The 1,153,433-nt window shown below is 42.6% G+C and overlaps 1 non-coding gene and 2 pseudogenes across 1 annotated transcript; all 3 read left to right on the top strand.

The window, feature by feature from the left end:
* Positions 1-130,149: 130,149 nt before the first annotated feature.
* Positions 130,150-130,224, top strand: Trnal-caa. Its single transcript has one exon. It is a non-coding gene; the product is annotated as a tRNA-Leu (tRNA).
* A 484,587-nt stretch (positions 130,225-614,811) lies between these two features.
* LOC124799743 lies at positions 614,812-614,928 on the top strand (annotated as a pseudogene).
* A 498,967-nt stretch (positions 614,929-1,113,895) lies between these two features.
* Positions 1,113,896-1,114,013, top strand: LOC124799918 (annotated as a pseudogene).
* The last annotated feature ends 39,420 nt before the right edge of the window (positions 1,114,014-1,153,433 follow it).

The following is a 1,153,433-nucleotide window of genomic DNA, read 5'->3' as shown; positions in this document are numbered from 1 at the left end:
CAGCATACCTCAATATGGTAGTAAATAGGAATATAAATAAAGGGAGGAAGGTTTATCTGTTTAGCAAGAGAAATAGGAGGCAGATTTTAGACTACCTAACAGATCAAAACGAAAATTTTTGTTCCGACACTGATAATGTTGAGTGTTTATGGAATAAGTTCAAGGCAATCGTAAAATGCGTTTTAGACAGGTACGTGCCGAGTAAAACTGTGAGGAACGGGAAAAACCCACCGTGGTTCAACAACAAAGTTAGGAAACTACTGCGAAAGCAAAGAGAGCTTCACTGGAAATTTAAACGCAGCCAAAACCTCTCAAACAAACAGAAGCTAAACGATGTCAAAGTTAGCGTAAGGAGGGCTATGCGTGAAGCGTTCAGTGAATTCGAAAGTAAAATTCTATGTACCGACTTGACGGAAAATACTAGGAAGTTCTGGTCTTACGTTAAATCAGTAAGTGGATCGGAACAGCACATCCAGACACTCTGGGATGATAATGGCTTTGAAACAAAGCATGACACGCGTAAAGCTGAAATACTAAACACCTTTTTCGAAAGCTGTTTCACAGAGGCAGACCGCACTGCAGTTCCTTCTCTAAATACTCGCACAAACGAAAAAATGGCTGACATCGAAATAAGTGTCCAAGGAATAGAAAAGCAACTGGAATCAGTCAACAGAGGAAAGTCCACTGGACCTGACTGGATACCAATTCGACTCTACACAGAGTACGCGAAAGAACTTGCCGTCCTTCTAACAGCCGTGTACCGCTAGTCTCTATAGGAACGGAAGGTTCCAAATGATTGGAAAAGAGCACAGATAGTCCCAGTCTTCAAGAAGGGTCGTCGATCAGATGCGCAAAACTATAGACCTATATCTCTGACGTCGATCTGTTGTAGAATTTTAGAACACGTTTTTTGCTCGCGTATCATGTCGTTTTTGGAAACCCAGAATCTACTCTGTAGGAATCAACATGAACTCCGGAAACAGCGATCGCGTGAGACCCAACTCGCTTTATTTGTTCATGAGACCCAGAAAATATTAGATACAGGCTCCCAGGTAGATGCCATTTTCCTTGGCTTCCGAAAGGCGTTCGATGCAGTTCCGCACTGTCGCCTGATAAACAAAATAAGAGCAGACCAGCTGTGTGGCTGGATTGAAGAGTTTTTAGCAAACAGAACACAGCATTTTGTTATCAATGGAGAGACGTCTACAGACGTTAAAGTAACCTCTGGAGTGCCACAGGGGAGTGTTATGGGACCATTGCTTTTCACAATATGTATAAATGACCTAGTAGATAGTGTCGGAAGTTCCATGCGGCTTTTCGCGGATGATGCTGTAGTATACAGAGAAGTTGCAGCATTAGAAAATTGTAGCGAAATGCAGGAAGATCTGCAGCGGGTAGGCATTTGGTCCAGGGAGTGGCAACTGACCCTTAACATAGACAAATGTAACGTATTGCGAATAGATAAAAAGAAGGATCCTTTATTGTATGATTATATGATAGCGGAACAAACACTGGTAGCAGTTACTTCTGTAAAATATCAGGGAGTATGCGTACGGAACGATTTGAAGTGGAATGATCATATAAAATTAATTGTTGGTAAGGCAGGTGCCAGGTTGAGATTCATTTGGAGAGTCCTTAGAAAATGTAATCCATCAATAAAGGAGGTGGCTTGCAAAACACTCGTTCGACCTATACTTGAGTATTGCTCATCAGTGTCGGATTCGTACCAGGTCGGGTTGACAGCGGAGACAGGGAAGAGCCAAAGTAGAGCGGCGCGTTTCGTCACAGGATTATTTGGTAAGAGTGATAGCTTTACGGAGATGTTTAACAAACTCAAGTGGCAGACTCTGCAAGAGAGGCGCTCTGCATCGCGGTGTAGCGTGCGGTCCAGGTTTCGAGAGGGTGCGTTTCTGGATGAGGTATCGAATATATTGCCTCCCCCTACTTATACCTCCCGAGGAGATCACGAATGTAAAATTGAGATATTCGAGCGCGCACGGAGGCTTTGCGGCAGTCGTTCTTCCCGCGAACCATACGCGACTGGAACAGTAACGGAAGGTAACGACAGTGCCCTCCGCCACACACCATTGGGTGAATTGCGGAGTATAAATGTGGATGTAGATACAGATGTAGACCGCTCCCTCCATGTCTCCAAGCCAACGAACTATCACAAACGTATTGAAACACACAAAATACTGGAGTTACATTTAAATAACTTGAAATTAAATAAATATTCCTACGGCTGGACCATAAGCACGCTCTAACACACATTATTAGATACATAAACAAATTAAATAAATATATATCAAAGGAATAGAACAAAAGGTAGGCCAGTAGCCTAATGTCTCTGTGCTTTCTAAAGCACAGTAAATACAGGGTGATTCAAAAAGAATACCACAACTTTAAAAATGTCTATTTAATGAAAGAAACATAATATAACCTTCTGTTGTACATCATTACAAAGAGTATTTAAAAAGGTTTTTTTTTTTACTCAGAAACAAGTTCAGAGATGTTCAATATGGCCCCCTCCAGACACACGAGCAATATCAACCCGATACTCCAACTCGTTCCACACTCTATGTAGCATATCAGGCGTAACAGTTTGGATAGCTGCTGTTATTTCTCGTTTCAAATCATCAATGGTGGCTGGGAGAGGTGGCCGAAACACCATATCCTTAACATACCCCCCATAAGAAAAAATCGCAGGGGGTAAGATCAGGGCTTCTTGGAGGCCAGTGATGAAGTGCTCTGTCACGGGCTGCCTGGCGGCCGATCCATCGCCTCGGGTAGTTGACGTTCAGGTACGGACAGATAAGTGCCAATGTGGTGGTGCTCCATCCTGCTGAAATATGAATTGTTGTGCTTCTTGTTCGAGCTGAAGGAACAGCCAATTCTCTAACATCTCCAGTTACTGTAGCACCTTCGAAGAAAAAGGGACCAAAAACTTTATTGGCTGAAATGGCACAGAAAACGTTCACCTTAGGCGAGTCACGTTCATACTGAGTTGTTTCCAGCGGATTCTCAGTGCCCCATATACAGACATTGTGACGGTTCACTTTCCCGTTAGTGTGGAAAGTTGCTTCATCACTAAACACAATCTTTGAAACGAAAGATTCATCTGTTTCCATTTGAGCAAGGATAAAAACACAGAAATCGTTTCTTTTAATCTTATCAGCTGCAGACAGTGCTTGAACCAATTTCAGACGATAAAGTTTCATAACTAACCTTTTTCGTAGGACTCTCCATACAGTTGATTGTGGAATTTGCAGCTCTCTGCTAGCTCTGCGAGTCGATTTTCCTGGGCTGCGAACAAATGTTTGCTGAATGCGTGCTACATTTTCATCACTCGTTCTCGGCCGTCCAGAACTTTTCCCTTTGCACAAACACCCATTCTCTGTAAACTGTTTATACCAACGTTTAATACACCACCTATTAGGAGGTTTAACACCATATTTCGTTCGAAATGCACGCTGAACAACTGTCGTCGATTCACTTCTGCCGTACTCAATAACACAAAAAGCTTTCTGTTGAGCGGTCGCCATCTTAGCATCAACTGACGCTGACGCCTAGTCAACAGCGCCTCAAGCGAACAAATGTACAACTAAATGAAACTTTATAGCTCCCTTAATTCACTGACAGATAGTGCTTAGCTCTGCCTTTTGTCGTTGCAGAGTTTTAAATTCCTAAAGTTGTGGTATTCTTTTTGAATCACCCTGTATTTAACCAATTTCTTCATGAACAGTATGTACGTATATAACCAAAGACATAGATGAATAAATATATTTATAAGCTTGCTGCTACCGTTTTTTCGTGTCAGTGTGGAGTACTTATGGTCTTATGCCATTAGTAGTAATCGGCCACTTTGACCTCCAATAACTCATGTACTATTCAAGTTACAGGCCTGTATTTCATACCAATTTAGGCTTACAGTAATAGCTTTCAAAAGACACGTGGATCGACGAAATCGAATGAACCATATAGATTTTGGAAATTCGATGCTGGGTGTTACATGTATAATTTATCGTTAGATACTAAACTTTAAACTAATAAAGATATTGAAAATCTGATTTCACCATCAGAATCGTCGTGCAAATAATAGTAACGTACATGTTCCTTTCTGAGGTATCATGATTCATTTGGCTACTATTAATTTCCATACGAAATTTAAAATGTTTGCTATTATAGTATCACAAAGTCCGCCATCCTTGGCACTGCCAGCGTGTCCCCTTCATCACCACAGCGTCACCATGGAATTCCCAGCCACACGGTGGGACCCCTCTTGCTTCGGCCAGCGTCGGGCAACACGTGGTCGGCCTCCCGAGTGGTCCGCGTGGTCACTGCTTCCTCGGAGCTTAGAACATTTTCAAGGCGCGACGACTCGCCCGTTACCTCACAGCCCGCATCCATTCATGTCCATTGTGCATTCAGACGGACTTGGGAGATTCCAGCAGAGCGATGCGACGTCGCACTCGTCCAGAATTGCTGCAGAGTACCTCCAGGAACACTCTTCTGAGTTTAAACACTTCCACTGGTCACCAAACTCTCCAGACATGAACATTATGGAGCATATCTGGGACTCCTTGCAACGTGCTGTTCAGAAGAAGTCTTGAGGCCTTCGCTCTCTTATGGATCTATGAACTGCCCTGCAGGATTCATTTCGGCAGTTTCGTCCAGCATTACTGCAGACATTAGTCGAGTCCACACCAAGTCGTTCTGCGGCACTTTTGGGTGCTAGCGTGGGTCCTACACGATATTAGGCAGTGGTACCATTTTCTTTGGCTCTTCATGACATGCTACAGACTCAGACATATCCAATCACACACACCTTATTTCATTTTTGTTCTTCTCGAGATACTACGTTTTAAACATAACTGAGTGATGACAGCAGAAACAAATGGTAATCCTTCTGCAACAAGTAATGGACTGCAACCATTTCAGGTATCTCAGTTAGCGAACTGACATCACTCTATCATGTTGAAGCCTCCGTATCTCGAAATGAATAAAACTGGAGGTGAACCATCATGGAAATAAGGTCTTCACACATACCCATGATTTGAACAGAATATTTAGAGTACAGTGCGTGTACACATATTAATGAAGACATCATGAGCCCCCATCACTGACAAACGCCAATCACATATGGAACACATAACATTCATGTCTGCTGAGAAGTTTTCTATCGCGCTCTCCTTAAATCTTTTCGGTTATATCAAACTGATGCTAGTCAGTTACCTAAAATTGGTCTCAAAATTTTGTGCATCATTCTACGCAGTGGTCCGTAAACAAATTTACCGCTACATCAGACAAGTCGTCCCCACGTAGATACTTACTGTTACACATGCGAAGCTGCGACAGGTCACTAGTAATACATAACACTGTGTAAGTAGGCAGTATGAAAATCACTGGCTGTGCTGTGTGCAGTCTGTGGCTCGTGGTCTTTTTGAAATAGTCGCTATTGTAGTGTTGGGCAGTTGGCTGTTAACATCGGGTAGCGTTGCGCAGTTGGACGTGAGCCGCCAGCAGTGGTGGATGTGGGGAGAGAGATGGAGTTTTGAGAGCGGATGATCTGGACGTGTGTCCATCAGAAACAGTAAATTTGTAATACTGGATGTCATTAACTGATATATATATATATTTTTTGATAGAGAACAAACAATGTATTTGCCTTAATAGTGTTCAAAAGTCATATATATATATATATATATATATATATATATATATATATATATATATATATATATTATGACTTTTGAACACTATTAAGGCAAATACATTGTTTGTTCTCTATCAAAATCTTTCAATTGCTAACTATGCCTATCAGTAGTTAGTGCCTTCAGTAGTTTGAATCTTTCATTTAGCTGGCAGTAGTGGCGCTCGCTGTATTGCAGTAGTTCAAGTAACGAAGATTTTTGTGAGGTAAGTGATTTGTGAAAGGTGTAGGTTAATGTGAGTCAGGGCCATTCTTTTGTAGGGATTATTGAAAGTCAGATTGCGTTGCGCTAAAAATATTGTGTGTCAGTTTAAGCACAGTCATTTATAATTTTTCTAAGGGGACGTTTCAACTGATTCACTTCGATTCACATAGTCGAAGTCTCACGTTCTGTAATCTTTTCAAAGCGAATTACGGATTATTAATTTCAAAAGTATTAGCTGAAACAAGTGATGATAAAATGTGAAGAACTACACAGTGTAACAGTTACAAATAATCGTTTTTATGGTATTGCACTGCTGTTCATACAGTTTTGTTTTTACCACAGGTTGTTAGTTTCAAAGAAAAGGTGTAATACATAATTACTGAATGAGTAATTAAATAACGAAAAGAAGGAAGTGTCAATGATTTTTAGTAACACAAGTGTATGCCCTAGTACACAGACACCGTCCCTCTGAGCACTTGCAGTAATAACAAGAACAAATGGTAATTACAGTCGCGGTCCGACATTACCTGCACTCTGCGCACATGACAACTGCAGCGTAATTAAAAGCCCGTCTATTCTGTGCTTACAGTTCCGCTCTGTAATGCAATGACTTCTCTTTGCTTTCAGAGTTTCTGTGCCATTAATTATCACCGACGCTACCGCATTTACTGGCGGTTTTCCGCTCCAAATACGCAGCATTGCCCTCGTTACGTCCCTGTTCAACCTCCACGGTGGTGACCTAGATGCCGACTGTCCCCACCGTACGTCACACCATGTCCATATCCTCTCTCATTAAGTCTGCATTGCAAGCCGAAGTAAACTTCTGTGGAGTCTTCTAGTCCTTTGTGTGGCTCGTCTGACAGTCTGCTTTGAGAAAATATACCACAAGACTGCAGATGTTTCGAGGAGTGCAGTGAGGGCTGTTGGATAAGTCAATTAAATTCCTAATAGGGAGCGGAAAATTTTATTAAACCCTTTTCGACGTTAGTATGGAACATCCTAGCAACATTTTTGTTGAATTTCTTCTATAGATTTTACGTATGATTGTTCACGTTCGCTGAGGTCAGGTTGGCATGGAACTTTGATACACGAATTCCATTATGTTATCGAACAGTGTTCCCATGGTTTACGATTTGGCATATTGCAACAGTGTTTTTAAATACATGGATCAGATCCCACCAATTGCTGTAATTTGAATGAAGATGACTGATGACAGCTCGTCACCCTTATTTTAGAGATGGATGAAATTTCAGGACATGCTCTTGATTGTCAGTTGTGAAACGTTTTGTACAGGCGGAAGCGTGAACTATGATTGTCAGCGTTGGAATAAAAAAGGCAGTATGAACCACTGTATTAAATGTACAAAACCTATATCCATACTACACTCACTTTTTTTAAAAAAAAAAAGATCAGAATAACCAATTCATTGACTTAAAAATCCGAGAGTCAAAGTGCAAGGTCTTTCAAAAAGAACTTTACGACTTTGAAAATTCATATACATTAATTCATAGTACCTACAGAGATGACTGTAATGTCAATTTGTAGGGAAATATGTCACGTTTTGTTTCGCCTAGTTCGCTAGTGCCGAATCGCACCATAAGGAGCGCTAGAGGCAGTTGCGTTAAAGATGGTTGCCTTCACTGTATCCGAATGTGCTAGCTGTGCGTTTTGGTTTGAAGAATCGAAGTCGGCGATAACAGTTCAGCGTAATTTCCGTACCAAGTAAGCTAAAGGTCATCCTAGTAGGCCTGCAATTTATGAATGGCATAAATGTTTTGTAGAAACAGGGTGCTTGGTAAGACATGGAAAGTCATTCGGTCGTCAAAGCACATCTGACGACGTCGTTGAGCGAGTGAGAACGTTTTGTCAACAGCCCTACTAAATCGAGCTGGCGTGCATCTTGCGAACAGGAAATCCCAGATACGACTGTCTGGCGTGCCTTTAGAAACCATTTGCATTTGAAACTGTACAGATTGACGATCGTCCAATCAATTAAAGACACAGATAGAATTGCTCAGAAGAACTTCTGTGACAACAACACCAAACCCAGGTCTATATCTTCTTTTAATAAATTTATATGAACTGTTAAAGTTGTAGAATACTTTTTGAAACACCCCGTAGTATCTGCTCTACGAATGGGGATGGCCATGTGGGATAAATAATGGTGACACTACAAGAATTGGATTAAGGGGAACTTAAAACTTTTGAGTTACTTGATTTCACCAGAGCGCGTCGCAGACAGTATCCGTTTCTAGTTGAAATGTTTGTTGTTTCAAATGACTTACAACTATTATGGGTGCTGATAGCCTCGGTTTTTAGTGCCCATAATTTACAAACACACACACACACACACACACACACACACACACACACACACACACACGCACGCACGCACGCACCGACACATGCAGACACATTTTCTCTCACTTGTAAAATAACGAGTTGTAAGTTTAAAAAAATTTATAAATTTTTGTTTAGCTTTTCGTGTGCTGGTGGTCCTTTATTATGTTTGAAAGTTAATCTTACACCTTGTAACCACCCATAAATGATAAATCATGCTGTACACCCACTCTATCTTTGATCAGTATATTACACTTGAAGTACTACTGCTGCAACATCCCCCTCCCACCGCCCACCCTCCCCCATCCTGAGTTCACAATCTACGAAATCGTGCTGCTGGGATTGAAATATTCCAAAAACAGCATGGCGCGAGACCCGAGACCACTGGAGTGGCGAGTTGAATTTTCTCATATCGTGGCACAACTCTGCACTGCCTTGGTCACTCAGTGAGGAAAGGTGGCGTCCTGTCACAACAAGGCCTGGCACTATGATTGATCGCCTCTCAGATCCTAACGCCAACAGAGTCTTGTCATCGACTGCTGCCGACTCCGAGACATACTCCAAGCCAACCATCAGTCCCATGTGGGCCACTCATTTTCGTCTACGTCCAGCCACATTTTCCATTAGCTGGTGGGCTACAGGCTATTGCTATCTGAGAGGGTGCCACTCCCCAGTTAGGCCGTCCGGTCTCTGGGTGTCTGCAGGGAGTCCGAGATTCAGAGCCTGTTCAGCAGTGCGCCAAACACTTAACAGAATGCCGTGGCGGCCGATGACCACTCCATACACCTGTCACATGCCGACTGGTGACGGCTGTGGCTGGGCCACTTGCTAACATTACTTCCTTGACGCAGCTCTCCTGCCACGGGGACTAGGTGTTTGTGTTGTCCTCATCATCTCATCACCATTCGGGAAATGGCGAGATAGGAACTTAAAAAATTGGGAACTTGTATGGGCGCTGATGACCTCGATGTTGAGTTCCCCAGAAACCATCATCATCACCATCATCATCATCATCATCATCATCTCCTGCCCGCGTCCCCACACACCCATGACCAAACATGTCGTCGCTTACTGTGCTGGGCTAGCAGCTGCTGTCTTGGGGCTTCACATGCCACCGAAATTTTGGACGTGGCAAGTTCCAATGGGGCCCAGCTGCTGAGGTCATCGGTTCCTAGGCTTACACACTACTTAATCTATGTATGTATGTATGTATGTTAACCGGGGACCTAGAAACGATGGAGAGGCTCGTCCCTGCCGCAGCCGCAGTGGTCCACAACCCCACGACGACTACCGCAGTCGACTTCACCCCTCCGCCGCCCCACACCGAACACAGGGTTATTGTGCGGTTCGACCCCCGGTGGACCCCCCAGGGAACGTCTCACATCAGACAACCCCTATGTTTGCGTGGTAAAATAATGGTAGTGTACTCGTACTTGGAGAACTCGTTTGCGCAGCAATGGACGACAGAGTACTTAATCTAACTTCAATTAACTTACGCTAAGGACAACACACACACCCATGCCCGAGGGAGGGGACCACCGTGAACCATGGCAGGGCGCTTCACGCCGCCCGCTCCCCACGTGGCAACATTCCAACGAGTCGCCACCATCAGCCTCTGTATTAGCATCTTACTGAACAAAGAACGTCATTCGTAACCGAGCTCTTCCGATTCCATGGTGCTTGGACTGCGACGTCCTCCTCTCTCGGTGTCAAGGGGATCAAGCGTTTCCAATTTGTGGCAAGGCTTATGGACTTAGGGCATTGGGTACAATGGTTTTCTGGGGTCAGGCTCTTTCTTGGTATAAAGCTCACTCAAATCTTACTGAACTGATTAGTCTCCCATGTGGCAATCTAGTTGCCAACGACAGCCGATTCGTGGCCGTGAAATTAAGCCCAGCTTCTGCTTGTTCACCTGGTCTGAATTTTTGCTCCAAGGAACCCTCTTCTTGTCTGAAAGCGTAGATCGATCTTTTGCTAGTGAGCGTAATTATTGTGGCCGTATGAAAGTCTCACTGCCCCGCCTGTCTCGTTCCTGGTACCCTTGTAAATCGGAGAGGAGCCGAGTTGAGTTGCAAATTTATGTCTGTTTAGGTTTCTTAGCCAATGCTCGGCAGTTCTTCTGGAACTATTTTTCTGTTCTACTGTCTTGGTTTGTGATACCCACAGTGCATATGTAGCATAACACGTTTACTCAGCCTTAGCCATCTGGCCGAGCGGTGTGACTGCGGCAGTGTTGAGCGTGCAGTGGTGGACGCGCCTATAGTCTGTTCCAGCGTCACTGACAGTGTGCTACGCCACCTTACGTGTCTCGTCGACTGTAGTGTCATTTCAACTACACACTACGCCGGCCTGCACCATCTTGTATGCTGCCCTATGGGACTCTTGGACCGTAATTCCTTAGCATCTGTGCTTCTACAAACCACGCCAGCCTGCACCATCTTCGCTGAAGGATGTCGCTCGTCCCTGTGTTATGTAATCGAAATCTCTTAAATGTTTCATGTAACCTGCTGTTTTCCTCATCCTAAAGGCCTAAGTGGTCAGTGGATGTCACCGCTCGCTAAAGTAGGTTATTGAGATCTAGTAACTCTTTTATGTAACTGCTGTTTGTTTCACTCAAAGGACCTAAGTGGCCAGCTATTCTGTGCCAGCTTGGCACCCCTCGTTTTAACCGTGGGACTGCCACATTAAATAAAATACTAAACCAAAAGAATGAGCAACTTACAACAGGAGTAGCTTACTATACATACTTAAAAAAGTGTTGGACAAGTTAAAAAACTTGGCTAAGACCTTTTTTAAGTTAGTGTAGCTGTATTGTATTGTATTGTATTGAACTGGGGACCTAGAAACGAGGGGAGAGACTTTGTCCCCGCCGTAGCCCTCAGTGGTTCACAACCCCACAACAAGCTACAGCAGTCCACTCACTTCACCGCCGCCCCACACCAAACCCAGAGTTGTTGTGCGGTTCGGCCCCCAGTGCACCCCCGGGAATGTCTCACACCCGACGAGTGTAACCCAAAATGTTTGCGTGGTAGAGTCATGGTGGTGTGTGTGTACGTGGAGTAAGTGTTTGCGCGGCAATCGCCGACATAGTGTAACTGAGGCGGAATAAAGGGAACCATCCCCATTCCCCGAGGCAGATGGAAAACCGCCTTAAAAACCATCCACAGACTGGCCGGCACACCGGACCTCGACACGAATCCTCCGGGAGGATTCTTGCTTGGATCGGCACGCCTTTCCGCCCGGAAGGCACTGCGTCAAACCGCACGGCTAACCAGGCGGGATTAGTATAGTTACTTAAAAACATCTTGGCCAAGATTAAAAACTTGGCCAAAGCCTTTTTTAAGTTAGTATAGTAAGCTATTCCTGCTGTAAAGTGCTAATTCTTTTGGTTTAATAGTTTATTTAATGTGGCAGTCCCGTCCCACCTCCATCCCTCATGCTCTTTCTTTTAATGTCATAGGATGTAACGGCACTGGTTTTGGGCACCTTGCGCTTGGATTGGCCACGGTTGACTGTATGTCGTAGGCTCGATGCCTAGATGTAAATAGATTGTTTTAGTTACTCCTTATTTTGTCAGGTCATGGCCCTGTTCGGTTCTACACTCCTGGAAATTGAAATAAGAACACCGTGAATTCATTGTCCCAGGAAGGGGAAACTTTATTGACACATTCCTGGGGTCAGATACATCACATGATCACACTGACAGAACCACAGGCACATAGACACAGGCAACAGAGCATGCACAATGTCGGCACTAGTACAGTGTATATCCACCTTTCGCAGCAATGCAGGCTGCTATTCTCCCATGGAGACGATCGTGGAGATGCTGGATGTGGTCCTGTGGAACGGCTTGCCATGCCATTTCCACCTGGCGCCTCAGTTGGACCGGCGTTCGTGCTGGACGGTGCAGACCGCGTGAGACGACGCTTCATCCAGTCCCAAACATGCTCAATGGGGGACAGATCCGGAGATCTTGCTGGCCAGGGTAGTTGACTTACACCTTCTAGAGCACGTTGGGTGGCACGGGATACATGCGGACGTGCATTGTCCTGTTGGAACAGCAAGTTTCCTTGCCGGTCTAGGAATGGTAGAACGATGGGTTCGATGACGGTTTGGATGTACCGTGCACTATTCAGTGTCCCCTCGACGATCACCAGTCGTGTACGGCCAGTGTAGGAGATCGCTCCCCACACCATGATGCCGGGTGTTGGCCCTGTGTGCCTCGGTCGTATGCAGTCCTGATTGTGGCGCTCACCAGCACGGCGCGAAACACGCATACGAACATCATTGGCACCAAGGCAGAAGCGACTCTCATCGGTGAAGACGACACGTCTCCATTCGTCCCTCCATTCACGCCTGTCGCGACACCACTGGAGACGGGCTGCACGTTGTTGGGGCGTGAGCGGAAGACGGCCTAACGGTGTGCGGGACCGTAGCCCAGCTTCATGGAGACGGTTGCGAATGGTCCTCGCCGATACCCCAGGAGCAACAGTGTTCCTAATTTGCTGGGAAGTTGCGGTGCGGTCCCCTACGGCACTGCGTAGGATCCTACGGTCTTGGCGTGCATCCGTGCGTCGCTGCGGTCCAGTCCCAGGTCGACGGGCACGTGCACCTTCCGCCGACCACTGGCGACAACATCGATGTACTGTGGAGACCTCACGCCCCACGTGTTGAGCAATTCGGCGGTACGTCCACCCAGCCTCCCGCATGCCCACTATACGCCCTCGCTCAAAGTCCGTCAACTGCACATACGGTTCACGTCCACGCTGTCGCGGCATGCTACCAGTGTTAAAGACTGCGATGGAGCTCCGTATGCCACGGCAAACTGGCTGACACTGACGGCGGCGGTGCACAAATGCTGCGCAGCTAGCGCCATTCGACGGCCAACACCGCGGTTCCTGGTGTGTCCGCTGTGCCGTGCGTGTGATCATTGCTTGTACAGCCCTCTCGCAGTGTCCGGAGCAAGTATGGTGGGTCTGACACACCGGTGTCAATGTGTTCTTTTTTCCATTTCAGGAGTGTATTTATTGTGTTTATGTGTTACCAGTAAAATCATGTACGAGAAAAAGCACATAATCTACATTTCGTGGCTTAATCCTTGTGGTTAAGGGATTTATCTCTGTCGAACATTCTGACCGCGTTGTTAACGATGACCGGTCTTGAATGGGGCAGAGTTCGTTGAGACTGAACTTTTTTGTTTAAGAAAAGAAGAGGGAGAAAAGACGAGCCCTCATCGTCGAATATTATACTTGTTTTTCCACTCATTGAATTCGAAGGCTAGCTATTGCACCACAATTTGTTTCTCGCTGGATATACAGAGGCAGAAGCTAGTTCTGGCGTTTCATAAATTTTTAACGTTCTTGTCGAAATATAAACGTAGGCTTCCACGGCCATTGTCACATCCAACAAAGTTTTTCTGGGTTTGTGACCGCATTGTCAATATATATTAAACTACCGACGTTTCGGTCCCCATTGCAAGCGACCATCTTCAGGGTGTTTTTGTTTACTGAAGAAGGTCACTTGCAACAGGGACCGAAACGTTGATAGTTTTATATGCTGTCACAAACCCAGAAAATTTTTATTAAATTCTTGTCGAAAAGCATGATGCGGCTATTACTGTTCTGTCAATCTGTACAATAAGCAACCCATCGACCTGTATGTTCCATCGTTAGACGATAATTGTATCATTAATTCTATCTGCACCCCCGACCCCATTACTGTGCTTCTGGCACACATGAAATTCGTTATTCGCATACTTCCTTTTGTCTAACCATGACTTCATCACAAACCCATGTGCATATTTAAAACTGCTCCATTCACAAACACTGTATTCTGCTTGTCGGCAACCATATACACTGCCTGATAACAATAGCGAAGCATCCTGAAAGGGAGGAGGATACGAACTGGAACTTCACTCGTTGAGAGATTAAATGTAACTTCTCCCCTCCCTTGGCGAGATGGCCCAAAACTGTTGTAGGTGGTCCTTCATATCCTGGGCACTGTCACTGGAACTAGAGAGTCGACGTCCGATCTGGTACCACAAATTTTCTATCGGAGACAGATCTGGCAATGAAGTACCTCAAAATCACGCCGATAGATCACTGAGACACATGTCGTGTGTGGACGGGCACTGCCCTGTTGAAAAATGATCCCACGAGACGATCGCATGGGAGGTAGTACATGGTAATGCAGGAAGTAACGTGACGTGACGCAAAGTTTTGCAGTCAGTGTCCCTTAATGATTGCCGCACATGACCTGAAGTCATAACCGATGGCTCGCCACACCCCGACAGACGGATAACACTGCCATGTCTCTTAACAACAGTGGAAGAGTGGGACATCTCCTACGCTCGATGTCATACTTGCCGACAGTACTCAACAGGGGTACTGCCGAACTGTGATTCATCGTTTAAGACAATGCGACGCCAATGCTGGTCACAGCACCACTCCAAACATAGCCGTTTGTGTTGCAGTGTTAATGGCAACCTACATATTGGACGGCATCCACTACTGCGGCTGCTGCTAGATTCCGAGCAGTTGTGTGCAATGACACGTTGCTGCAAGGAGTCAGCCGTTCTCGAATGGTGGGTGGACATCTGAGGAAGTTACGATCTCCTTGGTGCACAATATGACAATCCCCTACATCTATATCCACATCCGTACTCCGCAAGTAACCGTATGGTGCGTGGAGGAGAATACCTTGATTTCCTTTCCCATTCCATTCTCAAACAGAGCGAGGGACAAACGGCTGCCCATACAGCTCCGTACCAGCCTTATTCTTTTTATCTTATCTTCATGGTCCTTACACGAAATGTATGTTGGCGGAAGGAGTATCGTTCTACAGGCAGCTTCAAATGCCAGTTCTCTAAATTTTCTCAATAGTATTCCTTGAAAAGAACGTCATCTTTCCTCCAAGGATTCGCTTAGACTAGCCAGACTTCGTCACCTCGTACCTGGACGGCGAATATTCCTGACCTCGTGTTCTCATTCAGTTCCATGTTGGGGCACAGTCACATCCGAATGCCTCACAAATGTAGATACGGAACGATCCGACAATCCGGCCAAATGGGGACCCTTAATTGGGCCGTATTAAACTCAGTTAGGTGCTCACACGAGTATGCGGTGATTCCATGTCCTTCATAGTGATCACTCAGTATTGACTCTGTTCACGCCCCCTGTCTACCCTACCAGGCCTGGTAACAACACTAAACATGGACAACGATACGCACTCCAGTAGCCGTTCTACCTGTCACAGAGGAGTGCGGGTGTAATAATTTACTTATGCGCCAATGGTGTGTATGTTTATGAAGATATACTGACACTCGACCATGTCTCCTGCGTGCCTCATTTTGACAGACCATCTAGAATTACGCAGCCCTCTTGCTCTATAAAGATCAAGAGGGTTGCGTAATTCTAGACGGCCTGACAAAATGAAGCACGCAGGAGACATGGTCGGGTAAGATTTCTCAGCTCGTTAGGTGAGTCTACCTAATGTACAGGGTTATAACAAATGATTGAAGCGATTTCACAGCTCTACAATAACTTTATTATTTGAGATATTTTCACAATGCTTTGCACACACATACAAAAACTCAAAAAGTTTTTTTAGGCATTCACAAATGTTCGATATGTACCCTTTTAGTGATTCGGCAGACATCAAGCCAATAATCAAGTTCCTCCCACACTCGGCGCAGCATGTCCCCATCAATGAGTTCGAAAGCATCGTTGATGCGAGCTCGCAGTTCTGGCACGTTTCTTGGTAGAGGAGGTTTAAACACTGAATCTTTCACATAACTCCACAGAAAGAAATCGCATGGGGTTAAGTCGGGAGAGCGTGGAGGCCATGACATGAATTGCTGATCATGATCTCCACCAAGACCGATCCATCGGTTTTCCAATCTCCTGTTTAAGAAATGCCAAACATCATGATGGAAGTGCGGTGGAGTACCACCCTGTTGAAAGATGAAAATAGCTCCCTGCTTGCTTTATTCGTCGACTTCCGCGGGCTACGCGTGAAACTTGCCCACATGCATTCAACCGTTTCTTCGCCCACTGCAGGCCGACCCGTTGATTTCTCCTTACAGAGGCATCCAGAAGCTTTTAACTGCTCATACCATCGCCGAATGGAGTTAGCAGTTGGTGGATCTTTGTTGAACTTCGTCCTGAAGTGTCGTTTCACTGTTATGACTGACTGATGTGAGTGCATTTCAAGCACGACATACGCTTTCTCGGCTCCTGTCGCCAGTTTGCTCACTGCGCTCTCGAGCGCTCTGGCGGCAGAAACCTGAAGTGCGGCTTCAGCCGAACAAAACTTTATGAGTTTTTCTACGTATCTGTAGTGTGTCGTGACCATATGTCAATGAATGGAGCTACAGTGAATTTATGAAATCGCTTCAATCATTTGTAATAGCCCTGTAGTACTACCAGATATGCGGCTGCAGTGACGGCGTTATCGGATATTATTTTCTACACCACATTACCTCATCGACTAATAAGTTTTTACTTAGTGAAGCTCATAAATGCGAAGCACATTTCTTCGGCACTAATACAGTTTATAATGCACGGCTTCATACACGACAAAGGCTAATCGTTCGTTCTCGGTAATTAGTGTTCATCTATTCCGAATTAATTCAGACCGAACTCCTCCGTTGTGCTTAAGCATCTTTCTGCCATATCTGAATATTCAGTCAGATTACGCTCTCAAGGGTGTTATTCGATATACTGTGGTAAGCTGGAGGGGAAAACGGAGTTCATAATTTGTCATGAATATCCATATTTAAATTTACAAGGAGCGGTAGGCTTTAAATTTTAATTTTGGTAAATGTATGTTGATATGGTCACTTTAAATACTTCGTTTTCCGGTGCTGGTTACCTCACATATTTCGTCATCTTTTAACGGCGCCTTAATGATAATTGTTATTGGATATGACGTTTGTTTTTCTTCTTGTTCACATTTTATCACAGCCATAATGTAATTCATCATATCTGCGTAGCATCATTCTTCTATTCTGCTACGCATTTTGTTAATTACTATTGACAAAAAAGGAAGATATTAACAAATGAGTGAAACATGGCAGCACTAAAAATCTATGCACGACGTAGTTTTATCGTAAATGAAAAGAAATACATCATCATACATTTCACATTTCCACAATATCTATAAATAAATTATACGCACTGAAGTGGCTAAACATCACGTTTAATACAAGTTTACTGTTTCCGATCGATATCAAGATTGCAACCGATGTGGGAAGGTGAACCTCTGCCTTAAAAATGTTCGTATGAAAGATTTTTATCGTATCTCACACACGAAAATAATAAATGTAATTGGTGGTTCACGGCTCCTACATTGCTTAAAACCCACAACGGAGATACATTCACTGCAACCCGGAACAGGACCGGAAATTTTTCATGATTTAAGCACATACACATTACCGTTGTTATTATTAGTCTGCTTTTATAGTTTGCAGCCCGCTATAATGCACATTTTTCGACATCTTGGTATAATTTCATTGCATCTACCAGTCGCTTCTCTCCGTCTCGTCAACTATGCCCGCTGAGGCTTTGGGTCAAGCGTCCCCAGCTCGTGGTCGTGCAGTAGCGTTCTCGCATCCCACGCCCGGGTTCCCGGGTTCGATTCCCGGCGGGGTCAGGTATTTTCTCTGCCTCGTGATGACTGGGTGTTGCGTGCTGTCCTTAGGTTAGTTAGGTTTAAGTAGTTCTAAGTTCTAGGGGACTGATGACCATAGATGTTAAGTCCCATAGTGCTCAGAGCCATTTCAACCATTTTTTTTTGGGTCAAGCCAGTCTGTCGACAGTCTTGTGAATGATGTCACTGTGCCCGCGATTTCAAAATAATTACGTTACTTCTACTGCTTGCTTGTTACAAGCAACTTCATTAATAAAGCCTATAATTATAGGTGAGACGTTTCCGTTTGTTATTTTCTTCAGTACACCTGTCAAATAGATTACTAACTCCACATTGCATCTTGTGAGATATTTTCCACATCTTACTGCTTCCTTAATTGCGAATGTTTCATACAGTAGATTGTTCCCTTACTGCAAACAGAGAGAGCGTAAGTCGTTATCATATCTATATTTGGCATCCTACTTCGTTGCTGAAGACCATATTTCCATCCATCAGTGTAGATCTCCGTTAAATAATGGAAAACGGTGTTGGTAAAATCATTTATTTGAACATTTCAAGTTTCGAGAAATATTTTACAGTGCTTCGCAATGGAAGTTCACGAAGGGCCTTTGCATACTGTCGTTTTCTAGGATTCCGTGGATCGGTCGGTAAAAACAGAACTCTTATAGGCTCTCGTTATCAATAAATTCGTTTCTCCTAGCCAAGAAGTTATAAGTAAATAAAATTTATCGAAGGAAGCAAAGGAAATTTATTAACTAAAATACAAAAAGCGAAATCAGTGAATCCATTACACTAGGCAAGTAGATTAAATGTTTGTTTGTTTTCGTAATGAAAAGATTTCGGCGCTTCATTCTGCCATTGACCTCAGTGATAATTCTATGTCCGAGGTAAAATAGAAAGCCCGAAAAAGCTAACAGCGCCATCTATTGATTCTGTGCTGTACTACGAAACTAAAGGTTGCATCTATTAGTTCTTCGATGTACTAAGCCGCCATTATGGTAAACATCAAAACTATAAAGCTGAACAGCGTAATAAAATTTTAAATTATGATTGCTTTTTTCCGTGATTTTTGTGAAATGAAGTCTATTTGTTGCCACAAGCGACGTTCAAGTATTGTGAAATCCCTATGAAAATTCGGGTAGTGGTTTTCGATATTAGTGCGTTCAAATAGTCACACAACTGTTATAGGCAAAATAAATTACTATATTTTTTGGTGATCCGATTTTGATGAAGTAAAGCCTACATGTTTCACAAAGCTACGCTCAGTCTACCTGTCACAACTACATGAAAATTCGTCTAAATCATATGGAGATTTGAGGGTTCAAACAGACAGACATACTACGGTTTTAAACAAAAATTCTCAGCATAGATGACGTGGGAGTATGAAGGGACTTTTGAAAGGAAAGAGTTGAATAAGCTGTGCTTTGGTTACATCCTAGGTACTCGGGATACACAAGAGGTCGTCCATGTTGGACTGTGTAGGTGTCCACCCATCTAGGAGATAGTAGAATGAGGGAATGTCAGGAGAGAGACAGGAAGTGATTCACTTATGACAACCGGTAGGCGGTCGTGGTGAGAAGAGGCAGAGACAGATGGCATAAGGCATCCGCTCTGTAGGAAGCTGGAACACAAGAGAGACCAGGCTGGCCCCGCACCCAGCGGAGCGGCCAGCAACCACCATGTGACTCTCTTCTGGACCGCATGTAACTGGTTTGGTCAGCAGAGTGTCAGAATCGGAGACGTTTTCGGATGCTACATTTCTGCTTGGCATCTAGACCACGATGAAGTTATCCTGGACAAGTGTTTGAAATTGTTAGCTGTGATGCAACTTTTGCATTTCTTGCTTTTATGTTTTCGTTTCTTCAAAGGCAAAGAGAAAAGGTGAAGCGGTAGCCCAGGGTAGAGCCTGCGCCTACCGTCATGTATTTTTGATTTCCAAATGTCATAAAACATAATACGTTATTCATGAACCTCGGTAAGAGGAAGGACTGGCTCTCTGTTAATGAACGAAGATAGACGCATGTTATTTTAGAGCGGAATCGTCCATTTTGTTGAGAGAATAAGTAAAAAGTCTGTATTTTTGATGTGCATCGAAGGACGAATATAATATTATTTCACTAACTGAAACATAATATGAGTTATTATTCCAAGTAATTATGTTATTTTATGTTAACCGGGGACCTAGAAACGACGGAGAGGCTCCATCCCCACCGCAGCCGTAGTGGTCCACAACCACACGACGACTATCACAGTCCACTTCACCCCTCTGGGGCCCCACACCGAACCAAGGGTTATTGTGCGGTTCGGCCCCGGTGGACCCAACCCCCCCCTCCCCCCAAGGAACGTCACGCACCAGACGAGTGTAACCCTATGTTTCCGTGGTAGAGTAATGGTGGTGTATGCGCATGTGGAGAACTTGTTTGTGCAGCAATGGCCGATATAGCTTAGCTGAGAGGGCGTAAGGGGAACCAGTCAGCATTCGCCGAGGCAGATAGAAAACCGCCTAAAAACCATCCACAGACTGGCTGGCTCCACCGGGAGGATTCGTGCCGGGGACCAGGCCTCCTTCCCGTTCTGGAAAACCATGCGTTAGACCGTTCGACTAACCGGGCAGACTCTATTCCAAGTGGTACTGTAATATATAAAAAACCAAGAAGCCCACCTGTGTACTTCAGAGTTATAACGAAGATCTGACTACAGTATCATAGACACGGCGAAGATTTTGTAAGTGGATACGGCAATCGGACGTACTATTATTAATTAGTAAGCATAAATCTACAACAAGAGAAAGACTATTTTGTCCATGCAGAACAAATGTGATTCTTTACCAATTTACTGGCATAGCCAAGTTTATTGTGCTTGTCCGAGCGCCAGCAAAGTAATCTCACTATTTCCACATACCTAAACATTTATTGTATTTTCTTATTACATTATACAGCGAAAGGAACTTGTAATAAATTTTTGTATCAGAAATTTAAAATAATCACAGGCTGACAGATGTCTTGCACTATAAGTACCTTTTCATCTAAGTAGCCGAAATGGACTAGGAATTCTGGTAAGATTTCGTCTTGCTGTGTTTAATAATATAATATGGGACTGTAGGCAACAGGAGTGGGCTGGAGTAAAGATGGATGGTAGTTCCAATTATCCCGCATATGCAGAGGATACAGTACAAATGCTAAGTGAATCAAATCATGAGTTGAAAGAAATGAATCAGAAAATGCACAAGTACGCACAGAAGGTTGGACTGAAGGTGGAACAACACAAAACGGAGTCCACGCAATTATAAAGAACACAAGAGCAGAGAGAATTTCTCGGATCACATAACAAGAGGTTGAAGAGAGTTCATCCGTTCAAATACTTCAGATCTTGTAAGAAAATGAAACGCCTACAGCCGTTTTTATGATCTTATTTATTGGGCAGCTACTAGTTTCGACACTTCAGTGCACCATCTTCAGGCCGTAGTTGGTGCTGAAGGAGTTTTCACGTTCCATACATACACTTCAACTGAGTTGTCAGTTAATGGTTGAAGTGCTGACACCACAGTTACAGATATCTGCTTAAACCAGAGATAAGATTAGATTAGTACTTGTTCCATAGATCATGAATATGACACTTCGTAATGATGTGGAACGTGTCAGGTTAACAAAAGGTGTCTATACAAAATATTACTTTATACAAAATATTACATGACACTCAATATTTTTTTGTGGGGGTTGGGAAATTACCCATTTACTATATCCAAAAATTCATCTAATGAGTAGAAGGAATTGCCATTAAGAAATTCTATTAATTTCCTTTTAAATGCTATATGGCTATCTGTCAGACTTTTGATGCTATTAGGTAAGTGACCAAAGACTTTTGTGGCAGCATAGTTTACCCCCTTTGGAGCTAATGTTAGATTTAACCTTGAGTAGTGAAGATCATCCATTCTCCCAGTGTTGTAGCCATGTAGACTGCTATTATTTTTGAATTCGTTCAGATTGTTAACAACAAATTTCATATGTGAATATATATATGTATTGCGAGGCTACAGTGAAGATTTCTAACTCTTTAAATAAGTGTCTGCAGGATGATCTTGGATGAGCCCCAGCAATTATTCTGATTACATGCTTTTTATCAATGAACACTCTTTTACTCAATGATGAGTTACCCCAGAATATGATGCCATATGAAAGCAGAGAATGAAAATAGGCATGGTAAGCTAATTGACTCAGATGTATACCGCTAAAATTTGCAGTGACCCTAATAGCATAAGTAGCTGAACTGAAACGTTTCAGCAGACCTTCAGTGTGTTTTTTTCCAGTTCAACCCCTCATCACTGCATACACCTAGAAATTTTGAATATTCTACCTTAGCTACCGATTTCTGATCGAAGTCTGTATTTATTAATGGTGTCATTCCATTTACTGTGTGGAACTGTATATACTGTGTTTTGTCAAAGTTTAATCAGAGCCCATTTGCAGAGAACCACGTAATGATTTTCTGATAAACATCATTTACTATTTCACCAGTTAATTCTTGACTCTTGGGTGTGATAGCTATACTTGTATCATTGGCAAAAAGTACCAGCTTTGCATCTTCGTGAATATAGAATGGCAAGTCATTAATATATATTAAGAACACCAGAGGACCCAAGACTGAACCTTGCAGCACCTCATTCTTGATTGTTCCCCAGTTTGAGAAATCACCAGTTTTTTGCATATTATGTGAACTGTTTATTTCAACTTTCTGCACTCTTCCAGTTAGGTATAATTTAAACCATTTGAGCACTGTCCCATTCATACCACAGTATTTGAGCTTATCTAGAAGTATTCCATGATTTACACAATCAAAAGCCTTTGATAGATCACCAAAAATCCCAACAGGTGACTTCCAGTTACTCATAGCATTTAATCTTTCATTATTGAAAGTATATATAGTACAGGGTGATTCAAAAAGAATACCACCACTTTAGGAATTTAAAACTCTGCAACGACAAAAGGCAGAGCTAAGCACTATCTGTCGGCGAATTAAGGGAGCTATAAAGTTTCATTTAGTTGTACATTTGTTCGCTTGAGGCGCTATTGACTAGGCTGAAAACCAAACTACCTGAGGCAGTCCGTGACAGAGCACTTCATCACTGGCCTCCAAGAAGCCCTGATCTTACCCCCTGCGATTTTTTCTTATAGGGGTATGTTAAGGATTTGGTGTTTTGGCGACCTCTCCCAGCCACCATTGATGATTTGAAACGAGAAATAACAGCAGCTATCCAAACTGTTACGCCTGATATGCTACAGAGAGTGTGGAACGAGTTGGAGTATCGGGTTGATATTGCTCATGTGTCTGGAGGGGCCATATTGAACATCTCTGAACTTGTTTTTGAGTGAAAAAAAACCTTTTTGAATACTCTTTGTAATGATGTATAACAGAAGGTTATATTATGTTTCTTTCATTAAATACACATTTTTAAAGTTGTGGTATTCTTTTTGAGTCACCCTGTATTTTCCGTTGAAAGACTCTTCTGGAAACCAAACTGACATTTTGTTAAAACTTTATTTTTACAAAGGTGTGAAGCTACTCTACAATACATTACTTTTTCAGGAATTTTGGATGAGGCAGTCAGAAGATAGATTGGGTGGTAGTTGTTGACATCAGACGTATCCCCTTTTTTATGCACTGGTTTAACAATGTCATACTTCAGTCTATCTGGGAAAATACCCTGCTTCAGAGAGCTATTACATATGTGGCTAAGAATCCCACTTATTTCTTGAGAACAAGGTTTTATTATCCTCCTGGAAATTCCATCGATTCCATGTAGGCTTTTATTTTTGTGAGAGTTTATTATGTTCCTAATTTCAGAAGGAGAGGTAGGTGGAATTTCAATTGTATCAAATGGTGTGGATAAGGCCTCTTCCATTAACAGCCTTGCTTCTTCTAATGAATATTTAGATCCTATTTTGTCTACAACATTTAAAAAATGATTATTCAAAATATTTTCGACTTACGTCTTGTTGTTTATCAAGTTTCCATTCTCTTTCATGGTGATCCGTCATCCCGTGCTCTTGGTTGCCCTGTCTCCCTTGTAATAATATTCCAAATTGTTTTGATTTTGTTATCAGAGGTATTAATCTCAGACATGATGCACATGCTTCTGAACTTTTTAATGACCTTTCGTAATGTAGCACGGTAGTTTTTATAATATTTGGCTGTTTCTGGGTCATTACTCTTTCTTGTTGTTAGATACAGTTCCCCTTTGTGTTTACAAGATATTTTTATTGCTTTAGTAAGCCAATGCTTTTTGCATGGTTTCTTATAATTAGATTTAACTACTTTCTTGGGGAAACAGTTTTCAAATTCTCTTACAAGTGTATCATAAAATAAACTATATTTTAAATTAGCATCAGGTTCCTTGTACACCTCATCCCAATCTAACTGCTGTAGTTTTTCTCTAAAATTTCTAATTGTTGAGTCATTAATTGAATGCACAACTTTGGAGGGTAGTTTTGAGTTACTGAATGGAGCTATGTCATATACTGTAACTAGCAGAGCATCATGATCAGAAAGGCCATTCTCAACAAGACAAGAATTTATGTTATTAAACCTATCTTGGTCTATAAAAGTTTTATCTATCAATGTGATGCTATCCTTTACTACCCGAGTAGGAAAATTAATGACAGATGTCAAATTGAAAGAACTGAGCAAGACTTCCAGGTCATTCTTCCTATTACACTCTTTCAGTGAATCAACATTGAAGTCCCCACAAATAATAATTTGCTTTCCCCTATCGGACAGATAGCACAACAAGACATCCAAGTTTTCCAGGAATAAATGAAAGTTTCCTGAAGGGGACCTATATACTGTTACAATTATAAAAGAGCCCTCCTTCAGTTTGACAGGCACACGCATCTATATGTTGCTCTAGACAAAACTTTTGTATCTTAGCTTTGTGCATAGTGATAACTTTGACATATATGGCAACTCCTCCTCACACCGTATTCTCTCTACTCATATGTGCAGCTAGTTGATAACCACTGATATTTACCTTTTCCATATCAGACACAATGTGATGCTCAGACAGGCACAGTATATTGTAACCTCCCCACAAAAATTTAAAATGACAATATTTAATAGAAATGGAGCCAAGCGTAACCTCCCTAGCAATTAAATTTAATGACAATAAAAGTGAGAATCGCAATCTGACTCAAGGTGTAAGCTGTCACGAGAATAATGAAAAACAATTCAATGCTAATGAGACTTCAGTGACAATGTAAACTCAATTAAACCAAAATATCGGTCTTTGGCCCTGTGCAAAAAAAAATCAGAATTAATTTCTTACCTCATTGAAACTGCTTGTCAAATTTCTGCTCTTATTGTTGGCCACGGCTTGGAGGAACTGCATTGCAAATAATATATTTTTTTTTAAATTTAACTGAAACTTTTCCTTAAGGGAAATGGAAGGAAGTCGTTGGTTCAATTAAATGCTTCTTTTGCTAAAAATATTGCTTTGAAATCAAAATTATTATTGGGGCACTTGTTGAAAATTAATTACAATAAATAAACTTTACATTATCTGATGATTACCTTAATTAACAATATACCTCATTCCGCATCTTGACCAGAATGCCTTGTGGACGCTCGCCGACTCCTCACACACACAACTGCACTCGACTGCTACTACCGACATACTGCACTGCTCACAGACTGCCCACTGACGGACTGCTCGCAACTGTACTACACGACAACTACTAGCGTACTGCTCGCAACACTTGCGCGGTCAAGCGCAGACTAACTACGATAAATGGCTCTCTGGTCAGAGATTTTAACGTGCCTCACCATCGTTGCTACGTTACATACGTATTTCATAACCCTCCACTGGGGGGGCAAAAATTTGGCAGCGATGGTGAGTCATTTGGACTTGCCAAGCGCGGCAAAGTTTTTTCTTTAATTAATGAACTTTTACAATTTACAGAATATTTAAATACATGAATTAAATGTTGTGCACATGCACCGAGTACAAAACATTTCAGACAAAGACAAGATATGAGTACAAAACATATTAGCAAATCAGAAAACTGTATATACAAATTATTTGACAGATAACAGAGTGCATACGCAGTGAAAAAATTCTTTAGCATTTTCAGAACAAATAAACAGAATGGCAGAAAATCATGTTGATATGTGACATGAGTGTACTCGCACTGGAGTTGAGAACATATCAGCAAATGACGAAATGTATATACAATGAGTAACAAATGACATAAGTGCCTACGCACTGAAGTATTGAATATACAGAATGAGTACAAATCATATTGAAAAATGAGAAAAGTGCACAGGCACTGAAGTTCAGTAGAAAACAAATTAACACCTAACATAAGTGCACATGCACTGTAGTTCAGAACATATTGTCAAAAAATAAAAAAACAAAAAATGTATATACAATATAAAAGACAAGAGTGCACATATACTGTACTTCAGAACAAATCGAAAAAATGTCTTTAGCATTTTCGCAATAAATAAACATAATGGCAAAAAAATCATATCGACAAGTGACATAAGTGTACTCGCACTGGAGTTCAGCGAATCGAAAAAAATGTATAGCCATGAACATAAATGATGTTAGCAAAAAATGATTTTCATTACTAGGATAGGAAAGGAAAGGATTGCATCATGGTTGTAGCACTTTAGATTGCACACAGCTGTTCTGAAAGTCCATATCTTTCCACAGAAGTACAACACCAAGTGACACAATTTGAAGTTCGTTTCCCATCAGAATTTATCAGTGTAGCCAAGACACTGAACTGTCGTAGTAATGTTCCATGTTCTCATTTTGGCAGTACACTAGATACACCAAACAGTGGGACCATAATAACGTCTTCATCGCTCACGGTGGTGGACAGCATGTCGTGTCAACACCACGCTCTTACAAGGCACACCAACGTAGAATTAGTGCAAAACCAAAGATAGTGCTCCATGATCACTAGGATAGACAGGACAAATAGACATTGCAGTAATTCAGGGTAGTTAGCTCATAAGGTGAAGGACATTAAGTCACATAATATTGAGAATTACAGTAGTAGTTTGCGGCATTCATAGCCCAGTTATTGAACATTTCTGTACCATGTATGTAGTATTACAGAAAAATGTTCATTAATTGTTTTACATAGAATCAGTAGCCTTCTTTTCCTAGTTACAAAGCATTATTAAATAATCGCATTCTTTTCCAGTTACAAAGTATAGCATAGTTAATTAATCATTTGTCATTCCAATATAGTATTAATCATTAGCCTTCTCCTAATTACAAAGCATTATTAAACAATCACATTCCTTTCCAGTTACAAAGTATGGCATAGTTAATTAATCATTTGTCATTTCAATATAGTAAGAATCATTAGCTTTTTCCTAATTACAAAGCATTATTAAACAATCACATTCTTTTCCAGTTACAAAGTATGGCATAGTTAATTAATCATTTGTCATTTCAATATAGTAAGAATCATTAGCTTTTTCCTAATTACAAAGCACTATTAAACAATCACATTCTTTTCCAGTTACAAAGTATCAACATTGAAAACAAGAGCTAATTAATGGCATAATTAATAACATAATTCATTGAGTGACATTAATTATTGGCACTCAGTGGACAGCAAGTATTGAATAGAATAAAACAATGTTGCTCATTCAGTATTATTCAGATCATTAAGAAGTCATTATTAAAAATCAGTTAATTACAGTCATAGCATTAATAATCATGGGCATTATAAGTAGTCTTATTACAATAAAACATTGTTTCTCATTCAGTATTATTCAGATCATTAAGAAGTCATTATTAAAAATCAGCTAATGACAATCATAGCATTAATAATCACGGGCATTATAAGTAGTCTTATTACAATAAACAGTGGCAGTTATCAGCCAGTTACAAAGCATTATTTTATATATTTTTTTTGTATCATTAAGAAGTCATTACTGAACTGACATACTATTCAGGGCTAATCAGTATTATTCAGAATTATCATAAACTAGTGACACTATGTGGGACTGGTAATACATTTTTTTGTTAGCAATGCATTGCGTTGGGATCGATAATTAATTGCTGAGGCATAACACTATTTGCTTTTGACCTATTGCTGCAAATGAGGATAGTTAACGTCATTCGTCATGAGTCAGCTGTAGCAAGGTTATGTAACAAGGCAGTATATGTGATCACATTTATAAATGATAAACACAAATGGGTAAAAAATAAAAATGCAAGTACTAGAACAGGAATAATAAGTAACAGGTTTAGTAAATATCATGAAAAGCTTCTCCTGGAAAAAATACAAAATGGATTATTGACCTGAATGAAGAAACGCACACTATGCTGAAAAGTAGTGAACTTCGAATTAACAGGTAGTGAAATGTGTATAAAATTTTTTCCATAGCTGTCCTTTCCAAAACTTTCCGTCATCCTACTATGCAATATAACACCTGCTGTCAAAACAAACTGCAACAAATACTTAAATAACTACATAGCCTAAATATAACTTCAACATTATCCTCATCTGTAAAGAAAAAGCTTCATTATCCATCACTTCATTATCCATATTATCATAACTTCATTATTATCATCACCTGTAAAGAAAAACTTCATTATTCATAGTAGCATATTCTTCATCATTATTCATCAGCATTCATTATCATCTGCAAAAAAAATCACTTCATTACTCATTACATAACTATTCCTTATCTCTAGCATATTTCATCACTAAAACTAAGATGTGCAGTTCTGTCTGACAGCCTGCATCAATCACCTTGTATTCTGAAAGAAAAAATTAGTTAAGACTGCTATTCTACGATGAGCATAGTATATTCTTGTTAATGCTTGTTAATCCTGATCCATTTACTCTTCCTCATAAAGTTATTGCATCTTCTTTCGTTTATTCCGTAGGTGAAATTCCCATTTCTGTTGAATTTATTTCTTACACGCATCATTTCTTTCTGAAATTGATGAACAAAGATTAATGTCTTGCATTTAAATCATATATCCACTAAATAATGACTGGTTTATGGTAACATAATTAACCATACAGCATAACATGACAGAAAACGTAATATCTCAAAGACATTGACAGTGTTCAGATGCAAAATGTACAGAGAATATCACAATGCAGCAGCAAAAGAAAAATGTAAAACAGTCACGATGTTGAGATATCATAGGGCAACAAATGTCAAAGTCAACTGGTGTGTGTTATATCTTAACTATTTCACAGTGCATACAAACAAAACTGGAATACAATCATACACACAAAAAAAGTGGAAAATGTGCACGGTCTGATGTGTAACGACAAGAAAAGCGACCTGCTAACCTTACCTTGCCGGGCACTTGCCAAGAAAAAATACGATAATCATCAGTAATTAGTCAGGTGAATATAATTGCATTAGTAAATGGCATCATAGTGTGTTGAATCATACAGTGTCTTCATTCAATAAAGGGTTTAATATTTGACCAGTGGTGGTTGCCTTTCGATTTTCTGGTTCTCAAAGTTTCGACGTGTACAACATTGGGGTGAGGGATGCTGTGAATCCGATATGGACCTGCGTATAGAAGTTCAAATTTACTGCACTTACCTTTTAATTTAGTGGATAAATAGTGTGTACGTACTAATATTTTCTGTCCAACGTGAAAGTCGCGGCGTGTACAAACATGTTTTTGCTGTCTTCTCCGGCGCTCTGCGGCACGTTTGATGTTGTTCAGCGCAATGTCAATTATTTCGTGGTGTCTTAGTCGACGACATTTAGGGAAGTTTACTAATTCTTTAATTTTGTTTGGTGGTTCAACGTTTTCCAATATAACAGACGGAGATAGCATAGTGGATTCATTTGGAATGGAATTAATTACATCTTGCTATGAGAGTATGTGTGTATCCCAATGAATATGTCTTTTGTGGCAGTATATCCGGCACAGCTTACCAATTTCTTTCATTAACCGTTCACAAGGGTTCGAAGAAGCATGGTACTTGGATATATAGATCGGAGAAATGTTTCTAGCTCGTAACATGCGTGTCCATATGCCGGAACGAAATTGAGATCCATTGTCAGAAATTACTTTCATCACATGCCCTACATGAAATAGAAAATATTTTACAAATGCTTTCGAAACAGTTTTAGCAGTAGCTTTGCGTAATGGAGTGAAAGTAACAAATTTTGAAGTGAGCTCAACAGCGACAAAGATGTAGCAAAAACCTCTGTTAGTTCTCGGAATAGGACCAAAAATGTCTACAGCGGCCATATGTTTTAATTTAACAGGTACAATGGGAAATAAAGGAGGAATATGTGAAGTGGTGTCTGATTTAGCTTTCTGGCAAATTTTACAGGACGCTAAAACTCGTCGTATACGTTTCTCCATGCTGGTAAAATAACAGTTCCGTCTCAGTATAAGAAAACATTTTCGTGCTCCGTAATGTGCGTAACTTAAATGAGTGTACCAGATTAATTTGTTATCCAGTTCGTCAGGAATGCATAATAACCAATTGTTGCTGTCAGGATGAGAGCGGCGAAACAGAATGTCATTGCGTACAGTGTAATGGTTTCTAATCGTAACATTATTCTTATCTTGCCAAAGGTGTTTAATTTCTTTCCACACATTGTCTTTATTTTGCTCTTGTGCTATGTCCTGTAATGACGATGAAATAAAGTTTTCAAATGCAACTTGCTGAATGTACATGACACTGAAATTTATTTTGCAGAAGTTGGTTGCTACGTCTTGCTGATTGTTGCTGAGAGAACGCGATAGTGCGTCTGCTATACCATTTTGCGTGCCGGGAATGTGAACTATTGTAAAATTAAATTCCTGTAAATAAAGTTTCCATCTGCTTAATCTGTCGTGAGTGAATTTGGCCGAAAGTAAAAATTGTATCGCTCTGTGGTCTGTGTAAACGGTGGTATGTCTGCCATAAAGAAAGTGCCGAAATCTCGTAAAAGCCCATACAACACATAATGTTTCCAGTTCTGTAACGGAATAATTTCGCTCAGCAGGTGACAGAATGCGGCATGCAAATGCGATGTTTTTAATTACTGTAGAACCATCTTCTTCAATTTCCTGGAAAATGTGTACGCCTAAAGCGGTGTTAGAACTGTCGGTGGCAATGGAAAAATTTCTAGTAAGGTCTGGGTGCGATAAAAGTGGTGCATTCAACAGAGCATGTTTCAGGTGCATGAATTCAGAATGTGCTTGCTTATCGCAAGACCAAATAGTGTTTTTACCTGTTAATTGACACAATCTGGGTGTGTCTAAAGCAGAGTGATGAATAAATTTACGAAAAAAGTTAATTAAGCCCAAAAAACTGCGTAATTGCTTCTTTGTCGTAGGAACAGTAATGTCACGTAGAGCTTGAAGTTTTTCCGGATCAGGCGCAATGCCTTCTGCTGAAATTACGTGTCCAAGAAATTTTATAGAAGTTTTGCCAAAGTGCGATTTACTAAGATTAACTGTAAGTCCTTGTGCACGAAAAGTTTGCAACAGTTGTTCTAAAATCACATTGTGTTCAGACCAGTTAGCTTCTGCAATAAGAATATCGTCTACGTACGTCGTAATTCTGTCCTTAAGTTCTGTCGGAAGTATTGTGTTCAAACCGCGAATAAAAGCTGCAGAAGAAATAGTTAATCCGAATGGTAATTTGCAAAATTGATAACAGTCGCCGAAATAGAGAAAAGCTGTGTATTTTCTGCAGTTCGGATGAAGTTGAATTTGCCAAAATCCCGATTTCAAATCTAGTGTGGAATAAATAGGTGTACCATGAAATTTCTGTAAAAGTTCCTCTAGTGTCTGTGGTCGATCTGTTTCATTAATAATAATGTCATTAATGTGACGTGAATCAAGTACAAGGCGAAGTGAGCCATCTTTTTTCTTAACAATATGTAGCGGGTTTATGTACGGACTAACTGCCGGTTCTATAATTCCTTGATCAAGCATATCCTGCAATTCTTTTTTAACCTGTTCTCTGTGGATATATGGAATAGGATAATGCTTTGCTTTAAATGTGTCGTGCTGTTTGACTTGAAATTCATACATAAATCCGGACATAGTACCAGGAATATTGTCAAAAACTGGAGCTTGCTGTAAAAGAATTTTGTGTAAGTGCGTTCGTTCGTCGTCTGTAGTTGCACTGCTCTCCTTAACCTTATCAGAAATCAATTGCATCACGTCGTAGTCAGCTTCGTCTGGAGTATTATAGTTGTGTACGTACGTATCCGTGAACAATGCGGGATTACAGTGTATGTTACGTGTTGCGGAAATGACCTCTGTGCGGTTAATTGTTTGTTCTTCCGCAGATAAAGAGTGCTGAAATTCTAAAGCAAGTTGTACGTTTTCATCCTTTAACATTAAATAAGAATTCTGAAAATCAATGACTGCGTCGTGTTGTACCAGAAAATTCGTACCTAAAATAACGTCTGTTGTCAATAAAGGAACAATCCAAAAATTTGAGTGGAAAGTATGACCTCGAATACAAAATGATAAATGCGTCTGTAATTTAACTTCTACTCTTTTACTCGATACTTCTCCTTTTACTTTCGTCTTGCCTAAAGGTAATGTCGGATAAGTATTCTCTTTGTTGCACTCGTTGAAAGTCTCCTCATTTATTACTGATATAGGTGATCCGGAATCAATTACTGCTGAAAATTTCGATGAACCAATTTTAATTACGATAACAGGATGTGAAATAGTTTTGTGAACAAATGGTCTTTCCTGCAAGAGAGTGTCTCTGATATCGTCAAAAGTAATTACATTTTCATGAATAACATTCTGTGTGTCTAAAGTAGTACTTGTATTATTGGAAGATGCGACCTGTACAGTATCTAGTCAGATTCTATCTGATGTGTTATTATTTTCAGCTGGATGTTGTGGCATTTCTACTATTTGAACCGTTCTATTACTTCTTCCAGACGTATTACGTTCTGGATGGTACCTACTGTCGGGTTCATTCATGAGAATATGTTCTTGTTGATTACTTTGTTGCTGGTAAGACCGACTGTTATTATATGTACGCTGATAATTGTGCTCATCGTTTTTACGTCTGTCGTGATAGTCATTCCTATACGGTGCATTGCGATAGGAATTGAAATATTGTCTTCTTTGTACGTAGTTGTTTCCTTGCTGTCGTGCGTTACTATTTGTTGGATCTGTGACCATACGTGCACGCGGCGGAACATTAAAGCCTGGTTGACCTTGTGCATTACATTGTTGGTTACGTATACTAACCGGTTGACTTTCATGCTGTTGCGGTGGAAAACTTCTATTGTTACCAAAATGTGCTTCCTGTTGCTGAAAATTTTGACGATATTGATAATCTGAATTTTGTCTGTGATTTAAGTTCTGGTAGTTGTCGTTCCTAAAGCGTCTGTTACTTTTCCTATTGAAATTACGTCCCTGATCATAAATACTGTAAGTTTGTTGACCTTGGTTATTTTACGAAAAGTTTTTGTTTACAAATGAATAATCAGATTGCTGTACTTCTAAAAGCTGCAACAGATCCCTGAATGCTGAAATGTTTTCTTTATGCTGGCCCGTTAGAAGTGACACTCGTAATGACCGTGGTAATTTGGAAATGCATAATTGTATAAGTGCAGATTCACTGTACGGTTCACTCAGGTATTGGTTTTGTTGTACCATGTGCTCAAAAAATTGCGTCACACTGGGAAAATTTGAGTTCTCGTAATTCGGCAAACTAATTAACTGATCTTTAATTCCGCGCTGTGTCGTCTTCGACCAGTACGCTGATAGAAAAGCATTCTGAAACTCTTCTACCGAATAGCACTGTCTCGCGATCGGTCTCACGAGTTGCCGGTTCGCCTTCCAAAAAGCTGCAAATAAATTCAAGTTTATGCGTAACAGGCCAAGTCGGTGGAAAAGCAAAGCTAAACTGTTGTATCCAATCCAGTGGGTGAATCTGTGTTCTGTCGTTCTTAAACACTTTAAACTTTCTCACTGACAGAAAATGTTTGTAATCAAAATTATCTTCTCTGTGTGATAGAACAGGTTCAGGATTGTAAGAGAATCTATTGAACTGTGGTTGTTCGGAATCTAAGTCCCGTACTCTCTGTAGATTACCTAAATTATACGCGCTGCGTGAGTCTGACAAATATTCATAAAGTGGCGTCTGTTGTGGTAAGTTATTATTAACTGAAATACTTTTCATCTCTGTTACTTCTTGTTGTAAACTCGATAACTTTCTACGCAACGTGTTATTAAACGAATCGATCTCATTAATTGTCTGCTGTAAATTTTGAAATTCAGTTGTTTGGTTAAATGAAATCGGTGCAGTATCGTCTGATTTATTATCATTATTACTTTCAATAGCATCAATACGACTGGCTAATTCATCATATTTTTCAGTCAGTATTTTTTCCTGATCATCGGTTTTAGAATCGGATGCATTAATCTGTTTTTGCAACTTACGTGTAGTTTCGCTCAGTTTTTAACATCAGCTTTGATGACATCGCAATCCTGTGTTAGATCTAATTGTTCGAATCTGTCTGTCACTGTTTGAATATTTACTGTGTGTGTATCTGTTTTTGATTTAAGATCAGAAATTTCATCACGTAATTCCGCGCTCAACTGTTCTATGGTATTAATTTTGTCGGACACTGTAGTAATATTATTGTCTACATACGTTTTTGCCTTCGCAAACATTTTACGTTTGTCTTCCTGTCTCTGTGCTGTGATTGTTTCCATTACTTGTCGTTTCACTTTGTTTTGATCCTGAATAAATTTGCGGAAACGCGTATCACTGTTTTGTATATAGTGATTAAGACGTTCGTTAATTTGAGAGTTCTGTTGTTCGAATTTCGCGTCTATCTTTGCGTCCATTGTGCGCGAAAGTTCTACCGTCATTGCCTTAAACTCTTCCCGTAATTGTGTAGCTTTTTCAGGGCACTGTCTAGCGACTCCGCTAATTTCGTCTCTGAGTGTGTCTGTTGCGGCTGTTTGCATTTCCCTTAATTCCTGCGCAACAGACTTAATTTCTTCGCTATTTTTTCTTGAACAAGCCTCAATTTCCGCGCGCAACAGTTCCTTAGTGTCATGACACTGCGCGGCAACAGCTCTAATTTGTTCACTAAGCTGTCTGGAATTGTCTTCTAATATTTAGTTTAACTGTCTGGAATTGTCGTCTAATTTTTCATTTAGCTGTTTGTTCTGTTGTTTGACCTGTCACTAAGTTGTTTGGAATTTACATCATTATAGTCTAGTTTTTCATTAATTTTATTAAATTTTTCATTAAACTGTTTGAAATTTTGCCGCAAAAATGCCATAATTGGATCCGATTCAAAATTAGCATTTCTACTCTCTGTGCTATTCAATGGTCGATCTGGAATTGTCTCGTTTTGTGTGACCATTTGGTCATTCTGTAATTTACAAGAAGCTTTGCCAGTTAAACATACACTGTCAGTCCCTATTTCGGAATTAAATAAATCCATCATACTTTGTGTATCCTGATCATTTTCATTAGACAAATTTGTCTGTACGTTACTTGAATTTTCCAAATCGGGTGTGTTATGCTGGGCAGCGCTCATTACAATAGGGCGCCCCGCATCATCGATTGTCGTCAAATCAACAGAAGACACAATCAAGTTCGTTTGTTCATCATTAAGGTCTACATCACTATTAATGGTTGGAACGCACTGATTGTCAGTGATCGCAGGATTGTCATCATTACACTGCGTGTCACAAGTCCTATCGGTAAAGTTGTTTGAGTCGTTAATTTCATTCATAATACCTCGCGACATACTATTCACAGTCTTTCGTGGCATTTATGCAATAGTCACAAATATTCACAAAACAATTAAGCACATATGCAAAAAGCAACAATCACTAATACAACAAAGCAAACGAATTGCCGTCGACCTGTAGAAAGAAAGTCACAAGATTAGTGAAAGCGTTGCGCCAAATCCTAATTATATCTAAGCAAATAAGAGCAGATATCTGACTGTTGTTCAAAAGATTCTCAACGAAATTCGATCCTGGCAGGGTCGCCAAGTGTAACCTCCCCACAAAAATTTAAAATGACAATATTTAATAGAAATGGAGCCAAGCATAACCTCCCTAGCAATTAAATTTAATGACAATAAAAGTGAGAATCGCAATCTGACTCAAGGTGTAAGCTGTCACGAAAATAATGAAAAACAATTCAATGCTAATGAGACTTCAGTGACAATGTAAACTCAATTAAACCAAAATATCAGTCTTTGGCCCTGTGCAAAAAAAATCAGAATTAATTTCTTACCTCACTGAAACTGCTTGTCAAATTTCTGCTCTTATTGTTGGACACGGCATGGAGGAACTGCATTGCAAATAATATTTTTTTTTTAAATTTAACTGAAACTTTTCCTTAAGGGAAATGGAAGGAAATCGTTGGTTCAATTAAATGCTTCTTTTGCTAAAAATATTGCTTTGAAATCAAAATTATTATTGGGGCACTTGTTGAAAATTAATTACAATAAATAAACTTTACATTATCTGATGATTACCTTAATTAACAATATACCTCATTCAGCATCTTGACCAGAATGCCATGTGGACGCTCGCCGACTCCTCACACACACAACTGCACTCGACTGCTACTACCGACATACTGCACTGCTCACAGACTGCCCACTGACAGACTGCTCGCAACTGTACTACATGACGACTACTAGCGTACTGCTCGCAACACTCGCGCGGTCAAGCGCAGACTAACTACGATAAATGGCTCTCTGGTCAGAGATTTTAACGTGCCTCACCATCGCTGCTACGTTACATACGTTTTTCAATATCTATTACATTATCAGATTCAGTGTCATCTAAACAAACCAGGAGCTCATCTACTTTATTCTTCAATCCCAGAATATTTTGGTGAAAAATGGCAACATTATTATTTACTTTGCTTTTGTGAGAATCTACTTTTTTCTTTAATCCACCAATATTTTGGTTAAATACGGTAACATTATTATTTACTTTTCTGTTGTGAGAATTTTGTGAGGTTTGGACCTCTTTAGCACCTGCCTGCCCGAACTTCTCATTGTACACTGATATTAGTCTAAAAAAGAGGTACATCCATGAGTACTAGTGTCCCCCTTATGGATTTTGCCAACAACCCTGCCAGTCTACCCTTCCCTTTCCTATTGAGATGTAGCCCATGCCTTGTGAAATCCCCCCTATCTATAGCCTCGACAGGAACCAATCCAGTGTCTGACAGAGTGGCCGCCCTACACAACTGATCCAACTCCATATTTACCCGTCTGACAGAGCGATTCAACTGAGGCTGGTCATGCCGCACGAAAGCAGGCACCAGCCCAAAACTGGTATGGGTCATTGCCGAGGCTATTTTCACCAGGTCACACTCAATACTGTAGCCCCGATCCCTATCAATACTGTTTCCCGCTCCACCCACTATCATCATATGATCCTGCTTTGTGAATCCCTTGCACAAGGAACCTATATGCTCTACCACCCGGCTAAGACTTGCACTTGACTTGAAAAAGTTTGTGACCTTGTTCGTGTTACCTAATTTTTCCTGCAAAATCTGGCCCACACCTCTTCCATGGCTGCTACCTAGCAACAGAACGTTCCTCTTACTTTCTACTTTTTTGAAACAAATGGTTTCCTAGTGAGATTCTGTTGCATCTTAACAACATCTACTTCTGCTGGAGCCTCTTCCTTACTTAACTGTGGTAGCAAGTCAAATCTATTGGTTATGCCAATTGGGAAATTGTCAGACACTCTCCTCTTTCTGTGGCTTCTGTTCCCAGCTACCACTTCCCACCGCTGTTTGCCCTCCTCCCCCCTTAACCTCTTCAGTTCCTCCCTCGCTCTGTCCAAATCAACCTGAAGGGCTCTAATTCTCTCCTCCTGTTCAGCTATAAACCTATCTCTTGAGGAAACCCTGCAAAAGAATGAAAGAGTCTCGTTTGCTTCCCAAATTCCAACCAGTTACGTTGGCCACTGATGCAGTGCATGTATGGATCGTGATGACCCCTTCATCATCAACTACGGCCTGAAGTCGGCGCACTGAAGCCCCAAAACTTGTAGCTGAACCATAAATAAGAACATAAAGAAGGCTATAGGCGATTCATTTTCTTAGAATAGTGAACGGCCGTGGTCCCCAAGGCCTCCAATCAGAAGTGTGGGCATAAAAAACTTCGGATCTTAGCTTACCACTGACAATTGTTTAGAAATGGACATCAAAGGAAAGAATAGCGGTGGGAATGAAACGCACACATTCCCTTAGGAAAACACTCAATTCAGAATCAGTATCAACGAATACTAAGATGAGAATCTAAAACACAGTAATATGCCCAGCAGTGATGTACGGTTAGGAAACGTAGAACATGACTAAACTAGAAAAGGAAAAAAATATTAGTGTCTGAAAAAAGAAAATTCTCTTCATTACTCTTCTTTCAAACATTAATAAAAAGACTGACCTTAGATAATGGAGACTTCAGGAGAAACAAGAACGAGGAAATCTGCCTCTTGATGCAACAACCAACAAACCTACAGAAGATATTCATGTCGCTTCTCCAACATAACGTCACCTTCACACTATATTTCCGTGGTCCACCTGGCCGCCATCTTCAGGCGAGTAAGCCGTCACACAAACTCGCCGGAACTGAAACCAAGCAAGCCGTGGCAGCTCTTTAACCACCGCCCGTATGTCCACCGCCCGTGCGCGAACGTAACTGCCCTCTATCGCAAGGCACAATAGCACACCGGTGGTGAAAACTCGCGAAAACGGTAATTCGATATCAAGCACTATTGACAGTTTTTGATGACCGAAACAAAGATCGTTGTTTTTTAATGGCAAACAAAGCAGGTTTCCAACTTTTACTTAAAGGGTACCCTTACCTTTATCTTTGTTTATAATGTTGTCAAATAGCCGGATTTCAGTAGCTTCCTTCACTACATAGTCCCAATTCCGCGACGCAGGGGAAACCACTTGGGGCTCATCGTACAACATTTTATGTCCTTCAGTAAGACAATGTGCCGCCACTGCAGATTTTTGTGGACCGTACGAATCGTTTGGCCAATAAAGTCTTTCGAGCAATGGCAGGGAATTTTGTAGACACCGAGCTTTCTGAAACCCAAATCATCCTCCACTGATCCCAGCAGAGTTTGGTCTTAGCTGGCAGACAGAAAACATTTTTAATGTCAAATCTCTTCAAAATTCTTCCTGTTTTTGAAGATATGCTTCCCGCGAAAGGTAGGAATGCCACCGATATTCTTGTATCTTCTGTTGGTTCCCGCGAAGGTCTAATCTGTAGAGCACGACGGACCTGATTGTCAGAAAAAAATGACTCTGAGCACTATGGGACTTAACTTCGCAGGTCATCAGTCCCCTAGAACTTAGAACTACTTAAACCTAACTAACCCAGGGACATCACTCACATCCATGCCCAAGGCAGGCATCGAACCTGCGACCGTAGCGGTTCCAGACTGTAGCGCCTAGAACCGCTCGGCCACTCCGGCCGGCCCTGATTTTCAGTATAATCATTCTGCTTGAACGTAGCTTTCAGATAATCCAGTTCTTGTGTCAAACTCTCTGCATCTGAGATGGCATAAGCTCTTTTCACCAATGTAAGGATCACCTCATTGCGTTGTTACGGTGGGTGACAACTTGATGTATGAAGATATCGGTCCCTATGTATGGGCTTATGACAAACGCTGTGTCCTTATGTCCAATTATTCCTTCTGTAGACCAAGACATTTAAAAATGTAATTTTTCCATCCTTTTCAACTTCCATCGTGAACTTAACGTTGGGACGCAGACAATTAAAATGATCTAGGAAAGATCCAGAGCATCCATTACATGTGGCCATACCATAAATATAACATTGACGTATCTCCGAAAAGAAGTTAGTTTTAAGAACGCTGTCTTCAGTGTCGTGTCCTCAAAATCTTACATGATCCAGTTGGCGACTATGGGGGATAATGGACTTCCCATATCCACTCCCTCAATTTGTTCAAAGTATTTCTCATTAAATAAAAAGAAAAAAAAGTCGACATCAACACAGGTGACAAAGATTAGTAGTCCCTTCGTCCAATTTTTCACCAATTAACTGCAAAGAATCTTGAAGAAGAACTCTCGTAAAAAGAGACACAACATCAGAACTAACGAGCAAATTCGTGGGACCGAGATACAAAGACTTCAAACGATGAATAAAAACCAGAGAACTGGAAGTATTGTACCAGAATGAGATTTTCACTCTGCAGTGGAGTGTGCGCTGATATGAAACTTCCTGGCAGATTAAAACAGTGTTCCGGACCGAGACTCGAACTCGCGACCTTTGCCTTTCGCGGCAAGTGCTCTACCAACTGAGCTACCCAAGCACGACTCCCCCCCCCCCCCCCCGTCCTCACAGCTTTACTTCCGCCAGTACCTCGTCTCCTACCTTCCAAACTTTACAGTTTTAATCTGCTAGGAAGTTTCATATCAGCGCACACTTTGCTGCAGAGTGAAAATCTGCACCTGCCTAACTTCATCAGTTTGATCGTTGGGAATCTTTGACAACGGGTGTTCACCAAGGAAATGAAATCCGTAATTGGAACATTCCTGAATGTAGGGTAAAAATTTTATCCCGTTTCAAATATCGACAGCATAGCATCATCCAGTTGCTTGGTTGTGAGATTAATGACAACATGTTGACAGGTGTCATCATTCATTATTGTAGACAGAGGATAAAGCCGTCGAAACTTAGAACATCGCCTACTGATGGTCTTTTTCATGGACCAAGTTTGATATTACCCAGGACGAACTGTCAAACATGTCCCGGGAAGCAGCAGACTACAACGTCGAAACTTCCAAATGCAAATAAAATAAATCGTTGGATAAGAAATCTAATTGCCATTGTGTAAAAAAAATGTGCTCCCTTACTGAGGTAAAACCAGAACGCTTCTTAACGTTGTTGGCTATTTTTGTCCCAACGTAATGAACAATTGTGGTAAATTAGCAATTACAGCTTCATACCGGCATCTCGGCAGAAAAGCGAGGATGCTCAGCAGTCTCCGCGGCATTTTTAAATTCAGTTCCGCTGAGTTATTGTGACGTCTTCCTCACCTGATAATGGCGACCATATGGATCACCAAATTACTGTGTCAAGATGACGTTATGTCCCGGCCGGAGACTCGGCATTAATTACTACATTGTGAAAGTTCACGGAGCCAAACCTACAGGAGCTGATACAAACATACATACATACATTAATCCTTGTTCCATAGATCATGAATACGACATTTCCTAATTATGTGGAATGTATCACTTTAACATAAGTTCTTTTTGCACATAATAATTAATTAATAAATGTTTTAAAGTATCTTCATATTTACAGTATCTTCATATCTAAGAATTCATCAATTGAGTGGAAGGAGTTGTCATTCAGAAAGTCTTTTAATTTTGATTTTCAATGTTGGTTGGCTATCTGTCAGACTTTTAGTACTATTTGGCAAATGACCAAAGATTTTTGTGGCAGCATAATTCACCCCTTTCTGTGCGAATGTGAGATTTAATTCAGAATAGTGAATATCATCCTTTCTTCTAGTGTTGTAGCTATGCACTTCGCTGTCATTTTTGTATTGGCATGGGTTATTAATGGCAAATTTCATAAGTGAATATATGTATTGCGAAGGTACTGTGAATATCTCGAGTTCCTTTAATAAATGTGTGCAAGGTGATCTTGGATGGACTCCAGCCATTATTCTGATTAAACGATTTTGTGCAATGAAAACTTTCTCTCTTAGTGACGAATTGCTCCAAAATACGATGCCATATGAAGGCAGTGAAAGAAAACAGGCATAGTAGGCTAATTTACTGATATGTTTATCACCAAAATTTACAATAACCCTAATATCATAAGTAGCTGAACCTAACCGTTCCAGCAGATCATCGATGTATTTCTTCCAATTCAAATTCTCATCGATGCACACACCCAGACATTTTGAGTAATCTGCCTTTGCAACAGACTTCCATTCGTAGTCTATATTTATCAATGATGTTACGCCATTTACTGTACAGAATTGTATAAACTGTGTTTTCTCGGAATTTAGTGAGAGTCCATTTGCAGAGAACCACTTAATAATTTTCTGAAAGACAGTATTTGCAATTTCCTGTGCTGATTCTTGCTTCATGGTTGTGATTACTATACTTGTATCATCAGCAGAAGGAACTAGCTTTGCATATTCATTAATACAGAGTGGTAAATCATAAATATATGTTAAGAACAATAAGGGACCAAGACTGAACCCTGTGGGACACCATTCTTGATGCCTCTCCACTTGGAGGACTCTGCTGGTTTTCGCAGACTATCTGTACTGTTAATTTGAACTTTCTGCATTCTTTAAGTTAAGTATGAATTAAACAATTTGTGTACTGACCTAATCATAAAACAATACTTAAGCTTATCTAGAAGATTTTCATGATTGACACAATCCAAAGCTTTTGAGAGATCACAAAATGTCCCAACTGGCGATGTTTGGTTATTCAATGCATTTAATATTTGATCAGTGAAAGCATATATAGCATTTTCTGTTGAAAAGCCGTTATGAAACCCAAATTGAGAGTTTGTTAGTACTTCATTTTGACAAATATGTGATGCTGCTCATGAACACATTACTTTTTCAAGATTTTTTGATAAAGCTGTAAGAAGTGAGACTTGGCGGTACTTGTTAGCTTTTCCCTTTTTTATGCAATGGTTTAACGATAGCATATTTCAGTCTATCTGGAGAAATGCCCTGTTTCAGTGAGGTACTACATATGTGGCTGAGAATCCTACTTATTTGCTGGGAACAAGTGTTGAGTACATTGTTGGAAATGCCATCAATTCCATGTGAACTTTTACTTTTGAGTGAATTTATTATTTGCTAATTTCAGTAGGAGAGGTGGGTTGAATTTCAATTTTATCAAATTGCATAGGTACTGCCTCTTCCATATACTGCCTTGCATTTTCTAATGAATAGCTGGATCCTATTTTATCTACAAACCTTAAAAAATGATTGTTAACAAGCTTTCCATTGTGTTTGATAAAAAATACAGTCTTTCTGTGCTCTCAGTTGCCCTGTTTCCCTTATCACCATATTTCAAATTGTTTTAATTTTATTATCAGATGTGTTACTCTCAGACACAATGCACATACTTCTGGACTTTTTAATAATTTTTCTGAATACAATTCAGTAGTTTCTATAATGTTTCACTGTTTCAGGATCCTTACTCCTCCTTGCTGTACGATACATCTCCCTTTTCTGATTAAAATATATATTTATCCCTGTAGTAAACCATGGCTTTTTACATGGTTTCTTACAATTATATTTCACTGTTTTCTGAGGGAAACTTTTCAAATATACTCACCAAGGTATCACGAAATAGGTTAAATTTTAAATTAGTATCATATACCCGTAAACCTCATTCTAGTCTAACTGTTGCTGAAGAGCTAAACCTGTATGGACAACCTGATGCAGGACCTGTCACCCCTGTTGACTGAAGGCACCTGGAGGAACCGAGCACAAAACAGCAAGAAATGGCAGTAGTTTGTGTAAGCAGCGTCTGGTCTGCAGGGCCTGTGATCGTTGGCTGTGTGTATATTTGTATGAATTTTATTTTGATACGAAGTCCATCACTCATTTTATAATCATAGGACTTGTTCTAATTCCAGTGAAATAGTTACTTTTTTTGGAGTCTGACCTATAATCTGTACATTAAAGTCTACATCTACATCTACATTGATACTCCGCAAGCTACCCAACGGTGTGTGGCGGAGGGCACTTTACGTGCCACTGTCATTACCTCCCTTTCCTGTTCCAGTCGCGTATGGTTCGCGGGAAGAACGACTGTCTGAAAGCCTCCGTGCGCGCTCTAATCTCTCTAATTTTACATTCGTGATCTCCTCGGGAGGTATAAGTAGGGGGAAGCAATATATTCGATACCTCATCCAGAAACGCACCCTCTCGAAACCTGGCGAGCAAGCTACACCGCGATGCAGAGCGCCTCTCTTGCAGAGTCTGCCACTTGAGTTTATTAAACATCTCCGTAACGCTATCACGGTTACCAAATAACCCGGTGATGAAACGCGCCGCTCTTCTTTGGATCTTCTCTATCTCCTCCGTCAACCCGACCTGGTACGGATCCCACACTGATGAGCAAAACTCAAGTATAGGTCGAACGAGTGTTTTGTAAGCCACCTCCTTTGTTGATGGACTACATTTTCTAAGCACTCTCCCAATGAATCTCAACCTGGTACCCGCCTTACCAACAATTAATTTTATATGATCATTCCACTTCAAATCGTTCCGTACGCATACTCCCAGATATTTTACAGAAGTAACTGCTACCAGTGTTTGTTCCGCTATCATATAATCATACAATAAAGGATCCTTCTTTCTATGTATTCGCAATACATTACATTTGTCTATGTTAAGGGTCAGTTGCCACTCCCTGCACCAAGTGCCTATCCGCTGCAGATCTTCCTGTATTTCGCTACAATTTTCTAATGCAGCAACTTCTCTGTATACTACAGCATCATCCGCGAAAAGCCGCATGGAACTTCCGACACTATCTACTAAGTCATTTATATATATTGTGAAAAGCAATGGTCCCATAACACTCCCCTGTGGCACGCCAGAGGTTACTTTAACGTCTGTAGACGTCTCTCCATTGATAACAACATGCTGTGTTCTGTTTGCTAAAAACTCTTCAATCCAGCCACACAGCTGGTCTGATATTCCGTAGGCTCTTACTTTGTTTATCAGGCGACAGTGCGGAACTGTATCGAACGCCTTCCGGAAGTCAAGAAAAATAGCATCTACCTGGGAGCCTGTATCTAATATTTTCTGGGTCTCATGAACAAATAAGGCGAGTTGGGTCTCACACGATCGCTGTTTCCGGAATCCATGTTGATTCCTACATAGTAGATTCTGGGTTTCCAGAAATGACATGATACGCGAGCAAAAAACATGTTCTAAAATTCTACAAGAGATCGACGTAAGAGATATAGGTCTATAGTTTTGCGCATCTGCTCGACGACCCTTCTTGAAGACTGGGACTATCTGTGCTCTTTTCCAATCATTTGGAACCCTCCGTTCCTCTAGAGACTTGCGGTATACGGCTGTTAGAAGGGGGGCAAGTTCTTTCGCGTACTCTGTGTAGAATCGAATTGGTATCCCGTCAGGTCCAGTGGACTTTCCTCTATTGAGTGATTCCAGTTGCTTTTCTATTCCTTGGACACTTATTTCGATGTCAGCCATTTTTTCGTTTGTGCGAGGATTTAGAGAAGGAACTGCAGTGCGGTCTTCCTCTGTGAAACAGCTTTGGAAAAAGGTGTTTAGTATTTCAGCTTTACGCGTGTCATCCTCTGTTTCAATGCCATCATCATCCCGTAGTGTCTGGATATGCTGTTTCGAGCCACTTACTGATTTAACGTAAGACCAGAACTTACTAGGATTTTCTGTCAAGTCGGTACATAGAATTTTACTTTCGAATTCAATGAACGCTTCACGCATAGCCCTCCTTACGCTAACTTTGACATCGTTTAGCTTCTGTTTGTCTGAGAGGTTTCGGCTGCGTTTAAACTTGGAGTGGAGCTCTCTTTGCTTTCGCAGTAGTTTCCTAACTTTGTTGTTGTACCACGGTGGGTTTTTCCCGTCCCTCACAGTTTTACTAGGCACGTACCTGTCTAAAACGCATTTTACGATTGCATTGAACTTTTTCCATAAACACTCAACATTGTCAGTGTCGGAACAGAAATTTTCGTTTTGATCTGTTAGGTAGTCTGAAATCTGCCTTCTATTACTCTTGCTAAACAGATAAACCTTCCTCCCTTTTTTTATATTCCTATTAACTTCCATATTCAGGGATGCTGCAACGGCCTTATGATCACTGATTCCCTGTTCTGTACATACAGAGTCGAAAAGTTCGGGTCTGTTTGTTATCAGTAGGTCCAAGATGTTATCTCCACGAGTCGGTTCTCTGTTTAATTGCTCGAGGTAACTTTCGGATAGTGCACTCAGTATAATGTCACTCGATGCTCTGTCCCTACCACCCGTCCTAAACATCTGAGTGTCCCAGTCTATATCTGGTAAATTGAAATCTCCACCTAAGACTATAACATGCTGAGAAAATTCATGTGAAATGTATTCCAAATTTTCTCTCAGTTGTTCTGCCACTAATGCTGCTGAGTCGGGAGGTCGGTAAAAGGAGCCAATTATTAACCTAGTTCGGTTGTTTAGTGTAACTTCCACCCATAATAATTCACAGGAACTATCCACTTCTACTTCACTACAGGATAAACTACTACTAACAGCGACGAACACTCCACCACCGGTTGCATGCAATCTATCCTTTCTAAACACCGTCTGTACCTTTGTAAAAATTTCGGCAGAATTTATCTCTGGCTTAAGCCAGCTTTCTGTACCTATAACGATTTCAGCTTCGGTGCTTTCTATCAGCGCTTGAAGTTCCGGTACTTTACCAACGCAGCTTCGACAGTTGACAATTACAATACCGATTGCTGCTTGGTCCCCGCATGTCCTGACTTTGCCCCGCACCCGTTGAGGCTGTTGCCCTTTCTGTACTTGCCCAAGGCCATCTAACCTAAAAAACCGCCCAGCCCACGCCACACAACCCCTGCTACCCGTGTAGCCGCTTGTTGCGTGTAGTGGACTCCTGACCTATCCAGCGGAACCCGAAACCCCACCACCCTATGGCGCAAGTCGAGGAATCTGCAGCCCACACGGTCGCAGAACCGTCTCAGCCTCTGATTCAGACCCTCCACTCGGCTCTGTACCAAAGGTCCGCAGTCAGTCCTGTCGACGATGCTGCAGATGGTGAGCTCTGCTTTCATCCCGCTAGCGAGACTGGCAGTCTTCACCAAATCAGATAGCCGCCGGAAGCCAGAGAGGATTTCCTCCGATCCATAGCGACACACATCATTGGTGCCGACATGAGCGACCACTTGCAGATGGGTGCACCCTGTACCCTTCATGGCATCCGGAAGGACCCTTTCCACATCTGGAATGACTCCCCCCGGTATGCACACGGAGTGCACATTGGTTTTCTTCCCCTCTCTTGCTGCCATTTCCCTAAGGGGCCCCATTACGCGCCTGACGTTGGAGCTCCCAACTACCAGTAAGCCCACCCTCTGCGACTGCCCGGAACTTGCAGACTGAGGGGCAACCTCTGGAACAGGACAAGCAGCAAAGTGTGTGTGCAACATTGGTTTCAACTTTAACAAATTCACAAATTTTATATATGGGTACTAAATCGCAGTCTTCCAGCTGTAATTTTTCCTCCTATCTTTTCTACGTAATTCTGTAGCTCTCAATTCGTTCGAGCAATCAATCATTCATGATAGGAAACACAGTCATAGCTCAGTCACTCAAAATGATTCACAAATTTTACTTGTTAGAATGAAATCAGGCGATGATTCTTCTTCTCTGCAGGCTCGTGCTTTGCGGCAGTCTGCTAATCTGTACAAATAAAATGCCTCGTAATTTTGGGAGCGTTGTATAATCAGTCGGGAAACCTCATATCAAGCGGATATTTGGCTTTGATGAAGTTTAACCTTCCGAAGAAGTAATGCAGCTCTTGGATTATTAAATGCAGGTTCGTATCCAGTCTTTCGGAAGTTCCCTTCTGATTAACAACTACGCAATATATCGATAAATATCATTAATTCTCAAATTTCCAATACACACCTTTTATTTGAAGGAGCAATCTGTATATATTTCCTTTTTAATCGTACAGTTTCGTCTCAGGTATCTTCTGTCATAAATCTCAATAATCAGATTACAGTTCTTCCAAACCAAGCTCAGGTTAATCGGCACGAAGACAATCTCAGAAGCTCCCTTTATTTTTTTCTAACAACCACCAGAGAGAGTACTACAAAGAATACTTATGCGCTCATGGCATAGCTATTGTATGAGCTACTTTTCGCATGGATTCTGCGAGTATGAAGATAGAAAATTAGTAAACGTCATTCAAGGGTAGAATTGTATCTGAATAATTCATCGAATATAAAGAGATATTACAATTGCCCCTCGCAGCGAGCAAAGTTAATGATAATACACTTTGCGAGCTAACAGAAAAAAATTTGTTGGGTTGTTTATTCAAAATCGGAATATTTTGAATTAGTAGAATTTTACTATAGAGAGTATGGGTAACATGTTAAGACAATAAGTTACGAGAATACCTAAGCTGTTGCTTTTACATGTACCGGGGTATACCCGCATCCCGAGTACATAACCAGGGAAGATGTAGATTGGTGTAATTACGAAAAAGTTCTACCCATTTGGGAACTGGCCTTCACAGGGAAACCCTGGAAAACCCGGAAGAATAGACCCCAGCTCAGGTATTAAAGAAGATAGGAAAGCCTAAATCCAGTAATTTTGAAATATATAGAAGCTCTATAGATTAGATCGAAGGAAAAGTGCCTCATAGCCAAAAAAAATTTTTACAATATTGCTAAAAAAAAATTTTCAAAATTCTTCTTTCCACGATGTAGCCGGCGATCTCGTTGTGAAGTCGATGGATCAGGAACACTGGGTACGGACACCGGGTAGGCGACGTACAGCGTTTGGTGGACGCGGCATAGAGGACAGGCGATGGCTTATGGTACAGGATAGAAGCTGGTAACGTGCCGTAGAAACAGGAAGATGATCTCAGGAAAGATGGTCAGGGACATGAACATGAAACAGGTTTAAAGTGGGATAAGAAAAAGTTCTGACTGAATAAATCCCTAGAAGAGAGTGGATTAAGGCAATGAAGTCCATATTTCATCGTTGATCTCAAAATCGGAGTGGATTCTTATATTCTTCCATCTGTACTAGACTGGAACATCCATCAGTCCTGACAATCGCGATTTTTTTTTGTAGTCCTCAATACCAAAGTTGTTTTGCATTACAACTACTGATTGTTCAAAACATTGCCAAATAGACAGTGGGCATTTAAATTTTGTTGTAGCTCGTATCGAATGTATTCCTCTCAAAAAAATTTTTAATCAAATCTTCGTTTTGTTATAGTGCAGGTGGAAGTAGAGCATTGAATATGTCCGAGGTTTGCTTTCAATTACGAAATTATGGAAAAAATTTAAGTTTACACCTAATGAAAAATTTTGAACATAGGCATATGACACTGACTCCACAAAAGGAATAATTTGAAAAATTTTCATTATTCTTATAATTAATTGATTTATAGATCCACTTGCAAATAAATATCATTAATGATGACGTATGTTGATTTAACAAATCATCCAATAGCACAATCTTCTTCATCCTCTCATGAACATTTATGGAAATATATTTCAACAATTATGTCCATAATATGAAACACACAAACTGCTATTCTTAAAATGTTAGTTAAAATTCTTAAATTAATTCTCCTGGTAAAAAAGGCATAATGAAAAATCTAAAAATTATAATAATTTTCTCTCGCGCAACCCGAGAGTTTCTTCAATTGTTTGCAACAGTGACATTATCGACTTTCCTTCATTTCACAGTTCATTTGTTTTCTTGTGCGAACAGCGCACATCATACACACAGCGTATTTACCTACATATCCAACACTGTTCAAGTTTCACACGCAATTCTCACATAAGTGCCGTGTCTTGAGGAAATGTAGATGCACTTTCATTGTATATCACTGTGGCTTCTGCTCATAGTCCACACTTACAAACACTAGTAATTAACAAATTCTTCTACCTATCTTAAAAATTTTGTGCTAAACTATCACAGGAGTAATCTCACTGTCTCTTAACCTATCACAGGTGTAATCTCACTGTCTCTTAACCTATTACAGGAGTAATCTCACTGTCTCTTAACCTATCACAGGAGTAATCTCACTATCTCTTAACCTACCACAGGAGTAATCTCACTGTCTCTTAACCTAGCACAGGAGTAGTCTCACTGTCTCTTAACCTCTAGACAACATAAACTTCTTGATATTTATATACACATTCGACTCATAGTCAAATTCCACACTAAATTCTTCTCCATATTTGGTATCACAGATCTACGATCCTTCACTAAATTTCTTAATATCATTATTCGGGAATAATCCCTTTATTCTTTTCGATTCGGGATATGCCAACAAGTATGATCCAGGATTTGGTATATTTACAATAACATATGGTCTGGTATAAATAAGATTCCATTTCTTTATGTTCTTCATCAGTTTCGAGGAATGGATGTGTCGCCTCAATAAAACCTTTTCTCCAAGATGAAACGTCTGATTCCGGTGAATCCGTTTGTCATATGTCAATTTCCGTTGTATTGCCTTTTTAGTTAAATTGACAAGTGCGAGTCAAATCTTTTCCTCCCATTTTAAATTCTGGTCTTCATACTTTGGCAGATGGTTTATCCAGAAGTTCTTTTCAATCCGACTAAACATAAGCTCTGTTGGAGTAAAGTTAGTTGAGGTATGTGTCAGATTATTAAATATTTGTTCAAATTCTGACAAATAATCAGCCCATGATGTTTGTTTACTGTGACAGTATGTACGCATGAATCGGTTTAATTCTCGGAAAACTCGTTCTATTGGACTACCTTGTGGATGGTAACATGATGTCAAAATTTGTCGAATACCAAGTTGTGTTAGTGTTTGCTTCCATTTAAATCCAGTAACAATTCTGGCATTATCTGTAATTATGGATTTCGGTAAACCTACATGCGGAAGATAGTCACGCACCAATCTCCGTACAACGGCTCTGGCAGTAGCACACTTTAATGGATATAGTTTTACATATTGTAAACACGTCAAAGAATCCAACAATGAATTTGACTCCTCTTGATCGTGGAAGAGGGCCGCAGATATCACACGAAATTAACGCCCTTGGCTCTCGTGGAATAATTGAATGCAGAACATGCTTACTACCTCTATTATCCGGTTTTGCCTTTTGACAGAGTAAACAGTTTTGTATTGTTTGGTGCACTTTTCTCCGAATATTCGGAAAATAACAGTATGCTCCTATTTTATTGGCACATTTAATTACACCAAAATGTCCCCATGATAAGTGGGTAAACCAAATTAATTTTTCCTCATATTCCTTCGGGATACATACACACCACCGTGGATTGTTGTCCTTCCCACGTCTGAAGAATAATACTCCATTTACTAATTTATAATGATCTAAACTAGCCCTTGAATTTTGTTGTTCCTTTAGCTGAATTATCTTCTTCCATCGAGGGTCTTTTCGTTGTAAATATCCCATATCTCTACAAAGATGTACATAATAAGTCTTGTAGATATTGTCCTGCGACAGTAATACTGGAAAATCCGAAGTATTTACTCATTCTATTTCCGGCGTTAAACCTTCTGGGGATCTTGACAGCGCATCCGCAATAATATTTTCTTTGCCAGACACATGAATAATTTTAAATTGGTACTGTTGTAGTGTCATTGTCCAACGTGACAGTCTAGGATGTAATAATTTACATGTTTGCAAAAAGGTTAGTGATTGATGGTCACAATACACAATCGTTTTCGAACCATATAAATAATAGTTAAACTTCTTGAATGCCCAGATAACCGCAAGTGCTTCAAGTTCTGTGGTCGTATAGGCTCTTTCACAGGGCGATAACACTCGACTAGCAAATGCTATCGGACAGAATGTTGGTACCCCTTTTATTTTCCTTATTTGGAAGAGACAAGCACCTAATCCAACATCCGATGAATCCGTGGACAGACAGAACTCACAATTCATATCAGGGTGATATAATAAGGATGCGTTAACGAGTTGGTCTTTAATGTCTCGAAAAGCTAGTTCACATTCTTCAGTCCATTGTCATGGCACATCCTTCCGCAGAAGCCGGTTTAATGCCTCATAATTCATGGCTTGAGTCTTTATGAAACGACGGAAGAACGATGCCATACCTATAAATCCCTTCAGCTGTCTTTTATTCAGTGGTGATGGAAAATTTCGAATTGCACTTATCTTCTTCTCGGTAGGCAGGATACCTTTCGCATCTATCATATGTCCTAAGAACTTAATTTTTGGTAAAGCAAAATGAGACTTTTGTAAGTTTACTGTAATTCCGGTTTTCTTGAAAACAGCAAAAATCCTTTCCAAAATATGCAAATGCTCTTCCCATGTTTTCGTGGCTATTAATAAGTCGTCAACAAACACAGTTATACGACTACGCAATTCTGGTCCAAGAACATAATCCAACGCTGAAATAAATATTCCGGCACTAATATTAAGTCCGAACGGGACAACTCTAAATTGGTAACTTCTCCCAGCATAGATAAATGCGGTATATTTCCTAGATTCTTCGTCCATTTTGACCTGCCAGTACGAACTTCTCAAATCAACACTAGTTAAGTACGAAACATCCTGGAATTTTGAATTAATTCATCTATATTTTCCGGATGAGTTCTTACAGGTACTATTATTTTATTAATCTCTCTCGCATCCAGAACTAATGTAACGTTACCTCCAGGTTTTGGGACGACTAAGAGCGGAGAACAATATGGACTAGTTGATGGCTCAATCAAGTTACATTCTAACATTCTATTTATCTCCCTTTGAACGGATTGTTTTAAACGCTAGGGGATCGGATAGTGCATGTAACAGTAAGTCTGATGTGGCTTCACTTGTAGGTGACAAATATACCCTTTAATAATTCCTGGTTTCTCATCAAAAATCTCTTCATATGCCCCTAACAAATAATGAAACTGCTGCCTTTTTCTCCGGTAAGCTGATTTGATTCACTAGCTTTTATCATTGTTGTTTGGTTAAAGTCCTTTTGTTGTATCAAATCCTTTGAAAGCTCCTTCCAACGACCGTTTGCAGTGTCAATTAATTGAATTATGGCACCGTGACAATATTTCTCATGCACAGTTTCCTTTCTATTTAAATCCAGTGCTATCTCTTCTCCATTTAATCTAAATTTAACTATTCCCTCCAAAAAATCAATCTGACAATCATACTCCTGCATACTCCCAATACCAAGAATACAGTCCACTAATAACCTCTCCACTACAAGGAACGTGCATTTTATTGCTACATTTCCCATTTTCCTCTCTAATTGTGTTTGTATTTTGACATTGGGAGAGCGTGCTCCAACAGCTCCGATGATTTTGCAGTTCTGTACTGGCAAAATTGGTACCTTCTTCTTCCTAATAATTCTCCGAAAAAGAGCGCCTGAGATGACATTGGCGGAAGCGGCGGTGTCCAATATCACATTGGTTGGAACTTCCTCTATTTCAACAAATACTTCCGAGATCAGAACAGTCGATCTGTCATTATGACACGTTATTAAATCCTTTGTTAACTCTTCAGTCAACAGCTCACCATCATTATATCTTAACAATTGTAATTTTACTGTTTCGCCCCTAACAGATCCCCTGACCGCTCCTCCGGGGCACGATGCGGTCGCGTTTAGTTTGACTGACTGTTGGTCCGATTGGTATTTGTCTCTTCAGCTACTTCAGTGATTATCGGTTGTTGTGGTGAATTCGGTCTATATTGTCGTGCTTGATTTATGTAATTATTGTTGTTGTTCTGCTGGTGTTGGTAGAACTGTCCTGTGTTGCCATACATTGGATTATATCGATTAAAATTCCTATTATTCCTAAAATAGCCCCTCGCTGCACCATTACTAAAGTTTCCATTATGGTAATAATTATTGTTTGCATTTTGTCCATTTCTAAGTCACCTCGGAGAGTGTAGTTGGTTATGATTATTGTTACTGCTACCATTACTGCCATCCACATTCGAGTTGCAGCTCGGATTCGCTTCTATAGCTCTTCATTGATATGACATTTCTCTTGCTCTTTTATTGTCCTCCTCAATTATATCAATACGATCAAGCGTAGTCATAAATGAGTCTATATCCTTATCATTTATATACAACAGCTGATTCCTTATACTGGTGGGTAGTCTGGACTTGAGTATTCTAAGTATATCCGGCAAAGGAATCGGTACATCCCAATACAAAGATTTATTAATGTATTTCTCAAAATATCTCTTTAGAGATCCTCTAGAAAATGAGAAATGCTCGGAATATAATACTTCCTGCCTAAGTCATTCTTGTATTCCAGCTGACCAATATTTTGCTAGAAAAGCCTGCTTAAATTCTTTGTAACATTTACAAGAAGATGTTTGTTCGGATGCCCACAATGCTCCTGTTCCTTGTATATATCCAGATACAAAACTAATCTTTTGCCATTCTGTTCAAGATCGTGGAAATAGACCCCTGAAACTTCGAATAAAGACAACAGGATGAACATTCCTTTTGTCAGGGTTAAGGATTTGAAATTGTCTCTGTTTAATCATCTTCTCCTCAACGCTACTACGATTCCAAAAATCATCCTGTTCGTACTTTTCCCTGTGGCTATCCGTTATATCGAATCTAACTTGTGACGTTCCAGTTCTGTCTACATCGGATCTTGACGTGGACGGAATGTCACGCACAGATTGAGAGTTTTGTTTCCTACTTCTCGGTGTTTCTAAATCCTCCTGCGAGAGATTTAGTGATCTTTCGATATTTTCTTTCCAACGCGAGAAATCTTCGCAAAGTTGTTCTCGAACTTCCTTTAACCCTTTGTTAAAAAAATTCTCCTCGGAACTCTCTGAAATTGACTGTAAAGCTACTTTCACAGTTTCTTCTATCGTTTCCGAAGGAGAATTTTGCCGCTCTAATGTCATTTCTGAAAACTTTCCCGCAAGTACATTCATTCTATGTTCCACTGTCTCCTGTTTTTCCTTCACTTCGTCAAATTGCTTCTTTAGATTATCTTGGGATTCTGTTATTTCTGGTATCATAGCTACGGAACAATGTATGTCCTTTTGAGCTTGTATTACGTGAGGAAACAGTTCTACTTGTTTTTGTATCGTGTCAATTTTGACAGATACATATTCGGTTAGTTCCGCTTTTAATTTACCATTGTTTTCTGGGCATTGTTGGCGGACCTGCTCAATTTGAGCAATAAGATTCTGTTCGGTCCTTTCTGCCTGTTCTTTTATTTCCTGTGTCTGGGTATTTAATCTCTGATCTAATTCGGTAAAGTTTGCTCTTAACTGATTTTGTAAATCTGTTTGATTTTCGGCTAATTGATTTTGGAGTTCATTTTGTGTAACGGATAAGTCTCGTTTTACCTCCGCTTGGCCTTCAGATAATAGAGACAACTGTTGCATAATAACAACTAATGTGTCAACAACCCTCTGATCAGCTGTTGTATGAATGTTTTTTGAACCAGCGGGATTATTTATATTGCTACCGCTAGCTACAACAGTCTCAGAATTGCTATCCGTGGCCTCTGCTTCTGTGCAAACAGCTAAAGGCTGTTGCACGTCTCGTTGCTGATTGAATGACATTTTAAATGCCGCTCTAGTCAATACCATTAAATAACTGTCAATATCAGGTTCCAGTCACTAAATACAGTTTCAAATTTACTGTCGTAGACACACTTAACTTTCAAATTACTTCACAGATGGTATAAAGTTCAATGTTCAGATACGAAAACCACACAATATACAGTTCTACAATCTAACTAATATCTGGAAAAAAGTTATTTCTAAATCGATTTCAAACTACACTCCTGGAAATGGAAAAAAGAACACATTGACGCCGGTGTGTCAGACCCACCATACTTGCTCCGGACACTGCGAGAGGGCTGTACAAGCAATGATCACACGCACGGCACAGCGGACACACCAGGAACCGCGGTGTTGGCCGTCGAATGGCGCTAGCTGCGCAGCATTTGTGCACCGCCGCCGTCAGTGTCAGCCAGTTTGCCGTGGCATACGGAGCTCCATCGCAGTCTTTAACACTGGTAGCATGCCGCGACAGCGTGGACGTGAACCGTATGTGCAGTTGACGGACTTTGAGCGAGGGCGTATAGTGGGCATGCGGGAGGCCGGGTGGACGTACCGCCGAATTGCTCAACACGTGGGGCGTGAGGTCTCCACAGTACATCGATGTTGTCGCCAGTGGTCGGCGGAAGGTGCACGTGCCCGTCGACCTGGGACCGGACCGCAGCGACGCACGGATGCACGCCAAGACCGTAGGATCCTACGCAGTGCCGTAGGGGACCGCACCGCCACTTCCCAGCAAATTAGGGACACTGTTGCTCCTGGGGTATCGGCGAGGACCATTCGCAACCGTCTCCATGAAGCTGGGCTACGGTCCCGCACACCGTTAGGCCGTCTTCCGCTCACGCCCCAACATCGTGCAGCCCGCCTCTAGTGGTGTCGCGACAGGCGTGAATGGAGGGACGAATGGAGACGTGTCGTCTTCAGCGATGAGAGTCGCTTCTGCCTTGGTGCCAATGATGGTCGTATGCGTGTTTGGCGCCGTGCAGGTGAGCGCCACAATCAGGACTGCATACGACCGAGGCACACAGGGCCAACACCCGGCATCATGGTGTGGGGAGCGACCTCCTACACTGGCCGTACACCACTGGTGATCGTCGAGGGGACACTGCATAGTGCACGGTACATCCAAACCGTCATCGAACCCATCGTTCTACCATTCCTAGACCGGCAAGGGAACTTGCTGTTCCGACAGGACAATGCACGTCCGCATGTATCCCGTGCCACCCAACGTGCTCTAGAAGGTGTAAGTCAACTACCCTGGCCAGCAAGATCTCCGGATCTGTCCCCCATTGAGCATGTTTGGGACTGGATTAAGCGTCGTCTCACGCGGTCTGCACGTCCAACTCGAACGCTGGTCCAACTAAGGCGCCAGGTGGAAATGGCATGGCAAGCCGTTCCACAGGACTACATCCAGCATCTCTACGATCGTCTCCATGGGAGAATAGCAGCTTGCATTGCTGCGAAAGGTGGATACACACTGTACTAGTGCCGACATTGTGCATGCTCTGTTGCCTGTGTCTATGTGCCTGTGGTTCTGTCAGTGTGATCATGTGATGTATCTGACCCCAGGAATGTGACAATAAAGTTTCCCCTTCCTGGGACAATGAATTCACGGTGTTCTTATTTCAATTTCCAGGAGTGTATTTTAACTACAGGATAAAAAAATTAGATTTCTCTGGCCTTGTTCTGTAGCCTCGGTGTTGTCCAATAGTTGAAATCGTTTCTTGGTATCAGCAATCTTTTACTATGGGCACCGAATCTCTCTTCAGATTAGTTACCTCTCGTTCTCGTGGGTTTTCATGAAACAAAAAATACATATATTATATAACAATCCAAGAGAGTCCTGTCACAGTGGCGCCACTGTAATTTTTTTTTGTTTCTTTTCTACGTAAATCTGTAGCTCTCAATTCGTTCGAGCAATCAATCATTCATGATAGGAAACACAGTCATAGCTCAGTCACTCAAAATGATTCACAAATTTTACTTGTTAGAATGAAATCAGGCGATGATTCTTCTTCTCTGCAGGCTCGTGCTTTGCGGCAGTCTGCTAATCTGTACAAATAAAATGCCTCGTAATTTTGGGAGCGTTGTATAATCAGTCGGGAAACCTCATATCAAGCGGATATTTGGCTTTGATGAAGTTTAACCTTCCGAAGAAGTAATGCAGCTCTTGGATTATTAAATGCAGGTTCGTATCCAGTATTTCGGAAGTTCCCTTCCGATTAACAACTACGCAATATATCGATAAATATCATTAATTCTCAAATTTCCAATACACACCTTTTATTTGAAGGAGCAATCTGTATATATTTCCTTTTTAATCGTACAGTTTCGTCTCAGTTATCTTCTGTCATAAATCTCAATAATCAGATTACAGTTCTTCCAAACCAAGCTCAGGTTAATCGGCACGAAGACAATCTCGGAAGCTCCCTTTCTTTTTTTCTAACAACCACCAGAAAGAGTACTACAAAGAATATTTATGCGCTCATGGCATAGCTATTGTATGAGCTACTTTTCGCATGGATTCTGCGAGTTTGAAGATAGAAAATTAGTAAACGTCATTCAAGGGTAGAATTGTATCTGAATAATTCATCGAATATAAAGAGATATTACACAGCCTTAACGAGAGGAGCGACAAAATGCATTTTTTCTTTCTCAGTCATCAGTGGAATGGGGCAACTGTCATTAGCAGCAACATAGGTTGTACTCTGGAAGTGGCTGAGTCTTGTGTAGGCGTGATGTTAATTTAACAGTGATATTATTTATTAAAAAACTGCTATCGAAAACAATTACTGCAATATTAAGCAAATTTTTCCTCTAACAATCATGTTAAAAGAGTACAATAACACAAATAACATTTTACTGACTGGAAATCAATAATAGTAATACATGAAACTGGTCGCAGGTTCGAATCCTGCCTTGGGCATGGATGTGTGTGCTGTTCTTAGGTTAGTTAGGTTTAAGTAGTTCTAAGTTCTAGGGGACTGATGACCATAGATATTAATTCCCATAGTGCTCAGAGCCAATACATAGAACAGAAGCAGATAAAATGTCCAATGAGAAAAATTGGAGCACTAATAGTTCACTAACAGTTAAGCTATAACTCTGCACTCATGTAACAAGAATCACAATTCATAACGACTTCTAAGTCACTGATACTTTAAATCCTCAATTGAATTAGTGGTTATATCTGCTTTTGTGGGGAGATATAAAAAACTTCCTCCTATTCTTATTTTTATTTTGTCTTTAACAAACATTTAAATGAGATTCTGAACATTAACTTCTTGTTTCAGTACCGTTAAAGATGACTTATATTGTCCTGAAGGACGCATCACAATTTTGAAAACAGAGGAATTGTTCCCTTCCTCAAACTGATTGTGAATTAGGCATTATAACTTGTTATTACACCAGAAACAGTTATATTTCTACCAGACTTTCATAATAGAACATATACAGGAAATGTCTATACTACCCACAGGTTTTGAAAGCATGATTTGTCACCCTGTGCAGGAGCTGTTGTTTATCTCGTCAACAACTGCTTATAGAATGGACACTCAAATCGAATGTATACAATCTTGTATACATCCCTGATGTTCTTGCCTTGTACTGGACTTTTCCATTGTACACGGTTTCTGTTGGAATGTAGAACAGTCTTATCCTTTTGCAGCACGAAAATCTTCACCACACCACTAATGACCTCAGACATGGATAAATAACGTTTAGATAAGAAGTACTATGCCTGTATTTGTAAATCTAAAATGAGAACATTTCCAAGGACTTCATTGTTATCTTTGTTGAAAAAGTAACAAAAAACTTTTAAACTATCTGGAACAGTTACTGACTTTGCATTTATTTATCTTTAGTGAAGTACAGATACTAGAACTGCAACAGGATCGAGGATGGCGAACTCTAAAATTGGATATGTTCCCTCGTTCAAACCAACAAGTGCTTGCAAGTCCGATTAAGCTGGCACATGCGTGGTTTTCGTTCTTCGCAGTTTGCATCTATATTCTGAAACACGTGTGGACTACCGATTCAATTAGAGAATACTCAAAAGTGAAACCCTAAATTAAGATGCATAAACTTGCAATAAGCTGAAATATTACGTTAGTGCAAAACACTACGTGCATACACATATGTCTGTTTACAATGCAGACAACATCAAGTCATAAGAGTATGATAAGTCCTTAACATAACTAGACCATAATCCTGAAAGGCATGACGTATCTAACTCGGAACCAAAAAACTGCACAGCCAGTGTTTTGTCGGTTCAAAAGCGGATCTCCCCTTACGGCTTCCCACAGTTAGTAACAATGAGACTGAACAAAGTAGGCAAGGTCAGTAAGATTACTATGTCCTAAACGTAACTAGACCCCATTCCTGAAAAGCATGTCGTATCTAACTCGGAACCAGATGATTGCAGATCAGTGTTTTGTCAGTTCAAAAGCGGATCTCCCCTTAGGTCTTCCCACAGATAGTAACAAAGAGACTGAACAAGGTAGACAAGGTCAGTAAGATTATTGTGTCTGTAGTCCCTGGTATAACACAGTGAGCAATTAGCTGTACAGTTTAAAAAGCACACAACTAAACCAACCCGCCATGCTGTGCAACGAAATCCGTAAGAAGTCTCTAAAATGGATAACTTAACGCTGCAATTCTTCGAAGCTTCCTTAAGTATTCCTGTGTACACCGGAGTAATCAATTTGCACTGTAGGCAAAGTCTTGCAGGGAACGAGCAAAACACCGTCCAGCCCATTCATCCTTCCTGTGTTGGACGCCACTCTCTCGGTGTCGACAACTGCCAGCTGCCACCCAGGTCTACAGGCGTTTGTTTCCAGACCAGGCTGCATCGACAGACTCCCTTCCAGTGGCCGAATCCAGTCTCTCTGGGACCACTACCACAGGCAGCTAACTGACACTCCTCTCCCAGTACACGTCCGAGCACTCCACACTTTCGCCTCCCCCGACATACTGCCGGTCGGCGAGACAAACACCTGCCGGCTCACGCTCCTTATATACGTGGCGGCTCATTTGTGTTGACGCTCGCCATCCGTCACTCGCCTCTGCAGAAGTACACACAGAGCCTCAGCGGCTCTACTGTATGCCGACCACTTAGGGAGCGGCGTTTCCGGAACAGAAACACCTGGTGGCGCGCCCTTCACGCATCGGGCACCGCACACAAATTGTGAATAGTGCTCTGCTGCCCACTTTGCGGACCGAGCGAGGTGGCGCAGTGGTTAGCACACTGGACTCGCATTCGGGAAGACGACGTTTCAGTTCCCGTCCGGTCATCCTGATTTAGGTTTTCCGTGATTTCCCTAAATCGTTTCAAGCAAATGTCTGGCCCCTTTGAAACGGCTCAGCGGACTTCGTTCCCCATCATTTCCTAATCAGATGGGAGCGATGACCTCACTGTTTGGTCCCTTCCCCCAAATCAACCAGCCATACAAGCAACCCAAGATCCCAGTGCTGGTTTCAAATTCCGGCTGGTCTGCTGTCACACACAAGACTCTGGAACCGACTACTTTGGCAGACAACACGACCTGCCCTTCAGGCGACCAACGGCTCTCTCAGTGTGTGTGGTCCATCATCTACAGTGGCTTCAAATCGTGATCGCTACGCTCTCACACCCACGCGTGGATCACTGTCCGCCGCTTATTTGCTGCTCCTCGTAGCCTCTGCTGGGCTGCGATCACACCACCATCGTTGGTGCCAACAACCTGGCCCGGCAGGACTTCAGCTGTGCCGCGTGATTGTGGCACATCAGTCATCTCATTGGTTCGATACGGCCCACCACGAATACTTCACTCATGCCAATCCCTACTTCTAGAGTACCTATTCCACTTTAAGTCCTCAATAACATATTCAAATCTCGTATTTTTCTGAAAGGCAGAGACACGGATTTAGTGGAGCGGACTGGTTCTACACTGAAAGTCGAACACTCCTTATTACAAAGTTGTATTAGTTTGCAATAGCCCAACAACCTTTTTTGTACATTGGTTGAACAGTTAACACCGTGCCCTACCATTTCATTTATTTTGTTAATTGCGAGTGTATGTCTCTTCCTTTATATAATGTCCAACAATAATTACTTAATCAGTTCCATATTATATTGAAATCCTTTTTCTTTCGTTTTTTAACATTCTCTTACAAAGGCTTAAGCAAAGACAATACCCAAAAAATTTTAAACAAACATATTAAAACATATTAACACAAATTCTTAAAACAACCTCCATTGAAAGAAGTTGCATTTCAATCCCTTAACTTGAAATTAAAAGGAAACTCAGACAATACTAGGAGACACTTCTTTTACGACAATCTATAAACTAACAATTCCAGAGGACACTTGCCATTAAATTTCCACAGTTTAAATCAGTCTTCCAATAGCATTACGAGAGCACTTAATAATTAATAGTCTAACCAAAGCTCTTGCAGGAAACCATCAGCTTAAGGGCTCACGCAGTCATTTAAAGTTAGTTAACCAACGGAAATGCTATTTACCAAATTCACTTTACCAAGAACAGTTACCAACATGTTAACCCGAGATCTCTCCGCAATTTCCGGTCATTATTACACTGTGCCCATACACCCAGTCCGTAAACAAGAAAAATTCCAGTATATTATATAACTGTACACAGCCAGATGATGTGATAGCAGGAAAGGCAAAGTTTTATCAAAAATGGGTCAAATGGCTCTGAGCACTATGGGACTTAACATCTGAGATCATCAGTCCCCTAGAACTTAAAACGACTTAAACCTAACTAACCTAAGGACATCACACACATACATGCCCGAGGCAGGATTCGAACCTGCGACCGTAACGGTCTACATCTACATCTACGTGGATACTCTGCAAATCACATTTAAGTGCCTGGCAGAGGGTTTATTGAATCACCTTCACAATTCTTCCAATCTCGTATAGCGCGCGTAAAGAATGAACACCTATATCTTTCCGTACGAGCTCTGATTTCCCTTATTTTATCGTGGTGATCGTTCCGCCCCATGTAGGTCGGTGTCAACAAAATATTTTCTGATTCGGAGGAGAAAGTTGGTGATTAGAATTTCTTTTAATGATTTCCAGCCCAGATCCTCTATTTTTACTGATTTACAGCCCAAATCCTGTATCATTTCTGTGACACTCTCTTCCATATTTCGCGATAGTATAAATCGTGCTGCCTTTCTTTGAACTTTTTCAATGTACACCGTCAGTCCTATCTAGTAAGGATCCCACACCGTGCAGCAGTATTCTAAAAGAGGACGGACAAGTGTGGTGTAGGCAGTCTCCTTAGTAGGTCTGTTACATTTTCTACGTGTCCTGCCAATAAAACGCAGCCTTTGGTTAGCATTCCACACAACAACGGTTCCGGACTGAAGCGCCTAGAACCGATCGGCCAAGTCGGCCGGCAACCTTTTATCAAAGTCCCATTCACAGACTAACGTTACTTAAAATTACGTAACATCTACCCGCGACTGGGATCGGTCGTGCCTTTGTACTACTCGTACTACACTTGGCTGGCCTGACTACCAGAACAACAGGTCCTTCTCGAGCAATACAGCAGGTTACAGTTCGCGCCTTATGTCCAACAAACCAAATCAACTTATTCGTTAACGGCGCTGTCCGTAAATCTCCCTTTCTTAGAAGATCAGCTTCACAACACAGTTCTACGAGATTCCAAAACAAGATCACTTCATCGGTTGAAACTGAAATCTGTCCCGTCTTTTTCAATCACGAAAAGTTTCAAAAGTTCCAAAAGTGACATACCATCAGTCTACACAATATGGTTACCATAGCGCGACGTCTTCTTCTTCCGAACTAGCGTAAGTCTGAACAAATGCCTTCTTTCACACACGCACCCTCCTCTGCTCACAGCAGCATCTCCACTTCCCATGCTTGCCCGCGCGGCCTTTCTCTAGCTGGCCTCGCACGCCTTATCCCTACCACCAAAGACATTCTATGAAAATACACCACTCAATCCATCCCAGCGGAAATCTCGAGCCATCTAACATGGTTCAGTTTTTAACCTCTACAACGACCTCTAGTACCTCGGAGATTTGTCCCCGATGTCACAAAGCATGCTCTGCCTCTGTCTTCCTGTTCCTTCTTCTCGTCGTGATTTATATATGTTCTTTTCTTCATCGTTTCTGCGGAGAACCTCCTCAATTCATGTGTTACCATCTCATGTAATTTTCAGAACCTTCCTGTAGGGTGTATCATAGTTATTGGTGTAAACGCATACAGCTGAAAGTAGACGATACTATAAGCAAAAAAGTCTCAGTAAAGATAAGTTCGCAAAGAAACTGTTGCCGAGATGATTACGACTTTGTGGTTACCAGCTACCACTAACTTGATTCCGTGTAAATGTCATTCCAGTTATAAAAAGGTAACAATACTGTACAACATTAACAAAACTTGTTACAGATACTTTGGTGAAAATGCAGGAGTTTTGAATGAACAGACTAACAGTTCTTCACCTTACTTGTAGTTAAATGAGGTGTTCAAAGCGTCCTTCTTCTACTGGATCCAGGACCGTACACGTCGCCACAGTTTCCGAGCCGTGGCTGTCTCGAGTTATGCCTTGCATTAAACTTTGGATGCTATTCTCTGATTAGTCTCCCGTGGTTATCGTGATTATGCAGTTATCCTCTCCCTCCGCGAGTGGCAGCAGCAGCGTGTATCGATATTCGCACCCTTGTGCTATCTTTGGCCTCGCGCTTATAGTTTCCGGCTGTGCCGTGTGCGGCCAGTTGGTCGGTTTGGGTGGAGCAGCGAGGAAGTCTCCATGGCGCGTTTGGCCAGTGCCGCTGGCGGCGTCTACGCGCGGTCCGAGTGTGAGGGGCTGTTACCATTGCTACGGTGTCCGTGGCTCACCGATACCGGACACGAAAGTTGAGTCTTTACTTAATCTACCAGCCAGCCCCAACTGTTCACATTGTGTCGTTTGAATTTCGTTGTGGGCTGTTGGGACATTTCCGCGAACAACAACGTGTGTCATAATTTTTTCATAATGTGGGGCCGCTGTCGTAATGTTTACTTAAAGTCAGTACCGCCACTAGACTGCCTAAGAAGGCACACACATTTTGTCTAATAGTGTACTTTAAATACGACAGTATGCCATCTTAGGCACTGTATAACATTAAAACACTTGATAATGGCACTTTGGAACCGAAATCATGACCGTGTAAATGTAACACTGCAAATAAAAAACAGTCTAATGGCGATACTGACTATAAAAAAAAAAACATGTGTCTTCAGGTTGGCGAAATTCTAGCCGCCCTCCTGTGGAGTTTAACTTAACTTGATTATTTTGAATTGAAGTGCAACAGCGGAATCTTCTGCCTTGTGGCCGTTAACGTTCCGGTTACATGCCCTGGCCGTTGACGTAAATTCTGGTAGTGCATTTTCCTCGTCATGTTGTGGCTGTCCAGTACGGCGTGTAGTTTGACAGCTGAATTTGTAATTCGTTGTGTTCGCCGATACCTTCTGCGTTATTCCATTGAACTCCCTGGTGTGTGCTGGTCGGGTGGAGCGGGAGTTATCCTATCACTTGGTCCGTTGACTGCCTGTCGGTTTGGTTGCCGACGGATTGAGAATTGTTAGGCTTACTGCCTGTCTCACCTAAGCGATTGTTAGTGTTTGAATTCCAGGCCGACACTTGGAAACTTCTGAGCGCCGTTTGATGTGCTGCCTTTTCTTATTTGTCCTTGTTTGTTTATATATGGCTTCTAGACGATTTTAGATTAAAGTTGTTTTGCCCTTAAGCCGTGATATTGTTTGGGCCTTCAGCCTAATTTAGAGAAATGGTTTAAGATAAGCCCTTCTGCGTTTTAACTTGAAATTCCTGCAGGTACAACAGGGGATCTCACTGGTAACAGAGCGTGGTTTGTGCTTGGCATTCCAGTTCCTGTCAACTGTTTCAGGTGCTTACCGTAATGGCAGTCAGCGTCCGGGAATCGGCCTGCTCAGAAAGGACCACCTCGTTTACGAGTTGGCATTAAGGCTCCAGCCGAATGAGGGCAATGTTCTGGAATTAATAGCCCGCTTGCGCGCTGCCGTTCTTCATCCGGTTGACGTCATGTCGTCGGTGGTGATTCGCCTTCAGCCGGTTTGAAAATAAAGTTGTTTTGACGTTGGGGCGTGAGATTGAATGGTGAATTTAGCCAGGATGTAAGTTCTAAAATTAATGTTTGTCTTGCTGTGTTTTTAATGTTTTCTTTTCCCTTGTAATGTTTATCAAATGAATAAAGTAGAATGTTCGAGTGCAACTGACAGCCACTCATTTTGGTCCCTTTCCACAAATTAAACTATCCGCCCTGTCCTGCAGGTACAACAGGGGACCTCACTGGTAACAGAGCGTGGTTTGTGCTTGGCATTCCAGTTCCTGTCAACTGTTTCAGGTGCTTACCGTAATGGCAGTCAGAGTCCGGGGATCGGCCTGCTCAGAAAGGACCACCTTGTTTACGAGTTGGCATTAAGGCTCCAGCCGAATGAGGGCAGTGTTCTGGAATTAACAGACCGCTTGCGCGCTGCCGTTCTTCATCCGGTTGACGTCATGTCGTCGGTGGTGGGTGAGACATGAGCAGCAAATGAAATTTTGTTTGAATCTGTTAGAGGCCTTGAGCACACTATTTGCGTTTTGGAGGGAATACAACCTAGTCACAGTCAGCTGGATAGGGTGCGGGCACAGTTACTGCATTTAACTAATCGAATAGCGGATTTAGACACGTAAGCTTTGGAAGATTATCACAGAAAATTAACCGTTGTGTTGGGAACTTTGGTGAGTGCATTACAGTTTAAGCTTACATGTTTGGAGTCGGATAGAAGGAGGATTGAAGATCGGGACTTGCGCCGTTAGGGAGAGGGTGAGCGCCAGCCTGGGGATAGTACTGTTACATCCTCTGTAAAGTTAGATGCTACATTTGTCAAGTTGCCTATTCCTCTGGCCTATTTCTTCCGAGATATTACTGAATTGGTTGTGGAGCGACTTCATCAGGTGGAAAAGTTGTTATGGTTATTGGCTCGCTTAGAACAATACGCGGCTGCCTTTCGCGTTCCGCACCAAATAATTTTTTTCATTGTTGTGCTCGTTAGCTAGCGGTGACTTGCAGAACCTCCTCTCGCGAGCCGTGTCGGAAGGGTTTCCCTTGCAGCAATTAAGGGAGCTTGTAATCAGGCAAAGGTTGACCACCGGAGTTAGTAAACAACTTGAGTGCAGTGACATTTGAGAAGTACAGCGGGGTGAGGAGCAGTTGCGTCAGTTTGTCGATAGAGTTCAGACAGCCTATTTGGCCTTGTTAATTGATTTACCTGAACAGGAATTGCTCTTAATCGGTCTTATGGGAATGCGTGAGGGGGATAAGTAGCATTTTGTCTTCCGTAAGCAGCCTTCAGCCTGGGAAGAGCTCCTTGACGGGGTCGTAGCAGCATCAGCATTACCACTTAAGAACAATGTACGTCACGAGGTTAAGGGACAGGTCGTCAGCGGTGATTCCAGAGTATCTGCATCCGCTGAACCTATGATAAGGTAACCCTGGCGTTGTTTCAGTTGAGGCAGTACGGCTCATTTGACGCAGTCTTGTGTTCAGTCTCGTGAACCCAGACCCAGGCTGGGCCGCGAACTCGGGATCGAGCATTCAGACCTTGGCGTACTCGTGTGGTCGCTCCCTCATCACCGCCCTTGCCCTACGTTTGTTCTCGGGTAGGTGGCGAGCCGACTGGTGCTCTTTTGAATTCTGGTAGCTCCCTTTTATTATTGAGCTTCGAGTGGTTTTTGAAATTTGGGCATCTTACGAAACTTCGGTCGGTTCCTTCGCTGGTGCAGAGATGTCGGGTGGCCAATGACGAAGGGTTGCCTCTACTTGGTTTGGTCCTGGGAGAGTTTATCGGTCGGGGATTTTTCCTGGGCTATGTGTTTAGCCTTGGTTAAGTAACTGCCGGTTGGTCTAATTTTGGGGTGTGATATCATCAACAAAACCAGGTTGGTCTTGGATTATTCCGGACACACCTCTTCCTTTAAGTTCGCTCCTGAGGAGAAGTTTAGCCTTCGCGAATGCGCTAAACCTATTGTGCATCGAACTGTCGGGGCGTTGGCCGTTGAGGCCGTAGCTTACGTGTCTGATATGGCCCATCTATTGCACCATCAGGTTTCTCAGTTACGCGATTTGTTGCACAGTTTTTCCCCAGCTCTTGAGTGATAACTTTGGTGTTACTAACGTTCTTGATTATCATATCCGTCTCTCGGACAATATTCCGGTTACGATGTCCCCATATCGCCTCTCACCCCCTTAGGTGAAGATACTCAAGGCTAAAATATCTCAGATGCTCCAACAATGAGTGATTACGCCTTGAACATCTGCTTATGCTTCCCCAATTTTTCTTGTACCTAAAGATCAGGGACGCCATTTCAGACATCTGGTTGACTACCGCCGTTTAAACGCTAATGCTGTCCTTGAATCGGTACCCCTACCTGATTTACGTAATTCTTTTACTTTGTTTGCCGGCGCTAACTGGTTTACGGTCCTTTATTTAAATCAGTCCTATTATCAGATTCCCTTGCCTGAAGAATGTAAGCGGGCCGCTGGTGGCCGAGCGGTTCTAGGCACTTCAGTCCGGAACCGCGCGACCGCTACGGTTGCAGGTTCGAATCCTGCCTCGGCCATGGATGTGTGTGATGTCCTTAGGTTAGTTAGGTTTAAACAGTTCCAAGTTCTAGGGGACTGATGACCTCAGATGTTAAGTCCGATAGTGCTCAGAGCCATCTTTTGAAGAATGTAAACATGTTACGGCATTTTGTACTGACTGCAACTTGTTTGAGTTTAACAGAGTTCCTTTTGGGCTAGCGACTGTTGCGGCTGTGCTTACTAGTTTGCTAGATACCACCGATAATGAGACACACCTGAAGTGACGTAGTGTAAGTTAGATTGTAGGACTTAGTTTTGAGGGAACTATGCTAGGAACTGCAGCGAATTAACATCGTGGCCTTCCCAGTGCCAGGGGCACGCTCTTCGGGATTAGCTCGAAGAGCAAGGCAATTTAAAAATAGGTTTATATCTTTTACTGGCACACATGTGACGCTGAAGACGATAGGAATTAGTTATAAGAATTAGATATAAGCTGTAGATATTAGAAATTAGATGCCCATTGTATGATAAAACTAACTGTAGCTCACTCAAAAACTGTAACTAGCTGCAAACTAAGTATAAAATGTATAAGTATTATGACCCACTAATGAAATAAGGAAGTGGGTAAACTTTTTATAATTGTAATGGTTTTGATAGTAAAGAATTTAAAAAAAAACGCTCTAGAAGACTGATGACCTCAGATGTTAAGTCCGATAGTTCTTAGAGCCATCTTTTGAAGAATGTAAACATGTTACCGCATTTTGTACTGACTGGAACTTGAGTTGAACGGAGTTCCTTTTGGGCTAGCGACTGGTGCGGTTGTGCTTACTAGTTTGCTAGGTAATACCCTTGGTGACTTGAAGTTAGTCTGTGTGTATAATTATTTGGACGACTTAGTTATCTATAGCCGTTCGTTTCAGGACCATTTGGAGCATATCCAGCAAGTTCTTTTAAGATTACAGGGAGCCGGGCTGACCGTTAAGCCTACTAAGTTGGCGCTAGCCAAGCACCAGGTATCTTTCTTAGGTCATATAGTGTCGGGCCAAAGTATTCGCATTGAAAGAGCGAACTAATGCCTTACGGGGTTTGCGTTTAGAATGGGGACCCGCCCAGGAGGCTGCCTTTGAGAACATTAAGGCAGAAATAGCCAGTCCTTCGGTTCTTGGAGTACCCCATTTTAATAAAATGTTTGTTGTACAAACTGACGCCTCTAATGCTAGTATTTCAGCCGTTCTCCTCCAGGAGTTTGAAGGGCAGAAACAGCCATTAGCCTACGCGTCTCGTCGGTTAATTGATGCCGAACTTAAGTACTCTGTCTACGAGTGCGAGGCTTTGACCGTTTTATTTGCATCACAGAAGTACTGTTTCTATCTTGAACATCGGGTTTTCCAGTTAGAAACCGACACTCAGGCTTTGAGCTAAGTGTAGGCTAGGTCGCGTAAAACTGACCGTATTTCGGCATTTCAGTTTGAAGCTAAACATGTGAGAGGCTCTGAAAATATCCTTGCGGATGTCCTCAGCCGGATGTTAGCCGAAACTACACCTTGTAAGGGAAACCAACAGGTAGAGGGAGACAGTCTTAACTGTATGGTGTTGAATGAAGTTCCCCTCTAGTTTGAGGATGTTGCTCAGCATCAGGATCAGGACGCTGTTTGGGCCGCTACTAAGCAACATTTCTTGGCAGGAGAGCTGTCGGATGAGTATGTTGATAAGAGTGGCATTCTCTGTAAGAGTGTGGGAAATGCTAAGCAGTGCAAGATCTGTTTGCCTGTAGCTTTAGTGCACCGGGCTTTTCATTATTTTCATGATTCGTTGGTGGGTGGCCACTCAGGTGCTTACAAGACCCTCAAAAAATCAAGGAGCATTCAACTTGGCCTTCCATGGACCGGGATGTGAGAGAGATGATATCCCAATGTAGCCAAACCCAAGAATGCTCTTCAGCTGTGTTTGTAGAGTTCTGAATGAGAGTCCTGTCCTATGCACAAGCTCTACATTGCTTATTTAGGACCTTTACGTCGTACTAAGATGGGTCATCGATATGTGCTATTTATTATCGATGCGTTCTCCAGATTTGCTTAGCTCCTCCCGAGCCGTAACATTACTGCTGTCACGACTATTTCACATTTAACTAATGTCTTTAGTGTTTTTGGCCCGCCTAAGCAGCGTGTTAGCGATAATGCTCCTGCTTTTCTTCCGGCTCCTTTCACGGCCTTCTGTTTTCAGAACGGTGTCAAGCATATCACGACCACCCCGTATTATCCACAGGGGTCCTTTGCGGAGAGAGTTAACCGAAATCTTAAGTCCGCGTTGATTATTTATCATCAGAAAACGCCTAGTAAATGGGACTCCAGTCATGAAGATTTGCGAGCTACGCCCGCCTCCTTGATCCTTTCCTATCCCGTTAAATCCCCTCCTTCGAACTTGTGGGGAATTCAAGATTTTATTCCTGTGTATAATAGTCCTCAATTTATCAAGGAAAACTGGAACCGGGCCAGACGTAATATACTCAGAGCCCATAAAAAAAACTGAGTGTTATAATCGTAATCGAGAAATCTTTAAGGGGAGGCCAGGGGAACGAGTATAAGTGCGCAATTTCCCGAGGAGGCAGGTGCGTGGCGGGAATCTTAGTAAATTTACTCCCCGTTTCTGGGGCCTTCCACCACTGTGCGTATTTTAGGCCCAGTAAACCTGTTGGTCAAGGATAGCTGATCTGCTAAGCAGTATCGGGTTCACCTTAGCCAAGTTAAGTTCAGGTAGCTCAGGGGTTGAGTCACCCCCTCCCTGTGTTGAGTTTAAGGGGGAGGGAGGGGGTAGGTTGAGCCGTGGCAGCCTTGTGTTAGGTCTTTCATTAAACCTTGGTTGCTATTCTGAGATTAGTCTCCTGCGATTATCGTGATTATGCTGTTATCCTCTCTCTCCGCGAACGGCAGCAGCAGTGTGTATCGATAATCGCACCTTTGTACTATCTTTGGCCTCGCGCTTATGGTTTCCGGCTGTGCCGTGTGCGGGCAGTTGGTCGGTTTGCGTGGAGCAACGAGGAAATCTCCGTCTGGTTGGGGCCTCTGACGCGTCCACTCGCGGTCGGAGTGTGAGGGGCTGTTCTCATTGCTACGAGGTCCGTGGCTTACCGATCCCGAACACGAAAGTTGAGTCTCTACTTAATCTACCAGCCAGCCCCAACTGTTCACATTGTATCATTTGAATTTCGTTGTGGGCTGTTGGGACATTCCCGTGAGCAACAGCGTGTGTTTCCAAGTTGTCGAAATTCTTAACTTGATTATTTTTCAATTGAAGTGCACCAGCCTTGTGGCCGTTAACGTTCCAGTCACCTGCCCTGGCCGTTATAAGTTCAGGCAGTGTCAGCAAAGTGTGTAGTTTGACAGCTGAATGTGTAATTCATTGTGGGTCCCTATACCTTCTGCGTTGTTCCACTGAACTCCCTGTTGCGTGCTGGTCGGATGGAGCGGAAGTTATCCTGTCACTTGGTCCGTTCACTGTGTGTCGGTTGGGTTGCCGTAGGATTGAGAATTGTTGGCCCGACTGCATGTCTCTCCTAAGCGAACGTTAGTGTTTGAATTCCAGGCCGACCCTTGGAAACTTTTGAGCGCCATTTGATGTGCTGCCTTTTTTACTTGTCCTTTTTTATGTATGGCTTCTAGCCGATTTTAGATTAAAGTTGTCTTGCCCTTAAGGCTTCTCATTGTTTGGGCCTTCAGCCTAATTTAGATAAATGTTTTAAGATAAGGCCTTCTGCGTTTCAACTTGAAATTCCTTTTTTTCAGTATTAAGTGATTCGCCCTCGGCCGATTTTAAATTAAAGTTGTTTTGCCCTTAAGCTGTGAGATTGTTTGGGCCTTCAGTCTAGTTTACAAAAAATGGCTCTGAGCACTATGGGACTTAACTGCTGAGGTCATCAGTCCCCTAGAACTTAGAACTACTTAAATCTAACTAACCTAAGGACATCACACACATCCATGCCCGTGGCAGGATTCGAACCTGCGACCATAGTGGTCGCGCGGTTCCAGACTGTAGCGCCTAGAGCCGCTCGGCCTCCCCGGCCGGCCCTAATTTACAGAAATGTTTTAATATGAGGCCTTCTGCCATTTAAAATTCAAATCCTTGTTTTTGAGTCGAAGCGATTGACCTTAAGTACTCCGTCTCCATGCAAAAGTGGCCCATCGGAACCATCCGACCGTCGTGTCATCCTCAATGAGGATGTGGATAGGAGGGGCGTGTGGTTGGCACACCGCTCTCCCGGTCGTTATGATGGTGTTCTATGACCGGTGCCGCTACTGTTTGGTCCAGTAGCTCCTCAATTGACATCACGAGGCTGAGTGCATCCCGAAAAGTGGCAACAGCACGTGGCGGCCTGAATGGTCACCTATCCAGGTGCCGGCCACGCCGGACATCCCTTAACTTCGGTGATCTCGCGGGAAACGGTGTATCCACTGCGGCAAGGCCGTTGCCGATTGACCCTATGCCGGCTTCAAATTAAAGTTGTTTTTCCATTGAGGCTTGAGATTGAATGGCCGGGAATTAAGTTCTAATTTTAATGTTTGGCTTGCTCTGTTTTTAATTTCTTCTTTACTCTTTTATGTTTGTCAAATGAATAAAGTAGAATGTTCGAGTGCAACTGACAGCCACTCATTGTGGCACCTTTCCACAAATTAAACTGTTTGTCCTGTCCTGCGGGTATAGCAGAGGATCTCAGTTTCGAGTCCTTTCAAACGTACCTCGATCATTTCTAAATTCTTGATGAACACTGACAATGTCCCATTTTCTTCAACCTTGTTAACCGGAGTGGTGTACCACCTTTAAGGTGGCCTCGAACACTGATAATGATGGAGGCCACGCTCTATGCCCTCGTCGGTCAGTCCATCTTCGGCCCTATCAGAGCTTTAGATGTCATCTCACTATAGCAGCAAACTGTGTCGCAGCTCCTTTATGCACATACCACATTCTCTGGCTTTGCTTTAAGGGAACATCTTCAAGCAATCCTCCAAGATGATACCACAGGAATCACAGGTAATTCCATCCATCGAGTTCGTTTGATAACATATCCCGCCGAATAAGACGACCACGTAATCCGCCTAACCACGCATTCGGTGAGATACGTTGCTTATATGAAGACTAGTGTATAGCATATGGATTGGAGCTTATATGAGTCAAAACATGAGAATTGTGATAACTGAACACGCCATCACGAGCGAACCCTGTAAATAAAAAGTTATTGCCAAACGTAGGGTTGCGAACAGCTTTTTGTAGCATCCACTGACACGGCGTTACTCTAGGAACAAAGTCCGCCTCAGTACGACGCTAACCTCGTTAGAGGTGCTACGGGTACATTGCACTGCGATGCATTATTCTACAAACACTACTGTGCTTCATTCTAGGAATTTCTTTGGCAGCTGTTCTTGTCCAGATTCCTGGAGACTGTTCGACTTTTTCCAGCACCACATCGTTAAGCACAGATGTAATTCGTGTGGGCCTACCCCCACCCCAGCATATGCGGTGCCCCCAAGCTCTGTTGCACCGATGTGAACGTTCCACTCTCGGAGTGCCTTTGGACTGGGTACGCTTCTTGGTACAAGCGTGCAGCTTCCCCTCCACCGCCGTTAACCCTACCGTGATTGAAATATCGTTTCGTCTACTCCTAGTTACTCTTACGTTCCATGTTTACCACCTAGACTTGTGCAACACAACCGGCTCTCCGCAAGCAACTGACATAAGTGGCATTCTGTGTACTGTACTGTTGTAAAGATTCTGTTTACATCTCCATGTCTGTAAAATGTAAACAAAGTCCACATCACGGACCGGCATGTGGTGGTTACAAACAACCACGTCAGTAGTGCCTGATAACCACATGTCGCAATTATCCCGAAAACGGTTCCTTTGCGGACCTGTGATTTGGTTGACATTTTGTTTCTGGTATATTGTACGCCCTGTAACGCAGAAGATCTCAGTCGCATCGATTCTCTTCTGTTCCTATTTGCCCCCTGTCCACGATTCACTAAAGTACAATGCTTTACTCTAAAAGTACGTTCTCAGCAATTTCTTACTCAAATTAAGGCCCACGTTTGATAATAGTAGACTTCTTTCGTCCAGGGATTCCCCTTGTCGTATTCCTTCCACACTTTTTTTGTCATGTACAATTTTTCTTCTAGGGTATCAGAATTCCATAATTTCGTCTAGTTTGTGATCACCTATTAGGAAGTTAAGCTACTCGCTATTCTCATTTCTACTATTTCTCATTACTTTTGTCGTTTTCCGGTTTACTAGCGATCTATTCTAGGTACCCAACAGACTGAACGTTCCGTTTAACACGTCCTGTAACACTCCTTCACTTTCAGTGAGGACAGTAATGTCATCGAATTAGTCATTAATGTCCTTTCACCAAGAATGTCAGTCCCACTCTTGAACGTTTCCTTTATTTCCATCACTGCTTCTTCGATATAGATGGAGCAATAGCGGAGAAAAACTGCATGTTTACATACTCTTTTATCCAAGAACATTCTTATTGTTCCCTCTTTGTACTTCCACATAGTGTTCGAGGCGTTTTCAAAAAGTTGCGGGAGTTCTCGTTTTCTGGAAATAATTTAATTTATTAGTCTCCATTAATCACCCGCAAAATAGTCCCATTAGACAATATACAATCATGCCAGCGCTTTTCCCGTCCCCGAAACAGTTCTAGAAGTCGATCTTCGGCATAGTTCTGAGCTGTCCAATGGATTCGCTTTTAATCTTATCTAAGCTTGTAAAATGACACACCGTGAAGGTTCTCTTTACTTTTGGAACAATACCTGGTGAATAAGGAGAGTGGAGCATCATTACTGTGTTGTTTTCTTGCCCAAAAATTCACGAGCAGGTGCATTATCGTGATGAAAAAACCGTGAATAGTTTCGCCACAAATCCGTGCATTTTTTGTTTTCAAGATTTCTTCCAGCAAACGGCGTATAATTTATAGATGGTACTCCTTATGGATCGTTTCAGCTTTAGGGAAGAACTCAGGATGCACTATGTAGTTAAAATTGAAGAAAAATGTAAACAGAAGATTCGCAGTCGATCCACTTGCTGAGCTTTTCTCGAGCTTGGCGATACAGAATGCATCGGTCGTCGTACCGAAGCGTCTTTTGTTATGACACGTTTCAGTAGTTCTGCATCGTTGTTGACTTCATTGGAGCGAATCATGAGCAACTACCATTCGCCGCTGTTTTTCCTAGAAATTCAACACCTTTGACACAAATCTTGCTGACACACGTTTCCACACGAAAAACATTCGAAAAGATTTTATAGTATAATCCAACTGATATGCGAGCGTCATCAGAAACTTCTCAGACTGTGATTCTGCGATCGTTCAAGATCACTCCTTTCACTTTACTGACGTTTTCATCGGCTTCTGATGTGCTGGGGCATCCAGAGCGTTCGTCATCTTCAAATTCTTCGCGGTCCTCTCGGAAACTCTTATACCACTCGTAAACCCTAGTTTCAGTCATGGTAGAGTCACCAAAAGCAAAAATTTGTTACGTTTTATTCTATCTCCTGTCTTACTAGCGAAATTTAATAGAAACTGTCCGACACATTTTTGAAACAAATTAACAGTCGCTACTCGTCAGCAACCACATGTAAACATCCTTAGCATTTACCTTTTTGTGAAGACACTCTCATAACGTAGCAACGGCTCCTACATACTTCACTGTTGCCACTGAATATTGTAGCAGGTAATGTTCTCCAGGTATTCGCCAAATCCAAATCCTTCCACAGCACTGCAAAAGGGTATAACGTGAGTAATCACTCAGAATCACTTGTTTGCCGTCACGCCGCATCCAGTGGCGTCCCTCCAGCTGTATCTACGTAAAGGTGTGGTTTATGTGGGCTGTTCGACCATCATTGCAAGCATGCACACAGAAGCGGAAGAAATCGTAAACAGTGATGTTAAAAGTATCATTGATTGGTTTTCTGAGAATGGTGTCACCTTCAATTTTATAGAGGTACAACATGTACAGGTATTGCACTTACAGGGGTACTACATCAATGCTAAATAGAACAGCCGCGCGGAGTGGCCGAGCGGTCTTGGGCGCCAAGCACGGATTGCGCGGACCCACCCACCCGAGGTTCAAGTCCTCCCTCGGGCATAGATGTGTGTGTTGTTCTTCGCATAAGTTTGTTCAAGTAATGCGCAAGACTAGGGACCGGTGACTTCAACAGTTTGGTCCGTTGGAAATTCACACACATAAATATAACACACGGTGAGGAAATAATAAAAGAGTAGAAACTTCTAAACTTGTAGGTGGCCATACTGATGAGAATTTAAACTGGATAAAGTACATTTTGGAGCTATTAAAGCAACTTCGTTCATCCACATTAGTACTTGAAAACACTGCAGGTCTTAATGAGAAACAAATCTGTATGTTGGCTTATTTTACATATTTTGATTCAATAAAGTCACATGCAATAATGTTCTTGGGTAGCTCATCTTTAAGAAAAAAAAAAAAATCTTTATCTCTCAAAAATCATCTCGCAGACGAATTGGGCATTCTGATTGCTGCTTCACAGTATATTTATCCCCCCATCAGAGTTGTTGTAAATAATCCACTACAGATCAGAACTTGAAAAGACATTTGCCGAAATTTGATATCACTACATAGTAGATTGTACACACGTAAAAAAACCTTTTGTATCACCTCAGTTTCAAGAGTTCTGGAACCTGTACAGAAAATTGGAATACAGATCAACATAAACATCATTTCTGCCCTTTTTATTGCACATGAAAACCACACATTACATATTGTACCGCAATGCAGCGAAACCTTAAGAGCTGGTGGTCCAGATTGCTGTACACACTGGTACCTCTAATACCCAGTGGCACGTCCTCTTGCACTGATGCATGCCTGTATTTGTGGTGCATACTATCCACAAGTTCATCAAGCCACTGTTGGTCCAGATTGTCCCACTACTCAACGGCGATTCGGCGTAGATCCCTCAGAGTGGTTTGTGGGTCATGTCGTCCGTAAACAGCCCTTTTCAATCTATCCCAGGCATATTCGATAGGGTTCATGTCTGGAGAACATGCTGGCCGCTCTTGTCGAGCGATGTCGTTATCCTGAAGGAAGTCATTCACTAAATGTGCACTACGGCGGCGCAAATTGTCGTCCCCGAGGACGAATGTCTCGCCAATATACTGCCGACGTGGTTGCACTATCGGTCGGAGGACGGCATTCACGTATCGTTCGGCGCCTTCCAAGACCACTAGCGCCGTACGTCGGCACAGCATAATGCCACCCCAAAACATCAGCGAACCTCCACCTTGCTGCACTCGCTGGACAGTGTGTCTAAGGCGTTCAGCTTGATCAGGTTGCCTCGAAACACGTCTCCGACTATTGTGTGGTTGAAGGCGTGTGCGACACTCATCGCTGAAGAGAACGTGATGCCAATCCTGAGCGGTCCATTCGACATATTGTTGGGCCCATCTGTACCGCGCTGCATGGTGTAGTGGTTGCAAAGATAGACCTCGCCATGGACGCCGGGAGGAAAGTTGCGCGTCGTGCAGCCTACTGTGCACTGATTGAATTGTGACACGACGTCCTATGGCTGCACGAAAAGCATTATTGAACATGGTGGTGGTGTCAGCGTTCCTCCGAGCCATAATACGTAGGCAGCGGTCATCCACTGCAGTAGTAGCCCTTGGGAGACCTGAGCGAGGCATGTCATCGACAGTTCCTGTCTCTCTGTCTTCCCTCCATGTCCGAACGTCACCATTCTGGTTCACTCCGAGACACCTGGACACTTCCCTTGCTGAGAGACCTTCCTGGCACAAAGTAACAATGCGGACGCAATCGAACCGCGGTACTAACCGTTTATGCATGGTTGAACTACAGACAACACGAGCCGTGTACCTCCTTGCTGGTGGAATGACTGAAACTAACCGAGCGGGGTGGCGCAGTGGTTAGACACTGGACTCGCATTCGGGAGGACGACGGTTCAATCCCGCGTCCGGCCATCCTGATTTAGGTTTTCCGTGATTTCCCTAAATCACTCCAGGCAAATGCCTGAATGGTTCCTCTGAAAGGGCACGGCCGACTTCCTTCCCAATCCTTCCCTAATCCGATGAGACCGATGACCACGCTGTCTGGTCTCCTTCCCCAAAACCAACCAACCAACCAACTGAAACTAATAGGCTAATAAGCGCTGCTCATGAATGGTTGTTTACATCTTTGTGGGGGTTTACTGACATCTTCGAACTGTCAAAGGGACTGTCTGTGATACAATGTCCACAGTCAACGTCTATCTTCAGGAGTTCTGGGAACTTCGGTGATGCAAAACTTTTTCAGTTGTATATATGATACATATACACTCCTGGAAATTGAAATAAGAACACCGTGAATTCATTGTCCCAGGAAGGGGAAACTTTATTGACACATTCCTGGGGTCAGATACATCACATGATCGCACTGACAGAACCACAGGCACATAGACACAGGCAACAGAGCATGCACAATGTCGGCACTAGTACAGTGTATATCCACCTTTCGCAGCAATGCAGGCTGCTATTCTCCCATGGAGACGATCGTAGAGATGCTGGATGTAGTCCTGTGGAACGGCTTGCCATGCCATTTCCACCTGGCGCCTCAGTTGGACCAGCGTTCGTGCTGGACGTGCAGACCGCGTGAGACGACGCTTCATCCAGTCCCAAACATGTTCAATGGGGGACAGATCCGGAGATCTTGCTGGCCAGGGTAGTTGACTTACACCTTCTAGAGCACGTTGGGTGGCACGGGATACATGCGGACGTGCATTGTCCTGTTGGAACAGCAAGTTCCCTTGCCGGTCTAGGAATGGTAGAACGATGGGTTCGATGACGGTTTGGATGTACCGTGCTCTATTCAGTGTCCCCTCGACGATCACCAGTGGTGTACGGCCAGTGTAGGAGATCGCTCCCCACACCATGATGCCGGGTGTTGGCCCTGTGTGCCTCGGTCGTATGCAGTCCTGATTGTGGCGCTCACCTGCACGGCGCCAAACACGCATACGACCATCATTGGCACCAAGGCAGAAGCGACTCTCATCGCTGAAGACGACACGTCTCCATTCGTCCCTCCATTCACGCCTGTCGCGACACCACTGGAGGCGGGCTGCACGATGTTGGGGCGTGAGCGGAAGACGGCCTAACGGTGTGCGGGACCGTAGCCCAGCTTCATGGAGACGGTTGCGAATGGTCCTCGCCGATACCCCAGGAGCAACAGTGTCCCTAATTTGCTGGGAAGTGGCGGTGCAGTCCCCTACGGCACTGCGTAGGATCCTACGGTCTTGGCGTGCATCCGTTCGTCGCTGCGGTCCGGTCCCAGGTCGACGGGCACGTGCACCTTCCGCCGACCACTGGCGACAACATCGATGTACTGTGGAGACCTCACGGCCCACGTGTTGAGCAATTCGGCGGTACTTCCACCCGGCCTCCCGCATGCCCACTATACGCCCTCGCTCAAAGTCCGTCAACTGCACATACGGTTCACGTCCACGCTGTCGCGGCATGCTACCAGTGTTAAAGACTGCGATGGAGCTCCGTATGCCACGGCAAACTGGCTGACACTGACGGCGGCGGTGCACAAATGCTGCGCAGCTAGCGACATTCGACGGCCAACAACGCGGTTCCTGGTGTGTGCGCTGTGCCGTGCGTGTGATCATTGCTTGTACAGCCGTCTCGCAGTGTCCGGAGCAAGTATGGTGGGTCTGACACACCGGTGTCAATGTGTTCTTTTTTCCATTTCCAGGAGTGTAGACCATTCCGTAGACTGACACTAACAAGCTCTTCGGTATGAGGAAAACATCATACAACTGAAAATATGTATAGTAATATACATTCCCATAGATGACACCGATAGTCTAGGAGTTCTCATTGCCTTTAATTTGAACCCTGCACGTGAATTACGAGATGTGCGAGTGTGTGTAAACGAGTTAATAATCTATGAGAAGATTTAGACACGTGGGTGAAATGTCGAAATTTGAGTCGCTCTGGGAAGCGTACTTGAATTGCCTCATTGGTAAAGGCACCGCCCGCGATAAGGAGGAAGTCCGGGTTCGAGTCCCGGCCCAGTACAAATTTTCATATGTCGCTTTATGTAGTACATATACATATATGAAACTTAAATTGTATTCCAGGAATAAATTCTCGAAATAGATGAGATACTAATATTCGTTCCATGGGCCCTAAGGGAAAAGAAATGTATATTTCATCTGCATAAAGTTCAGTTTAAGAGGAGTTCCAGATCAGTGTTTTCTGACAAGTCTGTTGCTTCCTTTTAAATTAAAATATCTTTAAGATTTTTTGACTTATTCCACATCCATGAGGACCGTTTCATCTAGTTTCCTCCCATGTTCGACAACCTGAAGGATCACATCACTGCCGCACGGGATTTGCCGAGCTGTCTTTGGCGCTGCAGTCATGGACTGTGCGGCTGTTCCCGGCGGAGGTTCGAGTACTCCCTCGGGCATGGGTGTGTGTGTTTGTCCTTAGGATAATTTAGGTTAAGTAGTGTGTAAGCTTAGGGACTGATGACCTTAGCAGTTAAGTCCCATAAGATTTCACACACTTTTTTTATTTTTTTTATCACCTTACTAGTGATCTATTGAACCCAAAAGTACATCTAATCTAATCTAAACTTGCGATTTATTGTTGACAAAGAGCATAATGGTACAAGCTATTGTAGACAAGCACAGCTACAATGAAGAGTCAGCTAACAGGGGTTACATTACTACACTCCAGTTGAACCTAAGTTAGATAATATATAGCTGTCACGTTATTTCCAGTGGTTAATAATAAGTACGTCAGTTTGATTTCAGGAAAAATTTCTCAGTGATGTGAAGACATTGACGACCAAAAAATTCTAATTAAGTTTTTTGAAAGCAAAACTTTTCATGGTTTCCAGCAACCTATCGAAAATTTTTGTTTCTGAATGGCGGACACCTTTTGGCTCAAAGTAAGTGACTATAAGGTTAGAAAAAGTTTGATATTGTTTTTGGTACTGATTCTGAGAAAAGAGTTGTTGATTTTAAAGAGATTCACGTTACTAATGAGATCTTTCAAAAAAATGGCTCTGAGCACTATGGGACTTAACATCTGTGGTCATCAGTCCCCTAGAACTTACAACCACTTAAACCTAACTAACCTAAGGAAATCACACACATCCATGCCCGAGGCAGGATTCGAACCTGCGACCGTAGCAGTCGCGCGGTTCCAGACTTCGCGCCTAGAACCGCTAGACCACCGCGGCCGGCCTGAGATCTTTCATTAAGAAATAAATATATTGAGAACCAATAGGTACTATACCATGTTGTTAGAAATTTCTGTAAGACTTTCTTGAATTCAGAAATAATTCATATGACAGGCTTTTGTATACGGAAAATTTTGTGTTGTCTATTCCAGTTACCCGAAAATTTTATAAGATATGATATTATTTAAAAAAAGTAAACAAAGATTTTTAAAGTTTTTCATTTTCACGCCACGTACATTTGCCACAATCCACACTGCAGTCAGAGAATTATTTCGACGCATCAGCTGTATGCGCTTGCTTAGTGAATTTAGCATTGTCGGATAGTACATTACAAATAGAAATATCTCACGTTGATCAGGCATAATGATTTATTTGCTGACGAGAAGCTGCCACACAGACAACCAAAGAGGTCAGACAGCTTTATTTCGGGTTCGCGGTCAAAATTTCACGAACGAGCCCCTGTCGTGCATTGATTGTAGCGGCCCCAGACACGCCACGTCCTGCCGCTGGCTGGCGTCGACAGTTGCTGTACGACAGCCGACTGCAGTTCCCCCTCCCCCCTCTCCGAGTCGTTTGTTTATTTATTGATCTACTTCACAGTGCCCCACTCCAGACGGATCGACAACAGTTTACGTCACTGGCTGAAAGGTTACCGCTCTAGGAGCGGGCACGCAAAGAGGTTTTCTAGTTGCAAGCTTACCAGTACCAAACTGTCCGTCGAATAGAAAACACAAATTTCGAGTGTACACATTCTCTTCGACACGCTACTTGGTGCAAAAGCGTGTCGTTGTTTGCTAACTGTCCAGAGAGCCTGTGGAATAGATGCAGCTTACAACATCTGCTTGTAATTATCTAGTATAATCGCTCTTTCAATTGAGAACAATATTATCAGGCTTATTCTCATGTAGGGGAGAGGTGATCGATAATATCAGAAATAATTAATAGCACTGAAAAAGTTTTAATTAAAATTATCGATATATTATCTCTCATCAGAATAACGCCCGCAGCAAAATAGCGCCTCAGGGAAATCAAAGAAGGTTCAACGTGGCTACTTTCGTTTCTGAATTCTACTATACAAAACATGCGCGAGTATTGTTGCATCTCTTGTCTTGTTTCCTGCGCTCTGAGTCTATGTAGCTGCGGCATGCGATATACCCGGCATTTCCGTGTGATATGCTACGGAAGGGATCAGGGCAGTTCCATTGAACTGAAAGAAAAGTGACTACAGTCAATTTACACGGCACAGACCTACACTGAAACTTCTACTGAGGTCAAAGTAGATCTTTGCCGTAAGGTCACGGACCTAGAATAATTGACGAACTGTGTGCGCGAGAGAAAGTAGCCCTCAGTAATAAATTCTATTACATGCCGAATAACCGACAATAGAATCTGTGGTCTATACGAAGGGACATTAAATTGGCTATCAGAACGGAATTGGACACTGAGCTTTCTGAAAGTAAAAATGTACGAATTTTGAATGGAAATTTTGAAATTTGTGATAAGTTGTATGGTACCAAACTGCTGAGGTCATCGTTCTCTAGGCTTACACACTACTTAATCTAACATTAACTTACATTAAGGACAACATACACACACCCATGCCCATACCCAAGGGAGGCCTCGAACCTCCGACGGGGGGAGCCGAGCGAACCGTGGCAAGGTGCGTTAGATCGCACGGCTAAACCGCACGGCGAAGTTTGAATAACTGTATCGAAGTATTGTAACGGCCCATAATCCTTTCTATAATATGTTTGAGTGACGGAATTTCTACTTGCGTTGCCATAATTGCTGAGAGTAATTGTAGGATCAACCCTTCTTTTCTCTATATACAAAACGCAATCATTCATGATCATTTAATTATTATTAAATGTTGTGAATAAAAAAACTAAAGTGATTTCCACAGTAGCGTGTGTACTAGTCAACGATTATCATAGGCAAGCTGCAAACTGTATCTCTGGATGACAGAAGGGTCAATTATGAAATATTACGAAACGTAAATTGTGACTTAAAAGTTGTTTAAGATTTCATTTCTGATCGGACAGAAGGAATACAAAATCAGAAACAGTGCGGATAAGTAGCAAAGTCGGAAATAGGAAGTTCAACTAAAAACTAACATCCAAAGACGTACTAACTATCTTGCCTTCGATAACGCAGCAATAAATGAAGGGTGCAAAAATTCAACATTAATTATTGTAATGAAAACTCGAAATTTAATCACTGTTGCAGTGAAGATGCTTGTGGCTGCTCCATCTGATGTGTAGGTATAACGAAAAGTGGAGCATATACATTAGATAACGACATCAATATCTTCAATATCTTACGTTGGAGTAGTCGACGACAGCAGATCGATGGAGGGCGGCTACACTAGGTAGGTTGCAGAAACTCGCAAATAGACCTTCATTCACAGAAACAATTTATCACCACTTCTACATCAGATCTGGATAAGAGTTGTCACTTCAAAGTAAATGGAGCAAACGAAACGACAGAACACATTTTAGTGTTTCATGATTTATTGCAACAATGATACTGACTGCACACAGCTCGACCACACGTGGCTGAAACATGTCTCTCCAGTTAGTGATCACAACGTCAGCTGCCAGCAGGCGTCATTCTGATGTGGTACGGAGGGACATGGGATGAGCACACCATTCTCCCGGTCCTTTCCCGCTTTTCACAAGTTAAGCCGCTAGTTCCCATTGAGTTAGCTCCTCCGTAGCCACTACGATACTACGTGGAGCCCGTTCCACTCCTCACACTAAGGACAAATCCCTCGCGGTAACTGGAACCGAACCCGGGTCCTCTGAAAGGTCGTCAGACGTGCTGACGTCTCAGCTATAGAGGCGAATGTACAGGGTGTTTCAAAAATGACCAGTATATTTGAAACGGCAATAAAAACTAAACGAGCAGCGATAGAAATACACCGTTTGTTGCAATATGCTAGGGACAACAGTACATTTTCAGGCGGACAAACTTTCGAAATTACAGTAGTTACAATTTTCAACAACAGATGGCGCTGTAAGTGATGTGAAAGATATAGAAGACAACGCAGTCTGTGGGTGCGCCATTCTGTACGTCGTCTTTCTGCTGTAAGCGTGTGCTGTTCACAACGTGCAAGTGTGCTGTAGACAACATGGTTTATTCCTTAGAACAGAGGATTTTTCTGGTGTTGGAATTCCACCGCCTAGAACACAGTGTTGTTGCAACAAGACGAAGTTTTCAACGGAGGTTTAACGTAACCAAAGGACCGAAAAGCGATACAATAAAGGATCTGTTTGAAAAATTTCAACGGACTGGGAACGGCACGGATGAACGTGCTGGAAAGGTAGGGCGACTGTGTACGGCAACCACAGAGGGCAACGCGCAGCTAGTGCAGCAGGTGATCCAACAGCGGCCTCGGGTTTCCGTTCGCCGTGTTGCAGCTGCGGTCCAAATGACGCCAACGTCCACGTATCGTCTCATGCGCCAGAGTTTACACCTCTATCCATACAAAATTCAAACGCGGCAACCCCTCAGCGCCGCTACCATTGCTGCACGAGAGACATTCGCTAACGATATAGTGCACAGGATTGATGACGGCGATATGCATGTGGGCAGCATTTGGTTTACTGACGAAGCTTATTTTTACCTGGACGGCTTCGTCAATAAACAGAACTGGCGCATATGGGGAACCGAAAAGCCCCATGTTGCAGTCCCATCATCCCTGCATCCTCAAAAAGTACTGGTCTGGGCCGCCATTTCTTCCAAAGGAATCATTGGCCCATTTTTCAGATCCAAAACGATTACTGCATCACGCTATCTGGACATTCTTCGTGAATTTGTGGCGGTACAAACTGCCTTAGACGACACTGCGAACACCTCGTGGTTTATGCAAGATGGTGCCCGGCCACATCGAACGGCCGACGTCTTTAATTTCCTGAATGAATATTTCAATGATCGTGTGATTGCTTTGGGCTATCCGAAACATACAGGAGGCGGCATGGATTGGCCTCCCTATTCGCCAGACATGAACCCCTGTGACTTCTTTCTGTGGGGACACTTGAAAGACCAGGTGTACCGCCAGAATCCAGAAACAATTGAACAGCTGAAGCAGTACATCTCATCTGCATGTGAAGCCATTCCGCCAGACACGTTGTCAAAGGTTTCGGGTCATTTCATTCAGAGACTACGCCATATTATTGCTATGCATGGTGGATATGTGGAAAATATCGTACTATAGAGTTTCCCAGACCGCAGCGCCATCTGTTGTTGAAAATTGTAACTACTGTAATTTCGAAAGTTTGTCTGCCTGAAAATGTACTGTTGTCCCAAGCATATTGCAACAAACGGTGTATTTCTATCGCTGCTCGTTTAGTTTTTATTGCCGTTTCAAATATACCGGTCATTTTTGAAACACCCTGTATGAAGTTCATTTTATAACCTGCACAGACAGAAAGGTGAATGTCCATAGTGGCCAGTGAGGTTTCCTGGTAGCGTAGCCGATCGCGATTTTGCGACAGTAGATATTGAGCGTTACTGATAGAGGGGAGCAAAGGTCATTATTTCGTCAGGGATGGGGGAAGGGAATTCGTGGACGGTGGAATGGTTTCTTTATTTGATTCAGTGAGTGAGGTATGGGAGAAGCAGTGGTGGTTCAAGAACTATCATTTATTGGGACAGACGATCCCAAACTGAGTAATACAAGCCGGCCGCGGTGGTCTAGCGGTTCTAGGAGCGCAGTCCGGAACTTCGCGGCTGCTACGGTCGCAGGTTCGAATCCTGCATCGGGCATGGCTGTGTGTGATGTCCTTAGGTTAGTTAGGTTTAAGTAGTTCTAAGTTCTAGGGGACTGATGACCACAGATGTTAAGTCCCATAGTGCTCAGAGCCATTTGAACCATTTGAGTAATACAATGTGTTTCAACTCGCTCAATTCCTGGCGGCTGCGGAGCGGCTGAGTCGTAGCGTGCAAATTCCAGTGACAGCTGATACGGCGACTGCTCGTTTTGCAGCAGCGCGCCAGCGGCACGTTCTTCCGTTCAGTACCGTACCCGTGAGCATTCGGGAGGACGACGGTTCAATCCCGTCTCCGGCCATCCTGATTTAGGTTTTCCGTGATTTCCCTAAATCGCTCCAGGCAAATCCCGGGATGGTTCCTTTGCAAGGGCACGGCCGACTTCCTTCCCCGTCCTTCCCTAAACCGATGCGACCGATGACCTCGCAGTTTGGTCTCTTCCCTCAAAACAGCCGAGCCCAGCGAAGTACGACGTGCGCTGACTAACCATCGGTCCGTCCGTTCAGGTGACGTTTCTTCATGTCTTCTTTCTCCCCTTGAAGCACATCTTCATGCCCGTTTCTCGAACAGACTTATTCGGTGTTTTCGCCAATGTCGCGAAATTTCTAGGGCGTTGATCTATGCTTCTCACGTTGGGCAGAAACGTGACCAATGTCAACATACGTGCTGGCTTTCCATTGTTTTACCTCTATGCTGGCGTGGTCGGCCATTCCCCTGTCGTCCTCCGTTGCACCGCTAGGTATGTCACGCACGCGAGTTCAATATGCTGACAGTTCCTGGAGCATTGACCGCTGACGTGCGGACTGCGCTTGTTTTTGTTCTCCTTGGAAGCGTTGTCCATCTGGTCGGGCATTGATCTGTAGAAGTACAGACTGTTGCTGCCCAAACTCCACTGGGCATCAACCTCCATGTTAAACTCCTGCCGCTTCCGAATATTGTGGCTTAACGTGTCAGTCTCTAAAATGTTCACTTAACCTGTAATAAGTCTTCATGTATTTTTCTGCTTTGAGCAACCATAAATAACCCATTGTTATTATACGTAATTGCTATACACCTTGCAGTAGGAAAAACACAGCGTGTAGTCATCGGTAGACGTTTGTTGGGAACTGAAGTCATCCAGACATTTATATCTCTGATTAATAGTATTCTTTGTAAGACATGACATCTTGTAAACTCTTGGTTATATGTACTGTCTGTTATGTGATTTGTAAATAAAGTGTTGTGTCAGATTGCTGATCGCTGCTTACTACTTTGATCTAAGACAATGTAGAACTAAATCCAGATGTCCCCCCGCATTGTAGTTTAGGACCCCTCGCCTTCCTTTTGTGTATCAATAACCTCGCAGCGAATATGATACCTCCTCCAGACCTTTTTGCAAATGATGCAGTCATCCATAATGTAGTACTGCCTGTATAAAGCTGCAGAAACGGCCAGGCAGGTCATGGTAGTGTTTCAATGGTAAGAAATAAAAGATTATACCCTTCACAAAACGAAAAATCGTCGTTTCCTATGCCTATAATAGTTCCACTACATGAATGGCCAACTCACACATGTTGTTGTGGTAACAATTCCTGTTTATATAAAAATTAATTAACTCGAAGACTCAATAGTAGACGAAGGAAGCTCCAGACAGTGATTAACCAACAAGTTTCTGGGTAAAGGCAGTCAGTCTGAAAGGGACACTGCTTAAAATATCATTATAGCTTGTCATCTTAGAATAGTTATGAGAAGCGTAGGACCCACCACAAATAAGAGTAACATGGGATATCGAATAATGTACATAACGAAGGACAACCCGAATGTTCACAGCAGTGTGTCACGGAAATGCTGAGAACCCTTAATTAGTGACACATCTGTACAGACCATAAAGACAAGATTAGATTAATTACTGCACGCAGAGAGGCATTGGAGCATTTATCATCCCGCTTTGCACACACGACTGAAACGAGACATACTCTCTGTCACCATTTCACAGTAGTTTGCATAGCACGGAGGTAGGTGCAGATGTCAAACCACGCATTCGAAACCACCAGAGAATGGCGAGTAAAGCGGCACTGTGGGTTCTGGGCAGAAAATCTCTGACATCAGTATCAGCATTCCTAGAATTGATTACATTGGCTTCAGCTCTTTTCTTGGCGCTTGGGGAATTGCATTAGCCGGCCGGGGTGGCCGAGTGGTTCTAGGCGCTACATTCTGGAACCGCGCGACTGCTACGGTTGCAGATTCGAATCCTGCCTCGGGCAAGGATTTGTGTGATGTCCTTAGCTTTGTTAGGTTTAAGTAGTTTTAAGTTATTGGGGACTGATGACCTTAGAAGTTAAGTCCCATAGTGCTCAGAACCATTTGAACCATTTTTTTTTAATTACATTATTCCCAGAATTACCACCCCTTCCTCCTCCACCTTGTAGTCATGGGTGTTACACATTTTGTGAACACGTAGAGCGGCCAATAGTGTGCAAACTCGGCCCCCATCCCTCGAGAAATTTTAATTTTAATAGTTAGATTTCACAAGTACCGTCATTTACCTGTCTGTAGTTCCGTCCCGTACAACAATATAGTTATTTTTCATGCATGCATCTTAGCACTCCTACATTATGCTGACACCACACTACTTCCATCTCTGTCCATTTCACAGACGCTTCGACGTGTTGTGACAAATTAATAACGTTTATGCTTAGGTTTTTATTGTTTTTACCAGTAAGTAAATGCAGAAGTTCCTCCCTCAACCACAGCAGCAGCAGCAGTCACACGCTGTGTATGGACCTGATGCCATTCGACTATGTTGTTGAACAGACACAGCTACCGGAAACTGAGTCTCAGCTCAGTTCTACTTTTTTTTTTTTTTTTTTTTTTTTTTTTTTGTCATCAGTCTACTGACTGGTTTGATGCGGCCGGCCACGAATTCCTTTCCTGTGCTAACCTCTACATCTCAGAGTAGCACTTGCAACCTACGTCCTCAATTATTTGCTTGACGTATTACAATTTCTGTTTTCCTATACAGTTTTTGCCCTCTACAGCTCCCTCTAGTACCATGGAAGTCATTCCCTCATGTCTTAGCAGATGTCGTATCATCCTGTCCCTTCTCCTTATCAGTGTTTTCCACATATTCCTTTCCTCTCGGATTCTGCGTAGAACCTCCTCATTCCTTACCTTATCAGTCCACCTAATTTTCAACATTCGTCTATAGCACAACATCTGAGATGCTTCGCTTCTCTTCTGTTCCGGTTTTCCCACAGTCCATGTTTCACTACCATACAATGCTGTACTCCAGACGTACATCCTCAGAAATTTCTTCCTCAAATTAAGGCCGGTATTTGATATTAGTAGACTTCTCTTGGCCAGAAATGCCTTTTTTGCCATAGCGAGTCTGCTTTAGATTTCCTCCTTGCTCCGTCCGTCATTGGTTATTTTACTGCCTAGGTAGCAGAGTTCCTTAACTTCATTGACTTCGTGACCATCAATCCTGATGTTAAGTTTCTCGCTGTTCTCATTCCTACTACTTCTCATTACCTTCGTCTTTCTCCGATTTACTCTCAAACCATACTGCGTACTCATTAGACTGTTCATTCCGTTCAGAAGATCATTTAATTCTTCTTCACTGTCACTCAGGATTGCAATGTCATCAGCAAATCGTATCATTGATATCCTTTCACCTTGTATTTTAATTCCACTCCTGAACCGTTCTTTTATTTCCATCATTGCTTCCTCGATGTACAGATTGAAGAGTAGGGGCGAAAGGCTACAGCCTTGTCTTACACCGTTCTTAATATGAGCACTTCGTTCTTGATCGTCCACTCTTATTATTCCCTCTTGGTTGTTGTACATGTTGTATATGACCCGTCTCTCCCTATAGCTTACCCCTACTTTTTTCAGAATCTCGAACAGCTTGCACCATTTTATATTGTCGAACGCTTTTTCCAAGTCGACAAATCCTATGAAAGTGTCTTGATTTTTCTTTAGCCTTCCTTCCATTATTAGCCGTAACGTCAGAATTGCCCCTCTCGTCCCTTTACTTTTCCTAAAGCCAAACTGATCGTCACCTAGCGCATTCTCAATTTTCTTTTCCATTCTTCTGTATATTATTCTTGTAAGCAGCTTCGATGCATGAGCTGTTAAGCTGATTGTGCGATAATTCTCGCACTTGTCAGCTCTTGCCGTCTTCGGAATTGTGTGGATGATGCTTTTCCGAAAGTCAGATGGTATATCGCCAGACTCATATATTCTACACACCAACGTGAATAGTCGTTTTGTTGCCACTTCCCCCAATGATTTTAGAAATTCTGATGGAATGTTATCTATCCCTTCTGCCTTATTTGACCGTAAGTCCTCCAAAGCTCTTTTAAATTCCGATTCTAATACTGGATCCCCTATCTCTTCTAAATCGACTCCTGTTTCTTCTTCGATCACATCAGACAAATCTTCACCCTCATAGAGGCTTTCAATGTATTCTTTCCACCTATCTGCTCTCTCCTCTGCTTTTAACAGTGGTATTCCCGTTGCACTCTTAATGTTACCACCGTTGCTTTTAATGTCACCAAAGGTTGTTTCGACTTTCCTGTATGCTGAGTCTGTCCTTCCGACAATCATATCTTTTTCGATGTCTTCACATTTTTCCTGCAGCCATTTCGTCTTAGCTTCCCTGCACTTCCTATTTATTTCATTCCTCATCGACTTGTATTTCAGTATTCCTGATTATCCCGGAACATGTTTGTACTTCCTCCTTTCATCAATCAACTGAAGTATTTCTTCTGATACCCATGGTTTCTTCGTAGCTACCTTCTTTGTACCTATGTTTTCCTACCCAACTTCTGTGATGGCCCTTTTTAGAGATGTCCAATCCTCTTCAACTGTACTGCCTACTGCGCTATTTCTTATTGCTGTATCTATAGCGTTAGAGAACTTCAAACGTATCTCGTCATTCCTTAGTACTTTCGTATCCCACTTCTTTGGGTATTGATTCTTCCTGACTAATGTCTTGAACTTCAGCCTACTCTTCATCACTACTATATTGTGATCTGAGTCTATATCTGCTCCTGGGTACGCCTTACAATCCAGTATCTGATTTCGGAATCTCTGTCTGACCATGATGTAATCTAATTGAAATCTTCCCGTATCTCCCGGCCTTTTCCAAGTATACCTCCTCCTCTTGTGATTCTTGAACAGGGTATTCGCTATTACTATCTGAAACTTGTTACAGAACTCCATTAGTCTTTCTCCTCTTTCATTCCTTGTCCCAAGCCCATATTCTCCTGTAAACGTTTCTTCTACTCCTTCCCCTACAACTGCATTCCAGTCGCCCATGACTATTAGATTTTCGTCCCCCTTTACACACTGCATTACCCTTCCAATATCCTCATACACTTTCTCTATCTGTTCATCTTCAGCTTGCGACGTCGGCATGTATACCTGAACTATCGTTGTCGGTGTTGGTCTGCTGTCGATTCTGATTAGAACAACCCGGTCACTGAACTGTTCACAGTAACACACCCTCTGCTCTACCCTCCTATTCATAACGAATCCTACACCTGTTATACCATTTTCTGCTGCTGTTGATATTACCCGATACTCATCTGACCAGAAATCCTTGTCTTCCTTCCACTTCACTTCATTGACCCCTACTATATCTAGATTGAGCCTTTGCATTTCCCTTTTCAGATTTTCTAGTTTCCCTATCACGTTCAAGCTTCTGACATTCCACGCCCCGACTCGTAGAACGTTATCCTTTCGTAGATTATTCAATCTTTTTTTCATGGTAACCTCCCCCTTGGCAGTCCTCTCCCGGAGATCCGAATGGGGGACTATTCCGGAATCTTTTGCCAATGGAGAGATCATCATGACACTTCTTCAATTACAGGTCACATGTCATGTTACGTGTCTTTAATGCAGTGGTTTCCATTGCCTTCTGCATCCTCATGTCGTTGATCATTGCTGATTCTTCCGCCTTTAGGGGCAATTTCCCACCCCTAGAACAAGAGAATGCTCTGAACCTCTATCCGGTCCTCCGCCCTCTTTGATAAGGCTGTTGGCAGAATGTTCTACCACAATACTGTTATTCACCAGTATGTACAATTTCGACTGCAATTGGTTGTAAGTGTGTGAATGTTGCTTGGCACCTTGTAAAGGAACATCCCCCTCTAGCATTACTTTTCCGCAACAGTAGCAGCCGATACCATAAATATTTCTCGAATTTAGGTTCAAATGGGTCTGAGCACTATGGGACTTAACATCTGAGGTCATCAGTCCCCTAGAACTACTTAAACCTAAGGAACCTAAGGACATCACACACATCCATGCCCGAGGCAGGATTCGAACCTGTGACCGTAGCGGTTGCGCGGTTCCAGATTGAAGTTCCTAGAACCACTCGGTCACTCGGGCCGGCCAAATTTAGGAGAGTTCAGTATCATCTCAGCTGTTTTTCTGAAAAATTTCTTATAATTTTACGCACAGTATGTTATATTTCAGTCTGAAATTTCTGAAAAGGAATTACTTTGTTTTCGTTGCTACAATCGATATGTACAACTTCTGAATGTACAGTTAAAATTGTTTTCAGGAACATTTGAAATTACAAAATCTTTAGCACAATTAAAATTTCTGTTATTAATTATGCAATCTAATACTGCTTGTTATTTTTATTCCTGGGTTCATTCATCATCCTATAGTACCGAAGGACAACATTTTCCGTGCAATTTGCGTCGTTAGAAAACAACTGCAAACTGCTTCTCACCCTGTCCGTTAGATCGTTAGTATATTCGGGACAAGAGTGGTCGTATGACTCTTTCCTGGAGCACTCCTTACGATGCCTTTGTATCCAATGAACACTCGCCTCCCAAGAGAGGTATTCTGCGTTCAATTTGTAGGGAAGCAGCCTACTCACACCTTATAAAATTCACATCAGTCTTTTCATTGTGTGCCAGCCTAGTCCGCTGTAACTAGCTCCGACGTCATAAATGTTGCGCAATACTTTAAAAATCAAGTAAATAACCTGAAACGTTTCTAGGATGTCAGGAGTAATAATAAATCAATATGTGTTGAATATCAGTTCAATAACTTTAACCATTTTCAAAATTTGGATGTTTTTCTGTAAAAATCATTGGCGCAACGGTAAAGAGCTAGAAACTTAAAAATTTATATTTAGTTTCCTTTTGCATAATAATTTAGTAGAAACAGTATTCTGGATCTCACAAATTAAAATTTTAGTAGAAATTCATGAGTTTCTGGTTTTTGTCTTAGAAATTAAGGAAGCAAGATAGATTAAGTAGGCGAATAAATAAAGCTAGGATGTTTAAATTTAAATAGAAGGGAGATCCGCTATAATCATAAAGATGTGAGAAGTTTCAAATGAATAACTATTAAACTATAGCGATAGCGTATCTCCAAAGGGCAAGTTCAGAGGTCGTCTACTGCGTGTAGTGTAATTAAATTAATTATCTCGCCCAAACTATTTGACTTAGCCACATCAGACTTTTATTATGATTACTTACCTGTGTGCTGATTGCACATTTAAATTGAGAGCTTCATCGGCCATCAACAAAGGACGCAATGATTTATTGGATAACTTAAAGTGGTGCATTACTTGCCCAGCGGCTACTCGGGAGAGCGGATTTGATCAGGCGTTCCCTTAGCCGTGCCACCGCGGCTTTATATGTAAGAACGCTGTGCGAGAAAGCAGGCCCCAGTTCTCTCCAGATGCCGATTAGCGCACCACCTGTGCCGGGAGTCGAGTCGCGTCGCGTCGGTATCATTGCTATAAACAGCCTCGGATGCAGTAATAAGTTACTCGGGATACGTGTAACCATGAAATCGTTTTCGAGTAAAGTGTTAATTTTGGTATGACGTTAATGATCCATCTTTAGTTTGCGTATGTCATATTTTCACGTGCTGCCGCAGGACAGACATTCTACTATTATTAGCGTGGTGTTTGATGAACATTATCATCAAATTATGGCGAGCATTCACTTAAATATTTAATTTGAACAGTTATAGTTGCATCAGCGCATTAGACTCTGAACTGCTCTGGTAGTCGGATTGTGTGGATTCATTTTGGTCTGTGACTTTCAGAACATAGTGAACATTTCAGAGAGAATGGTTTTTGATTATAAATCCCAGACAATCTCCTAATTCCTCAGAGCTATAAGCTGTAGCTATAAATGTATTTCTCAGATGAAGTGGGCACTAGGAATTCTCATTACAGGCTTCACGTTTTGCTAATCACTTTCTGGTTGCCAATATTGTAGTTAGAGAGCCAGTGTTGAGAACGGCAAACAGCATAAATACAAAACATTTATTCTATTATTCCATCCGCCGCCCCACAAATTATTTAAATGTTCTTTGCGCCACTCACATATCTGAGACACTCGTCCGTATTCTTTTTCCGTCAACAGTCTTCAATGGGGCACATTCCTGACATGTGGGAGTAAGGAACCTGTTTGTCGCTCTTCATCCTCGTTTCGCAGGATAACATGCAAACAAAGGGCAAGCTGACGTTCGCAAAACCCATTCTCTTTGCATCCGTGTCGATTTGTGGACAGGAGCTTCTCTGTCTCAAAGAAGTTGTTGTATTCCAATGTAGTATATTTCCAAAAATTGTGCGGCAAACCAACATTGAAGATATTGGTCTGTAATTTTGTTGATCCAATATCTTACCCTTCTTATAAAGGGGAGTAACCTGCGTTTCTTTCCCATCGCTTTGGACCCTGCGCTGGGCGAGGAATGTATCACCGAAAACTTGCTTTGTATCTTTATCATTCAAAAATCATTAAAAATAAATGTTTTAAGTACAAAATTAATCACTCAAATACGTGTACTGCAGCGCTAAACTGTGCGTCTTGTTGTAAGATAATCTCTGTCATTGCTTAACGGTAAAAATGTGCAAAGTGTCGTAATGATCGTCGTCTGTAAGCGAAGTTCTGTAGAAGTCAATGTACTTTCCTCGTAATAAACAAACGTGAATGCTTTGTGTATAGATATCGTAGTTATTACGTACATTACCGTGATCGAGAAAGTACTATACTGTACTGTATTGTTGTGCTACGAAAAAGGCTGTCTCATTGTAGCTATACCACAAAAATTACTACTAAAACATGTTTACTTTCCAGAAGAATTCAGAAAAACTGTGCAGATATAAACAGATACAGTGCAAAAGCGATAATATAAATTGTGTCACTCATTAGTATCGTCGTGATATAATTGTGTAGCTGTCAAATAAACTAATCACTGTGTCATGTGGTACCTCTCAGAAAGTACTTTAAATCCAGAATGTATTTTCCAGTAAACCAAAATGTTGCATTAAAATCTCATTAGCAGTACCAGGATATGTTCTAAGTATGTGAGCCTTGTAGTCGTTATGTAACCGTGCAACTAACAAGCAAGAATGTACACACACAATAACACTGTGTTGTCTGTTCACTATAACAATGCATTCGTAATTACTGTCTAAATATGTACCCTAGGTTCTAGACTGGATAGTTAACTTCAAAACATTGTTACATGTTGACAGTTTCTAAGTGTGACAAAGTGTATTAGTAACGTGAAGTGAAAAATTTTATAGCAAAGACTAAGTTAAAAAGCAGATTATCTCTCAATAAACGGTTTTACATGTGAAATATGGTGCAATCCTGTACCCTTCCTAGTACGCAGTTACAACTTGAATGCAATTATCATGCGGTATACGCCGGTAAAGAATACTGGAATTTTTCTCAAGGTTAGCTTATGTTATTTTTCTCAAGCCCAGCCGGCGCACGTGGCTGCCTGCGGTGCGAACCATCTTCTGTTACCTTTGTTGTCGCGCATCGTTACTGGGATTTGGAGATCTAACTTCTACAAATTCACCTTGTCGAGAGGGCTCTGCCCTGTTTGAATCCCACCAGTTCTGATGAAATTCAGGTCAATCGTTACGATTATATCGTCTGTCGTCATGTCATTAGATTCCAAAGTTTCTTTCTTGTCGGTCACGTGGTGGAGAATTTCCCCCTGAGTCGTAGCTGCGCGGTGGACCATTGTGTCTGAAGTTAATCTGTCTGCTTTGATAATAATTGTTTTGGTTCCCATATTGTCTGTTTTTATGGTTGTCTCTGTCACATTCATTACTTTGGAAATGCGATATTTCTCTGTAATTATTTTTACTCTGCCAACGGTTGTCATACGGGTGGTGTCTGTTTTGGTCACGATTTGCGTGGTACGAATAGCCTTGTCGTGTCCAGGTATTATTTCTTTCATAGCGGAGTTGTGACGGATGTGACCTGTAATGATTGTTTTCCTTTTTTGACATCCCGCGACTGTCTGTGTCAATTTCTAATTTTTGTAAGAGTCCCTGAAAAGCTTCAATGTCGTCTTTGCAGCGTCCTGCCAAAATAATATGCCGTAAATGTTCAAGCAATTTTATTAAGCAAATGCGGACGAGTTCTGAGGGGCTGTGTGGGTTTGAAAGGTACTGATTCTTGTGCAACATATCTTCAAAATATTTGAGATGACTGGAAAATTCAGATTGTTCAAAGTGTTTCATCATCATGATGCTGTTTTACGCTATCTTGAGTAGCTTGAGACCAATATGCTGAGAGGAACGCATGATAAAATTCTCCTTCACTGTGAAAATCGTGAAGAGTGTCGCCTCAAGTCGTAGGGGACAGACTATTAGAAGCTGGTTCAGACCTAGAGTTGTTTTGCGTCGTGTACCGCTGACGCCACAGCACAGACACCAGAGACTTCCATGACGTATATCCAGAGTGAACTGGAATACTGAGAGCAGTTCAGTGTTTTTCAGCAAGCACTCTCGCTTCTGTTTATGGCTTTGGTACTTTAAATTGTCATTACATACGGTCTCTTCTGACTGAGGCCGCTACTTGCGCTCTTGTCCTTAAATTTAAATAAAATTCAGAACAGGAAGTATGGAATATATTACATTGTAGAATGGCAGGCTCAATAAAAATGTTCTGGTCAAGCAGTAAAAGAGTTGGAAATATTAATCTGTTGTGCGTTTGTACGTTTGTTAAATTCCAATCAATGTTTCAACTAGGATGTTTTAATGTGTTACTGTACTGGAAATAGCCCGTGGTCTTGGGGTGTTGTCTTCCGTCCTGTGTTCGAATCCCACTGCTGGTTGAATTTTGATTAAAAATCAGCATTGGCAGCCGTAAACTTCCGGCAGAAGAAGTCACCCAGATTCTGCCAAGGGCTTGTCGAAGAGGGTGGAGGTGCGGACAGAGGTTCAGAGGACTCTATTGTCCTAGGGGTGGAAAAATGCCCCTGAAGGCGGAAGAATCAACAAAAATCAAAGGCACGAGGATTCAGAAGGCAATGGGAGCCACTGTATTAAAGACACGTAGCGTGTATCCACAGGACATGTGGTTTGTAATTGAAGAAGTGTCATGATGATCTCTCCTTTAGCAAAAGATTCCGGAATAGTCCCCCATTCTTATCTCCGGGAGGTGACTGCCAAGGAGGAGGTTACCATGAGAAAAATACTCAATAATCAACGAAATAATAACATACTACGAGTCGGGGTGTGCAATGACAGAAGCTTGATCGTGGCAGGGAAACTAGAAAATGTGAAAAGGGAAATAAAAAGGCTTAATCTAGATATAGTAGCGGTCAGTGAAGTGAAGTGGAAAGAAGACGAGGATTTCTGGTCAGATGAGTATAGGGTAATATCAACAGCAGCAGAAAATTGTATAACGGGAGTAGGATTAGTTATGAATAGGAAGGTGGGGCACAGAGTGTGTTACTGTGAACAGTTCAGTAATAGAGTTATTCTTATCAGAATCAACAGCAAACCAACACTTACAACAATAGTTCAGGTATATATGCCAAGTCTCAAGCTCAAGATGAAGAGACAGAGAAAGTGCATGAGGATATTGAAAGGTAAACACAGAATGTAGAGACATGAAAATCTAATAGTCAAAGGGGATTGGAATGCACTTGTAGGGAAGGAGTAGAAGAAAAGGTTACATGAGAATATGGGCTTGGGAAAAGGAATGAGAGAGGAGAAAGATTAATTGAGTTCCATAGCAAGTTTCAGCTAGTAATAGCGAGTACTCTATTCAAGAATCACAATAGGAGGAGGTGCACTTGGAAAAGGCCGGGTAATGCAGGAAGATTTGAGTTATATTTCATCATGGTTAGACAGAGATTCCGAAATCAGATACTGGATTGTAAGGTGTACCCAGGAGCAGATATAGACTGAAATCACAACACAGTAGTGTTGAAGAATAGGCTGAAGACTTTAGTCAGGAAGAATCAATACGCAAAGAAGTGGGATACGGAAGTACTACGGAATGACGAAATATGGCTGAAGTTCTCTAAGGCTATAGATACATCAATAAGGAATAGATCAGTAGGCAGTACAGCTGAACAGGAATGGACATCACTTAAAAAGGCGATAACAGAAGTTGGAAAGGAAAACATAGGTGCAAAGGAGGTAACTTCGAAGAAACCATGGGTAACATAAGAAACAGTTCAATTGATCGATGAAAGGAGGAAGTACAAAAATGTTTCAGGAGACTCAGGAATATAGAAATACAAGTCGCTGAGGAATGAAATAAAGAGGAAGTGCAGGGAAGCTAAGTCGAAATGGCTGCAGGAAAAATCTGAAGAAATCGAAAAATAAATGATTGTCGGTAGGACTGACGCAGCATACAGGAGAGTCAAAACAACCTTCGGTGACATTAAAAGCAAGGATAATAACATTAAGAGTGCAACGGTAGTTCTAGTGTTAAATGCAGAGAAGAGAGTGGATAGGTGGAAAGAATGCATTGAAAGCCTCTATGAGGGGAAGATTTGTCTGATGTGATAGAAGAAGAAACATGAGTCAATTTAGAAGAGATGGGGACCCGGTGTTAGAATCAGAATTCAAGAGAGCTTTGGAGGACTTAAGATCAAATAAGGGATATATAACATTCCATCAGAATTTCTAAAATGGTTGGGGGAAGTGGCAACAAAACGACTGTTCATGTTGGTGTGTGGAATGTAGGAGTCTGGCGACATACCATCTGACTTTCGGGAAAATATCATCCACACAGTTCCGAAGACGGCAAGAGCTGACAAGTGCGAGAATTATCGCGCAATCAGCCTTACAGCTCATACATTTCAGAGGCTGACAAGAATAATATACAGAAGAATGGAAAAGAAAATTGAGGATGCGCTAGATGACGATCAGTTAGGGTTTAGTAAAGGTAAAGGCACGAGGGAGGCAATCCTGACATTGCGATTAATAATGGAATCAAGACTAAAGGGAAATCAAGCCACGTTCATAGGATTGGTCGACCTGGAAAAGCGTTCTACAATGTAAAATGGTGCAAGATGATCGAAATTCTGAGGAAAATAGGGATAAGTTATAGGGAGAGATGGGTCATACACAATATATACAATAGTGAATAAGAAGAATGGACGACCAAGAACGAAGTGCTCGTATTAAGAAGTGTGTAAGACAAGGATGTACTCTTTCGCCCATACTGTTCAATCTGTAACTTTAGGAAGCACTGATGGAAAAAAAGAAAGGTTCAGGAGTGGAATTAAAATTCAAGGTGAAAGGATATCAGTGGCACGATTCACTGATGACATTGCTATTCTGAGTGAAAATGAAAAAGAATTACATTATCTGCTGAATAGAATGTACAGTTTGAGTACAGAGTGTGGATTGAGAGTAAATCGAAGAAATACGAAGATTATGAGAAGTTGTAGAAATGAGAACAGCGAGAAACTTAACAACAAAATCGATGGTCACGAAGTGGATGAAGTTAAGGAGTTCTGATACCTAGGCAGTAAAATAACCAACGATAGACGGAGGAAGGAGGACATCAAAAGCAGACTAGCGATAGCAAAAGGGTATTCGTGGCCAAGAGTAGTCTACTAATGTCAAATATCGACCTTAATTTGAGGAAGAAATTCCTGAGAATGCATGTCTGAAGTATAGCATTGTATGGTAGTGAAACTTGGACTGTGGGAAAACCGGAACAGAGGAGAATCGAAGCATCTGAGATGTGGTGCTACTGGCGAATATTTAGAATTAGGTGGACTTATAAGGTTAGGAATGAGGGTGTTCTGTGCAGAATCGGAGAGGAAATAAATATGTGGAATACACTGATAAGGAGAAGGAACAGGATGATAGGACATTCGTTAAGACATGAGAGACTGACTTCTATGGTACTAGAGGAAGCTTTAGAGGGCAAAAACTGTAGAGCAAGACAGAGACTGGAATACTTCCAGAAAATAATAGAGGATGTAGGTTGCAAGTGCTGCTCTGAGATGAAGAGGTCAGCCAGGAGAGGACCTCGTGGCCAGCCGCATGAAACCACTCAGATGACTGATGACCAAAAAAGGAGTTGCTGGTGTGGTTACGTATAATGAGGTGAAATAGTGAAATGGCAGTACACATGAGCCCCAACTCCGTTTATACGATTGTCCCATGTAACAGCCTTCTGTGCCTGTGACAAAGCGTGAGGTATAACAAAACTGTCTTTATTTATTCCATAGCATGTAGGAAATATGACCTACAACAAGTCTTTTTTTTTTCGATAAACAGTGGCGAGTCGATTCAGAAATCAACAGGCCTGGTAGGGACGTAGGTGGCGTTATAATATATTCTCCTGCCATATTTGTGCTCTTACTATACAGATTGCTTCTGCTGTTCTTCTTTAAGAGATGGAAATATTGATAATGCGTTCTTTAAATGATGTAAGCAACAGAGCACAAATGCATTAAAACTCACCACACAAGCTTAAAATTCCTGTACAAATACAAGCACCCTTCCTAGTTTCAGGCCTGCCAGAGTGACCGTGCGGTTCTAGGCGCTACAGTCTGGAACCGAGCGACCGCTACGGTTGCAGGTTCGAATCCTTCCTCGGGCATGGATGTGTGTGATGTCCTTAGGTTAGTTAGGTTTAATTAGTTCTAAGTTCTAGGCGACTGATGACCTCAGAAGTTAAGTCGTATAGTGCTCAGAGCCTAGTTTCAGCCTGTCATAACATTTCTGGCTCTTGAAGCCATGGTTGTTCTATTACGAGGACACGCTGAAAAGTAGTGCGTCTCGTATGATGTTTCACTTCGTTGATGGAGCCACAATCTCATGTCTAATTGCACCGCTTCATCATTATCAAAGTGAAGTTCTCGACGGTGTTCTTTAAGTTTTTAAAACAGACAAAAATCGGGCTGGGCCAAGTCGGGACGGTATGGAGGATGATCGATGACTGTGAACCCAAGGCATCGGATTGTTGCTGATGCCGCAGCATTTTTGCGTTGTTTTGAAGCAGTGGGTGCTCCGTGTATGGATGAACTCATCAAATTACAAACTCGATTACAGCACGCTGTTCCTCGCGCACTGACATTGTTACCTTACACATCGCCATGTTACACGCTACTATTCGGGACCGTCTAGCGTCAGAGGGCTACAAATAAGTAAACTTGAAGAATAAAGACTTAGAATGTTAATAACATTCGTTTTTTAAGGTATATGAGTTTTCACATTAAAAAATCTGAGGCATTACTTTTCAGCACGCTCTCAAATCAACCAAAGTATTTTACGTGCTATAGCAGGGAACTGACACCGCACAGAAGTACTGATCGGCATTTACGACAACGGGAAGTTGGCACATGTTAATTTGTGCACTAAACTTATCTTCGATAACCTGCTACATTTAGATGACGTGGAACTAGCGGAGCATGTTACACCGTGATTGGCTGCTGGGTTATGCTTTGCGCACCACAACCGATAATTTCAAAAGACTTCGTGCTTTATTGGCTTTTCATGAAAAATATCCAGAAAGTGATGGGCATTGTGTCGGGGTGCGGGGTGGGGGGAGGACGAGGGGGGGGGGCGGAGGGGGTGATGCTCGCCTTTCCGGCAGTATGAGCAATGCAGATTAAATTAGTTATCAGGAAAGCTATAAAGGATTAATTGTGCAGGGAACATATTCTTATAACCTTTGTGTTATCGTCCAAGCAGATTATATATCGATCGTTGTGAGTACACAGTTTCACGAAAATGTCGTTGCTATTTTAATTAACACCACTGTAAAATAACTTGAGAAAGTCAGTACAGCGTCCAGAACACTGCGACCATTTCCGATGTGTTAAACTGCAGCCTCAATACACATGAACTTCGCACTGTGGATTGAGTGGTTAGATTTCTAGGTGGGGTATTTTTCTAACTTAGATCGTTGAACCACAATACAGAACAAGACACATGAGCCGTGCGTAGTTCGTGTTCGTGCCATATTTCATTTGACATCCTGTTTTTACTGTACAACCACCTCGTTATGTTAATTTCAATTACTGGTGTAATTGAGTTGCTGCCTTGCCTACCTGTGAGGGGCAGCAGCGGCGCTTATCGATATAAGCTCTGCCGTATTATCATTGCCGACTGCTATTACTTCCCGGTTGTCGTGTGTTCGGAGTTAGTTCGAATCTGCCAGTGAGTTGGGAGGCGCAGTGCAGTTGGGATCTGGCAGTGTTCAGGTCCAGACAGGAGCAGTGTGGAAATATCTGTGGGGGCGTAGCTTGGCCGAGACCACTGGCAGTCTCTACGCATTGTCGGAGTGTGTGGGGCTACGAGGTTCGTGGCTCACCGACCCTGGACACGCAAGTTGAGTTTGGATTTAATTTATCAGAAAGTCAAGACTGTTCACAGTGTGCCGTCTGGTTATCGTTGTTGGCTGTTGGGGCATTCCCGTGTGTGTTCGAGTTGGCGAAGGTTTAGCCACCGTCCGGTGGAGTCTAACTGTTTATTCTGCCTTGTAGCTGTTAACGGTCCGGCTACCTGCCATGGCCGTTGAAATAAATTTAGGCAGTGTCCTTTCCCCACCGTGTTGCCACTGTCCAGCATGGTGTGTAGTTAGACAGCTTAATGTATGCTTGTTTGTGGGCGTCCATGCCTTTTACGTTTTGCATTGAACTTTCGATTGTGTGCTGGTGGAGTGGAGTGCAAGTTACCTCGTCGGTGGGTCCGTTGACTGTCTGTTGGTTGGGTTATCGTCGGATCGAGAATAGTTGTGCCGACTGCCTGTCTCACCTAAGTGACCGTTTGTATTTGAAGTGCTGGCCGACCCCGAAACTTCTGAGTGCCATTAGCTGCACTGCCTTTTCTTATTTTCTGTTGTGTGTATTTGTATGGCTCACAGCCGATGGGTTTGAATTGAAGTTGGTTTTTAGCTGTGTGTTAAGTCATGGGCCTTCAGGCGTTTTAAAATTAAATTTCCTTACTTGTCAAGTGTTAGATTGTTTGGGCCTTCAGCCTCATTAGAATTTTTTTAAAGATAAAGCCTTGAGCCTTGTGCCTACTAAAAATTATTTTAGTTGTGTTTTAAGTCATGGGCTTTCAATCGTTTTAAATTAAAGTTTCTTCCTTGTCAACTGTTAGATTGTTTGGGGCCTTCAGCCTAATTTAAGAAATGCTTTGTTGTTTAAATTTATCTACTTTGAGTTTTAAGTCATGGGGCTTTCAGCCTTTTTAAAATTAAAGTTCTTGTCATTCGAGCATCAGACTGTTTGGGCCTTCAGCCTAATTGAAAATAAGGCTTTCTGCTGTGTTTTTATTTTAATTACATTTTACCTTCAGTCTTAAAACATGGACCTTCAGCCGTCTTTAAATTAAACTTGATTACTTTTCAAGTGTTAGATTTGTTGGGCCTTCAGCCACGATATACGCGTAGAACTTACTTACGTGAGGCCTTCTACCTTCTAAATATTCTGTTTTGGGTCTGAATCTTAAGTTAACGTCTTGTAGCGGTTTTTAAATTTAAGCGGTTGTGCTCTTAAGGCATAAGATTGTGTGGCCTATTCAGCAGGTAACTAAGTTCAAAATTTGTGCTGTAATGTTTGGTAAAATAATAAAGTTATATGTGTTCGAGTGTAACTGAAAGCCACTCATTTTGGCCCCTTTCCACAATTCCAAATACCTGTCCTGTCCTGTGGGTTTAGGAGGGCGTTTCGACACCCTCGTATTCTTTTTTAGCTTTGTCCTTCCTTCGACGGTGTCAATTTAAAATTACTTATCAGCAGTGATAGACATTGCTGGCAAATAAGTGAAGACCCAAGAACCACCATCCGACGTTTATTTCAACTAAAAAAAAAAAAAAAAAAAAAAAAAAAAAAGACACCATCTGATGTCTATTTTAACCATCTATGATAAGACAGCATCTGAGGTCTATTTCAACTCTCCATGATAAGAACTGGGCGATTTAAACTCACGGAAGGTCTACGAATTTAAAGATAATGGGACACAAAATACTATTTTACCGTAATAACTGGCCTGGCTTCGTATTTGCGACCGTGAAAGTTTGAAACAGTTCAACCGCTAAAATTTAATGCACCCAAGCCTTCCGCCTTTTAAAATTAAATTACTACACAATTCGTGGTTATCTCGGTGAGGTGGCCACAATGGAGTCTATGCTCACTTCGCTCAAGCCGGTTACTGCTGATTGCACACCAACACTCACCCACTTTTCGACTTGGTACTGTGTTAACTACATAAGATAGAGATTAATGTTAAAACTGATAAAACGAAGGTCATTATTGGTACAAAATGGAAAATTACTTGCAGTAATACAGTTACAGTGCTACATACATCTCAACACACCAAGCCAAAGTGGAACAATGGCAACAAACGTAGCGACAGAAGAAAGAAGACGGACCAAAGAGCTCACATTACAAAGATAGGATGATTTATACCTCTTCCTCCAGATTTTGAAACACTATGGATTCTTAAGAAAAACTACTGACATGTGTTATCTACGTAACTTTGTAAACATACACATCAAAGATGGGTATGCGAATGCTTAGAGTTGCTCTTCTCTGTGACAGGGACAAAAGGCACCGAAGCGTATTCGTGCTGTTCGTTTTTAGTGTTCTTACCAGGTCTGATGGATGTAACACGTGAACAGCGTCAGATGTTGAGTGACCATTGCATAGGACAAGGAGATCCTGAGTATTCGACTGAGACAGCGTTATCAGCACCAGACAGAGCTTGAAAGGACTGCACTGTAGGTCTCCATCCGACCAGCTGATCGAATCGTGCCATATTCAGATGTGTGGGGCATTAGAATATTCTAGAGTGACAGGTTGCACTTCATGGGAAGGTGAGAGAATGCATACTGGTCGTCAAGGTTAAGGTCACCCACGTCAGATCACCACTGACGTACTGCCCATGAAGCACATTGTAACCGCTTCACATGGCGCCTGGCACCCGAGAACAAGTAATGGACTGATTGCGGCATTCTGTGCCATCCTGCACCGCTTTTAGGAAACTAGGAGAAGCAGCACTCGGGAATCTCGTGCACTGGCTGCCACTAACAGCGGAAAACAAAAGACTACATTGGGTACGGTACCGTGACCAAGAAGTGTGAGGAATCATGGGTATCACTTCAAGTCTAACCTTGAGGGAGATCCGATGGCACAACGTTACGTCAGGGAAATCCTGTGTCCTCACGAGTTATCTGTCACGTGACAGTATCACGGTACGCTTTTCCCACAGGATAACGCTCACCCACACCCAGTACGAGTCTCTGCCAGCGTTGTATTGCAGTATTCCTTTGGTCTTTAAGGGCCCGAAATGTCTTCCCAATATAACACGTGTGGGACCAGCTGAGACGTCGGCTCTCTGCCACTACCAGAAACAGTTACAACAGTTATCAGACAGGTTGCCTGAGGCGAAGAAACAACAGCTTTATGGCACATATCCTAATCATTACAGTGGTTGCCAACCTTTCTGACACCATTACCCCTAAGTGCAGCGGTCAGATATCAGCTAGTAATCCCCTCCCCCAATCACTCCCATCGCCATTACCAACACTAGTGGATAGTGGGTGGTTAAACATTAAAATGAAAAATAATTTTCTTTGAACACTTTCATTTTTAAAATGACAGAAGTTAAATGATACTTAGCATTGTAGGTTTTATATTTAACCAAAAACTAATGACTTAGAGAGACTACTACTTATTTCTAATACTGCATCACTAGTTCCACCTAAAACTCCTCTTCAGGAAAGAAGGCTAACTATCCAACTATCTGCATTGAGAGCAGATGCTTGTTACGAAACATGCTTCCTCTGCACCACTCCTCTCCCTATAGTATCACTTTTTTCATTTACACTCTGCGACTGCCCCCCCCCCCACAAAGATAAAACATGTGCAATATATTAAGTCACTTGATTGCTGGGCTCTTCACTTCTGCACTGGCAGAAATTGGAAGCCTATAACCTGCGGAGAGTCTGCCACTAATAATAATTAAAATAATAAGAATACAGTTTACGCCACACAAAATGCAATCTCCCTCCTCCTTCCTAGTTGCAGCTGTTGTCCACAATAAGCGAAGTGTGTTCTGAAAGTTTGACCGGAGTAAGATTACAATAAACTTTTTAGTTTACTTATCTTTTCTTATAGGGTTGGCTGAAGTTATTCTTGTCTAGGTCCCCGATTGTTGAAGCTGAAATGATCACATTTTAGGTACTCATGACTGAATTGATCTAAATAATTTTCAAGATTGCTTTTGTTGAATTTTTGTTTTTACGTTCATTTATTTTGTCATATTTTTGTATATAACACAGGCTTTTGAATTTTCAGCCGGCCGAAGTGGCCGTGTGGTTAAAGGCGCTGCAGTCTGGAACCGCAAGACCGCTACGGTCGCAGGTTCGAATCCTGCCTCGAGCATGGATGTTTGTGATGTCCTTAGGTTAGTTAGGTTTAACTAGTTCTAAGTTCTAGGGGACTAATGACCTCAGCAGTTGAGTCCCATAGTGCTCAGAGCCATTTTTTTTTTTTTTTTTTTGAATTTTCACATTAACAAAGCCGAAATTACGTTGTTAGCACAAAATACAAAAATAGGTCCTATCACACCAGAGGCATGCTTACTACTGTCTCACTCAGCGGGAATAACAATATTCCAAAGCGTATACAATTTTTCATGACAAATGAATTTCTATTAATTTCGATTATTATTTCATAAATGAATCCAGAAACAAACATAGTAAACAGTACTAGGTTGCGTAATTAATAATAGCAATTTTAAGTGTGCCAAATAATTCGTAATTTCAAATGTTTCTAAAAAAATTTAACTGTACAATCAGAGCTTGAACTTACCGATTATAACATCCCAAATAATAATTACTATTCATAAATTTTAGCTTGAAATATAAGATGTTGTGTATAAAATTATATGGAATTTTTCAGAAAAACGGCTGAGATAACATTGACCTGCCCAAAATTCGAAAAATATTACTGGTATCGACTACTACTGTTGAGGAAAAGTAACGTTAGAGGAGGATGTCCCGTTGCAAGCAGTCTAGTAACGTTTACATAGTTACTCTTGTGCTGTGCTGTCAGTTAAGTCGTTAATTATTGCTGAGTGAATAATGAAGCAGTTTGTAGCCTGCTGTTGCCTACAACTCGGAGAAGGCATTTTCATGAGATATTTAAGCGTTGATGTACCTGTCTCAATTTTTGTTTTCATAGATACGTAATGAAACTGCAAAAAATGTATGTAGTGGATGAACTATGTGATGAATATGATGCTTGTACATTCGTTTCAGTAGCTGTAACCTTTATCAAATTGTGTTATACTTTAACGCTACTATTTCAAAGAATGATTACTTTTGTTGTAGGTAATCAGTAGTACAGTCTTACAAAACAGTGATAATAATAATGCTCGTTTAAAAATAGTACGTCCTTAGAACCGAAATGCAGTTGGACCATTTTGTTTTTAGCACTCAGAAAATTATAGTTTACCCTTCAGAGGGTACTTATTCATGCAGGCCCTAGGGGGTGCCATGTCATATTGCTAAGTGGGCTCATATTGCCTAAATAATTATAAATTTCACTCAATTATGTGATCACTGAAATAATATCATGTACCTTCCCAACATGTGAAATTTCTTTTTGTAGCCGGCCGGTGTGGGCGAGTGGTTCTAAACGCTTCAGTCTGGAACCGCGCGACCGCTACGGTCGCAGGTTCGAATCCTGCCTCGGGCATGGATGTGTGTGATGTCCTTAGGTTGGTTAGGTTTAAGTAGTTCTAAGTTCTAGGGGACTGATGACCTCAGATGTTGAGAAAAAGTAACACTAGAGGAAAATGTCCCGTTGCAAGCACTCTAGTAACCTTTACATTGTTACTGTTGTGCTGTGCTGTCAGTTAAGTCGTTAATTGTTGCAAAATGCTAAGATCCATTTGAACCATTTTCTTCTTTATGTTTCCTCCTCCCCTTCTGGGTCGTTTATGTTTCTTCTGAGGCACTATGTTCACTCAAGTTAGCATCCAGTCGACGATGTAATATATAACGTAATTATAATAATAATAATATAAACAAATAAAGAAAGAAGGATTACTTTCAACCATCAAACTAAACGGAATGATGTGTGTAGCAGCAGGCGGGGGTGTATGCGATATGGCAGTGATTCAGGCGTTTCGCGAGGCACCACGTCGGCTCCGTGCCCACAGACACTTGCTCTCTGTGTCTCAGCGCCAGCACGTTGATGGATGAAGGTTTTGCCGCAGCGATCCGCTGACGAGTAGAAGAGAAATAGCGAGAGATAAAGGTGAGAGGCGCACCGCCTCCTGACGGATGCCCTCGCTCCCGACATGGCCCACGCCTCGCGGGCCACGGCGCCTGCTCTGACGTCACACCCAGCAGGCCTCCGGCCTCGGCTCCCCGCGGCCGCCGGCGCCATTTTTCGCGCTCGCAGCGCCGCGAGCGGACTTCATCCCGGCCGATATTAAGGCCGTCCATCGTGCGCGGGAGCGCTCCTACCTGCGGCTCGTAATTCCGCGCCGCGGCGACGCCCACATAAATATCTGCTCTAATTTTAAACGTTGCGCTCCGCCGCCGGGGGACTTTCCTTCCGCGGCGCCTTACCTGCACACAGACGTCTCTGCACCGTGACGCGCAGCTCGGTTCGACGGTCCTGCCTGCTGCTGCCGCTGCTCCTCCTCCTCTTCCTCCCCCTCTAGTTTATTTTCTTCTTCTCGTTTTTCCTTCCTCCACTCTCGTGTTCCCATATCTCCCTCATAACCCACTCCATTTTTCTACATTCCCCCTTTTTTTAATTTTGCGTAATTTCAGAGTTCCTCTGCGGGAGGACGAGAGGATGGGCCCTGCAATTTGTGAAGTGGCGTTTAATTACGTGCCGGTAGCTTTTCATTTGGTGTACCAGTGTTTGTGAACCATGTGCCTGCTCCTCGAGGAAAGGAGAAAACTATGCCTAGCTTTACAGAGGCTCCCCTTGCTGATTCTCTAAATTCTTTTAGTGGATGTTACATTGCTCACCAAGGCACTTGAGGAAAATGAAGTTTGTATCACTATGAATTTAAAAACACGTGTAACACCACGAGTACCCTATCCATTATGTAACACAATCTGTTTATTTATGTAGCTTACTGCCACAGTGAAGTACGTATTCCATAATAGTGACTAGTATCGAACACTTACTGATTTTACCACTATTACCTGCGTGTTTATCATGTGATCGTGAAATAATTCCAGTGTTATATAAAAAAGTTTTGTTCTGTTGTTAATACATTCGAAATGTCTGTCCTTAGAACAATTGACAAAAAATGATTCAAATGGCTCTGAGCACTATAGGACTTAACTTCTGAGGTCATCAGTCCCCTAGAACTTAGAACTACTTAAACCTAACTAACCTAAGGACATGACACACATCCATGCCCGAGGGAGGATTCGAACCTGCGACCGTAGCGGTTGCGCGGTTCCAGACTGCAGTGCCTAGAACCGCTCGGCCACCCCGGCCGGCTAAATGTGAATTGAGGAATAATCATGTAGATGTTGAACAAGTGGAAATCACAGCTAAGAAGAAGGCACAGAATACCGCAATATGTGTTAAGACATCGGAGAATAACTTCAGTGGAACTAGAGGCAGCTGTAGAGGGAAAACTGTAAGAGTAGGAGAAGACAGAGGTCGGAATACAGCCAGCAAATAATTGAGGATGTAGGGTGCAAGTGCTACTCTGAGATGAGAAGATTGGCACAGGAGAGGAACTCGTGATGGGTCGCATCAAACCAGTGAGAAGACTGACGCCTAAAACAAAAAAATCTGTGTTAAAGTGTTTGCTGATGACACAACTACCCTCAATGGAAGCGAAGAACAATTACACTATCTGCTGAATGGATTGAACAAGGTATTGGGTTCAGAATAAGGATTGACAGTAAATCAAAGAAAGACAAAGGTAAAGAGGAATATCGATGAACTTGAACTTTGTATGGTGAATAGGATCTTGAAAATTTTGTCTTGATACTTCTAAAAGATACCCTGCAACGAGTATAGACATACATAAGGTACATTTGTAGAGCTCTCTCTCTCTCTCTCTCTCTCTCTCTCTCTCTTTCTAACCGCTTCCGGGCACTTTCAGCCAATCAGCACGCTGGCGGTTGAAAGTGCATGCTGGCAGAGAACTTTCTAAGGCAGGTGTTTCGAGAGGCTTGTTATGAACGGCCGAAGGTCAGATGCAGCACGACGTGTTTGCACTCATTAGTGACAACGTCTCATCTATTCGAAGTGATTGCTCACATTCCAGGTTATGCAGTCAATTCATACTTGTGATATATGTATCCCTGGACTTATTTTCCCTAACTTGTACTGTTAAACTTTCAATGAATTCCCAAGGTGAGTTGATATATAGGCGCGTGGTATTGCAAAATTTCTGAGTCTGTGGTTTCAGTAAACTTGAAGCTGATTATTGGGTCGTGTTCTTTTCATTCCTCCCGAATCATTATACAGTCAATTTCGTCACTCTCCCGTCCAGTTTAGGTTATTTTCTGCTTTTCTTGAAGTCTTTCACACAAATCTGTATCATTGTGATTGCCGGAACTTCCTACTTGACGTTGCATTTGTGTCTTGACTGTCACGTGCATTGTGTCCTCCATTTACTTAATTTGAGACCAACACACAGTTTAATTACATTTTCTGTTTTTAATTTCCATTTCCCCAACTCACTTATTGAACATTTGTGTCTGTTTTGTGCGTGCTTTGTCTTCCGCCATTCAAGTCTTTTTCTAACTTTGGCACATGATAGAAACGAGGAACTCATCCAGTTCTCAAATAGTTTTCTCTTGTTTCTAGTAATAAATAACCCGTTGTCTACAATTAGATCTTCTGCTGTGAACATGAATCTTAACGTCGGTAGGGGGGGAGACTGCGGCGAATTTACCTTCTTGCCGCCCCTAGGCAGAGAAAAATTTTTCTGCCCCTGATCTCGACATCAATGTGCAATCAAGAAACTTAAATCTGTACGTAACTGATTACTACGACTGCTACATCTAATAACAGTAATATTAATAACGTGAATACAACGTATTAATTACTTGAATACAACGTATAAGTGTTCCACAATAATATTTGTTAGTTCGTTATGAACCGGCTTTTGGCTTCTTGGACTATCGTCAGATAACTTCATGTTGAATACTAATAATGTAATAAATGCATACATATTGAGCTAACCACAATCAAGTCGGGAAGATCTGCTTACGGCATGTGTACTTCGTAGCAAATTCGTCGATCACGCTTCACTCTCTAGTTGCTGGAAATGATGGCTAGACTATTGATTGAATCCTACGACATTATTCGAAATGCTGGCAAAATTCATCTGGTGTATATCTTCTAAATGTTGTACGCCGCGCGGAGTGGCAGCGCGGGTTGAGGCGCCATGTCACGGATTGGGCGGCCCCTCCCGCCGGAGGTTTGAGTTCTCCCTAGGGCATCGGTGTGTGTGTGTTGTTCTTAGCATAAGTTAGTTTAAATAGTGTGTAAGTCTAGGGACCGATGACCTCAGCAGGTTGGTCCCTTAGGAATTCACACACATTTGAACACTTTTTGTTGTTCTACTTGAAATGTAATTACACTGTTTTATGTGTGTGTGTTTTGCAAATTGGATACATCCCAGCAGCGACTTTTTGTTTTATGGAATCATTCCACTTTATATGGCATCCAAATATTTTACGATTCCAAATCAACATTACTTGTTGCTCGAATGTATTAGGAGAGGGTACTGCAGCATTTGGGATCCATATAAAAAGTATCCTTCAAATCACACTATACTTGCGAAAAAGCAACTCGAGGTAAGAGAACATGGCGCATTTCGTTGTTTTCCGATATATATTACTTTATATATCGTACAAGAAGTTAAGGCAAACAAATAGATGCCTTTCAGTTTACGATAAAATAGATTCTTATAGCTGCGAGTAGAACAGATCGTGTCTCTGAAGCTGTGGAAGCACAACAAACAGTGTTTACTGAGTGACCCCGCTGTACTCTGTGACAGTCACTTCCATGTACTATCCATTCACGAATAACTTACCGAAATGTTGCTGTGTGCCGTTAAGAGTGTTCTGCGGTTGCGCTACTGTAGTAATAAGCTAATAACACAGTTAATGTTTTACGAATACTGAAAAGAAAACAGGAAACGGAGTCAAGAAACGGGAAACTGATGTCTTAAACAACCGCCATAAAGGAAGAATTTACACTAAGGAGCCAAAACATTGTTACCACCTGCTTAATAGCTTGTTTGTCGGTCTTTGGAACGAAATACGTAACTGATTCTGCGTACCAGGAATCGAAAAGTTTTTTGGTGAGTTTGTGGAGGTATGTGGAATTAGATGGCTACACACAAGTGTAATTCGAGTAAATAACGGGCCCCTGATTTGCGTACGAGATGATGGTGCCCGATAGCGAGCCACATGGGTTCCACAGAAATTGTGTCAGCCGAATTTTGTGGCCGACACATCAACGTGAGTTCACTTTAACGCTTCTTAAATCACTGTAGCTCGGTTCTGGCTCCGACTCAAGGGCAATTATACTGCTGAAGGACGGCATCACCATTGGGACAAACATCAACCATGAAGAAATGCAGGTGGTTCCCAGCTGTCAGCGTTTCTTCGATTACTACCACAGGTACCATGCAAGCGCAGGAGTCTCCCACAGCATAATACTGTTCCCACCAGCCTGCGTCTGTGGCGCGCTGCACGTTTCGAGCTGCCGTTCACCTCGATGATGGTTTTTGTGGAGATGACTATCGACCTAGTGTAGCAAAAATGTGATTCACTTGAAGAGCCAACACGTTTCCGTCGAGCGACCGTCGAATCCCGATGGTAATCGTAACTAACGACGTCGTTGTTCAACATGTGAACACGTATTGGTGATCTGTTGCTGTGCTCCATGTTCTACAATGTACGTTGAACGGTGTGCTCCGAAACACTTGTGCGTTCACCAGCATTGAGTTCTTTCGACAGCGATGCCACAGATCACCATCCATCGTACTTTACAGGGCAGACAAAATTGCGAACCCTACTTCATGCGAAGAGTGTGGAAGTCCAACCAATTAGCACCTAGTGGTAAGTTCACTGTCCTTCTACCTCTTTCCGTAGATGCTCACGGCAGATGGTACTTGAACATTCGATTCGCCGTATTCGAAATACTCGTCCTCAGGCTCTGCGTAATAATAATGTGCCCTTTGTCAAAGTTGCTTATCTTAACGGATTTCTCCATCTGCTGCCAATATCTTCGCTAGGGTGGTCCCCCGTCTATGTCTCATCCTCTTACGTTCTTCTGTTACCGCGTCACGTACCGACAACGCCACCAGACGGCATCAAACGCGACGGTTCGCAGTGCTCATAATCTTTTGGCTGATCAGTGTAAGCTGCAACTAGAAATAGGAGAAGCTATTGCAAATGCGCAAGCCAGTTTCACGTATTGCTTAAACACAGTGTGCACTCAAGAGCTAAAGAAACTGGTACACCTGCCTAATATCGTGTAGGGCCCCGAGAGCACGCAGAAGTTCAGCAACACGACGTAGCATGGACTCGACTAATGTCTGAAGTAGTGCTGGAGGAAAGGGACACCAGGAATCCTGCAAGACTCTCCATAAATCCGAAAGAGTACGAGGAGGTGAAGGTTTTGAACAGCACGTTGCAAGGAATCCCAGATATTCTCAATAATGTTCATGTCTGGGAGGTTTGATGGCCAGTGTAACTGTTTAAACTCAGAAGGGTGTTCCTGGAGTCACTCTGTAGCAATTCTGGACATCCACATCCACGCAATTACTCTGCTATTCACAATGAAGTGCCTGGCAAAGGGTTTAATGAACCACCTTCATGCTGTCTCTCTACCGTTTTGACAACTCCTCAGTTTTACTATCACTCGGGACATCAGTTACTAAATTATCATTCATAATTAAATTCTCTAATAATTCGACAGAAATATGGGTAGGTTGTTCTACCTGAGACTCTGATGTCATCTCTGCATCAGTATGCTCATTCGATTTATTTTGTTTCTTTTGTTTAACCATTCTATCGTCAATATAGCACAACAAATATATAAACCACTGACAAGCACCAATTGACACAAAATGATCTTGTAACTAACACATATACACAAATAACACTTAAAAATATTATTGTTGCAACCAGAATATTCAATTATTACTACTTATGGCTGCAGGTACTGATTTTAATTTAAAATGACACACACAGCGATTGTTATTGTGTGCTGCTATGTAATTACTGAACGTGGACATCTATTCCTACCTGTGTGTGAGGGTGGTGGACTGCACCGCTTATATGAAGTTATTGTCGCACCGGCGCAGGTACAGATTCGTACAGCAGTTCGGTGGCAAGACGTCAATGCTCATGAAACAAGTAAATAAACAATGATTAACAGTTTGTTTTGGTACCCCGTACCTGTAATAGATCATAATTTCAATTATTAAAATGAATAAATGTGCACTGATGGCCCCTCGTTGGGCGCCAGTGTGGCGTCCGCTGTGTTATTCAGTGGTTTGGTATTTAACTAATTTGTAAATGAAAATGATAATCTTATTTTATTACATTGAATAATTACTAAATAATTTTTCTCCCGGCTAAAGATTTGGTGAAGTTGCTAAAGAACTCCAAGTTAACGTCGTGTTAAAGTTTTGTCTGGAAGTTGTGTGTCACTAAATCACAGTTCATACAACAGATTCTATACAACTATTGCTTATGATGGCAGAAGTTATCTTCAGCAAAATGATCATTAAAACCACCGAATATCAGCCGCGCACAACACTGACGTATGTTACCTGAAACAATATTCTTCGCAACTCGTGCTTAATTAATTTCGGCTCCATACATCAGTTAGAAAAGTTTGTTATAAGAATCGTGCTATGAGCACTGTTTATAAAGAACCAATCTGATTCGAATTATTTTCATTAAAATGAGTTCGGGACCATCAGTGCACATTTTTTTTTACACATTTGTATTACGTTCGGCATTTATGCCTGCAGAGTTGCATAATTTGTATTTGCCGCTGAAATAATTGTTAAGATGGCGGCAGACAATTGATAGAGACTTTCTATTGTTAAAGCAAATAAGATAAGTATTTGAAATGCTTATTAAACATTACTTTCGTATTGTGCAGTATTTGGACCTCATCAAGCAAACATTTGATTTGTTTCTAAGGAAAACACAGACAAAAACGTGATACAAATCGCCATCATCAATGGCTGCGCTCCTTGCAGCGGAAAGAAATAATTAATACAGATAATGCTTACTGAGAGAGGAATTAAAGTTACAAATAATTATTCACTCATATTTATAATAATAATGAACTCTATTCTCAAGTAATAATTAACAAATAATTACAATTTCTTAACAGACCTCAGTTTGATATGCGTCCGCAACCTACAAAAGCAAACCCACAAAAGGTAAAAACAAAGGAAGATAAAAGCAGATCATAAAAGGAACTCACAATTATCATTGTCTTTGTATGATACACATCGATATGTCTAATTACATCATAGAATATTATATAAATAATTAATATTTAATCATCGTTTTCACTATTTTTTCATATGTCGAATAGATAATGTTTATAATTGTTACAGGCATAATTTCCTCTCGTCGCACTGTAGCTAAAATTTATTTCGTGGATGTTACACGTTGTGTAAGCAGTCTCTTTGGTAGACCTGTTGCACCTACTAAGCGTTCTGCCAATAAATCGCAATCTTTGGTTTGCTCTACCCACAATATTATCTATGTGATCGTTCCAATTTAGGTTATTTGTAATTGTAATCCCTAAGTATTTAGTTGAATTTACAGCCCTCAGATATGTGTGACTTACCGCGTAATCGAAATTTAGCTGATTTCTTTTAGTACTAATGTGAATAACTTCACACTTTTCTTTTTTCAGGGTCAATTGCCACTTTGTGCACCATACAGATATCTTATCTAAATCATTTTGCAAGTAGTTTTGATCATTTGATGACGTTACAAGACGGTAAATGACAGCATCATCTGCAAACAATCTAAGACGGCTACTCAGATTGTCTCCTATGTCGTTAATATAGATCAGGAACAATAGAGGGCCTATAACACTTCCTTGGGGAACGCCGGATATTACTTCAGTTTTACTCGACGACTTTCCGTCTATTACTACGAACTGTGACCTTTCTGACAGGAAATCACGAATCCAGATGCACAACTGAGGCGATACTTCGTGGGCACGCAGTTTAGTTAGGAGACGCTTGTGAGGAATGGTGTCGAAAGGATTCTGTAAATCTAAAAATACGGAATCAATTTGACATCCCCTGTCGATAGCACGTATTACTTCATAAGTATAAAGAGCTAGTTGTCTTTCACAAGAACGATATTTTCTGAATCCGTGCTCACTATATGTCAATAAATCGTTTTCTTCGAGGTACTTCTTAATGTTCGAATACAATATATGTTCTCAAACCCTACTGCAAACCGACGTCAGTGATATAGGCCTGTAATTTAGCGGATTACCCTTACTTTCCTTTTTGGGTATTGGTGTAACTTGATCAATTTTCCAGTCTTTAGGTACGAATCTTTCTGTGAGCGAGTGGTTGTATATAATTGTTAAATATGGAACTATTTTATCAGCGTACTCTGAGACCGAACCGGACTGAGGCCTTGCTTTTATTAAGTGATTTAAGCTGCTTTGTTACACCAAGGATATGTACTTCTATGTTTCTCATCTTGGCATTTTTCTTGGTTGGGATTCAGGAATATTTACTTTGTCTCCTTTGGTGAAGGAGTTTCGGAAAACTGCGTTTAACAACTCTGGTTTAGTGGCACTGTCAGCAGTGACTTCACCGTTGTTATCGCGCAGTGAAGGTATTGATTGCGTCTTGCCACTGGTGTGCTTTATGTATGACCAGAATCTCCTAGGGTTGTCTGCCGGATTTCGAGACAGAATTTCGTTGCGGTAATTATTAAAAGCCTCTCGCATTGAAGTACGCGCTATATTTCGAACTTCTGTAAAACTTTGCCAATCTTGGGGATTTTGCGTTCTTCTTCATGTGGGGTGTCCTATTGTCCTGTTGGAATTGACAAGTCCGTCGCATTGTACACCGCACGTGTATGGATGCAGATGATCAGACATGATGCTTACGTACGTGTCATCTGCCAGAGTCGTGTCTAGACGTATCAGGGGTTCCATATCATTCCAGCTGCACACCCCAGACACCATTACAGAGCCTCGACCAGCTTGAGCAGTCACCTGCTGACATGCAGGGTCCATGGGTTCATGGGGTTGTCTTCATACCCGTGCTCATCCATCCTCTCGATACAATTTGAAACCAGAGTCGTCCGACCAGGCAACATGTTTCCAGCTATCAACAGTCCAATATCGTTGTGGCGGGCCCAGGAGAGGGGTAAAGCTTTGTGTCGTGCCGTGATCAAGAGTACATGAGTGGGCCTTCGACTCCGAAAGCCCATGTCAATAATGTTTTGTTGAATGGTTCCCACTCTGACGCTTGTTGATGGCCCAGCGTTGAAATCTGCAACATTGTACTAAAGGGTTGCACATCTGTCTCGTTGAACGATTCTCTTCAGTCGTCGTTAGTCCTGTTCTTGCAGGATTTTGTCCGGCCGAAGCGATGTCGGAGTTTTGATGTTTTATCGGATTCCTGATATTCACGGTGTACTCGTGACATGGTCGCTACCTCAGAGATGCTGTGTTCGATCGCCCTTGCGCCGATTGTAAAACCACGTTCAAACTCATTTAAATCTTGATAACCCGTCTTTGTAGTAGCAGTAAGCTATCTAACAACTGCGTCAGACACTTGTTGTCTTATATAGGCATTGCCGATCGCAGCGCCGTATTCTGCCTGTTTGTATGTCTCGCTATTTGAATACGCATGCCTATTCCAGTTAGTATGTCGCTTCAGTTTATATGTCTGTAGAAGGCGGAAATAATCCACGGAGCCTATTTTCATATTCCAACATGTGCCCCTCTCTATACGGTGAAATGCCACTCGTTTAACAAGTGAACTGATGCACTCGCCTCACCTGGAAAGTGTACTATTTTTCCAGCCTCCGTGTCTTGTGTCATCAGGCACTGTGCAGCTGATGCAGCAGCGATCCGATAACAATACCCGGTCCAGTTTGAGAAACTGCCGCAAGTACCAACTCGCCTCCCGGTAGTAGCGTGTGTCGATTTGTACATCAGATAACAATACCGCCAGCGGTGGTTTGCATAATTGTTTGCTGTCGGTCTATCTTGTGACTTGAAGAACTCGCTGAGAAATGAATTATTTGGAGCATAGCGCTGTATACTCGGCCGGCAACAGCAACTTGTCGACCGCTCTGTGAGTAGTGCAGCTGATTCTTTCGGGCTGCACCATGGGGGCATGCCTTGTGATTTTTGATACTTGTACCCAGTATGTGTACCCAGTTGCCGAAATTCATGACATCGTTTTACCTCAATCACACCTGTACATGCATCCTATGGATATGTGATACCTTTCAATCATACCAGAATCGGCGACATGTGTATACGCTGACAGCTGCGAAAACGCGTGGCTGAATTGCTGACAAATAATCAGTAAAAATCTACGCCTCGGGAGTGTAAAAAATTCTGCTCGCGATTGAGGCAATGCATGAAATCATTGTTTATCCTAATCGCTTTCCTTTCCTCTACACAAGGTCGTGGAAATGAGTACCAGCTTTTGTTCACACTAGAACCTGTGACATGTGTGCGATTTCCGCAGAAATACGTTGCACGTGTGCAGTTAAATAATTTCCGTGGGAATGAAATTTTTGCCAAAGCGGCTGTTCGCGGCTTCTCGGAATTTCAGCCACAAACGGCAGTTTCCACAGAAGTACACAGCACATACACATTAAAATTGTTTCCATGGAAATGCCTCTTTTGCTGGAAGTGGCAGCTCAACTGATGATTTCTGCAGAAATAATTTCTTTTATTACATGTTTGGTTCTTTGATGTACATGTTCATCAGTAGTGGAGTAATTTTGACGCAGAAATTGATGCTGAAACAGCGCAGTTATTAATTACTTATCAAAGGAAATTGGTTCTTTGTCTACCCTGTGCTTAGTAAAGACAACCAAATTGACATTTCGCAAGACTCTACAAGACACTCCGTTAAAATACTATTGACCTGGACTTACGGGCTCTCCTTGTGATAAACCTCCATAGACTGTTCTAAAAATCAGTTGTCCAACCAAAGTGCTCAGTCGCTTGATGTTGCAGTGTAGGAAATGCGACCATTAGTTGATTATTTTTCAAAAATATATTCAGATCACACAGGTTTTGTCGCAATATCGGAAATATCAACATGGTTGTGCTGGAAAAGCTACAATCTTATGTACTGGGTGGTTTTAATTAAAATGCAATTACTCACAGAGGTCACTGTAATTGTCATATGGCAGCAAAATTTGGCAGATACTCTAATGCTTTCATGCGGAACCGATTTACGGTGGGAAAAATGTTCCAGTTTTGGCATCCAGTTGGAAATCTGGGGCTGTGAATGCGAGAAAGACGTTTCCATATGCAGTCGATTAGAGAAAGGGCGTGTGCAGAAAAGGTCAAAGAGGTGCCAGAGGCGTAATTTGATTTTATTATTAACCACCGTTTACACGATTTGTACAATATGAGCACCAGAGACGTCGATGAGATGCGCCAGATTTGCTCCATTGCCAAAATGAGAACTAATATTTTCCCGTGTAAATCGGTTCCTCATTAACGAATTACCGTTTCTACCAGGTTTCACTGCCATACGATAATTACAGCCGAAACTGGACCTCTGTGAGTAACCACACTTCAGTTATAACCACTCCGTAGATTTTCAGAGAAATTCAGTTTCACGTTTGAAGCTCGACACAGCCCTCAGCCCTGGATTCAGAGCTAGACGTTCTAGGTTCATCACTCGGTAATGACTTTTTTTGTTGTGATGTCTAAGCAATGGACAATAGCGAACGATGTACGAGACAGACACCTCACATTTTAATGACGCCCAGGATGATACTCTAGCAGATATATGTTTCTGAATTACCTCCCTACCCATTTTTAGATTCTAGCGGTTTAGTACCACAGATTTCATTATTTGACTTTGGCTAACTAATTCAAAAAAATCACTGCAAAACCATGAATTTCTTTCACACTCAGCAATACTAAAGTAACACTCGTTTATACGTGAAGTAATTACTATTAATGGCTGCAATGTTGGCGATACCCAATTAATGTCACCAACATTGCTGGACATGGAAGCATTTGAAATGAATAAAAGTGAAAGTGAATACAGTGATGATGCTGATTCTGATGGTAGTATCATGTTTGTACATGAGGCAATTACTATTAACAATGACGACGGTGATGATGATGTTGATGAAAATAAAATTGAATACAAGGAAAAATAATTTTACAGCCATTCTTTGCGTATTCCACTATTTCTTCGCGGTACACGCCGCGTACTGTAAATTATCAACTCTTGACTAGCACTGTTTCACGTAGTGTCAAATAGAACTTCAGACACATTTTTAAATGTAGCTTCAGGTACTCTATCGAGATTAATTTATGTATCATCTTCGGTTTTGTGTCCAAAAGACATCTAAAACAAGAATGGCTATTAACTGTAGCTTACAAGGGGAGGCCGCCAATTGTGAAATTCAGATTCGATTCATACTGCGCATAATAAAAGCTCATGGCCATAGGTGTAATGTGGCAAAGCACCAAGACGCACTTCTAAGCCGTTGTCGAGAAAATCGACAGTTAAAAGAAACCGTTGCGGTGAAATACTCTCTACGATTTACAATTTCCTACAGCGTCGTGGCGCAGCGGTAAGCGCTCGTGTTCGTAATTCGAAGGTCGCCGGATCGAATCTCGCGCCATGCAACTTTTTTTAGCATTTGTTTTATATATATATATATATATATATATATATATATATATATATTCCCGGCAATCAGTTGCAACAATTATTCATATAATAAGTCGTTTGTCGTGGAAAAACTGGCGACTTCGAACATGATTATGTTTTCCGCAGACAAAGTTGTATTTCGCAAATGTTATTAATTCTCTTCATAATGTTTACACGCGTAGTTAACGGAAGTAGAAACGATATTCCGAAACGAATACGTATAGTGTAAGTCAAACGTTCGAATTAGAGTAGAGACCCTACGATATATATATATATATATATATATATTTGAATTACAAAAAACAAATACTAAAAAAAAAAAAAAGGTTGCATGGCGCGAGATTCGATCCGGCGACCTTCAGATTACGAACCCGAGCGCTTACCTCTGCGCCACGGCGCTGTAGGAAATTATAAATCGTAGAGAGTATTTCACCGCAACGGTTTCTTTTAACTGTCGATTTTCTCGACAACGGCTGAGAAGTGCATCTTGGTGCTTTGCCACATTACACCTCTGGCCATGACCTTTTATTATGCGCAGTATGAATCGAATCTGAATTTCACAATTGGCGGCCTCCCCTTGTTAGTCTGTTACTCAACATGTCGCTGGAATGAGTTTACTCTATTCTCTTTTATGAATCAATTTTTACTGACTCAATTACAATTACTGTACATCTTTGAATGATACGATGGAGTGATGGAGTTAAAACCAGAATAATTTGTGTAGGAAATATTCCACACACACACACACACACACACACACACACACACACACCTAGGCATTCTCACAAATATTTAGGACCAATCAATTTTTATACATTCTTCCAATTGCCCCATATTTACATACGCTGAAGTAAGTAATTCAGGACGTTATATTACACACCTCTAAGTTAATCACGTCAGATGCTCAGCCTGTCTGTTGTGATCATTGACATACAGTATAGATCATGTAAGTGTCACATAACCATCTCGAGTCTAGTCTTCTTGACACCCTAGACACTCGTGAGCATCGCTGCCAGTAATCATATACAGGGGATAAATTCCTGGCAAGTCTATCTGCAATATCGCAGAAGGAACATCCAGCTTCTCGTAGCCCTGTTACACGATTTAGCTCAAACTCAGTGAGGCGTTGATAATTGCGTATTCGTCGCCTTCAAGGCATTCTTGACTAATATCAACTCACCGATCTCCAAGGTAACTAACCCTCATGACCGTTACAACCTGTATTTAAATCAAACCTGATATACATCTTCCTAGTGACGCTCCTTTTATGTGACTGTTGAAAAATTTGAACAGACATCATCTTTCAGATGCAGAAACAGGCCTATCAACTTTGGTTTACGTCGCACAACTCCTTCTTTGTGCTGGGATTTTCTCTCCATTTGTGTATTACGGAAGATCACGGCAATGTTCACCCTATAAAGTCAACAAAGTAATCCAGACCGGAGGATGCCACGCTGAGCCGGTCTCGAAACGCAGCAGGGGCATGCAGCATGGCATCCACGTAATAAAGTACAATAATGGCATACGCGTGAGAAGTTATTTGTGTCAGGAATGCAGCAAAGATGACAGGCGGGCATTAAGCCACGTGCAGTCTAAACTTAAAACTACTGTTAATGGATTGTCAGTAACAGTTACTCAACACACCGGCCCAAAACTCAGTGCCGCATTTTCCGGTCTGGTCAAATGCATCTGTGAGCAACATAATGTTCTGACCTTCCCCCTCGATGGTTGCAGGATTTTGGTGGCAGCAAGTCCCAAATCCAAACCAGTAAGGAATGAAGCACTGCTGGATCACGAATTAGAGCAAATGATTATTGTATCACATCGATTCCTCATTGTAGATGGCCTCACGATCATTATAGGCGTTGACATTTCAAACAAGAGAGACGCAATAATCGACCACTTACACCGTAAGGTACAAGCAAAAGGCGGTGGTTACGAAGCCACTACAGGTTTCATCACAGCAGCATAGTGATGTGACATATCTTGCCAGGGTGTCAAAATGTGATTCGCTGTCGAGCTCACAGACAGTAGCCAACAATAGGAGAGTGATCACTGCGCAAATGTTCCGTGTGTTACTCACGATAAGTGACAACAGTCTGATTCCCCCCATCCTTCGGTGTTCAGAAAGAACAGGATAAATACAGTTGGCGGTGGCGTGTTTGTTGCTGTTAGAAGCAATTTATCTTGCACCGAAATTGAAGTACATAGTTCCTGAGAGTTGGTATGGGTACAGGTCATTCTTAGAAACCGCAATAAAACAATAATTGGATCCTTTTACAGACCCAGCAGAGATGATACAGTTGCTGAAAGGTTCAACGAAAACTTTAGTTCAATTTCAAACATCTACCAGGCTCATTCAGATATAGTTGATGGCGACTTAAATTCACACTCGATATGTTGGTGAAAAATGTCCAGAGGTACTCATAAAACATCATTCGAAATTGTGCTAAACGCATTCTCGGATAATTATTTCGAACAAATAGTACCTTCTCTATGCGACAGCAATGTAAATACTATCGATGACAGCACTGCTAGAGCAGAGTTACTAATCACAGCCTTCCCAAATTCCTTCACCAAAGAAAACGAAGTAAAATATTCCATAATTTAAGTCAAGAACAGCTGCCCATATGAGAAACTCTGAAACAGATATCCTCGGAGTAGTAAAACAACTTAAATCACTTAATAACAGCAAGTCCTCCAGTCCAGACGGCATACCAATTAGGTTCCCTTCAGAGTATGTTGTCGCTATAGCTCTATACTTAACAATCATATACAACCGCTCGTTCAACGAAAGATCCGCACCCGAAGACTGTAAAGTTGCACAGGTCACACCAATATTCGAGAAAGGCAGTCTGAGTAATCCACTAAATTACAGGATCGTATCATTATCGTCTATATGCAGTAGGATTTTTGAATGTACAGTATATTCTGTTTGAACATTATGAATTACCTCGGAGAGGACAGTCTATTGACACACAGTCAGCACGGATTTACAAAATATCGTTCTTGTGAAACATAACTAGCTCTTTACTCACACGAAGTGCTGAGTGGTATTGACAAGGGATTTCAAAGTGATTCCACATTTATAGATTTCCTTACCTCACAAGCGGCTTGTAGCGAAATTGCGTGCTTATGGAATATGGTCTCAGTAATGTGACTGGATTCTTGGTTTTCTGTCAGGGAGGTCACAGTTCTTAGTAACTGACGGAAAGTCATCGAGTAGAGCCGATGTGATTTCTGGCGTTCTCCCAGGTACTATTATAGGCCCTCAGTTGTTCCTTATCTACATAATCGTCGTTTGCCTACGATAGTGTCGTTTATCGTCTAGTACAGTATCAGAAGATCAAAACCAATAGCAAAGGTATTTAAATAAGATATATATAAATAAGAATATTGGCAATAGACCCTAATTAATGAATAATGTAAGGTTATCCACATGAGTGCTAAGAAGAATACGTTAAACTTCGGTTACACGATAAATCGAACAAATCTTAAGACCATAAGTTCAACTAAATACCTAGGAATTGCGATTACAAACAAATTAAATAGGAAATAACTCATAGAAAACGTTGTGAGGAAGGCGAACCAAAGACGAATTCATACTTTCATAATACGTAGAAGATGAAACAGATCTACTAAATAGACTTTCTTCGCAACGTTTGTTCGTCCTCTTTTGGAGTACTGTTGTGCGGTGTGGGGTCTTTACCTTTCTGGATTTACGGAGTGCATCTAGAAAGTTCAAAAAAGGGCGGCACGTTTTGTTCTATCGAGAAATAGAGAGAGTGTCACTGAAATAATTCAGGACATAATTGAAACAAAGGCGTTTCTCGTTGCAGCGGGATCTTCTCATGAAATTTCAATCACCAACTTTCATTTTCAAATGTGAAAATATTTTGTTGACGCCAACATACATAGGGAGGAACGATCATCTTGATAAAATAAGGGAACTCAGAGCTCGCACAGAGAGATATACAGCAGGTGTTCGTCTTTTCCGAGTGTTGTTCGAGAGTGGAATAACAGAAAATTAATTCGAAGTTGGTTCGGTTAACCATCTGCCAGACCCTTAAGTGTGATTTGCAGATTAGCTGTGTAGGTATACACGTAGATGTAGATGAGATGAGTTAGAAGAGACACTAAAAGCCTAGTCAACAGTTTGTCGGGAGCACCCCTGCATCACATGCGGATATGACTGCAGACTCAGTGCCTTTCTGCACGGCACATTATTCCACGTTCTCCATGGCGACCATTGGGCCCAGCGACCAGCGGTTGCATTAGAAGATACAATGACGTAATGTACTTAGCATGTATACAAGCATTTGTTGCTACGACTATATAAACCGTAGGCAGTTACAGTTTGGTCTATCGTGAATCTACCAACAAATGAATGGTTCAAATGGGTCTGAGCACTGTGGGACTTAACATCTGAGGCCATCAGTCTCCTATAACTTAGAACTACTTAAACCTAGATCACCTAAGGACATCACACACATACATGCCCGAGGCAGGATTCGAACCTGCGACAGTAGCGGTTGCGCGGTTCCAGACTGAAGCGCCTAGAACCGTTCGGCCACACCGGCAGGCCCAACAAATGAAGTGTGGCAATTATTCACCTGTATATCCGTACAATGGTGTGTATATTAGTACAGTGTTTTGTATATTTGTTGTTGTCAAGTCTTAGAATGTATTTGGTATTTAACTACTTGCGTAGTTTTCTCAGCTTTTAAATACGTCTTGATGTGATATTCAATCTAGTGTGAACAAAACGCAGTCACATACTCAATATGAATTGGTTAGAGTGATTTATTGTATATGTATCTTATTACTGCCCTAAGAGTTATTTCACTAAAACAGAGAAGGTGATACAATGACGTAAGTATATGTGCGTGCTCTTCAGTTTTGAACTCCATTGAATATCACTATTTCTAAGTGAGATAGTGCTCTGTCAATTGATTTAGTTCTGTGCAGAGTTGTGCGTGTTGGTGGAAGGGGGGAATTGCGTGTTTACTCGGTTCTTAGTGGGAGCTATGTGCATAACTCAGTCAGCTCTATGGGTGAAAGCTATTTATATAAACTGTTATATATACAAGTTAGTCAGAGACAGTCTGAAAACCTTATAAGGGAAATGACTGTTAAGAAAAAAATTCGATACGTTCCGCCGTTTCCGACTTAATTAGAGTTGAAGCCAGCCAGGCAGACCATTTCGTGAGCAGATTCAAGCGGCCAACCAGATACAATCAGTTTCAGTTGTTCTCAGAGTGTACATGATAGCACATGAGACTGTTCAGACTTTGGCTCGGGTTCGATCCTTACTACCATCCCACGTCCAGTTTTTATATTGCTCTCTTGTTAGGCTTTATGAAACCAAATGAAAAACACGTCTGGCGATACCATCTCTGCGTGCAGCTTGAATCTGTGCGTGCAACAGCCCGAGCGGCTAACAATGTTAATTATCTGGAAAATGGTGCAACGTATCGAAATTTGAATTTCTTAGCTCGATAACCACCACGATGATAACCCAGAGAAGAGAAACTGATTAACTCCAGAACACTAAGGGGGGGGGGGGGGGGGGAATGTTACTTTGCTGCTAAACCGTTGTAAAGTTTACTACCCCACATTTTATTCGAAGGAAGTCGCGATATTTAGGTTATGCATAATAAGGTAATTACAAATATTATATTTCCAACTTTATGACTCATAGCACATTACGTACACAATGTCGTGTTTTATACCATACTGCAATGGTATATTTTAAATGGTTCTTAATTATCTGGGGTAAACCTTGGTATTAAATGCAAGTAGCTTACTCTTGTCGGAAATACTTAATATACCTTGCAGATTTCTTTACATTTGTAAGATGTGCGACATAAATAGAATATATTTCTTTTAATTGCCTGCAGACACCACAATTGGATAATAAATGAATTTATTTGCGATCATGTCGCCAAGCAAGATCATGTGGCACACATAATGGACTGTGGTTTCAGTACTTCGTGCAGGCAATATACTGACTTTCCGTGGAACTTAAATAAATGTCACTTTTTTCAGAAGTATTAGGAATGGTGAGAAATAATGAAGACTACTTTCAGTATACTCTCAGAGCAAGGGTACTGTGTTTTGTGTTCCATAGTTTCTGTTGAATAGGATGTCACGGTTTGCAAACAGCCAGTGAGGGATTTCATAACAGGAAAAATGGCCAGTCCCAATTAACTTCCCATGGAAGTTCAACTGAGCATAGGACATGTGTGTTAAGTTTAAAAGCTAGAGGGCAAATCGTCGGGCAATAGGTAAGAAGTTAACATCTCAGTTGGAGACGGAGATAAAAATTCGAATGACGTGTTAAAACGAGTTGTTTCTGTGGTCAAAAACGTTTCGCCACAAGGCTCATAACTATGAGTTTGCGTCAGAAGAGGGGCACTGTGAATTCAGATTCAGAAATTGTTGGCATCAGCATCAGCATTCCTGGAATTCTGACAATCACATCCAGACAGTTGCTCTGAGGCTATGACATCATCGTGAGGCCACCGTTATCCCTTACCCCCCTCCCCCAACCTATCATTCACATCCACACTCCACATCCCCTGTCCCCTGCCAACCGGAGCCCATGTCCCAGCACTCCCCTGTATTGTGAGAACGCTCTAATCAATTTCCACACGTACTAAACAATTTACCGGAAATTGTGGTGCTTAATATAGTCAATTTACAGCCACCACCATCACCAATAGTGGGAGTACTGGCACTGTCAAGCAATAGCAGTCAAATTCCATACTGAATTAGTAGAGCAACTGTGTAAGCTTTGAAACTTCATGGCAGATTAAAACAGTGTGCCGGACCGAGACTAGAACTCGGGACCTTTGCCTTTTGCGGGCAAGTGCTCTACCAACTGAGCTACCCAAGCACGACTCACGCCCAGTCCTCACAGCTTTAATTCCGCCAGTACCTCGTCTCCTATCTTCCAAACTTCACAGAAGCTCTCCTGCGAACCTTTCATTCTGTGCCAGCTTTGTTATTTGAGTTCTGTGCTCTGTAGCGGAATGATCAGCATTGCCAGCAGAGATTATCAGCAGCAGCCGGTCACTGGCAGAAGAAGAAGAAGAAGAAGAAGAAGAAAGAAATAAAGAAGCAGAAGAAGGAGAGAGTAGAAAGTAAACAGTCCTCCATTTATTATTGACATTAATATTACTAATTTAATGATAATAATAATAATTATAACATATTCTTTTTGCTAGTTACTATTTTTTTGTCCATCTGCACAGCAGAGTCCTGCTTGGCCAGGTGAAGCAGGTGTCGTCTGCCTCACCTACTGATTACAGTGTACAAACTGTAATTTAGCAGCCAGTGGGACCAAAAAAAGGTAACTATAGATATATAATGGGAGATACTGTCTGTGATTGTAGTATCGAATTAGATTACGTCGTGTGTCCCATACAGAGCACCAAAGTCAGATTCAGTCAGCTACATAAGTATTAAAAAGCATACGAGCTAAATTTGTCGTCTATAGGTGGCTATTATTTGCGCAAAAAAAAAGGAAAAAAAAGACGCACCGTTTTCCGCGTATGGCTCTGGCGGATGGTACTACATCTGCAGCAGCAATTGAGCAGCAGTTGACACCACACTAACACAAATACCTGTCACAAATCGGTTACTTCAAGGACAGCTCGGAGACAGATGACCTGTACCGCGCAATCTAGCGACCCCAAACCACCGCCATTTGCGGCTTCAGTCGTGTCAAGGGAGTGATCATTGGAAGGCACGGTGGAGGTGTGTTGTGTTTTCTGATGGCAGCTGGTTCTGTCCCAGTGCCAGTGACGGCCGTGTGTTGGTTAGGAGCAGGCCAACTGAGGACGTGCACCAACTGGTTCAAATGGCTCTGAGCACTATGGGACTTAACATCTGAGGTCATCAGTCCCCTATAACTTAGAACTACTTAAACCTAACAAACCTAAGGACATCCCACACATCCATGCCCGAGGCAGGATTCGAACCTGCGACCGTAGCAGTCACGCGGCACCAACTGGTCTGCCGGCCGGGGTGGCCGAGCGGTTCTAGACACTACAGTCTGGAGCCGTGCGACCGCTACGGTCGCAAGTTCGAATCCTGCCTCGGGCATGGATGTGTGTGATGTCCTTGGGTTAGTTAGGTTTAATTAGTTCTAAGTTCTAGTGGACTGATGGCCTCAGATGTTAAGTCCCATAGTGCTCAGAGCCATTTGAACCATTTTAACCAGTTGGTGCACGTCCTCAGTTGGACTCCTCCTAATCAACACACGGCCGTCACTGGCACCGGGGCAGAACCAGCTGCCATCAGAAAACACAACACACCTCCACCGTGCCTTCCAATGATCACTCCCTTGACACGACTGAAGCCGCAAATGGCGGTGGTTTGGAGTCGCTAGATTGCGCGGTACAGGTCATCTGTCTCCGAGCTGTCCTTGAAGTAACCGATTTGTGACAGGTATTTGTGTTAGTGTGGTGTCAACTGCTGCTCAATTGCTGCTGCAGATGTAGTACCATCCCCCAGAGCCATACGCGGAAAACGGTGCGTCTTTTTTTTCCTTTTTTTTGCGCAAATAATAGCCACCTATAGACGACAAATTTAGCTCGTATGATTTTTAATACTTATGTAGCTGACTGAATCTGACTTTGGTGCTCTGTATGGGACACACGACGTAATCTAATTCGATACTACAATCACAGACAGTATCTCCCATTATATATCTATAGTTACCTTTTTTTGGTCCCACTGGCTGCTAAATTACAGTTTGTACACTGTAATCAGTAGGTGAGGCAGACGACACCTGCTTCTCCTGGCCAAGCAGGACTCTGCTGTGCAGATGGACAAAAAAATAGTAACTAGCAAAATGAATATGTTATAATTATTATTATTATCATTAAATTAATACTATTAATGTCAATAATAAATGGAGGACTGTTTACTTTCTGCTCTCTCCTTCTTCTGCTTCTTTATTTCTTCTTCTTCTTCTTCTGCCAGTGACCGGCTGCTGCTGATAATCTCTGCTGGCAATGCTGATCATTCCGCTACAGAGCATAGAACTCAAATAACAAAGCTTGCACAGAATGAAAGGTTCGCAGGAGAGCTTCTGTGAAGTTTGGAAGATAGGAGACGAGGTACTGGCGGAATTAAAGCTGTAAGGACCGGGCGTGAGTCGTGCTTGGGTAGCTCAGTTGGTAGAGCACTTGCCCGCAAAAGGCAAAGGTCCCGAGTTCGAGTCTCGGCCCGGCACACAATTTTAATCTGCCAGGAAGTTTCATATCAGCACACACTCCGCAATAGACTGAAAATTTCATTCTAGAAACATCCCCCAGGCTGTGGCTAAGCCATGTCTCCGAAATATCCTTTCTTCCCGGCTGGTCCCGGCGGAGGTTCGAGTCTGGTGTCATACTTCTATATTGGTATTATTAGAAGGTCTAGTCCAACGGTGCTTGTTCTTAACGTTGCTAGTGCTCCCTGTTCGCCGGCCGGGGTGGCCGAGCGGTTCTAGGCGCTACAGTATGGAACTTCACGACCGCTAGGGTCGCAGGTTCGAATCCTACCTCGGGCATGGATGTGTGTGATGCCCTTAGGTTAGTTAGGTTGAAGTAATTCTAAGTTCTAGGGGACTGATGACCTCAGAAGTTAAATCCCATAGTGCTCAGAGCCATTTGAACCATTTTGAACCAACTGGTCAGCGTGCTAGACACGCTGGACCCACACCTTCAGTTATGGCCTGGGGTGCTATTTCGTATGCGAGCAGGAGCACTCTCGTGGTTATCTCGCGCCCCTAACAGCAAATCTGTACGTCAGTCTGGCGATTCGACCTGTTGTTATGTCATCAATAAACAGCATTTCAGGGGGTGCTTTCCAACAGGATAACGATCGCTCATATACCGCTGTTGTAATGCAACACGCTCCACAGAATGTCAACAGGTTGGCTTGGGCTGCTCGACCACCTGCTCTGTCTCAAGTCGAGCACATATGGGACATCATTGGACGGTAACTCCAGCGTCATCCACAAACGACCAAGTGCAACAGGCACGGAACTCCATCCCATAAACTGAGGTTCTGGACCTGTAAAATGCGTACACATTTGCGTGCTTGCATGCAACATTCTGAAGGTTACACTGATTATTAATTTACATTTGGAATTGACGGTTTCATCCCAGTGCTACATTTTGCTTATACAGGGTGATCAGAAACAACCGGAAAGGATTGTGAGGATGTTGCAGGGTAGGTCCTGTTGAGAAATAAGTTTTAAGAAAAGACTTTGATACGTTGCCGCATTTATATTTGGAATAGATTCAGGCGGCCGCGGTGGACGAGCGGTTCTAGGCGCTACAGTCTGGAACCGCGCGACCGCTACGGTCGCAGGTTCGAATCCTGCCTCGGGCATGGATGTTTGTGATGTCCTTAGGTTCGTTAGGTTTAAGTAGTTCTAAGTTCTAGGGGACTTATGACCTCAGCAGTTGAGTCCCATAGTGCTCAGAGGCATTTTTGGAATGGATTGAAATGGTTCAAATGGCTCTAAGCACTATGCGACTTAACATCTGAGGTTATCAGTCCCGTAGACTTATAACTACTTAAACCTAACTAAACTAAGGACTTCACACACATCCATGCCCGACGCCGGATTCGAACCTGCGACCGTAGCAGCAGCGCGGTTCCGGACTGAAGGGCCTAGAACCGCTGGAATGGATTATCGCGCACTCAGTACTATCTGTGATCTTGCAATGTTAATCACTTAATATGTTACCTAGACAAATGTATTCCCGAAATTTCGTGACTTTACAACACTTATTTTTTGGTCTTGCGGCTTTTTTCCGTCAGTATATTCACATGTGCTCACAGTTTCATTACTGGCGTTCACGTCGATTATTCCAGCAACGATTCGAATCATGCTGGTTATTTTTGTGATCACATTTGTCAATGCGATCGCGATCGTGATATCATTCGGCACATGTATCACGTCCTCATGTCGAGAGCTGTTACATTACATTACATTTATCGTTTTTCCATGGATCCCTTGGAGAGGAGTCTCTGGGATGTGGATACAATCAAAGATATTTTTATTCTTTTATTTATTTTATTTTTTTACTCAGATACGTGGATATTGTACAATTATAATGCAGACAAAGTTATGAGCTATAGTCCTTGTGAAGTTATTCATCGATGGAGTAGAAGGAGTTGGCAAACAGGAAGTCCTTTAATTCACTCTGGAACCGATCTTTCATATGCTCTGGTAAGTTATTGTATATATGAGTACCCATGTATTTTATTCCTTTTTGTACTAATGTTAAGCTTTTATAATCCTTGTACAGATTGCTTTTGGTTCTGGTATTATAATCATGTTTTGCACTATTTCGTGTAAAAAGAGGCATGTTGGAAATGACAAAGGACGTCAATCAGTATGTGTACTGAGAAGTAGTAGTTAGAATACCAAGTTTCTGAAAGAGGTCTCTGCATGATGGTCTAGAACTGACAGCGGATATAAATCCAATGACTCGTTTCTGAATTTTCAAAATGTTCTCTCTTTGAGAGGAGTTTCCTCAAAAGATGAATCCATAACTCATTAGTGGATGGAACTAGGCCGAATAAACTAACTTCATTTTTAAATCACCTATTTCTGCTATCATGCGTAGCTGAGCTAAGGCGTTTCATTAAGTCTACAGTGTGAGTTTTCCAATGCAGGTTGTGGTCAATTTGTACCCCTAAAAGTATGAGCAAGTGTGAGTTTGAACCACCTCGCTGCTCGCAAAGGTGGCGGTTATTTTCAAAGCGCCCTGCGTTTTCATCACTACAGTCATACAATCAACCTCTCTTGGTTGTTTTCCTGAGAAGGTCGCACGGATTGGCAGCTCTCGCATCTTCATGCATCATTTCGATATTGTCACTCACTGACCAAAATGCGTACAAACCTTCAATTAGCGCGTCAATCGGTTTCTCTCGTATTTTTACAGAGCGCTTTGCTTTTAAAATGCGTAACACATCACGGTTCGTGACGGTTTCATCACAGTGCTTCATTTTGTTTGTACAGGGTAGTCAGAAACAGCCTGAAAGGATTGTGAGAATGTTGCAGGGTAGGTTCTGTTGAGAAATAAATTTTAAGAAGAAAGTTCGATACTTTGCCTCATTTATGAGTTAATTAGCATTACAGTTAGCCAAGCAGGCTATTTTGGACGCAAGGGGCTCACTAGATATATTTAGAGTCAGTTGTTCTCGTAGTGTAGATAATAGCGGAGAGACTGTTGAGCTCTTGGCTCAGAGTCGATTCTTAATGCCGTCCCATGTCCAGTTTTTCTTCATTTTTGGAAACGAAGACACTGTCTATACCGGGGCACTTAAATATGCTTGCACAATGGCCTACTTGGACAACCTCAATGCTAATTAATTCAGAAACGGCTCAATGTACCAAACTGTTTTCTTGACAATTATTTCTCAGCTCAACCTTCCCCGCAACACGCTTACAAGCTTTTCAGACTATTTCTGATCACCCAGTAGTTAGCCGAGTCTAATCTCCCTCCTCCTTCCTTCTTCCGTCTGTTGTCGACATTAAACAATGCCCAGTCCAAGTAATTAGTAAGAAAGTCTTTTATGAAGATTTTAGAGGAGCAAAGATTACAACAAACTGGCTCCAGTTCTTCTTGTCTATCGAGCTGATTCTTGAAGCTGAAAATCTAACATCAGGTCCTCACGGTTAGTTTGAACTAAATAAATTGGAACATTCTTGTTGCAGAATTTCTTACGCAAATATATTTTCCACTCATTTCCTAACATTTTAGTATATCATACACTGTTTTCATTTTTCATGTCAACAATACCGAAATTACATTGTTTGCACCTACTATACAAAAACACTTCCAAGAACATCAGAGGCAGGCTTAGAAGCCCCACGCTTTGAGGAAACAATATTCCAGAGGGTCTCCAATTTTTCTCAACAAATGAATTCCCACGTATAAAACTACTGAGAAATTAGATTTTTTGAACCTCGTTCCACAATGGAGAAAAAAATCCATGAAACGGGCGAATGGATACCGTTGGCTGTACACTTTTCTAATCAGTTGTGAGAGGGTTAAATTGACGGTAGTGGATCGTATTTCCATCATCGCATTGGACATCCGTAAGGTGGTGTCTAATCCATAGAGTGTTTCAGGGTTCGTAATGAAACTTTCTTCGGTCTGTGTACGAGGTCCAGCTTGCGGCACAAATCTGCCATTTGGTCTAGTCGCACCGGTACCTGAAATCTCGGATGAGCTATCTGCTCCAATACTTTCATTGATCTGATTCAGCTCTTGTTTTACAGAGCTGATTTCGTCACTACCCACTAGCGCCACTCTTAAAATTAAGTGATATAATCTTTTGCATATCTTATTTCTTTATCAATGATATTTATATAAATCTCCGGTTCTTTCTTTAAAAGACGAACTTGGTTGACCACCATCTAGCTAATGCATTTATCGTTTTCTGAATTGTAACCCTGCAGAGCTGCCTCGCTGTTAGCTTTCTGCTGGTTCTGGCAAGTGGTAAACTTATTTTTAATGACACCAGTGTTCCGAGGAACTTCTACAGTCAACCACTGAGTTATTTCTCCTCGCATATCAGTACGACAGCAATCGAACGGTTTGGAAATTACTGTATCCTGTTTCGGGCTTATTACTTGGTCCATTTGTTTGGCAAGATCCGATTTAGCTTCCTCTTCTGTGCAGGAAGACTCTTTTTGCACACTGCTCTCTCTCTGTAATTTGATTCCATAATTCTGCATTGGTCTGCTCCTGTGTTGTCAACACAGTCTACATGGCCAAGGTCACAGATTGGAATTTGTGTACAATCTCTTTCATCCGTCTACAGGGTGTTGCTACGGAAGTTTCTTCTTCACCGGACAGCCTTTTGTATAGTTATCAGGATAAATACTTTAACCAAAAAATTACACTACAAGTAACACAAAACCTACAGAAACAAATAATTCAAAATGAAAGCGTTCCCTCTTCGGACGGCACATAATGGCTGCAGGAATGGTGCAGCTTCGTGCACTGAGTTCCGCCATTACACGTAAAGCAGCGGATAGTTTCTACAATGGCATAATAGAATTCTGAGATTTCCTCCAGGCAAAGAAATTACAGTTACACACTACTCTGTGCAGGTCTCTAGCTTTCAATGAAATGAAGAATTCTGACTTTAACATTTTCCAGAAGTCATTGCCACCTGCACTTCCGTCGAAAATTTCCGGTTTTCGATGGTGTTGTATATGCAATCCTTTGCGACTCGCAACAACACCATTCAGTAGTTCTGAGCATGAAACAAACAGTAAATAGTCGTATTAACACACAACAATGAATGTCCTAAAACCAAGTCTTCAGTGTGACGTCCAAAACCAGTTAAAAGAAAGTTACTTCATTTGTGTTCTACATCATATAAAAGGAAAGTCAGCAGTTGAGAAGGGAGTGAGGCAGGGGTGTAGCCTATCCCCGATGTTATTCCATCTGTATATTGAGCAAGCACTAAAGGGAAGAAAAGAAAAATTTGGGGTAGGAACTAAGATCCAGGGAGAAGAAATAAAAACTCTAAGGTTTGCCGATGACATTGCAATTTTGTCAGAGACGGCAAAGGACTTAGAAAAGCAGTTGAACGGAATGGACAGTATCTTGAAAGAAGGTTATAAGATGAACATCAACAATAGCAATACGAAGGTAATGGAACATAGACGAATTAAATTAGGTGATGCTAAGGGAATTGGGTTAGAAAGTAAGACACATAAAATAGCAAATGAGTTTTGTTATTTGGGAAGCAAAACAACTGATGATAGTCGAAGTATGGAGGCTACAAAATGTAGACTGTCAGTGGCAAGAGAAGCGTTTCCAAAGAAGAGAAATTGCTTAACATCGAGTATAGATTTAAGTGTCAAGGAGTCCCTTCTGAAAGAACTGTTTGGAGTGTAGTCATTTATGGAAGTAAAACACGGATGATAAACAGTTTAGACAAGAAGAGAATAGAAGCCTTTGAAATGTGGTGCTACAGGACAATCACGTAACTAATTAGGCGGTACTGAATAGAACTGGGGAGAAGGAGAATTTGTGGTACAACCTGACCAACACGAATCGATCGGTTGGCAGGACACATTCTGAGGCATCAAGGGATTATCAATTTAGTACTGGAGGGAAGCGAGTGCGGCAAAAATCGCAGAGGGAGACCAAGAGATGTCTACAGTAAGCTGATTTAGAGGGATGTAGGTTGTAGTTGTTGCTCGGAGATGAAGAGGCTTGCACAGGATAGAGTAGCATGGAGAGCTGCATCAAACCAGTCTCTGGACTGAAGACCACAACAACAAAACCATATAAACGTAATGAAATTTTCAAGCTATCTTAAGTGCCCTCTAACACAAAAAAGGATACGCACCATGAAGGGTTTATCGGAATGACACGTAGATAAATGGATGTGATATAAACTTTCAGACTAACAAATGATTACAATTTCAGATAAATTGGATGATTTATTCCAGAGAAAAGGGTTCACGAACTGAGCAAGTCGATAACGTGTTGATCCGTCTCTGACCCTTACGCAAGCAATTATTCGGCTTGGTACTGATTGACAGAGTTGTTCGATGTTCTCCTGAGGGATGTCGTGCCATATTCTGTCCAATTGGTGAGTTAGATGGTCAAAATACAGAGACGGTTGCAGGGCCCAGCCCATGATACTCCAAACGTTCACAACTGGGGAGAGATCCGGCCACCTTTCTGGCCAAGCTTGGATTTGGAAAGACAAAGACAAGCAGCAGAAACTCTTGCCGTGTGCCGGCGAGCGTTATCCTGTTGAAATGTATGCCCAGGATAGCTTGCCATGAAGGGCAACAAAACGAACCGTAGTGCTGTAAGGGTACTGTGGAAAAGAACCAAAGGTGGTCCTGCTATGAAAAGAAATGACACTCCACGCTCTCACTCCTACTGGTCTGGCAGTATGGCGGGCGACATCCACCACGGTAACCCACCACTGCTAGGGGAGTTTTCAGACAAGTCTTCGGACTCGAATCTCATTGGAGTAGAATTTTCTGAGTGTCGCTTCGAACTGAGTCCCAATGACCAGCGATGACGCGTCTGGAATCCATCATCTTCATCCCATCTTAGATATTTAACAACAGCTCTACTCAAAGCGTCGAGGTACGTAGCAAACAGCCGCCAACGGAAGAAACTTATGGAACTCGCATACAGAAACGAAGCGCTCAGACAAAAATGGATACATCTCACCCTGTGGTGAGCCTGTCAATAAATACCATCAGAAAGGCAACTGTAGAAGTGCTGCGTGAAGGGTCTAAAACTTTCCGTGACAGCCTAGCATAGACCAGCAAAGGAAACTATAGAAGCTGTTGAAGTGTCGCTCAGGAGAGTTCCTCAAGGGGAAGCAGAGAAGATTCGACAAGAAACAGTTAGAGACCTTCAGCATCCAAAGAATCCGCAGCAGAATGTCTCACGTCAAGAAAGACTCGGCCTAAGTGAACTCAGGAACCACAAAGATACTGTAATTATACAGGCAGACAAAGGAAAAGCCACAGTTCTATTGGCCACTACACCATATGAAGCTAAAATGAGCGAGTTCCTATATGGCCACACATACAAACAAACAAATGAAAAGTGGCCCCACAGTGAGAGAGACGCAAGTTCTACAGTTGATGGCAACACAGCTATGGAGCTCACATCGAAAGTTCCAGTGCGTCCAATAACATGTGGAATACCAAAGGTTCACAAGGGAGTCCATTAGTCAGTGGCATCAACTCGTCCAGATATTATCTGGTAAAATATCTGGCCCAGAAATTATGCAGCCTGGTTGGCAATAGGGAGTCCTGTGTTAAGGATTCTAAGCATTCATCCAGCTGATACGGGAACAGCAAGTAGTAGCTCCGGATCCTTAGGTTAGCTTTGACATAAATTCTTCGCTTACCTAAGTGCCTGTAGCTGAAACCATCAGCGTCCTACTGCAGCAAAAACTGCCAGATATCTGCGACCTGTTGCGATTGTGCTTGTCTTCAACTTATTTTAGTTCTCAGGGCATATTTTATGAGTAGATAGACCTAATGGCAATGGGTTTGCCACTTTCACTGCTAACATCTGACATCTTCTTGGAAGGCTTCGAAAAGACAGAGCGCACCCACGTCCCTGGCTGAGTTACGTGGACGACACATTCGTCATATGACCGCATGTGGAAACAGAGATACCCATATTTCATGAGTATATCAATAGCTAACATATGAAGTTCATGCTTGAATTTAAAACAACGGAGCGATTACTTTTCTGGACGTGGAGGTCAACAGAACATCTAGTGTCAAACTGGGACATATAGTCTATAGGAATTCGACGCACACCAACAGTTAACTGCATGCGGATTCGTACCACCATCCAGCACAGGTAAAAGGAAAACTCTTTTTTTCGTACGCTGATAGCCGGAGCATGCAGGATTAGTGACGCTAGACCATGACCTGATCGAGTGGCATTCCGTGCGAATGGATATAACAACAGAAGCATACAATGAGCTTTGACAAAACGGACAGAGGTACAGAAGAAACTCTTCCTGTAGCTCGCCTGCCTTATGTGAGAGGCGTCAGCGACCGTGTACGTAGGATTCTGCGTCGTGGACGAGTCAAACCCTTATTCCAGAGTGGCCGCATAATTCGTGAACTGTTGAGCCCCACTAAGGATCCCCTGGATGCTCTCCACACTGCAAGCGTCTGAGAACTCCGGTGGTAATGCGGCGATGTCTGTGTTGGTGAAACCGGGAGATGCATTAGCACTCGAGCGTCGGAGTATGAACGTTATTGTACGACTGGGACAGAACAACTCCATCAGGAATGTGGCCGGTCTACAAATTTTCTAGAGCCTTGCATGCTTGCTCGGCGGCCGTGGATGCAATATCGTAAAATAAGAGAGATCACTGAAGTAATCAAACGCCCTAATAGCATGAGCAGGCAAGATGGCTATAATGTATCTGGCTTAGGTGCCAGCAGTTCCAGCCCGACGGACCGCGTGTGTATGCCAGCCAACAGCATCACCTGAACACGGTTTAGCGACATAAACAACGCCTACGTGAGAACAGGCGTGCAGCATTAACTCTTCGTTGCAGAAAAACGGTACCCCATGGGTACTAGCCGCTGATTTGCTATTGCCCACCAATCACCTACGGGAGTGCGTACCAATCACTTACTATATTGTCAAAGGCAATAGCCTTCCAGTGCGTTATTTCCTACAAATCACCAACTACAGTTGCCTCCCAATCAGCCACCGGGGTAGCACTGGCAATAACCTACGACACAGCCACCATGGTACATAGCTGCCTCCTTTCGAATTGTTCAAACACATTCCAGGCATATGAAGTCGGTAGCTACCATGTAATCGATATAGACACTATATAGGGGAAGACATTCATCAGTATACAAATGTTTACCGTCCTGAAGAGGACTGCAGGAAGTCGATCAAAATTTCTGCAATGTAGTCGCTTTAATGTTTTAAAATGACACGGTCTCACACCCAAAATTGTTTTATTTTAAATGACACTGACCGTGGAAGCCTACGAAATTACACAGGGTGGAGAATAATTGTGTCACGAAATTTTAATCCCGAATAACTGATGCCAGTAGGAACTAAAATTACTAATGTTGTGTAGGTCGACAAGGCACCATTTTTAAGCTACGGAAACTTGGTGCCACCCGCTTCGATTGGCAGTGGGATTGCCTTGTTGCCGTTCGTCGGTTGTAGAGCAGCGCTATGGATTCCGGTTCACACATACAAACGTCCCTTGCCCCGTTACTGCCCAAATGTGACACAGTTCGAACACCTGCTTTAAGTAATCAATGTCCTAGCTGCAAAAAAGGCCCTTTCCAGGGCCGACACAATTTGTAAAAGACTTTCTCTAGGCGAACTAACAGATGTTGGGTGTGTTCCCGGTACGTCTTGTCATGAAACTACAATGGATGTTTCGGGACCCCGGCGGATTCGCCCCCAGAGTGGAAGGCTGGCATGCTACCACCGAGAGTGCCTTGGGTACAACGCCATCTCCGGCAGGCAAAACATTCGCTGTCATGCGCTGTCCAGAGCAACAGACAACAGGGCAATCCCGCGGCCAATCGGAGCGCGCGGCGCCAAGTTTCCGTAGTTCAAAAAATTGAGCGTTGTCGACCGACACAACATCAGTAATTTTTGTTCCTACTGGCATCAGCTATTCAGGATTAAAATTTCGTGAGACAATGTTTCTCCACCATATATAATCACTGGATGTCACGAGGATAATAAATCTATCAGTGACATTTCAGCCCTTCAAAAGTTGCTCAAGTGGACTCTTGGTGTTATGATTCTGAAGTGGAAACGCGAAAGAACAACCACGATTGAACCAAGACAGGCTCACCTCGGGTACTGGCGGACAGGCAGTCGACCATTTCAGAGGTTCGTTGCAGAAAATCATCAGAAGGAATCACTCGTAAGATCAATTGCCAGCAACACAGCCAACAAAATAACTCTGTGTAGAGAGTACTCTACGCTTGAGGGGGTGTAAACAGCGGCGCCAATAGACAGCGGACCACTGGGAACAGGTGATTTGGAGCGATGAATCACGCTATACCTTGTCGCAATTTGATGGAATCCTTAAAACTGCCATCATTTGTAGTGCCAACAATGAAGTTCGGAGGTGGTCTCCATGTATGTGTGCTTTTCGTTCGAAGATGGTTCAAATGGCTCTGAGCATTATGGGACTTAACATCTGAGGTCATCAGTAACCTAGAACTTAGAACTACTTAAACCTAACTAACCGAAGAACAGCACACACATTCATGCACGAGGCAGGATTCGAACCTACGACCATAGCGTAGGACTGAAGCGCCTAGAACCGCTCGGACACAGCGGCTGGCGTGCTTCTCGTTCTTAGGGTGTGATCTTCTTATTGTGCTTAAGAAAACGCATCCGGCACTGCCTGTAGTGAAGAAACAGTTCAGAGCGGTGATTGAATGTGTCAGCATGACAATGCAGCCTCTCATGAAGCAGAATCTGTGAGACACAGCTTTGTGGACAATAAAATACCTGAAGCGGGCTGATCCGCCTATCGTCCCACCCTGAACATAGTGGACCTCCCCTGGAATGAGTTAGAACGTCGACTTCGCTCCAGACCCAAGTGCCCAACATCACTACCTCTCCTGATTTCTGCTCTTGAGAAAAAATTAGCAGCTATTCCACGATAGACATTAAGGCACGTCATTGGAAGTATTCCCGTCAGAGTTCAAGCCGTAATGGAGGTAAAGTATTGAAACACCCAAAATTAAAGTGGAGTAATGCGGGCATGGATACTGTTTATGAGACAGTATATGCATCGAGTGAGAGCTACTGTGGAAGTCAGCACAGACAGAAACAAGGAAGGAACGAATAGGAAACTTTATTCCTAAAAAGAAAAAAACTCATCTTCTTGTTTCGTGTGCTTCCTTTGCCTCCTCTCATATAAGTCAGCGACCGAACTGGGACCGATCAGCGATGGGGGGCTGGTTAAATCAGCGTTGAGATGGGGCGCAGAAACTCTGTCTGCTCACTCTTTCCATTGGTGCGCGGGTCACCGCCGCCTTCTTGATGCCGTTTCGCGGCGCTGCGCTGTTAGGCGTGCAGTCGATGCTATAGGACTGCACAATAACTATATTAGGAGAGGTTACTAACAGAGTAATATTCTTCAGCAGTTTTATTCAAACACACAGTTAGATGTAGATTCTTACTGATGAAGAAATTTAAAACTGCTGATGAAACTAAAAGCCATTATGAATTTAATATACGTACGCTATGTGATCAAAAGTATCCGGACACCAGGCTGAAAATGAGTTACAAGTTCGTGGCGCCCTCCATCGGTAATGCTGGAATTCAGTATGGTGTTGGCCCACCCTTAGCCTTGATGACAGCTTCCACTCTCGCAGGCATACGTTCAATCAGGTGTTGGAAGGTTTCTTTGGGAATGGCAGCCCATTCTTCACGGAGTGCTACACTGAGGAGAGGTACCGATGTCGGTCGGTGAGGTCTGGCACCAAGTCGGCGTTCCAAAACATCCCAAACCCGTTCTATAGGATCCAGATCAGGACTCTGTGCAGGCCAGTCCATTACAGGGATGTTATTGTAGTGTAACCACTGAACCACAGGCCGTGCATTATGAACAAGTGCTCGATAGTGTTGAAAGACGCAAGCGCCACCCCCGAACTGCTATTCAGCAGTGGGAAGCAAGAAGGTGCTCAAAACATCAGTGTAAGCCTATGCTGTGATAGCGCCACACAAAACAACAAGGGGTGCAAGCCCCCTCCATTGAAAACACTCAACACCATAATACCACCGCCTCCGAATTTTACTGTTGGCTCTATACACACTGGCAAATGACGTTCACCGGGCATTCGCTACACCCACACCCTGCCATCGGATCGCCTTATCTTGTACCGTGATTCGTCACTCCATACAACGTTTTTCCGCTGTTCAATCGTCCAATGTTTACGCTCGTTACACCAAGCGAAGCGTCATTTGGCATTTACCGGCTTGGTGTGTGGCTTATGAGCATTCGCTCGACCATAATATTCAAGTATTCTCACCTCCCGCCTAACTTTCATAGTACTTGCAGTGGATCCTTATGCTTTGGAATTCCTGTGTGATGATCTGGATACATGTCTGCCTAGAACACGTTATGACACTCTTCAACTCTCGGCGGTCTCTGTCAGTCAGTAGACGAGGTCGGCCTGTATGCTTTTGTGCTGTACGTGTCGCTTCACGTTTCCACTTCATTATCATATCGGAAACAGTGGACCTATGTATGTTTACGAGTGTAGAAATCTCACGTACAGACTTATGATGCAAGTGACACCTAATCACCTGACCACGTTCGAAGTCCGTGAATTCGCGGGGAGCCCAATTCTTCTCTCTTACGATGTCTAATGATTACTGACGACGCTGATATCAATTACCTGGCAGTAGGTGGCAGCACAATGCACCTAATATGAAAAACGTATGTTTTTGGGGGTGTCCGGATACTTTTGATGACATAGTGTATGCCATTTTAAATTTACGTACCATTATTAGGTGCTGCTGTCTGTGTATCCCTCACTTCAAAAGAGGCGTAATACTGCATGAGTCCTGCTGTCCTTAGGTAATGAATTGCGTGCGTGTACTACTGATTATAGGAGCAAGTCAGGTTGGGAGAGAGTCTGGGCTTTAAGAATCAAATAAAACGGCCTTTCTTGAGCTAGCTAAGCTCTGCGTGCGCGAAACGCTATTCAGGAAAGCAGCTGCGACAAAGGAATATGTCAGACGAAAGACATTAAAGGTAAATATGGAGAGGAATCTGGCAACAAACACTAGGGAGTGGCGGGGCAGGGACATTTTGCTTCCTTCCCGTTTCTGCTCGGAGAATGGAGAGAGATAGGAGACCGGGGTGAGGGTAATAATTCATGGCCAAAGAATCCCCCAGCGCGAGAGACTCAAGGCAGAAAAGCGTTGCCCGATGGGAAGCGAGGCCAGAAGTTGAAAGCGAAAAAGGAGGAGCAGACGGGAAGGAGGCGGATGACAGCAGACGGCAAATGCCGGAAGCTGCTTAGCGCAGATGTGGCGAAGTGGCTGTTTGTAATCCCCCACTGGGGAACGCCAGGGTTCTCCTGGGAGGCCGGCCGAGGCGGAGCTCCGCCAACATCTTTGTCCCGTGCCGCTCCGCGGTCGTCCAAGGGGGGCGGTTGCTCTGAAAATAGACCGCGAATCCATCTGTAGGCGTGATGGGCGAGGATCTGGCAAGTGCTTGGTGGCTGCTGAAGTGGATGATTCTGTTCGTTTCTAGGAAAGAAGGGATACGAAGTTCTCTGCTTTTAAGGTGTACGACAATCGTCTAAATGAGGCTTAGACGGAAAGAAAACTGGTTAGGCTCTTGGATAGCGTCGTGGTTCCCTTCAAATTTCTTCTTTCATAAACGACGTTTCTAGCTCTCTGCTGCTGTCATCTTCAGGGTCTTGTGGTGTCTGGTATCTGAACACTGCCAAAAGACGTATGTCGTGTGACCACTAATAAAAGGGAGTGTTTATACTCTTCTTCTGAAGATGGGGAGTCACTGGGTGAAATTTTTCCCAGTACTGTTTGTCGGCCATCATAACTGGTTATGTAGCGATAACAGGAGAAGAAAGGCACAGGGAATGTTTGCCAAGATATTATTGTCGCGTCGCAGAGATGGCTTCGTGGTATTACGCTGCTAAATGAGATGTGTACTTGGCTATGGTGACAGCACTGTCAAAGCCTGACAAGTAGGAAGAGGAGGCAGTGACAGCCTAAACTACAGTACTGTTACAAATGGAAAGCCACATAACCATAAGCGCCACTGAATGAGGTGCCTGTTTATGATACGAACAGTAAAATTAAGTACAGTATACCTCACCTTGGACGCTCAAGACGCTGCACTGTCACTATGTAAAACTACTCTCCCTGGTGACGTTACTATTTTCCTCAGCTGTCTCTGTTGTTTCGTCATTTGCTGCTTCACTCACCAATCATAATTCAGACACTGCATTGGAGTCTATGCCGAAGGATATTATTATGTTTTTAGTTTCCACAGCCTGCGAAGTACGTCTCCTTCAGTACTCATCAGACACTTTTTCGGACCGGAACGTGGCCTTTCGAGTCGGTTGATGGTATAACAGTCAAAGATAATGCTACAGTAACAACAGCAAATTGACTGCGTGGTTTAGTAGGTAGCGTTTTTGAGCAGTAACACAGGTCCAGCCTTTGATTCCTGCTTATCGCCTCAAACTTGCCTTGGTCTGAGGTTCTTGAGGATCTTGTTTGGCTAACTGAAAGTCTCTTTGATCACAAAAGCTGGGAAATTGACACTTAAGCCACTGAAATAGGATTATGTCGAAAGGCTGGCATTAGGCTCAACGACAGACGATGACTATTTACAGTATTAGCAGAAGAAACGTGTGCCGTTATTTTTTCTGGCTACGGATCGAAGAGCAATATGTATTGACTACAGATTTTATTCTCTGCAGCACTTCGGACAAATTCTATAAGATTTGTATGTAGATGGTATGGCAGCAGTAGGAAGGGAACAATTTTCTTGGAAAATTTTGTCTTCATTCGAGGAAACAGATTTAAATCTATATAATGTGCAGTTATATTGTTGTTCACTGAGAAGTTTAGTTCTCATTAATTAATGCAAAAAGCTCGGCTTTTCTTGTCTCCATTTCTGCACTAGAGTCGGATGTTTTCTCTTTATGGACATGGAGGAGAAATGAAATGGAAATTAAAATCTGCGTTCAGAACAATGAAGCATTGCCTGGCACCGTTGTATGACAATACTCTTCGAATCCTGTCACTTCTTGGCAGTTATTTGCTGTGTAATGTGCCTTAACCCACGGTTCGTCTAAATAAATCACTGGCCGGTTTCATCTAATGTTTCTTTTTGCAAGTCTGCACACAATGACTCGTTCATTCTGGAACATTTTAATATCAAATATCATAACATGGTTTAAGAGTGATGAAAGAGGATTGTATGTGTCGAAGAGTCCCATTGTCACTGGAAGGTTTCAGATATATTACACAATGGTATGACAGAGGTTTAATAATCAGGTTTTAAATTTTAAGACATTTCCATGGACACATGTGGACTCTGACCACAATTTATTGGTTAAGAACTGTAGATTAAAACTCAAGAAACTGAAAATAGGGGGAAATTTAAGGAGATGGCATCTGGATAAGCTGAAAGAACCAGAGGTTGTAGAGAGCTTCAGAGACAGCGTTAGGGAACAATTGACAAGATCGGGGGAAAGAAACACAGTACGGGTAGCTTTGAGAGGTGAAACAGTGAAGACAGCAGAGGATCAAGTATGTAAAAAGAAGAAGGGGGGTAGCAAAAATCCTTGGGTAACAGAAGAGATACTTAATTTAATTGATGAAAGGAGAAAATATAAAAATGCAGTAAATGAACCAGGCGAAAAGGAATACATGTGTCTCAAAAATGAGATCTACAGGAAGTGCCAAATGGCTAAGCAGGGATGGCTACAGGACAAATGTAAGGATGTGGAGGCATATTTCACTAGGGGTAAAATAGATACCGCCTATAGGAAAACTAAAGAGACATTTGGAGGCAGCAGAACGTGGTAAATACATAATGAACCAGCTACTACACACCAATAATGTAGCAATTGTATAACCATTGTGAGTCACAATTCGCGAATTATGCAAATGAGTGCAATGCTGGATTAAAGAAACTCGCCATCAAATAGTATTCTTCAAAAGTGACAGTGCAGTATGTCGCCAAGTAGCTAAAGTTTGCATGTTCTGGCTCACTTTGGCCTACTAGCTCACTCACGAGTTCTTTCACAAGTTTCACCCAAGTTTGCCAGAGCATGCAAACTTTAGCTACTGTGATATATAATTTCAGCTCAAATTAACTATATTTTTAAAAGGTGAACATAAGAAAATAATTTAATATATTTTTTTATAAAAGTTGAACATAAGAAAATAAATTTAATATAATATCTTATAAAAAGGCAATTGTAAGAAGATATATTTAATATCAACTTTTTGAAAGGTGAACATAAGAAAATAAAAAGGTGAATGATTCGTTCACATTCAAAAATTGGAAATTACTCCATTTAAGGAATACATAAATATAAAAAAATCTGTGTCAAACCACACGAAACTTTCAATCCCATTTGAAGGAAAACTCTGTTTATTTCATTTTCACCCTCCAGGTTTTTTTTCTCAACATCGCTGTTGTTCTGCGAATTTGGTTGCGTCATCATCCACCCATCATCTCCTTTTCTTCATGCAGCGTCTTGTCATTTATCTCTGGAACAGATGGAAGAGTTGCTGATGACTGATGTTGGCATCTTCTTCTTGATGGGCTCGAGCAGTGTATGATGAAATAGCAAACTGCAATAGAATTTGGCCAGTCAGACCAATTTCTATAGCAATTCAGCTTCTTGCCTCACAAGGCGAAGCAAATCTATGTACAAAAAGTATTTTCTAAAAGTGTAATTTTTCATCAACTTATTTTTGAGTAAAACACGAATTATTTTATCAACATATACTTTTATTTGAAGAGCCGAATTTCTAAATAAGATGTAACGATATTTCAAACACTGAAATTATCGTTAGAAAAAAAGTTATTCGAATTTAAAGTCCAGAATGATCCCTTATTAATTTAAATGAAGCAAACAGCGCTTTCATCTGTTAAAAAAATTTCACACTAATTTTAACTCATACTGAATATTGAGAGTCACTGTACTAGGATAACTGAATGTCTGAAGAGGTTGTGTACTTCTGAAAATCATTTCCAGATGTTCGCTAATTCCCTAGTTGTATGTGAATCTGTTCTTGAGATAACACTTGTCGTGCATTGAGTTAGATCAGTTATCATTATCAAATGTTAGAGGCCAAGTGCAATCAACAAATCGAGAAACACACATTTTCCATCGTTACTCTCCACTGAGAAACTAAGAAAGAAACTTATACAATCATTTAATTCTTAAAGAAAATTACAATTTAATTTATCAACTAAATATTTACAGATTTTAAAAATTCATCAAAACAGCTACCCAAAAAGAACATACTAAAAAAATTTCAGTTAATATTATGCAATATGTATTGTAAGAGAAAAAAATCGATTTTCCCCAATTTTAAAAGTTAAAAGTGCTTACTAAAAATTTTCAGCAAGTATTCTGTGTAGTGAATCATATCTAAGATTCTTCTTCCCATACATTACTATATATCCTAAAGTGTCTGCAGGAATCATATCACTACAAGTTGCACAAAGTTTCATAGCTGTTTTCTGTGAAGATTCAATATTTTCTCTTCTAGTCATGTTAATCACATAAATCGGATAATTCGTTATGAAACTATGTAGACTACATCTACACCTTCTTTTAGTAGAGTAACTCGTTTAAAATCTAGAAACGCATCGTATGCTTTGAGAAAATTATCTTTAGGATAAATACTCCACATCTCCTTTGGAAAAATTTCGTTTCTTCCATTTTTCAAACATATGTTCTGTAGTTTAACGTGATCGAATAATGATGAATCAGTTAACTGATTGTTTTTACGATTTGTCTGAAATGTGGCAAATACGAAATATGGCATGTCAAATTCCATTTAATTATAGGTTAGGTTAGTGTTGTTTAACGTCCCGTCGACAACGAGGTCATTAGAGACGGAGCGCTAGCTCGGGTTAGGGAAGGATGGGGAAGGAAATCGGCCGTGCCCTTTGAAAGGAACCATCCCAGCATTTGCCTGAAACGATTTAGGGAAATCACGGAAAACCTAAATCAGGATGGCTGGAGACGGGATTGAACCGTCGTCCTCCCGAATGCGAGTCCAGTGTGCTAACCACTGCGCCACCTCGCTCGGTCCCATTTAATTATAGTAATTTATGATATTTAGTTCGAAATTTTGCTTGCCACGTAATCCAGCAACTTCTACAGTTTGTAGTTCATAAAATGATATCGGAATTTTTGGATTTTTCAGAATATTTACTCGATATAAATCGTAATTTGGTCCACAATTAACAACTGGTACACGAATTTCCATCGATTCTCTGACAGTTTTTCCTTCTTTTGGAAGAGTGTTTTTTACTTCACTTACAGCATAATTATAGTCAGACCATCGCTGAATGACATCTTCAGAACATGAATGTCTAGTAATAATTATAGTTAAATCTCCATCCCACATAATTTCCTTATAATCTTTTTAAAAAAAACCAGCAGCATTGATAACGGATAAAATACTTCATTTTTCTTTCTCTTTATTAGTCCATTATTAATAATATGCCTTTCTAAGCTTATTTTATCAGTAACAGGATAAGTGAAAAGCAGTAAAACTAATGAGGAGATAAAAAGATGTTCGGTTGTAGATAAAATATTATTTCTTTTTTTTGTTATAAAATCAAACAGTTTTGTCACGTAATTATCGATTGTTTTTTTATTGGATTTTCCATCATATGCTGAATAATCTCATCCATCTGTTCCAATAATGCTGACATGAATCATGCACAACTTTATATGAATATCAAGCCATTCATCATCAATATTTATTTCAATTTCTAATTACTTATTTGGGGCATTTAAATTAGTTTTCTCATTCGTATGGATGAGTAGAAGTGATAACTCTCGACTTTATTCATAGCACACACAAAGACTGCTTTAGCTATCACTGACTTATTAAGGAACAAATTTATTAAGATTAAGAGATTTCAGAAATAACTGTGACAGTACCTCCATTAAAGTCAATCAAATTATCTTTTTTTTCAGTTATAGTAATTTCCAAATCCTGAATTGGATCAAAAATTGGAATATGAACAGGAAAATGTGGTTCATGAATTGCTGGTCCACCATATTTTGCATTAGGCTTGACTGAAGCAATATATTAGTTTCTGTGTGAAAAAGCTCATTATATTTCACACACATTCCATCAGCCAAATTAAACTTTATATTTATAATTCCAATGGAATAATTTTAGGAATATCTTTTGAGAGATGACCATTGCTCCAGTCAATGGCACCTCTCATCTTTGTTTTATTGAACATTGCTACTGCCAATCAAATTTCTCATCCTTATTTTATATTACAGAAAGTTTTTATAATATAATACTCATGAAGATCATTGAGTTCTTATAAGAACTTGATTTTGATCATACTTAGCACTCCAACACCCAGTGAGAACCAAAACTCCAACCAACCTCTAAGATTTAAACTTTTGTCTAAAACAACTGGATGAGTTATATATATATATATATATATATATATATATATATATATATATATATATATATATATATGTGTGTGTGTGTGTGTGTGTGTGTGTGTGTGTGTGTGCATGTGTGTGTGTGTGTAACCCAATATTCCTTTTTTCCATCCCTTAAAATTTCACAAGAGTAGTAAAAGCAGTATAGTTGAAAAATATGAAAAATAGTCTGGCTGAATGATTTGAGATAATGTGAGTAAAGGCAGAATGAAATAATGTTTGTAGATAAGCAATGTAATATAGATTTGCAAACAAGTGAGAAAGTTCTTATGTAGAAGTGGGTCTTTGACATTCGAGAGATGGGGATAGGATAGTCTGTAACTTCACCTTTACCTCACTGTGCTGAAAAGTGCAGGCAGTTCTCATTGTATGTATAAGCGGAAGGAACCGGAAATTTCAAACACTTGAATTTCTAGAGTGCTCATTGGTCAGGAGTCACCCCATCCTCAGGGTAGGCTGGAAGGAATTAGTGTTGAGGTGGCAAGAGAGCTGTGGCAAGAGAGCTCTCATGCTGGGGACTCTGGACTGGATGGATGCAACTTGGTAATGGCTGAGCAAAATTGCTCACAAAGAGGGGATAGGAATGAAATAATTAAGGCAATAATCATTCACCATAAGTGAATATCTTCTGTTTCACCTTACATTAGAAATTTTTTTTCTCATTTTGGATGGTCCAAAATCTGCGTAGGCAGGTAGAACTAGTGAGTGTGAAAAATTTGTGTCGGTAACTGGACATGTTAAGTTTCATTATGTCGAAAATTAAGTTTTTGAAAAGTTTCAGTTTTAAATGAAAGTTTGTTGCTATTACTTTACTCGGTATAAAGAATGCGTGTGACAAACAAGGGTAATTTTATCACCTTGCACGTGCTATATGGGGCAGATGAGGAACATGAATGGTGTGGCTTCAAAAGTGCTTCTTATTGTTAACATTAAGCAGGAACTAACAAATCTTTTTGGTATACTTGTCAGATAAATAAAGTAGTTAAATTCGTTCTTGAATTTGTAGGAGTAATTTCGTAATTCTGTGCAACAAGAGAGTGCAGGAGATAACGTTATTTTTATGTGAAAGTAAATTCGCGAATGGACATAATACCAGTAAGACGTGGGAATAGCGCATCGAAGACAAATTTTTGAATGTCGGAAACCTTGAAAAAGAAACCACGACAAGTAGAGGATCGACTTCACGTATGGAACAGTGTAGAATAGAAGTGTGATATTGTGCAACTTTTGAAAGGAAGATTGAAGCACGTTGTTGTAAAATTTCATATACTATTTTTGGAGGGGAACAGCAATTGAATCCATAAAGTCCCGGCTACGATAATTTTTTGGTTCCTTAACCGAGTCAATTTATATGAACGGATTAATTTTTTTAAGGTCTTAACTAGATCCCAATTGAATAGTGGGAGTCACTGTAATTTACGAAGTGTGTGCATGAAAAGTAAATATCCAGGGGTGACCATATAAAATAGTCTAGACATGACAATCGATTTGGAAATGACGAGAAGGTAGCGATATAGATGCTAAACTTTGCAATTACAGATATTCATTGCTTAATTCAATAGCTTAAACGTATATGTGAGTAAATGCGAGAGATCGAATGTTTACACTTGTGGAAATCATCTCACCTTTACCATGGGCGTAATGTTGAGAATTATGAGACCAAAGTAGTTTAATTAAAATTATAGAAATGATAACATTTGTCACAGTCAAAGAACTCAGTTGCAATTGTGAATTTCTCGTCAACAAACTTATATAGTGAAATGAATAAAAGAAATTTTTGTGAACTCAAATAAGGTGAGGTAGTGTTTCTCATTCCAATCATTATTAGGGTGCCAGTCAAATGATGTGTCAATATATAGGGAATGAGTAAAAGCCAAATTCTGCAAATTCTAGTTAGATGAATTACTGTGAAACGTCCCCTTTGAACAATTATACATGACTGTGCTTAAACTGACACACAATATTTTGTTAGCGCAACGCAATCTGACTTTCAAAATTCCCTACAAAAGAATGGCCCTGACTAACATTAAACTATACCTTTCACAAATCACTAAATCACTTACCTCACAATAATCTTCGTTTCTCCCACTACTGCAATACAGCAAGCGCCACTACTGCCAGCTAAATAAAAGATTCAAACTACTAAAGGCACTAACTACCGATAGGGATAGTTAGCAAATGAAAGATATTAATAGAGAACAAACAATGTATTTACCTTGATATCATCATACATAAATATAGCAGTTCATGACAAATTACAAATCTCCGCCATCTCTCTCCCCACATCCACCACTGCTGGCGGCTCACCTCCAACTGCGCAACGCTACGCGCTGTTCACAGCCAGCTGCCTAACACTACACTTAACTTAAACTTAAAGGACACAGTAAAAGACACATGGAGGAAATTAGTTCATTATCAGAGAAAGTAGTTGAACTTTCGGATCAGCTAAATAATTTATCTACGAAGGTAGATGATAATCTGAATGACACAAAACCGGTAGTCTTTGATAACACAGAAGAGAGCGAACAAATTAGGAAACTGAAACAAAATCTGAATCAAATTGATACGCAACACCAAAGAGAAATCCGGGAAGTACAAGATCAGCTAACACAGGTAATACAAGAATTACGTATTTCAGAGGACACTCGCGCCCCAATAAGGGAAGAGGGACATAGAAATACGGAACAGCCACAAAATAATAACATAGGGCATTTCGGAAGTTATGAAAGAAATCGGCAATGTGCACCGAATTTTGAGTTGGAACCGCCGAAGCGACGTAACAATGACCGACATGCGACTCGCCGACAAGATGATTTTGACTATAAGCTGTTCATTACTACACGTAAATTCAAAACGTTTAAGAATTCTGCCAACGACATTCATCCACAAGCGTGGCTCCATCAATTCCCTCATTGTTTTCCTCCCAACTGGTCGTTAGAACACAGATTAGAATTTATGTGTGGCTACTTGGAGAAGGAACCAGCTGTAAGAATGCGATCGGTAATTCACGATTGCCACAGTGAAGGAGAGTTTTACCATGCCTTCCTCTCAGCATATTGGTCTCAAGCTACACAAGACCGTGTAAAACATACCATCATGATGATGAAACACTTTGAACAATCTGAATTTTCCAGTCTTGTCAAATATTTTGAAGACATGTTGCATAAGAATCAGTATCTTTCAAACCCATACAGCCCCTCAGAACTCATCCGCATTTGCTTCCTCAAATTGCCTGAACATTTACGACATATTATTTTTGCAGGACGTTGCAAAGACGACATTGAAGCTTTTCAGGGTCTGTTACAAGAATTGGAAATTGACACTGACAATCGGGGAACGCGGAAACAGGAGCACAACAATTACAGGTCACATCTGTCACAATTCCACGATGAAAGAAATAATAACTGGACACGACAAGGCTATTCTCACAACACATATCGTGACCAAAACAGACACCACCCGTATGACAACCGTTGGCAGAGTAGTAATAATTACAGGGAAAGATCACCTCTCCGTGGTAATGACTATCACAGAGATAATCAGAGAAACAGACAATATGGGAACCAAAACGATTATTATCAAGGGAGACAGAATAACTTTAGACGCAACGGTCCAGCGCGCAGTTACGATTCAGGGAGAAATTCTCCACCACTTAACCGACAAGAAAGAAACAACAGGAAGTATCGACATGACGACAGACGATGTGATCGTAACGACAGACCTGAATTGCATCAGAACTGGCGGGATTTAAACAGGGCAGGGCCCTCTTGTCACGGTGAATTTGTAGAAGTTAGGTCTCCAAACCCCAATAACGACGCGCGCCAACAAAGAGACAATAGGCAATGACTCACACCGCTGGCAGCCACAAAACATACTTATGAAACTGACGACGCAGCTGCCGTAGCTAGTAATTACGTAAAAATGGAAGACATTAGGGACATCTTACTCCAAGAACACGACGTAAAACATAACAACATTGCATATCCTGTGATTCACATTACAGTAAATGACGTAAAATTTACGGCAGTACTTGACTCTGGCAGTCCCATTTCAGTAATCAGTGAAACAGCCTTTAGCAAATGCAACAAATCGAACGATTGCCCCACACTTCCGTTACGTAAGATTAAATTACAAGGTGCAATCTTTGGAAAAAGTGTAGATGTACGCCAACAAACGAACTTAGAATTCTTTTGTCAAAGACACAGCTTCTCTATGAACTTTCTTATTGTTCCATTATTGTCGACGGAAATTATACTGGGAGTAGACTTTTTGAATGAATACAAAGCAATCTTAAACTTTCACGATGCTGAAATAACTTTAGAAAAAGAAGGTAAGTCAGTAGCTTTGAAATTTGAAGATTGGCTCTCAAACCATGACGAAGAAATTAATCGGCTTTACCTCCTGTTAGACAAAAGTTCGGAATTTTCGACGGAACTTGACGCTAACAATCATTCTGCAAGTACTGACAGGGATGATATCGACGGCGCATTTGACACTAATAAGTTAATTCAGAATAAAATTCAAACAATTGAGAATTGTAATGACACTGATAGGCAGGACCTTTTTGAGATTTTACAAGCACATTCCACAGTTTTTACTCACAAAACAGGTACAATCAAGGGATTTCAATACCAATTTCGTGTTCGTGAGCATACTAAATTTTGTGTTAGACCATATGCAATTCCAGCACATTATAGGGACCGTGTTAGAACAGAAATACAATCTATGCTTGACGAGGGCATTATTGAGCCTGCAGTAAGCTCATACAACAATCCATTACATGTTGTTGAGAAGAAAAATGGATCGATCAGGCTTGTCTTAGATTCGAGACAAATCAATACGATCATTATTCCTGAAACCGACAGGCCGCAAACGTTGGAAGAACTTCTTCAAAATTTTAATGGTGTAAAAGTGTTGTCTTCCATTGATCTCAGATCCAGCTTTTATCAGATCGAACTTCATCCAGAATGTAGAAAATACACAGCTTTCCTTTGTTTCGGCGTTTGTTATCAGTTTCGGAAACTTCCCTTTGGTTTGAACATTTCTTCGGCAGCATTCATTCGTGGGTTAAATTCCTTATTACCTGAGTTCTTAAAACGTCACATCACCTTATATGTGGACGATATTCTGATAGCAGAATCTTCATGGGAACAACATAATCGCATTCTCAACAGTTTGTTACATATTTTTGCAGAATCTGGAATTACAGTTAACTTGGAAAAGTCTGAATTCGGTAGGACAAAAGTGAAGTTTTTGGGACATATTATTTCTTCTGAAGGCATGCAGCCGGATCCTGAAAAGTTAGAAGCAATCAGAGCCATTCCAGTTCCATCTACAAAAAGACAAGTCCGCAGTTTTCTAGGTCTCGTAAATTTTTACCGTCGTTTTCTGAATATGCAAATTCTCGTTACACCAAAACTTTGTTCTCTCACTGGAAAAAATACTATTTGGAACTGGGACGAACAAGCACAGTTGGAATTCAATTCTTTGAAAGAATCGCTACTTCACGCGCCAATCTTAGCTCATCCAGATCTGTCACAAGATTTCTGCCTTAGCACGGATTCTTCTAAAGTCGGCCTTGGTGCCCATTTATTTCAAGAAGCCACAGAAAATGACACTACCATTCAGAAAACCATTGCTTTTGCTAGCCGAGTGCTAACAAAATCTGAAAAAAATTATTCCATTACTGAATTAGAAGCTTTAGCTATCGTTTGGGCATTTAACAAATTCCGTTTCTTTCTTTCTGGTAAGCACGTAAAAGTATACAGTGATCATCGTGCATTACAATTTCTTATGTCTTCAAAATTAAATCATGATAGGTTAAAACGTTGGGCATTGTTTCTGCAAGAATTCCGCTTCACAATAGTCTACATTCCCGGTAAGGAGAACATTGTTGCGGACGCACTGTCACGCGCACCGGCTGGGCTTGAGAAAAGTAACACAGAAGGCAACCTCGAGAAAAATTTCAGTATACTTTACATTCAGAAAGTCGCCTTTGAAAACTTCATCACCACATCTTTAAAGGACATTGCTCATGAACAAGATAAAGATCCGGTTTGGAAAGACATCAAGAGCAAATGGCATGAAAAGACACACACACAGATTCGGCATTATTATCTGGTTAGAAACAACATACTGTTCAAACGCTGCACTGTTGATGACAAGCTATGGGTACTTTGCATTCCAGACGATTTTGTTAATAAGCTCATTTGGTATATTCATTTCAGCTACGCACATTTTGGCCCACGAAAATGTTATCATATTCTTCGAACGACTTGTTATTTTAACAATATGGAAAAGCGAATTCGAAGAGTCTTGTCTATTTGTAAACTTTGTCAAAAGGCGAAACCATCTACTGTCTCACATCGTGCTCCGTTGTTTCCTATCATTCCTTCTAAATTAAAAGAATTTGCTGCTGTTGAACTCTTGGGACCGCTTGTCAGAACATCTAATGGATTTTCGTACGTTGTAGTCGCTGTTGAACTTACTTCAAAATTTGTTTCTTTCACACCGTTACGTAAAGCCACTGGACGGTCTGTATCCAACGCCTTTGTTAAAAATTTCTTACGTGAAGTTGGACACGTTAGTAAAGTCATTTCAGATAACGGACCGCAATTCAGATCTGCTGTTTGGTTACGCATGCTTCGCAACCATAAAATCAAACCTGTTTTTATTTCATTGTACTCACCACATTGTAACCCGTCTGAACGGATTATGAAAGAAATCAATAAGCTTTGCAGACTTTATTGTCACAGAAAGCATCAGCATTGGGACAGATATTTACACTTATTTCAAAATGTGCTGAATGAAATGCCTCATGATTCCACTGCTTTACCACCTACTCTTGTACTAAAGAATGAAGAACCACCTAACAGAATCAGAGAGCTTGTACCTTTCCCGAATACACGTAAACTTCGACACAAAGACATAATTGATTTGGCTCTTAAAAATATAAAATCTGCAGCAGACAAAAGGAGAAAACTACACGGTAAAGCAAATGCAAAGAAATTGTATATTGGTCAGAAAGTTCTCATTAAAGCTCATTCATTGTCACATAAGAAGAAACACTTGAGTCACAAATTCTTTCTAGTTTACAATGGACCTTACAGAATCCGACGTATGCCACATGATAATTGCGTTGAAATTGAAACTCTGCGTACTAGGAAGAGTAAAGGTTTACACCACATTTCACATGTAAAACCGTTTATTGAAAGTTAATCTGCTTTTTAACTTTGTCTTTGCCATATAACTTTTCACTTTACATTGCTAGTAAGCGTTGTCAGACTTAGAATCTGTTAACATACAACAATGTTTGAAGTTAAATATCCAATCAAGAACCAAGCGAACTTATTTAAACAGAAATGACGAATGCATTGTTATAGTGAACAGACGACACAGTGTTGTATTTGTACATTCTTGCTTGTTAGTTGCACGATTACGTAACGACTATCAGGCTTACATACTTAGAACCTATACTGGTACTGCTAATGAGATTTTAATGCAACATTTTGGTTTACTTGAAAATACATTCTGGGTTTAAAGTACTTTCTGTGAGATACCAGACGACACAGTGGTTAGTTTATGTGACAACTACACGATTTTATCACGACGCTACTAATGAGTGACAATTTACAATGTTGCTTTTGCGGTGTTTCTGTTTTATATCTGCACAGTTTTTCTGAATTCTTCTGGAAAGTAAAACAGGTTTTAGTAGTAACTTTTGTAGTATAGCTACAATGAGACAGGGTTTTCCGTAGCACAACAATACGTTACAGTACAGTACTTTCTTCATCACAACAATAAGCGTAATAACTACGATATCTATACACAAAGCATTTTACTTTTGTTTATCATGAGGTAAGTACATTGACTTCTGCAGAACTTAGCTTTCGGAGGACGATAACTACGACACTTCCACAGAATTAACTTACAGCAAGACGCACATTTAGCGCTACAGGACACGCATTTGAGAGATTAATTTTGTACTTAAGCCATTTATTTTTAAAGATTTTTGAATTACAAAGAAAGTTTTCCGTGATACATTTCATTCCATTGCTGTAATCTGTAACACCTGAGGGTATAATTACATTAATCCTCAAGGGGGTACACGCTTACTTTGTGTACCATGTGTGTGGCAACCACAAGGAACCCTAGCTAATATGGTATTTGCTTATACAACTTTACACATCGGTACCATATTTCTCTAACACACAAATTACACAGCTATCTGATCATTTTTTTTCTACATCAGTGACACATGTTTACGCAATACACAGTTGGGTAACTTCTCACTTATGAAACTGTATTTTGTCTGTACTTTGTAAACTGTTCATATTTTTCGGAATCATTGTGATACTATGAGAGCTTTGAATGATGTATTTGGTAAGGGAGCATGATTTTAAAGTACGTTTGAGGTAGATGACATTATTGAAATGAGCAGAGAATATTTTTTAGGTTTTGATATTATTGCAGAAAGCTACGACGTTTTTGAGATTTGACTGAGGTGTTATGATGTTATTATTACGATGACGATGTGTATTATGCTGTTGAGATATGTTTATGATCAATAAGATGATGCTACCGTATATGAGGAATAAGAAGTATGTTGGAAACCAAGAATCGTACTTTAAGAGTTATGAAGTGTGTGACTGTATCACAATGTTGACGAATATTTTTTTTGGACACTTATATTTATAGGATTTTGTTTCTACAGATTTGCAACGCTAATTCTTGACCTGTGAAATATTTTTATATGAGACTGCCACGGTAGCAGAAACTGCTGTCGTAAATATTTCCGTACGAAAGTTAAGTGACCACCTGCACGTAATGCGTCGCGGGCACCCAGCTGTGTCAGACGCCTGGAGAACAAGTCATTAGTGAGTGCCTCATCAGAAGCACAAGTAGAAAAAAAAGAATGGGAAGGCCATTGTCCGCGCTACTGACATTTCCTTGTTGAAAGCATACTGTGGAGCTCGTAATTTATGATATTTACTGAAATGCCTAATAAAATGACAAGAAATATTTTTACATCTGCACACCTGATTATGACAAGTGTATTTCTACGAGAATTGAGAGCTACTGACTTACGAAATGCCACATAGCTATTGAATGATGTTTTTATGCTTTGGTTTGCGTAATTGCTTATTTCATTTGATATCTGGTTTTCAGCTGTGTTGCAGCATTGCTTTTATAAAATGAAATGCATTTGCTAATGTGAACACTTTCTGTCAACAGATCTATGAAATAATTATTTTATGATCCACATTCTTTAAAAAAGGAGCACTTGGAAAGGAAAGAACAATAAGAAGGAACTAGTAACAATAACACATAATTTTCTTTTCAAGTACATGGTAATATTTTTTTTACAATAAGTTGTTGTGGTGCACCACTTTAATTACATAGACAGTAAGATGTGAATATACATTTCCCTTATCTGCATTGTTGTTTTTACTGCAATATTTTTTCTGCTTGAGCTATGTCATGTTTAGATATAAGCTGCTGTTTGCCAGGCATAGTGCTACTGAACTTTAATTTGTGTTACTCTGCTAAGCCAATTTTACTACTCATTGATTTTTCATGTTGCTGCACATTGGCTCATATTAGTTGTAATTTTGCATTTTATCTGTTAATTTAGATTTACTGTAGCTTGCTTTGCAATTTTCCAATTTTTTGGTCATTGCTGTTTGTGTTACTTATTTTGTGCTGCTGCATTGCCTCGTCCCTTAGTTTAGCATCTGAGCTCAGTAGATTTAAGTTAGCTTAAGAGGGGGTAGCCTCTAAGAGAATGAGTTGCGATGAATTGGAAGAAATGCATTGAGAAAACAGGTTTAGGTAGGATTTTCTTGGAAATAAATGATGAGGTAAGATAATGGAAAATAAAAATGAGGTAAGAAATGTGTGAACATATAAATACAGAAAGCATGCTTAGATAGAATTTTTTTGGTGGAAACAAAGGATGAAATAAGAGGAAAGATATATGAAGTTTTGGGTTGGACTGCAGTACCAAATGTTACACTGAAAACGAACCCTGTCCTTTCCTATTGGTGTTATCCCACTATGTGTTTGTGTACCCTTGTGTAGTTGTTTTCTTCCTGTCTCTGTGTAGTTTCATAGAATTTTTTTCTCTTTTAATATTAAGCTACATTCACTATGATGAGGAATACTGTTATCCTCAAATATAATTGGCATTAATAATATGTTATTTACTTTGTAAAGATGTTAGACATTATTCATTCTGTTTAAATGCTCATGTGTGAAGTTGATGTTTCGCAAGTTATTCTGATCTTCTATGTATGTACTCATGTCATAATTCCTGTAACACTGATGTATATGTCTATTTCTATCCTTTTGTAAAGCCTGTTTTACTACAAATGTTATCTGTATTGCTATGTTCTTTAATGATGTATTCTGTACCTTTGTTATTGTATTCTCATGTTATAAAATTGTAATTGACACCAGTTCATCTTATTATTAACTTGTTAGTTACATTTCACTGCACACGTTTCTTTTGGTCATAGTATATGGACAATATGTTAGAAGTAGGGACTGATAGTGTTTGCACGTGTGTTACTAATTCAGCAAGGGACTGGATAACAGCATTGCTGGTTCTAAGGACAATTAGAAACTAACTTTGTGAGTGCACAAGTGGTGGTTTATGGACTTGCCATATTCTCCACAAGACTCTTCGAGGGTGATTGTGCACCTGCACAGTCGCAACAGATGGCTGCTGGCCATCTCTACAAGGACTCCAGTGGGTCTGCACCTTCGATGGCCCACCATTACCATTATCTCTACAAGGACTACAGTGGGTCTGCACCTCTGGTGGCCCACCAATACCATACTCTCTACCAGGACTACAGTGGGTCTGCTCTGTGATGACCTACCTACCAATATTCTTCCAAACTACGACTGACTCTGCTGTGGGTTTGCTCTGTTGTGGCCCATTATCTGTCAGCATGTTGCTATTCTGCTGTTATGTACGATTAGGACTGTCTTTATGGACTGTGAGAAAATTTGAGCTTTTGACCAACGTTGTATCAATAAGTGTGTGCATTTTATATCTTTGTTACTGTAATTGTGAAAAATTTTTTTCAAATCTGTATTGGCCAGTGCCCAACACCATTTGTAAAATTTTTTTGTGGGGAGCATGGGGGCTATGTAAGTAGGCTGTTTATGTTTTCTTTATGTAAGTAGGCTGTTTATGTTTTCTCTATGTAAGTAGGCTGTTTATGTTTTCTTATTGGCAACGTTACATAGCGCTCAATATGAAAATCACTGGCTGTGCTGTGTGCAGTCTGTGGCTGCTTTGCATTGTTGTAATTCTCGCCATTGTAGTGTTAGGCAGCTGGATGTGAACAGCGCGTAGCGTTGCGCAGTTGGAGGTGAGCCGCCAGCAGTGGTGGATGTGGGGAGAGAGATGGCGGAGATTTGTAATTTGTCATGAACTGCTATATTTATATATGATGATATCAAGGTAAATACATTGTTTGTTCTCTATTAATATCTTTCATTTGCTAACTATCCCTATCAGTAGTTAGTGCCTTTAGTAGTTTGAATCTTTTATTTAGCTGGCAGTAGTGGCGCTTGCTGTATTGCAGTAGTGGGAGAAACGAAGATTATTGTGAGGTAAGTGATTTAGTGATTTGTGAAAGGTATAGTTTAATGTTAGTCAGGGCCATTCTTTTGTAGGGAATTTTGAAAGTCAGATTGCGTTGCGCTAACAAAATATTGTGTGTCAGTTTAAGGACAGTCGTGTATAAATTGTTCAAAGGGGAAGTTTCATATGGCGACCCTTAGCCGAGGATACCTCACTGGAATCTTCTGATTTTTTCTTGTAGTTTGTGTAATTAGTGTAGATTTTGTTTATTGCTAGCGCGTAATTATAGAGAGAATTTCCTTTGTAGTTGCAGTCTTTCATTGTTGTACAGTAAAACAGTTGTGGCATGCATCTAGATTTGCGCCAAGTATTTCGCAGCTGCGCTTGCAATTAACTAGATATTATTTTCAGTGCTATGTTAATGTGTTCTCTTATTTTTGATCTTCAAATTGTTTTTTTCTGTGTTGTCGTGTGAAATACTGTGACAATAATGGCGTGTGAAAAACGTAATACTAGGCTCCAAAGTAAACTGAGAAATGACAGTGAAAATGAAAGCAGTGTGTTAGCGCCACCGAGTAACGAATTAACTGATGTTCAAAGTAGTAATTTGGTAATCGTGCATAGGGAAATGGAGCGGGCGGCAAACAATGGCATGGACAGTGAAACAATTAGTGAAGAGGGAAGCATTATCGATCGATCGGTCGGCAACAGCTCGCCTCAGGAATCCGAAATGACAGGACACAATTTTGCAAATACTGTAGATTCAGGTTTTGCGTCCTCACCGTTTTCTCAAATGAGTCAAGACACATTTTCCGCTTGTCAAAATGTGAATGTTGCCGTTGCAAATTCACTGCCAAAAAGCACTGAGGAACATGTTTCAGACACCAGTGCATTGTTATTACAGTTAATGCAACAAATGGGACAAAAGCTACAAAAGTTAGACACAATGGAACAAAATCTTAAAAAGTTAGATACCACACTTGAACAAACACGTGAAGATTTAACTACTAAGTTACATAAAATCGAATCGAAATGTCAAAAAGTCTGTAACGACGTAAAAACACAAATTTGTGAGCATTTTCAACCTATTTTTTCGTGGCATGAAAATGCATTACAGAATCACGAAGCAGCCATAAAAGAACTGCAAATTATTGTTCATGAAAATCATGAGACCTTGCAAGCTAAAATTGACTCAGTTGCATCTACCGATTCGGTAGATTTTGAAAGTCAGATTGCGTTGCGCTAACAAAATATTGTGTGTCAGTTTAAGGACAGTCATGTATAAATTGTTCAAAGGGGAAGTTTCAATATTACCATGTACTTGAAAAGAAAATTATGTGTTACTTTCCAAGTGCTCCTTTTTTAAAGAATGTGGATCATAAAATAATTATTTAATAGATCTGTCGACAGAAAGTGTTCACATTAGCAAATGCATTTCATTTTATAAAAGCAATGCTGCAACACAGCTGGAAACCAGAAATCAAATGAAATAAGCAATTACGCAAACCAAAGCATAAAAACATCATTCAATAGCTATGTGGCATTTCGTAAGTCAGTAGCTCTCAATTCTCGTAGAAAGACACTTGTCATTATCAGGTTTGCAGATGTAAGAATATTTCCAAGGATAATGGCCTCCCCTTTTTTTTTGTTCTACCTGTGCCGCTGAAAAGGGCTCTCAATAATGGCTTTTTCTCCAGGCGTCTGACACAGCTGGGTGCCCGCGACGCATTACGTGCAGGTGGTCACTTAACTTTCGTACGGAAATATTTACGACAGCAGTTTCCGCTACAGTGACAGTCTCACATAAAAATATTCCACAGGTCAAGAATTTGCGTTACAAATATGTAGAAACAAAATGCTATTGATATAACAGTGTCCAAAAAAATTTTCGTCGGCATTGTAATACATTCACGCATATACACACACATTTCATAACTCTTAAAGTACGTTTCTTGGTTTCCAACATCCTTTTCATAAATCAGAGTCCCTAAACACTACTCATTATTCCTTACCTTATTACACATATACGTATCCATCGACACTCGTCAATATTTCGTCATTATAAATATGAAGCATAATCAAATAACTCATATAGCCTCAGCCTATTAATCATAAACATACCTCAGCAGCATAATACACATCGTCGTCGTAAAAATAACATCATAACACCTCCGTCAAATCTCAAAAACGTCGTAGCTTTCTGCAATAATTTCAAAACCTAAAAAAATTCTCTGCTCCTGTCAAAAGTGTCAGCTGCCTCAAACGTACTTTAAAAATCATGATCTCATACCAAATACATCATTCAAAGCTCCCATAGTATCACAATGATTCCGAAAAAATATGAACAGTTTACAAAGTACAGACAAAATACAGTTTCATAAGTGTGAAGTTATCCAACGGTATAATTACGTAAACATCTGTCACTGATGTAGTAAAAAAAATGTTTACCTCTCAGTTGAATGATCAGATAGCTGTGTAATTCTGTGTTAGAGAAATATGGTACCGATGTGTAAAGTTGTATAAGCAAATACCATATTAGCTAGGGTTCCTTGTGGTTGCCACACACATGGTACACAAAGTAAGCATGTACCCCCCTGAGGATTAATGTAATTACACCCTCAGGTGTTACAGATTACAGCAATGGAATGAAATGTATCACGGAAAACTTTCTTCGTAATTCAAAAATCTTTAAAAATAAATGTTTTAAGTACAAAATTAATCACTCAAATACGTGTACTGTAGCGCTAAATGTGCGTCTTGTTGCAACATAATCTGTGTGGAAGTGTCTTAGTTATCGTCCTCCGAAAGCTAAGTTCTGCAGAAGTCAATGTACTTACCTCATAATACACAAAAGTGAAATGCTTTGCGTATAAATGTCTTAGTTATTACGCTTATTGCCGTGATGAAGAAAGTACTGTACAGTAACGTATTGTTGTGCCACGAAAAAGGCTGTCTCATTGTTGCTATACCACAAAAGTTACTACTAAAACATGTTTTTCTTTCCAGAATAAAACAGAGAACTGTGCAGATATAAAACAGAAACACCGCAAAAGCAACATTGTATATTGTCACTCATTAACAGCGTCGTGATAAAATCGTGTAGCTGTCACATAAACTAACCACTGTGTCGTCTGGTATCTCACTGAAAGTACTTTAAATCCAGAATATATTTTCAAGTAAACCAAAATGTTGCATTAAAATCTCATTAGCAGTACTGGTAAATGTTCTAAGTATGTAAGCCTTATAGTCGTTCCATAATAGTGCAACTAACAAGCAAGAATGTACACACACAATAACACTGTGACGTCTGTTCACTATAACAATGGATTCGTCATTTCTGTTTAAGTAAGTTCTCTTGGTTCTTGATTGGATATTTAACTTCAAACATTGTTGTATGTTAACAGATTCTAAGTCTGACAATGCATATTAGTAATGTGAAGCGAAAAATTTTATGGCAAAGACTAAGTTAAAAAGCAGATTATCTTTCAATAAACGGTTTTACATGTGAAATGTGGTGTAAACCTTTACTCTTCCTAGTACGCAGAGTTTGAACTTGAATGCAATTGTCATGCGGTATACGTCGGTAAAGAATACTGGAATTTTTCTCAAGGTTAGCGTCTATGTTATTTTTCTCTGAGCCACCTGGCGCACGCGGCTGCCTGCGGTGCGAGTCATTGTCTGTTCCTTTGTTGGCGCGCGTCGTTATTGGGATTAGGAGACCTAGCTTCTACAAATTCACGTTGTCGAAAGTGCCCTGCTCTGTTTGAATCCCGCCAGTTCTGATGAAATTGACGTCTGTCGTTATGATCATATCGTCTGTCGTCATGTCGGTAAATTCCGTAGTTTCTTCCTTGTCCGTCACGTGGTGGAGAATTTCTCCCTGAATCGTAACTGTGCGCCGAACTGTTGCGTCTGAAGTTATTCTGCCTCCCTTGATAATAATTGTTTTGGTTCCCATATTGTCTGTTTCTCTGATTGTCTCTGTAATAGTCATTACTACGGAAATGCGATCTTTCTCTGTAACTGTTATTACTCTGCCAGCGGTTGTCATATGGATGGTGTCTGTTTTGGTCACGATTTGCGTTGTAAGAATAGCCTTTTCGTGTCCAGTTATTGTTTCTGTCATCACGGAATTGTGACGTATGTGACCTCTAATTGTTGTGCTCCTGCTTTCCGCGATTGTCTGTGTCAATTTCAAGTTCTTGTAACAATCCCTGAAAAGCCTCAATGTCTTCTTTGCAACGTCCTGCTAAAATAATATGTCGTAAATGTTCAGGTAATTTGATTAAGCAAATGCGGATGAGTTCTGAGGGGCTGTATGGGTTTGACAGGTACTGATTCTTGTGTAACATGTCTTCAAAATATTTCACAAGACTGGAGAATTCAGATTGTTCGAAATGTTTCATCATTATGATACCATGTTTTACTCGATCTTGTGTGGTTTGAGACCAATATGCTGAGAGGAAGGCATGGTAAAATTATCCTTCACTGTGGCAATCGTGAATTACCGATCGCATTCTTACAGCTGGTTCATTCTCTAAGTAGCCACACATAAATTCTAATCTGTGCTCCAATGACCAGTTGGGAGGAAAACAATGAGAGAATTGATGGAGCCATGCTTGTGGATGAATGTCGTTGCCAGAATTTTTAAATGTTTTGAATTTACGTGTAGTAATGAACAGCTTATAGTCAAAATCATCATGTCGGCGAGTCGCATATCGGTCATTGTTAGGTCGTGTCGGCCGTTCCATCTCAAAATTCGGTGCACATTGCCTATTTCTTTCATAACTTCCGAAATGTCCTGTGTTATTATTTTGTGGTTGTTCCGTATTTCTAAGTCCCTCTTCCCGTATTGGAGCGCGAGTGGCCTCTGAAATACATAATTCTTGTATTACCTGAGTCAGCTGATCTTGTACATCCCGGATTTCTCTTTGGTGTTGCGTATTAATTTGATTCTGATTTTGTTTGAATTTCCTAATTTGTTCGCACTCTTCTGTGTCATTAAAGACTACCGGTTTTGTGTCGTTCAGATTATCATCTACCTTCGTAGATAAGTTAGTGAACTGATCCAAAAGTTCGGCTACTTTCTCCGATAGTGTACTTATTTCCTCAGTGTGTTTTTCTGAACCAAGTTTCAGAGTATCTACTGTGTCCTTAAAGTTTTCCTGAGTTTTTGCAAGTTGCGTAACCGAATCGGTAGATGCAACTGAGTCAATTTTAGCTTGCAAGGTGTTGTGATTTTGATGAACAATAGTTTGCAGTTCTTTTATGGCTGCTTCATGATTCTGTAATGCATTTTCATGACGCGAAAAAATAGGTTGGAAATGCTCACAAATTTGTGTTTTTACGTCATTACAGACTTTTTGACATTTCGATTCGATGTTATGTAACTCAGTAGTTAAATCTTCACGCGTTTGTTCAAGAGTTTGTTCCAATGAGTCTAACTTTTGAAGCTGTTGCTGTGTTTGTCTCTGATTTTGTTCCATTGTGTCTAACTGTTGCTGTGTTTGTCTCTGGTGTTGTTCCATTGTGTCTAACTTTTTGAGATTTTGTTCCACTGTGTCTAACTTTTCAAGCTTTTGTCCCATTTGTTGCATTAATTGTAATAACAATGCACTGGTGTCTGAAACATGTTCCTCAGTGCTTTTTGGCAGTGAATTTGCACCGGAAACATTCACATTGTGACAAGCAGAAAATGTGCCTTGACTTATTTGAGAAAACGGTGAGGATCCAAAACCTGAATCTACAGTATTTGCGAGATCGTGTCGTGTCATTTCGGCTTCCTGAGGCGAGCTATTGCCGACCGATCGAACGATAATGCTTCCCTCTTCACTTATTGTTTCACTGTCCACGCCATTGTTTGACGCCCGCTCCATTTCCCTGTGCACAGTTACCAAATTACTACTTTGAACATTAGTAAATTCATTACTCGGCGGCGCTGATAAGCTACGCTCGTCGTCACTATTATTTCTCAGTTTAGTTTGGAGCCTAGTGTTACGTTTTTCACACGCCGTAATTGTCACTATATTTCACACGATAACACAGAAAATCACAATTTGAAGTGCAAAAATAGGAGAACACATTAACATAGCACTGAAAATAATATGTAGTTAATTGCAAGCGTAGCTGCGAAATACTTGGTGCAAATCTACATGCATGCCACAACTGTTTTACTGTACAACAATGAAAGGCTACAACTGCAAAGGAGGTTCTCTCTACAATTACGCGCTAGCAATAAACAAAAGCTACACTAAATACACAAACTACAAGAAAAAATCAGAAGATTCCAGTGAGGTATCGTAGGCTAAGGGTCGACATATGAAACATCCCCTTTTAACAATTATACATGACTGTGCTTAAACTGACACACAATATTTTGTTAGCGCAACGCAATCTGACTTTCAAAATTCCCTACAAAAGAATGGCCCTGACTAACATTAAACTATACCTTTCACAAATCACTTACCTCACAAAAATCTTCGCTGCTCAAGCTACTGCAATACAGCGAGCGCCAGTACTGCCAGCTAAATAAAAGATTCAAACTATGGAAGGCACTAACTACTGATAGGGATAGTTAGCAAATGAAAGATATTAATAGAGAACAAACAATGTATTTACCTTGATATCATCATATACAAATATAGCAGTTCATGACAAATTTCAAAACTCCGCCATCTCTCTCCCCACATCCACCACTGCTGGCGGCTCACCTCCAACTGCGCAATGCTACGCGCTGTTCACATCCAGCTGCCTAACACTACAATGGCGAGTATTACAACAATGCAAAGCAGCCACAGACTGCACACAGCACAGCCAGTGATTTTCATACAGAGGTGGCGTTACCAATAAAAAAACCTAAACAGCCTACTTACATAGAGAAAACATAAACAGCCTACTTACAACTGTTCTCGTTACAAAAAATGTTAGAGCACCCACATCAACGATAGAATGAAATAGATATTCCTTATATGGAGAACATAGACTACATGGCATGAACAGTGTCTAAGAGAAGGGAAGTGGATTTATTGTGTTGGGGGCTAAAAAGAATATGGTTGCCTATAGTCATTACAACTATAGTCAGGTGAAGTTATCGATTAAATAATTATCTGTAGCGCAAACTTTTGGCTTTTCCAGTTTTGTGGAGATGTATATCCTCTCACAATAAAAGAAATTCCTTTCTTACTTTCAAAATTTTTCCTGGGTTCACACAGAAAGTGTAGCTAACGCTTCTATCTTCAATTCTTATTCAAAAGAGACTCTGAACGTTAGCATCAGTGTTTTCACTAGCTTCAATTTGATTATTAAATCCTAGCATACAAGCAATACTATCTTCTTTCATATGCATATATAATTTAACATCACTCTCAATAGTAACTCTATTTAAAATTTCATCTTTTTTTTAATGTGAATATTTGGCTTCTTCGAATGAATGAAGTTTTCCAAATTTTTCAAAGAGTTTTGAACAGTTGTAATTGCTATTGTTTCTCTATCGCTATATAATTTATTATATTTTGATAATATTTTTGGAGTTAGAGAGTTGAATAAAAACTAACCGGTGAAACACTTTTATAGCTTTCAAGTATAGCTACAGTCCATCATTCCTTTAGGAACAGGTGAGTATCACTCAACTGAAATAATTGAACCTTTTGTTAACAAATTTTTTAAATAAATGAGCAGAATTGATTGGCAACCAAAAATAAGAAGTCCAGCAAAGAAGTAAAACAATAAACATGGTAAACGTTTACTAAACTCTATTTGATGTGCAATCATAAGACCAAGTGGTTGTGGAAAAACTACACTAATGATTGAAAACTTATATTCTAGCTGTGAGATGGTTAAATTCGAATAAAATTAATCACTTGGATGTTTACTCCAAACGTGTAGATCACGCAAAATACTCAGAATTTGTAAAAAGATGTAAAAAATTGAAGATAGAAATAATTAAAAATTTAGTACATTCATTGAAAACACTGATGAAATTATTCCATTAGATGAATGTCTAGATAATTCATTGTTGTATTTTATAACAATGTTCTTGGAAATCAGATGTATTTAGAGAAAATTTTGCTAGAGGAAAACATTAAGGAATAGATTCCTTTTATTTAGCTCATACGTATTCGAAAATACCGAAAAAATTGGTCAGAGATAATCTAAATTTTTTTAGTGTTTTCAGACAGGATGACACAAATTTAAATCATATCTATCACGAATTTGTTGGGGGTGATTTAAGGTTTGCCTATTTTAAAGAACTTTGTAGTAAATGTTGGAATGAACAGTTTGGATTTTTACAATAGATATGACTAGAAAACCGAGTGATCGAAAGATTAGAAATAAAATCAACACATTGTTAAAAATTAATGTATTTTTCCTTATTAAAAACAGATAAAATTGCATTTCTATTAGATCACAGTAATGATGTTTTCTCAGAATACATGTATGTGAATGTAATGAAGCTCTTCATTATCTAGAAAAAATATGTATAATTAGATAAGGTTGAATCAAGATTTGGTGAACATTACAGCAATTGTGCATGGTCGTATAATAATGCTGAATGAGGACCAGAAATGTATTACTGTGTCATTTTGATAGACATACATTTAAAATATGTCATCTAATTAACTTTATCATCAGTGTAAACATCAAACATAAACATAAATCTTGAAGATAAACGAATTAATGTTTTTTCTTCTTCATAAATATTTGCAAAATACGTTGAGGAGGTTGTTAAATAAGAGAAACGAAATAGAAATAAAACTGAAGAAGTGAAAGATGAACTCAAGCTTTGGAAAAAACAACCAAGAACAGAATATGATAAATATAAAAAAGATCACCCAGTTACTCAGGCTACTGAAAAAGTTATACAAGGAATGGAAGAATTAGGTGACAATGTTCTGAAAGCTCTGGAAGAAAATAGAGAATCTCAAAGACAAATGATTCCGTATCACTATCTTGAAGATTTTGGGGATTTATCACCGATTAGACAATTACATGATTCATCTGACAATATTCCAGGATAATATGACTATACATTAAGTGAATCAGAAATTCGAGATGCATTAAAAAAATATGAAAAAGAGAGAAAAAGCCCCAATATGTTGAAAAATTAAAAGAGATTCAGTTCAGTAAAGGAACTTAGTCTGATGATGTTATAAAAATAAATGTAAATGAAATAATGTTAAAGTATATTAATCATAGTGAAGATCCAACTTTTGTTATAAGACCTATTGGTAGATTTATATTTCTTGGCTGTTTTCCTTTTGATTTTGAAGGCGGTAAATAAAAAATTGGTGAAAAAGAATATGAAGGCACAGATGGATTACTGAATCATTTAACTAGAAAACAAATTACTGTGGATGATTTGAATGATACATTTGGTGGTTTATATTTATCAAATTATCAGCCATTCAGGTGCATTATATTCTGAAAATAATCCAAATAAAATAAAATCAAGTAGAGGTAAGAAAATACAATAAACTGATAAAGAAAACTGTTAACATCTGCTATCCAAAAGTATATCACCTACCATCAGATTCAGATTCTTCAAAAATAAGCTCACCTGAAAGTAGTTCTAAGACTGTTTCGCCTGTTGCTGAGAAAATAGGTAAAGGGCAATTAAAAATATACAGAAAAACCTGTTGAACATGTTTGAATGTATGATGTTAGAGATTTAATCGATAGATTACCAATAATTCATGGTTAAGAATCAGAAGGAAACAAAAATTATCACAATAAAAAAGTCTGAATAATGCAGATGTTGACAATCAAATTTAGTGTTTTTTTAAAGCAGTCATTGAAAAGGAATCCCATATTTGATTAGATTTTTGAATAATTTTATATAAACATTTTGGAAAAGTGAAATATATTGAAAAGATTAAGTTAATAATTTAATCACCAAATTACCATTCCAGGTGCATCTTCCTGGTTGTAATTATTGTGGTCTTGGAACAAAATTAGAGGAAAGATTGGCTACAGGAGATCAAGTAATAAATAAATTAGATGAGGCTTGTAAACAACATGGTATTTTTGTAGGGATAATAAAGATTTAGGTAAAGAAGGCATGAAGCAGATAAAGAAATTCAATTAGCTGCAAAAGAATGAATGCATACAAGTGATGATTCTTTAGATGAAAAACTGCAACAACTACAGGTGGAGCAATAATATACAGATGACGAAAATTAGGAATGGGTTTCCATGGGGCTAATAATTCTTTAATAAATTTTTGTCTGTGTAAATGAACAACTTTTCAATCGATTATAAATGCCTTCCAAGTCACAAAACTAAGCCATAATCAATTAAATTAAGTAAAGATCAATTAAGTGCAACTGGACCATTTTTGTCTGATGTTCAAAAAATAAAGAAAGAGAAAAAAACATGCGGAAATTTACTTGATTCTACTCGTGATGCGAAAAAAATTATTGAACATCTAACAGAAAAGAGACAAGTTGCTGAATTAACAAAACATGAAGGTGGATTTCTTCCTTTATTATTAGTAGTTTGCCATGTCTTCCAATAATTGGTTCATATGCTGTCAGATATACAGCAATCTAAAATGCAGTCATAAACAAGAAAAAAGATGATAAAGAACTGGGGAACGAAACAGACAAAATTTGAAAATGAAAAATAAAGCTGGCATTGGACTCAAGAAAGCAAAAAAATATTTTACGAATGCATGCTTTCGTGGCGATATCCGTTAATAAAACATTCTCAGGTTTCAATCTGCATCAAGTGGTTTACTGCCCACGAACTTTCAGCAGATATCTCCTCTACCACTGTCAAGTGGATGACTGTTGTGTGGTTGTCATTTCCGTGCTTATATAGCAGTGCCATCACTCGTGATATCAGTCGTGAAGTCACTGGTGCTCGGTACCGCACCATATATGGTAATGCTTTGGCTGTGTGACAGCCGGGCCCTCTTCAACTCCCTCAACACCAGATCCCACGCTGTACTCAGCTCCAATCCTTTGCCTCTATTGAAGGTGTTGTCAGAAATTCTGATCTCTATGGCCTCGTTTATCACTCTATCCCAGAAGCCATTAGTACATTTAATAATAGACGTCTCATCGAATGCCATTTGGTGTCCGTTATCCAGAGCAGACTTTTCCGGATATCGCAGGCGGTAATACATTTCATATTCTATGCGGCGCTATTCAATAATGCGAACAGTCTGGCCGACATAGAACTGCCCACATTCACAGAGCATCATGTACCTTCTGGGCATTCTGAGGACTACATCGTTTTTCACTGATTTCATTAGTTGCTGGACCTTTGCTGGAGGCCTGAAGGTTGTGTCTATTTTATGCCTCTTCAGGAGCTGACTAATCTTCCCTTTTTTCGAACCACAAAACGGTAAGAATGCAAACTGCTTGGTGTCTTCTTCAGAGGCTTTCTTCCTTTGAGGCTTGGATGACACTGATTGTGAGATCTGTTTGTTGTTGTAACTGTTTTCCTTAAAAACTTTACGTAAGTGGTTCAATTCTATCGGCAAGTTTTCAGCTGAAGAGCTCGAAGTACTAAGGTCCTCAGAACCGACTGTTTCTGAGCTGGGTGATGGAGGCTGGTGGCGTGCAGATACCGATCCGTGTGGGTGGGCTTGCTGTAAACGCTATGACCTAGAGACTCATTGGGTTTAGGACGGAAAAGCACGTCCATGGACGGCAGGGAACACTCCTTCTCTACTTCCATTGTGAAGTTGATGTTGTCGTGGATGCTGCTGAGGTGCTCCAGGAACTCTAATAACTTTTCTTGTCCATGTGGCCTAATGACGACGCTATCGTCGACGTAGCGATAAAAACAGCTTCCTTTGCTGGAGCTGTGTCCAAGGCGATATCTTTGAACTGCTTATGGTTGATGAATTTCCTAAGAACCAAACAATAATGAACGTGGAATAGCTAATTTATATACATCTGATCATGTTGGTACTCAATGGATTGTTAGTTTAAGAAGAATTATAAAAAAAAATTGTAATTCATTTGAGAGGAATATTCCTGAACAATTGGTTAAATATCTCGGTTCAAATTAGCTGTGTTATAATGGACAACGAATTCAATATTTTGATGAACTAATATGTAGTCATTTGTGTCTGTTTGATTTAAACCATGTGATAATTATAATTTTAATTATATTTTGAAACTAGTAAGAGGACATATTTAGAAATAAGGTGGCGTAAATAATGGGGATATTAGAGAATGGAGATCTAGAAAAATTAAAAGTGAAAGTTTAATCAAACAGTTTCACAAAGAACATAGCACCATATTTAAAGCAACAAAAAGTTATATTGATTTTAAAGGTAGAAGAAGCATAGATGTAAAAGAACTTTAAATGGTACTAAACATCACATAGCAAGAGAATATGTTACAAAACCTGAATACACAATTATTTTAACACAGTTCAATAATTATGTTACTGCTGCAGAGCTTAATGAAAAAATTAATCGCATTCATCAAGATAACTATAACACTATGAAAGTAGAAAAAGCTTTTGCAGATAATATTTCAAAGGCAGATTTAACACCATATCTGAGTTAAATAAGTATTCTTCAGAAATGAATTTGTGAGAAACATGAACTGAAATTAGTTTTTAATACCAGTACATACTGAACGACACATTTGCATGTCATGTAAAAATCAAGAAAATTATTTTATTTGAAGCCACTGTAAATCGTGGTGTGTCACCTACTGATTTCAAAATAGAGATAAAGAGATTCAGTGTTGATGCACTACAGATCTTATATCCAATACAGTTCAATAATCCATCACTTGAAATGAAAAAGAAAGATAAAATACTTATACCTGTAAATGACACTGTTAAAACTGTATCTGTTTCAGGTGAATTAATCATGTTTGGTGTATTACTTTCAGAATATAACCATGATGATAGAGTGGAAGCATAATAAATTATATTATGAAATGTTTTATCTATATCAATGGATAAACAAAATCATATCTATTGTTTAAAGTGTAAAATAATTACTGAAACCCATACTCCTCACAGAGTAACAACTAAAAATAGCAGACAAAGATTTCAAGATTTTTGATCAATTGTAAAACTAAAAACAGTAAATTCGTTATAAAAATTTTGTTGGTGAACATAGTTCTAATACTGCTTCAGCAGTCGGTGAAGGTCTAAAAAATATTCATGAAGACATCATTAATGAGTTACATAAAACAATGAGAAAATATTTTAAGTGAAGAAATGTTTCTTTTGGTATAGATGATCTATGTCAAGCTGACTTAGTCGAAATGGATTCAGGTAATCTATAAGAAATTTCAGATATAAATAAAGGATATAAATATCTATTAACTATTATGTATGCATTTTCAAAATTTTTGTGGACTGTTCCAGTTAAAAACAAAACAGGTAAGAATGTAGTTGATGCATTTGATAAAATATGGAAAAGAATTCTGTAATAAAGACTTTAAAGAAATGATGAAAAAATACAACATAAATCACTCTTCAATTTTTAAAGAATTAAAATAATCTGCTGTCGAAAGATAAACAAGAACAATAAAAGAAAAGATGTGGAAAAATTTGTTTTTCACAGAAATTATTGGACACAATATGAAGTCTGCTTAAGCTGACACTGACTGAGTTTCGAAATTTGTAAATGAATACAATAAATCAAAATATACAACTATAAACATGAAACCAATAGAAGTTTGTTAATCAAAATCTGAATTTTAAAAAAGGTTATAAGGTGAGAGTAAGTAAATTAAAGGGAATTTTCGAAGAAATGATATACTGCCAATTGGGCGACAGAAATTTTTGAAATTGAATCTGTTTTTCATTCTAATCCAGTGACATATAAATTAAAAGCTTTAATCATTTTGTGGTGTTGCAGTTCTTCTTGTTATGTCCAAGCAAGCTCCCATTAAAGATTTATATGGTGAAGAAGTAAAAGGAAATTTATGTGAGTATGAACTAAGGAAGACAAAATATCCAGGTGTGTATCTTGTTGAAAAATTTTGAGAAAGAAAGGAGATAATGTTTATATTAAATGGTTGGAATTTGATGATTCACAGAATAGTTGGGTACATAAAGAAAATGCAGTTGAAGGCAAAAGTATGCTTTAGCTGACGCCATTTGTTTAATGGTCAATTTTAATGTCCATCATATCTCTTATAAGTATACCTTTATTTAAATTTGTATCAAAATTATTCTCTTGAGAAATTATTAGTAATCTTTCTTACATTAAATTATACACATTTATTGAGTTTGGATTCCTGATTCTCAAAATAATTTCTATTTCTTGATAATTTGCCTGTGATTCATTCAATCTAGGAATTACAGAAATATTTTGAGTTGTAATAACATAACATGAATATTCCCACAAATGACATTTCTTGATTAAAATAATTCACAATGTTTATCTCGATTAGTGGTTTGAGGAGTGACAGGATTATTAATAATTTAATTTTTCTCTTGACTTACATCTCTAGCAGCATTTAACTTAATTCTATTATTCCTTTTCACACTTCTAACTTTATTATCTAAAGCTTTAGCTGTACTTTCTAAAAAATTATTTTTATTTTGGAGTTCATACTCACCATATTTTCTATTTGAAGGTAATACATCATGTGCAACCCATCATTTAAATTGTTTGGTTCTCCTTTTTTAGAAGATAGAATTATAGAATAAGGACCAGATTCATTCATACATACCGTATTTTTGTGTATTTAAAGGTGTGCTGTGCAATAACACCACATTTTAGTATGTTTTCTAATGTACTTTGTTCATCTACATCAACATTTACTTTAGTAGCTTGTTGTGGATTACCATATTCTAAAACATGAGCAACATCTGTTTTGAACCACTGGTTATTATTTTCATCAATAATTATGAACACTTTCTAGTTATCATAAGTAACCTTGCTGTTGAGTAGACCCACAATTGACTCCATTTGAGAGAAATAGTTTTTATTTGTTTTGTAAAAAGTAAGTAAATTTATTTTATCTGAGTTATTCAGTGGATTCAAGATTATAACTTTTAAGTATTTTTACAAAATTCCTGTTATTATCATTAATATTTTCAGCCACTACGTCCATACAATCTGATATTCTGTTTAATTTTACTATTCATTTCAGGCACTTTGAGTGTAGGACCTGAAATTTCATAATGAATAAAATATTAGGACCCAGACGGGTGTAGAACATTATATTTAATTCAGCTGAAGTATTTATAGACTGCATCAGAATGATGAAGCCAATTAATATCATTAATGAATTGTTCTTGTGTATAGTTATATAAAGTATTAAAATAATTGTGTCTACAATTAATTCTTAAAGTTTCTGTCATTATTCTGTATAAATTGACTTAGTTAGGGCTGTAATTATGTCTCATATTTTTTTCTTCACTATTTTGATGTCTGCCTACAATTCCATATCCCTGCAATTGTAAATTTCTTCTTTGTGTTCTAATGACATAGTAAGTATAATCACATTTATCACCAAATTACTTCAAAAGAATAAAATATGGTCTTAAATTTTCATCAATTATTTGCGGAGCAAAATTAGGTAAGAGTGCATCTATTTCTCTATTTCTTTCGCTTATTACTTCAATTGCATCACGAATTACTTGTCTGAAATCTTCTATACTTTCATCTTTGATTTTATTTAATTTTCCAAGTGAGTTAGTCTCTCTTTCATTTTGTATTCTCCATATTTTAGAATCGAAGGTAAAACTTCATGGGTAACCTATTTTATAAATTGTTTTGCAGCTCGAAGTTTTAATTTTAAAATGAAAGTATATAATCCAGATTCATTTATAAATATTTAAGATCTTTCTTTACGTCTTAATGGGGATTGAGAGTCCCCTGAGTCATGGCTACCTGGCATCATATCTTTATTAACTGTCATTGGTTGCAGTTGTGTCGTATCTTATTTCTTCTTCGGTTACCACCATAACCTTGCTGTCTTCTGTCCATGAGTGGCAGCAACAGCGTGTATCGATTCTACTACTGCTGTACTATCTTGGGTATGGCGGATATATTTTCCGGATGTGCAGTGTGTGGCAGTCAGTCCGTTTGGGGCACAGCAATGAGGAGGTCCCCGTCGGGTGGAGTCGGGTTGGAGCGGTTGGCGGCGTGCACGCGCAGTTTAGTGTTGTGAGACGCTTTTTCCGAGGGTTACGAAGTTCGTCGCCCACCGGTCTTGGACTCTAAAGTTGAGTGCTCACTTAGCCCACTATCAAGCCTCAACTGCTATCACTTCTCTTTATTTGATTATAGTTGTTGCTTTCTGTGAGATTCCCATGAGCAACAACGTGTGCATTGAAGTGGGCTAGAATTGCAGCCGTTTTCTTAGATGGGGTTTAACTTAATTTAATTCACTCTTTCATTAATAAAGTGCACAAGTGGTATCTTCTGCCTTGCGGACGTTAATGTTCTGGTTACCTGCCCAGTCTGTTGACGTAGTTGTTGCCAGTATATTTTTCTTGTCATGTTGTTGCTGTCCAGCATGGCATGTCGTTCGACAGCTGAGGTGTGTTGGTAGCTTTGGGCGTTTATTCTGATTTTGCTGGATTGGGCACCAGTGTACAGAATGTTGAGCTATTGATGTCTTGTTGTCGTTTTGCTCGTCAGGTGGAGCAATGGTAATTTTTTTTTTTGTTGGGTTGACTTCCGATTAAGAGGTTGTCGGCCTGGCTGCATAAACACGCATAAACATGCGTTAGTGTTACTTCCCAGGCCGATCCTTGGAACCTTCTGAGCGCCACTCCTTGTGTTTTAGATAATGATTTCCCTTTAGTCTTAATTAGTCTGTGTGGCCTTCAGCCGAGTTTTAGCTTATTAAAATTGTAAGTTTCTTTCCTCTCTATGCCTTAAGCCATGAAATTGTTTTCTCCCTGGTGTGTGGCCTTCAGTAGAGTTGTAATCTCTCTTAAATTAAAATTTCAAAATTTTGTCTTGCCCTTAGGTCTTAAGATTAGTATTCTGTACGATGTAGCCTTCAGCCGAGTGTTAATCTCTCTTAAACCAAAAATTTAGAATCTTGGTCTTGCATTAAGTCATAACATTATTATTCTGTATTGAGGCCTTCAGCCAAGTTTGCATGAAATGTTTTAAGCTAAGGCCCTCAGCCTGTTAGTTGACAGCCCTTCTTCCTAGGATTTAAGCATTTAAATTGTTTAGTTAATATGCAGCCTTCACATTGGTTTCAGCCTATTTAGAATTAACATTGAAATTTTGTTTTGGCCTTAAGCTGTAACACTGTTCTTGCTTAATATGTGGCCTTCAGCCTATTTCTCTTGAAGTAAAAAAAAATGTTGAAAGAAGTGAAACTTCCAGAAGAACTCCTATACCTCAATTCCTTCTTTATATTATTCTGTGTTTTAATTAATAAAATTTATATGTACAGTATAACTGACAACAACTTATTTTGGCGCCATTCTACAAATATAACCTCACCAGCTCTGTCCTGCTAGCACAGGGATTTCATCACCCTGTTAATTTTCATAATTATTTGTGATTTTATCTTTATATTATTAAATGTCAGCACTGTCTTTTGCTTTAAACAAAGGACTGTTCTTTTCATCGATAATCATGAACACTTCCTTGTATATGAGCTTGTTGTTGAGTAGATCTATTAAACGACTGCATTTAAGTGAAATAATTTTTATGAATTTCGTAAAAAATAAGTAAATTCATATTCTCTGATTAATTTTTATTTGTCATGATGCTGGTCACTAAAATTCCACAATGAATTAATCACAAAATATCGTTCATAATCAATTAGAAATTGAGCATAATGATTTTTAAGTCTTTTGAAACTGACAGGGTCCGAAATTTTGGATCCTTAAATTCAATACAAAAAGGATAGAATATTGTCAGTAATTAATATGTCTATTTGATTTGTTTTATGACCAACAAAATGTAACTGAATCTAATTTGATATTCTTTAAATGTTCAGAGGTGGCAGTTTGCACCTCTGAAATTCAATTCCATAATGAGTGATTCATAAACTGACATTGTGATCAACAAATTATTCCAGTGATCAATTATTTCATCTGTAGGATTTTTGGATTTGAAATAAGCGAAATCTAAAAATGTTTGTATTTTTTAAGAAAAATAAATGGCAACACTAAATAATCTTAAAGCCAGCGAACTGAGAAGTAGAGTAAATGAACTAGGAATTAAAGGTTTTCTAAAATGACAAAACAACAACTTACTGATCATCTTTGCTTCCAAAATTTTAGTTTAACTTCAGTGATCGATCTAATTAATAATCAGAATAATATTAACAATGAGCTAAGAGAGAGAAGAACAAAATATTGAAATGATTCATCATTCATGTAAGTATTTACCTCTTGATAAATTTATCACTTGTATGTAACAAATGAAATGCATTGAGAGATAGTTGTTGATTATAGTACAGGGGAAAATCCATTTTGCAAATTTACATAGACACAAGTAATTTCAAGATGTCTTCAATTATCTGAAAAATTTGTGAGAGCACTTTATGATAAATAAGATTTGGTATGTATACTAAGAAATCATAAGATATCTGAAGATTTGTAGGAAAATTTCAAGATAAATTAGATTGGAATGAAATTTCACAATATCAAGTATTCAGTGAACATTTTGTGTGAGAATTTCAAGATAAATTGAACTGAAATCATATATCTACATTTCAAATTAATTATTTTCTAATTATTTCTTGTTTTTGTAAGAGAGTTTCAAGATAAATTACAATGTAAAGAAATGCTATATAAACGCGAATTGAGTTAACATTTTATGAGAGAATTTCAAGAGAAATTAGATTGGGAAAGAATATAATATGATCAAACATTATCTGAAGATTTTATAAGAGAATCTGAAGATAAATTAGATTGGAATGATTTTTAAAATATTAAGAACTGAGTGAAGATTTTATGAGAAAATTTGAAGATAATTTGAATTAGGATCCAATATCAACCGCTCAAACACTGACTAAGAATTTTTTGAGGGAATTTACAGATAAAGTTAATTGGGTATTAATTTTAGATTATAAATATTTGCCTTCCTAGACAAAGTAGTTAAACCTTACAAAGTAACTGAACTCTCTGATGATATGGAATATGTTATATGCTTAATTAATGAAAATCACCAATTTGTGAAAACAATCTGTAATCATATATTTCATAAAGAGTGTATTGATGAATGGCTAAAAGAAGAGACTTGTGCATATTGTAGAAAATGCATTAAAATAAATTTCCCAAGTCAAAGACATGAAAATGAAACTGATATTTATTTTATAATAGTTTAATTATATAAAATGAGGATTATTTTGCTATTGTTGTTTGCAAAAATAATGGTTGCTGATGAAAAGATCAAGGCAGCTAAATATTTATCTGATTATGCATAGTTGGATATTCCATCAACTACTAAAAATACTTAGTGAAGATCTACTAAGAGAATTATTAATGTTATTTCAATTAACACATGATGTTGAAATAACTGGTGAGTGAAGTGAAGATATTTTAAATTTTATGACCTGGTGTAAATGTGTTGTAATAAATTCTTTTGGAAGGTAAAGACCCGCTATGAATAAATGGAATAAAAAGAATACAAAATGCTTCTATAAAGGAGAAATGAGGAAAGCATTAGAAATAACAGAAAAATCATTTCACTTCTGGGACAAATATATTGATATTAAATTTCACCTCAATAACAATAACCCTGAAATTTTAATTTCAAGTAAAAGACAATTACATATAAATGACATATATGGCCATTGTTGTCCAAAGGATCTAGATGGGAAAGGAAATGTGTTAGGTCATGTATTTTTTTTCAAATAAGAATAATGATCCAATAGACATACATATGGATGATAATGAATGATGTTACTTAGAAACTGACAAAAATACACCAAAATATCTGACAAATTTATCTGAAGATTTAGTTAACGAAACTGGCCACTCATTAGGTTCATATGATTCAGACATTTATGAATCAATGATGTATCCATACTATAATGGTTCACAATTATAATTATTTCAAGGTGATGTTGATGCTATTCAAAGTTTACTTGGTAAAAAGATAATATCACAACCAACTATACCAATTCAGCCATCATTCACACAACCTTCTGTAACCAATGGAGTAATTGAGTCATTATGTCAAATGAAGAAGTTCGATAACATAGTTTGTAAATGAGGTTTCAATAGGTGATAATAAACCACTACTGATAACTAATTGGTTAACATTCTTACCTCAAAATTTCCAAAAAATAGATGGAATATATCAAAGCCCAAACATAGAAGTTGCATAATTTGTTAACAATATGATATATATGATGAATTAACAAACTTTGAAATTAATTTTGGAATACTCAAAACTGATTTCTGCTGCAGGATTATGTAAAACCTTTTTATTGAATGGTGTAGTCAACACTGATTCCTTAATGAAACATTCTATGTGGAATTAGATGACTGTAATTTTACATACAAATCCTGAAGAGTTACAACAACAGAATTTCCACAATTTCCAACTAAAATCAATTCTGCATTTAGGTACATTACTGGATTTTGTATTTTTACAAGGATCATTTATTTTACAAATATAATGAATTCAAAAAAAGTAGTTACAGCTGGTAAAAGTGATTCATCTTCATCTGGTATTAAGTGTACAACATTGGTGGTTAAGGTAACAAATGTATTAAAACATAGATAAAAAATTATAAAATTTTCCTTTTTTGCAAATGTAATAATTTTTTTTCTACATAAATGGAGCAACTAGTCCAATCAAAATGTTATCAGTATTCCAATTCTGATAAGTGAATTGATAATTTCAATTTTCACAAATATAAGAAAGATGGTTATAGAACAATGTGTAAAAATTGTGTAAGTAAATATCATGTAAAAAATTATAATGCAAATCGAATACCTAGTGTCTTTGGGAAAGATATTGTTAAATATTATTATTTCTGAGTTAAGAACATTCGAAAATATTATTGTCGATGGGAAAAAATAAAGATCAAATTGATTCATCATCCAAAAAATGTAAAGGCTGTCAAGAAGTTAAAGATTGGAGTTGCTTTCACATAAAAATAAAAGTAATAGAAAATGTAAAATATTGGTTTTAGAATAGCTACATGAAAAATAAGGCATTGGAAAAATCTTGTATTTAACTTTTAAATATCTATTAAATAAGAAATCAAAAGTGTTGAAATTTTTGAGGTTATTTTTTTTTATAAAACTAATGATTTCTATTGCCTATAAATAGAAGGACCAAATGGAGAACTTCATAGTTGTTCAACTTCGTGATTACTGAAAATGCATTAATTAGAGGGGTCACAGTAAATTACATAAAGCCAATCTAATTAGATTTATTAAAAGACATCAGCTCCACCTGAGTCAGTTCACCAAAGGAGTAAAGCCGGCCAGAGTGGCCGAGCAATTCTAGGCACTTCAGTCTGGAACTGCTCAACTGCTACGGTCGCAGGTTCGAATCCTGCCTCGGGCATGGATGTGTATGATGTCGTTAGGTTAGTTAAGTTTCAGTAGTTCCAAGTTGTAGAGAACTGATGACCCCAGATGCTGAGTCCCATAGTGCTCAGTGCCAGTTGAACAGAAGAAGTAAGTCTTTGGAAACAATTACCAAATCTTAAAGTTAAAAATGGTGATGATGTTTTCGAAACTATAGAAGATAAACATTGAAAAAAGCATTTCCATACTCTACCATTGCGTTTTCGAAACAAAACACTAGAACCAATAATAAAGCATTATTTCCTTTTTGTACTAATTTATTTGATATATCGATAGACAGATAAACAGTTACAGATTATTTAGTTGATACTTCATTTGCAAGCAGATTACAAACTGTAAATTTAACATATAATATAAACTCAATTGAAAATAATCAATTCTTAACTGCAGTAAAACAGAAAATTATGAAAATTGTGAAAGATAGTCTAAGAACAAATTGTGGACTGAAGATAAATTTTAAACGTTTTTGTGGGTACCAGATGCAGAAAAAATAGAAATATCATGGATGAAACCTGGTAGTCAAGGGAAGGCAGGATTCGGTTATGATTTGTGGACTGGGCCATTATCAGTTACTATGGGTAGCCTTTTACAGTTACACACAATTTATTTTAAACCGGTAACTCCAGATGCAATGATAAATAAATACTGCCACACATTATTAATGAAGGCATAAATTACTGTGAAAAATAATAGTTTTTTCAGTGAGTTACAATCAAATCACCATTAAATATAGATACAGCAGATAATGTTTTAAAAGCAAGACACTGTGGTCTGGGTAGAAGGCCGTACATGCTACGAAGGCAATAAATTAAAAATTGTTTAAAATTCGTTACAACATACAAATTACAATCACTGAAATATTAAAAGCAAGTCGCCACAAACACTGCAGACGGCATTAGACGCCAGGAATGGCAGTAAATAAGGTTTTAAAGGCTTACTGTATAAATACAAATACCAAATTAGAATTTTAAGGTAAGCGACCACAACACGGCTGAAGGCCTTACATGTCAAGAATGGCAATAATATAAAAAATTTAGAAACCTGCTGTAAAACAGCAAATACAATAGGAAAGGTTAATTAAAAAAAAAAAAAAAACAAGCAACTGATCAGCAAATGGGTGAAATGAGATGATGGTAAACTTTGTAACACAAACCTTAACACTGAACATTGCACTGCTAGATTTATTGCAGACAGCGATCAGAACTATTAACTAGACATATATAACGTTTAATGAACGCATTACAAGGTATAGTAATAAATAATACAATAATAAAACACAAGGACCAGTACGTAAGTTCCTTAAAGGGTACTGAAGGAGTGTTATGAGGTGCATTCAAGTTCTAAGGCCTCCGATTTTTTTTCTAATTAACTGCTCACCCGAAATCGATGAAACTGGCGTTACTTCTCGACGTAATCGCCATGCAGACGTACACATTTTTCACAACGCTGACGCCATGATTCCATGGCAACGGCGAAGGCTCCTTTAGGAGTCTGTTTTGACCACTGGAAAATCGCTGAGGCAATAGCAGCACGGCTGGTGAATGTGCGGCCACAGAGAGTGTCTTTCATTGTTGGAAAAGCCAAAAGTCACTAGAAGTCAGGTCAGGTGAGTAGGGAGCATGAGGAATCACTTCAAAGTTGTTATCACGAAGAAACTGTTGCGTAACATTAGCTCGATGTGCGGGTGCGTTGTCTTGGTGAAACAGCACACGCGCAGCCCTTCCCGGACGTTTTTGTTGCAGTGCAGGAAGGAATTTGTTCTTCAAAACATTTTCGTGGGATGTATGTGTTACCATAGTGCCCTTTGGAACGCAATGGGTAAGGATTACGCCCTCGCTGTCCCAGAACATGGACACCATCAGTTTTTCAGCACTGGCGTTTACCCGAAATTTTTTTGGTGGCGGTGAATCTGTGTGCTTCCATTGAGCTGACTGGCGCTTTGTTTCTGGATTGAAAAATGGCATCCACGTCTCATCCATTGTCACAACCGACGAAAAGAAAGTCCCATTCATGCTGTCATTGCATGTCAACATTGCTTGGCAACATGCCACATGGGCAGCCATGTGGTCGTCCGTCAGCATTCGTGGCACCCACCTGGATGACACTTTTCGCATTTTCAGGTCGTCATGCAGGATTGTGTGCACAAAACCCACAAAAATGCCAACTCTGGAGGCGATCTGTTCAACAGTCATTCGGCGATCCCCCAAAACAATTCTCTCCACTTTCTCGATCATGTCGTCAGACTGGCTTGTGTGAGCCCGAGGTTGTTTCGGTTTGTTGTCACACGATGTTCTGCCTTCACTAAACTGTCGCACCCACGAACGCACTTTCGACACATCCATAACTCCATCACCACATGTCTCCTTGAACTGTCGATGAATTTCAATTGGTTTCACGCCACGCAAATTCAGAAAACAAAACGTCGCCATTTTAAGTATTTCAAACAGTTCTCATTCTCGCCGCTGGCGATAAAATTCCATCTGCCGTACGGTGCTGCCATTTCTAGGACGTATTGACAATGAATTCGGCCTCATTTTAAAACAATGCGCATGTTTCTATCTCTTTCCAGTCCGGAGAACAAAAATCGGAGGCCTTATAACTTGAATGCACCTCGTAAACTGAACTACTGGCCATCAGACCTTCTTTTAGAACACACATGCCTTATAAGAACCAAGGGGCTCCGGACAGTGCTCCAGGAATCGACCTCTCAGAATGTCCAGCAACAAAAAGTTTTGCAAGCAATTAGACAGGCAGCCAAGATTTGCATTCACTTCACAAGATTATAACTCACACTAGTGGCAGTCCAACGAATGACTAATTATAATCTTGCTGAAACTACATGATTTACAGCTACGACAATTCACAGCTACAATACAGATCGTTTCTACAATTCCATACTGTGTTTTCCCTCCCCTCTTATAGACGGACACCCTTTCTGGGGTTTTCTGAGACCCTCTAACCTAAAAAACTGCTCAGTCCATCCGACACAGTCCCTGCTACCCATGTAGCCACTTCCTGTGTGTGGCGGACTCATTAACTACTAAGCTGAACCTGGAAACCCACCACCAAATGGCGCAAGTGAAATCTGCAGCCTGCACAGTCACAGAACCATCTGAGCGTCTGATTCAGAACCTCCACTCGGCTCTGCACCAAACGACCGCGGTTGGTTCTATCAACGATTATGGAAATGGTGAGCTCCGCCTTAATCTCGGAAGCAAGACTGGCAGTCTTTATAATTTACACTAGGCGCCCAAAACCAGAGAGAATCTCCTCTGATCCAAAGCGACGCACGTCATTGGTACCGACATGAACTACCACCTGCAGTTGGCTGCAGCCTGTACTCTTCATGGCATCCAGAAGCACCCTTTACATATGTGCAATGACTCTCCCCAGTATGCACATGGAGTGCACAATGGCTTCCTTCCCCTCCTTGGCAGCCATGTTCCTAAGGGACCCATTACCTGCCTAACGTTGGAGCTACTAACTACCAGCAAACCCACTCTCTGTGAATGCCTAAACGTTGCGAGCCAAGAAGCGTCCCCTGGTACAGGGTGGACGACTGTATCCTGCATAGAGACCTCGTCAGCCACAGATAACGCCCACAACCTGTTCGTCAAACAAACAGGGGAGGCACTAGGATTGGCGCCTTGGAAAATCTTGCGCTGCCTGCCAGACTTTGGAATGATCTCCTACTCAACCAAGGGCGAGGAGTCAACCTCTGTGCATGCAGTACCCTGCACAGCCACAGCAGTGGACCGATCTGGGGACACTTGGGATGTGATCGACGTCCCTTGCAAACGACACCCCACAGTGATGTCCCTTGTCAGCAGCCTCTAGCTGTGTGATGGAAGCCAACACCGCCTGGAGCTGTGAGCGAAGGATCACCAGCTCAGCTCACATACGTTCACAGCAATCACAGCTGTGTCCACTACTGAAGCTGTTCCTGTTTGAAGCTCGTAAATATATATAATAAACGATCGGTGTACTCGCCTTATTAGCAGCAAGAACTCGAGTTGCACTGTCACTGACAGTCTAACCGAAGTGTTCGACTGGTCTTACCCATTAACGATGGTTCTGTCATGCAGGCGCACCATATTTCTAATGCACCTACATCAGCCTGAGATGAAGTGCTGCTTGCTACGCAGCCTTCACATACCAACCAAGTTAGTAATGCATTTCCTGCTGAAGTGTTTCCTGCTCTTATCCCCTGTGTTACTCACCCAGTGTGCCAACACGAATAGATTGGTGCACAAGATCCCCCACGATGACGGACCTCCCAGTCTGATACAGACCACACCAGCTCCCACCAGACAAACTTTTTGTGGCTGAGGCAGTGGTCAAGAATAATCAAGACCTTTCGTCAGTACATGGGGTTCACCTATTACACCAGCGCCAAAGAAAGACAGCAGTCATCACACCTTACAGCCTACTTGAGTGCCTCTTTGTCCTATGGCCTCGAAAACAGAGCCCAAGCATGGGAACGGTTTTTAGATGATGTACTATTTAAGGTACCTTCCGCTGGACTTCTATGGAGGACATCGTTATAGTTTCCCAGTATAACGAATGCCCAACTCTCACCTCGAACTAGTTTTTAACGCACTGCAAATCGTGTCATAATTAGTGATAAAAAAAGCCAATTCCAACAACCTGAGGTTACTTTTCTCAGGCAAGCTTTTGCCCTACACCACAATGAATAGAACTCATACACCACCTACAACCTCCACAAAGCTACCTGGAACTACATTAATTTCTAGGGATCATCAACTTCTACCAATAGCACCTCTCACAGGCAGCCCTGAAAGGAAACAAATTCTAACAATAAATGGAAGCTGACATGAGTAACAGACATGTAGGAAGCCTTCAGCCACGTCAAAAACAGTCTAGTTCAGACAACGACCAACTGGCACACCAGCTTCCTCACACACAGTTAATCGTAACGTTGGATGCGAGTGATTTCACAGTTAGTGAAATCCCCCAACAGGAAGTGACAGGCGTACCGCAGCCACTCAGATTATTTTCGCGAAAACTGATTCTTTCTCAGAGAAAATGGTCAATCTACGACTACGAAATCCATTTGGCCTACGAGGCAATACATCAGTTAAAGGACAATGTAGAACGCTGGCCACCAATCACCTGCACACACTGTGGACCACTTAATTAGTTAGTTAGTTACATGTTACATTGATCAGTCTCATGGAAACTGCTATGATGTGGAAAGTGTCAAGTGCATATGAAATCCAGCACTAGCGGACTCTACCCTTAACCCATCGAAAGAATTGTGCACCAGACGTGTTGGTCGCCTGATTACATTACACAATTTACAACCCGATGCACGTCACCTGAAAGACATGGACACTGTCGTCGCCATTTACCTCTCACAGTTCTACACCATCTCAGCACAAATCGTTTACAATAAATTCGTGGCGGCTCAACGCCAGAAAATAGAACTCCATGACATCGTCAATGATAAAACTACCAGTGATGGATTTGTGATGGTACGCATCAGTACGCCTTAGCGGTACCTATGACTGAAAAAAGAGATGCTCAGGAAAGCGTTAAAACAACGTTTTCAGAGACCTCCCTTTCAAAAACTTTTCCCAAAAGGTCACAGCACCGGAAATTCTACATCTACATCTACATATACATTTATACTCCGCAAGCCACCCAACGGTGTGTGGCGCAGGGCACTTTACGTGCCACTGTCATTTTCGTGTTTTACAAGTCAAGCATTAGCAACTATTAAACTTAAGCTGTCACATTGTCCGATACCGGGGACAACAAGACAGATCTTGTGTGGTGTCACAGAACCGAACTCGTCCAGTTGTACCTCAACCATTTTGGAAGATCATCTTCGATCAGCTGCACAATTGTCACATCCCAGTGTTCGACTCACAATTTCCCTCATTACAGACCATTTTGTATGGCCGAATGTCAAGAAAGATTGCAAGGAGTGGGCAAGCACATGCATACCTCTTCAAAAAAACAAAAAAAAAAAAAAAAAAAAGGAACCACACACAATCATCACACGGACAGTTTACAGCAACGAAAGGGAGGTTCCAACAGGTGCACCTGGACCTGGAGGGAGCCATCCCTAAATCTGAAGATTACTGAGACTTCTTTTCAATCCCCATAAACATAACACGGTGGGCAGAAGCAAACACTCACAGAGACATATCAGCAGAATCAGTAGCCTGAACCTTTATTGGCACTTACATTTTCCCAGTACAGATGTTTGGTGTCGATAACCAATGAACAAAACTGAGAATTTTAATTTGCCTTGTTCAGTGTACGATGCAACCTCTGTGGCACTCATTGTTATCGAACCATTGCTTATAACCCTCAAAGTAACAGCATTGTGGAATGATGACATCACACAGAAAAAGCTGCCCATATATCCCATGACGGTCACTGGACAGCTGTCCTACCATGGGTGCTATCGGTCATATGCACCACCAACAAAACTAACCTACTTGGCTCCCTCACGGAAATTTTGTATGGCGACCTTCTCGCCCTTCCCGTGGACTTTGTGCTACAGTTGCAATTGCAGGAACCCACCGAACTTCCTGCTTTCGTCACCAGTGTAAAAGAGCACAGTGCACAGCAGAGAAAACCACCTCCACAACGTCACAGCGTCTCTAATGTTTTCATCCAAGAGACACTCGTGGAGTGCTACCATGTCATACTTTGCAATGATACAATTCTGTCCACTTTACAGCCTTATACAGGGCCACACGAGGTTCTAAAACGTGGTCGAAATGCAGCAGAATGGAAGACCAAGCACACTATCAACTGACTGAAACCTGCTGATAACATGGCAACCTCTACCACCCAACTTAGCTACTCGACCACATGCACTGTGCCCAACAACTTCATGGTACAACTTAATGTGAAAGACTTGCGACCCAACCACTTTAATATTCAACTGTTCGACAAGTTCTTGGTCGTCTAGATTCAGTGTCCAGAATGCAACAGTGGAAATGATTTCGTTAGCCAACTTCCCAAAGGCGTGGACAAGGCAGACATCACATAGCGGCTGTCCAGTGACAAATTCCGCACAAACAATGCCCCAAAATATCACACACCTCCACCGCAATCGAGGACAACGACGACATCTCCTCGCCAGTTGACTCAATCAGAACTCCTGAGGCGACCGACATTCCACAACAGTCCCACTTCGGCCGGACTCAGCGCCGACCCAAATACCTGCAAGGTCACCACTTTGTCGCTGTGCAACGAGAACCAGATCACAGCACCTCCGACACTTCTAGCTCGGACGCCGTCCTGGTCGACGCATATGACACATCGTCCACACCGACATTGTAATATTGATGCCATCTTATCGCACCATCATGAGTCCACAGTGATCGGCTTTCCCCTCACTGTTGATGGGGGGGGGGGGGGGGGGGGGTGGCAGGGAAGGCGGCTCTGACAATCTATCATGCTGCACAACGGATTACCTTTGGTGCTGACTTGTTGATTGTGGGAAGTTAGCTCGCTCAATGGTTCGGATCGAGCAGACATCCATTACTGTTGCGAACAATTTGAGTAATAAAGTAATCTTATTTCTTACCGTATTGTGTTGTATGTCACCCGCACAATATCCCACCATAAGGATCCACTAAATTTCGTTGCACACTGGCACTATTCTTTTAAATAAATTGGCAGCTTCCATCGTGATGTATGCTAAGAACAAGAATATTTCCAGTAATTCACATTATAGCTGTAGAAGTATTTCATCACCCTGTGATTCTGTTCAGTGTTACAGTGAATCAGATCAGTAGCTAATGTGAAGTCAGACGGAAGCACTGTGACTGAAGTTTGATAGGAAACTTACTAAGCAAACCTGTGACGAAACACACCACCTTGATTTGGATCTTCTCTATCGGTGTCACTAAACCTATTGTGTAGTTGCCCCATACTGGAAAGCAGTACATGAGAGGCGGTCGAAGAAATGCTTTGTATGGGACTTCTACAAATCTTGATGCAACATAATAGAAGAAAAAAGCCTCTGAAGCAACCTCATATCCGAGAACACTAGTGAACTCATTCAGCCCATTACTCGGAGAGTAAGACCAGTTTACAGTGACTGTGTAGGGTTTTCCGGCGTAACAATTCTTTGTAGTTTTCTCGGATTGGCTGCCGTACCATAAGACCAATACGACTCGATATTTGGGCTGTCCATCTGTACGTTGTCTTGAGCAGAGACGCTGCTGCTAAGTCCCACCGATAACTGATGCCGAGGCTGGAAACCATAGTCCTAAGTTGTATCCCGTTTTACATACCACGCATGCACTGCCCACCGCAAATGCTGTACCCCAAGGCTGGGTTTGTGGCGCCGCCGTAGCAGAACACCAGCACAATGATATGTCAAACTCAAAGGCTATCCCCAGATATTCGGACCGGCCAGGCCATAGACAGTGGTGTTTTGTTGCGATATCGTACAGGACTCCACATCAGGCTAAGACATCTCGTCCCTATTAATCGAACTGTCTGCCATTCAAGTTTTTATTGGGTCCTTGTAAACAGTGTCCCTAAAACTAGCCATCCGGCTCTCACCATTTCCATCCCGTGTCCCTCGGTTAAACCATGTTGCACTGCCACTGATTTTTCAAGCTATTGTAGCCTGTTGTGACGGGAATGTTCCGTGCACCTGTCCTGAACTGTGCGAATCAACCGATCGATGTAACCTTTCACGCAATGACAAGGAATTTTGTATATACTATGTTTCACAGACCATCCTTGACAGAACCTAGTAGTGGCCTAATCTTCCGCCTACCTGCCTCTCTCTCTCTCTCTCTCTCTCTCTCTTTCTCTCTCTCTCTCTCTCTCTTTCTCTTTCTCTTACATCTTTATCGGTGGTTATGTCCTATTTTTCCCTGTTGCCAACATGCGCAACGACGTCCGCAGAGACGCTAAATACATTTAGCTTTGTACGAAATGTCGCGTTTCTGGCCAAGTCAGCCATTCTGAACTTATATTTCATTCGATATTGAGGACCGTACATCGTTCTGCCGGGAGACATCGCTCAGAGCTCGGTGCTTAGACAGCAAAACCTGCTGACTGTCTGTTACATCTGGAGCTCCCGCTGGCCAGTGCGTGAACTTGTTATCAGCAGTACAATAATTTATAGCTGCGAAAATAGGAGAACCAAAAAGAATAAAGATCCGAAACGAATGACAACTCTAATGAGTTAATTTTTTTTTTTAAGTAATCCACTTGAGTCTCCTAATGAAGTTAAAAGAAGGATGTGTGTCCTCCTCAATCTCGCTAGCCAATCTACTGCTAAAACCTAAGATGAAATCGGACTGTATAGGAAACTAGTCTTCAGAGAAAGACTGTCTGTTGTTTAAAACAGCCAGTGCAACTAGACTCAACCTTCACTAAATCACTTCCTCATAGCTGTGTCAACTGTCAGGCCAACGGCCTTGCCGCTGTGGTAATACCAGTACCTGCCAATTCAACAGTTCAGCGCCATCGGACTTGGCTAGCATTTGGATGAGCCACCGTCCGGGTCTGACGAGTGCTTTCGGCGAGCGGGGTGCACTCAGCCCTTGTGAGGACATTTGAGGAGCTACTTGACTGAGAAATAGCGGAGCCGGTCACAGGAACTTACAACAGCTGGAAGAGCAGTGTGCTGACCACATACCCCTCTGTGCCAGCATCTGGTGATGCCTTAGGGCAGAGGATGACACGGTGGCTGGTCGGTACCATTTGGCCTTCAAGGCCTGTTCGGACGATGATTGTTTTGTTTGTGTCAGTTTTCAGCTCTCAACAAGGGTTACACTGCAGAACTATTTGGCCCTCCTCATTCTCCCAGCACGGCGTGTCTTGTTACCAACTGATCAACAGCTAAGGCAGATGTAACGTGTAGAGTTGGCGGTACTGAAAGTGTTCCTATATGTAAAAGTATAAAGTGTGCAGAGGCAGGCTGTGACTCGCCTACATGTCAACATAAAACTGGCCCGAAACATGTTCTCAAAACTTCGTCGCAACATAGTCTGGCCAGCAGAGTACTCACTAAAAGCTAAACGACCCAAGTCCACACAGCAAAAAGGCATTACCGGACTATTAGGTCGCTAGTGTGTTGTGAAGACTTTTATGGTGGAACGCTTTGCTTTTCAATCAGTGCATCTCGAGATCAAATTACTTTTCGATATAAGTTCAGTGACTACTGTAAGAACCTACACATAATTCTCACTGGAAAGTAAGACACTTTTTCGTGAGAACTCGACAGCTGATGAACTCAACTACTGCCTGAAATTTTGGTCGTAGCTTTGTATTGGCTGAAAGAGATCAACAGATCTCCGATCGAATCATTGTTACAGTCACAAAATGGTACCTCTTTGATGCCGATTCTATACGGGTCAGACGAAGAACGTCAGTATCCAGATTTCATTCTGCTAATTATGCTGACGCTTCGTTTGGAAAAAACTCGAACTTCAAAACCATTCTCGGTAGGTATAGTAGGTTTGTACCTCAGAATAGCAATTTTTTCAACCAATGTTGACGAGTGTAATTGATGTTCCTGTGAGGATGCATTTCGCAGTGCTACATAGACACAAAATTCTGTATATGGCAGCTGAACCACACTGCCTAATCCTTTACCGTTTTATCCGGCTTCTCATTATTAGTTAAACACTGTTGTATTTGATCCAGGCTCTTCCTGTTGTCTGATTGTGGTTTCTACATTCATGTTTATCCTTAGAACGTTTCTCTCGTGCACAAATTAAAGCGCGTGTTCAGTTCTGCTAGTCGTGTATGACGTGGTAAGAGGGCGTTTGGATCGACAGAGAATAATATTTTATGATGAGATCAGGAATAATAGTCACAGAATAATAGTCATTAAGCATTCTCTAATCATCATCAGAACGTGAAAGTCTGTTACTTAGAGTTAAGATTAGTGTTTTGTGCACAATCTACGCGACAGGTTAATTATTGGCCTCTGCTGAACTTGTATAGTACTAATATTTACTGCATTTTCCGTCAGTGGTTTGCAGAACATGATAATAATATTATAAAGAAGAACACTTCCTACTGTTTCGCAATGTTACGTTTAATGTAAAGGTCGAATCTTTGGTGATCATCTTTTAGCAGAGAACCACCCATATGATGCAGGATATGATGAACTTTTACATTCTCTCAAAAAAAAAAAAAAAACAGAAAGATGACCCAACTGGAAATAATGGAACAACAGATACATGACACAGACTGCAAGCCTAGTATTAAACGATCAGATTCAGTTTCCATTGTTTCCCTTGTTAGATTAAGTTTTCGTTACAAATACTAGATTCAAATTATAAATTCATTTAATTTCTCATCATTTGTTATCTTCATCTCCACATAAAACCTTTATTTATGCCCTTTTTTAGTTAATGTGACAATTGTAACATTTTTCTTGTGTATACTATGTAAACAGTTAGTCACTTTTGTATTTTCTGTACAAATAATATCTATGTAAGTCGCACATCATGTTTATCTGTGGTTGTGGCATTCAGTTGTCACCTGAAGACGGCCTGAGAAGCCGAAAGCCGGTAGCCGGTTCGTAACAAAACAAACATAATTTTGCAGAACATTAGGAATTGTTCTCCTTTTTGATATGATGTAGTACTCTTTCTAAGTCACAGCTGTTTTGCTATTTTACTTTTTCGTTGGGCCCATTAGACGAATTTCTTGAGCGCCTCTCCTGCACCATTGAACTTATTCCTTGAGGATTTGATTAGCTTCCGCTATTCTTAATTAGAGGAAAAGGACATCGATTTGTTACAGATGAAGACATCCTGTAGGTGTTAGAGTAGTACCAGAAAAGATTACGCTGTATCGATGTAATGGAAGGCTTAGTAGAAAGAACAGTGGCAATGAGGCAACGATAGAAGTAACAACTACCAGGTGTAGAAGTGCGAAACCGGGATTTGGTTGCTATAATTACACGTCTGTTGCTTGAAACTGATAAACAATGTTTTCTTCAAAATAATCACCATTGCTATTATACATCTTTCCCACCTGTCCTGCCGGTTATGAACACCACGTCAAAAAAACGGTTCTTTCGAAGCGACCAGTAAGCAAGCCATTTTCGTACATTTTCATACGAATTGAATCGTTGTTCAGCGAGAGCGTGTCCCAGTGATGCAAATAGATGAGAATCGGACGGAGTCAAGTGTGGAGAATAAGCCGCATGCGCTATTATTTCCCAACTGAACGCCTCGATCTTTTCCCTGACCCGTTTTTCTGCATGTGACGGGGCGTTATCATGGAGCAATATGACTCAACGTTGCCTTTCTCCATATTCCAGTCGTTTTTCACGTAATGATAGATTTAAATCGATCAGTTGCTGTTGGTATCGAACAGTGTTAACGGTTTTACCAGGTTTCAGAAGCTCATAATAGGTGACAACCTTCTGATCCCACCAAACACAGAGCATTGTCTTCTTTCCAAAGCGATTTGGTCTTGCAGTGGATGACGATGGTTTAACTGGAATCACCCATGATTTACGATGCTTAGGATCCATTATTCACCACCTGTCACTATTCGATGGAGAAACGACTTTCTTGTGTTTCTGGCGACCAGCATTTCACAAGTGGCCTTTTGATTTGCTTGCTGTCTTTCATTCAGTTCACGCGGAACCAATTTTCCCACTTTCTGCACCTTTCCCATAGCTTTCAACCCAAAAGAAACAGCTTAATTCGTCACATTCTATAGGTCCGCTAGGTCCTATTTAGTATGAATACCATCTTAATCCAACAAAGCCTGGATTTCGTTGTCTTTGAACTTTTTCGGTAGCTTCCCGCGCTCATCGTTTCTCACGTCAAAATCGTATCTTTTGAATGTTTTGAACCACTCAGAACACTATGTTCTCCCAATAGCATGTTCGCCGAAAGCTTCGACAAGCATTCGATGTGATTCTGCAGCAGTTTTCTTCAAATGGTAACTGCCGGCCGCTGTGGCCGAGCGGATCTAGGCACTTTAGGCCAGAACCGCACTGCTTATACTGTCGCTGGTTCGAATCCTGCCTCGGGCATGGAGGTGTGTGATGTCCTTAGGTTAGTTAGGGGCCTGATGACCTCAGAAGTTAAGTCCCATAATGCTTAGAGCCATTTGAACCATTTTTTCAAATGGTAACAGAAAAACATTGCTGTCCGCTAATCGTAGTTCGTTGGCGCACAACTCGACATGTTTACGGGTTTGAAACAGATACCAATGTATGGAAGTAGGGTCACTGAATGTTGACATTCGTCTTCAGCCGTTACAGGAAGCAGATTGAAATGCAGACGCAGGCTCACGGGCCCTACACTGACTGCTAGTACCATCTATAGGGAAATTCTGGTGTCATACTTCTACATTGGTAGTATTAGAAGGTCTAGTCCAACGGTGCTTGTTCTTAACGTTGCTAGTGCTCCCCGTTCGCCGGCCGTGGTGGCCGAGCGGTTCTAGGCGCTACAGTATGGAACTCCAAGACCGCTAGGGTCGCAGGTTCGAATCCTACCTCGGGCATGGATGTGTGTGATGTCCTTAGGTTAGTTAGGTTTAAGTAATTCTAAGATCTAGGGGACTGATGACCTCAGAAGTTAAGTCCCATAGTGCTCAGAGTCATTTGAACCATTTTGCTCGCTGTTCTTGATATAATGACTGTACAGCAATTACATGGTGACCAACGAAAGAAACTGAAAATTTCGTTTGTAGTCTGTAGACAATAACGAGTAGAAAGAAATTTCGTTGACGCACCGGAAAGTGTACGGTTAGAAAAGAAGCTCGGGAAATTACTGGCGGAAGAAGAGCAGTGAGTGGGAAGCACTTGCAACCCGGCACTCGCCGGCTTAGTTCGGCCCTGGAGGAGCGACGGGAACTCGCTCTGACAAGCAGTGGCTGCGAAGGCCTGCGCTAAGCGGATTGAAAGGCCGGACCGAGAGAGGAGTCGGCTGCGCGGCCGCCGAAAAAGGGCCGTCCGTGGAGAAGCGAAGGGCTCCGAGGGCGGGCGGGGCATCCGCCTCGCAGACAGCGGCGCTGGCGTCACGCGCCAGGTTGCATTCAGCGCCCGGACGCTCAGGTGTGCGGCGGAGCGTCTCCGGGGTCACACCGCATTAAGTACTGTCGCTGCACTAGCGCACCATCTGTGCGCTGCACTAGACAACGTGCAGCCGTGCGAGACAAGTGGTAAACGGGCGTGCTAATGACAGCAGACGCACACGCGTACTACTGTAACGTTCCCTGGCAGCACACACACTATTAATAAAATGAAATGACATTTAATTGTACTATGTACGCCACTATGAAGCAATTCGTATGTACTGTAATTGTTTAGCAAAATAATATTATTTAATTTTGTATAAAGGACATTCGTTGTTATTGTAATATTTTCTGTAATAATATTCTCGATGTATTTATGATTGTAATATTTATATACTCATAATGTAATTACGAAATATGTTAATATCTGCGATAAAAAAAATGTAAAATACAGCCACAGAGTAAAATAATGTTGTAAGATTACAAAGAGGCATCCACAATCAGCAATAGTATAACTAGGAATACATAATGTGCATTCTTTGTCGTCTTCCAAGAGTGCTGTGACGTAGCATTTTATGAATGAGTAGACTTCTTTTGTCTGTATCTATCTTTAGCCGCCATTAGAGGAGAAATTACAAAGTAATGTAAGTTTAATTATTGTTGTGGTCTAAATACATTATAATTTATCAAAACTGTGTATTACTAATGTAAATTAGCTTGCCCATGTCATCTATAATATTCCTTTAAAGAATTTTCAGCATTTTTAGCGATTATCGTTGGTGTTGCTGGGCTGTGCCGCGACCGGACGGTTTGCAGCGGCGGCACATTTAAAAAATTGTTCCGCAAAAAAAATTAACCAAACCCGTAAATCGGGAGCAGATAAAATTAGCAGTGAACTACGAAATATTTTTCTTTTACAGCGATCCTGCGGCTGACGGAATTTATTACTGGTTTTACATTTGTGCATTCATAGCGGATAATTAACGATGAAGTTGTTAATCTGTTGGTTCTTCCAAATTCTAAAGCAAATAACTTAAACGTATAGTGAAGTGTGTTTTGTCAATGATAATTACACGTTCAGGTCGGCTTGGCAATATTTAACCATTTTACACTAACAGAGACAGTCTTGTGTTCCACAGCTAACGCCGGGAAGGAATTCAGTAACTATTTAAAAAACCACTGCATTTAGAAAATGTGTGCCAAGGCCGAAATACGTAAAAAATTTAATTTATACAATTTTCAAATAAATGTTATTAATCAGTTAGTATGAATTTATCAGCATGAGAGGGGTGATAAGGTTTACGTAATTATAAAAGTGCTTAATTCTGTCTAAATGAATTTTTATTACCACTCGTAAATAAGGGGTTCTACAACAAAGTTCATACTGAGAGAGTAAATAACAAAAATATTTAAAGTAACATCCCATCCCCATTTTCATCAATTCACATTTATTTTTACATAATAAATATGTATTTTTTTTTATTTCATCAAATTGACGCCCAAAGTGGGGCCCGAATAAGCAGTGGCCACAAAATACCCATGAGATAACTAGGGAATTATCGTAGTCGAACTTTGTTGGAGAACAATTAATAATTTTTTCATGTATTGTATGTATTGCCTAACCAATATTGTGTGGTAATACCTGTATATGATTTTTTGTATGAGAATACTATATACCCAGAGGCAAGCTGAAGAAGACAGCTCATTATATCAAAAAATTAATTAACTACCACAATACCAGGGGGCAGCTGCACTCAAGATAGGTCACCAAAAGGTGAAGCTACAGTGTAGTTGCCCTGTGGGTAGTAAAGTAGCCTCAGTGCTGTGTTCTCGGATCATTAGTGATGTGCTTGTTATTAGTGTTCTTTTTTTAAAATAACAGGACAATTGAGTAGTTAGTCATCGTAGTATATAATAAGTGTGTTTCAACAAATGACCATTTCTTGTGTGATTATGTCAGTGAACCCTGAATGTTAGGATATTTAGTTCAGATTTTGTTTCTTTTGTTGACTATGGTTAGATTGCGTAGTAAGAAAAATATAAACATGGATAATGAGCCGGCCGAAGTGGCCGCGTGGTTCTGGCGCTGCCGTCTGGAACCGCGAGACCGCTACGGTCGCAGGTTCGAATCCTGCCTCGGGCATGGATGTGTGTGATGTCCTTAGGTTAGTTAGGTTTAACTAGTTCTACGTTCTAGGGGACTAATGACCTCAGCAGTTGAGTCCCATAGTGCTCAGAGCCATGGATAGTGAACAACAGTTAGCTAGCACTGATACCGAGTTAGAAAGTGGGGCACAAAGTAATGTTAGTGGCGTAGTTCAGGAAGTACAATGTGAGAATCTGGGGGCAGAAGGGCAAGAAATGCTGCCACTGCCAGACAGTGATTCAGTTGAAAGTAGAAGTACTGTGCCACCCACAAGCACTAGACACAGACCAGAGAGTGGTGAGGTGGTGAGGTGTCAGAAGTGCAATCATTAAGAGTTATGCTCGAGCGTATGCTCGATTTCCAAGCTACGTTTATGCATGAACAAGCAGAGCGTGATCGATGCCAGCATGAGAGAGACTTGCAGTTAATGCAATCTTTGGAAGCTATGCAAATTGAGATAGTTTGAGACAAAACTATGAAACCATACCCAAAGCGGTGCAAGAATTGAGCGAAAGAGTAGGTAATATCCAGGTGGCTAACGCCAGTATCGTAGATGAAATCAGTGTACTGGTTAACAGGATGGAAAAATTAGAAATTGACACAGGTCAAGCAATACAGCAGAAAATGTCCGAACAGGCGAACAAAATTGAAAACGAATTTACAAAAAAATAGACGAGAAGATGCACGCCGCGATTGAGGCCAAGGACTTGGGCTCGAGTGCGGAAGTGCAGGACCTAAAAGGGGCGGTGCACACCGACATTCCACTGTGGCAACGGAATGTCAACCATCGTCTTGCGGAGCTGGAAAGCAGCTTGTTGCATGGCGACGCGCAGGCGTGTGTCACGCCAGCCAGGTCCAACAATGATAGGCCTATAAATAAAGCAGTGAAAAATTGCAACTGCGAGACAGAACAGGCAACCAATGTTAGCGAAACAAACAAATGTCACTCCAAAATAGTGATTGAAGAAAGCCTGATTAAAAACCGACAGTTTCAGATCTTTACAACGGAGAAGAAATCTGTTCACCCTGTGGTATTTATCAAGGGATTTAGACACATTTTGCCTAGCGTTTGGAGTCATACACAGAAAATACAGTTCGTTATGTCTTATGAGGTGCATTCAAGTTCTAAGGCCTCCGATTTTTTTTCTCCGTACTGGAAAGAGATAGGATCATGCGCATTGTTTTAAAATGAGGCCGCGTTCATTGTCAATAAGTCCCAGATATGACAGCACCATACGGCAGATAGAATTTTACCACCAGCGGCGAGAATGAGAACTGTTTTATATGCTTAAAATGGCGACGTTTTCCTTACTTGAACAGAGTGCAAGCATTCGTTTTCTGAATTTGCGTGGTGTGAAACCAATTGAAATTCATCGACAGTTGAAGGAGACATGTGGTGATGGAGTTATGGATGTGTCGACAGTGTTCGTGGGTGTAACAGTTTAATGAAGGCAGAACATCGTGTGACAACAAACCGAAACAACCTCGGGCTCGCACAAGTCGGTTTGACGACATGATCGAGAAAGTGGAGAGAATTTTTTGGGGGGATCGCCGAATGACTGTTGAACAGATCGCCTCCAGAGTTGGTATTTCTGTGGGTTCTGTGCACACAATCCTGCATGACGACTTGAAAATGCGAAAAGTGTCATCCAGGTGGGTGCCACGAATGCTGACGGACGACCACATGGCTGCCTGTGTGGCATGTTGCCAAGCAATGTTGACACGCAACAACAGCATGAATGGAACTTTCTTTTCGTCAGTTGTGACAATGGATGAGACGTGGATGCCATTTTTCAATCCAGTAACAAAGCGCCAGTCAGCTCAATGGAAGCACACAGATTCACCGCCACCAAAAAAATTTCGGGTAACCGCCAGAGCTGAAAAAATGATGGTGTCCATGTTCTGGGACAGCGAGGGCGTAATCCTTAAACATTGCGTTCCAAAGAGCACTACGGTAACAGGTGCATCCTACGAAAATGTTTTGAAGAACAAATTCCTTCCTGCACTGCAACAAAAATGTCCGGGAAGGGCTGCGCGTGTGCTGTTTCACCAAAACAACGCACCCGCACATCGAGCTAACGTTACGCAACAGTTTCTTCGTGATAACAACTTTGAAGTGATTCCTCATGCTCCCTACTCACCTGACCTGGCTCCTAGTGACTTTTGGCTTTTTCCAACAATGAAAGACACTCTCCGTGGCCGCACATTCACCAGCCGTGCTGCTATTGCCTCAGCGATTTTCCAGTGGTCAAAACAGACTCCTAAAGAAGCCTTCGCCGTTGCCATGGAATCATGGCGTCAGCGTTGTGAAAAATGTGTACGTCTGCAGGGCGAGTACGTCGAGAAGTAATGCCAGTTTCATCGATTTCGGGTGAGTAGTTAATTAGAAGAAAACTGAGAACTTGAATGTACCTCGTACATACAAGGAGATGCTGCATTATGGGCAACCGAAGCAGCTGACAGTTGCGACACATATGAGCAATTTGAAAACGCATTCTTGGCCAAATATTGGTCAACATGTATTCAGGAGAGATTACGGAAAGAGGTATATAATCCAGAGCCGTATTCTCCACGATTAGGCAATTTGCGAACATATTTTGAGAAATACATTAATAAGACCCGTTACTGGGACGAGCAGATTTCATCCCGGGATTTGATCAGACTTTTGAAATCACACTTGCCGATACACGAAAAGGAAAAACTTATACACGTACCGGAGAACGACATGGAACATTTCTTGTCTGTTCTGGACTCAATTGACCTGATTCAGGAGGATGTTAAGGCAGCCTCTGAACAGGCTAGAAGTAACGGTAACGGTTACAGAAATGGTCGAAATAACACGCCTCCACCAAATAATGGAAACGGCGGAGGTAACAATAGGAGACAAGATTATGTACAAAACGGGAATAGAGGTAGAGACCGGAAAGGCAATAGTCCGCCTGTGAACAATGACCGGAAAAGGAGGTTCGATAACCGATATGAAACAGGCCCACCAAGCAATAGTAGATGGAAAAATGCCAGGGGGCCGTGGAACACCAATACCTATGACGATGCAAAGCGAACTTGGTCACAGAACCAGAGGCCCAGTCCGGACCGGCAAAACAGTGAAAGATATGACAATAACCGAGCGCCACCACAAAATGCGCCAATTGCGCAACCGTGGCGGCCGACGCAACACAACTTACACATAGTGGAGGTCAGCGACACAGAGCAGCCACACCCATCCACCAGTAATAATCCAACAAACTAGATTCAGGCGAGATACGCTCTCCATTGTCGGCTGAGGTTTGGAGTGAGAGCAGCCCGACACAGAATAAAACATCGAGAATCTGTATCCTCAGGTATAATGACGGGGTACAGATGGGACATGAATTAATAACTGAACCACCCACGTGCATAAAGGAGCACAAAGACAAAGTACAAGCGATAATAGAGATCAAAATTAACAATATTGATGTGCAAGCAATCGTAGATACAGGTGCTACTGTCAGTGTCATGAGTATGGACTTATTCAGAGTACTGGGGAAAGAAAAGAGTATGCTGACTTTTCCTGTGAACAATTGCAAAGTCACTGGAGCCATCAGTGCACAGCGACAAATAATTAAACTCCAAGTGCGGGTAGAGATGTAGAGGGGGAGAAGCCATAGCGTGCTCGTTCCTGGTAGTAAAGGGTTTAAAGGTAGCCTGCATTTTGGGGGTAGATTTTTTGAGAGAAAGGGACGCAGTAATCGACCTTTCTCGGGGAAAATTAAGTTTCATGAACACGGGTAGGAGGGTAGAATTGTCCATGCTCAGATCTGAAGAGGTACCTGTGCCTAATTGGAACGCTATTAACATAAAATGTAGGAATCAGTGGATACTACATTTAGACAATCATTCTCTAGGACAAAATCTCTATTATCCAGACGTACAAAGTGATCAATTAAAAGCAAATGTGGACGCACTTGTGAACAAAGTATCACAGTCCGAAAATTTGAACTCAATGCAATAGCAGGATTTGGTACAGTTATTATCTAACTATGCAGATGTATTTTCAGAACGACCAGGAATTGTTAAGGGATATCAATACAATATCGAGGTGAAGCCTCACAAAACGTACTGTCGAGCCTCATACTCCATTCCTTGGTCCAAGAAGGAAATAGTAGCTATCTCTTAGCAGATCCTCACTCAGTGAGAGTACGGGGACTGTATCCGCGTAAGGATGTGAAAATATTCCTACAGTAAATGACTAATAGTCCTATGTGTTATGTGTAAGAAAGGTACACCATTCTTTTGAAAATGAATGAGCATTAATGATGAGTGATCTGTAGAGATAATGTACTAGTGTAGTAGTATTTAGTTATAAGAATATGATTGACTTTCTCTTTTGTTTATGATTATGTTATGTCTTCTTTTTAATTAGTGTTAGCTTAGGCATGCTCTAAATGTCTGCACAGATAACCTGATTAGTGCAATTATTTGTAGTGTTAAATTGTGACAGAGATCAGTCAGGAGGAACATTTTAGTGGTGATTAGTTTGTGTACTGCATGATATTCTATATGTGTGTCACACTTGAAATATTTCTTGGTACAGTCTTTTCTAATATATATATATATATATATATATATATATATATATATATATATATATATATATATATATATATATATATATATGTGTGTGTGTGTGTGTGTGTGTGTGTGTGTGTGTGTGTGCTTGTGTGTGTGTGTGTAGCTGTCAGATTGACAGATTCGAACCCAGAATAATATCAATAATATGAGACCGTGAGAACTTTATTTTCAAACCAGTATTATCAAAGAGAGTAATGCACCCAGTAGTGACCCGAGGGCACCATGGGAGGCAAACTTATTGCAAATTTAAGTAACGCAAAGTTACGCACAAAGAGGCTTCAATTGAAGCATGTGCAGATCGAATCAGTAAAAAGAGCTAGCCTGATACACTCCATGTCAATTTTAGCCTACAGAGACTACACTGTAGTTACGTAGGACCTTGCGAGTAAAGTGAGACATAATTTCAAAGGAGTTATTGAACAATATGCCTGAATCCGGCTGGAATGCACAAATAAAATCTACTCGAACACAAATAGAGATGATTTTTGGGCAAACTAATACGAAATTTTAATATTTGTTACCACGTACGCAATTATCACACACCTTGGTAAAGAGCAAACAAAGAAGTTACGAATGTGCTGTTACAAAAAATTGCACAACGGAGATTGTAACTGAAAAAAAAAGTGCAGTACTGTGTGGCAGAGACAGACAGTGACTGTTAAAACTGCAGCAATACGTCACGAGGTTGTTTTGAACAAGCAATAAGACACTGTATCATCGCCGTGTGTGCAAGTGGACAAGGAACTAACACGACACGAACAGTGAGCCGATAAGAGACGGTGGACCAAGCTAGTGCCAAACTATAACTGTTTGTGTGTCAAGGGACGCCAGGAAAACGCATTGACCACAGAGATATATTTTGTTCTAAGGTGAAAACTTGCGTGTGACTAATGACAAGTCATGACATGGTGAAAAAATATTGTGTGCCCATAAAACGCGTTACTGCGACAACGAAACATTGTGCAAACCAGACTAGTGAAGGCCTACTGAATAATAACTGCCAATAACTGTGTGCGTTCTTTCCCACAGCAGGAAAAATGCCCATAAGGATAGTACACTGTTTGTGAACTTGTTGCATGTTTGCTGGAGCACTGCAAGAAGATGTCACACGGGCGAGCTGATATACAACGCGCATCCGGCTACTTCAGCCATGCAACGGCCGCAGCAGCCCGTAGCAGACCAGACAGCCACACGCCTCTCCGCGCCGTAGTTGTCAACACCGGGGGCGGTGACCTACACGGAGCCGACGCGCCGCGCCGAGCGCCGCTCAACAATCATTCCGCACCGCTCACCAACTACAGCATTATTGACATATTCCAAAATATTTACACAAACTGCATAACATGTCAATGAACTCGATTTTTGACAAACATTGAACACCTATTATGTATACCCATAAATTTACGAGAGAAAATGAACACTAACAAGTGTAGGAGATGGATTTGTAACACGTAGGTAATGAGAACATTATGAAAAGTGACGTTGTACTAAATGATTTCAAAAAACTAAGTGATATATCCTAGGACAAGTGACCCGGCAGTATATCGCAAAAATGAAAATTACGAGTTGTTAAACACACACAACAAACTTTCGTTGAACTGTATGTGACTGTCATATTATGTAACCGTTGATGACAAACTGCTAAATCATTTCAAAAGAATGACTGTTAAAGAGACAAGATTAATCATGAACCAACCGGGATGGCTGGGCTCCGGCACAGTTTTGCCCAGGTTTCCTGTCTGCCTTCGCCCAAATGGAGGAGCCATGAACATATATAACCCTAGGACTGATTAAAAGAGCCAGTCCGTAAAAAAAAAAAAAACAGAATTGTAAAGAACGTTACTGGCACCATTGTGTCAAAGCATAGAAACTCTTTGCCAAATGCTGCCAGGGGGCAATGTAACGTTCCCTGGCAGCACACACACTATTAATAAAATGAAATGACATTTAATTGTACTATGTACGTCACTATGGAGCAATTCGTATGTACTGTAATTGTTTAACAAAATAATATTATTTAATTTTGTATAAAGGACATTCGTTATTATTGTAATATTTTCTGTAATAATATTCTCGATGTACTTATGATTGTAATATTTCTATACTCATAATGTAAATCTGCGATAAAAAAAAAGTGAAATACAGCCACAGAGGAAAATAATGTTGTAAGATTACAAAGAGACATTCACAATCAGCAATAGTGTAAATAGGAATACATAATGTGCATTCATTGTCGTCTTCCTCGAGAGCTGAGAGAGAGAGGAACCTGTGACGTAGCATTTTATGAATGAGTAGACTTCTTTTGTCTGTATCTATCTTTAGCCGCCATTAGAGGAGAAATTACAAAGTAATGTAAGTTTAATTACGCTAACAGAGACAGTCTTGTGTTCCATAGCTAACGCCGGGAAGGAATTCAGTAACTATTTAAAAAACCACTGCATTTAGAAAATGTGTGCCATTGCCTAAATACGTAAATAATTTAATTTATACAATTTTCAAATAAATGTTATTAATCAGTTAGTATGAATTTATCAGCATGAGAGGGGTGCTAAGGTTCACGTAATTTTAAATGTGCTTAATTCTGTCTAAATGAATTTTTATTACCACTCATAAATAAGGGGTTCTACAACAAAGTTCATACTGAAAGAGTAAATAACAAATATGTTTAAAGCCATTTCTTCCCCATTTCCATTCTTCCATTCATTCGTCCCTTTTTTTTTTTACATAATAAATATATAATTTTTTTTTTTATTTCATCAAACCACCTAGTAGCCAAGTAATACAACTACGATTTATTTTACCGCTAGCCACCACTAGGAGGCAGTATGCGTTAAGTAACAATTTTCAAATATATGTATGTGTCTATTAGTGGTAACTGTTCCTAATCTATTTTGTTATGCTGTAGGTAAATCTGTTTTTATTTATTTACACGCCAAGTTCTATAGGACCAAATTAAGGAGCAAATCTCCAAGGTCATGCAAAGTCTCAGTACATGAAATTACAACATAAAAGTAGTAACAGAAAAAATGAAATGTTTATGAACCCAAAAAAAAAATTCATCCTCTATTACGCCAATCCTGCCTGGATCTCCGCCCCCTACCTTTTACAAATCCCTTCAGATCCTTGAACGCCATGCTCTCTGCCTCGCCTATTGCATCCGTCTCCCCTCCCCCATGCGGATCGTGTACGACCTTATTCCGTTCCCCCACCTCCTCCCTTTCCTTGAAAGGATACGGATCCTCTACACCTCCCGTAAACTCGATCCTCCTCACCTGCTTGTCTCCCCCATCCTCTCCCACACCCGCCCCCTGCTGCACCTGTATTCCCATGTCCCAACTGCTCTCCATCTCTCCACCCTCCTTATCCTCTCTCTAGGTGGCTTCCTCCAGCTTCCCCTCCCTGATTATGCCCTCCTCCCCTCCATCTACCCCTCCTACCAACTTTGATCCTCCCTCCCTCTTCCTGTGTTTGTTCCTTTGGGCACCCTCCCTCCCTTCTCTCCCCCTTCCCAACCTCCCCCAATTTCTCCCCACTCCTCCCCCAGGCTACCCCTCCCCTGTCCCTCTACTCCTCCTCCCATCTCCTCAGTCATTGGCATCTTTGTTCTCCCCTCTTCTCCCCCCCCCCCTCACCCTTCTCCCCCTCTTGGCAGGTCCCCGGACTCACACACGCTACGTGGACATTCATGCGCCGGAGATCATCGCCATTAGTGTCTCGTGTGTGCCGTCGTGTTTAGTATTCAGTGTTCACCGTCACACTCCATCGTTCACTTGTGCCATCGACATCTTCAGTGTTTGTGCGTCGTGACAACAGTTTGTAGTGTGGATTATCGTCGAGTGTGAATGGCTCCGTGTTTGTATTTATGTGTCTACTGTTTTATTACTCACCGTTATGTAACTTATGTGTATTCTTTCTGTTGTTTTCTCATTGTCTATTCTATGGCTGAAGAGCAGCGTAGCTTGCTGCTGACAGCCTGCCTGTTGTAAGGGTTTTAAAATAACAATAAAGAAAAAAAAAAGTCAAACCATAAGTTTTAGTAAACGCAGTCAACAATATAACACAAGAAGAGTATTGGTTGAAAACATTCTTGGTTGCAGTTTTAGTTTCTTTAATTTTTAGACTACGCGTTTCACCTTATTTAGGCATCTCCAAGTAGATCTACATAGCAAACAGAAAACAGATACATCTATTCAAGAATTGCGATCGCATTGTGCAGACTTGGATAACCTAAAAGTATGTATAAACCGATCAAATAGTGAAAGAGCAAATACCTTAATTTCGTATTTCTTAGAACGATCCTTTAGACAGTGTAGCCAAAGGGCATCGTCGAATACATTAGGCCAACATCGCCTTCGTTAAACTCAGTAAAAACTAGAAATATAAAATAGTAAAAACAGATAAGAGAATTCACCAGTGATCGGACACTCAGAAATGCAATCGTATTGCCGAAGCCTTCCTAGATGGACGTGACTCCAAGACCTGTATAACGCGTTTCCGTTCAAAGGTGCGAGAAATAGAATAAGATGGGGCTCAAGTAGTAAGCATAATGCACCACAGCGTTGTGTGCTAGTACTGACATCTAACACAGAATCACCTCAGTAGGTGGCGCTAACATGCAGCTGCTGGTAAGAATAAGACATCGTAAACTAGATATACATACCCACTAAAACATCACAAATGTAATCCACATAAAATATTAATAAGATGGAATTACTAGCAGCAACACCTGTGCAATAACTATCCTAAAATTTTGACGAAGTAAAATAAATGATTATAAAAATGAAAGTAATTTTAGTAGCTGTGTGACCGGTTGCGAAGTCTCGCAACCGGTTGGCCCTGACTAGTACTAGTACGCAATCTGACTGCATAAAATAACAATAAAGAATGAAGGGAAATTTCTGTTAACACAACTGATTAATTAAGTCACAAGCAACTATAAAAACTACAAAACAACAAAGCACAAGTGTAACTGTTCTGTGTGTGGAAGTGTGATTCAACGAACACGTATCTGGCACGGTTCTTCCTCAATACAAGATATTTTAAACACCATTTACAATGAAGTAATTAAGAAACCAGAAATACTATAATTGCACATAGAACCAGAATTACAGTCTAATACATGAACACGAGCCAGAAGCTTTGTTGACTGAACCTGTGACCAGGAGGCATTGTTATTTAGGAAATTTGAAATAAGAAAATGTTTTGTTACCTTCATATATGTTCACGAAAAATAAACTGATCACTGCAACATCTTCCATATATACATTACACCAACCGAACAGTATCAACTCTCTCGGCCAGCAGAAGAACAACTGCACACGACATGCTCTCAACTAGTACTGCTCTCGACATCCTCTCAGCAAGTACTTCCCACGACAACCTCTGAACTACTACTGCCCCAGTGGAGGCGGCGGAATAATACTCTTTGGCGCAATCTCTGGCGCTGTGACTCAGTGTAGCCACCTTTCAAAATGAAGGTGGTAAATTTAAAATGAGAAAACAGGGTGTATATTACAACACACAAGATGCAATACCTAAACAGATTTTACGTATCATATATCACTAGAACGAGAAAATTGAAAACACAGGACCATAATTTCAGATGAATAGACCCCTCCCTATAACACGCAATACTGCGTCATTCGGAGTTAGAACTTCTACCTAACAAGAAAACTCTTTTTTTATAAAATACAAGTAAAATTATTACGCTTAAAAGATACACACCAACGTGGAAGACGAACGTAGTGCGGGTAAACGTTTTCCCCATTTCCATTTTATAGCTACATTAAAATGTGCCAAATGCGTCGACATTTAAAGCTACAAACTCGCAAGTATCATATTTGAGTCAAAACCCCTAATGGCTTGGCTAACAAGACGACATAAGGCCAGAGAGGAACAGGGCTCATATTTAGGCAGAATTACGAGAGCCCCTGGCTCACATTAATAACAACGATTTCATAACATCTAAAAAGGCCTGATTAGCATCCTGCCGGCCGAAGTGGCCGAGCAGTTCTAGGCGCTACAGTCTGGAACCACACGACCTCTACGGTCGCAGGTTTGAATCCTGCCTCGGGCATGGATGTGTGTGATGTCCTTAGGTTAGTTAGGTTTAAGTAGTTCTAAGTTCTAGGGGGCTGATGACCTCAGTAGTTAAGTCCCATAGTGCTCAGAGCCATTTGAACCATTTGAACCTGATTAGCACTAAATATTTGCTCGTTAAGGAGGGACAAATCTTTGTCCTCCATGTGCCTAAATACACTCCTGGAAATGGAAAAAAGAACACATTGACATCGGTGTGTCAGACCCACCATACTTGCTCCTGACACTGCGAGAGGGCTTTAGAAGCAATGATCACACGCACGGCACAGCGGACACACCAGGAACCGCGGTGTTGGCCGTCGAATGGCGCTAGCTGCGCAGCATTTGTGCACCGCCGCCGTCAGTGTCAGCCAGTTTGCCGTGGCATACGGAGCTCCATCGCAGTCTTTAACACTGGTAGCATGCCGCGACAGCGTGGACGTGAACCGTATGTGCAGTTGACGGACTTTGAGCGAGGGCGTATAGTGGGCATGCGGGAGGCCGGGTGGACGTACCGCCGAATTGCTGAACACGTGGGGCGTGAGGTCTCCACAGTACATCGATGTTGTCGCCAGTGGTCGGCGGAAGGTGCACGTGCCCGTCGACCTGGGACCGGACCGCAGCGACGCACGGATGCACCCCAAGACCGTAGGATCCTACGCAGTGCCGTAGGGGACCGCACCGCCACTTCCCAGCAAATTAGGGACACTGTTGCTCCTGGGGTATCGGCGAGGACCATTCGCAACCGTCTCCATGAAGCTGGGCTATGGTCCCGCACACCGTTAGGCCGTCTTCCGCTCACGCCCCAACACCGTGCAGCCCGCCTCCAGTGGTGTCGCGACAGGCGTGAATGGAGGGACGAATGGAGACGTGTCGTCTTCAGCGATGAGAGTCGCTTCTGCCTTGGTGCCAATGATGGTCGTATGCGTGTTTGGCGCCGTGCAGGTGAGCGCCACAATCGGGACTGCATACGACCGAGGCACACAGGGCCAACACCCGGCATCATGGTGTGGGGAGAGATCTCCTACACTGGCCGTACACCACTGGTGATCGTCGAGGGGACACTGAATAGTGCACGGTACATCCAAACCGTCATCGAACCCATCGTTCTACCATTCCTAGACCGGCAAGGGAACTTGCTGTTCCAACAGGACAATGCACGTCCGCATGTATCCCGTGCCACCCAACGTGCTCTAGAAGGTGTAAGTCAACTACCCTGGCCAGCAAGATCTCCGGATCTGTCCCCCATTGAGCATGTTTGGGACTGGATGAAGCGTCGTCTCACGCGGTCTGCACGTCCAGCACGAACGCTGGTCCAACTGAGGCGCCAGGTGGAAATGGCATGGCAAGCCGTTCCACAGGACTACATCCAGCATCTCTACGATCGTCTCCATGGGAGAATAGCAGCCTGCATTGCTGCAAAAGGCGGATATACACTGTACTAGTGCCGACATTGTGCATGCTCTGTTGCCTGTGTCTATGTGCCTGTGGTTCTGTCAGTGTGATCATGTGATGTATCTGACCCCAGGAATGTGTCAATAAAGTTTCCCCTTCCTGGGACAATGAATTCACGGTGTTCTTATTTCAATTTCCAGGAGTGTATTTCAATTTCTTCCAAAATGTTTAACTTCTTACGCTTTTGCGCAAAATGCAAAATCTTAAGATTTTGTACTTGCGGAGGACTATGGCCACTGGCTTTAGGGTGTTGGGCAAAGGCAGAGTTCTGTCTCACCTGCCCCATCTATTGAGGAGATGTTCTTGCAATCTAATTTTGAAGGTTCTGTCTGGTTGTCCAACATATCCTACATTACAATCGCGACCAAAACGTTGTTCTTTGTAGGTGATTCATTATGTATGTACATAAACTGGAAATTGGTAGCCACCGAAAATACTATACGAGAGCCCACTCCCCGCTTATATCTGCTGGAGTGTATACCTTGACACACACCGCTCGAGTCTAATGTCACGTGATTGTTTGAACACTCAATACATTATAGAAAACTCTGGCCCGTTCGACCACGCGTGTAGTTTGCGCAGCCCTACTTACAGACTGGGACTTACAATACAATGTGGCGTAATATGTAGTTCTAGAACCGGGGAGACAATGCAATGTATTCGTACCTGTGTGCTTATGAAAGAATAGTGTGATATGGTGTAAGATACTTCTAAAAGCTAACCACGTGAATATTGTGAAGTTTAAACGCTACTGAAAGAGAACGTGTTATAAACGTGGCAGTGTTGGAAGACATGTAGCATATGTTGAATTTTTAACCTGCATCGTTCCAACGAAATGGTAGTAAGGGCATGGTACCTCTTTATGTGGCCTGGGAGATATTGATGTTGCTTATCGTTAAGTCGACCTGTGGTCGGAAAAAATTCGGGAAACCGAACTTCAAGATAACAGTCACACAAGTAAGGACGCACTACTAATTTACGCAGCTTGAGCGACGTAAGTGCACTATTCTTTAATTTTTCCTCGGACGGACTTTCTCGAGGGTTGATAAATAAAGGTTTATAACAGAAAATGTAACTGGCTCTTCTGTCTCGCAATAGTTGTGAGGAAATGTCCAACAAATGCTGATTTTGAAATGTGTATGCAAGTCACTGTAATAACCTTGCGCTAATGCAAACTTCTTCATCTTTCTATGAGTGTTTAATGGAGCAAATATAATTCTGTGACAGAAGTTCTGAGAGTAGTTTACGTTAGTGTAAATTTTTGCAGACACTCTCTTTATCATATGTTACCCTTCCTGCTAATTGTTGACGTACTGTTTTTAAGTTCATAGACGATAAACTGCTCTTGTGACCTGCGTATGGACGTTATGTACTGTTGACTGCTAAAAATATGTGTCCTGGTGAGGACTGTTGTCATGTTTGGGGTAAATGTTCTTTTGTGGTACAAATCCTGTTGGCTTTCGGAGTGTGGTTATATTATTCTGTTCCGGCGTAACATCAAGCGCCAGGACGTCAGTTCGAAACGTTGCAGCAGAGAAGTCGGTGAGACGACGTCGGCCACTAGAACGCTGACTAGGACCACACCACGACAGGGGCGGCCTGTATACGAAGAGCATGTAAGCGCCGCTCCAGCTAGCCGCGGCCGACGTCATCTAGAGGGTTGGATTCCCTCCTTCGAAGGCACAAGGTTCCAGAGCCTGGGCTACCCTCAGGGTATAGTCTACGTCTTCGAAACATTACTTGCTGTTGCTGTTACGTTTGGTGTCTGTCTGTCTGTCGTCCGCAGCTCGTGGTCGTGCGGTAGCGTTCTCGCTTCCCACGCCCGGGTTCCCGGGTTCGATTCCCGGCGGGGTCAGGGATTTTCTCTGCCTCGTGATGACTGGGTGTTGTGTGATGTCCTTAGGTTAGTTAGGTTTAAGTAGTTCTAAGTTCTAGGGGACTGATGACCATGGATGTTAAGTCCCATAGTGCTCAGAGCCATTTGAACCGTTTTTTTTTTTGTCTGTCTGTCGCCTGCTGCTGTTGCTGTCTGTCCATCCGCCTGCCTGCCTGCTCGCCGTCCATCATCGCGGCCGCTGCATGCTGTCCGTCCGTCTGCTCGTTGCCGTCCATCGCCGCCACCGCCTCCGCCGCCGCCGCCGCCTGCAGTCCGTCCGTCTCCATTCGTCCACCATGAGCGCTCCCACCTCCACTGTCATCTACACCTCTCCCTCCCCCTCTTCCACAGTCACTTCCTGGAGTCCCGCTCCTGGCCTTCCACCTTATACCTCATCTACCCTTCCCCCACTTACCCATTCCCCTATTTCCTCCCCTGCTGGGTACCCACACCTTTACACCCTTCCTCCAACCTCCACACCCTCAACAGCTCCCACTACTATCCCCGCCCTCACATACGCCTCTGTTGCCGCCACTGCTGCCACCCCTCAGGTGGTCGGCTTCCCCTCTCTCACCCACCCCATCACTTCGTCATCTGCATCCGCCACACGCACCACGTCACGCCGAGCCACCCGTCGCCACCACTGAACCGGCTGTTTCTCCTGGCACCTCCACTACACCACAGGGATCTGCCACCCGCCACCTCCCTCTCCTTCCCATCCCTCTCCCCTCCTCCCAGCCTCCAGTCTTCAAAAACCCCGAAAATCGCGTCATTACCGACTCTGCTCCCGCCACTTCCCACAAAAAGTCAACACCACCTCCCCTTCCTCCTGTCGTCTCCATGGACACCACCCCTCCTCCAGCCACCCATATCCCTCCACACCCTCCACACCTTTGTCCTGTCAAATCCCAATCCTAAGTTCCTCAATGCCCGTACCCTCACCACAGAGATACGAAAGTATTTACCTGGTATTCCCAACTCATTCCCCACAGGGACTCAGTCCTTATCAAGTCCACGTCCCCCTCTTTTTGCACAGACCTCCTCTGCAAACTCTTGCATGTTATATTTGGTCCCCATGCATCTCTGACACCCTTCCACTCCTCCTGAGCCCCAGCCTCGCTGTCTCCTCCCCCCCCCTACACCACTGTGATCACCAAGCTCAGCCCGGTGATCACAGAGGATCAGGTGTTGGTCGAACTTATCTCCCACCCAGACCAGGGAATCCATTTTGCCTACCATATCCACAATGCCTCTGATCCCACCTACCTCATGTGGATCTTCTCTGAGTCGGCCCCCCCCCCCATTGACCATCTCCTCACCCAGGGTGCTCTGATTTACCACCTTCACCACCCTGTTGAATCCTGCATATCCCCACCCCAACCCTACCACTGCCAGCGATGCCTCATGTAATATGACCACCTGAACCCAGACTCCAAAAACCTCCACACCTGTCCCCATTTCAGGGCTTCCCACTTTCTTAAAAACTGCTCCAACCTCGCTGCTCCTTCCTCCTGTAACACCTGCAGTGGCACCCACCCCACCTGCTCTCACGAGTGTAAAGGCAAACCCCCTCCAGCCACCCCCGAGCTTACAGTCCCTGTCTGTCCCGTTGATCTCCCTGTCCACCCGAACAATTCCCTCCGTCCACCCCCCCCCCCCCCCCTCTGGCCGAGAACATCATCCAGCTCTTTACCATGGTACTCTAAAACATTCACCCTTTTCAGTGTCCCCACATCTTCCAACAAATCTCCCTTGCCACCCACTCCGTTTTCCACCTGCTACTTACTCCCACAACCAAGCCCACTTCACCTTCACCCACCTCGACACCCTAGTTTAAGCCTCTTCCCTTCCCTCTCTTCCCCCCCCTCTCTTCCCATCATGGCGTGGCATGAGTATCGCATCCTCTTCCAGAACATTCGCTCCTTCCGCTCCAACAAATACCTACTCCTGCACACCCTCTCCCGCCACCAGGTCGACACCTTCCTCTTGAACGAAACCTTTCCCCAGCCCCACCATTCTATCCGCACCTCTCCCTATATCCTCCACCGCACTGACACAGTGTGGAGTCGCGATTGGCCACCATAAGCATATCCAAGTCCTGCCACAACCTCTCCTCTATGACCCCGCACCTTATCCTCAGCGTCTTCTTCCCCTCCCTCACCATTACCTGTGCCACCATCTATGTCCACTCCACTGCTCCTCTTCCTTATGACTTCATCTCACACATTGAGTGCACCTTCTCCACATATGTGATTGCTGCCGGCCTCAACATCCATAGTCGATCTCCTGCTGCCCTTCAGCAGTGGCATCAGTTCCTCTCCACAAACCAGGGTGACCTTGTTCCCCTTCTCCTGCACACCCAACCCGAAAGTGACACCACCCCAGATGATGTCATTGCCTCTGCCAACCTCCTTGGGCCTATCGCCATCGCCATCCTTGACCCCACTGGTAGCGATCGGCTCCCCGTCCTTCTCACCATAACGTCTGCTCACCCCCCCCCCCCCTGTGGCTCCCCACCATGCACTCCCTCCCAAGGTCGTCCGTGACTACCGCCATGCCAAGAGGGACGCCTACCAGGAATCCATCACCACCCAGGTCGAAAGCCATCCTCTTACCTTTCGCCATCCTGACATCATCCACTCCTCATCCTTCCTTCAGAGGAAATTACTGACGCCGTGGAGGCCCATGTTCCTAGTAAAACCATCCACACCCACCGTCCCACTCTCCCTCTGTGGGATGTTCTCCTCCTCTGTGAATCCCGCCTCCTCTATCGCTCCTTCCTGCACACTCGTGACATGTATACACTCCAACGCCACCGGCAAATACAGCAACACATTCGGAACCTTATTACAGCAACGAAACGCCGATACTGGCGCCAGACCTGCACACGACTCAACGCCACCATCCCTATTAACTCCTCCAAGTACTGGGCCACCTTCCATCGCCTTACTGGTTCCCATTCTGCTCCCCACTACCCGCTTCTCCATAACGGTCGCCCTCTTCCTGACAACCTCAGTAATGGCCACCACTTCACTTCCCACCTTTCCGAGGTCTTCTCCATCCCAGATGATCCCCACTTTGATTATTCTCTTTTCCCCGCCATCATGGAATGTGCCGATATCACGGTCACTCCACTTGCTCCTAGTCTCCAGTACTTGGGGCAGTTGCCCTCCCTCCCCCCCCCCCCGACATCAACACTCCAATCACAGCACAAGACATTAAACTTATCTGGTCCAAACGTGACATGGTCACGACTGTGTCACCTACTGCCACCTTAGAGAAAGCCCCTATTCCTTCCTGACTGTCCTTGCCCATCTCTATAACGTCATCCTGTCTACCCTGACCTGTGAAAGACTTCCTGCGTCCTCTTATTCCTCAAACCCAACAAAACCCCCTTCTGCCGCCTCTTCCTACCATCCCATCTGCCTCACCTCCATCTTCAGTAAGGTCTTCGAATCCATCCTCTCCCACTGTATCCATCAGCACCTTAATCAACACCACCTCCTGCCCCTTACCCAGTGTGCCTTCCGACCCTCCTTCTCCATTGAAGATCAACTCCTTAACCTCGTTCACCTTCACTCCCTACAACTCAACTCCCATCACTCCACCATTTTTGTTTCCCTTGAATTGAAAAATGCCTATGACCACGTATAGCATCCCAGTCTCCTCTTTAAACTCCAAACATACACCCTGCCTATCAGTTTTGTCCATTTGATCGCTTCCTTCCTCTCACACCATCCTATGTCACCCTCCATGACACCAACTCCTGTATCTTTTATCCCACTGCTGGCATCCCTCAGGGCTCTGTCCTCTCCCCTCTCCTTTATCTCTTGTATACGACTGATATGCCCAAGCCACCCCCACCTGTTCACCTTCTCCAGTATGCTGATGACTCCACCTTCCTCACGCTCTAACCTACCCTTCAACGGTCCCAATGCACCCTCGAAACCCACCTTAACCAGTTCACCACTTGGTGTAACCAGTGGTGCCTCCATCTCAACCTCTCCATAACCCAGGTAATCATCATAGGCCACACCACCTGCTCCTTTCAACTCCATGATTTCTACTACACCCTTTATGGTCATCCTATCGAGCTCATCCCGACCCTGAGATACCTTGGCCTCACCCTAGACCGTCACCTCACCTGGACTCCTCACCTCCAGAGCATCCAGCAGAAAGCCCATTCCCGCCTCTGCCTCCTGAAACTGCTGTCTAGCTGGACATGGGGATTGCATCCTTCCACCATCCTCCACACCTATAAATCCCTCATCCATCCTATTCTCTGTTATTCCAGCATTGCCTGGATCTCCGCACCCACCCACTTTTACAAGGCCCTCCAAATCCTCGAATCCCATGTGCTCCGCCTTGCCTTCCTCCCCCCCCCCCCACATGGCTCCTGTATGAACTCATCCCCTTCCCTCACCTCCTCCTGTTCCTCCAGCATCTCCACATCCTTTACATTGCCCGCAGGCTTCATCCCTCCACCCTCTGGTTTCCTCCTTCCTCTCCACCCCCCACCCATTGCCACACCTCTATCGCTGTAACCCTCCCTCTCTCCACCGCCACACCCTCCATCTCCTTCATCAGGGCAATTTCCATCGCCTCCCCTTCCTGGATGATGAACTTCACCATGACATCTACCCTTCATTCCAGCTATAAGCTGGCCTTGTCCCCCCCCCCCCCCAGGGCCCCCTTATTCGTGTTCCTTCCTTCTCCCAGAGTGGATTTTCCTCTTTCCCCCCTTGAGACGCTGCACCCCATTCTTGCCTCTTTCCCTCCCACATCCCTCCCTGCCTGGCCCTCTTCAGCGCACCCCCACCCAACTCCCCCTTTCTCTTCCCCTCCTTCCCTTCTTCCGGTCTCCTTCACCTCCTTGTGCCTGGCAGATCCTCCGTTTTGATCATCGTCAGTGTGCCATGTCAGTTTTGTGTTCAGTGCTGTTTCTCCTGTGCGTCGAGAGGTGTGATTTTAATTGCATGCTGGCCTTGTACTTAGTGTTAGTGTCAGTGTTTGTCATGTGCTATGCCATCTGTCGATACCTTTCTGCTCCGGTCATACTGTGCCTTGTGTTCTTTTAATTTTCCCAGCATGTGGTTTTTTGTGTTTGCTACTTTTTTACAGTTTTTATGTCCATTTTACAGTCACCCCTTTTTTGTCTACTGTCTTCCGTGATGTTCCCCCTTTTTTATATCTATGTTCACCATGTTTCCTCCTTTGCTATTTTTAAATGTCTTCTAGTGTTTGTTCTATGTCTTTCGGCTTAAGAGCAGCGCATATGATGCTGCCAAGCCACCCCGATGCGGAAAAAAATATAGCCACAGCCGCACCAGAGGAGCCTCACTAGAAAAGTCTCTGTAGAACACGAGCCGTGACTTGTGATCTATATTAATTTTTTGCATGGAAATTGTATATATCGAAGGACATTGGTTATTTGCATGTCGCCAATTGCTTGCAACACCTCCTTGTAAAAAGGCAAAGTTAAGTACTGTCAATTCAGTTTACTGTAATAAACTCCATTAATATGATTTCCTTCAATTGTTGTCTAGCTATCCGAGAAAACAGCTTCCTAGGCACCCTATATTAGACGAGTGTGCGGGATCCCACATAATCCATGATATTTATTGAATTACTGGGGAGGTTTCATAATTAAGGATGCTAATATATAACTCTTGAGCTTTTTAGTGTTGTTTAAGATCAATTGAAGAGGCACATTGATGGTGACCATTAATTTTCCCATTAGCTACTGTAATCGTTCCATGTGCTATAATTGTTGTGTGTGGCATTTGTGGTAACTCCCTCTCCCCCATATTGGTCCGCTTGTCTTAGGACAAATGCGGTTAACTTCCTACAAGAAAATAGAGTTACACATATTAAAGTAGCCTTCACATCATCATAATTCTAAATACAATTCCAACTGAAAGGTTAATATTAAAAATATCAGTAAGATTGAATGAGAACAATCGTGATGGCATTTTCCTCTCATCTAATTCCACTTATATTTCCAAAGTAATTGAAGAATGCTGTTTTATAATAGCACGGTAACTTCTTCTATGGGTTTTAATGTTGGCCCTCCGTTCTTATACAACGGGTAGGCACAAAATTTTAGTTACCACCATTAAAAATTCAGACTTCGTCCATGAAACTTGATGATGGTGTCAATCCTCTGCATATTCAAAGTCAATTACCTCAATGCCGTCTTTCTAAATTTTTCTTCCTGCCATGTGTTCTAGACCTAAAGGACATTGCAAATATTTTGTGCACAAAGTTATAGATTACCGAAAACATTACAGCCTGTGACTAGTTGAAGAGGCACATCTGACAAGAGGTACTTTGCTGAGTAGAGGGGCGTGCCAACAACAAGTCATTAGGGGGTCGTGGTCTCGGTACTGTGCCCAATTTAAACAACGCAGGGCATTCCATTCTGGTCCTGCCTGTGTTTCCAGCTGGTCTTCCTGGCTCTGGCTGATGCTTCCACGTTGTTGCTATGGACGACTGATGTGGTAACTTGCTTCGATGTTGCTGTCTAGTGGTTGTCCTCATGCAAGAAGATACGGAAGTATAGTGTAGTTACATCTAGCGTTTTTGCAACTTGACGTAATATTTTTTTAGTGGCATTTCCAGGTACTTAATGTGTCCTTACTTAAGTTCCAAGTCAACGTTCGTCATTCAGAGATGAAGTTATCTTTCAGTGCACATGGTACAGAATCGGGTTTTCATTAATCTATTCGAGTAGTAGGCACGTTGAATACATCACACGCTCGTTTATTTCAATGATACTAGGCTATGTCGATGTGTCTAGAACTTTTCTTTGTTCAGTTTATTCTTACGTGGTGGCTCTGTATGCCAATGGAGCGTGTGTGGATAACTGTACTCTTTCCTCTGTCTGTAATTATCAATTTATCGGTAATAATTGTAAACTGAACTGAAGGATCCACTATTTGTCAACACTCTCGTGTCAGTGATGAATACATGTTTAAAGATACGACTATTGTATGCATTGAGCACTCTCACCACCATCCCCCTTAAGCAGGAATGTGCTGGCGACCGTTTAGTTATCCCTTATTTTTAACTAATCAGTGTTTTCTTTGTGTTATCAGTGATTTTTGTAATAAATATGTTTCCCCTGATGTGCGGTTCGTGAGTGATTGCACTATATTCCACCCATTTCAAAATTATCATCAGTGTTTAGCTTAAGTTTAGATCACATTCTTCCTTCTTAAGAGTCTGTTGTACACTTTCCTCCAACTAACCGGTATTGTTTTCCTTCGGTAACGATGGCCTTACTCACTGTAAAATGTCACTATACTGTGCCGTCTGACAGTGCATTACAGAGAGCCTGGCGAGCCACAACTGGCGAGCCACTACCACCAATAGACTGCTGACACAGGATGGAACCAGCGCAGACTGAAGTACCCGTGTCTGTCATCCAAACTCAGTCGACGCCCAGTTGAATTAGAGTCATTGTTGGTGCCGGAGATGGCACCGCATATTAAATTTCTCAGTGTTCGCCCCCATGGCATCTACAAATCTAATCATAAGCTCTTCCTACCACAAAAAGTAAAATCTCGGCATTTGTTATCCTTCCCATTGTTGCAATATTAATGGTCATCAGTATATTTTAACCTGCTGCACTCTAGCTTTCAAGCAAAGCACTAAGTGAAGGGTACAACGTCAATGTTTAAGTCCGTTCAGTAATAAGATAATCATACAGTGAAGGCTTTCACGACCGGATGTTTCAGCTGCCGAGCATTCTTCAGGGTTGTATGGCCGTGGTCCACGGAACTCTTCTATCCCTGACGTTTCGTCCAAAGCTGCGTTGGACGCTTTGGAGGTCCTCCTGGTGCTGAGTCTTCCCGAGTCGGCAAGACTCAGCACAACTAGGAGCACCTCCGAAGATGTCCAATGTAGCTTTGGTCGAAACGTCAGTTTAGAAGAGTTCCATGGACCACGGCCATACAACCCGAAACAATTCTCGGCAGCTGAATAAAATGTTAATAACTTAGCCTGAGGCTACCTACGGTATACCGCTTGATATCGACAGCAATGCGGATGCAGATTCGCTGGAGTGCCCAGCTGGAAGGCCTCTGCCTGCCGCACACATCACCACGTCAAGTGGAACGTGGCCCTCGAGACGATCAGCCTGTAGAGCGCGCGGTGCAACCCTAGCGCCAACACGCTAGCACAACCTAGCATCAGCACGAGTAGTCTTAGCTACACCAGGCATCATCACGTAAACCTCATCTGCACCTTCCACAGTCAAGCCAGCTTTCTAACTCTATGCCTACGTCATCAGTAATATCTCATCAACCCAACAGTGATGAAAGAGAAACATCCATTCATATCAAATATCAGTCCACAGATCAATCAACAATCTCGAAAACTATGCGGCTGCCAGGGCTAAAATTTGGAACATTGATTTTCTATTATAGAGTGAGTACCGAATCAGGACTTACAAACTGCCCTCAGACCTTCAATTCTGCCAGTGCTTCACTCCAGTTTCCAGACTCTACCACTACCGACCCTCCGTGTCGTTGTCTTTTTAAGGCCTGAGGTGGCTCTACAGCCAGGACCGGTCATTTATTTAAATACTGAATGCGGTCCAGAATGCCAGTCATTGTACAGTTTATTTACATGTCGGAGTAATCCTCTGAATTACAGACCCTGAGCCGTAGTGCCGTAATTTACTTCGCTTGGCTCTTGTCTGGCACCTCTGGCTCGAGTTTGCTGACGATTTACTATTTGTTCAGTAAGCATCTTCGATCGAAGTCGGCCTAGGAGGAAGTGTTGACTGTGTGGTGTGTTTCATGGCGGAAAGTCTGGTTTTTCTGAGACAGAGGAGTTAAACGGTCAGAGGCGAGTTGTTTCGTGACATCGGGTTCCTATGCGAGAGCTGAGTTGGTCTGTTTGAGCCATGTCGGTCTGCGAGAGCCACATCCGTCCGACACAGGAAATTGGCTGTTGAACGAGGAGTGTGAGGGGCGTGCCGGTCGGTTGGTGGGGTCTGCCTTCGTCGCGTCCGCCAGCTAGTGCGGGCCTCCGGCTGCGGAAAGGGGCAACTTTCTGCCGTCCGATCGTTGGTTAGTGACACCGCAATTCATCGGGTTGTATGGACTGCTACTTCAAGTTGCTCGCTGCCTGGTTCGTCTGCATCACCCTGGACCGATCTCCCTGATAAGCCACACGACTGTTTAAAAATCACCATCTCAAGGCACGTCTTGCATCCATGCAGCGCCGACACCTTACACGAGATGAGTATTAAGTGTGGCTTCGTTGACTACAGTAATCTTAAGATTTACATTGCAAGTTTCACCTGAACTTTTACGTAGCTGGCCCTTTTCTTGTTATTATTATTAAAAGCATATTATATTTCTCCAAACTGTGGCCTTAAGATTTAAATTTCAATTTTCACCTGAATTTTTACATAGATGTCTCGTTTCTTATCAATATTATTAAAAGCATGTTATGTAGCTCTAAACTGTGGTCTTAAGATTTACAGTGCAAATTTCACCTGAGCTTTTACGTAGCTGGCCCTTTTCTTATTACTGCTACTATTAAACGCATTTTATATTTCTCCAAACTGTCGCCTTAAGATTTAAATTGCAAGTTTCACCTGAACTCTTACATAGCTGGCTCTTTTCTTATTCGTATTAATATTATTAAAATTCTGCTCTAACTGTGGCCTTAAGATTTAAATTGCAAATTTCACCTGAACTTTTGCGTAACTTGTGCTATTTTATTATTATTATTATTATTATTATAAGCATGTTATAGTTTAGAAATGATTCAAAAGCCAAGATCACTTAAATACTGTATACTGGATAACTGGTTTCAACACACTAAAGATGTCATCATCGGATCTAAATGTAGATTAACATTTATAAACCATGTTAATCTACATTCAGATCCGATGATGGCGCCTTTAGTGTGTTGAAACCGGTTATCCAGTATACAGTATTTAAGCGATCTTGGCTTTACGTTTAATTCTACAACAGAGTGATCGTCCCATTACGCACTATGTGTTCACTGCATGTTAGCCACGCGGGATTAGCCGAGCGGTCTCAGGCGCTGCAGTCGTGGACTGTGCGGCTGGTCGCGGCGGAGGTTCGAGTCCTCCCTCGAGCATGGGTATGTGTATTTGTCCTTACGATAATTTAGGTTAAGCAGTGTGTAAGCTTAGGGACTGATGACCTTAGCAGTTAAGTCCCATAAGATTTCACACACATTTCAACTGCATGTTAGATTTCTTTTAAATGTGGCCTTAAGATTTTAATTGCTGCATTTATTTCTTTGATTTTAAGTTAAATTTAACTTATCAATAAATTGTTATTCGCATGAAATGATAACCAACTGTTGTGTGGGCCCGGTCCTTCCCGTTTTTCCTTACCTCCCTTTGTCCGGTCCACACCCAAGTCACTAAAATCGATTTTCAATAAAAATTTTGCAGCATATACTGTGCTGGAATATTATCAATCACCTCGAAGAAAACGATTACTGACAAATAGCCAACACGGTGTCAGAAAATATTGTTCTTGTGAAACACAACTAGGTCTTTATTCTCAATAATTAATGAGTGCTATCGACAGGTGACTTCAAATTGTTCCCTATGTCTTTAGGTTTCCAGAAGGCCTCAACACAGCCCCTCAGAAAGAGCTTGTAATTAAATTGTGCTGCCTTTGGAATATCGTGTGAAATGTATAAGTGAATTCCTTATTTCCTGTCAGAAGGCCATAGTTCGTAATAACCGACGGAAATTCACCGAATAAAACAGAAGCAATATCTGGCGTTCCGCGGGAAACTGTTATAGGCCCTCTCTTGGTCTTGATCTACGTAAATGATTTACGAGACAATCTGAGAAGCCCACTTACAAGGAACCCTCGAGTGAGGGTTCGCAAAAGGCCAGTGATGTTTACGGCAAGCAGCCACAACACTGGCCACTAATGGCAACAGGGGACAGGACTGCCAGTATCCAATGGTGAGCGCGGCATGAGGCTGCGAAGCGTAGTTGAACTGCTTAGGCGACGAGTAACTCACAATTGTGTTACAGTGCTAGTGGTGTTGATACAAGGCAGAGCAATGGCAACGATAAGCGAAGCAAAGAATGCACTACATCTACAGCAGTTTGCAAAGTTGACATTTCGTCATAAAGGAAACATAGGAATTTCGCAGAGTGAAGATGAAGTGGCAGAACAGATATTAGCTTTTCTGAACGATGAGTCAGTGGAATGTGTGGTGTCGTGTACGCTCGACTGTGCAGACAATGTACTCGTACATGAAGAGTAGAATAATGACGATACGATCTCGATACTGAAACAGGTGTCGATCCATGTAGCCCATTATCTTTGACGGACAGGGAACCAGAAATGCAAATAATAATCGTTGTCCTAGGTGCAGGTACTAAACATAATGAGGTAAACGAAAGACCATTTGAAGCATAGTTGAAAAATAATTATGAACAGATTCCGAATGCGTACACTGCAATATGAAGGTTCAGTGTATCAGAAAAACTATGGATATTCAATGGAGGACAAGGCGCAGTTTTTACAAAAACTTGTGTCATGATAGTGACCTTCTACGTTGTGCACACCAAACTGGGCGCAACATAAATTACAATGATTTCAAGGGAAGCAGTGGATGACTGTAAAACTTCAAAACGTGCTGCAGAATTGGCAGACAAAAGACAACGATATTTCATACGTAGCGTGAACTTGATAACGGACAGCAAACTGCGGAATCGGCTCGAAAATTTGTATATGAAATAAACGGAATTATCCCATCGATCAGTAAGGAATTTGTGTTCCATTCCGACCAACAGGGATTTGAAGAGGAAACGCATATGAAAGGAAACCACGAAGTTAGAGGTATCAAGAGAGTTGTATCAAGGTAAACCAACAGCAATGCGTTAACGTATTCGTATACAATTCTACCGAGTGTTAAGCCGGATGCTGAATTGATTGCAAATTGATTTATTGTGCTGCGAGAAGTTGGAGGTGCTCTACCCCTTGGATTTTTTCTTGTATGCGTGACCTTGGACTGGCGGTAGGGAATATATACGCCACAGCAAGCACGAGTGAGAAAAAGAGCATTAGAGTACTACAACTATGGAATGACAACTGCTCTTGACCAATAGTTGGTCAAAATCACTTAGTTTTGTTTGATTCCTCATCTGCGTATAAAAATCATATTGCTTTATACCAAACTATTCCTCCTGAAAAGTATGTGACATAGCAGTTAATGGCATATATAGCCACTGGACAAATTCAACCTCTGGATTTATGTTTCTTCGCTTCCCTATAAAACACATTGTCGCATTATTTGCAGAATCGCCAGTTTCACGATAAGTTCTACAACACACTGGTTCGCATTCGGTTACATGCCATCACAGTCCATCAGTTCTTATCATCCCGTTACACCAGTTTCATTCTATATGCAACCTTTAAGAGTGGATAGCTAGCTGGGCGTCCTACATGGTTTTAACTTCCTAGGCATTCACCTTAGACCTTGATGGTACGACCCTTTATAATCACTGTGGCACGCCATTTTACATCTGGTGCTCACGGCGCAAGTTACGGGTTTGTTTTGAACGTTTGTTGAATGTCGACAATGTACATTTTATGGAGTGTAATACATACATACCAAAGAAGGTTGATCCCTGCACCTTCCGGACGCACATTTTCTGTTGCTCTCCTGATGTACATGGTGAGTCATAAGCAGCAAATATTTTTCCTGTCATAATTGTCAATGTAACACTTTCAAATGAGCCCTACTGAAGATTGAATTTGCAACCACGCACTCAGTCTTGTTAGATTGTTTGAAGATGATGCTGTCATTTACCGTCATGTAAAGTCATCATATGATCACAAGGAATTTTAAAACGATTTAGACAAGATACCTGCATGGTGCAAGAAGTGGTAATCGCCTCTAAATCACGAAAAGTGTCATCTACATAAGTACTAAAAATAATCCTCTAAATTTCAGTAACACGATAAATGACACAAAAACTAAAAACTGTAAACTCAACTAAATAATTAGGGGTTACAATTTCGAATAATTTCTGTTGGAACCATCATATAGGTAATGTTCTGGGGAAACTAAAACAGAGACTACGAATTATTGGCAGAACACTTAGAAAATGCAACAGGTCTACTAAAGAGACTCCTTACACTACGCTTGTCCACCCTCTTCTGAAGTACTGCTGTGCGGAGTGGGATCCGCATAAGATAGGACTGACAGAAAAGTTCACGAAAGGCAGCTCGTTTTGTACTTATCGTGAAAGACTAGAGAGCGTGCCACGGATGTGATACACCAGTTGGGGTGGCAGTCATTAAAACAGAGACGTCTTTCGCTGCGGCATGGCTTTCTCGTGTAAATTCAATACGGACTTTCTCCTCGGAGTGTGAAAATATTTTCTTGGTGCCCACCTACATAGGGAGAAACGACCATCATCATAAAATATATTCCGCACGCTGTTTGAGAGTGGGATGGTAGAGAAGGAGTTTAAAGGTGACTCGATGAACTCTATACAAGGGTCATAATTGTGAATTGCAGAGTAAGCATGTAGATGTAAATGCAGGTATATCAAGGTCACTGGTATCCTCCAAAGATCAAAGGAACTTCAACTAACAACGTTTATTTAATTAGCTATTCGTTTTCATATAACATTTTGCGTAATTTTGAGAATGGCCAACAAATGTTCACGTCTCAAATGAAACACCGATTTTCTGATGTCACTGAAACAGCACAAATATATAAAAGAAATAATGCAAAAGAAGGGTATGATGATTTTTTAAACAGTGGTCATCATTTGTGAATACTGGATTGTACCCCATCTTGGAGGCCCTGCCCCCATATGTAATGTTCTGAGATGTTTCAGTTCGAAAGTGATGATGAGGAAAAAGATGCTGAAGGAAGTGATGTTCAGGTTGACACGCTAATCCCGCCCTGACTAAGATAAATACTGAAATATTAATTTCATTCTAAGAATTACGCAAAAACACATTTTGAATGACAAAAGAATTGGGAGAAAACCGACTGAACGAGCTTCGGGAGTCCTTGATCAGCACAGGAGAGGAATGTTTCCAACATCATAATGACTTGCACAAGGGCCAAATTACACTTGAGAGTCTGTAGTGTTCAGAAGCCTGTCGTCACTCATATAAAATGAATCAATAACTTAAGTTTGTGAGTAAAATTGAATTACTAAGATAGTAGCTTTGACAACAAATTAATAATTAACTTAGCGATACATATAACCTACCGCTTCCTAACTGGCCTACTGGAGTGCGACGTAATTGACCGTCATCGCGTATGCCTAACGAAATTTTTCAGGGAGAAAGGCAATCGTTACCGAAGAAAAAATAATACCGGTTAGTAGGAGGAAAGTGTACAACAGACCCTTCTGAAGGAAGAATCTATTTTAAACCTAATCTAAATACTACTGACAAATTTCAAACAAAATATAGTGCAACCGGTCAGCGCTTCCCTCCAATACTAAATTAGTGATCCCTTGACGCCTCGGAACGTGTCCTACCAACCGATCCCTTCTTCTAGTCAAGTTGTGCCCCAAATTCCTTTTCTCCTGAATTCTCTTCAGTACCTCTTTATTAGTTACGTGATCTACCCATCTAATCTTCAGCATTATTCTGTAGCACCACATTTCGAAAGCTTCTATTTTCTTCTTGTCTAAACTATTTATCGTCCAGGTTTCACTTCCATACATGGCTACACTCCATACAAATACTTTCAGAAAGGCTTCCTGACTCTTAAATCTATATTCAAAGTAAACAATCGTCCCTCTTCCTGAAACACTTTCCTTGCCATAGACAGTCTGCATTTTATATCCCCCATAATTCGACCATCATCAGTTATTTTGCTCCCCAAATAGCAAAATTCATCTGCTACTTTAAGTGTCTCCTTTCCTAATCTAATTCTTTCAGCAACATCTGATTTAATTCGACAACACTCCATTATCCTCGCTTCGCTTTTGTTGACGTTCGTCTTGTATCCTCCTTTCAAGACACTGTCCACTCCGTTCAACTGCTCTTCCAGTTCCTTTGCTGTCTCTGACAGAACTATAATTTCATCGGCAGAGCTCAAAATCTTTATATCTTCTCCATGGATTTTAATTCATACTTCAAATTTTTCCTTTGTTTCCTTTGCTGCTTGCTCAATATATATATATATATTGAATAACATCAGAGATAGGCTACGACCCTGTCTCACTCCCTTCCCAACCACTGCTTCCCTTTCACGCACCTCGACTCTTATAACTACCATCTGGTTTCTGTACAAAGCCTTTCTCTCCCTGTGTTGGACCACTGCCACCTTCATAATTTGAAAGAGAGTATTCCAGTCAACAATTTCAAAAGCTTTCTCTAAGTCTGCAAGTGATAGAAACATTGGTTTGCATTTCCTTAATCTACCTTCTAACATAAATCACAGGGCCAGTACTGCCTGGCGTGTTGCAACAGTTCTACAGAATCCAAACTGATCTTCCCCGAGGTCGGCTTCTACCAGTTTTTCAGTTCGTCTGTAAAGAATTCGTTTTAGTATTTTGCATCCGTGAGTTATTAAACTGATAGTTCGGTAATGTTCACATCGGTCAGCACCTGCTTTGTTTTGGATGGAATTATCATTTAGTTCTTTAAGTCTGAGTGTATTTCGCCTGTCTCATATATCTTGCTCACCAGGTGGTAGAGTTTTCTCATGCCTGGCTGGCTATCAGTAGTTGTAATGGAATGTTGTCTGCTCCTGGGGCTTTGTTTTGAATTAGGTCTTTCAGTGCTCTGTCAAGTTCTTCACGCAGGATCATATCTCCCATTTCATCTTCATCTACGTCCTCTCCCATTTCCATAATATTGAACTCAAGTACATTGCCCTTGAATAGACCCACTTTATACTCCTTCCACCTTTTTGCTTCCCATTCATTGCGCAGAAATGATTTTCCATCTGAGCTCTTGATATTCATAGTGGTATTCCTCTTTTCTCCAGAGGCCTCTTTAATTTTCCTGTAGACAGTATCTATCTTATCGCTATATGTACAGGGTGAGTCACATAACATTACCGCTGGATATATTTCGTAAACCACATCAAATACTGACGAACCGATTCCACAGACCGAACGTGAGGAGAGGGGCTAGTGTAATGTTTTTTAACACAAATCCTACGTTTTTTTAAATGGAACCACGTTAGTTTTGTTAGCAGATCTGAACATAGGTTTGTGTTAAAAAAACATACTTCCGTGCATTTTTGAATGGTTTGTATTAAACAATTACACTAGCCCCTCTCCTCAAGTTCGGTCTGTGGAATCGGTTCGTCAGTATTTGATGTGGTTTACGAAATATATCCAGCGGTAACGTTAGGTGACTCACCCTGTATATATATATATATATATATATATATATATATATATATATATATATATATATATATATATTCCTCTACACCCTTACAGTTGTCCGCTAGCCATCCCTGCTTAGCCTTTTTGCACTCCTTCAATCTCATTTTTGAGACGCTTGTATTCCTTTTTGCCTGCTTCATTTTCTGCATTTTTGTGTTTTCTCCTTTCATCAATTAAATTCAATATCTCTTCTGTTATACAACGATTTCTATTAGCCCTCGTCTTTTTACGTACTTGATCCTCAGCTGCCTTCACTATTTTATCTGTGAAAGCTACCCATCCTTCTTCTATTGTATTTCTTTCCCCCATTCCTGTCAATCGTTCCCTAATGATGTCCCTGATACTCTCTACAATCTCGTTCTTTCAGTTTATCCCCGCCACACCTCCTTAAAATCCCACCGTTATATTGATAATACAAATAATGATAACACAAAAGATACTGATTAGCTAAAAAGGGACAATTAAACGGTCGCCAGCCCACTAGCGCAATGGATCTCCAGAACATTAAGAAAGTGGATGGAAAAGAAACTGAAGCAAATGATCACTGGCTTGCCAACATAATGTTGTCAAGCTTTTCCACAACAGCTCACGAGTAACTAAAGTACTGAGTTTGCAGTTACGTAACTTGGAATAGTAAATTTTGAAATTAGTGTTAAATGAAGATGCGGGTTAAATTACTGACTGACCGTAACTGAAGCTCTGTTTCGTAAAAAATCACATTCAGTAACCTCAGCATTAGGTAATGCAAAAAGGAATTAAATCTTTATTACTGAAAGACTAAACTGAATTTACTTAAAGGAAATGAGCAACTGACTTACTTGTAATAATAAGATACATACAAAACCTACGTTTTTAGCATTTGTACACTTAGAGAGAGCTTTTGACAATGTTGACTGGAATACTCTCTTTCAAATTATGAAGGTGGCAGGGGTAAAAAACAGGGAGCGAAAGCCTATTTACAATTTGTACAGAAATCAGATGGCAGTTATAAGAGTCGAGGGACATGAAAGGGAAGCAGTGGTTGGGAAGGGAGTGAGACAGGCTTGTAGCCTCTCCCTGATGCTATTCAATCTGTATATTGTGCAAGCAGTAAAGGAAACAAAAGAAAAGTTCGGAGTAGGTATTAAAATCCATGGAGAAGAAATAAAAACTTTGAGGTTCGCCGATGACATTGTAATTCTGTCACAGACAGCAAAGGACTTGGAAGAGCAGTTGAACGGAACGGACAGTGTCTTGAAAGGAGGGTATAAGATGAACATCAACAAAAGCAAAACGAGGATAATGGAATGTAGTCGAATTAAGTCGGGTGATGCTGAGGGAATTAGATTAGGAAATGAGACACTTAATGTAGTAAAGGAATTTTGATATTTGGGGAGCAAAACAACTGATGATGGCCGAAGTAGAGAGGATATAAAATGTAGATTGTCAATGGCAAAGAAAACGTTTCTGAAGAAGAGAAATTTGTTAACATCGAGTATAGATTTAAGTGTCAGGAAGTCGTTTCTGAAAGTATTTGTATGGAGTGTAGTCATGTATGGAAGTGAAACATGGACGATAAATAGTTTAGACAAGAAGAGAATAGAAGCGTTCGAAATGTGGTGCTACAGAAGAATGCCGAAGATTAGATGGGTGGATCACATAACTAATGGTGAGGTATTGAATAGAATTGGGGAGGAGTCTGTGGCACAACTTGACTAGAAGAAGGGATCGGTTGGCTGGACATGTTCTGTGGCATCAAGGGATCACCAATTTAGTACGGGGGGGCAGCGTGGAGGGTAAAAATCGTAAAGGGAGACCAAGAGATGAATACACTAAGCAGATTCAGAAGGATGTAGGCTGCAGTAGGTACTGGGAGATGAAGCAGCTTGCACAGGATAGAGTAGCATGGAGAGCTGCATCAAACCAGCCTCAGGACTAAAGACCACAACAACGACCAAGCCAGCAGAAGTCAGTCGCTAAGCTAAATACAGAATAAATGAAATTGAGCGCTCTATTCAAGTGGCTCTGAGCACTATGGAACTTAACTTCTGAGGTCATCAGTCCCCTAGAACTTAGAACTACTTAAACCTAACTAACCTAAGGACATTACACACATCCATGCCCGAGGCAGGATTAGAACCTGCGACCGTAGCGGTCACGCGGTTCCAAACTGAAGCTCTTAGAACCGCACGGCCACACCGGCCGGCTTGAGCGCTCTTCATTTGTGCTCTATATTTTAGTTTTGCCAGTGAAATTTTACGTTGCATTAAGTGAGTTAAGTTAATACTCAAAACTGCAAATTAGTTGAGGCTCTGTTATGCAATACAAGAATGAACAGTTACTGAGGCAGCAAACTTTAGACCGAAGCTGGTCATTAGCAAACAAAGAAAACTGGCAGTACGTGGTAAATAAATTTTCACATTTTTACTACACTCGGTGATTGCATGGAAAGGAACGGACCTTGTTTGATAATAATGTCTGAGGACAATGACAACACAGGTGCCCTACAAGCTTTAACTATAGCAGGTTATCATTGACGAAAATTATTAAAGTTTGTGAAGAAATGCCACTGGTTAATGCCTGTACAATATTATTAGTTAAGTCTTACGATGTGGTAGCTGTGAGGACGTCGAAGAATGTAGCCGAAGACAATTATGTGTTGCCGCTGTTGCAGCTGCTGCTGCTGTTCGAGAACCCTAAGTCGTCTCCAGAGCTACTGATAATTATGGGACAGACAACAATTAGAATTGCAGCTTCTTCCGCCTGTCCACTCCTTTCGCGCTCTCAATACTCGCGGGTTAACGAATTAGACGCGTCTACAATGGCGCGAGCATAGCTGCACACCGCGGCGGCGGGAGCGCCCAACAATAACTTCCGCACTCTTTCACGACTCAAGCCGCTCCGCTTCCTCTCTGCTCGCAACGCCATAAAGTCTCCACACGCAAAGATAAACAATGGCACAGCTATTGCCATTTCGTTGTTGCCATCCATACATTAAAATAAAGTTTCCTTGGCTATTACCCAGATATTTACAGTGTTTACATTATTATTACAATCAGTTATATATATCCGCAAATAAATGCTCTATTACATCCATTATATATGAAATATACTTTCTGTAACAATGTCTGAGGATTCAGAATTAGAAGGACAGTACATGTTATTAACGGATATTAAACGGTGAAAAATTTTAGATGGTGCAAAAGGTATTTTATCTGCATTGTCGGTGTTACAGTTAGTTGTTTCATTGCTCTTGAAACACTTGGAGCCCCATTACTGCACACAGTTGTTAAAAACATAGTGTTGGAAGCCACCAAGTAGTCGCTTCGCTCCGCATTGTCTGAAACTGCCTCTACGCTGGCTAGAGATTCACTCTCCTGCTAGTCAGTCACGTGCCAGAGTACCCCTGTTGTTTCCGTCGCGGCTGCCGGCACTGGCGCATTACGCGCGGGCGAGGCCAGCTGGCGCCAGCCAGGGTAGGTTCCCTTCCAATTTCCGGCGCTGTGCCGCTGACGCGACATTGGCGCACTCCATTAGGCCGCATGCAGAACCTCCCTCCCGCTGGCGCAAGCAGTTCAGTGGCGCCGGTAACCTGACGACCTCCTGCGTCCAGCCACATCCGACTTGCATCCCTCTCTCCCCTCCCACCCCTCCCCCCACCTCCTTTCCCTCACCGCAGTCGCGCTTTCCTCAGGATCTTTTCTTGATTACCGCACACGAGAATCCAAAACTCTGCTGACGAAGAATAAAATCTCAAGTCCTTAGTCAGCATTCACGTTTAGGGAATCAGGTATGGGGATACGCCACAGCTCTAGTTCGTTTTAGATACAGAGATTACATCACTGAACGATATTGTTGTATACGAAACGGGGCAGTCTGAGAAATTGGAGGGTAATCATTTTCAGTGGGACACTTACTACGACAAATTCATCTACTTGGCTTGGAATTTCAGATGTTTCATAATGGCTGATATACATCTGCTCTAATGAAACTTCCTGGCAGATTAAAACTGTGTGCCCGACCGAGACTCGAACTCGGGACCTTTGCCTTTCGCGGGCAAGTGCTCTACCTACTGAGCTACCGAAGCACGACTCACGTCCGGTACCCACAGCTTTACATCTGCCAGTACCTCGTCTCCTACACATTTCAAAAAAAATTTAAAAATAGTTGTTTTCGGAATTGAATAAATTATATATCTATAAAAAGGTAATAGTCTGCAGATTCAGAAAACGCAAAAATGTAAAAATTGAACTTTTCATGATTTTGAGCCTTTCCGGAGCCCCTTAACGTCAGTATGCTGCGACTGCTGGCGCATCTGATTCTCTCTCTCATTACAGCTCCTTTTATACACGATTGTCATGCGCCGTCACTGACATTTTGCTGTCCAGAGGCATCTGTCGGACATTTTGAGAATTTTTTTTTTTTTGTTCTAATAAAACTCCATGTCATTCCAAGCATGTGTGTCAATTTTCACCTCTCTATCTACATTATTCCGTGGTTTATTAAGTTTTAAAATTTATACTGACTTTTTGATCACCCGGTATATACAATATGCTTCCATGTATCAGAACATTATGAACAGAGTCGTATATTTCACCTTTTTTTAAGTCATCAATCTTCTGGCTGGTTGGTGTGGCCCAACACAAAATGGTCTCTTGCAACAACCTGTTCATCGCAAAGAAGCTCTTCCATCCTATGTTCTCAGTTATTTGCCAGAGATATTCCAATCTGCTTCTTCCCTTACAGTTGTTACCCTCTACAGATCCCTCTAGTACCATGGAGGTCATTCTCTCATGTCTGAACACATGCTCCATCATCCTGCCCTTTCTTGTCATCATTCTCCATACCTTCCTCTCCTGAGGTTGACTTATTGATCCAGCCTTAACCTTAAAGAAATTACTGCGATATTAATTTGATTTTAAAAATTACACAAAAACACATTTGGAGGATCTTCGTTCATTATTAGCCTTAGAATGCTAAAACACTCTTCTGCAGCACCATATCTCAAATGTTTCGATTCTCTTCTGTTACAGTTGTCTCAGAGGCCATGGTTCACTACTATGCACTGCTGTGTTCCTATCATACTTTCTCAGAAATTTCTTCCTCAAATAAAGGTCTACGTTTGATACCTATAGACTTCTCTAGGAACTGCCTCGTTGTCTGCTCTAATCAGTTTTTAATTCCCTCCTTGTTTCATCAGTCATGGATTATTCCATAACTTCGTCTAAATTTAATAACGGAATTCTCATTGTTCTCTAAATGTTGTTACGCGTGTTTTTAATTTCACCGACGGTTGTTTTCACTTTTCTGTATGCTGAATCAGTCCTTCCGACGACATTTGTTTTTCGATTTCTTCACATTTTCCTGGAGCCATTTCACCTAGTCTGCCGTGCGCTTCCTATTTATTTCATTCCTAAGGAATTAATACTGCGCATAATTATGTTTCCCTGAACATTTTTCTACTTTCGTCTTTCGTCGATCAGTTGAAGTATTTGTTCCGTTACCCAAGGTTCCTTTGCAGCTACCTTCCTTGTACCTATGTTTATTTGTCCATTATCTATGATTGCCCTTTTCAGAGATGTCCACTCCGCTTCAACTGAACTACTTACTGTGATATTCATTATCACAGTTTCAACATCCTTAACGAACTTCAGCCGCGTGAATACTTCAGTAGACCACTTCCCCCCACAATTATTGTTCGGATGATTTTTTTAACTTCTTTCTACCCTTCATCATTACCAAACTGTCATCTGAATCTATGTCTGCACCTGTGTACGCCTAACAATCTAATATACGACTTCGGAATCTTTGTCCACCACGATGTAATCCACCTGGAATCTGACGGTGTCTTCAGGACTTTCCCATGCGTACCGCCTGCGCTTGTGATTCGGGAACAAATTATTCGCTATGATCATCTGAAAATTATTTGAGAATTCAGTTAGTCTTTCTCCTCTCACATTATTACTGCCAATGTATTATTATCCTGTAACCTGGTCTTCTGTTCCGTTCCCTTCCCCACGATTATTAGACTCTCATCTCCCTTTAGACACTGAACTATCTATTCACTATCGCCATATACTGCCTCTACCTTTTCAACTTTTACTTTTGACGTTGGCATGTACACATGAACTATAGTTGTCGTCACTGGTTTGCTGTCAAATCTGATGAGAACAGCCCTCTCAGTGAACTGTTCACACTAGCTCAGCCTATGCCACACTTTGCTGTTCATAACGATTCCTACTCCGATCACATCATTTTCCGCTGCTGTTGATATTATCCTATGCTGTTCTATACAGAAGGCCTTATCTTATTTCCAGTTCACTTCACTAACATCCATTATATCTAGAGTGAGCCTATGCATTTCCTTTTTCTAGTTTTCTAATTTTTCTACTACTTTCAAACTTCTGATATTCCATGCCTTGACTTGTAGAATGGTATCTATTGTTGGTTATTCCATCTTTTTTTTTGCATTTCATGGTAACCTCGCCTCCCGGAAGTCCCATCTGAGAGATTTGAGTAGGGTACGAATCCGGAATCTTTTGCAAAGGAGAGATCGTCATGACACTTCTTCTATTACGGACCACATGTCCTATGGATACATCTTATGGGTCTTTCTGACAAGACCGGTGGCAGGAGGAGGGTGAATCATTGTATCGGAAGTCTTTGGGTGCCATTGCTGATGATCCTTTATTCAAAACTGAAACAGATGTAGGATTCGAATCGGGGCATCAGGCGTTTTGATTAACAGTCAAAGACGTCACTCATAGACCACTGGTGCAATTTCAACTATATGTCAATATCAGGATCTAGTTTGCAAAATCCCAGCAGAAAAAAGACAACTGTTCTGCTACTGGAAAAATGCACAGTGGAACTACCTATTTTGAAAACTATGTATGAATCATAAAATTGTGATATGTGAAAATAATAAAATTTCCGTTTATTTCTTGACGTTGCATACGCGCTTAACGGACCACTACATTATAAACACCTTCACTGGACGAAAACAACCGCAAGATAGAAAGATAGAACAAGAAAAGTAGCGAAACGTCAGCCAGGAGGTAACTCTTGATTTCTTTCCGAAAGACGAAACGTTACAGCATAAATCAACACGTGACTATGTGGCGAGTACCTCAAATAAATCGCGTAATTTTGGGCAACGCTTTACCTGCATAACACAGTTATGTTTCAGGTAACAGTACCGCTTAAGTTTCTTATGTCGATGCCAAAGGAAAGCCCACCGCTGTTCTTGGCGTCGTTAAATTTTCATAGCAAAGGAATAAAATTTATGAAAAAACTGTTACAGTTACTGACGTTTTGAATATCAGTTTAGGAGTAGGTTCACGTAAATACAATTATTTATACGCTTTAAGTAGGTACTTTTTTGTAAATTTAGTATTTGCCTCTAGCGTGTTAGACGCAGCCATTCGTAAAAAACTTTATTCTCCATAAGCTTGGAAGCATCAAAAGGTTACTTCAGTTCACTGCCTCGATTTGCTCTTTGGACCTATGATTTGGAACACAAGAAGGAGTTTTACTAGAAATGGTGAAGCAAATATATGCCCATTAGAACTGTCGTCCTTCCTACTTGATCGTCACTGTAGCGCCGTCTGTTGAATTTTGCTAACGTAATCTACATGCTGTAAGCTACCTGTAGTTGAAATTAATGTCAGCGGACATTGAAATGCCTACAGAAAATCGCCTTGGTAAAGATGTCGTTCTTGTCTCTATGAACACTAAGCCATAAAAAATGATATTATACCAGAATCTGACTTCGTTTCATGAATAACAATACAGGCGACACCTACTTCACACAGTTGCTAAAATGGACATAGCGATGCTTAATCGACTTAACTGATTAAGTTAACTAACAAAAGAACCATGGGAGAGTTTCATATGTGTCACCTTACAGGCAAAACATGTGCCTTGAGTATGCTTGGATGATAATTGTAAATCAAAATACCTTTCCGTAAATAATCTGAAAATACTGAGTGTTTCAAGAACACTTCCTCATCACATTGTGAGCTACTTCGAAGATCTCGACGAAAATTTACACCTGAAACTAGTAAGAATCTTAACAAAAATACTGCAAGTAATCTTAAGCTGGCTGCATGAATGCATTGAATGAAAAGCAGTTATTATTGCATAAATAACCATACTGGGCGAGATCTGCATTAATGAATAATTTATAAAACCATGGCTTCTTTAAAATAAGCAAATAATACGGTATCTTCCGCCGGTCGTGAACGGAGAACTGTAGGTCGTAATTCCCAGTATAAATTTTCTCATACTAACCCAGGTCGTAATCACCATCCAGTCTCCTTCTCAATCTCTCTCTCTCTCTCTCTCTCTCTCTCTCTCTCTCTCTCTCTCTCTCTCTCAGCGGCGCAGCCACACATCCTGCTCATCGACCAACCACAGCACACTTAGGTTTTGAACAGAACACAATGGAAGCTTTGTTCGCGCTTCAGAAACAATGGTCATACTGTCCACTTTGGCCCCGGTGTGTTCTTATTGGTAAAGCCACCGCCCACTCCAAAGAATGTCTTTAAGATGAACAACAGTAGCTGAACCAGGAGTGACTGCTCCACAGATATGGAAAATAGTCACAGATTATCAGAGCAGAAACTGCTCGCAAGGTAGCAGACGCACAAAACATGAGAAATTGGTAGTTCACAATAGTAACAGGCAATTTTCAATATATCAAAGGTTTTGGTTTTGCAGTGTCAAACTTTGACACGAAAAATATAGGTCGTAGTCCTTCTCGAATGTCTCAGACTTGTTTTGATCAGATGCTTCAGTGCATCATCTTCGAAAGCTATTTATTGTGTAACGTATATTGTTACATTCAATTTGGGAAGCTAATTAATCAGTGATTGATTTTATTACAATTGCCAGTTGAAGAAGCTAACTTCTATTCATTACATTTGTTAACATGTGTTGCAGGTATGTAATAGATTATTACAATTCCTTTTATGCATCACATTTTTTTGTTATTTTTTTGTTATTCCGGTTACACTGATCGCAGGTACCTCTACAACACGTATTCTCAAACAATTAACAGCACTGACTCATACAATAATTCTTAAAAGAAAACAATAGCAGGCCTCTTCTATTAATAACTACCTTAGAATAACTTACCATGGTGTCAGTTTTAGGCAAACAGAACATTTACCAGTGAACTATCTATAAGAGTGACGCAGGATAATTCATTAGCAGGCGTTGAGTGGCTCAGGGTTGATGTTAAATGGCTACAAATGTGAGTTGGTAGGCAGCATCCATCGTATGCATGTGGCTGCAGACTTGGCTGATGTGGGGCTCTGACCTGAGCAGCAACGAACACAACTCAATGTCACCGTAAAATTGTCAGTAGGATTCATTTTCTGTTACAAGTCATTAGTGACCAGTGTCGTTGTACATTGTTTAAACAGGAAGAAAAGCCGATTCCAAGAATACTTTGGCATTTTTGGAGTAGACAAAATCAATAAGTCTACTGTAGCAAATTATATCCTAGAAACGAACAACGTATTCAAAATGGCACCGTCATATAGATAATTCACCCATTTCTTAAAGTAGATAATATACACAGAGCAACAACGGGAGAAAGATGCGAAATGAAGTACGAAAATTTAAGAGCAATAATTTCATCAATGTGATGTCTTAGCAACTATCCAGGACACAGAAACATTGTTGTGTGTGCAAATATTGAAGAAAATATATTAAACAAATAATCCACCTACTTCAAAACATTAATTTGTGAGAAATAAGAAAAATATTGATTTATAGGAAGTAAGAAACATCATCACATACTTTCACTATCTTTGTTTGTGCCAAAACATCAACAGAAGAATTTCGTGTGTCAGATATTAACATACGTTGACGTTTTTGCTAGAAATGATACCAACCTATCGTCAGTATCCCTCAACTTAGGTATACTATTTTCTATATTGGCATCTAAGTAAGAGCAGTAGTCAAACTATACTATGTGCTGTACATTATTATGATATGGAAACTAAGAGCAACATCTCTGGAAATCTATAAGATCTTGGAGCGCAGAAACTTTTTCAGTGCAACTAGTGTTTGTATGTCAGCCATATTACGTTCGTAATGTGCTGGTTTGTTTAAATATAACGTATTGTTCTTCCATATGGAGCAGATATACGTGTGTTAGTACAGTGTGCTCTGTTAGCCTTTTTTAAAGGCACTGTGGGGGGGGGGGGGAGGGGGGGGGGGGGTAGATAGTGACTTACAAGAGTGTAGGAAAGTTTAACAAAAGCGAAGATTGTTCGATCACCTCAGAAACTATTGGATGCACGCACAGTAAGTTGCCAGCATGCTGTCACCACAAACATTTACATGACAACATGTCTTTTAACAAGAAATACAACGTATATTTTTCGCCATTTCTGTGCTGGGAGGTACGAGTTCTGGACACACTGACAACTCCTTGAATTGGCAATAATCCAATTAATAATATTAGTAAAGGTAATAATATTTAAGATATTTATACACATTGATGCTTATGATGAACTTTAGTGGATCGAAACGCGACACTAATAAAGCAGAATGGCACACAGCGGTGTTAAAATGCCAGAGTACAAATACAAGTGCCTCGGGTATGATCCGCAGTCAGCCCCAGGATTTTACTCTCTCACTTATCAATTCTTTCACCTCAGGCAGTGTTTGCTGATACGAAAAATGCCGAATTTCACCGTGGTTTTGGGAGTTCTCTTCAGGCTACGGGTCCCCCAATAAATGGCTGGTTAAGGCAGCTCAGAGCTCAAAGGACCACAACGGCATGCCACCTTGTTAGATACCCCTTCTTTGCACATAAGAGGGCACTTTACTTTATTTCCAGTTTTGCTATGTCACGTACGTTAAGTGAATGTATCAGCGCTGCAGTGCATGGAGTAAGGAGAAAGCAGTAGGTTCCCAGGCTCGGTAGCAGAGGTGGTTGGCCATCTGGCGCTTTTAGAGCCAGTGAGATGAGGTGCCGATGCAGAAATCGCTCGTGACATCAGCAAAGAGGTACATAGGGAAAGTACCTTCATTCTCTCACGAATCAAGTACTTGTTATTAATAAATGTTTGTTAACAGGAGTTGCCTTTTGTCACTCAGAGATTAGAAGAAGTCTACCGTTCCTAAATACTGTCTTCCAGTAATTTGACAATTCCTGGAAACGTTGATATTAATAAATAAATGAATAACTTTGGCTTAACCGAAAATGTAAGATCTTGTACGAACTATAGCGATTGTACGCACAAGTTACAGATTGTGCGCCGTAGTCGGCAGTCGGTGATTGGATGCCTTTTGATCTAGTCATGCGGTAGACCCTGCTCTCGCACCGTCTATAGTTAGCTTATAATCAATGTGAACTAGTTCATTTTACGGTGTTTCTTAAATAAACGCACCATAATAGCACCAAATGTGAAAATTATTTGCACGGAAAAACTTCTTCCCGATTCATTACGTAAAACATAGACAGCATTAGTGCGCTTTCAAAATTCGACGGCGCTGCTATGGCTCTGCAAGCGGACATAAAATTACGAGAGCATCTCCACATAACATGTTAGAAGAATTCCTACGAGGAGGCTCAATAAGTCTGTTCAAGGACTGGCTTAATTATCGCAAAAGTCGGGTGGGAAAGCAAGGCCGGTTATACTGTACGCTCCTTACACCACTATCTACGGACTCATCGGCTAAAGTGAGATATTTATGGATGTTTAGTACAAGTGGAGCGTTCTTGCAACCTCCGGTAGGACGATGCCCAGTAAATCACTGTGGAGTCCAGTTCAATCGTCGGGGTGAATAGAGCTTCAATTTCACTTAAGATTAATGGTCGTGAAACATACTTACTGTCGTTAATTGCATTCACGACGACAGTACTGAGTGAGCCGCCAGCAGACACCGGTATCCTTCTCTTCGGGACTACCCACAATGTGTTTCACCGTAGTAGTCTTCGTCTCGCCAATCGAATTATTAGTTAGCAACTCTCTTTTCCGACGCTAAAAAACTCGTTTCTAAAGGTACCCCATTCTTGAATAAAGTCTGGTTTTTCGGTATCTGCAAATCTCCGTGTCCTCTTGAACCTCGGATCTTTTCGTCTTCAAGCTGGCCCACTGTGCATATGTCACCAACGCAAGGGGAATTGACCCAAAACAGCATTCCGAAAGGCGCCTTCAGTATTATATGACGAGATGCACTTGCTTTCTCGGTATCTCCATGTGCCTTCAGGTTCTCGCTGTGGAACAGACACATCACATAGACTTATAAAATCATTCTTGCACAAATACGAGTACGTCCTTTCTATGATGTTGGTAGCTATCATCACATAGTTTCAAACCGTACGAACACTCACATACAGATTTTCCAGTTTTGGTTCCAATATGATGAAGGACGGATTGCTTAGAGTTTGTCTACGCCAAGGCGAGATCGTTAGAGACGGGACACTAATTCTTTTTGAGAAGGCTGTGTGAAAGAAACAAACGTGGTGCGAAACCATCACAGCATTCTCGTTTGGTGATTAGGGAACCTACAAGAAACCTGATTCTACATTTCTGAATCGATCATTTGAATCTAAAATCTCCATAATGTTAGTCCTATGTCTTAATTACTTCACTAACTCGCTCTCTTGATATGAAATGCAATGGGTACAAGGAACAGCGTTACATTTGTTGGAGAAGCCATCTGGTATTTGTCTGTTGTGATTTACAAAAAACGTGGAGAACCTAAAGTCTAAATCACTGCGTATGCTTCGTGTTTGGCGGAGTTTCCTATGCGGAATAAAAATTCTTCTTTAGACGACTCCTAGATTCAGGTAGGACTGTGTCTAAATTTGATATGTTAAATATTTCACTGCCTGGATTCCATTCATTTGCGTCGCAGAACTTCCTTAGTAAGAATACTATAGAAACTTTTCTTAACAGTTCCGATTATCGCTGCTACAGTCCGGAATGTCTTCTGTTTACAAGAAGAGCAATGGAGCTTAATGGGTATCACTAATCACAATGTCAGCCGTATTAATTCAGTGCATGTAGAAAGTATTCATGTCCAGTTACTCCTAATAAGATGTTTCCTCTTCGTGGTGTTGTTCCTATAGACGTAAGATGTTTGAAAAGGCAAGAAACTCATCCGATGTGTTGAACTGAAGGAGATTAATCTGAGACACGGTGTCTTCTTCAAGTAATGCCTCCACGTAGGAATAAACTTCGACTGAGTGAATTGTGACTGTAGCGTCTGACTTCAGACGCGTTAACATTCGCCCAGTGCAGCTGCGGTTTGTAAAGAAAGAAAACCTGATAAAACGAGTTGGATTGGTGATTACAAAACTTTTCCATTTATTTAAATTGTTTTCAGATCTCTTATACAGATTTAAGAAGCGTGTAGGAAGAAATTTGATGTCTAGCGTTATCAAAAGGTGTGAGAAATTGCACGCACGTACAGCTGGTTACAACTGCGTGGCCGAATTCCCATCAAAGGAAGGGTTATAACATGTGGCTGATATTCCTGCTTCAAACACACTACCATAGTGCCCTGGGGAAATTACGATCGGTTGAAATGTAGCGGTCGCCGTATACAGCTTATCATTCGTGTCGTTTATCACTACAAGAAGAACACAAGTGTTTCCCATTTCGTTTGCTCTTCTGTTTTTCTCTGTGCATTGCAGATTAAAGGGGACTGGTGTTTAGGAAGTGTCAAATTACAGGCTATCCCTCTAGTTCCATAAATCAGAGAGCGTTCCGCAGGAAGCGGATTACACCGAGCGGCCTCTTTAAGTTGAGCTTGTGCTTCGTCTTTAATAAGCTCGCTGTGTGCAGATCGTCCAAACAAACCAAGTAAAAGCTCTTATCCTTCTGCCCTGTAGGATCCACAGGCAGACATACCGCAGTTTCCAGCTTCCAGTTTCCAATAATCCTGGTGTTCCTCGGCATCAAAGAATACTTACGTGAAAGAAATTTTAACACTTGTATTGATTCTTTGTTTTTTAAATGCCACTTGTTCTTACGAAAGTACACAGTAATTTTTATCAATTTTTCGATTGTTGTTGGCGTAATCCCGCTTCTGGAGAGACCGTGCTTGCTATAGTCCTTATATTCCATAAAAGCTTCCCACAAAGACGCTCACAACTGAAAAAGATATCACTAAATATCCAAACACTTCAAATAAGGGCAACCCTTCAAGACAGACAACCGTGAAAACAAATTACGCGGGAACCTATTCGTATTGTAAGCTGCCAGTCGAAAAAGATTCAAGACTGGGTTAATAAGGGAAGGTTAAGATGGTGGTTTTAATGCTTCAATTCATCTATATATTCCCCCCCCCCCCCCCCACCACCACACACACACACACACACACACTCACGACTCACGAGTACAGCCCGAAATAACGTTCACACAACTATGTAAGAGTGACACAAAAGTCTTTCTTTGGGACGTGGCTCAACCAGCTCATCACTTTGGCTTGAACGTCGGTTACGTCACCAACCCGATGGCCCTCCATGTGAATTTCTGCACTTTGTTGTTCTGTGGTATTGTGGTATGGTCGTGTTGATAACAAGAAGCCTTGACATCCTTAATGATCATTTGCAGATAATAACTGTCCATTTTTTCCATTTCAGTCTCGTCCATGCGCCGTTGTTTTTATTCGGGAGTCAATGTGTGTTAGACAAACTTTGCACAGCCTGTGCTCAAAAATGGTTCAAATGGCGCTAGGCACTATGGGATGTGACGTCGGTGCCATTCGCTATGTTATATACAAAAAATTATGTATATATATATATACCATGCTGATAAATTAAAAATAATATATATTTTTAATTTATCAGCATGAATTTTTCTTTTGTTAGAGCATGATTCTTTCTCTGAGGGATAGTACCTTTTCTTATCACTTTTACTTACGTGCATAAGTAAATATTCATGTACCAACTTTAGATTTTGAACGTGATGACTAAAATGTAGTTGCCGTTAACTGAATTGAATGTAAATTTGTTAATTTCTATTTATTGATTGGAAAGCAATGCTCGAGAGAATTTCGATTGTTGCCGTGGAGCGGCCAAGACAAAACTTACTGAACTCATGGAATCTGTACAATTTCAAAAAATGAACTTTAACGTAAATTAATTATCTGTTGCTATTTAAAAAAGTTCTTAAAACGAAATCTCTCGCATTTACAGATTCTGTTAACACTGAAAAATAAATTAATACTTAGGCGCGTAATGGCCGACCAGAGGCTGCATCGAAAGATGAGCTTACCGCAGCGCAAATTACTGAAAAAATGCTTATCAAAAATAATTAGCCACTGCGAGCATTTGAGGTGACAACTATTACAAGGAAATTTATTTTCTGATAGCAATAATTATTTTATTTCAACATAATATAGAATAACTTGCATAAAATTTGTGTAGCCGCTCAATGGCTGCCTTCCGTATCGCGAAACAAAACAGTGTGTGTAACCATAAAGTACGTCCTTCCTCCTCGGCCGTACAACCGCGTCTCTTTCGATCCTTTTTTTTATTTTCATAGACATTAAATAGAGATGCTACTCTTAAATTATCACTGCATGTCAGTTGTTTGAAGAACATTAACTGTATCTTTTATACTAATTATATTCATAAAATACGTTAACTACGGTTTACAACCGATAAAAACGTCAATATTTATGTGACGTACGGTCACAGGGACTTGACATCTGAGGTCATCAGTCCCCTAGGCTTAGAACTACTGAAACCTAACTGAGCTAAGGACATCACACACATCCATGCCCGAGGCAGGATTCGAACCTGCTACCGTAGGAGCAGCGCGGTTCCGGACTGAAGCGGCTAGAACCGACCGGTCACAGCGGTCGGCTCAGCCTCTGCTCTTCTTAGAAACATTCTAGGGAATGTTCCGGACACTTCATTTAAAGATGCTGCACCACCACGATTTGTGAGACAACAACGCCGGCTCGCTACACTCGACCATCCACTACGTTAAGACCGCCCCGCCCGCTCTCAATTGACTGGTCCAATGCCCATCTGTTGTTTACAACTGTTGGCTGAAGCTGCCACTATGGTTACAGCACTGTAGTCGCTTATACTCCGGAAATTACATCAGTCTCGGAACTTCTTGCACGGACGCTGTATGCTTTCCAGATAGTTTTAACATTTTATAGTCTTGGTCTTCATCAATATTGAACTACACGACACCATTCCGTTCAGAAATCTTGAGGTTAATAACCGTTTTATATCCAGTGTTCTTTCGTCACCCCAGCTAACAACTCAGTCAGCACTTCGTTCCTTCAACGGTGTCAAACCAAAGAGCTAGTTTTGCAAAAGGGTAATAAATTTTGATTGAATATTTTACGTACACACTTTTCATAATCTTCCTCCCACCATTCCACTGTCTATTCCTCACATGTCTCTAGAGCTGTGACGCAGCTTCGGCCTTAAATGGATCTCTACGTTACGTAGATTGGTCTCATTTTCTGAAGCAGACTCAATAGCTACACCAATTCGCTCTTTACTATTTTCGTCCATGATCGTCTTGTTTTGTTTTCAGTACAAAACCCTCTAGTGACTTTGTGAATATGACGTAGTAGCGTGCGTCAAGTTCACACCTCATCTAGGATGCAGATATGCAGTCCGTATATAGCAGGTCCCACATTTTTTTTCAGATTTCATGTTGTGTGAATGTGGAGAGCGGACTTTGCAACAGCCACATTCATAAACAGCAACACAGACAAGTATCACGTAAAACGAATTTCCTACTGAGCTGAGATTTTAAGTATCAGATGATCAGGATCCGTGGAATGTGGGGATGATATCACGGAAAAAAGAGATATATATCCATACTATAGGCAATTAATATCGACCCTTGATTTTATTTTCAACTTAAATCTGCTACACATGAGCTTCTCCATCCGGTTATAGCCGGACGCTCAATATTAAACGTTCTTTGCCAGTTCGTTCAATTATTAAGCCACAACTTACGAGTAACCTATTGTACTGTACGTAACAGTTACTGAAACACTGTACGCTGTGACTGCGTGACGTTGTGGGGCGGCGGGTAAAAAAATAAAATTATATATATATATATATATATATATATATATATATATATATATATATATATATATATATATATATATTGGTTTATGTAGTTAGTTAGTGTTTGTAGGTAGCCGTCTTTTTTCACACGAGCCTGGTAACTTTTTTTGTGGTCAGCCAGAAAGGGGTGGAGAGGCTACTGACCCTAGTTTCTAGTCTGAACACCCCCAAAAACACACGTTTTCACAGTACGTGTATTGTGCTGCCACCTACTGTCAGGTACTCCATATCACCGACCTCAGTAGTCATTAATCATCGTGAGACAGTAGATTGGGGCTCTTCGTGGAACTCATGGACTTCGAACGTGGTTAGGTGATTGGTGTCACTTGTGTCATATGTTTGTACGCGAGATTTCCACACTCTTAAACATCCCTAGATCCACTGTTTCCGATGTGATGGTGAAGTGAAAACGTCAAGAGACACGTACAGCACAAAAGCGTACAGGCTAACTTCGTCTTTTGACTGACAGAGAGCGCCGACAGTTGAAGAGGGTTGTAATGTGTAATAGGCAGACATCTATCCAGACCATCACACAGGGATTCCAAACTGCATCAGTATCCACTGAAAGTACTATGACAGTTAGGTGGGAGGTGAGAAAACTTGGATTTCATGGTCAAGCAGCAGTTCATAAGCCACACATCGCGCCGGTAAATGAAAAACGACGCCTCGCTTTGGGTAAGGAGGGTAAACATTGGACAATTCAACAGTGGAAAAACGTTGTGTGGAGTGACGAATCACGCTACACAATGTGGTGATCCGATGGCAAGGTGTGGATATGGCGAATGTCTGGTGAACGTCATCTGCCAGCGTGTGTAGTGCCAACAGTAAATTTCGGAGACGCTGATGTTATGGTGTGGTGTTCCTCATGGTAGGGGCTTGCACCCCTTGTTGCTTTGCGTGGCACTATCACAGCACAGGCCTACATGGATGTTTTAAGTACCGTCCTGATACCCACTGTTGAAGAGCAATTCGGGGATGGCGATTGCATCTTTCAACACGATCGAGCACCTGTTCGTATTGCACGGCCTGTGGCGAAGTGGTTACACGACAATAACAGCCCTGTAATGGACTGACCTGCACAGATTCCTGATCTGAATCCTATAGAACACGTTTGGGATGTTTCGGAACGCCGACTTCGTGCCAGGCCTCACCTATAGACATTGATACCTCTCCTCGGTGCAGAACTCCGTGAAGATGGGCTGCCATTCCCCAAGAAACCTTCCAGCACCTGACTGAACATATGCCTGCGATAGTGGAAGCTCTCATCAAGGCTAAGGATGGGCCAGCACCATATTGAATTCATGCATTGCCGATGGAGGGCACAACGAACTTGTAAGTCATTTTCATCCAGGTGCCCGGGTACTTTTGAGCATATAGTGTATCTCACTAACAACAATTCTAAAGTCCTATGTTCAATTGACGGTAAATCTTTCTATCCTAAACAGCACTGTTGTCAGTTCAGAGGCGACCACTACAGTACATTCCCACCCAATTGTCTTTCGCCCGACTACTAATACTTGAATAAACGTTCGAAATAAATTCGCGCCACAAAAGTGGAAATAATAGCCATCACTTGCCACGCGGATCTGAAGAATAATCAGATGGCACACTAACAGATACTTTAGCAAAATCTAAGCGATCCAGGACGATGTACAGTCTTCGCAAGTTCACTATCAGTTATTACAGAAAATACGCGTTTTTTCACAGTCCGTCTCTGACGTCATCAGAGGCAGAGCACAAATCTGCTTTTGAGAGACTCGGATTTCACAGTGGGTTAGTGCGAAGTGAACCTTTCTCTTGCCTCTCTGGCTGTATTTATATATGTGCCGCAGCGGACGCCATGTGCTGCAACCAAAATTTTCTAGCATTAAAATTACAGATACTTAATCCACTACAAATGGATATATTTCTGTTATAAATTTGGTTTTCATTAATTACTCGAAAACTCTTAGAGGTAACTTAATGTGGTCTCTTAGTTACTATTTTTAGATTGAACTGAAGCATCGTACGAATTTTTAACTTTCTAAGTCTAATATTTAGCGCCTTCAATTCTTCTTAAATACGTGGACTCTGACTTTAATTTTCATTCTATCCGGTTGAAACTTGCACCATTTATTTTGGACATGCCTCAGCACATTATGACCAAATTCTGGCTTTCTAGTTTAAATATTTAGCACCACTTATTTGTTCTTAAAACGGTATTTTTTTGAAAACTCTTAATTTAATTATTTAAAGACTTTACTCTTAAAACGTTAATACATTAAAGTATATATTGACAAAGTTTGAAGAAGAAATTTTGAATCTTAATTTTATACCTAATTATAGTGCAGACTTGTGCGCTACGCGCAGATGCGTTAAGGTCACGTGGCCCTACTAGCAGTGAACTGGGTAAAGTCCGGGCACAGTCGCTTGCGTTTGTATCTCACAAATGATACAGCGCTTGTTTCGCTTCATCACTCCCTAATTACGTTAGTGAAAATTTTTATTTTTGACAAAAATTAAATATTTAGAAACAATGGATGCAATTTTAGCTGGCCTCTTTTAAAATGAAATTAATTTTTACAAAATACCTTAATACAAATCATACTAAATAATCACGCTTATATACACTTCGAAAACATGACATACAAGACTTCCACAAAATTATTTACATAAACTATATGGAAACATTAAATAAAATTTACAGTAATTACAAAAATTATTATTATTTTTTAAATCTTTCAGTCTTTACCTGAAAAAGAAACACACATAAATTTTTCACTTTACAGTACTCACAATTTTCACACAATCCTAGGCACTAATATGAGCGTCCATACTACACTTTCACTAAATACACTACTGGCCATTAAAATTGCTACACCACTGGGTGTACGTTCTACAGACGCGAAATTTAATCGACAGGAAGAAGATGCTGTGATATGCAATGATTTGCTTTTCAGACTATTCACACAAGGTTGGCGCCAGTGGCGACACCTACAACGTGCTGACATGAGGAAAGTTACCAACCGGTTTCTCATACACAAACAGCAGTTGACCGGCGTTTCCAGGTGAAACGTTGTTGTGATGCCTCGTGTAAGGAGGAGAAATGCGTACCATCACCTTTCGGACTTTGATAAAGGTCGGATTGTAGCCTATCGCGATTGCGGTTTATCGTATCGCGACATTGCTGCTCGCGTTGGTCGAGATCCAATGACTGTTAGCAGAATATGGAATCGGTGGGTTCAGAAGGGCAATACGGAACGCCGTGCTGGATCCAAACGGCCTCATGTCACTAGCAGTCAAGATGACAGCCATCTTATCCGCATGGTTGTAACGGATAGTGCAGCCACGTCTCGATCCCTGAGTCAACAGATGGGGACGTTTGCAAGACAACAACCATCTGCACGAATTGTTCGACTATGTTTGCAGTAGCATCGACTATCAGCTCGGAGACCATGGCTGCGGTTACCCTTGACGCTGCATCAGAGACAGGAGCGCCTGCGACGGTCTACTCAACAACGAACCTGGGTGCACGAATGGCAAAACGTCATTTTTTCGGATGAATCCAGGTTCTGTTTACAGCATCATGATTGTCGCATTCGAGTTTGGTGACATCGCGGTGAACGCACATGAGATGCGTATATTCGTCGTCGCCATACTGGCGTATCACCCGGCGTGATGGCATGGGGTCCCATTGGTTACACGTCTCTGTCACCTCTTGTTCGCACTGACGGCACTTTGAACAGTGGACTTTATATTTCAGATGTGTTACCACCCGTGGCTCTACCCTTCATTCGATCCCTGCGGAACCCTACATTTCCGCAGGATAGTGCACGACCGCATGTTGCAGGTCCTGTACGGGCCTTTCTGGATACAGAAAATGTTCGACTGCAGCCCTGACCAGCACGTTCTCCAGATCTCTCACCAACTGAAAACGTCTGGTCAATGGTGGCCGAGCAACTGGCTCGTCATAATAGGCCATTCACTACTCTTGATGAAGTGTGGTATCGTGTTGAAGCTGCATGGGCAGCTGTACCTGCACACGCCATCCAAGCTCTGTTTGACCCAATGCCCAGGCGTATCAAGGCCGTTATTACGGCCAGAGGTGGTTGTTCTGGGTACTGATTTCTCAGAATCTACGAATCCAAATTGCGTGAAAATATAATCACATGTCAGTTCTAGTATAATATATTTGTCCAATGAATACCCGTTTATCATCTGCATTTCCTCTTGGTGTAGCAATTTTAATGGCCAGTAGCTTGATTAGAAATGTGGGTGGTGGATTTACATTTTCATTCTATTTTATTATGAAAAGGAAAGGGTATGCTTCACTGATAATCGGGTCGTCCTTGCGTTTATTTCTACTACAGCTTGTAATTAGTCTTTCATGCAGCCTCCATGTCCCTGAGAAACAGATAACATTGCCAAAGTTAATGTTCTTAACTTACATCTAAGGGAGGACCAACAACAATTTATAATCTGTTTCCTGGCCCTCATTCTGATAAGTGAGATTTTGTCAGTAAGAAAAATTAGCAATAAGCTACATCCGAGAAAACGAGTCATTTTAGTATATATTTTAGCCCGAATCACAAACTTGGCATTCATGCTTTTCCATTTTCTCATAAATCATGTTTTTTATGCTCTCAAGTTGCATTTATGTTCTTAAATAGTGGCTTTTGGGCTAATTCGCGATTTATTTTATTACTTGAGATGTTGCTTTAACTTAGAAGATTGAGTAACATTTGCAAGTTTTACTTTCGTTTCACCCAATTACCGTACGGATTAGTATACTAAAGAAGTCATTTGTTTATCAGCGCTTACTTTGCTTTGTTGTACACATTATTAAAAACTTTTCTTATTTTCAATGTATCGATTTTTATGACCTGAATATCCCAGCATATTTGTAGGATTCTGTTGTCTATTTCTGTTAATCAAATTTACCATCTGCCTTAATCAAAGTTAAACGTTTCTCCACCGATTTATGAGACGTGGGGAAATGACTCATCAGTTCTCTATTTAATCGTATATATCAGCCTACTGCCTTTATTTCTCTAGTTCCTCCATTTTCATGATCTTGTCGCTTGTTTCTCCTTTATTTCTCTTTGTCAACCAACTGACTTTGTTATTTATTTATACACTTGGTGTGATCTTCACACCATTTCCAACATCTCTCTTTGATTAATATTAAACCGCTACGGCTAGACTCTGGAGTCACTACATTCTTACCCTATCTTATCTTCGTACAACCTTACTGTAACCAAAAATATTACTTTATGCAGACTCTAGTGGATTATATTTAGGTATTTCTAGCTTTCATAATCTCCCTCAATGCAAAGTGTCTCACCATTTTCGTAGTTACTAACCCATTTTATGGATCTTATTTTTATTGATTTATCTTTAGCCATGTTTTTCCTGTTATTTGTGCACAAAACTTACTTCCACAACCTACCTGTCACATTCTTTACGAAGTCATTATTTGGGTATAGTCTTGTTCTGGAATCAATTATTTACTAGGAAGACTTTTCAATAGGAAGACATTATGACCTAATAGAATATATACAACACGAAGACATGTGATTCTTTCTTGCTATGATAGAACAGAAGAAGGGAATGAAACGTGAAACGGAAATAAAGTTTCATTCAGTTGAGACCGCACAGTTCTCCGAACAGTGTATTCGCCAAAAAGTTGCAGACTCCCTCCAGTAACTAGTATAGACAGAACAGAAGAGTAGAATGAAACTTGAAACGGAAATAAAGTTTCACCCAGTTGGGACCGCACAGTTCGCCAAATCATGTAGCCGCCAGAGAGTGGCAGAGTCCCGGCAGTAACCAGTTACTGCTGTTTTTAAATCTCTTCAAGTCCACAATATTTCGTAGACCTAGTTCGTTTCTGCTCTTTGGGTATTCCAAGCGGCATTCGTTTGCACGAGGTTTTCTTATTACCCTGAACGGTCCTTTATAGATAAGCATAAGCTTCTTTGTTTCCACAGTAATTTTCTTAGATTTTTCTTTTGTCTTGACGAATACTAGTTCACCAATTCTAAAACTGGGGGGGGGGGGGGGGAAGGGGATTTTTTGCGTCATGCCTTTCTTTTCTCTCCAACGCTCTTTTACATGTCTTTACCCTAGCCTGTGCTTTCTTTTCGTCTAAAGTGCTCTGAGTTAGAACTGGAAAATCAACAATGCGTGAAATAATGTTATTGTGTTCCTGATTAAACATTAGTTCACACGGGGTAATACCTGTCTCATCGTGTTTAAGATTATTGATAATATCTTCAGAATCTTTAATACGAACAGCCCAAGTGGAGTGCTTCCTAGTACTGTAAGTTCTACACAGTCTGTTTAACTCATGCATAACTCTTTCACTCATATTCCCTACACCGAGATCGTTACATGGCGAATTCCGGCCTTTTCAACACTCGCCTTAAATTTTTCAGGTATAAATTGAGGGGCCACCATCTGATAAGAGATTCTTCGGCTTGCCAATCTTTTCAAAATAGTCCTTTTGTAGCTTTTCTACCAGCGTTTTGCCATTAGTCCTCTTTATTGGGTATAGTTTGACATATTTGCTAGAACCGGCAGTCACCACGAAAGATGGGTACATTCTCATTTACATGTCGGGAAGGGTCTAAAAAGATCGACTGTACATAACTCCAGGGGTTCACTTGGTTCTACATGGTGCATGTCTCCTTGCTCTATTTTATTTACCGCATGTACGTTCTGACATATAATACAGGATACCAGCCTCTTTGCTACTCTACATTACATGTTATCGAAAATTACTTTATCACTTTCTTAGCCCCATAATGGCAACATTTTAGATGCACGTTATCTATCAGCAAATCCACTTTCAATGCCACTTTCAATTCTGCTGAATGTAACTTTCTTCTGCGGAATAAAATTCCTTTATGTAAGCAGTAATATTGTGGTACCTTTGGATAATTAGGCACTCCTAAATGACTTTTGACTAACTTCAATTGATCGTCATCATTCTGCTCCAGTGTTAAGTTTTTAAATATTTTCTTCAAGGCACTCTCCTCCCAGAGCTCATGTATGGCCAACACACTTATTCCATTCCAATACGTTAAGGGAAGTTCCGATTCATTACATAACTTAGCACTTCTTGATAGCCCATCTGCTACCAGATCGTTTTTTCCGTGTATGTGATTAATTTCAAGTTCGAACTGCTGAAGGCACATGGCCCATCTACTTAGTCTTAGATGCCTCAGTTTGCATGTTTTTAAAAACGTAAGTTCTTTGTGTTAACTATAGATTATCGCCTTATGCCCTAACAAATAATGTTCAAACTTCTGCATACCAAACACGATGGCCAGTGCCTCTAATTCTGAAATTCCATAATTTCACTCAGCAGGTTGCAGTGAACGACTCGCAAAAGCGATGGTTTTATTAGTCTCTTGGTCGCCTTCTGTTTCCATCTGAAAAAACTCTACTGCAGTCCCATAACCACATGCATCAACTGACATGCAAAAAGATTTTGAAAAATATGGATGGTGCAAAATCGGATTATTAATCCAACAGTTTTTTAGCTCTTCAAAATCAAACTGCCATTCTTGAGTCCAAACCCACGGGGTATTCTTTTTTAACAAGTTGAGTAAACAAGGAGCATTAAACAAGTGATCTTTAACAAAACGGCGGTAGAAGGCGAACAAATCGAACACTGACCTGAGTTGCGTAGCCGGCCGCTGTGGCCGAGTGGTTCTAGGCGCTTGAGTGCGGAACCACGCTGCTGCTATGGTCGCAGGTTCGAATCCTGTCTCGGGCATGGATGTGTGTGATGTCCTTAGCTTAGTTAGGTTTAAGTAGTTCTAAGTCTAGGGCACTGATGACCTCAGATGTTAAGTCCCATAGTGCTTAGAGCCATTTAAACCATTTTTTGGAACGTGAGTTGCTTTTTATTTTAAGGTGCTTCAAAATTTTCAGTGGCTCATAATTTGGATGGATCAGGCAATATACCATCCCTGCTAATTTCATGGCCCAGGTATTTTATTTTGTTCTTTACACATTCAGTCTTGTCTAACCTGAATTTCATATCTACTTTTTCTATAGCTTCTAGCACTCTTTCCAGTAGACTGATATGTTCTTCCCATGCGAGAGTTGCCAACAGCAAATCATTTACATAAATATCTAACTGATCTAATAATCCTGCCCTAATACATGAGCTATTACTGTTGCAAAGGCACATACTGTAATATTTAATCCTAATGGGACTACTTTGTATTGGTAGCACACTCCTTCAGCTTTGTGCTGGTAGCACACTCCTTCATACAAAATGCTGTATATTTACGTGATTCTTTGCCAGCGGCAAATTCCAGTAGCCACAACCTATGTCCATTGATGTTAGGTACCTAACAGAATGGAATTTTTGAATCAGCTCGTCCACATTCTGAGGACAATTTCATTTAACCAGCGTGCATCCAGTACTAATCTAACACTTCCATCACGCTTAGGCACAATAACAAGAGGATTATTATATTCACTAATTGCTTGCTAAATGACACCCCATGCCAACATGCGTTGAATTTCGTTCCTAACTGCTTGTTTTCTTGAAACATGTATCTGATAAAGTTTATTGAAAAATACCGGCCCAGACCTTATACTCAAACGGCATTTACACCCTTGAACTTTATCAGGTGTGTTCGAGAATACATTGTGATGTTAAGTTAATACACTCCTTAATTCTGCTCTTTGTTTATTAGAAATATGCTTTCTTGCATGTACCTTTCCCTCTGTTTCTTCTAGGATATATCTCTCTTCAGAATCAGCACCTTGCTCATTATTACTGAATTCAGTATTTCCCTGTAAGTTTATTCTTTATCACTCTAATAGGCAGTTCCTAGGTTTCAGTATTACCGCCTATATGACTTCCTATAAAAGATTCTGTTATTACCTGACAGTCAGGTTGGGTTAAAACTAAATTGTTCTGATCAAAATCAATCCTTCCCTGATACTTTGATTAGAAAATCAGTACCCATCACATATCAACATTTAAAACTAACACTATTAAACAAGGATGATTTATTATTACGTCACTTTTACCAATAGGTATAAAAGCTTCGTGCTGAACTGGTCTAGATACTTTTCCAGTAGCACCTATTGTTTTTAAACCACTTACTTTCATGACAGTTGATTCACTCTTATTGGGAATAGAATCAAAAAATGCTTTGACAAAGCACTTGCTTCACGGCCACCGTCAAGAAGACAACACACTGTTACTCCTGAGATGTTAGTTTTTATAATGAGGTGAGTTATTTTATCCTGAATCGGTTTTTCATAAACAAACCTTTCTCAATTTGTTTCCAACTAAAGCAGTTTTGATCAGTTGTATGTACATTCACGCTTAAATTTTGGGGTTCATCAGTCTCTACATTTTTAGCTGCATATCCAACCTGTCCACTAATTTTAAATCCAAGCACTTGACGACTCCCTCTACTTCTGTTTGTTGCACATCAGCCAAATTATCCACTGACTTTGAGCAACTGCGTCCTTGTGCAACATTGCTACTTATAATATTGACGTCAGCTTTTGCCATTTGTGGCAAGTCAATACAGCTATCAGGTTCCTTGACCTCATTAATATTACTACCCTCTTCATTTATCAGTTCCTTTTTTTAAAAGCTTTGCTAAACTGACTCTACTTCCGCTACCCCAACTTTAGCTTTTAGATTGCCATCATTGTCGAATATTAAAGCTTTTACATCGTCTTCGTCCATATCAGACTCAAAACCGTTCAATACTTGATCCCTATTATCTATAGCGTGTTCTTGTTCTTCTTTGATTCATTTCTCCAAAGTATCCAAAATGCTGTTAACTATATTATGAGAGTGGTTTAACACATCACTGGTACTGCCTGTTCCTATTTCATCATCCCTGTATTCTGTTTGCGTGTTTTGGCTGACTGTGGTCTGTGTTTCTCTTCCTGGCTGTGTTACTGTTACCGCCTTGTGAGCGCCAGTGTGCTCTTAGATGGGATTCAGTTTCCCACACGCGGCCTGTTATGTTCGTTTGATATAGCATTAGATAGGATAGCATTCTGCTCTCCTTCTTGTCTCCCTGGTACCTTATTTACATTTCTGCTTTCGTTACAATAACTGTCACGAAAGCGTGATGAGTGTCTACCCCTCTTCCTCTACCACGGCTTTGATTATGATAATTAGTCCTTGTATTCCTAACCTCCACACTTCTAACATTCACGTTCTCACTTTCATGATTTCTGTTATGTACGTGAATGTTAGAAGCTCTGTTATTATTTCTGCATCTGCTTCTCCACAGCAGCTATTCTTTCTACCGGCTCTAGATATTCAATGAAATTATCTACATTATCTCTAGGTGCGTAAATGATTTTTTTCTGCCAGTACCAAGACAGCGTACCCTCTGAACCCACAATAATCATTTCCGGCTTCATCTTTTCTGTCAGATATGAAAGTCGTGAAATCCACTTTCTAGAGAACACTTTTACTGATTGAAATCCTGGGGCAAATTTTTTACCACACCGAAATTCACTTAAAACATCTTTTTGATTGTTGTGTGATCAATATTCGTTAAGAAATGCAGGTTTAAATTCACAAAGAGTTTTCCATTTTATCATAACGTCAGCTGACCACCGCAAAGCATCTCCTCACAAATAACTTCTTACGAAGGACATTTTCTCCCGGTCTGACCATGCATAGGCAAAACATCTTCAAAATCGTTCCAGAACTCTAATGGATAAATTTGTTTGTCTGGATCAAAACGTAAAAATTGTAGGCATTCGATGAAAGCGACGTAAACTGAAGCCACACGTTGTACTACTAGAATTTCCAGAGGTTACTCTGTTTTCTAAGTTAGCAATATTAGTATTTAGTTCTTCTACTTGTAATTCTACTGCTTCCACCCTGTCAGAACACCTATTGTCCACATTTTCACAAAATTCTTTACAAATCTCTTTCATTTCCGTAATATTTTACTGACAGGCATCTGCCTTATAACTTACTTCATCTACGTTCCTAGAGCAAAGATTGGATTCATCGCCTATTCTTTCTGACAACCTCCCTTGCCAAAAGTCCATCTGCATCTTTGAAATCTTTGCGAACTTTGTCGATTTCGCATTTGAATGTACTATGCATTCTATTTAACTGCTGTTCGACTTTGATTTGTAGGTCATTCTGTATGGCATCAATTTTATAATTTAAACTACTCAGTTTTGAGAGGCATTTCATTCTTTAATTTATTACTATTAGACCCAATCTTACTTTACAGTTCCTTATTACTAAACTCAATCTTCCTTTCCAATTCTTTATTACTATCCTCTAGTTCTTTACCACTAGATTAAATTTTACTGTTTAGTTCTTTGTGACTATCCTCCAACTCTTAAGTACTAGATTCAGTTTCACTGTTTAGTTATTTATGATCCCACTCGAGTTTGCCAAAAAGTAGTTGCATCCAATTTGGAGCCTCTACATTGCCAGTTGCCATTTCCACCGACTTTAAAGAAGTTTCTTGCATTTCCTAATCTGGCTGAGTCAGAGGCATATTGAGTTCAGTTTCATTATCTGCTAAGGTTATTAACTCTGTTTCTCCCTTTTCACTTTTATTTCAATTACTTCGTCATCAGAAAATGATTCTGACCTTGCAGTATCATTGAAATTAAAAATCAGATTCCACTTTTGACAAATCGGAAAATGTACCATATGTTGGGCGGCGGGTAAAATCAAAACTTTACTTTTAGTTATTAGTTTAAATAGTTAGTTACTGTTTGTAGTTCGCCATCTTTCTCACGCGAGCCTGGAAACTATTTATGCGGTCAGCTAGAAAGCGATGGAGAACATACTAACCATAGTTACCGATGTGCACGTCCACATTCTTGTACAGCCCATTGAAAGAAATGTTTCTATTCTCTTTCTGCTTAGCAGGATCAGGACTATGATTATGAATTGATATAGAGCTCCAGTTCATACGTATATTTAATAAAGTATCTCACGAACAACAATTTGAAAGTCCTATGTTCAATTGACTGTAAATCTTTCTATCTTAGACAACACTAGTATCAGTTCAGAGGCAACCTCTACGGTAAGTTTCTACTAAATTGTCTTTCTCCCTGACTACTAATACTCGAATAAAGGTTCGAAATAAATGCTCGCCATGAAAATGGAAATAATAGTGACCACTCGGCACGCGGATTTGAAGAATTCACGGACGGCACACTAACAGCTACTTAAGAAAAATCTAAGCGATCCAGGACGTTGTACAGTCCTCGCGAGTTGACTATCAGTTATTACAGAAAATACACGTTTTGTCACAGTCCGTCTCTGACGTCATTCGAGGCAGAGCACAATCCGGAGCTTGACAGACGCCGATCTCACAGTGGCTGAGTGCAAAATGAAACTTCCTTCTGCCTCTCGGGCTGTATTTATACATGTGCCGCAGCGGACGGCCAAGGGAACACCAGCTGTCTTCTGCCTTATGCACGCAACACCAGTCCCTGTACGACCGCTTTCTCGGAAACATGATCTTTAATAACAAAGTTATGACTTAATTTAGAGTCTTCTTAATTTTTACCTGCATTCAGGTAAGTTGGTTGATATCACAGAAAAGGTTTCAGCTCGCTTGAATAAAAAATTTGCCTTATAGAATTTGTAGAGTGGAACTGTAGAGTGGAACTGACAGTAGATCGTTACCTCTCAATTATGACTTTAAAAGACCTTCTATTGGTTGTTATTAATATACCGGTCCTAAAATTTGTTATAGCTCTATTATCTAATAAGTTTTCTGATGTGCTGTAACCAAAAGTTTCTATCTTCAAATTACAGGTACTTAATCTACTACAAATTGGTATGTTTTAATAAAAGTTTCTCTGGCTTCCAGGCAGGTCAAGTGGTTTAAAATCCACGAGCTTTCGGCCGAGTACTCCTCGACCGTTGTCAAGTGGTGACTGTCTTCTGGTTACCCGCTCCGGCACCATATATGGTAATGTTTGCGTTGTGCGGCCGCCGCGCCAGTTTCAACCTTCTGATGGCTGGGTCCCATACTGTGCTTATCTGCAGGCCGCCGTCTTTATTGAGCGTGTTGTCACAAATTTTTATTTGGAACGTTTATTTTATTATGCTATCCCAAAAACCGTTAGTCCGTGCGATAACAGATGTCTCGTCGAATGCAATACGATGACCGTTTTCTAATGCAAGCTCTACTACCGCTGATTTCTCTGGGTACCGTACACGACAACATCTCTCGTCTTCTACATAGTGCTGTTCAATGGTACGCACAGTCTGTCCGAGATAGAACTGTCCACACCTAAACGTTATTTTATATACTTCAGTCCTTCTGAGGCCTAAATCGTCTTTCACAGACCTGAAGAGTTGTCGAAATTTTGCTGGAGCCCTGAAGACTGAACCGATTTTATGCCTCTTTAGGAGCCGTCTTATCTTTCCTGTTATTGAGCCACAGAACGGCAAGAACGCAAACTTCGTCGAGTCCTCCTTGGAGTCTTTCTGCTTACGTATTTTCGAAAAGATAGCTTGTGAAATCTGGCGGTTGTTGTAGCCGTTTTCCTTGAATACTTTCCGTAAGTGGCTCAGTTCTTTCGGCAAGTTTTCGGAATCTGAGACGCTTTAGCCGCACGGGATTAGCCGAGCGGTCTCATGCGCTGCAGTCATGGACTGTGCGGCTGGTCCCGGCGGAGGTTCGAGTCCTCCTGCCGGCATGGGTGTGTGTGTTTTGCCTTAGGATAACTGAGGTTAAGTAGTGCGTAAGCCTAGGGACTGATGACCTTGCAGTTAAGTCCCATAAGATTTCGGCTCGATGCACTAAGTTCCTCAGAACAGAACGTTTCTGCGACGGATGGTGATAGCTGTTAGCGTGCAGATATCGGTCAATGCGGGTGGGCTTCCGGTAAACGCTGTTTCTGAGACACCCATTTGCTTTGCGGCGGATAAGGACAACAAGGAACTGCAATGCACCACCTCTCTTTATCTCCATCGTGATCTTGACGTTGTCATGTATGTTGTTGATGTGGTCCAAGAATTCTCCCAGCTTTTCACGTCCATGAGACCAGATAACGAACTTGTCGTCGACGTAACGATAAAAGCAACTAGGCTTTTCAGGAGACGTGTCCATGGCGAAGTTTTCAAAGTACTCCATGAACAGATTGGCTACAACTGGAGGCAATGGGCTTCCCATCGCAACGCAGTCCGTCTGGTTGAAACATTCTCCATCATACAAGAAGTACGATGACGTCAGAGTATGCTTGAATAAATCCACAACACTGTCGTCAAATAACTGGGAGAGCAGATCTATAGACTCTTTGATGGGAACGCGCGTGAACAATGACACTACATCATAGCTGACCATTATATCCCCTTCTCCAAGACGCAGGCATTTAATTCGACTAATGAAATCGGCTGTATTCTTGATGTGGTGTACACAGTGACCAACGTGTGGGGTAAAGACTAACGGACTAACAGTTTTTGGGATAGAATAACAAAAGAAGCGATCGAAGTAAAAATTTGTGACAACACGCTCAATAAAGACGGCGGCCTGCAGCTAAGCACAGCGTGAGACCCGGCCATCGGAAGATTGAAGAGGACGCGGCGACCGGACAACGCAAACATTACCATGTATGGTGCCGGAGTGGGTACCAGTGAAGTCACGGAAGGTGGCGCAGATATATAATGCCAGCCGCAGCAGCAACCAGAAGACAGTCACCACTTGACAATGGCCGAGGAGTACTCGGCCGAAAGCTCGTGGATTTTACACCACTTGACCCGGCTGGAAGCGCGAGAAACTTTTATTAGTACATATCGCCGTGAAACTATGCACTCCTATATTGCGTATGTTTTAGTTACAAATTTGGTTTTCATTAACACACGAGCGGGCGCGCCTGTGTTTAAAGTGTGCCAACAAGAAATAAAATGATTTTGCACGGTTCCATTTTTATTTCGCAACTGCAGACCAGTACCTATTCCTTCATTAATGCTTCAGGTAACACAGTGATAAATGTGTTGTCATACGTCCAAGTAAGCAACAGTAATATAAAATACAAAGCGAGATAGGCAGAAAAAATTTACTATCTATGCAAAAAAAATGACCCTGATTATGAGCTAGCAGCCTAATGCCACGCCGGCCGCTGTGGATGAGCGTTTGTAGGCGCTTCAGTCCGGAACCGCGCTGCTGTTATGGTCGTAGGTTCGAATCCTGCCTCGGGCATGGATGTGTTTTATGTCCTTAGGTTAGTTAGGTCTTAGTAGTGCTAAGTCTAGGGGAGGTGATGACCTCAGATGTTAAGCCCCATAGTGCATAGAGCCATTTGAACCATTTGAACCTAATGCCACATTGAGGCAGTTGTCTACGAGATAATTCGTGATCGAATAAGCAGCTGGATGGGATCTGATGCCACTGCACTGCTTAACGCTTCAAGTGGCTCATTACTGTCTCTGTAACTCCTGTCCTTGGCAACAGAGTGTTGAACTGAAAATTTATTTCATTATTGTTGAATAAAACAGTGGTGTAGCTCATACTATGTAAGTTTATTTTCTTGTTCTTTAAATAAACTAAGATTAAACTGTGATTTTGATCATACATGACTCAGCTTGGCAACATAAATGAAGCTATTCTATACATGTGTACAAAGTGCGCTGCGCGCCCGCTCGTGTTATGAAAAACGGCGTGCCCACTCGAGGGTTAGATTACTCGAAAACTATTAGAGGTAGCTTAAGATGGTCTCTTAGTTATTATTTTTAGGTTGAACTGAAACATCATACAAATTTTAAATTTCTAAATCTAATATTTAGCACCTTCAATTTTTCTTAAAAACTTGGATTGTGATTGTAATTTTTATTATATCTAGCTGAAACATGTACCATTAATTTTTGAAATCCCCTGGCACATTATGACCAAATTCTGGCTTTCTAGCTTTAATATTTAGCGTCACTTATTTTTTTATTCAAACCATATTTTTATGAAAACTCTTGATTTAATTACTTTGAGACTTGACATTTAAAAAGTTATTACATTAAAGTATATGTTGACAAAGTCTGAATAAGAAATTTTGACTCTTAATTTCATTCCTAATTATGGTGCAATACTTAAGCGCTACGCGCAGACGCGTTATGGTGACGTGGCGCTACTACAGGGTGTTTCAAAAATGACCGGTATATTTGAAGCGGCAATAAAAACTAAACGAGCAGCGGTAGAAATACACCGTTTGTTGCAATATGCTTGGGACAACAGTACATTTTCAGGAGGACAAACTTTCGAAATTACAGTAGTTACAATTTGCAACAACAGTTGGCGCTGCAAGTGATGTGAACGATACAGAAGACAACGCAGTCTGTGGGTGCGCCATTCTGTACGTCGTCTTTCTGCTGTAAGCGTGTGCTGTTCACAACGTGCAAGTGTGCTGTGGACAACATGGTTTATTCCTTAGAACAGAGGATTTTTCTGGTGTTGGAATTCCACCGCCTAGAACACAGTGTTGTTGCAACAAGACGAAGTTTTCAACGGAGGTTTAATGTAACCAAAGGACCGAAAAGCGATACAATAAAGGATCTGTTTGAAAAATTTCAACGGACTGGGAACGTGACGGATGAACGTGCTGGAAAGGTAGGGCGACCGCGTACGCCAACCACAGAGGGCAACCCCCAGCTAGTGCAGCAGGTGATCAAACAGCGGCCTCGGGTTTCCGTTCGCCGTGTTGCAGCTGCGGCAACCCCTCAGCGCCGCTACCATTGCTGCACGAGAGACATTCGCTAACGATATAGTGCACAGGATTGATGACGGCGATATGCATGTAGGCAGCATTTGGTTTACTGACGAAGCTTATTTTTACCTGGACGGCTTCGTCAATAAACAGAACTGGCGCATATGGGGAACCGAAAAGCCCCATGTTGCAGTCCCATCGTCCCTGCATCCTCAAAAAGTACTGGTCTGGGCAGCCATTTCTTCCAAAGGAATCATTAGCCCATTTTTCAGATCCGAAACGATTACTGCATCACGCTATCTGGACATTCTTCGTGAATTTGTGGCGGTACAAACTGCCTTAGACGACACTGCGAACACCTCGTGGTTTATGCAAGATGGTGCCCGGCAACATCGCACGGCTGACGTCTTTAATTTCCTGAATGAATATTTCGATGATCGTGTGATTGCTTTGGGCTATCCGAAACATACAGGAGGCGGCGTGGATTGGCCTCCCTATTCGCCAGACATGAACCCCTGTGACTTCTTTCTGTGGGGACACTTGAAAGACCAGGTGTACCGCCAGAATCCAGAAACAATTGAACAGCTGAAGCAGTACATCTCATCTGCATGTGAAGCCATTCCGCCAGACACGATGTCAAAGGTTTCGGGTAATTTCATTCAGAGACTACGCCATATTATTGCTACGCATGGTGGATATGTGGAAAATATCGTACTATAGTTTCCCAGACCGCAGCGCCATCTGTTGTTGAAAATTGTAACTACTGTAATTTCGAAAGTTTGTCTGCCTGAAAATGTACTGTTGTCCCAAGCATACTGCAACAAACGGGTATTTCTATCGCTGCTCGTTTAGTTTTTATTGCCGTTTCAAATATACCGGTCATTTTTGAAACACCCTGTAGCAGTGAACTGGAGTGAACCACGGCACACTCGCTCGCATCTCCATCTCACACACGATGCAGCGCTTGTTTCGCTTCAACCTTACCTACTCTCTATCTCGTCTATTAATAGTGTACTTAAATGTCATGTGCACCTAAAACTTTTATAGTAAATCACTTTGGCAGCTGTTCTGTATCTCAAACCGTTACCCTCGAAAACCGCAACTTGATCTGTCGTGTACGAGACTCTGACACGTCACCTTGACTGCTAAGCGTACAATAAAGTTTTACTTTCGCAACACTCCGTTAGCAGGTATAAAGTTTACTCTACCTCACACTTGATTATAGAAACTGTTCTTACACCGGCCAAGCACTTTACTAGTAACAATTTCTTAATCAATTATAAACCACGTGTCACCTAAACTGAACTGTTGCTAGAAGACTATCGACTCTTAATATGTATGGCAGATGTTGGGTTCAATCGAATACCTAACACACGTACGTAGATACACTTTACTGTATCTTTGTTTATGCTTCTGAACTTAACTGAATGGCTTTGGAGCAGAATTTCATTTAGCAATGTAATTATACTTGTTAATATGATGGTTACAAACAGTATTGTTTCTGATGCAGCACTTTGGTTGTCATATTTGAAATTTTAAATCAGAAATAATTGCTGACAATTATTACTGAGAACCTGACAGGTATTACAAATACAATTAATTTCAGCAAGTGGAAAATGCGACGAACGTGATATTAACGCTCAGTTTTGACTGAAATAGCAAGGCAGCATTTTATTGCGTGCTCTACTCAGAAGCTACGTCGTATTTCGCAAGTACGACGTATGAAATCGTAGTTTTAACGCAAATTGTTAATCAAAATTTGACATACGGAATGTCTCTGGGTAAAATGAAATTTAAAATTACTGAGAAAACAAAGTTCATGTTATTCGAAGAAAACTATGTTCTGTAATGAATTCTCGGGTTATCAGCCGAGTGGTGGCGTCGTCTTGTTGTAACGTTTCGATGAGTTTCGTACCCATCATCTTCTGGCGAAAACAGACTGACTCTCCGTTACATATCTAAATAGAGCAAGTGATATAAAAGTCTTGTCTTCGTCGAAATGAGTGGCGGTAGACAGTTCTACGTATTTTCTTCGTGTCTTTGCCAAAGTGAATGTATATGATCCACCATGACGCTTTTCAGAGCTATTTTTCCAAATGCACTAATGACTCGAAAGCTTTGGTACATTAAATGCCCGGAGTCCTTTATATCCGCGACCAGTAAATTTCAGAGACGATTCATGAATGGGCAAGCAATAGACACGCCACTTTAGGAGTGATTCGACGCTGAATTAGGCAGTTAAATCTGATTCTCTGGACACCTATAACACTTCCACACTGTGTCCGGTCCACCTGCCATACGCCTGCTTTCGGCTGCTGCACATGCCACGTACCGCGTCAAGGTCATGCCTAAAGGAAAGCCCAGTGTCATTCCCAACTTACGTGACTGAAAGTTTGGAAAATGAATTTAACAAAATAGTACGTATGTAGGTACGTTAAAATCATTTATAATTTTTAACCAATGTTGTATCATGTTCTTTTATCTAAATAATATACACTCCTGGAAATGGAAAAAAGAACACATTGACACCGGTGTGTCAGACCCACCATACTTGCTCCGGACACTGCGAGAGGGCTGTACAAGCAATGATCACACGCACGGCACAGCGGACACACCAGGAACCGCAGTGTTGGCCGTCGAATGGCGCTAGCTGCGCAGCATTTGTGCACCGCCGCCGTCAGTGTCGGCCAGTTTGCCGTGGCATCCGGAGCTCCATCGCAGTCTTTAACACTGGTAGCATGCCGCGACAGCGTGGACGTGAACCGTATGTGCAGTTGACGGACTTTGAGCGAGGGCGTATAGTGGGCATGCGGGAGGCCGGGTGGACGTACCGCCGAATTGCTCAACACGTGGGGCGTGAGGTCTCCACAGTACATCGATGTTGTCGCCAGTGGTCGGCGGAAGGTGCACGTGCCCGTCGACCTGGGACCGGACCGCAGCGACGCACGGATGCACGCCAAGACCGTAGGATCCTACGCAGTGCCGTAGGGGACCGCACCGCCACTTCCCAGCAAATTAGGGACACTGTTGCTCCTGGGGTATCGGCGAGGACCATTCGCAACCGTCTCCATGAAGCTGGGCTACGGTCCCGCACACCGTTAGGCTGTCTTCCGCTCACGCCCCAACATCGTGCAGCCCGCCTCCAGTGGTGTCGCGACAGGCGTGAATGGAGGGACGAATGGAGACGTGTCGTCTTCAGCGATGAGAGTCGCTTCTGCCTTGGTGCCAATGATGGTCGTATGCGTGTTTGGCGCCGTGCAGGTGAGCGCCACAATCAGGACTGCATACGACCGAGGCACACAGGGCCAACACCCGGCACCATGGTGTGGGGAGCGATCTCCTACACTGGCCGTACACCACTGGTGATCGTCGAGGGGACACTGAATAGTGCACGGTACATCCAAACCGTCATCGAACCCATCGTTCTACCATTCCTAGACCGGCAAGGGAACTTGCTGTTACAACAGGACAATGCACGTCCGCATGTATCCCGTGCCACCCAACGTGCTCTAGAAGGTGTAAGTCAACTACCCTGGCCAGCAAGATCTCCGGATCTGTCCCCCATTGAGCATGTTTGGGACTGGATGAAGCGTCGTCTCACGCGGTCTGCACGTCCAGCACGAACGCTGGTCCAACTGAGGCGCCAGGTGGAAATGGCATGGCAAGCCGTTCCACAGGACTACATCCAGCATCTCTACGATCGTCTCCATGGGAGAATAGCAGCCTGCATTGCTGCGAAAGGTGGATATACACTGTACTAGTGCCGACATTGTGCATGCTCTGTTGCCTGTGTCTATGTGCCTGTGGTTCTGTCAGTGTGATCATGTGATGTATCTGACCCCAGGAATGTGTCAATAAAGTTTCCCCTTCCTGGGACAATGAATTCACGGTGTTCTTATTTCAATTTCCAGGAGTGTATATTTCAAAAATCATTTAAGAAGTTCTGAAGACAGTAACCGTTTCCAACTAGTACGTATGTTTAACATTTTTAAGATTTTAATCGTTTAATTATGTTCAGCATAGTTGTTGGGTTACACCGTTACCCGTAAAAAAGACTATTGACGCAAAATAAACCAACCAGAAGCTTCATTGTGTTACTCTGTCACGCTACATAGACCTCGTGAAGAATATCAGGCGTCTTTTACGTCGTGCAGTAAATCTGAATTCACGAGATGTTCCGGAGTTTTCGCACAGATAATTTCTTTCCTAGAAGATAAAGATTATAAGGTTTATTATAATGTATCAGCAACCAGCCACAAGCACAGTTTAAAGAAGTTTATTTTAATCGAACCATTACCGGTTTCGGATTTATTACAAATCCATTTTACGGTGGTTCTTACAGCTTTCTTTTCTTTCCCGTTGGGGTCTCGTTTTGTGCTTGTAAGTGATGTGTAGAAGTTTCTGTGCGACGAATTCCTCCTGTATTTGTGTTTTGCATTATAAAGCTAGCACATTTTTGCACGTGCACTATGTAAGTGCTGTTTGATCCCCTGTAAAAAGCTATGACGCACAGCACACACGCTCTACTACAGCTACGCTTCTCAACATGTCAGCTTTTGGCCAGTCAGTGTTAAATTAAGACTGATGAAGTAGACAGCAACCAGCCACGGATGATTGGTTCCAACCCCAAATTGACACCTTTGTATTGACGGAATTAAATGCTACACTATAAACGCCTTGTCAGAGGCTTGTCAAACTGTTAACTCAGTATTTCCATGCCTGTGTTGATTAAAATTTCATCCTTAAGCGAGGTCCTTCCACTATTTTCTCTGCAGAAGTAGACCGTTAATTCAGATAAAGACTGATGTGAGTACATATTGGTTACTGGATGTGTCCATCGTTACTTGAACGCCGGCCGCGGTGGCCGAGCGGTTCTAGGCGCTACAGTCTGGATCCACGCGACCACTACAGTCGCAGGTTCGAATCCTGCCTCGGGCATGGATGTGTGTAATGTCCTTAGGTTAGTTAGGTTTAAGTGGTTCCAAGTTCTAACCATTGTTACTTGAACTTTTCAGATAGAGACTGCAGTACTGTATGCTCAGAGGACGTGCATGCGAAACTTGTAACGTGTTTACACTAAATACACACACAAATGATATACAATAGAATTTGGTTCTGCCACGTCTGTATTTTCGGAAATTTTCTAAACTTCTTCCCAAGCGTATTTAAAATAATATTCAAGTCATCCAGTGACGGTAATGGCAGTTCTTTGTTTAATTTCATGTAAATTTATAATACTAGACTTACGTAAACACTTGTAGGAGAAATTAGTATTTCAAATCTCTATACATGAAAGGCAATGTCCTGACAGACTAACTGACTCAAAGTCGCGCAGCCCAAACCGATAAGTATAAAAACTTGAAATTTGGACCAGATGTGGATTTTATACTGAAGGTTTCTTTTAAGGAGGACTTTTTCGAAGTTCCAGCACTAAGGGGATGAAGTAGGCGATAAAGAATTTTCTGAGAAATGTCACTATTAAGGCAATTTTGTTGCTATACCTACAAAAATTCAAATTTGGTTTCTTGGTCAGAAATAAAGAAATACGTGTTCCAGCATTTTTGAAACTTTGCCCCCAGAAATAGTGAATGAAAGCTTCTTTTCAAAATATATCATTACTGAAGAACTACTAAAGTATTTTTAATCTACATCCATGAACATTGGTATTTGACTTCTCGGTTACAAATAAGAAGATACGTGTTTCAGTGTTCTGAAAACTGAAGCCCTAAAGGGATGAAACAGGGGATTAGATTTTTCACGGAAACATTTAGTTATGAAAAGATTTTAAAGCTAAATTTATGAGCTATTGAATTTGGCTTCTTAGTTAGAAATAAAACAATACATGTTCCATTGTTTTTGGAAATCCAACCCCTATGGTAGAGAAGCCGAGGATGAAAGCCTTTATGGAAATACGATGGTTGACTGAAAAGTAATGCCTCCACCTTCGTTAATTAGGTTTGGGTGGGAATATTTTAATAAATCAAACGCAGAAATAATCCTTAGAATGTGGTCTTTAATTACCAATATTCACTTTTCCTCATAATCACCAAACAACTGGATACATTTCTCCAAACAGTGAACAAGTTTTCTGAAGCCGTCACGGAAGAAGTCGACACTCTGTTCCCGCAACCACAGTCTCACAGTTCTTTCAACATCTTCATCAGAAGCATAATGATGTGAAATGCCGATTGTGCTTGTAATTTCTCTCTGAGTGATCCGACGATCGTCCTGAATCAACCTGTCAACATTTTTCTTGTGAAACTCAGTGGTTGCTGTCACAGACGGCCGGCCGCTGGTGGCCGAGCGATTCGAAGTCGGCTCGCAGCCGTGCTAGCGTGCGAAGCTGCTCCGCGCGCAGCCCGCACTCCGCTCTCGGCGGTGTTTACTTCCGCGTCGCGGTGTTTGTGTCTATCGAGTCCAGTACTAACGTACACCATGGCGCACTCGTACCGCCGTGCAACGATCAAAGTAACGTTTCAGGCCGAACATCCACGACCCAGAGCTTTCGAAGTCGAACAGTTCATACGTGAGGATCTCCGTTTGAACCCCGAGGACGTAATCGGCATACATTTTTCCATCACTGGAAGTGTTGTCTACATCAAGATGTCGACGGAGGAAATTTGCAATGACATAATTCACCGTCATGCGACCGGACTGAAATTTAAACACTCTGATGGACATATGGGTGCTGTGACAGTCGCCCATGCTGGATTCGGTCTCCGGACATTGCGGGTGTTTGAGCTCCCGTTCGAGGTGCCTCAGGATGTGGTCATTGCCGCTTTCCAACCATATGGCACCGTCTTGGGTCACGTCGCGGAGAAGTGGCAAACATTTACGACCTACCCCGTATTAAATGGCGTCCGGCAAATAAAAATTGAGCTGACGAAACATGTCCCATCGTACCTGCTGATTGGCGGTGTGAGGGCCATCGTCATGTATGATGGACAGCCACGAACGTGCGCAGGATGTGGCCAGGAGGGACATGTACGTTCCGAATGCTTACACCGCCGTTTAATACAGACGCCGTTACGTGAAGAGACCCAGGTTTCGACGGTCACGTCCTTACCCATCACCTACGCCAAGGTTGCACAGGACCCCGTCGTACCAATCTCGATTGCGCCAGCAGCATCGTCAACGCCACCCGCCGCAGCACAACGCGCCGAGGATACAAGCACGGCGTCACCTCCAGTGCTCGCTTCAGGACCGTCCGGTTTGCAGACCGAAACCGATGTTCCTGGTGGAACCATGGACGTCGACCTCGGTGTCGTGCCGACGTCTGCCTTTGTCCAGACGGGTTCGGTGTCAGATGACGGGCGACCACATTCTGATTCAGAAGGCCACATCAGAAAACAGCGGTCGCCTCGCAAACACAGGAAACGACGACGAACGCCTTCCGATGACGCCCTTTCTCAGACGGCCCCACGAGATGTCGACCTGATGTCTGACGGTGATCTCCCACATCGCGTCCAGTCACGCGATGTGGCAGCAACAGGCGCCCCTCCTGTGACGCCTACTCTCCCAGCCAGGGACGTGTCCTCGCCGTTGTCAACGCATGATGACGGCGGTCCCCCTGCCGCTCATGTTGCGGAATCCACAACACCCGTTCCGGAAGTACGTGACCGTCACATGTCCACGTCGTCAGCTTCCTGGGCCGATGACGTTGAAGAAGAAGCGGAACAGACTGCCAGCATGTCTGCACAGGAGTCCACCTCGGCGACACTGGGGCTGGCGCCCCGCCAGTAATTATCACCACTGCGGGACCACCGGCGGGTCTCCACCTGCCGGCTACTTCTACCGCACGTTCTGCAAATACTGAGGATGGCCGCACACAGCAATATCGTATCGCCACGATGAATCTTGCCACCATTCGTGCCCCCCATAAACTGGCCATGTTCAGAGACACTATTTACTCTGCGGATGTGGATATAGCACTCTTACAAGAGGTGTTTGTGGCTGACTTCCTAGTTCCCACCGGATACAACGCCCATGTTTCCCCCGCATCCGATACCGGTAGCGGCGTCACCATCCTGCTACGCGACGGACTCCCTGCAGAGGACGTCATCTACCTCCCCACTGCGCGAGGTATGGCCCTCACACTGTTCGGCGTGTGTATTATTAATATCTAAGCTCCGTCCGGCACTGGACGCCGTCATGACCGACAAACTTTTTTTGCCGAAAGCGTCACACCCCTCTTCACCAGTCCGCAGGACGATTTGGTACTCAGTGGGGATTTTAACTCGACACAAGAGCCAGCGGACCAACTCCCGCGACATTCTCCTTGTGCATCTCTCTCAGTGGTCATCGACCGTCTCCGACTTGTTGACACATGGAAGAAGCTCCACGGAATTCAACCGGGCTATACATTCTACACCTCTCACTCGTCAAGCCGCATAGATCGCATCTACGTTACCCGCTCCCTTGCTGATGGCACACGTCATGCGGAAGTCTGGCCCTTGGCCTTTTCAGACCATGATGCGTACCTCTGTGACGTCACTCTCGCCCGACAGCAAGTGTGGCATAGTCGTGGTCTGTGGACACTCAATGTCGCTCACCTGACCTCCTCAGACTGTCGCCGTATGGTCGAAGAAGCGTCTGCACGCTGCCACCATCGTCGAGAAGCCTATGACTCCACCTTATCATGGTGGCTCTCCTGTGCAAAGCCGACCCTCAGGAAGACTCTGATGAGTTTTGGGAAGGAAATAAAGGCGTGGCAAACTAATACCCTGCACTTCTACTACACCATTCTACGTGACTGTACGACGATGCATTTCTCGCCAGCCCGGCAGTCGATGGTCCATCGCACGAAGGCTCAGATCTCCTTGATCACGCCGCGTAACTTGGAAGGCACTGTAGTCCGTTCTCGAGCTTCTAATCGAATCCCTCAAGAACGTCCGTCGATGTACCACCTCCTTCAGGGAAGACAACGACGACTACGAGCTCTGATCCAAGTCCTCACTGATGTGGAAGGGCGCCGGCACGACACCCAACAAAGCATCGGTCGTTTTGCCGGGCTATACGCAGCCGTACCGCATTCTGCAGCACTGATCACAGAAGTTGCTCAGCTTACTACGAACACTCTTCCGGCGGATGCAGTGCATGACCTCCAAGGCGACGTAACCACAGATGAAGTGGTAGATGCTATCAAGGCGGGTTCCGATAACAGATCTCCTGGATCTGACGGTATACCCATCGAATTTTATAAAAGTTTTCACTATTTGTTGGCTTCCACGTGGACGGCAATCGCACAAGAGCTGATGTCACCGATGACAGTGGTCCCGAGCGCCTTTCTAGAAGGAATTATTATCCCCGTACATAAACCGCGCGGGTTATCGAGGGTCCAGGACTATCGACCAATTACTTTGCTCAACAGCGACATGAAAATATTCACACGGCTACTGGCATCGCGACTCAAGAAGGTCGCACGTTACGTCACCTCCTGCGACCAGACTTCCCTAGGAGGCGACAACAACATCCGTACGGCCCTTTGCCGTTACAGAGACATGATAGCATTAGCGCATCATCAGCGTCTCACTGGCGCCTTGGCTTCACTGGACTTTAGCCAGGCTTTCGACTGTGTTGACCACTTCTATTTACGGGCAGTTCTTCAGCATATGGGTTTTCCTGGCGGTATTGTAACAGTGGTTATGCGCCTGTTGAGTAGTGCAACTTCTAAAATCATGTACAATGGTCGTCTTACACCGTCCCTGGTCATCGCACGATCTGTACGACAAGGATGCCCTCTTTCCACGATTTTGTATGCTTTCGCCTTGGAACCCCTGCTCCAGGGCATGCGCCAACGTTTGGAAGGCATGGCTGTGCAAGGCCACCGTTTTTGTTGTACAGCCTACGCAGACGACATAGTACTATATCTGCGCAGTGAAGATGAAGTACGAGCAGCACTGACATGGGTGGCGACTTACGGCGAAGCGTCGGGGAGCTGCCTCAACGTGTCAAAATCCAAGGTCCTGCTCATTGGTGAGGGCTTGCCGGAGAGATGCGCTGCCCCCCTTAGTGTCGCCGCCACCGTACGGTGTCTTGGACTTGATTTCACAGCAGACCTGCGCCGCTCAGCGACTATCAATGGTAGACGCTTGCTACAGACAATCAGAGCAAATCTCACAGATCACCGGCTACGAGCTCTCGACGTTATCCAACGCGCGCAATACGTGAACATGTATCATGCTTCCCGTATACCACACGTGGCTCAAGTACTACCAGTCCCAAATCTCCTGGCGCGACGAATGTTGATGGCTTTCGGCTCCTTCGTCAGCTCGGGGATGTTATTCAAGGTGCAGTATGAATCCCTTGCACTGCCACGAGATCGTGGCGGGGTGGGACTCATCCACGTGCCGACTCGTGTCAAGGCACTATACGTCAGCTCCCAACTAAAACTTTGGCATCGTTGCCCGCAGAGCCTTACTAGCCTCCTGCTTCACAACTTTGCACCGGCCTCCTTGTCCGCCCCAGTACTGGTATCGACCATTCCAACCCCCTTTTATTACATCCAACGATTTTTCCTGGAGTTCAGTTATATCTACCGGTCCTTACCACTTACACGTTTGTACCTCACGAAAACAGTCTCCGAATTGTTACAACAGTGCCGCCCGTCCAACCCCATCGAAAGTAAGTATCCACAGTACGTGTGGCGACACATATGGAAGGCGAACCATGCGCGTTTTCTCGAATCAGACGTTCAATCAGCGTGGTACATCACCGTGAATGGCAAACAAGTTAACCGAGATCGTCTGCACCGCATCCATCTCGCCGATTCATCCCTCTGCACCCACTGTGGCGTGGATGACACGGATGTCCACCGGTTCCACTATGGCACAGCGCTAGACGTCTGGACACTTGCGCGGCGAATTTTGGCGTTTCTTACTCGCCAGACACCGGCTCAGATCGACGTCCACGTGCTTTTGTACCCCGATAAGACTTTCTACCCCTCCGCCAAAACTAACTCTGTGAATTGGATCTGTGGCCACACGATCCGCTCTCTTTTTACTTCTGGCGACAAGTCTACGCTAGGATATTGGACTTATCCCAACGAACGACACTGCGTCCTGATACGCAACCCACGCTATAAACAATATTTTTCCAATTTCTTACGGAGCACTTTCGATGACCCACCTAGTAGCTGGAACGTCCAAGCCCTGAGAAGCTGAAAACTGTATAAAACGAACCGAACTGAATAGATCTGCTACCCAGAACCCACGCTGGCATGCTGTAGGCGGATACACTTCAGGAGCTCCTGTAAGAACTGGACTTTAACTACAAGTCGCACGACGACTTAAAAAGTCCATTAAAAAAAAAAAAGCGGTTCTGGCGCTACAGTCTGGAATCGCGCGACCGCCACAGTCGCAGGTTCGAATCCCGCCTCGGGCATGGATGTGTGTGTTGCCCTTAGGTTAGTTAAGTTTAAGTAGTTCTAGGTTCTAGGGGACTTATGACCTCAGCAGTTGAGTCCCATAGTGCTCAGAGCCATATGTCACAGACGTCCAACTTTTTGTTTGTCACTCAGGTCAGATGTTCCCGCCTCAACATCTTGAAAATTACTCGCCCAACGAAGCACAGTACACACATCAACACTATCACCATAAACTGCTTTCATTCTCTGACGAATCTCCTTTGGGGTGATACCTTCTGCTGTCAAGAATTCAGTGACTGCACGTTGCTTAAATCGCATTGACCGACCGTCTGCGCAGGGTTCCATGCTTTACACTGTAACAACACAACCGTTCAATGCTAAGGCTTCCCGCCAACTGGAGCTGTAGAGAAGAGGCTACGGAACAAGCCAGTACGTGCCGCATACCAATGCTGCCAACTGTTGAAGAGTTACGAAGGTGGAGGCATTACTTTCCAGTCAACCCTCGTATTTCATTGTGCAAGCATTTTTAAAGCTAAATCTATGTCAATTTGTATTTGGCTTCTTTGTTAGAAATAAAACATTCTTATGTCACTGTTTTTGAAAATTGAACAAATAGGGGTTAAATAGGGAGTGAAACATTTTATGAAAATGTTACATTTCGAAAGTGTTTTTAAAGCTAAATGTTTAAAAACTGGTGTTTGGTTTCTCAGTTAGAGATGAAAAAATTCGTTTTTCACTGTTTTTGGAAGTTCAGCCCCTAAGGGGATGAAATAGGGTCAGACTGATTCACTGACTCATCGTTGCCCAGCCCAAACTGCTGAGGTTAGAAACTTGGAGTTTAGAGAGGGTGTGGATCTTATACTGTAGTCATCGTTTAACAGGGGATTGTCCGAAATTCAACTTCTAACTGGGTGAAGCAGGGAAAGAAAGGCTTTTCCAAAATATGTCGCAAATAAGGGTTTTTGAAACTGGAACTACGAAAACTGGTATTTGGTTGCTCCGCCAGGCGCGTTCCTAGCACTGTCGACAGACGGATCTAGTAGGGTACACCATGAAACGGCCGCCACCGGGGAAAACAGCGTAAGTGGGCGCGGACGGAAGACGGAACATCTGCCGACCGACCGACACGGTCGCAGCGGGAGTGGATGGCGTGTGGAAGGCCACACAACGTCCAGACATAAATACGGGACTCGGTCAGCCTGTCGTTCAGTCACAGGAAGCACCTGATGAAGACGCCGAGGTACGACGACGAAATATTGTGTTAGAAAAACGCAGACCACCTGCAGTACACACGATTCAACGAGATGTCAAAAAAAAAAAAAAAAAAACACGTGTTTCAGTGTTTCTGGAAACTCAACCCCCAAGGGAGTGCAATAGGGGAAATATATCGTTACTTAGAAAAACCTGAAAACTAAATTTACGAAAAATGGTATTTAGATATAAAGATATTTAGATATAAAGAGATATTTGCTAGGGGATGAAAGTTTCGATGTAAATATGTTCATAAGAACGCAAAAGGCACGGATAACAAAAACTTTGGACTCCAGATACCAGAACCGCTTTTTGGTCAGAAGTAAATTCGGAAAAGACCATGTTCGTATGGTCTTAATTAACGTCGAAATCTAAGAAGACGTAGCAATTCGTGAACAACATAAAACTTAAATACAAAAATTAAATAAAAACAAAAAAATCTCTGAAGGCCACACACTCTACGTGGGCGAAACAGTTTGCACTAGGCTGACTGTTCCATAGAAACTCACCCTGAGTACTGGTAAATTTTATCTTTGAATGGCACGTAGCGGTGACGTGGAATTGCACGGAAAGTTACCATGTTCGTCAAAATGCAGTGTATTAGTCAGTCGGTAGATAGACAGCGAATAGTAAAACGTTAGCACAGCTTTACGCAGTCAGTACTAGTATGAACAATGGTCTGCGTTAATTATTTTTGCTGATAAGTCAGTCAGTGTGAATTAGCTAATCAAAAAATGAAGAGAGATAGTAAACAGTATTCAGTATTGGAAATTTTTGCTAACATGTTGTTCGCAGTGATCGAATGGACAGTGTCGTGTGTGCTGTACAGGGGTATATTTTTGAGATATGAGGCGAGAAGACCATTAGTGCATATGAAAGGTGGATGTACATTTCTTTATAATATGATAAGCAGCTTCATTTCAACGATACTATATCACGCACAACTGGAGGGAGAGAAGTTGCACACGACGTCATAGCCATAGAACAAGAATATGCAATTAGTAACCGATTCGTACAAAATCGAATAAGATTCTTGAGCAAATACTAAATGAGCACAAATGTCCTGGACGTCACACATCCAAGGCACTTTATCTGATTTCTTTGTTAGAGTGTGCAGGTTATTCTATGGAGTTTAATATACAGAAAAGCATAAACTTTGTGGAGTTTACAGTTAACGTTGTAAGCTTATTTGTCCGTCGCTGACATAGAAGACCGCAAACCTTCTTTCCTTCCTGTCTGGGCAAGCTGTGCAGTCACTAGAGTACATGTAAAGCTTAATGGGACAGGGTAAATGCTAGCTACAATGAAGTCGATAATTCGATTGTCATATTGGCATTTTAATTTGATGTCACACACAATGGACAAAATTTACAAAAAAAAAGTGAATTTCTTTGTCCACCCACACACTCCTGAGAATGGCACATTAACAATTTGCAATTACGCCCACCTGTTACCGGCAGCTACGTTGATAAATACTAGGCATCTCGCAAGGATAACTAGCAGATGAAGAATATTAGGTACGTTGTTGGAAGTGGTTAAGCGTTGGTGAAAATCCCGCATCTGAGCACGCAAAGAGCTCTAACCGCAGAACTCTGCACGGAACTGGCGTTGGTGCAGCGCTGCGATACAGACCGCATATCTCCCTTCGAAGACGATGGCCAAGACGCCGTCTCCAAGTCCGCACCGCTCGATGGCTGAAGACGAAGTCCTCTCTCTCCACAATTCTCCCGTCTCTCACGCGTACGAAAACGCGGCGGAAGAATACCCCGTTTCTGCCAATGTCGAACGCTCTATCATCGCCGAAATCCCTCCAGCGGCATTTCTGAGATCTAGCCAATGATCGAGTAGGTCATAACGCCCCTAGGCAAACGAAATTCCCGTCTTCGCCACGTGTTGCCCAGCACAGGTGGCTCCGGATGCCGGGCTATCCCAAAAGCGCCGTATTGTCCCGCGTTTCCGGTGACCGCTACCTGCCGCCCACGGCGGCCCGGCGAGCTACGACCATCTGCAGACTTTATATTCCACAATTCTCAACTTCCGACACTTTTCACCAACGCTTTAAGTTAGTGACTTAATCATGCAGACATGCAGGGAATACTGCTCGAGAGTGCCTCATATTTATCATAATTCAATAGAGTCATGATCTGATGCCCTTGCCAGTCCCTTTATTATTAATACTGATGTTGGAAATCTCTCAGGTTTGACAATTTTTCAAACCTAACTTTCACAACATTTCAAGCACAGCAAACTTCAGGTGGATTGGCTAATGGTAAGTACCACCCTTTGTGTTAGCTGTGTGTGCTGATCTGTCACAAACTTCGTTGACGTGGCTGAAGATAAAAGGTGGAAATTTACGTGGTTTAGTAACGGCCATAGTTCAACGTGTCATTGTCTCTTCCGAGATTCGTTGTCTTTAACGTTGACTAAGATCAAGATCTAGGCATACTGGAATTGGTTAAATGGTGAGCAGATTAGATAGTACTGCATGACACTTGAAGTGATTCGTGTTCCTTACTTTTCGTAGTAAAGTGACATAAAACAGAACTCTGTAAGGCAACAGTTAATTTATTTTAAATTGACCAATTCTATTAATTACATAATTCTCACTGCTTGTGCAGCCGTAATTATTATCACGTTAAGTGAAAATTAACGTTAAGGAAGTGTTAGGCAGAGGGAGAGGTCATTGCACTCCGTCTTCAGTGGTAATACCGGATTCAAACTTATTTCGATGACTTTAAAAATCAATAATGAGGAAGAGAAAAGGCCATTGGGAGGTTATCGACATTTCTCGGCCGTTAAGAAAGATGTAAGCATTGACATGAAGAAAGTGACAGCATGACACCAACAGATCGCACTGATATTAGGGTGCAGAGCAGTCAGAACGAGGGGTGACGAGGTGGATTCAGAACAATAGAACGAGAACAAGAAGAGGCGCGTGTGCTACCAGAAGAACTGCACCATGAGGAGATCTTAGGTTTTCTTCAACTGGCGCCACTGTATCTCGACCTGCGTCTTTTTCTGCTGACGTCTTACCGCAGACAACACAGACTTGCAAGGTGTGCAGCCAGAGCCAACTGGGACAGTGACAGACGTGATGAGTCACGCTTTTGTTTGTGCTCGTCAAAACGACGAGTGGTTTGGCCAACTATTGGACATCACAACACGACTCACTTGGTAATAGGGTAACGGAAAGTTATCACTCAGGAAAGTTTTTCAAATTTTGCATAGAGATGCGCAAAATGTCTATTTTTAATGACTTATGCTGTAATACCTCACTTATGGATTAATTTAAAAGTAATTCGCCTATATTTAATATTTTTAGATACCATTTTTTCGATAGAAAAGGGAGCAGTGAAGGTAACAAAGCCACCTTGAAATCTCTCACATCTATGACATCCAACGTATCATACATTAGTCAAAAATTAAAAATGCATAATTGAGGGACACTAACATTGTAAGGAATAGTGAAGGTGGGAAACTAACATTTGTAAGGAGTAGCGAAGGTAACAACGCCACCTTGATATCTCTCACGTTTATGACACCCAGCGTATCATACATCAGTCAAAAATGAAAAATGCATAATAGTAACGAATAATGGAAGTGATTCATTCAACAGTTATAGAAAGAACGCAAAATTTAAACATACAATGAACTTTAATTACCTCATTTTTACGTTCAGCACAGGCATCTTCGTGCAATGTCCATATCACTGATTCTTTTTAGAGATCCATTATCACATGTTTCTTGATACCGTGTTTTACATTGTATGCAGTAAATCCAATCCTCCGTGCTCCATTTGTCATAGAGGCATTCTTCACAGTCACCGCAGTACAGATCCTTAATAAAAAAAAATTGTTCAAATGGCTCTGTGCACTATTGGACTTAACTTCTGAGGTCATCAATCCCCTAGAACTTAGAACTACTTAAACCTAACTAACCTAAGGACATCACACACATCCATGCCCGAGGCGGGATTCGAACCTGCGCCCGAAGCGTTGTGATCACTGTTCAAATGGTTCAAATGGCTCTGAGCACTATGTGACTTAACTTCTGAGGTCATCAGTCGCCTAGAACTTAGAACTACTTAAACCTAACTAACCTAAGGACATCACACACATCCATGCCCGAGGCAGGATTCGAACCTGCGACCGAAGCGTTCGCGTGGTTCCAGACCGCAGCGCCTAGAACTGCTCGGCCACCCCGGCCGGCGATCCTTATTACAGCCTCGAAGTGTGCTCTGATTGGGGTTTTCTTGTCAGCGTTTGCATGACCCCGATATTGATTCCGCTGACGAATCAGTATTAATGAACTCTCTGTTGAGAACTGTTGGTTTGGCATTAAGCGGTCTTCTGTTAGTAGCATTCCTTTCTATCTTTTGGAGTTGCCATTATTTGTTGAACGAGTGATTCCTCAGAGGTATTCTCCCTTTGAACTGACAAGCTGACTTCTGCAATCGGTCACTCAGACACAGAACTTGGTGAAAATAACGTTTCTGAGAAAACACTTCGGTTATATGGAAAACTTTCAGTTGTCCTAAACACAGAAATAGCGTTAGCAGGAGTTGTGGCCCAGTAGCAGCCTTCAGAAAATAGTTTTGGCAATCGTAGCTTCCCAAGTGATAGTACAGGATTCTGACGACGAAAACTGTCAACAGCCTCACTCCTGTAGACAGTTGTGGAAGAAAAAACTTTGTGGAGGGACTGGAGCTCATGACTGCATTGGGCAGGGAGGCCGATATCTTGATACCTAATTCTGCTGCTACATCCAGCACAGTGACATCCATGTGAGTTCTACGGCCATCCAAAATGAGCAAGCAGCTGCCAGAAGACCGGTACCTGTTGAAATGTCTCAGAAACGATCAGAAAATCTCTGTAGTGACATCGATCTTGGGTGTCAAAGCATATGAGCTGCCAGTTGGCTAGTCATCTCCTAATTCCCTTTTTACAGAGACGCCTTTGTGAAGGACCATGGGCGGAATTCACATACCAACAACATTACAACACGCAACAACTCTAAATATTTCTCCTTGTTCTCCATGTGTTACCACATGCACTCTTTTACTGCCATTTCGGGAGAGTACTTTGTCGTTAGCAATGAAAATTAACTCAAAACCAGCTTCATCTACATTATAAATTTGATGTGGCAATAGTTCAGTTTGGTCATACACCGAAGATAAAACATCACAAAAGTGCTTCACTTTCCGCATACTGAATCTCGTAAGCCTGCCGTACCTTAAAATTTCCATCTGCCTAAGAACAGCTTCCGGATTGCGCTTTAAAAGTCTTCGAAAGCAATATCTTCCTGCTTGATCGTCAGAGAAAGACGTTTATGTGCCCAAGATCATGCTGATTTCAGCTGCCTTGTTGCATAGAAGTTTTTCGGTGACACCAAAAACAAATTTCCGCAGCCTAACAACTCTTCAAGTTCTTTTTCAGTGTTAGGATTCAACAAAGGATTACGACCGAGTTTCCTAGTAGGCGTCTTGCCTTTATCTTTGTTCAGCCAATGTCGAAGAGCTCGGTATGTTAAATGTCCGTGAAGCTTCCGAAACAATAAGTCCAGATCTGACTGCTTCAGTGGCCTTCCATACATCCCCAGTAGTCCGATTCGCACGAAGATTTTGACATATAAGAAAAGAAACGGAAATAGCGTTACTGTTTTATCAAATGTACTGAAAAACAAGTAAATATTTTAAAATCTACTTATATGCTTCAACACACGAAATAACCTATTTCAGTCACATCGTAATCGATATATTAAATGAGAATGACGTTAGATATATGTACGTACCCTTCTTTAACTCGTTGAAAATACTCAGTGCCATTAAAAGCAAACTTTTAGCAAACGACCTAACTCTGACGGCTGTCCAACTCACTCTGAGTTTGCTACTGCTGCACGGCAGCTAGAAGCATCCACTGGAAGCTCCCTCCCCCTCTCCCCCCCTGTTATTCGTTACTTACGCGTTGCTGCCACCGTCAGAACATTCCAAAACTAGCCATTAAACTGCACGTGACGTTAAAACCTGCACAGCGTTATTACCCACAGTTTCCCTAAGTGAAGGGAATTTCGATGCAAGCAAGTATGTGGCAAAAATGCTAAAGCTTTTTGTCAAACCATTTATGACCACGGCAACAAACTGCATATTTTACCACGACAAAGCAAGATCCCACGCTACAGTTCACGCCACATACGCATTGAGGAATGTTGGATTGTTGACTGGTCTGACTATTTATATGTCATCTGTAGAGCGTATAAGATGTGGGAAGACGTGTACCTTCAAGTCTACAGCTTGAAATTTTCATGAAGTGACACAAACGTGCTTGAGACGCAGGCCCGTTTCTACTATTACGCTATACTAATGGGGCCACCTGGGGCAGCAAAATTTTCGGAGTGGCAAAAGGCGAAAAAAATCAGTTGCAAATGAAACAGAGAAAAACTTGAGGAAATGAGGAGAAAAAAGAGGAAAAAGCATATAGAATACTTATTTCATAAGTCTTTAATTACTTCGACGAAAGTAAACACTTCGTCTCTACCTACCTCAAAACTAAAGCATCCCCTACTGAGTACGAAATGGTAATAAACCTGATATTTATCCATACCTGTCGAGAGCTGGAGTGGGGAACATTAGAGACTTTTCTAAAGGCAAGGAAGATACCTTTGGGTAAAGTGGAAGAATGCAAAACACAATTGAAGTTGGAAGACAGAAATTAAAAAACGACATAAAATGTCATGAACGGTGCTTATTTAGATATTTAGTGTTTGATGTGTTTTACTGTTTATATTGTTTAATTCTAAATAGAAATTCTTTAATCTCTAATACATTTAAGCTTTCTAGCTTCGGAGTGGATGATACAACGTTGTATTTCGAAATGTTACTTCTTAATATCTCATTTAAGAATTAAAAAATGTTTAACAGTTACACAATGTAGCAGTTCTTGTACTATTCCCAATACCCTAATGCTACGAAACTACTAATGTTACAGTTAAAAAATAAATATAACTAAAAGGTTTACGTAAGGTGAACTGATTTCTGAGGACAAAATTGACGAAAAAATGAGATTCTTGTCATCTTTGACATCTTCATTCGGGGGGAGATATGAGAACTGTTCATTTAGCACATGTGTGGATAAAAATCCTACACCAAGATAGCAGTTTCTCTTTCCTGAGGGGGTTGGGTTGTTCGGGGAAGGAGCCAGACAGCGAGGTCATCGGTCTCATCGGATTAGGGAAGGACGGGGAAAGAAGTCGGCAGTACCCTTTCAAAGGGACCATCCCGGCATTTGCCTGGAGCGATTTATGGAAATCACGGAAAACCTAAATCAGGATGGCCGGACGCGGGATCTCTTTCCTGATTACCAGTTTCGACTCATGAGCCGAAACCGGTAATCGTTGAAGAAAATTTGCAATCCTGACGTAGGATTTTTACCCACACATTTGTTAAAATAAATTATGTCCTCAATTTCAAAGCAATTTCAAAGAACATAATTAAGAGCAACATGTGACATTATGGTAAAGCCGAAGATTATCAAAGAATGTATAAACTCGATCACGATTGTCGAGTGAACGTACGATGAATCTGAGTGATACTTTTCATGTGAAATGAGAAACAAATAAAAGTAAAGTACTATCATTCACAGTAATATTTCTGATAAATTTTAAATGTTACTCTTAGGGAGAAACACGTAAAAAGAAAGCTACATTTTGATTTCGTACTTAAATTTCATTGCTATTCTGTTCATGGAAAAAATCTGAACACAAATATTTACTATGTAGAGGAAGGAAAATTCCAAGTCCAGTAACCCTGATTGAAGAAACAATTTAATGGAAAAAAGTAATTGATAAGAGATATTTTTCCCTTACTTAGGGCTTAACGACCACCGCCAGCAACTCAATGCATCGTAAGTAGGCGCCCAGTCGTAGTTCAGGGCCACTCACTCCCCGGAAGGGGATTCGAATCCGGACCCATCTCGGACCAATAATCAATCGCTTAGACCACTACGCCAAGGGGCGGCTAATAAAAGTTGAAGAACTCTCAATAGAAAGCGCAAACAAGGCGTCATTTATTTATTCAATAGCAAGAAAGTGGATTCTGAAAAAAATGAGATTTATTCCTCATTTTAAAAATATTTCAATTAAAACAGAAACGAAATAACACCACGATTATGTAGATGACCTAGTTTGACGCTGTGCCATGCCTCCCAGAAATATAGCATGATTTCTAAATTCAAGAAAAATATTCATTCATTCACACTAGAAAATAGTTCAACGCTTTTATTGGTAAGTTTTCTTACAATAAGTACTAGATGCCAGATTTGGTTGCACTGGTATATTCAGTTGAGGTCTAGTTTAAAATGTTCATCTCATTTTGCCTATATCAATTATTCTGAAAAATTTTAAAAACTCGGATCAAAGAATAAGAAACTGAGGTCATTTGTTCTCCTTATGCAGTTTTACAGGAATTGAGGACAAAGCATGAAAACTGAGGACTACCCTCAGAAACCAAGGACGTCTGTCATCTTAGTTTAATGATTAAAAGTATAACGGAAGAATTGCCGCGTTTTGCCTTTAGATGCTGGTGCAATAGCCCTGTTTGGACTTGGCAATAAATTCCTTACGATGACGTTCGTGATCTGTTTGCTTCCACGCTACAATGAATAAAATTTTGTGTTCGTGGCCATGGTAAGTCACACTTCATACTTATGTTGACGACGGACATCAGGTTAATCATTTAACATATTTTATACTAGAAATATCATACAAAGTTTTATGATTATCGTATTGGTGCTTCATGGTAAATCACATTTCAATTCGTTCACTGTATTCACGTTATATAACAATAAGATAGCATCAATTTTCTTGACTCAGGGTGGTCTGTCTAGTAACAATTTCACAAAAACTTCTGCATTGTAGTGTTGCGTCGGCAGTCTAGCACGTATTACTAAAAGGAATGGATGTGAAACCCGATATCAATACTAATTAGGAGGTCGGCTAAACTGAACTTTCTCGTAGGCCGGATGTATCAAGATGAGCTGACTGTGATGTAGTTCAGCTGAACGGACGTAACCCACATTAATGATGCATCGTTTTGTGATCGGGAAGTGACGTCCCTCTCCTCAACACTTCGCAGATTCTAATGTGTTCTTCCGCCATTAGCTGAACCGTCTGACTGGTAATAGCAGACTTCGTAAGTAATGCCGACTACAGGTTACAGGATTTCTCACTGAATTAGCCAACATTTTACAATTAAATATTGTGGATTAACAGTTATTGTACCAAAACAAACATTTTAAATGAATCTGAGTAACGGTCCTATTGTTTAAAGGATATTGTGTTCCAGTTATTGAAACCTGGTAATCAAGGAGGGCAGGATTCGGTTACGATTGTGGACGGGGCCGTAATCAGTTACTGTTGGCTCCCTTTTGCAATTACACACATTTATTTTAACATGATAATTCCGCACTCAGCAGTAAATCAGGATATCACTCATTATTAATGAAGGAATAAACAACTGTGTAATTAATAGTGCTTTCAGTACGTTACAGTTTACCAAATGAGCATAAAATACAGACACAGCAAATAATGTTTTAAAAACAAGCCAATGCGACCCCAATTAGAATTTTAAGGCAAGTAACCACAGTCAAGGCTGAAGGCCTTTAACGCCAAGAGCGGCAATTACACAAAGTTTAACAATCATATGGTAAAACAGCAATGCAACAGTAAGGTTAATTTAAGAGGACAAGCAACTGATCACCAAACAGGTGATACAAATGATGGTAAACTTGGTAGAACAATCATTTAAACTTGCTGTAACGCCAAGACTGGCAATTATATAAAAATTTTGAAACATGCAGAATACTGTGCTTAGAGCGGCAGGAAGGAGAAAGGAATCACACTAACCCCCAGGGCAGGTAACTGATGCGTTAGCGGTCACCAGGCAGGAAAAATACTGCTGGTTGAACTTAACAAATTGTAACAAGCTGATCGCAGTAAACAGCAATTAGAAGTCTTGGAAAGCTAATCAGATCCGTCTTTCCCAAGCACCCCACTCGCTGCTCTTCACTTCGTCAACACTACGAGCAGCAACACGAACCTAAGTCACTGGAGAATCGCGAGACGTCACAATAGTGGAGGTTTCACTACTTGAATCCAAACGCACTCAACTGAAAACTTTCAGGGCCAGGTTTTCGACGAGGTCGTGCACCTTCGTTACCACAGGCCTTCGATCCGACAGTCCATGCGCGCCGCCAGGATTCCCGGCGTGTTCCCGCACTGCGCAGTCCTTGCTCCTCCTGAGTCCCCAACTTAACTGCACACGGACGCGACCTGGAAGAAGCACGACGTCACCCCAAAGATAGGGCCACAGTCACTACATATCAATAACCGTCGCTGCTGCCACTAGCGGACATGCAGTGCTTACGAAACCAAGTTGCGCCAGTCAACACGTGAAGAAATCAACAACCGCAACCATGTCAACTAAACGATACGGTCTGGCCTCCAACAGAGGACAGAAACCTACTGTTGTGGATTGGCAAGACAGCCAACCCACTATGAGAGGAAGCCGAGAGGCACGCGTTTTAGCTCACGCAGGCTGGCGTGAGGTCTGGAACAGGTCAAGGAAATGAGACTAACAAAAAACGTACGTAGCTGCTGGAATACTTAACTTTAATCCATAATTGGTGAACATCGCTCTTGACGGTACATGTTTTACAGCATCAATAGTAACTGGTAATGGCGCCTTGCTAGGTCGTAGCAAATGACGTAGCTGAAGGCTATACTAACTATCGTCTCGGCAAATGAGAGCGTATTTTGTCAGTAAACCATCGCTAGCAAAGTCGGCTGTACAACTGAGGCGAGTGCTAGGAAGTCTCTCTAGACCTGCCGTGTGGCGGCGCTCGGTCTGCAATCACTGACAGTGGCGACACGCGGGTCCGACGTATACTAACGGACCGCGGCCGATTTAAAGGCTACCACCTAACAAGTGTGGTGTCTGGCGGTGACACCACACCTACAAACAGCACTAACGCGAGCCGCAGCATAGCTCACTTTTGGCTTCCTACATTTTATTGCGCGGTATTGCAATTTCTTAGGATCGAATATAGACGTAAGTGTTATCAATCTTTTTCTAAAGATGTCTGTTTGCGCTGCAGTCTTGTATGGAACTGAAACGTTGACTGTATACATTTCAGACAGGATGAGAATACAAGATTTTGAAATGCAGTGTTACAGAAGACTACTGAAGATAAGTTGAGTAGATCGTATGATAATGGAAGGGTACTGAATCGCATTATGGGAAAAATAAATTAGCGGCGCACTTTGACTAGAAGAACGGATCATTTGAGAGGACACATCCCGGAGCACCAGGGCATAGTCAGTTTCATAATGGAGAAAAACGTGGAATTGAAGAATTTTAAATGGGTACGGAGGCTTGGGTAGAGTAACGAGGTTGAAACAAATGTTGGTTCCTGTATCTATGCAGAGATTAAGAGGCTTGCAGGGGACAGAATAGCGCAGAGAGCCCAATCAAGCCAGTCTTAGCAATTGCGACCCTAACAGCGGCGCTGGGCCAGTTACATGCACAATTAATTTGTGCTATTGCACAAATTACAGGTGATGTGAACTGTTGTCTATTACGTCCCACTATCCGGAACCAGTAGAAGTAGTACAGAAAACAACTAACGCAACAGACATAGCTACTGCAGTCTTAATCGCTTTGTGGAAACTGAAACGCAGACGAGGCCTTACAAATTAGAGTCACGTCATAGAAGCGAGATATCATCTCTCACATTACACATATGCACGCAACGGCACCGGTATAAGTAAATCAAGCAACTGCATAATATCAAATCAGGAAAAGTAAGTTATTTAAAAAAAGGTAATTCCATCTCCAGTCCTTAATCTGTAGTTAAGACAATACGGAGAGAAAGAAAACAAACACATTATAATAAAAATTGTTGTCCAATATACAAATATTCGCAGTAACACCCTTCAACATAAACCAGAAGAAAAATATTTGGGTAGCACCAAAATATTTCGAAACTGTTGATAAATTTTGTGGCTTTGGTGTTGCAGTCTAAATGATCATACCACAGTGAAAAAAAACTGACAATAGAAAACTCCATTACAATATGTCACAAAGACTATCGTGAATTTACATACTTCCTAATCTAAGCAATGTGGTATCACATGGATCTTCGTCATTCGATTTGGGTGCAACCGACGCGTCTGCTAAGTAGTAAGATACCTCTATAACGGACCATCTCCGTTGACAGGATAAAGAAATTGAGGTACTAAGCATACACAGTCAGAAAATGTTCCTCGCGTTCAGCTTCTAAGGCGCTGTCGATATCACAGTCGGTCACGAAATCATCTAGTAGTCTCTAGCGAATGCCCAGAAAGCACCGCCGCAGGAAGCTAATCGGGTAATATAATTTGAAACGAAAATGGAGCTTTAAATGAGGAGGGGGAAGGGAGAGGAGGGCTTAAGTTTACGCGCGGCGCAGTTTTGGCGCCGTCGTCGCGACGCTAATGTCGCCGTAATGCCGAGTAATTCGCCGGGGCTTTGCGGCCGGCAACAGCCGGCGAAAGGGCGGTCACCCGAGGGCAGCCCGCGCGGAAAACACTGTGCGACGGGCGCTTTTATCGCAGCCATTCAGAGCTGTCCACCTCTCGGCTAATTCTAGCCGAAGCGAGTTCGTGAATGTGGCTTCTCGTTTCTAGATTCACTACCCCACTTCCTCAAAAATATTTGGATAGGCGCTAAGCAAAGTAACACAGCTTCCGTCAAGAGAAACCAGGAGCGTCAGCACAGGACCAAGTGAAGTGGCGCAATGTGTAAGTTAATCGACTCATGCTAGCGAAACGCTTATCAAACCTCCATTCGGCCGCCCAGAATTACGATTTCCGTAGTATCCCTAAAAGAATGGAGTGAAATTTAGGATGGTTTCCTTGAGAAGGATCAATCGAACTCCTTCCTTGTTCTTGGCGATTCAGAGCCTCCCCCCCTCCTCCAGTAATCTACAGGTTAACTAGTTGTCAAACTTAGTACCGGCACTAGAGTCCTGCGCAGGTTACGTAAAACAGAGAATCTAACAGCATCTTATAGCTACCGAAGGATTAAGGCCAGACAGTGGTAAGTTCGTCGCTCACTGAGCTGTACCCGGTTCGCCACGCCACACCTCTGCTCTGAACACCTCTATTTGATCGAAAATTTTTTCCTGCCGGCTGTCAACAGCATCAATATGCACTGAAAAGCCGAAGAAACTGGTACACCTGTCCAATATTGTGCAGGGCCCGGCGAGCACGCAGAAGTACTGCGAAACGACGTGGCATGAACCTGACTAATGTCCGAAGTAGTGCTGGAGAAAACTGACACAATCAATCGTTTAGGGCTGTCCGTAAATCGGTAAGCGTACGAGGGGGTGGAGATCTCTTCTGAACTGCACGCTCCAAGGCATCCCTGATAATCTCCATAACTTTCATGTCCTGGACTCACTCTGTAGCACTTCTGCACGTCTAGGGTGTCGCATTGTCCTGATGGAATTGACCGAGTCCGGCGGAATGCACAAAGGACGTGAATGGAAGCAGGTGATCAGACAGGATGCTTACGTACGTGTCACCTGTCAGAGGAGTATCTAGACGTAGCAGGGGTCCCACGTCACTCCAACTGCAGACGCCCCACACCATTACAGAGCCTCCAATACCTTTAACAGTCCCCTGCTGAGATGTAGGCTGCATGGATTCATGAGGTTGTCTCCATACCCATACACGTCCATCTGTTCGATACCACTTGAAACGAGACTCGTCCGACCAGGCACCATATATCGAGTCATTAACAGTCCAATGTCAGCGTTAACGGACCCAGGCGAGGCGTAAGACTTTGTGTTGTGCATCATCAAGGGTTTAAGAGTGGTCCTTCGGCTCCGAAAGCCCATTTAGATGATGTTTCGTTGAATGGTTCGCACGCTGACAATTTTTGATTGCCCAGCATTGCAATATGCAGCAATCTCCAGTTATTTCAGGTTGAACGATTCTCTTCAGTCATCTCGTTCTTGCAGGATCTTTTCCCGGCCCCAGCGATGTCATAGATTTGATGGTTTACAGGATTCGTTATATTCACGGTACACTCGTGAAATGGTCGTACGGTAAGTCCTCACTTCATTGCTACCTTGGGGATGCTGTGTTCAATCGCTCGTGCGCCGACTACAACACCATTTTGAGATTCACTTAAACCTTGATAACCTGCCATTCTAGCAGCAGTAACCGATCCAAAAACTGCGCCAAACAAATGTTGTTTTATATAGGCGTTGCCGACCGCAGCAGCGTATTCTACCTGTTTATATATCTCTGTATTTGAGTACGCATGCCTATACCAGTTTCTTTGGCGCTTCAGTGTGAGAGATTGCCGTCCTAAAGGCCCGGATTCGATTCCCGGCTGGGTCGGGAATTTTCTCAACTCAGGGACTGGGTGTTGTGTTGTATTCATCATCATTTCATCCCCATCCGGCGCGCAGGTTGCCCAACGAGGCGTCGAATGTAATAAGACCTGCACCAATGCGGCCGGACCCGCCCCGTAAGGGGCCTCCCGGCCAATGATGCCGAACGCTCATTTCATTTCCAACAACGTTTTGTCACCGATTATGTCGCATAATACTAGTTAAGACTCCCAATAAATTATTTCAACCCGTACATCAACATCCCATATGCAAGTGAGACGTGGGTGCTGTGGAAGAAAGACAGGAAAATATAGGTCAGCTTAGATGCAATTTTTGAGGAAACTCAAACACTGCAAACTGATGGACAAAGTACGGAACACAATTAAGAAAAGCGATACATATTTTCGATTTGGGAGGCTAAATTAAAAAATGTGAATTCCGATGGTGTAGCCATTTAGACAGAATGCGGTAATATCGTGTCTAGAATCGATGTGAACTGCAACCCCATTCGAAGGCGAAGTGTCTGATGTTGGAGGACAAGGTGGTTTCCAGAACAGGCGGTGCAATGAATATGAAGATGATAATGATGATGATGATTTCTTGCAGGCGATTTTTCTTTGCTGACCGAGCGCTATATGATGGACCCTTAACCAGTAACCCTCTACCGCAAAGGCAATTTTGCCACTCACTTTGGTGTTTTCTAATTTACTAAGCGTCTGGGCAGCAATATTACCAGGGATGGAAGGAGCAAGGCAGAAGTGAGAACTAGAATAGCTCAAGCAAAGGCTGCTTTTAACAAGAAGAAAAACATATTAACATCTAAGAGCATCAGCCTCGAAATCAGGAAAAGATTTTTGAAATCATATGTGTGGGGTGTGGCATGCTATGGGTGTGAAACATGGACTCTCTGGACAGAGGAAGACCAGAAGCTAAATTCTTTTGAAATGTGGTGCTATAGACGCATGCTCAAAATAAAATGTATCGACAAAGTCACAAACGAAGTGGTTCTGGAAAGAGGAGGTGAGAAGAGAAGCCTCTGGAGTTTCATTGTTAAAAGAAGAGTGCAATTTACAGGCCATCTATTAAGACATGAAGGACTCCTGAACACAATCATAGAGGGATATGTCGAGGGAAAAAGACCAAGAGGAAGACCACAACTGAGGTACATGGATCAAATCGTGAAAGATGTGGGATGTAACACCTATATAAAGAAATGAAGAGAAAAGCTGAAAGACGCACAGAATGCAGACAAGCTGCCATTGTAGCTGTTGCAAACCAATCCTTGGATTGACCACTACAGAAGAAGATGAATGGCCTTCTTAGAAATACACTGTTGGTTCTCTGCAAAACATTATGTCTGTTTGAAGAAAAGCACTCTCTGAGCCACCAGCTCACCATGTGGATGACCCCGCACTTTTATTTGTTTAGTGCTAATTGCCACTTTTCGCACCATACAGAAATTCTCTCTAGATCATTTTTTAATTCGAATTGATCGACTGATGATTTTACTAGGCGGTAAATTACAGCGTCAACTGCAAACAGTCTAAGGGGGCTGCTCAGATTATCACCTAGATCATTTGTATAAATCAGGAACAGCAGAGGGCCTATGACACTACCTTGCGGAACGCCAAATATCACTTCTCTTCTACTCGATGATTTACCGTCTATCACTACGAACTGTGACCTCTCTGAGAGGAAATCACGAATCCAGTCACACAACTGAGACGATACTCCAAATGCACGCAATACTCCTTTATTCTTCATCGTTTTAGGTTAGATAGCCATCTTCACTGGAGGAAAAGCTGCACAATGAAGAGCACGAATACATTATCTTCAAATCAACCTGAGTCATATTTTCATAAAATTACTTCAGATCTACTAAAATTATATGAATGAATGGTATCTGTTCTTTCGGACATGCGGAATCGGCAGCTGTGATACATTATATTCCCTTTCTCTCCTCCCACCTCCCCCCCCCCTCCCCACCACCTTCAATTTAGATAGAACTAAAATTACGAGGGTCGTTCAATAAGTAATGCCTCACTTTTTTTTTTAAAAAAAAAGGCATTAATGAAATACACAGACACTTCACATTTGATGTTTGTTCTGTGCGGCGGTGAAGTTTAGAACCGTTGTGCCAGATGGAACAGCCGTAGTACAGCGTCAAAATGGCGTCTACAAACGACTCACGTTAAAATCAGCGTACTGTTACTGAATTATTGCGTGCAAGAGCAGACACCGTGGTGAACATCCCTAAACGTTTGTGTGCAATGTATGACGATGCTGCGGTTGATGGGAGTATAGTTGGGTGATGGGTGAAAAAAGTTACAGTCTCGGGAAATGCAGAAACAGAGCTCCATGATCAGCCACGCTCGGTGCGTGCTGTCTCAGTCACTGCTCCATGACAAGCTGAATCGTGCGGATGCCGGCGCATCACAACTCGACAATTGGCTCTACAGTTGTCGGTCACCATTCGAAGTGCTTCTGCAATGATTGAGACTCTCGGATATTCAAAGAGGTGCTCACGATGGGTTCCACAGCGGGCCACAGGATTCCAAGAAAGGCCATTTCATCTGAATTGTCGGAGCGTTTTGAGACCGATGGAGAGGCCTTCCTGCCACGGATCGTTACGGGGGACGAAAGCTGGGTGCACCACTTTGCGCCGGAATAAAAAAGGCAGTCCTTGGAGTGGCATTGTCCTCATTCAACACAAAAGAAGAAATTCAAGACAACCCACCCTGCCGGAAAAGTCTTGGTGACAGTCTTCCGCCGGCCGTAGTGGCCGAGCGGTTCTAGGCGCTTCAGTCTGGAGCCGCGCGACCGTTACTGTCGCAGGTTCGAATCCTGCCTCGGGCGTGAATGTGTGTGATGTCCTTAGGTTAGTTAGGTTTAAGTAGTTCTAAGTCTAGGGGACTGATGACCTCAGAAGTTAAGTTCCATAGTACCAGGAGCCATTTGAACCATTTGACGGTCTTCCGGGATTGTAATGGCGTCATTCTCGTGCACGTAATGTCAAGAGGGTCAACCATCAATTCAGAGGCACACGTTTCTGACGTGTTCGATCGGACAAGAATCCAGCAGAAATCTTGTTCCAACGTGATAATGCACGTCCACACACAAGTCTGAGAACCCGGGAACACATCGCCAAGTTGGTTGGACATCATTTCCTCATCCACCCTACAGTCCAGACTTGGCACCCTTAGAGTTCCGTCTCGTTGCGCCACTTTAAAATTTTCTAAGGGGAACACACTTTAAAGATGACGACAGTGTCAGTCATGCAGTGGGAACATGGCTACGCCTTCAGAACAAGAGCTTTTACCATCGGGGAACACATGCCCTTCCGCAACGTTGACGTACGTGATCAAGGCTACGTATGAAAACAGGACATGGACAACACATATTGATATGTATATTGTCACCAAATTCTGACTCTTAACAATAAATACGTTCTGAGAAAAAAAGTGGGGCATTAGTTATTCAACGACCTTCGGACTTTGCCTGATACAAATACAGTACCGTATAAAATGTAATGCTCACCTGTGACAGCTTACGTTTTATACAGTATCGTATTCGTATTATACAAAGTAATTTTAATTCATCTCAGTTTATGGAGCAATTTTGTGGAAATATGATTGGAGTTGATTTAAAGATAATGCATTTGCGCCCCATCATTGAGGAGCTTCTCCTCTCGTGAAGATGGTTGTTTAACAGAAACCGGTAGAGAATAAAGGTTGTACAGCTGATGGCACAGAGATAAATTCCTCCAAATATTTAACAGGTGTAAACAATTGCCATACAAAATTTTTAGTACCTGTTTGAGTCTGCAGTCGACTCGTATTAAAGTACAATTGTTCTGTCCCCTCCCGTCCTTAATTTCATACACGCTTATCCACCATCACTGTGCAGAAGTGTCATGCAAAGGCGGATTTTATCCTGCAGTAGGAGAAGACTTTGATGCTTTCAGGCCAGCGAGCGGGTACGGTGGGGGTGCTCGTTTTGAGCGATGCCGGCCAGCAACGTGAGCAGCTGCTGTTACAACGTGCCGCGCATCTCATGAAGTAAACGAGAGGCGTTCAGCAAGGAATACGAACATTTTTTCCTGAAAGCACGTTTTTTTTCAATCTTCCAATATACCATACTATTCCTCGCTATTTTGGCGACAAAGTCCTATTTTTCAACATAATCTCCATTTAATACGCGGCATTACTGAGAGGTCCAGCATGGTACCACTCCACTGGTCGACGTCGGATCCAATGTCTTGCTGCATCAGCAACCTCGCCGTCATGCACGTACTGCTTCCCGCGGAGTGCCTCTTTCATTGGCACAAACAGATGCGTCGGAAGGTGTGAGGTCCACACAGTAGGGTAGATGAGGAAGAACAGTCCAGTGAAGTACTGTGAGTTCCTCTCGGGTGCGCTTACTTGTATGACGTGTTGCTTTGTCATGGAGAAAGAGAAGGCCGTTTGTATTTTTGTAGCGACGGACACACTGAAGTCGTTTTTTCAATTTCCTGCGGTAGCTCAACACACTTCAGAGTTTATCGTTGCACCATGAGGGAGGACTTCAAACAGAATAACCCCTTCATAATGCCATGACTTTACCGGCAGACGGCGCTGCTTTGAACTTTTTCTTCAGAGTAGGGATGGACTGCCGCGTTGTTTCGTTTTCGAAGTTATGATCCCAAGTTTCATCGCCTGTGAGGATGTTCGACCAACAATTAATTGTACGATCAGCTTCGTAACGAGCAAGCGGTTCGGCACAGGTGGTCTTTCGTTGTTTTTTATGGTCTTCTATATCTACATCCACATCTACATGGTTTCTCTGCAATTCACACTTAAGTGCCTGGCAGGGGGTTCATCGAACCATTTTCGTACTACTTTTCTACCGTTCCGCTCTTGAATGGCGCGTGGGAAAAAGGAACGCCTAAATCTTTCCGTTCGAGCTCTGATTTCTCTTAGTTTATTCTGATTTATCTCATTTTATTATGATGTCAACAAAATATTTTCGCATTCGGAAAAGAAATTTGGTGACTGAAATTTCCTAAATAGACCTCACCGCAAAGAAAACCGCCTTTGTTTCAGTGACTGCCACCGCAACTCGCGTAGCATAACAGGACACTCTCACCCCTACTGCTCGATAACACGAAACGGGCTGCCCTTCTCTGCACTTTCTCCATGTCCTCCGTGAATCCTACCTGGTAAGGATCCCACACCGCTCAGCAATATTCCAGCAGAGGACGGACAAGTGAAATGTAAGCAGTCTCTTGAGTGGGTTTGTCGCATCTTCTAAGTGCTCTGCCAAGAGCAGTCTATGTTTCGCCTTCCCCACAATATTGTCTATGTGGTCTTTCCAATTAAAGTTGCTCGTAATTGTAATTCCTAGGTATTTAGCCGAACTGACAACCCTTGGATTTGTGCAATTTATCGTATACCCAAAATTTATCGGATTTCTTTTAGTATCCATGTGGATGACCCCGCACTTTTATTTGTTTAGTGCTAATTGCCACTTTTCGCACCATACAGAAATTCTCTCTAGATCATTTTTTAATTCGAATTGATCGACTGATGATTTTACTAGGCGGTAAATTACAGCGTCAACTGCTAACATTCTAAGGGGGCTGCTCAGATTATCACCTAGATCATTTGTATAAATCAGGAACAGCAGAGGTCCTATGACACTACCTTGCGGAACGCCAAATATCACTTCTCTTCTACTCGATGATTTACCGTCTATCACTACGAACTGTGACCTCTCTGAGAGAAAATCACGAATCCAGTCACACAACTGAGACGATACTCCATATGCACGCAATTTGATTAATAGTCGCTTGTGAGGAACGGTATCAAAAACCTTCTGTAAATGGAGGAATATGGAATCGATCTGAGATCCCTAGTCGACAGCACTCATTACTTCATGGGAATAAAGAGCTAGCTGTGTTGCACAATAACGATATTTTCTGAATCCGTGTTGGTTATGTATCAATAAGTCATTTTCTTCAAGGTGACTCATAATGTTCGAGTACAGTATATGCTCCAAAATCCTACTGCAAATTGAGGTCAGTGATATGGGTCTGTAATTCAATGGGTTACTCCTACTTCCCTTCTTGAATATTGGTGTGACCTGTGCTACTTCCCAGTCATTAGGGGCAGACCTTTCGTCAAGTGAGCGGTTGTATATGATTGCTAAGATAGGCGCTATTGTGTCTGCATACTATGAGAGGAACCTGATTGGTATACCATCTGGACCGGAAGACTTGCCTTTCTTAAGTGATTTGAGTTGTTTCGCAACACCTAAGGTATCTACTTTTATGTCACTCATTCTAACAGTTGTTCTGTTTTCGAATTCTGGAATATTTACTTCGTCTTCTTTCGTGAAAGAATTACGGAAAACTGTATTTAGTAACTCATCTTTAGTGGCACCATCATCGGTAACACTTCCATCCCTATCGCTCAGTGACGGTATTGACTGTTTTTGCCACTGGTGTATTTTACATACGACCAGAATCTCTTTGGGTTCTCTACCATATTTTGAGACAATATTTCATTGCGGAAACTATTAAAAGCATCTCACATTGACGTCAACACTAAATTTCGAGCTTCCGCGAAACTTAGCCAGTCTACGGGGATTTTGCGTTCTTCTGAATCTGGCATGCTTTTGGAACAGTGTTCTGACGTGTTTTGTCTACCATGGGGGATCAGGCCCGTCTCTTATTAACTTATGCGGTGTGAATCTATCAATTGCTGTCGATACTATATCTCTGAATTTGAGCCATATCTGGACTACACTGACATAATTAGCCTGGAAGGAATGGATACTCTCTCTTAGGAAGGCATTAAGCGAATTTTTATTTGCTGTTTCAAACAGACATCTTTTGCGTTAATTTTTAGTGGTTTTGGTTGATATAGTTTTGCGCCTCGCTACAATGACCTAATCCCTGTATCCGTCATAGCGCTCTCTATTAGATTTTGCGTTAGGCAAGAAACCCATCTGGCACACGCCTTTGAGTACCACAACTCGTAGGCGAGAGTTTCAGGACAACTAACAGAGACGTCTATTTGTGCAACGACGTGCCTCACTGTGGTCTGTGGAGCACCTCGCACGTTCCGGCACTGCAGAGTCAGGGATGTGTGCGGCCGGCCGGCTCGCGGGAGATCTAAAAAGTTTGTGGGACAGTTTTCCGATGACGACCGACTCCTCGCCCAACGACTCACCGTGCTTTTGTTCACTGCCAGTTCCCTATAAATTCTGCAACCGCTAGTGAACATCTGAGATGTTCTGTTTCCCGTCAGAAGAAACTCAATGACAGCTCTATAGGCTTGGAACACATCTCCGTAACAGAAGCCATTTTGAACGCTACGTACAGCACCAGCATCCATCGGAACTTCATGAAACTAGAGGGACTGAAGCGGGAACATTCCACGATGTTCCACAACAAAGTCCTCATTTTTTCAACCGAAGTTTGCCGAGATTTGTTGCACTTCTTACTGAATGCCCCTCGTACGTTGCAGACGTCGCAGTAATCGACCCGACAGTGAATGGCTTGACATCTCGTATCGGCAGCGGTGAGGCAGGTGGTGCGCGCCGCTGCCTCCCAGGTGGCCGCGACGCGCCACGGGCCGCCGCCAGCTTGTCGCGACGTATCGACCGGCAACGCCGGCAGCTGCTGCGGCGGAGGCGGAGGCGGAGGCGGCGTCGCTGACCTCGGGGGGCCACGCATACCGCGGCGCCGCCCGGACAGCCGCCCACCGAGCCGTCCTGTCGCCGTTCTCAGACAGTGATTAGCTTAAGCAGGCGCAGTTACTAGCTGTCAATACGGCTGTCAGCGCCGCTGTATCGTCCCATTGCGGGTTATTCCGCAAGTGTCTGGGCCACAGACTGCTACTAGTAACGTCAGCAAAAGCAATGAACAGAGTGCAAGGAGAAGTTCTCCTCAAACTGTTATGAGCCTTTGCCACTCTATCTGCAGAGGCACTTCACGTAACCCTCGGACTGTGCCCACCTGACCTACTAATACAAAAGAAAGCAACCACGTACTGGCTGCGAAGAAAATTGCTACCAAGTGTCCCAGACCTAATTGGAGTGCGGGTCTCAGACCGAAAACAAGAGAGCACTATGGGACTTAACATCTGAGGTCATCAGTCCCCTAGAACTTAGAACTACATCTACATATACATCTACATCTACATCGATACTCTGCAAATCACATTCAAGTGGCTGGCAGAGGGTTCATCGAACCGCCTTCACAATTCTCTATTATTCCAATCTCGTATAGCGCGCGGAAAGAATGAACATCTATATCTTTCCGTACGAGCTCTGATTTCCCTTATTTTATCGTGGTAATCGTTCCGTCCTATGTAGTTCGGAGTCAAAAAAATATTTTCGCATTCGGAGGAGAAAGTTGGTGATTGGAATTTCGTGAGAAGATTCCGTCGCAACGAAAAACGCCTTTCTTTTAATGATTTTCAACCCAAATCCTGTATCATTTCTGTGACACTCTCTCCCATATTTCGCGATAATACAAAACGTGCTGCCTTTCTTTGAACTTTTTCAATGTCCTCCGTTAGTCCTACCTGGTAAGGATCCCACGCCGTGCAGCAGTATTCTAGGAGGGGACGGACAAGCATAGTGTAGGCTGTCTCCTTAGTAGCTCTGTTACATTTTCTAAGTGTCCTGCCAATAAAATACAGTCTTTGGTTAGCCTTGCCCACAACATTTTCTGTGAGTTCTTTCTAATTTAAGTTGTTCGTAATTGTAATACCTAGGTATGTAGCTGAATTTACGGCTTTTAGATTAGACTGATTTATCGTGTAACCGAAGTTTATCGAGTTCCTTTTCGCACTCATGTGGATGACCTCACACTTTTCGTTATTTAGGGTCAACTGTCACTTTTCGTACCATTCAGATATGTTTTCTAAATCGTTTTGCAGTTTGTTTTGATCTTCTGATGACTTTATTAGTCGATAAACGACAGCGTCATCTGCAAACAAACGAAGACGGCTTGTCAGATTGCCTCCCAAATCGTTTGTATAGTTGAGGAACAGCAAAGCACCTTTAACACTACCTTGGGGAATGCCTCAAATCACTTCTGTTTTACTCGATGACTTTACGTCAATTACTACGGACTGTGACCTCTCTGACAGGAAATCGCAAATCCAGTCACATAACTGGGACGATATTCCATAAGCACGCAATTTTGCTACGAGTCGCTTGTGTGGTACAGTGTCAATAGACTTCCGGAAATCGAGGAATATGGAATCGATCTGAAATCCCTTGTCAATAGCACTAAGCACTATATGTGAATAAAGAGATAGTTGTGTTTCACAGGAACGATGTTTTCTAAACCCATGTTGACTGTGTGTCAATAGACAGTTTCCTTCGAGGTAATTCATAATGTTCGAACACAATATATGTTCTAAAATCCTGCTGCATATCGACGTTAACGATATGGACCTGTAATTTAGTGGATTACTCCTACTACCGTTTTGACTATTGGTGTGACCTGTGCAACTTTGGGTACGGATCTTTCGTCGAGCGAACGGTTGTATATGATTGTTAAGTGTGGAGCTAATGCATCAGCATACTCCGAAAGGAACGTAATTGGCATACAGTATGGACCAGAAGACTTGCTTTTATTAAGTGATTTGAGTTCCTTCACTACTACAAGGATATTTACTTCTACGTTACTCATGGTGGCAGCTGTTCTCGATTCGAATTCTGGAATATTTACTTCGTCATCTCTTGCGAAGGCACTTTGGAAGGCTCTGTTTAGTAACTCTGCTTTGGCAGCACTCCGTTCGATATTATCTCCATTGTTATCGAGCAGAGAAGGCATTGACTGTTTCTTGCCGCTAACATACTTCACATACGACCAGAATCTCTTTGGATTTTTGCTCAAATAGCTCTGAGCACTACGGGACTTAACTTCTAAGGCCATCAGTCCCCTTGAACTTAGAACTACTTGAACCTAAATAACCTAAGGATATCACACACATCCATGCCCGAGGCAGGATTCGAACCTGCGACCGTGGTGGTCGCGCGGTTCCAGACTGTAGCGCCTAGAACCGCTCAGCCACAACTGCCGGCACAGCACTTTACTACCTTACCACGATTTTATTCCACTTGGCATCCCGTTGCCGTTCTCGGAAACACGCGGTGAATTACAGTAAACAAGTACAGAAGAGATCAAGGAAAACGCGTCACACTGTGAATGATTTCAAGATAGCTGTGAACATACCGTCAAGTGGTTCAGCGTGTCCTCGTCAAACATCACGATAAAAATTTACGATAAACCGACCGAGACGTCTTCATTCCCAGGAGCAATAATGTTATGATCGACTAATAAATAATTTCCTGATAGCGTCGATGAAAAATTTTTTGTTATAAAGTATCGTGCTTTTTAGTTTTCACTCACTTCGTGTCTTGTACTACCCACTTTCAACGAATATCTGTCCTGTTATTCTGCGTCTACTTGCTGTCTGGAACTTAGCTGCACAGCTTAATGAATGATAATTTTTTCCTAATTACTGCTTTATTACAGTTTAATTGTGTTGTAGAGTTCTCTAGTTTAATGTAAGAGTAGCGCTATGTGTAACAAACGTGGATGCTGTCGTACATTAATTAGTGTGGGAGAAACATGTCAGAGATGTGGCTTGGTGTTTCACTGGGGATGAAGCAATGTGAAAGCTAAAACAGTGTCAGATTAGACTCGTCCACGGAGATGGAAATTATATAACAGAAACAAGAAACTCGTGGAGCGAGGAAGGTTTTGTGCTCCAGGCAGAATTAGAAATGATATATTTTGGATTAAATAGGTTTAAGGGCAAAGAGACAATGGGAGCTGGAAGAAGATGACAAGTAATAGGCAGAAGAAAAAAGCTCAGAAATTACATTTCAGATTCTGGTGAGCAGTCTGTTTGACTTGTTACATGTAGTAGGAGAAGAGAATCAACAAGTTTTTCAGATTATTGGGGTCTAGCATACTCGTAAGAACACTTTAAGGCTAGGTCAATTGAGAAACCATGTTGAAAGAAAATATTCTTGCTGCTAAGAATCTGTCAAGGGCGAAGTGTAGACCAACTGCTACAGGGAATGCTACACCACGTCACAAGCGTCGTACTCCTTAGCGTCAAGCTTAGACAGGTGACAGAGGACATAGAGTACTTGTGAAGAGATTTTGAAGGCGAGGGGACGGGGGGCAGGAAGTGACCTTGCTAGCAACTTACAGCATTAAAGGTGACCTAGAGAAAACAGGAGCAGGAACAGCTCGAAGTCGCGTGGGGTTCTCTAGACATTTTGCATCAATATGACCAGCATTGGGTTAACACGGCAGTTACCCGCTTGACCAAAGAGCTGCTGCGACTCGTAAAAGGCAATAAATTAATCCTGGATATTAACTATGGCCTGCACCTGAATAGGAGGGGGAAGGAAAGATATGCTGCGCATCTTGAAGAAAGTGTAAGGGGGGCACAAGCACACAAGACGAAATGCCTGTGATTACTGGAGTCGAAGGGACACATTTCTTAGGTTAGAGTCAAGTTACAGACAAACAGTACTGAAAGAAATTTCAGCATAACAGGACCATAATACATGTAACAGTTTCAGATAAATGAAATTTCTTTCTTTCGTCAGAATATTAGAGGATTGAAAAACAAGATAGGTGACCTTCTCGTATGCCTAGAAGATGTGAAAAATTCTGAAGAGATAGATGTGTTCTGCCTCTCTGAACACCGCGCAACCACAGGGATGGAGAAGTCAAATATAAGGGACTAGAGAGTTGCTCCATTTTCGTGTACAGTTAGCACGTAAAAGTTGGACACGATGCGAAAAATATTCAAAGAAATAGTTTTTGGTTGATTAGAACCTAGAAGCATGTACTTATGAGTTGTTACTGGAGAATACTTCTCCGATAACTGTAATAGTGTATAGATACCCCATATGAAACATTCAGCTACCTAGACGCAACATACAGCTACCTGTCAGACAAAAAGAAACAGTTACTAGTCTGTGGAGAAACGGACAAGGAAAGTAAACCAGAAATATTATTTAGGTGTTCCTCTTTAGTTACAGAAGTCAGTTTCCCAACTCGTGTGCAGCAAAATAGTAGGGCACTGACAGATACCACCTTTACAGATAGATTCCTGGCTGAAACACTTAATGTGTACCCAGTTGCTAGTGGACTATCTTATCATGATGGGAATAAACAATGCGGCACCGCACGACTCTGAGACAGGTTCATAAACGCAGTGGGGTTATTGATGAGAACATAGCATTATGTTTTAGGAGTACGTTAAAAAGTGTAGTATGGAATGAGGCTCATATAGAAAGAGTTGTTAATGTCGAATTCAGTTTACTTCATAGTAAATCTGTGTCATTACTTGAAAGACGACTTCTTAAAAAGTTATATAGAAGATTCATTAAAAAATAAATGGCCCGCCAGGTTAGCGGAGAGCGCTAATGCGCTGCTTCCTGGACTCGGGTAGGCGCGCCGGCCCCGGATCGAATCCACCCGGCGGATGTGGTTTTTAGGCGGTTTTCCACATGCCGATAGGTGGATACCGGGCTGTACCCACGTTCCGCCTCAGTTACACGCGTCGCATACATTTGAAACACGTTCGCACTATTTCACGATTTACACTAGATGCTGGCAGCTGGGGTACACTGTTCCCATCCCTGGGGGTACGGGATGGCGGCAGGGAAAGTAATATAAAGGCCAAAGTAAGTTAAGATCCGACATTACATGCTACATATAATTCTGTAACATTTTAAGGAACGTCCTTAAAATGTATAGAAGTAGGCACATACTGACAGAAGTAAATAGATTAAAACCACAAGGGGTATAGTCAAACGGAGACCATAACAATTAAACTAGATACCGTAACAATTAAACAAGACTTCAATGTGAGTTCACTATAATGGTCCTCGAAGCACAGTAGCACGGTTCTGGCTCTGACCACGGACAATTATTCTGCTGAAAGGTGACATCGCTGTCAGGGAAGCACCAAGCATTAAGGGATTTGGGTGATCCCCAGCTGTCAGCGTGTCTTCGGTTTCAACCACAGATCGCGTGCAAGCATAGGATAATGCCTCCCATAGCATAATGCTGCTCCCAACAGCCTGCGTCAGTGGCGTGGTGCACGTTTCGAACCGCCGTTCACATTGATCACGGAGTGTGTGGAAACGACCAGCCAACTAGTGTAGCAAAAATGTGATTCACCCGAAGAGCCGAACACGTTTACATCGATCAACGATCGAATCCCGATGGTCCCATACACACAGCAATCGTAACTGACGACGTCGTTGGGTTAAAATGTGAACACGTAACGGTCGTCCGCTGCGGAGCTCGATATTCAACAATGTACGGTGAACGGTATGTTATGAAACACTTTTGCTTGCGCCAGCATTGTGCTCTTTCGGCAGAGATGCCACAGATCATCATCTATTCTTCACTACTGGCCATTAAAATTGCTACACCGCGTAGATGACGTGCTACAGACGCGAAATTTAACCGACAGGAAGAAGATACTGTGATATGCAAATGATTAGCTTTTCAGAGCATTCACACAAGGTTGGCGCCGGTCGCAACACCTACAACATGCTGACATGAGGAAAGTTTCCAACCGATTTCTCATACACAAACAGCAGTTGACCGGCGTTGGCTGGTGAAACGTTTTTGAGATGCCTCGTGTAAGGAGGAGAAATGCGTACCATCACGTTTCCGACTTTGATAAAGGTCGGATTGTAGCCTATTGCGATTGCGATCTATCGTATCGCGACATTGCTGCTCACGTTGGTCGAGATGCAATGACTGTTAGTAGAATATGGAATCGGTGGCTTCAGGAGGGTAATACGGAACGCCGTGCTGGATCCCAACGGCCTCGTATCACTAGCAATCGAGATGACAGGCATCTTCTCCGCATGGCTGTAACGGATCGTGCAGCCACGTCTCGATCCCTGAGTCAACAGATGTGGACGTTTGCAAGACAACAACCGTCTGAAAGAACAGTAGGACGACATTTGCAGCAGCATCGACTATCAGCTCGGAGACCATGGCTGTGGTTACCCTTGACGCTGCATCACAGACAGGACCGCCTGCAATGGTGTACTACGACGAACCTGGGTGCACGAATGGCAAAACGTCATTTTTTCGGATGAATCCAGGTTCTGTTTACAGCATCATGATGATCGCATCCGTGTTTGGCGACATCGCGGTGAACGCACATTGGAAGCGTGTATTCGTCATCGATATACTGGCGTATCACCCGGCGTGATGGTATGGGTTGCCATTGGTTACACGTCTCGGTCACCTCTTGTTCGCATTGACGGTACTTTGAACAGTGGACGTTACATTTCAGATGTCTTACGACCCGCGGCTCTACCTTTCATTCGATCCTTGCAAAACCCTACATTTCAGCAGGATAATGCACGACCGCGTGTTCCAGGTCCTCTATGAGCCTTTCTGGATAGAGAAAATGTTCGACTTTTGCCCTGGCCAGCACATTCCCCAGATCTCTCACCAACTGAAAACGTCAGGTCAATGGTGGCCGAGCAAGCGGCTCGTGACAATACGCCAGTCACTACTCTTGATGAACTGTGGTATCGTGTTGAAGCTGCACGGGCAGCTGTACCTGTGCACGCCATCCAAGCTCTGTTTGACTCAATGCCCAGGCGTATCAAGGCCGTTATTACGGCCAAAGGTGGTTGTTCTGGGCACTGATTTGTCAGTATCTATGCACCCAAATTGCGTGAAAATGTAGTCACATGTCAGTTCCAGTATAATATATTTGTCCAATGAATACCCGTTTATCATCTGCATTTCTTCTTGGTGTAGCAATTTTAATGGCCAGTAGTGTACTTTATAGAGGAGACAAGCCTCCAGATTCCACGTTCTGTGAAGAGTCGTGTAAGTCCAACTATTTAATGCATAGATGTAGGTTCACTGACCTTCTACCACTTTCCGTAGATGCTCACACCAGTAGCACGTGAACGCTAAACTAGCTTCGCCATTTTCGAAGATACTCGTTGACAGGCTCTGCGTAATAATAATCTGCCTCCTGTCAAAGTCGCTTACCTCAATCGATTTCCCCATTTGCAGCCGATATCTCCGCTAGGGTGATCTGCCGTCAGTGTCTGCTCTGCTTACACTCATTCGTCACTGCGTCACGTGCCCACAGCTCCACCAGGCAACATCCAGCGTCGCGGTGGGCAATGTCCATAATGTTTTGGCTTATTTGTACATTACGTTACATGACCGAAAGATTGTATTGCGGGAAAAACAGTCTGGTCAACGTGTGAATACCATCCTTTCAAAGATGTATTGACCAAATAGAGAGAAGAGCAGAATGAGTAACCACTTCAGAGTCGGCAAAAAATGTATTGGCAAAAGATTACTTAAGTGCTCAAGGGCTGTTTTGTGCCTATCAAGAGACCTGCTTGTCAATAAAGTAAAAAATAAAGGTGTATACGTATAATTCTTAAAACCATAACCTACGAAAAGCTGTTTAAACAGGGAGTGGAAGCTTGTAAAATACCGCCCATAAACAAAATGAATCACACTCTTTTAAAAACGACAGAATGTTTGCAGTGGTGAGGCCCCAGAACGAATAACCAAGTCAACGAAAAGAGATGTCATTCCGTTCTCAATTTTAAATACAATGTTGGCTACGTTTTGTATGTAGTAATGAATGGCCTAAAATTAACTATACGCAAAGTCTAGGAAATGGGACTTTACCTCTGAAAACTCTTAAAAATTTCCTGCACTCATTTACGCAGTTCTGTGCAGCACAGTGACTATGACGAATAACGAAAATAAATTTAGTCCTTCATCGATAGAAGATATCAAGCCGTAAGATGTAGAAGAATAAAATTTTTTCACCGAATAGATTTCTTAAAATCGTTTTATAAGTATTTCATAGCAGCCGGCAGGTCCGCTACAGTGCTTTGCCGAAAAGGCTCGTAGTTGTCGCTCTCACTGTCGTGAGTGCTGCAGCGACAAGACTCAAACTCTTTTCAATTCAAACGTCGCAAGCTGTAGCAGAGGACATGCAGCACCACGCAACTCGCCCACCTAGGACCCTTCCGTAACTATACCTGCGGTGGTGGTTTGTCCCCTGAAGCTGTCGCGCGCTGTCGGTCGCTTCCGTCGCTTACATAGGCCGCGATCTTCGATTGTGTAAAGCGCCAGCTAGTTGGAGGGCCCTGCCCATAATGCTCCAAACATTCTTTGTTCTGGAGGGATCTGGGGACCTAGTTGACCAAGGTTGAGTTTGGCAAGCCTGAAGACAAACCGTAGAAACTCTAGTCATGTGCAGGCAGGCATTTTCTTGCTGAAACGTAAGCGCCGGATGGCTTGCGCGAAGGGCAACAACACGTAGCGTAGAATATCGTCGACGGACCGCTGTGCTGTAAGGGTGCAGCGGATGACAGCCGAAAGGGTCCTGCTATGGAAAGAAATGGCACCCAAGATCCTTACTTCTGGTTGTTGATCCATACGGCGAGCGACAGTCACAATGGTATCCTACCGTTGTCCATGACGTTTCCACAAATGTCTTCGGCCTGGAATTTCGTTGACTGGAGTAGAATTGCCTTCAGTCATAAGTCCCGCTTTGAACTGAGCCCTGATGACCAGCGATGACGCGCCTGGAAACGCCCCAGACAGCTGCGGGCCCCCAGCCTGACTGCCACCCGCCGTACAGCCCGACAACCCGTAGTCACGGTCTGGAGTGCCATTTCATTTCACAACAGGACACTTTTGGTTATCATCTGCGGCACCCTTACAGTACAGCGGCACGTCGAAGTAATTCTACGTTCCATTTTGTTGCCCTCCACACAAACCGTTATGTGTTTACATTTCAGCAAGATAATGCCCGCCCGCACAAAGCGAAAGTTTCTACTGCTTATCTTCTTGCTTGCCAGATCTTACTTTGGCCTGGAGGGTCGCCAGATCTCTCTCTAATTGAGAACGTCTGGAGTATTATGGGCAGGGGCCTTGAACAAGCTTAGGTGTTCGACGACCTAACGCCCCAATTGGACAGAATCTGGTACAATACACAACAGGTGAAGATCCAACAGCTCTGTGAGTCAGTGCCGAGTCGAATAACTGCTTGCAGAAGTGGCACATGTGGACCAACAGGTTACTGATTTGCTCAATTTGTGAAGCTCTTTCTCTTGAATAAAACATGCAAATTTTCTGAAATTGTTTGTCTGCACGTGTACGTCATATCTACAGATTTCGTTCCATTCGGGTTATTCCCTGGCTGTGTTTCGCTTTTTTGTATTTTTTCGTGATCACATTTAGCTGCTCTGTTTGTTATATGCATTTCAAATGACGATGTTCTATTAAGTGTAGCTCTAAGGTAGCGTAGATGTTAGTTATGGGGCAGACGACTACATTTACAGCTCCCCTCGTCGGAGGTTCGAGTCCTCCCTCGGGCATGGGTGTGAGTGTGTGTATTGTCCTTAGAGTAGGTTATTTTAAGTTAGATTAAGTACTGTGTAAGCCTAGGGACAGATTACCTCAGCAATTGGGCCCCATAGGAACTTACCAGAAACAGCTTACAATCAAAACTACGTCGCGTTTATGATTGTTGGCTAGAATATCACTCAGCTGAAAGCATGTGGGCTGAGTCTAGTTATGGTTCCGTTTAAGTCCCCATTTACGAAAATATAGCCCCATTGCAGTTAGGGTTTACGTTAATAAATCTTCAGTGAACTTGATTTGTTTCTGCTGTGTTGTTATCAATTACTCATCAGTATAACAGATTTTCTGCATTGAGTATGTGGCATTTCTGCAATACAAAGACTAAATAGTAGCGGCCCTAGGCGTAGGTCTTGAACTAGGCCATTGTTAAGGGTCTTGTAAATATTAAGCGGCATCATTCATCAGCTATCCACCTTCCCTCAATACACAGCCGTTCGCGTTGTGGTGTTACCGGCAGCCTACGCGTGGTGCGGTAATTCCCTTGTCCGGCTGCTGGCAGTATCCGAATGATGAAGCGAGATGAGACAAAGTTGTAGAGAGCCCGTTACTTGTTCTAGGACGGCGGGCGAAGGTGAAGAAGGCTTCCTCATCTTCTTCATCTCATAGTAGCACCTCCAACCTACGCCCTCAATTACACTCCTGGAAATTGAAATAAGAACACCGTGAATTCATTGTCCCAGGAAGGGGAAACTTTATTGACACATTCCTGGGGTCAGATACATCACATGATCACACTGACAGAACCACAGGCACATAGACACAGGCAACAGAGCATGCACAATGTCGGCACTAGTACAGTGTATATCCACCTTTCGCAGCAATGCAGGCTGCTATTCTCCCATGGAGACGATCGTAGAGATGCTGGATGTAGTCCTGTGGAACGGCTTGCCATGCCATTTCCACCTGGCGCCTCAGTTGGACCAGCGTTCGTGCTGGACGTGCAGACCGCGTGAGACGACGCTTCATCCAGTCCCAAACATGCTCAATGGGGGACAGATCCGGAGATCTTGCTGGCCAGGGTAGTTGACTTACACCTTCTAGAGCACGTTGGGTGGCACGGGATACATGCGGACGTGCATTGTCCTGTTGGAACAGCAAGTTCCCTTGCCGGTCTAGGAATGGTAGAACGATGGGTTCGATGACGGTTTGGATGTACCGTGCACTATTCAGTGTCCCCTCGACGATCACCAGTGGTGTACGGCCAGTGTAGGAGATCGCTCCCCACACCATGATGCCGGGTGTTGGCCCTGTGTGCCTCGGTCGTATGCAGTCCTGATTGTGGCGCTCACCTGCACGGCGCCAAACACTCATACGACCATCATTGGCACCAAGGCAGAAGCGACTCTCATCGCTGAAGACGACACGTCTCCATTCGTCCCTCCATTCACGTCTGTCGCGACACCACTGGAGGCGGGCTGCACGATGTTGGGGCGTGAGCGGAAGACGGCCTAACGGTGTGCGGGACCGTAGCCCAGCTTCATGGAGACGGTTGCGAATGGTCCTCGCCGATACCCCAGGAGCAACAGTGTCCCTAATTTGCTGGGAAGTGGCGGTGCGGTCCCCTACGGCACTGCGTAGGATCCTACGGTCTTGGCGTGCATCCGTGCGTCGCTGCGGTCCGGTCCCAGGTCGACGGGCACGTGCACCTTCCGCCGACCACTGGCGACAACATCGATGTACTGTGGAGACCTCACGCCCCACGTGTTGAGCCATTCGGGGGTACGTCCACCCGGCCTCCCGCATGCCCACTATACGCCCTCGCTCAAAGTCCGTCAACTGCACATACGGTTCACGTCCACGCAGTCGCGGCATGCTACCAGTGTTAAAGACTGCGATGGAGCTCCGTATGCCACGGCAAACTGGCTGACACTGACGGCGGCGGTGCACAAATGCTGCGCAGCTAGCGCCATTCGACGGCCAACACCGCGGTTCCTGGTGTGTCCGCTGTGCCGTGCGTGTGATCATTGCTTGTACAGCCCTCTCGCAGTGTCCGGAGCAAGTATGGTGGGTCTGACACACCGGTGTCAATGTGTTCTTTTTTCCATTTCCAGGAGTGTATTTATTGGATGTATTCAGATTTGTGTCTTACCCTACAGTTTTTACCCTCTACATTTCCCTCTAGTATCATTGAGGTTGTTCCCTGACGCTTCAACAGACACCCATCACCTTGACAGTATCCTCCAAATGCTCCTCCCTTCACCTATTCTGCGGAGAAACTGCTAATTCCTTACCTTATCAGCCCACCTGATTTTCAACACTCTTCTGCAACACATCATCCCAAACGCTTTGATTCGGGTTCTGTTCCGGTATTACCGCTGTCCATGTTTCATTACCATACAGTGCTGTGCTCCAAACCTACATTCCCAGAAATTTCTTCTTCAAAGTAAGGTGAGCGTTTGATACCAGCACACTAATACTGGCCAGGGATATCCTCTTAGCCTGTACTAGTCTAGTTTTTGTCTCCTACCTGCTTCGTCCATTATGGGTTATTTTGGTTCCAAGGTAGCAGAATTGCTTAACTTCGTCCACATCGTGATCATCAGTTTAGAACTTAGGTTTCTCCCTATTCTCATTTCTGCTACATCTCATTACCTTTGCCTTTTTCTGGTTTACCTTCAGTCCATATTCTAATCTCATTGAGCTGTTCCTTCCATCCAATGGATACTGTAATTTTTCTTCACACTCAGTGAGGATAGTAATGTCTTCATGGAATGTTATCTACATCCTTTCATCCTATATTTTAATCCCACTATTGAACACTTCCCCGACGTTATTCAATCTGTATATTGAGCAAGCAGTAAAGGAAACAAAAGAAAAATTCGGTGGCCGCGGTGGTCTCGCGGTTCTAGGCGCTCAGTCCGGAACCGCGCGACTGCTACGGTCGCAGGTTCGAATCCTGCCTCGGGCATGGATGTGTGTGATGTCCTTAGGTTAGTTAGGTTTAAGTAGTTCTAAGTTCTAGGGGACTGATGACTACAGATGTTAAGTCCCATAGTGCTCAGAGCCATTTTTGAAAAATTCGGAGTACGAATTAAAATCCATGGGGAAGAAATACAAACTTTGAGGTTCACCGATGACATTGTAATTCTATCAGAGACAGCAAAGGACCTAGAAGAGCAGCTGAACGGGAAGGACAGTGTCTTGAAAGGAGGATATAAGATGAACATCAACAAAAGCAAAACGAGGATAATGGAATGTAGTCGAATTAAATCGGGTGATGCTGAGGGAATTAGATTAGGAAATGAGACGCTTAAAGTAGTAAATGAGTTTTGCAATTTTGGGAACAAAATAACTGATGATGGTCGAAGTAGAGAGGATATAAAATGTAGACTGGCAATGGCAAGGAAAGCGTTTCTGAAGAATAGAAATTTGTTAACATCGAGTATAGATTTAAGTGTCAGGAAGTCGTTTCTGAAAGTATTCGTATGGAGTGTAGCCATGTATGGAAGTGAAACATGGACGATAAATAGTTTGGACAAGAAGAGAATAGAAGCTTTCGAAATGTGGTGCTACAGAAGAATGCTGAAGATTAGGTGGGTATATCACATAACTAATGAGGGGGTATTGAATAGAATTGGAGAGAAGAGAAATTTGTGGCTCAACTTGACTAGAAGAAGGGATCGGCTGGTAGGGCATATTCTGAGGCATCAAGGGATCACTAATTTAGTATTGGAGGGCAGCGTGGAGGGTAAAAATCGTAGAGGGAGACTAAGAGATGAATACACTAAACAGATTCAGAAGGATGTGGGTTGCCGTAGGTACCGGGAGATGAAGAAACTTGTACAGGATAGAGTAGCATGGAGAGCTGCATCGAACCAGTCTTCGGACTGAAGACCACAACAACAACAATTGAACCCTTCTTTTATTTCCTTCATTGCTTCTTCGATGTATAGATTGAACAGTTGGGACGAAAGACTACATCCCTGTCTTACACCCTTGTTAAACCGAGCACTTCGTTCTTCGTCCGACAGTGCTGTTCCCTCTTTGTTATTGTACATATGGTATAATAACCGTGTTTCCCAAAGCTTACTTCTATTTTTCTAAGACTTCCAAACATCTTATACCACTACATCCTTGAATTCTTTTTCCAGATCGACAAACGTTATGGACATGTCTTTCTTTTCCTTCAGTCTTGTTCCCGATATTAAGTGCAATAACAGCACTGCCTCTCTTGTGCTTTTACGTTTCCTAAAGCGAAGCAGACGTCACCTAACAATTCTTCAATTTTCTTTTCCATTCTTCTCTATATTATTCGTTTCAGGAAGTTGAATTCATGAGCTGTTAAGTTGATGATGGGACAATTCTCGAATTTATCTACTCTCACAATCTTTGGAACTGAATGGCTGATATTTCTCGGAAAGTCTGCTGGTACGTCGCCAGTCTCATATATTCTACACACCAACTTGAATGATCATTTGCTTGTCACTTCCCCCAAAGATTTTCGAAATTCTGTTGGAATATTACCTATCCCTTCTTCCCTATTAGATCTTTAGTCTTCCAAAGTACACATACTTTTCTTTTACCTCTAATATTGGATTGACTATGTCATCCCTATCGACTCCAATTTCCTCTTATGACACGGGACCAAACCAGTCCACTCCCTGATAGAGGCATTCAGTGTACTCTTTTCAACCCAATATTCTCTCCATTCTGAGCTTAACAGTGGAATTTCCATTGCACTCTTAAAGTTACCATCCTTTCTTTTAATTTTCCCGAAAATTGTTTTGAGCTTTCTATATGCTGAATCAGACCTCCTGACGATCAGTTCTTTTTCGATCTCTATAAATCTTTCCTGCAGCCATTTCGACATGTTTGCCCTGCATTTGCTATTTATTTCATTTCTAGGGGGTTTATGTTTCTGTACTCCTCTCTTCGCTAAAGACTTTTGTACTTCCTTCTTTTGTCCATCAGTGGAAATGTTTCGTCTGTTATCTAAGGTTTGCTCGGAGTTTCCTTCCTTGGATCAATGTTTGTCTGTCTAGAATCTGTGATTGCCCTTTTTAGAGATCTCTTCAACTGACCTGCCTACTCCGGCGTTTCTTTTAGCACTACCCACATCCTTAGTGAAATTCCATCGAATCTCATCATTCCTTAGTACTTCAGTACCCCACTTATTTCCTTATTGATTCTTCCGTACGATTCTTTTAAGCTTCAGACTGCTTTCAATCATTACTAGTGATCCGTACTTGGGTATGCTTTACAATCTAACGTCTGACTTATGAATCTCTGTCTGACCATGATGTAACCCAGCTGGAAACTTCTCCTGTATCCCACTCTTTTCCAAGTAAACCTCCTCGTCTTGTGATCATTGAAGAGATCATTCGCTATTACCATCTAAAAGTTATGGCAGAACTCAATTAGTCTTTTTATTCTCTCTTTTCTACTGCCCAATACGTGTGTCTCACGTCCCTTTCTTGTGTTCCTTCCCGTACAATCGCGGTCCAGTCCCCCAAAGTTGAGATTTTCATCTGCCTTTACTTACTGAATTACCAATCCAGCTTTCTTGCATACTTTCACTGATTGCGACATTGGCACGTTACCTTGCGCTAAGTTATCGCCTTTCATTTGCTATCAAATCAGATGAGTACAACCCTACCACTAAACTGTCGACAGTACCCCAACTCTGCCCTACCTTCCTAGTAATAGCGAATCCTACCCCTGTTATACCAATTTCTGCTGTTGTTGACCTTACCCTATATCCGTCTGACCTGAAATCCTTATCTTCTCCCCATTTCAGTTCACGTATCCCCATTACATCTAAATTGAGCCTTTGCATTTCCCTTTTCAGATTTTCGTACACTCTGACATTCCATGCTCCGACTCGGTGTATTTTTCCCATAGTCACCTCCCCACTGGCAGCCCCCTCCCGGAGATTCGAATGGGAGACTAGTCTGGAATCTGTTTTTCAGTTACAGGCCTTATGCCCTACGGATATACATTATCTGCCTTTAATGCCGTGGTTTCCATTGCCTTCTGCATCCTCATGTCGTTGATCATTGCTGACACTTCAGCCTATTAGGGGCAGTTTCCACTCGAAGGGGAAGGGAGTGTTCTGAATCTGTGTCCGCAGCTCCGCCCTCTTTGGCGAGATCGTCTGCACAACTAGGGTGACTTTTTATGCTGGAAGTCTTCAGACGACATTGCTGATCATTTTTATTCGTATTTAAGGAATGACTGGTTTCGACCCCGGGACCGAGTAAATTTTGATTGGTAGTCAAAGTCTGGCAGTGGAATACACGTACCGGTATTGTTGTTACTAAGACTGTAGGATAGACAACTTTCAAATGTGGTAATATGGACCAACAGAAGAAAAAAGTATAGTAAATATGTGCTAAATATATACATTAACAGCTGTGAGCACTTGATCGTCTGCGATACCGTAAAGGACATCTCATGTACTGAACGAGTGGCCGTATCTGTTAAGGTATGCCTTTTAGAGCTCATAGTTATTGGCGATTTTTACTTTTTTTTATGTGTACTACTTCCTTAGAAGATACCGAAAAGAAAGAGCAGAAGACATGCGTTTCACAGAAACGAAGATAGACACATTGTAGTACCCCTCCTTCCCTACAATCTTAGCAACAACAGTACCGGTACATATATATCCCACTGTCATAGTTATCAGAAGAATTTTCACTTATAGCTTTTGGCTCGTTCGTTTCAGGTCCTGCATATGTTACCTCAGATCGATACATTTAGCCTCCTCCATCATCCCTGAAAATTTGTGTCATCATCATGGAATCACCCTGTGTATGCATGTCATCGGTATATCCATAAGTTCGGTTTTGACGTGTGCTAAAGCACAATTACTTCCGCTCGATAATGACTTCATGACAGAAACTACTTTAGAGAATTGTACAAACACATAATACAGCATTGAAAAGGTGACCGTGGTAACGTTTTTAAAATGAACCAGGAACATTTACGGTGATCAGCAGTTGTCCTTCCTTCTACAACTTGATGATGAGTATATCTTCTTCACAGAGATGCGACGTACATTCCTGGTTTGGTGAACACTGAGGTATAGCGTCGCAGTTCGACAACACTCTGACATAATTCTCATCAAAATAAGTTGTCTGAGATTGTCTGGATGAGCAGGAGCGACGTAGCAATCAACATCATCGCAATTTGGTGGCTGCACAGGATCTGCTCTTTAGTGAATAGCTTCAGCTGTTTGTGGCGTACCTGAGGAAACAAGCAGATTCTCGATGGGTCAAGCCCGTTACTAGCGCCACAGGTGGTGCTACATAGTAATAGTGTGATCGCTTGAGGGGGGTGACTACCTTTTTGTCCGTCGGGCTTTCCTGAATAGATGAAATGGCGTGGAGATCTGGCTGCATTAGATGGCCAAGGATACAGTGAAACAATTTCGAATAAGAAGTGCTTTACATACAGTCGTCAGTAGGGGAAACGCCATTATCAGCAGTGCGTTGTCCCATTACGTCTCTAAAGCTTTTCGGTCAGATACTTAAAACCCCACCCGTAGTCATTTTCTTTTCTTGCAGCAGCTATCTCTCCCACAGGCTCACCTTTCGGAGCTCTTCCTCTCCTGACAGACGCGCCGTGTGATAGCCAGGACCGCCGGTTTATTGGTAGCGGATTCCAGGGCCGCCATCTTCGCCCCCTCCCTTGTAAGAACTGCCCCGGCCACGGCGGGGAGGGCGCGGCTGGGAGAGCCTGCAGAATGCGTGCTCTCGCCGGCACGCAATCCCCGGGATACGCATCGAATTCAGCTCGCCCCGCGCGCCGCCTGTCTAGGGGAGCGGAGAAAAATAATCGTGAGGGGGGATGGCTACGGCGGGTTCTACCTGCGGCCGCCTCGCCCAGAATTAGCTCTCCCGGCCCCTGCCCTTCCAATACGTTGTGGCAGTCCTCGCCCAGAATTAGCTCTCCCGGCCCCTGCCCTTCCAATACGTTGTGGCGCGCCAACTGCGGCAGGGAACTCCCGAAACCCTCTTCTGCCTCACAGAGAATGACGACGGCGTCGGTGGAATGAATCACATGCGTACGGAGCTCTGGCGTGTGGCGAAACGTAAAGGTCAAAGTCATTACGTGGGTTCCAGGTACAGTCTACCAAGGATATTAACTCTACAGTTTCTTCGAACTCTATTCTTCTGTGATTGGAACCTACCCACATCTGGCGTTTATCTGGTAATAAATACACTACTGGCCATTAAAATTGCTACACCACGAAGTTGACGTGCTACAGACGCGAAATTTTCAGACTGAGATTCATTGGAAGAATCCTAAGGAAATGCAATCCGAAAACAAAGGAAGTAGGTTACAGTACGCTTGTTCGCCCACTGCTTGAATACTGCTCAGCACTGTGGGATCCGTACCACTTAGGGTTGATAGAAGAGATAGAGAAGATCCAACGGAGAGCAGCGCGCTTCGTTACAGGATCATTTAGTAATCGCGAAAGCGTTACGGAGATGATGGCTAAACTCCAATGGAAGACTCTGCAGGAGAGACGCGGTACGCGATTTTGTTAAAGTTTCGACAACATACCTTCACCGAAGAGGCAAGCAGTATATTGCTCCCTCCTACGTATATCCCGCGAAGAGACCATGAGGATATCATAAGAGAGATCAGAGCCCACACAGAAGCATACCGACAATCCTTCTTTCCACGAACAATACGAGACTGGAATAGAAGGGAGAACCGATAGAAGTACTTAAGGTATCCTCTGCCACACACCGTCAGGCGGCTAGGGGAGTATGGATGTAGATGTAGATGTAGAAATTTAACTGACAGGAAGAAGATGCTGTGATGTGCCAATGATTAGCTTTTCAGGTCATTCACACAAGGTTGGCGCCGGTGGCGACACATAAAACGAGCTGACATAAGGAACATTTCCAACCGATTTCTCAATCACAAACAGCAGTTGACCGGCGTTGCCTGACGAAACGTTGTTGTGATGCCTCGTGTAAGGAGGAGAAATGCGTACCATCACGTTTCCGACTTTGATAAAGGTCGGATTGTAGCTTATCGCGATTGCGGTTTATTATAACGCGAAATTGCTGCTCGCGTTGGTCGTCATCCAATGACTGTTAGCAGAATATGGAATCGGTGATTTCAGGAGGGTAATACGGAACGCCGTGCTGGATCCCAACGGCCTCGTATCACTGGCAATCGAGATGACAGGCATCTTATCCGCATGGCTGTAACGGATCGTGCAGCCACGTCTTGATCCCTGAGTCAACAGATGGGGACGTTTGCAAGACAACAACCATCTGCACGAACAGTTCGACGACGTTTGCAGCAGCACGGACTATCAGCTCGGAGACCACGGCTGCGGTTACTCTTGACGCTGCATCACAGACAGGAGCGCCTGCGATGGTGTACTCAACGACGAACCTGGGTGCACGAATGGCAAAATGTCATTTTTTCGGATGAATCCAGGTTGTGTTTACAGCATCATGATGGTCGCATCCGTGTTTGGCGACATCGCGGTGAACGCACATTGGAAGCGTGTATTCGTCATCGCCATACTGTCTTATCATCCGGCATGGGGTGCCATTGGTTACACGTCTCGGTCACCTCTTGTTCGTATTGACGGTACTTTGAACAGTGGACGTTACATTTCAGATGTGTTCGTGGCTCTACCCTTCATTCGATCCCTACTAAACTCTACAGAGCAGGATAACGCACGACCGCATGTTTCAGGTCCTGTACGGGCCTTTCTGGGTACAGAAAATATTCGACTGCTGCCGTGGCCAGCACATTCTCCAGATCTCTCACCAATTGAAAACTTCTGGTCAATGGTGGCCGAGCAACTGGCTCGTCACAATACACCACTCGCTACTCCTGATGGAATGTGGTATCGTGTTGAAGCTGTATGGGCAGCTGTACCTGTACACGCCATCCAAGCTCTGTTTGACTCAATGCCCAGGCGTATAAAGGCCGTTATTACGGCCAGAGGTGGTTGTTCTGGGTACTGATTTCTCAGGATCTATGCACCCAAATTGCGTGAAAATGTAATTGCATGTCAGTTCAGGTATAACATATTAGTCCAATGAATACCCGTTTACCATCTGCATTTCTTCCTGGTGTAGAAATTTTAATGGCCAGTAGTGTATGCAACCAGTCGCCTTTTTACGATTTGTTCAACCACGAACATGTTGTCGAGCCCCTGCAGGCTCATCTTCAGAGGGAGGTGTTAGAGAAGCATTATCTTGTGGATCAAGTGTAGCTAGATGTAGTATCGGTGCTACTGACGGAAATGACGGAAATTTAGTAATCGCTGACGAAACAATTACGAATATCAAAAGACGGTACAGTGAAAGTACCTAAAACACAAAGAAACATCCGGATTCGTATATGTTTCGTCGCCGATTACTAAATTTCCGTAATTTCCACCAGTAGCATCAGCACTGCATCTAGTTACACTTGGTCCACAAGATAATGTTTCTGTAACACCTCCATCTGAAGATGGGTCTGCAGTGGCTCGAAAACGTGTTCATCGGTGAATAAATCGTAAAAAGCGACTGGTTGCATATTTATTACCAGATAAACGCCAGTTTAAATCACAGTCGCAGTTCGTCATCCACAATGGATATACTGAAACTACCCATATCTCTTCCTGTTTTCTGTTCTTTCTTTGCTCTTGCTCTCTTACTCCGACCTGTTCAGTCATTCAAAGAAAACTTGAGTTTGATTTCACACACGTACCCGAGTCACTCAATTATAGTTGGTGGTGACTTTAATTTACCCTCGATGTGTTGGCGAAAATACATGTTCACTTCCGGAGGTACGCATAAAACATCATCCGAAATTGTGCTAAGCGCATTCTCTGAAAATTATTTCGAGGACTTGGGTCACGAGTCCACGCGAATAGTAAACGGTTGTGAAAACACGCTTGGTCCAAAATGGTTCAAATGGCTCTGAGCACTGTGGGACTTAACATCTGAGGTCATCAGTCCCCTAGAACTTAGAACTACTTAAACCTAACTAACCTAAGGACATCACACACATCCATGCCCGAGGCAGGATTCGAACCTGCGACCGTTGCGGTCGCGCGGTTCCAGACTGTAGCGCCTAGAACCGCTCGGCCACCTCGGCCGGCGAAAACACACTTGACCTCTTAGCAACAAATAATACTGAGTTAACAACGAGCATCAAAACGGATACAGGTGTTAGTGAACACAATGTTTTCGTAGTGAGAATGAATATTGTAACACCCAAATCCTGCCAAAATAAAGAAAAATATACCTTTTCAAAAAAGCAGATAAAAAAGAACTGGACGCCTTCCTGAGAGACAATCTTCACTCCTTCAAAAGTATAGACCAGATGTGGCTTGAATTCAAAGAATTATTATCGGCAGCAGTTGAGATTTATACCAAATAAATTAACAAGCTGATCCCCCACGGCACACAAAACAGGTCAAAACACTGTTGCATAAACAACACAAACAACATGCCAAATTTATAAAGACGCAAAATCTCCATGATTGGCGATCTTTTACAGAAGTTCGAAATTTAGCGCCGACTTCGGTGCGATATGCTTCCACAACGAAAGTTTGTCTCGAAACCTGGCAGAAAATCCAAAGAGATTCTGGTCATATGTGATGTATGCTAGCGGCAAGACACAATCGATGCCTTCTCTGCGCGATAGCGATGGTGATACTACCGAAGACAGTGGTGATAGAGCAGAGTTACTAAACACATCTTTCCTAAATTCCTTCACCAAAGAAGCACTCCGTCTTCAGGCCACAAGTGGCCCATCGGGACCATCCGACTGCTGTGTCATCCTCAGCTGAGGATGCGGATAGGAGGGACGTGTGGTCAGCACACCGCTCTCCCAGTCGCTATGATGGTTTTCTTTGACCGGAGCCGCTACTATTCGGTCGAGTAGCTCATCAATTGGCATCACGAGGCTGAGTGCACCCCGAAAAATGGCAGCAACGCGTGACGGCCCGGATGGTCACCTATCCAAGTGCCAGCCACGCCCGACAGCGCTTAACGTCGGTGATCTGACGGGAACCTGTGTATCCACTGCGGCAAGGCCGTTGCCCTCACAAAAGAAGACTTAGTAAATATTCCAGAAATCGAATAAAGAACAGCTGCCAAGATGAGTAACATACAAGTAGGTATCCTCGGAGTAGTGAAGCAACTTATATCAATTAATAAAAGCAAGTCTTCTGGTCCAGACTGCACACCAAACAAAAGAGCCGAAATGGTTGCGTTCATGGAGAGAGAGGGTATCCGAATCACCCTAGTGAACGAAACACTGCCTACGCCTCACAAACATCTTAACATCCCAGGCTATTTAGTTGATCGTACCGACCTAGCGGACGGCAGTAAGAGAGGCGGTACAGCAGTCATTGTACACAAAGACACAGAATACACGAGCGTCGAACTCCCTGCGCTGCTAGAAGCCACGGCCGTCAGAGCGAAGTTCAACGGAGCCAACACTGTACTGGTATCGCTGTACAATCCTCCTAGAAACATAGTAACACGCGATATCAGCACAGTTCTCAACATAGCACCGCGGGTAATCACCGCTGGACATCTGAACGCAAAACACCCCGACTGGAACTCACGAATACGTACCTCCAACGGCAAGAAACTATACGAACGTGCACTAGGCAGAAACTACTTTATATTTCGGTCGGACGTTCCCATGTACGGGCCTGCACGGGCCCGACACAGGCCAGACGTGTTAGACGTAACCCTCATCAAGGGCATCACATGCACACTCAACCTTATGGTTGAAAACGATCTGGACTCAGACGACATGCCTGTAATACTACACACGGAAGAAACACTGCAGAACACAGAACCACGCAGGATACTGAGCTACAAGCGCGCGAATTGGACCTTGTTCAAGGAAACGTTTGATAGTCGTATTCCTGACATTCACGAAATTAACAACACGCAACACATTGATGAAGTGGTGCAGGCTCTCACTACAGCCGTCCAGAAGTCGCTGCAGCCGCCGAGACAACGTCGCGGTGTTGACTTCAGAAATCAGAATCGTGCGCCCAGTTACGCAGCTTTGGTGGACAGCAAGAATTTTCTTTAGCAGCATCGATAAACGGCTATTAACCACCTGGGCGGCAGTTTTGTAATGGAAATTAAGCAGTGGCATCGGCCGGAATGTATCAGTGCCTGGACGTCCGGTAGTTTTCGGGATTAGAGGGATTTTACCAACCTTGGAGGGGGTCGGGAATCAAGCCCACCCCCGAATCAGATAATTTAGCAGTGACGTAATGGTATCACCCATAAGAGGCCAAAAATGTACATAACTGTCCTTAGGAATACCGTCGAGTCCCGGCGATTTTTGCTGTGGTGAATCAACAATAAGGCGATATACAGGGTGTTACAAAAATGTACAGCCAAACTTTCAGGAAACATTCCTCACACAAAAAGAAAGAAAATATGTTATGTGAACATGTGTCCGGAAACGCTTACTTTCCATGTTAGAGCTCATTTTATTACTTCTCTTCAAATCACATTAATCATGGAATGGAAACACACAGCAACAGAACGTACCAGCGTGACTTCAAACACTTTGTTACAGGAAATGTTCAAAATGTCCTCCGTTAGCGAGGATACATGCTTCCACCCTCTGTCGCATGGAATCCCTGATACGCTGATGCAGCCCTGGAGAATGGCGTATTGTATCACAGCCGTCCACAATACGAGCACGAAGAGTCTCTACATTTGGTACCGGGGTTGCGTAGACAAGAGCTTCCAAATGTCCCCTAAAATTTAAAGTCAAGAGGGTTGAGATCAGGAGAGCGTGGAGGCCATGGAATTGGTCCGCCTCTACCCATCCCTCGGTCACCGAATCTGTTGTTCAGAAGCGTACGAACACTTCGACTGAAATGTGCAGGAGCTCCATCGTGCATGAACCACATGTTGTGTCGTACTTGTAAAGGCACATGTTCTAGCAGCACAGGTAGAGTATCATGATAACGTGCTCCATTGAGCGTAGGTGGAAGAACATGGGCCCAATCAGGACATCACCAACAATGCCTGCCCAAACGTTCACAGAAAATCTGTGTTGATGACGTGACTGCACAATTGCGCGCGGATTCTCGTCAGCCCACACATGTTGATTGTGAAGATTTACAATTTGATCACGTTGGAATGAAGCCTCATCCGTAAAGAGAACATTTGCAGTGAAATGAGGATGGACACATTGTTGGATGAACCATTCGCAGAAGTGTACCCGTGGAGGCCAATCAGCTGCTGATAGTGCCTGCACACGCTGTACATGGTATGGAAACAACTGGTTCTCCCGTAGCACTCTCCATACAGTGACATGGTCAACGTTACCTTGTACAGCAGCAACTGTTCTGACGCTGACATTAGGGTTATCGTCAACTGCAAGAAGAATTGCCTCGTCCATTGCAGGTGTCCTCGTCGTTCTAGGTCTTTTCCAGTCGCGAGTCATAGGCTGGAATGTTCCGTGCTCCCTAAGGCGCCGATCAATTGCTTCGAACGTCTTCCTGTCGGGACACCTTCGTTCTGGAAATCTGTCTCGATACAAACGTACCGCGCCACGGCTATTGCCCCGTGCTAATCCATACATCAAATGGGCATCTGCCAACTCCGCATTTGTAAACATTGCACTGACTGCAAAACCACGTTCGTGATGAACACTAACCTGTTGATGCTACGAACTGACGTGCTTGATGCTAGTACTGTAGATGAATGACTCGCATGTCAACACAAGCACCGAAGTCAATATTACCTTCCGTCAATTGGGCCGATTGGCGGTGAATCGAGGAAGTACAGTACATACTGACGAAACTAAATTCAGCTCTAACATGGAAATTAAGCGTTTCCAGACACATGTCCACATAACATCTTTTCTTTATTTGTGTGTGAGGAATGTTTCCTGAAAGTTTGGCCGTACCTTTTTGTAACACCCTGTAGGTCATTGTAAGTAAAGTCACTTTAACAACTCGCCGTTTAATGGGGGATAACCACTCAATCAGAGGAGACGAGTAAATTCATCAGGGATAATCGTATCAACAGTAGGGTCATCATAAAGGTCGGTAAATTAATTATTGATCGTTGTGGAAATGTCACGTTGGGATGTCAGTATGTGACTATCGGTGTGACTAAGGGACGTGATACACGCTCATCTGCGACGTGTTCACAACCGGATAATGTGATACAAGAAGGTCAGTTTGTTCTGAAAGAAGGAGCGGGTTTTCGATCGCAGCCTGGGTACTTCCAGTTTCTGCCTCTTTAAACTAAAGAAACTTCGCCTTATCATGCCGGACATCCATAATCCGTAAAGGGAACTTGTCTGGCACCGTCATTAAGTTGACGCAAGAAGGAATAATAAAATTCCTGGGCCCGACGGAGATCCTTCGCCCTCTCAGCGTCGTAACGCAATAACGCTTTCCGGGACAAAGCTTTGGCATGCCCTGACAGCCAGTCTATAAGAGAAGGAATAACTGTCCTGCGAATGCAAGCTACGGACCAAACCTCTGGAACGATAGTCTTGAGGGAAGCATCCCTTAAGACGGCTGTGTTCACCATTCAGAGGAGGCGTTTTACTGGTTGCGGCACATAATTTAAAGTTGCAGTTACGGCACAGTGATCAGTGAAACAAGCGGTTATCACGTGTGTCACTAACAGCTGTCCACATAAAGAGTCAGAATGACATAAGCGATCGAGTCGGCTGCTGGGAGTAGCTGTGAAATGCGTATACCTGACGAGAGTGGGGCATGGACAGATTCACGCATCTCGTATTTGCGAAGAACGCACCAAATTGTCTAGTTTCTTACTGAAATTAAAATTAGGGGTCTGATCCACAGGACGCAAAACGCAACGCAAATCCACAGGACGCAAAACGCGTAACAAAAGTTTCTGCGAGTTTTACGAAATACATAAAATGCATCCCCTCTTTGCAAAAACGCGCACGACCTGTGGAACGACCAGATCCTGAAGGGGTATAAAGAAGAATTAAAGTAAGGTCACAAAAAGTGCAGCCTATAAAATAAATAAAATAAAATAAAATAAAATATTAATTATGTATTATTGTATGATAGTGATTGGTTGTACTTAATATTTGCGTGACGTTTAATTATTCGGTATCAGACGCTTGGCAATGGCTTTTTCGTAAATGTAATGTTATTCGTAGTTGACCGTGAAATAAGACTCAAATAATCGGACTTCGTATTTAAATCGTTTCCAAAGACTGCTGCGGTAGGTGCGGACACAAATCTAAATCTCAATATTAGAATAATTTGCCAGCCATGTCAATACGTCGTACAGAGGTGACTGTCTACTAAACATAAAAAGTTTACACAGTTAGTTAACACGTTCGCTGCGGCTGACGCTTATAAGCGTTTCCGCGATCAACACGCCAGAGCGGCTGACGCTCATAAGCGTTTCCGCGATCAACACGCCAGAGCGGCTGACGCTCATAAGCGTTGCCGCGATCAGCAAGCCAGTGCGGGTAACACTTATAAGCGGTGCGCTCGCTAGCTGAGTTCTCACTAGGGGAGGTCGCCAACTGGGACACGCCGATTTCGTCCGAATTGTTTCTAGAAAGAGGTGGGACTCCACATAACGTGCCCGAAATATTTCGCCTGAGTTGGCCATAGGAAAGGAGAACATGCTCTCGAAAGTTGTTCCGATAGCACTATAGGAGGCTATACCCTATTTAGCGCTCTGTTCGTCGTTATTGGCGTAGAGTAATGGTCAAGCGCATTGCTCACGAAACAGGCGACTTGGGATCAATCCCAGGTCCGTCCTGATTTTTTTTTCTCATTTTTATTTTACTTCGTATCTTCAGAGTGTTCGGTTATTTACGGTAGATGTATATTTCTATCGTCAAGTCAAAAAACTAATTAAAAGATTACAAAGTGCCCCTGAATAACTCCAACAACAGCGAGAGGTATCATCAAGAGAAGATGCAATTAAAATACATTCGACCGTGCTGCATCAATTCAGTGCTCTTGTGGACACCCCTATGATCTAGTACGCTTGGTTTGCATCCAAACTATTAGAGGAAACACCTTAGTTTTAAAACTTGAATTAAGTGTGCTTTCCAATGAAGCATGTTGCAGAGAAATGTAACTGCTCAAACAATGCCTTCATAAAATGTGCCTAGAGTGAAACATATATGTTTCACATGTTTCTATGATATGTCACCATAAAAATGGCAAAACTTCTACTGTCGTAATGAATAAAAAGTAGCGCACGTAATCACAAGAATCTTTAAAATCTTTATTTTCATTAAAACTTTCGCCTAGTTATATAAATATACTACTTGAATGTATTTAAATTCTACGGTAAATAGTTGCAAAATCTGACGAAACCAAGGAAAATAAGAATGAAAACAATTAGGAAGCACCTGGGATTGAGTCCAGGTCGACTGTTTCGTGAGCAATGCGCTTGACCATTACGCTACGCCGTCAACATGTTCGCTGCCGCTGACGCATATAAGCGGCGCGTTCACTAGCAGAGTTCTCAGTTTAGTTTGTTCGGCTGTGCACTCGTGTTAGTTCAAGTAACCAACGACATATCACGTAACGTGTTCCTGTCTGCAGTTGTGTGTTTTCGTTTTTTGTCGTCTGTGTTGTGCATTGTTTGCAATGGCGGCGAATGAACCGACACCGGGGCCTTCGAACGCGAAAAAGTGTAGGAAGAGTGACCAATATACTGACCATGAGTTACTACGTGTGTTAGAAGATAGTGATGTAGAGTTCAGAGAGGACGAACCAGATGAGGGTGACTGGCATTTGGAGACTGCAGAAACAGACCACAGTGATGACAGTGTGGAAGCAGAACTGTCCAGTATGTTTCGTGACAGTTCGGAATCGGACGATACGGGCGACGATGATGAGGAAATCGCCGACGATAAAGAACCAGCGCTCGCAGAGGTAAGCAAACCAGGTGTTACGTGGCATGAAGAACCACATGGGATGCAGTATCACCCGTTTACGAAAGCAGAATGTTTGCTGATGAAGCCTGCTGGCAATACGCCAATGGATTTCTTTAGGCTACTGGTTACAGATGACATACTGCAGCTCATAGTTGACGAAACAAATGATAACGCACGGAATATATTTGCGAGCGCAAATACACAAGAGGGCTCTAGAATTAGTAATTGGAAACCCGTAAGTATAGAAGAAATACTTGTCTTCCTGGGGATTTCATTACATATGGGTAATGTCAAATGTGCCCGACTACAAGACTACTGGAAGAGGGATCCGCTGTTCGAAAATAAAGGAATAACGATGAGTATGAGCAGAGACAGATATTTGCTTATCTTACGCGCATTGCATTTTGCAAAAAATCCAGAGTCAGGCGAACCGAAACCAAATGATCGACTGTATAAGATACGCCCTATATTGAATTATTTCAACAACAAAATGTGTAATGTGTATTATCCAGGTAGGGATCTCTCTTTAGATGAATCAATGATTCTTTGGAGGGGACGATTGTCATTTAGACAATACATAAAAAACAAAAGAAATAAGTATGGCATCAAATTGTACATGCTAAATAACCCAGACGGCTTCATCAATAAATGCGCTGTGTACACGGGGATGCGTGGTGATATGGGGGGAAAAGGGCATGCTGAAAAGATAGTATTGCATTTGTTAGAAGAGAAGGTGAATGTTGGCCATCACATTTACATGGACAATTTTTACAACAGCTTTGCCTTAGCTAAAACCCTGTTGAATGCAAAAACACATTGCACCGGGACACTAAGGGTAAATAGGAAAAATACCCCTAAAGACGTGGTATGCGCCAAGCTGGAGAAAGGGGACACCATAGCACGATATTCGGACGGGGTAATGATCGGCAAATGGAAGGATAGACGAGAGGTCTGCTATATTTCCACAGAATACCCCAATACAATGGAACGTGTGCAGTATGCACGCCAGCAAATAGTCGCGAAACCACTGCCAATTATCAGATATAATAGTTGTATGTCTGGGACCGATAGGCAGGACCAGATGTTGTCTTATTATTTATGTGAACGAAAGACAATCCGCTGGCCAAAGAAACTATTCTTCCATGTAGTTGACATGCTAATGTTCAATGCACATTACCTATATAATAAATACTCAGGGCATAATATGACTTTGTATGATTATAGAATACAAATAATAAAGGGACTACTTCCACCAATGGACGTTACAAAAGGTGTGCGTAACAAATGTAAAGACACACATGTGCAAAAGCGGGACGCAACGGAAGGGACGAAGCAAGTTATGCGGAAGCGATGTAAAACGTGCGCGGCACGGGGCAAGCGTACGGATACACCATACGTGTGTATAACGTGTCCAAACCAACCTGGATTCTGTTTGAACTGCTGCACAATTACACATCCATAATGTAATGGGACGTCGTATCTACAGAGGAAGATCTGTTTGTGTTTGATTTGTAAAGTGTTTGTTTTATTTGATAGCCATGTAAATATAGTTACATTGGTTGCTCAGAATATGATGTTTCTGTACAGTACCGTATGTGGACTTATTTGTGGTTTGCTATAAAAACATCACCTCTACACCTTGAAAACTTATTTGTTACTAGCTGCAGTGCCCGGCGTTGCCCGGGTGTGTATTCATTCCTGTCTTATTTTAGTCCATCTGCTTCTTCTCTCTCTGTCCATCGCCTCCTGTTCTATCGCTATCTATTTTCCATTCATCTCAGTTCCGTTTTCACACAGGTCAATCTTCATGACATAATATTTCCTGTACTATGTGTCCCACAAGAATATAATTTTCCATGTTCCCCGGGAAGAATATTAGGAAACTGCAAAATGAGGTGCGAATGGAGTTGGTATTACAGACGTAATACATTACAACCACATGCATAGTGGGACGGATTTTCGTGCGTTTCATAGTTTTGACGTCATATCTCCTGTACTACGTGTCATACTATGATATAATTTCAAAGCTACATTTAGTGGTATATATGCATATCCTCTGCAAAATTCTTCGCGAATAGCTTTAGTAGTAATGACATAATAAATAGAAATCACAAACCTGATGTTGCGGTTATTCAAGAACAGAATTGTTTATGACGTCATATCTCCTGAACTATATATCGTAAGTAGTTTTTGCTACCATAGCAAATGATTCATTACCTTAGAGAAGATTTGTACCAAATTTGATTGAAATCGGTGTACTAGTTTAGGAGCAGATGTGGAATATCGTCACATGATGCGGCCGTTTTTGACGAATTACATTGTTCATGACGTCATATCTCCTGACGTATGTGTCGTATGTGGTTCTTACCCCTACAGTGATAGTTTTCCGATAATAGGAATATGTGTACCACGTTTCGTTGAAATCGGTCCAGTAGGAGGAGATGTGGAACATACATACATACACATACAGTCATTTTTATAATATGTATATATTTGTGATTGGGTTTCCATAGCACCACATTGCAGACGAGTCCTGTTTCTTTTTCTTCGTTTTATAAATCTTTTGGTGTTTTCCGACTAATTCTTTTTCAATGGAGTGGATTTGTCACTTGTGTGAATTGCATTTTCTGTCCAGTTAGCAATACAATAAATAAATAAGGGGCTTTGTTAGAATTGTTTGCAATAAATGCATGTAACGCTTATAAGCGACAGACAGCAGGCAGCATTTATCACATGATCGGCATGCAGCTAAAGTGTACTTGTATTTCTATATCTAGCACCTCTTCCGCAGACGTTATATTCGTTGCCAATATTACGTTCGTGCACAACATGAATTTGTCGCAAAACTAGACATTACTCTTGCGATCAAAATTTAGGCGTGTTCATAACTTGTATTCAGCCAGGTATGGATTACGAAATATAAATTCCAGCAGTATCTTATTATAACTTGAAACTGCTGACTTCCCTTGCAGAACAAAGTTTTATTCATCCATAAGAATTATGAAAAGATACAGTGGCGAGCTAAGTCGGTAACTATGTAAAGTTATTTCCTCGAAATAAAAATCATAGAAGGCCGTGCGGCTGCAAAGAGAAGTGATTGCAGCGCTACTGGCAGCTAGCGCCGAACTGTTTTGACTGAGTGGAACGCTGCGCCTCTGGTAGCCAGCGTACGAACTCCAAACGAATCAGCTGGCGGCATCTAGTTTATTCGCCACAAACTTACAGGTTTCGCAGGGCTATGATTTCAGCTCTCAGCGCACGTGCGCTTACAAGCGTCCGCCTCGCGCGTTAGCGGCTCGCACGGGCGACCGCAGCGAACGTGTTAAATCAGATATATTCAACGAATAAGCCTACAGTTAAATAATTCTACTTACTTTCATAAATATAAATTCTTTACAGATTCGAGTGCCTAGTAAGATTGCAACTCGCAGTGATCTTATATAACATTAAATATGGCGGTGTGCCAGTCAATAAAACTAAAAATACGTGCTTCTCGCACCACTTCAACCAGAGCTCTCTTTTCTTAATCGAACATAAGAGTATCGTAATTCTGTTTTTGTTTTATCAGCGACACAGCGCTGCAGTTCTGTGCCATAGGCTTTATTTATTTCTCACAGATTAATTATTTAATTAAGATTTCGCGTTTCCGAGGAAACTCACGCACAGCATGCAAATGTGCCTTTATATTGCCCCCTGAATTGCGAGGCGAAAGGACACACCTGCAGGCGAGCAATTCACCTAAAGGCACAAGAAAATCTAAGTTATCTACAACTATTTACATGACTTACATTACACATTATACACATTATATACAAAATTTGAATGACGCGGGTGCGCCGTAAAAGTTCTTATGTTGGCAGATAGAGTGCGTGCATGCGCAGAAGCGTCTGTGTAACTGCGGCACTGCCGTTATTTCGTAAATTTAGATCACGCGGCACAGTATTGCAGTTCATATTGTTCGTGTGCGCGCGCATTTCTTAGTCGTTGCACAAAGAAAATATTCCACCAAGATTACATATGAAGACTACATTCTATGACAGGTAACTTAGTTTTAAAATTACAATATTTGTTATAATACAATACAACTTTAGATTGTTGAATGTTCTTAGTTACATAGCATTGCAATGAAATGCTTCAACGAAAAATGTTCTGTTGTTTCAGGTGCGTTGACCTATACACATCGTGTCGTTATTACAGTTTATATTCATCTACTGCACAGTACTGTTTCACAGGTTAGTGTCGTCGTGGTAAAGTTTTTTGATCACAGTAACATCGCTGTATAACAACGTGATTGATACATAAGCATGTCCATTTCCTATTTCCATTATAGTCGTTGTGATGCAGTTCGTTGTGACAAAAAGCATTGTTTATTACAGATCAGACGTGACCCGTCGAATAATTAGTCCATATGCAGCTCGTTTTCGATATTCTGTGGAAGCTTGGTTGCAGAACCTCGGACGGCACATAGCTGGCGTCGATCCTTGGACAGTCCAGGTAAGAGTGTCCGTCACATTTCGAGAACATTTCATTCCCTGAAGTTCCAACCAGAATTCTTCCACCTGTCGTGTTGTTTTCTGGACAGGCACTTTGTGTCCATTTAATCCAGTTAACATCTTGAAGTTGGGTACTGTAGTAATGTCACTAGACGATGCACGAATTATGCACTTCACATATTGTTTTTTTTTTTTTTTTTTTTTTTTTTTTTTTTTTTTTTTTAAATATAGCTCACCTAAATGTTCGTAGTTACTCATCGAAGAAATCGTTCATCGCGTTTACAAAGGTACGATGCATCATGAATGTCATTAACAGTTTCTTTCACATAGGTTTCTGCGTAGTTGCAGACTTAGTAATGTACGTTAATGTCCGTGAACAGTGGTTCACTACGCATTTTTTTTTTTAAAGTTTTTCACATTTTGGCACTCGTTATCGTTCAAATTTTCACACAGTAACAGTTACATTATACATCAGTTAAAAAAAAAACATAAGTAATCATACATATACACGTCACATATTTTCTTAGCATAAACATAATACAGTTACACATAAACATGTTTTCATCATTATTACATAGCTATAAATTATTACATTGTGTCACATTTGATTACATGGATTGCAGATATTTACGTCCTCTTTAACGGTTTTGCTGGGATTTTATCGATGTTTTTTGTGATGTCATCTAAAATTAAGATAGGTTAGACACAACATTCATTACATCAGTAGGCAAGACCAGGCGTTTTCACTACTCAATAAATATTCAAAATAATAAGAGACGGAAAGCTGTTAGATTCCTCGCGTTTTGTGCGTGTGTGTATAGTGTCTGTGTGGCCTTGGCTACTGGTAGATGCTTTTCTTGCTGAGAGATGTGCGTCTAATCTATTTCTCGAAGTAAAAGATCGCTTCACAGATGACGTCTGTCGGTTCGTCAGGTGTCATACCAAGTCAGTGGTACCTACAGTCACAAATGTTCCGTGAAAAATTTATATATCATTCACTGCTACGTAATCATAAATTTTACTTTAATATTCAGTCTTCTCGGTGGTGCCGCGGCGTTGAAAGAAAAGTTCTTCTGTCTTCAACTGCGTCACTGGAACCGCTGAAATGAAAATTTCTATTCTGCTTATTATCTGTGTTGTAGCAAACAGAGTTTTGCGAGTTGCTTAGCAATGTTTTCATGGGTATGACTTTGACATTATTTGGCATGAAATGCTCTAAGATCTCGGTGTGCGTATAGCCCAATAATTTTGTTAGTTCTAGGATGTTGTAACAGATACGCACCAGGATGCGGTATGTTAACAATTATATAAGGTCCTTCATATAGCAGACGCCACTTAGCGTTGCGTCGTTTGAGTGCTACAGATTTATGATGAGTACGAAGTAGTACAAGCATTCCTACCTTGAATTTTTGTTTTCTTTTTATTATGTTTGTGTGATGTTTGTTTCGTATCTGTGCGTGATGTGTCAATGTAGTCAATACTTCTCTTATTTTCTGTTCAGGTGTGATTTCCTTGTCTGACAACTTAGGTAATGGTTCTATCCACTGATCGTTCTGTTTGCAATTGAACATGATCTCGTTAGGTGTGTAATTCGTATCGTAAATATTTAAGTTATTGTGTACGTCTTCGAAAAGACTTAGGTAGGACACCCAATTAGTATGTTTTGATGAAATATAGGTCCTCATGAATCGATTTAGTTCTCGGAAAAGTCTCTCAGTCGCGTTACATTGTGGACTAAACTTTGAAATAAATATACTTTTAATGTTATTGTCCTTCAAGAAATTTCTCCATTTGTACCCAGAGTAGTATGCTGCATTATCTGACAGAATTGCTTTAGGTTTTCCCACGTGCGTCAGGTAATCACTTGAGAATCTTCGTATTATAGCATTTGCAGAGGCGGATTTTAAAGCATAAAGTTTTACATGTTTAGAAAATATATCGTAAAAAGCTAAGATATATTTGACGCCTCCAGAGCTTGCTGGATGCGGTCCACTGATGTCAGTACACAGAATTTCCAGGGGTTTACTAGGTAAAATAGAATGTAAATCTGTTTTTGTGGATAAATTCTGAGGTTTTGATTTTTGACATGTGACACAAGTTTTTAGTTCCCTATAAATTTTTCTTCTCATATTGCTAAAATAACAGTATGTACTGAGCTTTGCCAAACACTTTTTCGTCCCATAATGACCCCAAACTAAGTGTGTGTGCCAAATTAGATTACGTTCAGACTCTTTGGGAATGCATACACACCAGTTAGTAGCATTTGGATGTCGGCGGTAAAATAACACATCATTGTGTAACTTGTAATACTTAGTCAAAGGATGGTTGTGTTTTTCTACCAGTAATGTTATTATCTTATACCAGTGAGGATCAGATTTTTGTAATTCAGCCATGTATCTGCACATATCAATATAATATTGGTGATACTGCTTGTCTTGCATTAAGAGAATCCTGTAGTCATTTATATTTTCTAAGTCACTGTTGGTATCATTCATACCTTGTGGAAGTCTACACAAAGTGTCTGCAATGGTGTTGTCCTTACCTCTTATGTACTTAATTTCAAAAGAGTAGTTCTGAAGTGTAACTGCCCATCGTGATAGTCTAGGATGTACAAGTTTACAAGTTAACAAAAATGTCAGGGCCTGGTGATCGGTGTAAATTACCGTATGTTTTCCAAATAAATAATAACTGAATTTCTTGAATGCCCATACTATGGAAAGTGTTTCTAACTCAGTAGTGGAGTATGTACGCTCACATTCAGTTAGAGTGCGACTCGCAAACCCAATAATTCTTATCTGTTCCTCCTCTTTATTCTTTACAACTTGAAATAAGCAACAGCCCAAGCCAGTACGTGAAGCGTCACAAGTCATACAAAAATCTAAATTGAAATCTGGATGGCTCAATATGTTAGCATTCACTAAAGCATGTTTAATTGTATTAAAGTCATTCTGGCACTGTTCCGACCAGATCCAAACCTGATTCTTTCTGAGTAGATTTAGCAGATGTTTACTGTTCAAAAGTGGTTGTGGCAAAAAACGTCTGAAAAATGAACATAGCCCAAGGAATGATTTTAACTGCTTTTTAGTTCGAGGGCTAGGAAAGTTTCTGATAGCATCTAATTTACTGGGATCCGGACGTATGCCCTGTGAACTAATATGTCCTAAATACTTTATCTCACTGCAACCAAATTTTGATTTTCTTAGGTTGGCTGTGACTCCAGCTTGTGCAAATTTTTTTAAAATTCTTTGAAGAGTGTCAACGTGTTCATTCCAAGATTGTGTAGCTATCAGTATATCATCTACATAGTGTGTGACTGTCTCAACTAAATCGTCGCCAAGCACGGTATCCAGGGCTGTAATGAATACCCCAGAGCTGACATTCAGTCCGAAGGGTAGAACACAAAACTGATAGGTTCGCCCCCCGAACATAAATGCAGTATATTTTCGAGAATCAGGAGTGATACCCACCTGCCAAAACGAATTAGCGAGATCTATTGTGGAAAAATATTTTGCATCTAGAAATTTCTGTAATTGCTCTTCTAAATTTTCAGGTTTTGTGTGAACCGGTAAAATTATTTCATTAATAGCTCGTGCGTCTAACACTAACCTAATGCTTCCATTTGATTTTTTGACAACAAGTAGAGGACTACAATAAGGTGAGGTGGATGGTTCAATGACCTTCCAGTCTAACATTTGTTTTAATTCTTGCCACACAGCAGGTCGTTGAGATAACGGTACGTTATATGTCTTATGGTAGAAGATCTTGTGAGGCTTAACTTCAATCTTGTACACATACGTGTTGATAACACCTAATCGTTTGGTAAAAACTTGTAAATATTTGGATAACACTTCCTGTGGTTTTATACGTTCATGTACACTGAGAGCTGTAGCTTCACTTATCTTATGATCAAGCAATGTTTTCAAGTCCATTAGCTCTGTGTCAGATGAGTGTGTTTGCATGTCTTGAATGTCTTTGTCAAGTACTAACTGAACCTTGTACCCTGTACAGTGTTTGTCATGCTTTAGAGTTCTCCTGTCCAAATCAATAATAATTACACTGCCTTTATCATTTAAAATACATTTACCTTTGGAGAAGTCTATAATGCAGTCCTTCTCGCTCATAATATCTATTCCTAATATGCAATTTGTCACAAGGTTTTGTACAACCAGGAATGGCCATTGTACGGTTCCATTACCTATTTTAACGTTTACAAAAACTTGCTTTGTAACCCTACATGACTTATTACCTAGAGCGGTAGTTATTTTACAGTTTTGGGCAGGAAACTCAGGCACAGGCTCCAATTCACACATCTTTTTATAGAAATTAAAAGACAAAACGGTCACAGCTGCACCTGTATCTAAGATAATAGTAGTTGGAATCCCACCTACTACACCAGTAGTAGATGCTAAAACAATTTCATTTGTGTTTAAACGACATTGTGTACTGTCTTGTAAAAGTTCATCTGATATATTGTCATTGTGGTTGTATCTTATAAATAAAACAGGTAGCTTTTGTTTAGAATTATTAGGCACATCAATATTTTGTTGTTCAATTGTGGTGTCAAATAACTGATTAACATTGAAGTCGCCCCCCAAGAATTCTTCAGCCACGACCTGGGGCAAAGTAGTGATTGTTTCTAGTTTGTTGGATTATCATTTGTACTAGGTACTGACACAGATTGGGGTTGTGCATCAGGTGTCATTTCTATTATATTCACATTCGGATATTGCCTATTATGATCTCCAAACTTTTGCGGTTGTTGTTGCTGTTGCGCATTATAACTTACCTGTCGGTCGTAAGGTATGCTCCAATTTTGTCCTGGTGGCTGCTGTGGTAAAGCAGTATTTGAATGATAGTATTGATCGCTACGAGTCCAGCCTTGATGCTGTCTTGGCTCGTAGTTATTATTATTTCTATTTCTGTTTGTGTTTTTGTTGTTACATTTGTATCCGTTGTTACCGTTGTTGTTATTACCGCGGTGCCTTTTGTATGGATTGCCGCATGAAGTGTTATTACTGTTGTAATTGTTGTTTGTATTGGAATACGCGTGTTGATTTTGATTTCCGTATTGAGACGGCATGTGAGTTTGCTGTTTTTGCTGTACCGCGTATCCAACTGTGGGCGCGCCAGAATCGTGTTGGCAAGCCTGCATGTTTTGCATACCACTAGTGTAAACATTGTGGCTGCTGTTTTGCCGCGCGAAGCGCTGATCTTCAAGTAACATGTCAACCGAATCTAAAGCTGTTAAAAAATAATCTGAATCGTCATCCGGGATATGTAGAAGTTTTTCCTTAATGTTGAAAGGCAATTTGGCCTTCAACGCTCGGAGTATATCACGCGTTGCGACTGGTTCGTCTAAAAAATGTCCCATGTTCAAGTATTTTTCAAAATATCTGCGTAAGTTACCATTTTTACTGTTAAAAGTTTCAGGTTCTAAAATTTGTCTTCTGAGTCGCTCCTGGACGGATTGCGACCAGAATTTGTTCAGAAAAGCACGCTCAAACTCACTGTACGTGGTACATACGTCAGCTTGACTGTATGCCCAGACAGCTGCATCGCCTTGGATGTAACCGACAATATATGAAATCTTTTTCCGGTCACTCCAAGTGCGTGGAAATGCGTTACTAAAAGATTTAAGAAAAATCACCGGATGAATGGTTCGTTTTTCTGGGATAAAAGCCTGAAATTGCCTGTGTTTTATTAAGCTTTCTTCTTCCTTTGCATTATGATATGGATTTGTTCCACTGTAATTACTGCAATGCTCAGCTGGCGAGCAATTACGATAATGTTGCTGTAGTTTACCATGATAATAGCTTGTGTTTGTGTTTGCACGTTGTGGTATGTGTTGTTGTCGTGGCGTGTTTTGTTCTTGTGTGTATGTTGTGTGCGGTATGTGTGCGTCACACTCGTATGTATATTGGTTTCTGAACTGTACATTTTGACTGATATTTTCGTTACATTCAGACTGTGGTTGATCGGTGAATTGTCTCATGGGTGCAGTGACGGATTGTACTGCATCACTAATCAGCTGTTTGTTATTAGTGATGTATTCCGCTACGGAGTCGTGCACAATTGTTGGTAAATTTTCACGTATGCATCTATCAAAATGTTTGTCTTTGTTCTCTACCCAATCATGAAATTCTTTATTAATATTTTGAAAATGAGCTGTGGCATCAGATTGTAAGATGTCAGTCAGGTGTTGTTCAACATCGTCAAATTTATTCTGCACGTCAGTAATTCGTTTTTCAAGGTTGTCGTGTACTGAAGTATATGTTTGAATTTGTTCAGTAAGAGCTTCACACGTGACATTAAGGTTTTTTAATTGTGTCTGTAAAAGTGCTACGTCATTTGTAGTCTTTTCTTGTCTCGTATTAAGCTTGGAAAATTTCGTACTGAGTTCAGTCATCTGTTTGGTCAGTGTGGCGTCTATAAGTTCCACACGTTTACACAAAGTGTCATTACATGCCTTGATTGCTATGAGGTCAGATTTAATTTCGTCATTTTGTGTCTTTAAGGTTGCCATGTTTTCCGCGTTCTGTTTCATTAGCACTTGTAACATGTTGGCAATGTTTACTGTTTGCAAGGTCTCTGCCCCCGCCGCGTCATTAGACGTGACGTCATGTATTAATATGGGCTCTGACTGAGACTTTGAAATTTTTGTGGTGGACGGCCTATTGTCAAAACTTCCGTTAACACTTGCGTCAATATTTGATGAATCGTCACTACCGGTTGCTGTCGTAAAGTCATTTTCTAACACTTGTCTCTCGTCCGAGTCGGATTGCGTCTGAATAGTATGTCTTTGCTGTTCCATCTTTGCGTATTGTTTTCTAGTTATGACCATGCCACACGTGATATATATTTCAAGAAATTAATGTTTGACACTGGTTTTAAAATAAAATGCAGTTGAGCATGAATCGCTCGTAGCAACAATGGCTGTTTGTTAATTTAAAAATGTAAACTGAATATGGGATTATTGTTAATGGCTGCTGTCCATGTTACAACGTATCATACAGAAGTCGGCCATATTGTACACTCGTGTATTGGTATTGTTGCAGAAGTTATTGTTTAAGGAAAAGTACTGAGAATGAAATTTATCACTGAAAACTGCTACGCGCGAAAGAAATACTACAGAATCTACTGAAGAGCTAATACACTGAATTATGCGTCTGGTCAAGCCTGCCAATGCAAAGATGCTGCGTCTTACCTTATTTTGATGGAAGCTTCATTGCGTCTTCCCGCAAAATTTTAGAATTGGAAAATATCTTCAGATCTTTGTTATTTCTCATACATTCACGTCCAGGTCCAGAAAGTTGATTTTTCACATGAAACAAAGAGAACAATGTAACAAATGACAAAATAACAAGTCCGACACGCAGTCGCCAATATAAAATAAATAAAATAAAATAAAATAAAATATTAATTATGTATTATTGTATGATAGTGATTGGTTGTACTTAATATTTGCGTGACGTTTAATTATTCGGTATCAGACGCTTGACAATGGCTTTTTCGTAAATGTAATGTTATTCGTAGTTGACCGTGAAATAAGACTCAAATAATCGGACTTCGTATTTAAATCGTTTCCAAAGACTGCTGCGGTAGGTGCGGACTCAAATCTAAATCTCAATATTAGAATAATTTGCCAGCCATGTCAATACGTCGTACAGAGGTGACTGTCTACTAAACATAAAAAGTTTACACAGTTAGTTAAATCAGATATATTCAACGAATAAGCCTACAGTTAAATAATTCTACTTACTTTCATAAATATAAATTCTTTACAGATTCGAGTGCCTAGTAAGATTGCAACTCGCAGTGATCTTATATAACATTAAATATGGCGGTGTGCCAGTCAATAAAACTAAAAATACGTGCTTCTAGCACCACTTCAACCAGAGCTCTCTTTTCTTAATCGAACATAAGAGTATCGTAATTCTGTTTTTGTTTTATCAGCGACACAGCGCTGCAGTTCTGTGCCATAGGCTTTATTTATTTCTCACAGATTAATTATTTAATTAAGATTTCGCGTTTCCGAGGAAACTCACGCACGGCATGCAAATGTGCCTTTATAAGCCGTCAACGACAAATCCGAAATGTAAAATATCTCAATACTAGTAGATTGTTCATGAGCCACATTCCAGACAGTAGGAAAGGTGGAAATAGAAAAATTGTCAAATAAAACTTTTCGCAAATATATCACGTCTGCACTCGAATCGTAAATGAATTGTCGCAGTGCTGCAAGTCTGCGTTCGGAGATAATTCCGTTCACATTCAAAGTAAGAATAGTACAGGCTTGGATCAATTTATTACCAAAACAATCCAATTTACTACTTGTAAATGACCGTTAACATCCATGGTAGAGACAACGAATGACTCTGAATGTAAACAGGCGGATCGCTCTGTTGCACCCTCTTCCTGTTTTTCACGATAAACCTGCGGAAATTCAGTATCAAGTACAGAGGATACACCACACTATTACACAGGTGTGCGGTACGGATCCTGGGATTCAATGGAGTCGAAATCTAACGGTACGTCTTTTATCGACACTACATGTGCACAACTTGACCAGAAGAAGGGATAGGTTGGTAGGACATGTTCTGAGGCATCAAGGGATCACCAATTTGGTATTGGAGGGTAGCGTGGAGGGTAAAAATTGTAAAGGGAGACCAAGAGATGAATACACTAAGCAGATTCAGAAGGATGTAGGTTGCAGTAGGTACTGGGAGATGAAGAAGCTTGCACGGGATAGAGTAGCATGGAGAGCTGCATCAAACCAGTCTCAGGACTAAAGACCACAACAACAACAACATGTTCCGATGGCACACTTAGTTCTGTCGGGTTCATATCAGCAGTAGCTTGTGACACACTTTCCCAGCCGAGGTCGCAGAAAAAGCGTGGGAATACTTCACGGACTCAGGGATGTCTTGAAAGTCCGTGGATATAGTACGGAGCTCCGGGACGGGCCTGTCCTCTTGTGATTCCGAAAGGCGGTCTCCGTCTCGGGAATCAGATCGGAGGTGGTGCTGGACGCTTCCGAATCTTGAACAGCAAACGACATCATACCATCCTGTATAAACTCCGGTAGGAATCTTTTCAGTAGAGCAGAGAAGCGAAGAGGAATCATCTGACTACTCACCATCTTGCGTTCCTCAACGCTTGTTTTGAAGTGGAGGTGGTGGCGGCGCGGACGCTACAGTGTTGAAGTCCCAACGCGAGAGTAACGGCGGAAATGCGCGTAGACTGTCACGCAGTGCTTCGCCTTGCGCCTCAGAAACTTAGTTAGGTACAATGGCTTTCACTTGGGGAACCAGATCCGCTAAAGTTAGCCTTTTACATTGTTCGTAAGTGGATTTTAAGACCGTGACAGGATGCGGCCAATTTGAACAGAGGTGTCCACTTTCATTACATATAAAACAAGTGCCTCCCTGTCCTGTGTAAATTATGGGCTCCCGGTATCCACATACCTGCAGATGCGAGGCAATATTCCGTTTGACCATATGTCGACTGATCGAACTCCGCTATAAACTTTTAAACGACGTTGAGTAGAGCAGTGTTCCCGCCGTACATTCCTTACATCCCCAAACGAAAGCAGGACGCTCTTGAGGAATCTTATGAACATCGGGCGAAAGGTTAAACACCCTAACATTCGTATATTCTACCTCCGCGTTCGCCAGAACTACTATTGGAGCCACCGCGATGGGTGAAAAGGACTTGTCCATACCGCAAAAGGAGCCTGTGTTCCTGAAGCTGGTTTAGAAACTTGACATAAAACACATACGATTCGTAAGCGATGTAAGCCGTATGAAAATGCTCTGAAGTGACATTGATCGAATTTACAAGCCAATCATGAATTTCTAACGAAGTGGGCTGCACGTAACACGTGGTCTTGTCAAAACTAAAAGTAGTAACAGCAACTGAGAGATTTATACCTCATAAATTGGTAAGAAATGGAACTGATCCCCCATGGTAAACAAAACGTGTCCGAACGCTGTTGCAGAGGCAACGGAAAAAGCATGCGAAGTTCAGAAGAACCCGAAATCCCGAAGATTGGCTAAAATTTACAGACGCGCGAAATTTGACGCGGACTTAAATGCGAGATGCCTTTAATAGGTTCCACAACGAAACATTGTTTCGAAATTTGGTAGAAAATTCGAAGAAATTCTGGTCGTATGTAAAGTACACAAGCGGAAAGACGTAGTCAATACCTTCGTTGCGCAGTGCCGATGGTACTGTTACCAACGAATGTGCCGCTAAAGCGGAGTTATTGAACGCAGTTTTCCGAAATTCCTTCACCAGGGAAGACGAATGGAATATTCCAGAATTTGAAACACGAACATCTGCTAGCATGAGTTTCTTAGAAGTAGATACCTTAGGGGTTGCGAAGCAACTCAAATCGCTTGATACGGGCAAGTCTTCAGGTCCAGATTGTATACCGATTAGGTTCCTTTCAGATTACGCTGATACAATAGCTCCCTACTTAGCAATCATATACAACCGCTCGCTCACCGATAGATCTGTACCTACAGATTGCAAAATTGCGCAGGTCGCACCAGTATTTAAGAAGGGTAGTTGGAGTAATCCATCCAACTACAGACCTATATCATTGACGTCGGCTTGCAGTTGGGTTTTCGAGCATATACTGTATTCAAACATCATGAATCACCTCGAAGGGAACTATCTATTGATACGTAATCAGCATGGTTTCAGAAAACATCGTTCTTGTGCAACGCAGCTAGCTCTTTATTCGCACGAAGTAATGGCCGCTATCGACAGGGGATCTCAAGTTGATTCCGTATTTCTAGATTTCCGGAAAGCTTTTGACACAAATCCTCACAAGCGACTTCTAATCAAGCTGCCGGCCTATGGGGTATCGTCTCAGTTGTGCGACTGGATTCGTGATTTCCTGTCAGGAAGGTCGAAGTTCGTAGTAATAGACGGCAAATCATCGAGTAAAACTGAAGTGATATCAGGTGTTCTCCAGAGACGCGTCCTGGGACCTCTGCTGTTCCTGATCTATATAAATGACCTGGGTGACAATCTGAGCAGTTCTCTTAGGTTGATCGCAGATGATGCTCTAATTTACCGTCTAGTAAGGTCATCCGAAGACCAGTATCAGTTGCAAAGCGATTTAGAAAAGATTGCTGTATGGTGTGGCAGGTGGCAGCTGACGCTAAATAACGAAAAGTGTGTGGTGATCCACATGAGTTCCAAAAGAAATCCGTTGGAATTCGATTACTCGATAAATAGCACAATTCTCAAGGCTGTCAAGTCAACTAAGTACCTGGGTGTTAAAATTACGAACAACTTCAGTTGGAAAGACCACATAGATAATATTGTGGGGAAGGCGAGCCAAAGGTTGCGTTTCATTGGCAGGACACTTAGAAGATGCAACAAGTCCAATAAAGAGACAGCTTACACTACACTCCTTCGTCCTCTGTTAGAATATTGCTGCGCGGTGTGGGATCCTTACCAGGTGGGATTGACGGAGGACATCGAAAGGGTGCAAAGAAGGGCAGCTCGTTTTGTATTATCACGTAATAGGGGAGAGTGTGTGGCAGATATGATACGCGAGTTGGGATGGAAGTCATTAAAGCAAAGACGTTTTTCGTCGCGGCGAGATCTATTTACGAAATTTCAGTCACCAACGTTCTCTTCCGAATGCGAAAATATTTTGTTGAGCCCAACCTACATAGGTATAAAATAAGAGAAATCAGAGCTCGAACAGAAAGGCTTAGGTGTTCGTTTTTCCCGCGCGCTGTTCGGGAGTGGAATGGTAGAGAGATAGTATGATTGTCGTTCGATGAACCCTCTGCCAAGCACTTAAATGTGAATTGCAGAGTAATGATGTAGATGTAGATGTAGACTGTAGCTGTGCATGGAATTTGCCTGGGAGCCAATAACGAAATCACCGCGTAAGACAACGCCGCGTCAAAATGGAGTCACAAACGCAAAACGCCAAGAGACAAAGAACGATGTAGCGCACAGAACGACTCACATGACACTGAGGACAAACAAGGAAGCTCTCGCAGCGCTACGATAAAGGCGGGAAGAGGTCGAATCTTCCCGCAAGGCGTGCGAAGCGGGAATGGATACAGAGGAGCACAGTTTTCACATAAATAGTGTTTTACCTAGAATAACAAAATACAACGGTTACTCGTAAAGTAAGGAACAATCGATCGTGAAATGGGAACGACAGTGAAAATCAAAACTGTCTTATCTTCAACAGTTTGCTACTTCTCTATATAGTCGCTGCTCAGCGTTGTAGCAGCTTTCCAATACATCGTCATAGAAGCCAGTCACCTTCGCTTTACGACAATTTGCTACGCTGGACTGCATCTCTTGATCTGTGCCACAATGTTGTGTTCATAGCCAGCTGTTCATCTGGGAACCGATGAAAATTAGAGGGAGCCAATCCCGGGCTATATGATGGGTGATCAAACAGTTCGCATCGAAAACGTCCCGCATAGCATTAAATTATACCCTGCCTGATTTCACTATGGGAAAATGAAAAAGTATCTCCCTAAACAATTATTGGTTAAGCAAGAATAAATACCTTTTATTATTATGAACTCCTCTATCTACATTTAATAAAGGAAAATGCACTTCAAATGTATATACATTACATAAAGTGAAACTATCCTGATGTTAAGACTTATTATTCTGAGATCACAGATATATTTTACTGCTATGAAAAGTTATGTCTGGTAAGGATATTAAATATTTTTTTTTTCTTTCTGACTCGAGATAAATTGAAAGTTCTTTTAGTTCGGAAATATTACTTCGACAGACTCTAGCCACAGTTAATGCAATCTTCTGCTAGTGTGATTTTAGTAAAGATAAATTTTCAACAATCAACGATAACCGTGCTGTGTGAACTGAAAATCAGGCTTCCAAAATGACTTTAAAATACAGGTTTTTTAGAATTTAGAGTGAGAGAAATGGAAAAAAACTAATTTTAAGTTGCTTTTGTGAATTAAATTAAAATACCACACGAGCTTCCAACCGCTGGCCACATTTACATAAATGGTAAGCTGAGGAAAAAGGTTTCCGTTTCACGGCGAGAACACAGTTTTGAAATTCAACACTGATGATTATTATTTAACGGCAATTCAACACACATGAACCGGGAGCAAGACTCTGTACATCTAACTGGATGCAGGTCCACGAGAGCAAGACAAAGAGATACGCAACAAGACCAAAAAGAAAAGCGATAAGAAGAAAATTACATGACGCCTTTTCTTTATATAGTAGTTCGTCGAATCTGTATATACCACCGACATATCTAAAGTTTCAATACATTCCTTGCGATTAACATTATTTGTTAAGCGTATGTCTCTTAATTACTTTTACCGATAATTAGAAGCGTGACAACGTTTACTTTATGTGAGGTTGCATGAAATCAGGCGAAATGTTTTGGAATGGGATCATACTTACAAGGGAACCTCCCCATCGCACCCCCCTCAGATTTTGTTGTAATTTGGCACAGTGGATAGGCCTTGAAAAACTGAACACAGATCAATCGAGAAAACAGGAAGAAGTTGTGTGGAACTATGAAAAAAATAAGCAAAATATACAAACTGAGTAATCCATGGGCAACATAAGCAACATCAAGGATGATCTGGGCAGAGGAGCGCGGTGGTCCCGTGGTTAGCGTTAGCAGCTGCGGAACAAGAGGTCCTTGTTTCAAGTCTTCCCTCCAGTAAAAAGTTTATATTTTTATTTTCAGACAATTATCAGAGTTCAGGCACTCACACATAATCAGTTTCGCTCTCCAAAATTCCTGGACATGTTCATATTTGCTTGAACATACGCAGGATTTGACGGTCTACACACGGAAAAATTTGAAAACGTTAAAAACATGTTTTGACAGAGCACAGAGAAAATTGTGCGACTGTGAAACTGTTGCATTCATTTGTTGCAGTTTATGTGACACACTCTTGTGTTTTCATCACTTTTTTGGGAGTGATTATCACATCCACAAGAAAACCTAAATCGGGCAATGTAGAAGAATCTTTTAACCCATTCGCCAAGTGTGCAAGTTAGGTGGGTCGACAACATATTCCTGTCATGTGACGCACATGCCGTCACCAGCATCGTATAGAATATATCACACGTGTTTTCCTGGATCAAATGTTTTCGGTTCCCATTGGAGAGGCACGTCCTTTCGTCTACTAATCGCACGGTTTTGCGGTGCGGTCGGAAAACACAGACACTAAACTTATTACAGTGAACAGAGAAGTCAATGAACGAACGGATAGATCATAACTTTGCAAAAATAAAGTAAGAATACTTTTCGCTCGAGGGTGGACTTGAACCAAAGACCTCTCGCTCCGCAGCTGCTCACGTTAACCACGGGACCACGGCGCTCGTGTGCCCACATCATACTTGATGTTGCCTATGTTGCCCATGGACTACTCGGTTTGTATATTTTGCTTATTTTTTCATAGTTTCACACAACTTCTTCCTGTTTTCTAGACTGATCTGTGTTCAGTTTTTCAAGGCCTATCCACTGTGCCAAATTATAACTAAATCTGAGGGGGGTGCGATGGGGAGGTTCCCTTGTTAGCACCGAGCGAGGTGGCGCAGTGGTTATCACACTGGACTCGCATTCGGGAGGACGACGGTTCAATCCCGTCTCCGGCCATCCTGATTTAGGTTTTCCGTGATTTCCCTAAATCGTTTCAGGCAAATGCCGGGATGGTTCCTTTGAAAGGGCACGGCCGATTTCCTTCCCCATCCTTCCCTCACCCGAGCTTGCGCTCCGTCTCTAATGACCTCGTTGTCGACGGGACGTTAAACACTAATATCCTCCTCCTTGTTAGCAGGAGACACAATTTTCTTGGCATCTTTACACCCTCACTGTGTGCTCAGAACTGACAAGAGCGACTCGATGCTATCTATGAGCATACTAGACACACTGAGGCGTAGCGCCCTCGCTTCGCTCCTGTCACTTGTTAGGACGATATCATTATAGGCACGAGTCATCGACAGATGTCACCAGCTGACATGGACCTAAGTTACAGAGCTGCACGTAGTTGTACTAGTAGGTGATAGACGTCAACAGCTGACGGACAGTGCTAGCAGTCGTAGTCAAAACAATGTTGTAAAGTTATGTTTGATTAATATTTAATGTATTTGCATAATTATAATAGTTTTATATGTGTAATAATTAGCAGAGTGAGTGTTGTATGAGTGAAGAAGAACAGAAGTGAATGAAAATTGTTTTGTTTATTCACGAAGTACCAGTTAAACTATACAGGGGATTTAATATAATTAAATGTGCAGTCACTTTATGGTACTAATAAATCGTGAGTAGAACACAAATTAATCGGCAATTTATTTAGCAATTGACAGAGAAAGAAATGTTTTACTATGATTGGTCATTGAAGTAAAGCGCGGGTTAGCGCGGGATAATACTGCAACCTGATTTGCTGTTTGTGATATCAGCCAATCAGAAAAATGCAGGCTCGCGCCAATCTATATGGGGAACAAAGCCTTTGTTGTGATCTAGGGGGGTCGGGGCTGAGGGTTCGAACTAGTAACATCTAATTGAAAGCAGCTCCGACGAAAGTACTGTAAAATCGCGGAAAAATGGTAATTACGAGTTCGCGAAGTAGTACAAAGTGTATTTAAGTGAACGGTATAGTGGAAGTCGTGTGGAATTTCGGACGGAATATCAAAAGTTATTGCTTTTGACTGTTAGTTAAAACCGTGTGGCGTGTTGTGCGATCTAAGACTGGAACATGTATTATGTGTAGAGCAGAGTGCACAGGATTTGAGCGAGCATTTTCATAACTAAACGATCCGGTGAACTATATTAACTTCGGTAACGGGTGTAAATACCATAAACTGGCTACGTGTGTGATTTTGGTGTGTGTGTGAACTTTACATTGTGTTGCCACTTAGTACGGACCTGGCAGTATTAACTGTGATCTTTATCATAAAAATACACCTGAAAGTTTACATTGCCAAGTTAAAACTTTTATTTTAGTAGCTAGCCCCATCCTGTTTACCGGAAAATTCTATGTATGTTGCGACCTGCAATAGACAGTAGTGGTCTATTATTTTCTACTACAGCTTTTAGCTAGACAAATAAACATTGCTGGACACTGGCAGGGCGGTAAAAAGTAACATGTCACGCCGTACATGTTGTTTTTTTTCCTTTATTGTTATTTTAATAGCTGAACAATCAGGTAGGCTGTCAGCGGCATGCTACGCCGCTCTTCAGCCATAGTGTTGACAATAACAGAACACAGAATGGAGAATCAGAATGAACATAGGGACGGGCAAAAAAAAAAATAGTGGTCACAGATACACAAAAAACATGGAGCCGTTCACACTGAAAACACGTTGACATGGCGCACATAACACTGATGAATCCGACGGCACAAGTGAACGTAGAAGCGTGACGGCGGACACTAAAAACGCAAAACGACGTCACACACACGAGACACTGATGGCGATGATCTCCGGCGCACGAAAGTCCACGTAGCGTGTGCGAGTCCAGGGACATGCCAAGAGGGGAAGAAGGGTGGGGGGGGGGGGTGGAGAGGGTGGAGGGGGGAGAAAAAAGATGCCAATGGCTGAGGAGATGGGAGGAGGAGTAGAGGGGCAGGGGAGGGGAGACCTGGGGTATGGGTGGGGAGAAAGGGAGGAGGGAGGGAGGGTGCCAAAAGGAACAGACACAGGAAGAGGGAGGGAGGATCAAAGTTGGTAGGAGGGGTATATGGAGGAGAGGAGGACATCGTCAGGGAGGGGGAGCTGGCGGAAGCCACCTTGGGAGAGGGTAAGGTTGGTGGAGAGATGGGGGGGTGGGACGTGGGAATACAGGTGCGGCAGTGGGCGGGGGCGGGAGAGGATGGGCGAGACAAGCAGGTGAGGAGGATCGAGTTTGCGGTAGGTGTACAGGATCCATATCCTTTCAAGGAAAAGGAGGTTTTGGGGGAATGGAATGAGGACATACAGGATCCGTGTGGGGGAGGGGAGACGGATGCAATAGGTGAGGTGGAGAGCATGGCATTCAAGGATTTGAAGGGATTTATAAAAGGTAGGGGGTCGGAGATCCAGGCCGGATGGGTGTAACAGAGGATAGGGCGGATGAGGGATTTATAGGTGTGGAGTATGGTGGAGGGGTCCAGACCCCACGTATGGCTGGAAAGGAGCTTGAGGAGACGTTGTCGGGAGCATGCCTTGGCTTGGATTGTCCGGAGATGGTGGGTCCAGGAGAGTCGACAGTCGAGGGTGACGCCAAGGAACTTAAGGGTGGGGGTGAGGGCCATAGGATGGCCATAGATGGTGAGACAGAAATCAAGGAGGCGGAAGGAAGGGGTGTTTTTGCCTACAATGATCGCCTGGGTTTTGGAGGGATTGACCTTGAGCAACCACTGGTTGCACCAAGCAGTGAACCGGTCAAGATGGGATTGGAGAAGGTCTTGGGAGCGCTGCAGGGTGGGGGCAAGGACAAGAAAGGCGGTAAACTGGAGAGGGTGGACAGGGGGTGACAGCGGTGGCATGTCCGCCGTATATAAAAGGTACAGAAGGGGAGAGAGGACGGAGCCTTGGGGCACACCGGCGGAGGGAAAAAAGGTGTAGAAATCCGTGTTATGGATGGTGACGTAGGAAGGACGGTGGGAGAGAAAGGAGCCGATCAGACGGACATAATTAATGGGAAGGGCGAAGGTTTGGAGCTTGAAGGGGAAACCAGAATGCCATACGCGATCATAAGCACGTTCGAGCTCCAGGGAGAGGAAGATTGCAGAGTGATGGGAATTAAGCTGTTCGGAGAGGAGATGAATGAGGTGAAGGAGAAGGTCGTCGGAAGAGTAGGATGGCTGAAAGCCATACTGGGTAACAAGAAGAAGGCGGTGCTGGCGGAGATGCTGGTGAATGTGGCGGGTGAGGATAGATTCCAGGACCTTGCTGAAGACTGAGGTAAGGCTGATGGGATGGTAGGAGGAGACGGCGGACGGCGGTTTACCAGGTTTAAGGAACATCAGAATACAGGAGGTTTTCCATAGGTTGGGGTAGTAACCGGTGTACAGGACTACATTGTAGAGCCTGGCCAGGGTGGAGAGGAAAGAGACAGGAGCTTCACGAAGGAGACGGCAGGTGACATGATCATGACCAGGAGCGGTGTTGCTTTTTGTGAGGAGTGTAGCAATGAGATCCTGTGTAGTGATAGGGGCATTGAGTTCTGTGTGTGCAATGTTGTCCAAGTACTGGAAACCAGGAGCGAGGGGAGGGACAGAGGTGTCAATTCGATTGCGGACATCCGGGAAGAGGGAGTAATTGAGCTGGGGATCATTGGGGATGGAAAAGACATCAGAGAGGTAAGAGGCAAAGTGATTGGCCTTACTAAGGGTGTCAGGGAAGGGGTGATCATCATGGAGAAGAGGATAGTAGGGGGAGGGTTTAGTTCCTGTAAGGCGACAGAAGGCTGACCAGAACTTGAACGAGTTTATAGGTAGGATAGCATTTAAACGGGTGCATGTCTGTCGCCAGTCCTGGCGTTTGTTAGCCACGAGCAAATTTCGAATGTGTCACTGGAGTTGCCGGTGGCATCGTAGTGTGTCCGGGTCACGCCTGTGGAGGAAGGCACGGTAGAGACGGCGGGATTCACGGAGGAGGAGGAGGATGGCCTGTGGGGGTAAGGTAGGACGGTGGGGGTGGATGGCGACAGTAGGGATGTGGGCCTCCACGGCCTCAGACAAGGTCTGCTGGAGAAAGGAGGCGGCATGGGTTACATCATCAGGGTGGTGGTAGGTGAAGGGGTGGCTATCGACCTGGGTGGAGAGGGTATCCCGGTAGGTATTCCAGTTGGCACAGGAATAGTCATGGACATACTTTGGGGGAGGGTCATTACGAGGGTCGGGGCGGGGGCGACGACCGTCTGAAATGGTGAGGAGGACAGGGAGATGGTCGCTACCAATAGCCTCCAGGACATCCACCGTTATGCGGCCAAGGAAGTTAGGGGAGGAAAGGATAACATTGGGAGTGGAGTTGGATTTGGGACAGGTGTGCTGGGGAATGGGGATGAGGTCGCCTTGAAGGGAGGAGAGGAACCGATGCCACCGCCGAAACAGGGCGGTGGAACGACTGTGGATGTTGAGGTCGGCGGCGATCATGTAGGAGGAGAAGGTACGGTCAATGTGGGAGAGGAAGTCGAAGGGAATAGGGACGTTAGGGCGGACATAGATGGTGGTGCAGATGACGGTAAGGCCGGGGAAAAAGAGGCTAAGGATCAGGTGATCGGTGGGGTCGGGAAGGAGAGGTTGGTGCCGAACTGGGGTCTGGCAGTGGTGACCAATGGCAACTCCGCCACGCGCAATTGGGAGGAATTATCGGAGCGGTGAAGGAGGTAGGGCGACGTGTGGACGGTGTTGTGGGCTTGGAGGAAAGTTTCATTAAGGAGGAAGGCATCCATGCAGTGGGTGGCAAGGGTGTGCAGGAAGAGGTTCTTGTTGGCGGGAAGGGAGCGGATGTTGTTGAAAAGGATACGGTGCTGTCTCGCCATGACAGGGATTTAGACAAGGGTGTCAAGACGGGAGAAGGTGAAATGGGCCTGGTTGCTGGAGTAGGTGGCATACATTTTTAAGTGGAAAATGAAACAGGCGGCGAGGGAGACCTGTTGGAGGGTGTGAGGGCACTGGTAAGGGTGGAAGTTTTGTAGGACAATGGTGAGAAACCTGATGATGTCCTCAGCGGTGGAGGGGGAAGGACGAAGGGAATTGCCAGGAGGGGCGGGGGCATCCAGAGGATGGACAGGGACAGCGAGTTCAGGAGTGGCAGTGGAGGGGGGGGATGAAGGGAATTGCCAATTGCCAGGAGGGCTTCCAGAGGACGGACAGGGCCGGTGAGTTCAGGAGTGGTCAGAGGGGGTTGGGCTTTACACTTTTGGGAGTAGGTGGGATGGGGGAGATTGCAGGTATTGCAGGATGGAGGGGGTTGAAGGTTAGGGCACTGCCGGAGGAAGTGCGATTGCCTACAATGCGGGCAGGTGGGGGCCTCACAGCACTCGGCTGTTGGGTGTGCATTATAGTGCAGACACCTCTGGCAATGCAGGGATTGAGGAGGGGAATGGTAGGGGTCGACCTTATAGCGCTGGTTGAAAAGGAGGGCACCCTCCTTCAGGAGACAGTCAATGGAGGGGGCGTCCTCGGAGAAAACCCGCATAATGCGGGTGGGGCCGACTGAGTTGAAAATGTGGCGGACTGCCCGCACCTCCAATGGGGGATGCGCCTTGACCTCCGCCAACACCTCCTCCTCCATGATCGACGGACTGAGCCAAGTGATCACGGCGGTGAGGGTCGGCAGGTGACGCGGGGGTTGGGGTTGGCGGGTAGGAGATGGAGAAGGAGCAGGGGTGAGGGAGGTGTTGGGGACAAGACGGGTGATAGGGAGGTAGGAGAGGATGTCTATGGATGGTGAGGCTGGGGGAGGAGATGAGAACAGAATCCCGTCTGGGAGTGAGGAGAGAGATGGGGGCACCAGGGAAGTGTTGGCGGAGGAGGAGGGAGAGATTCCGGGACTCAAGAAGGGAAGGATTGGGATGGGAGAGGAGGTATTTGTATAAAGAGGGTGGGAGGAGGAGGAGGAGGAGGAGGCATAGGGAGCAGGGCCAGGCGGGGAGACATCCATGGCAGGGGAAGGAGGACAGGGCGGGGCCCTTTTGGGAGTGGAGGAGGAGGAGGTGCCACTAGGGCGTTTAACAGCGGCAGAAAGGTAGGTGGTGATATGAGGGACGGGAGCTATAGGGAGGTGGCGGGAAGGGGCAGGTCCTGGCGTGGACACAGCAGTTGGCGCCGGAGATGGTGACGGTGAAGGCAACAGCGACGGTGGTGGTGGTGATGGCGAAGGCGATGGGGAGAGTTGGGCATGGGCAGTGGCCCGATGGGCCGCCACCCTAGCTGGAGCTGCAGTGACAAGCTGGGGGAGTGTGGGGAAAGGATCAGAGGGAGAGGAGCGGGAGGAAGAAGCTGGAGTGGGGGTGACAAAAAGCGAGGGCGAAGGGAGAGTGAGAAGATGAGGGATGGAAAGAGGGGGGTGTGATGGGGCACACCATGTAATGGTGGTGATGGCGGCGGAGGGGGAAGTACAAACCATGCCTGTGGTGGTAGGGTTGGTGGGGGCTGACATGACGACAGGGATAAACAAAAATACACAGGACGGGGCCGGGGCGACTTCTCCTGCTGCCGCTGCTGCTGCTGCTGCTGGCTGGCTGGCTGGCTGGCTGGCTGGCTGGCTGGACTGCCGCCGCCGCCGCTGCTGCTGCTGGAGGGCTGGCTGGCTGGCTGGCTGGCTGGCTAGCTGGCTGGACCGCTGCAGCTGGAGGGCTGGCTGGCTGCTGCCAGCTGGACCGCTGCTGCTGGCCGGACCGCTGCTACTGGCCGGGACTGCTGCTGCTGCTGCTCGGCTGAACTGCTGCTGCTCGGCTGGCTGGCACCTGAAAACCTAGCACTTCGATTAGTGCTGGAATGGCACAATCGAAGGGCGGTATCCTTTCAGAGTACCGCCATAGATGCACATGTTGCATCGGCCGGGAAACTATAAAGCTGTAGGAACCGAATTCGTGATCGAGAGGAACGGTCAATAAGCAATTTTGTAACAGTGACTGTAGGTGTGAGTGAGATATTGCTGTGAAGACGAACATACGTTTTGAGATGCAACGAGAAGAGAACCAATGGAACGGAGATTTTATAGCGAACTGGATGCTACGCGACTGAAGGCGCAGCGTAGAATTGGTCCGCTGAGCAACAGATGGCACAGTAAGCGGACAGAAAGGCGCAGCAGCTTCCATCGTAGTGGCAGCGCGTGGGGGCCCTGAATCTGGTACACTGCGGGGAGAAAGGCAGATTGCTGTTTTCAACACGCTGCGACGACGTCGGACGAAGAAATAAAAGCTAAGTTTATATAGTGTATTATTTGCATGTGTAAACAGACTTGCTAGAATGGATGGGAATGATAATTCTGTGGTTGTGAGAGAGGGCGATGTAAGTCAGTTTGATGTGAGTGCTAGTCAGGCACCCTCCTTAGCCTCTCCCAAGGTGGCTTGCGCCAGCTCCCCCTCCCTGATGATGTCCTCCTCCCCTCCATCTACCCCTCCTATCAACTTCGATCCTCCCCACCCCACTTCCTGTGTCCTTTCCCTTAGGCACCCTCCCTCCCTTCTCTATCCTTTTCCCCCGTCCCCTCCCTCCACCCCTCTTCCCCCGGCCTTCTCCTCCCCCTTCCTCACTTCCCCCTATCTCCCCTGCCCATGGCATCTGCCCCCCCCCTGCCCTGCTCCTCCTCTCTTGGCAGGTCCCCGGACTCGAACACGGTTAGTGAACATTCGCGCGCCGGAGATCAACGCCTCGTGTTCTGTGTGTGCCGTCGTTTTGTGCTTAAGTGGTTCAGTGTTATTCGTTTTGTGCACCTACGTTCACGTGTGACAATTTTCGTCTATGTATGTGTCCAAGTGTCTGAACAAATTTTATCTTGGACTCTATGCCCGTGAATGGCTCCATGTATTTTTAAAAAAAGTGTTTGTCTCCGTTTATATGTCCACCAAATTTTTATCTCACATTGTCTTCATTTGTATCTTTTGTGTTTCTCTGAGGCCAAAGAGCGGCGTAGTATGCTACTGCTGGCCTGCCTGTAAACAAGTTTAAAAATAACAATAAAGAAAACAAAAGAGCTAGTCAGGCAAGTACTTCTGAACAAAAGCAAGTAGGGGATACCGTTAATATGGAGGTATTAAGCAACGATGTGCCTCAGATATCTCCAGTTGTAAAGATGGAAGTGGAACGTAATGTTCCGACCGATTCTGGTATGGGTGACAGTTTAGATCTTGACGATATTCAGGTGAATGATTTCAGTATTAATAGTTTGTTTGATGTCAGTAGTGTTAATTTGAGTGAGGAGGCTGACAGAACAGATACCAAATTTGGTATTGTGCCTGTACAATTAGCTGAAGAAAAAATTGTACAACAGGAAAACAAACCAGTAAATTTACAAGATATGTTTGTAGCTTTAATGACGAATATGAATCAAAATTTCAGTAATATTAATCAGAATTTCACTGAGGTAAAACAAAATTTTGGGAAGTTAGATCAGAAAGTTGAACAACTGTCTGGTAGTATTATCAAGCTAGCCAATGATCTAAAACAGTTTAAGACTGAAATTAAAGAGAAAATAGAACAACAGACTGTTGAGCTTTAGAACATGTGGAGGACAGATTTGCAGGTGTTTGATACTCATGTAAATAAGAGAATTTCTTATGCAGAAAGTAGGTGTAAAATGTCTTCAGAAAATGTAGAAAGTGAATTAACAGAGCTGGTTAGCAAGGTTGCTATGGGAAGCAAACAGAATATAGATCAGATAAGAAAAGAAGTAGGTCAAGTCAAGTCAAATCAGACATCAGTAGAATCTATGTGTCAAACTGCACATGAAAATTCAAATAAAAAATTTGATTCTGTGACTGGAAATTGTTTACGCATTGTTAAAAATGTATCTGAACGAGTAAGTGCGGTTGTGAGTGGTGTAGAACAAATTACTAACAAAACTGAACAAATAACCCTTAAATTAAATGAGCATGACAGTAGACTAAACGAAGTGGAACGTAATGTTAGATTCGGTGATAACGGTGTGAACTGTAGTATGGTGACGGAAACTGGTGAAGTGTCTTATATCACAAACAGACAGTTTCTTCGTTTTGATCCAGTTGGAAATGTTGATCCGAAGGAGTTCTGGAACGATTTTGAAAATGTTTTGCCTAGTTTGTGGAGTGACCAACAGAAGATTGGTTTCGTAACTTCGAAGTATTTGGGTGAGGCTAGGATATGGGGAACGATTGCAATGGAACAAAATGAGACGTTAGAGCAGTTTAAAGAAGTCTTTTTCAAAGAACATTGGGGCAAGCAAAATCAAATAGAATTGCAAAACAGTTTCTGGGCTGGGGAAAAGTTCAATCCCAGGAAAGAGAATATAAAAAGATTTGCTTTGAGATGGGTGACTAATTTGTCATATTTGACAAACAACTTAGAGCCTGAGCAAATAATTATGGGTTTAAATGGAAAGTTGCCTCTAAGCTGGAGAAATAAAATAGTTGCTGCTCCTAGGGACAATGTTGATAAGTTTATTAGCTATTTGGAAAGGGTGGAGAAGCTTATGCACGAAGAGGAGCAGACAAATCGTAGTTTTAGGCCTCAGAATATAGTTGAGAGAGGTCTGAATATTAATCTAAACAGAATGGGTGTGTCACATAATGGCCGAGAAAGTAGAGGAAGGAGTTGGCGCTATGCTCCTGTTCCAAGGACAATTGATAATGATCAGGGGCACACTTACAGATCGCGATCGCCAATTTATGATGATAATGATTTTCAGGATAGAGATCAGGTGAGGGTGCGAGGCAGAAATGAAGCATAATCACAGGGCACAGGAAACTACATCCCGTCTGTGAAGGGACTGGCATTTGCAGGAAGGGTAGCAGTAATTTGAATCCGCTGGCTGTACCTTTTGTATACAATAAGAATAAAGTAACTGAAGTCCAAATTATTGACAATAATGATACAATTGAAAGTAGTAAAGCCAAGGATGGCAGAATAGGCATGCTATAAGGTGGCTATGTAGATGGGAGCAGGCAAAAGGAGCACTGTCCTGTAGGTTGTTTGGTGGGAAAAGATGTTGAAAGTGATGTAAAATCTAGCAGTGAGGGAGAAGTGTACAGTAGAGCGAATGAGGAATCTTGCCAGGGAGAAGGAGGAGATACGAATATACAGGGATTGAAGGAGCTAGATGAGAAGTGGGTAGAAGAATTATTTATGTCAGTAAATAGGGACTTAGAGGAAGCTACGGAAGCATTTCATGCCGGTGATGACCAGAATGGGGGTCAGCCGATTAAAAATAATGTAGAAGGAGAAGATGAGGTAGAAGAATTAGTGGAGGAACTAATTACTATAGAAAAGGGAGCTGCAGATTTGCAAAAGTGTTTTAATCCATCCATAGTGGATAGGCTAAAGAATGTAGGAAGGGAGAGTAGTGAAAGCAATCCTGTAGATATTTGTATAATCTCTGGGCACAAGGAAGGTTTCTAAAGGGGTAAAATTGTACACAACTTGCTTGAGGAGGATGAAGTCACTGTCAAGGAAGAAAAGAAAGTTCGTCCAGTAATCAATCTGTTAGTGCAAGGGGAAGAAGTACAGTGCCTAGCTGATAGTGGCAGTGATTTGTGTGCTGTTAGTCAGCAATGGTTAGATGCTTTGCCTAATAAAAGAGAGGTAGTAATTATGCCTGTCATGGGAATCCAGATAATTGTAGCCACAGGAAAAGTGAAGAAGCGTGTAAGGTATGAAGTGATGTTGCCTATCAGTATAAATGGTAACCAGTTGTATCATAACTTTCTAGTTATTGAGGGCTTAAGTATAGATATGTTAGGGGGAATTGATTTCTTAATGAAGTACAAGGGGAGGCTGGACTTTGAAAATGACAGTATAAGCCTGGAAGTGTGTGGGAAAAACATTATAGTGCCTTTCTCTAAGAAACGAAAACTTACAAAGAGGGAAGGTGAGCAGATTCCGATTAGATATTGTAGGAAGAGAACAGATCTGGAAGGGTATAACGAATATGGGGAAGAAGTGGAGGTAGATCCTGATGAAATGCTCTTAGTAGAGAATAAAATAGAGGAAAAAGTTAGAGATATTCAAGGTTTAGACGAAACTCAAAAAGGGGAGCTGAAAGATGTCTTACTAAAACATAAAAAAGTTTTCTCCGATCCGCCAGGCTTGGTAAGAGACTATGAGTGTTACTTGAATGTTAAAGAAGGTGCACAGTTTTTTAAGAAACCAATACCAATTGCTGAAAAACATAAATAAGCTGTGAGGGATTTAATACAGAGCACGCTTAGATGGGGAATAATAGAGAAAGCAGTAAGTGTATTTAACAAACCATTAGCTGTCGTGATCAAGAAGGATAAGTCAGTAAGGTTGGTACTAGATGCGAGAACTTTAAATAAGGTGGTTTTACCGGAAAGTGACCGACCCGAAAACATTGACGAACTGCTGCAAAAATTTAAGGGAGCTAAATTCTTTACATCAATGGACATAACTTGTGATTACTGGAACCGTCCTGTGGCTAAAGAATCAAGGAAGTACACGTCATTCTAGTTTGAAGGCCGGTGTTATCAGTACAAAGTCGTCCCTTTCGGATGAAATATAAGTGTTTGTGCTTTTGTTAGAGTAATGTCACAGATTATAGGTGATGAGCTGCTTAGAAAAATTACAGTCTATGTTGATAATGTGCTGATTTCCACATCTACTTGGGATGAACATTGCATGTTGGTAGACAAGGTTTTAGAAGCAACTGAAAAAGGGGGAATGAAATTGAAGTTGGACAAAACAGAATTTGTGAAGAAAGAGTTGAAGTTTTTAGGACATATTATTAGTGGGGGAGGAATAGTTCCAGATCCTGGAAAAATGGAAGCAATTAGGGAATATAAGGCCCATACTAATAGAAGAGATTTGAAGGGCATGTACGGATTATTTGGATTTTATCGTCGTTTTGTGCCAGGTCAACTGTTTAATACTCCATGTTTAAGGAACCTTTTAAAGAAAAATGTACCGTACAAATGGACAGCTGAGCGTCAGTCAGCATTCGAAGAACTGAAAGCAGCGTTATTTAATGGTCAAGTACTACACCACCAAGACTTTACAAAACCGTTTTGTTTAGTAGCGGATGCATGTGGGTATGGAATTGCTGTTGAGTTATTTCAAGTGGATACAGAGGGAGAAGAAGAAATTCTCAAGACTATAGCATTTGCAAGTATGTCCTTACAGCAGTCTGAGAAAAATTATTGCATTTCAGAACAAGAAGCCTTAGCTATTGTTTTCGGTTTGCATAAGTTTCAACAGTATTTGTTGGGAAATAAAGTGACTGTATATAGCGATCACAGGGCTTTGACTTACTTACAGACTTGTAAACTTAAGCACAAGAGACTGACCCTGTCACAATGTATGTACAACAATTTAACGTAGAAATTAGATATATAAAAGGATCTGAAAATGTGGTAGCAGATTCATTGTCTAGAAGTGTGGAGAATGAGGAAGAATGTGAAAGTCCAATGTTGAGTAAGGCAGGGGTATGTAATTTTGCAGTTATGATGAAAATAGATGAGGAAGGACAGTTGAAAAAGATTTGTAAAAATTTACGAAGGGAGCAGAATCAAGATGACAATATCAAGTTGGTAAAGAGTTGTTTGGGTGATCCTGCACACCCTAAAGTAGCCGAATACTACCAAATACATAAGGGCATTCTGTTTAGGAGAAATAAGATACCGAAAGTCAGTGGAAAATTTGTTTTCCTGGGCAGCATGTAGACCTACTTATTGGCTATGTACATAAAAAGTTTGGACATTATGGGGCAAAGAAGTGCATAGCAAAGCTGAGTGAGACAGTAATATTTAATAACATGTGGCGTCGAGTACAGAAGAGAGTAGAAATGTGTGACCGATATCAGAAAGTTCGAGCCAATAACAGAATTGTGCAAGGCGAAATGTACTCGGTAGAGCCTCAGAATAGTCTAGATCTAGTCGCGGTGGACCTTTTGGACCATTGCCTGTATCTAGAGGGGGGTGTGAGTATGTGTCCGTTTTGGTAGATCGATTTACGAAATTTGTGAAGTTCTATCCAATTAGGAAAGCAAATGCAAAGGTATTAGTGAGTAAATTGCAGAAAGACTATTTTGTTACAATAGTGGTGTAACGCCGGAAATGCATATCCTCCTATTTCCATCTATTGTACTATAAATTATTTCCTTATTTTGTTACCTGAAGATATGACGTTTCTGGGTCTTTGAATATTGTAATTGTTTTATTATTTATGTCGATGTGTAATTGGTTTGTTTTGTAAATACTATTTGTATTTTTACGCCTAGGGAAAACTATGCTATCGAACGAATACATCGAGAACCAAAGTGTTTAGGATCTTTGGTAGTGTGAACTCGGCCGCGTGGAGCGCGGGCAGAGGGAGTCTGACTGGAGGAGGGCAGTGGGCAGGTGTGTTGTGTGCCACTCCCGCGAGTTGCCGCGCTTTCGGGGTTTGGCAGCATGTAATTGCGCTCGACTCGCTATGTTAGTTTCTGACATGGTGTCGCGGACGGGAGCGTTAGCTGGCACATATCAAGAGCCCGTTTCGGCTGGAGACCGTGTCGAGAAGAAGGTGCGCCAACATCCAGCTTCTGCAACAGCGACGGCCGACAATGAGTGACTGTCGCCACCTCCTCGATCGACGACTTCAAACCTTCAATCAGCCAACAAGGAAGACTGGTAGCACGTAAAGTTTTAGAACTGTATGGCAGACCTCAGCTTTTCAAACTGTTCAATTTTTTTCACTAAATTACAGCAACGTAGCATGAAACTTTGTTGCGCATTGTCCCAATTGCATTACCAAGCGGGGTCCCTTCCTTTTCCGGAATGATCCCGAGTGTCGTTGAAATTCAGACGCCAGCATTAAAGTAATGTCATTCGATTTCACTGCTTTAATTTCAAAGCTGAGTTAAGGTATTCATAGCTAGCTACAATATTTAGATTACACAAGCACAAATTAAGAGTGCGTGTTTTGTTACCGTATTTTAGCTTACCTGTGAATGCAGCTCAGCTTGGTACGTACTAAATTTTACTATTGTTAATTGTTCAGAATCATTTAATTCAAGTTCAAAGTTAAATCTCTTATTTCTAAATTGCGTAGATTCAAGTAGCTTTTGAAATGATTGTTGAGGTAGCCCAAGACTAACCGTATTTTACTGAATTTCGATGTGCTTTAGAAAGAAAGCTCACTATTAATTTCAGTCACTAAATTAACTTTCAATTTTCCGGTTTTATTAATTCTTTTGCTAAATTAAGTCAGAGTGTAGTGAAATTTATTACTTCTGACAAACTTTCAGTTTTCACACTACACGTGTCAACCTTCAGTTGCCACGCTTCTAGTGCTAATTATATGTGTAATAACCTTTCATTTTCAGTTACTATAGTAATTGTCCATAGGACTGGCGACCGTAATTTCCCCCAGATCTCAAATATCTAATTACCGCTACTTAAATGTTAACGTAACGGCCGCACATTTGCTTTCTTTATTAACTTTACCTCTTTTCAAAATTAATTTCCACCAGTTTCATTTGCATTTTGCCTTTCATTATATGTAACCCTTTCCTCCCTCTTTACCGACAGATTAACTTCGGTGACGATTGCTTTTTCCAAATTTCCATTAGGTACACGCGGTTTAATTTTTCACTGTCATTAAGGTCGATAAGTAAGGAGGAGGTTACAGGGGTACCAAAACCAATATTATCGGACAATCGTCCGCAGTTTGTGTCAAAAAGATTTAAAGAATGTTTGGAAAGTAAAAATATTGAACATATTAAAATTTCGGCATCATTTCCACAGGGGAATATGTGTGAGCGAATTATGAAGGAGCTCAACAGACTGTGTCGAACGAATTGCCACAGAAAGCATACTGTATGGGCACAATATTTAGAATATTTTGAGGAAGTGATATACCATCTAAAGCATGAGGCAACAGGTTTTGCTCCTTGTGAACTGATGTGTGGTGTAAGACCTAATAACTTATTATTCGATGTTTCGGAATTTCCAGCTATCGTTGATTTAGCCCAGGATCAGAAGGAAACTGTATCTCGAGGGAACATAAAGAAGAAGGCATTAGAGCGAAAGAGGAGGTATGATGCAAGGGCACCGCCTACAAGCTTTAAGATAGGAGACCTAGTTCTTGTTAAAACCAGAGAAAAGTCCAAAAAGATAACTTCGGAAACTAAAAAGTTTACCGATGAGTACATGGGTCCGTTCAGAGTTGTTGAAAAGTCGCACCCAAATGCATATAGGTTCGCATATTGGAAATCAGGAAAGTTGTTGGGATTGCGGAATATTATTGGCCTGAAAAGATATGTGTATGTAGAATAGGATCTGAGGGTACTAAAACCTCAGAGGGCGTTGTACTCTTTGCAATGCTAGGTGATCGACAATCACGAGGTGCTAGAGTTATTGACAATTCTACTTCACTTTCTTTTCGTGTTGTCAGTCTTCCTCTTCTATCTTTATGAACTTATCTGTCATTTTTCATGTTCTTCACTCTACTGGAAACGAGAAGGAGTAGCAGGGGGTGTTGATGTGATGAATAGTGGTAATAGTGCGAGTAAAGTATGTGTGGAAATAGGAGTTGAGAAAGTAAGAGTAATGAGACAGGGGGATATAATTTGAAAAATAAAATGATGTGTTACGGTGATTTTTGCAGTAGTGTATATGAAGGTATACCTCTAATAGTAGTGAGAGAAGTAACAGGGATGACTAATTATAGAGTATAATAAAAGGGCTCAGAGTAATGAGGAAGAAGGGCATAACTTGTTGTAGAAGGGAGTTTTATCCTGTTGGAAAATGGTAAAGGAATTGTGGAGTGTTGTTACAAAAGTTGACGTTTGAAAAAAAAGGGGTGTTAGTTAGCATACGATTACTAATGGAAAGCGAGTAAGATGATTTGCATGAAGATGCATGGTCATAATGGAAAATGAATCTATCCCAAAAATGACATGAAATATACCGGAGGTGACTAATAAAATAAACTGATAGAGATGACAACCAAAATATTAATAATAGTAATGCTACCAGATGTAAAAGGTAAGAGTGAATGGGCGTATATAATGGATTTTGTAAATAGTTATATGAATCTGAATTTAATATCTTATGTGATTTTGAAGTCATGCTCAAGTTTTGAATTTTGTGTATTATTTGCTATTGTAAAATACTTCTTAAAATTTTTGAAGAAGAAATCATAAAGTTAAGCCTATTTATGGAACCTGGTAAAAGCTGTCATAAAGACTTCGCCATAGTTGTCAAGTTTTGAGAAAAGATGTAGTGGACAGGGAATAATCAGAAATTAACCTAATTAAGTGATTTCAGTGTATGCCTTCAATAGCAACGCATAGTTTTTCGGAAGTAGTTAAACACTTCAAAATAAATGGAAATTTTCTTGCAGTTTAAGAGTTAAATGTTCTGTTAATTTGCTTTGAATAGTTAAAATATAATTAATTAAATAATATAGCATAGGGAGAACAATTTTATACTATGTGTTGAGACGGTTATGTATATTATTAGTCTTAGAAGGAACTATGTTTTGTAGGTAAAAACCACTGTACAATAAGTACTGGCCTGAGAGTGGACCAATGTGCAATGTTACGGACGCCAACAAACCAAGGTGTTGTGACATGCTAAGAGAAAAATCGTGAGGTAGAGGACACTTATGCAGTGCAACGTGTAAGGTAGGAGTGATTTCAAAATTACACCAGAACACCAATCAAAGTGTAGGTTGAGATTCAATGAAATATTGACTTCGTGTAAATAAGTGGAGGTAAAAGGCGAAAAATTTAATTGTAATGGACAAGAACTATTTTATGTAAAGTCACAATTTGTGGAAAGTTTGGTTTTGAAGGAAAAAATTAATTAGTTCAATTGTAAAGTTTTGTAAAAATCACTAAAAACAAAATCAAAAAGTTTCGTAAAATATTAGACTTAGTTAGGCTGGTATGCCAGGTCCAAAGTAAGAATTCTGTAACTTAGATTAGTAATTTTCCAATTTCACATTTGGTTTGAGAGTAAGGAGACAGTTGCAATGTAGTAAAATCATAAAAAGTTGTTTTCAACCATTTTGAGATTTAGCGCCTTCACATCGCTCCTGTCACTTGTTAGGACGATATCATTATAGGCATGAGTCATCGACAGATGTCACCAGCTGACATGGACCTAAGTTACAGAGCTGCACGTAGTTGTACTAGTAGACGGCAGAGGTCAGCAGTTGACGGACAGTGTTAGCAGTCGTAGTCAAAACAATGTTGTAAAGTTATGTTTGACTAATATTTAATGTATTTGCATAATTATAATTGTTTTATATGTGTAGTAATTAGCAGTGTGAGTGTCGCATGAGTGAATAAGAACAGAAGTAAATGAAAATTGTTTCGTTTATTCACGAAGTACCAGTTAAACTATACAGGGGATTTACTATAATTAAATGTGCAGTCACTTTATGGTACTAATAAATCGTGAGTAGAACGCAAATTAATCGGTAATTTCGAAAGGAGTAATTTTATATTTGATACTTTTCTAAATTTATTTATTTAACAATTGCCATAGAAAGAAATATTGTACTATGATTGGTCATTGAAGTAAAGCGCGGGTTAGCGCGGGATAATACTGCAACCTGATTTGCTTTTTGTGATATCAGCCAATCCGAAAAATGCAGACTCGCGCCAGTCTATGCTGGGAACAAAGCCTTTGGTGTGATCTAAGTAAGTCATGGCTGAGGGTTCGCACTAGTAACATCTCATTGAAAGCAGCTCCGACGAAAGTGCTATAAAATAGCGGAAAAATGCTAATTAGAAGTTCGCGAAGTAGTACAAAGCGTATTTAAGTGAACGGTATAGTGGAAGTCGTGTGAAATTTCGGACGGAATATCAAAATTATTGCTTTTGACTGTTAGTTAAAACCGCGTGGCGTGTTGTGCGATCTAAGACTGGAACATGTATTATGTGTAGAGCAGAGTGCACAAGATTTGAGCGAGCATTTTCATAACTAAACGATCTAGTGAACTCTATTAACTTCGGTAAAAGGTGTAAATACCATAAACTGGCTACGTGTGTGATTGTGGTGTGCGTGTGAGCTTTACATTGTGTAGACACTTAGTACGGACTTGGCAGTATTAACTGTGATCTTTATCGTAAAAATACACCTGAAAATTTACATTGCCAAGTCAAAACTTTTATTTCAGTAGCTAGCCACATCCTGTTTACCGGAAAATTCTATGTATGTTGCAACCTGCAATAGACAGTAGTGGTCTAGTATTTTCTACTACAGCTTTTAGCTATACAAATGAACATTGCTGGACACTGGCAGGGCGGTAAAAAGTAACGTGCCGCGCCGCAACACTGCCCAACACATCTGAGCAAAGCTTCATCGAATTTTCGTTGTGTATTTCATTTGGACATCGCTGCTCCTAACTCTCAGGATAGTCCTCGTATTATTGCACTAATAGCTACATTTTACGTCGATTGGTGGTTTATTAATCGCATCAGAATGTAAATTCAAAGTTATGGGCTTGGATAATGAGCAGTAGCACATTCGGTACATCTATGACGCTAGCCGCCCGTGAAATATATGACTTGTGACAAGCGTATATTATAAAACCAATTTTTATGTACCTTCATGGAAATATACCATAATACAGCAACTGCGTCTGAATTTCTTAGATAACGTTTTTAATCTACTTTTGAACCACCTGGTCACACAGAGTTTACCGAATGACGTGAAATAAGTAAACAGTGATACCAACTTAAAGAAGGCCATAAAATTGCTGTCAAATAATTAACTATTTCATAAATTGCTAGCCCACGTTCCTGTGCTTACAGATGCATACTTACTGGTTTCAGTTACCTTATCAGAAATAATGCAAATTTTTCAGAGCAGCAAGTATTTTTTGACTTTCTGAAGTCTCGACCGTGAAAGTGAAAGGTCGTGTCTGAAAGTCTCTCATATAGGATTGGCAGCAATGTGATTTCATGCGAAAGTCTAAGACGAGCGACCATTTGACGAGTGCGTCTTTACAATCCAATGCATCCATATACTGTGAGTTAGTAGTGGCGTCAATATTGAAGAGTTTCTTAGTATTGGGCTGTTTGTGGGCACGATGTTTCCTCCGCCTACCGCAACGGTGTTGCTCCTGTAACATGCCAAAGACATCCCCAGGTAAGTCAGTCTGATTATAAATCAACCATTCACTGTACGTTATCGTGTGGGCTCTTGTGTTTTGCGTAGTGTTGTCAGTTTCCCTGTGTCAGCCTGATGATCGACTGTATACATGTAGTTGGCACAGTCATTTTTGTTGAAAATGCAAGAACGAAATCATATTTTCTGCGTTTTTTGATTTTAACTTGCTGTATCGGGGCAGTTTTTGCTATATCAGAGTGTTTTGGCCTGTTACGTTTCTACCTGTGGTAACAGTCGTATTTTCGCATGTTCATGATGAACGAGTGAATCCTTCCCCGTTCCTCATCTTAATGAGGCTGCTAGGGGCGTTAACATGGCATGGAAAGGCACTGATGGCAGAGGCCATGGGGTCACAATGCAGTGGTCCCGATTGAGTCTTTCAGTAGATCGGGTTTCACTAGGCATGGCCTGCACCTCAATAGGTATGGGGAGGGGAGGCTGTCAAAGCTTAAAGGTGACAGTGTAATGGGCGGTGGTGGGATCACTCATGGAAAAAATCCTGCAATAGTTGGTGTTAGAGCTGCATCCTTTTTAGATTCAAGTCGGCTTATAAGTATACCTGCTTAAAAGGAAGTTTCTCTACGGAATCACCTTGAGTCATGCTTTCAAGGAGAGAAGGAATTAGCATATTTCATAAAAAATATATGAAGTATAAGAGATAAAATTAGTAAACTGCTTATAGATGTTGACTCTGAAATTACTGTTATATCGGAGCACCACTTAAATAATATGACAACTCAGAGGCTTCCTTTACTGGGATACAGATTAGCTGGCTGTTTTTCAAGGAGTTCCTTGCAGAGTGGGGGAGTGGCCACGTACGTAAAAATCAGTATTCTATTTACGTATCACGACACTGCAATGAACAGATATTTGAATGTTGTGCAGGAGCAGTTGAATTTCGTGAAACTAAACTTTTAATTTTTGTTGTTTATAAGCCCCCTAACTCTGACTTCAGAGGATTTCTGCTCAAGCTAGAGAGGGTTCTCGATTCACTTTATAGGAAGTACCAGAAATTAGTTACACGTGGTGACTTCAGTATTAATTTTGTACATGATTGTGCAAGGAGCAGGACGTTGGTAGATCTCCTAAATTCATATGATCTGATGGAGCTGTATTTTTTCCAACTACGGTGCAGGGGAACAGTAGCACAGACGTAGACAATATTTTTGCTCGTTTTTCATTAGTTAGTAAACTCGTGAATGGCCTTTGTGACCATGATGCACAATTTTCAACACTAAAAGCGTTTGTACTCAAACAAACGTCACATATAATTACAAACTATGTAGGACAGTTAATCCAACGGTAATAGAGAGTTTCTTAAACACCGTCAACGAACAAGAGTGGCAGTATCTTTATAGCGCAGATAACATAAACGACAAGTATAATGCTTTCCTTAACACATTTCTAATGCTCTTTGAGAGGTGCTTTCCATTAGAATGCTCTAATTGGGGTACTAGCGGTAAACGGCAGCCTGAGTGGCTGACTAGTGGGATAAGTATATCAAGGAGAACAAAGTGGAAATTATATAAAAATGTTAGAAATAGTCACAATCAAGCTACAGCAATGTGTTTAAAATGTTATTAGGAAGGAAAGAATATGTGTACCTAAATAGAATAGCTAATTCACTGGATAAAATTAAGACCAAATGGGCAGTTGTGAAGGAAGTGTCTGGTCAGCAGCACAAGGTTGACGGTATAAAGTCAGTTCGTAGTAAAAATATTTCTGTTACTTATAAATCAGATATATGTGCAGCATTTAACAATCATTTTCTGAGCATTGCTGGCGAACTAAATAAAAAATTAGGGTCTACAGGGAATCGTATAACCCTCTTGGCAAATGCCTTTCCGAGACTGATGTCTGAAATACTGCTCTGTGATACAGACAGGGGGAGATTGAGTCAACAATTAAATCACTGAAGACTAAGGGCTCTCATGGATATGACGGAGTGCCTAGCAGAGTATTGAAGTGCTGTGCTGTAATGTTAGCCGTGTATTTAGCCATATTTGTAATTTTTCTTTTAGGAATGGTCAATTTCCTGAATGATTAAACCCGCTTTTTAGAAAGGAACAAAGGGATAACGTAGACAATTTTCAACCCATTTCTATGGCATCCGTGTTTGAAAAGGCTATGCATGTAATGATAATTGATCATTTTATGTCACACAATTTGCTATCAAATGTACAGTAAGGGCTTTAGAAGTCGTTTAACAACTGAAAATGCTGTATTCTCTTTTTTATGGTAGGTACTGGATGGGTTAAACAAAAGGTTTCAAACGCTAGGCACTTTTTTTATTTAAATAAGGCGTTTGGCTGTGCTGTTCACAAAATATTGTTCCAGAAGTTAGACCATTACGGAATACGGAAAGTAGTCCACAATTGGTTCACCTCTTACCTTAGCAACAGACAGCAAAAGGTCATTATTCACAGTGTAGAGAATGGCTGAGATGTGGAGTCTGAGTTGTGTATGGTCAAATGAGAAGTGCCATAGGGATCAGAGTTGGGGCTACTCCTGATCCTTATTTACATAAATGGTACGCCCTCTAGATTTACAGGTAACTAAAATATTTCTGTTTGCTGATCACACTAGCTCGGTAGTAAAGGATGTTGTGTGCAACATTGGCACGGTTTCAAATAGTATAGTTCATGATATATATTCATGGCTTGTAGAAAATAAACCAACGTTAAATCACAGTAAGACTCAGTTTTTACAGTTTCTAACACACAATTCAACAAAACTCGACGTTTTAATTTCACAGAATGGACATATGATTAGTGAAACTGAACAGTTCAAATTTCCAGGTGTTCAGAGAGATAGTAAACTGCCATGGGAAGTCTACGTTCAGGATCTTGTTCAAAGATTTAATGCTGCCTTTCGTACCATACTAACGGTATCTGGAGTAAGTGATCGTTCAATACGAAAATTAGTCTACTTTGCTTATTTTCATTCGCTTATGTCGTATGGTATTATATTTCGTAGTAACTCTTCCCATTCTAAAAGGATATTTTTGGCTCAGAAATGAGCGGTTCGGGCAACTAGTGGTCTAAGTTCGTGAACCTCTTGTCGCCCCCTGTTCACTAGTCTCATTATTTTGACATTTTCTTTGCTGTCGTTTCTTGTTAATAATATCAGCTTATTCCCAAGAACTAGCAGCTTTAACTCAGTTAATACTCGGGAGAAATCCAACCTGCATTTGCATCGAACTTCCTTAACTCTTGAGCAGGAAAGTGTGCAGTATACTGCTGCATCCATTTTTACTGAGCTACCACGAGAATTCCAAAGTCTTAGCAGTAATCCACGTGCTTTGAAATCTAAACTGGAGGGTTTCCCCATGGGTCACTCCTTCTATTCTGTCAAGGAGCTACTTGAAAAATTAAGCTGATTCTTATGTTTTACTGTTGATTACTTTTACTTAAACTTATGGCTTGATTTTTTTTTGGGTTCATAAACATTTTATTTTTATCTGTTATTACTTTTACGTTTTAATTTCATGTACTGACACGTTCCATGACGTTGGAGATTTGCTCGTCAATTTAGTCCTACGGAACTTGACGTGTAAATAAATAAGCAAATAAATAAATAGAGCTATCCAATACACACTCGCAAAACATAGCATATTAACATCCCAATTCAATCCAGACTACAGTATCTGCTCAAAATTATCTGGACACCTATTAGTGGACACTAATATGCGGTATGTCAACCCTACGTTTTTATGACCGCATGCTTCTTCTCGGGACACTGTCATTGAGGAGTCTGGATCTCTTTGGAGTAATGAAAGCCCATTCTCCCTCAAGGAACGAAAACAGATAAGATAGTGATCATGGTCGCTGAAGTCTGGAGTAAAATCTACGCTCTGTCGGCGTCCCAAACGTCTTCCATTGGTTTCAGGCCGGGACTCTGGGCAGGCCAGTCCATTTCATGAACTGTTGGTGAGTAAAACGGTCTGAAAGGAATCTACTGGGGTGCACTTAAATGGGACACCCGAATACTGCAATGATACCAATGTAAACTGGAATGAAACTATTATATTGTAAACGATGTATGTTTCTGATGGGCTCTACGAAGCAGATCGCTGACTTTGCACGATCCCACACCCAAAGATACTGCTTCTGGTCTGAGATCGTAGGGTTGGAGTAACAGAGCGCTTGGCCCACAGAAGTGAGTGTGTAGCAGTTTGTGAGCGAAAGACGATGCAGCAGGCAGTTTCCTCTGGTGTGCTCTGTAAAGCCAAGGAGTCTTAGATTACAACGTAGGAATTTTCTCATACCAATATTTTGTGTGACACCGCACGTAAAATAGGTAGTTGAAAATGATAAGTTGTTTTATAAAGAAATGTGAAGTTAAATGCTGAAATGTAAATTTAATTGTGACAAGAAATTATTACAGGATTGATATTACAAGGAAGCTTTAGTGTACATGCAGTACTGGAAATATAAACGTGGAAGCAGAAGTCTTCTCTCAGTTTAGGTTGTTGTTGTTGTTGTGGTCTTCAGTTCTGAGACTGGTTTGATGCAGCTCTCCATGCTACTCTATCCTGTGCAAGCTCCTTCATCTCCCAGTACGTGCTGCAACCTACATCCTTCTGAATCTGCTTAGTGTGTCCATCTCTTGGTCTCCCTCTACGATTCATACCCTCCACGCTGCCCTCCAATGCTAAATTGGTGATCCCTTGATGCCTCAGGACATTTCCTACCAACCGATCCCTTCTTCTAGTCAAGTTGTGCCACAAACTTCTCTTCTCCCCAATCCTATTCAGTACCTCCTCATTAGTTACGTGATCTACCCACATAATCTTCAACATTCTTCTGTAGCACCACACTTCAGAAGCTTCTATTCTCTTTTTGTTTAAATTATTTATTGTACATGTTTCACTTCCATACATGGCTACACTCCATACAAATACTTTCAGAAACGACTTCCTGACACTTAAATCTATACTCGATGTTAATAAATTTCTCTTCTTCAGTAACGCTTTCCTTGCCATTGTCAGTCTACATTTTATATCTTCTCTCCTTCTACAATCATCAGTTACTTTGCTCCCCAAACAGCAAAACCCCTTTCCTACTTTAAGTGTCTCATTTCCTAACCTAATTCCCTCAGCATCACCCGACTTAATTCGACTACATTCCATTATCCTCGTATTGCTTTTGTTGATGTTCATCTTATATCCTCCTTTCAAGACACTGTCCATTCCGTTCAACTTCTCTTCCAAGTCCTTTGCTGTCTCTGACAGAATTACAATGTCATCGGCGAACCCCAAAGTTTTTATTTCTTCTCCATGGATTTTAATACCTACTCCGAACTTTTCTTTTGTTTCCTTTACTGCTTGCTCAAAATACAAATTGAATAACATCGGGGAGAGGCTACAACCCTGTCTCACTCCCTTCCCAATCACTGCTTCCCTTTCATGCCCATCGACTCTTATAACTGCCATCTCGTTTCTGCACAAATTGTAAATAGCCTTTCGCTCCCTGTATTTTACCCCTGCCACCTTTAGAATTTGAAAGAGAGTATTCCAGTCAACATTGTCAAAAGCTTTCTCTCAGTCTACAAATGCTAGAAACGTAGGTTTGCCTTTCCTTAATCTATTTTCTAAGATAAGTCGTAGGGTCAGTACTGCCTCCCGTGTTCCAACATTTCTGCGGGATCCAAACTGATCTTCCCCGAGGTCGGCTTCTACCAGTTTTTCCATTCGTCTATAAAGAATTCACGTTAGTATTTTGCAGCTGTGACTTATTAAACTGATAGTTTGGTAATTTTCACATCTGTCAACACCTGCTTTCTTTGGGATTGGAATTATTATATTCTTCTTGAAGTCTGAGGGTATTTCGCCTGTCTCGTACATCTTGCTCACCAGATAGTAGAGTTTTGTCAGGACTGGCTCTCCCAAGGCCGTCTGTAGTTCTAATGGAATGTTGTCTACTCCCGGGGCCTTGTTTCGACTCAGGTCTTTCAGTTTGGGTAAAGAAATTATTTTTTTATTACTTTCCTTTGGCCATCGCGATAGTGTAAATGAGTTGGCTGATAATTGGTAACAGTGAGTTATATATTGAGCAATCCCAGAATTTACGTAAAATATTTGATGTATAGCCTAGTTAGATATTTCCCTTTTGTAATGCTTTCAACATTTGTTAACATAGCTATACATAATTTGATTATTTGTCTTTATTGTTTTTAATGTTGTTAGATAAAACTTGCTCTACAAATCTCATTTTTTGTGACTAAGTCAGCAAAGAAAATTTTTCTTTTAATAAAAAGGATGCAATTTCTCTGAGTAATACAATTTCAGTTGTCAGATGTTTTGATAACAATAACACACATTAAGCACACCACTTGCAGTTACAGCACGCTACAGGGTAACTATAGTTCTGTATGCATTCCCAGCTCAGGCAATCATTTAAGCATTTTCATAATTTTTAAAGAGCGTTACAAGTCAGACACAAATACTTCTAAAATGCCTTATTTCAGTGCCGTAATCGGTTTAGGACTACTACACTATGTGATCAAAAGTATACGAACACCCCCAAAATATACGTTTTTCGTATTAAGTGCATTGTGCTGCCACATACTGCCAGGTACTCCGTATCAGCGACCTCAGTAGTCATTAGACATTGTGAGAGAGCAGAATGGGGCGCTCTGGGGAACTCACGGATTTCGAACGTGGTCAGGTGATTGGATGTCACTTGTCTCATACGCCTGTACGCGAGTTTTCCACACACCTAAACGTTCCTAGGTAAACTGTTTCCGATGTGATAGTGAAGTGGAAACGTGAAGGGACACGTACAGCACAAAAGCGTACAGGCCGACCTCGTCTGTTGACTGACAGAGACCGCCGGCAGTTGAAGAGGGTCGTAATGCGTAATAGGCAGACATTTATCCAGACCATCACACAGGAATTCCAAACTGCATCAAGATCCACTGCAAGCACTACGACAGTTAGGTGGGAGGTCAGAAAACTTGGATTTCATGGTTGAGCGGCTGCTCATAGGTCACACATCGCGCCGGTAAATGCCAAACAACGCCTCGCTTAGCGTAAGGAGCGTAAACATTGGACGACTGAAAAGTGGAAAAACGTTGCGTGGAGTGACGAATCACGGTACACAATGTGGCGATCCGGTAGCAGGATGTGTGTATGGCGAATACCCGGTGAACATCATCTGCCAGCGTGTGTAGTGCCAACAGTACAATTCGGAGGTGGCGGTGTTATGGTGTGGTCGTGTTTTCGTGGAAGGGCTTGGACCCCTAGTTTTGCGTGGCAGGATCCCAACACAGGCCTACATTGATGCTTTAAGCACCTTCTTACTTCCCACAGTTGAAGAGCAATTCGGGGATAGCGATCGCATCTTTCAACACGATCGAGCACCTGTTCGTAATGCACGGCCTGTGACGAAGTCGTTATACGAGAATAACATCCCTATAATGGACTGGCCTGCACAGAGTCCTGACCTGAATCCTGTAGAACAGACCTCACCGACCGACATCGATACCTCTCCTCAGGGCAGCACTCCGTGAAGAATGGGATGCCATTCCACAAGAAACCTTCCAGCACCTGATTGAAGATCTACCTGCGAGAGTGGAAGCTGTCATTAAGGTTAAGGGTGGGCCAAAACCATATTGAATTCCAGCATTACCGATGGTAGGCGCCACGAACTTTTATGTCATTTTCAGCCATGTGTCTGAATGGTTTTGATCACTTAGTGTATGTCCCTTTTCAGACAGCTAGCATTTCCAGTTGCATTCGTGTACTTTTCAGCAGCATATCGTTTGCTCCTGCACTGCACAAGAATATATGAATATTTAGAGCCACTTTATATGTTGTATATAAGGTGAATTACTTTTATAGAGTTAGTTTTATAGACCTGCATGTGTTCCAGTAGATGGAGATTTGTTGTGGTATTTACGTTAATCCAAGGTAACGTATACACTGTTTCTTTTCGCCTTATATCTAAATAAACATAGGCACTTTAGCATGTTTCTGTTGGAAGCAATGTATAAAGTGCCTCTGATTGTTTTAATATTATTGCGCGTTACAGCAGCAGACGACACACAGTTGAATAAACTATCCCTGTAACTGGAAGCTTTAGCCATCCTAGGATAGGCAGTGTGTCCCGAAACCGGTTATGGCACTGAAATAAAGAATTTTTAAAAGTATTTGTGGCTGGTTGCATTATTGACCAATTATCATTAACGGTCGAGGACTTCCCAAGATCCAACATGAATAACATTTCAGGAATGTTATTGTTAGAAACAAGTGTCCCGGTGATGCTGTTGAGTAACAGGGTGCACTGTCATGCTGATAGAATCATCGTCTCTGATCTGTTACTGCCCCTCTACTCAGTACACAGTGCTGTAAGGTGTGTCCGTATCCTTCTGCAGTTTAGCGTTCCCTTCAGCACAATATGGTGACCACACCCTAATCGTTAAGCACACCTTCATACCGTCTGTGCTTCACTGTTTGCACTACAAATCACAGCAGGTAACGTTCTCCAGGCATTGCCGGGACCCAAACCCTTCTGTCAGACTGCCACAGGGTACAGCGTGATTCATGACTCCAAATCACTTTTTTCCAGTCGTCTACTGTCCAGTTGCGTCGCTCGTTACGTCATCTGAAGCGTCACTTAGAACTGAGTACAGAAATGTGTGGCATGTGAGGAACTGCTCACCCCATTCTTTTTAACTCCCTACATTCAGCCATTCTTCTAGAGTAGATGGCATGATAACCAATTAATTTTAATTAAGGTGATTACTGGATCAGACGAATTTTCCAATCCCCACAAGCGGTGAGATCTGTCACCCACCTACCTGTAGGCTGCTGTCCCGACCATAGCTGCCAGCGAACTTCTTTTCTTGTAGCAGGGGTTGAGTTGGCGATTCATTGATATAATGAACGCAACAACAGGGGAAGCTACAGACCAAAGAAAACGCGTCTGTTTTGATCAAATCATAATACATCGTACTTCCAGTAGCACACAGTAGGAATATGAAGTAGCTTGGTTTACAAACATGAAGGTACATTCATAAAGAGTAGTTCCTGTCTCTTTTTGCTGCAGGTCAAGAACACTACATAGAAAACATTTAATCGATAATAAAGCCTTGAAAAAGGTGTGAGGAGAGAAACCACGGAGAACGATGATTACTTGCAAGAAAGGTAATTGAGGCCGGGCAGGACACTTCATATAATTTTTCAGTAATTATTTCAAATATCATCGTAAATATCGCACAGTCATGGCTTGCCGAATGATAATCAGTTAATTGCGAAAGTAGCTGTATGTGGATACTGATAGAACTTATTCGCTGTCTTTTCGTGAGTGGAACGACCACAGCGGAAAACGGCGTACTAAACTTAATCACTGATGCCAAGCTGGCGGTTGGCTCGAAACTGACGACCGTCGTAGCTGTTCCCATCCGTTCCACTAACAACAATTGCCTTTCTTGTCCTCTCTCACCACTTTTGTTGACCAAGGAGCCCTCAGCACAGTAAGCTTCCGTCGACGAGAAGCGGGGCATTTAGCCAACGTAATTGAGAAGAGGGGCGTATAGCCAATCTAACCAGCGTGGCTGTTAGCGTTAGCTCTCCTGTGTAGTGGTCAGAGCCCACCCCTCCCCCCCAACCCCCACACCACCACCCCTTGCTCCACCAGGCTCAGAGGATGGTGGTCGTACTGTGGCGGCAATTCTGCGGAAACGGTGGGCCCTCGTGTATTCTTCCGCGGCAGGAACGCTATGCGATGTGCAATCAGAGGCAAACAACTTGCCAAGCTGTGAGAAGCTGCTGGCCTGCTTCGCGAATAGAAAATATTTTCTCCTTCGCTCACCTCTCTGTCGCCACCTTACGTTAGATGGATGGCCCCCGGCGCTAAAGTTTTAAGAGGCCTCCTTACTAAGGTATGAAGTGGAAAAATTAATGGCAACAGCTTTTGAGAAGTGTGTACGTGGAGGAAACCGCACGGGTTAAAACTCAGAAGAGGCTGCAGTGTGGAAGAGAGACTCTAAATTGCTTAAGAGCTCCAAGACCAGGCATGTAACGATTGGTTGATGTTATAAAACGTCAGCATATTGGGACAGTTTTGATTTGCTAACAAATATACAATTGGTTAGTAGTTCGTAGAGCCATTGCCATTGGTGCTCTACAATTATGCAGATTTGCAGAATAGAGAACGAACTCAGATATCGATAGAGAACAAAACGGACGTTTGATGTAAGCCTCTCTGCAGGGGACATACTTCCGCGAACTCCGCGGGAGAGAGCACACGACACTTCATCACAATTGGCGGTAGAGCCAAGACTTCACTTTGGTTGTCAAAGGAGAGCAACGTAGAGATTCCACCTGTATGAAAGTCTACTGCAGATCACTTCCCCCTTCAGAAAGCTGACTGTGGCGAATGAGTGCAGCATTGGCGAGCAGACTGCGAGATGCACATGGGTATTTTTAGCACGCTGTTAGGACTAGGCACATTGAAGAATAAAATAATTTCACCATACTTTGCAAGCTCATTACGGATCAATCCCAAATGTTAGTTGCATGTGTAAGTATTTCTTTCCTTTGGCAGACACCGGCGACCACAGCGGGTTTAACCATCAATAAATCATCTGTAGAGTCCAGCTTTATCCCATACACCGAAATTATTCAGTTTTTGCTGAGATATTCAGATGCTGGATTTATAGTGACCCATGTACATAACAGTTAATAGTTTTTTCATTCTCTGTATTACTTGTCACTGAAGTGATCGAATAAGAATTTATTTTGTATGAATGACGCCATCGGTCGTAAAGACTGAAATTCTTTATTTTACAGATCGATTTCGGTCAGTGTGTGACCATCTTCAGTGGCCGAAATCGATCTGTAAAAATAAAGGATTTCAATCTTTATGACCGATGCTGCCATTTATCCAAAATATATTGACAATAATACGGTCGTAGTTCCCACAGGTACCAGTAGAATTAAACATCAAGAATAACAATCTGAGATTCTATAACCAGGGATAAACGTAGACCACTGTTTAATTTATTAGTTAGCTGAACGTCCTGTTCTTCCAGGTCTAATGTCGGCTAGGACCGCTCCTGTCTCAATGATTATTCATTGTGTTACACCTTTTCATTAAACGCATGTGAGTCCATGGGCGCATGGAGAGCAGTGTGACTGTCGTCAAGGTCAAGTGATATGGATCATTCTGACATTGAAAGAGGCAGGCCGCACGTCGAAAACTCAGCTGTAACCTCTCACTATCACCACTACTACAACAACTACTCCTAATACTAATTTTACAATAGCCTCCAGTGTATTATGTACGAGGCGTATTCCGAACGTAAGGTCCGATCAGTTGCGAAATAGAAACCACAGTGAACATCAAAAGTGTTTTATTCTCAATAGTTAGCCACACCTTCCAGTAACGCCTCAGCAGAGTCGCCGCTCCGACTGAGACATTTATCGCAGCGTTGTACCAGCTTTCCAATACCCTCGTCGTAGAAGTCAGCCGCCTGTGCTTTTCCCCCTCGTAGAAGGCAGCTGCCTGCACTTTTCGCCGATTCTCTGCGCTGATCTGCAGTTCGTTATCTGCGCCAAAACGCTGACTTCATAGCCAGCGGTTCATGTCAGCAGGGACGAAAATCAGAGGGAGCGAAGTCCAGGCTGTATGGAGGACAGTGAAACATTTCCCACCGAAAACGCTGCAGGAGGTCCTCATTGCCCCTGCACATTGCGGCCGAAAACTGTAATGGAGAAGGAAATACATGGCAGTTATGTTGTGTGGGCTGCATCAAATCAGGCGGAATGTCTCACAGGCACTCATACTTGGCGGGAGACACTGTTTTCTAGGCATTCTTACGTGCTGACTGTGCGTTCAAAACTGATAAGACAGACTTGACGCGATCAGCTAGCATACTAGAGACACTGTCAAAAAATGGTTCAAATGGCTCTGAGCACTATGGGACTTAACTACTGAGGTCATCAGTCCCCTAGAACTTAGAACTACTTAAACCTAACTAACCTAAGGACATCACACACATCCATGCCCGAGGCAGGATTCGAACCTGCGACCGTAGCGGTCCAGACTGCAGCGCCTAGAACCGCTCGGCCACACTGGCCGGCAGAGACACTGTCCAACACATTTATGGAAAGCTTTATCGGACTTTCACTGCGGTTTCCATTTCGCGACCGATCAAACCTCACTTTCGGAATACGCCTCGTATACAAGTAAGACGTTGTCACTCGTAGTTGCGGGGTACCATTCTCTATTAGAAGGTTTGCCTGGATTCTGTATAGTACCATACGCTCTCTGGTTATCCTTCGTATTAATACGCATATGTGATGATATTTCGGCATCTTTGGTCGCTCAGACGATCAGCCATTATGGAAGTGCACTGTGGTAGTTAGGAGGGAATTCTAACGACATTCGAACGGGCCCGCTCGCCTCCTGGCGGTGCCCACGAGGCGGTTCCTCTGACAACTGTTACCTGTCGCTGGCTGTCTGCAGGACACACGCTTTGACGCACGGCCACTAAGTGCGCTCACTACGTACACTGACGAGCCGAAGCATAATGATCACTGCCATCTGCTGGATTAAATGCCACCTGGTGGTGTTGCTGGCATGTGATGTGTTAAGACAAATATATATGCGCAGCAGTGGCGAATATCGATTCATTCTAGGGCTGACCCGCCATTTGCAGATTATATTCGTTGCATACTTTCTTCAATTCATTAACAGATATCTGCAGACTATTTCTCCCTGGAAATCAGTGAAACGTCGTCAGCATAAAGAAGTGCTGTTAATTAATATAAACACTGAGAAACCAGTGGTCTGGAACAGCTGAATGCTGTCAAATAAGCGGCTGTGTTTCACTGTCTCTCGCAGTTGGCTTCGCACAGAGCGGTGCTGACCGACTCAAACTTTCCACGTCGGAAGAGCAGCAGGGCAGTAAAGCGAGCGGACAGAGCTGGCGGGGTTCGCTCGTTCCGCTGAAAGGAAGTCGGATTCGCGCCCCGGCAGAGCAAACGCTGGAGCGCTGCCGGGGCGCACTCGGCCGTTCCGCGGCTCCAGCTGCGTCCAGCAGCGCCCGGCAGGTTCCAGCTTCCAGCCGCCTAATTGGCAGACAGCGATCCAGCGAGAGGGGCCGCGGGCTGGCGGTCACGTCCGGCTCGCCCTCGCTTTGTGCCCCTAATGAAGCGGCACTGGCAACTTCGGCGAGCGAGCCAGCGGCCGCGCCTCCAGCCTGCCGGGGAAACGCCCGCCCGCTGTGTCCGGAAGCTAATCAGACCTCCCCCTCTTACATCTCACAGCCGGTGGCGCGTTTAAAACCCCAGCCAGTGAACGAGACACACACTCCGGTTACTAGACCGAAGTGAAGTTTACCCGATACGTCCAGTGCGCTTCATCTGCTCGTGGATTCACTCCTGTTTCCTTTTTTTTTCTTCGGTTACTGGGGTAAATATTATTCTACGCAATCTAAAAATACGTACAACTAGCGACTCGCCCCGTCTTTGCACGGGTAGCACAAGGGGCCTGCACCCAGACAACTTGTCTAGGATAACGATGTAAGAAGCAGCCACATTATAAATGCATTCAGTGCTCTAATCTTATAAAAGAATATAGTGAGACCCCACCTGCTCACCCTTTTTGCAGCTTACGTTGCAACCTGCTTCTTCTTTGTATCTACTCTCGACTTAATTATAATACAAAATCATTATTGACTACGATCCTTAATGATCTTCCACTTTCTTCCTTGAATGCATTGTACTGAGCAAAGATACAACATTTCCCTGTTTCGGACAATACGAAACAATTGATGCACACTCTCGGAATCCAAGCATAGATTAACATTTGGCTCGACAATTTTAACTAACAAGGAGACGGCACGACCTTGGGGTCGGGGATTTGCCCGCAATTTTGTGTGGTGAAAGAGGACCCCTAACACCTCACGTGGTTAAAATATTAGGACGCACTACTCGGAAAATCCCGAGAAAAATCCATCCAAAGTTTCTTAGGTGCCTCATGAGTATAAAATGTTAGTCCACCGTCGAGCCGCCGTCTGGCCTACATGGTTAGCGCTCGGACCCTTACGCCAGAGCTCTCGAGTTGGATTTCTCTTCCGGCGCTTTTTTTTTTCTTCTGTTGCTTGCAAAATTGCCGCGCATTGTTACAGGAGAATCGTGAAACTAATTCCCGGGAAGACTGTATAAAAATTCATTCTATAATTCACCACAAATTATCGTCACCAATATTCCGAGACATGATTCAATATGCCTGGTTTACCTCAAAATTATCAGAAACTCAAAACATTTTCGTAAATGTTAATGGGGCATGTTTTTGTACAGATTTATTGCAAACGCCTGTAACCTCCCCCTCTCTTATCGACCTTAATGACAGTGAAAAATGAAACCGCGTGTACCTAATGGGAATTTTGGAAAAGCAATCGTCACCGAAGTTAACCTGTCGGTAAAGAGGGAGGAAAGGGTTACATCTAAATGAAAGGAAAAATGCAAGTGAAACTGGTGGAAATTAATTTTGAAATAGGGATAAGGTTAATAAAGAAAGTAAATGTGCGGCCGTTACGTTAACAATCAACTAGCAGTAATTAGATATTTGACATTTGGGGGAAATTACAGTCGCCAGTCCTATGGACAATTACTATAGTAACTGAAAAAGAAAGGTTATTACACATATAATTAGCACTAGAAGCGTGGCAACTGGAGGTTGACACGTATAGTGTGAAAAGTGAAAGTTTGTCAGAAGTAATAAATTTCGCTACATTCTGACTTAATTTAGCAAAAGAATTAACAAAACCGGAAAATCGAAAGTTAATTTAGTGACTGAAGTTAATAGTGAGCTTTCCTTCTGAAGCACATCGAAATTCAGTAAAATTCGGTTAGTCTTGGACTACCTCAACAATCATTTCAAAATCAACTTGAATCTACGCAATTTAGAAATAAGAGATTTTACTTTGAGCTTGAATTAAATGATTCTGAACAATTAACAATGGTGAAATTTAGTACGTACCAAGCTGAGCTGCAGTCACAGGTAAGCTAAAATACGGTAACAAAACTCGCACTCTTAATTTGTGCTTGTGTAATCTAAATATTGTAGCCAGCTATGAATACTTAAAGTGAACTTTGAAATTAAAGCAGTGAAATGGAATTATGCTGGCGTTTGAATTTCAACGACACTCGGGTTCATTTCGGAAAAGGAAGGGACCCTGCTTGGTAATGCAATTGGGACAATGAGCAACAAAGGTTCATGCAACGTTGCTGTAATTTTGTGATTTGAACAGTTTGAAAAGCTGAGGTCTGCCATACAGTTCTGAAACTTTACGTGCTTCCAGTCTTCCTTGTTGGTTGATTGAAGGTTTGAAGCCGTCGATCGAGGAGGTGGCGACAGTCACTCATTGTCGGCCGTCGCTGTTGCAGAAGCTGGATGTTGGCGCGCCTTCTTCTCGACACGGTCATCAGACGAAACGGGCTCTTGATGTGTGCCAGCTAATGCCTCCTGTCCGCCACACCATGTCAGAAACTATCATCGCAAGTCGAGCGCAATTATATGCTGCCAAACCCCGAAAGCGCGGCAACTCGCGGGAGCTTCACACAACGCACCTGCTCCACTCGCTACTCCAGCCAGACTCCCTCTGCCCGCGCTCCACGCGGCAGAGTTAACACTACCAAAGATCCTACACACTTTGATTCTTCACACGACCCATCGATGTAATCGTTCGATAGCAGTTTTCCCTAGGCAAGACCCAGCGTAAAAATACAAATAATATTTACGAAACAAACCAATTATACATCGACATGAGTGCATAAATATATATATATACAAACAGTAAAACAATTACAATATATAAAGAGACAGAAATGTCATATCTTGAGGTAACAAAACAAAAAAATAATAGTACAACAGATGGAAATAGGAGGATATGCATTTCCGGCGTTACATGCCCTGTGATGGTCAAAAATCCGCTTTTATATGCCCCGCAAGATGTCACAAATATTATTGCTTTTTTTGTATTTACGATAATTACCACTGTGGTTCTTGTTTATAATTATTATACGCATAAAAATTGAGTGTTTTCCAATCGACTTTGTTATTCTGATCAAAAACCCAATGTTTCTCCTCATATACTTTACAATGAATAATGGAAAACCCACCGCCATGAATTGTGTTGTTGGACAAAAAGAAAATACTTTGTACTCAATAATGTAACAAATTTGTTAAAGATAATGCACGTTTGGGAAGCTTTCTGAATAATTAGTGGAATAACCAAAGAAAATGAAACACAAGGAAAAAAAAGTGCTGGAGGAGGAATCGAGCCCGAAACCTCCGGCGTTAGAATTCGAGCTCTACACATCTAGGCCAGGCGGCGGCTCGGCAGTGGACTAAGGTTTCATACTCATAAGGCACATAAGAAACTTTGGATCGATTTTTCCCGGGATTTTCTGGGTAGTGCGTCCTAATATTTTAACCACGTGACGTGTTAGGGGTCCTCTTTCACCACACAAAATTTTGGACAAATCCATGACCCCACGGTCGTGCCGTCTCCTTGTAAGTGAAAGCTTCTCGTATTTCACCCGACACTCCTTTGCTGGTCATTGGACCACAGTTCGAGGTGGGACTCACCACTGAAGACAGTTCTGCTCCAGTCAATGAGATTCCAGGCCGAAAACGTGTCTGGAGACGCCCCAGACAGCGGTGGGATACCAGCCCATTTGTAGACCGTCATACAGCCCGACAACCATGAGTGATGGGCTGGAGTGCTCGACACGTTTTTTTTTATCATCCGTGGCGCCCTTAGAGCACAGCGGTACGTCGAAGATATTCCACGCCATGTTTTAAAGCCCTTCATGGTCATCTTGGGCTTACATTTCAGCAAGGCAATGCCCACTCGCACACGTAAGAGATTCTACTGCTCATCTCCGGGCTTGCCAAACTCTACCTTGTCCAACAAGATCACCGGAAGTCTCCCCAGTTGAAAACCTTTGTAGCATTATCTCGGAGATTTTAACGATCTAACTAGCCAATTGGACAGATGAACCGGGAGCTTAACTTTGTTCCACAAAAAACTCCGTTTGTCAAAAACTGAATAAAGCCATGGCTCCTGAACTTGGTACACTAAACCATAAAAATCAGACACAGTGGTATCCGCACAAGAAGTATGTCTACGCGCGGGACCAATCCATTTTGCGCGACATTAACAGGAAGCTTCAGAAGAACAAGCCAAAATTGTGCGGGCGCACAAAGGCCACAAAAGGTTGGTTCAAATGGCTCTGAGCACTATGGGACTTAACATCTGAGGTCATCAGTCCCCTAGAACCTAGAACTACTTAAACCTAACTAACGTAACGACATCACACACATCCACGCCCGAGGCAGGATTCGATCTGCGACCATGGTGGTCGCGCGGTTCCAGGCTGAAGCGCCTAGAACCGCTCGGCCACACTGGCCGGCCAAAGGACACACATCAATAGTTTTATACGAGGCCAACTACGTACAGAAAGCACAGGACTTCCTCTCCCCTGTTTCCAAAACGCATTCATTTAACCCCACAGCCAAGTTCGTTGCGGAAATTAAGACGGAACTTAATGAAACAGGTGCGTTATTCACTCCATTTCTTAAAACGACATTAATGCTGATGAATCCGAGAACGCCCACGCTCAGGGTCGTCCTGAAATTTCATAAAACACAGGCTCCTTTTAGAGCCTGTGTTTTATGAAATTTCAGGACGCCCCTGAGCGTGGGCGTTCTCGGATTCATCAGCATTAATGTCGTTTTAAGAAATGGGGTGAATAACGCACCTGTTTCATTAAGTTTCATTAAGTCCCCAGATTACTTATTGGGTAAGGAATTGCAAAGTTTCCTCAGTAAGCATTATTTTTCCCATGTTGATCATGCCGTCAAGAATAGTGAGGAGTTAATTGCACGCCTCAAATAAGTAACTGTAACCGGTGATACGAATCTAACAAGTTCGATATCGTAAGCACATATGCGAATATCCCATTAAAGAGGTGACCCCTATTATTGAATTCAATTCACGGCTGTTGTCTCGTCTAAATTCACAAAAAATTAATGAATTCCTTCATTTGCTCAGAATAGTTCTGAACCATAATTAGTTTTCCTTCAAAGACACCATATATGGACAAACTGGGGGGACGTAGATGAAAAACACATACTATTTCAAAAATGCACCAAATCCAGTTTTGGAGATATGGCAATGAAATTTTGTACCACGCTTTACATTAAAGTAACACATTTACGTATAAAACCCTTTGATTATATACATTCAACTTTTTTAATGAAATTTTAAGTTTTATTTTCCAAAAATAATGTATGTTCCTTTTTCTCAGACAGTATTCAAAAGATTTCTACAAAAATTTCTATGTTTCATCTCTTTATATATTGTAAGCTTCTCTCACCAGGTTTTTGGAATATGTCAAATAGAAGAATTTTCATAATTTTTTAAATTATAATTCCACAAGTACAACTTCAAATTCATGCAAAATCCCAAGCACTTTGCCCCATATCTCAGCTTGCAATCAGAATTTCAAAATTTGCTCTTAAGACAACGTTTATTAGGTTTACAGAAATATGTGTATAAAATTTCATAATTCTAGATTTCATAGAATCTGAGGAAAAGGTACATACACTTTAAAAAAGCAAACTTTTCAGGAAACGCAGTTTAAAGTTCAACCTAATGTTTTCCTTATGTCACTTCTTCAGAAGGCACCACATTTGTACTCTGGGTCGTCTTTCCCTTCAGGGCTTCTCTGCTGGTTTCTTGTGGTCTGTCTTCTTTCCTTTACCAGGCCTTCAGCTGACTTTTCAGCTGCAGAGACGCGCTGTAAATCTTGACACTTGACACACCATATAAAGACGTATGCCCTCTTTTCATGAATGTACCATCACAAGATACAACAAGATCTGTTCTAACACGAGCAGAATCGTTCTCATCTAACGAGTCATTGTCTGCAATAGCTTCTACAGTAGCTGCTATCATACTGTCCTCACACACATCAGAAATTATGTTTTCCAGTACACAGTTCATTTTTGTAAATCTCAGACATGGCGCTGGCATATTCATTATTCCACACAATAAATTTCCCCCTTCTCTCGCAACTCCAATGCACCTCAATCCATAGGTAAACCTTTTATTAGCTTCATAGTACCAGTTTTTACATTTAGAAGTTTTGAATGAGCTATCAGCATCGCATTTTTTGCACGCAGTATGCAGATTGGCTGCCAAGCCTACACCCTTACCATCATTTATAATCTGAATGTTATCAGTACCACACGTCTTACAAAAACAAGAAAATTTCACTGCTGCAATCAATAATTCAAAATCAATTAATCTAAATCCAGTGTACCGAGATTCATCACTGTATTATGCACCATTCACCTCACCAATTTTTCGCTTGGAACTGCTAGGAGACAACTCCATATTTTCAACAGATGTTTTTACTTCGGACGTAGCCTCATTGCTGGTTTCTCGTTGTTTCTCACGTCTTCCATTCACTAACTTACTCAAACGCAGTTTATCCAGTTTTTTATACACTCTTTGTGATCGTGGCATAACTGAATGAAGAAAGAATCGAACACTTGTATAAATCTCCGTCAGTATCACAAGGCAAAAAAGAATTGCTTCGTCATAAAAGATGCAGCTAGTTTGTTATTGTTTATAAGATATGCAACAGAGTCAAAGATGATCTATAAAACCGAAGAATACATATCACGGCCTTCTAGATGTATCCCGCACACGTTTGGTTGAAAGTAATGCACAGAATCATTGTGAGACCTTACTTTTCCCGGCGAATTGAATGTTCAAATAAATTACGTGTTTGCTGCCGGGTGACGTCGTCGACCACCGCCGATATTTCGACGGGAGCACACCCTGCCATTCCCAGGGCACAAATGCCTTGAGAATGCCTTGAGAATAGCAGCATGTGCTCCCGTCGAAATATCGGCGGTGGTCGACGACATCACCCGGCAGCAAACCCGTAAGTTATTTGAACACAGAATCGTTGTTCACTGAGCTGGTATTGAAGTGCTGCTTCAAAATGTGGGCGTGGCAGGGAGGCCGGGTCACATTTTTAATTAATTTTCAGGCACTTCGGATGCGATTTCAGCATTGAAACTTTGGGAACTTCTTGTCCATGAGTTGTACTTACAAATAAAAAATAAATCGAAAATTGACATTTTTGGTCAATTTCATCAACGTCCCCCCTTAAACTAACTTACGCTAAGAACAACACACACACTCATGCCCGAGGGAGGACTCGAACCTCAGGGGCCGCGCAATCCATGACATGGCGCCTCAAACGACGCGACCACTCCACTTGACGATGTTCTTCACCAATAAATTCTATCGAAAGCCGCTTCCAACGATCTGTGCAGGACTACTCTGTCATCTACTAATAACGATAACTCTAAAAAAAATTTTGCAGGGTCCCGTATGTAGGTGTTATATCTGACAGGATTGGCAAATGGCTTAGAAAAGAGGGGGTAGTACCCGCCTTCTAAGCCCCGCATAAGGAATGGCACCTAATGAAGCATCAAGAAACCAAAGAGGAGAATCTCTACCATACAATCAGGCGTCTATCACATCCAGTGTAGTGAGTGCCCTTCCGCATACATAGGCCAAACTGGTCGCTCCTTTAACATACGGTTCAGGGAGCATCAGGATCTTAGAAATTCCATATCCGCTTTCACTAACCGCCTGAAAGATCTTAACCATTCCATTTCAAATATAAACACCAATTTCAGCATTCTACATATTCAACGTAAGGGTCCGGTTTTAAACATTTTAGAAGACATAGAAATCATCCTCAGCATTTGCCGTGATCCGTCTGGCATTTTGAACGAGCAATCTGCGCTTAAGCACTCGGCCTGTAACACCACAGCTCTTATGCTGTATGGATTTATTTTGCTTTTGCTTTATTTAATGTCACATTGTTGATCTTTTGTAAATGTGTTTGAATCGATAACATAAAATTGTGTACTCTTTTCTTTGTTAAAAACTTTGGTGTCTTGATTTGATTCTATGCAAAGTAGTGTATCTGTAATTTAAAGTTCTTTGTCCCATTTGGAGGGAACAATACTTACTGTATATGATTGTAATTTTGTGTGAATAATTTTTGTAGAAGTGTCAATATGTGAAGATGTTCTGTTTTATTTAATACATTTGGTTGCTATTATGTAAACTGCTGATCCTCACTTACGGCTCTCAGTTATTCTGTATGTAAGAGGTAGTGTGGTTCCCCTCGAGAACGGAACTGTGTAGCGCGCGCAAATTGTGGTTGGCCTAGGTGGAAAAGGTGGAACTGATAGTCAGTCGGGGACGAGCAGTCAGTCGGAGATGAGCCAGTAGTTGGAGACGAGCCACGAGTCGGAAAGGAGCTACCAGTTTGTGCACTGTCAATGTAAAGGTGCATATCATGCTGATTCAGAGAGAGGCTTTTACTGCTTCTTTCCAATGCCTCGGATGGGTGGATAAATAGCTGGATCTATTCTGGAATTTGTATGAATCATCGCCATGAAGATACGATAAAGTCCGGCAATTCTACCTGTAATTCCACCTACCAACATGCAGTTGCCACCACATTGCGCAATCACTGTAACGTAATACTATATTGATGTACAGTGAAGGATCAGCCTAATGGATGTGTTAGTGTGCTGAAATATAAGGTAATTCATATCGGAATTTATTTACCTACCTTGATTTTACTCCTCATCATAACACCTCTCAGGGTCCTCTCCGTTTGAAGTAAAGTGATTACCGAGTGTCCTTACTCAAAGTACGTTGAAGCCTAGAGCTTTGTTAAATAATGCCTCTTGAACTTATTTGAAAGATAGTTAAAGCTAATGTGGTAACAGAGTGAGTTAAAGCAAATGTTATTTGTCCAATAATAATTTTCCTATTGAAACTGTTATTTAAAGTGCTGTTACCAACTTCAAACTTTAGGCTGAGTCTTATAAAGTAAATGATCACGTTGTTGTCTGTAGTAAATTCTAAAAAGGAGAGTCAATTCCTTGCAATTTTGTCAACATTGTGTTTCGTTGTAGTAAAAGTGAGAAAGCTGCAGTTGTGAAACGTTACATTATCATGTATGCCAAGTGTTTGTCTCTCTTGTGTGCATATTAACAGTATAAAGACCACTCAGTTTGTGTAAACCCTGAAAGTGATAGTGTTTTTCTGTACCTGTTATAATTTTGAAAATAGTTCCTGCTGCTCTAACTGTTAGCTTCAATCTTAAAACATATGTGTGTTAGAGTTCATTGCACTCGCGTCTTGCTAAGTCTAGGTTGTGTCTGTTGTGTTGTCCATTATAGTTACTTATACCTACTTTCATAAACGAGAATGTTAATCTTTCTCTTGCCTAATTAGGCTGGCGACCGTTTCCCTTATTCTATAAACAGTATAGCTAGGCAAAATTTTGTTTGTCACTATTCCTATATTAACGTAATTCTGACTTTCATTTCCGATAAGCCAGTTCCATTAGGAACAATACGGTCAACTTAACAAAATTCCTCTCAGAGGGTAACACTGCTCTGTTGCTTTGTGCCATAGTTACTTTTACAAAATTGTTTTATGTTACAACCTGCTTCTGGCATTGAGGTTATGGTACAGTAGTTAGCAGACGGGGAGTGTTATAGGTGGCGCCGCGTGACAGGACGTTGTTCAGTTTGCACCTACAGACGGAAAAAATTATAAGTAGTTAGCATTTTACAAACATTGAGTGAACATAAAACGTCCAGCGGCACGAACCTGTACATTACTTGACAGAACTAGTAGTGAAAGTTCAGTTTAAATTAAAAATAAAAGGTATCAGTACTTAATAATAGCTAAAATGGACAGGAAATTAGAAATAAATTTAGACGCGCGAGAGCAAAATGCAACCGAGAGCAGTTCAGGCAGCACACCAACAGATGGCATGACGCGCGAGTTAAATTACGTACGTTATCACGCAGACATTAATAAACAGATCGAAGCTATGTGTGTAGCGCGTACTAAGCAAGACAATGTAGGCGATGTTGTCGAAGACAGTGGCTATGCTGATGAATCGAGGGATATGTTTGAATCACCAAAACCAGAAAGGGGTGTAGGATCTGAACACGAAAAGGCAGTAGAACCTAAAAGTGAAAAGACATTAAATCTGACTGACTTGCTTAAAATACTGTCTGCACAAAATGACAATATTAATGCACAAATTGCAGCACAGGGGCAGTTGATTACCACACAAGGTAGCGATATTAGTAAACAGATTGAGAAAGTTGATGTAAAAGTAGACATTGTGAGTAATGAAATTAAAAACCTCAAAAGCGAAATTACTGTCATCAATGGCAATATTGCCAACATACAAGGACAAATTGATGACATTAACGAAAGATTTGACTCTGAAGTAATTAAAATTCAAGATCAAATTGAACCCTTAGTCTGTACTAAGGTTGACGAAAAGGTATTCGGTATTAAATCCGAAATACAAACCGAATGTAACGCGGAATTTGCACAGATTAAACAATCTGTAACAGAAACAAGCAGAGCTCTAACCAAACAGATTCTTACTTGCGAAAAGAAGTGTGAACATAACACTTCACAAATCCAAGGCAAAGTGTATGACTTGGAAAGGAAAATACAAACCGGACCTACACATTTTACTGAAAGAATGCCTCTCAGTAAAATATTAGAGGGCGAGGAAAAATTCGACCCAGCGAAGAGACATAACGGCTTTCACCCCCTAGACTTTGTAAAGAACTGCGAAAGAAATTTTCCTGAATATTTGTCTGATCAGGAAAAAATTAATGTTGTAATTAGTGCACTAACGGGAGAAGCAAAAAGGTGGGGGTTGAATCTTGATATTAACCAGATGTCTTTTGAAACCTTCAAACAAAAATTTATTGACGAATACTGGTCAGAACAAAAACAAGACCAGTTGTGGCGTGAGTTTTTAATGGCCAGGTTGTATGACATCAGAGGTAGGCAAACCATGAAAGAATTCTGCGAATCATGGTACAGAAAACTGATACATTTGAAGGCTAGAAGAACTGAAGCTGAGATCGTTTGGGTTCTTTGGCAGAAACTGCCTGAGGATTCGAAACGATATGTTGGGAGTACACACAGTAGTTTTTCTGCGTTCTTGGAAAGGGTAGAGGATGAAGATCACTGGCGAAGAAATCGCGAGTACCGTCCCCATAATAACAATAATTATTCGCGAGAAAGTAATGACCAAGCTAAACGACAGGAAAACGATAGATTTCGTGTAAACACGATTCAAAGAGGTCGTGCGAGAGGTAGAGGAAATTATACGACGCGCGGCAGAGGATACATAGCACGAAGTTCCCAAACTAGAGACGAAATGGAAAACTAAAGACCGCGTGTGTTACGGGCCGGATTCACGCGGAAACCGGTTTTGGGCCCAAAGAAAAGATGCCAAATATTAGATTCGAGAAGGAAAGACGTGAACTACGGGGCAGGAAGGTTAAGGGCGCGCCTATAGCAGACGGGCGCGGAATGATACATAGTGGCGTTCCCAGTGCGAAGTCACGTGACGGTTTGTGCTCGGGCCAGCCGTTGCCGAAGCAGCGTACATTGCACTTGGCAGCAGACACAAATGGCAGACGTCGGAACAAGATGGCTGCCGTAGAGAGAGACAGAAGAGGCGGGATCGGACACTTCCGATGGCCGGTTTCAGTAGTAGATGAATGTAGAAATGAAAATAAAGTTAATATGTCATATGATAATGATAACTCGGTATCGGAATCGTGTGAAAAGACTTTTTTAAAGAATGAAAGGGAGCCAGAAAAGGCGAGTGGAAAGGAGAACATCTGTACTGTTAATGATGTGTATGAAGTAAAAGACGTAAATGTGGGGGAGATTGTGATGAATAAAGAGGAAAGGGAGGTAGAATATGCCACGCAAAAGACGTGTGCACAATTAAAAATAGGTGAAAATGATGTAAAGGAGGACGTTAGTGAACATGACATTATAAGCAGTGCAGACAAAATTGTTGTTGATGGAAAAGTGTTTTATGAGTCTAATGCAGAAGGGTCTAGTATGTATTTCGCACGATTACCTGAGAATGATGACAAAGGGGAAAATGGAATGAAAGTTATCGAAGTACATGACGATTATACTAAGCATGAAGTTAAGGCTGAAATCGTTCAAAGTGATATAACAGAAGTGTCTGACTGTCCAAACGATGTGCATTGTGTAGAAAATGAGTCGAAAAACGAAGTGGCTGAAACATCTAGTGATAATCTGCTCCACTGCCTAAAAGTTGCTTTCCTGCCAGAATCTGATGACGAAAATGAAATCAGTGATAGTTCAGATGATGAAGGGTATATGAATACAGATAAGAATGAATATTCTAACTTTCCCTATTGTGCAAAGGTCGAGGTCTTAAGTGAATCTGATGGTGAGGAAGAGAGTAGTGATGACTCTAGTGAAGATGAATTTTCGGGTGTAAACGAAAGTGAATACACTTTTACTGAAAGAGGGTATGAGAAAATTAGTGACATTTTACCAGAGCAAGATACAGAAAGTGAAACTGGTCCAAAACCGGATGAATTATTCAGTAGTGTAACACAGGGGCATAGTTGGCAGGAACCTCCAGATGATACTATACTGGGGCAAGCCTTAACAAATGTTTTGAAGGAGTGTGAATTGCAGGAACAAAAAGAACCACCTGGTAAGATAATAGCAGAACAGGAGATCATGTACCTTGCTAAAGACTTTGAAATTCCACAACCTAAAAAGCCACCTGATGAAACAAAACGTTGGCAAGATCTGAATAGCATAGTGAAAGATGTAGAAGATAGGAGGCCTAAAAAGCCACCAGATTTAAGTGACTGTTTTATGAACCCTAAAAGACTGCCTTGTTAATTAAGAGACTGGGGGCAGGATGTATGTATATCCTCTTTTAATATAATGTATGACTTTATTATTGTTGTATCTGAATGTTACCTGTAGGTGAATTATTGTTTTGTTGATCCTGAGACCTTGGGGAGGTTGTTTATTTATTGTAGTGTACTGTATGACTCTGCTTAGGAACTGTTTCAATTTCAATTGAATACTTACTGTTGCCAGTCTAATTATGAAGACAGGGCCATTTAGTGTGAGAAGCCTGAATACTTTATGAATAATGATGCTTATGGTCACTTAATGAAAGTGCAAAGAACTCCACAAGATAATAATTTATTTCTAATATACTTGAAAATTAGAAAGGGCTTATGTTTGCACCATGTTGTGTATTTAAAGGTACATGTCCTCAGATGAGGGTTATTGAACCCTCAGGGGGCAATGCACTCTTTGCATTGTCAGGTGCCTGACGAGCACCAGGGACCCGAGTCGTTGCTAGCACTACTTCCATTTCTTTTCGTGCTGCCAACCTTCCTCTTCATCATTCAGAACTTTTACTATCTTCTTTTCTTCTTCTCTATCAGAGTGTATTGAATAGTGTGGCAATGATGTAAGATATTGTGTATTGTTTGTGGACAAGTAAATGGAAAAATAATATGAGTACACTAGAAAATGGCAAAGAATAATGAAAATATAGTGGGTACTGTAAAGGAAAAATGAAATTAAAAAGTAATTGGAAAGAGAAATATGGATGAGAAAAGGTAAGAATATTGAAAAGAAAAGGTAAATGAATGCCATAATATAATTAAATGTAAATGTTTTTGAAAAAGAAAGGGGCAAATATGGTGTTGAAAAACTGTATATGTGTTTAAAACTGAGGAGATGAACCTGGCTAAGGTATGTGTAAAGTAGATGTGAGGTATGTGTCTAGTGCCAGCAAAAGAGTTGGCAGAAATCACTTGCAATAGGATATGAAATTATTGTCCTGATCTTGATGTATGTAATGACCTAACTGTGTGTGGAAAAGCAATGATAAAGGAGTAGTAAGAAATACTTTATCCTAACTTGATCCTGAATATGACACTTAATTCTTTCTCGATTAATGTATATGTTACCTGATTGTGTCATTTGAAAAGAAATGGTTTTGTTACCAGTGTCTAATTGTTGTTTCAAAGTTACAGGTTTCATGTTTTATACCACTAATGCAAATTCTACCAAAAGTGTGTCAGAATGATAAAAAACCTGGAAATGATGACAATAAACTGCTCAAAAATATGTTGATGGGCAGTAAAACAAGACAAAATAATAAAAATGCTGTGGTCCTGATGCTAAGGACTACAAAATATACGATGTGAGCAGTAACCAAAGGACTTGCCATTGTGGGGCAAGGAGTTGATAAGTGGTCATGAACTGCCAAACCTAGAGGATGGGGCAGTGTGTCAATTTAAAAATGTGTTTTTTGTGTATTCTTAATCTAAATTGTGTTTTTGTGTCTAAATGTGTATGTAAAAAGACTGCTAAACCAATAATGGGTAGAATGTGTAACATCGACTGCTAGTGCTGAGGCAAGCAGTGAATTAAGTTAGGTTTTTTTTGAGCAATATGTTATAAACTGACTATTCTTATTGAAGTCAGTGAAAAGTTATTATAAAATGTATAAGGAATCTTATTTAAATGGATGTAGATGTTTTTGATACTAGGTTTTTTGAAATAACGTAAAGTTTTGGACTGCCTTGTTTTGAAACACAGCAGTGATGATTAAAGATAGGCTCTGAATATGTTAGTGTGTTTATGTGTAACAAATATTTTGGACTGCTATTAATGAAGAGCAGTTTTAAAGTTAATTATTTTGAAACAACCTTGCAAAGTTACTTTGGTATTTAAGGAGTCAGTTGGAAAAGGTTTCTCATAGTTGTTTGTATAAATAATTGTGCATATCCGGATGCAAACTGAAATTTTCAATATTTCATTAATTGCTGAACCTTGTAGAATATACTGTGATCATTAATATGCTTGTGTGTCTGTGAAATTTTACATTCCTCTATAATTATTGAGAGACAAAATTCTGTTTTGCTAACTTAGAATGTCCTGTGTTATTGTATATGTGTTTAAATTTTTTTTCATATTATTTAAAGGCTTTTCCTATTCTACTTATATGTAGATGAGTTTGTGTACTGATTGCCTATTAATTGAACTGTGTGTGTATGAAAAGAACATGCTTAAAGATATCTTGGGTAATGGTGCAAAATTAGTTTCCTTAAACCAGTGTGAAATTGAAAATTGCTTTAGATATTTTACTTTGAAAATATTTTGGAAGAAATACATGCAATTTCTTAGTGTATATACTGTATATTTGTAATGTGTGTGTGTGTTTTTTTTTCTCCCAACTGAAGTTGGATGGAATAATTTTTTTTTTTGCAGCCAGCACCACTTAGGTGTTATGGATGTTTCCTTGAAGTATCCCTGATGGGAAACTTCAACGAAACATGGGGCATGTGTAACACCACAGCTCTTATGCTGTATGGATATATTTTGCTTTTGCTTTATTTAATGTCACATTGTTGATCTTTTGTAAATGTGTTTGAATCGATAACATAAAATTGTGTACTCTTTTCTTTGTTAAAAACTTTGGTGTCTTGATTTGATTCTATGCAAAGTAGTGTATCTGTAATTTAAAGTTCTTTGTCCCATTTGGAGGGAACAATACTTACTGTATATGATTGTAATTTTGTGTGAATAATTTTTGTAGAAGTGTCAATATGTGAAGATGTTCTGTTTTATTTAATACATTTGGTTGCTATTATGTAAACTGCTGATCCTCACTTACGGCTCTCAGTTATTCTGTATGTAAGAGGTAGTGTGGTTCCCCTCGAGAACGGAACTGTGTAGCGCGCGCAAATTGTGGTTGGCCTAGGTGGAAAAGGTGGAACTGATAGTCAGTCGGGGACGAGCAGTCAGTTGGAGATGAGCCAGTAGTTGGAGACGAGCCACGAGTCGGAAAGGAGCTACCAGTTTGTGCACTGTCAATGTAAAGGTGCATATCATGCTGATTCAGAGAGAGGCTTTTACTGCTTCTTTCCAATGCCTCGGATGGGTGGATAAATAGCTGGATCTATTCTGGAATTTGTATGAATCATCGCCATGAAGATACGATAAAGTCCGGCAATTCTACCTGTAATTCCACCTACCAACATGCAGTTGCCACCACATTGCGCAATCACTGTAACGTAATACTATATTGATCTACAGTGAAGGATCAGCCTAATGGATGTGTTAGTGTGCTGAAATATAAGGTAATTCATATCGGAATTTATTTACCTACCTTGATTTTACTCCTCATCATAACACCTCTCAGGGTCCTCTCCGTTTGAAGTAAAGTGATTACCGAGTGTCCTTACTCAAAGTACGTTGAAGCCTAGAGCTTTGTTAAATAATGCCTCTTGAACTTATTTGAAAGATAGTTAAAGCTAATGTGGTAACAGAGTGAGTTAAAGCAAATGTTATTTGTCCAATAATAATTTTCCTATTGAAACTGTTATTTAAAGTGCTGTTACCAACTTCAAACTTTAGGCTGAGTCTTATAAAGTAAATGATCACGTTGTTGTCTGTAGTAAATTCTAAAAAGGAGAGTCAATTCCTTGCAATTTTGTCAACATTGTGTTTCGTTGTAGTAAAAGTGAGAAAGCTGCAGTTGTGAAACGTTACATTATCATGTATGCCAAGTGTTTGTCTCTCTTGTGTGCATATTAACAGTATAAAGACCACTCAGTTTGTGTAAACCCTGAAAGTGATAGTGTTTTTCTGTACCTGTTATAATTTTGAAAATAGTTCCTGCTGCTCTAACTGTTAGCTTCAATCTTAAAACATATGTGTGTTAGAGTTCATTGCACTCGCGTCTTGCTAAGTCTAGGTTGTGTCTGTTGTGTTGTCCATTATAGTTACTTATACCTACTTTCATAAACGAGAATGTTAATCTTTCTCTTGCCTAATTAGGCTGGCGACCGTTTCCCTTATTCTATAAACAGTATAGCTAGGCAAAATTTTGTTTGTCACTATTCCTATATTAACGTAATTCTGACTTTCATTTCCGATAAGCCACTTCCATTAGGAACAATACGGTCAACTTAACAAAATTCCTCTCAGAGGGTAACACTGCTCTGTTGCTTTGTGCCATAGTTACTTTTACAAAATTGTTTTATGTTACAACCTGCTTCTGGCATTGAGGTTATGGTACAGTAGTTAGCAGACGGGGAGTGTTATAGGCCGTGCTGAATAACTTTTCTGTTTTGAAGCAGCATCGAGCCTCATTTCCTTCTCTTTCTGTTTTCTGATTACTGTACGCCATACATGTATATTTATTAACTGGGTCAGCGTTTTCCGCCATTATTTTTGGGGCCCCTGAGATATATTCAACGAATGTACGGCATATGCCTGTTTCCTGTAGCAAGGGCTGCAAGGTCCACCCAATTCATTTTACATAGCTGTAAAATTGTCCTCTTTTAATAGATGTTTGCATGTTTTTCATTTTATCTTAAGACTATGCCACATTATTCTGCTACGTCATTATCTGTGTCCTCATTAATTTAAAATTTACTTGTGTTTCATGTTGTAAAATGCGTCTCAGGTCTTATGTAAGCCTCGATTAGTTGTCGACTTTTAGTTAGCAGGTTGTAAATTGACCCCACTTTCAATGCGTCCTTATAGTGCTATTGCTCCCAGCTATTGATTGGCATAATAGTTTGACAGTGTGGACTGTAAAGTTTCGCTACTTTCCCTTTTAGTCAGTAGCGAGATGCTTGTAAATAGGAGTGGCACATGGATATGCTCTTTTAACTGATGACTGTGGGGTGTTGTTCCATGTCGCCACATATCTCCACCAAATAAAAACTTGCATGCCACTCGTATAAAGGGAAGAGTTTCATTGTGGTTTACGGTTTATACATAAATTTTACGTCGCAGCTTACTCTCAGTTTTACTACAGTTCTGTACTGGCCTGTTCAGCATTTTCCCTTACCACACATAATGCACTTTTAACGTTTTTCATGTAACTTTTTATGTAACGTTTATTTTTTATTCTTCATTTTAAAAGTAAATCACTAATTCAAATTGTGAACGGCCGGGCTAGAGCCCATGCGTTCTTCTTTCCGTCAACAGATGGCAGTACTTTTGCCACTCTGGTTTAGCAGTTTGCTTCCTCCTTCGCGTCCGCTACTCCATGCTCTGCGCTCGTTCGTAACACACCGCGTCTGGTACACGTCCTCCGCGGCGCTCGGGCCACAGCACCAAGTGCAAGTGTCCTGGTATTCTTTGTATATTCCTTTACCCAGGCAGTCGTCCCTAATACTGTCCGGTGTCACTTTGGCTTCACAGCACCTAGCCCAACCGGCAGTTCTTAAATGTTTTTAAATTCTTTGTGTATTTGTTTGTTTTTTATGTCTATTGCTGCGAGTAAAATTTATCTCTCGTCTCTTAACTATTTTCAGTGCGACACCCGAAGATGGGTGTATAAGAGCCCGAAACCAGTCGTGTGTTACACTAAAGAACCTTACAACTGTAGCGGTATTTTCAACCTCTGGTATAATACTCAGTTGCGGATGTTCCTCCGACGGGATTGTTTGTTTAAGGTTTAGGTTTGACCTGTAAACCTTCCATCTGATGCCGCTTCAGCTCCAGCAGTCTTGATTCAGTTCGGCGAACACTGGAAGATATCTAAGACTTTGGGTTCGCTATCTTTCATCTTTCTTAATTAAATAATCAATACACCTCTCAAGGGACACTGCCCTATCAAAGGTACCTTCAAGACCGGGCAGGAGGGTTTGCGTGCTCCAGCGAAACTGAGGGCTATGCCGGCGGTAGCGTATCTGTTGACAGGGTCACCCAAACCGGACAATCCTCAACGGAGAAGCCAGACGATGTGTGTCTCACCTAAGGAAGGGGGTTCTCTATAGGTGTGGTGAGGCCAACCCTCCTAGGGGTGTAAACCCTGATATCAAATCCTGATCCTCCAAGTTGGGGTTGAGTCAATGGGCCAGCACCCCATTATCCACAAAAAAAAAAATCTAAAGCGGAGCCTCGGAAATCGGACAGAAACTCTCTACGGCAATTATTGGCACGGAAAAGGACACTGATAGTTGGTACATGGAACGTTCAAAGCCTGGCAAATAAACACACCGAAATAGAGAATGAAATTCGTCGCCTGAAGGTGGACATAATTATTCTGTCAGAAACAAAAAAGAAGGGATAAGGGAATAAAAACTCTGGAAATTTCAATCATTTTTGGTCTGGAGTTGATAATCATAAACCACCAAAAGCAAGCGTTTCCATTCTAACTAACAAAGCTCTGAGCGCTTACGCAAAGGACTATGCATTTATACGCGAAAGAGTTGTCACTATTACCATCGAGTTACATGGCACTGAAGCAGTTACAATAGGGGTGTATGCAGCAAACGACGATGCGACACAGCAAACAAAAGTCCATTTCTACCAGAAATTAGACCATCTACACAAGTCAAAAAGCACAAAGAAGTAATAATAGCAGGAGATTTTAATGCGAGAGTTGTCTCACAAGTAAATGATGCAGTAGTAGGAAGATATGGAGAAAATGTCATTAATTGTTCTGGAGAAGATCTGGTATAATTCTGTAATCAATATGACTTGAAAATTCTGAACACGCACTATCCACATAAAGATATCCACAGATATACGTGGGAGAGACCATCATTATAGAAATCAATAATTGATTACCTCATTACCAAGCAACGGCCAAAAATGGTAGTTCAAGACTGTAGAGTCATGCTGGGAGCCAGCTGTGGGTCTGATCAGTACTTAGTTTTAGCAGAGTTGACATACCCATTTAGGAAAACACCATCAACAACTGGGCAAGTGACTGACTGCAGCAATCATGAGAAATTTGAGCAGGTAAGTTATAAGCTCTTTCTCCAGAAGCAGTTCAGCATCAAGGATTTATTTCAAGGTAGATTACAAAATGAACTAAAAGCGATTCTAGAAGATGACAATGTTGAAGTTAAATATGAAACTATTAAAAAATCACATGCAATAATTTCTCTAGAGCTACTAGGGACTGAGAGTAAGAGTCTAGGTAAACCGAATCCTCCATGGATGTCTTATGACCTGAAGATGTTCATTAGGGATAAGAAAAATCTCTAAAAAAATGGTTATCAATTAAATCACTACAGGTCAGGCAAAACTACCAGACAATAAATTACGTATTAAGAAACAGAATTAAATTAGAAAAGAACAAGATGTGGGAACAGAAATGTATTGAAATTGAGGCCTAATAGGTGGATCAGAAACAGTAGGAGTGAGAAGGAAAATTATCTGTATGAAGAAAACACAAGTGTGCAAAGCAGTAGACAACCTCATTCCCTCAAAGGGATGGAAAAAGCATTACGCAGACCATTTAACTGAAGATAGGCCATATTACACGCAAGGGAATGAAGAGAAGATGGAATAACTGATCGCAATATAAACATTACAATAGAGGAAGTGAACTGTCTATTAATTAAAATGAAGAACGGCCGATCACCTGGCCCAAGAATCATTCCTGTTGAATTATTGAAGGCTGGAGGATGATATTTGAAGAAACGAATAACCTCCCTGATGAACAATTGTTGTAAAAAGATTGAAATTCCCTCAGAATGGAACAAATCATATATGGTTTCTATTTTCAAGGAAGGGAATAGAAAAGACACAAACTGCTGTAGAGGCACTAGTGTCAACTGTACAATGAGCCACTTATTTGGCAAGATAATATTTGAAAAATTAGACAAAATGTTGGCCACCATATTAGGGAAGACCAGAGCGGGTTTAGGCAGAACAGATCATGTACAGATAACCCATTTATTTTACAACAGATCATATACAGATAACCCATTTATTTTACAACAACTGATGGAGAAATTTATAGCAGTAGGGAGGTAGCTACGCATTGCCATTGTAGATTTAGCAAAAGCTTACGATACAGTATCTAGATATAAGCTGTGGAAAGCTATGAAAGGTATAAGTATGGATGAAGACCTTTTACAAATTATTATTGAAATGTACAGGGATAAGGTGGTACAGATTAAACGAGGTTCAAAGTTATCAGAACCTATTAATGTCACGAAAGGTTTACGAGAAGGTTGCAGCATGTCACTTATCTTGTTCAATTTATATGTAGAAGTGGCACTCAGAAATTGGAAGAAGAGCTGCAGAGGAATGGGAATCACTGTCAACTATGAACAGATATTTTCATTTAGTTTTGCTGACCATCAAGCTATTACAGGACAAGATGACTATGACCTTGAGTTCATGATACGACTATTATATCAGGAATACAACAGATGAGGACTACAAATGAGTCTAACAGAAACAGAGTGTCTGTTGGTGAATAGTGATGCTAAATTTGAAGCACACATCAATGACAAAGCAATGATGAGACAGGTAGAGAAATTTAAATATCTAGGGGCACATATTGATAAAAATGGATTGGGCCACACAGAATCAAAATATACGAGCAAAGCAGAAAAGTGTTAGTGTATGAATTCGTTTTGGTGGGATAAGAATATTTCCAACAGCAATAAGAAAAGAGTAGGCAAGATAATGGTTGAATCAGTGCTATGCTATGGATCAGAACTATGGATCTTAAATGCGGATCTGAAAAGAAGACTAATAGCTGAGGAAATGGATTATTTGCGTAGGAGTGCCAGAATATCAAGAATCGAAAGGAAAACCAATGATGAAGGAAGATCTAGAATGAAGGCAAACGGTACAGTGATAGATAAAATTGAAATAAAATCATTAAAATGGTACGGGCATATGATGAGAATGTCAGAACATCGATGGCCAAAGAGGGTTTATGTATGGAAACCACCCTGCAGACGGAAGCGCGGAATACCATGACGTTCTTGGACAGACCACATTAATGGAGTAATGGAACATCGCAGTATCGATAAAGGAAGAAGCGCTGGATAAAGAGCCTTGGCGGAGGATAGCAGAAATACAGCAAGATGTTGTTATTAATTAATCTTTGAATTGACTAATCCTGTAATAATAATAACAATCAATGAGAGGCTACCACAGATACTTAGTGAGCCGTCAGGCCAATTAAATGAACGTGTAACATGGAATGTGAGATTTTTTGCCGTTAGGAGTAATAGTTGGGGCAACTGATAATCAGGGTTGCATCTTTTCGTATTGGAGAGTACGACTGGGAGCTGTGTTCATCGCGATTTGCGATAGGACCCACAGCGGAGCTCAAACGAAGGCGAGGATCAGCAGTTCGTGGAAGGCTTACCCTGGCTGTAACAAGGCGCGGACTGCGCCACATTACGGAGACAGACGTTGTCCCTCGCCTTTGATGTTTTCAGATCCCCGCGCGACATTGCGGGAGCACATAGCATGGCATTGACCGGTGCCTCGCGTTCCTCTGCGGAAGGCATTGTCCGGATCGGGTGTGCGACAGACTGGCGCCTACTTGAAAAATCGCTCTGGGGAGAAGAGCATTGTCTGGCTTGGGGGTAGATATGCCTGCGCGTTTCTCTGGCGCCAGGTTTAGAGTGAGAGCCAAATGCCCGCATCAACGTTTCTGACACGGGGACGATATAGGCTCGCACAGGACAGTACCGCGGCGTCATTTCAACACCGCCTTTGACGTCAGTAATCGCTTTAGTACGGTATACATTATTTTTGGCGAAAAGCTTTCCCGTTAGGGGACTACTTTATGCCGTGTCTTTAAGGGAATAATTACACCACCGGTGCGAATTGCGCGAAGCTCTTCTCGTTTGGAGAGGACAATATTTTGTCGACTCCACGTGGAGCGATGATGTTGAGACGAAAGAAGGAAAGGTTTTTCGTGGTGTTCGGCGGACCACCAGAGAGTACATTCTTGATTTCGCGGCGGGCGCCAGCTGTCATTCTCCACTCATCTTGCTGCAAGGGTGAACTGGTAGCGGTGTTAGCAATTGCGCACCTTGCAGCAGAGTTCCCATCAGTCGTTCAGTAATACCATTGGTGAGCACATCTGCAGCCCGTGCATATTAGGGATCTTTCTGCGGGGAGAGTCTTCGCTACAGCAAATCCATCTGACCTGCTGCACCTGTCTGTCAACCAGTGTACGTCCTATCAGAAGTCCAGCTAGAGGTTCAATGTCTTTGCAACTCCGCATATATTGGTCAGACAGCGTTTGTTGCATTTATTTTGGGGGAGGCGTCGTGTTGGAGCCAACGGCCTTGCTGCAGTGGTAACACCGGTTCCCGTCAGATCACGGAATTTAGGCGTCAGACAGCGTTTGTTGCATTTATTTTGGGGGAGGCGTCGTGTTGGAGCCAACGGCCTTGCTGCAGTGGTAACACCGGTTCCCGTCAGATCACGGAATTTAGGCGTCAGACAGCGTTTGTTGCATTTATTTTGGGGGAGGCGTCGTGTTGGAGCCAACGGCCTTGCTGCAGTGGTAACACCGGTTCCCGTCAGATCACGGAATTTAGGCGTCAGACAGCGTTTGTTGCATTTATTTTGGGGGAGGCGTCGTGTTGGAGCCAACGGCCTTGCTGCAGTGGTAACACCGGTTCCCGTCAGATCACGGAATTTAAGCGTCAGACAGCGTTTGTTGCATTTATTTTGGAGGAGGCGTCGTGTTGGGGCCAACAGCCTTGCTGCAGTGGTAACACCGGTTCCCGTCAGATCACGGAATTTAAGCGTCAGACAGCGTTTGTTGCATTTATTTTGGAGGAGGCGTCGTGTTGGAGCCAACGGCCTTGCTCCAGTGGTAACACCGGTTCCCGTCAGATAACGGAATTTAAGCGTCAGACAGCGTTTATTGCATTTATTTTGGGGGAGGCGTCGTGTTGGAGCCAACGGCCTTGCTGCAGTGGTAACACCGATTCCCATCAGATCACGGAATTTAGGCGTCAGACAGCGTTTGATGCATTTCTTTTGGGGGAGGCGTCGTGTTGGAGCCAACGGCCTTGCTGCAGTGGTAACACCGGTTCCCGTCAGATCACGGAATTTAGGCGTCAGACAGCGTTTGTTGCATTTTTTTTGGGGGAGGCGTCGTGTTGGAGCCAACGGCCTTGCTGCAGTCGTAACACCGGTTCCCGTCAGATCACGGAATTAAGCGTCAGACAGCGTTTGATGCATTTATTTTGGGGGAGGCGTCGTGTTGGAGCCAACGGCCTTGCTGCAGTGGTAACACCGGTTCCCGTCAGATCACGGAATTTAAGCGTCAGACAGCGTTTGTTGCATTTATTTTGGGGGAGGCATCGTGTTGGAGCCAACGGCCTTGCTGCAGTGGTAACACCGGTTCCCGTCAGATCACGGAATTTAAGCGTCAGACAGCGTTTGTTGAATTTATTTTGGGGGAGGCGTCGTGTTGGAGCCAACAGCCTTGCTGCAGTGGTAACACCGGTTCCCGTCAGATCACGGAATTTAAGCGTCAGACAGCGTTTGTTGCATTTATTTTGGGGGAGGCGTCGTGTTGGAGCCAACGGCCTTGCTGCAGTGGTAACACCGGTTCCCGTCAGATAACGGAATTTAAGCGTCAGACAGCGTTTATTGCATTTATTTTGGGGGAGGCGTCGTGTTGGAGCCAACGGCCTTGCTGCAGTGGTAACACCGATTCCCATCAGATCACGGAATTTAAGCGTCAGACAGCGTTTGTTGCATTTATATTATGGGAGGCGTCGTGTTGGAGCCAACGGCCTTGCTGCAGTGGTAACACCGATTCCCGTCAGATCACGGAATTTTAGCGTCAGACAGCGTTTGTTGCATTTATTTAGGGGGAGGCGTCGTGTTGGAGCCAACGGCCTTGCTGCAGTGGTAACACCGGTTCCCGTCAGATCACGGAATTTAAGCGTCAGACAGCGTTTGTTGCATTTATTTTGGGGGAGGCGTCATGTTGGAGCCAACGGCCTTGCTGCAGTGGTAACACCAGTTCCCGTCAGATCACGGAATTTAGGCGTCAGACAGCGTTTGTTGCATTTATTTTGGGGGAGGCGTCGTGTTGGAGCCAACAGCCTTGCTGCAGTGGTAACACCGGTTCCCGTCAGATCACGGAATTTAAGCGTCAGACAGCGTTTGTTGCATTTATTTTGGGGGAGGCGTCGTGTTGGAGCCAACGGACTTGCTGCAGTGGTAACACCGGTTCCCGTCAGATCACGGAATTTTAGCGTCAGACAGCGTTTGTTGCATTTATTTTGGGGGAGGCGTCGTGTTGGAGCCAACGGCCTTGCTGCAGTAGTAACACCGGTTCCCGTCAGATCGCGCAATTTAAGCGTCAGACAGCGTTTGTTGCATTTATTTTGGGGAGGCGTCGTGTTGGAGCCAACGGCCTTGCTGCAGTAGTAACACCGGTTCCCGTCAGATCGCGGAATTTAAGCGTCAGACAGCGTTTGTTGCATTTATTTTGGGGGAGGCGTCGTGTTGGAGCCAACGGCCTTGCTGCAGTGGTAACACCGGTTCCTGTCAGATCACGGAATTTAAGCATCAGACAGCGTTTGTTGCATTTATTTTGGGGGAGGCGTCGTGTTGGAGCCAACGGCCTTGCTGCAGTGGTAACACCAGTTCCCGTCAGATCACGGAATTTAAGCCTCAGGCAGCGATTGTTGCATTTATTTTGGGGGAGGCGTCGTGTTGGAGCCAACGGCCTTGCTGCAGTAGTAACACCGGTTCCCGTCAGATCGCGCAATTTAAGCGTCAGACAGCGTTTGTTGCATTTATTTTGGGGGAGGCGTCGTGTTGGAGCCAACGGCCTTGCTGCAGTGGTAACACCGGTTCCTGTCAGATCACGGAATTTAAGCATCAGACAGCGTTTGTTGCATTTATTTTGGGGGAGGCGTCGTGTTGGAGCCAACGGCCTTGCTGCAGTGGTAACACCGGTTCCCGTCAGATCACGGAATTTAAGCGTCAGACAGCGTTTGTTGCATTTATTTTGGGGGAGGCGTCGTGTTGGAGCCAACGGCCTTGCTGCAGTGGTAACACTGATTCCCGTCAGATCACGGAATTTTAGCGTCAGACAGCGTTTGTTGCATTTATTTAGGGTTAGGCGTCGTGTTGGAGCCAACGGCCTTGCTGCAGTGGTAACACCGATTCCCGTCAGATCACGGAATTTTAGCGTCAGACAGCGTTTGTTGCATTTATTTTGGGGGAGGCGTCGTGTTGGAGCCAACGGCCTTGCTGCAGTGGTAACACCGGTTCCCGTCAGATCACGGAATTTAGGCGTCAGACAGCGTTTGTTGCATTTATTTAGGGGGAGGCGTCGTGTTGGAGCCAACGGCCTTGCTGCAGTGGTAACACCGGTTCCCATCAGATCACGGAATTTAAGCGTCAGACAGGGTTTGTTGCATTTATTTTGGGGGAGGCGTCGTGTTGGAGCCAACGGACTTGCTGCAGTGGTAACACCGGTTCCCGTCAGATCACGGAATTTAAGCGTTAGACAGCATTTGTTGCATTTATTTAGGGGGAGGCGTCGTGTTGGAGCCAACGGCCTTGCTGCAGTGGTAACACCGGTTCCCGTCAGATCACGGAATTTTAGCGTCAGACAGCGTTTGTTGCATTTATTTTGGGGGAGGCGTTGTGTTGGAGCCAACGGCTTTGCTGCAGTGGTAACACCGATTCCCGTCAGATCACGGAATTTTAGCGTCAGACAGCGTTTGTTGCATTTATTTAGGGGGAGGCGTCGTGTTGGAGCCAACGGCCTTGCTGCAGTGGTAACGCCGGTTCCCGTCAGATCACGGAATTTAAGCGTCAGACAGCGTTTGTTGTATTTATTTTGGGGGAGGCGTCGTGTTGGAGCCAACGGCCTTGCTGCAGTGGTAACACCGGTTCCCGTCAGATCACGGAATTTAAGCGTCAGACAGCGTTTGTTGCATTTATATTGGGGGAGGCGTCGTGTTGGAGCCAACGGCCTTGCTGCAGTGGTAACACCGGTTCCCGTCAGATCATGGAATTTTAGCGTCAGACAGCGTTTGTTGCATTTATTTTGGGGGAGGCGTCGTGTTGTAGCCAATGGCCTTGCTGCGGTGGTAACACTGGTTCCCATCAGATCACGGAATTTAAGCGCTGTTGGGCTGGGCTAGCACTTGAATGGGTGACCATCCGGTCTGCAGTCAGCCTTTGTGAGTCAAACTGAGGAGCTACACTTGATTGAGAAGTAGCGGCTCCGGCCTCGTAAAGTGACATACGAACGTTAGAGCGGTGTGCTGACCACATTCCCCTCCACATCCGCATCCAACGATGCCTGTTGGCTGAGGATGACATAGCAGCCGTTTGGTACCGTTGGAACTTCATGGCTTGTTCAGGTGTCGTGTTGACTTGACCCCATTCCCCTTAAACAACTTTGCCAACCGCCAGTAACATCCACGACAGTGAATTGTTTCGTGTATGTTTCTCATATTTGACCAGTGTCCTGTTTCTGTGTACTCTCATGTTTTATATGACAATGAACTAACTCTGAGGAAACAATATTTCATTTCAATAGCTGCTCCTTCCCCATTATTCATGAATTTATTAATTTTCTTGTGAGTTGAGGATACGTTAGGAGGACAGGATTCTTGTACTAAAATATCCATCTTAACGGCATTGCTGGGTGTCACTATCTGGTTGTTAGCGTCGTTTAGTCCGTTGCGCGTTTATTATCAGTGGTGGGCATCCAAGGTGGTTCTGACGTGGGCAGGAGATTCTGGGTCAGGTATGCCAGTAATGTAAATTGTACTTTACCTCTTCTGATCTGCAAACCGCCGTGGGCATTTTGCAACATCTTGGACCAGTAGTGGAGCGTTACCTGCTCGTTCATATAGTTCACGCAAAAGACAGTAATTCTTAAGTTTTCCTGAAGTCACTCGCTCGAGAATCACAGTAAGATGTTAAGGACTGACGTAGCTTCGGCTTTTCTAAATCTATCCACCACTCAAACAGCGGAGAATAGTGCACAACGGAGCGAAAGCAACGTTCCTACACGACCCCAACCACGAAACAAGCGCGGTATCCGATAGGTGGGATATATTCAGCATCCACTGGACCCGAAGCAGTTTCGCAGATTGCCGTTCAATGTTTGAGTAGCGGCCACAAGGAAACGGGGATAACGTTAACTGCAAGAATCCTCTCACAAATACAATCACATAAATATAAACCTGTCGATACGACTACAAGTGGTAGTGACAGAAAGCGTGTATCTAGCCAAGGCAGGACAATTCTGCTCCCACACACGTCACGCAAATGTATCGAATGAACCAATTCACTTAGTTCACAACAAAAATCATACTGTGAGAAATGATCACCTGGGCGTAGAATTCTAACGAAATCGCAGTCTAACATCAGAAACCAGGACTCATGCTCAAAAGATAGGCAATTTCATCTTTCTAAACCGCAAACACGCTACTGTATGACACGATCCAAAAAGCGAAGTCAAAATGATGACACTCTCTCCACCTCTCAGAATCAACGATTTGAATATCGGCAGAGGGAATACCTTCACGAAAGAAAAGAGCGGTACCAGTCGCACATTCAGAAGTCACACTGAAAACAGTCTGAAAACTAGGGAGAGCAAAACTAGTGCATATAACTTCTTGTAAAAGTGCAATATCAGCATAGGAATCATAAACAAACTGACACAATAATGGTTCAAGTACAATGGGACTTAACATCTGAGGTCATCAGTCCCCTAGCCTTAGAACTACTTAAGCCTATCTAACCTAAGGACATCATACACATCCATGCCCGAGGCAGGATTCGAACCTGCGACCGTAGTAGCAGGGCTGTTCCGGACTTAAGCTCCTAGAACCGCTCGGTCACAGCGGCCGGTCCACACAATAATGTAAAAAGTAAATCTGATTCAATCCTATTGACATTTATGATAAGAAAGGCGTGGGTTTTAAGTCATCAGTCAGAATAAAAAAACGAAAAAGCCAGTAAACAGCCCTCCACCCTCACAATCCATCGCTAGAGCCATCTGAGGGAAGGTTCTAATGCCATGTCCTGCGCGATTTCTATGCATCTGTTTTTTCCTTATAACATCACGAGCAGGCTGGATCTTGTTTTATACCGGCCGTGTGGCAAGTTGACCGTTCACCGCATCCAAATCAACCATAGTTGGCCCTGAATCAGAAGCTGTCTGCACAGGAGGAACACCAGCGAAAGCCGCCGACCCACGTCAACAAGACAATCTGACGGCAGATCGGCCCTGTTGATGTGGTCTTCAGTCCTGAGACTGGTTTGAAGCAGATCTCCATGCTACTCTATCCTGTGTAACCTTCTTCATCTCCCAGTACCTACTGCAACCTACATCCTTCTGAATCTGCTTAATGTATTCATCTCTTGGTCTCCCTCTACGATTTTTACCCTCCACGCTGCCCTCCAATACTAAATTGGTGATCCCTTCATGCCTCAGAACATGTCCTACCAACCGATCCCTTCTTCTGGTCGAGTTGTGCCACAAACTTCTCTTCTCCCCAATCCTATTCAATACTTCATCATTAGTTATGTGATCTACCCATCTAATCTTCAGCATTCTTCTGTAGCACCACATTTCGAAAGCTTCTATTCTCTTCTTGTCCAAACTATTTATCGTCCATGTTTCACTTCCATACATGGCTACACTCCATACAAATACTTTCAGAAATGACTTCCTGACACTTAAATCTATACTCGATGTTAACAAATTTCTCTTCTTCAGAAACGCTTTCCTTGCCATTGCCAGTCTACATTTTATATCCTCTCTACTTCGACCATCATCAGTTATTTTGCTCCCCAAATAGCAAAACTCCTTTACTACTTTAAGTGTTTCATTTCCTAATCTAATTCCCTCAGCATCACTCGACTTAATTCGACTACATTCCATTATCCTCGTATTGCTTTTGTTGATGTTCATCTTATATCCTCCTTTCAAGACACTGTCCATTCCATTCAACTGCTCTTCCAAGTCCTTTGCTGTCTCTGACAGAATTACAACGTCAACGGCGAACCTCAAAGTATTTATTTCTTCTCCATGGATTTTAATAGCTACTCCGAATTTTTCTTTTGTCTCCTTTACTGCTTGCTCAATATACAGATTGAATAACATCGGGGAGAGGCTACAACCCTGTCTCACTCCCTTCCCAATCACTGCTTCCCTTTCATGTCCCTCGACTCTTATAACTGCCATCTGGATTCTGTACAAATTGTAAATAGCCTTTCGCTCCCTGTATTTTACCCCTGCCACCTTTAGAATTTGAAAGGAAGTATTCCAGTCAACATTATTAAAAGCTTTCTCTAAGTCTATAAATGCTAGAAACGTAGGTTTGCCTTTCCTTAATCTTTCTTCTAAGATAAGTCGTAAGGTCAGTATTGCCTCACGTGTTCCAGTGTTTCTACGGAATCCAAACTGATCTTCCCCGAGGTTGGCTTCTACTAGTTCTTCCATTCGTCTGTGAAGAATTCGTGTTAGTATTTTGCAGCTGTGACTTATTAAACTGATAGTTCGGTAATTTTCACATCTGTCAACACCTGCTTTCTTTGGGATTGGAATTATTATATTCTTCTTGAAGTCTGAGGGTATTTCGCTTGTTTCATACATCTTGCTCACCAGATGGTAGAGTTTTGTCAGGACTGGCTCTCCCAGGGCCGTCAGTAGTTCCAATGGAATGTTGTCTACTCCGGGGGCCTTGTTTCGACCCAGGTCTTTCAGTGCTCTGTCAAACTCTTCACGCAGTATCGTATCTCCCATTTCATCTTCATCTACATCCTCTTCCATTTCCATAATATTGTCCTCAAGTACATCGCCCTTGTATAGACCCTCTATATACTCCTTCCACATTTCTGCTTTCCCTTCTTTGCTTAGAACTGGGTTTGCATCTGAGCTCTTGATATTCATACAAGTGGTTCTCTTATATCCAAAGGTCTCTTTAATTTTCCTGTAGGCAGTATTTATCTTACCCCTAGTCCTTACAGGAAAAAAAACACGTGAAACTGTCCCCGCTGTAAGAGCAAGGAAATAGAGCCGCAGTCGGGGTCGCTGGAGAGAGGAACACGGAGTTGCTGCGACTCAGTAGGTGAAACGAACAAAACAGGCCAAGTGTTCCGAGCGCAGGAGAGGCTCTGAGGAAACATCCGCGGAAAGTGAATGAGCACCAGAACTCTCCATCTCAGCTATCGGCTGAATAGCCCTGACTCCATCCCTACTGTCCAGAGAATCAGCAGATGAACAGGGTTCAAGGGGATAGGGCACGAGGAACGACATCGGTAGTGTTTCCATCCCGTGCACGGCACCACTTACTTTGGATCGCTTGAGCGTCTGTGAGAGGGGCAGTCACATCATAATCCGTTTTCGGTCGTAGCGGTGGAAAATCACCCACAGGAAAATTCAAATCAGTCCGGGTCGTAAGGGTCGAAAATCACCCGCAGGGATATTCAAATCCGTCCGGTGGCCGTCATTAGCAAAAGTTTCCCTAGCCCTGACTCATTTCTACTGTCCCTTTGGCAACGAGGTGCTCCATCGTTAACTTAGGCCGCTATTCAAAATAAAATCCCAGAACAAAATCCCTTCTCGGACAATTGGCACGAAAGTGACCACTCTCGTTATACAAAAAGCACGACCCCATCTGGCTACTGTATGTAACGTGTGTACAGAAACCACATACTTGTAAATCAGACGGGATGTTCGGTTTCACCAGCATTCAACATTGAAGGCTGTGCTGAATGGATCAACGTTCACGGTGAATGATTTTGATATCACCACACTTAAGCAAAACGTCTTTAACGCAAACATTACCTACCTCGGGAAGCAGGTTGAACATAGGAACATTGGTACATTCAACGTCAGATTTCGCCAGGAGGACTATACCAACTGAGTCATCTCTGTGATGGAAAGTAACCTGAGAACCCGCCCGCCCGGTTAGCCGTGCGGTCTAACGCACTGCTTTCCGGGCGGTAAGGGGTGCCGGTCCCCGGCACGAATCCGCCCGGCGCGTTTGTGCCGACGTCCGGTGTGCCAGTCTGTGGATGGTTTTTAAGGCGGTTTTCTATCTGCCTCGGCGAATGTGGGCTGGTTCCCCTTATTCCGCCTCAGTTACACTATGTAGGTGACTGCTGCGCAAACACTTTATCCACGTACGCGTACACCATAATTACTCTACCACGCAATCATCGAGGTTAGACTCGTCTGGTGTGAAACGTTCCTGGGGGAAAGGGGGGGGGGCCTCCAGTGGGGGCCGAACCGCACAATAACCCTGGGTTCGGTGTGGAGCGGCGGTGGGGTGCGTGGACTGCTGCAGCCTGTTGTGGGGTTGTGAACCACTGAGGGCTACGGTGGGGACGAAGCCTCTCCGTCGTTTCAAGGTCCCCAGTTCAATACAATACAATACAACCTGAGAACCATGTTAAGGAGTAATTTTTCGACATGTAAGGGATTCAAAAGTTTAGCAAAGGAAACAAAGTTCAGTGTCAAAGAATGGTGTGTGTACCTCGCCCGAAGTCAGACCAAAAGTATCTACCAATCATTGGTGGATTTGCAGAGAAGTGGACTGTACATGACGGGTCGATCTGTCAAAAGAAAACTTGTAACACCATAGCTCTAATGCTGTACTGATTTATTTTGCTTTTGTTTCATTTAATGTTACATTTCTGTGCTTCTGTAAATGTGTGTGATTGAATCGATAACATAAAATTGTATACTGCTTTCTTTATACAAACTTTGATGTCATGGTTTAGTTCTATGCTGTGTAGCATATCTTTCATTTAAACTCTTTGTCCCATTTGGAGGGAACAAAACTTACTGTATATAATTGTAATTTTGTGTGAATAATTTTTTGTAGAGATGTCAATATGTGTAAATGTTTTGTTTTATTTAATGCATTTGGTTGCTGTTATGTAAATTGCTGATCCTCGCTTAGGGTTTTTAGTTAGTTTGTATGTAAACGGTGTAGTGGTTCCCCTCGGGAACGGAACTGTGTAGCGCGCGCAAATTGTGGTTGGCCTATGTAGAAAAGGTGGAACTGATAGTCGGGGACGAGCTACGAGTCGGGGACGAGACAGCAGTCGGAGACGAGCTACGGGTCCGTGCACTGCCATGTAAAAGATGCATATTGTGCTGGTTCCGAGAGAGGCTTTTCTTGCTACTTTCCAATGCCTCGGATGGACGGATAAATAGCTGGAACTATTCTGGAATTTGTATCTATCATCGCCACCAAGAAATGACTGAGTCCAGCAATTCTACCTGCAATTCCACCTACCAACGTGCAGTTGCCACCACATAGCGCAATCATTGCATGGGAATGATGTACAGTGAAGGATCAGCTTACTGGATGTGCTAATGTGCTCAAATATAAGGTAATTTATGTCTGAATTTATGTACCTACCTTGATTTTTCTCCTCATCATAACACCTCTCAGGTTCCTCTCCGTCTGAACTAAAGTCATATCCGAGTGTCCTTACTAAAAGAAATTAAAGCCTAGAGTATTGCTAATTAATGCCTCTTGAACTCAGTAAAAAGAAAGTTAAAGTTAATGTGGCAAGAGAGTGAGGAGTGAGTTAAAGTAAATGTTGCTTGCTGGAAATAATTTTCCTATTAAAACTGCTATTTAAAGTGCTGTTGCTAACTTCAAAATTAAAAGTTCTTAAGACTGAGGCTTATAAAACAAATGATCACATTGTTGTCTGTAGTAAATTCTAAAAGGTGAGTCAGTTTCTTGCAATTTGGTCAGTATTGTGTTTCGCTGTAGTAAAAGTGAGAAAGCAGCAGTTGTGAAACGTTATATACTCACGTTTGCTAAGTGTTTGTCTATCTTGTGTGTTAGAAGTGCATATTAATAGTAATGTTATAAAGTCCATTCACTTTATGTAAGCCTGAAAGTAATAGGGTGTTTCGGTATCTCTTATAATTTTGCAAATAGTTTGTGCTGCTCCAGTTGTTAGCTTCAATCTTAAAACATATGTGTGTGTCAGAGTTCATTGCACTCGCGTGTGGCCAAGTCTAGGTTGTGTTTGTCCGTTATAGTTACTTATACCTACTTTTTTAAACGAGAATGTTAATCATTCTCTTGCCTAGTTAGGCTGGCGACCGTTTTCTTTATACGTTAAACAGTGCAGATAGGCAAAAATCTTGTTTGTTACTGTTCGAATATTTACGTAATTCTGACTTTCATTTCCGATAAGCCACCTCCGTTAGGTACAGCACGGTCAACATAAAATTCCTCTCAGAGGGTAACACTGCTCTGTCGCTTTATACCATAGTTGCTTTAACAAGATAGTGTTATTTCACGACCTGCTTCCAACTTTAAGGTTATGGTATACCAGTAGCAGACGGGAGTGTTATAAACTCACTGCTACTTTATGTGGAACAGAATCGACAGCCATGGCAACAAAAGAAGTGGACAATGTCTCTACCAAGGGCACGCTTAAACGAACTCGAAGATGAAACACAAAGACGAATTCGACGTACCGTATACACCCACAAAGCACAAAGCTCACATAAATATCAAACTTCCAATATCACCTGACCACGAAATTAGTGCACTTGGCCGCCAGTGACGGCTATAGGAAACGCGCGGTGATGTAACAGTAAATAATCACAAAGGTGACTGAGCAACACTCATCGCATATTGAATAATTTCAATGTAGTTGTGCGTATACTATCATGTGGTTCACCGTTTCCTCGTGATGATAAGCCAACCGAAGCACCCTCACCCCCATGTCCAACAATACTGTGGTCAGTTAATACTCGTAGCTCTGTAACGGAGATGAAGTAAACAACGTCCTACCCACACGATGTCACAAGAGTAACTGTCCACTAGATCACCAAGACCGACTTGAATTCTGCCACTGAAAATGGCATCTACAGTTTAATAAGGAATCCGAACCACTTACTGCTTCTGGCGAATGTCCACATCATTGAAAGGTGCAAACCAGGTTAAGAGACAGTGAAACATCCGTGGTCCGATCGGGATTGAATCCCGCGACCTTTCGTTTTTCAGATAGCGCTTTATCGGAGGAAACACTAGGATTCTGCTCAAGCTTCGCTGTTGTCTGAAGCTGCAGAGGCTGCACCCCTGCACGGCAATGCCATGGTTCTTACAGCGGAGGCGGACTTTAATTTGATCGTAGTTCAGACAACTTCCATGAAATATTTGTAAAAATTATAGATATGACCTTCCTAGTGAATCAGTCCAACTATTAGTCAAAACCAGATCAAAACCCCTTCAGTAATTCCTGAGATTAGCGCGAACATACATACGGAAGCAAGCAGGGAGCTTCGGTTTGTATACAAGAAGTCCAAAATTAAAGTTCCAATTTCAAAATGCGGCAGAAACAGAAATACTCCGTGTCAGTCAGAGGTGGAACTGGAGGCATGAAGTCTGCAAGAAAAACGAGGCATTCACCATAAAAAATCTGTTCCAAAGATGACTACAAATCCTCCAAATACTCTTTACAGGCTGTTCCTATGCCAAGCAGTGCTTCTGTCCACTTGGCAGGATGGAAGATGAGTACGGCCTTATCTGTGCGATGACAACGGTTAACAACGCCTTTAGTTAGTGGGTGGTGTGCTGTTGTTCTAAACTGTTGGGCACCGCACAATCTGCATAGCTCTGTAAACAGGTGTGGCTCAGATTGTCGTCCCTGGCCTATGGTAATCGATATGGAGCAGCTTCAACGTACGCTCGACGCCGGTAGGATTGTGGTGTCGGCTGTAGCATCCTCTAGTGGAAATGGCTCCACCCAACAGGTAATTCTGCCTGCGGCTGACAGTGTGTAATGGTAGCCATTCGGTTCTTATAGAAATCCCGTGAGGTCTAGGTGGGCGTGCTGTAACCTTGCTCTACGTATTACATATTTGTCGTGCTGGGTGAATCCGTGGCGGCCTACATTGCTGCGCTTGCCGCTGATGCACGTTTGTGTCCATTTCCTGCGGTCAGATTTCACGTTAGGCCACAAGAACTGCTCCATGATAAACTTGATGGTCGGTTAAAGGGCAGGATGTGACAATTTATGTAAGTTGTTAGAAATTAGTGTGTGGAATCTCTGATTGACCACAGGAAGTATTCTATGTCGTACAGCACCACAAATGTATGTCTATATCAGGAACCTGTCCTTGCTCCAACGTCAAGGTCACAACGCTGCCATTCAGTAATACTGTTATCTGTTGGTCATTCTTTTGTACCTCAGCCATTGCACCAAAATCTGTGCTAACAATGTGCTGATGTAAGAGAGAGTCGGCAACTGCATTGTCAGCACCCCTAACGTGACGTAGTGAGCCGTGAATTGCGCGACACAGTAGCGACAGAAACTTCGAGAGGTGTAGTCCTAAGCATGTTACTGATATATGTGAGTGGGAGTCCCTCATTGTCCTCACGGAAATGTTTAACAGCTTCATATGGAGCCAATAATACCCGATGATAGATTGACCACTTCTGTTGCGACTTGAATTTACGGGGATTTGTCGAACGTCTTCCTTGCGTGCGTCGTCTCAGAGATGTCGAGCTATTAGCGGAAAGATGTTACCTCCGATAGGTGAAATGCGGGGGAAATTAAGCATTCTGGGATTTTCGTGGCTGGTTAATGTTATGGTGGTCAGGGATCTCTTAGTCACTTTGTTGTTAGGTTGTGATTTCATACGACAAACCGGGCTTGTTTCAGATTGCGCTGGTGGCACTATTTCTTTTAAATTTAATTCTAGTGTCAGGATAGCGTTATGTTCCAGTCAGAAATTTCCTAGAGTTAACGCCGTGCAAGATCAAACTTCACAGTCTGATGTCTGGGGTCTGCCGAGGAAAGGAGATTGTTGAGCTATCTCGAGCGTTTTTCTGATGCTTTGACTAACAAACTTGGTGTCACTAACAAGGCTGAGTATAAAATTCGTTGCCGCGCGGGATTAGCCGAGCGGTCTGAGGCGCTACAGTCATGGACTGTGCGGCTGGTCCCGGCGGAGGTTCGAGTCATTCCTCGGGCATGGGTGTGTGTGTTTGTCCTTAGGATAATTCAGGTTAAGAAGTTTGTAAGCTTAGGGACTGATGACCTTAGCAGTTAAGTCCCACGAGATTTCACACTCATTTGAACATTTATAAAATCAGTTTGACAGACGATTTGCCCGTGAGGCAATCTGCGTATAGATTCTTGCCTCCCAAAATAAAAGTTTTAAGGTGATTGATTCCTGGTGTGATGAGAGATGGGTTAATGGGGACCTCTACGTCTCCGTATACCTCTCCAGTGTTTCTGGTACCTAAGAAGCATGGAGGGGGGGCGGGGGGGGGGGGGAGGATTACCGTCCTTTTGTGGGTAGTCGGGTTTTGAATGAGAAAGTTATTTTGGAGTCTGCCCCTTTGCAAGATCTCCACAATTGTTTTACGCGGTTTTCCGGTGCGCGTTTCTTTACTATTTTAGATTTGAACCAAGCATATTACCATATCCCATTAACTGTAGATTCCAAGCATGTCGCTGCTTTCTGCGCTGAATGCAATTTGTACGAATTTAATAGTTCTTTTCGGGCTTTCGACTGCAACCGCTGTCTTGCCTCGTCTTCTGCAGGGTGTTTCAAAAATGACCGGTATATTTGAAACGGCAATAAAAACTAAACGAACAGCGATAGAAATACACCGGTTGTTGCAGTATGCTTGGGACAACAGTACATTTTCAGGCAGACAAACTTTCGAAATTACAGTACTTACAATTTTCAACAACAGATGGCGCTGCGGTCTGGGAAACTCTATAGTACGATATTTTCCACATATCCACCATGAGTAGCAATAATATGGCGTAGTCTCTGAATGAAATTACCCGAAATCTTTGACAACGTGTCTGGCGGAATGTCTTCACATGCAGATGAGATGTACTGCTTCAGCTGTTCAATTGTTTCTGGATTCTGGCGGTACACCTGGTCTTTCAAGTGTCCCCACAGGAAAAAGTCACAGGGGTTCATGTCTGGCGAATAGGGAGGTCAATCCACGCCGCCTCCTGTATGTTTCGGATAGCCCAAAACAATCACACGATCATCGAAATATTCATTCAGGAAATTAAAGACGTCGGCAGTGCGATGTGGCCGGGCACCATCTTGCATAAACCACGAGGTGTTCGCAGTGTCGTCTAAGGCAGTTTGTACCGCCACAAATTCACGAAGAATGTCCAGATAGCGTGATGCAGTAATCGTTTCGGATCTGAAAAATGGGCCAATGATTCCCTTGGAAGAAATGGCGGCCCAGACCAGTACTTTTTGAGGATGCGGGGACGATGGGGCTGCAACATGGGGCTTTTCCGTTCCCCATATGCGCCAGTTCTGTTTATTGACGAAGCCGTTCAGGTAAAAATAAGCTTCGTCAGTAAACCAAATGCTGCCCACATGCATATCGCCGTCATCAATCCTGTGCACTATATCGTTAGCGAATGTCTCTCGTGCAGCAATGGTAGCGGCGCTGAGGGGTTGCCGCGTTTGAATTTTGTATAGATAGAGGTGTAAACTCTGGCGCATGAGACGATATGTGGACGTTGGCGTCATTTGGACCGCAGCTGCAACACGGCGAACGGAAACCCGAGGCCGCTGTTGGATCACCTGCTGCACTAGCTGCGCGTTGCCCTCTGTGGTTGCCGTACGCAGTCGCCCTACCTTTCCAGCACATTCATCCGTCACGTTCCCCGTCCGTTGAAATTTTTCAAACAAATCCTTTATTGTATCGCTTTTCGGTCCTTTGGTTACATTAAACCTCCGTTGAAAACTTCGTATTGTTGCAACAACACTGTGTTCTAGGCGGTGGAATTCCAACACCAGAAAAATCCTCTGTTCTAAGGAATAAACCATGTTGTCTACAGCACACTTGCACGTTGTGAACAGCACACGCTTACAGCAGAAAGACGACGTACAGAATGGCGTACCCACAGACTGCGTTGTCTTCTATATCTTTCACATCACTTGCAGCGCCATCTGTTGTTGAAAATTGTAACTACTGTAATTCCGAAAGTTTGTCCGCCTGAAAATGTACTGTTGTCCCAAGCATATTGCAACAAACGGTGTATTTCTATCGCTGCTCGCTTAGTTTTTATTGCCGTTTCAAATATACCGGTCATTTTTGAAACACCCTGTAGATAACGTTTTGGGAGATCTCAAGTTCCAGTGCGTTTTTAATTATTTCGATGATGTGGTCGTTTATAGTGTCATCTTTGATGACCACTTAGAGCACCTTCAACAAGTTTTGTGTCGCATGTGGGAAGCTGGGTTTACGGCCAAACCATCTAAAATTAATCTAGCTCGCTCTTAGATTTCTTTCTTAGGGCATTTAGTTTCTGCCCAGGGTATTAGGATTGATCCGGAGATTACACGCTACTTACACAGGTTTCCCCCTCCCAGAAACATAGAAAGGGGTAGCCCGTCTCGTAGGCATGGCTAATTTCTTTCGTAAATTTGTACCCAATTTCGTTCTGTTGGTTGCCCCTCTTAATAACTTACGTAAGAAGGGGGAAGCTTTCATTTGGAGCGAAAGTGAACAAGCCGCGTTGGAAGTGATTAAAGAAACCTTAAGTAACCCTCCCGTCTTGGCCATTCCTAACTTTAAGTTACCGTTTATTGCGCAGATGGATGTTTCCAATTATGGAGTTGCGGTCGTGCTTTTACAAGAATTTGATGGGCAGCGACGCCCGATAGCTTATGCCTCTAAGGGATTTTCGGCGGCTGACCTCAAACACTCTGTTTATGAGTGGGAGGAACTTGCTGTCCTCTTCGTGTAGAACAAATTTAAGTTTAATCGTGAACATAGAGAGTTTAAAATTGAGACGAACAACCAGGCCTTGAGCTGGGTGATGAGGCGTCCGCGGAAGACGGGAAGGATCGCACGTTGGGCCGTCCGTATTTCCGTCTTTCGGTTTACGGTCAAGAATGTCAGGGGTACCGAGTACCAAATTGCCGACGCCGTAAGTTGCATGTTTGAGGAGGATACTTCTGGTCACAGCCGTTTTGAAGCTTGGCCTGTAGATTCCGTTGCTACCGTTCTGAATGAAATACCGTCTTTATTTGCCGATCTCAAGAAGAAACAAGACGGCGAGAAAAGCTTGGGGGGTGATGTGTTGGCAAATGTGCCAACACCTTGTAGATAGAGGAGGCCGAAATGCACGCTATCTAACGCAGACGGGCGTGAATTCTGGAACAGGATAAGTAATGAATGGTAGCAAGAAAAGTACGTAGCTGCTTGATACTTAACTTTTATATAGTTCATGTGAATACACCATTCTTGATGAGACATTTCATACGATAACTATCAAACTATGTAAGGCTAATGGCGCCTTGCTAGGTCGTAGCCATGGACTTAGCTGAAGGCTATTCTAACTGTCTCTCGGCAAATGAGATAAAGGCTTCGTCAGTGTAGTCGCTAGCAAAGTCGTCGTACAACTGGGGCGAGTGCTATTCCGTATCTCGAGACCTGCCTTGTGGTGGCGCTAGGTCTGCGATCACACAGTGGCGACACGCCGGTCCGACGTGTACTAAATCGACCGCGGCCAATTTAAGCTACCACCTAGCAAGTGTGGTGTCTGGCGGTGACACCACAGGGGGGGGGGGGGGGGGGGGCAGGTTGAGGGGTTCTTGTTGCACAAGGGGCTGATGTGTCGTGAGGAAAATAAAAGTAAAGACGTTAAGATTTGTTTACCGAAGGAGCTGATAACTGCCGTCTTTTGCTATTTCTAAAATTCCTTGGTGGGTGGTCATTTAGGGGTGTACAAAACTATCGCCAAGATCAAGCAACACGTTACATCGCCTTCCTTATACCAATATGTTAGACGTTTGGTGGGGGATTGCGAAAAATGTAAGACGGCGAAATCCAATCAGAGTTCGCCAAAAGCGTTCCTGAACCCCACTCGTGAGGAACATCCTGTGCATAAATTGTACACTGATTATGTAGGACCCCTTCCTCGGACCAAAAACGGTAACCATTATATTCCGGTGGTATTTGATGCGTTCTCCCATTTCGCCTGGTTGATTCCCAGCCGTGGGGTTACCGCTCCCTTGTTGATTAAACATCTCACGGGGATATTTTCGGTATGTCGTCCGCCTAAGTCTTTGGCGAGCGACAACGCTCCGGCGGTTACTGCCAGGAAATTTAAGAAGTATTGCGGAGGGCCGCGGTGGCCAAGCGGTTCTAGGCGCTTCAGTCCGGAACCGCGCGACTGCTCCGGTACATGTTCGAATCCTGCCTCGGGCATGGATGTGAGTGATGTCCTTAGGTTAGTTGGGTTTAAGTAGTTCTAAGTTCTAGGGGACTGATGACCTCAGTTGTTAAGTCCCTTAGTGCTCAGAGCCATTTGAACCATTTGAACCATTTGAAGAAGCTTTGCTTTGAAAGAGCCGTGCACCATATAACCATCACCGCGTATTATTCTCAGCCCTCATTTGCTGACAGAGTCAATCGGAACCTCGAATCCGCATTGAATATTTGTCATGCAAAAGACCAAAAAAAGGTGGGATTTTGCATTTAATTCAGCTCGGCGTGAAGCAATCGAGGCGACTCCAGCGCGTTTAATATTCGCGTATCCGCTTAACTCCCCGCTGGCTAACTTGTGGTCACTGGACGTAATTCTGCGGGACAAGATAAGTCCCGACATTATCCAGCGAGACTGCAAACGGGTGAAACGTAATATAGAGCTAGCGCATAGAAGGCAGACTCAACGGTAGAATCAAGGTAGGAGGCTCTTTAGGAGTAAAGTGGGTGATTGTGTGTTTGTGCGGAATTTTGGTACCGGGTCAAAGCAAGAGGACAGTCCATCAGGGAAATTACGCCCTCGATTTCTGGGACCCTGTCGGGTGCTTAAATTCCTGAGTCGTGTGAATATTCTGGTGCGCAGCCTGGCCACCGGCAAAACATCCAGGGTGCATGTTAGCCAGATTAAGGGAGGTGTTTAACTGGCCACCGGGAAATCATCCAGGGTGCTTGTTAGCCAGGTTAAGGAAGATAGTTAAATCTGGCTTTTTTAGTTTCGTCTGGCCGGCTAGTGGCTTTGGTGGGGGAGGCTGAACCACGCCGGATTTTCGGCTATCGATATTTGTTCAAAGATGCTAACTTTTCGGCTCTGGTGAGTCGGTCGCAAGGTGGTGCGGCGTTGAGGGGCATCGACGGGCGAGCGGAAGTGAGTTACAGGTGGGAGACGGAGAGAAGACGGTGCGATTGCCCGAGGAGGGAAGGTAACCCGGTCGGTGAAGAGGTATTTTGCAAATGATTGTACAGGCGGAAGTTCTAACGGCTGTGTCTTGAGATGGGGTGCGCAACCAAGCAGCTGCTGGCCGTTAACCGATTACATTTTATTGGGAGAATGTAGTGGCGACATATTTCTCTGAGGCTGTTAGACGATTATTTCGCTGACCTGATAAGGTGACATCATTCTATTTATGTCTTTCACTGGACAATCACTTTCTGCCTTCCGTATTGCAAGTGTACTTAACCTGAGACAAACTATTAGCGAGTGCTCAGTATTGAAAGTCTGTTGGTAATCCATGCCGTGGTCGGACGCTACGCAGTTTGTTGTAACATTCTGATCGAACTGTTGTTGCTTGGTGTCTAGTAGCGTCGGCATTCTGTCTTACCATGCAAGCCGTGGGACTTATTGTGCATAATGTTTTAAAACTGAGTGTTTAGTTTGTTCCAGACAATCAAGTGGATCTTGAATCGTATGATGTACCAAAGTACGCTAACTCCGTGAGACACTTGTGCGGAGGTTTGAATGTCGGCATCAACCAAGGGCTCGATTATCGTAAGGATAAAATATCATTTGGTGTTTTTTGGGGATATCACGTGTGGAAGTGAGCTCAATCGGTTACTTAAAATATCTCAACCCTGAGTTTGTTTATTTGTTACTTGTAAGCTAAATTTAGCAGTCGCAATTTGTTTTAACTCTTGCGATACTGCTGCTATGCCTTTTATTTAAAGTTGTTTTAAGTGATTGATTTTGGTTTTATTGACATAGCACTGTTTGTGACATTTGGCTGTAGCGTGTTGTAGCTGCGTCAGCACACGCGATTTGTTGGACTATAATTGTTGACAATTTGTTCTACATCTGTGCCTAGGTGGTGGGCCTGGGCTACACTTTCGGATTCTCGCTTGTTCTTGAATCTGACTGAATTGAACGTTCCGTTAAGACCCAGGGGCACCCAATAACAGCTCTCTGGATTAACGATTTGGGGGAGGGGCAACTGGGAAGTGAAGTCGGACGCACATACTGTACTTTGCGCTCTCGGTCCGGCCGATAAATCGGGGCCGAGGGACTCAACCAGGCGTGGCCCGTGTTGGCCGCTCCGCAGGACGTTCATGTCCGCCCTTGGCCGATGCCGTGAGCTGGGAACTACTTGTAAGAGAAGTGTCTGATGTAGATTATTGCCTGCCTAACTGGGAGTCCGTATGTAAGGTTACTTTCTTGTAAATGAATATATTTGGGCAAGGTTTTCAAACTGCCTATAAGAAAACTTACGATAGCCCTTTCGGCATGCAGTGTTTTCTATTTTCTATAAAAAGATATTACCGTTCTCATTTGAAAAGATGTTTTACATTCGTTAGTAACTAAGGGCAACTGATAGACGTCATGTTTATATGTTCTCTGACTGGGTGTTTATTATTATAAATGTTATTTCTCCACTATTTGTTAATACAAAATACAGTTATTCACAGTTCATGTGTAAAGTTACCCTTTTTTACAAACGATTATATTTGGTCAAAGTTTTAAAACTGTCCATAAGAGACCTTACAGTAGCTCTTTAGACGTTCAGTGTATTCTACTTTTTATAAAAAGGTATTATCTTTCTCACTTGAAAATTTGTTACACTTGCATTGGTACTGAACTGATGGGCTTCATGAACAAATGTTCTCTCACTTCAAGTTTACGACAATTGTTATTTCTGATGGTTGATTCTAATTAATATTGTGAACAACGAAAGGTGAATGCTCCCCTGCCCTAAGGTCCAGTCCTTTCACTTAGTCCTTTGGACTTTTTATGATAACGTTTCAGTGTTTAATGAAGGTGGCTCGCGGAAGTTAGCGACTATGATATAATTATACTAGCCAAACTAGTCGCTGAGTAAAGTAAATTCGTGTTGCAGTTTCCTAGACGCTGTACCTTTCTGTTGCAATTACAAGCAAGCTGTGGAGGACAACCTACAAAAATGTATTGAAAGATAACAATAGATATTTACTTTACCTATTCCATATGTTATTGTGTGAGATGTATAAAAAAAATCAACGTATACCTAGTTGTGGTCGCAGTCACTAACACAAAACGTTCACTGTCAGGTCAGAAACATTTTTTGCCTGTGGAATAAATAATTGCGATTTTTATTTTAGAAAAACTCAGTATGACAGCTAAATGTACGTGTAGGACATTTTAATAACAAATTTAGACTAGCAACAGACATCAAACATCCAGATGTCCACAAACGGTGGAAATCCATTGAAGATACTATTTTGCAAAAGTAGGATTCCTGTATTGTAAACTGTGCAAGCCAAGTTGTTGTGTGAATGCAAAAATCTTGTCTGGACAGTGGCATGTTATTAGCAAAAGATCCAAAACAGAACTGATGGTCCAGAACAACCAAACAAAACGTTTGTGTGTTATTGTGCGTAATGGACGAGTGTACAATTTTACTTGTGCTGTAAGATGATGAGAGAAATCGGAGGGTTAAATACCGTGCCAAAATGCAGCCCACTCTGCTCGAATAGCTCCGAGGGCGCCACCGAGATTCACGTCCCCAACGGACGTCCCCATCGACAGTATCACATGCGCTCACTCCATGTGTCGCTGCAGAGATATTTAGAATTTGATTAGTGACAGTGGCGCAGTGTTTGCTGACCAGAAATTTTACGACACCACTTCTCTTTCTTTTCCTGGCCAAATGCTGGTGTTGATAATTTCTTCCACTTCCAGGATTCAACCCTGCTATCTCTCTGACCGTAAGAGAAACGAAGAAACTGGTGCCCCCCTAAATTCAAAGTGAACGATCGGTGAGAAGGGGGAATGAAGTTGCATGGTTATTTCGTGCACAAAGCCCCTCTTCAAATGGTCGTGAAATTAAAAGCAAGGTAGTCAACATTAAGAGTGTAAGAGTAATACCACTGTTAAATTCAGAGGAAGGACCAGGTAGGTGGAAAGAGCACGTTGAAGGCCTCTATGAGGAGGAGGAAATGCCTGATGGTGTGACAGAAGAGGAAAAGGCGGCCGATGTGGGGGACGTTGCAGATCTAAAATTAAGGTTTCAAAGACCTTTGGAAGATATGGACACTATTCCTTCGAAATTTTTAGATTCGTTGGGCGAAATGGTAAACAAACGACTATTCAAATTGGTTTGTAGAATTTGTGAGTTTGTAGCCACAATATCAGACTTTCGGAAAAATTTCGTACACAGAAACCCGAAGATAGCAAGCGAAGATCGGTGCTGAAATCATTGCACAATCAGCTTAATAGCTCATCCATCCAAGTTACCGACAAGAATAATATACATTCTAAGACCAAAAAAATTACACCATTGGCAGTGACCTAATACATACATGAGTGGTGAGAGGGCAGGAGAATTGTATTAAATGAGTGTGGTGAGGTGGAAGTTACAAACGAATTCTGGTGTGGGGGTGAATACAGTAATAAGAAGGGCAAATAGCAGACCTTCATGGAAATAGCCTGATGAGTTTTTGGTAGCACCCTAGAGAAGGTCATACGAACATTTAAGTATGTTTCCAGTGCTAGGGTGGTGTTTGTAAGTGTGTCGATGGCTTTATAATCTATATGTTCATAAATGCACTTGACATCCATTCAGTTCAAACAAATAACTGTATGGTATAGCTGTCTTTCTATTTCTTATTTTTTTATTCTCAGTACCTGCGTTATCTTTAAGATCTGATTTGATCCATAGTGGTTGTTAAGCTTAATGCTAAAATGTACACTCATCCACCTTTCACTCTCTATGTCATACCCTTTCTTTATTTTACAATGATTTCAATGTCACAACGACCTATACAATTTCTTACATTGTCCGTTCTTTATTTTAAGGAGTTTATCCTGTACCCCTTCGTATACTTCAGCTTCAACTTTGTCCAATATGGCACTGTGCACTTTATTCGTTGCCTCTAAATGAGACTTCAGCAACTGCTTGATAAGTACATATTTTTGTTATAAAGGAATTTAATTTCAGCGACAACTCAAAATTTTTGCACTTGCTCGAGGGCCGTTCTATATACGTTAGGATTTTATGCTAACCTTTGTGTAGTTGGAGATAAACTTATTCGTTACACACGCCTCTCAAAAATCAAGTTTTCCACTGTTTTTAATTATTTTTGCTTAATATTCTTGTACTTGTAAATAAACCTCAATACTTGGTGACTGAACCTATATTTTAAGTTTGATCCTTATGTTTTCATATGACCGATTTTGTCCAATTGAAAATATCATTGCTTTCCACCGATACAATGAACGAACCGCAAATCTTCTAGGTTAAAGTAGTTGAGGGTTTAAGAAAATTATAGTCTGATAGCCCTTGCATCAGGAAATTTTAAGTACAAAGTAAAGGTGGTGAATCTAAACAGTAGTCTGATTGTTTGCATTTTTAGTGACGCCTGTGACTGGTGCTTTAGATGAAGTTGAGGTTCTAAACGGAGCACTACGTGGAAAGAACAGGTACATCACAGTACTTAACGACTTGTTCTTACTCTGAGACAACGTTGCAAGCCTTTGTGAATAAATGTGTATCATTTAAAACAAATTTCACAAGAGCGCTGTTGAGAAGTAACAGTGAAAGAAATTGTTGTATCTAAACTGAAACGCATCTGAATAGCAGAAAGAGTTTGAAGGAAGACTGACTGTTCGCACGCGTACAGCTGCCTTCTTCGAACGCCAGTATTCGCCCTTCTTTCATGCAGAGTACAGCTACATGTGGGTGTGTTTGATGTCCCCAGTTTTCCTGATAGCTTCGGACAACGGCGCTTTCATATCAGCGCATCGCGCACAACGCCGCATGGCGTGTCCAGTGTCAAAGCGCCTAGCGATACGGCAAGAACGCATGCGAGTGCGTTATAAGGGTAGCAGCAACACGCAGGGGCTCACGCATTCCTCCGCAGCAGTGCTGTTGGCGTCCCCTCTTTCGTCCGTACAAACAAAAACAGAACTCTCTGGTACATAGCAACCACAGAGGCCGATGACACGCTATCATTGCTCTTCACCATTACACTAGCACACTAATGAATGTTGCTAACTCAGTCTTGACAGACACAGCTCGCATGTTAATTCAACAGATCTACAACAGGTTAAACTTACAAATATTCATATGAAACAAATTTAAATAATCAAAATGACCAGCTACCATTATATAGATAATGAACTATACTAAATTAAATTGTGTGTGTAAAATTCCTTGGAGTCCAGCTGGCAGACAAGTAAAAATGGAGTCAACTCACTGATGAAACAGTCAAGGAGATCTGTTCACAACGTGTAAACCTAAAGACAGGTGTGTTCGCTTAGTCTGGATATTTTCACTCCCTGATGTCTTATGGAACTATCATCTGGATCAATTAACTTATGATAATAACGTATTTATCCAGGAGCCGCAAACATTAAGAATATTTGCAAAGTATATGACCACACATTTAGTAGATGACTCTTTCAGGATATTCGATTCATTACCCCTTCACGGTTCATTTATTCCGTGACGCTTTTTGTTGCTGACAAAAAGCACCCCCATTTTCACCTCATCCCCCACCCATCAACCGTCGTGTAATATGGGTCTTGCCGCGGTGGACTTATTTTCCTGAAGTGGAGCAGCAGCAAGAGGAAACTACAGCCATTATATTTTCCGAGGACCTGCAGCTCATCTGTATTGTTCATTGATGATAGAATCTTCTTGGGTGAAATATTACGTAGGTAAAATAGTGCACGACTCGTATCTCCTCGCGCAGACTGCTCGGGAACGTGTCGTCATCGGGAGAAACAAAACCGACTTCCACGAGTTGAGGAATGGAAGGCAGGTGAATTACAGAACCTGAAAAGATAAATGCGTTGGCTAAGTTTAGATATCGTGAGAACTGGTGAAGCGAGCTAGCACACAGACAGGATTTCTGGTCAGGTGAGTTTAGGGTTATCAATTCAAAATCAAATAGGGAAAATTCTTGAACAGATCTAATAATGAATGAGAAAATAGAAATGTGGCTAAACTACCATTAACAGTAAAGTAAGCGCTTTACCGCTGCCAAGATGGACACAACGGCAGCTCCCATCGCAGTAGATAATGAAAGAATGTATGATAGGTTAAGTAGTTCAAATTTTCTGACTATTATTTCAATAACTAACTCATCCAATATTATTTCAATTCAGATTAGCCAAAGCTATCATCCATACATACACGTGAAAGAAATTGCTTTCCCATCACGATTACGTGGTGCTTGTTGTCCTCTAGAATTAGAAATATTATTTCATTTTTGTTTTCTACAGCTACATCAATGCTCCGCAACCTACATCACCGTGTGCGGGAGAGGGTATTTCTCGTACTACTAACTGATTCACCATTTCCTGTTCCATTCGCGAATGGCACATGGAAAGAATGATTGTCGATAAGCATGCATATTACCTCCAGTTTCCAGATTTTTTTTATCTTGACCATTTCGCAAGATTTATATTACAGGAAGTAATGTGCTGACTCTTTCCAGAGAGTACTCTTTCGAAATTCTTGTAAATAGTTGTTTTTCCCACTTGCGAGTGGAATACGAAAGGAAATGACTAGTAGTGGTATAAAGTACCTTCAGCCACGGACTGTACGATGGCCTGTGATGCGCGTATGTAGAAGCAGATGCTCCTGTGGCGGTCACGCTCTCCACACCCTGCCCCCCCCCCCCCTCCCTCCTCGGTCGTCACTCGAGGGTTATCTGCTTCTGCTATTGCTAGCGTCACCTTGCCGAATGACGAATGGGTCGTGACCTTTTCCTGAGCTGGTTGAGCCGTAGTTGTGTCCGGCTCTTCGAAAAGCGAGCCAGGCGGAGTGCTTTTGCTTCGCGACTAGTGTTTGCGGTGGCGCTTTCGGTTTGGCCCTCTGGCGGGAGGTGCAGCAAGTGTACGGTCGCGTGACGATCGAGGAGTACGTACTGGGCGGTGACCGACAGAGGTGGTGGCGCGAGCGAGGCCCTGTTGTTGGGGGTCGTCAGCTGCTCGCCACGTGCTTTGCCCGACCTCTTGGTGTCAGGGGCTAAGTCTACCTGACCCGCATGTGCGTGGCTTATGAAGCTTAGAAGGCGTGGTGCAGGAGATCAGCGCGTGGGACCATATGTCTTCTTATCGGCCATTGAAACCACTGGCAGCGGTTGGCTCTGACGAGCATTTGGAAGTGCAACGTGTTCCTGGCGCTGTGGTGGAGTGTGAGAGGTTGAGTACTGTTTTTATGTAACAGAGTTATAAACCACGGAATAATGTAGACAGAGAGGTAAAAATTGACACACATGCTTGGAATGACATGGGGTTTTATTGGAACCAAAAAATAACAAAGGTCACAAAATGTCCGACAGACGGCTCTGGACAGCAAAACTGCTACAGTGACGGGTGAGAGGTACACCGATATGTTACAGAATCGTATCATCCCCAGCCTGGCTTATAAACGCCTGCTGGAACGTACGATGTTTATGAAGGATGGCGTTCCACCCCATATTGCTAAACGGGTGAAAGATCTCTTGCGTGCGTCGTTTGGTGATGATCGTGTGCCGGCCGAAGTGGCCGTGCGGTTAAAGGCGCTGCAGTCTGGAACCGCAAGACCGCTACGGTCGCAGGTTCGAATCCTGCCTCGGGCATGGATGGTTGTGATGTCCTTAGGTTAGTTAGGTTTAACTAGTTCTAAGTTCTAGGGGACTAATGACCTCAGCAGTTGAGTCCCATAGTGCTCAGGGCCATTTGAACCATTTGATGATCGTGTGCTCAGCCTCCACTTTCGCCATGCTTGGCCTCCCAGGTCCCCAGACCTCAGTCCGTGCGATTATTGGCTTTGGGGTTACCTGAAGTCGCAAGTGTATCGTGATCGACCGACATCTCTAGAGATACTGAAAGACAACATCCGACGCCAATGCCTCACCATAACTCTGGACATGCTTTACAATGCTGTTCACAAGATTATTTCTCGACTACAGCTATTGTTGAGGAATGATAGCTGACATATAGAGCATTTCCTGTAAATAACATTATCTTTGGCTCAAAATGGCTCTGAGCACTATGGGACTTAACATCTGAGATCATCAGTCCCCTAGAACTTAGAACTACTTAAACCTAACTAACCTAAGGACATCCCACACATCCATGCCCAAGGCAGGATTCGAACCTGCGACCGTAGCGATCGCGCGGTTCCAGACTGAAGCGCCTAGAACCGCTCATCCATACCGGCTGGCGAACATCATCTTTGCTTTGTCATACTTTGTTATGCTAATTATTGCTGTTCTGATCAGATGAAGCGCCATCTGTCGGACATTTTTTGAACGTTTGTATTTTTTGGTTCTAATAAAACCCAATGAAGAGGTTTTTCAAGTTGTAGTGAAGTGTATGAGTTTCTGCACCAGTGGTTTTGCTGGGGTCTTCCCACCACAGTTTTCGTTTGCCTGCCGCGGGATTGTGGTAATTGCTTCTTGGTCGGGCCGTTTCATTCACACCTCGATTGAGTGATTTAAGGTCGGTGTCACGTGTGTCTGTGGTTCGGAATCTGTGCAGGCACCACCCTTGCTACATCTTCTAGTTTTGGGTAACTCGGGGAGGTAGTGGCTTGTAATGGAAGTTTTGGGGCTGATCTGCTGTGGCCCTGTAGACCACCAATAACTATTCCGCCTAAATAGAGATGGGGGCCCTCCACGCCCGCACCAACGTGGTGACCAAACCAAACGTTCTACTGTCACCTCCGTAAACACGTTAGTTATCTAGTAAGTGGATCACAGGATGCTGGGCTGTGATGTAATCCGTGCGTCGGGGTAAGACCACGCATTAACACGGTCCATCAGGTGATAGATAGTGGACGAAACGCGAGTGAGGGTAGCGATTTGAAGAGCATAGGGAAAAAAGTGCCATGGCTCGTGCCGTGGGAAAAAAAACCTCTGCGACAATGGGATGGGTAGTAAGAGCAGTAGTGGCTTACTAGCTGCGATAGTTCATGCAAGATTGGATTTGTTAGTATAGGTATCATGTATCATTACCGTGACAAGCGATGGCGGTGTATCCCAGTTGCTGCAGCTGCTACATTCCTGGAACAATCAAGATCGTTATACAGTAGTGGGAGATCGGCCATAGATAATCTCAATATGTGGGGGATGTATTGTGATTTGGGCCCCTTTACAAGTGTCACTCCCTCACCGAGTTAAGGAAAATTTTTTTGGAACTGCATTTATCTTGTAACAACTGACAGGTGTAATATAAGTTGTATAACTGGCGAGAGGCAATTATTTTAGCTTTAGTACAAACTAGCTACTTAATGGTGTTTTTTTAAGGAATTGTTCTCTTACAGATATAAAAAGTATAAAATCTTATTATTGGGAAGTTGTTAACGTTATAACTTGCAATATCCTTGCCCTAGAGAAAATTTGCCAGCTATTTAAAAGAGTTTTTTAATTGTTGTCATTTAAAATCATACTATTGGGAAGTTGTTAACGTTATACCTGGCAATCTCCTTTTCATAAAGGAAATTTGTCAGTTATTCGATATGTTTTTTCTTAATGCCAGACTTAAAAATTTATTATTGATTAAGCCTTTTAAAATTAAAAGATAACCTTAGCAGTGTGTGTTACTTCACCAGCACCTCCTGGTCCCTACTTCCACGATAACGTTTTGGGAATAGAATGTGTACTTGAGTTGTTGTCCGTGAACCACCCTATTTGCTGGTTTACTGGTTTACCCCGTGGTTTCCCTACCTGCTAATCTCTTGTGTCCTGGAGTCATAGTGAAACACACAGCACTCGTCACGGTGATTATCCAACCAAAAAACTCGACTAGATTAGCCGGACGGAGCTGCCTCCTTGGATTGGCGGGCTAGAATGGGTGTGAGCATTCGCAAAACGCAGTCCCTGGTGGCTCTATTGCGTTTAAAAAGTACGACAAATCTGAAAACTGGTCACTGACCGATTTTCATTTCTTCTGCTATCGCTTCGAGATCACAGTCCGTCTTCAAGCAGCAGGGTCTCCACCTCTCTTGTGACCCCCAGTTCTTCACAGGTAGAGGATCTGCTAGCCAGTTCTCCTTCGCGTGACTACTAGATCATCCTATGGAGGTTTCTTGCCAAAAAGTTTTACCAACATAGCGTAGATTATTACGCGGTTGTTCCGCTGCAATTGCAAAAGATGAATTATCGTCCTATACTACACTTTGGTTTGAAGTGAGGCAACAACTCCGCTGCAGAGTGATTTCATTCTGGATTGTTTTGCCTTCTCTAGCGGCGCTCTACGGGAGAAAAAAGATGAAAAATAGAAAAAATGAAAAACGGAGATCATTTACTCAACCTGATTTTTTCGAAGTGATCGTTAAAGCTTCATAACTAACTACCCCTAGTAAATTTGTCTGGTTGTTACAGAAATAGGTAACCTTCAAAAACATCAGTTTGCTCATGTAAATACCGTGCTAACAGTTGAAGATAAACAGAAGCTGTTTAATATAACAAAAGATACAGAAACTTCTTTCCAGGGCAGCAGCTGCATTCCTTCAATTTTATTTCGTTCTCTTAGCTGGCGTAAGCGCAGACTTCATGGCGCAGTATAGCGACAGTTCGTTGTTAATACATTGTGCAGATAATTTTTTTATGTTTTTCATTGTCTTTTGCTAACGAATACTTTGACTAGTTCCACTCCTCTTATGGCTGATGAGATACAATGAACAAGATGAATGAAGGAATGAATGAATGAAATTCTGGTTCTGCATTCAACACACAATTTTTGCCACTGTGAGGAAAAAGTACAACAGATTTTGGTTGAGATAACAGAACCGTAACCAATCAAAACTAATGATTTCATTTTATTCCACAAAAATCTGTCCAATACAGGGCTGTGTAGCTATTCTGAGGTACGGAATGCACAAATTCAACGTTCGTGACATCCGTGTGGAAAGGTCAGAATTGGTAAAGTAACAAACAAAAAAAAATAACAAAATTAGGGTTAAACACCATTAACACTGTATCACTTTCAAATTAATACCTTTTTGTTATATTATTAATTAAATATAGTGTTGGGTGTCATGTCTCGAAATTTGGTAGAAAATCCGTAGAAATTCTGGTCGTATGTAAAGTACACAAGCGGCAAGACGCAGTCAATACCTTCGCTGCGCAGTGCCGATGGTACTGTTACCGACGACTGTGCCGCTAAAGGGGAGTTATTGAACGTAGTATTCCGAAATTCCTTCACCTGGGAAGACGAATGGAATATTCCAGAATTTGAAACACGAACAGCTTCCAGCATGAGTTTCTTAGAAGTAGATACCTTAGGGGTTGCGAAGCAACTGAAATCGCTTGATACGGGCAAGTCTTCAGGTCCAGATTGTATACCGATTAGGTTCCTTTCAGATTACGCTGATACAATAGCTCCCTACTTAGCAATCATATACAACCGCTCGCTCACCGATAGATCTGTACCTACAGATTGGAAAATTGCGCAGGTCGCACCAGTGTTTAAGAAGGGTAGTAGGAGTAATCCATCGAACTACACCCCTATATCAAGGACGTCGGTTTGCAGTAGGGTTTTGGAGCATATACTGTATTCAAACATTATGAATCACCTCGAAGGCAACGATCTATTGATACGTAATCAACATGGTTTCAGAAAATATCGTTCTTGTGCAACGCAGCTAGCTCTTTATTCGCACGAAGTAATGGCCGCTATCGACAGGGCATCTCAAGTGGATTCCGTATTTCTAAATTTCCGGAAAGCTTTTGACACCGTTCCTCACAAGCGACTTCTAATCAAGCTGTGGGTCTATGGGGTATCGTCTCAGTTGTGCGACTGGATTCGTGATTTCCTGTCAGGAAGGTCGCAGTTCGTAGTAATAGACGGCAAATCATCGGGTAAAACAATAGTGATATCAGGTGTGCCCCAGGGAAGCGTCCTGGGACCTCTGCTGTTCCTGATCTATAAAACGACCTGAGTGACAATCTGAGCAGTTCTCTTGGGTTGTTCGCAGATGATGCTGTAATTTACCGTCTAATAAGGTCATCCGAAGACCAGTATCAGTTGCAAAGCGATTTAGAAAAGATTGCTGTATCGTGTGGCAGGTGGCAGTTGACGCTAAATAACGAAAAGTGTGAGGTGATCCACATGAGTTCCAAAAGAAATCCGTTGGAATTCGATTACTCGATAGATGGTACAATTCTCAAGGTTGTCAATTCAACTAAGTACCTGGGTGTTAAAATTACGAACAACTTCAGTTGGAAAGACCACATAGATAATATTGTGGGGAAGGCGAGCCAAAGGTTGCGTTTCATTGGCGGGACACTTAGAAGATGCAACAAGTCCACTAAAGAGACAGTTTACACTACAATCGTTCGTCCTCTGTTAGAATATTGCTGCGCGGTGTGGGATCCTTACCAGGTGGGACTGACGGAGGACATCGAAAGGGTGCAAAAAAGGCAGCTCGTTTTGTATTATCACGTAATAGGGGAGAGAGTGTGGCAGACATGATACGCGAGTTGGGATGGAAGTCATTAAAGCAAAGACGTTTTTCGTCGCGGCGAGATCTATTTACGAAATTTCAGTCACCAGCTTTCTCTTCCGAATGCGAAAATATTTTGTTGAGCCAAACCTACATAGGTAGGAATGATCATCAAAATAAAATAGGAGAAATCAGAGCTCGAACAGAAAGGTTTAGGTGTTCGTTTTTCCCGCGCGCTGTTCGGGAGTGGAATGGCAGAGAGATAGTATGTGGTTCGATGAACCCTCTGCCAAGCACTTAAATGTGAATTGCAGAGTAATCATGTAGATGTAGATGTAGATGTAATGTTATGTTAATTACACAGAGTAAACCGTAAAACAAAAGGACTGTAAACTCAAGTAGTAATGCATCAATACAGGTATAGTAGTAGTTTCAGTAGTAGTACAATTCATTTCAGACATCAGGCAGTACAGCGATTAATAAATGAAACGTATGGAAAAGCATCCGTTTCTGCATCTTACAGGTTTCTCCGAAACACACACTGCTTAGCAAGATTTGTTGATGTGTGATTGCGTCATACGCTGCATAGAAAGAATATCGCAACAGTGCATTCAAATGGTTCAAATGGCTCTGAGCACTATGGGACTCAACTGCTGTGGTCATCAGTCCCCTAGAACTTAGAACTACTTAAACCTAACTAACCTAAGGACATCACACACATCCATGCCCGAGGCAGGATTCGAACCTGCGACCGGAGCGGTCGCACGGTTCCGGACTGCGCGCCTAGAACAGTGCACTGGTTATCGACACATACAGAAGCAACTTGTTTAGGAATGTGTAATGCACTGCAAAAATATAATTCACTGACGGAAAGGAATTCTTGAGAAATAATTTTACATTGAAGAATATCTCAGGAAGAATAGTTAAATAGTTGTATGGAGCTGATGTTATTTGTCGCAAACGATAGAATTCACTAAGTTTGTTATGGATACACTTCCAAATGGCGATGCGGTCTTTTCGCAGGTCGTAGCTAACTCATAAGGTTTGCACGGATACGCATCTACGTGTGTTCTAACATCATCTGAATTCTTTCCTATCTGTCTGGTTACCTGAGTGCTGTTGTTAACATAGCGGTAACGCAGGAGAAAGTGGGACGTATGCTGTGGTTTCGAATAACACGGTCGCCTATTACAGTTCTACTACAATTCCAAAGAGCGCATGGTCGAGATACGCCAGATATGAAGAGCATCAAAACACGGTATGAAGAGTTTAAAGAGCTAGGCGCTATTGGTGACGTGGCAAGAAGCGCTATGCGTTGAGTGAGTGATGTCACTGTCGATGCTATGCATACAGCATTTCAAAGCAGTCTGCGCCAGAATAGCAGGCGTATTTCAGAACATCAACAAAATCGTGCAGCACGATACCGTTCGCCAGCTCTTGGATGAAACCTTTCCGGTCAGAGGGACCAGTAGGCACGGTCCAACATCATGACCACTACGTCAACTGTGTATAAACACTATTGACTTTTTAGTGCGTTTACGTTAAGCGTAAAGTGTCCCGTTAGCCAATTTGTGTGTTGTAAACTCTTTCAGTACGAATAAGGTATGCTGTAGATGCGGTGACACAAGAGACGTTGGTAAGCCTGCGAGAGATTTATATATCGCCTATATGTTCTACGCGCGGCAAACGGAATGCTTGTGGAAGTCATACAGGACTAGTTACAGGGTAGTTAATGAATGCTTCGATAACACTAAACGTTTAACAGATTATACATTACCCGATCCACAATGTGTAATGGACAAAAGTTAGGAAGTACGGTGTCTCTTACTTTCTATCAGCAAATTGAACTGTATGGTTCACTTATGTGCCGAGTCAACATCATTAACATTATTTCAGATCATTGAACTGTAATTAACACAAAGTTATAATTAGTTAGATAACCTAATGTTGTGAATTAACATACCGTTGTAAATTTCAGCAAAATTTATAATCTCATTCCCTGATTGCATTATTACATTACCATAAAAATGTTAGTAGAAATATCTGTGTTGCAATTAAACCAATAATTTAATCAGCAACATTTGTAAATTTCATCTTACCTTAAAACAGGCCTTTGGAATGTTTATCAGCCTGCTGATGTATTTAATATGACTTGTTTACTTTATGCATGATATTAATAACGAAAAACCAATAGATTAGTTGTATTCAACTTTTTCATTGACAGTTCTCGAACACTCTGATGTAAGCGCTATTGATTTTCAGACGTTTTGATACTACGAAATTATCATACAGAACTTTAATCTGAAATTCCGTTTTCGCATTTTGTACTGTACCTCAATTAATGTTAAGAATAAAATCCAACGTGAGATCAAGATGTAATTAATGATTTTGTAATAGGTATTATTGATTGGCCGTCTAACGCACGGCTTTCCGGGGGGGGGGGGGGGGGGGGGGGAGGAGCGCCGGTCCCCGGCACGAATCCGCCCGGCCGATTTGTGTCGTCGAGGTCCGGTGCACCGGTCAGTCTGTGGATGGTTTTTAGGCGGTTTTTCATCTGCCTCGGCGAATGCGGGCTGGTTCCCCCTATTCCGCCTCAGCTACACTATGTCGGCGATTGCTGCGCAAGTTCTTCACGTACGCATATACCACCATTACTCTACCACGCAAAAATAGGGGTTACACTCGTCTGGTGTGAGACGTTCCCTGGGGGGTCCACCGGGGGCCGAACCGCACAATAACCCTGGGTTCGGTGTGGGGTCGCGGATGTGTGAAGTGAACTGCGGTAGTCGTCGTGGGGTTGCGGACCACTGCGGCTGCGGCGGGGACGGAGCCTCTCCGTCTTTTCTAGGTCCCCGGTTAACATAACGTAACATAACACAATAAAATAGGTATTATCATTATAACTTCACAACCAAATTTCCACACAATAGTCAAAAGAACAATATTTAGAAATGTCTTCAGAATGGATGATCATTTACTGTCTTTAAAACCGAACTAACAGTTTGTTGTAAATAATTAACTTTTCATCATAAATCAGCAAATGTAATCGTAATTCACGATAGGCCAAAGAAAATACACTGTTAACATAGGGTATATTTTGAGCAGTGCAAAACACTTGAAATCAGTCGCAGTTTGGCCAATGTAATGGCGCAAAATCTGTAACCGTTGCTGTTTTGTCAGTCATGTCAGTAGAAAACAGATTATGTGTGAACATCTGTAAATGCGAACAGAAAGAAACATCTGCTGGTAAAAGGATATATCGGTCTGTTGGAAAATATTCTTTTAACATCCAAGTTTTCATCATGTCCGAAATTCAGGCAAATCTGAAATAAAAATCCCTCTAATGGACTTTGATGGTGGAGAAGATTCGACGATTCAAAGCTAAATATTCCACTGCAGGAACTACGAGGGTAGTCCCAAAAGTAAGGTTCAAATGGCACTGAGCACTATGGAACTTAACATCTGTGGTCATCAGTCCCCTAGAACTTAGAACTACTTAAACCTAACTAACCTAAGGACATCACACACATCCATGCCCGAGGCAGGATTCGAACCTGCGACCGTAGCAGTCGCGCGATTTCGCAAAAGTAAGGTCTCCTACTCTTTTACAAGTACAGAACTCTGTTTTTGTGTGGCAGTTGGTCACACTGTTATGAAGAGTGCTTCATGCGCTGTGTGTAAACATGCGCACGTCGCGCTGTGGCGCTGAGTCTTGGCTTGGCAGCCGTTGAGAATGGAGCTCCTGTTGAGTGTTAACCGTCAAGTGCGAATTGCGTGCAGTTATTCGGTTTTTGAACGCAAAGGGCACTGCGCCGAGTGAAATCCATCGCCAATTGACGGAAGTGAATGGTGAGTCGTGCATGGATGTTAAAAATGTTCGTAAGTGGTGTAGAGAGTTTGCAGCTGGTCGGACCGAAATTCACGACGAACAAAGGAGCGGCAGACCGTCCATTTATGAGGAGACAGTGTTGAAGATTGAGCAAAGCATGCGTGAAGATCGGCGGATCACCCTGGATGCCTTCTGCACGTTGGTTCCTGAGGTTTCCCAAAGCACCGCTCACAGAATTTTAACAGAAACATTGAACTACCGGAACGTGTGTGCAAGATGGGTGCCACCCATGCTGACTCAGGACCGCATGCGGCAACGAGTTAATGCTTCCCGCGCATTTCTTCACCGCCTTGTAGCCGAACGGGACAACTTTCTGAAATCAACTGTCACGGGTGACGAAACCTGGGCACACCACGTTACTCTTGAGACCAAGCAACTATCATGCCAATGGCGGCCTCCTTGTTCGCCAAAGCCACGGAAATTACAAACACAGTCCGCCGGTAAAGTCATGACAACCGTTTTTTGGGATCGAAAGGGTTATTGTTGGACGACTTTATGCCCACTGGGACCACAATTAACGCTGACAGGTACTGTGAGACTCTGAAAAAACTCAAACGGGCAATTCAGAACCGGAGAAGAGGAACGTTGAGTAAGGGTGTACACATTCTCCATGAATACGCTCGCCCACACATCGCTCGGCAAACCGTTGCTCTCCTGCAACAGTTTCAGTGGAACACAATTACCCATTACCCAACCATCCTATAGCCCTGACTTGGCGCCGAGTGGCTTGAAACGTCCCCTTAGAATACTTATACATGATTGTGTTTAAACTGACACACAATATTTTTAGCGCAACGCAATCTGACTTTCAAAAATCCCTACAAAAGAATGGCCCTGACTAACATTAACCTATACCTTTCACAATCACTTACCTCACAAAAATCTTCGTTACTCGAACTACTGCAATACAGCGAGCGCCACTACTGCCAGCTAAATAAAAGATTCAAACTACGGAAGGCACTAACTACTGATAGGCATAGGTAGCAAATGAAAGATTTTGATAGAGAACAAACAATGTATTTACCTTAATAGTGTTGAAAAATCATAATATACATAGCAGTTCATGACATCCAGTCTTACAAATTTCAAAACTTCGCCATTTCTCTCCCCACATCCACCAATGCTGGCGGCTCACCTCCAACTGCCCAACACTATGCGCTGTTCACATCCAGCTGCCCAACGCTACAATGGCAGACAACAATGCAAACTAGCCACAGACAGCACACAGCACAGCCAGTGATTTACATACAGAGCGCTACGTGGCGTTACCTATATAAAAACCTAAACAGCCTGCTTACAGGCTGTCACCTGTTCCCTAGGTTAAAAGAACATTTGGCCGGGAAGCGATACAGCTCCGACGACGAGGTGAAAGAAGAGGTTCATAACTTTCTGAACAGCATGGCGGCGAGCTGGTATGACCTGGGCACATAAAAACTGCCACAGCGTCTACAAAAATGCATCGACAGAAATGGCGTTTATATCGAAAAACAGATAAATGTTCAAGCAGTAAACTGATGTAAACCATTGCAGAAATAAACAAGTCTATATCCTTATAAAAAAAATAGGAGACCTTACTTTTGGGATTATCCCCGTACATCACTCCCATACTACTATAGACCTCTAGTAATGAGACGCATTTTAGCCAGAAATGCAGTTGGAGTAACATTAGAAAGTGTGCCCATAGAAATACTGTACGGCTTAAGCTACTATTTGCGACAGACAGCATAGCTAGTGAGAAATAAATTTCTGTTATCAGGGAAAGACTTTATGCTGGCTCTCTATTTCCAGAGCCAGTATACAAGTATCCTGAGTAACATACTATAAAATGCTTTTCGAGATACAGATGCGCTGCGTACCTGTCGCAAACCAGCATACTGCCGACCAGGCGGTGAGTTGTGGATCATCCACAGTTGCGTGGAATAAAGAACTGTGCCCTGTGCTGACGTCATGAAGCTGACGCTGTTCGCTGCAGTACAGTGCTACGGGTTTCTCAACAAGCAGCACATGCCATTCAATATGAAAAACAGTGAACAAATGTCAGAAACACTCATTCCAGATGTCAGAAAAAAATGAAATACAATCTTTTGCTGGCCTGGCGTATTCATTGTTTGAAAATCTCATGGGTGTCGATAGTAGAGGAACTGTTGTCTGGCCTGGTCACGAATGTCACATACTAAGTACTCTGACGTACTTTCACTTTTAAGCAGTTGCCCTCGACTCTCAACGCAAATGTTAAGCACTGTAACAGTTCAAGTGCCCAAGGCGATATGACGTCAAAAACTATTTCCCAATAACAACTAAGCTGTAGAGCCCGAAGGTTCCGAAATCGACGCCCAGCATGTGTAAATATTTTAAGAATTTCTATAGAAATTTCGCAGTTACGTAAATGTAAGCAATTTAGATACGTTGTGTAAAATTTAGATTAAATTACATAAAAATTAAAGTATTTGCACATGCTGGGCATCGAAAACGAAACCTTCGTGCTCCAGAGCTTAGATGTTGTTACGTAAAAGCTTCTCACGCCTTATTCCCTTGAGAACTTGAATTATTAGACTGCGTGATGCTTGTTTTGAGAGTCGGAGCAATTGTAAAAAAATTGTAAATTTGTGGTGAGAACTTATGGGACCAAACTGCTTAGGTCATCGGACCCTAAGCTTACACACTACTTAAACTAACATCTATTATGGACAACACACACGCCCATGCCCGAGGGAGGACTCGAACCTACGACGGGGTGAGCCGCGCGGACCGTGACAAGACGCCTCAGAAAACGCTGCTACCCCGCGCTGCTCGGCGCAGTTGCTTAAACGTGAAAGGACGTTAGAGTAATTAGGACGTAACCTTCGGGAGTAGGTCAGCCGGAAAAGTATCCTTGATAATCATAATTCTAAGCAGAGCTGAAGTTTTCTTTCTGATGGAGTTCCTCAGTAGTTGCTACCTTTTAGTACAGCTATGTTACACAAAAACATATCTTTCAGTACTCGTGGCTCATTGTTTTTACTACTCATTTCTTGCCAAGAAATAGGTGTTTCGTTTACTTTCCACATCTACATCTACATTTACACAGATACTCCGCAAGCCACCGAACGGAGTGTGACGGAGGGTATCCTGTATCACGTATCACTACTTGTCATTTACCCCCACCCCCCCGCGCTGTTCCACTCGCGAATAGAGCTAGGGAAAAACAAATATGTTTATGTCTCCTGCCTCTGCATGAGCCCTAATTTCTCGTATCTTATCTTCACGGTCCTTACGCGCAATGTACGTTGGCGGCAGTAGAAACGTTCGGCAGTCAACTTCAAATGCTGGTTCCCACAATTTTCTCAATAGTGTTTCTCGAAAAGAACGTCGCCTTCCCTCCAGGGATTCTCTTTTGAGTTCCCGAAGCGTCTCCGTAACACTTACGTCTTGTTCTAACATACCGGTAACAAATATAGCAACCCGCCTCTGAACTGTTTCGATGTCTTCCTTCAATCCGAACCTGGTATGGATCCCAAGCACTCGAGCAGTACTCAAGAATAGGTTGCACCAACGTCCTATATGCAGTTTCCTTTGCAGTTGACCCGCTCTTTCCAAAAATTCTCCCAATAAACCGAAGTCGACCATTTCCTTTCCTTGCCACTGTTTTCACGTGTTTGTTCCACCTCATGTCGCTTTGCAACGTTACGCCCACAGTGCATAAACGAGTTGACTGTATTAAGCAGGACACTAGTGATATTGTATTGGAACATTACAGACTTGTTCTTCTTACTCACCGGCATCAACTTACAATTTTCCGCATTTAGTGTTAGCTGTTACTCATCACACCAACTGGAAATTTTCTCTAAGTTGTATCTTCCTACAGTCACTCAACTTCGATACGCTAGCGTACACCACGGCATCATCAGCAAAGTCCCGCAGATTGCTGTCCACCCTGTGCACCAAGGGCCGGCCAGAGTGGCAGGGCGGTTCTAGGTGCTACAGTCTGGAACCGCGCGACCGCTACGGTCGCAGGTTCGAATCCTGCCTCGGGCATGGATGTGAGCGGTCGTATCTCACTTCCCTGGGGCACGCCTGACGATACCCTTGTCTCTGATGAACACTGGCCGTCAAGGACAACATACTGGTTTCTATTATTTTAGAAGTCTTCGAGTCACCACATATCTGTAACTTATTTCGTATGCACGTACCTTCGTTAACAGCCTGCAATGGGGCACCGTGTCGAATCCTTTCCGGAAATCAAGAAATATGGAATCTGTATGTTGGCCTTCATCCATAGTTCTCAGTATGTCATGCAAGGAAAGGCCAAACTAAGTTTCGCAAGAGCGATGCTTTCTAAAACCGAGCTGATTCGTGGAGATAATCTTCTCAGTCTCAAGAAAGTTTATTATATTCGAACGGATTACTGGAGTCACTCGCGCCTTTTTCCAGTCGCTTGGGACTGTGTGGTGGGTGAGAGTTTCGCGATAAATGTAAGGGGCCTACGCCGAAGAGTGCTCTTTGTAAAATCGAACTTGGATTCCATCCGGTCCTGGTGACTTATTTGTTTTCAAATCTTTCAGTTGTTTTGCTACGCCAGGTATGCTTATTTCTGTGTCGTACATACGGGTGTCTGCCCGATGGTCAAATGCCAGCACGTTTGTACGGTTCTCCTGTGTGAAAGGTTTCTTGAACGTGAAATTTAAGACTTTGGCTTTCGTTTTGCTATCTTCAACTGCCACACCAGACCGAGTGGGAGCCTTAGATCAGCTTACCGATTTTACATACGACGGGTTTTCTGCCAGACCTTTTGCTAAGGTGTGACAGTGGTAGTTGTTGTAGGCTTCCCGCATGGATCTTTTCACAGAGGCACGAATCTCTACTAACCTTCGCTTGTCGTTATTTGTGCGTCTCCTTTTGAACCCAGAGAGCAACAGCCTGTGCTTCCTCAGCATTTGCCGAATTTCGTTATTAAACCATGATGAGTCTTATCTATCCTTTATCCACTTACTAAACATCCCAATCTGTACTCGGCAGGTTAAAGTCGCCTCCAACTAGCAGTCTGAGTAGTTACATGCTACTGACCGTAGACGTCCTTCCAATGACTCTAGAACTGTCACAGCGGGATCCGGTGGCCGGTAAAAGCATCAGACAATTAACTTAGTTTCACCTTCACCTGTTATATGCGACCAAATTACTTCACTGTCACACTCAATTTCGACCGCAATAGAGAAAATATTTTTGTCAACTGCAGTGAAAACTCTCCCTCTGTCTTTCCGATATATATACAATTAAAAACGTTTTGAATCACCTCGGTTCAGAGAGTTCCGGAACCTGTACAGAAAACTGGAGTAGAGATCACGTAAACATCATTTGCGCCTTTTTTATTGCTTATGAAAAACACACATTGCATGTTGTGCTACCATACAGCGAGAGCTTCAGACGTTGGTGATCCAGATTGCTGTACACACAGGTACCTCTAATACCCAGTAACACGTCCTCTTGCATTGATGCATGCGTATATTCGCCGTGGCATACTATCCACAAGTTCATCAAGGCACTGTTGTTCCAGATTGTCCAACTCCTCAACGGCGATTCGGCGTAGAACCCTCAGTGTGGTAGGTGGGTCACGTCGTCCATAACCAGCGCTTTTCAATCAATCCCAGGCATGTTCGATAGTGTTCGTATCTGGAGAACATGCTGGCCACTCTAGTCGACCGAGCGAGGTGGCGCAGTGGTTAGCACACTGGACTCGCATTCGGGAGGACGACGGTTCAATCCCGTCTCCGGCCATCCTGATTTAGGTTTTCCGTGATTTCCCTAAATCGTTTCAGGCAAATGCCGGGATGGTTCCTTTGAAAGGGCACGGCCGATTTCCTTCCCAATCCTTCCCTAACCCGAGCTTGCGCTCCGTCTCTAATGACCTCGTTGTCGACGGGACGTTAAACACTAACCACCACCACCACCACCACTCTAGTCGAGCGATGTTATCCTGAAGGAAGTCATCACAAGATGTGCACGATGGAGGCGCGAATTGTCGTCCATGAAGACGAATGACTCGCCAGCATGCTGCCGATATGGTTGCACTATCGGTCGGAGGATGGCATTCACGTATCGTACAGCCGTTACGGCGCCTTCCATGACCACCAGCGGCTTATGTCGGCCCCACATAATGCCACCCCAAAACAGCAGCGAACGTCCACTGCACTCGCTGGACATTGTGTCTAAGGCGATCAACATGACCGGGTTGTCTCGACACACGTCTCCGACGATTGTCTGAAGGCATATGCGATACTCATCGGTGAAGAGAACGTGCTGCCAATCCTGAGCTGTCCATTCGGCATGTTGTTGGGCCCATCTGTACGGCGCTGCATGGTGTCGTGGTTGCAAAGATTGACCTCGCCATGGATGTCGGGAGTGAAGTTGCGCATCATGCTGCCTATTGTGCACAGTTTGAGTCCTAACGCGACGACTTGTGGCTGCACTAAAATCATTATTCAACATGTTGGGGTTGCTGTCAGGCTTCCTCTGAGTCATAATCCGTAGGTAGCGGTCATCCAGTACAGTAGTAGCCCTTGGGTGCCCTGAGCGAGGCAATTCATCGACAGTTCCCGTCTCTCTGTATCTCCTACATGCCCGAACAACATCGCTTTTGTTCATTCCGAGACGCCTGGACACGCCTGGACACGCCTGTGCCCTTCCTGGCACAAAGTAACAATACGGACGATCGAACCTCGGTATTGACCGTCTAGGCATGGTTGAACTGCAGTCAACACGAGCCGTGTACCTGCTTCCTGGTGGAATGACTGTAACTGATCGGCTGTCGGGCCCCCTCCGTCTAACAGACGCTGCTCATGCATGATTGTCTACATCTTTGGGCGGGTTTATCTCTGAACAGTGATGCAATATCAACAGTCAACGTCTATCTTCGGGAGTTCTGGGAACCGGTGTGATGCATAACTTTCTCTGATATGTGTACGACTCGCTAAATATCTCAGAGCTTTGCATTTCGGGTTTCAGCCAGCTCTCAGCCCCAAGAATAATTTGAGGGAGGGAACTTTCGTGTAAGTCAATAATTCCTGGGACTTTATTACGGATATATCGACAGTTACTGATAAAATAGTGTCAGTCGAAGTATCTGTATTCTGAACGCCGTTTGACTTCATTTAATGTGAATCGTCTGGTGAGTGTTCATCACAGCACATCAAAGTACTGCCAAGCCTAAAAAACAGATGTGCTCTCTGCAAGTAATTACTCTGCTACCCGAGTACTTCTAGGAAACAATTGCCAGAAGTCGGCCGTATTCGGGAATACAACCGCTAACTTGCTACCAATTTCTGTGGACAGGCAAACGAATTCCTCTGTTCCCAGTACTACCGTTGCAGATCACAAAGTGGTGGCATATCCCCATGAAACACTAACAATGGAACGGTCCAATCCCACAGATCGAGACCTCACCTGGAATTTTGTACAAAGGAACAATACACCGAAAGAAATGCACTTTTAAAATTTTAACTTCTTAAACGCACTGAAAGAAAAAAGGTTGAAGGTACTCATTTAGATAGCGTCAAAACCGCTTATAACAGCGGTCTGTATAGCCGTTCCTGCCTAGCACGAATACAGCAGAAGTAGCCTCGATAAAAGAGCGTAGCGTAGCGCAAAAATCCACGGTGCACACTTGCGAATTTTAAACATCCAAACGATACCGAAAATGTTAAGTATCATAATTTTTTTATTAAGTAGTAGGTTATATCAATAGGTAAACTATTTCGAATGTAAAGCTTATAGAGGTCCCATGAAAAGAAAAACAAATTAAGGCAGTGTTTGAGGTTACATTACAGACGACTTCCATCAATCGAGACTTTGATTCGTGGAAATAAAATATTTACTATGTATATACTATTTTATAATAACTCCTGTACCACAGTTGTTGTGATAATTTTGAATAATATTATGTTTTACTGACCATGAAACAATTCCTCGTTTATTCCCGGAAGGGAAGAGAACAGAAAGATTTGAAATGTGATTCTACAGAAGAATGTTAAAAATTAGGTATACTGGTAAGGTATGAAATGTGGAGATTCTCCGCAGGATCGACGAGGAAAGGAATATATGGGAAACACAGACAAGAAGAAGGGCCGGGATGATAGGGCATCTGTTGAGACATCAGGGAGTAACCTCAAACCTCAATGGTACTAGAGGGAGCTGTAAAAGGTAAAAACTGTAGAGGAAAACAGATATTGGAATACATCCAGCAAATAACTGAGTACGTGGGCTGTAATTGATACACTGAGATAAAAATGTAGTTTCAGGAGAGGAATTCTTGGCAGGCCACAACAAACCAGTCAGAAAGCTGATGAATCGAATAAAGTTGTCACAAAAATGAGAGGTGTCTATTGAAACGTGAAAATAAACATTTTCCTTACACCAGGAACATCTGATAAAAGAAAAATTAATGCATTCGGGCGCAGAATTGCTAGGCTTTTTCTTAGATAAATTGGGGAAAGATGTCGTTGTTCTACATATCGTGCTGTATGTGTGGGATCCTGCCCACTCGTGTAATATAAGGTGCCCAGGAAACTGTTTTCTCGGATAGCTAGACAACATACAACCAAATCATATTAATAGAATTCATGACAGTAATTGAACTGACAATTCTTAACTTTGCCTATTTTCAGAATGAAGTGTCGCATGCAATTGGCGACATGTAAATAATCAATGTCCTTCGATGTACACAATTTCCATGCGAGTAATCGATATGGATCACAAGTCACGGATCGTCCTCTAGTGCGGCTCTTCTAGTGCGTATTCTACTACGGCCGAGGCTAGATAGAGCGGCATTTACACTACTGGCCAATACAATCGCTATGCGACAGACTGTCGATCAAAAGGGCCCGGGTTCGATTCCCGGCTGGGTCGGAGATTTCCTCCGCTCAGGGACTGGGTGTTGTGTTGTCCTAATCATCATCATTTCATCCCCATCGACGCGCAAGTCGCCGAAGTGGCGTCAAATTGAAAGACTTGCACCAGGCGAACGGTCTACCCGACGGGAGGCCCTCGTCACACGACATTTCATTTCATTTTCGCCATGAAGATGACGTGCTACAGACGCGAAATTTAACCGACAGGAAGAAGATGTTGTGATGTGCAAATGATTAACTTTCCAGAGCATCCACACAAGGTTGGCGCCGGTGGCGACACCAAAAACGTGCTGACATGAGGAAAGTTTCCAACCGATTTCTCATACACAAACAGCAGTTGACCGGCGTTGCCTGGTGAAATGTTGTTGTGAAGCTTCGTGTAAGGAGGAAAAATGCGTACCATCCCGTTTCCGACTTTGATAAAGGTCGGACTGCAGCCTATCGCGATTGCGATTTATCGTATCGCGACATTGCTGCTCGAGTTGGTCGAGATCCAATGACTGTTAGCAGAATATGGAATCGGTGGGTTCAGGAGGGTAATACGGAACGCCGTGCTGGATCCCAACGGCCTCGTATCACTAGCAGTCGAGATGACAGGCATCTTATCCGCATGGCTGTTACCGATCGTGCAGCCACGTCTCGATCCCTGACTCAACTGAAGGGGACGTTTGAAAGACAATAACCATCTGCACCAACAGTTCGACGACGTTTGCAGCAGCATGGACTATCAGCTCGGAGACCATGGCTGCGGTTACCCTTGACGCTGCGATGGGGTACTCAACGACGAACCTGGGTGCACCAATGGCAAAACGTCATTTTTTCGGATGAATCCAGGTTCCGTTTACAGCATCACGATGGTCGCATCCGTGTTTGGCGACATCGCGGTGAACGCACATTGCGAGCGTGTATTTGTCATCGCCATACTGGCTTATCACCTAGTGTGATGGTATGGGGTGCCATTGGTTACACGTCTCCGTCACCTCTTGTTCGCATTGACGGCACTTTGAACAGTGGACGTTACATTTCAGATGTGGTACGACCCGTGGCTCTACCCTTCATTCGATCCCTGCGAATCCCTACATTTCAGCATGATAATGCACGACCGCATCTTGCAAGTCCTGTACGGGCCTTTCTGGATACAGAAAATGTTCGACTGCTGCCCTGGCCGGCACATTCTCCAGATCTCTCACCAATTGAAAACGTCTGGTCAATGGTCGCCGAGCAACTAGATCGTCACAATACGCCAGTCACTACTCTTGATGAACTGCGGTATCGTGTTGAAGCTGCATGGGCAGCTGTACCTGTACATGCCATCCCAGCTCTGTTTGACTCATTGCCCAGGCGTATCAAGGCCTTTATCACGGCCAGAGGTGGTTGTTCTGGGTACTGATTTCTCAGGATCGATGCACCCAAATTGCGTGAAAATGTAATCACATGTCAGTTCTAGTATAATATATTTGTCCAATGAATACCCGTTTATCATCTGCATTTCTTCTTGGTGTAGCAGTTTTAATGGCCAGTAGTGTATATTCTCTTCGTGCATAGGTGCCGCTCCTGTCGTGGTGTGGTCCTAGTCAGAGTACCATTGGCTAACGTCTTCTCACAACACTGCTGTATCGTGCAGACCGACGTGCCGGTGCTTGATGTTACGCCGGAACACTGCGTACCAGGCACAGCTGATCAGGCACATAAAACGTGGTGACACAAACTGATGACGATCAAGTGACAGAAGTTTGAGAGCACTGTTCAGATGATGAACCAGAAATGACAAACAGTTATAGTACATAATATTGCCCAAGAATTTCCAGAAAAAATTTTTCATTGCCGAAAAAAATTGTTTTGAGATGTTCTCTCACATTACTTGTGTCCATTGGGATCAACAGTCTATTGTCGTCCTCCTCAAAGACAGAGGTTCGTTATGTCCAGGGCAACTTGCAACGCAAATAATGAATTATTTTGTGTGACTGGTAAGAAAACGTTTCAAACAAAATGTTTATATTTATTTTTTCACATTTCTCCCAATTTTGATACGTCTGTTACAAGTTCTTTGTGACTAAAGACCCCTTTCTTTTTATTTATGGTCCTAACTTGTCTTGAGTTTCCTAAGGATAAATATAAAACTGCAGAACTAGTAATCCATTCGTACTTATCACTGCCATTATTGTATGCGAACTTATCATAGCAATTATCGATTGCTAAACGGACTCTAACTTTTTTTCGCATCAAAATGATACATTTCGATTTGCATGCAGTTCTTTCACTAAATTTGACTGATCGGCTCTACATCCAGCAAATGCAGGGCTAACAGCAAGCTTAGCCTCAAGTTAACAACGAATTACTCTACACCATTGCCTGTTAAAGGCATCTGCACTACACGTTGACGTAAAATAAACTTCGCAACTTTGCGACTTCCTATTCAGTAGGATTTCTTAAATTGCTTAATGAGGTCGAAGAAGCTTGGTAACCAACAGTTTTTTCTCACTTGCTATTTGGTGGGCTCAGTCTTGGTGATCTCCATTGGTGATGGTACAGTACCTCTCACTAGGAATTATAAATCTTTCGAATAAGCTTTTCTTTCACATTTTCGCGAGTTTAAGTTCGGTGAATATTTCTTACTTCCTGTAAGTCTGTCTTCCATTTGTATACTTGGTGTTTTACAAAATGGAACTGGCTTTGCCCACTGCTTAATTTTAGGTATTTTCTTCCTCTTGTGATTTACCTAAATTTTACGAACTGGTGAAGAACTTACGGCCGAGAGCACCTAGGCCACCAAGCCTGTACGGTTTGCCAAAGGTTCATAAGGAAAACGTCCTGTTGAGACCGATTGTTAGCGCTATTGGCTCTCCTACGTACAAGCTTCCAAAGCACTTAACTAAATTGTTGGCGCCTACAGTTGGTCACTGCCCACATCATATTAAGAATTCAAAAATGTTTGTTGATATCATAAAACAGATGAAGATAGGCCCAAGTGATATCATGGTCAGCCTCAACGTGGTTTCTCTGTTCACCACAGTACCTGTGGATGACACATTACAACTGTTGGCTGCTTATTTTTCCTCAGAAATTTTGAAGTTGTTCCGGCATACCTTGACGACCACTTACTTCTTATGCAGTGGAAATTATTATGAAATGACGGATGGAACAGCCATGGGTTCGCCACTGTCACCAGCAATAGAGAATTTGTTCATGGAGGACTTTGAAAAACGAGCGTTGAGCAGTGCTCACCTCCGCCCATCATGCTTCTACAGGTACGTCGACGATACTTTTTTAATCTGGCCACACGGCAGCGACACGCTGCAGCAGTTCGTCGAACATTTAAATTGTGTATAACCAAACATAAAATTTACATTGGGGGTAGAGAGGGAAGGGAAGTTACCTTTTTTAGATGTGTTGGTGGAGCGAAAGCCGGATGGACGACTGGACCATTCTGTGTACAGGAAGCCAACCCATACAGTCTTATGCCATAGCTTCCATCATCCGTCTCAGAAGAGAGCTATGCTGAATACTTTAGTACACAGAGCCAGGACTATTTCCGACAAAGACCACCTCGGTCCCGAGATTAACCATTTGACGACTGTTTTCAAGAGGAATGGTTATTCTGCCGGTGAAATCAAATCAGTATTGTCCGAGAAAGTAAGACACGATGCCAGCCATATACAAGAAGAGGACCAACACATAGCGCGGCTTCCTTTTTGCGGTGCTGCAACGAGCAAGATAGCCAGAGCCCTGAAGAGGCAAGGAATAAAACCAGTTTTCCAACCACCTAGGAAAATTAAGGAAATGTTGAGACCAGTCAAAGATAGTCTCGGATTAAGAGTGCCGGGAATTTATACTATTCCTACTTACTCCCTGAAATGTAAGGCCCGACCCCCTCCTGCCACTCCTGAACTCACCGTTCCTGTCCGCCCTCTGGACGCCCCCACCCCTCCCAGCAATTCCCTTCGCCCACCCCCTACCGCTGCGGACATCATCAGATTCCTCACCATCGTCCTTCAAAATGTTCACCCTTTCCAGCGCCCCCACACCCTCCAACAGATATCCCTCGCCGCCCGTTCCGTTTTCCACCTAAAAATGTATGCCACCTACGCCAACAACCAGGCCCATTTCACCTTCTCCCGTCTTGACACCCACGTCTAAATCCCTGTCATGGCGCGACAGCACCGTATCCTTTTCAACAACATCTGCTCCCTTCCCGCTAACAAGAACCTCTTCCTGCACACCCTTGCCACCCACCACATGGATGCCTTCCTCCTTAATGAAACCTTCCTCCAACCCCACCACACCGTCCACACTTCACCGTACATCCTTCACCCCACAGATAATCCCCTCCCGATTGCACGTGGCAGAGTTGCCATTGGTCACCACCTCATCCCCATTCCCCAGCACACCCATCCCGAATGCAACTCCATTCCCGATGTTATCCTTTCCTCCCCTAACCTCCTTGGTCGCATAACGGTGGATGCCTGGAGCCTATTCGTAGCGGTCATCTCCCTGTCCTCCTCACCGTTTCAGACGGTTGTAGCCCCTGCCCCGACCCTCGTAATGACCCTCCCCCAAAGTATGTCCATGACTATTCCCGTGCCAACTGGAATGCGTACCGGGATACCGTCTCCACCCAGGTCGATAGCCCCCCCTTCACCCCTGACGATGTTACCCATGGCGCCTCATTTCTCCAGCAGACCTTGTCTGAGGCTGTAGAGGCCCATGTCCCTACTGTCGCCATCCACCCCCACCATCCTACCTTACCTCCACGGGCCGTCCTCCTCCTCCGTGAATCCCACCGTCTCTACTGTGCCTTCCTCCACATGCATGACCTGGGCACACTGCGACGCCACCGGCAACTCCAGCGACACATTCAAGATTTGCTCGTGGCCAAGAAACGCGGGGGCTGGTGACCGACATGCACCCATTTAAATGCTACCCTACCCATAAACTCGTCCAAGTTCTGGTCAGCCTTCCGTCGCCTTACCAGAACTAAACCCTCCCCCTACTATCCTCTTCTCCATGATGATCACCCCTTCTCTGACGCCCTTAGTAAGGCCAATCACTTTGCCTCCTACCTCTCCGATATCTTTTCCATCCCCAATGATCCCCAGTTCGATTACTCCCTCTTTCCGGATGTCCGTGATCGAACTGACACCTCTGTCCCTCCCCTCGCTCCTGGTTTCCAGTACTTGGACAACATTGCACACACGGAACTCAATGCCCCTATCACTACACAGGATCTCATTGCTACACTCTGCACAAAACGCAACACCGCTCCTGGTCACAATCGTGTCACCTACTGCCACCTTCATGAAGCTCCTGTCTCTTTCCTCTCCACCCTGGCCAGGATCTACAATGTCCACTGGCTACTACCCCAACCTGTGGAAAACCTCCCATATCCTGATGTTCCTTAAACCTGGTAAACCGCTGTCCATTGTCTCCTCCTACCGTCCCATCAGCTTTACCTCGGTCTTCAGCAAGGTCCTTTCTCTCCCACCGTCCTTCCTACATAACCATCCATAACATGGATTCCTACACCTTTTTTCCCTCTGCCGGTGTGCCCCAAGGCTCCGTCCTTTCCCCCCTTCTGTACCTTTTGTATATGGCGGACATGCCGCCGCCGTCACCACCTGTCCACCTTCTTCAGTTCGCTGATGACACCGCATTCCTTGCCCTTACCCCCCAGCTTGCAGCACTCCCAACACCTTCTCCAATCCCATCTTGATGGGTTCACCGCTTGGCGCAACCAGTGGTTGCTCAAGGTCAATCCCTCCAAAACCCAGGTGATCATTGTAGGCAAAACCACCCCTTCCTTCTGCGCTCCTCGATTTCTATCTAACCATCTATGGCCGTCCTATCGTCCTCACCCCCACCCTTAAGTACCTTGGCGTCACCCTCGACTGTCGCCTCTCCTGGACCCCCCATCTCCGGACAATCCAAGCCAAGACATGCTCCCGACTCTGTCACGTCAAGCTCCTATCTGGCCGTACATGGGGTCCCTCCACCATACTCCCCACCTATAAATCCCTCATCCGCCCTATCCTTTGTTACGCCCATCTGGCCTGGATCTCCGCCCCCCCCCCCCTACCTTTTACAAATCCCTTCAGACCCTTTAACACCATGCTCTCCGCCTCGCCTATCGCATCCATCTCCCCTCCCCCACGCGGATCCTGTACGACCTCATTCTGTGCCCCCACCTCCTCCTATTCCTTGAAAGGATACAGATCCTGTACACCTCCTGTAAACTTGATCCTCCTCACCCACTTGTCTCACCCATCCTCTCCCATCCCCGCCCACCGCCGCACCTTTATTCCCACGTCCCACCTGGTCTACATCTCTCCACCCTCCTTACCCTCTCCCAAGGTGGCTTCTGCCAGCTCCCCCTCCCTGATGATGTCCTCCTCCCCTCCATTACCCCTCCTATCAACTTTGATCCTCCCCTCCCACTTCCTGTGTCTTTTCCTTTGGGCACCCTCCCTCCCTTCTCTCTCCCTTTCCCCCCATCCCCCCTTCCTCCACCCCTCTTCCGCCAGGCTTCCCCTCCCCCTTCCTCCCTTCCCCCTATCTCCCCTCCCAGTTGCATCTCTGCTCTCCCCTCTCCCTGTCCCCCCCCCTCCTCCTCTCTTGACAGGTCCCCGTGCTCGTACACGCTCAGTGAACATTCGCGCCGGAGATCATCGCCATCAGTGTCTCGTGTGTGTGCCTTCGTTTTGTGTTTAGTGTTCTTTCGGCGTCACGCCACCACTGTTCACCTGTGACGTCGCAGTCGTCCGCGTTTTGTGCGCCGTGTCAACTAGTGTTAGTGTTTTTTCTCGTCCAGCGTGAACGGCTCCATGTTTATTGTTTTTCGTGTCTACAGTTTTTGCCCACCTTTTTTATTGTATTATCTGTGCCACCTATATGTGATATTTAGTGTACCACTCGTGGCTGAAGAGCAGCGTAATATGCTGCTGACAGCCCGCCTTTGTATAATGTGATTAAAATAAAAATAAAGGAAAAATATAGCTCACGACAGTCAGTTTTAGCCCTGACGACGACCATGGAGGTAGTGGTCAAAAGCTTGGAGTTTTATCCTGAATTGACGCGGCATGTACACCGAGAGATTTTTACACACTTACGGAAATCGCATTACAATTACGATCACATTGTGTCCTGTCACTTGTCTGCCGATGTGCCTTCAATCAAGTACATGTGTCGTGTTTGCCCTTTAACGTTTTGTCATTTCTATAAGAGCATATGTAAGTTTGTCATAATGTTGCTGTATAGTGCTATTTATAATTCTGCTCCAGCGTCATTGTCATCACTGCCGTAGGCTCTCTGATGTTTGTCTAGTTGCGCTTTTACTATAAGAATGTGTTTGTATGCTAACTTCGTCATTTTGTGCTATTCTGCTTTTTTGCGGTTATGTTTCTATGGAACTTTATAACCAAAACAATGGTTCAAATGACTCTAAGCACTATAGGACTTAACATCTGAGGTCATCAGTCCCCTAGACTTAGAACTACTTAAACCTAACTAACTTAAGGAAATCACACACATCCATGCCCGAGGCAGTATTATAACCTGCGACCGTAGCAGCAGTGCGGTTCCAGACTGAAGCGCCTAGAACCGCTCGGCCACAGCGGCCGGCGAACTTTATAACCACCGTCGGCTGAATGGTCCTTGTAACCCAAAGCAAAAATAAAGAAAAAAAGTATATGTGTCAGCCGTGTTGAGCATGCCCAGTATGCCAGAAATATTGTAAGAGTGTACGTTTGTGCAGCTGCCCAGCAGGTGACGAATTTGGTAATTTTCAGTCTTTTCTTAAATAAATGCTTACAGTGCATCTTAGCACCTAAAACTGTGACATTATATTTCTGTAACTGTACTCTTCCTGTAAAAAATATTTCAGGTGCGTTTTCGACACGTCGGATTGGACCATTCCTTTGTAAGAGTGAATGTCTATGTAACTGTGGCGCTTGAAGGAAATGTTAATTTAAATCCTGATTTCATGAAGGTTCAAATGGTTCAAATGGCTCTGAGCACTATGGGACTTAACATCTTAGGTCATCAGTCCCCTAGAACTTAGAACTTCTTAAACCTAACTAACCTAAGGACATCACACACATCCATGCCCGAGGCAGGATTCGAACCTGCGACCGTAGCAGCCCCGCGGTTCCGGACTGCAGCGCTAGAACCGCACGGGCACCGCGGCCGGCTTTCATGAAGGGGCCTCACTTATGTGTCTATGGTCGGAGGGCGTTGGAAATATAATTATAATTATGGAATAAATATTTGAATTATAGAGTTTGAGCTGCCAATAACGTAAATTTATAAGTTGACGGAAAACACAGAAAAAAATTTATTTTAGACAGTGACCTTATAACACAAAACAAAGAGCAAATTACTGAGAAAGACAAACTCGGTTCACCTCCAGCGTATTGCTGAACTTCAGTGGCTGTCACAGCTAGCAATTTTAATTCAATCGTGGTTTCTTGAAAATATTTAAAAAAGGCAAGAACGTGAACTGATTGCTTAACATCACTACGAAAATAAAAATAAGGTAATCATCACATCATCGTGATCTCAAATAAATTAGTTATTATTCCAAAGATGATACACGGGTGGTGCTTAATTAAAAGTTTTCCCCGAATTTATAATGACAGAAAAAGAAAGAAGTATGCAAACAGTTTCATGAGGCGCACGCTACAGGGAGAGGTTAGAGGGAGCCAAAGTATAAGAATTAAAACCGTCTGCCCTCAAACAGCTGAAATTTCTGCCGTCGATCGATAGCAATGCAGTGCGGACTTACGGCGTCTGCAATGAACCTGCGTGATGTCGCAGTGGGCGTCGCTATTGGCTGGCGTAGTGCGCGCCGGCGTAGCTGCGGCCCTGGGGTGCACTCGCCTTCTCAGATGCTATCGCGAAAAATTTATCCAAGTCCTGAGAACTGCTCAATCAAACTCTGGGCACCTGGTTTAAGGCCGAAGTCCAGATCCGTTTGTCAAAGTATCGGCGGTACTCAGAGTAACGCACAGGCGAAATCTCCAAGAGTCTGTCCCTTCAGAAAAACTCCTCACTTTCCTTCAAAGCTCGAATCTCAACTCGGAGCACTTTATTTGGCCAATCACCGAAAAGACCTAACTCTTCCTTCAACGAAGAGGGGACTGGACTCGAGTCCGGTGCCTCCCACCAACAATTTAGTTGCCAGAACGTCAATCGGAAACGTGCCTTGGCACGCGGGATAGGCCCGAAAACACGTTCTCACGGAAACGCAAGTATTCTGGGATTTCTAGGGAATTTATCTATTTTTCTAACTGTCCTTCCCACGGAAAACTTGAGTGGAAATTTTCCCCGGCGCCGGTGTAGCAATACATAAGAATTTGGAGTAATGTCCGGAAACAGGACGAAACGGTAGTTTCAGCAAGTGTTCACCCACGCCCTCTACCCCCCCCTCCCCCCCTGTAGCAGGTTAGGAAATTAAGAAGTTTCAGCCTCTCCATATTGCTAAGCCTTCCTCCATGTATCGTCTGAACTTGGCGATCAGTCCACGTGTCCAGTAGAATGTTTTTGTCCTGCCCGAGCCCCAGATAATCGTGGCAGGGCCAACTTGTGTTTATTCCTGCAGGTGCAGTGAACTCTATTTCTGAGTTGCCGTTAGCGTGCCTGGCTCTTTGGAAAGGCTTATTCTTGGCAGATGTTTGAGGTTCTCCCGCACAACAAGATACAGAAGGTCTTTTACACGCAAGTAATAACAGACTCCCTCAGTATCACAACAGATTTGTTATTTAAATGCGTTGCTGCCCCTGATCACTCGCGTGTTAAAGCATGAAAAAAATTTTATCAACGAGAGCAAATATCGTTTGAATCGAAAGAGAGAATGAAGGAGATTGTCAAAGCGTATGCATATCATTATTTAAATACTCGTAGGAATTAAAATGTAAGGGGACGACACAGCACATGCCAACGTCTCACACAATTTTCCCAAAAACATTAATCGTAATAATTTATTTAGAGAAAACTTCGAGTGAAATACAGCATTTATTTCGACTTTACATGTGAAAATTACATTTTTCAGTCTACCTATTCCCCAACAGCAATCTGGCTCACCTTGTTCATTACCTGTTTCTAGTGCATCGTGTTTACTGTCTAGTTTCATTACATCTACAGGGTGAACTAGAAATTTCTAGAAGTGGTAACAACCAAAACAGGAAACAATGCCTGGTAAATATGGGCTCTAAAATACATACCTTAAAAGCTTTGAGCACTTGTCCACCTTCAATACCGTGAAACACCTCGCTTCTAATGCAAGCTCTTGGTTTTCCGTATTTTGATAGGAGATATCACGGACAAAAACAAGGGAAAAAAGATCCATTAAACATGGGCTCTAAAATCCGTACTTTAAGACTTATGAACACTTGTTGAATAGAAGAGATGTTTATCACAGTAGTGAAGAAGGAAAAGTGCTCACAGCTCTTACGGTAACAGCTCTGGGGCCCATGCTTATTACACCTCTTTTCCTTCTTTTGGTTCATACTAACACCCCTCAAAATATAGAAAGCCAAGACCTCGCAATACAAGACATGTGTTTCACAGTATTGAAGTAGTGTAAACGCTCACAGGTGTTAAGTTACGCATTTTTTTCAAGTACATGTTTAGTAGATACTTTTTTCTTACTTTGGTCCGTGCCTCTGGAAGACTGTCGCCTGAGTTGTGGATCACCTTGTATGTAATTCGCGATGGACAGGAATGAGAAAGTGCTTGCTGAAGATCGTATTTATTGTTTTATTTTGGATTTTGAACATAGTTAATGTCTCTTAATGAGCATTCCAGTTCATTACTAAAATTACTTCCGGTACTGATGTGAGATGTTACGTAAATGAAACTATTACATTCTGTTATGAAACACTTCGCATCTTTGCTTCCGTTATGACTGAGATAACGTGTTTTTATAAAAGAAAGCATTTAAAAGTTAGATATCATTTTTGGAGGTGACCAAACTAAAAATCATTCCTTAAAAAAATATAGACAGAAAAACATTTACTCGTCTTTACTATGAAATATGAGGCTTCATTTTTTCCTGCTTGATCACAGGGCGTAAAACTGTGAGGCGGTTCTGGGAAGCTGTGAACTCTTTTACACAGCTGCGTATATTTGACAAGCGAAAACCGGTGTTGCATAGAAGTGTGATGTTTATATAGGGATATGCACTTATCTGAGAGTATATCTAACAGGCGTCGCTGAATGTGTATCATACTACAAACACCATATGTGTCGCTTGATGCGTTTTTGACTGCAGACTGTTCATTTATGTAGAAACAGTGTTTCCCAGCCCCAGTTGAAAAAAAGAATTTGTAATTCCGACATTGTTTTTAGTTAATAGCTACACTCTGTGGCACTTTTGGTACTGGTATATTTTGTTTCTAAACATAACATTCAGTCATACTCCTCTATTACTAACAGTTCTTTTTGTTTGCCTTAGAAAATTTACTCCCTAGCTAGATTTGTTCGTTTATGCTCAACTCTACGCGTCTATACTCATTGATGGATGCTAAGGGAACTCGTTCACTTGACAGTTATTGCACAGAGTGTATCTGAAAGCAATGTCAAAATTATGTAAGGTATAAATCGTATAACAGAGGACCTGCACCATACGGAGTAGGGTGGTGCAGTGGTTAGCTCACTGGGCTTGAATTTGGAAGGACTACTGTTCAGGTACGCGTCCAGGCATACTGTTTCAGATTATCCGTCATTTTCTTATATCGCTACAAAGAAATGTCAAGAGGGTTCATTTTAAAGGCCAAGGTCGATTTTCTTATCCATCCTTGAAATGTTCCGACTTTGTGGTCCGTCTCTAACGCTCAGTATGTGGACAAATGGTTCAAATGGCTCTGAGCACTATGGGACTTAACATCTATGGTCTTCAGTCCCCTAGAACTTAGAACTACTTAAACCTAACTAACCTAAGGACATCACACAACACCCAGTCATCACGAGGCAGAGAAAATCCCTGAACCCTCCCGGGAATCGAACCCGGGAACCCGGGAGCGGTAAGCGAGAACGCTACCGCACGACCACGAGCTGCGGACAGTATGTGGACAGGACGTTAAACCCTAACCTTCCTTGCTTCTTTCTTCCTTGCTTACATCTAGCATCTTTCTTCTAGGTGAAACCTCTGAGATACTGTAGTGTGTTTCTGTCACGGAAAAGCTGCCATATAGTGCGCGTATTTCAATTTTTCTTCCGAAGCTTCGGCCGATTTTTGTGGTTCCCTCGACCGTCGGGTATGATATCACAACTTTCAACAGGCTCCTTGTGAAATTTGAAGTCGTTCCGTGCAGTACATGATTGTAGGTCGCTGTCTGAAGAAGGCCCAGTTGAGTTCTCGGAAATGGAGAAAACCGAGTATCGTGCAGTGGTCAAGTTTTCTGTAAACGAAGTTTTGACGCCGGATTCATTGCACGTTCATGAATTACATTATACCTTTTCTGCAGATTACACCGTCCAGAAATGGGCTGACAAGGTGATCCAGAGAGAAACAATATAAAGCATGGGAAGGTCGGTGTATGAAAGTCCATGACGTACCAAGATTATAGAGATTTGAAAAGAGTGTGTCGGCTCCATTTTGCGTGAATAATTGAAAATGAGAAATGAAAGAACATTGTGCAAGATGGGTCCTGCCCTTGTCCACCACGGATCAGAAACGGATTCGGTCGAGAATTTCCGATGCGTGCGTTATCGTAAATAGAAAAGTGATGTCATTTGTCAATATGCGATAGTGTATTAAACATGGATTCAGCACGCCAGAATCAAAACAAGAACCGATACAATACACAGAAGTCGGTTCCTTAGTTCCGAAGAAGACGAAGACGACGGCACCAGCGGGAAATGCCATGGCTTCGGTGTTTCGGGATGCGAAACGCTCTCTCTTACTTCACTACATACAAAAGGGTTAAAATCATAACTGTGAAATATTATCCTAACATTCTGCGGTTCAAGAGTCTGAAATTCAAGAACAGACCTGGTTTGCAGAAGAAATAAATCATCTTTCAACAGGACAAATGGTTCAGATGGCTCTGAGCACTATGGGATTCAACATCTTAAGTCATAAGTCCCCTAGAACTTAGAACAACTTAAACCTAACTAACCTAAGGACATCACACACACCCATGCCCGAGGCAGGATTCGAACCTGCGACCGTAGCATTCAACAGGACAATGCACGTGCCCACAAAAGGGTCTTGTAAGTTGAGAAAACTGAGGGATCTGAGCGATGAGGTTGAAACGTCTCAGTGAAGTCGTTTCATAAGACGCTTGTCGAATTCGGTACAACTTATTCACTTTACTACCTGATTTTAGCTCATTTCATCAACTCTTCCAGAAAGACTGGGCACTCAAATAAGGCATATTGAATATTACATGTGTGTTTTAATGTTGGGTTTCGGCTTTGTTTTGTGGGAAACGCTGAGTTATACATCGTCTGCCGGGAGCAGACGATGTTGCTTCTCGTTCGAAGGAGAGCACAGGATGACCAACTTAGGTTTCCAATACCTGAACAGAGAGGTTTTTTTTTTTTTTTTTTTTTTTTAAAAAAAAAAAAAAAATTCTTTATTGACTATAATAATTATTATACAAATTTAACCCACTACCTAAAACTCATTAGTGGGTCCTAAATAATATACATTTATGTTAATTGTGCAGCTTTTCTTAATTTAATAGTGAGCTACAGTTACATTAACAACAATGGGCATTTAATTTCTATATCTACTGTTTATTCTAGTTCCTATATCTAATTTAATTTATGTAACTCCTGCAGCGTCACATGTGTGCCAGTAAAAATATAAACCTACTTATATGCCTTGTTCTTCGCGCTAAACCCGAAGAACATGCCCCTGGCACTGGGCAGGCCACGACGTTATTACTCGCTGCAGTACCTAATCTAATTGCCTATAACTAATTCCTACAAACTAACTTATCCTACGTCATATCCGGTGTGTCATGGTCGGTGGTTGGTCCCTGCTCCCCCTAGTCCCGTTTATGGCGGATTCCAACTCGGGTGGAGTTGGCCAGTCCACGCACAGGCGGTATGGGATCAGGGCTCTAGGTCACAATCGGTAATATTTAGTTCTTTGCTGTTACTGTATCTCTCGTAGATATTCGGTTAAGACCTTTCGAGATACCTCGTTTGCCAAGGTGTTTAGCGTCTGAAAAGTTTCCTCACGTCTAAGCAGTTGATACGTGTCATGGTTAGGAAGTCTGTCTCGTAGTGTAGTTGCAACATCATTGAAGAGAGGGCATTCGTAAACAACATGTTCGGGTGTTCCCTCCGGATCGCCACAGTCGCACGCTGGTGTCGCCCTTTTCCCAAATCGGCATAAATATGTCGGGTAGGGTCCATGGCCAGTGAGGAAGTGAATCAGACCTCGTGTAGGCTCGAAATACCTCATACCCAGACGTTCCTTCACATCTGGTAGGAACTGGAAAGTTCGTCGTCCCGCCTCTTCTGCAGCCCAGGTCTCTTGCCAAAGTTCTTCCCCTCTTATCCTTATATCTCTTTTGTCGCCCAATCTGATACCCATAATATCTACAATCTTTTCATAATTCTCCCTTTTGGCCCAGTACCAGGCCGCTTGTTCCCTTATTTTGATGTCCAGGGGGCAGAGCCCCATTATGACTAACAGGGCCCCCCCTGGAGATGTTCTGTAGGCACCCACAGCTCTTAGTAGCATGCTTCTCTGGACCCTTCTCACCGCCATGGCGGGCACCACCCTCGTGAGCCTGTGTGCCCAGACTCCCGAGCCGTAACCCACGACTGAAGTTAAGATGCTGTTGTGGTATAACCTAATTAGGTGTGACGGAAGGTGGAATCTTTTATGACCTATTGAGATGAGATTGTTCAATATCTGAAGGGCTCTCTGGGTGACGGTATCAATGTGCTTGCCGAAATTCCACCTCTCATCAATGATGACTCCTAAGTAGCGTGTCTCACGTCGTCTAAGAACTGGTGAACCGTCTATTCTGACCGTCGGATTTCTAATGAGATGTCCTTTTAGCAGGAGGTAAGTAGATTTGCTGGGCGATATCGTCATTTTTGTCGCGTGGCACCACTGTTGGAGTTTGTCTAGTGCTGTCTCTATCTTTGGTTCTATGTCTTCGCGGCTGCGGCCGCCAACCAACAGGAGGAGGTCATCAGCATAGGCTATCACCTCTAGCACCTCTTCACTCTGTTGTAAGCTATCTAGCAAAGGCTCCATATGGATGTCCCAGAAGAGGGGTCCTAAAACGGAGCCTTGGGGACATCCTTTGGTGATTATCTTGCTAACTCTTTCGCTAGAGGATGATAGCCAGACCTCCCGATCCTCGCAATAGCTCCTCAGGCAACCATATAGCGGCCCTGGACACTCTTTCTCCCGCAAGCAGGAGAAGAGCGAAGGCCACCACAGGTTGTCGAAGGCGCCACTGATGTCAACCATGATGCCAACCACGTATTTGTGCGGGGTCGAGCCACAGACCTCGGCCGCCAGGGCGATTGCATCAGATGCCGACCGCCCCGGCCTGAACCCGAACTGCCTGTCACTCATCCCGCACAACACCCGGTGTGCTGTCAGTCTGTCAGCCAGCAATTTTTCCAATAATTTGCCAAATATATCCAGCAGGCAAATCGGCCTGTATGATTTCGTTTCTGCGGGATCCTTGTCTGGTCCTTTCTTTATGATGACTACATGTGCCTTTTTCCATAATTTAGGGAACTTACGCTGTCTTAGGCATTCATTGTACAGATGTGTTAGTGGTGCAGTCAGCTGGGGCGCCAGAAACTGCACCACTTCCGCCACAATGCCGTCTGGCCCAGGTGCTTTTCCTCTTTGCAGAGATCTTATGTGGGTTGCTACCTCCTCTTCTGAGAAGGGGTAGACCGCCGTCTCATTGGTGTATATTTCGCGGTCTTGATCTCTGAGTTGCTGCTGCCTCTCTGTTTCCCCATCCGCTTTGTCGTCAGGCAGCAGGGAGTGGAGGAGGACCCCCGCAGTCTCCTGCCAGGACTCCGTCATCCTATCCCCGTACCTGACTGTGGATAGTTCCAGAGGAGAGCGGATTTTTTCTCTAACTAACTTATACGGGAGTCCCCATGGGTCCGTGACTAGTTGGTTGAGCACGAAGTTTTCCCAGCTTTTCATTCTGACTTCCCGTAGTTCCTTCTGGAACTTTCGCTTTTCCTCCCTGTACAGCAGCTGCCACCTTTGTCGCTCCCGCCAGACGACACTGCGCTGATAGTACCTCCTCAGCCTTCTGACAGACTGACGCAGTTCACTTAGTTCGGCAGACCATGGTGACGGTGAGGCCGCCATGGCCCTCCTCCTAGTAGGTACGGCTGCCCTCACCGCTCTTGTCACCGCGTTCACCAGTTCCCCCGCCCTCTGATCCACGTCTATGTCTAAGTGCATGTCGTCTTCCGGTAACGGAGGAATGTCACACTCCCTCGCTAGGCGTTCCCAATCGGTTCTTTTGTAATTTAATTGTGTTTCCCACCCCGTGGCCCAGTGGCACTCTCTTTCTCCTATGGTAAAAGTTATCAAATTGTGGTCGCTTGTGGTGGCATTTTCTACAACTCTCCAATTTTGAAGGTTATTGGCTGTATTCGGAGTTACGAGGGTGATGTCTATGTTTGTGCCCTGTCCTCCACCTGCAGCGTAGGTGGGAGGATTGCCAGGTCTGTTGGCCACCACAAGTTGCGATGCCATAATAAATTCTTCAACCTTTTCACCATTCGCATCTCTTGTGCCACTGTACCACAGGGGGGACTTTGCATTAATGTCGGCAGTTATTATGACCTTTCTTCCCCGCAACGCCGTGGTAACCCTCGCTAGGTGGTCTATATGAGTTTCTATATTATCCCCATACTGAAAATACGTATTAATGAGAATTATAATTCCTGTAGGGGATTGAAGCTCCACGACGTTGCAGTGGCTAGTTGTAAACTGCGAGAGTGTTGTGACTCTCAAGAGTTTGTTGGTGATTATAATTGCTGCCTTCGGGTCATCCCCTCTACTAACTATTTGCCAACTTGCTGCAGCAAAAGCTATTTTCCCAGCCAGGGAGTATGGCTCCTGTAGACAGAGTACATCAAGTCTCCTCTCCTCCACCTCCCTTCGGAGCTCTTGCATTACGAGTCTGCTGTTGTGTGTGTTGAGCTGTCCTATAGTAATTTTTGTCATTATGGGTAGTATGTATGTATTCGGTCATGCGGCCAGGTCTTGCTCCAGTCGAATGCAATTCGTCCATATGCCACTACTGACTGTCGATAAATGTCGTCAAGGTCGAATTTCTCTCCTCGTCTTTCGAATGCTTTCTTGAGCAGGTCTCGCAAGGCTCCAAAGTCGGTGGGGAGATTCACCGATTTCAGCTGGATTCTGTCGACAGCCTCCATAACCGGAAAGGTTATTTTTTTGCCGTCCTCATGTCCTACTCGGACCACATGTCTCAAGGCAGTGGTCAGGGTAGCCGGCTGCTCCAATCTGGATAGCTGCATGGTGTACTCCAAATTGGGGTACACCCTGACTGGATCGACCGGTGGTAATCTAACTATTGGTGTGCACTGAGTGCTGGGGCTCGTACTAGAGCTCGTCACTACATTTTCCTGTATTGGTTGGTTATTGATGTTACTGTCCTTATGAGTTGCTGGAGCCGCAGGATGCCCTTGCCGCTGTAGGTGTAGTTTCGGCTTTGTTTCCCGGCTTCCAGAGGAGAGAGTTTCTGCCATGGGGAGATTTGTTTGTATTCCTATATCCATTGTTGGAAAATCAGTTTGTATAGACATATCCTTTGTTTCAATTTTGACGGCTCCCGCGAGCGACCTCAAAAAATCCTTAAATCTATTTGCCCGCATGGCATCTCTCCTCCTTTTGCTCGGGGACTTTCGCTTTGGCATCCTGTTCGGTATACTGGACTCAACCATAATCAGTCCTGGAGATCAGTCTTTGCTCCAGCATTCTGTATGTGGGGCAGTTTCTACCGGTGGTTCCACAAGACTTTTTTCCTCGGATCTTACACGGTATGCAAACTGTTGCCGCCTTGCAGTCTTTGCGGCTATGACCTTTCTCCCCGCACTTGGTGCACGCCGGCTCCCTGGTGCACAGCCTTAGGATGTGATCCAGGTCACCACAGTTGTGGCAACGAGGTACCACGACATAGTCCCTTGTATTGATGGCATGGAAACCTACATACAGTCTGCCCATTGTTGTTACCTTTTTCCACATCAGCGCCGATACCTCGGCGACGTGATGAACTACATCACGACCCCGCGGACCAGTCTTAAATTTCAACTTAAAGTTTTCCTTAAATTCATCTTTTTCCATTTTGTCAAAGTTCTGTAGCCTAATTGTTTCTTCTAATTCTTCATTCGTCATAATTGCAGGTACGTCATATAATATGACGAGAGGGTTTCTTTTTCTCGGTGGTTCACATTTGACCACCGAGTTCAATTTCTGGTTATTTAGCAGCTTTTCCTTGTCTTCTTCCGTAGCAACTTCAACTATCACAGAGTTTCTGCTTGGTTTAACCTTTTTTATTTTAATCTTGTCTTTAATGGGGTCAACAGTTTTTGTGAAAAGTTCCTGAATTTTCCTGACACTAGTGTCTTGCCCAGGTAATGTCCTGAGAAAGACAGCCGTGTCAGTCCTTTTCGTTACCCTGTCAATGGTGTCTCTTGTCGTGCTTTGTGGGCTCTTGGTGGGCGCTTGCGCAGCCACCGCTGCCCACGTCTTTGCTGGTTGCCTTCTTAACCTGTCATTTTCCTTTTCAAGCTCTTCTACTCTACCTTCAAGTTTGGCGTGGGCAATAGCCCATGCAGCCAGCTCATTTTTTATGACGGCAAGTCCAGCTTGACTGATTTTGCCATTCTTTATCTGTTGCTCCATGAGCAACGAGATTCTCGAGTACCTCTCCATAATTGTTTCATTCACTGCCTGTCCCTGCTCGTCCTGAGGAGAGGGATCAGGCACAGCGGAAGACATTCGAGGCGCACACGAATCACTCGCTTCAATTGTCGCCATGATTTACGAGTGATCAAAAAGAGGGTTGGGAGCCCGTCTCTTACCCCGGACCGGCTCCTCTGGCATGGGGGGGGACTATTGCAGCTCGCCCACCGACCTCGCCCCTAGGTCAAGGGCACTCCAGAGCTGCAGGGTTCAACGCGCCGTTGCCAGCGCACTGGTCCCCGTCGAAGGCCTCGTCGTCGACGATTTCACTCGACGCTCCTCGGCAAGTGCACCCCGCACTCCGGAGAGGCGGATGCACCCCTCGCCCTTCGCCGCCTACTAGCCCGAGTTTCCACCTGAAGGCCAAGGACCCACTCCTACTCAGGTGGTGGGTCGGTCCCCCAGTCGTTTGGCGGTCTGGGCCCATCTAACCTAGCCCAGGCGATGTCACCACCTCCTGGGTTTGGCAGAACACGCCCCGGTTACCCAGGGGCGCGGCGAAGCACCCTTGCCGACTCGCGCCGCGATCCCACGCCGACAAACGAGGTCGCCGGCATGCAGAGCACTTGCTGGTCTGTGCCCTGCGAACAGAAAGGGACTGGTGTTCGGTCCCTTGACACAGCTCCCCCTGTGCCACGCACCCTTCGCTTTCGCATCGGGTTGGGTCGCAGCTCTCCCTTTTGACGCAAGGCAGAATGCCGAGCTTGACGTCTGGCACCACGGGAAGGCGGAAAGAGCCACTTGGGAAGGAGAGGCTGTAAGAGACGCTTCACTTCCCCGAGTGAGGACTGCCGCGGCACGCCCGACTGGAAAGCGATACGCCCCAGTGCGAGCCTCCGTGCCTTACGGCGCGCCGGCAACGGGCGGGCCCGCGCCGAAACGCGCCGTCAAGCGACTGACCTCACGCCAGACGAACAGAGAGGTTTACCCAACTTAGTCGAAGGCCGTGTCGAAAGCTTTTTTTGTGTGTGAGGTTGGCAACGGAGCACGGGGAGATAGCGAGAAGCGGGAGCGGGAGAAAGCGGCACTCTTTGGTGAACGCTTGGTGATAGGAAGCAAGTTGAATTAGGACTTCGTTATGTTTAACTGTTGAAATACTTAAGAACTTCACCTTAACTGAAGCGTACGAAGCGAGTTATTTTTCCGAATGTGCCATAATTATATTGCTTTAAATTGCAGATTTTTGGGTGTTTGAGTTAAAAGTGTGGAAGTTACTTTGTTCATTTTGAACAACGAGGAAGTAGAATTTCAAACGGTAAATCTGATTAGGAAAAGCTGGTTAGGATCACTTCAACCGTACGTGAGTGTAATACTGTGTCGAAGCGAGTATGACTTTTAATGATTTTTAATCTTATATTTTGTGGAAGTTGCTTTTGTCTCTGTGTGTCAATTTTGTGCCACGTGTTTGGTAATCAATGAACCTTCTGGTCCACCACGGCAGCGCAATAGACTTTATTTTAACAGTTTGCTTGTTTAATGAGCTATAATTTCTGCAAGAATATCTGCTCTTTCGTGCGCTTTCTACAAAGCAGCACAACAGTTTAATTAGGAATGCACCACGTGCTCTAGTTCGGCCGTTTCCGAGTAGCAGACGCAGTTAGTATGTTGAATAAAAATCGCACAACCTCGTTCATTGGTTAAACCTCTGTCCAGAATAGTGCGTGCGTAGAATCGTAATGCGAATCTCACTGAGATATTTTTATGGTATGAATGCAAAGGAAATGGTAGTTTCATTGTCTCCCACCACCGTTTTCTGTGTTCCTTCTTGCTGTAGTTAAATTGTGCTCTGCTACAATTTCATGTAATTCCTATTTAAATATTTCTAGTCAGGCACCAGTTATGTATAGTTATGATATGCAACCAAATACTCAGATACAATAAATAATCAAAGTGGAAGATAAATTCTGTGGCGCTGATCTTACCCACTTACTCCGATTTCCAGTCCTGAATTAATCAAGTTGCTTCATGCACGACATGGAGTGCTATTTATCTGGCTACTTAAAGAAATCTGCGTACTTGTAATTAAATTATTAAAGTAATTAACCTAATAATTTTCCAGCTCCGTTTCTTTGTGAGTGGTTAGGGAGGACTTGGGCTGGTGGCGACCCTGAATTTCTGAATTTTTATCATTATTTGTGTGAGAGAAGCAGCTAGAAATGCGAGATAACGTACATGGCTCGATGAGAAACGTCGTAAAGATAGTAATACGTTGCAAGGTAATATAACATCCCTCCATATTCCTCGAATTTGGATCCCTCAACTTCCATCTCTTTCCAAAACTCAGAGACTTCCTTGTCGCTCAACGTTTTTCCTCCAATGAAAAAGTATTTGGAACAGTGGATGACTATTTTGCAGCACGCCATCCCCTCACTAAGAAGATGGCTCACTGCTACTGGAACACTAGAAGATGAAGGCTGTTGATATAAAGAGTGATTATGTTAAAAATAATAGATTTCTGAAAACATAAAATGTCCTTTTCAGTATCAGACCGAGAAATTTTCGGGCCACCCTCAGAGCAGAAGCGATCACCGTTACGATCCACCGCCAGTGCCCAATAATTCATGAACAGAGAGACTGGAGTGGTTTCGACGCGGAGTAGAGGTAACATTGAATCTCTTCCAGATTCGTGTGCCGAAGGCTTACCAGAGATCTTTAATCTGGCGAGCACGTCGTAAGATGAATGTTAAGGTGGCCCCTTCCACAACATACGACGGTACGTCCACGCTGGCCCCAAGGGCATCCCATAATGCAAGCCACTTGCTGCATACGATATTCACAAAGCGGAGGAGCAGTACAGCACCGCACCAGACTCTCCGATTCGCTCGTAAGTCAGCGAGCGCCTCGGGAGGGGAGCGCCTCATTACTGCTTAAATACGGCGCGACCCCGGCACTGCGCACGCCCCGTCCTGCTGCCCTCAGACTTTATTAGCGCAGCCGCCAACTTTCTCTGGCGGTTCCGGTGAATAAATATGAAGGCAAGTTTATTTTCCTTGCCTCGCGCGCGCAGTTAGCGGAGGTAGAACAGACGGCGTACCCCGGAGGGCGCGTGCGGCCTACGGGCTGCGAGGCGGGACTTACACTGCTCGGACGAGGGTGGAGGGTGGGAGGAGACGTCCGCAAGTTCCCAAGTAAACGGAGCCCCTGGCCGCCGCGGTGCGAGGAAAAAGGCCGTGAGGGTGGGGGGCCCGTCAGGGACCAGTGGGGGAGGCGGCGCTGTATATTACGGGCGCGTGCAAGGTCCCTTGGCAACCACCAAAACAAACAGGCGGAAAGGAAACACTTGCGGAGAAACACTTCCAAAGCCCCTCAATTCCTCGCTCAATTGACTGGCTCCTTAGGAGTCACGGCGTTATAAAATCTGGATGGCTCTTCAAAAGGCTCGTGTCCATTAGTTCCCCTGAATGCATTCTGTGGTCTGATTGTTGTCATTAAACGACCTACTGCGACGGGGCGGGTTTAAAATGATCAACTGACTGTGTGAAGCAAGCTGCAAAAATAATGTTCACCTACCTCGGTATAGCGTCTGTTCACCACCCGTTGCTCTGCATTCGACAGTACCACGTAGACGATGTTAAAAGCAGCGTTGAAGAAAACCATCGTCCATACTTACGATTGCAAAGTTCACGTAGCTCAGGTAACAAAATAAACCTGTAAATCTCTAATACTAACGGGCAAAAATGTAAGCTTCATTCCTTCATCGAAAATGTTCGCTTATCGATACAAATGTTTTTATTGTTTTTAGCTCTACTGGCCATTAAAATTGCTACAACAAGAAGAAATGCAGGTGATAAACAGGTATTCATTGGACAAATAAATTATGCTAGAACTGACATGTGATTACATTTTCACGCAATTTGGGTGCATAGATCCTGAGAAAACAGTACCCAGAACAACCACCTCTGGCCGTAATAACGGCCTTGATACGCCTGGGCATTGAGTCAAACAGAGCTTGGACGGCGAGAACAGGTGCAGCTGCCCATGCAGCTTCAACACGATACCACAGTTCATCAAAAGTAGTGACTGGCGTATTGTGACGAGACAGTTGCTCGGGCACCATTGACCAGACGTTTTCAATTGGTGAGAGATCTGGAGAATGTGCTGGCCAGGGAAGCAGTCGAACATTTTCTGTATCCACAAAGGCCAGTATAGGACCTCAAACATGCGGTCGTGCATTATCCTGCTGAAATGTAGGGTTTCGCAGGGATCGAATGAAGGGTAGAGCCACGGGTCGTAACACATCTGAAATGTAACGACCACTGTTTAAAGTGCCGTCAATGCGAACAAAACGTGACCGAACGTGTAACCAATGGCACCCCACACCATCACGCCTGGTGATATGCCAGTATGGCGATGACGAATACACGCTTCCAATGTGCGTTCACCGCGATGTCGCTAAACACGGATGCGACTATCATGATGCTGTAAACAGAACCTGGATTCATCCGAAAAAATGACGTTTTGCCATTCGTGCACCTAGGTTCGTCGTTGAGTTCACCATCCCAGGCGCTCCTATCTGGGATGCAGCGTCAAGGGCAACCGCAGCCATGGTCTCCGAGCTGACAGTCCATGCTGCTGCAAACGTCGTCGAACTGTTGCTAAAGATGATTGTCGTCTTGCAAACGTCCCTATCTGCTGACTCAGGGATCGAGACGTGGCTGCACGATCCGTTACCGCCACGCGGATAAGATGCCTGTCATCTCGACTGCTAGTGATACGAGGCCGTTGGGATCCAGCACGGCATTCCGTATTGCCCTCCTGAACCCACCGATTCCATATTTTGCTAACAGTCATTGGGGCCGGCCGGGGTGGCCGAGTGGTTCTAGGCGCTACAGTCTGGAACCGTGCGACCGCCACGGTCGCAGGTTCGAATCCTACCTCGGACATTGGTGTGTGTGATGTCCTTAGGTTAGTTAGGTTTAAGTAGTTCGAGGTTCTAGGGGACTGGTGACCTCAGAAGTTAAGTCCCATAGTGCTCAGAGCCATTTGAACCATTTAACAGTCATTGGATCTCGACCAATGCGAGCAGCAATGTCGCGTTACGACAAACTGCAATCGCGATGGGCTACAATCCGACCTTTATCAAAGTCGGAAACGTGATGGTACGCATTTCTCCTCCTTACACCAGGCATCACAACAACGTTTCACCAGGCAACGCCGGTCAACTGCTGTTTGTGTATGAGAAATCGGTTGGAAACTTTTCTCACGTCAGCACGTTGTAGGTGTCGCCACCGGCGCCAACCTTGTGTGAATGCTCTGAAAAGCTAATCATTTGTATCACAGCATATGCTTCCCGCTGGTTAAATTTCGCGTCTGTAGCACGTCATCTTTGTGGTGTAGCAATTTTAATGGCCAGTAGTGTAGTTATGGTGTGAACAAGCTCACATTTACGTCGATAGCACATCCACTACTAGTTCATGAAGCTTATATCACAAACTAGACAGCCAGAAAAATACTAAGTCCAACCCGAAATATTATGAGATTAATACAGTCAATACTCTGCTACGAAATGAGTTTTACACTGGGACCTTTTTAGTGGATTCTTCAAATGAAGATGCTCGCCAAAAATGTTCTCTAAATTCATACTGAACACTCCACGCAGAATTCTTTACAAAGGCCGATAGTTTCAGACGCGGTTTTCTCTACAACAAATACTCCAAAATCTGCCAAACTTCACAGAACTGTCCGTACCTGCATCTGCTTGAACAGCGATATAAACCGAACGTGATATAACGTTCATTTCTTCATCTTACAAATAATTTTTTGGACACGTCTAACATGACCTTCTCATCCTGCAGCTAATCCACGACTGACAGAATGCCGTTGCTTTCATGGCATATAACTCATCCCAATGCGCGGGAAAGACTTTACTCTCATTGGTTGATCAAAACGAACAGCCAATCAGATTAATCTTTCATGATCATATTCGGGCTCAATCTGCTTTACTCCAATCAACATTCGCAGATGCATCTACGTCATTTCATGCTGCAAGTGTTAACGAAATGTTCCACCGAACCAAGCGGAACGAAAAGTAAGAGTAAAATATGCTTGAAATACACTTTAAAACTGATTATCCTCTTACTACCTTCCTAGCTGCCTTATCACAAAAGCAAACGCTCATAGACATACGTCATCCGCCAGTTAGGGGGATTCGCAGTTTTTTCATGACATCCTGGTGGCGTAACACTTGCTAGTTACATAAAGTGTAATACAATATAGAATTGAACTTTGACATATGCCCCACTTACACACTCACATTCACTCTCATTTACTCTCACCCTAACACGAAATATAAATATTAACTTTTAAATTGTTATTTCCATTACGAATCAAAAATTATCGAAAATTTAGAATTGAAAAACTTTATAAAATAAATCAGCTCACTAAAAGTGCTATTACTGTTTTCAAATAACAAAAGAAGTCTAAACTGTTATTATTACTATCTGAATTTATTTTCATAAGTGTTGGTTAAGTACTTTTTTAATAGGTTTCTTTTTATATCTCTGAAACTATTACAGGTAGCGGCATCAAATTTCGACACAAAGCTCAGCTGAATAATAAAAGGTCATGTACCAAATCTGGAATAAAACAACTAATATTTAACGTAGTTATTTAGTTTCTTAGATGAGCTGAATAAGTGATTTTAGTGCGCGCCAGAGTGAGCATTCTCACGGTCCGCTTTAGTGACAGGTGGGGCTATGACGCATACGGCAGGCCACATGCTGGCCGCCAACGAACGCTACTATACTGCAGGCACGCAAAATAGCTTCCCATAATGTAACAAACTTACTGCAAAAATCTAACGTCGCGTAATAGCTGCGATGCTACACGACCTGAAGCATATCTTATAAATATGTAGACTACTGGACATTAAAATTGCTACGCCACGAAGATGACGTGCTACAGACGCGAAATTGAACCAACAGGAAGAATATGCTGTGATATGCAAATGATTAGCTTTTCAGTGCATTCACACAAGGTTGGCGCCGGTGACAACACCTACAACGTGCTGACATGAGGAAAGTTTCCAACCGATTTCTCACACACAAACAGCAGTTGACCGGCGTGATGGTATGGGGTGCCATTGGTTACACGTCTCGGTCACCTCTTGTTCGCATTGACGGCACTTTGAATAGCGGACGTTACATTTCAGATGTGTTACGACCCGTGGCTCTACCCTCCATTCGATCCTTGCGAAATCCTACATTTCAGCAGGACAATACACGGTAGCATGTTGCAGGTCCTGTACGGGCCTTTCTGGATACAGAAAATGTTCGAATGCTGCCCTGGCCAGCACATTCTCCAGATCTCTCACCAACTGAAAACGTCTGGTCAATGGTGGCCGAGCAACTGGCAACGTCACAATACGCCGGTCACTACACTTGATGAACTATGGTATCGTGTTGAAGCTGCATGGGCAGCTGTACCTGTAAACGCCATCCAAAGCTCCGTTTGACTCAATGCCCAGGAGTATCAAGGCCGTTATTAGGGCTGGAGGTGGTTGTTCTGGGTACTGGTTTCTCAGGATCTATGCACCCAAATTGAGTGAAAATGTAATCACATGTCAGTTCTATTATAATATATTTGTCCAATGAATACCCGTTAATCATCCGCATTTCTTCTTGGTGTATCAATTTTAATGGCCAGTAGTGTATGTGCGTACAAGTGACATTCAATAAGTGTTGCAGGATCTTTTTCCTGATAGCAGGCTGGTTTTTTTTTTACGATTCCAGTACACCATATTATTCCCGTTTTGGTTACAAAATACTGTTTTCTACATAATCTCCGTTAAATGCGAGGCTCTTGCGCCACATCGCTGGGAGGGCCTGTATGCCTGCATGGCAAGATTCTACTGGTCGACGTCGCAGCCAGCGTCTTGCTGAATCAATAACCTCCCCACCATACCACACTGCTTCCCGCGGAGTGCATCCTTCTTTGGGCCAAACGGATCGAAGTCGAAAGGTGCGAGATGCGAGCTGTAGGATGGATGAGGAAGACCAGTCCACTGAAGTTCTGTGCGCTCCTTTCTCGTCCGCAGACTTGTCTGAGGCCTTGCGTTGTCATGCAGAACACGTTCGGTGGCATTTTTGTGGCGACAAACACGCTGAAGTCGTTCCCTGACGGTAGCGCAACACGCTTCCGACTTGATCGTTGCCGCTTGAGGGAGGACATCAAACAGAACAACCCCTCCAGAGTCCAAGAAGGTCGCCACGAACTTAGCGGCTCAGCATGCGGCTTTGAACCTCTTCTTTGGAGGAGAGTTGATGCGGCCCCACTCCATGGAATTCCATTTTTCTTCCAGTTCGATGATCCCATGTTTCACCGCCTGCGACGATGTTCGACGAAAAAATTATCATGATCAGCATCATAACGCCCAAGCAGTTTCGCGTAGATGGTCCTTCGTTGCTCTTTATGGTTTCCTGTTAGGCGTCGAGGAACCTAGCGAGTACACACCTTGCAGTACCCTAACTGGTGGACGAGTGTGTCCAGCTGTGCAGCGAGGTGTTTGAGTGTGATCCGTCGATCACCTCGAATGAGAGTGTCCACACGTTCCAACATTGTGGGAGTCACGTGGGAGATAGGATGGGTTTCCTGACCTTGTTCCGATGATGACAGACGCCTCGCCCAACGACTCACCATTCTTTTGTTCACTGCCAGGTCTCCGCAGACATTCTGCAAGCGTCTCTAAATCTCTCGACCAAAAGAAACTCAATGGTAGCTCTCTGCTCGGAATGCAAATACATTACAGACGACATTTTGAATGCTGCATATAGCGCCGCCACCTATCGGAACTTCATGAAACTGTAGGGACTGAAGCGGGCGTATTCCACGGTGTCCTATAAGAAATTCCTCATTTTAAAGCCGAATCTGCCCGAGGAACAATTGTTGTCTTCTTTTGAACTCGCACTCTTATGTATGTGAGCCATACGTGGCTCGTGTTCATGCCATATCTCACTTGACATCCTGTTTTTATGGTACTACCACCTAGTTATGTTAATTTCAAGTTCCGGTTGTACTGAGTTGCCGCCTTGCCTGCCCGTGAGCGGCAGCAGCGGCGCTTATCGATATAAGTCCTGACGTATTATCTTTGCTGACTGCTATTACTTCCTGGTTGTCGCGTGTTGGAAGTTAGTTCGGATCTGCCAGCGAGTTGGGAGGCGCTAGCAGTGCAGTTCGGACCCAGCAGTGTTTGACTTATGACGTGGCAGAAGTTCAGTCGGGTCGCGGCTGCAGTGAAGTCCAGACAGCCATGACTCGCCCAACGGTTGCCTTGATTGGTCGTCGGTCGCTCATCTTGTCGGACGGCGTGTATGTTGGCCGGTGATCCTTATGGGTTGCCTGCGTGTGCCGACTCGTCATTCGCCCTTGTTATTGCACAGTCGCTGCCGTTACTATTGTCTAGTCCTGCGTGCAAGTGTTTGTGAAACTGTGTGTAGCTTGTGATGCCGACTGATCAGTTATTTTAGTGCTGTCTCCGTGCTGATGTGTGGTAGTCAGTCGGTTGGCGTGGACCAGTGAGGAAATCTCCGCGGGGCATAGTTTGGCTGGGTCCACTGGTGGTCTCTACGCAGTGTCGGAGTGTGCGGGGCTGTTCCCATCGCTATGAGGTCCGTGTCTCACTGACACTGGACACGAAAGTTGAGTTTGGATTTAATTTACCAGCAAGTCAAGACTGATCACATTGTGCCGTTTGGTTCTCGTTGTTGGGTGTTGGGATATTCCCGCGAGCTACAACGTGTGTGTTCGAGTTGGCGAAGGTTTAGCTACCGTCTGGTGGAGTCTAACTGTATTTCGTTATTTGCAATTGAAGTGCACCAGCGGAGTTTTCTGCCTTGTGGTGGTTAACATTCCCGTTACCTGCCCTGGCCATTGGCTTAAATTTAGGCACTGTCCTTTCCTCACCGTGTTGTCGCAGGCCAGCATGACGTGTAGTTTGACAGCTTAATGTATGTTTGGTTGTGTGTGTCCACGCCTTTTTACGTTTTGTATTGAACTCCCGGTTGTGTGCAGGTCGAATGGAGCGCAAGTTACCTTGTCGGTGCGTCCGTTGACTGTCTGTTGGTTGGGTTGTCGTCGGATCGAGAATGGTTAGGCCGACTACCTGTCTCACCTGAGTTAATGTTAGTATTTGAAGTGCTGTTCGACCACCGAAACTTCTGAGTGCCATTAGCTGCACTGCCTTTTCTTATTTTCTGTTGTGTGTATTTGTATGGATCATAGCTGATGGTTTTTGAAATAAGAGCTGAATTCTTTTTAGTGGTGTTTTATGTCATGGGCCTTCAGATACTTTAATTTTAAAGTTCCTTTCTTTTCAAGTGTTAGATTGTTTGGGCCTTCAGTCTGATTAAAATATTATTTAAAGATAAAGCCTTGGGCCTTCTCCCTAATAAAAATTATTTTAGTTGTGTTTTAAGTCATGGGCCTTCAGCCATTTTAAAATTAAAGTTCCTACCTTGTCAAGTGTTAGATTTTCTGGGGCCTTCAGACTAATTCAAGATAAGGCGCTGTTGTTTAAATTTATTTTACCTTGAGTTTTAAGTCATGGGTCCTTCAGCCGTTTTTAAATTAAGGATCTTTGCCTTTTGAGCATCAGACTGTTTGGGGCCTTCAGCCTAATTGAAGATAAGGCCTTCTGTCTCGTGTTTTTTTATTTAATTTTACCCTGAGTCTTAAATCATCGGCCTTCAACCGTCTGTAAATTAAGATTGTTGCTTTTCAAGTGTTAGATTTTTGGGCCTTCAGCCAAATTATAAAACTTACTTAACGTGAAGCCTTCTGCCTTCTAAATACTACTTTTGGCATCTGAATTTTGAGTTAATGGCTTTTAGCCTTTTTTTTAAATTAAAGTGGTTGTGCCCTTAAGGCATTAGATAGTGTGGCGTATTCAGCAGATAACTAGGTTGAAGAATTTGTACTGTAATGTTTGGTCAAATAAATGAAGTTATATGTGTTCGAGTGTAACTGACAGCCACTCAGTTTGGCCCCTTTCCACAATTCCAACTGCTTGTTCTGTCCCGCGGGTTTAGCAGGGTCTCCCAGTGTGGTTAACATATTTATCCAAGCTACTGCATCTATTTCAACTAAATTTGATACACAGATTCAGCGAGAATGAATACCACTGATCTTGATTCTAGCACTCTTTCCTTTCATTGCTGTTACTGCCTCCTCGATGAACATAGTAAATAATACAGGTGACAGAAGGTTTTTTTTTGCTACCATTAATGTCCATTTCAGTACTTGTACTTTTGTATACACTCAAAATTAATAGCCTCTCCTTCTCTGCGAATTGCTTTAAATAATGAGTCAATCATATCAAATACTTTTTCCAGGTCAATAAATGCTATATATGTGTTTCAGTTTACTTCTAATCTTCTTTCCAAATGACGAAGTGTCAATATTTTGTTACTAACATCTCCTTTTTCAAATAGCAGTGTGTGTGTTGCAGTAGCTTAATCGTACAGAATGTTTCATCCCGTTTTCCACATTTAAAATCAATTTTTTTATTTCTTTACTAATTTACGCCAGCCACTTTTCTTTCTCTAGACAACACGTTGTTGTTATGTCGTTGTTTATAACTTTATATTGATCAGGGCATTTTTCTTTTAGTCTTTTGCTGTTATCAATAAGTTCCAGTATTTATGGGGTCATATAATGCTTTCTAGTCTCTAACTTCCTTATTTCCAACGTGTCTATGGCTGGATTTGTTAAATATGGCTGACAAGATCACAACAGCTGTTTTCCCTGTTTAATCCCGCTGTCTCATACTTGAAATCCTACAAAATCTCGGCATCTTTCAGTTTATACAATTGCAATCCCCTTCGGTATTTCAGCCGGTGTTTCTTAAATCTGTTATTGCACTTTCCCACAAGGTGTATGGTTACTATCGATATTACCACCTGGGCAACTATAGCGAGGTTTTACTTGGTTCCTATGCCTGTGCTTTGTTGTAATACGATCGATCACGTATCTTCCAGTATCACCCGATGTCTTCCATATATTGCGTCTTGTCTTTGGAATTGACAACATGTTTGTTACAACCACCTCTTGTTCTTCACAAAATTTTAATATAATTCACTTCTTGAATTCGGTCTTCCCAATCAGAAATTACCGGCACATCTGGAGTCCTATTTTATGCCTAATCACACATTAAAATCTCACATGAGAATGAAGTTGTCTTCTGTGTTTAATATTGCCATTAGTCCTTCAATGTAGTCACATTTTTTTCTATTTCTTCGTCGTTACTATTTGTTGCTGGTAGGTATTTTGAATTGTTGTTATGTCCACTTGGTTAGCTTTTAGCTTTATCATTAATATTTTATCACACACACGGTAGGCGTTCAGTAAGTTACACACCCCTTTCTTCTTTAATACAATAGCTACTCCATTCTCCCTGGACCATTCGTTTACACTAAGAACTATTATTAAATCTTCTGATCAAAATGTCACCATTGCCAGTCCATGTTGTCTCACTTACTCCTAGAATACCTAGTTGACAATTTATCATAGTCTTTTCGACTTCCTCCAGTTTTCCAAGATTTAGCAGTGTTTGGACGTTCATCAAACTGTATTTTCCTTATGGTCTTCGTACTCCTTCTCTATTTCTATCTCTATCTCTAAACGGCTATGCCAGTACCCAGTACCAGATGAAGATTGCCCATCTAAGAGCTTCTAGTTCTGAAGGAAATGTTTCCAAAATCGACCTATTAAGAGGTGTAATCTTATTTCAAAAGTTTAAAACAATAAGACAAGCACCACAGTTAGAAACAGTGTGTTAGTCTTGAGGCAGCATAACGGATGGCGCACCAACACCCAGACTCTGTTCATATGGTATTTGAGAATGAGAGCACTTAGTGGCTTCTAACAAACTTCAAGCATAATTTCAAACCTTAACAAAACATTTCCTCCCTTACACGCTTAAAGTCAAATACTTAACACGTTAAGGCGTGTAGGACATCAAAAACTAAAAAAAATCGATTTTTCAAAATTGTCCCTATTTTGTAGCGAATATATTCCTGAATAGTTTGATGTATATAACATGTATATTTGAGAGATTATGAGGCAAGATATTTGGCCTTAAGTCTACCAAAATGCAGCGCCACACCCCTTTGCACAGCATTCTTCTGTCATATGAAAGTGTATTTCGCTGTGTAGAATTCGAATGTTTATATTTGCACCAGAGATTGTCATACATGAAACAAAGGACTATTGAAATCGATACTTCCTCTCCTACTATCGACGTGCATTGTTTTGATCGCTGATTTTGTTTGTTCTCTGTTTTGAAAGGCTTGCAGTGTGGTGCTGTGAAGTTCAAAACGACTTTCATTTGGTTTGGCAATAAGAAGGAACACAGGGGACTTACATAAAGCAGGCAGTTTGGGCCGTATACTTCCACAAAATATCCACAGACAATAACCCTATCCACAACTTGTGCCAAAAAGGAAGTTAATCATAGTGTGGCTACCAAAGGTCAATTACTGGTAGTGAAGTGTATCATCACAGGAATACTCTACTAACTTCTGTAGTGGAAGCCATCAAACCTAAATTCAGGGACCTTGCAAATGGACGCTTACTGAAGGAATTTCTTAACGGAGGTACCGAAAATTCAAATGAAAGTATTAACCAATGTGCATACGAAAGATTGCCAAAACCATTTTTGTGGGAAGAAATGCACTCGGTATTGGTGTTGATGATGCAATTTCATGTTTTAATGATGGTGTGCAAAGCAGAAAATATGTGTTAGAGAAAATGGGAACTAAGCCCAGAGTGCACGGCATCAAAGCTTTGTATGCGATAGACAGAAAACGTGTGGCGAAAGCAGATAAAGCATTTTTGGAGGGGATAAAATCAAGAAGAGTGCATCGTAAGAATGTGAGAAGGAAGAAAATCGATTCAGAAAATGAACAATGACCTGCTTACGGTACTGGACAGTTCTAAAACAATGTAAAATACAAGCAGAAACTTTAACAGCCATTTTCTGCAAAAACGCAAATTTGTGTACTTAGGTATTAAACATAAACTCCTTAATGCAAAATCCTATAATTTTCCAAATCTATTAAAAACTATGGTAAAAGTTGAGACAATTAACTATAATTTTTTTTTCTAAACATGAAGTTCAAAATGTAACAGCTGATTCATTTTTTTATAAATTAAATAAATTCTAGAGTTTCATACACCTGTAAGTATGGTTCGTTGTTGTTGTGGTCTTCAGTCCTGAGACTGGTTTGATGCAGCTCTCCATGCTACTCTATCCTGTGCAAGATTCTTCATCTCCCAGTACCTACTGCAACCTACATCCTTCTGAATCTGCCTAGCGTATTCATCTCTTGGTCTCCCTCTACGATTTTTACCCTCCACGGTGCCCTCCAATGCTAAATTATCCCTTGATGTCTCAAAACATGTCCTACCAACCGATCCCTTCTTCTAGTCACGTTGTGCCACACACTTATCTTCTCCCCAATCCTATTCAATGCCTCCTCATTAGTTACGTGATCTACCCACCTTATCTTCAGCATTCTTCTGTAGCACCACATTTCGAAAGCTTCTATTCTCTTCTTGTCCAAACTAGTTATCGTCCATGTTTCACTTCCATACATGGCTACACTCCATACAAATACTTTCAGAAACGACTTCCTGACACTTAAATCTGTACTCTATGTTAACAAATTTCTCTTCTTGAGAAACGCTTTCCTTGCCATTGCCAGTCTACATTTTATATCCTCTCTACTTCGACCATCATCAGTTATTTTACTCCCTAAATAGCAAAACTCCTTTACTACTTTAAGTGTCTCATTTCCTAATCTAATTCCCTCAGCATCACCCGACTTAATTTGACTACATTCCATTATCCTCGTTTTGCTTTTGTTGATGTTCATCTTACATCCTCCTTTCAAGACACTGTCCATTCCGCTCAACTGCTCTTCCAAGTCCTTTGCTGTCTCTGACAGAATTACAATGTCATCGGCGAACCTCAAAGTTTTTACTTCTTGTCCATGTGTAAGTAGGCTGTTTAGGTTTTTCTATTGCTAACGCCACCTCTGTGTGAAAATCACTGGCTGTGCTGTGTGCAGTCTGTGTCTAGTTTGCATTGTTGTCTGCCATTGTAGTGTTGGGCAGCGGCAGCTGGATGTGAACAGCGCGTAGCGTTGCGCAGTTGGAGGTGAGCCGCCAGCGGTGGTGGATGTGGGGAGAGAGATGGCGAAGTTTTGTAATTTGTCATGAACTTCTACATATATTATGACTATTAAGGTAAATACATTGTTTGTTCTCTATTAATATCTTTCATTTGCTAACTATCCCTATCAGTAGTTAGTGCCTTCCGTGGTTTGAATCTTTTATTTAGCTGGCAGTAGTGGCGCTCGCTGTATTGCAGTAGTTCGAGTAATGAAGATTTTTGTGAGGCAAGTGATTTCTGGAAGGTATAGTTTAATGTTAGTCAGGGCCATTCTTTTGTAGGGATTTTTGAAAGTCAGATTGCGTTGCGCTAAAAATATTGTATGTCAGTTTAAGGACAGTCGTGTATAATTGTTCTAAGGGGACGTTTCATATGTCGACCCTTAGCCTAGGATACCTCACTGGAATCTTCTGATTTTTTTTTCTTGTAGTTTGTGTAATTAGTGTAGCTATTGTTTATTGCTAGCGCGTAATTGTAGAGAGAATTTCCTTTGTAGTTGTAGTTTTTCATTGTTGTACACAGTTGTGGCATGCATTTAGATTTGCACCAAGTATTTCGCAGCTGCGCTTACAATTAACTAGATATTATTTTCAGTGCTATGTTAATGTGTTCTCTTATTTTTGCTCTTCAAATTATGCTTTTCTGTGTTATCGTGTGAAATATTGTGACAATTATGGCGTGTGAAAAACGTAATACTAGGCTCCAAAGTAAACTGAGAAATGACAGTGAAGACGAAAGCAGTGTGTTGGCGCCACCGAGTAATGAATTAACTGATGTTCAAAGTAGTAATTTGGTAATTGTGCATAGGGAAATGGAGCGGGCTGCAAACAATGGTGTAGACAGTGAAACAGGTAGTGAACAGGGAAGCATTATCGATCGATCGGTCGGCAACAGCTCGCCTCAGGAATCCGAAATGACAGGACACAATTTCGCAAATACTGTAGATTCAGGTTTGGGTCATCACCGTTTTCTCAAATAAGTCAAGACACACTTTCTGCTTGTCAAAATGTGAATGTTGCCGGTGAAAATGCACTGCCAAATAGCATAGAGAAACAGATTCCAGACACTAATACATTATTATTGCAATTAATGCAACAAATGGAACAAAATCAGAGACAAATGGGACAAAATCTTCAAAAGTTAGACAGAGTGGAACAAAATCTTAAAAAGTTAGACAGAGTGGAACAAAATCTTAAAAAGTTAGACACAATGGAACAAAATCAGAGACAAACACAGCAAAAGCTTCAAAAGTTAGACTCATTGGAACAAACTCTTGAACAAACACGTGAAGATTTAACTACTGAGTTACATAACATTGAATCGAAATGTCAAAAAGTCTGTAATGACGTAAAAACACAAATTTGTGAGCATTTTCAACCTATTTTTTCGTTGCATGAAAATGCATTACAGAATCACAAATCAGCCATAAAAGAACTGCAAACTATTGTTCATGAAAATCATGAGACCTTGCAAGCTAAATTTGACTCAGTTGCATCTACCGATTCGGTTACGCAACTGGCAAAAACTCAGGAAAACTTAAAGGACACAGTAGATTCGATTTCAACACAAATGGACACTCTGAAACTTGGTTCAGAAAAACACATTGAGGAAATGTGTTCACTATCGGAGAAAGTAGCCGAACTTTCGGATCAGTTCACTAACTTATCTACGAAGGTAGATGATAATCTGAACGACACAAAACCGGTAGTCTTTAATGACACAGAAGAGTGCGAACAAATTAGGAAATTCAAACAAAATCTGAATCAAATTAATACGCAACACCAAAGAGAAATCCGGGAAGTACAAGATCAGCTGACTCAGGTAATACAAGAATTACGTATTTCAGAGGCCACTCGCGCTCCAATACGGGAAGAGGGACTTAGAAATACGGAACAACCACAAAATAATAACACAGGACACTTCGGAAATTATGAAAGAAATTGGCAATGTGCACCGAATTTTGAGATTGAACCGCCGACACGACGTAACAATGACCGACATGCGACTCGCCGATACGATGACTTTGACTATAAGCTGTTCATTACTACACGTAAATTCAAAACGTTTAAGAATTCTGGCAACGACATTCATCCACAAGCGTGGTTCCATCAATTCTCTCATTGTTTTCCTCCCAACTGGTCATTAGAGCACAGATTAGAATTTGTGTGGCTACTTAGAGAATGAACCAGCTGTAAGAATGCGGTCGGTCATTCACGATTGCCACATTGAAAGAGAGTTTTACCATGCCTTCCTCTCAGCATATTGGTCTCAAGTCACACAAGACCGAGTAAAACATAGCAACATAATGATGAAACGTTTCGAACAATCTGAATTTTCCAGTCTTATGAAATATTTTGAAGACATGTTGCACGAGAATCAGTACCTGTCAAACCCATACAGCCCCTCAGAACTTATCCGCATTTGCTTAATCAAATTGCCTGAACATTGACGACACATTATTTTGGCAGGACGTTGCAAAGACGACATTGAAGCTTTTCAGGGACTGTTACAAGAATTGGAAATTGACACTGACAATCGCGGAATGCGGAAACAGGAACACAACAATTACAGGTCACATCCGTCACAATTCCTCGATAATAAATGGACGCGACAAGGCTATTCTCACAACACAAATCGTGACCAAAACAGACACCACCCGTATGACAACTGTTGGCAGAGTAGTAATAATTACAGGGAAAGATCACCTCTCCGCGGTAATGACTATCACAGAGACAATCAGAGAAACAGACAATATGGGAACCAAAACAATTATTATCAAAGGAGACAGAATAATTGCAGGCGCAACAGTTCAGCGCGCAGTTACGATTCAGGGAGAAACTCTCCACCACGTGACGGACAAGGAAGAAACCACGGAATCTACCGACATGACGACAGACGAGATAATCATAACGACAGACCTGAATTTCAGCGGAACTGGCGGGATTCAAACAGAGCAGGGCACTTTCGACAACGTGAATTTGTAGAAGTTAGGTCTCCTAATCCCAATAACAACGCACGCCAACAAAGAGATAGACAATGACTCGCGCCGCAGGCACCCACATGCGCCGGCTGGCTCAGAGAAAAATAACATAGAAGCTAACCTTGAGAAAAATTCCAGTATTCTTTACCGACGTATATCGCATGACAATTGCATTCAAGTTCAAACTCCGAGTACTAGGAAGAGTAAAGGTTTACACCACATTTCACATGTAAAACCGTTTATTGAAAGATAATCTGCTTTTTAACTTAGTCTTTGCCATAAAATTTTTCGCTTCACATTACTAATATGCTTTGTCAGACTTAAGAAACTGTTAACGTGCAACAATGTTTGAAGTTAAATATCCAGTCTAGAACCTAGGGAACATTTTTAAACAGAAATTACGAATGCATTGTTATTGCGAACAGACGACACAGTGTTATTGTGTGTGTACATTCTTGCTTGTTAGTTGCACAATTACGTAACGACTATAAGGCTCACATACTTAGAACATTTACCAGTACTGCTAATGAGATTTTAATGCAATATTTTGGTTTATTTGAAAATACATTCTGAATTTGAAGTGCTTTCTGAGAGATACCAGATGACACAGAGGTTAGTTTATGTGACAGCTACACGATTTTTATCATGACGCTACTAATGAGTGATAATTTACAATGTTGCTTTTGCGGTGTTTCTGTTTTATATCTGCACAGTTTTTCTGTTTTATTCTGGAAAGTAAAATATGTTTTAGTAGTAATTTTTGTGGTATAGCTACAATTAGACTGCCTTTTCCGTAGCACAACAATACGTTACAGCACAGTAATTTCTTCATCACAACAATAAGCGTAATAACTAAGATATCTATACGCAAAGCATTTCACTTTTGTTTATCATGAGGTAAGTACATTGACTTCTGCAAAACTTAGCTTTCGGAGGACAATAACTACGACACTTCCACAGAGATTATCTTACAGCAAGACGCACATTTAGCGCTACAGGACACGTATTTGAGTGATTAATTTCGCACTTAAAACATGCATTTATTAAAGATTTTTGAATTACAAAGAAAGTTTTCCGTGATATATTTCATTCCATTGGTGTAATCTGTAACACCTGACAGTATAATTACATTAATCCTCAGGGGGGTACACGCCTACTTTGTGTACCATGTGTTTGGCAAGCACAAGGAGCCCTAGCTAATATGGTATTTGCTTATACAACTTTACACATCGGTACCATATTTCTCTAACATGTAAATTACACAGCTATCTGATCATTTAACTGAGAGAAACAAATATTTATTTTACTATATCAGTGACAGATGTTTACGTAATTACACAGTTGGATAACTTCACACTTATGAAACTGTATTTTGTCTGTACTTTGTAAACTGTTCATATTTTTTCGGAACCATTGTGATACTATGAGAGCTTTGAATGATGTATGTGGTATGGGGTCATGATTTTTAAAGTACGTTTGAGGCAGATGACACTATTGACATGAGCAGAGAATTTTTTTAGGTTTTGAAATTATTCGAGGAAGCTACGACGATTTTGAGAGTTGACTAAGATGTTATGATATTATTACGATGACGATGTGTATTATACTGTTGAGGTATGTTTATGATTAATAAAATGATGATACCATATATGAGGAGTTTGATTATGCTACGTATTTCTTATGATGAAATACTGAAGAAGTGTCGACGAATAAGGTAAGGAATAATGAGTAGTGATTAGGGACTCTGATTTGTGAAAAAGGTTGTTGGAAACCAAGAATCATACTTTAAGAGTTATGAAATGTGTATAAATGCATGAATGTATCACAATGCCGACGAAAACGTTTTGAATACTGTTATATTCGTAGGATTTTGTATCTACACATTTGCAACGAAAATTCTCGACCTCTGAAATTTTTATATGAGACTGCCACTGTAGCGGAAACTGCTGTCGCAAATATTTCCGTAAGAAAGTTAAGTAACCACCTGCACGTAATGCGTTTTGGGCGCCCAGCTGAGAGGTAGACGTCTGACAAAAGAAAGCCATTAGGTGCAAAAAAAAAAAAAAGAAAAAAAAGGGGAGGCCATTTCCTCACTATTGACATTCCTTTGTTGAAAGCATCGCCAATACGACACTCTCAAACTTGATAACATATGATTACACTGTGGAACTCTTAATTTATGATATTTACTGAAATGCCTAATGAAATGACGAGAAATATTTTTATGTCTATACACCTGATTATGACTACTGTCTCTCTAGTTGAGAAATTTTTCTACTAACTTATGAAATGCCTTATGACTACTGAATGATGTTCTTATGCTTTACTTTGTACATAATTGCTCATTGTGTTTAATATCTGGTTTCTAGCTGCACTGCAGCATTGGTTAAAATAAAATTTTATAGATGTACTAATATAAATATTTTCTGTCTACAGATCGAGTAAATAATAATTTTTTCAAAAAAATGAGGGAGCACAAAATTACATTTACCTTCACAGGAACTGCATTCATAATTTTCTTTTCAAGTAATTGGTAACTTTTTGGTAGGATAACTTCTTGTGGTGCACCACTTTAATTACATAGACATTAAGATGTGAATATACATTTCCCTTGTCTGCATTGTTGTCTTTAGTGTACTATTTTTTCTGCTTGAGCTATGTCATGTTTAGATATATGTTTTTTTTATTTGCTGCTGCTGTTTGCCAGGCATAGTGCTACTAAATTTCACTTTACATTACTCTGTTAAGCCAGTTTTACTACTGGTTTATTTTTCTTGTTTGCTGCGCATTGCCTCATATTAGTTGTAATGTTGAATTGCTTGGTAATTTAGATTTACTGTAGCTTGCTTTGCAAATTTCCATTTTTTTTTCATTGCTGTTTGTGTTCATTGTTTTGTGCTGCTGCATTGCCTCGTCCCTTAGTTTAGCATCTGAGCTCAGTAGATTTAAGTTAGCTTAAGAGGGGGTAGACTATAGAAGAGAATGAGTTGCAATGAATTTGAAGAAATGCACTGAGAGGCTATACGAGAAAAGTACAGAAAGCAGGTATAGATAGGACTTTTTGGGAATAATGATGAACCAAGGGAGATCTCCATGCAAAATACTGCAGTAAAACAAACCGTGTCCTTTCCTTTAGTATTATTTTGCTATGTGTGTATTTGTCTTTTTCCTGTCTTTAAGTGTTTAGCTAATAAGATTTATGTTGTAGAATTTTTCTAATACTATGTCATTTACCTTGTAAAGATGTTTAGACATTATTTATTCTGTTCTGTTTTAATTCTCATGTGTGAAGTTGATGTTTCGAAAACTATTCTCATTATTTTATATATTCACTTATGTCATAATTCCTGTAACACTGATGTACCTGTTCATTTCTATTCCTTTGTAAAGCCTGTACTACTACAAATCTATCTGTATTGTTATGTTCTTTAATAATGTATTTTGCACCTTTTAATCGTATTCTTATGTTATAAAATTGTAATTGACACCAATTCATCATATTATTAACTTGTAAGTTCCATTTCACTGCACACGTTTCTGTTGGTCATAGTATATGGACAATATGTGAGAAGTAGGGACTGATAGTGTTTGCACGTGTGTTAATAGTTCAGCAAGGGACTGGATAACAGCATTGCTGGTTCTAAGGACATTTCAAACAAATTTTTTGTGAGTGGACATGTGGTGGTTTATGGACTTGCTATATTCTCCGCAAGACTCTTCGATGGTGATTGTGCACCTGCACATTTGCAACAGATGGCTGCTGGCCATCTCTACAAGGACTACAGTGGATCTGCGTCTTTGCTGACTCACCAGTACTATTATTTCTACAAGGACTGCAGTTGGTCTGCACCTCTGGTGGCCCACCAATACCATAATCTCTACCAGGACCACAGTGAGTCTACTCTGTGATGACCTACCTACCAATATTCTTCAAAACGTCGATTGATTCTGCTGTGGGTTTTCTCTGTTGTGGCCCATTACCTGTCTGCATGTCAAGAGTCAGCACTGTCTTTCCGTTGGAAGGACAACACTACTTCTTCAAGATTGCATGGAAATCCACTACTTCCGTGTGCATTTTCTTCTACTGCTCAGACTTTGAGAAAAACACTACTATTTTACCGTGGTGAACGATCAGGACTGCCTTTATGGACTGTGAGAAAATTTGAGCTTTTGACCAACATTGTATCAATAAGTGTGTGCATTTGATTTCTTTGTTATTGTAATTATGAAAAATTTTTTCAAATCTGTATTGGGCACTGCCCAAACCAATTTGTAAAATTTTTTGTGGGGAGCATGGGGGCTATGTAAGTAGGCTGTTTAGGTTTTTTTATTGGTAACGCCACCTCTGTGTGAAAATCACTGGCTGTGCTGTGTGCAGTCTGTGTCTAGTTTGCATTGTTGTCTACCATTGTAGTGTTGGGCAGCGGCAGCTGGATGTGAACAGCGCGTAGCGTTGCGCAGTTGGAGGTGAGCCGCCAGCAGTGGTGGATGTGGGGAGAGAGATGGCGGAGTTTTGTAATTTGTCATGAACTGCTACATATATTATGACTATTAAGGTAAATACATTGTTTGTTCTCTATTAATATCTTTCATTTGCCAACTATCCCTATCAGTAGTTAGTGCCTTCCGTAGTTTGAATCTTTTATTTAGCTGGCAGTAGTGGCGTTCGCTGTATTGCAGTAGTTAGTGTAATGAAGATTTTTGTGAGGTAAGTGATTTCTGGAAGGTATAGTTTCATGTTAGTCAGGGCCATTCTTTTGTAGGGATTTTTGAAAGTCAGATTGCGTTGCGCTAAAAATATTGTATGTCAGTTTAAGGACAGTCGTGTATAATTGTTCTAAGGGGACGTTTCACATGAATTTTAATACCTACTCCGAATTTTTCTTTTGTTTCCTTTACTGCTTGCTCTATATACAGATTGAATAACATCGGGAAGAGGCTACAACCCTGTCTCACTCCTTTCCCAACTACTGCTTCCCTTTCATGCACCTCGACTCTTATAACTGCCACCTGGTTTCTGTACAAATTGTAAATAGCCTTTCGCTCCCTGTATTTTACCCCTGCCACCTTCAGAATTTGAAAGAGAGTATTCCAGTTAACATTGTCAAAAGCTTTCTCTAAGTCTACAAATGCTAGAAACGTTGGTTTGCCTTTTCTTAATCTTTCTTCTAAGATAAGTCGTAAGGTCAGTATTGCCTCACGTGTTCCAACATTTCTACGGAATCCAAACTGATCTTCCCCGAGGTCGGCTTCTACCAGTTTTTCCATTCGTCTGCAAAGAATTCGCGTTAGTATTTTGCAGCTGTGACTTATTAAACTGATAGCTCGGTAATTTTCACATCTGTCAACACCTGATTTCTTTGGGATTGGAATTATTATATTCTTCTTGAAGTCTGAGGGTATTTCGCCTGTCTCATACATCGTGCTCACCAGATGGTAGAGTTTTGTCATGACTGGCTCTCCCGAGGCCATCAGTAGTTCTAATGGAATGTTGTCTACTCCCGGGGCCTTGTTTCGATTCAGGTCTTTCAGTGCTCTGTCAAACTCTTCACGCAGTATCTTATCTCCCATTTCGTCTTCATCTACATCCTCTTCCATTTCCATAATATGGTTCGTATGCTGTGCAAAATTCATCGAAGAATCTCTCTTACTTATGAGGAAAAGCGTACCTGTAGCAACAAATGCAGCCAATATTAAGTGAAAAAATGATGAAATTTCGCATGAAAAAAAATTATTCTGATATGTTTTTGAACTTCCACTACTATGAGTGTGAAACCTGAATCGTTCCTGGTCATACTTACAAAGTTTTATGAATTTGTTTGTAAAAGTATAGACAGTGGTGATTGAAAGGTGCTGTGGTGCCTCTCCTGCTCCAGGTCTGCCCGTTTGACGTCGTACACCCCTTAACTCGTTTGTGAAGTAATCAGTCGTCTGAAGCTGTTTTACACACAGGAGTTCCATTCTTGAAAAATTGGTGGGTTTGCTGGTAGTAGAAGATAAGGATACCAATAAATCAACTCTTTGTCAATGAAAGGGAAATGGTTGCGCATGACTAACAAATAAACAAATATATAGATTATGAGAGACAAGCCTTAAAATCTTTTTTGCTGATTATTAGTGGTGACCCAGAAAGTGAGCACTCAGGGTTTGCAGCATTCTGTCGTGGACAACTGCGTTATGTTAATTTTCATGAATTTACGTTGTGTTCATTAAAAGGTCCAGAAACACTGTCGTTTTCTAGATGTGGTTCTCTATGCCATTTGGCTGTCGGCTGGAGTAGGCACGGCTAACGCCTGCGCAGTCGTTAGCGCCTCACGTACTAGTGGGGAGAAAAAGCTGGCAGATGCCGGTGTACGCGGGTCTGATCTTCTGGGCAGCAGGGAACGTGGTGGCGTGGCAGCGAGGTACTCGCCGCGGCCGCAGGGCCTCACTGCGGTAATTGGACGGCCTCTGACAACTCTCTGGAGCGGCGCCAGCCAGCTGCCCCGGCCGCGTAAGGACGCGCCACTCGCGGACGTTCTGGTGCGAGCACTGGTTACGCCGCTATTGCAAAAATAGTGTATATCAAACTGCGTATGTCACCAGATTTTGTTTACTGTGTTGACTTTCATCCGTGATACGACGAAGCAAAGCGAGTCGAAGAAAGAGCCACGGTGGCAACACCGTCGTGTTTACACATGGAGGAGGTGCTAACAGCATACAGTGTATTATCTTTGCCCCTGGAGCGTTGTCACGTGCTACGTCTGTAAGCTAATGCCCTGACCCTCTCTCTTTATCGTTCAACCCTGAGGTTGGTTTGCAGCAATACGCCATTCCCCTCTTCTGTCCGCCACTCTTTTCATTTCCGAGTATGTAGAGCATTCATAATCTGTTGCATATGTGAGATTCTCGGTCGTCCCTGGCTGTGCTCTCCCTCAATAGCTCCTTCTGTTATAATTCAAATGGTGTTACTGTGTCTCAAAACGTGTCCTACTAGTTTGTCTCTTCTTAGCTGGAAGTGTCTCTACAGACATCTCGTTTCCTGTAGTCTTCTCAGCACTTCTTCATTGTTAACTCTGTAATTCCAGATGATCATCCTTCTGTAGCACCAAATCTCGAGGGCTTATAGCCGTCTTCTGTCTTGTTTCCCTACTCTCTAAGGTTCTCACCCGTATAGAGCCACATTCAGAACAAATACTTTCATGACAAGTTTCCTTACTTCCAGACTAATGTTCTTGGCGGCGAGTAAGTTCTTCCCCAAATTAAATGGAGTGTTAGTCTGCTGTTTTGCTGTTTTGAGCTTACAATTTCCACCATCCCTTGGCGAACCTAATTCCCAGGTAGGCAAATTCCTCTACCATTTCTAGTCCACTTCTCCAATTCTTATTCTTAAAGGTACATACTTTTCTTTAGGGCTGTATACCATCACTTTAGTCTTTCGCTTGTTTACGAAAATTCTCATACAATACTGACTGCCCAAAATCCTTTCCCTTGTGGTGAGAACATTCTCTGGATCTCCTTATCCATCTTTTGCCTATTAATTTTGATACCTATCTAGCAGTTCCTCGAATTTGTATATAGCTGTCTAGATGTAAGCATCGAATATAAGAAGCACATGCTTGCATCACGCTTTTTCTAATTTTTGCTTCTTGTTCCGATGAAAATTTCTAATCACAGCCATTTCGTTTTTATAGAATCTCTGTATCACCCTCATGTCCTCGTATTTTAGATTACATTCTTCAAAACTTTGAACATCTCTTACCAGAGAATGTTATCACATGCCTTTTCCATCTCTACAAATGCAATATAACTTGGTTTCTGTATCTCATTTTCGATAAGAGACCTCAGTGCCAGAATCGCTTCTCTTGTTCCTAATCCCATCTGAATCCAGACTGATCTTTACTTAGTATATTCTCCACCATCTCTTCAATTACCCTCAGAATTATCTTTATGAGAATTTTTGATGCATGCTACATTATGGTTAAGGTTCGGTACTTCTCACATTTCAGACGCCCTTTATAGACCAAAATCGACACTTTACTTCCATAACATTCTTCACACACACACACACACATTACGTTGACAACATCTATACTCAGTCCAAAGTGTATCAGTAGCCGTTTTGTCTGAATAAACCGCTGGTCATTTCTATAATTGCAATGGTTCAGTTTTTTGAAACTATGTAGCCTTGTTGGAACATTAATACCTGTGTATTGTTGCACCTTTTTAAACCAGCTCCCAAGCACAGAGCACTTTTTTTCAGTGCTTTCTCACTAGTGCTAAAGGCTTGTTCTGTCCCACAAACGCTGTGAAGGTTTGCCAAAGTTGTTATGTCTCTACATTATTCATAACATCGTGAAGTTTTCCCAAAGCTGTTATTTCTGTGTATTATTCAGATAATCGCGTAAATTGCTCCTTAAAAATACATTTATCCACATTGCGAGCGAGATATTTATTGTGTGTACTTCGCTTCTTGTCATTTGTGACCGATACGTGAATCCGAATATCGCCAACCACTATCCCATTATTTCTTCACCAATTTACACGCCATCGGTTTACCAACCTCGATATCTTGCATACATGTTCCATTATCTTCTCCGTCAGCATTGCCACTGCCTATCATCGTCAATAAATTTAATGGAATTTTTCACGGTTGCTTTCCATGCTGGCACTGCGAAGTAAGAACGCCGACTGGTTTGGCGTGAAACATGACTGTTCCTAGTTACACGACCAAAGTAGTTCTCTCAAAGTCCACTCTACGATTCGCTTTGTCGAGTGACATTTGGACTACTAGAACACACATGAGCATATTGCCGGACCGACGAGGTAGTTACGATTTTTGAATTATTATGTTTTCTCCTAGAATATTCGTTTCTCATAATATGTAAGACATGATAACAGATTCACATTTCCTACTAGATGTGATACAAGCATTTCAAAGATTTTTTTGTTCAGTTTTTGTTACTATGTCACTGTCACCCAAAAATCTGTTCCCGATTTCTAATGTAACGGATTTGTAATTGTGGGATATTTACTGACTTAACAAAATCATCTCTCAGTCAATTCCCTTTATTTTTTTTTATTTTGTCTTGAGAGCAAATGAATTAAGTAAATTGTGTGTACCTCTGTAAAAGGTCACTGACAAAGACACTAAAGAAATGTAAAAAAATCTATAAATTAATATCTACAGCGATCATCGCTCCTGCTGGATTCATATGGTTTTGCGAAACTACCTCTTCTACATGGCTCAAGATAGAAATTATGGTAAACTTTATTTACGTATCGAAACTCTAACTTTACCTTGACGCCACATTGAAAGGTGGCTACACTGAGTCACAGCGCCAGAGATTGCGCCAAAGATTATTATTCCGCCGCCTCCACTGGGCAGTAGTAGTTCAGAGGATGTCGAGGGCAGTTGTTGTTCTGTTGGGCGAGAGAGTAGTCGCTGTTCGGTTGGTGTAATGTATATATGGAAGAAGTTACAAGTGTCAGAATATATTTGAGAAAGGAGATGGGCTTTTGATTTATGATGCTTGTGTAATGGAATATTTTCGTCAATATATAATGAGGTAAAAAGGTATTACAGTTTCCTTTAATGACAATCCCTCTTGCTCACGGGTACAGTCAACAAAGCATCTGGCTCGTGTTCATTTATTAGTCTTGTAATTCTGGTGTCTATGTGAAATTATAGTATTTCTGGTTTTTCAATTAGTTCACTGTAAATGGTGTTTAGAATATTTTGTCGTACTGAGAAAGAACCGAGCCAGATACATGTACGTTGAGTCATACTACCGCACACGGAACAGTTACACTTGTCCTTTGTTGTTTCGTAGCTTTTATAGTTGCAGGGGACTTAATTAATCAATTGTGTTAATGGAAATTCCTTGTCATTCTTTATTTTTATTTTATGCAGTCAGATTGCGTGCTAATACTAGACAGGGCCAATCGGTTACTAGACTTCGTAACCGGTCCCACAGCTACTAAAATTATTGCATTTATTCATTAATATTAGTCATGTTCCTTTTAATTAAGCCCCCATGCAATATCTGTGTTGCTGGTTCGTAATACTCGGCGGTAGTTGTCTTCCTGTTGCAGCTAGTTCGCTCTCTTGTTCGTTATGCAATGTGCGCTGAGTCTAGATACAGATTAGTTAGAGCTGTATAGTGCGACTTTCGTCCAGAGTGGAGCACTGCACCTCTTACATCTCATAGCTTTCCACGACGATAGCAGCAGTTGCACGACAGCGGTTGTTAGCCGTCTTTCTCTGTCTGCCTGCTCTCTCTATAGAGGCGACATTTGTGTGTCAAACCACACAGAATTCATTCGCAAGTGCCCTTTCACGCTGTTGATGGACAACAACGTGTAGAATTTGACTACATTATGGGCGTGGAGGTGAAAGTTAATTTCTTTTCGTGTTTAGTTTTCAGTGTTGAGCTTGTATTCAATTAAAATACTGAAATGAACGTGGCAGAGCGTAAGAACATGTGGAACACGATAGCCACATACCATACTCGAGCAAGAGTGAGACTCTTCAAAGATCCACGCGTTTTGCGCCGTCTGCCGAGAAAGCATTTACGGCTTACTCTTTTTTTTACCTGGACGTTATTGATATCTGGCTTTTTGCACACTTGCAAGAACATTTTTCAACAGGGCGGAGTCGCAACGCACCGGCACCCATATGTAAGCGTCTTTTTTAACAGTGACCCGCCTCTACTATGTAAGGGCCGTATGGGTCACGTATGGCACCATTAGCTTCCAGGTTCTAACAATCCTGAGTGAATTTAGACGTCGTATAACAACAGCAGTGAACGCAGTAAGTCTAGATATGTTCGCAAAAGTGTGGGAGGTGTTTCACACTCGTTTGGATGTTCATCGTGCGTCTGGTAGGGTAACTCTGAACAGTTCTGAAAGGTAAATGAATGCTTTCATCCTAAACGTTATTGTAACAACTACCCCATTTGCATTCATGTGAAAGACGTTCCCTTCGAAAATCCGATTGTTCTCTTCAGGAAAAAAAATTGTTGCCCTGGGCGTAAATTGAAATGTATTCCAAATTTCTGTTGTATTTCATATATAAGATATAGCTTTGTGAAAAACGATTGTGTTCTGAAACACTTTGTACTGTTGTCATACGGCCTACAATGTGGTCACACAGCAATCGGATTTTTGTGATGTATATACAGGGTGATTGTAACGAAAGTTAGACATTCAAACCGCTGTAGAAATAACACCACTGGTCACAATGACACCAAATTGCAACGGAACATTATCCTAGAAGCGGGAAAACGTATGGCAGAAGAACAATAAATAGTTACAAAATGTAGAAAGAGATAGCACTGTAAGCATCATAATTTGATAGTAGTCAACTGCAAATGACAAATGAATCATACAAAAATGAATAAGGAGTATGTTTGACGTTAAACGAACTATACTACTCAGTGTCCATCGGTTTACAGGTGTGATACTGTTACTTACGTAAGCCCATCCACCACGGCAATGTCATACACATCGGATTAGAAAAGTCGGTTTTTAATTGTCCCAAGGCCAAAAACCGCATAAAAAGCATCAATCACATCGGTTTTTAATTGTCCTGAGGTCAAAAATCGCATAAAAAGCATCAATGACATAGATTTTAAGTTGTCCTGAGGCCAAAACCCGCACAAAAAGCATCATTCAAAATCAAATCGGATTATTAATTTCCATGTAAGTGGTGCGAAACATGTTCAACACTCTATCCACCATTTTCTGCAACAAGTTGAAATCGAGAAACAGCATGTTCCACAACTGATCGAAGTGTTTCCGGGGTCACGTTCGGAATGCGTTGCGCATTGCGTGCCTTCAATGCAGCTAAGTTTGCATTCGGAACACTGAACACAACATCTTTCAGATAGCCCCACAGCCAGAAGTCACACGGATTAGGATCAGGTGATCGTGTCGGCCAGGCTGTAGGGAAATGGCGGATGATAATTCTAGCATTTCCGAAATTGTGCTTCAGCAGCTTCTTAACTGGATTTGCAGTGTGTGGAGGTACGCCACCTTGCATGAAAATGATCCCATCCACACATCCACGCTGTTGGCGAGCTGGAATGACGTGGTTTCGCAAAAGACACTCACAGCACTTACCAGTGACGGTACAGATAACAGGACCGGAAGCACCTGTATCTTCGAAAAAATATGGCCCTGTGATAAATGATGCCGTAAACCCGCACCACACAGTGACCTTTCCAGGAAGAAGTGGTACTGGCTGATTCGCGTGTGGATTTTCCGTTGCCCATATTCGACAATTCTGTGTATTGACATATCCTGTCAGATAGAAGTGGGCTTCGTCTGTCGACAAAATCATCCACGGCCAATCATTGTCCACTTACGTGCGAGCTAGAAATTCTAAAGCAAAGGCAGGTCAACAGGAGGCAACTCGTGCACATGGGTAATTTCGAATGGATAGCAAAGAAAGATGTTTCGTAGGATTGTACGCACCGTGCTCACGGGTATGTCCAATGTCCAGGCAATTCTCCGTGCACTACACGTTTGCACACCACTCGTTTCCTCCTGCATTGCTGTGCCCACTGCTGAGCGACGTGTGCACCGTCATCATTCTTGTAATACAGTGTTACAAACAGAGCGCGATTCTGCATTGAGACAGCCATGGCGAACGTCGCAGACGCGAAAGAAGGAAAACCCGTGTACACTGCGTGTTGATACCAACTTCAATGGATCGTGCACATAAAAGGTATTTTCATTTGCGTGTTCTGACGCATACAGCGCCATCTATTAATCAATTTTCACACCATTTTTCTCTTCTGCCATACATTTTGGCCCCTTCTACGATAATATTCCGTTGCAATTTGAAATCGTTCTGACCAGTGGTGTTATTTCTACAGCGTTTTGAAAGTTCAACTTTAATTATTATCACCCTGTCATACACCTCACAAAAATCCGATTGCTGTGTTTTCACCTTGAAGGAGGTATGACAATAATACGGGGTGTTTCTAAGGAATGTTCTTTTCATAAAAAAATATGTAAGGATAAAAGAAATTAATTTGTAATGAGAGGTATTTGACACTCGTGTGGATGTTTGTCGTGCACCTGGAGGATGGAGCGTTTAAAGTCCTGAAAGGTACATGAAGACTTTGATCCTAAACCTAATCGTAACAACTACCCAAAAGTAGTATCTGCGTTCATGCGAAAGAAGTTCTCTTGGAAAACACAATCGTATTCATTATTCTTATCGACAGTCTTTTATGTAGGAGATAGGTAGTTAAGAATTTATATTAGCAATGAAAAATGGATTTTTCGTGTGGTTTGTAGTTGGAAGGCCGGCCGAAGTGGCCGTGCGGTTCTGGGCGCTACAGTCTGGAGCCGGGCGACCGCTACGGTGGCAGGATCGAATCCTGCCTCGGGCATGGATGTGTGTGATGTCCTTAGGTTAGTTAGGTTTAAATAGTTTATAAGTTCTAGGCGACTGATGACCTCAGAAGTTAAGTCGCATAGTGCTCAGAGCCATTTGAACCATTTTTTTTTATTTTTTGTTGTTGGAAATAAGAGGACGTGCATTTTTCTGTAGAAATGACAATCAGATATGTGTTAATTAGAATATATTTGATGAATTATGTATTTGAAAACGAACGTATTTGCACTGAACGGAAGAAAAAACAATAAGAATATTGACCGAAACGAGACTCCAAACAGCAATGCGGTGATTACCAGACATCGAGCGCCACCTACCGATTTTTTCCCATCTTTATTTATTTCACACTTCACAGAAATGCTTGTAGAATATGCGTTTTTGTTTAAAAATTAGCGGTGATCGGAAATAGAACCCAGAAACCCCATGCCACATGCAGGGATACTATCGCACAGCCACGTTCCCTGTCGGAAAACGGACCATTACTTAAGGACTCTCGAAGAACTACAATTTCGACTTTGTAACACGCCCGGGGGTACAAATGGGTGGGGTACCTTTAAGCTGGATATCGTTTCTGCTTTTCTTGACCGTGCGCCCTGTCCACACCACGTACCTGATAATGCCACGGCGGTCGTATTGTTCTGCTCCACATTGCTGCTGGCTTGAGTGAATCTATCTATCGAACTATGCAAGCGGGTTTAGGGGAGCCACTCAACGTTAAAACACAACACTGTTTGACGTCTGGCATGAACAACTATATTCTGAGACGATAAAAGGAAGTCGCAGGCTGCACTGTTTACATTCTAATTCAGACGTGTTATCCCAATTAACGGATGATTAACAGTCCACAATATCATTCGGACGAGCGTACGCGTAACCGACACGACTCGGGTGATTGTCGATGATGCGGAAGCCGAATGATCGCACGAAAGTTCTTGCGCTAGTCACGTCTACACAGATATTTGGTACCAGTCCCCCTTGACACTAGTATTGATATGGCACTGTTCGTAAAATTAATTTTCAGTTCTCACTTGTACGAGCGTGCGTGTAACCGTCGCGGCGCGGTTGATTGTTGATAAATGCGGAACGCGATGATCGAACGCACGTTCTCACGCTCGCTACAAGACACTGGCACTTGACTGCTCTCTTTTATGGTAACTAATTTTTACTGATTCACATTGGTTCATTTTGAGACACCGAACACGGTGCGGATGATCGATTCTGTGCGACACGCAACGAGAGGATACATAATTCCATATTTAATCACTTTACTGTAGCAGCACTTGTAGCAACACTTCAATCTGAATACCAACAAAGTCTCCCACATGCAGAGCTACACACTACACAACATAACAGCTCCGTGTCCCGCGCTCGACTCTACAGACGCGGCTGCCCGCAAAGATACTCCACAACTAACAAGGGGAGGCCGCCAATTGTGAAATTCAGATTCGATTCATACTGCGCATAATAAAAGCTCATGGCCAGAGTTGTAATGTGGCAAAGCACCAAGATGCACTTCTCAGCCGTTGTCGAGAAAATCGACAGTTAAAAGAAACCGTTGCGGTGAAATACTCTCTACGATTAATACTTTTCTACAGCGTCGTGGCGCAGCGGTAAGCGCTCAGGTTCGTAATCCGAAGGTCGCCGGATCGAATCTCGCGCCATGCAACACTATTTTTAATTATTAGTTTTTTGTATTACATATATATATATATATATATATATATATATATATATATATATATAAACTATTAATGAATTGCTTATACATGTTGGTGAAGGCGGATCGCTCTCCAATTGTACCGCCTCCATTTTTCCGTTTGTTTAACAGGGTGTACCAAATCTCTCACGTCCGCACTGATTTTCGACGATGTTATAACTTGCGCTAGGGACCGCATCTACCTTCTTTCGAAGTTAGAAGGCAACTACGCTGTTATGCGGCGGCTCGTTTCGGCCCATTCAACATCTGTCCTTCAAGTGTAACGAGCGAGTAACGGAGTTTATATTTCATACCTGCCACAGCAAATTTGTGTTCGTGGGGTTTCTATTCTAATTCGAACGTTTGACTTACGCTATACGTATTCGTTTCGGAATATCGTTTCTACGTCTTCCGTTAACTATACGTGGTTACCATTATGAAGACAATTAATAACATTTGTGAAATACAACTTTGTTTGCGGAAAACATAATGATGTTCGAAGTCGCCAGTTTTTCCACGACAAACGACTTTCAACAACTTATTATATGCATAATTGTTGCAACTGATTGCCGGGAATTATATATATATATATATATATATATATATATATATATATATATATATGTGTGTGTGTGTGTGTGTGTCTGTGTGTGTGTGTGTGTGTGTGTGTGTGTGTGTGTGTGTGTGTGTGTGTGTGTGTGTGTATACACACATTTGAATTACAAAAAACAAATACAAAAAAAAATACGGTGCATGGCGGGATATTCGATCCGGTGACCTTCGGATTACGAACCCGAGCGCTTACCGCTGCGCCACGACGCTGTAGAAAATTATCAATCGTAGAGAGTATTTCACCGCAACGGTTTATTTTAACTGTCGATTTTCTCGACAACGGCTGAGGAGTGCATCTTGGTGCTTTGCCACATTACACCACTGGCCATGAGCATTTATTATGCAAAGTATGAATCGAATCTGAATTTCACAATTGGCGGCCTCCCCTTGTAAGACAGCGATATGGAAATACGCTTACAACTTTATCAAGAATTTTTTAAAGTTGCATCGAACTGCTCTGATGGAGTGTTATTTGACTTCCGAACTTCAGATACCATAAATGTATGTACAAAAGTCCCTTTCTCCTGTGGTAGAAAGAGAGAGAGAGAGAGAGAGAGAGAGAGAGAGAGAGAGAGAGGGAGAGAGAGAGAGAGTTAAGTTTGCTGCGAACATGAGAGATAAACTGTCCGGATATCGACAGGGCGAGTACAACGCTACAAACATAGGGAGGGAGGGCTAAGAGGCACCGTCTGACGCTGTTCCACCCCGGTGTAGTACGCTCGCGCCCGCTAACCGGAAACCCCTACTGAAACATTTCACACTCTCTGGCCGTATCTCAGCAACCTTTGTCACGTCTGCAGTCGGTCTGCTTCGATCGTTGCGGTGCTGACACGCTACACGTCCCGCCAGCTATAGTCAGTCCTTGAAGTACTTATCGTTTGCTTGAGCCAGTTTTCGCATTCATTTTGCGAACAATGGGTTAAAAGTGCAGTAAAGCTAGAAATAAGTGTTTCATTCATTTAATGACCTCCAATTGTTGATTATAATTACCAAAATATTTAAGAATGGGTTATGGTGCTTTTAAGTAGAACTGAAAAGTCGTACAACTATTCATCCAATCTGTTCACAATTTCTTGTTTACAACAACAGCGAAAATATGGTGCAAGAGCAAAAGCCCGAATACGTAATCTCTGTAGAACTTAGTATTTGCTTGATTACAGAGGAGCTCAATTTTGATCAAAGAACGGCAACATTACGTTGCATCAACTACAGTGAAAGTCACTAAAAACAATATAGTTACTACTGAAAAGATATGGTAAATTATTTAAGACACTTTCCATCGAAATTTTATATCCCGAGCAGGCAAAAAAAAAAAAAAGACAGACGTGGTCCTTACAAAACGCGCTATGTTTACCAATACGTTATCGGCGTTGTATTTCATTTGCGACGTTGTAAAAAGCATCATTCTAATCCGTTCAAACGATCACATGTGTGTGAAATCTTGTGGGACTTAACTGCTATGTTCATCAGTCCCTAAGCTTACACACTACTTAACCTAAATTATCCTAAGAGACACACCCATGCCCGAGGGAGGACTCGAACCTACGCCGGGACCAGCCGCACAGTCCATGACTGCAGCGCTCTAGACCGCTCGGCTAATCCCGCGTGGCTCTAATCGGTTCGTAACGCAATTTTCTTCTCACGTGTGATATGGGGCCTTATATCTAGGAACAGCACTGCTGTAAGTATTAGATTCATTCTGTCCATTTCTAGAGTGTGGCGTACGTACGATCTTCGGTTCCGTACTGCTAATACCGCCAGTCCGCGATGTTACTTAATTCAATAAACGCATCGTGTTTGTTAATTTGTGTGTATTTTTCAGCTGCTGCATGTAATAAAGCTGAGTTATACTTAATATGGAACGCATTTGTTACGCTTCACTACTTTACGTAAATAAAATTCTACCTTTGTACTGCTAGTGTGCCTCCATTTACTAATAGCTTAAATACGCTGGCGACCCTATATTTAATTATATTCTTTTATGGGACTGTTTTGGCTACCTGTGAAGCTTCTCCAGCTGTAACTCCAAAATTCTGGTTTGTTTGTAAGCAATACGCTTCCCATTCGTTTGCCAAGATCGGTTTGGCTAAAGCTGCACGCATGTGCCGACTATGACTTTTAAATTCTGTATTCGTTTGCCTTTGTAACACACGGTCTATTTACAGGCTCATCGAGTAGCAGCATCCAGAATCATACGTTTACTCCAAGGTAGCACGAGATCATAGTTTCACAGTGACAGGAATTGTAGATACTGAGAATAGATTTAACGCAAATGTGTAGAGGTTCCAGAAGCGTTGCAACGTCATTTGATATAGCGCTGCTCTGGATGTATGACGTCATTTCCCTGGCAAGCCAGAAAGTTGACTTTTCATCATATTTCCCATACGCTCCTGCCACCGCACTGTAAACATCTGCCCCACTGCTGGTTCTAGTCAAGAGATAGTGAGAGCAACAAATCCAACTGAGCCCAAAGCCAGCCGTTATCATCGGAGAAGCAATCCGCAAACTCAATTTTGCACCAAGTGTGGAACTTGCTCTGAACCGTTATAGCATAAAGAGCCCGTCACATAGAGTACATATCTTGAAGTAATATTAAATAAGCGTTATGAAATAGCACGATCACGTAAAATCATCACTACAGAAGGCGATTGGAAAACTCAGATTTCTTGGAAGATTTCTGAGAAATTGCAGTGCATCTGTAAAGGGAATCGCAGACAATTAGTCCGGTCTATTCAGGACTATTACTTCTGTGTTTGGTGTCCTTATCCATTAGGTATAGAAAAAGATGTCGGAAAAATCCAGAAACTCCTATTAGTGCCGTAGCAGCATTGTATAGGGCATGAAGAAGTGTCACAGGAAGACTCGCAGAACTTCAGTTCGAATCCTTGGAAGAAGGTTGAGTAAGTTTTTCAGAAAGCCTGTTTAGTAAACTTACAGTACCTGTGTTCCAGTAAAACGTTGTGATGATTATGATAGCATCGTCATATACTTCGCGTAGCGATCACTAGAATAACATGAGACAGATTAGGGTACGTTCAGAAAAGGCCTGCAGGTTCATCTTACGCTGACTCTGTCCATGATTACAACAGAGCAGGAAATCGGCATTATCGGTACGACGCACCCTTCCTACACACTGTACCGTGGTTGTGGAGTATACAGGGTGATGCACTGATAGTGACCGGGTCAAATATCTCACGAAATAATCATCAAAAGAAAAAACTACAAAGAACGAAACTCGTCTAGCTTCAAGAAGGAAACCAGATGGCGCTATGGTTGGCCCGCTAGATGGCGCTGCCATAGGTCAAACGGATATCAACTGCGTTTTTTTTTAAAACGGGAACCCCCATTTTTATTACATATTCGTGTAGTACATAAAGATATATGAATGGACCACTTTTTTTCTTTGTGATAGGTGGCGCTGTAATAGTCACAAACGTATAAGTACATGGCATCACCTAACATTCCGCCAGTGCGGACGGTATTTGCTTCGTGATACATTACCCGTATTAAAATGGACCGATTATCAATTGCGGAAAAGGTCGATATCATGTTGATGTATGGCTACTGTGATCAAAGTGCCCAACGGACGTGTGCTATGTATGCTGCTCGGTATCCTGGACGACATCATCCAAGTGTCCGGACCGTTCGCCGGTTAGTTATGTTATTTAAGGAAACGGGAAGTGTTCAGCCACATGTGAAACGTCAACCACGACCTGCAACAAATGATGATGCCCAATTAGGTGTTTTAGCTGCTGTCGCGGCTAATCCGCACATCCGTAGCAGACAAATTGCGCGAGAATCGGGAATCTCAAAAATGACGGTGTTGAGAATACTACATCAACATCGATTGCACCCGTACCATATTTCTATGCACCAGGAATTGCATGGCGACGACTTTGAGCGTCGTGTACAGTTCTGCCACTAGGCACAAGAGAAAGTACGGGACGATGACAGATTTTTTGCACGCGTTCTATTTAGCGAAGAAGGGTCATTCACCAACAGCGGTAACGTAAACCAGCATAATATGCACTACTGGGCAACGCAAAATCCACGATGGCCGCGACAAGTGGAACATCAGCGGCATTATGGGAGGAAGGATAATTGGCTCCATTTTATCAATGGCAATCTAAATGGCGCAATGTATGCTGATTTACTACGTAATGTTCTACCGATATTATGTTATGTTATGTTATGTTATGCTACGCTAACCGGGGATCTAGAAACGACGGAGAGGCTCCGTCCCCGCTGCAGTCGCAGTGGTCCGCAACCCCACGACGACTACCGCAGTCCACTTCATCCCTCTGCCGCCCCACACCGAACCCAGGGAGGCCCCCTGTGGACCCCCCCCCCCCCCCCCCCCCCAGGGAACGTCTCACACCAGACGAGTGTAACCCCTATGTTTGCGTGGTAGAGTAATGGTGGTGTACGCGTACGTGGAGAACTTGTTCGTGCAGCAATCGCCAACATAGTGTAGCTGAGGCGGAATAAGGGGAACCAGCCCGCATTCGCCGAGGCAGATGGAAAACCGTCTAAAAACCATCCACAGACTGGACGGCTCATCGGACCTCGACACAAATCCGCCGGGCGGATTCGTGCCGGGGACCAGGCGCTCCTTCCCGCACGGAAAGCCGTGCGTTAGACCGCACGGCCAACCGGGCGGGCTTCTACCTATGTTACTACAAGATGTTTCACTGCATGACAGAATGGCAATGTACTTCCAACATGATGGATGTCCGTCACATAGTTCGCGTGCGGTTGGAGCGGTATTGAATAGCATATTTCATGACAGGTGGATTGGTCGTCGAAGCGCCATACCATGGCCCGCACGTTCACCGGATCCTATGTCCCCGGATTTCTTTCTGTGGGGAAAGTTAAAGATATTTGCTATCGTGATCCACCGACAACGCCTGACAACATGCGTCAGCGCATTGTCAACGTATGCGCGAACATTACGGAAGGCGAATTACTCGCTGTTGAGAGGAATGTCGTTACACGTATTGCCAAATGCATTGAGGTTGACGGACATCATTTTGTGCATTTATTGCATTAATGTGGTATTTACCGGTAATCACACGCTAACAGCATACGTTCTCACAAATGATAAGTTCACAAAGGTACATGAATCACATTGGAACAACCGAAATAAAATGTTCAAACGTAACTACGTTCTGTATTTTGATTTAAAAAACCTACCTGTTACCAACAATTCGTCTAAAATTGTGTTGTTGTTGTTGTTGTTGTTGTTGTCTTTAGTCCTGAGACTGGTTTGATGCAGCTGACCATGCTACTCTATCCTGTGCAAGCTTCTTCATCTCCCAGTACTTACTGCAACCTACATCCTTCTGAATCTGCTTAGTGTATTCATCTCTTGGTCTCCCTCTACGATTTTTACCCTCCAATGCTAAATTTGTGATCCCTTGATGCCTCAGAACATGTCCTACCAACCGGCCCCTTCTTCCTGTCAAGTTGTGCCACAAACTCCTCTTCTACCCAATTCTGTCCAATACTTCCTCATTAGTTATGTGATCTACCCATCTAATCTTCAGCACTCTTCTTTAGCACCACATTTCGAAAGCTTCTATTCTCTTCTTGTCTAAACTATTTATCGTCCATGTTTCACTTCCATACATGGCTAAAATACTTTCAGAAACGACTTCTTGACACTTAAATCTGTACTCTATGTTAACAAATTTCTCTTCTTCAGGAACGCTTTCCTTGCCACTGCCAGTCTACATTTTATATCCTCTCTACTTCAAGCATCATCAGTTAATTTGCTCCCCAAATAGCAAAACTCCTTTACTACTTTAAGTGTCTCATTTCCTAATCTAATTCCCTCAGCATCACCCGACTTAATTCGACTACATTCTATTTTCATCGTTTTGCTTTTGTTGATGTTCATCTTATACCCTCCTTTCAAGGCACTGTCCATTCCGTTCAACTGCTCTTCCAAGTCCTTTGCTGTCTCTGACAGAATTACAATGTCATCGGCAAACATCAACATTTTTATTTCTTCTCCATGGACTTTAATAACTACTCCGAATATTTCTTTTGTCTCCTTTACTGCTTACTCAATATACAGATTGAATAACATCGGGGACAGGCTATAACCCTGTCTCACTCCCTTCCCAACCGCCGCTTCCCTTTCATGCCCCTCGACAGTTATAACTGCCATCTGGTTTATGTTCAAATTGTAAATAGCCTTTTGCTCCCTGTAAGATAAGTCGTAGGGTCAGTATTGCCTCACGTGTTCCAACATTTCTGCGGAATCCAAACTGATCTTCGCCGAGGTCAGCTTCTACCAGTTATTCCCTTCGTCTGTAAATAATTCGCGTTAGTATTTTGCAGCTGTGACTTATTAAACTGATAGTTCGGTAATTTTCGCATCTGTCAACACCTGCTTTCTTTGGGATTGGAATTATTATATTCTTCTAGAAGTCTGAGGGTATTTCGCCTGTCTCTTACATCTTGCTCACCAGATGGTAGAGTTTTTTCAGGACTGGCTCTCCCAAGGCCGTCAGCAGTACCAATGGAATGTTGTCTACTCCCGGGGCCTTGTTTCGACTCAGGTCTTTCAGCGCTCTGTCCAACTCTTCACGCAGTATCGTATCTCCCATTTCATCTTCACCTACATCCTCTTCCATTTCCATAATATTGTCCTCAAGTACATCGCCCTTGTATAGGCCCTCTATATACTCCTACCTTTCTGCTTTCCCTTCTTCGCTTAGAACTGGGTTTCCATCTGAGCTCTTGATATTCATACAAGTGGCTCTCTTTTCTCCAAAGGCCTCTTTAATTTTCCTGTAGGCGATATCTATCTTACCCCTAGTGAGATAAGCCTCTACATCCTTACATTTGTCCTCTAGCCATCCCTGCTTAGGGATTTTGCACTTCCTGTCGATCTCATATTTGAGACGTTTGTATTCCCTTTTGCCTGCTTCATTTGCTGCGTTTTTATATTTTCTCCTTTCATCAATTAAATTCAATATTTCTTCTGTTACCCAAGGATTTCTAGTAGCCCTCGTCTTTTTACCTACTTGATCCTCTGCTGCCTTCACTACTTAATCCCTCAGAGCTACCCATTCTTCTTCTACTGTATTTCTTTCCCGCATTCCTATCAATTGTTCCCTTATGCTCTCCCTGAAACTCTGTACAACCTCTGGTTTAGTCAGTTTGTCCAGGTCCCATCTCCTTAAATTCCCACCTTTTTGCAGTTTCTTCAGTTTTAATCTACAGTTCATAACCAATAGATTGTGGTCAGAGTCATCTGCCCCTGGAAATGTCTTACAATTTAAAACCTGGTTCCTAAATCTCTGTCTTACCATTATATAATCTATCTGATACCTGCTAGTATCTCCAGGTTTCTTCCATGTATACAACCTTCTTTTTTGATTCTTGAGCCAAGTGTTAGCTATGATTAAGTTATGTTCTGTGCAAAATTCTACCAGACGGCTTCGTCTCTCATTTCTCTCCCCCAATCCATATTCACCCACTGTTTCCTTCTCTCCCTTTTCCCACTCTAGAATTGCAGTCACCCATGACTGTTAAATTTTCGTCTCCCTTCACTACCTGAATAATTTCTTTTATCTCATCATACATTTCACCAATTTCTTCATCATCTGCAGAGCTAGTTGGCATATAAACTTGTACTACTGTAGTAGGAATGGGCTTCGTGTCTATCTTGGCCACAATAATGCGTTCATTATGCTGTTGGTTGTAGCTCACCCGCACTCCTATTTTTTTATTCATTATTAAACCTACTCCTGCATTACCTCTATTTGATTTTGTATTTATAACCCTGTATACACCTGACCAAAAGTCCTGTTCCTCCTGCCACCAAACTTCACTAATTCCCACTATATCTAACTTTAACCTATCCATTTCCCTTTTTAAATTTTCTAACCTACCTTCCCGATTAAGTGATCTGACATTCCACGCTCCGATCCGTAGAACGCCAGTTTTCTTTCTCCTGATAACGACATCCCCTTGAGTAGTCCCCGCCCGGAGATCCGAATGGGGGACTATTTTACCTCCGGAATATTTTAACCAAGAGGACGCCATGATCATTTAACCATACAGTAAAGCTGCATGCCTTCGGGAAAAATTACGGTTGTAGTTTCCTCTTGCTTTCAGCCGTTCGCAGTACCAGCACAGCAAGGCCGTTTTGGTTAGTGTTGCAAGGCCAGATCAGCCAATCATCCAGACTGTTGCCCCTGCAACTAATGAAAAGGCTGCTGCCCCTTTTCAGGAACCACACGTTTGTCTGGCCTCTCAACAGATACCCCTCCGTTGTGGTTGCACCTACGGTACGGCCATCTGTACCGCTGAGGCACGCAAGCCTCCCCACCAAGGGCAAGGTCCATGGTTCATGGGGGTAGCTAAAATTGTGAGCCATTGGTTTGTGACTATTACAGCGCCATCTTTCACAAAACGAAAAAAGTGGTCCAACTAGAACATTCATATTTCTATATGTACGACACGAATATGTAATTAAAAATTTGGGATTCTATTTTAAAAAACGCAGTTGATATCCGTTTGACCTATGGCAGCGCCATCTAGTGGGCCAACCATAGCGCCATCTGGTTTCCCCCTTCAAGCTAGACAAGTTTCGTATTTTGTAGTTTTTTCGTTTGACGCTTATTTCTTGAGATATTTGGCCCGGTCACGATCAATGGATAACCCTATTACGATGAAGAGCACTGTGAGTAAGGTGTTCTTCAAAGCACGTCGTGAGGATTTTCGGAACCGTATTATTTAGCTCTCCTAAACCCTGTATGACTCTCATAAAAAAAAGTTTGCCTGCACTTCAAAAAGAAATGCAGTGAATTGATTGCATAGTCATTTTCAAAATTTGCATTAATAACAGACACTGAATCTCGAACAGACTGGAAGTGTGTTTAGGAACTTAGACCTATTGTAGCAGTAGTTCACAGGATTTGATGGGCTCACTTAAGCCAAGGACCGCTGGTGGGGAGGGATTCGTTCAACTTACAATTGTATGCGTTCATTTAGTCTTTGCCAAAATAAATGTTATACAACATTTTACCTTTTGAGTTACTGTCGGAAAACTAAGTGTCAATAAATTTTGTGTAAAACACCTTCTTTTAAAGAAAAAAGGGAAACCTTCAATATGGGTTCAACAAAAACGCATCCACTTAGGTTTCCATGTTACACATAATTTTTCTATCTAACATTTCTTATTTTCCACCTTTACAACAATGTCACTTCATGTGTCTTGTTGGTTTGACTTCTCGACATTCCCAACAATCATTTTATTTTCAGAGGAGGTGATTGTTGGTGATATGCAGCTGTTATTTGTCTTGTATATTTCCAGCGAGCTAGTTCAGTCCCCTACTGTTGACATCGAGACAGATTTACCTAAAGGAATTTTCAGAAAGAGCTCTGAATGAAATTTTAAATGAATATACTATCTCTGGGATTGAAAATGAAGCAAGGATGGTGTTATGGAGCACGATTGAGATCGGGAATGTGATGTGGACGTTAGAGACGATGAAGACAATGTAGCTTCAGCCAGTGACCATCAGAATTGAGAGTATCTAGGAAGGTACGTAATCACATAGCTGAGAATACCTAGGAGGCCTCTTGCAAATATAGTAAGAGAGCGCACAGAAGTAACTCCAGCCAGTGTTTGCTATTTTTCTGGCAAAACTTCGATGTTACGTCTTACGCCTAACATCATGGATGTTATAGTAAAACACTAGTGCGTCAATGGGCATTCTGGTGAAAGTCTCTGACTCAACATCCGTCAGATCTGGTTCTTGGGCAATTTTGCTAGTTATATTTCACTGACACCACCATTGGCCCCTTATTGTCACCAAGGGCATTCCCAGAATTCTGCCATCATCGTATCTGGCCACATGAAACAGAGCCATTCTGGAAATCCTGATATCAGCACCAGCACTTTCGTATCATCAAGGCCATCTCTCACCCCCATCTCCTGCTTGCATGCCCCTCCTCCACACCCTGAGTGCCCCCATTTGCCCCCTACCAGTTGCTGCTCAGAAATTTTGCACGCTGTCAGCCAATGGCGAGTAATTATTGCCAAGCAGTTTTTAATTTGCATGCACATTGGCTGCCAGCAGTGATTGGTTCAGAAAAAGCAGGCTGTATGTATGAATTTTACCAGTCCATTTCTAACTAGTATTGAATGTATCTATATCGTTACGGTTAGGGCTTTGTTCTTGTTATTATTAAAGATAAGGGCACACAGATTTTGCACGTTGTCCACATGACGTCTTGCTGACCTAATGTCGTTCAACAACGCAGTTACACTGCTATTGCAGGAGCAGAAATAAGCGACCGATACAACATTGACCAGGACAGTCAGATGTTTTCATCTGAACCTGAGCAGCAGTCACTCTCCACAGGATGTCTTCCTGATCCAGTGTGGCCCAACTATATCATAGCACACTCACAGGGTATATGATTCACTAAGAGATAAAATGTGACTGCCAGATGCTCTAAATTTGTGGATGTAAGCCTGCCAACTGCCAATTACTTTGAAGTAGCACACAGAAAATGCACAATGTGTCAGGGCTGAGGTCCAGTATTCATTGTATGAGTGAGACTACCTGTGTGCATAATAGGATATATAAAGCAGAAGATAACAGATGAGTACAATGCATCTCATAATTCTTATTGACATTGAAAGGTTAGTATGTAAGGTGTGCATAGTTGATATGTACACAGAGGTAATGCTTGAATTAACTTCATGCAACCCAAATACACTCCTGGAAATTGAAATAAGAACACCGTGAATTCATTGTCCCAGGAAGGGGAAACTTTATTGACACATTCCTGGGGTCAGATACATCACATGATCACACTGACAGAACCACAGGCACATAGACACAGGCAACAGAGCATGCACAATGTCGGCACTAGTACAGTGTATATCCACCTTTCGCAGCAATGCAGGCTGCTATTCTCCCATGGAGACGATCGTAGAGATGCTGGATGTAGTCCTGTGGAACGGCTTGCCATGCCATTTCCACCTGGCGCCTCAGCGTTCGTGCTGGACGTGCAGACCGCGTGAGATGACGCTTCATCCAGTCCCAAACATGCTCAATGGGGGACAGATCCGGAGAGCTTGCTGGCCAGGGTAGTTGACTTACACCTTCTAGAGCACGTTGGGTGGCACGGGATACATGCGGACGTGCATGGTCCTGTTGGAACAGCAAGTTCCCTTGCCGGTCTAGGAATGGTAGAACGATGGGTTCGATGACGGTTTGGATGTACCGTGCACTCTTCAGTGTCCCCTCGACGATCACCAGTGGTGTACGGCCAGTGTAGGAGATCGCTCCCCACACCATGATGCCGGGTGTTGGCCCTGTGTGCCTCGGTCGTATGCAGTCCTGATTGTGGCGCTCACCTGCACGGCGCCAAACACGCATACGACCATCATTGGCACCAAGGCAGAAGCGACTCTCATCGCTGAAGATGACACGTCTCCATTCGTCCCTCCATTCACGCCTGTCGCGACACCACTGGAGGCGGGCTGCACGATGTTTGGGGCGTGAGCGGAAGACGGCCTAACGGTGTGCGGGACCGTAGCCCAGCTTCATGGAGACGGTTGCGAATGGTCCTCGCCGATACCCCAGGAGCAACAGTGTCCCTAATTTGCTGGGAAGTGGCGGTGCGGTCCCCTACGGCACTGCGTAGGATCCTACGGTCTTGGCGTGCATCCGTGCGTCGCTGCGGTCCGGTCCCAGGTCGACGGGCACGTGCACCTTCCGCCGACCACTGGCGACAACATCGATGTACTGTGGAGACCTCACGCCCCACGTGTTGAGCAATTCGGCGGTACGTCCACCCGGCCTCCCGCATGCCCACTATACGCCCTCGCTCAAAGTCCGTCAACTGCACATACGGTTCACATCCACGCTGTCGCGGCCTGCTACCAGTGTTAAAGACTGCGATGGAGCTCCGTATGCCACGGCAAACTGGCTGACACTGACGACGGCGGTGCACAAATGCTGCGCAGCTAGCGCCATTCGACGGCCAACACCGCGGTTCCTGGTGTGTCCGCTGTGCCGTGCGTGTGATCATTGCTCGTACAGCCCTCTCGTATGGTGGGTCTGACACACCGGTGTCAATGTGTTCTTTTTTCCATTTCCAGGAGTGTATATACCACCTAAAACATTCAAGTGTTGTAAAATTATATGTTCTACACTGTGTGTCGGCAACTGCTACAGATAGATTGAGCATTTGCGCAACACAATTTTGAATACAGAGCAAGTGGAACAATGTATCAATGTCTGTATTCGCCCTGTAAGAAACTGTATAAGTGTCGAGCCAGCAGAGTGAGTTTACAAAAGGTAGTGCAGTGTGTAAGTTAGCACCTGCTGTGCTCTGTGGAGTACTTGCTGAATTTAAGGCTTACATAAGACATCTGTTTGTGAAATACTGTGCTATAATGTAATGATTGTAAATAAAATATCATTGCTATTTCCTTACAATCACCTCTGCTGATTACCAACGAACGTTTGTGCCAGCAGTTAATTAATTAACTTCTGTGTTGTTAGTGGTAAGACGCTGTTGCAGTTTACACACACTTTGTGTAGTTCCAATACTGCTGCTATTGAAGTGCTGACACGGCTGCAACCTGTATTCCTATTCGCCTCTGTTGGAGTCTGCATTATAATTTACATCACCACATGCAGGTAATTGGTGCAGAGCACAGTGAACATATTGTAAATAGTGTTATTGTTGGCATTTACAAATGCATGGTGAGCCGTGGGTGGCTCATGTTATGCGTTGGATTAAACCTCGGTTGCTATTCTGTGTTTAGTCTCCCGCGGTTATCGCAATTATGCTATTATCCTCTCTCTCCGCGAGTGGCAGCAGCGGTGTGTGTCGATATTCGCATCTTGTACTGTATTTGGCCTGGCGCTTATAGTTCCAGCTGTGCGGTGTGCGATCAGTTGATCAGTTGGTGTGGAGCAGCGAGGAAATTTCCGCGGCGCGTAGTTTGGCCGAGGCCGCTTGCGGCGTCCACGCCCGGTCGGAGTGTGTGGTGCTGTTCCCATTGCTACGAGGTCCGTGGCTCACCGATCCTGGACACGAAAGTTGAGTTTTGTCTTACTCTACCACCAAGTCACGACTGTTCACATTGTGTCGTCTGGATTTCGTTGTCGGACATTAACGCGAGCAACAACGTGTGATTCCAAGTTGGTAAATTTTAGCCACCCTCCGCTGGAGTTTAACTGTATTTGGATATTTTGAATGGAAGTGCACCAGCGGAATCTTCTGCCTTGTTGCCGTTAGCGTTTCGGTTACCTGCCCTGGCCATTGACGTAAATTCAGGCATTGTATTTTCCTCATCGTGTTGTCCCTGTACAGCACGGTTTGTAGTTTGACTGGTCAATGTATAATTGGTCGTGGGCGCCAATACCTTCAACGTTGTTCCATGGAACTCCTTGTTGTATGCTGGTCACATGGAGTGGAAGTTATCTGGTCGGTGGGTCCGTTGACTGTCTGTCGGTTGGGTTGTCGTCGGGTCGAGAATGGTTGGGCCGACTGCCTGCCTCACCTAAGCGAGCGATAGTGTTTGAATTCCGGGCCGACCCTCGGAAGCTTCTGAGCGCCGTTGGGTGTACTGCCTCTTTTTATTTGTTGTTGTTGTTTGTATTTGTATGGCTTCAGCCGATTTTTAAATTAAAACTGTTTTGTTCTTAAGGTCTAAGATTGTTTGGGCCTTCAACCTAATTAAAGAACTCTTTTAAGATAAGGCCTTTTGGCCTTTTAAAAATTTATTTTAGTTTGAGTCTTAAGTGATTGGCCTTCAGCCGATTTTTAAATTAAAGTTGTTTGCTCTTAAGGTATCAGATTGTTTGGGCCTTCAGCCGAATTAAATAACTGTTTTAAGATAAGGCCTTTTGCCTTTTAAAAATTTAATTTTGGCTTGAGTCTTAAGAGATGGGCCTTCAGTCGATTTTTTGTAAATATGAAAGTTGTTTTGCCCTTAAGGTGTGACACTGTTTGGGCCTTCAGCCCAATTGAAAGAACTGGTTTAAGTTAAGGGCTTCTGCCTTTTAAATTTCTGATTTTGGTTTGAGTCTTAAGTTATTGGCCCGCATCTCGTGGTCGTGCGGTAGCGTTCTCGCTTCCCACGCCCGGGTTCCCGGGTTCGATTCCCGGCGGGGTCAGGGATTTTCTTTGCCTCGTGATGGCTGGGTGTTGTGTGCTGTCCTTAGGTTAGTTAGGTTTAAGTAGTTCTAAGTTATAGGGGACTGATGACCATAGATGTTAAGTCCCATAGTGCTCAGAGCCATTTGAACCATTTTCTTAAGTTATTGGCTTTCAGCCGATTTTAAATTAAAGGTGTCTTGCCCTTAAGGCATGAGATTGTATGACGCATTCAGCCGGTAATTAAGTTCCAAAAATTAATGCTGTGGTTTTTTTAAATTTTCTTGACTCTTGTAATGTTTGGTCAAATAAATAAAGTTGTATGTTCTAGTGTAACTGACAACCGCTTATTTTAGCCCCTCTCCAAAATTTAAACTACCTGTCCTGTCCTGCGGGTTTATCAGGTCGTCTCACATAGTTAGACTGCATTAACTGCTTCTATCACTACATAAGCATTAAATGCATGCGAGCTGAATTTGTGATATAGAGGGTGGTAACTGCAGGATGGAATGTAAATTAATGTATTTCCTAGAATGGTGTTCTTTTATTTTCAATGTTTAGCATTTCATGGGCGATGGTTGAGGAAAAGCAGCTATCTGGTAATATAATCCGATAGGGAGTAAGAGCCATTTACCTAGCTGTGACTGCTATTAGTTTTCCTGCATAAAATCTAGGTGTATCCAGTTTTCCAGGTACAAATCACATCAGCTTTCAGCAGCAGCATCAGTGTTATTCTGAAAGGTGAATTTGCAAGCAGAGTCATGAACAACATGTTCTTTGATTGTAAAGGATTTTGCTTCATAGACAAGCGATTTATCGCAAAGGAGTTAGCGTTTGAGATGCCGGATGATGTTCAAAGTAGCGTGATTGTGACTCGTGATGTTATTCTGAACTTGATAACGCCCTTCTATGAGTCGGCTGTAAGTTCTGCAAAATGTTTAATGATGAGTCCCAAGTAGCACAGCATGGACGCAGCTGGTACGCCACTGCAGACGATGTTGAAATGGACACGCTCAGTAATTTCACTGCACTCGCAAGTTCTTGTGAAGGGCCTTTAGACGGTAAAGTCGGTTATGGTCTTGTTACCGGAATATGATTTCTACAATATTCAGGACGAGGGGTGTCCCTCATTGGCTGCACTCAAACTGAAAACTTTTTTTGGCGCATATGAACTGGTGACTGCTGAACTAAACTGAAATTGCCGGAACATTTGGTGGTGCAATCATCGCTAGCGAGATTTCTCATGTGATAGAAATGTAATGTTCCATTACATTACTTTGAACGTAAATACAATAAACGCAGCCGCGCGGGATTAGCTGAGCGGCCTCAGGCGCTGCAGTCATGGACTGTGTGGCTGGTCCCGGCGGAGGTCCGAATCCTCCCTCGGGCAAGGGTGTGTGTGTTTGTCTTTAGGATAATTTAGGTTAAGTACTGTATAAGCTTAGGGACTGATGACCTTAGCAGTTAAGCCACATAAGATTTCACACATATTTGAATTTTTTTTAACAATAAACACACGTTTTCTTTTTATGTGAAAATTACATGTACAGGGATATTCACTTTAACTGAGGACACAAATATCTCGTAAAGTACACACCGAATTAAAATAAGTTGTTGTTGTTGTTGTGGTCTTCAGTCCTGAGATTGTTTTCATGCAGCTCTCCATGCTACCCTATCCTATGCAAGTTTCTTCATCTCCCAGTACCTACTGGAATATTCTGAATCTGAATCTGAATCTGCTTAGTGTATTCATCTCTTGGTCTCCCTCTACGATTTTTATCCTCCACGCTGCCCTCCAATGCTAAATTTGTGATCCCTTGATGCCTCAGAACATGTCCTACCAACCGGTCCCTTCTCCTCGTCAAGTTGTGCCACAAACTCCTCTTCTCCCCAATTCTGTTCAATACCTCCTCATTAGTTATGTGATCTACCCATCTAATCTTCAGCATTCTTCTGTAGCACCACATTTCGAAAGCTTCTATTCTCTTCCAGTCCAAACTATTTATCGTCCATGTTTCACTTCCATACATGGCTAAACTCCATACAAATACTTTCAGAAACGACTTCCTGACACTTAAATCTATACTCGATGTTAACAAATTTCTCTTCTTCAGAAACGCTTTCCTTGCCATTGCCAGTCTACATTTTATATCCTCTCTACTTCGACCATCATCAGTTATTTTGCTCCCCAAATAGCAAAACACCTTTACTACTTTAAGTGTCTCATTTCCTTAATCTAATTCCCTCAGCATCACCCGACTTAATTCGACTACATTTCATTATCCTCGTTTTGCTTTTGTTGATGTTCATCTTATATCCTCCTTTCAAGACAATGTCCATTCCGTTCAACTGCTCTTGCAAGTGCTTTGCTGTGTCTGACAGAATTACAGTGTCATCAGCGAACCTCAAAGTTTTTATTTCTTCTCCATGGATTTTAATACCTACTCCGAATTTTTCTTTTGTTTCCTTCACTGCTTGCTCAATATGCAGATTGAGTAACATCGGGGAGAGGCCACAACCCTGTCTTACTCCCTTCCCAACCACTGCTTCCCTTTCATGTCCATCGACTCTTATAATTGCCATCTGGTTTCTGTACATATTGTAAATAGTCTTTCGCTCCCTGTATTTTACCCCCGCCACCTTTAGAATTTGATAGAGAGTATTCCAGTCAACAATGTCAAAAACTTTCTCTAAGTCTACAAATGCTAGAAACGTAGGTTTGCCTTTCCTTAGTTTTTCTTCTAAGGTAAGTCGTAAGGTCAGTAGTGCCTCATGTGTTCCAATATTTCTACGGAATCCAAACTGATCTACCCCGATGTCGGCTTCTACCAGTTTTTCCATTCGTCTGTAAGGAATTCGTGTTAGTATTTTGAAGCTGTGACTTATTAAGCTGATAGTTCGGTAATTTTCACATCTGTCAGCACCTGCACCTATAAGTTATAATTCTAATTTTTTTATCTCGGAGGGGAACATCCAATGACAGTACACTCGACCCCTTACTCCAGGCCGTGCTTGGGTGGCGGAGGGCAACGTTGAAACTTTCAATGAGAACCCTCTGTTTTTTTGCAGATTAAGATTCTACAGCAAAGTTTCATGCGAAGCATTTCCTTCGTTTCGCCGCAGATGGCGCTGGCACATGAGGAGTAGAAATGGATGCACAGTCGTAATTTACGACATGCTACTCAATGGCCCTTTGAATACCCAGTGCCACCTGGGAGCCCATCTCCATGTAATATTGTATCCCTCCGACATATCGATTAGGGGACCAGTCGATGCGGCACTACGACCGTGGCTCGAGGCGACCACTGTTCTACTTTTCCAATTAGAGTAAGTGTCCAAACGTAGTACCCTTTGCGATCTGCTTTTCAAATGACAGTACACAAGACAGAAGCATAACTGCGGGATTGTCAGAACAGGGCCGGCCGCGGTGGTCTAGCGGTTCTAGGCGCTCAGTCCGGAGCCGCGCGACTGCTACGGTCGCAGGTTCGAATCCTGCCTCGGGCATGGACGTGTGTGATGTCCTTAGGTTAGTTAGGTTTAAGTAGTTCTAAGTTCTAGGGGACTGATGACCATCGATGTTAAGTCCCATAGTGCTCAGAGCCATTTGAACCATTTTTTTTTTTTTTTTTTTGGTCAGAACAGGCGTTTCTGATGCGGTCGACCATATCTTCAGTTTCTAGTACATCTTCTCTTTTAAACACCCCCGTAGACAGACATCTGGCTACGTGAAATCTGGCGACCCAGCGACCCAATTAATAGGGCCACCTTTACCGATCCACTAACCAGTGTGCTTCAATTGCGTAACGCGCTGGGCAACCGTCATGCTGAAACCATATACGTTGTCGAACGTTCAGGGCAACATCCTGCATTAGTACCAGTTGTTCCTGTTCCCGAAGCGTTAAAAATGTTCGATATTTGCGTCCATTAAGTGTGTCAACGGTAAAATACGGACCAATGAGTTTATTCCCCATGACGCCACACCGTACGTTAATTGACCAAGGACGTTCTGAATGTAGACTCATCGGAAAATATTACCTCGGCAAAGAACGTAGGGGTCGTTTGCATTTGTTGCCTTGCCCATTCATAAAACACTACCCCGTGATGGAAATCGGTGCCGCGAAGCTCTTGATGACACATGATATGGATGATATTTACGACGATGCAATATTGTGACAATACTGCCTACGGGCAAACCGGAATCGCGGTGTACTGCCGGGCGCTTGTCCGTGTGGTGTGGTGCACTGCCGCTAGTACAGCTAATTCATTGGCATCTTCTGTAACACGTTTGCTTCGTTTATTATCGCCGGTCTATACGCTGCCGCTAGACGCTGAGGTGTTCACAACCTTGTAAAAGAACGAACGAGAGCGAACTTTCTGCAGAAACCGCTCGGTGTACAAGGCAAAAGTAGCCTCCACATTTCTCCTACATTCTCCATAAATGAGGATCATTTCAGTTTTTTCTTATGTGTTTATAATATTCATGGTCCACTTGCACGTCTGTTCTTCAAATTATAGGTGTACAGGCAATAAAAAGTGAGTAAGTACTGTAATGTTTAGAGCCGCTGTCTTTACTACGTTAAATTTTTCCCCACTTCTCCGATAATATTTCTGTCAGATTTGTCATCTTCCTGAGCAGCGGTCCATTTTTTACAGCATTTCGAAACTACAACTTTAATTATACGAGTGTTGGAACTTAAATAGTGGCAACTATTTATTCACAGCCGATACAAAAGAGTTACATGTTTGCACCTGTTAATGTCCTTCAAAGTAATCACCAACTTTTTGCAGAAGCCGTTGCCAGTGATGTGGAAGGCGTAGTGTACCGTTAGCAGAGCCTGTTCTGTTGATGGTGCGAATGGAGCGGTCTACTGCTTGCCGAATCTCTGGAACAGAAGTGGTTCCTTCATCTTCGGAATCAAATCAAAGTCACAATTACTTAACTCCGGGGAGTATGGTGGATGGTAGAGTACTTCCCAGTCCCATCGACCGAACAGAGCAGCCACAGCTTGCGCTGTATGAGCCCGCGCATTGTCGTGCAAAATTATGGGTGAGTTGCGCAGAAAGTGTCGCCGCTTCTTTTGCAAAGCTGGTCGCAGGTGATGCTCCAAAAACGAACAGTAATGCTGTGCGTTGACGATCTACCGTGGAGGAACGTAGAGCGTTATGGTAACACCATCACAGTCGTACATGAGAATCACTATAACTTTAGACCACTCCATTCTCACCTTCAACAGAACAGATCCCGCTAACGGTATGCTACGCCTTCCACATCGCTGACAACGGGTTCTACACAACGCTGGTGACTACATGGAAGGACAGTAACGGGTGAAAAAATGTAACTCTTTTGTATCGGTTGTGAATAAATAGTTGCCACTACTTAAGTTCCAACCCTCGTAATCAGCCTGTAGCTATTGAAGCAGGCTTTTCGTCACATTTTTCGAAGCATATTAACACGAATCGGCGACTAACTGCTTTTGTACCCTATTTTTCCCCGGACTTCCCTTATCGGACATAGCCTATATTCACATTCACTAGTTTGGTAGAGCTGAAGCCGCAGGTAGACAGCATGAGAACTAAAATTGAAAATAGTTTTCATCATCAGTACTTGACCATAAAAAGAAGAAAAAGTTGTGACATACGGACCCTGATCGCCATTCCGTAAATACAACACTGTGCTCGACTGATTCCGAAAAACTCGCCGCAGAATTCTCTGACGGCGTATGACGCTGTTGATAATGCCACGTTCGTCTGATGAAAATGTCTGATACTGTGGATGCTTTTGTGTAATTCAGTAACGCTAGGATACATTTTACCTATTCCTACTTTCTCCCTTCATTTCATTCACTCAATGATTCACACAATCAGGACTGTACAGCACACAAAAAGTTTTCACAGGCGCCCAGGCGACGACGATATCCACTTGATGTATTACGACTGAGGTAAACGAGCGAAATTATGTGTATAATTCAATATCTCGCTAAACAATAGTGTTTTGTAGTGCTTTGGTTCAAGTAGTCGCAATCCTTTTTTGTCTTCCTTGGTGGCATTGTTCCGCATTTCCAGATTAAAACGTTACGTCTTTGATGTAGCTATTTTTTTTTCTTTTCGTTTGAAATCAAACTCGTTCAACAAAGTCTTCAGTCAAAATAACCAACTACTATACCGATGGGTACACAGGAATTCCCCTGATCCCAGGCCTTCCTCATAGAGTGGCAGTATCTGTTGAGTGAGACACCATACTACCAATGTTACCAACATCAGTCTGCAATTACCACTATGAGGCTGTTTGCCGGCTCATTCAAGTCTTTCTATATGACACCAAATCAAAAAGTTGGTCAACTTTGTGACGAAGATGAGATGAAGTGCTTAGGAAAACACAAACACCCAGTCCCAAAGTGAAGAAAATCTCTGACGCGGCCCGGTATCGGAAGTGGGAACCCTGAGAACTAGAGGCAGCGAAGACTAACCACTAGACCACGAGCCGCCTTGTCAGTTAAAAGTATAACGCAGATTGTTTGCATTTTTGCAATTTTCAATACTTCGTGTTAAATTAAAGCTGTGTGTCGGACTAATATTCAAACCCCGACCCTTACCTTCTGTGGGTTGTGTCCTTACCGACTGAGCTTTATGTAGGCTAGATTCACTTCTGCCTTATGGCTTTAGCTCAGTCAACACCCCTCTCCCACCCCCCTCTTTGAATTCTACAGAAGTTCTCCTGCAGAGATTCCAGGACTGGTGGTACGCTCGACCGAGTGAGGTGGCGCAGTGTTTAGCACACGGGACTCGCATTCGGGAGGACGACGGTTCAAACCTGCTTCCAGCCATCCTGATTTAGGATTTTCGAGATTTCCATAAACCACCCCAGGCAAATTCTGCCATGGTTCCTTTGAAATGGCACTGCCGACTTCCTTCCCCATCCTTCCTAATCCGATGGGAATGATGACCTTGCAATTTGGTCCCCTCCCCAGAATCAACCAACCAACCAACTGCTACTCTTGCACGAGGAAGCAGAAAATTCAATACGACACACATCTGTCCTGTTTTGACACATTTTTCTACTAGAAACAATAACGACTAATCTTTGCTGCTACGAAAAGGGAGGAGCAGTTGCTGTTCATAGGTAAGCTTTACTCGAGGCTCCATCGATTTTCCTACTCCGCTATCCTTTTGCAGCATTCTCCTCTCAATGCAGACGAAGAACACATCGATGAATTCTGTAGGACGTCACAGTTTCCCGCTAAATTCTTCATGACCGTAACCAGAACGTGTTTCATGGTTAGGCACTCTCGTGGGCGAACAGTCACTGGACCGACTGCGCGGAATGAGCAGCCGAATTCTTCCATACGCCACACCACTCCGCAGTTAACGTGGGATAGCAGTACCTGAAAGGAGCGCCTGACACTAGACTCTGTCTTCCGCTTGGCACGCAGGTCTTTAAATTTGCTACTATAATTACTTGCTCTCGCGCTCAAATACTTACGAAATTTTGTGATGCTTTAGTAGCGCAGCAGAAAACCAACGATACATTTCCTCATTTTACTGACTATAAGACGAACTTTATTCTTCAAAAATTGCCTCAAAAATTCAGGCGCGTCTTGTACTCGAAACTAACATAAAATGTCCAGTGCTTGATTTAAAATTCTAGACAGTCTTAAAAATGGCCCTATATTCGATGCCGCAGGACACCTACCTCTATCCCACAACAATGAATTCAACTAGCAGCAGCAATGCGCCGATGCAACGGACATGAGTTGCGGGGATTCACACGCCTGCTAACACTGTCTCCCTTCCGCCCCACTATCACAAGCCCAGAACACCGCCTAGCCTACAGTGCGTCATTGCAGTCTACGGTGCCACTTGAATAGAAAGTAATTTTTGTTATAGGTAAGAGTACAATATTGTTATTAATAACTACACGAATGGCCATTAAAATTGCTACATCAAGAAGAAATGCAGATGATAAACGGGTATTCATTGGACAAATATATTATACTAGAGCTGACATGTGATTACATTTTCACGCAATTTGGGTGCATAGACCCTGAGAAATCAGTACCCAGAACAACCACTTCTGGCCATAATGACGGCCTTGATACGCCTGGGCATTGAGTCAAACAGAGCTCTGGATGGCGTGTACAGGTACAGCTGCCCATGCAGCTTCAACACGATATCACACTTCATCAAGAGTAGTGACTGGCGTATTGTGACGAGCCAGTTGCTCGGCCACCAGTGACCAGACGTTTTCAAGTGCTGAGAGATCTGGAGAATGTGCTGGCCAGGGCAGCAGTCGAACATTTTCTGTATCCAGAAAGGCCGGTACAGGACCTGCAACATGCGGTCGTGCATTATCATGCTGAAATGTGGGGTTTCGCAGGGATCGAATGAAGTGTAGAGCCACGGGTCGTAACACATCTGAAATGTAACGTCCACTGTTCAAAGTACCGTCAATGCGAACAAAAGGTGACCGAGACGTGTAACCAATGGCACCCTATAGCATCACGCCGGGTGATACGCCAGTATGGCGATGATGAATACACGATTCCAATGTGCGTTCACCGCGATGTCGCCAAACACGGATGCGACCATCGTGATGCTGTAAACAGAACCTCGATTCATCCGAAAAAATGACGTTTTGCCATTCGTGCACCCAGGTTCGTTGTTGAGTGCCCCATCTCAGGCGCTCCTGTCTGTGATGTAGCGTCAATGGTAACCGCAGCCATGGTCTCCGAGCTGATACTCCATGCTGCTGCAAACGTCGTCGAACTGTTGGTGCAGATGGTTGTTGTCTTGCAAACGTCCCCATCTGTTGACTCAGGGATCGAGACGTGGCTGCACGATCCGTTACAGCCATGCGGATAACATGCCTGTCATCTCGACTGCTAGTGATACGAGGCCGTTGGGATCCAGCACGGCATTCCGTATTACCCTCCTGAACTCACCGATTCCATATTCTGCTAACAGTCATTGGATCTCGACCAACGCGAGCAGCAATGTCGCGACACGATAACCGCAATCGCGATAGGGTACAATCCGATCTTTTTCAAAGTCGGAGACATGATGGTACGCATTTCTCCTTCTTACACGAAGCATCACAACATCGTTTCACCAGGCAACGCCGGGCAACTGCTGTTTGTGTATGAGAAATCGGTTGGAAACTTTCCTCATGTCAGCACGTTGTAGGTGTCGCCATCGGCGCCAACCTTGTGTGAACTCTGAAAAGCTGATCATTTGCATATCACAGCATTTTCTTCCTGTCGGTTAAATTTCGTCCTGTAGCAACTTTAATGGCCAGTAGTGTAGTTTCGTAATGGAAAAAAATGCGGTCTATAAATCTAATGTAATAACGTATGCAGAAGTGCGTGGAAACTGAGCAGCTGAGCTACGTTTCGGCCTTCGACTAACTGAAAAAAAAACACTCGCTATTGGCGGGCTGGTAAAGAAGAGCTGAAAAATATGAGGAAGACTAAATGCGCAAATGGAGGAGTGAATGCAAATTGACCAAAACTAGAAGATGACGTATTGAAATGGATTCAAGAACACTGTGAAAATGGAACTGGAATTAATAAAAAATGTTTCAAATAAACGCTCGTAAGCTAGGGCAACAGTGGAACATACAGACTTTCAGGTGGAGATGGCTGGTGCTACAGGTTTATGAGGCGTCATGGACTTAGCATGAGAACCAAAACCAAAATATCTCAGAAAACGCCAGTAGGGTATGAAGAGATGATCTTTCCATCACTTTATTATTCAACACTGAAAGAAAACCAACACAACTGTTTCCATGAAAGGTGCTAAAGCTGTAACTATAAAAACCAGTGGACATGAAAAAGTGCACTACCCTGTTGTCCTTTCATGTTGTGCAGACTAAAATTAATACAATGATCATTTTCAAGAGCAAAACAATGTCAAAATCTTCTGAAATGCCGGCAGGTGTTCGCGTAAATGACATGTCTATCAATGGATAAAACAGTCGTGGTCTAAAATGAAAGAAGGCAGGATTGTAAAATCTTTAAAGTACGCCATAAATAACGCTCTCGATGGCAGTGAAGACCAACTTATATATAAAGAGGACAACGACAACCACGAAGAGGAAGGAGGAGAAGAAGAATAAAGTTCAGCTGACGATTTTCAGGGATTTTAAAGGTCAGTTCGGTTTAGAAACTAATAATTTTTTGTCTTGCTCTCCAATCTACTGACAAAAATTGTAATGTTTTTATAATTCTTTAAAAATTAAGTAGCGTCTTATAGTCCGTAGCGCCTAATAGTCCGTAACATACGGAAGTGGTCTAACACATATCATAACTTCGGAACAAGTGCTCGATTTCTCGCGTAGCTTCAGTTATTACAGCGTAAATTCTACAAATACACAGTCAAGATACACGAAGCCTTATCTCAACAAAACCTGAAGACTCCGATTACTAGAGAGGCAATGCGTACCATTGCATTGGGTTTGAGAAACATTTTACCTCTTTTATAATTGGCTGTTTTGAGTTCTCCGTTGCCTCTGGTTCCGATGTACACGTATAGCAGAACTTCAGCTTCCAGTTAATCAGCGCTGCACTCAACTAATTGGTCTTTGTTGACCGTGTCCGGGTTTCTGTTACCCAGGCTGGAAGCCACAACTAAATGTTTAAAGTTTTGTGATAAGCAGTTCTGAGATTCGAAGGTCGAGACATCCGATCCTGACCGAAAGCTCTTTCAGTTGTCTTCGTAAAAACGTTAACTGCACCAAAAAATGTCAGAGATTAAGTCTGTCTCTGAAATGGTCAGTGCTGTAAATCAGGATTGTCAAACTCTCATCAGATATCCATAGTAGGCATCAGTTAAAACAGGAAAGCGATTTTCAGTAAACTTTTGCAAAATAAATACCACTGTATGCTTCTTAAATGAGAAGTCGAACAAAATCTTCACTTCTTGTGGTCTTTATTACGCCGTAGTAATAACGCAACATATCTTGACAGTGACGCGTCAATCAGCATACTGACATACAGTCTCATTACATATTAGTCAATTAACACAATGGCGTTCCAGCTGCGTCACAGTTGATTGGACGAGGGCGAGAGTGGATTTAGAGAAGATATCTCTGATGCAGTGACGGAGATAGAGCCACGGGCAAAGAGGGTTTAAATGTCAAATTAATTCCGATAAAATTTTACAAAAGCTTCAATCGTCAGTCCGTGTTAGTCTTTTGAATTGAACAAATGTACAAACTACAGAGAATTTTTCAAGAAAAGTATTTGAAAATATTAATTAAATGCTGCTAAAAAGTGAAATAACTGAAGGTTTTAGAGTTACCGACTTCATCGATACCTGCTGCGATAGGGTTTGTAGTACATGAAGCACTGCACAAGGAAACAAGACGATTTTCTTCTGTTTCGAACGAAAATAACGTTAGTTGACCTCCAAAGCAGAGACAATTGCTTACCTCACAACGGTATAATTGATCAGCAGTAAAAAGAAAGATAATTTCTAGAGGCGGGCGATTTATTTTTGTGGTCTTGACTCGATACATGCAGTTCTCCCCAGTACTCCATCCTGTGCAGCTTCTGCATCCCTCCATCACTACTGCAATCCATAGGCGAATTTGTCAACAGCAAACAAGACGTCATTGTGTCTCTGAATTTGTCCTATCAACTCGTCTCTCTTTTATCCCAAGCTATGCAAGTAAACTTCTTCTCCTCCCGATACAACTCAGCACTTCATTAGTTGTTCTATAGAATTTCGGGAGAACTGCCAGACGCCTAACCTGCAGGTTCGATATTTCGGCGCAGAGTCTTCAGGCCATCTTCCGGTAAATACTGGCTATCAATTTCGTGTGTGTGTGTGTGTGTGTGTGTGTGTGTGTGTGTTGTTTCTAAAGTACTACCATCCGTTTGGCTGGACTTTGGGGCTGCTGAAGGTAAATGACTCAAGTTCATTTTAAGCGGAGTCGTGGGCTTGGGGTCCGTAGACCCTTCTGAGGTGATGGTTCTTGGTTTATTTAAACTTTTTACGCAGCTTCAAGTTGGCGTCATAATGGAAGATCTTCCACGATGGCTCACGGTACCTTGACTCTATGCCACCGTGCAGGTACCACAGAGTCGGCATACTCGGTGTCTGGAGTCAGACGTAATGCTTCAACCTTGTTGAGGAGTTTGATAGTGGACATCCGAATCTGTTCCCTGAGGAGCGGCACGTCAAGTTGACGTGGAGGTCCTGGATCCCAGCCCAACGAGGTACACGGAGTATGGCTCGAAAGCACCGGTTCCGGACTGTCTGGAGGAGGCAAACTGTGTCCCATGTCGAGCAGCCGTAAAGAAGAGACGGGAGGACAGTTGCAGAATAAAGGCAGAGCTTGTTCCTGGTCCGTAGTTCCGTGCTGGTCAGAGTAGAGTAGGTCTGGTGGAGAAGGGGTTGTTGCTGTTGTTGTGGTCTTCAGTCCAGAGCCTGGTTTTATGCAGCTCTCCATGCTACTCTATCCTGTGCAAGCTGCTTAATCTTCCAGTACGTACTGCAGCCCACATCCCTCTGAATCTGCTTAGTGTATTCTTCTCTTGGCCTCCCTCTACGATTTTTACCCTCCACGCTGCCCTCCAATACTAAATTGGTGATCCCTTGATGCCTCAGAACATGTCCTACCAATCGGTCCCTTCTTTTTGTCAAGTTGCACACACACTCCTCTTCTCCCCAATTCTATTCAATACCTCCTCATTAGTTATGTGATCTACTCATCTAATCTTCAGCACTCTTCTGTAGCGTCACATTTCGAAAGCTTCTATTCTCTTCTTGTCCGAACTATTCAACGTCCTTATTTCACTTCCATACATGGCTACACTCCATACAAATACTCTCAGAAACGACTTGCTGACACTTAAATCTATACTCGATGTTAACAAATTTCTCTTCTTCAGCAACGCTTTCCTTGCCATTGCCAGTATACATTTTATCTCCTCTCTACTTCGACCATGAACAATAGACCTTGCCGTTGGTGGGGAGGCTGCGTGCCTCAGCGATACAGATGGCCGTACCGTAGGTGCAACCACAACGGAGGGGTATCTGTTGAGAGGCCAGACAAACGTGTGGTTGCTGAAGAGGGGCAGCAGCCTTTTCAGTAGTTGCAAGGGCAACAGTCTGGATGATTGACTGATCTGGCCTTGTAGCACTAACCACAACGGCCTTGCTGTGCTGGTACTGCGAACGGCTGAAAGCAAGGGGAAACTACAGCCGTAATATTTCCTGAGGGCATGCAGCTTTACTGTATGGCTAAATAATGATGTCGTCCTCTTGGGTAAAATATTCTGGAGGTTAAATAGTCCCCCATTCGGATCTCCGGGCGGGGACTACTCAAGAGGACGTCGCTATCAGGAGAAAGAAAACAAGAAAACTGGCGTTCTACGGATCGGATCGTGGAATGTCAGATGCCTTAATCGCAAGGTAAGATCGCAGGACGACGCCGTTTACGCAGAACACAAAGTTTTTCTATAATCGGTTCTCTTGCAGGATTGAATTGGAAATCGCCAACTCGATTGATTAGAGATTTAGAAAGTCGTGTTTGCACTCGTTCTTTGATGACTGACCAGAAGTTTGACATGTGGGCGATATTTTTGGTTTGGTTGTATTTCATCGAATGACCATTGGAAATATAATGTTCAGCGATAGAGGTCTTATTTGGTTGGAGAAGGCGAGTATGCCGCTGATGTTCTATAATGCGATCCTGCACAGTTCGCGTCATTTATCCTATAGAATGTTTATTTGTTTGCTGTACCTCTGAAACATTCACAATTCTTCTGTAACACGATATTTCAAAATCTGTTCTTTTCATTAAATTTGCCATGGGTTTTACTGACACCATTTTCGCACTATTTATTTTAATTTTCACAATCAAATTTTCTCCTTATTAAGTCATTTTCAAGTGGTTATCGCGCTGAAAACACGCAGATGTCAATATTACTAAAATAAGTTGAGAGGATGTGAGCTTAAATATGTCATACCAGCACTCCTTAGGTACATTATCGGTGCGCAACAGTCCTCGTGAAACTGGATTCGTTGTTTCTACGCACATCGGTAACGTACACACTTCTGGCCAAAACCCAATCGAACATGGATGTGTGTGTTGTCCTTAGCGTAAGTTGAAGTTACATTAAGTAGTGTGTAAGCCTAGGGACCGATGACCTCAGCAGTTTGGGCCCAGAGGAACGTACCACAAATTTTCGGTTTTCTGGCCAAAATAATGCGCGAACCAGGTTGAACATTGGATTCCAATCCCAACCACAGCTAGATTTACTTCTTCCGTAACGTAGTTGATAATTTCTTTTGTATCATCATACATTCACTCAGTCTCTCTATCATCTGCGGAGTTAGATCTACAGCGGGGTGTCTTGGCTTTGTGTCTATCTCGGATGGGAAAATGTGTGCATAGCAGCGCGGAGTGGCCGCGCGGTTCGAGGCGCCATGTCACGGGCTGCGCGGCCCTTCCCGCCGGAGGTTCGAGTCCTCCCTCGGGCATGGTTGTGTGTGTTGTTCTTACCATAAGTTAGTTTAAGTAGTATGTAAGTCTAGGGACCGATGTCCTCAGCAATTTGGTCCCTTAGGAATTCATACACGTTTGAACATTTTTTGAAAATGTGTCCATTATTCTGTTCACAGTAATTTACCGGCATTCCTATTTTCTTTTCCATCCGCTCGTATAGCAGTGCGCGTCAAAGCATCGCTTCCGTCACGGGGAGATGCGCAGATCCTAGATCAAATCAACTGGGCAGATGAAGGACGAGGGTTGTGGTGCCGGTCAGCCTAGATGTGGTCTTTAGGCGGTTTCCCACATCCCACTAGGTGTCCCACTAAGTGAATACCGAGTTGATATCTAGGACCGCCTCAGTTACACGGTTCGCAATCATTTAAAACACTTTCATTCACTTTCACATGGATAATACTTCACTCACAGAGTTGGGGTACACATATTCCGGCCCTTGGTGCAACGGGATGGCTTCATGAAAGGCATCCGACCACTTCTTAAATTACCCATGCCTAATCCATTAATAACCATACCGACCCTGCGCCGATGCGGGACAAAGGCACAGGAAAAAGCAGACTTTAAGTATTTTAGTTTTCATTATTAAACCTGCCCCTGCGCTAGAAACATGTGATAGAGCATTTTAGATTGACTGAAATGCATGACATAAAATGCAAGCATCAGAAGAATTGTCTCTGAATAATTTGCCAGTCTCACTTTTTAACTGAAAGATGATTCGATGGAGAAAGACTGCAGCTTTCTCATTCCCGATAGTTTCTGACAGTAGATTTCAGTGAATCAGACACAACCGACAGAACACTATGTTATAATCTTTAATAGTTTTTAATGGAGCAGCCAAAGAAGTCACTCGTGATGAAAACAGGAGCCAGGCTGACGTTCTAAACAACTGTGATTCATCCACGCTGGAGGTATCATGCAAAACTGTTCGTTGTTGGTGGCTTGAGTACTGTTTCTGAGTTACGGAAGCTCGTCAAGTAAAACTTAACGAAGAGAAATAAAAAACTTGCAGCTAAACTAAGAGATAATGTAAGAGATCTGGTTTGTCATGAAAGCGCAAGAGGCTCAGAAAAATATTATTAAAATCTGTAGTGGTGATGCTACCGGGAAAGAGCACTGTATGTCCGAAAAAAAACGCTTAGCTTTAAAATTACTAGAGAGGCCGTTCCAAGACACTGCAAAACGTTTTGGTTTCACATACTTGAAACTCGTATACTAAACACGATGGAGAAATTAGAGGAATCCCGCATTTCACGCAGGAACTCCACAGCCCCGTTTAATACGGTGACTTATGGAGTGCGAGTGTCAGTGTAGATTTAGATGACAGCCAAAGTCACTGCGAAGAAAAATTCCTGCAGTGGACCATATCTCTTGATTTTATCGGCTGTACAAGTTTCATACTTTTGTGTTGTAGTTCATTGTCGTTTCTACACACTACGTTGTATTTTAAGGCAACAGACGTCCAATCAGAATTATATAAGGGTTAGAGGAAGGTCGGTTGGTGCTGGACAGCAGATTGCACCAGACAAGAGCTCTCTTCAAACTCTAGCAGTAGCGACAGCAACTGTAACTGTACAGGAGCGAGGCAACTCACGCGATATTGCATCAAAATGATCGTGCGTTCCAGAGTGGTAATAAGTTATTTGATCCTAGTGAGATTTTAGGTGTGCGCACGCATCTTTAGAGAGCTGTCTTTTCTTTATGTGAACTAATATTATCTTTTACTGCAGCTCTAGAAACAACTGATATTCTTGTCGATATTGTAGGCTGTGGCGATGTCTATCGGAAATAATAACAATGGGAATCTTATGCGATCACAGCTGTACGTTCCGGTTTTATCGGACAAAGCAAATTCATGTTATACCGCAGAAAACGTATGATACAAAATCTAATATTTTTACGGATTTTTGTTTAACAGGGAAAGATGAAGAAACCAGCTCAGGGATGACAATAGCATGAACGAAGAAAGAGTCAGGCTTTCTGAAATGACAATCGGAGACGCGAGTAAAAAAATACAATTTCATGAAGTACCTTAAATTTTCGTTGCGGTTTCGAGTTTGCAGTCGACTTCTTGCACGATGTTTCGGCTGACAACTATTCAGTCATCTTCAGATCAGTTTTACATTTCAGTGAAAATAGCTGAATGGTTGTCAGCCGAAATATCGTAGCGAGATCTTGGTACTTTAGGTGGTGGACTTACAGATTTACAGGAAGACCAAGAGGAGGCCATGAAACCTGTTTTAACTGTGACGAATAGGAAACTATTGTATGATCATGTTAAAAATTTAAGCAGCCAGCTTGTGTCTATGAGTAAAGATGAACTCTTAAATCCAGCAACTAAAAATAAATTGTCAGTTCAGTAAGATGAAAATAAAAGCCTATAAGACTTTTAGTACACTTTTACGAAAAGACAGAAATTCTTAAGATGAATCCACGAGTTTGCAGTGACCAGTAGGCTTTAGCAAAGAACAAGTTGATATCTTCTTTGACGAATTAGGTGGAGTTGTTACCATTTACATTTAAGTTAAACTTATTTTCGACAGAAATAACGTTTTTACACATTTTAAGTTCATGTCCGAAAGAATCCTCCGAATGCTTAAGCGATAAAAATGTAAAGGGTGGAAAAAATATTTCAAGAAATCAACAAAAGTTTATTTCTATGACACCGATTTTTATTGTTCTATTAACTAACGTATCATAGCACCTTTTGGGTGAAGAATGTTTAATAAAGCCTCCTGGAAATATTATAGTTTCAAAAAAGCTTTCGTGTCAGAAAATATCCAACCTACCCCTGAAAATCACACCACTCAATCTTTCTGCTCATGGTACAGCAACCTCTTGATGTGTTCAAAGAGCAACGGGCAGTCCCGGTTGCAAGATGGTTTTTTATTTAATTTGTGACGCGTTTCCCTCTGACAGGAGCATCATCAGACATCTGGAGGAAAAACAAGTTTCCTCAGTACAAATTAATGACCCAGGACTCAGCTATAAAGCTTCATTGCCAGTTAAATAAAGCAACTTGGAAACCACGACCTGAGTTGTGAAAATAACTTAACCAAAGACAAACTCACCGGGTAAAAATACTAGAGGACCATTAGCAATTGTGCAGAAAGTCCCGCAATTACAAAAAATTGCATGTCGTCCAATAAAATATACAGAACACAGCGTCGTTATGGCACACGTTTACGGTTTATACACCTGATCTATGTTGTTAACATGCCCTGCATAGTGTTAAGAGCGAATACGCGTAAACACAGGTAACGTGTGTACGATTTTCTTCTTTCTATTACTAAAAATGGTTCAAATGGCTCTGAGCACTATGGAACTCAACTGCTGTGGTCATAAGTCCACTAGAACTTAGAACTACTTAAACCTGACTAACCTAAGGACATCACACACATCCATGCCCGAGGCCAGATTCGAACCTGCTACCGTAGCGGTCGTGCGGTTCCAGACTGTAGCGCCTTTAACCGCTCAGCCACTCCGGCCGGCTTTCTGTTACTCGCATACTCTGTGAACTAAGGTCTCTTAGCACTTAATATATGTTCCTCTATCTCCAACCCTATTTACGTTGTTTCTTTCGTTTGTTCCGCTTATCGCTCTTCGCCTTGAAACACGTTTTTATTTATTTACTTAGGGGGATGTGTCCTGTATATTTTACTGGATGACGTGCCATTTTTGGTGACTGCAAGACTTTCTGTACACTTGCCAGTGGTCCTCTAATCTTTTCATCTGCTGAGTTTGTCTTTGGTTAAGCTCTTTCAACAATTCAGGTTGTGGCTTTCTGGTTGCTTTATTTAACTGAGAAGGAAGCTTTGTAGCCGATTGCTGGGCTTTAATTTAGGCTGAGGAAACTTGTTTTTTTTTTTTTTTCCTCCAGACACCTGATGATGGTGCTATGAGAGTGAAAAGTGTCACAAGTTAAGCAAATAAAGAACTATTTTGCAACCGAGACTTCATATTCTTTCTCCAACATTCCACCGTTCCTGAAAAAAAAAAATTCTTAATGCACGTTGCCACTTGCAGTTATTTAATATTGCTGTAAATAAACGAGTAAATCCCAGAATCTAAATCAGTGCTGTACTGGCCTTACACGTGTGCAGACTAAGAAATTTAGCTTCTGAACAGCATCGTATAACATATTCAATGCTTCTTTTGAACTGTACCGTACACACCTACTAACAAGTTACCACGGTAGGGCATCTTAACTGTTTCCCACGGGAGCTGACCTGTTTGCAACGTTCCACCCTTACATACACTGATTAGGCGTGGAGTTACCAAATTAGGCCTTTCACCGCGGTGTTATTTAATTTTCGCTGTTACTGCCGCGAGCACTGCGAGGGCCTCGTTTTGCATACTAATTTATGTCCGCCGCGCGGTATTTACATAGGACAACACTCCTAGCGCCGCCTCCTAACGAGGCCGCTTCCTTGAATTTCCTCGCAAGTTGTCCTCCACTGTCGAGATCTCTACAACATTTGGTACGTTTGTGACTGAACGCTTTCCGTTTGTAAGAGTACCTTAACTTATAATATCCACTGTCTGGCTAAATAGCTTCAACAAGAAAGTCGGAAACCGGCTGTTTGGTATCTGTTCAGAAAACGGTGTTTGATGTCTTATGGTTATGACCAGGCGCAAATAAAAAAGATCGAAATAGAATCATCATCCCGAATAAGAAATAAATGTGACTGAGCGAAGTGACTCAGTAGTTAGCACACTGTACACGTATTCGGGAGGACAAGTGTTCAAACCCGCGTCCGGCCGTCCTGATTTAGCTTTTCCGTGATTTCCCTAAATCGCTCCTGGAAAATGCCGGGATGGTTCCTTTAAAAGGACACGGCCGACTTCCTTCCCCACCCATCCCTAATACGATGGGACTGATGACCTCGCAGTTTGGTCCCCTTCCCCAAATCAAGCAACGAACCAATTAAACATGATGTTTTCAAACAAATTAGTTTGTAAGATTTAATGCTTCTGCGCTTTCTAATTTCTAATTTGTTTTAACTTCGTATTTATTTTTTATTTATAATGATAAATCTAACATGAACTCAGCTGCTATAAGAAACCGCACAAATTACCTCAAGACCCCAAACGGCACGATGATGTTGCTGGTTGGTACAGAATTTGAGTAGCTAAGCAACAGAAGAGAGACGAAAGTGATGAATAGTATCAGATTGGGGAAAAATATCGGACTGGTGGATAAGTCTGCCGTACCGGATACAGTGATTGGCACTAGTGGTGATAAATATCTTCAAGAACAGATTTCTACTGACAAAAAGGTGGAACACAATTAGTGAAGTCTGAGACACAGCAACGAGGACTATGGAAACCCGAAGAAAAAAAAGACGGAAATATTTAAATTTTGTTCTGTTGACGGATATTAAACATTAAAAATTTGTAATTAGGGGTGCACTGAACAATCGAGTAAAAACATTTTTGTAAATCATTATCAAAAGTACCGAGATAGTTACAAAAACATGCACCGGCAGCCTGAGGTACTCGCCATCATTCCGGAAAAGATATGTTGATCCGAAGTCTATTACACTTTGGAGGTTAATCACAAGTCAGCGTATATGGATCAGTTGGCGTCGAGGAAACCATATGATGAGTTCTGAGCGGTATAAGGATTCTTTTTTCACTATTTCTTTAACACTGGCTCTAAGAGGAATGACAGAAACCTGGGCAATGCTAGTCAAATCCAAAAAATTACTCAAATTCCTGTACTTTTCCAGTGACAAGTGCTAAATTTTTGCAGTAATACATGCAGTAACTTCATCCTCACAGGTGAGCTTACCTGTGCTAAAACATTATATATTTGCTGTCTCTTTCTGGAGTCAGTCGTGCCTCCTAATGTTTGACGCAAAGAAAGCGTAGTTCATTTGCCTTTCATTATTTCATTGCGTCCCAGAGTGTACAATTGAAGAAAATGGAAATGGGCGTTTGGCTTCATTGGCCGGGAGGCCCCTTGCGGTGCAGGTCTTATTACATTCGACGCCACATTGGGCGACCTGCGCGCCGGAAGGGGATAAAATGATGATAAAGACAACACAACACCCAGTCTCTGAGCGGAGAACATCTCCGACCCAGCTGGGACGGCAGCCTGTAGGACGGCAATCCGTCACGCTGACCACTCAACTATCGGGGCGGACCAAACCGATGTTTGCATCACATAGTAACTGTACTAGATATATCTATGCGGAAATGGCTATAAACGGATGGCATTCGTTTTGTTAAGAAATTTTGTGTGCAAGAAAATAATTTGAAATAAATACACTGTTGCAATAAGAAGACATGGCTTATCTGTCAGTACACATTCCTCACACAGAGAATTAGAAAATATGAAGCCCCGTCATAAAGTTGTGATTGAAATACTAAAAAAACAAATCGCGAATTTTTTTTCTTTGTAGGTACATGTCTGAAGTCATGGTACACACTGAAATACCAGGGACGCAGTTTCACAGTAGGCCACTACAAACAAAATGGCGCAACAGCTTCGCTAAGCGGAGTATCGTACGGTAATCCGCTTATTGCGTTGTAAGCGGAAGAACGCTGCAACTATACACGCTGAATTGGCGTAAGAGTACAGCAACAATACACGATCATATGCAACAGTAGCGCAAATGCTTCCTGTGTGGTTAAACGAGTTTGAATGGCAGAAAACAAAGTGGTAAACCGTCTCTCTCTGAAGAACCACAATTTCAAGGAAAATAAACCCTAGTGCTAGAAGACGAGGGTATCACAAGCACGGGATATTGGGAGAAATGGAAGTCTGTTAGTCATGGATCTGCAAAAAGGCCGCTGCCTGCTGGGTTTTGCGATTACTCACATCAGTTGAAAAAGCCCGCCTAACCCAGGCACCTGTGACGGGTCAGTCCAGATGAGTTCCTTAGCTGCTGTATCAGCGCGGACGGGCCATGACTGTTTCCCTAGGATCCCGACAGAAAGGAGCAGGATAAGGGAACGTAATGCTGATTGGTATCTTGGGTCTGTCGCATTGCGCTGGTTATAATAAAATATCAGGCTTAGTAAAAGTGGCAAAAAAGGGAGAGCGTCATTGCAAGCTGTCCAATGCGGTGCTTTGATCCACGACAATGTCCCACCTCATTCTATAGATTCACACGTAATGCTTCATTAGAATATCAGATTTTGCCTCATCTTCCTGTGTTCTCCTGAGACGGTACCTAATGTCATCTTGCTCTCTCGTTAGATGACGAAACCGTGCGCGGCAGGCATTTCCAACAAGAACTACGAGATGATTTTCGATGTGGAACGCTTCCCGTAAGCCAACGCATGGTGCGTCGTGGAGGGTATCCTCTACCGCTACTAGTCATTTTCTTTTCCGTTGCACTCACATATAGAGCAAGGGAAAAACAACTGTCCATATACGTCTTTCTTTCTTCTTCTTTCGCTTATGCCATAGTCACACAGCGGTCGCTGGTTCGGCGTGGTTACAACGCATTTGGCAAGGTTAGTCTTAGGGGTGGCCGGATGCCCTTCCTGCCACCACCCCATACCCCCAGGGAGGGAATCATTGTACCCCAGCTGTCTGCATCTTGTGGGAATCGTGAAATAGTGCGAACGTGTTTCAAATGTCTGCGACGCGTGTAAATGAGGCGGAACGTGAGGACCAGCCCTGTATTCACCTAGCGGGCTGTGGAAAACCGCCTAAAGACTACATCCAGGCTGGCTGGCACACCGGCCTTTGTCGTTAATCCGCCGGGCGGAATCAATCCGGGGCCGGCGCGCCTACCCGAGTCCAGGAAGCAGCGCGTTAGCGCTCTTGGCTACCCTGGTGGGTCGACTGTCCATATGCCTCTGAACGAGCATTAATCTCTCTGCTTTTATCAAAAAATGTTCAAATGTGTGTGAAATCTTATGGGGCTTAACTGCTAAGGTCTTCAGTCCCTAACCTTACACACTACTTAACGTAAATTATCCTAAGGAAACACACATCCATGCCCGAGGGAGGACTCGAACCTCCGCCGGGACCAGCCTCACAGTCCATGACTGCAGCGCCTTAGTCTCTGCTTTTATCCTCATCGTCGTCACACGAATTGTACGTTAGCGACAGTAGAATCGGTCTGCAGTCACCCTTAAATTTCTCATTAGTGCTCCTCGGAAAGAAGGTCGGCTTCCGTCTAGTGACTTCCATTTGAGTGCCTGAAATATCACCGTAACACTTGCGTTTTGTTCGAAGCTACTGGTAATAAATATATAGCAACCCCCCCCCCCTCTGATTTACTTCGATGTCTTCCTCCAAGCCGGCCGGAGTGGCCGTGCGGTTCTGGGCGCTACAGTCTGGAGCCGAGCGACCGCTACGGTCGCAGGTTCGAATCCTGCCTCGGGCATGGATGTGTGTTATGTCCTTAGGTTAGTTAGGTTTAATTAGTTCTAAGTTCTAGGCGACTGATGACCTCAGAAGTTAAGTCGCATAGTGCTCAGAACCATTTGAACCGTTTGGATCTTCTTCCAATGCGAGCCGGCCGCGGCGGCCAGGCGGTTCTAGGCGTTTCAGTCCGGAACCGCGCGACTGCTACGGTCGCAGGTTCGAATGCTGCCTCGGGCATGGATGTGTGTGATGTCCTTAGGTTAGTAAGGTTTAATTAGTTCTAAGTTCTAGGGGACTGATGGACTCAGATGTTAAGTCCCACAGTGCTCAGAGCCATTTGAACCATTTTAAACCTCCAATCCGACCTGGTGACGATCCCAATAGGTCACCACTGACAGATGAATGTGCAGAGGAAGACTAACATCACCAGCAAGGTTCATGATCGCAACTTGATTTTTGTTTTTAATCAAAACTATACCATTACCCCTGATAGGTAACAAGGTGCCACAGCATCCAACTAACTGAAACATGGTATTAACGAGATCCAGTGCAACTAAATTAAGGTGCATTTATGATGACACGAACGATTTCGTTCAATGAACGTTATCAAGTGACACTCCCGAGTGTTGCTAACATATCGTCACAGAATTGTGCCACCAAGACTCTAGATGTGTAGCTGTCTTACGTAACGTCGACATTTGCTCGTTTTTGTTAATGACATCGGATCGCCGCCGTAACCCATTTGGTAGCGCCGCTACCTTCCGTGCAGAAGTACCCGACGTCCTTTTCCCGGTACCCCTTCGGATTTTTCTTAGATAGGGACTTCTGGAACGCGGTCCAGTCAGCCTCGCGAGGCCAGATAAGGAGTTGCTTGCAAAAAGAATCAGCGGCATCACCAGGAATCACCTAGTGGCAACAACGGCTGGAGAGGCTAGCGGCATGCTAATCATACGTCCCATGATCATAGATCGCTCCTCTAACTGCCTTGGTCGGGCAGTCGGAGCAGATCTAAGGCCTAATATGCGACTGGTGTTTACATTGACGGGTCATGGTACAGGCACGGTGGTATGAGGATTTGCTGCGAAAACTTCTGGAAGTGTCACTTGATGATGATCATTGGACAAAACTGGCCCTGACCTTATATGAGTGCTGCCCTTTCTTTCTTTCTTTTTTCGAGATCTCATAGGTCTCAAAATGAAAACCACGCTGAAAACACGATGAAGCTTTGCTCAAGTGTGTCGTGCAGGGCGTTTAGTATGTCTGTCGATCACACACGTAGCACTTTTCTCTTCTGAGCGTACACTGAGCACGTAAAGATGTCTCCGGGCATGTGTGAAGTGGGTATTGCCATTCGATTTCTTCATGGTGGCGGTCACACCTGATTTCATGCGTCCCACATGACCTAATTGTCATGTGGCATTGGTGCAGGAACTTTGAAACAGGTGATACAGACATTCATGATGCAGGCTGTAGGGGAACGAAGTGAGAGTCTAGAACTACATCATACAACGCAAGCCACCTAATGGTGGCTACCCTGCTCCATTAGCGAATGGCGCATGGGAAGAATGACTGTCGGTAAAGCGTCTGTACTGACTCTACTTTCTCTATTTTTCTCTTTCTGATCATAACGCGAGATGTATGTGGGAGTAAGTAGTATGCTGTCCGACTCCACCTGGAAACCGCTCCCTCAAAATTCCAGTAGCAAACCTCTCTGTGGTGCACAACGGGTCTCTGGTAACGACTGCCATACCTACCGATGATGTTGTACAACGAATAGAGGACATACTTCGAGAAATACGTCCGCGAACACCAATTTAGAACAAGGGAAGAAGAATGTTGTCAAGCATTGTTCGACTTTGAAGGGAATGCTCAGCTGTACACTGCAGCTGCAACAAAGACACTCCTGCAGCGTTTCCGATGGGAAGTGTTTGATCACTCACCAGGAAGCCCAGACTTGGCTCCCTCTGATTTTCATCTTTTTGCTCACATGAACCGATGGTTATAAAGACAGCGCTTTGGCATATATTGCGAGCTGCAGACCACCGTAGGGAATTGACAGAGAGGGGACTGGAAAGCTGGTAGCACGCTACGATAAATGTCTAACTCGGTGTGGCGATTATGTAGAGAAGTATCTGGAAGGTGCAGCTAAATGCTGCAAACAAAACATCCCTGATTTTCTACGTGGTTTCCATTTTGGAACCGATCGGAGGCCGAGAAACCAAATAGTCCTCGCAAATGTCCTCAGCAGGGCAGTGGTGGTTCCTACAAATATTAAAGTCCGCAGCTCGTGGTCTAGTGGCTAGCATTGCTGCGCCTGGATAACGGGGTCCCGGGTTAGATTTCATCATCATCATCATTCCTAACAGTGGCTCGATTGGATTGTTTAAAATTTGGACTGTGCAGAAATTGGAACCTTGTACGGGCGCTGATGACTGCGCAGTTGAGCGCCCCACAAACCAAATTTCATCGTGTTACAAATATTAATACGAATCACCTGAGGAGCACAAATATTCAAAATTGTTAACTGCAACTCTACACGGTGTTTCAGAAGTGATGGTCAATATTCAGGGATGTGACAGGAATGATCATCTGAAACAAAAACGTCAAGAAAATATGGTACCGTAAGAGCTATGAGCACTTCTTCATTAGAAGAGTTGTTGTTTCAAAGTAGCGAAGGTGAACAAGAAGAGCTGTGTGTCCTCGGAGTCTTTCGCGACGGCGTACATGAATAAAACGTTCTCGGTTTTCCAGCCGCGTCAATTCGAATAAAATCCTGGAGCTTTCGATGGCCATCACCGCCATCGTCGTCAGGAGTTTACTGACTGCCGGGGCTCGCTCGCCACGGACCTTCAGTGGGGGTGGACTGCTACCCGTGTGTGTATGGAGTGTCCAGCCTTGCGGCTTCTCCTGCCGAGTCTGAGTTGGTGAGAGATGAGGACTTCGTGGTATGTTTGTCTTCTGGGCGATCCGTCAGTGGAGGTCGTCACTGGCTAACCGATCCGGTCGACTAGCAAGTCTGGCCATGGGGTGGATGCTCGAATGTGAATTTTCCTCCTTAGCGCCCGTATTTTTGGATTGTGCTAAACTTGCGTCTTCTGAGAGAAGAGTTGCGCTGTCTCGCGGAATCGTTCGCGCAATCGTTGTACTCCGGCCATCTGGTATGCAACCGCCGAAGGGAAGTTCGATCCACGTGGAGGGCAAGCCGGAGAGCTCGATTTTGCAGGGTCTGCAGCTTCTGGACGTGGTCATCAGCAGCATTCCCGATTGTCGCGGCTGTTACGGTCTCTCGCTTATGTAGGCATTATGACATCATCAGCAGCCAGTCAGATCGATTCAATTTGGCGCGGTCGCGTAAGTCAACCCGGGCAGCTAGCGGAGCTATTGGCCGTGGCAGCACCGGTGACGTCAGGTGGCGCTAGGAGCAGGCGCCACGTTTGAAACTGCCGCTCCTGCGTCGCGCATCTGTCTCTGCTTTCTGTCGATGTCCAACCCCCGTCCCCATACCCTGCTGAGTGTGTATCTCTGCTCTCTGTTGAAATTGTTATTGTTTAAGCGAATCTCGGCTGCTTCCTTTATAACGGAGTCCCAATATGTAGACGCATGAGCCAACACTTTTGTATTTTCTAAATGTATTTTATGTCCGTTTTCTAGGCAATCCTCCGTTATGGCTGACTTGTCAAGCTCCCTTTGTTTTATGTGGCGCTTGTGCTCAGTACAACGCTCCACAAGCGTGGGAATTGTCTGTCCAATGTACATGCTGCCACATTCACAGGGTACACCATACACACCGGACACTCGAAGAGCAATGTCGTCTTTAACAGGGCGCAACACATCTCGTTTCAAAGTAGCTGTGTTTCAAAGTAGCGAAGACGAACAAGTGCTCATAGCTGTTAAGGTGTGCATTTTAGAGCACCTGTTTACTGGACTTTTTTTCCATACTACCACTTCGCAAAATATGGAAAGCAAGGAGCTTGTAGTAGAAGAGATGTGTTTAATGACAGTATCTAATATCAAGACTTGCTCATAGCTCTTAGGCTAGGCGCAAATTGAGACGCGTATAGCACGTGTGACTTGACACGACACTACAGCGCGGCACGCACGTGCCGCACGGGTCGCGCGGGTCCAGCGCATATTGCGACGCGCACACCATACTTCGCACGCGCCGACTGGGGACGCTCTGCGCTGACAGAACCGAAGCGCGCGCAACCTGTTATCTTTCTCAAACGATTTTACAGAAACCATTCACTGGCAATATTTGATTTTTGCCTTACGTGTATCGTTATATGTTAACTTCGTGTCGAAGTGCCCATCATCTCGCTAATGACCATCCTTTTTTTGGTGTACACATTTTAGTAAGACACTACGCAAAACTCAAAAAGTTTGCAACGAAAATTAGGGGTCGCTATGATTTTGCGTTTGGTGCGTATTACACCATATGTTGCTGAGTATTAAATTTAGCTAATATGCTGAATTTCTATTTAGACTTGGGAGGAGGTCTCTATCTGCCTCCGATCTCGAGAAAATGGATCCCATGTAGCGCGCTCACTTCCGATCTCACGCCCACGAGAATGAAATACTAGCAACTTCGCTCTTATCTCCTAAACCACTCGAGACATCGAAACAAAAGTTTGGCGAATGATAGCACACAAGGAGGAGAGTGTTTTGCCAATTCTTAAACACACGGAACTTTCTTGTCTATGGCGATATATCAGTACTTATACTTCCCTTTTTATTTATTTCACTTCAGTGACTGTAATTTTTTAAGAGTTACCGACAGCTAGCGAAACAAGAGCTTCCTAGTATGAAAATAAACATGAAATTTCTTATTTTATGTTACTATAAACCGACACTATGAGGTGTTTTGTAAGCTATTAAGCTCTGTGATTGCCAATTACTTGTTTAATGAGACACTCCATTTCGGAATTCTGTCTCAATAGCTGCTGTGAGATGAGTTTGGCAAATTACACTGTGACAAAGTAAGTACAATTAAACCAGTCACCAAGAGAAATGTGGCCGTTACTCACAAACGGTGATGCTTCTTCGAATGAGATAAGGTTAATAACTCACACAAAAATAGATTGCCAATTCTTTTGAAATTTTGGTGGAATCCCCGTAACCCATCGTATTTTTAACACTGAGCGACTGGAATGGAAACTTACCGAAGGATTTTATTCCTTCTCTTGATCTGAGCAGTATTTAAATAATGACGAGCGCTCCTTCAGGCGGAATGATAAGCACGTACCAGATACTGGTTACTCCCCTACGGCTTGAAAAACTAACAATGTGTGATCGCGAATACAATAGTTGTTATTGAGCAAATAATGTGATTAAGAAGCAAGGCAGGAAAGTAAAACAAGGTTATCTTTTCGCTGCCTAGAATGCTGGCGTATCTGTACGATCTGTTACAAAAATTTGGAAAGGGATAATCTTCACAGGTGTGATCCCTTTGTTCTCCTGGTAAAAAGCGTCCAAGATCTGAAGTATAGAAGTCTCACTGTGATTACTCTGATATGGATGTAATAATGAAATACGACACACTGTTCTACATGCATGTGAACATCACATTTCCACTGCAAGCTAGAAACAGTCGAAAGGCAGTCACAAATAACAATGTTTTAATTGGTTCGCCATGATGAGAACAAGCATTTCAATTGTTGCATGCACAATATCAGCATTAATAAACTAATTACACAACAGGCTACACAAATGAAGAAAATGGTCGGTATTATTGCGGAAGTAGGAATATCCTAAAACAGTGTTATGATTAGATATATTTAATGTGTTGAAATGTACTGCTGACAAAGGCAGATCTACTTTCATGACAATGTTTTTCGAACTCCAACTCACAAGGCACAAATGGCTAGCTTGTGCATTCCTGTCGCGCGCATTACCCTCCGCTGCTGACAATACACTGAGCATTCTGTTGAGCGACAGATCAGTTGTTTATTTTTCTCAATAACAACTACTTTATTCGCGATCACACATTCTCAGTTTGGCAAGCCTATCATTCCGCCTGAAGGAACGCTCGTCGTTATTTTAATACTGCTCAGATCGAGAGAAGGAATTAAATCCGTTGGTAAGTTTCCATTCCAGTCGCTCAGTGTTAAAAATACGATCGGTTACGTAGATTCCACCAAGATTCCAAAGGAATTGGCAATTTATTTTTGTGTGAGTTGTTAATCTTTTCTCTTTCGAAAAAGCATCACCGTTTCTGAGTTGTTGTTGTTGTGGTCTTCAGTCCTGAGACTGGTTTGATACAGCTCTCCATGCTACTCTATCCTGTGCAAGCTTCTTTATCTCCCAGTACGTACTGCAACATACATCCTTCTGAATCTGCTTAATGTATTATCTCTTGGTCTCCCTCTACGATTTTTACCCTCCACGCTGCCCTCCAATGCTAAATTTGTGATCCCTTGATGTCTCAGAACATGTCCTACCAACCGGTCCCTTCTTGTAGTCAAGTTGTGCAACAAACTCCTTTTCTCCCCAATTCTATTCAATACCTCTTCATTAGTTATGCGATCTACCCATCTAATCTTCAGCATTCTGCTGTAGCACCACATTTCGAAAGCTTCTATTCTCTTCTTGTCCAAACTATTTATCGTCCATGTTTCACTTCCATAGATGGCTACACTCCATACAAATACTTTCAGAAACGACTTCCTGACACTTAAATCTATACTCGATGTTAACAAATTTCTCTTCTTCAGAAATGCTTTCCTTGCCATTGCCAGTCTACCTTTTTTTAACCTCTCTACTTCGACCATCATCAGTTATTTTGCTCCCCAAATAGCAAAACTCCTTTACTACATTAAGTGTCTCATTTCCTATTATAATTCCCTCAGCATCACCCGACTTAATTCGACTTCATTCCATTATCCCCGTTTTGCTATTGTTTACGTTCATCTTATATCCTCCTTTCAAGACACTATCCATTCCGTTCAACTACTCTTCCAAGTGCTTTGCTGTCTCTGACAGAATTACAATGTCATCGGCGAATCTCAAAGTTTTTAATTCTTCTCCATGGATTTTAATACCTACTCCGAGTTTTTCTTTTGTTTCCTTTACTGCTCGCTTAATATACAGATTGAAAAACATCGGGGAGAGGCTACAACCCTGTCCCATTCCCTTACCAACCACTGATTCCCTTTCATGTCCCTCAACTCTTATAACTGCCATCTGGTTTCTCTACAAATTGTAAATAGCCTTTCGCTCCCTGTATTTTACCTCTGCCACCTTCAGAATTTAATAGAGAGTATTCCAGTCAACATTGTCAAAAGCTTTCTCTAAGTCTACAAATGCTAGAAACGTAGGTTTGCCTTTCCTTAATCTAGCTTCTAAGATAAGTCGTAGGGTCAATATTGCCTCACGTTTTCAGATATTTCTACGGAATCCGAACTGATCTTCCCCGAGGTGGGCTTCTACTAGTTTTCCATTCGTCTGTAAAGAATTCGCGTTAGTATTTTGCAGCTGTGATTTATTAAACTGATAGTTCGGTAAATTTCACATCTGTCAAAACCTGCTTTTTTTTGGGATTGGAATTATTATATTCTTCTTGAACTCAGAGGGTATTTCGCCTGTCTCATACATCTTGCTCACCAGATGGTAGAGTTTTGTCAGGACTGTCTCTCCCAAGGCTGTCAGTAGTTGTAATGGAATGTTGTATACTCCCGGGCCATTGTTTCGACTAAGGTCTTTCAGTGCTCTGTCAAAGTCTTCACGCAGTATCACATCACCCATTTCATCTTCATCTACATCCTCTTCCATTTCCATAATATTGTCCTCAAGTACGTCGCCCTTGTATAGGCCCTCTATATACTCCTTCCACCTCTCTGGCTCTGAGCACTATGGGACTCAACTACTGTGGTCATCAGTCCCCTAGAACTTAGAACTACTTAAACCTAACTAACCTAAGGACATAACACACATCTATGCCCGAGGCAGGATCCGAACCTGCGACCGTAGCGGTCGCGCGGCTCCAGACTGTAGCGCCTAGAACCGCTCGGCCACTCCGACCGGCTCCACCTTTCTGCTTTCCCTTCTTTGCTTAGAACTGGGTTTCCATCTGAGCTCTTGATATTCATACAAGTGGTTCTCTTTTCTGCAAAGGTCCCTTTAATTTTCCTGTAGGCAGTATCTATCTTACCCCTAGTGAGATAAGCCTCTACATCCTTACATTTGTCCTCTAGCCATCCCTGCTTAGCCATTTTGCACTTCCTGTCGATCTCATTTTTGCGACGTTTGCACTCCTTTTTGCCTTCTTCATTTACTGCATTTTTATATTTTCTCCTTTCATCAATTAAATTCAATATTTCTTCTGTTACACAAGGATTTCTAGTAGCCCTCGTCTTTTTACCTACTTGTTACTCTGCTGCCATCACTACTTCATCCCTCAGAGCTACCCATTCTTCTTCTACTGTATTTCTTTCCTCCATTCCTATCAATTGTTCCCTTATGCTCTCCCTGAAACTCTGTACAACCTCTGGTTTAGTCAGTTTGTCCAGGTCCCATCTCCTTAAATTCCCATCTTTTTGCAGTTTCTTATGTTTTAATCTACAGTTCATAGCCAATAGATTGTGGTCAGAGTCCACATCTTCCCCTGGAAATGTCTTAAAATTTAAAACCTGGTTCCTAAATCTGTTTTGCCATTATATAATCTATCTGAAACCTGTCAGTATCTCCTGGCTTCTTCCATGTATACAACCCTCTTTTATGATTCTTGAATCAAGTGTTAGCTGTGATTAATTTGTGCTGTGTGCAAAATTCTACGAGGCGGCTTCCTCTTTCATTTCTTACCCCATTCCATATTCAGCTACTACGTTTCCTTCTCTCCCTTTTCCTACTGCCGAATTCCAGTCACCCATGACTATTAAATTTTCGTCTTCCTTCACTATCTGAATATTTCTCTTGGTGAATGGTTTAATTGCACTTTCTTTGCCACAGTATAATTTGCCAAACTCATCTCACAGCAGCTCTTGAGACAGAATTCCGAAACGGAGTACCTCATTAAACAAGTAATTGGCAATCACAGAGCTCAATAGCTTACGAAAAACCTCATAGTGTTGATTTCCAGTAACATAGAAGAAGAAATCTCATGTTTATTTTCATACTAGGAAGCTCCTGTTTCGGCTGCTGTTGATAACTCTGTAAAAAAAATTTGTCACTGGAGTGAAATAAATAAAAAGGGAAGTATAAGCTACCGATCAGATAGATTATATTATGGTAAGACAGAGATTTAGGAACCAGGTTTTAAATTGTAAGACATTTCCAGGGGCAGATGTGGACTCTGACCACAATCTATTGGTTATGACCTGTAGATTAAAACTGAAGAAACTGCAAAAAGGTGGGAATTTAAGGAGATGGGACCTGGATAAACTGAAAGAGCCAGAGGTTGTTCAGAGTTTCAGGGAGAGCATAAGGGAACAATTGACAGGAATGGGGGAAAGAAACACAGTAGAAGAAGAATGGGTAGCTTTGAGGGATGAAGCAGTGAAGGCAGCAGAGGATCAAGTAGGTAAAAAGACAAGGGCTAGTAGAAATCCTTGGGTAACAGAAGAAATATTGAATTTAATTGATGAAAGGAGAAAATATAAAAATGCAGTAAATGAAGCAGGCAAAAAGAGATACAAATGTCTCAAAAATGAGATCGACAGGAAGTGCAAAATGGCTAAGCAGGGATGGATAGAGGACAAATGTAAGGATGTAGAGGCTTATCTCACTACGGGTAAGATTGATACTGCCTACAGGAAAATTAAAGAGACCTTTGGAGAAAATAGAACCACTTGTATGAATATCAAGAGCTCAGATGGAAACCCAGTTCTAAGCAAAGAAGGGAAGGCAGAAAGGTGGAAGGAGTATATAGAGGGTCTATACAAGGGTGATGTACTTGAGGACAAAATTATGGAAATGGAAGAGGATGTAGATGAAGATGAAATGGGAGATACGATACTGCGTGAAGAGTTTGACAGAGCACTGAAAGACCTGAGTCGAAACAAGGCCCCCGGAGTAGACAACATTCCATTGGAACTACTGACGGCCTTGGGAGAGCCAGTCCTGACAAAACTCTACCATCTGGTGAGCAAGATGTATGAAACAGGCGAAATACCCTCAGACGTCAAGAAGAATATAATAATTCCAATCCCAAAGAAAGCAGGTGTTGACAGATGTGAGAATTACCGAACAATCAGTTTAATAAGCCACAGCTGCAAAATACTAACACGAATTCTTCACAGACGAATGGAAAAACTAGTAGAAGCCGACCTCGGGGAAGATCAGTTTGGATTCCGTAGAAACACTGGAACACGTGAGGCAATACTGACCTTACGACCTATCTTAGAAGAAAGATTAAGGAAAGGCAAACCTACGTTTCTAGCATTTGTAGACTTAGAGAAAGCTTTTGACAATGTTGACTGGAATACTCTCTTTCAAATTCCAAAGGTGGTAGGGGTAAAATACAGGGAGCGAAAGGCTATTTACAATTTGTAGAGAAACCAGATGGCAGTTATAAAAGTCGAGGGACATGAAAGGGAAGCAGTGGTTGGGAAGGGAGTAAGACAGGGTTGTAGCCTCTCCCCGATGTTTTTCAATCTGTATATCGAGCAAGCAGTAAAGGAAACAAAAGAAAAATTCGGAGTAGGTATTAAAATCCATGGAGAAGAAATAAAACTTTGAGGTTCGCCGATGACATTGTAATTCTGTCAGAGACAGCAAAGGACTTGGAAGAGCAGTTGAACGGAATGGATGGTGTTTTGAAGGGAGGATGTAAGATGAACATCAACAAAAGCAAAACGAGGATAATGGAATGTAGTCGAATTAAGTCGGGTGATGTCGAGGGTATTAGATTAGGAAATGAGACACTTAAAGTAGTAAAGGAGTTTTGCTATTTGGGGAGCAAAATAACTGATGATGGTCGAAGTAGAGAGGATATCAAATGTAGACTGGCAATGGCAAGGAAAGCGTTTCTGAAGAAGAGAAATTTGTTAACATCGAGTATAGATTTAAGTGTCAGGAAGTCATTTCTGAAAGTATTTGTATGGAGTGTAGCCATGTATGGAAGTGAAACATGGACGGTAAATACTTTGGACAAGAAGAGAATAGAAGCTTTCGAAATGTGGTGCTACAGAAGAATGCTGAAGATTAGATGGGTAGATCACATAACTAATGAGGAGGTACTGAATGGGATTGGGGAGAAGAGGAGTTTGTGGCACAACTTGACCAGAAGTCAAGGTTGCAGTAGGTACTGGGAGATGAAGAAGCTTGCACATGATAGAGTAGCATGGAGAGCTGCATCAAACCAGTCTCAGGACTGAAGACTACAACAACAACAAGCTACCGATATATCGCCATACGTAAAAAAGTTCCGTGTGTTTAAGAATTGCCGGCCGGACTGGCCGTGCGGTTCTGGGCGCTACAGTCTGGAACCGAGCGACCACTACGGTCGCAGGTTCGAATCCTGCCTAGGGCATGGATGTGTGTGATGTCTGTAGGTTAGTTAAGTTTAATTAGTTCTAAGTTCTCGGCGACTGATGACCTCAGAATTTAAATCGCATAGTGCTCAGAGCCATTTCAACCATTTGTTTAAGAACTGACTAAACACTCTCCTCCTTGTGTACCATCATTCGCCAAACTTCCGTTTCGATGTCTCGAGCGGTTTAGGAGATATGAGAGATGTTGCGAGTATTTCATTCTCGCGGGCGAGAGATCGGAAGTGAACGCGCTACACGGGATACATTTTCTCGAGATCGGAGGCAGATAGAGACGTCCTCACAAATCTATACAAAAGTCAGCATGTTAGCTAAATTTCATACGCAGCAACATACGGTGTAATACGCACCAAACGCAAACTCATAGTGACCCCTAATTTTCGTTGCAAACTTTTTGAGTTTTGCGTAGTGTCTTACTGACATGTGTACATCACAATAAGAATGGTCATTAGAGAGTTGATGGGCACTTCGTCACGAAGCTGACATATCGCTACAAGTAAGGCAAAAATCATATTTTCGGTGAATAGTTTATGTAAAATCGTTTGAGAAAGATAACAGCTTGCGCGCGCTTCGGTTGTAAGCTCCCCCTCACTTATCGACTTTAATGACAGTGAAAAATTAAACCGCGTGTACCTAATGGAAATTTGGGAAAAGCAATCGTCACCGAAGTTAATCTGTCGGTAAAGAGGGAGGAAAGGGTTACATCTAAATGAAAGGAAAAATGCAAATGAAACTGGTGGAAATTAATTTTGAAAAGGGGTAAAGTTAATAAAGAAAGCAAATGTGCGGCCGTTACGTTAATATTTAAGTAGCGGTACTTAGATATTTGAGATTTGGGGGAAATTACGGTCGCCAGTCCTATGGACAATTACTATAGTAACCGAAAAAGAAAGGTTATTACACATATAATTAGCACTAGAAGCGTGGCAACTGAAGGTTGACACGTGTAGTGTGAAAGCTGAAAGTTTGTCAGAAGTAATAAATTTCGCTACACTCTGACTTAATTTAGCAAAAGAATTAATAAAACCGGAAACTTGAAAGTTAATTTAGTGACTGAAATTAATATTGAGCTTTGTTTCTGAAGCACTAAGAAATTCAATAAAATAAGGTTAGTCTTGGGCTACCTCAACAATCATTTCAAAAGCTACTTGAATCTACACAATTTAGAAATAAGAGATTTAACTTTGAACTTGAATTTAATGATTCTGAACAATTAACAATAGTAAAATTTAGTACGTACCAAGCTAAGCTGCAGTCACAGGTAAGCTAAAATATGGTAACAAAACTCGCACTCTTAATTTGTCCTTGTGTAATCTAAATATTGTAGCCAGCTATGAATACTTTAACTGAACTTTGAAATTAAAGCAGTGAAATGGAATAATATTACTTTAATGCTGGTGTTTGAATTTCAACGACATTCGGGTTCATTCTGGAAAAGGAAGGGACCCTGCTTGTTAATGCAATTGGGACAATGAGCAACAAAGGTTCATGCTAAGTTGCTGTATTTTTGTGATGCAACAGTTTTAAAGGCTGAGGTCTGCCATACAGTTCTAAAACTTTACGTGCTTCCAGTCTTCAATGGCTCTGAGCACTATGGGACTTAACATCTGTGGTCATCAGTCCCCTAGAACTTAGAACTACTTAAACCTAACTAACCTAAGGACATCACACACATCCATGCCCGAGGCAGGATTCGAACCTGCGACCGGAGCGGTCACGCGGTTCCAGACTGAAGCGCCTTTAACCGCACGGCCACAACGGCCGGCTTTCCAGTCTTCCTTGTTGGTTGATTGAAGGTTTGAAGCCGTCGATCGAGGAAGTGGCGACAGTCACTCATTGTCGGCCGTCGCTGTTGCAGAAGCTGGATGTTGGCGCGCCTTCTTCTCGACACGGTCACCAGGCCAAAAGGGCTCTCGATGTGCGCCAGCTAATGCTTCCCGTCCGCGACACCGTGTCAGAAACTATCATATCAAGTCGAGCGCAATTACATGCTCCAAACCCCGAAAGCGCGGCAACTCGCGGGAGCGTCACACAACACACCTGCTCTACTGCCCTACTCGAGCCAGACTCTCTCTGCTCTGCCCGCGCTCCACGCGGCAGAGTTAACACTACCAAAGATCCTAATCACTCTGGTTCTCCACACGACCTATCGATGTATTTGTTCGGTAGCATAGTTTTCCCTAGGCAAGACCCAGCGTAAAAATACAAATAATATTTACAAAACAACCAATTATACATCGACATAAATGCATAAATATACTTACTTACTTATCGCGAATGGACCCAGAAGGATCACGCAAAGCTTTCTGACGTCGTTTCTTCCATACTTCTTTCATTCGTTCTCCATGTTTTCTTTTTCTTTCTTCTGTCCATTTTGTTCCTGGTCTCTTTAGTGCTTCCTTCTCCGACAATACAATCCACTTTTCCACCTTATTTCTAAAAGTTTTTCTATCTTTGACATCTTTAAGTTCAATATTTGCTTTTTGTAAATCTAATTTTACTTGGCTAATCCATGGTGTTGTTGATTTGACTTTTTCTATGTAAGTGAGAATTCTTTTGGTGAGTCGTGTGGGGGGATGTCTAGTGACATGTCCATAAAATTTTAATCTTCGCCTTCTTATGTCTGCTGCCAGATTTGATATAGTTTCTGTGGTTCTTCTTGATTGTATCCGGTATCCTTCTTCTGTTAATTTTGGACCTAAAATCTTTCTCATAATTTTGCGTTCTTCTTTTAGTATTTTTTCTAAATCACATTTTGTGTGGAGTGTGAGCGTTTCACTAGCATATAGTGCTGCTGGCTTAATTACTGCGCAGTAGTGTCTGATTTTTGTGTTCGAGGAGATGCATTTTTTATTGTATATTTCATGTGTCATACCATATGCTCTCTTCATTTTCTGTTGTCTGATCTTCTGTGCAACTTTCTCTCCTCCGGTTGGCTCCAAAATTTCACCTAGGTATTTAAAATGTTTTACTCTATTTATTTTTCCATATTTTGTGTTCAAACTGTGTATATGGAATTTCGTACAGAAAAATTCTGTCTTTTGAAACGAAATTTGTAAACCTACTTTATCCGCGCATTCCTTAAGGATCTCTATTTGTTTGGTGGCGATTTCTTCACCATCTGCAAGTATGGCCAAGTCGTCCGCGAATGCTAAACAAGATATCTCCACGTTGTCTTTGGTTCTACCAAGATGGATTGGTTTCCAGTAGGATTGATTTTTTAATTCTTTTTCCCATTCCTTAATGACTTTATCCAGGACTATATTAAACAGAAGTGGAGATATATATATATATATATATATATATATATATATATATATATATATATATATATATATATACAAATAGTAAAACAAGTACAATATATAAAGACACAGAAATGTCATATCTTGAGGTAACAAAACAAGGAAAAAAAATTATAGTACAATAGATGGAAATTGGAGGAGATGCATTTCCGGCGTCACACGGTTCTGTCAGCGCAGAGCGTCGCCAGGCGGCGCGTGCGAAGTTTGGTGTACGCGTCGCAATATGCGCTGGACCCACGCGACTCGTGCGGCACGTGCGTGTCGCGCTGTAGTGTCGTGTCTCGTCACACGTGCTATACGCGTCTCAGTTTGCGCCTAGCCTTAGGGTGGGCGTTTTGGAGCTTGTGTTTTCTTGACGTTTTTGTCTCGAATGATTATTCCTGTCATATCCCTGAATATTGACCGTAACTTCTGAAACAAACTGTACATTCAGCTAAATGTTAGTATCTGGGAGTATGAACACGGCACCAGTAGCAGTGACAGCCATTAAAAGGGCGCCAGCCGCCTCGTCTGTGTTGCCGGAGTGTGGACGCCGGCACTGGCGGAGGAGCGCAGAGTCTGTATTTGTCGTGGCCTGACCGCGCGTTGCGTATGCAGAGCGCGCCGACAGGACCCCCCCCCCCTCCCTTCCCCTCCCCACGCAAGTTAACTGAGGCCGGGCGGGCGGCATCAGCGTGGCAGCCCTGCGGACGGCCGGCGTTATGGATGGCCGCGCCCTGACCAGCATGGCTGCCGCCGGCAGACGGCTGCGCCGCGTCGCCTTGCTGCCCGCCGACACCCTGCCGACTCGTGCGGCCGGCAGAGGGGCTTTTAAACACCATATACAAACGGAGCCAGGTGAAAAAGCGGTGGACTGGTAGACGGTGGAAAGGCGGGGAGCTACTGAGATCACTGCCCACCGAAGCAAGTTTGCGCCACCCCAAGTTAAAAACGACGCAGTTGCTAACAAATGGCAAAGGTAGGTAAAACTGTGAAACTCAGGATAGAATTACAATTGTAAGTTAGTCCTCTGACCGGTTTGCTTCATCCGCCAACGAATTTATCTCCCGTAACATCTACATCTATATCCGGATCCCACCCCAGCTACTGCAAGGTCTGGGTGCTGACGACTCCTCTCCATTTGGCTCGGTCCTCCCACCACTTCTCTTCCTCCACTTTCAGAGAGGTCACACCACTCCTTTCCACAGATATTCTCACTCCCATTTTCCACCGTGTTCTTGGGCGCCCTCTAGGTCTTTTCCCATCCATCATTAGTTCTTCCATAATTTTGGGGAGTCTCTGCCCATGCATCCTCTTAACATACCCGTACCATCAATCTATTTTTTTTTCAATTTCTACTCTCATACTTTTTTGTTCAAGGTCTTTTCCAATCTATACATTCCTTACTCTGTCCATTCTTGTTTTTCCCTTAACTGCTCTGAGAAATTTCATTTCCCCTGCTTGCAGTCTGTTGCAGTCCTTTCCTGTCATTGTCCATGTTTCTCCACCATAGGTGACAATAGCGAAGTAATAATTCTTGTACAAAAGGAGTTTTGCTTTTTCTGAAACTTCCTTATTCCAAATCAGGTTCAAATGGTTCAAATGGCTCTGAGCACTATGGGACTTAACATCTGCGGTCATCAGTCCCCTAGAACTTAGAACTACTTAAACCTAACTAACCTAAGGACATCACACACATCCATGCCCGAGGCAGGATTCGAACCTGCGACCGTAGCGGTCACTCGGTTCCAGACTGCAGAGCCTAGAACCGCACGGCCACACCAGCTGGCCCAAATCAGGTGTTTTGTTGTTTGGTAGAAATTGCCTTACTGCTATAACCTCCCATTAATATCGTTAGTTATTCTTCCATCCCTAGATATTTCAGTCCCTAAATCAGTGAAACTTTCTATCACTTTGAGGGGTTCTCCATTCAAGGTAATATTTCCGTTGATCCCTTTCTCTCTTCCAAATCTCATTACTTCACTCTTATCTTTATTTATTTTTAATCCATACCTTTTCATTATTTACTTCCAAGCATCAAGTTGTAACTATACATCTACTTCTTTATCACCCCATATTACCATGTCATCTGCAAAAATCATCTTTTTGTCTTTTTCTTTTACTATATCTTTAACTGCCATATTGATTCCCTCCATCACAACATTAAAAATTGCAGGAGATAGAATACTTACTTGCTTAAGTCCTTGTCTTATTTCAAAGTATTCAGAGTTCCCCACTGGTGTTCTAATTCTACAATTGTGTCCTCTGTACATTGTCTTTATTACATTAATGTATCCATCTTCTATACCTATCTTCTTCATTTCTTCCCAGAGACTTTCCCTGTTAACTGAGTCATATGCATTTTCTATGTCTATAAAATCCATTATCACCCTTTTGTTATACTCCCAACATTTTTCCATCAGTTGACAGATAGAAAATACCAGGTCGATCGTGCTTCTTCCTTTCCTAAACCCATGCTGTTCTTCACTTAGCTCCTTTTCTATCTTTTCACTTATTCGATTTAGTAAAATTCATTCAAAAATCTTGGTTGTATGACTCATAAGGGTTATTCCTCTGTAGTTTCTACAAAGTCTTTTATTGCCTTTTTTGAAGATGGGAACAATGTCTCCTCCAATAACATACAGTACGTAAAGGGAGATGAAAATCTATTAGTCATGGGGGACTGCAATGGAGTTGTAGGGGAAGAAAAAAAGGTTACAGGAAAATATGGGCTTGAGACAAATAATGAGAGAGTAGAAAGACTAATTGAGTTCTGTAATAAATTTCAGCTAGGAATAGTGTATTCTCTTTTCAAGAATCACAACAGGAGGCTGTATACTTGGAAAAGGTCGGGTGATACGGGAGGATTTTAGTTAAATTACATCATTATCAGACAGAGGTTCCGAAATCAGATACTGGATTGTAAGGCGTACCCAGGAGCACATAGAGACCCAGATCACAATTCAGTAATGATGAAGAGTAGGCTGAAGCATAAGAGATTAGTCAGGAAGAATCAATACGCAAACAAGTTAGATACGCAAGTACAAAGGAATGACCAGACACGCTAGAAGTTCTCTAAGGCTACAGATACAGTAATGAGCAATTGCTCAGTAGGCAGTACAGTCGAAGAAGAATTGACGTCTCTGAAAACGCCAATCAGAAGTTGGAAATAAAAACATACGTACAAAGAAGCTAACTGGGAAGAAACCATACTAACAGAAGAAATACTTCATTTAATCGATAAAAGGAGGGAGTACGAAAAAGTTCAGGGAAACTCAGGACTACAGAAATACAGGTCGCTGAGGAATGAAAGAAATAGGAAGTGCAGGGAAGCTAAGAGGAAATAGCTGCATGAAAGATGTGGAGAAATAGGAAAACAAATCAATGTCTGAAAGACTCATTCAGCTTAGTGGAGAGTCAAAACAACATTCGGTGAAGTTAAAAGCAAGGGTGGTAACATTAAGAGTGGAAGGGGAATTCCACTGTTAAATGCAGAGGAGAGAGTGGATAGGTGGAAAGAAGGCCTCTACGAGTGGGACAGTTTGTCTGATGTGATAGACAGGAGTCGAAGAGATTGGTGATCCAGTACTAGATTCACAATTTAAGAGAGCTTTGGAGGACTTAAGATGAAATAAGGCAGAAGGGATAGATAACATTACATCAGACTTTATAAAATTACTGGGGAAGTGGCAACCGAAGATGTGTTACATGACTATCAGTTTGGCTTCAAGGAAGATAAAGCAACAAGAGGAAATTCTGACGTAATGGAAGAAAGACTAAAGAAAAATAAAGGCACGTTCATAGAATTTGTCGACCTGTAAAAAGCATACGACAATGTAAAACAATGCAAAGTGGTCAAAATTCTGAGAAAAATAGGAGTAAGCTATAGGGATAGATAGCTAATATACAATATAAACAAGACCCAAGAGGGAATAATAAGAGTGGACGACCAAGAACGAAGTGCTCGGATTAGAAAGGGTGTAAGACAGGGATGCAGTCTTTCGCGCCTACTGTTGAATCTGTACATCGAAGAAGCAATGATGGAAATAAAAGAAAGGTTCAGGAGTGGAATTAAAATTCAAGGTGAAAGGATATCAATGATGCGATTCCCTGATGACATCGCTATCCTGAGTGAAAGTGAAGAATAATTACATGATCACTGAAAGGAACGAACAGTCTAATGAGTAGAAAGTATTGAGAAGTAGCAGAAATGAGAATAGCGAGAAACTTAACATCAGGATTGATGGTCACGAAGTAGATGGTGTTAAGGAATTCTACTACCCAGGCAGCAAAGTAACCAAAGACGGACGGAGCAGAGAGGACATCAAAAGCAGAATAGCACTGGCAAAAGTGGCATTCCTGGGCAAGAGAAGTCCACTAGTAGCAAACATAGGCCTTAATTTGAGGAACAAATTTCTGAGAATGTACGTTTGGAGCACAGCACTTTACGGTAATGAAACATGTACTATGGGATAATCGTAACAGAAGAGAGTCGAAGCATTTGAAATATGGTGCTGCGGACGAATGTCGAAAATTGGATGGACTGATAAGGTAAGGAATGAGGAGGTTCTGCGTAGAATCGGAAACCAACGGAATATGTGAAAAACACTGACAAGAAGAAGGGGCAGGACCATTGGACATCCGTTAAGACATCAGGATATGGTTTGCGTGACACTAGATCGAGCTGTAAAGGGCAAAAACACTGTAAAGGAAGACAGAGATTGGAATACATCCAGCAAATAACTGACGAGTTATGTTGCAAGTGCTATTCTGAGATGAAGAGGTTGGCACAGGAGCGGATTTCATGGTTGACCACATCAAACCAGTCAGAAAACTGAGGACTCAGAAAAGAAAAATAACCCTCATCTTACAGGAGACTTAGTTAAGGAGATAATAGGAATAAAATCACATTACTGTGTACTTTTTTATCTACGTTAATTACAGTTAACTGAAAATACTATCACTGACGCAATTAACGTACCATTTTTAATGTATCGTACAAAATGTGCTGAATCTGACGGCCATCAACCTCAGTGCAGGCATGACGTCGAAGAATAAGATTCTGACGTACCGTTTGAAATATCCCTGGTGTATTTCGAATCAGATCACAGGCAGCTACAACTCTGACAACTAATTCCATCTCCATATCCACTGGGGTCTCGTAGACAAGTGATTTTAGATATCCCCATAGAAAATAATCAAGGGGATTCACGTTAGGTGATCTCGCAGGCCATGGAAGAGGACCCCCCTTTGCAACCGAACGACCAGGAAATACAACATTGAGGTGGTTGCGGACATCCACACTGAAATAAACACTCTTCGTGACGGGTGATACTTGTTAGGAAATCGTCCCGGTACAGCTTTTTAGCAGCGTGAGAATTGCAACGTGCTTCCCCTTACTCAAGGTGCACGTCAGTGAGTTCTGCGAAACTGTACCTGTACTGTTCCATCGTATTGTACTGCACGTTTCTGAAAAGCACTGGATAATGAATGGGGCTGTCGTTCCCAGAATGAGATTTTCACTCTGCAGCGGAGTGTGCGCTGGTATGAAACTTCCTGGTAGATTAAAACTGTGTGCCGGACCGAGACTCGAACTCGGGACCTTTGCCTTTCGCGGGCAAGTGCTCTACCAACTGAGCTACCAAAGCGCGACTCACGCCCGGTCCTCACAGCTTTACTTCCGTCAGTACTTCGACTCCTACCTTCCCAACTTTGCAGAAGCCCTCCTGCACAAATTGCAGCACTACCACTCCTGAAAGAAAGGATATTGGGGAAACGTGGCTTAGCCACAGCCTTGGGGATGTTTCCAGAATGAGATTCTCACTTTACAGCGGAGTATGCGCTGATATGAAACTTCCTGGTAGACTAAAACTGTGCGCCGGACCGAGACTCGAATGCGGGACCTTTGCCTTTCGCAGGCAATTGCTCTACCAACTGAGCTACCCAAGCACGACTCACGCCCCGCTGTGGCTAAGCCATGTCTCCGCAATATCCTTTCTTTCAGCAGTGCTAGTCCTGCAAGGTTCGCAGGAGAGCTTCTGCAAAGTTTGGAAGGTAGGAGACGCGGTACTGGCGGAAGTAAAGCTGTGAGGATGGGGCGTGATTGGCGCTTTGGTAGCTCAGTTGGTAGAGCACTTGCCCGCGAAAGGCAAAGGTCCCGAGTTTGAGTCTCGGTCCGGCACACAGTTTTAAACTGCCAGGAAGTTTCGGGTCTATTGTTGATTCGTAGCTCGTTCTGTCATAGGATAAAGTAAATACGATACAGCAGAGCCACCTTAACAAAACCTGCATCTTGACTTCCTAGTAATCAGGTTCATCCTCTTTGTTTCCTTGCAGGAAATGAAGAATGTACATGTAAATAAACAGCACAGTACGTGTAAACTTGTACGCATGTAAGTTGTAAAATGGTTCAAATGGCTCTAAGCACTATGGGACTTAACATCTGAGGTCATCAGTCCCCTAGACTTAGAACTACTTAAACCTAAGGACATCACACACATCCATGCCCGAGGCAGGATCCGAACCCGCGACCGTAGCAGTAGCGCGGTTCTGGACTGAAGCGCCTAGAACCGCTCGGCCACACTAGCCGGCTGTAAGTTGTAAATAAGTTGGAAAACAATAATGATAGACAAAGCAGTAGACAAGTTTACCTCGATATCTCTTTAAGCTGGCTTCTCTGACCCCCGTTTCCTTACCTCAAATTGCTGAGTGGAGCATGCTCTATGTCCTGTTACATTTTTGCACGCTCTTACGGACACGCACTGTATATTCTGCAAGTACTGAAGAGTTACTGACACACACACACACACACACACACACACACACACACACACAGAGAGAGAGAGAGAGAGAGAGAGAGAGAGTGAGAGAGAGAGAGAGAGAAGGGAAAGAATAGGACTCGGCACCTTGCCATTCGTCGGGCACGTGCAGCTGGGCCCTGTTTGCCTCGCCGTCAGATCGATGGAGGAGCAGAGGCGGCCAGCCGTGGCTGGGGGAGGGCGGGCCTCGCACCTGGCACCGCTGCACGCTGCACACTGCACCATTGTACAGCGTTCCAGCCCGCACTGGCTGCACGCGCAGTTACAAGCCAAACAGCCACGGCAAGGAGCGGCTCCTAGTCTTGTGTACCACACAGGCGATATACGGAATATCCCATTAGTCAGTACACTGTTACCGAGTGACGTGATCAGCTTGCAGCTATGCAGTCGTGTGCACAGATCCTCTGAATACGAATACGGTGTATACCTCAAAACGCCGTTGTTAACGGAACGATTTGTGCCGCCACTTTAATTGGTAGCTGCGCTCCTCAGCTGGGGCAAGCTAGTTTAAGCACACAAATCCTCTCGCTCGTCGCTGAATGGCTGTCATTTAATGGCGGTAACTTCGGGACTACAATAGGGAAGTATTTGCCCCCATCACTGTTCACTTATTGTGTAGTTCTCTGGTGCCGTAACTGTCTTAGATCAAGTAGTGTCATCCACAAACATCATTACAAGGCATTACAAGGCTTCCGACATATTTATACAGGGTGGTCCATTGATAGTTACCGGGTCAAATATCTCACGAAATAAGCATCAAACGAAAAAGTACAAAGAACGAAACTCGACTAGCTTTAAGGGGGAAACCAAATGGCGCTATGTTTGGCCCGCTACATCGTGCTGCCATAGGTCAAACGGATATCGACTGCGTGTTTTTAAATAGGAACCCCATTTTTATTACATATTTGTGTAGTACGTAAAGAAATATGAATATTTTAGTTGGACTACTTTTTTCGCTTTGTCATAGATGGCGCTGTAATAGTCACAAACGTATACGTGCGTGGTATCACGTAACATTCCGCCAGTGCGGACGGTATTTGCTTCGTGATACATTACCCGTGTTAAAATGGACCGTTTACCAATTGTGGATAAGGTCGATATCGTGTTGATGTATGACTGTTGTGATCAAAATGCCCAACGGGTGTGTGCTATGTATGCTGCTCGGCATCCTGGACGACATCATCCAAGTGTCAGGACCGTTCGTCGGATAGTTACGTTATTTAAGGAAACAGGAAGTGTTCAGCCGCATGTGAAACGTCAACCACGACCTGCCACAAACGATGATGCCCAAGTAGGTGTTTTAGCTGCTGTAGCGGCTAATCCGCGCATCAGTAGCAGACAAATTGCGCGAGAATCGGGAATCTCAAAAATGACGGTGTTGAGAATACTACATCAACATCGATTGCACCCGTACCTTATTTCTATGCACCAGGAACTGCATGGCGACGACTATAAACGTCGTGTACAGTTCTGCCACTGGGCACAAGAGAAATTACGGGAAGAGGACAGATTTTTTGCACGCGTTCTATTTAGCGACGAAGCGTCATTCACCAACAGCAGTAACGAAACCGGCATTATATGCACTATTGGACAACGGAAAATCCACGATGGTAGCGACAAGTGGAACATCAGCCACCTTGGCAGGTTAATGTATCGTGTGGCATTATGGGAGGAAGGATAATTGGTCCCTATTTTATAGATGACAATCTAAATGGTGCAATGTGTGCTGATTTCCTACGTAATGTTCTACCGATGTTACTACAAGATGTTTCACAACATGACAGAATGGCGATGTACTTCCAACATGATGGATGTCCGGTACGTAGCTCGCGTGCGGTTGAAGCGGTATTGAATAGCACATTTCATGACAGGTGGATTGGTTGTCGAAGCACCATACCATGGCCCGCACGTTCACTGTATCTGACGTCCTCGGATTTCTTTCTGTGGGGAAAATTGAAGGATATTTGCTACCGTGATCCACCGACAACGCCTAACAACATGCGTCAGCGCATTGTCAATGCATGTGCGAACATTACGGAAGGCGAACTACTCGCTGTTGAGAGGAATGTCGTTACATGTATTGCCAAATGCATTGAGGTTGACCGACATTTTGAACATTTATTGCATTAATGTGGTATTTACAGGTAATCACGCTGTAACAGTATGCGTTCTCAGAAATGATAAGTTCACAAATGTACATGTATCACATTGGAACAACCGAAATAAAATGTTCAAACGTACCTAAGTTCTGTATTTTAATTTAAAAAACCTACTTGTTACCAACTGTTCGTGTAAAATGGTGAGCCATATTTTTGTGACTATTACAGCGTCATCTATCACAAAGCGAAAAAAGTGGTCCAACTAAGACATTCATACTACTTTACGTACTACACGAATATGTAATGAAAATGGGGGTTCCTATTTTAAAAAACGCAGTAAATATCCGTTTGACCTATGGCAGCACCATCTAGCGGGCCAACCATAGCGCCATCTGGTTTCCCCCTTCAAGCTAGACAAGTTTCGTTCTTTGTAGTTTTTTCGTTTGACGCTTATTTCGTGAGATATTTGGCCCGGTCACGATCAATGGACCACCTTGTATACACTGGTGTCCAAAATTAAAATAACAAACGGAAATTTTGCAAGGTTGCGTTTATTTTGCCACAAAACAGTAGAATCAGGAGATAGTAAAGTAGAAACAATATAAAGAATACGGAACGTAAACAACTGGAACGTGCATAACTGTACACAAAAACGTTCTTCGTTTTCTCGAACTTAACGCTTTTTCACACACCTTCCGACTACTGGTTAACGCGCTCAGTATGGCGTGTGACCACCTCTGGCAGCAATGCAGACCTGAAAAATGACGGGGCATGCTGTGAATGATGTCATCAATCTCACGTCGAGGCAGTAACAAGCGTTCTTCCTGCAGCGCTGCTCACAAGTCTTTGGGAGTGGGTGGTGGATGCTGACGTGATGCAGCACGTGTCCCTAGCGCCTCCCAGACGAGCCCTATGGGACTCAAATCGGGAGAGTGGGCAGGCCACGCCATGCGTCCAATATTTTCCGTTCCCAGGAAACATCAACCACCCGTGCTCTATGATGTCGAGCATTATTGTCCAGCAATACGAAGTCTAGGTCTCAGGGCATCGCAACAACGGTACATGAAGTCCCAAGATCTCGTCACGATTCCTGAATCAATTAAACCTTGCAAATTTGACCTTATAACTTCATGATGAGGTGTTTGAGTGGTCAACACTATCCCTGGCCACACCATTAGCGATCCTCGATATCGGTTTCTTTCCGCAATCCAGCAATACGAAGTCTGGGTCCCAGGACATCGCAGCAACCATACATGAGGTCCCAAGATCTCGTCACGATTCCTGAAGCAGTTAAACCTTGCCAATTTGACCGTATAACTTCATGATGAGGTGTTTGAGTGGTCAACACTATCTCTGCCCACACCATTAGCGATCCTCGATATCGGTTTCTTTCCACAATGCTTGGGTTCCGAAATAAGTCCCACTTTCCCTCCAGATGCGAATCCGTCGAAAATCACTGTACAGATCAAATCGGGACTCTTCTGTGTAAAGAACATTGGCCCACTGTTCGACCATCCAGGTGGCATGCTGACAGCTCCAATCTAGACGTTCCCTTCTGTGAAGACGCGTCAGAGGTACACGTACGGCAGGTCCGGAGGTTGTGAGTCCTATGGGACCAAACTTCTGAGGTCATCGGTCCCTAGGCTTACATTCTACTTAATCTAACTTAAACTAACTTACGCTAAAGATAACACGTACACCCATGCCCGAGGGAAGACTCGAACCTCCGACGGGGACAGCCACGAGAACAGCGGCAAAGCGCCCCTGACCGCGCGGCTATCCCGCGCAATCACGCAGCAGGTTTCCGACAGTAAAAGCCACTCTCCTCAAAGCCTTCTGTGCACCGCTTGCGTCGATGCAACACGTTCAGTGGATGCTGCGAGGTCAGTTGCCAGTTGCCGTGCAGTACTAAGGCGGTACCGTCCTGCCCTTACAGCCAAACAATGTTTCTCTTTTTCTGATTTACACGTAGTCGGCCGCTTCATGATCTTCGGTATACAGTTTCGATCTTTGAAAACTGTCGGCACATACGAAAAACAACAGAACGATTCACGTTAAGCCATCGGGCCACGTCAGTCTGCAACTGTCCCGCTTCCATTCTTCCTGTGGCCATCCATCGCAGAGAGTCTGATAGGCGTTTCCTCTGTGTCATACTGCACCGTCTGTGACTGTGTACACAGCGATTTTGGATGTGGGACTACATGGCAAACACTATCCCGTATGATAGGTGCCCTGACGTCATCGATGACATGGTTTTTCGTTGACCGGAATGCCATCTTTCGTGCAGGACACTCTCGTATGGACATCTGCTGACACCTTACATGATTTAGACGTAGGACTGGAAATAGTGGTTTGTGCAGTTTGGAGACAAAAATCTTGATAATACGTTATACCAGAATAACAGACGAATAAATTTCCTCATAACCACAGACCTAGACTACACAGATGCGGAGCTGCGACCATTTTAGCGCCAGCCAATCAACGACGAGTGCGTGGAAATATAACGTAGGAGTGGCGTTCAACAAGAAACGTGACATTTTTCTCTGAAAGCAGGTTGGTTTTATTCAGGGTATCAATACCCCATAGTGTTCCCCACTCTTTCGGCTAGAAAGCCCCATTTTTCAACAAAATCTCCGTTCAGTGCGACGACTTTACTTCACATTATTGGGAGGGTCTCTATGCCCGCTCCTCCAATTTTCTGAGGATGGCATAATACACCTCAGAACTGATCGTTGCACCAGAACAGATGGAATCAAACAATAACCCTTTCAAAGTCCCGTAAGACTTTCGTCACGACTTTGTCCACTGAGTGTGCGGCTTTCGGAGCAGAGATGGTGTGGTACCACTCCATGCATTGCCGTTTTGTCTCCATTCGAAGAGCTAATCCCATGCTAATGCTAATCCCCTGTGAGGATGTCCGACAAAAAATTATCGCGATCAGCATAGTAACCGTAAGCAATTCCGCAAAAATGGTCCTTCGTTACTGTTTATTGTTTTCTGATATGCGGCTAGGAACCCAGCGAGTATACGCCTTTGAGTACCCCATCTGGTGGTCTAGCGTTTCAGCACTACCAGCAGATATGTCCAATTGTGTAGTGAGGTGAATGACTGTGATCAGTCGATTATCTCGAATGACAGTCTCCGCACGATCCAACATTACAGGAGTCACAGCTGCGAGCGGCCGGCAGGCACGTGGTAGATCGGGCAGGTTTGCGCGATCTTGTTGCGGTGATGATGGCAGATGCTTCGCCCAACGATTCACCGTGCTCTTGTTCACTGCCAAGTCTTCGTAGACATTCTGCAAATGCCTAAGAATATCTGCGATGCTCTGGTTGCCCGCCAAAAGAAATTCTATGACAGCTCTCTGCCTGAAACGCACCTCCCTTACAGAAACATTTCGAGCCTATGCATAGCGACGCCACGTGTCGGAACTTCAGGAAACTATAGCGACTGAACTGGAAATATGGAAATATACCACGATGTCCCACAACAAATTCCGCATTTTTTTCCGAGCGAAATCGACACACAAAAAAACTGCCTTGCAATACCTATTGAACACCCCTAGTACTTAATTAACCCAGCTAATAACTATTTTACTACGCATTGAGTTACTAATTACATTAGCCGCCTCTAATGAATTCAGCCAAAGCTAGACAAACTTTAAATTCCTATCTATTTCTGCTTACGTTAGACGCGACTTTTCCGCGATGTTTATTGGGTAAAATGGACTACACTAAAAGTACCGCAGTGACACAATTTTTTTTAAATAATAAGCTGCATTGCAGTGACAGCAATGCAGCGAGGCTGTCGACATATGGTGCTGTAAGGTGAGACGTTATTAGTAATAAAATCTGACGATCCAATGTTATGCACAGTGAGCACGAATGAACTTTTATTCCAAGTACAGGACCAACAAGTGCAGTGGACCACAATATCTACAGCTTTGTCGAAGAAAACCTCACTACTACACACACACCCAAAATTTTCGCTTACCAGACAGACATCAGCGAGCTGTTGTTTAGCGGGCTATACATTGTATAGTGAACACTAATGATTATCAGGTACCACTTATCCCGGGATGAGCCAAAAATGTACGAGCACTGTGCAGTGCGAGATTGAACACAACCTGGGGACGTTCCGGACTCATGACGCGATGCAGAAAGCACATAAGCGGAGCAGAGTTGGATGGGGAAGCATTCTAGCGACGATATGAGTCGCAAACGGCTAATGAACAGATGTGAGTTAGTAATTTCTACGCCGGAGCACGGAGTGGCCGCGTGGTTAAGGGCACCATGTCACGGATTGCGTGCCCCCCCCCCCCCCCCGCCGGAGATTCGAGTCCCCCCTCAGGCACGGGTGTGTGTGTTGTTCTTAGCATAAGTTAGTTTAAGTAGTGTCTAAGTCTACATTTGAACTTTTTTTTTAATTCCTACCCAACGCCATTTACATGTTACAATAACGGAAATTTTTCTACGGATTAGAAGGAGTTGTCAAGGAGATACTTTTTCAGTTTGTTTTCTGAACACTGTTTACCATTTATCCGTTTCTGTATGTATGCGTGGACGGACTTTAACACAAGTTTACTCTGCAAAAAAGAACTAATTCTGCTTGTTATATGTTAGACGGAAGATTGTTTACACATGCCCGCATCTCGTGGTCGGGCGGTAGCGTTCTCGCTTCCCACGCCCGGGTTCCCGGGTTCGATTCCCGGCGGGGTCAGGGATTTTCTTTGCCTCGTGATGGCTGGGTGTTGTGTGTTGTGTGTTGTCCTTAGGTTAGTTAGGTTTAAGTAGTTCTAAGTTCTAGGGGACTGATGACCATAGATGTTAAGTCCCATAGTGCTCAGAGCCATTTTTTTTTTTTTTTGTTTACACATACGGGGAGCAATAGTGCACCTAATATTGAGCTTCAGGGAGCCCAATACGTGATTTCTCCTCAGTCAGAATTACGTCCCCGGACTATATTGGTTCAATTTTTAGATACAACATTCTGCTTTCTTTTGGTTAGATATGACATTATTCGTTTGTTGGTTACACCATCATATCCATAAAACTTCAGTTTCATTATTGTCGCTAAGGTGACATACTATTCTAGAACACATTTCTTCTCAAACATTTTGAAAAGTGATGTCAGCAGTGAAACAGGTCGGTCGTTATTAACATATGTTCACCCTTCTCATCGCATAACGTGGAGATCGGACGTAAAGCAGAAAAGAAGGTAATCGGCGATAGCAGATGTGAAATGTTCTCCGTATACTCGCTCTGAACTCTCCGGGGTCCAGTGACATTTCCAAACACGCCGCCGCTGCCCATTTAAGAGTACAGTCAACGAAGCAAAAATTGGGAGAAAAAATCTTTTAGTCGCAAAATTTTTATACAGCGTTGGGAGACAATGTCACGAACAACGTACTAAAAATACACACTGGCGGGATGTGAGCGTGGGGGCGGGAGGGAGATGTTTAAAGTTCAAATTTTTCTCGAATAACTCTAAATTCTCGGCTTCTAAAGAAAATTCTTCCCAGTTCAAAATCAAATTACATTAAATATCCTGACAAACAATGTCCTATGCCTTTCCTCTCCCGCACTAAGTGTTTCTGTGTTGCAGGGGACGCAAAAACCACAGATAACTAAAAATAGTGTTTTAATTTTATAAAATTATTTTTTATTGCTAAACGAAATTGGTCAAAAACAGGCGGAAAAATTGTGTTTTGTGGGTGTTATCGGGTGGAAAGGCGGTGGTGCATGTTAGAAGCCTGAAGGAAGGAAGTTTGCCTGATTGCGCATATTCAATTCCCTCCTTTAGTGGTCTGCTAAAAGAAGAGCTACGTCACAAAAACCAACCACAGGGTATTTCACAATGTTGTACTGGCCCTTCTGCAGCAACCATTATGAATCACTGGCGACGCAGTGCGCAGACTCTCGCACAGGGTGTTTCTTTTCCACAAACTGTGTTAACACCACACTGAATGTAGGTCCAAGTCTCTAATACCACAAACGCAGTAAAAATATATGGACGGGTTCTACGTAAATCTCCGCACACTGTTCTGGACTGTTACAGGGGTAGCTTATTCATCCAGTGCGGCATTTGTAGCATTCTTCAAGGAAAGGCAGCTTCCTCCACCACAGGCGCTGCTCGCCTTCAGTTCACAGACAGACTGTACCTGTCCACCACTCCCTGACCGGTTGTCTTATGTCAGCAGACCAAACAACTTCACTGGGCTCGTGTGCGCATGCTGAAGCTATGTTCATATTATTAAATGAAGATTTACCTCTGCAACAGAATAAAAGGATTACTTATTCGAAACCCAATAGTCCCCACCCATTTCGACGTTTAAGCTTAAAATGTAAAAAGAAAAAAAAAAGAAGCAGCCACAGCTCAGAAGTTCATGAAACTTGTAAGATGCGTTAATGATGTCACACTGACACGGAAGTCGTCACACCCCCTCTTACCCACGAATCATCCCTTCTGACGCTTCTGCGAAGGTGGTCAGAACCACGACGGCCAGTTTTGAAATCACGCGGGTTTCTCATGACTGGTCGAGGAAAACATTCCAGACACAACGCCGCTCAGACTCAGTAAGAAAAGATCTTAAGAGGTGCCATAGAGGCAGTTAATACAACCACTCCTCTCCCAGGAGCACTGACTCCTACATACACAATGCGTTGAGAAACAGGAAGTTGTTCACAACGTTTGACACTGATCACACCGTCGGGCGTTTCAGGTCTTATCAAAGATCATTGTGGGTTCATTCCTAATCGAATGTGATCGCACTCATTTGGACCGCAAAGCGACCGCTATTTTTACACTCATGTACAAGTTGGAACCACTAGGGACGGTTCGAATCCATTGGACGAAATTCGAGCGTCATTCGAAGGAGTTAAGGGTGGTTATGTTTTTTCAGAGCTCCTGATTTGTCACGTTTCCCATTTTCGGTTTTCGACGTTCCTGCTGAAAATGTAAAACAGCGTCCAAAGTAGCGTGCAAGATCTTCTGTTGTGATGCACCAATAATAACTCGGCCGCATGTTTAGACTCTGCAGGTTCTTCCTAAACTGCTCCATATAGCGCTTCAGAGGAGCGTCACGGGATCCCCTACCGGTGGTCATTTCACTATGCAGAATCTGCAGCGGATAATTGTCGCTGGATACGTACAGTCCATCTGAGTTGGTGACCAATAACGCTGCCTTGAATGCCTTTCACGTTCGTCTCATAAAGAACAGTTCGGCTTAACATGAAAGAATGTCATTTGTTGCTGGTAACGTAACAAAATTTCTCTTGGTTGAAACGCTCTAGATTCGCAAGATCACGGCGATAGCGCGTCTACGATTCGCAACTATAGAGCTTGTGAGGCCAATTGAGGAGCTACTTGATTGAGAAGTAGCAGCACAGAGCAGGAAAACTAACAACGCCTAGGACAACAGTGTGCTGACTATATGCTCCTCGGCACCTGCACCATGTGACGCCTAAGGGCTGAGGATGACACGGCGGTCGGTCGGTACCGTTAGGCCTTCAAGTCCTGTTCGGACGGTGTTTGTTCGTATACTTCCCAAATAGAGGAAGTTGTCCAATTCTACTAAACGTATAATGGAAACAGAGATGTTAAAATCCAGAAAAGGAGTTCCAGGAGCTGGCTGTGAGAGTGACTTGGTTTTTGGGGAGGTGATGGTCAGGCAAAACCGTTCATATGCACCACTGAAAACTCGTAAAGCAAGACCACGAGCTACACGATTAAAAATGCTGGCACAAAGACTCGCCCTTCTTTGAGCCCATTAGAAATAAGGAATTTATCGCACGTTTCTGTCTTGTATCGCCCTTGCCCGGTAGTGTCGTCATGGAGAGCTTGAATCAGTCCAACAGAGTGTTCAGGGCCGCCGAAACATTTTAAGATCTTTGGTACATTCTGCTGGCGTAACGTTGCCTGGGAGTGGAAGGACCAAGCCAAAAAAGGATTGAATATCTTTCGTATCAAGATTTTCATTTATACTCCTCATGAAAATAGGCTTAGCAATTAGATCAACAGGACCTTGACATATTAAGACAAACCATTCAACTTTTTAAGAACAATTACTGATAATTGGTCAACATTTTATCAAATATTTCAGTGAGATCAAATAACAAAAGCTTCGTGTTAATTCAAATATCTGCTCCCAGCTCTCCAAAATCGTTTCATGGGAACATGAAGTATGAAAGTTTAAATTTAAAACAATGTTATTCTCTTTCCAAAAATTTTGTTTGCCACTGGTTAATGTTGTCGGGATATATTTACAGTAAATTTGAGTAAGAGAATCAATATAATTTCTCGCCAACTGAAGTTACATAACGGTCTCTCCAAAGGTTCTCAGAAAATAGTCTTCAAAACAGGCAGACATTTTTAGAAGTGTTAGTCAAATACAACAAAGAATTCAGGTTTACCTGAAAGGGAGTTCATCAAAAGGAAACAACCCAATTAAAGCTGCTTGATATTAAACCATCACATATCGGGCAATGTGGTCTGGAACAATGATAGCCTGGTTAATGAGAAGTAATTTTTATGGAAAACGAGGAAAACCTAAGTCATCAGATTACACACTGGCAGCGTAGACAAAACATTTGTCAAAAGTCGCTAAAAGATAAGGCAACTACCCAAGGCAACCACCCCCACTTACACCTGATAGTAAAGTTTAGCGACCAACAGAGATTCAGCTTCAAATTTTCAATTATGAAAAATAAATTGATAATTGAAATAAATGAATTTCGTTGAATAACATACCATCGAAGTTTTATGACGATACCTCAAAAAGTATTTGCCACCAGGCCACATCTGCTTATTTAAACTGACGTGTATAGGGCCCTGAAGACCAGATTGCAAAGCAGTTACATTTGTTACACCCGTAGTCGGCCCAGCCAGTGACACTTCTCGTAAAGAAGAAAGCTGAAAGAGAAGTTGTATGTCCAGTGTTATGACAAAATAAGTTCAAATGTTCAAATGTTTGTGAAATCTTATGGGACTTAACTGCTAAGGTCATCAGTCCCTAAGCTTACACACTACTTAACCTAAATTATCCTAAGGACAAACACACACACCCATGCCCGAGGGAGGACTCGAACCTCCGCCGGGATTAGCCGCACAGTTCATGACTGCACCGCCTTAGACCGCTTGGCTAATCCCGCACGGCACAAAATAAGTAAATGTTGGATATTTTAAGTAGTTCAAAATCCGTTGTAAAACCTGAATGCTGCCCTCATCACGCTCGCTGTTAGTAAGACGTGCTTGTCAGCGTACAGTGGTCTCAAAAATAACCTCACACGAGCAGACGACTATTGCTTCAGTATATTAGAAGTTGGGATACATCCGAGAACAGCCTCTGTAACTAAACCTCTCGGAGCAGTCTATGTTTACGTGTCCACTTTGGTCAGTGGATGCAGACATTGATTCATGTTAGAGCGCTCATAACGTTGCATCAGTCTGCACGAACCGCAGCTTACGCCCTCATTACAGGGATACGTTATATAGAACGTAGGTTCAGTATTTTGCATTACGACACAGATACTCGTTGCTACTGTCAGACAAAATTTATATCGTATTAAGGGGAATTTTGGCGACAATGTACTACAATAGGTGGCTTGAAAACTGTGTACATCAGCAAATCAGTCAGTTGAATTAAAGGTAACAACGTGCTAAATACAAAGAAACTGAAGGACAGACATGCATATTATAATTATGACGCCAAGAATTACGTTCTGTTTTGTCACAGGAGATGACTTTCCGCCAGCCATTTTATGTGCCTCAGTAAAATTTAATTAATATATTGCGGATAAAATAAAGCTTAAAATGCTTGTGACAGCAGATGACGTTTCGGCAGACAATTTATTTGCCTCAGTTAATTTAATTAACATATCGTGAATAAAATAAACCTTTAAATGCATACTATTGACGAGTATATTGTCGGATGCCATGATCTGCTCACGTCTCCAAAAGTAATAAGAAGAAACGAACAACACAAAAAGCAATAATAGCACCAGGAGCTGGTAATTTGTCAGACAGATGAAATTCGAAAGTAATTCTATCATTCTGTAGAGTAAAACTAATGGACACTATCCCGATTATATTCTGAAGTACAATTTACGTGAAACGGATTGCTTTTAGTACTGACATTATTTTACCCGTTGTCTTGCACGTGATTGTGCATGTAAACACTAGTGTCCGCAAGATAAATTACAGTACCATAACACACTTATTTTAATCGCAATCCTTCACAATAATAGTACAAAAATGGCTCTGAGCACTATGGGACTCAACTGCTGAGGTCATTAGTCCCCTAGAACTTAGAACTAGTTAAACCTAACTAACCTAAGGACACCACACACATCCATGCCCGAGGCAGGATTCGAACCTGCGACCGTAGCGGTCTCGCGGTTCCAGACTGCAGCGCCAGAACCGCGCGGCCACTTCGGCCGGCAATAATAGTACACTGTAGACTATTTCGATAGTACATCCGGTAATTGTGGTCGTAGTATATATAAAGACAACTACCAAAATCTTACATTGCAGTATACGAGAGGATGGTTAAATCAGTATTACAGTTCTGATGTTCATTGACATCTGTTCTCCTATAATTTGAGGCACGGCTTGAAAATAACTGGTTCGATCGTCGTCTGTAGATTTCTGTATTATTTTTTCATGCATACCACATGTCCAAGTCAACTGGTTGAAGATGTTACATCTGACAAAGTTCCTGATTCTTGTGTCTTTAACGGGTTTTCCTCATTGGTATATCTGTTTGCGATACGGCACAAACTAATTTTTAGTTTTAGAAGCAGAAGACGAAACTTTTTAACACCATATTTTAACTTATTCATTCAGTTTCAGATCATTTCACCTGTGACACATGCTTAACAATTGCTTCGTTTAGTTCAATATTCTTTCACAGCTTAGTTTACTGACCATATACAATATTACACACAGACAAGCTACCAGTTTGAATACTTCAGTGCTCTAAAGTTTACAGACACACCACTCAACGTTTTACACGTGAATAAGACCATAAAACTATTTCCTTCCGCACTGGACTTGAACTGTCGCTTGATAATGTGATCAGTTCCGTAGCTGATGTTGCAAAAGAAGCGATATGCTGATCGTCCTCCCACAGATCCTAAGTATAATGATCCTCAAGGGTATTGAATTAGCAATAACTCTTAATCATATTTCCGCTAAAATATCATACGAAATTTGTCATAAATATATTTATTTATTTTCAGCTCATTCAACCTTTACAAGGTGTAACTTCTTTAGTCTTATTGTTCTTGATGTGGTCTTCAGACCAAAGATTGCTTTGATGCAGCTTTCCATGTTACTCTATCCTGCCCAGGCTTCTTCCTTTCCGAGTAACTACTGCAACCTACAACCTTCTGAAGTTACTTAGTGTATTCATCTCTACGATGTTTACCCCCAGCACTCACCTCCACTACTAAATCGGTGATTCCTTAATGTCCTACCAACCAAGTCTGTCTTCTATTCAAGTTATGCCACGAATTCCTCTTCTCCCCAATTCTATTCAGTACCTCCTCATTAATTACGTGATCAACCCCTCTAACCTTCAGCATTATTCTGTAGCACCACATTACAATAGCTTCTATTCGCTCCTTGTCTAAACTGTTCAGCATCCATGCTTAACTTCCATATATGGCTACACTCCATGCAAATACTTTCAGGAAAGACTTCGTGACACTTAAATCTATACTCGATTGTAACAAATTTCTCTTCTGCAAAACGCTTTCCTTGCCAGCGCCAGTATACATTTTATATCCTGTTTACTTCGGCCGCCATCAGTTACTTTACTGCCCAAATAGCAAAACTCATCTACTACTTTTCGTGTAGGTAGTTGGCACATAAACGTGTACTACTGTGGCAGGATTCGTGTCTATCTTGGTCACATAATGCGTTCACTATGGTGTTCGTAGTAGCCTATCCGCGTTCCCATTTTTATTATTCATTATTACCCCTATTTGGTTTTGTGTTTATAACTCTGTATTCACCTGACCAGAAGTCATTTTCCTGCTGTTACTGAACTTCACTAATTCCCACTATATCTAACTTTAATCTACACATTTGCCTTTTTAAATTTTGTAACCTACCTGCCCGATTAATTCCACGCTCCAATCCGTAGAACACCAGTTTTGTTTCTCCTGATGACGACATTATCCTGAGTAGTCCCCGCCCGGAGATTTGAATGGGGGACTATTTTACCTTCGGAATATTTTACGCAAGATGACGCCATCATTATTTAACCACACAGTAAAGTTGCATGCCCTCGGGAAAAATACGGCTGTAGTTTCCCCTTACTTTAAGCCGTTCGCTGTACCAGCACAGCACTGGTGTTTTGGTTGATGTTGCAAAACCAGTTCAGTCAATAATCCAGACTGTTGCTCCTGTAACTACTGAAAAGGTTGCGGCCCCTCTTCAGGAACCACACGTATGTCTGGCCTCTCAATAGATAGCCCTCCACTGTGTTTGCACCTACAGTATGGCTATCTGTATCGCTGAGGCACGTCCATGGTTCATGCGGGCAGGGGGGGGGGGGGGGGAGATACAGTGTCGTTTTTCATTTCTCAACGTATATATATATATGTGTGTGTGTGTGTGTGTGTGTGTGTGTGTGTGTGTGAGAATGTGGTATGGCATTAAAGTAACACATTCAATTTCAGGGCTGTTTCCATGCCTCTCTGTCTCCTGGCCTATTTTGCCAGCTGATGCCTGCCACTTTCTTCAGTTCTTTATCCTATCGGTCAGGTGGTCTGCCTCGTGATCTCCGCCTTTCTCTGAGGCTCCATTCCAGTGCAGCCACTATCCATCTTCTGTCCTTTCTTCGTGCGGTATGTTCTGCACATTTCCCTATTAGAGCCTTACGCTTTCCACAACATCCTGAATTACTGTTATTGTTGTCATGTCTTCACTTCTTATCCGATCTTTGTTAGTGAGCTGTAGTAATGAGGTGTTCGTAGTTTCCTTTTTAAAAACTCTTTTAAAATCCAATATGTTAGTACGAGAGGATCACACTGTTCGAAAACAACCTCTTTTTTGAATTCGTTGGCACATTAGATTCAAAAACTGTAGCGTTCCTTCCATAAGCCCTCCAACGTAGCTTATTCGGCGTAATGTTTCAGGTTTTACCTCTCCTTGGATATCAATTATGTGTCCCAGACAAACATTTTCGTCAACCTTTTTTAACATCGTTTGAATTACTTGCTTTTTTGTCGCGTTCCTTCTGCAAAAAGCAGGTACCAGAAACACCAGTTACTGTAACGCCATGAAATTCATCAAATGATTATAAAATCTACACAGCACAATTTGGAGTCATTTTCCAAATCTAACACTTCAGATTATTCACAAACAAGAAATTAACTTGCTTCAACACTTCATTTACACTTCCAGATATAACACTGTACTAGAATATACTGGTGCAAGTGTACAACTACGTCTGTCCAAATGAAAACGTAGGTGAATAATTTCTGCACGAGTGTTGTCCGATACCCAAAAGAGAAACTACAATTAATCTCTCATAATGCAGCTTGTTCATAACATAGGTGCACTGTCATTGTTGACGAGTAGAGACTGCATTTTTAGATACTTACATATTCTTTTCCTTCGCTCCCACGTACATGAAAACGTAAATGTTCACGAGTTATGTTACCAACAATGATACATTTCATTTTGTAGTTCATATTTTTTCATATTTCACTGTAACTGAGTATTTTTACACGACACAGACATAAAATGTCGACTGAAAACTGTGAACTGCTGCCGCTTCTCGTTGTCTGTTACGGGGAACATTGGTTCTCTCTCAGTATTGATCGCTTTTTAAATAACAATAAAATAATATACTTGTCTCTGACGTATTAATCAGATAAACAAATTAATGTTTTTTGATTCTTCAGTTTCTCCCAGCGTGTTTCTTGCTCGAACAGTCCACAGGTGTACTGACAGTCCATAGTGTCCAACGGACACAATATTTCGGCCATCAGACATGTCCTCATTGTCAGGTACGCTGACGAACTGAGCTCCTGAGGGTGGGCAGCCGTCTTAAATCCCCTCCCCCAGCGAGGCGTTCTCTCCGCGCTCCACGCCAGCGGCCGCGCGTCGGCAGTCGCTCAGATGCTGGCGTCGGCGTCTGTTGTGGTGTCGGTGTAATTTCCTTGTCCGGCCTAGTCGCCCGATCGTTTTCTTTGCCCCGCGACTTATTAATTAGACTGAATGCTGGTTCCCATTCCTTGCTGAGGTTATATCCGCCATCTCGGTTGATGAGTCCGTCCCTGGTACGAATTTCGATAACCTTCTACCATTCTGCGTGGTGTCTGTTTGCTCTAAGTCGTGTCCCCCTACCACTTTCGCCCAACGACGCTCTGAGCGTGTTTTTTAGGGAATTGACTAGTTTGAACCTGGGAGCTGTTGCTGGTAAGGAGACGCCAGACCACACATGACATGTAGAGTTTAGAAGAGTTGAAAGGTGGCTACACTGAGCCACAGCGCCAGAGAGTTTTGTTTCGCCGCCTCCACTGGCAGTGATTATTGAGAAGTAGCGGAGGGCAGTGCTTGTTGAGAACTCGTAGTAGTCAGTGCTTGCTGAGATGTCGTAGTGAAGAGTGCTTGTCGAGATGTGTCAGTAGTCAGATCTTGTTGAGATGTGGTAGTAGCGAGTCGGTGTGGAGATATTGTAATGATTAGAGTGCTTTTCTTCGGTATACGAAGGTAAAAGAAAAAAAAAATTTCCTTTTCTTTTTATTATCTCAATGTCTTAAATAGTGCGTCATTACAGGTTCAGTCAACAAAGCATCTGGCTTGTGTTCTTGTATTAGAGTGTAATTCTGGTTTTCCTGCGCAATTATAGTATTTCTAATTTTTTTTATCACTTCAGTATAAATGGTATCGAAAATTTCTTGTCTTATTGAAGAAGAACCGTGCCAGATGTGTACGTTGAGTCATACTTCCACACACAGAACAGTTATATTTGTGCTTTGGTTTCGTAGGTTTTATAGTTGCTGGGGACTTAATTAATTAATTGTGTTAACGGAAATTTTCTTTCATTCTTTGTTAGCATTCTATGCAGTCAGATTGCGTACAAATACTAGTCAGGGCCAACCGTTTACGAGACACAGCGTAATCGGACATACAGCTACCAAAAATAAAAATGATTTTCAAACATAATAATTAAGCCCCCATGCAGAGTTCAGAGAGACCAGCGATGATATAATCAGATACTTAATGATTTCAGCGTCAGCTCCACTGCACTCCCTGTAAAAGAATCTTAATACTAACTAAATTTAGTGGAAGGGGTTCAAGGCTTTCCTATTTTTAGTTAGCTGGTAAAATAACGTCGAAAAAGCAGTTAAATTTACCATTTGAATTTTTATTCTACTCACAAAACGTTGTTTATAAATTGTACTAGTGATAAAAGGAAATAGTTTAATACAGGATGATAAAAACCAACTGAATTCAACAAAAATGTAAACGAATATTCCCTGAATGGGTTTCCAAGTTCTATAATGGATCGAAGGATGACCTATGCCACAGCACATCTATAATCTAGGTTTAAATTAAGTTTCATAAACGAAAAAACTATCAAAAATGGTCTACAGTGACCCTCAATTATCTTTAATTATTTATTTAACTTGTCGTAAATTACAGTGGCTGATGTGACTTCTCAGTAATTATACAACAGAAAAATAATCGCGTTTCAGATTTTAACTTCAAGTAGCAAATGTGAATACCATGAAGTTTAATTGACGATCGACACTAGTTTTAAGAAAAAAGGGGATGTAACAGATGAGACTTCTGCAGTTCTGAGTGAAGCCTTATGTGCTCTTATGCAGCATCGCTTGCGTTCATTACCTTGTCGGTTGTTAGGCAGCATCATGGGTTGCTGGCGGCGCAGCTCCACACACCTCGCCACCTCGGTAGCAACTCTCTCGAACTTATCCTTACTACTGCTCACCGAAGTTGGTTTAAGGAAAAGGTATCTGGCTGTGTTTTCAACCGAGCAATCAGCGTGTCAATGTTAACCTTAAGCTATGCCTACAAAAATTCTGTCAATCCAATGAGAATCGTTATACTTTTCGTGGTGGGGCAATGTTTTTAATGTTGGCTACATAACAGAGACGCGTATAGTCTCACGCTAAAACTTGCAGCTGGTGTGACCCTTTTGGTGTTATCGTAAGATCTATACTGTTCTTATGGAGGGCTCTATCTTTTAACATGGGCCGGGGGATGGACCTCTTGGCGGTCGGCCGGCGATGAGGGTGTCTCATTGTCCCGCTCTTATCGTAGGGCCTTCTAGCCTACACGGCTCTGCTCTCGGCTTCTGTTCTCGTTTCTCCCCTCGGAAGTGCGTCTGTTTTACGGTGGGAAGGTATGACATGCATTAGATGTTCTTGTGTTAGTCTGTGGTATTCCATTTGCTCACTCGTTGATCGTATTACTTTGGTTAATTTAATGTCAGGATTTATTCGGAGCTATGTGACATACTGCCGGATTTGCTATCATGTCAGGGTTTTCATGGAAGGTGTTGGATTTGACTAACACCTTACAGCCTGTCCCATTATTTAGATGTCTTTGTCAAGACCCTGGTATGTTGGTAATCCATTTCGTGATTTTCGGACAAATAGTACTCTGTGACAACCGACTTGTTGGGTACCTAAGCCGGCCAATGTGGCCGAGCGGTTCTAGGTGCTTCAGTCTGGGACAGCACCACTGCTACGGTCGCAGGTTCGAATCCTGCCTCCGGGGTGGATATGTGTGATGTCCTTAGGTTAGTTAGGTTTAAGTAGTTCTAAGTTCTAGGGGACTGATGACCTCAGCTGTTAAGTCCCATAGTGCTAAGAGCCATTTGAACCACTTGGGTACCTAAGTCGAGTGTGCCTCTGATGTTCTCGGCAACGATCTTCGATGGTGAGCACTGTCTGTGCAAGATAAGTCTTCCCACACTGAGACGGAATCTGGTATATGCCGGCCTTCTGCAAACCGAGATCGTCTTTGACACTTCCCAATAATGCTCGTGTTTTATTGGGTGGACAAAAAACAGTGGCTACTCGTTGTTTCCTCAATATTCGTCCTGTTTTCCCTGATAGTGACCCAGTATATAGTATATACACAGAGCTATCCTTCCTCCGTGACTTCTTCCGTCTCCACACGCTGTACTGTGGACATGGGATGGAGAGCGCGTCTGATCTGCCATTTCGAGTACCCGTTTTTCCGAAATACAGTTTTGAGGTGTTCCAGCTCATGGGGCAGACTCTCTGTGTCAGACATGGTGCGCGCCCTGTGCACTTATGTTTTTAGCATCCCATTCCTCTGCAAAGGGTGCTGGCAGCTATCCGCATGGAAATACAGATCGATGCGCTTTTTCTTCCTGTATATCCCATGGCGCACCATCTCTGACACAGAGAGTATGCCCCATGAGCTGGAACACCTCAAAACTGTATTCCGGAATAACTGGTACTCAGAATGGCAGATCCGACGCGCTCCCCGCTCCACCTCTACAGTGCAGCGTGTGCAGACGGAAGAAGTTACGGAGGAAGAGATAGCTACTGGCTATATACTGTATATATACCGCATATATACTGTCGGGGAAACCAGGACGAATATTGAGGAACAACCGAGTAGGAACTGTCTTTTGCCCACCCAGTAAAACACGGGCATTACTGGAAAGTGTCAAAGACGATCTCGGTTTGCGGAAGGCCGGCATATACCAGATTCCGTGTCAGTGTGGGAAGACTTAAATTGGACAGACAGTGCTCACCATCGAAGATCGTTGCCGAGAACATCAGAGGCAAATTCGACTTAGGTACGCCCAAAAAGTCGGCGGTCGCAGAGCACCGTTTGTCCGAAAATCACGAAATGGACTACCAACATACCAGGGACTTGGCTATCGAAATTCGTACCAGACACGGACGTATCAACCGAGATTGCAGCTATAACCTCAGCAAGGCATGGGAACCAGCATTGAGTCAAATTAAGAAGACGCTCAGCAAAGAAAACGAACGGGCAACTAGGGCAGATGAGGCAATTACACCAACACCTCCACAAGCGCTGACGCCAGCGTCTGAGCGAGCGCCGACGTGCGGCTGCAGCCGCGGACAGTGGAGAGAACGCCTCACAGGGGGAGGGGATTTAAGACGGCCACCCGCCCTCATGAGCTCAGTTCGTCAGGGCAACTGACGATGGCGACATGTCTGATGGCCAAATTATTGTGCCCGTTGGACACTACAGACCGGTAGTACACCTGTGGACTGTTCGAGCAAATTAATGTTTTGTTAATCATTGGTGCCTACCATTGAAACAGCGTGTCCCAACTGCAGTCAGATATGTTTAACACATAGCGTTTGTTGTTCGTAAATCATGGAATTATTTGACGATTGGTGATAAACTGCTATATAATTAAATAACTGAAATCAGCTCGACCCCTGATATAGTGGTTAGCAAACATGCTACATAACAGTAAAATAAACCAATCACGTGAAAAACACTGGCGGTTAAACTCCGCACTAACTTAAATAAATGGAAGTCTAATCGATACATGATGCATTAAACCTAAGTGCCGATCAGTAACGAAGAGTAATCTAAATGTAACTAATTCGCAGTTCAACAGCTTCACGCGCTAAACTACAAATTCTGATGAACAATCGGCAGAAACGAAACAAAGTCCTGACCACCGCAGAAAATCTGTAAGTCTGCGATGAAATCACGCTAAATACCTCAGATTGTCCCGACCGACTACACAAAAAATTTCTACCACCGAAAAGCCTGCTGCCGGTTCACTGCTCAGACAGGCAGACATGTGGCCTCTTCAGTTCTGACTCATACAGTGCACACAAGAGAGATAGCCCTCGCTCTTTTATGGTCTTTCCTCTCCCGTTCATGGGAAAAGAAACGCATCTACGTCAGTTAATGACGTCATGATATCACCAGCCTTACTTACAACTTTTGACATATAAACGTTATTAAAAATGTGAATGGGCCATCAGACGTGTGCTATTTTTAAAAAAAAAATTAAAAAAGTAAAAACTTATATGCAGGGTATCATAGTAGTCCAAACGATATTCCATTTCCACCCAAGTGTTGGTCAACATTGCGTGAGGGGTAGATGACGTCAGTAGTACTGCACTGTAAAGCTGTGACGTCGTTCACTGGCGTTGGGGGAACTTGTTGTCTGACATAACCTCAAAGGAAGAAATCTAGTGGTGTTACGTCCAGCGATCGTGGAGATCAGTTGATGGTACCACCACGTCCGGTCTATCTTCCCGTAAATTTTGTACCCAAATAGGCACAAACATCTAACCCCCAATGAAGTGACGCACCATCTAGTTGGAAAAATAAGTGCGGAATGTCTCATATTTGTGGAACAGCAAATAACTGCAACTTATCAAGAAAGGTATAGACTATGATTATCGGCCGGCCGCGGTGGTCTAGCGGTTCTAGGCGCTCAGTCCAGAACCGCGGGACTGCTACGGTCACAGGTTCGAATCCTGCCTCGGGCATGGATGTGTGTGATGTCCTTAGGTTAGTTAGGTTTAAGTAGTTCTAAGTTCTAGGGGACTGATGACCACAGATGTTAAGTCCCGTAGTGCTCAGAGCCATTTGAGACATTTTGTGATTATCGTTTCGCTGAAGAAAACAGGTCCTATGATTTTATTGTGCAAACGACAGCACCACACGTTCAGCTTACGGCTGTATCTGGCGACCTCAAGCAGACCTTTGAGATTGTCGGACGGCCAGATTCTAGCACTGGGTCGGTTGCCAACCCTGGTCAATTGAAATATGGCCACATCTGAGAACAGGACATGTTTCAGGTAATCATCCTCATCATAGATCTCAGCCAGCGAGGCAACAGCAAAGTCATAACGAGCATTGTAATCTGTTGATGGGGGGGGGATTGCATAATGTGGACTTCGTACACACGGAAAAGAAATGTTTTATGTAAGATGTGGTGCACCAGTGTTTTCGAAATATGCAAGTCACTTGAGGATCTGCAGACTCACTGATTGAAACTTCTCAGTGTCTATTGTACGCCGTGTGGGAATTTCTCTGGACTGATTTTGATGGCTGTTTCCCGTGATACCAGAAGACACATTGGGAATTCTCTTGGCTTGTTTGCAAATGGTGTCTGATTCCACTGTTGTTACGTCACTGGACCCTGTAACGAACGAAGTAGCAGTAGATATGTATGTACACGAAACTTGAATATGCCACATGCAATTCAAGACAACACGTTTCGCCCGGCTTCGATTCCCGGCGGGGTCAGGGATTTTCTCTGCCTCGTGATGACTGGGTGATGTGTGATGTCCTTAGGTTAGTTAGGTTTCAGTAGTTCTAAGTTCTAGGGGACTGATGACCATAGATGTTAAGTCCCATAGTGCTCAGAGCCATTTGAACCATTTGAACAACACGTTTCTTTTTGTCATACTTCATACCGTATCAGTGTTTGTAATCAGGGAAAGACTTCCGGGGCACCCGACACTGCACTTTATTCTATGTGCAGTAGTTTGCTCAAAAGTCAACGTTAAACAAACGCAAGTTTTTGTTGTACTCAATATCAGTTTATCATTAGTTTGTCATCAGTCATTACATGCAAATAAATATTACGCCACGTTGTTATAGGAATTTTCCTGCTCTCTCCAATATCACATTTTAGAAGAGCTGTATTAGTTTTAGAATTACAGACAAAACTATGAGAATTAGTAAGGAATTAATTCAGAATGACATTAAAACTGTAAATCTTGCATACTAAATGTTTTAAGTGATGTGTAATCACATGTGTCAACACATGCTGCCGTGTTAGTCGTGTAGAGGTCATGGATTAAGTTATATGCTGATTTTAATTTAAAATTCAATTAAGAAATGTTTCATAGGTTAATTAAGCATTATGACACAACGAATAGTTACTTTGACGTGCGTTGAACAGTGCCACAATTTGATAGGCCGATCTCTTTGGTAATATAAATACTATAATAAACTAAACTCTAAACTCCGCCAGCACATGGCATGGAGGCCCAACGGTACTGACCGGCCGCCGTGTCATCCTCAGACCACAGGCGTCACTAGATGCGGATGTGGAGGGGCATGTGGTCAGCACACCGCTCTCCCGGCTGTATGTCAGTTTGCGAGACCGAAGCCGCTACTTCTCAATCAAGCAGCTCCTCACTTTGCCTCACAAAGGCTGAGTGCAGCCCGCTTACCAACAGCGCTCGGTAGACCGGATGGTCACCCATCCAAGTGCTAGCCCAGCCCGACAGCACTTCGGTGATCTGACGGGAACAGGTGTTACCACTGCGGCAAGACCGTTGGCCAAATATTATAATAGTTATTAATTAATTACTGAATCTCAGTTACATAAATCTTCTCGGTGCTGTAACTTCGCTCACACATATACGAATATCAGCAGAATCTTCGCTTCCTCTTGACGTATCGTGCTCCTCTGTACCTGTAACAGGTTTCCCTGCAAGCTTACACACGGGAACATTGTAACTCCAGTCCGTGTGTGCTGACAGCAGAACTGACGTCACGTCTGACTCCTCTGCGTCTGACAGAAGCACACGGCCCAGCCGCTGACGTGCCGCCCAAGCACACACACCGCCTTTGCGGGTCGGCAACACGTCCGCGGCTGTCTGTCAGAGGCGCGTTTGCCCGGTTCTCACGAAACAGCGCGCCCAAACCCGCTCCCGATCGACATCCACCACTCACATACCCCATTCAGAAGTGGTACGCGCTATGTCACAACTTTTTTTTTTTTTTTTAAATCTTCAGTTACTGACGGGTTTGATGCAGGCTGCCACAAATTCCCCTCCTGTGCCAAACTATTCCTCGCAGAGTAGCACTGTCAACCTACTTCCTTAGCTATTTGCTGGATGTATTCCAATCTCTGTCTACCTCTACAGTTTTTTCCTTCCTCTTGTACCACAGAAGGTAATGATGTATTAACACGTATCCCATCATCCTGTCCCTTTCTCTTTTCTGTGTTTCCCATATATTCATTTACTTGCCGATTCTGCCGAGAACCTCTTCATTCTTTACCTTATCAGTTGTAATATCCCCCTGCCTTCCTTCTTCCAGCTATTGTCCACATTAAACAATGCCCAGTCCAAGTAATTAAGAAGCAAAGGCTTTATGAAGATCTTGAGAGGAGCGAAGATAATAAACTTTCAAGTTTACTTCACTTGTCATGTTAAGATGGCTCCTGTCCTTCTTGTCTAGGGGTCTCATTCTTGAAGCTGAAAATTTCACATCAGATCCTCACGGTTAGTCTGAACTAAATAAATTTGAAGATTGTTGTTGCAGTATTTTTTATGTAAATATATTTTCTCACATTTTAGTGTGTCATATAATCTTTTGATTTTTCACATCAACAAAGCCGAAATTACATTGATCGCACCTGATATACAAACATATGTCGGATCACATCAGAGGCAAGCTCACCAATCTCACAGCCTGCCGAAAAAAAGAATGTTCCAAAGGGTTTACAATTTTTCTTAAGAAATGAATTTCTACTCGCTTTCGTTGCATTATTAATTTCGATTATTATTTCATAAATGAATCCAGAAATTAACATAGTAAACAGTACAGAATTGCGTAATTAATAACAGAAATTTTAAGTGATCAAATATTTCGTAATTTCAAACATTTCTCAAAAGAATTATTTTAACTGTGCGTTCAGAACTAGTACTTGTGGATTATAACATCGAAAATAAAATATTTCACAAAGTAATACCTTGTCATAAATTTAACTTGAAATATAACATGCTGTGTATAAATTACGTGAAAGTTTTCATGAAAGCAACTGAGATAACACTAACCTGTCCAAAGTTCGAAAAATAATAGTGGCATTGACAACTACTGTTGAGGAAAAGCAATGCTAGAGGAGGATGTCCCGTTACACAGTCCACCCAATTTTCTAAATTCTTCAGTAGCACCACATCTCAGATGCTTGTATTTTCTTCTGTTCTGGTTTTGCCATAGTCGATTTCTCACTACCATAAAATGCTGCATTCTCAGAAATTTCATCCTCAAATTAAGGCCTATGTTTCATACTAGTAGACTTCCCTTGTCCAGGAATTCCCTTTTTGCCAGTGCTGGTCTGCTTTTTATGTCCTCATTGCTCCGTCCGCAGTGGATTATTTTTCTGCCTAGGTAGCAGAATTCCTTAACTTCATCTACTCATGATCATCAATTCTGAAGTTTCTCACTGTTCTCATTTCTGTTATGTCTCATTACTTTCGTCTTTCTTCGATTTACTCTCAATCCATATTCTGTACTCATTAGACTGTTCGTTCCATCCAACAGATCCTACATTTCTTCTTCATTTTCAACTCTTCTTCATACATCCGCACACGTTTAGTAGGTTGCTCCTTCAGAAATACAGTAATTAACTCTAGACGCACGTTCTAGTGCAATAAAACGTCGTTAAGTGCACTTTGAGTTAGAGTGTGAAGGATGTCCTTCTCTTGAATTTTCTAGGATTCTAAATTTCATTTCTCGAAAGCAAAGCAGAGACAGTGTTGTGAAGAGCTTTACGTGACGTTCGAATCAGCAATGGGGAAGCAAGAGATTAGCAACGTGAAATTTTCTGATTGCCAGCGACTTTTTTTACCTCTTTTACCGATTTCGAACTAGGGAGTGAGTGCGCAAAGAAAAGTTTACCCAACAGTATTTCCTAAAAGTTTACGGCTGTTTGTGTTCATGATGCGTCCTGTTGCATCAGAACTGTTATGCAAATTGAGATACTGGGTTACAGTGGACGATGCTTTCGCTACAGAACTGATGAGGAGATTACTCCACGTCGAACGTGCCATAAAAAGGTTGGGTGCTCCATGAATTCCCAGCTTCAGTTACATATGTGTACTGATATCCACAAAGCAGTGCAATCGTCTAAGAAGCAAAAATAACGGACGAATGTGGACTTTTCATTGACAATGTCATTGATGACAAACTCGACAGAGATGAGCCCAAGAAGCCATAACCAACAAAGTGTTGGAAAGCAAAAATCTTTTAGCGAACGACGGCTTGAAAGCTCTGTGGCCTGAAACAATGCAAGAACAAAAATTTGTTATATAATTGGATACTGTGAGATACATGCTTAAGTCGTCAACTGCCCCACGCTTATACTATCCGCTTTTAATCCACGTCACCCGTCTTGCCCACACACTGCAATGAATAGCCAAAGAAGTGTATGGCAGCTCTCGAGAAATACATAAAATAACTTAGTACAAGAAGAAAGTGCCTCTCAAAGCGCCACATTACGTATCGTCCTATGGAGAACTGCTACAGATCCTGGAATTGCGGCCAGACCCAGACTAAAAGAGGTGAGATACATCGAATGAAGCTGTAGCGTTTCATAATGAACATTTTCAATCCGTCAAACCTGTGACTGATTCGTTTTCAAGAGATTCTTCAATTTCAGAACTTCAGTCGTAAAATATTTTCACTAAACATAAAATCGAAAATGCGAGTGTGTATATCCGTTTAACTTAACCTTCCTTGCTAGCACATTTTAAGAATTACAATCTATCAGTTTGTATTTGCAGAGAACGATAAAAATTTTAGAGAAAATAAAAAGTGAGCTGGCTAACATTAAACGAGATACTGGGGAAAGGGTAGTGAATATGTTTGACACTGTTTTAGGATGAAATCCAGGCTAATCGACTTTTGCTACCATCTGCACCAGCCCCAACTGGGGGAAGAGAACACTCCAGCGAACATCCCTCCAGGAATTTCCATCTCCTAAAATTATCACCATCACGTCCTGTGACGTGGAAAGATCATTTTCCTCCTACAGAAAACATTTGTTTCTTATGCTTACGAAAGCAGAGAATTAGGAGAAGGATCTGGTTCTTCATGACCTTTCAAAATGAAAGGTAAGGTAGAGTACTGACATTTCAGTGGAAATGGATACTTGAGAAAGCAGGTGTGACCGAAAAATCTTTCTTTCGGTAGCGCACTGTCAAACTAAAAAAAACTGAGTAATGCGAAACCTACTTTCTTAACGTACTTTACATGTTTCTTGCACATTTAAGTGCATGTTAAGATAATATAGTTGATTTCAGCTGAAATTATTGTTTCTTCTTAAATATTTAATAAAATATTTTGCAGATATTACATATTTTCCTATACATTTTACCCGTTTTCATTACATAAATATGTACATATTTTCCTTATAAATTTTACAAAATTATCCGATCTCTATTGACGAGTAACTGATGGACAGTCTCCCACTGCTCAAACAGAACACAATCAAGCTCTGTAACATACGTTCTACGCCTCACCAACTCTCAGTAGCCCTCTACGTGACTTGTTCAATAGTTTGAGCGTATCCATTACAGATATTTGAAAAGCCGTGACTGTTTATTTAGTATAAATACAGGAAACTGCAACCAGTCACTTTTTGAAAATCGTTTTTTATTCAATAAACCGCTTTTCGGACCTTTTCAGGCTCATCTTCAAGTGCTTTACAGGAGGTTACATGACTGTTTCAATAGTGTTCAGATCCAACAATACTCACTACTCCGACCTGCATGTCGTCCACCATCTGAAACCTTAACAACGAACAGTGTCGTAATGAAGAGCCAAAAGATCGGAGGATACAGCCCGATTTAATTGATATCACAGGAGAGTTTGATGGTTCTAATTAAGTTGATGAGGCGAGTGTATCCAGAAAAATGTGTTTCAAGTGGTCGGTCGATGGTCCTTATGTAAATTCGAAATGAGTTATTCTATTAGCTTTTAAGATTCCGAACCTCAGTCGGTAAAATTGAAGCCCTTTCAAGATGACTTTCTTCTTTATCTGACTGTCTGACTGTTCAAAACTCTTTTTCCCATGAACGCATATACGTATCAATTTGAAATTTGTGTCGTATACACAAAAATAATAAACGTTGGCCTCTGAGTCAATTTTATCAAAAGATAAGCCATTTATGTCACATACTTTGATACTATCCAAGTCACTCATCAAATCCTTTCAAATCCCATAGGTCTAAAATCATAAAATTTGGCAATAAGCAAGGTTTCGCAGTACAAGTAAAGGGAAAACCATTAATTTGTAATTACATCACACGAACAAAATGTTTTGTTATCATTTGTTACCCTCCGTCTGTTAAGATCCCTTTTAGTCAGGAACGAATTGACGAATCAATTTGAAATTCATGTCACATACTCAAGTCTGTAATGATTTGATGGTGCAAAAATGTTAATCAGAAGATAAGGCCATTTACGTCACACATTTTGATACTCGCAAACTCAGTGATTAAAACCTAGAGGGTAATCGCCCTTGAAGTAGAATCATGAAATTTCGCAAGAAGAAAGGTTCTACATCACAAGAATGAAAAAAAAAATCGTTAATTTGTATTTATATCACATGAAAAAATCTTTTTTTTTGTCATTTGTTATTTGACGTCAGACTTTAAATTAAAACATTCTTGAAAGTCTTGGAATCCCTGTGATCGATACAAATGCCTATAACATGCAAAAACGGCGGAGATCCTCGATTCCCGGAACGGATGAACGTCTGTATGTAAGAATAATTAAGTTCGTGCGGAAGTCTCAGTGCGAGAGTCTTACCCGCACCAGGCCAATTTTTCATTCTGTACCTTCAATTGGCAACTAAATTTCCAGACAAACAGAAATAAAAATTGAAATGTTGAGTATATGTACAGAATGAAATAAACAAGGGCTATTTGATGGTGCTAGTCGATTCAGAGATAACATTCCCTAATGAAGAGCAGGATTAATCTATGAAAAATAGGAGAAGAATGGAGGTTTACAGATAAAGGATAATAAGGAGGACAGATTACAAAAAAGTGGAACGAACCAACATCTTTTTTTTTTTTAAGAGGGGAAATCTGTTGCCGTATAGTGCAAGTTTGTATTTAGCTGTGACCAAAAAAAACCTTTAAGAGAGAAACTCTCGGAGCTTTTATTAGGCGTTCATGACCAGCAGTTCACAATAGTGTGTAGCTGAGTGATTGGCAGTAGTTATTTGGCTTTAGGATGAATGTGAAGGCTGTCCTAAATTTATCAAGTTTCCTTTTTTTTGTTTATTTCGGAAATCAGTCGCTGAGAAACAAAATTATGTGTAATTAACAACGCTTCAGATTTGAAAATCGCATTGCATAAAACTGCAAATGCACAATGAACTGAAAGAACATGCATGTGATCTACTCAGCCTCCATTCGGGTTTATCAGACGGAGGACTCAGACTTCCTGATATTTGTACTTTGCCAAACTGTGATACACTTGTAGCTTTTGTCATTCCAGACAATTAAGCTTACCTACTTTTACGCAATTTATGAAAATCTTGTGGAAGGAATCAGTTAGACGCTGACAGAAAACAATGGAGCAGTGGGATATTGCCGGTGGTACAATTAAGTGCATTCGCTTATTGCATAACTTAATAACTAACACAGAAAACATTGAACATTATCTTACAGGGAAATTAGGTAATAACTGTGACAGCTAAGCAAATTTCTGCTGCATGGCCACATCAAACGGTCCATATGTTCGCGATCGTTTCAAAACTGACCTGAAAATAAACTGTTCACTTACGTGTTGTTCCCATGTTTACTACCTCTCCATTCCAGAATCTATTCATATGCTAGTTGTGATGGTTTTCGTCTTTCTTGTCCGACAATAGACGGCTTGCAAGTATTTAACTCATAAAACTTGTAATGTCCACGCTCGAGACCGGCTAAGAAAACTCCAGCACGGATAACCGAAGCCCTTATCGCTGCTCAGTTACTAAGCGTGTCACAGAACAATGCTCCAATATTAAAAACTGCTACGGAAAAGCCGTTAAAGCTTTTCACCACTACCTACGCTAGCCTCACAGCTTTTGTCGTTTTTCACAGCCTAATCTCATCACAGACGGCCGCGTCTATAAGTTGACTAGCCTAGCGCGAAGATGAGCTGCGACGGAAACAAATGAGGCGTAGCGACGCAGCAGAGTCAGAGGTCGATAATCGATTGGCGCGGAGCCTCCATAAAAGGCTGTCGTCTGCTTTCCCGATTGCAGGAAGTGCTGCCTGATGGGATGCCAACCCCCTGTCGCTTCCCTGTCGCTACCCGTCCGCTGCTATTAACTGCGAGATCGACCCAGACTTTGTTCAAACTGCTTGTCGCCCTGCGATGTAGTAAATGGAAATATAAAGCCATCTCTGCAGCACTTTTACGCTACCCTTGGGAAGTGTCTCAAGTGTCGGTCGCTGCCGTTGCGCTTGCAGTTTTCGCAGTTTAAGTGGATTTATCGCGGGAATTCCCAAAGGAGATCACTCAAGTACCATATTCTTGAAAAATACGGAAACGATTTGATGGAAATAAAGTAGACCGCAAGAATGTCTAACTTGAACCAACGAAAATTATTTGTACCAGCACTCGAACGACAGGATACCACGAAGTAAGTCTTGAAATAGTTTAATAATTTCAGACATCTCTTTCAGAATGAAGTTGGGTAACAAGTCCTGATTGTATCCAATCTGCCACACTTTTTTTAATCCAATATATTCCACTCAAAATCCGTTACCAGATGTTACTGCCGATTCTTCAACTTTGCTTCATCTTGTCTAACACTGACCGTTAAGAGGAAACTAACCAACAAAAATAAAAGAACAATGAGTTTTGCATTCGAGATAAAAAAAATTGATTAATAATTACCTAAGTATTAGGCTGGTTCATAAGTTCGTAGCGTTTCTTCATAACTTTAATAAACACAAGAGATATATAACAGAGACTTCAGTCATCAATAAAATATTCCCTTTCGCTATTTACAATAGCCTCCCAGCGCTGGCATAACTTTCCGACTCCGCGATTGTAGAAATCACGTGGTTCTGAGGCGAAGAACCAGTCGAGTCATGTTGGGAGCGCATTTTCACACGAAAAGGAAGGTCCTTGGTGATTCCAGAATGAGATTTTCACTCTGCAGCGGAGTGTGTGCTGATGTGAAACTTCCTAGCAGATTAAATCTGTGTGCCGGACCGAGACTCGAACTCGCGACCTTTGCCTTTCGCGGGCAAGTGCTCTACCATCTCAGCTACCCAAGCACGACTCACGCCCCCTCCTCACAGCCTTATTTCTGCCAGTACCTCGTCTCCTACCTTCCAAACTTTACAGAAGCTCTCCTGCTAATCTTGCAGAACTAGCACTACTGAAAGAAAGGAAAAAAGGAAAGTGTGGAAGGTAGGAGATGGGGTACTGGCAGAAGTAAGGCTGTGAGGACGGGGCGTGAGTCGTGCTTGGGTAGCTCAGATGGTAGAGCACTTGCTTGCGAAAAGAAAAGGTCCCGAGTTCGAGTCTCGGTCCGACACACAGTTTTAATCTGCCAGTAAGTGTGTACCGCCGGCAATGCATATCCTCGTATTTCCATCTATTGTACTATAATTTTTTTCCTTATTTTGTTACCTGAATATATGACGTTTCTGTGTCTTTGTATATTGTAATTGTTTTACTATTTGTATATATATGCATTTATGTCGATGTATAATTGGTTTGTTGTGTAAAGATTATTTGTATTTTTACGCTGGGTCTGGCCTAGGGAAACTATGCTATCGAACCATTACATCGATAGGTCGTGTGGAGAACCAAAATGTTTAGGATCTTTGGTAGTGTTAACTCTGCCGCGAGGAGCGCGGGCAGAGCAGAGGGAGTCTGGCGGGGGTGGTGCAGTGGAGCAGGTGTGTTGTGTGACGCTCCCGCGAGTTGCCGCGCTTTCGGGGTTGGGCAGCATGTAATTGCGCTCGACTTGCTATGATAGTTTCTGACACGGTGTCGCGTACGGGAAGCATTAGCTGGCGCACATCAAGAGCCCGTTTCGCCTGGTGACCGTGTCGAGAAGAAGGTGCGCCAACATCCAGCTTCTGCAAAAGCGACGGCCGACAATGAGTGACTGTCGCCACCTCCTCGATCGACGGCTTCAAACCTTCAATGAGCCAACAGAAGACTCGAAGCACGTAATGTTTTAGAACTGTATGGCAGACCCCAGCTTTTCAAACTTTTAAAATTGTTGCATCACAAAATTACAGCAACTTAGCATGAACCTTTGCTGCTCATTGTCCCAATTGCATTAACAAGCAGGGTCCCTTCCTTTTCCTAAATGAGCCCGGGTGTCGTTGAAATTCAAACGCCAGCATCATTCGATTTCACTGCTTTAATTTCAAAGTTCAGTTAAGGTATTCATAGCTGGCTACAATATGTAGATTGCACAAGCACAAATTAAGAGTGCGAGTTTTGTGACCGTGTCGAGAAGAAGGTGCGCCAACATCCAGCTTCTGCAAAAGCGACGGCCGACAATGAATGACTGTCGCCACCTCCTCGATCGACGGCTTCAAACCTTCAATGAGCCAACAGAAGACTCGAAGCACGTAATGTTTTAGAACTGTATGGCAGACCCCAGCTTTTCAAACTTTTAAAATTGTTGCATCACAAAATTACAGCAACTTAGCATGAACCTTTGCTGCTCATTGTCCCAATTGCATTAACAAGCAGGGTCCCTTCCTTTTCCTAAATGAGCCCGGGTGTCGTTGAAATTCAAACGCCAGCATCATTCGATTTCACTGCTTTAATTTCAAAGTTCAGTTAAGGTATTCATAGCTGGCTACAATATGTAGATTGCACAAGCACAAATTAAGAGTGCGAGTTTTGTTACCGTATTTTAGTTACCTGTGACTGCAGCTCAGCTTGGTATGTACTAAATTTTACTATTGTTAATTGTTCAGAATCATTTAATTCAAGTTCAAAGTTAAATCTCTTATTTATAAATTGCGTAGATTCAAGTAGCTTTTGAAATGATTGTTGAGGTAGTCCAAGACTAACCTTATTTTACTGAATTTCGATATACTTCTGAAAGAAAGCTCACTATAAACTTCAGTCACAAAATTAACTTTAGATTTTCCGGTTTTATTAATTCTTTTGCTAAATTAAGTCAGAGTGTAGCGAAATTTATTACTTCTGACAAACTTTCAGTTTTCACACTACACGCGTCAACCTTCAGTTGCCACGCTTGTAGTGCTAATTATATGTGTATTAACCTTTCTTTTTTCAGTTACTATAGTAATAGTCCTTAGGACTGGCGACCGTAATTTCCCCCAAATCTCAAATATCTAATTGCCGCTGCTTAAACATTAACGTAACGGCCGCACATTTACTTTCTTTATTAACTTTACCCCTTTTCAAAATTAATTTCCACCAGTTTCATTGGCATTTTCCTTTCATTTAGATGTAACCCTTTCCTCTCTCTTTACCGACAGATTAACTTCGGTGACGATTGCTTTTCCCAAATTTCCATTAGGTACACGCGGTTTAATTTTTCACTGTCATTAAGGTCGATAAGTGAGGGGGAGGTTACAAGTGTCCTTGGTGGTTGTTCGACAGAGACCGGGAAATGTGAAAATCTGAGGGCGCAAGATCAGGTGAATTGGATGGGTGTGGAGTGACTTCCTAACCCAACTCCTGTACAGTGTCTTGTCAGTCTAGAATGCTGGTAGGCGTTATCGTGCTGTAGTAGCACTTCACGCAGTCTCCTTCTTAGTCGTTGTTCTTGGACTTCGTCTCAAGACGTCTCAGTTGTTGACAATAAATACCATCAGTGATGTTTACACCCCGAGAAGCAATTTGTTGTACGTCACAGCGTCGCTGTTCCTCCAGATGCTTAACATTATCGTTTGTGGATGCATGCAGGCTTTCGTAATGGGAGTCGCTGCTTTGTTTAGGCTTAACCATTCTTTCTTTTCCTTATATTAGCCTAATTTTTTTCTTATCATCAGTAACGTTAGGAATGGTTGGTATTGTTCACGAGCCTGTTGATGATAAGCAAGCACAGATGCAAGTACGGCCACCTGCTGACTCGTGTAATTTTGGCTTGGAGCGTGCGGTACCTACATATCCGAGTTTTGAGCCTTCCCCGTTGCATTCAAATGTGGCAGGATGGTGAAATAATTATTGTTCATCTGCAAGTTCTCGAGCACACTGACGTGATTCATTGTGAATTAATGGGTTTAAACGATCTTCACCAAGCCGCAAAGGTTTTCCTGAACGTGGAGGGTCACTACTATCAAAAGGATCCTCATTAAAACGAGAAAGCCATTCTCTTGACGTGCTATGTCCAGTGGCATTATCCCCATAAATTCCACAAATGATTCAGGCTGCCCCTGAGGCTGACACCCCTCTTCCGAACTAAAACAGAAGAATATGTCGGAAATGTTCCAATTTCGCTACTTGGTACTCCATTTTCTAGTCTCCACTCCCCCACTCACTATCTCCAGAAGACAAAATCACAATATGTAAACTCATATAGCAACAGTGAACTACAAATAAAAAAAATTAATCGATAAGTAAAACCATAGGAACCGGAATGCCAAAACGAAAAACAAAAATTCTACTAACTTACGCAACAATCTAATAAGAGCCAGGATCCGTTGGCACATGTATAAACGATGGCTTAGTTCCTTTTATGTTTACTATAACATATGGTATTGTCTCTAGCTATTTCAGAGGCGAAATGGTCTGCACAATAGTCCACATAGAAGTGCAGTTGTTTAACGTGAATGTTTCACTAAATCATAGTATTAACTAATTTTGATTGCCACACGATTTCGTTACTTCTGTGTAACGATGCGAATACAGTAGCACGCAATTTTCATGACGCGGAAGTGAAACTCGATCATCCACTTCATCCTCTTCGTCGGAACAGACGACGAGACATCTATGAGAGGACCTATGTGTGACATCGATCACAAATCATATGAGTCCCATTCTAATTAGTCGAACACCTTTATAAAGGGAGACAGAAAAATCTGCTCTATATGAATCAAAATGAAACAACAATCAAACAAATAATGATCATGTGAAACAACAATGATGCGTTGTTTACAATATCCAGAAGGCATTAGACACAAGTGCCCAGATAGATGTGATAATAATGTCCACATTATCCCTTACCGACTTCTTTGGAATCCTGGAATATACCTGGCTCAAAGTAAAGGTATCAGTTTTCATATGGCAGTCCAAAGTATTTGTGTATTGGATACCGCTTGTCCACTACAAAGGCGTGAAGTATGCATACTCTGTCTGGATTTACTTTCTCAAGTCAAGGAATATCACTGCTTCAGCTGATTGTGTGGTAGGTTGCTCCATCAATGCCATGAATAATCTCCCATAATATTTTATATTTAGGCTGAAGTGGGGTTTTTGAAAGTATACATACATGCTGGAAGTTAGTCCCCTCAGCATGTATTAACAGCTACAGAAATTATTAGTGTTCCTGCAGTCAGATCGTCTAACAATCAAAGCAGTTACATTATCAGGAAAAAGTGAATAATTCCCGTTCTTCTCACCACCACTGAAGGAACAGTCACTCTTGTGAGAAGGTCGTTACGTGCACTCGGTCATGGTGACGACCGTTTGTTTACATTAGTATATGATGGTTTCTTAGAGGAGCAAATAACGCACGTTTTTCTTTATTTTATAAATCCTTACATATAGCATGTTACATAAAATAGTAAAGTCGTAGTCTTGGTATATAAACAGCACAGTTACTTCATACATTTCCATATCTATTGAAGCATGAATGAATTGCAGCGCTGCATTAGGGTTTCTTCTGATGGCTGACAAATTTTGCGCGCCATCTCCAACAGCCTTTGCCACAATTTCTAATAGGACCAATAGACATATGGCTGTCAACCTCGACGATACTTTAGATCAAGCTGTCTCGTGCAGCCAACAACCACTAGAATTTTAAAGGTGTGCTCCTGCATATGTGTGCACTCTCTGTCGTTAAATATTTTAACTGTGCGTTGGAAGTCTCCTGCAAAGATTGTATCTTCATTTTGTATCCGTAAGGGGGAGTATACATTTCCATAGAATAAAGCAGAAATCAGCATTGAGTCACTACACAGACAAATCCACTCATCCAGAAATAATGCTACCTTGGCATCAAATACCATCCACCATGCCACGATTAGAACCATAGTGGTTTAAATTGTAGGCATGGCTTTTTTGAGGGGTAGGTCATCAGTCTTTTGACTGGTTTGATGCGGCCCACCACGAATTCCTCTCCTGTGCCAACCCCTTCATTCCAGAGTAGTACTTGTAACCTACGTCCTCAATTATTATTTTTAATGTATTCCAATCTCTGTCTTCCTCTACAGTTTTTGCTCTCTACAGCTCCTTCTAGTACCATGGAAACCATATCGTGATGTCTTAACGTATGACCTATTTTCCTGTCCATTCTGCTTGTCAGTGTTTTTCACATATTGATTTCCTCTCCGATTTTCTACTTTCTTCTGTAGCCGCACATCTCAAATGCTTCGATTCTCTTCTGTTCCGGTTTTCCCATAGTCCATGGTTCACTACCATAGAGTGCAGTGCTCCAGACGCACAAAAAATGGTTCAAATGGCTCTGAGCACTATGGGACTTAACTGCTGTGGTCATCAGTCCCCTAAAACTTAGAACTATTTAAACCTAACTAACCTAAGGACATCACACAAATCCATGCCCGAGGCAGGATTCCAACCTGCTACCGTAGCGGTGACACGGTTCCAGACTGTAGCGACTAGAACTGCACGGCCACTCCGGCCGGCCCAGACGTACATTCTCAGAAATTTCTTTCTCAAATTAAAGCCTACGTTTGACAGTAGTAGACTTCTCTTGGCCAGGAATGCCCCTTTTTGCCAGTGCTAGTCTGCTTTTGATGTCCTCCATGCTCCGTCCATCATTGCTTATTTCTATGTCTAGGCAGCAGTAGTCGTTAACTTAATCTACTTCGTGACCATCGACCCTGATGTTAAGTTCCTCGTTGCTCTCATTTCTGCTACCTCTCATTACTTCCGTCTTTCTTCGATTTACTCTCAGTCCATATTCTGTACTCATTGGATTGTTCATTCCATTCAGGAGATCATATAAGTCTCCTTCACTTTCACTCAGAATAGCAATGTCATCAGCGAATGGTATCGTTGATATCCTTTCATGTTGACTTTTAATTGTACTCCTCAACTTTTCGTTTATTTCCATCATTAGTGTGTACAGACTGAACAATAGGGGTGAAAGACTACACCCCTGTCTCACACCCTTTTTAATCCGATCACTTCGTTCTTGGCCCTCCATTCTTATTATCCCCCTCTGGACTCTTGTGCATGTTACAGATTACCCGTCTCTCCCTACAGCTTATCCCTATTTTTCTTAGAATTTCGAACAGTTTGCACCATTGTACGTTGTCGAATGCTTTTTCCAGGTAGATAATGAACATGTCTTGATTTTTCTTTAGTCTTGCTTTCATTATCAACCGTAACGTCATAATTGCCTCTCTAGTGCTTTACCTTTCCTAATGCCAAGTTGATCGTCATCTAACACTTCCTCAGCTTTCTTTTCCATTCTCCCGTACAGAATTCTTGCAAGTAACTTCGGTGCATGAGCTGTTAAGCTTGTCAGCTATTGGAATCTTCGGAATTGTGTGGATAAAATTTTTTCAGAAAGTCAGATGGTATGTCACCAGACTCAAACATTCTACACATCAGCGTGAGTAGAGGTATGGTTATATAGCTTTATTTCCACGTCGGGCGACTGCTGCTGTTGTGATGGCAGCACCTGGTCTGTAAGGAGAAAGAGAAATAATTTATTAGTTAAGCATATTATATATTACTGACAGCAATTTTTACTCATCATCGATACCAATACTTGCATGATGATTGTCTTGTGACTACATGCCTTGACGTGTTCACCATCTGAGAATTCTCACATTACTGTTTGAACAGTTTATCGATAGCTGTAAATACATAAGTTTCGGTGTAACGGATAATGGTATCTTTGATATTTAATACAGTGCCCTTTCTTAACATTGCAGCGAGTGTATGCTAGAGTGGTTATACTTCTTTATAGATAGGCAGTTAAATCGGTATTACCTTTGAGTATTCTAGTCGGTTTGTGTCTACTGTGAAGTGGTGCTCCTTCAGCACTTCACATCTCGCATAAGACTCAGCGAGAAGCGCGATAGCAGGAAACCTTGCGTAGCTGGTGCGTACTAAACGGGATACTGCTCACGGCTGGGTCGCGCTATGTGTGTCATAAGCAGACCACCGATCTACTGTGTAAATATTCTGTAGGAGCAGCTACAACATTCTCAATACTCACGTGGTGGCACCTGAGGCATGAACAGAAATGTGTTTGTGTAGGAACAGCATAAGTGGGAGCTATCTAATTGGCATGTTTGTTGAGGAAACGCGCTAACATATAGACACCAGTGGACCTTATCATATTACACAGATAGTCTCATTTGTACCGTGCATTGTGAATTGTGTATTAAACTGGGGAGGTGCTTCGTCCTACAGTAGCCCTCAGTGGGTCACAATCTCACAAGACCCCCCACCCGGGAACGTCTCATACCAGACGAGTGTAACTCCAAATGCGAGTAATGATGGTGTAGGCCTACGTGGAGACAGTGTTTGCGCAGCAATCGCCGACATAATGTAACTGAGGCGGAAAGGGAACCAGCCCGCATTCACCGAGGTAGACGAAGACGGCCTTAAACACCATCTACAGGCTGGCCTACACACCGGACCTCGACACTAATTCGTCAGGCGGATTCGTGCTAGGGAGCGGCACGCATTCCCACTCGGGAAGCAGCGCGATAGATCGCGCGGCTAGCCGGGCAGGCCGTACCATGCATCCTGCAATCTAGTACAAGACGTTGAATGTCCTCTGTCTCAATTACGACATTCATTTGCACTCAGATTTTACATATTGGCGAATAGCAATATTCTTCTAGCAGTTAGTTTAGGCTTGGGTTCTGGCTGTGCCTGTGATGCAGCATGGTCGAACAGTTACAGGAGAAATAGATCACGAAGGCATCCTGTGGACAAGTGACTGCTGTCGCTGCTGTTTCAACCCTATTAGTGAATAACAGCACACATAGTTGCAGTTTATAAAGGATTATCAGTTGTCTATGCAGCAGCGGAGTCTTAAGATTCAACTGTGCCACGTTCTTAAACTGGTAGGAAATTGGTAGTATTGGTTGCCTTGCATATTAGTAGAACAACAAATCTGAAAAGTGATTCACAGCTCGGTAGGACGATAAATCTGTAAGATGGTAAAACTGGGTATAAAATTGATTATGTTGTAGGGTGAAAAATCATAAATTGATAAAACTGCCAAATTTTTAGCACATCAAATTGGCAACTGATATAATTGGCGATAAAATTAGCAGTTTGGTAGGACACCAATTTGTAAATTTCTAAAACTAGCACGATAAATCAAAAGATGCAGGTGTACCAACCAAAAAAACAATTGGTGAATGTGTAATTACATCTGGTTTTGCCGATGTGCATTTATATTAAATTCACTATGTGTTTAAAAATATCACACATATTAGTAGCAATAATATGCTTTAAGGCTTTTGGCAAAGTAGGCAGTAACATTCATCAAACTTTCACATAAAATGCCCGCAAGCTACTCACATGGTGTCACAGTTTTAGGCTTCGCTAGCTCACAGCTTCTCAACAATACAGCGGCAACGGTGGTAAAAAGTATAGACAGCACCGTATGAAAAGTAATTAGAGTGCTCCTATGATGCACAGGGATATGGGGGGATGGGGGACGTGGGACAATGGGAGCAGATGGCGGAGGGCGCAGGGTGGGGGTGGTCTCAACAGAGTTGTGACATGATAACGTCAAGGTCTTGATGCAATTCTGCCCAAGTGATGGTGTGATAATTCCAGAATGCCGACGCTAATGTCATAGAAATATAAGAAGCCCAATTCGCTGAGCACTGGATGGTGACGCCAATATTTCCTGGAACCTTGATGCCAAAAAACTGCTGATGTCAGCTGCTTTGACCAGAATCGGCAATGATGCTCTACTCGGCAGCTTCAGCAATGACAGCAGCTCCGTTTCCTGTGACACATACTGTCAAACTCCCCATCATCGAATTAGCTATTTTCAGGACAAGTGGAGAAGTGGTCTCGATTTTGGGAGCAGTTTCAGCCATCCTCAAGAAGCAATCCTTTGATATCTACTATAAACAAACATGTCATCCTCCGAGGATTTTGGTGCATGAGCCAAAGAACTTGATTGAAGGCATTCCCATTACTGTGAATTCGTTTGAGAAACTAAACGCATATTAGTCTCTCGTAATGGAGACGACAACCGTATAATTCAGGCTCATCTCGATTACCTTAAAACTTTGAAATCGATGCCACATGCACCAACAGATATATTGAACGCTACGTACATCAAATGCAACAAACGCATTCAAGTCTTACGAGCTTTAGGATAAAATGTAGACCATTTTGGCCATATGTTAGCACCCAAAATTGATCTTGCGTTTCCGAGAGAAGTAGTTAGACGCTGGGTTACTCACGCTAGAAGCAATGGGACTGCTGACAGCTAACTCATGAATTAATGCAATTTTTGAGATATGAAGCAGAAGGAGCTATGACTACCCACAAAATAAGAGGTAGTAGCGTTTTAGACACAGTCACATCCACAGATGCGACTCTACAGGTCGATAGAATGGGTGAGAATCCAAGAAGAAAGACGAAAAGAGAACAATCGGAATACTGCGTATTTTGTGATTCATGTCTTCATTGGACACAAGAGCGTACGCAGATATCGAGCACCAAGGATCGGTTATTCAAACTGATATCCTCCCGTCTATGTTTCTTGTGTCCAAAAACGGGACACAACATCAACGAATGCAGCAATAAAGATGAGGTAACTTATTCTGGGTGCAAAAACTTCCGTCATGTGTCTATCTGAAATGGAGAACCGTGAGTCTCAGTGGAGAAGATTGATGCTGAACTGCCTCTCCTCACGTATCTTCAAACTTCATCTGTTGGGCTCACAGGTGCGATAGGGCTGGAGAAACGTACGCGCTGTTTACTCGATGCTGGAAGCCAACGCATCTTTATCAGTACGAATTTCTTCAACAGCCTGCAATTAGTCATCATCCACCAACCATTAGCTGTGGTAGGATTTGAATCACCATATTTGACATCAAGAAAACGCAGATCTGTTCGCTTCAAGTTCACAGAAGTTTCTACAAAAAGTACATCGACTTTCTCTGTCCTTCAGAGGAGGAACACGTACTCACCACTTCCAGCTCTTCCACAAGATATATGACCATCCATAATCTGCAACTTGCTGACTCCAATAGTGATGAGCACCAAGTATCCCACTGAAATTCTTATAGGTACATACCAATAATGAAAAACAATTAAAGATGGTAAACCACTGCGTGTTACTGATTCCTTCTACATTTGATGGATTATGAGTAGGCGAAGGTGGGATTTTACTGTCAGGCCTGTTAATGTTATCCAAGTGCACCTCAACGACTATTCTGCGCCATTATATGAGGGCATACGTCGCTCTTGAGACTTAAAATCAATTGGATAAAAGAACATAAGAAACATCACTCTTACCGAAATATGCTGCCATTTATCTTAACTCCATGATATGTTGCAGATCGTGGCACGTCCGAGTGCAGTTTCATTACTAAGAAAGAAAGATATGATCCTTTTTTCAAATCGTTCTATCATAGAAAGGCCTAGATGTTGTTAGAAGGGGAATTTTGTAGGAACGGTCATTTTAGTGCGACATATTGATTAGCAAATGCTGCTTTGCATTCAGAATCAGTGTGATGAAAAGATCAGTACGTAGGACACTTGAAATGATGTATTCCCCCTACCTCACAAGATGTACCTGCGACTTAACGTCGGCTACTGCACACGACAGCGAAATTTTACGTTCCTCTTGGCACCTTTTCGCCGACATCCAAAACAGAAAAGATCCTTTTTCGAGATACATGGTGTCAAGGCATGCATTGGGGAAAGATCTTGCCTGCAGACTTGACGCTCCGAGAGGAATTTTGAACATCTCAACTTATTCATATGCAATCATTCAGACTACCCAGATTGGTAGGACAGCTCAGTCAAAAACTGCAAACGTCACACGTTCACGCAGTTTTTGATGTCTCAGAAAGGGAATTCAGAGCGTTGTTGGACATTAGAACATCCGAGGCTAACAACACGTTTGTCCGTTTGCTTGTCAATAAAAACAGAGTTTCTCCTATCAAAAGGGTAAGCTTCCGCGGCTTGAATTACTGGGTTCGTAACTTGTGAGTTATTTCTGCCAGTCCTCTGAGTTCAACATAGCAAATGGAATAATGTAGAGTATTTCCGTGGTAGCACTTGCGTGGATAGGAATCGAACCAAATCGCTAGAATACGTGTGTTGTTAATAGAATAACTGAAAGCTATGAAATTTTAACGCTATCTCTGTGGCGACGCCGATCCACCCCAACCAATCCGGCAGATTTTCTATCATTTAGAATACTGAATAGAGAGATAACAATCTTCCCCGCTATGGTGACAAGGGCTTTCATGGCTCAATGAATCACCTCTCATCATCTCTTACGACCCACCAACAGAGACACAAAGATATACAAACAATGAATCTGTGTGTCCCACTGCCGCATAAAATACAGTTCTTATTGGAAACTATTGCACTTAATGCCACGGATGCTTCGTTTTATCCATAATTCAGCTTATGCCATAACATACCATACATGGTGTAATTGTACGAGAATTTGTCGAATAAGCAACCTAGTAAGTAGATGAGAATTCTAATCGTAGTGGATGTTTCCCAGTAAATTCAGGTCTGTAAAATCAAGTTGTCGTCCAAGAGTATGAGTTCATCCTGAAGGTTTTACCTTTGAGTTCATTGGAAACTCGGTCTTGTTTATAACTGCGTGGTATTTTACTGGGAAATTTCCCAGCTGGACATCCGTACATAACTGCGTTTTGCTGATTCTAGTTCAAATGGTTCAAATGACTCTATACACTATGGGACTTAACAGCTGAGGTCATCAGTCCCCTAGAACTTAGAACTACTTAAACCTAACTAACCTAAGGACATCACACACATCCACGTACGAGGCACAATTCGAACCTGCGACCGTAGCAGCAGCGTGTTTCCGTACTGAAGCGCTTACTACTGCTCGTCCACAGCGGCCGGCGGATACTAGTTTACAGACAACGATTTTTCCCTTTATCTTTCCTGATCGCGTAACATTTCATGCATAATATTACACCATCAGAAAAGTAAAGGGAAAATTCATTGCCCATGAATTAGAATCAGCAAAACGCTGCTTAGATACGGATGCCCACCCGGGGAGTTTTCCGGTAAAATACCACGCACTTAGAAACAAGACCTACTTATGAGGTTGGTTATTCCACAAACGCACGTACGATTACGCCACATAGGGACTGCCATAGTATTAGTTGAATTACGGAACGAGTTTTGGATTGTAAGGGAAAGACAAACAGTACAGGGAGTCATACACTCGCGTCTGCCATGTAAGATAGCTAGAAGTGTCGGCGGATGCGATATAGAACCTCCGCTACCACCTGACCGCATTCAGTTCACTAAACCATTTGTGGCGACAGGCTTAAATTTTGCAGCGCCACTTTTTGTCAAACTAGGCAACATGTTGCAAAAGTTTCATATTTTACCATCCAAAAAGTGTGCTACAAGAGCTCCCAACCTAGAACTCGTACTAGATATGACCACAGACAAATTTTTGATGGCCTTCAGAGGATTTACTGCAAGAAGAGTAATAACATATTCCATGTATTCGGATAGTGTAAAAACATTTCAAGCAGCAAATATAGTACTAAAAGACATGGCTTATTTCTTGGAGGACGCGAGGGTCAGCCAGCACTTCGCTCACCAAGATGTCTCGTGGAAGTTCAAATGTTCAAATGTGTGTGAAGTCTTATGGGACTTAACTGCGAAGGTCATCAGTCCCTAAGCTTACACACTACTTAACCTAAATTGTCCTAAGGACGAACACACACACCCATGCCCGAGGGAGGACTCGAACCTCCGCTGGGACCAGCCGCACAGTCCATGACTGCAGCGCCTCGTGGAAGTTTATAACGTCACAGGCGACTTAATGGGGAGACTGATGGGACCACATGGTATTGTGGCGGGGCGGGTTGCAAGTTCTCATCACCTCTAACAATTCAGTCCATCCGCCTCGACAGGCTTCTTGCTGTTCGCCCCCTTCACTCCGCACTGGAAGGCACTGCTTTGGCCGACAAAAGCAGCACTGAAGAAAAATCGACTAAATCCCTACCAAGCAAAGGCCGCATAACTCCAGCCTGGAAAAGTTCGCCCGCATATCGTGGTCGTGCGGTAGCGTTCTCGCTTCCCACGCCCGGGTTCCCGGGTTCGATTCCCGGCGGGGTCACGGATTTTCTCTACCTCGTGATGGCTGGGTGTTGTGTGATGTCCTTAGGTTAGTTAGGTATAAGTAGTTCTAAGTTCTAGGGGACTGATGACCACAGATGTTAAGTCCCATAGTGCTCAGAGCCATTGCCATTGCATTGGAAAAGTTCGAAAAAATATCGGGCGTTTGAGATTCTAACTAACTCGTTTGAAAAGCTTTAAAGTTCAGCTGATTAGGCGTTATTGCAAGAAAACAAGATGTAAATTGCTGTCAAGTCAAACTACCATTGGTGAAAGTCGATTACGGCTTTTTTCTACAAGTTCTCCAGACAAAAGGAACCAGATCTTTCCCGGTCCGACATGAATGATTTTCATGTCCTATACAGTCACCGACCCACAGCTATTCGCAAGTTACTTACATCCAGCAGTTTATTGGGTTTCTTAGATAGAAGTGCTCCGAGATGTTCACGAAATACGCACGCAGAGTTTAAGTACGACAAGGAAGTTTACACGCCAATAAATTCCAAACTTTCACCAAAACGTTTAAAGGTGAAGTCGTTTCATAAATACGATAAAAAAACGACGCACGGTAAGATGTTAAGATGTTCTTCATTTTAGCAAAAATATGGGTGGCACAGTTGCACATTGATCTGCATAGACAGTTCCGAAGCGACTCCTAGAGACACAGAACTGCATCACAAAGCCATCGACAAAGCACTGAAAATGCTCAAATTCTAATGGCTAATGATTAAGGCGGACAATCAGAAAGGATCCAGTACTCCAATACTCACGAAATTTCTAAATCATCCAATAGCATTACAGACAGTAATTTGTAAAAGAACATATACACTTACGAAAAAACAAATTAACTTTCATAAAACAAAGCACAAACTATCCCCAGAAACGGACTAAATAACACCTAACTTAACTTTTAGCTGCTTTTTTGTAACTAGACATGAACATGCGTCGCATAGTTCATGATTGCATAAAAACTTTCCCATGCATACATTTTAGATATTTTTAACGAAATAAAACATCCAGATTTTACATATGGCCTCCATACATTCTCTCACTATCTCCACATCATTTACACAACAAAACAAAATTGGATAATAATTTTGAAAGTGGTTACTATTACCACAGAAGACTATTGCAATGAGAGCTAAGAATATTCTAGCAAAACATTTTCTAGGAGCCCTATGAAACCTATAGTTTCCGATTAGATTATAGCTGAAGACATAATAAGGTTTAAGTCCGTTTCGTAATATCAGAAAAGTTATTACGGTTTTTATGTAAAATTTTATGTCTCTGGAAGTATTGAAGATTATGACGGTATAGTTGTAGTACCAACAAAAGTCTAAACATTCTGGGAAAATTGCCAGTAGCTGAAGAAACACTTAGGACTTTTATTAGTAGAAAGAGAATGTATCATCGGCTCACGACCAATCCCACATGGGTACCAGAAGCACTGACGCCAAGCAGTTTCTTAACTGCAGAACGGTTAACTACAGTAGCCACCAGACCTGAACCTAGTATACAGAAGAATCAGCGAAGAGAGGGAAAGCATGATGATTTTTTGGAAAGACGCTGGAAAGAACGTCGTCCAAACAACAAACAGATCAAATGCCGAGTAGGAGACATTGTATTCTTACAAGAAGATAAACAACCAAGACACATGTGGAACAGAACCTGCATTACGGAAGCAATAGGAGGCAGAGATGTAACGGTGTGGACCTTCATTCTTCGGAAAATGGACGGAAGAAATATTACTCGGCCGGTACAACTGATCAACCTATTGGATGTCGACCAGGGTGAGATGGACCAGGGTGGGGTGGTTGTAGAGAATTAAATAAATACTCCGTGTTGTATTAATCTCTGTACTATATATATCCAAGACTAGTAACATGATAAAGCTGTAAAACAATACATGGTGTCCTGTTAGTTAATATACAGAATGTAAAATAAAGTATGTGTCACCAGCTGGTAGTAGCAGCAAAGAAACTTTCTAATGTAAATGTTACAGAATAGTCGATTCAAACGAAAAAAATATATTGAGTGTATATCTTTTTGTTCTTTATCAGTCGTTTTTCAGTATTGTTGACTTCGTATTCCTAATATCTGATTGGAAAAAAAAACACGCTCATGCTGTTTTAAATAGTTCTTAAGCAGGTGAAAACTCTGAGCAAATAATTGTCAATTATCTTAAATTAATACAAGAACAGATAATCTAGTCTAACCGAGCACACCATAGTTGAAGTACTGTATCCGTTAGTCAGTTCCGCGACAGTAATAACTATCCATACAAAACGAATTTTTAAGTGTATGCATATGCACTAGTTGCTTTTTGATCCTCCATTCCTTACAAACATAAACATCGACTTCAAGGGAGAGAAACACCAGTTGAGCAGCATGTTGTTGTTGTTGTGGTCTTCAGTCCTGAGACTGGTTTGATGCAGCTCTCCATGCTACTCTATCCTGTGCAAGCTTTTTCATCTCCCAGTACCTACTGCAACCTACATCCTTCTGAATCTGCTTAGTGTATTCATCTCTTGGTCTCCTTCTACGATTTTTACCCTCTACGCTGTCCTCCAATACTAAATTGGTGATCCCTTGATGCCTCAGAACATGTCCTACCAACCGATCCCTTCTTCTGGTCAAGTTGTGCCACAAACTTCTCTTCTCCCCAATCCTATTCAATACCTCCTCATTAGTTACGTGATCTACCCACCTAATCTTCAGCACTCTTCTGTAGCACCACATTTCGAAAGCTTCTATTATAGTCTTGTCCAAACTATTTATTGTCCATGTTTCACTTCCATACATGGCTACACTCCACACAAATACTTTCAGAAACGACTTCCTGACACTTAAATCTATACTCGATGTTAACAAATTTCTCTTCTTCAGAAACGCTTTCCTTGCCATTGCCAGTCTACATTTTATATCCTCTCTACGTCGACCGTCATCAGTTATGTTGCTCCCCAAATAGCAAAACTCCTTTACTACTTTAAGTGTCTCATTTCCTAATCTAATTCCCTCAGCATCACCCGACTTAATTAGACTACATTCCATTATCCTCGTTTTGCTTTTACAACCCTGTCCCACTCCCTTCCTAACCGCTGCTTCCCTTTTTTGCCCCTCGACTCTTTATACCTGCCATCTGGTTTCTGTACAAATTATAAATAGCCTTTCGCTCCCTGTATTTTACCCCTGCCACCTTTGGAATTTGAAAGAGAGTATTCCAGTCAACATTGTCAAAAGCTTTCTCTAAGTCTACAAATGCTAGAAACGTAGGTTTGCCTTTCCTTAATCTTTCTTCTAAGATAAGTCGTAAGGTCAGTATTGCCTCACGTGTTCCAGTGTTTCTACGGAATCCAAACTGATCTTCCCCGAGATTGGCTTCTACTAGTTTTTTCATTCGTCTGTAAAGAATTCGTGTTAGTATTTTGCAGCTGTGACTTATTAAACTGATAGTTCGGTAATTTTCACATCTGTCAACACCTGCTTTCTTTGGGATTGGAATTATTATATTCTTCTTGAAGTCTGAGGGTATTTCGCCTGTTTCATACATCTTGCTCACCAGATTGGTAGAGTTTTGTCAGGACTGGCTCTCCCAAGGCCGTCAGTAGTTCCAATGGAATGTTGTCTACTCCGGGGGCTTTGTTTCGACTCAGGTCAGCAGCATAAGGTCATTAAAAAAGCAAATGTGAGGTACTAGTGCTCTTGCTCTGGCGCTGAATGGTTTTGTTGTGTACTGATACGTTACGAGAGACAGACCGTTGGGATTGATATTTTCCAGAGACACTCATTAATTAATTTCATGTAATGCATACGAGAGCTAGAAAATATTAGCGAAATTAAAATACATTTTCATACGATATATTGACTGAAGCGTGTACACAGTTGCGACTGAATGGCGCAGTGTGCATCATATTGCAAATGTAATCGTTTAAAATGAGAACTTTTGAGGACGTTAATTTGCCCTGATGCATCTCACACCTACATCTAAAACACTCTGAGCCGTGCGTGCCTCGTGTTCGTGCCATATCTCATTTGACATTCTGTTCTACTGTACTAACACCTCGTTACGTTAATTTCGATTACTGGTGTCACTGAGTTGCCACCTTGTCTGCCCGTGAGTGGCAGCAGCGGCGCTTATCGATATAAGCCCTGGCGCATTATCTTTGCTGGCTCCTAATACTTTCCGGTTGTCGTGTGTTCGGAGTTAGTTCGGATCTGCCAGTGAGTTGGGAGGCGTTAGCAGTGTAGCTCGGATCTGGCAGTGTTTGACTTGGGACACGGCAGAAGTTCGGTCGGGGCGCGGCTGCAGTGACGTCAGGACAACCATGGCTCGCCCGACAGTTGCCGATACATAACGCCTGAGTCCGGACCACCTTGTTTGGTCGTCGGTCGGTCGTCGTGTCGGTCGGTGTGTATGTTGTCCGACGATCGTTTGTGGGTTGCCTGCGTGTGCCGACTCGTGATTCGTCCTTGTTATTCCACAGTCGTTAGTATTGTCTAGTCCTTCACGCAGGTGTTCGTGAAACTGTGTGTAGCTTGTGATGTCGACTGCTCAGTTATTTTAGTGCTGTTTCCATGCTGGTGTGTGGTAATCAATCGGTTGGCGTGGAGCAGCGAAGAAATCTCCCCAGGGCTTAGTTTGGCCTGGCGCGCTGGCAGTCTCTACGCAGTGTCGGAGTGTGTGCGGCTGTTCCCATTGCTACGAAGTCCGTGGCTCACCGACCCTGGACACGAAAGTTGAGTTTGTATTTAATTTATCAGCAAGTCAAGACTGTTGACCTTGTGCCGTCTGGTTCTCGTCGTTGGCTGTTGGGATATTCACACGAGCAACAACTTGTGTGTTCGAGTTAGCGAAGGCTTAGCCACCGTCCGGTGGAGTCTAACTGTATTTAGTTATTTGCAATTGAATTGCATCAGCGGAATTTTCTGCCTTGTGGGGTTAACGTTCCGGTTATCTGCCATGGCCGTTGAAGTAAATTTAGGCAGTGTCCTTTCCTCACCGTGTTGTCGATGTCGAGCACGGTGTGTAAGTTGACAGCTTACTGTATGCTGGGTTGTGGGCGTTCATGCCTTTTACGTTTTGCATTGAACTTTCGGTTGTGTGCTGGTCTAGTGGAGCTCTAGTTACCTTGTCGGTGGGTCCGTTGACTGTCTGTTGGTTGGGTTGTCGTCGGATCGAGAATGGTTTGGCCAACTGCCTGTCTCACCCAAGAGATCGTTAGTATTTGAAGCGCTGGCCGACCCCCGAAACTTCTGAGCTCTGTTAGCTGCACTGCCTTTTCTTATTTTCTGTTGTGTGTATTTGCATGGCTCATAGCCGACGGTTTTGAATTAAAGTTGAATTGTTTTTAGTGGTGTTTTAAGTCCTGGGCCTTTAACCGCTCTAACATTAAAATTCCTTGCTTGTCAAGTGTTAGATTTTTTGAGGCCTTCACCTCAACTGAAGATAAGGCCTTCTGCCTTGTGCATTTTTATTTAATTTTGCCTTGAGTCTTAAATCATCGGCCTTCAGCCGTCTTTAAATTAAAGTTGTTGCTTTTCAAGTGCTAAATTTTTGGGCCTTCAGCCAAATTATAGAACTTACTTAACGTGAGGCCTTCTGCATTCTAAATAATCTTTTTGCCTTCTGAATTTTGAGTTAATGGCTTTCAGCCGTTTTTTTTTGTTTTTTTTTTAAGTGGTTGTGCCCTTAAGGCATAATTTGTACTGTAATGTTTGGTCAAATAAATAAAGTTGTATTTGTTAGAGTGTAACTGACAGCCGCTTATTTTAGCCCCTTTCCACAATTCCAACTACCTGTCCTGTCCTGCGGGTTTAGCTGGGCGTTTCACCTCCAGCCACCTCATGGTGTGTGGCAGTGTGTACTTCTGGCAGCAGCACCATTTTCTCCTTCATTGTTTCGTTCACTTCTATAAAGTGGAAAGAAATGCTCTCCGTAAACGTCCAAATGAGATGGAATTTCTCCAACTGTTGTGGTCATTTTGCGAGATGCATGTGGCGCATAGTAGTGTGTTGCCTGACTCTTGTTGTAATGTACGCTCCCACGCTGACGAGCATTACTCATTTCCTTACCCTTCTTCCTTTGAAGATCAGCTTGGACAACTACTTATCCAACAACCAGTTTTATTTGGTTGCTCAACTTTAAGCCCCTGGGGACAGTTACGAACATTTTGCGGTTGTTATTGTACGAAGTGACACATCACTAATATGGAATCGAACATCTACGTAAATTTACATTTATTTACATATGTATAAGTTCTAGTTCCTGTGCTTTTGAAATAATTTTACCTAGCTGTAATTAAAATATCTGTCCGATGATAACAACATCATGGGTTCACAAAACACCAAAAAGGAAATAAAATAATCAAAACAAGGAAGACCAAACGCTCTGCAGGTGGGGGATGAAAGGCTATGAAACAGCAGTTACGATAGCTAATTGGGCGAAAAGTGAAGATCTTCTCAGTGTCTTAATGTTGTCATCCAGCTCTTACAACCTCTTGCTGTTATTTTCGTCTGCAAGTTGCAGCTGCTCCAAAGAAGCTTTGTAATCGACAGGGCGAACCGTAACCCTACCGACAAAATTTAGGAGTTAGTTCAGGAATATTTTCTGTGTATTTTGGTATAAGGGAAACGTGCTCTCCAGTGGCTCACTACAGAGTAATTGCGTTTTGTTTGATTACGTACCACCAGTTATCTTTGTGTCCGTACTTCAGTGAAGTTATCTGTATAACATTGCAAATGTCGACGATATGCAGGAGAACTTCTGTGATGTTTGTAATGTAGGAGATAAGGTACTGACGAAAGTAAAGCTGCGAGGGCGCGTCGTGAGTCGTGCTCGGATAGTTCAGCCGGTATTATTTCAGCAGCTATAGTAATGAAAGGAAAAAACAAAAGTTTAGAAAAATTATTTCTATAAAGTGAAGCTTTTTCGGCGCGGACTCCATGATACTATTATGTGCATGGTAAATATCGGACGCAGTTATGTCTGGGCAACGTCCATCTCACGGCAACGCCCTTGTGCCAGACCTGCCACTTGCACGGTACAGACATCCACCGACTGGTATGCGGGGCGGCAAAGGAAGCGTCGAGAATGCGGTGCCGCCTATTGACCTTCATCCAACCCAAAACAGCGCAAACGATTTCTGTAACGTCTTTGCTTTAGCTGACGACGTCCATACCTGAGAATGAAGAGAAATTCAGTATGGATAAAGGGAGTTACCGTATACTACTTATTAATCACAGCAGAACATGCCGTTGGTGATTATAGAACATTCCTGGAGAACCAACATCGATACTGAATTGACGAACTTCAGACTACCACAAAAATTGTGCAGAGACTGGTTTGATGCAGCTCTCCATGCTACTCTATCCTCTACAAGCCTCTTCATCTCCGAATAACTACTGCAGTCTACATGCTTCTGAATCTGCTTAGTGTATTCCTCTCTTGGTCTCCTCCCACGCTTCCCTCCGGTACTAAATTGATGATCCCTTGATGCCTCAGAACGTGTCCTACCAACCGATCCCTTCTTCTAGCCAAATTGTGCCACAAATTCCTCTTCTCCCCAATTCCATTCAGTAAAACCTCACTAGTTACGTGATCTACCCATCTAATCTTCAGCATTCTTCTGTATCACCACACTTCAAAAGCGTCTATTCTCTTCTTGTCTGAACTAGTTATCGTCCATGTTTCACTTCCATACATGGCTACACTGCATACAAATACTCCCAGAAAAGACTTCCTGACACTTAAATCTGTCCTCGATGTTAACAACTTTCTCTTCTTCAGAAACGATTTCCTTGCCATAGCCAGTCTACATTTTACACTCTCTCTACTTCGACAGTCATCAGTTACTCTGGACAGGCCAGAAGTCTCCATACCTTCCGTCTCCACATTCTGAAATGTGTTTCGGAAGCCAACCACATATCTTACTGGGCAGGAGAGGCATTTCCGTTTATTGTTACTTTTGTAAAGACTCTTTTATGCAAAGTGAAAGACTGTAAAGATTGTGTACATGTATCCATCGTAAATTCCCCAACACTTATTTCGGTAATGTCGATGTAATACTGATTCAAAAAAAAAAGTCGACTGTGCACTTGCCTATGAAAGGCAAAGATCCCAGTTTTGCAACATATCACACCTCCCCTGGTTGCGAAATAACTCCTTCCTTTTAATTTTATGGTTTTATTAAAGTTTTCATCTTTTTTCTCAAGTGTCCCTTATTATCAATCTGGAGCTCACATGAGTAATGTTACCTCTACCTGTGTCTCGTTTCCAGTGGTCTTAAAATGAATTAAAATGGTGACAGGCAGACCCATTTGTCTTCTGCTGCGAGATGTGATACTGAGCGGACGCGGCGAGCGACGCTCTCACGTATTTGTAATAGATTTGCCAAAATAAACGACGAGTCTACAAGTACGTCGGCATGGACTACATTATTTATTTAACAGTTTAATTATTATATTTTTATGTTTATCAAGAAGAAGAAGGAGAGAATATTGATCCACATCAACCACAAGATTTCTTCCATCAGCAGCAGTAGCAGCAGTTTCAATCAACCAGGAATCGGTACACGTTACATTGCAGACTCAAAATTCAGTCTGTGTGAATCATAACTACCATATTACACTGTAAGGATCCACCAGAGACTACGGATGGCTTATACTAAATTACTCAGAAAATATCTCGCTTCTAGTTTCCCTGACACAGTGCATGCACAACACCCGACCTCTAGATGCTGATAGACCTGTTTCTCCGCCTCCAGAAGTTTTTTTTTTTTTTTTGTTTGCTTACTATAAGTTCAAATGACTCTGAGCACTATGGGACTTAACACCTACGTCATCAGTTCCCTAGAACTTAGAACTACTTAAACCTAACTAACCTAAGGACATCACACACATCCATGCCCGAGGCAGGATTCGAACCTGCGACCGTAGCGGTCGCGCGACTCCAGACTGTAGCGCCTAGAACCGCTCGGCCACTCCGGCCGGCTACTATAAGTGATATCCACTATGTGATCAACAGTATCCGGACACCTGGCTGAAAATGACTTTCAACTTCGTGGCGCCTTCCATCGTTAAAGCTGAAATTCAATATGGTGTTGGCCCACCCTTTGCTTGATGACAGCTTCCACTTTCTCAGGCATACGTTCAATCAGGTGCTGGAAGGTTTCCTGGGGAATGGCATTCCATTCTTCACGGAGAGCTGCACTGAGGAGAGGTATCGACGTCGGTCGGTGACGCCTGGCACGAAATCGGCGTTCAAAAAATCCCAAACTTTTTCTATAGGATTCAGTTCATGACTCTGTGCCGACCAGTCCATTACAGGGATGTTAGTATCGTGTAATCACTCCGCCACACGCCGTGCGTTATGAACAAGTGCTCGATCATGTTGAAAGACGCAATCGCCATCCCCGAATTGCTGTTCAAAAGTGGGAAGCAAGAACGTGCTCAAAATATCAGTGTAGGCCGGGGCTGTGATAGTGCCACCCAACAGGGGGTGCAAGCCCCCTCCATGAAAAACACGGCCACACCATTATACCACCACCTCCGAATTTTACTGTTGGCACTACACACGCTGGCAGATGACGTTCACCGGGCGTTCGCCATACCCTCACCCTGCCGTCGGAAAGCCACATTGTGTTCCGTGATTCGTCACTTCACACAACTTTTTCACACTGTTCAGTCGTCCAATGTTTACGCTCCTTACACCAAGCGAGGCATCGCTTGGCATTTACTGGCGTGATGTGTGGTTTATGAGCAGCCGCTCGACCATGAAATCCAAGTTTTATCACCTCTCGCCCAGTTGTCATAGTACTTGCAGTGGATCCTGATACAGTTTGGAGTTCCTGCGTGATAGTCTGGATAGAGGTCTGCTTATTACACATTAAGACCCTAATCAACTGTCGGCGGTCTCTGTCAGTCAATTGGCCTGTACGCTTTTGTGCTGTACGTGTCCCTTCACTTTCCATTTCACTATCACATCGGAAACAGTGGACCTAGGGACGTTTAGGAGTGTGTAAATCTCGCTTACAGACGTGTGACACATGTGACACCCAACCACCTGACCACTTTCGAAGTTCGTGATTTCCGCGGAGCGCCCCATTCTGCTCTCTCACGATGTCTAATGAATGAGGTCGCTTATATGGAGTACCTGCACCTAATATGAAAAACGTATGTTTTGGGGGATGTCCGTATACTTCTGATGACGTAGTGTATATGTTTCCAATAGGAGTGCCGCTTCCACAACTTTTCGTTCCTCCTCTAGCCACTTCTACTTTCCCGCTTTCCGCTCCTTCTCTGCCTCATTCTTAGGCAACTGTATTTCCTTTTGCATGCTTTAATTGCTCTGTGTGAACCTGCTGATTCTGGCGATCAAAGCACACTTCAAGCCGCTCATGACAAATGGAATGATTTTCTGGGGACGATTCCACATACAGATGCAATGTATTGACTGCACAGAAACGTACTCCAATAATATCTTGTACCCATACTCGTACTTCTTGCAGGCATCTGTTTAAATAATATAGTAACAGTAGCTCTACGATACACTTTTCTGTTACGTGGTCTGTTGTGAAGAATAAGGCAAAATTTGATAATTGTACCACTATTCACAGATATAGCACTAGGAATAAAAAAGCTATCTATAACTTAACGTTGCTCTTGTACTGAAAGAAGTGAAGTGTGTAACCATAAAAATATTTCAGCAACCCCATTGCAAATGTAAGGTAGTGGCAGATTGTGACTTTTTTAAAAAACAGATGGAAATCATTTTTGCCTTGGAACATATTCTACTCCGGAGACGATTTTTTAAATAAACGATATTTGTGTGGGTGGGTTATATTTTCTGTCTGAGAAGGCGGTAGTGGCGTAGGGTTTCTGTTAGGAACAGTCGCTAGACTTGGACTCCAGTTGCGCCAGCGAGGGGGTGCTGGCTGGCCGAAGCTTTTAGCGAAAGAAGAGAGAGTCCGATCCGTCTCATGACTTAAAGGATACGCCGCTATCCGTTAAGCGAGAGCCTTGAGTGTTCCTGAAGCGACAGTAAGTGTAGCGAATGAAACATAATACGGCGCTCGCTTGCCTCGATCAGGTGGCGCCGCCAAAAAGTCTGAAAGAAAGCAGGCGTGCCCGCAGGGGCGGCAGCGGCTTCTGCAGAGCCGACAGCGGAACTGAGAAGCTGGAGAACGAAGGGGAAACAACAGACGAGTTGTCAACATTTGTCACATCAGGCAGCTGTTTCTGTAATGCTGCAGCATTTAATTGACATTCACACGCTCCCTCCATCACGATTACTGTATTCTGAATTTGTTTTATTCGACATTCGCGACTGCCTACACTTTGTATCTGCCTTTTAACGGTGCAGCTTAAATCACAAAAAGGTATTTAGTCAGTCTTCATATTTTCTTTTATCAAACCATCTCTTGGACTAGCGTCACTGCCACCGCAGCCGAGTCATTCTCGGCTGACACAGTCGCTCTTAGGCACAATTATGAAAAAAGTAAGGCACTCTCTCATCGCTGAAGTAATTATCTCATCGTGACGAGGAAAGTCGTCTTCTCAAAAATATGCCTTGATGTTTTCACGCTCTGTTTTCCAAAGTAGCTGTAGTTTACGCAGCCGAAAAACTGTTGACACCTCCATTGTCTATGTTAATACTTTAGCAAGACACATCGCTCTGCCGAGTTCGTGTTAACCAGTAATACTTCGTGACTGGTTATATCTGAAAGAAGCCACACTGATACTACCACGTTAAATCGAATCCTATCTATATGAAAATGAATGTTTATCCACCTATTCGCATTTTATGCAAAATCACCGACATCGGTGCGACCAACTATACCATCCACGAACAAATTTCGGGCAAAAAATGGTTCAAATGGCCCTGAGCACTATGGGACTTAACATCTATGGTCATCAGTCCCCTAGAACTTAGAATTACTTAAACCCAACTAACCTAAGGACATCACACAACACCCAGTCATCACGAGGCAGAGAAAATCCCTGACCCCTCCGGGAATCGAACCCGGGAACCCGGGCGTGGGAAGCGAGAACGCTACCGCACGACCACGAGCTGCGGACAAATTTCGGGCAAGCGTCGCAAATCCAGACGGTATTTCAAACTATCCAGCTGAATTTTTGAATTCGTTAGACCATCCTGGTGTCCCACCGCATAGTTCTCCTTTGGTCCATCATGGTCGGGGTTGGTAAGTAATTTTCAATGTCAGTAATATTTACCCACAGCCGTATACTTTAAGGTACTTTATTTTGTTCTGAAAGGAACCAGTTTCGACATTTCATTTTGCCATCTTCAGGCCCCATACGCTTTTATCGAAATAAACGAACTTGTCGCATTGCGCCATAAATCACTGGATATTGTGAATTCCAGTCGTCATACAATTGCTTCATACGAAGACCTGACAACTGTGAGTGCTATCATGTCTTCCTATGAAGGAATTGTATGACGATTCGAATTTACGATATGCAATGGTCTATGGCGCAATACGCAAGTTTGTTTATTTAGATAGAAGCGTATGGGGCCTGAAGATAGCAAAACGAAATGCCGATACTGGTTGCTTTCTGAATAAAATAAAATACAGGGTGTAAGTAAAGTCCGGGAACACATTCAGTCATTTATTGCACAAGAACCAAACATTGTACAGGTACCATACATATGTCATTTTGAAGAGAAACTCTCCTGGTAATTCGCCGATAGTCAGCGGCCGTCCGCTGCGGCCGAGCGGTTCTAGGCACTTCAGTCCGGAACCACGCTGCTGCTACGGTGGCAGGTTGGAATCCTGCCTCGGGCATGGATGTGTGTGATGTCCTTAGGATAGTTACGTTTAAGTAGTTCTAAATCCAGGGGCCTGATGAGCTAAGATGTTAAGTCCTATAGTGCTTAGATCCATTATGATGAGCTAAGATGTTAAGTCCCATAGTGCTTAGATCCATTATGGATACATACGGCTGTTGGTAAATTATTGCATCAATAAAAATTGCGAGTTCAGGTGCGGAGCGAGCTTTCTGTGTGTTGGAGTTCATGAAATGGCCTCCCCGATCACCAGATCTCACTCCGTGTGACTTTTTTCTCCGGGGACACATTAAAGATCTGGTGTGTGTACCGCCTCTACCACGTGATGTAGCAGAGCTCCGGGAGAGAATACGGGAAGCGACTGCCACATTCGATAATGCCATGCTGGGATGGGTATGGCAAGTATTCGATTACCGTATTCACGTCTGCTGGGTCACTCATGGTTCACACATGGAATGTTTCTAAAAGAAACTTTCAAAGTTTCTCTTCAGAATGCAATATGTATGACATCCGTACAATGTTTAGTACTTCTGCAATAAATACACTCCTGGAAATTGAAATAAGAACACCGTGAATTCATTGTCCCAGGAAGGGGAAACTTTATTGACACATTCCTGGGGTCAGATACATCACATGATCACACTGACAGAACCACAGGCACATAGACACAGGCAACAGAGCATGCACAATGTCGGCACTAGTACAGTGTATATCCACCTTTCGCAGCAATGCAGGCTGCTATTCTTCCATGGAGACGACCGTAGAGATGCTGGATGTAGTCCTGTGGAACGGCTTGCCATGCCATTTCCACCTGCCGCCTCAGTTGGACCAGCGTTCGTGCTGGACGTGCAGACCGCGTGAGACGACGCTTCATCCAGTCCCAAACATGCTCAATGGGGGACAGATCCGGAGATCTTGCTGGCCAGGGTAGTTGACTTACACCTTCTAGAGCACGTTGGGTGGCAAGGGATACATGCGGACGTGCATTGTCCTGTTGGAACAGCAAGTTCCCTTGCCGGTCTAGGAATGGTAGAACGATGGGTTCGATGACGGTTTGGATGTACCGTGTACTATTCAGTGTCCCCTCGACGATCACCAGTGGTGTACGGCCAGTGTAGGAGATCGCTCCCCACACCATGATGCCGGGTGTTGGCCCTGTGTGCCTCGGTCGTATGCAGTCCTGATTGTGGCGCTCACCTGCACGGCGCCAAACACGCATACGACCATCATTGGCACCAAGGCAGAAGCGACTCTCATCGCTGAAGACGACACGTCTCCATTCGTCCCTCCATTCACGCCTGTCGCGACACCACTGGAGGCGGGCTGCACGATGTTGGGGCGTGAGCGGAAGACGGCCTAATGGTGTGCGGGACCGTAGCCCAGCTTCATGGAGACGGTTGCGAATGGTCCTCGCCGATACCCCAGGAGCAACAGTGTCTCTAATTTGCCGGGAAGTGGCGGTGCGGTCCCCTACGGCACTGCGTAGGATCCTACGGTCTTGGCGTGCATCCGTGCGTCGCTGCGGTGCGGTCCCAGGTCGACGGGCACGTGCACCTTCCGCCGACCACTGGCGACAACATCGATGTACTGTGGAGACCTCAGCCCCCACGTGTTGAGCAATTCGGCGGTACGTCCACCCGGCCTCCCGCATGCCCACTATACGCCCTCGCTCAAAGTCCGTCAACTGCACATACGGTTCACGTCCACGCTGTCGCGGCATGCTACCAGTGTTAAAGACTGCGATGGAGCTCCGTATGCCACGGCAAACTGGCTGACACTGACGGCGGCGGTGCACAAATGCTGCGCAGCTAGCGCCATTCGACGGCCAACACCGCGGTTCCTGGTGTGTCCGCTGTGCCGTGCGTGTGATCATTGCTTGTACAGCCCTCTCGCAGTGTCCGGAGCAAGTATGGTGGGTCTTACACACCGGTGTCAATGTGTTCTTTTTTCCATTTCCAGGAGTGTAGTTGAAAGTGTTCCCGGACTTCATGTAGACCCTGCACCTCAAAGTATACGGCTGTTGGTGAATTTTGTGGACATTGGAAACACCGCATAGTTTGTCACTCAGATTCGGGGCACCTATAATTCTCCTGCGCAACGTTAGTCCACCTCGATTGTGCAGTGGAACCGGAGACGGCGTCAGAAAATTTATGCCAAACGTCACTGAGGCCGCAGTTCTGAATGGCAAGTCAAACGGACAAGTGCTCATTCCACGTTCTCCTGTCATTTCCACCGAATGGCATTTCATTTCTAACGACTACAGATCCCCATTCGCTTAGTATTCTCAGTAACCATCAACAAGGCACAAGATCAATCGCTTCACGTATGTGAGTTAAATATTGAAAACACATGCTTTTCACGCCATCAGTTAAATGTTCCATGCTCAAGAGAGGGACAGTGGAAAAATGTGTTTCTGGACAAGAATGAAAGAGGCAACGGCCTTGCCACAGTGGATACACCGGTTCCCGTGAGATCACCGAAGTTAAGCGCTGTTGGGTGTGGCCGGCACTTGGATGGGTGACCATCCAGCCACCATGTGCTGTTGCCATTTTTCAGGGTTCACTCAGCCTCGTGATGCCAATTGAGGAGCTACTCGGCTGAATAGTAGTGGCTGCGGTCAAGAATACCACCATAACGACCGGGAGAGCGATGTGCTGACCCCACACCCCTCCTACCCCCATCCTCCCCTGAGGATGACACGGCGGTCGGATTGTCCCGGTAGGCCACTCGTGGCCTGAAGACGGAGTACAAGAAGGAAAGACCAAAAATATTGTACATCCCAAAGCACCTGAACAAACTTATCTGCATATAACGCAATCACGATTAAATCATTATTTTATTTGTATGTGCAAAAGTACAACCACAGTTGAATCTTGAGCATGTCTCTATTGTCTCACACAACTAATTTCGAGGGCGCATTACCGCCATCCTCAGCTCCCACCACTGCTAAAAGAGTATTAGAATTCCCTGGCGCATTTATTGTGGAGTCCTTGTTACTACTACACGTGGACTAGCTTTACTCAGGAGTCTGTACTCGACATGTGATTGCATTGGAGACAACACGGTGTCGGGAAGAGACTGCTGAGGGAAGCTAGCCCACGTGTGCTAGTAACAAGCACTCCACCATAAATGCGCCAGGGAATTTTTAAAACTCTTTTGGCAGTGGTGAAGCCTGTCGATGGAGGTAATATGCCGCCGAAACTAGTGTGAGACAATAAAGACAGGCTCAAGATGCAACTGTGGTGGTACTTTTGATCATGTGTATCATCAGCTGCTGGCTGGTGTGGCCGTGCGGTTCTAGGCGCTTCGGTCTGCAACCGCATGACCGCTGCGGTCGCAGGTTCGAATCCTGCCTCGGGCATGGATGTGTGTGATGTCCTTAGGTAAGTTAGGTTTAAGTAGTTGTACGTTCTAGGGGACTGATGACCACAGATGTTAAGTCCCATAGTGCTCAGAGCCATTTGAACCATATCATCAGGCAATAGGCTGGACATCCACAAATTACATTATTTATTTTCTATATATATAAGTACCTGCTTAGTTTATTTATATTTACTTCCAGTAAATTACGAAACAACTGGAAGAGGTATTGCTACGAATGCCGTGCATTAGCTAGTACATAAACAAATTTCGTTTCATAGAAATGGCTGACAGGTACCCGAAGTTTTAAAAACCTGAAGGTAGACAGCTTGCTGTTATTTAACCGAAAGAATCACCAGTTTTATTAGCTGCGTGCTACGTCCATCTCCATATAGTGTATCTCATCTACAAAGAAGACCGCGTGTAGTTCGGCCCATTCATGAGTAATATTCGAGTGTTTAGGATCTCCACCAGGTAAGTTTAAAGAAAGAAATCGAAACAATTCAGAGGCGTGCTGCTAGATTTGTTACCAGTAGGTTAGATCATCCCGTAAGTGTTATGGTGAAGCTTCTTCAACTCAAATGGGAATCCGCGTAGGAAAGATGACGCTTTATCGCGAGCCATTATGGCGGAAATTTAGAGAACCGGCATTTGAGGCCGACTGCAGATGGATTCTGCTACCGCCAACGTACATTTCGGTAAAGGACCACTAGGACTCTTGCGGGGGGTTATAAATAGTCGTTTTTCCGTGGCTCTGTTTACAAGTGGAACAGGAAAGAAAATTTCTAGTACTGGTACGTGGTACCCTCCGCCATGCACCGCCGTGGCTTGCGGATTACGTATGTAGTGGCAGACTAAATGATCAAATCTTTTTTTTTTTTTTGGTCATCAGTCTACTGACTGGTTTGATGCGGCCCGCCACGAATTCCTTTCCTGTGCTAACCTCTTCATCTCAGAGTAGCACTTGCAACCTACGTCCTCAATTATTTGCTTGACGTATTCCAGTCTCTATCTTCCTCCACAGTTTTTGTCCTCTACAGCTCCCTCTAGTACCATGGAAGTCATTCCCTCATGTCTTAGCAGATGTCCTATCATCTTGTCCCTTCTCCTTATCAGTGTTTTCCACATATTCCTTTCCTCTCCGATTCTGCGTAGAACGTCCTCATGCCTTACCTTATCAGTCCACCTAATTTTCAACATTCGTCTATAGCACCACATCTCAAATGCTTCGATTCTCTTCTGTTCCGGTTTTCCCACAGTCCATGTTACACTACCATACAATGCTGTACTCCAGACGTACATCCTCAGAAATTTCTTCCTCAAATTAACGCCGGTATTTGATATTAGTAGACTTCTCTTGGCCAGAAATGCCTTTTTTGCCATAGCGAGTCTGCTTTTGATGTCCTCCTTGCTCCGTCCGTCATTGGTTATTTTGCTGCCTAGGTAGCAGAATTCCTCAACTTCATTGACTTCGTGACCATCAATCCTGATGTTAAGTTTCTCGCTGTTCTCATTTCTACTACTTCTCATTACCTTCGTCTTTCTCCGATTTACTCTCAAACCATACTGTGTACTCATTAGACTGTTCATTCCGTTCAGCAGATCATTTAATTCTTCTTCACTTTCACTCAGGATAGCAATGTCATCAGCGAATCGTATCATTGATATCCTTTCACCTTGTATTTTAATTCCACTCCTGAACCTTTCTTTTATTTCCATCATTGCTTCCTCGATGTACAGATTGAAGAGTAGGGGCGGAAGGCTACAGCCTTGTCTTATACCCTTCTTAATACGAGCACTTCGTTCTTGATCGTCCACTCTTATTATTCCCTCTTGGTTGTTGTACATATTGTATATGACCCGTCTTTCCCTATAGCTTACTCCTACTTTTTTCAGAATCTCGAACAGCTTGCACCATTTTATACTGTCGAACGCTTTTTCCAGGTCGACAAATCCTATGAAAGTGTCTTGATTTTTCTTTAGCCTTGCTTCCTTTATTAGCCGTAACGTCAGAATTGCCTCTCTCGTCCCTTTACTTTTCCTAAAGCCAAACTGATCGTCACCTAGCGTCAAATGATATACAGGGTGTAAATTTTGAGTTAACAAACCAGAATAACTCGAAAAATAAGCTTCACACGAAAAAATGTGTAGAATCCAAAGTTGATTATTTTCGAGGGGTACATCTGCTGGCGCTAAAATTAGCCTGCCATCCCAGCCCCCTGGGGGTGGGGCGGGAGGCGACTTTAAAATTTCAAATAGGAACCCCCACTTTTATTGCAGAAGCAGATTCTACATAGAAAACTACGCACATTTTGTCTTAAACATTTGTTAGGATGGTAAATGGCGCTGCAATTCAAGAAAAATCCATGTTCTCATGTTTGCGTGGAAAATAGTTAGGGATAAATAAAAAATACTTATTTACTTCGTAAATTTTGATTTGCTAGAACTAAAGCTCTCCCTCTCTCCCCATAAGTGGGGTTTGAAAGAGAGGAATTAGAGTTTTACAAGAAACAAACAAAACATATCCTAATCTGTGGAAAAAAATATTTCGTGTGAAGCTCATTTTTCGAGTTATTCTGGTTTGTCAACTTAAAATTTACACACTTTATATGGCGTGTCTCGAAGCAGCTGAGCGACAGTGTTCCATGTAGTAGTGAATGCATTGTGTCCGAGGTCAGCGAACGCAAACGTTGGCAACTTGTTGGTCATCGTTTGGTGGGTTCCTTCGTTACCAAAGAAGCCGAAGTGTCTGGCGTTTCAAGAGGCATCGTATCGAAGATTTATGCTTCACAGAGGGAAAACGGAAGAACATCACCCATTAAGTAATAACGCGGATGAAAGTGTGTGTTGAGCTACCATGACAGACGGCCACTGAAGAGGCTTTTGATGAAAAATAAGAGGGACACAGCTGCATAAGTCACTACAGAACGGAATGTTGCATTCGCGAATCGCACCAACACCAATCTATAGAATACACTAGTAGGGTACAAAAGAAGAGAGATAGAGCGAGAGAAAGAGAGAGAGTGGGGAGTCAGGACGAGAGAGAGAGAGAGAACAGAACATACTGCAACGCAGAATAAGAGATTGACCAAGTATTTTATTTTAATTTTTGCAACAGCAGCCGCAAAAACTTGTGAACTTTGAATCATTCGCTACGGCTTAGCCGTAGAAAATGGTCTCGCTTTTCAAGCCGTGTCAATCACAAACAAATTTCAAAATGGAACTACTGGTTTAGGTCAGTCGTTGGATGAACTGCAGCGTTCTGCGGCAGGTCGGCCATAATAACGAATTCTGTCCGAAATATTCGACTGTACGAATAACAGAAGTATAAAGAAGTGCAACATTTCTCTGATTCTGGACCCACAGACGACAACAAAATTTACCACCGTGAAATATATAAGTAGGACATCTGATAAACCCGAACACACATCTCGAAATAATACCATTAAAGTCACGTTTAGAACGACAGATATAAAGCAACTCTTCCATCGCTTCTTGGTTTAACCGCTTCATAATGAAAAATGAAAAGAAACAGTGTTCTATCATCTGTGACGACGAATAGCCAGTTAAAGTTTCGCGATGGCATTGTACGAGTAAACCGAAAAATCACTTAACGAAATAAATTAGTACTGTAGAATATCCATAGATTTGTGCTTTTCATGTATAATTATTCCCCCTGAATTGAGAGAACGTGGTATTCGAATTCTTTCGATTTAAGTGCTGTGTCCTGTTATAGCTTATATACTTATAGTTAATAAGAGTTCGCTACAAATTCAAAATTTACCAAATCAATAAATATAGCAAATTGTTTTAGCTTGCACGGAGCTTAGTTACTGGAACACGTTATGGTGGTCTGCGGTCAAACCCTAGACAAAGCCGTAGGAGATTTCATTGACCATACATGGTGCAGCTATGAATATAAATCAGGATAGAACGTCCCAAACATGGAATGAAAGCCACGTTGGGAGACGGAGAAAGGGAGGCGATGCTGGAGGCGATGCTGTAAGTGTTTCTGTATGTGTTGACACCCCATACCTCCCGATATGAATCACAACGAACATTGCAGACCTTCCGATGGATCGGTAGAAAGAGGTTTCGGTAGGAGGCCTGCTGGGTTCTGGGAAGAGAAAAATTTTGAGGTCTGTGAGCCTCCGGAGAAGAAATCAGTACAGAGGATGGTACTATATTGACCTGTAATTGTTTGTAGGTCCCCAGGAAACACTGCCTACTCGAAGAAGCTTTCAATACTTTCAAGACTTGTGTGCTCCGAAGAATCTCGGAGCTATGCCGGCGGTACAGTAGGTACTGTCAGCGGCACCCTACTCAGGATGGCCTCAGCAGAGGAACCACATGGGGCGTCAAATTGTTTCAAGCCACCGTGGTGTGTTTTTTCTAACAGACAAACGATACTCGATAGGAAAAAAGATGGTAAAAGTTGGCAGGTCGAAACAAGGTGACAGACGAAAATTTTCTGTTTTTGGATTTCACGTACACGCTTTATAACCAGGATCGAGACGTGTCTTCTGTGGTCAACGGCCAAGGAAAGTGAAAACGTCACCAGCTGCAGCGGCGCAAGCAGCCGTAACATCATTAGTGCGTAAATCGAAAAACGCTGAATTGCTAATGACATAAGAATATCCTAAATACGACGAGATGACAGAGGCCAGACGATAGCGATATGCACATTTACGGACGGTGGTAGTATAGTATACACAAGGTATAAAAGGATGGTGTACTGGCGGAGCTGTCATTTGTACTCAGGTGATTCGTGTGAAAAGTTTTCCGACGTGATTATGGACACACGACAAGAATTAACATACTTTAACGCGGAATGGTAGTTGGAACTAGACGCAAGCGACATTCCGTTTGGGAAATCGTTAGGAAATTCTGTATTCTTAGATCCACAGTGTCAAGAGGGTGCCGAGACTACCAAATTTCAGATATTTCCTCTCACCGTGAAGAACGAAGCGGCTGACAGCCTTCTCTTAACGACAGAGAGCAGCGGCGTTTGCGTAGAGTTGCCAGTGCTAACAGACAAGCAGCACTGCGCGAAATAACAGCAGAAGTCAATGTGGGACATATGACGAACGAATCCGCTAGGACAATGCGTCGAAATTTGGCGTTAACGGGATATGGCAACAAACAACAGACACGAGTGCCTTTGCTAACAGCACATCACGACCTCACCTACAGCGCGTCTCGTGACTCGTGATCGTATCGGTTGAATCCTAGACTACTGGAAAACCGTGGCCTGATCGGATGACTCCCGTAATCAGTTGGTATGAGCTGATGGTAGGGTCAAGTCGTCAACAAGGCAAGCTGGTGGTTGCTCCATAATTGTGTGGGCTGCGTTTGCATTGAATGGACTGGGTACTTTGATGCAGCTGAACCGACCATTAACTGGAAATGGCTATATTCGACTACTTGGGGACCATTTGCAGCTATTCGTGGATCTAATTTTTATGGCCAGAATTTTTCCCTGTTGGTTCGAAGAACATTCTGGACAGTTGCGAGCGAAAGATCTCGCCACCCAGGTCGCCCGACATGAACGTCATCGAACATTTATGGGACGTAATCGAGAGGTCTATTCGTGCACAAAATTCGCACGGAAAACACTTTCGAAATTATCTGCGGCTATAAAGGAGGCACGGCTCAATATTTGTGCAGGGGACTTCCAACGAATTGTTGAGTCAATGCCACGTCAGGTTTCTGCACTGCGCAGGGAAAAAAGAAGGTCAGACACGACATTAAATGTAATGTCAGCTCATGTTAGATGAGATTTACAACAGATAAGGGAAAGACGAGAATCTTACACTCATGGAACTGAAGAGTCAGTTTGGCAATGACTGCTATTCTTCAGTATGATGGAGAAAATATATGTTAAGTAAGAAAGCATACTACATATTTTGTTATTAAGATTCGATAATTTGTTTATTGTGCTGTAGCTGATGTGTTAGAAAATTCCACCTCAAGAAGATCGACGAAACGCAGCCGACAAGGAATCGACGTAAGCAAGAAGATACTCAAGTAAGTGATTGCATAAGAAACATAAGAATCACGTGACACTAAATAATTATGTCCCACAACATAAGCCAGAGGACCTCTATCGCCCCCCCCCCCCCCCTCCACCCCTCCCAACAGAGCTAACTTCGTCTGGCCCTCAAGATCTCCACGCTAACGTGTGAGCGTGTGATGTTGCGATACCTTCAATTTAAAAAAAAAAAAATACTTATCTTCGCGAATATTTCAATATGAAACGCTAGACCCCATCTATGAAGACGAACTGGAATATAGATATAACAGTGCGTAAATTTGGAACACGGAATGTCAGTACATTACTGCAGATTGATGCTATTAACAGAACTGCTGAAGAGACGCTGTGGTGTCGAATGGGACTTGCTTCACTTCAGAAAATTATATGAAAAGAAAGTGGAGAAACACAGAAGCAGAAATTCTGTTTGTATTATTCAGCGAAAGAGGAGAGACGGAGAGTCTGGGGATTTGTTTATAGTGTCCAAAGACATGCATAGGTCTGTTATTCCTTTTACTCCACATAATGAAAGAATAATATGAATTCTACGTATCAAAAGGAAACTGCACAATATGACCGTTATGTGTGTGTTCCAACAGAAGAATCAGATGCAGATGTGGTAGGTTGTTTTTATACCACCAGGTTCATGATAAAATACCTAGATACGACCTCAAAATAGTTCTGGTGACTTTAATGGCAATCTGGACATGACCAGAAGCTTTCAGAAGTGTGTTTCATAAGAATATTCTGCGCGCTGAAGCCATAAAAAGTTGTCTAAAGTGTACCCAGTTCACAGCTGTAAACAACTGTAGGGGAGTAAGTATTTCAAAAGAAAAAGTTCCTAAAAAGGGGCCTGTGAAATACCTAGAATGAATTAAGCAAATCAAATACATCGTGTATTGGAATAGAAAGGTTGGAACAACGGATATGGAAAATGTGCGCAGGGCAGCTAATTCTGATTGCGACCATTGCTTAGTAACTGCAAAGATGAGGAAGAAACTTGGGACGGTAGGGAAGGGGAATGGCATAAGAGCAAACAAATCGAACACAGAATTGAAAATTAGCTCTATACTTCAAAAGTATCAGAACACAGTGTAATAGGAGTTAAAATAGAGGATGATGGAGACCGTATATATATAGAGAATAGAACGTCGTTTAAAATCTCATACACATGACATATAAGAAGAATCAAGGAGACTAAGAAACGAAGACGGATATTTGATTATTGCAAACAGGCAGTGGAACAGAACGAATAGACACTCTTCAATTGTTTAGAGCGAAATACGAAACACATTTAAACAGAATAAAGGCAACAAGTGTACGAAAGAGAGAAAAAGGGGAAGTACGAGCAAAAAGATGAATGAACATTACCGTATTAACGAAAACAGAAAATTTTATAAGCAAGAAGAAATCCAGAAATATAGACTTAAGAGTTTGTAAGAATAAAGACGGAAATCTGCTGACAGATAAACAAGAGTTTCTGGGTGGAAGAAGAGAGTATTTTAATGAAATTTTGGACGCAATCCGACAACAAGTGAGCAGTTACCCTGCTATACTGCAGAACTGAAGACAGAAGAACCCATCTTAGTGGAAGTACTGAAGGTAGGGGACCGCCTAAAAAATTACAAAGCACCGTGAATGGAGAGAATAAAACTGACAAAAAACATAGTAATCACTGTAAATACGCGAATCCCCGAACTTATTAAGTTAACATTACATCGAGAAAGAATCACGGAAGAGTGGGTTCTAGTCGTGGTTCGATCTATACATAAGAAAGGGGACAGAAAATACTGTTGCAATTACCGAGCAATCACACTGTTCAATGTAGTCTGTAATTTTTTCTCTATTATTATCTAAAGTAGGCTACTTCCATAAAGAGGAAATATTTTGGAAGAATATCAGTATGACTTTCGGTCTGATAGGTAAAATCAGATCAGGTATTTGTCCTGAAGCACGGAATGGCGTATGAATATAATACTGAACTTCGTAAGCACTATGTGAACATCAAGCAGGCCTTTGATTGTTTAACTGGGAGGAAAAGCTAAATGGCGTCCCTGGGTGTACCTTGGAAGTATGTTGCCCTCATTCAGACCACTCTGGCTGGTCCCAAGGCTCGAGTAAGAGCGGATGAAGAGTTAAATACACGATTTAGCAGAAGTAATGGAGTAAGGCAAGGGTAAGTCCTTTCTACGGTGTTTTTCACTCTGGCTATGGAAGTAGTTACCAGGAAACTCCAAAAACCTGGTTATGTTGATAAATGCATTTGTCGGTGATTTATAAACTATTGACAGTGTAAGAAGCTCATTAGACAGAACACTTACCGGACTTACAAAAGGTGCATAACCAAGAGGCTTTGATATTAATTAAAATAAGTCCGGGGTCAGGGATTTTCTCTGCCTCGTGATGGCTGGGTGTTGTGTGATGTCCTTAGGTTAGTTGGGTTTAAGTAGTTCTAAGTTCTAGGGGACTGATGACCATAGATGTTAAGTCCCATAGTGCTCAGAGCCATTTTTTGAAAATACGTCCCTGGTGCTTACCAGGAAGGAAAATATTATAAGCAGCAGGCGTCAGTGTTGAATGTGTGCATAACTTCTGAAAGTTATCTAAAAGAGTCAGCAGTGCAATTTATATAATACAGTGAATGTTAAGAAAAGTTAACAAATGCAATTAGTTCACCCCCTGAAAACTCTGAACCGTAGTAAGAAAGCAGTCTATAAGCCATACACGCGCTGAGCTGCATTACAGTGTCTGATGATTACGTTATACTCTGAGTCTTACAGAGAACTGAACCTGTCTGTAGCCCGAACAACTCTTTTGAGCGAAAGATACCGTGGCTGCTCTACTCTGCAATTCGTAGCCTCATACTGCGCTGAACGTATCTAGTAATCTTACAGAAAAGGTATTTTCACTGCTGTATGAGCAGGTCTAGCGTAATATCCTACAACGGGTATGACTGTGAACTTGGAGACTGTGCAGGAAAAATATATTCTGTATGAACAAACTAACCAACAACGGCGTTGGCTGAACTGTTATACCGTACATTAAAAGAATTAATAGTGCGGAAAATGAATGTCAAACACACATTTAAGATCTTAGCACACATGGTCGATGGCTTCAAGCTCACAAATACGTGAGCAAGGTGTACTTAGGCACAATCCGTTCAAAATTACTGAAGTTAATATGAGTACCTTGGGATGACTAAGATGAACCAAACAACTAAGTAGTACAGAAAGGAAAAAGCAAGAAGTACAGACTAATGTACAGGCCTGAAATTGAACTGAATTATCGATGAAAAATAAAAATTGAAGACCAAGAACGAAGCTCACGGATTACATAGGGTGTAAGACAGAGATGAAGTTTTTCACCCCTACTATTGAATTTGTATATCAAAGAAGAAATGGCAGGAATAAAGGAAAGGTTCAAAAGAAGAATTAAATTCATGTGAAAAGATATCAGTGATAAGATTCGCTGCTGATGTTGCTGCCCACAGTGGAAGTGAGAAAGAATTGCAGAACCTGTTGTACGAAATTAACAGTCACTGAGCACACAGTGGACTGGTGGCAAACAGAAGAAAGAAGAAGGTAATTACGAAGAGCATAAATTATACTTGCGATAAACTTAAAATCGAAATTGGGGACGACAAAGTAGACGCAATGAAATAATTTTGCTATCTTCAACGCAAAATAACGAATAATGGAAGAAGCAATGAATACCTACAAAGCAGACTAACACAGACAATGAGGGTACGCCTGGCGGAAAAGAAATTCTACTATTATCAAATATTGGCTTTAATCTAAGGAAGAAATTTCTGAGAATGTACATATGGAGCACAACATTTATTTTACTGTATCATAGATTATGGGAAAAACCGAAAAAAAAGAGTCGTAGTATGTGAAATGCGGTGCGATAGAAGAATGTTGAAAAATAAGAACTGATAAGAAATGAGGAGACTATCCACAGAGTCAGAGGAGTGAGGCACTTGCGGAAAATCTTGACAAGAATCAGGGGCAGTATGATAGCAGATGAGTTAATACGTCAAGAAATAACTCGCATGTTACTCGAGGGAGCTTAAAGGGGACAAGACAGAGACTGGTATACATCCAACAAATAAATGAGGACATAGGTTGCAAGAACAACTCAGAGATGAAGAAGTTGGCACCGGAGAGAAATTCGTGACAGGCCACATCAAACCAGTCAGAAGATTGATGACTCCAAGAAAATGGCTCTTTATAACACGAAAGTTGAAATATCCCTCCATCTCCCACGCCACACCGAGGTCAAACTCTGGAAGCTCTTGAAAGGGACTAGAGCCCACCACGGATGTAACGAAAAACGTAACACTTTCCGTTACGTGCATCAACTGCTAAACGCTTTCCAAAACATAGATTTTCCACAACAAAAGCTGCAAGCAATGTTTCGCTTATATTTTTCTGCACAGCTAAAGCGTCTTTATGAAAGCTCGGTCCTCGAAGTCTGCAAAAGAAGTAGCTCTTCGACAAATTAAAATTTCTCTCCCCAAGTGAACGAGACGAGATCCTTCCATTAGTACCCCTCGTTCCGGGTTAGGAATAATTAAAGTTGTCGGTAATAGCCGCCAGAGCTGTAATTAGGCAGAGAGGTCTTAACAGAAGAGGAGAGAAAATAAGAAGTGCGGTACAGAATTATTGGACGAGCCACCACTTAATTAGTTTCTTGAAATTAGGAAATGAAGACAAAAGGAAACGGACACTAATAGTAAGCACGGTGCGAAGATTATAAAAGTAAATGGAAACAAAAACGTTGGGCCTATAGCAGTTGCGTTTAATTTTCTCTGTAAATGTGTCTCAACAGCTACTTCTGTATCTTTGTAGATAGTCTAGTCCTCCAGCACACACTGCTTTATGAAGTTGTCTAAATTAGTTTATCATTTGTTTGCGGTATAAATTTTGAAACCCGACTGCTGCTTTTCTAAAGTAATATATTAACGGCTATGAGCTCTGATTGCATCGACCAAGGTAACTGTTGCCCTATGTTCACTTAACAGCTTCAAGTATTATCCCTTTATTTGCTGGCTAATCGAGAAACTAAAAATTTTATTATGTGGGGAAGATGGGTGATATTTCTTCAAATAAGTCTTTCTGATGTCTTCACCAGTGACTGCGAATATTATCGTTTATTAATAGTTTCACAAATCTCTCTTCCCCTCCCCTCCGAACCATGGACCTTGGCTTGTGTGATCGATGCCAGTATTTCCCAAACTTTTATTCCTCACGGTACAACCGGATGGGTCTATACTCAACATGACACACCAGTATGTCTCTCCTCTCGAAATCGAGTGAATATTAGTATAATTACTAATTATTCTGTCATTATATAATCGGTGACTATTCTCATTATTATTATTATTATTATTATTATTACGAAACAGCAATAGACTCATGGATTCACGTATTAACTTTACTTCAGTATAGAAAACAGACTTCTCTTATACCATTTCACATTAAATAACCCTTCTTATACCCTCAGTGTGGGACCTGCGCACGCTGACCTGCATACGGACAGCTGATTCGTAGCGACAAAGCAGGCCTCATTTCTTCGTCGATGGATCTGAGTCTCTCCTTCTTTGATACTTTAATTTCAGTCAACGTCGAGTAGCCCAGTTCACACAAATATGTTGTTGAAAATGCGAGTAACACATAAACTGCCAACTCGGAGGCTGACAACTGAAATGCATCCAAAGGCACATAGAAAAATTATGATTGCAGTGTTGTGTCTGTTTCTCAAATTTGCAAGTTCTTCTTATAAGCCTAAACCTAAATTATTCGGAAGATGTTTCGAATCCACGAATGGATCACGAATCCTGTCAAAATCTTCAGCACTATCTCCAAAATACGTTTTGAAATTCCCCTGCAAGAGTACTAGATGTTCCTTAACTAAGTCCATTGACACGTATTTATCGTCAGTAAGACGTCATACAGTACGGAACGTCTCGCACATTCCATTTTCAGTTGTCTGTTGCCACAGATTTAACTTATTAATAAATCCTTTAAGAATCATTTCTTCTCATTTCCGTGCTTGCTAAGAAAATTGGAGAGGAATTCCACCTTACGCAAGACAGCTTCTTAGTTTTGTTTTAACCCAGACGTGTTTCCTACTTTTTGTGTTATTTTTACTGGGCTTATTTGTTTATTTTGCTACTACAAAACTGTTGTTCTATGTTAACCTTCAAGGAAACTTGTGATAGAAAATATTTACATTTGTAAAATCAGCGATTATTGCCAAATATCACTAAATAACACGATATATAATGATTCTTGTTCGGAAATGCATAATCAACATAAAAATACAATAGTGATTTCCTGTTTGCAGATGACAAGCTGTAGAGTGTGTAGTAGACCTAGAGCTACTCGCACAAACATCAAATGCCTTCAGGTGAGGTATGTAAACAAATGCATACATTCACTTTAATTTAATCATAAATAAACAATATAGAATGCCTCAACACAATGATACATGCCTCGAATTGTACTGCACGCTAAACAATGTAAGAAAGCTCATTATACAAATGTAAATATTTTATACCAAAAGTTTCTTTAAAGATAAACATGTAATAAAAATTTTGCGCAAGGAAAATAAAGAAATAAACCCACTGAAGACAGTACAAAAAGTGCTGAAACACGTCTGCGTGAAACAAAACTGAAAAGGCGTCTTGCGTAAGACGGAATTTCTCTCCAAATCTTTGAATATCATTCATACTAGTCAAAATATTTTCGTTTCTACTTTCATTCATCTGTTTAGTTCGTTCAAGTGTCGGAATGGTATGCCATCTTAGATACCCATTCATCATGTGCAAATTAATCCGCATAATCATGCCCCTGTGTAGCCAAACATGAAAGTACCTTATCACTAAGTTCAAAGATTCGCGTTAATATTTTACTTCAAGATAACCAACGTACTTCTGTACGCAGCACAAGTTAGTCTGTTGTAATCCCATTTCTTGAACAAAACATTAAAAAGCCACATATTTAGGGGCCGCGATTTGGTGAAGTTCACAGATTTTACTACTTCATCCATCACAATTTTCAGAGGAGTTGGCAAAGTTCAAAATGTTCAAATGTTTGTGAAATCTTATGGGACTTAACTGCTAAGGTCATCAGTCCCTAAGCTTACACACTACTTAACCTAAATTATCCTAAGGACAAACACACACACCCATGCCCGAGGGAGGACACGAACCTCCGTCGGGACCAGCTGCACAGTCCATGACGGTAGCGCCCAAGACCGCTCGGCTAATCCCGCATGGCGAGTTGGCAAAGACTTAGCAAAAACGTCTTCGCGATGAGTGAGACAATGGACGGTTCGTTAGCTAGTAATTACTTCTCGTACTTTACCCAATAATCCTTTCACTCGGCCTGTCATAGAAGCGGCTACATCTGTACAAACACTAACGCAATCCTCCCTACTTAATTCGTTACGGACCAAATACTCATTAGTTGTCCGAAATATTTTCTCACCGGTCTATGCAACAAAAAAAGCCCTTTCAATTACATCCAAATCATACACTACGTAGGAAAGAAGTTGTGCTTGAACGTCGATAACGGTGGACTCGTCGATCTGAAGTGAAAACTTACGACTGCTCATAATTTTCTCTTTCAAAATGCCTTCGTTGTCAGTGAACATGTTGCTAGCTCGGTGGCTGACTGTGTCAGCAGAGAGTGGAATTTCTGAAATTACAGTAGCAGCTTCTGAAACATGGACTATTATTACCGTTTCTTTACACGCGAGCATTAACAATGTTTCCGCTATTGCGTGTGGTTTTTTGGCTACCTTATTGCTAGCTTCCTGTATTTTTGCCAAAGACGTCGTGGTGAGCTTCACTTCTTTTTGTTTTGTTTGAAGAACCGAAGGAAATAATTCATATCCTTACTGAACAGAGAGGAATTTTTTTATTGACAAATGCCATTTCAATTTAGTAGGAACCATAGCAACTTTACAGAGTTTTTCACCAAACACAACACACTTGGGGGATGCGTATGAGTTGTCCTCTTCTCTGGCTCGATATTTTCACAACTTACACTCGAGGACGGGCCACTCCGTAAAATGAATTTACGGATATCGAAAAAAAAATAATAATAACACTGTAATAGAAAATACTGATGTAGCAATCACAATATTCGCACTGCTGCAGAGCGCAGCTATGATAAAACTGCACTAAAATAAACAGTGGAAAGTCCAGGGTGGGATAACAACAATATTGTTGAAGGGAAATACTGTACCTTTGTCTGACAATGTGTAGGTCCTTTGGTGGCGAACGAAAAGAACAGTACAGTTTGAGAAGCGGCTACAAACGGGAACAAATATCATAATAAAGCAATGAAAATAATAGGAGAAGACATTTTTGCTAACCCCACAATTTAGAGGACAAGCATGTACACCTAGGCCGTACTCAAAAATTCAATTTTATTAAGTATTCCCTCACCAGTTACATAGCCGGTGCAGTGGTTCAGGGGAGAATACAGTTAACATCAACGAAGTATGAGAACAGTGTTGGGCTATAAATTACATTTAGGTTCTACGAAAATGTAACAGTTATCAGCATGCATCACGTAATTGAATAATATAAAAGCACCTTCCTACTTAAAATCGAAGGAAATATATTACATGTAATTTCTTTAAAAACTTAAAAATTCACCGTAAATCCCCTAATTTCTCACAATAATTTGTAAATGTTTACTTTGTGGCAGGAAAACAGTACCCCGCGGCACACAGGTTGCGAAACACTGCTCCACGCAATGGCGGTTCGTGCAATATTTTACCAGCGTACTAAATGTTGCAAAAATAAGCAGAAAATAAATTTACAAAAAATGTATTAAACATATCAAAATAGTACTCATTTCGTAACGAAAAATGAAGCCCATACGTCGTTGTTTTCTGTTGCAGAATTTGTCCAGTAACTTTGGAGTTGAAACCCTCAACGCTGGTTGTCATTTCTTTTCAATGGATAGCAGTCCAAGACCCTTAGGTCGTTGTTCTGGCATAGTGTGGCGACGAAAGGTCTTCGTGCTCTTCAGAAATGAAAAACGCATTTCAGTTTCGGGAGTTACCATGGGTGTTGCCACTGCTATCTTCAGAAATTTTGTTATCAGAGAGAGGGTGTCCTGGGGTTTGTTGTTTGAAAAGAATTGGAACAGTTATACAGCTCCAGCAATATTCCTGAAGCCTAGTCGTTGGTACAATCCTGAAAGTTCCTACTTTAACCTTTGTTTCTTCAACATAGTGTAAGCCTGCAGAGCTACATTAAATTCTGAGAAACGTCTAAAATATTCTTCAAACTTTGAGGAATCTAACAGTATTACTGAGACTAGATGATCTAGGGCTTGGAAACGATCACAGGCTTTTCTGTTAACCCTACCACAGACTTCTTTTGATCAGTACGTCTCCAAAGACTTATCTTTTGACGCTTCCTCTGAGTAGTGGTTGTACCTATGACTATGGTGGCTATGACTGTGGCATCATTGTCATCGATAGAGAGTCTTACACTATTAATAACGTGTATCAAACAGTATACTGAACTTTTTAGTTGTGCAGCATCTACTGACCTTGCTTGCAATTGACAGTACGTGATATCAACATTAGGCGTTACGTTTTGCAAAAATACTGGCCTAAAGACGATTTCATCACTTTGTTTATACATTGCGGTGAAGTAAAGCTGCTCTGTAACAAATCTGGACGGATGGTGGTCTTTCCAGCGCCCATAAACATTCCAGCAGCTAGCTTTTACACATTTACGGTCCGTGACTTAAAACTCTATCTAGTAGCTGGCCAATTGCAATCCACCGGCCGCCAATGCTCCCAATGCGGAACATCGTACCAGTGACCTTGAAAACAATGCTGAAAAACAAGAATAATTTAAAAATAACATCCTAGCTGACTGATTTTGTGAAGCAGCGTGATCGACTGTTAAATTTAATTGGTGCTCATAGCGGTCACATAATGAGCTTTAGGATACGCTGTTGTAATTTTTGCATGCACACCATCTATACAGCTACTCATTGCAGTTGCACCATCGTATATTCGTGCGATTGTTTTGTGTGGTGTATCTTTGAACAAAGGCCCTATAACATTCCAAATACATGTTTTTAGATAATCTGCACTGTGCCCTTTAAGATTAAAAAACCACCAGAACCTGTCATATGGTACACTATATTTCCCACAGCACTCCACTAGAGCTGTCTTTTCGGAAACATTTGTTTTTTCAACAGATGGTGTGTGGTGGAGGGTACATTGTACCACTATATGTCATTTTTTTCTTGTTGCACTCGCGAGCAGAGCAAGGGAAAAACTACTATCTATTTGTCCCCGTACGAGCCCTAATTTCTCCTACCTTTTTCATCCTTACGCGAAATGTATCTGACATTGGTTCAAATGGCTCTGAGCACTATGCGACTTAACTTCTGAGGTAATCAGTCGCCTAGAACTTAGAACTAATTAAATCTAACCTGGTCACCTTCGCATATTCTTTTCTTGAAATATATATATATATATATATATATATATATATATATATATATATATATAAAACTATGTTGCAGGGCAACACTCTGGATGATTGACATCTGGCGTTGTAACATTAACCAAAACGGCCTTGCTGTTGTGGTACTGCGAACGGCTGAAAGCAAGGGGAAACTACAGCCGTAATTTTTCCCGAGGACATGCAGCTTTACTGTATGGTTAAATGAAAGTTCCTGGCAGATTAAAACTGTGTGCCCGACCGAAACTCGAACTCGGGACCTTTGCCTTTCGCGGTCAAGTGCTCTACCACTGAGCTACCGAAGCACGACTCACGCCCGGTACTCACAGCTTTACTTCTGCCAGTATCTCGTCTCCTACCTCCCAAACTTCCAAAGTTTTATATCAGCGCACACTCCGCTGCAGAGTGAAAATCTCATTCTGGAAACATCCCCCAGGCTGTGGCTAAGCCATGTCTCCGCAATATCCTTTCTTTCGGGAGTGCTAGTTCTGCAAGGTTCGCAGGAGAGCTTCTGTAAAGTTTGGAAGGTAGGAGACGAGATGCTGGCAGAAGAAATGCTGTGAGTACCGGGCGTGAGTAGTGCTTCGGTAGCTCAGATGGTAGAGCACTTGCCCGCGAAAGGCAAGGTCCCGAGTTCGAGTCTCGGTCGGGCACACAGTTTTAATCTGCCAGGAAGTTTCACAACTGAATTCACTTTACTAAACACATTTACTAGTGCCCTGTCATCCACAAAAAACTGTATTGTTGTGCATTGCATCCAGCATAGAAAATACACCCACATCTTGGTTCAAATGGCTCTGAGCACTATGCGACCTAACTTCTGAGGTCATCAGTCGCCTAGAACTTAGAACTAATTAAACCTAACTATCCTAAGGACACCACACACATCCATGCCCGAGGCTGGATTCGAACCTGCGGCCGTAGCGGTCGCTCGGTTCCAGACTGTAGCGCCTAGAACCGCACGGCCACTCCGACCGGCACATCCACATCTTGACCAATGAAACAGTGTCAAGTCAACATATGTTCGAAGTGCCCTCCGTTTGCATCAACACACGTTTGCTGACGAGTAACGAAAGAATGTTGCACGGATTGTAGAGTTTCTATAGATATTTCCCCACACGCCGCTGTAATACGATGTTGGTTCAAATGGTTCAAATGGCTCTGAGCACGATGGGACTCAACTGCTGAGGTCATTAGTCCCCTAGAACTTAGAACTAGTTAAACCTAACTAACCTAAGGACATCACAAACATCCATGCCCGAGGCAGGATTCGAACCTGCGACCGTAGTGGTCTTGTGGTTCCAGACTGCAGCGCCTTTAACCGCACGGCCACTTCGGCCGGCCAATACGATGTTGCATATCCTCTACTGTCGTTGGGGGTTCTTGATACACTGTGTCTCTCACTGCGCCCCAGAGAAAGAAGTCTAATGGCGTCAAGTCGGGGGGCTGTGCTGGCCATCGCACAGTACCTCCCGCCCCATCCACCTATTTGGAAATATCGCATCTAGAACGTCTCTGGCAACTTTTTCATTGTGTGCGGGACATCCATCATGCTGGAACCACATTGATAGACGAGTTTCTAATCCTAGATCCTCCATCAGGAGCGCTAGTGTGTGTTGAGGAAATGATGCATATCGCTGTCCATTCAATGTTCCACGGTAAAAATAGAGACCTACAATACAATCAGCAATGATACCGCACCAAACATTGACACTCGACTGCCGTTGATGAGCAACTTGGCGAATCCAGAGGTGTTTTTGCGCGGACCAGTAGTGCACGTTCCACAGATTCACATTACCACCATTTGTAAATGAAGCCTCGTCCGTAAACAACGTATTGCTTAGGAATACTGGATTACCTTGCAACTGCTGAAGTCCAAAACGACAGAATGCAGTGCGGGATTCAGAGTCATTCCCGTACAGTTCTTGGTGCAGTGAGATATGGAACGGATGAAACCGATGCCGATGCAAGATTCTGCACACGCTACTGTGGATTATTCCTACACCTCGTGCAATTTATCGTACACGCATCTGAGGATTGTTTGCTACAGCAGCCAGAACAGCAATGTCGTTTCCATTGCCAATCGCTGCTTTGTACGTCGACTTTATGTGGGAGCCCGTGAGTGTCTTGCAGATGTTGTCAATGGTTCGACGTGACAGACACCGCCGATCTGGGTAGCGTTCAGCATACAGTGTCATAGCTGCGGTTGCATTTCTGTGACATTCGTCATAAATTAAAATAATATCTAATTTTCCTTCCTTACTGAAGGCCGGCATATCGAATAGATGACGGCAAATGTAACAAGCTACAAGTAAACAGGTTTTAGTGTGGCGACATACGTGAATTACATTACAGTATGAGGACAGTTCAGCAGACCAGACTGGGAGACACTTGTACACTGAAGTTAGATAGTGCCGTGGTGATATTGGTATGTTTACGGCAGGATACAGGCGCCAGTGCAGGCAACCCCTGCTCTGAGCACACTACTACATGCGATGCATTACGTCAGAAACTGTGACGCCGTTGATATCCCTTACAAGCCACATATTTCAGAAGTTACGAGGTTTAGAAATGCGTGAAACCAAGTGTGTTACTGATGTGTTGGTAAATGTACCAACACCTTGTAGATATAGGAGGCCTAAATGCACGCTATCTAACGCAGACGGGCGCGAATTCTGGAACAGGATAAGTAGTGAATTCTCATAAGAAAAGTATGCAGCTCCTCGAATACTTATCTTTTATTCTTTGATGTGAATTATAGCATTCTTGATGAGACATTTCATACGATAACTATCAAACTATGTAAGGCTAATGGCGCCTTGCTAGGTCGTAGCCATGGACTTAGCTGAAGGCTATTCTGTCTCTCGGCTAATGAGCGACGCTTCGTCAGTGTAGTCGCTAGCAAAGTCGTCGTACAACTGGGGCGAGTGCTAGCCCGTATCTCGAGACCTGCCTTGTGGTGGCGCTCGGTCTGCGATCACACAGTGGCGACACGCGGGTCCGACATGTACTAAATGGACCGCGGCCGATTTAAGCTACCACCTAGCAAGTGTGGTGTCTGGCGGTGACACCACAGTTACCACTAATTGTACCTCTAGTTGTCATTTCGCAACAATAAACATTATGCGCACGACAGCCATCATTCTGATACCGCATTATTTGACACATTATAAGAGGTGGACCGGTTCAAGTAAGGTACAGCTCAAGAAGGGCTAAACTATCCCCCTTTAGGAGTGCCATCAATGAAATATGGGCCAATGATGCGTTGTCATATAATACCACGCCATACATTAACACTCCACGTAGTACGTCAATTACATCATGATTACCGGCAGCGTGAGCTTCAGGACGTGCGCTAGCTGTGCGCCTCATTTATTTCAAGCGTCAACTTAGCTTTGCAATTTCTCGGGGTGTAATTGACGTATTGCGATGCAACCAACGACATCAGTTTTGTGATTTTTCATGCTATTGACTGCATACGAAATAACAGGGAGTGGATATTTAAAAATACGGAAGTTTATGTTGAAAATAGTAGGTTTACGTTTTAAAATTTCGCATGGTATTTGGTTTCCTAAGCCCATGTCGTACTTTCATGCTGGTAAAAACCGTTTCCGAATATCTACTGTTGTTCCAGAGATATTTGTGGGTGAAAGAGTTAGGTGAGACACCCTGTATATATATCAGGAATTGGGTCCATCAGATCCAAAAAACCATATGGATTTTTCGATGTTTCTGCCTCATTGTGCGCTCTCAAACTGCATCCTTATGATAGGTGTGACTTAACATTTTGTGATATTAGCTTTACCTAATGCGCTGTGATCAACTATGTTGCTTATTTGTTTATGATTTACGCTATGTTTTTTTTCAGTGCATTAATATGTCCTATATCTTTCACTCCCCCTGTAGCCAGTCCATCATTGTTCCTGAATAACAAACATGGAAAGGGCGAAAAGCTTTGTTGAGATGACACTTGCAGATCTAACTGTTTTCCTACACTTCCATACTAAATTTCCTCGTATACTCGCTTTTTATACCAGCACCTACAGCCTTTTGACTTATATTATAATTCGGAGTAGGCCTGCCTAGATCTCCTACTCTCTCTTTCTTCCCCATAGATGTGCTGGAAAAGAGCGTCTTTAGCATATCATATACAGAATTCGCCATGTTGCTTCCAGAATACTTTACCCACACTTTGAAAGAATGCCCCATAAAGCACTTCTTCGGCGAACCAACAGCGCTCAATAGCAGCTCTCTACTGACGTGGTGCTGCGAGGAATGTAGCACCGTTATTGCCGACAGGGATTAAGTCCCATCAGAGTATGCACAATCGAACGCAGAGAGCTGCATCCCTTCTCTGAGTGGAACGTAACACAGCCGAAATCAATTCAGCGCTCTATAATGTGGTTGCTAGTTGTAGTGCTAAGAGCGCTGCATAACACGTTTTCAATTGTTTTGTTTGCATACCAAGGTGCATTAAAAAAAAGGCGTAGTTTTAGAGTGAATGGCGGTTCACATAATAAAACTAATGGCATAATTTTAGTGCGATATTAAAGGTGTGCCGCAGCACATTAGCACGTGATCGCCGGTAGCCACTGTCTGTACCGCGCCTCTAGCTGTACCAAAGGTGCAACCATGTTGGAGAGATGTTTGTTAAGGTGTCAGACAATCGTATCACTCCTCGAATGGTATCTTCAGGTGTTGACTGCTTAGAAGCATGTTATCACCACGAGGAAAGCATCTGGCATTCCAGCGTAAGATTGTGGAAGGTGATATCCCTTAATTGACACGAACGTCTGATAATTTAAAAAAGGAAATGGATAGGTTGAAATCAGATGTAGTGGCAGTTAGTGAAGTGCGATGACAGGGAGAACAAGACTCGGTCAGTAGAGGGTTATCAACACAAAAGTAGATATGAGTAATGGAAGAGTAGATACAAAATCATGAATAACAAAGCAGGTAAGCTACGACTAACAGCATAATGAACACATATGGTAGCCAAAATACAAGAAAGTCAACACCCACTACAGTAGTTTCAAAAAATGGTTCAAATGGCTCTGAGCACTATGCGACTTAACTTCTGAGGTCATCAGTCGCCTAGAACTTAGAACTAATTAAACCTAACTAACCTAAGGACATCACTCACATCCACGCCCGAGGCAGGATTCGAACCCGCGACCGTAGCGGTCGCTTGGTTCCAGACTGTAGCGCCTAGAACCGCACGGCCACTCCGGCCGGCTCAGTAGTTTCAGTTCACATGATAACTAGCTTCACAGATGGCGAAGAGACTGAAGTAATGTATGATGAGATCAAAGATCGTATTCAGAAGTTAAGATAACTGTAACTTTAATTTTGACAGGTGACCAGAATCCGTTAAGCTGGAAGAAGAAGGAAGGACAGAGTAAGAGAATGACGTCTGTGAGAGAGGAACGAAGTGGGAAACAATGGCACATAAATTTTGCACAGAGCGTAACTTAATCGCTGCTAATTATTCGTTTAAAATTGTCAAAGAAGATTGTATAGGTGAAAGAGACGGCGAGATACTGGAAGGTTTCAGGTAAGTTGTATAATGGTAAGACAGAAATTTCGAAAGCTAATTTTAAAATGTAAGACAACTCCGTCGACAGATGAGGATTCCAGCCGTAATTTATTAAACTACAATTAAAACTAAAATACCTACAGATACACAGGAAATGAAGGAGATGCGACCTGGATAAACTGAAAGAATCAGCGGCTGTTGAGAGTTTTAAAAGCAGTATTAGGCATCGATTGACAGAAACAGAGGGAAGGAATACAACATAAGACGATCTACTGAATCTGACTAAGGAAAGGGGAAAATACAAAACTGCAGCAACGGAAGCAGGCAAAATGAAATGCAGACGCATAAAAATGATACATACAGTAAGTGCAAAACAGCAAGACAAGAGGAGACAGACGAGAAATTCAAGACAGCTCAAGTTGGTAGGTGAAAGACAAATGATACATATATGAAAATTAAAAAAATGGCTCTGAGCACTATGGGATTCAACTGCTGAGGTCCTTAGTCCCCTAGAACTTAAAACTAGTTAAACCTAACTAACCTAAGGACATCACAAACATCCATGCCCGAGGCAGGATTCGAACCTGCGACCGTAGCGGTCTTGCGGTTCCAGACTGCAGCGCCTTTAATCGCACGGCCACTTCGGCCAGCGTATCAAAATTAAAAAGAGTTTTGTAGAAAAAAGAAGGTCTTGTACGAACATTAGGAGCGCAGATGGAAATCACGTATTAAGTAAAGTAAGGATGGCTGAAAGTTGGAAATAATATACAGAGTGTCTTAACTAGGGAAACGAAGACAGTGTTATAAAAAGAGAAGAGAAATTAGAGGAAGTTGAGATAGAAGATACGACATTACGACAATAATTTGATAGAGCGATGAATTCGTTCAGAACTGCGGAGATTCTTGGGAGAGCCAGCCAAGACAAAACTATTCCACCTCTTATGTAATGTATAAGACAGGCGAAATACTCTCAGACTTCAAGAAAAACTTTATAAGTCCTGTTGGGAAAGACGCATGTGCTGAAAGATGTAGCTACTGCCGAACCATCAGTTTAATAAGTCATAGTTGCAAAATTCTGGCACGAACTACATAGAAAAGAATAGAATGATTGTTAGAAGCTGACCTCGAGGAGAAATGGAACAAGTGAGGGAATACTGACGCTGTAACTTATTTTAAAAGACCTATAAAGGCAAACTTAACGTTTACAGCATTTGCAGATTTAGAGAAACTTGTCGACGATGTTGACTGGAAAACATTCTTTCAAGCTTGAAGGTAACAGGAGTAAAGTACATAGAGCTAAAAGATATCTAGAACTTGTACAGAAACCAAACTACAGAAGTAAAAGTCAACACACATGAAAGGGAAAAAGTAGTTGAGTGGAGAATGGTACAGGGATATATTTTCCAACAGATGTTGTTCAATGTATGCATTGAGCAAGCAGTAAAGAAAACCATGGAGAAATTGGGAGGAGCTTTAAGTTAAGGAAAAACTATGATTCTTTCAGAGATTGCAAAGGACTTGGAGGTTTAGTTAAATGGAATGGATAATATCTTGAAAAGTGGTTGTAAGACTAATATCAGCAACAGTAAAACAAGTGAGATGGAGGATAGTAGAAGCTGACGAAATTAGATTAGGAAACGAGACACCAAAAATAGTAAATGAGTTTTGCAATTTGGACAGAGGAGTAACTGAATGTGACCGAAATACGTAGGATATAAAACACAGAGTGACAATAGATTAAAAGCGTTCCTGAAGAAAATAAATTTAATATAGATTTGTGTGTAAGGAACCCTTTTGTGAAGGTATTTGTCAGGAGTGCAGCCATGTACGGAAGTGAAAGATGAACGATAAATAGTTTATACACGAAGAGAACAGAAGCTTTTGATACGTGGTGCTACAGGAGAAAGCTGAAGATTAACTGGGTAGGTCGCATAACTAATGAGGAGGTACTGAATAGAGCTAGGGATAAAATTAATTTATGGCACAACTTGACTAAAAGAAGGGATAGGTTGCTAACCACTGTGTGAGTGGCAGGGGGATGGGGTTTGGGAGAGAGCGGAACTATGTAGGTTGCTGTCATAGTTATTCAGAGATGAGGCTTGCGCAGATTAACTAACGTTGAGAGCTGCATCAAACCAGTCTTTGGTCTGAAGAATACAACAACAACAGAAACGTGTTACGTGTAAAGAGTATAGCGTTTCTTTCTCATATCTGTTACAAATATCATAATAATATTAGGTCGGTGGAGGGATTTTATTTTAAAGCAAATTTGATTAGAGACTGTTGGTGGCACGGCAACATGACGTGTTTAGCAATAAAGGGAAAGAAAAGGCCACACCTTTATATACTGTACTTATTACAAAAAACTAACGGTGTGGTTTCATTTCATATAGTTCATTACCATACGGAACATGCAAGCTATGTAGCTGTGTAAATCTGTAACACCTGTACTGTATAACGATGACATAACACTAACAACACACACACACACACACACACGCACATTATTGCTTTCCAAATTTTGTATATTTTTCCCATTTGTGTATTTCTTGTTAAGCTGGTTATGCATTACGTTCTTTTGTATGTTTAATGAATGAAACTATGACGTAGTATATCTGGTTCGCGCTTAGGGAATTATAAATGATAGGAAAAAGTGGAGGCAAGTCCCTCTAAGCCTGAGAGGTGAATGGGCGAGTGGGAAAGGAGGCACAGCGCGAAATTAGCGCGCCATCAGTCTGTGGCCAGCCATTGATGTGGAGGCGCTGAAGGGAAGAAGAGCTAAAGTCGTAGGTAAGCCGTATTAAATGAGCCTGGGATGGAACTGGCATTCGTTCATGGCAACGTGACAGTGCAATGGACATTAATTGATACATTTTAGGTGAATACGTGTTCGTGACTTTTTCTAAATTTTGAGGATTTTTTAAATTATTCACGATCATTGAAATACCTGATCGCCGAATAGAAAAACAACAATAATCGCTTTGTAGTAGAAGGACATCTGGAGCAGATCAGATAGCTGTAAGATTCTTCAGAGATTATGCAAACTAATTTCTTCCACTCCTAGTAGGAGTTCATCGTAGGTGGCTGGAGCAACGAAGCGTACCTAACGACTGGAAAAATGTTCATGTCTTTCCCTTTTCTGGAAGGGTCGTAGGACAGATGCGCATAATTATGGATGTACACCGTTATCGCCAGTCTGTTGTAGAATTAAGGAACATGTTATATTCTTATGTAATATAACTAAAGAGGAGACTCCCATGCAAACGTAGGTTTTTATAACATCATTGGATACAGCTCAAACTTATCTATTTAATTACTTTCCCATTACAAATATGTACACTTTTTCCGTGTATATTTGCATATTTCGACGGTTTTGGAGTTAAAAACATATAGAAAGCATGTCAGTTTAGTTATTCATGTAATATACATTATTTTCAATTTATATACCTATTTTAAAGGTTTTGAGTTGACATGTTAGTTTTTCGATTTTTATGATCCTTATTTCTGTTTCAGGAATCAGGAGTGAAGGAAGAAAAGGGCGAATGGGAGAATAACAAAAAGCATTTTATAAAAAAATAAAAAGTTAAGGTTATAACAACAGGGTGACTTTCCCAGAATTTCAGCGACAACCCTCTGCAGAACGCCTGTCATAAACAGATGTATTTGCCCACAACAACCACCGGCAACACTGGAAATATAGATTTCTGTATCAAGTACCGAGGCTGACCGGACAATATTACAGCTTCAGAGTGGTTTTTGGAATCCGTACAAACATCATTAGCGATTTCGACTCTTCTAAAACTGAAATCATTCGCTAAATTGTGCATGAACCTCGTAAATGTCTGTGTTATTCGGTGTGAGTGTGTTAACGTGCTTATAATATGCCTTCAGTTATAAGTTTCGGGTATTATTAGATGAGATGGAGACGTTGTATAATGTGATTGTTCTAATAAAGTGGTAAGACATTCTTTTCCTTAAAATTTTCTATGGCACTTGTTCTTTGTAAACCATTACAAAATTTATTTTCAATAATTAATTAAATATGAATCCCAGTTTTTTAAAATCATATCAATACAACTGGCAGACATTTTATAATTTCAGTAAAATGTACCACAAACATTTCAAGTCAAAGAGCATGTCGCTCCTGCGTCGCATGGTGCAAGAATGCTGAAAACAAAAGAAATTGTAACACACTACGTCCAGTCATTTATTACTACTTCCATACCTAAGGCACCGCGAAGTAATTTTTACATGGCTTTGAGCAATGTTTTCTTATAAGCAAATATATCACTTGAGAAACTCAGAAACCCAAGTCTTCAGATCTTTTTCTAAAAGTTTACATAAAAGATGTCCCTGATCCCTCAACTTTAAGGAAAAATTATGTTCCAAAATCTTATAATCATTTAGATCTGTTAATGTATTTGAAAATATAAATTTAATTTTGTGTAAATATAAAAGAAAGCTATTTTCAGACGCTTAAAAATACTTTTAGTTTTGGTAAACAGCTGTTGGACAAGATTTATGAGAACTTGCGAACTTCAAACATACAAGCATCTGAAGACGAAACGACTGATCCTATGCAGCGCTATTTTTCTAACGTAAATGTAACAAAATTGACTGAGAGCAACCCCATGAGCTATAAAATCTTGCAACAGGGAAACATCTCAACAATTGCTAGTTTCTTTGAGGATGGATTGCGTAAGTTTTAATCAGATATTGTAATTGAATAAGATTTCAAATAATTATTTTATTCTCATTTAAGTCTCTATTTTTATAATTCATATACTGAGAAAATGCTTCTTATATTTTAAGTATTCTGTGCCCAAATTAAGTAAAAGCAGAGTCCTTTTGCTGTTAAGTTATGCTGCTCTCTACATTTTGAAGGCCGAGAATGCAAATAAAATATTCTGCCCAAACGTAAAAAAACATTACGTGCCTTGCTCATGAGCTCCACCGCGTTGCACAAGCCGTACGCTCTAATTATTGGAATGTAAATAATATGATATCCTCATCCAGAAATAGATTGGGGATTATATGAGTTTTAGTGGTCTCAAAGCTGCAAAAATAGTCATTTTGAAATGATATTTTGTTTTATACAAGTGTTTCCAAAATCCCCTTCACGTGTAGCTGCTTACAAAAAGAGTCCACCTGAGGCAGCATTATCCTCTCAGCCCATCCTTGCTAGATGGTGTACTTGGTTGGAAGCTGCAATCTTTTACTCTTACAGTTTTGATGCCATTAAATCAGTATGAAATAAACTAATATGTAGTTAACTGCAATAAAATTAATACTACAGTACTTAACTCTAAAGTAAATACTTATCTCATTTTCTGTAGTAAACAGTTTCTCGCCAGAGATGCTGTATGTATCAGAGATACACAAGCAACATTCATATGTAAAAATGTGCAGCAAGATTTAATCTAAATTTCCCTCTACAATAAAAAAAATTTGGAGCCACGCGACTGCCAGTGATAAGCTCAACGCTAATAGTTGAGGAATTCCAGTCATTCCAACGAAAAGTGGGAGCAGATGCAAAGAACGACCTGGGCAGTTTCATAAACAGGAACCTGGACTACAGTTTCTTTTGTTCAGTGAAGAGAGTATTTTGTGGTGAAAGCATGTGTGAAGAACGTGACATCACACTGCCACACGTGTGTTCGTTCAAATCTGCGCCCAACTTGTGACGTAGATAGGTCATCTCCTGCTTACAAAAATATTTTGACTGATAAGCGGAGGACTCTCACAGAAAAAAATAGGAATGTTATCAGTCGTTAACTGTGCAAAAAGGGAGGTGAATTAATAAACTCGGAACAAAAACGGTAGCGTTTAATTTAATGTATTTTTCATCTGACGTGCATGTATTGTAGTTTGACAGATCACGAATGCCTGCATATTTTTAGGATTTTGTAGTTTATTGAATTCTCGTCTTTAATTATAACGTTTTTGGAGAACGAATCTCCCGTACAAATAATTCGACAGAACATACGGAGATCATGCGAAACTCAGCTGGCTCTGTCCCTGCATGGGATCCACAGCGCTGCAGACAACGGCACTACGATGATGCCGTGTTCCTAGACTTCAGGAAGGCATTTGACACCGTCCCACATGGTCGTTTTGCGAAAAAATACGCAAAATAATCGACAGATGATCAGGTAATTTCCGGGGTGCACCAAGCAAGTGTGATAGGACCGTTACTGTTTTAAGTGTATATGAATGATCTACACTACTGGCCATTAAAATTACTACACCACTAAGATGACGTGCTACAGACGCGAAATTTAACCAATAGGAAGAAGATGCTATGATATGCAAATGATTAGCTTTTCGGAGCATTCACAGAAGGTTGGCGCCGTTGGAGACACCTACAACGTGCTGACATAAGGAAAGTTTCCAACCGATTTCTAACACACAAACAGTAGTTGACCGGCGTTGCCTGGTGAAACGTTGTTGTGATGCCTCGTATCAGGAGGAGAAGTGCGTACCATCACGTTTCCGACTTTGACAAAGGTCGGATTGTAGCCCATCGCGATTGCGGTTTATCGTATGGTGACATTTCTGCTCGCGTTGATCGAGATCCAATGACTGTTAACAGAATACGGAATCGGTGGGTTCAGGAGGGTAATACGGAACGCTGTGCTGGATCCCATCGGCCTCGTATCACTAGCAGTCGAGATGAGAGACATCTTATCCGCATGGCTGTAACGTATCGTGTAGCCACGTCTCGAACCTTGAGTCAACAGATGGGGACGTTTGCAAGACAACAACCATTTGCTCGAACAGTTCGACGACGTTTGCAGCAGCATGGACTATCAGCTCAGAGACCATGGCTGCGGTTACCCTTGACGCAGCATCACAGACAGGAGCTCCTGCGATGGTGTACTCGACGACGAACCTGGGTGCACGAAAGGCAAAACGTCATTTTTTGGGGGGAATCCAGGTTCTGTTTACAGCATCATGATGGTCGCATCAGTGTTTGGCGTTATCGCGGTGAACGCTCATTGGAAACGTGTATTCGTCATCGCCATACTGGCGTATCACCCGGCGTGATGGTATGTGGTCCCACTGGTTACACGTCTCGGTCACCTCTTGTTCGCACTGCCGGCACTTTAAACAGTCGAGTTACGTTTCAGATGTGTTAAGGCCCGTGGCTCTGCCCTTCATTCGATCCCCGCGAACCCCTACATCTCAGCAGGATAATGCGCGACCGCATGTACAGGTCCTGTGTAGGCCTTTCTGGATACAGAAAATGTTCGACTGCTGCCCTGGCCAGCACTTTCTCCAGGTCTCTCAGCACTTGAAAACGTCTGGTCACTGGTGGCCGAGCAACTGGCTCGTCACAATACGCCAGTCACTACTCTTGATGAAGTGTGATATCGTGTTGAAGCTGCATGGGCAGCTGTACCTGTACACGCCATCCAGAGCTCTGTTTGACTCAATGCCCAGGCGTATCAAGGCCGTTATTACGGCCAGAGGTGGTTGTTCTGGGTACTGATTTCTCGGGATCTATGCACCCAAATTGCGTGAAAATGTAATCACATGTCGGTTCTAGTATAATATATTTGTCCAATGAATATCCGTTTATCATCTGCATTTCTTCTTGGTGTAGCAATTTTAATGGCCAGTAGTGTAGTAGAAAGTGGCGGAAGCTCCATAAGACGGTTCGCAGATGATGTGGTTGTCTATAAGAAAGTAGAAACGCCACAGGACTGCAGCTATTTGTAAGAAAACCTGCAGAGGATTGATGAATGGTGCAGGCTCTGGCAGTTGACACAGAACGTAAATAGATGTAATATAATGTAAATGCGTAGGAGAAGAAATTCACTAAGAAATTGATCTTTGTTCATCAATCTGGGACCTTTACCAGGTATGACTGATAGGAGGAATGGAGAAGATCCAACGAAGAGCGGCGCGTTTCATTAAGAGATCATTTAGACGGCGCGAAAGCCCACAGAGACGCTGAACAAAATCCAGTTGCAGACGCTGGAAGAGGGACGTCGTGCATCTCGGAGAGGTTTCCTACTGATATTTTGATAGAGTACCTTCCGGGAAGAGTCGGGAGACATCTTACTTTCTTCCGCATACCTCTCGCGGAATGACCACAATGGCAAAATCGATAAATTGCAGCCAATACAGAGGCTTACCGACAATCATTCTTTCCATGCACCATTCGTGTCTGGAACAGGGAAGGTGGATGATTTAGTAGTACCACAAGTACCCTCAACTACACATCCTCTGGCGGCTGGCAGAGAATCGATGTAGATGAGGAATGTAGCAGAACGGAACTGACGAAAGTGCTGTTCTTTTAGCAGCAGGTCTGCAATACGCGGTTTTAATACAAGGAAGATAGCCTACATGGCACACGAGAAGTCCACCATTCGATCAGAATGTTACTAGTTTTTGATATATACGCCGTGAAGGTCAAAGAATATTTTGAGACACCGTCCAGTGATTAGATTCCATCCCCGAAGTCATATTCTGGAAGGTCAATAAAATACCCTTCTGTAACTACCGTGACCTCTTCGTCAAAACCGTTTTCCTGATCTTTAGATTACTGGAACTATGCAAGTCAGAAGTTGTCCAGTGTAGTGAGAGGGGTCACGCTCCAACAGTTTTTTTAAAACGAATCTCACATTTTTCATCTTCGTTGCAGCACCTATTTTGGGCAGGAACATGTCTTGACTAAAGATGATTGATTAATTTCCTTTTAGAATCTAGGCAGCTTCTCACGACTTTTTCATCTGTGTGGCACACTTGCTAAGTACGCACCTGCAAAATTTTCTTTCCTCTGAAACACAGTAAATGGGGAGAATACACTGAATTCGGGAAGATGAAATAGACGTGCCTTAATTTATTGCTGAGCCGGTGGCCTGCCTCACTGTTTTGTTTTTTAACTGAAGTAGTGTACCCCTGTCACATATGCAACTATCAATCGGCGCTCAAAATTGGTAGGATTCTATTTTCAAATTGTTAAAATCTTCCTAACAAATTCTGCATCCATCGTTCACAAAACTTCTTCATCGTCAATTTTTCAAATAAAATACACCTCACTGTTTCTTCTCAAATTCGTATCACGCAAGCCACCGCACACACCCGGATTCATTAATCCTTCAGTGTCATTAGGACACTTTCTCAATGTTTTCTCTCCCGTTGCAGATTCACAGCGTCCTGCAAACTGCGCACTGGTCATACAACGCAGACAGATGGACAACAACAAAAAGCTGACTTTCGAAGGTGGACAAATTCTACCGAAAATTAGGCAAAGCAGCGCAGTAGACAGCATAACCTTTGTTGATGATATGGCTGTGCTACATAAGATTGGGGAATATGCAAAAATGGCGCTGATACATCTTGCTGACGCTGCAGTGAAAGTTGACTTCAAGGTGATTTATGCATAAATTATCTCAAGTGGGTATTTTAAAAATTCGCATGTTTGGAGAGATTTCAACAATACCACTGTCGTTCTTCGTAAGAATCAAAATGTTTCCGAATTTTAATATAAAGGCACAGTAAAAAAATTTGTTTTTACTACATTTGACAGTGAAGCTGGTAGTTTCTTAAGATGGCTCACTTTGTAACTAAGAATATTGTATGTCATTCAACTTCCCTTTTTGTAAACAGACGAAAATTTCTCAGGTTAGAACCCAAATGTCACTGACTTTTGGATATCAGATATTGAGATAAACAACAGCGACTGAAACAGAGAAATCTTGAGATGCTAAAACAGCGGCAGACAGAGTGAAAAGAAGTGTATTTTCTCAAAATAAAGATGACAGAAGAAAAGAAAAACAAGAAAAACAAAAGAATGAAGTAATAGAAACCGAGATGTTTTTGTGGAAGCCGATTGTTTATCAGAGAAAACAGAGTGCCTCTGGGAACCGTGATAGGAACCCTTTTACTCTCCAGATAGATTAATGATCTAACAAATAGTGCAAGCAGCAACCTGTGACTGTTTACTGTCGACGCTGTAGTGTACAGAAAAACATCGTCGTTCAGTGACAGTGGCAGGAAACGGAATGACTTACACAGAGATTCTGCTTGGTGTGATGAATAGTACCTTATTCTAAATACAAAAAAAAATTGAGTTAATGCAGATAAGTAGGAAAAACAATCATGTAATCTTCGAATATAGCATCAGTAGTGTATTGCTTGACACAGTCACATCTATGAAATATCTAGGCGTAACGTTTCATAGCCATATGAAAAACCTTATTACGGAAGGCGAATGGTCAACTTCGGTTTATTGTGAGCATTGTAGGAAAGTGTAGTTCATCGATAAAGGAGACGGTGTATAGAACACTATGTAACGTCGCAGCTATTACGTGACTGCAGATTTTTGCAGGAAGTTTGTTACGTGATGGGTGATGGCAAGCTGTTTTGGAAGCCTGCAGTATAGTACCGTTGGGTGTCGGCCGGCATGTGGCTTGCCGTATGCGTCATAGCCACACCTGTCGTTACAGCGGACCGTGAGAATGCTCACTGTGGCGTGTACTAAAATCACTTATTCACCTCACCTAAGAAACTAAATAACTACGATAAATATTATCTGTTTTATTCCAAATTTGGTACATGACCTTCTGTTATTCAGACGAACTTTGTGTCAAAGTTTGATACCGTTACCTATAATAGTTTCGGAGATATAAAAAACCCATTAAAATACTTGATCCACACTTAAGAAAGTAAATTCAGATAGTAACAATAACAGTATATATTTCTTTTGTTATTTCAAAACAGTTATAGCACTCCTAGTGTGACGATTTATTTTTAAAGAATTTCAATTCTAGCTTTCAATTATATTTTTTCTTTCGTTATGAAAATAACAGTTTAAGATTTAATATACATATGTGGTATGGTGATAGTAAAGGAGAGTGAATGTGAGTGTGCATCACGGACCTACGTCAGATTTCAAATTTGTATAAAATTCCACCTTGAGTAACTAGCAAGTGTTACGCAACCAAAGTGTTGTTAAATATGTAAAACCCATAACTGACGGATGATATACGTCTATGAGCGTTTGCTTTTGCAATAAGGCAGCCAGAAACGTAATAAGGGGAGAAGCAGTTCTGAAGTATATTTCAAGCATAGTTTTTTCTTAGTTTTCGTTTCGTTTGGTTTGATGGGACATTTTGTTAATATTTGCAGCGTGAAATGACGTAGATGCATCTGCGAATGTTGATTGGAGTAAAGCAGTTTGAGCGAGAATGTGATCGTGAAAGGTTAATCTGATTGGCTGTTCGTTTTGATCACCCAGTGAGAGTAAAGTCTTTCCCGCGCATTGGAATGAGTTATATGCCGTGAAAGCAACGTCATTCTGGCAGCCGTGGACTAGCTGCCGGCGAGAAGATCATGTTATACCCGCCCAAAAAAAAAAATATTTGTAAAATGAAGAAAAGACTGTTATATCGCGTTCGGTTGGTACCGCCTTGCAAGCAGATGCTGTTACGGACAGTTCTGTGAAGTTTGGGAGATTTTGGAGTGTTTGTTGTAGAGGAAACCACGTGTGAAACTATCGGCCTTTGTAAAGAATTCTGCGTGGCGTGTTCAGTAGGCATTTACAGAACATTTTTGGCGATCATCTTCATTTGAAGAATCCACTGACAAGGAGTGAGTGTGAAACTCATTTCGTAGCAGAGTATTGACTGTATTAATCTCATAATATTTCGGGTTGGACTTAGCATATTTCTGGCTGTCTTGCGTGTGACATAAGCTGCACGAACTAGTAGTGGATGTGCTATCGGCGTAAATGTGGGCTTGCTGACACAATAGCTAAAAGACAATAAAAACCATTAGTATCGATAAGCGGACATTTTCAGTGAGGGAAGGAAGCATCCCCTTACGCCCGTTATTACGACGGTAATCCCAAAAGTAAGGTCTCCTATTTTTTTATAAGTACAGAACTCTGTTTGCGTGGCAGTTGGTCATACAGTTATGAAGAGTGCTTACCGCGCGGTGTGTAAACATGCGCACACCGCTCTCAGGCGCTCGGTCTTGGCTTGGCAGCCGTTGAGAATAGAGGTCCCGTTGGATGTTACCACCAAGTGCGAACTGTGCCCAGTTATTTGGTTTTTGAACGCAAGGGCACTGCGCCGATTGAAATCCATCGCCAATTGACAGAAGTGTATGGTGAGTCGTGCATGGATGTTAAAAATGTTCGTAAGTGGTTTAGAGAGTTTGCAACTGGTCGGACCGAAATTCACAACAAACAAAGGAGCGGGAGACCGTTAATTTCTGAGGAGACAGTGTTGACGGTTGAGCAAAGGATGCGTGAAGATCGGCGGATCAAACTGGATGATCTCTGCACGTTGGTTCCTGAAGTTTCCCGAAGCACCTCTCACAGAATTTTAACGGAAACATTGAACTACCTGAAGGTGTGTGCAAGATGGGTGTCACGCGTGCTGACTGACGACCACATGTGGCAACGAGTTGATACTCCCCGCGCATTTCTTCGCCGCCTTGCAGCTGAACAGGATAACTTTCTGGACTGCTTAAAAGAACATTTGGCCGGAAAGCGATTCAGCTCCGACGACGAGGTGAAAGAAGAGGTTCATAACTTTCTGAACAGCATGGCGGCGAGCTGGTATGACATGGACATACAAAAACTGCCACAGCGTCTACAAAAATGCATCGACAGAAATGGTGATTATGTCAAAAAATAGCTAACTGTTCAAGCTGTAAACTGATGTAAACCATTGTAGAAATAAACAGGTCTATGTGCATATGAAAAAATAGGAGACCTTACTTTTGGGATTACTCTCGTACTAGAGATTTGCAGGCTTATTTTGTCACCTGAGTTATGAGGACTATACAGTCGTAAGTATGGACGATGGTTTTCTCCAACGCTGCTTTTAACATCGTCTGTATAGTGCCTACGAATGCATAGCAACGCACGGTGAACGAACGTTATACTGAGGTAGGTAGACATTAATTTTGCAGCTTGCTTCACACAGTTCTATGGAACATAGTGATAACACCGCTCTGCCACAACTAATGTGACTCTTTCTTGAATAATGTTCAAGTGTTTGGGATCCCCACCACGTCGATTTAAGTGAAGACATCGAAACAATTCAGAGCCGTGCTGTTACATTTGGTTGCAGTAGGTTCGATCAACACGCAGGTGTTACTCGCGTGTTTCTTGAACTCAGATGGGAATCATTAGTGGGACGCCGACGTTAGTTCCGCAGAAGACTTGAAGAAAATTTAGAAAATCTGTGTTTGCTGCAGACTGCAGGACGATTCTATTGCCGAAAACGTACCTCACATTTCGTGTAAGGACCACGACGACAAGATAAGAGAACTTGGGTTTCGTACGTAGGATAAAATAGTCATTCTTTCTCCGCTCCATTTGCTACAGGCGACTATTTGCTGTTATTAGCAAGTTTAATTCAGCGGTATATTGCTGGAATATATAGGTGGTGCGATTTTAGCTACCACTACAAAGAGTGTTCAAATGAAAAGGTACGAAACGTTGTAACAACCAAAGCTGTTGAAATTTGCACATGCTGTTTTGGGAGAGCGTGGTGAGACATCTAGAGGTGTGGAAGAATGAAACGTCACCTTCCCCTAAAAAAAAAAAAAAAATCAGCAGGCAAGATGACACTCTCCATCTTTTTCGAGGTCCAACGTCCAATACTCATAAGCTTCCTCGAGCGCGGAAAAACCGTTACCGTGATGTGTACCATGAAACACTCTGTAGCCTACACAAGTCCGTGAAAAGCAAACGGCCTGGGCTGCTCACGGAGGGGATGATTCTCCTCCACGATAACGCGCATCCATACGTCTTCAAGGTCACACGAAGTTCAACTGGGAGCAGTTTGAGCATCAGCTACACGGCCCAGACATGTCACCTTAAGAATTCCATGTGTCTGGTCCGTTAAAAAAACATCTCAAGGAGAAGAGTGCTTCAACTCGGACGACGAACTGAGGGATGCATTGGTGGACGGGCTCCTGTCACAGCCACAGGAATTCTGGTAACGGTGACTCCTTCGACTCGTAAAACAGTGGGCAGTCGTGCTCAAGCCTTCGGTGATCTTTTTAATGAAATATTCGATTACATCCACAATATTTCTTCGTAACTTTTCTTTTGAAAAGGACTCATATTTTCCAGGAGACATTTACAAAGACTCACTTAGCTAATTATCTATTTAGAAGCAAATGAAAACACTTAGTCTTTTTTTCCCCATCGTAGGGTTTAGACGTGGTTGATGTTACACTATGCTGAATGACGTTGTTATACGTATGACATGGACCTTTACTTAACAACCCAGGTGATAAAGTTTTATCTTTTATAACTGACAATACGAACTTTCTTAAAGTGCAGGTTGGCATCTTTTTTTTTCTCAGCAGAGAGAAGAGCTTAGGATGTTTCATGCTACGAAGAATTCTACGTCAAACAGACTTGAGTAAAGCTTTTATCAGTTTGCACTGAAGTCCGATGCTATCCCGAAGAATATGAATCGATTCCAACCACCAGGAGGTCCAGTAGGGTAGAGACTACAACAAATAAAAACGTAGTTCTACTGATAACGTTTGTCAAACGTAGAAAGGATTGCTGTAAAAATAAGCTGATCAGGCTGTTAACTTGTATGTATTACGTGTCCCAGAATATGGGCGCTCGGCGGGCGAGGTTCCGTGCAGCCTCCGCGGTCTGGCGGCCGCTTGCGTGGACCGCTCACCTCCCCCCCCCCCCCCCCCCCAACCCTCTAATCCCGTCCGGCGGCCGGCAACAATGTGCATAACAAGGTTTGCTGCCCCTTCCCCCGATTCCCTCAACCCTCCGCCTCGTTACGCGTGTCTAATTAACTGCTGCGCGCCGCCCCTACAGAGCTGCAACCAGTGCTGCAGTAGCAGTAACCGCAGCACAAAACGGTAAAAAAAAAGAGGCCGTCCAGGATGTGTGGAACAAAAATTCCGGAACAGCATTAGGTTGTTCTGTGGAGGGGCAGGAAACGGCGGCGGATGGGGAGAGGGGGGGAGCGCACACGAGTTCGATAAATTTTACGGCGTCGGCATAGCGGGGCCACCGGCTGCTGAGTTATCTCGGTATTTCCGACAGTACGGGCAAAAGCGAGCTACCCCGTAATAACTGTGTGCTTCCGAAATAAGCGAGGACGAGGGAGAACGCATTCCCACCTGCTACCTGGACAAACGCCGCACAGTGTGGGGAACGAGCTGCTGTGTCGTACCAAACATAAAAGAGAACCTTGTGTTGCAAATGGACAGAAACACGACAGAGTATTACATGTTTTAAGGAAGGGGAAGCGCAGAACGTTCAGCTTCATGGCTAAACGTCTAACGGGAGTTTTTCTTTCCTCTCTTATGCCAGTACCTTTTACGGTTCGAAGTTACATGGCCCGGCAACAGTGGCGTGGCTATGGTGCCCCTTTAACGTTCCTTAAATCGCACAACGAACAGCGTGCTAAAGAGAACGGAAATGTCCCGTATGGTTAAGTGCACCGCAACGCTCACATCAGCGGTCGTGGCGTTGAGTGCCAAAAAGGAAATCAGGAATTCTCGCTTTCTCTGCGTCCCCTGCGCTACATACCGTGGTAGTGGACAACTTGAATAGGAGAAAACGGTCACTATAGCCAAAACAAGTAGAGGAGAGAGGAAGCAATGAATTTCTTCGACATTAACTTCTTCCAAAGGACGAATAAAATTTCTAAATAAACGATGAGAGAGGATAATTATAGGTTCTTATTAGATCTTAGGAAACAAAAATTATTATTATTATTATTCTGGTGTCAAGAACACACACAAACCACAGTTTATACAAAATGGAAATGAGCGTATGGCATCGTTCGCCGGGAGGCCCCATTCGGGGAAGTTCGGCTGCCAGGTGTAAGTCTTATTCCATTCGACGCCACATTGGGCGTCATGCGCGCCGATGATAAGGATGAAATGATGATGAGGACAATACGAAGGGCGTTTGAAAAGTCCGTTCAAAAATAAAAGCTACTTACGTGTTTGGGGTAAGCCTTTTCTATTTTTCGACATAGTCTCCTTTTACACTTATAGTCTTCGACCTAATTTGTTGATCCCTTCCAAATAATAGTAATTGTCCAAGTCTGCAAAATAGCTATTAGTTGCTGCAAATACTTCTTCGTTTGAATAAAATCTTTGTCCTGCCAGCCATTTCTTCAAATTGGAGAGCAAATAATAGTCCATGGGAGCCAAGTCTGGAGAATAGGGGAGATTTGAAACGAGTTGGAATCCTATTTCCATTAATTTTGCGACCACAACTGCTGAGGAGTGTGCTGGTGCAGTGTCGTGATGGAAAAGGACTCTTTTGCAGTCCAATCGCCGACGATTTTCTTGCAGTTCGGTTTTCAAACAGTACAATAACGATGAATAATATGAACCTGTAATAGTTTTACCCTTTTCCAGATAGTCGATGAGGATTATCCCTTGCGAATCCCAAAAGATAGTCGCCATAACCTTTCCGACCGAAGGACTGGTCTTCGCCATTTGGTGCAGATTCTCCCTTGGTAACCCATTGTTTAGATTGTTGTTTGGTCTCAGGAGTATAGTAATGTATCCATGTTTCATCCACGGTGATGAAACGACTCTTAAAGTCCTGCGGATTCTTCCTCAACAGCTGCAAACCATCCTTGCAACACTCCATACGATTCCGTTTTTGGTCAAGCGTGAGAAATGGCGGAACCCATCTTGCGGATAGCTTTCTCATGTCCAAATGTTTATGCAATATATTATGTACCCGTTCATTCGAAATGCCACAGCACTAGCAATCTCACGCACATTAACTCTTCTGTCATCCATCACTGGATTTTATCAATGATTTCTGGAGTCGTAACCTCCACAGGGCGTCCAGAACGTTCAGCATCAGTTGTGCTCATATGGCCACTCCGAAAAGTTTGAAATCAGTTATAAACGGTTCTAATCGAAGGTTCAAAGTCACCGTAATGTTTATTAAGCTTCTCTTTAGTCTCCTGAGGCGTTTTGCCTTTCATAAAGTAATGTTTAATCACCATACGAAATTCTTCTTCGTCCATTTTTTGACAATCACTCGACTTCCTTGATTCACACGAATGCCAAACACAAACAAATAGACCAAGAGGGCTGAAACTTGGTGTGCACTCTTTACAAAGAAGCTACTAACTAAACATGACCTCGATACGCGCCGGTGGTGCCATCTGTCGGACTTTGTACGGACTTTTCAATCGCCCCTCGTACAACACCCAGTCCACGAGCGGAGAAAATCTCCAACCCGGCCAGGAATCGAACAGTTTATACAACTGTTGATAGATCAACACAGTTTATATAATTTTTGACTAAAATTTGGCCACTTCCGGTGCATTTTCCGTTGCCTGGTGGAGGTCATCTTCTCTGCAGGTGGCTGGACACAGTCGACACTGAAGCGTGTGTCGAACAGTTTCTTCTTCCTCACACTCACACTGCGTTTTGTTTTCTTCGATGTATCCCCATTTTGCCAGGTTAAGCCGTGATCTGCCCACTCCTGACCTCAGCCCATTCAATCACTTCCAATTTGTCTAATTATCATCACGACCAGGGCGTAAGGAATCTGAAAATATTTTCCAACCAGGAGGTGAAATACCTCAGCTCTCTATAGTTGCAGCCTGGCTTCTTCATCAGTGGTTGTCAGTTTCTCCTACGTTCTGAAGAAACTTTTCCTTGTTCTTAGTCGTTGTGGGTAGGGTTGATGCCCATGCATGAGATGCGGTTTTTTCTGTTCCAGTTTTGTTCCTTCCCTGTTTGCTGCTGTCTCTCTTTGGACAGGAGGTGGTGCAATTCCTGCAAGGTGGTAGAGCCATTCGGCTGGAGTTGACTTCAAGGAGCCTGTTATAATTGTGCATGTGCCGTTTACGGCAATATCCACCTGGAATGTGTTGATTTATATCAAACAGGACCGGAATACTCTTCAGCGGAGTAGCATAATGCCATTGCAGAAGTTTGGGTGGTTTCAGCTTGACTGCCCCACTGTGATCCGGCCAGTTTTATCAGTAGGTTGATCCTTGTGGAGACCTTTGATTTGAAATCCATGCAGTGTGAACGTCAAGCGTTATTCCTGGGCATTTTGGAGTGTCACAGTGTTGTATTCTAACTCCTGACAGTTCTATCTTTAACTTGCGGGAGGTTTCTCTATTTCTCAAATAGAAAGCACACGCTTGTGTCTTCGATGGGTTTGGTTTAAGCTGGTTTATTCTGTGGTACTTTGACAGAACTTCAAGAGTACTCTTTAGGGTGATTTCTATTGAATCGAAGTTTGTGCTTTGGGTTGCCAAAGTGAGATCATCAGCGTACAAGAAACTCCTGCTGTTGGGGCTACGGATTGGTCCTTAATGTATATACTGAACAGAACTGGAGCCATTTTTCCTTAACCTCCATCGGCTGCGCTGTCCTTGGAGGTCAATGAAGAATCTTGGCGAAGAGCCTGGTGAGGATGGAACCCTTGGTTACGCTGTAGACCTCGTTTAATAGTAACCGGTTGTTAATGGTGTCGTACGCTGCTCTCAGATCCACAAACACCACTCCTGTCACCTTACTGGCATCAAAACCATCTTCTACAAACTGTGTAGGACTGAGTAATTGTCTTGTGCAGCTACACGAGGGCTGAATCCAGCTTGCTAAGGTATAAGCAAGGGATCAATAACATGTCAGAGACAGTTTAAAATAATTCTTTCTAGTAGTTTGTGAAGATGGCACAGTAGTGCGATTGGTCTAAATTCTTTGGACTGTTTCCTTCTCTACCACGTTTCAGTATAGCCATTTTTATTTTCTCCGCCATACCTTTGGAATTTGACACCTATCAGTTACTTTTATTGAAGAGTTGGAGAATCCATTCCTTTGTCGCTTATCCAAAGTGCTTCATTTTGTCAGTTCGTACATCGTCCAAGCCAACTAACTCTTTGCTAGCCTTCTGTAATGCATCCATCGTGAATGGGAGTGAAAATTTGTTATTCTCCTCTTGCTCGGTTCTTCGCGGTTTTGGTTTTCTGGATTTATGACCGGCGTTCCCGTTTAACAGTAGCTGGCATGCTATTTGGTTGGCGGTAATATTTTGGTGTGCAACAAACTAGAACGTTGTGATGAGAAACGCATTATTTCCGAGAGATTATCGGTTTCTCTAACATTCTATCCCACTAGATTGTCGAAGTCGGTTGACAGACTATTCTTTTGGTCTGTAAATATCCACACTGCCAGCATCTCTTCTCTTCGATGTGTCAATTTCGTGTGTTTCCCGGCAGTACTGTGAACGAAGAGTTTTTATTTTCTCATTAATTTTCTCCACTGTTGTCTGCTGCCTGCACTCTTTCACGTATGTACTTCCGATGACAAACAGGTACTGTTTCGGTTCATACCGTCAATTGAAACACTCGCATGTTCTTAGCACCCAGTTGCCATCTTTCTTCTCCAAAGCAAGCTGCCATAGCGCCGCTGGAGCCGTGAAGTGCGCAGCTGTAGACGTCTTTGTTGTACCATAGGAAAGTACGTTCGCCACTTCAATGGTGTGTTCATTGGTTTCCCCGGGAAGGAGGTGCAGTGGAAGTATAACACGTAAAACACACTGGTCAAAAGAATTAGGGGAGCATGAGTTTGGACATCTGCCGTACTGTATTGAGCTATAATTGAGGACTGGGCATGTTACCAAATTATAGCTTTATCTTTCACACATTAATTATACGACAAAACATCATTACATCTTCGTTCATTTACATAACAAGAACTGAAATGTCCAACAAGTGTCTAAAAGTGGAAGCAGTCATTCATCCCGTTATCCTGAGTGCTTTTCATTGGACTTTGAGACCTTCAATTAGTTGTATGCCCTCCACGACAGTTTATCGCCACCTGACACCTACTTGGTATGATCTGCGTAAGTCTGCGAAGGTCTTTCTGTAGTATCCGTACGCATCCTTCAATGAGAACACTAGAGAGTTCTTCGAGAGTGTACGGTGGAACAGAACGACCGCGAACATGTCTGCTAAGCATGTCCCATACGTGCTTGATGGGGTTTAGGTCGGGGCTCACCGCTGGCCATTTACTTACTTCAATGTCCAGGCTTCTCAAGACATCCCTGGAGGCGCACGCCACATGGCGCCTGGCATTTTACTTAAATCTTGAGGCTTCGCAAGACATTCCTGAAGATGCTTCCCACATTGGCATTATTGTGCACCAGGAGGAATTACGGACCACCACCATATGCAGCAACCACTACATCATCCAACAGGGTCTGTTCCATGTACTACCTAATGGTAAGGCGAACATGGACATCGACAAGATCCGCACAGCTGGCAACACTGATGCCTCCCTACACCACCACAAAACATGGCTGAATCTGTCGAGTTCCTGGACGACATTTGGCGGGTACCGCTCACCATGGCGTCCGCACACACGAACACGACCGTCACCTAGCGCCAGACGAAATCTTGAATCGTCCGTGAATAACACGTTTCGCCAGTGACGAAGTCGCCAATTCAACTAAAGGTGAACTGTGAAATGCTGTCGCGTCAAGCAAGGTTCTCGAACAGGACGTGTGGGTCATAAAGTCCTTTCTGGTAACCTGTTCCTTACAGTCTGATCGAACACGGTGGCTCAGATGGCTCTTCTGAGATCGTCTTGTAGTGCTCTGGCGCTAGCAGTCCGACTCCGCAATTCAGAGATGGCCGGACTTCGGTCTTCACGTGGGGTTGTAATTCGTTACCGACATTGTCCAACTTGTCTTGTTTACTGTCCTGTCTTCCTGAAGCGAGTGCACAACCTACGTATGACACTTCGAAAAATATTTGCATTGCAGCAACACGACGGAATAACCACAGTACTTTGTTCTTACGCAATGCACTTGCAATCTGACGCTGCACTAAGATGTCGTATTGCACATGCTGGGTTAAATACGACGTCCAAACTTGACAACTGCATTCCGTGTAGCTAGCTAGAGACAACCTGGACACCGATACTCTCTTCCTTCTGAGGGGTGACCAGATACTACAATACATAACACAGTCGATTGATGGAAAATGACCCATCTCGACAGAAACGTTCTAAGTATTTACTACTGTCACTGAATGTTGAAGTATTACGTGATACAGACCAATTTACTTCACTTTAAGAATGACCGAGATAACGTTTACATTACTTTCTGCCTGAGACACTTAATACACTGGTGCCCTTTCTATGATGATGCTCTAGTCTTCATCGTTTACTGCGAATTGAGCCTAGCGTTCCTCTCCTCAGCCGTTAAGTACACAAAGGATTGCGGAGAAGTAGCGAAATTGTAGCAGGAGTGGTTATGTCACGTTTCTCATTCGTCGGTCCAGCATGCAGCGACTGTGCTTTTCTGCGGTTTCGTTTCGAGGTGCCAGCCTTGCTTTGGCACCTCGCTCTTCGAACGATATTACAGTATTCACTGCTTGAAGGTATCATCAGCGTTCGAGGAACGTCATATGTGCTTCCACGCATGGATATACATAGATCTGCCTTCGTTTTTCTGCAACATGCAGCAACAAGGAGTGTGGGTGAATTTAGGCAGTTCGCACAACGCTGTGGACTCTTGTTGTGTGCGGAAGTCAGAGTAGAGTCACACTGCAGGAATCATACATCGCTGTTATTTATTTATTAATTTACACGTCACGTTCCGTAGGACCAAATTGAAGAGCAAATCTCCAAGGTCATGGAATGTGTCGCTACATAAAATTACGACATAAAAGTAATAACAGATAAAAATAAAATGTTTATGAGCCCGAAAAAAAGTCAAGCCACATGTTTAAGTAAACGCAGTTAACAATACAAAAGAATCAGCTCAATTTTTCAAGGAACTCCTCGACAGAACAGAAGGAGTGACCCAAGAGGAAACTCTTCAGTTTCGATTTGAAAGCGGGTGGATTACTGCTAAGATTTTTGAATTTTTATGGTACCTTACTGAAAATGGATGCCGCAGTATAGTGCATAGCATTCTGTAGAAGAGTTAAGGAAGTCCGATCCAAATGCAGGTTTGATTTCTGCCGGATATTAACTGAATGAAAGCTGCTTATTCTTGGGAATAAGCCAATATTGTTAACAAGAAATGCCAGTAACGAATATATATTGAGAGGCCAATGTCAAAATACCCAGACTCGTGAACAGATGTCAACAAGAGGTCCGTAGACTTATTGCCCGAAACGCCCGTTTCAAAGCCAAAAATATCCTTTTAGAATGGGAAGAGTTACCACAAAATATAATACCATACGACATAAGCGAATGAAACTAAGCAAAGTAGACTAATTTTAGTGTCGAAGGATCATTCACTTCTGATACCGTTCGAATGGTAAAAATGGCAGCATTAAGTCTTTGAACAAGACCATGAACGTAGGCTTTCCACGACAGTTTACAATCTATCTGAACACCTAGAAACTTGAACTGTTCAGTTTCATTAATCATATGCCCATTCCGCGAAATTAAAACGTCAGGCTTTGTTGAATTGTTCGTTAGAAACTGTAAAAACTGAGTCTTACTGTGATTTAGCGTTAGTTTATTTTCTACAAGCCACGAGCTTAGGTCATGAACTGCACTATTTGAAACCGAGCCAATGCTGCAGACTACATCCTTTGCTACCAAGCTAATGTCATCAGCAAACAGAAATATTGTAAAGTTACCCGTAATACTAGAGGGCATATCATTTATATAAATAAGGAACAGGAGTGGCCCCAGCACTGATCCCTGGGACACGCCCCATTTTACCAGACCCCACTCAGACCCCAAATCACAGCCATTGTGAAAAGAGTGAATAATGACCTTTTGCTGTCTGTTGCTAAAGTAAGAGGCGGACCAATTGTGAGCTACTTGCCGTATTCCGTATTGGTAGAACTTCTGGAGCAATATTTTGTGATCAATACAATCAAACGCCTTATTTAAATCATAAAATATGCCTAGCGTTCGAAATCTTTTGTTTAACCCATCCAGTATGTCACAGAGAAAAGAGAATATAGCATTTCCAGTTGTTAAACGATTTCTAAAGCCGAACTGTGCAGCTGATATAAAATGATCAATTATCCTTACATACATAGCGTTTTCAATAACTTTAGCATACACTGATGGCATATAAATAGGTCTGAAATTGTCTACATTATCCGTTCCTCAGTTTTTATAAAGCGTCTTTACTACTGAGTACTTTAATTGTTCAGGAAACTGACCATTCCTAAAAGAAAAAATATAAGTATGGCTAAATACAGGACTAGCATGTGTAGCACAGTACTTTAATATTCTGCTAGGCACTCCATCATGACCGGCCGCGGTGACCAAGCGGTTCTAGGCGCTTCAGTCCGGAACCGCGCGACTGCTACGGTCGCAGGTTCGAATCCCGCCTCGGGCATGGATGTGTGTGATGTCCTTAGGTTAGTTAGGTTTAAGTAGTATAAGTTCTAGGGGACTGGTGACTACAGATGTTGAGTCCCATAGTGCTCAGAGCCGTTTGAACCACTCCGTCATGCCCATGACAGTCCTTAGCCTTCGGTGATTTAATTATTGACTCAGTACTACTAGATTTCTGCCGTTATGAGTGAAGGAAAGCGAGAGGGTGAAACGCGGTGTCGGCAGATAGGCAACTCCTCGCGAATAGCAACAAGGGGCCGCCGAGATTAACGTTTCTATGTGACGGACGGATCGTCATCAACAAAGTGGCATGCCCGCATTTCATGACACACGGAATAGAGGTTTGGTATTTAATTCAGGACACTGGGGCAAAGACTGTCGGTAAGGAAGTTCGTGCCACCATCTCTCCTCCTCTTGTCACAAACGTTGTAAGTGAATATCTTCCACCACCACGATTCGAGCCGGCTTACCTCCGAGTCGAGCTCTTTTTTTTCTATGGGTTCACTCTTAGGCAGTTTCATTCAATAGACGAGCAGCCTGTCTCCAATACACAAGTAGACATGTTCTGCAATGTGCACCACACCAAGCAATACCAGAACACTACTGAGACAAGATGATCTAAGTCTGTTTTCAGTTAGTACTCTTCTGCAAATGTTACATAACGAAAAGTTTCAGCACATGGAGCACAGAAAAGTAAATAATAATTTCAGGCAACACAGTAAATCTTGGAACCGCATTAAATGAAAAGAAAAGAGAACACAAAAGAAAGGGTAGAAGAAAAAAATTTATAGTCTCATGTTATCATACGCTTTTTGCAATGTTATCTTCTGGAAATTTGTAAAGGTGTCACTGTATTTCTGTCGTGTTTGTTTCTTTCCGTGTTCACTCCACAAGTATTCCAGAAAATTCAGTTCATCAGACGTTTTAAGGACAATATTGCATAAATTGTTTGTCCGCCAGCGTACAAGCGCGCGTTAGCGACTGCGGCTACGGAAGCGGTTTTGTGTACTGGAAGGCACACGTAAACAGTCACACAGGATACGGCAGCTGGGGCCGTTTCCTGTGCACCATTTCCGTGTTTGCTCCATTTTGTGATGGACGGGCAATAAGTGTGATAAAAATGGAGAAGAAGGGGGGCAAAGTATGAGGGGAAATAAAAAGAAGAGATAAATGGATTCAAGTCCTTTAAAAGGGGGCCTGGGATGAAGATGAATGTAACAACGTTATAACGAGATTTGGATTCGACTCTGTTGAGCGACATTTCCATAAGACCTTGTTTCTTGCTTTTGGCTACAGATGGAGCTGTTCTAATTACATCAAGTGAACCAGTGAAGCGTAAGAGTAAAGAGTATATTTTACATTGACGTGTAATTGAGAAGGAATCATGTTTTGTTGCAAGCAGTGCGACATTTCGCGTCAGTTTTACCATTTCTTGAATCTTTGAAATTTGTATCTTTCACTTCACTGTACCATTTTTGAGCCGTATCATACAAAAACGTATTACTGAAATTTACTTCATCGTAAAGACGTGTTGCTCTCAATAAACGAATAAATAGGCTCAGCTGTGATAAAATTTCAACAAGATATGGGAAGATGTCGGAAGGAGAGAGAGGGTATCTTACTTAGCGCAATTGCTTAGCACGAATATGGAACGACCACGGAAGCATTTGGTATTAGGGAGGACGTTCTGATAATGCATGCAAACTCTTAACCACGTTAATGAAATTAATTCACAGATGTTCTCAATACCTGATTCTGTTATTGTTTACATGGGCACTGTATATACCCGAAATGTAATAAAACCAGTCCCTACGAACTTCGGCAAATAAAGAAATTCTTACACTTATTTTAAAATGTCGGTAGCCTGTCAAAAGATTTCATGTCGTCTTCCAACTTATTTTGGCTTCTACCAACGCTCTAGTCTCTACATACACACTACATGCGATAGCATGTTCTATACGTTATCTGTCCACTATTGTCCTCCTTTCAGCACTTGCAAAATTAAATTCTGAGAGCTGTTATTCGTAAACTTTATTCTTCACTTGGTCTACACAACATCCCTTCATTTCGTAACTGTCTGGTCTTTTTCAATTTTTGAGATTTTTAGAAGGAGTCCATTTGAAATGGCTGCACTTTCCTTCCTGGTTTTCTCATACTCGGTGTTTCATTTCCATAAAGTTTCATCTTTCACAAGCACAGATTGTGAAAATTCGTCTTCAGACTTACGAAAAGAAGGAAAGCTCTGCCGTTCTGGCCACAGACAGACAAGTGGAGAGCGACCGACCGCCGTGTCATCTCAGCCAATGGCGCCATCCGAATGCGATAAGGAGGGGCGTGGCGCCAGCACACCACTCTGCCGGCAGCTGTCAGTTTTACAGACCTCGGTGCCGCTACGTCAAGTAGCGCCTTAATCTCCATCCATCACGGGGCTGAGTGTCCCTGGTACAGTCCTTCCACTAAGAAAAAATCACTGGCAGTACCGGGAACTAAACCCGTGTTCTCCGCATGGCGGTCAGTCACGCCGACCACTCAGTTACTAGGCGGACGAGATCTACTTATCGTCTACTAGCGAATCCTCGGTAATACTTGGTAATTGCACCGGAACGTCCTAGTCGCCTTAACCCTTCTCTGTTTCCGTCTCCTTCCTCTCTCTGACCTTGAGGTTTGTTTATTGTCATTGCAAACGAAACTTTTATTGGGAACTGAGAGATACCTCTCCAGTTGCTGGTTCTGTGAGGATAGAATCTTTAATGACGCCAATAGTTTTGACCTGCGAATGGGTAGGATCACAAAGTTTTGAACGATTCAGATTGCGTAACAGTATTCCAGTCATAAGCCGGAAACGACTGTGAGGATTGCCACGTACCCGCAGTTCGCGTAAAGGGCTCGGCAACACCCCAGACAGAGTATCACGGGTTTGCATATGTCGAAGGCGATGCCTCCCTGAACAGCGTCGATCGCAACATGGATGACCAGAGGTCCTCAAGGCCAGGGATTTATTTCCTCCGCTTGTCACATGTGCAGAACCGGATCGGCAGTAATTCCTCGGCGTCCCGGCCACATAGGACGGCGCAAGCCAACACGTCGGCAGTTCGCACCACTAGAGCTCTGGGCCAATTCATGCGCCGGTTATTAGCAGCCCATCAGTCGGAGCCAGGGTCGGAAGCCAATGCAACGGAACCTGCGACTTTCCAGCGACATCCCGAGACGTACCTGTCGGCCAACTATGCCGAACGCTCAACCTCTGTCGTTAGGGGTTATCAGTGGCATAACCTTCACAGCCCGCTACGTTTCTTCACTGCGTGTTCCAGGCGCATGGCTCTTAGTGTCTGAGAAGCTGTATTATTTTTTATTGAGAAGAGTCAGCCTATCTCTACTGTGATCGTAATAAATCCTTGTTCTGGTTCACCTGTGTCTTATTGTTTCTTATGAAGCATCTCCTCATGGGAGATAAAGCAAGGATGAAAACAAAAAGGTACATTTTCGTGTATGGAAATTTTGTTTAAAATGATATATAAGGGGATAAAATGTAAATGCGAGGAACAATTTATCTGATGGTTTGCATATCTAGATATCGTAGTTACAGCTGATTGCGAGAAAGAAGACAGAATCGTATATTCGCACAGTTCAGTATTTTCTTTCACTTAGGCTGTTTTAACAGTAAACCCGTACTTCATCATTTAAAAGAACTATACAGTCAATCTCAGTCTGATGTCAATTCAAGTATCGTCAAAAATTTTTATGTAAATCGTTCAAGAATTTTTTGGAGTCTTTTGCGGCCAGGAGTTAACGCCGCTATTACTCTCCAAATCAACGGAAGAAAGGATCCTGTCCTGTCGAAGACCGCCACCGTTCTCGCCGAAGACCGTTGCACGGCTTAGTGCAGAACCGTGATTCATCACTGAAGACAATGCGACGTTGTTCATCAGAAGTCCTTGCTTCCCAGTCACGTGACCGTAACAAAGAACGGACAAAAATGGTGATCGAATGCTTTTATAGACCTCCTGGGTCAGGATCTGCAGTTATAGAGTGCTTCAGACAGATCTTGCAGAATATAATTAGTAATTTTCCTGATCATGCCGTTGTAATAGTGGATGATTTCAACTTGCCAGGTATAGACTGGGAGTGTTATGCCATCAAAACTTGTGCCAGAGACAGGGATTCGTGTGGCATTGTTCTGCGCGTCTTGTCCGAAAAGTACCTTGAGCAGATACAAACAATTCTGTTGGAAGAACATGCGCAACTGAGCATTGAAAATACCATTTAAGTTGTAAATTTCTTTTTTTATCCCACGGCAAGAGGTCCTGCGCTCATGGGTAGCACACTGCGCCTAGTACACGTCCACCGCAGCTCTCGGGAGCCACAGCACAGCTACGACACCTGAAGATGGGCTCATAACAGCCAGAAACCGGTCGTAGGATAACAAAAGAAATTTACAACTGAAGTGGTATTTTCAACCACTGGGCTTGAGTAGATAGTTAGAGAGCCATCTCGTGAGGGTAACGTCTGACGCCTCCTGGCAACAAACAGACCTGAACTTATCGAATCAGTTAACGTAGAGGAAGGTATCAGTGATCATAAGGCTGTAACAGCATCTATGACGACGGGTCCTACAAGGAATGTTAAGAAAGGTAAGAAGATATATTTGTTCAGAAAGGGTGGCAGGATACAAATTTCAGAATACCCCAGCAGTCAGCATCAAAAATTCGGTGACAAGGACGAAGATGTGGAGAACAAATGGAAAAAATTCAAAGGGATCGTTCAAAATGCCCTAGACAAGTATGTTCCGAGTAAGGTTTTAGGGGATGTGAAAGATCTACCATGGTTTAATAGTCGTGTTAGAAAAGCGCTATGTAAACAAAGAGCACTTCATCACAGATTCAAGAGAAGTAAAAATCTAGCTGACAAATAAAAGTTGAATGAAGCGAAAATGAGCGTAAGGCGAGCAGTGAGGGAAGCTTTCAGTGATTTTGAAAGTAAGATGTTGTCAACCGATCTGAGTAAAAACCCTAAGAGATTTTGGTCGTACGTAAAACCAGTAAGTGGGTCAAAATCATCTGTTCATTCTCTCAGCGACCACACAAGACCGAAACGGAACATAACAGAGACAAGGCCGAAATACTGAATTCGGTCTTCTGAAGTTGTTTCACCTCGGAAGATCGTAACACTGTCCCTCCTTTCAATCGCCGTACGAACATCGAAATTGCAGATATTGACATACCTGATCGCGGAATTGAAAAGCAGCTACAATCCCTTAGTAGTGGAAAGGCTTCAAGACCAAATGAGATACCTATAAGATTCTATAAAGACTATGCGGAAAAACTTGCTCCCCTTCTAGCAGTAATTTATCGTAGATCGCTTGAGCAACGAAAGGTACTCAACTACTGGAAAAAAGCCCAGGTCATTCCCGTTTTTAAGAAAGGCCGTAAGACAGATCCATAGAATTATAGACCTATATCGTTGACATCAGTCTGTTGTAGAACTATGGAACGTTTTATGCTCCAGAATTATGACGTTTTTGGGAAATGAACATCTCCTCTATAAAAAAACAACAAGGATTTCCGAAACAGAGATCCTGCGAAACTCAGCTCGCTCCATGAGATCCACAGCGCAGTGGACAAAGGCGCTCAGGTTGACGCCGAATTCCTTGATTTCAGTAAGGCATTTGACACAGTCCCGCATTGCCGTTTAATGGAAAAAAAATACGAGCTTACGGATTATCGGAGCATACTTGCGATTGGATTCAAGACTTTATTGCAGGCAGGACACAACATGTCTCTGTTATAGGAACTAAATCGACAGATCTAAATTTAATATCCGGAGTACCACAGGGAAGTGTGATAGGACCGTTGCTGTTTACAACATATATATAAATGATCTGGTGGAAAGCGTCGGATGCTCTTTAATGCTATTCGCAGGTGATGCAGTTGTCTGTACCAAAGTAGCAATGCCAGAAGGTAGTAAGACTTTGCAGAACGACCTGCAGAGAATTGATGATTGGTGCAGGCTCTGGCAATAAATGTAACATATTTTGCATACATAGGAAAAGAAATCCACTTCTGTGGATCTACACTATTGATGACAATCAGCGGGAGACAGAGTCTGCTGTAAAATATCTAGGAGTTAACGGTCCAGAGTGACCTTAAGTGGAATGGCTACATGAAACGGATAGTGGGAAAAGCAGATACCACACTCAGATTTACCGGAAGAATCTTGAGGAAATGTAACTCATCCACGAAGGAAGTGGCTTATAAGATGCTTGTTAGCCCGATTCTTGAGTATTGTTCATCTATCTGGGATCCATATCAGGTAGGACTGACAGAGCAGATAGAGAAGATCTAACGAACAGCGGAACCTTTCGTCACGGGATCGTTTAGCTGGCGAGAGAGCGTTACGGGGATGCTAAACAAACTGCACTGGCTGACGTTACACGAGAGACGTTGTGCATCACGGACAGATTTACTATTGAAGTTTCGGGACACCACTTTTCAGGAGGAGTCAGACAACATACTACTTCCCCCCACACACATCTCACGTATTGACCACGAAGAGAAAATTCGAGAAATGAGAGCCAGTGCAGAGGCTTACCGACAATCATTCTTCCCACGCACTTCTCGCGAGTGGAACAGTGTTGGAGGTATCAGAGAGTGGTACCGAAAGTACCCTCCGCCACACACCATTATGAAGCTTGCGGAGTATGATGTGGATGAAACGCAGCCTTTAGTGTTGTTGTGTTAACGGCAGCCCATGCATGGAACCGTTATTTCCTAGACCTGCTACTGCTAGTCTCGGATCAACGGTGCTGCAGGACTCAGAACGTTGCAGGGTTTCAGTTACTTGTCTTCGGTTGGTGGACGCAGATGTGAAGGCGTTGGTACGAACTTTGTGCACAATACGACGATCCTCCCTCGTGGTGGTTAGAGGTGGTCGACCGGAACGTTGACGAATACGCCCTCACGTTCGCATGCTATCCAGCATCGGGCTCCTGTCACATCCTAATGCCCCACATATCTGGATATTGCTCGAATCGACCAGCCGACCAAATGGAGACCCGTATTGAGGCCCCTTTCAAAATCTGTCAGGTGCTGGTTATGGTGACCCATACGACTACGCAGCATCTCCGTGTCCTCCACAGACATCGCACAACATCTGACGCTGTGCACTTCAATTATATACCCTACCAGGCGTGATAATAACACCGAACACGAACAACGCTAATGCACTCTGGTGGCCGTTCCGCCAGTCACAGAGAATTACAGTTGCTATCTTCTGCATAGACGTCGATGGGTGTACACGTACGAAGTTACCCTGGCATCCTACCATGTTTCCTGGATGCTTCGCTTTCTTTATCAGGCAATGTGTCTATTCTCAAACCATATTCTGCATTAAGCATGCTATTACCCAGCAGGTCTTCTGTCTTCTTTACACCTTGGCAGAAGGGCTATACTGTCAATCACGGTTTTCTGTTCTCCTTGCACTTTTATTACTCTTCAGAATTTTTATTTCACGTCCTTCATTCCTTCTTCAACGTATACGTTGAGCATCACTGATGATAAGGTGCAACTTTGCCTTACATATATCTTTATATGAACTTTCTTTCTTCACTTCCCACTTGGGTTTTACAGATGTTGTAGGTCATTAGTCTCTGTGTTTAGCCCAAAGCCTCCAAGGACTGTGAATATCTTATTCCACCTTCCTTAGCAAAATGCTTTCTCTAGGGACGTATATGCTAGGAAAGTATAAGCATTTGTCTTCTGTCTGTTTCAGTTAATAAGCACAAAGTCATAATTGCTTCCTGAAACGAAAGTAGTTGAGCATTGGCGAGCTGGCGCCAGTGTTATTATATTCATGTATCGTTGAGATCGATTGAGGTTGAGATAAGCTATCTTTGCTTTCCGTGTGTCTTATCTTGCGGCTTCGCAGGCGAAGCGAGTTGATTGTTAGCCTTCGACGGGAACCCTCGAGATCTCGTGTCATTCGCGGGGGAGACGAGTGTCAACGACTGCCGAACGAGTGTGATGTTACAGGTTGTGGTGTAAAATCGGTTGGGCGTTTTGCCGACGTGGGCAGCTTGGAGATACAATTCTGTGACTCCGCTGGCAACAAAAATTTAAGAGAAGCGGTGAAGATGGAACCCGCTCCCTCGTATTGTGTACCTGATATGGAGTAAATCATCGTAATTGGTTGTTCACCGAATCACTCAGATATTTTAAACTGTATTATTATTATGGGAGACTTTCTTGGCCTGGTTAAATGGTGGCCGTTATTTGAAAATTTTCTCAGACGCTTTTTGTGTCTCTTGCAATCAAATGATTTTATGCGCTGTTTTTAAAGCCTGCACTCTATCTACATCTACATCCATACTTCGCAAGCTACCTGACGGTGTGTGGCGGAAGGTACCTTGAGTACCTCTATCGGTTCTTCCTTCTATTCCAGTCTCGTATCGTTCATGGAAAGAGAGATTGTCGGTATGCCTCAGTGTGGGCTCTAATCTCTCTGATGATTTTATCCTCATGGTCTCTTCACGAGATATATCTAGGAGGGAGCCATATACTGCTTGACTCCTCGGTGAAGGTATGTTCTCGAAACTTCAACAAAATCCCGTACCGAGCTACTGAGCGTCTCTCTTGCAGAATCTTCCGCTGGAGTTCATAATACAGCTATAATACAGTTGTCCATGTGTAAGTGAGTCAATGGTTCTGCCCAGTGTTTCTATGTTTCAGAGTTATCGGAATGTCTTTGTGATTTGGGCAGAAACCTTTAATTGTGCCAGCTCCTTGACGGGGAGCAAAATCTCATCCGAGATCTCGGCCGGGCAGTGTTTAAGAACCTGGCTACCACCATAGTTGGTCACATATCCTCTTCCAAAGTTTAGTATTTATCTTCCTTCCGTCAAGGCGGATTAAGCTGGTAGATATATATTTTGTGTGTAATATGTTTGTATATGAACTTGTTTTCTTAAATATTACGGACTGGCAACTAGCTAAACCTTAAACTGCATAGCATCCGCTGAGTTCATTGGCCAGCTTTTTCTAGTGATTTTTTATTAACACGTCTGGGTATGTAAACATTTATTTTTTAAGATCAGTGTCTCTGTTATAGTTTTTTTTTAATTAAGTGATTTTCTCACATTATGTAATGGCATCTTAGTTTCGCACTAGTGCTCAAGTGTTATTAAGTCACCCTTTACCTGTAATTGTTTCATTACATCTATTTTGAGGGAGGTCCTATATGGGAGTTTGAACTTTTCAAGTTTGTCAGTAACCCCTTTTTCTTAATTTGGAATTGTTTGTTAGAGTACTGAGTACGTTGGGTTTCTAATTGGATTTGCAAAGTTTTATCTCGTGACTCGTCCACAATGTGTAATTCTCAATTTTTTTTAAGGTGTAATGCCAATAAAGTGTCTTTATTATAAAGTGTGACTACCAACCATGATTCCATCCCTTTCCTCTTTTATGGTATTTATGGCATACTGTGCAAGTGTGGTACGGCCGAGGAAGCACATATCAGTAGTCTTTGTCCAGTACGTCTCATTTTATTTTTCTATCCCTTTGTGTGCTATTCTGCTTAGAAGTTCAGAAGCGTGACTTGTCGAACTACCCGTCTGATGCTTTACACATTTATCAAACGTGCTTCCGCAGCAGTAAAGAACTTATCAGAAAGCTGCCGTTTAAATCGTGCAGTTCACAGTGGCTGCTCATTTAATGTTCAGGAATCCACTTACGATAGTCATTTAATCATAACTGAGTGGGCGACGTGAACACAATCGAGTGACGCCGACAAATGACGGCAAAAGAGAGTGGACGTTGAACAATAGCTGCCGCCTGCACTGAACACTGGCCACCGATCGACAGACCCCACCACAAAGCGAGTGTTGCTTTACAGCCCATATAATACATTACTTATGGCAGATGCAATTTTGGCTGCATTGTAGCTCCCTGTCAACCGGCGCATCCCTCGCCGTACCACTTAACCTGCATTACCGAGCGAGCTGATGCTGTGGTCACAACAGCGCACTTGACCTCTGGAGGATCTGGCTACTTTGAGTTAAATTTTCCGTCATCTCCCCAGATCCAGTAAGATGAAAAACGAGACGCTAACTGTGAAAAGCCCATAGCGGATTCATTATCATTCCAACACTTTTAGACTAAGTGCTTCGCTTCTAATGGATTCGTCTGTGGCGGGATATTAGGAACCAGTCTTTTCTTCTTCCATACACTTCAAAGAATTAATGAAATTAATTTCTGATAAAAGTTTCGTAGGTTGGTATCCACCATCGTCGCATCTTTGCAGCTACACAGACACCCTCCTTTCCTGTCCTGGAAAAACGTCTCCTGACGAAATCCTAAAGCTCAGTATTTTTGCTAGTGGGAATTCCTACCAGACAGCTGCTTCTCCAATGGACTGCCAGTTACTCTCTATTTTTAGGAGGAAGTTGTTTGTAGGAAACTAATCTTGGCCCGCCGGTGTGGCCGAGCGGTTCTAGGCGCTGCAGTCTGGAACCGCGCGACCCCTGCGGTCTCAGGTTCGAATCCTGCCTCGGGCATGGATGTGTGTGATCTCCTTAGGTTAGGTAGGTTTAAGTAGTTCTGAGTTCTACGGGACTGATGATCTCAGATGTTAAGTCCCATAGTGCTCAGAGCCATTTGAACCATTTGAATTAACATTGTCTGACGCAAACATCACACAGCTGTAGCAACTGTAAAATGTAACAACATCACTGATTCGAATTTTTGGAACCTAGACACAGGGATCACATCCGGGTGGAGTCCAGTTAAAATACTACTCCAGTTACGCTGTTGGTCTCTATGCTCCTTAAGTCATGATGCCTAAATGCTGGGATAGTTCCTTCGTCAAGACCACCCAAAAATTCCACCCCTCTCCCCCCAGACATTTTAATAAATGACCATGTCGGTGTCCACGGGCCAGGCTCGATGATGGATTACTGAGTGAAGTGCCGCAGCGATAGGACGTTGGAGTCGTGTTTACGAGCACGGCGGCTCCAATTTCAGTTAGAGCTAGTGCTACCTATCTAATAAACACGTTGTCTTCATCTACATCTACATCCATACTCCGCAAGCCACCTGACGGTGTGTGGCGGAGGGTACCTTGAGTACCTCTATCGGTTCTCCCTTCTATTCCATTCTCGTATTGTTCGTGGAAAGAAGGATTGTCGGTATGCCTCTGTGTGGGCTCTAATCTCTCTGATTTTATCCTCATGGTCTCTTCGCGAGATATACGTAGGAGGGAGCAATATACTGCTTGACTCTTCGGTGAAGGTATGTTCTCGAAACTTTGACAAAAGTCCGTACCGAGCTACTGAGCGTCTCTCCTGCAGAGTCTTCCACTGGAGTTTATCTATCATCTCCGTAACGCTTTCACGATTACTACATGATCCTGTAACGAAGCGCGCTGCTCTCCGTTGGATCTTCTCTATATCTTCTATCATCCCTATCTGGTACGGATCCCACACTGCTGAGCAGTATTCAAGCAGTGGGCGAACAAGCGTACTGTAACCTACTTCCTTTGTTGTCGACGAGACATTAACCCATCATCTTCCATCCTTCCATCTATATCTGCATCTACATGATTATTCTGCAATTCACAATTAGGTGCCTGTCAGAAGGTTCATCTAACCACTTTTAAGAAACTTCCCTACCGTTCTGCTCTCCAAAAGGCGCGGGAAAGACGATCTCGTAAATTTTATTTTATTATAACGATCATTTCTCCCTACAGGCGGCACAAGCGAAACATTTTCACACTCTGAGGACAAAGTTGGTGATTGAAATTTCATGGTTTAATGACTGCCACCCCAATTCGTGTATCAAATGCATGTAAATCTCTCCCCTATTTTGGGATACTATAAAGCGAGCTGCCCTTCTTGGAACTTTTTTAGTGTCCTCCGTCAATTCTATCCTATGCGGAACCCACAGTAATACTCTGTAAGATGGCGGACAAAAGTACTGTAAGCAGTCTCTTTAGAAGTCCTGTTACTTTTTCTAAGTATTCTGCCAATAAATCGCAGTCTTTGGTTTGCTTTCCCCAGAACGTTATCTACGTGATCTCTCAATTTAAGATATTCATAATTATAATTCTCAAGTATTTCGTTGAGTTTAGAGACTTTATAGTTTTGTGATTTACCGTGTAACTTAAATTTAGGGATTCTTTTTAGTGCTCATATGAATGACTTCAAGCTGTTCATGATGTACAGTCATTTGCCAATTCTTGCACCATACACATATCTCTATGACGAATTACTTGTCGAAATCGGAGAAGTGAGTAGAGTAGTAACATTTTCACAGAGCAGAAGACTCGTTTTCGCGATTAGGAAACAAGAAACGTTAACAATGTATGAGTTAAATTTCAGAGACCAGGGACCAGGCTTTGAATATTGTCGTATGTGCTTGATGCTTTGTGTAAAAGTTTGAATCATTAATTGGGTTTGGTATTTCTGGGTGTGTGTAAAATTAATTTTACTGTTGAAAGTGCGGGAAAGATGAGTTGATTGGTGTTTAGATAGAGGCTACGTTTGTAATTCGAAAAGAGGGGATGAGAATGGTAAACTGATTGATGGGCATGGTTTCTGGGGTGATATATGAGTGTCAGGATAGGGTTCAGGACGTTTGCGTACATTGAAGGTGGGATGGGTGTGAGGTTAATTGCGGTGGGAGGTGTAAATTAGATTTTATGAAAAAAATGTTGTAAAGTAGGAATAATATTGGGACGGTTTTTAGATGGCTGGTCACGTGACGAGGCGAGAGCAGGGATGTGTAATTATGTTTAGTTAAAGGGCCGTATAATGTCTTGTAAGGAGCAATGTGCAGTGTGCTACAGTGTCATAGGAAGTAAAGACATGTGCTGCTATGAAGTGTCTAGCGTATGGAAGCTGCACTTTGGAATTATGCTACTTTGACATAAAGTTGAATTTCACCCGTGTTTGGTGGTCTCGGCTGTGGATCGCGGTCCTGGATGGACATATGTGTGAGATTTGACTGCTGACGAGCGCGTTGACCGCGGCAACTCACAATTGCGGAAGCCGAGCAGGGTCTGTACGAGGTCTGAAATCAGACAGATGGGTGACTTCATGACCCAGTGGGCAGGGTGCAGAGTGGGGGTACCTGCGCACATCTGCTGAGTTATTTTTTGAGCGAATCTGCATGCTCTGTTATGCATTATTAGGATAGTTTACGAGGACTGAGCGTATCTACACATCTGCGTGATGTATTATGTAGTAGCAGTTTGCTATAGGGTGTACTGAAATTATGATTGGGTGCGTGTCTGTGGGCTGTGCAACATGGTCCAGGGCACATCTGGGATTGGTGTTTTGTGATAGTGTGATAGATACACTGTATGGTTAAATAAGTTGTTCGAAAAAAATAAATAGTGTTCTCAATGATTACACGCGCCTGCAGCGCAGATCAGAGTGATTTGGCTTATCCGTCACCATCTCGGTTGCTTGCAAGTAGTAAATGTTTTCCTGGTCGCGTTAATCGAGTGTGTCAACGAGCTATGAGGTATTAAGAGAATAGACGTGAAGGCAGGTCCAGACCTGAGACGCCGGTGGTATACATGAGAAGAACAATGCAGCTTTCACATGTGTCGGCTGTCACGGGCGCTCAGAATATGAACTTGGCTGGAGCCTTCTTGAATCCCCTCTCCCACCGACCGCACGCGCGCGTGGCCTGCCTTGGAGCGTAATCTAAGGCGCATAGGCGATATCAATTCCTCCGGTGATAGGAGCGAAACGACTGTGTTGAGGTCATGTTTGGGGGAGGCCGAGCAGCGACTTTCGGTCGGTTTGGCAGCTGGTGGTGTTTGGGCGCGTCTGTTGCACTATTTTGCGAGCGTGTCTGTGCGCTGTGCCGGGCTTTATTTGGAGAGTTTAAGAGTACAGAGCTCGTCTGCTGATATTGTGTACTGCATTATTTAAGAGCTGTTTGCTATTGTGTGGTGAAATTAGGAGTTGTTTACGTGTTTGTGGCCTGTGTGAGATGACCACAGTCTTGATCAGTGCGGGTGTTTTGTGACAAATATACTCCACGACTAAATAAAAGGGCTCCAAATAAGTAGAGTGCAGCCCTTCCTTACTTCCCCGAGCAGCACAGCGCACTCTGAGCTGTTTTCGCGCAATAACGGCAATATGGTCAGAATGTGAGTGGATAGACAAATAATTGGACAAATTTATCTGTAGAGGAGTTACATGTCTGGAATGAAATGAATATCTTGATGGGTGTGGTTGTGTTGCCAAGTGTAGTGCACTACTGGAGTTCAGAAACTGCCTTATGTCAGCTTTACATATTGAAACCTATGAGAAGTAAAAGTTTGAAAAAGATGTGTGGCAAATAAATAATGTACACTCGTTCTTCCTTCCGTCAGCCTATGCAGTGACCTTTGTTTACTGGCAGATTTCAAACTTGGCGCTGGTTTCTAGGAGGAGGAGGTGGCGTTCTGGTCCTCGAAAAGTAATTGAAATTAGGGAGTTGAAATATATGAAATTGAAAATTCAGTTATTTAATATAGCTGGGGTGGTGAGAGTGAATTAGCAAGCGTTCTTGTGATGAGCAAATGCGCTGTTATACGTTCATGGTGGATTTCACTGTCGGTCAAACTCTGGCGCCAAACATATCCTTTGTACGGCACGCGGTCGACAGGTTCCATCGTGTTCGGCATTAAGAGCTCGCGGGCGCGGCCGACCGTTTGTGGCGGGACCCCCAGGCGCCGCTCGCCGCCGACTACCTGGCGCGCTGACCATGGGGGTGTGCTTGACGTCAGCGGGCCAGGGAGCGGGCTCAGCCGGCAGCGCGTAAGTCAGCTGCGCTCTGGAGTTTCGCTGTGTGAGCATGGAGAAGTCAGTTGGGACACACCTGCATGACCGTAATGCCTGAAATAAAGAGTTATTTTCCATGTATTTACAGAAGGCTATGTCCGTCGCGTGTATGGAGGGTGTGTGACGTAAGCAGGGCGGCTGCGCAGCGATTGTACAGTTATTTCGTGCGCACGCGAGCACATGTCAATTAGCGGGCATTCTAGTGCGGTCCAAAGGTTCTGTTATATAATCATGGCGGATTCCACTGTTGAGCAAACTTTGCCGCCAAAAGTGTAGCACTGCGTTCTCGCTCGCACAGGGACACGTGGCGAATGGCTGTGTGAGGCCGGCATTGACAGGTTTGAACATGGTGCCGAAAGTGTCGCATAGAAATGGCAGACCGTGGTGCGATTCAGCTCCAAGGCAGACAATTTTGGCGGGAAACGTGAGGAGGCGTCGAATGCATGTGGTGAGAGGACAAGGGGCTGCTGTGACGTCAAACTCTACAAGTTCCAGCGTGTCCAGCGAAAACATGTTTACGACGTGGGAGCGATCGCTGGGCTCGCCTCCCGCGCTAGTGCCCGGCCGCCTCATGTGACAGGCGTAGGCAGTGTCTCTGCACACTGGCCAGGGGGTGGCGAGGATTTGAACTAATTCAGTTGGAGCGCGGCCGTCGTGGTGACTGCACTGCGATATCAAAGATGTGTGTCTTGACTGTTTTGGAGAACAAGTGATGACCGTACAGCTTGAAATAAAGTCTTCAGTCCCTTCCCCCCTCTAAAATCAAAGGACGTGAATTATGTTACTATAAGTGCAGTTTATTATTTGACGCGATTATGATAGGCTACCAGTGAAATAAAAGATAAGTGATGGAGAAAGCTCATACATGTGATCAATTACGGTGTTGGGGATTTGAACTTGTGATAGTTTTTTTGTTATGAATGTAGGGAGAATGGCTTTCTCACCGAGAAAATCGGACGTCTTGAATAAAGAATAAATGATCATAATACATAGAAGTACAGTTTTCGAGAGAATATCGTGTTGGAGTTTGAATTTGGCGAAATTTAATAGTTGAGGTAGGCCTATAATAATAAATGATAATGAATGATAATAAATGACAGTGAATGATAATGATTGTTAATAAATAATAATGAATAATATTTAACAAAAGTAAGGTTTTGCAGGCATTATCGTGTTGGAATTTGAATTTGGAGCAATTTTCTAGTGGAGGCAGGTCAATAATAATAAATAATAGTAAATGACAAAAATAATAATAAATAATAATAAATGATAATAAATAATAATAAATGATAATGAATGTTAATAAATGATAATCAATAATAGTAAAAAGGCAAGTATGGTATTGGATGCATTATCACATTGGAATTCACACTTCCCGCAATTTTTTCTTCTGGTGGCTTAGGTTAGTGGACGTAGCACAATTGGATTATTTTCGCACCAAAATTCGCGCCATTTTTTCTTGAGGTTAGGTTAGTGGACGTAGCACAATTGGCCTATTTTCCCGCCAAAATTCGAACTTCCCGCAATTTTTTCTGAAGTTTAGGTTAGTGGACGTAGCACAATTGGCCTATTTTCCCGCCAAAATCCGCCATCTTGGATAATGTCATGCGCCGTTGCCAAGTCTACGTGCCGCCATCTTGAATGACGTCATCGCCGCCATCTTGAATAAATTTGACAACAATGCAACGTGTCTTGCTGCCCTTGATGCCCCCCTACTCACTGTTTTTTGTTCGTGATCGTCATTTTATTTGGTTGCAGGTACTGTGCCATGCCTTCAGCTGTGTATTAATATGGTCTGTTTTGTGGTTAGTATATGGCCTCCAGCCGAACTTCGTAACAACTGGTAGTGACACACCAAAATCACAATAGTAATCTGTTGTAGTTGCTACATATTTTATTACAATCAAAAGCATTATAGAATCACAATCACAATAATACAGGAGACTGCCTTACAAGGCCAGATCACTTGGACAAACAAGAAATAAATTTCTTTAACCGGAACAAGACCCACAAAACTTGCAATTTGAATATGACTAGGTAAATATACTCAGGTGAAGCTTTAATTAAATAGTACAAATGTCCATATAATTCTCATCAGAACTCTCATTGCTTACAATCAGCTGAGGAACAGATTAAGGGTAAGAACACAGATCTTTTAAGGTTTGGCTAACCAACTTTCCTAAACAAAACTATATACAAATGACTAAAACTATTAAGGAGGTGCTTTAATTTTGACTAAACCAATCTTCAAATGTACTTACTCAGTTGATTAAGCAACAATATTCTTAGAATGATTACAACTAGCACATGATCATAGGACAATACCCATAAAATGAGGTTGCTTCAATATTGCGTGTGAATTAGCGATAGATGCGAGCAGACCAAGGATTCAAATCAATACGAGAGATCCACGAGACAGGAAATGACATATAAATGTACTCAACTTTGCACTGCAATTGAACTTCAGAGGCTATAATTCTCCACCGGAAAGATGGAATCATGCAACAGTGACAACATAACCCAAGAAGTAAAGGAGAGGATAGAGCCATAAATATCTCTCTGCCCAGTGTGCTCGCGTCGACCACTGCCAGTTCTCTGTAACACAACACACATCAACGGCAAACAATATTCTGAGACCTAAACTACACAATCTTATCCAGAGAACAGGTGATCAATTCAACTGATTAGAAACCAATTAGCCTCCGTGAGTTATTTGGCCAGTGCCAGCCCTTAAACTCTGATTAATAAGTTCGTTGAAAAATCATGACCTAAAGTAAGATGACAAGAATTATCTCGGCACACATTTACACGCCAAACTACCAAATGAACTACAAGGTAGAATATATGCATGACTTATCTCGGCATGACTTGAAACGCCAGAGCCGGACTTACCCACTGCTCGATGCACTTCTAGCAGCGTCTTTAACCACTTCCTCAACTGCCGTCAAGATAGTTAGTCGCAACACCGAGGTAAGTGATAAACAACTAAAACAATTCCAAAGGATTTTTAGTACCTGGCATATTCAATTAAGCCGCACGCAACCCACCGAAGCAACTCGGCGACTCCAATTCATTCGGCCGGCGTAGCTTATAGCAGTCTCGAAGGAACTTGTCCTTCCGACCTCTAGGAAAACCAAATCACCATGCGCGGTGGATCTGCACTCGAGGCACAACACGCCATAGCCGCTGGCCACGCTCCTTCGTTGTCCGACGCGTCCTCCTGCCGTCCTGCCTACGTACACAGTCCCACGTGACTCTCGCTCACCACGGATCCCGACACACCACCCGAGTAGAGCGCACGCTCTGCCGTTAAATCCGCGCCGCCAAAGATGAGCAGAGCACAAATAAGCATCGAAGTCGACTCAACGATCAAAATGACGATCGATGGAAACTCGCGCCAGAAACGCACCAGCTCAACAACTTTAAGATTAGGCCTTCAGCCGTGTTTTATTTTCTTGTTGTCTGTATTTAGGCCTTCAGCCGCGTTTATTTATGAATCTGTGGCTTTAATATGTAAATCCTTGTCCGAAGGTTTCTCTTTAATAATCTTGGATTCTTGAAACGGCTTTCAGCCGTGTTCTGTAAATGTTTATCTTAAGGCTGTCTTTAATTATTATTGAGTAATTGTTTGGGCATTCAGCCGACAAGATACTTCAAGTTTTCTTAGAATGTTTTCCTGTTGCACGGTGTAAAAGCTTATCTTTAAAGCCTCTCTTAAAAAGCCTTCAGCTGTTACTCTAAATCCTGGTGTTTTGGAAGGAATCATTTAAACTTATTCTGCAGAAGTTGCCTAGGCCCTCAGCCGTGAATTGATATTTGTTGTTTTAAAGAGAAAACTGAGCATTGGTTTGAGCAATTAAGTTATGTGTGTTCTTGTATAACTAACAGTAATTGACTTTGGCCCCTTTCCACAATCTGATCCGCTTTGTCCTGCAAAGCCAACATTGTCAGGCAACCTAGCGTGCTGTGTCTGCGTCTAGCTCACCACACTGTCGTACAAGCTAGCACACACACCATGTGGGTCTAGATCACTACATAACCAGGCAAGCTAGCACACTGTGTCTGAGTCTGGCTCATCACACTGGCGCGCAAGCTAAGGAACTGTGTCTGGGTCTGGCTCACCACACTGTCATGCAACCTAGCATGCTACATTAGGATCTATCTTACCACACTGTCATGCTGCATCTGGGTCTAGCTCACCATACAGTCAAGCAAGCTCTCATACTGCATCTGGGTCTAGCACATCACACTGTCATGCAAGCTAGCACACTCCATCCGTGTCTAGCTCACCACACAGTCACGCAAGCTAATGTGTTGCATCTGGGTCTGGCTCATCACACTATCAAGCAAGTTACCACTCTGTGTCTGGATCCAGCTCACCACACTGTCACACAAGCTAGCGCACTGCATCTGGCTGTACCTCACCACACTGTCATGCAAGCTAGTACACTGCGTTGGGTCTAGCCCACCACACTGCTAGGCAAGCTAGCATGCTGCAGCTGGGGACTAGCTCACCACAGTGTCACGCAAGGCCTCCACAGTGTCAAGCAAGCTAGCATGGTGTATCTGCACCTAGGTCACCACACTGTCACACAAGCTATAAAGCTGTGTCTGTGCCTATCTCACCACACTGCCAAGCAAGCTAGTGTGCTGAATGTGGGTATAGCTGACCACGCCGTCACGCATGATGCATCTGAATCTACCTCACCACATTTCCATGCAAGCTAGCGCACTGTGTGTTATGTTAGACAAGCAGATCTAGCAGGAACTTCTAGAAACTTTCAGACGAAAGAAATGATGCACCATGAAGCGATTGTTAGAATGGAAACGATTTCGCTGGTTGTGGTGTACATGTACATACAAACAAATGATCAAAAATCCATAGAACTGGATGATTCATTCAAGAGAAAAAGCTTTACAAATTAAGCAAGTCAATGAGCTAATGTTCCACTTCTGTCCATTATGAAAGCAGTTATACTGCTTAGTGTTCATTGACAGATATCGTAAATGATTATGACCAATTGGCGCATAACATTGTAAAAAAAATTCACAATAGGGGAAACATACGGCGACCTGGCCTCGCTATCCTACAGGAGGACATCCAACAACACTATCAAGCAGCGCTAAGCCGAATAACTGCTAGCATAAGAGTCAGAGGTCGACTAATGTGTTATTGACTTGCTCAATTTGTGAAGCTCCTTCAATAAATCATCCAGATTTTGAGAATGTAATCATTTGTTTGTCTCCTTATCTACATCTCTTCTACCAACTTTCGTCCCATTCGGATAATTCCTTCGTATTACATCGCCTTTTTTTACACATAAAAAATTTACCGAAATATCAGTTTAATAAGTCATCGTTGCAAAATACTAATACGAATTCTTTACAGAAGAATGAAAAAACTGATACAAGCCGACCCAGGAGAAGATCAGTTTAGATTACGGAGAAATGTAGGAATCCGTCAGGTATTACTGACCCTAAAACTTATATTAGAAGATAGGTAATGGAAAGGCAATCCTATGTTTCTAGCATTTGTAGACTTAGAGCTAACTTTTGACAATTCTGAATACTCCCACTGAAATTCTGAATGTAGCAGGGGTAAAATACAGGGAATGAAAAGCTGCTTACAACTTGTCAGAAACCAGATGGCAGTTATAAGAATCGAGGGACATGAAAGGGAAGCAATGGTTGATAAGGGAGTGAGACAAGGTTGTAGTCTATCCTCGATGTTATTCTACATGTACAATAAACAAGCAGTAAAGGAAACTAAAGGAAAATTTGTAGTTGGAATTAAAGTTCAGGGAGAATAAATAAAAAATATTGAGCTTAGTCGATGACATTGTAATTCTGTCAGAGGCAGTAAGGGACTTGTAAGAGCAGTTGAACTGAATGGGCATTGTCTTGAAATGAGGATATAAGATCAACATCAACAAAACCAAAACAAGGATTATGGAATTTAGTCGAATTAAATCAGATGAGGCTAAGAGAATTAGATTGAGAAACGAGACTCTTAAAGTAGTAGACTAGTTTTGCTGTTTGGGCAGCAGAATAACTGATGACGGCCGAAGTACAGAGGATATAAAATGTAGACTGGAAATGGCAAAAGAAGCGTTTGCAAGAAGAGAAATTTGTTAACGCCGAATATAGACTTAAGTGTTAGGAAGCCTTTTCTGAAGGTATTTGTCTAGAATGTAGTTCTGTATGGGAGTGAAACGTGGGCGATAGGCAGTTTAGACAAAAAGAGAATAGAAGCTTTCGAAATGTGGCGCTACAGAAGAATGTTGAAGATTACATGGGTAGATTATGTGACTAATGTGAAAGTACTGATACGAGTTTGGGAGACAAGAAATCTGTGACACAACTTGACCAAGCGAAGTGATCGGTTGACAGGACGTATTCTAAGATATCAAGGGATTACCAATTTAGTACTGGAGGAAAGTGTGTGGGGCAAAAATCGTAAATGGGGACAAAAAGATGAATACAGCAAGCAGATTCAGGAAGATGTATGTTGCAGTAGTTATTCGGAGATGAAGAGGCTTGCACTGGATAGAGTAGCATGGAGAGCTGTATCAATCCAGTCTCTGGACTGAAGACCACAATAACAACATGGATTTCCAAATTATTCGGCTAATTTGTGAGAATAAATTAGGACGAAAACTAAGAATCTAGACTATGCCAAGGAATTCTAGAAATCAGAATCTACGTTTAACACTGTGTGCCTGGACGCTTGCAGAGAACATTTCAGCCAAGAGAAGGTTCACATTGACAGACTGACCGTGTCTACTGCCGACAACAAGCTCTACACGGATCTTGAGGAGTCCACAGATAGGACTGGAAAACCAAAAGGAAGTTCAGTAATGCAAGACAGAAAAGGAGAGATATCCTTCATTAAAGTGGGAAAATAACAGAAAGATTGAATTCTCGAATTTAGAAGATGATGACTCAAACAAACAGCATTCCACCCATTTCTATGCTCGGAAAGCTATAATCTGCAGACACGAGTTCATAATCGTGTGTTCTTAATGTTGAGTGCTGATATACAAATTACGAATTGTTGCTCCAAGTCTCTGTTACAATAGTTCTTAAATAGATTCATGACACATGTACTTATCAAATTTTCTGATGAATCCTTTCCAGTTCTAATATTTCCCTGAAATGGAAATTCTGGGAACTGCAGGGCAGCTTTTGGGTGGACTGAGGTTTGGGCCGGGGGCTGTTGAAGCTTTGGCTTATTTTAAATATATTTTTGTCAATAACCATATAACGTGGAGGTGCACACAAACTATAACCCTTCAAACCAAAAATAAACAATACTCTCTCCAGATACAGGTATCGCAAAAGCTCTTACTTAAAATGGGAGCAGTAATATAATAACTGGAAAAGTTATTCTAAATAAATCCAAATTTCTCTTAGACAGTAACATAACTCGGCCAAAGTCAGTTTACAAGTGAGCACTAACAAAATGCAACCAGAATCAGCCAGTAATAACTTTACACAGATAAGCAAATTCAGCACAGTACCGGCTAACTTGTAACTATTACACAATGATGAAATCACAGCCTCTTCATGAACAATTCAGCCACAATACAATAAAATATACCACTGTTATCGCCATGGCCCTTCTCTTAATGCAATTCGTAACTGCTTCTCCGTGCTTCAAAACCACTGGAACAGACACAAGCCTACTTCACTTTTCTCAGTGCACACTGCACTAGTAGAATTTACTCTGACAAAAATTATCAGCTCCACATTAATGTGTGTAGGCCACAAAAGCACAACACTTTGTCTCTGCACGATTCTGCAGTAACTAAGCCCTCCACTGTTCCTTGTCTCTGGCTGTGAGCTGCAGTATCCTTCTGGACGCCGGTAAAAGACACCGTCTGCTCTCCCAGCAGACAACATCCGTGTATAGCTGGCCCTGCCGCCGCACTGACCACAGCGGTTCTGTCATCCACACTGCCCGCCTCCGTGACTCTCTTCGTTCCAGCTTCTCTTGTTTGGTGGGCAGCAACGAAGTACTAGCTCCATCACGCCTGTGGCACCTTCCGCATGTGACTCCTCGCCCAGCCATGACGATAAAAGACAGTTCCGTGCAGGCCCAGACGCCTTCCCAAGTCGGCCGCTGTGGCCGAGCGGTTCTAGGCGCTTCAGCCCTGTACCGCGCTGCTGCTACGGTCGCAGGTTCGAATCCTGCCTCGGGCATGGATGTGTGTGATGTCCTTGGGTTAGTTAGGTTTAAGTAGTTCTAAGTCTACGGGACTGATGACCTCAGATTCTAAGTCCCATTGTTCTTAGAGCCATTTGAACCATTTGAACGGCTTCCCATGACGTGTCAGCCGCTGCCAGAGAGACCACCGGCACTGGCGCAAGTCGGTGTCACCTGTGTGGCCTGGTACTCCTGTCTCTCTTTCTGACTCCGATACACTCTGGGCCTGCCCGCCAGTACTGACAACCTCGGCCATCGCGCCAATGTTTGTCGCCCGGTCACTCGCTGCAGAGTTGCCAACCGCTTCCACAACGCAGACTGACTTCCATTGAACCGAGTGAGGTGGCGCAGTGGTTAGCACACTGGACTCGCATTCGGGAGGATGACGGTCCAATCCCACGTCTGGCCATCCTGATTTAGGTTTTCTGTGATTTCCCTAAATCGTTCCAGGCTAATTCCGGGATGGATCCTTTGAAAGGGCACGGCCGACTTCCTTTCCCGTCCTTTCCTAATCAGATTAGACTGATGACCTCGCCGTTCGGTGTCCTCCTCCCAAAAAAAAAAACAACCCAGCCCAACTTCCGTTGACCCGCGCTGTGCCAGGAAAGCTTAGATCGACTCTGGAATTGCCCTCGCACCAGTGCACGCACCCTCTGGCTAGATCGAGTCTCTGAACTGCGCAGGAGCAACCGGCAGGGCCAATGGGACGATACGAATGCCACAAAATTCAGTTTCACGGCAAAAAAGCTGGCTCAAACGATGTGCTAAGCAGTGATGTAAACAGATTATTATTATTCTATTGGAACAATAAAGCAAAGTGAACTGATGACCTGGACAAAGTGTCAGCACGAACATGGCTACGCCACAGAAATGGGGAAATGGAGGTGGAAGGTAGTAATAGCTTGAACTTCAGCATTTTTACAAGTTGAGTCTATACGCCTATGATCTACAGTTAAACATTGACCTGCAGTACCGTTTGACTGTACAACACTATTCAGGTACTACCACAACGCCGCAATTTATTCACAGCGGAATATTTATCGTTCCACATTAACCACTTCTCGCTTTAATCCAGATGCTCAATTTTTCGCAATAATCTAATGCATTTTCTGTTACTGAAACTACTTCGTCTCATTCACACATGACAACTCAGTTACAACGATACCTTTTAAAACGAAATCCCTTAACTCTTTTTCATCCTTTTAATACAGATATGTGCTGCAAGAGCAGCGAATGCTTTGCAAATTCGTTATTTTCATGAATTGCGTGTAATGTAGCAGAAATTGCTGCCTAGTAACACTTCTTCACTGCAGTTTCCACAGCCTAAGACCATTTCAAACGCCTACAGTCATTCCTAAAGACTTCAGTAACCCTTTCCTGCAATAAAAAGCTTTTTTTAAGGGAAATGGCTACAACCAGGGACGTAACAAAATCAGATCCCGCTTTCAGCTTCAGCTAAGTGTACAATTCGTAAGCAAAAAACATTATTTTGACGAGTTGATAATAATTTACCTTAAACCTCGTTTGTGAGATTTCTGTCGTTTCTCTCTACTTTCACAGCACTAAATCAATTTGAATGCAAAAAACAGTAGAATGAAGTTCAGCTTCAAATATCACAATTAATGCCACTACTCACCTCATGATGGAATTGTGAGCAGTAGTTTCGGCATTATGCGTTTGACAGGGGAAGCTTATTTCAACTACAGGTAAGTGTGACTATTCACCATTTATATAATCAGCCAGTATGAGCTAGCAAATAAGAATACTGAAATGCTTTTAAACAATGACATGCGATGTGTCATACTTGCGTTCACACATTACAAAAATTTTGAGAATTTTCATTCTTTTGATAAGCAGCTACCATAAACTCTTGGAGTGTCTTCTCTTGTACATCGAGCGTGATTATAAGCAGAGCACCCACCACAACTGTACCACACTTCTTTTTCTTTATCTGATTTTCGACAGATGCAGCCTAACTCATTGGGTCCTTTACCACGTCTAATTAGTGATGTCAATGCACCAGTATCGTGGTTATCGTAGATATCATCATCCTTATCGTCACAAATGTTGGAAACATCCGATACCTCCGATGACTCTTGTGTTTTCTCCCTACTTCTGATTTTCTTTTCTTTCTTTCCTGGCTTCTAGTAAGGCAACCAAGTATAGCTTTCCTAATCTTGTTCTTCAACCCAGTCTACTGTTTCCTTCCGTCCATTGCCTCACTTCAGCGACAGTCAGTTGCCTTTTCGGGTGCGCACCTGTTCGCTTTAAGTGCACCATTACCCCAGTCTGCCTTTACATACTAATGTGATCATATTCTAGATGTTACACTGTTATATTTAGAATTAAAGTTCATGCAATGATACAAACTATTACAGATTTTAATAATGTATTCAGATAAAAGTAAGTCAGCAAAAGCTGTAAGCTTATCTTATAATCTTGTTTGCTGAAAATAACAAGAAACTGTCCTGTTTTATTTGACTCACACTGCAGAAATGTGCTTTTCTTCTTGTTCCAGTTTGTTGCTTACAGGGCTCAGAGGAGGGCAGCAGTAGTTGGAAGAGGTCATGTTCGTTGCTGTCTTAAACTACTGACGCGTGCAATTACCTTCCGATACACAGTTACCCTAACTTCCCATTTACAAGGTGTTACAAAATTCCTATTACAGGTTTATACGGTTACTGGGGGGGGGGGGGGGTCTTCGCAGATAGGATTTTGATAAGGACCACGTATCGGGAAATTACTCGTTCTGGTATATAGGAATAAGTCTGAAGATCGGATTACTTTCAAGACTCCCGCATTCACGTTACGCACACATACGAAAAGCAGGGCGCCGTTGTCAGTTTCTGTTACGACTCACATACCGTTTTCGTCCGACTACAATGGCTGCGAGAAACTGGTGCGTTCGCAACTAGGAGTGTTGCCTGCGATGCTCCACGGAAGCGCCGCACCGTCGACTTTGAAGAGATCATCGTCCTTCGTCACTGAGAAGAGAACCCAACGACGAGTACTCGAAACACTGCCTGTGCGATGGGTGCGTGTAGAGCACACAAGTCAGGCCACATTATCTCGGCTGCCTGCGTACCGTGAAGTGGGAGAAACAAAGGTAATCCGATCTTCCAACTTATTTTATTTACAAATGGGACATTCCCGGACATGGGTTCCTTATCAAAGGTTTGAAGTGTTTCAGGTTGGCTTGGGCTGCGTGGTGGTTTGTTATACTTCACCTCATGCGCCAAACAATCAAATAAGTTACCGCCTGAACGCTCCTTTTACACGCAGTGAATGCTGCTTACTGAACATTCGGTCTCCGTTAATTATTATTAATCAGGGTCCAGCTAGTCTGTGCCCTGAATCCGTCTGCTTTCTTCTTCCAGCTTGGCTCAGACTTCGCCACTGTACAGGCTGCAGATAAAGCTACTCAAAGTTAACTTCTCGTTCTCATTCACTCCACCACTTAAATGAGAAGTGAGATTCAATTCGCCTTCTTACATTGTCTTCAGAATTACAACTCAGTGCATGATAAATGAGGACAGCTGCCAAGTAGTATACCGCCTCTCTGCGCTACGTATGTAACAGATCCGATACTGAACTTGGTAATTAACAATTATAAGATATTTATTATCTTTGACATTTCTCGTTCTTAGATTTCATGGAGCACTTTCTTCCGCACCATCCGCTCCGTGGTAGTCCTGTCTCCACCTCATCTACTAGGTATGGTCGTATGACTGCTATCCACTTCCGTACAGTGACTGTGTCGTTAGCTATGGTATCACCACCTACGATTTAAAACACTTCCCAACAGTGGGGTGGTCACCACCTGTCGACTACTCTAGGTCATTAGCATCTTTTCTCTGACATATATATTTAAGGAGGAGATACTCTTATTCAAGGAATGGAATATATTACTGCAACTTTATCTACGAAGTGCCATCTACAGCCTCCAGAAATCTGTAATAGGAATTGTCAAACAATCTGTATATCATTACTAATCAAACAATGTATTACAGTAAATGTTTTAAGATTTTATTGTTATTATTATTATTAGCGAATTCTACTAATAATGGAAGACGTTGGGCAACTAACTCAATCAACTTTTCTTTTGTTGCTCCCATATGCTTTCATTCTTTCCCGACCACTTTGGTTGATACTGTTCTTGCTTTGGTTGCTCAGATGTAACTTTCTATGTGTCTACTTTGTATCTGAAGAGGTCTCTTTCTGGACGTCGGTTGGTCTTTTGTTTGAGTTTTTGAGATCCTTTCGAATTTAGTTGGGCCAAGGTAACGTAACATTGTATATCATTCTTTTTGTCAAACGCTTTTCTGGTAGTCTGTTGGGATGACCAATTCTATTAGACTTTGCTTTATATCACTTTCGATGTTTGAAAAATTTTCTGTTGTTTCGATAGTTTGTAATCTTTGGTGCGTCTTGATCCTAAAATTTTCTTGATGATTTTTCTCTCTTCTTTCCTGATTTATTCAAGTTCGTGTTTGCTCCTATTAATTGTCAGTATTTCGCTTGCGTAGAGGACTGTTAGTTCTATGACTGTGTTGTAGTGGCGAAATTTTGTCTGCCTTCACATGGATCTTTTGTTGTACAGGAATTGGACTAACGTTTTGCTTTCAAATGATAGAGCGCAGCAACCAGTCGTCATTTTTTTGCACGTTAGTGCGTAGCCATTATCAATGCATCATTTCATAGTATCAATGCATTTTCTAGTACGTCAGTCCCCAAATGTTCGGGCTTCTGTCACAGTTCCTTCCCGAACAACTGGTTACTGACGTACTAGAACATGGATTGATACTATGAAATGATGCGTTGATAATGGCTAGGCATTTGCCGAATTAAATCTGCAAGAAAAGGATGACTGATTCCTGTGCTCTTTCATTCGAAAGTCATATCACAATCGCTGAGTGCACCCGCGTTCCTAATGGCAGGTTACCTGATAACGTAATGCTTTTTCGACTTTTTGGAAACGATTATGCTGTGAGATTTCTCTCGTGGCCCGTCGGTCCGATAAATGCTACGAGGTATTTAAAGTACGAGACCCTGTCGATTTCGCTGTGTTTCGGTTTCAGGCTCGCGATTTTGGCATTGAACATGAGAATTCTGTTTTCTCGAATGAGGTTTTTAACCCTACCTTTTCTGCAGAGTTTGAAATCATATTCAAGGAAACTGAATTCTTGTCTTAAAAAACATATTTATGATTATTATTAAGATAGTAGACACGCTAAAAGTGAGGCTCAAAGCAAGTTCTGTGTTGAGGGGTATGGGAGCAGATGGAGAGGCAGACTTTGACGCCTCGAGAGAACCATACACTGGCTCCAAGCGTGCGCGGGAGAGATTTGGGTGGGTATAATCTCAGGGTGGGCCTATGTTGGAGGCCTCTCTGCGACCAGTGTTTCTACGGGCGGAAGGACACCAGCGGTAGGCCAGAGCCGAGAGCCCGGCGTGAAATATGGACCCCCAGGGGCGCGCGGCCACCCCGTGTTTCCCAGCTGTGTCTCTGCCAGCTCCGCCGAACCCTCCCCCCACCCCCACCCCTCCCCCGTCATTCTTCCTCCTCTTATTCCTTCTCCTCCTCCTCCTCCTCCTCCTCCTCCTCCTCCTCCTCACACGACCTTCTTCCGCCCTTAAATCCTCGTTACGCGGTCTGAGCCGTAGCAGTCAGCGCTACCCCAGACCAGCAGCTTTTCCGCTGTCGCATTCGCAATTACCTTTCCTCGTAATTGCTACAGGAGTGTGAAATCAGGGTAGCGAAAATTCCTCTGACATGTTCTTGCTCTGCATTTGCTATTCCCTGAACTCACAGACCATCGCGTGAGTGGACCCTTCTGCTACCAGAGAGCAATAAAAGTGCTCGGACTTTTTCCAGTTCGCAATCTTGTTGCAAAAATTTACGTTATTCTCGATTCAGTTTCTTTTCTTTCCGTTGTGAGTCAGATGGAGTTACATGTCCCGAATTTTCATTCGGAAATATTACCTCAGTCCCACGTTTAACACACTTCTCACTGAAACAGAAGCTGTTTAATAACAGTTCCTAGTTTAATGTCGGATGAAATGATGGCAGTACTTTTGAGACACTTATTATTTCATATTCAAGTGATATTTTTAACAGGATAAAAAGCCCTCGCCTACTGTTGTTGACTTGTGAGACCATTTCCTTATAATATTCTCCGTGGACCATTTATGTTGTCATTCACATAAAAGATACGTGAGAAAAAGTCGTCGACAGTAGTAAGTACAACTTTTCGCAAAGCAAGGAAGAACGGACATTCAACATTTACTTCTACGGTCTCTAACATTAAAAATTAAATAGTACTTTCAATATCAGATCACATGCAGCGTAAGGAACGCTCAGCAAAGAGGTATTTGATGAAAGACATCTTTTTTTTCATGTCATCGATATATGTAGATCATAGTTAATCACGATATTTGTTTTGAAAATAGAATGCTTCATCAACAGGCGCCGCTATAGAGCTGGTTGTCTGTCATATAAACACTGTTTTTACCCTGACGAGTTGCGCTTACCAGTTACGTGCTTGTTGTTACTCAACTATGAAATTCTACTTTGACTTCTATAATCTGTAATATAAGATTCACTGAGAATGTCGAGAAAATCTTCTACGGAATCGCGTGCCATACCACTAATGGAAAAGGCTGAAGCAGGATCTCGGAAGACTCCAGTGCACGAAAAACCAACAATTTTCTCTACTGCATATCCACAAATACAGAGACTCAGAACACTAGAAGCAAACAAATAGTTAGTAAGAAATAGCCGACACCTCAAGACACAAACGACAATAAACGTTTCTTAGGTGCCCACATTCTAAATAGTCATTTTCAGGAACTGCAATATGAATCCAGGTAGATGGAGACTTCACAGAAAAATTTAAATTTCAAATACATTGGCACCGAGTAGGGAAATATTTCATATTGAATACAGTGGTTGACAATCATTTCGCAAACGCCTTGTTTGCCGGCCCACGTTGACAGTAACCCAGCTGTACGTAACTTAATGTTCGTATCGATCCCTGATATGCTGGATCCAGTGATGGAGGGGCTCCCACTAAGTCTTTGCGTATTAGGAACATGGTATAAGAGGTTAATTGGAATTTAATCTGTAATCAACAGTGACCATAATGCTAATTTAAGGTTACAGGATCGTACTGAAGTCTATAATAATTTAGCTGAATATTAAATGGGAGATGTGATCCAGTAAATAATATTTTATTGATTAAGTTATTACGAAGTAGGAATACATGAATACAACATTAAATCTGACGAAAACCTCCAACACATAACATCTAACTGAAAATGAGGAGGTGACGCCGTGGTGAGATTTGAACAAATAGCACAAGTACCATAACCTCCCTCGCCATGTGATAACGAAAATTATATTAATTCTAACTGAGCAATGAGCGACTATTATTCTGACCAATTGAAGTAAAATCAAGAGTAAGTTTACTGTTCCAGCCCCGAGTTCTGTTTTCCCCTGTCGACATATTACTGATTTCTCGTCTCTGTGTTAACTATTTCGAAATTCACCCATCTGTCCCAAAACTACAGGCAGTGGCATTGCCGCAGTGGATACACCGGTTCCCGTGAGATCACCGAAGTTAAGCGCCGTCGGGCGTGGTCGGCACTTGGATGGGCGACCATCCAGCCGCCATAAGCTGTTGCCATTTTTCGGGGTGGAATCCACCTCGTGATGCCAATTGAGGAGCTATTCCACCGAATAGTAGCGGCTCCGGTCCAAGAAAACCATCATAACGACCGGGAGAACGGTGTGCTGACCACACACCCCTCCTATCCGCATCCTCACCTGAGGATGACACGGCGGTCGGATGGTCCCGCTGGGCCACTTGTGGCCTGAAGACGGAGTGCTTTTTTTTGTCCCAAAACTACACTCGTCAATTCACACAGCACAGCATTCTTACTCGGGCTGAATATTCGGCAGCGGGAGCAGTGGAAGGGATACTGCAACTTCGGCCGGCGAAAAACCTATCGAAATACACTCCTGGAAATGGAAAAAAGAACACATTGACACCGGTGTGTCAGACCCACCATACTTGCTCCGGACACTGCGAGAGGGCTGTACAAGCAATGATCACACGCACGGCACAGCGGACACACCAGGAACCGCGGTGTTGGCCGTCGAATGGCGCTAGCTGCGCAGCATTTGTGCACCGCCGCCGTCAGTGTCAGCCAGTTTGCCGTGGCATACGGAGCTCCATCGCAGTCTTTAACACTGGTAGCATGCCGCGACAGCGTGTACGTGAACCGTATGTGCAGTTGACGGACTTTGAGCGAGGGCGTATAGTCGGCATGCGGGAGGCCGGGTGGACGTATTGCCGAATTGCTCAACACGTGGGGCGTGAGGTCTCCACAGTACATCGATGTTGTCGCCAGTGGTCGGCGGAAGGTGCACGTGCCCGTCGACCTGGGACCGGACCGCAGCGACGCACGGATGCACGCCAAGACCGTAGGATCCTACGCAGTGCCGTAGGGGACCGCACCGCCACTTCCCAGCAAATTAGGGACACTGTTGCTCCTGGGGTATCGGCGAGGACCATTCGCAACCGTCTCCATGAAGCTGGGCTACGGTCCCGCACACCGTTAGGCCGTCTTCCGCTCACGCCCCAACATCGTGCAGCCCGCCTCCAGTGGTGTCGCGACAGGCGTGAATGGAGGGACGAATGGAGACGTGTCGTCTTCAGCGATGAGAGTCGCTTCTGCCTTGGTGCCAATGATGGTCGTATGCGTGTTTGGCGCCGTGCAGGTGAGCGCCACAATCAGGACTGCATACGACCGAGGCACACAGGGCCAACACCCGGCATCATGGTGTGGGGAGCGATCTCCTACACTGGCCGTACACCACTGGTGATCGTCGAGGGGACACTGAATAGTGCACGGTACATCCAAACCGTCATCGAACCCATCGTTCTACCATTCCTAGACCGGTAAGGGAACTTGCTGCTCCAACAGGACAATGCACGTCCGCATGTATCCCGTGCCACCCAACGTGCTCTAGAAGGTGTAAGTCAACTACCCTGGCCAGCAAGATCTCCGGATCTGTCCCCCATTGAGCATGTTTGGGACTGGATGAAGCGTCGTCTCACGCGGTCTGCACGCCCAGCACGAACGCTGGTCCAACTGAGGCGCCAGGTGGAAATGGCATGGCAAGCCGTTCCACAGGACTACATCCAGCATCTCTACGATCGTCTCCATGGGAGAATAGCAGCCTGCATTGCTGCGAAGGGTGGTTATACACTGTACTAGTGCCGACATTGTGCATCCTCTGTTGCCTGTGTCTATGTGCCTGTGGTTCTGTCAGTGTGATCATGTGATGTATCTGACCCCAGGAATGTGTCAATACAGTTTCCCCTTCCTGGGACAATGAATTCACGGTGTTCTTATTTCAATTTCCAGGAGTGTAGTTCGCTAATGCTGTCCACCTCTCCACGCTATAGGTGCTGTGGGGTGGAGTTGGCAGTTCTTCCCAGCAAAAACGCCTAGCTATGACTCTTCATCTACATCAATCAGAACAAGGGAAAAACGACTCTGTATATGCCTCCGCATGAGCCTTAATTTCTCGTACCTTATCTTCGTGATCCTTACGCACACTGTGTGCTGGAGGCAACAGAACCATTCTGCAGTGAGCTTCAGATGCTTGTTCTCTAAATTTTCTTAATAGTGTCCCTCGAAAAGAACGTCCCCTTCTCTCCAGGGATTTCCATTTGAGTTCCCGTAGCATCTCTGTAACACCTCCCTGTTGTTCGAACCTACCGGTAACAAATCTAGCAGCCGGCTTCCGAAATGCTTCGATATCTTCCTTCAATCCGACCTGGTACGAATCCCAAACATTCGAGCAGCACTCAAGAATAGGTCGCACTAGCGTCCTATATGCAGTCTCCTTTACAGATGAATCACCCTTTCCTAAAATTCTCCTAATAAACCGAAGCCGACCATTCGCCTTTCCTACCACAATCCTCACACGGTCGTTCCACTCCACATCGTTTTGCAACGTTACGCCCAAATATTTAAACGATTTGACTGTGTACAGTAGGACCCTACTAATGCTGTATTCGAACATTATGGGTTTGATTTTCCTATTCATCCGCATTCTTTTTTTATTTTATTATTATTTATTCGTTTCGCTCTCTAAGGAGCACGAGGAACCATTCATTAGCACTGGTCTTCTTAGCTTCTTTGTTCTCATTTTCTTTCCAAAACACACTAAGGCCTGCCTTCTTTCTTGTGTCCATGCGTTTTTCAATTTCAGATTCTTTTCCGTCGGGTTTTTGGTTGTGAACTTATGAGAGTTGATTTTCTGTCTGTGTGATTTCTAGTGGGTCAATATTGAGTTCCGTGAGGTCATTTTTGGTTTCTGTTAGCCGGCGTGCCCTGGTTTGGCGAGTTCCTTTGATGATAAGGAGGATTTTCTTGGTCATTCTGAAGGTGTCCATTCTTGCTAAACGTCCGTAGAATTTCAATCGTCTTTTCCGTGCTACTGACGTGAAACGCTCACTCCTTGAGTACAGTTCTTCAGAGCTTTTGCGCATCCAGATACCAACTTGACTCTTGGGTCCAAATATTTTCCTGAGTAGAGATGGGGCCCCTCCACGCCCGCACCAACGTGGTGACCAAACCAAAAGTTCTACTGTCACCTCCGTAAACATGTTAGTTATCTAGTAAGTGGATCACAGGATGCTGGGCTGTGATGTTATCCGTGCGTCTGGGTAAGACTACGCATTAACACGGTCCATCAGGTGATAGATAGTGGACGAAACGCGAGTGAGGGTAGCGATTTGAAGAGCAGAGGGAAAAAAGTGTCATGGCTCGTGCCGTAGGAAAAAAACCTCTGCGACAGTGGGATGGGTAGTAAGAGCAGTAGTGGCTTACTAGCAGCGATGGTTCATGCAAGGTTGGATTTGTTAGTATGGGTATCATGCATCATTACCGTGGCAAGCGATGGCGATGTATCCCAGTTGCTGCAGCCACTACGTTCCTGGAACAATCAAGATCGTTATACAGTAGTGGGAGATCGGCCATAGATCATCTCACTGTGTGGGGGGTGTGTGGAGCTTGTCTGCGTGCAGTATACGGTACGGCTTCCCTGCGTGGTGCCAGTTATTCGGCAGTGTATTTCAGCTGGATATTCAGTAATGGCCTCTGATTAACATGGGCTCACCTGTACCGTTATGTTTGCGTATGATTGGCCATAGATGTTAAGTCCTTACAAGTATGTCTTTTGGTCTTTTATGTTTCCATCTACGGTTGTGATCGTAGTTCCCCAGATTCAGAATAAACGGGTTCTGCTAATATCTGGAGTTTCTGTATAGTCTTGTGGTGAGTTTGTGGATTACCTCTGTGAGAGTCTCAAGTCGGTATTCCCGGTGAAGGTCCACGATGCGTGTATATCGTGGAGCATTGCTTATGATTTTGAGTACTTTGTTTTGTATGAGCTGCAGACGGCGCTGGCGTGTAGGCGCAGCGTATTCCCATACAGGAGCTGCGTACGTCGTCAGGGGTCGGATAAGTGTCATGTACATGGACCTCGACACCCTTCTGTTCAGTGTGCTACGCCTGTTGAGCATAGGGTAGAGCTGTTTGAGCCTCGCGCTAGCTCTGTTGGTCATGTGTTGTATGTGGTCCCCCCAGAGTAATTTCCGGTCCAGCCAGACACCGAGTATTTGACTTTCTCGCGGAAACGTATTGGGCGTGCATGTAGAGTTATTGGTCTGCAGTATCGGTGTTTGCGCAGTTGCTTCGGTCTTCTAGTGAACAGAACGGCTTCGCACTTGTCGACGTTTATTCTAACACGCCATTTCTCCAACCAAGGCTCAGCCACTCTGAGTGCAGTCTGTAGGCGTGACGTAATGTTTGATGGTTTCCAATCTTGAGCGAGGATGGCTGTGTCATCCGCGTAGATTGCCATCGTTGTGTTGTGTGTGGTTGGGAGATGGTTTATGTAGAGGTTAAACAGTAGGGGTCCTAGGATGCTTCCCTGGGGTACTCCCGCGTGTATACTGTGTCGTGTTGATTGTTTTCCCTGCACGTCAGTCTTGAATATTTGCATTTCCATTTTCTCAATGTCCTTGATGTTGATGGTTAATGATGATGTTTCAGTTGCGTACAGCGCTTCTGGAAGTGTGACTGTATGATAGTGGCGAATAGCTTTGGTGGATAGCGATTTCTTATTGTATGTTTTCCAGGTCATTGTATACGCTTTATGTAATTTTTCTGCTCGTGTTTTGTGAGCTACTTTTACGTTGTCAGTGTTGCCGATCATTTCACCCAAGTTCTTGAAGCATTTGTTTTATGTCACCATATTTTGTTGCAAGTAGTTTCAGATTTGAACTTTTGGAGTCCATGAGTTGTATTTCTCGTAAGAAATATGGAGTCTGGTTTTGATGGCAACCTCATGAAGTTTCTCGATAGCATGTTTGGCTTTCTCGGAAGACCGCTTAACTACTGTTAGGTCATCAGAAGAAGCAAGGCATTTTATGCTGATTCGTTTGTCCTTGTTCCCAGATTTATTCCAGGTATTTCTTTCTCCCACGTCTTCATAATCTTGTCCAGTACCAGGATAATGAGGAGTGGGGACAAGCCATCACCCTGTCTCACTTCTGTCCTAATTTGAAAAGGTTCAGAAACTTCTCCCACTAATTTTACTTTTGAGTTTGTGTCTGTTAAAGTCTGCTCCATTAATGAAGTAGATTTGTTATCTACACCACATTCACGATGTGTATTGAACAGACTGGTGCGATGAATCGAGTTGTTTGTTTTCTTGAAACCTACGAAGCTGACTACTGTGCGGTTCGACTGACGGTGTTGCAGTATCATCTTCAGGTTCCACATCTGTTCGATGTGGGCCGTAGCCTGCCTGATATTCACCGATGATATGTGCTGTCTGTTGTTCTAATCTGGTGAGAAGAGTACGTGAGAGAACTTTGTAAGCGACTGGTAGGAGTGAAATGCCTCGATGGTTGTTGGTATCGGTCATGTCGCCCTTTTTTCCAATCTGCTGGTATGACTCTACTTTCCCATATATTTCCAATGATTGTTTTTAGTCTGTCAATCAAGAGGCCACCTCCAATCTTGACCGTTTCGGCAATTACACCGTCTTCACCTGGTGCTTTTTTGTCTTTCAGATGCGATACAATGTTTCGTATCTCCTCATGCGCAGGTCGAGTTGAATCCTGGTTTGGGGTCTCAGCATGGAGGTCAAGTTTGTCTGCTGGTGTTTCACAGTTGTGTAACTTCTCGAAATGCTGTTTAGGATTTCACAGTTGGCCTTTATGTTCGTCTCAAGTGTTCCATCTGGGCGCCAAAAACAAAGAGTGGATTGCTTGAAGGTTGCTAGTTCTTCCATAAATGTCCTATAAAAGTTTCTCGTGTTGTTTCTTTCAAAATCATTATCAATTTCCTCTAATCATTTGACAAGGTATGTGCGTTTAATTTGTCTGGTGGTTTTGATGTTTTCTTCTGGGCTTCCAAAAAGTTTTGCGAATTCTCCTGTGTTTGATGGCTGTGCCAAATCTTCAAGGCTTCAATTCGTGTTTCAAGTGCTCTGTCGCAATCTGTTGTCCACCACCTGTGTTTCCTTTTCCGTTGTGGTTGACCTAGTTTTCTTGATGACTGCTGGATGGTTCCAAGATTCTCTTCCCATGTTTCCATGTTAGTATCTAGTGATTGCGCAAAATCCTCTGCATGTTCTTTTAGGTATTCTGGATCAATGCGCAGCAGTTTAGATTTTCGGCACTTCTTTCGATTAGGCATGAAGCGGATTTTGACTTGTGAGAGATGGTAATCAGACTCCACGAAACCTTTGCGTACCCTCATGTTCATGATTTCTGGAGAGAATTTTCTAGCTGTCGCTACATGGTCAATTTGATATTCCCCAATGTGGTTGTTTGGCGATTTCCACGCAGTCATTTTCCTCGGTGGTTTTTTAAGGTGAGTGGACATTATTTGGAGCTTGGCTATCCCACATATGTTGGCTGGGCGATGTCCGTTGGTGTTCATCTTTTTGTGTGCTGAAAAATTCCCAATTATATGTCTGTCTTCACGTTCTCTGAAAATTTGCGCATTGAAATCTCCCAACAGGACTTTGAACTGGTGTTGAGGGATTTTGGTGAGTACAAGGCCGAGTTGTGACCAGGACTTCGCCACTTTGTTTTTGTTCGGATCGTTATTGACTGGAGCATGTATGTTTACCAGTGTACAGGCCTTATTGGCACATTTAACTTTGAGTAGAGAGAGGCGTTCAGTGGGTGAAGAGAAGTCTATCACTGAGTCCTGGATACTGTTATGCACAAGGAATGCCGTTCTCAACAAATTTATGTTAATATTTTTCAGTTTCCAGAATGAAATTTTCACTCTGCAGCGGAGTGTGCGCTGATATGAAACTTCCTGGCAGATTAAAACTGTGTGCCCGACCGAGACTCGAACTCGGGACCTTTGCCTTTCGCGGGCAAGTGTTCTACCATCTGAGCTACCGAAGCACGACTCACGCCCGGTACTCACAGCTTTACTTCTGCCAGTACCTCGTCTCCTACCTTCCAAACTTTACAGAAGATTAGCGGGAGAGCTTCTGTAAAGTTTGGAAGGTAGGAGACGAGGTACTGGCAGAAGTAAAGCTGTGAGTACCGGGCGTGAGTCGTACTTCGGTAGCTCAGATGGTAGAGCACTTGCCCGCGAAAGGCATAGGTCCCGAGTTCGAGTGTCGGTCGGGCATACAGTTTTAATCTGCCAGGGAGTTTCATTTTTCAGTTTGATTGCAGACTCGATAGTCACCGGAATCAAAGTGATCACAATCACGAAAACGTGTTTCTGGTACTGCAAGTATACGAATCCCAAATATATCACAAGTATCTGTCAGTATCTTGAGTTTTCCTGTTTTAGTCAGTGTATGTACGTTCAGTGTACCAATGAATTGCTATCGCTTTGGTTTGAGGAGTTTTGGGAAGTTCCGACTCTTCCCCGTATGATGTCCTGGTCCCACAGAATCCGAATGGCCAGGTTCACCTTCGCTCTTCTGAGCTTGGGGCAGAGGTAGTTGCTTTGTTGCTCGTGTTTCCATTATGCTAAGTTCATTGTTGATTTCAACTGGTAGGCCCGGAGCGAGTGGCTGATTGCCGATTCAATTCACTCTCATCGTACGGGTTGTTAGTCTGTACGGCAGCGAATGTATTGTTGGAGGTTTTCAAGTGCCTTTTGTTGTTTTTGGCTTTTACCCTCCTCCTTTATCTGGGCTTGGGACCGGCAGCAGCAGTTACCTCTTTTTTTTCCACACCAACTAGAAATTTTGTCTAAGTCATCTCGTATCCTCTCATTGTCACTCAACTACAACACCTTACCAAACACCACAGCATCACCAGCAAACAACCACAGATTGCTGACCACCCTGTCCGCCAAATCATCTATGTATATAGAGAACAACAGTGGTCCTATCACATTTCCCTGGGGCACTCCTGATGATACCCTTGTCACTGATGAACACTCCCCGTCGAGGACAACATAGTGGGTTCTGGTACTTGACAATTCTAGGAACCACTCACATATCTGTGAACCTGTTCCATATGCTCGTACCTTTTTTAACAGCCTGTAATGGGGCACCGTGTCGATGCTTTCCGGAAATCTGGAAATATGGACTCTGCATGTTGCACTCCATCCATAGTTCGTAGTATATCATGTGAGAAGAGGACAAGATGAGTTTCGCACGAGCTTCGCTTTCCACAACCGTACGGTTGTAGAAAGCGATTCATGGACATAAGCTTCTCAGTCTCAAGAAAATTTATTATGTTCGAAATGCGAATGGGTTCAAATAGGTCTAAGCACTATGGGACTTAACATCTGAGGTCATCAGTTCCCTAGATTTAGAACTACTTAAACCTAACTAACCTAAGGACATTACACACATCCATGCCCGAGGCAGGATTCGAACCTGTGACAGTAGCAGCAGTGGGGTTCCGGAATGTAGCTCCTAGAAGCTCGGCCACCGCGACCGGCTCGAAATGCGAATATGTTCAAGGATTCTGTAACAAACTGATGTTAGGGATATTGATCTGTAATTCTGGGGGAGCGTTCTTTTGTCCTTCTTATACACATGAGTCACTTACGCTTTTTTGCAGTCACTTGGTACTATAAACCTGGCAAGCTGCGGCTCACCAGAAACTTTTATCATACAAATAACAGCTCGTACATTAAGTGTTCGCGTCGAGTGTTAAAGTTTCCGAGATCCAAAAACAAAATAACCTCTAGCCGAGGCCCGAATTACCAGTACGATTTGTAAACTTACAGACTGATCTAAAATGAAACTCTAGCTCTCCTCGTAGCCGCGGAGCGCATCGTCGTTGCCTCCCGTATAAACAATAGCTAGACAGACGACAGACGCAGCTCCCAATCAAAATCTCCGTAACATATTGTACTCGCCAACCAGTGCGGCTTTTTGAGTCATTAGTCTTCTAACAGGCTGAATGCGGTCCGCCACGAATTCCTCACTTGTGACAACCTCTTCAACTGAGAGTAGCACTTGCAACCTATGTCCTCTATTATCTGCTGGATGTATTCCTGTTTCTGTCTTTCTCTACAATTTTTGGCCCTCTGCAGCTCCCTATAGTACCATGAAAGTCATACCCTGATGTCTTAACAGTTGTTCTATTGTCCTGTCCCTTTCGCTTTGTCAGTGTTTACCACATATTCTTTTCCCCTCCGATTCTGCGCAGAACCTCCTCACTCCTTAACTTATCAGTCCAACTCATTTTCGATATTCGTCTGCAGCACAACATTTCAAATGCTTCGATTCTCTTCTGTTCCGGTTTTCCCACAGTCCATGTTTCACTACCATACAATGCTCTGCTCCAAACGTATATTCCCAGAAATATCTTTCTCAAACTATGGTCTACTAGACTTCTCTTGGCCAGAAATGCTCTTTCTACCAGTGCTATTCTCCTTTTATAAAAGGCAAACGCGTGACTAAGATCTTCATCTACCACCAACTACACACACAGGTGGCGAAGTTGCCACCTGCCACCTGCCTTCACCAGGAGTTCGTTGCTGACTGCTCCCACCCATGAAGGGCCAGCGACAACATCCTTCATTTATTCCAGCCCAAGAGAAAAACAGAACTTCTTCCCAGAGAGCCATTTTCTAAGAACACAGGCTCCACAGTTAATTCTAAACGTTAAAGGAAATAATAAACGAAAACTAAACCAATATTCCACTACGTAACCTATTAATCCCTCATTCTGGAATTAGTAAGAAATATGATATATAAATTAGCATCAAAAAAAGTTTGATTCGAATTTAATTTATCTGGCATTTGATATAAAAGTAGGAAGAGGAAGTGTCCAATGAACCAATGCCTCACAACATGTACTTGAATGATTTTGCTTCTATTTTTGTAAATTTCACACAGATCACTTTTCGCTGTTAATTATTATACACTCTGTGATGTAGACGAAAGACGATTAAGGATTCGTCTCATCTCGAATAAACGTACAATTTTTTTAACCACTAATGTGTCAAGTTGCTAAGTACACTTATAGGATGATCCGCTAATACTGAATATTTGAATGAAGTAAATCACAGCTAATTGAATCAAACGAGTAGAAGTCTCGGAAAAAGGAACACTGCAAGGAGCGTCGGTGAACTGTACTCAAAGTGAAATGCTAATTATACATTCGGTCTCCATCCACTTCTCTCTCAAACAAAGTTCAGTCAAGAATTTGGAGCTATAGACAGAACTTTCATATACACTACCGATTTAAGAGATGCACCAATGAAGTAGTATCACAGAATTATCACAAAATTTTCTTTTATTTTTCCACGTTACGTGTTTTCATCAGCCTTGGAACATGTGGTGCATCACACAGATTGCACCGGTCAGCAAAATTTAAGTCTAAAAGAATTAAAATAAGTGTATCTTAATGATTTCGTTTGTGCTGATTTCAAATACACTCCTGGAAATGGAAAAAAGAACACATTGACACCGGTGTGTCAGACCCACCATACTTGCTCCGGACACTGCGAGAGGGCTGTACAAGCAATGATCACACGCACGGCACAGCGGACACACCAGGAACCGCGGTGTTGGCCGTCGAATGGCGCTAGCTGCGCAGCATTTGTGCACCGCCGCCGTCAGTGTCAGCCAGTTTGCCGTGGCATACGGAGCTCCACCGCAGTCTTTAACACTGGTAGCATGCCGCGACAGCGTGGACGTGAACCGTATGTGCAGTTGACGGACTTTGAGCGAGGGCGTATAGTGGGCATGCGGGAGGCCGGGTGGACGTACCGCCGAATTGCTCAACACGTGGGGCGTGAGGTCTCCACAGTACATCGATGTTGTCGCCAGTGGTCGGCGGAAGGTGCACGTGCCCGTCGACCTGGGACCGGACCGCAGCGACGCACGGATGCACGCCAAGACCGTAGGATCCTACGCAGTGCCGTAGGGGACTGCACCGCCACTTCCCAGCAAATTAGGGACACTGTTGCTCCTGGGGTATCGGCGAGGACCATTCGCAACCGTCTCCATGAAGCTGGGCTACGGTCCCGCACACCGTTAGGCCGTCTTCCGCTCACGCCCCAACATCGTGCAGCCCGCCTCCAGTGGTGTCGCGACAGGCGTGAATGGAGGGACGAATGGAGACGTGTCGTCTTCAGCGATGAGAGTCGCTTCTGCCTTGGTGCCAATAATGGTCGTATGCGTGTTTGGCGCCGTGCAGGTGAGCGCCACAATCAGGACTGCATACGACCGAGGCACACAGGGCCAACACCCGGCATCATGGTGTGGGAAGCGATCTCCTACACTGGCCGTACACCACTGGTGATCGTCGAGGGGACACTGAATAGTGCACGGTACATCCAAACCGTCATCGAACCCATCGTTCTACCATTCCTAGACCGGCAAGGGAACTTGCTGTTCCAACAGGACAATGCACGTCCGCATGAATCCCGTGCCACCCAACGTGCTCTAGAAGGTGTAAGTCAACTACCCTGGCCAGCAAGATCTCCGGATCTGTTCCCCATTGAGCATGTTTGGGACTGGATGAAGCGTCGTCTCACGCGGTCTGCACGTCCAGAACGAACGCTGGTCCAACTGAGGCGCCAGGTGGAAATGGCATGGCAAGCCGTTCCACAGGACTACATCCAGCATCTCTACGATCGTCTCCATGGGAGAATAGCAGCCTGCATTGCTGTGAAAGGTGGATATACACTGTACTAGTGCCGACATTGTGCATGCTCTGTTGCCTGTGTCTATGTGCCTGTGGTTCTGTCAGTGTGATCATGTGATGTATCTGACCCCAGGAATGTGTCAATAAAGTTTCCCCTTCCTGGGACAATGAATTCACGGTGTTCTTATTTCAATTTCCAGGAGTGTATTTTTACAGGCTTCTTCCATCATCCGCGGGTAGTGAGTAGCACATTCGTAACACTTCTGATGCTTATACCCCTTGAGTAAGTGTAAAACTTTTAACTACAACACATTTTACCTGCCTAAAATTCGTGTGAAATACATTTTCGACTACACTCGGCTTGAGCAACATCTCTGTTGAGTGTACAACAGTAGTCTGCCAATATATTTGGAGTCAGTTTTCTCGAGTATTTACATTTCAGCAGTGTGCTGCTGGAAACGCTTCCCATGTTCATCAGTCACAGCACCCAGGTTCTCAGGGAAGAAAATGTGTATTTTAAAAGACATATTACATTCCTTGACTAGCACTCAATCAGCTCACTCGCTAGATCTCTATAATGTTCAGACCTGTAGTCTCCTATAGAGTTTATCGCAACTTTTTTGTTGTATAGTACCGTGCAGCAGATTCTTGCATGTTTAACACACTTTGAAGCTGTGAATCTTTCATAAGTTCTCGAATTTCAGGACCAAAAATGTTCCCTCTTTTAGTTAAGATTCACCGAACTTTAGAAATTTGACTTTTGGGGAGAGAATTGCACTCCTGTACCGCATCATTGATGTCACAAAATTGTTAATCAGACCTACATTACTTTCATACGAATTAAGGCAACGAGGTTTTTCAGCAATTAATAGTGGCTGATGAAAAACATTTGCCTGTCGTAAATTGAATAACTCTCTTTGACCAGCTTTTCTTAATGTAATGATTGTTTCTCTCTCTGTAAAAGAAGCAGAAAAATTTCTTGTAGTCAAGTTATAATCCGAGTAGAATAGCTATTGTTTTAAAATCTGCACATTTCTGACACGAGCAGTCGTCATCTCGGCCACTAGATAGCAAGAAATGCATTCTCATGTAACTTTCCTTCATATCAACTCCGTAATCTATAGGAATGGATAGAGACTTATTTCCGTCATGTAACATAACCCCTTTTCAAGCCGGTTTTTCTTTTAGTTAATGAACAAACGCCAATCTTCAGGTTTACATTAAATACCCAGCGGCTATAACAAAGGAACATTATTACAGAAAATTATATCTTCATGTTTAGAAAATATGGGCTCAGGTTCCTTTTGGGGTTGACGGAAAGAATTTACTTCGGTGCCATCCTGCAACAGGTGCCAGCCTTTCAGTCTTGAAGCAAGTAACTCGGGTTTGCTTTTAGGTAGCCTCTGATTACGAACCAAGTCATTTAGATCCTGTGTTAGAAAGTGAAGTTCATTTGTAGTAACTCCTTACACAAAACTGGGTCACTCTGGATCACTAATGTCATTAACGCCTTCAAAATTTTCACTCAAATTTTCGTCGTCTGGTTCTGGTGTTATGGAAAGGGCTAGTCCATGAGGCACTGGTCGAAATGCTGAATCTAAAGAGGAATATTTAACAGTATTTTTGGATTCTGAACTGATTCCAGATATATTTGTCAAGCACAGGTAGAAGTCTGTTACATGGTCCTTAGGTTCCCACCATGCCATAGTAACAGCAAAAGGCATATGACTGAACCCTTTTCATCAGTCAGTTAATAATGTTACACATACCACACAATCGATTTCTAGAGCCCAAAACTTATTCCGGTCTATTTTACTGTCAAAATAACACTCGTAAGCTCTTTTAATATGAGGATTCAAAATTCGCTCTTTTAAACTGAATTCACCGCAAAAGTAGCACAGCTTGTTTTTATCGTTTACGTATTTGCGAAACATGTTCCTTATTCTAAAACACAATCATGAAGAAACACACTATTAGCTTGTCATTTATCTACAACTGAAGAACACACAGGATAAGCTTCGTTCGTTAAATTAAGATTCTATTCTTCTTGCAACTAAGCAGGATACTTTTCTCTGTAACAGATCTTTTCCCTTATCTATTGCTGGAGGAAATCTTGCCCTAGGAGGCAAAGCCATTGTGACGAAAAGTTCATTGTGGAATATAGTCACTCCTGAAGTCACAAATAACAATTCCTAAAGCAAATATGTCAGTTATTGGCAAACAAAATAAAATTATATTCTTTTAATTACTGCGTTTCGAACCATACACTAATAATCTTGAAAACAGGTTTTTTTTACACAAATTTGGCGGGAGATGGATAGAACATTTCCGATTTGACTTTTGGATTTGGTAGTTGCATATACATAAGAACTAGTTGAAAATATTTATTTAAACTTTTCATTGTTAGCTAGTATTATTAGTCTGAGTAACTCATTCAGTCAACCGTAATTTAGCGAGACTTACAACTCTAGAGAAAAGTTTAATTCTCAACAACGGCCAGTCGACCTGAAACATCAGTGCTCAATGAAAGCTCACGAATTTGCAATTGAAAAGGGGGGCTACAAAGTCACCACAAGGCGTCACAGATTGTTCTCCGATAATAAGTTGCAAGTCGAACAACAAGAGTAGAAAACAATCTGTGGAAAACAATGTACATATATCGCTATGAAAAGGTATCTGTTAGTATAAAAAGTTGTCCATGTAAGGATCTTCTGGCAACACGGTAAAATCCAACAAGTAAGAACGAAAGGGCTTAGAACAGTGGCGTTGTTGTATAAAACATGTACATGCACTACTTGTTTTGTAAATAAAAACGCCTTCTCTTGCTGCACCATATTTTATTTTTCCAGACGCGTTTCGCCTTTTTTCACTTTAAGGCATCGTCAGTGGGGTCGATAATGATACAGTTACGATACACTTTCGTTTTGATATGCATTATGAGTAGATTATAAAACAGTTGACTGTTCATGCACTTGTTGTGTGGGAAGAAAAATGTTAGAAAGACAGAAAACATGCTTATGTTTCGTAAATAGAACGGTAGCGCGACGTCCATGTGATCAGATCAGAGGAAACACCGCTGCCAACTAAGAACAGGAAGAATCACTTATTTACATAAAAGGCGAGCAATGATTTATTTTATGATCTACGAATAATACATAGCAAAACAAAATTATGTCATAACTGTATCATTATACATCCCACTGATGATACCTCAAAGTGAAAAAGAGGCGAAACGCGTCTGGGAAAATAAAATACAGTGCAGCCAGAGAAGGCGTCCTTATTTACAAAACAAATATTTCTATGCTTTCTGTCAAGTATGGCCACCCAAACTAACTCGCTATGCACATGTACATCTGATGGATAGTAGCGAATACTATATCATTATCTTAAATCCTACACATTAAAACATAATACACAGTACCAAAAGAAAAGAAACAATAATATCATGCAGTAATGCGATGTTAGAACTGTTCAGTTCTTATTTTTTGTTTTAAATAGGTTAAAGAATGGTTGTTGGTACGGATGGGTGCTTTTTAGCTCGTTGTTAATACCACCAACTTAACTGTTCAGTTTCGTGGAATCAGACTTTTGTCAGTAACTATTTGTCTTTCTCTTCTTTGCAGGCGAGCCACGGAAATTTCGGCGAACAACTGCAGAAGCTACTACAACACTTGCTGATTACGCAAAGCCGTGATTTATTTGTCTTTCCCTTCCTGCAGTTTTAACGTTGGTGCAGTTTCTGGTGAGCCTTCAAAAGTTTTCTCATTTTATTTATTCAGCAGAGCTCCCTTTGCTTTTTTCCTCGCAAAAGTATTCAAAATCTCGACTACAGATACCGTCTGTAAGATAAAAAGGTTTCAAACAATGACGTAAATGTGTGCCACGAAATCCAAGCTTCAGTAAATTAAATTTTCCGTATGATAGTTCTCGCTGGGCACTGAATTTACATTCACTTTCTAAATTACATGACATTTGTAATTCAGCTATTATTTCTCATCATTTTACGTCAACGATCATAACCGTGTTCCTTCTATGTAACCTATTACAATTTTTTTTGTTTTTTGTTATTTTGTCAGTTCCTTTCCCTGCGACTTTCTTACTGATTCTGTCGTTTCCACAGGATTCGTCGCTTTGCTCTTTAGTCGCTTCGAAGAAGAATTATTGAAATCAAGAATCTTTCGCGTAATAGGCTCCATCGTATGAGCTACTAATTTATAGTTGCTATGATTTACAACAGAAGAAACGCTCCCTGTTGCCTCATTCATTCATTCATTAATCCTTTTCCATAGATCATGAATATGACATTTCGTAATGATGTGGAACGTGCCACATTAACATAAGTTTTCTTTACACAAAATAATTAATTATTTTTTTACGTTACTACTTCGTATCTACAAATTCATCTATTGAGTAGAAGGAGTTGCCTTTCAGAAATTCTTTTAATTTCTTTTAAATGTTGGTTGGCTATCTGACAGACTTTTAATGCTGTTCGGCAAATGCCCAAAGATTTTTGTGGCAATATAGTTCACCCCTTTCTGTGTGAAAGTGAGACGTAATCCAGAACAGTGAAGATCATCCTATCGTCTAGTTTTGTAGCTATGCACTTTAGTGTTATTTTTCATTTGGGGTGGGTTATTACCGACAAATTTCATTACTGAGTATATGTATTGTGAAGGTACTGTGAATATCCCGAGTTCCTTAAATAAATATCTGCACTTTGATCTCGGGTGGCCTCCAGCTATTATTCTTATTACATACTTTTGTGCAATGAATGCTTCCTCTCTTAATGACGAATTGCCCCAAAATATGATACCATGTGAAAGCAGTGAATGAAAGCAATAACCCTAATAGCACAAGTAGCTGAACCTAGCCGTTTCAGCAGATCATCGATGTGTTTCTTTCAATTCAATTTCTTACTAATGCACACACCCAGAAATTTTGAATATTCTGTCTTAACAACAGACTTCTGTTCATTGTATGTATTGATCAACGGTGTTATGTCATTTCCTGTACAGAATAGTATAAACTGAGCTTTCTCAAAATTTACTGTGAGTCCATTTGCACAGAACCACTTAATAATTGTCTGAAAGACGTTATTTAAAATTTCCTCAGCTGAGCATTGCTTGTTGAGTGCGATCACTATACTTGTATCATCATTAAAATCAACTACCTTTGCATCTTCATGAATATAGAGTGGGAAGTCATTAACACATATTAAGAACAATAAGGGACCTAAGACTGAACCCTGTGCTACACCATTCTTGATACCTCCCAAATAAGAGGACTCTGCTGCTTTTGCTGACTATCTGTACTGTTAATTTCAACCTTCTAAACTCTTCCAGTTAAATGTGAATTAAACCATTTGTGCACTGTCCCGCTCATACCATAATTTGTAAGCATATCTAGAAGAATTTCGTCATTCACACAGTCAAAAGCCTTTGAGAGATCACAGAATATTCCAATGGGTAATGTTCAGTTATTCAATGCATTTAATATTTGATTAGTGAAAGCATATATAGCATTTGCTGTTGAAAAGCCTTTCTGAAAACCGAACTGACATTTTGTTAGTACTTCACTTTTACAAATATGTGATGCTACTCTTGAATACTTTACTTTTTCAAGAATTTTGCATAAAACTGTCAGAAGTGAGACTGGCCTGTAGTTGCTAGCATCAGACCTATTTCCTTTTTTATGCGATGGTTTAACAATAGCGTATTTCAGTCTATCTGGAACAATGCCCTCTTTCAGTGAGCTACCACAAATGTGGCTGAGAATCCTACTTATTTGTTGGGAATAAGCTTTTAGTGCTCTCTTAGAAATGCCATCAATTCCATGTGAGCTTTTACTTTTCAGTGAATTTATTATTTTCCTAATTTCAGTAGGAGTGGGGGGTTGAATTTCAGTTTTAACAAATTGCACAGTTTTTGCCTCTTCCAAATACTGCCTTGCATTTTCTAATGAATAGCTGCATCCTATTTTCTCTACAACACTTAAAAATGATTATTAAAAATGTTTTCCACTTCTGACTTCTTGTTAATAAACTTTTCATTGAGTTTGATAGAAATAAGTCTTCCTGTGCACTCAGTTGCCCTGTTTCCCTTCAACAGTATCCCAAATTGTTTTAATCTCAGACATAATGCACATACTTCTGGACATTTTATTAACTTTTCTTAATACAGTGCAGTAGTTTTTGTAATGTTTCACTGTTTCGGGATCATTACTCCTCCTAGCTAAAAGATACAGTTCCATTACCTGTTTACTAGATATTTTTGTCCCTTTAGTAATGTATAGCATTTTACATGGTTTCTTACAATTATTTTTCACTGTTTTCTTGTTTTCTTAGGGAAACTGTTTTCAAATATGTTCACAAAGGTATCACGAAATAGGTTAAATTTTAAATTAGTATCAGATTCCCATTACACCTAATCCCAGCTTAAATGTTGCAAACTTTCCCCAAAATTTTCTGTTGTTAAATCGTTAATTGAATGCACTGTCTTGGAGGACTGTTTTGCTTACAGTTGTAAGAGGTATGCGCTGCCTGCGATATAGAATCGCTGACCAGAGAGCAGTGTTGACTGCAGTACGAACTGTGTAACTGTAGCAGTTAGTTGTGTCTAGTCGCTCGTCTGAGGTTGTCTGCGCTTGTCTGCAGTCTGCTCTGGTCGGGAATCTGGAGATGGAGTATTATTGTATAAGGTAAAGAAGCAGCGTCGCGCATATCTAGTAATGTATCTGAACTGTCATCAAAATGTTTTAAAAATGTCCTAATAATAATTTTGGTAATATAAAGTAATTTTAAAGAAAGCATTCATTTCAAAAAAATCAGTTGCTTGCCTTCACAAATCACAAATGTAGCCAGCATTGCATGGAGCTGTGCCGAATAAATTTTTAGGTAAGAGCAGATATATTCGCCGTTTTTTTTACTGAGGTAAGAATTTCTACTTTTTATTCAGAATGATCTTACAGGTCCACGACGCAGCACTGCTGTCGTCAAAATTTTACCAGGTTACTGAATTTATTTTTTATTACGAGGTTTAGGAATTTTTCTGTTTCGAGCTTACATTAAATGAGAAAAGAATTTTGCGGGTACATTAAATGTGAATGCATTTGTGCACGGAGATTATAAATGGGAACCAATTTTGTTCTGAGGTCACATAAAAATTAGAGTCGCTATTCATAATAAATATTTTTAATTTCAATTTTAATTTTTGTGGGGAGGTTACATTTGGTGACATCCGGCCAGGATCGTATTTCTTTGTGAATTTCTGAGAAGTAGTCATATATATGCTCTTATTTACTTAAATGTAGTTTGCATCTGGCGCAACGCATCTAATAATTTGTCACTCTTGCTTTCACAGATCATCGGCAATATTGCTCTTTGTTGTAATTGTGTTTGTTCCATTTTTTGCTTCGTCTTTGTTTCATTTTGTGCTTAATTTTGATTTGTGTATAAATGCCGCGAAAAACTGTTAACAGTACATCGCGATGTGCAATGAGTGAAATAGCCGACTCGAATAATTTGACCGATAATACTTGCGACACTCAGTGTCTTAATGATAGTCTTCCATTTACAGACAATCAGTGCGTACCGATCACTAACAATGATTTTAATGCTAATTATGACCAAACAAATTCAATTGTGTCCTCTGTTAATTTAACGACAATTGATGACGCGACACGTTCTGATACAATGAACGCTGCCCAGTTTGACACGCCTAATTTGCGAAATTTACGTAGTGAACAGATAATTGTTTCTAACGAAGGTGAACAATATTCACAAATCACGTCAGATTTATTTGATTCCGGTGTAGTGACCAACAGTGCACATCCGATTGGCAAACCTTTTTGTGAATCGGAGAATGACCTAATGGTTGCACAAAGCGTGACAAGTGCACATACACCATCACACAGTACAGAGAATAGAGTTGGTAATTTTAACTTGGATCAAGTTGTAGCATTATTGTTACAATTCAATTAAAAACAGGACAACAATCACAAACAACTTATGGAAAATTTCAAACAGTTGAATGAAAAACACGATCACCTAAATGAACAGAACAAACAACTTATTGAAAATTTCAAACAGTTGAATGAAAAACACGATCATCTAAATGAACAGAACAAACAACTTAGTGAACAGATTGCAGCCGTTGCCGCGCAATGTCATGATACTAAAGAACAATTACGTGATGAAATTAAGGCTTGTGCTAGGAACAATAGTGAAGAAATTAGATCTGTGGCTCAAGAATTAAGTAATACACATGCAGCCACAACTAAAGTACTTAGAGACGAAATTAGTGCAGTCGCTAAACAATGCTCTGAAAACGCAACACAGTTACGCGACGAGTTTAAATTAATGTCAGCAGAACTTTCGCGCACACTGGATGCAAAAGTAGACGCGAAATTTGACCAACAGAACAGCCAAATTGACGAACGCTTTAATCACCACCTACAAAACAGTGAAACACGTTACCGTAAATTTATACAGGAACAGAATAAAGTAAAGCGACAAGTCATGGAAACAATTACTGCACAGAGACAGGAAGATAAACGTAAATTGTTTACGAAAGTAAAAACATACGTACACAACAATATTGCTACAGTATCAGACGAAATTAATAGTATCAAACAGTTGAACACCGAATTGCATGATGAAATCTCCGATCTTAAAGCAAAAACAGACACACACACAATTGACTTTCAGACAGTGACCGACAGACTTGAACAATTAGAACTAATTCAGGATCCCGATGCCATCAAAGCAGACGATAAAAAGTTGAACAAAACCACACGTAAAATACAAGAACAAATTAATGCTTGCGAGACTAAAAACGATGATCAGGTAAAAATACTGACTGAAAAATATGATGAATTGGCCAGTCGTATCGATGTTATCGAAAATAATAATGACACCAAATAGGACGATACTTCACCAGCTTCGTTTAATCAAACTCCCGAATTCCAAAATTTACAGCAGACAATCAGTGACATAGGTTCGTCCAATAATACATTGCGTAGAAAACTGTCAATTTTACAGCAAGAAGTGACAGAAATGAAAAATGTTTCAGCCTTTAACACATCACAGCATACGCCACTTTGCGAACATTTGTCAGACTCACACAGCCAGAGTACGTGAGTTAGACTCCGAACAGTCACAGATAAACAGATTGTTACGCAAACCTGAACCTGTTCACACATTCAGAGACGATAACGTTGATTATAAGCAATTTTTATCAGTAAAAAAATCGAAGGTGTTTAATTTTTTTTATTCATGTCAGATGCACCATGGATACAGGAATATAAAAAAAAACGAATAGCACACAGAAAAAAAATTAATTACAGGAATATGAAAATATATATACAAATATGTGTGCACATAAAAAAAATGTTATAGGCATTTGGCCCATAAGCGGGCTACGTCGACAGTATTTGGGGTTGCCAACATCAGATCCTCTAAAGTGCAATGTGAAGGACATTCAGGGCAGTTATACATGTGCTGGGTCGTCTGCACCTCTCCACAGTCGCAGAGATTAGATGTAGTAGAATATCCCCACTTCAGAAGGTTATCTCTTGACCGTGCAGTGTTGGTGTGTAGCCTGTTTAGTGGTCTCCAGACCGCCCAATCCTCATCGTAACCTGGTGCCAATTCTTCCTTTGATTCCATCCAGTGCCCTTCTCCCGACCGCTTCCATCTCTCCACCCTAGATCCAGGTTGGTCGCTAAAATCTTCGGTTGCTCTGAGAAAACTGCGTCTAGATTTCAAGCGTTTGGTGGGTGGCTGAGTTTTGTGGAGGGGGTGACTCTCTGCCATCTCAGCCCTCGCTCTTTCACTATAGGCTGCCGCTTCTCTTCGCACTGCAGGAGGTGCAATCCCAGCAAGATGGTAGAGCTTGTCTGTTGGCGTCGCTTTCAGACATCCAGTGACGAGCCTGCAGGTCTCGTTCAGAGCAATGTCGACCTGTTTAGCGTGGGTAGAGTTGAACCAGACGCTGCTTGCATATTCGCCTACTGGGAAGCAAACTGCTAGTGCTGTGGTCCTCACTACCTCTGGCTTTGCGCCCCAGGAGGAGTTCGTTATTTTCCGAAGAATATTATTTCTGCCGCTCACCTTCATTTTGGTGTTAATACAGTGCTGTTTATACATCAGAGCCCTGTCTAGGGTTACTCCTAGGTATTTGGGGTGAACGCAGTGTTCGAGGAGTGTGTCCTTCCAGAAGACACGCAGCTTACGGGATGCCTGCTTGTTACGGAGATGGAAGGCGCAAACTTGTGTTTTGCTAGGGTTCGGCTTGAGTTGATTGTCGGCGTAGTACTGACAGAGCATGTCTAACGCATCCGTGAGCTTTGTCTCAACATCCTCAAAGGAGTCACCCTGTACGGCCATAGCACGGTCATCGGCTGTGGTTGATCGTTGGTGTATATGTTAAAAAGTAAGGGTGCCAGTACACTGCCCTGAGGGACACCATTTTTCTGGGCCTGCCACCTGCTATGCATCCCTTGGAATTCCACAGAGAACCTACGGTTCTCTAACAGACTTCTAACTGTGGATGTGAATTTAAGGTCCCTGGTAATGGCATACAACTTCTTCATTGCAGACGTAAGTTGACGGTGTCATATGCGGCTGTCAAGTCTATAAAGGCGACACCGGTTATTTTCCGGTTCTCATAGCCGTCTTCAATCAGCTGCGTGAGGTTAATTACCTGAGATGTAGTGCTTTTCCCTGGGTGGAAACCTGCTTGTTGGGGGATTAGGTAGGGTTCTATGGCACTGGAGAGGCGATACTGGAGTATTCTTTCAAAGGTTTTAAAGATATGGCAGAGAAGTGATACGGGTCGGAAATTTCTGGGGTCATCAGCATTTTTGCCTGGTTCTAAAATGGCAATAACTTTAGCCTTCCTCCAGATTGTGGGAATCTGACCTGTTTCCATGCAATTGTTAAACAGTTTCAGTAGCCATTGTTTAACGTTGGGACCAAAGTGTTTAATCTGTTCAACAAAAATCCCGTCCAGTCCCGGGGCATTCCTTAGCTTGCATTTCGCTATGGCTTTGTCCAGATCTGCCATTGTGAGAGGGGTGGCCAGAGTTGAATTTTCTTGGTGTTCAATCTTGTCTATTTTGGTCTCCGAATTCCTGATTTTGGTGTCGGGTTTCCCATTCTTGAGAAGCTGGTGGGCTATTTGGTCGGCTGTGACGGGTGCATGTCCTGGAGAGGAAGTCGGGTCATTGTTGAGACGTTTAAGGAGTGTCCAGGCTTTCTGACTGCTCCTTTTCATGTCCAATTCCTCTATTGTCCTCAGCCATTTCTCTCTCCTGGTTTTAGCTAGTGACTCGGTTAGCTGCTCGCCCGCAGTGATAGTTTCCGCGGATAGAGGGTTTGCGCCAAACAGTGTCAGGTATTGCTGCAACTGATCTTCTAATTCTGGCGTAAGGCCTTCAACATAATTGCTTCTGCATCCTCTAGGGATCGATTGCTTGGAACACCACTACACAGCCTTCACGAAATTGTCATAAAATCTTGGTTCAGGTGGCAGGTTGTTTACAGAATCTTCCATGAGGTCTTGAAAGGTTGACATTCTGCTTTCTTAAAATTGTACCTACAGCGAAAAGGTACGCTATGGGGTTTAACAACAGATGTGATCTGGCACATTATTGGACGGTGCTGGGTGTTTGGTATTGGTGAGCAAACTCCTTTTGAGCATTGGGACGTTACTTGATGGCTAACGAAGATGAGGTCCGGGTTATAACCTCTCCCCCATCTGCCACTGTTGTAGGAAGCAGGCAGTTTATTGTCATGTATCAGTTTTAGGTTGTTTAGCTCGGCCCAGCAGATCACAGCCGTGCCATTGTCGTCGTCTTCTTGGTAGCCCCACTGCATACTGTGGCTGTTGAAATCACCGATTACAAAATTAATTCTGTCTTTATTAAAATTGTTTACGTTGGAGCTGGAAAAGTCCACAGTTGGTGGTTTGTACACTGATTTAACAGTGCAGTCACTAAGTTCAATGGTTAGCACTTCAGTATCATTGATGTCATTTATACTGCTTGAAAGGATCTGTATGTTTGGCCTGGTAAAGATTGCGCTGCCATACTGTCGGTGTGGCCTTTCAGCTACTAGACGCATGCAGTTTATCTTGGGTCTTTTGAGTGTGCTATCTCTGTGAGTTTCATGTAGACACAGGACGTCATATTTCTCTTTCTGACAGAGGTCTTGTAGTAGACGTTCTTTGCATGCAGACAGGCCTTCAATATTTACAGAGATAATCGTCAGTGCTGGGCCTGATAAGGTCCTTTTCTGTAGTATTGTCATGTTGCTTCTGGAGTGAAAGGATCAGCCTGTATACAACCGCCCAGGGGACGCCCGAGTATGTGTATTGCATTCACATACTCTTCGTGGAGGCTCCTTTCTTGTCCCCCAGGTGTTTAATAATGACAGAACACAGGTGTTTAATAATGACAGAACACAGAGTCACGCTTTGGACTGAATACAACAATTTTCTTTTGTATTTTTATCAGCTTGGCCTGTAATGCAGAAACTAGAATTGGCGTGACAACAATTTGTTTTTGAATTTTTACCGGCATTGTATGTAACACAGAAGCTAAAATTTATTTGCAGTGCGTAAGTGACCTCAGGGGATTCATTACGCTTTAATGAATATGTGTCGTAGCGTGCACAGGGCCCCGAGCCATAGTAGTGCTATTTCATCTTTAGTTTTCTGCACTGCTGCCTTCTCTTCTACTATCCTTTATATCTATCAAAACAACTCTTCAACTATCGATCTATCTAGAATTAAGAAACGTGTAAAGAAAACCCGATATGACAAGTTTTACCCAAAGTGACAATTTTCTTTAGACACTCCCGAAATGACAAGAAATACCAGTATAATTTTAATAAGTGACAAAATTTTAATTATCCGTATCATCAAAATTTTCAGCAATCGCAGACACATTTTAGTAACAATAGATGTTTTTGCCAACAACAGCAACAAAACCAACCGGTTAGCATACCTAACCAACAATGCAGTCTGCAAGGTCAACCAAACTTTAATGTTTCGCCGCCTACACGTATAGCGTCAGCTCCAACAAATAGTAACGCACAGCAACAAGGGAATCAGTACGTACAGAAAACACACCATTTCAATTCCTATCGCAATGCACCGTATAGAAATGACTATCATGACAGACGTTAAAGTAATGAGCACAATTTTCAGCGTACGTTTAATAACAGTCGGCCTTACCAGCAGCAAAATCATCCGCAACAACAAATTATCATGAATGAACCAGACAGTAGATATCATCCCGAACATAATACGTCATGAAGAAATAACGGAACACTACAAATAGTTGAAATGCCACAGCATCATCCCGAAAATAATAGCACGTCAGATAGAATGTGACTAGATACAGTACAGGTTGCATCTTACAGTAACGCAGGCAATGCTTTTGACACGCAGAATCTTGTTCACGAAAATGTTATTACTTTTGACGACATCCGAGACACTCTTTTGCAGGAAAGACCGGTTATTCAAAAAACCATTTCACACCCTGTCGTTGAAGTAAAGATTGGATCATCCAAATTTTCAGCAGTAATCGATTCTGGATCACCTATGTCAGTTATAAATGAGGAAACTTTAAACGAATGTAATAAAGAGAATACCTATCCTACGTTACCATTAGGCAAAACTAAAGTAAAAGGAGCAGCATTTGGTAAAGGAGTAGATGTAAAATTACAGACACATTTATCATTTTGTATTGCAGCTCATACATTTCACTCAAATTTTTGGATTGTTCCCTTATCGACGACAGACGTTATTTTAGGTACGAATTTTCTGGTACAACACGATGCAATTATTGACTTTCAAAACTCCTATTTAATGTTAAAGGATGAAAATGTACAACTGGCTTTAGAATTTCAGCACTCTTTATCTGCGGAAGAACAAACAATTAATCGTAGACAGGTCATTTCCGAATCACGTGACATAGACTGTCATTCCACATTGTTCACAGATACGTACGTACACAACTATAATACTCCAGACGAAGCTGACTATGACGTTATGCAAACGATTTCTGATAAAGTTAAACAGAGCAGTGCAAATACAGACGATGAACGCACGCAACTACGCAAAATTCTTTTACAGCAAGCTCCAGTTTTTGACAACGTTCCTGGTACTATGTCCGGTTTTGTGTATGAATTTTAAGTTAAACAGCACGACACATTTAAAGCCAAACATTATCCCATTCCGTATATTCACAGAGAACAAGTTAAGAAAGAATTGCAAGCTTTGCTTGACCAAGGAATTATTGAACCGGCAGTTAGTTCGTACATAAACCCGCTCCATATTGTTAAGAAAAAGGATGGTTCACTTCGCCTCGTACTTGATTCGCGTCACATCAACGACATTATTATTAATGAAACAGATCGCCCACAGACAGTACAAGACCTTCTACAGAAATTTCATGGTACTGCTATTCATTCCACATTAGATTTGAAATCGGGATTTTGGCAAATTCAGCTCCACCCGAACTGCAGAAAGTACACGGCTTTTCTCTGTTTTGGTAACTATTACCAATTTTGTAAATTACCGTTCGGTTTAACTATTTCTTCAGCAGCATTTATTCGGGGTTTGAATACTATACTTCCGACAGAATTAAAAGACAGAATCACAACGTATGTAGACGACATTCTTATTGCAGAAGCTAACTGGTCTGAACACAATCTGATTCTTGAACAACTGTTGCAAACTTTTCGTGCACAAGGACTCACAGTTAACCTCAGTAAATCGCACTTTGGCAAAACTTCTATAAAATTTCTTGGACATGTGATTTCAGCAGAAGGCATTGCGCCTGACCCGGAAAAACTTCAAGCTTTACGTGACATTACTGTTCCTACGACGAAGAAACAACTACGCAGCTTTTTGGGTTTAATTAACTTTTTTCGTAAATTTATTCATTACTTTGCTTTAGACACCCCTAGATTATGTCAATTGACGGGTAAAAACACTATTTGGTCCTGGGATAGCCAAGCACATTCTGAATTTATGAACCTGAAACAAGCTTTGTTGAATGCACCACTTTTATCACATCCAGATCTTACTAGAAATTTTTCCATTGCCACCGACAGTTCTAACACCGCTTTAGGCGTACACATTTTTCAGGAAACTGAAGAAGATGGTACTACAGTAATTAAAAACATCGCCTTTGCAAGTCGCATTCTGTCACCTGCTGAATGCAATTATTCTATTACAGAACTTGAAACATTATGTGTTGTTTGAGCTTTTACGAGATTTCGGCATTTTCTTTATGGAAGACACACTACCGTTTACACAGATCATAGAACTATACAGTTTTTACTTTCCGCTAAATTTACACACGACAGAGTAAGCAGATGGAAACCTTATTTACAGGAATTTAATTTTACAATTGTTCACATTCCCGGCACACAAAATATTGTAGCAGACGCACTATCCCGTTCTCTCAGCAACAATCAGCAAGACATCGCAACCAACTTCTGCAAATCAAATTTCTGTGTCATGTACATTCAACAAGTTGCATTTGAAAATTTCATTTCGTCGTCATTACAAGACATAGCACAAGAGCAGAGTAAAGACAACGTATGGAAAGGAATTAAACACCTTTGGCAAGATAGGAATAATGTTAACATTAGAAACCATTACATTGTACGGAATAATATTCTGTTTCGTCGCTCTCACCCTGACAGCAACAATTGGTTATTATGTATTCCTGACGGGCTTGTTAACAAATTAATCTGGTATACTCATTTAAGTTTCGCACATTACGGAGCCAGAAATGTTTTCTTATACTGAGACAGAACTGTTATTTTACCAACATGGACGTATTTGACGAGTTTTAGCGTTCACATATTCCTCCGTTACATCCCACTGTACCTGTTAAATTGAGACACATAGCTGCTGTAGATATTTTTGGTCCGATTCCCAGAACTAATAGAGGTTTTTGCTACATCTTCGTCGCTGTTGAACTCACTTCAAAATTTGTTACCTTCACTCCGTTACGCAAAGCTACTGCTAAAACTGTTTCGAAAGCATTTGAAACATTTTCTATTCCATGTAGGGCATGTATTGAAAGTAATTTCCGACAATGGATCACAGTTTCGATCTGCTATATGGACACGTATGTTACGAGCTAGAAACATTTCTCCGATCTATATATCCAGGTACCATGCTTCTTCGAACCCTTGTGAACGACTAATGAAAGAAATTGGTAAACTGTGTAGAATATACTGCCGTAAAAATCATATTGATTGGGACACACACATGCTCTCATTCCAAGATGTAATTAATTCCATACCAAATGAATCTACTATGCTATCTCCGACTGTTATACTGAAAAACGTTGAACCACCTAACAAAATTAAAGAATTAGTAACCTTTCCTACGTCTCGTTGACTACGACACCATGAAATAATTGACATTGAGCTGAACAACATCAAACGTGCCGTAGAGCCCCGGAGAAGACAGCAAAAACGGGTTTGTACACGCCGTGACTTTCACATTGGACAGAAGATATTAGTACGTACACACTATTTATCCAACAGAGGAAAGAATAGGTGTAGTAGATTTGAGCTTCTATACGCAGGTCCATATCGAATTCGCAACATTCCTCACCCCAATGTAGTACACGTCGAAACTTTGAGAACCAGAAAAAGTAAAGGCGATCACCATGTCTCCAATATTAAACCCTTTATTAAATGAATATACTTTATGATTTATCACACTGTAATGCCGTTTCCTGATTTTTATATGACCAATGATGCAATTATATTTATGTGACTACTTAGTGATGAATATCGTATTTTTTTCCTGGCAAGTGCCCGGCAAGGTAAGGTTAGCAGGTCGCTTTTCTTGTCGTTACACATCAGACCGTGCACATTTTTCCAGATAAGCTTACATATTTTATGACCAATTATGCAATTCTATCTAGTGACATATTAATTTTATAAAATTCTCTCTCCATTTAAGTCTTGAACTCTCGCCTCTATCAACTACACAACATACAAGCTGAACACAGAAAGGCATTTCTTGTCGTTAGACATCAGACCGTGCACATTTTCCATTCTTCATGTATGTATGATTGTTTTCCTGTTTTGTTTGTATGCACTATGAAATATTTAAGATATAACAAACACCAGTTGACTTTGACGTTTTGCCTTATGGTATCTCAACATCGGGAATATTTTACATTTTTTTTTGCTGCTACATTGTGATACTCTGTGTACATTTTTGCATCTGCACACTATCTATGTTTTTGACATATTACGTTTTCCGTCATGCTATGCTGTATGCTCAATTATATCACTAGAAACCAGTTTTTATTTAATGGGTATATGATTTAAATGCAAGACATTAATCATTGTTCACCATTTTCAGAAAGCAATAACGTGTAAAAGAAATTAATTAAACAAACCACAATGGATTACTATGAAATGGGAATTTCACCTTCGGAATGAACGAAAGAAGATGCAGTACCTCGTCACGAAGAGTAAATGGATCAGAATTAACAAGCGTTAACAAGAATGTACTGTACACATCGTATGATAGAGGTCTTAACTAATTTTTTCTTTCAGAATACGAGGCGATTGATGCAGGCTGTCAGACAGAACTACACATCTTAGTTTTAGTGATGAAATATGCTAGAAATAAGGAACTCTGTACTATGAATAGTTGTATGAAGTAAATGGTAATATGAATAATGAATAATGAAAGAATATGGTAATATGAATAATGAAGTTTTTCTTTACAGGTGATGATAATAATGAAGTTATGGTGATATGAATAATGAAGTTTTTGTTTACAGGTGTTGATAGTGATAAACTTTATATGGCCACTAAACGCACCACCTTTAAGTTTTTCTTTCCAGGTGAGGATAATGATGAAGTTTATATATTTACTGTTAGTTAAGAAATGCTATGTAGTTATTTAAGTATTTGTTGCAGTTCGTTTTGACAGTATGTCTTATGTCGCATGGTATATAATGACTGAAGGTTTTGGAAAGGACAGCTAGAGAACATATATATTTAATACACATTTCATTACCTGTTAATTCGAAGTTCACTATTTTTCAGCATAATATGCGTTTCTTCTTTCAGCTTAATAGTCCATTTTGTATTTTTTCCAGGAGAAGCTATTTATGAAATTAATGTGCTATAAGCAGTTGGTCATTACACCTGTTCTAGTACTTGCATTTTTTTTACACATTTGTGTGTGTCATTCATGTATGTGATCACATATACTCTACTTGTTTCATAACCTTGCTACAGCTGACTCATGACGAATGACGTTATCTATCCTCATTTGCAGTAATAAGTCAAGAGTAAATATTGTTATGCCCCAGCAATTAATTATCGATCCCAACTCAATGCATTGCTAGCATAAAAGCAAAAAAAAAAAAAACAAAAAAATGTATTAACAGTCCCAAATAATGCTACCAGTTTAAGAGAGTTCTGAGTAATACTGAATGATGTTTTTCTAATCACAGACCTTGAGTAACAGTTACAGTGTGTTACATTTTAAATATATCATATGTCACTTGAATGATGAAAAATGTTTTGTAATATTCAATACTTGCTATATGTTTAGTAACTGGCCAATGAATGCCACTGTTTCTTATATTTGTATTATGTCACCTACATGCTATTATATATGAATACCAGTAGCTTGATGCTACACTCATTAGCTCCTGTTTTGAAGGATGACTTCTGATAATTTGTAACTGGCCAATGAGTGCCAATAATTATTTTAAATATGTCGTATGTCACTTGAATGATGAAAAATGTTTTGCAATATTTAATACTTGCTATATGTTTAGTAACTGGCCAATGAATGCCACTGTTTCTTATATTTGTATTATGTCACTTACATGCTATATATATATGAATACTAGTAGCTTGATGCTACACTCTTTAACTCCTGTTTTGAAGGATGACTTCTGATAGTTTGTAACTGGCCAATGAGTGCCAATGATTACTATAACTAGCTGAATTATGTTTATAGTATGCCATTAATTATCTCTTGTTGAATGATCACTTTTGAATAATGTATAAAATGGTTTGTAACTGGGCAATGAGTGCCAATGTTCACTATAATCAGATGACTTATGAACATTATTCTGTAATACTTCATACATAGTACAGAGATATTCAGTAACTAGGTGATGAGTGCCACCAATTACTCAAACCAGTTGATAGACTAGTGTAATTCTCAATGATGACTGGCATAAGACTTAATGTCCTTCACCTTCTGACCTAATTACCAGGAATTACTGCAATATCCGTTTGTCCTGTCTATCCTCATGATCATGGAGCACTATATTTGGTTTTTACACTAATTCTACGTTGGTGTACCTTACAAGAACGTGGTGTTGACACAACATGCTGTCCACCACCTTGAGCGATGGAGATGTTATTATGGTCCCACTGTTTGGTGTACCTAATGTACTACCAAAATGATAACATTGAATATTAATACGACATTTCAGTGTCTTGGCTACACTGATTAATACTTCAGGGAAGAGAACTTCAGATTGTCTCACTTGGTGTTGTGCTTCTGTAGAAAGATATCGACTTTCAGTGCAGCTACGTGCAACCTACTGTGCTACAACCATGATGTAATCCTTCCCTTTCCTATCCTAGTTCTTATGAAATGGTAGAAAAATACTACAGTGCGTGTGCACTTTATGTCATTTGTTAATATGTTTTATACTCGTTGCGTAAACATTTTGTCATTGCCTGATATGTTCTGTACTACAGTGCGTGTGCACTTTATATCATTTGTTAATATGATTTGTACTTATTGCGTATACATTTTGTGATTTCTTGATATGTTCTGTAGTCAGTGCATATGCACTATATTTTATTTCATGTTCTGTGACTGTAAACTTAGTTCATTAAGAAAAATTTGTTTCTCGTGGCAAGTCCAATTGACTCACCATCGCTGCCAAATTTTTGCCCCCCCCCCCCCTCCCCCAGTGGAGGGTTATGTAAGAGGTATGCACTGCCTGGGATATAGAATCGCTGACCAGAGAGCAGTGTTGACTGCAGTACGAACTGTGTAACTGTAGCAGTTAGTTGTGTCTAGTCGCTCGTCTGAGGTTGTCTGCGCTTGTCTGCAGTCTGCTCTGGTCGGGAATCTGGAGATGGAGTATTATTGGATAAGGTAAAGAAGCAGCGTCGCGCATATCTAGTAATGTATCTGAACTGTCATCAAAATGTTTTAAAAATGTCCTAATAATAATTTTGGTAATAAAAAGTAATTTAAAAAAAAGCATTCATTTCAAAACAATCAGTTGCTTGCTTTCACAAATCACAAATGTATAAGCCAGCATTGCATGGAGCTGTGCCGAAAAAATTTTTAGGTAAGAGCAGATATATTCGCCGTTTTTTTATTGAGGTAAGAATTTTTGCTTTTTATTCAGAATGATCTTACAGGGCCACGACGCAGCACTGCTGTTGTCCAAATTTTACCAGGTTACTGAATTTATTTTTTATTATGAGGTTTAGAAATTTTTCTGTTTCGAGCTTACATTAAATGAGAAAAGAATTTTGTGGGTACATTATATGTGAATGCATTTGTGCACGGAGATTATAAATGGGATCCACTTTTGTTCTGAGGTCATACAAAAATTAGAATCGCTATTCGTAATAATTATTTTTAATTTCAATTTTCATTTTTGTGGGGAGGTTACACAGTTTGGACCTATATCATATACTGTAACTGGCTGTGCATCATGATCAGACAGACTATTCTTAACAGGAAAAGTATTTATTTGATTAATTTTGTCTTGGTCTACGAAAAGATTATCTATCACTGTGCTGCTTTCCTGTACCACCTGAGTAGGAAAATCAATAACTGACATCAAATTAAAAAACCGTCTAATACTTCAAGGTCAAGCTTTCTATCACACTCTTAGAGAAAATCTATACTGAAGTCCCCAAAAATAATAATTTGCTTTCGTCTGTCTGACAGATAGCACTACAAAGAATCCAACTTTTTCAGATATATTTGAAAATTTCCCACTGGGGACGTACACACATTTACCATTATAAAACTGCCATTATTTAGTTTAAGCTCACACACACTTGCTTCCATATGTTACTGTCGACAACATTTTTTAGTTTCTAAATTTTTCCACACTACGACAGATTTTAACATATACAGAAGCTCCTCCTTTCTCTATAGCGTCTCTACTTACATGTGCTGAAAACTTATATCCGCCTACAGTTATCATTCCAATACCAGTGACTATAAGATGTTCAGGCAGGCATAGTACAACTATTCCACCCTCTGCTTCTAAATCCTCTACACAAGTAAGAAGCTCATGTACTTTGTATTTTAATCCCCTAGTATTTTAATGCAATATACTGACATTATTTTTCGGTGTGCTTTTATGAGAATCTTGTGACGCACTAACACTCTTTTTCACTGTACTGTTATGAGGATCTTGTGATATTTTTACCTGCCTGTGTGAACCTCTCCTCAAACTTAATTTGAATCAGTGTTGGATGATTGGACACTGATCTTAGCCTAAAAAAGAAGTACTCCCATGAGTTTCAGTGCCCTCCCCCTTACAGATTTTGCTATCATCCCAGCCAGTTTACCTTTCCTTTTCCTACTGAGATGCGGGCCATGTCTAGTGAAGTCCCACCGTCCAGTACCATCAACAGGAACCAAACTTATGCCTGACAAAGTAGCCACCCGAAGCAGCTGATCTAGATCCATATTGATCCTCCTGACAGAGATGTTTAATTGGGGCCAATCATACCGCAAGAATGCTGGAACCAAGCCAACATTTGTATGGTTCGTTGCAGATGCTATTTTTACCAGGTCACAGTATTGTAGTCCTGATCCCAATCAATACTGTTTCCCGCTCCACCTAGCACCACAGTATGAACCTGCTTTGTAAAACCCTTGCACAATGATCCTACATCCTCTATCACTTGGCTAAGACATGCATTGGGCTTGAAAATACTTGTGACCTGGTACCCATCACCTAACTTTTCTTGCAAGATCTGGCCTCAGCCACATATAACCGAGATTTCTTCAGTCCTTCTAGTACCCCTCCGACGGACACAAATGTAAGTGTTAGGTATGTTCAAGATGTCCCTAGGCATGGGGAACCCCATCTTCAGGATCGTGTTGAAACACCTTTCTACGGGCATACGGGCTGTGGACAACACATTCTATGACGGCCGTCGTTGGAGGCGTCTTCAACGAAGTTATTCTAACCTGGAATACTCTCTCAAGCTTTCAGCTCCTTAAATGTCGCAAAAAAATATGTGGCTGACATATCTTACGGAAGATCCGAAAAATGGTAAACTAGATACCCAAAATTAATTAAAACCATTAGCAAAATCCGTTTTTAGGGCTCTACATGCTGCCAATATAATGTATTCTTTTTAAGGATTACCCTGAGAACCCGTTTTAAGCTCACTAGATGATGAGGACGTAGCCGAAGTAGTAGAGTGTACAGTATACTGGTTGTTGTTTAAGAGTGCTCTAGTGCTAAGATGGAGACAGAAGTATAACGGATTCTCTCACTCATACAGAAATAGAGCGGAAACAACTAAATTACTGTTGCACAGAATAATGAAGCATATGTATCGCTGAAGGATACATTGTCCCCAACTAGTTATTCTGCCTCAGAACAGGTCAAATTTCTGTTCTTAAGGATCAAGTGCATGGATATTTATGTTTAATTAGGCGAGATATTCTTGGGTTGTCATTAACGTTACTGAGATGACCCCAAAATCATGTACAAACCTGCTGTCATATACAAACCGATCTTACCAGTCCCAGCAATTAAACCACAGGTTTATAATACTGTTGTCTCTCCTATCAATCAGTTCGCACAGAGAAACAGTTTAGCTAGTAGTTTTTAGGCAAATGTTATATAAACACCCCAGACAAAAAGTTAATCAAAATGGTTCAAATGGCTCTGAGCACTATGCGACTTAACTTCTGAGGTCATCAGTCGCCTAGAACTCAGAACTAATTAAACCTAACTAACCTAAGGACATCACACACATCCATGCCCGAGGCAGGATTCGAACCTGCGACCGTAGCGGTCAAAAGTTAATCTTCTTAAAATTTAATTTAGTTTTCTTTTTTTTTAATTACAACACCATTACATCGTATAAATGGTCAGAGCTGACAAACACTTATGTGGCGAATAAGTCTGATCGGACTGGACACATGAACATTTCTCATGATGACCAGGTACTCAACGTAACGATGTTGCATATACATTTTATAATTAACTGTACTGTAATTAAGCGTGGTATCTTTGTTTTTGTATATTTGTGTTATTTTATCATGTAATAATTTTCGATGTGTAACATATCTCTTTTCCTCTCTTGTACCTTTTTTTTCACCTTGCTCGTTTATTGAGTTTTCATTTGAAATGTTACTCATATGGACGCGGCATGTTCTACATATTATTTCATTAATGTAATTTTGTTGATTTATATGTAGTCCATGCTTATCTGGCGACCATTTCCGTTCTCTTAAGTAGCTCCCAGCTGTGTGGACGATGCAGGATTTTCAGTACGCTATATGGTGACACGTGTTTTACCATGAGTACTTTATTACTTTTATCTAGTTCTCTGCTTTCAAACTGTTACAAGTTCGAGATTTAGTTCGTAAAAATTGAGGCATTGTCTGTTCTTTGCTTATCCTCAGATCAGAAGATGGATGGATACTTAGTCAACTGATAATAGTCATCAGATTTTTAAAAAAAATTAATTTCATGAAATCTGTATCTGATCTGTTTCTCCTTTTCTGGCTGTGTCAGATGTAACTAAAATGTCAGTCAGACCTAGCAGATATCACACTAGCATGTAACTCCTCGTCAGCTACTATAGTGGCCTAAATTCATCACGGAAGTGCCCACAAGTTTCTGTAAGTATATCATAACCAGCTTATGCCACTCGTTGATAATTAGAGCCCGTGAAGTTACTTAATTCACTAAATGCCGGGAATATTGATTCTTGTGTTACTTCCAATGTTAGAAATAGTCTCAGACTTTTCTTTGGAATTAATATTGAGTTACTTAGAGGTCCCGTCAACTTACTATACGGTGCCTGAGTGTTCGCGAAAAGATGCAGTTTTGTGTGCAGCCCTCTGAACCCATCTTGGAAGACATTAATACCCACAGCAGATTCATCATGAAAGTGTATAAGAAAAGGCATTACCTGGCCACAAAGAAATTTTCAATAAACTTGCTTAGAGCCTGATTTCCTACACAAGGTGTTCCACTGAAATTTATTTGTTTGTACTATTGGCTCTCCTATCCACAGGTTAGCCAAATGTTTAGCTAAGTTAATGATTCCGATAGTTAGCCGCTGCGGGCATCACATCAAAAATTCCCACATGTTAAAAAGATTAGAGTTGGCCCAAACGATGTTTTAGCCAGCCTGGATATGGTCTCACTATTTACAAAGGTTCCTGTCAAAGACACACGGAAAATGTTGCCAAAGCATTATCCTGCTGAAGCGATAAAGTTGTTCCGACATGTTATGATGACCACCTGTTTCTTGTATGGTGAAATGACAGATGGTACTTTAGATCTGGCTCTCCTTCGACCATCTTCATTTTATCACTATGTTGACGACACGTTCGTGGTCTCGACATATGGCGTACAGGCTCTTGCCCACTTCCTTGAATATATGAACAGCGTGCGCCCAAACATCCAGTTCACTGTCGAGACGGAGAAAGAAGGAAGACTGGCGATTTTAGATGTGTTGGTACAACGAAAATCGGATGGAGGTCTCGGCCACTGAGTGTACCGCAAGTAGATGCGCACTGGTTCATATCTTAGAGCCCAGAATTTTCGTCATCCATTCCAGAAGAGAGCAGTTTTAAATGCATTGGTACACAAAGAAAAAACTATTTCTTGCCAGGTCGCTTCGATTCCGAAATTAATTACCCAAAGTACGTGTTCCGAAAGAATTCTGTTGTTCACGTAATGTGAAGTCAGCTTTCTGCAAGAAAAGAAGGCGTGAAAATGTTGAACGTTGGCGTGATGAGCGACTGATTATACTCCTTCCTTCCTGCTGCTGTACATCCAGCAAAACAGGCACCAGATCTGTTTTCCGACCTCCTAAGTAGATAAAGCAGATACTGCCGCCTGAAGAGGACATTGTAGGCATCAGGATCCCTGGGATTTACAACACACCTTGTCAGTTGAGAACCAATACATTGGTCGGTCGATCCGAACCGTTTCCGTCCGAAACTGGAAAAATCTCCAGTTGCTGGGCGCAGCCTCTCAGACAAACAGAGAATACAGTTCTACGGAAGAAACCTTTTGTCCCAGGCTGCTACATACGGGGATTCTGCAATTAAAGAGGCTATAGCAGCAAGAATGTACAAGAAGAACTTCAACAGTGACGGTGCATACAATCTTTGCGGTGTATTGTAGTGAGCCTCCTATGCAGAGGTTTTCGTCGGAATGTATATGCTACTGCGCGAGTGGTGGTGCTATCAATGCAACGCATTTGTGACACAATTACGTAATCACCGACCAATCACAAACCATTTACGGACTGTATCAGACCACCACACTAGCAGTTTCTCCCGATGAAGACCATAGAGGTAATTGTCGAAAGCTGGAGGTTTTACCCTTAATTCACAGGGCAAGAAGTCCGAGACTGTTTTACACAACAGTGCAGTCACCGTGACTTCGTGCACATCCTGGTTCACGTTTGCGGTAATCTCAAAGAGTGACCACAAATCATGATACGACAAACACCCCTAAAATTTCACAGGACCAATTCCAGCCTGATTCAAATGGTTCAAATGGCTCCAAGCACTATGGGACTTAACATCTGAGGTCATCAGTCCCCTGGACTTGGAACTACTTAATCCTAACTAACCTAAGGACATCACACACATCCACGCTCGAGGCAGGATTCGAACCAGCGACCGTTTTTCTACTGCCTCTCTTCTAATGACGTGTTACATGACTGCGAGTGGTAGACCATTCATTGTTGACAAATTTGACAGTTCGTGCCGATACACCAACAAATCTGGCAACATCATTCGCAGTGTGATCATGGGCGCGTTCAAATACTACAGTTCCTTTCCGGCATAACATCAGGTCTAAAAGTGTTGAGTCAATACAACCGTGCAAGCGCAGTCCCAGACTGAAGCGCCTAGAATCGCTCGGCCGCAGCGGTCGGCAATTCCAGCATGAAATTTAACTTCCACACACTGCACATTAAACGTCTCATTAAGCTGTCATCGTGGTTGGACGCCTTGCGTCACTAAAAGAGGCGAAATCGTGTCTCTTCGGTCCACACCGCATGGCTTCTAGTCATATACTGCCCGGCGTCTGTGTTGTTTTGCCCAACGAAGACATGGAGCTTCACGTTCGTGTGTGTGCAATGGCCTCATGCGGTATACCCAACTGCAGATGTCCACTGGATGCAGTTCTCTTCGCAATGTTCGCTAGGCCGAATTTAAAATCGGTTGTCATAGACAAGGCGTAACGCTCGACTCCAGTCCCCGTCAAAAATTTTTCTACTGCCTCTCTTCTAATGACGTGTTACATGACTGCGAGTGGTAGACCATTCATTGTTGACAAATTTGACAGTTCGTGCCGATACACCAACAAATCAGGCAACATCATTCGCAGTGTGATCATGGGCGCGTTCAAATACTACAGTTCCTTTCCGGCATAACATCAGGTCTAAAAGTGTTGAGTCCATACAACCGTGTGGAACTTACGGACTACTGCACTAATGCAAGCGACAGGAGGTCTTATGAGCGCCTGGTATCTGCCCTGTACCAGCTACAATGTTCCAAGCCGAGGAACTATGCTGTGTAAAGGGCTGACTAATATTTTGTCCTAAATAGTGAGGTATGCTTTTGCGGTTACGTGAAATGCGAGGGCTATTCGGAAAATAAGGTCCTATACGTCGAGAAATGGAAACCACAGTGAAAATCCGATGAAGCTTTGCACACGTATGTTGAGCAGCATCTCCTCAGTTCTGAGAGCACAGTGAACACGTTAAAGATACCCAGAAAGTAGTGTCTTTCACCAGTATTTCACCTGATGCTATGAACCCACGTAACATAACTGTCACGAGTCTCCTTCTTCATGACAATTCTAGAATTGTGGGAGCAATGTACTCGTAGATGCTTCTGCAGGGGAAGTGTTTGATCACCCACAATATAGTACGTAATTGGCTCCCCCTGAGTTTCATCTCTACTCATATGAACCGCTGGCTACAAAGACTCATTTAGGCACAAACAACGAGCTGTAGACCAGCGTAGAGAATTGGCGAAAAGCACAGGCGGCGGCCATCTATGTCGTCCATATTGGTAAGTTGGCACAACGCTACGACAAAGGTCTAAGTCCGAGCAGCGACTATGTAGAGAAGTAGCCGGAGGGTGGAGCTAACTGTTCAAAATAAAACAGTTTTGATTTTCACAGTGGCTTCCATTTCGCGACTGATCGGACCTCACTTTCCGAGTAGCCCTCACCACGCCAGTGGTAAACTGTCGGTAGTGTCAGGAATGTCAATCTTCAGATTAGGTCAGGTTCAAAGCTGCGCACTGCTTGTTGCTGAAAGGCGGTACTGATGTCTGAGACGTAACACTAGCGACTAAACTGAAGTCATTAGAATGAGAAGTGGACAAAGACCAGTAAAATCCTGTTCTCACTCTGAGTGTGATACGTATACCATGGCTACGTCTATGTGTTCCTCTGATGAAAGTGCTGATGATCGTAGTTATGTTGTGATAGATTCTAATGACAGTGATGTTAATGTTGCTCAAGAATCTCCTACGAAATCCAAGAAAAGATCTAGAAATATGGCACAATGGAAACAAGTCAACATAAAACTTAACCGCAGTAGTGGATAAGCACACATGTCCACCAGTGGAAAATTAGTTCCAGAACGTCAATCTGAGAGTTGCCAATGCAAGAGGCAATGCACAAAGAGCTTTCCTGAAGATATAAAGAAAAATTTTCTTGACAGTTACTTTTTTTCTCTTCTTGAAAGTAGAGAATAATCAGGATGCATATCTGTTTGATTTGATATCAATGCAGCGTGTTGCAGGGTATGTATAATATATATTGTTGCTTAATTATTTTGCTATCGGAGATTTACAAATGAAAATGTGTTTTGTATATTGTATGAATTAAGAAATCTTCAGTTTAATATAATAGGAGACGACCTGTTTTAATACAAAGAATTGAAGTAAAACACTGCAACCAAACCGAGTCTTCATATACTCCAAAACACAGAAATGGTTCATTACTCTATAAGGCATGTACTTGACAATATTCTTTACATTTTTATTAAGGTGTAAACATTTTAATGCTCGGTTGCCGATAGGGCTAAGGCTTCGAGCGTCAGAGCGATGAGGTAGGAGAGTGGTAAGGTGTATGCTTCGTGTGCGGGAGGTCGATGGTTTAAATCCCTGTGGCACAAAATATTTTAGTTCTTTCACTGCTATTTACAAAGCGTTTTTTTACATATGTTTTGTGTAAATTTACATTCGTTTCGCTGATTGGCTTTATATTCCATGTAAGAGAAGTTGTGCTTTGGTACCATAGGTAGTTCTACATCTACATCTACATCTACATCTATACTCCACGAGCCACCTTACGGTGTGTGGCGGAGGGTACTTATTGTACCACTATCTGATCCCCCCTTCCCTGTTCCATTCACGAATTGTGCGTGGGAAGAACGACTGCTTGTAAGTCTCCGTATTTGCTCTAATTTCTCGGATCTTTTCGTTGTGATCATTACGCGAGATATATGTGGGCGGTAGTAATATGTTGCCCATCTCTTCCCGGAATGTGCTCTCTCGTAATTTCGATAATAAACCTCTCCGTATTGCGTAACGCCTTTCTTGAAGTGTCCGCCACTGGAGCTTGTTCGGCATCTCCGTAACGCTCTCGCGCTGACTAAATGTCCCCATGACGAATCGCGCTGCTTTTCGCTGGATCATGTCTATCTCTTCTATTAATCCAACCTGGTAAGGGTCCCATACTGATGAGCAATACTCAAGAATCGGACGAACAAGCGTTTTGTAAGCTACTTCCTTCGTCGAGGAGTCACATTTTCTTAGAATTCTTCCTATGAATCTCAACCTGGCGCCCGCCTTTCCCACTATTTGTTTTATGTGATCATTCCACTTCAGATCGCTCCGGATAGTAACTCCTAAGTATTTTACGGTCGTTACCGCTTCCAATGATTTACCACCTATGGCATAATCGTACTGGAATGGATTTCTGCCCCTATGTATGCGCATTATATTACATTTATCTACGTTTAGGGAAAGCTGCCAGCTGTCGCACCATGCATTAATCCTCTGCAGGTCCTCCTGGAGTACGTACGAGTCTTCTGATGTTGCTACTTTCTTGTAGACAACCGTGTCATCTGCAAATAGCCTCACGGAGCTGCCGATGTTGTCAACTAAGTCATTTATGTACGAGGGCCGTTCAGAAAGTAACCTCCGGTTGATTTAAAAAAATACACCAAGTTAAATAAAAATATTTCAATTTATACATCTTACAACTACATCTTTGCACTATTTTTCTACATAGTCTCCATAGCGATTGAGGCACTTATCGTATCTCTTCACAAGCTTTGAAATTCCTTCTGCATAAAAATCACCCGCTTGTGCCTGGAGCCAGCCTGTGACCGCATCTTTGAGCTCTTCGTCGTCATCAAACCGCTGTGACCCGAGCCATTTCTTCAAATGCATGAAGAGGTGATAATCACTTGGCGCCAGGTCTGGGCTGTAAGGTGGATGGTTGACAACGTCCCACTTGAAGGACTCAAGAAGGGCCGTTGTTCTGCGCAGAGTGAGGACGGGCGTTATCGTGCAAAAAAACGATACCGGAAGTCAGCATACCACGGCGTTTGTTCTGTATAGCCTGTCGTAACTTTTTTATTGTTTCACAGTACACGTCTTGATTAATGGTCGTACCACGTTCCATGAATTCAACCAACAACACCCCTTTGGCATCCCAAAACACCGTTGCCATCAGTTTTCTGGCAGAAAAATCTTGCGAGGCTTTTCTTGGTTTGGTAGGCGAATTTGAATGTGCCCACATCTTTGATTGTTCTTTTGTCTCAGGGTTCACGTACTTAATCCAGGTTTCGTCACCGGTCACGATTCTGTTTAACAATGGTTCTCCTTCGTCCTCATAACGTGACAGAAAGTCTAATGCAGAGGCCATTCTTTGAGTTTTGTGGTGGTCGGTAAGAATTTTGGGCACCCATCGTGCACAGAACTTACGGTAACCCAATTTTGCTGTCACTATCTCGTACAAGAGAGTCTTAGAAATCTGTGGAAAACCAGTAGACAACTCCGACATTTTCACGAACTTTTGCATCAACTGTCTGAACGAGTTCGTCACTCACCAATGATGGTCTACCACTCCTCTCTTCATCATGAAAGTTTTCTTGTCCACATTTAAATAAACGTACCCATTCACGGACAACTCCTTCACTCATAACTCTTGGTCCGTACACGGCACAAACCTCACGATGAACAGCTGCTGCAGAATATCCTTTGGCTGTAAAAAACCTTATGACAGCACGCACTTCACATTTGGCGGGGTTTTCTATTGCAGCACACATTTCAAACTGCCACAAAAACTAAACTAGCGCAGGTACGACGTCCACTCGACCACGGCTTGATGCCGACTGACCTGTTGAGTGCGTGAACGCACAGATGGCGTCGCTACTCCCCCCACAACCCGCACTGTGACCAATCGGAGGTTATTTTCTGAACCGCCCTCGTATATTGTAAACAATAAAGGTCCTATCACGCTTCCCTGCGGTACTCCCGAAATTACCTCTACATCTGCAGATTTTGAACCGTTAAGAATGACATGTTGTGTTCTTTCTTCTAGGAAATCCTGAATCCAATCACAAACCTGGTCCGATATTCCGTAAACTCGTATTTTTTTCACTAAACGTAAGTGCGGAACCGTATCAAATGCCTTCCTGAAGTCCAGGAATACGGCATCAATCTGCTCGCCAGTGTCTACGGCACTGTGAATTTCTTGGGCAAATAGGGCGAGCTGAGTTTCACATGATCTCTGTTTGCGGAATCCATGTTGGTTATGATGAAGGAGATTTGTATTATCTAAGAACGTCATAATACGAGAACACAAAACATGTTCCATTATTCTACAACAGATTGACGTAAGCGAAATAGGCCTATAATTATTCGCATCTGATTTATGACCCTTCTTTAAAATGGGAACGACCTGCGCTTTCTTCCAGTCGCTAGGTACTTTACGTTCTTCCAGCGATCTACGATAAATTGCTGATAGAAAGGGGGCAAGTTCTTTAGCATAATCACTGTAGAATCTTAAGGGTATCTCGTCTGGTCCGGATGCTTTTCCGCTACTAAGCGATAGCAGTTGTTTTTCAATTCCGATATCGTTTATTTCAATATTTTCCATTTTGGCGTCCGTGCGACGGCTGAAGTCAGGGACCGTGTTACGATTTTCCGCAGTGAAACAGTTTCGGAACACTGAATTCAGTATTTCTGCCTTTCTTCGGTCGTCCTCTGTTTCGGTGCCATCGTGGTCAACGAGTGACTGAATAGGGGATTTAGATCCGCTTACCGATTTTACATATGACCAAAACTTTTTAGGGTTCTTGTTTAGATTGTTTGCCAATGTTTTATGTTCGAATTCGTTGAATGCTTCTCTCATTGCTCTCTTTACGCTCTTTTTCGCTTCGTTCAGCTTTTCCTTATCAGCTATGATTCGACTACTCTTAAACCTATGATGAAGCTTTCTTTGTTTCCGTAGTACCTTTCGTACATGATTGTTATACCACGGTGGATCTTTCCCCTCGCTTTGGACCTTAGTCGGTACGAACTTATCTAAGGCGTACTGGACGATGTTTCTGAATTTTTTCCATTTTTGTTCCACATCCTCTTCCTCAGAAATGAACGTTTGATGGTGGTCACTCAGATATTCTGCGATTTGTGCCCTATCACTCTTGTTAAGCAAATATATTTTCCTTCCTTTCTTGGCATTTCTTATTACACTTGTAGTCATTGATGCAACCACTGACTTATGATCACTGATACCCTCTTCTACATTCACGGAGTCGAAAAGTTCCGGTCTATTTGTTGCTATGAGGTCTAAAACGTTAGCTTCACGAGTTGGTTCTCTAACTATCTGCTCGAAGTAATTCTCGGACAAGGCAGTCAGGATAATGTCACAAGAGTCTCTGTCCCTGGCTCCAGTTCTGATTGTGTGACTATCCCATTCTATACCTGGTAGATTGAAGTCTCCCCCTATTACAATAGTATGATCACGAAACTTCTTCACGACGTTCTGCAGGTTCTCTCTGAGGCGCTCAACTACTACGGTTGCTGATGCAGGTGGTCTATAGAAGCATCCGACTATCATATCTGACCCACCTTTGATACTTAACTTAACCCAGATTATTTCACATTCGCATTCGCTAATAACTTCACTGGATATTATTGAATTCTTTACTGCTATAAATACTCCTCCACCATTGGCGTTTATCCTATCCTTGCGGTATATATTCCATTCTGTGTCTAGGATTTCGTTACTGTTCACTTCCGGTTTTAACCAACTTTCCGTTCCTAATACTATATGCGCACTATTTCCTTCAATAAGAGATACTAATTCAGGAACCTTGCCCTGGATACTCCTGCAGTTTACCAATATTACGTTAACTTTTCCTGTTTTTGGTCTCTGAGGACGGACGTTCTTTATCAACGATGATAATGTCCTCTCTGGTAAGCCGTCAGGTATTTTATCGTTTCGCCCAAGGGGGGGTCCCTCTAACCTAAAAAACCCCCGTGTGCACGCCGCACGTACTCTGCTACCCTAGTAGCTGCTTCCGGTGTGTAGTGCACGCCTGACCTGTCTAGGGGGGCCCTACAGTTCTCCACCCAATAACGGAGGTCGATGAATTTGCAACCATTATAGTCGCAGAGTCGTCTGAGCCTCTGGTTTAGACCCTCCACACGGCTCCAAACCAGAGGACCGCGATCGACTCTGGGCACTATGCTGCAGATATTAAGCTCAGCTTGCACTCCGCGTGCGATGCTGGTTGTCTTCACCAAATCAGCCAGCCGCCGGAAGGAACCAAGGATGGCCTCAGAACCCAAGCGGCAGGCGTCATTCGTTCCGACATGTGCTACTATCTGCATCCGGTCACACCCAGTGCGTTCAATGGCTGCCGGAAGGGCCTCCTCCACATTACGGACGAGACCCCCCGGCATGCACACCGAGTGCACACTGGCATTCTTCCCCGACCTACCCGCTATTTTCCTGAGGGGCTCCATAACCCGCCTAACGTTGGAGCTCCCTATAACTAATAGGCCCGCCCTCTGTGACTGTCGGGACCTTGCCGGAGAATCGGCCACTGGCCCAACAGGCGAGGCATCCTGTGGTGGCTCGGAAACGATGTCATCACCACTAGGAAGCACCCCGTACCTGTTGGAAAGGGGTAAGGCAGCTGCCACGCGGCCAGATCCCCCCTTCGCCCTTCGGCCAGGCACGCGCGAGCCCACCACTGTCCGCCATTCACCCTGGAGTGATGGCTGACCGGTAAGATGCTCACTGCCGGAAGACGCAGCGCCATTTTATTGCTTTCGGGTACGCTGTATTTACGAATATTAAAAAAATTCCATGTGATTCGTGCGAGTGCTTTTATTTTGTGCTTTTAATTTTACTTTCTTTATTAAGAGTGACTGCCGTGCAGCCTGTGCTGTGGCTAGCCACTACCGTCCTGTTTTAATACTGTGATATTATTCCATTCTTTACGCTATTTTCGCATTGTTTTATTACAAAATAAATTTTAATCAAAACACGGTTATGATCAAAACCAGTGCACGACCTCAATTATTATTTTCCCAAAACAAACTGATACGAGCTCACATGATTACACATCAACATTTTCGTAAGTACCTTGGCAATTATACCCGTTTTTATATAATCTCATTTCTATATTGTTTTATTTATTTATTTTTTATCTGTTTTAGGTTCATATGGGGTAAAAGGAAGTAGTTGTTTGTAAAAAAGCATTCTCTGGTCTTCATGGAATAAGAAGGGGAAGGATCGACAGACTACTACAGCATAGGATTCACAGCGCTTCCCTGCCTGCAGATCATAAATTGGAAATTGGAAACTCTTGGTAAGTTCTGTGGGGCCAAACTGCTGATGTCATCGGTCCCTAGGCTTGCCCACTACTTAACCTAACTTAAACTAACTTACGCTAAGGACAACACAAACACCTATGCCCAAGAGAGGACTCTAACCTCCGACGGGGGCAGCCACGCGAACCGTGGTAAGGCGCCCTAGACCGCACTGCTACCCCGCGCGGCTATGGGTCAGAGTCTCTCTGAAAATTCAAGATCTAGTAAGAAGCCTCAGTCTCTCAAAGCTCAATTGGAGGATCACGTAAGAAGCTTAATCACATTATCCTAGAAATACTTCCAAAAGAAGGTCAGAGTTGACAGTAAAGAAGATGCATCTCCTTTATTTGGAGAAATATGAGCCTGAAAACTTTTTAAGGGAACCCGGAACCTAAAAATGATGAAATTTTGGGTTTTCAGTTTATTGTGAAATAAAGTACTACAGATCTTCCTCTTTAAAATGACATATTAATCTTACCTGTAGCTCAGCTCCAAGTGTTGAAAATATTATTGTCAATAATGTGCTGTAGAGGGCATGTCGCGACATTGAATTTCCATGGATACATGTTCATTGAAAACATCGTTTTTCAAAACTTCCGGTCTTTCCAAAGACTTTATATTATGTTGGCAACATGATTTGATAGGCAATTGTTTTGTCTGCGTATTGTAGTCTTTGGATACTGTTGTTTACATTGAGCATCTGGTGGTTATTGCACGATTTGTGTTGTATTTCTATTGCGTAACTGGAACTTATCAAATATGCCTCGACTCAGTAACAGAGTTTACAAGACAAAGAAGCCTCCTCCGAGGTACACTAGTGGAACTGTGACAATTTCTCCGACCTTGGGAAATGATTCTGAAAATAGTGAGGTTATTCATGAAGTGAAATCTACTCCTGTCTCTAGCACAAACAAGAAGTTGCATGGATCAACTGAAAAATACTGCAGTTTATTGGAGAAGTGTAGTGAGGATAATATGAATGAAATAATTAACATTTCATTGCTCTCGAAGGTGATTGAGAGTTCAGTACTGTGTAAGGAATGTTGCAAATTGAGTACGTCAGTAAATGTCAAGCGACACATAGGACTTGCAGCAGAAATATGTCTCCATTGTACTAGTTGTCATTACAGTGTTTCATTTTGGAACACAGAATATGTCGAAATAGGCCAAGGTGGAACTGATAGTGAGAAAAGCAAGTACTATGGTGTACATATTTCATGTGTTTATGCTCTAAGGTCAATCGGTAAGGGACACTCTGCTGGTCAAATGTTTTGTGGTGTAATGAATCTACCACCACCACCAACGAAATTCTCAAAATATAACTCGGTTGTTGGATCCTGTGTTGAAGATATTGCCCAAGGATCCATGAAAGAAGCAGTGGAGGAGGCTGTGGCGGTGAATGAAGAAATTCCAGATGTTCAGAATCCTCGGGATCTGACTGTCGCACTAGATGGTACGTGGCAGAAGCGCGGGCACACTTCACATAATGGGATAATAACGGCAACAAGTGCTGACACTACAAAAGTTGTAGATGTTGTAATTAAATCCAAGCACTGTAGGTGTCCTAAAAGAGTGAGGGATGAGCATTCAGAAAACTGTCGAAGGAATTACAGTGGGTTTAGTGGGACCATGGAAGTTTCCGGTGTGAAAGACATTTTCAGTCGCTCTCTTCTGTGGTACAAGGTCAGATACCTACAGTTCTTGGGTGATGGTGATTCGAAGTCTTTTGCTGCTGTATATGAGCTGAAACCTTATGGAAATGATGTTACCATTACTAAACATGAGTGCATAGGTCACGTTCAGAAACGTATGGGAACAAGACTGCGTCCACTGAAGACCACAATGAAAGGCCAAGTACTCAGTGACTGAAAACCTTTGAGTGGAGCTAAAAGATTGACAGACGAGGTAATCAACAGATTGTAGAGAGACTATGGACTGGCAGTAAGACAAAGTACTCACTGTGTTTACGCAATGGAAAAGGCTGTAATGGCGCTTTACTACCACAACTTATCGACTGACGATGAACCACTACGTGGACTATGCCCACAGGGACTCAATTCCTGGTGCAAGTACAACAAATATCAGGGATCTGAACGTGTATACAAGCATCATCACAGTCTACCAGAAACTGCCATGAAGACTATAAAACCAATGTTCAGAGATCTTTCTGCAACTGAACTTTTGAAGAAATGTCTCCATGGATGTACACAAAATCAAAATGAGAGTGTGAATAATGTAATTTGGACCAGAATCCCTAAAATGTTTTTGTGGAAATTCATACTCTTCATTTTGGAGTATATGATGCCATTGCTACGTGCAATAAAGGTAACATTATAAAGTGCAATGTGCTGCAGAAGTTGGATGTGATGCCCGGAAAGTACATGGTGAGTGCAATGATGTCGATAGACAATGAGAGGAAACGGGATGCTGAATGGGAAGAAAATGAGTGTGAGAGGGAAGCCAGACAAAGAATGAAATGTGTGAAAAGAAGGCTAGATGGGGAGATGTCTAGTGACAGTGAAAACCCCTCTTATGGTGCTGGACTCCACTTAGTGAAACTTTGAAACTCGTTTACCAAAAGTTCACTTTTTTTGCCATATAAGGAACATTTTCTGCTATACTATTAGATTTAAAGACTTAAAATTTTCAAGAAATGTAAACAGTGCCAATATATACCTTGTATCATAGCCTTTTTGTGATACATAATTGATAACAGATTTTATTTCAAAGATACTATGCCAAAAAAGTGTCAATTATTTTCAGTAACAAAATAATTAATATCTTCCCAAGAAACACCAATAAAGTATAATCCATATGGTACATGGCATTAAATATATGTAATATTATACTGTAAAAGTTTCATCATTCTGGAGTTAATAGTTCATAAGAAAATGTTCCTTACATTTAACATAGGAGGTATAGGACGTTCCGGGTCCCCTTAAAAATGAACAGTACGAGTAAAGTTAAGGTAAAACCAAGTGTTAGTTATAAGTACTACAACAACATATTCGCACACGATTCAATCTGTCATTTGGAGCACCCAGTCGCGTGATCTACATTTGGTTAAAGTTGCTGCTTTTTATAAGGACCTGAAAGACGGATCTGAACTTACCAAATGAGATAATTCTATGGAGGTTTTGTGTTTTGATTTCCAGCAGAATCTTCCTTTACCAGTGGTCCCAACAAGAGACTTATTTTACTGTCGGCAAATACGGGTTTATAATCAGTGTGTATGTTCTTGCTCAACTAATGAGAGCAATATGCACATATACGATGAAGTGACGGAAAACAAAGGCTGTAATGAGAGAGTCTCATTTTTGAAACATTATATAGATAACTTTGTACCTCCAGAGACACAAACTTTGTATCTCCGCAGTGAAAACTGTGAAGACAGTATATCCATCATTTCGATTTGCAGCTCCTTGTATTGGCCGCGTTTAAAGTTAAAATTGTTGGAAGTGAGGTCCGCCAGTTATGCAAAACACCGTTTTTCTCAGTAGCCAAACATGTTTCGGCACCACATCAGTGGGTTTTCGTTTTTATTTATTCTGCAATGTGAACATTTTTGTTAAATGACTATAAATTTATGTACATTTTTAGTTCAAACAACAGATCGTTTCTTATTGTAAACACCAAATGCACACCAAATGTAAAGGTATTTACAAATGGAAACGATCTGCTGTTTGAACTAAAAATGCACATAACTTTATAATCATTCAACATAAATGTTCACATTGCAGAATAATAAAAACGAAAGCCCACTGATGATGGTATAGGGGTGCCAAACATGTTTGGGTACTGAGAAAAACGGTGTTTTGTATAACTGGCGGACACCACATCCAACAATGTGGAAGACAGAATAAGAATCTAGTCATGATGAAGTTTCTGTCTACGTTAGCTGTAAGTGGAAAATTTGACAAAATAATATATCACTATCGTGAACGTGGCCATTCATTCTTGCCACGTGACAGAATGTTTGGACTTATTGAGAAATTGAAGAGAAAGAAAGAGTATGTCTTCATTCCAGAAGATTGGTATTCCCTAGTAAGGAGTGCCTCAAAGAAATTTGAAGTTGTCCTTGTCACTGAAGATCTCATTAAGGATTTCAAAGCCCATGTGTCACTCTTGTTTAAGAAGTCTATCAAAAATGATAAACAACCATTCACAATATTCAAGTATAGCATGTTTGTATATGCAGGAGACAGTAGTTCAGTGTCTGAAGCACACAGAATGTTTGTAAATCAGATATTTGTCTCCATGAAGAAAGGAGTTCATGCTAATGAAATTAATTTTCGTTAAGCCACAAGTTTATACTATTCACCATTGCCAACAAATCATAATAAACTGGATGACATTATGACGTTGGAAAAGTGTATTCCTCCAGTGTATAAGCAGTGGTATGAACGTATTGAAAAACTTGTTGTTGATAATGAAAAGAATGAATGAAAAGACTGGAATGAAACTTTCGCTCTGCAGCCGAGTGTGCTCTAATATGAAACTTCCTGGCAGGTTAAAACTGTGTGCAGCACCGAGACTCGAACCCGAGACCTTTCCCTTTCGTAGGCAAGTGTTCTACTAACTGAGCTACCCACGCACGATTGCCGACCGGTTCTCACAGCTTTAGTTCTGCCTGTACATCGTCTCCTAGCTTCCAAACTGCACAGAAGCTGTTCTGCCAACCTTGCAGAACTAAGCTGGTCGTAGGTTGTGATCCAAAAATGAACAGCATACAGACAGAAGTGGTGACACTTTCTGCAGGACCTGACAATCATTTTGCAGGACAATGTTCAAGCACGTACAGTGCAAGCTGTTACTGACTTGTTTGACTAATGGGACTGGTAAGTGCTATACCACCTACTGCACTCCCATAACTTATGCCCTCGTAATTTCAACACGATTTCTAAACTGAAGAAAACGCTCCATTTCACTTCAGAACTGCTACAAATTCGTCGGGCAATAGACCGCGCCACTCTGTCAACACAGCTGGCACTGCTAAGAGTATCCTACGACTTCCACTTCGCTGGTAACGGGTTATACACAATGCTGGTGACTATTTTGAAGGTCAGTAAAACTTTGAAACAAAACTAATTTGTACGAGCTGTTAATAAATATTTGCCATTATTAAAGTTCCAACCCTCGTAGATTATCGAAAAGAACTTGCTCACCTTCCAGCAGCAGTTTATCCTGTGTCTCTGGAGCAATGTAGCGTATCCAACAAACAGAAAGTGAGTGAAGATTATTCTCGTTTTCGAGAGGGTTCGTCGAATAACTTGCGACATTTCTTTCACTAAAAACTCACCCACCTTACAATAGAAAAGTGCAATCCTTACTAAAATTTGTCCTGCAGTGGGCGTTACATGTGACTACATGTCAACTGTCAATGTCTCCACGATAAGGAGTCTCAAAGGGTGTCGCAACATCAGTACTAGAGGCGATCTTGTAGATTGTCATCGCGTTGCACAGAGGTATTGGAGGCTGTTGAATCTTGGAGCTCTACAGTAAATTAATTCTGATATGTGACAGTTGTTCGGTGATACTATGACTTATGTTTGATACGTTGAGATTCCATGCACTTTTATCATACAAAAAAGCACTGACATTGTGGTTATTACGCTTTTACAATGAAAATTACATACACTTTCCAACGATCTAGATACAATCCGAACACTTTTACGAAATAAGAAAGCGTTTATGAAAATTTTGTAACACACAGAGATACCTTCAATCCCTCCAACGGCACATTTTGAAAGTGCCCCTCAACTAATGTTAGTAACAAATATCGAACTGCTTCCTATCTGTTTGTAACTAGTCATAATCACGCTTTGTTAAATAAACATCAAGTGAAACCGAGTTGTTGCGTCGTGCTTCTAAAAATCGAAAAAATAGGAATTTGTAATGTTTTGTACAACAATGACGTCATAGAAAGTTTAATCTTGTTGTATATGCTCAGTTATGTCTTGTCAAGGCTCAGGTTCACGTCTACATGTAGGCAAATAATAAACTAGTGGATGCTACAAAAGTTTAAATACGTGTTCCGAGAATTTATTTATGAAGAATTATGTTACGTAATTTATTTGACAAGATTATTAATTTTTGACAACGTTCATCACGAGTTTGAATCTTGAAAGTTTATTCAATGTGGTTCCAATATCTATTAAAGCAGATAACTTGCATTAATATAATTTCTGAGGAGAAACAAACGACATCTAAATTGAAAAAGTTTGCGCAAACCAATTGGACTGAGTGATGTAATTCTGCACATACGACTCAAATGATGATGTTTTAATTACAGTTTCGTTCAAGAACCATTTAGAGATCATTTAAAAGGAACTTAAATAATTTTGAAGTGTGTTGTAACTGACGTAGTTGACGAAGTCTGCACATGGTCATATGTCCAAAGAAAATCATTTATACAAAACTTACGTCGTTACACTACACCGTGGCGACCGTGACAGGACTTGTGTGCAACTAAGGCCCACAGGTACGAAACAATTAAAACATCAAGAGTCCTTCGGAAGTCAACGCGAGTCTTCGTGGAGCCTTCACCAGCCAGCGGCGACTTCGCGGGTGTGGGCAGCTGACGGAGCGCAGCCAAGCAGTACGGTCACGCAGTTATTCCACGAGAAGGCGCATTTGTTGGGCAGCAGCTGAACGCTGCAAAACCCCACAACCTTTTCCTCCCTAAACTAACAGGCCCATTACGTCAGCTGGGGGGCGTTCCTCCGGCTGGTATTAGAGGTGTTGCTGAGGGCTTCGCCTGTCTACGGTGGGGCCGGGCGTGGTTGCAGCCAGTGACGTCTCCGGTGTTCGACTCAGCGTCCTGCCGGTTGCGGAAGCGGGGTCGCAGCATCTCAGCGGCTGCATCGACGGGTGTTACTTCTGCAGCCCACAGCAGCACACTGATCACCGAGAGCTACAAACTACAATATTAGTGTCCGGTGAGTCTGTTTCAAGTTGGAAGTGGAGTGTTGTACATAGGGAGTGTGCTTTAATAGGATTGTTGATTACAAGTCTGCGTGTGTAGCTAGTTAATATCTTACAATAATGTCGGGAAGTGAAATGTCAGACGAAGAGCAATCTGTGTCCGATAGGAGCATGAGATCCCTTTTTAGGACGATCGCTAAATTAAAACAATCCAACGGGAATTTTTTAGCTGAATTAAAACAATCTAACGAAGAATCTACTGCTAGATTAAGAGAGGAACTAAAGCAGGAATTAAAACAGTCTAACGAAGAATCTACCGCTAGATTAAAACAGAAATTAAAACAGTCTAACGAAGAATCTACTGCTAGATTAAAACAGTCTAACAAAGAATCTACTGCTAGATTAAAAGAAGAACTAAAACAAGAATTAAAACAGTCTAACGAAGAATCTACTGCTAGATTAAAAGAGGAACTAAAACAGGAATTAAAAAAGTCTAACGAAGAATCTACTGCTAGATTAAAACAGGAATTAAAACAGTCTAACGAGGAATCTACTGATAGATTAAAAGGGGGACTAACAAAATCTACAGACAGGTTACAGGAATATCTTAATGAAACCAGTCGAGAATTAAGTGATAAAATAGAGGCTTCTAAAGTTGAAACGCAGGAAAAACTAGTAGGACTTAGTAATAAGATTGCTGACAATTGTAAAAGGTTCGAAGAACATATCCAGGAATCGCGTGAGGAAAAAGCTCGCATGCGAAATGATACTACTGACTTAACCAAGAGACTAGATAATGTCAATGTCTTAGTTGTAAATGAAATAGAGAAAAATAACTTAGTTGTAAATGAAATAGAGAAAAATAACTATAAGTTACGAGATGAATTTTCTATGCAAACAGAAACTGCTCGTAGAGAATCATTAGAATCTATTAAAGAGGTTTCTACCAAAACTGCAGAGATTTCTTCAATAGATAATGTAGAATTAGAGATATTAACTCATCAACTAGAAAAAGATCATACTGAAATAGAAAACATGAAATTTTTAATTACCGAAATATGCAGTAACCTTGAGACTTCCAAAGATAATAACATTGACGAACGTACAGAGCGTTCACATCGTGAACACAGTGAAGAATCGATATTAGCTAACCGCGTATCCAATACAGAAATGCGAATACAGGAAATTACTGAAAGGTTATCGGAATTAGATAATAATGAAAACATTTCAAGTAGTAGAAGTAATAACGTAATCAGAGACAACAGTCGCATCGTGTTTGCTAGCTCGGACGACAACAACACAAATAAAGAAATCACGGCAAGCAAATCCTACGCAACTCCGTCTCTGCAATCTAAACAAAGACAACTATGTCTCTCGCAGAATGTTGGGATGATATAACGACAAATTCCAATGTAGCAAGTCGATTTCCTGTATTCAAACCAGGAGGCGAACTTCACCCTATAGTCTTTATAAAAGCTTTTGGAACTTCATTATCTCCTAAATGGAGTAATTAAAAACGGATTCAATTTGTAATATGACATTTAGAAGCAGAAGCTGCGGAATGGGCAGTACTGCATAGAACTGAATTTAGGAACTGGGATGATTTCGTTAAGCAGTTTAAACAAAATTATTGGTCAAGAGGAAAACAACACTTAACTTTAGAGTTGTTAGACCCTCCTCCATATTCTAACCGGTGGGGAGGTTATAGGAATTATTTCGAATGGCATATAAACCGTGCAAAATTAATTGAAGAACCAATTATTGAAAGTCATCTAATACGAGTCCTAATTAGAAGGTTGCCGTATTATGTAAAGGAAAGAATGATAGAAAGGGAATGGTCACAACCTTGCGAATAATTAGGATATTTAGAACAGTTAGATATACTTAATAGAGAAAGGGAAGACGAGAAATTTAGATTTGGTAGAAATGACAATCCTCGAAATAATAATAATTCAGAACCACGAAAATTTAACAACAACAATCATAGCCGGTTTTGTTATATAAAACGTCAATCTAAAGATAGAGAGAGAGCCAACAAAATCGTGGTAATAACTCTAAAATGCGGAAATTACACAATAACGATAATGAGATAAATCATCCTCAAGTAATTAATGAAGGTCAAGTTGTAGGTGACGTTATCATAGAAAGTTCGGAAAACTAGTACAGTCCTTTTGCACGGGTCAACTAAAGGGAACTGTTAGTCAAAATTATACAAGACCCAATTGCAATTTATCATTAAGCTGCCAAAAGGAAGGTGATTGGCAACAAGATAAGGGAGAATAAACTTATAAACCCGTTTTTAAAGGTTATATTAAAGATACCGAAGTAAATATTATAATCGATTTGGGTAGCGAAGTAAGTATTTTATCTAAAGAATTATTTCAACTTAAAAGAAAGTATTGGAATTTCCCAACCTTACCTGTAACTGGGGTGAAAATTATAGGAGTTACTGGTAAAAGAAGTCAAAATATTACTGAGGAAGTTTATTTAACTTTTGATATTGCTAAACAATTAATTGCTCACTCTGTACTTGTCGTAGCCAACTTAAATGTGGCCATAATTTTAGGTATAGATTGGCTGTGTAAATATAGAGCTATATTAGATTTTAAAGACACTTCCTTAACCATCCATAAGGAGGCATGTGCTTTTAAAGTGAGGTTTTCTAATAATCAAGCACCTGAAAATTGTTACGAATCCTTACAGATTAAGTACACACAGACCATGAACCTATTAACAGATTCTAGTGATCTTGAATATGAAGTACACCAATGTGAGGCTAGTAATAGTATCGAAACCGAAGTGAAAGAAACATGTTATTCTACGAATTGTCTATCCGAACAAGAAAAGGAAGAGTTGGAATCTTTGTTGTTAGAATTTAGAGCCGTCTTCTCAGATGAACCGGGGAGAATTAAAGATTACGTTTGCAAACTTAAGATTAAAGATCAAAAACCATTCTTTAAGAAACCTTATCCTATTCCAGTACAATTCAAAGAACCGGCTAGTAAAGAAATAAGTAAGATGCTAGAACAAAATATTATCGAACGAACATGTAGTGCTTTTAACAGTCCTTTGTGGGTAGTTAAGAAAGCTACTGGTGGGGTAGGACTGGTTCTGGATGCTCGTGAATTAAACAAAATTATAGAGATGGAAAGAGACAGACCTATTCCTATGGAGGACGTACTTCTTAGGATTGCTGGTTCTCGTTATATGAGTATAATGGATTTAACTGCTGGCTACCATCAAGTAATATTACATCCGGATTCACGGCAATATACGGCTTTTCTTTTTGAAAGCAGATCATATCAGTTCCAAGTTTTACCTTTTGGACTTAATATATCAGTGTCAAATCTCATTAGGGCATTATATTCTGCCTTGGGTCAGCAATTATTACAAAAGATTATTTTATATGTAGATGATATTTTGGTAGCCACTAAAACGTGGGAAGAACACGTAACGGTATTACGGGAATTGTTTAACCGTTTAATTGACAGAGGAATTACTTTAAAATTATCTAAGTCTTACTTCGGAAAGGAGGAAGTGAGATTTTTGGGGCATATAGTGGACAGTAAAGGTATTAGGCCAGACCTAGCACGTATTGAAGCCATTGCTCGATGCCCGAGTCCTAGAAATCGGAAACAACTGAAATCATTCTTAGGAATGGTAGGATTTCTGAGAAGATTTCTTCCAGGGCAGGATATTGTTAGTCCTAAATTACTGGATTTATTAAAAGAGAAGTCAGTATGCCTCTGGGGAAAAGAGGAAGTTTTTAATAAGATAAAGGGAGCGTTAACAGAAGCCAAAATGTTATACCATCCAGATTTCAATCAGGACTTTTGTATGTGTACGGATGCCTCTGATTATGGTGTGTCTTGCGTAATATTCCAAGGTGATCTGACCAAAGAAAAGGGATTATATCAGCCTATTGGATTCGCTAGTAGAACTTTAAATAAACATGAAAGAAATTATTTTGTAACCGAGAAGGAAGCTCTCGCAGTGGTATGGGGTTTTCAAAGATTTAGAGGATTATTAATGGGAAGAAAAACAATTGTATATACTGATCATCAGGCTTTAACCTTTTTGAACAATTGTTGGTTACTTCACCGTAGATTATTACGTTGGGTATTACGCTTGCAAGAATTTCAGTACGAAATTAGGTATATAAAAGGATCTCAAAACGTAGTTTCGGATGCTTTGTCGAGACTTCCAGTAGGAATGGAGAATATTAACATTGCAGAAGAACCAGGAACAAATTACCATGTTTATTTCCTTTTAACTCAGGAGAACGAAAGTAAAGTTAAACGGATAGTAACTGCTATTAGATGCAATCAAAGAAATGACGATCGATATAGGGACCTTATACAAAACCTTAATAATGGGGACGAAACAGTTAACACCCGGGGTGTGTGGTTATATTTCAACGACTTGTTGTATTGGAAAGCACAGAGGGAACACCAGAGATGGAAAATATGCATTCCGAAAACTGTTGTGTACGATTTAATTACTTATATTAATGAGGTTACGGGCATTTTGGAATTCATAAATGTATTAAACATCTAATGAAGTATTATTATTTCAAAAATATGTCCCGTATTGTGAGAAGTATTATTAGGGCTTGTGAAACCTGTCAAAAGGTTAAAGTTAATAACAAATCTAAGCGTTATAAATTATATGCTGTAATTCCTCGAGGTCTGTGGGATCTACTGTCATTAGATTTTTCCGGCCCTCTGCCTCGTAGTTCAGGAGGATATACTTATGTGTTTGTTGTAATGGAATGTTGGTCCAAACATGTGAAGCTATATACTTTGAAACGAGCGAATACCGCAAACGTTAGACGCTGTCTTACCCGAAATTACTTTGTTAACTGGGGCATTCCTAAACGACTTATGTCTGACAACGGTAGTGCCTTTATTAGTCAAAAGTTTCAAGATATGATAAAACAATATGGAATCAAACATATCTTAATTTCGAAATATCACCCTCAAAGTAATTTAGTAGAAAGAGTCATGAAAGAATTAGGACGATTGTGTAGAACTTATTGTGCACATAAACATACTCGGTGGGCCAAACTAATGCCTGAATTCGAAAAGATATTAAATGAATTGCCTCATCTAACGACGGGATTATCACCTATAGAAATGTTAGGCAAATGAATTATAGGTGAGCCTTTACTAGCTGCTCTACCTTGACCACCAGTAAATGAGATCCAACAATGCATACCAGACGAAAAAGTTTGCCAACAGATTGTTAAAAATGCTGAACGGAGAATTGAAAGTTATAATCACCATGCTATAGAACCCTCATTTCAGGTAGGAGATCTTGTATTAGTACGATCTCGTCCTAAAAGTTCGAAGATCAATAAGAAATGTAGAAAATTCTTCTTTATCTTTGAAGGTCCATATGTTGTACATTAAGATTGTACATCCCAAAGCGTTACTTCTTATGGAACCTTCATCAGGTGTAATTAAAGGATTATATATCGTCGATCAAATGAAACCCTTAATTCCTAAATAAGTTAATATTTAGTATATGTTACATACGGAAGAGCGTTCATAGTTTATTCATGTGAAGTTTTTCGTGATAGTTACGTGTTATTTTAAAGAAATGACAGAAATTTTAAACACGTGTTCTACAATAATCTACCGGTACTTCAAAAAGGGAAAGATAACTAAAAGGGGATTTATATGGAAGAAAGTTTTGTTATTAGGTCAGACGGAATTTTGTATATTTTACATTTACTCGGATAGTAGGAACCAAAGGGGATGGTTAATAATTTTAGGGACCGTGGGCGTCCAGAGCTGTATGTCTCACGAGAACATAGCAGAGTGCCTTTAATAGAGATTTGTAATAGTGTTAATATAGAACACACCAAACGGGGCTCTCTCGCTTGTTTCTCCTAAATAAATTGCCATTACCCAACAAAGTGTCCGAAGGTAAAGAAAGCCGTGCCGAGATTCTAAAGAAAGTTTTGCTTGATTTCTTCTTGATCTCAGGCATAAATAAAGCATTAGGGAAAAGAACGACGTAAAGTAAATAGTACTATTAGTTATTGTGAGAAACTTATTAGTAATATACATTTTGGAAAGAATAACTCTAGTAAATGAATAAAACTGAACCTAACCTATCACAATTTGAACGCTCTGTCCTAATGTAAGAACGCTAAAGAACGTACTAAGTTATTATTTACTAGCAACTATTAAATGAAAAGGAGTAATCTCCATATATTCGGTTGTGAATTACCATAATAGCACAATTAAAAGTAAACGACAAATAGTCACAACAATATCGTCATAAAAGAATTGAATCTATCTAAGAGCAAGGACTTTAGATTACGGAAAATGTGAGAAACATGCGTAATATTAACAGTTACATATTGTATAAAGAAGAAGTTTTATTTTCGGTTAAAACCTGACAAACTGAGCTTGTGGGTGGGGTATGTAGTGGGACGCGAAATTGAAGCGTCACCCATCCACCAGTGTCAGCCCAGTTTGCAGGTGAATATAAGTTTATTTAGTTTTTGTTTATGTATTTTTTGTAATATTTGTAATGGTTGTGAATTGTCTAAAGTTTGTATTTATTTTTTATGTTTCATGTACGGAGAGGGCGGCACAACGAACGCAGACAGCATCTTCGCTGCCGGGACCAGAAAGAAAATTGCTGGCCACTATACGTCGCGGGTCGACAGCCAAAGAGCAACAGAAGATCCTGAAACCGAGTTGCTGCGTCGTGCTTCTAAAAATCGAAAATATAGGAATTTGTAATGTTTTGTACAACAATGACGTCATAGAAAGTTTAATCATGTTGTAAATGTTCAGTTCTGTCTTGTCAAGGCTCAGGTTCACGTCTATATGTAGGCACATAATAAACTAGTGGATGCTACAATAGTTTAAATACGTGTTCCGAGAATTTATTTATGAAGAATTATGTTACGTAATTTATTTGACAAGATTATTAATTTTTGACAACGTTCATCACGAGTTTGAATCTTGAAAGTTTATTCAATGTGGTTCCAATATCTATTAAAGCAGATAACTTGCATTAATATAATTTCTGACGAGAAACAAACGACATCTAAAGTGAAAAAGTTTGCGCAAACCAATTGGACTGAGTGACGTAATTCTGCGCATACGACTCAAATGATGATGTTTTAATTACAGTTTCGTTCAAGAACCATTTAGAGACCATTTAAAAGGAACTTAAATAATTTTGAAGTGTGTTGTAACTGACGTAGGTGACGAAGTCTGCACATGGTCATATGTCCAAATAAAATCATTTATACAAAACTTACGTCGTTACATTACACAGTTTTCCATAAAAAAACCAAGTTTTAAAAATATTTCATGAATGATAATCTCAGGGTTCAAGGTAGGAGACGAGGTACTGGCAGAATTGAAGCTGTGAGAACGGGTCTTGAGTATTGCTTGGGGAGCTCAGATGATAGAGCATTTGCCCGCGAAAGGCAAAGGTCCCGAGTTCGAGTCTCGGTCCGGCACACAGTTTTAATCTGCCAAGAAGTTTCAATCTCAGGGTTAGTCTAAGGTGTTCCTTAATATATATATATATATATATATATATAATGTCTTTGAGACAAACGGGGACACTGACTGCCTGTGATCCATCTCTGACGATGAAGTCAATGACAGGGCATTAAATCATAACCCACTTCCTTCCTTCGACTACCCAAAAACTATGAATAACCAATCATGGTAAAGCACATATAACAAGAGCACAGCACTTGACTGTTCTTCCTCCAAATTAAACATTTCGTTGAGTAGTTAGATATATCCTCCATAGGATGATTTCTTGTGTACCGAGAAATGTCCGTCACGGGAAGATGTCTCAATCGCGTCAGCACTTTTTTGTTTCTAGCGACAAGTGCAAAAGCTTTCAGCATGGCGTTAGATAGTTCCCTAAGTACACTAAAGCGCCCTCAGTAAAGTATATATTAGCGTAATCCTGTCCATGACGTTTCATTACTCCGCCGGAGAACGTCAGCGCGACTTTCAGAATATTCAAAAACTTGATAATGCTGGTCTGCGCTTTGACCTGTGCATGACAGGTCATTATGGCTTCAGTAATCGCTGGTTCTAGCCACTCGATACGAAAATGCGATTTCAGATAAAATCTGCTACATATTGTCAAATATGAGAGGGCGGACATCGAACGTGATTGGCGGCGCGCCCTTCACAACAAGAAATTGCTTTGTTTTTCTGCCCTGAAATTTAGAGATTATTTATTTTGCATCAATGAAATCCAGGCCTGTGCGCGGAACCAGGCTTTTTACGTTGTTCAGTGCTTACCTTACTCATTTATAACGTGCAGATTTATTTCAGTTTTATGTAATTACTTAATAAGCTAATAAATCCTTCAATGTTTTGGTGCATTCTCTGGTATGTATTACATCTATGATTTCAAATTTATCTGCTCAGATTATAACAAGGCACAGTCTCTGTCTGCACCTAGAACCTGTCCCCTACAGTAGTCTTTGCAGTGCTTATGTACGTCACATCAAAAGTTTCGCTAACACATCCCTTTTGTTTTGCTTTCAGAGACCTATCTTCCTCGCCTATTCTTTCTACTGATCCCACATTCTTCTTTCAAATTATTACATGTTCTTCTTCTCTGGTTTGTATAGTCCACTTACAATTTCCATTCTATATTTCACTCCTGACATGTAACTACAGGAGTGATGCACCGCATCTATTCTACTTGGCATAGCTGAATAAAATAAAACAAAAGTGTCATCGCAGTTAAAGCACGAACCTCAGGTCAGACCAGTGCAGACCAAGAAAAGTTACGTCAGGAGTTAACTGCTGATACAACAGGTACTGTCTCCACGCTGGTGGGGATTTACAACATGCCCCGACTTAGCAGAAGGACCTGAATCGTAATATCATCAACGCATCAGAAAGAGAGAACTGTTGTGGCGTCTGTGACGAGGTTGTTACCACGTCCGAGCTGTGTTTATGTTGTGGCTTACGTGATGGGCTCCATTTCTTGGGAAAACAGGGAGGAGACTACACAGTACAAATACAACTCATTTGTATACAGGAACGCGCAGTCTGACAGCCACCAGCTCTGAGGTGAGACTTACACCAGTGAGAGTGTGCATGAATCAACTTGTCTCCAGCTATGGACTCTACCGCTGCTAGTTGCAGACTTGCTGTTCGTACTGACATGGGGTAACGGATTTACTTCTAACTTTGTACACCTTGGACAGTCCATTAGGACAACATAACGTGCAAGTAGCAAGGCGTATTACTCAGGCTGATTCGAGAAAATCGCAAGAGGGTAATACACGTCAGTGATAGGCTGGTACGTTGCAACGCTGAGCACGGGATGGCGGCGATCATATGGTTAGCGTTCGATCCCCGTAATCGATGGACCTCTGGATCGAGTCCCACTCATAAGGACTTAGAGCTTGCGTGGCCTCGCCTCCTCACTGAAGAAGATGGGAACACTGTCGTCGTGGCAGACTTGTGGACTTGTAAATTTGTACCTGTCAAATTTTGAAAAGGCTTCACGCTAGAAAAAAAATGGTTCAAATGGCTCTGAGCACTATGGGACATAACATCTGAGGTCATCAGTCCCCTAGAACTTAGAACTACTTAAACCTAACTAACCTAAGGACATCACACATATCCATGTCCGAGGCAGGATTCGAACCTGCGACCGTAGCGGTCGCGTGGTTCCAGACTGAAGCGCCTAGAACCGCTCGGCCACTGCGGCCGGCGCTTCACGCTAGACTTAGACGATTTTGCCTCATACAAGATTTTGACTCTTACGATATACGTGTTTAATAAAGTTAAACTCAATGAAAATCTAGCTTCGAGCCACTAGAGTTATTATTGTTCTATTTCATGAAGTGACGTGTCTTATGTTTTGTTTCATTCCATCTCAAAGAAGACGTGCTGTTAATAAAATATATAAATAAATAAATTATTTTAACATTGCTACCTGGATATACGCTCATGCTCATAAATTAAGGATAATTGCAGAATGTGGTGCCACACAACTGGCGCTAATAGCATATGCACGTAGGGAACACACACGACATAGATCCGTAAGTCCACGGTATTGATGATGAGTTGAAAAAAACCGTCCGGAAACATATGTGCTACAAAACGCCACTGTTTCCTGTGCAATAAGGGATATGATCACCATGCACACGTACACAGGCCGCACAACGGGTTGGCATACTCTGGATCAGGTGGTCGAGCAGCTGCTGAGGTATCGCCTCCCATTCTTGCACCAGTGCCTGCCGGAGCGCCTGAAGTGTCCTAGGGGTGTGAAGACGTGCAGCGATACGTCGACCGAGGTCATCCCAGAATTGCTCGATGGGGTTTAGGTCTGGAGAACAGGCAAGCCACTCCATTCGCCTAATATCTTCTGTTTCAAAGTACTCCTCCACGATGGCAGCTCGGTGGGGCCGTGCGTTATCGTCCATCAGGAGAAAGGTGGGACCACTGCAGCCCTGAAAAGGCGGACGTACTGTTGCAAAATGACGTCCCGATACACCTGACCTGTTACAGTTCCTCTGTCAAAGACATGCAGGGATGTACGTGCACCAATCATAATCCCACCCCACACCATCAAACCACGACCTCCATACAGGTCCCTTTCAAGGTTCACGCCAGATGAAAACCCGGCGAGAATAACTGTTCAGACTATACCTGGACTCATCCGAGAACATAACCTGGGACTACTGTTCCAATGACCATGTACTGTGTTCTTCAAACCAGGCTTTACGGGCTCTCCTGTGACCTGGGGTCAGTGGAATGCACCTTGCAGGTCTTTCGGCGAATAAACCATGTCTGTTCAGTCCCCTTTAGATTGTGTGTCTGGAGACAACTGTTCCAGTGGCGGCGGTAAGGTCCCGAGCAAGGCTACGTGCAGCACTCCGTGGCCGTCTGCGAGCACTGATGGTGAGATGTCTGTCTTCTTGTGGTGTCGTACACTGTGAACGTCCCGTACTGTAGCACCTGTAAACGTTTCCTGTCTGCTGGAATCGTTGCCATAATCTTGAGATCACACTTTCTGGCACACGGAGGGTCTGACCAGCCTCCAGTCACCCCAGTATTCTACCCCTCATAACGTCATCAATATGTGTTCTTTCAGCCATTTTAAGCACACAGTCACCATCAGCACATCTGAAAACGTCTACACACTTACTCGCTGCGCCTTACTCTGACATGCGCGAACACACCTCTGCGTATGTGGACTGCTGCCAGCACCACCGTGCGACGACCGCAGGTCAAGTGCACCGCATGCTCATACCCGAGGTGATTTAAACCCGAAAATCGCCCACCAAAGCGTTCTTCACCATGTATCAGCAATATCCTTAATTTATGAGCATGAGTGTATTTTTTGCCGCCACCAGGAGAATATCAGTAGTGATAATGGACACTGGAGTCTGGAGAAAAGTCGACACTCTCACTGATCTCAGAAGTGTTCCATAGGGTTCAGGTCGGATCTCTGGACAGGTCATTCTGTTTCAGGGTTATTGTCTGTAAACCATTGCCTCACAGACGCTTCTTTATGGAAGAGTCTGTTGTCATGCAGATACAGTTATGGTCCCCAAACTGTAAAATGTTTTCTTATTATTTTGCATTTAGCATTTCCTTAACCATAATGAGAAGATCACTCATTAACTACAAAAAACACCACCATACCTCTGTACTTCACTGTTCGCACTACGCATGATGGCAATAACGTTTTCTATTCATTCGCCAAAACCAACCCTTCCGTCGGATTTCCACTCAAGAACACTCGTTCCGAGTCATCCAATGTCCAGAGGGATTTCTCTTTACACTACACTGACCACAGTAATGTGTGACTTATGAGAAGCTGCACGACCAGAGTTCATAACTCACTACACACAGTCACTGTACTGACTGGACTGTTAGCAGCACTCTGCAACTGACGAGTGATTCGTTCCACTGATTTCAAGCAATGTTTTCACAACCACGCTTCACGATGCGAGACAGTCCCTTTCTCTCAGTACATGGGTTCTAGCCTGTCTTGGTTTCGCTGTGGTTGTTCCTTTGCATTTTCGCTTCACAACTAAATCACCAACAGTCTACTTGGACAGCTTCAGAGGGATTGAAATGAACCTGACGGATTTGCTACTCAGCTGACATCGAACGACGTGTCCACATTCAAAGTCATTGAGTTCTTCTGACCAATCCATTCTGCTGTGAAATATTTCCTTACTGACAACACAACACTCTCTATCTCTTTTTTTATTGACGTATCCGTCGCTCATGGCATGTAGTGCCTAACTAAACTTTAATTGGTGCCAGCAGGTTGACCAACACCGCGCAAAAGTGGGTGGGGGTGCTGACTGGGGAGGAAGCCCATCGATGTCGATCACAGAGTATAGCGCCCAAGCAGTCGAGGAAGAACATCTGCATGGGTGACGATGCGGACATCCATACAGCCGTTCTCGAATCCCTCCATCACCAAGGAGTGGATTTCTATCGTCGAGGAACTGAACTGCTGGCAGTAAGTTCCGACCGTTGTTAAGAGACTTGGTCATTACATTGAAAAATAGTATCATATGTCTGTGTCACTTTGAGGTGTATTACAGAATTCAATAAATGTTATTTGCCCTAAAATAATAATGTGTAACTTACTTTCTGAATATCCCACTCCGTATATCATCACATACGAACGAAAACTGTTACTTTATCACAGTAATTATAAATACCATACGAGATAAAGCTGCAATTAACCCGCAGGTTGTTCAGAACAAAACAGTGCTTTAGCAGGCAAGGTCCTGTTGGAGATGGTACGCCGTTGCCTTCTGGCGACATTTGAACTTATAATGGCGTTATACCGTCCTTCCTATTCTGAAATGAAGTGTTATCTTTACGTCCCAAAAGTGTTCTCTTTACATCCCTAAAGCAGCGCGACCTTGTTACGACTATGGATTACTTCCGTAGCTTGTAATTTCGTACTCGCGAAGCAAAGAAATAATGTTAACATTCTGAAAACTAGATTAATTTATCTTGTAGTCTTTGATTAATTTTCGTCCCAGTGTTTACCTAACTGAATTTTAATTTGGCTATTAAACTTCTGCTGAAAGCGTGGCAGACAAACTATTGAGCCGTAGTATATAGCAACAAAGTATTTACAGCACTTCACTGCTTATCTCGAATTATAGTTTTCATAATTTATATTCTCCACCAAACACAGTTACTGCATTCACCACTGGAACAGAAATTATGACAAAAGCCACCTTGAGAACTTCCTCCTGAAATTTAACTAGATTGTTCTCTATTTCGATCGCCACGTTCTGATGGATGAAATTTTGAGAACGTAGACATGTTTAATCTACCTGAAACACAAATGCTTTTTAGAACCAGAATGAAATTGACAGTACAGAGTGTAACTGGAATAAGTGCAGATGTTTCAGTTGGAGACTGAGAACGGTGTACTGAACAGTATTACATCAGTATTTACGTTATTTGTAGACTAATAATTATAGCTATTACAACTCGAATGTTTTTAGGTTGGTTGGTACCTCCACGTAGATGTGGCAAGAGGAAACCATTAATGCTTACTTTCCGCTGGGTGTCAGGTCAGGTACTGAAGAGTGGATGCGTGGACACAAAACGGTTAGTCTATACTGACAGGTGTAGTTCTCTTATTGGCGCAGTTAAGACCATGCTGTAAAGGTCAGGTCGTAAAGTTTGTGATGTGTTTGTAGGAATACTATTCGACACAGAGAGAAAAACAAACCAACACACTGAAGTGCGTGCTTATTAAGATATAACATATAAAAATATTTGCTCCATCCTGTATATTTATCGAGAGCTTGTCGTTACTTTAAGACTTTTCCAAGAACCTTTAAAGGTAATAGTTCTCATTTGAATGAATTTTTTCTTGAAACTTATATAAACTTAAATAAATATATGTAACATTTTGTGTCATTAAGTTGAATATAACATTACAATTCTTATTATTACTGTTTCACATAGCAATGATCACTATAATTTAGCCTGGTATATCTTACAACCACAGCTAAAAGCGACCAGGGACGAGTTCTCAAAGCAGAAGTATTAATACAAGTGTTCTTCCAATGATACGTACAGCTTGTATGTTAGCACAGAATAGTAATATATTGCACACTGCATCAAAACATGACCTCTCACTGCCACTGTTGCCTGTCGCTTCCCACTGCTCAGTCTGTTTGCGGTAAACTTTATTCCACATAAGAGGCGTTCCCTAAAGAGGAACGCGGCAACGCCACCTGTTACCCCTACCTCAACAATGCCCAGTGCGCCTCTCTACGGCGCCTTTTCCCTTGTAGACAAGGCGCTCACCAAACGGAACGACAAGGCTGAAAGCTTGGCCTCCCTCAGGCCTAATGGTTTCCTTTTATCTTTTACCGAATTTTGTAATTTTCGTAATAATAAGTAATGTCAAGTTAAGGATGAACTCAGACAACACAGAAATGATTTGTTTCTTATTCTTAATTACAAAACAGTAAAATGATTGTGCTATTCGCATTGTAATAAAATTTTTACAGAATCGTTAAGTAAACACGTCAGATCTCGATAACACACAACGTGCATCGAAACTAATACAGTTCTGTTACAAACTGATGTACCCAGTCACTTGTAGTGGGGCTTATGGTTTAGCAAGGACGCTGAACCTCGGCGCAATTAGACATTTTCCACATCAAGAGACACTGCTAGAAGCAAAAGAAGTGATACGTTTTACAGTAGTCTGGCGTCCAAGCCAGGTCAGGTAATTAATCAGTCAATTTATATTTCTCGGTTAAGTATCAATCACAACACACTTAATGCCAAACACAAATGATCTAAGGCGTTGACGTAGGAAACTCGGAGTGGCGGTTTGCAGAAGCACCTGTTAAATGTATGAACATGGGAAATGAAGCAAGGCAAGTAGATTATAAACGACTTTGCAGAAATTAGAAGTTTATCTCATCCACAAATAAATGTAAAGTATTGCGTGTAAATAGGCGCAAACGCCCATTCCTATCTCATTACACTTTCGGTGATAATTCTCTGGAAACTGTATCAACCTTAATAAACATCTAGAAATTACCATATGGAGCGAAATAAAATGGGTCCACCACACAAACCATGTTGTAGAGAAAGCAGATACCAGGCTACTATTCAGTGGAAGAATCTGAAAGAATTATAATTCATAAACGAAATAAGCGTGTTAAAAAACATTCGCTCAACAGAATACGCGCCAGTACGAAACCCTTGTCATGTAGGATGAACAGAGGTAATAGAGAGAGTCCAAAGAAGAGCGACGCATTTAGTCATGAGTTCCTTTAGTAAGCGCAAGAGCGTTAATGATTCTCATCACCTCGAGGACATAGACTAAAAGAGTGTTTCGCAGAATTTAGTGTTAAGACTTCGAGAAGACAGCCGATATTCAATTTCCTTCAACGTTAGGGAAACAGCAGGTATATCGGGAAGGATGGCCAGTATCCATTCCGTTTGCTTTAGATGGTGTCTCCCCCGAGATCTGGAAGAGGCTCTGCCGGCGGGTGTTCATGAGCTCACTGGGCGCAGCCGGTTGCGAATCGTGGCTCGACTCGGCACGCCTGGGTTCTGGGCACACCGTAGCGTCGGCTTCTGCACGCAGTAAGCGGCAACGGCGAAGCCTCGCATGCGGGTTGGCAGCCGAGGTAGCTTGTTATAGCATCATTTCCGGAACCGATCGGCGTCCTCTGGTTTGGAGCCGAGGGGAAAGCTGTATCTAGAGGGTCAGAAGATTCTGTGACGACCTCGGATGCAGACTTCTTAACCTTCAATATCAGATGCAGGACTGCAGTACCGCTCTTAATACGGCAGTCGTACGCTACACGAGGGACGCAGCTGCCAGGGCAGAGGCGTGGCCGGCCGATGTGACCGAGCGGTTCTAGGCGCTTCAGTCCGGAACCGCGCGCCTGCTACGGTCGCAGGTTCGAATACTGCCTCGGGCATGGATGTGTGTGATGTCCTTAGGTTAGTTAGGTTTAAGTAGTTCTGAGTTCTAGGGGACTGATGACCTCAGATGTTAAGCCCATAGCGCTCAGAGCCATTTTGAACCATTTGAGCAGAGGCGTGCGATTGTGGGCATGTTAGGGCAGATGAATCACTCCACAGGTTCTTAAAGCTACCTTCTCATTTTAGAGAGGGAAGAATATTAGTCCCTCAAAAATGCTAACAGTGACAATCGTCTGGGTAAACTCGAGAAAGTGTTAGTCATTTGCAGGAACATTCGTCGAAAAGGTCCCAGAACTAGACTCACATGTAAGTAGTAATAATACTAGCATATTGCTAGGGACAGAAAGGTAGCTTAAACCAGATGTTGATGCATTAATGAGCGAAGATAAGTGTTAAACGTGGTTCAGACATTGTAACCGGATGCTTGTGTAAAAAAAATGTTCAAATGTGTGTGAATGCTTAAAGGACCAAACTGCTGAGGTCATCAGTCCCTAGACATACACACTACTTAAAGTAACTTAAACTAACTTATGCTAAGACAAACACACACACCCATGCCCGAGGGAGGACTCGAACCTCCGGCGGAAGGGGCTGCGCAGTCCGTGACAAGGCGCCTCAAACCGCGCGGCCACCCCGCGCGGCACTTTTGTAGACAACCCTCCTCAGGAGCGGTATCGATGGAACATTTCAATCAAAACTTAGAGAAGGTTAGGCATAAATTTCCTGGCCGTGCTATGATCCAGGACAGGCAAAATAAAAGTAATCCAGATAATGTGTTACGCATCTTCAAATAACCAACCCATCAAATCGCCTCGGTTGTGGAAGTTACTGTGTACTTCGGTTTTATCGACCGCTCGAGTTGTATTGGAGCTTATTGATACTTGGACAATAATTCCATCACGCTACCTAGTAATAAATGCTTGCGGATTTTCATCGATTCCTAAATGTTTGCAAGGTACCCGAAGATGGAACCGTTCATCTCCAAGATGAAGATAGTAAATAAATTTTTAATATTGCACTGTATGGATAAATGAAATGAAAAAAAATGAACAAAGTTGTTCAACCGCGGAAGATCGTAGCACTGACCCTCCTTTCAATCGTCGTACGAACTTCGAAATGGCAGATACTGAGATAACCGATCGCGGAACTGAAAAGCAGTTACAATGGCTTAATGGTGGAAAGGCGCCAGGACCAGATGAGATGCCTACAAGATTCTATAAAGATTATGAACAGTGTCTTGGAAGGAGGATATAAGATGAACATCAACAAAAGCAAAACGACGATAATGGAATGTAGTCGAATTAAATCCGATGATGCTCAGAGAATTAGATTAGGAAATGAGACACTTTAAGTAGTAAATGAGTTTTGCTATTTGGGGAGAAAAATAAATGACGATGCTGGAAATAGAGAGGATATAAAATGTAGACTGGCAATGGCAAGGAAAGCGTTTCTGAAGAAGAGAAATTTGTTAAGATCGAGTATAGATTTAAGTGTCAGGAAGTCGTTTCTGAAAGTATTTGTATGGAGTGTAGCCATGTGTGCAAGTGAAACATGGACGATAAATAGTTTAGACAAGAAGATAACAGAAGCTTTCGAAATGTAGTGTTAGAGAAGAATGATGAAGATCAGATGGGTGGATCACATAACTAATGAGGAGGTACTGAATAGAATTGGGGAGAAGAGAAATTTGTGGCACAACATGACTAGAAGAAGGGATCGGTTGGTAGGACACGTTCTGAGGCATCAAGCGATCACCAATTTAGTACTGGAGGGCACAGTGGAGGGTAAAAACCGTAGAGGGAGACCAAGAGATAAATACAATAAGCAGATTTAGAAGGATGTGAGTTGCAGTAGGTATTGGGAGATGAAGCTTCCACAGGATAGAGTATCGTGAAGAGCTACATCAAAACAATCTCTGGACTGAAGACCACAACGACAACAACAAAGTTTATGAGAAAGAGCTTGCTCCCCTTCTAGCAGTAATTTATCGTAGATCGCTTGAGCAACGAGAGGTACCTAACGATTGGAAAAAAAACCAGGTCATTCCCGTTTTTAAGAAAGGCCGTAAGACAGCTCCACACAATTATAGACCTATATCGTTGACGTCAATCTGTTGTAGAATTATGGAATATGTTTTATGCTCAAGAATTATGACGTTTTTGGAAAATGACCATCTCCTCTATAAAAATCAACATGGATTTCGCAAACAGAGATCCTGCGAAACTCAGCTCGCTCTGTTCCTCCATAAGATTCACAGCGCAGTGGACAATGACGCTCAGGTTGACGCCGTGTTCCTTGATTTCAGTAAGGCATTTGACACCGTCCCGGATTGCCGTTTAATGAAAAAAAGAAACGAGCTTACGGAGTATCGGAGCAGACTTGCGATTGGATTCAAGACTTTCTTGCAGGTAGAACTCAACACGTCACTCTCAACGGAACAAAATCGATAGATGTACCGGTAATATCCGGAGCACCACAGGGAAATGTGTGTTTGTGTGTGTGTGTGTGTGAATTCCTAAGGAACCAAACTGTTGAGGTCATCGGTCCCTAGACTTATACACTGCTTAAAGTAACTTAAACTAACTTATGCTAAGACAAACACACACACCCATGGCTAGCCGCATGACCACTCCGCACGGCAGGGAAGTGTGATAGGACCGTTACTGTTTACAATATATGTATAAATGACCTATTAGAAAGCGTCGTATACTCTTTAAGGCTACTTGCAGATGATGTAGTTGTCTTTACCAAAGTAGCAACGCCAGAATAGGGTAAGAATTTGCATAACGACCTGCAGAGAATAGATGATTGGTGCAGGTTTTGGCAGTTGACCCTGAACGTAAATAAATGTAACATATTGCGATTACATGGGAAAAGAAACCCACTACTGTACAGCTACACTATTGATGACAGCTGGAGACAGCGTCTGCCGTAAAATATCTAGGAGTAACTATACGGAGCGACCCTAAGTGGAATAACTGCAAAAACAGATACTGGGAAAAGCAGATACCAGACTCAGAATCATCGGAAGAACATTAAGGAAATGTAACTCATCCACGAAAGATGCGGCTTATAAGGAGCTTGTTCGCCCGATTCTTCATTATTGTTCATCTATCTGGGATGCCTATCAGGTAGGACTGATGGAGGAGAAGGTTGAAATGGCTCTGAGCACTATGGGACTTAACATCTCAGGTCAGCAGTCCCCTAGAACTTAGAACTACTTAAACCTAACTAACCTAAGGACATCACACACATCCATGCCCGAGGCAGGATTCGAGCCTGCGACCGTAGCGGTCGCGCGGTTCCAGACTGAAGCGCCTAGAACCGCTCGGCCACCTACGGCCGGCATGGAGAAGATAGAGAAGAAGCAACGAAGAGCAGCCCATTTCGTCACGGGATCGTTTAGCTGGCGAGAGAGCGTTACGGAGATGCCAAAGAGACTCCTCTGGCATGAGTTACAAGAGAGCAGTTGTGCATCACGGAAATATTTACTATTGAAATTTCGGGACAGCACTTTTCAGGAGAAGTCGAACAACAAAAAAATGGTTCAAATGGCTCTGAGCACTATGGGACTTAACTGCTGTGGTCATCAGTCCCCTAGAACTTAGAACTACTTAAACCTAACTAACCTAAGGTCATCACACACATCCATGCCCGAGGCAGGATTCGAACCTGCGACCGTAGCGGTCGCGCAGTTCCAGACTGTAGCGCCTAGAACCGCTCAGCCACTCCGGCCGGCAGTCGAACAACATATTACTTCCCCCCCCCCCCCCCCCCCCACACACATGTCGCTTATTGACCACGAGGAGAAAATCTGAGAAATTAAAACCAATGCAGAGGCTTACCGACAATTATTTTCCCACGCACTATTCGAGAGTGGAACAGGGTTGGATGGATCAGATAGTGGTACCGAAAGTACCCTCTGCCACGCACCATTAGGTGGCTTGCGGAGTATGATGTAGATGAAAAATATTTCATTTTTTCCGTGAAGTCTTCATCAACTGACCTCTCCAGCGTTTTCCATCACCTTTGAAGGTACAAAACGGTGCATCTGTTTACTGAAATTGGAAGACGAACATTCAAGGGAGAAGGGATCACATTTGGAAAACAACAAAATGATACAAAAGATTTATGTTGTATGTAAACCAGAGGCCTAGAAACGTCGGAGAGGCTCCATGCCCGCAGCAGCCGCAGTGGTCCACAACCCCACGACGACTACCGCAGTCCACTTCACCCCTCCGCCGCACCACACCCAACCCAGGGTTATTGTGCGGTTCGGCCTCAAGCCTCCAGTGGACCCCCCCCCCCCCCCCCCACCCCAGGGAGCGTCTCCCAGCAGACAAGCGTAATCCCTATGTTTGCGTGTTAGAGTAATGGTGGTGTATGCGTACGTGGAGAACTTGTTTGCGCACCAATCGCCCACATAGTGTAGCTGAGGCGGAATAAGGGGAACCAGCCTGCATTCGCCGAGGCAGATGGAAAACCGCCTAAAAATCATCCGCAGACTGGACGGATCACCGGACCTCGACACAAGTCCGCCGGGCGGTTTCGTGCCGGGGACCAGGCGCTCCTTCCCGCTCCGGAAAGCAGTGCATTAGCCGCTCGGCTAACCGGGCGGGCTAAAGATTTATGCTACTAACGGTTCGGATCATTGATAAGTTCGCGTTTCCTGCAGCCGATATTAGCTTGATGTCAAGAACACGCCTAATTTGTCCAAAGAACAGAACGCCATATTCCTCAGACATGCCGATGAATCCATTCACAAAAGTAAATCTTTATTAAAATTATTTCTACAAGCATGCATCTCAAATGAACGAATCCGTATATTTAGCTGGCCCCTCAACGTGTATTTGAGAAAATATGCCGAATTATAATGAAACGTACTATCAACTCCCGCTGTCCCGAATCGCCGTTTTGCGTGGGACTTGCTCGTTGTTTTGATGCGATCATCCGCAGCACGCCAGCTAACGATGTCAGTGCAATACGACGCTGCACGATACGGCACCCACGCGAAAGCCCCACTGCATTCTCATTAACGCTGAGCGTTAAAGCGAGCGCTCGCCATGGTACGGCACGGCATAGAGCACTCCGAGCTGGCGTTCGCTGCTCCAACAGCCGCAACTGACCAAGGTTTCCCTTCCGTAACACAGGGATGTCACACATGCTATACGTGTCAATCATCTCAGGTCACTTTCACAGAGTTAACGTAGGTTCGTTCACTAGCTGATCAAATGTATCCCGTCAACCCTCTCTAATGCAAAAAAAAAAAAAAAAAAAAAAAAAGGTTCAAATGGCTCTGAGCACTATGGGACTTAACATCTGAGGTCATCAGTCCCCTAGAACTTAGAACTACTTAAACCTAAATAACCTAATCACGTCACACACATCCATGCCCGAGGCAGGATTCGAACCTGCGACCGTAGCAGTCGCTCAGTTCCGGACTGAAGCGCCTAGAACCCCTTGGCCACCACGGCCGGCTCTCTAATGCAAAATCGATCACTAGAAGTCACGACAGGCGAACCTGCCAATATAAAGGGAGGTGTGGAGCAGTGTGTTGTCAGTAGAGAACACGGAATAACAGATCGAGTAGTTCAGGAGAGCTAAGCGACTTGAAACGCGGACAAGTCAGTGGGTGTTACCCAAGCAACAAATCCCTCAGAGACATTTCAGTCGTTCTACAGCTGCACAAGTCGGTTGTTGGCGATGTGACTGTAAATTCGAAACGCAATGGATTATCCAGTGGTGTACAGCCTTTCGACTTAGACGTGTTGTAACCGTAACTGCAAGGAATGTATTATTTTACGTATATAAATTGAATAGTTTAAATATATTTAAATTTTGTAATTAATCGTTTAACAATGCAGGGAATAACATAAAATAAAAGTATGGCAGCAGCGGGAATCGCACCCGAGCCGATGAATGACCAGCCAGTGCGCTTAACCACTGCACTGCCGTGCCGTTATGTGCTCTGCTAGTCACACATTTCTCTCGTGCTCTAACGCTGGCCGCTGAGAACGAGCGGTTCTAGGCGCTTCAGTCCCGAACCGCACTGTTGCTACGGTCGCACGTTCGAATCTTAGACTCGGGGAGGGATATGTGTGATGTCCTTAGGTTAGGTTTAAGTAGTCCTAATTCTAGGGGACTGATGACCCCAGATGTTAAGTCCCATAGTGCTTACGGTTCTAGGCGCTCAGTCCGGAGCCGCGCGACTGCTACGGTCGCAGGTTCGAATCCTGCCTCGGGCATGGATGTGTGTGATGTCCTTAGGTTAGTTAGGTTTAAGTAGTTCTAAGTTCTAGGGGACTGATGACCATAGATGTTAAGTCCCATAGTGCTCAGAGCCATTTGAACCCATAGTGCTTAGAGCCATCTGAACTCGAACTCTACACGTAAATCTTTAGGTACCGTTTTACTTTTTCGTAGGGCCCACTTACTTATTCTACAATATGAAACAGGCATGAACCTGCTTCTACTACAGTAGTTTTATTTTATCTATAGTTTCCGCCAAACGAATCAGTGACCTTTTGGCAATCAACGAACATCTTTTGAATTCAGTAATTTGTTGGAAATGATTGATTCCAGAATATGTATTTATTCAGAACATGTTCTGCTCTTCCTGAAACCACCATGACATTCATGTGAATCAGTTTCCATTGTAGTTCCTACTCTGTTTAGTATAATCTTGGAAAATACATAATACGCAACTGAATGCAAAGGAATTCCTTTGTACCTTGTTTATCGCTTTTCTTATGTAGTGGATTTGTCGAGGCCATCTTCCACTCTCCTGGGAGTTTTTCAGTTTTCCTGGTTTTCTCGCAGGTTAATTTTAACCCATTTTTTTATTTTTAATAGAGACAATTTCCAAACTTCTGTTGTAAGACTCTTCCCTACTAGTTTTGTAAGGTTTTACTAACTTCTTCAGTTTCTTTGATATATGGGGGTGAACCTTTCTTCCAGACTTTCGTGAGTGTTTGAATATTCGAGTTTATGGATTGGTTCTGGACAATAAAGAAGCTGATGAAAATATTTTGCAAGTGTTTCAAAATTTTCAGTGTTATGTGAGCCAGCTCAGTGAGCCTCAAACCCACTCCTCTCTGTTGTTACATTTACAAGTGAAGTAGATCCACCCAACTCTCATTCTAAACTTCCGCAGTATGCTATACCGCACCTTCAACGAAAATCTACTGATCGGGTGCTGTGGGCAGCGGGGCACTCGCAGAGCGGGAAGGGATGACGTCACATCAGAGCATGAGCACCCGAAAATAGCTGAATCCCTCCTCTGAGTCGATTGTAGCGCAGCTGACCATTATTTCGGCACTCGAGAATGGTTTCTAGTTATCGCACTGAGATCGCTACAAAACACGTTTTAGTCCGTTTTATTTGCATACAGGAACTGCAATACCGCCTGCAACCGGCATCAAGCCGACGCCGCGGCACATCGACGCTGTTAAGAACTGTTCGGCTCGCAAGGACGTCAAGCAGTTATGTCCCGTATTGGGACAAACAAAATATTATTATCGGTATTTCTCTCTCTTGCAGCTTCCATTGGCGAACCACTGCTCGATATGTTACGCAAAAGCACAAAGTGGTACTGGAACAGTGAATGCCAGCGCGCATTTAACAAATTAAACCAAGGTCTGGTTAACGACAAGTGCATTACGATATACACTGAAGAGCCAATGAAGCTGGTACTCCTGCCTAATATCGTGTGAGGCCCAAGCGAGCACCCAGAAGTGCCGAAACACGTCTTGGCATGGACTCGGCTTATGTCTGAGGTAGTACTGGAGGGAACTGACACATCCTCCAGGGCCGTCCATAAATCTGTAGGAGTACGAGAGGGTGGAGATCTCTTCGGAACAGCACGTTGCAGGTCGTCCCAGATATGTTCAATAATGTTTATGTTTGGATAGTATGGTGGGCAGCGTTTCAACTCAGAAGAGTGTTGCCACTCTGTAGCAATTCTGGACCTGTGGCTGTCGCATTGTCCTGCCAAGTCCGTAGGAATCCACAATGGACATGAATCTATGCAGGTGATCAGACAGGATACTTCCGTATGTGTCACTGTCAGAGTCGTAACTAGACGTATCAGGGGTCCCATATCACTTCACCTGCACACCTCACACCATTAAAGAGCCTCCTCCAGCTTCAAAAGTCCCCTGCTGACATGCAGTGTCCATGGATTCATGAGGTTGTCTCAGGAAAGGATACTCGTTCGACCAGAACGGAGAGAATCAAGAAAGGAGATTTTAAAGGAGACTCGTTCGACCAGGCAACATGTTTCCAGTCATCAACAGTCCAATGCCGGTGTCGACAGGCCCAGTCGTGGCGTAATTCTTTGTGTCGTACAGTCGTCAAGGATACACGAGTGGGCCTTCGGCTACGAAAGCCCATACTGATGATGTTTCGTTTGCACGCCGACACTTGTTGATGGCCGAGCTTTGAAATCTGCAGCAACTTGCGGAAGGGTTGCACTTCTGTCAGTTGAACGATCCTCTTCAGTCGTCGTCGGTCCCATTCTTTCAGGATCTTTTTCCGGCCGCAGCGATGTCAGAGATTTGATGTTTTACCGGATTCCTGATATCCACGGTACACTCTTGAAATGGTCGTACGGGAAAATCCCCACTTCATCGCTACCTCGAAGATGCTGTTTCCCATCGCTTGTGCGCCGACTATAACACCGTGTTCAAACTCACTTAAATCTTGATAACCTGGCACGGTAAGAGCAGTAGCCGATCTGACAACTGCACTAGACACTTATTGTCTTATATAGGCGTTGCCGACCGCAGCGCCGTATTCTGCCTGTTAACGTATCTCTGAATTTCAGAACGTATGCCTATACCAGTTTCTTTGGCGCATCAGTGTATTTCTTTTGGATGTACTTGTGAAAAAGCGAAGTTCTGGAAAAAATATTATCCGTACCCACTTCTTTCAACACTAACTCTTCCACATGAGTCTTTTAAATTTCAGCCTATTCTTCATCATCATCGTTACTAAATTGTGATCCGCGCTCATATTACAATCCACTTGCGATTGCAGGCTTTCTCGGCATATTTCAGCTATGAAATCTTCATGGGTTATCAGCCGAGTGGCGTCGTCTTCTAGTCGCAACGATTGCGTATCCATCATCTTCAGCACTCACTTCGATTGAAGATGATAGATACCCAATCCACTGAAACGTTGCGACTATAACACGACGCCACTCGGCTGACAACCCGTGAAGATTTCATAGCTTACAATCCATTGTCTGTCTCACCCCGATGTAATTCTTAGCCCTTTACCTAACATGTGTCTCCTTTTGTAATATTTGAATAGTGTATTTGCTATTACTAACTGCAATTTGTTGCAGAATTAAGTTGGTATTTTTCCTCTCTTATTCCTAATACCAAGCTCATATTCTCCAGTAACTCTTTCTTCCCCTACTACCGTGTTACAATATCCCATGACTTATATTATCATCTCCTTTTAGGAATTATCCATCAGCATCCTCATGCACTTTTATTATCTTTCGGTCTTCTGTTTGTGATGTCAGGATATAGACCTGAACTAATGTCGTTGGTGTTAGTTTGCTGTCGATTTTGATGAGAACTATCCTATCATTAAAGTATTCACAATAATTCACTCTTTGTCCAACTCTCCTATTCATAACGAATCCATCTTCTCTGATATCACTTTCTCCTTCTGTTGATTACCGTACATTCATCTTACCAAGAATCCTTACCTTCTTTCCATTTCACTATATATGCTAAGTCTTTTTTTTTTTTTTGCCCTTTTCAGCTTTCCTACCACGTTCAAGCTTCTAACATTCGTCATCCCACCTCGTTGCATGTTACGCTTTCGTATGTCATTCCATCTTTTTCTCATGCCCCCCCCCCCCCCCGCCACCCCTTTCCAGTCCCATTGGGGGACTAATCCAAACTCTTTTTCCACAGAGAGATTATCATCACACTTTTTCGATCACTGACCGCATGTCCTGTGGATACACATTGTGTGTCTTTAATGCAGTTGTTTCGATTTCCTTATGCATCCACTTGCCGTTGATCATTGCTGATTCTTCCAACTAGCAGCGGCGGTCCCCCCCTCGAGGGGCAAAAGGTTGCCCTCAAACTCTGTTGACACTTCCGCCCTCTTTGACGTTGGCAGAATGGGAGTGACTCCTCACACTGGGAGTCCCTGGTCATCATTGCTGGTGATTTTTGTTCAGTATTTAAGAAGTAGCTGGGTTTGCACCTGGGACTGAGGACGTCTTAGATTGTTAGATTGGTAGCCATCAGTCTCCCTTCACAGTAAAAATTTCATCTTCCTTTGTTATCTGAACAATTTCTTTTATCTTGTCATACATTCTTTCAATCTCTTAATGAACTCCAGAGCTAGTTGGCATATATACTGGTTTGGTGAGTGTTAGTTGATTACCATTTTGGCTGTGATAATGCATTCACTGTGTTGTTCATAGTATCTTATCCACATTTCTGTTTTCGTATTCATTATCGGACCTGCTCCTCTATTACCACTACTTGAGTTTGTCTTTGTAAACCTATACTCACCTGACCAAGAGTCCTGTCCTTCCTGCAACTGCGCTTCCCCAATTTCCCCTATATCAACGTCCGATCTATCCATTCCGCTTTTTAAAATCTCTAATCTGCCAACCCGATTAAGGGATATAACGTTCCATTGTCCCACTGGGAGAAAAACAGTCTTGTTTTTCCTGATGATGACATTCTCCTGAGTAGGGCCCATCCAGATGTCCAAATGGAGGGCTGTTTTATCCAGATTAATGCCACGCCTCTCACAACAAAAATTTAATATCATTACTTATAATCAAGTGTGGCAGACTATGAAGAGGTTTCCCGGCATCTATAGTGTGTGAAGACTGCGGTGTGATGGTCCACTGAAGAGAAAGCAACGAGGAGGTTCGCTGTGCGCAGGCCGGCAAGCGACTGTCAGCCTCAGTGACCATCCCTTTGGAACAGCGAGATGGAATCGCACAGCGCTCATAACAAGAATGCCGCTTCTGCATGAGCAGCATCCCACTTTGAATGGGCTCTGACTGGGTGTGGTTGTCGACAATTAACAAAATTTAGAAATCTAGTTCTTGGGATATTTTCAAACTTCGAGAGGAATATGTGTAACCTGCTATGAAATATGCTGTCACAGCTAAATAATTTCCATTATTTTTAGACGTCCGTGTACTGGTGATCAATCAGACATTTTCCATTGTAATAATATGTCTTCGTTCTCCATTCATACACTTTTCGTGCTCTCCTTTCATGCTTCGCAAGTCTGAGAGTGCTTCACGGCCCGCGTGAAATCTGTTCAGTAATTAAGGGATTGAACCTTTTACTAGGTTCGAACCGGAATATTCTAGCGCAATTAATCCCCAGTACGTATCGCACCATGAGCAGTCACGTGACTCGTCACTCACGCAGCGCGAGTGCAAGATACGACAGTGAGATTTTCGTCTTCCTTAACCCTCCTCAGTTTTTCTGATTATAACAGACAGTTTCACAGCTCTGTACAACCTACTGGAATATTTCATGGTAGGTGTCAAAGCCTGAGTCTTACCAAAAAGTGATATATCAATTTCCTACCTTTGACAGTTGCCTTTGTGCACCTGTGTTTTGCCCAGTTATCTTCTTAAATGAAGAAAGTACTCCACAACTATCACCGAACGAAGATTAGAGAAAATTTATCTATACATATCGTATTTTTATTATTTGATTCCTTTCCTTGTTATCGGTACGTGGTGGCCACATTTCCTCAGCCCCTGACGGCTTTACAACACTCCCCTAGTTAGTTAACTAGTTAGTTAGTTAGTTAGTTGCATGTTATATCGATCAATTGCACGGTACGGTAGCCGTTACGATGTGGAACGTGTCAAGTGCACAAAAAATGCACATGTGAAACAAGATTTTTTAATATATATATATATAATTTTAACCACTTTCTTTCGAGCAGTGAATATGTATATATTACAATGCAGAGTAAAAGATTAACATTTTAATATTTCTATTATTTACCCCATTCCCTTAAATGGCAAAATGCATACACTATATTTATATATTTATTTATTCCTATTAAGGAGTTCATCTATGGTATAGAAGGAGTTGTCAAGGAGATATGGTTTCAATTTATTTTTGAAGCTATTACTGCTGTCTTCAGACATTTTATTTCACCTGGTAATTTGTCGAAAATTTTTATAGTAGCATATTTCACCCCATTCTGTGCCAAACATAGGTCGAGCAAAGGACAGTGTAAGTCTTTCTTTCTTCTGGTATTATAATCATGAATGTCACTGTTGTTTTTAAACTGGTCCATGTTGTTGAGAAAAAATTTCATCAGTGAGTAAATGTACTGTGAGGCTCTTGTAAGAATTCCCAGTCTTTTAAAAAGATGCCTGCAAGATGTGCGACTATGAACCCCACACATTATTCTAACCACTTTCTTTTGAGCAGTGAATAGTTTTTGTCTAAATGTTGAGTTACCCCAAAAAACTATTCCGTATGAAATTAGAGAGTGAAAGTATGCAAATTATGTTAGTTTACTAATTTATATACCCTCAAAATTGGCAATTATTCTGATTGCATAAGTTGCTGAATCTAGTCGCTTTAGAAGATCCAAAATAAGAATTTTCCAATTAAGATTCACACCTGTACGTACACCCAAAAACTTATTATGCTCTACCCTGTCTACTGGCTTCTGTTGATGTGTTATATTTATTGAAGGAACTGTACTTTTTGCAGCAGAAAATTGGATATACTGTTCTTTTTCAAAGTTTAGAGCAAGCCCATTTGCAGAAAACCAATTAATGACTTTTCCAAAGACCTTATTTATATCATTTTCAATTGGAATTTTTCTTACTGGATTAATAATGATGCTTGTATCATCAGCAAACAGTGTCAGTTTTGCTTCCTGTTTCAGATAGGAAGGGAGGTTGTTCACATTTACCAAGAACAGAAGGGGAACCATGATTGAACCCTGTGGAACACCTAATGTGATTTGACCCCAGTTAGATGAAGTCGCAACCTTATTTAAATCACTTGACCCATATAAGGAAACTTTTTGCTTCCTGTTCTGTACGTATGACTTAAACCACTCATATGCTATTCCATTTATACTATAGAACTGTAATTTCTGTAACATAATGTCATGGTTCACACACTCAAATGCTTTGGACAAGTCACAGAAAATTCCTATTAGTGACATTTTACTATTTATAGACTATTTTATGTGGATAGTGAAATTGCATATTGCTGTCTCAGTGGAACAGCATTTTTGAAATCCGAAATGTGATTTACTAAGTATCCCATTACTAGTGTTGGTGCTGATCTGAGGGGAAAGACGGAGGGTCATGGGGCTTACGAAAACCTCCAAAAACTTTTTATCACATTTATCACTTCGCAAACTCACATTTGGAGAATAGAAGTTGACGGAAACTAAGAGTCTTCATAATGGCGAGAAATTTTAGAACTCATAAGCTACGTTTAACACAGAATACTTTTCTGTTATTTGCTTGTGTGGAAGAGGTTGCGGCCGGACCAGCTTCACATGGCATTCCACCCAGGTAGGGCCGCTTAACCACAGGTCGACCTAGCTGCTCTCAACAACAATTTCGACACGGGTAGTTGGTGTACAGGCAGGTTCCATACTCCTAGGTTTCCGGAAAGCGTTTGATACCGTGCTCACTACAGACTGTTAACGAAGATCCGAGCATATGGAGTAGGTTCCCAGAAATGTGACTGGCTCTAAGACTCCTCAAGTAATACAATCCAGTATGTAATCTTCGGTGGCGAGCCAAGGGTACCATCAAGAGTGCCCCTGGAAAATAAATTACGTAACGGACTGGGTGATTGCTGATGACGCTACGGTGTATGGGAAAGTATCGTAGCCGAGTGACTGTTGAAGTGATTCCTTTCGTCTAATTTTATTACTAACGATTGAATCCCCAAACAAGGCGGAAATAACCGAAAGACACAACAATGTTCTCCACAATTGTATGGGCATGTTAACGAGCATTTCGCTCTCATTTAAATATACGGCCGAAAGAGATAGCCTTCAGGAATTGTGAAACGAACCCTGTCGTCGAAGACCGTGTGCCAGAAAGAGTGCAGATTCGCCACAAGATGGGGAGATTCACAGGCGTCTATTGTGCTGAATGAGGCCTAAGCGCTGTAGTGTACAAGTGAGACATACAAGAATCTACGTCATAGAGAAACCCCGTAGAAGCTGTTTGTGGCCAGGGAGACGTAGCAGTGTTAAATATGGCGGACCTACGAACGGCCAAGAAAGGGGAACATCTATGAAAACTATTTAATTCTGTTGTAATTCAGGAAATAAAGCAACAGGAGTTTTAAACTTACATCCTCCATAAATTTTCATGGTTATCGCGATAAAACTTGAATATTGATAATATCTGTAACTTAATCACAGCTTGGTTCAATAATCATAAAAGAAGGTTGTATACACGGAAGAAGCCTGGAGATACTGACAGGTTTCAGATAGATTATATAATGGTAAGACAGAGATTTAGAAACCAGATTTTAATTTGTAAGACATTTACAGGGGCAGATGTGGACTCTGACCACAATCTATTGGTTATGAATTGTAGATTAAAACTGAAGAAACTGCAAAAAGGTGGGAATTTAAGGAGATGGGACCTGGATAAACTTACTATCCCAGAGGTTGTACAGAGTTTCATGGAGAACATAAGGGAACAATTGACAGGAATGGGGGAAATAAATACAGTGCAAGAAGAATGGGTACCTTTGAGAGATGAAGTAGTGAAGGCAGCAGAGGATCAAGTAGGTAAAAAGATGAGGGCTAATAGAAATCCTTGGGTAACAGAAGAAGTATTGAATTTAATTGATGAAAGGAGAAAATATAAAAATGCAGTAAATGAAGCATGCAAAAAGGAATACAAACGTCTGAAAAATGATATCGACAGGAAGTGCAAAATGGCTAAGCAGGGATGCCTAGAGGACAAATGTAAGGATGTAGAGGCTTATCTCACTAGGGGTGAGGTAGATAATGCCTACAGGAAAATAAAAGAGACCTTTGGGGAAAAGAGAACCTCTTGTATGAATATCAAGAGCTCAGATGGAAACCCAGTTCTAAGCAAAGAAGGGAAAGCAGAAAGGTGGAAGGAGTACATAGAGGGTCTATACAAGGGCGATGTACTTGAGGACAATATTATGGAAATGGAAGAGGCTTTAGATGAAGATGAAATGGGAGATACGATACTGCGTGAAGAGTTTGATAGAGCACTGAAAGACCTGAGTCGAAACAAGGCCCTGGGAGTAGACAACATTCCATCAGAACTACTGACGACCTTGGGAGAGCCAGTCCTGACAAAACTCTACCATCTGGTGAGCAAGATGTATGAGACAGGTGAAATACCCTCAGACTTCAAGAAGAATGTAATAATTCCAATCCCAAAGAAAGCAGGTGCTGACAGATGTGAAAATTACCAAACATTCAGTTTAATAAGTCACGGATGCAAAATACTAACGCGAATTCTTTACAGACGAATGGAAAAACTGGAAGAAGCCGACCTCGGGGTAGATCAGTTTGGATTCCATAGAGATGTTGGAACTCGTGAGGCAATACTGACCCTACGGATTATCTTAGAAGCTAGATTACGGAAAGGCAAACCTACGTTTCTAGCATTTCTAGACTTAGAGAAAGCTTTTGACAATGTTGACTGGAATACTCTCTTTAAAATTCTGAAGGTGGCAGGGGTCAAATACAGGGAGCGAAAGGCTATTTACAATTTGTACAGAAACCAGATTCGAGGGTCATGAAAGGGAAGCAGTGGTTGGGAAGGGAGTGAGACAGGGTTGTAGCCTATCCCCGATATTATTCAATCTGTATATTGAGCAAGCAGTAAAGGAAACAAAAGAAAAATTCGGAGTAGGAATTAAAATCCACGTAGAAGAAATAAAAACTTTGAGGTTCGCCGTTGACGTTGTAATTCTGTCACAGACAGCAAAGGACTTAGAAGAGCAGATGAACGGAATGGATAGTGTCTTGAAAGGAGGATATAAGGTGAACATCGACAAAAGCAAAAAGAGACTAATGGAATGTAGTCGAATTAAGTCGGGTGATGCTGAGGGAATTAGGTTAGGAAATGAGACACTTAAGGTAGTAAAGGAGATTTGCTATTTGGGGAGCAAAATAACAGATGATGGTCGAAGTAGATAGGTTATAAAATGTAGACTGGCAATGGCAAGGAAAACGCTTCTGAAGAAGAGAAATTTGTTAACATCGAGTATAGATTTAAGTGTGGAGTGTAGTCCGGCCGATGTGGCCAAGCGGTTAAAGGCGCTACAGTCTGGAACCGCGTGACCGCTACGGTCGCAGGTTCGAATCCTGCCTCGGGCATGGATGTGTGTGATGGCCTTAGGTTAGTTAGGTTTAAGTAGTTCTAAGTTCTAGGGGACTGATGACCTTAGAAGTTAAGTCCCATAGTGCTCAGAGCCATTTGAACCATTTTATGGAGTGTAGCCATGTATGGAAGTGAAACATGGACAATAACTAGTTTGGACAAGAAGAGAATAGAAGCTTTCGAAATGTGGTGCTACAGAATAATGCTGAAGATTAGATGGGAAGAACATATAACTAATGAGGAGGTATTGTATAGAATTGGGGAGAAGAGAAGTTTGTGGCACAACTTGACTAGAAGAAGGGATCGGTTGGTAGGACATGTTCTGAGGCAGGGATCACCAATTTGGTATTGGAGGGCAGCGTGGAGGGTAAAAATCATAGAGGAAGACCAAGAGATGGATACACTAAACAGATACAGAATGATGTAGGTTGCAGTAGGTATTGGGAGATGGAGAAGCTTGCACAGGACAGAGGAGTGTGGAGAGCTGCATCAAACCAGTCTCAGGACTGAAGACCACAATAACAACAACTGTAATAGTTTAGGATTTCCTGTTAAAGTGAAATTAACAAGTTTTGTAACAAAGATCTGAATTCTAAAATCGGAACGCTTATGTCGACCTTAACGATCGAAATTTCATGTGGAAGCGCATCATTAAAATGACAAATGTTGTAAATATCAACTCTGTAACTTTATTTGTTTCTAATGATATAGCAAATTTAAATTAACAGTATTTTCAGTTAAGCATGAGATCATCATTTCCTCCATACAAAACACACTGAACGATGACAGCATGATACCTTAGTTAATAGAACATTTTTTGTTAAGTTTAGTGCATGATAGTTACTTTTGTTCTCCATTTATTTATCAGGAAGCACTTTGGCGCAAGGCTGCTTGTTGTGACATTCAAAGTTAAGAAGCATATTGTATTGGTTTTACGTAAAAGAATTTAACGTTTATTATGTAATGGATGTTATTGTTACATTATTTAGAAGGTGAAACTGCTCAAGCTTTTGTTATTTAAATATGTAAAAATGTAAAGTAATGTAGAATAAGCTGTAGTCAATCAGATGTATGGCTTCAGGAAAGGGAACTGCCCTAGTCAGTTGAGCGAGGATATTCGGCGCATGGGAAACGCGGCCGGAGACGGGCAGAGGGACAACTCGGATTGAGACGCGAAAGCGGACAGTCGATGTTTAGGTAGCTAGGAAGTGAAACTACTTAGAAAATTTCGCGTTGTGTGGTATCGTGGAACTTAGTCTCTGAAGGTGAGCAGCCGAACGCCTTGTGTGAAACGTAACTGCCGGCCGCGGTGGCCGTGCGGTTCTGGCGCTGCAGTCCGGAACCGCGGGACTGCTACGGTCGCAGGTTCGAATCCTGCCTCGTGCATGGGTGTGTGTGGTGTCCTTAGGTTAGTTAGGTTTAAGTAGTTCTAAGTTCTAGGGGACTTATGACCTAAGATGTTGAGTCCCGTAGTGCTCAGAGCCATTTGAACCATTTTTTGAAACGTAACTTTTAGCGTAGCTAACTAGGTAGAGTATTGGACTTGTAACTCACGATGAGATTATGATTTATCCAACTGTGTCAAATGGATATGCGCTCGAGTGTAATAGTAATTCTAAACACGACCACTTTCGCTATTAGTTTACTTTCTGAATAAACACTATTTTAACAAGATTAAAACTGTGTGCCAGACCGATACTCGAACTCAGCTCTCGGTCCGGCAACCAGCTTTAATCTGCCAGGAAGTTTCATATCAGCGCACCCTCCGCTACAGAGTGAAAATCTCATCCTGGATTATTCCAAACAAATCGCAACTGTGTAGCCTACACCATTTATGGGTCATTGATTGACCTCCCCATATTATTATTACTGTTGTTATAAGTTTTATTAACGTTGTATGTTTCATACAATTTCGCAACTTACCATCAAGCAGACAATTTAACCAAAGTGTCACAAGTGTCTAATTTAGGGCGTGTAATGCCACACGCGCGATTCAAGCCCTAGTCGAGTTTGAGCCAGGACATTTCGACGAAGAGCAACCGCATGTGAGCCCGAACATCTTTGGGATGTTAGCTATCAATAACCATAGTCTGCCCACCTGTGTTAACAGTGGCAGCGTTGGCTGAGATACTGATAACTGAAACTGTATATTTAGATTTTATATTCTACACTTTGTGGCCGGCCGCTGTGGCCGTGCGGTTCTGGGCGCTTCAGTCCGGAACCGCGGGACTGCTACGGTCGCAGGCTCGAATCCTGCCTCGGGCATGGATGTGTGTGATGTCCTTAGGTTCGTTAGGTTTAAGTAGTTCTAAGTTCTAGGGATCTGATGACCTAAGATGTTAAGTCCCATAGTGCTCAGAGCCATTTGAACCATTACACTTTGTGACGTTATCAAAGTTGTGAGAGTTTGTTGCTATTATAGGTCATAAATTAATTTCGTGCCATAAGTAATTCGCAAATTTTCGGATGTATGCTTTTTGAAGGATATACGGCTTTAAACTGCACTTTTTTTGTTCTAATGCTAAATCAGTGTACTACAATACAATAATAGTAGACTGTTTAATCACCATATATGAAATACTTCAGTGTATTAATTTCTTTAAGTCAGTCTACTATTATTGAATTAAAAAATTTTACATTTATTATTATCGTCATCATCATCATCATAATCATTATCATCATCATTGTCATCATCATCATAACTGTTTTTAGAGCCGTACACATCTGTGACTCGTTAAAAGAGGTGTTGATGGTATACAGTATTATGTCTGGCTTCGGGTCAAGGGATGGGGGGAGGGGGCAGGAGAGAGAGAGAGAGAGAGAGAGAGAGAGAGAGAGAGAGACAGTAAAAAACTTGACCTTTTTCTTCTGCGTGATTGCAGATGAAAATCACAATTTAACCCTTTTATCTAGCGTTAGTCCTAAGCACTTTAGGCCTTTAGTTAGGTGTGCATTGAAAGTAACATCTTCTGGTTTGTTATACCACGTCATGTTGCTATTTTTTCGTCTTATACAATCGACATTTGGATCCCTCAGCTGGTATCTTCATCAGTAGTTTCCGATTCCGTTTAGCTTTGCATTGTCAGATACCAGTGTTGCGTTCAGAACGTGAGTTTTCCCGCACATCTTCTGAAGAAATCGGGTTATACGGTGGAATTTTTTCGGCTACATTGGGGACGCAACGAAAGACGCAGAGCAAGGGAGGGGGGACTTAATCAAAATATTATTGTCGTACCGCAACGGTGGCTTCCTGGTAGAGTTTTGTATTCCTAGCGCACCGTGGCTGCGTATTTACGTCCTTGATGGCGGGAATCCAAGGAGCTGGAAGTCTGCAGTAGTCATCTACATTGATATTACACTCGTTCTTAGAAATCTCAAAAACCTTGCATTCTTTGGCTAGCACTTGTATGTTACCTTGGACGCAATACTCATGCTGTTCCGCTAACGTAGACTGCTGCCTTCATTGTAATCGCACGTTTGTAGAATGTTTCGACCGTTGTTTACAGAGTTTTGGTGACTATCTTGAAAAATTATATCACCGTGAAGTGCTGCGCAGCATTGATTAAAAGTAACTTAGCTTTGTTTTTTCAGTCCGCTCTTACTTCAACACAGACACTCGTCATTTCATAGACTGCCAAGGCCACGAGAAAGACATGCCATGAAGTGTATGTAACTGCGCGTTACCCCACACGTCATACGAACGCCAGCGGGGAATGAGTTATTATTTCAGACTAGTTTAATAATTCTTAACTACACACTTAAATACATGCAATCTCTCAATAACACACCGAAAAGTTAAGACTTTTAATGGTACCTTTTCATTGACATCTTGATTTCCCGTGGGCCCTGCATGGGGTACAGCGTTTGCGAGGTACACTAAAGGGACGAAAATCATGGGACACCCTTTAAAATAGTGCCGGACTTCCTTTTGCTCGGTGCAGTGCAACTCGACGTTGCATGGGCTCAATGAGTAGTTGGCTCTCTCCTGCAGAAATATTGAGCCATGCTGCCTCTATAGCCGTCAGTAATTGCGAGTGATGCCGGTGTAGGATTTCGTGACCTCTTGCTTATGTCCTACAAATGTTCGATGGGATTCAAGGCGGGCGATGTCGGCGGCCAAATTATTCGCTCGAATTGTTCAAAATGTTCCTCAAGCCAGTCAGGTACAACTGTGGCCCGACAACATGGCTCATTGACAACAATAAAAATTCCACCGTTGTTTGGAACGTAAAGTAGCCGAATATAACTATTTCCAGTCAATAGTCGGTTCAGTTTGACCAGAGGACCCAGTCCATTCCATGTAAACACAGCCCATATAAATACAGCCCACACTATCAGAGCTCGCACAGTACCTTGTTGACAACTTTGATCCATGGCTTCGTGGGGTCTGCGCCACACCCCAAACCTGTCATCAGCTCTTACCAACCTAAATCAGGACTTATATGAACACGCTACGGTTTTCCAGTCTTCTAGGGTCCAACCAAAATGCTGCCACAGCCCATTAACGCCAAATTTAGCGCTCTGTACTAACGGATACGTTCATCGTACGTCCCACATTGATTGTTGCGGTTATTTCACGCAGTGCAGGTTGTATGTTAGCACTGACAAATCTACGCAAACGCTGCTGTTCTCGGTCGTTAAGCGAAGGCTGTCGTCCATTGCGTTGCACCTGGTGAGAGGTAATACTTGCAATATGGTATTTTCAGTATAATTTTTACACTGTGTACCTCCTAATACTGAATTCCCTAACGATTTCCGAAATGCAATGACCCGTGCGTCTTACTCCAAATACCATTCCACATTAGGTCTGTTAACTCTCGTTGTCTGTCCATAATCACGTCGGAAACCGTTTCACATGTATGACATGAGCACAAATGATAACTCTGCCAATGCACTGCTCTTTTATACATTGTGTAATACTACCGCCATCTGTATACACTGATCAGCCAGAATGTAATCATCAGCTGCCTATGTCCACCTTTGGAACGATAACAGCGGCGACGCTTCGTGGCAAGGAAGCAGTGTGGCCGTGGTAGGTCGCTGGAGGGAGATGGCAACACATCTGCAGCCACAAGGCATCTCATTACCGAAAATTCCTTGGAGATGGGTGAAGAGCTCTGACGAGTTGGGGGGGGGGGGGGCTAGCGCATCAACTGGAACTCGCCACTGTGTTCCTCGAACCACTTTATCACACTACTCATCTTGTGACGTGGCGCATTACCCTGTTGAAAAACATCATGAAGCGGTGTACATGTTCTGCGACCAGTGGACGATACTCTTTGGCCGCCAAGGTGCTTTTCACGAGCACCACTGGACCTATGGATGCCCACGTGAATGTTCCCCAGAGCATAATGGAGCCGCCGCCAACTTATCTCCATCCCACAGTACAGATGGCAAGGAGCTGTTCCCCTGTAAGATGACCGATTCGCGCTCTCCCATTGGCATAGTGAATAGGGTATCGGAACTTATCAGACCGTGCAATGCTCTGCCACCTCGCCAACGTCCAGTGCCGAGGGTCACGTCCCCATTTCAGTCGCAGTTGCCGATGACGTGGTGTTAACATTGACACATAAATGTATCGTCGGCTGCGGAGGCCCATCGTTACGAGTGTTCGGTGCAATGTGTATTCAGACACTCTTGTACTCTGCTCAGCATTAAAGCCTGATGTTATTTCCGTTACATTTCGCCACCTGTCCTGTTTTACCAGTCTGCCCAGCTTATGACGTTTGATTTCTGTAATGAGGGGTGACCGCCCAACCCCTACGACGTTTTATATGGATATGGTGTCTGTTCTTCCGGACATCCGAAAGAACAGACACCATTGATGACCTGCAGCCGTCTAGAACGAAATTAGAATTATACATTAATGCCTTCAGCTGCTGACGGGTGTTGATATATGTGGTGTCACCGCCAGACACCACACTTGCTAGGTGGTAGCTTTTAAATCGGCCGCGGTCCGTTAGTATACGTCGGACCCGCGTGTCGCCACTATCAGTGATTGCAAACCGAGCGCCGCCACACGGCAGGTCTAGAGAGACTTCCTAGCACTCGCCCCAGTTGTACAGCCGACTTTGCTAGCGATGGTTCACTGACAAAATACGTTCTCATTTGCCGAGACGATAGTTAGCATAGCCTTCAGCTACGTCGTTTGCTACGACCTAGCAAGGCGCCATTATCAGTTGCTATTGATATTGCAAATAATGTCCAGACAAGAGCTACGTTCGACATTAATGGATTAAAGTTAAGTATTCCACCAGCTACATCCTTTTTTTCTAGTCTAACTTCCTTGTCCTGTTCCAGACCTCACGCCAGCCGGCGTGAGCTAAAACGCGTGCCTTTCGGCTTCCTCTTACATTAGTGGGTTGGCCCTCTTGCCAATCCACAACAATATATATCAACGGGGCCAGTTGAAAATGTGTGTCCTGACCGGGACTCGAAACCGGGATCTACTGCTTACATGGCAGACATTCTATCCATCTGATCCACCTAGGGCACAGAGGATAGTGCGACTGCAGGGACTATCGCGCACACGCCTCCCGCGAGACCCAAATTCTCACCTGATATGTCCACACACTACATTTGTAGTGTCCCACCCCAACACACTCTTTACTCGTGGAAGACATTCTTACCAAGTCCCGTAAGAGTTGGGGTAATATGTGTGCATCCGCACAGATGAGGAAGGTCATGGCCGGTATTGCCAGAACTATGTACTTGTATGGATATGGTGTCTGTTCTTTCCGACATGTCCGAAAGAACAGACACCATTGATGACCTGCAGACGTCTAGAACGAAATTAGAATTATATATTAATACCTTCAGCTGCTGACGGGCGTTAATATGTATCAACGAGGACAGGTGACGTGTGCGAGATAGTCCCTGCAGTCGCACTATCCTCTTGTTTCACCTTGGTTTCGCCACGTGTTGTGGACAGTCACCACAGCACTCTTCGAATACCTGACAAGTCGTGCAGTTTCCGAAGTGCTCGTACCGAGCGTCTGGGCCGTCATAATCTGTCATCGGTCAAGCGCAGATAGATCGTACGCCTTCCCTATTCTACACACGGACAGGATACTCACTGATAACTACATGCACCGTGCGTGTCTCTGACTAATTGTCATTCTTCCCCAGGTGACGCTGCTACCACCTGGACGGGTTTATATCGATAGTAGATCAGTGGCTATAATGTTCTGGTTCATCAGTGTATGGCCGTATCTCTGTACCATGACTTTTTTCACCTCAGAGTATGGCCGGCAAGGCGACTATTGTGACGTCACATGTTCGTCGCGAGATCCGTCTTCCTTTCCGGCTGTGGTAGATTTCCTCAGTGTGGAGGTGAGCTGGTAAGTTCCTTTCGCCAAGGAGAAAGTCTTTCATTATCTTTTGATGTGGCCTGACAGTCAAGAAGATTTTATGAAACTTCCTGACAGATTAAAACTGTGTGCCGGACCGAGACTCGAACTCGGGACCTTTGCCTTTCGTGGGCAAGTGCTCTACCATCTGAGTTACCCAAGCACGACTCACGCCCCGTCCTCACAATTTTACTTCTGCCAGTACCTCGTTTCCTACCTTCCAAACTTTACAGAAGTTCTCCTGTGTCGCAGGCAAAGGTCCCGAGTTCGACTCTCGGTCCGGCACACAGTTTTAATCTGCCAGGAAGTTTCATATCAGCGCACACTCCGCTGCAGAGTGAAAATCTCATTGTGGAACAACATCTTATTTTCAATGAAGAAAACCTGCAGAGTTACATAAAACGGCTCTGGATTATTCAGTCTAAAGGAAAGAATCCATCGGTTGTTGTTCTTACAATACTGTTGCGTGAGTTTTCCCTAAGAACACGCATTGCTCAGTAATCAGTGCACAAGTTTTGCAACAGCTCTATGCGCCACGCCGTAATTCAGGTTGATCGCTGCTTTGTGGACGCGCAGCGCAGCACGCTTGACTTTTGGGGGACTCTGTGCGCCTCAACTTTGCCCTCGCGCTTTGTTCCGGCGAGTTGGGCGCTGGTGTACTGGCAAAGCCGACCCGTAACTGGCGGCGCCCTCTTCCGGCGTCCAGTAATTGATCACTCCGGGGCGCAGACACGGCTGCCACGAGGAGACGAGAGCGATAAATTGCAGCAGGCGGGCGGGCGAGATGGGCTCCGCCCGGCCATACACCGGGTTCATCGCACGCCGCGGCGAGCGAGGGCCCATCCCAGCCCAAACGATACCCGCGCCACCTCTGCCGGCTGCTCTTCTTTTTTTTTTATCCTGGTCGCCCACGCCAAACGTTACAACCTATCTGCTTTTCATACCCTTGTCGACGGGATATTTCACACGAGCTCTCTCTGGTCAAAGAGCAGCCTGAGTGAGACACAAATCCGTGGAGACTGAGGCTTACAGTGTATGAAAAATTACTCTCCTACTTCGAGAAATGTTCAGCTTTATTTTTCTGTATTAACCTTTCTGATTTAAATGGCAGTTTTAAAAGATATTTCGCAAAGCCTCTTCTAGGTATCACGAACTAAACTTAAAGAACATGTTGAAACGTCTCTGTGCAGTCGTTTCATAGACGCTCGTCTCACTGGATTCTATGCATCCTATTCTGTCCACCGCCTGATTGCGGTTAAATTTATTAACTCTTCCAGAAACACTGAGCAATCAAACTAAGGCTTATTAAATGATATTTTGTTTGATTTATTTTGGTGTTCCATAGGAAACCATGACGTGTATTTATTACGTTTTTCCCTTCACCCTACCCTATATGCGCGTGAATGTGACTGACTGAGTGTTTTTACGAGTGGTTTCGGGTTTCTTTTGTGGGGGACGCTGAGTTGGTTGTCGTCTGCTAGGAGCAGGTGATGTTTGCTTCTCGTTTGGAGGGTACCACAGGATGACCAACTTAGGTTCAAAAATGATTCAAATGGCTCTGAGCATTATGGGACTAAACTTCTAAGGTCATCAGTCCCCTAGAACTTAGAACTACTTAAACCTAACTAACCTAAGGACATCACACACATCCATGCCCGAGGCGGGATTCGAACCTGCGACCGCAGCGGTCACGCGGTTCCGGACTGAAGCGCCTAGAACCGCTCGGCCACCCCGGCCGGCACCAACTTAGGATCCCAGTACCTGGACGGAGAGGTTTACCCCTTTTAGTCTGAGGTTGGTTTGTCTGTCAGGTTGGTGGCGGAAGCCTACTTCTCTGGTAGCTTTCGTTACACCGGTAGTTACGCGAAGCTCGGTGGAGAAAGGACACTCTGCAGCTAGCGGTTGGTGAGTGCAGTTCGTATCTCCTCGAGAGGGTTTCTGCCTCGCCGAGTTAATTTTATTTCGTATTGGCAAAGTCATTCTGCTATCGCACCATTAAAATTTCTTACATTTGTGCCTGGTTTAATGTCTAATTTCTGAACAGTTAACTCGTAATCAAGTTTACCACGTGCTGAAGTTCGGCAGTTCGTAAGCGGCAGGCACGGATTCCATGTCATATATCTACTATACGAACCTTGCGAATCGGATAAACCTCTTTCCAAGATAGTGCATGAGCATAATGGTGATAGGTATCTCCCTGAACTATTTCTGTCATGGGTATGTAGATGGAATGATTGAATTATTGTGTTCCACTTCCCTTTTGTGTGTTTTTCCTTTTTTTATTACGCTATTCTACCATTTTTAGCGAATTATTTAGTTAAATTTTTCATTCAGGTACCAGTCATGTGTATTCGTAGGATGTGCATCAAATTCAGTAATGAAATAAATGTGCTACGTAAAGGATAAACTCTGCTTCCTTTATCTTCCTCATTGATGCCAGCTTTCAAATTAATTTTCTATTCCCTGACTTTTTTTAAGTTAATCTGCTTGCTTGTAATGAACAAAAATGGGAGGAAAAATAAATTTTGTTGTGTCTAAACAAGACAGCCTAGACACAATGAGAGGAAGCCGAAAGGCACGCGCTAATAAATGAGGATGGCGTGAGGTCTGAAACAGGATACGTAATGAATGCTATAAGGAAAAGTACGTAGCTTCTGGAATACTTAACTTTAATCCATCCTTTTGGTACGTCTGGAGATTGTGGCGATACAAGTGAGACTCTTTAGATACATGCAATGTTACTAATGGCGCCTTGCTAGGTCGTAGCCATTGACTTTGCTGAAGGCTATTCTAACTATTGGCTCGGCTAATGAGCGAGGCTTCGTCAGTGTAGTCGCTAGCTACGTCGTCCGTACAACTGGGGCGAGTGCTAGTCAGTCTCTCGAGACCTGCCTTGTGGTGGCGCTCGGTCTGCGATCCCTGACAGTGGCGACACGCGGGTCCGACATGTACTAATGGACCGCGGCCGATTTAAAGCTACCACCTAGCAAGTGTGGTGTCTGGCGGTGACACCACAAATTTAATTAAGCAAGCTCATTCTTATAAGACATACAATGCTGTTCATCTTGTTAGTGTCTTTAAAAAAGTATTCTTATAATTAAGTTCTTAATTTAATTGAACTGATAATTTCCAGTTCGATCTTTTCTTAATTGTCAGGAAGGGCTTGGGCTGGTGACGACCCTGTAATTTTTAAATTTGTAATTTTCCTTGTGAGGTGGCTTAACAATAAATTGCGCACAAGGGCTACATCTCCGTTATTCTTGGTACGTAACATATGTTGAGGCTTGGCTAGGATCCGTTTACAGTTCTGCATACATACTTTACAATGTAATCGGAGCGAAATTTAGAATTTTCCCGGCGAATTAAATTTTCTGAGAGATTTCGAGACTGAAGCCGGTCGTCGTAAACTTTATTCCACGTTATTTCAACTGGACACCTGCCTGTCATTTTCAGATAAGCCATCGAAGATCGGCGAAGATGTTCCCTGCTGCGTCCTATATAGCGCGCTGATAATATTGCCGCGCATACGTCAGAGTCACGGTTGCCGCTCGCCGCAGTAACCAGAGTATTCTGGCTTCTCTGTCTGGAGCAAATATCGGAGATGACGGGATTCCACGCATTATCCGGCTGGTAGCCGCTGTCGCGGTTCATTAGATTTCCCGCGTATTTCACCGGATTCTCTGATAACGCAGTCCCAATAAGACGTTGCTGTGGCCAAAATTAAAGTTTTGTCATACTCCATTAAATGTCCGTTGGAGATACGATGTTCCGCAACTGCAGACTTGCTGGGTTGCAGAAGGCGAGTGCAACGTTTCTGTTCCGTGCAACGTTCTTCCACTGTGCGTGTTGTTTGTCCTATATAGGCCATATCACACTGGGAAGGTATTTTCTAAAAAGAACCGCCTTCCGCAATAACGAATTATCCTTCACTGTTCCCAGCAATCTTAGACAGTGGGCGGAAAATCACTTTCACCTGAAAATTATTAAGGATTCTTGCTGTTTTAAAGGACATATTTCCAATAAATGGTGGAAACGCTAGGGACTCTGTTGGCACGTTCTCCTCTTTATCAACTTTCCGGTTCTTGATTTTAGAGGAGGACTGGTTAGGTTCTTTGGGGAATGAGACCAGACAGTGAGGTCATCGGTCTCATCGTATTAGGGAAGGACGGGGAAGGAAGTCGGCCGTGCCCTTTCAAAGGAACCATCCCGGCATTTTCCTGGAGCGATTTAGGGAAATCACGGAAAACCTAAGTCAGGATGGCCGGAGGCGGAATTGAACCATCGTCCTCCCGAATGCGAGTCCAGTGTGCTAGCCACCGCGCCCCCTTTAGCGGAGGATGACCTGTTAATTTGCCGGGTCTAGTATCCATTGTCTGTGAACACTGTCCTTAAATGTGGAGGCTCTTTAGGTAAACTATCTGCATCCGACACTATATGGGCCCTATGTAAAAGAGTTTTAACCGTAGTCATGGTTTGAGGAGGGTGATGGCAACTTAAGGAGAGCAGGTACAAATCAGTATGAGTGGGCTTACGGTAAGCAGAATGTCCCGAAGAGCCGTCATTCTTCCGTCTAACCAAAACATCCAAGAATGGGAGAAAACTATCTTTCTCTAATTCCATAGTAAATCGAATGTTCTCATGAATGGAGTTAAGAAGAGGTGAAAACTCTATTAACTTATCTTCTCTGTGGGGCCACAATACGAAAGTATCCTCCACGAATCTCCAAAACACAGTTGGTTTAGAAACCGCTGATTCAAGTGCTCTTTCCTCAAAATCTTCAAAAAAATGGCTCTGAGCACTATGGGACTCAACTGCTGTGGTCATAAGTCCCCTAGAACTTAGAACTACTTAAACCTAACTAACCTGAGGACAGCACACAACACCCAGCCATCACGAGGCAGAGAAAATCCCTGACCCCGCCGGGAATCGAACCCGGGAACCCGGGCGTGGGAAGCGAGAACGCTACCGCACGACCACGAGATGCGGGCTCAAAATCTTCCATAAAAATGTTATCCACTAGGGGAGACAAGGTCCTGCCCATGGCGACGCCATAAGTCTGTCCAAAATAGTCTTTGTTAAACATAAAATAGGTTGAGGAAAGACCGTGTCGAAACAAAGCAGTGATGTCCGACTGAAACTGTTCACCAATTATCGCCAAGGAAACAGCAAGAGGCACCTTTTTAAAAAGAGATACTATATCAAAACTCACTAAAAGATCCGAAATACTTAGGTGGAGAGATCCCAGTCTGCGGGCACAAAGGTCTTCCTTTACGGCCTATAGTGAGTAATATTGACGACTCCTCCCCCCCCCCCCCCAATATGATTCAGCCAAAGATCTTGCTTTCTTGCTGAGACCATTGATTGGCAAATGTCCTCATCATATACGGAACACTGCCGATTTCATCAATCGGAGACGAAGTAACTTCGGTCCTCGCTGCAGAAACGTGTTCGAAAGTATAAATAATATTTTGACATCAGAACTCATATTGCTTGTTAAATATTTCTAGTGCGAAAGCTTACTAATACAAACTCACATTTTGATGAAGCACTATGAGAAAAGACGTTTCTCAGAAATAATAATGTGCGTCCTGTCCGGGAATATAAAGTCACAATGGCGGCAGGTAGTGTCAGGCGTTCCCCAAGGCTCAGTACTAGGTCCCATACTCTTCTCTCTGTATGTCAATGATGTGTCATCGGTTCTGACCTATTGCAAATATCATATGTATGCTGATGACCTTCATTTGTATCTAAGTGCGAAACCAAGCAATCTTAAGAAAGCTATTGAAAATTTGAATACAGACATCAATGCACTATCAAAATGGGCACAGGACATAGGACTAAAACTAAACCCATCTAAAACTCAAGCGGTACTTGTTGGTCACTCTAAGCTCATTAGCCCAAAACATCGGGAATCCATTCCATCTCTTATCCTAAATGGAACAAATATTAACTTCTCTCCCTCAGCAAAGAGTTTTGGAGTAATAATAGATGAAAATCTAAATTGGACAGAGCACGTAACTGCAGTGTGCAAAAACCATCAGCTTCCCTTCGTGTCCTACAAAAATATAAAAAACTCTTCCCTTTCGATTTGAAAAAGAAATTAGTACAAACACTTATACTCCCAATCATTGACTACAGTGATATTATCCTACAAGGCCTCTCTCAGGAAAATTCGCGACGTCTGTAACCGGTCATGAATGCCTGCGTCCGATATATCTGTGACGTTCGACTTTTTGATCACATTTCACGAGCATATGCAAAATTGTCCTGGCTGCGTGCAGAAAAACGAAGAGATTTCCATACGCTCTGTCTCATCTACTGCCTTATAAATGTACACTCTCCCTCATATCTCTCCTCGTCCTTAACGCTTATGTCGGAACAACATGACAGAAGCACACGTTCCCATCATAATAAAATCCTCTCTGTTTCACTGCATCGCTCAGTCACCTTCTCCAAGCCCTTTACAGTAGCGGGAACCCGACTCTGGAATAACCTCCCTCGTTATGTGAAACTTCCCCTTTGAACATTTTATATATGACTGTGCTTAACCTGACACACAATATTTTGTTAGCGCAACGCAATCTGACTTTCAATAATTCGTACAAAAGAATGGGCCCTGACTAACATTAACCTATACCTTTCACAAATCACTTACCTCACAAAAATCTTCGCTGCTCAAGCTACTGCAATACAGCGAGCGCCACTACTGCCAGCTAAATAAAAGATTCAAACTACTGAAGGCACTAACTACTGATAGGGATAGTTAGCAAATGAAAGATATTAATAGAGAACAAACAATGTATTTACCTTAATATCATCACAAGTCATAATATATATATCAGTTCATGACAAATTACAAATCTCCGCCATCTCTCTCCCCACATCCACCACTGCTGGCGGCTCACCTCCAACTGCGCAACGCTACGCGCTGTTCACAGCCAGCTGCCTAACACTACAATGGCGAGTATTACAACAATGCAAAGCTGCCACGGACTGCACACAGCACAGCCAGTGATTTTCATATTGAGCGCTACGTAACGTTGCCAATAAGAAAACATAAACAGCCTACTTACATAGAGAAAACATAAACAGCCTACTTACATAGCCCCCATGCTCCCCACAAAAAATTTTACAAATTTTTTTTTGGGCAGTGGCCAATAATGATTTGATAAAATGTTTCATAATTACAATAACAAAGAAATCAAATGCACACACTTATTGATATTATGTTGGTCAAAAGCTCAAATTTTCTCACAGTCCATAAAGACAGTCCTAATCGTACATAACAGGAGAATAGCAGTGTTTTTCTCAAAGTCTGAGCAGTAAAAGAAAATGCACACAGAAGTAGTGGATTTCCATGCAGTCTTGAAGAAGTAGTGTTGTCCTTCCAACGGAAAGACAGTGCTGACTCTCGACATGCAGACAAGTATTGGTCCACAACAGAGCAAACCCACAGCAGAGTCAGTCGAAGTTTTGATGAATATTGGTAGGTAGGTCATCACAGAGCAGACCCACTGTAGTCCTGGTAGAGATTACGGTATTGGTGGGCCACCAGAGGTGCAGACCCACTGCAGTCCTTGTAGAAATAATGGCGTTGGTAGGTCATCATAGATGCAGACCCACTGTAGTCCTTGTAGAGATAATGGTATTGGTGGGCCACCTGAGGTGCAGACCCACTGTAGTCCTGGTATAGACGGCCAGCAGCCATCCGTTGCGACTGTGCAGGTGCACAATCACCATCGAAGATTCTTGCAGAGAATATAGCAAGTCCATAAACCACCACTTGTGCACTCAGAAAGTCTTTCTTTTAATTGTCCTTAGAACGAGCAATGCTGTTATCCAGTCCCTTGGTGAATCATTAACACACATGCAAACACTATCAGTCCCTACTTCTCACATATTGTCCGTATACTATGACCAACAGAAACGTGTGCAGTGAAATGTAACTTAATTTGAAGAACTGGTGTCTGTACACATTATAAATTTACAACATGAAAATACAATTACAAAGGTACAAAATACATCATTAAAGAACATAACAATACAGATAACATTTGTAGTAAAACAGGCGTTACAAAAGAATAGAAATAGACATATACGTCAGTGTTACAGGAATTATGACATGAGTACATACATAAAAGATCACAATAACTTTTGAAAAATCAACTTCACACATTAGCATTAACACAAAACAGAGTAAATAATGTCTAAACATCTTTACAAAGTAAATAACATATTATTAATGCCAATTATATTCGAGGATAACAGTATTCCTCACCATAGTGAATGTAGCTTAATATTAAAAGAAGAAAAAATTCTATGAAACTACACAGAGACAGGAAGAAAACAAATACTCAAGGGTACACAAACACATAGTGGGATAACACCAATAGGAAAGGACAGGGTTCGTTTTCAGTGTAACATTTGGTACTGCAGTCCAACCCAAAACTTCATATATCTTTCCTCTTATTTCATCCTTTGTTTCCACCAAAAAAAATTCTAACTAAGCATGCTTTCTGTGTTTATATGTTCACACATTTCTTACCTCATTTTTATTTTCCATTATCTTACCTCATCATTTATTTCCAAGAAAATCCTACCTAAACCTGTTTTCTCAATGCATTTCTTCCAATTCATCGCAACTCATTCTCTTAGAGGCTACCCCCTCTTAAGCTAACTTAAATCTACTGAGCTCAGATGCTAAACTAAGGAACGAGGCAATGCAGCAGCACAAAACAATTAACACAAGCAGCAATGACAAAAAATACAGATTGGCAAAGCTAGCAGCAGCAAATGTAATAACTTATATCAAAACATGACATAGCTCAAGCAGAAAAAATAGTACACTAAAGATAACAATGCAGATAAGGGAAATGTATAATCACATCTTAATGTCTATGTAATTAAAGTGGTGCACCACAACAACTTATTGTAAAAGAAATATTACCATGTACTTGAAAAGAATATTATGTATGCAGTTACTAGTTCCTTCTTATTGTTCTTTCCTTTCCAAGTGCTCCTTTTTTAAAGAATGTGGATCATAAAATAATTATTTAATAGATCTGTTGACAGAAAGTGTTCACATTAGCAAATGCAATTTATTTTATAAAAGCAATGCTGCAACACAGCTGGAAACCAGATATCAAGTGAAATAAGCAATTACGCAAACCAAAGCATAAAAACATCATTCAATAGTCATGTGGCATTTCGTAAATCAGTAGCTCTCAACTCTCATAGAAAGACACTTGTCATAATCAGGTGTGCAGATGTACGAATATTTCCCATCAATTCATAAGCATTTCAGTAACGAGGGTGTCACATTAGCGATGAAAGGCACACCCTAATGGCTTGTTCTCCAGGTGTTTTCCTGTGCTCTGAAAGGCATGCGCTAATGGCTTTTTCTCCAGGCGTCTGACACAGCTGGGTGCCCACGACGCATTATGTGTAGGTGGTCCGTTAACTTTCTTACGGAAATATTTACGACAGCAGTTTCCGCTACAGAGACAGTCGCATATAAAAATATTTCACAGGTCAAGAATTTGCGTTACAAATCTGTAGAAACAAAATGCTATTGATATAACAGTGTCCAAAAAAAATTTTCGTCTGCATTGTAATACATTCACGAATATACACACACATTTCATAACTCTTAAAGTACGTTTCTTGGTTTCCAACATCCTTTTCATAAATCAGAGTCCCTAAACACTACTCATTATTCCTTACCTCATTATACATATACATATTCGTCGACACTTCTTCAATATTTCATCATGAGAAATACGTAGCATAATAAACATTCCTCAACAACATAATACACATCGTCGTCGTAATAATAACATCATAACACTTCAGTCAAATCTCAAAATCGTCGTAACTTCCTCCAATAATTTCTAAGCCTAAAAAAATTCTCTGCTCATGTCAAAAGTGTCAGCTGCCTCAAATGTACTTTAAAAATCATGATCTCATACCAAATACATCATTTAAAGCTCTCATAGTATCACAATGATTCCGAAAAAATATGAACAGTTCACAAAATACAGACAAAATACAGTTTCATAAGTGTGAAGTTATCCAACGGTGTAATTGCGTAAACATCTGTCACTGATGTAGTAAAAAACATGTTTATCTCTCAGTTAAATGATCAGATAGCTGTGTAATTTGTGTGTTAGAGAAATATGGTACCGATGTGTAAAGTTGTATAAGCAAATACCATATTAGCTAGGGCTCCTTGTGCTTGCCAAACACATGGTACACAAAGTAAGCGTGTACCCCCCTGAGGATTAATGTAATTATACCCTCAGGTGTTACAGATTACAGCAATGGAATGAAATGTATCACGGAAAACTTTCTTTGTAATTCAAAAATCTTTAAAAATAAATGTTTTAAGTATAAAATTGATCACTCAAATGCGTGTCCTGTAGCGCTAAATGCGCGTCTTGCTGTAAGATAATTCTGTGGAACTGTCGTAGTTATCGTCCTCTGTAAGCAAAGTTCTGCTAAAGTCAATGTACTTACCACATGATAAACAAAAGTGAAATGCTTTGCGTATAGATATCGTAGTTGTTATGCTTATTGGCGTGATGAAGAAAGTACTGTACAGTAACGTATTGTTATGCCACGAAAAAGGCTGTCTCATTGTTGCTATACCACAAAAGTTACTACTAAAACATGTTTTTCTTCCTAGAAGAATTCAGAAAACTGTGCAGATATAAAACAGATACACTGCAAAAGCAACATTGTAAATTGTCACTCATTAGTAGCGTCGTGATAAAAATCGTGTAGCTGTCACATAAACTAACCTCTGTGTCATCTGGTATCTCTCAGAAAGTACTTTAAATCCGGAATGTATTTTCAAGTAAACCAAAATGTTGCATTAAAATCTCATTAGCAGTACTGGTAAATGTTCTAATCGTACAACTAACAAGCAAGAATGTACACACACAATTACACTGTGTCGTCTGTTCGCAATAACAATGCATTCGTAATTTCTGTTTAAATAATTTCTCTTGGTTCTTGGCTGGATATTGAACTTCAAACATTGTTGCATGGTAACAGTTTCTAAAGCATACTAGTAACGTGAAGTGAAACGTTTTATGGCAAAGACAAAGTTAAAAAGCAGATTATCTTTCAATAAACGGTTTTACATGTGAAGTATGGTGTAAACCTTTACTCTTCCTAGTACGCAGAGTTTCAACTTTAACGCAATTATCATGTCGTATACGTCGGTAAAGAATACTGGAATTTTTCTCAAGGTTAGCGTCTATGTTATTTTTCTCTGAGCCAGCCGGCGCACGCGGCTGCCTGCGGTGCGAGTCATTGTCTGTCTCTTTGTTGGCGCGCGTTGTTATTGGGATTAGGAGACCTAACTTCTACAAATTCGCCTTGCCGAGAGGGCCCTGCTCTGTTTGAATCCCGCCAGTTCTGATGCAATTGACGTCTGTCGTTATGATCATATCGTCTGTCGTCATTTCGGTAGAATCCGTAGTTTCTTCCTTGTCGGTCACGTGGTGGAGAATTTCTCCCTGAATCGTAACTCCGCGCTGAACTGTTGCGTCTGAAGTTATTCTGTCTCCCCTGGTAATAATTGTTTTGGTTCCCATAATGTCTGTTTCTATGGTTATCTCTGTCATATTCATTTCTACGGAAATGCGATCTTTCTCTGTAACTATTATTCTGCCAGCGGTTGTCATAAGGGTGGTGTCTGTTTTGGTCACGATTTGCGTTGTAAGAATAGCCTTGTCGTGTCCAGTTATTGTTTCTGTCGTCACGGAATTGTGACGTATGTGACCTGTAGTGATTGTTTTCCTGTTTTCGCATCCGGCGACTGTCAGTGTCAATTTCTAATTCTTGTAAGAGTCCCTGAAATGCTTCAATGTCGTCTTTGCAACGTCCTGCCAAAATAATATGTCGTAAATGTTCAGGCAGTTTGATTAAGCAAATGCGGATGAGTTCTGAGGGGCTGTATGGGTTTGAAAGATACTGATTCTTATGCAACATGTCTTCAAAATATTTCATAAGACTGGAAAATTCAGATTGTTCGAAACGTTTCATCATTATGATGCTATGTTTTACACGGTCTTGTGTGGCTTGAGACCAATATGCTGAGAGGAAGGCATGGTAAAACTCTCCTTCACTGTGGCAATCGTGAATTACCGATCGCATTCTTACAGCTGGTTCATTCTCCAAGTAGCCACACATAAATTCTAATCTGTGTTCTAATGACCAGTTGGGAGGAAAACAATAAGAGAATTGATGGAGCCATGCTTGTGGATGAATGTCGTTGCCAGAATTCTTAAATGTTTTGAATTTACGTGTAGTAATGAACAGCTTATAGTCAAAATCATCATGTCGGCGAGTCGCATATCGGTCATTGTTAGGTCGTGTCGGCCGTTCCATCTCAAAATTCGGTGCACATTCCCAATTTCTTTCATTACTTCCGAAATGCCCTGTGTTATTATTTTGCAGCTTTTCCGTGTTTCTAAGTCCCTCTTCCCGTGTTGGAGCGCGAGTGTCCTCTGAAATACGTAATTCTTGTATTACCTGTGTCAGCTGATCTTGTACTTCCCGGATTTCTCTTTGGTGTTGTGTATTAATTTGATTCTGATTTTGTTTGAATTTTCTTATTTGTTCATACTCTTCTGTGTCAGTGAAGGCTACGGGTCTTGTGTCATTCAGATCATCATCTACCTTTGTAGATAAGTTAGTGAATTGATCCGAATGTTCGGCTACTTTCTCCGATAGTGTACTTATTTCCTCAGCGTGTTTTTCTGAACCAAGTTTCAGAGTATCTACTTTGTCCTTTAAGTTTTCCTGAGCTTTTGCAAGTTGCGTAACCGAATCGGTAGATGCAACTGAGTCAAATTTAGCCCACAAGGTCTCATGATTTTCATGAACAATGGTTTGCAGCTCTTTTATGGCTGCTTCGTGATTCTGTAATGCATTTTCATGCCGCGAAAAAATAGGTTGAAAATGCTCACAAATTTGTGTTTTTACGTCATTACAGACTTTTTGACATTTCGATTCAATGTTATGTAACTCAGTAGTTAAATCTTCACGCGTTTGTTCAAGAGTTTGTTCCAATGAGTCTAACTTTTGAAGCTGTTGCTGTGTTTGTCTCTGGTGTTGTTCCATTGTGTCTAACTTTTTAAGATTTTGTTCCACTGTGTCTAACTTTTTAAGATTTTGTCCCATTTGTTTCTGATTTTGTTCAAGTGCTGTGTCTAACTTTTGTAGCTTTTGTCCCATTTGTTGCATTAACTGTAATAACAATGCACTGGTGTCTGAAACATGTTCCTCAGTGCTTTTCGGCAGTGAATTTGCACCGGCAACATTGACATTTTGACATGCAGAAAATGTGTCTTGACTTATTTGAGAAAACGGCGAGAACCCAAAACCTGAGTCTACAGTATTCGCAAAATTGTGTCCTGACATTCCCGATTCCTGAGGCAAGCTGTTGCCGACCGATCGATCGATAATGCGTCCCTCTTCACTAATTGTTTCACTGTCCACGCCATTGTTTGCCGCCTGCTCCATTTCCCTATGAACAGTTACCAAATTACTACTTTGAACATCAGCTAATTCATTACTCGGTGGCGCTAACACACTGCTTTCATTTTCACTGTCATTTCTCAGTTTACTTTGGAGCCTAGTATTACGTTTTTCACACGCCATTATTGTCACAGTATTTCACACGACAACACAGAAAAACACAATTTGAAGATCAAAAATAAGAGAACACATTAACATAGCACTGAAAATAATATCTAGTTAATTGCAAGCGCAGCTGCGAAATACTTGGTGCAAATCTACATGCATGCCACAACTGTTTTACTGTACAACAATGAAAAACTACAACTACAAAGGAAATTCTCTCTATGATTACGCGCTACCAATAAACAATAGCTACACCAATTACACAAACTACAAGAAAAAATCAGAAGATTCCAGTGAGGTATCCTCGGCTAAGGGTCGACATATGAAACTTCCCCTTTGAACATTTTATATATGACTGTGCTTAACCTGACACACAATATTTTGTTAGCGCAACGCAATCTGACTTTCAATAATTCGTACAAAAGAATGGGCCCTGACTAACATTAACCTATACCTTTCACAAATCACTTACCTCACAAAAATCTTCGCTGCCCAAGCTACTGCAATACAGCGAGCGCCACTACTGCCAGCTAAATAAAAGATTCAAACTACTGAAGGCACTAACTACTGATAGGGATAGTTAGCAAATGAAAGATATTAATAGAGAACAAACAATGTATTTACCTTAATATCATCACAAGTCATAATATATATATCAGTTCATGACAAATTACAAATCTCCGCCATCTCTCTCCCCACATCCACCACTGCTGGCGGCTTACCTCCAACTGCGCAACGCTACGCGCTGTTCACAGCCAGCTGCCTAACACTACAATGGCGAGTATTACAACAATGCAAAGCTGCCACGGACTGCACACAGCACAGCCAGTGATTTTCATATTGAGCGCTACGTAACGTTGCCAATAAGAAAACATAAACAGCCTACTTACATAGAGAAAACATAAACAGCCTACTTACATATGTTAGAGAACTTGAAAACATGTCCGACTTCAAAAAACAGTTAATGACGTATCTACTTAAGCAACAGTAATGTCTTCCTCTGTACATGAATGCACTTCACCTCATTACTTCCCCATTTCCCCCTCCTTAAATCTCCCTTCCCCAAAACTCGCTATACTAGTAAACATCTACTTTGCACACCAAGATATTAATGTATGTCTGCACAACTCTTCATTACTATTGCCAATTTTTCTCATGTTTATCATTATTATTTGATTTTTTTGCTGTTACTATTATTGCTTTTATCATAATTTGTATGTGTGGCACCTGTTGTAAAAATACTGCCAGCACTTACTTTATTAGGTCTTAGTCATTACTCTTTAATCATATTGTCACTAGAGTAATCTAATTTTCTTATTTAAACTATTGTCCTGATGTAACTTTGATGTGTGAAATGCTGCATGTGTGAAACACTGGTCCGATGTAAGAGAGGGCCTGATGGCCCAAATCTGATCAGGTTAAATAAATAAATAAATAAAATAAAATAAAACAAATAAAATACATGATACTTCCTGGCAGATTAAAACTGTGTGCCCGACCGAGACTCGAACTCGGGACCTTTGCCTTTCGCGGGCAAGTGCTCTACCAACTTTTTTTTTATGAATTAAAATTTGTGTTGCGGCCGGGACCGTTTTTTTATTTTACTGAGCACTATATTTTTTAATTATTTTTATAGCGCCTAGAACCGCTTTTTTTCTTTTTTTTTGCTGATACAAGTGAAATTTTTTTTTGTTAGTAACAATAATATTTTATTTATTCATTTACTTTTAATGTCCCAAAAGAAAAACATATATAAAAAAGAAGGAAAAGAAATACAGGACTGAAGTGACGTCCTCGTCACTTCACTGGGAGTACATCCTATCCCTCGAAACAACGTAAACCTGGGACTCCCCACCGCCTTGGGGGGTTATGAAACATGCTGCCTAGAAAGTTCGCAAAATGCATTTTATATTTAGAGTGGCGTCGGATGATTTCGTGTTGTTCTAGTAGATAATGCCAATAGTCCACGCCCGATATCAAGGTCCGCGAGAGCACATAGTGCGATGCGTGTCCTCCAATCCATCGGATTGCCGAAGTTTTTTGTCAGGGTAAAAATACAGCGTCAGGGAAAAATAAAGCGTCCGTCGTGATCGTTGATTCGTCGGTGCGTCGGAGGAGGGCCATGATGCGTTGCGTCAGCCGCCAAACATCCTTTGCCTCACCGCACTGCAGAGAATGTTCGTCGGTGTCCTGCATCCCACATATAAGGCAGAGCGGGGAATCTACCATGCGAATCTCGTACAATCGTTGGCGGTTGACTGTCTTGCGGTTGATTAGTGTATACTATGACGATCGCCTGCTGTGGCGAGGAGAGGTGTATGGACAGCTCGCCAAATCTGTCGCCAGTTTCGTGTTGGGTATTTAAGTTCGACAACATTGCTGCCATGATGACGCCGCAAGTATCGATATATCTCACGGGTAGTGGGGATTCTTGTAGAAGGTATCTGTAACTGAACATAACTAAAATCAACAAAAAATCGCGCAACGTGAGAAAAAGAGGGCGAGATTGTGCCTACCGCCACCGGTGGTTCAAAGGACGTGGGAAGAAGCACATCCAGGATGGCCGACGTGATGGTGTGTTGCCGTTGGTTCCAAGTGCGTAGCGTCGCTCGCAGGTGTAGAGCTAGAGCCTTGTTCTGCACATCCGTGAGGTTAAGTCCTCCAGTATGGTGTGGGAGAGTTAAAGTCTTGTATTTGACCTTAAACAACATTCCTTGGCTGACATAGTATCCAAAGGCCGCCATTAATCTGTCAGCAATACCATGCGGCATTGGCAGTACCTGTGCCAGGTGCGGCAGTCGCGAGGCCAGATGAACATTAGTGTAGTCCACCCTTTGGAGCAGGTCGTGCGTTCGGAGTGAATTGTTGCGTATGTGCAGTCTGACGTTCTGGAGGAGACGTCGATAGCTTGCCGCCGCCGATTGCCGTGGCGATCGGGTGAACAATACACCTAAGCATCGCAAGATGTCCACCGTCGTAAACGGACTGTGCAGAGCATCCAGCCCTCGACCGATGTGCATGATCTTGGTTTTATTCATGTTGACCCTGCTTCCCGCAGCGACTCCGTACGTTGTAAGAAGGGTAACCACCTGACTTACTTCGTTCTCCGACCGGACGAGTATCATCAAGTCGTCGGCAAATGCACGACACGTGAAGGAGCTCGCACGGAGTCGGACGCCTGTTAGAGTCCGTCTAAGAGTCTGCATCAATGGTTCGAGCGCTATTGTAAACAGTATCATCGACAAGGGACATCCTTGCCTAACTGAGCTGCAAACAGGAATCGTTCCTACCTCCCTGCCATTGACTCTCACCGTCGAAGAAGCGCCGCGAAGGAGGCGCATGAGGACGGTAATAAAATCCTGTGGTATCGCCATGCGTCGCATGGTCGAGTCAAGGAAATCATGGTTGATCCTGTCAAAGGCACGATCAGAATCCACCGATACGAACGCCGCTCGCATGCGATAAGCTTCCGTCAGGGAAATTACGTCGCGGTATTCAAAAAAATGGTTCAAATGGCTCTGAGCACTACGGGACTTAACTTCTGAGGTCATCACTCCCCTAGAACTTAGAACTACTTAAACCTAACTAACCTAAGGACATCACACACATCCATGCCCAAGGCAGGATTCGAACCTGCGACCTTAGCGGTCGCGCGGCTCCAGACTGTAGCGCCTAGAACCGCTCGGCCATTCCGGCCGGCACGTCACGGTATTCGCCGAGGATAGAATGTATGTTGCTCCGAATCCCTAGCCAAGCCTGGTCTGGTGGTATTGTCTTGGATATTACAGTCTTGAGCCTGGCCGCCAACATTCGCGCAAAGATCTTATAATCAGCATTGAGCATCGTGAGCGGTCTAAATTGATGGGCGCTGTCACTCGCTGTCGATTTCGGTATTGGTATAAGTAGTCCCGCCATGAACTGCGACGGAACGTCCGTGTCAGGGCTCAATAACTCATTATACATCAATACCAACTGGGACATCAGTAAATCCGCAAATGCGCGGTAAAATTCGAGTGTCAACCCATCTGGCCCAGGGGATTTATGCACCGCACCCTTCGCGAGTGCGCGCCCGGATGTCATCTTCCGTTAGGGGTTCCAATAGCGCCTCTGCATCCGGACCATCCACCTCCGTTTGTATCTGACGCAAAATTTCTTCTCCTGTCCGATTGTCCGTCGGCGTCCCAGTGAAAAGGAGGCGGTAATGCTCCAGAAACTCAGCAGCTATGTCCTGTTGTGACGTCAAGGGCCGACCATCGTCATCATGGAGGACTGTGATTAGAGATCGGCGATTACGCGCATGTCCCTTGGACACATGATGCATGCCAATACGTTCTCCATCGACGTTGTCCAGGCACCGAGCACGGATCGAAAGTCCCTCCAGTCGACGTCTCGTGATCGATAAAATGCAGGCCTGAGTGCGATGGACTTCCGCTTGACGCTCGGGCGATGGGGCCCTGGAGGACAGGTCGCGGAGCACCATGTAGTAATAATCAAGTGTATCTCGGAGCCATTTCGCTTCTTCCTTGCCATATGTGATGAGAGCTCTTCGTATCAACGGTTTTGCACACTGCAGCCATCACAAAAGAACAGTACGGTGCAGCTGCAGACGGCGAGTGCAAGTCTGCCATGTTTCTTCGATCCGCTGGCGACATTCGAGATCCACCAATAAGGATGAATTAAGTTTCCAGGAACTACGACTCTGCCAGACCCTCTGCCGTGGGAGGGTTAACGTGCATAAATATGCAAGGTGGTCCGTAAAAGCTGTGGGCCAACGTTCAGCAGCCAACACGTGATCTCTTAATCCGTCAGAAACATAAATCCGATCCAGCTTGCTCGCCGAGTGGTTAGTAAAATACTGTAGCCCTCTCGCTGCCCATGGATCTTCTCCCACGTGTCCACAAGGGCCATGTCCCGGCAGATCGTGTTCAATGCATGGCAGGAGCTGAAATTAGGAGTCTGATCCTTCAGTGTGAGTACACAGTTAAAATCCCCCCCCCCCCTACCATGATGTGATCATACCTCCCATGGGATAGGGGGGGGGGCAATCTCCTCCGAGCAGAAGCGTGCACGCGCCTGTCGATTGTCAGATCTGGAGGGTGCATAGATGTTGACGATACGAATGCCGTTCACGGTCATAGCCAAACCCCGAGCCGAAGGAAGGTAATCGAGGTCACACATCGGAATCCCTTCCCGGACTAGTATCGCTGTGCCACGTCCTCCATCTGGAGTCGGCGCTAGGTAAGTGTTGTATCCATGCACGTCGGGGAAAGCAGCATTGCAGGTTTCCTGCATCAGCAGAATATCAACGTCAGTGGAGTAAATCATGTCCCGGAGAATTTGCATCTTTGCAAGCGAACGTGTGGTGTTAATGTTCACTGTGCCCACCTTATATGCTTGGTTCGTTGTCGTTGTCATGCTCGTGTCATGTCATTGAGAACTCCAAGGGCTTTAGTCCACTATTCGTGCTCAGAGGGGTGCCCTCCAACGGGCTGCCCTCCTTTGTTGTCGTTCCGTTGTGTGCATCCTGTAGGTGAGTGGTCATCATTAGGGGGTGGCAATTCCTGTATGTTTTCGACTGGTTCCGCCCAGCCGCAGTGGTCATCCATCCGAGAAACATCCTCTGATGTATTTCGACGTGGCTGCTGAGACATTGGTATCCCTGACTCCTTCGCCGGCAGCGCTGGGTCAGTCGGTGTCAATGAAGAGGGACCATCTGAAAGGCAGGACATCCGGTCACCATCTGGCGGAATCCTGTCAGCGTCCTCTAAAGGCACGTGTTCTGTGTCAGACAGTTCTTCGGCTAGGATACCTTCCGTGTCCCCTAGGCTAGGGGGGGGACGTGTCACCCGGACTATGGCGACGCTTTTTGCGACGCTTCGGCGATCGCTGTTTGCGTGCCCTGCCCTCTGCTGCCTCACTGTGTTCGTCGATCGTTCGTTGGTCCGTTGCCGGCGCCACTGTCTCGACCTCTACTTGCACGCCGCGTGCTTCATGTGAGGTTTCGGAAGGTTCCTCCCTCAACTGACGGGACGTGGGTATAGGGACATTCTCCGAGTCGCCTCCATGCTCCCGTAACTCGGTCTGCTCTTGCATAAACACGTCCATGTCACGCTCCGAGCCGGGCAACACCTCCCGGCGAGCCACCGACACGTACGTCATCGGCAGTTGCGTGGCAACTTCTCGCTGTGACGCTTCTCCATGTGGAAGTTGCACGACGCGGCGTTGTATGCACTCCGAGCGGATATGTCCTTCTCCACCACAGCCAGAACAGGTGCGTGGCTGACTATCGTAGATCACAATAGCTCGGCAGCCGCCAATGTGTAAATAAGACGGGATATGTTTAGTAAGGACGATCCGCACCTGTCGCACACCGTTTAGCACAGGATAGGTACTAAAACTGGCCCAGCGTTCAGGCGTATGACTAAGTACCGTTCCATATGGTCGCAGCGATTCAGTTACCATCGATTCTGGCACCTCAAACGGCAATTCAAAGATCCGAATGACCCTCACACCCAATCCTGAAGGAGCTACTGTTACATCGCCGATATGGCCATCAGAGTGTCGAAATTTAAATCCTCTTTTTGAGCAGCGAAGAGAGTTCTTTCACACGCAGCTACATCGGTCATCTTTACGTACGTTGTACTGCTTACAATGGACAGGTGTATTCCAATTATGTCTGCAGCAGGTAAACGAACTTCTTCCCTCAAAAAGCCGGCCGCGGTGGTCTCGCGGTTCTAGGCGCGCAGTCCGGAACCGTGCGACTGCTACGGTCGCAGGTTCGAATCCTGCCTCGGGCATTGATGTGTGTGATGTCCTTAGGTTAGTTAGGTTTAAGTAGTTCTAATTTCTAGGGGACTGATGACCACAGCAGTTGAGTCCCATAGTGCTCAGAGCCATTTGAACCTTCCCTCAAAAAACGCTCTGTTTCGAAAGCTTTGGGTCTGGCAAATTCGTTGTCGAACGTAAATTGGAGCGTAGTCTTTCTGCGAACCTTGCAGAACTAGCACTCCTGAAAGAAAGTATATTGCGGAGACATGGCTTAGCCACAGCCTGGGGGATGTTTCCAGAATGAGATTTTCACTCTGCAGCGGAGTGTGCGCTGATATGAAACTTCCTGGCAGATTAAAACTGTGTGCCCGACCGCAGTGTGTGGTTCGCAGGAGAGCTTCTGTAAAGTTTGGAAGGTAGGAGACGAGCTACTGGCAGAAGTAAAGCTGTGAGTACCGGGCGTGAGTCGTGCTTCGGTAGCTCAGTTGGTAGAGCACTTGCCCGCGAAACGCAAAGGTCCCGAGTTCGAGTCTCGGTCGGGCACATAGTTTTAATCTGCCAGGAAGTTTCATATCAGCGCACACTCCGCTGCAGAGTGAAAATCTCATTCTAAAAAACATGATGTCCTACTCGGGCATCCACAGAAGTTAATCCAGCGGGGAGGGGAGGAGGAGCAAAGAAAGTTTTCCTTTTTTATACACGAGTTGGTCAGCATCACGACGTATCAGGCCACAAAAAGTAAGTTTCATAGTTCACACAAACCATTTATTATATGTAACAGAGTTGATAATTTCCACTTACTTTTAAAAGTGTACGAGAATTCCGTAAGAAATAAAAACTCTGTACTCCAGATTCCAGTGGGGAGCGGGGCAAGTTCCCCCTCTACCACCCTCTATCCCCCCTCCAGCTTGTGGAGGCCTATGAACTGGTGTATGCAAGTGAGGTATGTGGATGATATCATACGTCACATTCATAACAACAAATAAACACATTGCACATACAAGTAAATTGCAAAGCTGAATCAGTGTAGCACTAAGAAAATTTCCAAAATCTCCGAAGGTACTATAGATTTTGCCTTAATTTTTGCTCTTGTTTATGTTCCTGAGGTAGAAATTGAGATCCAATGTGGAGTTTGCCTAGAAGCGAGCTGGTACCGCAAGCTTGCTACTCTTTCGAACACCAATGAAAATCGTACTGCACGTTGCAACGCAAGCTATCTGTTGTTTCTTTTTGATCGTATGAATCGGCTTGGAAATCAGTAAATAAATTATATGTTGAGCAGGAAACCAAGTAACCGTATGCCATGGACTTGACATACCTCAGTGAAGGGACAAAACAAGTTGTATTTTAAGTATGTTACGTCCCACTCTCGCCCTCCGTGTCTGCAGTGATATTTTATCATGACGAGTTATAAGTAATTCTGATCTTAAATAGCGTAATTGTATGGTACCTTTGATGCAGTCTGATTACCCGGAGACGTGGTATGCAACACACGCACAAGAAACACTATTAATTATAATACTGAATCTAATAAGCTTCCCCTTTACATTTTGAAGGGAACAATTACAGGAAACGAGAACATGAGAGACGAGGTGAAATATTTGTAAAGCACTTATCGTTCATATAACAATTTAGTGCCATCCCACATCCAATATGTAAACCAACACTGATCACAAGTGAAGCTAGTCCCTTACTTACACAATGATTACCTTCAGAACAAAGATTGGTAGGCAGATCAACCTAATGAATTCAAAGAATGGGATGATAAAAACAGGAAAATACATAGAAGGAGGTTAACCTAGCATCGAAATTTAAATAAAACCACACTTACATTATCAAGTGACTGAAACAGTTCATTCCACCACCACTGAAAGTACACACATGAGCCAGAGAGGCCCACTAAGTAAAAATCAAAGTATTTCGACTAAAATTCATAAATTTCATAACCATAATTATGTTATAGAAATATTATACCAACTAGGCATTGATCTACGTAGAATTAAGTACTCTACACAATGGGATAGCCTACACTTGTAATATTGCGATGTCATTACTTCACTCGCACAGACTGTCCTACATCAGAAATGGAAAAACGTATCCCACATTCAGAGATCTGATTCGTGTAATTTAAAGGCAAGAATACAACTGAGTGCTGAAGGCAATAACTTGAATAAGCGGGTGCAAGCTGAATATTATTCTCTACACATGGTTCATCATTCAGAAATCTTTATCTGGTTAGGATACAGGATATTATTTAAATAAGTGCCGCTATTCCTGAATGTTTAAAGGATACGCTATTCTTAAGCAAAACATGTTACGTATTCAGTCAAAGAGATACAAATGCTGAGGGCACCTTTGGCCTGAGTAAACACATAGTACCATTTAAATGAAGAACTCAAGGAAACGAAATAAAAACCACTCCCAAACATCATGTGAAATAAATGAAATGATTTCTTCATAACCAACAAAAACCTGAACACACTAACCGGAACAAATATCAAAACGTGGTCCAAGGAAAATTAAGTTATACCAGAGCGGCAGCAAAGCTGTTTTTTTTTTAAGGTGGTGGGGGAATGACATCTCCTATCGTTTGGAAATGCTCTGATACGCATAGTAGCATCTTTGCTAGATTTGTCTTGGGAACGCTGTTGATATCGATACTGCACAGCCCAGAGACCATAATAAACCTTTTGCTTCCCTCAGCGGCTGATTTACACATACTCAGATATAGGTACACGCTTTGCAAATATTATCCGGGAAATCTGGGAGGATATGAAGAGGATCGTTGTTAACACACAAAATTTACAAAGTCACACCCTGCATATTTGCTTACCAAGAGATTACAACACACACAAAACCACACAGGATAATGAAGCAGTATCAAATGGTTAAAATGCAACTCTGTTTATGCAGCCACCTTATACGATAGGGCCATGGCTTGGAAAAATTTCACATGCTCTGCTTGCTTTCAACATCCAGCAGAAAAGCTACCTTTTTTTTTAACACAGAGGTGCTCTAATTTCTAATAATATACAAAAAGACGCAGGGATCAAATTAATAAAGTAACCCTCTCTCAACAGGGAAACCAATTCAGAAAATATAAAGTAATACAAATGCTATATATAAGGCATATACCAATACCACAATTAAAATTTTCTTTAGGATCGTCGACCATTCAAACAGGTGACGATAAGCCATGATACCACTACAATTCAACATAAGTGTATGTTTGTGTGTCCCTAAATCAAATCTTTACATACTAAATTCACAAATAAGTAATACATACATATTACTCTTTAGTCTAGAAATAGCAAGGACGTGCAACAAAACGTTTTCATAACAATCAGTCAAGGTAGTGTAACACAATTACAGAATGACATGCGTTTATTATCACTGTCGTGCAAAAAGTATTTAGTGAACGGGTGACAGGATAAACTTTCAATACAAGGACTACACGTAGACATAAAAGGAAACAGGAACGATGAGGCAGCTATAAATGTTTACAGATACAGTTAGTACTGGAGAATAGTGTCAACGAAAAATACACAAGAATGAAATTACCATAAAATGTGATGGTCATCACCACTACAGAGATGTACAAAATAAATATACTGGTGTATACAAGAGTAAAAAAGAAATACAGAAACAAACATTATTCAAGCCACTTATTTTTGGTTGAAGAGTGTCACCCTCACTTTAATCACTGCACTGCACTCTTACACTTGAAAACAAAATGTTACACATTAGTGTGGAGCATTGGAGCGAAGGACATTCCTTCTATAAGTATTTGGAGGAAGGCGACAAAACGAGGCTGGTTTGTAGTCCATCTAAATCTTCTCCACTATCGCCACAGTCAACTCTATAAACAACTGTCTTTATTCTGTCCTGTCAACTAATCTCTCCCAGATCCTTACGTTTCTCTGGACTGATTGGCAATATCCAAGATAATCCTTCACAGTCTTATACCGTTTCTTTTAACCTAAAATTTGTACGAAGTATCTGTGCACACATATTTAAAAGTGGTACTTCATGTCTCTGCAGAATGCATAGAGTACTCGTCCATGAATGGTTACTGGCACTTCAGATCTAAAAAATGTCGCCTTACTTTCTTGATCAGAATATCACTATTAAAATATTTCATAGTGAGATGCCTATACCGTATTTCAAGAAGTGCCCTCTCATTTGACTATTATTCTTAAAATGTTTCAAAGAAATGTCTATCTCAGTTCATCCTGACCACTATAGAAAAAAAACTAAGTGGCCCAGAGCAAATGCCGTAACAATTACATAAAATTAATAAAATATAGCAGGTTATCATCCTGTGGTCGAATGGATTTCACATTGAAACCGAACATTTCGTCACCATCTGTGGAGGACATTTTCGAGGCGGATAGCAGCTTCTTTAAGTGACCGATTCAAACCCTGGCTCGCTACTGACTAAATTCCGTTTACGTGGGATGGTTCAAATGGCTCTGAGCACTGTGGGATTTAAGATCTGAGATCATCAGTGCTCTAGAACTTAGAACTACTTAAACCTAACTAACCTAAGGACATCACAGACATCCATGCCCGAGGCAAGATTCGAACCTGCGATCGTAGCGGTCGCGTGGTTCCAGACTGAAGCGCCTAGAACCACTCGGCCACAACGACCGGCGTTTACGTGGGTTCCTGTACAATGGCGTGACGTCACATAATTTCAGTATCCGGGCACAACTGGTCGTTGTCGATTGCCATCGTCCTATGTTGTTATCACCCCATGGCGCAAGGCTTGTACACATCGAGGGCTGCTGTGGCCGAGCGGTTCTAGGCGCTTCAGTCCGGAACCACACGGTTGAATCCTGCCTCGGGCATGGATGTGTGTGATGTCCTTAGGTTAGTTAGTTCTAAGTGTAAAGGACTGATGATCTCAGATGTTAAGTCCCACAGTGCTTAGAGCCATTTCACACGCATCTCCGCAGATGGGGACGAAGCGTTAGGTTTTAATGTGAACCCCATCAAACCTGGTCATAATAGCCTGGAATATTTTAATGTTCAGCAGGGTGTGCGTTCTAAATTTCTGCATCCACACACCAACAAAATGGGAATAAATCAGCCTATAATACAAATGAACCTAAAAGCTTGTGCTTTAGGAGCTAAGAACACGTTAACTCTTGCTGCCGCTAGTTTGTGGGTTTGTACTGATGTTGTAGATTATAGTTAACCATAACTTAACCAATGAATTAACTGTTACTACATCTTGTTTTCATTATTTCATATGTACTTTGTCAGTTACATACCAATTTATTCTTACTGCCATTTTTATATTATTTTATTATTGCTGCTATCCAACATTAGCGCCTTTAATGGTACATTCTGTTTTCATTCCCTTTATATCCTAACGTTTGCAAAATACTAACACGAATTAATTACAAAAAATGGGAAAACTGCTAGAAGCCGAACTTGGGGAAGATAAGTCTGGATACTGGAGATACGTAGGTAGATGCGGGGCAATACTGACCTTACAGCTTAACTTAGAAGACTGGTTAAGGAAAGGCAAACGTACGTTTCTATCGTTTGTAGACTTAGAGAAAGCATTTGACACTGTTGAATGGAAAACACTCTTTGAAGTTCTGAAGGTAGCACGGGTAAAATATAGGGAGCGAAATGCTATTCACAACTTATACAAAAACTAGACGGCAGTTAGAAGAGTCGAGGGGCATGAAAGGGAAGCAATGGTTGAGAAGGTAGTGAGACAGGGTTGTAGCCTGTCCCGGATGTTATTCAATCTGGAGATGGGGCAAACAGTAAAAGGAACCGAAGAAAAATTTGTAGAAGGGATTGAAGTTCAGGGAGTAGAAATAAAAACTTTGAGGTTTTCTGATGACAATGTGGTTCTATCAGAGACGGCGAAGGTCTTCGAAAAGCAGTTGAACGTAATAGATAGTGTCTTTAATGGAGGATATAAGATGAACGTCAAAAAAAGCAAAACAAGGTTCATGGAATGTAGTCGAATTAAAGGAATTGAAGGAATTCGGTTAGGAAATGACACACTTATTACGGAGACAATATCCTTTCTTCCAGACGTTCTAGTCTTGCAAGGTTCGCAGGAGAGCTTCTGTGAAGTTTGGAAGGTAGGAGACGAGGTACTGGAGGTAGAAAATTTCTGACGACGGGTCGTGACTCGTGATTTGGTAGCTCAGGTGGTAGGGCACTTGCTTGTGCAAGGAAAAGGTCCCGGGATCGAGCCTCGGTCTGGCACAGTCTTAATCTGCCAGGAAGGTTCGTATCAGCGCATACTCCGCTGCAGAGTGAAATTTTCACTCTCGAATCGTTGTTTGCTGTAAAAGATATAGCAGCCCTCGAAGTTTTTTGTGTTATGTCAAAACTGTCATGTTTGCCCCACTCGTTGATGGTACACATCACGACGGTATTCGAGTTCTGGCCATGTATGGCTCAGCATTGCAACTTCGCAGACTTGTGCATGAAGGGTAGAAATGTCAGTCGCTGGTGTAATCCATGATGTAAGCCCAGAAAAAGAAGAATGATGACATCACTTTGCTAGAGCACGGTGGACCATGCAGTGGGACCATCACGACACATCGACCCCTGAAAAATGTGTCATTCAGCACATCCCATACGAGAAACTGACATCTGAGGACTGCAATAAAATGAAGTTTGCATTGTCAGCACATGCTTGAAACACAGAGGGACGTCCACTGCGACAGTGACTTTCCCTTTAAAGATTTTGAACCATGTCATTATGCTTGTTTTTGCTGGAGGTGCCCTCATATGATGGCTCCGGTAATTCCAAAGTACAGTTATCACAGGTTTGGATTCTACATACCGGTTGACACAATGTGCCAGCTCATGGTCTGTCGCCTATTTAATACTCTCCAAGTCAAATCTGCAATAGAGGACAGAGGAGAAAGCTCTGAGAGCTGTTTAACGTTTTATAGTAAACCATGAAACTCTATCTTTAATGGTTTTCAAGTTAACATTTTTTAAATGGTAGTGAGGGGTTATGGGCACCCAGAGTATTAGACCAAAGATCGATTACATATGTGAAAGGCAATGGTGGACCTAAGATCGACCCTTGTGGAACTCCATAAGTGATTTCTCTTCAGTCAGTGGAATCTTCATTCCTTGCATTGACTAAATTATTAAAAACAACTTTGTGCATTCTTTTGGTTACATATGACTATTTCCACAGGTGGATATATAGGGAATAGGTAAAATACTGTGAATAGTGGTTGTAATGGGATGGTTGTGTTTGCAGTCAACAATGCAGGTGGGGCAAGTGTCCCGCTGTGTGTTCAGTACTGACTAGGTATCAGAGCATGTTGTTTACAAGTAGTGCACACTTCGTATTTGCATTCAGAGGCCGAGGTCAACGTGCAAAGAAAGACCTAACTGAGTTCCAAAGAGGGCAGATTGTGGGAGCCCGATTAGCTGGAGCATCAGTAAACAAGACAGCCAACTTATTGAATGTTTCAGGAGCAACTGTTTCAACAGGCATGACATCCTAGACAAAACATGGAAGGACATCATTGTGTAAACGTAATAGTGGGCGCAAATCAAAAGTAAATGACAGAGATCGTCCTACGCTAACACAAGCTGTGTAGAAATAACACAAAACTGTGGCGACTAAACTGACTGCAGAGTTCAGTAGCTATCTTTGAGACCCGGTATCTATCGACAGTGTCCACCGAGAACTTCATAAAGCGAATGTTCACGGACGATCTGCTGTCACCATTAGTGACGACAACCAACGCAAAGAAGAGTAAAACTTGGTGTCATGAACATAAATCCTGGACGACTGATCAGTGGAAACACATCATATGGTCCGACAAGTCAACATCGGGCCGGGTTTACGTCTGGAGAACGCCAAAAGAAGCTAACAGTCCCTGATTGCTTGATTCCAACGGTTATATATGGAGGTGGAAGTGTTACAGTTTGGGCAGCAATATCATGGTATTCTCCTGGTCCCATCATTACTCTCAAAGGCCGTGTTACAGCCAACGATTATGCGAACATTTTGGGTGATCAGGTGCATCCCACCATTCAAACTTTGTTCCCCAACTATGATGCCATATTTAGTGACGATAATGTATCCATTCACACAGCCATGACAGTACAGCCGTGGTATGAGAAGCATGTACCTTAACTGCCTGGCTAGCACAGTCCCCAGACTTGAAAGTTATCGAACCCATGTGGGCGGCATTGGGGTGCAGACTCCAGAGCAGATTTCCGCCTCCCTCGTCACTCCACTATGATGCCATATTTAATGACGATAATGTATCCATTCACACAGCCATGACAGTACAGCCGTGGTATGAGAAGCATGTACCTTAACTGCCTGGCTAGCACAGTACCCAGACTTGAAAGTTATCGAACCCATGTGGGCGGCATTGGAGTGCAGACTCCAGAGCAGATTTCCGCCTCCCTCGTCACTCCAGGTGTTAAAAGAGGTTCTAATCGAAGACTGGCATAACATTCCACTGGAGACTATACAATCATTATATACCGGTATTCCAAGAAGAATCACAGCTGTGTTACGGGGAAATAAGGACCCAATCCATTATTAATAAACTTTTTCCAGTTGAGTACAGGTGTACACATTGTTTTGCCTATCCCCTGCACATTCAGTTGTCTATAAGAGTATTGCCACCTAGCCTTCCTGAACTGCGGGAGAGAGAGGCTGGGATGCACCAGTTGCAGTGGGCCCGGCGCTGCTGCGGACAAAGCAGCGGCAGCCGCAGGCGGGGGGCGGGACGGCACACAATAGGGCCCGCTGCGGCCGAGACTTGTAAATGGCTGATGAGGCTTGCACGGCCGGCGGCGAGAGCTTTTTCATTAGAGCGCGCCGCACAAAACCCGCCGCCGGATTAGCCGCGCTCGCCTCGCGGACGACTTGTTTTTCTCGTGCGCCACCTCATTGCCGCCTTTGTGCGGCGCCTCGCGCAGCGGTCGATGCAGACGTCACTCACCGTGTTGTGCCGCATCCCCCGCACGGAACCGCAAGCGCGTGCGCGGCACCTGCTGGTGAGCAGGCCGTCCCAGTTGTGACCAGCTGCCGGCGCCTAGACTAGAAGAAACGTGCCGAGTCCCTGCCTGCAGCCCTAATCTGTACCGCTCGGTCGCTCTGACGATCGGTGCGGCAGGTGAGCGCACCGAGCAGTAGAGTTCCCGCAACCGAGCCTCCGTGCAACTCCGTAAGCCATTCGGTAGCGAGTCGGTACGGGTCCCAGGGAATAGAGGTGGCCTTGAGCCCCGTTGCCGTCTCTCCTACAGCCACAGAATCCAATATGAGTGAACATATCTACTGGTATGCTCATTGGACCACTGTGCACCCAGCATGGTGCATCACTGTGAACACAGTGCCCCACACCCCAAGTGGCCAAAAATCGCTCTGAGCAGTATGGGACTTAACATCTGAGGTCATCAGTGCTCTAGAACTTAGAACTACTTAAGCCTAACTAACCTAAGGACATCACACACATCCAAGCCCGAGGCTGGATTCGAACCTGCGACTGTAGTGCTCGCGTGGTTCCAGACTGAAGCGCCTAGAACCAATCGGCCACACCGGGCGGCCCCCAAGTGGCCAGCTCAGACATCTCCAGACAAGCTATTCTCATCATTGTTGAGGAAAATTGTGTTTGCAAAAATGGTTCAAACGGCTCTAAGCACTATGGGACTTAACATCTGAAATCATCAGTCCCCTAGACATAGAACTATTTAAACCTAACTAACCTAAGGACATCACACACATTCATGCCCGAGGCAGGATTCGAACTTGCAACTGTAGCAGCAGTGCAGTTCCAGACTGAAGCACCTAGAACCACTTGGTCATAGCAGCCGGCAGTGTGTTTACAGTGAATAGTGTTGCTCATATAAGATATCAGTGGAAACGGTGGAAGAAAACGAGATGTTAGTGCTTATACATCCCAGTGACATTAAAATGGCTTCACATATTTCCACAGTGTGTTTGTTGCTTATGTATGCGATATGTGAAGCAAACCAGGTATGAATTAAAACACTATATTATTGGCCAGTTTCGACCTGTATATCTGGCCTCCCTCAGAATGACTTCCTGTGTTAAAGGCTTGATTATTAATAAGGATTTTTCAAGTAATTTAGTCATTTCAGGAACTGATAAATAAATATACCTTCAAGTGCGAAGGGATGGCTCTCATATGCGATGGCAGTTCCCCATTCAGATTACAGGCCACCTTTCCGCTCCGTCAGTACCTCGCCACGAAGTTGCTCTCGGGCATTTCAAAAGGGTTCATCCCATCCCTGAAATGCTCCAAACGCCTTCAGCTCGAAAAAGCGGATCACTTGTTAATATCCCCTCAACTTATTAACTTTTATAGACTTTGATGTTTTGAGTGAATGAAGAGTTTGTTAACAAGTTTCTAAAGTTTTCTTATATTTTTTGTGTCAAAATTTTATAGATATGTGGCACCTGATGGTCGAAATAAGCTGTGTCCTGTCAAGTCAGTGAGTTTGTTACGCCCAGCCGACTGCTGAATCGCGCCGTGCAGCAAATATAACAGCTACGATGAACCTGGCCACCACGAACGTTTGCCGTCGATTGCTAAGGAGAACTACTTATTGTTAAAGAGAGAATTAGCGTGATATTTTAGTTCTCAGAAAATAGTTCTTGACTTGTCCTTTGAGAATTGGAGTTCAGTGTCCAATTATTGTTCGAGTAGTGAGCCTCGAAAGAGGTTATCTCAAGAGTGTGATGAAGTCGGTTCATACGTACGATACGGGAATTAGTCTGCAACGGGGATAGAACTCAAATGTGTTCGAAGCAGATCTAAGGTGTTTAGAGAGATGTTTTGAAAATTTTATCGGCTTGTTTGGAAAGTCAATATTTCGCCGATTTTGGTTAAATGTAGAGTCGCCAGGTATAGGAAAAGCTCCGATTTATTGAACTGTGAGATTCAAATGGTTCAAATGGCTCTAAGCGCTATGGGACTTAACATCTAAGGTCATCAGTCGCCTAGAACTTAGAACTACTTAAACCTAACTAACCTAGGGACATCACACACATCTATGCCCGAGGTAGGATTCGAACCTGCGACCGTAGCAGCAGCACGGTTCCGGATTGAAGCGCCTAGAACGACTCGGCCACAGCAGCCGGCGAAGTGTGAGATTACTTTCCCCTATTTGTGATTAATGGTGCGCTGCGCTGCGTAATAGTCAAGCATTTGTAGGTGAACTGTATTTCAATATTTTTCGGAGAGTCTTCGTTGGCTGGTGTATGTGGAGAGACGTGTTCACGCGAAGTCTTTTAGTTGTTTTGTGGTTGAAAATAAGGACACGCGCTGAGGGACAGTAGCGTCGCGTTACATTATTGTGGTTCTGTAGGTGTACGCAAGCACTGAGGAGTAGTGACTTATTGTTAGCGATATTTGGTTAGGATTTGTTGTATGTCTTTGGCGTGAGCGTCGTAATACAGTAAATTCCGGAAATTTCGTTGGATGTACTGAACGTGTAGTCTCTATTAGAAAGAACGTTCGTCCTACGTAATAGTTACTTATTGAGAAACAATCAGAGGTTTATTGAGAGTTTGTTAGCTTTTCCCCGTGCCCCTTAACGACAGATCAAAAACTATTTATTAGAGAACAAACTTATTCTCCATAAAAGAGATCATCGGGTGTTGTGTTTTGAGTTTCAAATATTAGTAGGTCGTGGATGTCAACGCCTGAAGTATTTGAGCGTTGTTGAATTATTTAAAGTTCAAATAGTTGAAAAGTGACAGTGATACTAAGGTTTTTGTTTTATTTATTTTTTATTACATTTCCGTTTAGTAGGGTTTCGAATAGAGAACCAGCACTCCTAAAGTAAAACGCTGACTTGTACCTGTAAAAGAGTTAATGGCAGGAAGAAAAGAATTAACTGTTTTAAATTGAAAAAGTCAGTACCCGACTTGTCTTTATCCCTAAAGTATTACAGAAGAATATTCAGAAGTTTATTTCAAAGCAGACTAATATCTCGAATATATCTTTTCGTATCAAAGAAAATCAAAAGGCCAATAAAGTAAAAAACTTACATATCGTTAAAAGCAAAGGTCAAAGTAATTAAAACCCTAAAGTGAAGGAACAGTATTTTTCAGCTTATAACTCGCAGCGAAAGGAAGGTAATTAATCTTTATTCTGGCAGCGAAAGCGAATTTACATTTTATTGAAAAGAGATTAATTATAAATGAAAAGTTATTCCATTTAATTCTGAAAGGTTGAAACGAAATAGTTTACTACGATAAACTTCAATACACCCAAGGATATTGTAATACCAAGGCGCTGCTTATAGAGTTTATCATTGACTGACAACGAAAGATAAACAATATTAAGTTATATCTTTGCCTCTGAACGTATTCTCCAATTTACGTAAAAATTTATTACATTCGCACTAATTACTTGTATATGCGACTATTCGTTGAACCTTAAAAAGAGCAGCAATTACAAGAAACAACGAATCTGTATGACGTACCGATCACTTATACAGGGTGGTCCATTGATCGTGACCGGGCCAAATATCTCACGAAATAAGCGTCAAACGAAAAAACTACAAAGAACGAAACTTGTCTAGCTTGAAGGGGGATGCCAGATGGCGCTATGGTTGGCCCGCTAGATGGCGCTGCCATAGGTCAAACGGATATCAACAGTTTTTTTTTTAATAGGAACCCCCATGTTTTATTACATATTCGTGTAGTACGTAAAGAAATATGAATGTTTTAGTTGGACCACTTTTTTCGCTTTGTGATAGATGGCGCTGTAATAGTCACAAACGTATTAGTACGTGGAATCACGTAACATTCCGCCAGTGCGCACGGTATTTGCTTCGTGATACGTTCCCCGTGTTTAAATGGACCGTTTACCAATAGTGGATAAGGTCGATATCGTGTTTATGTATGGCTATTGTGATCAAAATGCCCAACGGGCGTGTGCTATGTATGATGCTCGGTATCCAAGTGTCCGGACGTTCGCCGGATAGTTACGTTATTTAAGGAAACGCTACTATCGTTGGACGGCTTTATATAGTAGGTCGGTGGCCATAAAGTTCTGGCGATCAGTGTATTGTCTGTAGGCTTGAAGTCGAGAAACTATGCAAACATTATTAGATTGTTTTAGATAATGTGGAAAACTATATTGCTGCTCATTTACTTATACATTATGTTTGATGCATCTACTGTCTTCAACAAAATAACGTAAAAACGCTGTTTAGTATTCACTGTACTAATACAAATGAATTACAACTTATAATGATAACACTGCGAAATAAGTCATGTTTAATAAAACCAAGAATCCCAAGAAAAGCTTCTAAACAACTTGTATCTACGTTGAGTTCACAATCATACTGAAGTAGCGTTACAGAACTAACACTAAAGTAGGCTAATTTAGTAGTAGGGATACATACATAACAAAACGCAGCTAACAGATCTTTCTCTCTTTTTGCCTCTCTTCGTGAAACTATATCACTGCTGATCTTTTCGTTGAAACTGTATGATTCTAAATGGGAACTGCATTGCACTGGAACTGGAATGTCGACAGTGTCGGATGGTGGACACTCCCCTCAGGCACATCGACTAACCACAGTGTTTAAAACACTCAAAGGGATCTTTAGTTACACATATTTGGGGTCTAACAGCTGTGTACAAGCGATTTCATGACGTAAATATTTAAGAAAGAAATTACTGAGATTTCATCTCGAAGTGTTTAATTAATTGCAGTAACCTCATTTCATCAAAATTTGTTTGCCTTACTAATGCTTAAATATTTCGAGGTATTCCATGGTGATATAAAGAGGCCTATTTGTCCTTCTGGATTTACCCTATGTACGTGACCTTCAAATTTTTATTCAAGCAAGAGCCAATGAGCAGTTGTCTCCTGGGACAACTGCGCGGTGACTATCTCGAAAGTGTTGTCAAGCCTTTCCAGCAGTCTCCAAGATGAAATGAAATTACAGTTAGCTTTGTCCACTGAGTCAGATCCAGCAACAGGTGCCCTAATCTTTTAAATAGGAGTCCGTTTTAACACTTACACCTTGACAATTCCAATCTACATATGAATTTTGTGATAACCTAGAAGGGTCGTTGCGGTGAAACAACTGATAAAGAAACTACGAGCAAAATGCGCAAGTTCTGAGGTACTGCATGTAAACTCCGTCCCACGATCGCTTAGGGTAACTTCTTTTTGTTGCTGTGGTTCCTTTCTGTCTTAAGCTGTCTGAAAATTCAAAATCTCATCCACCCAGGCGCTTTTCGCTGTTATTGACAGAGCATCACCTACATTTATATTGTAATTGTTACGATCACCTGATATTTTTCGGCTCTTTGGTTTTTACACAATGAACACAATTCTGCTTAAGAACGAAATATTTGACACGTTACTGTCGACACTTTTTATCCCCTGTTTCAAATTCCCATCATAGGTGCTTCTCTTTTCATGTAATCAGACTTTGCAGTAAAACTTGTATTGCAACGATTCAGTTGTTGAATTATCGTCGTGGCTTTTGAATTCCATTTTTCGCTCACTGCGTTAAATTCCCTTGCACGATTTGCTTTTGTGATTTGAAACTATATGCGATTTGCAGCAACTGAAATCTGATTACCAAACGCGAACTTCCACAAGCAGTGCTACGTTATCTTTTCATTTATGTTATCATATATTATATGTGGTGTCAATGCAAGCGTTCATAAGGAAAATTATTTTCAAGTATATAATATTGAAATAAATACTATTTACTCATAATTTCATAGCGTCTGATGATGCTAAAAAAGCGAATCACTTCCTGTCCATCAGATTCTTAGTTGGCAGTTTGCTTAAGGCAGAAAAAATAGCTACAGCAGCTACAGAAGAGGAGAATCGCAGAAATAAGTTTCCTTGCTCTTCAAAAAAATGATTCAAATGGCTCTGAGCACTATGGGACTTAACATCTGAGGTCATCAGTCCCCTAGAACTTAAAACTACTTAAACATAACTAACCTAAGGACACCACACACATCCATATTCGAGGCAGGATTCTAACCTACGACCGTTGCGGTCGCGCGGTTCCAGACTGAAGCGCCTAGAACCGCTGGGCCACAACGGCCGGCTCCTTGCTCTTTATTTATGATGTTCGAGCTGCAGTCTGCGCAATTGGATACAATTTGTGACTACACTTTACACCCCAATCGTATTTACAAAAACGCAAATAAAGCGCGTTGTTATTTCTACTCCTAGTCAGTGCAATGGCAGTGTGCAGTACCACGTCTTCGAAGGACAGGCTTTCCCGGTGCCAGCCGGCTCACGAAACACATCATCTGAGGAAACGTAGTCTCCCAGTCACTTGCTGGTTTCGTTCAGAATTATCTTAGATTAAATATTTTGAATTTTTCTCACTTAAGTGATGACATAGAGCTAGTAAATTTCGGATTTTGAGCCCAGATAACTCTTCCTTACAGAAACTGCAGCTTACTGCGCTACTGACATTGCGAGTCCTCTGTCTTAGCCATCAATGGGAGAACCAGAGAGCGCTGTTTGACGCAGTTGTATGCCAACTTAGCGGTAAAGTGTACGTCCTTCAATTGGCGAGTGCGTTATTTTTTGATTGTAATCTCGATGGAGACAAGATTTTTCCCTCTTCTGTGAAGGAGCCACTAGCAGGCAGATCTCTAATCAGTAAAGAAATCCTAAAACAACTTCTCCATATAAATTTTGTCTCTTTCATGATTCTCTTGCCTGCAGATTTGAAGGTGAAAAATTTGCTGAATTGCACACTTGTCAGTGTCTGTTTTTTCTGCTTCTGTCAAGTGTATTGACTTAACTGTGGAACAGTATAATTTCATAACAGAATTTTGCTATGTAACTACAGCTATTGCTATAGTTGCATGCTTTTGTGGAAGTCCTGTTTCGATACTTCAGTATGGCTGTGGACTGAACGTGGACACAGCTCGTTTAGAAGCTGAAAGTGCGTATTATCCTGCCAACTGGTGACAATTTGGGATACTTTGTTTTGTTCAAAAAGGCTTTTTTTCGTAACGTTTTCATGACAAGTCGTAATTCAATTGTATTAGTACAGTGAATACTAAATAGCGATTCTTCGTCAGTTTATTGAACATTGAAGATACAGGAAACGTAAGATATAAATAAATAAGCAGCAATATAATTTCCACCATTATCTAAAACAGTGTCACAATGTTCTTATAGTTTTTAGACTTCATGCCTATAAACAACATAATGCTAGCACTTCGTCTTCTTGCATATCACGCTGTGTTAACAGACGGTGAAGCTGTACATTTCAGCATAAAGATGAGACGAGTCGTTTCGCGATTTGTGTCAACGATTGTACTTGTGGTAACATAACTCGTCCACTAGTTAGAGGTAACACTAAACAAATGATAACACAACGAAAATTACTCACTTTTAGTTGTGTCGTTGCTTAAACATCAGAGGACGAGTGCATACCATAAATTTCAATATTGCTCACCTGCACAAGCAGTGTTGCTTTATCCCTTTATAGAACCACAGATCAGTCATGAGGCATCTTAGTTTAGCGTAGACATATGAGTGAAATAAACAAACAAATTATTAAAATATTTGCAAATATAAAAAGGAAAAACATTAAGGAAATGAACGTCTAGGATAACAATGCGCTCTAGAACAAAAGGTTTCGTCTTAGTTATTCGTTAATTCAAATCCCACATAAATTTATTCCGAATGGTTGCCTAACACAGGATGTTATTAAACACTATATAGTTACATGAATCCCAAGTGGTTAAATTTGGAGTGCAAGCAGAGCATAGCACTAACGAATGTAAAGTGCTGCCTGTCATATCACTTAAGCTGCAAGAAAATCTTTAAGTTCAATCAGTGTGCACCGACGGCCTTTGTTCAGTAAGTATTTCACCACAGCCAAGTGTTCAGTCACTGGTAGGCCGACTGTGGCTCTATGCTCATTAACAGTCAGAGTTCTAGGCTAGTGCGCATGGAAATCTTCCAACGTCCAAGTTCAAGGAGCTCTCTGCCCCAACCGACCTCACTAACAGAGCGAGACAAAGACCGAAGGATTATGAACTCTTCTCTGCCTGCCTATTTAAAAAGTTCGTCATGTGACCCACTGCTTGACTCAATGCAGCAACTTAGAACTTGACCACCATTCGTAAGATTAAATACATTACAACATTTATACTTTTCAAACATACAGTAAGTATTATTTACTCTTCCCTGATTACCCTTCTCACATTACAATCTTCAGTTTTAAATAGCTGAATAATTGGCTGTACTTAAATTTAATACATCACAGACAGAATTGCAGGAACCTAGTCAAACTGACGACTTTATTCACCTCCACGGTGCAGTTCTACGTTACTCGAACTACATGCTTACAAACATTATTTTACTTAAATTCTCATTACACAGCATCAGGATAATGCTACAAAACCTCTCGTTCTGACGATAATGGTTAGTGTAGATGTGGAGAAATATTTGTTTAGGTCTTATTATTGTAAATTATTCAATAAATTGTTTAGAACAATTTTTGTATTTGTTTACAGTAGCAGATACGTAATCAGTCACTAGCTGAGATGAAGACTAATTTAAGTGTGTATCATAAGCATATAGTGCGTGTCTGTGTTACTTTTAATGATTTTATAAATATTTTTGAATATAAATGTTAATAAATTTGTTCATAATAACCTTACATACATGATAACAATTTTAGGGAACTCCTCTCACTGTCACGAGTTCGTCGTTGTCTTTAGATTTTTCATAGCATTTCTGGAAGTAGTTTTCGTTTTCTCAACGAATATTGTAAGTTTCAGTTTTAACTTGGTCTTTTTCTGGCCGTATTGGTTCGCTCCCTTAATCACACGGCGATGCCTTCTCCTATCCCATCTCGGGGTTTTCCAAGTCACTAGACCGCTGCGACCGACGAAACGTCTCTCCATCTCACACAGCCTGCTGCAGCATCTGGGTAGGCTGCCCGGTTTACACGCTCACTTACCTGGCTGAGGCGCTACAAGGCAACTTGACAACCGCTGTCACTCAACCAATTGCTGTCCGCCCCCGGTAGCTGAGTGGTCAGCGCGACACAATATCAATCCTAAGCGCCCGTGTTCGATTCCCGACTGGGTCGGAGATTTTCTTCGCTTAGGGACTGGGTGTTGTGTTGTCCCAATCATCCTCATTTCATACTCATCGACGCGCAAGTCGCCGAAGTGGGGTCAAATCGAAAGACTTGCACCAGGCGAACGGTCTACCCGACGGGAGGCCCTAGTCACACGACATTTACATTTAACCAGTTACTCTGCTTTTTGAAGACAGGTGCTTAGCGAACTTGCCGCCCGTCACGTAACGTACTGTAGTACTTTTAAACCATTTGTTATGAATAGTAAAGACGATCCTTGATTGAAAACAGTATTATAATTACCTTTCCTTCACTACAGTTGTAGAATTCCTCCGTCTGGGAAATATTACATCTCTGTGGTGGTCACGATAAATGGAACACGCTGTCTGTGCAAGAATACTTCGCATTATCAAGCACGTAGAAACTTGAACTGATTGAGGAAACGAGCCACTGCCTGTGAATTTGGATACATACTGAATTACTGCATGGAAATGACAATCTGCACTTGGACCCTTGGCTATTCTGCTTGAATTTTCTTAGTATGTTTTCGGCTCTATTAGACTTTCGCTCTGCATGGGCACGTACAAACCAGTTTACTTATTGTACTATTACTATGTTGAATAAATCACTGTATTCGTCCATTTCAGAATAAAATCAAAATGTATGTTCAGAGAAACCAATTATGTAATTCCTATTGCGTTCTGTAACTCGAATTGCTTTTTCTTTAGAGTGTGTAGTTCATGCCTTTCTCCTCCCATCCCAAATCTATTTTCGTATTCTAATTCCCTTTCTCTCTGTTCCATTTCATAGTTCATATTACGATACATGGTGATTCGACATTGCTTGCATATTATTTATCCTAATTTCACGTTAGGCAACAAAAGGAAGTAAATCTTTAATGTAAAAGAATTAGGTGCTTTCAAAAGTATGAGTGCTAGGTATGTCCCAATTCCACAGTTTTTTTCAGGCTACAAGAATTTTTTGCGTCAGTCTTGATTGAAACTACCTGAAGCATTCGCACAGATGCACCAAAACCCAAGCCGGCGCAGTGGCCGAGCGGTTCTAGGCGCTTCAGTCCGGAACTACGCGACCGCTAGAGTCGCAGGTTCGAATCCTGCCTCGGGCATGGATGTGTGTGATGTCCTTAGGTTAGTTAGGTTTAAGTAGTTCTAAGTTCTAGGGGACTGATGACCTCAGATGTTAAGTCCCATAGTGCTCAGAGCCATTTGAACCATTTGAACCAAACCCCAGGGGTTAGATGTAATCTGCACTGTCACTACTCAGCCTACTATTCCAGAAAACCATGGACAGAGCAGTAACGTCGTTGTATTTCCATCAGACTGATATCCCCACCTTATCCTTTAGGGTGCTACGGGTATTACACCTAAACAGTATTTTTATTTTTACCAGAGAATGAGACTTACATATTCACACAAACTATGGTTGTAAATTATGAGTGTAGTCCTGAACTATGTTTAGATTTCACCACATACCCTCCCACACACCTTCTGACACCCACACGAGTACATGCTTTCTTACCCTTCCGATAATTGTGTTTAGTACTAACAAGGAGAGGGCCTTGCGATAGATAAACTGGCTTCCTTTTGCTGCTATCAGACATGGTTGTTCTGTTAGTTAAGCTAGGCTTCAATCACTCTAGCCGCTGGAACTTTGTAACTTTTCCTTTTAACCAGTACTAAAGCGTCAGTGGCGTACCAACAAGAATCCTATCAGCTTTCTTGACTAATCTGGTTCTTTACTCCTAATTTTTCGGTACATTTAAACGTCGTTTCATTTTTCTACCCCAGCGCGTTAGTCACCTGAACTCAGACTATCAGCAGCCGTCTCCAAAATGCCGGTTGGTCACGTGAATCGCCCTTCTAATCAGGGCCGTAAACTGCACAAAAAAAGAAGGGGCGGTTGATAATCCAGAACACTCCCATTTTCTTACGACGTCAGAACACTTCACGCCTGCTACTACTAACCTTCAACAGTAACTTCTCGTGTACGAAATAACTACTTCTCACTCTCAGAAATAACGTCCAGTACAACTGGTAGTATAGCAACGCCGGAATTCCAATACAGATTCCACAGAAAAAGGCAAGCCCAAAATTAGAAATCAAAACTACAAACAGCTTCCACTGGCTATTACACTGCCATTAATACCTACAAAAGGCTTCTTTCACAGTTTTAAAAATGGCCATCTCTCAGAAATTGTGTATAAGTTTCAGCATAGGAATCACACAGCAAACCGGCTGTAAATAACTGTCCAGTACAGTGACCTAGGTTTCGAGGTGTCGAAACCTTGATCAGTCTACCTAACAGTTATTTGCAACCGGTCGTCTGTGTGGTCCCTATGCTGAAGCTTAGAAAAAGACTTATGAGGGTAATAATGGCTCCAACAACAAGAACAGTTTTGGAATTTTGGTGAAGGTAGTACGAATAAATAAGAAGGCAGCAAAATATGTGAACCTTTACTGCGATTTTACTGAAAGCTCAATAGGAAGTGAATGCATGTAAGGTCTGTGACTTGTGTTAAAGACGGGTCTGACGTGTATATTGCTAGTAGTGATACTTGGCTACTCTATAAGGTTAAGAGCAAGAAAATTAAATTATTTCTGTTATAGGAACAGTTAGAGAGCTCTATTTCATACAAACGTGTTTAGACGAAATAGTTTCAGATTAATTTGGATCAATTTGTGGTATTTTATGTTTGCTATTACTGGACATTGTACGTTAAGCAGTTTCAATTTATCCATTAGTGTGTTGATGACAATGTAGGAGGAACAAACTATTAAAAGTCACGGCTATTGGCCTTAAGATAATCATAACATATAACGGAAAAGTATGTACAACTATATCGATAACAATCTGCACAAATAGCTGCCGTTTTTGTGCTCAGTTGCAATTCCCCAGAACCTGAACTTCTGTGCAGCGGGAGTGTTAGCGCTCCTTTCCTTCTCATTATAAATCATAATACTTAAGACTTCCATTTTAGTTTCTCAATTTCTTCTCTTAATTTGACTGGATTGTGTCTGCTAACAACAGGGCTAGTTACGTTATGTTATACACTATGTGATCAAAAGTTTCCGGACACCTGATTGAAAATGACTTACAAGTTTGCGGAGCCCTCCACCGGTAATGCTGGAATTCAATATGGTGTTGGCCCACCCTTAGGCTTGATGACAGCTTCCATTCTCACAGGCATACGCTCAATCAGGTGCTGGAAGGTTTCTTGCGGAATGGCAGCCCATTCTTCACGGAGTGCTGCGCTGAGAAGAGATATCGATGACGGTCGGTAAGGCCTGGCACGAAGTCGGCGTTCCAAAACATCGCAAAGGTGTTCTATAGGATTAAGGTCAGGACTCTGTGGAAGCCCGTCCATAACAGGGATGTTACTGTCGTGTAATCACTCCGCCACGGGCCGTACGTTATGAACAGGTGTTCGATCGTGCTGAAAGATGCAATCGCCATCCCCGAGTTTACATATTATCATTTTGTCATTTAGAGGTAGTGAGTGAAGCTGTCTACGCTAGAAAACGGGCTGCCAAGTGGAGAAATCGGAACATTTCCGACATATTCTTCTATTTGTGTTCAGGGATGTCGGCAGCAGAGGCAGCCAGAAACATTTTCCCCATGTACGTGGATATTGCCATTGGACAGAGCACGGCATGAAAATGGTTTTCTCTTATTTTTTACATCATTGGCCCTCCGCGTTCAGGAAGATCTTCAGAGTTTGATAAAGATGGTTTAAACGCGTTAATCCGTAATGATCATCGTCTTTGTACTGGAGAACTGACAAATTGTGATGAACTGTGATCATTCAGCCATCGCGCCATATTTACATGCAATGGGGAAGGTTCAAAAATCGGTTGTACGGGGACTACTTACTCTACACCACAGCAGGTAGCCACATATGCATCTCAACTTACTCGTCATTAATTGGCTTTGGCTTGTAACCTCCCCCTCACTTATCGACCCTAATGACAGTGAAAAATTAAACCGCGTGTACCTAATGGAAATTTGGGAAAAGCAATCGTCACTGAAGTCAATTTGTCGGCAAAGAGGGAGGAAAGGGTTACATCTAAATGAAAGGAAAAATGCAAATGAAACTGGTGGAAATTAATTTTGAAAAGGGGGAAAGTTAATAAAGAAAGTAAATGTGCGGCCGTTACGTTAACAATTAACTAGCGGTAATTAGATATTTGAGATTTGGGGGAAATTACGGTCGCCAGTCCTAAGGAAAATTACTATAGTAACTGAAAAAAGAAAGGTTATTACACATATAATTAGCACTAGAAGCGTGGCAACTGAAGGTTGACACGTGTGGTGCGAAAACTGAAAGTTTGTCAGAAGTAATAAATTTCGCTACACTCTGACTTAATTTAGCAAAAGAATTAATAAAACCGGAAAATCGAAAGTTAATCTAGTGACTGAAGTTAATAGTGAGCTTTCTTTCTGAAGCACATTGAAATTCAGTAAAATATGGTTAGTATTAGTATTAGTATTAGTATTAGTATTAGATAGATTAGTATTAGTATTAGTATTAGTATTAGTATTAGATAGATTAGTATTAGTATTAGTATTAGTATTATGGTTAGTATTGGAGTACCTCAACAATCATTTCAAAAGCTACTTGAATCTACGCAATTCAGAAATAAGAGATTTAACTTTGAACTTGAATTAAATGATTCTGAACAATTAACAATAGTAAAATTTAGTATGTACCAAGCTGAGCTGCAGTCACAGGTAACTAAAATACGGTAACAAAACTCGCACTCTTAATTTGTGCTTGTGTAATCTAAGTATTGTAGCCAGCTATGAATACCTTAACTGAACTTTGAAATTAAAGCAGTGAAATCGAATGATGCTGGCGTTTGAATTTCAACGACACTCGGGCTCATTTCGGAAAAGGAAGGGACCTGCTTGGCAATGCAATTGGGACAATGAGCAACAAAGGTTCATGCTAAGTTGCTGTAATTTTGTGATGCAACAATTTTAAAAGTTTAAAAAGCTGAGGTCTGCCATACAGTTTTAAAGCCTTACCTGCTTCCAGTATTCCCTGTTGGCTGATTGAAGGTTTGAAGCCGTCGATCGAGGAGGTGGCGACAGTCACTCATTGTCGACCGTCGCTGTTGCAGAAGCTGGATGTTGGCGCGCCTTCTTCTCGACACGGTCACCAGACGAAACGGGCTCTTGATGTGCGCCAGCTAATGCTTCCCGTCCGCGACACCATGTCAGAAACTATCATCGCAAGTCGAGCGCAATTACATGCTGCCAAACCCCGAAAGCGCGGCAACTCGCGGGAGCTTCACACAACACACCTGCTCCACTGCACCACCCCATCCAGACTCTCTCTGCTCTGCCCGCGCTCCACGCGGCAGAGTTAACACTACCAAAGATCCTAAACACTTTGGTTCTCAACACGACCTATCGACGTATTCGTTCGATAGCATAGTTTTCCCTAGGCCAGACCCAGCGTATAAATACAAATAATATTCACAAAACAAACCAACATAAATGCATATATATATATATATATATATATATATATATATATATATATATATATATATATATATATAAACAGTAAAACAATTACAATATATAAAGAGACAGAAATGTCATATCTTGAGGTAACAAAACAAGGAAAAAAAATTATAGTACAATAGATGGAAATAGGAGGATATGCATTTCCGGTGTTACAGGCTCTTGAACAATACTGACCTGCAGCGATAGTGGTGACGACAAATGCTGTCTTTATGCTAAGGTAAGGAAAATAAAGGAATAGTTGATCCCAAAGAAAGCAGTAATTCTCCGTACAAAGACTTGCTCGCCTCCACAAAAGATGCATCTGGTGGTACAGCAACTGTGTGGTGTGGTACGAATTGCAGCCCTGACGTGTAACCATCAATGCTGACGTTTATTGTCAACAACTTAGGCGTCTTTCACGCACGGTCCAAGAACAATGACCAGGAAGACTGCATGAAGCGGAGCTACTCCACGGTAACGCCCAGCCGCATTGTGCTAGACTGGCAAAAAACACAATACAAGGGTTGGAGTGGGAAATCATTCCCCACTCACCTTATTCACCCGCTTTCTATCGAACAACCTTCAAGAAACTTCCTTTTCGGACGAAAATGCGCTCCGTACATACCTCGCCGAGTTTTTCTCCTCAAAATCACATGATTTCCACAGTCGCGGAATCGGAAAGTTACCCCAACGTTGGCAGACGGTTGTAAATAGTGAAGGAGGATATACAGGGTTTCCCACTCAAACCTCTCTGATTTCAAGGACCCAGGATAGAAAAACCACAGTAAATACGACAGTGAAAAATGCACCACACTGTAGAGCATCTCGAAGAATTTATATTCGCACGTCATGAGTGCCAAGTATCGTCGCCAGAGTGCAGCAAGGTCGCATGAAGTGGAAATGGCGACTCCACAGCAGCACACGCAAGCAGTAGTGTGGTTTGCAGAAACAAAATCGCCGATTACTGTGCAAAGAAATTATCGTCGTGTGAATGAATGTGATCCACCTGATGCGAAAACAGTTAAGGAATGGTGTAGGAAGTTTCTGGAAACAGGAAGTGTTCTGAAACATTCTGGCGGTGCATGTTACGGAGTTTCAGAAGAGACAGTGGAGGACATCAGACAAACGTTTCTCACAAGCCTATGTAAGTCAATTCTTCAAGCATCTAGCCAAGTTGATGTACCTCGATCAACATTGCATCGTGTAGTTTACCAGTGTCTTAAAAAGAATGGTTCAAATGGCTCTGAGCACTATGGGACTTAACATCTGTGGTCATCAGTCCCCTAGAACTTAGAAATGCGTAAACCTGACTAACCTAAGGACATCACACACATCCATGCCCGAGGCAGGATTCGAACCTGCGACCGTAGCAGTTGCGCGGTTTGGGACTGAGCGCCTAGAACCGCTAGACCAGCGCGGCCGGCCCAGCCTCTTCGTTTGTGTGCTTACAAAGTGCAAATTCTGCAACATCTGACGCCAAACGACAAACCACGCCGACAACAATTTGCTGCAGATCTGCTGCAGCGTATTGATATGGATGCCAGCTTCCTGGAAAGATGTTTACGCTCAGATGAGGCAACCTTTCATCTATCAGGAAGGTTTAATAGGCATAATGATCGGATTTGGGGTTCGCCAAATCCGCACATTGTCAATGAGCATGTTCGTGATAGCCCTAAACAAAACGTCTGGTGCAGGCTAATGCACAACACAATTGTTAGACCGTTCTTCTTTGTGTAACAAACAGTGAATGGGTCAGTGTATCTGGACATGTTGGAGCAGTTTGTGTTCCCTCAGATACAAGACTTGCAACCCAGCAACAGATTTCAACAAGATGGAGCTCCACCGCATTATTAATAGGCTGTTCACAAGTTCCTGGATAGGAAATTTCCCATTTGTTGGATCGGACGTGGATGACCCATTGCCTGGCCACCACGTTCACCCGCCATTACTCCGCTTGATTTCTTCATGTGTGGATTCGTGAAGGACCAAAGTGGACCATATTCCTACGTTGCGACATCTTATCACTAATGCGATTGCAACAATAACAGAGGAAATGTTGCAAACAACTTGGGAACAAATTGAATATCGACTCGACATTCTTCGTGCTACAAATGGTTCACATATAGAGGTGTATTTATGATAAATAAATAAATTCTTTGATATGCTGTACAATGTGGTCTATTTTTCATTGCCGTATCTACTGTGTTTTTTTTTTTTTCCTGAGGGAGGTTTGGGTGGAACAGCCTGTATTTGGTTCAAATGGCTCTGAGCACTATGGGACTTAACTTCTGAGGTCATCAGTCCCCTAGAACTTAGAACTACTTAAACCTAACTAACCTAAGGACATCACACACATCCATGCCCGAGGCAGGATTCGAACCTGCGACCGTAGCAGTCACGCGGTTCCAAACTGAAGCGCTTAGAACCACACGGCCACACCGGCCGGCAGCCTGTATTTTTGACGGCTAAAGTCCTTATTGTGTGTACTTATAGTGTTTATTAAACTTACGGAAAAACGCTACGAACTTATGCCCCAACCTAACATCGTGCAGTGTAGGTCTTGGCACGTGATTGCCTTGAAATGGCGTTACAATGAGGCGTGATGTTGGAGTTATTTCGACGTTTCCTTTGTCGAGCGCACACAGTAAGCCGCTCACACCTCGGCGGAAGCAGACACGTCTAGACAGGCCGTCACCGCGCCACTGCCAGCCTCTCTCCCCCTCTCTCTCTCTCTATCTCTCTCTCTCTCTATCAAGAGGTCGCCGTCTCGCTGTGGATGGCGCTACGGACGTTGCCACAGGACGCCGTCTCCGCTACCGCTCACTGCACCAAAATGTTCCTCCGCCGTCTTTCTAAGTCGCTGCGCATCGAGCTCCGCCCAGATCTCGGAAGCCTCACAGTGGGAAGACTACGCGACACTACTAAAATTACAACGGCTGTAACTCGATGGAAACTCTTAGCAAGTGATTTATCTTACTGTACCACAGTTAAATTAGTTACCTAATGGAACGGAAACTTTGCTGAAGTGAACTCAGAGGATACAAGGTCATGTGTAACTTTATAACTCTGTAAATATTCTAAACAAATTTGTTCAAGTTTAATACACTTATTAAAAGTTTGACAGTGTCGTAGTTGGGGCAGCCAGCTCATATCAACTAAGGACACTACAGTTATTAGCCACTTCTCTGAGTCTCCCCAGTTCTCTTTTGAAGTATTGTCTGCGTTGCTTTATATTAGTAATCTTTTTCGTCTCCTTGGGAAATTTCTGTACAGGGTGGTCGGAAATTCGCGTTACAAACTTCTAGGATTTGTAGAGGGTAGTGAGAACGTAACATTTTGAATAGGAACCCGCGTCCGGAAACGTATCGTTTCCGTTCTACGACAGTTTCAATGCAGATTATAATTTCATCCACACCCACGTGAGGTATGTACTTAGGCGTGACCCAGTACAATTTTTGAAATCCATTTGAAAAGAATACTGATTCGTTCCGTTATTTGTTACGCATTTGCATTACAACTTACACCTTATGGTTTACATTAGTGACAACGACAAGAACCCAGCATCTATGGCACCAGCCGCAACGTACCGATGCATTACAACAGCGGCTCGATGTGGCGACCACCAACGTTGTTACACACATTGTACCTCCGAAGCATGTTCTGGTGCACTCTCTCCATCCCACCTGGTGTCTCTTCAATGTCTTGTGCAGCGGCCAGAACTAGTGCCAGCAGATCTTCCTCTGTCCCTACGGCTGTCTCATAAATTAGGCTCTTCATACAACCCCACAAGAAGTAGTCCATAGGGGTTAAATCGGCGATCGTGGCGGCCACGCGGTTGGACCACCACGGCCTAGCCATCTTTCGCCATACCGTCTGTTGAGATGCCTCCGGACAGCCAGTGAAAAGTGAGGCGGTGCTCCATCATGCTGAATCCACATTTCCTGACGGAAATTCAATGACACGGCTTCCAAGAACGTATCCATGACGTGTCGTAGGAAGACTTGGTATGCGGGACCCGTGAGCTTGGATGGAAGGAGGTATGGTCCAATCACATGACCGTCCAGAATACCTGCCCAAGCGTTAATTCCAAACCTGTCTTGAAATCCCTGAACATGCGTGGCATGAGGGTTTTCGTCCGCCCATACATGGCTACTTCGAGCATTCAGAACACAATCCCTTGTGTACTTACATTCATCTGTGAACAGAACTAGACGTGGAAACAGGGGAGCGTCGAAGCAACGGTGAAGGAACCATGTGCAGAAGGCGACGCTTTGTGGAAAGTCTGCTATACCCATAGTGTGTCCCCTTTGTAAGTGGTACGGATGTAATTGTTGCTCAGGCAAGACGTCCAAGACGGTACTGTGACTAACAGCCATTGCACGCGCGGTTGTTGGCTAACTCGTTGACGGGCTGTCTTCAATGCGACGCAGTTCACCTTCTTCAAATTCGGGAGTGCGGCGTCACCGTGAAGCCTCCTCACAGTGAAGGTACCTGTTTCTCGTAGCCGTTGTGTAACTTGAGCGAACAGTTCGTCCGATGGAGTGTGCCGGTGTGGAAAACGTTCGTGAAACAGCCGACTAGCAGGTCTTCCGTTACCTCCACCTTCGCCTTACTCAAAAAGCATGTCTGTGTATTCCGCAAACGTGTACTACACCATGTTTCCTCTATCGCTGATGCACAGGTATTGACTCGGTCTCACACCAAAGCGGACAATAAGTGACATCTGGGGATCGTTTGACATAGAACACGTCATCGTGTCTACTCTGTTGCATACCAGGACAGGGAACTCTGAGACGTTTCTCTTGCCCTAAGCAGACGTTGAAGAGGTACACATCTGAATTGAAAATGTCGTAGAACGGAAACGATAAGATTCCGGACATGAATGTTCTGTACTCACTACCCTCTACATGTCCTAGAAGTTTGTAACGGGAATTTCGGACCACCCTGTATTCCCTGCTAGAATATGTTACTTTGAGTTCTTTTTTTCCCTTGGTAAACTTAAGTCGAAGGTGGATCTTATTCCATCATTATTTGTAGAATTATTAGTGAAATACATGGTAATATTTTCCCTGATATGCATAACAAATTGCCAGATGTATTCACTTGGTGCAGTAAGAATACCCAGTTTTTTAATGAGCTCTTTTCAAAGACTCGTCTTACTACTACAAGGTATTGCCATTTTACCATCTTCCACAGTTTAAAAATTATGTCCATGTTATTAGAAAGACAATGGGGTTTCAGGAACAATTAGACCTTGAACCACCCCTTGCACGTTGCCTGTGTGCAAGGGCAGAATTGCCATAGTGGCAGCGGTGGTGGGATACGTCATCGTGCTCCTCAGCCTCCACTCCCCCCCACCCCCCACTCTCCTAAGTCTGATCCTCCCCTCCACTTCCTTCCCCCTACACTACCCATCAATCGCACCTAAATATTTTACTTGTCATTAAAATGAAACGGTCAATCAGTATTAGACCAGAGCTGTCTTCGTGTCAGTATTCACACACATTTGCCAGCAGAACACACACTCACAGAGAGAGAGTTTTGTCAAACCTTGACTCGTGTGAGGAATCACATGGAAATGACTGGAACACCTGTGAGTCAGTACCCAGTACGCGGCCTCTTTCATCACAGCTGCAGCTACGAGGTTCAAGGATGGGTGGGAAAGATTGTAAACATTATAACAAATCATGAAAACTTAATGGCTGTGATACTGACTTTAACGGAATAAACATGATAAGCATCACATTTATTCTTCACAAAGATTAGTGTGTATCAGTTGCATTTATGAAGAAGTGTAACTAGGGCCTCCCGTCGGGTAGACCGTTCGCCGGGTGCAAGTCTTTCGATTTGACGCCGCTTCGGCGACTTGCGCGTCGATGGGGATGAAATGATGATGATCAGAACAACGTAACACTCAGTCCTTGAGTGGAGAAAATCTCCGACCCAGTTGCGAATCCAACCCGGGCCATTAAGTTTTACATTCTGTCGCGCTGACCACTCAGTTACCAGGAGCAGACTGTACTTATGATAGTAACATTATTTCATTTACTTCTGAGCTTTACTTTCTAGAAATCTTACTTTCCAAAGTCATTTTGCTTTTGTGATAACTGACCTTCTTTACAACTTTAAATTACGCAAAAGGTTTCAGCCTAAGTCAGTGACATGTGTTTTATAACACTTTTTGTCATGGAATCAAAATCAGAATGCACCTCTTCATGAGTTGTAACGTGATAGCATTTGCATTTGCACGTTTTGAGTAGCCAGCTTTCCAGTGCTTCAATGCAATTATGGTTTCGCGGCCAATACTAATTTCTTTCATTCTGTTCATGCTTCACTTGAATAATTTATATACGAAAATAGCATATTTTGAAGTGTCAGACAACGGTTACTTGTGATGACATGTAGTATCCTCATTGCGTGCAGGAGATCAAAGCCTGTATCTGATTTTTGTGATGAGTGACACATAGCTGTGCTTCGAGCTACACGTTTCCGCACTTCCTACACTACTGGCCATTAAAATTGCTACACCAAGAAGAAATGCAGATGATAAACTGGTATTCATTGGACAAATATATTATACTAGAACTGATATGTGATTACATTTTCACGCAATTTTGGTGCATAGATCCTGAGAAATCAGAACCCAGAACAACCACCTCTGGTCGTGATAACGGCCTTGATACACCTGGGCATTGAACCAAACAGAGCATGGATGGCGTGTACAGGTACACCTGCCCATGCAGCTTCAACACGATACCACAGTTCATCAAGAGTAGTGGCTGGCGTATTGTGACGAGCCAGTTGTTCGGACACCATTGACCACACGTTTTCAGTTCGTAAGAGATCTGGAGAATGTGCTGGCCAGGTCAGCAGTCGAACATTTTCCGTATCCAGAAAGGCCCGTACAGGGCCTGCAACATGCGGTCGTGCATTATCCTGCTGAAATGTAGGGTTTCGCGGGGATCGAATGAAGGGTAGAGCCACGGGTCGTAACACATCTTAAATGTAACGTCCACTGTTCAAAGTGCCGTCAATGCGAACGAGAGGTGACCGAGACGTGTACCCCATACCATAACGTCGGGTGATATGCCAGTATGGCGATGACGAATACACGCTTCCAATGCGCGTTCACCGCGATGTCGCCGAACATGGATGCGACCATCATGATGCTGTAAACAGAATCTGGATTCATCCGAAAGAATGACGTTTTGCCATTGGTGCACCCAAATTCGTCGTTGAGTGCACCATCGCAGGCACTCCTTTCTGTGATGCAGCGTCAAGGGTAACCGCAGCCATGGTCTCCGAGCTGATAGTCCTTGCTCCTGCAAACGTCGTCGAACTGTTCGTGCAGATAGTTTTTGTCTTGCAAACGTCCCCATCTGTTGATTCAGGGATCGAGACGTGGCTGCACGATCCGTTACAGCCTTGCGGATAAGATGCCTGTCATCGCGACTGCTAGTGATACGGGGACGTTAGGATCCGGCACAGCGTTCCGTATTACCCTCCTGAACCCATCGATTCCATTTTCTGCTAACAGTCGTTGGATCTCGACCAACACGAGCAGCAATGTCACGATACGACAAAGCGCAATCGCGGTAGGCTACAATCCGACCTTTACCATAGTCGGAAACGTGACGGTATGCACATCTCCTCCTTACACGAGGCATCACAACAACGTTTCACCAGACAACGCCGGTCAACTGCTGTTTGTGTCTGAGAAATCGGTTGGAAACTTTCCCCATGTCAGCACGTTGTAGGTGTCGCCACCGGCGCCAACCTTGTGTGAATGCTCTGAAAAGCTAATCATTCGCATATCACAGCATCTTCTTCCTGTCGGTTGATTTTCGGGTCTGTAGCACGTCATCTTCGTGGTGTAGCAATTTTAAAGGCCAGTAGTGTATAACAGTGTGTCACATTTGCGTGCCCTCCTCGGCACTACCTAACGTCACTAACAGCTAAACAGGAGAACCACATTGGCTTGCAGTGAAATCATTTGCCGGCCTCTGTGGCCTAGCGGTTGTAGGAGCTTCAGTCCGGAACCGCGCTGTTGCTACGGTCGCAGGTTCGAATCCTGCCTCGGGCATGGACGTGTGTGATGTCCTTAGGTTAGTTGGGTTTAAGTCGTTCTAATTCTAGAGGAATGATGACTTCAGATGTTGAATCCCATAGTGCTTAGAAGCCATTTGAAATCATTTCCCTTGCGTGATACTATGGCCCCACACATTGCATCAGCAATAACTGTCTCACTGACAAAAAGGAAAATCTATATAGCCAGCCACAGCAAACTACACACAGCCTGTTTTGGCGATTGTGACGCTACAACCTTTGGACACTAAGTAATATCACGCACACCAGTGCACTCTCGAGGTGTGACAGCCGAAACGGCGTAAACGCAGAGCGCGTTCTGGGCACAGTCGACGAGACAGACATCAGAAGCGAGGAGGCATCTCGCTGCTCGGCCAGCAGACTGCAGCACACATCACGTGCCTGTCGAAAGCGATTTGCTGGGAGGTGTGTGTGTCGAGGTGGGAGGACAGGAGGTAGCCATGTTGGACAGGAGACACGAGCTGCGGTGAGCGGCCTTTGCCTCCACTGCAAAAGCATGTGGCGACCTAATGGAATTTCAAAACCACAGTCAAAAAAAGATGTACATGAAGCACGATAGCTATGTAACGCTAATCATGTCAAATTATAGTCTCTAGAAGACACAACAGCTAAAACTATGCTATTAGTGTAGGGGTTACAGAGCCATAGAGATGCACCAGTATTTATGCACATACCACATAATTTCTGACAATAAGGTTACAGATCTGTGCAAAGCTCAAAAGAAGCGTAACGAATATTAAAATGCTGATGCGCTACCAAAAGTTAGGAATTTAATTTTTTTGTTTTTTACTACTTTTCCATATTTCACATATAATTTTAATAAAATATTCTTAACGTTGTTTGGAAATACGAAAATGGATGTAGCATGGTAAAGCAGATACAAAGCCAAGTCGACTGAGATGCCACAACCCATGGTGCACTCAATCTGACTCGTGAAATTCGCCATGAAGCATTATTTAAAAAACCGATGGCAACTGCGATGGCTCAAATTAAAAATACACCACAACAACACCCACCGTATAAAAGTTGGTGCTTCTCTTTCCACAACATATGACAGAACATTTACTTCATAATTTTTCTTCGCTGGGGGCCACAGTCATGTACACTTACTGAAAGAAATTTCCGACATTTGACTGTGAATTACTATTCATTTATTCCACACAACCATGATTTCGGTTTTATAGCGATTCTCAGGTGCATATTGAACTGTTATAATGTCATCGTCTAAGTGACCTGTCATTGTTGAGAAAACATATTTCTAGTCCTATAAATCAGTTGTCGTATTACAGGATATGAGTTCACATCGAAGGTAAATAATATGGCTGGCATTGTGGACAGCGAATAACCATAATCACACAGTATCGAGTATTTAACAGACAATAAATTGCTGTGAACCGCATTTTTCACATCCATGTACCATGAGTTAATGTAGCAATGTATTGGCTATTATATTCTGACTTCGAATGTAATAAATATCCTAGGCAGCGAAAAAGCTTATGTCTATGAATCAGTACAGTTTTAGAAAGCATCGCTCGTGTGAAACTCAGCTTGCCCTTTTCTCACATGATGTACTGCCAACTATGGAATAAAGGGAAACACCCAGATTCCATATCCCTATATTTTCGAAAAGCATTTGACAAGGTACGAGCATACGGAATTGTTTCTCATATGTGTGAATAGCTCGAAAACTTCTTAAGTTATAGATCCCAGTTTGTTGACCTCGTTTCCTGACGGCAGCGGCATTTTTGAACAAGATAATCCGCCATATCACAAGGCCAGGAGTGTGATGGAGTTGTTTGAGGAACAGAGTGGCGAGCTCCAGTTGATATTCTGGCCCAGTTTTCGCCAGATCTGAACACGATCGAACACATCTGGGATGTGACTGAACGTGGCGTCAGAGCTCATCGCCCCCCTCCCCGGAATTTGCGGGAATTAAGAGACTTGTGTGTGCAGGTGTGGTGCGAAGTCCCTCCAGAGACCTACCAAGGCCGCATCGCTTCCATGTCACGACGCGTCTCCTCTGTTACATTGGCCAAAGGTGGACATACGGGCTGTTAGGTAGGTGATCATAATGTTCTGGCTGATTACTGTGTACAGAAATGATATGACGAACAGGATAAGCAGCAGTCTACATTTGTATGCTAATAATGCTGTGATCTACGGAAGGTGTCCAAGATGAGTGGCTTTTGGATGACACAAAATTACTGCCGGCCGCGGTGGTCTCGCGGTTCAAGGCGCGCAGTCCGGAACCGCGCGACTGCTACGGTCGCAGGATCGAATCCTGCCTCGGGCATGGATGTGTGTGATGTCCTTAGGTTAGTTAGGTTTAAGTAGTTCTAAGTTCTATGGGACTGATGACCACAGCTGTTAAGTCCCATAGTGCTCAGAGCCATTTGAACCATTGAACAAAATTACTTAGACAAAATTTCTATTTGGTGTGGTGAATGATACCTGGCTCTAAATGTATCAAAATGTAAGTTAATACTGATGAGTGAAATAACAAACCAATAATGTTCGGATACAGCATTAGTAGTGTCCTGTTTGACACTCTCATTTCGCCGGCCTCTGTGGCCGAGCGGTTCCAGGCGCTTCAGTCCGGAACCGCACTGCTGCTGCGGACGCAGGTTACAATTCTGCCTCGGGCATGGATGTATGTAATGTCCTTAGGTTAGTGAGGCTTAGGTAGTTCTAAGTCTAGGGGACTGATGACCTCAGCTGTTAAGTTCCATAGTGCTTAGATCCATTTCAATCATCTGACACTGTCATTTCGTTTCAATATCTCGCCGTAGTTTTGCAAAGCGATATGAATTGGAACAAGCATGTGAGGATTGTGATAAGGAAGATGAATGGTCGACTTCGGTTTAGTGGGAAAAATTTGGATTTATATGATTCAAATAGCTCTAAGCACTATGGGATTTAACAGCTGAGGTCATCAGTCCCCCAGACCTAGAACTACTTAATCCTTACTAATCTAAGGACATCACACACATCCACGCCCGAGGCAGGATTCGAACCTGCGACCGTAGCAGCAGCGCGGTTCCGGACTGAAGCGCCTAGAACCGCTCAGCCACAGCGGCCGGCAGAAATTTGGGAAAGTGTGGTTCATCTATAAAGGTGACCGCATATAGGACGCTCGTGCGACCTGCTGTAGGGAGCTCCTCGAGCGTTTGGGATGTACACCAGGTCGGGTTAAAGGAAAACATGGAAGCAATTCAGGGGGTTGTCTGCTAGATTTGTTACTGGTAGGTTCGAAAAACATGCAAGTGTTACGGGAACTCAGATGGGAATCCCTGGAGGGAAGGCGATGTTCTTTTCGAGGAACACTATTGAGAAAATTTAGGGGACCGCTATTTGAAGCTGACTGCAGAACGATTCTACTGCTGCCAACGTACACTTCGCATAAGGACCACGAATAGAAGATACGAGAAATTAGGGCTCATATTGAGATGTATAGATAGTCATATTTCCCTCGCTCTATGAGTGAGTGGAACAGAAAAGAAAATGACTAGTAGTGGTTCAGGGCACCCACCGCCACGCTCCGTAAGACATCTTGCGGAGTATGCATGTCGATTTAGATGTATAAATACGCCATACACTGTGCTAATGGTTATTGGCTCTACACAGTGTCATCCATGTTATGGATTTATATCCTGTAATGCGACAATTGGTTTATAAGACCGAAAATAAGTTTTTTTAATATATGTCACTTACACGGGTCAGATTGTAACATTTCAACATGCTGTTGAGAATGGCTATAAAACCGAAATCATGGTTGTGAGAAATGAATAGTAATTTACAGTGAAATGGCGGAAATTTCTCTTAAAAAAGAAGAAAAAAGAAACTTCATACAGTTACTAAGTAACCTTCCGTTGAGTTAACTTTTATACTGCAGAACCTGAAATAATACTGTACATATTTGACTAAAAACATTAATTAAAGAAAATTTATGAACACGTCACGAGATGTGCAGTGGAAAGACTCTTACAGTGTCCTGCTTCACGCATTTATGACTAAATATGGTCAGTGCACTGCAGTGTGTAATGGTGTGAGTGAAAGATAGGTTCAATACAGGTGTGATTTTCCTTTCTCAAATCATTCTTGCTGGCCAGCAGTGTTAATCACTGCCATTGCTTGTTTTGTTAGCTGTCACATGACTAAATGAATGGTAGTAAGTGGAGCTGTTCTCTGCTCAATGACTGGTTTGAAAACCACTGTGCTTTATTAGGCGTCACGTTATTATAGGTGGTACGGCCTTGCTTTCTTCTTATCTCTAGTCGGGCAGGAATGTGCGACTTACAGTTTAACATGGACCCTGAACCACGATGTGACTTGTAATTTTTCTGTTTACCAGATAGTAACCAGAGATTAAAAAAGCGATGAATCAAAGAAAATTTAAGACCATGAGGGTATTTGTATATTCTGAATAAGTGACTGTTTCTAAAAATTTGAACTATTTTTTGTGGGACGCAGTTGGGTATGAATGTCAGCTAAGCTTTAGTAAGAAATATAGAGTTAATGAGAATAACAAACCCAGAAAGTAAAGAAAGGGGAAGTAGTCAATCAGTTATTAAGCTCAATCCGAATACTCCAAATGTTTAAATTAGTAGCCTTCATCAAATTAACTACTTAGTTGAACTGTTCTCTATATAGTAGCTGAGTTATCACATACACGTGGCTCTGCAGTTTACATAAGCGGAAAAGGGCACCTACTGTGACACAAGGAATTTAAAATGGGCTGGAAGTATGGTCTCCAACCAAAATATTTCATTAGCGAACAGTAATGGCGCAATTATTTTAAGTGCCTCATTATGTCATCTTCGATTTTAACTTCCTTGTTGTTGTTGTGGCCTTCAGTCCTGAGACTGGTTTGATGCACCTCTCCATGCTACTCTATCCTGTGCAAGCTTTTTCATCTCCCAGTATCTACTGCAACCTACATCCTTCTGAATCTGCTTAGTGTATTCATCTCTTGGTCTCCCTCTACGATTTTTACCCTCCACGCTGCCCTCCAATACTAAATTGGTGATCCCTTGATGCCTCAGAACATGTCCTACCAACCGATCCCTTCTTCTGGTCAAGTTGTGCCACAAACTTCTCTTCTCCCCAATCCTATTCAATACTTCCTCATTAGTTATGTGATCTACCCATCTAATCTTCAGCATTCTTCTGTAGCACCACATTTCGAAAGCTTCTATTCTCTTCTTGCCCAAACTATTTATCGTCCATGTTTCACTTCCATACATGGCTACACTCCATACGAAAACTTTCAGAAATGACTTCCTGACACTTAAATCAATACTGGATGTTAACAAATTTCTCTTCTTCAGAAACGCTTTCCTTGTCATTGCCAGCCTACATTTTATATCCTCTCTACTTCGACCATCATCAGTTATTTTGCTCCCCAAATAGCAAAACTCCTTTACTACTTTAAGTGCCTCATTTCCTAATCTAATTCCCTCAGCATCACCCGACTTAATTAGACTACATTCCATTATCCTTGTTTTGCTTTTGTTGATGTTCATCTTATATCCTCCTTTCAAGACAGTGTCCATTCCATTCAACTGCTCTTCCAAGTCCTTTGCTGTCTCTGACAGAATTACAATGTCATCGGCGAACCTCAAAGTTTTTATTTCTTCTCCATGAATTTTAATACCTACTCCGAATTTTTCTTTTGTTTCCTTTACTGCTTGCTCAATGTACAGATTGAACAACATCGGGGAGAGGCTACAACCCTGTCTTACTCCCTTCCCAACCACTGCTTCCCTTTCATGTCCCTCGACTCTTATAACTGCCATCTGGTTTCTGTACAAATTGTAAATAGCCTTTCGCTCCCTGTATTTTACCCCTGCCACCTTTAGAATATGAAAGAGAGTATTCCAGTCAACATTGTCAAAAGCTTTCTCTAAGTCTACAAATGCTAGAAACGTAGGTTTGCCTTTCCTTAATCTTTCTTCTAAGATAAGTCGTAAGGTCAGTATTGCCTCACGTGTTCCAGTGTTTCTACGGAATCCAAACTGATCTTCCCCGAGGTTGGCTTCTACTAGTTTTTCCATTCGTCTGTAAAGAATTCGTGTTAGTATTTTGCAGCTGTGACTTATTAAGCTGATAGTTCGGTAATTTTCACATCTGTCAACACCTGCTTTCTTTGGGATTGGAATTATTATATTCTTCTTGAAGTCTGAGGGTATTTCCCCTGTTTCATACATCTTGCTCACCAGATGGTAGAGTTTTGTCAGGACTGGCTCTCCCACGGCCGTCAGTAGTTCCAATGGAATATTGTCTACTCCGGGGGCCTTGTTTCGACTCAGGTCTTTCAGTGCTCTGTCAAACTCTTCACGCAGTATCGTATCTCCCATTTCATCTTCATCTACATCCTCTTCCATTTCCATAATATTGTCCTCAAGTACATCGTCCTTGTATAGACCCTCTATATACTCCTTCCACCTTTCTGCTTTCCCTTCTTTGCTTAGAACTGGGTTTCCATCTGAGCTCTTGATATTCATACAAGTCGTTCTCTTATCTCCAAAGGTCTCTTTAATTTTCCTGTAGGCGGTATCTATCTTACCCCTAGTGAGATAAGCCTCTACATCCTTACATTTGTCCTCTAGCCATCCCTGCTTAACCATTTTGCACTTCCTGTCGATCTCATTTTTGAGACGTTTGTATTCCTTTTTGCCTGTTTCACTTACTGCATTTTTATATTTTCTCCTTTCATCAATTAAATTCAATATTTCTTCTGTTACCCAAGGATTTCTACTAGCCCTCGTCTTTTTACCTACTTGATCCTCTGCTGCCTTCACTACTTCATCCCTCAAAGCTACCCATTCTTCTTCTACTGTATTTATTTCCCCCATTCCTGTCAATTGCTCCCTTATGCTCTCCCTGAATCTCTGTACAACCTCTGGTTCTTTTAGTTTATCCAGGTCCCATCTCCTTAAATTCCCACCTTTTTGCAGTTTCTTCAGTTTTAATCTACAGGTCATAACCAATAGATTGTGGTCAGAGTCCACATCTGCCCCTGGAAATGTCTTACAATTTAAAACCTGGTTCCTAAATCTCTGTCTTACCATTATATAATCTATCTGATACCTTTTAGTATCTCCAGGGTTCTTCCATGTATACAACCTTCTTTCATGATTCTTAAACCAAGTGTTAGTTATGATTATGTTGTGCTCTGTGCAAAATTCTACCAGGCGGCTTCCTCTTTCATTTCTGTCCCCCAATCCATATTCACCTTGAGTTGTGTATTCTGTGAGTTTTAGAAAGACTACTCGCTCTTCTCGTAGTGGCTGATATATGACAGAATGGTGATAACAAGTACTAGTATAGATCTAAATGTTTCAAACCTTAGTAAGGAAAGAGTACTACACAACTTGAATTCTACCAGATATAGAGTATGAGGCGGCAGCATGCAGTTCTTGCTGCCCTCAGGGGTTCAGCATTCGTTTGCTGAGTATGGGCTTGGCGACCTCGGGGTTCATGAGCTGGGGACTGATGGCTGATAATCGCCGCCGGTCCCCTGTCAGTGTAAGCTCTGGGCATGCTTGAGCGGCCACTGTACGGCGCAGGAATGGAATGTTATGTGTCACAGGAAATAAGGATCTTGGCTTGACCACCCGGATCCTAACAATACCGAGAGGTATCGCTCAGACACTGGCCAAGCCTTTTGCAAAAACTACTGTCAACGCAAGCTGGGATTCGGCATTCCGTCGCTACTGCGCAACCATGAAGAGGGGCAAGTTGGACTTCCAATCCAACAGTTCTGAAGCCTACAGCTGTCCTTTTTCCATGTGGGAGCTCGAGTCAGCATAGTCTGAGGCTCATGACACTGCATCCAGACCGAGCGAGGTGGAGCAGTGGTTAGCACACTGGCCTCGTATTCGGGAGGATGACGGTTCATCCCGCGTCCGCCCATCCTGATTTAGGTTTTCCGTGATTTCCCTAAATCGCTTCAGGCAAATGCCGGGGTGGTTCCTTTGAGAGGGCGCAGCCGAGTTCCTTCCCCATCCTTCCTTAATGCAATGAGACCGATGACCTCGCTATTTGGTCTCTTTCCCCCAAATCAATCCAAATCCAGTCCACTGCATCCAGTCACAACCAAACTCTGTAATGCATGCTTCAACATTTGCCAGCAGCGTCAAAGGAAATTCTCCTCGGAAGTTTTAGTCTTATATAGCAGTCAGCCAACTTCCCCAACTCGTGGAGGGAAGCAATTTTGATATCTCTGCTCAACCCAGAAAGAACCGCACAGGTCCCAGTAGTTACAGCAGTACTGCCTTAACGACTTCTGTAGGAAAGGCCCTGGAGTGAATCGTTAACCGTCGTATGATTTGAATGTTAGAGACCAGGCAACACCTTAGTCGCTCTCAGTGTGGATTTCAAGAGATTTTGGTCCACTGGCCCTGGCCCTGCTATTCAGCAGGCTTTCCTATGTAAACATCACTGTATTGGCATATTCTTCGATACCAGTAAGTGTATGATACTACTTGGAGGCACAGTATTCTCACACAGCTGCATCAATGGGGCTTCCATGGCCACCTCCTCATCTTCCTACGGACTTTCCTGTCACAGTGATTTTTTAGAACCTGAGTTGGTGACACACTGTCCAATTGTTTTCAACAAGAGAATGATGTCCCTCAGGGCAATGCTTTAAGTGTTAACCCTCTTTGCCATAGCAATAACCAGTTGTGGACGATTTTGCTGTTACTGTTCCTCCTCCAGTGTTGCAACAGCTAGCCGTCAGTTGCAACTTACATTGTGGAGGTTAGAGGAGTGGGCTGCAAAGACAGTTTTCTGCAGATAAGTGTGTGTGTGTGTGTGTGTGTGTGTGTGTGTGTGTTCATTTGAATCGTTTTCGAATATTTTTAATTTATCTGACTTGCATATGAGGGACACCATCCTACAGTTCAGAGACTCGGTGAGGATATTGGGCGTCATTTTTGACTCAAAATTGTTGTGACTGCCACACCTGAGAGACGTGGAAGCCAGAACACTGAAAGCACTAAACATCATGAAATGCCTTAGCCACAGACCTTGGGGAGTTGATAGAGCATGTCTGCTCAGTTATGTAGGGCTTTCATGCTTTCCCAGATGGACTACGGGTGTATTGTGTATAGACTGGCGAAGTCTTCTTGTTTGAAGTTCATTGATGCTGTCCACCATGAGGGGTCTCAGCTGGTCACAAGTGCTTGTAGTACCAGTCCCATACCCACTCTCTGTGTTAAGACTGGTGAGGCACTACTCACCATCCGGCGGCAGCTCCTCATGGTGCGTCACGCATGGAAGTTCCTCGTAGTTTCAACTTCACGTGCATACCATCCAGTTGCTCGTTCGCCTCTGGAACACCTTTTCTTCAACCATCCATGAGCCACAATGCCGTGTGCGGCACATGGTGGAGGCACTCGGTGTGAAACAAGTACGACCGCATTTATTTATTTATTTAGCGTATGGCTATACATGCAACATTAATACATCAAGTGTTAGACATTAAAATCTTATAACAATCATGAATATAATTTATGTTTATATTGGTCAGTTAAAGGGTTATATCGACGTTTGAGATCCATTCTAGCGCCGATGGGGATGCCTCCAGGAAGTCGGACCAGTTCCCTGCATATGCTCGCAAGGAACATTCACCATGGATGTGTTGGATCGTCTGTCTAGGGGCACCGCAGTCGCATTCTGGTGACATCGCTCTTCCCCATTTGTGTAGTGAATCTGCACACCTGCCATGTCCAGTACGCATTCGATTTAATGCGGACCATGTTTTCCGTGTTAGTTCCATTCCTGAGATGTTGCAGTCATAGCTCTCAAACCAGGTCTGTAGTTGGTCATTTGTCTTTTGGTTCCAATCTACTCTCCATTGTTTCATGTGGTCATAGTTATTATTTTGAAGCTGCTCAGCTGTGCATATGGGTGGCTTTCTTGATTTCAATCGAGTGTGTCGCAGTTGTGAGAATTCTTCTTTAATTGGTAGTTCTGGTTTTGTCTCGATCTTTCTGAATTCGTGCAGTAGGGCCGCTTTTCAACGCAGGTCCGGGGGCAGGGTATTACATAGCACCGGTAACCAGTACGTGGGCGTTGATTTAACAGTTCCAGAAACCAACCTCATTGTGTTATTTAATTGCCTGTCAATAAGTTTGGTGTGACAGCTATTAATCCAGACTGGAGCGCAGTACTCAGCCACAGAGAACACTAAGGCGATAGATGAGGTGCGTAATGTTTTTGCGTTAGCTCCCCAAGTAGTACCGCTAAGTTTTTGAATGATGTTATTCCGTGTTCCAATTTTTGCAGTGGTGTTCTCCAGATGTTTTCGGTAAGAAAGAGTGCGATCCAATGTTATACCTAAGCACTTTGGAAACTTATTATGTTTGAGGTTGGTGTTTCCGAGTTTTATGTTAATAATTTCATTTGCCATTTTGTTATTAAGATGGAATGTAGATACTTCAGTTTTGTTAGGGTTTGGCTTGAGTCTCCATTTCCTGAAATAATTGTATAGTATTTCAACGTCATTATTAAGGACTTACTCTGTATGAAGAGATACTTGTCTCTGGTAGCCAGTGCTATGTCATCCGCATAGCAAAATTTTCTTGACTTTGTGTGTGGGAGATCTGCTATACAGAGGTTAAACAAAAGAGGGGCCAATACGGAGCCTTGAGGAAGCCCATTGTTAATTAGTTTTGTTTTGCTTGTCTTTCCGTTTAGGGTGACCTGGAAGGTTCTGTTACTCAGCATATTATGTATTAAGGATGTTAAAATCTGGCAAGGAATCACTCTTAAGAGTTTGTAAATTATTCCATCTCTCCAAACAGTATCATATGCAGATGTTAAGTCTAGAAATACAGCACTTGTTTTCAATTTCTGTTGAAAGCCAGCCTCTACGTACGATGTTAATGCCAGAACTTGGTCACAGCAACTACGGCCAGGTCTGAAGCCTGCCTGTTCTATAAGTAAGTTCTCCATAATAATGCCGCTAATTCGATTATGGACAAGTCGTTCGAGAAGTTTGTATGTACAGCTAAGAAGTGCTATTGGTCTGTAGCTTAGCGGTTGGTCTGCTGGTTTCCCTGGTTTCAGCAAATCCAGCGTTTTAACCCTCTGCCCCTCTGGTCACTGCAGAGGCCCAGAATAATTTTCGATTTTGTGCAGTATAGGAGAGATTTCACTCCTGCTCTGTTTTTAATGCGATATTTTCTGAAATTTTATATTAGCACCGCAACTATGTAGCTCTCTTTACGGGCGAGTCTGAACAATGGGACTCTGTTGGTTGTTCTGCCGTTTTCCTCTGCCCTTAAAGATCGACTGCAGCAAGATGCCTTCAGTGCAGAATTATAAGCGATCTTGCAGGCACTGGAGAAGATGAGACTTACTTGCAGTGCTAAATTTTTTGTCTGTCCAACTCTCAGAGTGCCCTTCACTCTTTGAAGCGTTTGTACCCAGCAGGTAAAGCAGTCCAGAATATCTGGGATGCCCTCCTCCAACTACAATGACTAGGGAAGGAGGGTTCTTTCTGATGGGTACCAGAGCACACGATAAGTGCTAGAACAAAAGGGTGGATCTAGCAGTCAAGAAAGCGTGTCGTGACCCTCAGTTATTTCAGTGTGCCGTCCTCCTGAATACTATCACTTTGCTGTCGAGGTACAAGGTAGTGCGTCTATGGGAAGATGATTGGCTGAAAGTGACAGACAATGAACTCCGTCTAGCAAATCCCATAACGCGGCCGTGACGTACCTCCTTCAAGCCATGTCCATGCGCGAGATCCTCCTTACTCGTCTTCGCGTAGGCCACAGCCCTGTGATGGGTAGCTTCTTGTTCCGGCTTCTTGCTGTTCGTGGTGTACAGATCATTGTGCATCATATATTATCAGACTGTGTTTTATTTTCGGACCAGCGGGCCGCGGCAGCATTGCCACCAGATCTGCCTTCTATTTGAAGTAACGTCCAAACGAATCTGGTCGGAGTTTTAAAGTTTTGTGAATTGTCCAACGTTTTTTCCAAGACTTCGGGGAGACAGTGTTCAGGGGCTGACTGGCTCACCCAAATGTTTTTGTAAGTGATAAGCAAGTGGCATTTCCTTGTGCTTTTCTTTCAGCTCCTTCGTCGTTTTACTTGTGATTTAATTTCTAGTATAGCTACGTTTCCTCTTTCTAAGTTGTTTTAGCGCATTCAGATAGAATGACTGTGTGGTTATTTCGAGTGCATGAGCTTACTCCGAATTTGCTTCTTTTAATGAGTGTAAGGGCACTGATAACTTCGCTGTTGAACATCCATAAGATCCAAAGACACACACACACAAGTAATCCATTCAATTAACAGCCTACTTCACACAGAATTTGAATTAAGGGTAAAGAGAACAACTGGTACAACGAATCAAAAGGAGACTCAAACCTTAAAGATGTGATAGACAAAGTGAAAAATTTCTGCTACCTAACAAAATTACACAAAATGGCCGATGCAAGAAAAACATCAAAAACAGGTTGTCACAAGAAAAGATAGCTTTTTTTTCCACTGGTATCATATGAGGACGACAGTACTATATTGAGACTTATTTTTTCAAATCTAGTTTGGCAATCATGCAGCCTGTACCTCAGGCAGTGTGTGACTTTGGTCTTTCCCCGCTACAACCACAAGTGGCGTGCACCCCCAAAGTTTCAGTGAGTATCAGCAACTTGAACAGTGAAGTCCTGTGTTCGGTCCTCGTCACAACTATGCAAGCAAACAAATATTGCTCAGCAATATGCCATGTCTTTCTGTGTGAAAGTTGGTGATAATGCCACGGTATCGTACTGGAAGCTTCGTTAGGCTTTTGAAAACGAGGTTTTATAGTGGTCACAAGTGTTTCGTTGGTACAAAATGTTTTGAGAAGCCAGAACCAATGTCAAAAATGAACACGACAGTGGGTGACCATCAACAGCACAAAGAGACTACAACGCAGCCCGAATGAGTGAACTTGTGCAAGTTGATTGAGGATTAACCATGAAAATGATTGCAAGCGAACTGAAAATTAATTGGGAAACTCTTCGTCTGATGTTGACATAAACTCTGGAATGAGTAATTTGTAGTATAATGGTTCCCAGATATCTTACACGACATCAAAAAGATCAATGGTGGACTGCGGCTGCCCATGTGTTCAAACAAGTGAAACTAAACCCAGAATTAGTGAACCGAGTTAAAACTGGCGATGAAAGTTGGTTTTTCCCGAGAAGAAACATTTAAGTTCGCCACGGTGTTCGAAGTAATTGCCAAAATCAAAGATAGTGTGCGTATTACTCTCAAAGGTGAAACGCATGCTTGTGTGTTGCTTTGATTCGATGGGTACTGTGTACAAAGAGTGATTAGCTCCAGGCCAGAGAGTAAAACAGCACAACCAAGAAATTCTCGAAAGACTTCGAAAATGGATCCATCATGTTCGTCTACACATTGCTAACAAATGGGTCCTGCATCATTATAATGCACCATCCCATATTGCGTTGGCTGTTGGGCATCTTTGACAGCATAGTCCACTGCAATGCTACTACAGCCTCCTTATCGACCCAACATGATGTCGCTATGTAATCTTCTTTTATTCCCAAAAGCAAAGTCAGTCGTTAAAGGACACCTCTTTGGAGTAGTATAGGACATCCAAACAGCTGAAACAACAGAAGATGAGTTCCAGTGATGCAACTAACAACGGAAACACCAGTGGAGTAAGTGTGTATAGGCACAAGGGAGTTACTCTGAAACTGATACACATGTAGTTAATTAAAAATGTAAGTAAGGCTGTTTATTCACGGAATTGGCATGAGAAACTGAGATACCTAGTAATGAAAGAATTGCAAATACTGGAATGAAGTAGTACATAGAAATGTAAGGGAAATAGGTGAAGAGGTATGAAACAGACAGTAAAATAGCTGAAGAAAGTGTTCTGTGGGAATCTCTTAAAAAGAAGAATGGCCAGGTTAGTGTGACATCTGCTAAGGCAGTGAGGCACAAATCAATTATAATACGTACATTTTGTCACCAATGCATTTCAAAAATGGTTTTCTTTTTAATTCAGTCCGCAGCGGTCGCGCTCTGTTTCCCGAGCACGGGGTCCCGGCTTCGATTCGCGGCGGGGTCAGGGATTATAACCTGCCTCGAGATGACCGGGTGCTTGTGTTGTCCTCATCATTTCATCATTCGTGAAAGTGGCGAGATTGGACTGAGCAAAGGTTGGGAATTTGTAAGGGCGCTGATAACCACGCAGTTGAGCGCCCCACAAACCAAACATCATCATCATTCTTTTAATTCATCATATTGATAGAACACGAAGATAATGCTGCACTGCACAAGAGTACATCATAGACTTGCACCCGTTGCGATAAATTATATGTTTAAACACCATTCAGAAGCCCGTGCAACACACAGGTCAACCACTGCGAAGAGGACGTTACCAACACTGTAATGCGTGATTCTTGCACTGTCGCCAAAACTAGCTAGTGAGTATGAGATTGCCCTCTAACATAGGATACAATTCCCTTCCGCAGAAGAAATACAGAAAGGAGAAAGGAAGCGCATGGGAATGCGAGCAGTTGGCTCTTTTTCTCGTTTTACGCCGCCGGGACTGCTTTCGCAGCGAAATATTTCTTGGCGCCGGCAGAAGACGGGGCAGGCACGCGAGTTCCAGCCTCCACGCCGAGGTGCACGCACCGCCGGTTTCCAATCGCAGCCGGCACGGCCCCGCGCCGCCCCACCCCGGCACCTCCGGCGCCTTCCAGAAGTTGGCAGCGCTGTTGGCTACGGCAATAACTCTGCGGTGGCACGGGACTTCCCCTGTCTATATTGGACGTGGAGCCACCGCGCCGCTAGCGCACTGCCTTGTCTCCTGGCACGTAGCAACTGCCCCTGACTACTTATACAATCATCCAACCATTCTGTCTAAATAAAAAAGCAACACCGAAAATTTAGAAAAAGTTCGAATCTGCAGGAACTTTTTGCATATACAGATAATGTATACAGGGTGGTCCATTGATCGTGACCGGGCCAAATATCTCACGAAATAAGCGTCAAACGAAAAAACTACAAAGAACGAAACTTTTCTAGCTTGAAGGGGCAAACCAGATAGCGCTATGGTTGGTCCGCTAGATGGCGCTGCCATAGGTCAAACTGGTACGAACTGCGTTTTTTAAAATAGGAACTCTAACTTTTATTACATATTCGTGTAGTACGTAAAGAAATATGAATGTAAATTAGTTGGATCACTTTTACCGCTTTGTGATAGATGGCTCTGTAATAGTCACAAACATATGGCTCACAATTTTAGACGGACAGTTGGTAACAGGTAGGTTTTTTAAATTAAAATGCAGAACTTAGGTACGTTTGAACATTTTATTTCGGTTGTTCCAGTGTGATACACGGACCTTTGTGAACTTATCATTTCAGAGAACGCATGCTGTTGCAGTGTGATTACCTGTAAATACCACATTAATGCAATAAATGCTCAAAATGATGTCCGTCAACCTCAATGCATTTGGCAATACGTGTAACGACATTCCTCTCAACAGCCAGTAGTTCACCTTCCGTAATGTTCGCACATGCATTGACAATGCGGTGACGCATTTTGTCAGGCGTTGTCGGTGGATCACGATAGCAAATATCCTTCAACTTTCCCCACAGAAAGAAATCCGGGGACGTGAGATCCGGTGAACGTGCGGGCCATGGTATGGTGCTTCAACGACCAATCCACCTGTCGTGAAATGTGCTATTCAATACCGCTTCAACCGCACGCGAGCTATGTGTCGGACATCCATCACGTTGGAAGTACATCGCCATTAAGTCATGCAGTGAAACATGTTGTAGTAACATCGGTAGAACATTACGTAGGAAATCAGCATACATTGCACCATTTAGATTGCCATCGATAAAATGGGGGCCAGTTATCCTTCCTCCCATAATGCCGCACCATACATTAACCTGCCAAGGTCGCTTATGTTCCACTTGTCGCAGCCATCGTGGATTTTCCGTTGTCCAGTAGTGCATATTATGCAGGTTTACGTTATCGCTGTTGGTGAATGAAGCTTCGTCGCTAAATAGAACGCGTGCAAAACATCTGTCCTCTTCCCGTAATTTCTCTTGTGCACAGCGGCAGAACTGTACACGACTTTCAAAGTCGTCGCCATGCAATTCCTGGTGCATAGAAATATGGTACGGGTGCAATCGATGTTGATGTAGCATTCTCAACACCGACGTTTCTGAAATTCCCGATTCTCGCGCAATTTGTCTGCTACTGATGTGCGGATTAGCCGCGACAGCAGCTAAAACAACTACTTGGGCATCATCATTTGTTGCACGTCGTGGCTGACGTTTCACATGTGGCTGAACACTTCCTGTTTCCTCAAATAACGTAACTACCCGGCGACCGGTCAGGACACTTGGATGATGTCGTCCAGGATACCGAGCAGCATACATAGCACACGCTCGCTGGACATTTTGATCACAATAGCCATACGTCAACACGATATCGACCTTTTCCGCAATTGGTAAACGGTCGATTTTAACACGGATAATGTATCACGTACCAAATACCGTCCGCACTGGCAGAATGTTACGTGATACCACGTACTTACACGTTGTATCACATTGGAACAACCTAAATAAAATGTTCAAACGTACCTATGTTCTGTATTTCAATTTAAAAAACCTACCTGTTACCAACTGTTCGTATAAAATTGTGAGCCATATTTTTGTGAATATTACAGCGCCATTTATCACAAAGCAAAAAAAGTGGTCCAACTAAAACATTCATATTTCTTTACGTACTACACGAATATGTAATAAAAATGGGGGTTCCTATTTAAAAAAACGCAGTTGATATCCGTTTGACCTATAGCAGCGCCATCTAGCGGGCCAACCATAGCGCCATCTGGCTTCCCTCTTCAAGCTAGACGAGTTTAGTTCTTTGTAGTTTTTTTGTTTGACACTTATTTCGTGAGATATTTGGCCCGGTCACGATCAATGGAACAGCCTGTATATCGATCCCAATATTGGAAAAACATTGACATAGTGCGGTGCCAGGCATTCTGCCGGATGTCGGCGTAGTTCATGAATGACACTAATACCCTGCAGAATACTCGAGACATTAATATGTCAAAAGATCGCCGGAAATGTCTGAAGAATTACACAGAGAGTGTTCACTTTAGTTGGTAGCTGCACCAGTATCAGTTTCAACCTTATATTCGTTTCGTGAAAGTATATCTAGTAATGGCAAGTGACATATCTTTCAAAAACAACTATTCTGAAGTGACTTCTCCCACTAACTTTCCCCAGAAGAAATACAGAAAGTAAGAAAGAAGCATAAAGAAATGAGTGTAGTTGACTCTCCCCCTCCCCCCCTCTCTCACCCCCCCCCCCTCTCTCTCTCTCTCTCTCTCTCTCTCTCTCTCTCTCTCTCCTTATACTGACGTTCAAAGTAACAGCTTTGCAGCTGTGATGCTCATCACCTTCTCGGTAGTATGGAACGATCATGGTCACAATTATTTGCAAATTCTCTTCAACAAATAAGGTCGCTAATGCTCACTAACGCAGTGACGCTGTACCTGAAGGTAACTACTTTTCATTTTGGAGGCATAAGAAATATTAATCATCGGTACTAGTCTTCCAGTGTAAAACTTATTTATTTAATGTTTCTGTCCATAAGAGAGACGTTCCTAATCTTCTGCTGTGATATTTGTGTTTTGGCGGATATATCTAAGTGTGTACAATGAACCAACATCCGTAAAAGTGTCGAAATGCTCTAAAAGTTAAATTCCATGTTCAGGTCCAGAGGACGGTCCAGTACCAAGTGCCATCTCTGCCATACAACATGATTCTGACAGGAGCAGCTGTTATGCCAAAACCTCGCCAAGGCTTATCATGTGTTGGGATAAACAGTTGTGCAGTCGCAATAAACTATTAGCAAGTAAAGAAACCGTAGTTAAGTAAAAATCTACATATACCATTGCAGATTCCAAACCCAGTTTTAACAACATTCACAAGTGGTTTTATCATTTTATCAATTTTGTTTTGAAGTCCCCCAAACATTAAATGCAAATTTACCAAATATTAAAAATTCAGAGACAAAACAGGCCATAACAGATAGGTTACTAATATACTGTAAGAATAGTATGCGAGAATCTAAATTCGGATGCGATAATTCTGATAAAATTTGATCATTTGCTCAAGACGGCGGCTGAAGTGGCCTGACAGGGGCTCACTAAGCAAATAGAGCTCACAGGTAGACAAATAACATGTTACTATCAATATCATCAAAGAGACACTTCTCGTTAAACCACGAAGGCTGCAATGAATCCAGTCACTGAAACGAAACAAGACTTCTTGGACCAACTACAAAACTGTCAAACTGTTCGATAGCTGTATAATCAATGACAAGTCTGAAATTAGAGGTTTGTAGTGGAACACTGTCACTGTGAACCTAACAGTATAAATCCTAGTCCAGATGGACCACTGATTGTATGGCTTTCCAGAATTCACACCCACAGAAAAAATCTGAGACTGCTGGACGCCAAGTGCCTGGCGCTGGGCTCCATACAGGCGAAGTTACTGAGCGTTGCTTGTCGTAGGGGTCTCTGAAGGTGATGGTGCCCAAGATGATGCATCGGCTTAAATTGCCTTGGCTGTAGCCATGCAGCTTCCTAAATACTGTCACAACGTAGGGATACGGCATGGACTATTTGTGGTCACGAGACATCGCAGATACAAGTAGGGCCGTATTATCTGGACTTGCTAATGGTGACGCCGACACCACCTGTTGACGAAGCCGGCGCCTCTGGCCGTAGTGGTGGCAGCTGGAGTTTCCCATGACAACAAGCCATCATTTTTGTCGTTCTCCAGAACTGTTTGATTTGGGTCAAGTTGTAGTGGAGCCTACGGGGCCACTCATCTCACTGGCCTATTATGCTGGTGAACCACACATTCCAATACAGACTCCCTAGTCCCAGGGACACAGATTGTTGACCATCTAAAGGAGTTTTTGACGACAGCTGCTTAAAGTGAAGTCACTGAACCCTTGCTTTCGATGTCTAAGAGCATGGGGGCTTCGTAACAGTATGGGCTGCATTGACTGCTGCTCTTGTTGTTGGCCAAACTCAAACATGAGCCATGGGAAACCTGGAACAGACACGTTGGTGAAGTCACCATTTGAGACACTCAGTTGATTGGTCCTGCAGTTGGACTTTCACCTCAGCTCTCCAGAGAGTGCTGGGGCCAAGGGATGCTTGCCCCATGAGGAAACCATTACCTCCACTTCATTACGAATCCTATAGCAACAGCTTGGCCTCAGACAGGAGTGGGTGCATGCTACAGGTTTCACAATAGCGAGGTGAGAGTGGAACTCACACCATCCTATAGAGCAGAGCGGTTTGATGCCAAGAATAGTGCGAGAGCATCATCGATGTTGTGGTCCTCGAGCAGTTTCGCCATTTGCTAGTGAAAAGTCTTAACGAAGTTTTCTGCTCTACCTACCGATGCTGGATAAAATGGCGCTGCTAGAAAAAGTTGAACATCGTTCAAGTCACAGAACTGGCGCAATTCCAGGGATGTCAACTGTGGATACCATTATCAATGGGACCTAACATCAGAGGTCATCAGTTCCCTAGAACGTAGAACTACGTTAATCTAACTAACCTAAGGACATCACACACATCCATGCCCGAGGCAGGATTCGAACCTGCGACCGTAGCGGTCGCGCGGTTCCAGACTGAAGCGTCTAGAACCGCTCGGCCACACTGGCCGGCTATTTGATTGTCCTAGCACTGTTGGCAAGTTGAGAGCATATGTTGAATATCTTTATCAAATGGCTCTGAGCACTATGGGACTCAACATCTGAGGTCATTAGTCCCCTAGACTGAGAACTACTTAAACCTAAGGACATCACACACATCCATGCCCGAGGCAGGATTCGAACCTGCGACCGTAGCAGCAGCGCGGTTCCGAACTGGGGCGCTTAGAACCGCACGGCCACCGCGGCCGGCACTGAATATCTTTATCGGTACCTCTTCAGATCACGTGTTTGAAGGCCATCCGTTTTGCAATGATTATACCCCAATGGCCTTGGTGAAGGAAGGTTACAATGCGGCGCTGCAGGACTTTCGGAATGATGACCCTGATTTTCCCAGTTTCGCCGCGGAGGAGGAGGCCCCTGTTCAACATCAATACTTTGTGGCGGCAATGCCAACAGGCAAGTTCATCTTCTTTTTTTTTTTTTCAGGAGTCTTTTCATCCACTGGCCAACGGCGTTGCACATTCTGCTTGACGTCTGAGATAGCAACATCCTCTGGCAATCGATCTGATGTTGATCAGGAACTGTGTGACGACCGCTTCCGATTTGCAGATTGTGTGAAAACAAACTTCAGGTGTGTTCCCGATGAGTGGGTCTTGCCCAATTGGGAATCGAGAAAGTGCATCTGATTGGCAACACCCGCCTTGCAACGATGTTGGATATCATAAGTGTATTCTGTAGCAATATGGCCCGGCACTGGAGACGTCTTGCCATGTAGATAGGTTTGCTGGCAGTGTGGTTGAGGTCTGTGAGAAGAACAAATAATTTTCTACATAGTCATGAAACTTTCTTAAAGGGGGTATAATAGCCAGAGCATCCTTTCCAGTCTGGCTACAATTGTGGTGCTGGTTCAAATGGTTCAAATGGCTCTGAGCACTATGGGACTTAACATCTTAGGTCATCAGTCCCCTAGAACTTAGAACTACTTAAACCTAACTAACCTAAGGACATCACACACATCCATGCCCGAGGCAGGATTCGAACCTGCGACCGTAGCAGTCGCGCGGTTCCGGACTGAAGCGCTTAGAACCGCTCGGCCACCAACGGCCGGCCTGTGGTGCTGGCAACAGTGTTTTTGATGTAAAAGCAATAGGTTGGTGTAAACCATTTACCTTGTGGGAGAGAACCACCCCAAGACAATAGTCTGGTACATCAGCTGCCACAGTTACAAGGCTGTTCAATAAGTAAAGCAACACTTTTTTCTCTACCGATTTTATTTAAAAAAATGCAGAATTTGCTGTGGCGTATTCCTGCTTCAGCCCCTGCGTTTTATTATGCTCCTGTGGGGGGTGGGGTTATACGTCTGTAACGGGGTTACGTTCCAAGCAGACAGCTGTCATTGAGTTTCTTTTGACAGAAAACCAGGGCATCACAAATATTCATAGGCGATTGCAGAATGGTTACGTGAACCTGGCAGTGAACGAAAGCACTCTGAGTCGTTAGGCGAGGCGACCGTTGTCATCGCAACAAGGTCAGGCAAACCTGTCCAACCTCCCATGTGCCAACCGGCTGCACACAGCTATGACACCTCCAGTTTTGACGCTTGCAGACACTCTCATTCGAGGTAATCGACGGAACACAATCAAACACCTTGCTGATCAACTGGGCGTCTCTATTAGTAGTGCTGACTCACTCGTCCACCAATTGTGGTACTCAAATGTGTGTGCGCGCTGGTTTCCTCGCCGCCTAACAGAAGACCATAAAGAACAACGAAGCAGCATCTGTGCGGAATTGCTTGCACGTCACGATGCTGATCGTGACAATTTTTTGTCGGTCATCCTCCCAGGTAATAAAACATGGTTTCATCACTTCTAACCGGATGCTCTACAGACAATAGTTTGGAGAGAAGACTTTTGCATACAATGGTGAATACCGATGACTCGTTTTCCATTTCAGATTTCTATAAATTAACCTGCACAAATTGCGCTGCTGTTACATTGCTCAGACAGGCAGAGATGTGAGGAAAGACATAAAGAGCATCCGCTAGGAAAGAAAGGAACAAACACACATAACTCCACGTTCCCTGAACATCTACTGATTGCCAACTACACCCCCAAAAATTTGGATGACACACTTATTCCTCACAGAGAAGTCAAAAGGCGTAGGATGGATCTTTGGGGAGAATTACAGATCTAGAAACATTTTGAGCGCAAAGATGGGAATTTACTAAACGACCAGCTGCAGCTCGCCTGTAGACAAATTTTAGATGATTTCAAAACCAGACTGTTGACAAAAAATCTTCATACGACTTGGGAGCGGTTTATTTTCTCAAAATTCTGTTATACAATTTTTGTGCATATAGCTTCGTTTGTCATTTCATGTTGTACAAGGTTATTGATGCCACCGACTCCTGTCGTGTTTTTCACCTATGGATTTTTGCTCTTAAATGTCACTACGTTTAATAGCGTGCTTATGCATGGGCGTTATTACTTTTCGTACGATAATGTACTGGAGGTTATTGTAATTTGTTTACAGTCATTATACTTGTAATAACGTACTTATGCAAAGACTTCATTATTTTAGTATGATAATCTACTGATGGTCTTATAAGAGCCTTACTGTATGATGGTGGGAGGTAAGCCTTCTATTGCCATGATTTGAGTCACGGCCTGTATTGAAGCCATTGTGATAGTGGGTTTGAAGATGACGGAATAAGGATTGTTCTATAGTGCTTCTATCATACTGTTCTCGAGAAGGGCCGGTAAAATTCAGATATATTGATAATATCTTTATAGAAAAGTCTAATGAACAAAATTATATTACAAAACCAATAGTCAATGGCCTCTCAGACCATGACATGCAGTTCCTTCTGTTAAATGTTAATACTGAACAGGATATAAAATCTGTTAAATCTGAGCTCAAGAGGGTAATCAGTAAGCCAAAAATTGATTATTTTAGGACACTCCTCAGAGACATTCACTGGACTGATGTTTACAGTGCTCATAGCATGAATGAAAAATATAACATTTTTGCTAATAAAGTGCTTACCTTATTTGAACACTGCTTTCCCCCAAAACTTACCAAGGTTAGAGCAAAGTCTACAAAGAAGCCATGGATTACTCGAGGAATAGGGGTATCTTGTAAAACAAAAAGAAAACTGTATCTGTCAATCCGAAACATTTCCAATGTTGATGCTATAGCACATTATAAGAAATACTGCAAAATATTAAAGACTGTAATACGGATGTCAAAGCAAATATATTACAAGGAAAAGATAGTCATATCAGATAACAAAATAAAGACAATATGGGATATAGTGAAGGAGGAGACCGGTAGAACCAGACATGAAGAGGAACAAATAGCATTAAGAGTAAATGATGCATTGGTGACAGATGTGTATAGTGTTGCAGAACTTTTTAACAAACATTTTATAACTGTTACTGAAAAGATGGGGTTGTCAGGTTCGGTAGATGCTGCTATGGATTACCTTAGACCAGACATTTCAAGTAACTTCCATAATATGAATTTGACCCTCACTACCCCAACAGAAATAACGTCCACCATAAAATCTTTAAAATCAAAAACATCTAGTGGGTATGATGAAATATCAACAAAGTTAATTAAAGAATGTGATTCTGAGCTAAGTAACATATTAAGCTATCTGTGTAACCAGTCGTTTATCAGTGGAATATTTCCCGAATGGCTGAAATATGCTGAAGTTAAGCCACTGTTTAAGAAGGGAGATAAAGAAATAGCATCAAATTTCCGTCCAATTTCACTGTTGCCAGCATTCTCAAAAATTTTCGAAAAAGTAATGTACAGTCGTCTTTATAACCATCTTATCTCAAATAACATACTGTCAAAGTCACAGTTTGGATTTCTAAAAGGTTCTGATATTGAGAAGGCTATCTACACTTACAGTGAAAATGTACTTAATTCATTAGACAAAAAATTGCAGGCAACTGGTATATTTTGTGATCTGTGAAAGGCATTTGACTGTGTAAATCACAATATCCTTTTAAGTAAACTAGAATATTATAGTGTAACAGGAAATGCTGCAAAATGGTTCAAATCTTATATCTCTGGCAGGAAACAAAGGGTGTTATTAGGAAAGAGACATGTATCAAGCTATCAGGCATCATCCAACTGGGAACTAATTACATGTGGGGTCCCACAAGGTTCCATTTTGGGGCCCTTACTTTTTCTTGTGTATATCAATGACCTTTCATCAGTAACATTACCAGATGCCAAGTTTGTTTTGTTTGCTGATGATACAAACATTGCAATAAATAGCAAATCAAGTGAAGTCTTAGAAAGATCAGCCAATAAAATATTTGTGGACATTAATCACTGGTTCCTAGCCAATTCTTTGTCACTAAACTTTGAAAAAACACACTACATGCAGTTCAGAACTTGTAAGGGGTGTCCCAAGAGTATATGTCTAACATATGATGACAAGAAGATAGAAGAAGTGGACGGTGTTAAATTCTTGGGATTACAGCTTGATAATAAATTCAACTGGGAGGAGCACACCACAGAACTGCTGAAGCGTCTTAACAAATCTCTGTTTGCAATGCGAATTTTGTCAGACATAGGGGATATAAAAATGAAAAAGCTGGCATACTATGCTTACTTTCATTCCATAATGTCATATGGGATTATTTTCTGGGGTAATTCATCAAGCCAAGCTAAAGTTTTCCGGGCACAAAAACGTGCAGTAAGAATTATATGTGGTGTGAACTCAAGAACATCCTGCAGAAGCCTGTTTAGGGAACTAGGGATACTAACTACAGCTTCCCAATATATTTATTCCTTAATGAAATTTGTCATTAAAAATATATCACTTTTTCAAACCAACAGCTCAATTCATGGAATCAATACTAGAAATAAGAATAATCTTCACAAGGATTTAAAGTCACTTAGTCTTGTACAAAAAGGTGTGCATTATTCAGGAACACACATTTTCAATAACTTGCCAGCAGCCATAAAAAGCTTAACAACCAATGAAATTCAGTTTAAGAGAAGCCTAAAGGATTTATTGGTGGCCAACTCCTTCTACTCCATTGATGAATTTCTTAGGAAAACCAACTGATTTGTATATAAGTACAACATAACTTCTGCACAATTTCAGTGCAGTAATGTGTTCACTGAAAATTTGTGTGTGTGTGTGTGTGTGTGCGTGCTTGTGTGTGTGTAAGTGTGTAAGTATAATCTAACTTCTGCACCATTTCAGTGCAGTAATGTGTTCATTGTAAATAAGTATTACAGTAGTTGTATTACATGTTTCTTACCTTATAAATAAATAAAAAACTTTTTTATTTTAAATTCAGTGCAATAGTATTTGTAAAATGACTCTTAGTGTTCATTAAAAAATGACGATCATTCCACTTGGGACCTGTGGAATGGTACATTAGCTTATTTGTTTTAGTTGTAAATATTTGTCATGTATTGTTGTTTTTCTGACATGTTCCACATCCTGGAGGACCTCCTCACTACGGATCAATTGGAATGAAAGTAAATCTAATCTAATCTAATCTAATCACCAACGAATTGCTGAGGTAGAATTTGTTGGTACTAGTGCAGTACGTGCAGGTCCGAACTTCTTTCTTTATTTCAGTATCGATTGGTGGCGAGTACACATGCCTCCATGTTACGTTGTTCAGTTGGGATAGTTCCCCAAATCCCTTGTTGTAAGTACACTACTCGCCATTAAAATTGCTACACCAAGAAGAAATGCAGATGATAAACGGGTATTCATTGGACAAATATATTATACCAGAACTGACATGTGATTACATTTTAACGCAATTTTGGTGCATAGATCCTGAGAAATCAATACCCAGAACAACCACCTCTGGCCGTAATAAAGGCCTTGATACGCCTGGGCATTGAGTCAGAGCTTGGATGGCGTGTACAGGTACAGCTGCCCATGCAGCTCCAACACGATACCACAGTTCATCAAGAGTAGTGACTGGTGTATTGTGACGAGCCAGTTGCTCGGCCACCATTGGCCAGACGTTTTCAGTTGGTGAGAGATCTGGTGAATGTGCTGGCCAGGGCAGCAGTCGAACATTTTCCGTATCCAGAAAGACCCGCACAGGACCTGCAAAATGCGGTCATGCATTCCCTGCTGAAATGTAGGGTTTCGCAGGGATCGAATGAAGGATAGAGCCACGGGTCGTAACACATCTGAAATGTAACGTCCACTGTTCAAAGTGCCGTCAATGCGAACAAGAGGTGACCGAGACGTGTAACCAATGGCACCCCATACCATAACGTCGGGTGATACGCCAGTATGGCGATGACGAATACACGTTTCCAATGTGCGTTCACCGCAATGTCGCCAAACTCGGATGCGACCATCATGATGCTGTAAACAGAACCTGGATTCATCCGAAAGAATGACGTTTTGCCATTGGTGCACCCAGGTTCGCCATTGAGTACACCATCGCAGGCACTCCTTTCTGTGATGCAGCGTCAAGGGTAACTGCAGCCATGGTCTCCGAGCTGATAGTCCATGCTGCTGCAAACGTCGTCGAACTGTTCGTGCAGATGGTTGTTGTCTTGCGAACGTCCCCATCTGTTGATTCAGGGATCGAGACGTGGCTGCACGATCCGTTACAGCCATGCGGTTAAGATGCCTGTCATCTCGACCGCTGATGACACGAAGGATCCAGCATGACGTTCCGTATTACCCTCCTGAACCCACCGATTCCATATTCTGCTAACAGTTATTGGATCTCGACCAACGCGAGCAGCAATGTCGCGATACGCTAAACCGCAATCGCGATTGGCTACTATCCGACCTTTATAAAAGTCGGAAACGTGATGAGACGCATTTCTCCTCCTTACACGAGGCATCACAACAACGTTTCACCAGGCAACACCGGTCAACTGCTGTTTGTGTATGAGAACCCGGTTGGAAACTTTCCCCATGTCAGCACGTTGTAGGTGTCGCCACTGGCGCCACCCTTGTGTGAATGCTCTGAAAAGCTAATCATTTGCATATCACACCATCTTCTTCCTGTCGGTTAAATTTCGCGTCTGTAGCATGTCATCTTCGTGGTGAGCAATTTTAATGGCCAGTAGTGTTGAATCACTTCATCAATTCATAAGAGACGCTGTCTCAAGGCGATTATTGTGCTCATTAGCGCAACAAATGACTCTGAGCGCTATGGGACGTATCTTCTGAGGTCATCAGTCCCATAGAACTCAGAACTACTTAAACCTAACTAACCCAGGGGCATCTCACACATCCATGCCCGAGGCAGGATTCGAACCTGCGACCGTAGCGGTCGCGCGGTTCCAGAGTCTAGCGCCTAGAACAGCACGGCCACACCGGCCGGCTGTTGAGGTTATTACTCTAGATTTTTATCCTCGTCTTAGCCATCGTAGGGTCTTCCCTAGTGCTTCATACAATGTTGCAGCAATTTGATGCTGTAATTGGCATGTTCTGTAAGGTGTTTTTCGTCACTGAGTAGATTTGAAAACGTACTAGCAGCGACATCTGCTATACTTTGGGCCGATTTGGATCCGTGAAAGAGTTCGCTGTTTGAAGGTCTGCTGGTCGACTTGCATTGCACTTCATAGTTTGTGCAATAGGGGCCACCAACGAATGCGCTAAGGTATGCACTCTGGTGACCTATTCTGGAAACGGCGACTTGAGTTTAGTGGACGAGAAGGTCGACTCAAATTCGGTTGGAGTTCACTGGGGTCAAACGAAGGATGAATATTAGTACATAGCCTCCAGTGACAGTGAGACAGAATGTGAAAATTGGGCCAGTGCAAGGCGAGAAATGGCTTAACGCTGACATTCTAAGGGGTACAGGCGTAACGTCAGTTGTGTAGTGAAAACATAGAAATTGTGTAAAAGAGGACAACCTCAAAGTTGGGAGATGGTTTCCTGTCTAGGACAGGTCGTCACCGAGGGCGGCCGTTGGGGACGTAAGTGCCCTACTGATGTGCCGAGTGAAGGCAGTCTGTTGAACGTATCTCGCAGGACGGCTTTCCGAATTAAAAAAATGTGGGCAGCTTTTCAAGGAAGGTGTTGGTGGTATTTCCTTACCTATAAAGAAGCCATAGACATAATGAAGGTAAAGCCAGACATAACAAAACTCTTAGAACACAGGTCTAAGAAAGGCAATCCTACGTTTATAGGATGGTAGATTTAGAAAAAGTTTTTAACAGTGTCGACCTGAATCCATTCTTGGAAATTCTGATGGTAGCAGGGGTAAAATACGGGGAGTGAAAGGCTATTTGCAACCTGTACAGAAACCAGACAGCAGTTATAAGAATAGAAGGCATCAAAGAGAAGCAGCGGTTGAGAAGGAAGAGAGACAAGGCTATAGCCTATTCCCGATGTTATTCAGTCTGAACAATGAGCAAGCAGGAAAGGAACTAAAGTTCAGAAAAAAGAAATAAAAACTTTGATGTTTGCCGATGACGTTGTAAGTCTACCAGAGACAACAAAAGACTTGGAAGAGCAGTTGAACGGGATGGGCAGTGCCTTGAAAGGAGGATACGAGTTGTAAGCCAACAGAAGAAAACAGGAGTTAGTGGAATGTAATCGAATTAAATGAGACGATGCTGAGGGAATTAGATTGGGAAATGAGACAGTTAAAGTAGTAGATAACCGTTGTTATTAGGGCAGCAAAATAACTGATGATGGCAGAAGTAAAGAGAGTATAAAATGTAGACTGCCAACTCCGGACAACATCCTGACGTCAACCAACCGCCTCGATTCAACCCTGCCACTGTCGAGGCTACCACCTTGTGCTTCTACATAACCTAAGGCTCTCCGTAGACCTTGGAGTTATTTATAAAACAAAAAAAAACATGGTATTCTATGATTACAGTATCTACAAGTTACAGCTGGAGTCGATGTAACAATTTGTACGCTTATGAAATGGAAAGATCACATAGGGTTAGTCTTACGCAAAACAGGCGGCAGACTTACGAATATTAGTGAAATGTCCGGATGTCTACAAAGGAAGCTGCTTAAAAATCATTCGTGCTACTCATCTTACAATAGCACTCACGTATGTGATAGCCGTTTCCAATATATACAGAGGAGGGTAGCATGAAGGTCACTGGTTTGTTGGACCAGCGATGAATAGCACAGAGAAGCTGAAGAAATTGAACTGGCAGACACTTGAAGATAGACGCAAACTACCCCCAGGAAACCTACTTACCAAGTTTCAAGAATTAAATGATGAATCTACGAATCAAAAAAAGGTTTGCATCACCTCGGTTACGACAGTTCCGGGACCTGTGTAGAAAATTGGAATAGAGATCAACATAAACATCATTTCCGCCGTTTTTATTGCTCATGAAAACCACACATTGCATGTGGTACCACCATACAGCGAGACCTTCAGAGGTGGTGGTCCACATTGCTGTACACCCTGGTACCTACAATGCCCAGTAGCACTTCCTCTTGCACTGATACATGCCCGTACGCGTCGTGGCATACTATTCACAAGTTCATCAAGAAGGCACTGTTGGCCCAGATTGTCCCACTCCTCAACGGCGATTCGGCGTGGATCCCTCAGAGTGGTTGGAGTGACACATTGTCCATAAACAGCCCTCTTCAATCTATTCCAGGCATGTTCGATAGGTTTCATGTCTGGAGGAAATGCTGGCCACTCTAGTCGAGCGATGTCGTTATCCTGAAGGAAGTCATCTACAAGGTGTGCACGATGGGGGCGCGAATTGTCGTCCATGAAGACGAATACCACACCAATATGCTGCCGATATGGTTGCACTATCGGCCAGCCTACACGTGTCGTATAACCGTTACGGCTCCTTCCTCGACCACCAGCGGCGTACGGAGGCCCCACATAAAGCCACCCCAAAACAGCAGGCAACCTCCACATTGCTACACTCGCTGGACTGTGTGTCTAAGACGTACAGCCTGACCGGGTTACCTCCAAATATGTCTCCGACGATTGTCTGGTTGAAGGCACATGCGACACTCATCGGTGAAGAGAACGTGATACCAGTTCTGAGCGGTCCATTAGGCATGTTGTTGGGCCCATCTGTACCGCGCTGCATGGTGTCGTGGACGCAAAGATGGACCCCACCATGGACGTCAGGAGTGAAGTGACGCATCATTCAGCCTATTGCGCAGAGTTTGAGTCGTAACACGACTTTCTGTGGCACCACGAAAAGCGTTATTCAACATGGTTACGTAGCTGTCGGGGCGCCTCCGAGCCATAATCCGTAGGTAGCGGTCATCCACTGCAGTAGTAGACCTTGGGCGGACTGAACGAGGCATGTCATCGACAGTTCCTGTCTCTCTGTATCTCATCCATGTCCGAACAACATCGCTTTGGTTCACTTCGAGACGCCTGGACACTTCCCATGGTCAGAGCCCTTCCTGGCACAAAGTAATAATGCGGAGGCGATCAAACCGCGGTATTGACCGTCTAGGCATGGTTGAACTACAGACAACACGAGCCGTGTATCTCCTTCCTGGTGGAATGACTGGAACTGATCGGCTGCCGGACGCCCTGCGTCTAATAGGCGCTGCTCATGCATGGTTGTTTACGTCTTTGGACGGGTTTAGTGACATCTCTGACAGTCAAAGGAACTGTGTCTGTGATACAATATCCACAGTCAACGTCTGTCTTCGGGAGTTCTGGGAACCGAAGTGATGCTACCGTAGGGGTCATGAAGACGAGCGGCATTTAAACAGTCATTTTTCCTGCGATCGATGCTTGAGTGGAATGGGAAGAAACCTCTGCTACACATTTCACAGTGGTTGGTAGAGTATAAATGTGGATGTAGAACCGTTTCTGTGAACCGTCCCAATGCTCAGGCACGACAGCATATTTGTGCACAAAGCCACCTCTTTCAGTGATAATTAATTCGTTTACTCTTGCGCTAAAAATTAAGGCAGTCTTGGTGTGAGTTTCTATTATTAGATTAACTACTTTTATGTGATATGTTATTGCTAGTAAAGGAGAAATGCTTCATTACACGTGTCATTTTTCAGTGTTTAACATATGTAAATCACCGCATCAGGCAGGGATCCAGAAGCAAAACTTTGTTTAAACACAAAAGAAAGGGGAAACAGATGACAGCCGGGTAGTGACAGCCTGACCGATAGAAAGTAACTGTCTCAAAGCATAATAGTGGGAGGACGAAAGGATGCGGAAGAAATCGACGATACCGTAACGCGGTCAAGATCAGACAGAGCAATCAATGGCCTCAGCTCAAATAAGTCATCAAGAATCGATGATATAGCTTTGGAGCCACTGAAATCGAGGTGTAGAAACTTAAATATTATTTGAGCCATCCAAAAGTACTGAAATGGGTGACTTGTCATCAGATTTCCAAAAAAGCATTATCATCTCGTCGTCAAAGAAAATCATTCCGAGGAATATGAAAACTGACGATTAGTCCAACAGATACTCTTGTGAACTGATGACAGTGTAGCACTCACAACATTACAAAGAAACATTGAACATATACCGGACGAAAAGGAGATTGTTTCTAGGAAGGGAACAGGGACCGGAGGGCTTAATGATGAAAGGCAGATAAAGGAAGTTCTCGGTATCTTCGCAGTAATTGCGGACCTAGAGTAAGCCTTCAACAATGTAAGTTGGAGTAAGATGTTCGTAATCCTTCGTTCAGGGTAAAATGCAGAAACAAACGAATGTCTGCATCTACAAAACCCACGATACAAATTAATAATCTACAACGTCCCTCTGATCAAAAGTATCCCGACACCCCCTGTAATGTCGAAGTGATCACTGCATGTCCTGAGAGGCTCACCCGCCCGTTTAAAAGTGTTGTGTTGACAATAGAGAAGCAGTAACAGCAAAATGGATTGGTCAGGTCAGTGGATGACACCTGAGTAAGACAATCCATCAGTGACATCACAAATCTTCTAAAGCTGCGGAAGTCGATTGTTGGTGGTACGACTGGGAAGTGTAAACGCGAAGGATTAGCCATAGGTAAACCAAGAAAACGCAAACCTCACGTAATGATGGGTAGGGTCCATCAATCACTGCAGAGGGTGGTTGTAAAAAAATCGCATGCAGTCAGTGGAAGGAATCATTCGTGATGTCGAAAGTGCTACCGGCTAACAGCTTACAGAAACAGTGTGGGCAGGGAGTTAATATGAATAGGTTACAATGGGGGAGCAGCTCCTCATATGCCACACATTTATGCAGTCAGTACAAAGAAGAAGACTAGAAGAAGGGATCGGTTGGTAGGGCATATTCTGAGACATTAAGGGATCACCAATTTAGTATTGGAGGGCAGCGTTGAGGGTAAAAATCGTCCAAGTGAAACGTGGACGATAAATAGTTTGAATAAGAAGAGAACAGAAGCTTTCGAAGTGTGGTGCTGCAGAAAAATGCTGAAGATTAGATAGGTAGATCACATAACTAATGAGGAGGTAGTGAATAGAATTGGAGAGAAGAGAAATTTGTGGCACAACTTGACTAGAAGAAGGGATCGGTTGGTAGGGCATATTCTGAGGCATCAAGGCATCACCAATTTAGTATTGGAGGGCAGAGTTGAGGGAGACCAAGAGATGAATACACTAAACAGATTCAGAAGGATGTAGGTTGCAGTAGGTACTGGGAGATGAAGAAGGTTGCACAAAATAGAGTAGTATGGAGAGCTGCATCAAATCAGTCTCTGGACTGAAGACCACAACAATACAACTAAATAAGCGACGCTTGACGTTGTGTAGAGAGGGGCGCCACTGGAGAGTGTGTGACCGGAAACGAGTAATCTGGAGTGCTGGATCGGTCTACATCCTGTGGCAATACGAGGGAAGGCCAACGCCTGGAGGACGTTCCCTGCCACCATATGTAGCGCCACCAGTGATGCACGGAGGAGGTGGTCCGGGGGTATTTACTGTGGCTAGGGTGTGGTCCCCTTATTGGCCTTAACGAAGCGCTAAATGCGGGAGAAGTGAGCACGTTTTACAGCATCGTGTGCCTCATACAGTAAAGGAGCAGTTGGAACACGATGACTCTTCCTGTCAGCATGACAATGCTCCCTGCCGAAAAGCAATATCTGTCAGCTGTCAGGCAATGGGGTTTGTGGACAGTAACAACCCTGAAATGAGCTGGTCTGCCCAGAGTTCCGACTTGAACCCGGTAGAACTCCTCTGGAGTGAGATAGAAAATGTCGTATTCACTCCAGACCCCAGCGTCCAACATCACTATGTTTCATGTCTTCAGGAACGATGTTGAAACTAAATTTCGGAAAACAATAAAAGTGCAAGGGGGACATATAACAACGGCAAGATTCGCAGCAGCCACAGTACAGTGTGTTTATAAATGAATATCGGGGATTAACCCTTTATAATATTTATTATATTAAACTTACAGCTATAAATGATATGTCAGATGAAAGAGCAATTCAAACAGTTTTACCAAGAACCTTATAAATGTTCAATGTGAGCACCATTTGTCACACGGTACACATCAAGTAGCCGAGTTCGTCCCAAACGTTGATATGTGTGTGTTCAGTGGGGAGGCACATACACACGATCCTTGATGAAGCCCCAAATGAAAAAATCGCATGGCGTTAGGTCAGGTGAACGTGGAGGCCATGCAAATTAAGCCCTGTCATTGGGCCCCTTGCGGCCCATCCAGCGCTTGGGTACAGTGAAGTTCAACCAATCGCGTGCTTCGCTATGTCAGTGAACATTTATAAGGTTCTTGGTAAAACTGTTTGAGTTGCTCTTTCATTTGACACATAATTTATAACTGTAAGTTTAATGTAACAAATATTATAAAGCGTTAAAACCCCGATATTCATTTATAAACACCCCGTACTTCTGATCGGAGCTAAGAAAGGATTACAAAACTTGTTGACAGGAATTAACAACGAGCGGAATATGGATTACGAGTAGACAAAGAAATGGACGGAAGTGATGAAGAGTAGAGTGTGGTGATTCTCGTACTTAAGTGCTGAATGACTGGGTTTTATTGATTTTTCTCCAACCTTTAGACCGCGACCGCTCAACTCTAGATAACTATTTAAAATCAGTACCGCCATTAGACTGTTCTTTATTTGCAATGTTACATTTGCACGATCACGATTTCGGCTTCAAAGTGCCATTATCAAGTGTTTTAACTGTTATACAGGGCTATTACAAATGATTGAAGCGATTTCATAAATTCACTGTAGCTCCACTCATTGACATATGGTCACGACACACTACAGATACGTAGAAAAAGTCATAAAGTTTTGTTCGGCTGAAGCTTCACTTCAGGTTTCTGCTGCCAGAGCGCTCGAGAGCGCAGTGAGACAAAATGGCGACAGGAGCCGAGAAAGCGTATGTCGTGCTTGAAATGCACTCACATCAGTCAGTCATAACAGTGCAACGACACTTCAGGACGAAGTTCAACAAAGATCCACCAACTGCTAACTCCATTCGGCGATGGTATGCGCAGTTTAAAGCTTCTGGATGCCACTGTAAGGGGAAATCAACGGGTCGGCCTGCAGTGAGCGAAGAAACGGTTGAACGCGTGCGGGCAAGTTTCACGCGTAGCCCGCGGAAGTCGACGAATAAAGCAAGCAGGGAACTAAACGTACCACAGCCGACGGTTTGGAAAATCTTACCACTGAAAACAAATCTGCTCCAGTCTATGAGAGTCCAAGCTGAAGAAGTGCCTGGAAACAGCCCGGTCAGCAGTGGGATAACAACCTGACTGTCGCCCACCATACGGCTCCAGAACCAGGAGTGATGGTGTGGTGTGCCATTTCATTTCATAACAAGACCTCTTTGGTTGTCTTCCCCGGCACCCTTGCACCGCAGCGATACGTCAACGACATTCTAAATCTCGTTTTGTGGTCATTCATGGCAGGCCGTCCTGGGCTTACATTTCAGCAAGATAATTCCCGGCCGCATACGCTATGAGTCTTTACTGCTTACCTTTGTACTTACCAAACTCTGCCTTCGCCAGCAAGGTCCCTTGATCTCTCCCCAATTAAGAACGTTTGGAGCATTGTGGGCAGCTCGGGATTTTGACGACTTAAAGAGCCAAATGGGCAAAATTTGGCACGAATCCCTCAGGATGACATCCAACAAATCTGTCAATCAGTTTCAAACCGAATAACTGCTTACATAAGGGTTAGTGGTGAACCAACACGCTATTGACTTGGGAAATTTGTGAAACTCTTCCCTTGAACAAAACATCCAATTTTTCTGGAATTGTAATCGTTTGTTTGTCTGTACTTGTACATCACATCTACCGATTTCCATCCCATTCGGACAATTTCTTCACGGTGCGTCCGTTTTGTCTTAGAGATTAACGGCATGTCCGTATCATCTACCGATTTCCATCCCATTCGGACAATTTCTTCACGGTGCGTCCGTTTTGTCTTAGAGATTAACGGCATGTCCGTATCATGAGAGATTAAAATAAGTAGATTAGCACAGACGGAAAAAACCTTCTTCAATAAAATACTTCTGTAGGTATCACATATTTATATGTGTATGAGGAAGAGGTTCCTGAAACAGCACATATGTAACACATCATTGTATGGAAATGAGGCATTGTTCATCGGAATCCGTAGAGGAAGAAAGCAGGAGCATTTGAAATGAGTTACCAATTAAAAATTTTAAAAATTAAGTGGACTAAACGAAGAAGTGCTAAATAGAGTAAATGAGAAAAGACGTTTATGAACCGTCATTTCCAGCGGCAACAAGGTAGAGACACATGTCTGGCAACGACAACAACTAAAATGTCCGGTATGCACGGAATCAAATTGCAGTTAACTTTTTGCTGGAACGTGCGGCAGAGAGAAAAATAAAAGGGGCACAACAATGATTATAGAATATGTTCGACGTAGTAGGTAAGTAGAGATGAAAGGGTTATCACAACTCAGGTGAAGACAAAGAACAACACCAGAATAGTAGAAACATTGATGACTTCAGAAATGCGAACAAAGGACAAATACCACGTTGTTCTCAGTTTAATTCGATGGCTTCAAGAGTTCCAGGTACACAGCCAGTTGTTACAGTCCGGTAAGAAAAAAATTACATTTTGGAGGATACGGACATGAGAAGTGCTTTGCTTGATTGTTCTCGGCCTCCCTAAAGAATGCATACAATCTTGTAGGTGACGTGGATGTGCCTATCGACTTTGTATTACGTCCATAATTACATGTAATCTTAGAGTTACAATTACTCGTGGTGTCTTCGGTTGATACATTCTATGTTTTAATAGAAATCCTTTATCTCAGTTATAAATTTGGAAGAATACGATGTGGTTTCGATGACAGCTCAAGACTGGCAAAATAAATCAGGTCTACGAAGGATACAGTTGAAAACACGCTTCGTATAACGAAGATGATGACAGCGCAACTATATTCTGTAGTGTATAAATACGCAAATATGCAAAACAGTCGTGTAGGTTTCAAGAAGACGTTCAGTGAGCGAAGAAAAATGAAAATTCAGTGTTCTGAAACTTGCTTTTTTCTGGCTTTTAGTCCAAAATTTCCAAGCAGTAAATGTCAATTAGCTCGGTCTCGTCTCTATTATTAATTGTAGCCATGTTTTCTACTGTCGATATTCACGAACACATGTTGCAACTTGACATCGGTTATTAATAGTTTCTTTTGTGGCATTACGACAGCACTTCTAGTTTTAGTGGCAAAATATCCTGCTGCCTTTTTTATAGAACTATTCCTCTGCAGTGACCTCATTTCAGTCGACAGCTGAGTGACAAATTCTGTTTCGAGACGGATGGTCTACACGAGTTTTACCGAAACTTTCAATAAATCATTTGGAGCACTATGCCCAGACGACAATGGCGCGTTTTGATTGACGACAAATTGATAGAAAGTCTTAGTAATGCTGCTTATTTTCGTTGCGCTTCAGAAACACGCTGACAGAGATTCTTCGGTTTTGTGTTTCTCGTCCTCAAGGACCTGGTGATATTTCACGAAGAGGTCGATGCACCGATATTTCTCTTTGACAAAGTACCGAGGAGAAAATTGTCCCGCCAGCGAGGACAGAAAATAAAGAAAATTACTAATGTGGATCGTTCCAGTTATCCTTTTGCGTTTGTGTGTGTCTGTGCTTCGAGAACAACAGACAGTGTATAGTTTCTGCGTGAGCTGCTTTTCATTACGTGAGTATTTCATTCTGCAGCGGTGTGTGCGCTGATGTGATAGTACCTGTCAGAGTAAATCTGTGTTTGGCTGAGTCTAGAATCGCACTCCTTGGCTTTCTCAGGCAATGCTCTGAAAACAAGAGAGAATTATTTTAGTTAATTGTTATTTGATGTTTTAACAACAAGACTAACAACCGCTCGCAATTCCACAGAAGGGCCGGATATGTGAAACTGCGATGCGGAAGAAAGTGTCTCTCGTAACGGACGACTTACACAAATTCTGTGAACAAAGTTATTTCCAATAACTGTGGCATTTACAGTATTTCAGCACAAGAAATAAAAATAAAATAAAATAATTTTTTTTCGGAGAACAGGTAAACTGGAAGTCATGTGGGGGAGGGGACGTAATCTTCTTTCTTGTCTTTTATCATCTACTTTATAAGACTCCTCGAACTCTGTTACGCACAAATTCTGCTTATGAGGAAGCTCCACGAGCTTGGGTCGGAAGATTGATGGCTATCTCGAGCGAAAGACAGATGGTGCCCTACCGCCAAGTATGTGAGTATATAGCACTGTAATCGCTCCTTTTCTCTGCCCGTGTGAACATATTCCTCTGTTCCTAATATGCTGCTACTCGTTGGCGATATTGTGACCTAGAGCAGGTGAAGAGAGGTGGTTACTTTATTTCCTCAAACTGATTTATTTTTATGGCAAGGAAGCACGATCTCTAATCCACAGTTCTTGTATTTTTCATTACACTGCCTTGTATATACATGGTATTCTTTTTTCGCAAATTTTCATGTTAGTGAGAGTTTTTTTCGTAACATCGTACATTTTGTATGCAGTTATTGGTAGAAATGAAATTAATAAGAAGTAATTAATCATTTATAGACTTGTTTCGTGGCCATTCACTGATCACATACAACATCTGTAACACCTATTTGCTTGCTTCACCCACTCGTCACTTGAGTCCTCCACATGTTTCGCTGGTGATACGATTATTATCAAGCGGATTTAATCCTGGTACACACCTTGAACTGAATTTGAGGCATGCAGTGTCTTTGGCGCAGAGCAGTGAAACGAGGAGGTTATGTGTTGTCAGGAATCAGTGGTTACACGTTAACGTTACTTACAATGTTAAAACGCATTTTGTACAATTCTACATGTAGCCTGTAAACATTACGTACTTTTTAATAGATGAAGATTGTTCACCATCGGTGTCGTGTATTCTACGCCCTGCGAATTTTCCGCCCTGTGAAATTTCCGCCCAGAAAAGGTCGAGTAAGGGCCCACTAATCCCCCGTGTATTCTCTGCCCTGTGAATTTTCCGCCCTGTGAAATTTCCGCCCAGAAAGGGTCGAGGAAGAGCCCAGTGATCCCGTGGGGACGCGAGCTAGCCGTACGGTACTAGCCATACTATATGTTGCCTGTAACACTTTCAGTATTATTAGTTCTGATATGTACATGTTTTTACGTATAGAGTTCATACTGATTAAAAGTAAAAAAATGATTCTATTAATTTAAGCAGAAATTTGTTTTAGAACACATACACAGCGACGTTGCCCAAGTGGAGCACAAAATAAGTAAATAAATAAATAAACAAATAAATTGCGGTCAGATTTTTGAAGGACCATTTGTTAGCTGGTTCAATGCTGAAATTTGTTAAACTTACGTCAGAGAAGCACTCGACCCACAGGACATGAAAGAAGGCGCAAAAATATTATAGTTCAAGAGTGCATTTGTAGAGGATCAAAAAATTGACGAGACTAGCAAAAATTAAGAACCTATTAAGTAGGTGGTTCTTGGTAAAACTGAAGGACTTAAAGAAAACGTAGAAAATCTTGCACATAACTGTCATGCAAAAGAAGACAGTGTAGTAATTTAAGAAAGAGCAAATGAAGAAGAATCCGATGAAAGTAGTAGTAATATTTTCTTTTCTGACATCTGTCAGTGACCTTTGACTGTCATGGAAATCTAACAGTTGAATCATCAAAACAGTGACAAAAAATTTAAAAATAAACGTTACTCATTCGTTTTTGTTTAACAAACAATCAGATAAAAAAAGCGTTAACTAACAGTTAGCGTCTGACTCCTTCTATATCAGCCACAGCGTGATAATGTTTTTAGAAATTGGATAGCACATTCAATTAAAAATCTCAGTTTGTGCTGTTCTTGTTGTAGTCTCTTTACCGCAGGCACGAGTTTGAACAACGTATACGCATTTGTTAAAAGTGTTCAAGCATGGTTGAATTTTTAAATTTCAAAACATTAGGGAGAAGTCTAACTGCAAACAGAAATACCTTACCTAGACAGCTCCTAAACGGAAGAATGGACCTATCGGAATTAGTAAATAAATAAATGATTTTATGAGGATGGTAATTGGTGAGAATGACGGAAGTCCGCGTTGGGTTCCAAAATGCATAGCTAAACAAACCATTGCGTAAACGTCAGTCTGAAGCAGAAAAAATATTCGACGAGTAGGTAACAAAATAGGAAATTAATACAGTTCTGTGAGAGCTCGAAACTCATCACGGCAGATATCGCCAAGTCATCCAATAACTTAATGTTTAAATAGCTCAGGGGTCTCATCTTTCCATCATTAGTGCGAGTCTTTCTAAAGTGAATGGGAACTCACAAAAAGCAAGTTTACATTCCAAAGATATGCTTAATTTTAGCTCAGTATATGATCATTCATCATTACAACGTAGAGAAAACCAATTTTGCGTTTGGTGTTTCATGTCACGTCCACAGTTGTGGTCATTAGAGATTTAGATTTCACTCAGATTGTTGGTTACGGAAGAGGGGTGGGTGGGAGAGGGGGGGAGGTGAGGAAGCTACCAAGACCTCTTTAACGAACCTCCACAGCATTTGCTTAAACAAGGAAAATCAAATACAGTAGACTATGAACGGCCAGATGATTGAGCCCTGGTTAGCCACTGCGCTTACCTCGCTTATTACGATAAACAACAAATAGACGGTAGATAGAACAAAATAGGACTTCACAGAGACATTAGAATATTTCAATACATAAAGAAGATTCGTTTCTTTACAGCACCAGACAGCAGTCATGGTCAACAGATACACTTTCATAAAAGTGTGCTTATTAAATACATGGAAATATTAAGTGGCATTATGTTCACATATGTGTAGTGCAGCTTAATTTTAACTGTTAATTTTTAAACGCTACTGAGGCATGGGACTACTGGCGCTTTGGGTTTCGATGTGTTAGAAATCACATACCTAAATTTTAAAAATAATCTTATTCCCATCGCACTTTATCCAGGCTTTGGACTGGCTAAATGGCAAAAGTAATTTTATTGTTATTTAGGCGTGTTTAAAATCAACTTATAAACTTCGTCAAATTTTTTATCTTTTTTCTTGTTTTTGTTTTTTTTTATTTTTGAAGACTGCTATTTAAATTTCATATATTTTTATTTACATACATATTTTGACACATTGTTTAATCTAGTTTTGGAGGTAGGAGATAGCCTTCAAGCAAGCCCTTACCTCACCATCCTCCTCGTACTTTTTCTATATTTTCTCCAGCCTTTCATCCCATTTCATGTATACTGTTTTCTTTCTTTTACCTTCCATACTCTGCTCTGTTCACATTAACGCGCAAGCTGAATTTTCTGCTTCTGTTTTCATGCAAGTAATTACTTAACTAGTTTTAGGATTTGGTTTGGAAAGCATATTATTAATCTTGTTACGCCCGCCCTCTACGGAGTTAGTTGTTCGATGGAGGCGTTTGTAGCAGCTTCACAGGCATCAGGGTTTTCTTCATTTTCCAACCATCTCTCTACAAAATAGTCGAAAAAGTCAGAAAGCCTAGGAACACCCGGTGTATGTGAATGTATCTCCAGCCAGCCATCACATGCATCTTCAGGCCGTAGAATTGCCAGCGCAGCACACATGCGAATTTGTTGTCTCACGTCTTCATTTTATTTATACTCGCAAGTGAGTCCAAGATACTGCACTTCTCTCGAGAGAGACTTTCTCATATAGAAATAGCATCCACGCACTGAGGAAGTTGGTAACATATGTGTAATTGCAGAAATCGCTGCTGACTCAAAATTTAGTCACACTTGGAGGGTTCCATTCTGGAATATTCTCCAGCACATTTCTTAAAATTCGGGTGTATGTCATTTTCCTTTTATTTGGTAATAATGCAGAGACAACTGGGTAGATATTAGCCTCATTTTTATTACTTCCAAAAACTGCATGTACTGTATATATCTGTGAAAACTGTTTTCTACAGCACTTGAACGTACCATACATAAAAAAGTCTCGTTTACTTATTACAGCCTCTCTCCCTGCTCTTCCACAAAAAACTATTATCCTGTCTCCTGATTTATCGTCGCTTAACAGGAAACTGCTGCCATCACTCATAGTTAATGTTGTTGTTGTTGTGGTCATCAGTTCTGACACTGGTTTGATGCAGCTCTCCATGCTACTCTATGCTGTACAAGCTTCTTCATCTTCCAGTACCTACTGCAGCCTACAACCTTCTGAATCTGCTTAGTGTATTCATCTCTTGGTCTCCCTCTACGATTTTTACCCTCCACGCTGCCCTCCAATACTAAATTGGCGATCCATCGATATCTCAGAACATGTCCTACCAACCGATCCCTTCTTCTAGTCAAATTGTGTCACAAGCTCCTCTTCTCCCCAATTCTGTTCAATACCTCCTCATTAATTATGTGATCTACCCAACTAATCTTCAGCATTATTCTGTAGCACCACATTTCAAAAGCTTCTGTTCTCTTCTTGTCCAAACTATTTATCGTACATGTTTCCCTTCCATACATGGCTACACTCCATACAAATACTTTCAGAAATGACTTCCTGACACTTAAATCTATACTCGATGTTAACAAATTTCTCTTCTTCAGAAACGCTTTCCTTGCCATTGCCAGTCTACATTTTATATCCTCTCTACTTCGGCCATCATCAGTTATTTTGCTCCCCAAATAGCAAAACTCCTCCACTACTTTAAGTTCTCATTTCCTAATCTAATTCCGTCAGCATCATCCGACTTAATTCGACTACATTCCGTTATCCTCGTTTTGCTTTTGTTGATGTTCATCTTATACCCTCCTTTCAAGACACTGTCCATTCCGTACAACTGCTCTTCCAAGTCCTTTGCTGTCTCTGACAGAATTACAATGTCATCAGCGAACCTCAAAGTTTTTATTTCTTCTCCATGGATTTTAATACCTACACCGAACTTTTCCTTTGTTTACTTTATTGCTTGCTCAATATACAGATTGAATAACATCGGGGATAGGCTACAACCCTGTCTCACTCCCTTCCCAACCACTGCTTCCGTTTGATGTCCCTCGGCTCTTATAACTGCCATCTGCCTTCTGTACAAATTGTTAAGCTCTGCTTTAATTTCAATTTCTTCTCTTGTCTCTGGATCCCTCACACTTCCCTGCGACTTTTTTCTTTGTTTCTACAACGTCCTCTTCGTTGTTCGCTGCTCTGGTATTTCTGTCACAAAGTATTACCCTCGATTATGCAAACTACCTAGCTCCTCTGAACAGATTTTGGAAATAGACGTATTTTCTTCTCGTGCCCTCTTCTTTGCCTGGTTCAGAGTCCTCTGTACTTCCAACCTTGTGTCATCCGGAGCTCCACATTGATGCTCGTGCGAAAAGACCACTTTAGAATCCTTGGTCTTAAGCTTTCCTCGGCAGCGCTTCTCTTTCTGTTTTGAACAGCGCCAAGTCACAGCCACCAGGCTTACCACGAATTGTCGTTGAAATTTCCATGTCACAACTACTGAGATGGTAATATCCAAGTGGCACGATGCTAAGTCTACGGAACTAGAGCGATACTAACAGGCAGACGGGATTGTGCGGGCGGAGTTCGGCCGAGTCCAGGGAACAGGTAGAGCAAGGTGATTAGGACGGTCTGGCTGCAGGTAGGACGGGACGCAATGGACGCAGGTACGAGCCGGAGAGTTCGCAGATTTCTAGTGGGGCGGAAAGTTCGCAGGGCGGAGAATTCATGCATTCGTCACCATCTTCAGCCATAACACACTACACTCGTTCACCAAAACACTACTCAACAGAATAACCAACAACAGTTTCCTGCTTATTAACTATTCTATCAACGCCACGAAAATTTTTGGTTTCTGTCTTCATAAAAAAATAATCTTGGCAGCCGGTCATAAATAAATCTGTTGTTCACCGAATGAGATTTTCACTCTGCAGCGAAGTGTACGCTGATATGAAACATCCTGGCAGATTAAAACTGTGTGCCGGACCGAGACTCGAACTCGGGACCTTTGGCTTTCGCAGGAAAGTGCTCTACCGACTGAGCCACCCAAGCACGACACAGGACTGGTTCTCACAGCTTCAATACTGCCAGCACCTCGTCTCCTACCTTCCAAATTTCACAGAAGCTCTCCTGCGAACCTTACAGAACTAGCACTCCTGAAAGAAAGGATAGAGCACCTGCCCGCGAAAGGCAAAGGTCCTGAGTTCGAGTGTCGGTCCGGCACACTCCGCTGCAGAGTGAAAATCTCTTTCTTGAAACATCCCCCAGGCTGTGGCTAAGCCATGTCTCCGCAATATCCTTTCTTTCAGTAGTGCTAGTTCTGCAAGGTTCGCAGGAGAGCTTCTGTAAAGTTTGGAAGGTAGGACACAGGGTACTGGCAGAAGTAAAGCTGTGAGGAGGGGGCGTGAGTTGTGCTTGGGTAGCTCAGTCGGTAGAGCACTTGCCCGCGAAAGGCAAAAGTCCCGAGTTCGAGTCTCGGTAAGGCACACAGTTTTACTCTGTCAAGAAGTTTAAAATCTGTTGTTGTTGTTGTGGTCTTCAGTCATGAGACTGGTTTGATGCAGCTCTCCATACTACTCTATCCTGTGCAAGCTTCTTCATCTCCCAGTACCTGCTGCAACCTACATCCTTCTGAATCTACTTAGTGTATTCATCTCTTGGTCTCCCGCTACGATTTTTACCCTCCACGCTGCCCTCCAATACTAAACTCGTGATCCCTTGATGGCTCAGAACATGTCCTACCAACCGATCCCTTCTTCTAGTCAAATTGTGCCACAAACTTCTCTTTTCCCCAATCCTATTCAATACTTCCTCATTAGTTATGTGATCTACCCATCTAATCTTCAGCATTCTTCTGTAGCACCACATTTCGAAAGCTTCTATTCTCTTCTTGTGCAAACTATTTATCGTCCATGTTACCACTTCCATACATGGCTACACTCCTTACTAATACTTTCAGAAACGACTTCCTGACACTTAAATCTATACTCGATGTTAACAAATTTCTCTTCTTCAGAAATGCTTTCCTTGCCATTGCCAGTCTACGTTTTATATCGTCTCACTTCGATCATCATTAGTTATTTTGCTCCCCAAATAGCAAAACTCCTTTACTACATTCAGTGACTTATTTCCTAATCTAATTCCCTCAGCATCACCCGACTTATTTCGACTACATTCCATTATCCATGGTTTGCTTTTGTTGATGTTCATCTTATATCCTCCTTTCAAGACACTATCCATTCCGTTCAACTACTCTTCCACGTCCTCTGCTGTCTCTGACATAATTACAATGTCATCGGCGAACCTCAAAGTTTTTATTTCTTCTCCATGTATTTTAATACCTACTCTGATTTTTTCTTTTGTTTCCTTCACTGCTTGCTCAATATAGAGATTGAATAACAACGGGGAGAGGTTACAACTCTGTCTCACTCCCTTACCAACCACTGCTTCCCTTTGATGTCCCTCGACTCTTATTACTGCCATCTGGTTTCTGTAAAAATTGTAAATAGCTTTCCGCTCCCTGTATTTTACTCCTGCTACCTTCAGAATTTGAAAGAGAGTATTCCAGTCAACATTGTCAAAAGCTTTCTCTGAGTCTACAAATGCTAGAAACGTAGGTTTGCCTTTCCTTAATCTTTCTTCTAAGATAAGTCGTAGTGTCAGTATTGTCTCACGTGTTCCGATATTTCTACGAAATCCTAACTGATCTTCCCCGATGTCGGCTTCTACTAGTTTTTCCATTCGTCTGTAAAGAATTCGCGTTAGTGTTTTGCAACCGTGACTTATTAAACTGATAGTTCTGTAATTTTCACATCTGTCAACACCTGCTTTCTTTGGGATTGGAATTATTATATTCTTCTTGAAGTCTGAGGGTATTTCGCCTGTCTCATACACCTTGCTCACCAGATGGTAGAGTTTTGTCAGGACTGGCTCTCTCCCAAGGCTGTCAGTAGTTCTAATGGAATGTTGTCTACTCCCGGAGCTTTGTTTCGACTCAGGTCTTTAAGTGCTCTGTCAAACTCTTCACGCAGTATCATATCTCCCATTTCATTTTCATCTACATCCTCTTCCATTTCCATAATATTGTCCTCAAGTACATCGCCCTTGTATAGACCCTCTATATACTCCTTCCACCTTTCTGCTTTCCCTTCTTTGCTTAGAACTGGGTTTCCATCTGAGCTCTTTATATTCATACAAGTGGTTCTCCTTTCCCCAAAGGTCTCCTTTAATTTTCCTGTGGCAGTATCTGTCTTACCCCCTAGTGAGATAAGCCTCTACATCCTTATATTTGTCCTCTAGCCATCCCTGTTTAGCCATTTTGCACTTCCTGTTGATCTCATTTTTGAGACGTTTGTATTTTTATTTATTTATTTGTTTTTATTTTTATTTTTATTTTTTTTTTTTTTTTTGCCTGCTTCATTCACTGCATTTTTATATTTTCTCCTTTTATCAATTAAATTCAATATTTCTTCTGTTACCCAAGGATTTCTACTAGCCCTCGTCTTTTTACCTACTTGATCCTCTGCTGCCTTCACTATTTCATCCCTCAAAGCTACCCATTCTTCTTCTACTGTATTTCTTTCCCCCCTCTCGTCAATTGTTCCTTTATGCTCTTTCTGAAACTCTGTACAACCTCTGGTTTAGTCAGTTTATACAGGTCCTATTTCCTCAATTTACCACCTTTTTGCAGTTTCTCCAGTTTTAATCTACAGTTCATAACCAATAGATTGTGGTAAGAGTTCACATCTGCCCCTGGAAAAGTCTTACAATTTAAAAACTGGTTCCTAAATCTCTGTCTTACCATTATATAATCTATCTGAAACCTGTCAGTATCTCCAGGCTTCTTCCATGTATACAGTCTTCTTTTATGATTCTCGAACCAAGTGTTAGCTATGATTAAGTTGTGTTCTATGCAAAATTCTACCAGGCGGCTTCCTCTTTCGTTTCTTAGCCCCAGTCCATATTCACCTACTATGTTTCCTTCTCTCCCTTTTCCTACTGATGAATTCCAGTCACCCATGACTATTAAATTTTCGTCTCCCTTCACTATCTGAATAATTTCTTTTATTTCATCATACATGTCTTCAATTTCTTCGTCATCTGCAGAGATAGTAGGCATATAAGCTTGTACTGCTGTGGTAGGCGTGGGCTTCGTATCTATCTTGGCCACAATAATTTGTTCACTATGCTGTTTGTAGTAGCTCACCCGCATTCCTATTTTCCTATTCATTATTAAACCTACTCCTGCATTACCCCTATTTGATTTTGTGTTTATAGCCCTGTATTCACCTGACCAAAAGTCTTGTTCGTCCTGCCACCGAACTTCACTAATTCCCACTATATCTAACTTTAACCTATCCATTTCCCTTTTTAAATTTTCTAACCTACCTTCCCGATTAAGGGATCTGACATTCCACGCCCCGATCCGTAGAATCCCAGTTTTCTTTCTCGTGATAACGACGTCCTCTTGAGTAGTCCCCGCCCGGAGTACCTAATGGGGGACTATTTTACCTCCGGAATGTTTTACCCAAGAGGACGCCATCATCATTTAACCATACAGTAAAGCTGCATGCCCTCGGGAAAAATTACGGCTGTAGTTTCCCCTAGCTTTCAGCAGTTCGCAGTACCAGCACAGCAAGGCCGTTTTGGTTAGTGTTACAAGGCCAGATCAGTCAATCATCCAGACTGTTGACCCTGCAACTACTGAAAAGGCTGCTGCCCCTCTTCAGGAACCACACGTTTGTCTGGCCTCTCAACAGATACCCCTCCGTTGTGGTTGCACCTACGGTACGGCTATCTGTATCGCTGAGGCACGCAAGCCTCCCCACCAACGGCAAGGTCCATGGTTCATGGGGGGGAAAGAAATCTGTAAACATGAAAATTTGTTACTGCAATCTGACACAAGTTACAGTTTCAATACCGATATAATCTCTAACCATCTGCTGCAGGGCATCTCGTCACGATAACTCCATAAATATGAAGAATTTCGAGAGTCTGCTCATAATAGAAATCGCTTCAGATTTGAATCCTAATTTTGAGAGTCTGCTCATTATAGAAATCGCTTATTTCCAGCTAAATCCTCTTGAGCTGGTAGTAGGACACAGGGCCAGTTTGTTACAGTATTACGTTATTTCCCAAGTAGGAATATTTGGGATAGGATTAGCAGTTCTGTTAAGTGTCTTGTATCGAAAGATAACCTCCCAAAACCTTTGGTCGGAACCGAAGGCTTAGAGTTACTTTTTAATTTGTTTTTTGGTCGTACAGTTTTAGACAAAAATATGGAGGAGTAGTGTACGTACGTTTACCTATTAGTGTGAGAATGTAAAGTCAACGAGCTGTTCGATATGTACGGAAGGCCTGCAGTATGAATATTTAAAACTCCCGTGAAACTACGATTAGACGTAAAATTGCAAATATAGCAAAAAAAGCCCAGAATCACATACAAGACTAACGGCAAAGACTGGATGGAACTGTAAATGATGTTAACCAAAGTACACTGAGAATAACACTTCGAAAAAAAGGTCAAATCATCATTCACAAATCTAACCAGAGATGTACGTTAATTTTTAGAATTTTATAAGTGAACGTACTGACATTAAAAAGTTTTCGTATCTGATATTTAATTGATATGGCGGGATCTTTCCTTGTGGTGATATTACAGTTAATGCCATCCATTTGGGACTCGCCAACAAGCAAGCCGCTGTGAAAAACCTTAATATTGTTTTGAATGTTTCCTGCTGCCATTATTTACGTAACTTAATGTCCGCCGAAACCACTCTCATATGACTATGAGTATTAGAACGGAACTACCCTTCGTTCCAATTGTAATTTTAACGGTCTCAGATAGGTCGTAAGCTCGCGAATGTTTTCGAACCCGTGCCCTTTTCTGATCTATAAATTATCCTAGTATAATAAAATTAAGGCCTTCGAATTAAATTATCAATTTAATGAAGATATCGTTAAACGATATCACTCTACAATTGCAAATTGGATTGGAACAGCAATTTATGACGCTGTGGATAATGTTTTGGAAGAGGACAGTCAAAGAAAAGTACGTTCTGGATACGGGGCTCGATTTCTCTGCACAACTCATTGCAGGCATATTGATCTCCCTCATAAAAGATGATAGGAACGGAATAGTCAACAGGTTAGCGCGAAACTGAAATTATTGGCATGACAAGCAGAGCTCTCTTTTACGTACCCGATTTATTTACTCGGAACACAACCAAAAATCACGGCCAATTTTCACTCTACAGCCAACACAGCTATTAACCAAACGTGACATCTAGAATCTCATTGATATAACCCACCACACACCGAAATCGTTTGCGCACACAAAAGGGAACGCCGGCCGAAGTGGCCGTGTGGTTAAAGGCGCTGCAGTCTGGAACCGCAAGACCGCTACGGACGCAGGTTCGAGTCCTGCCTCGGGCATGGATGTTTGTGATGTCCTTACGTTAGTTAGGTTTAACTAGTTCTAAGTTCTAGGGGACTAATGATCTCAGCAGTTGAGTCCCATAGTGCTCAGAGCCATTTGAACCATTTTTTGAACAAAAGGGAACGAAAGGAGAGTGTAGGCAACGCAATTGCACATTAAACGACTCATATTTTCCATATGCATTCGCACGCGTGTACTGACTAGAGCAGTACACAACCACCTGAGAGACTAATTATCATGGGCAAGCTGAGCAAAGCAGTAGGTAAAGTGGATTACGAGAGGCCCGCTCTTTTGAGACACCCCGAACTCTACCGGAGCTTGAAGCAAAAACTCGAGTCGCAATGCACGATAATGTATCAAGCGAAGGAAAGGAGAGCTCATTAATTAGAAACACGCCGGCAAGCGACATAGGAAACGGAAGCATGATTACTAGGCCTCGGTTTTCTGAACGCTTGAAGCGAGGGTGGACGAAGACAAACCCGTTTTCGGCATAAAAATGAGCACAAGAAATGGCTACAAACTAATACAGCATCGTTTATTTAATGTCGGAAACGGGATTACTTCGGGTAGAGTGAAGGTTTGGTGTGTGCATGGGCGAAGACCCTACTACTTGAACACTGCCACATGGAATGTTACTGCATTGTTTCCTCTGCGAAATTTCAAGAATTCCATGGGCATCGATTAATAAATCACGCTGGATTTCAAACGATTATTATGCACTGATTTAAGCCGAGACTATTATGGAAGGCGCCACTGCTCGCTAACCACGAGATTGTGTCCGCGTGCCGCGGTGGAGAGACAAAGGGAGGCACGCTAAACTGCAATAAATCGTCATCCAGATGACCACGAATATGCTCAATGTCAACACGTGTTTTGAGCAAACTGCACCACTGCCATTGATACACCTTGTGGTTGTGCACAGCACAAAGACATGGCAAGTTTGGGGGAGAAAGATGGACATATTTCCCTGAAATCTGACGAAAATAGCACTCGAAAACTCCCACTCCCAAGTACACACAATTAACAGACGCGGACTTTTCAGAACGGCTACCACTCAGGCAAAAATTGGTAACTCAAGGCAGCACAGTGGAACTCATCATCGCTCTGTGCTTTACACAACGAAATTACAGAAACGACCAAAATCAGAAAACCCTACTCAGTTCAGTAAGAATGACGCTCCTGAAAGAGAGAGAATTACTAAATTCTACAACTAAGCAACATATTCTGATTCCTGAATGGAGCATCTGCACATTTACCCCTCCGAAGAGCCAACGCTCAAAACCAGGCGGATTGCAAACAACGGCTCTTAGTTCAAACAGGTGTTGGGGGAAAGACACCTGGGGGCTGTTGCCAACCATGGAACACCAAAATGAGATTTTCACTCTGCAACGGAGTGTACGCTGATATGAAACTTCCTGGCAAATTGAAATTGTGTGCCGGACCGAGACTCGAACTCGGGACCTTTGCCTTTCGCGGGCAAGTGCTCTACCGTCTGAGCTACCCGAGCACGACACAGGACTGGTCCTCACAGCTTCAATACTGCCAGTACCTCGTCTCCTACCTTCCAAACTTCACAGAAGCTCTCCTGCGAACCTTGCAGAACTATCACTGCTGGAAGAAAGTATATTGCAGAGCTTAGCCACAGCCTGGGGGATGTTTCCGGAATGAGATTTTCCCTCTGCAGCGGAGTGTGCGCTGATATGAAATTTTCATGGTACACCAAAGTTTGAAGCCCTCTATACCTCTGGCTCACTTATTGTTACGCACAGCTCGAAATAAGAATAACCAATAGCTGAAATCTGGAATCGGTAATGTGACGTCCGTATCTCGCTGTATGGTGCGATCTTTGTCTCGACCGCCAGATTAACAAAAGCGTTGTTAAGGATTCAACCCCAGATGAATATTTGCGACAGTCAAGACTATAAATATAACTGCTGCTCGTTTCGTTCGCGGCAATTTAAGCTGCATTCTTAGGTTCCTATCTATCCACACCGCTGGAAACTGTGACATTTTCTGAAGTAAGCAGCCAAATAATTGTGACAGGCTGGAATGTAGAAGTGATTTAAGCTGTCCTCTTAAATTACTGTGTAACCAGAACATCTAAATCGCAACATTCTAGGAAAAAAAGGTCAGATATTTGTGACAAGAAGAAATGTAAATGTCGTTGCTGCTTGTTTCCCTCGTAGCAGTTTCATATTTCGTTTTTTAATCAGAGTGAAGTCACGAAGTGCAAGAAACTAATTACTGAGAGAGCACGATTTTATACGTAAATTTTTGTGAACCCTCGTCGCCAGTTTTGTAAAGGCCTTGTCGCTACTGCAGGGGAGGCCGAGTTATCACTGTTCTCACGGTAGCCCTAGTTTGTGAGTTAGTGAAACAGCTTCTGGTGCAGTACACCGCTAAGACAATTTCTTCCTCCCACTATCACACAAAAAAAAATGGCTCTGAGCACTATGGGACTCAACTGCTGAGGTCATTAGTCCCCTAGAACTTAGAACTAGTTAAACCTAACTAACCTAAGGACATCACAAACATCCATGCCCGAGGCAGGATTCGAACCTGCGACTGAAGCGGTCTTGCGGTTCCAGACTGCAGCGCCTTTAACCGCACGGCCACTTCGGCCGGCCACTATTACACAGCTATGCCCCAGGATCAGGTAACAGGACAGGACAAATTAGTAACAAAGCTACAAAAATGAGTTAAAAAAGTTTAATTATCTTTGTGACTTGAAGAATAGTGAAGTGTCCAACACTGCTTGTAATATAACACAAAAAGGCCCTCGATGGCTGAGTGCAAATAATCGTAGGTAAACGTCACAGTACATAGCTAATGAAATTCACAACAACTGTCTGTTCACTTCTATTGGTTCACTAAACGACGTTTGCTGTCCAAGTCAGCCCTGGACGATCTATAACCAAGTGGACGAGAGCTGCTCTTCTATCTTCCGAGTAGGCTTCTGTCCGTTGTCGTTCAGTCATTGGTGGATTGTACTCGGCCGGCAGTTGGCCGAGGCAAAGTCGATATCTTCAACTTCAGCTCTTGGCTCTTGGTGCTGGTGCTGGTGGAACTCGCGCAAGTTGCGAGTCCCTATGGCACTGGGACCAGCATCTTTGCGCCTGTGGTGCTTTTGTCCTGGCTGTGTCTTGTTCAGACGACAGATCATAAATAACATCGAATATTGTAGAATACCTCCGATACATAAATTAGAAGTCTCAAATGGTTCAAATGGCTCTGAGCACTATGGGACTTAACTTCTGAGGTCATCAGTCTCCTAGAACTTAGAACGACTTAAACCTAACTAACCTAAAAGACATCACACACATCCATGCCCGAGGCAGGATTCGAACCTGCGACCGTAGCGGTCGCGCGGTTCCAGACTGTAGCGCCTAGAACCGCTCGGCCACCCCGGCCGGCTAGAAGTCTCAGAACGTGTTGCAAACACGAAGACGAATAGAAAAGAATTAACCACGTTCCAAGACACGAACGTAAGTCCCCCTCTTTTACAATAATATAGCATGGCTGTTCGCCATTGGCTTTATTACCGTTCATGTTGAAATGTCCTTAGGATTTTTGCAGTCGAAATTATATTAACTGGCGTTTAATTATAGGAAATCGTACCTAGAGTGAGATGTTTGTCATCAATCTTCATTGCGCCGTTGCCTTGAAACCGCATACTGTCATAACACGCGATTTATGTCCAATTCCGATAAACTCAACGTGGCGAGAAAGGGACGGCCCATGTCTTACATGCCAGACGCTAGCCGTGGTTCTCCTGAAGGTATGTTCTCACAGTTACAGGACAACTGGTTATATAACATAATACGTATTTTTCGACGATGATTTGTGATTTACTAAAGACAAATTAATTTTGACGTTGTAACACTTGAAACCGGCCCAAGGCTGAAATATAGATATTGAAATAAACCCATTATATCCAGTTAAATGGTGTAAATATCTTTTCGAAAACTTCCGAAGCCATCGTACTGGCAGTCGCTACTCTGAAATGCTACTAGTAATTCTCGTTTCGGGGCGAGCAGTCCCAAACGGTTAGGTCTGGCTGTACCCCCTGTCTTTACTCTTTGCTGTCCGCCCCTGGTAGCTGCGTGGTCAGCGAGACGGAATGTCATACCTAACGGCCCGACGGCGGCGTCGGATATTTTCTCCGCTCAGGGACTGGATGTTGTGATGTCCTTATCATTATCTTTTCATCCCCATCGACACTCAAGTCGCCGAAGTGGTGTCAACTCGAAAGACTTGCACCAGGCGAACGGTCTACCCGACGGGAGGCCCTAGCCACACGGCATTTCTATTTACTCTTTGCTAAACTTGCCCGAAACGTTACGTTGGTAAGGAGCTCATCCTATCACCCTACACATGCATCTGTGGTTTGTCTGCGCCACCATTCAAACCTCATGCCCACATTTTACAGGAACAAAGAGAAATCACACACGGAGTGGAAAAGAGAGTGCGCCAATTAAATGAATGAAAACGCAGTTGTTCCACTCTTTTTCCAGAGGCTGTCGGTGCGCTGACTCAATAATTGCGTACCAAAAGAGTCGTAATGAATGAATGAAAGGTGCGCAGGAATGAAGACTAATGAAACGGTACGTGCAATCCATTTCAAGGGTAGAAAAGGTCCTACCGATTCGATTATTGTAGCAAATATTGCAATGTTCTGTATTCGGCATTACAGTCTGTAACACGTAACATCTGAATGATACGCTGGAAACCGGCCGTGGGCCAAAGCTGACATATGTGCCGTCCAAGTGTGGGCAGTGCACAGAACGTCAGCGCAGGGTGTGAGGCCCCCGCATGGCAATAGGGGCTGTGGTGCAAACCACAAAACGTGACTGCCACGTCTACATACCCACTTTGAAAACCACTGTGAAATGTATAGTAGAGGACACTTATCACAGCACCACATGTAACGCCTTCTTCCCATTCCAGTCGTGCAGTCGTGTATGGTGCCAGGGTAGATTGCCTGCTTAAACACTCCATGTATGCTGCCACTAGCCTAACCTTGTTTTCATAGTTCCTATGGGTGGGACGCGGAGGAGTCTGAAGAATATCTCTTGATACTTAAAGTTGGTTCTTGCAGCTCTGTAAGCTGTCTTTTTTGAGATAATTAACGTCTGTCTGCAAGAGTGTGGAACAATACCTGCAGCTTTTACATGATTTTCATGACATTCTCCCGTGACTCAAACAGCCCTATGACCATTTCTGTCGCCCTTCATCGCAACCGCCCAATGTCCTCTATTAGAACTGCTTGGTATGGGTCCCACATACTTTAGCAATAATCGAGGATGCGTCGCAGAAGTGATTTGTAAACCGTCCCCCTTGCAGACTGACAGTATTTTCCCAATGTCCTGCCGGCCGAAGTGGCCGTGCGGTTAAAGGCGCTACAGTCTGGAACCGCAAGACCGCTACGGTCGCAGGTTCGAATCCTGCCTCGGGCATGGATGTTTGTGATGTCCTTAGGTTAGTTAGGTTTAACTAGTTCTAAGTTCTAGGGGACTAATGACCTCAGCAGTTGAGTCCCATAGTGCTCAGAGCCATTTTTTGAACCCAGTGTCCTGCCAATGAAGCAAAGAATGCCCCCTGCCTCATCTACAGTTAAATCTAAGTGGTCATTTCATTTCATACCTCAATAAATGGTTACTTCCACAAATTAGCATGAATTCTACAGCACTATCTGCATCTACGTGGATAGTCTCCAAACCACACTCAGGCGCCTGGCAAAGGGTTCATCGAAACACTTTCACAATAATTCTCTATTACTCCAATCTCAAACAGCGCAGGAAAAACAAACACCTATATCTTCCGTGCGAGCTCTGATTTCCCTCATTTTATTATTATGATCGTTTCTCCCTATGTGGGTCAGCGTCAACAAAATATTTTCGCATTCGGAAGAGAAAGTTGGTTATTGAAATTTCGTGAGAAGATTCCGCCGCACCGAAAATCGCCCTTGCTTTAATCATGTCCACCCCAAATCTTGTACGATCTCCGTGACGTTCTTTGCCCTATTTCGCGATAGTAGAAACTTCTCGATGTGCTCCGTTAATCCTATCTGCTAAGGATCCCAGACCGCACACCTGTACTCCAAAAGAGGACGGACAAGCGTAGTGTACACAGTCTCTTTGGTAGATCTGTCACATTTTCTAACTGGCAGTCCTTGGTTTGCCTTCCCCATAATTTTTTCTATGTGTTCTTTCCAATTTAAGTTGTCCGTAATTGCAATTCCTGGGTATTTGGCTGACTTCATGGGCTTCAGATTTGATTGACGTATCGTGTAACCAAAGTTTAACGGATTCCTTTTAGCACTCGTGTGGATGACCTCACACTTTTCATTATTTAGGGCCAATCGCAAATTTTCAAACCCTACAAATATCTTTCCTAAGTCGATTTGCAGTTTGTTTTGATCTTCTGATGACTTTTCTAGGCGATAAACGACAGCATCATCTGCAAATAACCTAAGACGGCTGTTCAGATTGTCTCCAATTAACTGATTTCAGTTATGACTCATTACATACTTACATAGAGAGTATTGCAAATGATCAAAACACACAATCCATCCTGTTATCAGCTATAAGATTGTATTGTATTCTTTATTTGGTTTCCTAATGCTGCTGTATTCTTTTCCAGTACATACGTGATGCAAGTAAAGTTCTAGCAACAACAACCATTTACAGAGTCTGAAACAGCTTGCAACGGTAATTCTGAAGCGCTCCATGACATCCACCTATCATATTCCAGTGGTGAGCCTCTCTCCATGCTGCAGGTTGGCTATTGGAGTAATAATCCCCCTAAGCACAGTTAACGTGTTGTATACAAAAAAAAGTATTGACTAAGTATTTTTGCAAGCGCCAGGTTGTCGGAACGAATATTCCGTCTACTGGTCGAAGTTGTGTATAAAATAACTCCTTTTCACTAGATATATGTTATAGTAAAGCACAGAACCGTGAAGCAACTCTATTTCGCAGGTCTTAAGAAAAAAAGAACCGGTGTACGAAACGTATGCCGTCATTCACATGCATAGAGGTGTGGAGTGGTTTCAACAGCAGCCTTATGTGGGAAATGCTCTGCACGATGCATCCAGCGATGATGCAGACCCCGCGGCAGTGGACGATATTGCTTGCGTTGCGAAAATGCAACTGTAAGCTCTGTAACGCAACCGAGTTCTCGCAATTACACGAACGCACACCGCTGGCACCATCACATCGTCACCATTTTTGCACCAGCCTGCCAGCGGTGTGCTCATGGGCAATTCCGACAACTCGATCACGTCACAGCGCTCATACCTAGGCCTACATTTTCGCAATGCATACACTGTTTCCCACTGTCGCGGGGCCTGCGTTCTCACTAAAATCACCGTGCGCAGCAGTTCCTGCATACTGCCGCTGTTAAAACCACTCCACAACTGCAGAGAAGTACAGCTTACGTTTCATACGCTGGTTCTTTCTTTCTTAACGCCTACGAAATAACGTTGCTTGACAGTACGGTGGAGAAAAATTCATTTCTCCTGCTGCTTTAAATTAACGCATAGCGATGTAGGTCTTGGTTTACACACAACAACCGATTCGACCAGTAAACGGAATGTTCTTCGTGACAAGCTGGGGCCTGCAAAAGTAACTACTCAATACTTTTAGTTTTTTTTTGTATACGGAACACAATAACGACGCTTAGGGGGATTCTTTCTCCAAAAGCCAACCTCCAGTTCACCACACACAGATTGGTATGCAGGCTGCTATGGAGCACTTCCGAATTACCGTTACAACTGTCGTTCCATCAGTTTTAAACTATGCAAAAACAGTTGTTATGTTGCTAATGTATGTCCCTTAATGCAGTCAATGGTCTCGAGTCCAACATTTTTCTATAAGTACTCCAATGACTGGCTATTTGCACTTACTGTGACTAGCAAAAGCACTGGCTTCTCAGTGGTTTTCCTTGGTAGCGTTAAGTATAAGAGCAAAATCTAGTAAAAGTCGTGATGGTACTGTGGCGAAACAGATACGTTTCTCCTGCTAGTATAACATAACACTTGCTTAGTGGCATAGGCGTCAACAGAGCACTTATTGAGAGTGAGAGGAGAGGAAGTGGAAATCCATTTCTATTTGGATGCTGTCATACAATCAAGACTACGTGTAACATGCTTTTTGTTGTTTGTTATTATTATTATTGTTATGCAAGAAGAGGTGACGTCTATCAAAGCAATTTTAATTCCTAAAATAGCTTGTTCTGGTTGGCTAGTGTCCCAGTAATAATTCACACCGCAAAACAAATTGCAGTTGGCAGGCCGGTTGACTCAAGACGAGTGTGCTTGCTATCTCTCTCTCTCTCTCTCTCTCTCTCTCTCTCTCTCTCACACACACACACACACACACACACACATACACCCACACACACACATACTCTTTCTCTCTGTGTATATGTGTGTGTGTGTGTGTGTGTGTGTGTGTGTGTGAGTATATGTGTGTGGACTTGATACGGCTGCTACTGCTGTCGTGTGTGCCACCAGTCAGCTCATTTCGCATCGCTTCTAAGTCAGAGAGAAGATCTTATGTAAATCTTAACTTCACAGACCAGGCTACAAGTTATTATAATCATTATTTGAACATATCAGGGCAATTCTATTGATAGTAAGGGGCTTTTAAAAAATCATGATACGAACCAATTGTGTTGTATTAACCCCCAGAAGCTGATAGTCTCTCTCTATCCCACACTTAGAATTTCCGTGGAGTGTCGATCCCGCTTATGCAGACCTGATCGTATTAATATAGTAATATGCTGTCTGCAACATATGGCACATTCCAGATGCGCCATAGACACGTGATTCTCGACTAACCGAAATGTCTAAAGTATTCGTTGTAGACTTTTCATAGCCACATGCTCCCTAGCAGTTTAATGTACCATTTATCGTATGTAGGGCTGGATGCACTATGTTATTTTGTCCTCAATACGTTGCATTATGCTGGTAATAAGTGAACTACAACGTGTGAAATTGTTTGCTACTGTTCGAACACGGTATATGTTCCAAAAATCTTAAGAACTACTCCCAATCTTTGGACAGTGATATTGCTGAACCCGTATCCGCAGAATCAAGCGTTGAATAATGCTTTTGGTGGAGTATGTGTTATTGGTTCCTCCATACGTCATCTCGTTACAATAAAAGTGAATTACGGCACCATACGCTATAGTGAGCGCATGTTATGGTCGTTTGCTTTGGTAATTCTATAATGTTTCCTAGGTGGAGCATAATAATTGCTAGGGGGAGGGGCGCACATTTCGCCTAAAAAGACACCTAAAGTTCTCCTTTAGTAGTTACATGGACCTCTTTTATGCTTCAGGTATCGCTTTACTGTGCAATAATGCAAAAAACGGGTGACGATCTTGTTTTGTAGTGTTTACAGACGACGCATCAACTCGACTACTGTCTACGTCATTTACTCCAGTTTTCGTTCCTGGAATTCGAGGTCCTACATTTCTGGTTTTCTTTTGTTTTTATATTAATTTTTGTTTACAGGATGTTTCCGTAAGAGCGTGCAAATATTTAACAGGGCAAAGAGGAATCTCAATTTGCGGTACGGAACCTTGCTTCGGAGAAGTCAGCTTACGGAGATAACGGGAATAAAACTACATCACTGTCTAATTTTTTTATTTACATTACTTACAGTTAACTGCAAATACATCATTGACCCAATTCATGTACCACTGGTACTGCGCTTTACAAATTGTGCTGAAACTGACGGCCATCGGCCACAATGCAAGCATGACATCGGCGAACAAGGCTATGACACATCCTGACGAATATCCCTGGTTTGTTACGAATCGAGTCATAGGTAGCTACCATTCTGGCAACTAATTGCCGGCCGCTGTGGCCGAGCGGTTCTAGGCGCTTCCGTCCGGAACCGCGCTGCTGCTACGGTGGCAGGTTCGAATCCTGCCGCGGGCATGGCTGTCTGTGACGTCTTTAGGTTAGTTAGGTTTATGCAGTTCTAAGTCTATTGGACTGATGTTACGTCCCATAGTGCTCAGAGCCATCTGAACCATTTGGCAACTAATTCCGTCACCGTATCCACTGACGTTTCATACACAAGTGACTACAGACATCCCAATCGGATATAATCAAGGGGATTCCGGACAGGGGATCTCGCAGGCCATGGAATAGGACCTTCCCTTCCCTTCCAATCCAGCGACCAGGAAATACAGCACTGAGATGGTTGCGGATATCCACACTAAAGTGAGGCGGTGCACCGTTATGCTGTATCCACATCCTCTCACGAACAGCCGAGGCCACGCTTTCCAAAAACTCAGTTAGAATTCTTTGCACGAACTTCAAGTACAGGCGTCCATTCAGATGGCCAGGTAGAAGATATCGCCGAATGAGGTTGTCGCATATAATGCCGGCCCAGGTTCGTCCTACTTGTTTCCTTGCAGGAAATAAAGAATGTACAGGTAAATAAACAGCACAGTACGTGTAAACTTGTACGCGTGTTAGCTGCAAATAAGCTGAGAAACAGTGATGCTAGACAAAGACGTTGACAAGTTTACTTCTATATGTCCTTAAGCTGGCTTCTCCGACTCCCGGTCCACTACCTCAAATTGTTCGTTGGAGAATGTCCTATTACATTTTTGCACGCTCTCACGGAAACACGTTAACCGTTTTCAGCGGGTTATTACTACAGTATACAAACTGCAAGCACCACGCGTAGATAGGCTTTTTATTTTGTATGCAGAGAGTCCGTTGGAATATGACAGCAGGCTACTATCCACAGACTATTCTGCCTCAAGGGAACTATAATGTGGATGGAAATTAACGGATGTGAGTCGCTCTCTGTGTTTCCTCACTGGCACGCAGCAGTCATACGAACCAGCTTGCTTCGGTGGTTCTATACAGCTTCCCAGGTGGGGCGTAACGTTTGCTTGGAGGTGACATCTCGTATACAAAACGACACCTAGGATTATACTATACGAAAAGGCCGTTGGGTTTGACTGTTTACCGTGGATGACCCCCAGATGTAGAGTAAAACGTACATAATATATTCATATGTCAAATCACAAGCCGAGGAGTGAACAAAGTGTTTGTTAACCACCTTATAGATTTTATAAAGTGTCCAGACTTGCAAGTTTTAGGTCTTACTTGGATTATCAGGCTAGAGACCACAGTATACAGTTACAGAATGGATCGTGTGTTTGATCCCAGTATAAGACTGTTCCGGTCTTATCAACTACTCTGTTATGGAATATAATTACTTTACTTCGGCAATTATTGGTAATTACCCGCCTCTATCGTTGCTTCACTCACGTTACTTTGTCTGTTTTCCGTGTATTACGACGTCGATAGCATCGTCTATGCAAACCGGAAATGTCATGCTGTCACATTCAAGTTGAAGTACCATATCTCGTAATATTTACAGCCATTTGTTTAAGCTTTGCTTATTGGAGGTCCGAACATGAACGATGTGGTAGAGGATATGGTATTAAGCGTATATTTCAGTCGTAGCACCATCAAGGGTTCGTAGAACCTCTGACGTCATTTCAGGTTCTGACATACTAATCCAAAAATACAGTTACTAGCAAATGTCCGTCTACGTACCTGTACGTTACAGAGAATAACATCACTTTAAGACGTGTTGCGGCATTTGCTTAGCATTTATAGCAATGGAGGGTGGTCATACAATGGTGTGCTTACAGAGAATGTCTTGCTTTACACGTCAGGTATTACGCGTTAGGCGTATTTGATGTCTCATTGTGCTTGCAAGGTGTGCGAAATCTCACATATAATAAAACTTTATTTTTTCCTCTAATTTTCAAATAGGTCTTGTATATTCATACAAGCATTCTGGATGTGTATGTATTCTAAGGAGTTATACAGACAATTTATATGTAGCAATATGTAATTTGAACTTTCATTATGTTTGCATTGTGGGAGAAATATTACATGTAATACAATTTTATTCTGCTGGGGTTTTCGTAGAAGTCTCGTACATAATAGGATAAGCATGCATTTTGATAAGTAAGTACAGACGATTTACATGCTGAAATATTTTATTTTTTTGAATTTCATTGTGTTCGCAAAGTGTGGGTCGTCTCACAATATATGGCAAGTAATTTTATTTATTTCCGAGATGCCGTCTCTGACGTTTTCTTTGAAAATATCACACATCTCCCACTAGTACCGTTTTTGGGCGTCTCTTTCGCGAGTGTGTGTTTATAAACGGCCCACGTCGTTCTACAGTTTAAGTGTTATATGCTGATAGAGCTCCTTATTCCCTCCTAAAATCGAACATCTTTCTCCTTCCTCCCCTATGAGACAGTTGTGTTATGCATGTGTGTGTGGCGGTACTATAATTAGTTGTTGGTGTACTTAATTAAAGATTTTGTTCTCAAGAGCCATATTTTCCCAAAATGCAGCAGAAGTTTGTTTGTACTATTTTTTTTTACTTGTGGTGTGTCATCTCTGCCGCTCCTTCCCCGCCCCCCCCCTCCCCCCCCCCCCAACTCCCCCCTAGTCTGGTGATGAACAAAAGAAACGTTATGTGATTACAGTACACCCATTATCCGACTGAATGCACTTTACGTACATAGATACTGCTGCAACCTAAATTTTACATTATCTGATGCGTGTTAGAGTATTGTTGCATCATAGATGTGGTAACGTAATTAATTTGAGCCTTACAACGTTTCTTTCGTTTTTAAACTACACTATCATTTTTGCACTATTTATAATCGGATATATTTTTCTAGTGATACATTTTCTTCAGTCACCTCTTCCCCTTGACACCTAGTTTAGACTTCACAGGCATAACGAGCTATGTGTGGAAAATAATTTTGATGTAAATCACTGTGATACTGCGCAGATTAAATACATACTTCCCGTATTTAGACAGTGCTGCGACGTAAACGTTACTTTTCTGACGCATTTTAGAATATTGTGACACCACAGATGTGGTAAAGTTATTGAACAGAGCGTTACAGCACTTTTTCTTGTAGTTAACCTCAACTAGCACCTAGATAAGCAATGTAAACATTGCGCTTTTCACATGGCCGCTGTATTTTAAAGACATTTTAGAATATTGTGACATAATATATGTGGAAAATAATTACTTTTAGTTTCTTTTATGGGTTAAACCAATAATGGTTCATAAACGGAACTTTGAACGCTTTTAGCAACTACAAACACCAGTCGGTGATGGTGAGAACAATTATGGTACAGAGACCAAACTTTTCTTGCATTTTGACATTCGAGCCATCTGTTAGTAACGGAACAACTCGTAGTACCGATGCGGAACTTTTATGGCTTTTCAACGATGGAGCCATCTACTCGTGACAGTAAGGAACTGAGATGTGAGACAGTACTTGATTTTATTTTGCGAGGAATAGTATTCGTCTTCAGCAAATGCTAATTCCTATTTGCTATCTATTTTTTTTACGTATTTAAAGAAAAATATGCCGTCTACACGTTCCATTGTTACGCAGCAAATGATATATAGCTTGGAATGGAATTTACCGATGTGACTGGTGAACGAATTTTTAGAAGGAAGAAATGCAAAAATAGTTGACAAAATCTTTGGTATCTTAGGTGTGGGGAGGCCTTTATGATAACAAAGTGCTGATGCTGACATCATCGAAAAATTATAACAAGCACAATGGCCTCAGCATTGTGGATGCTGGGCCTCCAATCTCTAACTTTGACAGGTGTCGACAGTGATCTGCCACAACGGTATCAGCTGCAATAACGACACCGCACATAAGGAAGTGCTGATGCTGATGTCAGCACATTTTCCGCCGATATCCACAGTGACCCAATTGCGACGTCAGCTAGAGGGATGCATGTTTATTCCCACCCATCCTCTACCTGACCCGTTGCTACTGGTCGCGCCACCGTAGGTGCACCTCCCTCTGCTGCTGCAACAAGGAAGTACGCAACAGTGGTGGCCTATTGACAGTTCTTAGTGCTCCATTTATCGTCGCACTGACTGCGTAAATACTATCCTGCTACTAACAAGTTCATTTCCCAACTCAATGTAGATGATATAGGTATACAATCCTGCAAAGCCGAGTGAAGAAATGTCTGTCCTCTCAGGCGCTAGTAGCGTGCTGCCACTAAGACCCTGCTTGGCGTTGAGTATAACCCTTCTAACCGCATCGTTTCCATATTTGCCTGACATTCTTGGGATATCGACCCACGCGGGAAGCAATATCGTGGAACAATAAACTGCAGTTGTCTATGGGTCGAATTCCAACATGTGGTGGTAGACATTTTTCCTTCTTACGCTAGGTTTAACACAACCTCTAGCCAACCGGGCAACGGCCTTGCCGCAGTGGATACAGCGGTTCCCGTCAGATCACCGAAGTTAAGCGCTGTCGGGCGTGGCCGGCACTTGGATGGGTGACCATCCGGGCCGAAATGCACTGTTGCCAGTTTTCGGGATGAACTCAACCTCGTGATGCCTATTGAAGATCTACTCTACCGAATAGTAGCGGCTCCGGTCAAAGAAAAAATCATAACGACCGGGAGACCGGTGTGCTGACCACATGCCCCTCCTATCCTCATCCTCAGCTGAGGATGACACGGCGGTCGGATGGTCCCGATGAGCCACTTGTGGCATGAAGACGGAGTGCCTTGCAAACCGAACAACATTCAGATGCGTTTTCTGAATGAAAAAAGAAACCCAGAGTTAAAGCTTTGCCTGTCTACCGAATGTAGGTGGCTTTATCCTACACTACTTTATGCGGCTATGCTGCAATGCTAATCAGAGGCATGTGAAAGCATGTAGGATATTTACAGGTAATTTGAAGTTTGTTGCACGTCACCTTCATGTTATTGCAATTTCAATGGGCAGCAGAGTATATCCGCCACGTTTCTAACGAGTCTGCAGATTGGATTCAGCACGTGCCATGTCAAGTTAACAGTTGATGGTCACACTTGACGTCGGTTGTGGCGTCTAGTGCTGCGTCAGACAAACCCACACAAAACGGAGTAAGGAGCGCTTTTGCCCAAACGAGCTGCTGTAAGGACGCTAAGTTTCTTAACTGGCGTGCCATGTACACTATCCGATCAAAAGTGCTTGGACACTCCTATGTAATTCGTAACAGACCACGAGAGACAGACCCACCAGTATAAGAGGAGGCAGGGAGTATTGTCAGTGGAGAAGCAGGTGTAAGTAATGGGAATGGGCCACTCAGGAAGGTCATTGACTGCAAACGTGGGACAGTCATGGCATGCCAATTGAGTAACAAATTCACCAGGAACATTTCTACCCTTCTAAAGCTGCTCAAGTCGACTGTTGGTGATGTCACTGTGAAGTGGAAACGTGAAGGAACAACGACAGCAAAACCAAGACTAGACAGACCATATATACTGACGGACAGCGACCGTCGAGCACTGCGGAGGGCGGTTGTGAAACGACGCATGAAATCAGCGGAAGGAATCACTCGTGAGTTCCAGAGTGTTGATCAACACTCCAGCCAGCACAGTGAAGAATGGGGTACAATTGTCTAGCAGCTCCTCATAAGCCACGCACTTCTGTGGTCAGTGCTAAGCGAAGCCTGAGGTGGTGTTAAGTGTACAGTGGATGATTGGAAACGATGAACTGTAGTGACGGTGGCACACTATATCCTCTGGCAATCCGGTGTAAGGTTTGGGTTTGGCAAATGCCATCATATGTAGTGCCAACAGTGAAGTATGGAGGAGGTGGTGTAACGATATAAGAGCGTTTGCCTTGGTTAGAGTGTGGTACCCTTATTTTGCTTAAGAAAAAATGAAATGCGAAAGGATATGAAATATGTTACAGCACTGTGTACTGCGTACAGCAAACGGACATTCGAGTGGACAATTAGAGCATGATGATTGTCGCTATCAGCATGACACAACACCCTGTCATATAACAGCAACTGAGAGGAAATGGTTTGGGGACGTAAACAACCCTGAAAGGGACTGTCCTGCCCAGAATCCCGACCTGAACCCCAGGGAACACCTTTGGGATGAGTCAGAACGTCGACTTCGCTCCAGACCCCAGCGTCCAACTTCATTGACTTTTCTGATTTCGGCATTTGAGCAAAAATGGACTGCTGTTCCTCCACAGGCATTCAGACACCTCATTGACAGTGTCCCCGAACAGAGCATCACAAATTCTGATGACTGACGCCCTCCCTCATATCAATGCCCGCTAATAGATGCATTTCATCAGATAGTGTGTACACCTTCTTTCCGTATTATACTGACACAGCGTAGTCCAAAATGAGCTACTATGATGACCTGAATTTCACATTCTGTTATTTGGATCGTGATGATTGCTAAACTTAGGATGTTTCTAAAAATGTTTCTACTAAAAAAAATTATCCACACTGAATACATTTCACTCTGTAGCGGGGTGTCTTCTGTAGAGGAATTTCCTGACAACTGCTACCTACCACCCTGTTTTAACGAACATGACTCGGGAGGGGAACCTACATGGACGATCTGATTTGCTCGAGATGATTTTGGCTCGTCAGTTGTCTGGAGATCGACAGGTCATGGTCATGGAACGAGTCAATACATGAAATTATAACACGGTATTAGAAACAGATAAAATGAAGCATAAAAAAACATATTCAGGTGACAAGTCGTAAGTTTAAATGAAGAAAATCAACAATGTAACACTGGAATTTGCTTAATTTTTTAGCTCTTCCAGGAGCTCCTCGACAGAATAGGAGTGAGCCATGAGGAAACTCTTCAGTTTAGACTTACAAGTGTTTGGGCTACTGCTAAGATTTTTGAGTTCTTGTGCTAGCTTATTGAAAATGGATGCAGCAGAATAATGCACTCCTTTCTGCACAAGAGTCAAGGAAGTGCATTCTACCTGCAGATTTGATTTCTGCCTAGTATTAACTGAGTGAAAGCTGCTAACTCTTGGGAATAGGCTAATATTGCTAACAACAAACGACATTAAAGAAAATATATACTGTGATGGCAATGTCAGAATTCCCAGATTTTTGAATAGGGGTCGACAAGAGGTTCTCGAATTTACACCACATATAGCTCGAACAGCCCGTTTTTGAGCCAAAAATACCCTTTTTGAATCAGAAGAATTACTCCAAAAAATAATGCCATACGACATAAGCGTATGAAAATATGCGAAGTAGACTACTTTTCGTGTTGAAGTGTCACTTATTTCAGATACTGTTCTAATGGTAAATAAAGCAGCATTTAGCTTCTGAACAAGATCCTGGACATGGGCTTTCCGCAACAGCTTACTATCTATCCGAACGCCTAGGAACTTGAACTGTTCCGTCTCGCTTATAATATGCCTATTTTGTCTGATCAAAATATCGGTTCTTGTTGAATTGTGAGTTAGAAACTGTAAAAACAGGGTCTTACTGTGATTTAGCATCAAATTATTTCCCACAAGCCACGAACTTATTTCATGAACTACATTATTTCTTACTGTTTCAATATTACACACAAGATCCTTCACTATCAAGCTGGTGACATCAGCAAACAGAAATATTTTTGAATCACCTGTAATACTAGAAGGCATATCATTTATACACTCCTGGAAATTGAAATAAGAACACCGTGAATTCATTGTCCCAGGAAAGGAAAACTTTATTGACACATTCCTGGGGTCAGATACATCACATGATCACACTGACAGAACCACAGGCACATAGACACAGGCAACAGAGCATGCACAATGTCGGCACTAGTACAGTGTATATCCACCTTTCGCAGCAATGCAGGCTGCTATTCTCCCATGGAGACGATCGTAGAGATGCTGGATGTAGTCCTGTGGAACGGCTTGCCATGCCATTTCCACCTGGCGCCTCAGTTGGACCAGCGCTCGTGCTGGGCGTGCAGACCGCGTGAGACGACGCTTCATCCAGTCCCAAACATGCTCAATGGGGGACAGATCCGGAGATCTTGCTGGCCAGGGTAGTTGACGTACACCTTCTAGAGCACGTTGGGTGGCACGGGATACATGCGGACGTGCATTTATCCTGTTGGAACAGCAAGTTCCCTTGCCGGTCTAGGAATGGTAGAACGATGGGTTCGATGACGGTTTGGATGTACCGTGCACTATTCAGTGTCCCCTCGACGATCACCAGTGGTGTACGGCCAGTGTAGGAGATCGCTCCCCACACCATGATGCCGGGTGTTGGCCCTGTGTGCCTCGGTCGTATGCAGTCCTGATTGTGGCGCTCACCTGCACGGCGCCAAACACGCATATGACCATCATTGGCACCAAGGCAGAAGCGACTCTCATCGCTGAAGACGACACGTCTCCATTCGTCCCTCCATTCACGCCTGTCGCGACACCACTGGAGGCGGGCTGCACGATGTTGGGGCGTGAGCGGAAGACGGCCTAACGGTGTGCGGGACCGTAGCCCAGCTTCATGGAGACGGTTGCGAATGGTCCTCGCCGATACCCCAGGAGCAACAGTGTCCCTAATTTGCTGGGAAGTGGCGGTGCGGTCCCCTGCGGCACTACGTAGGATCCTACGGTCTTGGCGTGCATCCGTGCGTCGCTGCGGTCCGGTCCCTGGTCGACGGGCATGTGCACCTTCCGCCGACCACTGGCGACAACATCGATGTACTGTGGAGACCTCACGCCCCACGTGTTGAGCAATTCGGCGGTACGTCCACCCGGCCTCCCGCATGCCCACTATACGCCCTCGCTCAAAGTCCGTCAACTGCACATACGGTTCACGTCCACACTGTCGCGGCATGCTACCAGTGTTAAAGACTGCGATGGAGCTCCGTATGCCACGGCAAACTGGCTGACACTGACGGCGGCGGTGCACAAATGCTGCGCAGCTAGCGCCATTCGACGGCCAACACCGCGGTTCCTGGTGTGTCCGCTGTGCCGTGCGTGTGATCATTGCTTGTACAGCCCTCTCGCAGTGTCCGGAGCAAGTATGGTGGGTCTGACACACCGGTGTCAATGTGTTCTTTTTTCCATTTCCAGGAGTGTATAAATAAGAAACAGCAGTGGCCCCAGCACCGACCGTTGGAGAACGCCCCACTTAACAGTGCCCCATTGGGACTGAACATCACTACCACTCTCAATATTGCGGAGAATTATCCTCTGCTTTCTGTTCTTAAAGTAAATAAACGAATGTATATGGACTTGATTTTATGAAAAGAGCTAGGCGACAAGAGGAATTATTTTTAAATTCAAGACTTCATTCACTAAAGCATAGCTCCATTGTATGGGGACTAGTTACCTCAGCAATTCGAGTTGACAGCCATATTTACAAGAGCTGTCTCGAAGCGTCTGTCGCACATCGCGAATAAATGATCAACACACCCTGTATACCTACACACTTCCTCTGTTGTCTCAAAGGCCAAACAGTTCTAAGACAGTACTGAACTGGTCTCGCGAAATAATCTAAGTACCAACGCTTTCACTACACGGCCACCTTCTGCTCAGATATCAAGGTAAACGCCAACTTCATAAACGCGCGTCCAGAAAACGAATCCCGGCGGAGGTTCGAGTCCTCCCTCGGGCATGGGTGTGTGTGTTTGTCCTTAGGATAGTTTAGGTTAAGTAGTGTGTAAGCTTAGGGACTGATCACCTTATCAGTAAAGTCCCATAAGATTTCACACACACACACACACACACACACACACACACACACACACACACACAGAAAACGAAGCTCCTCCCCATTTTGAGGTCTAAAGACCCTGCATGCCACGTTCTCATCTCCCAAAGTTTCGACAATAAAGCTTTCCTCCACTGCTTTTGTAGCTCGCTAGCCATTTTGACTGCAAATATCTTCTCCACTGTGGCGCTCCGTTCTGGTGATGCGCACTACATTGCACTATAATACAGTATGTAGCCGGCCGGAGTGGCCGAGCGGTTCTAGGCGCTACAGTCAGGAACCACTCGAACGCTAAGGTCGCAAGTTCTAATCCTGCCTTGGGCATGGATGTGTGTGATGTCCTTAAGTTTAAGTAGTTCTAAGTTCTAGGGAACTGATGACCTCAGAAGTTAAGACCCATAGCGCTCAGAGCCATTTATAATATGCATCTTTTGAACCAGTCGGTCCAGAATTAACAAAATAACATAAGATATAATTAATCTGCATATTTTACACATTTAGTAAGGAACAACTGAGCAGCGACAATAACATGACACCTCTCATTCAGTGTGTTGTCAGAAGTGTCTGTGCAGATCACATTTCGCCACACTTTGTGTAAGGCATGTGAGGTGAAGTAGTGAGCGGAAATTTGTGATAAACTGAGTGAAAGCAATGCACTAAAAAGCAATTGATTGAGACACCAACCAGGGACACGAAACAGGACGGAAAATTTTGCAGATGACATGCTGTCAAAGAAATCTACGTAAACGAGTACTAAAATCGATGTATAATGATGCAGTTCAGTTAGCGATGTAATTTTAAGTAATAAAATTTGACCCACAGAAGATGACTCACTGGTGTCGAAACATGTCTGGGTAAATACAAAAAAAAAGTAATTGTGTTTGCATAAGGCTGATTTCCAAAATTTCCCAGTTTTTAAATCGCAAACACGGAAGAAAGAAAAGAGGAGCTTCAAACCTTAGTAAAAAAAATGGTTCAAATGCCTCTGAGCACTATGGGACTTAACATCCCCAAGAACTTGGAACTACTTAAACCTAACTAACCTAAGGGCATCACACACATCCATGTCCGAGGCAGGATTCGAACCTGCGACCGTAGCAGTCCCACGGTTCCGGACTGCAGCGCCTAGAACCGCAGGACCACCGCGGCCGGCCCTTAGTAAAAAGGATACGGGAATTTAGAAGTAAGGGGACCTAGTTTTGCGTGCTGTAGTGTGCGCGTTAAGTGTTGTAAGACTACTTTTTAGGAAATTCCACTTCATTCTGTGGTTACGAAAGACGCTCCTCTACGCAAGTGGAGACAGGCGGATGCTTGTCTGGACGTACCCGTGACCGTCTAAAAGCAACGCTCCTGCTCTCTCGCGAAGTCGTTTCCATACTGGAAATTCCTGAGTCCCATTTACACACAGAAACGTTCCGAGCTGCAGTATTTATAAAGCGATCCGTCAAAAATATTCTAAGCCAGTCTGCGAGCTCACGTCTTAACTTCCTCCTCTCAAGGGCTCTGTAGTCAGCGTTCCTCGCCGGATATCTTTAAAATACTGAATCCGACACTCAGGAGATCCCCAATGACTACTCGTATTTGTGTTGCTTGGCTCGTCTGTCCAAGCTGCAAAGCACCGTTCTCCACACTGAATTACTGTTAGAAATTTTTGTTTCCGCTCAATCCAGATGCAAATTTTCATACTGTAATGTCTCACACCTTAAAACTGCATGCCTTGGTAAGACTACAACCCAGAGCTTTATCTTGCCGTGATGTCTTTTGTTACATGAGTGCTAGTCCAACAATGTACGTATCAACCTTTACTTGGAGTTTAGAACGTCATGAAGAACTGAAACAGAACAGAGTCGTTCCATCATTCTCTACAAGTGGTGTAGAAGAATCGCGGAAAATCCAATTCCGGCTGCCCAGACGGGCATTTGTTCTCCCATCATCCCAAATACTGTCGAGTGTCTTTAACCCAGCAGCCTCTCTCGTGTAATTAAGAGATCATTACACGAATACATCTGTAATAAATTAGGTTACAGATGTTTGTCACTGAGGTTATCAATGAAACGAAGACCAGAAGACACTTATATGGGGCTGGATAGTGATATTAAGTTTGAACTGCACTGTGAATAAAAAACTCACAACACCAAGAAAGAATTGTGCGACATAAACGAAATCTGGTAGGGGTGTTTCTACAACTGATAGGTTATGTCCATCCACATTTCGCGCCAGTCACGTAAGAGCGGCACTAGAAGCGCCAGTATGAAGATTGTAACCTCCCCACAAAAATTTATAAGAAAATATTTTAAATGTGAATTGGGCATCGTGCTAAGTGTAACCTCCCCATAAAAATATGAAAATGAAAAGAATTAAATAGAACCAAGTATAACCTCCCCACAAATATTTGAAATGACAATAATTAAATGTTAATGGGAATAGAGGCAAATGTTGTGCTCCCACAAAACATCGTTAAATCGAAATAAAAGTGACTGTAACTTCGCTACAAAAATATTGAAAAATAATCGCCCAATGTAAACTTGACACAAAAATTGAGAAATGAACATTAATCAGTAAACCCACAATAATAGGGCAGCATCGCTGACCTTAGGCCCTGTGCAATAATTAATCTGATAAATTGATTCTGGGAGGAAAAGCATAGGAAATATTGTTTCAATTGGAACGATCCTTTTCTTAAAAAAGATTGCTTTGAAAACAAAATTATTATTGAGGCATTTCTTGAACAAATTAATTACAATTAAGATACATTACATTATCAGATGTGCGCAATGCTGCTTCATTACCTTATTTATCAATATACCTCGTCCCGAACCTTGATCAGAGATGTAAAGGCCGCACGCCGCCGACCCATGTCGACGCCCGCCGACTCCTCACACACAACTCCGACTCGCAACTGACAAGGGGAGGCCACCAATTGTGAAATTCAGATTCGATTCATATTGCGCATAATAAAAGCTCATGGCCAGAGGTGTAATGTGGCAAAGCACCAAGATGCACTTCTCAGTCGTTGTCGAGAAAATCGACAGTTAAAAGAAACCGTTGCAGTGAAATACTCTCTACGATTAATAGTTTTCTAAAGCGTCGTGGCGCAGCGGTAAGCGCTAGGGTTCGTAATCCGAAGGTCGCCGGATCGAATCTCGAGCCATGCAATATTTTTTTATTATTAGTTTTATATATATATATATATATATATATATATATATATATATATATATGTATATATAAACTATGAATGAATTGCTTATGCATGTTGGTGAAGGCGGATCGCTCTCCAATTGTACGGCCTCCATTTTTCCGTTTTTTTAACAGGGTATACCAAAGCTCTCCCGTCCGCACTGATTTTCGACGATGTTATAAGTTGCGCTAGGGACCGCATCTACCTTCTTTCGAAGTTAGCAGGCAACTACGCTGTTATGCGGCGGCTCGTTTCGGCCCATTCAACATCTGTCCTTCAAGTGTAACGAGCGAGTAACGGAGTTTATATTTCATACCTCCCGCAGCGAATTTGTGTTCGTGGGGTCTCTATTATAATTTGAACGTTTGACTTACGCTATACATATTCGTTTCGGAATATCGTTTCTACGTCTTCCGTTAACTATACATGGTTAACATTATGAAGACAATTAATAACATTTGTGAAATACAACTTTGTTTGCGGAAAACATAATGATGTTCGAAGTCGCCAGTTTTTCCACGACAAACGACTTTCAACAACTTATTATATGCATAATTGTTGCAACTGATTGCCGGGAATTATATATATATATATATATATATATATATATATATATATATATGTGTGTGTGTGTGTGTGTGTGTGTGTGTGTATACACATTTGAATTAAAAAAAAACAAATACTAAAAAAAAAGTTGCATGGTGCGAGATTCGATCCGGCGACCTTCGGATTACAAACCCGAGCGCTTACCGTTGCGCCACGACGCTGTGGAAAATTATTAATCGTGGGGAGTATTTCACCGCAACGGTTTCTTTTAATCGTCGATTTTCTCGACAACGGCTGAGAAGTGCATCTTGGTGCTTTGCCACATTACACCTCTGGCCATGAGCTTCTATTATGCGCAGTATGAATCGAATCTGAATTTCACAATTGGCGGCCTCACCTCGTGAGTCCAACACACAACAGCGTCCAGCTCGGAACTGCACTACATGCTCTCGCGACTCGCTACGTTCAACAACTGCACTCACGCGCCGTCAAGCGCAGACTAGCAACGATAAACAACTCTCTGGTCAGAGATTCTGTCATGCCTCGCCATCGCTGCTACTGAATACATACGTGTTTCAAGATGCAGATCAGGATTGCTTTCAATACGCGCTGTAACGATAGTAATCGTTAGTTGCCAGAGCGTTAGTTACGTTTGAGATTGTACGAGGTGAGATGATGTTAGTGAAGAAGGCCTTTAAGGCGACAAAGACGGTATTAGCTACACCTCACAGTGTTAGAACGAGGCCGTGTACTAGAGGTACGAGTAGTTGGACGTTCCTTCTGTGACACTGCAGAAGGACTTGACAGGACTGTAGCCACTGTACGTGACTGCTGGCATCGGTGGTCACGAGAGTATACGGGATCGGGACGGCCACATGACACTACCGAGAACGAAGAGCGTCATACTGGGCCTGTGGGTCTGTCGCATAGTAATGCATCTGCAGCAGCAATCTGAGCAGCAGTTGGCAGCATAGTGAAACAACGAACTTACCAATCGGTTACCTCAAGGACAGCTCCGATCCAGACACCATGTAGCGTGCGTTCCACCGACCACAAACAACTGCCATTCGCGACTTCAGCGTTGTCAAACGAGAGCTCGTCAGAGGGCTCGTGGAGATCTACTGTGTTTTGTGATGGAGGCTGGTTCCGTCTCCGTGCAGTGGTGACCATGTGTTCGTTGCAAGGCCAGTTGAGAATCTGTACCCAACCAGCCTGCTAGACACACTGGACCTACACCTGGAGTTATGGTCTGGGGTGCAAGTTGCGATAGGGCGGTAAATAAAAAAACAGCGGTTGCGAATGTTCACACGAATGTGCATATACAAATGTTGGTTGAAAAATGTTATTGCAAATTTTGGCTCTCACGCAAGTCTCAGGGGATGATTTCTGTTGTGTCTAGACAAGACAGCCTAGACACAATGAGAGGAATGCCGAAAGGCACGCGCTTAAACTCACGCAGGCTGGCGTGAGGTCTGAAACAGGATACGTAATGAATGCTATAAAGAAAAGTACGTAGCTTCTGGAATACTTAACTTTAATCCACATCTGTAGAACATCGCTCTTGATGATACATTAATATGCATATACAAATGTTGGTTGAAAAATGTTATTGCAAATTCTGGCTCTCACGCAAGTCTCAGGGGATGATTTCTGTTGTGTCTAGACAAGACAGCCTAGACACAATGAGAGGAAGCCGAAAGCCACGCGCTTAAACTCACGCAGGCTGGCGTGAGGTCTGAAACAGGATACGTAATGAATGCTATAAAGAAAAGTACGTAGCTTCTGGAAAACTTTAATCCACATTTGTAGAACATCGCTCTTGATGATACATTAATAGAATCTCAATATCAATTGAATACGGCGCCTTGCTAGGTCGTAGCAAATGTAGCTGAAGGCTATGCTAACTATCGTCTCGACCAATAAGAGCGTATTTGTCAGTGAACCGTTCCTTGCAAAGTCGGCTGTACAACTGGGGCGAGTGCCAGGACGTCTCTCTAGACCTGCCGTGTGGTGGCGCTCGGTCTGCAATCACTGACAGTGGCGACACGCGGGTCCGTCGTATATTAATGGACCGCGGCCGATTTAAAAGCTACCACCTAGCAAGTGTGGTGTCTGGCGGTGACACCACAATTTCCACACTTGGTGCATTAGTACACTTCCACACCCGCACATTTGTTATAGTTTTTGAATTAATTAATCAGTCAGACATAAGTACAGTTTATGCTAGGGAACAAAAATTAGGCGATTATTATACCAAAATCAGTTTTTCACGACACAGTTCAATCACTATTTATTGGCATTGTCCTTTTCTTTCACACAATGAAATTAGCACTGGTGAGACAGTTTACAGTTTTACTTTAATGATAATTTTACTCCAAGTCCCCAATAGCAGTAATGTAGGCCTCTATAAACGAAAATTTTTCGAATAATTCGAACAGAACCACAAGTCCCACTGTCTTTGTTCTAGTAGTTTTGGCGCGAAATCACAGATCGCCACATGTTCACTTACGCCAATGTATACCTCGTAATTCGCACACACACAAATAATCGTAGCACTTCCAGTTCACCAATTACATGCTTGCACACTTGCACTACTAAAGAATACTCTTTGTCGAAATAAATCGGCGCGAGAAGAAATTCTCAAACGACCACATGGGCCACCCTCAAGTGGGGCTTGCTCACCACCCACCCTCCAAAACGACTGACCAACGACTGACCCCTGGCCAAGATGGCCGCTCGCTTATATAGGCTCGGAGGTCAACCCCCCTGGTTATTTAAGTACCAGTCTCAGCAGTTAAGGTTACAAATTTTGATACATAGATCCCTCGACAGAAATAAGTGTACCATCGGAACCGCGCTAAAAAGTACATCTTATTTACTATGTTACATTAATTTCTAGGGTTATTCTATCGCGCGTAAATGAAGTTTTAGTTTTTGTAAACTTTCGCCATTTAGCGCAAATTTGTTTGTTTACATCTGTGCTGCAAAGTTTTAACATAGAACTGCATATAGCACCGTTTTTATACGCAATCTGTAGCGATCTACACATTGCGCTGCTCAAAATCTTCATATCTATAATAATTAATTAACTATGGGCGAAAAATGTTAATAATAATATGCAAACAGTGAAAACTATTGCAAGTTAAGTGTATAGTATAACTTAACTAGTTTAAAACACATGTGATGCCACCAAAAATATTACATAGTGCCGTTCTCTATGCCATGAATTTTCTATTGAATTTTATAAACAATTTCCCCTTAAACTTTGTTTATTGCTCTTTACGGGCTTAATTATTTATGAATCTTAGCATATGACTACGGCACTTGATCCGCTATGACGAGACGTTTTTAATGAGTGCTCGCTCATCCCTGTAAGTTGTTATTTATTATTTTTATTACTCTTTAAGTATTCATGATATTAACCGATTTTGAGGATACTATAATTTTTGCGTCTCGTGACTTGAAATAAAGATCGATCTTTGAGAAGGTGCGTACTGCTGACCACAATCCACTGTCGCATCGCTCTTCACCGTAAGTTACATAGTTTTCGCGTAATGCGCGAAAAACCAAACAATGCGCCAAGATACGGGCCATGTGGCCGCCCCCCGGATGGAGACATCCCACCGACCGTTGCAAATCTCTCGCGGGCGCGCCACGAGCTTCTGCGAATCACGCACCATGTAGCGCGCTCGCTCTCCACAAAGCAATCCTTGCAAACTAGAAATATTCATCTAGTAACGGGGGTTTGTACCGTCACAAATTTCCTTCGACACCAGGAGCTCTCTCGTGGTTATCCCACGCAGCCTGGCTGCAATTTGGTGTTTCGACCTGCTGTGCAGACATTCATGAATAGTATTCGTGGAATATTTTCCAATAGGATAACGCTCGCCCACATACCGCTGTTGTATGGCAGGATGCTCTACAGAGTGTCTACATGTTGCCTTGGCCTGTTCAGTTACCAGATTTGTCTGCAACCGAGCATATGTGCAATGTCATCAGGTGACAGCTCCAGCGTAATTCACAAACAGCATTAACCATCCTGGTATTTACTGACCGTGTGTAAGTCCTGGAACTCCATTCCATTAACTGACGTCCGGCACCTATACAGAACAATACATGCATGTTTGCTTGCTTGCATTCAACATTCTGGAGGTTACACCGGTTATTAATGTAACATAATTTCCCATTTGCAATGGCTTATCTCGCGCTTACATTAACCTGTGTTCTTGCAATGTTAACCACTTAAATATGTTAGCTAGAGAAATGTATTTCCAAAATTTCATTACTCTATATTAATTCTTTTTTGATGCTTCATTTTTTCCGTCAGTATTTTCACAAACAGATAAATCCCTCCTCAGCCATTCCTCTTATCACGTAATGATTGAAGTGGGAAAACTCGACCACTGGAGAACTCTTGAAGTCTTTGATAAATAGTTTATACATCTTAATAATAATAGAGTGCATTGTTGAATTTTTAAGCTTAAACATTCTAGATTTAGTTTCATTTCGGTGAGGAAGTGTCCACATCTACAGAGAGAAAAGCTTTGGTAAGATCATAGAAGATGTCAACCAAATGATTCTATTTTCTAGTTGTCATGTTTAATAAGGTGAAGTACGGTTTTCTCCGAAAATCTGTTTAACTGTAGAGAACCTACAGTATTCAATAAGTCATGTGCATAGTAGTGTTGCTTCCTACTACCGAAAATATTTTAAAAAGAAGAACAGTTACTTTTTGTTATTCATTCCCCCACTGGAATAGGTTCGTAGCAACTAAGCGTCTTCTCTACTGTAATACAGATTTTAAATATAATAAAGCCGAAAAAAGCAACATTAAAAATTGTTAGAAGTGAAGATCAAAATGAATTAAACCACGACGTATACAATGAAGCGCCAAAAAAAACTGTAATGGGCATGAGTATCCAAAAACAGAGGTACAGTATGTAAACCGGCAGATTCTGAGCTGCGGTCGGCAACTCCTATATAAGACAACTGGTGTCTGGCGCAGTTGTTAGATCAGTTACTGCTGCTACAAATGCACGTTATTAAGATTTAAGTGAGTTTGAACGTGTTTTTGTGGTCGGCGCACCAGCAATGGGACAAAGCATCTCCCAGGTAGCGATGAAGTGGCGATTTTCTCGTATGACCATTTCACGAGTGTACCGTGAATATCAGGAATCGGGGAACACATCAAATCTCCGACATCGCTGCGGCCGGAAAAAGATTCTGAAAAAACGAGATCAACGACGACAAGATAATCGTTCAACGTGACAGAAGTGCAACTCTTCCGCAAATTGCTGCAGATTTCAATGGTGGGCCATCAACGAGTGTAAGTGTGCGAACCGTTCAACGAAACATCATCAGCATCGGTTTTTGGAGCCGAAGGCCCACTCGTGTACCCTTGATGACTGCACGACACCGACACAAGCTTTACCTCTCACCTGGGCCCGTCAACATCGACATTGGACTGTTGATGACTGGAAACATGTTGCCTGGTCGCACGAGTCTCGTTTCAAATTACATCGAACGCATGGATGTGTACGGGTATAGAGACAACCTCATGAATCCATGGACCCTGCATGTCAGCAGGAGACTGTTCAAGCTGGTGGAGGCTCTTTAGTGATGTGGGGCGTGTGCAGTTGGAGTGACATGGGACCTGCGATACGTCTACATACAACTCTGACAGGTGACACGTATGTAAGCATCCTGTGTCATCACCTGCACAAATTCACGTCCATTGTGCATTCCGACGGACTTGGGAGATTCCATCACGACAATGTGACACCTCACACTTCCAGAATTGCTACAGAGTGGCTCCAGGAACACTCTTCTGAGTTAAACACTACCGCTGCCCACCAAACTCCCCAGACATGAATATTATTGAGTATAACTGGAAGATCTCCAGCCCCTCATATTCTTACGGATTTGTGGGCAGCCCTGCAGGATTCATGGTGTGAATTCCCTCCAGCACTACCTCAGACATTAGACGAGTCCATGCCACCTTGTGTTGCAGGACTTCTGCGTGCTCGCAGGGGCCCTACACAATGTCAGGCAAGTGTGCCAGTTTCTTTACCTCTTCAGTGTAGATGCGACGATGAATGACAGCACTGCTGATATGACTGGTTGGATCTGCTTCTGCTTTACTGGAGGTCGTCTGTCTGGGCCTGATGACTGTCGTTGAGTATAGAGTAGGATAGAATGGAATTGTGGGAAGAATAACTTGGTCTGACTATAGATGGGGAGTTGATGACGGGGTGTGGATTGTAGGCTGGAGATTTTAGGTGACCAACACGAGAGTTGCGGCAATGGAAATGGATTTCACTGTACATGTGGTGAATCCGAAAAAGAAGGAGGAAAAGTACAAGCGTGTAATGTTAAGGAACTGCGGGAAGGTGGCAGGTATTTAGTTTGAGTTATTGCTGGAAGATATTGGTCGTTGGGTGTACGGGTCTGCATGACGCTTTGGGTGTCACGTTAAGGACAGAGAGCGAATTTTGTCACATCGCCCGTAGGTCGTTAGTTTTAATGGGCATTGGAGAGACTAGCAGCGTGAGATACGACATAACTACGTACTTCCTAAACGAGATTAATTACGCAAACTTTCACAGATTCCCAGCGTATCAACTCCTAACAATCTCTCAGAGTTTCCAGACGGCTCAACTTGTTACATGTGCACAGTATTTACGGAGGTATCCTTGCGCGTTTCGGGATCGTTACCGTACGATCAAAGTTCTACGACATGATTACGGGCAACACTAATAGATGGTTAATAATTTGTTTATTATAGTTTCCACATCACAAGTAAGAAGAAATTTAGTCACTTTACATTTTCGTATCTATTTCCGCGCCTGTTTCGTAGTATTGTCACCCAAATGCTACTGTACGAAAGTGCAGAATTCCGACTTCATCTAACTGCACCATTAGACTCTTTTTCTAATAGACTTTTCCCAATTTATTTCTCGTATTTTTTAGAGCCATTGGTTCTATCTTTACATGCCTACCATTTCATCATTCCATACTTCCTATACTCGACAAACGCGACGAACTTTGCTACATCATGGAAAAAGGACGGATAAAGTAAATTTTTGCTCTTTCATACAGTATTTCCTCTGTACATGTCATTTTCATCGTATTTCTCTGACATCTGACTTAAAATAACTGTTTCGTTTTTCAGTCATAGTGTTTTAATATCTCCTGCAATTCTACGCCAGATTTCTTTTGACAATGAAAACTCCATTCATTGCTCGCAGTTTTCTCATTATATGTTCGTCATTTCTGCCATCTTTGTCACTAGATATCAGAGTCTTTCTTCATTCTGTGACTGTACAATTCCAGAACTCGTCCCACGTTTTTATAGTTTTATGTCTTCTTCTACAGGAGGTCTCGTTTTGTCTTCTATTCTGAAATTTAAATTTCTTTTGAGCAACTCATTCATTCCCTTTAACAGTTTCTCGAAGTCTTCCCTTCTCTCTGCCTCAAGATATACACAGTTTCATCTTGTATCTACATTCCTGAATTGAAGTTTTTCTTCCTGCTTGTTAGTCGTACAAGTTGGACTCCTGGGTCATGAACTGGAACACTCATATACATTCTTTGTGACACTAGTGTCATCGTCATCATCATCGTCATCATCATCATCATCAGCAACATCTTGAATAGCTTCCAGCCTTGGGCCGGCTCTGCTGGTAAGAGTACATCTCCACCATATTTTTCCTCGTCTTGCATCACAACTCATTTCTTTTCCTTAGCCTATTTACTTCTATGTACACAGTCCAGCAATCGGCCCCTAGGTATTCCTCTGAATCTGTCTTCTTGAAACATGAAGTAGAACATCTTCTTTTCTGCACTGTCTCCTACAGTTCTTCTAATATATTCATAAAATTACGATCTTGATCTTTGTACTTCGCCTTTATTTCTTACAGCCATCAAGTCAACTTCAGTTCCAGTACTCAAGAAAATCATTTCACAGGCCTGTATTCCGCTTTCATCCTTTTCTTTCGCTGTTTATATTCCTGCAGCATAAGCTAAAATGAGTACATTGTAAGTCTGCTAAACGATTTGCCCTTTTGCAGCACTTCTCTGCTTCAAACAAAGCTTCTTACTCATTTTAAGAATTTTCTCTCTTTGCTGCTGCTTTCATTTTTCTCTTTTTCGTTCCTTCGTCCTTCCTCAACCACACAACGTGAGCTCTTGAAACACTATTTTTTCTTCCGTCATCTGTCATCTAAAGATGAGGCAACGAAGACCAGATACCAGTTGCAACTTAGTAACCGCTTTGAAACACTCAGTGAAGTGGACGCGGATCAGGACCTCGAACATATGTGGGGCAACATCCAGAGCTCAGTTACGGATACAGCAAAGGAAACACTCATGGGAAACCCAGTGGGCAAGAAGATCTGGTTTGGAAAGGATTGTGCAGATGTCCTGGAAAGGAGAAAAGAAGCCAGGAACAAATGGCTGAAGGGGACAAATCTCGCACAGGCCAAAGCACAATTTGAGGAGGTCCGAAAGACTACACAAGCAATTCGAGAAGAGCAAAGAGGAAATACATAAGGAATATCATCACTGAAGCAGAAACAGACTTCAGGGGACAAAAGACGAGGGAAATGTTTCTGAGGGTGAAGTACCTCTGCAAAGGTCACTAGGCCAAGCAGAAATTTGTCAGAGATTCCCGTGATAAGATCCTGACGAACGATAGGGACATAGCTGAGAGATGGAAAGAGTACTTTCGGCAGCTGCTAAATTGTGATGAACCCGAACTGCAGTTTGATTTCCAGTACCCAATTACAGCCGATACAGACTATCCCCCACCTACCCTGGATGAGATAAAAACCGGTATCAGACACCTTAAACAGAATAAGAGTCCAGGTGAAGATGGAATACAGGCTGAAATGATCCTGGCAGGAGGAGAGGAACTCTCAGAAAAAATACACCGACTGATACAGGCAATATGGACCAAAGAAGAACTACCAGGAGAATGGAAAACTGCTCTGATTTGTCCAATACATAAAAAGGGCGACAAACTGAAATGTGACAACTATCGAGGAATCGCCCTGCTTAACGTCTGCTATAAGATCCTGTCCAATTGCCTCATACATAGAATTGAGCCAGTGGCAGAATCGGTGATTGGGGAGTACCAGGGAGGTTTCCGGCCAGGACGGTCAACAGTAGATCACATCTTCAGTCTCCGGCAGCTCACTGAGAAACTGGGTGAATATGGTAAAGATTTGCATATTTTATTCGTTGATTTAATGCCTATGATTGCATACATCGCAAGAGCCTGCTCAAGGGAGTTTGGTATAGCAGAGAAACTCATCAATCTGATGAAGATCTGTCTGAACGAAACACATGCAAAGGTGAAGATGGGAAATCGCGTAACTGAGGAATTTGTGACAGGACTCAGGCAAGGAGATGGGTTATCCCCTATCCTGTTCAACTTTGCCCTCGAGAAGATCGTACGCGAGACCTTCCAAGAAACGAAGGGATTGAAATCGAAGGAAAGAGACTGGCATACTTAGCCTATGCAGACGGCATCTGTTTACTCTCTAGGTCGGAAGAGGAGTTGGAGCAAAAGACCAAAGCACTAAAGGAGGCTGCCAGAAAATTTGGGCTAAACATAAACGAAGCTAAGACAGAGTACCTCGTTATGACGCGTGATCATTGTCAGACTGCTGATCATCTACAATCACTGCAGGTTTGGGACCATTCCTACAAGAGAGTGCAAGAATTCAAATACCTAGGGGCAATTTTCACTGAGAACTCGTCATGTGAAGCAGAGATCAATGCCAGAATACAAGCAGGAAACCGATCTTACCACAGCCTAGCACAACTGCTTCGGTCGAAATCTCTCTCCAGACAGTTCAAGATTCGACTGTACAAAACCCTGATCCAGCCTGTTGTTCTATATGGCTGTGAGATATGGAGTATCCGGAAACAGGCCTTCCATAAGCTCCTTGTCTTTGAGAGTAAAGTGCTTCGGAAGATCTTCGGTCCGGTTCTGGATGCAGATACAGAGGAATGGAGGATCAGATACAACCAAGAGCTTGAGGAACTATACCAGCAGCCCAACATAGCAGGAGCTGTCAAAGCCAAACGAATGCAGTGGGCTGGCCATGTGGCCCGGATGGAGGATCACAGATGGCCTCGGAACCTCCTGGATTTCACACCTACAGGAAAGAGACCGCCAGGGAGACCCAAGAAGCGTTGGAGGGATGGACTCCATGAAGATTTAAAACAAATGTCAATAGATGTGGACGAATGGCGGATAGCAGCAATGGACAGAATACAGTGGAGGAGGAAACTTGTAGATGCGTGCGGTCCACTGGGCCTGATCACGTAGTAGTAGTAGTAGTAGTAGTAGTAGTAGTAGTAATCTGTCATCGCATAAAATTTTGTATCAGATACGGTTTTGCCTTTTGTTGTTATTATCATTTCGTTCTTCTTTATAATACCAGCGTGTATTGATTTATATGTTGTTGTTTTTGTGCTGGTCTTCAGTGCGAAGAGCGGTTTGATGCAGCTCTGTCCTGCACAAGCCTCTTCATCTCCAAATAACTACTGCAACCAACATTCATTTGTATCTGCTTACCATATTCAAGTCTTAGTCTCCCTCTCCAACTTTTACTCCACACATTTCCTTCTATTACCAAACTAACAATTCCTTGAGCCTCAGAACGTGTCCCATCAATCATTCCCTTCTTTTAGCCAAGTTGCGTCACAAAGTCTTTTTTTCTTTCGCCTATTCGATGTAGCTCCTCTTCGTTCGTTATTCGATTTACCCACCTACTCTTCATCGTTCTTCTGGAGTATCACATTTCAAAAGCTTCTGCTCTCTTCTAGTCTGAACTACTTACTGCCCATGTTTCACCTCCGAGAGAGGCAATACTCCAGAAATATACCTTCAGAAAATACTTCCAAACACTTAAATTTATATTAGATGTTGACAAATTTCTCTTCTCTAGAAAAGCTTTTCTTGTTATTGCCAGTCAGCATTTTATATACTCCCGCATCAGCAATTATCATTTACATTGCTGTCAAAATAACAAAACTTGTCTACTACTTTTAGCGTCTGACTTACTAATCTAATTTCTTCAGCATCGCATGTTTTAATCCAACTATATTACATTACTCTTGCTTTATTTTTATTGATATTTATGTTGTAAACTCTCTTCGAGACACTACCCATTCCATTCAACTACTCTCCCAAGTGCTTTACCGCCTATGCCAGATTTACAATGCAGTCAGCGAATCTCCAGGTTTTTTTTTTTTTCTTCTTCTCCCTGAACTTCATTACCTTCCGAAATTCTGGTTTGTTTCCTTTACTGTTCGCTTAAATGTACATATTGAATAACACCGGAAATATGCTAGTCCCTTCTCAACCTTTGCTTCCCATTCATTTCGTTCGACTGCTATATCCGCCTACTAGTTTCTATACAAGTCGTAAAAAGCCTTTCGACACCTTTTATGTGCTTGAGAGGCTCAGGAAAAGGGTGAATCGAGAGAGACCTGACATTGCAGACAAGTGGATGCCGCATAATGACAATGCTCCGCGTCACACGGCCAGTTCCTTCACGAAATTTTTGGCCTTAAAAGGCATTCCTGTAGTGCCACAGCCCCACAGTTATCTGGTCTGACTGCTTGTGGCTTTTTCATTTTCCAAAAATTGAAAAATGTCTTTAAAGGACGTTTGGACTGTGGAGAACATTCAAAATAATGTGACCGACATGTTAAGTGCCCTGCTAGTTGAAGCCTTTCAGAGCTGCTACCAAGGCTGGGAACAACTGCTCGGCCCGTGTATAGTGACCGAAGGGAACTATTATGAAGCGGACAATATTTTTGTTCGAAAAAAAGAATAAGAACTTTGGTGGATAAAAAATCAGTCTCATTACTTTTCTCACACACCTTCTTATCTTGCGCACTAGGTCAAAATAGTTTTGTCATGTCTGGCTCTCACAAAGGTCTCAGTGATTCTGAAGGAATCCCACCAGCATCCGGGGCCTTGTTTGCACTGCTGCTACTATTAGCAATTTCGTCTGGGTTCACCATTGTACCGATGGATTACGATATATTTTCTTCCCTTGAATAACATTCCTTATACTCTGATTTGCTTGTTGAGCGAAGTCATTTTTCGTTGCTAAAATTTTTCGCTTACGCAGTCTTTCTTCCTTCATGTTTCTGTTTGTAACCAGACACACTTTCTCGATGATATGTTCCTCTGTGTTTACTGCCTTGCTCATATCTCCATAATCATAACAGTTACCACCGCAAAAGCAATCTAGTGCATAATGAGGGAATAAACCGTGGCACCAATCACAAAAACCAGCGATTGATGGTGGCTGGTTTTGGAGGCATCGTAAACTTCGTCCACAATAAATTGGTTTTTTTCTGATATCCATAAAGGCCTTACATCTCTTTCACTTTTTTTCCTCTGTATCAAATCTTCACTCTGACATAAAACTGAATTCACAGTACTTACACAAAATTCTTCCAAATACACAACCCCGACATACGTAAAAGCCAACGGCCTTGCTGCAGTGGTGACACCGGTTCCCATCAGATCACCGAAGTTAAGCACTGTCGAGCTAGGCTAGTGCTTGGATGGGTGACCATCCCGTCTGCCGAGCGCTGAGCACTGTTGGCAAGTGTGGTGCACTCAGCCTTTGTGAGGCAAATTGAGGATCTACTTCATTGAGAAGTAGCGGCTCAAGTCTCGTAAACTAACACCGCTGGAAGAGCGGTGTGCTGACCACATGTCCCTCTGTATGCACATCCAGTGGTGGCTGTGGGCTCGCCGGCCGAAGTGGCCGAACGGTTCTGGGTGCTACAGTATGGAGCCGCTAACCTAAGGACATCACACACATCCATGCCCGAGGCAGGATTCGAACCTGCGACCGTAGCGGTCGCGCGGTTCCAGACTGTAGCGCCTAGAACCGCTCGGCCACCACAGCCGGCTGCAGCAAGTCACCAGCCAGTCGAACAAAAGCCATGTCTCCTCTCCCGACTTCACTGTAACTCAACTGTCTCCATCTCCCTGTTCCGCTGATTTTCTACACATACCACGCGGACATACGTACTTAAATTACATTAAATACACATGTACAACATTTACTTAGTTTAAAGTTTACATACCGGTATATCAGGTAACACAAATAGTGTTAATTATAGAAGAGGACAAAACACGCAAAGAAAAACTCCGTCTAGCTATAAAAACGACAGCATCAGTGACTTTTCATTGTTTGTTATAAGTATTTCCTGTAATTTTATTTAATAATGTTTTTCAAACAAATAACATTTCCCAGATAATTTTCCAATGATCTTCAGTATTAATAAACCACTTCATCTGTATTTACTCCTTTATTTCTAGATCGCTACCGGTTTCATCGCACTAAGAGCCACATCTCCTAAGGAACAACTGCATCAAAAATTTTAAACATTTTTCAAAAAACTGTTTTAAACATTTTTTCAAAACAATAATTTTAAAATTTTTAAAGTTTTTTAAAGTTTGAGTTTTAAGGCTTATTTAGTGGATACTGTCGACAAATATGTTTCTTCGCCATAATAAGTGCACGTTATGTCCCTCATTTAAGCCATTAAACGCCCTTCCTTCGAGAGTTCCTTTAGGTTAACATAACTTAAGGGGGTTACGTATAAAAATAAATGTCAGCTGCCACTATTGTATTCTACGGACATTTTTAATTTTTGTACTTGTTATCTCAATATTCCTTGTTCTCATTCATCATTCGTGCGTTACCCCAGAAGATCACCGATCATCGTGATGAGCCCGCCCACCATCAGCGGATGCGCGAACCCTGTGTAGGCAAGCTGTTTACGTTCATGCCCTCAGTAGGACACAGCATTCGTCTCGCCTCATCTTCCGCGATTACGTGTAGACCGGAGAAACGGGAAAAGCGTGTTTTTCAGGTTCTACACATCCGTCAATAGCTATTTAGTTGACGCATTTTGCCCAGGTTACTTAGAACATCCCCCCATTTTGCTGCAACCACTTCTTGGTCTTTTCATGACAGCCGCCAATTTGGTCTCGACTGTTTTTCATATATTTTCATCTTACCTATGGATGATGATTGCGTCCTCTTGGGTAAAATATTCCGGAGGTAAAATAGTCCCCCATTCGGATCTCCGGGCGGGGACTACTCAAAAGGATGTCGTTATTAGGAGAAAGAATACTGGCGTTCTACGGATCGGAGCGTGGAATGTCAGATCCCTTAATCGGGCAGGTAGGTTAGGAAATTTAAAAAGGGAAATGGATAGGTTAAAGTTAGATATAGTGGGAATTAGTGAAGTTCGGTGGCAGGAGGAACAAAACTTCTGGTCAGGTGACTACAGGGTTATAAACACAAAATCAAATAGGGGTAATGCAGGAGTAGGTTTAATAATGAACAGGAAAATAGGAATGCGGGTAAGCTATTACAAACAGGATAGTGAACGCATTATTGTGGCCAAGATAGATACGAAGCCTACGCCTACCACAGTAGTACAAGTTTATATGCCAACTAGCTCTGCAGACGACGAAGAAATTGAAGAAATGTATGATGAAATAAAAGCAATTATTCAGAGAGTGAAGGGAGACGAAAATTTAATAGTCATGGGTGACTGGAATTCGGCAGTAGGAAAAGGGAGAGAAGGAACGTAGTAGGTGAATATGGACTGGGGCTAAGAAACGAAAGAGGAAGCTGCCTGGTAGAATTTTGCACAGAACACAACTTAATCATAGCTGAAATAGTGAAGGCAGCAGAGGATCAAATAGGTAAACAGACGAGGGCTAGTAGAAACCCTTGGGTAACAGAAGAAATATTGAATTTAATTGATGAAAGGAGAAAATATAAAAATGCAGTAAATGAAGTAGGCGAAAAGGAATACAAACGTCTCAAAAATGAGATCGACAGGAAGTGCAAAATGGCTAAGCAGGGATGGCTAGAGGACAAATGTAATGATGTAGAGGCTTATCTCACTAGGGGTAAGATAGATACTGCCTACCGGAAAATTAAAGAGACCTTTGGAGAAAGGAGAACCACTTGCATGAATATCAAGAGTTTTGATGGAAACCCAGTTCTAAGCAAAGAAGGGAAAGCAGAAAGGTGGAAGGAGTATATAGAGGGTCTATACAAGGGCGATGTTCTTGAGGACTATATTATGGAAATGGAAGAGGATGTAGATGAAGATGAAATGGGAGATATGATACTGCGTGAAGAGTTTGACAGAGCACTAAAACATCTAAGTCGAAACAAGGCCCCAGGAGTAGACAACATTCCATTAGAACTACTGACAGCCTTGGGAGAGCCAAGCCTAACAAAACTCTACCACCTAGTGAGCAAGATGTATGAGACAGGCAAAATACCCTCAGACTTCAAGAAGAATATAATAATTCCAATCCCAAAGAAAGCAGGTGTTGACAGTTGTGAAAATTACCGAACTATCATTTTAATAAGTCGCAGCTGCAAAATACTAACGCGAATTCTTTACAGACGAATGGAGAAACTAGTAGACGCCGACCTCGGGGAAGATCATTTTGGATTCCGTAGAAATATCGGAACACGTGAGGCAATACTGACCCTACGACTTATCTTGGAAGCTATATTAAGGAACGACAAGCCTACATTTCTAGCATTTGTAGACTTAGAGAAAGCTTTTGACAATGTTGACTGGAATACTCCCTTTCAAATTCTGAAGGTGGCAGGGGTAAAATACAGGGAGAGAAATGCTATCTACAATTTGTACAGAAAGCAGATGGCAGTTATAAGAGTCGAGGGACATGAAAGGGAAGCAGTGGTTGGGAAGGGAGTGAGACAGGGTTGTAGCCTCTCCCCGATGTTACTCAATCTGTATACTGAGCAAGCAGTGAAGGAAACAAAAGAAAAATTCGGAGAAGGTATCAAAATCCATGGAGAAGAAATAAAAACTTTGAGGTTCGCCGATGACATTGTAATTCTGTAAGAAACAGCAAAGGACTTGGAAGAGCAGTTGAACGGAATGGATAGTGTCTTGAAAGGAGGATATAAGATGAACATCAACAAAAGCAACACGAGGATAATGGAGTGTAGTCGAATTAAGTCCGGTGATGCTGAGGGAATTAGATTTGGAAATGAGACACTTCAAGTAGTAAAGGAGTTTTGCTATTTGGGGAGCAAAATAACTGTTGATGGTCGAAGTAGAGAGGATATAAAATGTAGACTGGCAATGGCAAGGAAAGCATTTCTGAAGAAGAGAAATTTGTTAATATCGAGTATAGATTTAAGTGTCAGGAAGTCGTTTCTGAAAGTATTTGTGTGGAGTGTAGCCATGTATGGCAGTGAAACATGGATGATAAATAGTTTGGACAAGAAGAGAATAGAAGCTTTCGAAATGTGGTGCTACAGAAGAATGCTGAAGATTAGATGGGTAGACCACATAACTGATGACGAGGTATTGAATTGAATTGGGGAGAGGAGGCGTTTTATTCTGACGGACACAGCACGTTGGGTACTAAGATCCGACCTTCTTAGCTCTAATTCCTTAGTTATCTAAGTACAAATATTTTAACGTTCTTTCGAAAAAGTTTTTAGATGTCCGAGTTTTTACTCCTTCTTGATGTATTGTTATGCAGGTGTTCACCTCGAATGTGGCTCTTAGCGGCATGAAACCGGTTGTGACCTGGAAATAAAGGACTAAATGCAGCTGAAGCGATTTATTAATACCCAAAATGATTACTTATAGCTGTGGTTGCCCTATCTATCACATTGTCTACAAGTTCCTAATAGCTGTAGTAACACTTCTTATTAAAAAGTAATGGAAACATACTACTTAAACTACTTACTACTATCTCTGTTTTTTAATTTTGATTACACCCTTTGTCACACATGGTTATATTGTTATATTATTTTACTTGTTGTGGTGTCTTATATAGGGTTGGAATATTATTTGGCGCAGATTTTGGTTTGTACTACTGGCTGTCAAGTGATATCCTGTTAAATAAATTCGTCACCTGCGTAATCTGTTCTTGAGTTTGTGAAGAATCGCCGCGTGATTGGCAGATTCGTTCACCATGCCTCCATCGTGTCTGCAAATACACGTCAACACAGGTGTTTGTAACTCTCTAGATATTTATGGGAGTGTAATTGTAGACGAATAATTAATTGTGAGTCTCACCTCCTAATCAGCTGAGATGAGCTCTTGTATTTCTCCTGATAAAATACAATATATCAATAGAGCTGTAGTAGTTTCAAGATAATCTTAAAGAGAACAATAGCCCGAAGAACAATAGTCTGAATATATGAGAATTCAGGCTTTCTCGACGAATCTCGATGATAAACTCTTCTCTGGTAGAAAGCCGAGTCAATGCGTTGTTCAGTTGGTTTGATGCAGCTCTCCATGCTACCCTGTCCTGCGCAAGGTTCTTCATCTCTTAGTAACTACCGCAACCTACATCCTTCTGAATCGGCATAGTGTATTCATCCCTTGGTCTCCTTAGACGACTTTTACCCTCCGCGCTTCCCCCCAGTACTAAATTGGTGATCCCTCGATGCCTCAAAACGTCTCCTACCAACCGATCAATTCTTCCAGTCAAGTTGTGCCACAAATTCCTCTTCTCCCCAACTCTACTCAGTACCTCCTCTTTAGTTACGTGATCTACCCATCTAATCTTCAGCAGTCTTCTGTTGCACAACATTTCTAAAGCTTCTACTCTCTTCTTGCCTAAACTATTTATCGTCCATGTTTCACTTCCATACATAGCTACACTCCACACAAATACTTTCAGAAGGGACTTCCTGACACTTAAAATTACACTCGAAGTTAACAAACTTCTCTTCTTCAGAAACTCTTTCCTTGCCATTGCCAGGAGCTCAAACAACACAGAATGCACACTTCATAAATTGCAGATACATAGTTACTTAAAATAAACCTACTCCTAATCGATATGAGTGTTACGCACTCACCATGTGACGTCACTCACTTTCCTTACATACCCTGCCAGGCCTGGTAACAACATTAGCACGAACGGTACTAATGCTCTCTTGTAGGCGTTCTACACGTTACAGATAATTGCAACTCTAATCGTTTACATGTCTGTTCTGCCAGATCTGCAACCTCTCCACTTGCATGGCGTCTCTGGAATCCGTAAGACCTTGACCAGACCAAAGAGTCCATGTGTCCTGTTTTCGACATTTCACTGACTTGCAGTGGTCTAACGCTTGTCTTGCACTCTGACAGTCTCTCTGTGTGCCTCCATGCCCTCTTGTCGTGGAGATTGCCGCCGAACTCCAGAAAGCACACGCCCTGCACCACAGTGAGCTGTCGGTCTTCCTGTTACGTCCTTGGTCGATGTACTGCGGCAGGTTGCGTAGTACAGCCTCGTGGTCCAGAGAAATTGTAACTCCAGGCGCTCCCAAACCCCTTCACCACGCTACAGGTAGCTCAACACTCTGCTTTGCTGCGACCTTCAGTGATATTTATTCATATAATTAGTTCCTTATGGTGACTCACAGAGTCTCATCTCATTTCTTGAAGCTAAATCTGCAACTATTTCGTGGATATATTCTTGGTTATTTTGTATAACTTACCCAATAATAATCCGTCCAGTTAGAAGTTATACATGGTTTCATCCTATAAATCACCTCTCTCGCATTCAGTGTCGTCTGCCAAGTGAACACAGTTCCGAAAAATATGGTACAGCGTCACAGGTACTACACAGTCACTGTTACCGTTAAGTTGTCGTGTTATTTAACACTGCGAAAGAACTCGCAGACCCGACATCCTGTTTTATCTCCATCCCTGTCCCTCCGACAATTTATCATTATGCATGAACCGATTTCTTAGTCTGGTATTAGCCTAAAGTATCTTCGTCAAATTTTCTTCGTAACTACTATAGTGCTCTCTTCTCCCTTTCTAGCTGGTCCTGTCTGCTTGATCCTAATAGTATAAACAGAGCTTCTGCAGAAGTGGTCCTGCATGCAATTGTAAATCTCAGCGATAAGGGCCTCTACAGTATTGCGTAGGGCTTGTTCAGATTTGGCTAGGGTCACTCCCTGTGTCTCTACACATCGCAGGGTACGGCTTCGCGATACAATCTGATGATATCTAGGACCAGATGGAACTTATTTTCACCAGTGTTTGAAATTTTGATCGTGCAGCTAAGAGACAGTTGCCAAGCAATTCACTATATTTCACAAAATTCTAAACACAAAGCTGTATCTGGTTCTTTTATTGTTCTGTCGATTTCAGTTACAAACCGTCATTTGGTACCTGTATCATCGTAACTTGAGCATGAGTCACAAATGTAACTACATTCGCCAAAATAAATTTTAAGTGCCAAGAGCAATACAGTGTAGTACAACAATATGGAACTGTAGGTCCACCTACATACAAAACACGTTTCATTTGTTTTATTTTCTTCCCTCTAACTACTTTCAGTGACAATATCGCCATAATTAGTGGTTTTTTTTTCCTTAATGCTAAAATATGCAATAATAGCATCGTTGTCAACATTATTACATATACAGCGTTTGGTTCCAAATATTGTACTCCGTAAATAGTTTCATAATATGTTATTTGCTTTAAGTGACAGTATCTGCTATTCACAGAATACGATATTTGGAACTAAACAGTATACATGTAATAATGCTTTATGATGTTTGTAAAAATGCTGTTTTTTGCATGTTTTAGGATAAAGAAAAAAACTCACTGATGGTGGTGTTATTGTCGCTGAAACTAGTTTGAGGAAAGAAATAAAATAAAGATAAAAGTTTTTTGCATGTAGGCGGGCCTACAGTCCCATATTGTTGGTTTTATGCAAACACGTACGAATGGAAGAGTTTCAAGACAAAAACGCCGTACTACTTACGAAAGTCGAGCGAAAATACCTTACATACTACCAAAATCTAAACACAGGCAGTCATCTATTGACACATTAATTGACAAAAATAAGTCAATGAGAAGCAACTTGAAAAATAACATTAGGTCTACATGGTATTAGGCACCGACAAGAACAGCTGCATATATAGGTGAGATATCAACAGTGACTGCTTACTAGCGTGAGTTAAGCACGCGGAGTATATAGAACGACCAGTGGAATGCATAGGTCGATAGTAGCAAGACATTTCAGCCAAAGTACAGTACAAAACAGATCCACCATAGCGATGAGCAAGTCAAAATTTAATAAAAATCGAAAGTTATTGAGTAGAATTTTTTACAGCTATGTGTGTAAAATATAGTACAAAAATTCCTTTAATAGCCCACCAGCATTCTAAAAGCAGTAGCATTAAGAGCAGTATCTAGGGCAGATAAGTGTAACTCAAAATTAGAATAACAAATTAACATGCCAGCATGTACATAATTATGGAAATGCCACAAGTTCTTCTTATGGAAAGTGATATAATTTAATTCATGAAGAGAGATAATAGTTCTTGTTGTCAACTAGATGAGTCCATCATCACAGCTGTAGGCAACTGCCTAAGCAGAATGATCGAAATTTCACTACATTGATGAAAATCTTGTTTTTCATGAGCGGGCAAATATTTTATATTTTGTTACTAGCTATATCTCGACAGAATTACTATTTATTCTTGTATAAAGTACAGAGTTGCAATACAGAGTGTAATCGGAAAGTAGAAAGACAACTCTTTATGCGGAAACAGAAATTCGCTTGAAGAATGAACACGCTCGCACTGACGCTCTACAAATCCTTTGTGGACATGAGTGTAACCAGTGTAATGATTAGTTAATTAAATGACAGCTATTTACTAGTGAACATATTTATTTTAAACTGTTTTTCTTCACAGCACTTCTTAATCGCATCCACCATGAACAAACTTCTATAGTTAGCTGCAATTTCATTTTAACTATGATAGCCTTACCGTAGCAAAAAGTACACTACTGGCCATTAAAATTGCTACATCACGAAGATGACGTACTACAGAGGCGAAATTTAACCTACTGGAAGAAGATGCTGTGATATGCAAATGATTAGCTTTTCAGAGCATTCACACAAGATTGTCGCCGGTCGCGACACCTACAACGTGCTGACATGAGGAAAGTTTCCAACCGATTTCTCATACACAAACAGCAGTTGACCGGCGTTGCCTGGTGAAATGTTGTTGTGATGCCCCGCGTAAAGAGGAGAAATGTGTACCATCAAGTGTCCGACTTTGACAAAGGTCGGATTACAGCCTACCGCGATTGCGGTTTATCGTATCACGACATTGCTGCTCGCGTTGGTCGAGATCCAATGACTGTTAGCAGAATATGGAACCGGTGGGTTTAGGAGGGTAATACGGAACGCCGTGCTGGATCCCAACGGCCTCGTATCACTAGCAGTCAAGATGACAGGCATCTTATCCGCATGGCTGTAACGGATCGTGCAGCCACGTCTCGATTCCTGAGTCAACAGATGGGGGCGTTTGCAAGACAACAACCACCTGCACGAACAGTTCGACGACGTTTGCAGCAGCATGGACTATCAACTCGGAGACCATAGCTGCGGTTACCCTTGACGCTGCATCACAGACAGGAGCGCCTGCGATGGTGTACTCAACGACGAACCTGGATGCACGAATGGCAAAACGTCATTTTTTCGGATGAATCCAGGTTCTGTTTACAGCATCATGATGGTCGCATCCATGTTTGGCGACATCGCGGTGAACGCACATTGGAAGCGTGTATTCGTCATCGCCATACTGGCGTATCAATCGGCGTGATGGTATGGGGTGCCATTGGTTACACGTCTCGGTCACCTCTTGTTCGCATTGACGGCACTCTGGACAGTGGACGTTACATTTCAGATGTGTTGCGACCCGTGGCTGTACCCTTCATTCGATCCCTTCGAAACCCTACATTTCAGCAGGACAATGCACGACCGCATGTTACAGGTCCTGTACGGGCCTTTCTGGATACAGAAAATGTTCGACTGCTGCCCTGGCCAGCACATTCTCCATATTTCTCCCCAGTTTAAAACGTCTGGTCAATGGTGGCCGTGCAACTGGCTCGTCACAATACGCCAGTCACTACTCTTGATGAACTGTGGTATCGTGTTGAAGCTGCATGGGCAACTGTAGCTGTACACGCCATCCAAGCTCTGTTTGACTCACTGCCCAGGCGTATGAAGGCCGTTATTACGGCCAGAGGTGGTTGTTCTGGGTACTGATTTCTCAGGATCAATGCACCCAAATTGTGTGAAAATGTAATCGCATGTCAGTTCTAGTATAGTATATTTGTCCAATGAATACCCGTTTATCATCTGCATTTCATCTTGGTGTAGCAACTTTAGTGGCCAATAGTGTATATTCTCGATGTCTTTCTTTCGGTAGTAGACGTTCGTCTAGACAACTGGTTGAAAAAACTCAAGCGGTCGCAGCATGCGTGTTCGTACCTCATGCGGTCCTTTCGGCAGAGACTCACACTTCGCGGCTCTAGTGCGCCTTAGACAGCGAGGCGCCAAAGCGCGCACAAGGCGGAAGCGGCCGGTTAATATGCGGAAAGAGATCGCCGGCGAACCGCGAATTTGCATTCTCAATCACGCGCTCCCGAACTTGAGGCCGCGTTGATCTGCATACATTATAGACAGAAGGGTGGCGCATTTGCATATAGATGCACGCCCGGCGCGCCGGCTACACTGTGGCGGGCCGCTGATAACCACGGCGTGCGGTGATAGCGGACGCAGGGGTGGTTAAGCAGGCGATGGACAGCGGCCAGCATTGTTGTCCCCGGCAAACAGCGATAGATAAACCTTTCTAGTCTGCAGAGGCTGTCAGCGAAGCAAATCATATGGAGAGAGAGGGAGGGAACGTCCCCTGAGGATTAAGACCACGCCTACCACAGACAAGAAGTCCGCATAATTGTTTCCTCCTTGTTCACTATTGACTACTGAACTCACTGTAAACCATGTGAAATATTTACTTAAATATTAGTCTTCCTGTAACGGAACAAGAATCTCCTTAATATTACTTCTACCAGTAATATCCGTCTCCATATCAAAATTTAAATATAAAAATAATTGATCTATCAAACTGAAGAATAATTTGTCTCAAACAATACATCAAAAGTGGAGGAAACCTGACACGCTTCTAACAAAATGAGTATAATATCTCTGTCCAGTGACTCTGAAGTAAATGAGACCAAAATTTTTGACAGATCCCAGAATTCACTGAATATTAGGCTCACTCGAACTGAAACAATTACTGGTATTCACGGAAACAGGTAAGCAAATAAGCAAAAGTGGCACAATGGATTTGGCATGTCACACAAATTATGACGAGCTCTGTGATGTAAACAAACGTCAGACAACACGTATCTCTCAGATTTAAAGTTTTCACACACTCCAAAAGCTCCTTCAATGAAAATCCACCCACTCCTTCCAGATTGTCCATAGCCAACTGGCTTAAAAAGCACTCCGTCTTCAGGCCACAAGTGGCCCATCGGGACCATCCGACCGCCGTGTCTTCCTCAGTTGAGGATGCAGATAGGAGGGGCATGTGGTCAGCACACTGCTCTCCCAGTCGTTATGATGGTTTTCTTTGACCGGAGCCGCTACTACTCGGTCGAGTAGCTCCTCAATTGGCATTACAAGGCTGAGTGCACCCCGAAAAGCGGCAACAGCGCATGGCGACGCGGATGGTCACCTAGCCAAGTGCCGGCTACGCCCAACAGCAATTAACTTCGGTGATCTGGCGTGAACCAGTGTATCCTCTGCGGCAAGGCCGTTGCCAACTAGTTTAGTAACAGACAGTATACACCGCACATATTTTACTACCACATTACATTAAACATAAGTATTTCGACATGTAACATTGACAAACCTGCAAAATAATGGAGAAATAATCATAAACAATGTGAGTACACAATTGTATGCAGTAAAAGATGAACAAAATAGTTGGTTGTTGTTGTGATTATCAGGCCGAAGACTGGTTCGATGCAGTTCCCCGTGCTACTTATCCTGTGTGAACGTCTTCAGCTCAGAATAACTACTGCAGCCCTCTTGAATCTGCTTACTGTATTCATCTTTTAGTCTCCCTCTACAATTTTTACCCCTCATACTTCCCTTCAACAGAAAACTGACGATATCACGATGTCTCAGAAAGTGTCCTGTCATCCGATCTCTTTTAGTTGAATTAAGCCACAAATGTCTTGTCTCGGCAGTTCCATTCAGTACCCCCTCATCAGTTACGTGACCTACTTGCTTACGTTACTTTACTTTACGCAATCATGCCCAATGGACCGTGCGCTGCTTTGAGAGTTTATCCGCTTCAGCCTGTCTTCGGCTTCTTTCCGCCATCCTTTCAGCAGTCCCACTCTTTGAAGGTCTTTGGATACGCAGTCACTCCATCGAGTTCCAGGTCTTCCTACGCGCCTTCTGCCGGTTGGCTTGGCGTTGAGTACAGTTTTCGGCCATCGTTTGTCCTACATTCGAGCAACATGCCCTGCCCACTGGAGTCGTCGTGTCTTCATTATAGCCTCAATGTTTGGCTCTTTGTATCATACAGCTCTGTATTGTGACGAATTCTCCATTTTTCACTCTCATTGACATAAACTGGTCCAAAAATCTTCCGAAGGACTTTCCTTTCAAATATCATCAATCTGTTCAGATCTTGCTTCGTTGTATTCCAGATGACACATCCATATAGTACTGCTGGCTGTAGGAGTGTTTTGTAGCTCTTTATTTTGGAATGTCTTGACACATTTCTGGTTTTGAGGAGAGCCTGTAGTCTTGCCTGTATTTCCATTTTACTGGATGGTTCATCTCTGAATACTGCACCCATATATTTGAACCCCCTGACTTGACGATAAGAACCTACAGTTGTCTGTTGGTTCTTGAGTTTCATTATATCTACAGTGTAGAACCATGTATTCTGTCTGGTCACGATTGATTTGAAGTCCAATTTTCCTCGCTGTTGTTTCCAGAATGTCAACCACTTCCCTTAATTCTTCTCGGGCCCCATTTAGTAGCACTATATCATCGGTATATCCGAGGTACTTGAAGTTCACACCCCTGGTCTGGATTCCTTTGAGTTCTTTAGATGACATCTCTCACATTACCTTAGAATGCGAGACTGAAAAGAACCGGTGATAGTCCGTCGCTCTCCCGTAGCCCAGTTTTTATTTTGAATGTTTCAGTCACCTTATTTCCAATTTTTACCTTTGCTGTAGTATCCATCAGGCAGGGCTTCATGAGGCTTACTAGGTTCTTGGCAAAACCGAACTCTTCCAGACACCTCACCATACTTTCCCGATGAATGCAGTCATATGCTTTTCTGAAGTCGACAAACAGCATGTGTAGTTCTTCGCCAAACTCCCACTTTTTTCTACGATCTGGCGTAGGACAAAGATTTGGTCGATAGTATATCTCCCGTGACGAAATCCTCCTTGGTATTCTCCAATAATGGTGTCTGTCAACCGTTGTATTCGATCTGGAATACAATTTGAGAGGATCTTATAATAAATATTGAGCAGAGTGATACCACGGTAGTTTTCACATGCCATTCGGTCATTCAAAAAATGGTTCAAATGGCTCTGAGCACTATGGGACTTAACATCTGTGGTCCTCAGTCCCCTAGACTTAGAACTACTTAAACCTAACTAACCTAAGGACATCACACACATCCATGTCCGAGGCAGGATTCGAACCTGCGACCGTAGCAGCAGCGCGGTTCCGGACTGAAACGCCTAGAACCGCTCCGCCACAGCGGTCGGCCTTATCTGTAAAGGAGACTACATACAGCATTCTGGTGCGACCCATTCTTGAGTTTGGGATCCGTACCAGGTCGGATTAAAGATATCGAAGCAGTTCAAAGGCGGGCAGCTAGATTTGTCACCGGTAGGTTCGAACAACGCGCAAGTATTATGGAGATGCTTTGGGAAATCAAATGTGGATCCCTGGAGCGAAGGCGATGTTCTTTTCGAGAATGGCTACTGAAAAAATTTAGAGAACCGACCTTTGAAGCTGACTGCCACATGACTCTACTGTCGCCAACATAAATTGCGCGTAAGGACCACGAGAATAGGATAAGAGAGATTAGGGATCGTACTTGGGCTTACAGACAGTCGTTTTTCTCTCGCTCCATTTGAGGATTGAGCAGGAAAGGAAATGACTGGCAGTGGTGCAGGGTACCCTCCGCCACGCGGCGTGCTGTGTCTTGCGGAGTATCTATGTAGATGTAGATACAGACCACAGCAGAATCTTCACAATACCAATAAAAAAACACACTCTTGGCTTTGGAGCGCTGTAGACGGTGCAGCACTAGTAGCACGTGGTTATGTGATGCTCTACCCCTGACATAAATCATGACAGCGAAATGGTGCATACAGTACTCTGATCAGCCAGGACTTTATGACCACACCCACCGCCACCGGCCATTTTGGACGAGCGGTTATAGGCGCTGCAGTCTGGAACCGCCCAAGGTCGCAGGTTCGAATCCTGCATCGGGCGTGGATGTGTGTGATGTCCTTAGGTTAGTTAGTTTTAAGTAGTTCCAAGTTCTAGGGGACTGATCACCTGAGATGTTAAGTCCTATAGTGCTCAGAACCATTTGAGACACAGTTACCGCCAGACTGAATGCAGACTGGTGGTGTTACGTGCACGTGACGCGGTAAGGAAGGTACACAAGCGCAGCAGAGGAGAATATGGAGTCGTCCTAGCGACGATACAGGCCTCAGACGGGGAAATACGCTGGCATAAGGGATTTTGACAAAGGGCAGGTCGCCACAGTCCGGCATCTGGGAATAAGCCTCACGGAGCTGGCGAAGCTGGTCCGCTATTCGCGTGCTACTGTCGCGAGCATCCATGGAAAGTGGTTGAAGGGCAGAGAAAACCACGAATAGATATGATGTTTGGCGTCCATGCTTCACCACAGAACTTGTACGTAGGAGGCTTGCCCACTCTGTGTGGCAGGATAGGTGGCGACCTGTGTGAGGTCTGACGACATTGTACACTGCCGGTACAAGCACAACTGTTTCGGAGCACGCCGTTTATTATGCGCCTTGCTGAACAACGGACCCCCGCAGCAGGTGACCCTTGCGTGCTCCCACCGTCAACTACGATTGCGATGGCACACGATCATCGAGACTGTACCTTTGATCGGCGGCCGCTGTGGCCGAAAGGTTCTAGGCGCTTCAGTCCGGAACCGCGCTGCTGCTACTGTCGCAGGTTTGAATCCTGCCTTGGACATGGTTGTGTGTGATGTCCTTAGGTTAGCTGGATTTAAGTAGTTCTAAGCTACAGGGTACATATGACCTCTTATGTTAAGTCCCATATTGCTCAGAGCCATTTGAACCAATTTTGTATTTTGATCAATGGAAATGAGCCGCCTCCTCGGATTAATCACGTTTTCTGTTACGCCAGGCCAATGGCCGCGTGCGCATACATCTTCATCAGGCGGACGGCTACTGGAAATGTGCACCACACAATGAACAGGGGCTGGTGAGGCAGTATTATGGTATGGCGGATTTTCACCTGAGATTCCATGGGACCTGTGTACTACCACCGTGACAGCTGTGAACTGCGCTAACATTACTGCGGACCACTGTATCCCTTCAAGCTTGATGACTTCCCCAACAGCAAGCAAACTTGTGAAGAAAACGGTTCTCAGAGATCTCCTTTGTGTAATTTTGAGGGTGAACTTCGATTGTTTAAACTCAAAAGAAACCCGTTTTGCTTCCTAAACTTAACGGAATTAACCACATCGGCGTTTGGCAACAGACATCAAAAAAACATTATAGCACGAAAACTCCCTCCAATAAATTCGTGAATAATGAAAGAAACGACTATAATTTTGTTCAGTTACAATTGAACGATATAAATAAACAAGCAACTGGTAATGGGAATGCCATAATATAACATCTTATTGATTGTAAACACAGTTTACGTAGTTGACAGCTGTCAATATTAAACTTTCTGCCGGCAGCGTGCCTTGCACCAATAGCGCAATTTACGCCGCAATTTACGCGGGATTCCACATATTAATACCACAACGAACACGTAAATGCACCAGAGAAAAACTCTACACACATTAATGAAAACACATCCTGCAAAAGAACACATAAAAACAGATGCAATAACAGCAACAATAAAATAATTGAGAAAGACTGAAACAGAAAACAGCAATAACTACCATTTACAGTAGATCAATAATGTCAACACAGACTGTAACACTCTTCACAGAAAGAAATCATGTGTGAAGAAAAATGTGTAACAAGAGAAAAGAAATTACATTTAAACCCACACGAAATTCTTTAAAGCTTTACATGGAGAGGGCGCTTGGTGTTGCAACTTATCTTTTCGTAGATTTATGTCAGCGGCAGCTCGTTGCTACTGGCGGCGTAATTACTATGACTCCATTAGTCACGAAATTGCTATGGATACATCCTCGTGTTATTGGTATAGGCTCCACCATACAATATTATTATCCTCCTTTGCGTTTCAGTGGTAACAGTCTGATCGGACGCAATCGTTACTGTGTATGTAGATCCAATTTCGCATATACGCGATCACAACGTTCCATACACACGCGTTTCTGTTGCTAACATTCCGTATGCAGTTTCAAAACGGCAACAATATTCAATTCCATCCGCTGATCGCGATATTACAGTCCGTACAGTTTTATCAATCACGGTCGTGAATTTACAGTTCTGGCGGAAACAGTGCCACATGTCACAGGTTGCAAGTCTCCACGGCAATAGTTAACGTTGTAGCGCGTGTTGCATTTCATTAATTTGCACGCTAGATAATAAATTCAAAGTACATTAGTTCGTGCAGTGCGGTTAACTACAAACAGTTCAGTTCTTACAACGACAATCACAGTACATCGCGTCGACATTCCGTCCATTTTTTGTTACCCACAGCGATTGCAGCGTGCCAAGCGACCAGGGAGTTAAACTATTGCGTTCTACATTTACGTCTACGTTCAGTTCGGCGAGATCTTGTGAAAGCGAAAGCTAATCGTAATTTTTTATATTGGTCTTTAGAATTGTTTTTACGAACGGGAGTGTCTGAAGTGCAATAAATTGGAGCAACAACAAGAAGGAGACACAATATTTGCCTTTTTTGAGTTTTCTTAACGACTGTAAGACGTGTGAACCGATACGTTTCAGAACAGTTTATTAAAGATTTTCTTGTAACTTACAGATATTTACTGTCAGTAAACAGTAGAAAACCTGAACTTTTGCAAAAAGGGGTCGTGTATCTACTCAAAAACGTGAAGTTTTCTTCACTGTACTTGCAGTCAAATCAGTGAATGAGGAAAATAGTAGATGTATGTGGAATGCAGTACGTACATTATTTAACGTCGCAGACAAGCTACTACAACTGTAGCTGAAGAAAAAGCCACACAGACGTAATATAAAAGAACAGAAGCAATAAAATTGTTCTCCAAGACAAGATTCCACAATTCTTGCTGCATCTGAGCCACAAACGGCAAGAATCTTCAACAAATTCTCTTTTGAAACAAAAGTAATTACAATTAGAAAACTATTTTTGTATTACAAAGTCGAGTTAAGTGTAACAATGTGCGAACATTAGGCTTCCTACAAAGTTGTTACGTGTCAAGGAAAGTGCCTGTCATAATAAGAACAGCCAACAAAAGAAATATATTCTTCTCAGCATGAAATACGTGTTTATGTTCTCTTGATTTCAGCAGTTATATACATATCCGGAAGTATATATTCATCATTAAGTTGTAGCTTATGTCGCTGAACCAGGGAGAATCGGCTGCTCTTACATATATTTCATGATCATTCATGTCTCTTGATAATTTACCACTGCTTCGAAAGCAAAAATGTAGTAACTATTTCGCTAAGTAAGTGAAAAAATAATTTAAAACTTTAATTTTACGGCTTCTTTCTCGTCGTTTGGTGCGCTAGTGTCGCGCCAACTGTCAGACGGTAACAATTTTCGCGGCAGTGAGTGTAGTGACTGTTCTGTTAGACTGAGGTAACAAGGCCTGACAATTCGTGCATTTATTTCTTCGGCAACATCTGAAGCATAAATACTGTAAACACTCAAACAACGCTGTGCTGTGAACTGCCTACCTCCTTCTATTAACCATGTTTGTGGTGGTGTTCTCTTGTGAGCTGCAATTTCTTGATATTCTGATGGTCACGTGGCAGTTCTGCAATGACAAATTACGTCCAGAGAGAATTGATGTTACAAATTGCCTATTATGACACAAATGCGAAGGGCAGCATATTGCAAGATGAAAGTAACGTGATACCGTTGAAATGTCAATTCACGAACATGTCGAATAATTCCAGAGCTTCCGTAAGCTGTCGAATGAACGGTTGGATTAGTTGTCGTTTGGTTTCGACCATATGCTCCGCCAGCATCGCTGAATAAACTAAGAGCTGTCCTACACAAAAAGCGGTGCATCTTTTCTAAACAGTTTAGCAGTTGCATGCTTAGACACACACACAAACACACACACACACACACACACACACACACACACGACCTACGAAGAACGAAGAGGTGTTATTACTTATTAGTCGTTGAGGTGTTTCTATCGTTTTAATCACAGTATTCATGCTGCAGTCAATGAATTTGTTATGAGAGGAGTGATTAATTAATTTTTACAGCTCGCACGATGTATGCTGACTTTGTCTTCGAATGAGTTACATCTACATCTACATCTATACTCCGCGAGCCACCTTACGGTGTGTGGCGGAGGGTACTTATTGTACCACTATCTGATCCCCCCTTCCCTGTTCCATTCACGAATTGTGCGTGGGAAGAACGACTGCTTGTAAGTCTCCGTATTTGCTCTAATTTCTCGGATCTTTTCGTTGTGATCATTACGCGAGATATATGTGGGCGGTAGTAATATGTTGCCCATCTCTTCCCGGAATGTGCTCTCTCGTAATTTCGATAATAAACCTCTCCGTATTGCGTAACGCCTTTCTTGAAGTGTCCGCCACTGGAGCTTGTTCAGCATCTCCGTAACGCTCTCGCGCTGACTAAATGTCCCCATGACGAATCGCGCTGCTTTTCGCTGGATCATGTCTATCTCTTCTATTAATCCAACCTGGTAAGGGTCCCATACTGATGAGCAATACTCAAGAATCGGACGAACAACCGTTTTGTAAGCTACTTCTTTCGTCGATGAGTCACATTTTCTTAGAATTCTTCCTATGAATCTCAACCTGGCGCCTGCTTTTCCCACTATTTGTTTTATGTGATCATTCCACTTCAGATCGCTCCGGATAGTAACTCCTAAGTATTTTACGGTCGTTACCGCTTCCAATGATTTACCACCTATGGCATAATCGTACTGGAATGGATTTCTGCCCCTATGTATGCGCATTATATTACATTTATCTACGTTTAGGGAAAGCTGCCAGCTGTCGCACCATGCATTAATCCTCTGCAGGTCCTCCTGGAGTACGTACGAGTCTTCTGATGTTGCTACTTTCTTGTAGACAACCGTGTCATCTGCAAATAGCCTCACGGAGCTACCGATGTTGTCAACTAAGTCATTTATGTATATTGTAAACAATAAAGGTCCTATCACGCTTCCCTGCGGTACTCCCGAAATTACCTCTACATCTGCAGATTTTGAACCGTTAAGAATGACATGTTGTGTTCTTTCTTCTAGGAAATCCTGAATCCAATCACAAACCTGGTCCGATATTCCGTAAGCTCGTATTTTTTTCACTAAACGTAAGTGCGGAACCGTATCAAATGCCTTCCTGAAGTCCAGGAATACGGCATCAATCTGCTCGCCAGTGTCTACGGCACTGTGAATTTCTTGGGCAAATAGGGCGAGCTGAGTTTCACATGATCTCTGTTTGCGGAATCCATGTTGGTTATGATGAAGGAGATTTGTATTATCTAAGAACGTCATAATACGAGAACACAAAACATGTTCCATTATTCTACAACAGATTGACGTAAGCGAAATAGGCCTATAATTATTCGCATCTGATTTATGACCCTTCTTGAAAATGGGAACGACCTGCGCTTTCTTCCAGTCGCTAGGTACTTTACGTTCTTCCAGCGATCTACGATAAATTGCTGATAGAAAGGGGGCAAGTTCTTTAGCATAATCACTGTAGAATCTTAAGGGTATCTCGTCTGGTCCGGATGCTTTTCCGCTACTAAGTGATAGCAGTTGTTTTTCAATTCCGATATCGTTTATTTCAATATTTTCCATTTTGGCGTCCGTGCGACGGCTGAAGTCAGGGACCGTGTTACGATTTTCCGCAGTGAAACAGTTTCGGAACACTGAATTCAGTATTTCTGCCTTTCTTCGGTCGTCCTCTGTTTCGGTGCCATCGTGGTCAACGAGTGACTGAATAGGGGATTTAGATCCGCTTACCGATTTTACATATGACCAAAACTTTTTAGGGTTCTTGTTTAGATTGTTTGCCAATGTTTTATGTTCGAATTCGTTGAATGCTTCTCTCATTGCTCTCTTTACGCTCTTTTTCGCTTCGTTCAGCTTTTCCTTATCAGCTATGATTCGACTACTCTTAAACCTATGATGAAGCTTTCTTTGTTTCCGTAGTACCTTTCGTACATGATTGTTATACCACGGTGGATCTTTCCCCTCGCTTTGGACCTTAGTCGGTACGAACTTATCTAAGGCGTACTGGACGATATTTCTGAATTTTTTCCATTTTTGTTCCACATCCTCTTCCTCAGAAATGAACGTTTGATGGTGGTCACTCAGATATTCTGCGATTTGTGCCCTATCACTCTTGTTAAGCAAATATATTTTCCTTCCTTTCTTGGCATTTCTTATTACACTTGTAGTCATTGATGCAACCACTGACTTATGATCACTGATACCCTCTTCTACATTCACGGAGTCGAAAAGTTCCGGTCTATTTGTTGCTATGAGGTCTAAAACGTTAGCTTCACGAGTTGGTTCTCTAACTATCTGCTCGAAGTAATTCTCGGACAAGGCAGTCAGGATAATGTCACAAGAGTCTCTGTCCCTGGCTCCAGTTCTGATTGTGTGACTATCCCATTCTATACCTGGTAGATTGAAGTCTCCCCCTATTACAATAGTATGATCACGAAACTTCTTCACGACGTTCTGCAGGTTCTCTCTGAGGCGCTCAACTACTACGGTTGCTGATGCAGGTGGTCTATAGAAGCATCCGACTATCATATCTGACCCACCTTTGATACTTAACCCAGATTATTTCACATTCGCATTCGCTAATAACTTCACTGGATATTATTGAATTCTTTACTGCTATAAATACTCCTCCACCATTGGCGTTTATCCTATCCTTGCGGTATATATTCCATTCTGTGTCTAGGATTTCGTTACTGTTCACTTCCGGTTTTAACCAACTTTCCGTTCCTAATACTATATGCGCACTATTTCCTTCAATAAGAGATACTAATTCAGGAACCTTGCCCTGGATACTCCTGCAGTTTACCAATATTACGTTAACTTTTCCTGTTTTTGGTCTCTGAGGACGGACGTTCTTTATCAACAATGATAATGTCCTCTCTGGTAAGCCGTCAAGTATTTTATCGTTTCGCCCAAGGGGGGGTCCCTCTAACCTAAAAAACCCCCGTGTGCACGCCACACGTACTCTGCTACCCTAGTAGCTGCTTCCGGTGTGTAGTGCACGCCTGACCTGTCTAGGGGGGCCCTACAGTTTTCCACCCAATAACGGAGGTCGATGAATTTGCAACCATTATAGTCACAGAGTCGTCTGAGCCTCTGGTTTAGACCCTCCACACGGCTCCAAACCAGAGGACCGCGATCGACTCTGGGCACTATGCTGCAGATATTAAGCTCAGCTTGCACTCCGCGTGCGATGCTGGTTGTCTTCACCAAATCAGCCAGCCGCCGGAAGGAACCAAGGATGGCCTCAGAACCCAAGCGGCAGGCGTCATTCGTTCCGACATGTGCTACTATCTGCAGCCGGTCACACCCAGTGCGTTCAATAGCTGCCGGAAGGGCCTCCTCCACATTACGGACGAGACCCCCCGGCAAGCACACCGAGTGCACACTGACATTCTTCCCCGACCTACCCGCTATTTTCCTGAGGGGCTCCATAACCCGCCTAACGTTGGAGCTCCCTATAACTAATAGGCCCGCCCTCTGTGACTGTCGGGACCTTGCCGGAGAATCGGCCACTGGCCCAACAGGCGAGGCATCCTGTGGTGGCTCGGAAACGATGTCATCACCACTAGGAAGCACCCCGTACCTGTTGGAAAGGGGTAAGGCAGCTGCCACGCGGCCAGATCCCACCTTCGCCTTTCGGCCAGGCACGCGCGAGCCCACCACTGTCCGCCATTCACCCTGGAGTGATGGCTGACCGGTAAGATGCTCACTGCTGGAAGACGCAGCGACATCAGGGGTTCCATGTGATTCCAAGGCCACCGAAGTAGGCATAGGTCTCACCACAGTTGCCCCAACGCCACTACGAGCCGACGCCTGCGCCTCGAGCTCGATGAGCCTAACAGACAAAGCCTCCACCTGCCCCCGAAGAGTGGCCAATTCTCCTTGCGTCCGCTCACAACAACCACAGTCCCTACACATGACTATGTTTACCCTACTCTATACGGTGACAAATTCCCAAGATAATCTTCTGATGAGCTACTCTGATAATCAAGAAACACTCACTGAAATACGAGACGCGAAAACTACGCTAGGTTTTCCCAGAAAAACTATTTAAAAGCTAAGCGCAGCAAATAAGTACAAAAACGCTTTATACAAACAGTACTCGCTGCTGCTGGTGCTCTCGCTCTGGCTGTCACAAGACAACTGCTGATTCAAGTGACTAGTGGCTAACGGCCGCGAAACAAACAAAAGACGGTTTTAGGGCGCTTTCTGTTCTAAACGATCAAGAAAACACTAAGAAATCTAACACGAAAACTACGTAAAGTTTTATCAAGAACTGTTAGTTACTATGCAGAGCAGATAAACACAGATAGAATCCCTTCCTTAGTGGAAGGTCGTAAACAAAATGCAAAATAAACGCTTTATACAAACAGTACTCGCTGCTGCTGGTGCTCTCGCTCTGGCTGTCACTTCCGTTTACAGTATTTTAGAGATAGAAAAAAACGTTGAAGGTCTTAAACATAGCGCGTTATTTGTACATCAAATACACTAATATTATGAAAATGCGGGTGCTTCAGTAACGTTTATTCTGCAGCAGGTTCTTTTTATTCTTCTGTGCATCTGCGAGTTCTTTTGAAACAACGCGGTAGTGCAACCAGCTAAACTCAAAGTTTCTCTGTTTTAATCTAGAATTCTTGAACTTCGCAAGGAAACTTTTGCAGGTGCTAAAAGTACTGCATTGATATTACGGTTAACTTTTTTTCACCTCTATTTGCAGCGTCTGACTCTTCAATTACTACTCCAAGCCAGACACCTAGAAAACTAATCTTTCTTTACATTTTACCAGCACTGATGAAATTACAAGGACTTTCTTAAAACTCGTTCTGCTAGGATTTTGCCAACTGTGTCAAGAAAAATGTGAGCTGTGGGCTGCTCTGTACCCCATTATCCATTAGAATCGCTCTCTTAAAGTTTCTACTAATTATGAAATATTATTTAGCACCATTCTTAACGACTGGTAAAAATCGACAATAAAAAGTCAGGAAACGCAGGCTGTTGTGGGTATGTAGCCTATAAATTTCCACTTCTTTGCTTGCCCATAAAAGTTCGACCGTAACTGGTTCGTCACTGCATACGACCGCTCTCAGTGCAATAAATTGCAATTGATATATTCTACAGAAAGATGGCAGTTTCCGTAACACTATTTGAAAAAGTTATTTTATCAATTTTCACTAAATCTTCGCAAGGAAAATAATAATACATGCCGCATCCAATGTCTTTTGTACTTTTTTGGTGCACTCTATCAAAGCGGCAATGTTAAACTTGCTCATTTCCAGATTTGTTATTACCTCTTTCGCCTTAGTGTTATTCTCTTGGCCTTAGAAAACGTGATTTTAATTTTCTTGCAATAACAGATGCGTTGTGTGTCTGGATAGTTCAGCAACACGTTGTGCGAGCCATTCAGATCTTTGTAAAACATTCCTGAAGTAAAATAATTCACCATTCGTATCGTCGGACGATGATCACTAAGGGGGACACCGTTATAAGGAAAAACAAAAGTGGCCATCCACGGATTGGAGTGCGGAATGTTAGATCCCATAACCGGGTGAGGAGGGTCCAGAACTTAAAAAGCTAAATAGATAGATTGAAGTCAGATGTAATGCAAATTAGTGAAGCGTGGTAGCAGGAAGAACAGAACTTCTGGTCAAGTGAGTGCAGAGTTGCAAACACAGAATCAAATAAGGGTAATGCAAGAGTAGGTCTAACAAAGAATGAGAAAACAAGAATTTAGGTGAGCTACTACGAACAGCATAGAGAGAGCATTATCGTAGCCAATACTGCAAAATATACATGATGCCAACACCCAGGACACTGGTACATACGCTGATCAGCCAAAATATTATGACCGCTACCCACATTGGATACCGCGTGGTGACGTTGCTGGAACAGGACGCGGTAGCAACAGTATGTAAGCCGATAAGACACGGAGTGGGGGATCAAGCGATGCTAGGCGCTACAGTCTGGAACCGCGCGACCGCGACGGTCGGAGGTTCGAATCCTGCCTCGGGCATGGATGTTTGTGATGTCCTTAGGTTAGTTAGGTTTAAGTAGTTCTACGTTCTAGGGGACTGATGACCTCAGAAGTTAAGTCCCATAGTGCTCAGAGCCATTTGAACCATTTTTGGAGTGGGGGATCACCCTAAAAGATATGGGCGGAAAATGGGGAAATCCATTGAGGTAAGCGACTTTGACAAAAGGACCGATTATTATTACGCAGAGCCTGTGAACGAGTATCTCGAAAACGGCGAAGCTGGTCGAGTGTTCACGCCCTACTGCCGTGGGCGTGTACGGAAAGAGGTAGAAGGGGATTGAAACTGTCACTAGGCGCTAAGTGGTTGACGGTCCACGACTCTTCACAACGTGGTGTTCCGAGGTTTGTCTGCTCTATAAAGTAGGATAGGTGCTGATCTGTGGCATCTTTGTTCACAATGCTGGTGCACGCACAATTGTTTAGGAGCACACCGTTCATCGTACATTGTTGAACACGGAGCTCCACAGCAGACTATCCCTACGTGTTCACATGTTGACCCAACATGTAGTCATTTACGACTGCATTGTGTACAGGACCATCGGGATGCCACTGTCGATCAGTTTAAACGTGTGGGCTCTTCGGATGTATCACATTTTTGCTACACTAGGTCGTTGGTCATCGTCACAAACGCCGTCGTCGAGGTGAACGGCGGCTCTAAACCTGATGGGGACGGTATTATGCTATGGGAGACATTCTCCCACACTTCCATGGGACCTGAGGTAGTAATGAAAGACACGCTGACAGCTGCGAACTTAGAACTACTTAAACCTAACTAACCTAAGGACATCACAAACATCCATGCCCGAGGCAGGATTTGAACCTGCGACCGTAGCAGTCGCGCGGTTCCGGACTGCGCGCCTAGAACCGCTAGACCACCGCGGCCGGCTCTTGATGTCTTCCCCGAAGGTGATGTCATGATTCAGCAGTATAATTGCTCATGTCTCGGAGCCAGAACCGTTCTAGTGTGGTCTGAGGAGCATTATAGTGAACTCACGTTGATGTCTCGGCGACCAAGTTCACCCTGTGTAAATCCTCTGGAACCCATCTGAGCAGTCATCGGACGCCATTACCGCGTATGCAAATCAGCGGCCCGTTATTTAAGCGAATTACATGACCTATGCGTACACACTAATCCACATACCTCCAAAAATCTACAAACATACTGTCGGATCGGTGACACGCAGAAACAGTGTCGTATTTCGTTCCAAAGAGTGTCAAACAAACTATTAACCAGGTTGCCATAATGTTTTGGTTCATCACTGTGCACATGCCCACTAGCTACGCAGATGACGAAGAGATTCACAGAATTTATGATGGGATAAAGTCACTGCTTGATAAAACAGATGAGCCGTGGGTGGCTCATGTTATGCGTTGGATTAAGCCTTGGTTGCTATTCTGTGTTTAGTCTCCCGCGGCTATCGCGATTATGCTGTTATCCTCTCTCTCCGCGAGTGGCGGCAGCGGTGTGTATCGATATTCGCACCCTTGTACTATCTTTGGCCTGGCGCTTATAGTTTCCGGCTGTGCTGTGGACGACGAGTTGGTCGTTGGCGTGGAGCAGCGAGGAAATCTCCGCGGCAGGTTGTTGGGCTGGGGCCGCTGGTGGCGTCTACGAGCGGTCGGAGTGTGTGGTGCTGTTGCCATTGCTACGAGGTCGGTGGCTCACCGATCCTGGACACAAAAGTTGAATTTTGACTTAATCTAGCAGCAAGTCACGACTGTTCGCACTGTGTCGTTCGGATTTGGTTGTCGGCTGTTGGGACATTCCCGCGAGCAACAATGTGTGTTTTCAGGTTGGCAAATTTTAGTCACCCTCCGGTGGAGTTTAGCTGTACTTGGTTATTTTGAATTGAAGTGCACCAGCGGAATCTTCTGCCTTGTGGCCATTAACGTTCCGGTTACCTGCCCTGGCTGTTGACGTAAATTCGGGCAGTGTATTTTCCTCATCATGATGTCGCTGTCCAGCATGGTGTATAGTTTGACAGCGCAATGTGCAGTTGGTTGTGGGCGCCAATAGTTTCTAGGTTCTTCCATTGAACTCCCTGTTGTGTCCTGGTCGGGTGGAGCAGAAATTATCTTGTCGGTGGGTCCATTGACTGTCTGTCACTTGGGTTATCGTCGGATCGTGAATGGTTGGGTCGACTGCCTGTCTCACCTAAGCGAGCGTTAGTGTTTGAATTCCAGACCGACCCTCGGAAACTTCTGAGCGCCGTCGGGTGTAGTGCCTTTTCTTATTTGTTCTTGTTGCTCGTATTTGTATTTGTATTTGTATTTGTGCTGTTATTAGACCTGGTAAGGTATGTAAGGGCGTTAAGAGAGTCAGACGTTGAGTGGTCACTATGAAGGACACGGGGGCACCACGTACTCTACATCCACACCTACTCGTATATTCCGCAAACCATTACGAAGTGCATTGTACCAGATATTACGGATTTTTCCAGTTCCACTCATGTACGGAGCTCAGGAAGAATCACTGCTTAAATATCCCAGTCCGCACTGTACTTAATCTAAACTTATCTTCACGGTCCCTGCTGGAGTGATACGTATGGTTTTGTAGTGCATGCATTCTGTCGTCATTTAAAGCTGATTCTTGAAACTTTGTTAGTAAACTTTCTCGGGATGGTTTACGTCTGTCTTCAGGAATCTCCCAGTTCAGTTTCTTGAGCATCTCTGTTGCACTCACCCGTGGGTGAAAGAGACCTGTGACAATTCTTGCTGTCCTTCTCTGTTTACGTTCAGTATGTCCTGTTAGCGCTTTTCGGTATACACTGGGTGATCAAAAAGTCAGTATAAATTTGAAAACCGAATAAATCACGGAATAATGTGGATAGAGAGGTACAAACTGACACACATGTTTGTAATGACATGAGGTTTTATCAGAAATAAAAACATACAAAAGTTCACAAAATGTCCGACAGATGGCGCTTCATCTGATCAGAATAGCAATAATTAGCATAACAAAGTAAGGCAAAGCAAAGATGATGTTCTTTACAGGAAATGCTCAATATGTCCACCATCATTCCTCAACAATAGCTGTAGTCGAGGAATAATGTTTTGAACAGCACTGTAAAGCATATCCGGAGTTATGGCGAGGCATTGGCGTCGGATGTTGTCTTTCAGCATCCCTAGAGATGTCGGGGTGTGTGTGTTTGAGGTTTACGGGTGCTAAACAGCGAGGTCATCAGCGCCCTAACGCATAAAAACAGGAACACATGCAGTGAAGGGACTAAGACGAACAGCGAACAAGGGGAACAGCGAAAAGACACAGACCTGACGCAGTTCCAAATCCTCACGTACAGAGGCAAAACAAGAGGAGAAGGAGTGCACTAAAAAAGGAAAGGAAACACAAGGAAGGGAGGACAGAAACCGAAGGGAAACAAGGAGGTATTCGTGACTGGCGGACCTCTTACCTAAAATCTGGGTGAGCCAGTCATCCAGCAGCACATTAAAACCCTCTCCCTAAAATCCGTGGCAACAAATTGGACAGGACACAAAACCGTAAAACTTTCACCACAGACGATGCGTCGTCTTTCAAAATAGAGGGCAAATCCGATGGCAAAGAAACCACCGCCCTCTGGTCAGAGAATAAAAGACAATCAAGTAAAATGTGGCGGACAGTAATCTGGACGCCACAAGCACTGCAGATTGGGGGATCCTCCCGCCGGAGTAGAAAACCATGTGTGAAGGGACTGTGCCCGATGCGGAGGCGAGTGAGGAGAACCTCATCCCGCCTGCATGACTGGGAGGAAGTACGCCATGGCCGCGTGGTGGCCTTCACCAGACGCAGCTTATTTTCACCGACTGCCAGCCACTCCTCTTCCCACTGACGCATAACGCGAAAACACAGGAGGGAGGTAACAGCATGAAGGGGGACGGCACATTTAACAACGTCAGGGAGGGAACATGCATCTTTGGCAGCCACATCCGCCAGCTCGTTTCCCCTAATACCCACGTGCCCCGGCACCCAGCAGAAGGAAACTTCCTTCCCCTGCCGCTGCAGGTGGAGTAGGGCATCATGGATGTTCTGAACGACCGTATCCGCTGGGTACAAGTGTTGCACGGTCTGAAGGGCACTCAGGGAGTCAGAACAGATGAGGAACTTACGACTGGGGACACATCTCATCAGCTCCAATGCCCGCAAGATCGCAAACAATTCAGCATCAAAGATGGTAAACGCCGCAGGAAGCCGTAACTTGACGAGTCGATCAGGGAAAACAACAGCACAACCAACAGAGTCCCCCTGTTTAGAGCCATCCGTAAATACTGGTACATGGTCGGGATGCTGGTTTAAAATATCAGAAAATAAGGAGTTAAAAACAAACGCAGGAGTGCAGCTCCTCCGGTACTCCGACAAGTCTAAAACGACGCTGGGCCTCTGGAGCAACCAGGGAGGCAGGCGAGTAAAACCTTGTCGTTGGGGGGCCACACGCTCCACACCAAGGGACTCAAGCAAATGCTTGGCACGAATCCCAAACGGTCTCGTTGCCCTGGGACGACTGGAAAAGAGACGTTCCATAGGCGGTCGGGCAACGGTAGGGTACGCAGGGGAGGTAGGACAGGCAAGGAATTGACACACCCGCCGCACCATGAGGAGTTTCCGCCGGATGGCGAGCGGCGGTTCCCCTGCCTCAGCACACAGGCTGGGGATGGGACTGGTACGGAAGGCACCAGCGGCCAGCCTGATACCCTCATGGTGTACTGCGTCAAGAATCTTCAGATACGAAGGCCTTGCTGACCCATACACGGTGCAACCATAGTCAAGTCGCGATCGGACGAAAGCCCTATAAAACTGCAGCAGACGCGCCCGATCTGCTCCCCAGGACCGATGGCTCAGACACTTCAAAATATTCAGTTCCTTCAGGGCCCGCACCTTGAGGTCTTTAAGGTGAGGCAACCACGACAACTTTGAATCAAAAGTGAGGCCCAGGAACCGCACAGCGTCGCTAAAAGGAAGAATGGTGTCCCTCAGACGCAATTCAGGGGAGGTAAAAAGATGTCGAGAACGATTAAAATGAACACTCACACATTTGTCTGCAGAAAAGGTAAAACCCGTCTTCCCAGTCCATGCCTCTAATCGCTGTATCGTAAGCTGCAACTGTCGACTAGCAGTGACAAGACTGGAGGAAGAACAGAAAACAGCAAAATCGTCCACAAACAAGGAGCATTGGGCAGGACTCCGGATAGTGGACGTGATACTGTTAATGGCGACGGCAAAGAGGGTGACACTTAAAACGCTTCCCTGAGGAACACCATTCTCCTGCACATACAAATCAGATAGCACATTACCAACCCTATAGCGAAAGAGGCGGTGGGAAAGAAAGGACCGAATGAAGATGGGGAGACGGCCACGAAAGCCCCACTCATGGAGTTGATTGAGGATATGCGGCGCCAAGTAGTGTCATACGCCTTATGAATGTCAAAGAATACACCTAGACAATGCTGGTGACGCAGGAAGGCCTGCTGGATGGCCGCCTCAAGCAGGGTCAAGTTGTCTATAGTGGAACGCCATCTCCGAAAGCCACACTGAGAGGGGCTAAGGAGCTGCCTGGTCTCGAGCAGCCAAACCAGGCGACGATTGACCATGCGTTCCAACGTCTTCCCGACACAGCTCGTCAAGGCGATACTTCGATAACTACTGGGATGCGTTCGGTCCTTCCCTGGTTTAAGGAGGCGTACCAAAATCGCTTCCCTCCACGAGTCAGGGTACGTGCCGGATAACCATATCATATTAAAACAATTCAGGAGAACTTCCTTGGAAGGCAGTAACAAGTGCCGCAGCATGCTATACCGGATTTGATCATGACCAGGCGCAGTATCATGAGCCACAGACAGCGCCGAATCCAGTTCCCACATTGTGAAGGGGCAGTTGTAGGGTTCAGAATTAGGAGACCGGAAGTCCAAGTGACCCCTCTCGATGGCAGTGCGGTAGCGGCAGAAATCTGGATCACAGTTAATAGTGGCGGTAGATTCCGCAAAATGCATGGCCAGTGTCTGGCCAATGTCTCTCGGCGCCGTGAGGAGACTTCCCTGATGCAGCAATGCCGTGACAGGTAGCTGGCCGAGTTTCCCGGAAATCCTCCTGATGGCTTCCCATACTTTCGTAGAACTAGTGGAGCGGGAGATGGAGTTCAAGAACGATTGCCATGACCGTCGTTTGCTCTCTTTAATCACGCGCCGCGCTTTAGCCCTTGCCACCCGAAAGGCTGCAAGATTGTCAGCTGTGGGACGGCACTTGAAGCGGCGCAGAGCGGCACGACGGGCTCGGATGGCTGAGCGGCACTCAGGGGTCCACCAAGGGACAGGACGCCTCTTGGGATGACCGGATGACTGTGGGATTGACAATTCAGCAGCATGGGAGATCACGGCTGTAACATGGTCTACCCATTCGTGGACGCTGTCACGGTGTTCCAAAACGGCCAGGTGGCTGAAAAATGTCCAGTCAGCCCTGCAGAGGTGCCACCGGGGCGGTACCGGAAATGCCATAGCCTCATCCAGGAGGCGAATCCAAAGGGGGAAGTGGTCACTAGAATGGAGGTCAGCATCAACCTCCCATAGAGCAGAATCCGCTAGTGCTGGAGAGCAAAAGGAAAGGTCAATAGCTGACGACGACCCAGAAGCAGTACAGAAATGAGTGGGGGCACCAGAGTTGAGGATGCACAGTTCTTCAGACACCATGAGGCGTTCCAGAATGCGACCCCTGGGGCAAGTAGTCGAAGAGCCCCATAAGACATTATAAGCATTGAAGTCCCCCAGAAGAAGAAATGGGCGGGGAAGTTGGCCAATAAGGCCCGTGAGAGCCTCAGAGTCTATCGCATCCTGAGGAGGTAAGTAAAGTGAACAGACTGTGAGCCTCCGACCCACAAGAAGGTCAACTGCAACTGCTTGCAAGTCTGTAACGAGAGGGAGCTCAGATGAGGGGTGCATGTCACGGACAAAAACCGCAACACCACCCTTTGCCCTTTCCCCCGTCAGATCATCATTCCGATAGACGGTATAGCCCCGTAAAGAAGGAGCATCAGTGGCCCAAAAATGTGTCTCTTGGAGACATAGGCACAAAGGGAACTCTCGTACAAGGAGTTGTAGTTCGGCCACATGCGTCCTGAACCCATTCAGGTTCCACTGTAAGATGGGAGCCAGTGATCAGGGTGGCTGAACTTTCACCCTGCCTCTGTGTTTTGGAGGAGAGCCCGTACTGGCCGGAGATTTATTCCTGGGGCGAGAAGAGCGCCCCCGGTCGACATCAATGTCCATCAGCTCCGATGACGACCCACGGGAGATGTCAGACAGTACGATGGCCTCGTCATCGGACCGACCCTGATCAGTCTCCGCAGGTGGCAAAATCTTCACCTTCGGCGTCTTTGTCTTAGGGGGCTTAGAATGCAGAGCCTTGTCAGCAGTTGGAGCTTTACTCGCCTGGGCAGAAGGCGCCATAGGGGAAGAGGCAGGAAGTACCCCAATGTCAGCAACCACGGCCTTGTCCGACGTTGCGGGGAGAGCTGCAGGTTGCAAAACAACCGCAGCAGCACAAGTGCACTGGCAAACGCAGGTATTAGTGCTCACACTAGCAACCTCCGTTTGCGTAGCAACAGTGGCCATTTGTACTGGTTTTTTCAGGGCGGAAGCGAAAGATGTAGTAAACACAGGAGGTTGCATGGCCTTAAAGAGCTTCTTGGCCTCACCATAGGGGATGCGCTTAGATGTTTTGATCTCCTGTATCTTCCGTTCCTCGAGATAGATGGGGCAGACCCGGCTCCAGACAGGGTGACTCCCAAAGCAATTCACGCACTTCACAGGCGATGAACAATCGGCTCCTTCATGGGCAGGCTGACCACATTTACCGCAAGTGGCTATCCCATTGCACCCCAATGTAGTATGCCCAAAGCGCTGACATTTAAAGCAGCGCATTGGGTTGGGGAAATATGGCCATACTGGCAAACGTAAGAACCCCGCTTTAACATGCTCTGGAAGTCTCGGGCAACTGAACGTGAGAATAAACGAGTCGGATTTTACTAGGTCCCCATCGACTCGCCTCATAATATTCTGCACGTCAACAATACCTTCGTCAGCCCACTCAGATTTCAACTCGTCTGTGGAGATATCCACCAAGTCCCTACATGTCACAACACCCTTACTGTAGTTGAGTGTGGAGTGGAGCTCGGTCTCGATAGCGTACTCTCCGAGACTGGGTGCTTTCCGAAGAGAAGCGACTTGATGGGAACTAGAAGTATCAACTAAGAGAGTACCATTGCGCAGTCGCTTAACAGATTTCAGTGTACCTGCAATTCCTTCAAGACCCTTGTGGATGTAAAAGGGAGAAACCCTCTCAAAGCTACCCTCCTTCCGTTTAATAATCAAAAACACATTCTGATTTTCAGCATGTGCTCTGTTACGACAGTCTGATAAATCTCTAGCAACACCAGGAGCTGGAGGACTCGCAGCACGAAGTCGCTTTTTCGAAGGGGTGTGTTTGCCTACCAGCGGCCCACCCAATCCACTGGTAGGGGGAAATGTAGAGGTCGAAGGGTCCATTGCGGTCCCACGAGCAGCTAGGGAACTAAAGGTCCGCTCAGACAGAGCCCCGCGTGCCTGAGTAAGCCGTATGCAACTGGGGTGCGGCAGGTGCCCCAGAGGTGGCCCGCTAGCGACTGTTCCACCCCAACAGCCATGCATCTTATAAGCGCGCAGCACACCGTAAGATTGAGGGGTTTTTATAGAGGTTTACCTTCCTCGCAATCCAGGCGGTCAAGCCAAGATTACCATTCCCCGCAGCACACAACATTCCACCGCCGCACCATACGGTGGTCGCTGAAGCATGTCCGGGGTTTACGGTGACAGGAGACCGGCGGCGCTGACCAGTCCCCAGCTCAGGACCCCGGGGTCGCCAAGCCCGTACTCAGCAAATGAACGCTGAGCCCCTGGGGGCCCCTAGAGATGTCGGTCGATCACGATACACTTACGACTTCAGGTAACCTCAAAGCCAATAATGGCACGGACTGAGGTCTGGGGACCTGGGAGGCCAAGCATGACGAAAGTGGCGGCTGAGCACACCATCATCACCAAACGACGCGCGCAAAAGGTCTTTCGGACATTTTGTGAACTTTCTTTTCTTTTTTTTGTTCTAATAAAACCCTGTGTCATTCCAAGCATATGTGTCAATTTTTACCTCTCTATCTACATTATTTCGTGGTTTATTAAGTTTTCAAATTTATACTGACTTTTTGATCACCCAGTATCTGTCCCACACACTTGATCAATATTCTGAGATGGTCATTAATATACAACATGAACAGCAAGCGTCATAACACATTATCCTTGGGCACACTACTTCTTTCGGTGATTCTCCTTCGAAGATTAATTCCCTGCTCATTCCTACGAAAAAATCACCAATCTACTCACAAATTTCCCTTTGTAAGTACGCTGTTCAGGTTTTTATATTGGTAACGCCACGTAGCGCTCTGTATGAAAACCACTGGCTGTGCTGTGTGCGGTCTGTGGCTGGTTGGCATTGTTGAAAAGTCTCTATTGTAGTGGGCAGTTGGGTGTTAACAGCGCGTAGCGTTGCGCAGTTGGAGGTTAGCCACCAGCAGTGGTGGATGTGTGGAGAGAAATGGCGGAGTTTTGAGAGCGGATGATTTGGATGTGTGTCCATCAGAGACAGTAAATTTGTAAGACTGGATGTCATGAACTGATATATATGACTTTTGAACACTATTAAGGTAAATACATTGTTTGTTCTTTATCAAAATCTTTCATTTGCTAACTACGCCAATCAGTAGTTAGTGCCTTCGGTAGTTTGAATCTTTTATTTTGCTGGCAGTAGTGGCGCTCGCTGTATTGCAGTAGCTTGAGTAACGAAGATTTTTGTGAGGTAAGTGATTCAAGAAAGGTATAGGTTATTGTTAGTCAGGGCCATTCTTTTGTAGGGATTTTTCAAAGTCAGATTGCGTTGCGCTAAAAATATTGTGTGTCATTTTAGTGTTGATCAGAATAGGTAAAGAGCGAAATGCGAAAAGTCTGAGTACGTTCAGTTCTGCTCATCTGTTTGAAAATCAAATAACGTAGGGGCTTACCAGCACAGTAATTCATAAATTTTATATCTGAGCTCAATAGATTTAAGTTATCTTAAGATGGGGTATGCTATATAAGAGAACGAGCTGTGATGAATTGGAAGAAATGCATTGAGAAGCTATAAGAAAATGGTTTGGCCAAAAAAGTAGTGTACAGTGGTTAAAAACTATTTTTGAAAGAGGATGTGAACAGAATACAGAAAGCATGCTTGGATAGGACTTTTTTGGTAGAAACAAATGTTGAAATAAGAGGAAATATCTATGGAATGAAGTTTTGGGTTCTACTGCAGTACCAAATGTCACACTGAAAACAAACCCTGCCCTTTACTCTTGTGTTATTCCGCGATGTGTTTGTATACCCTTGTGTATTTGTGTTCTTCCTGTCTTTATGTGTTTAGCTGATGAGAGTTATGTTGTATAATTTTCTAATACTATATTATTTACTTTGTAAAGATATTTAGAGATTATTTATTTGTTCTTTTTTGTTACTCATGTGTCATGTTGATGTTTCAAAAGTTATTCTGATCTTTTATGTAAGTACTTATGTCATAATTCCTGTAACACTGATGCATATGTTATTTCGATTCTTTTGTAAAGCCCGTATTACGAGGGCAGTTCAATAAGTAATGCAACACATTTTTTTTCTGAAACAGGGGTTGTTTTATTCAGCATTGAAATACACCAGGTTATTCCCCAATCTTTTAGCTACACAACACTATTTTTCAACGTAATCTCCATTCAATGCTACAGCCTTACATCACCTTGAAATGAGGGCCTGTATGCCTGCACGGTACCATTCCACTGGTCGATGTCGGAGCCAACGTCGTACTGCATCAATAACTTCTTCATCATCCGCGTAGTGCCTCCCACGGATTGCGTCCTTCATTGGGCCAAACATATGGAAATCCGACGGTGCGAGATCGGGGCTGTAGGGTGCATGAGGAAGAACAGTCCACTGAAGTTTTGTGAGCTCCTCCAGGTGCGAAGACTTGTGTGAGGTCTTGCGTTGTCATGAAGAAGAAGTTCGTTCTGATTTTTGTGCCTACGAACACGCTGAAGTCGTTTCTTCAATTTCTGAAGAGTAGCACAATACACTTCAGAGTTGATCGTTTGACCATGGGGAAAGACATCGAACAGAATAACCCCTTCAGCGTCCCAGAAGACTGTAACCATGACTTTACCGGCTGAGGGTATGGCTTTAAACTTTTTCTTGGTAGGGGAGTGGGTGTGGTGCCACTCCATTGATGGCCGTTTTGTTTCAGGTTCGAAGTGAGGAACCCATGTTTCATCGCCTGTAACAATCTTTGACAAGAAATTGTCACCCTCAGCCACATGACGAGCAAGCAATTCCGCACAGATGGTTCTCCTTTGCTCTTTATGGTGTTCGGTTAGACAACGAGGGACCCAGCGGGAACAAAACTTTGAATATCCCAACTGGTGAACAATTGTGACAGCACTACCAACAGAGATGTCAAGTTGAGCACTGAGTTGTTTGATGGTGATCCGTCGATCATCTCGAACGAGTGTGTTCGCACGCTCCGCCATTGCAGGAGTGACAGCTGTGCACGGCCGGCCCGCACGCGGGAGATCAGACAGTCTTGCTTGACCTTGCGGCGATGATGACACACGCTTTGCCCAACGACTCACCGTGCTTTTGTCCACTGCCAGATCACCGTAGACATTCTGCAAGCGCCTATGAATATCTGAGATGCCCTGGTTTTCTGCCAAAAGAAACTCGATCACTGCCCGTTGTTTGCAACGCACATCCGTTACAGACGCCATTTTAACAGCTCCGTACAGCGCTGCCACCTGTCGGAAGTCAATGAAACTATACGAGACGAAGCGGGAATGTTTGAAAATATTCCACAAGAAATTTCCGGTTTTTTCAACCAAAATTGGCCGAGAAAAAAAATGTGTTGCATTACTTATTGAACTGCCCTCGTACTACAAATGTTATCTGTATTGTTATGTTCTTTAATTATGTATTTTGTACCTTTGTTATTGTATTTTTATGTTATAAAATTGTAATTGACACCAGTTCATCAAATTAAGTAACTTGTAAGTTACATTTCACTGCACACGTTTCTGTTGGTCTTAGTATATGGACAATATGAGAGAAGTAGGGACTGATAGTGTTTGCACGTGTGTTAATAATTCAGCAAGGGACTGATCAATAGCATTGCTGGTACTAAGGTCAATTCCAAAAACTTTGTGAGTGCACAAGTGGTGGTTTATGGACTTGATTATTGTCTGAAATACTTCTAAGGACAATTACAAAAACTTTGTGCGTGCACAAATGGTGGTTTATGGACTTGCTATATTCTCCGCAAGACTCTTCGATGGTGATTGTGCACCTGCACAGTCGCAACAGATGGCTGCTGGCCGTCTCTACAAGGACTACAGTGGGTCTGCACTTTTTATGGCCCACCAATACCATTATTTCTACAAGGACTGCACTGGGTCTGCACCTCTGGTGGCCCACTAATACCATAATCTCTACCAGCACTACAGTGGGTCTGCTCTGTGATGACCTACTTACCAATACTCTTCAAAACTTCGACTGACTCGGCTGCGGGTTTGCTCTGTTGTGGCCCATTACCTGTCTGCATGTCAAGAGTGAGCACTGTCTTTCCGTTGGAAGGACAACACTACTTCTTCAAGACTGCATGGAAATCCACTACTTCCGTGTGCATTTTCTTTTACTGCTCAGACTTTGAGAAAAACACTGCAATTTTACTGTGATGAACGATCAGGACTGTCTTTATGGACTGTGAGAAAATTTTTGCTTTTGACCAACATTGTATCAATAAGTGTGTGCATTTTATTTCTCTGTTATTGTAATTGTGAAAAAATTTTAACAAATATGTATTGGCCAGTGCCAAAAACAATTTGTAAATTTTTTTTGTGGGAAGCATGGGGGCTATGTAAGTAGGCTGTTTAGGTTTTTATATTGGTAACGCCACGTAGCGCTCTGTATGAAAATCACTGGCTGTGCTGTGTGCGGTCTGTGGCTGGTTGGCATTGTTGAAAAACTCTCTATTGTAGTGGGCAGTTGGCTGTTAACAGCGCGTAGCGTTGCACAGTTGGAGGTTAGCCGCCAGCAGTGGTGGATGTGTGGAGATAAATGGCGGAGTTTTGAGAGCGGATGATTTGGACGTGTGTCCATCAGAGACAGTAAATTTGTAAGACTGGATGTCATGAACTGACATATATGACTTTTGAACACTATTAAGGTAAATACATTGTTTGTTCTTTATCAAAATCTTTCATTTGCTAACTACGCCTATCAGTAGTTAGTGCCTTCAGTAGTTTGAATCTTTTATTTTGCTGGCAGTAATGGCGCTCGCTGTATTGCAGTAGCTTGAGTAACGAAGATTTTTGTGAGGTAAGTGATTCATGAAAGGTATAGGTTATTATTAGTCAGGGCCACTCTTTTGTAGGGATTTTTCAAAGTCAGATTGCGTTGCGCTAAAAATATTGTGTGTCATTTTATTGTTGATCAGAATAGGTAAAGAGCGAAATGCGAAATGTCTGAGTACGTTCAGTTCTGCTCAGCTGTTTGAAAATCAAATAACGTAGGGGCTTACCAGCACAATAATTCATAAATTTTTCTAAGGGGACGTTACACCTTGATATTTCTATCGTACTTTTGATAATAAGGATAGATGTAGTACTGAGTCAAACGGAGATATACAGCTCTCATCCAAGGCTTTCAATATATGACCTGAGAAAAGTGCGAGAGTTATCCGCAGATCAATCTAAAATGTTGTTGAATGTGTGACAATCATTACACAGCGTGGTATTCTTAGCGCTAAGTCACCCTGAAATTAAAAATCGTCGTTGGTTATGTAACTTACAACTCTAATCACTAATCAGTGGCCACATCTGGTTATTGATTAACTTTGTCAGTTTACATGACCAACTACGATTCCTCATTTTACTGCGTTTTAGCTCCAAGAATACGTTGATGTGTAGTGTGTCACACACTGAACAACATTTTAGATTGATCTCAGGATACTAATAGTTGTCAATGAGCCGAAACAGCTAATCAATCTAGAAAATATGCGAATTTGACGCAGGATTTTTATCCACACATGTTTCAAAATATGTGTAATGTTCTACCCTAAACAGATGTCTCAGGTGTCAGTCGGTAGTTTTTTTAATTGCTTTTGCCACTCTTCTTGTAGACGAGTGTGAGCTGTGCTTTCTTCCATCTACTGAGCAGAGGTTTCTTCGAGGGTTCTTCGACAGGTTATAGTAGAAAGATGGGGTAACTCAACCGCAAATGCAGTACAGAAACTGATAGCGATTCCACTTGGCCCTGTAACTTTGTTGAGTTTTAACGTTTTCAGCTATTTCTCAACAGCATTGACAATAATGCTAATTTCACTCATCGTTCCAGCAGTACAAGGATTAAATTGGGCAATTCTCCTGGGTTTTCCTTAGTAAAAGACGATTTGAATTTAGCAAATTCCGCTTTTGCTTTTCTACTTTCAGTTTCAGTTTCTGCTTTGCCCATGAGTGACTGGACACTCATTTTGGTGCCGCTAACAGCCTTTATATACGACCAGAATTTCTTTGCTTTTTGTGAAAAATGTTCCGACAATATTCTGCTACGGTAGTCACTGGAGGCTTACGCATTGCTCTATTGACAAAAAATGTGTTTCATTCAGCATCTCTATATCTATAGCCCTACATTTTGTTTCACACCTATTACGCAGTAGTCTCTGTTTCTTTACGACCTTCTTTACAGTGACTGTATACCGTAAAGGGTCCCTCGCACCACGAACTGTTCTACTGTGTACACATCTATCCAGTGCATCTATTCTTTCATACCTGGGCAATAGTTCCTCTACACCCTCCTTTTCTGAGACAAAAATTTCAATTTCCTCCTTGAGATATTACACTATTGCTTCCTTCTCTGGTTTACTGAACACAAATATCTTTCTACTTGTTTTAGATGCCGTTTGTCATTTGGTAACCGTCGTTTCCACCACTGCGTCAAGGCCACTATTTCCAGTTTCGATGTCAACATCCTCAAAGAGACCAGGTCTGTTTTTTGTCATTACATCTACTTCCATCATAAGTGGTGTTCCGAACTATCGGTTCTACGTAGTTTTCTGAGACAGGATTGTGTAATGTTTCATAGAATGTGTTTTCACGCACGCGACAAACAAAACAGTAGTTATCACAGTTGACTGAATGAGATTTTCAGTCTGCAGCGGAGTGTGTGCTAATATGAAACTTCCTGGGGCACTAAAACTGTGTGCCGGACCGAGACTCTAACGCGGGACTTCTGCCTTTCAGGTACCGACTTCCAGTCTCGGTCTGGCACACAGTTTCTGCCAGGAAGTTTCATCACAGTTGATTGTTTGATGATTAAAGTATCCTCCGATAGTTGCACTATGATTTGGGATCTTACGTACAGGTGAACTGAGATTTTCTATAAATTTTTTCTGTTACTTCAGGAGATTAGTTTGGTGGTCGATAGAAGGATTCATTTACCCTGATATTGAGTCATCCCCGTACAGTCTTACTAGCAGCTTCAATTTCTGTCTCAACTGCATCTGAGTTTTTGTTTACTGTGATAAACACAATACGCGTGAGACAGAGTTACCAGCACCTGTCAGAAAGAGGCTTCATACTGGATCTCCATTTGGCTGGCAGGTCGAACTGTGAGGTATCCAGATTTATGGTGCATTCTGAAGCGACAGTCGTCCGATGTTGCACAGCGTGAGAACGTGAAGGCAGGCATACACGTCTTCAAGATTCTGGTCGATCACCACAAGGGAGCATCGCCGTATTTTACACCAAGCACACTGTATTCCCTTCATATCTAGGCCTGCCGTTTGAGAACAAGTGATGGACTCCCTGTAACATTCTGTCTCACTTTGCAACATCCGTCAGAGACCAGCAGCAGGGAATTACCGTTCTAAGGGAAGGGTGCTGTTAACACCACGACACAGACGGTTGCGTCTGGAATTTTGTCGTGGTCAGGAATTACGGACTGCAGGTTACTGGCATCGCAGTGTGTTCAGCGATGAATCACAGTTTCGTAGTACGGTGGTTGACTATCGTCGGCTGGTATGTCAGCGACCTGGAAGCGCTCCGATTCTACGAGTATTCCGGAGACACATCAGCGTTAGCCATGGTGTCATGGTGTGGGGACTCATCGGGTATGAGATCAGATTGCAGGTGTTAGTGGTTGAAGGACTCTCACAGCACAACGGTACGTCACCGATATCCTGCATGCTCATGTGCTACCTCAGACGCGGCAGTATCCTAGTGCCATTTTTCAGTAGGACAGTGCTCGTACACAAATGTCACGTGTCTCTGTGAACTAAAATGTTGAGATATTCCTGTGGCCAGCAAGATCCACAAATCCGTCTGAGACAGAACCTCTGTGGAACCATCTCTGCCGTCAACTCCTTTCCAGCACCAGTACCCAGGACATGAAGGACCAGTTGCAACATCCGTGAGCCAGCTTGCCTCAGGAGAGGATATAGCGGCTACCTGACAGCCTTCCAAACCGAGTGAGGGCATACTTCCTGGACAAAGACGGCACAACGTTCATGCTAACAAATGGGCTCATACTGCCGAAACCTTTGTAATCTAACTCGGTATTTTAATCAACGACTGCCCTTCTACCTACACTGCTGGCCGTTAAAATTGGTACACGTGCTACAGACGCGAAATTTAACCGACAGGAAAATGATGCTGTGATATGCAAATGATAAGTTTTTCAGAGCATTCACACAAGGTTGGCGCCGGTGGCGACACCTACAACGTGCTGACATGAGGAAAGTTTCCAAACGATTTCTCATACACAAACAGCAGTTGACCGGCGTTGCCTGGTGAAACGTTGTTGTGATGCCTCATGTAAGGAGGAGAATTGCGTACCATCACGTTTTCTACTTTGATAAAGGTCGGACTGTAGCCTATTGCGATTGCGGTTTATCGTGTCGCGACATTACTGCTCGCGTTGGTCGAGAGCCAATGACTGTTAGCAGAATATGGAATCGGTGGGTTCAGTGGGGTAATACGGATCGCCGTGCTGGATCCCAATGGCCTCGTATCACTAGCAGTCGAGATGACAGGTATCTTATCCGCATGGCTGTAACGGATCGTGCAGCCACGTCTCCATCCCTGAGTCAACAGATGGGAACGTTTGCAAGGCAACAACCATCTGCACGAACAGTTCGACGACGTTTGCAGCAGCATGGACTATATACTCCGAGACCATGGCTGCGGTTGCCCTTGACGCTGCATCACAGACAGGAGCGAATGCGATGGTGTACTCAGTGACGAATCTGGGTGCACGAATGACAAAACGTCATTTTTTCCGATGAATCCAGGTTCTGTTTACAGCATCATGATGGTCGCATCCTTGTTTGGTGACATCGCAGTGAACGCACATTGGAAGAGTGTATTCGTCATCACCATACTGGCGTATCACCCGGCGTGATGGTATGGGGTGCCATTGATTACACGTCTCGGTCACCTCTTGTTCGCATTGACGGCACTTTGAACAGTGGACGTCACATTTCAGATGTGTTACGACCCGTGGCACTACCCTCCATTCGATCCATGCGAAACCCTATATTTCAGCAGGATAATGCACGACTGCATGTTGCAGGTCCTGTACGGGCCTTTCTGGATACAGATAATGTTCGACTGCTGCCCTGGCCAGCACATTCTCCAGATCTCTCACCAATTGAAAACGTCGGGTCAATGGTGGCCGAGCAACTGGCTCGTCACAACACGCCAGTCACTACTCTTGATGAACTGTGCATGGACAGCTGTACCTGTACACGCCATCCAGGCTCTGACTCAATGCCCAGGCGTATCAAGGCCGTTATTATGGCCAGAGGTGGTTGTTCTGGGTTCTAATTTCTCAGGATCTATGCACCCAAATTGCGTGAAAATGTAATCACATGCCAGTTCTAGTATAATATATTTGTCCAATGAATACCCGTTTATCATCTGCATTTCTTCTTGGTGTAGCAATTTTAATGGCCAATAGTGTAACATCACGTACCATTTTAATCCGTGAAGTTTCATTTCGTTTCCTCCTCTGGGTGCTTCACTTTCCTGTCAAGCAGAGTAAATTATTCGAATAGTTGAGGGAGACGAAAATGTAATTCTAATGGAGGAATAAAATTCGATAGTAAGAAAAGGAAAGGCAAAGAAAGTTTTCTAAACAAGATTTTAAACTGGAAGACGTTTCCATGGGCGGTTGTGTACTCCGGCCATAATTTATTGGTTATGAACTATAAATTAAAACGTAAGAAATTGCATAACGGTAGGAAACTGAAGAGATGGGACCTGAATACGTTGGCACAACCAGTAATTATTGATATTTTCAGACGGTGCATTACGAAATGTTTGACTGAGACTGGAGAAAGGAATACAGTAGAAGACAATGGGTGGTTGAGAAATTAAGTAGTGAGGCAGCAGAAGATCAAATAGGTAAAAAAGCTCAGTAGAAATCGTTGTAACCCTCAAGAAATTCTTATTTTTAAAATGGTTCAAAAACTTTCTTGACCGCAGTTAAATATTTACTTGTTGTGGTAGCCGGTTTCGATCAGAATGTTACTTTCTTCAGACCGTTTATAACGTGATACTAGGTAGTGATGGTGAATGGAGGAGGCTTCGTGACTGCACGAAAATTAACTACATGGTATAAATGGTCTGATGGTGGTCACATTCTGACCGAAACGAGTTGTCATGGAAAAGAAATATTTAATTGCGGTCAACAATGCTTTTGATCCATTTTAAAAATAAGAATTTCTTGTGTCATGCAACGATTTCTACTGAGCTTTGTCTTTCTTACCTACTTGATCTACTACCTCACTACTTCATTTCTCGGTCACCCTTTGTCTTGACAGCAGTCAAGACAGTTTTTAATCCATTTTAAAAGTATTTTGTTATACCTCTCATTTCTTCTACGAGAAATGCTCTCAAAATTTACTGATTCTGATTTTAATTAATGAAAGTGAAATTATGAAAATGAAGCAAGCGAATTGGAATACAGACGTCTAAAAAATGACATTGGCAGAAAGTGCAAAATGGCTAAGCAGGAATGGCTAACGGATAGATGCGAGGTTGGAAAAGCATAAGTAACTAGGGAAAGATAGATACCGCCTACACAAAAATTATAGGGACCTGTGCAGCTGTATGAATATAAAGAGCCCAGATGTGTTCGACATCAAACACAACAGTAAGGAGAAGTGGGCTACAAAGTGGTGTGGCCACTGTTGTTATAGGAGAGCTGGATAGGTGCAGAAATGATGAGTGAACAAGTTAACACAACAATCAGAAGATTTACTTAACTATATTTCTCCAAATGAAAAAAGACTCATTGCAAATATTGCAGCAATAAACAGAGTCCAGCTATCTCAAAGTGAACATGGAAGAGCCTTTCTGTACCAAGGCATGTGCAGTGGTGGTGGTGTCTGCGTAACCTTCCCTAGCATAGTGGATCCGTGCAAGTGGGCTTGAGCAGCTGCCGCCAGCCATGCTATACTGCTGCGGCAGAGGGTCACTCGTAGTCCACAGCCACTGGAGGAGTGGCTCAGCAGGCAAGCTTCATTGGGTCCGCCAGGTCCCGTGCGACCACTGTCAGCATCTTATGGAAACTTGCAGTTCTGCTGCTATTACGCTTGTGGATGATTTCAATAACGTGATACCACAAGATGGAATGCCATCACCAAACAAAGACGAAAAGCTGACAGCTTGAAGAAATATGTAGAGGCACTCTATAAGGGAAATGAACTTTTAGCAAGAGAAGCAAATGAAGATGAGATGGGAAATATGATCCTACGAGAAGAATTACACAAAGTATTCAAAGATCTTTGTCGAAACACGCCGCTTGGGGTAGACGACATTCTTTTGGAATTATTGAGATCCTTGCAAGACCTATCCATGACAAAACTATTCCATCTGGTGCGCAAGATATGAGACAGGTGCAATACCCTCAGACTTCAAGAACAATTAATAATTCCAATCCCGGTGCTTTCACTGAACAATCAGTTTAATAAGCCATGGTTGAAAAAGCAGCTGACAGAAATTATTTACAGAAGAATTGAAAAGCCAGAAAAGGCTAACTACAGAGAAGAATAGTTTGGGTTCCAAAGAAACGTAGGAACACACAAGACAATATTGATTCTACGATTAGTTTCTAAAGACTAGTTAAAGGATAGCACGCCTACGATTATAACATTTGAAGGCTTAGAGAAAGCTTTTGACAATCTCGTAACGTCACTATATAAGCCAAAATGCTCCCGTATTCAAGGACTTTTTATTACGAAGTTATTTTCTGGTGCTGTAAGCTTATTTCGGCCTCATGGCCGTTATCAAGCTATCTGCAAACGTATGGAGTTGTCAGTGCATGTACCTGCGTCTGTCCGTAACTAATAACAATTTCGAAATATCTGTCGTGGTGCTTACTTCTGTTATACATCGTTAATGTTGCCGCTGTCTACTGCTGCATATGGCAGTTGTAGCACAGACAAAGTTGATGTGCTCTAGACGTACTGCTTCAACAGTGGAATTTGTTGCTGAGCAATATTCGCCAGAACCCGTTTAATATTTGTTTCCTAAGTTTGAAAACTTCAGCTGACAGTTAAGTCAACAATGTTACATGGTTACGTAGTTGGCTTATTTATTTATGGAGTTGTCTGTGGTAGTAGTTAATTCTCTGCTAATATTTGCAATGTTGTCTTTGCCTGTAAATACACTGGTACCCAAAAATTAAACCAACAAACAGCTATTTCCCCCTCCTGTGAGTAACTCACGATATAATCATAGGAACTGTCGACAGATATCCGTCTGATCGTGTTCTACAAGGAAGGTGGCTTTCCAGTCAACGGAAAACCACGCCAGCGATGACATCAGGGCACCTGACAAACGGGCTGGTGCCGGCCGCTGTGACCGAGTGGTTCTAGGTGCTTCAATCCGGAACCGCGCTGCTGCTACGGTCGCACGTTCGAATCCTGCCTCGGGCATGGATGTGTGTCGTGTCCTTAGGTTAGTTAGGTTTAAGTAGTTCAAAGTCTAGGGGACTGATGACCTCAGATGTTAAGTCCCACAGTGCTTAGAGCCATTTGAAACGGGGTGGTGTTTGCCGGGTAGTCCCATACCCATAATCGATATGTAAACAGTCACAGACAGTACAGTATGGTACAGAGAGTACGTCTAGAAGACACTCTGCGGTGGAGGGCCGTTGGAAGAATGGAAGCAGGACAGTCGCAAACTGATGTGGCCCTGTGGCTTAATGTGGAGCGTTCTGTTGTTTCTAGGATGTGGCGACAGATTATCGAGACCGAAACCGTATCCCAAAGACCAGGGCAGGGGCGACAACGTATGACATCAGAAAGAGAGAATCGTTATTTGGTTGTAAGGGCGCGACTGTACCGCCTTATTACTGCACGGAAACAGGTCCAAATGGTTCAAATGGCTCTAAGCACTATGGGACTTTACAGCTGAGGTCGTCAGTCCCCTAGACTTAGAATTATTTAAACCTAGCTAACCTAAGGACATCACACATATCCATGCCCGAGGCAGGATTCAAACCTGCGACCGTAGCAGCAGCGCGGTTCCGGACTGAAGCCCCTAGAACCGCTCGGCCACAACGGCCGGCACGGAAATAGGCATCTGACCTCACGGCATCCACTGGATGCCTGTATCGAGGCAAAAGGTGTACAGAAGTATTCAGCAGAGTGGCCTTTATTGCCGGAGACCAGCTGTTTGTGTACCTCTGACGCCTCTTCACAGAAGGGGCCGTCTAGAGTGGAGTCGTCAACATACTGCCTGGACAGTCTAACAGTGGGCCAATGTTGTTTTCACAGATGAGTCCCTATTTGGTCTGGATAGTGATTCTCGACGGATTAGCATCTGGTGAAAATGTGGAACACGATTCTGGGATCCTAAAATTGTGGAAAGAGACCGATATCGAGGAGGATCCCTAATGGTATGGGTAGGGATTATGGTGACCACTCGAACGTCTCTTCATGAAATGATGCTGGTCAATCGGCAACTTTTAACTGCCGTCAGGAATAGTGACGAGATTCAGGGACCTCATGGGCGACTGTTGGGAGGTGCTGAGAGCTCAGACGTCGCACTGATCTACAATATTGCTCGACCTCATAGAGCACGGGTAGCTGATGGTTTCTTGGAAGCGGAAGATGTTGCACTCACAGAGTGGGCTGGTCGCTCTTCCGATTTGAATCCCGAGTACGTCTAGGATACACTAGGGAGACGTGTTGCATCACCTCCGCATCCACCAACCACTCTCCAAGACTTGCGAGTACCTCTGCAGGAAGAATGGGGGTTATTGCTACAACAAGAAATTGGTAACATCATTCAAAGCATGCCCCGTCAATGTCAGGCCTGTACTGCTGCCAGAGGTTGTCACACCCCATACAGAGCACATTAACCAGTTGCCGGAATGTGTGTGCAAATCGCTTAAGTTGGGGAAAAAGAAGCGCATTTTTGTGTACCGCTATGTATGTTGCAATTGTTTACGTCCTGTATTCTTTACATTGTTTCTACGTTACTATCACCTGTTTACACTGTATTGTGACAAAATAAACGCAACCTTGCAAAATTTCTGATTGTACTTGAATTTTGGACAACAATGTATGTTCTAAAATTTCAGTGAAGTTGTCAATACAATTTTCATATTTTAAATCTGTTTGTTCGGTAAGAATTTTGTCTCGATATCTGCCTGTGTGTATAGAGGTTTCTGTTTCTTATAAAAAGTTCTTATGGGGCCCTTTGGAGTTATGAGCAGAATTTGCATCGTATTTTCGATATGGTTTACATTGTAGTTTTCTGTTTGCAAGTGACTCCAGACTGAGAATGTGTTGTAAATAGCCTGTTTATGTTTTCTTATTGGCAACGTTACGTAGCGTTCTGTAGGAAAATCACTGGCTGTGCTGTGTGCAGTCTGTGGCTAGTTTGCATTGTTGTCTGCCATTGTAGTGTTGGGCAGCTGGATGTTAACAGCGCGTAGCGTTGCGCAGTTGGAGGTGAGCCGCCAGCAGTGGTGGATGTGGGGAGAGAAATGGCGGAGTTTTGAAATTTGTAAGACTGGATGCCATGAACTGCTATGTATATTATGATTTTTCAACACTATTAAGGTAAATACATTGTTTGTTCTCTATTAAAATCTTTCATTTGCTAACTATGCCTATCAGTAGTTAGTGCCTTCCGTAGTTTGAATCTTTTATTTAGCTGGCTGTAATGCAGTAGTTCGAGTAACGAAGATTTTTGTGAGGTAAGTGATTTGTGAAAGGTATAGGTTAATGTTAGTCAGGGCCATTCTTTTGTTGGGATTTTTGAAAGTCAGATTGCGTTGCGCTAAAAATATTGTGTGTCAGTTTAAGCACAGTCATGTTTAATTTTTCTAAGGGGACGTTTCATATGTCGACCCTTAGCCGAGGATACCTCACTGGAATCTTCTGATTTTTTCTTGTAGTTTGTGCAATTAGTGCAGCCTTTGTTTATTGCTAGCGCGTAATTGTAGAGAGAATTTCCTTTGTAGTTGCAGTCTTTCATTGTTGTTGTGGCCGGCCGCGGTGGTCTCGCGGTTCTAGGCGCGCAGTCCGGAACTGCGCGACTGCTACGGTCGCAGGTTCGAATCCTGCCTCGGGCATGGATGTGTGTGATGTAGTTAGGTTTAAGTAGTTCTAAGTCTAGGGGACTGATGACCTCAGACGTTAAGTCCCATAGTGCTCAGAGCCATTTGAACCATTTTGAACCATTTGTTGTTGTGGCATGCATGTAGATTTGCACCAAGTATTTTGCAGCTGCGCTTGCAATTAACTAGATATTATTTTCAGTGCTATGTTAATGTGTTTTCTTATTTTACTCTTCCAATTGTGTTTTTCTGTGTTATTGTGACAATAATGGCGTGTGAAAAACGTAATACTAGGCTCCAAAGTAAACTGAGAAATGACAGCGAAGACGAAAGCAGTGTGTTAGCGCCACCGTGTAATGAATTAACTAATGTTCAAAGTAGTAATTTGGTGATCGTGCATCGGGAAATGGAGCGGGCGGCAAATAATGGTGTAGACAGTGAAACAATTAGTGAACAGGGAAGCATTATCGATCGATCGGTCAGCAACAGTTAGCCTCAGGAATCCGAAATGACAGGACACAATCTTGCAAATGCTGTAGATTCAGGTTTTGGGTCCTCACCCTTTTCTCAAATAAGTCAAGACACATTTTCTGCTTGTCAAAATGTGAATGTTGCCGGTGCAAATTCACTGCCGAAAAGCACTGATGAACATGTTTCAGACACCAGTGCATTGTTATCACAGTTAATTCAACAAATGGGACAACAGCTACAAAAACTAGACACGACGCTTGAACAAAATCAGAAACAAATGGGACAAAATCTTCAAAAGTTAGAAACAATGGAACATCACCAGAGACAAACACAGCAACAGTTAGACGCAATCCCAGATCACGTAAGAGCAGATTGACCGTCCTTACGGCAGAACAGGCAACCGTAAAAATAGTTTTCCCGTCGGTCAACAGATGTCGCAGGCGACGCTACAATGCTAACTGACCTGTCCATGTCGCAGAATTGGCAACGCTGTATCTTCGGTGACGTGAATGACGCTGATATGTCTTCGGCTAGAGCGCTGCGCGCGAAATGCATTCGTCACACAGCTGACTGTAGACCATGATCGGCTATGGTTTTTCCTGAGTTTTCAATCGAAGAATGTATATTAGCTCCTGTAATTCTACAAACCAAGTTTATTTCTACTGTAGGGATACTTCTCACAATCATATGCGAAAAGAAATGTAATACACAATCTGCACTCGCGCAGAACTGTAACTATAGGCAGTGTTGTTTTCGAGAGAAAGCTGTGTGAGGATTATTAGCGCACAGATAAAAAAAATTAAAATAGGCAGTGTCTACAGTTTGCATGCTATGCTCGTTCTCTTCTATCCTCCTCCCTTCATTCCAGTATAAACGTTTGTTCACATGTATAAATGAATGGCAGTGAACATTGGCGAATTATCTATGAATACTCATTTGCAGCAGTGTAAACGAGGTTTTACACTCTTTCACTTCATTCGCTCTAGTATATACCAGGATTTAGAGGGACCGATGACCTAGCAGTTAGATGACGGCTATTATTCATTTATTTCACTGTTGCGATCTCAGCTCTAGAGCCATTTTCAAGTACCAAGGGAAAGGTCTTGTAAGGTAATGCTTCTTAAATTGTTTACCAAATGTTACCACACTATGCATTGCATTTTGTTATCCATATCTTATATTGGTTTCAGTTTTCACATTGCACACAAAAACGCCTCTGCAGCCAAAATTACGATAGTGAAGTGAATAAACAGTTTAAAAAAAGTCCAAATCGCAGCAAAGATGTCATTTAAAAATTATATGATATGATTCTTGTACAGGAAGGGCTGCCACTTTATATCAGAATAGAAGATCGACAAAATTTAGATAGGATCGAATGCTTAAGGCTCTTTATTAATTCTTACTCGTAACTAATTTATAGATTTACCTGAATTTAAAATCCACTCGCGTAACCTTTCCTTATTTTTGACGAGAATCTGAACATTTTTAGTTCAGGATTTGTCTGTCTACTCCTTCCACAGTTGATATACTCGCAGGCCCTCGGCATGACGACTCTATCCACTATCCCGGGTTTGTCAGAAACAGCTGTACTTCACAGACACCAAATAGTGGAAAGCTGCACGCGTTCGGCCGATGTTGCCACATATTTCACAGAACGGAGTGCCATCTAGTGGTTGATTCCACAAGTAAGGGTGTGACGCTGTTGCCACCTGGTGGCCGTTCCCTTACAAGGGTTGCCTGCTAGACCGACCAAGCGATTGGGCAATCTGTTTCTTACGTGATCTGGGACGCAATGGAACAAAATCTTCACACCACGCTTGAACAAACACGTGAAGATTTAACTACTGAGTTACATAAAATCGAATCGAAATGTCAAAAAGTCTGTAATGACGTAAAAACACAAATTTGTGAGCATTTCCAACCTATTTTTTCGCGTCATGAAAATGCATTACAGAATCACGAAGCAGCCATAAAAGAACTGCAAACTATTGTTCATGAAAATCATGAGACCTTGCAAGCTAAAATTGACTCAGTTGTATCTACCGATTCGGTTACGCAACTTGCAAAAACTCAGGGAAACTTAAAGGACACAGTAGATACTCTGAAAATTGGTTCAGAAAGACACATGGAGGAAATTAGTTCATTATCAGATAAAGTAGTTGAACTTTCGGATCAGCTAAATAATTTATCTACGAAGGTAGATAACAATCTGAATGACACAAAACCGGTGGTCTTTAATGACACAGAAGAGTGCGAACAAATTAGGAAATTCAAACAAAATCAGAATCAAATTAATACGCAACACCAAAGAGAAATCCGGGAAGTACAAGATCAGCTGACACAGGTAATACAAGAATTACGCATTTCAGAGGACACTCGCACCCCAATACGGGAAGAGGGACATAGAAATACGGAACAGCCACAAAATAATAACACAGCGCATTTCGGAAATTATGAAAGAAATTGGCAAGGTGCACCGAATTTTGAAATGGAACCGCCAAAACGACGTAACAATAACCGATATGCGACTCGCCGACATGATGATTTTGACTGTAATTGTTCATTACTACACGTAAATTTAAAACATTTAAGAATTCTGGCAACGACATTCATCCACAAGCGTGGCTCCATCAATTCTCTCATTGTTTTCCTCCCAACTGGTCATTAGAGCACAGATTAGAATTTATGTGTGGCTATTTAGAGAATGAACCAGCTGTAACAATGTAATCAGTCATTCACGATTGTCACAGTGAAGGAGAATTTTACCATGCCTTGCTCTCAGCATATTGGTCTCAAGCTACACAAGACCGAGTAAAACATAGCATCATAATGATGAAACATTTCGAACAATCTGAATTTTCCAGTCTTGTGAAATATTTTGAAGACATGTTGCAGAAGAATCAGTACCTGTCGAACCCATACAGCCTCTCAGAACTCATCCGCATTTGCTTAATCAAATTACCTGAACATTTACGCCATATTATATTGGCAGGACGTTGCAAAGACGACATTGAAGCTTTTCAGGGACTCTTACAGGAATTAGAAATTGACACTGACAATCGTGGAACGTGAAAACAGGAACACAACAATTACAGGTCACATCCGTCGCAATTCCGTGATGAAAGAAATAATAACTGGACACGACAAGGCTATTCTCACAACACAAGTCATGACCAAAACAGACACCACCAGTATGGCAACCGTTGGCAGAATAATAGTTACAGAGAAAGATCGCATTTCCGTAGTAATGAACATCACAGAGACAATCATAGAAAAAGACAATTTGGCAACCAGAACTATTATTATCACGGGAGACAGAATAACTTCAGACATAACGGTCCATCGTGCAGTGATAATTCAGGGAGAAATTCTCCACCAGGTTAACCGACAAGAAAGAAACTACAGGAACTACCGACATGACGACAGACGATATAATCATAACGACAGACCTGAATTTCATCAGAACTGGTGGGATTTAAACAGGGCTGGGCCCTCTGGGTAAGTTGAATTTGTAGAAGCTAGACCTCGAAATCCCAATAACGACGCGCGCCAACAAAGAAACAGACAATGACTCGCACCGCAGGCAGCCACGTGCGCCGGCTGGCTGAGAGAAAAAAATAACATAGACGCTAACATTGAGAAAAATTCTAGTATTCTTTACCGACGTATACCACATGACAATTGCGTCGAAGTTGAAACACTGCGTACTAGGAAGAGTAAAGGTTTACACCACATTTCAAATGCAAAATCATTTACTGAGAGATAATCTGCTTCTTAACTTGGTTTTTGCTATTAAATTTTCACTTCACGCTACTAGTACAATTTGTCACACTGAGAAACTGTTAACATGCAACAATGTTTTGAAGTTAACTATCCAGTCTAGAACCTAGGCAACTTTTTTAAACAGAAATTACGAATGCATTGTTATAGTGAATAGACGTCACAGTGTTATTGTGTGTGTACATTCTTGCCTGTTAGTTGGATGATTACGTAACGACTATAAGGCTTACATACTTAGAACATATACTGGTATTGCTAATGAGAGTTTAATGCAAAATTTTGGTTTACTTGAAAATACATTCTGGATTTAAAGTAGCAGATGACACAGTGGTTAGTTTATGTGACAGTTACACGATTTTATCACGACGCTACTAATGAGTGAGAATTTATAATGTTGCTTTTGCGGTGTTTCTGTTTTATATCTGCACAGCTTTTCTCTATTATTCTGGAAAGTAAAACATGTTTTAGTAGTAACTTTTGAGGTATAACTACAATGAGACTACCTTTTCTGTAGCACAACAATACGTTACAGCACAGTACTTTCTTCATCACGGCAATAAGCGTAATAACTAAGATATCTATACCAAAGCATTTCACTTTTGTTTATCATGAGGTAAGTACATTGACTTCTGCAGAACTTAGCTTTCGGAGGACAATAACTACGACACTTCCACAGAGATTATCTTACAACAAGACGCACATTTAGCGCTACAGGACAGGTATTTGAGTGATTAATTTTGCACTTAAATCATTTATTTTTAAAGATATTTGAAGTACAATGATACAAAGGTTTTCCGTGATACATTTCATTCCATTGCTGTAATCTGTAACACCTGAGGGTATAATTACATTAATCCTCAGGGAGTACACGCCTACTATGTGTACCATGTTTTTGGCAAGCACAAGGAGCCCTAGCTAATATGGTATTTGCTTATACAACTTAACACATCAGTACCATATTTCTCTAACACATAAATTACACAGCTATCTGATTATTTAACAGAGAAATAAACATTTTTTTACTACATCAGTGACACATGTTTACGCAATTACACAGATGGATAACATCACACTTATGAAATTGTATTTCGTCTGTACTTTGTGAACTGTTCATATTTTTTCGGAACCATTGTTATACTATGAGAGCTCTGAATAATGTATTTGGTATGGGATCATGATTTTTAAAGTACGTTGGAGGTAGATGACACTGTTGAAATGAGCAAAGGTTTTTTATTTAGGTTTTGACATTGTTGCAGAAAGCTACGACGTTTTTGAGATTTGACTGGGGTTGTATGATGTTATTACTACGATGACTATGTGTATTATGCTGTTATGGTATGTTTATGATCAATAAGCTGATGCTATATGAGTTATTTGATTATGCTACGTATCTGTTATGATGAAATATTGAAGAAGTGTCAACGAATAAGGTAAGGAATAATGAGTAGTGGTTAGGGACTCTGGTTTGTGAAAAAGGTTGTTGGAAACCAAGAATCGTAAGAGTTATGAAATGTATGTGAATGCGTGAATGTATTACAATGCCAATGAAAACTTTTTGGACACTGTTATATCAATAGGATTTTGTTTCTACAGATTTGTAACGCAAATTCTTGACCTGTGAAATATTTTTATATGAGACTGTCACTGTAGTGGAAACTGCTGTCGTAAATATTTCGGTAAGGAAGTTAAGTGACCACTTTCACGTAATGCGTCGTGGGCACCCAGCTGCGCGACAGACGCCTGGAAAAAAGGCCATTAGTGTGTGCCTTTCAGAGGCACAGGTGGAGAAGAAAAAAAAAAGAGGCCATTATCCTTGCTATTGACATTCCTTTGTAGAAATCATCGTAAATACGACACCCTTAAACTTGAAAACATGATTACACTGTGGAGTTCTTAATACATGTTATTTACTGAAATGAAATGATGAGAAACATTTCATGTCTATTGTCTTGCTACACTCCTGGAAATTGAAATAAGAACACCGTGAATTCATTGTCCCAGGAAGGGGAAACTTTATTGACACATTCCTGGGGTCAGATACATCACATGATCACGCTGACAGAACCACAGGCACATAGACACAGGCAACAGAGCATGCACAATGTCGGCACTAGTACAGTGTATATCCACCTTTCGCAGCAATGCAGGCTGCTATTCTCCCATGGAGACGATCGTAGAGATGCTGGATGTACTCCTGTGGAACAGCTTGCCATGCCATTTCCACCTGGCGCCTCAGTTGGACCAGCATTCGTGCTGGACGTGCAGACCGCGTGAGACGACGCTTCATCCAGTCCCAAACATGCTCAATGGGGGACAGATCCGGAGATCTTGCTGGCCAGGGTAGTTGACTTACACCTTCTAGAGCACGTTGGGTGGCACGGGATACATGCAGACGTGCATTGTCCTGTTGGAACAGCAAGTTCCCTTGCCAGTCTAGGAATGGTAGAACGATGGGTTCGATGACGGTTTGGATGTACCGTGCACTATTCAGTGTCCCCTCGACGATCACCAGTGGTGTACGGCCAGTGTAGGAGATCGCTCCCCACACCATGATGTCGGGTGTTGGCCCTGTGTGCCTCGGTCGTATGCAGTCCTGATTGTGGCGCTCACCTGCACGGCGCCAAACACGCATACGACCATCATTGGCACCAAGCCAGAAGCGACTCTCATCGCTGAAGACGACACGTCTCCATTCGTCCCTCCATTCACGCCTGTCGCGACACCACTGGAGGCGGGCTGCACGATGTTGGGGCGTGAGCGGAAGACGGCCTAATGGTGTGCGGGACCGTAGCCCAGCTTCATGGAGACGGTTGCGAATGGTCCTCGCCGATACCCCCGGAGCAACAGTGTCCCTAATTTGCTGGGAAGTGGCGGTGCGGTCCCCTACGGCACTGCGTAGGATCCTACGGTCTTGGCATGCATCCGTGCGTCGCTGCGGTCCGGTCCCAGGTCGACGGGCACGTGCACCTTCCGCCGACCACTGGCGACAACATCGATGTACTGTGGAGACCTCACGCCCCACGTGTTGAGCAATTCGGCGGTACGTCCACCCGGCCTCCCGCATGCCCACTATACGCCCTCGCTCAAAGTCCGTCAACTGCACATACGGTTCACGTCCACGCTGTCGCGGCATGCTACCAGTGTTAAAGACTGCGATGGAGCTCCGTATGCCACGGCAAACTGGCTGACACTGACGGCGGCGGTGCACAAATGCTGCGCAGCTAGCGCCATTTGACAGCCAACACCACGGTTCCTGGTGTGTCCGCTGTGCCGTGCGTGTGATCATTGCTTGTACAGCCCTCTCGCAGTGTCCGGAGCAAGTATGGTGGGTCTGACACTTCGGTGTCAATGTGTTCTTTTTTCCATTTCCAGGAGTGTAGTTGAAAGATTGTTTACTGCATTATGAAATGCCATATGGCTAGTGAATGACGTTTCACGCCTTGCTTTGCCTATTTTGTTTAATATCTAGTTTCTAGCTGCACTGCAGCATTGGTTAAAATAAAATTTTATAGAAGTACTAATATAGATATTTTCTGTCTACAGATCCAGTAAATAGTAATTTTGTGATACTTCCAAAAAAAATGAGGGAGCACAAAAAGACATTTCCCTTCACAGGAACTGCATACATAATTTTCTTTTCAAGTATTTGGTAATTTATTTCATAGAATATGTTTTTGTGGTGCACCACTTTAATGACATAGACATTAAGATGTGAATAGACATTTCCCTTATCTGCATTGTTGTCTTTACTGTAATATTTTTCTGCTTGAGCTTTGTCATGTTTAGATATAATTTATTGCATTTGCTGCTGCTGTTTGCCAGGCATAGTGCTACTAAATTTCACTTTGTATTACTCTGTTAAGCCAGTTTTACTATTGATTTATTTTCCTTGTTGCTGCACAATGGCTCATATTAGTTGTAATGTTGCATTTGCTTGGTAATTTAGATTTACTGTAGCTTACTTTGACAATTTCCATTTTTTTATTGCTGTTTGTATTAATTTTTTGCACTGCTGCATTGCCTCGTCCTTTAGTTCAGCATCTGAGCTCAGTAGATGTAAGTTAGCTTAAGAGGGGGTAGACTATATAAGAGAATGAGTTGCGATGCATTGGAAGAAATGCATTGAGAAGTTATACGAAAAAAGTATAGAAAGCAGGTATAGATGGGACTTTTTGGAAATAATGAAGAACGAAGGGAGATCTCCGAGAAGTAAAGAAAGTTTTGTTTGCAAAATACTGCAGTAAAACAAACCCTGTCCTTTCCTTGTGTTATCCCACTATGTGTTTGTGTACCCTTGGGTATTTGGTTTCTTCCTGTCTTTATGTGTTTATCTGATCAGAGTTACGTTGTATAATTTTTCTGATACTATGTTATTTACTTTGTAAAGATGTTTAAACATTGTTTGTTCTGTTTTGTTTTAATGCTCATGTGTGAAGTTGATGTTTCGAAAGTTATTCTGATCTTTTATGTATGTACTCATGTCGTAATTCCTGTAACACTGATGTATATGTTATTTCTATTCTTCTGTAAAGCCTGTACTACAAATGTTATCTGTATTGTTATGTTCTTTAATGATGTATTTTGTACCGTTGTAATTGTATTCTTATGTTATAAAATTGTAATTGACACCAGTTCATCATGTTATTAACTTGTAATTTCCATTTCACTGCACACGTTTCTGTTGGTCATAGTATATGGACAATATGTGAGAAGTTGGGACTGATAGTGTTTGCACGTGTGTTAATAATTCAGCAAGGGACTGGGTAACAGCATTGCTGGTTCTAAAGACAATTCCAAAAACTTTGTGAGTGCACAAGTGGTGGTTATGGACTTGCTATATTATCCGCAAGACTCTTCAATGGTGATTGTGCACCTGCACAGTCACAACAGATGGCTGCTGGCCATATCTAGAAGGACTACAGTGGGTCTGCATCTTTGATTACCCACCAATACCATTATTTCTACAAGGACTGCAGTGGGTCTGCATCTCTGGTGGCCCACCAATACCACAATCTCTACCAGGACTACAGTGGGTCTGCACCTCTGGTGGCCCACCAATACCATAATCTCTACCAGGACTACAGTGGGTCTACTCTGTGATGACCTGCCTACCAATATTCTACAAAACTTTGAATGACTCTGCTGTGGGTTTGCTCTGTTGTGACCCATTACTTGTCTGCATGTCGAGAGTCAGCACTGTCTTTCTGTTGGAAGGACAACACTACTTCTTCAAGACTGCATGGAAATCCACTACTTCCGTGTGCATTTTCTTTTACTGCTCAGACTTTGAGAAAAACACTGCAATTTTACTCTGATGAATGATCAGGACTGTCTTTATGATGGACTGTGAGAAAATTTTAGCTTTTGACCAACATTGTATCAATAAGTGTGTGCATTTGATATCTTTGTTATTGTAATTATGAAAAATTTTATCTAATCAATATTGGCCACTGCCCAAAACAATTTGAAAAATTTTTTGTGGGGTGCATGGGGGCTATGTAAGTAGGCTGTTTATGTTTTCTTATTAGCAACGTGACGTAGCGCTCTGTAGAAAAATCACTGGCTGTGCTGTGTGCAGTCTGTGGCTAGTTTGCATTGTTGTCTGCCATTGTAGTGTTGGGCAGCGGCAGCGTGCGTAGCGTTGCGCAGTTGGAGGTGAGCCGCCAGCAGTGGTGGATGTGGGGAGAGAAATGGCGGAGTTTTGAAATTTGTAAGACTGGATGCCATGAACTGCTATGTATATTATGATTTTTCAACACTATTAAGGTAAATACATTGTTTGTTCTCTATTAAAATCTTTCATTTGCTAACTATGCCTATCAGTAGTTAGTGCCTTCCGTAGTTTGAATCTTTTATTTAGCTGGCAGTAGTGGCGCTCGCTGTATTGCAGTAGTTCGAGTAACGAAGATTTTTGTGAGGTAAGTGATTTGTGAAAGGTATAGGTTAATGTTAGTCAGGGCCATTCTTTTGTAGGGATTTTTGAAAGTCAGATTGCGTTGCGCTGAAAATATTGTGTGTCAGTTTAAGCACAGCCGTGTTTAATTTTTCTAAGGGGACGTTTCAGTGTGTGTGTGTGTGTGTGTGTGTGTGTGTGTGTGTGTGTGTGTGTGTGTTTGTGTGTGTGTGTGTGTGTGTGTGTGTGTGTGTGTGTGTGCGTGTGTATCACTGTTTCTGGTATGTTCTCGATATCTGGTTTCGAAATTTCTGTGAAAACTTCTGTGATATCTAGGCCAAACGGGCAAAAATTTCAAAGTCAGATACCGAGAACAGATGAGAAATAGACACACAAACCCATCCACAGTCTTCACCTTCGAGCAAACAGAAGACTACAGTGTAAACTAGATCGAAAATGCGATTCTGCAAGTAAGACCTAAGGGACCAACAATGAACTTCTGAGAATAAATAGAAGCCTCCATACATACACGCAAATATCCAGATAAAATTCTTACCGAACAAACAGACTTAAGACATAAAAATTATATTGACAACTTTTCTGAAATTTTATAACACGATATAAAATAAAACAAATTTGCAGGTAAAGACAACATCAGTGGACATTAGCAAAGAAGTAAATACTACCACACACAACTCCACAGATATATAGGTCAACTATATAACCATATAACATCTTTGACTTAGCTGTCAGCTGAAACTGTCAATCTTACGAAAAACGTTAAATAAGACTTAGTGAATACTGCTCTGCAAGAAATTCCACTAAAAAATAACAATTTCGTCTGGGTTACACCTGCAGTACGTAGCAGTACAAGATATTAGACAGCGATAGCACTGACGATGTGTTACAGAAGTAAGTACTACGATAGATACGGAAAAAATGTTACTTGTTAGAAACAGTAATAGATATATGCACTACCAACTCCATATGTTTGCAGATAGCTTGGTAACGGCCATGGAGCCGAAATAAACTTATAGCGCCAAAAAATAACATCTCAACAAAAATTCCTTAAATATACCAGTGTTATAGCTTAGTATACATTTACTGTCCTTACAAGACATCTACAATGCCGTAGGTCCAGGAGAATTAAAATTTTTGACAATGTGACTACATTATACTCTCTTACATTCCCAAAACAGCAAGACAAAATACAGGAAACTAAATCTTATATACAGCTTGTACAGAAAACAGAGGACAGTTATGAGAACCGAAGGACGTGAAAAGGAAGTAGTAGTTGGGAAGGCAGTAAGACAAGGTTTTAACTTATTATGAGGTTATTCAGTCTGTACTTTCAGAAGGCAGTAAAGGAAATGAAAGAAAAATTTGGGGTAGGAATTAAAATTCAGAGGGAAGAAATAAAAACTTTGATGTTTGGCGATGACACTACAATCCCCTCGGAGTCAGCAAAGGACCTGCAAGAGCAGTTGAATGGAATGGATAGTGTCATGAAAAGAAATTATAACGTGAGCACTAAGAAAAATAAAAGAAAGGCAAAGAAATGCAATAGCAACAAATCAGGCGATACAGAGGGGATTAAGTTAGGAAACGACACACTAAGACTAGTAAATGGGTTTCGCTATTTGGCCAGAAAAATAACTGATGGCGACCGCAGTAGAGATGGTACGAAATACCGACTGGCTATAAAAAGAAAAGCATTTCTAAAAACGAGGCGTTTTTTAACTTCTTACACAAATTTAATTGTTAGGAAGTCTTTTCCGAAGGCATTTGTGTCGAGCGTGCTCTCATACAGAAGAGAAATTTCAGCAATAAGCGGTTGAGACAAGAAGAAAGTGGAAGCTTTTGAAATTAGATGGCTAGACCGCGTAACTAGTGAGGAGCTAATGAATCGAGTTAGGGAGAGAAGATATTATCCCACAACTTGACTGGAATAAGCGATCAGTTGATAAGACACATCAAGGAATTGTCAGTCTGGTACTGAAGGTAGTCTGGGGCGCAACAAAAATAGACGGGTGATTACAGTAAGCAGGTTCAGACGGATGTGGGTTGTGGCAGTTATTCAGAGATAAGAAGGCTTGCACCGGATAGGAGAGCGTGAAGAGCTAGAAAATTTGTGTTAAACGGTGCTTTCAGGTCCTTAGTAGTTTTGATTTCAATAGCTCACGAACTTGTTTTGCTAACGAACTGGCTTTGCTAACATTTTGCATAAACGTTCTGTAACCAGTATCAATACCCAGTGTCGGTTCTCTGATTTGTCTCTTCCTCTGGAACTTTGTGGCGGAAGCGTGCTAGCTCTGGTAGTTTCCATGCAATCGCACCCTGTGAGACAGCTGGCGATCAGTTCAGCCATAATCGTGAATACGTTTGAAGGACTCTTGGGTCTGGAAGTCGTGTGATGAGTAGACTCAGCTTGGAGGCAGCAGCAGCAGTCTACAGATTTTGAGAGACTGTTCCATTAATTCGAAATGATTGCTAATAGTCAAGGTATTGAAGTTAAGTCATTTGATGATACACGTATCACACAGTGTATTTTTTTATTAATTTAGCATGCTTAACTTATAACAACTTGCGAATGCGAACTGTTACTTAGTTGCAATGTGTAATCGAAGTTCAGAGCTATTTTCAGTAGTGGCGCTGAGCGTAAAGTGGGCCTTCTTGTGTGTGCGACACGGACAAGGTCAAAGGTACCGCTCCCCCCCCCTTCCTCTACAATTTCTCTAGGCCAATAAGGTGATGTATAAATAGCATAATATTCAAAGGTGCATTATCCTATTGATCTAGAAAGCTATACCAACCTGCATAGTTACCAGATGTATACAACATGGCTCCCAATTGGTGTAAGTAACTTTCATCCAAACCACCCTGTAATGTATTACCCAATTAGAACAATTTATGACCAAAACTAGTTGCCAAAGATTTCTTCCCCTTCCCCCTCCCCTCCTTTCCCTCCCCAAACACTTGTTGAAATTTCAACTGCACTTTCTATTTTTTTTATTACTCGATTATTTTACTATTATTTATTACCCAATTTATTACGCCTATGAATTAACCAATTACTACTAACTTGGATCTATTATTTACTAACTAAGATGGAAAACAGTGGGAAACTCAAAAATTCATGATAGTTAGCTTGTTAAAAAGAATAACTGTTGCATTACTGTCATAATAGACATGGACCCAGTTTAAAAACGGCTAGTACCCCGTTACCACAGCGCCTACACAAAAAACCTATGTAACATATGAAGTACACTCTTACAACGGAACTCTTGGAACTCTTAAACACTGTGGAGATACACAAACTATGGCCTATAATGTTTAAAAGCAGATATAAAACGACAGTCTTCTGTTTACATCGAAACATAGTCAGCAACCGCACTCCCGTTAAAAAGTATGAGTCCAACATTAACTGAGACAAGGGGTGACTTATTTAATGTTTAAACACTTAGGGATTCTTTATTTTGTGTTTGAGCAATTGCGTTCTACTGTGCACAACTTGTAGATCGAAACACCTGCCGGAAACGCAAGGGGTTGGCGGGCATCATGATGTCATCTGGAGGCCGCGCAGCCAACACCAGCAATGTGCTGTGGACGCGTTGTGGCTGCTGACAGAGACATGGGGCTGAGCTGCTAAATCTACATCTACATCTACATGAATAATCCGCAGATCACACTTAAGTGCCTGGCAGAAGGTTCATCGAACCACCTTCACAATCATTCTCTATTACTCCATCCTCGACCAGTGCGTGAGAAAAACGAACACATATATTTTTCTGTGCGAGATGCGCTTTCCGTTATTTTGTTACGATGATCGTTACTCCCTATGCAGATTGACGTCAACAAAATATTTTCGTATTCGGAGGAGAAACTTGGTGATTGAAATTTAGTGAGAAGAACCCGCCGCAACGAGAGACGCCTTTGCTTTAATGAAGTCCACCCCAAAACCTTTATCATGTCCATGACACTCTCTCCACTATTTGTTGATAACACAAAACGTGCTGTCCTTCTTTGAACTTTCTCGATGTACTCCGTTAATCCTAGCCGGTAAGGACCTCACACTGCGGAGCAGTACCCCTAAAGAGGAAGGACAAGTGTAGTGTAGGCACTCTCTTTTAGTACATCTGTTGCATCTCCACCTCATACTCCAGTATGCTGAGACACTCACACCGCCTCGGCAGAACAGAAACAGGTCTACTGCTCCGCAGCAACACCACCTAATGGAAGGATGGTGCGGCGTGTCTGGAGTTGAGAGGCCGTTGATATATCACACATAGCTGGCCGGAGTGGCCGAGCGGTTCTAGACACTACAGTCTGGAGCCGCGAGACCGCTGCGGTCGCAGGTTGGAATCCTGCCTCGGGCATGGATGTGTGTGATGTCCTTAGGTTAGTTAGGTTCAAGTAGTTCTAAGTTCTAGAGGACTGATGACCTCAGAAGTTAAGTCCCATAGTGCTCAGAGCCATATATCACACATAGCTGCAGCCGTGCAACCTAACCCCAAGCCAACACTTCCATTACGTTTGCCATCTCCAGCTGCCTGCTACAGGCAAAAACCAAAAGGGTGCTTAAAAAGAGAATGTATATCGAATCACATTTACCGCTGTATGTAGTAGGAACGGAACAAGGGAACAATTACAATGTTTTTAGTCTTGTCTGTCATTAGCGACCAGAGGAGAATAAACACCAGCCACAAGCTCCTAGGACGTCCTTTGAAAGCTACAGTCTGCAGCACTACAGGTTCTATTCGAGACAAAGACCATTCCAAACAGCTAGCAGTCCCCCCCCCCCCCCCTGCCCGTCACCAAACGCCCCTGTTGTTTTACATCACACGACTCCACCCACTGCACCCGCCTCCCCCTCAGCTTACACTCAAATGTGTGTAGACACAGCATATACATCGTTCCTGCAAGATGGAAAAGATGGAAGCGCAATGCAGCGAGAAATCAGAGCGCACAAAGAAATATTTAATTGTGTAATACACGCCTTTTGTATACTTCGTCTATACACTTGTGTCTGTACATCTCTAATGCAGTGTAAACTATGTACAATATAAAAAAGATCTACTTAATGTTTAATTTTTTTTTATTATTTATTTATTGTTCCGTGGGACCACATTTAGGAGAAGTCTCCATGGTCATGGAACGAGTCAATACATGAAATTATAACACGATTGTCGAAACAGATAAAATGAAATATAAGAAACATATTCAGGCGACAAGTCGTTAGTTTAAATAAAGAAAAGCAAGAATGTAACACTGGAATTTGCTTAATTTCTTAGCTCTTCCAGGAGCTCCTCGACAGAATAGAAGGAGTGAGCCATGAGGAAACTCTTCAGTTTAGACTTAAAAGTGTTTGGGCTACTGCTAAGATTTTTGAGTTCTTGTGGTGGCTTATTGAAAATGGATGCAGCAGAATACTGCACTCCTTTCTGCACAAGAGTCAAGGAAGTGCATTCCACATGCAGATTTGATTTCTGCCTAGTATTAACTGAGTGAAAGCTGCTAACTCTTGGGAATAAGCTAATATTGCTAACAACAAACGACATTAAAGAAAATACATACTGTGAGGGCAATGTCAAAATTCCCAGACTATTGAATAGGGGTCGACAAGAGGTTTTCGAACTTACACCATACATAGCTCGAACAGCCCGTTTTTGAGCCAAAAATACCCTTTTTGAATCAGAAGAATTACCCCAAAAAATAATACCATATGACATAAGCGTATGAAAATATGCGAAGTATACTACTTTTCGTGTTGAAATGTCACTTATTTCAGATACTGTTCTAATGGTAAATAAAGCGGCATTTAGTTTCTGAACAAGATCCTGAATATGGGCTTTCCACAACAGCTTACTGTCTATCCGTACGCCTAGGAACTTGAACTGTTCCGTCTCGCTTATAACATGCCCATTTTGTCTGATTAAAATGTCAGTTCTTGTTGAATTGTGGGTTAGAAACTGTAAAAACTGAGTCTTACTGTGATTTAGCATCAAATTATTTTCCACAAGCCACGAACTTATATCATGAACTACATTATTTGATAATGTTTCAATATTACACACAAGATCCTTCACTACTTATGTGATGTGTATGAAGTGGGACAAGCATGTAATGGCGGTTGTGGGGAAGGAGGATAGTCGTCTTCGGTTCATTGGTAGAATTTTGGGAAGATGTGGTTCATCTGTAAGGGAGACCGCTTATAAAGCCTCTCATATCCGAAGTATAGTACAAGCTAATGTGTAATGCTAAATGTCACACTACTACCGGGTTTTATTGCTCGAAGAGTGCGCTGTACGATACACACCATTATTTGATTTAAGGCAAGGCAGTAGTAAACGTAGCGCGTGTTGCATTTCATTAATTTGCACACGAGATAATAAATTCAAAGCGCATTAGTTCGTGCAGTGCGGTTAGCTACAAACAGTTCTGTTCTTACAACGACAATCAAGAGTACATTCGCGTCGACATTCCGACACTTTTTTGTTACACACCGCGATTGCAGCGTGCCGGCCGGTGTGGCCGAGCGGTTCTAGGCGCCTCAGACTGGAACCGCGTGACCGCTACGGTCGCAGGTTCGAGTCTTGCCTCGGGCATGGATGTGTGTGATGTTCTTAGGTTAGTTAGGTTTAAGTAGTTCTAAGTTCTAGGAGTCTGATGCCCCACGGAAGTGTGGCAGGTCCGCTGTTGTTTTCTATCTACATTAATGATCTATTGGATAGGGTGGATAGCAATGTGCGGCTGTTTGCTGATGATGCTGTGGTGTACGGGAAGGTGTCGTCGTTGAGTGACTGTAGGAGGATACAAGATGACTTGGACAGGATTTGTGATTGGTGTAAAGAATGGCAGTTAACTCTAAATATAGATAAATGTAAATTAATGCAGATGATAGGAAAAGAATCCCGTAATGTTTGAATACTCCATTAGTAGTGTAGCGCTTGACACAGTCACGTCGATTAAATATTTGGGCTTAACGTTGCAGAGCGATATGAAGTGGGACAAGCATGTAATGGCAGTTGTGGGGAAGGAGGATAGTCGTCTTCGGTTCATTGGTAGAATTTTGGGAAGATGTGGTTCATCTGTAAAGGAGACCGCTTATAAAACACTAATACGACCTATTCTTGAGTACTGCTCGAGCGTTTGGGATCCCTATCAGATCGGCATGAGGGAGGACATAGAAGAAATTCACAGGCGGGCTGCTAGATTTGTTACTGGTAGGTTTGATCATCACGCGAGTGTTACGGAAATGCTTCAGGAACTCGGGTGGGAGTCTCTGGAGGAAAGGAGGCGTTCTTTTCGTGAATCGCTACAGAGGAAATTAAGAGAACCAGCGTTTGAGGCTGACTGCAGTACAATTTTACTGCCGCCAACTTATATTTCGCGGAAAGACCACAATGATAAGATAAGAGAGATTAGGGCTCCTACAGAGGCATATAGGCAGTCATTTTTCCCTCGTTCTGTTTGGGAGTGAAACAGGGAGAGAAAATGCTAGATGTGGTACGAGGTACCCTCCGCCACGCACCGTATAGTGGATTGCGGAGTATGTATGTAGATGTACATGTTAAGTCCCATAGTGCTCAGAGCCATTTGAACCATTTTGATTGCAGAGTGCCAAGCGTCTAGGGAGTTACACTATCGAGTACTACCTCTACGTTTACGTTCAGTTCGGCGAGATCTTGTCAAAGTACAAGCTTATCGTAATAGTTTATATAGGTCTACAGAATGGTTTTAGTTTTCTTAACGACTCTAAGAGGTGTGAACTGCTACATTACAGAACAGTTTATTTACGATTTTCTTGTAAAAGCACTCCGTCTTCATGCCACACGTGGCCCATCGGGACCATCTGACCGCCGTGTCATCCTCAGAGGAGGATGCAGGTAGGAGGGGCGTGTGGTCAGCACACCGCTCTCCCGGTCATTATCATGGTTTTCTTTCACCGGAGCCGCTACTATTCGTTCGAGTAGCCCCTCAATTGGCATCACGAGGCTTAATTCACCCCAAAAAATGGCAACAACGCATGGCAGCCCGGTTGGTCACTCATCCAAGTGCCGGCCAGCGCGTAACTTCGATGATCGGACAGGAACCTGTGTACCCACTACGGCAAGGTCGTTGCCTCGATTTTCTTTTAACCTACAGGTATTTACTGTTAGTAAACAGTAGAAAGTCTGACCTTTTGCAGAAAGGTGTCGTGTATCTACTCAAAAACGTGAAGTTCTCTTCACTATACTTGCAACCGAGCGAGGTGGCGCAGTGGCTAGCACACTGGACTCGCACTCGGGAGGACGACGGTTCAATCCCGTCTCCGGCCATCCTGATTTAGGTTTTCCGTGATTTCCCTAAATTGTTTCAGGCAAATGCCGGGATGGTTCCTTTGAAAGGGCACGGCCGATTTCCTTCCCAATCCTTCCCTAACCCGAGCTTGCGCTCCGTCTCTAATGACCTCCTTGTCGACGGGACGTTAAACACTAACCACCACCACCACTATACTTGCAGTCACATCAGTGAATGAGGAACATAGAAAACGTATGTGGAATACAATACGTACATTATTTAACGTAGCAGATAAGCTACTGCAACTGTAGCTGAAGGAAAAGCCACACAGACGTGATATAAAAGAAAAAAAGCAATAAAATTGTTCCCCAAGACAAAAAAAAACCCATTCCACAATTCTTGCTGCATATGAGACACAAACGGCAAGAATCTTCAACAGATTCTCTTTTGAAACAAAAGCATTTACAATTAGAAAGCTATTTTTGTATTATAAAGTCGAGTTAAGTGTAACAATGTGTGAAACATTACGCTTCCTACAAAGTTGTTACATGCGAAGGAAAGTTTCTGTCATAAAAAGAACAGCCAACAAAAGAAATATATTCTTCTCATGCTTGAAATATGTGTTTATGTTCTCTTGATTTCTGCGAAGTAAACTGCAGTTATTCAAAAATGGTTCAAATGGTTCAAATGGCTCGGAGCACTATGGCACTTAACATCAGAGGTCATCAGTCCCCTAGAACTTAGAACATCAGAGGTCATCAGTCCCCTAGAACTTAGAACTACTTAAACCGAACTAGCCTAAGGAGATCACACACACCCATGCCCGAGGCTGGATTCGAACCTACGACCGTAGCGGACGCGCGGTTCCAGACTGAAGCGCCTAGAACCGCTCTGCCACACCGGCCGGTCCTGCAATTATTAAACTTCTCTTCGTGTGCTTCGTTTCTAAATAATGGCTCTACAAACACAAGAATGAGGGCGGCATAAAGTGTTACCCCCTATAACTGTGTTTAACCCATATGGAAGGGCGTTAAAGACTACGTTTTTCCTGGGAGAACACCTAGACGCTGCAACTATTCTACTATAAGAATCTACTTACACGACGCTTGTTCCTCTTGAGCAGTATCGCACTGTGGTATGGGACCCTTATCAGATAGGACTGATGAAGTACACCGATAGAAAGCTCAAGAAGAAGCTCATGTTCTGTTATCACGAAACAGTGAAGAGAAGGCCACGGATATTACGTGCGACTTAGGTTGGCGACCTTTTCCCATGTATACACAGATACGCATACTGGTTCATTTCACGAACAAAAATAGAAGCTTCAGAACTCCAATACGTGAATGAAATCGATAGATATAGTCATGAGTCATAGGATTATGGCAGGATTGGTTCTGTTTATAGTAGATAACATTTTTAGCTCCTCACAGTGTCTGCTGGAGAGTACCTCTATCATCTAATCTCCATACCGATTGTTTTATAGATTGACAGTATAAACTGCACCTACAAAGTCATCACAAAAAGCGGAGCTATAGAGATACTGTACAGTATACAGACATAAAAAGTAAGAAACTAGCGGTTAAAGTGGTGGCGATGGACATAGGAAAGTTTGGTACTAGGTGTAGCAGTCTTTTGTTTTCCCGAAGTTACACTATTTCTTCGAACCAGCACTGGACAACTGTTTCGTGTCACTCGCGAATCCCAAAGCCCTTAACAGCTCTTTAGCTTATCTGAATTCAGTAAAGTAACACACATATTAACGCCAGCTATTTGATTTAAAATTACTGTGTTGGATACAGCACCATAACTACTGCATTTTGGACTGTCTCGAGACTTGAACAAATGAGCGACAGAAAGAAGATAAGCGTTACGATCGCTTTAAAACTACGACTTTGGAGTGTAGTGAGGAAAATAGTAGTAGAAAGTGAGTGAATGTTACTAAGGAAATAGGAACTGTTACGTCTGCCATAAATTCTATCGAAGCGAAGGAAAGGAAAATTGAGTTTTGTTAGGAATTTCTACTAGCAAGCGGACATCCATTCACGGTGGAAAATATGCACATGTGAAAGACTGATTGTTGCAGTGGTTCGGTCAATGTAGTGCAGAATGCATTCCTATTAGACGCCCAGTGCTCTGTGAGTAAGCAACTGAACTGGCAGTTTGGCCTGGCACAGAAAATTTCAGTGCTGCATAAATTTAAGGTTACACACGGCATCAGTTGTCAGAATGTGTGTGGTGAAAGAGAAAACGTCGGTCCCGAGACAGTGTGATACGAGAAAGAAAACCGTCAGAAAGGAGTCATCATCATCATCATCATCATTTAACACTGATTATGCCTTTCAGCGTTCAGTCTGGAGCATAGTCCCCCTTATAAAATTCCTCCATGATCCCCTATTCAGTGCTAACATTGGTGACCCTTCTGATGTTAAGCCTATTACTTCAAAATCATTCTTAACCGAATCCAGGTACCTTCTCCTTGTCTACCCCGACTCCTCCAACTCTTTACTGCTTAACTCATGAGCCTCTTGGGTAACCTTGCCTCTCCCATGCGTGTAACATGACCCCACCATCTAAGTCTGTTCGCTCTGACTGCTACATCTATAGAGTTCATTCCCAGTTTTTCTTTATTTCCTCATTGTGGACCCCCTCCTGCCATTGTTCCCATCTGCTAGTACCTGCAATCATCTTAGCTACTTTCATATCCGTAACCTCAACCTTATTGATAAGGTAACCTGAATCCACCCAGCTTTCGCGCCCATACAACAAAGTTGGTCGAAAGATTGAACGGTGCACAGATAACTTACTCTGGGTACTGACTTCCTTCTTGCAGAAGACAGTAGATCGTAACTGAGCGCTCACTGCATTAGCTTTGCTACACCTCGCTTCCAGTTCTTTCACTATGTTGCCATCCTGTGAGAATGTGCATCCTAAGTACTTGAAACCGTCCACCTGTTCTAACTTTGTTCCTCCTATTTGGCACTCAATCCGTTTATGTCTCTTTCCCACTGACATTACTTTCGTTTTGGAGATGCTAATCTTCAGACCATAGTCCTTACATTTCTGATCTGGCTCTGAAATATTACTTTGCAAACTTTCAATCGAATCTGCCATCACAACTAAGTCATCCGAATATGGGAGACTGCTTATTTTGTGTTCACGTATCTTAATCTCACCCAGCCAGTCTATTGTTTTCAACATATGATCCATAAATAATATGAACAACAGTGGAGACAGGTTGCAGCCTTGTCTTACCCCTGAAACTACTCTGAACCATGAACTCAATTTACCGTCAACTCTAACTGCTGCCTGACTATCTATGTAAAGACCTCTAATTGCTTGCAAAAGTTTGCCTGCTATTCCATAATCTCGTAGAACAGAAAATAACTTCCTCCTAGGAAACCGGTCATATGCCTTTTCTAGATCTGTAAAGCGTAGATACAATTCCCTGTTCCACTCGTAACACTTCTCCATTATTTTGCCTTAAGCTAAAGATCTGGTCCTGACAACCTCTAAGAGACCTAAACCCACACTGATTTTCATCCAATTTGTCCTCAACTAATACTCGCACTTTCCTTTCAACAATACCTGGGAAGATTTTACCCACAACGCTGATTAAAGAGATACCTCTATAGTTGTTACAATCTTTTCTGTTTCCATGTTTAAATATTGTTGTGATTACTGATTTCGTCCAGTCTGATGTAACCTGTCCCGACTCCCACGCCATTTCAATTATCTTGTGCAGCCATTCAAGACCTGACATTCCACTGTATTTGATGAGTTCCAACTTAATTTCATCCACCCCAGCCGCTTTATTGCACTGCAATCTATTGACCATTTTCTCCACTTCCTCAAATATTATCCTATTTCCATCATCATTCCTATCCCATTGTACATCGAAATCTGAAACATTACTGACCGTATTTTCACCTACATTGAGCAACTCTTCAAAATATTCCCTCCATCTGGCCAAGGCATCAGCTGGATTCACCAGCAGTTTTCCTGACCTGTCCAAAATACTTGTCATTTCCTTCTTACCTCCTTTTCGAAGACCGCTAATTACACTCCAGAATGGTTTTCCGGCAGCTTGACCCAAAGTCTCCAACCTGTTTCCAAAGTCTTCCCAAGATTTCTTCTTGGATGCTGCAATTATCTGTTTGGCTTTTTTTCTTTCTTCAACATAACTTTCTCTGTCTACCTGAGTTCTCGTATGTAGCCATTTTTGATACGCCTTCTTTTTCCTTTTACAGGCTGCCTTGACTGTGTCATTCCACCAAGCTGTTTGCTTCATCCTACCTTTACACCCTACTGTTGCAAGACTTTCTTTAGCCACTTCTGGTACTGTGTCCCTGTACCTTGTCCATTTCTTTTCCAGTGACTGTAATTGACTACATTCAACTAACTGGTACCTTTCTGAGATCACTGTTATGTACTTGTGCCCGATTTCCTTATCCTGCAGTTTCTCCACTCTTATCCTCCTACATATGGACCTGACCTCCTGCACTTTCGGCCTCACAATACCAATTTCACTGCAGATTAAATAGTGATCAGTGTCATCAAAGAATCCCCTGAATACACGTGCGTCCCTCACAGCCTTCCTGAATTCCTGATCTGTTATTATATAGTCAATGACAATCTGGTTCCCCTACCTTCCCAAGTATACCGGTGAATGTTCTTATGTTTAAAAAAGGAGTTTGTGATTACTAAGCCCATATAGGCACAGAAATCCAAGAGTTGTTTCCCGTTCCTGTTGACCTCCATATCCTCTCCAAATTTACCCATAACCTTTTCATTCCCGTCTGTTCGATTTCCAGTCCTGGCATTAAAATCACCCGTGAGCAGAACACTGTCCTTGTCCTTTACTCTAACAACTACATCACTGAGTGCGTCATAAAAACTATCCATCTTATCTTGATCTGTCCCTTCACAATGCGAATATACTGACACAATCCTAATTTTCTTACTAGACACTGTCAAATCTATCCAAATCAGACTTTCGTTTACATACCTTATTGCAACTCTTTCCTGATGTAAAGCCCTACACCCCATTGTGCTACTCCTGCTTTGACTCCGGACAGGTAGACCTTGTATTCTCCCACTTCCTCTTCTTTCTCACCCCTTACCCGAATGTCACTAACAGCTAAAACGTCCAACCCCATCTTACTTGCAGCCTCTGCCAGCACTGCGTTCTTCCCAGAGTAGCCCTCATTGATATTAATAGCTCCCCATCTCGTTACCATTCGTTTGCTGAGTCGTATCTTAGGAGTCCCTGGTCTGTCAATTAGAGGTGGGACTCCGTCATCTCCAAAGGTCCGAGGCATTTTGCTCTGATTGTTGCCAGCATCATATTTAAAGTACCAGGGAAGCAGGTTGCTAAACTTACTTGCCCCGGGTCCCATTGAGTTTTACCCATAACGGTTGAGGGACTAACCGGTGGATTTGGTAGTGTTTGCCGTCTGAGCACAAAGGTGACCACGACTCAGAATATGTCCGAGATGCCCATCCTTATTCCAAAGTAACTGGTATCCCGACTGTCAGGACCACTTACTTGGTCACTCATACGTTGCCCGTGGTTCATGAACTAGGACATGACAACAGGAACCCACACTATGAACCACTGAAAGATTTGGCATCCTAAAAATATTTTCAGTGCCCATTAGAGGGGCCTGTTTTACAACGTAGTGTTTGAAAGCGAAATGACATTCAAAGGCGAAAATAGCCATGGGGAAAAACAAAGTAAGCAATCCACCTAGAAAATTTAGGAAAGCAGAGCATCAATAATTTTATTTATCGTCTGTTAACGACATCTGACTAACCAGTTACGTCACAGCCATATATTTACGGGATCCGTTTGAAAATGCTGAAGCTAACCAGAGCTGTGCTGAAACACAGATCCTTTCACGTATAGGGTGTCCCATTTATCTTGAGAAGACCAACCTCAAATAACATTTTGTCCAGAAGCAAAATAAAAAATGTATCAAGCAAATGTTATTTAGCTGTCAGATGGATATCAACTAGTATGACTGCCTTTTTTGTACCTTTGCTCGTTACGAAGATATGAACAGCAGTAGGTCTTTTCTAAACAACGCCGTAAATTTTTATTCAGTAATCAACCACTTCGACTCTTCAAGACATTTCCAACGTTATTAATAATGTAGCACAAAACTTATCTTGACTCTCGTATATCAGATCACAGTGCGTATACACAGGATAACTAACTCTTGTGAAGTAAAGCATTTCGGGAGTTCAGCAGAACATGACGCTACCTGTATGAATCGGACGGAAGACAGTTTTATTGTCTGTATGTACTTGATCATGACATTTATTTGTTTATAACATACGACCACGCCCTGTTTGATGTTAAGGTCATTTTGATTTTTCGCTGTACAGTTTTTACTCTAAAGATAATCTTACAAGGGGAGGCCGCCAATTGTGAAATTCAGATTCGATTCATACTGCGCATAATAAAAGCTCATGGCCAGAGGTGTAATGTGGCAAAGCACCAAGATGCACTTCTCAGCCGTTGTCGAGAAAATCGACAGTTAAAAGAAACCGTTGCGGTGAAATACTCTCTACGATTAGTAATTTTCTACAGCGTGGTGGTGCAGCGGTAAGCGCTCGGGTTCGTAATCCGAAGGTCGCCGGATCGAGTCTCGCTCCATGTAACTTTCTTTTTAGTATTTGTTTTTTGTAATTTATATATATATATATATATATATATATATATATATATATATAATTCCCGGCAATCAGTTGCAACAATTATGCATATAATAAGTTGTTGAAAGTCGTTTGTCGTGGAAAAACTGGCGACTTCGAACATCATTATGTTTTCCGCAAACAAAGTTGTATTTCACAAATGTTATTAATTGTCTTCATAATGTTAGCCACGTATAGTTAACGGAAGACGTAGAAACGAATACGTATAGCGTAAGTCAAACGTTCGAATTAGAATAGAGACCCCACGAACACAAACTTGCTGTGGCAGGTATGAAATATAAACTCCGTTACTCGCTCGTTACACTTGAAGGACAGATGTTGAATGGGCCGAAACGAGCCGCCCCATAACAGCGTAGTTGCCTGCTAACTTCGAAACAAGGTAGATGCGGTCCCTAGCGCAACTTATAACATCGTCGAAAATCAGTGCGGACGGGACAGCTTTGGTACACCCTGTTAAACAAACGGAAAAATGGAGGCGGTACCATTGGAGAGCGATCCGCCTTCACCAACATGCATAAGCAATTCATTAATAGTTTATATATATATATATATATATATATATATATATATATATATATATTTGAATTGCAAAAAAGTAATAATAAAAAAATATTGCATGGCTCGAGATTCGATCCGGCGACCTTCGGATTACGAACCCCAGCGCTTACCGCTGCGCTATGACGCTGTAGAAAAATCATTAATCGTAGAGAGTATTTCACCGCAACGGTTTCTTTTAACTGTCGATTTTCTCGACAACGGCTGAGAAGTGCATCTTGGTGCTTTGCCACATTACACCTCTGGCCATGAGCTTTTATTATGCGCAATATGAATCGAATCTGAATTTCACAATTGGCGGCCTCCCCTTGTTAGTGACAGGTGCAACCGGCTGACAAATAAAGTTGCACATGTACAGGTGAAGGTCAAGATGCTTCACTTCAAATATCTGACGGCTGTAAGAAGTTACCTTTGTAAATTTCTTATAATGTAACTCGTCCTCTTACTGTATTTGACGGTAAACAAAAGGAAACACGGGAAAAATGCACGCCGGTCATTCACTCAACCGCCTTCAGTTGAAGATTTGTGTGGGCACAGTGCACACCAAAGAAAATTAAAAATTCTGTCCGAACAGGCTTCGTAAGGTCCATCGGAACCGAGCGACCACCATGTCATCCTCTGCTGTTAGGCGTCACTCGATGCGGATGTGGAGGGGTATTGGTCAGGCCACCGCTCTCCCGGCCGTTGACAGTTTTCGGGAACGGAGCCGCTACTCCTCAGTCAAGTAGCTCCTCAATTGGTGTCACAAGGGCTGGGTGCATCGTGCTTGCCAGTAGCACTCGGCAGACCCGATGGTCACCCATATAACTGCTAGCCAAGCCCGACAGCGCTTAACTTCGGTGATATGCCAGAAACTGGTATTACCACTGCTGCAAGGCTGTTTGCACATCAACGAAAACAAGGTTAAATGCTGCTCATGTACGGAGAGTTGTCTTGTGACAGCCAGAGCGAGAGCACCAGCAGCAGCGAGTACTGTTTGTATAAAGCGTTTATTTTGCATTTTGTTTACGACCTTCCACTAAGGAAGGGATTCTATTTGTGTTTATCTGCTCTGCATAGTAACTAACAGTTCTTGATAAAACTTTACGTAGTTTTCGTGTTAGATTTCTTAGTGTTTTCTTGATCGTTTAGAACAGAAAGCGCCCTAAAACCGTCTTTTGTTTGTTTCGCGGCCGTTAGCCACTAGTCACTTGAATCAGCAGTTGTCTTGTGACAGCCAGAGCGAGAGCACCAGCAGCAGCGAGTACTGTTTGTATAAAGCGTTTTTGTACTTATTTGCTGCGCTTAGCTTTTAAATAGTTTTTCTGGGAAAACCTAGCGTAGTTTTCGCGTCTCGTATTTCAGTGAGTGTTTCTTGATTATCAGAGTAGCTCATCAGAAGATTATCTTGGGAATTTGTCACCGTATAGAGTAGGGTAAACATAGTCATGTGTAGGCTGGCTCTGAGCACTACGCGACTCAACTGCTGAGGTCATCAGTCGCCTAGAACTTAGAACTAATTAAACCTAACTAACCTAAGTACAGCACACAACACCCAGCCATCACGAGGCAGAGAAAATCCCTGACCCCGCCGGGAATCGAACCCGGGAACCCGGGCGTGGGAAGCGAGAACGCTACCGCACGACCACGAGATGCGGGCTCATGTGTAGGGACTGTGGTTGTTGTGAGCGGACGCAAGGAGAATTGGCCACTCTTCGGGGGCAGGTGGAGGCTTTGTCTGTTAGGCTCATCGAGCTCGAGGCGCAGGCGTCGGCTCGTAGTGGCGTTGGGGCAACTGTGGTGAGACCTATGCCTACTTCGGTGGCCTTGGAATCACATGGAACCCCTGATGTCGCTGCGTCTTCCGGCATTGAGCATCTTACCGGTCAGCCATCACTCCAGGGTGAATGGCGGACAGTGGTGGGCTCGCGCGTGCCTGGCCGAAAGGCGAAGGTGGGATCTGGCCGCGTGGCAGCTGCCTTACCCCTTTCCAACAGGTACGGGGTGCTTCCTAGTGGTGATGACATCGTTTCCGAGCCACCACAGGATGCCTCGCCTGTTGGGCCAGTGGCCGATTCTCCGGCAAGGTCCCGACAGTCACAGAGGGCGGGCCTATTAGTTATAGGGAGCTCCAACGCTAGGCGGGTTATGGAGCCCCTTAGGAAAATAGCGGGTAGGTCGGGGAAGAATGCCAGTGTGCACTCGGTGTGCTTGCCGGGGGGTCTCGTCCGTAATGTGGAGGAGGCCCTTCCGGCAGCTATTGAACGCACTGGGTGTGACCGGCTGCAGATAGTAGCACATGTCGGAACGAATGACGCCTGCCGCTTGGGTTCTGAGGCCATCCTTGGTTCCTTCCGGCGGCTGGCTGATTTGGTGAAGACAACCAGCATCGCACGCGGAGTGCAAGCTGAGCTTAATATCTGCAGCATAGTGCCCAGAGTCGATCGCGGTCCTCTGGTTTGGAGCCGTGTGGAGGGTCTAAACCAGAGGCTCAGACGACTCTGCGACTATAATGGTTGCAAATTCATCGACCTCCGTTATTGGGTGGAGAACTGTAGGGCCCCCCTAGACAGGTCAGGCGTGCACTACACACCGGAAGCAGCTACTAGGGTAGCAGAGTACGTGTGGCGTGCACACGGGGGTTTTTTAGGTTAGAGGGACCCCCCCTTGGGCGAAACGATAAAATACCTGACGGCTTACCAGAGAGGACATTATCATCGTTGATAAAGAACGTCCGTCCTCAGAGACCAAAAACAGGAAAAGTTAATGTAATATTGGTAAACTGCAGGAGTATCCAGGGCAAGGTTCCTGAATTAGTATCTCTTATTGAAAGAAATAGTGCGCATATAGTATTAGGAACGGAAAGTTGGTTAAAACCGGAAGTGAACAGTAACGAAATCCTAGACACAGAATGGAATATATACCGCAAGGATAGGACAAACGCCAATGGTGGAGGAGTATTTATAGCAGTAAAGAATTCAATAATATCCAGTGAAGTTATTAGCGAATGCGAATGTGAAATAATCTGGGTTAAGTTAAGTATCAAAGGTGGGTCAGATATGATAGTCGGATGCTTCTATAGACCACCTGCATCAGCAACCGTAGTAGTTGAGCGCCTCAGAGAGAACCTGCAGAACGTCGTGAAGAAGTTTCGTGATCATACTATTGTAATAGGGGGAGACTTCAATCTACCAGGTATAGAATGGGATAGTCACACAATCAGAACTGGAGCCAGGGACAGAGACTCTTGTGACATTATCCTGACTGCCTTGTCCGAGAATTACTTCGAGCAGATAGTTAGAGAACCAACTCGTGAAGCTAACGTTTTAGACCTCATAGCAACAAATAGACCGGAACTTTTCGACTCCGTGAATGTAGAAGAGGGTATCAGTGATCATAAGTCAGTGGTTGCATCAATGACTACAAGTGTAATAAGAAATGCCAAGAAAGGAAGGAAAATATATTTGCTTAACAAGAGTGATAGGGCACAAATCGCAGAATATCTGAGTGACCACCATCAAACGTTCGTTTCTGAGGAAGAGGATGTGGAACAAAAATGGAAAAAATTCAGAAACATCGTCCAGTACGCCTTAGATAAGTTCGTACCGACTAAGGTCCAAAGCGAGGGGAAAGATCCACCGTGGTATAACAATCATGTACGAAAGGTACTACGGAAACAAAGAAAGCTTCATCATAGGTTTAAGAGTAGTCGAATCATAGCTGATAAGGAAAAGCTGAACGAAGCGAAAAAGAGCGTAAAGAGAGCAATGAGAGAAGCATTCAACGAATTCGAACATAAAACATTGGCAAACAATCTAAACAAGAACCCTAAAAAGTTTTGGTCATATGTAAAATCGGTAAGTGGATCTAAATCCCCTATTCAGTCACTCGTTGACCACGATGGCACCGAAACAGAGGACGACCGAAGAAAGGCAGAAATACTGAATTCAGTGTTCCGAAACTGTTTCACTGCGGAAAATCGTAACACGGTCCCTGACTTCAGCCGTCGCGCGGACGCCAAAATGGAAAATATTGAAATAAACGATATCGGAATTGAAAAACAACTGCTATCACTTAGTAGCGGAAAAGCATCCGGACCAGACGAGATACCCTTAAGATTCTACAGTGATTATGCTAAAGAACTTGCCCCCTTTCTATCAGCAATTTATCGTAGATCGCTGGAAGAACGTAAAGTACCTAGCGACTGGAAGAAAGCGCAGGTCGTTCCCATTTTCAAGAAGGGTCATAAATCAGATGCGAATAATTATAGGCCTATTTCGCTTACGTCAATCTGTTGTAGAATAATGGAACATGTTTTGTGTTCTCGTATTATGACGTTCTTAGATAATACAAATCTCCTTCATCATAACCAACATGGATTCCGCAAACAGAGATCATGTGAAACTCAGCTCGCCCTATTTGCCCAAGAAATTCACAGTGCCGTAGACACTGGCGAGCAGATTGATGCCGTATTCCTGGACTTCAGGAAGGCATTTGATACGGTTCCGCACTTACGTTTAGTGAAAAAAATACGAGCTTACGGAATATCGGACCAGGTTTGTGATTGGATTCAGGATTTCCTAGAAGAAAGAACACAACATGTCATTCTTAACGGTTCAAAATCTGCAGATGTAGAGGTAATTTCGGAGTACCGCAGGGAAGCGTGATAGGACCTTTATTGTTTACAATATACATAAATGACTTAGTTGACAACATCGGTAGCTCCGTGAGGCTATTTGCAGATGACACGGTTGTCTACAAGAAAGTAGCAACATCAGAAGACTCGTACGTACTCCAGGAGGACCTGCAGAGGATTAATGCATGGTGCGACAGCTGGCAGCTTTCCCTAAACGTAGATAAATGTAATATAATGCGCATACATAGGGGCAGAAATCCATTCCAGTACGATTATGCCATAGGTGGTAAATCATTGGAAGCGGTAACGACCGTAAAATACTTAGGAGTTTCTATCCGGAGCGATCTGAAGTGGAATGATCACATAAAACAAATAGTGGGAAAAGCAGGCGCCAGGTTGAGATTCATAGGAAGAATTCTAAGAAAATGTGACTCATCGACGAAAGAAGTAGCTTACAAAACGCTTGTTCGTCCGATTCTTGAGTATTGCTCATCAGTATGGGACCCTTACCAGGTTGGATTAATAGAAGAGATAGACATGATCCAGCGAAAAGCAGCGCGATTCGTCATGGGGACATTTAGTCAGCGCGAGAGCGTTACGGAGATGCTGAACAAGCTCCAGTGGTGGACACTTCAAGAAAGGCGTTACGCAATACGGAGAGGTTTATTATCGAAATTACGAGAGAGCACATTCCGGGAAGAGATGGGCAACATATTACTACCGCCCACATATATCTCGCGTAATGATCACAACGAAAAGATCCGAGAAATTAGAGCAAATACGGAGACTTACAAGCAGTCGTTCTTCCCACGCACAATTCGTGAATGGAACAGGGAAGGGGGGATCAGATAGTGGTACAATAAGTACCCTCCGCCACACACCGTAAGGTGGCTCGCGGAGTATAGATGTAGATGTAGATGTAGAAAGGAAGTACTGCAGTACTGTACTACACGTATGCATACTGTAAACAATAAAACATTATAGCAATTACTGTTCTCCTAACTTACATTCAACTGTCACCTCCAGTGCATTTGGACGAGTTACGTTATTCCCGGGTATCTGCAGTGAAAACTGCTACAGGTGAGTCAAAGTCAGTTCTGTGCTACGCTTTTAACAACGTCATGTCTCTGCTTATTGTGCTCTGCGATACATTATAAACAAGTTTTCAGAAGAGTAAGTTAATTACCGAATAAAAAAAGTTGCATGCCGATTAAGAAAGACGTGCTACTGTTCGTATCTTCGTAACGAACAAAGTTACAAGAAAGGCAATGAAGTTGGTTACTGTCCAACAACATTTGGCGGGTACATACTTTTTTTTTATTTTGCGTCTGGACAAAATGTTATTTAGCATAATCATGATAAATGGTAACCCTTGTATGAGGGTGAGTCAAATGAAAACCTTAAATTTGTAGTAACAAATCGAAATTTCGCGCCGTTATCCTGTAACTTGGTAAGCGTGCTACAAACAGCCTGCAGTTGGCCTGTGGGTGGCAGCTTAGTGCAAATGCACACATACCGTCGCATTTTCTTTTCTTTTCTTTTTTTTTTTTTTGTTGCACTTTTCATTCTCTGCCCAGAGGGGACAGAGCGTGCTGTTTTAGGGCTTGCTATTTGCCCTTTTCAGCCATGGGTTTGTACATTTTATTTTTAAACAATTTTTACATTTGTCTTGCTACATAGTGCAAGTTTCCTTTTGGTCTTTAACAATTACAGAGATCTTTAGATATTTTAACATTTACAGTGGGATTTTAACAATTTCAATGATATTTTAGCAGTTTTAGTGATATTTTAACAAATACAATGAGATTTGGACAACTACAATGATATTTTAGCAATTTCAGTGGTATTTTAACAATTTGGTTAATATTACATTACAGTTTCGTTTTTCTTCAGTTTATTTTACAATTCATTTATTCTTTGTCGTTAATAGTTTATAATTACAGATATCTTATAATATGGGCAACTGCTTATCCTACTGTACATATGCATTTGTTTTGTATTTCTTATTTGGTGTACAGAGCGAGGGAGGGGGAGTATAGGGAGTTGGGTTAGGTGTATTTTGGTGGTTCTTTGTGGGCCATGTTCTTGTGTGTTTAGTGGTGTTTGTGTTTTATGCTTGAGTCCTTTCGTCTAGGTGTGGGGGATGGTGGTGTTTGCTGTTAGTGGTGCTAGGATTGGGGCGAGATCGGGGTACATCTTAGCTGTGTTGTGGGCGATTGTGTGGGTGGGTGTTGTGTATTTGTATTTGGGTTTCCTTTTTGTTCTGTGGTTGACTGTGATTAGGTCGTCCATGTCCGGTCTTTTGTTTAATATATGACTTCCGTATCTGGCTCTCATTTTGGCTAATCTGGTTTGCAGTGGTTCCATTCTGGTTTTCTCATATACTTCATTGCTTGGTGTCAGATACGGCAGCCTTGCGATACTTCGTATTAGTCTGCGTTCTGTGCTGTACAGTCTTTTTGCAATCGGTGCATGTATGCCTCCCAGGGGGGCTGCAGCATACTCTAGAACTGGACGAATGAAGGTTTTGTAGGTATGTAGTGCCGTTTGACTGTTGCAGCCATGGAAGCGTCCTTGCACTTGTCTTATTAGGTTTTGTGTGAGTCGGGTTTTGTTAAGGAGGTACGTCAGGTGGGTTTCCCAGTTGAGATGTTTGTCTAGGTATACTCCGAGGTATCTAGCTGTGTCGTTTAGTTGTAGGGGGCTGTTCCAGAGGGTTAGTCGGATGTCATGTTCGTTCTGTTGTTTCTTTTTTGTTAAGTGTCTGTGTCTGAAGAGGACTGTCTGTGTCTTGGTTGGGTTAGGTCGTATCCTCCATTTTGCCATCCAGGTTTCTAGGCGGTGGAGGTATGTGGTCGTTTTTCGTTGCAGTGTCGTTGTGCGTAGTTCCGTACACCAGTAAGCCGTGTCGTCTGCGTATAGTCCCATTTCTTCGTGGGGAGTCGTTACGGTAGGTATGTCAACAGTGTAAAGTGTGTACAGTAGTGGGGACAAGGTGCCACCTTGGGGGACGCCAGCTTGTGGGGTAAAGGCTTCTGACACCTCATTTGCGACGTGAACCCTGCAGGTCCGGTTGGTGATATAGGATTGGATAATCCTGACTACTTTGGTTGGGATGCCGATGCTGATTAGTTTGAACAGCAGGCCCTGGTGCCACAGTTTGTCGAAGGCCCGTTCTATGTCCAGTAACACTGCGAGTGTGCAGTGTCCCTGGTTGAACCCTTTGGTGATGCTGTCTGTCAGTTTAAGGAGGGGGTCATTGGTCGAGTGGTTGTGTCTGAATCCTGCTTGTGTGAGGGGGAGTAGGTTTTTCGTCTCGACATAAGTCCTTATGCGGTCCGTTATTATTCGTTCGTATGTTTTCCCTATCACGTCCAGTAGGGATATCGGTCTGTATGATTTTGGGTCTGTCCTAGGTTTGTCAGGTTTAGGTATCATGATAGTCTTGCTTGTCTTCCAGTTTGTTGGTATTGTCTCATTGTGTAGGCAGTAATTAAAGATAAGGGATAGGATGGGAATTATGACGTGGAGGGGGGCTTCCTCATAATTCCCATCCTATCCCTTATCTTTAATTACTGCCTACACAATGAGACAATACCAACAAACTGGAAGACAAGCAAGACTATCATGATACCTAAACCTGACAAACCTAGGACAGACCCAAAATCATACAAACCGATATCCCTACTCGCATACCGCTCCACTTGCGACTTGCACCAAGGAAGAACAGCGTTCTGTTATTCGGTTTTTGCGTAGTGAAGGTGTGAAACCTATTGAAATTCATCGACGAATGAAGGTTCAGTAAGGTGATGCATGTCTGTCACAGAAGAAAGCCTACGAATGGAGTAGGAAGTTCGCAAATGGTGTGACCTCAGTGGAAGATACTCCTCGTCCAGGTCAGGCACAACAAGTTGTGACTCCACAGAACACTGCAGCAGTTGAAGCCATAGTGAAGGAGAACCGCCGAGTGACACTGAATGACATTGCAGTATGTTTACACATTATTCATGGGTCAGTACACCACATTGTGCATGATGTGCTCCAGTTTCACAAAGTGTCTGGAGGATTGGTGCCACGGCAGCTGCCTCCTGAAATGAGAGAACGATGTGTTGATGCTTGTGAAGAACTTTGAAATAGAAGGTGATGGCTTCCTTGCAAGAATCGTTACTGGGGACGAAACCTCGGTCACTTCCACCAACCGGAAACGAAAAGAGCGAAAAAGGAATGGCGCCATTCCTTATTACCAAAATCAAAGAAGTGTCGAACAGAATCATCAGCATGGAAGGTTATGCTGACTCACTTTTGGGACGAAAAAGGCGTCATTTTGGAGCATTACATGCCTAGAGGGACCACTGTCACCAGTGCATCATATATAGATCTTCTAAAAAATCATCTGCGGCCTGCAATCAAATCAAAGCGACAAGGATTGCTGTCAGCAGGTTTCCTTTTGCAACATGACAGTGCAAGGTCCCACACTACCCGTACAAGAGTTGCAACAATCACAGACCTGCATTTTGAGTGTCTTCCTCATCCACCATACTCACCAGACCTTACCCCAAGTGATTTCTATATGTTTGGACCACTCAAAGACGCAATGGGAGGAAAGAAGTTCCTCTATGATGAAGAGGTGCGCCACACGGTGCATGAGTGGCTGCGCGGACTACCAAAAGACTTTTTTTCTAAAGGAATTTATGCACTTTGTAAGCGCTGGAGGGCTTGCATTGAGCGTGGGGGAGATTATGTTGAAAAGTGATACAGCTTTGTACCGCTTCTGCGCAGTAAATAATATTTAAAAAAATATTTAAGGTTTTCACTTGTGTCACCCTCGAATACAGCAGTTTCATATTGACAACGGGAAGATTTTTAGAAGGGAAACAAACCTTGCTGAGTAGATACAAAATGTAAGTGAGGTACCTATCTCTTTTGTCTTTTGGCACTCGAATTAATGAATGAGTAATGACGTAACAGGAGATCCGGATGAGAGAGCAAGAGCCTCTGAGCCTCTGCATAATTTATGGGGATAATCAAGGCGAGGACTTGGCAACGGAATTAAAACATTCGGTCCGCGAGATTACTCTGTACAAGTGTCGGCAGCGCTCGCCTGTGCCCCGAGTACAGACGAAAGTAAACTCCGCTAGGCACTTGCGATAGCAGCCGCCGTAATTAACTCCAGGCTGGAGAACCTGGACCGGCCTGCGCTGGAGACCGGCAGGCCTCGGCCCTCTGCCGGTACAGTACCCACCGCGCCAAATAACACGGCCGCCGGGTAACTGCTGCATAGAGGTGGGAGGCACATCTGCTGACTCGCACGAAGAACTGTTAGTTGGAGTAGACCAAAAGTGTCCGCCACTTCTGTTCATTGAACTTAGAATAACCTTTAGAGACCATAAGCCAAGTTCATACAGTATAATGAAGCAAACAGCATTCAATGTCCAGAATGAATTTGCCCTCTGCAGTTGTGTGCGTGAAGATTTGAAACTCCCTGGGAGATCAAAACTGAATTATGGACATGGACTCTAACCAGTTTCTGATGCTTCCGTATTGTTGTCTACGATACATCAGCTTCTAATGAAGGAAAACAATACACGGTAAAAATACAAGCTACTTTTATTTTACTTTACTAACCTAATACGAAGATCTTTTAGGTTGTTGGAGGTTGCCTAATTATTGTTATTTATTGGTATAAAGATTAAGATAAATTCTAAACAGGAAAAATTCCAATATAATTACCCAGTTACTTGCTCCTTGGGCTGATTTTTTTTTATTTTCTTTAGTAGCCTTATCTGGTATGTACAAACCACATTTACATATTTTGGCCAGTGAAGCTTGTCGTTGAACAGATATTTTGTTCATTAGAGTTTCGTTCCTCAGTCGGTAAAAACGGAATCGTTACAGGAATACTTTATTGGCTCTGAGCACTATGCGACTTAACTTCTGAGGCCATCAGTCGCCTAGAACTTAGAACTAATTAAACCTAACTAACCTAAGGACATCACACACATCCATGCCCGAGGCAGGATTCGAACCTGCGACGGTAGCGGTCGCTCGGCTCCAGACTGTAGCGCCTAGAACCGCACGGCCACTCCGGCCGGCGAATACTTTATTCACTGTCGGTTCAACTGTTAAGGACCCTTTCTTTCAGAAACTGGTAGATACATCAAGTTGAAATTTGTGACACATAGTGAAGTCTATGATCCCTCGGCAGAGTAAAATATTTAAATTTCTAATTCAATGCGATCAAAACATTTTTAATATTCGGAAACTCACTGATCAAAACCTGTAGCCTACTTGGCAAGAAGCAATGTTTCACAGCACAAGTAAACGAAAAGAAATCCGAAAATTTTTAATTCGTAATTAGATCAAATAAATTTTTTTGGCATTACAAATTCAATTTTGCATTCGTAGTCCGTCAAAAATCTCAAGAACTACTAAAAAATGGCTCTGAGCACTATGGGACTTAACATCTATGGTCATCAGTCCCCTAGAACTTAGAACTACTTAAACCTAACTAACCTAAGGACAGCACACAACACCCAGCCATCACGAGGCAGAGAAAATCCCTGACTCCGCCGGGAATCGAACCCGGGAACCCGGGCGTGGGAAGCGAGAACGCTACCGCACGACCACGAGATGCGGGCTCAAGAACTACTGTACGGATTTTAATCTGTTTTTCAGATATATTTAAAGTGATTCACAATGGTTTTTCTGTGTAATTTACAAACATTTCGTGCTAACTAGCTGATCTACGATGAAATAAAGTCCTGTGTTGCTGTGAAAACGATGGCTTCGCCATCTAGTAGTGATAGGCGTAAGGCTGCCCAACTATCAAGTCACTTTGGGCACTGGCATTGCAGACCCTTCAGGAAGTGTTCATTCTACATACAAACGTTCCGTCACAGTCTATGCCTACGGTACATACAGCGTCTATAATGCTTCAAAGCAAAGTAATACTGGTAAATGAGGCAGGATTCCAGTTCCATTGTTTGGGATGAGGTTCTAATATCCCATAAAATATCCTTTGAAGCGTTCCACAGAACAATTTGACATCTACGGAATAACAATAGCACTATGGCCGGCTGTACCATTTTCTTCTCTGCATGTTTCCGTAAATCCTACCGGTAATCGCAACACTGGCGAGAGTAGATGAAATCAACCACCTGCAGTTGTCAGTTAGCTTAACACATTGTGGGGAAGACCTACCGAAGACTACGTTTTATTAGCAGAACACTCAGAAGATGCATCATCTAAAGAGACTGTCTACACTATGCTTGTTCGTTCTCTCTGGACTACTGCTGCGCTGTATGGGGTCCTTACCACATAAGACTGAAGGTGGCCTCTATGAAAAATTTCATAGAAGAGCAGTCACCATCGCTTTCTCTCCGATGTCGGAATCAGTTGTGGTGTGTATCGGTGGTGCAATGGCGTTGTCTTCGTCCGGTAGTGCTGTATCGGTAACTCGTTGTTTACTCTATGGTAGACCCGGGATCACACACTGTCAGAGAGCTTGTTCCTTCTTTATTGTATTTTAATTCCCCTGCACCACACGGGCAGGGGAGGGCTAGCAGCAGCACAGTCCACCGCTCAGCCAAATGGCTTTATAAAATACAGAAAGCGGGATTCTTACATAAAAAGGTGGTAAAAAATGGGGACATAAAAAGCCCTGGAAATGGAGATGATGGGAGCTAAAATACACATTAATATGATGACATCCAAATACACACTAATACGGGAACATGCAGTTGGGGACAGTTAAAAGTAGACATAGAGTGAAAAGATCGCAGATCACAATTTGAAATGCACTTTAAAAAATACTTGAGGCAAAAACAACGTAAAAGGCGGCCACAGTATAAAAAGCACACGAACAATCATGGACTACATACAGGACAATTAAAACCACGTCACTAGATGACACTGTATAACGGCACTGAACACAACACTAATGCAGCGTACTTGATAATGAATAAAAGCCTGGATCTGCCGGAGGGGGGGGGGACAAGGGAGAAGAGAAAAGGAGGCGAGAAGGAGGGGAGAGAAAGGGGGATGAGGTGGGGGGGGGGCCAGCCAAAGGAGGGCTGCGGTGGAAGGGACAGGAAAGGAAAACAGTCGAGGAGGGGTTGCAGGGACTCAGGGAGGGAAGGAGGAAAATCCGCTCTAGGAGAATGAAGGGAGAGGGAAAAGGCGGCCCTGGGGAGGGGGCCATCAAGGTCAGGCTACAGTTGGAAGGAAGGGCAGATGTCATAGCGACGTTCTACACCCAGCAAGAGGAGGTGCTGAAAATTGCCCTGACGAAGGAGATAGAGGGTGTGGAGGTGGAGAGAGGGAGGGATACAGCGATAGAGGCGTGGCAGTGGGTGGATGGTGGAGAGGAAAGAAGAAACCAAGGGGTGGGGAGGATGAAGCCTGCAAACTGTGTAAAGGATGCAGAGATGTTGGAGGTAAAGGAGGAGGTGGGGGAAGGGGATGAGGTCATACAGGAGTCGTGTGGGGGAAGAAAGGTGGATACAGAAGGCAAGGTGGAGCGAGAGCATTCGAGGATACAGAGCGCCTTGTAAAAGCGGGGGAGGGGGGGGGGGAGATACAGGCAATGCTAGCATAACAGAGGATACGATGGATGAGAGATTTGTATGTGTGGAGGATGGTGGAAGGATGCAATCCCCATGTCTGGACAGACAAAATTTTCGGGAGGCAGAGGTGGGAATGGGCTTTCTGCTGGAAGGTCAGGAGTTGAGGGGTCCAGGTGAGGTGACGACCGAGGGTGAGGCCAAGGTAACTCAGGGTGGGAGTGAGATGGATGGGAGGACCATAAATGATGAGGTAGAAATCGTGGAGACAGAACGAGTGGGTGGCACAGACTATGATGATTGGCTGGGTTTTGGAGGGGTTGATATGAAGGAACCACTGGTCACACCAAGTGGTGAACTGGTCAAGGTGGGTTTGAAGGGTGCATTGAGACTTTTGAAGGGTAGGATAGAGAGCCAGGAAGGCATTGTCATCAGCATTTTGGAGGAGGTGGACAGAATGGGGTGGCTTCAAGGAACCTGGGATCTGGAGTGGGCAGAACAAAGGTGTGAAGGGTGGGGGCCAGTAATGGATGTCAGGAGGAGGGGTGGTGTCCATGGAGACGACAGTGGGAGAGGGAGGAGGCAACGACTTTTTATGGGAAGTGGCGGGAGCAGAGTCGGCAATGTCGCGCTTCTGGGGTCTTTTGGAGAGTGGAGGCTAGGAGGAGGGGAGAGGGACAGGGAGGAGAGGGAGGTGGTGGGCAGCAGATCGCGTAGGTGTGGTGGAGGGGCTGGGAGATGCAGCTGGTTCGGTCATGGCGCGATGGTGACCCAGCGTCACGTGATGTGGGTGGGGGATGCAGATGATGAAGCGATGGGGGGGCTGATAGAGTGTAAGCCGACCACCTGAGGGGTGGCAGCAGAGGCGGCAGCGGAGGCGTATGTGAGGGCGGGGGCAGGAGAGGGAGCAGTTGCCGGTATGGAGGCTGGGGGAAGGGTGTAGATGTAGCGGTAAACAGCAGGGAAGGAGATGGGGGAATGGGTGAATGGGGGAGGGGAGGTGAGGTATAAGGAGGGTGGCCACGGGTGGCACTCCAGGAAGGGACAGTGAAGTCGGGGAGGGGGTGGTGTAGATGACAGTGGAGGTGAGAAGGTTCATGACGGACGGACGGCGATGGACGGACGGATGGGCGGACAGACGGACAGCGACGACGTAGGTGCGGCGAATGGACAGCAGGCGGCGACAAAGTTGGACGGCGACGGGCGGACAGCAGGAGGCGGCGAGCACCGGTGGCGGCGGCAGTGGCGGCTTAACAGGCAGGCAGGCAGGCAGATGGATGGACGACAACAGAAGCAGGCGGTGGTGAGCACCGGGCGGCAGCGGCCGACAGACAGACGGTGACGGTGGACAGAACCGGGCGGCGACGATGGCGGACGGAAGACAGTGGCCGGCAGGCAAGCAGGCAGGGGAAACAGGTAGGCAGGCAGGCAGACAGACGGACAGACAGCAACAGCAAGAGCAAGAGCCGCGCGGGATTAGCCGAGCGGTCTTAGGCGCTGCAGTCATGGACTGTGCAGCTGGTCCTGGTGGAGGTTCGAGTCCTCCCTCGGTCATGGGTGTGTGTGTGTTTGTCCTTAGGTTAATTTAGGGTAAGTAGTGTGTAAGCCTAGGGACTGATGACCTTAGAAGTTAAGTCCCATAAGATTTCACACACTTTTTTTTTTTTTTTTTTTGAGCAACAGCAAGAGGCGCTTCGAAACTGCAGACCACACCCTGAGGATAGCCCAAGCAGTATAATCTGCCGACTTCGAATGAGGGTCTCCAACCCTCGAGATGTGTCAAAGCTGCAGGCGGCAGTCCTATATAGGCCGCCTGGCGTAGGGATACCAGGAAATGGCCGGCGTCACGTGGCTTCGCTAATGCGAAATAGTGCCGGCTGCGTCCAGTGATCATGGCGCCCTCCGTAATGCAGCGGATGGCGCTGTGACTCGAACAGTCAGCTGCAGGCGTCTGTGGCTTTGGCAACCCGCAGGGCATTGCTGTGTGGAGGGTGTGCCGGAACATCAGGCACCAGGGGTACACGAGATGGCGAAGCCATCTGGAGGCGCAGGCGGCGGCCGTGGTGGAGGTGACAGTCAAGGACACAGCAGCGTCCACTGCCACTTGCTCATAGATGTATGAGATGTAAGACTAGTCAGCAGCGTATCAATAGTGATGCATCTAAGAAAAGTCGGTTTCATGTCACCGTTTTGATAGAAAACAGTCAAGGACATGTTAACAAACGTTTTAGCGTTGTTTTCGAGGAAAATAAAGCTACATCAACAATTAAAGCTTTCTGTTGTGGAGGAATACTCGAGTGCTCGGTAATCGATTTATACTTGTTGCTCCTGACACATACCGGCTATACTGACTATGGGAACCCGGGGGTCCTCTATACGTCGGTCTCTGTCACAGAAAAAACTTTGCAGGCTGACAGAAGTGTGCAAATAAGGGACACCAGTTTTTTCTTAAGTGCCGACACACAATAGTTTCTGGGAAAACGATGTTTAAAGTTTCGATGCCACTTTTTTACTCTGCTCGCACAGTGCAAAACTTAGTGAGTTAGTAGTGTAGTGGTCAAGAGCACAGTCTCGATTTTGTGTGCTCAAATCGAATGTTTTTTTTCATATTACGTTGATGCGTAAGTGTGCAACATCAACATTTTTCTGTGACATCGAGAAATACAATGGAATTAGTGAAAAAAGAACCAAATATTTCAAACCTCATTGAAAATAGATTTTATCATTACAGATCTTATATAACCTTCTATTATTAACAGTAATTTGAAATGGAAAACATATAAATTACGGTATTTCAAGTTCCTTATACGATGGGTTGATTTCGACGAAACTGGAATACCGACGTGCTCATTAAAACTAATTTCTCTGAAGTGTACGCCGTTCTGTCAACCCTTTGACATATGAGTTTACCGACAAATGAATTACATTCGCTGATTACAGAAGTCCCCTATTCTCGTCACACAGAACAGATAAATCATAAGTAGAAGCGATTAAGTAAAACATACACTATGATCCATCATAAGGCGCAGCCTCCAGCTTTTGAGAAAATGCCTCGATATGCATGGTAGTCTGCCAGGAAATTATCGCCATATGGCGAAATATATAGCTTTCCAAATGATATTCGGAGTAAAAAATGTGACTGCAGCGTATGTGCATTCATACGTTATTCGTGGTGCTCCCAATTTTTATGCTTTGAAAGTTTTTCGTGATAGATTTCCCCATGGGGAATGCACTGGTTCTCTTGAAGTATGGAAGTAACTATAAAAAAATTGAAATACTAGAATATTTTTTGGCACAGTTCTTGGAAGTAATAGAGACCATAAAATACTACTAAATTTTTTATATAATAAAAACAGTTATATTGTAACAGCCCAACCGTCACTTATCCGGTTTTGGCGTGTGTTCACCCCAGCTAATTGACTAACAGATCAAGAGAGAGTGCAAAACGGCCGCAATATCGGATAACGCAAAGAAAGTAATAAGGCCCTGTGATTCCTGATTGAACTGCGGTGTTAACATTAATTGATTCAGAATTGATCACTTTTAATTAAAAAGGGGTGCGCATTGATGTTATATGCAGCTATTGAACACCAGATGCAAATGTTGAACATAAAATTAATTAAGAAAGTGACTTGGGATTTCAACTACTTGATTGAAAACAGATGCAGTCGATTAACACAAATTTATTTTAACTCACGACCTTCAATCATCACATTACATGACTCTCCTACCAGGCAGTGGTAATAAATTGCGTTTGCATGGAGTAAACTCGATAACTCAAAAGTAATTCCTATCGACTGACCCAGGCGTAATGTGAAGTGCGAGAAGAATTCTACAGTACACGGCCCATGAAACCCTCGTGAAAACTTTGCCGACGTGATCCAACAAATTAATCAGTGGCCAGAGCAGGCGCAATATCACCGAATACAGCATGGCGGAGCGTCGTCGTTGTGTGGACGTCGGCCGACCTCGTGCTGCTGCAAGGCTGTGCTCATCTATTCACTCCTAGCTATCTTGCTCAGTACATAGCTGAACCAAAACTTCCTATCTCCAAGCTCTATCGTTCCATTTGCTAAGTCCTAAACTTCAGAGATGCTCACTCTTTCTCAGACAAGCTGAGTAAAGAACGCCACGTCCGCACTCTAGGCAAGCTGGGAATGGAAAACCTCTACGGAGACTTCTCACAGTCCGCTCTTCGCCCCGGTTTCCCCTCCAGCAAAATCACTTACGCCAATTGCACCACAAGTCGTGTTAATTATGCGTCGCTTCCCAGCGCCGACCAATGCCTGCTCTGGGAAGTGAACAAATTCCCATAAAATTTCCCTTCTTCTCAACTTCTGCTATGTAGCTCCTCCCAGGCCACCCATCAAGGTTAGCGTCTGCACAAACACCAATTTTTCTGGCATTCTGACTCCCAGGAGAGTACTTCAAATTCCTCAGTCCTACGTTCCCATCGGAGGCCGGCATATTTCATTCTGTCACTCTTCACCTGATTTACTTCAGGCTCTGCGGACCGTGAATTCAGCGTGAAGTTGCTATAGTCACAAACACGAATATTTTGACTTCTGTTGACCGCTCCACCGTAGCTTTGCGCGGCTTTCTTCCATGTTTCACTGAAAACGGGATGACGGACATTTATCAACAGGCATACAAGTTCTCCGTCTGCTTCCTGTACACCAGAATGGGGTTGGGGTCAACCACCCACTCACAGTCACTCATCTTAAGGGGGATGGAGGCTGCGCCCCATTACCGCTTTCTCAGAGCTTGAGCCACCCTAAGCTGCCTATTGTCGCTTCCCTTAGCTGCTCCCCCGGCGGCCACGGTCAATTCTGAGTACTTCCCTGGGATAACTAGCCTCCAGTAAATCGACAAGTTTCCACAGAGTTTTCATGTTGTGTGAATTACTTTAAAACCATCACCTGACATTAATTATTTCAATACATCCATACTATACCCTCTACAAGATGCATTGTGCCTTGTCAGTCATTTTTGTTCAGCCCTACTGTTCGCTCAACGTGAGCTAGGTGATCTTTAATGACTTCATGTAAGGGGCATAGTTCTTGCCATCTTACATAGCCCCTCTCTTCAAATCAATTTTGTAGTACAGGTGATGACTCCTATGGTGTTACCACCTGTGGTACGAAATTAATATCTCCATAACTGTTATTTTAATCCATTCACGTGGTTAGTTACGGGTGATTGATTACCACTGCCTCCTCTCTGATGCAAACTCCCACTCATTCCTAGGGTACCTGCCTTCAATGACTGGATTTACTGTTAAAGATGTGGTCATTATTTAGTCTAATTTTACTTTAATCTCTGCCGATTCCTGAGACAATTATTACTCAGAGTACTCAAAAGAAAACTACAATTATTACAAGGACACACGTCACAAAGGGCAAATACACATGTTTAAGCACCTCTGTGCTTGTAATTTGACTGGCAAGACCCACAATTATAACTTAAGGTCCATTCACTCTCAGTTATCCATCCCTACTCGACTTAAATTACTAAAAACATACTTGAACAATATTCATGTAACATTTTTTGAGGTTGATAGTGGTTGCTCTCATTCAATTATATGTGAACGCCCGTTTGACATTTTATAAATAAAGTTTCTTTTTTGTCTCACTGTCTCTGGACGTTTATATTGTGCATGGTGTAAGTGTCATCTTTACACAGTTCAACAGTCCAGTGTCTGGATTGTGTACACACATGTACCTTATATATATATATATATATATATATATATATATATATATATATATATATATATATATATATATAACACAACCAGAATGACAAGAATCATTGAGTATTGAGCAACCACTGTTGTGTTTTTGTAACAAGGTATAAGTATGAAATCTTATTCTAAGAGACGTGGCATGACAAATATATGACGTTTTAACAAACGGAACATTTATAAAATCATAACCTTCTTATAACATTATTCATAAACAGAACAAATGAGTACTTTATGTTCGTTGAGGCGCATGTTACTCATTTGAATCCACACTGACACACTCACACACACGGCACAAGTTTCTTGCAGGAACGGATGTGACATTAGTTCTGACTAGCAAGTTGAGGGATGGCTAACGGCTGAGAAGAAAGCAACGTCGATTACCGAGATGGCGCCACAGGCACCCGCATCTTCTTGAGGCAGGATGGCTCTCACCTAAGAGCTCGTTGTTGACATCTTGTCCGACAGGCCCAAGACCCCATCGGTGCATCTATGATCGGTGGCCTCTCACAGCTCAGCCACAGGTCATTGCTCCTTCTATAGATGTTTTAGGGCAAGGGAGGGACCGTAATCAGACGAGAGTCTATTTTTTGCTCAGGTCCTCAAAGCTGGTGTCATTAGGCATAAAACGTCAGCTGGGCAGTCGCTCCAACTGACGTGGGGACCAACAAATATAGAAAACTTCTTGGACGTCTTCATTGCTGCCCCCGATCCGCACTGTGTACAGAGACCAGGACCGACCCGTCGATTCAGGGCGTGGTCTGTATGCCATCATCATCGTCAGCTGTGTGCTCCTCTCATTGCTGTCGTCCTCGTTCCTTGTCAGCTCGTGTGTGGTGTGCCAGGTGTCGTACCTTCAACTGCCTCTCGCTCAGTTACGCCACCTTAACAAACTAAGACAACTAATTTTAATACATTGAAAGTGCTGATGTTTAACCATCAGTACCATATTTTTTTTTAAGACAATGGACAATGAACTTGTTTCATTACAAAAGGAATAATTTTACTTGTTTGTAAATCAACTTCAGGATCAATTAAAATTGAAATGTAGCAGAACTTTTTTTTATACATAAACATAAAAAATGTACAAGACAACTTGCTTCACAGTCATTCACACACACCCAATCGAGGGATAGGGAATCAAGATTATCTGGACAGGATACCATCACCATTTCTAACTACCAATTCCTACGACTAACACGGTGTTGGCCAACCCGTCTACATATCTACTCGAGAATGAGATTTTCACTCTCCAGCGGAGTGTGCGCTGATATGAAACTTCCTGGCAGATTAAAACTGTGTGCCCGACCGAGACTCGAACTCGGGACCTTTGCCTTTCGCGGGCAAGTGCTCTACCATCAGAGCTACCGAAGCACTACTCACGCCCGGTACTCATAGCTTCACTTCTGCCAGTATCTCGCCTCCTACCTTCCAAACTTTACAGAAGTTCTCCTGCGAACCTTGCAGAACTAGCACTCCTGAAAGAAAGGATATAGCGGAGACATGGCTTAGCCACAGCCTGGGGGATGTTTCCAGAATGAGATTTTCACTCTGCAGCGGAGTGTGCGCTTATATGAAACTTCATGGCAGATTAAAACTGTGTGCCCGACCGAGACTCGAACTCGGGACCTTTGCCTTTCGCGGGCAAGTGCTGTAAAGTTTGGAAGGTAGGAGGCGAGATACTGGCAGAAGTGAAGCTGTGAGTACCGGGCGTGAGTCGTGCTTCGGTAGCTCTGATGGTAGAGCACTTGCCCGCAAAAGGCAAAGGTCCCGAGTTCGAGTCTCGGTCGGGCACACAGTTTTAATCTGCCAGGAAGTTTTACATATCTACTATTTACTACTTTTTATCTCTAATCTTGTTTTTTCTTCTGAGTTCCCTATGTGGCAGACGTCCCTCTTATTGTGCCTGCGAACATGTATAAAACACAACAAACTTAGACATGTGTCAGTCTTACCAGGACTTTTGTTGGAAGTACGGATAGCGTCCTTTATCGTGTTATATTGCGACACTTCTTCTCTCCTCTATTTTCTTCCGTTTTCTCCTTTTGTCACGAATGATTTATAAGGCCTGTGAATATGTTTCGGATTAGCAATGTCATAATGGCACAACACAAATATAGCTCACTGCTTATAAAGGTACATTTGCATGCCGTGCGTGAGTTTCCTCGGAAACGCGAAATCTTAATTAAATAATTAATCTGTGACAAATAAATAAAGCCTATGGCACAGAACTGCAGCGCTGTGTCGCTGATAAAACAAAAACACAATTACGATACTCTTATGTTTCTTTAAGAAAGAGAGGTCTTGGACAAGTGGTGCGGGAAGCACGTATATTTCATTGACTGGCACACCGCCATATTTGATGTTATATAAGAACACTGCGAGTTGCAATCTTACTAGGCGCTCGATTCTGTAAAGAATTTATATTTATGAAAGTAAGTAGAATTATTTAACTGTAGGCTTATTCGTTGAATATATCTGATTTAACTAACTGTGTAAACTTTCTATGTTTAGTAGACAGTCACCTCTGTACGACGTATTGACATGGCTGGCAAATTATTCTAATATTGAGATTTAGATTTGAGTCCGCACCTACAGCAGCAGTCTTTGGAAACGATTTAAATACGAAGTCCGATTATTTGAGTCTTATTTCACGGTCAACTACGAATAACATTACATTTACGAAAAAGCCATTGTCAAGCGTCTGATACCGAATAATTAAACATCCACGTTCCAGATAAGCATATATTAATTACATCCAATCACTATCATACATAATACATAATTAATAATTAATGTTAATATTTTATTTATTTTATATTGGCGACTGCGTGTCGGACTTGTTATTTTGTCATTTGTTACATTGTTCTCTTTGTTTCATGTGAAAAATCAACTTTCTGGACCTGGACCTGAATATATGAGAAATAACAAAAATCTGAAGATATTTTCCAATTCTAAAATTTTGCGGGAAGACGCAATGAAGCTTCCAGCAAAATAAGGTAAGACGCAACATTTGGGCATTGGCAGGCTTGACCAGACGCATAATTCAGTGTATTAGCTCTTCAGTAGATTCTGTAGAATTTCTTTCGCGTGTAGCAGTTTTCAGTGATACATTTCATTCTCAGTACTTTTCCTTCAACTATAACTTCTGCAAGAATACCAATAAACGAGTGTACAATATGGCCGACTTCTGTACGATACGTTGTAACATGGACAGCAGCCATTAACAATAATCCCATATTCAGTTTACATTTTTAAATTAACAAACAGCCATTGTTGCTACGAACAATTCATGCTCAACCGCATTTTATTTTAAAACCAGTGTCAAACATTATTTTCTTGAAACATATATCACGTGTGGCATGGTCATAACTAGAAAACAATACGCAAAGATGGAACAGCAAAGACATACTAGTCAGACGCAATCCGACTCGGACGAGAGACAAATGTTAGAAAATGACTTTACGACAGCAACCGGTAGTGACGATTCATCAAATATTGACGCAAGTGTTAACGGAAATTTTGACAATAGGCCGTCCACCACAAAAATTTCAAAGTCTCAGTCAGAGCCCATGTTAACACATGACGTCACGTCTAATGACGCGGCGGGAGCAGTGACCTTGCAAACAGTAAACATTGCCAACATGTTACAAATGCTAATGAAACAAAACGCAGAAAATATGGCAACCTTAAGGATGCAGAACGCGGAAAACATGGCAACCTTAAAGACACAAAATGAACAGTTAAAGACACAAAATGACGAAATTAAATCTGATCTCATAGCAATCAAGACAGGTAGTGACACTTTGTGTAAACGTGTGGAACTTATAGACGCCACACTGACCAAACAGATGACTGAACTCAGTACGAAATTTTCCAAGCTTAATACGATACAAGAAAAGACTACAAATGACGTAGCACTTTTACAGACACAATTAAAAAACCTTAATGTCACGTGTGAAGCTCTTACTGAACAAATTCAAACATATCCTTCAGTACACGACAACCTTGAAAAACGAATTACTGACGTGCAGAATAAATTTGACGATGTTGAACAACACCTGACTGACATCTTACAATCTGATGCCACAGCTCATTTTCAAAATATTAATAAAGAATTTCATGATTGGGTAGAGAACAAAGACAAACATTTTGATAGATGCATACGTGAAAATTTACCAACAATTGTGCACGACTCCGTAGCGGAATACATCACTAATAACAAACAGCTGATTAGTGACGCAGTACAATCCGTCACTGCACCCATGAGACAATTCACCGATCAACCACAGTCTGAATGTAACTAAAATATCAGTCAAAATGTTCAGTTCAGAAACCAATATACATTCGAGTATGACGCACACATACCGCACACGACAAACACACAAGAACAAAACACACCACGACTACAACACATACCACGACGTGCAACCACAAACACAAGCTATTATCATGGTAAACCACAGCAACATTATCGTAATTACTCGCCAGCTGAAGATTGCAGTAATTACAGTGGAACAAATCCATATCATAATGCAAAGGAAGAAGAAAGCTTAATAAAATACAGGTAATTTCAGGCTTTTATCCCAGAAAAACGAACCATTCATCCGGTGATTTTTCTTAAATCTTTTAGTAACGCATTTCCACGCACTTGGAGTGACCGGAAAAAGATTTCATATATTGTCGGTTACATCCAAGGCGATGCAGCTGTCTGGGCATACAGTCAAGCTGACGTATGTACCACGTACAGTGAGTTTGAGCGTGCCTTTCTGAACAAATTCTGGTCGCAATCCGTCCAGGAGCGACTCAGAAGACAAATTTTAGAACCTGAAACTTTTAACAGTAAAAATGGTAACTTACGCAGATATTTTGAAAAATACTTGAACATGGGACATTTTTTGGACGAACCAGTCGCAACACGTGATATACTCCGTGCGTTGAAGGCCAAATTGCCTTTCAACATTAAAGAAAAACTCTTACATATTCCGGATGACGATCCAGATTATTTTTTAATAGCTTTAGATTCGGTTGACATGTTACTAGAAGATCAGCGCTTCGCGCGGCAAAACAGCAGCCACAATGTTTATACTAGTGGTATGCAAAACATGCAGGCTTGCCAACTCAATTCTGGCGCGCCCACAGTTGGATACGCGGTACAGCAAAAACAGCAAACTCACATGCCGTCTCAATACGGAAATCAAAAACAACACGCGTATTCCAATACAAACAACAGTTACAACAGTAATAACACTCCATGCGGCAATCCATACAAAAAGCACCGCGGTAATAACAACAACGGTAACAACGGATACAAATGTAACAACAAAAACACAAACAGAAATAGAAATAATAATAACTACGAGCCAAGACAGCATCAAGGCTGGACTCGTAGCGATCAATACTTTCATTCAAACACTGCTTTACCACAGCAGCCACCAGGACAAAATTGGAGTATACCTTACGACCGACAGGTAAGTTATAATGCGTAACAGCAACAACAACCGCAAAAGTTTGAAGATCACAACAGGAAATATCCGAATGTGAATATAATAGAAATGACACCTGATACACAACCTCAATCTGTGTCAGTACCTACTACAAATGCTAATCCAACAAACTAGAAACAGTCACTTCTATGCCTCGGGTCGTGGCTGAAGAATTCTTGGGGGGCGACTTCAATGTTAATCAGTTATTTGACACCACAATTGAACAACAAAATATTGATATGCCTAATAATTCTAAACAAAAACTACCTGTTTTATTTATAAGATACAACCACAATGACAATATATCAGATGAACTTTTGCAAGACAGTACACAATGTCGTTCAAACACAAATGAAATTGTTTTAGCATCTACTACTGGTGTAGTAGGTGGGATTCCAACTACTATTATCTTAGATACAGGTGCAGCTGTGAGCGTTTTGTCTTTTAATTTCTATAAAAAGATGTGTGAATTGGAGCCTGTGCCTGAGTTTCCTGCCCAAAACTGTAAAATAACTACTGCTCTAGGTAATAAGTCATGTAGGGTTACGAACCAAGTTTTTGTAAACATTAAAATAGGGAATGGAACCGTACAATGGCCATTCCTGGTTGTACAAAACCTTGTGACAAATTGCATATTAGGAATAGATATTATGAGCGAGAAGGACTGCATTATAGACTTCTCCAAAGGTAAAAGTATTTTAAATGATAAAGGCAGTGTAATTATTATTGATTTGGACAGAAGAACTCTAAAGCATGACAAACACTGTACAGGATACAAGGTTCAGTTAGTACTTGACAATGACATTCAAGACATGCAAACACACTCATCTGTCACAGAGCTAATGGACTTGAAAACATTGCTTGATCATAAGATAAATGAAGCTACAGCTCTCAGTGTACATGAACGTATAAAACTACAGGAAGTGTTATCCAAATATTTACAAGTTTTTACCAAACGATTAGGTGTTATCAACACGTATGTGTACAAGATTGAAGTTAAGCCTCACAAGATCTTCTACCACAAGACATATAACGTACCGTTATCTCAACGACCTGCTGTGTGGCAAGAATTAAAACAAATGTTAGACTGGAAGGACATTGAACCATCCATCTCACCTTACTGTAGTCCTCTACTTGTTGTCAAAAAATCAAATGGTAGCATTAGGCTAGTGTTAGACGCACGAGCAATTAATGAAATAATTTTACCGGTTCACACAAAACCCGAAAATTTAGAAGAGCAATTACAGAAATTTCTAGATGCAAAATATTTTTCCACAATAGATCTCGCTAATTCATTTTGGCAAGTAGGTATCACTCCTGATTCTCGGAAATATACTGCATTTATGTTCGGGGGTCGAACCTATCAGTTTTGTGTTCTACCCTTCGGATTGAATGTCAGTTCTGGGGTATTCATTACAGCCCTGGATACCGTGCTTGGCGATGATTTAGTTGAGACAGTCACACACTATGTAGATAATATACTGATAGCTACACAGTCTTGGAATGAACACGTTGACACACTTCAAACAATTTTAGAAAAATTTGCACAAGCTGGAGTCACAGCCAATCTTAGAAAATCAAAATTTGGTTGCAGTGAGATAAAATATTTAGGACATATCATTAATTCACAGGGCATGCGTCCTGATCCCAGTAAATTAGATGCTATCAGAAACTTTCCTAGCCCTCGAACTAAAAAGCAGTTAAAATCATTCCTTGGGCTATGTTCATTTTTCAGACGTTTTTTACCACAACCACTTTTGAACAGTAAACACCTGCTAAATCTACTCAGAAAGAATCAAGTTTGGATCTGGTCGGAACAGTGCCAGAATGACTTTAATATAATTAAACATGCTTTAGTGAATGCAAACATATTGAGCCATCCAGATTTCAATTTAGATTTTTGTATGACTTGTGACGCTTCACGTACTGGCTTGGGCTGTTGCTTATTTCAAGTTGTAAAGAATAAAAAAAAGGAACAGATAAGAATTATTGGGTTTGCAAGTCGTACTCTAACTGAATGTGAGCGTACATACTCCACTACTGAGTTAGAAACACTTTCCATAGTCTGGGCATTCAAGAAATTCAATTATTATTTATTTGGAAAACATACAGTAATTTATACCGATCACAAGGCCCTGACATTTTTGTTAACTTGTAAACTTGTACATCCTAGACTATCACGATGGGAAGTTACTCTTCAGAACTACTCTTTTGAAATTAAGTACATAAAAGGTAAGGACAACACCATTGCCGACGCTTTGTCTAGACTTCCACAAGGTATGAATGAAACCAACAGTGACTTAGAAAATATAAATGACTACAGGATTCTCTTAATGCAAGACAAGCAGTATCACCAATATTATAATGATATGTGCAGAAACATGGCTAAATTACAAAAATCTGATCCTCACTGGTATACGATAATAACATTACTGGTAGAAAAACACAATCACCCTTTGACTAGGTATTACAAGTTACACAATGATGTGTTATTTTATCGCCGAGATCCAAATGCTACTAACTGGTGTGTATGCATTCCCAAAGAGTCTGAACGTAATTTGATTTGGCACACACACTTAGTTTGGGGTCATTATGGGACGAAAAAGTGTTTGGCAAAGCTCAGCACATACTGTTATTTTAGCAATATGAGAAGAAAAATTTACAGGGAACTGAAAACATGTGTCATATGTCAAAAATCAAAACCTCAGAATTTATCCACTAAAACAGATTTACATTCTATTTTACCGAGTAAACCCCTGGAAATTCTGTGTACTGACATCAATGGACCGCATCCAGCAAGCTCTGGAGGCGTCAAATATATCTTAGCTTTTTACGATATATTTTCTAAACATGTAAAACTTTATGCTTTAAAATCCGCCACTGCAAATGCTATAATACGAAGATTCTCAAGTGATTACCTGACGCACGTGGGAAAACCTAAAGCAATTCTGTCAGATAATGCAGCATACTACTCTGGGTACAAATGGAGAAATTTCTTGAAGGACAATAATATTAAAAGTATGTTTATTTCAAGGTCTAGTCCACAATGTAACGCGACTGAGAGACTTTTCCGAGAACTAAACCGATTCATGAGGACCTATATTTCATCAAAACATACTAATTGGGTGTCCTACCTAAGTCTTTTCGAAGACGTACACAATAACTTAAATATTTACAATACAAATTACACACCTAACGAGATCATGTTCAATTGCAAACAGAACGATCAATGGATAGAACCATTACCTAAGTTGTCAGACAAGGAAATCACACCTGAACAGAAAATAAAAGAAGTATTGACTACACTGACACATCACGCACAGATACGAAACAAACATCACATAAACATAATAAAAAGAAAACAAAAATTCAAGGTAGGAATGCTTGTACTACTTCGTACTCATCATAAATCTGTAGCACTCAAACGACGCAATGCTAAGTGGCGTCTGCTATATGAAGGACCTTATATAATTGTTAACATACCGCATCCTGGTGCGTATCTGTTACAACATCCTAGAACTAACAAAATTATTGGGCTATACGCACACCGAGATCTTAGAGCACTTCATGCTAAATAATGTCAAAGTCATACCCATGAAAACATTGCTAAGCAACTCGCAAAACTCTGCTACAACACAGATAATAAGTAGTATAGTAATTTTCATTTCAGCGGTTCCAGTGACGCAGTTGAAGACAGAAGAACTTTTCTTTCAACGCCGCGGCACCACCGAGAAGACTGAATATTAAAGTAAAATTTATGATTACGTAGCAGTGAATGATATATTAGTTTTTCACGGAACATTTGTGACTGTAGGTACCACTGACTTGGTATGACACCTGACGAACCGACAGACGTCATCTGTGAAGCGATCTTTTACTTCGAGAAATAGATTAGACGCACATCTCTCAGCAAGAAAAGCATCTACCAGTAGCCAAGGCCACACAGACACTATACACACACGCACAAAACGCGAGGAATCGAACAGTTTCCCGTCTCTTATTATTTTGAATATTTATTGAGTAGTGAAAATGCCTGGTCTTTCCTACTGATGTAATGAATGTTGTGTCTAACCTATCTTAATTTCAGATGACATCACAAAAAACATCGATAAAATCCCAGCATAACCATTAAAGAGAACGTAAATATCTGCAATTCATGTAATCAAATCTGACATAATGTAATAATTTATAGCTATGTAATGATGATGTAAACATGTTTATGTGTAACTGTATTATGTTTATGCTAAGAAAATATGTGACATGTATATGTATGATTACTTATGTTTTTTTTAAAAAAAATGAGGTATAATGTAACTGTTACTATGTGAAAATTTGAACCATAACGAGTGCCAAAACATGAAAAACTTAAAAAAAAAAAAATTGCATAGTGAACGACTGTTCACGGACATTAACGTACATTACTAAGTCTGCAACTACGCAGAAACCTATGTGAAAGAAACTGTTAATGACATTCATCATGCATCGTACCTTTGTAAACGCGATGAACGATTTCTTCGATAAGTAACTACGAACATTTAGGTGAGCTATATTTAGCAAAAAAAAAAACTGAAAATGTGAAGTGCGTAATTTGTGCATCGTCTAGTGAGATTACTACAGTATCTAACTTCAAGATGTTAACTGGATTAAATGGTCACAACGTGCCTGTCCAGAAAACAACACGACGAGTGGAAGAATTTTGGTTGGAACTTCAGGGAATTGAATGTTCTCGAAATGTGACGGACACACTTACCTGGACTGTCCAAGGATCGACGCCAGCTATGTGCCGTCCGAGGTTCTGCAACCAAGCTTCCACGGAATATCGAAAACGAACTGCATATGGACCAATTACTCAACAGGTCACGTCTGATCTGTAATAAACAATGCTTTTTGTCACAACGAACTGCATCACAACGACTATAATGGAAATAGGAAATGGACATGCTTATGAATCAATCACGTTGTTATACAGCGATGTTACTGTGATCAAAAAAAAAAAACTTTACCACGACGACACTAACCTGTGAAAGATTATTGTGCAGCAGATGAATATACTCTGTAATAACGACACGATGTGTATAGGTCAACGCACCTGATGAAACAAAAAGACATTTTTCTTTGAAGCATTTCATTGCAATACTATGTAACTAAGAACATTCAACAACCTAAAGTTGTATTGTATTATAACAAATATTGTAATTTTAAAACTAAGTTACCTGTCATAGAATGTAGTCTTCATATGTAATCTTGGTGGAACATTTTCTTTGTGCAACGACTAAGAAATGCGCGCGCACATGAACAATATGAACTGCAATACTGTGCCACGTGATCTAAATTTACGATATAACGGCAGTGCCGGAGTCACACAGACGCTTCTGCGCATGCGCGCACTCTATTTTGCCAACATAAGAACTTTTACGGCGCACGCGCGTCATTCAAATTTTGTATATAATATACAGTATAATGTAAGTCATGTAAATAGTTGTAGATAACTTAGATTTTCTTGTGCCTTTAGGTGCATTGCTCGCCTGCAGGTGTGTCCTTTCGCCTCGCAATTCAGGGGGCAATATAAAGGCACATTTGCATGCCGTGCGTGAGTTTCCTCGGAAACGCGAAATCTTAATTAAGTAATTAATCTGTGATAAATAAATAAAGCCTATGGCACAGAACTGCAGCGCTGTGTCGCTGATAAAACAAAAACACAATTACGATACTCTTATGTTTCTTTAAGAAAGAGAGGTCTTGGACAAGTGGTGCGGGAAGCACGTATATTTCATTGACTGGCACACCGCCATATTTGATGTTATATAAGAACACTGCGAGTTGCAATCTTACTAGGCGCTCGATTCTGTAAAGAATTTATATTTATGAAAGTAAGTAGAATTATTTAACTGTAGGCTTATTCGTTGAATATATCTGATTTAACTAACTGTGTAAACTTTCTATGTTTAGTAGACAGTCACCTCTGTACGACGTATTGACATGGCTGGCAAATTATTCTAATAGTGAGATTTAGATTTGAGTCCGCACCTACAGCAGCAGTCTTTGGAAACGATTTAAATACGAAGTCCGATTATTTGAGTCTTATTTCACGGTCAACTACGAATAACATTACATTTACGAAAAAGCCATTGTCAAGCGTCTGATACCGAATAATTAAACATCCACGTTCCAGATAAGCAAATATTAATTACATCCAATCACTATCATACATAATACATAATTAATAATTAATGTTAATATTTTATTTATTTTATTTATTTTATTTATTTTATATGCTCACACGCGCAGTTGTTACACTATCTTGGTATCAACAAGTATTTCTGGTGTATCAATGCTGCTGCTCGCTCTGTAGATGATTACATCCGGTTCATTTTAACATACACTGGGTGCGCTAATTCACGCAACTGCGCATAGCTGTCCACCTCTAAATTGAGATTTAGATTTGAGTCCGCACCTACAGCAGCAGCCTTTGGAAACGATTTAAATACGAAGTCCGATTATTTGAGTCTTATTTCACGGTCCCATGCCTTAATTTGGCCGTAGGTAAGAACTCCAGAGCTCTATGATCGGTATAGACATGTGTGTTACGTCCGAATAAAAAGTACTTGGACTTCCGGAACCCCCACACTATCGTAAGGGCCTCCAGTTCGGTTACTGAGTAGTTCCTTTCGCTTTCACTCAGCACCCGACTCCCGAACGCGATCGTTTTGTGTATCTTTACTCCATCTTCTCTGCTCCACCGTAGCTTTCCGCGGCTTTCTGGCATGTTTCACTGAAAACGGGACGACGGACATTTATCAACAGGCATACAAGTTCTCCGTCTGCTTCCCGTACACCAGAATGGGGTTGGGGTCAACCACCCACTCACAGTCACTCATCTTAAGGGGGATGTTCAAATGTTCAAATGTGTGTGAAATCCTATGGGACTTAACTGCTAAGGTCATCAGTCCCTAAGCTTACACACTACTTAACCTAAATTAGCCTAAGGACAAGCACACACACCCATGCCCGAGGGAGGACTCGAACCTCCGCCGGGACCAGCCGCACAGTCCATGACTTAAGGGGGATGGAGGCTGCGCCCCGTTACCACTTTCTCAGAGCTTGAGCCACCCTAAGCTGCCTATTGTCGCTTCCCTTAGCCGCTCCCCCGGCGGCCACGGTCAATTCTGAGTACTTACCTGTGATAACTAGCCTCCAGTAAATCGACGCGTTTCCACAAAGTTTTCATGTCGTGTGAATTACTTTAAAACCATCACCTGACATTAATTATTTCAATACGTCCATACTATACCCTCTACAAGATGCATTGTGCCTTGTCAGTCATTTTTGTTCAGCCCTACTGTTCGCTCAACGTGAGTTAGGTAATCTTTAATGACTTCATGTAAGGGGCATAGTTCTTGCCATCTTACAATACCGCATACAATAATTTTATTTCAAAAAAGATGATCTGTCTGGATCGATGTTTGATCACCAAGGGCATGTTTTCTTCGCTCCATTCTAGAGCGGTCCATGCTCCTTGCCACCAGCTCCAGCAGTCAACATGCAGCAACATTCTGAAAATGATCAAACACTGATCGAGACCGGGTACCCTTTTTAAAACAAAATTACTCTACAGGGTCTAGATTGTTTTTCATTATATAAAATTTTTTGAAATAGTAGAATTCATTTGTTTTTGATTTTCAGTTACTGGTGAATATAATATTACATAAGATCTGTGATGATAAAATCTATTTTAATTGAGATTTGAAATGTAACTCTTCAGGCTTTCCCAGCGAGATCCCGACATGTGGAATAATCGGGTCTACTGCCGGATGTTTGTGTAGCTCTGGCACAATATTTCGTTGCCTTTTTTCAGGTGCTACCTGAGACTGCCGTATTGGAGGACACAAACATCCGGCAGTAGACCTGATTATTCCACATGTCGAGATTTGAAATGTTTATTTCTTTTGTCAGTAATGTGATTGTGTTTCATGTTGTCACAAAAAATACTGATGTCACATAGTCCCAAGACAATAAAAAGTAAAGAAGAAAGAAAGACGAGGTTGGATATGAACAGCTCAAAAATTAAAAATTATGACCGTAAGCCTATGCTACTGACTCACAATCATTGAGGTTACGTAAGTGTCTTGATGAAGTGGCTTCGAAATTTTGACTGTCATTTCGACTTCGTCAGTGAGTGACCTATAATGTATTCCCGTTCTGAGAATGAGCAAACAGCTGACGTGGTCGTGCTGCAGCGCGTATCGAATGAGATGCTATCGATCTCCATACTGAACACCACGGATTTTGCGAACGAGTCTCCAGACTGGAAGCCGTGCTCAGCTTGCTTGGTGTCAGCGGAAAGTCAGTTTCGAGTTCCAGTCTGCTACAGGTCTTCAGCTGTCACGATGTATTCAATGAATGAAATGCACGAGACTCATGAGATAAGGAAACTAATGAAATCAATCAGTGACTAAAAAAGGAAAGATGTTCTAAAAATGTACCTCCGTGAAAGGGTACTGGAGCAGTTCAGTAACCTGAGGCCAGTAGCCTGTTTCAAAGCACGAATTTGTGAATCGCTGTGCCCCGTGTCCCGTTTTGGGTCACCTTCTGCTAGTCGCTCGACTGGCAGCTTCAACGGAAACTAAGGTTCTTCTATGGACTTTGAGGGGTAGCTCATTCCTCTTCACAGCAACCCGCCTTCCTTTAAACGCGTTCGCCACTTATCGTGACCTTTTCCGGCACTTTTGTCTCTTTAAGAAGAGAGCTCTACTCTGTGAATCTTCCGGTGAAACGGCGGCGTACAGGATGCGCCGCAGAGGCGAACCGATCGGATTCTAAGCGCGCGGCGGTGCCGCGCCCGCCTTTCAAGACCGCCTGCCTGCCTGCCGCTAATGCATTCCGGGACGAAGAGCCGCCTCCGCCGCCTCCACCGCCGCCGCTGGGAGTGTTTGCACGGCGGGGGCCGTCGGATGGAGCACCGGCGCTGCTCTCCGCTCCTCCACATTCAAATCTGCAGAGAGCTCTCGCTCCAGGCTGCAGGCTCCAGCCGTCGCTCCGTACATTGTTCCCGTCGCTGGAGCACGGAGGGCGTACAGACAACCACCTGCTGGCACTCTACACTTCCTGCCGCGGAACACCACGCCAACCCAGGTTCACCTACACAGTGTCTTAATCGCGCGCCCTGGAATTAAAACTCCAAAGCGTAATTGTTGAGCATTATGAAAGATAAAATACTCTACTGGCCATTACAACTGCTACATCAAGAAGAAATGCAGATGATGAACTGGTATTCATTGGACAAATATATTATACTAGAACCGCCATGTGATTACATTTTCACGCAATTTGGGTGCATAGGTCTGAGAAATCAGTACCCAGAAGTACCACCTCTGGCCGTAATAACGGCCTTGATACGCCTGGGCGTTGAGTCAAACAGAGCTTCGATGGCGTGTACAGGTACAGATGCCCATGCAGCTTTGACACGATACCACAGTTCATCAAGAGTAGGGACTGGCGTATTGTGACGAGCCAGTTGCTCGGCCACCATTGACCGGACGTTTTCAGTTGCTAAAAGATCTGGAGAATGTGCTGGCCAGGGCATCAGTCGAACATTTTCTGTATCCAGAAAGGCCCGTACAGGACCTGCAACATTCGGTCGTGCATTAGCCTGCTGAAATGTAGGGTTTCGCAGGGATCGAATGAAGGGTACAGCCACGGGTCGTAACACATCTGGAATGTAACGTCCACTGTTCAAAGTGCCGTCAATGCGAACAAGAGGTGACAGAGACATGTAACCAATGGCACCCCATGCCATCACGACAGGTGATACGCCAGTATGGTGATGACGAATACACGCTTCCAATGTGCGTTTACCGCGATGTCGCCAAACACGGATGCGACCATCATGATGCTGTAAACACAACCTGGATTCATCCGAAAAAATGACGTTTTGCCATTCGTGCACCCACGTTCGTCGTCGAGTACACTATCGCAGGCGCTCCTGTCTGTGATGCAGCGTCAAGGGTAACCGCAGCCATGGTCTCCGAGCTGATAGTCCATGCTGCTGCAAACGTCGTCGAACTGTTCGTGCAGATGGTTGTTGTCTTCCAAATGTCCCCATCTGTTGACTCAGGGATCGAGACGTGGCTGCACGATCCGTTACAGCCATGCGGATAAGATGCCTGTCATCTCGACTGATAGTGATACGAGGCCGTTGAGATCCAGCACGGCGTTCCGTATTACCCTCCTGAGCCCACCGATTCCATATTTTGCTAACAGTCATTGGATCTGGGCCAATGCGAGCAGCAATGTCGCGATACGATAAACCGCTATCGTGATAGGCTACATTCCGACCTTTATCAAAGTCGAAAACGTGATGGTACGCATTTCTCCTCCTTACACGAGGCTTCACTAACAACATTTCACCAGGCAACGCCCGTCAACTACTGTTTGTGTATGAGAAATCGGTTGGAAACTTTCCTCGTGTCAGCACGTTGTAGGTGTCGCCACTGGCGACAAACTTGTGTGAATGCTCTGAAAAGCTAATCGTTTGCATATCACAGCATCTTCTTCCTGTCGGTTAAATTTCACGTCATCTTCGTGGTGTAGCAATTTTAATGGCCAGTATGTAACACAGTAGAACGACGTGAAAATTATTTTCGCTGCGGACGGCAGGAGATTTGTTTGTTACACCCATTGTTGGGAAACTGCTATGGCCTATCCATCGTTCCAGTGCGTACTTACATAAACATCAGACTTCGCTGTCACTCCTCCATTCTTTCTCGGTATTCGTAAAATATCTATTTAGTTGGTGCAGTGTCGTATGTTATCGATACTGCGGGAGCCGACGCCCTCGGATGCCCCGAGCGGGACTTTGAACATCGCCGCCAATGAAGAATCTCCGGGTCGCCGATCGACCAATGAAGAGAGACAGGACGGTGTTATAAGTGGCGGCCAACTGGGCACCAGTCCCCTGCTTCTATTCTACTGCACCGCTACTGGTGAGAGTTCCGTGTTGCTACTTGATGCACAACATTTTTGCAATATGTTGATATCTAGCTCTATCGGCAAACATTCAGTGTACATACGAGGATCACTCCAAAAGAAATGCACACTATTTTTGTAAAAATACAGTTTTCATTCTGCAAGTGTGAAAGTTTTACAGTGTGTAGATACATCCTTTCCACTTGTTTTCAATCTTAGTTGAACCTGTTCCCGTGAGTGGCACAGTCACTGCATGTCTTCAAGCTGGCTGCTACACTTCACGTTCGTCAGAAGCAACGTGCTGTCATAGAATTCCTGTGCTGTGAAAACGAGACAGTGAGAAACATCGACAATAAGCTGAAAAAGGTGTATGGAGATGCTGCTGTCGATCGCAGTACAGTTAGTCGGTGGGCAAGCAGGTTACGTGATGAAACCCGGCACGGCAATATTGAGGATTGTCCTCGCAGCGGCAGGCCTCGTACTACACACACTCCAGACAATGTGCAGAGAGTTAACGAATTGATGACTGCTGACAGACGCATCACAGTGAAAGAATTGTCACGCTACGTTGGGATAGGGGAAGGAATTGTTTGCAGAATACCCAAGTGTTGGCGTTAAAAAAGGTTTGTGCCAGGTGAGTTCCGAGAATGTTGACAGTGACTCGCAAAGAAAAACGGTATGCAGCGAACTTTTGGAATAGTACGAGAATGGTGGAGATGAATTTCTTGGAAGAACTGTCACAGGTGACGAAACATGGCTCCATCATTTTTCACCAGATACGAAGAGGCAATCAATGGAGTGGCATCATACAAATTCACCCAAGAAAAAAAATTTAAAACCACACCTTCTGCTGAAAAAGTTATAGCTATGGTGTTTTTCGATTCCGAAGGACTCTTGCTTGTGGACATCATGCCAAGTGGAACCACCATAAATTCTGATGCATACGTGACGACACTGAAGAAATTTCAAGCTCGACTGAGTCGCGTTCGACCACATCGGCAAAAGCAGGATGTTTTGCTGTTGCACGACAATGCACGGCCACATGTCAGTCAAAAAACCATGGAAGCGATCACAAAACTCGGATGGACAACACTGAAACATCCGCCTTACAGTCCTGACCTGGCTCTATGTGACTATCATCTCTTTGGGAAACTGAAAGACTCTCTTCGTGGAACAAGGTTTGTAGATGATGACGCCCTTGTGCAAGCTGCCAAACAGTGGCTCCAAAAGGTTGGTCCAGAATTTTACCGTGCGGGTATACAGGCGCTGGTTCCAAGATGGCGTAAGGTAGTTGAGAGGGATGGAAATTATGTGGAGAAATGAAAATATTGTTCCTAAAGGATGTATCTACACACTGTAAAACATTCACACATGTAGATTAAAGGTGGATTTAAAAAAAAATTGAGTGCATTTCTTTTGGAGTGATCCTCGTGGAAGCACGCCTAGTATCGAGCTTTGCTTATTGCTGACCACGGCTGTAACAAGCGGTCAACAATGTAGTTCTTCAGAATAAGTTAGGTAGAATACATTTATTGAAATTGCATTTGTGTCTACTAATCTTTTGTTTGTCTTTCTAGATTCCTTCGGCGATAGATCCTTTGGCCACCTGCCTACCATTTGTCATTAGCGATGAGGGCATAGTGGTTGCCGAGGTGCAACACAACAATTAGCATCGAACGTAACGTACGCACCTTGTAATGTAAATTCAAAAAATGGTTCAAATGGCTCTGAGCACTATGAGACTTAACATCTGAGGTCATCAGTCTCCTAAAACTTAGAACTACTTAAAGCTAACTAGGCTAAGAACATCACATACATCCATACCCGAGGCAGGATTCGAACCTGCAACCGTAGCGGTCGCGCGGTTCCAGACTGAAGCGCCTAGAGCCGCTCGGCCACACCGGCCGGCCTGTAATGTAAGTGGTTATGACCAAACAGTCAGTGCAGTTCAGTTTATGGTACTAGCTGTTCAACCTGTCTGGTATTGCCACCTCATCCACGCATTAGTAGCTGCCTGTCGTGTTTTAGATGTAACGATACATTTGTCAACTTGTGAACTTCGGGTAACAGTACCCTCCACTGCAGTGGTTTATCCAGCTGTACCTACTGCCTGAGAACAACAGTGGAAAAGGTAGCAAATGCGTTGTAAGTACCTAGAATATACCCGTGCAATCCTAATGTTTAACCGGCGAAATGTGTTCCTGTTCTCGTTAATAGGATAGCGATGAAACTGCAGTTCAGATCATCAAGTATGATAACGCAACTGGAAACAGTCTTCCAGTACTCAGAGCCTGGGTTTTAGACGAATGGTAATCTAACAGGGACACTAGAGCACTGCAAAGCGGGGTACATAGCACATACCCAATCCTTAGGAGCAGGCTCATTAGGCGAAGCCGTCCGCTGTGACCGAGTGGTTCTAGGTGCTTCAGTCTGGAACCGCACTGCTGCTACGGTAGCAGGTTTGACTCCTGCCTCGGGCATGGATGTGTGTGATGTCCTTAGGGTAGTTAGGTTTAAGCAGTTCTAAGTCTAGGGGACTGATGACCTCAGATGTTGAATCCCACAGTGCTTGAGCCATTTGCCCCATCATTAGGCGACACATTGCCCCTACTCGTACTGTGGTGCACCTATTAACAGGTGATGAACCACATTGAAAACATCTACAGCGAGTAAGGTTTAGCAAGACATTAGCTGCGGATATGGAGAGAAGGATTCCCCTGATCACGTCGTTTACAGCTGCACTCGTTTTGACACGGAAAGCGAATACAGACAGTTAGGCTGCGATTTGGAAACAACTGCTAATGGCCAAAACTTATGGACTACAGTTAATACGACTGCACATCGAATATCTAAAAGGCAACTGCTCAACATTTTCTTTTTAAGATTAAGTGAACACTTTGATTACAGAAGTACCGACAACATATCAGAGGAACGACACCGATGTGTTTTTACCATAATAGAACATCATAGGCACAAAAAATAAAATTCGGAAGACCTATAAGAAAATGAAATAAAAGTTAAGTAGGAAGGAAATGCGATGATCAACCGCAAAAGTACGTGCAAACTCGAGATCAGACCAGTGGGGGCTGTGTAGGACCGTCTAGCAACAATACATTTAGATATAGGTGTAGTTGTAGTTAGTCGAGAAACCTCGAGCTCTTCTGAGGCTGCCAGGAACAGATCTAGTAATATGAGGTGGTAGTTATTCACTTACAACTGCAATTAAGTTCCTTTTATTTTTTGTTGCTTTTATTTTCTGTTTTATTTCGACATTAATATTAGAAATAGCTGCTATTAACGTAATTTATTACGGCATATCCCTGCTTTGTCTACTGTGGGTAGTCAGACTCATTTTCTCCGGCATTTCTGCAGATATTTGCAATTTAGTTCTTCCAATATGTAGCTGGATTCAGTCCAAACAAATGCTGGTCATTACGTCTGTCATGTGTCACCGAGTTTCGACGGAAAGCGTCGGTTTCTTTCGCGTTACAAACAAAACTATTTTTTAAATAGGAATTTTAAGTGTCCGTTCGACAGAGTAGTCCCTAGTGCATTATTTGTTTTATAGATCGGTATTAAAAGGGAGAGTAAAACTCGAATGATAAGCAGTACTTCATCAGTGACAGCAATTCCCCATTTTATCCATATGTATTAAAAGGGACACTGGAACATGGAGAATAACAAACAGTAATCCAGCAGCGCTGCTGCATGGCGGTCGCAGTCAGCGACTATAAAACAAACATTGCGCTATAGTAATTTGGGACCGCTCTGTCGAATCGGGACGTAAAATTCCTCTTTAAAAATCAGTTTCTTTCTAACGTGAATGAAACGATGATTTCCATCGACGCCGGACGTCTCATGAAAGACGTGACGAGCAGTATTTGGTAGCTCTGACTCGAGTCGCACATCGCAAAAACGAAACTGCAAATATTTGCCGAGACACCAGCCAAAAATGGAAATGAGTGTATGGCATCGTTGGCCAGGAGGCCCCTATTCGGGTAAGATTGGCCCCCAAATGCCAGACTTATTTCATTCGACGCCAAATTGGGTGACTTGCGCGCCGGTGATGAGGATGAAATGATGGTGAGGACAAGACAACACCCACTCCACGAGCGGAGGAAATCTCCAACCCAGCCGGGGATCGAACCCGGGGCCGCTCGCAAGGGAGGCGAGCAAGTTACCACCCATGCAAGCAGGCGGACACCAGACAAGATGTGCCTGACCACTCTAAGGAGAGACATCTGGTATGCAGGGTGAATCACCTGAAACTTGCATCGCAAATATTGTACAAATGGAAAGTCCTATTGATAGATTTTCACAGAGAGCATTCTGTAACAGAACTGGTTACAGTGAGATTAATGTACTTAGAGCACACGAAGTGGACAATACCGCGGTGAAGACGTAAAAATTACAAAGCTATTTGAAAATGTTTGAATGTCAATGTTTATAAATACTTAATGTAATGACGGTTATGGTTATGGATTTCTCAAAAAGATAGACAACTGATTGTATTTTATTTATGAAATGTATGTCTCAAAAGATTATTTTGCATAAATAGGGTAGTAATTTCTTCGCTACATGTGGTTACAGGAGATTCTTTGTTGCTCTGAATCGTTGGTTTGTAAATTTCTTTAAAAAAATAGTAATCTTTTGATTACATTGAACGAGTGCGTGACTGTAGAATGGATACAAAACTCGAGCTATCGTGTACCGTGTTGTAACTGCGAGTGGTGCGCTTACTCTGTGTTATAGTTAAAACATTATACGGATCGATTGGGCAATGCAACTCCCAATACCAATAAAGAAATAGAGTCACTGAAAAACATATTCAGCCCCTTAGGCAATGAATCATCTAGACCTGTTCAAAAATGGTCCATGTGCACATAGGAAATAAACTAATTTGCCTTACCTCTAAGGTAGCAACAGAGGAACGTGATATATTCTGGTCTCTCATGAAGAAGAAAATGGTTCAAATGGCTCTGAGCACTATGGGACTTAACTTATGAGTTCATCAGTCCCCTAGAACTTAGAACTACTTAAACTTAACTAACCTAAGGACATCACACACACTGTAGCGCCTAGAACCGCTCGGCCACTCCGGCCGGCCATGAAGAAAATAAATACAGGCTCAGCGGTGTGCAATACTGGCCGTAGTACTTTGAAATGTGCATGAAATTCTTTCGGTTGATAAATGAAAACATTTAACAAAAATCCAACGTCTTTGAAAAACATATGACCTGGACAGGGAGGTGGTACTGATTGCGGTGGATTACTAACACCGATTTTTTTAGTGAAATTATATTCCAAGTTAAGTCTGACTTTTCAAAACATCTGACAATTGAAATTACGTTACTCAGAAAAATTACATCATTTTTACTAACTGACTGACAAACAACAAGATTTATACAGCAAGTATTATCTAACCTCACTAAAAAAAGCATCAAATTACATATACCTGTATTAACAAATCTTGGAACCATTACAAAGGGGAAATAACTACCTATCCTTTTCATCTAATCAGTTTACATACATTATCGGGTTGGTTACTCAAAATTACAAATTATCTGCCAACTCATCTACACTAACGAGCTGGCAAAACTAGAGTCATAAATATTTAATATCTTTACGTTGGTTGCGGGAAGACTTCTGCTTACATGATCTCTTAATGCCTACATTAATCTAACACTTTGTGGCTTCGCAGAACTCATCACAAAAACTGCTTCTCCATTCTCTTTCGCCTACAGACAGAAACCCACTACTGTGCGCCAAGCGCTCTCTTGCTCCAACACTACAATCTCAGACCAGATACAGTATCTGCGGCTCTGTGGTCGTGTACGGTGAGCGATCCGCTATATAAAGCCTATCGGAACATACATCGTTTTTAATATAATAGTTTCATCTTAGATTACATTAATATTATTAATTTGTTGGCACATGCAAGTGTACCCCTGTAGACTCCTTTTAGGTTGTAAAAGTCGGAAGTGCGATGTTGGAGAACGAGTCATGTATGTTTTATTGGTTTGTATTGGAAGTTAAATGACTGGAAATATTGTCCAGAGAGCCCACCAGATTTCACATTGTTATTGAAGTAGTACCCCAATCAGCCTCTAGACTGTTATAGAAAGATGAACCACAGAAAGGAGGATAACGACGAGCCAACGACAAACAACAAAGAAGAGCAATTAAAAAGGTGAGCATTTTTATTATTGACAGAACTGGTTATTAAAATTCGACTGCCCCTGTCACTCGCTGCAGTGTTTCACTATCTGTGTGGCAAGTGCCAGAATTACTAACTTACTCCGAACAGCATCAAGTTCAACATTCGGCAACAAGAGGATGGGAACGGTCGGAATTGGTAATCTGGGCTCGTATTCTTAGCCAACAAGCAGACTATAATAATACTTAGAAAGCTCATTTTTGTGCAAACATACCGTTTTTAAGTGGAACAGTGCCTACAGTCGTTAACAAACTAAAAGTAGGTTAAATTAGAATTCCGGCTGTGTTTGTTGCAGGATTCTAGAGCGAGTCGTTTACGAGATATTGTATTTTGAAAAGTTCCCACACCGTCACTTGTACAATACCTGCGGTAGCACACACTAAAGAACAAGACACGTGAATACCCTAGTCATGTGGATACTCACCGGAAGCGAGACAATTGACCAACACTGGTTGTTTCAAAATGACCACCGGCAGCGACAATACACGCTTCCAGCCTGGAATGGAGCGACTGCTGCATACATGCTACCATTTCAGCGGTGTCCGAGCAGGCTGCAGTAATTCGTCGGTGCATATCATCGGGCGTAGTTCATACGTCCTTGTACACAGTGTCTTTCAGCTTTCCCCACAGAGAAAAGTCTGTAGGCATCAGATCCAGAAAACGGGCCAACCACGCTACAGGTCCTATGCGTCCAATCTAACTAAGTGGAAACAATTCGTGAAGAGATGTTATAGCCTACACTATTGGCCATTACAATTGCTACACCACGAAGATGACGTGCTGCAGACGCGAAATTTAAGCGACAGGAAGAAGATGCTGTGATATGCAAATGATTAGCTTTTCAGAGCATTCACACAAGGTTGGCGCCGGTGGCGACACCTACAACGTGCTGACATGAGGAAAGTTTCCAACCCATTTCTCATACACAAACAGCAGTTGACCGGCGTTGACTGGTGAAACGTTGTTGTGATGTCTAGTGTAACGACGAGAAATTCGTACCAATGGTTCAAATGGCTCTGAGCACTATGCGACTTAACTTCTGAGGTCATCAGTCACCTAGAACTTAGAACTAATTAAACCTAACTAACCTAAGGACATCACACACATCCATGCCCGAGGCAGGATTCGAACCTGTGACCGTAGCGGTCACGCGGTTCCAGACTGAAGCGCCTTTAACCGCACGGCCACAACGGCCGGCAAATGCGTACCATCACGTTTCCGACTTTGATAAAGGTCTGATTGTAGCCTATCACGATTGCGGTTTATCGTACCGCGACACTGCTGCTCGCGTTGGTCGAGATCCAATGACTGTTAGCAGAATATGGAATTGGTGAGTTCAGGAGAATAATACGGAAAGCCGTGCTGGATCCCAATGGCCTCGTATCACAAGCAGTCGAGATGACAGGCATCTTATCCGCATGGCTGTAACGTATCGTGCAGCCACTACTCGATCCCTGATTCAATAGATGGGAACGTTTGCAAGACGACAACCATGTGCACGAACAGTTCGACGACGTTTGCAGCAGCATGGACTATCAGCTCGGAGACCATGGCTGCGGTTACATTTGAAGCAGCATCACCGACAGGAGCGCCTGCGATGGTGCACTCAACGACGAACCTGGGTGCACGAATGGCAAAACGTCATTTTTTCGGATGAATCCAGGTTCTGTTTACAGCATCATGATGGTCGCATCCGTGTTTGGCGACATCGCGGTGAACGCACATTGGAAGCGTGTATTCGTCATCGCCATACTGGCGTATGACCCGGCGTGATGGTATGGGGTACCATTGCTTACACGTCTCGGTCACCTCTTGTTCTCACTGACGGCACTTTGAACAGTGGACGTTACATTTCAGATGTGTTACGACCCGTGGCTCTACCCTTCATTCGATCCCTGCGAAACCCTACATTTCAGCAGGCTAATGCACGACCGCATGTTGCAGGTCCTGTGGGGGCCTTTCCGGATACAGAAAATGTTCGACTGCTGCCCTGGCCAGCACATTCTCCAGATCTCTCACCAATTGAAAACGTCTGGTCAAAGGTGGCCGAGGAACTGGCTCGTCACAACATGCCAGTCATTACTCTTGATGAACTGTGGTATTGTGTTGAAGTTGCATGGGCATCTGTACCTGTACACGCCATCCAAGCTCTGTTTGACCAATGCCTAGGCGTATCAAGGCCGTTATTGCGGCCAGAGGTGGTTGTTCTGGGTACTGTTTTCTCAGGACCTATGCAACCAAATTGCGTGAAAATGTATTCACATGTGAGTTCTAGTCTAATATACAGGGTGTTTCAAAAATGACCGGTATATTTGAAACGGCAATAAAAACAAAACGAGCAGCGATAGAAATACACCGTTTGTTGCAATATGCTTGGGACAACAGTGCATTTTCAGGCGGACAAACTTTCTAAATTACAGTAGTTACAATTTTCAACAACAGATGGCGCTGCAAGTGATGTGAAAGATATAGAAGACAACGCAGTCTGTGGGTGCGCCATTCTGTACGTCGACTTTCTGCTGTAAGCGTGTGCTGTTCACAACGTGCAAGTGTGCTGTAGACAACATGGTTTATTCCTTAGAACAGAGGATTTTTCTGGTGTTGGAATTCCACCGCCTAGAACACAGTGTTGTTGCAACAAGACGAAGTTTTCAACGGAGGTTTAATGTAACCAAAGGACCGAAAAGCGATACAATAAAGGATCTGTTTGAAAAATTTCAACGGACTGGGAACGTGACGGATGAACGTGCTGGAAAGGTAGGGCGACCGCGTACGGCAACCACAGAGGGCAACGCGCAGCTAGTGCAGCAGGTGATCCAACAGCGGCCTCGGGTTTCCTTTCGCCGTGTTGCAGCTGCGGTCCAAATGACGCCAACGTCCACGTATCGTCTCATGCGCCAGAGTTTACACCTCTGTCCATACAAAATTCAAACGCAGCAACCCCTCAGCGCCGCTACCATTGCTGCACGAGAGTCATTCGCAAACGATATAGTGCACAGGATTGACGACGGCGATATGCATGTGGGCAGCATTTGGTTTACTGACGAAGCTTATTTTTACCTGGACGGCTTCGTCAATAAACAGAACTGGCGCATATGGGGAACCGAAAAGCCCCATGTTGCAGTCCCATCGTCCCTGCATCCTCAAAAAGTACTGGTCTGGGCCGCCATTTCTTCCGAAGGAATCATTGGCCCATTTTTCAGATCCGAAACGATTACTGCATCACGCTATCTGGACATTCTTCGTGAATTTGTGGCGGTACAAACTGCCTTAGACGACACTGCGAACACCTCGTGGTTTATGCAAGATGGTGCCCGGCCACATCGCACGGCCGGCGTCTTTAATTTCCTGAATGAATATTTCGATGATCGTGTGATTGCTTTGGGCTATCCGAAACATACAGGAGGCGGCGTGGATTGGCCTCCCTATTCGCCAGATATGAACCCCTGTGACTTCTTTTTGTGGGGACACTTGAAAGACCAGGTGTACCGCCAGAATCCAGAAACAATTGAACAGTTGAAGCAGTACATCTCATCTGCATGTGAAGCCATTCCTCCAGACACGTTGTCAAAGGTTTCGGGTAATTTCATTCAGACACTACGCCATATTATTGCTACGCATGGTGGATATGTGGAAAATATCGTACTATAGAGTTTCCCAGACCGCAGCGCCATCTGTTGTTGAAAATTGTAAATACTGTAATTTCGAAAGTTTGTCTGCCTGAAAATGTACTGTTGTCCCAAGCATATTGCAACAAACGGTGTATTTCTATCGCTGGTCGTTTAGTTTTTATTGCCATTTCAAATATACCGGTCATTTTTGAAACACCCTGTATTTGTCCAATGAATACCCGTTTACCATCTGCATTTCTTCTTGGTGTAGCAATTTTAATGGCCAGTAGCGTAGTTCTCCGTGCGCTATGGCCTGAACAGCCATCATGTTGGTACCACAGGTGCCTCCTAGTCTGTTGAGAAACGTCTTCTATCCTCCTTGGAACATGGTCTGTTAGCTGCCTGCGATACTTGTGCGTGTCCAGTGTTCCGTACATGACGAACTAGCCTATGAGCCGATGGATCACTATCCCACACCACAAATTTACACTCCAAGGACGCTGACGTTCCACCTCATGCAGACAAAGAGGATTCTTAACAGACCAACAGCGCATGTTTCGGCGGTTTACCTGACATTGGTTGGTAACTTTCGCTTCATCACTAAACAAGATACATGTTACATCTGGAGTATCCTGTCTTAAAACCCATATACAGAAATTAACACGATTCTTATAATCGTTTCCATGGAGCTCTTGATGTGACAGGGGTGGAACCTATACCGATGGAGAACGCATAGGACACTTGCCCGTCGCTTCTCCAGTCGCTACTGGTGTGCGAGAGGAGGACCGATTGGCTGGTAAGTCGCAGCGGGAACTGGGACCTCCTTGATTTTAATTTCTTAGTCTTTTCTTAGGATGTGTATATAGAAGTGAGCAATATACTGGCGGTCACTGCTAGACAGGGCTTTTGTCAGCGAAAACAGCTCGTCTCCGTAGTCTGCGATCTACTGCGGACGTTCATGACGAGTTCACGATGTGCACAAGAGTACACCCAGAATAAAATCTGGCATCACGCATGGCGGAAACATTCTAAATTCATTATTCCCCAAGACCGTAAGAATCAGAAAGTACGATTTGCTGACAGACTTGATAAACACGAATGAAAACGATTGAAAATAAAACAGGCTGTTTCTCTAATGTGTGAAGATGTGGTGTCACAACAACAAGGGGACGTTTATGCATGTGTTGTGAGCACCGCCACATCTGAAATTGGAGGAGAAAAAATGTACACACATAACCAGGTCTGCATAACGTTCGGAACAATTCCAATGCCAGATTGGACATTCCTCCCAGCGGCGAAATATAATGCATAGGCTTGGATTCTTCGACGCTTCGTAGCTTAGGCTTTATAAGCCAGACCTGCAATTGACTCCTAACTTGACAGATGAAAAATAATCTCTTGCCTGCACACACACACACACACACACACACACACACACACACACACACACGCATATATGGCTCTGAGCACTATGGGACTTAACATCTATGGTCATCAGTCCCCTAGAACTTAGAACTAATTAAACCTAACTAACCTAAGGACAGCACACAACACCCAGCCATCACGAGGCAGAGAAAATCCCTGACCCCGCTGGGAATCGAACCCGGGAACCCGGGCGTGGGAAGCGAGAACGCTGCCGCACGACCACGAGATGCGGGCACACACATATATACACTCCTGGAAATTGAAATAAGAACACCGTGAATTCATTGTCCCAGGAAGGGGAAACTTTATTGACACATTCCTGGGGTCAGATACATCACATGATCACACTGACAGAACCACAGGCACATAGACACAGGCAACAGAGCATGCACAATGTCGGCACTAGTACAGTGTATATCCACCTTTCGCAGCAATGCAGGCTGTTAATCTCCCATGGAGACGATCGTAGAGATGCTGGATGTAGTCCTGTGGAACGGCTTGCCATGACATTTCCACCTGGCTCCTCAGTTGGACCAGCGTTCGTGCTGGACGTGCAGACCGCGTGAGACGACGCTTCATCCAGTCCCAAACATGCTCAATGGGGGACAGATCCGGAGATCTCGCTGGCCAGGGTAGTTGACTTACACCTTCTACAGCACGTTGGATGGCACGGGATACATGCGGACGTGCATTGTCCTGTTGGAACAGCAAGTTCCCTTGCCGGTCTAGGAATGGTAGAACGATGGGTTCGATGACGGTTTGGATGTACCGTGCACTATTCAGTGTCCCCTCGACAATCACCAGTGGTGTACGGCCAGTGTAGGAGATCGCTCCCCACACCATGATGCCGGGTGTTGGCCCTGTGTGCCTCGGTCGTATGCAGTCCTGATTGTGGCGCTCACCTGCACGGCGCCAAACACGCATACGACCATCATTGGCACCAAGGCAGAAACGACTCTCATCGCTGAAGACGACACGTCTCCATTCGTCCCTCCATTCACGCCTGTCGCGACACCACTGGAGGCGGGCTGCACGATGTTGGGGCGTGAGCGGAAGACGGCCTAACGGTGTGCGGGACCGTGGCCCAGCTTCATGGAGACGGTTGCGAATGGTCCTCGCCGATACCCCAGGAGCAACAGTGTCCCTAATTTGCTGGGAAGTGGCGGTGCGGTCCCCTACGGCACTGCGTAGGATCCTACGGTCTTGGCGTGCATCCGTGCGTCGCTGCGGTCCGGTCCCAGGTCGACGGGCACGTGCACCTTCCGCCGACCACTGGCGACAACATCGATGTACTGTGGAGACCTCACGCCCCACGTGTTGAGCAATTCGGCGGTACGTCCACCCGGCCTCCCGCATGCCCACTATATGCCCTCGCTCAAAGTCCGTCAACTGCACATACGGTTCACGTCCAGGCTGTCGCGGCATGCTACCAGTGTTAAAGACTGCGATGGAGCTCCGTATGCCTCGGCAAACTGGCTGACACTGACGGCGGCGGTGCACAAATGCTGCGCAGCTAGCGCCATTCGACGGCCAACACCGCGGTTCCTGGTGTGTCCGCTGTGCCGTGCGTGTGATCATTGCTTGTAAAGCCCTCTCGCAGTGTCCGGAGCAAGTATGGTGGGTCTGACACACCGGTGTCAATGTGTTCTTTTTTCCATTTCCAGGAGTGTACATACATATATACATACATACAGAAAACAAGGAAAAACAAAACAAGAAAGTATAGCATTATTCACAGAAACAAGTGACACACTTGGCACCGAAAATGGGAATTAAAATATCACGGAATGAAATTGTGGTAACTGTACAGGAAAAACTAAGACTTTTAAACGGGTTTTCGGATGCTGCAGAACTGCACAATACTCAGATCATAAATTAGACGTTTCACTGTAAGTACCTTCTGATTTTATCATAAAATAATTACGTGCACTGTTTCAAATCTTAAAATCCAGTATATGAAAAAAAAAATAGGTCAAGTACTGAGGAAGCCATGTTAAAATGACTAAACGCATCTGGGTGTATAATAAAAATTCGTGAGCGGCATGCAGCAAGACATTTCATTGCCAACTATGTACTACAGATCATATACAGCTGCTACGAAAAATTGCAACTAAAAGAAATTTGTTTCCTGTTCTGTCGTCCATCAAAGAAACGATGTAGTTTTTCAGAGAAGACTTATTGCTTTCTTTCCATAGAACGGTTATTTCAATTTTTTCGAAGAAGAGTTTTAATCCCTCTAAAAACATTTTTTTTCAGAAGAAGAATTTTTAGTCTTTCCAAATAAACAATTTTTCTTCTTTCCGATGAACAGTTTCATTTCTTCCGAAGAACAGTTCACTTTTCTCCGAGATAGAGTTTAGTATTTTCCGAAGAAGAGTTTTAATTTTTCTGAAAAGGGTTTCTTTCTGAAGTAGTTAAATATTTTTAAAGAACACACTTAATTTTCTCGCCGAATATGCTTCATTTTTACAAGGACCAGTTTTAATTTGTTAGAAGAAGAATTTTAATATTTGTAAAAAGTATTTTAATGTTTCTAAGCAGAGCTTTCGTTTTTCGAAGAAAAGTTTTAATAATCCGAAGAAGGGTTGTTAGTTTCTCACAGAGGAATACTGAGTTTCTAGAAGACGAGTTTGTCTGTGTTTAAAGAATAGTCTGTCCAGTTTAGGAAGAAGAAGAACTTTTTTCGTTTTCAAGAAGAGTTTTTTAGATTTCAACAAAACTTTGACAAGAAAATTCCTTTTTAGTTTTCAAGAAGTTTTAAGAAATGTGGTCTAGAGTTACACCTCGTCACATTAATACCATTAGTTTCATTTTATCGAAAACAGCTACGGCATAAAAGACAACCCAAGACGGCACACTTGGACAGTGTAAGCGCAGACGTTTTTGCACCTAAGTATAATAACGGTGGTTCACTGCAGTACCAGTGGCAACATACACTTTTTGTATGCTGCAGTCTTTTTCTGAAGTTACAGAAACTACACTGGAAGAGTAACGTTCTTCCTAAAGAGACAAAAAGTTCCAAGCTGCAACTTGGTCTTGTACTTAATAAGAAATGTTCTGTTGAAATTTAAAAATTTTTCAAACGAGAAAAACTTGACAGTATTGTACTTAATAGTCTGTTCGTTACATTAATACTCCACTACATGTCAATAATGAGAAAGGGACATCAAATTAAGCAAAAGTATTATCAAAAAACAGTTACAAATGAAATATAATTTTAAACAGAAGTTTGGAGACTAATATAATTTTTTATTTTCAAGGCAGATGAAACACACTGAGGTGACAAAAGTCATTGGTTAATGATATGCACATATATAAATGGCTGTAATATCACGCACAAGGTATAAAGGAGTAAGACGTGTATATTTCTATTGTCCATTGTCAAACCACATTTTATGAAAGATGTTTACATTTTATTAATAGGATTAAGTAGGAATAATTAATATTTGTCATGTTGGAAATAATTGTGGTAGCAGGGAATGTCTGCACCAAAGTATTGTTGGCAGGAGAGACCGTACACTGATATAATTTTAAAAAGGGCGGGAGAGACCGCATATGGATACAATTTAAGAAAAGAGCGGGCAAGACCGCGCATTGATACATTTTGTAATGGTAGCAGGGATTGTCTTCACCAGAAAGCATTTTTGGCGAGAGAGACCGCACTTAAGCGTTCGTAGGAAGTCAGTAGTAAGCTAGAAGTGAAGCGAGTCAGTAGCAGGTCTGAAGCGAGAGGTTCAAAGGAGCGGTGTGCCTGCCAGCCACCAGCTGATTTACAGGAGATTATAAACGGATGTATCATAAGAGAAACTAATATTATTGAATTATTTTTTTGAGAAACTCAAGACTACTGTAGGTATGTTTGCGCAATGCTAGTTGTAAGATTATTGTAAAAAGTAAGTCCCATTTGAACGATTGTAAAATCATTTCATTCAGAATATAATTAATTTTTGCCAGCAATATTGCATTACTGATTATAATCCATCCCAAAAATCATCAATGTAAAACTTCGCAAAATTTTATTGTCTTCAAGAAAAAGTTTAACTATGAATTACGTAACTTCAGTCAAATTAATTGAAGAATAACGTCAGCTTTGCTATTAAGCAATAACGTCAGCTTTGCTAGTAAATACAGCCGCTTATTATGACAGCCCACCAGCAGCTATTAGAGTATAGTAAAACAGAGGACGTATATTCATGTCGCAGTTCGATGTAGTAGTCAGATGGCAATCCACTAACAGTAAAAAAGATAAGGAATAGTTTTGGGTTATTGCAGGTAACGACTGAGAGGAACGATGACGACACATTCTATGTTTCGTCGAAATAATCAGAAAATCACTTTTAATAAGCAACATTTAAATTTTCATTCGAAGAGTGAGAAAGAGAATTAATTTCAAACGGAAGATTTCATTTGTTATTATTAATAAAGAGATAGAAATCCTAAGGGAAGGTTTCATAGGTTGTTGTAGAAGGTAAGGTTGCGTAACAAAAGAGATATAGAGGAGTCGGGAAGGTTTCGAAGGTCCAGTACGTTGGAGGAGTTGTCATTTGTACTGAGGTGACTCATGTGAAAGGTTTCCAACGTGATTACGGTCGCACAGCGGAAATTAACAGGATTTGAACGCGAAATGGTACTTGGAGTTAGATGCATGGGAAATTCCATTTCGGAAACTGTTAAGGAATTCAATATTCCGTGATCCACAGCGTCAAGAGTGTGGCGAAAATACCATATTTCAAACATTACATCTCAGCACGGACAACGCACTGGCCGACGGCCTTCACTTAACGACCGCGAGCAGCAGCTTTTGCGTAGATTTGTCAGTGCCAACATACAAGCAACACTGCGTGAAATAACCGCGGAAATCAATGTGGCATGTACGACGACCGTATCCGTTTGGACAATGCGGCGAAATATGGCGTTAATCTGCTATGGTAGCAGACGACCGACGCGAGTGCCTTTGCTGACAGCACGACATCGCCTGCAGCGCCTCTCCTGGACTTGTGACCATTTCGTTTGGACCCTAGACGACTGGGAAACCACGGCCTGGTCAGGTGAGCTCCGATTACAGTTGGTAAGATCTGAAGGTAGGTTTCTAGTGTTGCGCATACCCCACACAACCATAGACCCAAGATGTCAACAACGCACTGTGCAAACAGGTGTTGGCTCCATAATGGTGTGGGCTGTGTTCACATGGAATGGACTGGATACTCTAATTCAACTGAAAGTATCATTGACTGGAAATGGTTATGTTCGGCTACCTGGAGACCATTTGCAGCCATTCATGTTCTTCAAGTTCCCAAACAATAATGGAATTTTTGTGGATGACAGTGTTCGCGATTGATTTGAAGAAAATTTTGGACAGTTCGAGAGAATGATTTCATCCGACATGGTAATTAATCAAGAGGTCAGTTCGTGCGAAAAATCCTGCATCGGCAGCACTTTCGCAATTATGGACGGTAGACACCATGGCTCAGTACTTCTGCAGCGACTTTTTGAGTCCATGCCACGTCGAGTTGCTGCAGTACGCCGGTCGAAAGGGGGTCCGACACGATATTATGATGTATCACATGACTTTTGTCACCTCGGTGTAGCTACAAGATTAAAGAAACTTCCTGGCAGATTAAAACTGTGTGCCCGACCGAGGCTCGAACTCGGGACCTTTGCCTTTCGCGGGCAAGTGCTCTACCAACTGAGCTACCGAAGCACGACTCACGCCCGGTACTCACAGCTTTACTTCTGCCAGTATCTCGCCTCCTACCTCCCAAACTTTACAGAAGTTCTCCTGCGAACCTTGCAGAACTAGCACTCCTGAAAGAAAGGATATAGCGGAGATATGGCTTAGCCACAGCCTGGGGGATGTTTCCAGAATGAGATTTTCACTCTGCAGCGGAGTGTGCGCTGATATGAAACTTCCTGGCAGATTAAAACTGTGCGCCCGACCGAGACTCGAACTCGGGACCTTTGCCTTTCGCGGGCAAGTGCTCTACCATCTGAGCTACCGAAGCACGACTCACGCCCGGTACTCACAGCTTTACTTCTGCCAGTATCTCGTCTCCTACCTTCCAAACTTTACAGAAGCTCTCCTGCGAACGTTGCAGAACTAGCACTCCTGAAAGAAAGGATATAGCGGAGACATGGCTTAGCCACAGCCTGGGGGATGTTTCCAGAATGAGATTTTCACTCTGCAGCGGAGTGTGCGCTGATATGAAACTTCCTGGCAGGTTAAAACTGTGTGCCCGACCGAGACTCGAACTCGGGACCTTTACCTTTCGCGGGCAAGTGCTCTACCATCTGAGCTACCGAAGCACGACTCACGCCCGGTACTCACAGCTTTACTTCTGCCAGTATCTCGTCTCCTACCTTCCAAACTTTACAGAAGCTCTCCTGCGAACCTTGCAGAACTAGCACTCCTGAAAGAAAGGATATAGCGGAGACATGGCTTAGCCACAGCCTGGGGGATGTTTCCAGAATGAGATTTTCACTCTGAAGGCCTACACTACACCTCTGAAGGACAACTGTAACTAAAAAAACACTAATAAACAATTTTTCCAACCAAGAAATTTCTTTTTAAACTTACAACAGAAGGGCCAGAAGCCTAATTAAAGGCTGAAGGGCACACACAAATTTGAAACAACGGGTTAAGGCCTGAACAACAAATCAGACAAACAATTTAAAATAAACCCCTTACTTCCTAGAAAAAATTTTCCCTTGGAGAATACACACGGCTGAAGGACTTATTAAAAGGGGTTCATGTAAATCCTTGGCTGAAGGCCACACAAAACACATCGAACAACTAACGGCTTAGGGCTTACATTACAAACAATTTAAGATAGAACGAATCTTAAACATTTTTTTTTTCTTTTTTAAAATAAAATAAATCTTCAAAATTTTAATTTAACATGCTGAAGCCTTTTATGTAAAATTTAAAAGGAACTGAATAAATGCAAGGCCGAAGGCCTCGCACAATACTTCAAACTAAAATGAAAATCACAATCCAAAACAAACAGGACAAGTGGTACTCATAAGTGTTCCAAGGGTCGGCCTGAGAATGTAGCTCAAACGTAAGTTGAGGTGAGACAGGCAACCAAGAGCTGAAGTTAAATAATCTGACAGCAACGCAAACTAGGGATGACCAAAGGACCAACCAACAATTTAACCAATTCCCTTCCGTCCGGCCACCAGCACAACGTTGGAAAATATCGGCCGAGGATACGAACATCACTATGTCTCCAGAAATTTGCTTTTAAAAACAGCCAAGGGACCGATAACCACTCTAAGCAAATATGAACTAAATAACTTAAAAGGCCATCGAACTACACGCCGTGCCGGACAGCATCAACACGACAAGGAAATGCACACAGCCAGAAAAGTACGCTAACGACCAGGGCAGGTAACTGGGGCGTTAACAGCCACAGGGCAGAAAATACCGCTGGTGCACTTCACTGGTAAGAACAGTCAACATAACAATTAATCACAGCATAGGAAGACGGCTGCAAGATTTCGCCGACCCCAACACACCATACGTTGCTTCCAGCCTGAAGGGCCCATGGAGTAGCAACCCCCAAATGAACGAAGAGATGTCACTATATTTGAGGCTTCATAACAGGTTAACTGATCACTCAACTTCAGCATCCAGGTTCGGTGGACAACGAACTGGCGCTCTCGCAGCTTGCGCCTCACGATCCGACAGCGCGTGTACACCGCGCCAACGGTCCCTGCCTGGCCTCGCGCTGCGGAGACTTCCTCGCTGCTCCGTCCCATCCGCCTAACCACCGCACACCAGCACGCAGACAGCATTAAAATACACTCCTGGATTGGAAAAAAGAACACATTGACACCGGTGTGTCAGACCCACCATACTTGCTCCGGACACTGCGAGAGGGCTGTACAAGCAATGATCACACGCACGGCACAGCGGACACACCAGGAACCGCGGTGTTGGCCGTCGAATGGCGCTAGCTGCGCAGCATTTGTGCACCGCCGCCGTCAGTGTCAGCCAGTTTGCCGTGGCATACGGAGCTCCATCGCAGTCTTTAACACTGGTAGCATGCCGCGACAGCGTGGACGTGAACCGTATGTGCAGTTGACGGACTTTGAGCGAGGGCGTATAGTGGGCATGCGGGAGGCCGGGTGGACGTACCGCCGAATTGCTCAACACGTGGGGCGTGAGGTCTCCACAGTACATGGATGTTGTCGCCAGTGGTCGGCGGAAGGTGCACGTGCCCGTCGACCTGGGACCGGACCGCAGCGACGCACGGATGCACGCCAAGACCGTAGGATGCTACGCAGTGCCGTAGGGGACCGCACCACCACTTCCCAGCAAATTAGGGACACTGTTGCTCCTGGGGTATCGGTGAGGACCATTCGTAACCGTCTCCATGAAGCTGGGCTACGGTCCCGCACACCGTTAGGCCGTCTTCCGCTCACGCCCCAACATCGTGCAACCCGCCTCCAGTGGTGTCGCGACAGGCGTGAATGGAGGGACGAATGGAGACGTGTCGTCTTCAGCGATGAGAGTCGCTTCTGCCTTGGTGCCAATGATGGTCGTATGCGTGTTTGGCGCCGTGCAGGTGAGCGCCACAATCAGGACTGCATACGACCGAGGCACACAGGGCCAACACCCGGCATCATGGTGTGGGGAGCGATCTCCTACACTGGCCGTACACCACTGGTGATCGTCGAGGGGACACTGAATAGTGCACGGTACATCCAAACTGTCAACGAACCCATCTTTCTACCATTCCTAGACCGGCAAGGGAACTTGCTGTTCCAACAGGACAATGCACGTCCGCATGTATCCCGTGCCACCCAACGTGCTCTAGAAGGTGTAAGTCAACTTCCCTGGCCAGCAAGATCTCCGGATCTGTCCCCCATTGAGCATGTTTGGGACTGGATGAAGCGTCGTCTCACGCGGTCTGCACGTCCAGCACGAACGCTGGTCCAACTGAGGAGCCAGGTGGAAATGGCATGGCAAGCCGTTCCACAGGACTACATCCAGCATCTCTACGATCGTCTCCATGGGAGAATAGCAGCCTGCATTGCTGCGAAAGGTGGATATACACTGTACTAGTGCCGACATTGTGCATGCTCTGTTGCCTGTGTCTATGTGCCTGTGGTTCTGTCAGTGTGATCATGTGATGTACCTGACCCCAGGAATGTGTCAATAAAGTTTCCCCTTCCTGGGACAATGAATTCACGGTGTTCTTATTTCAATTTCCAGGAGTGTAACTGCTCAGTCAGAACCACACAAGCTACACACGGTTCCGCGACACACTACCACAAACAACTCGAACAATACTAAAACCAGTCACTGTGGAACAACTAGGAGAAATCACAAGTCGACACACACACAGAGAACCCAGAAGCGGTCGGCGACCAAATACCCGTCGTCCGAAGAGACGACCGACCGAACGACCAACCAAGGTCGTCCCCACTGAAGTCATGAGTGCCGGCAAAGGTCGGGCGAGCCATGGCTGTCCGGACCTCACTGCTGCTCCGTCCCCACAGAACTACTGATACACGATGACCCGGAAATACTAGCGGTCGCTCCAAAGATAGTACGTCAGTGCTCTTATCGATAAGCGCTGCTGCTGCCACTCGCGGGCAGCCAAACCAGCAACTTAATGACGCCAGTAACTCGAATAAGAAAAGAAACGGGAATACCGTCTAGACAAGATGTCAAGCAATAATGGCCCGGCTCACAAACATGATACTTCCCTCGTGCCATTCTGTCACGTCTCCACGTTGGTCTATCTTTGTGGGTCCATACAACAACCGACTGGCTGCCTCGTAGATGCAACTTCACTGGTGGAGCGTCACGTGATGTGTAGTGGCAGCACTGCAGCATCTACATAGCACCAATGCAAATGCTAATGGTTTGCCAATGTTTTATATGGTGAGCTCACTGATATAATAAAGCAGTTTACGATTCAGAGTGTTTCATTTACAAGACAATGGCTATCTCCGGCGTTATAAGGTGATCAGTAGCTCTGTAGGTAGGTTGCGATCACCACGGCCTTTACTCGAACAACGTGGCTGGTGGCGTATTGCTTCGAGCCGAGAAGAACAAACGAACGAACGAACGAGCGAGCGAGAGAGGGAGCGGGAGTGGGCCGAGGTTAAAAAAAAAAAGTGAGTGGATGGGAGTGGAAGGTGCCAGTAACAAAATATTTTTACCCAGAAAACCAAATTATTTAATTTTCAGGCCAGTGCTGCACAAAAATTAAATCAGCTCAAGTTCGCTGCCGTGAAGCTTAACAACAAAGATATCTGAACTACTCATATGACTACGGTCGCAGGTTCGAATCCTGCCTCGGGCATGTATGTGTGTGATGTCCTTAGGTTAGTTAGGTTTAAGTAGTTCTAAGTTCTGGGGGACTGATGACCTCAGAAGTTAAGTCAAGCGATAAGTCTATTAATAGAACAAAACTGTTGCACCCTTGAGCCCCCCGGTTCGTGATTTATCCTTGTCCGGTTAGTGGCTGACGCATAGAGATCAATTTATTTATGAAAATACAAAGTACACTCACCAACAAACTTTACATATTCACATACTCCTTTACCTTTAACCCAAATGAATATAGACTCATTTACAGATATTTTTCTCTTATTACGAGTATATAAAGACAATGCAGAACGAGAGATATAAGCAGATTTACCAAAGTCCTTATTAGATAGTTCTGCCATATGGTAGGTGCGATAGGCAATAATGTCTCTATCAACAAAACTTTCAAGTCCACGTACGTTAGGAACTCCCGTACCTCCACGTATAATGGCTACAGTGAGCCAACCATTACCATGGTCAAAAGTATCATTAATGTCAATACTAAAATTAAGTCTACAACCACAGAAAACACAAGGTCCATCGACAAGTGCGGTAGCAGCAACACTCTTAACTGGTACGCGGTTCTTCGTGTCTCCAGCTGCTGTGGCGAACTCGATGTTCTCGATGGTTTTATGAAGTGTCTGTTTAGAACGGCGACGAATTCTCCTGTAAGTGCTCAGAGCCATTTGAACCAGCCTGCTCATATGCCACACCAGCACTTCAGGAATTTATAGCATCGTGCGTTAATCCAGCGAGTTTACAATAAGAATTTGCCCTCTGTAACCAAACAAGAAACTAACCATGATTGGACGTGCACGCTTGAGCTGGCGTAAAAGCTTAATACAACATTTAAAAACTCTCGTTAAACATGGAAATTGATAAAAACATGAATGCAAACCACTTGAGGTTGCACACAGAACACATGAAACCCAAGACCTTTAGAACTCTGAGTAGATACTCACGAAAATGTGGTAATAGTAAGTAAACGAATTATTAAGATTTAAGAGCTGCAGTACAGGCAAAAATTAATGCTGAAACCAAAACATGGAATAACAGACATCATAGTGTGCATATACACTACTGACTTTAAAATCGCTACACCAAGAAGAAATGCAGATGATAAACGGGTATTCATTGGGACAAATATATTACACTAGAACTGACATGTGATTACATTTTCACGCAATGTGGGTGCATCGATCCTGAGAAATCAGTACGCAGAACAACCACCTCTGGACGTAATAATGGCCTTGATACACCTGGGCATTGAGTCAAACAGAGCTTGGATGGCGTGTACAGGTACATCTGCCCATGCAGTCTCAACACGATACCACAGTTCATCAAGAGTAGTGACTGGCGTATTGTGACGAGCCAGTTTCCGGACCACCATTGACCCCATGAACCATGGACCTTGCCGTTGGTGGGGAGGCTTGCGTGCCTCAGCGATACAGATGGCCGTACCGTAGGTACAACCACAACGGAGGGGTATCTGTTGAGAGGCCAGACAAACGTGTGGTTCCTGAAGAGGGGCAGCAGCCTTTTCAGTAGTTGCAGGGGCAACAGTCTGGATGATTGACTGACCTGGCCTTGTAACATTAACCAAAACAGCCTTGCTGTGCTGGTACTGCGAACTGCTGAAAGCAAGGGGAAACTACAGGCGTAATTTTTCCCGAGGTCATGCAGCTTTACTGTATGATTAAATGATGATGGCGTCCTCTTGGGTAAAATATTCCGGAGGTAAAATAGTCCCCCATTCGGATCTCCGGGAGGAGACTACTCAAGAGGACGTCGTTATCAGGAGAAAGAAAACTGGCGTTCTACGGATCGGAGCGTGGAATGTCAGATCCCTTAATCGGGCAGGTAGGTTAGAAAATTTAAAATGGGAAATGGATGGGTTAAAGTTAGATATAGTGGGAATTAGTGAAGTTCAGTGGCAGGAGGAACAAGACTTTTGGTCAGGTGATTACAGGGTTATAAATACAAAATCAAACAGGGGTAATGCAGGAGTAGGTTTAATAATGAATAAAAAAATAGGAGTGCGGGTAAGCTACTACAAACAGCATAGTGAACGCATTATTGTGGCCAAGATAGACACAAAGCCCATGCCTACTACAGTAGTACAAGTTCATATGCCAACTAGCTCTGCAGATGATGAAGAAATTGATGAAATGTATGACGAGATAAAAGAAATTATTCAGGTAGTGAAGGGAGACAAAATTTTAATAGTCATGGGTGACTCGAATTCGTCAGTAGGAAAAGGGAGAGAAGGAAACATAGTAGGTGAATACAGATTGGGGGGAAGAAATGGAAGAGGAAGCCGCCTTGTAGAATTTTGCACAGAGCATAACTTAATCATAGCTAACACTTGGTTCAAGAATCATGAAAGAAGGTTGTATACCTGGAAGAATCCTGGAGATACTAAAAGGTATCAGATAGATTATATAATGGTAAGACAGAGATTTAGGAACCAGGTTTTAAATTGTAAGACATTTCCAGAGGCAGATGTGGATTCTGACCACAATCTATGGTTATGAACTCCAGATTGAAACTGAAGAAACTGTAAAAAGGTGGGAATTTAAGAGATGGGACCTGGATAAACTGAAAGAACCAGAGGTTGTAGAGAGTTTGAGGGAGAGCATAAGGGAACAATTGACAGGAATGGAGAAAAGAAATACAGTAGAAGAAGAACGGGTAGCTCTGAGGGATGAAGTAGTGAAGGCAGCAGACGATCAAGTAGGTAAAAAGACGAGGGCTAATAGAAATCCTTGGGTAACAGAAGAAATATTGAATTTAATTGATGAAAGGAGAAAATATAAAAATGCAGTAAATGAAGCAGGCAAAAAGGAATACAAACATCTCAAAAATGAGATCGACAGGAAGTGCAAAATGGCTAAGCAGGGATGGCTAGAGGACAAATGTAAGGATGTAGAGGCTTGTCTCACTAGGGGTAAGATAGATCCTGCCTACAGGAAAATTAAAGAGACCTTTGGTGAGAAGAGAACCACTTGTATGAATATCAAGAGCTCAGATGGCAACCCAGTTCTAAGGCAAGAAGGGAAGGCAGAAAGGTGGAAGGAGTATATAGAGGGTTTACACAAGGGCGATGTACTTGAGGACAATATTTTGGAAATGGAAGAGGATGTAGATGAAGACGAAATGGGAGATAAGATACTGCGTGAAGAGTTTGACAGAGCACTGAAAGACCTGAGTCGAAACAAGGCCCCGGGAATAGACAACATTCCATTAGAACTACTGATGGCCTTGGGAGAGCCAGTCATGACAAAACTCTACCATCTGGTGAGCAAGATGTATGAAACAGGCGAAATACCCTCAGACTTCAAGAAGAATATAATAATTCCAATCCCAAAGAAAGCAGGTGTTGACAAATGTGAAAATTACCGAACTATCAGTTTAAAAGCCACAGCTGCAAAATACTAACGCGAACTCTTTACAGACGAATGGAAAAACTGGCAGAAGCGGACCTCGGGGAAGATCAGTTTGGATTCCGTATAAATGTTGGAACACGTGAGGCAATACTAACCTTACGACTTATCTTAGAAGAAAGATTAAGAAAAGGCAAACCTACGTTTCTAGCATTTGTAGACTTAGAGAAAGCTTTTGACAATGTTAACTGGAATACTCTCTTTCAAATTCTGAAAGTGGCAGGGGTAAAATGCAGGGAGCGAAAGGCTATTTACAATTTGTACAGAAACCAGATGGCAGTTATAAGAGTCGAGGGGCATGAAAGGGAAGCAGTGGTTGGGAAAGGAGTGAAACAGGGTTGTAGCCTGTCTTCGATGTTATTCAATCTGTATATTGAGCAAGCAGTAAAGGAAACAAAAGAAAAATTCGGAGTAGTTATTAAAATTCATGGAGAAGAAGTAAAAACTTTGAGGTTCGCCGATGACATTGTAATTCTGTCAGAGACAGCAAAGGACTTGGAAGAGCAGTTGAATGGAATGGACAGTGTCTTGAAAGGAGGATATAAGATGAACATCAACAAAAGCAAAACAAGGATAATGGAATGTAGTCTAATTAAGTCGGGTGATGCTGAGGGAATTAGATTAGGAAATGAGACACTTAAAGTAGTAAAGGAGTTTTGCTATTTAGGGAGTAAAATAACTGATGATGGTCGAAGTAGAGGGGATATAAAATGTAGACTGGCAATGGCAAGGAAATCGTTTCTGAAGAAGAGAAATTTGTTAACATCGAGTATAGATTTAAGTGTCAGGAAGTCGTTTCTGAAAGTATTTGTATGGAGTGTAGCCATGTATGGAAGTGAAACATGGACGATAACTAGTTTGGACAAGAAGAGAATTGAAGCTTTTGAAATGTGGTGCTACAGAAGAATGCTGAGGATAAGGTGGGTAGATCACGTAACTAATGAGGAGGTATTGAATAGGATTGGGGAGAAGAGAAGTTTGTGGCACAACTTGACTAGAAGAAGGGATCGGTTGGTAGGACATGATTTGAGGCATCAAGGGATCACAAATTTAGCATTGGAGGGCAGCGTGGAGGGTAAAAATCGTAGAGGGAGACCAAGAGATGAATACACTAAGCAGATTCAGAAGGATGTAGGTTGCAGTAGGTACGGGGAGATGAAGAAGCTTGCACAGGATAGAGTAGCATGGAGAGCTGCATCAAACCAGTCTCAGGACTGAAGACCACAACAACAACAACACTGACCAGACGTTTCCAATTGGTGAGAGATCTGGAGAATTTGCAAGCCAGGGCAGCAGTCGAACACGTACTGTATTCAGAAAGACCCGTACAAGACCTGCAACACGCGGTCGTGAATTATCCTGCTGAAATGTAGGGTTTCGCAGGGATCGAATGAAGGGTAGAGCCACGGGCCGTAACACATCTGAAATGTAACGCCCACTGTTCAAAGTGCCGTCAATGCGAACAAGACGTGACCGAGACGTGTAACCAATGGCACCCCATACCATCACGCCGGGTGATACGCCAGTATGGCGATGACGAATACACGCTTCCAATGTGCATTCACCGCGATGTCGCCAAACACGGATGCGACCATCATGATGCTGTAAACAGAACCTGGATTCATCCGAAAAAATGACGTTTTGCCATTCGTGCACCCAGGTTCGTCGTTGAGCGCACCATCGCAGGCGCTCCTGTCGGTGATGCAGTGTCAAATGTAACCGCAGCCATGGTCTCCAAGCTGATAGTCCATGCTGCTGCAAACGTCGTCGAACTGTTCGTGCACATGGTTGTCGTCTTGCAAACGCCCCCATCTATTGAATCAGGGATCGAGTAGTGGCTGCACGATACGTTACAGCCATGCGGATAAGATGCCTGTTATCTCGACTGCTTGTGATACGAGGCCATTGGGATCCAGCACGGCTTTCCGTATTATCCTCCTGAACCCACCGATTCCATATTCTGCTAACAGTCATTGGATCTCGACCAACGCGAGCAGCAGTGTCGCGATACGATAAACCGTAATCGCGATGAGCTACAATTCGACCTTTATCAAAGTCGGAAACGTGATGGTACTCATTTCTCCTCCTTACACTAGGCATCACAACAACGTTTCACCAGGCAGCGCCGGTCAACTGCTGTTTGTGTATGAGAAATGGGTTGCAAACTTTCCTCATGTCAGCACGTTGTAGGTGTCGCCACCGGCGCCAACCTTGTGTGAATGCTCTGAAAAGCTAATCATTTGCATATCACAGCATCTTCTTCCTGTCGGTCAAAGGACAATCACGCCAACGATGACGTCAGTGCACGTATCAAACGGCGTAGTATTTGCCGGGTAGTCCCTAATCCACAACTGCTGTGTACACAGTCGCAGATGATGTCATATGGCACATAGAAGACTCCTGCCAGACTCTCTGCGGTGGAGGACGTTAGGAAGAATGGAAACAGGACAGTCGCAAACTCATGTGGCCCGATGGCTTAGTGTGAATCGCTCTGTTGTTTCTCGGATGTGGCGACGGTTTATAGAGACCGAAACTGTACTCCGAAGACCAGGACAGAGCCGACCACGTGTGACATCAGAAAAAGAAGACCGTTATGTGACTGTAAGGGCACAACGGTACCGTCTTAGTATTGCATGGCAACTGGTATCTGATCTCTCAGCGCTCACTGGACGTGTTGTATCGAGGCAAACGGTGTACAGAAGGCCCCGCGGCGGAGTGACCTTTATTCTTGGAGACCTGCTGTGTGTGTACGTCTGACGCGTCTTCGCCGAAGGGAACATCTAGAGTAGAGTCTTCAGCATGCCACCTGGTCGGTCGAACAGTCGGCCAATGTTCTTTTCACAGATGAGTCCCGATTTGGTCTGGAGAGTGATTCTCGATGGATTCGAGGAACGTAGAACTCAATTTCAGGACCGAAACACCGTGGAAAGAGAGCGATATCGAGGAAGATACCTAATGGTGTGGACAAGGATTGCCACTCCAATCCCAGTTCATGAAACTGTACAGGTGAATCGGCAAGGTTTAACAGCTGTCATTTATTACGACGACATCCTAGGACCTCATGTGTGGTTGTTGCAAGGTGCTGTGGGCCCAGTGTTCTTATTATGGACGATAATTCTCGCCCTGATAGCCCACGGGTGGCTGATGTTTGTTTGTAAACGGGAGATACTGCGCGTATGGTGTGGCCCGCTCACTTTGCCGATTTGAATCCCATAGAGCATGTCTGGGATGCACTAAGGAGACCGGCTGCATCACGTCAACATTCACCAACCACTCTCCAAGATTTGCGAGCAGCTCTGCAGGAGGAACGGACGTTATTGTCTCAACATGAGATTGATGACAGCATTCACAGCATGCCCCGTCGTTGTAATGCCTGTATTGTTGCCAGAAATGGTTTGGAACCGCGCGACCGCTACGGTCGCATGTTCGAATCCTGCCTGGGGCGCATGGATGGGTGTGATGTCCTTAGGTTAGTTAGGTTTAAGTAGTTCTAAGTTCTAGGGGACTGATGACCACAGATGTTAAGTCCCATGGCGCTCAGAGCCATTTGAACCATTTTTGAAAGCGTAGGGAGAGCAGTAGCCCTGGGGGTTGCGGACAGGCATTGTAGGGGAAATACTGAGCGCTAGAGGGGAAGTGCCGCTCTAAACTGAAGCCTACACTCACATTTTTTGTAAATGGTAAGTGGGGTCCCTCCATACCCTCATTTGCATGGTGACCATTTGAGAAGATCCACTGTCACCTCTGCTTTCGTTAGTAGCAAAAACGAATTCCACCAAAGATGCAGCGATTTATCCTCTCCTAGCTTGTTAACCACTCATAAGTTCCACAGCAGCGTCACAAGTAGCGAACTGTGAGTAAAATCTACACATCTCTGGTTACCATGATAAAATTTGCTTCTTTTGCCAAAACTCAGCGAAGTTTCCACATTCTCACCTCAATAACATGTTGTGCAGACACAACTGCGAGAGAATTCTGAAACTGTGGTTTATTAAGTTTATTAATTGAGGAACTGAGCAAAAGTAATGTCAGTAGCTTATGAAAAACCACACCCTCGGTACAAAAACCGTGTAATTTCTTCACTTATGTTGTCCCAAAACCCAAAGCATCTCTCGTTTCGCCAACTGATCGATGGTCCTTAAAAATTACATTCTTTAATCGAAAAAGTCTGTAGTTATTGGAATAACACAGTAGATAATGAAGTTTTATATAACAACGATGTGGTAAAATACTCTGCTCTTTGCATGCTATCATTTACCAAAATCTCATTTAGATATCTGAAACCGTTTATGAAATATGAGGAATGTTGTGGATATTTCACTGTGACTTTATCGCTGGCGCGGCGCGATCGCAGATGAGTGTGCTACGCCAGATCAGTTTTCTTGAGATTTGTGACAAATAGGCACTTCTACCGAAGTCTAAAGAAAAATTCAATATTTTAACTAAATCTCATACACAGCAACATATTATGTAATATGCACCAAACGCAAAATCATTTTTCATTGCACACTTCTCCGAATCTTGCGCAGTGTCTTACTTCCACGTAAATATCGCAATAACTACGATGATTAACGAAATGATCGGCACGTCAACATGAAGCTGACATATAAAGCTATAAGTTAAGCAAATAGGAAGTTTTTTGCCGAATAGTCTCTGGAAAAGCGTATAAGAAAGATTGCAAGGCGTGCGCCTCGATTCTGTCACCGCTGACCGGCCGAAAGCTGGAAAGCACTTGTCGACGTCCCCATCCGAACAAATGAATGAACTCGCCCAACGGTTTGTGAACGAAATCTGGTCACTGCCCATCGGCCACTGTATCCTGCGCGAGCTGTACATCACGGCTCTTGACGATAAAAGAGGAGCCGACCAGAGTGGCCTAGCGGTTCCAGGCGCTACAGTCTGGAACCGCGCGACCGCTACGGTCGCAGGTTCGAATCCTGCCTCGGGCATGGATGTGTGTGATGTCCTTAGGTTAGTTAGGTTTAAGTAGTTCTAAGTTCTAGGGGACTGATGACCACAGATTTTAAGTCCCATAGTGCTCAGAGCCATTTGAACCACTTTTTTTGTAACGGGAATTCCACTGTTAAATGCAGAGGAGAGAGCAGATAGGTGGAAAGAATACATTGAAAGCCTCTATGAGGGCGAAGAGTTGTCTGATGTGATAGAAGAAGAAACAGGAGTCGATTTAGAAGAGATAGGGGATCCAGTATTAGAATCGGAATTTAAAAGAGCTTTGGAGGACTTACGGTCAAATAAGGCAGAAGGGATAGATAACATTCCATCAGAATTTCTAAAATCATTGGGGGAAGTGGCAACAAAACGATTATTCACGTTGGTGTGTAGAATATATGAGTCTGGCGATATACCATCTGACTTTCGGAAAAGCATCATCCACACAATTCCGGAGACGGCAAGAGCTGACAAGTGCGAGAATTATCGCACAATCAGCTTAACATCTCATGCATCGAAGCTGCTTACAAGAATAATATACAGATGAATGGAAAAGAAAATTGAGAATGCGCTAGGTGAAGATCAGCTTGGCTTTAGGAAAAGTAAAGGGACGAGTGAGGCAATTCTGACATTACGGCTAATAATGGAAGCAAGGCTAAAGAAAAGTCAAGACACTTTCATAGGATTTGTCGACCTGGAAAAAGCGTTCGACAATATAAAATGGTGCAAGCTGTTCGAGATTCTGAAAAAAGTAGGGGTAAGCTATAGGGAGAGACGGGTCATATACAATATGTACAACAACCAAGAGGGAATAATAAGAGTGAACGATCAAGAACGAGGTGCTCGTATTAAGAAGGGTGTAAGACAAGGCTGTAGCCTTTCGCCCCTACTCTTCAATCTGTACATCGATGAAACAATGATGGAAATAAAAGAAAGCTTCAGGAGTGGAATTAAAATACAAGGTGAAAGGATATCAATGATACGATTCGCTGATTACATTGCTATCCTGAGTGAAAGTGAAGAAGAATTAAATGATCTGCTGAACGGAATGAACAGTCTAATGAGTACACAGTATGGTTTGAGAGTAAATCGGAGAAAGACGAAGGTAATGAGAAGTAGTAGAAATGAGAACAGCGAGAAACTTAACATCAGGATTGATGGTCACGAAGTAAATGAAGTTAAGGAATTCTGCTACCTAGGCAGTAAAATAACCAATGACGGACGGAGCAAGGAGGACATCAAAAGCAGACTCGCTATGGCAAAAAAGGCATTTCTGGCCAAGAGAAGTCTACTAATATCAAATACCGGCGTTAATTTGAGGAAGAAATTTCTGAGGATGTACGTCTGGAGTACAGCATTGTATGGTAGTGAAACATGGACTGTGGGAAAACCGGAACAGAAGAGAATCGAAGCGTTTGAGATGTGGTGCTATAGATGAATGTTGAAAATTAGGTGGACTGATAAGGTAAGGAATGAGGAGGTTCTACGCAGAATCGGAGAGGAAAGGAATATGTGGAAAACACTGATAAGTAGAAGGGACAGGATGATAGGACATCTGCTAAGACATGAGGGAATGACTTTCATGGTACTAGAGGGAGCTGTAGAGGCCAAAAACTGTAGAGGAAGACAGAGATTGGAATACGTCAAGCAAATAATTGAGGACGTAGGTGCAAGTGCTACTCTGAGATGAAGAGGTTAGCACAGGAAAGGAATTCGTGGCGGGCCGCATCAAACCAGTCAGTAGACTGATGACCAAAAAAAAAAAAAAAGATACGCAAATATCAATAAAAGTTTTTCATTAAGACATCGGTGGTTGCAGGTCGTTTTTCAAGTTATTTTGTGACGCATTTGTTTGTGTTAAGGCGATCTGAGAGTATATGGGGTTCTTCCCCATTTTGTGAATCTATGGTAGATGTACAACTGCGTGGTCCATCTGAGGACATTTGTATCTTCTGTTCAGGAATTCTTCTGTCTGTTTTAAATAATAGTCGAAATTATTATAAAATATGCGTTGCATTATTACCGCTCGAAATCATTCATTAATGAAATTATAATTAAATCTAAGCCCTTAGCTGCCGAAGGTGTTGTTGATATATATCAATGGGGGCAGCTGAAAATGTGTGTCCCGACCACGACTCGAATCCGCGATCTCCTGCTTACATGGCAGACGCTCCAACCATCTAAGCCACCGAGGGAACAGAGGATAGCGCGCTGCAGGGACTTATCCCTTGTACGCTACCCATGAGACCCACAATCCCAACTGTCCTCAACCTCCATTCCTAGTGTTCCTAATATATATTCGCCCATTCACTCATTACTCGCGCCAGACTAAGCTGACGAGTCCCGAAAGATTTCGGGCAAGGTGAGCGTATTCGCTCAGAAGAGGGTCAATGCCCGGGTAGCCTTTAACTATATTGTGGACAATTGGGAATGTGGGTCTCACGGGAAGCGTGCAAGGGACAAATCCCTGCAGTCGCACCATCCTCTGCGCCCTTGGTGGCTCAGATAAAAACGGCAGTCAGCCTTCAGCGGCGCAGCGGTTCGGACGGTGTTTACGTCCCTGCCGCACGTCTGCGCGAGAGGTGGGTCGCGGTATACATAGAACGAATCATGGCCTTGTCGTTCCGCAAATCGACACTGAAATTTAGTTTTGTTAACGAATATGCTCGACCGAAGGCTTACGAGATCGAACGTCTTTTACAGGACGAGGTGAAAATCGAACCTGACGTTCTAGTTGAAATGCACTTATCCTTAGTCAGCAGCGTGGTCTATGTCAAGCTCATAAATGAAGCGGCATGTGACGAACTACTACTCCGATTCCGACAAGGACTTCGTTTCTGTCATTCGGACGGGAATGTTGGAGCGGTAACAATTGAACACGCCGGCATGGGACTCCGAACGATCCGCGTCTTTGAGCTCCAATTCGAAGTGCCAGAAGAATTGGTGACAGACGCCCTGCGTCCTTAAGGAACGGTCCTATCCCACGTGGCTAAAAAATGGGCGAGTTTCAAGACGTATCCTGTCCTCAATGGCGTCAGACAAACACGGATCGAACTCCGAAAACACGTTCCGTTATACTTGTACATCGCTGGTTGTAGGGCGATTGTCATCTACAACGGACAACCGAGGACGTGCTCTGGGTGTGGGAAGGAGGGACACGTACGTTCTGAGTGTACACAACAAAGGTTATTACAGTTGCCACGGGATGATCCACCCCTCATGCCGCATCCGACTGTGCCCCCGGAAGTTCGGGTACTTCCCCCCTCGGACTTTTACGGTTACGACATTTACTGATCCCCGTGTGACGAGAGAGGAGTTGGCACAGCTATACTTTTAAAGGAAGGGATACGTGCAGACGAAGTAGAGTATTTGCGTTTTGCCCGTCGAACGGCCGTGACCATAGGTGGAGTACGTTTGATCAACATATACGCACCGTCAGGCTCGGATAAGTGAAGGGACAGAGCAGATTTTTACGCCCATGAGGTTACACCGTTGTTCCAGGGACGATACGATGGTTGCATACTCGGCGGAGATTTTAATTGTGTGCTCGACAGAAAGGACCAACAACCTAACTACACTACTAGCCAAGGACTTAGGGAGCTGGTCAACGGGATGCAATTAGTCGATACATGGGACCTGAAGTATCGCAACCAACCAGGATATACATTTTTTACTTGCCACTCCGCGAGCCATTTGGATCGGATCTACGTTTCAAGGGTGTTAGCAATGTCGACAGTGGATGCAGAAATATGGCCGACAGCGTTTACAGACCAAGAGGCATATATTTGTACGGTTAACCTTCATAGACAGCAGGTGTGGAAGATGAACGTCTCCAACTTGCGAGATTCAGAATACTTACGCATGGTGGAGGACGCGTGGAATGGCTGCCTCCGTCGACGAAATTCTTTCGGTTCTGTCCTGCAGTGGTGGATCGAGTGCGCAAAACCAGTTTTACGGAGGACGTTAATAGGTTACGGGAAGGAGGTTTCTCAATGGCAGCGCACGACCACTGAGTTTTACTTTACGGCTCTCCGGGAACTGTTAGCTCAACCACCTACACCAGAACGCCAGACGGCCGTCCACCGAGTTAAGGCGAAGCTGGTACAACTTGCGACGCTGAGGATGGCAGGTACGATTATACGCGCGAGGTCCCAGGATTTCCTGCCCACCGAGGTTCCCTCGATGCATTATGTGACAGAGGAAAGACGAAGAAGGCGAAGGAATTTAATATATGAGATCGATCTCGGCGATGGCCGTCGTTTTACAACACAAAGGAGCATAGCACAGTCGTTCACGGATCATTTTAGCTGATTCTATGCGAGCAACGGGGAGGGTCGGAGGGAGCTGGGGAACGTCGTGGAAGAGATCCCAGACGCGGCGAGTGTGCACGGGGAAGCGGACGGGTTATCTGAAATTACGTGTGAAGAGCTGGAGGAAGCGATTACGCGAGGTGCCTGCAACAAGTCCCCAGGTGCAGACGGATTCCCGTTGGAATTCTATCGTGCCTTTGTGGCCATTATGACACCGATGTGGCTATGCGTGTTTAACGAGCTTATGCGGCAAGATGTACCGGTTCACATTCAATTTACGGAAGGGCTTATGATACCGATACCAAAGCCCCGTTGTAACCTCCCCACTGAAATTTATTATATAATTGAACCAAGCGTAAACTCCCCACAAAAATATTTAAATATGAAGAATTTTTAAAGCATTGTAACTTCTGAACAAAATTAATTTTAATGTAACCTCTGAACAAAATTGGCTCCCATTTATAGTCTCCGTACAAAAAAATGCATTCACATTTAATGTAACCACAAAATTCAATTCCTAAATCCGAAAATAATAAAGAAAATTCAGTAACCTGGTAAATTTTATGAGGACAGCAGCGCTTCCCTTCGGCCCTGTATTCTGAAAAGAAAAGGCAAAAATTCTTACCTCAATAAAAACTGCGAATATATATCTGCTCTTATGTAGAAATTTTTTGGCACAGCTTCGTGCAATCCTGGCGTATATATATATATATATATATATATATATATATATATATATATATATATATATATATATATATATATTGTTGGAAGGAATTATCATGCATTGGAAATTTTCTTTAAATTGAAATGAATGTTTTTCTTTAAAAAAATTACTTTATATTATGAAAATTATTATTGCGGCATTTTCAAAAGAAGTTAATGACAGTTAATATACATTAATAGATATGCGCAAGGCTGCTTCTTTACCTTCTACAATAATACTCATCCTCCAGAGTCCCGACCAGAGCAGACCGCCGACACGTGCGGGCACGCGCCGACTACTGCAAACTACTGCTTACTAGCACGGACTGACTACTGCTACCGACTGACTACTACTGCATACTGACGCCGACTCGCGCCGACTCGCGACAAGCAACAACTAACTACATACTACTCTCTGGTCAGAGATTCTGTCATGCCTCGCCCATCACCGGTAATGCATACGCCTTACACCGTGATGGCAAACGGCCTTGTGGTTATCGCCCCTTGACGCCCCTTAATAGTGACTACAAGATCTTCATGCGTATCCTGGGCAGTCGTATCAAAAAGTCGCTGGAGAATCGAATACGTGCCGATCAGACTTGCCTTGGCGGCATCAGTAATATCCACACAGCCTTGGGAGACTATCGTGACGTCGTCGCCCTCGCGGCTGCATGCCGCCTCCGGTGGGCGACGGTTGCAGTAGACTTCGATCATGCTTTTGAACGCGTGGATCATGTGTACCTCGCGGCGGTGATGAACAGGATGGGTGTCTCGCCATTGTTGACCACTGCTGTGATGCGGCTGTTGCATGGCGCCAGATCAGCGATGGTGGTCAACGGAGGGAGAACTGAGTATTTTAAGATCTTAAGATCAGTGAGACATGGTTGCCCCTCGTCGATCCTCCTTTATGTGATTGCCTTAGAACCGAGCCTCGCAGGCCTTCGCCGCCGTCTTACCAGGACCTCCCTACGGCATTTATCATTCAAATGCAGAGCATACGCGGATAACATTGTGTTCCTCGTAAGGAATGAGGGGGAGACTCAAACAGCACTGGATTGGCTACAGACGTATGGGATGGCAGCTGGAAGTGTGGTCAACTACCGAAAATCACAATGCATTCATGTGGGGCGTGGACTAGAACCAGGAACGGAGGGACACTTACCTGTGGTGCAAACCCTCCGCTGTTTGGGTATCATTTTTCATAAGGAGACAGCGGTAACGGCTGCGGACAACTACCGAAGGCTGTTAGTCAGAGTCCGTACGGCAGTACGGCAGTACGACTAAACGCCCTACGGTCGATGGATATGCTGCAGCGAGTGTTACTCGAGTGTTATCTCGCGCTCATGATGTGGCACCTGACACACCTTCTCCCCTTGACGCGCACGATGGCTATGAGGATCCAGGCGGCTTTTGGGTACTATGTATGCCCGGGACAGCTCTTTAAGGTACAGTATAACACGCTTACCCTCCCAGCGCGAGAGGGGGGCGTTGATTTAGTGAAAGTGCACGAGAAGGCGCGTGCCATGCACATTAATACGATGCTCAAACGGTGGCGCAACAGGAATCACTCGCTTAAGGGGACGATCATCGAAGAACTAGTACCAACATCGCATCTTCCTCCAGTCAGTGTCGGCCATATATCGCCCCCGTTAACGTATGTGCGCACGTTCATCGTGGAACACAGTTACGTCCGAGAGCGTTTACCAACGACCCGATAGTCGACATCGAAGGACGTGTACCATCTGCTTCTTCGACAGATCGCCCGGAATAGGGTGGAACGGAAACATCCAGCTGTTAATTGTCACGTGGTGTGGCACACGGCCCACCGCCCCCACCTACTTACAACAGTCATCTCAACATGGTACATTGTCGTGAACCTAAAATACCCTACGATTGATAAAAACTACGCAATACATTTGGCGGATTCGCCCTTGTGTCAGCAATGCGGCGTTCTGGATACGGACAACCATCGGCTGGTCTGCGGCGAGGCATTGGCTGTCTGGACTCTCACAAGAAAGATAATAGCGTTCATGCGGCGCACTATCTATACAGTAGTCCCTTCTGACATAGTATTTTTTTCCAGAGGAAACGTATTTTCCGCGTCATAAGACGAACGCAGTGGCGTGGATCACAGGTATGACGGTCCATTACATCTATAGAGACACACGTATGAACGTACTGAACGTCCTGGATTACTGGCAATACTTGCAAGATGGACACACAAAACTGTTACGGCTAAAAAAGTACAAGGATTGGTATGCCAATTTCCTAGTAACGGTTTTTGCGGACCCGCCTTATACTTGGGGTGTGCCGGGTGCGCAAAGATGAGCGGCGGTGCTGTCGTTGTGAATCCGACCAAGCAAAGTGATCAGTTAAGGACACTATGCGAGTATGCGACCTGGGAAAAACTAACGTTTGCACAGTTAGCAAATGAATGTACTTCAAATTTTCTTTTCATATCTATAAATTCTTTAGGGTGCCGGAGGTGGCCCTACTTTGATTTTGTTGTTATTTCATGCTGCATGGTAGGACAGCAGCGAGGTTCCTTCCAGGACAGTTATAATGTGTAAGGACGTACTATGTTTATTTTGTGAATAATAAAGGTTTCTGTTTCTCGTACCTTCCTTAATAAAAAAAATAATTAAAAAACCTCACTCCTGACAAAAAAAGTGGTTCTCCCGTAAAAAAGATGGACAGAGCTTTTTTTCTTTTTTTTCATATAAAAACGTGTAAAAAAGGTGGGTAGAGAGTCTGCCATGTAAGCAGGCGATCCCGGGTTCGAGTACCGGTCGGGGCACACATTTTCAGCTGTCCCCGTTGATGTATATCAACAACACCTTTGGCAACTAAGAGTTTTGATTTAATTATCATTTCATTCTAGAGAAGCTGCACGTTCATCAATGGTATCTGTTTTTTCGGGAGTAGATACCATCTTCATATCATCCATTAATTTTACGAACTATCGGAGTCTGTGGCAAGCGTGAGCGATTTGCTTTTATTCTTAATTCTGAGAGGTGTGTGTACAACTTACCACAACTAATCTGCCTTCACCAGAATTGATGCCACACTAAGCTGTCTTGAACAGGAGAAGTATTTACTATTTCTAGCGACTTTTTTCAGCTTATTTCAGACAAGCTGCGAGTTACACAGGACTTCCTAACATGTTCTGCAGTGATAAAGATATTAAAAGTTTACATTTCAGCAATTATTTATCTTATTGTTTGGTATTAGGCAACACAAAGTGCTGTTTACAGATGCGTGGCACACGTTTTCTCTCTGTGAGAGGACACAGCTACCCCTACACCGTGTTAGAATGGTTGGATACGTTTGTTATGACTTTGCATTACTGCAACACATCTTAAAGGCACCTTCATATATTCCGCTGCACCATGAAAGCATGATTACTACCTAATACGAGATGGAATCCAAAATTTTCTGGACTGGTGCTGCTTTCTGGAAAGTAGGAGTAATAGATCTTTGCCCCGCCAGGTGGCAAGAGATGCATATCTGATGAGTTAGTGTGCGGAGTGGCATTCCACTGGGAGGACGTGTTGCGTGTCCACAGTGATTTCCATAATACTCTGTGTTTGGTGTGTGGCGATTTTACGATGGATCGAGGAACAGAACAGCGCGTGTGTATCCAATTCTGTGTGAATCTCGGGAAAAGTGCTTCGGAGACAAGAGCTAAATTTACGGTCATGACTCAGAGACATAGCAAGAAGAATCGTCCCAGTGGAAGAGCCTGGGCTCCCCAAGACCCAAAAAAGCGAGAAAGGTGAAGAGCAAAGTAAAGAGCGTGATCATCGTTTTCTTTGATGCCAAGGAAATTGTGCACAAAGAATTCGTCCCACCCAAAAAAAAACAGTCAATTCCGTGTACTACTGCGACATTTTGCGACGGCTCCGTGAAAACGTGCGGCGACGACTGCCCGAACTTTGGTGTCAAGGGAACTGGCTGCTGCATCACGACAAGGCGCCCTACCACACGTCCTTGCTCACCAGCACCTTTTTGGCAAAAAACAACATGGCGGTTGTACCCCGCCCACCGTACTCGCCAGATATGGCACCTCGCGACTTCGTGCTATTACCAAAACTGAAACTCAAGTTGAAAGGCCGCCGGTTCGACACTCTAGAGAGGATTCAAGAAGCATCACTGGCGGTGACGAACACCCTCAAAGAAAAGGACTTGCAGAAAACGTTTGACCAGTGGCAGAAGCGCTGGGACCGGCGTGTACATGAGCATGAGAACTGCTCCGAGGGTGATGGTGACCATTAGTCCAAAGAAAAGGTTTTCAACAGATGGCAGCACCAGTCCCGAAAATTTTGGATAGCACCTCGTATTTCAGTAATAGAAATCAGACGCATTGCTGTTCACTCAAGAGTCAACATTTTGTAAAGAAGGGGAATATTTTCTGGGACTCAGTGCCAGCCAGACTCGTATTGCTTATGCACCCAAGTTAAAGGTTACAGCAGCTTTCAGTGCGAACATTATACAATGCACCCTCTTTCCAGAGACCTGAGAGCTAATGGACAGAAATTCATTTATTTGATACAGTACAATGCAAGAGCACACACCGTCGAAGCTTTTGTAAACAGTTAGTAGTGTTTTTGCTGACACGAAGCGTCCCGTTTAGGATAAACCTGTCCATCATGCACAAGCTGCAATTGGCGGCTGCAGTATTGACGTCAACCAACAAGTATCTGAATTGTGCGGTCGATACACTGCCGTTACTCCGCATCGTTTCAGCTTTACTGAAGCCTCAAAGGGTGCGATCATTTTCTCGCTCTTCTTTCTAAGACCGCTCGCCACTGGTCCCGCTTACTAGCAACCCCACACTGTCCGAGTAAAAGACCAGTGCGTCGTGCACTTACTGGACTCCGCTTATTTGCCCACGGGAGTATTTACACTCAGGTGACACAAGTCATGGGACAGCGATAAGCCCATATACAGATGGCGGTAGTATCGTTTACAAAAGGTATAAAAGGGCAGTGCCTTGCAAAGCTGTCAAAAATGTCCAAATGTGTGTGAAATGTTATGGGACTTAACTGCTAAGGACAACAGTCCCCAAGCTTACACACCACTCAACCTAAATTATCCTAAGGACAAACACACACACACCCATGCGCGAGGGAGGACTCGAACCTCCGCCGGGACCAGCCGCACAGTCCACGGCTGCAGAGCCTAAGACCGCTCGCCGCAAACCTGTCATTTGCACTCAGTGATTCGTGTGAAAAGATTTCCAACGTGATTATGTTCGCACACTGGAAATTAATACACTATGAACGCGGAATGGTTGTTGGACCTAGAAGCATGGGTCATTCCATTTCGAAAATCGTTAGGGAATTCAATATTCCAAGACCCACAGTGTCAAGGGTGTGCCAATAATACTAAATTTCAGGCATTTCCTCTCATCAAGGCCAACGTAAGGGTTGAAACGTCCCCTTTGAAAAATTATACAAGACTGTGCTTCAACTGACACACAATATTTTTTGGCGCAACGGAATCTGACTTTCAATAATCCCTACAAAAGAATGGCCCTGACTAACATTAACCTATACCTTTCACAAATCACTTACCTCACAAAAATCTTCATTACTCGAACTACTGCAATACAGCGAGCGCCACTACTGCCAGCTAAATAAAAGATTCAAACTACGGAAGGCACTAACTACCGATAGGAATAGTTAGCAAATGAAAGATTTTAATACAGAACAAACAATGTATTTACCTTAATAGTGTTGAAAAATCATAATATACATAGCAGTTCATGGGATCCAGTCTTACAAATTTCAAAACTCCACCATTTCTCTCCCCACATCCACCACTGCTGACGGCTCACCTCCAACTGCGCAACGCTACGCGCCGTTAACAGCCAACAGCCCAACACTACAATGGCAGACAACAACGCAAACTAGCCACAGACTGCACACAGCGCAGCCAATGATTTTCAGAGTGCTACGTGGCGGCGACGTTACCAATATAAGAACCTAAACAGCCTACTTACATAGCCCCCATGCTCCCCACAAAAAATTTTACAAACTGTTTCGGGCACTGTCCAACACATATTTGTTAAAATTTTTTCACAATTACAATAACAAATAAATCAAATGCACACACTTATTGATACAATGTTGGTCAAAAGCTAAAATTTTCTCACAGTCCATCATAAAGACAGTCCTGATCATTCATCACACTAAAATTGCAGTGTTTTTCTCAAAGGCTGAGCAGTAAAAGAAAATGCACACGGAAGTAGTGGATTTCCATGCAGTCTTGAAGAAGTAGTGTTGTCCTTCCAACGGAAAGACAATGCCGACTCTTGACATGCAGACAAGTAATGGGTCACAACAGAGCAAACCCACAGCAGAGTCATTCAAAGTTTTGTAGAATATTGGTAGGCAGGTCATCACAGAGTAGACCCACTGTAGTCCTGGTAGAGATTATGGTATTGGTGGGCCACCAGAGGTGCAGACCCACTGCAGTCCTTGTAGAAATAATGGTATTGATGGATCATCAAAGGTGTAGACCCACTGTAGTCCTTGTATAGATGGCCAGCAGCCAACTGCTGCGACTGTGCAGGTGCACAATCACCTTCGAAGAGTCTTGCGGACAATATAGCAAGTCAATAACCACCACTTGTGCACTCACAAAGTTTTTGGAATTGTCCTTAGAACCAGCAATGCTGTTATCCAGTCCCTTGCTGAATTATTAACACATGTGCAAACACTAACAGTCCCAACTTCTCACATATTGTGCATTACTATGACCAACAGAGACGTGTGCAGTGAAATGTAACTTAATTTGAAGAACTGGTGTCTATATTATTATAAATTTACAACATAAGAATACACTTACAAAGGTACAAAAAACATCATTAAATAACATAACAATACAGATAACATTTGTAGTACAGACTTTACAAAAGAATCGAAATAACATATACATCAGTGTTACAGGAATTATGACGTAAGTAAATAAATAAAAGATCAGAATAACTTTCGAAACATCAACTTCACACATGAGCATTAAGACAGAACAGAATAAATAATGTCTAAACATCAGAAAAATTCTACAACGTAAATCTTATTAGCTAAACACATAAAGACAGGAAAAACACAAATTCACATAGCATAATAACACAAAGGTACAGGACAGGGTTTGTTTTCAATGTGACATTTGGTGCTGCAGTCCAACCCAAAACTTCATTGTGTAGATCTTTCCTCTTATTTCAACATTTGTTTCCACCAAAAAAATCCTATCCAAGCATGCCATCTGTATTCTGTTCACATCCTCTTTCAAAATACTTTTTTTGGCCAAATCATTTTCTTATAGCTCCTCAATGTATTTCTTCCAATTCATCACAACTCGTTCTCTTATACAGCCTACCTCATCTTAAGCTAACTTAAATCTCCTGAGCTCAGATGCTAAACTAAGGGACGAGGCAATGCAGTAGCATAAAGCAATTAATACAAACAGCAATGAAAAAAAAATGGAAATTGTCAATGCAAGCTACAGTAAATCTAAATTATCAAGCAATGCAACATTACAACTAATACGAGCCAATGTGCAGCAACAAGAAAAATAAATCAGTAGTAAAACTAGCTTAACAGAGTAATACAAAGTGAAATTTAATAGCACTATGCCTGGCAAACAGCAGCAGCAAATGCAATAACTTATATCTAAACATGACAAAGCTCAAGCAGAAAAAATATTACACTAAAGATCGCCATGTCTAATACCTATGTCACATCTTAATACTAGAGTGATGCATCACAATTTATTCTACAAAAGAAATTACCAAGTACTTGAAAAGAAAATTCTGTATGCAATTCCTGTGAAGGGAAATGTCTTTTTGTGCTCCTTCGTTTTTTTTGTAAGTACATGATAAAGTTATTCTTTACTGGGTCTGTAGTCATAAAATATTTATATTTAGTACATCTATAAAATTTTATTTTAACCAGTTTTGCAAGGCAGCAAGAAACTAGATATTAAACAAATTGAGCAATCTCTCAGCTAGAAAGACAATAGATGTAAAAATGTTTCTCATCATTTCATTAGGCATTTTAGTAAATATCATAAATTAAGAGCTCCACAGTGTTATCATATGTTTTCAAGTATGAGCGTGTCGTATTTGCGATGCATTCTACAAAGGAATGTCAATAGCGAGTATAATGGCCCCTTTTTTTTCTCCACCTGTGCCTCTGAAAGGCACACACTAATGGCTTTTTTCCATGCGACTGTCGCGCAGCTGGGTGCCCATGACTCATTACGTGAAGGTGGTCACTTAACTTTCTTACTGAAATATTTACGACACCAGTTTGCATTACAGTGACAGTCTCATATAAAAAATTTCACAGGTCGAGAATTTGCATTGCAAATGTGTAGAAACAAAATCCTATGAATATAACAGTGTGCAAAAAATTTTCGCGTGCATTGTGATACATTCACGCATTTACACACATTTCATAACTCTTAAAGTACGATTCTTGGTTTCCAACATCCTTTTTCACAAGTCAGAGTCCCTAACCACTACTCATTATTCCTTACCTTATTACACATATACATATTTGTCGATATTTCTTCAATATTTCATCTCAATAAATACGTAGCATAATCAAATTCCTTATATATGGTAGCATCATCTTATTGATCATTATCATACCTCAACAGCATAATACACATCGTCGTCGTAAAAATAACGTCATAACCCCTCAGTCAAATCTCAAAAACGTCGTAGCTTTCTGCAATAATGTCAAAACCTAAAAAAATTCCCTGCTCATTTCAATAATGTCATCTACCTCAAACGTACTTTACAATCATGCTCCCTTACGAAATACATCATTCAAAGCTCTCATAGTATCACAATAGTTCTGAAAAAATATGAACAGTTCACAAAGTACAGACAAAATACAATTTCATAAGTGTGAAGTTACCCAACTCTGTAATTGTGTAAACATGTGTCACTGCTGTAGTAAAAATACTGTTTATATCTCAGTTAAATGATCAGATAGCTGTGTAATTTGTGTGTTAAAGAAATATGGTACCGATGTGTCAACTTGTATAAGCAAATACCATATTAGCTAGGGCTCCTTGTGCTTGCCAAACACATGGTACGCAAAGTAAGCGTGTACCCCCCTGAGGATTAATGTAATTATACCCTCAGGTGTTACAGATTACAGCAATGGAATGAAATGTACCACGGAAAACCTTTGTATGATTGTACTTCAAATATCTTCAGAAGTAAATGATTTAAGTACAAAATTAATCACTCAAATACGTGTACTGTAGCGCTAAACTGTGCGTCTTGTTGTAAGATAATCTCTGTGGAAGTGTCGTAGTTATCGTCCTCCGAAAGCTAAGTTCCGCAAAAGTCAATGTACTTACCTCATGATAAACAAAAGTGAAATGCTTTGCGTATAGATATCTTAGTTATTACGCTTATTGCCGTGATGAAGAAAGTACTGTGCTGTAACGTATTGTTGTGCTACGGAAATGGCAGTCTCATTGTAGCTATACCACAAAAGTTACTACTTAAACATGTTTTACTTTCCAGAATAATACAGAAAAACTGTGCAGATATAAAACAGAATCACTGCAAAAGCAACATTGTAAATTGTCACTCATTAGTAGCGTCGTGATAAAATCGTGTAGCTGTCACATAAACTAACCACTGTGTCATCTGGTATCTCACAGAAAGTACTTTAAATCCAGAATGTATTTTCAAGTAAACCAAAATGTTGCATTAAAATCTCATTAGCAGTACCAGTATATGTTCTAAGTATGTAAGCCTTATAGTCATTACGTAATCATGCAACTAACAAGCAAGAATGTACACACACAATAACACTGTGACGTCTGTTCACTATAACAATGCATTCGTAATTTCTGTTTAAATAAGTTGTCTTGGTTCTTGACTGGATATTTAACTTCAAACATTGTTGCATGTTAACAGTTTAAGTCTGACAAAGCATACTAGAAATGTGAAGTGAAAAGTTTTATGGCAAAGACAAAGTTAAAAAGCAGATTATCTTTCAATAAACGGTTTTACATGTGAAATGTGGTGTAAACCTTTACTTTTCCTCAGTACCCAGTAAAATCAACTTGAACGCAATTATCATGCGGTATATGTCGGTAAAGAATGCTAAAAATTTTCTCAAGGTTAGCGTCTATGTTATTTTTCTCAAACCGAGCCGGCGCACGTGGCTGCCCGCGCTGCGAGTCATTGTCTGTTTCTTTGTTGGCGCACGTCGTTATTGGGATTTGGAGGTCTAACTGCTACAAATTCACTTCGTCGAGAGGGCCCTGCCCTGTTTGAAACCCGCCAGTTCTGATGAAATTCAGGTCTGTCGTTATGATTATATCGTGAATGACCGATCGCGTTCTTTCAGCTGGTTCATTCTCTAAGTAGCCACACATAAATTCTAATCTGTGCTCTAATGACCAGTTGGGAGGAAAACAATGAGAGAATTGATGGAGCCACGCTTGTGGATGAATGTCGTTGCCAGAATTCTTAAATGATTTGAATTTACGTGTAGTAATGAACAGCTTATAGTCAAAATCATCGTGTCGGCGAGTAGCATATCGGTCATTGTTACGTCGTGTCGGCGGTTCCATCTCAAAATTCGGTGCACCTTGCCAATTTCTTTCATAATTTCCGAAATGCGCTGTGTTATTATTTTATGGCTTTTCCGTATTTCTATGTCCCTCTTCCCGTATTGGGGCGCGAGTGTCCTCTGAAATACGTAATTCTTGTGTTACTTGTGCCAACTGATCTTGTACTTTCCGGATTTCTCTTTTGTATTGCGTATTAATTTGGTTCTGATTTTGTTTGAATTTCTTAATTTGTTCATACTCTTCAGTGTCAGTGAAGGCTACAGGTCTTGTGTCATTCAGATCATCATCTACCTTTGTAGATACGTTAGTGAACTGATCCGAAAGTTCTGCTACTTTCTCTGATTATGAACTAATTTCCTCCATGTGTCTTTCTGAACCAATTTTCAGAGTATCTACTGCATCCTTTAAGTTTTCCTGCGTTTTGCAAGTTGCGTAACCGAATCGGTAGATGCAACTGAGTCAATTTTAGCTTGCAAGGTCTCATGATTTTCATGAACAATAGTTTGCAGTTCTTTTGTGGCTGTTTCGTGATTCTGTAATGCATTTTCATGCCGCGAAAAAATAGGTTGAAAATGATCACAAATTTGTGTTTTTACGTCATTACAAACTTTTTGACATTTCGATTCAATGTTATGTAACTCAGTAGTTAAATCTTCACGTGTTTGTTCAAGCATGGTGTCTAACTTCCGAAGATTTTGTTCCATTGTGTCTAACTTTTGAAGCTTTTGCTGTGTTTTCTCTGATTTTGTTCCACTGTGTCTAACTTTTGAAGCTTTTGCTGTGTTTGTCCCATTTGTTGTATTAATTGTAATAACAATGCATTGGTGTCTGAAACATGTTCCTCAGTGCTTATCGGCAGTGAATTTGCACCGGCAACATTCACATTTTGACAAGCAGAAAATGTGTCTTGACTTATTAGAGAAAACGGTGAGGACCCAAAACCTGAATCTACAGTATTTGCGAGATTGTGTCCTGTCATTTCGGATTCTTGAGGCGAGCTGTTGCCGACCGATCGATCGATAATGCTTCCCTGTTCACTAATTGTTTCACTGCCTACACCATTATTTGCAGCCCGCTCCATTTCCCTATGCACAATTACCAAATTACTACTTTGAACATTAGTTAATTCATTACACGGTGGCGCTAACACACTGCTCTCGTCTTCACTGTCATTTCTCAGTTTACTTTGGAGCCTAGTATTACGTTTTTCACACGCCATAATATTTCACACGATAACACAGAAAAGCACAATTTGAAGAGAAAAATAAGAAAACACATTAACATAGCACTGAAAATAATATCTAGTTAATTGCAAGCGCAGCTGCGAAATACTTCGTGCAAATCTACATGCATGCCACAACAACAATGAAAGACTGCAACTACAAAGGAGATTCTCTCTACAATTAGGCGCTAGCAATAAACAATAGCTACACTAATTACACAAACTAGAAGAAAAAAAATCTGAAGATTCCAGTGAGGTATCCTCGGCTAAGGGTCGACATATGAAACGTCCCCTTTGAACAATTATACATGACTGTGCTTAAACTGACACACAATATTTTTTGGCGCAACGGAATCTGACTTTCAGTAATCCCTACAAAAGAATGGCCCTGACTAACATTAACCTATACCTTTCACAAATCACTTACCTCACAAAAATCTTCATTACTCGAACTACTGCAACACAGCGAGCGCCACTACTGCCAGCTAAATAAAAGATTCAAACTACGGAAGGCGCTAACTACTGATAGGCATAGTTAGCAAATGAAAGATTTTAATAGAGAACAAGCAATGTATTTACCTTAATAGTCATCAAAAGTCATAATATATATAGCAGTTCATGACATCCAGTCTTACAAATTTCAAAACTCCACCATTTCTCTCCCCACATCCACCACTGCTGACGGCTCACCTCCAACTGCGCAACGCTACGCGCCGTTAACAGCCAATAGCCCAACACTACAATGGCAGACAACAACGCAAACTAGCCACAGACTGCACACAGCACAGCCAGTGATATTCAGAGCGCTACGTGGCGGCGGCGTTACCAATATAAGAACCTAAACAGCCTACTTACAGGGTCAACGGCCTTCACTTAACGAACGAGAGCAGCGGCATTTCAGTAGAGTTGTCAGTGCTAACACACAAGTAGCACTGCGTGAAATAACCGCAGATATCAATGTGGGACGTACGACGAACATTTTGTTAGGACAGGGCGGCAGAATTTTGTGTTAGTCGGCTAAGGCAACAGACGACCGACGCGAGAGCCTTTCCTCGCTGCACAACATCGCCTGCACTGCCTCTCCTGGGCTCCTGAATATGTCGGCTGGAGCCGAGACGACTGGAAAACCGTGACATTGTCAGATGAGGCCCGATTTCCGTTGGTAAGAGCTGATGGTAGGTTTCGAGTGTGGTGCAGAACTCACGCAGCCATGGACCCAAGTTGTCAAAAAGGCACGGTGTAAGCTGGTGGTGGCTCCATTACGGTGTGAGCTGTGTTTACGTGAAATGGACTGGTTGAAAAAAAAAAAGGTTCAAATGGCTCTGAGCACTATGGGCCTTAACATCTGAGGTCATCAGTCCCCTAGAACTTAGTACTACTTAAACCTAACTAACCTAAGGACATCACACACATCCATGTCCGAGGCAGGATTCGAACCTGCGACCGTAGTAGTTGCGCGGTTCTGGACTGAAGCGCCTAGAGCCGCTCGGCCACCACGGCCGACGGAATGGACTGGGTCCTCGGTTGCGTTCGGAGACCATTTTCAACCATTCAGGGGATTCGTGTTCCCAATCAACTATGGAATTTTTACGGATGACAATGCGCCATGTCGAAATTGGTTTGAAGAACATTCTGGACAATTTGGGCGAATGATTTGGTGACCCAGTTCGTCCGACACGAATCCCTTCCGACATTTTTGGGGCGTAATGGAGTGGTCAGGTCATGCACAAAATCCTGCACCTGTAACCCTTTCACAATTATGGATGGTTATAGAGGCAGAACGGCTAGGTATTTCCGCAGCGGACTTTCAACGACTTACTGAGTACATGCTACGTCGAGTCGCTGCAGTTCGTCGGGCAAAAGGAGGTCCGTACGAGATCAGGAGGTGTGCCATGACTTTTGTCACCTCCGTGTATTTCCCAAAAAGGCCGGAGACGGTGTTTGTGTCGCACGTGGAACATTGCGAATGTGATAAACAACGGTTTTGTAGGTTCTCGTTTCCCTCTGACAGAGTTATCCAGCACAACGTTTGCTTTCTTTAGATCATGTCGTTTCCACTTCAGAATATCCTAGCTCAAACTGGTACATTTTCCCTACCTGATTATCACTAAAGCACTGCATCATCGTCTCTGAAACACCTTGTGCACTACCTGCTCAAATATATCCGGACACTTTTTGGCGGATATTAATACGGGGTGTGTTCACCCGTCACCATTACAACGGCTTGAACTCTACTGGGGACACTTGCAACGTTCGTGGAGGAGTGGCAGTCCATTCTTTCTCAAGAGCCAAAACCGGTGAAGATAGTGGTTCTGGACGCTGGAATCTGGAGCGAAGCCGACGGTGTAACTCATCCAAAAGATATTCCATTGTGTTCAGGTCGTGACGATGGAAGGCCAGTCCGTTTCAAGGAATGTTATTGTCCACAAAGCATTACCTCGTAAATGCTGGTTTATGACAGGCTGCATTGTCATGCTGATACAGGCATCGTCTCCTAACTATTGCTCTACTGTACGCAGCTCACAGTGTGTAAAATGCATTCATAATCTTTTGCATTTAGTTTTACTCTTAAGTGCAGTAAGGTGACCACACCCTAACCACGTGAAACATTCCCATACTTAACACCATATCTTCTGTACTTCGTAGCTAGCACTACACATGATGGCAGGTAATGTGCTCCAGGTATTTGCCTCACATCTTTCCATCGGACTTCCGTGTGGTGCAACGTGATTAATCAACACAAATCGCTTGTATCCAGTCATCCATTGTCCAGTGGCGTTCCTCTTTACACCGCCTCAACCATCGTTTGGCGCTGACACCAGAAATGTATGGCTGGTCGACCATTGCACCCCATTCTTTTTAACAACCTACGCAGAGTCATTGTGCTACCTGGACTCCTGGTAGTGCCATGGAACTCACGAGTAATTCCTTCCGCTGATTTCATGTGGTTTTTTGCAACCACCCTCTGCAACGCTCAACAATCCCTTCCTGTCACTACAAGAGACCTGCCAGGTCTTCATTGTGGTTGTTCCTTTTCATTTCCGCTTCACATTCTCGTCACCAGCAGCCCATTTCGGCAGCCTTAGAAGAGTTGACATGTACCTAATGAATCGGTTACACAGGTGACATCCAATGACTTGCCCACATTCGAAGCCGTCGAGCTCTCCTAACACCGATCCACTCTACTGTTACTGTTTCTCTACTGACAACACAGTACTCCCTCCCTCCTTTTATACTAACGGGTCCACCTCTCTTGGCATCTAGTGGTCAGTAACACGTTACATAGAGGTGTCAGACATTTTTTCTCAGGTAGTGGTGTATACCTGCATTACTTAACAAGATCGAGTTGGAAACAGGAACCTGGTGCTGTAGTGTCTCCACATTTTCATGCATATTTGGGTGCTGTTGGTACGTCTGACACATGACATCGGTGGAGGCTGTGTTCTCTTGCAGCTTCCACGAAACTGATATGACCAAGTTGAAACTGCGACCGGTTTAGCCATCCGTGTGTGGCGCTGGTACGCAGACAAGTCAAACGGGTCGCCTAATTATGTGGCTGTAAGCGTAAGAATTAAACGGTGTTTGCAGAAATCAAAAGTCAATGTTAAAAAAATGTAAATATTATTATGTAATTTCAATAACTCAATGACTGTGAGTACAGTATATATTTGGTGATTTTCTTCTCTCGCAGCCATTAATCTCTGTGCTGTTTCGACGTCTTATTCAATTTCTTTTTGCACTGTTGAAAGGTGTCTGTTAATTTTTATAGAAATTTTTCTTGTTTTGGATGCCTGGAACGCGCGCGCGGCCCCGATAGAGATGCTGCGACGCACAGAGATGAATCAGAGGAGAGTGGAGAGGAGACAGTTGGTTGGGCTTTGGAGTTAGACGTTAGCAGTTGCGTTTTGGTTTAGTAGCCGCATGGGGCAAACCAATGGAGACTTTTGGAATTACATTAGGCGCTAGTAGAAGACTAATTCCAGAGAGGAAAAGAATTGATTTTTACATTGATACGATTATGTTTGTGAAGAATGTATTACAGGTAACGATTAAGTTTATTTTATTTGCGACAGCGGTTTGATAATGCGTCATTCTTGGTTCGTCAGACAACCAGATCAGGAAACTTTTTGCTTTTGATTTTTTTTAGGATTTATCGATCATTGAGGGAGAAATGGATACAAGAATTAAATTTTAGGATTTTGTTTAAGGAGAGATGATACATGTGAAGTTCAGTTTTTGTAATTCTTGGATTATTGTTACGTGATTTCAGAGACAAAAGCTCAACTATTTTTTAAATTTCATTAAAGATTATTAAGTCAAAGGAAATGAAATTGTAATTGAGTTTATTTAAACCAGAGTCATTGTCCACATCCCAGGAGTTAATTAATTTTCGGTTTATTTACAAACAATTATCTAAACATTATTAACCAAGAATGATAGCAATGTTTTTAAAGTACACATTGCATCTTTGCGTATATCTATGTTTAATTTTGCAGCCGTCTTATCGAAACACGCTGTAGCTTCTAGAGCAGTTCGCACCCAGGTAAGACAAAAAGTGTAGAGAACAGATTCTTCCTTTAATTAAATATCACAGAGACCAACTTTACTTTGAAAGTAATCAGTTTTCTTTCATCGAAGTTCACAGTCAGGTTTTGTGATTACAGTAAGTTTCAGACAACGCATGAGTTTCTGAAGACACTCGCAGTTCGATTTATGTGCGCAGGTGAACTTTTTTCACTAGCTGTTAAGTACCTACGGTATTAATGTCCTGATTTCTTCGTATCTGTTACAAGCAGAGTCGTCACTCTTCAATGTTATTTATTATAATTTGTCACATTTTTCGTCTACTACGTGTGGTATCGGCTGCTGTTCACTCTATTAAAGAAGTAAGGGATGTCTCTGTAACCTTTCCGTTCTTCGAACAAGACTTTCCCACAAACTTATTACTTCGTTTTACCAGTATTAAACTTGAGTATGAAGTGGCCACATATTCTTCAATACCTTTCCGTAGGGAACGCGCTTCACTTCCATCTTTAGCTATGCTTCTAGCTGTCGCTCGGCACCAACCATGTCCTTCTGCAGCAGAAACGCCATTCCGCACGTTTCGTTCCCACTTGTTGAACACAGCGTAAATCACGGTCGGTAAATCAATTGTGACTGTATGGGGTAGAGATTTGTGGTTCCGCTCTTGGAACATATAGCCGTGATACACGTATACCTGAGATGGCTCTGCACGACTTCCAACAAACATAACTTGTTCGCTGCTGCAGATGAAGTTGCTTTTGGTGCACTAGTTGGTGTTGTTGAAAAGGTATCTTTAATATAATGTGACCATTAGCAGGATGTGTACAAGGACTGTGGGTTTTTTTCTTTCAAATAAATCATGGATGTCATTAAGCACAATTTATATCGATCACAACATTAAGTTTTAAATGAAAACAAGAATTTATAAAATCACTAATTAACTCATTACTATTACGTCTTAATGCGTAAACACGTGGTCTGCGGTTTATAGGGATGACAGTCTAGAGGGTATCCCAGGAAGAATGATCAGTATTCAGGTATATGACAGGAACAATCATCTGATGCAAAAAGGTCTAGCAGACATGTACTCTAAAATGCATGCCTTAAGAGCTATGAGCACTTCATCTTCGATACTGTGAAAAACGTCTCTTCTACTGAAGAAGTGCTCGTAGCTTTTAACGTACACATTTTGTAGTCCATGTTTACCGGATAATTTTTTCTTGTTTTCGTTCATGCAACCTCCTCCCAGAATATTAAAAGCAAAGAGCTTGCAGTAGAAGAGATTTGTTTCACAGTACCGAAGATGAAGAAGTCCTCATTGTTCTTAGGTTATGCATCTTCGAGCCCATGTTTACTAGACTTTTCTGCATCGAATGATAGTTCCTGTTATATCACCATATATTAACCATTGCTCCTGGGACGCCCTGTATAATAATCACCCTCTTTCGTTCTGCGGATGGATATGGGTTCCATTTAACTGAACTACAATGTTATGAAGGACAACTTAGTTCAAACATTATCGCCATGATGCATATAGTTCGTGGATCACAAAGATCCCTTGACATGTATACACTGTCGGAGGCTTCAGGCAAAGTAAGAAGACACCTCTTTGCATTAACCTTCATTTCTCAAGGCTGAAAACTGATTTCAACATATTGTAAGTGTGCAAGAAGTTGATTAGCACAGCCATTCCTTGTTAAAACCACTACAAGTATGAAACATTGGCATTACTTTTAAGAGAAGAAAATTAGTCTTATAAAATAAGGAACGAGATGCTTCATAGAATCGGCGACGAATATGTGGAAAATGACTGACTAGAAGAAGGGACAGCCTGAAACGACTTAAGCCAAAAGATAGTATCTTCCATAATATAGATGGAGCTACAGAAGGCAAAAACTGTTAAGGGATGCCAATATTAGGTTATACAGACAAAATTTAGGAAACTGGATGTAAGTACTGCTCTGAGACGAAGAGGTTGGCACGGAGGAGAAAGTCATGACAGGCTGCAGCAAATTATTTGGAAGATCGATGAAAAGAAAAAGACTAGATGCGTGTACAGCACTTGCGTGCCCCTCCCTCCGTGCATCTGTCCTTACATGAAACAACTGCACTTACCTGCGGGCCGTGCGTAAGTCGCGGTGACACCTGCCATATGGACTCTTATCATGTGACGCGATATATCCAGATCATACATCATGTTTTACCCATGAGATGTCACTGGACGGATTTTGTTCCTCTTCGTTCCTCTCTTGTCGTTGCGCAATGCGTCTCATCACTTACGAAATTAAAACTCAGGGAAGACATTTCTCATATTTAATTGGATTAGCTGTCTTGCTGAACTAAACGATTTGTAAAACTTTAAAATAAAACCAGAAGACACGGCCCGCAGTGTGTGCTGCTATACTCATTTTTAGGTAATCAGATTCTTCATGTCTTTACGACACGCAGCATACAGTCACAATCTGAAACATCACTGAAGTGTCGACTCAACTGTAGCTATGCTCTAGCGAGAGGCGGCAAGACAAAGACTTTTTCTCATACTTTCAGAGGTATTCAGTGACTCCAGATTACAAAGCCATGGTAAGTTGTCATAAAATTAGTAAGAAAACAGCATCTTTAACGTGCTGTGACAATAACAGTCTCGAGTTTCGTCTTCCCCTTGTTCTTCATAATTAACTGTATCATAACTTTTTCTTATAAATACTCATTAAAACTACCTGTCTGATATGCCTGTAAAATGTCGGACAATACCTGTCCTACACCTGTAAATACTAAGTTCTCTCCTCTCACAGCTGTATCAGTTATCCCGTCTTAGGTGGTTAATTGTCTGATCCTGCTAGTGGGGCCCGCCAGCATGAAAACCAACCTTTTAGTAATGCTAATACATCCGTGCCTACTAACTATAACTAAAATTACCAGTCTTACAATTCTTACGGAAACAAAAGAAACCCAACTGCAGCGTGGCCAGTCACTAATGCGAGCCTGAAACTTTTCAACTAATTTCACTTGATACAGCTTATGCAATGCGGGGAATAGTCTACAAATCATCACAATAGAAGTTGAAATAATTCAAAAGCCAAGATCGCTTAAATACTGTCTACTGGATAACCGGTTTCAACACACTAAAGGTGCCATCATCGGATCTGAATGTAGATTAAGATTTATAAACGATTTCGATATAACGATACATGAGGCAGACCAGCTGATGTAAAGTCATTGTCGCAAAAATTAAGAAATAACTGCTCTCCTGGTCATTCTTTTCCATGAGATAAGTAGAACCAAAGTCACAACATAAAACTATTTGGTACATGACAGCTGTTCGACTGACAGTGGGCGGCATCACGCTCTGTCAGCTGAGAAAGCTGAACAACCACCCACAAACAAGAAGACCACATTTATAAGCCTGCCTTCCCTAGGGTAGATTTCTCACCAAATTGCCAACCTCTTCAAGACATACAACATAAAAATAAGATTCTTCACCAACAACAAAATACAAAATAAAGTCATACACAGCACCAAAACCACTATACAACAGGATCAAAAGTAAAGTGTATACAATTCATTTGCAACTCATGTCCAAACATCTACATTGGACAAACTGATAGAAGCTCAACAACAAGATTTAAAGAACACATCGATGCACTTCATCTTGACAACCTGAATAAATTCAGGTTTGCCTCACATCTTGCCCAACACAATCATTCTGTAAACAACATAGTACAACATCTCCAAATACTCCATTTTGCCAGCAAAGGCAGAATACTTGTCCTTCTTGAAGAAACTGAAATATTTATCTACACAAATACAGCATCTGACTACCTACTCAATGACCAAACTGAATTGAGGAACAAATTTTTCCTTCTGAAATTTGAAGATCTACTATTTCAAAACAAGTAACCACTCAATCAATCCACCAACCCCACACAGCCACCCCCCAACACCCCCCCCCCCCCCCCTCCCTCCCTAACGACAGCCCTCCATCACTCTCCTTATATCCTAACTACACTGGTGTCAACGTAATATTCTACCATAGAATAAAACCTGTACCATATTTCTAAATGGTAAAGCCATCTGCAGTTAACATAAATCAGTATTTTTGTAAATATTACTTCTACCTGGAACAAACAGAAGCTGCCTTTACCAATATTCCAGATCACTTTAACGTAAGAACAAAAATAAGTCAACAGTTCATTTAAACTATTGTTCTTGGTTTTCAAATATAAAGTGTACAGTCATACAAACAGCTTTAGTCCATTACAAACACTATAACTTTTATAGATATACCTTTAGCTAAAATAAACCTAATCTACTCTCACTAATATCCCATATCATGTTAATGTAACAAGAGAAACAATTCATCAGGTCATTTGGAAGCTTGTTATTATTTAAAAATTTAAACTTAAATATAAATACAAAGGTCCTAGTCATACAAACAGCTGTGTCCCATTGCAAATACAATAACTCTGTAATCTTGATTCCTGGGCGTTCATGTTAATACCGGTCATGATTAAAACATTTTCTATAAACTGCCTGTATTATACGTTAATACTCAAATAGAAATAAGACATGAGATCACTTGAAGTTTGTTCTTGTAGTAATTTATTTATTTATTTTATTTTATGCTCTCATTTTATCGGCAGTCTGAAAAATATTTGCCCTTATATTGACTTAAATACAAGTAGAAAAGAACAAATTACATCTCAGTGCAAAGTAGGCCTATGCCTTATCTTTTTATCAAGTCAGAGTGTAAATTAGTTTAGTTTGTGTAAAAGTATGTGTAGTGATTTAACAACTGGACATCAAAATGGAGGCAGACAGATGGACACTAACGGAAAAAAGCGTCCATACTGTCGCAGTAGGCAAAAAACTAAATTTACATCCATATCGACAAATAAGCTATAGTCATGGCGATACATTAAAGCGTGTCCAATCTTTTTGTCATAGAGCCAGCACCCAGCATTATGCTATAAATAATTATGTAACATCCAGAAACCATCTGAAGATGAACCTGAAAAGGTTCGAAAACCGGTTCATGGAATAAAACATAATTATTCAAAAAAGTGACTGGCTGCAGTTTTATATAACTTATTTACATAAAACAGAATTTGTCGGCAAAATGGAAAAGAATTTGATAATTTTAATCCCCGTAAAAACATGAAGATTTATGTCTCGATCTGCTTGTTTAAACTAAGTCAACATACCAGCTAAAGTTACCACCAAGGAAAGAAAGAAGAAGTATAATTTTCTGTATTATTTCAAACATATCAGTTCTGTAATTCAAATCAGTGACCAGTACTATAGTTAGCAGTCCATGTGCAGCAGCTATGACCTCCATTCTCTGTAACGCCACAGTGTTAAAACTCAACAAAGCAGAGTGGTCAGCACACCGGCAGTACGGCGAGTAACTCTGGGGACCATTTCACGGTGAGTGGCGAGAAAAACAGAGACAGAAATACTCGTAGACAAAGCGACAGATAATGAAGGCAGCCGTTCGACATTACACTTTGTCGAATGGGAATGTTGTGCCACTCCCTGCCGATCCTGCAGTAATTTACACTGTCTCGAATATATGAATCAGTGTTATCAGGCCGAATACCCACGAAACGCAATAATCAGTATGAAATACGACCTCCACTGTGTCCCATAAGAACATAAATCGATTGTGCTTAAGTTAAGTGCAAAGTATTCAGTTTAAAATCAAAAAATAAGAAAGTTTCAGTCATGTTCTTACGAGGATTTCTATAGCAGCATTCGTTTAGCAGCATCTTTCGGTTGACAACGCTACTCGCTTACATTAACAGCCGTTCTGTCTGCGTACAATCAGTATGTGTAATAGTCATACACACCCACACACTCATTTTAACATAACTGGTCGTTAACTGGATTTAATTATTTTACTTGCAATTAATATGGAACTCAATTTCGGGTTGTGGACTACTTTTATATTAAAATGAAAATAAATGGCTGCAACGTTAAAAGAAACTGGGGTCTCTCATTAAATAACTAGCTTAATTCTGAAGTTTTACGGAAGCTAATGCAATTTCTTCTGGAAGTAGCAAAGCCCCACAGTTTTTGTTTGGAGAGCAAATCTTTTGGTAAGATTTTTTACTGGTCGTGAACTTCCTTGCGGATATTAGTATGAAACTTATTATCGGACTTCGTAATATTAAAATGATTGCAGGTTCTATCGTATTTCTCAAACAAAAACTACGGTGCAAAAAATGGCTCACGCAAACTATAATAACCAAAATAAATGCTTCCGTATCCAAGAGAACACACAAAGTTATGAATATGTAAAGGAAGGACACGTTTATAAATGAAGTATGGTTAAACTTTAACAGTATATTTTAAAGAAATAAAAGTCAACTTACGTTATTCCACGCAGCAAACATTTGATGTCTAATATTTTAAACAAAAGATCCTCTACATGAAACGCGCGATATTCAAATGCACTCACTTGATTTCTTGATTTCTGATAACAGTTCCAGTTGCAAATAGTTTAGTAAAAGTCCAAGAAAAATCTCCTATACCATTTCATCAAATTCACAGAATTAACTGCGTAACATGAACAAAGCTAACCAAGAGAGACAAGCACAATGGCAAAAAGAAAAGAGCAAATGAGCAGATCTAAAAGAAAAGAGAGGGTACCCTTGTTTTTACTGATATTTATAGTAATTACACATCATGATCTTTGTATGATGATCGATATGCTATCCAGAGGTGTCCGGCGTAGTTACATTACTTTTGGTAAATTTTGTGTAAAATTTTGTGACGTCTTAAAAAAAAATACACACGCACACACACACTGTCAGTCACATTATTATTGCAGTATGCTGTGCGTCTCAAATGGTGTTGTGACATTTATAGTCGCTCGTAGGAGGTGTGCTAGTTACCAGCTCGATTCCTGTCTTCTGAAATTATTTCTTAGTTTTTACATTTCTAACCATTATGGATGAGGATCACTGGGACTGTGATGAATGAAGGTCATCAGAAACGACTGCAACCAGTTGCCTTTAGATTGCAATCAATTCTGATAATCTTTATAACTGAGTTAAGATTTATGATTTCTGGACGGTTCTGGGATTGACTTATGTATGAATACTGTAATTTTCTTGAACATTCTATGTCTATATAAGTAGAGGCACTCTCTGTTGAGGCAGACTGTTCAGTTCCGCATCTACTTTAGTATGTGCTCAATAAAAGTGTTTTGTGATTGAAGTATCATTTCTTGTTTACAACTTACCTCGCGTAACTGTACTCGGCATTGGTGGTACTTCCAAGGGCAGAACCGAAGTTTCCAATGAGCAAGGAGCTGGTGCATAGAAACAGAAGAATAATATAGAGTTGCATCAGAGCTCTTGAGTTTCCGTAAGACTCGGAAATATATCGTTTCTTATCGCTAAAGAAAAAGTGACCAACTAAAAAAGCGACATCGAATAGAGGTAGAAAAGCTGGAACATCATCTATACTACCTTATTATCCATGCAAAATTCAACTACAAGTCGAATTAAGAGCTAAGCAACAACACATAGGAAACAAAGATTATAACGCCGAGACCCTAAAACACAAGAAACCAAAAATCTCCCAACAAAAGAAGAAAGAGAAGCTCGTAAAGCAATTTCAGTTTACTTTGAAGGGTTACTCAAGTGGCTGTGATGAGTCTTTCTGACTTCGTTGCACCTGTTGTATCGTAATACAAAGATTCTGAATGTCTCTTCTGCGATCGAAAATTTTCCGACGATAAACAACGAGAGACCTAGGTAGTAATGCCTCCCTGTCGGCCTACTTCTATTGTGCTGGCTCACAGAAGGGAATAATGTATACGATTTTTGCAAATAAAATAAGTTGTTGCCTTACTAAAGTGCAGATCTCTTTTGTGACTCGTATTACACATAATGTACTGGAAGTCTGACTGTATCTTGGTTTTTGCCAAATGCAGTTCATTTTCTCCTTTTTTAAAGTTCTGTTCGATATTACCCTCGATTTTACGTTTCTTTATTTCGCTTCTTTTTAATAACAAGAATTTTGCAATGTACTTTTTCACAAGCAAGATATAACTTATCACAATAAGACTTTTTTTTAGGCAATGGACACGGAAGGACGAAGTCAAAAGTCGGTAAACAGACTCCGGAATGTCGTACCGATGGTAATCCTGAAAGATCATCAGGACATGACATCACTAATGTGACAAATAATAAGAGAAAAGATACGAGGTCATACCAAGACAGCCGGAAGTAGCATCAATGAATTACGAGCCCAGGCAGATATATTGTTATTAGTCAGAGGATTCGTAAGCGTAGTAATCAATGTTAGAAAAAACATTGTGCGAACTCGAAGATCCCGGCGTTTTCGTAGACATAAAGTTGGGTTAATAACAACAGGAATATGGGAGCTAAGGAAATAAGTCGAAATCTCAAGCGACCTCTTTGACGCCATTGCGGACGATTCTAACCGTATGGAAAGCAAGGATTCCACCCTTAAAAAATAAGCTAATTATCTTCTACCAGTGGACGTTACTTCCAATGTCAGTGCTGCAACCAAATGGGTCAAGGGTATCTTCCTTGAGGGCCAGCGGCTACATAACTCCACGACAGACTTTGAGGATATGCTGGGTATTTTTTAAACTTCCAACAATGGGATCAGAATACCTGTCCTTGGATGTTTCTCATCGGATATGCAGACAGCCGCTTCTGTTAAGCATGAGTTAGCTACATTTACGATAACAAACGTTCGTCACTGTAATTTTCATCGCACCTTCTGCAGACGAAATATTGTTGAAGCTGAGCTATCTTGACTCTATAGAGCAGCATAATGCCGCGTCTAATGGGCCGCGCCGCCAGCTGTGGAGCTGGTAATGAAAACCTTCATCATTCTTTTACTTGTTTGGAAAGGCTTTTAGCCTACCTCTTAACAGCAGTGACTGATGGACGAATTTTTTGCTGAGACGGTCTTGTTATTTCTGTAACTTATCGTATGTAACTTTATGGCAAGCATGTGTTTTGCAGGTCCATTATCCTCTTTTTCCACCACTACTTGTATTACTATCAGACGAAATTAAAGCCGTATTCTGCTGGTCTTACAGTCGCCGAGTTTCGATTGCTTAGTTTTCGCGGGTCCACCTTTTGAATAGTAGCCTATATAACAGCCAACTGGTAATTCGACTCGTGTTCTAGCTCACGTGGACTACTTTACTTCCTGTATGCCTTCTATACAGCCTACTACGCTCTTTCTCAATGTATTTTCTCAGTGCTGTTTGAAGTTATAGTTCTATCAGTGCTTTTTGAAGTCATAATTACTGTATGAGTTCGCGAGGCATGCACTTTTGGTAACAAGCATCGTGTGCGTTTAATACTCGCCCATGAATATTACACTACTGGCCCTTAAAATTGCTACACCAAGAAGAAATGCAGATGATAAACAGGTATTCATTGGACAAATACATTATACTAGAACTGACATGTGATTACATTTGCACGCAATTTGGGTGCATACATCCTGTGAAATCAATACCCAGAACAACCACCTCAGGCCGTAATAACGGCCTTCATACGCCTGGGCATTGAGTCAAACAGAGCTTGGATGGCCTGTAGAGGTACAGCTGCCCATGCAGCTTCAACATGATACCACAGTTCATCAAGAGTAGTGACGCGTATTGTGACGAGCCAGTTGCTCGGCCACCATTGACCAGACGTTTTCAATTGGTGAGAGATATGGAGAATGTGCTGACCAGGTCAGCAGTCGAACATTTTCTGTATCCAGAGAGGCCCATACAGGACCTGCAACATGCTGAAATGTAGGGTTTCGCAGGAATCGAATGAAGGGTAGAGCCACGGGTCGTATCACATCTGAAATGTAACGTTCACTGCTCAGAGTGCCGTCAATGCGAACAAGAGGGGACCGAGACGTGTAACCAATGGTACCCCATACCATCACGCTGGGTGATACGCCAGTGTGGCGATGACGATTACACGCTTTCATTGTGCGTTCACCACGATTCGCCAAACACGAATGCGACCATCATGATGCTGTAAACAGAACCTGGATTCATCCGAAAATCTGACGTCTTGCCATTCGTACACCCAGATTCGTCGTTTAGTACACCAACGCAGGCGCTCCTGTCTGTGATGCAGCGTCAAGGGTAACCGCAGCCATGGTCTCCGAGCTGATAGTCCATGCTGCTGCAAACGTCGTCGAACTGTTCGTGCAGATGGTTGTTGTCTTGCAAACGTCCCCATCTGTTCACTCAGGGATCGAGACGTGGCTGCACGATCCGTTACAGCCATGCGGATAAGATGCCTGTCATCTCGACTGCTAGTGATACGAGGCCGTTGGGATCAAGCACGGCGTTCCGTATTACCCTCCTGAACCCACCGATTCCATATTCTGCTAACAGTCATTGGATCTCGACCAACGTGAGCAGCAATGTCGCGATACGATAAACCACAATCGCGATAGGCTATAATCCGACCTTCATCAAGGTCCGAAACGTGATGGCACGCATTATTCCTCCTTACACGAGGCATCACAGCAACGTTTCACCAGGCAACGCCGGTCAACTGCTGTTTTTGTATGAGAAATCGGTTGGAAACTTTCCTCATGTCAGCACGTTGTAGGCGTTGCCACCGGCGCCAACCTTGTGTGAATGCTCTGGAAAACTAATCATTTGGATATCACAGCATCTTCTTCCTGTCGGTTAAATTTCACGTATGTAGCACGTCATCTTCGTGGTGTAGCAATTTTAATGGCCAGAAGTGTATTACACTCCCCATATCTAGAATCCTCCATTGCTTTTTATAATTTGACTTACGCTATATAATGAGCTGACAAAAGTCTTGGGATTTCTCCTAACATCGTGTCGGACCTCCTTTCCCCATCTTGGTGCAGCAGCTTGACGTGGCATGGACTCAACAAGCTGCTGGAGGTCCCCTGCAGAAATACGGAACCACACTGCCTGTATAGCGATCCATAATTGCGAAAGTATTCCCAGTGCAAGCTTTTGTGCACGAACTGACCTCTCGATTATGCCCCGTCGATTTTCGATGGGATTCATGTCTGCCTATCTCAATGGCCAAACTATTCTCTCGAACTGTCCAGAATGTTCTTCAAACCAATTGCGAACAATTGTGGTCCAGTGACGTGGCGCATTGCCATCGATAAAAATTGCGAAGTTGTTTGGGAAAATGAAGTCCATGAACGGCTGCAAACGGTCTCCAACCAGCCAAACATAACCATTTCCAGTAAATGATCGATGCAGTCGGACAAAAGGACCCAGTCCATTCCATGTAAATACAACCCACAGCAAAATCCACCATCAGCTTGCACGCTGCCTTGTAGGCAACTTTCGTTCATGCCTTAGTAGGGTGTGCGCCACAGTCGGAACCTGCCACCAGCGCTTACCAACTGCAATTGGGGACTTACCTAACCAGACCACTGTTTTCCAGTCATCTAGGCCCCAGCTCACATGTTCACGAGCCCACGAGAGGCACTCGCGTCGGTCGTCTGCTGCCATGGCCCATAAACGCCAAATTTCGCCGCACTGTTCATATCACGGGCCACATTGATTTCTGCGGCTATTTCCTCGTCTGTCTGCTAGGACTGATAACTGTACGCAACCGCCGCTGCTCTCGGTCGTCAAGTGAAGGTATTCGGCTACTACGTTGTTCGTGCTGAGGGAGAATGCGCGAAATTTGGTGTTCTCGGCATACTCTTAACGCTGTGTATGTCGGAATACTGAATGCCCTAACGATTTCCGAAATGGCCTGTCCCATGTGATTAGTTCCAAGTACCATACCGCATGCCAGGTCTGTTAATTCTCGTCGTGCGGCCATAATCACGTCGGAAACCTTTTCACGTGATTCACCTCAGTACAAATGACAGCTCCTGACGCGGACGCTGAAAATACGAGCCTATCCTTGGCTCGAGATGGTGGAGTTTGGACAAAATTTGTCATTCCTGCGGTTCCTGTGGGGGAGACAATATATCTTACCACTCTTGTTGATTTGTCCTTACTGGTGGAGCCTGAAAAAGAGAAAGACACACTCTGATGGGGGATTAAGAAAACTTAATCCCTCAGCACGTCAGGCCAACGCGTGGTTGGCCTTTGATGAGGTTGTTGGCCCAGTCCACGGATGAGCTAGTTGCGGGAGTGTCCCGCTTTCTCGTAGAACTTCTTGGCGGTGGCTCGAAACCTGCCTCGGAGAGGCAGGATCCCGGTGTCTTCGTGGAGTTGGCGCGTCGAGAAGCGCCTCGGAAGATGCATAGCAGTCTTCAGGGCGTGGTTCTGTAACCGCTGCAGAGTCACAATGTGAGCATCTGCGCTTTCCCCCAGACCACGGCCGCATACTCTAACAGTGGGCGGACCAATGTTAGGTATAGCGTGATGCCGTGTTGCGGTGGTAATGACGACTGCTGGTTTATCAGCGGATACAGGGCGCGAAGGCGTCCTATTGCTCTCCCTTTCACATCACGGATGTGATGCTTGCAGGTGAGCCAGCGGTCTAGTGTGACCCCTAGGTGTTTCGCACTCCCACTCCATGGGATAGGAACTCCCAGGATTTCGACTGGCGTAAGCCCTGACGGCAGAAGTCTTCGGGTGAAGACAACTGCCCGGCTTTTCGTGGCGGCCATTTTGTTGCCCATGAGCCCAAGGTGTCGCGTTGGAGGCGGTATCGCAGCACTTGGGCGTTCATGCTGCGAGTGAACAGGGCCGTACCGTACGCGTACAGCGGCAGTTCAACTCCTGCCACTTTCGGGGCGTCGGCAGTGTACAGGGAGTACAGCGAGGGGCCGAGTACCGACCTCTGCGGCACCCCTGCATTTATCTGCCAGTCTGTGGACGTACCGTCGTCGGCCCTCACGTGAAAGGTGCGTTCAGACAGGTACGACCGCAGTAGCGTCATGTGGGACGTCGGTACCCCTTGTTCAAAAAGTTTGAACTCGTGACCGTCGTGCCACACCGAGTCAAAAGCTCGGGAGACGTCGAGGAACACTGCCCCAAGGAATTCCCTTGTTTTCAGTGCCCTGATCGCCGGTTCTACCACCCGAAGGAGCTGGTGGGAAGTGGCATGTTCTTCTAGAAACCCGAACTGCTAGTCCAGGATGATGCCCTCCTGGGTGACGTGTCGCATCAGTCTTCTCGCGTACAGCCTCTCGAAAACCTTCGAGAGGGACGGGAGCAGGCTGATGGGTCGGTAGCTGGATGCCTGGAGTGGGTCCATCCCGGATTTCAGAATGGCCACAACCTCCGCGTGTTTCCACGCAGAGGGGTAGACACCTGATCGGTGGATCTCGTTGAAAACATCGGCAAGTTGCCGGTGTAATCCCCGCGGAAGGTTCTTCAGCAGGAGGTTTATGACGCCATCGCTGCCTCCAGCCTTCTTGTGGCTCAGCGAGTGAAGCTGCACAGCACCTTCATCCTCCGTTATCGGCTCGATAACGGCGCCTTCCTCCCTTGCGGCGCGAAAGATTGGCAGTTGCTCGCGGACCGCCGTATGTGATCGACGTCGATGGCATCGGCCGCCGGTGTGAAGTTCGCTGCGAATTCGTCTGCCAGAACGCTGGCTTTCGCGTCCGGATCGCTGGCGTATCGTTCCCGACCTGTAAGGGCGGTATTCGCTGTCACAGGCGTAGGAAGGATTTTACCACCCTCCATGCACTACCATCCTCATGATTGAAGGTAGACACAAGGTCTGCCCATTCCTGGTTCCGGTTTTGCTCGACTGCTGCCTTAGTTTCCCGTCTCATGCGGTTTAAGCGGCGCCTCGTGTCTGGTTGGCGAGTGAGCTGCCATTCACGAAACAGCTCCGTCAATGCACTGCCCTTTTATGCCTTGCGTACCGCGATAATACCACCGTCTGTATATGTGCATATCGCTAGCCCATGGCTTTCGGTATCTCTGTGTACAATGATTTATACTGTATCGTTTAGCGGTTTCCTTAATCCAAGCCCATGCTTTTACATATATTTCCAATGGTTGCTGTCCCACGGTTTGTCACACACTGAGCTGTGTACATTCCGCACACAGGTACATCAATGTTTCCGTTCTGCAGCGCTTTACGAATCTACGAGATGCAGGGTAGACAGAGCAGCGACTAGGTCCGCACATAATAAAAAGGTCTAATTAGAAAGTTTTCCTGTTCCAATGCCAAATTACGACGGTAAATTCCAGTTAAAGTCAAATCTTTTCGAATAATGAGTACGGGCACTCCGATAATGCTGAGTTCAAGTAAAATCTGGGACAAAATTACATGTGTTTAAATGATTTTCTTGTAAAGAGTCAGATTAATTTCTGTACTACTCAAGAAATTACTTAACTTACAATACTTATACTACATACAACATTAAGCAAGTTACTTTCATTTGTTTAAGTTTGAAACACGAATGTATCAAAGTACAACCACTACAAGTCAGACTGATAGTACTTTGGATCATAAATAAAAAAATGATTCAAACGTGTAAACAATCAAAGCATACTGAATGAATAATAAAAACCTTGAATGGGTTGAAAACTGCATAAATATGAAACAAGAACAAATCCGGCAGACACTGCTTCGATAATTAATATCAGAAATTCAGTTGTAAGAAGGGATATTATATGGCGAAGTGAGGAAGTGAGAGGGATTAACGAATAATTGTTCAACTGCAGTAGAACATTCTGGCGGTTACCTAATCTCGAGGATTGGTAACAGTTATCCATTCGTACTTCCATTTCAAATTAGAAGAAATCGTTTCACCACTCACAAGTAATAAAACGTACGAAATAATTCCTCAGTGAATTACTCGTTATTTCTATTCTTCTGACGCCTAAAATGTCCATGTAGCCGGGTTACACACTACAGTAATCACAGAAGATCGTGTCGCCTCTTTGAAGTCTTGCTGACAGTAAGGTTGAGTGCTCTCTCTGGCTCCTACTTAAAGACACCCATCTCGAGACAAACAGTAGACTGACAAAAGTGCAACAACCTTTTGTGATCAGCCTGCTTGGGTCTTTCTCCAGCAAGTTCTGTGGTTCTAGTGTGGTAGGCCCTGGCGATTAGATTTCCGCCGTTTTCACCTACAGGTGGGGACCATGCGCGTGAAAGTCGACTTCTTCTCACAAAGGCGTCATTGTGATCAAAAGCCCTATCTTGATGACAACTGGAAAATTCTTAATACCAGTACTAAACGGATCGCAAAAATAATGGAAAAGTACCCTACACGTGACGAGCAACATTAGATTATCGTCGTTTCTCTGTCACCTCAGGAACATGCTTAAAAGTGACATTCAAATGTAAGTACCTCATAATTAACAAATTTTTGGTATTAATTTTTTGCGTATTTCAGTTCCTCTGCATAATTTTACATGATATTTAAATTTGAAATGATCCCGCAAACCTCTGGAATCATTGTTTTAAATTACTTGTGTTGTGTGTGTCTTTCAAATGAAGAAACTGAATTAATGTGAAGTCTTTAAAATATTATTTTTGACAATTTATCGACTTCAGGATGTTATCGAAGGTTGATTAACAAAAGACCTGCTCTTTGCCTTTCAACAGTTCAAGCTGAATTGGTATATGACAGTATTGCTCTTTAAGCTGCTTTCCGTGGAAGACATCTGAAAACTGGAACCACACTTGAGAACAAAAGAAATTGCAAAATTAGTGATGACAGATTCATAAAATGGATAAAGTCACAAACACAAAAGAATTAAAAGTTGCGCACGAAAAATTTACTATGAGAAGGCTTTGTGGGAGAAGAATACCACGTTTCAGAAAGCTCATCAAATGAAAAATGTGAAACCGAATTTTGTAGCAATGCTTGGTCATTTTGAAAAGAATAAAACTGCTTTTTGTGCGTCGATTTCTTATCGTGAAAGAGACATGTGTATAGCACCTCATGCTAAAAAACAAATCTACCACCAAAGCAAACGAGAGAAGCTGGCAAATAGGTCTACTATACAAATACTGTGGGGCAGCTGGGTGAAAAATACTTGAAAATGAGCATCTATCGCATAAATTTAATCTTTTGTCAGGAGAGTTCAACTGTCGACAAAAGAGATTTGACAATAGGAAAACTGACGGGTCTGAATTACCAATTATTGGCACATCCCTCATATTCAAACAGACTTTGCGCTTCTGACTTTCTTTCTGTATCCACATTTAAACAAATTGGTGGCTGGAAGAGATTTCGATTGCAATTAGTGCAATAGCCGTATTGCTTTGTATTAGATTGCTTTTTTCAGGTAGCAATAGGCCATAGGCACTCAGAAATTGAAAAAAATCAGACGTAGGTAAAATAGAGCTATATTTTGAGTCCTCTGTTGTTTCTGACGCACGTACATGACCTTTTACTTTCATTGTCGCAAGATGCAATTTTTGTCCTTTTTCGCAGGCGATATGAGTATAGAAATACAAAGAAGTACTAGCCCTCTTAGTGAAAATAAAGCTACTGTAATATTTGAAAAAAATCAACAGGTGGTTCGGAGCAAATGGATTCTCGTTAAATTTCAACCACACGCAGAACACACATTCCAGTACTTCTCGAAGAATTCCACAAACTATAAAACATTCTATTCAGTATAACGAAACACAAGAAGTTATGTGTTACTTTTTTAGGAGTAGAAATTTAAATCATAGACTTAGTTGACAAACCTAGAATTAATGACACTTTTCCATTCGCTAATGAGTTACAGAAGAAATTTCTAGCCAAATTCACACAGATAGTGTTCTCAAAATACGGAATCGTGTTTAAACCTATTTCTTGTGTTAATTATAGAACATACTGTTGAAAGCAGTTCGAAAAACTCGTTATTTTGTAAGACGCAAACATGCATTAACGGCCTTATTCGTTTCGTATTTCACTTTTTTCAAGTAATAGTGCAGTTCGTGAATTTAATACTAGGATTAAAAACAGTCTTTACAGAGACTTCAAGGGAAATACATTAGTATACAGAGGTGTCAGATACATGAACACACAAAGCTACGCAAACGCCTGCTACGGCATATTAAATGTCTTGCGGATAACCTGGTGGAGTTTAAGACTGAATTGAAGAACTTTCTGTTGAGCTTCCACTCCTCATGGAAGAATATTCTCGTAGTAAGTGCAAAATTAATATTTTACGCTATTAGAAAATTAGTAATGTAGTAATACACTATTCCGTAATGTTAAGTCATTTAATTGCACTGCAGTTAAATAAAATTACGTACATGTAGCTGGCAGCTACCAGAATCCTCAACAGTGGATGCTGTTAATTGAAGACATAAAGTCTGTAAACGAGTCCGCAATCATTTTTAGCACTTTATTTTGACAAGTCCGTCTTGATCACACAGGTTGCTTACACTTCATTACCGGTTTCGGCATACTGCCATCCTCAGATGATTAAAATATTCTCATGTACATCATCATCAAGTTAAACATGTGAGTACATGGTACATGCTGGTAATACTCAGATTGCGTCTGGTATTTGTACATATACTCACATGTTTAACTTGACGATGATTTACATCAAAATATTTTAATCATCTGGGGATGGCAGTATGCTGAAACCGGTAATAAAGTGTAAGAAATCTGTGTGATCAAGACGGACTTGTCAAAATAAAGTGGATGCTGTTTCGTCTTATTATTATGGTCTTAAAAACAGGTAAAATCTAGACAAATGAAACGCAAAAATGAACTTGTTTATAAATATACTCTGTATGAGAAACATTAAGAATGTGCGGTGGTACATTTCGCCTGCACTCCACTTGCTATAACAAGAGGAACAAACAAACAGACAGTGGAGCCTCACGGTGTAGCCTCGGGAGCGACTGACTGGACAGCACAAGCACTAGATACCAAAAAAGTCGAAGAGGGCAAAAAATTACGTAATCGCATATTTTTGTACAGTAATAGGAGGGAGTGTCATTAACAACGCACTAAAAAATCACTAGCGGTGTGGTATGAGCTTGGTGATGAAACGGCAATTAAATGCCACTTCTTCATTTTTTTCTCGAATAACTTGAAAAGTGCTGTTTCCATTACAAAATTAAACTAAATGTATTTTACTACTGAAAAATGTCCTCTTCATTGTTGCTTTGGGATTAATATTTTCCATCTTACCGGAAGTGGAAAAATCTCAGCTTACTAAAAGTACTGGCAGTGTTTTCACGATACTAATTACTGATTTCTGTCAAATTAAGGGGGCTAAGACCAACTATCAAATGTGTGTACCACGTCTGAGTGCAATAGAGCCGTGTTAAGGGATAGATTGTGCTCTGGGGGTGTAACAAGGTAGAGGGGGCGGGGGATGAGTATAGAAGTGGAGGGAAAGGAAGTCGCTGGATTGTGGCCATTGGTTTCCTTCCTTCATAGGTTTACAAACTGTAGAGCGAGCGGGTAATTTCCGAGTCTTCAAATGGTTCAAATAGCTCTAAGCTCTATGGGACTTAACTTCTAAGGACATCAGTCCCCTAGAACTTAGAACTACTTAAACCTAACTAACTTAAGGACATCACACACATCCATGTACGAGGGAGGATTCGAACCTGCAACCGTAGCGGTCGCGCGGTTCCATACTGTAGCGCCTAGAACCGCTCGGCCACTCCATCCGGCTTTCCGAGCCTGTTTACCCCAGTACACAGCAGGAAACAACGACACAATGTTACACGAAGTTATTCCGATTGTAATGACACATCCCGATGCAGAGAGGTACAATACTTTAAAGTCCGCCCCAAAGATTAAATTGAGAGGAATGTAGAATATAATCTCTGTAATGTTCATATTCGATTCTCTTTTGTTTCATACTCCAAGAAGGAGTTAAGATACACTTTCGATTGTTACCTTGTAGGGAATGGACGTAAATTTTTGGTGAGTGCTGAAGGGCAGCCATCTTGTTAGTATTTATAGTTTGTGCGACGAGCAGAGCAAGTCTTATTGTCTTGTGAATAAAAAATAGTGAAAATTATCTAAGTTTTACAAGAATTATTTAAAGCGACGTAGCATTGTATTCCTTTGTTTCCACCCTCTCCGTGAAGGAAACCGATGCCGACTTAGGAAGATACACACGGTCAACAAAGAGAAGAACATCGATAGCGACTAATGAATTAACATTGTGGCAGAAGGACTACTTCTACGTCTAAGGTGAGAACTCTGAATAAATCAACAATGACGTAGAATTCAAAAATATTATTAATCGGAATTGTAAATCATATTACAGGCAAAATTCACTCAGCACTGAATTTGTCCGCATTCAAGCCGGTCAATACAGTCCGTAAAAAAGCCTTTAAAAATTTTAAAGTTAAAGTTCCATTTCCATAATTTTTTTCTCTTTTCAAAAAAAATCTAATAATTTTATTTTTTTTACTTATTTCGTCACACGATCCTCCGCAACGTCTCTTGTGAATCACTGGCGGCGTAGTGTACAGACAAGTTTAGGGGTTGTTTAGTGTCCACAAAGTGCAGTACCACTGCATGGAATACAGATATGAGTTATTAATAGCACTAATGCAAGAAACTTATATGGACACAACTACTTAAATCTCTGCATAATCTTCTAAACTGCTTAAGGGGAAATTTATTCATAGTCATCCTACACAGCAACCATAGCGTTCTTCCGGGAAAGGCAACGTCGAACTCCACCAGCGCTACTCGCCTTTTCGTTTTGTGGACAGACTATACCTCTCCATCATTTCCTGAGCAGCCTTATTATGTGAGAGGTCAACAAAACTTCACAGGGCTCGTGTTTAAGTAGTGGAGCTATTTTCACTTTATAAAATAGACACTTATTCACACTTTTTAAGTGGGCTATTATGGAAAAAAGTTCAACGGCTGGAGCTGTCAGCTGTCTCCCAGCACAAAAGTGCCTGTTATGAGAGTAGCACGCTGTCAACATGTATTCAACGAAGTCGACTTCATTGTCTCCACTATCACCTGCTGGAATCGATGGTGTGCATCGGGCTTGTACGGTCGGTTACGTCACTAGTAAAGCAGCCCGCCCCGTATGGCACTATATTCTGACGCAGCACTGCGCCCTGCTACGGTGCTGAGTCAGACCTCACGGATATAAGCTGGTTTGAGAGGATATGGTCGGGGTACGCCGATGACACCGCCTTCCTTGCCCTCGACCCCACCCTGCAACGCTCCCAGCACCTTCTCTAATCCCATCTTGACCGGTTCACCACTTGGTGTAACCAGTGGCTGCTCAAGGTCAATCCTTCCAAGACCCAGGCGATCATTGTAGGCAAAACCACACCTTCCTTCCGTCTCCTCGATTTCTATCTCACTATCTATGGCCGTCCTATCAGCCTCACCCCCAACCTCAAGTACCTTGGCGTCACCCTTGACCGTCGACTCTCCTGGAGCCTCCATCTCCAGACGATCCAAGCCAAGGCACGCTCCCAACTCTGCCTCCTCAAGCTCCTTTCTGGCTGCACACGGGGTCTGGACCCCTCCACCGTCCTCCACATCTATAAATCCCTCATCCACCCTATCCTCTGTTGTGCCCATCCCACCTGGATCGCCGCCCCTCCTATCTTCTACAAATCCCTTCAAATCCTGGAATGCCATGCATTCCGCCTTGCCTATCTCTTCCATGTCCCCTCCCCCATGCAGATCTTCTACGGCTTAATTACGTTCCCACACCTCCTCCTTTTCCTCGAGCGGATACAGATCCCTTCCACCTCCTGCAAACTTTATCCCCCTCACCTGCTTGTCTTTCCCATCCTTTCCCACCCCTGTCCACTGTCGTGCCTCTACTCCCACATCCCATCCACTCTCCATTACTCCACACTCCATTCCCTCGCCCAAGGTGGCTTCCGCCAACTGCCCCTCCCTGATGATGCCCTCATCCTCCCCCTCTACCCCTCCTACCAACTTTGATCCTCCCCTTCCTCCAGGTCACCCTCTTTCCCTTCTCTCCCTCCTCTCTTCCTCCCTCCCTCCCCTCCCCCCTCCCCAGGCTTCCACGCCCCCCTACCCTCTTCCCTCCTCCTCCCTTCTCCTCTCCCACTGGCATCAACCCCCTCCCCCTCTCCCTCCTACCCTCACCTCTTCCCTCTGACAGGCCCCCGGCTTTTTCGTGTGAACGGTGCATCTTCGTGCGCCGGAGATCGTCGCCAGTGCTCGTGTTTGTCTTCGCGTCGGTGCTTCAGTGTCTCCCCTTTTATGCTCCTCCAATCATGTGTATAAACTCTGTCTTCTCCGTTGTGTACAGTGATGAACGTTTTTATCCGAACAGTGCGCCCGTGAACGGCTTCATTTATTTTACTATGTCTGTCTCCCGTTTTTATCCACCATGTTTGTTTCTTTTTCTGTCTTTCTGTTTACTGTATGTGTTCTCTATGACCGAAGAGCGGCATAGATAGGCCGCTGTCGGCCTATCTTTGTTGTAAAGGTGTCGAAATAACAATAAAGTAAAAAAAAAAGATATGGTCGGGTGACTGTTACGTCGGCTTCGCAATTCCGATATCTCGGGTATTTGCTTATCTCAGATGCTCTGCTATGGACATACTCCTAGCCTCCACAGTGGCTTTATGACGTATTTCACGCGGAGTTCAGCAATGAAGTTCTTACTTTGAATACTCTTACTGTTGACATTATTGAGAAGCAATGGCTGAGTTATCCACTTCGCTAGTAGAGGATATAAAAAAGTAAAGTAAGAAGGGTGAGTTGACATCTATCAAAAACCCAAGTCCAAGAGCAAAAAGCTATTTTTACGTACTGAATAATCAACACAGCGCTACTATTCCTGGATTTGTTCAGTGCGTGGTCTCCAAACACATATTATCATACAAGTCATCATCGGGCAATAGAAATATGATTAGGCACGTTCACTCAAAGTTCTACGAAGACAAGCGTATACCAACAGGAGGAAAAGCGTGTTAAAAACAGGTAAAAAAGTACTTGAATAGTATTTATAATTACTGTCTTATGCTTCATCTCATTTTTCATGATCTTATTGGGTACCATTAGAGACTCGCGTTTCTCGGTGAATATTACCGACGGTGATCCTGAACCACTGGAAATGCGCGATAATTTTAAGAAAGCCACTGTGGAATATGTGCCACTAGACGTTCGTCCAGTCCACGCTGTGGTGGCGCGAGGCTTCATGTAACTCATCCCGGAGGCTGTCGACGTGGGAGTAACTGTCGCAATGGTACACGCTAAAGAACTCGTACCTCGCCCTACAGAAGTTGCTCGAGCACTCTCCAACACAGCAGAAATTGCAAGTATGACCGCCCTTCCGGAAATTATTGCAGCAATCAGAAAAGGTGTGTGTCCAGTTAACACAGATACGTGGACAGATGATTTTAGAAAACTACACTGCATTACAGAGTCAGTTCATTACATTAATGACAAATGGTTCGTTATGAACAGATTACTTTATACTCAAAAGTTTCCAGAAAAGCCCAAGATAGGAGAAGCTATTTTACAAGAGCTGCTGTCTTTGTTTTTCCCTACTCGGAAAAGGCGAAGAACACTTGTCGAAGCTAGTGCAGACGACGTATCGGGGGTTTAACATAGTGCGTAAAGGGGTACGGAAGGCAGTCATGTCTTGCCCATATATTGGCGACAGTCTTAAGTCACACATTCGATACAGATCATTTGTTGGCAGAAAACTGTTTTGAATTGGTTAAACAAATACCGATTTTTAGAAAATTAGGAAAATACATGAAACGTGCAGGACTGACGTCAAAATCAGAGAAGTCTCTGCGCCAGGAATGTGACACACGTTACGACTCAAAAGTCAGCATGCTGGAGTCAGTCTTGTCTCGCTTCGAGCATATTAAGGAGAAACTGCAGCAAAAAAGAAACCAATTTGATACGTTTTTTAAAACAACTTCACAACGAAACAAACTGCAACGTGAGAAGTGTCCTACAACACAGTATTGCCTCCTACGTTACGCAAGAATAATGTAACATTTGTCTGACATTCTCAACGGTGTGAACGAGTTTGAAGTAAAGAGAAAGCCGACATCGAGAGCTTCGCAGTACACGCGTCAGAAAGTTAACCTTGGAATCAATCACAAGATCACTACGTTTCTCACTCTCCTTCCCGAAATGTGAGAATGCTTTCCCCTCCAGCAGAAAAGGAAGAAGTACGATGAGCTGCTAGAGATCTTTGTAGGAGAAATTCACAGAGTGCAATGGAAAAGTACCAACTAGACGAGGGGAGGAGCAGAGAATTCAAGAGTACCAAGACTGATTACGACCTTCGGCGTGACGTCATCGATGATGGGGAAAGCGACTGACACATCAAACTTCGACGACGATCGATTGCCTGGGGGTGGAAACAAAAATCCCCAATACCACCACAACTATCAAAAGTAGCAAAAAATATATTTTCTATTATTCCCACTAGTGCTGCACTTCAGTGGACATTTAGTATGGCACACGTCCAGACAACCTCTGCCCCGGCGGTAAACAATTCAAGCGGTGGACGGCCGCAATGGCAGCCCCTACCACACAGCACCGAACACCAACAAACCCCACGCCCCACCAAAGGCGGATGATTGGGGGCCAAAGGCCGAAATTGTAACCGACCAAGACCTACAGAGTCCACTGTTTTCGAACTGCAATAAAGCAAAAACCACAGAGAATAAAATCAGCACAACACCACACAAAATTACACGTAGATGCGGCAAAGCCGAAGATATTGTCTTCACACCGCGACGCAACAAAAAAGAAAAAAAATGGCGCGTAACATTACTTAGGAAAAAAATCACGAATAAATCTTGAACATGTTGAGCTTTTGTTCCTTAACAGTTATTATAAACATGCAGAGAACTGGTTTCGTACTCGTGATAAATTGTAATTAAATGCGTAAATAGAAAGTAACTGTTAACTGTGTAGTGTTACGCTGCGGCTTTTGTGTTTTAATTACAATTCTGCGAGTAATAAAAAACGCAAAAAAGTACAAACATGTTCTGATTAAATAAAAAATACATATCACATATGCACGTATTAATCTCTTTACCTGTAATCTGCTACTCACTAAGCTGATATTTTTTCGCATCTACTTTCAGGTTTTGTTATTTATTTGTTCGTGATTTGTAAATGTTAGGTGCGTTTCTAATGCCATTCTACATGTCCTCTTGCGAATAGAGGGAAATGAACACATCCCCAAAATAGTATGGGTCTGAGTCGCGTATCAGGTATGAAATCAGGCGAATACGGGCGTGTATAAGCTTTCGGTTACAAACCCGTCTCCAGTAGACCACAGACCCGACTGTAATCTCTGTGCCCGGCCATACCAGCCCGTTGCAGATCTCTAGCTGGAACATTTTTTACGGCGTAAGGGGTATCAAATGCATAACCCCACCTTCAGTTCCACCAACATCTGAAGAGTCCCAGAGGCTTCAATTGTGTCCCTCTACACCATAAATAGGTCACCTAGGTGTTATAGCACTTCAGATATTTGAACATGAGTCAAGCAATGCATTACAGCAGATTACTGTTACAGACTTGAATACGATCAATCCCATTCAATCAGACATATTTCACACCCGCCTTGGAAGACATATTGCGGATGTGTAGTAAGTGGCTCCATTCAGTACAGCCAACTCTGCAGATACCATCAATTCCTGAATGGGAGACATTTCGGCTCTCTATCAGTAACACAATTAATGGTGAGAGAATTGCGTTAACTTTTTGGTCATTCAGTAATTCACCAACAAGTGCTTACTACACAATTATACGGCTTTACAAAACGCTATCAGCGATAGACAGCAGCAAGGTGCTCATTTACCAATCCAGTCCCTTTCCCACCAACACTACAAAGCACACTGGCAACATTACTTAGATTATGCACTTCTCGACCAATGTTCATAGGAATGAATGGCAAGGAAAGCGTTTCTAAAGAAGAGAAATTTGTTAATATCGCTTATAGATTTAAGTGTCAGGAAATCGTTTCTGAAAGTATTTGTATGGAGTGTAGGCATGTATGGAAGTGAAACATGGACGATAAATAGTTCGGACAAGAAGAGAATAGCAGCTTTCGCAATGTGGTGCTACAGAAGTATGCTGAAGACTAGATGGGTAGATGACATAACTAATGAGGAGGTATTGAATAGAATTGGGGAGAAGGGAAATTTGTGGCACAACTTGACTGGAAGAAGGGATCGGTTAGTAGGACATGTTCTGAGGCATCAAAGGATCACCAATTTAGTATTGGATGGCAGCGCGGAGGGTAAAAATCGTAGAGGAAGACCAAGAGATGAATCACTAAGCAGATTCATAAGGATGTAGGTTGCAGTAGGTACTGGGAGATGAAGAAGATTGCATAGGATAGAGTAGCATGATGAGCTGCATCAAACCAGTCTATGGACTGAAGACCACAACAACAACAACTTTAAGTAAGAGCGATGAAGAAGATTCCACAGGATAGAGTAGCATGATGAGCTGCATCAAACCAGTCTATGGACTGAAGACCACAACAACAACAACTTTAAGTAAGAGCGTTCCTTTTATCGCCCCATATATCCAGTTATTCTAGTGTGTCAGTCTACTGTCCAATGCCAGGTCCATATCAGATTTTCAAATTTTGGATGATGTCAGCTATATAGTCAGATTGTGCGAACATAATTGCACATAGAGCACTTTTACTCTGTGCACACCTGTGCTCTTTGATGCCAATTTTCAGTCTCGAACCGCACGACTGTTGGCATGGATGTGTATGATGTCATTAGGTTAGTTAGGTTTAAGTAGCTCTAAGTTCTAGGGGACTGATGATCTCAGAAGTTAAGTCCCATAGAATTTAAAAAGAACTTGTCTTTTCGAACTAGATAGTCATTTCCTCCAGTCCCTTGACATACACTGGACCAACACCTTTCTCATAGCCTTGAGAATCTGGAACGTCTACAGAGCTACTGAAGCGCAGTCACCGTTCTTGGAAAGGAGCTTAACCAACAGCGTGCGATCCTGCATGAAGCATAAAGGTAGTCATGCCGAGAGTTGTAGACGCAAACTAAGGAACAGCCATGTACCATGAGTCTTTTATTTTGCGTATCCCTCCACTTACACCACCATCTAATGGTAAGATTTTCGTTATTTTTTTTTTTAATTTTTTCCATAAAGCGTCTCCCTTCGTTGCTAATATTCCGATATATATACTTTAAAAAATATAGCGTTGTGAGGTTTCAGTATCTTCACACTTTGAGGTTTTACAGGAATTCTGATTTTATTTACACGTCTAGTAAGCAGTGTTAGTCCATGTAGTCTAATCTGAATGACCACTGTTTCTGGTGGATGAAGCTACGGATAAAATTAATCTGTGAATAACAATCACGAATAATGTGTTCCCTAGTGTTAAGTATTGCTTGTGAGGGAAAGGTAGATCCGGTGGAATCAGATCATTATATTTGAGTGTTTGGCGACAATCCTTATGGACAGTTAACGCTTATATCCGTGTGGGGTTGTTTGGGGACAGAGACCAAACTGCGATGTCATCGGTCTCATGGGATTAGAGAAGGACGGGGAAGGAAGTCGGCCGTGCCCTTTCAAAGGAATCATACCGGCGTTTGCCTGGAGCGATTTAGGGAAATCACGGAAAACCTAAATCAGGATGGCCGGGCGCGGGATTGAATCGTCGTCCTCCCGAATTCGAGTCCAGTGTGCTAACCACTGCGACACCTCGTTTGGTAGTGTGGAATGGGGTAATAACGATTAGTTCAAATGGTTCAAATGGCTCTGAGCACTATGGGACTTAACATCTGTGGTCATCAGTCCCCTAGAACTTAGGGCTACTTAAACCTAACTAACCTAAGGACATCACACACATCCATGCCCGAGCAGGATTCGAACCTGCGACCGTAGCGGTCACGCGGTTCCAGACTGAAGCGCCTAGAACCACACGGCCACACCGGCCGGCAATAACGATTAGTGACCTATTGTTTGAGTGGTTCTTGGAAATTTGTAAACGCGTTGTGCTTTGTTTGGCTGCTAACTTGACTATAAATAAATGTCAGAGCCCCTTGATTTACATGTATCAGTGGTTTTGAATTAGAAATCTTGCTGACGTCCAGAAATAAATAGTCACAGAAAGAAATCAGTGATTGGAATTTCGGCCACATTGTCGGCAGCAGCAGTATGGAGAAGTAATATGATGGAATTTCGCTTGTGCCATTCCAAAATGGAAGCAGGCGGGTAGCGTCACAATGTTTATACACTGGCGGTTTACGTAGACGCACCAGACCAACTGCGTCGAGGCCACCATCGTTACTGTCGCCAACTTATGGAGAATACGTGTCTGTCACCTCAAATACTTCATCTTAGCAATATTGTCATAGTTCGATATAGCATGCTATACGACGTACTTATTGTACAGAAGATGAAATACCTCTTTAAAAAATTAATCGCTGAGCTGCGACTCTGAAAATTTCTTAAGTAGACGCTACCTATCACAGACGATAAGCGCACATATTTTAAATCACTGCCCGCCCTTCAATTTTTCCATGGCTTCTTTCTATTGAATAGTCGATTTATATCATCACACTAGATGTACAGCTTGAAGAGATCGGCGTGAATTTTATATGGAGGCTGAGTTAGCTACCTCGAGCAATCAGTTACGTTGTAATTTGTAAGCACATTCAAAGCAGACGTTGCTATATATCTGTGTCTGAAAGGAATAAGTAAGGACATTGGTGAGAACACGATATAAACATCCTTATCATTTTGTTTGAGACTGCAACATTTAATACTCCTTTTTTTATTTTATTTTATGTAGAGATTAAATCACAATTGTATGTTGCTGTGGTAGTTTTTTGTCGAAGTGATGATCCAGCAGATAGGACCTGCATCCTTCAGAATTAGTTTCAGAATTACAAGTTACAAAGTTAAAATTTATTATCTTCGTTGTTAACGGTCAATTGAACAAACAAGTAGGCACACTGCAAATAGCACGGTACAGAGGTAGCCACGAGCAAAAGACTGGCTGCTTGATTTGGGGGAGGGGAGCAAACAGCGACGTCATTGGTCCCCTCGGATTGGGGGTGGATGGGGAAGGAAGTCGTCCGTGCCCTTTCAAAGAAACCATCCAGGCGTTTGCCTGAAGCTATTTAAGGAAATCACGGAAAACCTAAATCAGGATGACCGGACACGGATTTGAACCGTAGTCCTCCTGTATGTGAGTCCAGTGTGCTAACCATTGCGCCATCTCGCTCGCTGAGCAAAAGGTAAAAGGAAAAACCAAAGCTAACAGAAGTGTAGTTGAGAGGACAACTCTCAGAGAATTTCCCGATCATCACACGTCTGAGACAAGAAGAGAGCGTTTCATGTACACTGTTTAAGTCTGTCCTGAAAAAACCATCAGGGAATAGACCAGATCTGTACCAGACAGCGAAAGAATCCTATCAGATAGCAGACTATGGTACAGATCTAACAGTGAACTCTACCAACGCCAAGAAAACCTCATCGATGCCATTAGAAGCCGACCATCAGGTTTCTACAGCCACCTGTACCGAATGGACCCCTGTAGGCCGACCTATAAGACCTTCAAGATAGCCAATAAGGGTAAAGCCACAGGACGCCTTACAGAACCTAGTACTTTTATTGTTTGCATCTGAGGTTTAAAACAGACTGTAAGGCTGTTTCGCTTTTTGAAATAGATCTTAAGACGGCAGAATGAATCTTCCACTCTGCAGTCTTTTCTAGTGTGGAACTTCCTCGAAAAATAAAACTGGGTGGCGGACCATATCTAGCGTGGGTAATGAATTCTGTTACAGGTTTTGCTAAGGCCGTGCCCTTTCTAAGGAACCATCCCAGCATTTGCCTGAAGCGATTTAGGGAATTCACGGTAAACGTAAATCAGGACGGAAGGACGCGTGTTCGAACCGTCGTCCTCCCGAATACAAGACCAGTGTGCTAACCACTGCACCACCTCGCTCGGTGACCACTGTAGCCACAACCTCACGGGATTGTTTTCGGAATAAATCTTTCATTGAGTGATCGTTTTGAATCTCGTTCTTCGATGAGTGCAAGTCCCGCAATGTATGGGGCAGAGATTCTGTGAAGTCTGGAGGATAGGAGAGAGCCACTGGCAGAAGTACAGCTGTGTGCCTGGCTAGCTAAGTCGGTAAGAAATTTCTCACGAAATGCACCGTTGCGGATTTTGAGCCCAGGTTCAACTCACGGTTTTTACCTGTCACGAAGTTTAATATACGATGATAGTGTATAGAAACTGAAACGGATAGCAGCAAAAATCTGCACTATCATCCTAACAGTGCATAAATATCTTATTAAAATCAGATTACATCACAAATAATGCAGTAGTATATTGAACTCCGATCTATTCAGCACAGTTGTCAGATATTTACAAAGTTCGCCTGATTGGTCTGCACAAAAACTGCGATGACATTCCTTCAGATGAAGAACATCTCTAGTCTGTCATACACTCCTGGAAATGGAAAAAAGAACACATTGACACCGGTGTGTCAGACCCACCATACTTGCTCCGGACACTGCGAGAGGGCTGTACAAGCAATGATCACACGCATGGCACAGCGGACACACCAGGAACCGCGGTGTTGGCCGTCGAATGGCGCTAGCTGCGCAGCATTTGTGCACCGCCGCCGTCAGTGTCAGCCAGTTTGCCATGGCATACGGAGCTCCATCGCAGTCTTTAACACTGGTAGCATGCCGCGACAGCCTGGACGTGAACCGTATGTGCAGTTGACGGACTTTGAGCGAGGGCGTGTAGTGGGCATGCGGGAGGCCGGGTGGACGTACCGCCGAATTGCTCAACACGTGGGGCGTGAGGTCTCCACAGTACATCGATGTTGTCGCCAGTGGTCGGCGGAAGGTGCACGTGCCCGTCGACCTGGGACCGGACCGCAGCGACGCACGGATGCACGCCAAGACCGTAGGATCCTACGCAGTGCCGTAGGGGACCGCACCGCCACTTCCCAGCAAATTAGGGACACTGTTGCTCCTGGGGTATCGGCGAGGACCATTCGCAACCGTCTCCATGAAGCTGGGCTACGGTCCCGCACACCGTTAGGCCGTCTTCCGCTCACGCCCCAACATCGTGCAGCCCGCCTCCAGTGGTGTCGCGACAGGCGTGAATGGAGGGACGAATGGAGACGTGTCGTCTTCAGCGATGAGAGTCGCTTCTGCCTTGGTGCCAATGATGGTCGTATGCGTGTTTGGCGCCGTGCAGGTGAGCGCCACAATCAGGACTGCATACGACCGAGGCACACAGGGCCAACACCAGGCATCATGGTGTGGGGAGCGATCTCCTACACTGGCCGTACACCACTGGTGATCGTCGAGGGGACACTGAATAGTGCACGGTACATCCAAACCGTTATCGAACCCATCGTTCTACCATTCCTAGACCGGCAAGGGAACTTGCTGTTCCAACAGGACAATGCACGTCCGCATGTATCCCGTGCCACCCAACGTGCTCTAGAAGGTGTAAGTCAACTACCCTGGCCAGCAAGATCTCCGGATCTGTCCCCCATTGAGCATGTTTGGGACTGGATGAAGCGTCGTCTCCCGCGGTCTGCACGTCCAGCACGAACGCTGGTCCAACTGAGGCGCCAGGTGGAAATGGCATGGCAAGCCGTTCCACAGGACTACATCCAGCATCTCTACGATCGTCTCCATGGGAGAATAGCAGCCTGCATTGCTGCGAAATGTGGATATACACTGTACTAGTGCCGACATTGTGCATGCTCTGTTGCCTGTGTCTATGTGCCTGTGGTTCTGTCAGTATGATCATGTGATGTATCTGACCCCAGGAATGTGTCAATAAAATTTCCCCTTCCTGGGACAATGAATTCACGGTGTTCTTATTTCAATTTCCAGGAGTGTAGAATAATGAGTAACTTCTGCTAAAATCGCACTGACATCGTTACAGTTTCCCAACGTTCTGCCTGCGAGTCCTGCTAGTGTGTGTGTGTGTGTGTGTGTGTGTGTGTGTGTGGCGTAACTTTCCTCTACGCTAAACTGGAGCAAGAGAGGCAGTTGGCTGTCGTATCCACAGACCGGCGTTGTCCAAACGGAGCGTGCCGCAGCATTCAATGCAGGCCGCACACGGCGAACTCTGTGAGTCGTGCAGGGCGGCGCGGTGCCCGTAGAGGTAGGCACGGAGTTGAGCGCCGTGTTTACACGGAGCGTTGCTACTGGCGAAATTATCGCTGGCTGCCGGCGCTGGTAACGTACACAGTCTGTACTCTACAAGCTACTTCCTGTATCACTGTCACCTCTACCCACTCCTGCTACAGTCGCAGATGGTCCGGGGGGGGGGGGGGAGGGGGGGAAGGGGGGGGGGAAGAAAGATTGCGGGTAAGCCTCGGTGTGAGTTCGACTATCGGTAATTTCGCCTTCACGGCCTCCTCGAGAGATATACATGGAAGAAGCGATATATTCGTTGACTTTTCCAGGAACGTCTGCTCTCCAAGTTTTAACAATAGATCATACTGTGATGCTGGATGCTTCTCTTGTAACATTTGCCACTGCACTTTGTCTCGGTGCCTCTTTCCCGCTTACTAAATGAGTTTGTCACGAAACGTGCTGCCCTTCTTTGGATTTTCTCCATTTACTCGATTACTCCCATCTGTTATGGATCCCATACAGACGAGTATAGATTTAAGTGTCAGGAAGTCGTTTCTGAAAGTATTTGTATGGAGTGTAGCCATGTATGGAAGTGAAACATGGACGATAACCAGTTTGGACAAGAAGAGAATAGAAGCTTTCGAAATGTGGTGCTACAGAAGAATGCTGAAGATTAGATGGGTAGATGACACAATTAATGAGGAGGTGTTGAATAGGATTGGGGAGAAGAGAAGTTTGTGGCACAACTTGACTAGAAGAAGGGATCGGTTGGTAGGACATGTTTTGAGGCATCAAGGGATCACAAATTTAGTATTGGAGGGCAGCGTGGAGGGTAAAAATCGTAGAGGGAGACCAAGAGATCAATACACTAAGCAGATTCAGAAGGATGTAGGTTGCAGTATGTACTGGGAGATGAAGAAGCTTGCACAGGATAGAGTAGCATGGAGGGCTGCAAAAAAAACCAGTCTCAGCACTGAAGACCACAACAACAACAACAACAGACGAGAATTACTCAAGATTTGGAGAAACGTTGTTTTTAACGCTACTTTCTTTGTTTGTGGACTATACTTCTCGAGCATTCTTCGAATGAAGCTCAGTCGGGCATCTGCTTTACCTGCGATTAGTTTTATAAGGGACAGTCAAATGAAAAAGAGACAGATGGGAAAAGGTAAGTAAACTTTTCATCAAAGAAAATGGTTCAAATGGCTCTGAGCACTATGGGACTTAAAATCTAAGGTCGTCAGTCCCCTAGAACTTAGAACTACTTAAACCTTACTTACCTAAGGACATCACACACATCCATGCCCGAGGCATGATTCCAACGTGCGACCGTAGAGGTCGTGTGGTTCCATCCCGGCGGCTAAACTGTTCATCATTTCAAAAGAAAGTGCCATAACCGTTAATACATGTATCCCACTGTGACACAACACTGTCAGTGCCTTCATGGAAAAATGTCTGCGATGCCTGTGGAAGCATGATTGTACCCAGATGTGCCACCAATTCGTCTGAAGCACAACTCGGCGTCCACAGACGTCTTTCTTCAGGGATCCAAAATTAGCGAAATCGCATGGAGAGACATCGGGACTACACGAATGATGCGGACGGACCTACATTTTGCCAGGGTTGTTTCGACTACGGTGCAGAAGTGTCCCTGGGAAGCCCTCACACATTATGGCCATCTGTGTGTGTTGGCCACTTTGGAACGCAATACAACAGCGATTCTGCATGGAATAGAGGTTATTGCACTAAATAAGTACGCCCAGCATTAGGAGAGCAGTGTACTTTCTGGATACGAAATGACATTGAGCTTTTAGCTCACCTACGTACAGAGTCGGGAGCAATGTATGGCCACAATGCTCTCCCTCTCTCCCAATCCTCCCCCCTCCTAAGATATGCTCCTTTTCCTCCCGTATCCACCCGTCCTCTCCTCACATCTCTTCTAAGCCACACTCATTTGTTGGAAATAGGCCAATGCGAGACGTTCCAAGCCAACACACATATTTAACTCTCCTAATCACAACCCTCCAACGGCCTTGCCGCACTGGTAACACCGGTTCCCGTCAGATCACCGAAGTTAAGCGCTGTCGGGCTGGGCTAGCTCTCGGATGGGTGACCATCCGGTCTGCCGAGCGCTGTTGGCAAGCGGGGTGCACTCAGCCCTTGTGAGGCAGACTGAGAAGCTACTTGATTGAGAAGTAGCGACTCCGGTCTGGGAAACCGACATACTGCCGTGAGAGGGGTATGCTGACCACATGTCCCTCCATATCCGCATCCAGTGACGCTTGTGGTCTGAGGATGACACGGGGGCTGGTCGGTACCGTTGGGCCTTCATGGCCTGCTCGGTAGGAGTTTAGTTTTTGTTTAGTAATCACAACCCAGTACGTCTACTGGCTATCAGAACGAAACAACCAATCGGCATGCACCCCCAGAGGCAGCCATCTTGTCCTCTCTACCTCCCAGTGACACACAAACACTACTATAGCTACGTTAATAGAGGACACGGGGGGGGGGGGGGGAGGGGGTGTAGTCGTGGGGCATGGTATCATTCTAGCCCAATGGTGGTGGCAATTGCATAACGTCTGCACGCAGACTCCCTGTAATGCATATACACTTTGCTTCTTTGCATACCTCAGAGACCTTACTCTGAAAGCTATTAGTGGCAGGTGAAGGCTACGAGAGTGACAGGATGTTATGCCAGCAGAACAACATACAGCTTCATCAGAATTTGTCCAGCACACATACACCTTTCTTGGCATTAGCAGAAAACTGACGCAGCTCTGTCAGCAGAAAACGTTCACACACACACACACACACACACACACACACACACACACACACACACATACATACACAGCTTTGTCAGCATTCACAGCAAACTGACATAGCTTTAGATTTCTCAATCAGAGCCCAATGTTTACTAGCCGTTGAAACGAAACAGCTAATCAATATGCAACCCAGAGTTGGACATCTTGTTCTCTGTACAGCGATTGGGGATGATTAAAGTTCGATATTTGTATCCCATTTGGTGCAGGGAACTATGGACTCTGAAATTGAATATTGCAATGTTATTAACATGTCTAAATTGACTGTATTATATTGTTTCAGTATAGTTCAGCAGCTGCTGAGTATTTTTTCGACAAAGATCAAACGTCAGCTGCACAAAATATGGATTTTTATCTTTGTTGGATAACTTGTCTGTATTATTTAGCAAAATACTTTAAGATATTGACACTACTGGTGTAATTTGCATGTTAATATATACATACAAAATAACACATGACTGTAGGCTCTAAAATTAAGTATCATGAAGTTATTTCAGCGTCACGATCGGCCTCATCTTAATATAGCCGTCAGGCGTAATAACATGAGACTTGGGGGTGCGCTGATGACAGAAGGCATGAGTCACATTTCAGTGGTGTCGGTGGAGTCTATCAGTAGGACGGGTTTCACTAGACATGGCCTGCACCTCAACAGGTATGGGAAGGGGAGGTTGGCAAAACTTATAGGTGACAGCATAGGTGGGGGTGGTGGGATCACTCATGGGAAAATTCCGGTAGTTGTGGGTGTTAGAGCTGTACCTTTTTTAGATTGAAGTCAGCTGATAGGTATTCCTGCTTAAGGGAAGTCTCTCTAACAAAGAAACCACTTTCTACAAAGCTTGGGTATCCGATTAATGAGGGAATTAGTATATTTCATCAAAATATACAAGGTATTCGAGATAAAGTTAGTGAACTGCTTATAGATGTTGACTCTGAAATTATTGGTATATCTGAACACTTCTTAAATAAGGAGATAATTCAGAGGCTTCCTTTACCAGGATACAGGTTGGCTGGCAGCTTTTCTAGGAGCTCTTTGCGGTGTGGGGGAGTAGCCATGTATGTGAGAAACGGTATCCCATTTGAGTCAATTGATGTTTCAAAGTACTGCACTGAAAAGGTGTTTGAATGTTGTGCAGGTGTGGTTAAATTTAGTGGAGCTAAACTTCTTACTGTTGTTATTTATAGATCCCCAGACTCCGATTTCACAACATTTTTGCTAAAGCTAGAGGAGGTTCTTGGTTCACTTTATAGGAAATACAAAAAGTTAGTTATATGTGGTGACTTCAATATTAATTGTATAAGTGATTGTGCAAGGAAAAGGATGCTGGTAGACCTCCTTAATTCATATAATCTTATGCAAACCGTATTCTTTCCAACGAGAGTGCAAGGGAACAGTAGAACAACCATAGACAATATTTTTGTTCATTCGTCATTATTAGAAGGGCATTCTGTTAGCAAAAAGGTGAATGGCCTTTCAGATCATGATGCACAAATTTTAAGTCTAAAAGATTTTTGTGCTTCAACACATGTTAAATATAGTTACCAACTTTTTAGGAAAGCTGATCCAGTTGCTGTACAGACTTTTGTAAACCTTATCAAGGAACAAGATTGGCAAGATGTTTATAGTGCTGATACAGTAGACGATAAATATAATGCTTTCCTCAAGACTTTTCTCGTGCTCTTTGAAAGTTGCTTTCCGTTAGAACGTTTAAAACAGGGTACTAGCACAAACAGGCAGCCTGGGTGGCTGACTAAAGGGATAAGAATATCTTGTAGAACAAAGTGGCAATTATATCAAAACGTTAGAAACAGTCAAAATCTAAATGCAGCAGCCCATTACAAACAGTATTGTAAGGTGCTTAAAAAAGTTATTAGGAAGGCAAAAAGTATGTGGTATGCAGATAGAATAGCTAAGTCTCAGGATAAAATTAAAACCATATGGTCAGTCGTAAAGGAAGTGGCTGGTCTGCAGAGACAGGTCGAGGATATAGAATCAGTGCGTAGTGGGGATGTCCGTGTTGCTGATAAGTCGCATATATGTACAGTACTTAATAATCACTTTCTGAATATAGCAGGTGAACTAAATAGAAACCTAGTACCAACAGGGAATCATATAGCGCTCTTAGAAAAAAGTGTTCCGAGACTGTTACCTGAAATGCTCCTCCATGATACTGACAAGAGGGAGATTGAGTTAATAATTAAATCACTAAAGACCAAGAACTCTCATGGATATGACGGGGTATCTAGCAGAATACTGAAGTATTGTTCCACGTATATTAGCTCAGTACTTAGCCATATCTGTAACTTTTCCTTTAGCAGTGGTCGGTTTCCTGACCGATTAAAGTACTCGGTAGTGAAGCCACTTTATAAAAAGGGAGACAGGGATAATGTTGACAATTATAGACCTATTTCTATGCCATCGGTGTTTGCTAAAGTTATCGAGAGGCTTGTATATACAAGGTTACTGCAGCATTTAAATTCACATAATTTGCTGTCAAATGTACAGTTTGGTTTTAGAAATGGCTTAACAACTGAAAATGCTATATTCTCTTTTCTCTGTGAGGTTTTGGACGGATTAAATAAAAGGTTGAGAACGTTAGGTGTTTTCTTTGATTTAACGAAGGCTTTTGACTGTGTTGACCACAAAATATTACTGCAGAAGTTGGAACATTATGGAGTAAGGGGAGTAGCTTACAATTGGTTCGCCTCCTACTTTAAGAACAGAAAGCAGAAGGTAATCCTCCGCAATATTGAGAGTGGTAATGATGTTCAGTCCCAATGGGGCACTGTTAAATGGGGCGTTCCCCAAGGGTCGGTGCTGGGGCCACTGCTGTTCCTTATTTATGTAAATGATATGCCTTCTAGTATTACAGGTGATTCAAAAATATTTCTGTTTGCTGATGACACCACCTTGGTAGTGAAGGATCTTGTGTGTAATATTGAAACATTATCAAATAATGTAGTTCATGAAGTAAGTTCGTGGCTTGTGGAAAATAATTTGATGCTAAATCACAGTAAGACTCAGTTTTTACAGTTTCTAACCCACAATTCAACAAGAACTGACATTTTAATCAGACAGAATGGGCATGTTATAAGCGAGACGGAACAGTTCAAGTTCCTAGGCGTACGGATAGATAGTAAGCTGTTGTGGAAAGCCCATGTTCAGGATCTTGTTCAGAAACTAAATGCCGCTTTATTTACCATTAGAACAGTATCTGAAATAAGTGACATTTCAACACGAAAAGTAGTATACTTCGCATATTTTCATACGCTTATGTCATATGGTATTATTTTTTGGGGTAATTCTTCTGATTCAAAAAGGGTATTTTTGGCTCAAAAACGGGCTGTTCGAGCTATGTATGGTGTAAGTTCGAAAACCTCTTGTCGACCCCTATTCAATAGTCTGGGAATTTTGACATTGCCCTCACAGTATGTATTTTCTTTAATGTCGTTTGTTGTTAGCAATATTAGCTTATTCCCAAGAGTTAGCAGCTTTCACTCAGTTAATACTAGGCAGAAATCAAATCTGCATGTGGAATGCACTTCCTTGACTCTTGTGCAGAAAGGAGTGCAGTATTCTGCTGCATCCATTTTCAATAAGCTACCACAAGAACTCAAAAATCTTAGCAGTAGCCCAAACACTTTTAAGTCTAAACTGAAGAGTTTCCTCATGGCTCACTCCTTCTATTCTGTCGAGGAGCTCCTGGAAGAGATAAAAAATTAAGCAAATTCCAGTGTTACATTCTTGATTTTCTTTATTTAAAATAACGACTTGTTTCATTTTATGTGTTTCTACAATCGTGTTATAATTTCATGTATTGACTCGTTCCATGACCATGGAGACTTCTCCTAAATGTGGTCCCACGGAACAATAAATAAATAAATAAATAAATAAATTTTTACCTCTAAACTGAGTGTTTATTGTTTCAAAATATGTACAGATATTGACTCCACTGGTGCGACTAAAGGTACAGATGCACTTGGGGACTGAAACATGACTGTGGAGTCTCAAATTATTTAACTACGTTATTTCCACATCTACATTTTCATTACACTGTCTATCCTATCTTTTTACCTTACCTCACAATCACATTACTCTTTCTTTGGTACACTTCTTGTACACTAAAGCTGTGCATCCCTGCAATAGGAAGAATAAGGCAAGTGCAAGTCTGAATGCGCCAGAAGATCAAGACTTGTCCGAGACCTTCTTGACTAAATGTATGTACACTTCTTGGCACTATCCGTCTTGCTTAATCATGACGTCACTTCCAGTTATGCCTTCTAAATTTAGGGTAAGTCTCAACTCGTCTGAGAGCTTCCTGTCTACCCATACACACGACTAAGCACAATTCATCCCTGAGATCGCACACAGGCAACGAGGAGAGTGGGAAAGGCATGGAGGGGGACCAGCGAAGACTATGCTAAAATGTGTAGATATGGTTAGTCAGCAAGCTCTCATACAAGATGAGACTTACTCTAAATTAAGGAGGCTTAATCGGAAGTGATGTCATGCTTACATGAAGGGGATGGTACCTCATCAGTAACGTTTCACACAAGTCGAGACTTGTTGATACACTCAAACTTTCACTTGTCTAACTTCTCATACTACAGAGATGCATGACTTCTGTGTACAAGAAAATTACCAAAGAGAGACCAATACCATTGTGAACAACGATAAGACAGTTCAAATAGCTTTTTAGGATGGAAGGTCTCCAATTAATATGTCAAGTCATAAGCACAAGAGTGAACAATAAAAGCGGAAACCATCTTATTGATGTTATAAAGTGTGCCTAATAAGCGTCTACGAGAAACTTTTACATCTCCCTTGCTTAAAGAATATGTTATTACCAGACTGGTAGCTATGATTTATAACTAACGCAGGGATGGTGTGTTTGGCTCTGAGGAAGGCTGCCTACGTGTATGAAATGTCAACTACCACTGTGTGATAGAATACGTTTGCATCATTAGCAGAAGATAACAAACGTTTTGTACTGAAAGATCAAGTTACCACGTTAGCATGGGGTCAATATAATGTTTGGCTGACTTTGGGAAGTAACTGAAAGCGCGTAGCTGAAAGCATAGGGAACCTTGATTCTTACCTATATGGATGTGTATTAAATGATACTGACAAACAAACAGTTCATTTTACAATTTGATCCAAACTGCTTGTAGTTTCCGCTTTGTGACCACATAAATTATTAATATCAGTTAAAGATGATGAACATTTTGTACTGCAAGATAGTGTAAAGTTGTTACCCTAGCTTGGGTCTCTGAATTTAAACATAGTTAAAACTGGGTAGTTGGAAGCATAGTAACCCTTGTTTCTTACCTACATTACTGTATATTTAATTCAGTTGTTAAAACTACAGCTTAGTACGTTATTTCACTTAAATGTCTTGTAGTTCCCACTGTGTGGCAGCATAAGCCAGTCATTGCCAAATGTACTTTAACCAGTATGACAGATCAGTAATGCCAGTAAGTGAGCCACATGTGGTTTGTACCGTGCAGACTTGTCCGTCATCATAGTACACCTAAGAGGAGTGGAACATCTTTGATTGAAGTGGACTGAGCAGTCACCATGTTGACCTAAGTGTTTATGAAGCTAACGCAGCGTATGTTGTGCTTTTTGTAATTACATACGTATATCACGAAAAAAAGCAGTTTAAATGATACACTGCATTAAAGATCTCTCCAAAAAACATATAATTTTTTAGTACATACTGTTGTGCTTAAGTACTAGAAAATGTGACGTTGGTGGATAAACATGCTGTAGATCTTGATATTATTTAATAGTTCATTATGGAAAGGAAAAGAAATACAATCTGTAAACTGACTGTCTAAGTCTGGTACCAGCATTCCAATAAGTAAATATTGCAGCCTTCCCCAAAAGTTCGTCTTTGGAGCACCAGTGGAACATAATCTCAAGCAGTCCCAAGATCAAAAATAATAAAAAAGTTATATTAGCCAGTCAGTAATGTCAATCATATTTTTATAGTGTACGAAATGATGCAGTATATTCTCCTCCCCCCCCCCCCCCAAAAAAAAGTTATTCTTGGTTAGAAGATGACAGCTCGTTTTTGCAACACCAATAACATAGCCTCAAATAGGCCTAAGAGGAACTGTCAACTATTACTACTTTATATAATTGTGTAGGCTTCTGTTGTGGTACAGCACTTTCCCTCTTCTGGGTATAGTGTTCAACAGCAGGCCCAGAATAAGTCCACTGTAACTTCGGCCACTGTTGCTTTCACCAGTAATAGATCTGTAGAGTATGACACAGTGCTACACCCAGAAAACTTTTGTGTCAATTATTAGTACATTTCCTTCTTAGCAAATTATTCTGACCACATGTGTTTTGTACAGTTATAGAACAATAACACAAAACATTTAGAGGAGGAAATAGCATTGTGGCACTTTATTAGAAAGTCCATACTCGTTTTTTAGGCGTCAAGTGCGTCTGAATCTGTAGTTACACCAGTAGTGTCAATATCTTCACGTTTTTTCATGAGTAATACAGACAATTTAGGCATGAAAATAACACTGCGATATTTAATTTTACGGTCCACTGCGCTTTGCAGCAAATGAGGTACTAATATTGAAATTTAATTGTTGCTAAGTAGTGTACAAAGAACAAGATGTCTAACTTTGGGATGCTTGCTGATTGGATATTTCGTTATATTGGCTGATAAAAATACTGGGGTGAGATTGGGAGAGCCAATTATGCATTTTTGGGGTTAGAAATTCTCTGACTGGTCGATTTCCAAGAAAGGAGTGTGGCTTATGATGCTGGGGCGTTGAGGGGTTTGAAGGGGAGGGGAAGAGGTTTGGCCAAGGAAAAGTGAGGGATAGGAGGATGTGAGGGGAGGGGAGGTGGAAAGGGATGGAGTGTAATGATATCATGCATTTACTCTCATTCCTATGTAAGGTGGCATGGTCTCCTGACCTTCATTTCTTACATATTCCGACCTTACCATCGTATTCTGCGTATCAATACGTTTCATTCGAGCCCAAACTCGATAGGGTAGAGTCAGTTTTACATATTTCCATTTAATCGATATGCAAATCTAATAAATAAATCGCAGGTGCGCACCGACATTAAAAAGTCGAGGCTGGCATACACAAACATTCAAGACATGACAGCCAAAGGAGTTTTTGTTCGGTGGAGGGAGCCAGCCCACTAGAAAGTCCGTAGGAGGGTGGGTTAGTACGCAGCTGCGCCGGCCGGCCGACCGCCCATGGACCAAAGCATTTTTTGCCAGAGAAAAGGGATAATGGCCTGCGTGTTCTCCTTAAAAGCAAAATCCACTGTATTGTTTGGGAGAGACCCAGTATACACATTTTTTTGACGGACCTAGTGTGCAGTTTCAGAGTTCTCACAGGGGCACAGCAAACGCCTAACGCAGATGCTATATATTTCCGAATTGGTCGACTTAAACGGAGCGCCATTCTCCCGTTTGTAAGAGTAATGCTGATTGGTGGACTATTTCTGACGCAATGAGCCAGAGGATTGAGGGAAAGACAGTGGATGATATACTCTTTCGCTTTTTGCATGGAGTTAAGTCATTCCAGTGACGCTCTTGTAGTGGGAACACGTAGCGAGAGCAAATGCGCTCGTGCTTGTACGCAGGGAGAGAGGAACAAAGTCTCTGCTCAGTACTGCACTGAGAGAGCACCTCTGTTGCCAGCGAATCGGAGTGATACTGTACATGTCAGGATGTGGCTGAGGTGTAAGTGGGGTCTAAAAAAGAACAAGTTAATTTTTCAACTCTGGTCGGCAAACTGCCTCCCGTTTATTGAAAAAAAACATTTACTGATGACCTAGCCGGGGTACATTAATGTGAGTTTAGCGGCCCTAAGGCGCAAACAGATTGAGCCGAGGCTCGAATAGTGCACGGCGGCAACCGGCCAATGCGTCTGATCTCGTCGGGGCCTGTCAGTAAAAGAGAGCGATCCACACGCCTCGTCCGCGCAGCTCGGCGCGGTGGTCGCTCACACGTGATGTCCTGGACCTCTCTGATTGGCTGCTGTAGGAGCTCTGCCTAGGCAAGCGGCACTTCCCTAAGCGTCACCCCATCAGCAGAAAGGTTGTTTGTTCGTCGAGCACGTGAACAAGCCGTGGGATAGCGGCACATACTGGAAAAATCTGATGTGTCGCCAACCCAGGGCCCGTACACGGCTTTGTGAAGATCCATTGCCATCCATAGCTCACGCATTTAGGAAAAAGATTCCCTTTTCTTTTATTGAAAATAAAGGACTCCCGTACTCAATCTGTCAGCACCTGTACATCTCCTTCCCCTTCCGCGGGAGCGAGGTTTTATGGTGAAAGTAAGTTGTTGCTCGTTGATAAAAGAAAACAAGTTGCTCCCTTGGTCGGGTGTGCTAATATTTGCAAAAATGGGGGTGGGGTGAATCTAAGTTTTACAAAAACATCTATGTATACTGGAGTGGCTTTACAACAACATACAAAGAAAGTCCTTTTTTTAAAAAACACGATATTATACAGGAAGGTTGTTGATCAAAATCTTATCACACATAATTCAATATGATAATTTCCCATCATCATTACTGGATCAGAAAGCAAATCTTAGCACAAAAGTTAAAAGTATGTCAAAAGTTTCACAACATTCGGATGAAGTATTACAGATTCTGTTACTCATATATACTTGCAACGCTAAACTCGGTGTAGCAGAAGCGTAGATGCTGGCCGAACTGAATCAGCACTGATCATTTGAAGGTTACAGGCGCCTCTAGAAATGTGTAATTGTTTGTGTTGTTTGGCAAACGTTAAACTCGTTGCTACATGGTGGAATCAGTTTCAGAATATAAACTTAAATATGAAGGTAGTAATTGTAACAAATTAGTTAGTTCTATAAAATAAAAGTATTCAATGGATAAACATAGTTAACATAAACAGAATATGAAGATAGTAAATAATTAGGTAAAACATTGAAATTCTGAAACTGAGAGGTAGTTTCTATGGTCAATAGCTTCAAAATAATAATTAAATACTTATTGAAACACTAACAACCTAAAAAATTGCTTCATATACCGATAATAGAAAGTCAAAACATGTTCATATGTGACATAAAAGGCATTTGCTTCTGTGTAGGGACACTGATTGCAGTTGATTAAACACAAAGTTCTAACTGTTGATGGTATATCTTTCACATATAATACGGACAATCATTGAAAAATAAACAGAGTGAGAATCTTTGGGTCAGAAGCGGCGCTGCGATGGGGTGGCCCATGTGCCACTGACGGAGAGCGAGGCAGCACAGAGCGCCACGCAGCATTGGATACACTGTCGTTCCCTCAAGTGGGGACGGCGCGAAGGAGGGACATGGTGGCAGCTGCTTATTGTGTACGCAGGTACTGAAACATTCCCCCAGGGATTGTATCAGTAAAGTTTGCAGGGGTGGGCTTCAGTAGCAAATAAACTACGGTTTCCTACATTCAGTGGTCATCTCTATTATCTTTACCCAATAGTTTACATGATTATTGATACATGCTAACAATAATAGTAAATGATCATTAGACAATACAAACTTTATTTCAGTTAAAGAGTGTATTTCACTATGGTAGACCATGCCTGACATTACTCTTGACGAAATTCACCCTCGGGCTGTGCCTCGGGGACAGTTGGTTGTGTTGACTTAATGTGTTTACAATATCCTTTCTTATACAGGCACCAGAGAATGGCTCCTGCCACAATCAGGTTTGGAACAGTCACGGCACTAGGCAGAGTAACCGTATACAATTGTTTCTGTGTCCGCCAGGTAGCTATGTGATCAACAGCTCGATCCAGGGCGATTTGACCCTTTTCGTGAGCTAGTAATTCGTCAGTTGACTGAAGTAATCGAGCATCGGACTCGTTGGGTAGCCTGGGTACACCATCGGGTGATGGTAGTACCACGGGTACCTCAGGTAAATAAAGTAAAAGGGGTCCGAGGCTCAAATTTTGCACTTGTGTTAGGTGTGCTGACAGTTTGACAGTAGGTGTTATTAAATCACAGGTGGACATGTTGAACAGTAATCCACTGTTTTCTAGTGCGAAACGATACGTCCGAGACACAAAAACATGGTCATAGCATATTAAAGCAATGGTAGATGTCTGAGGTACAAAATATAATAAACTATCCCCTACTGGTTTAAACCAAGGCTCACGCAAGGTCGATAACATACGAGGACAGGGAGGGGGGGGTTTTGTTTCTTCTAAAAACAAGGCCACCTCACAGTCCTTAGTTCCAGTATGAATGGATAAGTTTGAACACATATAGTAATTAGTGTGAATGCACTGATGGAGGTCAGGCACCTGCATGACAGAATGTCTTTGGCGATCTTTACTAATAGCTAAGATATCATTAGTTTGCCAAGTCACTTGCTTTCGTAGGGCAACCCAAGTAACCGGAAAGGTTGTGTAGTCGGTAGCATTCAAACTCACAGTTGGCGCATGTGATGGGTAGAGAAATTTGGGCGCACAGTCCTTGAGAAGTTCGCACAAGATGTACTGTAGCTGCCGCATAATAAAGGGGTAGCGAAGATTCCCATACGGGGTAAGGCATTTGCATTGGCGATGCCAGATGAAACGAAACATTAGCCAGAGTTTGCAGGAACAGTTCTGCAGGCATTAACGTAGGGCTAAGCTTATGCTGTAGTCCTAGCAGAGTAATAGTATGGAAGGTGTTAATATGCAACGGAATGGCATGTGTGTTGTATAGTAAGATCTGTAGCGCTCTCGTTATCTCCAAAGTGTAGGTCACATTTGTTATGGTATGATGTAAAAACTCAAGGTCCCGTTGCATAAGACTCCTAAATGTTTCGTACCGGTGTACAAGGTCAGTTGCCACGACACGAATTTGCCTAGTAGCAGCTAATAACTGTCTTCAATATGGGTGAGGCGTAATTGCTGGCGGACCAGTACGTCCCGATTTTGGTTAGTAGTAAAAGTTACTTGGCAAAGGGTTTGGTCCCAGCGGTTAGCGTCAGCATGGTCGGGGGTACCAAAGATAGTTTTGAGTATCGCACCTTCGGCATTGAACCAGGCTCTCTTAATCCGAGTTAGGGGCACAATGTCGAAGATGCCTCGCAGTTGTTCTTGAGTGTTTACCAGTGCTTGTTTTAAATCCCACAGAGTGCATAAGGTGGAATTCTGCCCTGATTGTTCGAGTAAAGGTTCACAGGCCAATAGGCGATTGATAAGTTGTTGTAAAGCTAGCTCTTCTTCCTTAATGGAGCTTAGTTGTATATCGACACGTATTACCGCTTGATGGGGGGTGTATAGCAAGTTGTCCAAACGTTCAAACATGATGCCTGACGACGACGGATGATTACTAAAGGGTGGGAGACTGATAGCTCCAGTAAAAAGAATCAATAAAGCACAGCATCTCATGGTGTAATGTCTGGTCGATATTCTCCTGGTAGTTATTCAACAACTCCAATAGATGAGTGACACCGCCGAAGTGGCCGATGAAAGGACAGAGTGCATTCAGAAGAGAGAGAAGACGTGAGAATATCTCTATGCGACTGTATGTAGTAATGACGACAAAATATATCACAGCAGTGCGTAATAGTGTTTGGTTAATATTTACCGTGCAACGGAGTCGGAGAGTAGTACGTTCCGATGAGGCGGATGCAACTTCACTGTTAATACTGAACTGGCCAGTAAGTGAGCGGTCACGGGTCTTTATACAATAGCAAGTAGCCAAAAGAGGGTTGTCAACATTGCTGATAAGTACCTATAGTCAGCGATCACGTGTAGAAGACTGACACGGCAACTTCGCAATCTGACTGGGTGAATTAGTCAGCGGGATAAACCCGCGGCTATGTAAGAAGTGTGACTGAAAGGGGATCAGCAGCGCCTACGTGTTATTTGTGTGTGTTTTTGTTTTATATATAGATATTTATGGATCTTCACCCAGAATATTGGTACGATATCAATGAGAGTCAATCTGTTGAGGTAGAAGGTTTTTTAGCCGCTAGATGCAGATAAACGGTTAAGCGTGTTGATGGAATCACTTAACCATGCGATAAAGTACATGACTGCTCGTATCCTTTACAGAGAAGGTTACACACAGGTAGAGAATGGCGGCAGTTACATTTTGTAAGTGATAACGATTTTCAGAAAATTCGTAGGCCCTTTATCTACGGAGTTTTTATTTCCGGGGTGACTGTTCAGATCGCTGCAGCTACCCTAGACAACACATTGCGCACTATGTTGAAAAGCGTTTTCTGCGCGAACTGTAACAGGTTTCCCCGGTGAGAAGTATTTAACGAATAATTCTCTCCAAATAAAGTGAATAGATGCAAAAGCGATAACCAGATAGAGGGTTTAACCGCCAGAAATGCAAACAAAACAAGTGCAGTTGAACCCTTTTAATACATCTCCTGTAGTAGAGTTTATACTCTCCCTTTCAGGGTGGGGTGAGTATGACTGTATACGTATCATGTGGATGAGGTGTCCGAATGTATGATATGTATACAGTCATACTCATCCCACCCTTTGGAATTATTGGTTTGAACTTGTTTGCAAATTGACTTAAAATGGCGAGCTAACCTCTTGACTTCAGTTATGTCCACACCTGGCGGCAATTTGTCCAACTCAAAAGGTGAATTCATAGGTTTGCCAAAAACTATCTCATAAGGACTATAGCCTGTTGACTCATGGACACGGCTATTGTAGGCTAAAGCGACTATATTGATATAACGGTCCCAATCTGAATGCGTTTTGTTTACACAGTAACTTAACATTTTCTTAATTGACCTGTGGACACGTTCCAGGCGGCCATTTGCCTTTGGATGAAAGGGGGTGGTTCTCCACTTTTTGATTCCTAGAAGCTTGCACACTTGAACGAATAAAGCCGACATGAAGTTTGTCCCTTGGTCTGTTAGAACAGCGTCAGCGCTGCCGAAAGGCAAAACTAAGTGACTGACAAATTCTCTAGCAACTGTCTCTGCTGTCATATCAGCGAGAGGTACCAAAACAAGGTATCGAGAAAAATGGACCATAATGGACAGGATATACTTATTGGTTTAATTGCTTTGTGGAAAAGGACCGACGATATCCAGAGAAATATTCTGAAATGTTCTCGTCGCCTCTGGAAGGCTTTGTAAAAGTATTTTGGTCCTAGGAGGGGGTGCTCTTTGAGCGCAAGGTAAACAATTTTGAATATACTTTTGAACATCATTCTTTCTGTTTTTCCACCAATAGCGTGCCGCTATCCTTGCATTTGTTGCTCTTCGCCCATTATGGCATGCTTGCAAACTATCATGGCATTGAGCTATTATTCTGGACTGCAATTCCTTAGGAATTACAACTCTATTACCACCCGGAGTCTTTCTGTATAAAATACCATCTTCAGTAATGAAATCTACACTGGTAACATACCCATGACATTCAACATCTCGGCTTTGCGCCTCTTTCAGTTCCTCAATCAAAACATCATTTGTTTGAACTACCCTTACTTTACGACTCAGGGAGTCAGCATTAGAATGCAGTCTGCCAGGTTTATGCTTAACCTCGTAGTCATATTCGCCAAGTTTTAAAGCCCATCTAGTTAAACGGCTGCTAGGGTCTTTCAGATTCAACATCCAAGTTAATGCCACGTGATCTGTTATTACGGTGAACTTTCTACCATACAAATAACATTTAAAATAGTTTACCCCGAACATAAGTGCAAGCAATTCCTTTTCAGTAGTACTATAATTTATTTCGGCCTGATTCATCTGGCGGGAGGCATACCCAAAAGGTCTTTCCTCTCCGTTATATTCTTGGCTAAGGACTGCACCCAGAGCAAAATCTGAGGCATCGGTTGCAAGAATAAAAGGTTTTTCAAAATCTGGATAGACTAACAGAGGTGAGCTTGTTAGTACTTCTTTAATCTTCTTTACAGCTACTTCACATTCTTCTGACCACTCGAAAACTGCACCTTTTTTCAACAACTTGGTTAATGGCTTAGCTATGGTGGCGTAGCCAGCCGAAGTGGCTGTGCCGTTAAAGGCGCTGCAGTCTGGAACCGCTACGGTCGCAGGTTCGAATCCTGCCTCGGGCATGGATGTTTGTGATGTCCGTAGGTCAGTTAGGTTTAACTAGTTCTAAGTTCTAGGGGACTAATGACCTCAGGCACAATAAAGGCGGTTTTAGGTCTGTCCTTGGGAGCTATAGGAATCTGATGATACCCTGATCGCTCATAGTGCTCAGAGCCATTTGAACCATTTTTTATGGTGGAGTAATTTTTCACAAACCGACGATAGTAATTATATAGGCCAAGCAGTAATTGTAACTCTTTTACATTGGTTGGGGTGGGAAAATCTCTCACAGCCTCAGTCAACCGAGGACCTGGTTTGACACCTTCAGCACTAATGACATGTCCCAAGTACTGGACTTGTGACTGTGCAAAGGAACATTTTTCTATCTTCAGACTTAAATTGGTAGTCTGCAAACGTGACAAAACACACCTCAACCTTTCTGCATGTTCTTCAATAGTTCTAGAAAATACAATAATATCGTCTAAATAAACTAAACATGTGGTGGGCTTTAAACCACGTAACAAAAAATCAGCAAATCTTTGAAAGGTTACAGGAGCATTCTTGAGAACAAATGGCATGCGTAAAAACTCATACAAACCCGAAGGCACAATAAAGGCGGTTTTAGGTCTGTCCTTGGGAGCTATAGGAATCTGATGATACCCTGATCGCATATCTAAAGTGGTGAAATACTTGCAGTTTCCTAATTGATCTAGGGTTTCGTCAATACGAGGCAATACTTCACTGACACCAGTTGTTCATGTCAGGATGTGGCTGAGGTGTAAGTGGGGTCTAAAATAGAACAAGTTAATTTTTCAACTCCGGTCGGCAAACTGCCTCCCGTTTATTGAAAAAAAACATGTACTGATGACGTACCCGGGGTACATTAATGTGAGTTTAGCGGCCCTAAGGCGCAAACAGATTGAGCCGAGGCTCGAATAGTGCACGGCGGCAACCGGCCAATGCGTCTGATCTCGTCGGGGCCTGTCAGTAAAAGAGAGCGATCCACACGCCTCGTCCGCGCAGCTCGGCGCGGTGGTCGCTCACACGTGATCTCCTGAACCTTTCTGATTGGCTGCTGTAGGAGCTCTGCCTAGGCAAGCGACGCTTCCCTAAGCGTCACCCCATCAGCAGAAAGGTTGTTTGTTCGTCGAGCACGTGAACAAGCCGTGGGATAGCGGCACATACTGGAAAAATTTGATGTGTCGCCAACCCAGGGCCCGTACACGGCTTTGTGAAGATCCATTGCCATCCATAGCTCACGCATTTAGGAGAAAGATTCCCTTTTCTATTATTGAAAATAAAGGACTCCCGTACTCAATCTGTAAGCACCTGTACAATACTCTATACTGAGCCACTTGCGATTAAGCGTTTGTTCACTGTGTTGACCACGACACTTAATGTGCAGTGTGGACACAGAGTTAGCACCTGCGAGTGAACACTGAGTGGCATCGTGGTGGACTGGTTATCTGACCAGTGTACCACACCAATAGTTAGACTAGGGGCAGATAGGAGTCCTTGACTTCATCAAGGCGTAGTGAGAGTTCGATTGGCGAAGGTCAATCCAGATAGAAAGAGATAGTTTTGTTATTTTTCAGCTGCGAACGACGCAGGCAGCAGTCGTCGCAGCTCACGGTATTGTTCACTACAGTGTAGGCGAGCCCCATCTGTCCTCCATTAGAAATAACACACTTCAATCACGTCACTCCGTTACATTTCTCATGCAACAGCCTCGACCATACTTATAAAAATTGAATCAGATAATTATTCAAGTTGAGAAGGCGCGGCTCTCAGCCATTCTGCTGAGTAAATAATATTATTAAAGAAAAGGGATAAAAGATCTCTCCCACACTTTGTATATAAATGTCATCAACAGGATTTCTATCCATAAGAGGAAACCTCCTATTCCGAAAAGAACCCGGAAATTTATGTATCAGTTTATAAATAAAAGTTTCAGTTGATTTTTCTTAAATTTTGCAAAAAATAATACTTTCTGTTCGTTTAATGTTTTTCTTACAGTAACTAGCAATACTCCTGCACCCAAGTATCCCACTAGTTACGTAATAAAATTGAATATTTTTGTGTCTTTTCCTTAACGTTAGGAGTGTCTGTCTGACTTCTGTAGTAGTGTGGGGTGCTTCTTGCAGGAGCCAAAGGGTTCTTATCAGATCAATCCGTTGTGCAACTCGTTAACATAACACCCACACAGTGATACCTATATTGAAGGGAGGTGACGGTTCAATGTCATTTCCTATCCAGAAAGTGTATTGCTCTCCTACTCACATGCCACGCAGTTCCCATAAGTTATGGGCTTGTGGTTCATGTGTGTGGATCTGGCACCCAACAGCATCCCAGATATGGTCCAACAGTTTCAGATAAAGTGAATTTTGTGACGAACACATAAACGCGAGTTCACTAACAGGCTCCTCAAACCATTGTAACATACTTTCGGCATTGTGACATGGACAGTTACCTGCTGGAAGGTACCATCAACGTGGAGGGTTGCTTCATGATGAAACGACGCAGATGATTAGCAGTAATGTTCAAGCAGTCCACAGTTGTCGTGTTGCCTTCAGTTGCTGCCACAAGTCCCATGGAAACACAGGTAAATGTTTCCCACTACATTATACTGACCCCAGCAGTATACATCCGTGGTGCCTCGCAGTTCACCTAGATGAAGGCATATCTGGACTCGACCACTGACCTACTGCAACAAAAATGTGATTCATCTGAGCAGGCAACACATTTCCATTGCTCCACAAACAAATTTCAACGATGCTCACCCCACTGCAATCGTCACTGATGACACCTCAGACCTCTAGGTTGTGTGATGACTCGTAGACGTCCAACAGCTTGTCCCTACTCGTTGTTTCACATTCTTTCAACACCTTTCCATAGATGCTCATGACAGCAGCAGCATTTGAACACTTGGTCAGCCACCATGTTTCTGAGATACTAGATTCCAGACGTGAAGCCATAACAATCCGCCCTTGGTCACAGTCGCTTATTTCAGTGGATTACCTCATTTGCTGCCATTATCATGATAGAATCTTTCTCATTCGGCCCTCTTCCATTTATATTCTTTCCTTACCACCTCTAATGCCTGCCACTCCTCCAGCCGACACTCATCTTGCGGTGTCTTCTCTTTACCCTAGTCAAGCATTATTCTACAGCTTTGTGGTTCTCCTCTATCCACTCCTGCTTTACCATTTTGCACTTTATGTCAATAACATTTTTCGACGTCTGTATTCCCTTTCGTCTGCTTCATTTCCTGCATTTTTAATTTTATCCTCTTGTCTCTTAAATTCAATATCTCCCGTGTTATGCAAGGTGTTCCGCCGTGCTTTATCTCCTTGTCTAGTTTTTCCTGTATTTTCTTTATAGCACCATTTCTCAAAACTATCCACATTCAGCTACTGTGTTCCTGTCCCTGTTTGAGTCAATGTTTGGCTAATGCTTCCTTCGAAACCTCAACAACGCCCAGCTCAATGAAATTAAACAGGGTCCCATTTCCTTGATTTCTTGCCTTTCTCTGTGTAAGAATTGTGCGCAAATAGGCGGAATGAGCTGTTATTTTTTGTTTACACTACTGTCGTCCAATCACTAACAACAGTTACATCTTTTAGCTATCTGGGAGTATACATACAGAGTGATTTAAAGTGGAACAAATACATCAAACCATTCGTGCTAAATTTAGACGCCAGACTGAGATTCAGTGGATTAGATTAGATGTACTTTCTGTTCCATTAATGTACGGTGCGGAAATCTTCAAGCATGTAGAACATTTCGAAGAACCTTGGAGGTCCCGAGCTATAGGACAGACTGGTCCAAGCTTGTTGAGTGGCGGTGGGGTCGACTACATAGAGGGAGAGACAGTTCGCATCCGTGATTGTCTAAAAATCCACATTCATGTATTCAGAGGGAGTTATCAGTCAGATGTTTGGGGTGCCGACTCCGTGTAGATCGTGACCAGACTCGGTAAGCTCCGACATGTCCGATTTTCTTACTTGGAGTGCTGCTCTCAAGTTTGTACTTAAAGTGCTGCTAGTGTTCACTACTTCCGTTAGCGAACAGCCCCGTGGATTCAGACATTGACTTCTGCTGTATATCCAGTTACCTCCTTTGCTTTTTCTAGTGTTTAGAGACAGCCTTCGGTGTATCAGTTGATCTGATCGCTAATAAATAGTGTTAATCAGACGACTGCTGCAAAAATCCTGTCGAGTCCTAAAATCCCCGCCTCTCGTAGGTGCCCTGTGACAGTGTTTGGCACTGATCCAAGTGCTCAACCTACCGCCACTGGGAATTTGTATTTCTACATTTCTCCTCACCGTTCGGGTATTGCAGACTGGACTCAAAGTCCCTGTCTTCCCTCTATTCCGTGTTAGGATACGACAATGTAGATTCCGTCTTCCTAGAGTTCCGAAAGGCGACACTATCCCACATCCCTGATTAAAAACCAAGTTGCAGTCATCCAGAGTATCTTCCCAGGTACGCGATTAGCTGGATGAAGCTAGTACGATTTACCGGATAGCGAATGTTCAAACCAAAGGAAAATTACGTTTAACCTCGAAAGCATAACTGGGGAACAATCAAGAATGGGGTGCCTCAAGGTTCGGTCTTGGGTCCTCTGCTGTTCTTAAAATATATTAATGACTTGCCATTCTAAATTCACGAAAATGTAACGCTGGTACTTTTGGCCGATGATACAAGTATAGCTATCACACCCAACAGACAAGAATTAACTGGCGAAATTGTAAACGATGTTTTTTCAGAAAATCGTTAAGTGGCTCTCTGCAAATGGGCTCTCATTAAATTTTGACAAAACACAGTACATACAGTTCCACACAGTAAATGGAATGACACCATTAACAAATACAAACTTCGATCAGAAATCGGTAGCTAAGGTAGAATATTCAAAATTTCTAGGTGTATGCATTGATGAGGGGTTGAACTGGAAGAAACACACTGAGGATCTGCTGAAACGTTTGAGTTCAGCTACTTATGCTATTAGGGTCATTGCAAATTTTGGCGATATACATCTCAGTAAATTAGCTTACCACGCCCATTTTCATTCCCTGCTTTCGTATGGCATCATATCCTGGGTTAACTCATCATTGAGTAAAAGAGTGTTCATTGCACAAAAGCGTGTAATCAGAATAATTGGTGGAGCTCATCCAAGACCATCCTGCAGACAGTTATTTAAAGAGCTAGAGATCTTCACTGTAGCCTCACAGTATATATATTCACTTGTGAAATTTGTTATTAACAATCCGAACGAATTCAAAAGTAATAGCAGTGTACATGGCTACAACACTAGGAGAAAGGATATCTTCACTACTCAAGGGTAAATCTAACTTTGGCTCAGAAGGTGGTAAATTATGCTGCGACAAAAGTCTTTGGTTACTTACAGTACCTAATAGCATCAAAAGTCTGACGGTTAGCTATATAGCATTTAAAAGGAAACTAAACTAAACGAATTTCTTAATGGCAACTCCTTCTACTCAATAGATGAATTTTTGGGTATAGTAAGTGGGTGATTTCCCCAACCCCCCCCCCCCCCCCCCATAGAAAAAAAAATTAAAAATATTAAGTGTCATGTAATATTTTGTGTAATGTAATATCTTGTATAGACACCTTTTATTAACCTGACACGTTCCACATCATTACGAAGTGTCGTATTCATGATCTATGGAACAAGTACTAATCTAATCTAACCTAAGCATCGTACTCGAACCGAGTTATAGAAGTGCACATGATAACCGTGGGGTTGTAGATTAACAGAAAGAGCTACACCACAATCGCAACATCAAGCAGAGCGAAAATTTGTATCGATAATTCAAGTACATGGTGTGCCAAAAACTGAGATTATTACGCGTCTCCGGTGACTGCTTCCTCCAATAGCTCTCACGCTGTTGTCCCAATGATGTTATTGACTCTGATAAACTGTCCTTGTAACTTATCTCTCCCGATTCTCTCTCTTATAGGCACGTATTATAGGTACATAATGTTGTACAGAGCTGTATGCCATCCCTTTAATATTCCTTTTGTTCGTTCTCGCATGATACTGGTTACAAAAAATTCTTTTCACGGTGCTGAGGACCAAGTCCAGATCTCCTTCCGTCTTCGTGACTACAGAAATATTGTCTGCATATCGATGCATATCTATCATCAGTCCATCAACTTCATTCCCTAACTCAGCTGTTTCACGAACTTGGTCTCTAGCTTCCTGGACGTAAGTACTGAATACAACAGGAGGAGGGGCACAGCCTTGCCTCACGCCTTCCGCAATTGCTAGTTCTTCTTTTCCGATGACATTTTTTAATCACAGCTTCTTCATTGTTAACAGAAGGTGACTGTCACACAAATACATCTTCTTCTTGAACTGGAAGGCTGGAAGGAGCATACTACGGAGGTTCTCAAACAAAGAAGTTCAGCTACTTTTGGTCTTCGTATAATTGCTAGTATTTGAAAACAAATGAATGAACCTCCTAACACATTCCGCATATTTCCGCTCAATAATATTTTATGGACTAATTTGCTCGGGTAACTTAACACTTACAAAGACAGTTCTGATTGCGCAAAAGTGAGCAATAAAAATAACATGTACATCCAACCAACTCTGCTAGTTAGACACCTTTTCCAGATCTACAGTGTCAACGTATGTTCAAAAATGTTCAAATGTGTGTGAATTCCTAAGGGACCAAACCTGCTAAGGTCATCGGTCCATAGACCTACATACTACTTAAACTAACTTATTCTAAGAACAACACACACACCCATGCCCGAGGGAGGACTCGAACCTCCGGTGAGAGGGGCCGCGCAATCCGTGCCATGGCGCCTCAACCGCACGGCCACTCCGCTCGGCAGCGTCAAAGTAGATTGACTTATTTTTCTATATTTGCTTTTCGACAAGAGGCCTCAGTTCTACAATCGCCCTTTCTCAAATCGAGCTAACTAACCCCCAGTGTTAAGTGAAGACAAATTTGGTGTCAGGGAGACTTCACAGATGAAACCACCGTTAGTCTGAAGAAAATAATGTGCATTTGTTTCAAACACTGGTTGCTTGTGACTGAAACTGGGCAAGCAGACTTTCCAGGACATTAATTAAGGTGAGTTACTAATATATGAGTGACAGATGACACGTGATATTGGTGACACGGGATCCCAAGCTAGTACCACAAAGAGCACCAGGCGACTGCAACAGTCAGTGATATAGCAACAATCCATACGAACAAGGAATTTTCGAATCACTTTCATGTCTTCTAAGCCGCCATCTATTATTCTTGCGGCGCGGGTGCGTCATCTATAATGTTCTTCTTGTAAAGATGTAAAATTTTGTACAACTTTTCTGGTATTATGTGAAACAGAAAAAGTCAAAGAGTTGGCAAAAAATTTCCGCAGCCATCTCAAATCGATTACATGGAGTTCACTAATTACGTCGGTCTGCTATTAACTAAAATACGCTCTGAAACACATTGCGAGACTGGCGTAATTGCTCTGCAGCGTAATGATTTGCAGTTGGCTACGTCGGCAGCGAAGCGGAACACAGTACGTTCTGCATTCATATGCGAGGGATACAGCAGTTGCATTTGATTAAATCACCATTGACGTGCTATCTGGGTCACTCAAGTCCACCGAACATTTCAAAACATCCATGGAAATTCTTTACCGTTTTGTACCAAAGCTCGACTCAGTAGATACGGAAGACTCGAAAGAAAGAAAATCTTATTTGTTTTCAAACAGCAAAACGCTTTTGGTGTTGCCTAATAATACCTAGAAAATGCACATATTTATTTTCATCCTAAATCAGATACGACTCCACGGTGGATGTGGTAGGACAGTTCTACCAAAAGTGACAATGACTTGCGTGGTCGCAAAACAGCGGTGAGGCCTAAGGTTCTCATTGGATCAAATATCCGTGATATCACCATAAGGCAAATAGAAAGACATCACCCCACGGTCATCTAAATCCCACATCATTACTGCGTAAAACGTTATTCTCCTGACCCACATATCAATAACGGCGTTGTTTGCATCGTTCTAATTGATGACTCGCATGTGTTCTTATGAACAGTGACTTAAAGGTAGCAGCGTTTCGAGAGGTCGTTCTGCCAATGACCTCTCAGACGTAACTCCAATAGAAATTTTCTGCAGTAACGGAGGAGAATATCTGAAGATTGTCGTGCTGATAATAATCACTTTGGATTCGTCTAATTACAGCTGAATGAAACGAATTTTTCGTGCCGTACAAGTTCCGCCTTTATTATTTGAAAGCATCTTACATAGATGTACTTATGCTTAGGTACTTTCTGATTTTCTATGATGTCATAGTCCGCAGCTCGTGGTCTCGCGGTAGCGTTCTCGCTCGCGCTAGCACGGTGTTCCGGGTTCGATTCCCGGCGGGGTCAGGAAGTTTCACCTGCCGCGAGAGGACTGGGTGTTGTTGTGTCGTCTTCATTATCATCACTCATCCTCATTACTGTCGGAGGAAGGCAATGGCAAACCACCTCCACTAGGACCTTGCCTAGTACAGCGGTGCGAGTCTCCCGCATCGTTCCCCTACGGTCTGTCAAGGAGTATGGGACTTCATCATCATCATCATCATCATGTCATAATAATTTCATTTTCTATTTACAAATTTCGTAGATACTGCCTTAAATGTGTTCTTGCGCTGGTCTTACAGCTGTTGTTCTGGTTATTCCCATATGAAATTTCATTTTCGCAGCACAAGTAAATGCAGTCATTTTATTTCTGTCTCGTTTTCAATGCTGTCGCCAACTGTCTAATGTTATTGCCAACTATCGAATTTGTGTTTGTGATATCTGTAATCTCTTTCTCTCTCTCTCTCTTTCTCTTTCTCTCCCTCTCCCTCTCTCTATCTCTCTCTCTCTCTCTCTCTCTCTCTCTCTCTCTCTCTCTCTGTCTGCGTCTGTGTGTGTGTGTGTGTGTGTGTGTGTGTGTGTGTGTGTGTGTGTGTGTGTGTTTGTTTGTTCTGTCAAACCAGTATTTTCCGAAGCACTTAAAGTAGTATAACCATCATGCGTAAAGTACTATAACGATCATGCGATCAACTTAGAACAAGGTATGAAAAAATATCAGGATAAATAACCGCAACAAATGCCTTATCCCAATGCAGGGAAACTACCGTAGCCAGAAAGTCACAGCAGAGAAAAAACTAGCCATAGAACCAGCACAGGAACACATGAAGAGCGGTATCTGCGAAACTAGATTGATAGTTGGCAATAACATCCAAAATATAACACAAAGAAAATGAGTTTTATTGCGTAGCACCATGTAAATGAGATTTCGCATGGGAATAAGTAGAAGAACATATGTAGAGCAGTATCTACAAAATCTAGAATTTAAGCTATTATGATGTTGTAGAACAGAATTATGTATGTATTTCAGGTCACAGAAAATGCTTTCCAAATAATAAAGATGTATGGCACGAAAAATTCGTTTCATTCAGTTGCAATCAGACGAATCAAAACGACAATAGGCTATATTCCTATATTTAAAATATCGTTTTCAGATTGTTGTTATTCTGATTGATTATAACATTTAAATAGCATTTACGGTCAATGTTGTCGCATAATATCTGTTATTTTTATGTAATTAAAGTTTAAAAAACATTAAATATCAAGATCTGTAACGTGATCGAAATCGCTTTGTTATTGGCTGATGCTCTTGTGACATCACAGGCTAGGAGTAAGACGAAGCAATACATGTGTTATAGGAGCGTTAGCCGAAGTTACGAGGTTTTTACGTACTTTTAATGCAAACAGTTCAACTATTTAGTGATGGAAAACGCAAGTACAGCTTTTAAGCAACAATAGAAAGCAATTTTGTGACACTGATACTGGAAGCCTTGCGAAAGTTGATTCTTTTATGCTCCACCCATTTAGAGTGGCGATATGTGCAACGACGGATATTCTTTTCCTTGCTCTAGATTGTCGACTCTCAGTCATGGGTTAGCCCCAAAGTACAACAAAATTATTCTTGGCAAAACATAGTGCTGATTCCCTATGTAGAAGGCATACAACAGATATACCGAAACTGCCAGGCGTGCCGTGGCGCAACGGATAGCGCATTCGACTCCAGCAAAAGAGGTCACATGTTTTTAAAAGTTTTACACGAAATACTAAAACAGCGTTGGCAAGAATTGATTGTAGCAGTTGTTTCGATTGTGGGATATATTATTAGTAGACTCACATTCGTCTTAGTCTGAGAAATGGACAACAGAGGATAAATACATTTACTTTGCAAGCAAACAATTCGCTCTTTTGGAAAGCATTGCTAGTTGTGAAGATATCACCATATGTCCACAGAACAACGAAGTGTAGGGCTATGAGGTTATCCGGAGAGATATGAAGTGTGTACAACATGCAGGTTACACGAACGTTAAGGGCTGTGATTGTGAGTGTACACTAATTTTAGGGCCTGAATCATACTTACGTCATCTTTACGTAAGATGATGAAACTGCAAAAATTTAAACAACAAGGCTCCTAGCTAGATAGTACAAAGATAAAAACATTGCTTCTAATAAAGTAAGAAGTGTGTGGTCACGTTAACCAGAAAATATCTTTTTGAACGTGACGTGTGTGAAGAACGATTGCAAATGTATTCTGTTTCTAATCGTTTCTAATCGGAGTGTAATTGTGATTTGGTTTTCATATGGGAGGTCTGACGAGGCGTTTTACAAATAAGTTAAAATTTTCTTTCGGGTTAGATTCGAACCAGCGATCTATGGACATCGTTTATAAAATTCGACGGTTAACAGTTTAACAACTGTGCTCACGTATACTTGAGATGTAGTTAGATAAAACGACCATTTTCATAGGGAGTTTAATTTCATTGAATGACGCTATCCTTCATTGTAACAGTGAGGGAGTTAATGTTAACTTCACAGTGCGAAACATTTTTAGTTAAGTTAGTGAACTTGTGTGTCGCCATGGTGGCAATTTACCTGTACAATGTAACCACGTTTTATGCACTCCTCATTCTCTGGAACACTCAAAAGCAATTTTACAGAGGTTTTTGTAAATGTATTTGTACAGTATGGTACTACACGCCATTTGCAACCCATTTTCCGAAACGTAAATTCCAAAACAAGTCATCATTGTGAATTATCATTATGATAGTAGGAGCAGCGAGCTAGCCAGTGACGTCACAGGCATCACATGAATCGAATGGATCATTTTAATTATTTGAATTTCATTTCCGTTTTTATAAAAGGGTACTGAAATTCAAGACGAAAAAAAGCAAGTTAGAAGCATAAAATGATGTAATTAATCATTTAAGGTAATTTCCAGAAAACAGTTAAATGCCATATAAGCAGGCCTTTAGTAGTATTACATGCAACTGAGAACGAAAGGACAACAAAAATTAGACATGTAATCTGACGATTATTTCGTACAGTATGCTTTAAAATTCAGCATTAACTATCAGTTAACTTAGCAGGCACAACGATAAATCTGAGCAGATAAATTAGATATGAATGTGCGGTCTGCTTCAATCGAGTCTACATGATGCTGACTCACTGGACCTCCAACTACATTTTCTTGGACCTACAGACTAACAAAACGTTAGCCGGCCGTGGTGACCGTGCGGTTCTAGGCGCTACAGTCTGGAACCGCGTGACCGCTACGGTCGCATGTTCGAATCCTGTCTCGGGCATGGATGTGTGTGATGTCCTTAGGTTAGTTAGTTTTAAGTAGTTCTAAGTTCTAGGGGACTGATGACCTTAGAAGTTAAGTCCCATAGTAACCAGAGACATTTGAAGCATTTGAACAAAACGTTAATCCATTATGGATGAGGAACAATGCGACTGTGATGAATGATGGTTTCTTGAAATTATTGCAGCTAATCGCGACTCGTAGAATAACCACGTGTGATCTAACTTTTTAATGTTATCGTACCAGGGGAATTTTTTTAAATACGAAACCAGCAACTTTTAGCTATTGTAATATATGAAGTTGCTTTCTATGATATTTAATTTTACAAAATAATTTTAAAGTTACTGGAAACAAAATCCTTCGACCTCTACGGAGCTACGAAAAAAGGCGCCTGTGTCGCCATCTGTTAGAGCGTTATAGCGCACGACCCGGCCGCTAAAAAAAACGCCTTACTCTGCAGCTTCTCTCTCCTCAGGAAACTAACCCTGTTGTTCGATCAGTTGACCATTGGCATTTGATCTGCACTTTACAACTGTTACTAATTTTACTGACTCTAACAGTATTTAATTACTGCTCTGACCATGTTTAACATAATTAATGGAATATTGTTAATTTGTAGGCAACTAATTATTTTCTTGGACCTCTTTCCAAAACCTAATGAGGATAACGCTGCTCGATTTGTAATAATTTCAGCACTGAACAAAGCATATTGCACTGAAATAATCACTTCACTAACAACGTGGTGGTTTCAATCTCATCACAGTACCAAACGGATTGTAGACTGGTATAGTATTAGCGTACGACAGTCCCTCTGACAAAGATACTAATACTATGAAGGTTTGTGGTTTCAAGCTCTGCAGCAGCAATTTACTTTTATTCTTTCAGGAGTTTTGTAGCTATTACTGTAATGAATTTAGTTTATAATAATAGATTTTCCAAGTTCTTCTCGGGATCAAGGTGGATTAAAGCTGTCAGATTCTGACGTAACTTAGTAGCTACCATTTTCAAATTTTGCAGTTACATATTACTTAAAATTAAATAACTGAATATTAAGTGAAAGTTATCTGAAGATCTGAATCATCAATGCAATTAGCAATGCAACCAACCAATTTTATATCCACACAAATCAATTTAAAGCTGTCTTTTCCAGCTTTATACACTCACAATAATGTTACAGTGTCGTGACTCTGGAAATATCTTACACGACCTGTTGACCATTTATTTGAAAACAGTGACAAGGAATTTACGATAATGTTTACGACTTTAAGATAATGAATTTAACAAGAACTTTTAATTATCTGAATCTATTCAGTTATGGCATATGAAGTTTGTGACTCTGATATTCATCACACCTCTACTCACTTAGATCTAATAAAAAGTCTTGCATTGTTTATCGTAGTTGTCGTGGTGTTGTAGTTCTAGATAGCAGAATGGCAATTGGCTAGGCTCTTCGCGTCTCCAGATGGAATTTATATATTTTTACCAAGCTGCAAGCAGTTGGCGTTTTTCTTGTTGTTGCGTTGCCTCAAAATTCCATCTTAGATTAATGTTGGATAATCCTGCCTTCCAACAACCGAAATTCGTGGAGACGACTTTTCAGCACAAGCGCCGTTGCCGCCACAACTTCCACTCGATTACGCGCAGTTTTAGCACTCCAAAAACATAGACATCGCCAGACATTACACACCTACGTTCGCACACCAGGCTATGCTGGCTGCAGCTGTTGCGTTTTCCTTCCGTTCCACCCTCGCCCACTGACTCAGTCCCAAGGTCATCCAAGCAACCACAGGCTGAAACACCAGAGTGCATCCCTAACTTTCTTATTCGCTTTGAAGGAAGTCTTATACATTTTCAAATAACCTATGAATATTATAGTCAGATTACATGTCTAATTTTTGTTGTCCTTTCGTTCTCAGTTGCATTATAATGAATGTTTTCTTTAGTTAAGTAACTGTTGGTTTCCTTAAACTTACACCCATTACTTCATTTTCTTTTAAGAGATCATCATGTTAAGAACTGTAAGAACATATTTTTGCTTAGCAAGTGTGACAGGATACAAATTTCAGAGTATCTTAGCATTCGGCATCAAATATTCGGTGATGAGGACAAAGATGTGGAAAACAAATGGAAAAAATCCAAAGGAATCATGCAATATGCCCTAGACAAATATGTTCCGGGTAAGGTCTTAAGGGATGCAAAAGACCCACCATGGTATAATAGCTGAGTTAGAAAACTGCTACGCAAAAACAAAGAGAACTTCACCTCAGATTCAAGAGAAGTAAAACCTAGCTGACAAATAAAAGCTGAATGAAGCGAAAACGAGCGTAAGGAGAGCAATGAGAGAAGCATTCAGTGTCCTTGAAAGTAAAACTTTAACAATCGATATGAGTAAAAACCCTAAGAGGTTTTGGTCGTATTAAAGTCAGCAAGTAGAACAAAATCATATATTCATTCACTCACTGACCACGCTGGCACCGAAACGGAAGATAACAGAGAAAAAATCGAAATACTGAGTTCAGCCTTCCAAAATTGTTTCAGTGAGTGAGATCGTAACACGGTCCCTGCTTTCAATCGTATGAACGTCAAAATGGCAGATACTGAGATAACCAATAGCGGAACAGAAAAACAACTACAACTGCTTTGTAGTGGAAAGGGTCATAATCAGATGGGATACCTATAAGATTCTACAAAGATTATGCGAAAGAACTTGCTCCCCTTCTAGCAGTAATTTATCGGAGATCGCATGAGTAACGAAGGATACCCAGCGACTGGAAGAAAGCGCAGGTCATTCCCGTTTTTAAGAAGTACCGTAGGACAGATGTAAAAAATTATGGACGTACACCGTTGGCGTCAATCTGTTGTAAAATTGTGGGGCATGTTTTATGCTCAAGAATTATAACGTTCCGCAAACAGAGATCCTGCGAAACTCAGCTCGCTTTGTTCCTCCCTGATATCCACAGTGCCGTAGACAATGGTCGTCAGGTTGATGCCCTGTTCCTTGATTTCAGGAAGGTATTTTACACCGTCCCGCACTGCCGTTTAGTGAAAAAAAAATGCGAGCTTACGGAGTATCGGAGCAGATTTGCGACTGGATTCAAGACTTCCTTGCAGACAGAACTCAACACGTCGCTCTTAACGGAACAAAATCGATAGATGTGAAGGTAATTTCCGATGTACCCCAAGTAGTGTGCGGTTTGCAGGGCGGGATGGGGGGGGGGGGGGGGCTGCATCAGACCATCCCCTCCTCTGGTTTTAGTTTATGCATCCCAACCTGGGATGTTTATTTCCCATGCACTGGAGTAAAACTTTACATATAATTTAAATTTGTGGAGCCGAACACTGAAAGTTTTTAATACAGTCATACTATTAATATGTTTGCTTATTAATTTTGAAAAAGTGTTGTGTAGTAGTTAAGCATTTCAAAATCTGCTTCTCTCCTCTATCACCTCCTACACCCTCCGTCACTCTCCCCTTCACTAAGGCCAATTTCTCTCGCCCTCTAAGTCAATCCCCTCCTCCCCTCTCTTTCTGTCCCTGTGACATTCAACAGTTACGTATTGAAAGCAGTAATTTGCGTCTACAATTGCCATAAGGACAATGCTGAATGTTTTTTTGCAGTTGATGTATTCACTTCCAGTATTCGGAGGACACATAGTTTGCACATGTTTGCCATATATGGCTCCTATGCAGTGAGGGAAGTTCCACTTCACTTCGAAATTTCTTGCTACATTCTGCCATTCTTCAGTATACTTTGGAATCTGAAAAGCAAAACATACTCATTACTTTCCATATTTTTTCAGACTGATGACACAGAGGACACAGTATCAAAAGATGACGGCGATGAAGCTCTTGAAGAACATGTACCTCCCACATATGTCAAGCACATATTTTCAAATGTTCTTTTTAAAGCGGCCATGGGGGAGTATGAAGAGCAAACTCGAAACATTGGTTGCAAAACCTAGCTGTGAAATTGTATAGGTGGACAATAATAATTGTGACGAATTTGTTCAAACAGAAACAGAAGAGCTCGAATTAATTCGATTTTAGAAATAAGTATTTTAACAGTTCTTTAATATCCATTTTAATTTGCTTAAAATGCCAATAAAACATTACTTAAATGAAATCGGTATTGAATGTTGCGTGCTTACCTTTATGTTAATTCTTCAACACCAATGAAATAGCTTCACATACTTCTGGCACTATGAGGGAAATAGCAGAATATGATACTTTAAATAAGTACATTAGTAACTTGCATGAATCGCCAGTGGCTAAAAATCGTAATGTGATGGCCCATCGAATTCTTGGTGAAATACTGTCTTGGCAGTTGTTATCTTTCTTTACAATAAGAGGTGTAGTTAACTGCAGTAAGTAATTAAAGTCTTCAGTCGACATTCTCGTAAAATTACTAAATAACGCACCATCGTCTGCTTCTGGTTCCTAGGATACTATTTCGTGTACCTTCTTTAAATACACTTCTCTTCCACCATCTCTAGGCGCTCAGTCCGGAACCGCGCGACTGCTCCGGTCACAGGTTCGAATCCTGCCTCGGGCATGGATGTGTGTGATATCCTTAGGTTAGTCAGGTTTAAGTAGTTCTAAGTTCTAGGGGACTGATGACCACAGATGTTAAGTCCCGTAGTGCTCAGAGCCATTTGAACCATTTTTTTCTTCCACCATCATTTTCTTTTCCTTTGGTTTTCATTTCCGTTGTTAGCTGCACGTGCAAGCACCAAGTAGGCTGCTGCTGCGATCACTTTATCATCCATTATACTGCAAGACTGACACACGTGTGGCACAAATTCTGTTGCTTTGGTGTAAATTAACCTACCGCATGCAACATACGCCGCAAGATGTTGCCTGTTGTAGCGTGCTACAAGACGACGCACGCCACATTTCCATAGCATGCCACAATGTTGCAAGACGTCGCCCCAGCGTAAACGACGCTTGAGAGCCAGGTCTGTATCGTATGGTGGATGTGATGTGTTGCGTACGAAACTAAAACCTGCAATCAGATCCAAACGTCGTGGAAAACTGTGAAGAGGTGTCATCCTGCAGCAAGATAACGCTCGCCCATATTCTGCCAAACGGACAGCAAACGTAATAAAGGAGTTGAGATTCTAGGTGCTGGAACATCCACCATACAGTCCAGACCTGGCTCCAAGCGATTTTCACATGTTTGGACCCTTAAGGGAAGCACTACAGGGAAGAAGATTTGAAAGTGATGAAGACGTCATTGCTACGGTGCAAAATTGGTTACAGATGCAACCGAAAAACGTATTTTCTGATTAAATAAAATAAAAAACTCGTAAAACGTCGGGAAAACTGCATTGAAGTCCAGGGAGGTTATGCAGAAAAATAACGCATGTTTCAGTTTTCTATCATCAGAATAAATACAGCTTTTCACAAATGTGCCTTTGAATTCCCCTCGTATACCTGTATGTAGATGATTTTGTAAATAAGCTTTACCTATTATGTACTTTTAAAGATATAACAAGGTATGGCTTTTCTGATAGTACATACGCGTGAATAGTGAGTTTCGGCATTAACATCTATTTATAAATAACTGTTTAGCCATGGGTAACGCCACGGTCCAAGCTAGTAACATATATAATTATACTAATCCCCTAAGACATCCCCCCCACTGGTAAAAGCACAAATCGCACACTGACCCCAAGCGAGTATCATAGGACCGTTACTGTTTACAACATATATAAATGATATAGTAGAAAGATTCGGATGCTCTCTCAAGGCTGTTCGCAGATGGTGCGGTTGTCTACAACAAAGTATCAACGCCATAAGATGGTAACGATTTGTAGAACGACCTCCAGAGAACCGATGAATGGTGCAGGCTCTGGCAGTTGACCCTGAACGTAAATAAATGTAACATATTATGCATGTGTAGGAAAAATCCACTACTGTAAAGCTACACCACTGATGACAACCCCCTGGAAACAGTGTCTGCAGTAATACGGTGTGTTCAAGAAGTCTCTCCACAGTGCCGTATGCTCGTTAGCCGTGGGTGGCGTAAAATTGTTCACGTGCCTCGGCTAAATCCCTTCAAATGGACTCTCCCAACATTCCACTGTTTCGTTTATCTCAGCCAGCGTCAGTAGTATCGTTGGTGTGTGTCGTTACGTGTTGACATGAACGTATAAGTTTAGTTCCTTTGTTCGTTTGTTTCGTTTTTGTCACTGTTAAAATGCTAACCATTGAATAATGTTGTGCTTTTAGTCAAACAAGTGTTCAAAGCTGGCGGTAAATACACAGTTTCAGTTCGTCTTACATTTAATTCAGTTTTCCCGGAGACAACACTCCCACATCGCGATACTGTGCGAGATTTGATTAACAAATTTCGAAGTACGGGTTCAGTGACAGAGGCACCGAGAAGTGGTCGTCCTAGCGTTTTGCCTGATGATAAACTACTCGATGTTTCCGATAAAATGTCCATGACTCCGAACAAGTCAGTACGAAAACTTGCCCAGGAAATCGATGTTAGTGTCGGAACGGCCCACACAGCTGCAAAGAAAAAATTTGAACTTTTCCCATACAAAGTGACGGTCGCGCAAGAACTGAAAAATACTGATCATGGCAAGAGACTGCATTATTGTCAATGGTTCAAGAATTTCGTTCAACAAAATGGAAGGGATACTCTTAATGAAACGTTTTTCACTGATGAGGAGTGGTTTCATTCATCCGGGTACACAAACTAGCAAAATTCTCGTACATGGAGTACTGCAAATCAATCGTGTATTCATGAGGAACCACTTCATTCTGTGAAAATAGGAGTTTGGATTGCAATTTCTAGACGTCGGACTGCGGGTCCCATATTTTTCAACGAAACAATAAACGCACAACGACACTGCAGTGATATTCTGTACCCATTCATAGCAGAACTTGTGTTAAGTGAAATACTGAACTGTTATTTTCAACAGGATGGTGCAACCGCGCATACAGCTCGCGTTTCAGTGTCACTGCTTGCTGATGTTTTTGGTGATCGCATAATGGCACAGGGACTTCGGCCTCCAAGATCGCCTGGCCTAACACCACCTGACTATTTCTTCTGAGGTGCAGCGAAAGCAACTGTTTATAAAAAGCGTCCAAAATCCATCGGTGAATTGAAAATTGCAATATCCACTTTCACTGCTTCTGTTACAGAAGAAATGTTATAGCTTGTGTTTGGAAACATGATTAGACGAAATGAATTGTGTATTCAACAACGGGGGGGGGACGACGACGACACTCTTTCAACATTTAATGTGAAAATTTTTAAGTAAAAATGGGTATTCAGTAAATTAACAACTTGTATTTCACTGAGTTTCATTTCGGTATATTCACTGCGGCATACGACAGGCGCCGCTAACACTGCGGAGACTTTTTGAACACCCCGTATATCAAGGACTAACTATCCGGAGCGATCTTAAGTGGAATTACCACATAAAATAAACAGTGGGACAGTCTGGAACCGCGCGACCGCTACGGTCGCTAGTTCGAATCCTGCCTCGGGCATGGCTGTGTGTGATGTCCTTAGGTTAGTTAGGTTTAAGTAGTTCTAAGTTCTAGGGGACTGATGACCCCAGAAGTTAAGTCCCGTAGTGTTCAGCGCCATTTGAACCAAACAGTGGGAAAAGCAGATGCCAGACTCACATTCATAGTGTAAGTAGGCTGTTTAGGTTTTATATTGGTAACGCCACGTAGCACTCTGTATGAAGATCACTGGATGTGCTGTGTGCAGTCTGTGGATGGTTTGCATTGTTGTTTGCTATTGTAGCGTTGGGCAATTGGCTGTTAACAGCGCGTAGCGTTGCGCAGTTGGAGGTGAGCAGCAAGCAGTGGTGGATGTGGGGAGTGAGATGGCGGAGTTTTGAGAGCGGATGATCTGGACGTGTGTCCATCAGAGAGAGCAAATTTGTAAGACTGGATGTCATGAACTGATATATATATTATGACTTTTGAACACTATTAAGGTAAATACATTGTTTGTTCTCTATCAAAATCTTTCATTTGGTAACTATGCCTATCAGTAGTTAGTGACTTCAGTATTTAGAATCTTTTATTTAGCTAGCAGTAGTGGCGCTCGCTGTATTGCAGTAGTTCGAGTAACGAAGATTTTTGGTGAGGTAAGTGATTTGTGAAAGATATAGGTTAATGTTAGCCAGGGCCATTCTTTTTTTGTAGGGATTATTGAAAGTCAGATTGCGTTGCGCTAAAAATATTGTGTGTCAGTTTAGTGTTGATCAGAATAGGTAAAGAGCGAAATGTCTGAGTACGTTCAGTTCTGCTCAGCTGTTTGAAAATCAAATAATGTAAGGGGTTTACCAGCACAGTAATTCATTAATTTTTCTGAGGGGATGTTTCAATAGGAAGTATCTTAAGAAAATGTAACTCATCCACGAAGGAAGTGGCTTATAAGGCGCTTGTTCGTCCCATTCTCGAGTATTGTTCATCTTTCTGAGATCCCTACCAGATAGGACTGATAGAAGAAATAGAGAAGATCCTACGAAGAGCGGCGCGTTTCGTCACGGGATCGTTTAGCTGGCGAGAGAGCGTTACGGGGATGCTCAACAAAGTCCATTGGCAGACGTTACAAGAGAGGCGTTGTACATCGCGGAGAGATTTACTATTGAAATTTCGAGAGAGCACTTCCGGGAAGAGTCGGACAACGTATTACTTCCCCCTACATACGTCTCGCTTAATGACCAAGAGGAGAAAATTCGAGAAATTGGAGCCAATACAGAGGCCTACCGGCAACCATTCTCCCCACGCGCTATTCGCTGGTGGAACGAAGTTGGAGGGCTCGGTTAGTGCTACAAAAAGTACCCTCCGCCGCACACCATTAGGTAACTTGCGGAGTATGATGTACATGCAGATCAAAGACATATAAGATAGTTTGAAAACATCGATGCATTTAACATAATTTGAAAAGAGTGATATTTCATGAATCGATTTTTATGGCTACAGTTTAAGCGAAATACTTTAAAGCTGTTACTTAGTTTCCACTTTCCACATTTCATAAGTGGCTATTTATTTGAATCACAGCTGCGAAAAACGTAAGCCGTCATGGCCGGTTAGAAGTCAGCTTTCGATCTCAGATGGCTGATTACTGTGTAACACGTCACTTCCGTTGCCATGAATGGCTTGTCGACATTAAATATTAATGCCATTCGTGTCACGTGTTACACTTAGCAAGCTAATCGAGATCTAACGATGCGCTCTAACTTTGTCGATACAGTCATTCACGATGACGAATGTGTTATTAGACTCTAACCAAATAATCGAAATACGATGACACCCTTTAACAATGTCAACATAGCGTTTCACGCAGACCAATGTGCTGTGTTACACCATAACCAGCCTATCCAGATCTGAAGAAGATCCTTTGACAATGTCGACACAGCGATCAACGATGACGGTTGTGAAGTGTTACAATGTAACCGAACAATCTAAATCCAAAGACAGACTCAAACAATATCACTACAGCCATTCGTGATGACGAATGTGGCTTGTTACACTGTGGCCTGCCAATCAAGGCTCTAACAGCCTCTAACAACCGAAATGAGTTATGATAACGTGTGTCTTTTCACAGCTGCGAATGTAATTTACGATCAGCTGTGGAACAGTTATAACACATTTGCTCTAGTTCTTGAGGAAAGTATATCTGCCAGTGGAGGGCATATGAAACAGGCTTTCGTGCTACCGTGTTTTTGGAGGTTTCTGCAATGCCACTATGTAGCATCTGAGTTAAAACGTAGCAGGGTGATGTTAAGACAATTCGACAAATTGTCGGTGCTAAAGACAATATTAGATACTATAAAATATGCCAAAATTGATTAAAATTAGTAAAATGACTTAACTCACAATTTCAGTAATTTTGCTACTAAATACAACAATATTTTTATTTTCATTTCAAATTATCGCTCATCAGTTACTATCTACTACTTTTCCTCGATAAAGACATAGATCTTACAGTATTACAGTTTGTAAACTTTTAAATAATGAGCTTTAGAAATTAGCACAGTAGTTATCTCTAGTAAATATTGTGAATGGTGACTCTTACTGGTTACAAATTATTGTATTAAGTAGAAGAAATTAAAAAGTTGAAAGTTTAATGTCATTTCCTATGTTATTTTCAGCAATTCTAGTAATCTGCTCGTGGAAGGACGAACTATTATTTATCTCAAAGTTCCAGAATTAGATTTTCACTCTGCAGCGGAGTGTGCGCTGATATGAAACTTCCTGGCAGATTAAAACTGTGTGCCCGACCGAGACTCGAACTCGGGACCTTTGCCTTTCGCGAGTAAGTGCTCTACCATCTGAGCTTTGGTAGCTCAGATGGTAGGGCACTTGCCCGCGAAAGGCAAAGGTCCCGAGTTCGAGTCTCGGTCGGGCACACAGTTTTAATCTGTCAGGAAGTTTCATATCAGCTCACACTCCGCTGCAGAGTGAAAATCTCATTCTGGAAACATCCCCCAGGCTGTGGCTAAGCCATGTCTCCGCTGTATCCTTTCTTTCAGGAGTGCTAGTTCTGCAAGGTTCGCAGGAGAGCTTCTGTAAAGTTTGGAAGGTAGGAGACGAGATACTGGCAGAAGTAAAGCTGTGAGTACCGGGCATGAGTCGTCCTTCGGTAGCTCAGATGGTAGAGCACCTGCCCGCGAAAGGCAAAGGTCCCGAGTTCGAGTCTCGGTCGGGCACACAGTTTTAATCTGCCAGGAAGTTTCGTTTATCTCAAAGTTCTCTAATATTATGTGTTTATCGCTTTTGTAATGATTACGGGTGATGTAAGAACCCGTTTGTCCAGTTTCCAATTCGTGTTATTATTGGATCAGATGTACAAAAGGGCAAATTTGAAATGTTAAAGAATAACGCGTAATTTGTTTGATAGAGTACAATTGCATTCTGATTCAAATAATTACCTGTGATCCCATTGGTTTTAGGTAATTAAAGAAACAGCTGTAGCGTCGCTTAATTCTGATTATTGGAGCTTATGTTCTTGATGTGAACTCGTTTTAGGACGTTCTCTGTATTAGAAACTATATTGTAGGCACACTAGTGTTTCGTGCGGAAAAGTCAATTTGTTTGCAGCAAGAAAAAGAACTTGCGCGTGGTTTCACGAGAAAGATCGGAAACATTGTGACTCATAAACAGCGGCAGGAAGGACTGAGCATCCAATTTTGGATTCACTGCTCCGGAAATTCTGACGTAATTAATACCGCACGATGGCGCAGCGCATGTCGAGTGCAATAGGAAGCCTCATATTAATTGCACAAAAAACGAACCAGTTTTAATTAACAGTCGGCAGATCCACGTCGATAATTTGTTTTCATTCCGTGTTCCAATTACACTGCGGATTATTTTCCACTGGTGAAGCACAATAAGTCGATACGCTAAATTAGGAGAACGTCGACCGACTTTCTGGAAATAGGAAGACTGTTTGCGATTCCTTTGTGCTTCATCGCCACATTTAATGTTTCTCGTTAAGTATCTACCTAAAATAGCAGGGAATATTTTACAGAATGCGTCTCCCTTTCTTTCAATACTAGTGAAATCTGTAAAAGCATTCCTATTCTAGAAAGGAAGGCGTATGACCCTTAGTAACGTTCTTTCTACTGCTGTCATCCACGTGTTCCAGACGAAGATCCAAGTATGTTATTTCGCTAAGCGGCGCAATTATAATCATTATCGATACAGGAAACATGTTGCTGACTGGGCGGCGTCCTTTCTGCACTCCAGTCCTGAGTTCGAGTCGCCAGTGTATCTTTAACTTGAGTCGTGAGGTCAAGGACTGTGCGGCTGGTCCCGGCGGAGGTTTCAAAGTCCTCCCTCGGGCATGGGTGTGTGTTTTTGTCCTTAGGATAATTTAGGTTAAGTAGCGTGTAAGCTTAGGGACTGATGACCTTAGCAGTTAAGGCCCATAAGATTTCACACACATTTGAACATTTTTTTGAGTTGGCTCAAATGGCTCTGAGCACTATGGGACTTGACATCTGTGGTCATCAGTCCCCTAGAACTTAGAACTACTTAAACCTAACCAACCTAAGGACATCACACACATCCATGCCCGAGGCAGGATTCGAACCTGCGACCGTAGCGGTCACGCGGTTCCAGACTGAGGCGCCTAGAACCGCATGGCCACACTGGCCGGCTTTTTTTTTTTTTTTTTTTTTTTTTGAGTCAAAAGGCTAGTTACAATTACTGCACTACTTATTTGTGCCCTGTCGCTATTTAACTGCTCTTAGAAAACCCGAAATACCACATGTGGCCAGAAAATTACGTATTGCTTTCAACTTCCTATCAGCCGACCCGTGGTGCCATCCAACGTTAGCAGATCTCTCGGGAGAATAGTGCAGTGGTGATCGTTAAAAATACGAGAGTCAAACAGGCATACATCCAAGGACTGGAATCACTCATTCACTCAAGTAGTGACTAGTCTGGGATACTCCAAGCGCCCAGACCTTGTTCGAAGAAATGTTTCTCTGTCGCTGTGCTTATTTGAAACAGCCACTGGATTCCTTTGCTCGTAGTCCTCTGATTCGCCAGAACAGATCTATCATCTGAGAGTACGCAGTATCTGTCATCGCCTGTCATCCTTGACGGAGTCGCCGCCACAGTCCAACACCTGTTGTCTTGGCGGCCATATCTCTCCAGCCGTCACTTGATTTTGCTTGTTTGCCGCCGCCCGCGTCACAGTCTGACATCGTCGCCAACTACTCTCTATTGCAATGGATCTGGCGCTGTGGTGGAAGCGATGGTCTTCCAGAGATGCTCATTGTTCAGTCTTGCTATAGCTGACTCACCTCACCGCCGCCTGCGTTCGCTGTTTCCTCGGCCACGACGCAGCTCCTGATAATCACGTGCCCGCGTCAACCGCCCTCTGGCGGGTCCAACAGGTCACGCCGCTCAGAATGACTCTCTGGAGGCGCAGGGAACAACCATGGCATTCGACACGACACAACCTGAAGTGTTTTTCTTAAACTACGCTGTGAGCGTGACTGTTGAGTGATATTGTTACTTGTTCTATGTGAATAACCAACTGTTTGTGGTTTTGTA

Source organism: Schistocerca piceifrons, chromosome 5, assembly GCF_021461385.2.
Source record: "Schistocerca piceifrons isolate TAMUIC-IGC-003096 chromosome 5, iqSchPice1.1, whole genome shotgun sequence".
Classification (NCBI taxonomy): domain Eukaryota; kingdom Metazoa; phylum Arthropoda; class Insecta; order Orthoptera; family Acrididae; genus Schistocerca; species Schistocerca piceifrons.
This window is presented reverse-complemented; position numbering and strand designations above follow the sequence as displayed.